Raw genomic sequence first — 1153433 nt, forward strand, 5'->3', positions numbered from 1 at the left:
CATTTACCAGAGCAAAGTATAAAATATATATATAGCTAGAGAAACAATGGGAGGATATCTGTATGAGATAAAAACCTGTCGATCAAGAGCTTCATAAGTTTTCGCCACCAGAAAATATTTTCCAAAATTCATTTTAATTCTCTCTTGATTACTCTAATTAAAATTTAAATATTTTAGGTATGCATTCTAGTCAGTATTGTATGAGTATTAATACCAGTAAAAGTGTTGTATACATATTAATATCAGTAAAGTGTTGTATGAGTATTAATACCAGTAAAGTATTGTATATGCATATTGCTCGTGCATAAATTGCATGAGCAATAAAAACAGTCTTACATCAGCAAAGTATTGTATCAGTAGTGTATCAGTTATATTTCATCAGTAATGTGCAAGTAATATAATAGTAAAAGATGGATTTGTGATATTTTAATTCGCAATTTTTTGAGTCTCTGTAACGTATTATTTCGTGGATTTATTTACCGACTTCTGCAAAATCCTTCCCATTTAATCAGTAATAATATTCAGCGTTATATCAGTGAATCAGTAGTGTAGCAGTATTAATCAGTGTTAATATTAGTATTATATCAGCTTTTTATCAGTTCTGCATATGTCATATTTGCATCAGTAATGCACCAGTAATGTATCTTGAATTTTAACTCTGTAACATGTTATTTTGTATGTATTGTCGTGCACGTTGAATACTTTTCAGGTGGCATTATGTATTTTGAAGGGGTGCTATAGAAAGTGGTGGACGTGGTGCTATACTAATTAACCATTTGTTAAGGGGATAGTGCCCACGTTCTCCGTTCTCTTTCTCTCTCCTGTAGTGAATTCACAATATCAGAATTTGAGCAAAAATATTCTATTACATAAAATATTTAATAAAATGAATAATTTATTTGTTAATTCGGGGTAATTTTTTATTCGTATTAAATAAATATAACATTGAAACATACTATGGCAAATGTTGCAATGTGAATTTAAAGTAGACGATTCAAATTATGTGCCCATAAAAAAATAAATGCCTTTTGTTTTACTTAATAACAGCATTTCTTTGAAACTTAGTGCTTCCTGCAGAATTTAAAAATTATGATAACGTAATTCGAGAAGATAAAGTCTGCAAAAATGAACCATTCACATCCTTTTGTGCCCACAAAATTCGCCATGAAATTTCGCCGTGATGACTATAATTCCTGTTTTATTCATAAAATGAGCACTAAACTAAGGGCATGTATATTTTATTTAAAAAGAAAAAAAAAAGTTATTTGTAAGAAACTGAGACTCTAACATCATTCTATAGTTCTTCATGTTATAGACTTTTGCAAAATATTTTCCTTATGTATTTTCTGATTTATCTGTCCTCTCTTTCTACCTGCAGTATTTGTCGTTCTTATAAAGTATTCGAATCTTTAACGGGATTTAAAAAGACATGGTGAAGGGGTGAGGGGAAGCGTGTCTAGGAATTCGTTGAGGAAGCTGCTTTTGCGATAGATAGCAGAAAGTAGTAGCCAGAATAAAACGAAGTGGGGTAGGTAGAAAAATCCTTCGATTTCTTTCAAAGGATGGAGAGAGGTGGAGGGAAGACATGGAAGGAGAATGCTCGAGGCGTTAAACAAACAGCTCAAATCTTTTGCAAAAGGTAAAAGCAGCAAAGAAATAAAACGCAATAAGAAAAATAAAAATAATTTTTTATGGCGTAACACGTGGTGAAGTAAACGCTGTGAGAATTGGAACGTTAGCGTCAAAAGCTCATAAAAAATAAAAAATCTGTAAACTGGAAGATAGAGGGAGTGACAGAGAAGGGGGTGTAAAATGAAAAACCCTCCAAGGAATATCCTTTCGAATTTTTCTTCGGATTTACTCATTGGCTGAATATATTTTTTTCTCTTATTTTCCTCATCATTCTTTATTTACGTTTCGTTTACGCAAGTCTTCTCCAGTACAAAAGAGATTGAAGAGAATGAACGGATTTCAGAAAATCCAATGTCTGTAACGTTAACCTCTTGGGATTTGCAGCCAGTTATGATTGAAAAGGAGCTAAATAACTTAGCATTTGATTATTCTAGTTTTTGTTAAAAAATGGGATATTCCGTCTCAGAGATATATTCCGAGATCCATGTTAATGTGTTTGGATCCAAGTTTTTCAATTTTTAGAGTTCTAGAGTCCCCATTCAATACTTATACAAAACCAGGTGACTTTTAAGAGCGCATATTTATATTTTTTCCCATCGGCTGTCTAGTTTCTTCAATGACATTTCGAATATGTGATTTGTGTCTACATTCTGTTTTTTATTAAAAACTTTATAAAGTATTACTTTATTTAAAAAATCTTCTACTGTAAAAACACAGTAATTTTTTTTTTTACTAGTTTAAGTTTTGTGTATGTTTGTGACTATGGAAAATTTCAATGTTAATAAATATTTAAATTCATATTCAAAGTACAAAAAATAACAGAAATGGTAATAAAATAGTTATTGAACATGACGCATTTGAATTAAAACTTTTGCTTCGGTAGTGGCTAAAATCTGTTTTACTCGAACGTCTGAAACACCCGTACATACTTTTGTTGGAATGGATTTCCTCTCCCTATGCCAAGTAGAATGCAACAACGTTAACAGCAGTCGCGTTCTTGAGTTAACGTTCTTAAGGGAAGCGATAATTTCTCTCATGGGACCATCGTGCGGTGTCACCACTCTGTGCAGTTTATCTTTAGGATAGGTTTGCAACTGCAAGCAATGACGCTAAACAAAGGAAAGGTACGGGGTATTGGAGCAACAGGACTAATTTTAGTAGCTTCAAAAGAATGAGTGTCATATCATTTAACTGTTCTTCGAAAGTAATGAGCTATGTTTTAATGTGATGGGAAAAAATCACCTGATAGAAACTTTTTAAAGTGTTCTTGCCGATAACTGAATGGACGAACATTTTGGGCGACCTCGATGTGAAAGAGTTAAAAGTTTCTTTGAAATAAAGGACATTTTCTTTAGAAAGAGAAAAGACAAAACGGAAAGTAAAGAGAAAAATCCAAAATAAGAGAAACTGAAAATTTAATACGTGTCACTGATCTGAATGTTAAATGCTAAAACATAATCTGAAGGGAAAGCTAGTAATATATGGAATGTGTTTGATAAATTATTGAAACAATTTATTGACGTCTTATGAAAAAATTTTGTGGTGTGTTGCAGTAGTCAATTTGTAAAATGATGTCCACAGATATCCTCAGATACGAAGAAAGATTCTTTTGCAATTCCTTTACATAAATTCCGAAAAAAAAAAGTATTTAATTTTATGTAACCGGAAGGCATTAAATTACAATACATTAGGAATTTAATCTATTTACTTCAAGCGATAAAATATAACTCCTTTTTACTCTTTACTTATATTTTATACTAAACACACGTCTTTTTATCTTACAACTTCTTCTTAATCAAAAACGTAATCCCGTAATGACTGCTACTACTGAAGCCCATTTTTCCTATGACGTTGATATTTTACCTTTTTACCACAGTAAACAACAGTTTTTTTTATTTTAAACAACCTTACTATCTTTCCTATTTAAATAAACCTTCTTGTCATCATATTTTTCTTTACTTTTAGTTACGGCATTAGAAAGAATGTTCGTTAATTCATTATCTAGTTTATTTTATCTCTTATAATAAAATTTCATTATTCAATTTTTAAGATTTTAATCCCTTGAACACTGATCTACAGAATCTTAATGAAAAATAAGTCATTTTTGCACGAATAAGGATTAATTAAATATTGTAAACACCTGTTGATAGATATTGATATTTATTTTATTTTTATCTACAAAATCGTTAACGTTAAGTTTATATAAGCTATGTTCGCGGTAAGCGCGTAAAGAATATAAAAGTTTTTCAAGGGAATCAAGGAAAATTAGCTATGTTCTCGCTTGAATTCGAGCCACTTATCTTCAGATTACTGCGCAAACATTCTAACGTATGGTGAAATGCGATAATTTTTTACAATCGATGACACAAAATAGTGGCTATCTAAACATCTGATTAACAGTGCTGTGATGTAGGTTTACAGTTCTGTTTAAATAAAAATATTTGCGATCCCTTTGTGAGCTAATAAATATGAAAATTCATTAACCTTGCTCTCCAAAATATCTCATACTCATTAACTAGACGATGCATTTAAATTTAATTTAATAGCGTTGAAATGCAGTGCCATTCATATAATGTTTTCATGAGCATTGTGACGAAGCTACAGTAATTTGGTACCGAGTCACGTAAGTGTGCGGCAGACCACACACAGACGAGAAAATCGTGTGTGCCGTCCCCACAAGTCACTATTTTCATGCTTTCCTGATGTACCAGATAACATGGTCTGACACCGAAGACACAAAAGTTCGTTCCAGTTGACAATAAAAGAGACATTACTTCACGACCAGTGTCAAGATATTTTAGCGTTCTGCACTGTGCCTGTCGTCAAACATTCTCGATTTCAGGAGAATTGACGAACCAATGATCTTTTTCATTCCTCTGATATCGTTCCAAATATAACGAATCACAGGATATAAAATACTATAAAAATTTCAGCAGGCATGGCTAATTTAGCCTGTAGATTGTTTCCATCGGAACAACACGCCAGAATGCTCTTGAACTCTCGACTAGAGAGACCCTCGGTAGCTACTTCCTCACGTTACGAGGACTATACTTCACTACCATAATTGTTCTATTCTATCCATTAATTATAAATATGTTTGTAAAAGCTTCCCGTAATGGTAATAAGTATGTTTTTGAGTTCAGAAATGCAGTAAGTATTACGCAGCCTGACAAATGTGCTAATCATTATATGGAGTCAGAAGCGCTACCTGCCGCTCGTTTCCCACAGTAGTGACTCGGACGTGATTCGAACGCGCAGCCTTCTGATCTAGAGTCAAAAGCGCTACCTCCGTTTCCTACAAGTGTTTCATACGTTAAGAGGAGAAATAATAATATATTTTATTGGAGAACGAATTGATTTGGTCTTAGTGTAAAACTGAAGCTTTAACTCAAGTATTCTATATTAAAAAGTTTGTATATGCAAAGTTATATTTTATGATTTTAGATATTTTTATTAAACTACTAGTCAGCTGAATAAATATTGGTTTCAAAGTCTGATATTTTTTACTAACGTTTTATCGTTAATTGCCTGCTACTTTAATAGCTCACAAATTACTTCATTAACGTCACGGAATAAATTTCTTCGGGCTGAAATGTAGGCATATATATTTGAAGAGAGATACAGGATACATATATGCTTCATGGTCGGATGTAACGAAGAAATAATAAAACTTATGCATCATACCATCTGGCTATTTTCGAAATTTAGAAGAGAGCAAGAATAAATGAGGAGAAGGAGTTTTAAAAAGAGTGCTCTTCCCCTTTAATTAAGTGTCTCAAAGAAGAAGAAGCAAAAATTATTCATTAGAGTCTGATTTTAATGACTTAAGAATTCTTTATGATTCTTAATGAACTACGGCATATTTATGGCGTGCTTATCTGAAAATTTAACGAAGGGTAGTTTCCGATTTCCCTGCGACAAAATAAAATTCAACGAGAATGAGAAATGAAACTACAGATTAAAGGATAGGAAAAATTTGTACCCAATTTATTCATAACTTAAAACTTTATTAAATCGAAAAGCTTTATTTTGGCATCGATGTGAAAAGTCACTGTAGAAGTTCAAAATTTATTCATCATAATAAGGAAAAACACTTTCAGTTACAGGTACCTTTTGCAGAAACATTCTGAATAGCATTAATAAATTGATTAATTTTGCTTTTTATAGTATATCCAATTAATCTCTAATAAACTAGCATAATTTAAAATTGTATGATAATCTTTTATTTGCCGTAATTTTGTGATTTTTTAAATCTGCAAATAAAAAGAAAAAATATTAATTTTACTTGCATAACCTCTAACATCAAATTTTTAATTACTACTTTGTTACAAATATTCAGAAGATAAACGAAGTAAATTTTTATTTTACTTATTAGCAGTAAATTACAGATTGGCCTTAAAATAAGCTGCTAAATTAATGACAATCTTGGGATTGTTAAGATCAAGTAATCCGTTACAACGTTTGCCGAACAGGTCACGTTGATACGCGGTCACGATATAAGAAGCTACCAAGGAGGTTAGAATAAATGAAAGAAGTCTCCTCCGCCCGTGCAATGAAAATGAAGCCATGAAAAGTCACAGTATGACGTCTCCGATTTTCATAATTTGGGAAGGTCTATGTAGCAATATAACATGCAGTCAAGGGTAAAAGTTATTGATAGGACCTAAAAGTTTCATTCGGTATATCTCGAGGTACAGAGTTCGACAGTATCTACATATATAACATAAAAAAATAATGCTAAATGAAAGGATACGTGATAGAAATGTTTGAAGTCATATAAGTGCAATAACAGGCAGTCGCGGCATTTTCAGGTAACACGCATTTTAATTTTACTTGATATTTGCTCAGACAAAGTCTACTAAAAAATATATATACATTTACATTTTTTATACTCTTACAAGAAATTATTGGCAATAAAAGCAGATCCGAAGTGTAATGTGTTCAAAAAGGATTTTAATTCACGATAAAGTATTTTCGATTTCGCTTTAACTTCCATTGACTAATAAATATCTGCCTAAAATTATTATTGGCTGGATTAGTTTCAGTTTCTGAAACTATCAGCGTCACAGGTTTATTGTACGCACTTACAATTTTTTAGATCAAGAAGGCAAAATACCCAAATTAAAATGAAGATTTAAAGGGCTGTTGCAAATTTAAGTTAGAATTTCGATTTGCATATATTTTGTCGATTGCATATATATATATATTATTACATATATTTCGACTTGCATATATTTTTTCGATTGCATATATAGTATATTATTACATATATTTCGATTTGCATATATTACATATATGCGATATGTGTGTATAAAATATATTCCATATATTTTCACACACCCACACACGCACACTGCGAAAACTGCTCTATATATCCCGTTCTACTGAGCTAATTGACGAAATTCAACCTACATTTTTCATGTCTACAAAGCGCGACTTAGCATATGTGTTAGATTTATATATAACATTGTTCTAATATAGGTATTGCGACACAAAATCGGACTTTCTCTGAAATGACATATGCTTTTTTTATATTTAGATTCTAAGACTCAGGTTATGCTAAACTGCAAAGTTTTGTAAAAATTGTATGAGTAGTTTTTAAATAATTAGCTCGTAAAATTAGCTCAGTGTTAATTTAATTTGATATATATTTATCAATATCTCTTTTTTATTAAACTAACTTGATTCTTTCTTCCAGAAGTCGAAATTTTGGATTAATTCAAATATAATTCGCACATTTTTTGTGAGTTATTTTTAAAATTTGTATTTTTAAAAATTTTTTGTATATCTTTCGAAAAACATTTTGTATTATAACCTTTAAAATTTTAACATCATCTTAAAGTAAACGTATTTCTAGGCACACCTGTAAAAAGTTAGAGGTTTTATGCAAATGTTTCTAAGATATACATGAATTTACATAATGGTGCGTTTTGAAATTTGGCACCTTTTCCTTGAGCGATTATAACATCAAATGTGGTTTAGGCACGTTGGTAAAATTATTTGAAAGATGAACAATGACTTTATTCATCTCGGCTGAAATTTAAAAAAAGAAAAGAAAATAGGTTGCTACAAATTAAAAAGTTCAAGTAAATTATTCTTGGCGCAAACTGAAAAAAAATATGCCAAGATAAAGTTTTGAATTTCTCCGTAAATTTAACAGGAAATTTTACAAAATTTAACCTTTAGGCATAATTTGAATCATAGAACCGAAATGTGGAAAATGACATGTCATTTCAGAAAAAGTCCATTTTTTGTCAAAGTACCTATATTTGAATAATGCTTCGAGCTTTCGAGACCTGAGAAATGCAATTTGAATTTCGTCAATCGGCCCATTAGAACGAGAGATATAGAACTGCCTTTTTTTTTCTTTGCGCAGTGTACATACAAGAAACAATAGAAAAGTAATATGTGCTAAGGATTTTATGATGATCAATTTTAAATTAATCAATTTTCATATTTTTTTGTTTAAAATTTAGTGATTTTGTTCCCTGACACATTTGGAACAGGTCAACCTACGTTGTGTTTCATTCCTTAATATTTTATCCTCAGATTGCATTCATTTACGTGATTTACTAATTTACGTATACGTAAATGTGAAGGTTTAAATCAGGGGTCCCCAACCTTTTGTCCCTAAGTGCACATTCTAGAATATCTACCGCACTGCGGGCATTATTTATTTTTTCAAGGTGAACTTGTAGTTGGATAGAGTTATTAATACATGCAAATAAAAAGAGAGATAATTGAAATTTCGCTATGTGCTGGGATCTGTGTTGGATGCAAGTTGTATTTAATTAAAAATGTTAAAACTTTGACATAGAATGTTGTTGAAAACTAAAACATTTTTATTGTGATAGCACAGCGGCGGGCACACGTTAAGCGATCGGTGGGTCCCGTGGCGCCCGCGGACATGGGAGCTTCTGGTTTAGACAGTCGACAGTTTTTTTTTTTTTTTTTTTTTTTTTTTTTTACTTGATAAAGTAATGCTTTTACATAAAAAAATGTACTTTCGATGACGACTCGGATAAAGTGGCGTTGTTCGCTCCCGTTCTTTTAATGAATTTTTATATTTTTAGCACATGGGGAAGAAATTGGAAAAGTGGAAACTAAGCCTTGAGAACAGCAAAAGGACAGAAGGAATTTGTCGTGTTTAACTTGAACCCAGTTTAGAATAAATAAATGACTTAGTTAAGAATGCTTTAGTTTACAGCTTTTATCGTATACGTCAATTTTAAGTTCTGTTTCAAATTTGAAATTATTTTTGCTTGGCGCATAATGTAAAAAATCTGTGTCGTTAGTTTCTGTAAGAATAATATGAGAAGCAATAACTTTGAAATAATACAGAATAATGTGATTATAAATACCTACTATTTTTTACCCTTAAATGCATCCATTTTTATATTTGTTTTTAAAGTCAAAAATACATTAGAATTGATATCAAAAGAAGAGGAAAAATTTGAAAAAATAAATAAGTGAAAGAAAAAAAAAAAAAGGAAGGAAAAAAAAAAAAAAAGAAAAAGAAAAAAAAGAAAAGCTAAACTAACTTTTATTCTATTTTTTGGATTAATATTATTAACTTTTATAAATTAATTTTTACAAAGACATATTATAGAGTAATGTGTAATAACAATTTTATGTAATAATAAATACCTTAAATTTGTTCAAAAATTTTTTAAACTTTCACTACATCAAAATATCAACGAATACAAAATCAAAAATCCGTAAACACAAGTGATGTCCACACCCTACGCATCAACTCACAACAATGACCGTTACAACGTTCATGGTGCCACCACACTGAAACTTTCAAAACTATATCCGTAAACTCCATGTATCCAATTGGTTACACTATGCAAGAAGCTAAAATTTGTATTTTGATTTGATTTATATGCCTAAATATTATTAGTATGTTTCCAATTACATGCATTCAAGGCTTAAGATAGGAATGGTAAGTAACATAATAAAAATATAAAACCAATGGAGTATTACAAATTAAAGTTAGAAATTTGCTCTATTTTTTTTTTTTTTTTTTTTTTTTTTTTTTGTCTTATACAGACATTGACATATGGGGAAGAAAGTATAATTTTATTAATGCTGATTTTTTTTAATGCCTGAAATCCCTTCATTGGAGAAATAAAATTATTCCCTATTATAACAATTGCGTTTTTACGTCGCTTTATTTTATATAGCAGTAGATGGAACAAAAATTTTCTTAACAACCACAGTATCATGCTACTCATTCTTTTCAGGTCATGAAACCGAGCAAAGAATCAGCAAATTCTGGACTTTTGCAGCAGAGGAGAAAATGAATCTTCTTATCGGGTTGATCGCACACTTTATTTCTGGATTTCGAAACCTATCTATAAATCTACCTATTGTATCTTTTACACCACAAAATCACATAGTATGAATAACTTAATTAATCCTAATTCAACTTTCTAAAGCTCGTGGATGGATATTTTAGGTTTTAGTTTATTATGTTATAGCACAATACGGTTATCTGCCTAAGGGAAGCAGTGCCTTCGTGGATGAATTTCTAAGAGAAACTGATTCGTATATATGTTACACGTGGGGAAAACATGAAATTGATCATACAGCCAGCACGTTTTCCTGTATCCGAACAAAGGTCGGAACTACCAGTGCTTAACGTTTTTACAGCTCGGCAGGTGATAGGACTTATTTTAATTTAGACTGATATATTTAAGTAATACACAACGTGTCTTTGTCTAGACTCGAGATTTTCGGTTTGCCGGATTTCACAGCAGCACATAAAATGAATATCTTAATTTGCACGCATAGCAGAAGTAGGCAGACAAAGAATGTACCCTGCACAGGAAAAAAAAAGGTGGACCGTTCCATATTTCGATTCTACTACTCAAATTACGATTAAAAATTAAATTTTGTAAAATTTCGTGTGGAATTTATGGTAAAATTCAAAAATTTATCTTGGCGCATTTTTCTCAGTTTTTCATAATTTTCTTGGCTAAATTCTTAATTTATACCAACCTATCTTCCTTTCTATTTTTTCATTGTAGACGAGCGGAAAAAATGTCATAGTTCATATTTTCAAATAATTTTAACAAAGTGTGTAAAATACATTTGGCGTTATTATAGCTCCAAACAAAAATGCCAAATTTCGGAACGTGCCAATATGAAAATTCATGTATATCTTAGAAAATGTTGTATAAAAACTCCAATTATTTGCAGGAATAGATAGAAATACATCTACTTTAAGAAGATTGTAAAAATTTTACAGATTATATGTCAATTTATTTTAGAAAAACTCATAAAATTTACTAAAAAATACAAATTTTCAAAATGGGCGAATTATGTTTGGATCATGCCCCAATTTCGAATTCTGGAAGAACAAATCAAGTACGTTTAATTAAAAAAAGATATATTAATAAATATATATCAAATTCAATTAACACTGAGGAGCTAAAATTTTGGAAGCTAAGTTTTTAAAACTATTCGTGGGATTTTTACAAATCATACCATTTTGTAATAATTTGAGCCGTAGACTTGAAATATGGAAAAAAAAATCACTTGTCACTTCAAAAAACGACCGATTCTTTTGTCAAAATACCTATAGAAGAACAATGCTATGTATAAATCTGATAAATATCCTGAGTCGCGCTTTTGAGACATTAACAACGCAAGCCGAATTTCGTCAATTATCCCAACAAAAGAGATATAGAACTGTAACCCCTCCTTTTTTTTTTGCTAAGTGTACATTGCAATTTTGCGTTGTTTAATCTCTCTTTTTTCATTTTACCCATGGCATCAGTTTGTGAATAGTTATGTAATTTAATAAAATGACTTTTTCGGAATGAAAATATAAAAGTTCATTAATTTAAAACAACGGCCGACAGGAAGAGATATAACTCTTGACAAATTATCTATTACCAATAAAAATTAGCAGGAAATTGTTCTGATGGATATTCTGTTAGATAATATATTATCTATAATAGAAAAAAGTATAGTCAGGGCGAACTACAGAAATTAAAATTAATGCCTCTGTTCTCTAAAAATATGATAAAACTGCTCAGTAGTCTTAATTGGGAATCCGAAGCAGAAATAGAGTTACAAAAATACGTTTTATAAAATAAATTTATTTATTTCATGTTTTTGGTCACAGATGACTTAAAAAAGGAATGAAAACATGAAACTGAATTAAAAAATGTAGTCGAATTTGTTTTCTGGTACGTTAATTAAAATGCGTTGGATAGTGCATTTTGAACCAAGAATGAGAATTTAGTACCGAGATTCATTGCCTTTTGAACAAATATCCATTCCAATAGTTTCTGTAAATCATATAGTCTAATACCATGTTATTTATCTTAAATCATAAATAAAAATAAAATAATCCAATTTTTTCTCATTTAGAGAAAAAAGCGTTTTATTCCCGATTGAAAGTAACCGATCAATTAATTTATATTTTTTATTAATAATTAGTCAGTATTTCGGTGAATGCAGTGGTTTGAGTTCTTCCTTTCTGTTTTAATGAAAATAATAGCATTTAATGAAAATGTAAGCTTAATGCTTTAATACAGAAATGTTTTCTCCGTAAAAACAAAGACGAAATTAAAAAGCTGAGTAATGAACATCGCGTAACTAAATAAAGGCATCATTTTAGGGAAAAAATATGATCACCGAGCCGGAAAGTTTCGATAAAAAAAGAGAATGGGAAAAAAAGGTTCTTCAGCAGCAAAAATACATTCACCATGGTTTTGCAAACACTACACTAGGATTCGGGTTGCAATTAAAGCATAGCCATGACTTGTCAAAACAAGCGAGAACTTAATCCTCTACGGCTCCATGAATCTTGGGTAAATATTTAAGTGTCGTGAAAGGAATGGATGATAACATGTTCTCTCTCTCTGTCTAAAGCACTATTCTTCTTTGTAAGCTGATGCCTTTTAAGTCATAAGTCAATACGGAAAAATTTTCTGAAGTGAATTTCGATGTGTGTGCATCGTCTTTGATACGGGAGGCATTAACTAAATATATGGAGATGTGAAGTAGTCTTTTAACATGAAAGGAGTTACTGAAATTGTCAATAAAGAGGAATAAAATAAGAAATATACTGTGACTTGGAAACAGATTATCCAGAGATTCATGATATTCATAATTGTGTTAATGCAAAGGTGTCACATATTTGTTTCCCTGTTTAGAAAAGCTCTCTCTCATAACCACACTGTCAAAATCACACAGTCGTCACCCATTTAATTTCTGAAATAATTTCATTTAATAGCTCAATGGTAGCAAATTCAAATACTGGACTCTCTTTAAATACATATAAATCTCTTTCAAACACACATGTTCCTTTATCCAAAGTTGCTTTGTGTAGAGCTTCCAGGTCATTTTATTCGATTTTCTTTTAAATGGAAAATAAAATTAGTTGAAACTTTAATAGTCTCTGATAGAAAGAACTAACGTTTTACAATGAGAATTAAGATAATGTTCTTTAGCTTGAAAAGAAAACGTGTATTTCTAGATTAAAAAACAGAACGTTTTTGAGGAGTGCGAATGGAATGAGTTTTACAGTTTTCATAAATTTGCCAGTGTCTTTCATACAGTCACTGAAGATTCTCATGTTAAAAACTTGTTAGAAACAAACTGTTATATCAGCTTCTTAGATTCTAAGGCATAAGAAATGCTTTCGCTTAAAAAACATCCCGGGTTTTCAGGGATACTTGTTAATTAGTGATGACGTCAAATTACTTTTGTTTTGATTACCTCTCAGTACTGCAATTGCGGATAGTTTCTTCTTTTTTTTTTACTCATCTTCCCTTTCCCATTGTACCGTTTTAAGATTCCTGACCAGATTTATTTATGTCCCTTACAACGCTCACTATACAATACAATGAATTACTTTCCTATCTTAAAATGCAGATATGGGCTCTAAGTTTTAAATTCACAATTTACACTTCAGTCCAAATTTGTTTTTAAAATGAAGTATTCGAGTATAAGACAGAAACATATACTAAATGCAGTCTAAAATACTGAAATGCTGACACATTTTAAAAATGCGGAAATTTCTGATATTAATTGGTTCAAGATCGAGAAGAACTATAAAGTTTTCATTTAAAAGGACGATGATTGTTGAGATAAATGACATGGCAGCGCATTTTGAATAATAGTCTCCAGATAAAATGACCTTACTTATACGAAGACTATTTGGTTAAGATTTAAAATGGAGGCGTGGTATGACTTTCCCTTACGCCAATATCTAATTAGTACGTATGAGTTATTTTAATTTAATAATAGTTATTTTTAATTTTCACACTCTTACCTTTAAACTCTTGTTTTCCACCTACAATTCCCTACCATATCTACATCTGATGAGAATGATTTTTTCATATCGTCTCTTATTTAAATTCAGTAGAATCAGTATTCAATGGGAAGTTCAGTCACTTCCGTAGAAGAGCTCAAAAGTTGTCAGTAGAGCGTGTTCTACCTCCTGACCACGTCGTTACTTTAAGCTGTTCTTACTACATTCGGCCACAGTCTTACATGCCTGTTAGTATTCACGGTGAGGCTAACTCGGTTTGTTATGAAAGGTACAGCTCCGGCTAAGTTTTAGTTAGTTAGAGTTAGTTTAGTTACTTATATTCTACTATAATTTAAAGCACAAGTGGAAGCTTTCCTGTAAGCTCCAGTGAGGTCGTCTGTCAAATATTTCTTTGAGTGAATAAAAGGATATTTTAAACTTTCCTTGGCTTGTCTACAGTTGTAAGAGGACCAGCGAATAGACGCTAGACCCTTCCTCGAAGTGTTAGTAGCCAAGAACACGTAAATTAACTATAATGTTATAAGTAATTCATAGAAGTTATGAAAAACTATTAACGAAACCAAACTTAGAAGTAAATAAAGACATCAAAAGTTATTGGTCTAACCTGGATTATTTAGATTATGGCAAAGTACGGGACAACCATCTTCCTGCGCAATGTATTCGTGAAGGACATTTTAAAGAAATTTAGCTTGTAAATTATGTTACACATGGGAAAAAGCATGAAACTTTCTATGTGAGAAATTCGTTCTCCAGGATTTTAAAGTTAGTGAATCCATTAGTTCATAATTAGCAATTAGAAAATACTTGTCAAATAAAATTGCGATTCATATTTTGGATTATTCTGGAATCTAATTTAGCTGCAGTCGAGAAACATTTACGATGAAAGCTTTGAGGAGAAACGGCTAAATGGACTTTCATTAATGAAGGGGAAAATGCTCCCATATTCTTGATCTTTCTTGTCTATGTTTATACAAAATTAAATGTATATGTAAACTTTCTGGTTTATCTCATTAAATATTCTCTGCATGCAAACTGCAGTTCCTACAGTCACAGATATAATTAATTCACGCCTCCACATCTTCTTTTTAAATAAACTGGTATATTTTATTATTGCAGAAAATAGTTTGGTAATCATTTAAAAGCTAGGAAAATTTATATTATTCTAAACAGAAAACACCAAAAACACGCTTAATTTCCAGGTACAACAGAAACACGCTTAATTTCCATGTAAATGTTAATTAACTACCGCTTGTGCTCTATCAAATGTACATCCCCATAAAATGTATATTCGTCTACTATAAAGATAAATTAAAATATTTATGCCGTCTTCCCCTACTTATTATATAGAAACATTATTTTTTTTTCACAAAAAAGATTATGGATACATTTTATTCAGCTAAGGTTGTTTTTTCAAAAGCTGTAGAACCATCTGGTAGATGTTTACTTAACATGTATATTGAATATACAGCGTATCTGTATCCCGTTGCTTATTACATTATTAATGAAATAAGAAATTGAAGGGAAACCCGTGTCGTTGCTTTGTATAGTACTTTAGTAATCCTATGATGGCTCTTTCTCTGTCCCGCAAATTTTTTACCATATAGCATATTACAAATATTGTATTATTTTACACAATAATTACACTGCATTTATGGTAAAGTATTTTCTTCCTCTTTCAGGCATGCCTTCGTGGTGTAACGGTAGCAACCCCGGCGCATATTCGAGACATATAGGTTCGAGCTCCAGGGAGGGCATTGCTCATTTTTCATGTACTCGCGCTTCAAAAAAGTCTTTATATTGGCGCCCGAACTAAAAGATGCTGAAAAATATTTCATCACCAAAGGGTTTTGGCGATTGGGTCCCCTAATCCCCAGTCGTCCTTTGAAAGGGACGGTACATAAGGTATTTCTTTCCTCCTTCCATCATGCCTTCGTGGTGTAACGGTAACACACTCGGAGCGTATTCGAGAGGTCCAGGCTCGCGTCCCGATCGATCCAGGGATTGCTCATCTTTCATGTCTCCTGCTTCAAAATGACCTACTGTCTCTAGAATGTACCATACAAGTAAAGTGCACTAAAACATTTTTTAGGCTTATTTCAAAAGAGAAATGGATTATATGCAAAGTAAATGCGCAGTTTTCTAAGCCGCAATAATGACCTTGAACATATGCAATATTGACCTTGAAAACTAATGACCTGCAACACTCTTGGACATGAGCAGTAATGGCCTTAAACGTACGTAGCTTTTGAATAACTTGGGCAGTCAAGAAATCAAATTACCAAGAGAATACGGAAATATCATATACGTTCATAAAGCCATCAATAAAAAGAAGTAAAGATTTTTTAAAATCTTATGTTACTATAATTATGTTTTCATTTTACCTCAAATTCAAACAAGCAGTGCCGAAATTCAGCCAAATGTCAAAATTTATAATTTTGTGTTGAACAATCTACAATAAAAGTAAGTATTTCAATATGAGAGAAACGTTTTTCTTACATGTACAATATATATTTATGGTAGAAAAGTGTTTACGCATTCCTTTAACAATTTTTGCGTTGTTTAACCATGTCTTGAGATATTAACAAAATAAAATATTCTTTATTTAAATCGAGACCGAAACTGAAGAAATGGCATGTTTTCTTAGATTTTCAGATTAATTACAGATGGCGAATATATTTTGTTTGCTGAAATTTACAAACAATTTTATTGTAAGCATTTGTGAGATATATTTTGGAATATTGTAACATTTGTTATATTGAAAAATTGTAGACATTTACTTTATATCTCGCTGAGACTGTATTTCAGAAAAGGCCATTTTTCATACAGCCATGAGCTCGTTTCCATGTCAAAAGACAAAAGATATGCATCAGATATGTCTTCACTTTATAGCACATTTGCATCTTTTGTGGGAACCACTATCTACGTATCTGGGCCAAATCGGGTGATTTTTTACGCCCAATGCCGTCTGATGACATTTGCGAAAGGTTTAATATCTTGAAAGAAGACATCCTTTGTAATGTTGCTCTTTCATCTCACAGTTCTCTGCTGCACTGTTTAGATGTAATTTCCTATAGATCGATATTTTTATTTCATATCTTTGTATTTTTTGAATGGGATGCATAAAATGTGTATTTTTACTACAAGATATTCATGCAACTCTGGCAATTCGTAATTAAGTTTGTTATACAGGTATGATTTAGAATAAGGACATTTGTAGTGCAGCTAGCTACTACAATAAAACTGATAATATTGGTTAATAATTAAATTAAAATAAATTAATAGAAAATGCCTGAAAGCTTTTCCCAAAAGGGTTTGTTGAAGTTCTCACTGAGATCGCATAATTTTCTTATTATTAAGCATAATTTCTTATCATTAAGCATAATAATAAATATTAAGCATAATTTTCTTCGCACTTATCCCATATATAGCTCGATAGCAAACTTACAAAAATTTTAGAAGTATACGTTTTAAAGTCCCGATGCAGCGTTAAGTGTTGGCATACATTTTTCTGTTTCTCCAGTCTTTTCTCAACTTATCACATCAATGTTCAGTTTTCTTACTAAGGTGACTTTATAAAACTTGTTTGTATTTTTATTATTAACGTTTTGCATGTTTATTTATTAAATATCACATTTGGCGTTTACGCCACATAAATTTAGATTCAACAGCAACATCGCAAATTATTAAAAATCAGCATATCTTTAGAATTTCCGATAGATAGTGTCGCGCTTTAAAATAAAAATGTCCTTTTTTTTTCGTACAGTGTCGCCACTGCTCGCTTTGATGTCGAAAGGTTTGTTAATCACAAATTCGTTAAAGTTTTAAAAACAAATATGAAATGTATAATAAAACTTATTCGAAATTCAAAATTCGGACGTCAAGATGTCCTTGTTGTTGTAGGAGATTACGTAATTCAAATTTGATGGCTCTAAGTACAGTCGTTTATTCACACTGCGAGAAACATACATGCATTCATGTAGGTTCTTTGCTATTTAATTTCTTTAAATATAATACAAGGCGATAATATTTGATGGCAGCCATTTAAAAAGTGATTCGCCATTTATAGGAAAACGCCACAAATTGCCGTTTCGAGACGAATAGCCCTTCTGAGCTACCGCTGCTTTGGACTATAAAACGAGAGAGAGAGAGAGAGAGAGAAAAACTCTGCTTGAAGTAAGGTACTCGAATATTTTGCGAAATCTTGTAACATGCATTTTAGTAAAATTATATATTTTAGTAAAATTATATATTTTAGTAAAATTATATATTTTAATGAATATAATAATTTTTCAAGGTAATATTTTACAAAAATATAACAAATGTATTTTCGTACACAAATCCAATATCGTAAAGGGTTCGATGACTTCTTGAACATACATAGTTCTACAATTAGTGATCGCAAATAACCGTTTCAGCTTCATTTGCTGGACGAAAATTCAATAATATTTTTACACATAATAACATTAGATAAAGCTTCCTATACATATCAGCAATGTGGTGGTTATTTGGGTAAACATTTTAAGTTTCACTAATGCGACTGTGTCAGAGCTAACTCAAAGTCCAGAAGAAAACTTTTACTATCTACTTTTGCATTTGTTTATTTTTCTTGCTTATATCGATTATTCGGAGTTCTTTCATTAAGAAGGTTAATAATAAAGAAAATTTAAGCATATTAAAAGATGCTTTCCTTCGAAATATAGAAATTTTGCATTTTCGGGTAGGCCCACCAGCGGCCGAGCGGTAAAGTCGCTGAACACTGGTAGTTCGGTCCGAGGTTTGAATCCCGCGAACGGGCTGGCTGCATGGGCGTTTTCGTGGTTTTCCCCATGTGTAACGTGTATACGAGCCAGTTTCCCTTAAAAAGTCCTCCACAAAGGCATTCCTCCCTTTAGGCAGATAACCCTAGTGTGTTTTTTGCCATAATTAAATAAACCAAACCAAAACAATTTTCAGGTAATAATTTTCAAATGTGAAAGTCTCTTATTCCAAATCAGCGGAAATCGTATGAGAAAGAGTACGAAATCTTATTTTTCTCCTATCAAAACATAGAACAGTTAGACGTGGTAAATGATTTGTCGTTTCTATTAATTTTGCTTGAATGTTGATATTTTTTTTGCGCTGCAATGAAATTCCACGTTGAAAAAAAAAAAAAAGAGCAGCAATTCTAAATGCTCCTACTTTCTATTCTAGCTGAGTTAATATAAATTCATTGAAAATTAATTTTCAGAAAAATACAGTCAGCCAACCAACTTAATTTTGAGGCACATTTTAATGCAGCATCATCGGATATTTTAATATATTATTGGTTCTCAATGTGTGCAACATTCCTTGCAGGTATTTCATTAATCAAGTATTTGATTATATTTAAATACATAAGATCAAGTCATTTCATTTCACAATTCAATTTATGAAGTATTCACTTCATAATTATTTGTTCAATAATTCAATAATGTAATCAGATTAAAAATGCGTTGTTTTTAAGCTTTAATCTAATTATTTTAAAACTTTTATAACTTTATGTATATTATTTTCATTTTGAAATTAAATTTCAAGTTGGAATTAGAATGCTTTTTCTGCTAATAAAAAGGAATATTTTCATATGCCTATTTCTTTTCCTTGCAACAGCAAGAAAATAATGAGCGATTCCTTATGTTGAGCATTCACAATACGATACTGTTACAAATTCCTTTTGCCAATGCTACAATTATTACAATCTTCTTCCAATTAATCACAAAAAATATCTGATGATTTCAAAAACAGATTTCTTTACAAAGAAACAACTCTTAGTATTCTGGATGAAGAATCCTGCCTGATTTTTATCAGAAATTTTCTCCAACACCATTGGTTCAGAAGTCAGAAGTTCAGAAGTATTATGCCCAAAACAAAGGATGTTGGGGAAGAGGTAGGCAGGACTCTATGCAATGACAGTTCACTCCTATATGTGTTCAATAAATCGTAAAGGAAAATTTAATTTCCAAATTGTTTTCCTCAGCGAACAAGCAGAATTATATAGACACGTAATTTAAGAATTGAGAAAATAAAATAAATTAACTAAATCTGGCTTTAGTTAACATTTCTTTGTTATTATTTCTAAATTTATAGGTAAAAAACACAGCATTCTTCACTTTACCTAAAACCTAAATTTTCATAATATATATATAGAGAGAGATTTTTTTCCAAAATTCAGTGTAAAATTTTGCTAAATTTCCATGGAAATATTTCCCTTCCATAACCAGTCTGGAAGCTGCCAGTGTTGTTTTTAAGAATTTAATATTAATTAAATTTCAATGGGATTAAATATGTTTGTTGTTTTATCCCCTCTTAAATGTCGATATCTTTATTCTCACAAGAGACGTAAATTATTATGTTTCATAAAATGATGTGCTATATTATTAATCATATACACGTTTCTAACCTCAAAACAAACAACCAAAAATACGGATTAAATATGTTTATGTCTCTGTACTATTTTTATCTTCCTATATCTTTATCTTAGAAATCTACGTAAATAGTACATTTATGAAATTTCTGCGTACATAGTATATACTTAACACGAACTGAAAGTTCTACTTAAGTGGCAAGCTTACACTAATTGATACTTCTTTGGAAGCGGTATATTTTGTTTTTCATTTTATCTTTGAATATATACAATCTCCTCACGCACCGTAAATATACAACATGGGGTTTAAAAATGTAAATTAACTAAAACATTAAATACTACATGCAAAAATAAAACTAACCAAAACAAAGAACATCGTTCTAGACTTCGCAAAGACAGATGAATTCAGTGGCCAAGTCACGCTAAACTTTCTCAAATTGTTCTGCGAACATAACTTAGCGTAATCGAAAGAAGGGCAGAAAAACTTAAACGTTCCATATCTTAATTTACTTTTTGTGGACACTCAACAAAAATTATTCTATCTTAGATTGAAGCGAAACACGTAACTTGCAAATTTATCTCAACCAGCTAAAAAGTGAGGAACCTTAAAATTAATAAACAGGAAAAACATGGATAGCACTCTATGGCAAACAGAAATAAAGACATCTTTGAGTACCCTCAGCATTACAAGAGCATGTAACGCAAAAGTCGGTAAGCACTGTATAATATAGTATTTCTGATCGTATAAAAACTGTCATTAAAAAAAAATAATAAAAAAAAAAAACCTTCATACTTAGTTTTCCTAAAGTATAACAGTAACAGTATGAATGCAAAAAATAACAAAAAGAGTTGAATATAAGAGGTATGTAATGTCAGAAAAGGTAGGAAAAACCCAGGTATAAGTGGATGAAATAATCATAATCAATATAGTTCTAGAATTGTGTACGAAATCTGTAATTTCATACCACACAGTAAAAATTTAGAATATATCAAGTTTGATATTACAGGTAACTGGGACTCGAAATTAAACACGAATCCAAAGGAATCCCAGAGTCCTTAAAACATTACTTCAAATTCAAAAAATATTCAGCGCTATAAGAATCGGCGCTATCTGAATATGCAGCAAGTTATAAAGTTTAAAATGTGAATAAAGTCGATAAAAATGAAGTAAAAGATTAGAATCAGTAATTTAAGACTGATAAGAGGTAGACCTCAGTAACATGTTATTAAAATGTTACTATAAAATAGATTAAGTAAAAAGAGTTCAATTATATCTTTCAAATAATGATTAACAGTAGTAAAATAAAAATGCTTAATTTAAAAATGCTGTAAATTTTTATTAAATATGCCAAAAAAAAATTAGAAATTCTTTGTCAAATTAAATAAAACAGCAAAATGAGTAATACTAAGTATTAGGATTAAAGAAAAAAAATAGTATTTTCTGAACAGAAAATATAATATTTAAATTATAATTAAGAGTGCATAAGAAAAGAGTAAACCGAAATGATCGAAAAATTTAAGAAACGAGTTAAAATTCAGAATATGTTGAAACCTGTGATGGTTAAAAATATTTACAAGAAATTATAACTTAAGAGTAAAAATTAAGTAATGTAATAAATAAGCTATGTATATATGAAACAAAATACGCTCATAAAATATAATAAATAAATTAAAATTTAGAATATGTTGAAAATTACTAAACAATTCCATACATTGAGATGCAAATTAGTAACGTAAATTTATAAAATTATGAGAAATAATTATGTCATTATGAACTGAAAATAGCAGAAATAAATTAAGTGCAGGAAACTATAAAGCTTAAAATGTATAAATGAAATTAAATCTTGTCGTCTAAAATTAAGTAAATGCCCTTTAAATTGGCAATGAATGTCGGAAATAAAATCGTGAATTAGAATGTTAAGAATATATGAAAACAGAAGTTAACATGTAAGGATCTTAAGTTTTACTAACGTTTATTTTATTTTAAATCTTTACTATCACTTCTTATTTTCTACTTCCGGCCAGAATTATAAGCGTTAAGGTTTTTATGCAAAGTTTGTCTGGCGAACGCCAAGTATTTAAGTTGTGGCTTTTTGCCAAGCGAGAGAGAGGAAGCAGTGAGTCGAAGCAGGCCGCTTACCTTAGAAGTTACGCAGTTGATTGTTGCCTTCCAGGCCAGAGGTTTTAATCCTCTTGATAAATTTAAACGTATTGTAGTGTTCACAGTTCCCTGTACTACATACGCTTCCTGTTAATATAAGGCCAATCTTCCACGTTTATTACTTTAAAGTTAAATTAGAGTTTAGTTTTATTTTATACTTTTACGTTTTGACCCCAAGTAGCGGGTCGGTGTATTCCGAAATACGGAAGTCATTGTAAATAGAGAAAAATAAAGGGTTTTGTATACCCTTCTTGTGCATCCTGTTTACTTCCCACAGTTTTGAACATAGCTTTAGTAAGCTCTCTGTTCCGAGTCAGGTCCTTGCATATTTCCGAAGAAGGTTAGAAGGAACATTGTACCTGATAGTGGCGCCCAACGAGGAAGAATAACCATGGCCGAGTTTCAAGAAGAACCTGTGCTGCCTGCAGAAACGGCTCAGAATCCAGAAATGCCAGCTGCCGCCCTGGAAGGATTTGGTTACATCGTCCAGACCATGCGCGCTTCGATGAAACCAGAAGCAACATTTAATGGAAACTCACCGGTAACCAGTTTTTTGGAAAAATTGGATGATCACTTCATGCTCTACCCCGTGCACGAGTTTCAAAAAGTTACCTTAGCTACCAGCGCTTTGAGGGGCCAAGCGCTTAACTGGTTCAAATGTATAGGCAGAAGTCTCTTGGGTCAAGCAGGAAGTCCCACCTATACTTACGAAAATTTCAAGACTGCCCTACTAAAAGCCTTCCCTGTGGTAAGGGATCGTGCGAAATTAGAAACGGAACTTTTCAGTATATATCAACAAAGAATCGAAAACCTCTCAAGCTTTATTTTAAGAAAAATTCACGTCTTCAAACTCTTGTATGGAAAGCGTCCGGATCCTGAAATAATTCAAGTGATTTTGCCGAGGTTACTGCCCCAAGTGCAAGACTTTATTGAATTAAGAAATCCGACTACACTGGAAAAGTTATTTGAGTTAGCAATCCAGTTTGAAAGTAGAAGAACGGCGGACGTCGAAAGAAGACGCCAATATCAACAGCGAAACCAATTTGGTACGCCAAGACTACAGCAAACTCAAGCACACGGCTACGGAGGCAAAGCGAATCAGTGGGCAAGGAAACCCGAGCATTCAAAAACAGCCGGCGAACGTCGACAGTTCAATAGCAACCCAGGAAAAAAGTCTCAAGGCCAGGGGAAAAAGAAGGAAAGCACGGAAATGAAAAATAATTTAAACTAAAACGGATTACTGCTGACGGGAGGGTGCGGAAATCCGAATGCCAAGAAAACCCCTCTTCCTACAAGTTAAATACAGTAATGGTGAAAAATTTGACTCTTCCGAAGATTGAAGTGTTGGTGAATAATATCCCAGCCACCGCACTCCTGGATACAGGCGCGCAGTGTTCCTGTGTGGCAGAAGATTTTTTTAGGAAGTATTTTCGCAAATACCGCATATATAATTCGGATAATACGACAGTGTTAGCGGCGCAAGGAGAAAAATGTAAGTGCATAGGTAAAGTACCGTTGTATATCCGTATCAAGGACGAACAAGTAAAGGTGAAGTTTTTTATAGTAAAGAATCTGCAAGCACATTTAATCTTAGGAATAGATTTTCTTTCAGACGCACAAGCAACACTGGATTTTAATGAAGCGTACCTTAAGCTGACAATGAAACCAGTTCTTGCAGAAAAGGCTGAACCGCCGATGTTAAAACTTGACCACCTCCCTAATGACGAGCAAGGAAGAATCCGACAAGTGGTAAGTGAATTTGCTTCGTTATTTAGTGATATTCCAGGATTTACTCAGGTTACTAACCATAGTATTGACACCGGAGATGCAATGCCAGTTCGCCAAAAACCATGCCGGTATGATAAGAATAAGGAAAAAATTATAGAATGGCATATCACCGATATGCTACGTAAAAAGATCATAACGCCCATCTCAAGTAGTTATGCTCCCCCGTGGTTTTATGTAAGAAAAATACTGACTATCCTTTGACGCATCCAAAAAGGTGGAGATTCGCTATTGATTACCGTAAATAAAACTCCATAACTAAATATCCGGTATATCCGTTACCGATCAATGAAGAAATTCTAAGGAACATAAAATCAACCAAATTTATGACGACTTTAGACTTAACGACTGGTTATTTTCAAATAGGAGTTAGGCCTGAGGACGTGCCTAAGACTGCTTTTATAACCAAGTCTGGCACTTATGCATTTTTGCGTATGCCGTTTGGCCTTTCAGGGGCCACGGCAACATTTCAGCGATGCATGGACATTGTGTTAAGACCTGTTTTTGGAAAGTCCACATTTATCTATTTAGACGATATCATTATTACTAGTGATAATCTCGACCAACATGTACAGGATTTAAGACAGGTGTTTTCTTTATTAAATGAGGCCTGTCTAAAAGTTAATGTTGAAAAGTGCAAATTTGCAGCCCCTGAATTAAAATATTTAGGTTACAAAATTTCTCAAAAAGGAATCGAGACAGACGAATCAAAAATAATCGCTGTACAAAAGTATCCGACTCCAAACACGGCAAAGAAGCTCTCTTCTTTTCTAGGACTTTGTTCATATTATAGGTCCTTTATAAAAGATTTTGCGGCTATCGCTGAACCATTGTTAAAATTAAAAAGGAAAAAGGCAAGATTCTCGTGGACGGCCGAAGCCAATAGTGCTTTCGAAAAATTAAAACAAGCATTAACGCAAGCCCCTGTGTTGAAATTTCATGAAAAGGATGAGAATTTAGAAATTTCAGCGGATGCTTCGGATTATGCGGTGGGAGCGGTACTTTCGTAAAATCAGCAGCCCGTGGCATTTTTTAGCCGTACTTTAAATCAAACACAAAGAAACTATTCCGCGACCGAGAGAGAGGCACTTGCAGTTCTGTTAGCAGTGCAAAAGTTCCGAGTCTATTTTGGAAAGGCGCCGATAACAGTGTACTCTGATCATGCGGCGGTAACTAGATTGTACTCAGGGAAAAATTTATCCCATAGGTTAATAAGATGGGCACTCAAGCTGCAAGAATATAATCTGGTAATCAAGCATACCCCCGGAAAGGAAAATATCGTAGCAGATGCCCTATCAAGAATTAAAATAGACGAACAAGGTAATACCGTAAAGGTGGCAATGCTTACAGCATGTACAATAAATTCCCGAGAAACTGTAACAACCGAACTGGGTAAGGATCCTGAGTTTGGAAGCATTTATGAGTATTTGAAGGATCCTGAAAATTTTAGCCACCAAGATATTGTGGCGATAAGAAATAGGGCGGCCCATTACGAACTAATAGATGGTCTATTATTCTATACAAAAACTACGAATTCCAACAACGAATTTCGACCTGTAATCCCAGCTAGTCTTAGATTAAATATCCTGCAGGAGCTCCATGACAGCCCTTTAGCTTCTCATGCTGGTATTCGAAAAACTATCCAACGCGTACGCGAGGCAGTCTACTTTCCTGAACTGCAAAAGTTAACAAGGGCGTATGTCCAGTCCTGCCCAACATGTCAAGCAGTTAATTATATTAATTTCCGCCCGGCCGGGTTTCTAAATAGTATTAAATACGAATTTCCAAATGAAATAATTGGCATCGATTTATTGGGCCCTTTCCCAAAAAGTCAGTTAAATAAAAGTCGCTATCTTCTTGTTATGGTTGATCATTTTAGTAATTTGACCGAAATTGTTTCCTTAAAACGAGCCTCCGCGAAATTAGTTACTGATTCTATTTTAAATAAATATATTTTAAAATACGGGGCGCCCCTAAAAGTTATATCGTAAAATGGTCCTCAATTTGTAAGTAATATATTTGAAGACATGTGCCAAAAACTGGGCATACGTCATTTAAAAATGGTCCCGTATCGGCCGCAATCAAATATAGCGGAACGGGTCAATAGAAATATAGTGAAAATTATCCGTAGTTATGTTAAAAATTTTCATAAAAGCTGGGATAACTATGTCAATGAATTTGCTTTCGCCCTTAGGACCGCAAAACATGATACAACGGGCAAAACTCCTGCTGAGTTATTTTTCGGCAGAAAGATTATAACGCCGTTAGATAAATTATTTTATGTGCAACGTAGAGCCCCAGAATTTAAAATGGGTGATATAGAAAAACTAATTAAGGAAGCAAAGAAGAATACGGAAGTAGCACAAAGAAAACAGAAGCTTTATTATGATTTGAAACGACGGGGAGTAACTTATAAAGTAGGGGATGAAGTTTTAAAAATTAAGCATTCACTTTCTTCAGCACCAGAAGATAAGACTGCCAAATTTTTTCCACGATTTGAAGGACCATATGTTATAGAAAAAATAACTCACGCTGTAGTAGTGTTAAAAGCCAGAAATGGTGAAACCTGCTCCGCAAACATTGATCAAATCAAACCCTACTTTGATCGTAATAAAATGCAAATATTTTCAGATCTTTTGCAGGATCCGGCACGGCAGACACCGCAGGCACAAGCTCCAGAGGTGGAAAAACGACAAGTACAAGGGCAAGCCATTAAGAGGGAGGAGCAAGTGAAAAGAAAATTTCCCCGCGGAAAAATTGAAGGTAGCAAGAAAAAGAAGCCGTTCCACCGTCCAGAAAAGAGAGTTCACGAACACCCCCAGAATGAAGAAGGGAGAAGGACGACGTATGTGAAGAGAACCAGGAGAAATGACGGCAACTATAACCGGGCTCAAAAACGGAAGATCTACTCATCCGACAGGACTCTCGGCAGCAAATGTCGCCGAACTGCGGAAGGGCCATCAGCGGCGGAGGAAAAGTTACAAGGACAATTTGAAAGGCCAGCAACGAGGTCCAAGCAGGAACACGACAGAAGTTTCCCGGTTCCGTCAAGACCAGCTGCCATCAAACGGCCAAGACCACAAGCAGAGGAGAAAAAGAGGGTATTCAAGGGTGACCGAACTGGTGAAAAAAGGAAGCTTCCAGAGGAAGGCACTGAAGGGCGAGCCCGTACAAGAAGGAGGATAAATCAAACAACTGTCTGCAATACCTTTAAGGACTGGGCCCAGAAAAGGATGTCCGAATATCACAAAGATAAGTAAAATTTTATGTTACTTTGCATTTTATGTTGTTTTGAACATAGCTTTAGTAAGCTCTCTGTTCCGAGTCAGGTCCTTGCATGTTTCCGAAGAAGGTTAGAAGGAACACTGACCCTGATAAACATATGAGGAAGAAAATATAAGTTTTAATGATTAAGGCATTATTAATATAATTATAGGAATTACTGCTGGAAGATAAATAAAAGATAATCGCTTATCAAACTGTGAAGCGAAATGTCTCAAATCGGTAGACCTGCCCTCCCCTTATACGATAGCCTATCAGATAGGCTTTCACCTGATGGGCTGTTGCCGCGTTGCACCTCCTGTTGACGAACTCTTCGTTTTCTACTACTCGGGATTAAAATGCTTGCACATAATTAAATGATAATTTACAAAATCATGCCAGTCAGCTCTTGTAAGATTGCTGATACATATTATCTTCTATCTGTCAAATACAAACACAAATATCTCCTAACACATGCAAGAAACTTCTTTATTTAAATACAATCTCGAATTATCGCACGTAAGCATTTCTTACTTTAATTTCTCTAGTATCTAGCTTTAAATGCCTGTTTCTAAAACTCCAATTCATGCTGTATTAATCAATTAAAATATTGTTCTACTGCAAATTACTTAATGCCTTTAAAGAAAAAAAATATATTAGTGCTTAATAATTAAATGCTGTTGTGTGGAAACCCATATATATGCTTTCAGCACAGCTTTAAAAATTGCTTACAATACAGCGTACAGATTAAGCTACCGGTAAGGGAAAAAATGTTTTTCAAGTAACGATTGATGGCGTAATTAGTCGGCATTAATATTTTGTACTCTTAATTACCTCTGAAAAGAACTGAAATTTAAGTTTCCTCTACTGTTAATAGAAAGAAACAAAAAATGTCTCATGAAATGAAAACATTTCTAAAAAATGTAATACGAGTATTTACATAGTCCAGTGCATATAAAACGATTCTCGTTTAGAGTGTGATTAAAAGCATTAAATAAATAAAACATGCTAAATCGTTTTGCTGAAATTAAATGATGTTTTCGCTTTCAAAGTGGCATAAAATAAGTTTTGCACATTTGTTAGCCTTATTCAGGATTCAAGAGAAAATGGATGGTCTGCAAAGAAACAAAGTATTTTTTGAATTCAAAAATTAAATACTGTTCAAGTTTTTTTCTCTAATATTCATGAATTTGTACAATCCTAGCTTTGTTCAAGGTAATTGCCGCATAAAGACTTCAGCAAAATAACCCATTTTTATATTCAGAAATATTCTTTTAACCCACAACATTTATAAAATTAAGCCAATGCTACAATTATATAATTATTACCTGAAATATATTATATAATAAATTATATAATTATTACCTGAAAATGGCTAACCACAACATAATTTGTCACAAATGCTGTTTTTAAAAGAAGAACTAGAAATGGATGTTATATTTAATAGGAAATAAAAATAAGTTCCTATAAAATGTCCCTATATCTCATTAATTCTTTTAGAGTTGATCGATTTATTAGCATGCCACCATTTCCGTGCTCATATTGCTCTATTTTCAATTAGAATAATTTTTTACTTCGACTTGCTGTCTCCAACAGCAGGTATTTAGTCTTCTAGTTGTTTTGTATTCCTTACTTTTCTACGCGATTTGAGAATATCGTAGTTTGGTTTGAAGAGCTTGTAATATTGAGCGTTTAAATATTTGTGAAAAAATAATAAAACAAACCTAGATTTTCAAAATGAAAAAATGGTTAGGATTGGCTCAGCGGAAAAGTGATGATTCACAGGCGATGGATCTGCTACCGCTAAGAACATTGGAAAGAAAAGAAAAATTGTTTACAGAAAATGTAATGAAAATTATTTATCTTTTGGGTTTACTTGGAATGAAGATGAAATGGACCCTCATCCTCAATGTGTTGTTTGTGGTGAACTATGCTTTAGTATCAAGGCATGAAAACAACGTTTCTTAAATGACATCTTGGAGCTACGCATGCCAATTTAAAGGATAAGTCTGCAGAATATTTTTCAGAGCAAATTTTTCGGAGTTCAAAAAGAATAAACAAGTAATGCAAGGTTTTGTTACATCAAGTAAAAAAGCTTTCGAATCTAGTTACCTACTAAGCCTAAGAATTGCCATTTAATAGACAGGCTGACACTACAGAAAAACCCTTACATTACCAGCAGCTAAAGATAACGTTTTAACAATATTCGATGAAAACGGGGATAATGAACATAATAATATTCCGTTATCAAGTGATACAGTAAAGCGACGAATTCATGAAATGTTAAATTCCATAAATAAGATACTTATTCAAAAAATGGAACGCAGTGGGTATTTAGCATTGCAATTGAATAAAATTAGTGATGTAAAGAACTTTGTTGAATTATTAGTTTACATACATGTCGGAGAAGATAAACGAATTTCCAAGGAGTATTTATTTTGTCAATCTCTTCATGATAGAGCAACTGCAAACGAAATTTTCAAAGTGATTGACAATTTTATGCCTGAGAATGCTATTCCTTGGAATAAGTGTATTGCCGTATGCAGTGACAGAGTTCGAGCTTTAACATCAAAATTTTATGTTGTTATTTCTCAAATAAAAAAGTAGGACTTGAAACTAAAATTCCTCACTACTCGATTCATCCTAAAGTTTTAATACCAAACCATTCCCTGAAAGCTTAAAAGTCGTTTTGAATCAAGCCGTGAAAATTGTTAAAATCAAGCCGTGAAAATTGGCTTTTAATAAATTGTTAGATTTATTAAAAGCCGAGCTTTAAATTTAATAATATTTATGGTTTTATGTCAAGAGATGGGCAGTGAACATGGAATACATCTGTTACATTACAAAAAAAAGGGTGGTTATCCAGAGGACATTTAATCATCTCTTTGAACTTTGATCAGAAATTGGCCCAGTCTGCTTCAGCGCTCTGCTGCACAAAGGCAACTTTCGACATTTTTATGCTGCCTGGCATCTCAAAGATTTTGATCTACATCTGAAAGATGTAGGCATGAATCCTCTGCTGTGACCAATCGTGTCTCTAGACGTGTTCCATAAATAATTATCTGAGACGATAGAAGTTCTATCGAGATTCTACTGCTGCCACAAAATCTGCAAAATTAACAAGACTGAAATTAATTTGCAAGGAATAAGTAAACGTAACATTACATTAGGGAAATACAACTATATGACCCCGTGAAATGACACAGCGCAGAATGAATTAGAAGTAATGGCTGTCCGACTTCCTGTTGAAAGTTATAACATTTTCTGTGCAATTAATATTTTTCACACCCTTCTCAATTTTAACCATCTATTGCTGTTAGTAAGTATTAACATCTTTTCAATAGCATTTCGATTTGATACTGCCTTTTGGTCGCAATGTCTGTTGTTTGGACAACAAGAGTAAGAGTATAAATTGATGTTTCTAAAAGCAGCTTTAGCAGAAGCTTGTGAAATTGGACAGACTGAAAATGCTGCTTTATCTTTGATTGAAAATACTAGCTATGACAAAAAATATAACCTGTTCCATTATTGCGAACAAATAAATGCATTTAACTGTCTCTCTTTCCACAGATGTCTCTCTTTCCACAAAATGATGCTATTAATAAAAGAATTGTGAGACAGATTTTAAAAGCCTCAAGCATTCCTTTCTTTTGGATTGTTAGCAATACTAAATCGCTCGTTAGCAGTCAAGGAAGAACTGAAAGTGCTCCACATATTTTATCTGTTCCAGTCTGTATAATATATTAGAATTTTTCTAAAGCAAGGAAACACGAAGAATCAGCAATGTGTCCTTCAGGATTCGAACAACGGAACACCCATTTACTAGCTCGACATACTTCGAACTACGTGTACATGCTTCGGACGAAGGCACGCAGTAAGGAAAGAGTAAATACTTTGCATTCTTTTCCACGTAAACGGCGATTGCGGAGGAGGGGATCCAGTTGCCAAATCCAGTGGTAAGAAATATGATCCAGCATGTTTTAGTTTAGGCTCCACTGTCGAGGCCACTGGCATTTTTTTCGATCATAAATCGAGATAAATCAGCGATTTCTAGCCGAAAATGCTTCCTATTATACCTAGGATGCAAGCATAGTGAAGGAATAATTCACTAACAAGTTTTGCGGCAGAATAGGTCGACTTAGTTTACTATGCTCGGAGTCCAAAAAGAAAAATTTCCTGATACTAAACTGAAACAGAAAAAGCATTACTATACAAATAGGTATCAATGCAGGAAACGTTATTGCCAGTATGTTCGAATGAGCCCTTCTTCTCATCCCGGGAGACAACTCTGATTGATGTGCTTTTGATATCTACCCAATATATAATTATTAAATCAGTAATCGAAGAGAAGGCACAAATTTTATGGGGAAAGGTCGCAAGACTACCAGATTTTTTTCCGCTATGGAATTGTCCTTTGTACGATGATTACGTCCTTTGTACGTAATCAACTTCATGGAGCCTTAAAACCCAGTATGGTTTCCTTCATAGAGCTTTTGATATGAAAGGACAACTAGGATCGAACTGGAAGAAGGAAAATCTCATCAAGTCACAATGTCCAATTGTAAGGGGGTTAGCATTGTCATCTTCTGCAGGATCTTCTCATTTTACGCTCCTGTCACAAGGTATAAAACAGCCTTTGACCGCGGAGAAAACTGCAATTCACATCGGCTTGTCACAGCTCCAATGCCAATCTGAAAATTTTTCAACTAGTGTTACATTATGCAATTCTGGGGCTGCTCTCTTGAACATTGCTTCAACTAAAGCTCCTCTTTTAGTTGAAATTTTGAATATTTATCCGACTCTTAATGATTTAAGGGGTCACACGACCCTTGAATGAGTCGAAAGATGAATTTTTTTACCTTTTTTCAATCTTGTGCAACTTTTTTAATTCTTATCAAAAATACTCAATATTTTGTTCATTATTAATTTAATGTCTATTCTTTAATTAAATGTACTTGAAATTTGAAAATTATAATAAAAATTGTAAAAACAAATGTTAAATTATAAGATATTTTTCACATCTAATTAATCTGTACGCACACTGCGCGCACATGTACAAGAAATGTTTTGTACCAAAATGTTTAATTTTTCTTTTTTTATGCAGAAGAATGTTTGAGAATATAACTGAACTAAAAATATTACACAATTCATGCATTTTTAATTTTTTTATGATATATATATTAAATATATTTGTTTTTGCTATATTTTGATTTTTACATACCTTATAAAATTGAAACATTTCATTAAAATACCAAAATTTTAGTTTAATTAATTTAGTGTAACATGGTAATACTATGGTACAAATTTCAGAAAGATACATTAAAAAGTTTTTGAAATATCATGCGCGACGCATTAAAAAAATACGTTTTGAGATAAAGACCTGTAAAGTTTGCATCGCTATAAAAATGAGTAACATTGTGACTTAATGAGTCTTAACTCGTACTATTTGGTACCTAATTTGTATTTTATGCTTTTTGTTTGTGTTTTGAATAAAGTTAATGACAGAATGTATATTTATAATAAGGAAACTGCATCTGAAAAACAATTAACAATGCATTGTTTAATGAAAGTGATGACACAGTCAACCATTATCAAGGATACATTATTGCAGATAAAGATATATTTTTCATATACATGAAAGAGAATGCAATGTGCAAACTGTGTTATAAACCTATAAATATTTCTGAGAATAAAAATATATTAATAACCAGTTTCTTGAACAAGATGTTTAAATTTTTGTCGACACACATAACTTATCACAAAATACTGTTACTATTTATAATATTTATATACACAAATTAAAAACCTCCAGGTTCATACATTATTCCTTCTTGATCAATTTTCTGATGTTCTAAACTTGTTTTGGATCTTTTCCTTGCTTTTCGTGCTTCTATAGTGTTTTGCATTGCTCTCTTCTTAGCAGTATTTACACGTTTCATATCACTGCGAAGTTGAGATTTTATTGCATTTATACCTGGATGGATACCCATTTGCCTCATGACAGATAGCCTACCCTTTTTGCCCATGTTAAATAAAATTGCTGCTTCATATACAGCAATTTCTGCAATTCGTTTCCCAGATCCAGAAGTTTTCGGACACATCTGCCATATGAGGGAATTAAAAGATTCATTCGGATTCTGAGTGAAGCTATCAAGGCATCGTTTCAAAAGATCTGGACTTGATAAAGCTTTAAAAACAGGTTTTATAACATCCATGACTGAAGATGGCAAAGTCACTTTATAATGAAATTTACCCACTGAGCCATTTGAAACTGCTTTTTGATATTTACACCATGAGTCTGCACCAGCAGGACAAAATGTATGTAACGGTTCAGCATCAGTTTATCTCGTATGAAAATAAACTGCCCAAATACCCTTACGCATTTCATCAACTGACAAAGCATTTGAGCGAATTGCATTTCCATAATACTGAGTCAGCCTATTTATCATGGTGTCTGTCAGTCGTCCTTTGCCTGATAAAGGTTTACCGTCCTCCAACTTTTTACATCTATAGTCTTGTTTTAGCTTTCTCAGTCGAGTTCCCATTCTTTTTTGTACGTGACCAACACATTCAAGTTTTGAAACAGTTTTATCATCATATGGTTTGCTGTCACGTATAGCAGGAAATGTTCTAGAATCACCATCACCAATATAATTAATATATTTGAGACCTCTTTCAGCTTCTGATCTGTGAAAAATTTTTATCATACCATCGACTTCCATTTTTCCTGAAGAACCGATATAATTTTTCTGACAATTTGGCAAATGTTTCATTTGCCACTCTTCGAAAGCTTTCCCAGATTTTTTTGCTTTCCATAGATCACATCCTTTACAAGTGGACGAGAGAACTTCAACATCTAAAACCTTCCCTGTTTCAGCACCTATTACAGAACATACTCCAATATGTGAAGTATGTCCTCTCGTACAGAATTTGATGCAGTTTTGCATACCTCTTCTTCTGCAGCAATTTTCATACTTTGAATGGCGACAGTTTTTGAAGCTGTATTTATATGTTTGCAGATTTTGTCATAAGCATTCTGTGTCACAGGTTTACCTAAATCCATTACACCACAAAATGTTTCCAGAGGTTCCACACCTTGACCAATGCATCGCATAGCATAAACAATTCGTCTGTTTAATTCAGGAACATTTTTGTGTTCACCAATCAACTTTGAATTATTGAATTCTGTTTTAAAACTACACTTTTCACATTTCACAGAAATTGTTGAAAATAATCCAAAGGGTTTTTTCTCAGAAATATTGACAGAATTACAGTACAATTTGCACAGTACATTCTCTTTCAAAAATGTAAACAATATGTCTTTATCCATAATTATATAGCCATGAAAACGATTCATAATGTCAGTATCACTTTCATTAAATAATGCATTGTTAAGCTTTTTCTCGGATGCACTTTTTACATGTTCAATTTGAGTATTATGGTCATCACCTGATGAAACCAAGTTATTATCAGAAAGTTCAGATCTGATATTCGTGTAGCGGTTGCCGTGGAAGCGACGTTTTTTAGCTCGCTTCCCAGAAGTTCTTTTATTATTTGCCATCACAAATATAATATATAAATATACTTATTATTGCAGCAAAAAGACTAACGCATCAAAAATTCAATATACACCAAATAAATGCTGCAAACGTCAATACAACTTTTCAGAATCAAACAACGTAGTAATAGCTTACGGAAACACGATGTAAACATTCAGAATAAGTATTAAGTTGAGTAGAATCATTGCTACTGATTGCTGACGAAATAAAAATAAGACTTGTAGGCTAGAATGTAGCAACACTCAGTTATATAACGGCTATGACAGCTGTGAGCAAATGACGTGTCCCTTTAAATGTTTATTTACATACGTGATGAAGGTTTCTCGTGTCAGTGACCTTTACGTTTTTAATGATATCTCCTAAACTACACGGAATATTTTAACACGGTTTTTTTTAAAGTGCGCAGAAATGTTCAAACTAAAACATATATGTTTTTCAAAAAATCGATATTTTTGAAGATTTAAAGGTCGTGAGACCCCTTAATCGAAAACCATAAAGAGATTATATTGCAGTGGGTAGAAGCACACTGTGGACTCCAGGGTAGTGGAAGAGCTGACTCTCTGGTAAAGAACGAGACTAATTTTGCTCAAATACAGATTATCTAACTCCCTTTTATACCTCCAAACAGTTAATTAAAAGTCTTTTAGAAAGGACTATTGGAGAAACATCAAAGATGCAAACGCTTCACTTGGCTACTGGCCATGATAGCCTCTTCAAGCATCTACATCGTATCAAAATACTACCAAGTCCTCTTTGTCAGTTGTGCAACATTCATCAGAAAATGGAAGAGAACTATTTGAGTCACTGCCGTGCACTGGGCTTGCGATACCTGTGGGATAAATACTGGAGAGCTTGGTACAAGATAAACGATTTAGAGAAAACTTACTGTAGTTTTAGTTGTATTAACTGTTTCTTCTGTTTGCATTTTTGACTAGCGTTGTCTTCTAATCTGCCATTGGAAAAAAATGTTCTAATGATTGTTTTTGATTTTTGAATATCATTGCCTAATTTTGCCCACCATTAGCCGAACAACAAAATACATCCAGGTGATGTTTGCATTTAATTTTTTCCAGACATTCCAGACAGATCACATTTTAAAATTAATAATTCAAGATAAATAGGAAAAAGAATTCATTTAATAAACTAGTGCTACTAAGGTAAGCTCAGTTATTAAATCTTAATATAGAATATCCAGTTTAAACGTTGATGCGATGTTTAATTTAAATCGATAAGTCTGTATCCTCAGGCTACTGAGATATTTAGTTGCTGATCATATAATATAACACTACGGGTTTTAAATGAAACAGCTAAATTTAGTTTAATCTTAGCACTAAATTGAAAAGAAACAAGAGAAATTGTGCAAAAGTCACCCAGTATTCGTATTCCAAATGAATTCACGATTGGTAGTTCGGAAATATGTACAAAGTATGTACACTGAAAAAATAGTTTTAAAGTAAAAGTTTTAAAGAATAAGACGGAAGTATGAAAGGGTACAATGATTAACTGCATACTAGAAGCTGTACATTGTATAACGTTAGAAAAATACAAAAGTAGGATTAGCAGAAAATACTTATTCAACGAAATACACAGAGAAAGATTTTTGAAAAATAAATGATAAGAACAACTTCAGAAAATAGCAAGAACAATTTTCTTCTCAAGGAGTACAGGCCTGGCAAATTCTCTCGAACTTGCCATACGTATCAAAAATATTTCGAAATATGTCTCGAAGAGGTATCAGAACTTTCTCCACTCGAAGAGGTATCAGAACTTCCTTTTAGGATCTTAGGAAAAGAAGCTTATTAGTTTTCACGTGCGCTCTAACACGTGTTCAGATTAAGGTGTAGTGTTTGGACCAGGTTGTCCTTTTATTGAATTCTTTGTGCATGCGATTCGGAACAGGTGTACTTGCATTGTGAGGGCAGGATTTATCATCCACTAAAATAAATCACGGATTGCAACAGTATTTGTTTTCACGGAAAGACAGAAGATGGTGTTCATACAAATGTATGAGCTGAGAAAATTCTTCAGATAAACCCATGAAGACAAATTTTCTTCCATAAATGGATTCTTGCTGATTTGTTCCTTGCTCTTTCGAAATCGTAACACAATGTCAGTTTTGACTTTACTCTGAAGGGTAAGTGACGTTGTTATTCGTTCAACATGAGATGCTTTCTATTCCATATCAGTCGTTCTGATTTACATGAGCGATTGCAAATAAACTATGAATCTTGAGGAAATTGTGCCAGTGCAAGTACAATCCTCTCCACACGGTAGTAAAACGTATTCCTATTCCTATAAGTACAAAATAATGACCTCCGTGACCAGGCCAACCTATCAGAAAATGGAACCTCACGAACTAACTTCCCCCAATCGTAGATTTCATTTTCTCATTTTCTACTCATTCTAGGAATTAATTCAGTACTTCAACACACAGACTGTAATTTTGTAATCAAATGTTCCGGATTCTTCACTGCTTCTCACGTGACTAGCAGACTGCTTTCTAGACCTCTCCTTCTCTGGCACTCCAGTCAGGTTTCTTCAGGAAGCAAGGTGCTTCACACCCTTTTCTCCATCTATTTCTGCCTCCTCTGGAGAAAACGTCTTTGATGTTTTTCACCTCCTCCAAGCCCGTTTGGGACTCATTGGGAAACTGGTTAGAGCAGGAAAAGAAATCTCCTGCTGTAAACAAGTATGATACAAAAGTATCAAAGTATAAACTTGCCAGTAACAATTTGAGGCACTGACATGCTTAGTTTAATTTCTAGTTAGTTAATAGGTAGTCGTCAAAGAAGAAATTTGCCACATGTGAGCTATCTGGAAGTAAACATCTGGACATTTATATGTTCGCTATTTCTGTAGTCTCTGGATAATACTACGACTGATAGTTCGACGCTTCGTCATTTTAGCTGTTGGAAAGCCATTTTCCTGCTGCAAAGCTAGAGAACGTTTACTGTATTTAATAAAGAACCTTTAGACAAAAATAAATGCTTTTGCGATATTAATCCGCTTACATTCTTGAAATACTGTCACTTTCCTTCAGTTTAAATCAGGAACCAATGTTTTCGAAATAAATATCTGCAATTTTGAAGGGTGTATTTTTATTGTTTCTTTGATTGCCTTCGTCTAAGAACTTTTTTTGAATAATAAAAATGCTTATTTCCAAATTTTAATAAATTTACATATGTTTTGGAAAGCAAAGTATTCTTTTCTGGCTCTTGTGTGCAACAATTAGCTAAATATTGGTTGGGTGGCATTCTATGTTCTATTAGTTTTCTAAACTCTGCACTTGTGAATACGATAATATTTTCCAAGTTCAAGAATTTGTAAGGTTCCGTTATGTTAATTAACCAGTTATTTTATATTTGGATCTTTACTATCTCTTCTCTCTTACGATTTCAAGCCAGAATGCAAATTAGTTCTCGAATGTTTATGATAAGGTTTTTAAATTTTAATATAGAGCGTGTGTTGCCTCTCGAGGCCACGTTACTAGGTTGCTAGATTAGATAAAATTAGTAGTCTTAGACCTTCCATTGTAATCGCCGATATTGAATCTCCACACCTGTTAGAATTTTGAGCTATCTTCTTTAAACTGAATGTCATAGCCTTCAGCCACTATATTACTTGAGTTTATATTTGACTGTTACTTTAAGGTATTTCCCCGTAAGTTGTTGGCTGACTTGTAAGCACCAGGTGTGCCGTCTGTTCGTTTCAGTTTCAAGTAAATGGCTCTTTTATACTCTTCAAGTTTTAGATATTATTGTAGATTTAGCGTTAAGTCGCTCAACGTCTACCAAGAGTTTGGACACTATTGGATGACTGCAAAACATAAGAAATTTCCTGAGCTAATTAAAGATGGATTAAAAGCCAAATCTATTCCACTCATTTTGCAACTTTGACGAGGTGTTATTGTGTAAAGAATGCGAAATACAAGCTTACCTCTGTGCGCAAATGTTCTGAACACTTCGTGAAAGCGCGTGTTTTATGTATCTAAACACATCTCAAAATTTAAATTAAATATTAACATTAATAAACACTAGATCACTTTAATGATAATTTTAAAGAGGTTCAAAACATTTTTCAGATTTAAAATAATAGCATTGTTGTAAACATTATACATGAGGAAATGAAACGAAATTGTGAATCTAATAATAATACTTTTTCTATAATTCTTGTAAACTACAAGTAATTTTCAAAGTCAAGTGAAAATGATAACGTAAAATTACAAAATTTATAATATACCACATACACCAAGGAATTTTAAACATGTTTCAAGTTATGTGGATTATTAACACTTAATTGGAAAATCTTCGTTTTTAACTATTGATGAATATTTCTTCTGAGCGTTATGGACTGAAAATTCCGTGAATAAGGGTAGTGTTCGCATTCATTTACACACGAAAAGAGCTGCCAGGTTTTAATAGCAGGTTTGGGGTTGGCTTTATACTGGAACAAAAGGAATCGAGGTGAATTGACTATTTCCCGTCGATAGCTATATATCACAATAAAATAACTCCACACTCATTACATAGAAATAACACTCTCTAACTTTCAATGCATTTATTTTCTATAGAGACTCTCTGGCGCTAGGTTTCACCTTACAGCGTAACATATGAATTGCAACTTCGAATGTACCACACAGATTCAAGTTTCTCACAAAATATATTTCAGAGCCAATTCTGGTGGCGCATACGTTATTAGCCAAGATTCTGCTAAGTATTTCTCAGGTAATGCAAAACCCGAGGTACAAAGTGAGACAGTCATTTTTCAATTGTAATCACGAAAATATCATTTATTCATGACATTTTGAGGAACCTTGAAATTTCACCGCTAAATCCTTAACGCTCGAAGAGTTGGCCACTTTTTTTTTTTTTTTGATTTAGATGTTATTATCATAAAAAAACAGCTTTATTGAAATTTACTGCTTAGATTCTTTAAGCTGACTTTCTGTTTCATTATCGTAAAATAGTTTCATTTGTATTAAAATGGTCTTTTGTGCTCGTTTTCATGGAAATTTGCAATTGTGAACAACTTTTGTCTAGACATTGTTTGGAATTATATTAACAGCTGATGAAACCTATTTTCTTTTAATCACATATTGCATATTGAGCTACATTCATTTTTGTTTCTAGAATAAAATACGTACATTTTTTATGTGAAGAAGTAACTCACTGAAATCCAGACACTTTACTGTCGGCATACTACTGTAGAGTCGTTAGATATTTATAAGTAAGAGATATTAAAAACGGGTAGTCCTCTCGCCGGGATTCGAACTCCAGACCTCCTGACTGCTAGCCAGATATGGCTCAGATTACACTATTAAATCGCGCGGTAAAGGGGGAAATAATACCTTGAATTCTTCCCCACTTAAGCCAAAAGTGTTAAATCCTAGTGGTGATTGTAATATAATATTTCAATTGCTTGGGACGTAACTTCGAAATAAAAGAAGAAAGTCCTGCCGTCCAGATATTATAGAGGTTAGGGGTTCCTACTGCGATACCGAAGGGCCCGGGTTAGACTAACGGAGAAAGCAGGGATGTTTGTAAATGTATATTGTTAGTGTGGCATGGGGCACTCTAAATATGCGGCGAACCGAAAGTTCTCTCAAGAGGTTAGTTGTAGAGGAGAGTGGTGGAAGATCCTGATACCTGTCCCCTCCCCGGTGTACTCTCCTTCAAAATTGGAGGCGGAAATAAGCGAAGTCGTACTGTCGTCCCCTGTATGTTAGCGACAGGTGCATTCTTGCTCTGCTTGCCACGATGAATTTTGCGGGCTTGTTTCGATATCTCTGTCAAGCAAGTGAGATAAGTCAACAGAACAATCCAGTGTATCACTAAAATGAAGAGAGCTTATTTCTAATAAGATTTTGATATTAACAAAGGAAACTCTTCGCACTGTGTTAGGAAATTCCGTTTCACCTTCTAAAATTTTTCTTCACAAATTTCATACTAACATTTTAGATTTTTGCATTATAAAAACGCTTTAAAAACTCACAGATATCATGCGTGTAATGTTAATTTTAAGCAGGACCTATTTTAGTCTTTGGATCAACGATAAGAATGGATATATTTAAATTCACAACAATGGTTCAAGTTTATTTTACCAAAAGCAATCAGACTAAAAGCTAGGGTGATATGTGAGAAATCTTATTGCGAAAGGCACTGTTCGTCAGATTTAACGTGATATGCTAACACAGTCGGACATCGAAGAAAGTTCTTTTCTGAAATATTGAAAGTATATCCCTGGGAATGCTCGGATATCCGAGTCCAGTCTCCTTATTCAAATGTTTGGACAGCTGCAGTTTAAAAGCATTCAAGGATGCATATATCCGGAAAGTCTGACAACTTTTTTCTGAGTTCTTTCATATTTATTTTATATATACTGCAGCAAAATATTTTTTAAATTCGTGTTCTTTCCTATCACTTTTTCTTTGATTATATGAAACACATATCTAAACGAAAACTTTTAAATACCTAGATTGAGCAAAGATAAAATTATTTTAGAAAACATACTGAATGATTCATTGGGGTTTCAAAGCATTATTTTCATAGCATAATAAATTACCTTTCGCTCTTAAAGTAAAAGAAAAACTGAATAATGTGTTTATTTTTCGTTAGCGGAATAAAGACAATCTTTTACATTAGTGACTTTAAACAATTATTAGAATTTTCCGTTCCGCAAATATATATCCTTAACAGTAACACATCTATCTCTTTCGTAAACCGAATTTCAAATTTGGTTATGACATTTATTTGAATTGTGAATTACCTAGGTCTCCAAAACTCTTTCGAATTATTTACGGATATAGGTTATTTAGAGTAATTATCTTTTAGCATCATGGGTGTCAGTGTATTAAATAATTATTATTAATCTCTCAATGTATTAAACAAAGAAAGCTTTAGTGTAGTTCGTTCGTTCCCTTTTTGTTTGTGACATACTATTTTCAAAGGAAGCTACAAATGAAGGGGAGTTTAAAAAGTATGATTGGACTTCTCTGGCTAAGATTTTGCATAACGTAATAGAACAAGAGAAACTTATACCATTACCTTTCACAACGTTGGATCATGCTCTTCTAGTTTCTATACTAGTCAGTTTTTTTTTTTTTTTTTTTTTTTTTTTTTTTTTTAATTTTACTTTATTTTATTTTAATGGATATTCTGCTTCAGACTAATAAATCAGTCTACAAAAGAAAGAAACAGTTTCTTTTGTCATTCACTGACCCATCGATATTTTAAGAATGTTGTTATTACGTTAGGTTTTATATTTTATAATTTTTACGCCAACAATCATGTTTAATGGTTAGCTCTTGTATACAATTAATAATCCATGACCATGCAGTTCATCATATATGAAGGAATAAAGAATTTTTCTTTAATGTGATTACATGTATAATTGCCTACAGAACATGATTTTGTTTCATTATTATCTTCTCGCTGACAGTAATAAGGAAATCTCAACAGTTTAAGTTACTATAAATGGATATGAATATTACAGAGCTTCGGTTATTACTAAACATTGACTTAAAAACAAATCATAAATAACTTGAGTAACATACTTTCACCATTTTGTTTTCTTTTTCTTTGAAATATTTGTACTGTCGTATGATTAATCATCCAAAGTAGGTACATGTTAATTACAAAGAAAAATTAATTACTTGTTTTACAATTTCATTCCATATTGCAGTTAAATAGTTCTGTAACAACTAATTTAGAAGTCAAACAACAAAAGTCAGCGTTATATTTTCAAAAGTTTCACTGTGAAAATTTTGAAAATATAACGCTGATTTTTGCTGTTTGACTTCTAAATTAGTATTTATTCGGCGTGTTATTGTTTCTTAATTTCTGTAACAGTTTTATCCCATACGTGAGAAATGCTACTTAAACTTCTTTGGTGGCAAAATCACTTATTAAAGTATTTATGTTAACTGAGAAATAAACGCAGTTATTATACAAGAATTGTGCATAACTTCAATTTAGTCTCGATTCTAGCTTTTTGTATACTTACCATTGTCTGTGTATAAGCCCATTTAATTACTTACTTCAACTATTATTAGCCTCTAATCCAAGAACACTTGTCATTTGCATAGGTTGTAGTCTTGAATCTTAATTTGTTGTATTCTTGAATTTCTTAGAAATTTGATCAGATATTTCACAGAACTAATAGAAGGTAATCAGAATATAATTCAAGAGAACATTTTTCGTCAATGTAAAATTAAAATTACTCTCTGAAAAATTATGCATAGTTTCTAAGGCAAGGTAACTCACGTTTGAATATAAAAAAGACTCTACGTTAAGGTTGTAGGGTTAGAATCTTTATCAGATTCTACAGAGTTAATAAAGCGTAATCAGAAACCATTTAAGGATAATATGTAAAATTACAGTTACATATTCTCCTAAAAAACTCGCTCTAATATTTTAATTAGTTTCTAATCCAAGAAAACTTACCAGTTGAATATAAGTTAAGGTTGTGGGTTTGGAAATAGGATCAGATCACACAAAGTTAATAAAGCTTAATCAGAACACATTTCAGCAGAAATATTGTTGCTCGGTGTACAATTAAGCTTAGCTTCTATTCCAAGAAAACGTATCAGTTTAACATAAAAGCCACTGTACTTTGAAGCTGTAGGCTTAGAATCTTGATCATATTCTAGAGTCAATAAAGCGCAATCAGAACACAATTCGATACAATATTACGGCTTAGAGAATGTGCATTCTATGACTGAAATACAACTCAAGAGAGAATTTCGGATAAGTGCACATGCATTCTGCCTGCGAGGTTAGACGACATAATGATTGATGTTTTGTGTACATACTGAGATTCCATCTAAACTGGATGGGGCTTTTGAAAACGATCATTGAAGCTTTGGAAGCTGGGAAGAATCCTGAAATGTCAAACATGAGAATAGTGTCGAACAATAGTGCATACGTATATGTTATGTATATATATACATGCACATTAACGATATTTGTTTCCTTTTAGTCATAAAATACAGATGATTACATCATGATTTCCAGTGATCTTCTAATTAAAAGTGAATCAGATTTTAATTTCAGACATCATGCCAATTTAATGAGTGGATTTTCTGAAATAGCTCTGGAGCTGAAGTGCACCTATAGATATACATATATATAATACATAAGTACTATTAATGTATTTATTAATCAATAATTTCTCGTTTACTAATAATTAGTTTAAAAATATTGCATAAATTTTGCAATAGATTGCTTAGGAGAATTTCAATCAAGTATATGAATATTACTAATTTAAATTACTTAGTCTTTCTCTCATTTTGAAATGAACTCCGTGCAGATATATGAATGAGGTGAAACGCGATCTTTTAGTTGATGTGGATTTTATGAAGAAAGACTAATTCTTCTTGTGAAGTCGGCTTTCTTCTATGGGAACAACAATAATTAATTGTCTTTTGATGCGTATGTTTTAATACTTTGATTTTTTAATATGAATTTCAATATAAAAATTCTCTTAAATATTGTTTTCCATAATTTTATCTCATTCTCCTAAAACTTTACTTTTAATAATAATCATTTTACGATAGTTTTTACTCCTCATGTCCTAAAGTATAATCGAATTTTTTTAAAAAAAGTAATTAAATTTAAAATTATGTTTTTAGAGGCGATAGCAGTAGGAACGTCCTCAAGATATTTGCCAAAAAAGGGATGCCTTCATGAAGACATTATTGTGGACTTAGCTTCTATCCATGGTGACATGATGAATATGTAAATATTCCCTTGAATCAAAACCATTTACGAGAATTTGATCTATATCTACCACTGTCCAGACATGTTACAGAATGGAATCGATTGTTCAGGAAGTAAGCACTGGAAATCATTACATTATCTACCACAAACTGTGAACTATTTAAGCTAACATTTAACTTAAGAACTTAAAGTAATATATTTTCCTCAGTGAATCACGGAAATAGTCTGATAACATTTGCGAAGTCTGAAACAATTTAATTCTTTGTTTTCAGCATTCAAATTGTAAAGCTCAGGTAATACCGATGGACAAATAATATCGATTATTCTGCTAACACAATCTATCTTCTGATTTTACTTTATTGTAGAACATGAATTAGATTTAAATTTTAAGTAGAAATACATGCATGAATATTTTATGAAAGAACAGTGACAGTGATTTATATGCACGATATTAGACAATCAACAAAACTGTTTGAATGAACAGATGACATGAAGAAAATTATTCTGCCACGGGAAATATTGAAATGACGGAACTTGTCTCCACAAAATGCAAATCAAAAATATATGTAAGTGCCCTGTAATGCAACTAAATTTGCTTTTTTTCTAGTCATTTATATGCCTATACTCTTTTCAGAAACTGGTTTATTTTGCTCAACATTTGAAGAAGTATAATGAGAAAAATCTGACGTGAACTCTCCCTGACTACGTCCTATCAGATTATGCAAATTTTTTGCTGCATATGATTTAAACTTATTTCCTAGAATTTCAATTAGATATATATTTCTTACTCACTTAATTCAGCTCTCACCCAGAGGCAAGGCAAAAATAAATATGGACTCAAAACATTTTCATTAAATTTGAAAAATATAGAAAAGACTGAAACACCAAATACAGTTAAAAGAGTTAAAAAATATTACAGTTAAAATTAGAGTTTCTACGTAAAAACAAGCAATTCGGCCAGGTAGATTTTTCGGTACACAAAACCGAAAGTTTACTTTTGGTCCAACTCGACTAAAACACACTGAGGATGAAGAAACTGACTTAATGCATTGTTCTGCTAAGTTTCAAATGTGAACAAATGACTGCTACGTTAGGCTTAATTCCACTTAAACATCTTTTAAATTCTACAATTATTGCATGCAGATTATCCAAAGGCATAAAAACCATAACCGAAAAATAAGAGCAACATACTTCAATCCTCATTTAAGCAAAAAATGTACAAATTACCAACATAAAATAATAAAAATCTGAGCTCACCGAGCCGAGTAATAGAGTGTTTATATATATATACACTTTCGGTGCGGCCGATTGCAACAAAAAATGGAGGTGCACAGCAATAGTTTAGCAGTCCCATATATAGAATTTCAACTTTCTGATGCTAGTCATTTTTTAGATTAATTTCGTTTATATGCAAGATAATTTTATACCACACAACAGGCACTAATAGTTCTCAAATTAATTTGTTGATTCTATGTTTATATTTATCTAAAATAAAACTGTAAAGCACATTCATACCACAAACATAACACTAATTCAATTTTAATAATTTCTGGATTCCAACTGGAAAATATGTCAAATAGTGCTATGTGTACAAGGACTTTTACCTATGCACCCATATAAATTAAAGTGTATGCTCATTTCCTTCTCATATAATTGAATTTTTCCTTTCCCATCTATTTTTGCAATAAAATGCAATTTATGGTGGGGAAATAAAGAAGAGAAAATTTCTTAATTTCATTAGCAATCATTCACTTCTGAATTTTTCCTTATCACATTCATCACTATACATTTTTAATTAAATAAAAGAAGTTATGCAGGGAAATGAAAAACACTTAACCGAAGCGCATTATCGATTTTTTAAACTATTCTTAAATTAAAGATTAGATATTCTTCCACTGAGAATAAAATTAATTTTCTCCTAATTTGGACCATGAAGTGGAAAATATGATTTACATTCATTTAATAAAATTAATTATTCTTACGAAGAATTCACCGGGGAGATTATTATATTAAAGTATTCAGTTGCTTAATTACATCGAGCAAAATTGCTTGTCTTGTTTTTTAATTATTATTTATTATTTGTGTTAGACTTTAAGCAATTCTGCCTTAATTCAATATTATTATGGATATGACAAAAATTTACAATATATTTTTCAAAGTATTTCGTAAAATATCATACAGCATCATACATTTCAATCTTTGAGTATAGCCTTAGGTTTCAATAGGTTATTTCCAATGGAGGGGGAGGGCACACATTCTGAAACTTTATTTTTTGCTTTTAAAAGAAAGAAATTCGTACCTAAGCTTAAGAAAAGCTGGATTATATTTTGTTTTATTCTATGTTTTAACATAAATGCGATCTGATTTTTCAGAAAATTCCTTTTAGTGAAACTTTCAAAACCATTGCTGTTTTAGACATAGACGCAAATCAATAAAACGGAAATACCTGTGCATTCCTTTTTTTTATTTTTTTATTTTTAAATTTGCATTTAAATGTCTTTGTTTAAAGATTGTTTTCTCCTTTTGGGGAATTTAAGAATAATAATTATGTTTACTGTACTTTTAGTAAATTCAAAAAACCTAAGAATAGTCAGTTTTGAATTCTAACCGCTTTTGATTGTTTTTCCGAAGAGTTTTATTCTTTCAAGTATTAATTTTATTAAATTTTTACACTCACCCATAAAAAGATAGACTTGAATTTACAAGCCTGCCAGGATTGATCTTTTTACATTATTATTTAGAAATAAATATTTCTAAAACTTACGTAACTCGACAAAATATAGCACATAATTCCTGTAAACATTAATGTTGTTGTATCTTCACGGAATACTAGATTTTTCTTCACAAAATATCTAACCGCATTCTTTCATGTTCTATGTCTGCTTTCGAGTAGGCAATATATCACTAAATATTATTAGTTCTCAAATATGATTTTTTCATTAAACCTCCCAAGAATTAAAAAAAAAAAAAAAAAGTGTTTGTCCTTTTTATTTCTGTCGCTATTAGAATTATAGAATGCACGAATTGTTAGATAATTAAGAACCATGGAAAGTATAACATCTTAAATCAAAAATAAAGTCACCTTAATTTAACCATTCTTGATCAAAGGCCGATTTCGGCTACGCTGTTCTATATTTTTCCTTGATACATTGCATACGTCAAACGTTAAGGAGACTCATTACTCTAAAAATGATAAAATTACTGATTTTTCAGGTTTTTTTTTAACCTTAATACCTTACTACACTGAAAAGAAATTTTAAAACGATCTGACGATAATAAATGATATATAAAGGCTTTAAAATTTTTGACATCCCTTTAAATGCCTTATTTTCCCGCTCACACTCTATTTTTTCCCTAACACATCGCATACGGGAAACGTAAAGGGATTTGGTACCTCAAAAACAATGAAATGACCGATTTTTAAATTTTTGGTTTAAAAAATACCTTACTGCCATTAGTACACTAAAGAAAATTTCGAAATGATCTGACGATACTAAACGGTATAAAAAGGCTTTTAATAATTTGACAGCCCTTTAAATGTCGTAGTCTAAGTCTATTTTCCCCTAAACACATTACACACAGGAAACGGGAGGGGACTTGGTACTCAAAAATCGATGAAATTACCGATTATTCAATGTTTTGTTAAAAAATTACCTCAATACCCTTACTGCACTGAATATAAATTTTGAAAAGATCTAACGATAATAAATTGTATAGAAAAAAGGTTTTTAAGGATTTCTAACAGTCTTTTAATTTCCATACTACCTGAGTGTTTATTTCTTATTTCTTAATTGTTTCAGTAACTTATTAAAATTCAACGGTGTGGTGTGTGGTGTATTTAATTATGGCAAAGCACACTAAGGCTAACTGCCTAAGGGGAGGGATGCTTTTCGTGAGGACTTTCTAAGGGAAACTGGCTCGTATACACGTTACACATGGGGAAAACCACGAAAACGCCCATGCAGCCAGCCCGTTCGCAGGATTCGAACCTCGAACCGAACTACCAGTGTTCAGCGTCTTTACCGCTCCGCCGCTGGTGTGCGCTTAAAATTCAATGTAAAAGAAGATAAATGTAATTAAATACGACTGCAACTAACAGTAAACTCTGTTTATATGTATACATTGATTTATTTATATACTAAGTGAAGTTCGAAAAATTATTTTCACTTTTAAACTGACAGGTTTATATATACATATATATATATATATATATATATATATATAAATTCAGCTCAGTAAATATTTCTATGAGTACTATCACTTAATTTTGCTATGCTTCTTCAAAAATTGAAATTTTTTGTAATAATACACGAACAGAAAGCGTTGGTGTAATGAAAGTGATTAAGTTCCTGACTGTAGCATTAATGAAAATCGTGCAGGAAAAACATTAAGCGCAATAACTAATTAAATTAATTTAAAATTTAATTTAGATACGAGACCAAATTGCTAGAAGAAGAGAGGAAATCACATCTGCTGATGAGCGATTTTAAATCAAATGTTTTATGTCTGTTAAAATTTTAAATATTGCCTTTTGAAAAAATTAATAAACCGATGATAAATTAATGTTATTAATATTGATTATAAGGGTATTAATTTCTATTATAAATCTTTTAGAATTAGAATATGTATTACAATTAATGTACATGTTAAAATTGTTCTGAACATGTTTTACAAAACAACATTCTACTTGCGTTTTATAATACTTTTACAGTACTTCTGGTCAGATAAGGGTTTAATTAAAAGCTTATATTTTATGTTTATGTTTACCAATTGAACAGTGTTAGGTTTTATTTTATATACATATATACGTAATATGTTATGGAAATTAGTAAAAAGTTTAATAAATTTGAAGTGATTTAATGATCATTTAGGCAGGTTACGTTTTTTGAATTGCGTTTTCTCAGTTTGCATTTTCTCAGTTGTCGAATAAAATATTTAGTACAGTCCACTTCTAGTTAATTTGAAATTGTTGTATAACAACGCACGCATCGCATGAAAAATAAACAGAATAAAAAATTTGGAGGAAAACCATGAAAAATTGTAGGAAAAGAAAGATATTTTTAATTGTTAAATTTTTCTTTAAATCGTTTTAATTAAAAAATTACTGGCGAAAATTTGTTTCCAGCTTAAATAATTTTATCCTACAAGACCATTTAACTGTATTTAGAAAAAGGAGATGAAAGTTCTTAAATAACAGAAATCAGTCCCCTTGATACATTACGTAAAAGGAAATGTACTTTTGCTATGCTTAAGTTTTTTGCAGTCTGTCACTGGAGCGCAGATTACGTAAAATACGCATTTTACTAGATTTGTGCTGGACAGCGGATATCGTATTGTCGCCTGCGTACAGGTTCGTAATAAATTGAATGCGCAAGTTCGATAATATGTTCATAAATTTCATTTTTATCAAAAGAAATAAAACATAATGTTAAGTCATTAAGACTATTTAACTGTAAGATTACGTCATTTTTTCTCTTCTTGGCGCCTTGCATGGCGCAGATGTTCATTACAGCAACCCTGTAAACGCTTACTCAATTTTCTTTTTTTTTTATTGCTGTTGTTGTTAGTAGTAAGTAATCGCTTGAAAGATGACACGCATTTGATTAAAGTTGTCGAATAAAATATTTAGTACAGTCCACTTCTAGTTAATTTGAAATTGTTGTATAACAACGCACGCATCGCATGAACACTTTATGGCCCGCCGAGCCACAGGTAAAAGACATCGTTGCTAAAATTAACCTTTTAGAACATTTGTAATACTTTCGTTTGGTTGTATTACGCATAACTTCATATAGAGTGTTTGGAATGCTTTCGTTTTCGTGTGGATTACGCAATTAAGATTGGATACTGTGTCATCGTTCATTTCCGGTGTTGCTGTCGAGAAATCTGCAATCACGGTAAGTGATAAATTATTTATTTGTTCATGATGAGTGAATTGAAAGCAATTAAAGCTAACAAAAAGAGTTTAAAATGCAGTATCAGAAAGTTTGAAAATAAGGTAAATTCTACAGTGGATGAAGCAGACATTTCCTTATTGGAGTTATACGAATCAAAAATATTAGAATTTAAAAAAGGAATTAAGTAACATTTTCGATTCTTTATTTGCACATTGTGAAGAAAAGGACACTGACGAATTCATTAAGGAAAAGGAAAATGTAGTAGATAATCTCGATGAAATTCATTTGAAAATTAAAAGAAAAATTTCTGAGATCCGTTCTCAAAGGAATAGCTGCTCAAATGAAAACGGTTCGAGTAAAGACATAATTGTTTCGGATATAAAATTGTCTAAATTGTCTCTTCCAATATTTAGTGGGAAAATCGAAGAATGGATTGAATTTGAGGATTTATTTTCCGCAGCTGTGCATAAAAGTAGCAAATTAACTAATGCGCAAAAATTTCAATATTTAAAGAGTTCGTGTAAGGCAGACGCTTTAAATATTATTCAGTCCATTCCAATTTCAGATTCGAATTATGACATAGCATGGAATCTGTTGGTTGAGCGCTATTGCAACAAAAAAGATTTGATCAATTCTATCATAAAGAAATTAATTTCTATACCTCAAACGAGTGATTCTACTTCGTCGCTTTTAAAATTTATCGATAAAGTGCATGAATGTTTACGATCCTTGGAAGCATTGGAGCAAAAGGTGGAAGAATTTTCAGACACGTTAATTGTTTATTTATTAGTTGAAAAGTTGGAAAAAAATACTCGGTGTTGGTGGAAAGGTCACTTAAAAAAGACGAGATAGGAACGGTTAAACAACTGACATGATTTTTGAAGGAACACGCTCGCACTCTATCACATTACAAACCTCCGCATGGGGAATCGAAACGTTCATTTAATACCAAAGCTCTTACATCACTTTCGGAAAATTCAAAAAATTGTCCTTATTGTAAAGCTGATCATTTATTGTTGAAGTGTGCGCAATTCTTAAATCTAACAGTCAAGAAACGATTTGAATTTGTAAAGACAAATAACTATGTTTCAATTGTTTATCTTCGGTCCACACAATCAAGGACTGTAAAAGTTCTAATACATGCAGAAAATGTCAGAAATTTCACAATTCGCTCTTACATTTTGATCGAAATGAAGAAAATTTCGATAAAGCAAATGGCACATCGAATCAAATCACAAACAAGACTAATAAATTAAGCAGTAATCTTTCTCCAAATGCTGATACATTTACTCCAATGGCAAGCAGCCAAAAGGTTAGTGACACTAATGAAACCAACCAAGCAAAGTCCATTAACGGTACTACGCTGAATATTTCCAGTTCTTTTAATAAACAAGTTCTATTTTCAACTGCAATTATTTTCGTTAAGGGTAATGATGGAAAATTTATCTCGCTGAGAGCCTTGATGGATTCCGGTTCTCAAAATAATTTCATTACTAAAGAAGGTGCTGAGTTATTGAATTTGAAGAAAAGAAAAATAAACGCTTCTATTTCAGGTATCAATGGTACAGTTATGGGTGTTAAGGAAAAAGCTATAGCAACCATCGCTAACTCTACTAGAGATTTTATTCGTACCTTACAATTTTTTGTTGTTCCAAAAATAACTCGCGTAACGCCTGCTAGATATATAAACAGTCCTGATGTTAAGCAGTTGCAACTCATTGGTTTAGCTGATCCAGAGTTTTATAAACCTGGTCAAATACATGTTTTATTATCTAACGAAATATTTTTCGGTTTACTGGGAACAAATAGAATAAATATGCAAGACCTGATTCTCCATCAGTCAGTTTTTGGATACATCGTTAGCGGGTCAGTGCGCATGCCGCAGCAAGGCAGTGTTGATAATTATTGTGGGTTTGTGGAAAATGGGGATAATTTATATGACAACATGAGAAGGTTTTGGGAGATTGAAGGTATTATTGAAGCAAAAAAAGTGAAAAGTCAGGAAGAGGAATTTTGTGAACAGCACTTTCTTCGTACACACACGAGGCAAGATGATGGCAGATATGTAGTGGAAATGCCAATTAAGGAGGAAGGACTTAGCCTTTTAGGGGAATCGAGAGAAAACGCTAGCAAAAGACTGAATTATCTACTTAAACGCTTCACTCGCAATCCCGCAATGAAACACTTATACGAAGATTTCATTAAGGAATATAATGAATTAGGCCATTCCGAAAAAATTGATGAAGGGGATAGCTCTAGTTTCTCATATTATCTTCCTCACCATGGGGTTTTCAGGCCCGAGAAACCTAGCACTAAACTTAGGGTAGTGTTCGATGCCACTGCTCCTACGACTACTGGAATTTCGTTAAACAATATTCTGCTGAATGGAGGGTTAGCTCAAGACGAACTATTTGATATTACTTGCAGATTTCGAACGCATAAAATTGCCTTCACAGCAGACATTGTAAAAATGTATCGTCAGATTTTGATTAAAGAACATCAAAGAGATTTATTACGCATCTTATGGAAGAGTAGTGAAGAAGAACCGGTCAAGGTCTATAGACTGAAGACTATAACTTACCGTACTTCCAACGCACCATATCTAGCAACACGCACACTTAATCAATTAGCAGAAGACGAGAAAAACAATTTTTCGTTAGCAGCGCCAATAGTACAAAGGGATTTTTATGTCGATGACGTACTCACAGGAGCCCATACTCTAATAGAGGCTAAAGAATTACAGTCGCAATTGATAAACCTATTATCACGTGGAGGAATGCGTCTGCACAGATGGTGTGCTAATCATCCTGATCTTTTGCAGTTTCCGGATGGACAAGAGGAATATTCTTTCAGTAATTTCGATGAAGATCAGAGTATAAAAATTTTAGGATTATTATGGAATCCAAGGATAGATTGTTTTTCGTACAAATCAACGATCAAGAAACCAACTACTTACACAAAGAGAACAGTGTTGTCTGATATTGCTCGCATTTATGATCCATTAGGATTGCTTGGTCCAGGGATAACAAAAGCAAAAATCTTCATCCAAAGACTTTGGTTATTGAAGCTTGATTGGAACGATCCGCTACCCGAAAGGATAATTAAGGATTGGCAACTTTTTATTGATTCAATGCAATCTATCAACAATTTGAAAGTCAGTAGATATGTTTTACAGGATAGTTTTTCTGATATACAAATTCATGGTTTTTCAGATGCATCAGAACACGCATACGGAGTAGCCATCTATTTACGCTGTAGAAGTGACAATAATTTATCTTCACATTTGCTTTGCAGCAAGTCCAGAGTAGCTCCACTAAAACCGCTGACAGTACCTCGACTGGAACTCTGCGCAGCTGTACTGCTAGCACAGCTTGTTGCAAAGGTGGTGACTTTATTTAAATTGGACATCAGCAAAATATGTCTGTGGTGTGACTCAACCATAGTGTTAGCGTGGCTTCAGAATCCTCCCCATGTACTAAAAACCTTTGTTGCTAATCGAGTGTTGCAGATACAAGAGCTAATACATACATGCCAGTGGAATTATGTGCGTTCAGAGGAGAACCCAGCAGACCTTATTTCCCGAGGACTGAGTTTTGACAAGCTGCATGATGCTGATCTGTGGTGGAAAGGTCCTCCATTCTTGAGTGAAGGTGTCATACCTAACAAGAACATTGACTTTGAAGAATTAGAAAAAAACAGAGACATTTTCTAATGAACTGAGAAAAAGAACTGACATTGCTTGTTTATGCAATTTGCCTTCAAAATTTATTGATAATGTCCTAGATATCACTAACAATTATTTAAAATTATTACGTATTGTTAGTTATATTTTCAGGTTCATTTGGAACTCTAGGTGTTCAAAACAGAAAGGAGCACAGAGAAGAACAGGAGGAGTAAGTTCGAGGGAGTTAAATGAGGCAGAATCCTTTTTAGTAAGAGACGTTCAAAAATGTTTTTATTCAGATTACAACTCCCTCGCACAAGGTAAACCCATTAATAATAAAAGTAATTTACTTTCTTTGAACCCTTTTTTGGATGCAAATAATGTAATGAGAGTAGGAGGCCGATTACAAGGGGCCTATGTAATGTTTTCACAAAAACATCAAATAATTTTGCCTGTTAAATGCAAACTAACTAAGCTGATTGCTGAGCATTATCATCAGAAATATTTACACGTAGGTTCGCAAGCATTATTGTGTTTTATGAGACAGAAATTTTGGCCATTACAAGGTAGGAATTTAACTAGAAAGATTACCCATGAATGTATAATTTGTAGTAAAAATAAACCAGTCACTATCGAACAAATTATGGGGTCATTACCTGCAGAGCGCGTAAATCCAAGCTCACCCTTTAATCATGTCGGCACCGATTTTTGCGGTCCATTTATTAGGTACAAGGGACAGAATAAAGGAACTCTTCATAAGGTATATTTAGCTCTTTTCATTTGCCTTATAAGAAAGGCAGTGCATCTCGAACTAGTGAGTGAACTCACCACTGACGCATTTATTGCCACCTTAAAGAGATTTATTGCTAGGCGCGGAAAATGTTCAATCATTTTCTCAGACAATGCAAAAAACTTCGTTGGCGCAAATGCCGAATTGCAAAGAATTAACAATTTAATTAGAAATCCTGACAAAAAATTAGCAGATTATTTAGGTGAAGAAGGAATAGTATGGAAGTTTATTCCCCCACGGACACCTAATTTTGGTGGACTATGGGAATCTGGAATAAAATCCGTGAAATATCACTTAAAGCGGATTGTAGGTAATGCAAGGTTGACTTTCGAGGAGTTATTAACTGTAGTAACTGAGATAGAGTCTGTTTTAAATTCTCGCCCTATTACTCCCTTATCTTCCGATGTAAATGATTTAGAGGCATTAACACCAGGTCATTTTCTCATTGGAAGACCCTTGAATGCTATAGTAGAACCCGAATTAATTGATATACCTGAAAACAGACTCTCAAGATGGAAACGAACTACTAGATTTGTCCAGTTGATATGGAATCGTTGGCATAGGGACTATTTAAACACACTACAACAGCGTTCAAAATGGAAGGTAAAACAAACGAATATTAAAATAGGTATGCTAGTACTAGTTAAGGAGGATGAGCTTCCTGTTTGTAGGTGGGTGTTAGGACGCATTGCAAGAATTTTTCCTGGAGTTGACGGTAAGGTTAGAGTAGTAGAAATACAGACAGCAAAGGGCATCATTAAGCGTGGAATTACAAAAATTGCAATTTTACCCCAAGAAGAAGCTTCCTAAGTTAGTTAAGTGTTAGCTTATTATTATAAAACTTGTATTGTACATTGTATTGTGCACAAAATTTTGTATTGAAAATTGAATATTATTATATTGAATTAAGAGATATTATTCGTATTGCTTTATTGTATAAGGTAGTAATTGTACAATTTTGTAGGATATTATGAGTATTATCGCACGAAATTATTGAAGTAACCCTTCAATGCCGGGGGTATGTTAAGTCATTAAGACTATTTAACTGTAAGATTACGTCATTTTTTCTCTTCTTGGCGCCTTGCATGGCGCAGATGTTCGTTACAGCAACCCCGTAAACGCTTACTCAGTTTTTTTTTTTTTTTTTTTTTTTTTTTTTTTTTTTTTTATTGCTGTTGTTGTTAGTAGTAAGTCATCGCTTGAAAGATGACACGCATTTGATTAAAGTTGTCGAATAAAATATTTAGTACAGTCCACTTCTAGTTAATTTGAAATTGTTGTATAACAACGCACGCATCGCATGAAAAATAAACAGAATAAAAAATTTGGAGGAAAACCATGAAAAATTGTAGGAAAAGAAAGATATTTTTAATTGTTAAATTTTTCTTTAAATCGTTTTCATTAAAAAATTACTGGCGAAAATTTGTTTCCAGCTTAAATAATTTTATCCTACAAGACTATTTAACAGTATTCAGAAAAAGGAGATGAAAGTTCTTAAATAACAGAAATCAGTCCCCTTGATACATTACGTAAAAGGAAATGTACTTTTGCTATGCTTAAGTTTTTTGCAGTCTGTCACTGGAGCGCAGATTACGTAAAATACGCATTTTACTAGATTTGTGCTGGACAGCGGATATCGTATTGTCGCCTGCGTACAGGTTCGTAATAAATTGAATGCGCAAGTTCGATAATATGTTCATAAATTTCATTTTTATCAAAAGAAATAAAACATAATTCAAGAATTTTCTCACAGACATTCGTACAAGTGTTCACAGATTAACGCAGTATAATCAGTAGTTATACTTCTAACTACTAAAAAAATTAAATGCAACATAATGCATACCGAATCTAAAGAGAAAGCTAACACAGATATCTCAGTTCACGCGGAACTAAATAACTCCAACAATAACTAAGCAACTGAGAGCAGATGCTCTCTCCTCGGAACTAAGCAACCCTCAACAAAATAACTGAGGAACGAAACTCACTCTCTCTCCTGCCTTCTATAGCTTTCAAACGGTTGTGAGATATTTCTAGTACTTTCTGTTTTTCGAAATTACTGGAAAGATGTATAAATATAGAATCACGGTTACAGCTAACATAAAGGTCGATTACATTTATTCAATTTATTCAATTGCAAAGCAAATTGCCAAGATATCCATTTACTTTAGTGTTAAATATACATGCCCCTATATTCTTACTTTACCAGCATAGCATTCTCTTAAAATTTGTCTCGGCTGCATTGCACAGGGAAACAAACAAAAAAAAAAAATATTATTATAATTCTACTAAAATTAGCTATCTAATACAGAATTCAATTCGTAACAATATAAATAAGAGAACCATTGTAAGAGTTTGTGTGCATCGATTTATTGCGATTTTACTGACTGATAGTGTAAACCCTTAAATTTGACAAAAACCGCCTGTTGCACGTGTAAGTCTGCAGCTAAATATACTCTCATGCAATGTGTTAATATTTATAGTTATCAAAAAGAAATTTATTATTCTCTCTTGATATGTTAATCAGAAGTGCAGATTTACCAGTTTTAAGAGAAAACAAACAGAAACTAACTGTCTGAGTCGAAGAGTCAATCTAAATAAGTCCTAAAATGGGTGTTTATTGATATGATCACTTCAAGCAAGTTTGGCGTGAGATAAGCAGTCCTAATTAGACAAGCATAAAAACAAGCATCCTTGCAGCTGCAAGAATGCTTGAATTTTGTGTAAACCATTAACTACATAACTTTATTTACGTTGTAGAGACATTAGATATTTATTTGGAAGCAGGAAAGATGAAAAATATGCAACGCTTTGGCTGGGAATTGAACCACGGACCTCTCAGTTACGCGCCGAGCGTGCAGACCAAAACACCACGAAGGCACGCCAGGAAGGCGGGAAGAAAACCTTATATACTCCCCCTTTTAAAAGGCTACTGGGGCTTTTAGGGGACGCAATCGCCAAATCCTGGTTGAGAAGAATCATCATGCAGCACCCTTTTAGTTCGGGCACCATTGTAGAGACATTACGTTATTTTTAGGAAGCAGGGAAAATGCAAAATGTGTAACACTTTCGCCAGTAATCGAACCGCGGACCTCTCAATTACGTTCTAAGCGCTCAGACCACTACACCACGAAGGTCCGCTAAGAAGGCGGGAGAAATACCTTATAGCGTAAATACTGGATACATTAGGCTCAGGGAAATAAAAAATTATATTAAACATACTTAATTGAAATTTGAATTATTGACAAAAATAATGGAAAACGAATCTCAGAATAACGATGCACTTGCTACTGAATAATTAACAGCAATTATTTCTTGCGATGGAAATTATTCCTACAGCGTTCTCATTATCGGACATAATATATTGCTTTACTTGCATTTCTACAAATCTCTCTCTCTCTTTCTCTCTCTCTCTCTATATATATATATACAGGGTTGGACAAAAATATGGAAACACCTTTAAAAAAACATGTTTCTTTGCTTAATATGGTGTAGGAAACCCGTCGGCATCCAGAACAGCTTGCAGTCTTCTCGAAATGGATAAATACAGTTCCTGTATGTTTGCCAAGGGAATATTATACCATTCTTCCTGCAAAACAGTGGCAAGTTCAGATAACGATGTTGGCGGTGGATAAAGAGAACGCACTTTCCGTTCCAATGTAGACCCCAAAGGTTCGATAATATTCAGGTCTGGTGACTGTGGTGGCCAGAGGAGATGGGACAACTCATGCTCGTGCTCAGAAAACCAGTCCTGGACAATGTGGGCTGTGTGAACAGGGGCTTTGTCATCTTGGAAGACACCATCACCATCGGGGAACAAAGTTTGTACCATGGGATGAACTTGATCGGCCAAAATGTTCACATAAGTCTTGGCAGTCATGTGCCCTGACACAGTTATCATGGGGCTAGCAGAGAACCACGATATGGCTGCCCAAACCATAACAGAACCCCCGCCATGTTTCACTCTTGGCAACAAGCACTCTGTATTATAAGCTTGAGAGGGCATTCTCCAGACGTAAACTCGGCCAGAAGTGGGAAACAATGTGAAAGAAGACTCGTCAGACCATATTACTCGCTTCCACTGCTCTATAGTCCAGGCTTTATGACTTAAACACCACCTTTTCCTGTTACGGCCATTAGCATCACTGATGAGTGGCTTCTCAATCGCAGCACGGCCAGCGATTCCCTGTTTATGAAGCTCCCTTCTAATTGTTTTGGTACTCACAGGGTTCGGTAACACAACATTCATTTCAGCAGTAACTTTTGCAGCTGTGGGCTTCTTATTTTTCGTCACAATTGCCCTTAATGATCATCTGTCACGATCACTCAGGACACACTTTCGTCCGCGCTGGGATTTAGCAGATGATGTTTTTCCGCTTTTCAAATATGCGAAATAAATCTTCGATACAGTACCTCTTGAAACACTAAACACCTCGCCTACCTTGCTTACGGAAGCACCTACCATACGTGCTCCAACAATTTGCCCACGTTCGAAGTCTGTTAACTCTGACATATTGCAATGACAACGTCACATAACAGTACTGCGACAACAACTGAATTGTTTAGCACATTTACGAAGTTGTATAGGTGGCATCAGTAGTCAAAAACGCCAGCACCACCTACATATTTCATTAAAATCAGTCTTTCTTTTCAAACATGCATTTCACAAGGTGTTTCCATATTTTTGTCCATCCACTGTATATACCCTTTTATCTTCTAACTCTTTATGAAACAAACAATTTTAAATTATTCATAACATGTATCTCTTTATATGTGTGCGCATTCATATATGCATGTGTTTGAAATAAAACAATTATGCTACATTGTTATCTAAGGAAAAATGTACGAAAGCATCTTAATTCAACTAAATACTCTACTTAATAATTTCAAACAAATGATTTATAATAATTAGTGTTTGAACATTAATCTAATTTTAAAATTTTTCTTGACACTTAAAAGTGACTAAAGAATAAATGATCCTATCGGAGGATAAAAAGAAAAAATATTTTACTTTAATTACTTAGAGTTGGTCTTTGTATTCAAAGAAGGATAATCAGTATCATTGTTTTTATTTAAGAAGGAACTTTAATTAAGAAGCGCCTCAGTGGAGCATCAGTGCAGTTTTAAAAATAAGCAACATGTGTGTAACAGCTGCAGGGGAAATTTATCACGCAAAATTGCATGTTTAGTAGGTGGAAAGCTGAGAATATTTCAGATATTCCTACTTTTCGTTTAAATGCTTCGCTAAATTTCAAACAAAAGTTAGTTTGTGTTAAAACTTGAAATAAAAGACATATAAATATAACTAGTTAATATGTCAATTGATACGATTTTAATTATGTACATTACAAACACTATATATAATAAACTCAGTAAACTTGTGTTTCCAAACTCTACGTATCGCATTATTATCATGCTTCCTCAAATTAGGCGTAAATGTGAAAATTATAACGATTTTCGCAATAATGCCCGAGCGTAAAAGTAATTCAATAAAATTTTAATCAATGAAATGAGATTCTAGTAAACTATAGTGTTTTTTTATTATTTATTTATTTACTGATGGCAAAAACAACAGCGTGGAAGCATATTTATTCTGATCTATGTTTTGGTCAGAATGTAACGAATGTAATATAGAATAGTTGATAGAATAAATTCGCAAGTGTTATATAGAGTCTGAGAAAATATGTAGTATATAAACTGTCGACTAAAATATCAATTTAATCAAAAACATGTTTAGTACTTTTTGTAAAACATGTTTAATGAATGACATACACGTGAAGACATAAGGAAAAGTATTCCAAATACTTTTTCTGTTTATTTCGTTTAATTTCATAAAACAATTACCTTACTAAAATGTGTATCATGCACACTTTTGCTTGTTGCTGGAATGAAAAATGTCAAAAGGAAAATCATTTAAATAATTTTTATGATAATTAAAAAAATATTGCAACTTTAAATAACACTCTATCTCCTCTTTTGATATAACAGGTAAAATAAATAGGAAATAACATCCTTTGTTCACATTTAAGACTAATTGAACTTTCTGTTACATTCCATTTTAATTAGAAGACTAACAGTACAAGTCAACTAAAGTAACAGTCTTGTATTTACTCCTGAAGCTATTAAATTACAAGGTACTTCAGTGGGTCTTCCAAAATTCTTATTTACATAACTCGTCAATAGACGGAAAATCGCCAATGTTTAGCACCATACAAAACTATTTACCGAATATGATTATTTCGGTTCATTTGCTTTGCGCAAATATGAGTCTATATTCAATCAAAGAGAGGTTTTAGCCAAAACGTTTTATTTTTTTGACCAAAGACTTGCCGGAACCCCTCATAGAAGGGTATACCGCAATTCAACGCTACGTTCAGTTCTTGAGAACGAAGGTCACTCATACTACTGCAAGCACTCGGTTCAAGACATATTGTTTTGGTAGGATGGAGCTTCTTCAAATTCAAGTAACCGACGTCCTGGACGTACTTAGAAACTTGGCTCACTATGGCAAACGTGTCATCACTAGATGCTTCCAGAATCGCTTTGGCAAAGAATTTACTTTCTTACCTACAGCCCTGACTTATCCGCATTTGACTTCTTCTTAAGGAACTATTTTGAAGAAAAATCTTTAAACGTGGGTTAAAACGATAAGAGTTTAAAACAGAGCTATCAAGTGTGATAGTTTTGTTTTCATTATTGTAAAAAATCGGGTTTGTTTACTGACAGTTAATAAACTGGCGCCGCAGCTAAGTGAAAAGTTTCGTTTTAAAATAACTTTAATAGATTTAACTGCTCCCAGTTTATACAAATCAAGCTGTAAACATACGATAATTAAACATCCGTATATAAACATCCAATAATAGTCCGTTAATGTAGTTGAGATAAAAATAAGTATTCAAACATTTGTAAGTTAGCTACAGTCTAGCGACCGAATTCTATGAATGACAAATCTAAAGTATACTGCCAACACATGGCAGTGAGTAGATGTAAATAAATACGAGAGGCGTGAAAGTAAACAGGGTTACTGAAAACTTGGAAGTTTGTTCTCTAGTTGCATAAAATGGCAAACAATTTAGAAAATATAGCTCTTAATTTACTCTATTTTCACGTGTAAATACTGAAAATTGGAAATAGTGTTTTATTATTCGAACGTTATCCAATTATTTCATTTCAAGCTACTGTGAAATCTTTTGTACTGAAGTAAATATAGGAATAAATATGCACACCTAGGATTTTAGAAACAACTAATAAATTCCCTACATAAGTTGCTAATATTATAGAAAATAAATGTTATAGGATTTACATAGAAAAACTATTTTTTATGGTAATATACTTAAATCTATCATTCTTTGATCTTTTTAAATACTTACCTTAAATATAAATTTTGCTTTTATTTTTAGCGCAAATTCAACTAGCAACAACTGAATCAAAAGTCAAATATTTGGCTGATTGTATTTGTTAAGATTATTTATTTGCATTTTATAACTCCTTTTCGGAGTATGTCTTTAAAACAATATATTAAACTCTACTAGCTATGTAATAAATTGTTTAAAACTCATCTTGAAAATTTAATGCTCGATTGTGCAGTGTGCGCTATAATTTACAGGCCTTACATTAACTATTAGAAGTTAATCTAAGTTGAAAACATAAACGTTATCCGTTGAGCCAGCGTACACTTGCATTCTTACTCTGTCGAACCCATATGGACTGACAGCAAATTTAACTAAAGACCATTTGTTAAAAATATGAATAAAGGAAAACAAACTTGAAAAAAATGGCGAAATTTGACAAATGTTTCACGAAATTTTATTGTATGAAAAAAAAATCATGCTAATTTTAGAAGTTTCCTAGTTCCCTAAAATGTATTACAGGGTACTTCAGTGGGTCAGTATAATGACCCACTGAAGTATAATGATAGGTAAAAGAATGCTACAGAGTGTGTTAAAAATTATGTGAAGAAAAACGGTAGCTAATAAGTCATGAGAAGAATAATTCAAGAAAATTAACAGAGTGCTATAAGATAAACAAATTCTTATAAAAAGTAAAATCGACAATGAAAGAGAAATCTGAAAGAATTGGGTGAAAATATGACAGTCGTTACGAGTTTCTAGCAAGCTAAATGTTCACTCTGCATTCTCTATATCTAATTGCGTACGCACAAGTGAGTCCACACCAGAACATGATTTAAAATGCTATCAACGATATGAATAGGTTCCTATTAACGATAACGTATACTCATTGACTGACTGTGAGTCTGTGAGTAACTCTGAGACCAAGATCGCAGTTTCATTCTGATTACTAAGTTTATCCCGAAAAAATTCAAATTTTGCCACATGATGTTTTCTGAGCATATAGTGATACCTTGTAGAGAGTGTGGTTAATTTCCATGCCATTATATATGAACATAAACTTAATTAATTAATACCACTAATATATCTGATAATGTTGAAAAATACTTCAATATAAAAGTGGATGATCTATATATATATCTATATATAGATAGATATTTTTATGTTCTTATATATGAAAATAATGTTAAAACATACTTCACTATAAATGTCGAAGATCTATATAAATCTAGCAAGTCGTATTGCTAGATTTTTTTTTTCCAGTGGGGGGTATTAGATATTAAAGAAGTTGGCTACTACTAAGGTCGAAAGCGGAGGTCATCCTATTATGGACTCACCTAATAAGTGGGCCACCTTTACCTTCTATGAAGGGACAAACAATCTATACCTATGCCTTTTCCGGGATTCAAATGATGGTCCTCCGGTACAGCGATTATTTTCATTAACCACTTTGCCGTATCGGCAGCGATTGATTTTTTGAAACCAATTTAAAGAAGTCAAATAGATGTCACATTCAAGTTAAAGCTTTATTTTGATTTCACTTAGCATTTAAGATTATTTAAATTATTTTCAAAAGACAATGTGTTTAAATTTATTGAAACTCAACTGCGTACAATCTAATAATTTATTTTTCTTCAGTTTCACCAAGTGTCTCAACTTTGAATTTAGTTGAAGTTCTGCAGACCCTATCTCTAACTTCAATTATTTAAATATTTGTAATTTGAAAGTGGATAGCATTCAATAAACATGGAGTGACATATTTTCTCACTGGAAAACGTGACCAAAATGTGAGACATAGAATCAACACAACAATTAAATTCACTCCGAAATTTTAAATCATTAATCTTAATTATTCTGCCACTCTTCCAATGCCATTCTTAATAGACAAAGTTTTTGTACCTGTTGCTTGAAGTTTATCATCAGTTTTACAAAACAATAGATATATTATTTGAAATGAATTGAATGAATGAATTAGTAATTGAATAACTACATTAAAAATGTAAGGGCATTTCATAAAAAAAGATGAAAATATTTCTTAATTTTTAAATATATCATTTTTTAAAATTTGCCTCAAGACTTGCACAGAATTTAATGAAATTTATAATTTCCTGCAGCAGGACTATATAATATTCATATATACTTATTTTATAACTTTATTTATAAAAGTATGCCCATATGCATCGCTAACTTCTGTTTCTAGCTTCACTGAAGCATTAAAACAGTTAGATCATTTTGTCATTTGTAAATACTTTCTAGAATTTAAAAGAAAACATTTAGAGAAGCAGAGTACTAATATTTATGCAAAAGAAGAAAGCAGTAAAATGCCTAATTTAAAGTAACATACTGACAAAAAATATAGTTAATAGTGCAATGAAATTAAATAGATTAGCATTTCTTTAGAAATGAATAGACTTTAAATATTGCTAGACCATCAGTCACCCCCCCCCAAGTTCCCAAATTTGAAAAAATTGTGTACATTTATTTAAATTTAGATTATTTTTAGCACATTTTGTGAATTAAATAAGAAAATTTATAGAAAATGTTAATAACTATCAAAACTTGCATAAAAATTGTTTTTATATGGATAGGTAAGTAAAAAAAAATCTCCTCTGGTTGGCGACTCCTGGAATAAACGAACGGAACACTAAGAAAATTCAATTTCAAAATAATTTTGCATTTCTATTTAATATTATTCCCTAATTGACTACTTATTCTGAGAATAAAAACTATTCCGCTGAAAAATATAAGCATTTCTTGAAAATCTGAGGAGATCAAATTATTTAAGAAAGTTGTTTTTAATTGACAGACAAAATAAAAATATACTGATATCGCTACTAATTAGTTCTCTTAAAGGTCTTTCGTATCTACTTGAAAGAAGTATTTTAGAATTTCCAATTAATTAACTTGAAATTTTCTCGAGAAGTCATTTAAATAACATACATACACAAGGTTTATTAGTGATTTAAATTTAGTTAATTTCGAAACTTTCTGCTAATTAATGTTTTTTTTCAGTTTCTGTGAAAAAATTTAAAATTCATGCAGATTGTATTCAATGGTTTTAGAAAACATGGAAAATGTTATCTTAAATATTTAAGTATGTAGCGATTTGATACTTAAAATCTGACACCCATCACTTAATTTTTATCGTACAAAATGTATGTACATTCCTGTATTTATTTTATATTTTTTCCCTTCTTACAGTACAAGAAAACTGGAATAAGTCTGAAAACATTTTTATAATGATTTCATGAATATATAACATATTTTGACTATTGCTTAAAGCATTTGGATGGTTTTTTGCTATGCTTAACATACATATAATTTTAAAAAGCATCCCCAAAAAACCGGTAAGAATAAATTAATCGTAGATTATCTATATCTTAGCTTTTATAATCTTAAAGAAATAAAACGTTTTGATAAAAGAAGAAAATTCATTTTTAAACAAATAAACTACTATTTTGGAATATCTACATCCGTAAAAAATTATTGGAAATACAATTTTTAATCAAATCACCAGAATTAAAAAGGTTTGCACTGAAATTGAACAGCAACAGCAAGAAATTCATCTTCTTACTAAAATTTTACAAGAAAATGAAATTCCAATTAACTTCATAACCAGTCTGCTTAAAAAGCCGATAAATATTTTTAAATATTTATAAATATAAATATTTTTAAGTAATGAGCTTTAGCCTGAAAGCTCTAATAAGAGCAGGATAAAAAGCATGTTTCAGAAGGTTTTATAGTAATTTGTATATATGTATTGAATGAAATTTTTCTTGACATACTTTCATTTAACAGAGGATCTAATCTCTTCTAAGTTGTCATGATAAGCCCATGACCTGAAAATTTTATTTCTTTTCTAGCATTTGTTTCTTTTCCTCCTCTTCCTACTTGCATTACTTTAAGGCTTTCCACATATAAAAGCAGAAAATTACTTACTATTAATTAACCGTTTAGAGATTTCAAACGTTTCTTCGCGATTGGCGTCACACAGATACAGTTAGTGTCTATTTTTTCTTTTATTTGTTCTATTAGTGGTGAGATCTAAAATTAATACTCTCTGTTCATTTTTATTATATATTGTAAATTATTACTTTTAAATTTGAATTTTAATATTAGTAAATAATATATATTTTACTTTTGCTTTTTTTGTACATTGAACTTATTTCTTTTGGATTTGTTTCCGTATATTTTTATTTGATATGAAGGATAATTTGATATGGTTCATCAGCTAATTTTGGATGAACAGAATCACAGTGATTTTTCTGGGAAGATGGACTAAACTGAATCTGAGCTACCTCCTCTTGATAACGTTGAATCACATTTGATTGTATTACATTTCTTATTTTATGTATTTTTATATATTTCTATTGCTTTCGAGATTTCTTCTGGTTTAAACACACTTAAGTGATATTTGCTTTTTACAATTTATTGGTAAATTTTTGGATTTTACTGGTTTTGAATTTCATTCTTTTCATGCCTTTGTAAACTAGGTTCTACATTTACTATTATTTTGTATTTTCTTACTATATGTATGTATGCAAATGCTTGCAATAATTCGAAAGCAATTGCAAAGGGAAAAAACTGAACCTAAAATTTAGTTAAAATTTATATGTAGAACATTTAACAGAGCATTTTATGCATAAATTTTGAAACAAAAGGTCAAAGCAAAGACTGCATTATCGTGTTACTTACGTTCACGTAGTTTCACGCAATGGTTATAAAATTAAATTAATACCTTTTAGATCAAAACTAATGCCTAGTATATTTGTTTTCCCAACTTTTGATAATGTATTTAGAAGATTTTATCTTCATATAAATGATGCTGACCGAAAATCCTAAATGTACTGAGGTATAGCTGCCACATTGTTAATTAAGATGCCTAAAAACTTATTTAATTTAAATTAATTGAATTTTAATTTTATGCTTCTATGGCAATGTTAACATATTAACTTTCCGCCGAAAACATTGCGGCAAATACATTGTGGACGTAAATGTCGTGGAGAAGACAACGCAAGACGGAATTCCCTTAAACTCGGTTATTTTTCTAGAATTTTAGGATTTTTCAATTGTTTATTAATGGAATGAATGGAGATTTCCTCCCTCTGATGAGCCAATCTGAAATCATACAACTAGCAGCAATTGGACTTTTTAATTACTCCCATTTTGTTTTCCCCAAAATAATTTTGTGATTGTAATTATTGTAATATGTATCTGTAAATTATCCCAAAATAATTTTTGTGGTGTGTATATGTGTGTGTTTTTGTATCTTTATATCTATATTTATTTCTCTCTCTGTATATATATATATATATAGAAAGACCTAGATAGATAGATGTGTAGGTTCATATAGATAACTTAAAATTGTAAATACATGAATAATTAGGTTTTAATTAATTTTTTTGTGTAATATATATATATATATGTGATGTATATATATATATATATATATATATATATATGATGTACCAGCTTTTGTCCGGAATAAATAGATTGGTGAAGAATCATAAATGTAGTCGAAGCTCAAATTATCAGACGATAAGTTTAAAAAGCAGGATCAATTTATTATTATTCAGGAGAAATAGCAGTTACAAAAACCATATCTCCGGAGTAAATAAAAAAGAACTACTAATAACTTTTTCTATGAAGTTTACTGCATCGTTACATTAAAGAAAAGACCCTGATATTCCTTTGCGAGTCCTTTTATAGCCTCTGGAAAGGCGGAGCTTCCAAGAAATGACGTCAGCCTCGTCAGCTGGAGCCTTTAAATAGCTCCAGAACATTCTATAACTGTACGTGTAGAAAAAAAACGGGAAAAATGTGACTACGGGGCTGCGAATTTAATTCCACGTACTTTCAAATAAGAGACCGTTGCCTTTAAAAATGAAAAGAACATACAGTTAGACTTTTAAGTGTATTTTTGACTATGGTTCCAATCGGCCACACCAAAATTGCACATATATATATACAGTGGGTGATCGGCTAACGAACAGTTCGGACAGCGAACAAATCGGACAACAAAAATTTTCAGGAAATATTTTTGTGTTCGGACAAAGAACAATAATCGGATAACGAACAAAAAGTAATTCTAACGAAAACCTCTGGGCTCTCGGAACACCCGACACCAGTCATCAATTCGTCCTGAAAATGGATGTGCACGTGCGCTGACACGTCATCATTCATACTATGTAGCAGTGAGGCAGCACCGTATGACGCGTACGACACTTTGTCAATTGTGTACCATAGTTCGTTTCTGTCGTTGTGATTTTCGTATGTGCTCCTCTAAATTATGCTCTTATAAAAGAAAAACCTGAAAATCTAACAATATTATGGGACCTAAAAAGAGTGGTGTGCCAAGAACTGTAGTTACCATAAAAACCAAGCAAGAGATTATAACTAAAGTAGAGAGTGGACGAAAAATGACTGATGTTGCTAGGCAGTACGGCTTGAACAGGTCAATAGTAGGTCAATTCTAGCTAAGAAAGATGTCATCAAGAAGACTCAAGCCGCTGAAGGAGTAATGAAAATTACATCTGAGAAGCAAAGAAGTGCCATTCCATGAACAAATGGAGAGTTTGCTTTACGTTTGGATAAATGAACGGGAAATGAAAAGAGATGTAACTAGTATGGACATCATTCAAAAGAAGGCTAGAGAAATTTTTGAGAAATTGAAAGAAAGAACAGACTCCAGGTTCGTCACACGGAAAATCTAGAATTCAAGGCTACCACTGGCTGGTTTGCAAAGTTTAAAAGGAGATCTGGCATTAAACATGTGTTCATGCATGGTGAGTCTGCTAGTGCAGATAAAGAAGAATCTGAGAGGTTCCGTTTTAAATTTCAAGAATTCATTGAAAAAGAAGGATATTGTGCACAACAAATATTTAATTGTGGTTAAACTGGTTTGTTTTCGATGCGCATGCCGAAACGTACCTACATCACGGAAGATAAGAAAAGTGTTCCTAGCCATAAACCCATGAGAGTTTGATTGACGTTACTTTTGGGAGCTAACGCTTGTGGTGATATGAAGCTTAAACCACTTCTCGTTTATCACTCTGAGAATCCTAGAGCATTCAAAAAAATTCCATAATCAAGAGAAAACTGCCAGTGATGTTGAGATCGAATCAGAGGCATGGGTCACGTAGGTTCTTTTCAAAGAGTGGCTATTTGAAGTTTTTGCCCCGAGCATCAAGGACTACCTTGATACCAATGACTTGTTATTGAAAGCATTGCTGCTATTGGACAACGCACCAGGGCACCCAAAGGACCTTGAAGATAATTTGCTGATAGACCTTCCCTGGCTGACAGAGCTGGTTTTACCTCCGAATACGACTTCACTGATTCAACCAATGGATCAAGAGTTTGTTGTAGGTTTCAAGAAATTGTAAACTCGTGCGCTGTTTCGGCATGCCAATTCTCTCAAAAACGTTTTGAATAGAAAAATTTGACATTCTCGAAGCTATTCGTCTTATTGAAAAGGCATGGTCAGAAATCACTCAACGACAGTTGGTTTCTGCCTGGCGAAAGCTGAGTCCATCCCTCGTTCAAAGAGACACAGATGATCAGGGTGACACCCCTGAAATTATGGATGAAATTGTAACAAATGCGAGAGATCTGGAATTGGAGGTAAACAAGGATGACATTGAAGAGCTCATGATGGAACATGAAGGTGACTTGACGGCAGAAGAACTCCAAGAAATCTTGAATGAAGAACACCAAGAAACTCAGCGGAATGTGTTTCCTTCTGAAAAAGAGGAAGACGAAAGAGGAGCAATGCCGACATCTGCCATTAAAGATCTTTTGAAGAAGTGAAAGCATGTCAGAAGAAAGGTCTTAAAATGGCACCCAAACCAAGCTGATGTCAATAGGGTTCCTGATCTCTACAACGACATCGCAATCAATCATTTCTTGAGAGTCCTGATAGAAAGAGAAAAACAATCGACATTGGACATGTTCTTTAACGCCTAAAGAAATGAAAAGGACTGATTAATAAGTTAGACTACATGTATGTATTATATTTGTAATAAAGAAGCTTACTAAGAAATTATACTTTTAAATGACATTTTTTAAATTTAATTTTTAGGATTTCCAGAACGAATTAATAGAATTGCAGCTAGAGCGCAGGACAGGTTAATTTTTTTTTCTTTTGAACTTTTGGCCTATTACTATGCTTCCTTTTATACATATATATGTTATATATCTATCTATCTATGTATATAGATAGATAGATAGATAGATATACCCACTCTGTTACTCGGCTCGGTGAGCTCAATGTTTTTTATATATTCGTAAATTGTGCATTTTTTGCTTTAAAAATTATTGAATTATATCATTTTCACGTTCCGGTTAAGGTTTTTTAATAATCTGCATGCAATAGTTGTAGAAATATCAACAGCATAAACGTTAAAGTGACGCAGTTAAGCCTAACGAAGCGGCCATAAGTTTACATTTGAAAGTCTTAGTAGAATAATAAATAAAGTCAGATCTTGCACCCACCAACTTCAGTGTCTTTTGTCGAGTGGTACTAAAAGTAAACTTTGAGTTTTGTGCACCAAAAAAACTGTCCCGCTGGTGGCTGAATTGCCTCTTTGTGATTAGAAGCTCTACGTTTACTTGTAACTTTTTTCAACCTGTATTTGGTACTTTATGATTTTTTATACTTTATGATTCAAATTTTTATGAAAATGATTTCTGTTTATGTATTTCCGCCTTGTTGAGAAGTGAGAACTGAATAAATTGAATGATAAATATAGCTCTAATTAAATTCCAGAAAATAAGTTTAAATGAAATGCAGCAAGAAATGCGCGTCGTTTAATATACAGAAGTCATATTGTGTCCCCATCATGAGTTGTGTACAGGAAAGTCATATAGTGTCCTCATCAGAATTTTAGCAATTAGCAATCACATTAATACCCCGTTACAAATCTATAAGATTTTATTTAATTAATCATTGAAATTAATAGGCAAAATGTCTGGTATTCATCAGTCAAAGCACTGACAATTCATGCACAAGTTGTATTAAAATTCGCTGTATTACTGCTTTTAATCGTAATGAAAGCAGAATATTTTTTATTTTTTTTCTATCTATAATATTTCGAAATGTTTGAAAAATAAGTGCATTTTATTGAATAAACTCGCTTAAAACATATAAAAACTTATGGTCTGAACAAATACATACATTTTAGAAAGCAGTTACTTCAAGCAGCCTGTATCATCATTCTTTTTGTACTTCATTTTGGCTATTATATACGATGCATTTATCTTTAAAAAAGCCGTTTGTCAAGAAAGAAGGAAAATAAATAGCGTGCTATAACTGAATCAAAACATGAAACACTAAAAGTGGTTAGGAGCAACTCAAGCGAAATCATTGAGCGGCTAGAATTCAAAGAGTAAAGAAAAAAACACATAATTAACCTAAGAACCATAAAAAAGAAAACTTAGTGAACATTGCCACTATGCCATTCGTTTTATCCAGGCGAAAGCTTTCACGCCTAAGTTAACGTGGAGTTCATTTGGGTTAGCCATCCAGATAATTTGTTGATCAGTCAATTTTTCCTCTTCTTTACTTTTAGTGCCTCTTTGCTTTGATATTTTTTTCTTGCTTGTGATAGTTGTCTTGCATGTTATCTCGAACTATGCTGCTAAAGAAACCTCAGAAGCAAAGCATATCTGATTGGATGCTGTAAGTGCTTGTAGCACAAGAAATTAGTTTTATAAGCGAGGGTGGTTTTTTTTTTTTTTTTTGGCTGACTAGAATTACTGTGGCTTTTAAATCATTCATTAGGCAGATGGGAAAATGCATGCTAATTTGAAATCGAAAAAGATTACGGATTAACTCAGAATATGTTCTGTTAGAATGTTATCTGTTATCCCTAGAGCTATCTGTCTACTTCTGTTTGCATAGGTAGTATTGCTACGAATTTTGTACTAATATAGATAATTTTAATAGAATTATAAGTACAATTATTGCATTTCATTTTGCATAAGATCGCATGATAAATCTAAAGAGAAGCTATGCCAGAAAACTAAGAATGCAGTTTTAAGTGCATTTAACAGTGAATTTCTCGGTAAACTGGGAAGATGTCGCCAGGCTGGGACGCCTAAAGTTTCCAAATTTGGAGACCATTTGGAGACATTTTGGTCCGATCCCTGTAGCACTGTAATAGGTATTGTAATTGAATAAATATAATTAATCGACCACTATGTTAGCTGTAACCGTAATTCGACCTTCATGTTGCTTTCCAGTAATGTCGAGAGATTGAATGTACTAGAAATATGTTGGTGTCCGGGTGAAAACTATATAAAGCTAGAGAGATAGAATATACCAGAAATATGTTGGTGTCCGGGTGAAAACTATATAAAACCAGAGAGATAGCATCTGCTCTCAGGGCTGGGTTATTGTTGTTGGAGTTGTTAGTTCAGTGTATACTGAAACCACGTGTCCGAGTTAGCTTGCCCTTTAGATGCGCTTTGCACTGCATTGTATTTTATGTTCTTTGTTGAAGTGTAACTACTGAATGTACTGTGTGAGACCGCGAACAATTGTACGGATATTTCTGTAGAAAATTCCAGAACTTTGAAGTCTTTTGTTTGTTAAAAATAAATTTTATTCACCTATCATCGGAACCTGCGTGCCTTCAAGCTATTACGAACCCGTACGCACGCAACAATATACTAGGGAACGAGTAGATGAAACTTTGTGGAGACATTAGGTATTTTTTCGGAAGCGCGCAAGATGAAAAATGAGCAATCGCCTTCGCCGGAAATCGAACCACTAACCTCTGTAATACCGGCTCAGCGTGCAGAACCACTACACCACGAAGACATCCTAGCCGGGAGGGAGAAAGACCTTATAACTTATACAGAGTACCACTTGAGTTACATCATTTGAGATCAGAATAAATTTGGTATTGGAAATTAGAAGTGTGTAGCAGTGTGCCTTTTACAATATCGTTTAGAAATTCATAATTTTTTCTACAGTTTGGACATAGGAATTAAAATATTTTCATAAGAACGTTTTTAATTTTAATCAGCGCGTTAGATGCAGTTAGACTACGTGAATAATTTTAGCATTCATAGCTGCTCAGTGGAATATTATAATATCATTAATAGTGAAAACACTATTTTTAAGAATATATTTTTATGAAAAGTATTTAAATATGTTAAATTTTTTTTTAATATCTAGGTATTAATATAATACTAGTGGACAAGCCCGCCAAGTAAGCGGGCTGTTGCCAAAGCAAAATTTGTAAATTATATGCACACCTGAAAGAAGATGTACAAAAACATTTCAATATGAAAGAAATCGGTTCATTCTTTACGATTTAGTCGTACGAAGATAAGCATTGTCTAAATGGCTTCCCATGAACGTCTAGAATCCGTGAGCCTCAAATCCCCGCCGTTCCGGTGGAGATGATATTAGAAACAGACAGATGCGCATAGATTCTAATGGTATAGATTATCTTTTTAAGAGAAATCTTTAAATTGGGGGATTTTATATTGTAAGTAAAGAATACTCTCTTTGTACTATAATGTTAAAGACAAAAATGTGTATATACAATGCTAAGACAAAGAATTTTTGAAATTAAAAATTATATTGTTTTAATCGATATAATAATTGAACTTAACCTATCAGTGACCGAGTGGTAAATTCGTTGAACGCTGGTTGCTCAGCCTGGATTCGATTCCTGGTAAGTGTGTTGACTGCATGGGTATTTTCGTGCTTTTTCCCTTGTAAACGTTAATACGAACATATTTCGTTTGGAAATCCTCCACAAAGACATTGCTATCCTTAGGCTGAATAACAATAGCGTGCTTTGTCATAATTAAATAAACCAAACAATTAAATGTGATGTAAATAATTATTAACGTGTTTCTGTTGTAATATCCTAATTAACCAAACAATTAAATGTAATGTAAACAGTTATGAATCTGTTTTTGTTGTGATATCCCAACTAAATTGCACGTTCTTGTAAGATAGAATGCTGAGAAGTTGTGTAGCGACTATTCGCTGACTTCTTGATTCGCGACAGTGTGACGAACTTATAAAATCTTTTAGTGCACAGCCTATCAAACTACTGATGTAAGTAATGATTCCTGCTTATTTCTCCTTTCTTCTTTGGACATTTGTCAGGTGATTATAGGATTTCGTATGCCCTGTTTAGTTAAGATATTCTAGTGTTTGCAATTATAGTTGTCCTAGTTCATTTATAGAATTTCTTTCTTTGCCTTGTAGTTTAAAGAGAAACAATGATTTTCAGTCAAAGAAGTTGCATTAACCAACATACTATATAGCAGCGGAGTTCAATCTTAAATAAAATAGAAATGTGAATGTAAAATGAACGCTAGTTAAATATTTTGTCTTACGCTTGCTGGATCAAATTATTCATTGAATAATTCAAATATAATTCTCTGCGCCTATAAATGTTACAGGAAGCCCTTAAGGTATGTTAATGAATACTCTTTCTGTACTGCAAACTTTCCTGTCATCAGTAGAGAAAATAGCAGCAAGTAGAGATGTTTTGATTTAGTTTTAACAGTAAACCCAGTTTTTAATTTAAATTAAGTATCAGTTTCAGCATTTTAATTTCTACCAGTACTGTCTAAATATGTTTCCAAATTGTCTGATATTCCTTGTGATGCACATAAAAGGAGCGATAATTATCATGAAGGAAATTCATCAAACTTTTATTCCAAACTATTTGAGGGAACTCCTCCGAGATCTCGACTTATATAAGAATTTGCAAAATTACTTGCTTTTAAGTTAAATGATAAGAACTTACTCCATCGCGAAAACCCTACAGTGCAAGGGTAAACGTCTTATATATATATATATTTTTTCCTAAGGACACAATGTTTTATATTGTCTAGATTTTAGAAGACTAGAATGAAAGTGGATTTTCTTGCATATCTTCTAGATGAATGGCGTTCGTGTAAAACATGTCCTTTTGGACAATTATAAAGAGAATAACTCATCGCTTGCTCAAACAGATGAGACAAAATCTTCTTGTCTTCGTTGAATATGAAGTTACATTTGATGAAAGCAGTTGCAAAGGTTCATGAATATAATGGGATATTCTCTGCGTGCACAGGAAACAAAATGCCTTAAATCAAACAGAAAACTAAGCCTGGAAATGTTGATGCTTCTCAAACAATCCAGCTCATATAGAATCCTGTTTTCGTAGATTGCATCAGTAAGACTGAGCGAACTTCGTGGACGTCATTTGCTGTGGTGGTTAGAATTCTTCTGTGGACCGTAAACCTAATAGATCTGCCAGAAAATGTCCTGTTACCAAATAACATGTTGTATTATTTCAGAGATTTTGCATAAAACATGAGCATACGATTCAATAATGACATAGTCATTTGTTCACCTTCCTTCTAAATTTGAGTGATATTAGCGAAGATTAAGCTGAGAAATTTCACCGGGTTATAGGTGAGATGACTGCTATCAGAGGGAATGGGATACAAGCAATGTGATAAATTACTACTGGAGTTTTCTAAACGATATCTGTCTGTCTCTGTATAAGTTCATACAAGACCATCCAAGATCTCACAAAAGATTTCAAAGTCTCTACTAACTTTTCTTTTTATCCAGGATTATGATAGACACTGCTGAAGAGTAAGTGTTATTTATTTCACCGTTTTGTAAAAATGTGAAGTTTCTCTTCATTAAGATATTATAGAAAACAAAACGAGACAATTTTTTAATATTTTATTCTTTGTTAACAGAAACATAAGCCACAATTTACGGTGTTGTAGCTAATGGTGCTGCAATCTAAACAAATTAATTTTCGGCAGAACTTAATGTCATATGTAAACTAAGCGTACCCAGTATATATGTTCCAAAATGTTCAATAAAGAAAGAGTGGATAGTCACCTTGAGGTTTCATAATCCGTTTCTGTAAGCAGGTTCGATGATGGCGAGTACCTCCTTTGCCAACATCTCAGATTCTTCAGAAGTCACAAGACTGATCTAACATTTTAAAAACAGATTACTAGAGAACATTAAGGTTACCAAGCACATTTTAGAGCTTTTGCGTTATGATTTTGTTTTTATGATTGTTTTATATACTAAATCGCAAGAAATTTACATATTATTACGTGACACTTATTTTGATTTCGCCAAGATGTTAAATTCGCTTACGGAATTCAGTTAATAGCATTTCTAAACATTAAAATAAAATAATCTGATGTGGTCACCACATGACTTTCTTGCATGACTATTAAATTATACGCATTTTTTTTTTTGTTTTTTGCTGCAGTTCATTTAAACCTATTTCCTCGAATTTAATTAGAAATATATTTCTCTTGCAATTATTTCAGTTCTCACTTCGCGAGAAAGCAAGCTTACATGAAAACTGAAAGTATCTTCATTAAAAATTGAAAAATACAAAAATGCCTGAAAGGCCAAATAAGGCTAAAATAGTTTTAAAAATATTATAATTAAAATTAGAGTTTCTACCCCAAAAATAGCAATTCGGTCATCGGGCAAGAATGCAGAATTATCGGTGCACGTAACTTAAAGTTTATTTTTGGTCTCACTCGGCAAAAAGACACTAAATGCGCAGAAACTCACTTATTTCACTATTCTACTGAGTTTTGAAATGTAAACAAATAGCGGTTCATTAGTCTTAACTTGCCACTTAAACTTTTAAATTTTTGATAATTCTACAACTACTGAATGGAGATTAACTAAAGATATAAAACGCTTAACCAGAACATAAAAACAAATATTTCAATGGGTTTTAAAACAAACAAAAAATGCACACATTACCAACAAATAACAATAAAAATTAAACTCACAGAGACAGGTAACTCATTGTGAATGGACAAGGAATTATTTTGAACTATGATGTGCGAAAATGTAACATAAGGACACATGAAAAATAGAGTTAATATAAGGGCTTTTCTGAAGTCAAACCTCTGTTTTGTCTGTAAGGAACACATATAGAGCTTATTGATAAAAATATAACATATAATTTTTCTTTTATTTTGGACAGTTTGCGACAACAATACGGAGATTAATATTCTTATTTACCATCAGAGACAGGAAAGAGTAGCACATGATATGTGATATGTTATCCTAATTATACTTAGTAAAGAAATCTATCCTAACTTTCCCACTTCAGAGTATAGAAAGATTGATTTATCATCACATTTCTACGAATTTTGTATTTAGTTAGCTATTTTAGTAGAATTAAATTAAAATTGTTTTCCCTCCCCATAGTGCGTGACGAGTTCTAACAGAAAGCTACGCCGAAAAAGTAAAACTACAAGAGAACGTGCATTTAACATTTAATAAAAGCTTATATCCGTAAATGATATTTAATTTGAGTAAATGTAATTGTGTACAATGTTAACTGTAACCGTAATTCTATTCTTTTGCTTTCCAAAAAGTGATACAACTACCTCGCGCGGCTGATTTAGAAAGCTATAAAAGCCGCACAGAAACAGATCTCTTCAGTTGCACTAGGTGCAAAAAGTACATTCCATCTTATTGGATTCAACTCATCACTAAAGACACCCTACTTATAATATATTGGTAAACTTATAATATATTGGTAAAATATTGGCCGCACTAGACCGATTACCTCTTAATTCTGTTTACGACATAGTAGACATATCACTTCAGTTTTTGTTGTTTACTTAGCTGCTGTAATTCTAAGATCGGATTAGCTTTCTCTGCTCTTTATCTTGTGTTCTATTTAACGTTTTAGTAGTTTAAAATATAACTATTAGGTAATATTGAGATATTGTACTAATATCTTTGAGGAATAATCCAGCGTTATATTCTATTTCTTGTGATTAGAATAAATTTTATTAGCTTTTGGTCAGACTTGTGCATTCAATCTATTACGAACCCTACGCACGCAACAATATTTTTTTTAACAAATGCTAAACAATTACTTTAATCTCAACGCAATAACGACACAGTGTTGCGAAATAAATGTTCAGTAATGTATTTAGAAGACAGAAATACCGTGTGCTTAAGTATACAAAACATAACAAAACATATTTCTAATTAGCAGAATTGTAGTATTTATTAGAACAGCAGAAGGTTCAAAAATTTCTTTTTCTTATAATAAGCAAAAGTTTAACTACAGTTTTGCTTTGATGTGAAAAGTTATTAATTTCTTAACTGAGTAATAAATTTCAAGAGTAAAATTTTAATGGAATGAAAATATAATTTTCAAGCATTATATTTTAATGAAATGGGAATTTGATCAGTACACGTCCTTAAATATTTTTTTTCTCTTCTATGAGTTCGGCAAGCTTTATTATAAGCAGGCGGTAATTTTTGAAAAATATGTATTCAAGCTCAAATAAGATAAAGAAGAGTGGAGGAACAGACGGCTTATTTCGAAATATATGTTCAGATAAAAAGGAGTCGCCAGTAAAACATCTGAGAATTCATAGCCTGATCTAATCAACAACATTGTGGGAAAAATAAATTGATTTAATTATATCTAACAAAAGTATAACTTAAATATACATTCTAAAAAAGGTCTTCAGGAACTGTAAATAAACCATTTTATGAGATGGTTTTGTCAGTACACAGTTTACAGAGTTCTTCTCTAGTATAAACTAAATTCCAGACTTAGAGCGAATTATCGCTGAAAACAACTACAAAGTTATAAGCAGGTTTTAAATCAAACTTTAAAAAAATCAGAACTTGAGCATAAATGCACAACGCATGCTTACAAATGAGTCAACCACTTGTGGCGATGTTACCTAAAGCAACGGTAAATTCAAATTTAAAACTAAGTCTAGTAGCCAAGGGTTACAGAAAAAGTTTAACGTGAACTTGGCTCAACCTTCTCACTGGCATAGTAATTTAAATATCGTAAAGTATAATGCAAAATTTCACCTTATGTACTCTTGAACTAATTTACGTTCTGCTTGGAAAGCAAAAAGAGATGTGTTAGTAAAGATTTAATTCATAAAATAACTTGTTATTCAAAATAATAATAACCTTACAAGTTTATGTGATGAATGTAGCTCCGCCTCAAAACTGTAGTAAGTAAAGGTAACTCCGAAATTGATGGGATTGATCTTAATTCCCAGTAAGGCATGGATGGTTGTTACAAGTGATTTTGCGAGGTAAGCCAAACCAATATCCGCTGTTAGAAAATCATTCAGAGAAATTTCTTATAAAAGAAGAGGAACATGATATCTTTGGACTTCTTCTCTCATCCTCCAACCGGGGGTCGACGCAGAGAACTCTGCGAAGCTACTGGCTAAGATCTGTACCTAGGCAGTCTCGGCCACGGCCACGGGGGTGTAAAATCAGGAACATGATGGTTTCAGAACCCGGGGTTGGGTCTTCTATAAGGCTTGACCTCGGGGGCTTGGCATAAATCGTATACCTGATGGTTGTGTAACTTGGTGTGGGACGGCACCACGATGTTGGACGGCACCGAGTTTGCTAGGTTATATCCTGATGGGACGCGCTGCTCGTATAGTATTGGCGGTGGCATTTAAACGACCAGTCAGTCCATCAGGTTTTCAGGTCACGCCTCAGTCGAAAAGCCGAGAACAGGGAGTGGTGACCCCTCCGGGCCCGGCCTAATAAACGGAGGGTTTTTGGAGTTATTTCGTTTGAGGCTAACGGCTGGTTTGGGACCCGGTTCTCCAGACATAGTAAATTTGTTCAAAACTCCTAAGTGGAATTCGAAAGATATGGGCTGTGGCTAAGTTTTGGAGTTTATCGCCCAGGACTCCAGCCCATTGAGAGAGTTCAAATTAGTGACACACCTGCTGTGATCTGCCCCCTGCCTGAAATGGGGAACCTCAGTAGGGCTATCGTTTCTTCAATTGTGGCTTCGGGACGCAGGAGAGATGTAAAATTTTGATTGATTCTTCTCTCAGGGGATTGTTATAATGGAAACTGCGAATGATACAGTTTACTAGTGTGTGATCAAACAGTTACAATTTTCAAACAAAGGTAAAGGACATGTGGTCCTGAATGAATCAAAGAGAGTCAAATGGTGCTCAAGTTCTCTTATCAAACCATAACAAATTTTACCTACCTGTAATTAAAGCCTTTTGTTGTTGCTTAATGTAGGATGAAAGCAAATGTAATACGTATACTAAAAATTTAGAAGTTTTTTTAAATTCGTTTTTCATATTTAATGAAAAACAAATTGACGTTTGAACTTTCGTCTCTTTTTGATCTTTCTCTGCAGCATAAATGCATTCTTCTGCATGTGTTTGATGAGAAAATGACTTCTCATCTGTGAAATTTTAATTAAATGCATATTGTTACATTTATTGAAAAAAAATGCAGTTTAAATTAATTAATTATAGACACTTTTAATAACCATTTATTACACGGTAATCCAATAATTAAAATTTTATTTTCTTTGAAATTGAAAACTCTACTGCTTGATATAAATCTATCAAGTTCCAATTTAACAGTTATTTCTCTTTAGACTAACATTTTACTCAAAATTAATATAATATTGTACAATGGCATTTCTAAAATTTTTGATGTAATTGAATGAATGAAAGCTTGATAATTATTTGAATGGAACATTATCGTTTAAAATGCAAAATAATTTTAGTAAAATGATTACATATTGAATTATTAATATTTCAAATCTTCATAAACTTCTGTTATAATCATCAGTTTTAATTACACCAGATATCTTTTGTTTTATATTCATTTGATCTCTCTTTGTTTAAATCTTATTTAATTTATATGTAAATAAAAAGAAAATTAAAATATATATTTTGAACAAAGTTTAATTTTTTGCTACTTAGTAACATTATACAGAAAATGTTGAAAGAGAATGGCAAAACCTGTTGCTCTATGTGCTTATCTTAGAGCCTAATGGGTTATAAAGCAAGATATTCTCATCGATTTGGCGACAACGGCGACCGATGCTTGGCGTCGAAAAGAAAACTTTACGTATTTCTCCCGTTTCCTAGATTCTACCATAAGCAAAACGCTCATCACATGAGATAGACGCGAAAGTCTTCTAGCGATACTTTTGCGAAAATTTTCGAACATTTGAAAACTTTCATAGTTTCAGTATGAGTAAAGGACTATGGATGTGTTTAACAATCATTCTATGCATCTTCAAAGGTAACGCAATATTTTATATTGATTGTTACTTCTGGAAAAATTTTATAACGTATTTACTCGATTACCACGTGCTCTCTAATATTCACGCGTATTATTTCTCTCCTAGCGCACCGCAGCTTTTACATTTGTCTAAATATAATTTTGTTTACTTCAAAGGAACATGGATGAAACGAAAAGTTAAAATTAATCTTCTTCCTTTAAATTATTGAAAGTAATATTAAAAAAATATCTAATTTGTTTATAATTTTATATGCTTACATTATTGTTTAATACAATAGAGAATAAAACAGAAGAAATGTAATTATTTTTCTTATTATGCAAAGTAGAAAATTATGTCAGAGAAAGAAAATATATATGTTTTGTAGATATTCATAACAAATGGAGTTACTAGTTTTAAAATATTTAAAGTTTTATTCATTTTTCCTTATTTAACAAAAAATATTGTTAAGTTTCTTTTTAGACTATGAGCGAGATGCTCACGACAGACCGTGCGGTAAAACCGCCGAACACTGGTAATTTCCACTTGGGTTCGATTTCCAAGGGAACGGGCTGGATCCATGAGCATTTTAGGATTTTCCTCATATGTACCGTCTATAACAGCCAGTTTCACTTAGAAATTCCTCCACGAAGGCATCCATCCTTTTAGGCAAACAGGCCTAGCCTGCATTGCTCCAACCGACTAAATCAAACAAACTGTAAGCGAGATAAAACTGGAATATAAAGTTGCTGTAATAATGATAAAAATAGTCTTATTCATAGGTGATGTCAAATTTCAATATTTGCGTTTCTTAAACCGTTAATCAGAACATTTTACGTTACCTGTAGAATGATATTTGTTATCCCAAAGGCGCAGTAACCCTAAAGAGCTATTAGTCTCAAGACGGCATTTTGTGGCGTTTCTCTATAAACGGCTAATCACTTTTTAAATTGTTGCCACCAATCATTACTGCCTTGTATTACATTTAAAGAAATTAAATAATGAAAATCTGCATGAATGTATGTATGTTTTTCGTATTGTGAATAAAGAGCGATACCTAGAGCGATCAAATTTTGAATAACGTAATCCTCCACCCAAACATGGGGAACTGGAAGCCTGAATTTTGAATTTCGGATTTGTTAGCTATTTCATGTTTTGTAAAAATTTCTTAGTAGCAAACTCAACGATTTCAGAGTAAACATTGGCAACACCGTACACATAAAAAAAAAAAAAAAAAAAAAAAAAAAAAAATAAATAAATAAATAAATAAATAAATAAAGGAAACATTATCTCTAGCGCATGAGCCTGTCTATCGCTGTTTTTAAATATATGCTTTAAGATATGTTGTTTTTAAGCATTTTATGGTATTGCTGTTTAATTGAATTTTATGCGGTTTATGTGCGAAGAACATGATATTTAATAAATAAAGGTAACACACAGAACGTTAAAAAACACCACTTTGAACATAATATAAAAATCTGAATGGTTTAAGTTTTTTCTTTAAGAATTTCTTTTTTACCATTATAAAATTCTTTAATGATACGGAAAGATAATAGTCCAATAGTATAATCTAATAATTTGGTATGAAATTACTCAAACCCATAGAAATCGTAAGTAAGAACTAATTTGTTTTCTATGATGTTCGAGTTAAGTTTCTTGGCTATTCCACACAGGATCGTTTAAGTACAATTATAAGGGGGAATTGTGTCTATTTTATGGCTAAATAGAAGCTCCATATTTATGCAATCTGTTATTCGAATTTTTATGATTCAAATATTATATAATTTTATCATTATAATCGTAGTTATGTTTAAAACATTCTGATTATAATTTTCACAACGTAGTATATTATATAATTAAAGTGCATTTTCCTTTACATCACCCTGGGTTATTTCAACAAAGTTGAATTTTCTTGAAAATATTGATATATTTTACATACAATCTTTCGTTTCTTACTGTTGCAAAAGAGGACCAGTGTCTCATCGTCCTTGAAATCGATAAAAGTTTATTAAAAATCTACGCCAGCCTAAGGTAGAATTTTTATCTAATTTTATATTTTACGTAGGCGTTTTTGCGTACCATTTGATTTTTCTCTTATATATAATTTTATTTTAATTGCTTACTAAAATTAGAATTACAAGTTTTTCATTAGTAAAGTCCCTTTTAAAATCCCATCTTCTTTACATGTGCATAATATATATGTTTGTAAAGTTTATAAGGCATTTCTCTCGCTTTCCTAGCGAGCCTTCGTGGTTTCGTGGTCAGTACAGTGAGCCGGTTTGGCAGAGGTCCGTGGTTCGATTCCCGGCGAAACCTTTGCTCATTTTTTATCTTGCCTGCCTCCAAAAATATACCTATTGTATTAAAATATACCTACAAGTTAATTAACATTCTCATATTATATTCTAGAAAGAAATCATGAATTTTAACTTTAAAGTTTATCTATGGAAATTTTTAAATATTTCTAGCATCTTAAGTTTATTGGGTAAATAATGTAGTCTCTCAATGAAATTTTAAACTAGTAAATTAAATATTTTTGTGCTTTAATGTATTTTTGAGGACTGGGACATATATTTCCATTGTATTGACTGCATTAAAGAGGGCTCAGGACATTCAAACCACTTTAGACACTTAAAAGTTACTGAATGAAGTGGTGTGGGATGTGGTGAAACTTATCACATCAGTTTTCACATCGTTGTTCAAATGGCCAAAATGAATGGAAATTTAATGTTTATTGCCCATGGAGAAAGGTTCCAGGGAAATGCGTGATTTCCAGGGTAAACGTTTGTAGCAAAATGTTTTTATCCATATGCAAAAAAAAAAAAAAAAAAAAAAAAATCTTTTAAAATATAAAATGAAAAAAAAAAAAGTGTATGCTGCTTTGAAAAAAAAAATTAAACAAACAGTTGGCGCAGACAGTTTTGTTTAAATATGCATTTTTAAACAAACGTTTTTCCCGAAAATGTATTATAGTTACTTAAAGAAATGTGTAGATTTACCTTAAAGTTTTTTTACAATAATTTTTAGTCCAACTGTATTTGAGTCTCGAAGAATTATTATTTTCGTTTTGGCATTTTGCGTTGGACTCCTATAAATGTTGGCTCACTTTTCAAACTGTTGCCACAAAATGTTAGAGTTCCTATATTTGAAGAAATTAAATAATGAAAAATCTGCATAAATATATGTATATTTCTCGCATTGTGATAAAACAACGGTATCTAGAGCCATCCAATTTTGAATGACGTAATCCTACTGCAAATATCGGCATCTGAAATCCCAAATTTGAAGTTTGGAATTTCATTTATTATCGATTTCATACTTTGTAAACCTTTAACGATTTTTTCAGTAACAAACACAATGATTTAAAAGCGAGCAATGGCAACACTCTACGGGGAGGGGCCTTTTTATCTCCAGTGCGTTGAACTGTGTATCGGAAATTCTAAAGATATGCTCATTTTAAAATTATTTTGCGACATGGCTATTGAACTAAATTTTATAGTTAAAGTGCAAATAGCATGGTATTTAATAAATAAATGTAACACACAAAACGTGAAAAAAACGCCCCTTTGGACGTAATTTAAAATCTGAAACATTTAAGATTTTTGTTTAATAATATTGATCTTTTGAAATAAAATAAAAATAAAGCTTTCTTGCTGATCACTAGCGCGTGAGGAGCTAAGATCCCTAAATACGAACAGTTTCACTTAAAAAGGAAGCAGGACTGAATCCATAGAATGGTTTTATGCTTTTATCACGAATAATATAAATATAAGGCTGTTACACTTGAAATTTTTTATGGAAACCTATTTTGCTATTTATGCAGATCTTCAATACTTAGTTAACAAATGAAAAATCTAATCATTTATAAAAAATAAAATTTTTCAGAAGTATTAGTTAATAATTAATAATAGAATAAACTTTTAGAATCTTTCGTGTACTTTGTAACAACAGTTACGTCAATAGAGAATAAATGTCGGCTCTTTCTGAAAGCAATTGGCACCAGGAAATAATGTTCATTATTATTATAATAATAAACTCTGAAAGCAATATGTTTCATACCTCAATAAGGACAGATGTTTCCTTGAACTAGTTTCTGGCAGGGAGCTGACGCATGCAATTTATCTCCCTAGATCATTTAGATATGCTTTATATAACTCATAATCGAATATCTCTCTAGCAGGACATCACCGAATAACTTCTCTTTCTCGGAAATAACAGTATCATCCCCAGGAATTGGGTAAGCAATACATTTCAGAATAAGAAAATTAGGGCAACATCACGGGATTATTTATTAAGTTAATTATTAATAATTATTAATTTATCGAAATATAATGTAGGTAACAATTTGAAAAGTTATTCACTTTAGAGGATATCGCCGAATATCCTCTCTCTCGAAACTAAGAGTAGCATCCTCAGGAAATAGGTAAGCAATAGCTTTCAGAACAGAGAGATTAGGCCAATATTACTAATTAGTTATGCTTTGTATTTAATAACATTAATCAGTTTTAATTAGTTAATGCTAATTATTTTTGCTTTATATGTTAATCTCTCATTAGGTATTCTCTATATTTAATAACACGAATCAGCTAAGTATGTAAATAACACTAATTAGTTATACTTTATATAGCGCATAAGATAATATATCTTTAGCAGGATACTGTCTGATATTTTCTCACTCGAAACTAAGAGTATCATCTTCGAGAAGTAGGTAAGCAACAGAGGAATGAGGCCAATGTCACTTGTAAGGTATATTTGAATTTCATAACAGTTATTTTAATTTAGCTCACCTTTCCTAACTTATCTCGTTTCAACTTATAACTCCTTACCAGAATGAGATTTTAGAATTGCGTTGAATGTAAATGAGAAGTGAAAAGTATTTAAGTTCCACTGACTTCGAGAGAGAAAATTAGGAATCCCAACGCGCGTTTGCCTTTGGGATATGTCTCTCTAAAATGTTACGCTCGGCCGTATTATTAAGTGCCTTTTGATATTTCGCCGGCTAGGTTAATATTACCGGCCAGCTACATTAGAATTGTGTTAGCTTCGGCTAAATCTCTTAGTCATTAGTCAGTTCTTATTTCTTACCTTTAAGCCCAAGAGAAGGCTTTGCTGTAAGCCCCGAAGAAAGGGGTTGAATGTTAATCTTATTTTGAGTGAATCAAGAAGGGTTAATCTTAATTAACCCTTCTTGAGTTAACGCTTTCTGTTCTTTGAACTAAGCGAAATTCTCTTAACAGTTTGCCAGGTTCCTAGAGACTTAATTTAACAGAATAAAAACGAGGAACTCTACACATTAATTACGTTTTTAATTTAATAATGCTAAATAACTACAGTTGTGAAGACTAATTAGGTATGCTTTATATAACACATAAGAGAATATCTCTCCAGCTGAACATCGTCGGATATTTTCTTTCTCGAAACTAAGAGTATTATTTTCGGGAACTAGGTAAGCAACAGTTTTCAGAACACAGGAATTAGGGATATATTACTAATTAATTACGTTTCATATTTAATAGCGCTGAATAATATCATTTAGTTAACACTAATTCGTTATGCTTTATGTAACCCATAAGAAAATATTTCCCTAGCTCGACATCGTCGAGCTAGAGAACTGTTACTGTTAGTCTCTCTCGAAACTAACAGTATCATCTTCGGGAAGTATGTAAGCAATAGCTTTCAGAATAGCAGAATTAGGCCACTGTCACTAATTAATTATATTTCCTATTTATAACTGTAACTAATTACAATTAATGAACACTAATTAATTATGTTTTATATAAACCATAACCAAATATCCGCCTAACAGGACACCATATAATATGTTCCATCTTGAAACTAACATTATTAACCTCGAGAAGTAAGCAATGGTTTTCAGAATAAGGAAATCAGACCAATATCACTAATATCAGTGCATCAAAAATTCTCCCATATATTATAGCACTGGAAAGGTAACTTATCTGCCTACTTCCATTTTAATATTAAAGCGTCCACTTAATAGTCTTTTTTGGTTTGCAGATCACATAAGACAAATAGAGTTTATACTATAATGAGTATGAAATAATCTTACATAATCATTTTTCATCTAGCTTTATAAATGATTTAAAGAATTAATGTATTAGTATTAAATCGTGCTGATTCTAGCAAAAGTAATATAAATGCCATAAGAAAATGAAAATTTACATCGCCATAGTGCATAAAAACTCTTGTCTATGTTCTGGGATTTTCACCTCCATTTATCAGATGATAATCTTTGCATCAATACAACTCATTGTTAGCACATTAAAGGCAGTAAAGTTACTATTATTTTACAAAGAAGATTTCGGATTAATTTTATTAGTTTAAGAATTATGTATTGAAAACATACTAAGGAAACACTAAATATATAGGAACCATTTTTTAAATAAATTATTACGGACAATTTCTGTAAATTCCTTCCTGAAAAACAAAGTAAAAATAATAATTATGATTCCATGTTTACAAAGAAATTAATACTCTCAAAAATTCAGTGTTGTAGTATGTAAAAGAAAAGTTTTTCGGATTCCGTGACTAACTGTCTACGAATGTGTATTTTATTTAATGAAACGCAAGAAAAATAATTCACTTATCTGGAAAAGCCAATGTGCTCCTTCCTGAGAAGAACGACATTTTTCATAACGCTAAGTTAAAGAAAAAGACATTATCTGAAGTCTACACCTAACAAACGATTCATCAGAGTTTCATCAACTCAAAAACAAAAACGCTTTCCTAACAGTTGCCATCATCATTTTAACAATATAGTTTCCTCAGTATTAAATGAAAATAAAACTCTTATACACGATATCCAATAATATTATTGCTCAGCTGGAATTTTTAACATTTCACTACTTTATCATTCATTGAATATTGTAGTAGTGCTTCATGAAGGTTACCAGTATCTTCACAGGGTAAGCTGTGTCACACACTAAGCGGACAACAAATGCGTTAATGTTTATCCTGTTCAGTGCTAAATAACCTCAAAAGGAAGAAATAAAAGAAAAAAACAAAATCTGAAGATTTCCAGATTTTATATTACGCACAAAACGTCGTTTCTTTAATGATTTGTGTGTTATCTGTATTTACTAAATAGCATACTCTTCTCACTAAAACCATAAAATTGCATCAAACAGCAATATCACAAAAAAACGAAACCTCACGTAAGAAATCCGTGCTTGAAGATGTACGCGATGCTAATGTTAATGGAACACTTTGAAAGAATTGAGTTTGTTAATGAAAATTTCTTTAAAGTTTTATAAAATACGAAATATTCAATAAAACAAATTCCAAATTCGTGCTTCAAGATGTCCATATTCGAGTGCAGGACTACGTTATTCAAAATTTGATAGCTGCAGGTATCGTTGAATTTTCACAGTGTGGGGAAGATGCATACATTCATGCAGATTCGTAATTATTAATTTATTTAAATATAATGCAGGGTTCTAATATTTGGTGGCAACAATTTGAAAAGAGACTCAGACTTTTATAGTGGTTTAACGTAAAATGCGAAAACTAAATTCCTAGCCCTTCTGACGTAGCGCTTCTTTGGGCTCATTAACCAGTTAGATACTATGTGCAATGCATGGTGAAAATTACAGAATAACACAACTAACTATAGTGTGGAAATTTCTCTAGATGTGGAAATCAACAGTGTCGCAGTCGCTATAAATTCTCAAAGACATGTCTTCTGAAAGCCTATTGCAAACACGTTATCTGTAGAGAAAGGAAATGCTTTCTGTAGTTATTTCATTGCCATGTTAAGAGGAGTTAATGTTCAGTCATGAAGTTGGAAACTGCGGAGGGATAAAGCTTTAAACAAATTAGTTATTTAATGAACTTCAATTTAGGACCAGTTAAATTGTCTTCAAACAAAACAACATTAAGCATGGAACTAAAAACGAATACTATGATGAATACTAAGTGCAAAGTAACATGATTCAAATTCAGTGCGTAGCTGTTTTCAGAAACACGTCATTATTTGAAACTGATTTGTAGAATTACCAGTACAGAAAGCAAAAGCTTCTTGCAGTTATGGTATTTTCCCATTAAGATAACTGAATGCTCATTCATAAATCTTTAAACGGAGAAGAGATAAAAATTTATATAAAATTATTATTTAATTAATTCTCCCTTCTTCCAGCATGCCTTCGTGATGTAACGGCGAGCAAACTCGGAGCGTATTCGCAAGATCCAGGTTCGAGACCCGGAGAAGGCATTGTACATATTTTTGATTGAAAAATGCTTCTGAAATTATGTAAACTTAGAGAAGAATTTTTTTGATTGAAAAAATAATTTCGTAAGCTTCTGAAATTATGTAAACTTAGAGAAGAATAATTTCGTAAGCTTCTGAAATTATATAGACTTAGAGAAGCTTATTTTGATGAAAAAGGGTGAACTCTAAATTTTATAAACACTTATTGTAAGGCACAATAACACGCCGAATAAATACTAATTCAGAAATCAAACAACAAAAATCAGCATTATATTTACAAAATTTTCACAGGACTAGTTTCGATGGTTTTACCGAACCACCATCCTCAGCTGCAAAACCGCAAATGAACAAGATAGGAAATAATAATGATATAAGATAAGAAAGCCTGGAAAAAATAAGCAAGTGGCGCCATCTGTTGGTGAAACCAGAAATAAAACAAAATTTCTTTAAAGGCCGAAGGCAAATTTGGATTGGAATTAGGATCGTTAACTAGAACAGAAAGATTTTTATGAATATGAAATGCCTCTAGAAAATCCAGTTCTCCAATGGAAGATGTTTTTTGAAAAATTTTGGCAGCAGAAAAATTGAAAGTGTGATTTTCGGACCAACGATGTTGATCAACAGAAGACTTCTGTGTTTCCTTTTTTCTAACATATGCCTCATGTTCATTGACGCGAAATTTTAAGGCTCTCTTAGTTTGACCAATGTAAATTAAACCATACTTGAAAGGAATCCTATAAATACCCCAGGAATTCATATCCGGAATGGGGTCCTTGAGTATGGAACTCTGAATTTTATTGATGGGAGAATAAACCTTCATCGGTTTGCCTTCCACCACGCTTTAAATCATGTCATCCGACTAAACAAAAGTTAGCTTCATTTTATTCCTATGTTTTCGGTGCTCTTCAAGTTTGCTCCTCCAAACTAGCCCTTGATGAAGAACTAAATTATTTAAAAGCAATAGCTATTGACAGGGGCTTTTCACCAAAAATTATTAATCAAGCAGTTAAAAAATTCTCATCTCAACAGACTAAAAGGCACACTCTTGATTTAGGAGATTATAAAATTTCTGATGTCATTCCCTTCTTTCCATCAATTAGCTATAAAGTTGCATATATTTTGCAGAAATTTAACTTTAGGGTTGTTTATTCTCCCATCAATAAATTCCGAGTTCCATACTCAAGGACCCCATTCCGAATATGAATTCCTGGTATTTATAGGATTCCTTGCCAGTGTGGTTTAATTTACTTTGGCCAAACTAAGAGAGGCTTAAAATTTCGGGTCAAAGATCATGAGGCATATGTTAGAAAAAAGGAAACACAGAAGTCTTCTGTTGATCAACATTGTTGGTCCGAAAATCACACTTTCAATTTTTCTGCTGCCAAATTTTTTCAAAAAACATCTTCCATTGGAGAACTGGATTTTCTAGAGGCATTTCACATTCATAAAAATCTTTCAGTTCTAGTTAACGATCCTAATTCCAATCCAAATTTGCCTTCGGCCTTTAAAGAAATTATGTTTTATTTCTGGTTTCACCAACAGATGGCGCCACTTGCTTATTTTTTTTCCAGGCTTTTTTATCTTATCTCATTATTATTTCCTATCTTGTTCATTTGCGGTTTTGCAGCTGAGGATGATGGTTCGGTAAAACCATCGAAATTAGTCCTGTGAAAATTTTGTAAATATAACGCTGATTTTTGTTGTTTGACTTCTGAATCAGTATTTATTCGGCGTGTTATTGTGTCTTAATCGTTTGTCTAATTAAAACGTATTTCGTTAATTAATTTGTTAATCGACTAAACTTCTGAATACTTATTGTAACGCAGATAATCAAGCCATTTAGGACCCAAAAACCTCAACACTTTCTATTGCACAACCATGCACCATATTCTGTGAAGATCCGTAAGTTCATTCGCCTTCATAACTCTCAACAAAAAATTAGACCTTTTCAGAAGATTGTCACAACTAAGTGGCTTCGTGATTTTTACATTTGGCGCAAGTGGAAAAAGTTTTAGTACCACTGAAGTATCTGAGGGCCCTTAAATGTTCTGAAGCCAACCGCGGCAGAGCTGCTTAGTCCTTCCTGCCCTTTTGAAACAAACTGCACTACCAGGACATGTACTACGGTACCATGAATGTGCCGGTTGCTGTGTCCGAGAATTCACTATTTTACATTTAGAAATCTTGACAAGAAGTTAGTTTCTAGTTATAAGTTAGTTTCTAGTTATAGATTTAGAAATAACTATTTATAAGAATAACTATTTATTGTTATAGATTTAGAAATCTATAACTAGAAACTTAAACCACGTTAAAAAAGATGAATTTTAAGAACAAATCGAGCAGCTATGTGAGAGTGGAAGTCTTTGTGGGAACATTACAAGCACAAAGTATATGGAACGACTAAAAAAAATAATTTCGTAAGCTTCTGAAATTATGTAAACTTAACCACAAAACTTTGCAGTGTAGAAAATCAGCTAAAAGGGCGGTTTTTGCTATAAGATAGAAAGATGTTAAGTGTTTATGAGGGGACTCTCAAAGGAGCTCCTTGTCAAAATTGGGATGGAATTTAGGCATACAGCCATTGCATGATTTACCTAAATTACGTAATCTATGCATTTCCGGTGCGTATATTTCACAGTGATAAAAGCGCCTATCAGTCGCAAGCGATTCATATTATCCCTTCTACAAAATTTGGGAGCTTAAAGTGTAGTAGTTATTTAGAAATGCGAGGAACATATACATTTAGGTTCTTCATTATTTGAATACTAAAATCAGCATAATTTGATAAGCATTCTTTTTTTTTTTCAGTTAGGTTTCTTTTTATATATAAAAAAGGTAAATTAAATATTGGGGGGGGGAAACTGAAAAATTCAAAAGAGTGGAATAACAAACTCCTCATCCTGGTCATCATCACAGAGATCAGCATGAAAGTCGAGTAATGGTCAAAAGGATGATCTTTACAAAACAAAGCATTTTACGTATTTGAATAATATTTTATTTTTGAGAAAATTTTGTATATTTTTCAATAACAACCAAACTGAGAAATGCTAAATATATTACCCTCCCTGTTGCAAATTGCAAAAAAAAAATATAAAATTTGACAGCTTTCAGATTTTACGGCGAAAGAGGCGGTCTTTTTTTTCATTTACACTCATATACGCGTTTTGAGAGCATTTGGGCTAAAATATTTAAAAACAACATGTCTTTATAACTTCCTTTAGACAGTCTCGGGCGCTGGAGATAATACTGTGTTAATTTTTGTAAAATGTTGCCATTGCTTTATTTGAAATAGTTGAGTTTATTAATCCGAAATTCGTTAAAGTTTTACAAAATATGAAATAGATAATAAAACAAATTCCAGCTTCCAAATGCGGCATGCTCATATTTGGGTGGAGGACTACATTATTCAAAATCTTATAGCTCTAGCTACCGTTGTTTTTCGGCAATGCGAGAAACACACATACTTGTCACGCAGACTTGTCATTATTAATTTTTTAAATATAATAAAGGACGATAATATTTGTGGCAACAATTTGAAATGTGATACACTGCTTTTAATTATTCCATGAAAAATGTTATTTCGATACTAATAGCCCTTCTGGGCTGAACATTAAAATGTAAATTCGCTTAACAGCGGTAATTTGCCGTATATGCCGACCAAGTTGAAGAATTGCAAGAAATAATCTATAATATCTGATAATAACTCACTCAGTTCCTTACACGGAAAAAGTCATCTCTACTTTACGAATCTGTTATTATTTACAAATAATAATGACTATTTTTCTTCCTCCAACAAAAATTAGTTTTGTAGTACAAATATGGTCAAACATTTATGTCATTAAATTAGCAATTGAATAGTAAGTACAGAAATGCATACAGCAAAATCAAACCTTCAAAGATAAAGATATCCAAGAAAGTATTTTTCTAAATTTTCATGTTTAAACAATGGGCTTTTATCATTTAAAATTTGCTTAGCTATATTTTTAAATATAAATTAGCTTATTAAACAGTTGTTTGATGATCAAAATTATACAAAAAACTTTGAACGTTGAACGAATAATTTATGGTAACATCTCAAGTAAAGCTAATGTTAAAGAATTATTTATTCAATAAACAACTATCTGCTCCTATGACAGTTAAAAAAAGATATATCATCTATAAAAAAGTAATTAATCAAAGAATGATTATTTTTCTTCTCTAATTAACATGCATGGCATAGCTAGAAATTAAAAAAAAAACTGCTTTAGATGACATAAGTTTCAGGAAAGCAATGCGTTTTAAGGTAATATAAACAAAAAATCTTAAATGCAAATTACTCAAAAAAATATAAAAATATGTAAACAGAAGCATGTAAGCGAAAGAATAATTATTTTTAAAATCACATATTTTTTTTTATAGTGAATTTTTTCGATTCGTTTCTCAATAATTTAATGCGAAACTTTCACCTTTTTCAGGAGGGCAATAGCAAGTGTTAATTACATGTAAATAAAGCGAACATAACAATTTCCGTAATCAAACGGAAGTGTAACGTAACTCTTAACTGCATCATTGAACAAAATTATTTTATTCGAAATATTTTCTATAATCACTAAAAGCATTGACACATTTCCTCTAACAATTAGATACTCTTTAAGAGTTCGCTATTCGACTTACGTAGAATATGCCTTGTTTTTACAATTTGAAATGAATTATTGCAATGAAAGCATTCCATTCTACATTGTTATCTCCTTCACCGTTTGTTTCAAAGGATATTTGTGATAATCTCTCTGTGACAGCAGAGCTAAGTAATTATTAAGTGTTATAGTACACTGCTTTTTTTTTCAGTACTTAGTGGATTATTCTTTGTCATTGACTTTAGATAACAGACAAATTTTGCATATACGTTATGTTACTGATAGTATTTAATCATAATTTCTTTAAATTGAAATCGGAAATCGAGTTCATATTTTGAATGACGTAGTCCTCCACCCAATCATGGTCACCTAGAAGCCATTATCTAGAATTTGGATATTATTTTATTATCGATTTCCTATTTGCTAAGCTTTAACGAACTTTGATTAAGAGACTCAACAATTTTAAAGTGATCAGTGCCAACACAGAAAAGGTTGTTAGCACAAATGATCTCGAAATGTGTGCGCATGTGTTGTAGAGACATTAGGTTATTTTGAAGCAGGAGACAGGAAAATTGAGCAGTGCCCTCGCTGGGGTTCGAACCACGGACCTTTCGAATACACGTCGAATGTGCCGGCCATTACACCACGAACGCATGCTAAGAAGGCTGGAGATATACCTTATAGTGTAAATAAATAAAAAAATAAATAAATAAATAAAAAAAATTTAAAAAAAAAATAATAATAATAAAAAAACGCCTCTTTGGGAGTAATACAAAATCTGAAAGCTTTCAGATTATTTTAACTATCTTTACGCTCATTCTCTTAATTAAGTGAAATTCCATTTTCTTTGATTGCATAATCCATTTACTCTACTTAATTTATGTTCGCGTAGCACACATGAAAAGAAAAAGTATTCTAATTTTAATCACAGCCTTAATTCCGTTGAAATAAAAAATGTTTAAAATTGTAACCAAACTTCATTACTGTTCTTAAATATATTTTCGGGGAAACCTACCATTTTGACTGAAGGATACAACAGATTCGCATAGTTAAGATATAAATTACTTCACCCAAGTCTTACCGACTGATATTATTCAAAGCTCCGCTGCCGCTAAGAATTTTTCGGAAACACTAAACTCCTGAGTCGGACGCGAAGATAATACTTTGCCGACTCCCCACTAGAAAGAACGTAATTAATACTTTTTCTGGCCTTTATATCTTCATGTACATTCTCTTTTCTAATTATATTTTTCGTTTTTATATTATTTTTGATTTGTTTTGACAAGGTTTGCATTATTTATCTTATATTTTGTAATCTTTTAATGTTTATTTCAACTTTATACTTTTAATTCTATTTCATAATGACAATTTCCAATGTTTAAATTTTACAAATAATATTGAACTCAAATGCATAAACACGAGGATGTCGGGGGACGGTTAATCGAATTTTTTCGAAATTCACTGCAAAAATTGCTTTTCACTCAAAATTGAATTGGCTAAAATGCTTCATAAGAATAAGTTCTTTGAATATCAGGATTGGTTCATAATCCCTTCTATTCACGGAAATATTTGGCCTGACTTGAATTGCCGGTTTGGCTTAGCCTTAATGCTCGAGTAAAGACGAAACGCGTTCGTATTTACTTATTAGTTATTGTTCATTGAACGGGAGTTGGTTTGTTCCCCTTGAAACGTCAACTAATTTCCGATCAATGAGAGTGATTACATGCATTTAATTTAATTCTTGCCTTTAAATTATTCCTTTTACATTTGAAATTTTGTTGTTCATGACGATTTAATTCCAGTCCCGGTTAAAACATTATTAACATTTTTCATTCAAGTTACTTCAAAACATCTTCCAAAATATAACGTACTAGTATAGATTCACTCTTTTAAGATAATTCTACTTTAATTAAACTTAGGAGATAATATAATCAATTAATCAATATTATTTAGTAAATAAATTATATATATATATATATATATATATATATATATCTGATTATGATATAAATATTGAAAGATACCTAAGATATATATATATCTGATTATGATATAAATATTGAAAGATACCTAAGATATATATATATATATATCTATATATATCTTAGGTATATATATATATATATCTTAGGTAAAGATACCTAAGATATATATATGCATATATATATATATATATATATATATATAATAATTTATTTCCTAAACCGTATTGATTAATTGATTATATTATCTCCTAAGTTTAATTAAAGTAGAATTATTTTAAAAGTGTGCATCCATACTGGTAAGTTATATTTTGAAAGATGTTTTGAAGTAATTTGAAAGCAAAATGTTAATAATGTTTTAACGGGGACTGGAGTTAAATCATCACGAAGAATAATATTACAATTGTAAAAGTAAAAATTAAAACATGTAATTATTGTCATTGATCGGAAATTAGTTGACTTTTCAAGGGGAACAAATCAACTCCCGTTCAATGATCAATAATTGATAGAAATACGTAAATATGAAAGTGTTTCGTCTTTACTCGAGTTATAGATTAAAGCCAAACCGGCAATTCTAGTCAGGCCAAATATTTCCGCGAATAGTTGTTACTCAAAGAACTGATTCTCATGAAGCATTTTAGTCAATTCAATTTGGGGTAAAAATCAATTACTGTAGAGAAATCTTGTAAAACTCGAGTAATCGTCCCCGACACTATCATCTTTATGTATTTGAGTACTATATTATTTGTAGAAATTAAACATTGGAAATTGTCATTATGAAATCGAAATCAAAGTAAAGTTGAAATAAACATAGAAGATTATAAAAAAGATAAATAATGCAAACTTTGCAAAAACAAATCAAAGAGAACATAAAAATAATATAAAAATAATATAAAAATAAAATAGAAAATAATATAAATAAGATCAGTGAATGTACATGAAGATATAAAGGCCAGAAAGGTATTAAGTAACTTACATTCTTTCTAGTGGGGGAGTTGGCAGTGTGTTCTCTTTGTGTCTGACTCAGAAGTGTAGGGTGTCCGAAAATTCTTAGCGGCAGTAGGGGCTTTGAATTATATCAGTCGGCAAGACTTGGGTGAAGAAATTTATGGTAGTGGGTGGGACTTGGAATTCTTGAGGGATGTATTTTGTGGAGTTCTTATCTGAGAGAGACCGTCTGTTAAGATTTTTTTAAAAATACTAGTGAATGGAAATTAATTAATTTCTGGCTAATTGTCGTGTCGCAATGATTAAGAATTTAAGAAAGGAAAAAGGCATTTTCGCTATCCAAGAGCTAGTAGACAGTCTAAAGGCAGGAAATAAGCACATTTTTTTAGTAACAGTATAGTAACAGTATATGTCTGAAGACAATTAGCTTTTTACAATATATACAATTGAGTAATTACACTATATACAAATCTTTCAACTGACAGTCATCCAACTTATACCGCCTTCTCAGGTTTAGGAATAAATTATCATATCCCTATCAGTTAAATGATTTAGAGTGAGTTTTAACGCCTGCTCTTTTAAGGCAATGGTTGATAAATTGAAGGGGAATTAGATTATTTTTGAGAATTTTGATAACCATTGCCTTAAAAGAGCAGGCGTTAAATACTCACTCTAAATCATTTAACTGATAGGGATATGATAATTTATTCCTAAACCTGAGAAGGCGGTATAAGTTGGATGACTGTCAGTTAAAAGATTTGTATATAGTGTAATTACTCAATAGTATATATTGTAAAAAGCTAATTGTCTTCAGACATATACTGTTACTATACTGTTACTAAAAAAATGGGCCTATTTCCTGCCTTTAGACTGTCTACTAGCTCTTGGATAGCGAAAATGCCTTTTTCCTTTCTTAAATTCTTAATCATTGCGACACGACAATTAGCCAGAAATTAATTAATTTCCATTCACTAGTATTTTTAAAAAATCTTAACAGACGGTCTCTCTCAGATAAGAACTCCACAAAATACATCCCTCAAGAATTCCAAGTCCCACCCACTACCATAAATTTCTTCACCCAAGTCTTGCCGACTGATATAATTCAAAGCCCCTACTGCCGCTAAGAATTTTCGGACACCCTACACTTCTGAGTCAGACACGAAGAGAACACACTGCCAACTCCCCCACTAGAAAGAATGTAAGTTATTTAATACCTTTCTGGCCTTTATATCTTCATGTACATTCACTGATCTTATTTATATTATTTTCTATTTTATTTTTATATTATTTTTATATTATTTTTATGTTCTCTTTGATTTGTTTTTGCAAAGTTTGCATTATTTACCTTTTTTATAATCTTCTATGTTTATTTCAACTTTACTTTGATTTCGATTTCATAATGACAATTTCCAATGTTTAATTTCTACAAATAATATAGTACTCAAATACATAAAGATGATAGTGTCGGGGACGATTACTCGAGTTTTACAAGATTTCTCTACAGTAATTGATTTTTACTCCAAATTGAATTGACTAAAATGCTTCATGAGAATCAGTTCTTTGAGTAACAACTATTCGCGGAAATATTTGGCCTGACTAGAATTGCCGGTTTGGCTTTAATTTATAACTCGAGTAAAGACGAAACACTTTCATATTTACGTATTTCTATCAATTATTGATCATTGAACGGGAGTTGGTTTGTTCCCCTTGAAAAGTCAACTAATTTCCGATCAATGACAATAATTACATGTTTTAATTTTTACTTTTACAATTGTAATATTATTCTTCGTGATGATTTAACTCCAGTCCCCGTTAAAACATTATTAACATTTTGCTTTCAAATTACTTCAAAACATCTTTCAAAATATAACTTACCAGTATGGATGCACACTTTTAAAATAATTCTACTTTAATTAAACTTAGGAGATAATATAATCAATTAATCAATACGGTTTAGGAAATAAATTATTATTAACTAACTTTGCAGCAATTGCGCAAGTAATAATAACTTGTATTCGCACTAAATGGATTTAAGTTCATACAACATTATATATATATATATATATATATATATATATACATATATATATCTTAGGTATCTTTCAAATACAAAATTAATAATAGCTTTTTAACAGCTTCCCTCTTTCTTTCTACAAATAACAGAGCACTGTTTTTTAAACTAAATTCTCTGCAGTATTGATGCGTATTTATCAATGAAATTTGAAACCAATATCTAGGCATTAATCTGCCATGTGATCTGAAATGGAATTCGGTATAAAAGGATAACTACATCGCAACTCTCTCTTCTCTTCGCTGTTCTTTTCTGCTGCTTTCCACTGTGTCGCGTTGCTGCTAACCACGCAGAATTTACATTTCAAATTTAGTGAATTGCTTAATAAAATGCAAGTTGTAGAAAATAGCGGGGTGCATAGCGCACCCATATTTGTGATGTGCATTATCAAAGTATAAAATTATGTATGGAATTTACCCCCAAGGCTCTCTTCCGATTGTCATCTTTCCATTTGCGCAGATAAGCTTCACCATCGCCAAATCCATTGCTACTGTACTTTGATCAAGCCATCTTATTACAGTATTGGCACAGCCTTTTTGCATATATCTATATATAAATATATATATATAGATATAGATATAGATATATGTGTGTGTAATTATCATATGCAACCCGTTATATATCTTTTGATATGTTTACTAAGTATTGCACTTTTATTTTACAAAACGGATATGCAATTATGTTGTGTTTTACTTTAGAAGCTTCACATACATAATGAAGCTAGATATCGATATTTTATTTAAAACTGCAACGTAGGAGAATTAATTTCCTAGAAAAACCTAAGTAGAAATCAATCTTAGATTAACCTCAATACTAGAAAAACGTTTGAACAGTGAATTGTGTTCCAGTTTCAAGATAAAAATGTTTCTAAAATGTATGTTTCAACCTCGAAGAAGAAAGTTTGCGTCTGTTAATTTGTATGTTGCCAGAATACCGTTAGAACTTCCTAGGGTATTTATTGCCAAAAAGTAATGGAAATTAAAAAAACTTCTTCATTCATTGCAAATTAACCATAATGGTAAATCTATTTGAATCCTAATTCGTGATCTAATCTAAAATTATATACAGTACTAAACTTGCTTGTTTCTCTAACTTGTTTACCAAATAAAATATGTTGCTGTTCTTGTTGTTGTTGTGACTTATCTCATTTGTCTGACAGTATGATCAGAATAAACCCACGAAATTCATCGTAGCAAGGAGTGGAGGATTGCTCCGGTTTGGTAAGAGCCTTGAGCACGCTACAGGTGACAGCACGAAGTTGCTGCGTTCCGCTTCCAGTTTTGACGGAAAGAACCCTGGGTCCGAAGGTCTCCCACACCTCTTTCCCTATCACCAACTTCTCGAGAGGACTTTCAGTGCACTGCATATTTAGACTGCCGCATACTGCACAGATGCGATACCTTTACAAGCATCCATTCCTTTTCAGGTTGCGAACACGGGTTCTTCGGGGCCGCAGTCCGCGCCGCTAACCACTATCCCTTTTGGACGACTAGTTAAAATAAAAATAAATAAATAAATAAAAACATAAGAGTTTGTCGTTTAAAATCAATTTAAATGCATCTTCTACAGATATGTTTCCAAACTCTGAAATAAAACATAGTATAGTAGTATAGCATAGTTGTTTGCATTATAATTGTGACAAAAGTATACATGTTCTTGCTTCATACATCCACTTACTTAATTTTGAAGCTGTCATATTTAATTCATAATTAAGTGCTAATATTTTGCTTTATGGGATCCTTCATTTTGAAATGCTTGATAAGAAGATGAAAGCTGCTAAAATTTTGACTTAATTACCTAATGAAAAAGCTAATAACTTTTGTGTCGCATGAAAGCAGGGACATCGTCATTCCCTTCACAAATAAGAAAAGATTACAGAATATCTTCTTTATTTCTTTGCTAAACATGCAAACAGCCGTTACGGTGAGTTCAATGTTTTAATAATATAAAAAAAAATAACTGCCGGATTTATAGAACAATTTTGAAAGAGAGGAAACTTTCTAAGATTCGCATTATTTTATGAGTTGTCCTATGCTTTGTATTTTGAATTATTTATTAATTTAATTTTAAGTAGCATTATGGAGAATAGTATTATGCATTTTATAAAAAGTAAATTTAATGTAATTTTACAACAAAGCAAGCATATTGTGGTGCACGTTATTAATCTGATTTATGATAGATCAATATTTTAATGCCATGTAATTAATTCCATTACCTACGATATAATGATTAGAGGAGCGTACTGCGATATCGAAGATCTTGGCTTTGAAAACCGAAAAAGTGACATGTATGTTTGTAAATGTGCAGAGACTTTTTGGTATGGGGGCACTCTAAATATACGTCCAACCGAAAGTCCTCTCGTGTGGTTTGGTGGAGGAGGAGAGGAGTGGAAGAACCTCGGATCCCCCCCCCTGAGTGATCTCCCTCAAAACTGGGGTGGAAGTAGAAGTCCAACCTCCTTGAGGCTCTGGCAACTATTCTTCCTTGAAATTCATGGACAAAACAACTACAATTCCATTACCTAAGAAATTATTCAAAAAGAATAATTGCGAAAAAAATAATCAACTTTCTTAAAACAAAATAGCTGTATATGAAAATCGCATATTTTTATTGTAATTATTATACAAAAGTATCTGAATATTTTAAAGTTATTTTCTCTGGAGACTTATGCTTTTCAGTTGCAGTCCACCGATAAAACAAAACTAGTTGTCAGTATAAATAGTATTTTTGCAGCCAAGAGAATTCGGCATCTGTGTATAACTCAATATTTTCTTTTAACTAGAAAATGCTTTATTCTCCACACAACAGTTAAATTTCAAATACGTACAAGATTGTATCAAATATTTTATTGATTATTTTACGTAGGTTGCTTTGAAACATACAGAATACAGAGGCTGATCGCACATTTCTTAAAACGAATTTCCTTGTATTTTCAGGAACATTTTACCTAAATGTTTTGTGTTTCTAGTGTTCTGTTTTATAATCATTTTTCTTCCGCATCTTGATGCATCGTAATTTATAAAACAATAACGTTTTTTCAGTACCGGAAGAAGTATCTTATCTCATTCCTCTTGAGCAGCTTTTCAAAGTCCAAGGTGGGTTGTAGGTCGACGTATGGACAATCCGCTTTTTAAACGTCCAAAAGCACAAAAATCCATGGATGATACATCAAAAGATTTAGTAGGGATTTGGGGGATGAATAGGGCCTTAATACACGTTTCTTGTTCCATTTTCCCCAAGAAATTTACAGTGGAGTTTAACGTATTGGCTGCTTGTTTTGTCTTCATGCAGTTCAACTGATTGATGGCATTGCGGCTAAAGAGAAGGTATTTCATATTTGAAAATTCAGCATAAAATATGTTCCTCATCAAATTTCAAGAACATTTCTTTCGATTCATTAAACCAGCGGTTCTCAGTCTTTTGACTAACGCGTACCATCTAAACAAAAATTGAAAACCTTTGTTACGACCACTACAAAGTACTACTACCACCACCACTCTTGAACAAAGCTCAGATCTCACAAATTTATGAAAATTAGAGAAAAAAAACTCAATCAGGATGTTGGGATTTTAATTTTTGAATTTAATTGTTAAAAATGCTTTGCTTCTTTGCGTACCACCTACTTTTCTCTTGTGTACCATCGGTTGAGAACCCCTGCATTAAACCATTTTATAAGAGTTTCTTCTAATATAAAATTTCTTATCTTTACAACATGCGAAAGTTTCCTTCGTTCCTTGGATATGTATTTAGAACAATATTTCTCCTTGTAGGCAAACTTTTTATGGTTTTTTACCTTCCTTATTGATAATATTACCTATCGTTGCTTTAGATACCGAAACCTTATGGCTTTCGCAGCATTTTGTAAGAACTAAATCTGAATAATTTTCTTCGGAAAGAGCACACATATTATTCCCTCTATTGCTTCTTTAAAAGAGTCATTTTTCATGAAACGAAAATTGTCCAATAGGAGTCTATAATTTACACTTTCAAAATATAGCTATAGAGAGTGCAGACCCAAATTTTACAAACAGGCATTTCCTTATATCAAAGTAATGTTTGTCTAAAATTGTGCTAACTGCCTCTGTATTTGCTTAAGTGATCATTAATTTTGAGCTGTTCTAAAGATTGAGAAATTAAACACTCTGTCAAAAATTTAGACAAAATTCTTCAACATATTTGGTTTTCTTTTTCTTTGGTGGTTTGTGAGTAATTAGTTTTAAGAGTCTTTAGAACATCAATGGCAATTTGTAAGACATTACATACGAATATACCTTTGCTCATACATACATATTTATAAGACTTGCTTTTCATATATACATATATATATATATATATAAAGTAACTCACATATATCTAAGTCTATGCGATGTCTAAATTAGGAAGACAGGATAATACTAAAACACAAACTAAAAAATTAACCACAGAAACTTTAAGCATTCGAAATAAATATTTCACCTTAATGAAGGATTTTTAGCAATGAACTAACCTAGATGAAAACTAAATGAAGAATATTTTTATATAGCATATGCTGACATCTTACTGTCATTATAAATAAAGTAAAATCTGCTTTAGTCTTTACAGAATTCCATTAATCATTTTTTAAATAGTCGTGTATATTTCAAGAAATACTTTCCTAATGAAAGCTTTGAAGCGCATTGCCATTTCGTAAGACCTTTTTTTATTGTTTCAAATATTTCAAAGGATTCATTTCTGAGGTTCTTTAAAAGGAGGGAAAAGAGCAGACTCTCCCAAAAACAATTCCGTTTTGTTCTTAATGAAAGACAAAGAAGATTCTTAATGTAAAGAAGAAAGTTCGAAAAAACACGAAAATTTGTAGCAAATGTTAATCTAAAAGATGAGAGCCAAAAATAAATCGATTCCTCAAGTTAGAGCAAAACTCAAAGAATAAGAAGAGCACATTGCTTTTTTTTCACATCACGAAATAAATGAATTACAAATCCCTCCCGACTTCCATTTTGAACAAATCTACAGCACGCAACATCTTAGAAAGCACTCAGCAGCAAAACGTTGTGAGAGAGTTAATTTCAGGCTGTACCTTAAAAGTATGTACATTAAGTCGATAGTTTCTTTATAAATTTGCATTTTTGATGATAAACTTTAAACAACACTTACATGAGTTGTTGTTAGAAGCTGCAAACGGAATTTTAAAAATTCTAACATATTTTGAAAACTAAACCTCGCCGTATCGAGAATAATATCTTCAAAACTATTTGTTATTATTCCACGTTAGGCAGAATAATTTTCTTTTATATGCTTTAAAAATCTCCGATAATTCTAATGGACGGGATATATATATATATATATATATATATTGTAAGGATCTTAAGTTTTACTAACGTTTATTTTATTTTAAATCTTTACTATCACTTCTTATTTTCTACTTCCGGCCAGAATTAAAAGCGTTAACTTATTTATGCAAAATTTGTCTGGCGAACGCCAAGTACTTAAGTTGTGGCTTTTTGCCAAGCGAGAGAGAGGAAGGAGTTAGTCGAAGCAGGCCGCTTGCCTTAGAAGTTTTACTCAGTTGCTGGTTGCCTTCCAGGCCAGAGGTTTAATCCTCTTGATAATTTTAAACATATTGTAGTATTAACAGTTCTCTGTACTACATACGGCTTCCTGTTAATATAAGGCCAATCTTCCACGTTTATTATTTCAAAGTTAAATTAGAGTTTAGTTATATTTTTATATTCTTACGTTTAGACCACAAGTAGTGGGTCTTTGTATACCGAAGTACGGAAGTTATTGTAAAGAGAGAAAAATAAAGGGTTTTGTATACCCTTCTTGTGTATCCTGTCTACTTCCCACAGTTATTGAACATAGCTTTAGTAAGCTCTCCGTTCCGAGTCAGGTTCTTGCATGTTCCCAAAGAAAGTAAGACGGAACATTGAACCTGATAATATATACACTGAATTTACTATTTTCGTCTAAGAATGCGGCAGTAAAGAGTTTCGTTACGACCATTATACATGTTTCAAATGAAGCAAATTATGGTGTACATGTATATGCATTAGTGTGTGCATACATACATGAATTACAAATAAAAAATATAAAAAATAAGTATTTTAATAAAAAAGTCTTTAGTAAGATTCAATAACATATATTTTTCTCTTTTACCAGAATAACTGTATTTTCTACTTAATATGTATTCTATATAGCAAAACGCAAGTAACGTATGATTTAGGAACTTGTTTTGAAGAAGCTTTAAGAATTTGTTTCGGCTTAAAATACGATAAAGTGAAGTATATAATTTTTATTTTTAAATTCCGTCATATGTAACAACATTCCCAGATGAAAGCTATGAACATAGTTACTGCTTTTCACCTAGCAGAAATGTTTAAGACTTCTGAAGATATACCAAGTATTATTCCTTGATATTTATCTTGAGGTTATAGCAAGCGAAAACAAGTAGAAATTTCGTGGAAATATTAATAACTTTTCTTTGCCGTAATTTTATGATGCAACAAAGCAGTGACAAAAATCCTGACAAACATTTTTCTCTTTTGTAAGTATATCATATGTTCTTGCACGTTAAGTACGTTTGCAGTAATTACATCTTACTGAATATTATTCTTATATGTTATAAAAGGATATACCTTATACCGAACAGTTATTATTATCGTCTGTCACATCACTTAAGTCTGAAAATTTAACTAGGAAAACATTGTAGATTCATTAGGGTTTTCTTGAAGCCAGGAGTACATGAAAAATGAGCAATGCCGTGGCCGGGACTGAAACCTGGGTTGCAATAATTCTGCTCATTATAATATGAATAAAGTAACGCACAGTCGCAACAAATTAAACATTAAAGTTTCAAGATATTTTTTATTATCGTGTGTTAAAAAGGTTACCCATTATCCACTGCATAAAGATTATGATTTTCTAATTTGTTTATGAATGCAATTAATATAAACGATTTCCTTTGCATGAAATTTTATTTTACAGGAGGAAGAAGCAAATATCAAGGCCCATCTTTCGTGCATGAACCTCCGATCAAGGCGATGTTCTACAATAACACTGGTGTAACTATACCTTGCGTTGCCAACGGATCTCCGAGACCGGAAGTAACTTGGACAACGATTGACAATGCCACAGTTGCTCCGATCTCAGGCTTACGTCACATCCGACCTGACGGTTCCTTAGTATTCTCTCCCTTTAGAGCGGAGGATTATAGGCAAGATATACATTCTGCCGTTTATAGATGTTCTGCCTCAAATATAGTAGGCAGTATTGTCAGTAGAGAAGTCCACGTCAGGGGCGGTAAGTCTATTGAGAATTTTTACTTAGAGGTCAGATTTACTTACTCTTAGTAAATGCTGTAAAAGGCTAATAAAATTTTCCAAAGCAAAGTAAATTACTGTTTTAACTCAACATTAACTGAACCATGTTTAACTGTCCGCTCATCTTTTGATATTATTGCTTTCGTATATATATGACATTAAATACTTGAGGATTTTAATCGCGTATAATGGCAAAGTGAACAAAAGCAAATGTTTTTGAACCTCATGTTTTGCTAAATAAATGTATCGTTCCATAAAGTTAAGAAACCTGTAAATACTTACCTCTTTCAGTTAAACGTGCTCTTCAAGATACAGTTTTCTGTAAAGAAAATAAATTATATCAAAAGTTTTATCAGCATATATATGTTGGTATATTTACTTTATTATAATAATCACTAAATTAATGAAATTTTCTAGTTTACCGCATTTTCGTTGGTGTAGATAACTGACTGCCATAAAATAATCTGAATTAGAAACAAAAATTTAAAGCAGGCAGAAAATATCGTAATGCCTATTATTAAAATATAGTTTTAAAATACCAGATAACACAGCAAGAGTGGCATTCTTTCCACATAGCTGCAGAACGTAAATCATAAATTTGCATAAATTTTTGTACTAGTTATCTGTGTTGCAAATAGTTTATAACGCAAAGTGAAAATATTTTAATATTCCTATAATTAATTAAATTAATAAATAATTTTAAATAATTTTAATATTCTCGAACTTTGAACTATCATTGACGATTTTCCCTAAAACATCTAATTATATAACTATTTGCTGAATTTATTAAAAATAATCCAGGAATTTTTTAATGAAATCCTGTTTTAATACTATCAGTTTCAATCTAAATTATGGGTAACAGGCGCAAAACACTCGGTAATGTAAAAACATATTTTTATTCCATTACCAACGTTAAAAAGTGGTTTTCTGGTGTAATAAACGTATAAAAGACAGTATTAGCAAATTTAAAAAGAGATGCTTTGCATTGTAAAAGGAAAATAATTTCATCGCACGCGTAATTATTAAATAATTCATTGAATTTTTCCAAGTAGTATATTTTGATATTATGAATACTTTAACTTTCTCTTAACCTCAAAATATATATGTTTTTATTTTACGTTATCTGGGTTTTTATTTTGCTTCAGTCTTACAGAATGATTCTTGTTATATTCCATTTCATGTATTACAGCAAAATATTAAAATGTAGTTCCAAAGAAATACCTATAATGTTTTTTACTGTTAACTGACTTGAAATTGTGATGAAAGCATGTATTAAATTTCAATAATTACAATATTTAGTGATGTCAGCGATAATGTTAACTTTGTTACCTAAGTATATGCTTCCATTTGGCATCGAAATGCCCAGTGTGTAGATTAGAATAAAAAATTTTAACATTCAATGTATTTCTCAAAATGAGAAAGAAAGGAAATAAAAATTCGTACATATAAGGATATCAGACGAAAATATATTATACTTTTTAAAATCCCTCCTCTTATCATTTTATAGGTATGATGTACTCTGTTCCTTTTAAAGCTAAAAGTATATTGTACTCAAATATTTTCTGTAAGATCCTTTCATACATTCTGAAACGATTTGAGCCAACAGAGATTTGCTATTTTTAGAACAGCTTTTAAACCAACATACTTTTTAGCTTTCACTGAGATTCAGCAGTCTTCGGATTTTCTATATCATTTCTATACAGATTCTACGGAAAATGCATTTGCTGTTGTAAAAGGGATTTCACATTGAGCTATTTCAACTGCTCGTTCGGCACAAACTTTTGGTGTAGATCCTATTTTTGTGCGCACAATATTCCAAACTGCTCCCAAAATTTCCCTTGCAGCGTTGAATTTATTAAATAAAGCATGTTTCAAAAAGCGTAGAAAATTCTTATAAATATGTAGTCATAACGCTGTTTTATTTTTCTCTAAAATATTGATTTAGTTTATGGAATTTAAGAGATTTTGTTTGTTTTGTTTACGTCTGCATAAGTGTAATAATTGAAAGCATATTCTTGAAATCTAAGCACAATATATGTAGAATATATAGAGGACAGAATATACAGAATATACATAGAATACATAGAATATTCATAAAATAAATTTAATCTAAGCACAGAATATGTAGAAACATGACACCATACGACATCATAAGCATTGATATGATAACGTTCATAAGCATACAATGATATGAACTGATATCATAAGCATAGAATGATATGAATTACTACCATAAGCCTAGAATGATAGAAATTGATATCATAAGCATAAGATATCGCAAGCATAGAATGATATGAATTGATACGAAATAACTGAATCAAAATGATTCCAGTAATAGATTTATTTATAGGTGCAGGGAAAAGTTTTGGGTAAACCAGCGATGTACCATAGGTCATTTGATAATGATATCATATGTTCACTAACTAACACTCCTTTCTTCACCAAAAAATTGCACTCTTTATAAGAGCTCACAAAGAAAATATTGAGATGAGCAGTTGAAGCTTTCTAAAGGATCTAGAGTTCACCTATTATGGTGCATTGAGCAGTCCCAGAGTAAACACCATATCCGCATTTATTAAAATGTATGATTTAGGACATAAAAAGATTATAATATTATTTCAATATAATTTAAAATTCACACATTAAATTGAGAACATCGGTTTTTATGGAACAAAAATAACAGATAAACATAATAAGTAACGGATAAATATAAGTACTGGGAACACAATATTATAATGAACTGTACTAATAATTCTAAAGTGGTTTCCACGAGGCCACATCGTTTGAGAATAACATCAAAAGAACAATGTGTGTAAGAAATTGAGAGCTTAGAGATTTGAGAATGCAAAACTGGAAATGAAGAAAATAATTTTGACAACAGCACAATTTAATACGCTAGAGTAGGTTAGTTCAGTTTATAAAATTCACATGTGAACTTTTTGAAGCATTAAAAAGTGAACCATTTGAACATATTCACAGGATGTATAAAAATGTGCTCATTGCACAATATTTTAGGGGAAAAAGATGGAGTTTTAATGTGTTTAATAATTTTATAATATTAATTTTTGTATAAAAATATCTATTATCCTCAAAAATCACAAGAAATAAAGCATGAAATTTATATAAAATTTTACTGCATTTAAAATATTTGTTTTCTACGTATTAATTATTTACACCTATCTCATCCTCTCAGTACTTCCACTTTCTCTAATACGGCTGTGTCATCGGAAGGATTTATTTTAGAACATCACCGGAAGGTTTTACATCTGAACAAGACAGCTCACTGTCAAAGAGACTATTACCGAAACAGTTTGCGAGAATATCTCAATTAACATTTGTCAAGAAGGTGGATAAAATGTACAGCTCAAGGAGACGTCAACTAGAATTATTGTGGTGGCGACCATAATATTCCGATTTAATCCCACCTGCTTTATTCTTACGGTAGTTTGTTAAGGACACTCTCTCTTTGAGCTTCTACTCTCTGCTAATTTTCGGCATCTTTGCAACCATATCGTCTTGCGGCAGTAGGATATCGTGACATATAAATAAATATGTTTGTGGGGCGAAATGGTTTAGGTATCAGGAAAGTGGGACACATTAAGTTATTTGCGAAATATGTCAAGAAAGTTTAATGGGTTGGTCACTCCTTCAGTGTCAGGAAATTGAATTGTGTACTTTACTTACTATAAATGTTTTAAATGTTTAAAGGATTTATGAATAACTCTGTTTTCATATTATCATATTAAAAACAGTATTCATCAATAAATAAATATAAATAATTTGACGCTTGGAAAATACGGTGCATTCAGCATTTCAGTAGAAAAATATTCTAATATGTTAGTTTCGTAATGATATCTTCATTGCAAAATTTAATAAATATATTAATATGAATTCATTTTTCTAATTTTGGCAACAAATACCAGCCCAGAATATTACGTTGTTTAAGGCAAGCCACTGCAAATATAATTAAAAATCATAAATAACTGATATGCTCTAGGAATATTTTAAGTGCATATAAAAGAAAATGTATTGTATTTTCAACTGAACCTTTTATTATTTAGTCATTAAATGCAAAGTAATTTATTAAGGTAAAAATCCGAGTTGTTCTTTAGATATTTTCATACAAATAAATTATGAAATTTGATTTGAAACTTATTCAGTTCAGCAGTAACAATTGTTAAAGTGCAGAGTCATTAGGATTTTTTTTTGAAGCCAGAGAGATGAAAAATATGCAACCGCCTTCGCCGGGAATCGAACCACGGACCTCTGGAATGGCCCAGCGTGCTGAACCACTACATCACGAAGGCATGCTAGGGAAGTGGGAGAAATACCTTATAAAAGAACTGTGAGATTTTTAAAAATTAAACATAATATTTCTAAATTTATTTTGTAAGGTTTATCCTAAGTTGTTAACAGTTATCTTTAGCTAATGTTACTTCCCTATCCCTTTTAATTTCAGCTTACAAACTTTAGACCATAGTGTGTTTTCAGAATCGCTGTTAAATGCAATTGAAGAAAGAACAAGCATTTAAATTCGAAGTTCTACTGACTTCGTTAGAGAGCCAGAGTTTCTGATCAGCATGCGTTTGCCTTTTGGCTACACTAAGTTATTTCTACGTTCAGCCTGTAGAATTTTGATAGCTTCGGGTATATCGTTTTGGTTAGGCTTAGTTAAGTTTTATTTCTTAGTATTCTTGAGCTAAAGCCTAAGTGGAGGCTTTTATGTACGTACTGAGAAAGGGCCAACTGCGAACTTTATTTTGAGCAATAAAGGGTAATTAACCCTTCTCAAGGTTACGTTTCTGTCTATTGAACTAAAGCGATTATGTACTTACCGGTTCTCAAGGTTCCACACATTTAGCTGTAAATTCTAGGTTGGAACATTACAGTTTAAGCATGGAATTGCAAATTAAATATAAATGGTTTCCTATTTCTAGTCACTTGCAACTATACACCTTGTACAGGATTGATCGAATCCCACCGTCATGTTTTCAAGACCCTCGATAACAGTGCACCACAGGATTAACAGAAAGTGACTTGGAGAAAGAGAAAATAAATACTAATTCTGATGGAAAGCACCTCGATGAACTGATCCAAGGGTCTCTTTCTCCTCATCCTCTACCATCAGCTACTACAGACTACTTCCCCTCGATAGTATTTAAAGCATACCTGTGTTAAAGACACTATACAAATGCAAACATTCATCCTTCTCCAGGATTCGAAACCTCGCTTAAGGCTACAGCTGCCGACTTCCCTAGTGCCATACAAACAGAGTGGTAGATAAAAGAACGAAATTTAGTTAATTGGAAAATTTGTATCATCTTAAATAAGAAGAGGGAATGTTTATATATATATATATATATATATATATATATATATATACATTGACATGTTTTAAATTTTTATTAGCAAAAATTACCTTAAAATCAGATATTATTATTATATGTGTATTTACGCCTATATTTGATATGTTTATAAGTCAAAATGCGAAGCAAAAGGAAATTACATCAAATGTTCCTCAAGTAATGGAATAGTTTAGTAAGATTCTCCTAAATCTTTGGAGAAATAACCTTTGATTATAGTTCAATTATTTGAGTTACCTCAGGATGATCAAATTGTTTCATACTAAAAGAAACATGAAACAGGAACTCAATACCAACTACGTCCCTGAAAAATTGAACATAGAGCTCTAAGATCTCCTCTCTACTCATCATAGCAGTCAGGAAAGGCTTTGTAAAGAACATACAGGGGTGGGATGATGCTCAAAGTTATGCCTGCCCAAATCCTTAAATCTGCACCTCCACAATGATCACCTTCCTTGGTGAAGAAAAGGTTGTTATTGTGTTTGAGGCTCTAGATGCACTTCTTTACATATATCTCTAGATACTCTTCTAGATTCAGTGTCTAACTTAATCTCGACTCGTCTGTAAAAACGCACAGTGCTGCACGGAAGTCTGGTCCAAGGCGCATGTTGCCTGCACAATGTTAAACACGCTTTCATGTGCGCTATAGTGAGCTGGGCGCAAACAACTGGTGTTATGGATATGGTAGTTTCTCTTGAAGCCTTCAAACAACTGCATATTATTAAACTCAACTTTCAGTGGCAACATACAGCTCACGTGAGAACTATGAGTCTGTAGCCGTCGTTTGTCGCTGCGGTGAGAGCGCAAAATAATGATATCCTTGATCATTGTGAATCTTGGTTGAACTTGTTCAGGTCTTCTCTGATACTGAAACTATTTCCAGAAGTTGCAGGTGACACTGTGCTTTAGAATGAGGTCTGAAGCCCCCAGCGCTTAGGATTGGCCGACCTTCAATCTAGCAACCAAAATTTAAACTTGCTCTAAAACAACTCCTAGATCATAAACGAAATTAAGTGAGATTTTTTTTTCTCTTTGGATTAAAGCGCAGTTATTAGATTCAGAGAATTCCATAACAACTATACTTTGGTGAATCTTTGTCAGAAAATATCCTCTTCTCTGCATCAGGAGATGGTGTGCTGTTTATTACATTAAATAATTACACAAATTAAATACCTAGATTCTTTATATACCTCTCTAAAGATGACTGCGGAGGATAAAGGTAGGACTCGAAATGACAAATCCTCATTCAGTGTAGAATTATCATTTACCATTTTTAGATCGGGTTCAAAGAAAATGCTGAGCTATGACTGTAATATTAAATGAATAGCCCCCATTTTAAAAACCAGACTTTCGAACTTTTGTATCTATTGAAACAAAAAACGCTTTAAAGTACTGACTTAATGTTTTAGGCTATGCAGTGGTTTAATAATAAATAATACCATTTCTCGCAGTCTTACTAAAATCATTCTCCATTGCATTTATTGAATATCTAGTCAATTTTTTCAAGCCCCTTCTATAACTCTGAAACTTTGATTTACATCCTAAGCTTTTTATCCTTGATGTATGCCATGAATTTAAATACATTAAAAAGCTATTTTCTATTAAATGAGGGAAGACACAAGTTTAACAGGAACACAATTTTTGGACATTTTCTAACTGAAATAAAACTTTTATGCATTAAATTACCTTTAAATAACTTCGTAACAATACTCTTTATGGCCAGACTTGTTGAAAGTTTGATGAGAGAAGAAGCTAATATAACTCTGATAAATCCCCTCAACTATCTTTTAATGGTGCTTTTAAACTTATATTAACACTGGAAATAAATTCCGTATAATGTACGTTGTTATCTTAATTACATTAAGGAGGTTTAATGGAAGATAATTCAGGCATAATGCCTTAATGCTCACTTACATTAGCTGGGCTCTTCGTAAAACAAGATCTCTAGCTCTTCTCTATGCACCTAGTAGGAAATGATGTAATATATATATAAGCATGCTTGTTTAATATTATGAAGATTGAGGATTTAAAATTTATGTTACAGACATTCATTAACAAGCGAATATATTTAGATCTAATTACTTGTTTGTAATTTTAATTGCTAAATAAACGTTAACGAAATCTTTGACTGATGCATGAGTATAGAGAGTTTAGTATGATTTGCAAACATCTATTAGTAATCATACTCTTTGTAAACGTTAATCAAATTATTGGTAAATCTAAAATAAGTACTGAAATTTAAGAAGGATGTAAAAGACCCTTTTATTTTAGGCTAAGAAGAATAGAAAGCACACCTCTTGCTTAGAAATCAGTCAAGAATTTGTGTCGAGAAAACGTAACGTAATAGTCAAATATAAAATTAAATTTCAGTAATCTAGTAACTGAATGCTGCACAAATCAATTCAACGCGAAAATTGCTCAAAAATATAATCGGCGTGGAGGTAGCTATCTGCGATTATAAAGAAAGCCAAAGACTACAAATCATATCTTAGCTAACAACCTATTAACGTGGCCTCGAATGACAGAACACGCTCTCTCTTACAGTCTGAAAGCTTAACCTGAAATACAAGTGAATTAATTTGCATTCTGGCGGGAAACCGGAAGTGAGAAGTGATACTAAATATGCAAAAAATGAAATAACTGGTTATATATAACATAAAGGAACATTAAAAGTATATGATATTTTAAGAAATCCTGTACACAGTTTTTTAAATTTTCAATTTTTCAATTTCAAGTTTTGAATTTGACTTTTGAATTTGAAAAAGTATCTGCTGTATAATTGAGCATTTCACAATGAAGGTATTAATTATCTATTAAGCATTATTTAATATGTCTGATGTTTGTAGAAAATCCTGTCTAGGTAGAGAAACCTTTTGTAAAAGATCAAGCACTCTTGGAAGCGAAAGCACATAAATGAGCATGAAAGACTTGAAAGCATTGCATAGATAATGAATAGGCTCAGGTTATTAGCTCAGTTACCAATAGTTTCATTATATTCTGCTTTTTTTAATGACGAATTCGATGATAGGGAGAAAGAGATGATTCTGCAGAAATAATCATATATTATTTTTCTAGCAACATTTATTTTTTCTTTCTAAGTATGCAACGATGGCTAGCGAACCGTTTTCAAAGAACCGCGTCACAAATCAAGACAGGAACTTAAAATTGTATTATGATAAAATAGAGAATATATTATAGGTCATCCGTCAAACTGAATAAAAGCGTTTCTTTTAATATCGTAAAGGTGGAATATAACACCTCGAGGAAAGATTTGACTTTCCTAAATATGTAAAGGAAAAATTGAAAAATATTTATCCTGTAGACATATCACACATTAATTACCCTTATATTCCAGTCAAACAGATTAAAAAGTAAACCAAAAGAATAATATAAGTAACTGCATTTATTTTTATTAATTTCTTAGCTAATTAATCAGCATTAGATAGATTAAATATCTAATGCTTTTCCAAATGATAACATACATAAGCGTGAAAAACAAAAATATTTTTTTTTTCTTAGTGCCACTAGTTGTTTTCAAATATTCGACTTTGTTGATTTAATTTGAAAGATACACTTTGACCAGTTTGTCAAATGGTCAACTTTGCCAAATGGAACAAACTGACACACGGATGATAAAAGTACTTTTTTCCGAAATGATAACACACTGCTTTTGAATAGAGGACCTTGTTAATAAAAAATTATTCATAAATTCGAAAAAAATGCAATAAAATAAATTCGAAATTTAGAACTCAGGCTTAGAGGATCACCTGCTTGAATGAGTGGTTATTTATATTCAAAACGTGGTAGGCCAACATGCAAAATCTAAAATGCGAGGATGAAACATACTTATGTATGTTTTTTTATTCAATAATAAGGATATAATTTGTGAGTAATTATTATCGAATTTATATCAGACATATTGATGCCTGATATAAATTTGCATAAAAAAATCCTTGAAGTTATATTTAAGGGAAAAGACGGGAAAAAATTTTATTACTTAAAGTTACAAATTTCCCAACGCCGTCTTGATGCAACCAGATATGACGTTTCTTTTAAAATTCATAATATTACTATATATGCCAAGTAAAAGGACAAGATGAAGACGCATATCGTGTTTATGAGACTAAAACTAAGGTGTTTATGAGGATAACATAAATTAAAATTAATAATTTTACCTTACTATTTATTTTCATACATATCTTAATTTGCAATAGCTATACTGAAAATTTGAAATTCATCCACTAAAATTTATATTTTTCAGTCAACATAGTCATGTTTCGTAATGGCTGTTTATTACCAAATATATTTTTAAGTAGTTTTAGATTTTAAAGTAATTGTGAAATCTTTCTAATTATTAAATCGTACTTAGGATCGAATGTAATTTGCAATAAGCAGCCAAAACATATTTCACGGCTCTTGCACAATGCTTGCCATAGAAATAGTTTCACAGGCGTTCTCTTTTGAACACATTTTCAAAAGGCAAATAAATTGATACCCATCTAATTTGAAATAGTTAGCTAAATTGCGAATAGTTTTTTAACACGATATCGCACTATCACACTTTCATCTAATATGTTCCTCTAATTTATTACATTTAATGCATTGTTGGGTACATTTGCTGTATTTCGAATTGCATTTTAGATTAAAATAGCCATCGGGAAAAAATATGATGTTAGGATTCTATAATTAATAGTACTTTTGTTTGTTATACATTTATATAAATACTTCCTGTTTCTTCACTGTGCGAATTTTACCTAAAACACCATTATTTACGTATAAATATTATGATAAATTTTATTGGAATTTTAGGAAATTTAAGAGTGTTAAAATTCTACGAACTAAGCAAGAAACCGACAGTAATATTGAGTTGTTCTTTGTACTGCCCAATACATTTAATGAATGCAATAAATGCACATGCCACATTTTTAATTTTTTCCTTACATAAGTGTTATTTATCGTTAATTTGATCTTATTATGATACGTTTTATTTGCGATAATTAAATATTTCTGTTTAGATACTTTTCAGCATTAAAACACTAAATTCTTTCTCAGCTCGAAATTTCTGTGAATGCTTTTTATGCCTGCTATATGGAGAGGATAATACTCCTTGCGAGATTGGAAATAAGCTCGATAAACTATACTTGCTAAGTATAAACCTCCGCCCGAATATATTAATAGGCTTCTAACAAATAACAAAAAAAAAAAAAAAAAAATTGGAATTATTTCATAGAATTATTTTCATAATTTTGTATGCTATTTATGCTAGGTACATTTTTGTTTAAATATATGAAAATGATATTATTATAATATTAAGGAAATGAGGTTATACGCAGAAAAAAATAATGCATTTTCATAAATTCATCTCGTCGCTATGTTTCTACGCTCGAATGAAGAATGAATATTATTTAACAAACTATACCATTTTCAAATTATTGGGATTTTAAATACTTACAATGAATGCAGAATTATTTGTAAAATAACATTTGAATAAAGAGTTAGTTATCAGCATTATTTAGGTAATGTTTGAACAACAGATGAAAACATTTTCTGTAAATTCCGCTCAATATTTCTGCAGAAAATTAAGAAAAACATATTTCATTTATTAACAAAGTGCTATTATTCATAAGATATTTTAAAGCATTTATTTGGAATCAAGAACTGAGATACTGGAAGCAATACGCGCATTAAATCTGGCATGCGAACGAGAGTAATTTTCCCTGGCAATTACTGACTGACAGAAAGACGAAATTCACTAATATGTTTATTCAATATATGCATGTCTCAAAGTAATAATTCACGGTTACAGCCGAAAACATCGCGGCAAAAACATCGCGGACGAAACCGTCGCGGAGAAAACAACGCAAGGCAAAAACGTCGTGCTACAAAACATCGTGGGAGAAAACATCGCAACGAGAAAACATCGCAGTTCTAAAACATCGTGGTACAAAACATCGTCGTCGAAAATAAAGCGGTTCAAAAACTTCGCAGTTTAAAAACATCGTCGTCGAAAATATCGTATTAAAAAATAAAGTATCTACAAATCATCGCATGACAATAACATCGCAGACATGCTTCTTTCAGGCTTTAATAACTGTAAATTGATATTCCCATACTGATTTCTGATCACAATGTGGAAAGAAGGATAATTTTTACTTTCATACTTTTTATTAACTAATAAATTTTTGCTGAGAAAATAAGAATGAAACTTAAGCATAGAAAATTAATGCAACTTATAGCACTTAATAGAATTTTAAACCGACATAGTTAACTAACAAAGGCCATTAATAAATCTTTTTTATAAAGTTTTTACTGGTAATTTTTCATGAAAAGTATAATCTATAATTTGCATTTAATTTTTTATGCTTAAGTTTTCTTCTTACTTTTTCAGCAAACATTTATTAGTTAATAAAATATGTGAAAATAAAAATTATCCTTCTTTACATATTGCGCTCACAAATCATTATGGGAATATCCATTTACAATAATTAAAACCTGAAAAAAGCATTTCTGCGAAGTTATCGTCATGCGATGATTTGTAGATACTTTATTTTTTACCACGATATTTTCGATGACGATGTTTTTAAACTGCGAAGTTTTTGAATCGCTTTATTTTCGACGACGATGTTTTGTAGCACGATGTTTTAGAACTGCGATGTTTTCTCTTTGCGATGTTTTCTCCCACGATGTTTTGTAGCACGACGTTTTCGCCTTGCGTTGTTTTCTCCGCGACGTTTTCGTCCGCGATGTTTTTGCCGCGATGTTATCGGCGGACACCTAATTCACCGAAATATTTACACAATATATATAAGATAATAGCCTAGTCAAATGAATCAAGAAAGGGATTGTATTTTACTTAGTTGAAGTGTTATAACAGTGATGTAAAAATATGAATAAATAAGCAATACGATAAAAATTAAAAGGTATGTAAAACTAAGCAATTAACTTTTCAGTAGATAGTTGTAAGTTAGAAATATTTAACTGCGTGATAAGCCTAAATATTATGCATTAGCAGAGTTATATGCAATTACCCGGACAGCTGTCTTTGAACCTTTCTCATTGCAGAGTTTTTCCAGATCTGAAGATTTCTCAATCTTGTAGGTCTTATATTGTAATAATCTTGTAGGTCTTAGATTTTTCTCCAGGTCTGAAGAGTATTGAATTGTTGTCTTCTTTACCACATGAGCACTGATCCGAGTTAATAAGACGACAATCATGTAGATATTCAGGGTAGGACAGTGTTCACTGAACAGCTGAATCAGTATGGAGCTATCTAATTTTAGAGCTGACGTATAATCATTGCTGATGCAAACGTTTGGTTGTTTATCGTACTGCTTTTATCAGGAGTTATCCATATTAATTTTGACCTTTCTTTTATGTATTGTCTCCTGCTGGGTAGCCGGAAGAGTGTATGTTTTACTTCCTTTGTCAGCATGTGTTTCATTTCCCTCATCCCTTACCTGTTTTTGATCTATTGTAAGGTGATGAGACCATCACTAACTGGGGAGAAGTTCTGAATAATATATATCAGGGAATCTTTAGAAGCTCCCATCATTAACAGTACGAATACTAGAAATGCTGTCAAATCTAAAGTTTCTACCAAGAGCCAGATTTATTGCTTCAGAATTGCAAATAATCCTACCTAAAACACAACATTAAGGTGTCCGGGCCTGATTAACCCACCTGGTGCCCAGTCTGGTTGAAAAATATAGTTGTTCATTTTCTATCTTTCTACAGATGGCATTGGATATAGCGTCTTCAGTTTTAGAACCATCGTTAAGTATTAGTTTCGCTGTCTTTTGTGTTGTATTACTAAAAATTGCCTCATGATTTTTGGCCATGCTGGTAAATGATGGGGTTTTGCAGGTTAAATAATAGGTTTTTGGTGTTGGAACTGTCATTTTATAGTTTTACTCAGGTAAGTGGAATATATTGTGGATGATGTATACGCTTAACTTAAGACTTTTCCGCTGTTGCGTTGGCAGATATGATGGTATAAGACCTACAAGATTGAGTATTGCATTTATGGTAGTAGTTACGTTTTCTCTGGTTATTAATAGGGATTCTGCCTTTGCAAATTGAGAAAGTTTTTGATTTTTTTTTTATTTAATGTGTTACACCGAGCTGATTCTTTGCGGCATTATCTGTCCCTGGGAGATATCACATTTTTAGAAGTGCTTCGTTTAGGATGCTACATACGGAATGCAGCTGAACTGATAATTTAAGATAATGCCAGTGCATTTAACGTACTGCTTATCTTGACTAAATGCACATTAACTTTGGCATTGAGGCCTGATTACGCTTTGGGGATTTTTAAGTGCAATGAGAGTAATTTTTCAGTGTTTGAGAGGAAGTGTATGCTAGGAGTATTAGTTGCGTGGTCGTACTGAACTACGGTTGTGTCTTGAAACTTAAATTTTGAAATCAAAACAAGTAGCCATACAGCCACGTAATTAAAAATTTACGTGAAGAGTTTTTCAATATATAAGACCCCACGTACCATTAACGACGCAGAGAACGCTCCATTAAGCTTCGATACCTTTAACGATATATACTTTGGCATCATTAAGTCACATTTGTTTGTTATATTTATGTGAAAAAACGTTGAGTAATTAGGAGAAAATCGAAGTGTTGTGGGAAAAGTAATTAAATGGTATTCAATCACTAAACATTAAAGCAGACTGATCAATTCTTATTTTCATTTTCATAATTTTATAAATGCGAAAGAAAATAAGCACACTTGGCTTTCAATGTAAATTTAATTTAGAGGGAGGTTTCAGTTTAATTCAATTTTTAAATAAAATAGCAGTGTTTGTGCAACATTTCAAACATATACTGAATCGCGAAACGCATTAATGAAAAATTGATGAATGACTTTTCTAATCCTACTCTCTATAAACGATATGAAATACGTTATTTATATATGCATTTTTGTAGATATTTAATTTAAACAAAGTGATATGTCAGCTTTCAAAGAAGGTTCTCATAAATGGTAAAGAAATTGCGCACAGCATTTATTTTCAATTAGAATACTTTCAGTGTAATTGCTATAAATCATGAATATCTTCTTTTTTTGGGTTCAACAACGTTAAGGAAAATCTCTTCAGATTGCTTTCTATTCACACTTTTAAAAGTAATATAATTTACAGTTAAAAGAATTTTTAGTAAACGATTAATTCAGTTCATTAAGAAATATTTTTGTTATAAAACAGTTATATTCTTTTGGAAAGCTGCAAACATATCGATTTCATTACAAAAATTCGACCTTTATTTACTTATCCGTTTTGTCGAAAAGAGCAGTGTTTCATTTTAAATACATGAGCGCTTAAGGTAAAGTACGTAAGCTATTAAAAATAACATTTATATGTTAAACCATGACTGTACTCTGTTTATTCTAAAATTTATTTTACAAACTAATACGATAATACATTCCAGAGCATGAAATGTACACTTGAAAAAATAGTGTATAAGTAGATTTATCGATAGCATAAAATAAATAATATTATTGATATTCTTAATCTTAATATTCCATAATTTGCATATGCGACGTTAATTTTTCTTAAAATTTTCACTTCGTTTTGAAATTGTACACAATCATTTTGCAATTTTGTGAAATTTAATATTTAAATATGTATATATATATATATATATAGTATAACGTCATTTAAGTCATTCATGTTTGAATTAAATTATTTGAACTGCATTGTTCAAATTAATGATTTTTATTATAAATTCGCTAAAATCGTAATTGTTGAGTTCCTGCAACAGAGTTAACAATGCACTTACAGGTTAACTTATAACATTTTTTGCTTTACTTTGCTCTCAAAAGAAATCCCGGAATCTTAACGTATGAGCAAACTGAGTCATAATCTTATATAGCATGATATATGAATGTAATTATACATCCTTTAAATTTACTGGCTATAGTGGTAATAAACGTATACTTTCAATAACAAAAGTGTTTTAAATTGATGCAACTATTCTCATTTTAGTATTTTTAAATTAATTTTTCTAATTATGAAATCTAGCTTTGTGTACTCTCCTCCAGATCTTGCGAATAATGTTAGAAATGTTTTTACAGTTATTCCAAAAACTAAAAACAAAACGTTTGACTCTCTTATATCAAAAATTGCCCGAGATGTATAATTTCAAATGGCATATTTACAATTTCTTTCATTGTATTTTTAGAAGTCTTTAAAATTAATTACATTACTTCAACATTATTTTCTTTCTATTTACTGAAGTTCAGTAATAAACGTTTGTGATTTACTAGTGTGCAACATTCATTATTTTATAATTTTGTTTCATATGATATGTCAAAGGCAATTTCATATAAGTAATTTATAAGTTTAAAATTTAAAATTGCGTTCCAAATACACTCATGCAGTTTGATTGCTTAAGAAATATAACTAATAATTACGCACAAAGACCTTTAAACTAGAAATATTTTTCATTTTCAGTTATGTACGCTGCGAAAAAAAAGAACAGTTATATATCTTTTGTCTTACTGGGCCGATTGACGAAATTAAACTCTCGTTTTTCATGCCTCGAAAGTGCGACTTAGGATAAGTATTAGATTTATATATAGCATTTTTCTTACATAGGTGTTTTGACACAAAATTGGACATTTTCTGAAATGACATGCCGATTTTTTTCCATATTTCAAGTCTATGACTCGAATTATGCCAAACTGCCAAGTTTTATAAAAATTCCGCAAATATGTTTTAAAACATTAGCTCCCAAAATTTTAGTTCCTCAGTGCTAATTGAATTTGATATATATTTATTAATATCTCTTTTTTACTGACTTACCTGATTCCTTCTTCCAGAATTCGAAATTTAGGTTCTTGCGAAATAAAATTCGCCCATTTTTTTCTGATTTACGTATTTTTTAAAATTTGTATTTTAAAATTGTTTTTATAAATATTTCGAAACATATTTTGTATTAAAAACCTATAAAAATTTTACCGTCATTTTAAATTAGACGCATTTCTAAGCATACCTGCAAAAATTAGAATTTTATATTCAAAATTTCCTGATATATACGTGAATTAACATATTGGCGAGTTTTGAAATTTGGCATATTTCTTATAAGTCATAATAGCTTCAAATATGGTTTACACAGTTTGTTAAAATTACATTGAAAGTATAGACGATGAACTTCTTTTCCGCTCGTTTACAATAACAAAAGGAATGGTGAACAGGTGTTGCTATAGGTTAAGAAGTTCGCCAAGTGAATTATTCTTGGCGCAGGTTGAAAAGTGTGCGCCAGGATAAATTTAAAATTTCTCACCAAAACGTATAAAAATTAATATCTAGACATGATTTGAGTCATAGAATCGAAATATGGAAAAACATTGTTATGTTATTTCAGAAAATGTCCGAGTTTGTCTCAGAATACCTCTTTTAAACAATGCTATACATGACATGAAAACCGAAATTTGAATTTCTCAATCGGCTTAAGTAGAGACACAGGACAGTTCTCTTTTTTTTTTTTTTTTTTTTTTCGCAGTGTACCAGTACTTTATGTCTGTCACTGTTTTCTAGAACAGAAATTCTAAAAACTTCTCTGAATAAGATCTCCTTTTCTGAGAAATAAACATTGCATTAATTAATATTTTAAAGACTTTTTTGCATTTTTCTTTTAAATGTTTGTACGATTCCATAATGTGTTTAAAACTTTAGTCAGTTTTTGTCGAACAACATTTATCATTTTATTATTTAGATGAGCATAAACGTTTACTCAGTATAATTAGAGAAATAAAAGATGAAGAAAATAAAAGTCAAAGTTTATACTTTTCACAAAACTGATTTTAGAAATTAAAAAATCTACATTATGAGTATATTTTCTAATTTAAAGCAGTTTTTTAACTGGAAGTGCATGGTTTTGACTAGCGGCTGCGAAATAAAAAATAAAAAATAAATACAAAAAATAAAAAAAAGCAGTCTAATGTCTCTACGGATAAATAAAGTTTGTAAACATGAGATGTCTCTAATCGTCATGAATCTTGAAATTTGATCAATTTCTCTGCATGCCTTTTGCCCTTTGCTCTTGCGTTAAAATGATAGATCGTAGAACTTAATTTTAGACTATAATTTGCTCTCCTTTTTCTAAATTGCAATTTTTTGAGAACAAAAGACAATATATTTGAAGCTATAATTTAAAATAAATATAGTTGTTATAGTTTTAAGTTGTTATATATATATATATATATATATATATACTACATATAGTTGCAAGTTTATATAATTGTTATAGTTTAAAGTTGTTATATATATATATCTATAAATATAGTTATATATATATATAACGAATATAGTTGTAAGTTTATATAGTTATTATAGTTACAATTTTAAATAAACGTCGTATATACATATATGTATATATACATATATATAATATTAGTTATTAGAAGTCCCGAATTTTAGACTTCTTAATCTGTCATATTAAGAGTAAAATTTGTAATGGAAAAAGCAAATGAAGTTGTCGATAAGAATCGGAAAAATGACTCGAAGGCATGACCAAAACAAATGTTCAGAAGTTAAGAGTTTTAAAGGAAAAACGAATCAATAAACTTAAGTCACGAATGATAAAGGCCCGGAAAAGGTCCTTATATGAAGGATAATTATTAAACCTGCACCATTTGTGAAAAAGCGAACTTTTTAATTAGCTCTTTGTGTGTAAAACTCCGACTGCTTCGTAATCCTAGAAAGCTCAGTATTAAAAGGATTTTCAAAGATCTCCTTCACATAACTAAAGTTACCTCTTCTATCAGCATTCTGTATTACTTGTTGCCCGCTTTCGTAACATTTTACATGAAATATGCCACACTAGTTACAACTTAATGTCAGGTAAATGGCGCTGATGTTTTCTTAATTGAAATCCTGAAATGTAATCTTACAGAAGAGTTTGTGAAGTCGCTACGCTGTAGCACAGTAAATATCTCTCGTAGCATGCTTCGTTTAACGTAAAATAGACTCACGCATGTCTTGAGGATACGAAAAAAATAATTTTGAAAAGATAGGGCAAATTTTCTCCAAGCGGATTCGCACACAGGAGATCGAAAGAAGAGTTTTTGATAAGGATATTTTCTTCCTCCTGCCAGTATGTTTTCGTAGTGAAACGGAAACACACTCGGCGCTTATTCGAGAGGTCCAGGGGTTCCTGTCCCGGCAAGTGCACTGCTCATTTCTCATGTGTTCTGCTTCAAAATAACCTGATGAGTGTCCCCCAAATTAAAAGGTGTTGGAGAATAAGTCATCACCACCAGGATTTGGCGACTGGCTCTCATACTTCCCAGTTCCCACTTTAACAGGATGTATACACAAAGGATTGTCTCCCTCCTTCCAGCATGCCTTCGTGGGGAAACGGTAGCACATTCAGTGTATATTGGAGAGGTCCTGGTTCGTGTTACGACGAAGGCATTGCTCATTATTTATGTCATCTGCTTCAAAATAACCTAATCATTCCGCAAAGTTGAGAAGTAAGTTAGGATTATAAATTATACGATATAATATATCAGAAGATATCAGTATCCAAATAATTTAAAATTTCCAGAAATCAGATGGAAAGACAAGATAATTAAATATATGCATTTCAATATGCATAACGTTAAGCAAAGGGCTTTTAATTTCGGTAGCTCTTTATTGGGAGAACAATATTTCAGAAGCATTTTTATTCATGAATTTATATACGGGTGTAGGTAAAATGTATGTCAGTATAAGCCGCAAATTGGGATTCAGGAATGCTCGAGAGCTGCAACAATATTTTCCAAAAGCCGATCATTGTAAAAATAGTGATATATGTTTCAATTAGTAAGAAAAGTCTGATAACTTTCTAAAAACGTTTAATCAAATTAATTACTTTCTTTTCCACATTGTCTAGTTTTAATTTACCGTATCTCTTTCATATATTTTATTAGCATAAGAGCTTCACTACTAGCATGCGGAAGCGGAAAACGGCTCACGAACCTCGCTATGGCCACACTTGCGCTAAGTAAGTTAACAAGTTTAAGCCTATATCTTACTGCTATACTCATGGTACAGTGGGTCTAGATAGTAGCTTATTTAGATTATGGTAAATCTCATGAGAACTATTTAGCTGAGGAATGCCTCCACGGAAGACATTTTAAGGTAAACTTGCGTTATTACAAAGGAAGAAAACCCATGAAAACTTCGTTCCCCGGGGCTTGAACCGGGAATACACTTCCATTGTTCAACAATTTTACATCTCAGTCGTTGATGGGATGCTACAGTAGATGCTACTGAATTCATATAAAGAATTATCTTTCGACAGCAAACGGTATACGTAGACAGGCAAAATATTAATTACAATTTTAAGCGTGTTAAATATGATTTAAATAGACATATAACATTTTGAATATGTAAAGTGCATAAATAATTTTGTACTGTTGTAAAATATGAAGTTTAATGGAATTTAACTTGGATCTCATTAATTTGAAAATTTACTTTTTTTCCAGATTGTTATTAATTTAAATCGAGTGATTAAAGTTTTTAACCCAAATGTGCAATTTGCCCAAAAGGGTATTTTTTTGTTTTTGGTATTTTGCGTTGTCCACTATAAAACGGGGTTGCACTTTTCAATTTGTTGCCACCAAATATTAGAGCTCTACTTAAATTTAAAGAAATTAATTAATGAACAATCTGCAAGAATGTATGCATGTTTCTCTCATTGTGAAAAAACAACGTACCTAGAGACATCAAGTACAAGCCCAAATTTAGAATTGGTTTTATTTTCTATTTTTTTTTTTTTTTTTTTTTTTTTTTTTTTTTTTTTTTTTAATTTTTAAAACGCTAAGGAATTTTTTATTAACAAACTCAACGATTTCAAAGCGACGGATAACAACATTTTTTAAATAGATACATAAAAAAAAATCTGTCGCGCTAGAGATAAAAAAATTATCTGTGGGGACTGTGTGGATCACGAGACTGTGTGGCGGAAATTCTAAAGATATGCTGTTTTTAAATATTTTGTCATATTGCTGTTGAATTGAATTTTATCTTTAATGTGCGAAGAACATGCTATTTAATAAATAAAAGTAACACATAAAACGTTATAAGAAGCCTCTTTGGGCGTAGTATAAAATCTGAAAGACAGATCTAAAAGTATAAAATCTGAAAGATTTCTGATTTTAATGTGCTTATTTTTTTCATCTTTAAAATGAACTATTTTTATTTATGACATTATCAATAAGACTTTCATTTAAAACATTAATGACCTGTAGTTAGTATACGATTACCAGCCGATATCTGTTGAAAACTTATTAATTTAAGTAAACGTTTTGAAAATAATTCAAGCATGTAGATTCATATGTTCGGTTAAATAACAGTGTAGTAAATTTATGTGTTAAAGGAGTTAAATTTTAGCGCACTATTATTGTACCTTGTATGGTCTAAAGTAAATAAATTAGCTTCTTGGATTTACTAAATAAAAATTCCTAAAATGAAATAGCAAAAAAAATTTTTGTTATATTTACTGCCGTTAATAATTTTAAATTACGGTTCAGCTTTTACTCTAATGACATTGCTGGCTTTCTTTGTTTTACCTAACTTTCTCAAGAAAAACCCGGCCTATATTTTTTAATCTAAGTTCTTTGCTAAGGAAATTAAGTGTAGATTTATTTTTTCTTAAAGGAAGAAAGGTAATCATTTATCTCCAGCTTTAAATGAAAAGAGGATGCCATTTAATGCCGATTTTTTTCAACTAAGAAATATCCTTTCGTAACTCTCCGCAAATTGCTTAATGCCTATCGAGTTTTCTCTTCTTTTCCATTTCCCAAATGGGGAAACGCATATACTATTTTCAATTTGCGTTTAGAATAAAAAAATTACTTTTTTGAACTATTTACTGCAACTAATTATAAAAATTCCCATATGGGTAGGGAAACATAATGAACCAAGTGATATGTAAAAGATTTTTGTGTGTTTATGTGAAATAAGCGTACTTTCATTTATTTTTTAAACGCACAAGAGTAAAATACGTTTATTAAATAAAGTCAGATGAATGGGCAAAAGCTATTTCCAATTTATTTAACTTTGAAAATTATTTCAAAATTTTACGGAAGATCACTTTACGAATTTGCAAGAAGTGATTCTTTATTATTTTAACAATATAACATACCAATAATTATTTTATGTATAAATAAATATAGAAAATAATTTCCAGGTTTCCAGTCCTTACCCTGAGATAAATCAAAACATTTATGTTGAACTGAATGTTATTTTATTATGTTTATTTTTTTATGAATTATGTTTATTTTTTTCTGAATTATGTTTATTTTTTTCTGGTTACGCCCGCCAGCGGCCGAGCGGTAAAGACGCTGATCACTGATAGTTCAGTCCAAGGCTCGAATCCGGCAAACGGCTGGCCGCATCGGCGTTTTCGTGGTTTATCCCATATATAACGTGTATACGACCTAGTTTCCCTTATAAACGTTTTCACGAAGACAGCCCTCCTAGCTCTTTAGGCTTGCAGTTATCATATAAACCAAAGTATGTTCTGCCTTCGATTAGTTTCCGTCAGTAAGATCTAAAAAATAAGAAAGCAAAGGCGTCTACGTTAAATTAAAAACTTTTGAAAATCAGAATTATGCACGTATATGGAGTTAGGATTTTCATAGAATTGGGAGAGCTGATAAGAGGTACTTTGAAATAGTAACTACAAAAATAGGATTGGAGAGATAAGTTCTCATGATAGAAGGGGGAAACAAAGGATAGATTTACAGCGTTTGTTTATCATTAAGACATATAGAAACGCATGCACATACTGTAAATTTTAATGTGAATATCAAATATGTATTAGCATTTCTCTTTTTCGTGTAATAAGAAATTAAACTCAAATAAGATCGGTTTTAATAAAACAAGCAGCAATATTCTAAACAGGCCACATAGTTACCTAAGGAAAAACCTGGGAATTAGATTCAAAGATACTACTATAGTTTTTGTTTGTTATTTTCTAGAACCAATTTTAATCTCATATAAAATGATCATATAGTTTCCAAACTGATCACCGTTGCAGCTGTATAATTTTCCAAACGCAAAATTCATTTTTTCTTTCTTTTCGTAAAAAGGTTTCAATCTACTTTTCAATTCTTGTGCAGAGAAACTTAAGGAAGACATGAAAGTATAGATTTTTCAGCATGTCTTTCAGTTTCTAAAGTAACAAAAACCAAGTGGTAAAAAATCTAGGTTATGAAATACGAAGAATACATTTCAGTTTTGGATTTCAGTCAGTTTCATATTTCAATGCGGACAGCAATGCGGCACCTGCATTGTCGTAATCGAAAAGCGAAACCTAATTCCGCCGATGCATTACATGCGTGCTCTTAATTCTTTTCGGACTTAATCGGTATTTTCTTCAACTCGAATTTCCTTAGTAAATCGAAACCTCTATCACTGGTCGCTGCATTCTTACATAACTGAGAGAGAAATCGCATGAAAGTCATGAGTCATGAGTCACTCATGAATCATGACTTTATATAGTGTATTTTAAGTAATGCTGATTTAAAAAGTGCTCATTTATTTCATATTTAAATTGAAGTATTTTTGTTTTATTTAATTAAATCACATTGATCTTCGTAATTAATTAACGTTTTAGAGCTTGAAAAGATTATCTGTTTTGCTTCGGTAGAAGCAAAATAAGTCCCTCTCAAACATCAGGAACGCCCGTATATACGAAATGTTTTTGGAATAGATTTTCTTTCCTCTATGCTAAGCAGAATCTAACAGCGTCAAGTATAACCTACCTAACTGAAGAAATTACTTATATCTTAGGGATCTTTGTGCGGTTTCACCCATTGTGTTCAGTTTCTCTTTAGGACAAGAGTGCGATTACGTGCGTCAATAGCTAAACGTTGACGCTAAACAAATGAGAGGGAATATGCATTTTAATAACAGAACTGCTTTTGGTAGTTTTAAAAGAATGATTTACATGTTATTTGAGGACTCTCGATACCAAAGAGCCATGCACTAAAAATCGATATAAATATTTTCCTAAATATGCTTTTTCAAGAAATCAGATTACATTAATTCCTTTTAAAATCTTAAGTTTATTTATACATAACTCAGAAACCGATGTTCGGAAATGTAGCTTTGCAATATGAAAATATTTAAAAAAAAATATTTTGGTGTTATTGGAAAACTCGGAAAACATTATATTGTAATATTGTAAATTGAAAATAACATTATGTCATGGGAATGGAATTCAAAAGTGCATGTTGCTAAATCTCATTAGTGCGGAAGAAAAAACAACATTATTTCTGTACGTAATTGGGATATATATGGCGAATTTCAAGCCGAGTTTCAATGCCAGATCGGTAAGATTTTATAAATTCAAAGCGTTTGAAGTTTTTTTCACGTTTCAAGTATGTAATGACCAGAAAGTGATAGTATTGCAAAGTTAAAGACTGCTATTGATATATTTGAAAATATTGCTTATAATATCCGCTGTTGAAAGCACCAACATTAGTATAGTACACCAACAGTTTTACATTCAGAAGAATGAGCAACTGCAACTTAAAGCAAATGAATTTTGTGAGGTGACGTCGGTACGCTGTCCTTATATGGCGACGCCATGTAACAACTGGTAACTGACTGGTTTGCAATCTGTTTAGTTTCAGTGTTACTCACTGCACATAGAACTAAAAATAAATTAAAAATAAATATATTAAAGGCCCTATTTTTAATACAAAAAAGACAATTAGCAATTAATATTGAATGCATAGGTAAGTTAAAAATTGTATGTAACGGTTTCCATTGCAAGTAACAAGATCTATAGATAGGGTATTTTCTTCCTCCTTATTCCAGTATTCCTTCAAGAATTACTCCTTTCAGCATTCGTGGTGCAATGGTACCACACTTGGTGCGTAATCGAGTTCTGGCGAGAGCATTGTTCATTTTTCACGTTTCCAGCGAAAAAAAAAAAAAAAAAAACTTATGACTTTACAAGTCTTTCGAAGCATTTTTGTGTTCTTTCTTGCCTTGTGTAAAGCAGCTTGCAGACTGAATTAGTCACGCCCTCTTAATTTTTTGGTTGTGTTTTACCTCCTCTGATTCGTTATAGTTGAAACGATATCAGAGAAGAAACATTATCATTGGATCCCCTCTCAATCCTAAAATTGAAAGACGTTGGTGCTAGACATAATGCAGATTGCTAAAATCCTATTGATTCTGGGGCCGTGAAGTTATGATTCTTGAAATGCCAAGTGGAGCTGAAATTGAGCGAATTACGCTTCTAATAATATCAGAAGTCTGTCGCCTAACACCTCGTAACAGCTCGAACAGTGCGATCTGTTAATAACCGATCGGTAATTTTGGTATAGAACTTAGGTCTGTCTCAGAGGTCTGTCTCGAGCAGAATTCTCTACCATTAGCGCAAAAGTTCTCCTTTGCGCTACAATTCAAGAATTCTTACTCTTTAAAATTTTCGAAAGTTTACTGGCTTGGCGGACGCTGCACTTGTCAGAAAATTGATCAACTTGAACAAAACGTTATTACAGTGATACGTAAAGGATAATTTCTCATTTTAAATCTCAGAAAGACATTTTCCAAATAATACTACTCTATTTATTTAATATTAGTAATAAATATGTGTAATTAAATACATTAAGACAAGAAATGTTCCTAACAATGTCAGCTGTATACATTATATATTATTTTTATCTCTGCCTTTTACGAGCCACTGGCTTATATTCACCATAAAAAAGAAGAACATAACTAAATGTTTTATAATTTATATCAGGTAGATATATCAATAAATGTAAAATAAAAATTTAAGTTATACAGGAATTCATTTATTGCTTTTAACTCATATGTGTGTGTTGATGGAGAAAAAAATTCTTGCAGTAACAGCTTTTAAAACAGAATTTTCCTTTTTCAAAGTCCAATTGTGTCTCCATATTTCATGTTACCAGGATAGTTTTTACATTATGAAGGAAAATAATGCACCTCTTTCGAGATAGGGAAAACAAAAGTTGAGACCATAGAAATTCATTTCATCAAGTTTACTGCAAGTAATTTGAGTGCTGTGTAAACAGAGACTTGCTCCCAAATTAAATTCACTTAATTTCCTCATTGATCTTTTAAATTCAATAAATTTGAAAAATATAGTAACCCGGATATGCAAGTTTGTTTGCACATAAAATGCGTATCAACTACTTTTTAATAGGGAGGTTTTTAAACCAAAAGGTTTAATTTAGCCATAAAAGTTTCCTTCATACCATATATTACCGTGATCAAAAATAGGCTTCTGAATACTTTTGTGGTAGCAGATTTTAGTGCAATATTAATTGATATTTGTTTTAAACGTATGGGGGAATATGTCATTAATTAGCCACGATAAAAATTCCGTTTAAACATAGTTACGACTTACGAAAATACAAACTTTCATTCATGAGTATTTAAATGTTCCTTTTTTCTGCAGTAAAACTAAGTAACTTTTTGCTTCTGAAAGAGCAGTAAGGGATTAAGTTAATGAGCCGTACATACCTTAAATTATCTCCCATAACAGCTATCATAATTTAATTAGGAATGTTTTACGAGTTTCCATGAAATTCCTTTCTAAGTATTGTTTCTTAATCAGTTTCTTTACAGATTGATTTCTAATTACACAGGACACGATGATTAACTGAAACATTCTGCATTTTCTCCAGTGCATTCCTATCTGTTTATTCTTCATACATGAATGGAAAGAATCTTAACTTCATGCGCATAATCATTGTGAACAGTGAGAAAACGAAGTAATTACTTCTGGGTTTTGTTCTGAATTCTTGAGATTAATACGGTTGAATTCAAATCCAGAATATTCATAGACGTAACTGCTGCATAACAAAAGTTTCTGAAGCATATTTTATTGAATCTGAATGCAAACACAGAGAACTGATTGTAAATAAAAATAATTGCATACTTTTTTTTTATTTTATTTTTTACAATTATAATTATGTCGCAAATACACCACGCAGTGATTTGTGCGTTTACAAATCAATACATTCTTGAAAGAAAAATAGTTCTGTATACGAATAATGGAAATTTTTCTAACAACGAAATATAAATGAAGCAACCTTTGTTCCCAGTTCCTCTAAAAGCCGAGAATATCACACACTTGGTGTGACGTATTCCAGCTCGGTGTAGATAGTGCCCCTTGTCCTTATGACAGTGAATTCTCCTAAAATAAATCTCCAAAGAGAGAGCCATTGACTGTAGAAATGAAAAACCTTACATTGCAGATATAAGCAACAATAAAATATGCGATAATAACGGATAAATAAAATAAGTAAGAGTAAATTTAGTAAGTACTAAGAGTCCGATTTTATAATGAACTATAATGATACTAATGTATCTACGGGGTTATTAGAGTTTTAAAAGGTTATTACAGTTTATTATGTTGACAAATTCAATCCTTTCGAACATATTCATAGGATGCAGAAGTTCAGTAAATTTATGCAGTATGAGAACTTATACTCGACAAAGGTCAAGGGTGTAGGCAGACAATCGTTGCATAATATTTTCGAACTTCCGATGCTGATGTTTATCTTTAATTACAATGCTTTGTAAGGCCAGAAGATCAGATAGTGGGGATTTTATGTGATTATCCTCAGTTAAAGTGTTGTCTTTTGCAATGGCTCGAAACATTCACTTGTCAATCATTTTGTAAAAGCATTTGACATTTAAGCAAATAACAATTCTTATGCAATATGCTTTAGGCTCTATACATTTTAATTTAATTATCCCGTACTTCTTTGTCTGTATATTACCAGTTAAATACTAAAGAATTTACCTCACGAAAATCTCGAGAGTTTAGATATGCGTTTTCCCGGTTATAAACATTTTTTATTAAGATTCAGGCATTTATAATTTATTTAATGTCAGAAACTGAATTTCTTTCGATCGAGGCTTTTAATTCCCCGTGGATCTTAAATTCTTTTACGCACATTCATAAAAATAACTTTTTCGTATTTTCTCTTCCGAGGAAAAGGATTATTCTTTGCCATGTGGTCCTTTTCAATTCAATTAATTTTATTTGTTCTTTCTCAGTTTCTTTTTCTTTTGGTAGACGAAGGAAATAATTTCATAACATGGATTTTTCAAAAGAATAAAATAATCTCCTCTGTACTAATCTTCTACCATAATTTTAAAAAATTATGTTTTAATGATATTAATGTTATAATGCTGAGAGTTAAATAGCAAGCTAAAGAAGCATGATATCAATGTTTTATTATTGATAAGTTTTATTATATAGGTTAATTTAAAATTAACGCTTTTGTAAATTAAACATTGTAACATATTCGGCACAAAATGACATAAAATGTCATAGTTCGGGAACATTCATTGCGAAAAAAGTCTATTGTTTCAAAATATTTGAAACCAATCTGCGATACATGACACAAAGGCGGTTACAAAGACGAACATGCTAAAGTTTACGTTTGATAAAACATCACATTTATTTCATTATAAGACGGTTAATTCTTCCCTATTTCAACTACTAATTCGTTCAATTTAACCAATTAGTATTAGTTCAATTTAAAGTATTATTCGTACAATAATACCTTGCAATGTAAAATCTATCTTTTAATTTTGAAAGCATTTATTAAATGAAATGTCTCCAATGGAGTGTATCTGTTTCGTTTTGTTTCAAAAGGCATTTCCTAAACTTTGACCTTGACAAATTCATTTTAAGTCTTTCTTTTAAAGACAGTTTAAGTCTTTCTTGTTTACATAAATTAGACAAAAAGTAAAACTCTATTTATTAAAGTAAAACTCTATTTATTGGCACTGTAAGGAAAATTAAAATATGTCCTATAATTCCATTTGTTGTTTGTTTCAAGCAAAGTGTGTTAGGTTAATTGATTATAGCAGAACAAGCAAAGAGAGTCTGTCTTGGGAAGAATGCCTCAGTGAAAGAATTTCGAAAAGAAATAAATTATATTTGTGTTGCATGCGATAAAAAGCCAAATCACTTTGCTTGCCGGCTCATTTGTTAACAAACGAATCTAGAAAGTATCACCAGCAGTTCCATCCTCCAGTAGAAATAATAGCATGTACCTCGAGGCTGTTTCCTCTCCTCCAACCGCCTTCAGTTTAAACCTCATTTTCAAGTTCGTGATGTCTAGGTCTAGCTAATGACCCAGCTCTGTACTTTCTTTTTAATTTCCGACTAAAATAGGGATCTTTAAACAGTGGCCCTTAGGTACGTTTCGATAAGTTAAAAAAAGAACTGTCAATGTGTCAAAGTCTTTCCATTTCTTTAACTAAAGAAAAATTTCCGAGATATTTCGTATTTATCTCGCCGAGTTCTGCTTTGCTTAAGGGTCAATTTTTTAAGAACTCTTCATTATTGACCTACTTGACTAAATACAAAAGAAACCAAACCCTGGATCTTTCTTATACCTTCATACACATCTCCTTCAAAAATGTAGAAGAGGTACAGGAAAAATGAAAGTAATTCTACATCTCTTAGTACTGCAGTCAGTTAGAAAAGGAACATGTGAATGTAACAGCTGTACAGTGTACATTGGTACAGTGTACATAAGTCTCGGTTACTCATACTCGCTTCAAATTCTGAATTCCAGATGTGTTTCTTGGTGTTCGAAAGAATGCGTTGGCTACGATACAGCAGAAAAACTTGGTAAACGTGGAACAACTTTCGTTGATGGATAGTTTCTAAAGTAATGTCTTCAGTGTGAAGTTGATGTGCTTTATCCATCACACTCCTTTGGTGTGTCAACAGTCGTGATATGTCGTGGAATCAGCAGTCGTGGTGTCTTCTTTGGTGTGTCATGGAGTATCTGGAAGTAAACAAATTAAATAAGCTGAAATCCAAATGCAAGGTCTTTGTGTTTAACTCTGGATGGATGAATCAATAGATGCAACAGATGCTGCACATGAGACCATTTTTATTCGTGTCGTTGATAGACTCTTCACGATTGTAGAGGAATTAGCCAATGTCACTGCCTTTTAAGGTACAAAACGAGGAACATATTTTCATTCGTTTCTGACAAAAATCTTACCTATTTGTAAACCGTACTTCAGCAATATATGTGTCATAACCACAGGTGGTGGGTGTTCTTTGTTTGACCGGACAGAAAACATGGATATTCAAGTAACTTTAATCTGATGCAATGACATGTGGCAACAGTACTATGATGACTTTACACTGCAAAGTCCGCCAAGAAAATTTGTGCAAAAGTTCTTTTCAAACTTTGACCATGTGATGACTGTTATTGTAAAAGTGTAATTTCATCCGGTCCAAAGACCACATACGCTTTCAACAGTTGTAGGAGGATCTGAAAGCTGAGTACAGTGAAGTTGTGTATTATGCTAAAATACGTTGGCTGAGCTCAGGAAAGGTACTTCAGCGCCTGTTTTCCTTGAAGGATAATGTTCAACAATTTATGGAATTTAAAGGTAAATCTATTTACGAGTTCAATTTCTGATCAATTTTACTGGTCATATCTATCTGATCTACCACTTACTCGAGAAAGGTCTTCTTGTTCATAATCTTTATGTGTCTGTGAAAGCTTTTGAGACGAAATTAATTCTATGGGAACTTCAATTGTTAAATAAAGATTCTGTTTACTTTCCAGAATTGAGGGACCTGGTAAATAACCATACAGTATTGGAACTCGAACAATTATATACCAACTCGGAATTCTATATGTGCAGTGAGACTCTGCAGTAAAATGATCGTTTCCTCAAAACCCTGCATTAACTGATTTTTATGAAAAATGCGTGCCAGAAGCAAAGTATCCAGGAATACGTAAACATGTATTTTTCATGTCTTCTTCCTTTGACAGTACCAACATGTGTGAACAGTTGTTTAGTCAAATGAAGAACACAAAATCAAGAACAAGAACATTTCTGACAAATCAACATTTAGAGGATAATTAATGAATCGCAGCAACACAGATTCTGCTGGACATCCAAGGTTTAGTGAAGTCAAAACAATTTCAAGTTTCACATTAGGGCTGAAGTAACTTCCATCCACCTTCCACCACCTGTAATGTGAATTTTATTTTCTAACATCCTTATTACTACATTGCATGTTAAAGTACAATGTATGCTGTTTCCCTTTTCATTAAATATTTCTGAACAAAAAAACACAAAATATTGGAAATTATAAAAATCAGTAAGCCTGTCTCTCACCTGAAAATTAATTATAGTCCTGTAAACACCCCTTTCTTTTATAAATTCGGGGGCCCACCAGCGGCCGAGCGGTAAAGTCGCTGAACACTGGTAGTTCGGTCCGAGGTTCGAATCCCGCGAACGGGCTGGCTGCATGGGCGTTTTCGTGGTTTTCCCCATGTGTAACGTGTATACGAGCCAGTTTCCCTTAGAAAGTCCTCCACGAAGGCATCCCTCCACTTAGGCAGATAGCCCTCGAGGCTTTGCCATAATCACACACACACACACACACTTTTATAAATTCCTACTCCACTTATTTGATAGATGAGTGGCATGCGGATTTTTACAAGTGTATTGACATGGCCCTCGGAGGGAGGGACTTCTTGACTAAAATTTATGTATGTGTACTTTGGAATTCAAAACCTCGCGGTTAAAACACTTTTCATAAAAAAATTCCATGTGTAATCGCATCCGCACTCTTTTTAATGCTTCTATAACATATGTCAAAGACATGTTCTTAATTCAATGGTCTACAGTCATATTTAACTAATAAACGTCTTCAATATAGTTAGTATATTCTGTTGTTCCATTAAAAGAATCCGTTAAGATAACTGGGGAAATGTATTCAAAGTACTCATCATACTATGTTCTTGCCCTTTTTTACTCCAATTCCGTTATTTCCATCCATATTGAAAGCATAACAGGTACAAAGAAAGCATGATATCTTTGCAGATATTTATAAAATTTCCCTAATGTTTTCTGTAATTTTAGTAGCAGGTATTGGATATTAGATTCTAAATAAAATATTTTATCACATTTTGCTCCCAATAAATATCTGAAAATGGCTTGTCTTGAGTTAGAAAAGGGAGAGAAAAAAGTAACTGCATAGCAATAAGTGTTTTAATAACGGATAAAAAGTTAAAAATAAATTAATAACTTCCGTGTACCAGATGACAAAAGCATTTAGAGAGCATATCAAATAAACGCATACTTTTGTAATAAGGAAATCTATTCATAGTAAAGCGCTTAACGAGAAATATTATTCCTAATTCATCAAAGAATCCAATCTGAATATCAAATAACCGAAAAAAATTCTTTCATTAAACTTCCTCGTCGATGAATTCCACTTCAGAATCTGCAATTCCAATTCTTTTCTTAAGCATTTTAATGAACTTCTCCGTTCGTTCCGAAAATGATGTATAAAGTGAATCGAAGATTAAGCCAATCATCTCTGAACAATCAGCCGTTATCTTATCTTTAACGATCGTAACCTTCTGCTGCAACGTGCTTCTCATTTAAAATTGGGAATCACCGATTCAAGCCTATAATTGAATCGGAAAGTTAACGTTAATGATATCAGACTTTCAATTTATCTCCAGCACCCGCAAATCCAGTTTTAGCTGATGATTAGCGTATCCATTATCGTATCAGGATAACTCGAAATTTCCTAAGAAGATTATGTATGATATATAAAAGGGGATTTTAACAGGGGAATGCTTCTGCATTGCAGACATTTTTCACATTGCATTGTTAATTTTCCAAACATATTTTTGAAATGTTACTGTCCTACCATTTTAAATAATGTATGAAATCAATAACAAATTTAAGCTACTTTTGCTAATTCTATACATATTTATGATATATCCTGAATTATGGATTAAATTCATAGATTTTAAGTAATTATATATTTAGAATATCAGACGTTTGTGTCGTAAAATATTTAAATTAAAAATCACAACGCTTTAGATTATTAAATTTTATCTCTATAGCTTAAATTCCTGTTGATAAAGATAATTTTGGCCAATGAAAACTGCATGTTGAAAATGATTTCGATGGTAGAAGTATTTCAAATGGCTAACAACTGCGCAAAAATTGTAGAATTACTGATTGAATACTGCTTGCCAAATTCTAAACTGGATTGAATGGGATGTATAGTAAAGCAGAAACCACTGAGGGAAAATGTTCATTATTTTAATCAGGTGAATCAAGGCATAAATACGGGCTTTGGTTTCATACCAGGCAAACGAATATGCCAAATTATACGATTATGCTTCATATATGTGAGGGTGACGTCTTATCGTCAAACAGAGATCCCACTCACGATTCAAAATATCAGGTTTTTATTCCTGGTTCATAGAAGAAAAGATAAACGGAATGAGTATGTACAAATGGATTAAATATGTTTAGGAGGGTAATCACAACACTGGTTCCAGTATGGAGATGTAAAAGTCACAGCTGACCACCTACAGGCGGTCACTTTAGATAAGTTCCAAGTCCGATCGCCTACGCACGACCAGTAAGCGTCTAGTTGTAGCTCCTTCTCGAGCGTTGTCTTAGACCGCTTCTGTCGGACTTCTCGAACCAAGTGAAGATGTGTTTACCTGAAGAGTTCCTACAGAGTAGAGATAGATAGCGACATCTGGTGCTTCGTTGAGGCACGATTCCCACATATATAAGCTATTTCCTTCTTTCTTCCAGCGTGTCTTCGTATTGTCGTGGTAGCACACTCGGCGGGTATACGAGAAAGTCCACCTTCGAGTCCCGACGAGGACACTGTTCATTTTTCATGTAGTCCTGCTTCAAAATAACCTGACGGATCTACAGCAGCACCCGAACTGAAAGGTGATGGACAATAATACTTCTCAACCTGATTTGGAGATTGGGTTCTCTAATCCCTAGTGGCCCTTTGAAAGAAGGAGTATATAAGGTATTTTCTTCCTCTTTTCCAGGATGCTATCGTGATGTAACAGTAGCACACTCAGCGCGTATTCGAAAGGTCCCGTTTCGAGTCCTGGCAAGAGCATTGCACATTTTTCACGTCTCCTACTTCAGGAAACTCTACTGACTCTACAAATGTACGGATCGTGGAAGGAAATCATTTTTAAGATAACATATACGACATTCTGTATGCTTTTTATGAGTGACACCTCATCTGAGGAATTTGCAGTAGTTAGCGAATAATCTGGGACTTCAAGCGCTTGATGTCATTTCTCCATAATAAGAATTTTCTACTATGGAGAACGTTAACAGTAGTTTGTTGTCTGAAAGAGTATTCCTTGGCAGCATTATTTTACGCCAAGCAGAGTTCGGGTTTAGTGTAACCCTAAAGTTATTCCTTTTTTGCCTTATTAGTATGTATGATTTTTGAGTTGATGTAAGAGCATATGGTTGCTCGCTTTTAGCTAAGTTACATAGGTAACTATAAGCACATGCGTGTGCTAGTATTCAATACTGTTGTTTTTGTTAAAATAAATTTGTTATTGTTAATATTACATTCCACTTACTGAAGTTAAGTTTCATTAAATAAGTTGTAGCTATCTTCGGCAGGAACAACAGTAATCATCCAATGTTTTTGAATGTTTCCTATGCTCATCAAAATATCGCAAACTCTACTCTGAAATTTCTTGTAAATGTTTTTTAAACGCAAAATTAAAAAGCAATTAGTTGAATTAGTCTTCTAGTCCAACTGCTGACATATAAAACAATTTCCTAATTTTTAAGTCGAAGAAATATCTTCTGTGGTTTTAGAAACTTATATGTCATGAAATTTGTTTCGAGGATGGATATACAAGGTTGTCTGATGACGGATATATTTCAAGGATTCGTAAATATACAAGTGGTGGTATTTAGCTTAAAGTTATTAGTGATACTGATTTTGGTCGATGCTTTCGAATCTAATTATTTTTTGTCTAGGGTTTATTCTCTTTCTTAAAATCTTAGCAGTAATTCAGTTTGGCTAGAGAAGCCAACCTAAAATCCTTAAAAAATAGCAAATGGTTTTATTACAGGCATTTCATTAATACTTTTACTGTCAAATCTTTTGGAGTAAAACTTTCATATTCTCTTTTTAATGCTTATAGCGTTGGCTAAAGGTACTGCCGGGAATTGTTTTCGTTTTTTAGTGTTTCAGCTGGAAGTATCTTATGGAAAGAAAACCTCTCAAACCGGCATACGTATGTCTCTTAATTGAAACTTCTACACACCTGTACTAATTTAAGATTTATGTACCTATGCATTTGTTTAAATTTGAATGCACACTTTTCTCTGCCTCTGAATGCAACTCTAAAATCAGTGGAAGCGCACTGATTTAGAGAAAGCTAAGTGGATTTTTAACTTACTTTCAATTAGCTTGATACAGCTTAAATGCTGCTGATGTCAAATAGATTCTAGATTAGATTAACATGTTTTGTTATTCTAATAAATTACTTTTTAATTAATTTGAATGTTGATTAAGACAGAAATGCCACTGGACCACACATGTAGAAATTTAGACGAGGTATTTAGATTTATTTTAGAACTTAAATAAGCCACGACATTATTGTCTATGGAACATATCCTTTAAAAGCCTTAATTTAACAAAATTCGTTATTCCAAAACTGTGAAAGATGACAAAAATTTTAACACTTCTCTGAGATGATTATGCAAGAATGCATAAGAATCTTATCTTATTATTCTGTGAAACGATTTTGATTACCAGCGTAGTTTCAATTAAATATTTCGTCAAATATCAGATCCTGTAACTGCCACTCAATTGGTATCGTGTTAAATTGCTTAACTATGTAGATGGGATTCTCAACTCTAATACCTAACTATCTACTAAATTACTGTCATTAATGCGATGCCGTATTTGCCAGTTCATTTGTGCCAACCCACGCATCTATTATCAATAGCACATTGTCTTGAGTCTAGGGATAAGATTTAGCTCCAAACCGACCATAGGAACAATATCACTCTTAAGCATTACGGTGTCTTCACTCATAAGCATTAACTATTTCTAGTAGAAAATTTTAAATATTTCGTCATATTTTACGTGCAAAAGGAATGAGAGGACGATGAAGTAATACATAATAATTGGTGGAAAGCAGTTGCTGCAGTTTATTCTGTTGTACAGACTTCGAAGTAAAGTACTCATTTAGATCTGAAGTATTTATATCTATGAAGCTGAAATACCAATTTTTACATAATTATGAACATATATATGACATACCATTGAAGCATTGAGCGCCATACCACTGAAATTATTTTCAAAGCTATATTAACTATAATTTTCTGAATCTCTCATTCGTGTATTAAGCATATCATGAATTTAAATTTGATATAATTTGACCGTCTCCAACGCAGACTTGGCTAGCCTTTTGCCAAAATACATAGACGTATCCAAAAGGGGCGTTACTTGTTGCTGCGACGGGAAAAGTCACGTTAAAATCTTCTCTTCTCCGGAAAGAGAGAATTTATATGCCCGAGAGAAAGTCCTCATTCTTCCTCACTATTTAGAGAATAATTGTGGACGAATGGTGCATGCATATTTGCGCTCATGTTTCCGGATGAGGCAGTTGAACTATAATTAATTGCAGCATAGTTTCTGAGGCAGAAAGATCAGTATGATTTTTCTATATCGTTCATGAAGTTATAAAATACGAGGTTCATGTCTTCCATGAAATTTTAATATTAACAATACTTAATGTATTATCAGGTAAAATTCGGTGCTCTAAAATTATGCATTGAATATACATGACCTATTTGATGTGATTGCCACTTACTAAAATCATATGTTAATGTAAGAATTTAGATATCATACTCCGAACATTTATATAAAATTAAGTCTGAAAGGAAAACAAAACTTAAAGATGGCCATTTAATATTATAAATGAAACTGTTTCGATATCATTGTTTAAATAAGTAGAAGAATGAAAACTATCTGCCTAGTAGGGAAAATGACTTGTAGAGGATTTAATAAGTGGATTTTAAATGGGAGGATTTAATAAGTCTGCGAGTAATTGACGCATATACATATCGCGCATTTTGAAGTCACGTACAGCAGTTAATGTTCAGCGACTTAATCGACTCTTACTTGGTAGACATCCAGAATGAGGTAGATTTAAAAGCTAAACCATGTTGTGGTTTTTGATGATATAATTACCAATGAAGTTATTCAGTGAAGTTACATTTTGCTACCATTTGACGATAAAGTTAAGAATTGCTCGCTTAATAAATTAAGACGGTAAAATGCCAATAATAAATGCAATGAGCACATATGAAACTAAAATTTTTATTTTAAAGAGAAGCTCTACATAAGGAGAACATGTTTCTTACTTCTTAGTTTCATAATAGTTAACTGCTCTAAGATCAAATTAATTTGGAAAGTCCAAATTAAAATATTCTTATCATAATAATTCAAGCTTATATTTTTATATCTTTTTATTCCGATGGCAGTAGATTCAATTTCAGTTTCTTATTTTGCAAATGTCAATAGGATATTATTGAGTTTCGTGCCGAACTTTAATGATCTAAATGATGAAACTTTTAGCGACAAATTTTATGAAATTCTCACAAGTGCAGAAAGTTTTAGTATTTGTGTTGCAACATATATATAATGAACAGGAACAGGTCTCTCACATTGTGGAAAATCAACGACACCTTTAAATTTTGAATAACGTTAGCCCTCCACCCGAATACAGACACCTGGAACCCCGAATTTTGAATTTCGAATCGGTCTTATTATCTATATGTCATAATTTTTTAACTTTAAAATATTTTTGATTAAGAAAATCAACGAGTTTAAAGCTAGTATTGGCAACAAACTGTACGGAATAAAATATTTTTGTTTCCGGCGTACGAGACTCGTTATCGGAAATTTTAAAGATATGCTGTTTTTAAATATTTTTAGCTCAGTGTGACGTTAACCCCAACGCTCTCGAAACGCTTTTGCGTATGTAAATGGAGAAAACCTCTACTTGGGCGTAATATAAAATCTGAAAGCTTTCAGATTATTTTTTTATCACATTTCTTATTATTTACAGAGTTCTGTTTTATTTCATGATAATTCAGAAATTAAGCTCATTTAAAGAGAAACTAAAGAGAAGATAATACGAAAATATCATAATCCTTAGCATGTTGCCATAAAAGACACGTTGAGTACAATTGCTTTCATTAATTGTTGAGGATCATTTTTGCATTAATAAAAACACAAGATAATAATATAAACACTGCATATGCCCTGAATACTGTGTATGTACCTGCCAATTATTAATAAAACATTTATTGCATCGCAGAAATAATTCCATGTTGTTTATAATTACACAGGATTAAATTATGTCCATTTCAAATCCAGTAAACAACTAATGTTCCTAAACGAATTTCTTAAGCATGTTTTCTTCTTCCTAATAATCCCTGTTTGTACTGTCACCAATAACAAAATGTTTTTTTAAAGAAGACAAATGTCGAAGATTGCCAAAAAATTTCTTCGCATTACAGCAAATGAGTTTCTATTTCTCTCGAACTTGGCAAGTCTCCTAAGCCTGGCCTTTTGTACCCTTCAGAGGACTTTTAATAGCATATTATGTGGTTCGTTGAACACTGATTTTAGGTCTCAGTGGATTAATGAGGGACTGGTTTTGCGTGACCGTTTCTTCTTCCGTGACTCGATTTATAGAATGTAATTTCTGGGAAGGTGAGCGTCTAGATAAAGACCATTTAGTTCTTTACTGAGATATGTGTTTTTTTTTTCCGCTTGTATTCTTAGTTTTTTAACCAAAAGACTTTAGTTACGGCGAACATATCTTGCAAAACTTTTCACACGCTAAAAGATTGTATGAATGTTATTTGAAATCTCCAAATTTGCATACGAGAAAACTTCTAAACAGTATTTGTTTGTAATAAAACCACACACAGAAACTGAGACAGAATACCTTATCATTAATACATATAATAATTAACTGTGGATTAAGTAAATTTTTAAATATTTATCGGCATTCAAATTTTAATATTATTACGTCACAGAAAATATCTGATGATGACACCACGTGATTTACCTATTATATAGCCTATTAAATTATGCACACTTTTCTGCTGCACTTTATTTAAACTTATATCATCAAATTATTAACTCAACTAACCGATTTCTCAAGGCAAGTTGAAAATTACATCAAAACTACAAGTTATGAAATTAGGACTCAAACATTTTATAATTTTACTTTTTCATAATGCTTATCAAACTTTTACAAATATCAGTATACGAACTAGGAAATCGCGTTAAAGGTTAAATTTCGTTCTCGTTAAAAATTAATATTTTTAAAATCTGAGATTGCTAAACCCTGAACACTTCCGGAATTTAAAACATTTCTGCAACTAGAAGTGTACGACTAAGACCAATGACTGCGCTTTGTAAGAGGGTGATAAATATGCATAGACAAAGTAGTAAGAAATTTAGAGCCTTGTTTCTAAAGACATGAAGGAAATGAAATTCAAAACTAGTAAAATCCTAAAATTTCCAAATAGAAAATATCAACTAAGTTTTTTTATGGATATTAGGTTTTCTGGAGCAAGGAACTGAAGAATCTGCAATATCCACGTTAGGACCTGAACATGAATCTCTCGAATACTTGTCGACTATGCTACCGTTACACTTCGAAGGAAAAGAGAAATAACAAACTCATTTTTTGTTTACTAACCAGTGGCTGAGTAAATACTATTTAAATACGTTACAATTCCATCTCCGTGATTATATATTTTTCAAGGATCTAAGTTGCTTTAAAGTCCTTAATTCCCTTTCCTTAGCGTATTGTTTGTTTTAGTACTTTTTTCACCATTTCCCTATGTGTTTATTAAATACAAATTTATTTGCCATTGAAATTTCCCTATGTACTCTTTTAACACAATTTTATTCATCGTCAAATAACTTGCATAATCAATAAAATGTTTTCAAACTTTTACCTGAGAGATGTAAAATTAAGATTTCGCCAAGTTTATTCTAATTTTCTCTTGCGTTTCCTGAATATTTACAGCTAAATATACAATACTTTTGTATGAACTTAGGATAAACATTAATGCAGGGAGCTTCAACAGACAAATTGATGCCTAGTTTATGCTGAATAAACTAATATTTGAATTTTTGCCGTGTATCGCACGAATAACTTTGTTTGTTCATGATTTATATAACTTGCTTTTCTGAATTCTTGAGGAAAGGAACACAAATAAAACAGAGATCCAACAAATTTGGGAAGTATCTTGAAATAAGTTTAAATTAGAAATGAACTAAATTATTTGAAAAATGTGTATTTTGATAACAATTTTGTGCTCATTCATTATCTGTCTAGCAGTTTCTCAAAACTGCACATTTAAACTAATCTTAAATCAACGATAAATTAGTTTGATTTGAAATGGTGCAAATATTCATGTTGTGGCATTTTTTAATTTAAAACCATCAGTTTTGTAAAAACTACAGAATCTAATTTTTTATGCACTTCTCTTATCTCTATTAACTTATGTTTAGAAAAATGTTATACTTCTAAAGCTAATAAAAAATAAACATAGACAAATAAAAATGAAAAATAAATGTTTATTTCTTATATGACAAAATATTTAATTTTAAAATTTTCGACTTTGGATGTACTTTGAAATTTACATTAAAGGGCAGGTTAATAAAAAATTTCATATAATTCAAGATTGACATTTCCATTAAATGATGCAAAGAATTTATGAAACTTTAAATATTTTATTTTTGATTTATTCAAATAATTTTATGAGTTGGATATATGGTAATCACGAGACTATTATTGTTTACTAGAATACTGATTTTACCAGAATTTTTAATAAGGTATATGTTTTGAAGGAAAAATTCTGGTGGTTAATACTTTTCAAAATAACCTGCACAGATATCTTAGTTAATCTCTTCATATCAGAAATCACTTTTTAAACTCATGTTTTACTTTTATTACATACAGCTACAAATATTTATGCTTCCATTTGTAGAAGCCCTCTGAATAAGTTCTCTGACTATATAATATCAAAGAGATTGTTTAATTTTTGTTATACGGAATTTACACATTTTATACTTTTTTTTTTAATCTTATTTGGAAGATTTTCCTAAATGTCAGTATAAGACATGGAAGAACTTATAAAAGATCAGATTTAGTATAGTTAGAAAATTGGTTTCTTAAAATTTAAAAATGCAAAAACATGAAAATCTACATCTTTAAACCTTTTCGTAACTGGAAGTATAGGTATACTAGCAACACTTGCAAAACAGATCCCGGGAAAAGACGTTCGTGAACAAGGTTTATATACTTAAACTATGTTCACAAATGTACATACACACATATATATCTTAGAATGAGAATAAAAATTAAAAGTAAATTGGTGGTTAGTACGGATCAAAAGAAGAGATCATTGCTTTTATCCAGGCTATCTGTCGTATGCTTTCATGTAGAACATTTCTGAAGTGAGAATGACGCGTATTCATGTTATGCTAGCAATATGATATATTATTTTACAGAGAAATAATGAATGGAATACTTGATCAGATTCCTAACGAAGTATAACTTTTTTAGACATCTGCGTAACTGAATATTTATTACCTAAAATATCAGAAATTTCATCTAATAAGAAACAGAAGTAATAAGTAAAATATATTAAAAGAGTAAAAATTAAACTATTGATATTATTTCACGTGAACCCTTATCCTCTACAAATTACATTATTTACATTCAAGTGGAGACGATATGTGTTACGTCCGATGAAAAAATTTCTCATTCATCGCCGCTTGCAGTAGTACAGTCTTCCTCTAGAGTAGTGCACAGGGCCATCCTGGACGATATACAGTGTCTGTATGGAAAGTAGTAGGATTGAATTTTAAAAATATATATTCTTGTTTCTAACACATCGATTTAATAGTTTCCAAAATTCCCCTTCTTCATCAACACAAAGTTTCCAGAGACTCTGCTAGTCATTGAAGGCTCCCTGAAATGCAGAAAATGGAATGCTCTTCATCTTCTTCATTATGGCCTCCTGAATCTCCTCGACCGAGCCATGATGCCATCGTTTCATGACCTTTTTCAGTCAGGTAAAGAGGAATAAGTCTGAAGGAGCAAAATTTGGGATGTAAGTTGGTTGAAGAAGCAGTTTTATGTCATGTTTGGTCAGGAAGTTTATTAGCAAAGGCAGTGTGATAGCACAGGCAGTGTGGCTTGGCGCATTGTCGTGATGGAGTCTCCATTATCCAACCATTGCTGAACAGATGCGGGCGCTCCACTTTCTAAGGTGATAAGATTCTAAAGATTTCCCACAATTACTAAATTTTCTATACTTTGAGCCGTTGAAGGGCGTAGGGACCGTTGCTTACCTTCAGTTTGCTCTATTCCCACCTGAAGCATATACATAAGCGAAAAGACACTTCATCGGCCCATGACATCATTCCCATAAGCAGTCTTGATCATGTCATGGGTCTCACTCTCAGTTTTACCCAGTTTGACTCAAAACTTCACCACGTAACGTTACTCTAACAAATGATTCATGGTCAGGGCGTTTACCTCAAACTATATCTACACTTTGTGAAGGCTTGGAGAAACCTGTTGACTGGTGCGCTGGTAGCTAAGATCCATAATAACCCAACCACTGCAGTAATATCCTCCTTCACTACGTTTCTTCAGGAAACGATCAGTCCTAGTACTTCCCGGGCAACCCTATAGTCGCTAACTTAAGGTTGACTGCTACCTCGGAGTCCAGAGTCCGGTGCCACTTCTACATCAGGTTGGGCTTTGCTTGAGTGTTCATCTATCTTCGGGCACAGAAGCGACAAAGAGCAACACATTTGTGTATTGGTAGCCAGATCTGAGTTCCAATTCAGGCGAAGATTCAGGCTGCTTGGGTGTTTTCAGGGTTTTTTTCCTACATGTAATACTTTTCCCTCTAATACTACATAAATACTTTTTCCTGTAAAGATCCTTTAAAACGGATTTCCTTCTCCTCCATACAGCCCTTGCATATTTTGCCATAATCCAAGTAATATTAATCCATTTTTTTTAGATATAAGTTTTCAAATAATCCTTGCAACGATCCCTTGGGTAACATTCGCGGTGATGAAATGGCTAAATAAACGATCAGTTCGACCATTGCTGGCAATCGCCTCGGAGCATGTGTTCAGCTATTTCTCTCAGTTCAGGCATTAACTCATGTCTCACTTTGTCCATTGTGTGGATATTAGGAAGAATAGCAGATTATTTCATGGTACTGTGCCATCAAAGACTAATAGTAAATAACACGAAACAATAGGAATGAACTTATAAGAATTAAACCGCCACCCTTAATAATAATAAATTTAACATTTTGCTGAGTGCGCTGCTTTCAGAGAGATGCATGAGTTTGCCTTATACATGACCACATAATTTTCTTTATTTTTTTAAAAATTTTGTTAAGTATATTGACCTTTCCATGTTTCGAATATATTAGTAAGGAACACTTTTTCCTTAAAATATTTCGAAGTATAATAACCATAGGTTCTCAAGAAACACTATTGATTAATACTAAGACTTCGTTTTCCCTTATTTGTGTTGCCTAAATAAAGTCTAATCTTTAATGTAATTTAGATACATTATACCTTTAAGAAAAGTAATTAATTTTAGCAAAATTTTCAAATATATTTCTTCACATCCATATCCAAAAATTATTTTATTTAAAACAAATAAAGGTTTTAAAGATACAAAGCATTTATTTTGCTTTCAGGAAATAAATCCCTGTTTAAAAAAACAAAGTTTTAGATAGCAAATTTTCAGAAATTTCTGCAAAAAAAACGCATCCTTAATGCTCAATCACCGGTCCCTTATGTTCTAATTTAAAAGTAGTCTGACGTAACGTTAAATACAGCATGCACTTGATGGTTTTAATTTTGGAATGAAAAGTGCACTATATAATCTTTCTGTAATCACATAATACAGTTTAGCCGTTGATGTTAGGCCTTATCTCAAAAAGACATTTTTTCACTCACGTTGAGCAAGGTGTTAATAAAAATCCACATCGATCAAAACAGAAATGTTTTAAAGTAGGTCAGAAAACAAAGCTTACCATTGCTGATTTCAGACTTAGTTAATATTTCCAAAGTTCGTTAACACAACTATTTTTCTAATTAAATTTTCCAAGATTAAAAGTAGTTCTTTTATAAACTATTTTTAAAACGTATTTTCAATTTAGAAATAAACCTAAATTATCGTGTATATTTTACAGCATTTACACCGTGTATGCTTTTATAAAACATTTCTTAAAACGCATCCATTAAATTGAAAGGCTAACGAAAGATCAATTTGGAGCATATTACAGCTTACAAATTCTCTAAAGGAACTCATGTTTATGCAAATTAGAATTTTCGTTAATGTCTTTTCGCTTAGATTATTAACCTGGGTTTAATAACCAGTCAAACGTTTTACGATTAAACGAAGAATGAACGACTTAGGGTGAGGCCTTTTATGCTCCGAACTAGCATATTTGTTCAGGGCCTTTTTGAAGATTGAGGAGGTGTATTAATACTTTCATTGTGTAATTAATTTGGGATCGTCCCCATCAGTGAATATAAAATCCACTGGTCTGTTTTGGAGCGCATCGTAAATTAATTTTTTAGCCCTGCAGACGAGGAATTCCTTGAAATATTTTAATAATGATTTAGTAACGTTAGAAAGTGTATTCAACTGCAAGAGGAGAACCGTTTAATAACAGTGAAAGTAAACTTAGTATCATGAATATTTATGAATGAATATCTAATGCATTCTCTTAATTAAGCATCACTCGCTCTTCATCTTTACAAGTCCAGTCTGTACTGTATGTATTTTAATTTACATACAAGAACACTGCACTACCTGACTTAGTTTTTATTTCAGACTTTAGTACATTTTTCTCATATTGTAGCAAAATAAAAAGTAATAATTCAAGATCACCGTCTTTTCTTTCATGTACTTGTTCTAATAGCATGCACGGAGTGTATTACTTAGAAACTCGTATATACTGTATATGAAAATTTTACTTGTTTGATTACTTTACTCTTTAATTTCTTACTGTTCATTAGCCATTCAAATTAATCATAGTGTACTTGGAGGAAGACACACCTAGACCTAGCTAGTTCGGGGCCGTCTTACACGGTTAATCGCCCTAACCCCTAGAGGCGACCCAAGTAGGATTAATCGTTCCCCGTTCAACTCAGACAATTTTTGTTTCACACAGCCTGGGTATAAATCAATGTTGGCTGGCAGCTCATCCACCTAAAATCAAAGAACATAGACATCGACAGTCCCGAGTGTTGACAAAGGGGAGCCAAATTCCTAAGGACAAACTTCGATATCAAACCATGTAACGTCCCCAAGACCAAGGCAGCAGTACCATATAGTACCTTCCGAGACTGAACCTACTACCGAATAAACAATGGTTCTAGTCAATGTGAAAGACTGTTAATTTTACCAAAAATTTAAGCCGGTCTAGATACTGGTCCTAGCGCCGGGATTGATCCCAGTCAAACCCCAGGGGGGGAACTAAAATTACTTAAAGAGAAAGAATCTAACATCTAATACAGGCTCCAAGAATAAACATATACATTTCTGATTATATTGAATAGTTAAATTACAAAGTGATAATTGAAATAATATTGAAGTCCTAAAGAGCAGCAATACGGCCTCCGTTCTTCAGGACCAATTATTTTTAATTTTCACCTTATAATGAAATTTTTATTGCTTATTTTATTATTGTTTATTTTATTGTTTATTTTATTGTTTATTTTATTTATTTATAATTTTATTATTTTATTTTTTAAATTTTTTATACCCAAAATATCAGTTGTACCTCAAAACCGATACTATTCTTGCAAATATAAAACATATTATTTAAGCGTCACCGATTCTTATTGGAGACTAGGGAGAAATGTAACAACATATTGGGCTAATTTTAGAAAATTTGGAACACAGCACCACGTGTAAAATTTAATAATATAAACTTTTTATTAGCCTAGAATTCCAAGATTTTAGAAAATATTTGTTAAAAAACAAATTTAACAAAATCATAGTTAAATAAATTTAAAATATTTTAAAACTGTTATTGGCTTTCTTGAAATCATTGCATTTCTGTAACGTTGCCAAAACGTTGAGAAGTAATTTCCGAGTTACCACGTTGTAGAAAGAGTAAACCCGATTTCTGTAATATGATTCAAAAATCAGAAAAACAAGTTCGGTGGAACATAGATCTATCACGCAATTCTGTGATCATACTTTTGAGCGCTAAAAGAAGTGTTTAAGGTACTAAATGCTTAGAGACCTTAATCGTTAATTCTGAGAGGAATACTTCTTCCAGCATTTTCGGCGTTAACACTGTTTTTATTTGACATTTTCTTTAATATAAAACTTGAGCACTAGACGGTACGATAGCCCGTAAATTAATGGAATAAAAAACTAAACTAAGCTAATTTCCATATCCATGTTTTATTGGATTCATCTTAATTTATTGAAGTTAATGGCACTGAAGAATTTTTTTTATGTTATGTTTTCATCAAAGAGTTATGATAGTAAAGAAAATGTTGATTTATTGATTATTACAGTATTAATTTTTATCAAAAACCTTTCATTTCTATATTTCTTCCTTGCTCTGCCAATACCGTTTTACAATCATATTTTAAATGCTTCTCGCCAAATTTCATTAGCAATATTTGAAATACAGAATGTAACTAGATATATCAAAGTATGCTAGAAGCAGTAAATGCATGCTAAGTATTCATTCAATGAGGCATTTTACGAAAACTACATTTTTCGTAAGCAAGACAGAGAAAATTTAAACCATAGATTCCCAATTCTTTTTCTTGTATTGACCACTTCCAAAAGTTTTTGAAAAACTCTTTTATTAGATTTATATTTATTATTTTTTATATTATTATTAATATAGTTTTATAAATATAAACAAATTTTCCAAAACTAAACCACAGATCTTAATTGCACAAAAGTTTGATTACAATAATTTTTATATTTGTGCTTGATGCACTGATGCAATTTAACTAACATTTGACATAAAATTGCTTAACTGAAATCTTAAATCACCTTCTCAGAAAATAGTCAACCTGTTTTTTTTTGTTGTTGTTTTCGCAATAAACTATTAACTTGGTTTAAACTTGCTTATACTACGTAAAATGACGGAAATGTAAATAATGCTGTTCGATACCAACTTTTATTTGGACTTTTTTTTATCAGATGATTTTTAAATTCCCAAACATAGCGTAATGTGTTTTGAATAAGACTGGAGTTTGAACAATACCTTCATTGCATCAGCTCTTCTAGCATCATAAGATCAAGATGAAATGTTATCAGATGTTCAAAAGTTAAGCCCTTCTATGAGCCACGCTGAAACATTCAAATTTTCAATGTCTTGGGAAGTGAACATTAACCCTTTGTTGCATCATGTCCACTCCAGTAGACAAAAGTTTAAATTTGTTTATTCTTCTGTAAATGCTAAACAAATTCCATTCCTGTGTTTATTCATTCTATATTATTAGAACTTTCAACTGTCGATCATAGATGGCTGTATAGCATCACCAAGTAAAGCATTGCTATTTGGAAAATGGCTGCTACTTCTGTTTCCGAGTTAGTACAATTTCTCATAGTAAACATTATATAATATTGCTTACATTTTCTTAGGCTGCCGTTTTTTATTCATAATTAGCAATTTTAGATATTTTATTTTAAATGTCAGTGTGATAAAATTGTGGAGTGGTAAAATCTACCGAAAAGAGTGAATTGAAACCCAAATGTACTGCTTATCGAGCCAAAACAGAACTGGAAATGTTTATGTTTGGCAAGAAATTTCTAGAACATTTGATATTTGAATTCAATAGGTACAGGTTACAAATCGTAGCAAAATGAATTCAATCACAATTGACGAAATGAAGGTATTTTGGGGGATCTGTATGTACATGTCAGTTGTAGATTTACCATTTAGAAGATGGTAATGATCACTGCAAACAAGGCAGGAAATAATTCCAAATGCAATGACCGTAAATCGTTGGGAAGAGATTTGTATGCAGGTACGTATATGCATGCTGTCCACTGTAGTGAACAAACTGTAGCAATTATTTAAAACGAAATTTGAATATATATTTTTATTATTACTAAGGTTATTTTAAGTAGAAAAAATACAAAAATTTTCGTTTAACGTCTCTAGATTATTTGTATGCAACAAAGAATTAAAATGTCCTTTGAAATTTCATAAGCGGCCGTATATAACGCAGTACAACATGAAGCTTGGCCAACATTCTCCGTAGTGCTATTGGTGTTTTAGGTATTGTCCAGTCTATATAATATTAGAAACGACACGTATCAGCGGGAAGCTTTGCGATCTTCTTATTTTTTGGTTCTGATTTATTGTGCGTTTAACTTTTCTGCATTGTATTTCTGCATAAAAAATGTATATATTTTAAAATATTCATTGACTTTAAAATTATTTTAAGTAATTTTTGTGTATTTACCTCTTTGTAAATACGATTTATATGATTTCATCCTTAAGTCATGATATAGTTTTATATCAGTAAACAATTATTTTTCAGTTTTACGACCCTTTAGACATCGTGGGCCCCTTTAAAAATCTTTCAACAGTCTCTTTATAATACCCTTCAACGGTCCATCCCTTCTACATCATACGCTTTAAAAATCCGATGACCACCAAGGGGTAAATACCAACTCAATTCGGATTCCCTAATATATACCATGAACACAAAATACCACACTACCACACACTGAAAGACTAATTCAATGAAACTCTAATCTTTGAGGGGTGTAAAGATTTTCGCACTTAATAACTTCTTACTACATGATGTTGCTAAAATTTCAAATTATGAAAATGTTAACTTCAGATGAAGAAACGAAATATACTCATATGTTTTAAGATAAATATTATATAGATTTTCATTTATGACAATGTAATAATATAAAAATATCAAATGCTTTTGAATAAAGAAGTTATGCGTTTCCTTCTAACATACATACCTTTATTAGTGACAAGAGGTGATATACACATCTATTGTTATATTTCAGGTGGTCTCAACCTTTTAACTAACATAACCCATCTAAACGAAAATTGAAATTGTACCAGCACTATATTTTACAATGATTATTTTTCATTTTTTCAAGTGAAATATTAAAAAATATATTTTGCCATTCTCACAACTTATTGGCTATTTGTTTAAACATTTACGAATAAAACATATCAGATTAAAAATTGGTTACCATTTTAATTTAAAAAATTAAGTTATAATACTTTAATTCTAAAATTTATTGTCAAATTTGAACCTGTTTAAGAGAAATCAGTTTCTTAACGTCTGGTCTTATTTCACTTAGGTTTAACCGTAAATTAGTATCCACTTTTAATTATGTTCTGTATTTTTTTTATTTTCCTCCATATTATATTTTTTTTTTCATATTTGAAAGAATATAACATGGAGGAAAATGTCTTGCACACACAAAAAGGTTGTGCAAAGAGGGAATAAAAATTATTTTTTTTTTTTTTTTTTTTTTTTGTTCAGCCTAAAGTTAAGTGTGTTACTTTTGAAATCTTCAGTTAGAGCTCAATCACAGAAACTGTCTATCAATTGATCTTTTTCTTCGTGAAAATTTTTACTGTAATAGTTAAAAATACCTTCTTTCTTTCCGTACCACCTATTTTTCTCTTGCGTATCACCAGTTATAATGTTCCCGTTGAGAATTGCTGGTTTATTTCATTTCTTATGCATAACAATTCCTTATAACAATAATGCCCTTTTGAGTTAACTATACATTTATCGAATTAAATAATTGAGAACTTTGAACCGTTTTATGAATGGGAAGTTTAATTAACAGTCTTCGTTATTACATTCGAGATATCACAATAAATGAATAGTTAAAGAAACAAAAAACTAATATAATGGATGCCTAAAAATAAATCGTTATCTGTAGACATTAAAATTATATAAAAAATTCACGATTAGAGTTATTTATGAAAATTGTTTCATTCAAAATTTATAAATATAAACGTCGTTGAGGACTTCAATTAATTATAACTGCAAGGTATGCGAAATTATACCTGTAAAGTTTTGGAGTATAAGAAGAGAAAATAAATACAATAAAATCTTAAAATTTATACTTACATGTTACACTAAAACATTGGTAGGTATATTACAGCTTAATATAAGTCATGGACTCAAATTCTGGTTAAAGACAGTAAAAATGCATTGATAGCATTGCTGTAAAAGCTAAATTTTAAATTTATATACAGTACTTAATAATTATGCTATCTGCCTTTTAGGTTTATGCTTTTTATTTGCCATAAAAAAGGCTGAACACCAGACGCTCGTCTGTCATTATCATGTCTTATATATTCCCTCTTCACAAAGTGTGAACAGCTGAGAAATTTTTGTTAAGGTTTACATAATGTATTACATAATGTATGAATAATAAATCGCAGTTCTTACTTATGGTTTAAATCCACTTCCCTCATTTCTGTAGAGCAAAAGTTCCTAATCGTGGAAGGAATCTGTTGGGGTTTTCTGTATTTAACCGTTGTTAGATGTTAGTTGAAACATTTTAATAACAGTCAGACAGTCGACGTAAGAAGCTCCCGACTTTAATGGTGACTGCCGTGTTATTGGAAAGGCGGAAAGCTAAATACGTACACAAAGAAAGTATGAAACATGCTAAGTTAATTTGATAGTATAGGTACTTAAGGGTGAATCTGAACTAGTAGGCAAAACTTTAGGTGGTGATGGAAAGCAACTATATGATCAATATTCGTCATAGAATGTATGATCGGAACTCAAACGGAGAGCCGCTAGATAACATGCAAATAGAAAGAATAAAAAAGGTCGGTCCTCGCACCTACTAGCATTTTCAACTGTGGATTGCTGGTCATGCCAAATTAGTGGTTCCATAGCTTGACATAGTGGTCCCATAGCTTAGCCAGCAAGATCACCGGATCTCCCGTGTTTGGACGTTCTCCTGTGGGGCCATATGAAAACCCTAATCTACGAGTGCCCCATTGAAACCAATATGGATCTAGTCGGCAGTATTGCCGTTGTTACTAGCGATATTCAGGAAATGCCTTCTGTCTTCGTAAATTCGCGTCAGTTCCTATCCCACAGGTCTAAAACCTGCATTTCAGTTGGCAGAAGGTCTTTTCCACAATCTATATGAACGTGTTCTGTTAATAAAATGTTTTCTGAAATATATCCTCTCATTTTTGCATTAATTCTTTAAAGCTGACAGTAAGCAATTTGATTTTTCTTGTGGTCATTGTCAGTTTTTAAAATGCGATTATGAATCTACCGGGAAAATGTATTTTACATCCTTTTGACATGTAACAGTGGCATAAAATTACTTTTATATATTTTATTACTTAAAATGATCAAGAAGAATTAAGTGTTTAAAAATAGTAGCTAACAAAAGTAGCTAACAAATTACAACCTTCCTAATTAATATACTGCATTTTAATTACTAATTAATAAAACGTTATCTCGCTTCATATATCTAATAACGTGGAAATAAAAATTCTTTACATTTATCACTTGGCCACAGTATTTCGAGAACATGTTATGATGACGCCTTTATTTGACACTTCCTCTATATAATAATTAAGCAAACATAAGGCAGTTTTAGTTTTGCGAATTGAGCAAATATTGACCTTGAGAACAAATTGCCTGTGGTCTTGCAGATCAAACAAAGAACTTGCAATGAAATTTATTGCAGGAGCTATAGTTTTTGATAGCTGCTGCACACTTTCCACAAAAAAAGGGACAGTTCTATATCTTTAGTTTTACTGGGTGCATTCACGAAATTTAACTTGCGTTTTTGTTGTCTCGAAAGCACGACTTGGGATATACATTAGATTTATATATAGCATTGCTCTAATTTATATATTCTGACACAAAATTTGGACATTTACTAAAGTGTCATACCTATTTTTTCCATATTTCGATTTTATGACTGAAATTATGTCAAAATGCAAATATTTCCAAAAATCGCACGAGTGGTTTTAAGGAACTCGTTCTCAAAATTTTAGCTCCTCAGTGTTAACTGAATTAGGTATACATTTATTAATATCTCCTTTCTATATTAAACTTACTTGATTTCTTCTTTAGAATTCGAAATTTAGGTTCAATTGTAATAATTTTCGCAGCTATTTTCTGATTTGTTTTAAAAATTTGTAATCTTGGTAATTTTTACAATTTTTCGAAAACTATAAAACTTTTGCCATGATCTTACAGCAGATATAGTTCTAGGCATGCATGCAAAAAATTAGAATTTTTTTTTTTTTTTCAAAATGTTCCAAGGTATACGTGAATTTATATATTAGCGCGTTTTGAAATTTGACATATTTGTTATATGTGCTAATATTGCCAAATGTGGGTTACACAGTTTGTTAAAATTATTTAAAAGAATGAACGATGGAGCTTTTTTTCCGCTCACTCACAATGAAGGGAAAAGGAAAATAGGTTAATATAAATTAAGAATTTTGCGACGTATGGCAAGGTAAATTTTAAAATTTCTGTCTAAGTTTCTCACTAAATTTTATAAAATTTATTACTTAGTGATAATTTGAACCTTAGATTCGAACTAGGGAAACTATTATATATCATTTCGGAAAAAAGTACGATTTTGTGTTAACCCTGTCTGCATTACGGCCGGAAATTCCGCATAGAAGGCTGCCTTCTATATTCATTATACATGAAATTTCTGCTTGTTTTTAATGTATCTGATTTCGGTTTGGATGTATATTGGAAGAAAAGGAATCAAGGTACAAAATCCGAGAATCATTTTTTAATTAAAATCAAGAAAATACCACTTATTCATGACATTTTGAGGACCTTTGAAATTTCAGGGCTAAAACCGTAACGCTCGGTATTTCTCCCACCTTCTTGGCGTGCCTTCATGATGTGGTGGTCTGCACTCTAGGCGCGTATTCCAGAGGTCCGTGGTTCGATTCCCGGCGAAGGCTTTACTAATTTCTCATCTTTCCTGCTTCTAATTAACCTAATGTCTCTGCAGTCGCGCCCGAACTAAAAAAGGTGTTGTATGATGATTTTCCTTACACGGGATTTGGCGACTGGGTTCCATGAATACTCCAGTCGCCCTTTAAAACGGCAAGTATGTAAGGCATTTCTCCCGCCTTCTTAGCGGGCCTTCGTGGTGTGGCGATCTGCAAGCTGGACGCGTATCCGAGAGGTCCGCGTTTCAATTCCCGGCGAAAGCGTTGCAAATTTTTCATCTTTCCTGCTTTCAAAAAGTACCTAATATCTCTACAGTGGCGCCCTAAATAAAAGAGTTGTGTATGATGAATTTCGTACAGATTAGTGAAAACCTCTATTTGCTAATGCTTAAATAAGGGAAATCAATTTTATTTTATTTGCATTAATTTTAAAAATGTAGATATTTTAATTACCTCTGCGAAAAGGGATGACATTTCTGTAAGACTAAATACGTAATCAAATGCTTCGATATTTCATTGTATATTATATAACAAATGGCATCAATCTTATGACAATTAATGAAGAGCCAGCACAAAATTTACGAGAAGGAACATTATGTTTTCTGGCAATTAATCACTGAAGTGTGAAAATCATATATTTGCAAAAAGTTCTGAATTAGATTAAGGAATACTAAAATTCATTTAGAACATTATTTTCTACTTGAATCTAAACAATTTGCAATTTTACAGCAATTATCAGGTAGTTAAAATGAATTTATTTTCATTCAGTATATGAAATTTCCTTCTGGAGAAACTCAGTAAATTGTGAAACTTTACCTCTAAAGTTTCGTAAACTAAAATCGAAAATTTGATTTCAGAATACTAATAAGTTTTTTAAACTCTTGTCTTAAAATATAAAAAGAGCAACTTGAGATGCTTGCAATCTGCTTGAAATTCCGCCCTTAAATCAAGAAATTGTTCAAAACTGTTTCAGATTTCCGCTTCGATTTGATTTCTCTGGAGACTATATGAAAAGAAGTAAGGAAGAGGAAAATCAAAATTTTAGATGCTCTTTCTTATGTTTATGTATTCTTTTCTAAAACTGTTTTAACATCGTTTGCATCTGCATTTCGAAGTTTCTTTTTAGCACATTTTATTTTGATGTTTTTAATTCCTGCGGATGAATTTTAAAGCGTAATAATTGCGTTTTTATGTGGTATATTTATGTTAAAACACATAAATAATTTTACATATACTTTGGATCACGAGAATTTAATAAATATCTACATAACACAAATTTAGAATATTTTTAAGACAGACGAAACATTGTTCACTTTAGTACTCGTATATGAAAGAGTACAAAGACGCTTTGTTGAAGTGTTAATATATTTTTTTTTTAAATTATCGTCTACTTATTTTTAACTAGCGGAAGTACCCAATGACAGTTAAGTTACAGAGTAATGTATCTACCAACAGACAGAACGATACCTCTGTAATCCTTCTCTAATAATCACGCAGAAATTAAGATTCATAGACAAACATTTTTCACTCTGATGCGATTTCGAAACCACATAAAAAATTTCGATAGAAAAATAAATTAATTCTTACTTAATATATCTGCAACAATGCCACGCAGTTTTGGATGATTTTCGTCTTTCTAATCAAATGGTCCTAAAAGCTCAAATTCCATTCAATACTTCACCTATATTCAGGTTTAGTCGATTAAATGTGATAAAAAGTTAATTGATCATAAATCTAAAACACGAACAAACAGACATTTTCTTTATATATGTATATAGATTTTGTAAAACTTACGAAATTTTTATTAACAAAATGTACGATTTTTAAAGCGAGCGGTAGCAACACTTTTCGAAATAAAGCATTTTTAACTCCAACGAGACTGCTGCCACTCGGAAGAATGAGAGAGAAAATTAGTATTTTCAGAGTTTTTAATTAATATCTGAGCTGATTAAAGTCGTACGAAGATGGAAACATTAGAAATATAGCTTCCTGCGAATTTTTGAAATCGGGACTAATATGTTTTATGTTTGGAAATGCCGTTTTTATGTCACTGTAAAACTTAGAAATTTTTATTAACAAACTCTACGATTTGAAAGCGAGCAATGGCAAAAATTCTCGCAAAAGAGCAGATTCTTATCTCCAGCGTGCAAGACTGTGGCCATAAAAAATATGATGGGGAAAATGCGTTTTCAGAGGTTTTAATTAATATCGCTGTTTTTAGCTATTTGTTTGGAAAAACGTGGACCTCTCCCAGGACCCAAAACGAATTTTAGAAAGTTTGGTGATGATAGCTGTAGTACTAACGGAATTAATCGCGAACAAACAAACACACAAACAGATATTCATCTTTATATAAATAGATAACACCGCAAAAGCAGAGTTTGAAAATATACATGGAATGCAAAATACAATTAAAATATGTCTATTACTAACATAAAATAGCCAGTTCTGATCAAATCATCACAGTATCAATTTTCATTCTGAATGCAGGTGTTTATTTAGTAACATTTCCTTTATAATGAATGTTTTGTCAAATAACTCTGGATACATCAGTTCCTTAAAGAAATTAGTCCAAATTATTGAATCCTTCGCAATTCCCTGTTCAAAATTACTGAAGCATTGTAATTAATGGAAGAAACTTTACTAGCGTACGAAATGAGCAATTTAATTCTCTACGCAAAGAGCTCTGGGAATCGCAAGCTGTCGCAAGTAAACAATTGCTAACTCTTCTAATTAGATCAACAACTTGTATTCGTAAGTTAGAAATGTCCAATACATTCTCAAAATACGTCGTGTATTTTGACGGTTAAAAGACTTTGAATGTCGAAGCATTTGTCGACGCTGATTCAACGTTTAAAGACTTAGGTGTGCATATTTCAACTGGAAATAAGTTTGAGACTTACCGAATCGTTCGTGTTACTATCGGACTAGCAAATGCGTAGAAGCTTATAAAGAACATACAATTAATTGCAAGAGGACTAATATATCCATTTCTTTCTGAGAAAATTTACCTGTCTATCAGCATATTTTGTTTACTATACATTTACTTACTATTTGTTTGTATCTGCAAAAGTAGAGCAAATATAACAGGATAATGGATTGATAAAAGCAAATAACCATTCTTTGAATTATATTGAAAAAACTATGAAAAGCATGCTTTACCATGTGGTTTTGTAGAGAGTTGGTTTATAGGTAATAGTTATAGAAAACAAATACATTTGCGTATTATGTAACATTAACTCAGCACGTTCTGCATACAAATATGTTCTAACAATTAATGTAATTTCGTCTTTTAAAAGCTTATTAATGAGTACTGGAGGTTAATAGAGAATTAGTGCCACTGGAAGTGTTACGTTGATAGTAAATTTCTTCCGATGCAGACAAAATATACCATTTTTACTATAACTATAATTCTTGATAACAGGTAGCCGATTAGATACGTGGTAGATAACCTCACCGATCACTGATTGTTCCGCCTAAGATAATAATATCCTGGCAACAATAGGTTATTTTTCCCCTCGTAAATATCAGTAGGTTACATTTCCTCAGAAAATCCTCCATCAAATCAATCCTTTGATTACCGTTAATCTTGGAGCCTTTGACGTAGTAAAAAAAAATACATCATTTCCACTTATTTCTACCAAATTTTTATTATTGAGCGAGAAAACATGCTTGCGATAAAAACAGATTTTAATTTTTTTTCTTCTCTTCTACTTCGTACGTAATAAGCAGACATAAATTTCTATGAAATATTTTCCTCCCATAGGCTTTTCTTCTAACAAATCGCGTTCTCATATTTATTGTTCTAAATTACCTCAACATTGAATAACGAAATAATGTAAATGAGCATTTATCTATGTAAACAATACGTTTTAGTTATTTGTTGATTTTATAAGTTTGGAAGAACATTAGGATTTTCGGAAGCCGGAGGGTTGAAAAATTAGCAACGCCTTCGCCGGGAATCGAACCACGGACATCTGGAATACCGGCCCAGCGTGCAGAACCACTACACCACGAAGGCATGCTAGGAAGGTGGGAGAAATATCTTATAAGTTTGAAAAGTCAGTAAATAAAACTAGTGTAGTTTATTTCTCGTAGTAATACGAGCAATCTCGTAGTAATAGAACAAACTATATTTTTTCCTAAATCTACACAGAAATGCCATGCTTTATTTTCCTACACAAATATATTACACTTTATTTTCAAATGACTGTGCGATGTTCGCATTAGTTATAGTTGTAGATTGGTAACAATTAATTGCTGTGCTATTTAATTAATAACTAGCTATCTACGTTATCTATGTTTTATAAAGTGCGTAAGTTTAGTTAACAACAGGACCTTAGCCAACTTGTTCTCCTGATTTGTCTTGAACTCTGATCTGATTCCTCTCGACTATTTTTATGGGTATACACGAGACGTCAATGCTTATAAAAATAAGTATCACCCTTTCCAAGGCTTAACAGTAGTGCCTGTAAAGTTTGGTTTTGGTTTTAAGTCATTAGGCAAAGCACACGAGGGCTATCTGCCTAAGGGGAGAGACGCCTTTGTGGCGGACATTCTAATGGAAACTGGCTCGTATACACGTTGCACATGGGAAACACTAAAACACCCACGAAATTAGCCTGTTCGTCAGGATTGGAACCTTGGTCCGAACTACCAGCGTTCAGCGACTTTACCTCTCAGCCGCTCGAGGGCACATCTCTGAAAGGTATTTAGATTATTAATATGACATGCTAAGGAAATCGCAATATATAACATCACGATTGAGCGTGCCCGAATGTTGTTTGCAAAGAATGAATTTTCTGCAATTTTTGTAAATGATTTTCTTTATTCTTAAGTACTAGCTATCATATGAAACATATATAAGGAATTTAATAGAATGTGCTTTATATGCCATATAAAATGCATACTAGCAATTACGGCAGATATCTAGCAAACGGGATAATTCCGAGGATTACCTTGCATTCGTCTCACTATTTAGCTCATTCACCTTCAAAAGCGTTCTTTCTTCAAAGGCTTCGTCCAAAAGCTTTCTTCAAAGGCTTGGTGATATGTTCATAGAAGTTCGACGAAAATTTATACACAAGAAAAAAGCTGCGAAAATTTCCTCTGCAGAGAAACTGTATTGATAGAGAAAGAATCCTTCACAAAATTATTTTGTGTGTACAAATGATGGAAAGGAAACTGAAATCACGTATCAGTTATGGAGAATCTATTTCTGAAATTGCTACAAATTATTTATATTGACCTCTGGCTGATATTAATCCTTACCCTGCAAAATATTTTAAACAGTTATTTTATGATTTAGATCTTCACTGTCACTTTTTTTTTCCGTTTCCCTACCAGAATGCAAATTATTTCGAGGGTAATTAAGGTGAGATTTTCGGATTAAAAGACAGGTGGTGTTTCTGCCTGCCTTGAGACAGAAACACCACCTGTCTTTTTTATTTACTGGGTTTCTGCTAGCTCAGTTGAGACTCCATGTTTCGAGTCTGTATTATAGTCGCCGACATTTAATTTGTTTTGTCGATGAGAATGTGTAGTCCATTAGAATTGTGCTATTAGACTAAGTTTTAAATTCGAATTTATTGTTACTTTAAGTTACATCGCCACAGTTGGTCGGCTGATCCAGTTAAGCACGAGAAGTGTCTTAATGTTACAGGTTTGATTTAATCAACAAGTTCGTTTTATAACATTCTTAAGACTTTGTAGCTCTTTACGGACAAAACGAAGATTCGGTCCAAGTCTGTTGGGAGTTTTGACAGCTAGCAAAATAGGCTAAACTCTAGAAACTTAATAAATATTTTCATTTTTTGAATATTATCATGTATTTTCTTTCTTTGAGTTGCTAGAGTGATCTGAAGTCCTCAGACTGCAGTTCTCTATTTTTTAGTCATATTAAATTAGTCAAAAAGTATATAAGACATTAAATATTTTAGAATCAGGGGAATTATCAGCTGTATTCTCTCCTGAATATGAACCACACATCTTCCAGCTGTTATTTGGACACGCAATCAGTTAAACTACTACAACACGCACAAGGAACTGGCATGCTATAATTCATAACAAATACCCTTATGACATTTTCCATTAAAATCGGAAATGTAATGCAAAACATAAAAGCATTATTAACATGCGCTACGTCGTTAACTTTAGTATTTTAAATCAAGAAACAATAACATGTTGGTACAACCTTTATTTGTTGACACCCTTGTCGTATAGCTCTTCATATACATGAGGTTTTGAGGCTATCTGAGGTCTATACACCAAGGTTCGTTTTCAGTCTGCAAATAATAATTTACATTCTAATATCTTCAAAAGCTTATCATCAAAGTTCCAATATTAAAAGTATAATAATAAATGCATAAAATTTAACTCATTAATAGTAAAAAATATTCTTGACATAAGTGTGAAGATTTCAGTTTAAGAGCGTGAGGCTTATTACGGTTTAAGAATGCGTCGTTAGGAATTTAAGATGGCAAAATCATGCAAAATTTTACAAAGATTAAATAGCTTAGTAAAAGAAAATGTCTGAAAGCTTTCAGATTTTATATTACGCCCAAAGAGGCTTTTTTAACGTTATGTGTGTTACCTTTATTTATTAACTATCACGTTCTTCGCACTTAAACCATAAAATTAAGTTCAACAGCAATATCACAAAACATTTAAAAGAGCATAACTTTAGAATTTCAGATACACAGTCTCGCGTGCTGGAGATAAAAATGCTTTTTTATTCGTACAGCGTTGCCATTGCTCGCTTTTAAATCGTTGAGTTTCTTAATCTAAATCTCATAAAGGCTTTACAAAATATGAAGCAGATAATAAATCGAATTCCAAATTCCAAATTTGGGCTTTCAGACGCCCATGTTCGAGTGGAGATGTACGGTATTCAAATTTGGTCGCTCTAGGTACCTTTGTGTTATCACAATGCAATAAGCATACATACATTTATGCAGCTTCATTATTTAATTTCTTTGAATATAATACATTTTAATATAATACATATTTATTTACATTTATATTAAATATAATTCACTTGAATATATACATTAATATAATTATAATACATATTTATATACATTTATATTAAATATATACATAAATATAATACATTTAATAATAATTTAATATATACATAAATATAATACATTTAATAATAATTTAATATGTACATAAATATAACACATATTTATATACATTTATATTAAATATAATACATGTTAATATATACATAACTATAATACATATTTCATTTCTTTAAATACAATAATATTTGGGGACAACAATTTAAAATGCGATTAGGCTTTTATAGTGAATCTACGAAAAATGCCAAAACGAAATTAATAGCCCTTCTGGGCTAACGCCGTTTGGGCTAATAATTGAAGATGAATCTTTGACTAAATTACCAAATATTTTTTAAGAAAAGAAAATGGTACAAACATGAAATGTATTACGCTTAATACATTTCATACTTGGCATATCATGTGAAGAGTGACAAATAGTGCCTTTCACATTCACGAAGATGCATCAATTGGGAGTATCATCCTTTCCTTTCTTCCTCGATCATATCTGTACTCGAGGGAGACATACATTTTCTGTGATTATAAATTCTCTGCCGCATCGACAAATTTGGAGCACATTTCTGACCTTAATGAATTATCCTTCACATTATTTACCGGCTGCTCAGTCAACCGTCAGACATATGGGAGGGACGACCGGACAGTTCTTCGCCAGCTGGATGTACTTAACTTGATTGGTCTCCCGATTAAGCTTACAGAAGCTGAAGATCAATAAGCGCTCGTTATCGAAGACTCTAAAATCGATTTTGGCGAAACCAGTCTAATTTATTGAATTCATTCTCTGTAAGAAATTAGTGGAATAGGTCAAAAGTATAATGTGTGCGATAATATGTAATCATTAATTTTGTGATTACAATGTAAAACGTTATTCTTATTTATTACATTTAATGAGCTATCGATAAAAGAACTGAGGATTTGACGTTTAATGAATTACCACTATTTGCAAATCTTATTAATCATAGTCCAGAGAAAAGGGAAGTAAGTACAACATTGCAATATTACTTTTAAGAAAGTATATTAGTTAAATCTAAACAAGAAAAATATCAGATTCCGGAAATACGAAAATCTGGAGTAGAAACTATGTTACTTCCTTGCACGACTTATTAATTATGCACACTTTTGATGCAATTCATTTAAAATGTATCTCCTCGAACAGTTCTAGATTAATTAACCGATTCCTCGAGACAAGTTGAAAATGGCATCAATAATTGTAAATTTTGAAATTAAATAATCTGCTCAATTTTTTTGTCGTAAGGAAGTCAAACATCTAATTTGATTTTTTCATTAACGAGTGTGGAACTTTTCCAGATGATCACTTCGAAAATTAAATTTCGTTATTTGTTGATAATTGTTTTTTTAATTGGACATTGTCGAAGCATGAATATTTTTGTCTCTTAAAACACTTCTGCAGTTGAAAGTATATAACGTATTTGCCAAAATATTGGCTTGGAAAGACATATATGTTTATACATATACATACATATATGTTTCGTACAGCGGATTGCAATAAAAAGGGGAGGCCCACAAATAGTTGTTATAGGAGTCCCATATATAAAATTTCAACATTATAATGCTAATAGTTTTGAGATATGCGAGATAAACATATACACGTGTACGTACGTGCAGACATCACTAAGAATTCCCCTTTGAACAAAGTTTAAATCCATTTTACAATCCGTTTTGGAAAAAAGAGTTATTTATTATGTCCTAACACACAGACGTCAAGCAAAAATATCGACCAAATGAATTTGGAAATGGTCAAAATGGATATATCCATTGAAATATGATATCCAAAATATTTCGCGATTGTAATTCTTCCTTTACTTCGTACAGCGAAGTAAAAAAAAATGTTGTGTATTATTTAAGCTTTATCTTTTGTTACGTAATTACTATCTAAAGAGTAAATTCTGTTATTTTCCCTGATTCGAGGACCTAAGCAATGAAATAAAGGACATTAAAAGTTGTTTTTTGGTGTGTTAACCTTGTCTGTCTAAATAGACTAAAGTCAGCAAAAATATGTAAAATCAATTTTCTGTTTTTTGGTCCGAAAGTAGGTAAATGGTTGAAAAAGTTAAACGCAGGTAATTCATTCAAGACTGAATGTATGAACGACCTAAGACAAAAGGTTTTCACTGGCTTACCACTGTATGACACAAATGCAAAGCATTTTCCATTTAAAAAAGTCTTCCATAAAGGCACATTTTCTTTTAGACAGCCAGGGTTGGTTCATGTTCAAAAATCTATTCTAATCTCTCAGTGCGCGATATTTTCAGAATGAAATTTTAGTTTGGAGACTATTTGGAGACAAGTATTGTAATTCTCCAATAACTATTGTTAGACTCGTCACAGATGGCATATAACTATGGAATATTTGCCATACTTTTCTAAACATTAAATTTTGTTTTTATTTCTAGCTAGTTGTGTTTATAGTTAAAATATTATAATTTAAAATTAGTTTTAGAACATTTTTTGATTTTTATAAATTTTACTTCTCCGTCTTCGATCTAATCAATAAAATTTATTCTCATAGACCATGCAGCATTGACAAATTTGCTGATGTTCAGAACAACTAATTAATAGTAAATTAAACTTACATTTTAACATATAATACAATTATTGAAGTGTTTGAAAACAAATGAATTCTTTTAACTGGTTTGGGGCAATAGCATCATTTTACTGGATTGTTTTCCATCATTTCTACGCTTTAATATATTTTCTTTTAAAGAACTATACAACTAAAGTTGCAAGTAATATTGCATATATAGAATATATTTAAGTTTTAGAAAATTATAATTTGTCGACAGTTTTTAAACATTTCCCAAAATACTTTATCTTTGGAGTCTTTTGTACTAATAATACTCGCCATTACTAAAGTAGAAAACATTTGGATATCTACAAAGATCCGATCCGAAATTAAAATTTAGTATAAAGATTTTGAACATTTATATTCATGATTAAAAAATAATGCTCTAATGTTATATGCAAAAGTAAACTTATTCTCTAAATGTCTCAAATAAAGCTATGTTTCAAAACAAATATATAGAGAGATATATCCCTGTTTAAAAATAGTTTTGATATCTTTATTGATATAATTATTAATTTAACGTCTTTGATAAAATTATTTTACTTAGGATTTGTTTGAACTGAATAAGATTGACAAAACATTTATGCTTTTAAAATGTATCCTTAAATTCAGCTTTTAAGTTCTAATATATATAAAAATGAAAAATAAAATATTTCAGTATTTAAAGGATAATGGGATATATTCAGTCCTTATCCCCCGTCTCACGCGATTTCATTCCTTGATATCACAAGAAAGACCGAGAGTCTATAAAGACTTTCATAGGCTCAGAGTCTATGAATCTCAGAATATCGAAATATTCAATTAAATGTAATTTAGCCTTTTAGCAAATGTACTGTTGTTTCACGTTTAAAAATTGCGTGATCGTGTGTGTTTATTAAAAGTGTTTTTGAGGCGTTTTTGTTATTTAAAGTGTTTTGATTTTATCCTTTGTACCTACCAGCGGCCATCTTGTAAAATAGATAAACACTGCTAGTTCCGACTTGGGTGCTATTCTACGTGAACGAGCTGGCGACTTGCGCGTTTTCGTGGTTTTCCCAATGTGTTACGAGGGTACGAGCCAGTTTTCCTTTGAAAGTCCTGCACGAAGTCATCCCTTCCCTTAAGCAGAGAACCCTGATAATCCTAGTCAATAAAGTAAAAGCCCAAATTAAGGAGACTTTTTATATGTTTATTTTTAATACTTAATGTGTCAGACCTCGGTGACACAAATAGTTTACTCATACGTTTGGCATATGCTTTGATAATTATGAATATGTGTTTAAGCACCCAAAAAGTGTATCATACACCAGTGCCATTGAGAGGATGTGGCATTCTGGTTTATAATTCTGCAATGAGTTTCAAAATATTGAAACATTTATTGACAGTAAACACATATATTAAGCTGATCTCTGTTTATTATTGATTTTCACATGCATACTTAGATATAATAAAGATATTTTTATGGTATAAAAATGTCATATTTTTGGAGGGAGTAGTTTTATATATTTTTAATTGCTTAATGCTTCTTCAGTTAAAAGTTATATAGATATTGAGCTTAATATTCGGCACATACCAGATCTTGTAATACGGGATCCTATTTTTTAATTATTATCGTAAGTAGCTCCATATTTTAAACATGTTTTGTCAAGAAAGCACTCAAAATTCAGATTTTTAAAATTCTAATTCTAAATAACTTAAACATACTTATTTCTGGGAGTAAAACCAAGAAAACAATAAACAAAAATCTTTAAACATCTAAAGTCGCTAAATGATGACTTGCTAGAGAATGAAATTAAAATGTCATCAAAAAAATCTTCAGCTTATCTTCTTGAATCCTAAATGAAGACTTATTTATCCCCACTGTCTAAATTTTGCTTGGAATGCATCAGTAATTTATAGGTTTATGGCTTATTTTAAATGGGACTTTTTTTTGTTCTTTCCATTTGATGATTTAATCGATTATGAGTTCTAAAAGGCTATGTAGGATAATTAACATATAAAACTCTTCGTTACTAAGATCCCTCCCCCTTTTTGGGGTCATATCACAGTAATAACGTTCTTTGATGTAATCTAGGATATCATATGGATCATCAATACCGCTGATCATTTCTGAACTTTTATATCCAATTCTACGTAATATTTATATATTCAGCTGGCAGTGACATTTTATTGGGTTTTTGGAATATTTTATTCTGTAATTAGTTGAATAGAAAGTCCTGAAGAGTCAAAAAACAAATTACAATGAAATCTTTCATGGCAATTACCTGCATATGAAAACAGTCCCTGAAATTTTGTGGAATAACATAGCATTTCTGACAAAAAGTTGGAATTCGTTGGATCACGGTTAGCCGACGTCGTTCTATTTTGCTATAAGTTCACGCAATAGGAGCTGAACCACCTATGAAACATACGACATCTAGGAACCACTTATCAAAGTTACTAAGATAATTGAGACTTCGTGAAATATCATGAGTATTTCCAACAAAAGACTAAAGGTTTTTACACCACGGATGGGAAACTTAAAGTCGATCATTCCATTTTCCTTCGTAAACTTACAAGGTATTTCTCCCGCCTTCCTAGCGTGCCTTCGTGGTGTAGTGGTCTGCACGCTGGGTACCACATTCCAGAGTTACACGGTTCGTTTCCCGGCAATAGCGTTGCTCATTTTTCATTCTCCTGCTTCGAAATTACCTAATGTCTCTACAGTGATGCCCGAACTAAAAGGGTGGTGGATGATGATTCTCCACACTTATGATTTGGCAATTGGGTTCCCCCAAACCCCAGTCGCCTTTTGTCCCTAGAATACTAAGCTTTGAAAAACTTAAGGGAGTGGTAAACATTCGTCTTCGAGCCGAAGTATGCGTAAGCGTGCTTAAGACTAATTAGAATAAAAGTATACTACCTGCAGGTGATTTCATGACTCTCGAACTTTAAGTAGGCAAGAAAGTATAATTCATTTACTTTTAAAGCAGTCTTTATGCATATTAGCGTGAAGTCCTCCTCACATTGCTATGGAACATGTTTGACGGGTAAAATGCACAAATCTTTCTTTTTTCTACCATTGATTGTTTGGGAGGTTGAATGTTCAAATCTAATTTCAACAGTTCCATTATAATTGTTCTTGTTGATCGAGGCAAAGTACATACGCTGATACGTTTCTTCATCCATGGAGCAAGAAGATCTTCACTTAGCTTTATTGCGAACTTTTTTCTCAAAAACGCCTTTTCGGATTTTCGAGCCACATTCTGCACATATAGTATAACATGCGCATTCACTAAACTGACATTAATCATGCCATAAAATACACAAAGAGGCCATCGGCGTGGTTTTATACTGCATGACATATTGTTTCATATCTAATCGAATGTGTCTACGGCCCCTTTTGTGGAATTATAAAATTCTGTTATTTCCGGTTTATTACTATCTTGATTTACATTTGATTTTTCATGGAATGTAGACAGAAGAATAACACACTTATTTGGTTTTGTTTTTTAGAACAAAAGAGGTAGGTTTCGTTTTGTTAAAGCAATACATTGAATTTCCAACAATTCGAGAACGCAACTAAAAGAGTTCTGCAGGAATTTCTCTCTTATTTTTGCGGACAGTTCCTACAATTGTTAAATTCATTGGACTCATAAGAAGTTTTTCAGCTACGAGCATCGATGTGAACCAGTTATCCATCATGACATTTCTATTAGTCGCTTGAATGTTTTTTATTAATTCTTCGACAAAGTGAGATGCTAGAGGAATACCTTTAGTTTTGAGTATTAGAGCCCAAATAAGATATTGCATTCATTATATAGTTTGTTCCAACATCTCACATCATTACTATTTTGATGCCATATTTTGCAGGCTTATTCGATATATACATTCTAAACGGACAATTTCCACGGAAACCTAATAATTGTTCGCAATTGTAACAAAAGATCCGGATTTATAAGAATCCATACAACTCTTAATGAATTCTTCCCAAATCTCTGATTGGTGCAAATTTAACTTTTTCTTTTCTCTCTACTCTAGTTTCTTTTGAGTCAAAATGAAGACAATTCAGCAGAAAACGGAACCTAACTTCACTTATCCCAGCTTTGTACCGCTGACCGCATAATGTAGTATCATATAACTCACTTGATGCTAAATGATTATTTCTCATAACCGCTGACAGAACAAGAAGCTTTATTGTAATCCCAATAAAGCTTTAATTTCGTCAACACAGGTGTCCGATACTGAAAATTTTTAAGCAGTGTAACTTTTTTTCTTGTAATTTCAGAATTAGTATGAGAAACAATTATTTCCGACATCTGAGAAGTAAAAAAAAAACTTTAAGTGATTCAAGCCGAGTGAAAAGCTCTTTTGCTGAATCCATTGGTCCTTGAATAAAAGGAATAATATTACGAGACGCTGTCCTTGTGTTGCTTGATTCAGAAACATATGACCACTTTGACTTACATTTACCAGAGAGCTGAATTTTACCGGAATTAATAGTAGATCTGTCACATGATTAAAAAAAATTCGGTTAAAACGTTTTTTAGCTTCATAGTTCAATTTCCTATTTTCATTATTTTTAAGAGTATGTTTTTCAAGCATTGATTCTTCTTCCTTTTTGTTGTTAAATGGCAATTCCTCATTTTCATCTTTGTCGCTATCTTTCAATTCATGATTTTCAACTTCAGTAAAATTATCTTTTGCTGATTCCTCTTGCGAAATAGAATTTTCTTCATCACTTAGTCCTTAGTTCACCGGATAGCCTCAGATCTACCCTAAAAATGTTCTCCGCGAAAACGCTTTGACATCTTCAAGACAACGCAGAAATAAATCTAAATCGGATTCTGAAGTGCACACGTTACAGCTAACCATTCGTCTGTGAGACGAATATTGTTCTAAAAATGCCACTTGCGGAAATATTTCGGCAAAAAGGAATGTTCTTATCTGTAGTAGCCAAGGTCTTATAAAGGTACTCAGTAGCCCTTCCTATGTCCTGTTTCAGGGAAGGCAGGTCAAAGTTATTTGTAATGGGCTTCGTCCAGGAGACGAATGGGTTCATCCTCGCGTGCCTTCCTTGTGTGGTGGTCTGCACGCTGGGCAGGTATTCTAGAGGTTCGATTCTCGGCGAAAGCGTTCTCATTTTCCACTTCTCCTGCTTCCAAAAAATACATAATGGCTCTACAAACTAACGTTACAACGAAGTATGAGATGAACCACCTATGAAACCCATGAACCGCATATGAACGTCACTAAGATGCCTGAAATTTTGTGGGATAACATGAGCATTTACAGTAAAAGACAAAAATTCTTTAAGCCAATGGGTGGACGCATTCATTCTATTTTATTTCATAAACTAACGTTATATGTGAACGAAATAGGAACTGAACCCCTCTGAAATCTATGAAATCTAGAAACCACCTACAAACGTCACTAGGATCCATGCGATTTTTTACTTCATAAACGAACTTTATAAGTGAATGGAAGAGGAGCTGAAGCATCTTTTAAACATAGGGATGGCCTATGACAGACACTAAGATCCATATGATTTTTTGGAATAATATGTTTATTTCCAAGACTTCTAAAATTCTCTGGAGTTTGAGTGAGAGACGATAATTCTGTTATACTTCATAAATTAATAATATTATTGAAGGGGAATGGTAGTAGATAATATCTATTAAATGCAGTAAATGTGTAAAATTATATAAATATTTTTTTCAAAATTTTATTTCATGTGATATTTGAAATTCTGTATGCATTTTCCTTAGTATAGATTCGAAATACTGTAATTAATTTATTTAAATAAATAAACACCTTTTAAACACATAGCAATTCTTTTTTAATATATGTTTAAATCAAAGTTTATTTAACTAAAACCTACAAACAAATAGCTTTGAAAAAATGGGGACATTTCCTCTTACTTTGGAAGCATTATGCTTCTAGAAATGTAATTAGCTATTTCAAAAGCTGAAATTAAATTCGAAAGTGTGCGAATAGTTGTCGAGATAAAAAAGCTAGAGAAAACCCCTTAAATTGTAAACAAAAAGCAATGCAAAAATAGCTGAATTGTTTCTTTTCTTTTAGATTTGCTTTTTCCTCTTGAAAAAGTACTAAATGAGTTTCTTTTTATTTCCAAACATGTATAAAATGCTAAAAACATTCTTCTGTTTTTTGGAAGAAATTTTCAGCTAAACAGTGAAATGCGGTAAAGAAATTAGTTTTGGTGTTTATTCGTTCAACCCTCGGTAGTTTTTCGCAGATTAAAAAAAAAAAATAAATAAATAAATTTAAAAAAAAGTAAATAAACAACACAAAAATTAGGCTGCATTTTGCATTTTTATATTAAAAATAGCATTGTTGGTCTTATTTGAACACACAGTTTATTTTTGGGTAGAGGATATCTGAGATGGGGTTTTGTCATAAGGATGGTATGTAATGTAAAATTACATGCATTATGGAGATTATTTGTTAAAGAGAAATTAAAACATCGAGGGATTCATTTTTAATAATATTTATCGAAAATTACGAAACACGATTCAAATTATTATTAAAAAGAAAGTTGATTGATTAAGCAAACTGAATGTACTTTGGCTGCTTTTATTATCACAAATGTAATTTCATAGAATGGTCTGTTGGTAGAGAAAACATTAGAGCGATTATCTAAATCAGCTGTTTTACCATATTTTCTTGATCAAACTTTCATCGAAGAACAAACAAATCTTGCCTTTTCTTTTGTATGTGATGTCACAAATTATTTATATTTATTTCCATATACGAAGCAAAGTAAGTATTGTAGCTTTGCTTCGTATATGGATGTATGTCTTTGCCACGAAAAATTCCGGGTATCATATTTCAATCATTTTGACCACTATCGAATGCAATTTAACGATGTATTTGCGTGACATCTGTAGGTAAGGACATGATAAAGGATTCCTTTTTCCCCAAAAGGGTTATAAAATTTATCTAAAATGGATTCAGAACAGATTTGTTCCGCTATGTCTTTGCGTACTTTCCTACATATATAATCATCTTGCATAACTAAAAAATGAGTAGGCTAAGAACGTTGAATTATTGTATGTAGGTCTTCTATAACAAGTAGTTGTGCACCTCTCTTTTTGGTGGCAATCGGTCGCTCCAGAAAATATATATATATATATATATGTAATGAAACAGTGGTTTGAAGGTGGCAGAGTGGAAAGCATGATGACGCAATTTAGCACAACATATCTTGAAAAATCGCAATCTTTATTTTTTCCATGCATATCAAATAATCCTTTTTCAGACAAGATATTTCCTAATTATATTTGAATGGAATAACTCCCATTTTGAAGTACGACGTCATCTTAAGCAAGTAAGCGGCAGCAGCATGGATTAAAAGCGTCTTACCAACTTATAGCACTTTCATAGCAAGAAGGCTGAAGTTTCAGTTCACAGTTTTGGTTTAGAATTAATTTGATTGGACGAGAGGCATCTGCATTAAAACGTTACATAAGATAGAAAAGTCTGGAACCTGTGAGAAGGGATGAATTTATGAGCAGATTACCAAATTTAGAATGTTAATTTTGAGGTCGTCGACTATTTTTTTTTTTAAACAGCTTTCATATTTTGTTGTATCTTACAGCAGCCGGTAGGATAGTTTCCTGCAGCCTGAAACCTCAATGGAAAATTTAGTTCTGCTCTTCAAATCATCGTTTTGTGATAAATCCAAGATAATGTGAAAGAAATGAATCATCAAATTTGTTTTTTTCAGTGTTTAAAAAATAACAGATCATTCTTCTGCTGTGGTATTTTGCAAGTGCTTAAAAAAATAATAATAATCTCGTGTAGTGTTTACAGATTGAAAGTAATCTCTCGATAAATTGAGAACTTCGAATGCTTAGTGAAAAGGAATATTGAATTTGCTTCGCCGATCTCTACAATATTTAGAAAAAAAAGTGCTTTAAATCATCAGTGAATTACCGTTTAGGAATTAAGCATTACAGTGGGTTCAAGGTCGATCCGAGTTAGTGTTTGCAAGAAAATTATTTGCACTTCCGCTTTTTCAACAGCTCAAAAATTATTACATTCGTGTGAATCTAGCTCAGGAACTAAATTATTTAATGTGCTGCGGAGTCTATAGTTTTCATTTCAACTTTGGTTAAAATTTCTCCAATTTATTTTGAGAAAATCTGAAATTCTTGTTCATTAATTTTTCTAATTTTTCATAATTATGTGTGAGCAAATTAAGCAATTAATTTTAAGCTATTTAAATTATTCATAGGGAAGGATATTAAGATAAGTTTTTATGTTTTTGAAATTTTGTTGAGAATTTTGAATACGAATTTTATAATTATTCTAAAAATGAAGTAGGTGTAAAAAATAAGTGAAATTATTAGAGATACGTAATATGGAGTTCTGGGTTCCTAAGCAGAGGCCTGTAATTACCCCTGTACCGTTGTTTCCTTCACCCTCTTCAAGTAAGATAATGTTGGAGGCTCTCATTTTATGAGTGTGTGTAATTTTTTTCTATTATTATTATTATTATTATTATTATATTTTTTATTATGGAATTTAGTGCAGTTCTCAAAGGCCAGTTACCTTAATGCGAGGACCAGAGGCCCTTTCAAGTAACTGCCTAGGCACCCTGGGCCACTAGTGCAGAGAACACACTGGTTAGCTCAAGAGGACAGCCCTATTGATGGATATGTTTGTTTAGAAGTATTGCGAGGCTTCCAGTTTGTTAAAATCAGGAATTGTAAATGAAAGATGATAACGGTGAAACCATAAATTCCGAAAATATTAATCCTATTATTTATGATGTTAAATTACAACTTATCAGTATAGAAATAAGTATCATAAGTATTTATGTGGATTACATTTAATTATAAATAATGATTATGTAAAAGTTTATTTTGTGATATTCTGCGATAACAAGAACTTTCCATGAAGAATTATGATTATGTGAACTCTCGAACAAAAAGACTTTTGGACTGAAATGCTGAAAAATTCAACAGGACTCTAAAATTTAAAAATTATTTTTAAAAAAATGTTATTTATAAATTATACTTTTATAGAATCAAAATTTTATGATTTATGTTTTTCTTTTTTATTTGCTAGTGCTTTAACTCTTTCTCTTTAAAAAGGCTTCTCTGTTGCTACTCATTTTTCTTTTTGAAGGGGGGAATATGTAAGATAAAAATGTATGAATCAGAATTATAACTATAAACATTAATTCTTCCTCTCTATTCTAAAATCGTAATAACTTATCTGCATTGCGTCATTCAAATTAATCATGCGATCTTACGTAACCGTTAATACCAGATGCCTCTTGACGACCAGTCACCGAATTGCAAACAAAATCTTTTCTCTTCGCGTGCTTCCATCCTTCATAACTACGCACTTCAGCTTTTGCTCTTTACCGTGCTAAAATGTAATTTCGCTGGCTTGCTTTCTATCCCTACAATATCAAAAATGTAAACCTTCTGTGGAAAAGCACGACTAGAGTGCCAAGTGATTGTGGCCACAAATATCAATTGGAAATAAAAATGGAATTAAAACTGCCTCGACTGCCAAGTTCTTTAGATATTACCAAGTTAGCATTACTAGCATACTACGCTATCAAAATCTTCTTCAATATGGGTCTAATCACGCATCGACACTGCTCCGTCTTTTTTATTTGTGCTTTTATTATGACATATATATATATATATATAATAACTTAAAGCATCATATGTACTCACTCTGTTACTCGGCTCATGAGCTCAGTTTTTCTTATTCTTATAAGCTGATAAATTGTGCTTTTTTGCTATAAAAATTATACAATTATGTTACTCTTATCTTCTAGTTAAGGGTTTTTTGTATGTCTTTACTTAATTTACGCGCAATAGTTGTAGAATTATAAACAATTTAAAATTTGTTTAAGAACAACTAAGCCTAAGACCTTTTTTTTTTTTTTTTTTTTTTAGTTAAAAGGGGCCTTTGTTCCTGAAGAACTATTGTTTTCTTTTTTTTCGATTTTGCGTTGGTTCACTACAAATGTCCGTCTCACTTTTCAAATTGTTGCCAACAAAGTCTTACGTTATATTTGAAGAAGTATTTAATGAAAAATATGCATAAATGCATGCGTATTTCTCGCATTGTGATAAAACAACGGTACATAGAGCCATCGAATTTTGAATGACGTAATCCTATTGCGAAGGTGGGCATGTGGAAGCCCAAATTTGAAATTTGGAATTTGTTTTATTATCGATTTCATATTTTGTAAAACTTTACCTGATTTTTCATTAACAAATTCAAGGATCTCAAAACGAGCAATGGCAACGTTGTACAGAAAAAACGTTTTTATCTGCAGCGCGCCAGCCTCTGTATCGGAAATTCTAAAGATATGCTCAATTTAAAACTATTTTGAGATATTGCTCTTGAACTGAATTTTATGGTTTAAGTGGGAAGAACGTGATATTTAATAAATAAAGGTAACACACAAAATGTTAAATAAACGCCCTTTGGACATAATTAAATTTTTCAGATTTTTTTTTAGTCACTACAGCCGTATTTCTTTACATTTTTAACTTATCAGAATAGTGATTGAAGTCATTTTCGGCACCTTCAGTTTCTTTTGAGGAGTATGACCAAAAGTAAACTTTCAGTTCTGTGCACCAAAAGATCTGCCTTCTTGCCGGCGGCAGAATTGCTTGCTTTTGCGTAGAAACTCTAATTTTAAATGTAAAAATTGTTTTTTACATTATTTTAACTATATTTGGTGTTTTATGTTTTTCTATATTTTTCAAATTTTTAAGTATATATTTAAGGTTTTATGTATTTTTGCCCTGCAGCGAAATAAGAACTGAATTACTTGAATGAGAAATACAGCTCTAATGAATTTCGAGAAAATAAGCTTAAATAAAATGCAGCATGCATTTAATATTCGCTACAAGGAAGTCATATGATGTCCGAATCAAATTGTTTATAAATTTAAAAATAAAATTGAGTAAATAACATGACGGATCGTGGTATGCAATACTCTGAAATTTCCTGACATTTCTTTCTTTCTCCTACACTTATTATGATGCAACGTATTACATTCCAATATAACATCCCACACTTACTACATTCCAATTCTTTAAGGAATTGAATAATGCCTTAACCTTCCAGCGCATGCGCTTGGCAATTTTACATGAGCACACGCGCGTCGTATTTTTTACATCCCTTAATTTACCATTTTTGGCACGAAAAATTACAGAAATGAGTGAATATTGATAATAAATTTGTTAAGAAATAAAATAGTAATCTTATTACTGCAAAATACAAATGATATCATATTCAAATATAAGTAAATTATTTTTAAGTTCTTACGTTAGTGAGATGGAAATGCAATGATGTATTTCATTATGCAAAATTTTAAATTTATTATTTAATAATTATATTTTAAATTGGAAGCTAATTTTAATATTCATCAAAGACAAGTATAGACAAATAAAAAAGGAAAGCACCTTGGTAGGAAAAAAAGTAAGTTTAGCAATACTTACTTCTGCAAGGAAATTTACTTCTTACCTGTTACAAAAACACACTTTAAACGAACTTAAATATTTTTATTTATTTCTAAAAAATACAAATAAAAGAAAATAGGAATGAAAAGAAAATAAGAAATGGAAATCGCTATTTTTCTCTCATCCAAAGGTTTCCTTGTCTTCCTTTTCTTCATCAGATAATTCTTGAAGAATGCGAGCAAAATCAGCTGGTTGCACATATTTTTTTTTTTTTTTTTTTAATTTTTTGCCAGGAAAATTGATATAAAATTTTCAAATTAAAAAAATACACAGCAGTTAATAACACAAAATTACAAAATATTTGAGAAAAAAAATATTTTCCGAATTTTCACCCACGAACACGCGCGTGTCGTAACTTTTACGGAAAAGCTGCTACTTAGCACAAATGCCCACTAAAAAACAAAAAAGGTCAAATGACTTCCTGTTGGCACATTCCATGATGTGGGGAAGGGTAGAAAGGAGGAATACAAGTGACCTTCTGATGTCTCAGCTTCGATATACGAAAAATGTGCATTAAAAACTGAATTTGTCGTAAACTTTGCTCATACGCGCGTGCTGAAAGGTTAATCATATAATTGAATGCCTTACGTATTACTTCAGCTCTAAAGAATTATTTCAATTTCCGTTGAGTCGGACTTTTTTTTTTCTTCACTAGCTTTTGTTTCGACAGAATGTAAGCGTAAGAGAGTACAAATATTTAATGTGAATAAAATATGTGCTGAATAGTAGAAAGGGACCGCTGAATGTTCTTTTGGTTTGGTTCAGTATTTATAAAAATAGCCAAGCAGCAAGAGCAGACTGATGACACTACTGGCATTGCATGTTAAAACATAAAACTGATTTTGTAAATGAAAAATTCTCTAAAGAACGCTAGGGGCATAGGATCAGCTAACATAAAAAATTAAATTATATCCTCGACGAGTTTCGAGGAAAGGATATCTTGGCTACCGATTTGTCGGAATTATGGATTTACACTTGGATATTTTAAGCGCATACCCTTGGAACATACTATGGAAAATGCGCAATAGAAATTCATAACACCTGAAATTTTAATAAAGTATAATATAGCGAATTAGGTTTTCTTGGTAAGAATTAATAAGCTCACCGATTTTGATTCATCAATTTTAAGTTATAAAATCATATTCATATACACTCACATAGAAGCACCCCCACACGCTCCACGCATATCTATCTATCTCTATATATTTGAAGTTAGATAGATAGATATTATAAATTCAAAATTTGATAGATATGTTCATCATTTAACAGTTATAAAATATAACCTAAACTCTTCCAATATACCGAATCATTGTGAAGGTGATTTATTAGTACTTGTGAAGCAATATCGAAAATAATGTCTAGCAACTAGCAAAATCAAAAGAAACAGATATGCAATATTTACAGTATAGAACAGAAATAAATTTAAATAAAATGCATTTCATGCCGTTTTATCATTTAAATTTCAAATAAAACATGATGAAAATTACATCTGCATGATGGATAGCAAAATCTTTAAAGCTTCCATTCCATTCCATTTGTCTATTCAAATTGTTAGCGTATTTGAATGTGTGTTTCCTTTTACGTCTTTAAACGAAATAACAATGCATTTCTATAGAGCTAAGTATTTTCAATATCATGAGCTAGTTCAATGATTTTTTCGATAAAATCGATTTCAGTGCTTTTTTCTCGCTGTAAAATTTAGCTAATATTTTAAGTAATTTATCAGGAAATGTAAGGCTTTTGAATAAGATTTCTGAAGGTTTTAAAAATGTATGCATTATTTAAAAATATCTTTGAATAAAATATTTTAGATGCAATTTCTAATGTACGTATTTGCGTGTGGGCAAATAAGATGATTATAACTATGTTTTCGCAGCAACAATTTCATATATCATGCAGAAAGCTTATCTTACATTAAAAGCTTTTCAATAAATTGTTAACTATATTATTTTCTTTTGAGACAATTCACGTTAAAGTAACGAATGAGCAAAAATCGACCATGGCAGCGTAATCAATTTAAATTTGAAAGAAAATTTAATTTCGGTATTTTACGTATTCAAAATATTTTAGTTAAAATATGTAATATTACTTAGACTAAAGATAAATTAAAAACTTAACAAGAATCTTGTTGAGTCATTAGGCTTTACTGAAGCAGAAGGCGAGAAAAATGGGCAAAGCCCTAGCCGGGATTCGAACCTGAACCCCTCGAATATGCTACCGTTACACCACGAACGCTTTCTGGTAAGTGGAAGAGAATACCTTATATAGCCCCCCTTTTAACGCGCGAGCGGAGATTAGGGGACCCACTTGCCATGTCCTGGTGGTGACGAGTTGTCCAATATATTTTATTCCGGGGGCCACTGTATAACAATTATTTTATTTCGAAGCAAAAGACGAGTAAAACGAGCAATGGCATCTCCAAGATTCGAAGTTGGACCTTTCGAATACGTGCCAAAAGCGCTACCGTTACACCACGAAGACCTGCTGAAATGAGGAAGAAAATTACCTTATATACTCCCCTTTTAAAAGGGGACTGGATATTGGGAGACTCAATAGCCAATTCCTGGTGGTGAGAAATTTTTGTTCACCACCTTTTAGCTCTGGTGCCAGATGTGAGAGCTAGTACGATTTGAAATCATAAAATATTAACTAGATTTACATGAATGTAAGCCTTGCTTATTCTCACACAGGCGTAAAGATGAAATTCAGCAGAGGAGGTATGTAAAAGACCCTTTTATTTATCGCAAACATGTTAGCAGATACACGCACTTACGTGCTCAAAACCCAAACACTGTCCACTCGCGGTGATAACCTAAACTATAATTTAACAATAGGTTTAAAATGTAAAGATGCCGTGCTGGACTATACAGTTCTACTTAACATAACATACTTACTCAGAAACCTACACCGGCGATATACTAACTAGACGACTAAAATTCATAATCAGTACTCAGTTTAACAGCTGGAGAACAAACTAGCAAACGTGCGCTTTCATTAGTGAAATCACGCTCTAACCTTTTCGTGCCAACATTTTAAATACTGTCGTTCATCTACTTCACTTGCATCCTGGCGAGGAAATGTGAGGAGGATTAAGAGAATTCAGGAATGGGTCAGAAATTAAAATAACTATTAGTAAAACTTTTAATAGAAATTACAACCTCAATATAACAATTTTTAAATAAATGTTACATGAATTGCAAGCAAAAACATCATTATTAAGCATTTTTCCAGCATTCCAACAACATTTTGTAATAAAGATGTAGTACATTTAGTATAAAACAAATGATATTAAGATACCCCAAATATACATTAAATTCTTTAATTAAAATTGAAAGAATGCACATTGTCTCAGGATAGTTGCTTCAAACAAAAGAAAATTGTGACCTATACTTTCATTGCTTTTATACATCAAACGATTCTACATTTTAAGAAACGTTAAAATTTATGAGTCATATTCTATGAAGAATAGTTACATACACTAACGTTTTCCATATACAATTCACCTGCTAAGATGTCAGTTTTACTCGAAAAAAAGCATAAAAGTAATATTACACAGAGCATCAAGTTTTGTTCATACAGAGAAAGAAATATTTAAAAAAAGGAAATAAGAGAAAGTTATAACTTCTTAAGTTATAAGGCGTACATTTGAAATGAAAGATAGGCAGTTTTCAACGTTTCTAGATAGCTGCCTTTGGAGAGATGATATTGCAAAGACGCATGATATATCTAAATTCTCTATTGCAAAGACATGTGAGAAATCTAAATTCTGTATCGCAAATACACGTGATATATATAAATTCTTTTATAAAGCCACTGTTTGGGATTCCTAATATAGCTAAATAATTTTCGAGTAAATCAAAGGAACTCTAACTAAAGCTAAAAAAGTAGAAAAGGAAAACTATAAAGCTTTTATGCAAAAGAAATTTTCTGGAAACATTGGTTAATCACATATAAATGAAACTCTTCGATTTAAATAGAATGAAATGGCCCCTCACAGACTGTGGGTTGGTCTTAGCAGATCACTTCATCAATCAGGACAGAAGTCATAGATCTGGAATATCAAAACCTTTATTTTGACAATACAACTGGCCACTCTGCTCTTCTGATATGTGTCCATTTGATGTTTTCCATTTTCAGCCTTTATAAAAATTTATCATAAACTCCCAAATAAAATCATGCTCTTAGAACAACCATTATTTATTCCTCTGATCCCTTCTGGAGCGATATATTGCCAGAAGGGATTACTGAAATCATTGAAAAATCATCGATAATTGTATCGCGTTTTTCTGTTATGTTATCACCTTCAGAAACGATCATTTCGAAAACATAATTGTTTGATTCCTTTCTGTTTCAAAATGGACATGTCCATTCCCTCTATGTATAATCGTTCTAGTTAAGGGAATTTTCCTTCTCTAAACAACAACTGTTTTTACTTTACTGTAACTATACCACAGCATGCCGCCCAAACGGGATATAGATTAGTGACTCTGACTGGCGTACCGAAGGGCCTAAGATGGAATCCCGGAGAAACCTTGAATGTGTGTAAGTGTACAGCGTCTGTGCGCCATGGGGCGCTCAAAATATGCGGGGAGCCGAAAGTCCTCTCGAGAGGTAGGTGGTAGAGGAAAATGGGTGGGAGACCTTGGATCAGGCCCCCGGGGCGCCCTTCTTCAAAATTAGAGGCGGAACTGAGCAAAGTCGTACTGTCACCTGTATGGCGCACAAGACTCTTGCCAACGACAGGCACAGTCTTGCCTCCTTGCCAAGTAGTATTTCGTGGGCTTGTTCTGATATTAAACAATGCATATTTGTCACAATAACGATAGCTTTCTACAACTCTATTGTAATATCGCTTCGCTATGCTAATTAAAAAATACAGCACTCAGTTAAGATCTCTGGTTTATATTAGTGTGGGTAGATACATTTAAGAAAATAATAACATGAATAATTAGTGCATTTTATAGAAATATAGCTCTGCATTTTTGATACTGCTCTACATCTCTATAATTACTGAATTATAAAAGATTTGAATTTCAATTCTTTCCTTTCAAGTGGCTTAATAAACTTCCAAATGTACACTATTTATCTGATTCCAGAATAAATTAAGTAAGTAAAAAGAGAAATAACTAATATTTCCAGGCGAAATCTCTATGTGCTATAATATTTAAAAATTCAAAATTGCTACAATGATTAAAGGAAATAAACGATATGCTTTACTGCCAAAAGTATAGCATTTCTTTGTAAGCAAATGGAGCGTTATATCTGCAAATTTTCACAGGTCTGCTTCGATGGTTTTACGGAACCGTCACCCTTAGCTGCCAAAGTGCAAATGAACGAAATAAGGTACAGTGATAAGATAAGATAAAAATAATTATGAGTTAAGCTAGTGCAACCATCTATTGCTGAAACTAGAAAACTAAAGCATAATTTTCTTAAAGGCTGAGGGTAGAGATGGGTTGGAATTAGAGTTCATTAACTAGAATAGAAAATTTGTTTGAATGTAAAACTCCTCTAGAAAATCTAATTCCCCAATGGAAGATGGTTTTTGAATAATTTTGACTGCAGAAAAATAGAAAGTGCGATTTTTGGACTAACAATTTTGGGCAGCAGAGGACTTCTATGTTTCCTTTTTCCTAACATATGCCTCATATCCTTTAACGCGAAGTTTTAAAGCTCTCTTAGTTTTAGCAATGTAAATTAAAACATTCTGGCTAGGAATTCTGTAAATACTCCAGGATTTCGCATCCGGAATGGGGTCCTTAAGTATAGAACTCGGTATTTTATTAATAGAATAATATGTATTCAAAAAACACCTTGCATTGGTGAATTAGGTTTTCTAGAGACGTTTCATATTCAAAAACATTTTTCTGTTCTAGATAACGACCCTAATTCCAATCCATCTTTACCTTCAGCCATTAAAGAAATTATGTTTTAGTTTTCTTGTTTCAGCTGTAGATTACGCCAATAACTTAACTCCAGTCCAGCCATTCTTATCTTATTTTATCACTATATCTTATCTCGTTTATTTGCACTTTGGCAGCTGAGGTTTGTTAAATCATTGAAACTAGTCCTGTGAAAATTTGCAAATATACGGCTGATTTTTGTTGTTTTACTGCTAAACTAATATTTGTTCGGCATGTTATTTTAACCTAACACATAATTATATTAGTTTATCATACTTCTTAGATTTGTCAAATGAAACTAAGAATCGTGCTGTACTAACATAAAAAATGTAATTTCTTAAAACAAATTTGTTGAAGGTAAGACTTCTAAGACTCGTAATGTAGACTCCACGGCAAAAGCACGAATATAAAATTCATTGATTTGGAAAAAAAAAAAAAAGTTTTAAGTTTGACAGTTTTCCTTTTGAAAAAATTGAAACCATTACGTAATAATTCATGGAGGTGCATGCCTAAGAATAGCGTAAATTTTAATGCAAAATAAATGACAAAGTAAAGACTAGGTCTTTTAAAATGTAAATTAATTTTAAATGTAAAGTTGATGTTTTTTCAACAAAATCGTTTTACTTTTATCGATTGGCAAGAGAATATATTATTCTTTATTCATTGATTACAGTGTGCATTTTGACTTGAAAAAACTTAGATTGTAACCTGATTCTTTTAGATTTCAGTAATTAAGTTCTGCTTTTTTAATACCTGAAAGATATAGTATTCTATTATGCAGAATAAAACCTCGTTAAATGGAAACTAAGATCAGAAACAATGTAGCCCATTGTTGCCAATCAGTGATATAAAAATTTTATTTTTTGGAAATTTTAAAAATGGAGATGGAAGAAATAATCAGTATAAAATATCAATCATTAAAGTAATTAATTCAACTATATCTTTTATAAAATATTTTGCGAAAAATATCTTTTAAATCATGAATATGTGAAGCAAAATACATTTTAATATTCTCTAACTTATATTAAAAATATTCTAAATCTATTTGTTTCGTACTGCCTCCATAATAAAATCGAGCGGAGATGATGAATTTTGTAATAGCACAAAGTTCGCATTGTCTTCATATACTTTTTTTCCTCATATTTTATTTAAATGAAAACATTATTTTTTTTAAATATTTTTACATTTGCTTGTTTGTAACTTCTGCATTAGGAGTAGAAATTCAGAAGCAAAATTCTCAGATTTCAGTTAAAATTTTATTCAACAACAGAAAGCATTTATTTACTCGTAGTTTACGTTTTCACGAATAAATTCGTCTTGTACGTATTAAACAGCAAAATCAAGTCTTCAGTATGCGAGTTAATAACTCCATACTCCTCAGACTGCTGTAAATTTTCCATTCAAGGATAATTTGACTAATATTAAATTTACTGTAGTAGTATGCAGTGTATTATTCTTTAAGTAATGTATTTATTATTTTACATTTTATTTATATTTAACCAGTTCCATTTACTGCTTATTGTTTCATCATTTAATTGTGTTCCCTGTATTTATGGTAGCGGCTTTACTGAATTTATCTATGCATTTATTATATATATGTGTGTTTGAAGGCTTTTTATAAGCTGCGAAAGAATGAATAACCACAAAAGTAATTCAAAATGTTTCAAGAAGGATCAATTAGAATAAGGAAAACGAAGTATCTTTATTAAATCTAATATATAGTTAAAAATAATTAATGTTTTAAGAAAAATAAATTAGAATTAGGAAAATGAAGTATCTTTATTAAATCTAATATATAGTTAAAAATAATTACATATGTGTATTTACGTGTATACGTGTGTGATTCATATTATCAAAATATTTATATTTTTCAGCAAAAATACACATTTTTGTGCAATTTTCTTTACGAGCATATTAAATGAAGATTAACATTTTAATGTAATACAGACATAAATTTTAGACATTTTTCTCTCTCTCTATTTGTGTATGTATCTGCATTTATATATATCTATATATATGTGTGTGTGTGTGTGTGTGTAAAATACTTAAATAAATTTCATAAGTAAACAAAGTAACGCCTCAATCGTGGCTGTGATACAAAGCAGTAGCATAATTAATAATGTACAATTTAGTAATATTACGCAGTGTAACGTATTTGAGCTGCTACGCTACCAAATTAATTCTACTAAGAAATATAAATTACCGCAGACGATTATCCACAAAGAATATCCGCAGACGATGCGCGTGCTGAATTTTTTTTTTTTTTTTTTTTTTTTATTATTCTATAAGTTTTGACTAATAAAATTGGTTGCTAGTTCAAAAATTGCGAGCTTTCTTTAAAACTTCATTACAACAGTTAGAATCAAATAAGTACTTGCATAATATGCAATGAAGTTATCATTAATACTTCGTTTAATTACCGAAGAAAAAAGAAAATTTATATTGAATGATAATGCCAATATCAATATAAAATGTAAATAAATAATAATTTGCAAACATTACACCAAAATAAATAAATTATACTATGTTAAATGAAGGGATAGAAAATAATTGTAAGAAATTCTTACAGGTGATGGAGGACGGGGGCGTCTGGTGTCTAACATAGGTAAACAAGCATATGCCCCGCGTCCTTTACTATCTATAGGCAACAATCCCCATGAGGCCGCCTCGGGAGTTTGTTAGGATCTTAAAAACAAACGTTAACATGGCCATACAATGGCTAGACTACATGTAGTACATTGTAAGAACGTGAGACAACTGAAAGTTATGGTTACAGAGGTAGAGCAAAATGAGACATAAACATAAAACATAAATGGAAATGTATAAAAAGAAACATAAAGCAAAATTTCCTTTTTCTTTTTGTAGATTTAGTGTTGTAGAGTCATTTGGTTATTTCGAAGCAGGATACATGAAAAATATGCAAGGCCCTCGCTGGAACTCGAAATTCGGAGCTCTCAAATACGCGCCGAGCGTGCTCACCATTAACACGACGAAAGTATGCTAAGACGGGAGAAATATCTTATGTACTTCCCCTTTTAAAGAGCGAACAGGGATTAGGGGACCCAATCATCATATCCTGGTGCTGGAGAATCATCCACCACCTTTTTTAGCTTGGGCGTCACTGTGGGTTTATTGAATTTTTTTTTTTTTTTTTTTTTTTTTTTTTTTTTAAGCAGGAGAGATGAGAAATGAGCAATGCCCTCTCCCGAACGGGTTGAGCAATGCCATTCTAGTTTAACTAATTCTTAATATTTTAAATATTTATACATCATGAATAGTGACAAGGTGCATTTATCTGAAGAAAGTCTACAACATGAGGGAAGATCACAGCCATAAATGACTCAGATCGGGATGGTCGTTAAGGTTAAATTGTGAGTTGCGTGTTGTTGCTAGGTTTATCAAGGTACATATGATCCTTAAGAGCCTTGGTTCTCGGTATTTTTTATTTCGGAGAATACTAAACTTTGACATTTTTTCTGACAAGTCTTACAACATGTTATAATAGACGGTGTGTTGCGGTGCTAAATGTCAAAATGAAATAGAATTAAGTGTAGTGAATTAGAATTACTTGAGCACTAAAAATAGTCACTTGGCGTTTTTTAAATTAAAGGATTATCAAGTGTAAATCAAATGAATTGCTTACTTAGTAAATCGCGTTGTGTAGCAATAACCCATAAATACTTACTAATAAAAGAATAATGTATTGATATTGATAGATGCACACATAAGTTATTTAAAAACCGTTTAAAATTACAAATCTTAAGAAAGAAAGAAATCGTCCAATTTAATGTAATACATGAGCTTAGTGATCTCAAAAAATCTAATCTGTACCATTATTAGAAGTCAGCGAAATAATGATTGCTTCGAACTTAAATGTGAACCACAAAACTATATAACACCATACAATTGAAAAAGAACACCATAACATATATAAAACGATAAAATTGATGATGATCTGGCTTACCGGTGGAGAAGAAGGTTCTGTTCTTTTGTGGATATGCCATAAACGCACGGCACTGATAGCCTGAAGGTCAGATTCCATCTATGCCCCTTCAATTCTGTCATACAATCCTCTTCCTTAACCAATTCTTTAATTAGCGATCCACTTTTTTTCTCGTCTTTCCCTTTAATTCTAACACTGTCGTTCCGACTATCAACCTACAATCTCTCCTCCTAGACCTAGTAATTCGTCAGTAAATCATACCTTTTCTTCCCTTGACAATCATTGTGACGTTACTAGAAAGGTTGCTCGATTTTTCCGTACCACTCCGTTTATATGTGACATTATTTTATGTAGTATTTAGGCGTGTATAAGTGTATGATACTACATATGTAGCTGTAATATTTTATTGTGATTCTCCTTTGCTAATTAGAGTCCGGTACAAAGATTATTTTACTCTGCTGTTCTTTTTCTTTTTTTTTAAGCAATTTTTAATTTTGCATTTAAATTTTTCGTGGAACACTTGAAGCACACACGGAGCATCAATGTTCAGCAGACCACGGATAAGAACCACGAATCTAGGGAAGTATTCCCAAGATCACTGTAACCCCGTTAGTACAAGAGCTCTGCTATTATGCCTGAGGCATTATTGCATGCCATATGGAGGAGAATGTCCGTTACCTATGCACCACGGAGAATGAACAAGAGGGCTGGATCCGTAATTCTATCCTACGCTTAAAAGAAATGTGATTAAGCAAGAGAGTTTTCCAAATAGTTACTGTTTATACCACGTTCTTATACCGAAATCTATATAATAAAAGAGGAAAAGAATTTTATCAAAGGAAGCAGCAATTTTCAAGTCGTAAGACGTATAATTTTGGTGCTCCTGAGTTCTCAGAATCCATAATTTTCTATTTATGGGGTACTCTTCTTTGATTTCTGTATACTTCAGATGTTCTTTGTGATGAACCTGACTGTATTGCTTCCTTTCTATTTTAGCGATCTCTTTGTGCTAGCCGCCCTTTATTCTTTTCTCTCACCAACATGTTCGGAGCAAATTGTTATTTATTTTTTTCTCAATTTCCACTCTCTAAACGCCTAAGATATTGCTGCATGAGAAGTGACAAAAACACTAACCATTTCAAATATGTTGGTGCCGAGTTCGATTGTTCCTAATGTCATAGCTCATTTAAAGTTGCTCAGATTTTGGTAATAACTACAGGTACAGGTTGAAATAATAACTACTTCTCAAGATATTTTTAACTTATGCTAAGTAATTTCTAGGTGGTGCTTTACTATATATCATTGATATATTGGCATTAATTGATTTAGGAGCGTATTTGAAATACAAGTTGTAATGTCTCGTTTATTTTTTTTAACCAGTTATTTTATGTTAAACTGCTTCCCTGTCCCTCTCATTTCCATTTTTCTGACAGAAAATAAGTTTCTAGTTCGCGTGAAGGATGGAAATGAACTGGAAAGAAGACAGTATTTAAAGGAAGGTTTCAGAGGGTAGAATCAAAGCGTATTTTGTCTGCTGATGGCCACGTTCTTAATTTGATTCCCTTGAGAGTAGTATCTTGCGGTTGGCATTATTCTTGCTTTTAGGCTTATCACGCCGACTGTAGGTCAAAGCCTATTTATGTAGCCCTTAATCTGACTTACTTTATTTCGCTAAGTCAAATTCATTATCTTTGATTTAAGCCACAAATGCTAGCTTCTGTAAGCATGAGAGTTGCCTTTTGTTGATTTGTATTTGAGTTCAATAAAAGAATCCCTTACACCTTTTCCAGTCTCTGTGGTACTTTACAAGACACAGTAAAAATTCACTTCCAATTCTTAAGACGTTTACTACAGTTCATCACAGTTTATCCCTTCAGAGCCGCTATACCATAGTATTTATTGGCTTATCTCACATGCGGAGGCTGTTCACACATTTTTAGACGATTTTCATTGTATTTAAAATTGTATTGTTTCTTTTTGTGTTTTAAATGTTCTGGTTGATATATCTTATTCTTCACTTCCTTTTTACGCCGTAATTTCCAAGACAATAAAGTCTTTTCTAGTATTCGATGAGACATTTTATCCTATTCCTCTTGAGCAGCTTTTTAAAACCCAAGGAGTGATGTAGGTTTGTATAATCCCCTTTCTTAAAGTCCAAAAATGCAAAACTCCATGTGAGCTGCATTAAGAGATTTAGCAGGGATATGAGTGAAGGGCTATACCCTTAATACCCATTTCTTGTAGCAATTGTTTCAAGAAATTAACAGTGAGTTTTGACGAGTGGCTGCTTGCTTTGCCTTGATGCAGTTCAGTGTGTGATAATGGCACTCTGTGTGATGAGCAGTTATTTCACATTTTAAAATTCGGTGTAAAGTATGTTCCTGATAATATTTGGAATTGATTTTAGAGTATCCTTTTACTTTCTTTTCTTTTAATTTATCGTTCTATGAAAATCCGCAACAATCGTAAATCCTTTTGAAAAACTTCCAAGATTTTTAATAATGTTTTAAGATTTCTTTCTTCCCTTTAAAGTTAATATGTAGATCTCTTTTATTGCAGTTATTTAAATGCACCCAATATTCATCTAAGGGGATAACATTTTTCCATTGTTGTCGGGATATATGTTTCACATAAAGAATTATACCGCGCTTTCTGCGTTCGGCGCTATGTCGTGGAGAAAGACGATGCACATAATGTTTTTTCGACTTTTAAAGATTCAAATCAGCATTAATTCTCTTGCTTATAGGCAACTCTTAGCATCTTAATGATTTTGCAACTGTCCTCTGACTTGGTGGATTTTGTTTAATATTCAAGGTCTTACATTGCAACATTCAAAGCATTCCGTTCTTTCCTGGGATATGTATTTGGAACAATTTTTCCTCTTGAAGTAAACTTTGGCAGTTTTTTTCTTACTCGTTGACAATAGTATCTATTTTAGCTTCAGATATAAATAAACTATGGCTTTTACAGCGTTTTTCATTGAATAGATACGAATAATGTTTATCACCAAAAGCACAAACATAACCTTCCATCCACCGGTTCATTAAAAGCGCCATTTTGCATGAAAATAAAACTGTAAATGTTTCAAAAATATAATTGCAGTTTAAAACGTAATTTCCAAGCAGGCAGTTTATTTTTAAAGCAAAGCAAAATCATCTAAAATTGTGCAAATAGCCTTTATATTACGAAAAGTCTATGAAACGTAACATGCATTCTAATTAAATGCTTCTTTTTTATGTTAATATTTATTACATAAAAGAAATATTTTATGTAATATAAAATACTAACATTACATTAAACGGCGTTAAACTGGAATTCCTTGCAAATGACAATTAAATTTAATAACATGATTAAAATATAAGGCACTCAGCTTTAGTTTAAGTACATCTTGTTTGATTTTTCCTCCCTTATTATGCAGCAGCTAAATGATGAGCTTACATACTAGTAATTAAGCTAGATTTAAGCATAATTTAATCTTCATGGGCTTGCGGGGAAGATAGTAGTTAGTTTGAGAATTACTCTAATTGACTTGGCACTGAGATGAACATTAAATACCTTTTCTTTGCGTTGCTTTGATAATTTTATCCCTCTAATTTACTCAAACATTACTTTTTTCTTCTTTTGTTTCCCTGAAGTGACGGTTTCAGCTGTCTGCTAACCGACTGAGATTATGAGCATAAAATCGTTTTACAAAAACAACATTTAAATGCTCAAAATTCCAGTTACAATCCCCAGTTCCAAAAATAACAAACGAAAAGATATCAAAGTAATACCTCGATTTTTATCTTGCATTTGCCTTTACTGTGTGGCTCGTAGAATGGATCAAAAATAGAATAAAAAGAAACATCCCTGGAGAAGAAAAAGTTCCAAAAAGAGACTTTTCCTCCCGAGACGTGGGATAATTGTTTCCGTCCACACGAGGCCATTCTCTTGGAAGCCTCAGTCAGCCCTGGGGTGGGCAGGAAGTATGCGAGCAGCTGGTAATGTTCCTCTTCTTTCCCCTTAAGGCAGCGATTCGGGCTGATTGGAACAGTCTGCTGTTTTAATAGAATGTAGGACTTATATTTTTTGTTGATTTTTTCCTTCATAAAGATAACTATCGTCCAGAAGAGTTAGAAAGAATGTGAATAAGAACCAAACGGCTACCGTTTCTGTATAATTACCTTCTGTGATTTCTCTGGAATTCTGGAAAAGTTTAAGTGCTTGTGCAAGAGGAAAAACTGATATAAAACATACAAAAAGAAGCCGATTATTAGGGTTAAAATATCTATTAAATATTAAAAAGAAAATAAAATTTTCCACCGTGGTTTAATATATGAAACATTTTATGAAATCATGACACTTCTTTAAACTGCTGTTAGGAAACTGCTGATAGCTTTCATGAAATAGTTTGAAAGAATTAAAATATTCCTGACCTTATTCTAACCACGAAACCACTATTTATTAATGAATCAGATTTTTTATTGCAACTGTAACAAATCTTTAATTCTGAAGCTTTAATTCTTAAAAATTTACGATCGGCTATAATTTATTAATATTCCTTAAGTATGAAAACATTTTTCTCTAAACTTTTTCTAGGTATGAAATTATTGTTATGTTATTTCATACATTCTCTAGGTATGGAAACTCTACTTTTTAAAAATTTACGATTGAAAATTTACGATTTACGATTGACCTTTGGTATGAAAATGTTTTACCAGGTAAAATTTTCCCTCTGATTCTACAAAAATAAGAAGGAACTGGGATTATTTCGCACGCCAGAGCTTTACCAAAGGTATACCTTCGTGGAGAACGTTTTAAGAAAGGCTGACTCATATTCTTTACATCTATATTCTTCTTCTGTTACACATGAGGGATATCATAAAATCTCCTACGCAGCCGGGAATAGCCGTGAATTGATCCCAAATGGAACCTCCGTGTGAATTCATTCCTACTAGTGTTCAGCAGATTCACCGCTTGGGTACTAAGAAGCATAGAAAAGTATGAGATACCACAGCTTATAACTCTACAAAGAAATCTTATCGTGGGCATAGAACATAAATGAAATGACATTTTGCGATATCACTAAGACATCTTGCCAATTTCAGATGAAGAGCTTTCTCAAATGAGTAGTAGCCAATCAGCATTTTCAAACTTTTATTTTAGTGAAAAACTGAAAATACTTCCAGCAATTTAGATGCAGGTTTACAAATTAAAATTTTTAATATTGTGCTGTCTTTGAGTTGACACAGATTTTTATTCACTTAATATATATGAGGATCCACATTTTGGTCTTCTGTCAGTTCAGTTCTCTGTCTGTTCAGTATTTTTACAGTGATAAAATACAATACAAAATACAATATTACTGTTAATTTATAAACGTGTATGACTCTAGTTACATTAAAGTTAATTGGAAGGCTAGATTTTGATTTGAACTGTGAAGCGACTACTTGCTATATTCAACTTGTATCAGTAATTGCACAGGGTAAGGGTGAAAAGACCCTTTTAGTCACTTCAAGAATAATATGCACAGACTGCACTTCTGGTGCTTACAAGGCTTTGTCAATACTTTTGGTGGCAGCTCAAATAAAAAACATAAACTGAAAACTAATTCCTTGTTGAATTATCATTCGAAGCCGCATAGCGGTTATTTAAATTAGTTAGCTGTTGGCTATGTCACTGGCGTAGAGTAATTGGCAATTAATATGCTTGGCCGTAAACTAAACTAGCAAAAGCTTAACTAGCAAAGAAAGCTTAACTAGCAACTATCAAAGCTTAACTAGCAACTATCAAAGCTTAACTAGCAACTATCAAAGCTTAACTAGCAAACTAGCAAAGAAACAATGTGCCGAAAGGCTGAGCACTCTCTGTCTTAAGTGACTCAGACACTGGCATAAGGCCACTTCGATAAGTCATCGGGAGGATCAATATCTTCACCTCCATCGGAAAGACGCACAATCTTCACTTCTTGTGGATTTTGTTGCGGATCATATACTTTACATTTTTCTGCTCAGCGCAGACGCAGAGGAGGAACACAGATATCCCAAAAGTAATAAAGTCGAATTTCAATAAATTGAAAATCCAAGCGCTCAGACATATTAAAAATATATTAAACAAAAGTGGAAATTGTTTTGCATTAAGATCAAAATTAGAATAATATAGAGTATTTTAGTAAAAGCTCGGATTTTGTTTGTCCAATAAAATACTCCGTTTCAGAAAATGGAAAAAAAAATTAGCATACCCACAACTTATAAATGTTTCAAATCAAGAACGAAAAGTTGTATGTGGCATAGGTTCTCTAAGACGGTTTCTGCACCTCCGGACTCTCTCGATGAAATTCGTAATCACTTTTTCATGTATCTGCCTAGAAAAGTGGCAAATCACACATTCAATTTCCTGGTTAAGAGTTTCTTTTACTATGTCTCTTTAGACTGCGTTCAGACAGCGGCATAAAGGATATAGAAACGTAGTCATAAGGGCATAAAATACGGGAATTTCGTTCACACTTGCGAGAACGGAGTGTAAGCCGTGGCCAATGACAGACGCTAAATTTGCGCATGCCTGAATGTGTCTACAACTTTCCCGCGCTGTTCTCCTGCTCGATTGATTTGCCGCGTTCGCTCTGCTTGTATTGTAACAGCGAAATCTTCTGTAGAACGCCGCTTCGTTTTAGCTTCGCTCTGATTTGTCGACGCTTATCCCAAACTCGGCGTAACGTTAAAAACTTTCAACCCTATGCCACGAGCCCTAAGCCAGATTTTGTGACGTAGAACATACTGGTTGCCTTGGCAACGGAGTTCGGCTTTAATGCCTTCTACGCCCCCGTCTGAACAAAGCTTTAAGCGTTTTTTTTTTTTTTTTTTCCTTTTTAACTAACATAAAGACTCACACAAAATAGAAATGTTTCCAACATATCGATTAGATCGCAAACGAGATGATCTAAAGCATGCTGTCAAACCTGCGTTCTCAAATTTTCTTTTTCGATCAGAAAACTATTGTTTCATAAGGTGCACGTTTACGTCCAAATATTGCATGAAGTATTTTATAGTCTGTGTATAACATTCGCCATTCTGAAATCCTTTCAGTAGCTCTCTTGAGTTGAAACCCAGATGTGAAAGGAATTTTCCAGTTGTTACTTCGGCAAATTAGACGCATTATTCTTTAATTGGAATATTTAATTGTTGTATGTATGCATTTTTTTCTCATTGTCTAAGAAAAAAGTATTCTTTCGCGCATATTAAATCCAATGCTTTTATTGGAACAACGTGTATATTACTTTAGAGTAGCTTATGACAGTTTGGGTTATGAAATTTTAAGCCTCTGTAACATTAAATCTACCAGCGTTTTTTTCTTTTTTTAAATTTGTACAAGCGATGAAGTTGCTGTCCGATAAAATAGGATTAAAGCCACAACGTAAACTGAGACAATACGGAAGATTAATAATGCGTATAATGCAATAAAATGAACGATGATTTAAAAATGCAGTTCTAAAATAGAATTTTGCCTTTATGACTGGCACTTCATTTAATCAGACGATAAATAAGCAATAAAATTATGAAAATGTATATAAAATTATTTGTGTATCATTAGAACAGAAGAATTTATAAGGATCAGAACAATTGTAATTAGGGCTAATATGTTAAAACAGATTAGGACTGTATTAAAAGGAAATACACTCTCATCTTCATATGCACAAATATATTCCCATGTAAAAGTTATGAATAATAATATTACGAATTTTGTACATAGACAGACAGATAGATCATTTTAGTGAAATTATTGCATTTTGCTCCGTAATGTAACATGAAAAAATTTAAGAGAGGACATTGCTCGGAAAGTAAGAACATAGAGGCAAGTACAACCAATACTGAGTAAATGGATATCTCGGTAATTTTGCGTTATATCGCAAAGCTGACAACTGTTTTGGCTACTTTTTTTGCCGCCAAATGTTTCAAGAAATCTTCAAAAGTTGTCGACCATTTGTGTACATTTTGGTTCGTTCCCTGTATCATCGTAATAAGTATTGTAACTAAATAAATGTAATTGATCACTATATCAGCTGCAACCGTAATTCGACACTAATATGGCTTTCCAGTCATTTCGACAAGCAGAAAGTGATAGAAATATCTCGGCGGCCGGTGAAAACTATATAAGGCCGGAGAGAAAGCATGTGCTCTGTGTTGTTCTTATTGTTTCGAGTTGTTAGTTCAGCGTGAGATCGGAGATATTTTCGTGTTAGCTTTCCCATTAGATGCGCTTTGCACTGCGTTGTGTTTAACGTTCTTAGTAATTTGAAGCTTAACTACTGATTGTACTATGTAATACTGTAAAAACTGGTACGAGTATTTCTGTGAAAAATTCCAGAACTCTGAAGTGTTTCATTTTATGAAAATACATTTTATTAACTATTCATCGGATTTGTTTGCATTCAGCCTGTTACGAAACCATACTCAGCAATAATTTTAAATGTATACGTGTTACATATACTGTAGAGACTAGGAATCACGCAAGATGAAAAATTAGCAAACGCCTTCGCCGGGAATCGAATCACTGACCTCTGGAATATCAGTCCAGCGTGCACAACCATTACACGACAAAACCACGCTAGTAAGGCGGGAGAAATACCTTAAAATATATTTATATTTAGCAATTTTCTTGCCATTAGGGTTTTCAAAGTCTTGTTTCGCTGTTTCCATTATTGTCGATTGTTGAAGCCGATAATTCTTTCTGACGTAACAAAAAGGCAATTAAATTCCTTCGCAAAGAATGATATATTCTCTGTTTACGCTGGTTTAATCGTATACCTATATTTTTATTTTTCATCCTCTGTAACAGTATTCATTCAACGCTAACGCAAGATTTCATTTATTTCGAAGGAATTTTTATTCGCCGCTTTATCTTCATTTCATAATACCCCTCGCTAGGTCCCGACAAAAATAAAAGCAGAAGATAAATCAGACGAAGAGAATAACTTGCGTTTTCACCCATTCTATGATAAACTCATAATCGATTCTGCTTTATGTAAGCCACAATAACTTTTCATTTCTTGTTACATTTCGCATCAGACGCCAATAACATTATGTTTTTGTGTAATGCTAGCTTGTGTGACGGCACACAAATATGTTAAAAATACCTTAATCTCGGTAATCATAATAACCATCCTTCTCTTTACCCACACCTGCCTCCTAAATATCCCGGAAAGCAATACTTGTTCAAGTGTAGTGAACAGTCGACTTCCATTAAATGGATCACCTAAAGCACAGACGGATGAAACTGTAGTTTTATCACTCATTGGGGATACATTTGTACCAGTTAAATTTCTCAGTGTCGTTCCGAGAGACGCCAGAGATGTGAAAATAGAAGACTTCTAGGGATAGTCAAATCTTTGTCATTGGATATAGCAGATTGCCGCTGAAGTATTCGTAATTTATTCACACTGAAAGAAGCAGAAATAACGTGACTGGAGTAAAACTTACTGTTTTATGTTTGCTTTGAAGAATAGTTTCCTTGCACAGAATCTTATAGTTCAGAGCCTGTATAACTGAAAATGTTATCTTTATACCCTCATGCGTATATAGACGGGTACATAATCATATGTAAATAATATACCTGAGAGTGAAATGTGAATGTGAGATACCTGTATGCGAGATTTCTAAAACTTGTATTCCTCCTTTTGGATAATTTTATAAAACGTAAGAGATGTTTTAACATTTCATGATGTTTATCTACCTATTTAGTCAATCGGTTTTATTCGCTTTTATCTGGCAATGCAATATCGCTTCAGAACTTTAACTAATATTCATATTGCTTCAAAATCCTAAGTACGGTTTTGTTAGGAGCGGTTTGCCAAATTAGCAATTTGCCCAAAAGGGCTATTTATTTCGTTTTGGCATTTTGCGTTGCTTCACTATAAACCGGCGTTATATCTTTCAATTTCTTGCCAACAAATATTAGAGTTCTGCATTATAGTGTTACGAATTTGGTATTTAAAAAGCTAATGTTAGTTCAATTATAAATTAAATGGTTTTATTTCTCGCGCAGTGCAGCGCGTGACGAATATTAAAACCATTTAATTTATAATTGAACTAACATTAGCTTTTTAAATACCAAATTCGTAACACTATTTAAGGAAATTGAACAATGAAGAATCTGCACGAATGTATGTTATGTTTCTCACGTTGAGAAAAAACAATGGTACCTAGACGTTGAATACCGTAGACCTCTAATCGAATATGGAAGAATCGAATATGGAGAAGCCCAAATTTGGAATTTATTTTATTATCTATTTCATATATTGTAAAAATTTAATGAATTTTTGATTAACAAACTCAACGATTCCAAAGAGAGCAATGACAACATTCTAAGAGGAAAACAGTTATCTCCAGCGCGCGAGACCGTGTATCAGAAATTCTAAATATGTGCTCTTTTTAAATTATTTTTTGATATTGCTTTTGAATTGTGTTTGATGGTTTAAGTGTAAAGAATATGATATTTAATAAATAAATGTAACTCAGAAAACGTTACAAAAAGTTCCTTTGGGCGTAGTGTAAAATATGAAAGCTTTCAGACTTTTTGTTTTATTATTTATGTTAATTGTATTCACTCAACTAGCAGTCTTTTCGGTAATTTATTTACATAGACAAGATATCCAGTAGTGATATTCAAATGTGAAAACTGTGGCCACTTTTTTCTCTTAAAATGAATGTTTGCCACCTTGTTATTATGCATTCATGTGATATGCCATTAGTCACCGGATTCTTCTCTCCTTATATGTCAAAGAACTACTAAAAAGAAATCAGAAGTAGTAATTACAATTATTAGTCTTCGAGAAGGCTTTGGTTAATAAGAAACCAGAAAGTTGCGAATAAAGATATAAAAAGGCAATTTTTGGGAATATATAAATCCAGAAGACGAATAAAAACGCTAGATTTCTTATTCTTATGCGAGTTTTTTTATCTTTTCTTCTTATGAGCATCATTTTCCCAAAGTAAAAGCACTGGTGCGCAAAATATTAGTTAATCCTTTTGAGCCCAAAGGGGCGCTAGCCCAAAATGGCTAATAGTTTGGAACAACATTTGCGTCGAATCGCTAAAAATGTTGAATCATTTTTCAAACTGTTGCCACCAAATATTATCGCCCTGAAATTAAATAATGAAGAATATGCATGGATATATGAATTTCCTCATACTGTGAGAAAACAATGGTGCCAAAAACCATCACATTTTGAACAACGTAGTTCCCCACTCGATGTGGGCACTTGGAAACCCGAAATTTGAAATTCGTTTTTTTTTAATCTATTTCATATTTTGTAAAACCTTAACTATTTTTTTTTTAATTCGACGATTTCAAGTGAGTTGTGGCAACATCGTACGGATTATAAAATTTTTTATCCCCAGCAGGTGAGACTATCTATAGGAAATTATATAGCCATTCTGTATTAAATATTTTTAGACAAAAGAGACGTTTGCCCAAATGCTCTAGAATCATGTATGTGTGTGTAAATGAAAAAAGGCCCTTTGATATTCTATAAAATCTGAAAACTTTCATATTTTTTGTTCATTCTTAGTGCAATCTCTCCTATGAATATTTGATTTTATACCTAAAGCTTTTTAGCAAAAATATATTGTATTGACTTAAAATAGTTTTCATAGTTTAGTGTTATAGTTTTCATAGTTTAGTGTTAGAGTAATAGTTTAGTGAAAAACAAAGCCGTTAATAAACAAAAAGTTGCTAACGCCACATTATCTGTATATATTCAACTATGCTACATGTTTAACGAAAATGCTTCATATTTAATTAAGATATAGCGAAAAATTTCATAGGGATTCTCGGGAGGAGATGACGCTTGGATATGCCAAATATTATCATGAGTGCTGAGTTTTGTCAGTGTTTTTTACGTCAAAGAAATTGGATGGTATTTTACATGCGAAAGTTACTTTATTCATCATTTTGTTGTGTTCCGGAATTCATTATATGCGAGAGAATACAACATGCAATTTACTTTGAACTGTTTTTTACCCCAACGTATAAGATCAAACAAAGCGAAGTTTAATAATGAGACTAGAAAAGTTTCCACTCATCTTAAACGGCTGTTCTGGCACACCATGCTCAAATTAGCAGTTGAACATCCTTCAAGAGTTTATGACTAATTAAATAACCATTTATCATTTTTTTCTTATGTCTCTTGTAACATTTCTTTTAAGAAAGGCTAGAATTTGTTCAACAACAGTATTTTTAGAAAATTAGAATAATTGGATTTAGAAATCAAGATTATTAAGTTGCGTTCATTTTTAGGATACTTTGCGTGTTCAAATCTATTAGCGTAAGTAAGTGAATTTTACAGGTAGGGAACAGAGCATATATTGGGAATTTACTAATGATAAAAAGCATAAAATTTTCTAATGAGGAATTTTTCAGAGATAAGTTGTGATATTCCATTGTTTAAAAAGGATAAATTATTTCACCCAAATAATTTATCCTTATTTAACTATAAATATTAAATAATCTATCTATGTATATAAAATACGTAGAAAAATAAAAAAAAAGTAGAGAAATAAGAATATTTCCTTATAATTTCAATAGTTAAACATAATGATTCGAATGGTGCATAGTAGATAATGAAAATCTAATTCGTCGCATTTATGTAAAAACATGAGAATGGTTTTTCAACTTGTATCGATTACTTCATTGTAAACTAACTTCATTTAAAATAGTGACAGATTTAAACAACACTTGTAATTGTCCCTAGCACTGTGTATGTACGTCGTAGAACTCTATTATTCATAATTATGTTAATTTAATAATTTTCGTTTTAAATCTTTGCTGATCAAACTCCCAGATCTATTAACAACCCCTTTTTCACAACTTTTTGATAAATATAGCACGTACAGACATTTATTTCTTCACAGTTATTCGAAATTTATTTAATCACTATTTTTACTCGTACTTCCTTTTGTTAAGGAAAGGAAGTATTGTAATTGCGAAAACTTCCGGTCTCATACTTTAAATAAAATATCGATTTTGACCGCACTCGAATCCATTTAGATGATTTTTTTGCATGATATCTGTACGTACTAACAGAATAAAGGACCATTTTCCCAAAGTCTATGCATATGTACGTAGATAGGTATGCATTTATCTGGCATAACTCAAAAACGTTTATCCATAAAACATTGAGATTTTGTCTCTGGAATTGCTATGACGTCTAGCTGTGCACGTCTCTTTTTTGTTGCAATCGGTTGTACCAAACATATAATAATAGAAAATTTAAGAGAATCACTTATGTGAGAGCACTGAGATGGAGAAGCGTATCAATGCTGTTTAGCGTAGATACTTGATCCATATTAAAGAGGAACAAGTCGAGCCGGATTAATTTCCCTTTTTATTTAAATTCATTGACACTCCAATCATGAGTATTTTCAGAGCATTTACGTTTTTGATACTTTGGCGACAGAAGAAACATAGCGAAGCATCCGCACAGCACAGAAATTGAAGCGAAAAGGGACTCATCAGTTCAGAGGAAAAAGGCAGGGAGTCAAAAGTTTCAGTTCGAGGCAAAATGTTTTGGTTTACAATTATTTGACTGGGTTAGAAGTATCTGCATTAAACGTTACGTAGGATCGCATGATTAATTTGAATGACGCAGTTTAGGCTTATAAGCACTATTTTTAAGATATACAGGTGAAGTCCTCAAATTAAATGAAAAATAAAAGAGGTTAAAACCAATTAAAATTAGAAAGTTGCTTTCATAATTTTTATCTTACACATATACAGGGTGATTCTAAATTGTTTCTACAAATTAAGAAGGGTGATAGTACTCATCCAGATGAGCAATAATTCCCATAAAAGATGGGGTCGCATTCAACTCTGAGAGGCAGAAAAGAGGAATATTAGAATTCGAACCTGAACTCAAAACAGTGTTGAGAAAGCGAAATAACAACACCAAAGGTTGCACAATTAATTTAGTGAAAAACTCACAGAGAGTGCACAAAACGCATAAAACCCAAAAATTGGCCTTCGAGTGTTAATTCGAGCTCATATTTTGATGGCAAACACACAAATGCACATCTTCGGTTGGCAAGGTCTCATTCTCGCAAACGATTGCACAAGTTAATTAGCTTATTAAGCTGAATATTATCAACTAACTTCAACTTCCGCTGCATGCCGAGATTAGCATGAAAGGTTCATGCTGTGTTCCGGCTGTCAGAACATTGTCTTCCTTAGAAGGGCGCTTCAAGTAGAAAGAGCGCAGCACAGAATGTCCAGGAGGACAGGATAGTGGCGAAGGAGGCAGTTTTTTGCTCCTAATAGATAATTTCAATCTAATAATTTAGATAATTAGTTTGTTGCAATCGTTTGCGAGGTTGAGACCTTTCCAACCAAAATGTGCATTTGCGTGCTTACCATCAAAGGCTGAGCTCGAATTAACACAAAGGCTGAGCTAATCAAAGGCTGAGCTCGTTTTCTACACTCTCTGTGAGTTTTTCACTAATCTGATTGTGCAACTTTTGGTCTCGTTCATTCTCTGTCACAACATTGTTGTAAGTTCAGGTTGAAATTCTAATGTTTCTCTTTTCTACCTATCAGAGTGGAATGCGACGTATGGTCTATGGTGATCAGTGCTCATCTGGATGAGTTTTATCACCCCTCACAATTTGTAAAAACAATTTAGAATAACCCTGTATATATATTAACCCTCTTTCCCGTGTTGGTATACACAGTCTTCTTATTCTTATATACTTGCAAATTTTGAAATTTTTTTTTAAAGTAATTGAATAATATTTTCCTGTGTTCTGGTTAAAGTCTTTATGCCTTTAAACTGCCTAAGTTAATCTGCGTGCCATACTTGTAGACTTTTCAACAACTTAAAAGTGGCTATACGCACAAATTAGTAGAACAGTAGAATAGTCAGTCAGTTTGTGCACCATGTTCAGTGTGTTTTTGGTCTAGTAGGGACGAAAGTTAACTTTCAGTTTTAGTTACCGAAAATTTTGTCTTCCTTTCCCTTTGGTCAAACTGCCTGTTTTGCCATAGACACTTTTGTTATGGTTAAACTTGTAACTGTAAAAATAAACTTTTTGAGCTATTTTTAACTTTATCTGGTGTTTTAGTTTTTCTGTATTTTTCAATTTTTAATGAATGCTTATTTTGAGTTTTTATGTATTTTTGCTTTGCCTCGAAGTGAGAACTGAATTGTGTTAATGAGAAATATAGCTTAGATATATGAAATATATGAAATAAGTTTTAATGAAGCACAGTAAAAATGTGTATAATTTAATAGTCCGTATAAGGAAGTAATGTGGTGGCCACACAAGATTGCTTTTCTTTTAATTTATCATTTACAAATATTTGATTTGAGTTAGATTATAGAAATAGATAAGGACAAAAAATAAAAATTACTTTCTAAATGAAAAATATTAATATCCCATTAATTTATATTTACATTTAAATCATAATTCCTCATTGTTAACTGTAATATTTTAAGACATCCGTAGCTTCTTTTTAATGCAATACCGAGGTGCAGTATGTAATGATATTCCAGTTTTTTACCTTATTATATCATTATTTTTCTTTTTTTAATAAGAAACAGAATATACTTTTCCTACATGCTTAAGAACATAAACATTCACTAATAAAAATTTTAATAAAGTATTTCTTTTTTGAAATTTTCAGGATATCTGAGACATAGATAAAAAAAAACGGGTATCGGAATACTTTTGAAATGAAAAGTAGCATCAGATTCATCCGTATTTAGCATTTGAATTTGAGCCTTCAAAGCGAAGAAATCAAATATCTTCTTCGAAGGCAACCGCTCGCTGATTTAATATAAAATAAGGAAAACGAGGACGGTGACACAAGTCGAACAATATTGCTCTGCATTTTTTTTTGCTACCCGTTTTTCAGTTTGAAATTGTGGAAGAAGAGAAATAAAAATTCAAACTCTCCTGGATGGAAAAATATCAGAAAAACCTTCAACTTTCGTATTTCAAATGACGTCATTGGTATTCTCGGTATCAGAGAAAAGTTATTACGTATTCCAAACTGTTCTTTTTTGTCTTTCTTATTTCTATTTATTTTTTCACTTCTAGCATTCGACATAAGGAAAGGTGTTTGTCTTTCCTTATATCTTCGCATCCATGGTAACACTTTCTTTTGGTTTCAATTTTCGTAAGTTAAAATTTTTATGAATATATAGACTAGAGTGATCAAATTACTTTACAGCTACGAACAGTAGTTAATTACAATTTATAGTGTTTATTTTTGCAAAATGTTAGAAATGAAAGTATGTTGATATGAAATAATACAAATTATTTCAGGATACCTTCTAAACATATTTACAGAGGAACCAGATATTTTGTGTTAATAATTAACACTTATTGGTGAACTTGAATTCAAATAGTAGTAATTAAAAATTAAATTTGCTTAACTCAGTGAACTATCATACCAACTTGAAAAACTGTATGATTAAATTTTGAGTTGTAATTATAAAGATCTTTTAAAATTTACTTATTTAAACATTAAATTTGCCTAATAAATATTATTCATTTTTTAATCTTTATGAGTTTTTATAAATAATGTCTCCATCGTTATAAATAAATAGTGCTTATTGTCGTGCATTTCTCTTTAAGAATTTATTATGATCTGTTTTGGTATTTCAATGATTATGCACGTTTACAATTTCCTTGAATGCAAAATTTTAAATTTGTTTTAAATTACTGATTTTTTTCTATAATATTACGATGAATTTTATATGCGTATGATTAAAGTAGAAGAAAATTATTGTAATGAAATTAATATTTTTATATAATATTCATAGATAAAATTGTTACACATAGAAAATTTATAGTGGATACAATACATGTATCTGAGTAGTTTAGCAGTATTCTTTTTGGTTTTCAATATCCTGCCAAAAAAGGACTTCAAAATATGCCTGCGAAAATAATAAAGTACGCACTGAAAATTTGTTCATTTTAAAATAAAGCGTTATTACTTGGAAAATAAAGTCAACCATTTCTTGAAAAACATCTTTATGTGGAAGGTTTTGGTTTTTTGCGATTACGGCAAAGCCTCGAGGGCTATATGCCTAATGGGAGAAATGTATTCGTGGGTGAATTTATAAGGAAAACTGACGCATACACATGTTACACATGGGGAAAACCACGAAACCGTCCATGCAGCCCCCATTCTAGGGTTTCGAAACTCTGACCAAACTACCAGTTTTCAGCGAACGTTCGGCCGCTGGTGGGTCCTTTATGTGGATGGAAAACTGGAAGTAAATGCAAGCATAAACAAGTGTCCTTGATGTGAATAAAAGTTTAAGTACATTTTCCTTCTGTCATTTTTCGAAAAGTTGTATTTTTGAATTTTGTAGTAATAAGGGGAACTTCGTATAGCAACACATGTTTTATTGCGGATACAAATATAATTTAACACATTGACAGCAAAAAAGGAATCATAGCTACACTTCGTCAATTGAATTTTGTAATAAACTTACATTTTCTAAAGGTGGAGTTTTACATTCAAATTAAATTTATTATTTTTTTATTATTAAAAAAAAAAAAAAAAAAAAAAACGTATAAAACTCTAAAAGTGTTCTGACGAATTCAAATTCTGCTAAAATTCAGTAAAAGCTTTCAGAAAACCAAATTTTTCACATCTTCGTTGAAACAAAAAGCGGTCATCTTCTATTATATTAGAAAGGAACCTGCATCTTATAAAAAGCAAAATTTACAAGTCAGAAAAGAAAAAAAAAAAATACCTTCTCATAACGCTAGCTTAGAACAACGATTTTGAGCGGAGAATGGTTTCGGAAAATTGCCAAGCACTTTACTTTCTCTGTTATGTATAAATGAATATAACTGCGGATCACCAATTCGGATTTTTGGCAAACATTCACTTCATGATAATTACGTTTTGTAAATGAAGCTATAAAAGGATTCTTAATTAATGGTCATCAACGTTAATAATATAGGTCGGAAAATCTCTGTAAAGCGGTATTTGCAAGAAGAAGTACATAGTGCTGCCTTAAAAGTGATTAAACGTTTGGATCGAGAAACGTTTTGCTTTGATCCTGTGAGATTTATAAAGCATAAATTTTGGCTAATGCTTTAGCATTTTCTTCATAGTATTTATGAATCACACTTATATCCCTCTTGTGTAATACTCATGAATGTCTGTTTGAGTTGTAACTTCATAAAAACACATAATAAACACCTAAACACAATTTATATATTTTGTTCTTTTGTCGAACAAAACTTAGAGCTGTATATTGAAGTACTATATATTTCTAGAAATGTAGCCAAAATTTTTGATAAGATTTGGCTTAACTTAGTTTCCTTTACACATCGTTATTTAAAAGTCAACAAAGTATTCTGTCGTAGATTAACTAACTGTGTATTCGAACTCGAATATGATACTTAAATTTTCTTAGATTATATCTTAATTTATATATATATATATATACACTAAAGAGCCACACATTATGAACCCCTACGCAATATCGCGTTGGGCGACCTTTGGCCTGAAAAACAGCTGCAACTCGCCTTGGCATGGATGCCACAAGTTATCGGTAGATCACTGAAGACAGGTTGTACCAAATGTCTAAGCAGCAGTCGCGCGAAATTAAGATATTACAGACCAGTGCATTAAATGTAATTCATCCTTATGCTACTCGAGACACTCCAACACAGTTAGAGCTTTGTGACATGGAGCGTTGTCTTGCTGGAAGACTCCATTTTCAATTGGGAAAATAGATGCCATGTAAGGGTGCAACTGAACCTTAATAATGTTCAGACAGACGGCAGGTTTCACGATCTGTTCTACCACAATTAATGATTCCAGATTCGCGCATGCGGAGGTCCCCCAAATCATAATACCACAACCACCAGCCTGTGTATGACCTTATGAACGGGGGAGCAATTCTTCCGCTGGAAGACGGCAAAACTTGAGACGACCATCGACGTGATGAATCGTGATTCATCCTACCAGGTAACTGTCTTCCACTTATCCTTGGTCCAGTCTCGATGTCCCCGAGTCCATTCTAGCCATAGTCGACAGTGAGGTTTGGTCAACAGACGAACACGAATGGGACTTTTGCTGCGCTGTCCATTCTCTAACAGTATCTGCTAAACTATGTGTTCCGAAACACTTGCACTTGGACATGTACTGTATCGAGCTGTCAGATGAGACGAAGCGCCACACTCTCCGACATTCATTTGTTTAATGACGTGTAAATGTCGAAGACTTTGGCATCTACGCCTGGTTTCACGATAATTTATCCAATTTGCTTAAGTACTGACAACGGCGGATCGTGAAAAATCTAACAGTCGTGTGGTTTCGGAGATAATCGTTTCGAGCCTTCGGGTCATTACAATAATTTCCATCATTTGCAAAAGTAAGTGCAAGAATGATTCCTTACCTTCTTTATCAGCAGTTGACCATTCTCCTTAATCACGCGCCCTTCACGTCATCCAGACGAGTTCATTGAAAAATGTGGGGATGGCCATAATCAAGAGAGAGAGAGAGGCATTATAAGGTATTTCTCCCACTTTCCTAGCGTGCCTTCGTGGTGTAGTGGTTCTGCACGCTCTCCCGGTATTCCAGAGGTCCGTAGTTAGATTCCTGGGGGAGGCGTTTGATAATTTTTCATCTTGCCTGCTTCCAAAAATCCTAATGTCTCTACAAGATACATCGGCTAATAGATAGATAGATAGAATGATATAAACTACACAAGAAACTCTGGGCATATTTTGTTAAATTTGAGTTTGATGTAGTAAATGTCAGTGATATATATATATATATATATATATATATATATATATATATATATATATATATATGTATATATTCCTACTATAATTAAACTTAGGAGATAATATAATTAATTCATCAATATTATTTAGTAAATAAATTATTATTTAGTCAATATATATATATATATATATGTTTCATAAGAATAAATTGAATTTAATTAAAAAAATTAAATTTAAATACAAATTTAATTAAATATTCTTTGCGCCATTGCTGCAAGGAATGAAATTTAAATTTGATTTTTAACAAATACGTATAAAAGTAAAAAAGCAAATTCCTAAAAAAAGGAAAAAAGCCAAAATAATTTTTAAAAAAAAGTGCAAACATATAAAAGATTTAATACTTGAACTAATCTACAATATCATTAAATTCAGAAGTATAAGCAAATCAAGTGCAAAATTAATCCATGAAAATAAATTTACTAATTTATTAAATTAAAATTAAATTAAACATTTTTTTAAAAAAATGCATCTGTGAATGACCGTTGAGTTAGGTTTGGAGGCAACTTCTCCTTGATAAGTCTGTCTCCTGCCTACTCAACGGTCATTCACATATGCATTTTAAAAAAAAAAAAAAATGTTTAATTTAATTTTAATTTATTAAATTAGTAAATTTATTTTCATGGATTGATTTTGCACTTGATTTGCTTATGGATCTGAATTTAAATGATATTGCAGATTAGTTCGTGTATTAAATCTTTTATATGTTTGCACTTTTTTTTTTTTTTTAATTATTTTGGCTTTTTTTCTTTTTTTAGGATTTAAATTTGCTTTTTTAATTTTATACGTATTTGTTAAAAATTAAATTTAAATTTGTTTAAATTTAAATATATGTATATATATATATACTGAACTGTAGTAATATTCGAAAAGGAAAGATCAGATATACATTTATTTCATAAATAAAATTATCCCTGAAGATTTCCGCCTGCAATATATTTCTACTTTGTCTAAAACACTCTCTAGGAATCGGGAACAGATACATAATCACTTAGTGTTTCTCCTCATCAAGCAGCTAACAATGTTTCAAATATTTTGGTAAATCGTTTTACATTTAGCATGTTAATAATCAACGTTTTCGAAGTATTAGTTGGAGTTTTTATTCAAACGTAACCTAATCTGCATTCTGGTATAAAAATAAAATAATGTTTTAAAATAATATTTTGATCAATTACATCTTAGAAGTTTAATTTGGTCAAGTAATTAAATTCTAATCTGTTAATACATGATATCTGTTATATTTTTATTCCTCCCATTGCATTGATTTAAGGAAGTAATATTATTTCATCGTTTGTTCTTATTTTACAAACTTAGTTTATGTTATAATAAATTTACGATTCTTTTCAGACAATATCAAAAATGGTGCTTTCTTACGAGTCGTAGCCCTCTGTAAACAGTATGCCTGACAAGAATTTCATATTCGTTTTATGCAGTTTCCTAACTCAGTCCTCTGTATAAAACTGCATGCACTCCACTATAGATACATTATATATTACTCATTGTGGGTACCAAAAAGTAATTTTAGTTGTATTTAGCACAAAATAGTAATCTTCTTGAACTTAAAATTAGCTTTCTTTCGATGCTCTGTGTTTCTGGACTAATTAGCACCTTCTAGCAAAGTTGAGTTTAAAGCAGAGGAAGGAAATGGAATTATGTTAAGCCTATCAGCTATAATACTAAAATCTCACATTTTTGGGGATTGAAATTCCAAATAAGCATATGGCTGGTATGTAAACATAACCTATATTACAACTCAAAATCCAGTTCACGTAATTGTTAGAAAAGAATGAATGATATAGTTCAACCATCTCAAACGCAACCTTGGCTCGCATTCTGCCAAGAAACATAGACTCGTTCAAAAGGGGCGTTAATGCTTGCTATGACGTGAAAGTCTTCCCTTCTCCGGAAAGAGAGATAGATGCTCGAGGGAAAGAAAGTTTCTATGCTTCCACCCTATCTTGAGAATAATTCGATCCGAATGGCGCATGCGTGTTTGCTCTTATGGTTGTGGATGAGGCTGTCGAAATTTAACAAAAACAGCACTGAACGTGGCTTCAAAAATTATCCAATCATTCAGCAAAGAAAATTAATTTTTGGAAAGAAAATTTTACGATATAAAATATTTGAGGACATAGGCACTCATACATTACCGTTTCGAAACACTCGAATTTTGTACATCACTAACTCTTTCACTGAGCTACATCCGAAAATTCCAGATTGTTATATTTATAGGCAGACGTAAACCCAAGACCTCAGAAAAAAAAAAAAAAAAAAAAAAAAAAAAAAAAAATTTGTAGTTTTTTCCCCCTTATGGAAGAGCGGAAGTGAATGGCATTTCAAGAATTTCTCCTTAAATTCTTTTCCCTTTCCTCGGATCTTCCAAAACTAAAACTCTAGGCATTTTACGAAGTTGCGATATTTGGCCATATTTCTTCAAAATCCGTCAACTGCATCCATCTCTGTTCATTGCAAGGAGTGAAACCTATGGTCTACGGCAATAGTTTGCACGTTTTGACTAACTATTATTAATATTTATTTATATTCAAGAATTTATGCTCACAAGCTAATACACGTAAGTGCAAAATAATTGCAGAAAAATTTAAACGAAATTTCTCAATTGAAAAAAAAAAAATAAATAAATAAAAAAAATAAAAAAATAAATTAAGTAATTTTTAATAATAAAAAAGAAATATGCACAAAACAGGAGTATACTATATAAGGTATTTCTCCGACCTTCTTAGCATGCCTTCGTGGTGTAGTGGTCAGCACGCTCGGCGAGTATTCAAGAGGTTCGTGGTTAGAATCCCGTCGAAAGTATTGCTCCTTTTTCCTCTCTTTTTCTTCACAATAACCTAATGTCTCTACAGTGGCTCCCGAACTAAAAAGGGTGGTGAATGATGACTCTTCAACACCAGGATTCGGCGATTGGGTCCTCTAAAACCCCAGTCGCTCTTTAAAGGGTGAGTATATAATGTATTTCTCCCACTTTCTTAACATTCATTTGTAGTATAGCGGTCAACACACTCGAGCGTATTCGAGTGATCCGTGGTTCGAGTCCCAGCACACCTACTTCTTCAGAATAGCCTAGTGTCTCTACAACTATTTCTATGGATTTCAATTATATGTACAGCAGTTCTTCAGAATAGCCTAATGTCTCTACAAATATTTAAATGGATTTCAATTATATATACAGCAAATCTTAAAAATTTGACTATCAGTTTAAAAATTCGTCGTTTTGTCTGTCATATTTAGGTTTTGGCTTCTTACTTTAATTTTTTTCTAAATAATTTTTTATCTTTCTAAATCTTTTTAATCTCCTTTTCAAAAACAAATAAGCTTCTAAAATGTAAAATTCAGTCGTTAATGAAAATACATAGTTCTAAACAAAATTACAGGCCAAAGTTAAATTTTCCAAAGAAAAAAAAAAAAAAAAGGGTTTTCAGGCCACTACTTTTGTTTGTTAAGCTTGAATTAAAATATCAAAGTTCTTAAATTATAACAAAACAGTTTCCCGAAGATTTTTATTAAATATGAAAACTAACTAGAACTGTGATTCGATATTATTCGTTAAATCTAAGATAACTATAACTAAAAGAGGGTATTGTTCGTCAATCAAACTATACCAAAATAATAATCGTGTGTGTGATTACGGCAAATCCTCGAGGGCTATCTGCCTAAGGGGAGAAATGCCTTCGTGGAGGAATTTCTAAGGGTAACTAGCTCGTATACACGTTACACATGGGTAAAACCAAGAAAACGCCGTGCAACCAGCCCGTTCGCGGGATTGGAACCTCGGACCGAACTACCAGTGTTCAGCGACTTTGCCGCTCGTCCACTGGTGGGCCTCCAAAATAATAAGAACCGCCCAACATGTTTAGTGGTTAGCGTCGCTGACTGCTGTGCCTAAGGGCCCGGATTCGAATACCGGAGAAAGCATGGATGTTTGTAAATGCATAATATCGGTACCGCATGTTATAATATATGACTCTAAATGTTATAATATTATGATAATATTAACAATGTTTTAAGAAAATTTAATATATCTCTCAAACATGTGTCCATTGCTATAATAAATCTATTAACAATTTCAACATGAAAAACTTAATTTTATTCAATTTGATTTCATTTTGCATCTTATTTCTCATGAAACGTATGAAATAAATTTTACTTTCATTTTATATTTACGCATTTCGATCAATTTATACTTATATATTACGAATGCTTCAAGAAGGTACGCCTGTAAAAATGATTTGAAAAATATAATCATGCATTTGAGGAACGAAAACTTCTTTCAGAATTTTATAACAGTAATTTAAAAAATATTTCTATTACTTTTCAGGGAATAAACTCAGCAATTAAATAGTTTGACGCTGAAGTTAGCAAATATTATTTCTCAAACTACTTTGAGTGAAATTAGTATGTACATTTTTATTTACAATAAATTAGCTAAAGTAACGTGAAATTGGAGAAACAGTTTTGTATATTAGAAAAAACGACTTGTAGTTTATGGATATACAAGTTTAATGGTTTTAGCTAACAATAACGTAATAAAAGTTTGATCTTAAATTTGTAAAAATGTTTGTTAGAGTGTCACCGATATCGAGAATTCATACCAACAAATCCGACAGAAGCAAAACTTGTAGAGACATTACGTATCTTTTGGAGTTGGAGAGATGAAAAATGAGCAATGCCCTCGACCGGACTCAAACGACGGACCTCTCGACTACGCGCCGAGCGTGCTGACCACTACACCACGAAGGCATGCTGAGAAGGCGAGCAGAAATGCCTTATCTACTCCCTCTTTTAAAGAGCGACTGGGGATTAGGGGACCAACTCGCCAAATCCTGGTGGTGGAGAATCATCATCCACCACCTTGTTTTAGTTCGGGGCCGCTGTAAAGACATTAGATAGTTTTTGGGGCAGGAGAGATGAAAAATGAGCAGTGCCCTGGCCGGGATTCGAACCACGGACCTCTCGAATGCGCGACGAGCGTGCTAAACACTAAACCACGAAGCCATGTTAAGAAGGCGGGAGAAATACCTTAAAATCTCATATAATTTATAATGCTATTTCTAGAAATTAAATAGTTAAGGGAACTTAACGTTAACTGCCATCTTCATATACATGTAGGAAGAAACTTTTAATGGTTTAATTAACGTGAAAATTACATCAATAATTGAGAAGATATACATGAGCATTGCTTAATGGGAATTTTTGTTTTATATGTTTGCTTTCAATTACACTAACAGAACATAAGTTTCCTCTGATTCACCTGAGGGAAAGCCATGATATTCGTACCATATCAATATCACCAGTTACAATTTCATATTTGTATTAACATTAAATATATTATTACTTTCTCGTTTGGTAGTGTATTGCGCTAACTCTTAAGTACAGCATCATGCCCTATCACTTTTGTTTTTCAAAATGAGATGAGGCGAAGCAAACACGGGTCTGAATCAACATTCAAATGAAATGTGCAAATAAACATACCAAACGCATTAATTTCTAATATCTAAAAGCAAATCTAATGTGTTTTAAAAAAGTCTTAGCTTTCATAATAATTCTTAATTTTGTAGTTCTTCGAATCAATACATAGAAAGGATAAACTAACTGAGATATTCTCCTCTCAAACATGCAGAAAATAACAACAAAGACTAAGCAATTATTCCATGTCTTTTTCTCTTTTCAGTTGCTAGTCACATAAGCTATACGCATCCTTCTCTTCTCGTTCGATACCCTATCAATCAACATAATGTGAACGGTGTACAAGTTCTACTATGGTAAAAAAGATTGATGACATTGAGATAACCCGATATCTCGAAATGCTGCCAGACCAATCTAGTCTAGATAAGGGACTGATAAAAGCCATAATGATTGGTGTCCTAGTATCAAGAGTATTTCTTATTGATGTGGCGGTCGGAACCGAAAGGCCTCTGTTACTGTACAGTTAAAACCAGGTCTTGCATAAAGACGAATGGTAGACTTCCATTATCGGGAGGGAATCTTAAATTACAAAACGTTATTTATAGGTGTAAGTAACAATTCTCAAGTGCTATTAGTCTTGAAATGTTAATCTTTGTGACATTTTGTTCGATAATTGCGCATCCGAAGCGTAAATTTTAATTGCATTTCAGATACAATTTCAAACCTTTCTTATGGTAATGATGGTGATTTTATCAGGTTTAAGCTCTTATGTAAAAACATGCGTGTTGAGTAGTCGGAGAGTACTCCTGCATTTAAAAAATAATCAAACTTATTTTTATATTGTGAAGGTGTTACTCCCAAAATATGCAAGGAATGATTTGAAAAAAGAAATCGATTAATAGATTTCACACAATTCTTTTAACATTCATTATTATGCATTCAAATTTATTAAAAGTATATGAAAAAAATGTATTGACGAAACGGACTTAGTTTAACATCAGCAGGAAGCAAATACAGAAAACTATTTACCTTATATAGGTATTATTTTAAGTAAGCATGAACACTATTCTTGAATTAAATCAGATGATATTTTGACATATTTAGCAATCCCCGTTCAACTGAATAAATCGTCCATACACACACTTTCACACACACACACGTATTCATTTTTTATATCCTTTATAATATCATTAAGTGTTTGATTATATATTTTAAATATTAGCGTAATGATTATGTCTTCAATTTTTAAACATCAAAATTAAATATAATGATGTAGTTAGTTTATTTTATTAAAATATTTCTATGAAAATTATAGAACACATGAAGTAGAAATGATTTCATCATTGACAATGTTTACGTAGTTAAAAAAAAAAAAAAAAAACGAATATGATTTTTCATTCTTTATAAAATAAAAATAAAAAATAGCTCTTCTGTCTGACCTTCAAAACAGTGCTTTCCATTGAAGGAATATATATCATAAAATTTTTGCTTCCTTTAAATTTTATATTGCTGAATGCATGTACGAGGATGTCTTACATGGATTATTTTTAACAGTTTCTTACTTTTCAGCCATAATCATGGATTACATTTAACCATTAGTTACTCGTTTAAAAGGAGCTGTTAGAATCAACACTCTTTTATCCATAATTATTTAAATTAATATAAAGACATCTAAATCAATATGAAGTTGAAATGAGTAAATTATTGTCTTGTCCACTAAGCTTTTCAGGTGCCATGTTTTAATCGCTCAAACAACATTTTCATGCAGAAATAAAATTTTACGATTCTTTGCTGTACCACAAGTGGAAAAAAAATCAATATTTAGTATAAACTGCTTGTAGCAAGTATTTCTGGAAAATAAAACTACCTTTGCAGTTATTTTGATTGAGTCGATGAAATTCTCCCTTCAACGGAAAGCACTGTTTGGAAGGTTTTTTAAATACAGAAGAGCTATTTTTTATTTTTATTTTATAAAGAATGAAAAATCATATTCGTTTTGTTTTTTAACTACGTAAACATTGTCAATGATGAAATCATTTCTACTTCCTGTATTCTATAATTTTCATAGAAATATTTCCAATATTATATGTCACCTAATCTGCAATTAATTATTCCTAACAATCATGAAAATGATATTTTCTCTCACAATGGCTAAAACGCCAGTATGTTTGCTTGAAACCCATTATATCTCGTAATGATTTATCAGTTACATTTCTTAATAAATTGTTAATTAACACATATTTCCTGATCGTTCTAAAAAATGAGCAACATACATAAATGGACCTTTGTATGAAATCTTTGAAATAATTCAATTCAAATCAGAGACGATTTAATATTTAAGACTCATTTAACTATATATTCGTCTTTATCATAAGATAGAATTAATTTAGATATTTTTTATAATGTTTTTTTTTTAATTGGGACTTTCGCAGATTATTTTGTTTACGTATTCAGTGTGTAAATTACAATTGTGAGCTCCAAGAAAAACATACATATAAATTTATTGAAGTAATATTCTATACTTTTATACCTATAAAAAGCATTGTCAAAACATTTTACCAAAAATATAAATTTTCCTTGTATTTTTAACTGTCCTAAAAATAGGGACGACGGTAAAATCCACTACTACATAATCCCCATTAGTTTGAAATGGAGATAATTCTTTCTTTCTTTGTTATATCTCAAGCATTGCTATTTGACAACTAAGCCAATCACTTTTGTCTAGCTAGAAGGAGCACGTCAATTGACAGACAACTACGAGAAGTGTATGGGAGGGTTTTGAATAAATGTTTGGAACGCTGACTCATGAAGCTAGTTTGTAATCTGAAATTCATAGAAGTAGACTAAATTTCTTTCGATTTTCATGCTTGAATTTTGCGTTTTCTTTAAGAAAATGATTTTGATGTTAGTACTATGTCGCGTAAATTTTTAACTCCTCAAGAAGCCTTGGATTTTTTGTGGACTTTAGATCACAGTGAATTAGACGACATAGGCAGTGAAATAGGGATTTTACCCCCCCTCCCCCACGGATCTCAATGTACTGAGTAACACAGCAGATTTATGATTTATCAACAAGAGAGATGAAAGAAAAAATGTGTGATGAAGTTCTAAAGTGGTTGTGGGTACTATTGAAGTTTTAATTTCAAATAGAAATGAAGAATGTGATGTAAATCCCAAAATGGTAAAATGTGAATTCAAGTTCGAACATTTTCCGTAGGCTTTTCCTCATGAAACCACATTTGTTAATTCATGGAAGCTCAAACCCTTATTTAGCGATGATCGTATGAGCTAACTGTTGCCTAATTGGGAGTTTCTTTTCCAAGAAATCCATCTTCCCGAAAATTGATTGTTAAACAAGTGAAAAAACTGTTCTAAGATTTCGAAAGGAAAATGTTATTGTGAAAAAACCAGAAAATAGACAAAGAAGATTTGCGCTGCAAAACTAACAATTATCTGTAAAACATATAACGTTGGATTATGTTTAAGATGATTTCTGCCATTCCACCTACGTAAGAATGTATATCAGTGGGTTATAACATTGTCCTATTTTTAGGACGAGCTGTATTGATCAAACTAATAAAAGTTTGGTAATTGTTTTTATTTTACACATATTTAAGAATTTATAAAAAAAAAATAATAATTTCTTTAATGCTTGGTGTGATATGGGTTAAATCATAAAAAAAGTGCTTTTCAAAGAAGTTGCTTTCTTGCTTAAATTTCAAGATGTGTAATGCTATGAAAATGACAACAATCGAATTTTTTCTGGCTAACTTGAATTAGGTTCACAAATCTTTGACAACCATTCCTATTCCTGCAATTAATTCTGCTTATAACCGTATAAAACTTTCTGTACGTTTACATATGTACAAATAAGGATGAAACCTCGAAAATCCGAAAATAAAAAGCATTTATGTTTTTGCCAGTTGTTACTAAACAATAACAAATACTTATTTTATATGAAAAGTAATTTTCTATGCTAATAGATAATTTGTTTTGTGTTTCATAATACTTTATACCTATAGAAATAAGTTAACATTAAAACGTTCTTTAATATTTTACATACGCAGTGAAGCTAATGAAAGTTTCCTGCATAAATAAGATACACAAATAATATGGGAATATTTTCTATAAAGGAAACGCCCATTATATATAAATTGTATAAACTGCGATTCATGAGTTTTCGTAAGACAAAATTCATAAAGGCTGAAAATATTACTTTTTTGACAGAAAATTCTCATTAGGAAACGGAAAGAAAATTCTCATTAGATAATTCTCATTAAAATTATCATTCTCATCATTCTCTCATCATTCATTCTCATTATCTCATCATAATCATTATCATCTGAGGCAGTTTTTGAAGTAAACAAAGTCTAAATTATTCAGAAAACTTACCCATTTTATAAAGGGAAATTAGCTTCAGAACCATGTATAATTTATTAAGGAATATGTATCATTAATTTTTTTTAATTAGCTGATTTATATGAAAAATGGTTTAAATTCTCCATGCATTTGACTTTACTTATTCTGGTCATGCGGGATCATATCTATAACTGAGACTTTTCGTAATTTTAAGACCCAAAGAGTCAGGTATCAAAAAGTTCGTCTCTTCTGAAGATTTTGGGGTTGCTCCAGATATACCTTAAATTAAACCTATAATGCTTATATATTGTCAGACATAACTTATTACTGCGAACCACTTGTTACTGATTTTAAGAAAATAATTGATGCCCTTTAAAAAATTCAATATTAATCCTTCCGTCTCATTACTGGAGCAATTAAATCCACCCCTAGTGATTATTTATTTTTATGCTCAAATAACAACTCTCTCAGTCTATTTATAAAGGTACGTGTTCTGCTGCTATAGAAGCAAATTATTAAAACTCCTGGTCTGTCCATGTAGGATAATATCTGTATCTGTACTGAGACTGATCGTAATCTGAAGACTCAGAGAGGCTTTTTTCAGGGTCTCATTGATTTGATTTCTGAACTTCACATCGATTTTGAAATACCGAAATTTTATTTCCCTCCCCTGCCCCATCAAAGCCAAAAATTTTCTATCTGTCTTGACATGAGTCAGAATTTGTTAAAAGCAGAGAATTGTGATGAAATCCTAAGATATACAAACTAGGAATAATCATTATACTATTTCGCATTGGCTCAGGACCTATACAGATGGTTCTAGGGTGGACGAATGTGCCAGAATGGAGGTATTTTTTGCATTTTTGCATGTCTGTTGTCCTGTGTATGGATATTTACTATTCATATTTAACAAAGAATAGTTTAACAAATATTCTGTGAGTAAATACAATTAATGTGGAGAATAATATCTCAGATTAAATACTCAAAGACTACATATATTATAATAAATTGCAAATAATATGTTATTGAAATATTATGGTAAAGAGATGAAAAGAACTTTTATTTTCTCTAATTTTAACTAATTATGCAAAGAACTATTTTAACTAATTATGCAAAGAACTGATTCAATGCCGTATTTATTTTCACCGCTGATAGAAAATGTGTTCTTATATGCTGCATCTATATATAAAAATCAAATGTTGAAGTACATTTAATTGATTGATATTATATTTGTAGGAAAAATTTTGCGAAATTTCTTAATTAAACAAAAAACAAATAAAATATTTTTAATACAAAAATAATATATTATCTACCAGTAAGACGTCAATTTAAATAATTTAAAACAGAAACATGGAGAATAAGACTGAAGTTATAAATAAATGCAAAAAATAATGTAATAACTGTTGATAATGCTTCGGTGTTTATCAAGCAGCAAAAAAATTCATTATAATGTAGAGTCGCATATCTGAATCATATTTGGAAGAATTATTAATACAAATATTAGCAAAGAATTTCTTTGGCACAAAATGGTCCTATAATATGTAGAAAAATATTTATTTGCCGCTAAGTCGAATGTCATTGCCCAGCCGACACCTATGAACAAATTGATTTCTGAATACTTTCAAGCACACCCGCTGTGTTAGTGATGTCAGCTAAAGTGACGACGATCCGTTCTGTCAGATCCTCCAGTGTATTCACAGACGTCTGATAAATAACTAATTTCAGGTGGCCCTAGAAAAGGAATCCAAAAATAATTGAGGCCCGTGAAGCATGGAGACTAAGCATAGGTTTCGACGCATCCAATCCACTTTCGGGATATGGAGCACCAAAGTGGTTATGCACTGCAATTGCAAAATATTTCTGAGCGCATAAACCGTATCTGCTGAATCATAGTAGCCGGTATACCCTGCATCAAATCCTGGAGGATGTGCAGAAGGAAAATAATGTAATTTGTGCCATTCCCAAGCGTTCGTGCAGAAAGTACAGTCCCAACAGATGATCTCTGAGCATGCCAACCGCAGATGTTTATATAGTGCTTATGTTGCACTTTCGAAGAGACAATGCTGTGGGGCTTCCGGATGACCACATATGCGCATTTTAATTGTTGACTATGCCTTCTATCATAAAATAGGCTTCATATGAGAATAAAATAGTTGTGGGAAGCTGTGAATCATTGTGTGTGGCATCAAGCACCCAGCGTAAGAGTTCTTACCTGAAAGAGTAGTCGACATCGCCTAGGAGTGGGATCTTCTGCACAAGGAATGCATTTTTCTGCCCGCAGAAATGTTCATACTTTTTTATGACAAATACCTAGTTCATCTGCAACCGATCGTTTACTGGTCAACCGTTGCAATACTTTCCTTTTTGTTTCAGGTGTGCGCAACCTGTGTTCTTGGCCTGCATTATCACGCATTGTTTGGAAAGATCTGGTCTCTCGCAGCCGTCCATCAATGTTTGAGAATCTGGTACTTTGCCGAAATTCCTTGTGCGTCGGACATCCAGTGCCACCTGCTCAGCCGTGAATTAGATGCATGTCCGCATATTCCGCATTGTTATCTGCAATTTTGTTTCCAAATGCGGAACACCGTCGAAATTGGCAAAGGAACTGGCAAATTCTGCAGAGCTCGTTAATGAATACTTTCTCTCTCCTTTTATTTTTTCCCACGCATATGAAATATGCATACGAAAAGGTTTCTTCTCGACCGTAGTGTTCCTAAGATTCTCGCATTTGTTTTCCAACTCTCTTCGTTAGGCTCACTATTTAGATGTATATCCTTACGTATAATTTTTTTAGATATAAAACCTATATGATCCCAATATTATTTCCGTGCAATTTGCTGTTGAAAATTAATTAATTATTCATAAGAAAAAGGAATTTTGAACTAAATCCATAAAGACATGGAAGAAATGAAATCAAAATCAGAAAAATACAAATTTCCCATAAATATGTAAAAAATGAGTTAATAGTTACCAAACCAGAAGAATTATCCACAGGGAAAATGCAAAAATTACAAAAAAATACAAATACATGTAGCAGGAAGAATTAAATCAAAATATGACTCAAACATATCAAGAGGAGGTAGATAAAATTCAAATGAAACCTTTTCCCACTGCAAATTTCCTTGCTCTTGGAAATTTTACATGCGAATTGTTTTTGTGTATTTTTTTAGCGATTGTCTTTGCGTCGAGGAGTAATTCAAACTTTTTGGACGAATTTTTATATTTAAATAATTTATAATATTTCATCAGCTCAGAAAATCAGCTTTCATACAAAATCAGTATTAACAGAGAAGCATTGCTTTACGAAGACGAAGGGGTCCAATTGAATCTGATCTACCTACTCTTGATAACTTTGTATCAGATTTTGATTGCATTTCTCTCCCTACATATTTTTTTTTTGTAATTTTTGCATTTTGCATAGCTATATATATATATATATATATATATATATATATATATATATATATATATTATATATATATATATATATATAAGTATGTAACATTTTATCGAAGGGAAAACTAAACTGTTTTTATTATTACTCCTAATGCTAGTACCTTTCCCATATCAAGTGTTACAACACGCATGTACTAAAAATAAATCTTGTTTGTGTAGCAAACATATTGCGGTTTTCATAAAATCTAGTAGCTAACTTAATGTTCAATATCATTAAATTTTATAATTAAACAACATCTATGTTTCTTTGTTTCTTTTTTTTTTATTTAAAATCTAAAGATTTCGTTTAAATAGAATGAATTAAGGTGTCATTAATATATTTAACTTTGTGACTTTAATCTTAAAAATTGGTTTAATGTTCATGAAATCTAGTGAAGAGGTACAAATTTAAATATCATACGGCCAGTTACAGGCTGGAAAATAAATTATAGTTACTTGTATTCTAATGTTGTTTTATAGTTATTGCAAATCGCTACATATGATTTTTAAATTTCGTAATTATCTAGACATAAAATTGAGTTTTTCTCCTTATGAAAGCAGTTTAAAATGTATTAATAGTCACATTAAAAATGTGCGATCACGTTTTATAATTATTAATTAGGTATAACGTTCGAGAAGCAAATTGGAAAATTATTCAAGAATTTTTAATTTACTCTAGTAAAATTATAGAACGTTTAAAAAGAACTATAAAATAATTCTCTGAAAATTCTGTTTTCTCCGTTACTATGCATTTTTCGATCTTCTTGTCAAATGGAAATATATCCCAAACACCACCAGGTGATTACATGTTATGTACATATTTTTAAGAGCACCTCTCTCTCTCTCTCTCTCTGTATATATATATATATATATATATATATATATATATATATATATATATAAATCTGCAATTTGTATTGCAAAATAATGCATACATACATATATATATATATATATATATATATATGTATGTATGCATTATTTTTCCTGCCGAAAATGTTGAATTGCCCAACTGCTGAGATTCTGCAAAAAATGTCATCCACCTTTCAAATTGTCAACATTCTGTGGCTCTCAAAACATATCATCAAAGCATTGAATTATGGCCTGTCACACTACCCTCGTGAAAGTCACTTTTCCATATACGCTACGCATCAAATTCGATGACCATCTTTCTGGCATTCAAGTTTTTTCTCAAAGTGACTAAATTTTTAACTTGGTAAGAAATGATATTTTGGAGTCATCGCCAACTTTTGCGCTGGAGGTACTTTAATACAATAATTCTTTTTTCCATTATTGATGATAGGTAAAGGCTAAGTTATTTTTCTTCAATAAATAATATATTTTATTCCCTATAGATTTACTAATGCAGTTTACCAACTTAACACAAAAATATGAATCAATATCTTGGAAGTAACTTCAAGACTTCTTTTATCGAAACACGGAGAACTAGTTTTAAAGATCTTATAAATATTAGAACTTTTTAAGTTGTATAGATATGTTAAGAATTTCTAAAGCAATTTTAGTATTATATTGCTAGGACACGTTTCATGAGGACATTATCTTCAACGTAAGTAAAGTTTATAAATAATGGATATGTTATAAATTTTATTAATATTGAAATAACGTGCTTTTAAAATAGTTTGTAAAAGTGTATTTATATATACTTCAGGTATTTTGGTTTATCTTTGAAAATAGGATATTCCAGGTATCTCGTTTATGACTAAAAATACAATTTTAGAGTAACAGTAATAAATTGCTATACTCGTATGCAATGGATTAAAATAGTATATAGGTCTTTTATTGGAGAGATCTTTTACAGAATATTGAAAGTATTTTTTTTTATTGGATACTTTTAAACACTTGTATTTTAACAATAATTTTAAAATAATTTTATTTTTAAACAATTTTATTTTATTTAAACTTTTATTGGATATTTTTAAATAATTTTATTTTATTGGAACTTAAAAACGAACTATGTGTAAGATAATTTCATTAGTGTTTACATGCATAAATTAGTTTGTATAATTTTGGAATAAGATACTTAAAATATTTAGGGCACAAAACTTTCTTTTTAGGACTAAAAGTGAAAAAAGATCTTTCACTTTTAGTCCTTTTTAGAAGCACATATACTAGAGATAATTAGACATTGTTATGTTGGAACAGAAGACGTAAAAATGTGTAATGCTCTTGCTAAGACTCGGACTCTGGAAATGCCGATTGCCATCCGGACGTGTTTTCCAATTACACCACTAAGGAACACGATAAGGAGGAAGTACTCAATGTGGAGAATGTTGTGTGTTTCTTATTTTGTACCTTTTCAAAAAGCGACTTTAATAACTATTTTATTAAATTAAGGAATATTAAAAACTCAATACAAATTGCAGATTTAATTTGCATCACTTTTCTTGAAGTTAAATCAACAACCCAACTAATATAATTAATTCCGTAACAAAGAAATATTTCCCCTTTTTTCTCAAATTACGTTTCGTTTTTTTTTTTTTTTTTTTTTTTTTTTTTTTTTTAATTTTGTCATAAAAACTTAATTGTTAATTGTATTTCAGAATTAAATATACTATTGCAATAAAATAGCAATTCAATATAATATATTTAACTATTACAGTTTAATAGAGGAAAACTGTAGAAGAAAAAAGGCAAAATTTATAAGTTTGTTGAAAACTAAGCTACATAAAATATCATTAAGAGCAAAAATATAGAGTGCTTATTAACTTCTGGGACAATTATCATGTGCATTCCATTAAGAAAAACATCAACTTGAATACACTTACTAATTAAATGTGCTGTGCATTAAGAAATTAGAAGTTAACAATTTATGTAGATTAAGAATTTCTATTGCTCAAAACTTAAAGATAATGATTCATTTTTCGTTTTCTATATATTTCTTCCCTAGCATGCTATTAGAGAAGTACCCTTTCTCAATATTAAAGAGTACATAAATTTAGGAAAGATAAAAGTACTTAATTCAGATATTAGAGGTACTATAATTTTCTTAAGTAACTGTTACGTATGTGTTATGTAGAATCCTGAAATCTAATGTGTCTACATATTATCTTCCGAATTAGTTCTGATATGTTCAAGAATTAATTTTCAGTTTTGATTACATTTAGTTAACCTAAATAGACTCCAATTTTTAATGGCAAATGTTGTTACACTGCATTTCGAAGCTTCGGAAATGTTTCGCAATAATATTGATCAATTTTAGAAAACGTTTTTTGCTCTATTTTAGAAAAAGAGCGTCGTAATTATTGCGTATTTTGTAATACCAGTTTAGAATATAAAGTGAAAGAAGTTTACTTGCTTTCCCTTTTTACAGCAGAAATTTTAATTGAAGCTGCTGCTTAGAATAGAATCTCAATTTTCTCTTGTTGTAGTCCTGGTTTCCCATGTGTAACGTGTATGTAAGTCCTCATAATGTCCATGTGTAACCCTTAAAACCTCATCGACGAAGGCATGCTTCAATGATGTGCAAATAGCCCTTGAATTGCTTTACCCTAATCACTAACCTAACCTCGTTGTAACTCCAGTGGCGGGCACAAGTCTTGGTCTATGATGACGTAAGAGCAGAAGCGGTGGTCACTTTATTAAGAAGGCACCTAAATTGGTGGGCCACCTTTGCCTCCTGTGAAGGAATGAACCGTTACAACCATATCTGCTCCAAGATTCCAAGGTCTTTGGGTTATAACACTCGGTTTCCTCAACTACTCTACTGTCTGGGCACCTTGAGCTCAATTTAAATGTCTGGAATCTTAAGCAGAAATATGCGTATTTTTTGTCAAAGGCAAAAAATAGTTTAAATATACATTTTGCCCCGAAAACGGTTTATAACTGAATTCTGAATCAATATTGACATACGAAGTTTTATAAACTAAAAATATACTGAAGAATGAAGAGTGTTTATAAACTCAATGAAAAATTAGCCTTGCTTCTCAATGGGTAATCATTAGTGTAGATTTCTTATGCTGCGCATGTTAAAGAAACGAGCGAAAGTATGAACAATTTGCTAAACAGTGTAAATACAGTGGAATCTCGAGATACGAACATCTCTATATGCCAGAAATTCGAGATACGAGGAAAGCATGAGCGAAAAATTCGTCTCTAAATACGAGCATTGATTCGAGTAACGAGCAACGAGCCAAGCTGTTGGTATGAGTAACGCGTTTCCCGATCCCGCTCGACTGGGAGAATCCCCTTGTCAGATCATTCAGTGTTGTTTGATCTACATGTTTGTGCGCTTGTAAGTCAATTGTTTTTTGCTTTTAATGTGAAACTAACTATTTCACTATGCCTCCCAAGAAGATTCTTGCCTCAGATATTGCTGCAAAGAAACTGAAGGAAGCCATGACAGTTGAAATTCAGAACGAAATCATGGATAAACATAAGCGTGGTGCAAGAATGACGGAATTGGTGAAACCTTACGACCATTCAACATCGACGATCTGCACTATTCTGAAGAAGAAGGAATTAAGAAACTTGATGTGGCCAAAGAAGTTACTCTTACATACAAGCACCGTCCAAAACTCCTAGAAAAAGTTGGCAAGCTGTTATTGCACGGGATTAAAGAGAAGCAGGTAAAAGGCGATTCGGTATAGGAAGTTATCATTTGCGCTAAGATTTTTTTGGCGAAACTTATTAACTGAATTTCCATTATTTTCAATGAGGAAGTTTGTTTCTAGATGCAAGAAATTCCCTATATAAGCTCAATGCTGGAACAAATTAAAATCGTATCACGCGGTTCCACTGTAACTAGAAATAAGCATAACGTATCTGTTAGGGTCCGAAAAATATTTTGCAGACCATTAAATTACAGTTGAATGTTGATTACGTTTACCGACTTATGATCAATACAGATACTTTGGAAATCTTTATAAAAAGACACTACAACCACACCTTGCTCCTGATAAATAAGTGTCTTGAAAGCACGACTTAGGATATGTATTAGATTTATATATAGCATTGTTCTAATATAGGTAATTTAATACAAAATCGGACTTTTTCTGAAATGACGCGCCAAGTTTTGTAAAAATCGCACGAATGATTTTTAAAAAATTAGCTCTCAAAATTTTAGCTACTCCATGTTAATTGAATTTGGTATATATTTATTAGTATTTCTTTTTTATTAAACGTATTTGATTCTTAGTTTAATATTTCAAAATTTAGGTTCATTCCAAATAGAATTCACCGATTTTTTATGACTTATTTTTAAAATTTATATTTTTAAATAATTTTAATAATTTTTTTGAAAAATATTCTGAATTACAAACTGTGGAAGTTATACTATTACCTTAAAATAGATGTACTTCTAAACATACCTGCAAAACATTAAAGTTTTGTATTCAGAATTTGCTAAGGTATAAGTGATTTTACATACTGGCATGTTTTGAAGTTTGGTATATTTGCTATAAGCGATAATAACGTTAAGTAAGTTTTACGGACTTTCTTAAAATTGTTTCAAAATATGAACGATGACATTTTTTTCGCTCGTGTATAATAAAACAAAGGAAAAAAAATAGGTTGCTATAAATGAAAAGTTCGCCAAGTGGCCTCTTGGCGCAAACTGAAAAAAAATGCGCCAAGATAATTTTTTATATTTCTCCATAAATTTCTCACGAAAAATTACAAAATTTAATATTTAGGCATAATTTGAGTGATAGAATCGAAATTTTCAAACAAAATTGATATGTTATTTCAGAAAAATTCCGATGTGTCAAAATACCTATGTTAGAACAATGCTTTATATAAATCTATTATCTATCTTAAGTCGCCCTTTCGAGACATAGAGAACGAAAGTTAAATTTCAACAATCGGTACGCTAGAGCAGTAGATATAAGAACCCTCCTTTTTTTTTTTTTTTTGTGTGTGTGTGTAAGTTAAACCAAAAAGACATTTCGATAGATTACTATTTTGTTAATGTGCGGGAGCTTTATTTAATAGCCATTAGCCATTCGCCACTACGGCTGGTGAAAGTGGTGGCCATTTCGTTATTGAAACACCTAATAGGCACCACCGTTGCCACCACCATAATAATAAGCACCGCCGTTGCCACCACCGTAATAATAAGTACCACCGTTGCCTCCAATGAATGGACGGAGAGTTACAACCATGCCTTCTCCGGGATTCGAACCGGCGCTCATCGCTACGGCTGTCAGGGCCACTAACCACTATACCGGTTGGGCGGCTGATAAGACTACTCCAAATATCCTGAATTCGAGTTTCACAAATGAAGCAGATTTACTGCATGGCTAATGATTTTCTTTTTCTGTGTGAAAATAAACTACGAAGGAATATACCGTATCAAATCATACATGAATTCCTCGGCAAATAGTCTCCAATTCGTTTACTGTCAGAAGGTATTTTATTAACTAACGAAAATACTTAACAGCTTTTAAAGATTTTTAATTAATTCTTTCTTAATGGGAAATGTTGATAACTTGTAAAAGTTTATCATTTTCTAATGGATAGAATGGAATTAGAAAATTAATCAATATTTTGGATTATTTTTAAAATATTTTTTAAGTTACAAAGAGATGTAAATCATCTAAATAAAATACACAGGATTAAATTTAAATTGATGCTCCTTCAAGCAGATTGTAAAGTATCTAAGAAAGGATTGAAAATTAATCACGAAAAAATTTCAAAACTAAGCATTTGTTGGTACTTATAATACGATACTTCATAATATAAAATTCTTTGAAACCGATATGTTTTTCGTAGACATATAAGAAAAAATACTAGGAAAGGCAGGCAATATGACAATAATGCTTCTCACAATCATCTATCTTTTTTGTAAAAAAATTGCCTCTGCTTTTCGAAAACAATTCTTTGTAACCGCTCTAGACTAAAGAATGGGAATAAGTAATATTTTTGACAAAATAATACGCAAAAAAATATAACCAGACGGCTGTAAATCGAGGATAATAAGTAATAAATATCAGACGTACATCGGGAAAACAGATTAATGATTTTCCTCTTTCGAATGTGAGCCGGAGCAAAAGGTTGAAGCTTAAAGCTTTATGTACAGAATTTCATTTTACTACCAAATATACTTTTCTTAGAGTTTTTGTAAATGAAATAGTTCAAAATTATAAAAAATTTAAAAAAATATTTAATGAAAATAATTTTAAACTGGTAAAACTTCGAAATATTCTAATTATATAAAGGGTTTCGAATAAATGTGTTCCAAATCTTTTAAATCTAAAATAAAAAAAAATAAAAAAAATACAGACATTAAAAAATTGTCCATTATTTATAGGCTCTTTTGGAAAGGAAAATATAATAAACCTCTCTAGATATGTACAGAATTATCTGTTATTAATAAGAGTTTTAGGAAGGCAAAACTAGTTTTCCTTTATTGTTGGTAGAAGGAGCAAAACCATAAATTAATACAAACACTCTTCTAAGAAAACAAATTTTGTTTCACAAATTAAAAATTTATGTTAGCTATTGGAATGTCTTGAAAGAGCGAAAATGTTTTTCAGTTAGAAGTGTCTCCAGCAGATTCCTTCGTTATTCAAAAAAAAAAAAAAAAAAAAAAAAAAAAAGGGATTTCTTGAAAGGCAAATATTTTAAATTCATTTGACTTTTAACTTCCCAAAACTGTGGCAGTTCAGAAGTCGTTCGAAAATAAGAACTACGGGAACAATTATTTTAAGGAAGCTTAAATAAAATTTCGTGTAGCATAATTTGCCTCATCTCGGAGAAGTCTAGAGATAATTAATAAGCTATGCCTCTTTTGAATCTTAGTATTAAGCAAGAAGCTACTTATGACCAACCCTCGAAGATGTAAGTAATGGCTATTTCTTTATTACTGGTGTCTGAGACTGGCTTGGGGAGGACATGTAAGGAGACAGCACGTTCCAATGGGATTGAATTCCGAGGAAAACAGTGGCCAATCTATATGATAAATGACCTCACGTCCAGGTATTCGTTAACCATATTGGCCAGATGGGGATGGGCTTATCATCAATAAAGAGAAATCAGTGCTAACGTTTGAAGCATAGGATCTGACAATGGGGTGTAGGACTTCGTCCCGATAACATTCAGATGTAATAGAAAAGTCTCTAAAGATGTTAAGTGCGCAGTTTCATTAAATTTCCAGCCCAAACTACAATGTTACCACTCTTAATGTTTGATTTTCGATGATATTCTGGCCCTGATTCTGTGTGCTTCCATGAACAGAACTTGCGGCAGTCTGAAATAAACTAAACTAAAACTAAACTCAGTGGCTTAACAGCCCTAATGGGCCAAGGCCTGAACTGTATTTTGTTATATACAGTGAAATCTCGAGATACGAGCATTTTTACATACGAGAAATCCGAAATACGAGGATAGTATAAGCGAACATTTTGTCTAAATACAAACATTGAATCAAGTAACGAGCAATGAGGATGCTGTTGGTATGCGGGGCGTCATTTCCTGATCCGACTCGGGGAATCTCCTCTTCTGATCACTCAAGTATTCTTTGATATACGTGTTTGTGCGCTTGTGGTGTTAATTGTTTTTATATTTAATATGAAAATAATTATTCCAAGATGCCTCAGAAAGAAAATAAAGAGAAAGAAGGCAGGGACTTTGAAATTAAGACAGAAATCACAGATAAACATAAGCGTGGTGTAAAACTGACAGAATAGGCAAAGGTTCTTCTGTCAGTGGCCGTTCGACATCGACGACTTATGACCGTAGACTTATGGCCGTTCGACATCGACGATCTGCACTATTCTGAGGAAGGATAACTTAAGAAACTTGATGTGAAGGATAATTCCTTCACATCAAATTTCATTATTATCAAACACCGTTATTATCATCATCCTCATCGTTATTATGAAACACGGATTCATCGTTATTATCAAACACCGTCCAAAACTCCCAGAAGATGTTGGCAAGCTGTTGTTGCTGCGGATTTACGAAAAGCAGATAAAAAGCGATTCGATGTCGGAAGCTATCCTTTGCGCTAAGGCTAAGAATATGGAGTTCGATCTTCTCCGAATTAAAGAAGTGCGAAACAAAAACAGAAAAAAAAAAAAAAAAAGACAGGTTTAAAAAAAAAGGGTCAAAACCAGAAAGAATAAAGATGGAGAGGAATTGAATCCTGATACTCGTATATCAAGAGGAGAATATATCATACTCAATTACAATCCCCCTTCCACTTGAAAACACACTTCCACACTGCGTTTCTGTATCCAGAATTAGCTGATGAACTATTCTAAAGTACTGGTTCAGAAGTTAAACAAGAAAAATTAGCGTTATATTTTCAAAATTTGGTACTGAATTTTGAAAATATAACACTGATTTTTGTTGTTTGACTTCTGAATTAGTATTTATTCGGCGTGTTATTGTGTCTTAATTATACTAAAGTATTTAATTGTAACAGTTCATCAGAAAATTTTGAAGTGCTCCCCAACGTAGTGTGCAATTTCTAATGTTAAATCAAGCAAAAGCATTTAATCCGATATTTTTTACTGAATTTGATATTGAAATAAATTGTAAATGCAAAAACTCAAAATAAAAATACAAATAAGTAAATCAAGAACATGAATTCAAAACTTAGTTACTTGGGCGGAAATGCTGATAATAATTATGTATTTAAGTATAAAAATTTTGTGTACTATATATATATATAGATAGATTATACATTGTGTGTATATTATACATTTAATATAATTTTATATTAGAAATGATTGTAATAGATTTTATCATCTGTTTATGTAAAACATAAAAGACAATCAGTCACAAAATTTTGACATTCGACCTTTAAATTTCTGACTTAAAATATAAGTACATCTCTCTTCGCATAAGCATTGTCCTCTGCAGTATTTTAAATTGCAAAAAACTCTTGGCCAATCCCATAAATATTTCAGCAACGTTGTGCGTATCCCCTTTGGTCGAAAAAAATACCTTGCTTGCTAAATGACGTCTCTTCGTATAACCACATTTTTCCATTGTTCTAAAATGTAACTGAGTTTACAAAATTATGGTATACCTGTTGGTATCACAATCATGTGTGAAGCGTACATTTTGTCTTCAGAATTATTTTATCCGATAATAAAATTATGTTGAATTCGGCCACGTCTCTCTCTCTCTCTCTGTATATGCGTATATATTGCGATAAAAGTTAAAAGAGAATTTTTTTGGAAGCTTTCATAACAGCTTTCCGTTATGAGTATAATACTGCTTTGTGGCCGGAATTATTTCAGAATTAGCCCACTTCATAGTCGACTATCATGCTATTAATTTACAGGTTGCTGTTTATTGCTTTTGTAAAGGGAATTTGTGATTTGTAAATTCCTCGCCTCTAAGGAGATCTTCGGCTTATCTCTGTGTTCTCCTCGATCAATTTTGTTTGCTTATCACTGCAATAGTTTTTATACATATTAAGTTGTAGTAAAGTTTGACATGTACCTCTTCAGTTGTCTTAGTTATTTAAAGCTATTATCCCTATTAATATGTTGCACCTTTTTGTAAAGATTTGTTTTTACATATTTTCCAGAATTAAATGAAATAATCGAATTTCATCGTCCTTTCAGTTATTCCTAAATATACTATATTTATTTCAAATTAGAAAAATATTCTTTTGATAAAGCAGTTAGATTTATAATCTTACATTTTTTCCGACAAAAATGCTATGTCATCGTATTCATCACTATCATAAGTAAGTAGATTAATATATTCATTTTAACAAATTATTTCTTTTATTTGCTGAAATGCATTTGAAGTAGAGAAAAATTCGAAAATTTTATAAAGTAGGAATTCTTTACTAACAACGAAATAGTGCTAATTATGAGCTTTTTGGGATCATATAGTGATCTACTACTATCTTAGTAACACTTTTTATGCTAAACAAAATTATTTCTATAAAACAAAATTATTTCTGAGAAAAAACTTCAGCTGAAATGATTAATATGGTGCATAAAAATAAATAGGTCTAAATTGTCTTACTCTAAAAGAATTACTTCATTCCTCCGCAAACTTAAGGGTAACTAATTAGAAGAAATAAAAGCAATTTTTAATTAGTTTTAGGAGGAAACGAGAGTTTTTGTGCCCTATTATATCACTTTGCAAAGATCCTCATTAGAAAAATATTCCATGTAAATGAGAACAAAAGATCAGAGAAACAAAAGGCTCTATTTGCAAGAATTTATCTTTCACAGCAGGAAGTATTACGAAATATTACATTAAAAATAAAATAGTTTAGACATGCCTATATATATAGATTTATAACTTCCTATTTCTTTCATATTCCTTCCTATACATTCATACTTACTTCTGTAAGCCCCATGTGATACTTTGTGGTACATGGGGAACTTATTGCGTTTCTTTAATGAAAAAAAAAAAAAAAAAAAATAAGTGAAATGCAGATACCTGCAAAATGAAAAATTAAAATTTCCAACAACAAATAAATTTCCTGTTTGCTTTGGAAAGGTGTATTTTTGAAATTTTCCGAATCCAAATTTATATTTTCTTAAAAGGTAATATTAGGTCAATACAGTAGCCTGAGAGAAATTATGTAATTTAGTCGTGAAATATATTTAGGGAGAAATATTAGACATATTTATATATTTATAAATACAAATAATTTCAAATATTTTATGAACTGTTTATGAGTTAAGAAACTAACTGTTTATGAGTTAAAAAACTAGAATAGTACTATTGAAAGTTAGTCATTACCAACAAAATAAAATTATTGTTTCAATGAAATGAGATCACTTAATTTGATCTTTAACCCTTAGAAAACCGAAGCATTCGCTAAAATGTATGCTAAAAAAATACCGAAACGCCTGTAAATTACTCGTCCTGTCCGTTTCCTCTTTCTCCCTGTCTATTAACGCACAGAGAAGTGTAAAGATTTCAAATGAAATCCTTTGTACTTCCTAACAAAGAAATAGTCTGCTGGATAAATGGACGTCTCGGCCGTTTTGCCCTTCAAAGGGTTAAATGATATGAAATTGTACTGCGCTATTTCTTTTACAGCAAATATTTACAACTGCGGCTTTAAATACGTAATAATACATATGTATACATATATATAAACACAAATATAGATAGTTAAGCATCAATGGGAACATTGGATTTGCATGCCTTTTGAATGATTGATTAAATCTGGCTTATAACTTGTTCATTTAATTTTCGAGCACGACTCAAGATTTTTATTTGTTAGTTGACTTCAAACTTTACTTTTTATTATATTCATGCTAGAGAGCGCTTGCTCGCACGAATATGTCGACCCTAAAATTGTCAGTACTCCATATGCCAACTTCTTCACCTCACTGTATCATTCTGGAAGACTATTTTATGCGCCGAATATGATGGTCTCAACTCACGGAATTTCGTTTAGAGCTGTCCACTTGTGTTGCTCGATGTGCATGCATTTCTGGACCTCCAACTCTTCCAACTTTCTCTTGAGTTCTGTGAACTTTACATTCTACAAGTTTTTGGTTTTCAAATATAACAGTTTCATTTGAAGCCATCCAGCGTCAATTTCAAAGGTCTTATTGTTGATATCATTTGTATTTGCGTTGAGAGGTTTTAGTTATGAACGCAAAAGTACTTTTTTTTTTGTATTGAATTGCTCGAATCTCTCAGCAAATCCATCCTTCATGTTTTCTAAAGCTATGTTGAAGTAATTCGTGTCAATAGTTGCATTGATCTCATTGCGATATACTTCAGATTTTTAAAATTAATTTACCGCGTTTCATGTCTTCAACAAAAATAAGTAATTTCTTTTCGAAACAAACTACTTCTTCAAGCAAGGCGTAAGCTGGGTTTCCCTTTCCTTGCAATTTTATATTTAGCTCATTAAGTTTTATTGTGGTCAGTCCCGGTGGCCCAGTGGCTAGCGCATCGCCCAGCAGCACCACAGGTCCGGGGTTGAATTCCCGGGCTGGGTTGACTTAACCTTTCATCCCTCGAAAGGCTGAGTCGACTGCCATGAAGTAGAATTTTTGAAGCCGTTTGTCTTCTTCCGAATCGGGATGGTCAATGCTTTTTTTCATTGATGAATGTTTCTATTTCACTCGAGCACAAAGCAAAACGTTGCAATACGTTACCTCAGGAAAGCCATCACACTTTATTGTGCAGAAGTAGGTCAGAAAACTGTCTGTCTATCAAGTTAATCTTCAAACTGGTGATGGTAGTGTGCTTTTTCAAAATGTTGTTAATAATCTTAATTACCAAGTACAGGACCTCAACTATTTCGGCCGGAAATGTTTGTGCACAAAGTGCTTCTTCGTGAATTATGCAGTGAAAGTTAGAATTTCATGATTTATTTATTTATTTTTTTTTGAAAGAATTGTTGTTACCTCTCTATCTATTCCTGTCATACTTCTCTATCAGTTGCTATGGAAACGATTTTATTTATATCAATTTCATTGTTTTCCGGGCATTTGTGCCCAAACATTTGCTATATTTTCTCCACGAGTTTTCCCTGAGAGCGATAGAAATCCTACAGTTCTTGCTTTGGACCTTGGGAGGACATATACCCTACGAAAAGGATAACTTGTGACATGTCTTTTATGTCACAAGGCTCATCTATAACAAGTGATAAGGCAGAAGCCAGCTAAATGTCATCCACTTGCATATGTGTTACATCTTAGCAGTTCTATCTTGTACTGGTTTTGCAGATAATGGCAAATCTTTGATTTTTTTTTCATGATTTCTGCTTTGATTTTACGAAATAGTGACCGTGAAACAGATATTCATATTTAGTATAAAAAATCTTTGACGTATTCACAATCTGTGAATGGTTTTACTCTTTTTGTAATGTCTAATGATACGCAGATTTACATTATTAAAAGACTGCGCCAGTAAAAAAAAAAAAAAAAAAAAAAAAAAAAACTTAACATAGAACTTGACTGCTGTTGTTTCCATTTTGGAGCTCTTCAAGAGCTTTTTTCGTGCGTCCCCGGTTGGATATTTACCAGCAAACTGGGTATGATTTGTAGTTTGTAAAGTGTCTTTTCAAATTCGACTTCTTATTGCGTGCGAGTTTTTGGTGGCAAATGAGACAAGTCGGATCTGTGTCGCATATGAATGCAAACGACTCCGCTCAATTCTGATTGAATTATCGGTTTTCTTTTTCAGTTCTTCTCTTTTTTACTAGATACCATGCTGACGGCTGAGCTGAAAAAAGGAACAATAGTTTAAATTAACAGTACAGTAACAATGGTTCAAATTTATCTCATTACGGTCATGTTAAGCATAGCTATTTGTAATTAATGATTATGAAAATAGAAGCTATTGAGAAATTGGATACTTAAAAATATTGTTTTCTTATTTTGTAAGGGTTTTGATAATAAATTATTAATTTTTCAGTATGGAACTGGCAAGCCGCAATTTTACATCAAAAGAGCCGCACGCGGCTCGCGAGCCGCAGGTTGCCGATCTCTGAGCTAATAGATAATTTGCATGAATCATAAATACCAGAAAAGTAGAAAAAATATTTGGCAGACCGAGAATATTATCTATCTATATATATATAGTATATGTGTGTGTCTGTGTACTTGCCTGCCAATCTATTTATCTATGTATCTGTTTATCCGTATGTCAATCTATTTGTCTGTATACAAATGTTAGTTCATTTTTTCACTAACCACCGTAAAATAGCAAAATTATTTAATATAAAATGTATAAATTATTGTCTCCCTCATTCCAGCATTCCTTCGTAGTGTGACGGTAGCATACTGGCGCGTATTCAAGAGGCCCAGATGCGAGTCCGAAGGCATTGCACATTTTCCACTTCTCTTGCTTTAAAACAAAACCAATAACTCTACAAACAGCGCCCGAACTAAAAGGTGTGGGACGAAAATTCGTCACCACAAGGGTTTGGCGACTGAGTCCCCTAATCTCCAATCAGTCTTTCAAAGGGGGAATATAAGGTTACAAATGAAAAGAATACGACTCGATCCACCTGGTCTAAAACTAGACCTTATGATCTTGTCTGGGTCGCATTTGGAGAATTATAAGGTATATTCTTAGAATTCTTCTTCAAGAGAATATAAGGTATATTCTCCCTACTTTCAGGATGCTTTCGTGCTGTAACGATAGCACACGCGGGGTGTGTTCGAGAGGTCCAGGTTCAAGTCCTAGCGAGGGAATAGCACATTTGTCACTTCTGTTTCAAAATAATAATAATAATAATAATGACTCTACAAATTTTTCATGCTTGAAGGTCCTAACATTGGTAATATGTAGGAGCGTGGCTACTTACAGTGCTCCATAAAGTAATAAGGTGACTGAAAGGCAAAGGATATGTCTTGTAATGTGAGGATATGAACTTAAGTATTCATAATGTCACGGTATTTTATCCATATTATGGTACAGTACATTTATACTTTCGTTTCTTGTGATTTACTTAATTACATATTCTTCGCTTTACATATTTTATTTTTCGAATGCAATACTTGATGTACTGTGCATGCAGAAACTTTATGTTGTTGTTAAGGCTTTCGATCAGAATAAATTATGTGCTTTAAATTAAGGTGTTCAGGGGTTAAAATTTAACTCTTAATTAAACTTCTGCTGAAAGTCCGGACTTAAGCTAACAATTGATGGATTACCTATATTGTGTCGACGATTTTAAGTTTCCCTGAAAAAAAAAAAAAAAAAAAAAAAAAACGCGTACGCCTAAAAATTCAAAGTATGAAACCGTTTACCGTTTATTAAACATAATGCATGATGCAGAAAATACTATTATAAAGTTCCTGCTCCTAGAAACAATAAATTTACAGCATTTCCCGAAAAAAAATCACAATGTCTAGTTGCCAAGAAGAGGAAGATGAACTAAATTAAACAAGAACTAGATTTTAAATACACAGAGTTTCTGGATGGAAGCTAAAGCTCATTGATATGAACACCATTCGCACAAAACGCGCTTACAGTACTGAAAGTATAAACTACAATTAGTAAGATATCTTTTACTACGAGAGCATAAATTTCAGTTAACTTCAGCTTGTATTTCATTCATTTTTCACCACCTTCAGTTTGAATATCATTTCGGTCTGGGCCAGTATTTGTGACGAAAGCCAACATAAGTTAGTGCAGTATGCAACATACGATAGAAATTAAAATAATGTTTTCAAAGTTTTAGAGAGAATGTTAACATTTTGACGTATAGGTGATTCTAAATATTGCTTGTGCAAAAGTCAATAATATCTTTGGAAAAAATTACGAAATTTAAATATAATAAATGTACTTCAACGGAATACTATAATCTACTGTTAATAATATAGTACAAGGATGTTAAAAAACGTTCTGCGGTTTCGGTTTTAAATGTTCATAACGTTGACGTATTGCTGAAATAATAAGCATTGTTTGCTGTGTACAGCTTATTTTTTAACACTTGTAGAGACATTAGGGTTTTTAGATGCAGGCAAGAGGAACAATTAGCAAACATCTTCGCCTGGAATCGAACCACGGACCTCTGGAATACCGGCCCAGCTTCATTATCACTTGGTATGAAAGCTTGTAAATGGTAAGTGAAACTTAACATTAAAGTACTCTGAAATCGCTATTGATATTGCAAAAATGGTAATCATGTCATAACAAAATTCTTAGTCTTTAGTTTAAATATTCTTAAATATTACCTATCGCTTGCATGTGCATATTTAAACATATGTAAATGTGTATCATACTCGCTTCAAGTAGTAGTAAAGGTTTAAAGATTTTATTACACCACCCCTCATATTAAAATCAATAATATCCTTAAAAGGAAGATAAATTGCAAGTGCTTTCAAAATTACTTTATGATTACACCTTTATTATCTTAGAATTCACGCTTTCAACGTTTCATTAGCACCACTTCATTTGCTTTTAAGACTTTCCTTTTCCATGAGTGCGAAATTATATACATCCCTTTCAATCTGATAAAAGCGTAACTCTATCAGTAGACGAGAGGCAGATGTATAAGTCACCACGCTCTTTCTTGCAGAACGAGATCAATTGACTTTTCAGGAGTAAGCTTTGGATCATTATAAATGGAAACAAACTCCCGCAATAACCGTAAAAGGAGAGTAATTTTCTTAACGAGTTCTCGATAAGCTTGTGCATGTTCGCTTAAGATCTATTCCTGAGGCAAAATTGCGACGGTTGTTATCAGTCACTGCTAATGCTCTTTTATGCCTGCTTTATTTATAGGCCACGGCTAGAATCTCGAATAGCATAAAAGACAGCTCCAGAATAACCTGCGAAGGCACTAAGTGACAAATTAACTTGAATCTACTTTAATAACAACGAACATTTGATATTTAGGAAGAGCTCAGGTACTAGGCAATAACTTAAATTGCTTTGTTGTGCTTTCCTAATTTACAAAATTAAAGTTGAAATGAATTATAGCTTTGGTAATGAATGCGGTAGAAACTAGCTCCTATTAAATAGCTGAAAAGTAATCTAAGATACGAATGGGGAGCCATCGTTAGAAGAAAGAAGCATTTTAAATGCGCTGTTTAGAGAAAACGTCTAGGAATATGTTTGCAGTGTCAGGAAACGGGTGATATATTTTTATCAAAATATTGCATTTCTTCCTTATAACAACAGAAATGTTTTGACCTCTAAATCAATAATGATTATAAAATTAAAGACGGAAACTGTTCATTTTGTTCTGTACTACATGCATATCGAATAACTTATTAAAGGAAAGAAATATATATATTTCTGTTATTGTCACAATCACACACAAACGATGTCCGAAGAAAACCACCGCCGCAAATACATCGACAATCTTTTAGTATTATTATTTATATGATTTTATTTTAATCTTTTATGTACCATTGTATTATTTTGCGTATTATCTATGTATGATTACGTTATGTATGCCGCTCAACGGGTATTGTGGTTAGCGACACTGACTGCCGAGTTCGAATCCCAGAGAAGACATGGATGTTTGTAGTGACCGAGCGTTCAAAATATATGGTGAGCCTAAAGTCATCTCGAGAGTTTGTTGGTAGAGGAAAGGAATGGGAAACCCCCAGACCCCCTCCGGTGTGCGTGCATCGAAATTGGGCACGGAACTGAGTTATATCGCACTGTCCCTTCCTTGTAAGGTGCTCAAGGCTGTTGCCAACTGTAGGCGTATCTTGCGCTCCTTGCCGCGAGGAATTTCGTGGGTGTAGGCTGACTATAGATCATAAAAGTGAGCATTACTCAATAGCAACATCAAACAGTATTATATATTGTATTGTCGTTGGATCTTTTTTCCCTTTGTATCAGTATTATTCCACTTTCATTATTATTGTTAGTCCAAAGGGGCTTTGTCCTTGATGGATTATTGTTTTAATTTCGCGATTTTGCGTTGAATCACTATAAATGTCCGTTTCAGTTTTCAAACTGTTGCCACCAAATATTAGAGTCCTGCATTATATTTGAAGGAATTAAATAAAGAGAAATCCGCAAAAATGTATGTATATTTCTCTTATTGTGATAAAGCAACGATACATAGGGCCATCGAATTTTAAATGACGTAATCCTCCTACGAATACGGGCATGTGGAAGACCGAATTTGGAATATGTTTTATTACCGATTTCATATTTTGTAAAACTTTGACGAATTTGGGAGTAACAAATTCAACGATTTAAAAGCGAGCAATGTCAACACTCTAGGGCTGGTAAAAAAACCTTTTTATCTCCAGCGGGGCGCGGAACTGTGTATCGGAAATTCTAAAGATAGGCTCATTTTAAAATTATTTTGTGAATTCATTGCTATTGAACTGAATTTTGTGGTTTAAGTGCAAAGAACAAATAATTATTCAATAAATAAATTATTCAATAAATAAAACAAATAATTTATTCAATAAATAAATGTAACACACACATCGTTAAAAAAAAAAATGCCTTTTTGGACGTAGTTTAAAATCTGAACTCTACAGATTTTATTATTGTTATTATTATTATTACTAAGTCGTTTACTTTCTTTTATTTTCTGTTATTGGAGTATTAACATATTTCAATTATTCCTGGTACAGTTTTGTATTTTTATAATAATATTATTTGTAATTTTTAGTTTTTCTTTGATTTCTTCAGACTTAGATATTATGTTTTTATTGTAGAATTGTATCTCCTTGTATTATGAGTTATTAACGTACGGTTCTGTATGCCTCGTAGAATACTTCATAGAGCACGACAAGTCTGTATGAGTGCTTTCTTAATCGAAAAAAAAGTACATGGCAAATGAAAACATCGCAGAAAAACGACGCAAGGCGGATACGTCGTTGTATGAAACGTGGCGGGAAAAAAGCAACGAGAAATTATCGCAGTTTTAAAACATCGTGGCGCAAAAATGGCTATCGAAAATAAAGCACTTCAAATACTTTAAAGTTTAAAAACATTGTCGTCGAAAATGTCGCGTCAAAAAAATAATGTACCTATAGATCATCGCATGACGATAATATCGCAGACATGCCTTTTCAGGCCTTAGATATTCGCATAATAATTTGTGAGGGAAAGTAGGAAGGAGGAAGAATTTTACTTTTATATTTCATACTTTTAAAATGAGACAGAAAGACGAGTATCTGCATTGGGTTACCTCTATTAAAACTTTTTAATTAATTATAGAATTTTGAAATTTTCTTATTTGCTAAAAGTCGCATTAATTTTCTACTCGTTTTCAGTTTTAGAATGCTTAAGTTTCCTTCTTTATTTTTCACCAAAATTTTATTAATTAATTCAAATATATAAAAGCAAAAATATTCCTCATACCTTCTTGGACTGATAAATCATTATACAAATATGCATTCATAACTTTTAAAGCCTAAAAACGCATGTCTCTGATGTTATCGGCATGCGATGATTTGTACGGGCTTTATTTTATACCAAGACATTTTTATGACAATATTTTTAAATTTCGAAATTTTTCAGTCTCTTTATTTTCGACGATAATGTTATAGGACAGCGATATTTCCGCCTTGCTTTCTTTTCTCCAACGTCGTCTTCATCTTCCTTCGACTTCTTGCCATGAAGCTAGCGATGGTTTCGTCTGTAACTAAATAAACATATCGTCAAGTAGTGTTCTCATCTGTTGAAGTTTCTAAATAATTAACAAAGAAAAAAACGTACAGAACTGTAGAATAAAGACAAACATGATGGACATTAAAGGATAAGTGGTTTAGTGATGACAATACTTGATGTAATTCCAGAGGGTCAAATTTCAGGATTTCTGAGTAGTTTTAGGATAGTATTGGCTATACTTGAATCAACTGCATTTCTCACGTTCATTCAGTTTTTATGCGTTTATACGTTCTGCGTATTTTTGCATTTAAATCCTCTGTACGCAGATTTGCTTGTTTTTTAATAAATATGCATATGCGTCACATTGGCACGCATTTTCTATTGCTTATGTTCATGCGATGAGTGCGTTGTTATACAACAATTTCAAATTAACTAGAAGTGGACTGTACTAAATATTTTATTCGACAACTTTAATCAAATGCGTGCCATCTTTCAAGCGATGACTTACTAACAACAACAGCAATAAAAAAAAAAAAAAAAAAAAAAAAAAAAAACTGAGTAAGCGTTTACAGGGTTGCTGTAATGAACATCTGCGCCATGCAAGGCGCCAAGAAGAGAAAAAATGACGTAATCTTACAGTTAAATAGTCTTAATGACTTAACATACCCCCGGCATTGAAGGGTTACTTCAATAATTTCGTACGATAATACTCATAATAACCTACAAAATTGTACAATTACTGCCTTATACAATAATGCAATACGAATAACATCTCTTAATTCAATATAATAATATTCAATTTTCAATAAAAATTTTATACACAATACAATGTACAATACAAGTTTTATAATAATAAGCTAACACTTAACTAACTTAGGAAGCTTCTTCTTGGGGTAAAATTGCAATTTTTGTAATTCCACGCTTAATGATGCCCTTTGCTGTCTGTATTTCTACTACTCTAACCTTACCGTCAACTCCAGGAAAAAATCTTGTAATGCGCCCAAACACCCATCTACAGACAGGAAGCTCATCCTCATTAACTAGTACTAGCATACCTATTTTAATATTCGTTTGTTCTACCTTCCATTTTGAACGCTGCTGCAGTGTGTTTAAATAGTCCCTATGCCAACGATTCCATATCAACTGGACAAATCTTGAGAGTCTGTTTTCAGGTATATCAATTAATTCGGGTTCTACTATAGCATTCAAGGGTCTTCCAATGAGAAAATGACCTGGTGTTAATGCCTCTAAATCATTTACATCGGAAGATAAGGGAGTAATAGGGCGAGAATTTAAAACGGACTCTATCTGAGTTACTACAGTTAATAACTCCTCGAAAGTCAACCTTGCATTACCTACAATCCGCTTTAAGTGATATTTCACGGATTTTATTCCAGATTCCCATAGTCCAACAAAATTAGGTGTCCGTGGGGGAATAAACTTCCATACTATTCCTTCTTCACCTAAATAATCTGCTAATTTTTTGTCAGGATTTCTAATTAAATTGTTAATTCTTTGCAATTCGGCATTTGCGCCAACGAAATTTTTTGCATTGTCTGAGAAAATGATTGAGCATTTTCCGCGCCTAGCAATAAATCTCTTTAAGGTGGCAATAAATGCGTCAGTGGTGAGTTCACTCACTAGTTCGAGATGCACTGCCTTTGTTATAAGGCAAATGAAAAGAGCTAAATATACCTTATGAAGAGTTCCTTTATTCTGTCCCTTGTACCTAATAAGAAATGGACCGCAAAAATCGGTGCCGACATGATTAAAGGGTGAGCTTAGATTTACGCGCTCTGCAGGTAATGACCCCATAATTTGTTCGATAGTGACTGGTTTATTTTTACTACAAATTATACATTCATGGGTAATCTTTCTAGTTAAATTCCTACCTTGTAATGGCCAAAATTTCTGTCTCATAAAACACAATAATGCTTGCGAACCTACGTGTAAATATTTCCGATGATAATGCTCAGCAATCAGCTTAGTTAGTTTGCATTTAACAGGCAAAATTATTTGATGTTTTTGTGAAAACATTACATTGGCCCCTTGTAATCGGCCTCCTACTCTCATTACATTATTTGCATCCAAAAAAGGGTTCAAAGAAAGTAAATTACTTTTATTATTAACGGGTTTACCTTGTGCGAGGGAGTTTTAATCTGAATAAAAACTACATTTTTGAACCTCTCTTACTAAAAAGGATTCTGCCTCATTTAACTCCTTTGAACTTACTCCTCCTGTTCTTCTCTGTGCTCCTTTCTGTTTTGCACACCTAAAGTTCCAAATGAACCTGAAAATATAACTAACAACACGTAATAATTTTAAATAATTGTTAGTGATATCTAGGACATTATCAATAAATTTTGAAGGCAAAGTGCATAAACAAGCAATGTCAGTTCTTTTTCTCAGTTCACTAGAAAATGTCTCTGTTTTTTCTAATTGTTCAAAGTCAATGTTCTTGTTAGGTATGACACCCTCACTCAAGAATGGAGGACCTTTCCACCACAGATCAGCATCATGCAGCTTGTCAAAATTCAGTCTTCGGGAAATAAGGTCTGCCGGGTTCTCCTCTGAACGCACATAATTCCACTGGCATGTATGTGTTAGTTCTTGGATCTGCAACACTCGATTAGCAACAAAAGTTTTTAGTACATGCGGAGGATTCTGAAGCCATGCTAACACTATGGTTGAGTCACACCACAGACATATTTTGCTGATGTCCAATTTCAATAAAGGCACCACCTTTGCAACAAGCTGTGCTAGCAGTACAGCTGCGCAGAGTTCCAGTCGAGGTACTGTCAGCGGTTTTAGTGGAGCTACTCTGGACTTGCTGGAAAGCAAATGTAAAGATAAATTATTGTCACTTCTACAGCGTAAATAGATGGCTACTCCGTATGCGTGTTCTGATGCATCTGAAAATCCATGAATTTGTATATCAGAAAAACTATCCTGTAAAACATATCTACTGACTTTCAAATTGTTGATAGATTGCATTGAATCAATAAAAAGTTGCCAATCCTTAATTATCCTTTCGGGTAGCGGATCGTTCCAATCAAGCTTCAATAACCAAAGTCTTTGGATGAAGATTTTTGCTTTTGTTATCACTGGACCAAGCAGTCCTAATGGATCATAAATGTGAGCAATATCAGACAACACTGTTCTCTTTGTGTAAGTAGTTGGTTTCTTGATCGCTAATTTGTACGAAAAACAATCTATCTTTGGATTCCATAATAATCCTAAAGTTTTGATGCTCTGATCGTCATCAAAATTACTGAAAGAATATTCCTCTTGTCCATCCGGAAACTGCAAAAGATCAGAATGATTAGCACACCATCTGTGCAGATGCATTCCTCCACGTGATAATAGGTTAATCAATTGCGACTGTAATTCTTTAGCCTCTATTAGAGTATGGGCTCCTGTGAGTACGTCATCGACGTAAAAATCCCTTTGTACTATTGGCGCTGCTAACGAAAAATTGTTTTTCTCGTCTTCTGCTAATTGATTAAGTGTGCGTGTTGCTAGATATGGTGCGTTGGAAGTACCGTAAGTTATAGTCTTCAGTCTATAGACCTTAACTGGTTCTTCTTCACTACTCTTCCATAAGATGCGTAATAAATCTCTTTGATGTTCTTTAATCAAAATCTGACGATACATTTTTACAATGTCTGCTGTGAAGGCAATTTTATGCGTTCGAAATCTGCAAATAATATCAAATAGTTCGTCTTGAACTAACCCTCCAATCAGCAGAATATCGTTTAACGAAATTCCAGTAGTCGTAGGAGCAGTGGCATCGAACACTACCCTAAGTTTAGTGCTAGGTTTCTCGGGCTTGAAAACCCCATGGTGAGGAAGATAATATGAGAAACTAGAGCTATCCCCTTCATCAATTTCTTTGGAATGGCCTAATTTATTATATTCCTTAATGAAATCTTCGTATAAGTGTTTCATTGCGGGATTGCGAGTGAAGCGTTTAAGTAGATAATTCAGTCTTTTGCTAGCGTTTTCTCTCGATTCCCCTAAAAGGCTAAGTCCTTCCTCCTTAATTGGCATTTCCACTACATATCTGCCATCATCTTGCCTCGTGTGTGTACGAAGAAAGTGCTGTTCACAAAATTCCTCTTCCTGACTTTTCACTTTTTTTGCTTCATTAATACTTTCAATCTCCCAAAACCTTCTCATGTTGTCAGATAAATTATCCCCATTTTCCACAAACCCACAAAAATTATCAACACTGCCTTGCTGCGGCATGCGTACTGACCCGCTAACGATGTATCCAAAAATTGACTGATGGAAAATCAGGTCTTGCATATTTATTCTATTTGTTCCCAGTAAATCAAAAAATATTTCGTTAGATAATAAAACATGTATTTGACCAGGTTTATAAAACTCTGGATCAGCTAAACCAATGAGTTGCAACTGCTTAACATCAGAAATGTTTATATATCTAGCAGGCGTTACGCGAGTTATTTTTGGAACAACAAAAAATTGTAAGGTACGAATAAAATCTCTAGTAGCGTTAGCGATGGTTGCTATAGCTTTTTCCTTAGCACTCATAACTGTACCATTGATACCTGAAATAGAAGCGTTTATTTTTCTTTTCTTCAAATTCAATAACTCAGCACCTTCTTTAGTAATGAAATTATTTTGAGAATCGGAATCCAGCAAGGCTCTCAGCGAGATAAATTTTCCATCATTACCCTTAACGAAAATAACTGCAGTTGAAAGTAGAACTTGTTTATTAAGAGAACTGCAAATATTCAGCGTAGTACCATTAATGGACTTTGCTTGGTTGGTTTCATTAGTGTCACTAACCTTTTGGCTGCTTGCCATTGGAGTAAATGTATCAGCATTTGGAGAAAGATTACTGCTTAATTTATTAGTCTTGTTTGTGATTTGATTCGATGTGCCATTTGCTTTATCGAAATTTTCTTCATTTCGATCAAAATGTAAGAGCGAATTGTGAAATTTCTGACATTTTCTGCATGTATTAGAACTTTTACAGTCCTTGATTGTGTGGACCGAAGATAAACAATTGAAACATAGTTTTTTTGTCTTTACAAATTCAAATCGTTTCTTGACTGTTAGATTTAAGAATTGCGCACACTTCAACAATAAATGATCAGCTTTACAATAAGGACAATTTTTTGAATTTTCCGAAAGTGATGTAAGGGCTTTGGTATTAAATGAACGTTTCGATTCCCCATGCGGAGGTTTGTAATGTGATAGAGTGCGAGCGTGTTCCTTCAAAAATCATGTCAGTTGTTTAACCGTTCCTATCTCGTCTTTTTTAAGTGACCTTTCCACCAACACCGAGTATTTTTTTCCAACTTTTCAACTAATAAATAAACAATTAACGTGTCTGAAAATTCTTCCACCTTTTGCTCCAATGCTTCCAAGGATCGTAAACATTCATGCACCTTATCGATAAATTTTAAAAGTGACGAAGTAGAATCACTCGTTTGAGGTATAGAAATTAATTTCTTTATGATAGAATTGATCAAATCTTTTTTGTTGCAATAGCGATCAACCAACAGATTCCATGCTATTTCATAATTCGAATCTGAAATTGGAATGGACTGAATAATATTTAAAGCGTCTGCCTTACACGAACTCTTTAAATATTGCAATTTTTGCGCATTAGTTAATTTGCTATTTTTATGCACAGCTGCGGAAAATAAATCCTCAAATTCAATCCATTCTTCGATTTTCCCACTAAATATTGGAAGAGACAATTTAGGCAATTTTATATCCGAAACAATTATGCCTTTACTCGAACCGTTTTCATTAGAGCAGCTATTCCTTTGAGAACTGATCTCAGAAATTTTTCTTTTAATTTTCAAATGAATTTCATCGAGATTATCTACTACATTTTCCTTTTCCTTAATGAATTCGTCAGTGTCCTTTTCTTCACAATGTGCAAATAAAGAATCGAAAATGTTACTTAATTCCTTTTTAAATTCTAATATTTTTGATTCGTATAACTCCAATAAGGAAATATCTGCTTCATCCACTGTAGAATTTACCTTATTTTCAAACTTTCTGATACTGCATTTTAAACTCTTTTTGTTAGCTTTAATTGCTTTCAATTCACTCATCATGAACAAATAAATAATTTATCACTTACCGTGATTGCAGATTTCTCGACAGCAACACCGGAAATGAACGATGACACAGTATTCAATCTTAATTGCGTAATCCACACGAAAACGAAAGCATTCCAAACACTCTATATGAAGCTATGAGTAATACAACCAAACGAAAGTATTCCAAATGTTCTAAAAAGTTAATTTTAGCAACGATATCTTTTACCTGTGGCTCGGCGGGCCATAAAGTGTTCATGCGATGCGTGCGTTGTTATACAACAATTTCAAATTAACTAGAAGTGAACTGTACTAAATATTTTATTCGACAACTTTAATCAAATGCGTGCCATCTTTCAAGCGATGACTTACTAACAACAACAGCAATAAAAAAAAAAAAAAAAACTGAGTAAGCGTTTACAGGGTTGCTGTAATGAACATCTGCGCCATGCAAGGCGCCAAGAAGAGAAAAAATGACGTAATTTTACAGTTAAATAGTCTTAATGACTTAACAGCTTATAATTTAGTTTTCTTATCTTAAAACGAACAAATAAGAGAGTTCATTTGCTTGTAACTGCGTATTTTTTGGTGTAAGTAGTAAGCTTTAGTATACAGGCATACCTGTGTACCAATACCCTACCATTAATTTATTGAGGGAGTAGTAAGAGCTACTAAATAAATGATTTATAAAAGCAAAGGTTCCTTTAAAGCAGATAAAGCCAATTATTCAGTACATTGAATATGTTATGAAATGAGCCAAAATGCATTTAAATAGCTAATAAGAATTAGTCAAAGTATTCGTAAACACGGAATTGTCTTTGAAAACATATGTTGTTGTTGATATCACTTATCTGACAGTTACATCAAAACAAGACTAAAGCATTCATCGTGGCAAGGAGAACAGGATTGCGCCTGTCGTTGGCAAGAGCACCATACAGGAGACAGTACCTTAAGCACCATACAGGAGACACCACGACTTCGCTCATTTCTGCCTCACATTTTGACGGAGAGCACTCAGAGGGATGAGTCCGAAAGTTTCCCACACCGCTTCCCATACCAGCAACTTCTCGAAAGGAATTTTATCTCGCCACATATTTAGAATACCCCCATACCGCAAAGCCACTATGCATTTCCAAACATCAATGCCTTCTTCGGAAATCGAAACCGGGCCTTTCGGCACCACAGTAGGCCTATATAACTACTACACTGCCTAAGCGGTCTGGCTTGAAAAAATATAATTTTCATTACAGAAGGGAAGTATGCTAAAATATTTTATGACTTCACTTAAATGGAAATTTAATTTTATCCAAGCAAAAGCAAAATTCATTTGTATTCTGGTTTTACGTAAAATATATATTTCTAAGCAGTGCGAGAAAATAAGATGCTTTAAAATTTAATTGAGTACTATTCATGTATTTTTTGAAAGGTACTAGAAAAGAGATTATGTTGCGTTAGAAATATATTCACATAAGGCGTTCCACACATTATTACATTTGTATTACTGGAAAAGAAAGACGTAATGTCCAAACTTAGTTCTGAGCTCAGATCGATCCGTCGATAATTCAGTAGCAGGTGCGTGCTATGGGAAGTAAATTACCGCAGATTATTAAATCTTGATTTCATTTGTTCTAGATAGCTAAGAGCTTTAATGAACATATTCTTAACTGGAGGCAGATAGCATTTAGTAGGGCTCAGTTTACTAAAAATTTTACTTTTCCTTGAAATATTGTTCAATTAGATTGTAGAGTCATTTAGTTTGAAGTAGGAAACATGAAAAATATGCAGTGCTGTCGCTAGGACTCAAAACCTGCATTTCTAGAATATGCTTCTAATTACATCAGGGAAGGAATGATGAAATATCTTATATGCAGCCCCTTTTACATGGTGACTGTGGATTAGGATACCCAATCGCTAAATCCTGGTGGTGACGAATTATTCTCCACCACCTTTATTTCGGGCGCCACTTGCAGACTCATTAGGTGTTTTGAAGCAGGAGACGTGAGAAACATGCAGGTCCTTCGCCAACACTCGAGCCCTGGATTTCTCAAATACGCTTTGTCTATATTTCCAATTACACAACGAAGACATACAGAAAGGGAGAAAATACCCTGTAAGAAGGCATTTGAATTTTTCTCTTGCAACGAATTAATTTAAAACACTTAAAAAGAAACACTTTAAAACACTCAAAAAATTTATAAGGTGTTTATAAAGCACATTGATATCTGTAATATGTAATACATGTAATAATTCTAATAGAAAAAAAAAAAAAAAAAGGAAAAATGCGCTCATTTAAGACTGAATAACGCATTTGCTGACGTACATTCCAGTAAAATACAAATAATCTAATAATTGCCCGCGCAGAAATCATCAAGAATTAAGTAAATAAACGTATTGTTGCTTGCGTACGGGTTCGAAAGGGATTGATTGCATACAGATCCGATTAGAAACTGACAAAATTTATTTTTACCAAAAGAACACTCGGGAGTTCAGGAAATTTCTACATAAATAATCGTACAGGTGGTTCACAATATCACAGAGTACAATTATTAGTTACGCTTCATACTACTATGCAAGTTAAACACAACTCAAGCAATGTGCATGCAAAAGGCGAAGCTTTCAATATTTCGAAGTTGCTCTGAATTAACAGCTCACAACAACGTCTGTCGTCCAGATGGTATAGTGGTTAGGGAAGCCTACTACGGTACAGAAGGGCTCGGGTTCGAATCCCGGAGAAGACATGGATGTTTGTATAGTGTCCGTGCGTCATGGGAGCATTTTCAATGTATGGCGAGCCGGAAGTCCTGTCGTGTAGGCAGATATTCTCTCTTCGGCCTTGTATAGTTTTCACCTGCCGCTAGTACTTTCTACTTTTCGAAATTACAAGAAGGCAATACTAGGGCTAAATTACGGTTACAACTAATATAGTAATCCCTTACATTTATTCAATTATGGTAATACAGGGACCGGAACAAAACGTCGCCAAACGGTCGCTTAGAAAATTTAACCTGTTTCTCGCTAAATTTGGCGACAAGAATTAGTCGCCAAAACAGTTGCCAGCTTCACAATATCTCGCCAAATTACCGAGATACTATTTACTCAATGTTAAATAGACTTGCCTATATATTCTCACTTTTTCGCAAGTTTCGGTCCATTATATTTTCATGTTACATTATACAAAAGATATACAACAAACTCACATACAATTACATTAAAATTATTCATCTATGTACAAATTTGTAAGAATATACTAAGATTAAACAAACCTAATAACTATATACATCTATGACAGCGAATATGAAAGTTATTTTTTAGTCCCTATTTAAACAATTACAGCAAACAACTTTATTACCGTTATTTTTTGCTTATTTTCATTATTTCCTCAGCATTACTTTTTAAAACAGTGTAATTTTAGTGTATTTTCATTAGCTTTGAAAATGCTAAGAAAAAAAAAATTCGTTTGCACAAACGCGCAGCTAAAATAAGGTTTTTCCTCTCAAATTTATTCATATACAAAAATGTTTAAAAAAGGCAAATGCATTTCAATTAAAATTGACTTGGCATTTAAATACGAAAATAAATATATTTGGACTAACTTATTTAAAATTTTGAAAAATCTACTTAAATTGAATGAAATAGAATTGGCAATCAATTTCAAATTTCAGAAATATTTTTAGCTCCTTCTGTGCCCCACTTCGATAACATTTATAAATTGCAATAAAATCTTTACAATTCACTTCAAGGAAATTCTTTAACAGCACTAATGTAGATTTCTAAAGAAATAGTTTCGATGCGTAAAAATATCATTTCAGAAAGCCCGAAGGAAATGAGATTCAGCGTGCCAATAGGAAATAACATTTGATGGAAATAACGGAGTATATTGAAAAGTTTTATTTTTCCTATCTCCTAGACTACATTGCTGTATTGTCCATGCCTAGAAATACGCCAATAACCTCCAGTGTCAAGAAAGGACTTATTCAAAGAAAATACCCCATGGGAAGAGTGAGAAATTGCGATTTGCTTCTAGAGACTCCATTTAAAGTTGTGTGGAGGGTTATACCTCTATACGTTTTATACGTTATAAACATGGAGGATAAAGAACCTGTGTGGATTTTCTGAGCTAGCAAAATATACTCTCCACTTCAAAGGCGAAGGGCTCTAACCTCTGATAAAGTTCACAAAAATTTATTGATGGCAAATAATACACGTTCCATACTAAAAAAATAATAATAATAATAATAATAAAATAAAAAAATAAAAAGGGAGAGAAAAGTTTATCTTTCTGAAAGTTAACCTTTGCTCCAGCTATTTATTTATATATTTTACGAAATTGAAAATATATGTCTGCATAATCATATTTCTTCGTAGAAATTTCGTAATAAAAATTTCCTATTATATTTGAAGAGTAGGATTTTATTAAAACTAAATAAAAGCTTCAAAAATTAAAATTGCTCACCTAAACCTCGCTAATAAATATCCCTGCTTCTATAAATTTTATCAGAAAGCAAATTTTAAATATATATATAATTACCCAATTAAATTCTATTAAATTAATTCTAATTATTTAAAACTATACTACGTATTACTTATCAGTTATTTAAAATTTCAACTACACAACGCTTGTTTAATTTAATCAAAGTATTCGTTTGTAGGGACATTAGGTTATTTGGAAGCAGATGTGAAAAATGTACAATGCTCCCACCCGGACTCGAACCACGGATCTCTCGAACACGCATCGAGCGTGCTGACCACTACAGCACGAAGCCATTCTAAGAAGGCCGGAGAAATACCTTAGATACTCCCGCTTTTAAAGGGCGACTTGGCGAAACCAATCGCCACATTCCTGTGGTGGAGGATCATCATCCACGACCACCACGCAGACAACAAGAGCACACTATTGTCTTTCCACACTAAATTACATATTTCTATTCCACTGCAGTGTGCAACGTATTCAACGCTTGTTCTCCTCAACTGTTTTCAGTTATTTTTCTGCAAGGAGCTTGCAACCTGGAATTATGTTCCTACTCACAGTTTTCAAACAAAGAATGTCCTCATCAGGTAAACACGCCATTATGTCAGCTGAAATATAAAAGTTATCGAAATACAATTTGAAATTTTGATTTCAAGGAATCTCCCTACAAAGTCTAATCACAACATTTATACTAGCGCCCGATTCTGCATCATTTGCCAAGCGATTATGAAGTAGATTTACTTGGCCTGAATATAACTTAAAATTATGAGCGAATATATCGAGATCAGATAAAAACGAACATAAATAAAAAAACATTAAAGAATTTGCAGTACAAACAATCAATATACATACTGCAAAATTAGAGACATAAAATTAACATTTTATAACTGCAAATAAGAACAATACATGCAAATAGCGAGTGGCTATTGCTGATATAAAAATAATCATGAAATAAAAGGTATTAGTAAGTCATATAATTAAAAACTCCATTCTTAATTTGAACCTGATTCATGTGTGCATCACACTGCACTCTAGAGAAATCTAATCATAAATGTATAGTAATACATATATGAATCAAACAGAAAAATTGAAATATTTCATTTAAAAAAATTCTATAATTAAATATTAACATAGAATTGCATAGTATATACCTTCAGCTATATAGAGTAAAATTTTTAAGCGTCTAATATCGAAGTTATGAATAACACAAAGTTAGCTTGACCACTGAAAAAACATAAATGAATTCTGCGTTTTTGGCACTAATGAAATAAAGAGTACAGTTTTTTGTTGCCATCTACTATATGTAGGAATACTAAACATTGATATGGATATAGTATGATAAAAATCAGCCCAGTAAACCGTCTGCTTTGTAATGTTTCTAATGCTAAATTCAGTAAAAAGTGGTATGATTCATATATGCATCACCATGCAATGAAGGGTTGTCGTCCACCTGAATATGGGCACCAAGAAGCCCGCAATTCTAAATTTCGAATTTGTTTTATATATTTCATGTCTGTACCTTCAGCGAATTTTTGATCAACAAACTCTACGATTTTGAAACTTCAAAACGAGTAAAACTGTACGAAAAAAAAGTATCTCTAGTGCGCGAAACTCTCTATCGGAAGTTCTAAAGGTAAGCTATTTAAAAATACTTTTAGCCCAAATGGTCTCGAAACGTGTACATATACGTAAATGAAAAGAAAGGCCCCCTTCAGACGCAATATAAAATCTGAAAGCTTTCTTTTTTTTTCCAGATTTGTCTTTTTCTTTGCCATTATTAATCAAATATTTAATAGTTTATCGTTTTCACCGATATTTTATCTTTGGCAAAAACATAATATCTTTTTATCCTATATACAAATAAAGAGAGGAAAAAAAAAGAACAGTATCTAGTTTATTTATTTTCGCCAGTTTCTTGTAATTTGTGTTTTACTTGAAATGCTTCTACACGTGCTACGTGCTTCATAAATTTTATATGCTGTTGTTTATAATTATGCTAAAACGATGCCGATTTAGACTTATTAAAAAATAAATATTAAGCTATCCATATTTATAACCGTTTGACCAGACGCTTCATAAAGTTTTACATATTCTCTTTAATCCGATGTCGAAGAATTCGCTCACGCATACCATTTTCAAAAAGTTCTTTTTTTTTCTCTCTCTCTCTCTTGCTATCTGATTTTTGAAATCTGTCACAGGAATCTGTAAAATTCAATGGACTTTAATCGATGAGTGCGATTACATTCACAACTGCAGTGATACTTTTTTTTTCTTCGAAAGAAGTACTATCGCTCAAATCGAAAGCACTTCTTTGACAAAGACATATCGAGTGCCAAGCATTTTCCATCATGGAAAGATGAAGTAACTCAATTTCGTTTCGGTTATGGAAAAAAAAAAAAAAATCTTTTTTTCCCTTCCCTTATTTTTCATAATGACTCAAACTGAATATGTTGACTATTAATTACGTCTGAAAAAATATATAAAAGTCTCATTTTTTCTCTCATGTGACTGTGTTAGGTTCAGTGAATAATTTCAAGAAATATACTTTTCTTTCTTGAACGATTATTTTTAACGAGTAAATTTTCCGAACTCCATAACTGAAGAAGTTTATTATTTAGTTTACCTGATTACTTAATTAGGTGAACAACAAAAATGCTCGTGTGAAATTTCTAAGCTTTTGGAATCGAAATTTAAACTTCTTGCGTGCTATTATTACCTACTTATTGTAAAACGTTTTCCAAACAGTTAAATGGCCAACAGTAGCTAACTCTTTATGACAGCTGAAAAATGGTAGTTGGACCGGTTTTTTGTTTTCAAACCTAACAGGACTTTTGCTGGTATCTCCGCCATAGAGACCTTCTTTCTAGTAATCAGTATGGTTTTACACCTCAAAAAAGTTCTGAAGACGCTCTTTTACGCTTGAATGAAATTGTTGAGAGAGGAAAAAAGAAAAACTTGCACACTATTTTGGTCTTTTTGGATATTAAGGGCGCCTTCGACTATGCGTGGTGGCCTTGTATTCTCAATCTTCTCAAAAAAGTGGAACTTCCAATGAATATTTTTTCACTTGCTGCTGATTTTTTAAATGATCGGGCGGCCAAATTGCAATTGGGCTCGGCTTCTGCAATTCGTCACCTTGAAAGGGGTTGCCCTCAAGGTTCTGTTTCAGGACCTACGTTTTGGAATATTATTATTAATGATCTCCTATTAAAACTGGAAAATCTTGCTTGTTGTGATACTATAGCCTTTGCGGATGATGTTTTGTTTTGCTTCCAGAGTAGGGACCTTTCTACTACTTTTTTACAGGCACAAGAGACTTTAAATTTCGCCTCCAACTGGTCAAAAGGTTTTAAATTAGATTTTAACCCTGATAAAACCAGGGTTATGATTATTGAAAAGCGAAACATCTGTTATGATGCATTTCAGTTATCTCTCGATGGCACCCCTTTGACTGTGGTAAAGCAAATGAAATATCTTGGGGTTTTTCTTGACTGTAAATTTTCTTGGAAACAACACTTAACTTATGTATCAGAGAAATGTGATAGATTACAGCGTGGATTAAGTCGTATTGCACGCAACACATACGGTATTAATTACAACGTTCATTCGCTCATCTATAAACAAGGAATTGCCCCCTTCATTATGTATGGCTCTAGAGTCTGGGGTATATCGCTCAAGAAGAAGATAAATTATAGATGTTTACGACGTGTTCAAAGGCGGATACTTCTGCGGGTCATATGTGGATATCGTACCGTAAGCTATGAGTCTGTTTATGCAATTTCTGGCTTTCCTCCAATTGACATTGCCATTCTTCATTCTATTGCTTATAAGGAAAATATTTCTGCTTCTACTGTCTCTCAGTATGATTGTATATTACCTCTATCTGATCTCCCTCATCCTTCAGAAAGAAATGCTGTTAATTTTATTCAGTTTAGCAATAAAGTCGTAGATGATTCGCCTGTAACTTGCTATACTGATGGCAGCAAAATTGATGGCAAGGTTGGTCTCGCATTTGTTGTCTTCAAAAATGGTCTTGAATTTGAGCACTTTCAATTTAGAATCAGAGATGAATGTACCGTTTTCATAGCTGAACTTCGCCGTCAAATGGGTCTCTAAACAAAACAGTGCTGTTTCAGACTATCTCATTTGTACTGATTCCCTTTCATCCTTGGAGATCTTAAAATGTATTTCTTCTTCTAATAATATCATTATTGAGATTAAAAAGAACTGAAAAATCTAAAGGATAAAAATATTTCGGTTTCATTTTCATTTGTTCGTGGTCATACAGGTGTTGTTGGGAACGAACGAGCCGATTTCCTTGCTAAGACTGCGACTAAGCAGGAAATTGACACTTTTGTCAATATCCCTAATTCCTTCTATAATAAGTTCATGTATAAAAGCATTGTGGAGTCGTGGAATCACGAATTCATTAATTCAAATAAAGGGAGTTTAACTAGAAGATTTTTCCCTTCTATTAAAATGAGATTGTCGTGTCATCATTTCTTCACAAATTATAAATTAACCCAGTTTCTTACTGGACATGGGAATTTTAAAAGTTATTTGAACAGATTTAAGTTGAGTCCTGAGTCTGTCTGTGACTGTGTCCTCGGCGGCGAGGAGAATGTAGAACATGTGCTTCTTCTATGTCCTATATATGAGAACGAAAGAAAAGTCTTGAAACTGGGACTGAAAAATTTTAATATTAACTGGCCTCCAGAGTTTTACCAATTTATTTCCGAAAGAAGTGCTTTTAACACTTTTTGTCAATTCATTGTAAAACTGTGTAATCATCCTTAATTTTATTTCAATTTTCTCTTCTGTTTAGTTTGTATTGTGTTTCTTACATACTTCTGTAAGCCCCATGTGATACTATGTGGTACATGGGGAACTTGTTGTGTTTCTTTTAATAAAAAAAAAAAAAAAAAAAAAAAAAAAAAAAAACTAACAGGACAACGGACTGGCTGCATAATACACTTTCGTAGTTTACTCTATGGATAACGTGAATACATTCAGTTACCCTCAGAAAATTATCCACAAAGGCATCCCTCCTCTTGTATGGATAGCTTCGTTACTTATTAGAAGTTCGGGAAATTATATATACATATATATCTGATAATAATTGTCCTTTTGACAGAAGATGAAAAGCAATTCACGTTCAGTCATGGCCGAAAAGCTGCTGCGCAGATGACTGGACATTACGGCGCAGTGGATGATCGTGTGGAATTTGTAGAAGCAGTTACAACTTGATAGTTAAACATAATTTATTCCTGAATGACGAATTTCTTAAAACATAACTGCAGAATACTAGGGGTGCTAAGCTCGCCCCATAATTTTGGATATGCAATTACATTTAAATAATGGCGAATAGCTAGCAGAGGTTGAGCGACAAGGTATCAGCACGCAGGCCAGAGAGGCGAAAGAGAGAGGAACTACGCAGTTATTATCTATTTAATACAAAATAGGTGCGCAAAGTACAGCTAAACTGTCATTGGTTAAATTTTGGGTTTCAGTTCCATTTACATCATCAGAATTAGATTTTTCTGGAAATGACGCAGTGCGAAGAGAGGTTACTATTTTTAGAATTGAGAAAGGAAATTTACGTTGCTAATTTAATCTTTTACATATTATTTATTTTTCTTACATATATATATATATATACACCTCTTGACTATTTTATGATAATGCCGTTTCTCTGTTGTGTAAGGGCAATTAAGATAGTTGTACGATAGTTGTAAGATAGTTGTACGATTGTTGTGTAAGGGCAATTAAGAAAGTTGCAAGTTCTTCCATACAACAAATTGCAATTATTAGAATGATTGACAAATTTATCAGTTTTCGGGTATCGGAACATTATTTATGCTATGACTTAAAGAGAGTTTTATTTCAAACATTCAGTTTCCGAATTTCATGTAATTGTTATCTGAATTATATAGTTTCTTCCGACAGATGCCACTGCTGAAACATTTCGCTAATTATAAATTTCCGCAATTTTAAATGTGTTGTTTCGCTGTAGCTAAAAATTAACGCATAATTAAAAAATAGTGATATATATTCTTTTTGTAGATAATCGCAAACTCTTTCTTAATTTTATTTTATGCAAATCTAATCAAATTTGGAGAAGAAACTATGGAAATTTAAAGAACTTTTGCCATCATTCTTCGCAAACATCGAACTTTCTTCTAAAATTCTCAGTTATATATCTACTTCAATTCGCTTAAAATAAGATAAACAAAAAAAAAAAAAAAAAAAAAAAAAAAAGAAGAATTTCAGGAAAATATTTCTCATTTCTTTCTTTTTTCAGAAAATGCACTCGCGTAAAATAACTATTTTAATTTAAATGGTGCAACTTTCTCTCATATCTCAAGAAAACAATTCTCAAGTTTAAGTATTTACTAACAAACAAATAAACAAGACTAACTGAGTGCTTTCTTGGAGAAAATGTCAGATTTTTATATATATTTTTAATTTATTCTACTAATTTCGTTTTGGCATTTTGCGTCGATTCACTTTTCAAACTGTTGCCCGCAAATATTACAGCCCTGTATTATATTTAAAGAAATTAAATAATGCAGAATCTTCACAAATGTTTGTATGTTTCTCGAATTGTGATAAATCAAATGTACTTAGAGCCATCAAATTTTGAATAATGTGATCCTCCAGCGAATATGGGCATCTGGAAGAATTTTGAATTTTGAATTTGTTTTATTATCTATTTCATATTTTGTCAGACATTAGGGCATCTGGAAGAATTTTGAATTTTGAATTCGTTTTATTATCTATTTCATATTTTGTCAGACATTAAAAATTTTTGATTAAAAAACTCAACGATTTCAAAGTGAGGAATGGCAACAGTGTACGGGAAAAAATTATCTCCAATGCGCGAGACTGTGTATCGGAAATTCTAAAGACATGTTCATTAATAAATAAAGGTAACAACACAAAACGTTAAAGAAACGCCCCTTTGGGCGTAATGTAAAATCTGAAAACTTTCAGATTTGTCTTTTTATAGATTATATTGTTATTTTTCTTTTATAAAAATGTAAGATTTTAATGCATTCCATTACATGTTTTAAACTTCTTTTTTTAAATAACGTCTGTTTATTTTTAGCGAAACGTATATTATTAAAAATCCTACGTTCTTATTTCATGCAAATTGCCCAGAGAAATCATTTTCTTAAACAAAATGCATTTCTTTTTTCGGTGGTCTAGAAATGTGTTCTACGATTATAATTGTTTGAATAGCTTGAATTAGCTTATTAAATATGGTATTAGACTTAAACTACTAGAAGTCTTTTAAATACTATGAGTGTTTCTATTTTACAATTACTTTGTTATCTTTGGAAGTATAGTTTCCTTTATGTTTAATACAAACCATTTTTGCATTTGTTTTTGTGTATAAGCCGTTATTTGATTTCAGAAAATGATGCTCAGTATTTCTATAAGGCTACGAAATTCTAATGTCGAATTCTATTCATCTTTCAAATGAAGCTGTCGTTCTCTTTCACCACGTAGAGCAATATCTCTTATGCTAGATGCAAAGTGAATTTCTAAAAGAAAAATAATAACACTCTGGAAGTAAGGAATTCATTTTCATTCTATCAGATCATTTGTCTCTCAATGATTACAGAAATGAAATAATTCATCATTTTCTTCAACACTACTTAAATAACAGATACTAAATTAGAAATAAAAATACAGAAAAAGATTAAGTACCAAATGTCCTAAAGAACCAACACAAAGTAAAATACCTCAACTATACATAAAAAAATAATTAAACTAAACTTCTAGTATTTCCTCCACTGAATATTTCTCCAAAAATGTTTATCAACGCGAAGATTTTGTCTATTGGAGTTGACCCTGCCTTAATTTCCTCAAGCCTTCCCTAAATAACTTTAATAAAGGGAATTATGAAATACTCTGTAAATATTTTCTTTTTTTTTTTTTTTTTTTTATGTCAGCGAAATTAGCAGCTATGCTCTTCAAGCTGTTTACATTTTTCTCCATTGAGGTTGCTGAACTATATATATCTGTATATATCTGTAATATATACGATACGAGGTTGCTGATATTGGTATTTCCTTCAGTATTCTCAACCCTGCAGCTCCGTTTCAAGCATTCCATTTTATTTTCCAAATTCACATTTAACATTCTTCCATTTTGTTATGTATTTTACTATTGATCTCATGTTTATATATCCTCACTGTTTTTACTTTTATGTACTACATATTGTTATAACTGTCAAATATGTTTTGAATGAAACATATTTATAAATGCTTCTTTCAACTTAATTAAGCTGATTTAAATTTTTACATAGAAAGACAGAAAAATATTTTGATTGAATAAATGTATATATGTCAATTGTATATTGTATATAAATTAAAATTTTCTTAAATTTTCCAGGATAGCATTATCATAATTTAAAAAAAAAAAAAAAAAAAATATGATGTCTGCACCACATGACTTCCGCGTATGGAATATTAAATTATACCCATTTTTTCTTGCCTCTCATTTAAACTTACTGGATTGAATTAAATCTACTTCGTCGATAGCGCATAAACCACAATAGAATAAATACACTCTTTAAAATTCACTATATTTCATTACCATAGCGACACTCTGGCTGTAGGTTCACTTAACAGCGTTATATTTAATTTATTTTTTAACTCAGAATGCACAAAATTTACATCATCTTCAGAATTATCTAATAGTTGTCACATGTTCTATTCAAATACTACAATATAAATCTAAAACAATGTATAAAGGAACTTAAGCAAATAGCAACAACAAAAAAGAAACAGCTTTTCACAGATGATTCAGTATTTCTCATTCCATTAATTCAGTTCTCACTTCGCAACAAAGCAAAAATACATTAAAACTCAAGATGTCTGCATTGAAAATTCTGAAGTAAATCTTAAACACTTATTTCCTCGAATAAATTCCAGGATGAATTAAGCATGATTTAATCCGCAAAAATAAAAGAAGGCCTTATCTTTGTTATTGCGAAGCTTACTTTTTCTAGATTGGACACAAATCTACTATTCTGCTGTTTCAAATGTAAACAATCAATGGCCGCCATGGAAAAAAATTATTAGGCTTAGCGGCACTTAAACAACTTTTAAATTGTAAATAATTTTAAAAATATTGCATACAGATTTACTAAAGGCATAAAAACCTTAATCGGAAGATAAGAACAACATAATTCAAATATTTTTAAAGCAAAAAATGCACAATTTGCAAATATATAAGAAGAAAGAAACTGAGATCACTGAGCCGAGTAACAGAGTATATATATATATCTATACGTATATTTATATCCTTTTGGTGTGGCCGATTGCAACCAAAATACGAAGTGCACACCTACATGCTATATTAGTCCTATATACACAATTTCAACGTTCTGAGGCTACTCGATTTTGAGTTATGCGAGATACATACGTACGTACGTACGCATACGTACCATGAAAAATTCTCTATAGAATTCATTTAAAAGTAGTTTTACAATTTTTTGGGGGGAAAAGAGTCTTTTATCCTGTCCTTACGTACAGATGTCACGCGAAAACATCGTTAAATTGCATTCGATATCGGTGAAAATGGATATTTGAGTTGAAATATGATGCCTGAAACTTTTGACTATTACAATACTTCCTTTTTACTTCGTATAAATAAGTACAAATATTTAGTATAATTTAACTTTAGTATAATTTTATTTTCGATTTTTTTATCTTAAAATAACCCTGATGAGAATTTTCATGCTTTTTTAAATATAATTCGTTTTTAGACATTTTTTTAATGTATTTTTTTGTATTTTTATTGTTTTAAACCTTTTCGAGATCAGAATTCACGTCGGGGTAAATTCTTAGCTCTTTGAGATGGAATGTAAAACTTTGAGATATTTTCTATTTTATTTTATTTTATTTTATTTATTTATTTTTTATATATATTTCTGTTTTTGTGCTCAAATAGTCAAGTACGACTAACAGTGCATTCTGTGCTCCTTAATTGTAAGTTTTAACCATTTAAATAATCCAGCCTGATAAATCTATTTGAGGCATTAAAATATCAATAATTAATTTACACATTTGGTTTTCATTTGTTTCACATTTTTAATTTAAAGAAATATGTTAAAAATTTACGGAAGTTTTCAAGTAATTTTTGGCTAATTCAAATTGCTTAATACTTAATTCAATATGTTTTATTTTTTTCATGTTCTCTTTTTCTTAATTTCCAATTTCTTAAAATTCCCAAGATAATAGAATCATTATTTTCAAGGATATTATTCTTTAGTAATATATATATATATATTGCAGATTTTAATAAATATTACAGATTTTTAACACATATGAGTCTAAATATGTATTTACACACTTAACAAGATATTCTCAAAATTTGGAAAAGCAATTTAAATTTATGAAAGATACACATTATTTGTATAGTTGAGAGGGATGGTTTCTTTTCAGGCTTTGTGATTTGGAGGTAAAACATATCTATCTAAAATATTCTATCCATCACGTCTGATATTCTTGAAATTTGAGATTAAGCTCAAAACTTGCGCACTCCTGGAAGCAACATCGTAAAGTTTAAAGAGAAAATTTAATGGCTAGAAATATGTACCCTCCTTCATTCATCTATTTTCTTCTATCCGTTTTAGAAAGCGACTTCGCGCGTAGGGAATTTGTTTGGGGTTGAATAAAAGAAAAATACAAGACAGTGATTGATCGCGGATTAGAGGTTTATGCTTCCAAAGAAAATATTTTGTATGCCCAGACCTTCTGAGAGCAGACTTTTCTGGCGGCGATAAATATTGTTCATGATTATGTCTGTGCACTTACTATGTCAATTTCAAGCGGGTTATTCCTCTCTGAGAAACAGTGTTGAGTGTATTGTTGCCACATTCAGTGATCGATTATGGGCAGGGAGAGCGGAAACATTATTTGCGAGTGGTTTTCCACTTAAAACATTTTATATGAATCAATTTTAATATCCCATTTGTATTACATATTTTTATTTCTTTCACATTTAAAATGCGATTGTAACTCTTTATAAATCCATTATTACTGTTAGCGGCATTATTATTTGCATATAAATTACAAATCAGTTTCATCACAGATCATAAAGCATTGTACATCAAATGTAGAGGTAGGAAGAACATACATTAATTCCATATAATGTACTAGAAGAAGTACTCGATGCCAGTTAAGTTCGATTGAGAATTATGCATCTAATAACAGAAATAACGATACTGCTGTATTCCTTCTCTAATAATAATGCAAAAAATACTATTCGTAGTCATACATTTTTCAGTCTGATGCGATATGGAAACCACATAAAAAATTTCGATAGAAAAATAAACTAATTCTCTCTCACTATATCAGCAACAATAGCACGCAGTTTTTAATTATTTTTGTCTTTCTAATCGTAAAAGTAAAAGATCGTAAAAGATCAAGTTCCATCCAATATTTCACACATACGCAATTTCAGTTGATTAACTGTGGCAAAACATTTATCATAATTGGTCAGAAATCAATAACGCAATCAAACAAACACATGGACAGATATTCTTCTTTATGTACAGATTTTGTAAAACTTATAAATTCTGGATTAGCAAACTCTACGATTTGAAAGCAAACAATAGCAACACTTTTCGAAATAAAGCATTTTTATCTTCAACGCCCTAGACTACTGCCACTTAGAAAAAGGATTGCGAAAATTAGCGCTTTCAGAAATTTTAATTAATATTTCGGCTGCTTAAAATCGTTCCGCAGAAAAGAACGGAAAAAGAAACGGCGGACACTTAAAAAATTTCTTAGAGGGCACCTTAATGCCCACTAGGCGATCCCTATATTAGAAGTCTTATGCAACATTACTGTTATACAGAAACCGAAATATCTAACTATTGCTGGTAATTACTCTTTCCTTAATTTAAAACACTTTTTGACCATTTTAAAAGTATTATCTCATTTAGGCATTGCCATGTGAATATTTGAAGTGAAATTGTTTGAGTCTAAAATAATATTCATTGTATATTTAGCCATTTTTGACTTCCTGTATAGAGATCAGAACTAACATCAAGCAATTCAATAGTAAGATCCTATGTACATAAATATATGTACTAAATATATGTTTCATATTCTAGTAACAAATAATAGCAAAATAGTGTATACTCTTCCCCCTACTTATGAAATTAAGTCATTTTAAACATTTTTGGAATAATCTTCAAATGGTGAGTATAAAATGCAGAAGTGCAGTTTTTTTATTTTGCATAACAAACTCTTTCAAATAATGGTAGAGATAAAAATTATTTATTTTTCTGGCAATAATAGCGAAGCAGTAGTTTCATGGACTTATTATTATTTAAAGAGTAACAGGTTTGCTGTAACAGTCGAATACTTTCCGAACACTGGTAGCGAAGCTGGATAGTATAATCAAGTTGTATGAACTGAGAGATTTCACGGTTCCTGTTAGCTCAGAAATTTCGTGGTGATTAGTTACAATCTCCACGTGCAGTTAGTTACATTGCCCCCAAGTAAACATGCAAATATATGGCAAAACAGCATTTAACTTGCTCAAGCTTCTGTAATTTATAGCCATCCCCCCTCCTCTTCCGGTTTGATCTGCGGGTAACTGAATACGATCTTAATATTTAATTCAGCCATGGTGTCTAAACAATTTAATCTCCTTTCATACAAAATGACACTGATAAGTTAAGTTCACATACATTAGGCCAATTTAGGTGAGAGAATTTGCTTTATTATAGTTTGCTTTTATTATGACAGATATATATATATATATATATATCTGTCATAATAAAAGCAAACTATAATTTTGATTCATATATTTTTATCCTACATATATATATATATATATATATATATATATATATATAAGGGAATGAAGGAAAAAATAATTATAATCGTTTCGTTTATTAAGTTATGGCAAAGCACTCGAGGATTAACTTCGTAAGGGAAGGGATGGGTTCATGGAGGACTTTCTAAGGAAAACTGACTCTTATGCGCGTTACACATGGGGAAAACCACGAAAACGTCCATGCAACTAGTCCGTTCACCGAGATACGAATATTAATTTATTAATAAAAATCTATCTAGCAAAAGCATAATTTTTCTTTTAGTTGTTTATTACTAAAATTATATAAACCACAGTGATCTGTTATGGAACGCTTTATCTTAAAAGAAATGCGTCCCTTTCAACATACTAGTTATTTATTTAAGCTGCCATATCATCCTAATTGATTTTAAATATATGCTTTGCATAATTTGAATAACTTCAGAATGAGAGAAGCATGCACTCATGAGATGAATTTAGATCACTTCCTTAAAATATCTATCAGGCAATCCCGAGTGATAATTAATATACCTATTCCGAATTTCTCACTTCTAACAGAAATGCGGCAAATGCTTCTCTACTATTAAACTCCCATTTCAATTGCATAGCGATACCTATATAAAGAAAACAACTTTGTAAAATTAATTTTGAAATAGATTATGAATCTACAATAGCAGATACATAACACTATGCAATTCGTTAATCTAAAAACAGCGCTTTGCATAAAATCTTCAGAAGAAATTAATCACTAAGCGTAAGCTTAGAACCTTAGAAATACCAAATTCTAGTACATCCTTTCATATTCTCCCAAATGACGGTAGTGGTAAACATTATAATTATTAAGCACATTAATGTTCTGTTTTCAGACGCTGGTAATGACTATGTTTCTGAAATGGATTTAATTTACTGAGTGAATGCATTTTAGTAAGTCTGATAATTGCATTTAGTAATGTAGGTTTTGAAACAATTTAGAATGAGCAAGCAAGGATTCCAGGTTACATTCTTGCTACACAGATAGGAGAATACTACATGTTTTATGCATAAGGCTAAATTAAAGTTTGCTATATTTTAAAATTAAGTATATGTCAAGGATTAAAAATATTCATAAATACTTGGACGCAAAATGGAATGCGAAATCTTTGGGTTAATAATAAATAACTTGTTCAAACAGTTAAGAGTATGGATCAGAACTTTTAACTATATTCTTCCATATGTTATACAGCACCTATTCATTTCCAACAACTTCTTATAGCAATGAATTGGCTAAAGGTTACACATATACGGCATTTATATCTAAGTCTTAATTTGAAATTTTCATGGTTATGACTCTTTGGAAAGCTATGCATGCAAGAATAGGGGAACTGAAACTGCATGCAAGAATAGGGTTTCAGAAATGCTTTCGCTTTTAAAATTAGAAAAAAATATTATTAAAAAAATCTGGAAGGTTTCAGATATAAACTGTTGCCCAAAAACGTTTGTTAAGGTTTTAGACGCTCTCGCTGAGACCGCAGTCTACAGTCTGCTATTACGCTTACTCCTAATAATATTTATTTCTTTATTATTAAACATAATTTTATTCACACTTACGCCATATACAATTCTACAACAAAATTACAAAAATTTCAAAAGCAGCATAACAGTATGCGTTTAGATTTCCCGACGCAGTGTTATATTCTAGTAAACTTCTCTCTACTTTTTTCAGTTAATCATATCAATGTTCAATTTTCTTACTAAGATGGCTTTACAATTTTTCTCTTTTTATTATTAATATTTTTTTTTGTTTTCTTTATTTTTTAAATATAACGGTCTTGGCGTTTACGCCATTAAAACTTCTATTCAACACCAAAATCACAAAAAAATTAGAACCGCATATCGTTATATTTTTCGATAGACAGTCTCTCGTGCTGGTGATTTTTTTTTTTTTTTTTTTTTTTTTTTTTTTTTTTTGTATAGTGTTGTCATTGATCGCTTTGAAACCGCTGAGTTTGTTAATTAAAAATTCTTTAAAGTTTTACAAAATATGAAATAGGTAATAAAAAACACTCAAAATTCGGCCATTTAGTTGCCCATCTTCGTGTGAAGGACTGCCATATTCAATTTTTGATGTCTCTAGGCACCGTTGTTTATTCACAATGCAAGAAACATGCATAAATTCATGCAAAATATTCATTACTTAACTTTTTTAAATATAATACAGGGCGATAATATCTGTAGCAACAATTTGAAAAGTAATACTCCGTTTATAGTGATTCAATGCAAAATGTCGTTTTTACAGCGCAAAATGTCATGTAAACACCCTTTTTAATTAGTGTTTTATATGTAAATGCTCATTAGTTAAATGTCCGATATTATAGCCTTTACTGTATTGTCATTCTGCATCGTGCAAAGGAAGAGTTTGAAAGAACCCGGATCCGTCCGCTGTGCTGTTCTCCATCCGAAACGGAGCACGGTTTTACAGTACGTGCGATGGTGTTGTATCTGTAAAACCACTGGCGTACTTCTTGCTCTCTGCCAACTTCTTCCTTTCTTTCCACGTTTTCTAACAGCAGGGCTTTTCATAAAATTTCGAAGTCATGGATTTTCCTTCATCTTTAACAGCTTTCCAGAGTGCATCCATCGTGGTAAGTTTGCGCTTTAAAAAGCTGTATCCGGTAAGTACAGTATGTAGTACCAAGGGGCTCCGTAGGGATATGCAAACGTGAAATACATGCAGCTATCTTTGTTCTTACAAAGAATGCAGAAGCTATTTATGAAGAATGACTGGTGGTTAGTGTCTAAATGCAGTTTTAATCTGTGACTGTCTTTGAGGAAAGAAATGAAATTTTTCAATTTTAGACATCGGACTTAGATCCTGATTTTAATTTAATGCTTTTTTCCGAAATTTTCAATCTTGGAATTTCCCACTGGAGCAGAAAATTACAACGGTAAAAATTCTTTATTAAACCTTTCTATGCATTGTTGGAACCCTGTTCCTATACCTTTGTGTAACACCTCGCTTTAGATAGGTTTTATTTTCGCTTAAATATAGATAAAGCTATATTTCGTGAGCAGTTTCAGTGTATTTCCATCTAAATCGTGATTAATAATTTTGATGCAAAAATGATGATGAGTCCTCCAACAGTTATATGCCTCGAGAAAAGATACTAAATTTGTTTATAATTTTTAAAGCCGTAATTCTATTTTTTATTATTACTTTAATTTTTCTCATTACTATTTTACTGCTGCACTTTCGTTTAAAGGTTTTCTGTTTACTTCTGCGTCAGAGTATTTCACGATGTTACGAGAGGCATCATGCCTTACTTCGAAACAAAAGAAAGATTGCCTTTTTCGATATTCGCTTAAAATCTTCTTTTCTTGCAAAATATGAAAATAAAAGTAATGATGAACCATTTTCGTTTTTTCTTATTTTGCATCTTATATTGTAAGGATCTTAAGTTTTACTAACGTTTATTTTATTTTAAATCTTTACTATCACTTCTTATTTTCTATTTCCGGCCAGAATTAAAAGCTTTAACTTATTTATGCAAATTTGTCTGGCGAACGCCAAGTACTTAAGTTGTGGCTTTTTGCCAAGCGAGAGAGAGGAAGGAGTTAGTCGAAGCAGGCCGCTTGCCTTAGCAGTTTTACTCGGTTGCTGGTTGCTTTCCAGGCCAGAGGTTTAATCCTCTTAATAATTTTAAACGTATTGTAGTGTTGACAGTTCTCTGTACTACATACGGCTTCCTGTTAATATACGGCCAATCTTCCACGTAGGCCCTTGTTTATTATTCCAAAGTTTAGTTAATATTTTTATATTCTTACGTTCAGACCACAAGTAGTTGGTCTCTGTATTCCGAAGTTCGTAAATTATTGTAAAGAGTGAAAAAATAAAGGGTTTCGTATACCCTTCCTGTGTATCTTGTCTACTTCCCACATTTATTGAACATAGCTTTAGTAAGCTCCCTGTTCCGAGTCAGGTTCTGGAATGTTCCCCAAGCAAGTAAGGCGGAACATTGAACCTGATAATATGACTATGAATTTGAATTGCAGAATATTTATCTTGGTAATATGATTATTTTTTACTTAATTCTTATTTTTATTTTATAGCTTGATTACGTAATATAGTTTGAAAAAATAGGTAAGTAAGTAAAAGTAGCAGACAATATTTTACATTTTAAGCATTATGTTGTTGCAAGAAATTTTCATCCCACATAAGTTACATTTTAAAAATTCTTTCATTAAATTCATTCTAAAAATTTATAACACCTTCTCTAGATTTTATATTTATCCAATTTTTCATTTACTCTAGCTCCAAATTTTATTTCTATTTTTTAAGAAATTTCAGAAATTATTTTAAGATTTTTTTTGTTTCTTCGACAATGGAATATTGACTAGCATATGGTCGACAATGGTATATGAACTAAGAATCCGGGTTCGAATCCCGCAGAAGGCACTGCTGTACTGTACGTCCCTTCATAGGAGGCAACGATGACCTCCTATTAGTTGCCTCCATTACAAAAATGGCCAACATTTATGGCCTTAAGAGAAGACAGTATTGAATAAGCAAGTGCCTGCCACTGGATTAAAAAATTAAAAAAACAAAATAAATAAATATTTTTTTTTTTTAAATTAAAAGAAAAATAAAATTCTCATAGCATTCTGATTTTTATTACATTTTCATATATTTCATATCCATACATTTTCTTTTACACATACATACACTTCTCCATAGCTTTGTGGCTAACACCCTTTTATTCATACACACGCTTTTCCAGAGCATTGGGTCTAAAAATATTTAGAAACTGCTTAACTTTAGAATTTCTGATAGACAGTCTCGCGCGCTAAAGATAAAAATATTTTATTCCGCATAGCGTGTCGCCAGTGCTCGCTTTGAAATCGTTGAGTTTCTTAATAAAATATTCGTTAAAGTTTAAAAAAAAATATGAAATAGAGAATAAAACAAATTCGAAATTCAACATTCTGGCTGCAAAGTGAACATATTAGGATGGAGGACTGCGTTATTCAAAATTTGATGGCTCTACGTATCTTTGTTTCACACAGTGCGAACTGCACACAGTTCTAAAAGGGCAAAAAACATACATACGCTCATGCAGATTCTTTATTATTTAATTTATTTAAATATAGTAAAGGTCGATAATATTTGTTGGTAACAATTTGAATACTGATAGCGCCATATATGGTTACTCGACGCAAAATGCCGTTTCGAGACAAATAGCTCTTCTAAGTTAATTCTCCTTTGCGACAAAAAGAATATTCTTTAAGGTGTATTTAGCGGAAGCGTTTCGGAAGGTAGCGTTTCGGAAAAAATTGGGTTTTGCTTAAATATGAATTTTTGCTTCTATACTTCTTGCAATTTCAACTTAACTCCTGAATAAAATTTACTTGGACTTTACCTAAATTTTAAATTGTACTGTACTTATTAAGCGACTCTTTAAGCCATCGCCCTAACTAAAAATGCGGTTGTATTAACAATTTTATAACATCATTAATATTCTAAATTACAAGTTTAAGAATTTCGTTACATTAATTTGAGTTAAATATGTTTATAAGGAACAACATTAAAACACGCAACGAAGATGAAGTTGTTCTTAACTATTAAAATACCACTGTTGTATTTGATTTACGTTGTTTTCATTAAAAACGAGCGGTTAAACAAAGTTTAACAAAGAGCTTTATAATTCTTCCATAAGTTCAAGCTCATACAGTGGAAACACCATTTATGCTACTTCAGACTTTTAATCTGATTTATTAGAAAGGGAAATATCTTACCGTTTAAATCTCGATGCAATTACTTTCGGAGTGAAATATCCGTATTAAGCTTCCAACGTCGAAAATACCATTAAATTAGATTACAAAGAAAGTTTTCTACCCTAAAATGTCAACATGTTCTTTAGCAGTGACATTCGATTCTGAAAACAGAGGTTTTGGGTCATTGATCGATGGAAGTTTTTTTCTCTTTCACCTACCCCCATCTTCTGAAGCTTCAGAACAAAGCTTCGTAACTTTTGTAGCAAGGTTCGTAAATATAAAGATTTTGTTAGATTTTCTTTTCCTGGATGGAAGTTTAAAATTGCTTTTTTTCGCTTTCCGAATTTCGGTAAGATGATAGTTGCAGAGCCACGCCGGAAAAGACTTTTGTGATTATAGGATAAAATTCTATTATTTTATCTTGACGGTAATATATTACGTTGCAACGAAATTTGTACCTCTCAAATATTTGGTTTCTGTGAAATTCGCAAATATGTATCAATAATCTTTACTTTCAATAAATGCACTATTTAATAATTTCAATTCAAGTTTTTTTTTACCCTTTTTAAGAAACGCCTGCAAAGAATGTTTATGGAAATTAATGTCTGAAAAGAATATACATAAATTTTTGACTTAATATTTAAATGGTAATATTACTCAAATCCATAATGTTTGAGGTAGGATACTGGTCTTCAAACAATGTTCCGTGGGACCAGGTGGTCCACGAGTCAAAATACAAATTCAAACAGAAAATTATAAAGCACTTAACATTAGTTGACTATTGTTTACTACCTTAAAATTATAAAAGTAAATACAGATTGAATTAAAAAATGATTCCTATTTTTTTAACCGACGAAGTTATGACTCGTCAAATTTTAAGTGAAGAAATATAGTTGCAATATTTGTCATATTCAGGAGAAACGTTTGTCACTCTAAATGAAATAAATATATCCTTCAAGGACTAAATATACATATTTTAAAATTTATAGACAAAATTAATGCATTGGTTTTAAAATTTAACTTGCGTTCATCATATGTCAAAGAGTTCATCATATGTTTATGTTTATCACTAATAAGCTTATGTTTATCACTATAAGCTTATGTTTATCACTAAATATGATGCAAGGTTAGGTAACACTTGGAATGAGAGTTCATGCTATTAATGAGTAAATTACGCCAGTTTTATGTTAAATTATTTAAGAAAAAATGGTACTTTTCTTTTATTCTCTTTACATAAAATATCTGTAACATATTGATTTACTTTAAATATTATATTAACATGGATTTTTTCAAGTGTGTAAAGCACTTTTTGCATTTAATTTTGGAAATAAGTCTTCCTGGAATGTAATATATGTAGTACAAAAGATTAAACATTTTCTAAAAGGTAATTCTTGCATTAAAATATATATGTAAGTTTTAATGTAAATTCTTTTCATTGAAATTGAAAACAAATATTGTCCATTTACGCACATAATAATTGCTTTGAATAATGTAGAATAAAAAATGCCTATGAGGAGATTGAGAGGTCTTCTAAAAAACAAGGCTTTTATTTACTGAATATATAAAAAATTATCTTCTTCGGAAAAACGCTGCATTAAATTATCTCCATTAAACCTAATTCAGTGGAAAGGTTTTTTTCTTTTAATTTACAATTACTACATTTCTCTGAACATATGTGGTAGGTTTCATTTTCGAGTTACGTTACGTAAAATAAAAAATTCTTGTTTAATAATATAAGCGAAATTATTATGGATCATTAACTTTAAATTATCATGATGTATAAAGAGCTAATTGTATATGTTTGCTAGTTTTCCACTGTTTACCAAAATATAGACAACTAGTGTGTCATGAAAGAATCTGTGCATACGATTTGGTTCTGCATCTATGAGAACGTTACCATCCCGTCAAATATTAGCTAATATTAAGAAGTTTATCTTAGTAGTTATACAAATTTGAAGAAACCTTTCTCGAAGTTAGTGAATTGAATGCGGTATTACAAAGACCATTCGATAACTTTAACGAAGCTGTGTATATGTGATAGAACAATTTAAAAAATAAATTATGAAATATGTAAATGCTACAGATAGGAATATTCTCTGAAAAATATATTGTTTCCTGGTAATTATTTCACAGAAATTTCACATTATATAATGAACGTTTAAGCAATGAAATATTTCCAGTGTTAAATTAGAAGCAACTAAAAGTGTGATACTGTACTGAAAAATTGCCTCTAGCCTTTAAATATTGTATATTTAATATAACAAGTTTACTATCAGTACACATAAAACATAGACACAGTTGCGTAAACTATATGCTTTGCATGTCGAGGCTGTTGGATGTTTTGGGGAAGATCTGTTATGTGCTACTCTACATTGATTCAGTTACCGAAGTTTACGTTTACCGAAGTGTGCACGTAAGGTGTATTTAAAAATATGGGTTCAATTAACAATAAAATCGTTCAAAGCTAAATACGTAGATTAAATACATCTAAAATAGTAGTCCTCAAAGAAACCACTCTGGAAGGTTAAATATATGTTACGGTAATACTAGCGACAAATAATTTAGTAAAGAATGCACTAATGTTTATTACTTCCTTGTGTGAATAAAAGAAAGTATTTTAATCGCGAGAAAAATCTCCGGTATCGTATTCCGACTAAAATATCCATTTTGACATCACTTTAACCATCGGAACGATGTTTTTGAGTGTTATCTGTATGTACGAATAGAATTAGGGTGTCTTTTTCCGAAAACGGATTAAAAAAGGATTTAAAATGGATAGCGTAGGAACCCATGCCTGGAAATGTCAAGGGTAAGTGGTAACAGAGGTAGAAGATGGGAAAAGAAACTGTTAAACATAGAAAATGCCGTGGTTCGCAAAACAAATATTTATTACTGAGATATGCAGAGATACACGCAGAGTTACATGGAAAGAAATACAAGCAAGCAGAGATAAGCACAAGCAGAATAATACAAGCAGAGATAAGCTCAGTTCAGTTCAGTTATCTGATTTAGACAGCATTTAGCAGCCCACTGCTTTAACTGCCTGTCATGGTATTGCCCTAAGGCTTGGAAAAATGAGAATAAGGCGGTAACCGCCGACCCTCTATAGGCGGAGCTAGAATAGTACATGAGTACTCAAATTTAGAATTTAGAAGTGCATCTGGGAAACTGTTAGAGCTGGCAACAAAATATGAAAATATATTAAGTTATGTAGTAAACTAGTGATGAACAATCATAATTAAATCACTAATACTTTGAATTTCATAATTTAAATCAAATGGCACTTACCAGGCTGAATTGCAATGAGTTCTACCCAGTGGGTGTGGCTTGAAACGTCGTAGGTCGGCGGCAGTTACGACAGGACTCACCCTCCCGTAAACTGACCTCGGCCAGTGTTTATTGAAAGTTCACACTCCGGTGGAAAAAGAAATCAGTACTTACAGGTAAGCACAGTCAAATAATAAAGTGAAAATGAAGAATTCACACTTGAAGACACACAATACTTGTAAAGCATAGTAAATTAAATGTATACACAATGAAACAGCAAGAGAACAGTTGATCAACCAACAGACAGTGGTTTTAGTCTTGTACTCTGTAGCTGTTATTCTCAAAACGCGAAGTGGTGAATTTCTCTATATACACAATATGTACACAAAAGCAGATACCTATGAGCTAAGCCATTACCCATTTGGGTGTCGCAAAGTCAATCATAAGTAGTAGAAAACAAATTGAACATAAAAAATATAAAAAGCTACCAAAGAGCAATGCCATTATCCATTAGGATGTCGCAATGTTCATCTGAGGTAGTTGAAAATACGAAGAATAAGTGAGCTTTAATCCAAAGTCCGATGCTGTGGGATATTGTAGTCTCATATAATAAAATTGTTTATATACACTATTTACAATTCACCACTTCACATTATGGAAGATGCTTCTGGGCCTTTTTGCAGCACATTCAAGGTTAGGATCATAATTAATTAGCTCCCTTATATGGTCATATCTTGAGTTAGCTATTTTTTGAAAGAAATTGTGGCTTGTAGTGAGTATCTCATCAGGAACGGGCCGGATCTTCAATTCTTTATGAATCTGTAAGTTTCTGACAAACCACGGCGCATTGATGATATCGCGTAGAATTTTATTTTGAAAAATGTGTAGTCTTCTTCTGTAGGTTTTATAAACGGTGGCCCAAACAGGGATAGCGTACAGAAGTATCGGACGAATAAGTGTAATATATATTTTCTTTTTAATTCTCACATTTAACTTGGATTTTCTGCCAATCAAGGGTTGAAGAGCAATTTTTGCGACAGTCGCTTTTCTGAGTGCATATTCGGAATGTTCTTTAAAGAGCAATTGTGAATCAAAATAGATACCTAAATATTTAGTGCTGTTAACCACAGGAACTTCTTGATTATTAATTTTAATGTTCACTTCAACTGGGGTGAATTTTCGATGTCGGCGAAAAAGTAGATTGTTGCTTTTAGAGGGATTAATGCTGAGTCTCCATGATTTAAGGTAATGCACAACGTGATTCACTGCAATTTCAAGCTTATCAACAGCAAGTTGTGGTTTCATTGATCTGGTCAATAAGTGTTGTTAATTTTTACTTGAAAGGTACAGTTTCTCAGATAACTTTTTAGAAGTTTAATGAAGTTAATTGGCAGATGAGCAAGGTGTAGCTTGTAAATTAAACCATCATGCCACACCTAGTCAAATGCTTTTTCTAAGTCCAAAAAACAACTTGCAATTGTATTCTTTTTAACGAATGAATCAGCGATATACTCTGTTACATTAAGCAGTTGATGAACAGTACTGTGTCCAGTTCTGAAGCCGAATTGTTCACTATTTATGATATTTTTATCTTGAAGGTGCTTTGTAAGTCTTCTTTGTATGACCCTTTCGAAAACTTTGCCCAGCCCAGGAAGCAGACTAATTGGACGGTATGAGTTAAGCTCTCTTGGATTTTTCCCCGGTTTAAGGAAAGTAACAATATTTGCATGTTTCCACTGCTGTGGAAAATACTCTAACCTGACACACGCATTTATGATATTAGTTGTTAGGACAATGTAGCTTTTAGGCAGAATTTTTAGAATTTTATTTGAAATCCCATCGAAACTCGGAGCTTTTCTGATTTTTAGATTTTTGATTATGTCATAAATTTCATTAGGTGAGGTGGGATTAATATGCTCATTACCAATACGGTCCGAGAGGTGAATATTAAAATTATAAACATCCTCTTCTATTTCCTCATTGTAATAATTGTTGTTAGTAAAAGTATTTTCCAGATGGGCGGCAAGAACTCTGCAATATCTTTTTCAGAGTAGGCGATGCCATAATTAGTGTTAATAGGACCAATATTATAGTCTTGATTTTTACGGAGTGTTTTTGCAATTTTCCAGGCAGTTCCTGGGTTAAAGTCCATGGAATCAAGGAGATCATCCCAAGAATTTGACCTATATTCAGAGATAGCTTCTTGAATTTCACGGATTTTTCTATTTAATTCGTTTTTAATTGTAGAATCAGCCGTCCTTCTCCATTGCTTGGCAGTCCTATTTTTGTCTTTAATTTTATCAATTAAGTAGTCAGGTAACTTGGGCTTCTGATATTCTTTAAAAGTAGTAGAATTGATAATAGCAGTGTTAATTCTTCTGTTGATTTTAGTGATTTGTTCTTCGATGTGTGAAATATCAGCTAAAACGGGATGTGCAGGTAGTGTTTCAAGGATTTCCTTAAATTTAGTCCAGTTAGTGATGCTTTTGAGAGGGAGGGACCTTTCATATCCATAAAATGTGAAATTGACTGGAAGGTGATCTGAACTCATTTCATTATTCACTTTAAGATATGGAATTTGAAGAATATTTTTCGTAATGACAATGTCAAGAACATCAGCTGTACCTGTATGGTGGTAACGGGTAGGGTCAGTAGGGCCATAAATTCTGAGATCGTTATTTAGTGCGAAATTATAGAGTATGTTACCATTAGTGTTCCTGATTCTTGAGTTCCGTGAATTATGTTTGGCATTAAGGTCGCCGGCTATGACAACCGGAAAAGCGATGTTGCTAAAGCTGATGAGATCGTGACCACTGATGGTGTTCCTTGCTGGATTGTAGGCAGAGATAAAAACCACTGGTTCGTTGGTACGAGATTGCACAATGATAGCTGTGTGTTCGATTGCTGGTTATTGCCGCTGAGGCTAAATGGAGTGGAGCGAAGATAATTTTTAACAAGAATCAAAGTCCCGCCTCCTCTATTATGAGAGCGGTCAGAACGATAAGTTCTAAATCCTTGTATTTTAAATTTGTCACATGCTCTGAGATGAGTTTCGTTAGCGAGAAAAATATCAACATCATGACGATTAATGTAATTAAGTATCTCGGTATTTTTATTTTTTATACCATTTGCGTTAAAATATGCGACATTTAAACTACTCGAGGCAGTCATATGATAACTAGTAACATTAATATAAGGATTAGAATTCATAGTTCATATTGCTTAAGAGTTCAAATTCTTCAAATCCGATTTAGATTTTGTCAATTAGTTACTTTGCTGTCATAAATTTTTGGAAATGTAATTTGCCTTGGTTGAATAAGTTTTTTAGCCATAATATGAATCCGTGGGCGGAGTTTTGTGCTTCTCCTGAACTTTCTGTGTTCCGATTGGTTTGACTTGTGTTATTTTCATTGTTATTATTTTCAACATTTTGGGTTTGATTTTGAGTAGGAAGCGGCGGAAAATTTTCTAAGTCCCTTGGAGGTGGGGGTGGGTTATTTCTTCTGGTATTACGATTTTCTTCTTTTGATTTCTGCTGGGCTATCTTCTCTTTTATATTATCAGGGTGCATTTCACACCCACGATAAGAACTTATATGCGGACCTCCGCAAAGGGCACAGGTACCAGGTAGATTTTTATCTTTAGTACAAGTATACGTAGCATGATTTTGGCCACATTTTAGGCAGCGCGTTTTATGCTTGCAGTGCATTTTACTATGACCGTACCTTTGACAGTTGTGACACTGTGTCGGACCTGGCGTAGTTTTGAAGCTAACAACTTTAATTCCTAAATCTAGGATATGTGTAATTTTATAAATATTTTTCCCTTCGATGCTTCTTTTTACTTCCACTAAGAAGGTGGGCATTTTGACAATTTCGCCATTAATTTTCTTGGTGAACTGCTTAACAGCTTTAACTGGGATTCCTTTTTCAGTTAACTCTTCAAAGATGTCTTCTGTTTTAGTGTGTGCTGGGAGTTTTTTAATCACAGCACGTATGGGTTTTTCAGTTGGCAGAGGAAATGTGTGATACGAGATAGTTTTATCATCTAAGAATTTAGTGATTAATCTGTAATCATCTGAACTTTTAACTTTGATGTGTATATCAGTGCCTTTAAAGTTGCATTCCATTTGGGAAGTTAGTTTCTTAATTTCATCGCGGAGTTTTTCCCAATCGTTTACGTCCGAAATGATTATAGGAGGTATTCTATTAGCAGTTTTTCTGGGTTTAACGAATCCTTCGCTATCTTGAGAATTCTGAGAACTGATGACTTAAACATCCATATCGTCTTCGTTAGGGAGAGCGGAATATTTATTTTTAACAGATGTGGTTGAATGATTGCTATCTTCGCTAAGATTGCGTTTGTGGGTTTTTTGGGATAGATCCATTCCTCTTTCTGTTTATCAGCAGTAGCCTTCTGAATATTATCGGGAGGTATTATTATGCTTTGCATATTTTGAGAATCAGTTGGTTTACTAGTACTAGGCTTACTAACAGAAGATTCATTATCAATGGGAAAATTTTCATTAAGTTCATCAACGTTTTTGAACATTTTCATGCCTAAGTTAAGGACTTCAGTGAGTTTACAAATTTCATCAAGAATATCAGGAGCAACAGTAACCTTTCCATTTAGAATTTGATTACGATGCGTATTTAAGTTAATCCATAACTTATACTTATCCTCCGGAGTGCCATTATCAATAATATCATGAATTAAATCCCTATTCCTAAGAAAATCTAAATCCATAACAAAACCTAAACTTTACGAGATCCTTAACGTAACTCGAAGCAAGGCATTTTTCATCAAAAGAAAACAATCGCTAAGAACAAAGCTTGAAAATGCTTACCAAGAATCCGGATGCGTGAAAGACAACCAGCTCGAAGCAAATCCAAACCAAAAGTGGCCAGCAGAGATAAGCGGTTACAGAGGTGATATATATAACTTTACAACAGATCATGGTTTAACAAATCATAAACAAGACACAATAAATAACCAATCAAAAATAACATACATAATGGGATTAAGTTTCAGAATACTTCGGACCTGACTGAAAGCTAATGAATGTAACGGACGTCACAGAAAGCTATACTTCCTTTTAACCAGTAAGAATGCGATTAGAAATATCTCAACAGAAACACGAGAGATAAATTTGAAACAGTTATTGGACATGAATACAAATGGTGTACGACAGCTTGAATGTTACAACGGATGCTTGAAATTTGCACCATCAGACGTCAAATATGCCTGACACCGACGGACCATTTATTGCCGGACATGTTGAAACACACCGGGAGTTTCTTTGATTGTAACAGCTACATAGGCAAGTCTTGCCACGAGATCCATTTCACAAGCAACAGGATCGATCTACACGACACTTTTGATGTCTTCCCACGAAAAGAAATAATTATAAATCTGATGAGCCTTGGGGCCAGAGAACTGGTCCACCACACGCAATCCATCGATACGAGAATGATCTGCTCAAATAGCTACGAACAATCCAGTCCAAAATGTTCAGGGGCTCCATCATGTTAGAATCACATGTTGCGCCTCACATCATCAAGCAAATCGGGAAGAAACTACTTCAGAAAGATCAAATAATTCGCGGCATTCAAATGGTCTGTCGGTGTCAGGCATGTTTGACATATGATGGTGCAAACTTCGAGCATCTGTTGTAACATCCAAGCTGTCGTTACCTATTTGTATTCATGTCCGATAAGTGTTTCAAATTAGTCACTCTCGTTTCTTTTTTCATCTTCTGCCCCTGCTACCACTTACACCTGACATTCCCGGATATAAGTACCTCTGCAATTCTTAATCCTTTTGATGTGCCCTACCTCCCCTAGAAGTTTGTCGCAACATCTAAGGTACAACCTTTATATATATATGTATATTTATTTTATTTTTTACATTTGCCTAACCAGGCCAGTGTGTATAGTTTTTTCTTACACCATTAATGTGCGTTTCGCATTTACTTTTGCAAGCGGACGCGTCGTAAAATGAAACAGAGAAATTGAGACCAAGTTTTTATCTAGGTTATTTTTTCAGTTAAATATTCAAAAAGTTTCCTGTACAGTTTCAGTTTTCTGTTTTGATGGAACACGATATGGAATTCGCGGGATTCGAAAACCATTATGTATTTCCCCTGAAGAGTGAGTGATGAGATTCGAATTGGGCTAATTTACCATTTACCGCTTTTTTGTTATTTTTGTATTTTTGTTTACGTCTTATATCACAATTGTATTTTTATTCAAGTGCTTAAAGCTTCTCTTAACTTTAATCAACATATTCCAATTTGATTTGAGTTTCAAATACGTCTTTTATTTGTAAGTATTCTAATGATTATTTCGTTTATTTTGTATTTACACTTTTCATTGCACTTTATTTTAACTTATGTTAAAAAAATTTCACTGGAATCACAGTATCACAACGACTTTTAAGCGGAAGCATTAAGCATTTTCTTTTTACCTTGTTTTCTAATTTTTGCAGCTCAATGCGCAAAATTTCTTGACCACAAAGCTCTTTTTTTAGTTTGTTCTCCTTTCTTTAATTATATATATATATATATATGCCCACTCTGTCATCCGACTCGGTGAGCTCAGTATTTTTATTATCTTATATGTTGGTAAATTCCGCCTTTTTTGCCTTAAATGGAATTGAGTTAGATATTCTTATGTTCCAGTTAAAGTTTTTATTCTTTTAGTTAATCTGCATACACTACTTCTGGAATTAGCAGCAATTTAAATGTTGTTTAAGTACGTCTAAGCATAACGGAGTAGCCAGACGTTTACATTTGAAACTTAACAGAATGGTTAATTAAATCACTTTCTGCAGTTTCAGCGTCTTTTTGCCGAGTGGGACCAAAAGTTAACTTTTAGTTCTGTGCACCAAAAAATCTGCCTTCTTTCCTGCTAGACGAATTGCTTGTTTTTGAGTAGAAATCCTAACTTACATTGTAAAAATTGTTTTTTTAAACTATGTTAATTGTATTTGGTGCTTTATGTCTTTCTGTATTGTTTAAATTTTAATGAAGATGTTTTGGGTTTTATATATTTTTGCATTTCAGCGAAGTGAGAACTAAAGTAATTGAATACGAAATATATCTCTAATGAAATTAGAAGATATAATTTTAAATGTGTATAGTCATTAGGTTAATTGGAAGCAAGAAAGATGAAAAATATGCAACCGTCTTCTCCGGGAATCGAACCACAGACCTCTGAAATACCGGCTCAGAGTGCGGACCACCACACCACGAAGGCACAATAGGGGAGCGGGAGAAATACCTTATATACTATTGCGACTGGGGTTTTAGGGGACCTAGTGGCCAAATCCTGGGTGCGGAGAATCATCATCCACAACACTTTTAGTTCGGGCGCCACTTGTAGAGTCACTAGGTTAATTGAAAGCAAGAAAGATGAAAAATATGCAACCGTCTTCGCCAGGAATCGAACCACGGACCTCTGAAGTACCGGCTCAGTGTGCTGACCACTACACCACGAAGGAACGCTAGGGAAGCGGGAGAAATATTGTAAATGTAATGCAGCAAGAAATGTGAATAATTTAATTGGCCGTACAAGGAAGTCCACATCAGCTTTTTTTTCTCATAAAGAACTGATGCCATAAGCCATTTCGTGTATTATTATAGACAAATATTATTTCGAAAACAATTTTCTTCTAAGTGTTTGGGTATGTTGAAGTTACCATTAAAAAAGCAATTTATGATGCACTTGCAGCCTAACATAAGTAAGTCAAACTAACCTGAGTAAGTCAGGTTAGTTTATTTAAATTTGGCATAGCGCATCCGCTGGAGAGCTATCTGTATGAAAGGGGGGATACCTGAAAGGAAGCAGCTTTGTAATTATATCAACGACTAATTTGATGGGAGAAGTCTAATGCCAGTTATGTTCTTTTTGATGGAAAATGAAGCAGCCATATTTTGCGAATTGTAATTTTCTCGAAAACGCAAAATTATATCATATTTCAGAAAACATAAAATACGAGGCTTTCGGAGATGAAATTTCAGTTTTCAAATGCAATAGAAATGTGCCTTTTATAAATTCTAAACTGATGTTATTATCTACTACGAACCATTTTAATTATATTTCAAAGGAATAATAAAGCACATAGTTTGCGAAGAAAATTCAGAAATAATTTTACATATTTTTTCAATCAAAAATCTGATTATTTATTACATTATTTACCAGGTTGTTACTTATGTTTTGAGAAACTATTCCAAATGTGAAATATATATATATATATATATTATGAATTGAAAAAAAAATATATATAATCATTTTATATTCTAGTTATTTATTCATAATTTAGAGTATATAAAATAAGATTTTGTATTCAATTTGAACCACTATATATTTCAGTTTGAACTACTGTGAATTGTCCACGGATTTTAACAAAAGTTTTTGTTACAGTACCACATTTTGAAGCAATTTTTGCAATAACGCATAACCTTTAGTATGCACTTCAGAAAATGCCAAATACTAAGATAATATTTTATCATAATCCAAAGCAAAACAATGCAGTTATCAGCCTTCACACGAATATCTGCAAAATAAATATAAAGTACTCTTTTACAGAAACTTACTCGAGTGACATAAGTTGAGATTGAAATTTATATCAGAGAATTTCATTATCACAACACGAAATGCAATATTCCAATAAAACTTAAATTGTAGTTCAAAGCTTCTACTAACTCAATCAGATATTTCAAATACATCCAACTGAAAACAACTGCGATAAAACTTGTTTACCGTTTTCTAAACGCAACTTGCTATTTAGGATTCAAACCTTATCTTGCATTATTCCCAGCTGTCTCAAGAGCCAGATATTTCACCATCATTTTGTGGCATACACTCCGATGTTGAATTCATATACACAAGGAGGAATTTCCCTTGCGTAAATACATCATCTGTACGCGATCTCAAAGCAAGGAAAAAATATAATGCTACACTATAAAATCCGAAGTAGACAGTTCGTTTTGATGCTACGGATTTATATCTACCTCTTCTTTTCTCTTTCTCTCTCTCTATATTCTTTTTTTCTTAGAAGGTCTTTCTCCTCCCAAATTTTCGCCCTGTTTTTCCCAAAGGGTACAGAGAAACATTTTCCTATTTACTGACTGAAACGTAAAGGGAAGGTGGCGATGGGAAAATATAAGCTTTGCACGCGATAGAATTTACTTTCTCCTTTAATGCTGTATGGGAAAGTGGGAGCCCCAAAACAGGTGGAAGACATTCGGCAAGGTTGATGCCATTAATCTAGGCTCCAGACGTCACAGAAGCAGGTTTTTGGTACTCCTCTTTCCGCTTTTTGTTTCCATTTGCTCGGAGCTCACAATCCTTGTGTCACGGATTCCAATGGGTCATAGATTTTGGCGAGTTTCGCATAGTCTTTTGTGTTCTATTCTTTCCTTTTTATTTATTTATTTTTTTCTATGTTTTTTTTTTTCCTCAGTGATGATTTTTGGTTTATATAATTTCATATCTGATTGCGTGATTCCTGTACGTATGTCTTCGAATAATAATATGCCTGTATCACGTTGACAAATAAAGCTTTACGAGTGATATGCTCTTTACTGACTTTCCTTTTCTTTTTTTTTTTATTCCCCTTTATGCTCCTTTATTCTTGCTGAAAAAATATAACTAAATTGTTTTTTGAAATTTCACGTTTAGTAATAACGCAGGTGCCTTTAAATCATTATATAGTACTATTATTCGATCTTTGTATAATTATTGTTTACTAGCCTAGCAGAGAAGCACAGTAGTTTTTCTATTGAATGTCGCTTGTTTATGAAAATTTATTTTGTTATACGAGTGTTTGTTTTTAGTTCAGATGTATCGCTAAGAAAATTGTTTACGTTAGTTTATTTTTATGCTGCGCTTTGAATCACGCTCTCAGTTATCTATCGCAATCGTGTATCCTCCTAGTATCCTTATCAAGCTAATGAAATACTTTCCCCTCCGTCTTCCTTATATGAATCCCAGTATGGGGATCTCGTCTAGGATTCTCAGTGTCAGGTTTTCCCTTAGCACCCGGCCAACGGTTACATACAAGAACATATTTCTTTGTCATTTTTGCTCTGTTATTGGACATTTCTAACTGTTCTGATTACTATAATTGAGTATACGGTATATTCAATAATATACAGTGATAACTGTATTTTATTGAAAATACTGTATACTCAATATGAACATGAAATTTTAAAATAATAGTGAGAAGTATATTGTATGTATGGACTATTAATGAAAAGGATAAGCTGTCGATTGATATCAAAGCTTAAAATTAAAAACATTTCAGCTTATCGCAGAAGGACGAATTGAAACAAAGGCATGGATTGAGAAACTCTTATCTGCTGGGAAAATTGACGTTAGACTCTCTCTTTTAGTTTAAAGAGTTACTGGTGTTTAACGCGTAAGATTACTAACGGAAGTGTGAAGATGTCATAAAACAAATAAAACAAAATATTTGCACACACATATATTTATTTTATTTTTTTTTATTTGTTACATTTATTCATTCAAAATGCTTCTATGTAAAACTGATCGATGATATGAGAATTTTTCTTTTTTTAAAGCTACATAATTTAAGATGTCTGCAGGCACAATCTTAGTAAATTTTAAATCTATAAATGCATTTTCAAGTGTACTTGGATAGTTACTTGGCACCGTCTCGATATTAAAATGATGTTCCATAAAATCAAATGATTTTCGTTTCCTTTGGCGTCTACATGGAAATCTCCTTTCATAATAATAGGAACATACGTATCTACAGTAAACTCTGGGTATAAAGGAGTCTCATAATATTTCATAGATGCGCTATGTAAGAACATCTTGAGAGCTAATAGTCGGATGAATATGTACGGATGCTAGAATAAATCTTGACTATTGTGGTGTTGTGTGTGACAATGTACCTTAACTAGATACTTACAAGTATCAAATAAAAGTTACATGTGCCAAATATTTGTTCGCCTGAAAAACGATATTACGTACATTGCGTTGTAACCCTAAAATAGAGAATACTAAAATTGTTTCACTTACCCAAAAACACATGCATGAGGCGTTCCGAGACATTTTCTTCCTTTTCAATCTCATTTTATTTAATCAATTAAGCATTATCGGGATTAAACACATCATATTAATATCATCATATTAATATCAAAGCACACAAAATATTAAAAAAACTGCGCAGCCTTGTGAAAACTAGAATACAAATCTAAATCAGCAAACATCGTCCAATTGTTCGTCGTTTCCTTATTGGAAATATTACTACGTTTCGTACACACAGTCCGGACGTTGTTTACAGATGATTCGTAGATTATTTATTTAAATAAATAACTCATATCCTATTTCGGCGTGATGATATCAGCGCTAATCACAAGTTCTTTCAATAGACACGGCCTGAGCGTATGCACCACGAGGAAACCATCCGATGATCAATGGCAGCAATCTTTTCAGCAAAAACATATAGTACAACGTTACTTAGAGTTATAGATTAATTTCCAGCATAATCGTCCAGATATTTCGTGCAAATGTTCAGGCACCTTCGCTCCTTCTTTTTCACCAAAAAGACGACAACATTTTCTGGAGAGCGAGCGATGCAAGGGCCGAAGCTCCGCTTACTTGTGCGAGCCGTAGTCAGGAAAGAGAGAGAAAAAATTGTTTGGCGGCTTATATACGCGCGTGGGGTAGTTCTTCGATTCCGATTAACGTTACTATAGCGTGGAAGCTGATGAACTTCGTGGTGTGAGAAATTTCCATTCTCGCAACTGTCCATTAACCAATACATGAACCACACAAATAAAGCCTGCTTCTGAATCTTGTATTCTCTTAACAGTCGATTCTATTAGTACACAATCTACTACACTCAGCAAATTTCTATAAATAGCAAAATCGCTAGACTGGAAATTAAAATAAAATACAGCAAACACCTACCCTATTACACTGAGTACCTACGCGAGACGACCACGCCACTCGCAGAAGGGCGCGCATGCGCACAGAGCTTTGAATTTCCCAAATTTTGATATTTTTGACGCTTTGCTATGCTTATGCCCTTTGTACAGTTTTTATACTTTTTGTGTGTTTACTAATGTGCTCTTTTGTCTCTCCAATGATGTACCTAGCTTGATTGTAACGTTTGTAGTTTCGAACATATAAGCTTTCACACGCATCCCAAATAGCGACTTAATTTTTGTTTTCACATCACACCGTTATGCAGGAATGTAATGTTGCTTGCGTACGGGTTCGTTATACATTCAATGCATAAGTCAGATGAAAAGTAAATAAAATTTATTATTATCACAATAAATAAAACAAAATTCTTAAATTTCCTCAGATATTCGTGCCGTGCAATATTGCAATATCTCACAGTAGTTATCTTTTAAATTGATAATAACTTTCAACAGAACTAATTCAAAGTAGAAGAAAGCTAATCCGATTTCACCGTGAATTCGCTACAATAAACAACAGGAGCTTTCTAAAAAACTCATAAAACAATTACGAACTGAGAGGTTTTGATCCCGCTTTTATAAGCTTTTTAATCAGCACGAGCATAATCTGGTATTTTCTCGAATTTCCCCGAAAAGCAAAAGCGTGCAATTACGATATATCTATTTAATAAATGCGCGTGCTCCTGTATTTTTAATTTTCTGGCTTAGCTTTCTCATAATATTCGTCAAGCCATGCACTGCACGGGGAATAAAACAATTTAATTTATAATTCTACTAACATTAGCTATCCAAACTCCAAATACGTAACAGTAATAATACGTTTAAAAAGAAATGTAGTAATTGAAGACATGCGTAAACCAGTGTATGATAAACCTAGCTTGACTAATCAATGATTACGACGATATATCGTAGATTGCTTTAAAGCATATCATTTCAAAATAGTCACTGTACTCTACTGTATATAAGTATAACTGTACTGTACACAAAGTATAGTTAATTATTGCACTAACAGAAAACAGTCGTATTCCGTATTCAGTAATTATTTTTTATAAACTAGAAGTAAAATAAATAGGTAACATTTTTCAGTTTCTTTTAAGACAGCACATTCATCAAAGAGAAAGTACCCAATTCAAAATAGAAACTTTTAGTCTTCGGAATCGGTTTTTAGTCATTAGGTTTAGGAAACATGAGTTTCCATTCGGTATTTTAGGAAAACATTAAGGAAAGGAAAAGTTACCTTTTTAACCTGGGAGCACGCGAGCACATATGAGATACACGAGCGCGTGCAGTCTTCAAAAGACCCGATTCGTGTTTTTTGAAGGAAAACTTATAAATCTTCAAAAAAAGTTTTACAACTGTGCCAGTAACGGGTTTTATGTTAAAATAAAAAAAAATATGCACATTAAAATTTTTATTTCTCCAAATGCTTTTATAAAATAAAATATCTTAAACGAACAGAAAATCGTATTATAAATTAGCACAGAAAAAAAATAGTTTACCTTTATTCTGCGTCGATTGTTTATTAGCACTATAAACGCAGAGAAAAAATGCAACAATACATATTAGCAGCACATTGAACAAAGCATTGTCGTGTGTTCCAGATACAAATATTTTTAGCATTCGGCCCAGCACGTTTTCGTTTTTCTGTGCTTTTTCGCTAGGCAAGCACTGTATCCTTTTTTTTTCGTTCCGTGTATATATATATATATCTTTTCAATAAGGCAACTTATGTCATTCACACTCTCGTTTTCAGAATCTTTATCGGTTTCTGAATCAGTATCATATGAACTAAAAATTCATTATCACTTCTATCCTCATTTTCTTCAATACATTCTTTGCAGTCGATACATCTAATAACTTTTGAAACATTCCTTCCTTGTAAGGTAAATTAAGTGACATGCTTGCCGCTTTTTATACTGTCACAAATTAACTGTCAAATAGTAATTCGAATGGGTGCGCTGGATCTAAAAGATCCGATCCGATTAAAATTAAGATTCCACATCAAAGCCCCAGCGAAAAGACTTCATAAACCTAGAGGTCGACCTCAGACACGACTACACTGGACCCCAACCAACATACCTGAAATAGGCGTGCATTGAGAAAAGTTTGTTTAATAGAGCGGGTCTATTGGATCCAGTGCGCGCACTCACGGGATAAGTTTAAAATGAAAACTTATCTGCTTGTTTGAGAAAATTAAATTTAAATAAAGACATGGATTAAAAAAATCCTGTCTGCGAAAGGAGGAGAACTCTGCAGGGGTTAAGCGACATATGTGTAAATCAGTATATAATAAAAATACCTTATTTAATTAATGATTACGACGATATTTCGTAGAAATACAATACATTCCATAATTTATCGCTTGACCGAATATATGATTTAAAATTATCTACTGTTGAGTTTGCGTGAAATTCATTCTTTGCTGTTTACAGATATATTCATTATATGTACAATATTTCTGTAAGTAATTGTTTTGTGTTAGCGAAAATAAGTTAATAATATATTTCGTTCGCTGACATTCCAATGTTAGCTGCTGATGTTACAAACCTTCATCCTATTAGCAAATTTAAATCATTATAAAATTTAAAAAGAGTATCAAATGACACAACGTCTCTATCGCTGAATGTACTGAAATACCGCAAAGAGAAAATATAATTTAACATGGTTTGGAAAGCAAATAGCAGTACACCTTTTTAAATTCTATTTTCCTACATTAATTATGTAAGCTTTATTTTATTTACATATTTATTTATTTATTTTTTCCATATTTACATATTTATTTATTTATTTTTTCCAATGCGCAGTATAAGAATGATGGTAAAACTTATGTAACTATTGGACATAGGTGTATTTTAATACTTCAACACTTTTAGCTTATCTAAAGCCCAGTTTTTTAATCTGTTGTACTAGAAGTCTGCCACTGGGATCCTCATATATTTACAAATAAACAAATAATTAAAAATAAAAGATAAAAGAAAATTTGAACTGCTTCTACCATACCATAGCTGAAATCCTTTTTCCCCCAAGACTGAATTTTTATATTTTACTACCGATTATCCACCTGCCTTCGTACTAGTTGTTGGAAATCCTTTTTCTGTCATATACGTTAGTAATGGCCTCTGTTACATACTGTCCATTGTACTTGATGGAAAATTGTCTTCCGACCCAATTTATAGAAAGAAACCAACACGATGATTTCATTTAATTGCTTCGCTATTACATTAACGGTTCAAAAGCCGTGTGTGATTATGGTATTATTATCAGTGATGCTACTGCCATTGAAGATATATCTAATGGTACTTGTAGGTGTTAAGAAAGTACTTCCGTAAGTATGATATGAGTTACATGGAATTATACTTTACTTGGTAATGCTAGTAAACCAAAGCCTCAGTTGCATCTTACGAAGTGCTTGTAAACGAGTGTATGAGACCAGAGAAATTGAAAAGGCTTCTAAAGAAGAAAAAAAAAGGTAAAAGTGTAAATGTAAGTCTACGCAATTTTCCAAAGAGATATTGGATAACTGAATACAAAAATTAAAATAATTTAATAGAGGTCCAGCAATTAAAAAAGCCTTAAATATAAGCTTATATTGCAAAGTCTTCGTATCGCAAACAGCGGGACACCCAAGTTCATGTGAGACCTTAAAACATTCAGTTATAAAACATAAAATAATGATTATTGAAAATTGTCTAAGGTCGTAGACTTAATACCACTCTCAAACGGAACAGTTATATCCCTAATATATCACATGGCTCATGCCGCAGAATCCGGATTTATCAGTAGATCAAAAGAAAACATATTATATTGACTTCTAACACATGAGACGACATCAGAATGATGCACAGTTGATTCGTGATATCAGCTATGAGTTAACAATTATATTCATGAATACATGTTATGTTCAAAGATTCTACTTACTATACGAAATGGAGAACTAAATTTTCAGTTTCCGAAAGGACTACATGAAGGGTTCATGAAACTGACTGGAAGAAAGTGCAGATTTTTTGGGGGAGGGGGGGAAGGTGTTCCTGTGTTTGTTGGTAAGCATAGTTGAATAGTAGATAAAAATTAGACTATGCTATTTCATGTTGCATAGATCCGTTTCATTCATAAGGAGCCTTGATGACCAAAGGTTTGTAATCTAAATTAAAAATCATGTTAGAAGGACTTAGGTAATCAATTTTATTACAGCAAAGATTCTGAAAAGCAAAATATTTTCTCTATGTTTTATGACATGTGGAGCGTGTATAAAAGCCTCTTCTTCATTTAGAAGTTCACGTGCTTTCACGGAGTAAATTTCTCACAAGATTCCCTGAATTACGATAGGAAGTCCGGTTATTTGTAAACGAAGATTTTATATACATTTTTACTGCTAAGACATGGCTGATCACATGGGCATAGTTTTCAAATATTTTCTTGAAACTAAAAGATACAAATCTCTGTGCTGAAGATCTTTGACTAACTCCCAGTATTCATGAGAAGATAAAAGGATTCCAAAGAAAATTTTGTTCGTGGATTAATTGTGTAAAACAAAGAAATATTTCAGAATTTCCGAACTTTCTGTCATTTTTAGTAGAAAAATTGATATTCTTATTGGAAAATAATTATTCAGTGACATACGAGTAATTCGCTCTTGAGACCATGAAGCAAAAATCTGATACTTATTTTCCCTGTGGCTAATATAATGATTTTCCAAAGGTTCGTGACCCTTTTCCCAGATATGATAAAGTAATAAGCCGACACCTAATGAAATAAAATGAAATTTAAAGCCTGTATTTTATACCAATGATAACATACCAAAATGAAATACAACAATAGTGCTTTAAATATTATAATCCAGTTTGCCTCTGCATATCCGTATGATAAGTAAATCGAATAGAAATAAATTACCGTAATTGAAGATGAATATGCTGCTCTCAATCTTAAGCATATCAATATGCGTCAATCATAGAACCCGTATGCACAAAATAAGCAGATTCATCCATTTCATTAATGTAAGTACCAATATTTATTTAAATTTTGTTTACGAAAATAAAAATTAGTCGAAATATAATACCCTTCACTACTAAAAACAAATAAGAATTTTATTCTATTAACTTAATATGAATGTAAATGTGAATGAATTTTAATAAGTTGTATTTAAAAAATACATATATACCTCATATATGCTAAAACATTTGATATCGACACTACATGATTTCCTTGAACGACCTATTAAATTATGAAAATCTTTTGCAGGACTTCATTTAAACTCATTTTCCAGAATTATTCTAACTTGAATAATGAATGCGTCAAGTAAAGTTTAAAATGACATCAAAAATTAAGAATTTTGAAATTAAATACACCGGCCAATTTTTCTCGTACTAGAGACAAACCTTTAATAAATTTAATTTTTCACAGTGGTTTCAAAAATTTTCCAGATATTAGTATAGGAAACAACTCATTAAAATTTAAATTTCGTTATTTAAAGAAATATTTTATTAATTTGATGGTGCCTAAACATGAATATTTTTGTCATTCAAAACACTTCATTAATTGCAAGAATATGACTACGACAAACGTTTGCGAAAATAAAAGCTGTGTATGTCCCGACAGCCGAAATCCCGACAAGCCAGAATCCCGACAGTCGAAATCTCGACTGTCCAAAACCACGACAGGGCCGAAATCCCGACAACCCAAAGTCCCGACACGGTCGAAATCCCGACAGGGTGAAAATCCCGACAAGCCAGAATCCCGAGTGTCCAGGATCCCGACAGGGTCGAAATCCCGACTGTCCAAAATCCCGACAAGTTAATATCTAAATACAAACACTCAATTTAGCTTAATAAAATAGAATTTTTAACTAACTATTACATATTACTAATTAAAAGTTGACATCAATAAATCATAAAAATTATGTCATTACTTTAAATAATTTTTAACAAATTGAAATGACTGTTAAAATTTGAAATGAAGCTTTATAAAATTCTTTTTATTAAGAAAAAGAAAACATCACTTACACATGCAAACGACATATTTACAGTGACACATTGTGAGCGATACCACGAAGATATTCCATCACAGGTCGATTATCACGATCGTCCACAACAGTCATAATTCTTTCTCTGTCATCATCTACCTTCCTACGTTTTGGTTGTTGTTCTCCGCGAAGAATGCATTCAACTTGGTATTCCACATGCTCCTGTTCTTTTTGAAACCCTTCTATGATGTTATAAACGCCAACAATGGTCCGTCCAATTAAGGTCTCCCATCTTCTGTGCCAAGCCTCGACAGCATTTTGAGTGCTCGGAGCTCTCAGTTGTAGGGAATCAAACACGCTCTAGAGTGCTGGTGGGAACATCGGAGGAACGCGAACGGCAATGCCATTACGCAAACGGCGCCGCATTCTTCCACGAACGTACTTGTCTTCGAACCACTGAACGACTTCTTGAGCATCGGGTGGCAAGTGAGGAAGTAAAGTGTCAAATGCTGCTGAAATTTCGTCAGCTGGTATAAACGCTAACGCAAATAAATGACGAAGCATTAAACTAAATCTTTCATCTGTGCCGTAGCGAGAAGCCAATCCACTCGATTGGATTTTTCTCCAACCACACTGACATAGATGGAAAAAACAAGTCTTATTAATAACGTCAGGGAACTCTGATTTTGAAGCATTTATAGCTGCCTTTTCTAGATCACTAATGATTCTAGATGGTCTCAGTTCAATATTATTTTCTTCAGTGAAATCAATTAAATCTTGGAATAATCTTTTGTAATTTTCTTCAGATTTGCTAGTCATCAAAGCATATACTAGTATAAGAATTCTAAAATTTTTAGATCCAACATGTGTGTGAATTGTATATAGCTGGTAAAATATTGTGAGCACCGTTTTAAATGTGCCATCCATAATCCAATAAGGTGCCTGTGATAAATGTTTAACATTTGCAACTGTTGTAAACATTAGAATTCTCTCATCTCCAACTGCAGAATCTCTCACTAAAAATAATTCACCAGTTAAAGTATTTCTTGAAGTAGCTGGAATATCAATTTCATTCAATGTTTTTGGTTCTGGCGGCCTTTCGTTTTGCCTGACACGTTTAATTTTTTTTTCCGAATAGCTTCTTTTGATCGAAGGTATGGCGAATTCTGAGAGGTTTTTACGATGTTCCTTTGAATTATCTGACACGGTTCACTTCCGGCATGCCGAGCATCTTCTTTCAATTGATTAATACATTTTGCGATAGCAGCTGCACTCGCTTGTGGAGCATGGTTATGCTAAGTAAATTTACGGAGATGATGTTGTCCATTCAGAAATATTGTTGTTACTCGACCTTTGCACATATCGTATTTTCTTTTTTCACAACACCAATAATATAAATCGTCGCGATTCTTATCTTTCACCATTAAATAACCACGTGCATTAATTTTATTGCTTCCTTTTTGAGACGGAACAATTTCACAAATTTCAGCCATATTTTGGAACAATTTAATGAGCAAAAAATAAACCGGCAAGTGAGCACTGTCTATCTCTAGGCGAACGTAACCCTATAGCATGTAGAAAGCCTAGAGCTGTATCATTCCGTCATTGTGAAATAGTTCCCCATTTCTCCTATTCACATAGATTATTGTGAAATAGTTGCCTCTTTCTCCTATTCACATAGATTATAAAAGGACTAAAAGATAAGAAATGACCTTCGCGTGAGGTCAGCCGACCCTTTGTCATTACGATGTCCTTCCGTAAGCAGCTGTGGAAGTATGTTAAGGGGTCATTAGGCCTTATTGGGATTTCGCCCGTGTCGGTATTTGACCCTGTCGGGATATTGGACAGTCGGAATTTCGACCCTGTCGGGATTCCGTCTGTCGTGATTATGTCCGTAGGAAAATGTATATATATATATATATATATACATAATATATGTTTTGTATTGCCTTTAAAATAAGAGGTGCTCAGCTAGATGCTGTAGCACTTTCATTGGCAAAATTTCAGCATTCTGCGAATAATCGTTTTTGAGTTATGCGAAATATATATTTACGTACAGGCGAATTTACGTACAAAAGTCATGAAAAAAAAAAAACACTTTTGAATTCATTTTAAAGACATCTTACAATCCGTTCTGGGAAAAGATATTCTCTCCATACATTCACAGGTCAAGCAAAACTAAGTTGTCCAAATAGATTCAAAAATGGATATTTCCATTGACGTCTGATACTTGAAATTTTTTGCGATTACTACAGCTCCTCTTCTCCCAAGGAAGTAAAAGATCTTCGAATTGGACAAAAGGAAGGTTATCCCTAAAACGTTCCAATCGATAAATATAGATCTCACTTGAAAAAAACTTGGAAAATGCTTATCTAAAAGCATCAGTATTAATCTTTGTAAGATCATACCTATCTATTGGACTTAATATTTTTCAGTTACATAAAACGTAGTAACAACTCAGGTCTTTTATTTATTTTTTAATACTAAAAGCAGTCATAATTCAAAATCCAGCTGCAATACCTTTTTCAACAGCAGTCAGCTATGTAATAATCATTAAAATGATTACTTCCATCTCCCCAATTTATATTTTGAAGCAATTATTATCTTATACATAAACTTTAAACTGTCCCTTTTTTAACCTCCTCTTACCTTAATATCTCCTACAAATACTTATTCTTTCAGTAGCATAAACAACTTTTGTTATTTAATCCCAAGATAGCAAAATGCCATTTAATAATAATTTTTTAACAAAATGTTGAATATTTGGATCGTCTTAAAATATTAGCATTAGCTAATTTCTTTTTTTCTTCTATTCTACTGATATTAATGTTTCTAATAGTTTGACTAACAGTACACTAAGAAAATTAATCCATGGGGAACAAAATGATAAAAGTGAAGTTACTGGCGGTAATCGCTAGTAACTTCAATATCGCTAGTAACAAATATAAGCGTATTTTGATCTAATAGCATTATATCACACCGCAAATGCTGCTATATGATATATAATAAATAAATTCTTTTTTTCCAATTATGAATCTTTCCAGAAAATAACAACAATACATACATCTTTCTATTTAAAGATAAGAAAAATCGGCAGTTGAAGATTCGAAGCTGATGATAGAATTTTGCAAAAACTCCGGTGAAAAGGTTTTAGAAATTCATTGTGTAAAGCATACTTATTTAGATGAAAAGAAATGTTATTTATACATAAACACAGATATAACGTAATATGAAAATATCGTTTTGAACAAAATCAATGTCTGTTCCTTGAGTGTATTACATTCATGTCCTGAAATAATTGTTTAATCACTAAAATCATCTAAACTTCAGAAAGGAAATTTCCTCACCTAGACTTTCAAGTACCCTGAGTAGAAAGTCGTACATATTAAAATTTTCGAATTTGAGCTTTATGTGTTCTTATAAAAATTCATTTAACAAATCTAAAGGGCTTTATATAATACTTGAAAAGATACAAAACGTTTGGAACTTAAATAAATATTACAGTGTATAATCGCAGATTGTTTCCAATTTCCACTTTTTTATGTTTCATTTCAATGAAATTACCTTTTCTATTGAAATTATCAATTCTCAACTGCAAATTCTCAATTTATTAAAGTCTAGAATTTGCTAAAAATCCTCGTATTGTAAAATTAGGCTTAATCGGGAATATATCTTTATCTATAATTAAGATAATTTTATTCAATCGATTAATTTTCGGAAATTTAAATTCGTGCATGTAACATGTATGTTGAGAATGCCAAACAGACAATAAGAAGCGTAATTATATTACAGTAAATATACATTTGCTATTTGGGAATGACGAATTATATGCACGTCTGTCTTAAAACGGTAGACATATATTATAGAACTAATGTAGACTGACTAAATATAAATTTAACGTTGATGTAAATGAATAAATATATATTTATTTTTTGATGACGGCATATTTGTACATTTCTCCTCTTTTCAGTATCAGGAATTTTACCTAAATTTACACTTCTTTGCTTAAATAAATCAGAAAGGGCAGATTATTACCATGATAAAAATCACAATACATTTCATATTTAAATCTTTAGTAAGCCATATTGATAATCGTATACTCTCTTGCTGTTCAGATTACGCCTAGCATTATTTCATTATATTGATTAGTCTAATTGTGTGCTTCCCTGTGTCAGATAGAAAATTATGTGTATTAATTTGCCGTCAGCTTAAAATTTCTTAGCATTTAAATGAAGAAAATATCTGTCTTGTGAAAAAAAATCATTGTCAGAAGTAAGTGATGATGAGCCAATGTTCATTTAATCTCGAAAAACATTGTAAATCTAAGAAAATTCTTCAATTGAAAGGTTTTGGTCAAAAAAGCTATCAGCAGTTTTAGGAACTTGAGAATATAATTGAAAAACTGCTTATGTACAATACGAAACAAAAACGGATGGAAAAATTATTTGCAAAAATGCAGAATTAAATCAAGGACATAATTATAAAAACATTAAAAAATAAATTTCGAGATTAAATACTTAATTTTAGTAATAAATTTTATTAACATTTTCAGTATTAGTTATTGCATTAGTTGTTAAGATTCATTTAAAACAGCTAATAAAACCTGAAATGCACAAATATCTGTGTATTAAATTCAGCTGCTGAATAAACTCAATTGCGTTTCGAACTGAAGTGAATTTTAAAATCAGTGTATATTGTATTCGTTATTTGGGAAAGTATTGTATTATATTCTTTATATAAAAAACATGGAGTCTATTATCACTCATCCTTAAAAAAAAAAAAAAAAAAAAGAAAAAAAAAAAAACTTTATTTTACTACAATGTTTTACTGCTAGACAAAATTAAATTTTCCGAAAGATATTCTCAACACTTTTCTACAGTTAAAAAGAAAATTATCAGAAATGCATGCATCCTATGGATTTCGAATACAGTTGACGAAGAGTGTTTTCCAAGCACAACCATTGAAACGCTAAACAATCTTAGATAGCATCTATCAAGTTCCTTTTTAACATAAAACTACTACTCTACAAACTTCAAATACTGCGTTCCTGAAGCAGCGCACTGAGTTTTTTGAAGACTAGAAATTGACAGGAGACGTGCAGAAAAGAATATAAGCTTAAATAATTCTAGGACTAAACGAGGAGTTTATACAAGAACCATGTTTAGTGTTTTTTCCTCTTTTATTTTCTTTTCCGTTCTTTTCTTTTTTTCTTCCACATTTTAGTTGCTTGGTGGACGGACTGAATGTTTTCATTTGTTATGCAATCCTTTCTCGTAGAAAGTTTAGATTGTGTTTCGAATGCTGCCAAGGAAGTCATTTATCATTTATCGTTTCGAAATGGGGCAGAGTAATGGATTTCAATTTGCATTTAGACTTTCCGGTTGTAGTTGGAAAATACAATCCCCGGGAGCTGTTTTCCATAAAAAATGCATTGACTGAAGATGCGAAGCAAACACCTTCTGACGTTAGTTTAACCATGAAATAATGATTTCCCTAATTTATTTGCTGCTTTGTTCGATCTCTTTGTCTGTATTTCTATACATAAATGCATATGTATAAATGTAGAAGCATCCACCTGAGCATGTAAACAACAAGCTGAAACACGTTTCCTTTTTTTAGTGATACCACGATTTATGGATGAATTAAACAGTTTTTAATGTAAATTGTTTGAAATACTTTTTTGAGTAGTTGACGTTTTTCGTAATCAGATAGCAAACTTTGAAAAGAATCTTTACACTTGAAACTATAAAAAACCAAATTTCGTTTTGAAAAATAATTATATAACTTTATTATTATGTATATGTTTAATTTGAAGAAAAGGAAAGGAACCAACTTGAACAATAAGCAGTTGGATTCTGCATAAAGCACATGTAAATCTCAAGCACCGCCCAACCTGGATAGCGTTTAACGGCGCTAACTGTCCTACTGAAGGGCTCGAGTTCGAATCCTGAGAAGGCATAAATGTTTATAAATATATAGTGTTTGTGGGGCATGGAGGCATTGTAAATATGCGGCTAGCTGAAAGTCCTAATAGAGGTTGGTGGTAGGGGAAGAGGGGTGCGAGATCTTCTGATCCTTCTCACCGTTTGCTCTCCGTTAAAACTGGAGGAGGAAATGAGCAAATCGTACTATCACCTGTATGTTGCTCAAGGCTGTTGCCAACGACTGGCGCAGAAGCTTGTACTAGCTTACAATAGTACGCTTTAAAAACATGATGTTTGACAACAATTACTTTCTGACATAACATTCCTCGAATTTTCTATGAGAAATCCTAGTCATTGAGGATTGAAATAAATCCTTTTATAAGATGTGCTATCAAGAACAAACATAAACTAACAATATAAATTAACATAAAGAACTAACAGAAAGGAATCATAAAATAATGAACTTCCAGTCCACAGAAGCTGTGCAACGCAGCATAAACATCATCAATGCCTAGTAACACAGCAACGTCTGGTGGCTCCCAGGGTATTTATCTGGGTGTTAAAAAAGAATATCATAAGACTTATAGAGAGACTACACCAAAATATCCATATCCATAGCATTACAATCAACTTCTTTTACCATTTGCGGGGGGGACTTCTTTTTACTATTTGACTTCTTTTCCAATTCAGGCGAAAAGACTGCCTGTATTGTCTGTTTTTGCGATTTTTTTCATGAATAATGTGAGCCAGTTCCCCTTCAAATGTACTTCATAGGCAGCAGATATGTCGACTTATAAACAATTTGGCTAAGTTTACAAAACTTTCAGTATGCAAAAATGAGAATCGTTGAGAAATTTTCAAGCAAACATCACTAATTTAAATTGAAGGATTTCTTGAAATGCATGTTTGAATAATTGGATATGTTTTATATTAATTTATTTAATCGTCTTGTGCAAGGCAACTTGTGCAAGGCAACCGTTTCTTTTATTAAAGGTACTCCGGTACTGCCGGGTTTGTGTTCCTACCGAAGGAATTCACAGCTTAGAGGTGGCAGTGCTTTTTACAAGTAACGGGTCTACTTATTGGAGTCCTCCACGAACGCATGTTATCGTCGTGTGCTTTAATTTAATCCTCTCGCAGTCACATCATAACGCCTTATAAAAGGGCATGCCGCACCTATGCGTCAGTTCGTAAGCAGCGCTAGTTCCGGCTAATCCAAGATAGCTAAAGTAAAGCATAAGACAAGGCACCATTTGCACGATGAAAGGAGTTGGAAAGATGTTAGGATGTTGTAAGCTGGTGCATAAAATCCCGCTGTTGCGAGAAAGCTGAATGTGCATCGTCTTGTCATCAGCAGGCAGTGATTCATTACGTAAAATAAGACTTGGTCTGAAGTGGGTCTGGATATCAGAATATTACTACAATCGATCGCTTTCTGTTGTATTTACAAGACGGTGTCGGTCAAACGGTGTCGCTCCGACTGCACGTACGATGATCTCTGGTTTGTGTTCCTTAGTTTCCATTGTATGTCAAAGCGCGGTGAGTTGGGCACGTGAGCATCGCAGTTGGACACCAGAGCAGTGGGAACACTCTTACGTACTCTTTACCGATGAGTCTCGATTTAAATCCAGAATGATTCCCTAAGGCAATGATATGACGAAACCCCAGACACGATATCGGGATGCAGACGCAGACGAAAGAAACCATTTGCATCATTTACAGAGGAAAAGGCTTACTTGTATGAGCTAGGATAGCAAGGAATGACCGCACCAAACGCTACGTGATTCCTGGCGATTCATTAACAGCCTTTCAAAATCACGAAGAAATTCTACACTCTTTTGTGCCTCCTTTTGTCACAGCAAATGAGTACCAGCGTTACATGTATAGCTCTCAACGTTATGGACGGAAACTTCTGTATGCCAGTCTTGCTTTAGTACTCAAGACACATGAAAATTTCTACCAGCTCTTCATGTATCCAATTTTGGGTTGGATGTATATTAGAAGAAAAGGAATCAAGTAACTTAGTTCTGCCCTCAGCTTCGACATGTGAATCGGCATGTGATTTAAAACATTTACAGTAGTAACCTATAATTTTGTATGAAAAGAGACTTGCGAAGGTAATAATAATAATAGTTGATTTTTTTATATTATTGAGCATTATTGCATCTCTTTTCAAATTCATACATACTTCATTTAACATCTTTCCAGTGGCAAAATTCGTTTCTTATTTTTAAGGAGGAGAAAGAGGTAAGCATACATGAACGCGTTTCTCCTGCTCTTTCTGGAACACACTGTAGTATATTTCTATTGAACTGAATAATATTTAGTGATCATATTAGTGTGGAAATAGAGATAATATGAAATTTTCATGTGACCGAATGAAAATAAAAATATCAAGGTTTATCGTTTATCAAGACTACACATACAGACGCACCGAAGTGTAAATTAAGAACAAAGGTTTGATTTACATATTTCATTTTTAAGATATATTTTTATTCCACTTCCGGTTTTTCAGTGAACTGCAACCAATGACCCAGCTCACGCTCTCTGTCTAATTATGGACAAAGAGATCGTAGTATCTTACATTGTTACCTAAACGTATTACCATTTTCTATCAGAATTTAATTGAAATATTTATTATACTAATACTTATTTTTAAACAGAAAATATAATGCTTAAACAGGGTCGAATCTGCAAATAACTATTTCTACTGAGTTTCTTATTATTTAAGACTGAATAATTAGGAGCGTTGTTTTGATAAACGAAATATGAATTTCTGAAAGATCTTGCAGAAGAGTCTGGAGAACAAATGCGAAAGTTGTGGCAAATAAGAACTGCTACCACTCTACGTGTTGACTATTCATGTATTACGGCTCAAAGCCGTAGTAGAGCTCCCAGTACTAAGGCTTCCAGTTAGTGTATTTAGGTATTAGGACTCAAAGTTGTAGTAGAGGTCACAGTAACTAGGGGTAGTCTATTCAGATATTAGGGCTGTTCATTCTCCAAATATGATACTAGAAACAGACTGTTCATTGCAAACACAAATATTAAAAATTTGGAAACTGTGGTATCAACAGAAAGATTCGTATTCTAAAATCATAAACAATTTTCTCGGATGAAATTGAGCTAAGATTTATAAAGATCGACTTTACAGCATCATATACAAAATGACTAGTACTGACTTACGGAAATAAAAGCTTTTAACACAAATGATAGTGAAAATGAAATAAAAGAAGGTATTTTTCCAGGATCGCAAATAAAGAAATTATGTTTATTCAGAAATTTAATCAACGGTTAAACCAACTTAAAGAGCTAAAGTGTCTGATAGATTTTAGGAAATGATCATAATAATATCCTAGTTAAGTATAAAGGGATTTATTAGAGAACAGTAGATTCTGTTTTGAAATATAAAGAAGATATGAAAGCATCATACTTTTAGAATTTGACTTTTGCTGCTTTTTGTTGATTTATTCCCTATTATTTATAAAAATTACATAATAAACATGATTAGCTTAACCAAGAAATGCCTAGTATTGCGGAAATATAATCTCGTTCGCTGATTCCTAATATTCTTTATGTCTTTTGGCGGATCAGAAAAGGACCACAAGCTAGGACAGCAAAAAGTTGCATAATTCTACAATTTAAATTCTTCTTTCCACGATACACATAAAAGTTTAGGTGCATTCACATAAATTTGGACTAAGGATCACAAAATATTCTAGCGTGATAAGAAATTTCAGATTACTTGAAAAGCTGCAACGTTATTTTGAGTCGTGATGCAAAGGAAAAGCATAGAAGTTTTACTGAGCATCATTTATGATAAACAAACGTGCTGAACGATTTAAAGGCAAATACTCAGGTGAATATATTTAGTCTTAAAATTTCAAAAATTAATCTTAAAATAGGCAACTTAATAATAAAAGAGCTCTAAATAGAGAATTGATATAAAGTCAAAACTTGTACTCATTTAAATGTGTCTTACAAGGGGGAAGAAAACAGAATTGCTAATGAATACTTCCTCGGATGTCTGAGTCTTTTTTTTTTTTTTTTTTTTTTCTCTACCGGGGTTCGGGTCTTTTTTGTCTGTGTTTCTTAGACGAATAAAATTAATTTCGTATAGATCTATTATATTTCTGGGAATTTTTGACAAATATTTTGTGACTTTGCTTTCATAGTCATATGAAATATTCAGTTATAGGTAACTTTTTCTTTTCAAATGGCAGTTTTATACAGTAAAATTGTAAAGTATAAGTCGTTCGAGTCAATTTTGTCCCGCGTAGAATTTTTAGCACATAAAAAGATGAGAACAAGTTTCAACACATTATTCAATCACGGTGACAACGAGTTCATGTTATCGCAATTTTCCTTTATGTATATTTTCGTCTGTTGTTGCAATAGTTAACAATGCTTTGCTGTCTTCAGCAGTCGCTGCTATTTTTCGTGTGTGACCGTATTGGCTTCCAGCCCTTTTTCGCCGCTTTCTAGAGTGCGTAAAGGAGCGTTGTACATTCAACAAATAAATTTTTACTTATTTTGTTAGAAACTCTGTAAAGACTACGATATAACTAATCGGGGACTTATTAATAAAGAAATCTAATAATTGTTCCTTGGACGGTTGGAAGGAGAGCAAGTTGCTTTAAAAATTGACTATCCCGTTTCTGAAAACGAACAATAATCCAATGTCAAAATAAACAACTAATCTGAGCATTGAGTTGTGTAACTCGTCAACAGCTCAGTGAACAGTCGATGATCAGTTATGCAACTTTGCTTAGCAAAGATGTTAAAATTGAGTGGAAATCCAGACCAACAAGAATCACTTGTTAAGTGAGTCTTGTGGATTCACCTTCATGAGTAGGTGTCAAGAACGGAAGACGAATACTCTACATTAATGTTAGTTTTCCTCCAATAAGAGTGATTATCATACTAAATTACAACAAAGTATAAGGAAAAAAAAAGGTATTAGATAAACAGAAAATTTAAATAACGTTGACTTGAAAACATTTATGGGTTGTCGCTGCCGTCTAGGTTATGTAAATCTCGTAACGAGTATCTAAAGAAAGTGTGGGGTGCCACAACAAAATGGAATATCTTCAGAGTAACTATCGGTTTAGCAAACATTTTAAGTGATATCGAAGGTCCTTCAACTTGGTGATAGAAAGATTCGAAAATGAAGACAGGAAACTGACAAATTTGCAACCATGAGAGAATTTTTGGACACGTTGATGGAAATTTTTCTGATGTTGCGTAAGCTTATGATATAATTTGGATAAACAACTTGCAGCTTTCCGCCAACATATGTCCAGAAAGCTAGACACACGTGGCATAAAATTTTAGATGCTTTGTGATTATGCTCCCAATTATGTTTGGAATATACAATCGTGCCTCAGAAACAGGCTGGTTCTGCACCAGAATCTAATTAATGTTTCAGAGTTGTCAACGATCTGGTACAAGATTTAAAAGGACATAATAGACCATTTGATAAATTTTCATGCCGTATGACCGTAGGAAACTTCGTCTGTTAAATAAACTGAAAGTGATTGGAAGAATCAGAAATAATACGCCAACAGTTCCTCAGCAGTCACTTGCAAAAGGAATCCTAAACACACGTCGACATTTGCATTCTCAAAGGATACCGCTCCTGTATCGTATATTCCGAAAAATGGCAAGTGCATAGTCCTCCAAATCACTCTTCAGCATGTAAAAATTGTAGGAAATATAGACACGAAAAAAACCTAAAATAATTCTGGATTATATCAGTCCCAAAGGTGGTGTAGATACGTTAGATGAACTAGCCTTCCACTATTCCTGCTGGAGGAAGACGAACAAATTACCGATCGTAGTTTTCTCCGACATAATAGACATGTCGCGTATAATGCATTCGTATTGTGCATTAAGATCATTCCATTCTGTAAGATGAACTCATTTCGCAATAGGTGTCCAAAGAGAAGGATCTCGCTTATCGCCACAGATTGACAAGAAAAGTTCTGTAAACTGACTGAAATGTGAACAGCTGCTTGCAAGAAACATTTCATTCAAGTATGTAACAATTGTATATGGACGGAATTCATTATAGACACAAATTTGCAAATTTTCTGTGTGTTCTCTTCATTGACTATTGAAACAACCAAATTTGTATTGTTGGATGTCAAATGTTTAAGTGAAATATTGCTGGATTTTAAACATCAACAACTAGATTTGCGTTGTTTGATGTAATTTGTTTTTGGATATATGTAAAGCGTTATTGAATTGTATTGTTGGATGATAAATATTTCACAAATATTTTTTTTTCTGTATTGTTTAATTTCACTTTCAAAAATAGACAAATAGTGTGCAGAAATATAGTTTTTCTTGTGTTATCAAACGAATAAACAAAACATATGACCTAACCTGCACTGCATTTGAAAGTGTACAATTCATTTCAGGGGGAATAACAGCATAATTGAATAACAGTATTTTATTCCATGAATACAGAATGGTTCATTAAATTCATACTCCTTTATAGTCATGAAAGCTTACCTGCAAGGTAATACTAAATGATATATAAATACAGAAAAGGATGGATAAAATAGTTTCTAAATAAATACTTACATTATCAATATTGGTAAAATATGATGGTAATTCACTAACATCGAAAATTACACCATGGGTCATTTTTGACTCTAGCATATGCTACATTTTAAGAACGTAAATTGATTAATAAGTTATAAATTATTCAAGCAACTCAAAGCAGAACATGCGGGCAGTTTTCAAAAGAATACAATAACAGAATAAGTCAGCTAGTTTGCGAGAAGGATAGATAAAATCAATTATGATAGTGAGCTTATTCTGAAGTTTGCCATATTTAGTGAAATAAGAAGAAAAAAAGAACATTAAAATCAAAAAGTATGAAAAGGTAACTAAAATCGATAAATATAAAATTTTCTTTAAAGAGAATAGAACTACAGCAAAACTGTAAGGAAGATTATATGTCACATGCATTGTACATAAAGATAATAGATCTATGATAAGGGAAAGGTAATGTTTCATTTTGTTATGGCAGCTATTATGAAATTCTTCAAGTGCCTCATATTCGGGAAGCAGGAAGTATCAAAAGTGGCCAAAGAAAAGTCTTGAAAAGAATCTATAGGTTTTCCTAACTTGCATCTCCATGGCAACAGCTCAATCGATGTGAGGTTCCACAAAAATTGGCTCATTACTGGAGACATCTGGTCCGATCCTAATGTCATGCTTCATATATTTAAAGTTCCATTCGTCATCGGGTACCGAAAATCTTTCCCCTTACATTTTCTTAGCATTTTGTTCAAGGATTTTTTCTCGTATCGAATGTTAAAACCTAATTGTCGTTAGAATTTTCCCCTTTTTCCTGACTGGAGTAAATCGCTTTCCAGAAGATAACTTATTTTTTAATCCTTTTGATCATTCTTCTTTTGCGACGTCGAAAATTGATTTCTCTCTCTGTTGCTGGAAGTTTTATTGTGATGATTTGGGGAAAAAAGGAGTTTAGATTTGAAGTAGGGTATTCTTTCTGGGTAATTATTTTTTCCACTCAACTGAATCGCAAGATAAGAAAGGTCTTGCCTATCTTTACAGTGTTTAGCATAGCATAATAAGACGAGAAATTTAGTTTTGCCATCATATAATATCGATATTATTTAAATTTGTAATTTTAAAGAATTAAATGTTATTTTAAATCAGTTTTGAGATCTTACTATTAAGGATTTTTTAATATCTATAAATTTTCTAATTCTATTTGCTTTTGTTCAAGATTACACTCCTATTTTTCAAACCAGCAAACCAATTGATTTAATTTTAGGGCACTTTGTTTATTTGTAATTAAACAATTTCTAAATCAATCATTATAAATTTAATTTTTGATATTCGACTGATTCCTTTCAGATATTCTCAAGATTCCTGTGATTCTGAAAACAGAGATTACATGACAGAGAAAGTTAAAATTAGATATTATAGTTTAGTAGATATAGTTACTTATAATTAGATAATCATCTCTTTGTTAGAAAAATAATTGTAAGGTATTAGTCTAATTTTAATCTAAATCCGGTTATCCCTAATTTGCGCAAAAAAGGAATATTTTATTGAAATTATCGTAATGATTTCCATTATTTTGTGCGTAATTTATGCCTATTTGTTGTTTTAAAATTGTATCTGCACAATAAATAGAGTAAGGAACGTGCATAGTGTAAGAAATACTAAGTCAAAAAATTAACAAGTTCAATGATAGCGTAATTCTTACTGTTGTTCTCAGCAAGGATTTTCGACGATGCACATTTGTTAGAGACTTTAAAAAATTTTAGCCAACGGAAGCCAGTCATTAAATTTATGATATATACGCTTCATACTTTTGATAGTAGCTTTGTGCTTTTCTGCCGTACATCTCTGATTTTGAAGCTAACCTTTTAAAAATCACGGCCACAACTGTGAAAAGATGACTCCAAACGCCTGGACGGGAAAAGACAGTTAAAGGCTAAACTTTCATAACACCCATTCAGTTACAACGAGGATTCATGGTTCTGCGCTATCTTTTGTGATGACTTCAAGGAAGACATGATTTAGTGTCTATCATGCAAATTGTGAGTTCATGAGAAGTGTGCTTGTGTAGAAAGGGGAGCAAAATGTATTATTGCGAAAAATGCAACGGAAGTCATCAGGAAAGACTAATTGATGCAATAATTTGGGTAAGGTTTACAGCCTAACATTAATAGTACGCTGAATAATTATTTTATGCTATTTGAAAGATTTCAAGTTATGGTTACTAGGCTAACTACAAATTACCCTCATATTCTCTTTCCAGTAAATTGTTTCTATTAAACGAAATTCAATATTATTTCGTACATTCTCGCATCAGGCCTATTTTATGGTTATAAATATTAAACTAAAATCCATCACCTGATTTCTTGTGAATAATGCGAAGCTATCAATATTTTCAATGTATTTTCAGTTGCATGTGTTAGTTTCTAACCAGCATTTTATATTTACGAATAATGCTCGAAATAGTTTTAAACATTTTATTTCCTTGTATTAAGATGATACAAATTTAGAAAGAAAAAGCTATTAGTCCATTCACAGAATTTCTCCGGCTCTGTAAGTTCTACCTGTTTAATTCATTGGGCCAGTGACATCTATTTTTATGATTCTAATATTTAGTGAACATTTCATAATTATAACGTCTATTCCTCTGAGTTCATTTAGCAATATCCGAATTATCTGCATATAACCTTTTCCTTTTCTTACAGATTAATGACAATCTTTGCTCTCAAGAGATTTTTCTAAAGTTAATTTTGACAAATATATCACTTTTTACATAAAAAAAAAAAAAAAATTAATGTTGTCTGCATATATAAACATATGCAATTTACGTAATATTGTTTTTATATATGTACAGGCATTGCTAACTTTCCGGGTTCTCATATAAAGCCGCCACAGCCAGTATGAAATAAAATATGCTTTTATTCTTGCCACAGTGCACGAGGTTTCACATGCAACGGTCTTGTTCTTGACAAGAACGTCTTACATTCGAGTAGTCACCATCTCAGCCCACCATCCTGACAGGTGTCTTGCACTCAAACAGCAGTATCCTCATACTAGTATATGAACCAACATGTTGCAGTGTCACAGCTCATAATGTCACACTCTAAGCTCTATGTTTATATTATTTTTCGCGTAAATATAAAATGTAGAACTTGCAACCTAAGTAATTTTTATACTTGCTGAAGGCAATATTTTTCAACTGAAAATGCCTCATTTGGTTAGATGAAATCATAACTTTTATGCTTGCCTTCGAATTTACGTGATGTTATAAATCTATAAATATGCAAAGAGAAAAGCAAAACGGAAAGCAAAGAAAAGAATTTTTCAGAAATAAATCTAGCAGAACTAAAAGCAAATGGGAATATTTTTTATTTAATTATTTTGATAATTAATACAGAAACAAACTGGTTTTAATTTCAAATTTCATGATATAACTAAGCGTTTTATCCGAAGTATTGTTCCGATAAATGTTGTTATCTTTGTTACTGACATTACTTGTTTGAATCAGACCAAGGACACGAAATTCATCGTGGCAACGACTCAAGATAGGGCCTGTCGTTGGCAATAACCTTGCCAACGACAGGCACGTCCTTGTGACATACAGGTGACAGCAGGAGTTTGCTCAGTTCCGCTCCCAATTTTAAAGGAAAGCACTCCGGAGGAACGAGTCCGAGGGCTCTCCAACACCTCTTCCATTACCGCAAACCATTCGAAAGGGCTTTCGGCTTGCCGCATGTTTAGAGTGATCCCATGTCACACAGCCTACTATACATCTACAAGCAACCATGCCTTCTCCGGGATTCAAAACGGGGCTTGGTTGGCTTCGTTTCGATAAATACTGGAAACATATATCCTCATGCTCATTAACATCGTTTGTTTTCAGAAGATGGATTCCTCTTTGCCTATATTTAAAATATGTTTCTAAAAAATCTGATGCCATTGTAACGAGAACACAGTCCATTATAAATATAGTAATAAGGATCGTCAAATTTTATACCTTAATGGTATAAAATCAATAAGAAATGTTAGTCCGAAACATTTATCTGAGGGTGTTTGCACATTTTTTAGACGCAATTTCCTATAATTACAGAAGTATTTCACTTACAATTTTTCTGATTCAAATGTTCTTCTGAAAACCATTTTCTTCTTTATCTTTATACACCATAATTTTCAAGACAGTAAATCCTTTTGTAATATCAAAAGATGTATTTTATCCCATTGCTCTCGAACAGCTTCCAAGGAGGTTGTACGTCGACGTTTGGGCAACCTGTTATTTAAAATTCCAGAAGCACATAAATACAGTGGTGATAGATCAGGAAATTTAGCATGGACATGAATGAAGGGTATGGCCTTCATACACGTTTCTTGTTCTATTGCTTTCCCGTAAATTAACTGTAGATTTTGACGTGTCGTTGCTTGCTTTTTTTTCGGCAGTTCTGCTGATTGTTCACTCTGTGAGTGAAGATAAGCTATTTCAAGTTTGAAAATTGGGAACAAAATATTTTTTGAAAATATGTGGAGTATCTTAACATTTTTCTCCTTTCTCTTTGTTTTTAAATTTAACGTGATATGAAGAACCAGAATCAGTCATAAATACCTTAGAGAAACTTTCTTTAGATTCCTTGAACCATGTTTCAAGATATTTTTCTCTTTTTTGAAGATAATAAATGGATCTCTTTTTATTGCAGTTATTTAAGTATACCTAATATTCCTCTACTACGACAGCATTTTCAATATTTTGTCCGAATAAAGGTTTCTCATAAAGACGATGCACATTGTGTTTTTTCGCATTTTAAAATTCAAATAAGCAGTAATCACTTTGTTTACAATTGACACTGAATAGTTTGATGATTTGAAATTGTTTTTTGACTTGACAGTTTTTCTTTCAAGATTAAACTTCCTTTTTAACGTAACTAAACTTTGTAACTTAACTTACTTTTGCAACATTCGAAACTTTCGTTTTCCCCTTCAATCCTCTATTTAGAATTTTTCCACTTGAACCTAAATTTTGACTTTCTTTCCCCTTGTTCTATCGTAGCTTCAGACAACGAAAAACTAGGGATTTCACAATTTTTTAATAAACTAGATACGAATAAGTTTCTTCGGAAAGAACACAAGCATAGCCATTTCATCCCCTGATCCTTTAAAAGCAGAATTTTGCATGAAAACAAAAGTGTCCAGTAGCAGATGATAATTTATACTTTCAAAAATATAGTTGCATTTAAAAAAAAAAAAAAAAAAAAAAAAAAAAACTTCCAAGTTGAATACTGGTTTTACAGCAAAGCAAAGTTGTCTAAAAGTGTGCGAACAGCATCTGTGTGTTGGCGGTATTTCTTATAAACGTACATGAAAGGGTTAATATTAAATCTATTGTATTATACAAATTATTGTATCTTAATTCATGAAAGTGGCCCGCGTAATTTTTGAAAATTTATAAACTGTTTTACGGAAAACATAATACAGTGTATTACTATCTAGTAATATACTACAGGGGAAACGTATAAAATTATCCTTGTTTTTTTAAATTATATGTTTGTTAAACTTATAACATTATTTCTAAAATTTATAGGATGCTTTTGCAAACAAGACCAGATAACGGAAAATTGCATAAAAATTATCTTTATACTTTGAAATGCTGTTGATATGTTCAGAATTACCTAAAAATCCTAAAATTAAATCTCTTTTCACTTCTTCCTTGTACGAAGTAAAAAGGAAGTATTGTAATCGCGAAAAGTTTCGGGCAGCATATTTCAAAGAAAATATATATTTTGACCGCTATCGAATTCAATTTAAAGATGTTTTTGCGTAACATCTGTACGTAAGGACTTTTCCTCCAAAAAAATTATATAACTCCTTTAAAATGAATTCTGAAGAGAATTTTTCGTGGCGTCTCTGCGTACGTACGAATGTACGTATCACGCATAACTCAAAAACGAGTTAACTCAGAACATTGACATTTTGTATGTAGGACTGATATAACATGTAGATGTGCACCTCGTATTTTGGTTGCAATCGGCTGCACCAAAAGTATATAAATATATGTATATATATATATATATATATATACATATATATATACTCTGTGATTTGGATCAGTGAGCTCAGTTTCTTTGTTCTTATATGCTTGTAAATTGTACATGTTTTTGCTTTAAAAATGATTGAATTATGTTGTTCTTAACTTCCGGTTAAGGTTTTTATGCCTTTAGTAAATCTGCAAGCAATATTTGTACAATTATCAACAATTTAAAAGCTGTTTAAGTGCGGTTGAGCCTAATTTTTAAATAACATGGCGGACATGTTTGTTTACATTTGAAACAGCAGAATAGTAGATTTGTTGCCAATCTAGAGAGACTGAGCTTCGCAACAACAAAGAAAACGCGTTCAGTTATTATTGCGAATTAAATCATGCTTAATCGTTTTTGGAATTTTTTCGAGGAATTAAGTGTTTAAGATTTACTTCGTAATTTTTAAGGGGACTCATACAGCTTAAAATCCATAAGATCTTCGATTAGGTGACTTTTGCAAGATTTGGGATAACTTATTTATTTTAAAAGCAATTACTTCCAACTATTTATAGCTGACTACATAATATAGCTGCTTTCTGAAATAGCCATCAGAAAGTTTCTGTTGCCACAAATATTTTTATAATTTAATCCGATTTGTGAAAACATTTTTCGTCATGTTTCCACCTTGCGCGCACAGTTTAAAATATTCTGTTGCATAATTTAATACCATACTTAATATATAGTTTTTATAACATTTGGAAACTACTGCGAACCTAAAATTCTAAAAATTTCATGTTAAAATTTTATTTTATTTTATTTTATTTTTTAATGTAGATAGTTTGAGGTTTTATGTATTTTTCCTTGTCGCGAAGTGAAAACTGAATTAATTGAATGAGAGACTGAATCTTTTGAGAAAAACTGTTTCTTTTTTGTTTTATTTGCTTAATTTCTTTTATACACCGTTCTAGATTTTTATAGTATTTGAATAAAACATGGGGCAACGATTAGATAATTCTTCAAGTGATATAAATTTTGTGCACACTGAGTTATAATATGAACGATATATAACACTGTTAAGTGAACTTAGTGCCAGAGTGTCGCTATAGTAAACAAATATAGTGAATTTTAAAGAGTGTATTTAATCTATTGTGGTTTATGCGCTATCGACGAAGTAGATTTAATTCAGTCCAATAAATTTAAATGAAATGTAAGAAAAATTGCGTATAATTTAATATTCCCTACAAGGAAGTCGTGGCGTGCACATCAGATATTTTATTTAACAGTTTGCCGTAAATATTTTTAATACATTTAAGTTGTCACACCTGGATGAGATATTGTAATTTAGAAACAAGAAAGACGTGAAATACGGTAAGCAAATCTAGTAAATATTTTTTTTTTCATTTTTTGCATATTACCATCTGTTTTGTTTAATCTTAATGTATTTTGCAATCCATCAATAACTGCTTGTATGTATTCATTATCATATATTCATTAAATGACATCTAGGTTTTCAGCTTACAAAAATATGGGATAAAATAAGCATTCTGATAATCTTACCGTTATTAATTTTTAAAAATGTATTTTTTCTCAAAGAGTAATTTATAAACATTGCTTAAGATCGAGTATTTCTTCATTACGTTTCTTACAACTTATTTCTGTTTTCTACATTAATCACATTTAATAATGTCAGAAGAAATGGGCTATATTAGCTGTTAAGAAACTTCAAGACGGGGAGCACTTCATTTTTTTGGTTTTTGTTTATGACACCTGACGCCTGTAAGCCTCAATATGTTCTTTCAAATTAATATTCCGGCTCCTAAAATTCTCTGATTTTTTTAATATCCCTTTTAATCAATAAAGCTAAATATGAGCTGAAAGCCCTAGTGTTAACAGTGAATACAGAAAAAAAAATAACTGGGAATTTTTAACTTAAAATGTCGACGTCAAAAATAAATCAATTACGAAAATCTGCATAATTCAATTTTGCTTCAATATACTTGAAGAGAAATGTTTTATAAACTCTTATTAAAATTCTTTTCCAACCTTTTATTAATTTTTTTCCCTCAGAACTACTTTGGAGTTTTAGTTCTGTTTGAAAAATGCATAAGTGAGCATGTTTTTTAAAAAAGAAATTACCTTTCTTAATATCATCAAATATAAATTATTTTTATGAAAGCAGTTTTCATAAGTATTTTATGCTATACTCTGTTGCTAAAATTATTTTTAAAGCTTTATGACATTAATTTTCTCGTTTTCTTGATCCATCGCGATTACAAAAGCTTTAAATTTGTTTTTTTTTTTTTTTTTTTTTTTTTTTGGAAAAAATAATTTAAACGATTGAAGGGAAATTTCGTAGATGGTATTCGTCTGATCCTTATGTTCAATAGAATTTCTCAAACATTTCAAGACATTAAAAGCTATCTGTATTAAAATACTTATTTTATGATATTCAAGTGGTATAAAGTAATGACAATGATTATTGAGGATAATAATAATAATAATTTTCTTTATGAAATTTAAATGAGCACATAATGTGCAGAGAATATGGTAAGATCATAGTCCGTCTGCACAGGCAATAGTTGTACTTCAACGTAAATGAATGTATTTGTATGTATCGATAGTAGTGAGCAGATTTTTTTTTTTTTTTTTTTTGTATTTTTATAAATAAAACTATTGATTACAATAATATTTTCATGAAGAATAAGTGCCATCTAACATATATAATGATATAAGCCATGCATATTTTTATACTTTACTCTTACAAATAAAGGATTACAAACAATAGAACTAAGAACAAAAAGACCGAACTCATTGGCTAAGGAACACTCTTGCCCATCAGTATCTCGACTCATCTGTAAGATCACGAAGAGCCTCACATCGAAGCAGGTGGTCCCTGTCCATTTCTTCTCCAGAATTACAAAGTTGGCAAATAGGATGGCTAGAAATGCCTATGCGTTGCAGGTGGGCGGCAAGGCAATCATGTCCTGCACAGGCGAAAAGTCGCATCCGTATTACGCCTTGGATTATCGAGAATGAGAAAGGACTTAACATTCTCCAACTTTTTAGCGCTGTACGAGTGTGAAGATCTTGTATGATATTAGACGTAAATAAACTTTTTAAAAACATTTAATTCTCCAATAAGAAATTCCTGTACTAAGATTATTAGTAATGTATGCATTAGTAATGTTGCGGCGTATAATTTTTCTCACTATTAAATAAAAATAACTCAACTGAAGGTGGTGCACAACCAGCCTTTTAATTACCTTAAGAAGAACACCACCAACAATAACGAAATGACCTAGGAAAAGTTAAACCAATTGCGTTGCGTAATCAAAATGTGCTACAACCCTGGTTAAGAAAGTGTATGGAGTAAGTATTATAATTATCACAACAAAATAGTAGGTAAGCTGATTTATTTAATATATAATTCATTGCCACTGTAAAAGAATAAAATTATTGGTGGTTGGTTTCGAGAAATAGGGGTCGGCACTGGTTGCGTTGTCCTCATGCTTCTAAAGGAAAATTTAAGTAATGTTATCTCCCGTTTTGTAGACATATCCTGGTACAATTCTTCCCGAAACAGGACACTCAGATCATCTGAATTCGACGACGGGTATCTCGTTGACCAGGCTGACCATCTAAGCGGGCAATCTGTAGCGCGGCCGTTGCACGACGGAAACATCAGAAAATTTAGACTTTATCCATCCACACTAAGCCTACTTCGCGGGGTTGACACTTCGGCGAACTTCACTGGACTTCGCGCAGAGAGTTTTCTATCGGTGACAGATCATTCGAGGCAATAGGCTCCATCCTGCCAATCTGAAGAGGTCGAAACAAAATTCTCGTTGGTGAACTCCCTAAGCTGGAGTTAAATTACGCTGGAACCGGTGAGAGCGAAAACAGATTCCCAGCAGTATTTCTTCTAGTCTTCGGCACTACTCCGTCTCAGAAATTTTTATCGGGTAAATCTGCTTCTAACAGGCGCGCAAGAGTTTTTAAACCGGAAAACTTCCACATTCCCAAAAACTCTCCCAAAGGAATGAGAAAAATCTGCAACCACGCCCAGAACAAAACTATATAAACATTTCTAAATTTTTCCAAGAGTAATTCAACCTTTTAAATTTTCTCGTCAAAAAACATGCCAAGGCCACTTAGCCTTTTCATCAGAAGGCTCACCCCTCCGGAAATGTGTGGGTGTAAACATTCATCACCTGTCAAAACCCAGCTCTGGAAGCTTAAAAACTGCGTTTCTAAGTGAACATTTCGAAGTCAGGAAATCTGCGCCATTTCTGCTAAAAATATACGTTTAATTACGAATAACTTTTCAAGGAATTAAGCTAAGCAAAAACCTATAATTCCATTAGAAAGGCACAAATTTTCTGTACGAAAGCATATAAATTTCCATTAGTTAAATACAAAATTTGTATTTTTAAATTGAGACAATACACAAGAAATACATGAAATTAAAATCTCTTTAACACAGACTCTAACTCAAGAGACCTATTTTGAGTTATCCAAATCTACCACGGTTATACAAATTGACTAACATAATTAACTTTACTTAAAAAAATAATAAAATTCAGTTAACACAAAAGCTGATTAAAACCTTAGTTAATATTACTAAAAAAATTATATTTCTTCAACACCTTACAACCAGAAATTATTGATTCAAAAGACAGCAGAAAGAGGTGGTATACGTTAACCAAACTCTAAATTAAAAAAATTTTTAAATCATTTAAAGTTAAATGTCACATAATCTAAAGGAACAAAACAAACTTTACAAAACCCAAAATAAACTAATATATGGACGACTAGATGAAGTATAGTGTCATGCAGGATTTTGCAATTTTGGTTATTAACCTGTAAATATTTCCGTAATAATATTGCAATTAATAATATATGACACTTTTAATTGCATTCATAAAGGTTATCTTCAGTGCAGATAATTTCAGATGAGTAAGAATATTTCATTACAAAAATAATGCATAAATATTGATTACATGAAGATTGAACGTGCTGTACACTGACTACCAATAAGTATTTGGACACCTATGCAAATGACGATATCTGCGACGATATCTGCGGTCCTAAGGTACGTCACGGACTCCGCCGGTATATATCGTGTAGGAAACAGCATCGACTTTATTCGCATATAAGATGCCTCGCAGTTCGGAGCTCTCTGATTTCAAGAAAGGTATAATTATCGGGTATCACAAATATGGCCGATCCTTAAGAGACATATCTAGCAATCTGAAGTACCCAAAATCGACAGTGGCCTCTGTGATTAAGAAGTGGAAGGTGAGCGGTGATTGTCGGAATGTGCCCCGAGTCGGCAGACCAACGAAACTGGGAGATAGAGACCGACGAGTGCTGTCCAGAGAAATTCGGAAGAACCGCACCCAACCGATGGCCCTCATCCGCGAGGAGTTTCAACAGGCATCCGGGAGTATTGTTTCAATGAATACCATCCGTAAGGAAGCACATCTGCTTAGTTTTCATGGTCGTGCTGCTGCCCATAAGCCTTTGATTCCAAAGTCTAACCGCGCTGCTCGTTTAATGTGGTGCAAAGCACATCGAAATTGGACCGTAGATCAGTGGAAACGGGTTCTTTGGAGTGGCGAATCAAGGTTCACGCTTTACCGTTCGGATGGCAGGGTCTGGGTCTGGCCTCTACCTGGAGAACGTCTCCTGCCAGAATGCATTGTGCCAACAGTCAAGTTCGTCGGAAGTGGAATTATGGTCTGGGGTGTTTCTCTTGGTACGGGCTGGGACTCTTGGTCCCCATTCATGGTAAGCTCAACTCCGATGCCTACTGCACTATTTTGGATGACAATGTGCTTCCTACGTTGTGGCAGTTTTACGGGTTGGACCCCTGTTACTTTCAGGACGACAATGCCAGTTGTCATCGTTCGACGTTAACCAAGGCTTGGTATGGTGTCAATGGAGTTCATCGAATGAACTGGCCTGCCCAGAGTCCAGACCTGAACCCTATCGAGAACCTCTGGGACGAGTTGCATCGCCGAATTCAGGGGTGCACTACCTGTGCAAAATCGATGAAGAACTTCTATGTCTTCTCCAAGCCGACTGGAAGAAAATACCACTAGCTGTCATACAAAGACTTGTGGAAAGTATGCCCTGGAGGGTCCACTCTGTAATTACCTCTCGTGGAGGCTCTACCAACTATTGGTTTTGAATAAAGTTAGTTTTTCTTTTCTATCACAGGTGTCCAAATACTTATTGGTAGTCAGTGTATAAGGATATGCTTCGCGTACTGAATATCGCTAATTAATCAAAATATTGACTAAACACCATAAAATTAATTATTATTACAAAATAGAAACATATGGTAACATTTTTCTACCCAAAATTAGGTGTAGGTATGCATCAAAAAATTCTATTTTTTATTTTTTATTTTATTTACTTTTTTTCGCAAAAAGCTTAGGTATCCACATAAAAGGCCCATCCACACGAGTACGCTCGCGACTTTTTTTGACGCCGGCGTAAATTCGCGTGACGCAGAAGACGTAAAAGTGAGTTCGCTCTTGTTCAGTTTTATCGCGCGCGAATAGCCAATAGCCTACCGAGTTCTTATCACGTGTCATAATCAGAAAACCTTCTTGCTTACCCGTTTCAATATGGCTTCAGAACCACACAGAGATGAGTGTTTGCTTAGAAATATCATAATTGTATACAGCAATAAAATAATCAGCATTGTTCACGCCATCTTCAGATTTCTCAAACCGTATATATTGGTATAAATTTAAAATTCTCATTACAGGGGAAAACTGTATATTTATAAAGCAATGATCCGACTAGTATATCCATATGCTTCGCCTGTTTATAACACCGTAAGTAATAGGAACTTAAATAAATTGCAGTTTCTACGAAATCAAAGTTTCTGCCTTACAAAATTATCCTTAATTATTATAAATATTGGCTATATCATGTGTAATGAAAAGCTCTGTAAATATCCCAATATTAAATACACCAAAGAATAACTTCAGCAACATAACAGCTTTTATAATAAAGCAGTTGACTGTGAAAGAGTATTCAATAAAATACAATTACGAAATTGTGGAGGAAAGTTACAACTTGTGTCATACAACAATCATTTATTGACGTTTAATTAAATTACTTTTGCAGTAGCTTCTACTTGTTACATTATTTTTTAGAAACACTGCTATCACAGATAAATGAGTGGTCAGTGTGCTGCTTTGCAAATGGAAAGAGTATTCAATAAAATACAATTACGAAATTGTGGAGGAAAGTTACAACTTGTGTCATACAACAATCATTTATTGACGTTTAATTAAATTACTTTTGCAGTAGCTTCTACTTGTTACATTATTTTTTAGAAACACTGCTATCACAGATAAATGAGTGGTCAGTGTGCTGCTTTGCAAATGGAAAGAGTATTCAATAAAATACAATTACGAAATTGTGGAGGAAAGTTACAACTTGTGTCATACAACAATCATTTATTGACGTTTAATTAAATTACTTTTGCAGTAGCTTCTACTTGTTACATTATTTTTTAGAAACACTGCTATCACAGATAAATGAGTGGTCAGTGTGCTGCTTTGCAAATGGAAAGAGTATTCAATAAAATACAATTACGAAATTGTGGAGGAAAGTTACAACTTGTGTCATACAACAATCATTTATTGACGTTTAATTAAATTACTTTTGCAGTAGCTTCTACTTGTTACATTATTTTTTAGAAACACTGCTATCACAGATAAATGAGTGGTCAGTGTGCTGCTTTGCAAATGGAAAGAGTATTCAATAAAATACAATTACGAAATTGTGGAGGAAAGTTACAACTTGTGTCATACAACAATCATTTATTGACGTTTAATTAAATTACTTTTGCAGTAGCTTCTACTTGTTACATTATTTTTTAGAAACACTGCTATCACAGATAAATGAGTGGTCAGTGTGCTGCTTTGCAAATGGAAAGAGTATTCAATAAAATACAATTACGAAATTGTGGAGGAAAGTTACAACTTGTGTCATACAACAATCATTTATTGACGTTTAATTAAATTACTTTTGCAGTAGCTTCTACTTGTTACATTATTTTTTAGAAACACTGCTATCACAGATAAATGAGTGGTCAGTGTGCTGCTTTGCAAATGGAAAGAGTATTCAATAAAATACAATTACGAAATTGTGGAGGAAAGTTACAACTTGTGTCATACAACAATCATTTATTGACGTTTAATTAAATTACTTTTGCAGTAGCTTCTACTTGTTACATTATTTTTTAGAAACACTGCTATCACAGATAAATGAGTGGTCAGTGTGCTGCTTTGCAAATGGAAAGAGTATTCAATAAAATACAATTACGAAATTGTGGAGGAAAGTTACAACTTGTGTCATACAACAATCATTTATTGACGTTTAATTAAATTACTTTTGCAGTAGCTTCTACTTGTTACATTATTTTTTAGAAACACTGCTATCACAGATAAATGAGTGGTCAGTGTGCTGCTTTGCAAATGGAAAGAGTATTCAATAAAATACAATTACGAAATTGTGGAGGAAAGTTACAACTTGTGTCATACAACAATCATTTATTGACGTTTAATTAAATTACTTTTGCAGTAGCTTCTACTTGTTACATTATTTTTTAGAAACACTGCTATCACAGATAAATGAGTGGTCAGTGTGCTGCTTTGCAAATGGAAAGAGTATTCAATAAAATACAATTACGAAATTGTGGAGGAAAGTTACAACTTGTGTCATACAACAATCATTTATTGACGTTTAATTAAATTACTTTTGCAGTAGCTTCTACTTGTTACATTATTTTTTAGAAACACTGCTATCACAGATAAATGAGTGGTCAGTGTGCTGCTTTGCAAATGGAAAGAGTATTCAATAAAATACAATTACGAAATTGTGGAGGAAAGTTACAACTTGTGTCATACAACAATCATTTATTGACGTTTAATTAAATTACTTTTGCAGTAGCTTCTACTTGTTACATTATTTTTTAGAAACACTGCTATCACAGATAAATGAGTGGTCAGTGTGCTGCTTTGCAAATGGAAAGAGTATTCAATAAAATACAATTATGAAATTGTGGAGGAAAGTTACAACTTGTGTCATACAACAATCATTTATTGACGTTTAATTAAATTACTTTTGCAGTAGCTTCTACTTGTTACATTATTTTTTAGAAACACTGCTATCACAGATAAATGAGTGGTCAGTGTGCTGCTTTGCAAATGGAAAGAGTATTCAATAAAATACAATTACGAAATTGTGGAGGAAAGTTACAACTTGTGTCATACAACAATCATTTATTGACGTTTAATTAAATTACTTTTGCAGTAGCTTCTACTTGTTACATTATTTTTTAGAAACACTGCTATCACAGATAAATGAGTGGTCAGTGTGCTGCTTTGCAAATGGAAAGAGTATTCAATAAAATACAATTACGAAATTGTGGAGGAAAGTTACAACTTGTGTCATACAACAATCATTTATTGACGTTTAATTAAATTACTTTTGCAGTAGCTTCTACTTGTTACATTATTTTTTAGAAACACTGCTATCACAGATAAATGAGTGGTCAGTGTGCTGCTTTGCAAATGGAAAGAGTATTCAATAAAATACAATTACGAAATTGTGGAGGAAAGTTACAACTTGTGTCATACAACAATCATTTATTGACGTTTAATTAAATTACTTTTGCAGTAGCTTCTACTTGTTACATTATTTTTTAGAAACACTGCTATCACAGATAAATGAGTGGTCAGTGTGCTGCTTTGCAAATGGAAAGGTGGTGAGTTCGAACCTCACCCGTAGACAGTGTATAATTCAGTTAGCTTTTCTCATTTTGAAACGTGTTTCTTATATTTAATCATGAGTCATTATATTCTTATTTTACCTATTATTATTGTTGTTTTCATTTCTTATTTTATTCATTATTATTATTTTTTTTTAATTTAGTTTAAAAGCAAATAGAAACCCTTATGTAATGATATATCTACATATCTTTATCATATATTACCTATAAATTCTCTCTTTATTTTTACTTTATTGCATATTTTATCATGCACATAATTTCTCATAAACTCTCAACCTCCTTCTAAATTCAAAAATAAATAAAAACAAAAACAAGTGACCAAATGAGGGGGGGGTTTAAAATATGAAGTTGGTTTTATGATATGATGTATGGTGTATATAAAGAGAATTAAGTAATTCAATTCTCTTTATATACTGTATTTCAAAATAATTTTATAAATCCTAATTTTCATACAATATAGAATCTGCAAGTCTGTCAAACTGGTCGATACTCGTCCTGAAGTAATTAAAAAACAAGTAATATATATATATAAAGTCAATTCCTACTTAGGTACGGCTCACCAGAGGCCGAGCGGTAAAATCGCTGTATTTCGGTCCGAGGTTCGAATCCCGCGAACGGGCTGGCTGCATGGGCGTTTTCGTGGTTTTCCCCATGTGTAACGTGTATACGAGCCAGTTTCCCTTAGAAAGTCCTCCACAAAGGCATCCCTCCTCTTAGCCAGATAGCCCTCAAGGCTTTGCCATAATCACACACACACCCTTACTTAGGTCCACAAAGAAAAATTTAAAAAATACAAAAATAAATAAATAAATAAATAAAAATACAAACATAATTATTAAAAATTAAAAAAAAATTAATATATGAAAAAGCTGTATTAACATCAAGTGTCATCCACCACAAGTTTAAAAGTTTGTATTTGAACTTAAGTGGAAGAGAAAAAAAAAAGGATTTTATTAACGACTGAAAATTTGAACAAGATATACGGAGAGTGTGAGCTAATAGAAGAAATTTAATAATTCCGGATATTCATTTCGCAAACGAGGCAGTAAAGGAAAAAAAAAAATATCTTTGAACAGGTCGCTCCAAAAAAAAACTTTCGGAACCATTCTCGTCATTTTTTTGCGGTTTTGCCTCTGCTTAATGAAGTAAAGTTTCAGCTATCAAAAAATCATCTGATACGGGCAACTTGCCGCAAACATATAGAAGCACAGCGAAGTAACAAAATACAGCTCCGTTGACGCTATATTAAAGCGCCACGTGATTTTTGCACAAAATAATTCTATTGGTTAAATGCACTCTTCGCAAGCGTACTCGTTTGGACGCTTTTTGCTGGTAACCTAAAAGCGCGTTCGTCAGCTACGTTTCGAGCGTAGTCGTGTGGACGGGCCTTAAGAGTTAAAATACGGAACGCACTTTAAACACAAATAAACCTGCAGGTAAAATTTAAATAATTGTACAATATTGAGAAGCATTTTTTTTTTAAAGTACACACAATTTGATTTTCATTCTTTGTTCATTTTCCTTTAGATGTAACGTGGTATAAATTTCTCTCAACTTCAATTTCTAACTAATGTTCCATTCAGTCAATAACAAACTCATGATGGATATATTTTTCAAGGTGATACATACGCAGCTCCTCACTAGATTTGTGACACACTAAGTAAATTGATATTGTGTAACCGGGTCAAACAACATGAGTTTCACAGCAATTATCATATATAAACTACTGAGTTTTATATAGATTAAAATATTTCTTTAATTAATTTTACTAAATATTTAAGCACTTTGTTTCCTACTCAAAATCTTCCAAATAGCATACTTTCTGCAAATTGGCCAGCAGTGTCCAATCATCATCATCAAGGCCATTATAACTCAGCAGTTTAAACCAATTTTCCTCTTATTTCGAAAAGTTCATGGACTTACGCTAACGAGATAATCCTTTAATTTTGTTATTTGTAATAACTTAGGATACATTATTAAATTTTCATTCGTGTATCATGGGAAATTTCTCTTTCTTTCCTTTATTTGCTGTCTAAGACATTTTAAAATTCTTTCAGCACAATGCGATTTCGATGGAATGAATATGAAGAACATCAGAAGTTCTCAAATGAATAAACTATTTTACAGGGGAAACATTTTCCAGTGAATAATTATCTGACAGCGAAAGTTTCATGAAATGATATATGATAATGCAATATATAGTATTTTATAAATATAGAGTGTTTTTGAATGGTAACGTTTTTGAATATTGAGAGCACTTTCTCAGATAGCAGTGAAGCACCACTAATGACATTCTTGTATAGCAATGAAGCATCACTAGCGACATTCTCGTGTAGCAGCGAAGCACCATTAGCTGCTAGGTATTATGAGGTTGACTCATTTATTGAGGATGTCACCTCAGAGTATCCATACTGTTAAATTATTCTTTTAAAGCACATAATGAGATTTTCACAAATATGGATACTACCATTAAAACTAGTAGTTTTATTCATATAATAAATAATACATAATTCTCCTTGGAACTAACATTTTCAAATTCCATACAATATTTAAAATGGAAAGTGAGTTCGTTAATCTACCTACATTGTATCTAATGTATCATAGATATCATGCACTCGTGGCACTATAAAATTATATTCTAAAAATTATTGAAATAATATGGTATCTATCAATGTATCCTATGTACTTTGGAAATTAATATTACTTCACAGAATCGCAAGTCATTAGGTACATAAAGAGTTCTAGTTAACAATCCTTTACATATATGATGAATATGCAGTAGTAACCCTATTAATTAATTAAATAATTCATTGCGATATTAATTTGTCAGAATCATATAAAGAAGCTTATTCTGGAGTCAAAGATTTGATCTCAAAAATGAGACTTTGCAACATTAACAATTCAAGTATAAAACACGATTTTTAAACTTTTAATACTTGCGTAAGATCAACTGAAATCTTAGTCTTACTAAATTGTTTGTAAATGCATAATATGTTTCCAATGTATTGGGATGCAAATTATACATACTTATAAATAAATTGGCCCCTCAATTTCTTTAATGCTTTTTCATTAATACTTAATAAACTAAGCAATATAAGAAGATATGTTTTTAAAAATTATAGCTCTCATGGCACCAAAATTCTGGAAAAGCTCTTCAGTTAGTACAATTCACTATGATTAGACATTTCGCCGTTAAGCAGCCAATTTCTCAATGTTGTATTTGTGTACCTTACGTGATCCTACACAAACTTCCAACCCTTTCTGAAATATCTGAATTCTGGAAATGTATATCGAAATATTTTCCAGAAATTTTTATTGTTTATATTTAAATACTATGGATAATTATTCTGCTCATCCAAAAATCATTTTCCTACGAAAGTTTTACGTTGATAAAACTCTGTAAATTTGATGTGTAGCTATAAGCACGGGTAGTCGATTTTTAAGGGTACCTTAAATATCCTTAATCATGAAGGTCATATTATTTAAGGTCTAATCCTATGTCTCAGGAAATCCTTTTCATAATACTCCCTCTTCGGACTTTTATCGAATTCTCTAAATTCATCATGGTCAATCACACAATTGGTAGTTACTTCAGTTATTGAATCGCATGTCTCAACACGTCACTCTTTTCCCGATAACAATCAGATTAAGGAGTTATCATAACCTAAATATATATTGTGGGTTTTGGACATGAAACAGCAGGTGATTATGTAGTATATTATGTTATATTCAGTCAACCAGGTGACTGCGTATGATATAGTTCTAAAACTGTAGCACGTTCTATACGTAACAAGTTTAAAAAAAAACCTCCTTAGCCAAGGAACATCATGTTTCAAGCTATGGATGCTACCCACTAATTCGGCTTCTCACTTGGCATTTCGTGTTCTCGGTATCTGAACACAGCATATAGCGATATCATTCTCAAGAAGAACTCGCCCCAGTATTAAACTGGCCGCCGTTCGGAAATTTCATGTCCGTTACTTAAACGAAAAAATAACAATTATGAGATGGAAGCCAGCAAAACGAGTTAAGCCTTCGCTTGTCCAATACAATTTTTCAACATTTCATAATAACAAATCTTTCAAGGAATAATATAATCATAGCATAAGAACAATAAAAAAATCTAAAATTTTAGGAATTCTATCTTCTGCCACCGCTGTAATAAATTCGTTAATGGAGGTTGGATGGAAATGTTTCCCTTGCAGTAGCCAGAATGAAAGATTTCACTAATTAAGTTTGAGGTCTAAGCTGCACTTAACTAGTTTTAAGCGAATGGATTAAACCTAACTCGTAAATTTTACACCTGTAGGCCATGCTGATATTCTTTTCTAAAAATCATTTATTGTTAATACGGCGGGATAGACCCGCTCAAAATGGGTTCCTTTTGATTCACTTCCAAGTTTATGAAGAAAGAGTCGAAAGCTAAGATTTTCTGTCATCCTTTTAACAAAGAACGGAAAACTCTTCCGGATGCCATTTGTCTTAGGTGCAAAATGAACCTAAAAATCCAGGTTTTCTTACTCGAAAACATCCGAATAAGATTTTTTCCCTCACCTTTCTTTTATTAATCCTTTTTCTAGAATAGTAGATGTACAGAATATACCATTTCTTTTGAATTCTAGTTGCAGAGACAAAGACAGAGGCTTTCTCTTGTGATTCAACTGATTTTTTTGTTTCTTGTCATTTGCAATCATGTATGTAAGACTACTAAAAATAGCATGCAAATTAATGAGTTGTACGTAATTCAAATTAAATTTATAGAAAAGTACTGACGCGCGATTTAAAGACAGAAACACGTCACGTAAACATGTCTTTCTAGAGCGTACCTTTCATCCTCAGTCTTATTTTGAGACTGGAACGTGTTTTACCAGCATTTTACCTACATGTTTGAACTAACTGTCCCACTAATCGAGATTGATGCAAGAGAAATGTATTATTTCGTAATACCGATGTTTCTGTTATTGTACCACCTTTGTGAGGGAAGACATCCGAGCGGCTCACTCACTCAGCTATTGTTCCTGTATATGGACATTCGTAAAGTTATATGCTAAGTTTTGCGTAATTTTCAGCAAAGAGATTTTTACTTTTCGCCCTAGGGAGATTAATAAGTAATCACTTAAAAGAATCCTACATAAATACATATAGAATCATCGTGGTAATTATTTTGATTACTGCATGCTGCCTTAGCCGAAACCAGTAACCAAGTGCGAATTTCATTTTCTTTAGAATAGGTTGCGCTGTATTCTAACTGAACAATCTTAAAATTCCTCCTACTTTAGACAACTTTCGGTAACGATAAAAAAAGGCATTTTGTAGCGAACATGGGAAGAACATGATCATCACATTTTCGATGCTCACTGAGCACTAATAATAGGTAATAAGGTGGATATTGAAAAGTAATAATAAGTCATGTGAATAGTTGCAGGATTATATGAGATGTTTTTTTCTTTCATTTCATGCTCATAACCTGTATAGTTATGAAGATCAGAAGTATAGTCATTTTAATTCTATCTGTAGTGATTGCTTGGAATCACTACAGATACAATTGTAAACTACTCCTGAGACATTTTATTTCAATGAATGTATTCTGACACTATATGTATGGTAACTACTGTAAGAAAACATTACAGTCAGGCTCGAGCAGTTTTTCTCGACTTGAAAATACATTTACAGTCATTTCTATTCAATTACAGTCATTTCTAGGCTTTGTCTAAATGAAGCTGTGGAGTTTAGGAATCCAATTTGAGAAACTGATTGCACACTTTATGAACGCAAAAAAGGTTCATATTACTTTTTCATCTAGCATTTGAATAAATTTGCCTGGAGCATACAACATTTGAATAAATTTTCCTGACGCTCATCCGTTGCCATTCGGCTCTTATTAAATAGTGAAGAATCTGTATGTATGCCTTTTCTTAACATTGTGGAAACCGTAGTGGCTAATAAAGCCACTGAATTTTGAAAAAGTTAATCGTCTGTCTGAACGTGTTCAAATCCCAATTTTAAAACTTCCAAGTATTAAAAAACTGAATTCATATTTTGTGCCATTGTAATGAATTTTTTATTAACAAACTCAACGGTTTAAAAACAGTATACCAATGCTCGAAATAAAACATTTTTTCTTCCACAGGACAGTCTGTTGATAAACAGTCTGTTAAAAATTGTAAATTATTGCCAATATATACAACTAAAAAACCGAATAACACCTCTAAAATAACACTAATACAGTTAAGAACGTGTAGAAGAAAGAACATTCTGGTATATATTTGATTTTCCTTATTTAATTAAACCATTTAATTATTATCTGCCGCACTTCAGTGGGCTGGTATTCGTAAAATGTAAAATATTGCCAATACGTACACTAAAAAATAGAATAGCATCTCTAAAATAAAACTAATACAGTTGAGAAGGTGTGAAATAAAGAAAAACCCTGATCTGCATTTGGTATGTTTTATTTAATTATTAAACAATAAGAATGCTTTTATTCACAGAAAGCGTATATGTTTTAAATGTTGTTTTTTTTTTTTTTTTTTTTTTTTTTTTTTTTCAATCCATGCCTTTCCGGAGCATAATTAAAAGCACTTTCCATGCTAAAGAAATTGTAAGACAAACTGCAGTATTCACTACGGCTTTTTTTTTTTTTTTTTTTTTTTTTTCAATCTTGGTTTTTATTTAATCAAAATATTAGAATTCTTAGAATGGACCGACGATTGATTCAAATAACTGACTTTGGTTCATCATTAAAATCATTGAATACTTCTTATGAAATTAAACTAGCTTGACATAATGAAATTACACTAACTATATTCATCAAAATCACAATATATATGTATACTTTTAGAGTTAAACAAAATCTTCAAAACAAAATCTACTGCTAAAGCAGTTCATGTTATTGGAACAACGTAATTTAAACCATTAGATCACTATTTACCAGGACATCTTGAAAATATTAATGATAATTGGTATGATTTTCTTTAACCAATGACGATCTTCAGCCGACTTCGGCTTGACCAATACTAAGACCAGAATTGGCGGCCTCTTTATTATGAAGGCACACAATAGGCGGGCCACCTTCGCCACTTATGAAATGACGGACAGTTATAACCATGTTTTCTTCGGGACTCGAACCCGGGCGGGCCCTTTTGTATCGCAGGCGGCTCTGTTAACCACTATACCGTCTGGACGGCTGTAATTGATATCATACCACACGCATATATTTCTTATTTTAATAAGAATTCACGGAGGCCTTCCGCCCTCGCGGTTTGTTTGTGGAAAGATATATCAAGATAATTTTCTCATAAGATTTTATTCACAAATATTTTGCTAATGTCAAGAATGTAAAAAACAGGACGGGTTTCGGTAAAATAAACATACTTCAACTATTTCTTCACTAGTACGTAATAAATATAGCAAATGTAAATTCCTGTTGTGTAGTAACAGTTGCTTGTTTCTTACACTGATCAAGAAACAATGAAGTATTCATTTCAGCTATGCTTTCTCAAGGTAACAGACACGAAATAAAAAAAAAAAAAAAAAAATATCTAAAGCTTACAAAAGCAAAAACTATTTCCTTAGCAATTTTTTTTTCGGTTTCATACTTTTTATTACAAATATCAAAGGAAAACTTAAAAATAAAAGCTTCAAATCTGAAGAAAAAATACAAAAAGTAGAAAGTGCTCTAAAAAACCTGAGGTTGAAAATTCGATCCTGGCATTTGGCGTTCCATATCCTTAAGTGGATTTTCATTCTCCATTGTTTACCGTACTGTTTGCCTTTAGTGTGTATACGCTTCCAAACCTGCCCTTTTATATACACGGTTACGTACGAATATATATATAGATAGATATAGATATATAGAGATCTATGTATGTCTGACGTAAATTTCCGTGTTATTTAGCAAGTATTACAACCGTAGTAATATATATCTTTAGGAGTCCTGTTCTGCTGCCTTTCAAAGAACGAGAATTTAAACTGTTTGGAAACGATTTTCAATATCGTAAAATTTCTGCTTCAAAAACTTGCAATTTCAATAACATCTGTTTCATTTAATGATCATGAATCATAGCATTGTATTGTTTTTCTTTAAATGCTTTGTTCGTTCAAATTCCATAAGCAATTTGTATACGTCAGATGGCGTTACCGAACACCAAAGTTTCAAAAATATTATTAAGTATTGGTTTCTAAGCTTATTTTTATTTTTACTTAAATCAAACCAAAACGAAAGTATTTAGCACTTCTAAATTTATCTGAAAAGACCTACGAATTTTTCTAATATGAAATAAATTTTTAAAACACAAAAATCATTTTGAAAACAAATTAAATAACAAAAGCAGGAAAAAATCCACACAGAAAAGAGTTAGAAATGTCTTGTAACAATCATGCTTGTCAAATCAGAATATTCAGGTAAAAGGTGTTGAGAAGGATGTTCAAAATATGATGCTTTCGATAAATATGAATTTCAGAAACAATAAGAAAAAATTAGTGATTCATTTCAAATAAAATATTAGTATTAAATTTGAGTTTATTTTTTTCGAGTAAACATAATATTTGAGGCACTAGGCTATTGAAAGTCATGAGTGGAGAATATCTTCACATGGCAAAATTAAGAAACATATTTCTGTCACAGAAATTTGTGATTTATTTAACAGTCATTATTACAATTAGTTGTGCTACGCTCGAGAACGCAGTACTGAATTTACACTGAACTAAATATAAAACACTTGAATGTATTATAGATTGCACAAATAATTTATTTATCACACATTAGCTGAATGCAATATGTATAGCTTTCTTATGTCCATGTATGAATTGCTGCGGTAGTGCAGTAAATAGAAATGGCATAATTTAGAGCCATGTAGCGTGCATATTTGTAAAACACACTATTTTTATTTAACTTTGTCACGTTAAAGTAAGAAATTTATTTTAAAATTAATTTAAATATTTATTTTTACATTAAAGTACTTTGAAACAATAAATTATAACACTGTAACAGCATCCGAAAGAGGATTCCAATTCACACATCGCGTCTGCGTAGAATATAATCAACAGCTGGTCTAGATTAAAATTTTCGGGACACAAGATAAGCCTGGATGAGAATTATGCATTGTTTAATGGTCGTGCAATTACTGCAGTGCTTGAGACATTACAGGTTTGTTTTTCTTCGGAATGAGATTCAACGTTAGTCTGGCTTATTTTAACGAACACGTCTAGCCAAAATACGAATAAAACTGTTAGGCTTATAGAACACTTGCACAGAAGTGCAATCACTAATTCCAGCATTACTTATTTTACCTCTCTACCTGTTTTACTTAAGATTCAGTAATTAATTATCGAATTGAATGTGAGCGATACATGTGCGGAATTTTTTCACCTGTAAGTAGTTACTGTAAGATACAAGTGATGGTGATGATCCCCAACATATATAAAGCTTATCAATGTTCTGCCATTTTTTACAATGTAATAAATGGCCGAACTCAATCTTTATCTACGCAACCCTTCTTAAACCATATTATTCAACTAATACGTCCATTATAAAAGTGTTTGTCCTTCTTAAGTTAAATTTCTTACTATGTATATATTTTAAATGTAAACTTGTACGTACCGAAACAAATGTGCTTTCATTTTACATTAATATATATGGACATTTTATTTTTTTAAACCTAAGAAACGTTTTAGAATTCAACATATTCCTGAAATTAGTTTTATTCTTAGTATTTTTTATCATCTCGGAAAAATAAAATTAAGACCGATTATGTAAAACTCTTACCAAATTAATAAATTCCCTGAGAAAAAAATGTTTAACTACATAAATTCAATGGCTGTGAATTCTAGAATATATTCACAAAAACTATATGAGCAACTAATATCTAAACTCTAAGAGGAATGTGTGATAGAAATAGATTTACATCTAAAAACAGGAAATTAGCACTTAAATTAAACAACAATCGAATTTAAATTAAGATGAAAAGGGATGGGAAATAATATGGTTGCTAAAAACCAAAAGACAACTAAACAAATATAATAATCTTCAGTGCTGGGGGTGCGGATTTAAGGTTTTTCTAATTTGTTATTCTATCAATCATCAATAATAACATAAATCAGACGCATATTATGACATTGCTGTTAGCTTAAGATCGTTTATCCCTTATTATAGGTTCTGAATGGTTATGAATGTTATTAATGAATTAAAATAATTTGTAAGAATATTGGTCCGTCAGAAGCTTTGCAAGTCAAAATTATAATTTTGTTTGGGGCTTATATAGTATATACAAATATAAATTGTTATTGTTGATCATATTGAACATTTCAAATTGGCTATTATCAGCGACGTAATATTTTATTCTAAAAAGATCTGGACATCTGACAGGCAGACGAATTTTCGTGTTGTGCTTAGAAATTCATTCTAAAAGTTCGCAATCGCCAGCGTGCTTTAAATTGTCGACGAATGTAATAAGAGCTTTAGCAAAATGACAAGTCTGGTTTGGTTTCCGAATTATTTGATTACGACAAAGCACACGAGAGCTATTTGCCTAAGGGGACGCAAGCCTTCGCTGAGGACTCTCTATAGGAAACTGGCTCATAGACATGTTCACATCGGGGAAGGAGCAAAAGTGCTCAGGCAAGTGATAAGTATTCGTCAGTGCAATGTTGGGTTTATGGAAAAGTGTCAAATATCATTAAAGGCGAGTTTGTATCCTAGGAAATTGCTCTCTGAAAGGTTGCATGGTTTACCTTGCAGAGACATTAGGTAATATTTTGGGGGGGGGGGAGTAAGAGACTTGAAAAATTAGCAATGCCTTCTCTGGGAATCGAACCGCGGACATCTGGAATACGCGCACAGCGTGCAGACCACCACACCACGAAGGCATGCCAAGAAGGCGTGATAAATACCTTGTATAAAATATAAGGTATTTATGCCCCCTTTTATAGGGCGATTGGAGTTTTAGGGGACCCAGTCGCTAAATCCTGGGTGGGGAGAATCATTATCCACCACCCATTTAGTTTGGTTGCCACTGTAGAGACATTAGGTAATTTTTGGAAGCAAGAGACTTGAAAAATTAGCAATGACTTCGCCGGGAATAGAACCCCGAATCTGTGGAATACGCGCCCAGCGTGCAGATCACCACACCACGAAGACATGCCAAGAAGGCGGGAGAAATACCTTATAACCTTTTAACATTTCACAAAGACGTCAGATGCGCAAAGGCGTCAGATCGTTAGCCAGGCCTCATCCACAAACAAAATTTTCCGTCATTAGGGTCCGCCATGCTAGAGTAAGCTTTGCTGTTGATTTTCAGGAACAAGGGTTAAAATTCCAGAAGGGTACAGATAGTGAAGTTCAGTCTCTAAAGGACCATTTAGAGTTATATGTTTTGCTGAGCTAACGGACTCAGTTCCATGCGTAGACTATCTTCGATATGCCTGCATATATGTTCAGATTTTTCAACTTGCTGCCCTGTGGGGAAAAACTGGTTTTGGAGATGGGTTGGCTTAGTCAGTTGTCTCCCTTAGCTTAGATAAACCCCAGTGTGAACAGCCCTTGATGCTTCTTGAGACTAAAGCATTAGAGATGCGGCGAAGGTGACAGGTAAAATATCGTTGTATTTATCGAAACTGTGAGGATCCAGCCGAGAGGTTTTCATTATAATATAGAAACAGCAAAGTTGCCATATCTGTTTTCTCGCCCGCTGGCCAAATTGCTTGTTTTCGCGTAGAAACTGTAATTTTAATTGGAAAAAAAAAATATTTGTTTTAACTGTATTTGGTGGTTTATGCTTTCCTATACCTTTCAATTCTTAATATAATAGATATTTTGAGTATTTATATATTTTTGCCTTAACGCGAATTGAGAACAGAATTAATTGAATGAGAAATCTATATGTATTGAAATTCGGTGAAATAAAGTTTAAATGAAATGTAGCAAAAATAGATATAATTTAATATTCCGAACAAAGGAGTCATGTGGTGTCCACATCAGATTTTGTTTTTAGCCAAAATGTTTTTCTGACATTTTTTTAAATAAATTTTAAATTTTATTCACTAAATATTTTTAAATAATACAAACTGTTACAATAATGCTGCAGTGGAAAAGAAACTCTTTCTTTTCTGACTGTTTAAATGTAAGGCTTGAGATCTATATGGAATTTCTGTTGATTTTACTTCGCAATGTAAAGGTATTCATAGCTAAGTGTTATATTTTTAGACTGGCATTTGTTTCAAATAATTCTAAAAGCTGAATTAACTGTTAAATAGTTGTTAATTTTATGGTAAATTAAAAATAAGCAAATTAAAAAAACTTTGGCTCAAAACTTGAAAGCAAATAACCACAACTTACAATCTTTCTTTTATTTACTAATTATTACTTCCTTGTACGAAGTAAAAAGAAAGTATTGTAATCGCGAAAAGTTTAAGGCAGCATATTTCAACGAAAATATCCATTTTAACCGCTTTCGAATGCAATTTAAAAAGGTTTTTGCGTGATATATGTACGTAAGGACAGAATAAAAGACTCTTTTCCTTCAAAAAAATTATAAAACGGCTTTAAAATTAATTCTGAAGAGAATTTTTCGTGGCGTCTGTACGAACGTATGTACGTACATGCGTACGTACGTATCTCGCATAACTCAAAAACGAGTAGCCTCAGAACGTTGAAATTTTGTATATAGGACTACTATAACATGTAGATGTGCACCTCGTATTTTGGTTGAAATCGGCCGCGCCAAAAGTATGTAAATATATTTATATATATATCCACTCTGTTACCCGGCTCAGTGATCTCAGTTTCTTTAATCGTATATGTTTATAAATCGTACATTTTTTGCTTAAAAAAGGATTGAAATATGTTGTTCTTATCTTCTGGTTGAGGTTTTTATGCTTTTAGTAAATTTGTATGCAATATTTTTAGAATAATCAACAATTTTAAAGTTGTTAATTGCTAAGGCTAATATTTTTTTTTGATGGCGGCCATTGCTTGTTTACATTTGAAACAGCAAAGTAGTGGATTTGTTGCTAATCTAGAGTAACTTAGCTTCATCAACAAAGATAACGCCTTCATTTATTATTGCCATTTAAATCATGCTTAATCCTTTCTGGAATTTTTTCGAGGAAATAAATGTTTAAGATTTACTTCGTAATTTGTAATATAGATATTTTGAGTTTTTATGTAATTTTGCCTTCTCGCGAAGTGAGAACTGAATTAATTGAATGAGAAATACTCAATCATCTGTGAAAAACTGTTTCTTTTTTTATTTGTTTTCTTAATTTCATTTATACATCGGTCTAGCTTTATTATAGTACGTTGAATAGAACACGTGGCAACGATTATATGATTCTTTAAATGATATAAATTTTGTGCATTCTGAGTTATAATATGAACGAAATATAATACTGTTAAGTGAAGCTAGCGCCAGAGTGTCGCTATGGTAAACAAATAGAGGAATTTTAAAGAATGCATTTATTCTATTCTGCTTTATGAGCTGTCGGCGAAGTAGATTTAATTCAATCTAATAAGTTTAAACGAAATGCAAGAAAAAAGGCGTGTAATTTAGTATTCCGTACAAGGAAGTCTTGTGGTATACACATAAGATTTTTTTGTGACGCATAGAGAACAAAGTACTCTATCTGTATGCAGATAATTATAAACTTTTTTTTTTTTTTTTTACTAGAGCTATAACATCTGATTGCGGTTTGATTTCTATACGCGTTTTAATCCATGGATAAATGTTGAAATGTTGCTAGAAAATATCTTTATGACGAAATTTAGATGCTCATCATTCACCGAATTGCCTGGTTGATTTCTACTTTATTTCACATATCTAATTTTCAACTGCGGAAAATTTGATTGCTCAAATATTATTGTATTACCAAGTCCTACGAATATTCTTATCGCAAACATTTGTAACTGAGGGTATCTATATTTTTAAGAGTGCGAAAAATTATTGAAATATATATCTCTAAACTGAAAAATATTTATATTAGAGTGAAAATTAATTATCTCCATTTAAATTTTCTGGGCAGTTACTCGCTTTCATTTTAATGGTAATGAAGTATTCTGAAACCGGATACAAAATGATTAAAACCTTAAGCCAAATAACGCTTCCAAATTCTTGCTATAGTAAATAATGTCATAATAATGCTAAGTTATTTATGGGAAATATATGCGTGGGTCGAGTTAAATTTCTTTGGTCGAAACACGCAACCCGCGAGCAGCCAGCTTGAAACAACTAATGTAAACCATCAGAATGAGTCCAGTTGCAAAGTAATGAAAACTGAATCCATTAAATACTGAAAATGTTTGCAAATGCGAAAATAATCCATAATGTGTTGAACTTCTGTTAGTGCGGAAATCTTCCAAACATGTTTAAAAGTACTCTGCAAGTACCTTGTGGGGCCATGGCGGTGTGTTCCAATATCAGTAGTCAGTGCACCTGGACTATATTAACATTCCTTATGGTCAACTAGTTGTTCACTGTACTTTAACTTGATTTGACTTGAAAAGTAATGCATCTCATATATCATATAACGTGTTTCTTTCATGTGCACTTAACAATAGTGCAAGTCACTCATGGCATAGTATGTATTACTTATTCAGTATACATTTAAAACTATATGCTTAAAACTGCAGTTTCTTATTTTATTTATAAATTGGTACCTTCGTAAAAAGATGTATCTTTATACTGAAAAAGAAATGAAAAAAATAAAGAAGACAAAAAGTTATTATACAAATGTTTATTAATTTTATTATGGCTTAAAGAATGTTGTAATAGATTTCAAACTATTTATTTTTCATTCTTCAATAAGTTATCGTATAATATTACATTTACTTCGTAATACAGTTTTGTACTTCATGTGTTCTTATTCGTTGTATATTTATGTGTTATGGTGCTGCGTATAAAAACTCAAATACATTCTTTGAATTTTATTTTAAAAGTTCTTTGCTTATAATTTTAGTGCATGATCAGAGTGCTTCGAACACATAGAACCAAATATTGCAAATTAAAAGAACCTCTAAATATCTTTAAATTCATCGCATAAACTTTTGCATGAACTTAAATAAATCAGTTCCTTCGAGCGGTTTTTATTCCATTTGCAAACGCGGATTTAAAATAAATGTAAATTAAAAGAAAATAACTTTTAGGATGCTTTCATACTTTCTTTAGTAACTCTGTTAATTAGTTACGGGGAGTTTTCCTGACTTCAGGCAAATTGCAAAGCTAATGATTTTTCTTTACGTTATCTGCATCATGTATTAAATTTGTTATAAGTAAACCCAATTAGGTATCTTAAATTAAAAAATAATTCAATCATACCCGAAAATTTTAATTAGGTTCAGGTGCAATAATTTAACTTTGAGGAGAAAATACATCCGCTTTCTTACCACATTTACGTTTAATTAAACTATTGATTTTAATTAATACCTAAAATTGAAACTATCGAAAATATTGCACCAGTTGATAAATATCCAAATATATTTGAATATATTTCCTTACCTATCAATTAACACAAGTTTTGATTTTTGTTTAGTGCGTTAAATAAAGTTATCTTTTTAAAATATTTTAGTTTTATTTTTTAGTTTAGTTTTGAAAAATAATTAGTTAGAGTCATTTTTGAAATTGTGGTGTTAATCTAGATTCTGGAAAGAACTTACGTTTATTGTAAACAATTTTTGGATTTAAAAACTCTCACTCAAGCGGTTATAAAGGACAAAACGTGTATTTAGAACTCCTTAATTGTATTGTTTAATATTTTAATTAAGTAACCCCTGATGAGTCTAACTAGAACATTACACAACGAAATACTAATTTACAGATTATCTTTCGTGTTTCAAACATTTAATAACTTTTTGAAACAATTCAGGGGGAATTTTTGATATTATTTTAAAGAATAAGCGTTCTTGACTTTTTTGCTAAAATTTTTCCTTACATTACATTTTTCTATTTCCAGGATGGTACAAACTTTTCTAGTAAAAAATTTTTTTAATTTTTAAAAATAAAAAAATGTAATTTTTTTTAATTAAATACCGTATTTTCCTGTGTATAACGCGCTCTTTTAATACAAAAAAAATAAATAAATAAAGTAGAAATTTACTGATGCTGTTTATGTAAAAGAAATGACATACTTTAAGAACACACAAAATTTCATTATCGGATAACATAAAAAGTTCGTCATATTTGTCTTCCGTTATATCTTCAGGCATATCATTAACTTCTATATCATCTTCACAGTTTCATTGCTCTGATACATAAATAAATAATTATCTTCTGTTCCATTTACTTTGTTAGATATACTAAACATTTTAAATGACTTATTTCGGGTTTAATTTCATTCCATGCTTTTATGCAATCACACATTGTTTCTAAACTCGCATGAGGCATTTGGCGGAAGGGTGCACGTTATACATCGAATACATCTAAAAATAGAAAATGTAACTTAAAATTATAGGCGCTCATTATAATTATACCGGATACGCCGCTGTACATATATGTGGTAACAGTTAGTTAACACACCCACCAGAGGACTTCACCTATGCTCCAGCAGCGAGAGCGAGGTGAAAGAGGAGTATGACATATAGACCAAAGAATATGTACATAGACTTTCATGTCTCCACGAGAAGGTGGTAAGACGTAGGTCTACAGGAAGGTGGTAAATATAGAACTGTATGTTTCCACGAGGAGGTGTTAACTTGACTGCATATACGACAGCATGTGCGAGTAGGCACTAAGCTGCTATTTTAAAATCTGCAAGAGTGATAATGCGGAATTTTGTTTCTATCAAATGGCACTGTCATTCTATTTTACATGTAACCTTCAATGTTATTTTTATTAAATGTCTGTGGTGTGGAAAACGTTTCGAATTCTTAAAAGAGAGAGGGAGAGTAAAATAAGACTTAGAACTAGTTTTACATAAAGACCCAAAACAAGTGAAATTCAACACCAATAAATTTCAAAATGCCCTATAAATATGCAAAATAAGAATTAAAGAAATGTGAAACTAAATCCCAAAAAATTTTAAAAAAAAAAAAAAAAAAAAAAAAAAAAAAGAGCAATTCTGTCAAATCTGATATAACACTATCAAGAGGAGGTTAAATCAGACTTAATTACAATTGCACCTCAACATGAAAACCCATTCGTTTCTGTATTCAAAATTAGCTGATGAACTTAAAAGCATTTAATTATAACAGTGATTTTCAGGTGGAGGAGAGATTGTAATTGAGTCTGATGTATTCTCCTCTTGATAAGGTTATATCAGATTTGATTAAATTTCTCATTTTTTTTTTTTTTTTTTTTTTTGCATTTTTCAGGTTTTGGTATTTTGTTTTCCTGTTTTTAAATTTTAGGTTTTAATTTCAAATTTCCTGTTTTTCTTTAAACCTTATTTTGAATATTTATAGGTTATTTCTAAATGTATTGGCATCGTATTTCACTTCTTTTGAGACTTTGTGTAAAAGTGGTTCTAAATTTCTTATCTTTTGTGTATACTGATCAATTATTTTCAGCAGCATATTGCGCGTAAATACGTAGGATAATTACGTTTTTAAATAAAACAGTTTGTGATGTTATGTATACACACACACACACACATATGTATATATATTTACAAAGCAAATCCTTTATTCTTGACTTTCATTTAAGAAACATAATTCATTGAAACAAAAAATCGGAATAACTAGGATGCTGCATTTTAATGTAAACGTTAATTAAATTTTAATGTACCGAATACTTTTAACATAACCAATAATTAAGGAATAAAATGAAAAGGCAAATTGTTCATTTATATAAGCTTTCAGATTTGTTGACGAACAAATCAGATATTCATTAATTAATCAAACTGCTCTGTAGTAGCATTTTATAATATGTCATTTTGAAATTTTAATTACAGTTATCTTACAAAATTACAAAAAAGAGCCGAAGAAACTGTATTGACTTTCTTCCATGCAATTCATGAAGCTCTAAAGTGGAAACGTATTAGTTGTCTTCTAAAATACTTAAAATTTGTCAGATCTTTCTACAAAGAATTTCTGGAATTATTTCTTAAGGATTCTATTTAATCGAACTAACAGCAGGGTTTTCGTAATAATGCATTCTTTCATGCATTGCTAAAATTCAGCTGTATTATATATAGCTGAATGCATTTTTTTTTTCAAAAAATGTTTAGACCTAATTATTCACATTAAAGAAAATATGGCTACTGGTTTGTAACTGCATGCATCTGAGTTTATATTTCCATTTTTAACCCGTGTGCAATACTTGGTATTTGTTTTTTATGTATACGTATTAACGACTTTTAGTTGTCTCTTGATTTTTGACATTCCAATGATAAATTATTTAAAAGAAATTTAAATTACATGAAATACCTTTGGAATCAATATAACCTAAATCAGGTATATGAAATTCATTGCGGTAAATATTTATCATTCAGGAAGTGTAAGTTGGCTGATTTATTTTAGTGTAAGCTTAAAGTTATTTTAAAACTTTAAAGTAAACATTAGTTTAATAAATAATTCACATGCAGTTTTAATTGATACATGTGTGATATATGGTTCACATCTATAGAGGTTAATTCCATGTAGCCTGCAGAATTATACATTTTAGTATTAAGGGTGTTGGAAGCCAAAAATATTTTTAAAAAAAGGTGAGTTGGGATTTTTGCATTTTCAAATTCTCTACATTTTTAGCTTTCTAAAAGTACCGTACCTTTATCTCTATGAAAATTAGAACTGTGAAAAAATCTATTTTAAATTTGTCATCGAATGTTTTTATATATGAGGATTTTTACATAAAAATGCGTTTTCCTCGAAATGGGATTTTTTTATACCCGATGTACCTTTTCTTAAGGTACATTTTTTAATGGTTTATTTATTACGTTTCCTAATGTTTATTATGTTTCTTCTGAGATTTTTGTGATATTCTAAGGGAAAAAAATCGCAATGTTTTTATTTTCGTGAGAAAAGTGTTACAGTTTACTATTCCTAATGCAATATTCTATAAATTACTAAAATTAAAAATGTTTCAAAAGCTTGTTTTAGTATAATCAGATAGGTGTACTTTAATTATACAAAAGGTTTCAAACGTGTATCTACAGCAGATTTTGAGAAAAGGTACAAGTGGCTAATTTAACATTGTCAGTACACGGGATTCTGACTTCACTTAACATACATTACCTTATAATTAACATTATAGGCTAGCTTAAATAAATACTTTTTTTCTAAATTTGCTGAGGGTTACATGAGTATAGATTTTGCTAAGATCTCAGACTGAGAGAAACTGATGCATATTTATTATTTTTTTTAATGATGATAAGTAATATGTAGGAATTACGAAATCTGTTATTAACAGGATTCGTGTTTTATATGTATACATATAACTTCTAGTACATTTTATAAAAAAATTACTGACTGTATGTTACATTTTGTTTCTCTAAACTTATGGCTTGTGGTCTTCTATAGTACTGCAGAATATCATAGGAAGTATTCAGTAGCTATATTTTTCTGCTCAATTTGTCTATTTTAGGTGAGATTGCATAACCCTTTCTAAAACACTCGTTTCCTCCAAGCCTTATGCTGGATGTATCTTTTGAGTTTTATGCTATCATTGATAATTATCAACTAACTTAAGCTTTCGTTTTATAAAATAGAATTTTCCAATAATGCGAATTTATGCAACATTAATTTGAGGCTAAGCAAACGTTTCACATCGTTATTTAAAAATTCGCTTAAAAGCTTAACTTGAAAATGTCCATGGATTATAATTATTGCAAGAAAAGAGATTTACATTTAATTACGCAAATAAAAATTATTTATCTAATCCTGCATACCAAATTGTTCAAAGCGAGAAAAACTATATAAATAAAAATGTGATCAAACGGGATCTGGCAAATAGAGATAGTAAGAAATTTTTGCCAAACATGTCGTTAGAAAGAGCTTTGAGAACCATATAAATGATAGCCGGATTTTATCTCAGTTCCGCCTCCAATTTCGAGACATAGCACTAAGAGGGACGGATCCTAGAGTCTTCTACCTCTATTCCTCTACCCTCAAGCTCTCGTAGTGGATGTTCGTAAATATATAGATTCTGCGTGAATTCACGTCTTCTTCGAACGTAAATGATAATCACTTGCCACTCGCTATTCCTGTTGGGCGGCAAATAATGCGTGCGGTATGATAAAGGAAAAAATCTAGTCTATACGCATTTTTATATGTCTTAAACCTCACTGCCCATCTGTCTTAAATTACGATTAAAGGTTGCAACTGCTTTAAAAAAGTCTAAATATAATTTTGATATTTATGTTTAATATTCTGATTTCGATTTTAATTTTCCTTGGAAATTATGAAATATTATCCACTAATATAGCTGAATTTCTTGCAGAATTTAAAACTAATTTCACACACATTTCTTCCAGGATAACCTACTAATCAGTGTATCAATCTTAATGCTATTTGTAGAGTTTAATGATCTTTTTTTGAAGGTTTCTAGGATAATAAAGAGATTTTCAAATATTTCTAAAAAACATAATATTAGGAAACAAAATTTGCCGATATCCTTAAAATAAAGGATGATAACTATCTGACAGAAAGCAATGCTTACATAATTAAATAGTTAGCACTCCGTAAAACATTTTTTTTTTCTTTTTCCTGTTGAATAATATTTAAAAAAAAGCAAATAAACTTTAAGACGTGAAATCTTATTTACCTCATTATCGAAGAAAATGTACGACATAATCAGTTAGCATTAATACTAATTACTTAGTTAGTAATACTTTATTAGTATTAATATTCACTGGCTACCATTAAGTAAGAAAAATCAAAAAAGTAACATATAAAATAACATGAAAAGAACTTACCAAATAATTATGGTGTTATAGAAATTTGCATATGTATAAAATAAACAAATCGGATGTGTCACCTTAGTATAGCAAAATTACATTCAATATGGAATTTGATCTCCCTTAGAAGGAATACACGAAGATATTGCTGTGAATTATACGGTCTAACAGTTCCGTAGAAAGTGAGAGCTACTGCTCTTGCAAAGCATTTGAAAGCGTGGCAAAGATCTGATGAGAAGGATTTAGAGCAACTATACGTCTTCCTAAAGCATCCCAAACATTCTCGGCAGGATTCAGGTCTAGTCAGCCTGGCCACTCAATGAGCTAAATAGTTTGCTGCTGAAGACAGTTATTCACCATGTGAGCCGTGACGATCTAGCGTTGTCGTTCTGTAACAAGAAATCATCACCTACTGCCCCTGCATTAAAGGCGCACATAAGCTTTCAAAGATGTCATCTCTATAAGTCTGAGTGTTAATGGTTCCATGTGGAAAGACAAGGAGGTCTGTGCTTCCACTGAAAGGTATATGACCCCAAACATAGGCAATGCTTCCTCTGTATGCATCATTTTTACGGATATTTAATGGAAGATAACGGGTTACAGGTTCTTTGCAAGTAAAATAACGCCCTGTTTCTTTGGAGACAAAACCTAAACTCATCCGTAATGAGAACAGCCCACCAGTGATCAGCCGTCCAATCGGCATATTGACGAGCCAACCTCAAATGTTCTCTTCTATGACGTGACGTGAGTGGCAAGCAAATGGCTGCTTGCCTCACGTGCAGATCTCCTTAATGAAGCCTTCTACTCACGGTTGACGTTGACACTAACCTTCTGGTGGCTGCCTCAAGGGAGAATCTTAGATGAGTCTGGAATTATGGTTCTATTTCTTCTTGCCCATAACAACAAATATTGGTCAGCGGTGCTCGTCGTATCGGTTGGCTATCCTTGGCTGAACATCATGGATGTCGAATTTGTATTTATAAATTGTTGTCAAAGCCTATGAACCTCAAAAAGACTCAGATTTAGTCATCTGGCCACTTCTATCTAACTTTGTCATGCCTCTAGTCTTTCAATAGCTCCCCATTGCAGTTCTTCCGGCAAATGATGGCTGGAGGTCATAGTTACAAATTGATTTTTTTCAGATTTTTAACATCGCAGCGAAAGTTGCAGGCTTACTCTGAAACATTCAATTTTATGCTCCTCGCAGATGACGTATTCCAATCGCAGCGCCACTAATGTACATACTGCACTTTTATTCAACAACTCTTATTTGACATCATATTAAAATTTTATACGGATTGGCTTACTTTTCACGAGTTATCGCTATCTTTGTGACCAGTATAGTATGTCTCATCCGTGTATACATTGCCAGTTTATCTGTAAATATAGTTTGTATAAAAAACAACTGTTAATATTTAGACTGTTGTCGATAAACACACTGTTATTAAAAAATGGCTCTTTCATCATTGTATCTTATTAAACATGAATACAAAGTTTCGAGCAGAAAATTTAAACTGCATAATTATTTTGTATATATACATAGAGAGAGAGAGTAGCAGAAATAAATTATGATTGTATGGAAGTCCCAGCATAATAAATGTGGTATACCTAAATATTATGTAAGCACGTGATTAGGTTAATGTCATTCTTTTCATGTGGAAAATAATTCAAATACTCCTTTAAGCAGCTAAACAATTGGGAAATTTTCTTCAAAAACTGAAAAATTTTCTTATCTTGTACTCCTTTCGCAATGTGAATGCAATTAAAATAAATTTCGAAAGGAAATTATTTAAACATAAAATTAGGATTCCTTTTTATGTAATTCTTTGCTTAGACGTCTTTGGAAGAAGTCATAAAGTACCGAGCAGCAATATAAAATCAAAACAGGAATTTAGAAAAAAGCCGTAACGAATTGAAAGAACTTGGAACTTGAAAGCGAATAAAAGAGAAAAAAATAACCAACTTATCGTTAATATTAAACGAAGGAAAGTGCCTTGGCGATAATTAGCTGTGCATGCCGGTCTTTGAGGAGACCAATAAGATTTCCTCTAAAAGAAAAAGCTCTAATTAGGCATAGGCAAACTTCAATAAGCTTCTAATCTCCTCTTCCAGGCTCTAGAGAATAGCGCATGCTAATTATTTATTGCTTAAATTGCAAAGTACTTCTCCTTTTGTTAGAGCTCATGAGCGTTACTTATTATTCGGGTTTAAATATTTTTCAAAGAAGACTGCCAAATCTTCCATGTGCTACTTCGCACATCATTAAATGTCTGTTCTTTTTTTTTTTTTTTTTTTTTTTTTTTTTTTTCCCTTTCTTTCTTATTCGCGTCCCAAAGCTCTTCTCCTTCACCGAAAAAAACGGAAAAAAATGGAAAGAAATGACATCTTGTTTCGACTGTTAGTTCTGTCATTTTACTTTGTAATTTTTTCCGCGCACTATTATCATTTCAAATCATCTAGCAAATGGCGTCTATTGTGCTCAGCACTTTCAAAGAACTGACATATACAGATTGCAAGAAATGAAAATAATAAAGTAAACGTTTTTGTCACTTCTTTGTATGCTATTAACGATATAAAGAATTTTATTCTATTCGAAAAATAAAACAAAAGGTAGTTATAAAAGGGCAAAATATTTCTTTGCTGAATAATTCTTGTTTTTTTAATCTTTAATTAATTAAAAGTAAATTCAATGGATTTTTAAAAAATATGATTTATTGTATTCGATTTTTGTGTTACTGTTTTTATATCAGCAATTCAGTCATAATTTTAAAGTCACACGAGCACAAGTTGATGTTGATTCATATTTAATAAAAATATCTGATGTTTACACCACATGACTTCCTTGTACGGAATATTACATTATACGCACTTTGTTGCATTTCATTTAAACTTATTTCATCGAAATTAATTATAGATGTATTTCTCTTTCAATTAATTCAATTCTACCTTTGCGACAAGGCAAATATATATAAAACCTCGAAATATCTTCATTAAAATGTGAAAAACATAAAACACCAAATACAGATAAAACAATTAAAAAACATTTTTTTTAAATTACAATTAGAGTTTCTACGAGAATGCAAGCAATTCGGTCAGCAGACAAGCAAGCAGATTTTTCTGTGCACAAAACTAAAAGTTTAATATTGGTCCCATTCGGCCAAAAAGACAGTGAAGATGCAGAAACAGACTTAATTTACTATTCTGCTAAGTTTCCAATGTAAACAAATATGGCTGCTGCAGCAGAAAACATTAGTCACTTAGTCTCACTTTAAACACTGTTAAACTGTTGATAATTCTACCACTATTCATTGCAGATTAACTAAAGGCAGAAAAGCCTTAACCGACAAATAAGGACAACGTAATTCAATCATTTTTAAAGCGAAAAATGCACAATTTACCAACATATAAGAATAAAAAAATCTGAGCTCATTGAGGCAGGTAACATAGTGGGTGTATATGAACGCTTTCAGTGAGGACGATTGCAATCAAAAAGAGGGATGCGCAATTACATGTTATGAATGAAAAAAATGAACTCACGAAGCCTAGTAACAAAGTTGATATATATACACTATATATATACTTTTGGTGCGGCGAAAGAGAGGGTGCATTACGCCATGTTATAGCAGTCCTATATATAGAATTCCAAGGTACTGAGGCTATTCATTTTGGAGTTATGCGAAATGCATAGGTATGCACGTGTAGAAATCACAAAAAATAGCTTTTGAATTCATTTTAAATCAATATCAATTTCTTAATTCATTTCAGAAAAAAAAAAAAAAAAAAAAATTATTGTATTCTTTCCTTACGTACAGATGCCACGCAAAAACATCCTTAAACTGCATTCGATAGAGGTCAAAATGGATATTTTCGTTGAAATATGATACCTTGAGTTTTTTGTGATTATAATACTTCCTTTACTTCGTACGTGGTAGTAAAAATTGAAAAATAATACATAACTCTCATTGATCGGTGACAAATGAATTTGACATCAACAGCTCTGGATGTTGCATTGCTTTCCTTTGTTGCTGCGTATATTAATTAATCATGCATTACTTTGATACAAGCTAAGATATATGCGAAGAGTTTCATTAATTTATTTAAACAAAGCCATATTTTTCTTTGCTGTTTGGTTTGTAAATGCATCAGGTTTTTAAAAATCAATATTTCTTTCTTTCTTTTCTAGTTTTATACCAGAACTTCGATGCCCGTGTCTATGATGAATTCGTAATCAGGGGAAACATTGGAGTTCTTCGATGTAACCTCCCAAGCCATGTGAGAGATTACGTTAAAATTACTTCTTGGAAGCGAGATGATGGGTTGGTAATTTTGCAACAAAGATCGAATGGTAAATATCTAGAATTAAATTTAATTTCTTTCTCCACCTTCCTTTATCTACCATTTTTGGATTTTTGTTTTAAAACACTGGATATATTTTCTCTTGAAACGTTGAGAAAAAAATTGCTTAAAAAATACAATCATAGCACATAATATGAAAGACATAAATGAACTATACAATGCGTTATTCAACACAACAACATTTACTTGCTTTTTAAAAAATAAATTAACTTATTATTTAGTGAATTTAGTCGTGTAGAAGCTATTTAACGTTTATGAGCAATAGCTGCAGTAATACAAAAATGTTATTACATGTGGCATGTGAATTCCTTTTTAGATCAAATATAATTCCTGGAACAGAAACTATGTTAATAATATACTCTTTCATTTTACACTAATCTACAAATTTTATTACAGAAAATTTTTACAGTAAATCACATATAAATATCCTTTGCTTTAGAAAGAGATTATTATTATACGTTTGCATTATATTCGCTGTACAAGGTTACTAATAAAATGCATGATAATTGAATCCCATGGATTATTTCAGTAACCATAACAGACCTAGCTTTAATAATTTTACATGGAATTTACCTGTAAAAGTTGCAGGGGTTTAGTCTATGATGTTACAGGGAGTAATTATGCAATTAGAACATATGTTTCCCGTGTTGGAGGCCAAAGTAGTATATATCTATGAAGACTACAGACATCTCGCTCTTGAAGTTACTATAAGTAATTATATAAACAGAGCATGTATTTTGCATTGAAATATAAATGGGTATATCTGTGAAGGTTACTGATATTTTTTGTGCAAGTTTCCTCGAAATAATTATGCAGAACATGATTTTTCTTATGTAAAATCTCAAAGGATATATCAGTAAAGAGTACATACATTTTGTTTGTAATTCATTAAAAGCAAGATGCAGATGTAACAAAAGCGAATCCGTTTAACATTTTAAACCAGTTAAAAAAGACATTAGACTTATGTTAATTTAAACCAAATACTCTATATGTTTCACAGCATTTACAGATCTCTTTCCATCAAACATGCAAAGCATTCAGCTGCAAATTCTTTTTACTCTAAGTAAGACGTTTGTCATATAAATCTCGAAAAATATAGAAACTTATAGTCATTTTTTTTTTCAATCTTAAGTTGAATTCTAAATTAATTAAAAGCTAAAACTTAAATGTTTTTGTTATAGCTACACCTGTTCTTTTATTTACTTTTAAAATAAAGGACAACTGAAACTATACCTATATCATAAAACAGTTGGAAAATTATGTATGCCATATTTAATGTTTTAATAACAATATAAATGAGAAATATTTTTTAAGTTTTCGCCCTGTAGAAAAATCAAAATTGATAGGTGAACGATGTAAAGCATTTCAACACCTATATTATGATTATATTTGATTACAGAATCTGTAAATGTTCAGCTTAAAGAATCTAAACCTAAAATCATGTAAGGATTATATAAGAGGGATAAGTCGTTGTGATTTGAATGTTTCAGCTCTCACCACGTTTTCTATTCATTGTAAAAATTTGTAATCATTGTTACTTTACAATGAAAAAATATTTGTTTTCTGCGGAAAGCCATTCAGTGACACGAAAATAATCAATGATCTATTTTACTGAATAAATAACTTACAATGATATGTCTCTTATTATTTTATGAAATGATTTATAGGAAACGCTTCAGAAAATGAGACAGCCTACGAGGCATGTGTTGATTTTTACACTTTGAAATAAATCTATAAGTCACGTAAATAATTTTTTTGCTTTTATTTGCATGCAAAAAATAAATCTTTAAAAATGGCATTTCAGTAATTAAATTCAGTAATTCGTTCTACCTAATTTAAATACACGCGAACTAAAATTAAACTTCTAGCATGAAAGCGGATCACTGTGTGTAACTGCAATCGTATCCATCCTTTATATATAACTTTAACCGTATATGCTTTTCAGTAATTTCGAAAAATATGAGTTACTAGATATTTCTCGGCGACCGGAGGGGGGACTGTATAAGCCCGAAGAGAGCATCGGTTCTCAGTTTTTAGTTCAAAGCTGTTTTCGGATTATTGAGATATCTCCGGGTGTGTTTCACTCTTTGGATGCTCTTTGCATTGCGTTGTGTTTAACATTATTAGTAATTTGAAGTGGTAACTAGTGACTGTGCTTTGATATATTGAGAACAGCTGTACGAGTACATTTGGGGATGTTCCAGGCCGGTAAAGTTTTTCTTTGGAGAAATGGAATTTTATCACGCTATCATCGATTATCTGTGCCTTTAATCCATTGCGAATCTGTACGCATACAGCAATGTGAAATCTGATGCTAGAAACGGTAGCCTATTTAGCTTTTTTTCCTATGTTATGCTTTCGATAAACTTTAAAATCTTAAAAATTATTTTAAAATTTGATTCTTTGATACTGAAGAAATTTAGAAAAGAACTTTTATGCCAGGATACTGAACACAGCGTATGATCGCGTTTTTAATTAAATGTAAATGCATTTTACTGCTATGAATGAGATAGCTCTTTCTGGTTGGACCGTGATAAACGGCAGACGTTCAAACTTTCTTGAAAATTGTAAACACCCGAACTTTCTTCTAAATAAATAATTCTCCTCTATGGATACATAGTTATGCATAGAGGCATAGAGCGCATTACTCATTTTGCAATGCTGCAGTCGTGTTTCAAATATGAAGTTAATAGAATATAAAAAGTTTCTAATTCTTATATATAACGCAATTAAAATTAGACGGTAAATTTTGCAGTTAAGAACATAAACTCCATTATACAAGTTAAACGTTGATATTATTTTTAATTTTTTCAATCATTTTCGCTGAGTATATTAAATACTTATATTATGTTAATTAAATTTTAATTAAGAAAATGATGTTTAATTGATAATTTTGAAAATTATTTCATAGGCTAATTATTTTTATATTTAATGATATTTTTTTCTTGAAGAGTTTGGTGAAGATTCTTTCACATTTCGTTAATTTATTTTGAATAGACAAAGTGAAATGATAAACATTTCACAACTAAATGAATTTTTCAATTATCTGAAGTTTTAAATTCCATATTCAAAAACTCACCGTACGTTTACACTGAGTGTAATATCCACTCTGGTTAAGCTGCGTTATAGGAAGAGCACTTGGTAACGCATAATTTGGAAATTAACGTACTTTCCTTATTATGTATTCTATACATATAACCAATATATAAATAAAGAGAATATTTTTTTTTCAGCGATTTATGCCGCACGTCATTCCGATGAAATTTTAATGCCCCAAAAGAATCAAAGAAACAGAATTTCAGATAAGCATCTCGTTTACGTAATTTCGCTAACTTTTGATGATCTACTAAAACATGACGCCTCCTAGTTGTTGATAGAATAATGAGATAATTTGAAATTCCACTACTGAAATACACTATGTGACAACCTTTAAAAGTCTGATACAATATTTTTTCTTAAAGAATGAAGTCACTCAACATTGAATCTTACTTCTTTTCTAATAGCTAAGAATTAGGTAAAATATATTCAGTTGAAGGAATAATTTTTCTTCACTTTATCCGGTGTAACTTTAACTTCTTTGAAGAAGCCTCTTTTCCATTGAAAATACAAGAATAAAACTGATAATTCGCAAAAACTTAATATCGCTTAAAGAGTGATTTTTATTTTCTTCTAAAGTAAAATTTACCAGGGCACATAAGTATTCCGCTATATTTTTATGCAATATTAATGGCAAAACTGCTTCGCAAATCTATCTTTTGTTCCTCTTTCATGAATAATAATGTCTTTTTTGACATTATTATTATTATTCTCTTCATGAACAATAGTCTTCTTTTGTAGCTAATATTGCTGCACTGCCATCCTAATTTCAAAACTAAATATATAGCATTTCATTGTTATTCAAGTTATTTCATATCATGTTGTTTTTATGCATTGATTTGCTATATTATTAGTACTAACTGCGTATGAATGAATTATGAATTGCAGTATTGAGAGAAATAATAATAAAGTGTTGCTAAAATAACTAATAAAATATTGATAATATTGAGCGAAAAATGTGAAAATCATTTTATCCAATGAAGTTCGTTTCTCCATCTTCCCACAACCTTACAAATTATGCAAAAAAAAAAAAAAAAAAAAAAAATACGATTTCTGTTTTTGCATTTGAAAGTGCATAAAAGTGCTTTTATAAGTCTTATACAGCATTCTAGCTGTAATGTATAACTAAATGACATTTAAATGGAAACAGTAAACATGTGACGCTGTTTTGTTTTCTATTCCTTTTGAAAAGAGAAATGAAGAATAAATCCCTACAAATAATGGAATGGAAACCAGGGAGTGTATGATTCCCGAGTGCAAAAGATAAAATTTTAATACTTTGTATAGTTTTTTATTTCCTAATAAACTGGCATTCTCTATGATAGCCATTTTGTATTGAATTAATAGCATATATATATATATATATATATATATATATTATATGTTATTTAATTATATTTAATCTTCTAATTTTCCATACTTTAAACAGTATTTAGTAAAGTTTTGATATACCAGTTGGAATCAAGTTTATTAAAATTTTCTTTCTTTAAATTTAGCTTTTAATAAACATTTTTAGGGAATTTTTGGAAAATTTCTAGGAAATTTCTGAGAAATTTATGGGATTTTTCTTTTTTAACTTACATTTTTTTTCTTTAAATAACAAAAATTTTTAAGGAATTAATTTTAAAATTTTAATTTTACTTGAAAATTATGGAATTTTTTTAAACTTTTTAATTTGCAATTTTCACAAAAAAATCATTTTTTCACCAACGTTATTATTTACATTATTTACACAATTTTCCAACAGAACACACATTTGACATTACTAACAAGTTTACATTTGCAGACTAAACTCCCTACCATAAATAGTTGGTCAGTTAAAATTAAAACTTGAATTACATGTAAGGTCCCTCACTTGAAATCCTAACTTAATGTTGGAAGTGAGGAACCTAGGAACTGATAAGCGAATAATCGCTAGAGTTCGAAGACAGGAAACAACAAGAGAGAAGGGTAAATAACCCTTTATTGTTTCGACAAGATTTAACAAAACTCCGCCTGGGAGTGTACAAATAATGTCCGCACTTTGGACTTGAACTTAAAAGACTAAGAATTAAACTAAAACTAAGATTAACTAAATAAGTATTGCCAAATCTATCAAGGTTCAATGAGAGTTGGCCCCTTAACTTATTTTACTACGAAGCTTAGCAAGGGCCTGAGTACGGCCGAGCGTAAAACAGCTTTGAGAAAGAGAGCGGCCAAAAAGGCAGACACGCGTAGTTCAGAAACTCTGTTTCTCTCTCTGTCTCAGTAAGTAACTTCGTGGTTTAAATACCGCTCCTTCTCATTAAATATTCAGCAAATTCCAAAACTACGTACTGGCCGGAAGTAGTAAGTTGAAGTTAAGAATTTGACAGGAAAAGAACTTAAAATTTAACTGTTAATAAAATTAATATAATCCTTACATAGCTTCCGACCATACTTTAAATACTCGAAAAATAAGGTCTCAAAACGACCTTGTTTAAGACTTTAAAGTCTGAAAACTTACATTACACTATTCCAACTTTTAAATTAACTAAATGACTTTAAAGTTTCGTTTTTAGGGCCAACTTTACACCAATTCTAAAAGCTAGACTAAAGCTAGGAAAAATAAAATTTACAATGTGTCCTTTCTGGACATTATATCTTGACATACATTCTCTTCCTATATAGATTCTTTATTCAGCTAGACTTATGTCAGGTCTTGATCCTTCCATATCTGGAAGGAAATGTCATTAGTACTGCATTTTACAAAACTTTACTTTAAATCCCTGCTTTACGCTTTTAATTCATCATTTGGCCCTTATGCACTTTCATTCATACTACAGATTTATTTCACTCATGCTCTCCAGCAAATGTATTGAAATGTACTTAGGATTCTTCTATGTTGTGTTACAGCAAACAAACTAGTAAGCAAAAGCTTATATTTTACTTTTAAACGTGTTAACTGGAGAGCCTAACATTAAACACATATATATATACATTCCATTCTTCCGTAACTCCCATACACAGAAATAAAAATTTATTTTCTATGTCCTTTTAATCTTTACGATATTTCAACACAAAGATCAATTATTTCTACATGAACATTTAAATATTTACACATCACTTTTGAATTCATTTTACATCAACAGTCATAGTTGCTTAATTACACTTTACCAAAATTTTCACGAAATCTTAACTTTATGTTAACATATTTTTGTATTCCAATAGTCTTCCGACTAAACTTATTCAGAATTTACTTCTCGCAACTTGCGAGTTCTTAACAAAAAATATTTAACGCTAGTAGCTTCTTGCCAAATTACTAACATAAAAATATATGCTTACGAACATTTACAATCAAACTATCGCTATCTGCGATTTAAGTTTTCTAAATATATTTAGCAACTTTTAACAATATGATATAATTTGAACTTCAAAGAAAAATTGGCAAAGAAGTTTTCACTTATCTTTTTCTGTATTCCTGCATCCTGTCTTTACAGAACTGGTCAAATGTAGAAAACCTGATAACCTCCAATCTTCTTCTCGATGTTCGATGTTCCGTTCCATTTAGTTCGAGTGCTTTCATTTTTTTTCCTTTGTGTAGGAATCTGGGACTCTTGCGGGCAGGTTGTGGATTCTAGAATGCCGATTTCCTTTTTGACTCCGGTGGGGCTCTCCGTCCTTCAGGGTCTTTGAATCTTCTCTTGGCCCTTCTAACTTGTTGCTCCGGCACGGTTGTGTCTACAGGTCTTTTCTGGCTTTTCGGTCTCCACGCTGGTCCTTCTTGGGTCTGCTTTGTAGTTGTTGATGCTGGAAACTGTGCTTTACTTCTAGTTTTAATGCGTCGGTGAATTTTCTCCTTTCCTGGAACCTTGTCAGCAGGCCTCCCTCGTGTGGTCGATGGCACTTGAGTTTTTTGCAGCCTCATTGATTCTGACTCGTTTATCTGTCGGTGCTAACTTCCTCCTTTTTTGTGCGCTTGTAGCCTTAGTGGTATGGGTTTCGCTGGTCAACGTTTGTTGACTCTGCTTTCTTTTCTGCGTTGGGGGACTCGAGCTGTACTCCTGAGCTGGCGGGCTTCTCTCCTTACTTCCAGGATCCTGTAATAAATCCTGCAAAATTTTAAAGTCAGTGCGGTTATAATAAGGTTTCAACTGATCGATATTTGCCACAAGTTGTTGTCCATTTTCGGCCTTTAAATAAAACGTGGCTTCTCTTATTCTTTCCACCCTATATGGCCCTTCAAACCTGGGCTCAAACTTCCGGACTGTGCTTTCTGGTGCCGACGATAACGAATATTTCAACTTAAGCACTTTTTGTCCCACTTTATATTCCAATTCCCTTCTATTTCTATCGTAATAAATCTTTTGTTTTTGTCTTGCTATATCAGAACTTTTAATTGCTTCGTTAATAATTTTTTGAATGTGTTTTAATTTGAATTCTTCTAGTCGCTGTTGTACAAAGAATAGCTTATCCAACGGCGTTATGATTTTTCTTCCTAAAAATAACTCCGCGGGGATTTTCTGCTTAGTACCGTGCTTTGCGGTTCTCAAGGCAAAACCTAACTCATTGACACAGCTGTCCCAGCGGTCATGAAAGTTTTTCACGTATCACCTGATAATTTTTACAATATTCTTATTTACGCGTTCCGCTATATTCGACTGCGGTCTATATGGTACCATTTTTAGATGGCGTATGCCAAGTCCTGTGCACAAATTTTTAAATATACTACTAACAAACTGTTTTCCGTTATCCGATATTACTTTCAGTGGGGCCCCGTATTTTAATATATATTTATTAAAAAAGAATCTACGACTATTTTAGCTGAAGTTCATTCAAGAGGGACTATTTCTACCCATTTTGAATAATGGTCAACGATTGTTAAAAGATATCTGTTTTTATTTATTTTTGTCCTAGGGTAGGTTCCTAGCAAATCTATTCCAACTATTTCGTTTGGAAAAGTGGTCTTTATGTTTTTTAAATACCCGGCCGGGCTGTAATTAACATCGTTTATTAATTGGCACATATGGCACGACTTCACATACGCCGTAACAACTTTCTGTAACTGCGGAAAATAAACCGCTTCGCGTACCATCTTTAGTGTTTTTCGTATCCCGAAATGTGCTGCAGAAGGTAGATCGTGCAACTCCTCTAAGATACTTAAACGTAGACTCGCTGATATTACTGGTCGGTATTCCTGATTTTCATTAGTTCCTTTTGTGTAAAATAACAATTTGTCGATTATTTCATAATGCTGTGCCCTATTGCGAATAGCCGTTAAATCTATATGTTCAAATTTTTCAGGGTCTTCCAGGTATGCGTAAATGTCTTTAAACTCTGAGTCCTTTTTTAATTCTTCGATTATCGTTTCACGGGACTCAATAACTCTTGAGGTGAGCATGGCACACTTGATAGTGTTTCCCTCTTCATCAATTTTTATTCGCGAAAGGACATCGGCGACCAAGTTTTCCTTTCCCGGAGTGTGTTTTATAATTAAGTTGAACTCTTGTAATTTTAAAGTCCAACGTATCAAGCGAGGCGATAAAATTTTTCCTGAATATAAGCGACCTACTGCCGCATGATCTGAGTACACCGTTATAGGTGAACTTCCGAAGTAAACATGAAACTTCTGAACTGCTAATAACACATCGAGCGTTTCTCGCTCAGTAGCGGAATAGTTCCTTTGCGTAGCATTCAAGGTTTTCGAAAAGAAAGCTATAGGTTGCCCATTTTGGGAGAGCACCGCTCCAACTGCATAATCGGATGCATCCGCTGAAATTTCTAGACCTTGCTCGCCTTCTGGGAATTTAAGGACTGGGGCATTGATTAGGCCATTCTTTAGCTGTTCAAACGCGGTGTTCGCTTCGGCTGTACAAGAAAATCTACTTTTCTTTCTTCTTAGCACTAGAAGAGGCTCAACTATTTTTGCAAAGTCTTTTATGAACATTCTATAGTAGGAACATAAGCCCAAAAATGAAGACAATTTCTTAGCCGTATTTGGGGGAGGATAACTTTTAATTGACTTAATTTTTGAATCATCAGTCTCTATTCCCTTATTAGAGATTTTGTACCCGAGGTATCGCAATTCCTTTGCCGCGAACTTGCATTTTCTTGCATTTATTTTGAAACCGGCCTCGTTAAGTAAGGAAAAAACTTCTTCCAGATGTTTCAAATGTTCTTCTAATGTTTCGCTGGTAGCTATGATATCGTCAAGATAAATTATTGTACTTTTACCTAAAACTGGCTTTAATACTATGTCCATAGCTTTTTGGAAAGTAGCTGGCGCTCCGCTCAAACCAAAGGGCATTCTTTTTCACTAACGTTATTATTTACATTATTTACACAATTTTGCAACAGAACACACATTTAACATTACTAACAAGTTTACATTTGCAGACTAAACTCCCTACCATAAATAGTTGGTCAGTTAAAATTAAAACTTGAATTACATGTAAGGTCCCTCACTTGAAATCCTAAGTTAATGTTGGAAGTGAGGAACCTAGGAACTGTTAAGCGAATAATCGCTAGAGTTCGAAGACAGGAAACAACAAGAGAGCAGGGTAAATAACCCTTTATTGCTTTGATAAGATTTAACAAAACTCCGCCTGGGAGTGTACAAATAAAATCCGCACTTTGGACTTGAACTTAAAAGACTAAAAATTAAACTAAAACTAAGATTAACTAAATAAGTATAGCCAAAGCTATCAAGGTTCAATGAGAGTTGGCCCCTTAGCTTATTTTACTACGAAGCTTAGCAAGGGCCTGAGTACGGCCGAGTGTAAAACAGCTTTGAGAGAGAGAGCGGCCAAAAAGGCACACGCACGTAGTTCGGAAACTCTGTTTCTCTCTCTGTCTCGGTAAGTAACTTCGTGGTTTAAATACCGCTCCTTCTCATTACATATTCAGCAAGTTCCAAAACTACGTACTGGCCGGAAGTAATAAGTTGAAGTTAAGAATTTGACAGGAAAAGAACTTAAAATTTAACTGTTAATAAAATTAACATAATCCTTACATACATAATTTTAGGATATTCTTTGATTTTTTTCTAGATTTATATTTTAATATTAAAGTTTACAATATTTTTAATAAAACAAAGATATCAGTATGGCACTCAACTTTACTTACATTAGCGCCACTTACATCACTTAAGAAATACTTTTGCAGACCCCAAAGCTAATATGGTAGGTAAGTTAGAATTAAAACTTACTATTTACTTGCTTTTAAATATGTTTTAAGTTTTTTTTATGTAGCATTTAAGTATCTTCTAGATATGTAATTATATTTTTAAGTTTATATTTGTTTTTTTATAAATTATGAATTAGTTCTTTTTAGTTTCTTATTGGTTTATATAAATTATGTCTAGTTCCTTTTTAGTTTCTTTTTGATTGATATGCATATTCGTGTCGGGGAGGTTTCTGTAGACAAGGGTTTCTAAAATGTGTTGGTTTCTAAATTAATTTTTCTGAAAATTTAATTTTTATTTAAAAATAATTTATTACTAAACTTTATTTGCTTATTTCTCAAAATACTTCATTATTGGTATTTTACTTTTAAACCTTTAATTTTCAGTTGCTAATTTCTCAGGGTACCACTTTATTGGTATTTCTTTTTGGACATTCTTCACTATGCATTGACTTTTGGTTTTTACTTTTACCCTTGCCTGCATGAATGACGAAACACGAATTGAATGATTGAAGAGTTAGGTTTGGAGGCAGCTTCCCCTTGGTAAGTCTGTCTCCTGCCTGCTCAACAGTCATTCACTTACGCATTAAAAAAAAAAAAAAAAAAAAAAAAAAAAAAAATTAATTTTAATTTGCTAAATTGATGAATTTATTTTCATTGTTTGGTTTTGCACTTGATTTATTTATGCTATCTGAATTTAAATGATATTGTAGATTAGTTCGAAAATTAAATTTTTTATATGTTTGCGCATTTTTTAAATTTTAACTTTAAATTTGGTTTTTTACGTATTTACATGTTTGTTAAAAAAATAATAATTATTTGTTTTTTTAAATTCAATTTATTCTTTTGAAACAATAATATATATACTTTATACATATATACGGAGGCCTGACGATTAAGTAAATCGCCCACAAAAGACGAATGATAATTACAAAAATAAAAATAAAAATAAAAAAAAAAAAAAAAAAAAAAAAAAAAAAAAACCTTAGAGCCGGAATGAGAATTTAGAGAGCAATAGAAATAACAGTTGCGGTTTATTAAATTTGTCTAAATTATGATCATTTAACTTTTAAGGTCTCTGTCTTTTGATACTTCAATTCGCTGTTTCAATCTCCTTTATAATTAAACTCTTTTCAAATTTTTCTTTCGGTCGATGAACAAAAGCATAGTTTCCCTACCATTAAACTCAGTAATTCAATAAAATTTCCTTTTCCTTTTCTCGACACGAGTGAAGCCGATTACTTTGTCAGCGAAAGCGATCCGACAAATAACTGAAACGTCTTTAGCTTTTAGTGATGAAGTTCCCTCAAGCCATTGAAATTCAAAACAATTTTTGTGTTTGGCGTTGTTAGATTTTGTCTGCAAACCCTATGACAGGTGGCAAGTTTTATCCCCTAATTCCATTGTTCCGAGTCACAAATTAAAGCACTGAATCTTACTTAAATTTGTTCTCGAAGAAAATGTTTTACTCAAAATTTATTCTGTGTATTATTATAATTCAGCTATATTATCACAAGCAGTATGCTTCTACTGTTCTATTTGAAACATATTTAATTTTTGCTTCAAATGATGTTATTTCTGAAATTTAATTGCAAAGGTACACAATATATAATGCATCATACATTATTATTTTCTGTTTTAACAAATTCAGCCTATGCTAAATATTGCGAGCCTATTCTGTTTCACATATATCACATTATTGCAAATCTTATGCTGTGCTATGTTTTGTCTCTGAAGTGCAAACATCATGTAGACTGATTAAAAAACATAATACTATCTCTCTTTTCTCTTTCACTATTTTATGAAATTTAGAAGTTCATCCATTCACGTTTCTGTACCTGTAATTGTACAGTTAGAGCCTTCAATAATAGTTATAACCTTCTAGGGTTCCTCACTCTTTTTGGCTAAAGTAAATGCCACCTAGTGAACCTAGTTAACTGTTAAGTGGCGTATCGCTAAGTTCAAATAAGTAAAGAAGTATACTCAAGGAAGTGCTAACTACCCTTTATTTCAATTAAGATGAACATTTGGACCCTTTCTTTTGGCTTACATCAAAGCCTCCACCTAGGCTTAAACTCAGAATAATAAATAAGAAATAAATTAAAACTAACTAAGAGATTTAGACGAAGCTATTGTCTAACGTATTTAGATCTTAATTTAAACTAAACGGCGACTATCCAAAGACACGTAATATGTTAAATAGAAAATAATTTAGTTTTGTTAAAATACCCTTTTAAAACTTAACTGAAACTAATTCATGGTGCCGGAAAAAACTAACTAAAAAAAAAAAAAAAAAAAAAAAAAAAAAATCCAATTACCCAAGGTTAGTTTAACCACCCACTGTCTTGAAGTAAGAAAACTGCAATCTTAACAAAGCGACAGTAAAGCGATTTCCGTTTCACACGCCAAGAGTTAAAAGGGCGACACACGACTCCCAACTGCCTCCATTGTTAGAAAAAGGCTGTAACCAATAAACGAGATGTGTGTCCTCGCAACCGTCTCCCGTCTTTGTTACAATTCCTACTCAAGAATAACAAGTTAAACAACACCTTAAGAGTCTAAGAATACTTTTTTCCAGATTAAAATACACATGAATACAAATAAAAATATTAGAATAAACTTGAAACACATATTATAAACTTGAAACTTTAAATAACTTGAAACACATATTAATAATTGAAATTCGCGACATAACAAATATACGGTCGAGCGTAACAGCTTCAAGAGGGACTTAGCTTACATTTCTAATTATAATTCTTACATTTTTTATTTTAGAAGAAGATAAATAAGCATTAAAAAGTTTTGTTTTATTCATAATTACATGGAGATGATATGAAAAATATATTCTAGAATGATGATATTCTAGAGCAGTTTTGAAAGAAAATTCAGTATTTTAAACTTTACGCCGTTTTACTGCGTTCTTCCGCTTTTTGAACTTCAAATTGGCTTATGTGAAACCAAAGTGTTGAAATACTCAAAATTTAATATAAATGCACTCATGCTTGGGAATAAAAAGTACGTCAAAAGTGTGAAGAAATCATCAAGTCAAAAAGAAATGTATCCCACATATTATGAATAAATGATATTCCACGTATTATGAATAAATGGTAATAAAAATAAATGAATAAAACTTCATGTCAACTGTATTACTTGCACAAAATTGATCTGTAGTGAAGACGCCATGTTTGGTAACTGGAACTTCTCTGTAACGTGGCATCAAATCAAAAGGATTTGGGTATTGCTCCTGTGATATCGTTTGCCAGGCTCCTTCTATTTGAGTTTACAGTTCAATTGGATCAGAATTGAAGGCAGGAGTAGATTGACGGGTCAATTACCACGCGTTCATCTCCCCCGTACATCGAATCATCACGTACACTAGGGGTTAATCATTTATTGGTCTCTTGATAGTAAACAAACAAAACACTGTTAATACTTCTTATTCAGTTTCCTGGAATTGTACAGGATTATTCAGGTTTTCGTGATTTTCTTCACATCTCATATGAATCTTTTATTATTCCCCTTAATTCTTCCCGAGCATAGAAATCTCATGTTCTTTGTCTCAAATATAATTAAATAACAGCGGGTATTTATCATCAGAATTAGCATCATTAAGTTGAGTAATGAGGATTAACTTCTATTATACTAGAATTTGGCCAAAATAAATTCTTATTTATCAATTTTCTTATTCTTCTTTATTAGATGTTGTTTAAATTTAATTAATGATATCCTGAGCATATGCTATTTTGGGCAATAAACCCAGAGAAGATTTTTGGGAAATTTGTACAATTTACATGTGTAATTATCAAAGAAACAAAACGTTCAACAAGTGTAAGAAGCAAAACGTTCATAAAATTTCATCTTTATTGAATCCAGGTTTTTTTTTTTTTTTTTTTTTTTTTTTTTTTTTTTTTCCGTTAGGCAAGTTGATGACTTTAGTTTAACTCTATATAATAATTCATGTTATATGTAATGCATGTTATATCATTTAATTCTGAAAACGCACCTTTATTTTTCCACATTTGTTATAATTCGACGTATATAGCTTTACGCTTAATAGTGAAGTAAAAAGACAAGTATTTAAAATTTTGAAATTGATACAATTTTGTTTTTAATAATTTTTAAACAGCTATCCTTTCTGATTCAATATAGCTTACCATGGTTTTAACGAACATGCCCAGGATAGAAAGCTAAGATTTTACATACAGCATTTACCCATATTAAATTATAACAATGTTCCACTTAAATATGTCCAATGAACTAAACATCAGTATTATTTGCTTAAATGTATTTCCGGACGAAGATGACATCAGTATTATTTGCTTAAATGTATTTCCAGTTTTCTGAGGACAATGATGAAGATCGTGGGGCATCTCTTTCTTTCAAAGTTATAAAAAGCATGGATAGAAAGGTTTATCGTACTCCGCGGTATTGTATAGGTTTATTTCGTGAATTTAAAACCGAATTCTATGAAAAAAAAAGTACTTGTATAGTTGAGCTATGGAGGTACTTTTCTGAACAGAAGATTTGTTACACTCATAAAATTGCTCCATCGGAAAAATCTCAATAGATTATGTGCCCTTTTGTTTAAACCTACGTTTGTCTTGCACAATACAAGTATGGAAAGTCTCTCACTTCTGAGGAGAGTCATTGAGAGCATGTGCTCGCCATTTGTAGAAAAACAAAACATAGACTTTTTTATATAAAAAAATTATATGTAAGGGCTTTATTATGAAAGGAACAATAATAACCAAAATTTTTCTACATAAAGCTTAAATGTGCTTTCGCATCTGCTCTGTCCAAAATCTCAGCATAGCATGATATTGACTTCATCCTCATCGCTCATTTAATGCAAAGCAAATGGTTGTAAATATGATCTATATAGTATTCCAGTTTATGAGAAAAAATTGTATTTTTGTGTATTATATCTTGTCTCCAAGACTCACGTAGGTATTTCTGTCCCTGCATTGCTACATAAAGCAATCAAATGAAGATAGCCAGTATACAGCTTGCAGCTTTGCAAGCTAGACATGGCGACAACGGCAAACGGAACGGAAGGAACAATATTGTTTTATTAAATATAATTTTACGGAAATATATTTGAAAACACTCTTTCGTTGCATCAAAATCAGTTCTAAGTTTTCTGATACATTGAACAATGTCAATCAATTTATTTTCAAAACTCGATCTTTAAATATACCAATCACCAAAGATTTGAAATCACGTACCTTTAGGTAGTATCATACGTCATTATTTAGGTCACATATGTATATTTATGTGTTATGTAGCATTTATACAAAATAGTTTTATAGTAGAAAAATTGTATTATAATTTAACGACCTTATCAGTTTTCAAAGGAATCATACACTGGCGTCATTTTCTCATATTTGAGGTCACGTTCTACCTAAACCTCGGTATGCAATTTCGAATGGTACTTCTTCATTTGCTCGTTTTAATTTGGAGTCATTAGTGTAAACCTGGAGATAAAGATAGTCCTTACACATAGAAAACAAATCTTCAGGAACATGTTAAAAAAGTAAGCAAATAAATAGTCAACTAAAAATAAACAGCTATAAATAAAGTTAGTAAAATGTACTGCTTCTTAACATAAATGAATATCCATCATCACTACTCACTTACACAGGATTTACAGAGCTCAAATTTTTATTAAACATTATAAGTCCTCATATAAGTCCGAACATATTGACAGCATGCGGGTCTCCCTTTCAAAATAATCTGCGATAGCTCTGCCGATTGGGCTAGATTTAACCTTCCAGAACGCGCGCGTCGTATTTTTTAACACATCCATTATTTTATTTTACCATTTTTGGCACGAAAAACGACAGAAGTGAGTGAATATTGATAATAAATGTGTCAATAAAATATTAATCTTTTTATTCCAAAATACAAATGATATCACATTCAAATAAAACTATTTTTTTTTAGTTCTTATGTTAGTGAGATGGAAATGCAATGATGTATTTCAATATAGAAAATTTTAAGTTTATTATTTAATAATTATATTTTAAAATCGAAGCTAATTTTAATATTCATCAAAGACAGATATAGACAATAAAAAAGGAAAACACCTTGGCAGGAAAAAAAGTAAGTATAGCATTACTTACTTCTGCAAGGAAATTACTTCTTACTGGTTACAAAACACACTTTACACTAACTTTAATATATTTATCTATTTCTAAAAAATAGAAATAAAGGAAAGTAAGGAATGGAAATCGCTATTGTTCTCCCATCCGAAGGTTTCCTTGTCTTCCTTTTCTCCATCAGATAATTCTTGAAGAATCTGAGCAAAATCAGCTGCTGGTTGCACATATTTCTTTGCAATGAAAACCGATATAAAATTTACAGAACCAAATGTATTCAAATTAAAATAATACACGACAATTAATAACACAAAATTACAAAATATTTGAGAAAAAAATATGTTCCGAATTTTAAAACACGACCACGCGCGTGTCTTAACCTTTATGAAAAAGCTGCCACGTAGCACAAAAGCCCAGCTAAAAAAATCAAACGACTTCCTGTTGGCATATTCCATGATGTGGGAAAGGGTAGATAGGAGGAATAAAAATAACCTTCAGATGTCTCAGCTTCGATATGCGAAAAATGTGCATTAAAAACTGAATCTGCCGTAAATTTTGCAAATACGCGCGTGCTGGAAGGTATAATTATAAAAAACCAGTTTCATTTGGTTTGAGTGGAATAAAAGAGAACGTATTAGGTGTCAGGATGTATACTGGTTATATGTTAGTTGCAAACTATGTTCGATGACAAATGATAAATGGAGTAAAAAACAGAAAATAAAAAGGTGTTCGTTTCGTAATGACACAGGCAATTTCGTGATATTTCAAATGTCTGTTCCTCTTTTAAAAAAAAGTTACTTATTATTTTAAAACAGCACGAAGCTGCTCATATAAAACTTATGTTGAACATTAATAAGTTTCTAGTATAATAATAAGAGGACGTACATGAAATTGATTTTAAGTGTATTCATTATTCATATCTTAAGGAATTTAATTCCGAGAAAAGATGCTTCATGAGTTTCGTTTTTTCAATTCTCTTCTCGGAATTCAAGTATCTCACAAAATATCTTCCTTCAGAACCATGTGTTGAATGTTCTTAACTTTAATCAAGTTATACTAATTTTAATACATACACGAAAATATGCTGAACCTACGTTTAAGTTAAACCACTGCTTGAAACGCTTCGCTACAATTTATTATTTAAAACGTCATGAAACTTCTCATCTTGATACGTGTACTAAATGTTTGCAAATCTTTTCCAGAAAACGCCATTTATAACCGTATTTTTTTAGCCGTACATGAAGTTAATTGAATCCTAAAGAAAGGAAAGAAACATGAACACAGAAAACTCAACTCCAACAAAATCCCTGGTCTCAAAAATATGATCTCAGCATACAGCAGTTTTAATAACACGATGAAGAAAAACGGCTTGGTTGTGCCTTTTTGACGTTTGAAACACAAATCATTGAAAATCCGGAGTATGGTCTATCTAGACAGTAGTACTCAAAATGAAAAAAGAGTTATACGTTTTGAAATGAGTCTTCCCTAATGCAGATACTGAATTCAAAAAATCCTCACTTTCGAAGTAATTATTTACCACTATAAGACAGATAATTAAAAAAAAATAAACAATTGAGACTTTTAAAGAAACAGAGATGTTTTGAAGAAATTATTAAAATGGATCAGAATTCGAACTGAAAAATATTCGATCTCCCCCGCTTTTTCTTTATTTTTTTTTGGGGGGGGGAAGGGCAGATAATAATTCTTTCATAAAATATTGCATGATATGCATTAAGTATTAAGACAATAAATGAGAAAATTACGTTCTGTGTGTCTCTTAATCTAAAATATTACAATATACAGTTCGTGTTTCAGGTGTGCAAAAGCCTGAAAACTTCCATGAACCGGATCTATATTATGTCTCCAATATAGTTTTAATTTGTATATAGATTATTTCATTAATATCTTCATTCCATATGCAAAGATGATTGCATCATCAACGTTTTTAGTATGGATGGCAAAATGTTTCAGATTGTTGAACTATATAAACAAATTCTTTTCTTTTCTTTTCTTTTTTTTTTTTTTTTTTAGATAATGATCGTTATGTTGTTTATCTAACTGGAGAAATCCACATCAGAGTTGTGGAATACACGGATAGTCATTTTTTGTACAAGTGCCAAGTCCGGAATACGCTGACCAGGCAAACAAAGGAAAGCACAACCGGTGGACGGTTGATCATAACAGGTAAATATATTTTCTTATTTTGTAAAATTTTATTTAACAATAATATTGTTGTATGACATAACACTGTTAGTAAATCTAAACTCTAAACTAAACTCCGCGGCACAACAGCCCTTCGAGAGCTACGGCCGGCAGTGCTCTGATATCTTCATTCTAGACCGAGGGTCCCGTCCTGCGTGCATATGCCGCGGACAAGTGGTCACCTTGTCGCAAGAGCTATGGCATTTAGTCCCCAAGCGAACTTGGTACTCACTTTATCGATACACTCAAGGGATGAAAGGCTGAGTCAATATTGCCCAGCCTAGAGATCGAGCCCTGGATCTGTGGTGCTGTTGCACGACGCCCTAGCCACTGCGTTAACGGGGCTCCTAATTCTGTTATTATATTCTAGAAATTTGATTTGCATCATCACATAAGTAATGTAATTTTTGAAATTCAATTACTTTTGTCGCTAACCATAAACGTTTTTGAAATCGTTACCGTAATAAAAAATGCAATAAATTATCAAGTTCAGTAAATGAATAATCCAATGCTACTTATTTCGAATTTATAGTTTTGTTGCAAGATTGGATTTCGATTTACATTCCTATTAATTGCAATATATGAATAATATATATATATATATATATATATATATAACGTTGTATGATCTTAAATTCACTTAGTGCGAAGTCGAGTGATTCTACTACTTACGCAATTGCTGCAAAGTAAGTTAATAATAATTTATTTACTAAAGAATATTGATTATATTGTCTCCCAAGATTAATTTTAGTAGAATTATCTTAAAAGAGTGATTTCATACTTAATAAGTTCAATTTCGAAAAATGTTAAAAATGTTTAACGGGGACTTCAATTAAATCATAAATAACAAAATTTCAATTGTAAAAAGAAATAAATTAATAGCAAGTAATTAAATAAAATGTAATCATTGTCATTGATCGGAAATAAGTTGACTTTTCAAGGGGAACAAACCAACTCCCGTTCAATGAACAATAATTAAGAAATAAATACGAAGGTGTTTCGTCCTTTACTCGAGCAATAAGGCGATGCCAAACCGGCAATTCAAGCTAGGCCCAAACATTTCCGTGAATAGAAGGGATTAAGAACCAATGCAGAGAACCAAAGAACTCATTCCGATTATATATATATATATATATATATATATATATATATATATATATTACGTAAAATAAATTAAAATAAATATGTTTAACATCCATCCCATTTCAATTAGGCACAAAACTTATTAAAAAAATCAGAAGCACTGTGTAAACTGCATGATAGGGGCAAAATATGCCAAAGTCAAAAATAAGAAAAAAAAAATTTAAAAATTTATAAATTTCTAAAAATTAAAATTAGAAAATAAATAAAAGTAGTGTGTCTCTTTAACTTGAACGCTACAGGCCGTCGTAAGCAGCGCTTAGAATTATAAAATTTTAGCATCAAAATCATAAATAAGCTTAAAAATATCTTTAAAATGTTTTATTTAGAGCAGACCGTGTAAAAAACACAAATGTGAAAAAACAAATTAATTAATACATTTGTAGATCATGCACAGTAGAGAAAAGTTTTTTTTTTTTTTTTTTTTGAAAATTATGGCATCAAAATCATAAATAAGTAAAAAGACTTAAATATAGTAAAATTTATTTTCGCTTAAAGAGGATCAAGTGCAAAAACAAACATGTAATCAGAAGCAATCCAAATAATAATTGAGAAGATAATTTTCTTTCCACAAATGGAGATAATTTTCTTTTATATCCTCTACTCGTTTATGCTAATTGCATCCTCCTTACGAATAAGGCCAATAAGATAATGTCTTAAACATTAAAATGCAGTGTTGTCTGTACTTAAAGAAATTTGCTTTATTTTTAATTGCTTAGGCAACAGAACGTCTGTAATATCTATAAATACATTGCTTATAAACAGCTGAATAGAAAAAAATATAGAGAAATCTCTTTTCTGAATTTGCATAGTCTGCAAATTACATGCCCATGATTCTTTGAAAATAAATAAAAAGAAATACTTAAACTTTATTTTATCAGTATAGGCAACAAAGCCACATTTGTAATGAAAATGCTACAAATTCCTGTAGTTCAACTTAATGTTTTGAAAAATTGTGTAAATTTGCAAGCAGAGCAGATAAATTAGTGACAGCTTGAATAAAGCCAAGTAAAAAAGAACATTGTTAACTAAGTAGCTCGAGAAATGTTAATATAATATAAATATATATATCTGTGTATGTATGTGTATGTATATGTATGTAAACATATGCAAAAATTTGCTTGTAATTATACTTAAAATGTTTCCTTTAAAACTGCTAAATCTAGTCGGGCGGCTTAAATTATTAATAATGAGACTGATACATATAACTTCGAAAAGTTAACAAAGATGATAAGCAGTTAGTAAATTGTGTTTATGCAATATATTTCCTCTGTAGTGTTACATCAATTTAAATGGCAGAATAAGAAAGAATATTTTACTTCATAAAATATGCATCTGAGGAATAGATAAACTATTTTGTGATGTGATCACAAAAAAGTTTCATTTTCAAGTTATATTAATGCATGGAATAGCTCAAGACATTTAAAGCAAAAGAAAGAAAAATATTTAGAATACAAAATCTCAAATGCTATTCGAAAGCCTAATTAGAATATTTAAAACATCCACATTTCTTAGCAATCCTAAGAAAATTAGTCTTTCTGCATCCGTACTACGCAATTTTGTAACCTAAGTTCTTATGATAAAAGCTAGCTTAAATAGAAAAGTTGCAAAGTATTCCTTATAAGTATCCATCTTCTAATCATCTAAAAGATAAGGGATAAAATAACCAATTGCTTTTCGGATGAGATGTTAACTCCCACGGCGACTTCCGAATTAACTTTAGTGTACGAGAAAAGACTTACTGAGGACTATGGCAAATAGTTATTTAGTACCTAGAGCAATATAATATAAATGACTTAAACCCTTTCTGGAATAAAGAACTGCAGAGAAATATAAGGGTTTATGACGCGTTCATGACATCAAAATACATTTATTGAAAGCTGCAGTCGTAACGGTAAAATGCGATTTTATCAGTTATTGTTTGTTTTCGCAGATTAAATGTGGACAAACAAAAATGTTTTAGTTTACAGTTACACTTTTATCAAAGACATAAAGAACACAACCCATGCAGATAAGAGATTAAAGCTTTCTCTCCAGAACTATTGATTATTACAGTATTAAAAGTGAAAGTGTTTTATTTTACAGATTAAGTAGTTAAAAGATATAAAATAGTTTTACTTCTTTTATATAAAACACAAAAAATATGTATTTCGACAATATTGAAAAATGCAATTCATTTTAATGAAATAATTAATAAATTTAATGAAATTTTAAGAAATATAATGTGAATATAATGTGAAGATACAGTATATTTCTATTTTAAGCAAAATAATGCAACAAAACAAGACGTTATTTTTATGAGTAATGGGATGATACATTTACTACAACGTTATTAAAAAAATCATAAAATATTTGTCTGCAAGAATATCCTTTGTTGGAACAGTAAATTTGTTGGATCAAAGCTAAATAATGTTTAACAACAAAATTATGTAATGCAACATTTTCTAAAGTAGAAACGTAAGTTATAAAATTTTATTTATGTAAACACACAGTACACTTTTTTCAAGCAAAATAATGCAATAAACCATACAGTTATTTATGTTGGATCTAAAGCTAAATAGTATTTAACCACAACAATTTAATAAAATACAACAACTTCTGAACTAGAAACGTAAGTTGTAATTTTTTTTTTTTTTTTTTTTTTGGTAAACACAGAATACATTTCCTTTTCAAGAAAATAATGCAACAAAATAATAATTTGTTTATATTGGTCCTAAAGCTAAATAATCTTTAAACATAACAAAATTATGAAATGCAATATTTTCTGAATTATAAAAGTAAATTATAAAATCTCCGTTTAATACAATCCAATCCTTAATTTCAGCACATTCGCGGATGTCAAATGACAAGGCTTCTGCTTCTCAAAAGTATGGAAACATAGTTAATTTATCTTGTCAGAAATACCATCTGTATTACATCGTTTAAAAAAAAAAACATAAAACATTTGTTTGAAGAACTATCTTTTGTTGGATCAAATGCAGGACAGGTAAATATATTCTTATCTACGGGGAAAAAATCAAATTTTTCTTCTGACATTATTAAAGCTTTTGGTTTTGGATAAATTTATAATATTGTTAAAGAATCAATACATTTCTTAATTTAAGCATTAATATTAACGTATGAAATAACATGAAAATTATTTTTGAAACTTAAAAATTATTTAAAACAAATATTGAATTAATACGTTCTTCAACTCCTTCAAAATTGAGCACGAAACTGAGCTAATCCACACTATAGCATGTATGGTGCTTAAGACTGTTGCCTAAGGCAGGCGTAATCTTGCGCTCCTTGTTACGAGGAATTTCGTGTGCTCGGGCTAACTATACGTCAGACAAGTGAGCTTTAGTCAACAACAGCAACAACTGCGCTTTTCGGACTTTCTTTGTCTATTAAATTTCAGCACTTATTTAGAGGGAAAGTATAAAGGGTTCAGCGTACAAATTCCATTCTTGAAATTCTATCGATGCGATTTTAACATAATGACGAAGCAAATATATTTTTCGGGCAACAAAGAGCACAATGTGACCATGGTCTAAGTCGAAAACATTTTTCCACTCTAAAGTGAATAAGCTTCGAGTTTCTGTCATAAAGCCATGTTTCATTTCATTTTTAGACATTTTGATACATATTCATTGAGACAGAGCGAGGTGAAAAATCCTGTCGACTTAATGTAATGATATAAATTAGATATAACGATGCAGGAATATTTATTGCATATATATATGGGGATTTTAAACGATTAACAAATTAATTAACGAAATACGTTTTAATTAGACAAACGATTAAGACACAATAACACGCCGAATAAATACTGATTCAGAAGTCAAACAACAAAAATCAGCGTTAATTCACAAAATTTTCACAGGACTAGTTTCGATGGTTCTACCGAACCATCATCTTCAGCTGCAAAACCGCAAATGAACAAGATAGGAAATAATGCTTAGATAAGATAAGAAAGCCTGGACAAGAATAAGCAAGTGGCGCCATCTGTTGGCGAAACCAGAACTAAAACATAATTTCTCTAAAAGCCGAAGGCAAATTTGGATTGGAATTAGGATCGTTAACTAGAACAGAAAGATTTTTATGAATGTGAAATGCCTCTAGAAAATCCAGTTCTCCAATAGAAGATGTTTTTTGAATAATTTTGGCAGCAGAAAAATTGAAAGTGTGATTTTCGGACCAACAATGTTGAGCAACAGAAGACTTCTGTGTTTCCTTATTTCTAACATATGCCTCATGTTCTTTGACGCGAAATTTTAAGGCTCTCTTAGTTTGGCCAATGTAAATTAAACCGCACTGGCAAGGAATCCTATAAATTCCCCAGGAATTCATATCCGGAATGGGGTCCTTGAGTATAGAAGTTGGAATTTTATTGATGGGAGAGTAAACAACCCGAAATTTAAATTTCTGCAAAATATGTGCAACTTTATAGTTAATTGATGGAAAGAAGGGAATGACAACAGAATAGTCGTCATGGATAAGAACACTTACATCGATGGTGTCACTAAACTCTTAAACGAAGGACCATATAATCCGATCCCTAAAGATCCTTCACCTTCGGACTTATCCAAAATAAAAACTGCGATCAAATCTTCGCAAATCATTTCAAGCAACCTAAAACATTCGCTTATCCCATCTGTTGCGAATTGTGCCAGATTATATGCTCTTCCCAAAATTCATAAAAGTGGTATTCCTTTCCGCCCTATTGTATCAAATTTAGGTACTGCCTCGTATCCATTAGCTAAATATTTAGTTTCTAGATTTTCCACTCTATTAGACAATAACATTTACACCATAAAAAATTCAATAGAGTTTGTAAAAAAGGTTAAAAACATTTCTCCTCGTAATTTACTCATGGTTTCTTTTGATGTAAAACCATTATTCACCAATGTCCCAGTGGAGGGTGCATTAAGATGTCTAGAAACCAGACTTCGCGAATTTCATTTCTCTTGCAACGAAATTGATGAGCTAATTTCTCTCACTCAACTCTGGTTGAAACAAACACATTTTGTTTTCCAAAATAAATATTACAAGCAAACTGAGGGATTAACCATGGGAAGCCCCCTCAGTCCCATCCTAGCTGATATCTACATGCATTATTATGAATCAAAATTAATTGAAACTTTAAACTTCCCGGCATGGTTCCGCTACGTAGACGATACTTTTACCCTGTTTGAAGGTAATAAAGATGATTTAAATAAAGTTCTTTCAACAATGAATTCTATTGATCCTGCTATTCAGTTCACTTTTGAACTTGAGACTTGCAATTCTCTTCCGTTTCTCGACATTCTGGTCACACGTAACACATCCAACTTCAGTACTACAGTTTACCGTAAACCTTCATCGGTTTGCCTTCCACCACACTTTAAATCATGTCATCCGACTAAACAAAAGTTAGCTTCATTTTATTCCTATGTTTTCCGTGCTCTTCAAGTTTGCTCCTCCAAACTAGCCCTTGATGAAGAACTAAATTATTTAAAAGCAATAGCTATTGACAGGGGCTTTTCACCCAACATTATTAATCAAGCAGTTAAAAAATTCTCATCTCAACACACTAAAAGCCACACTCTTATTTTAGGAGATTATAAAAATTCTGTTGTCATTCCCTTCTTTCCATCAATTAGCTATAAAGTTGCACATATTTTGCAGAAATTTAACTTTCGGGTTGTTTACTGTCCCATCAATAAAATTCCAACTTCTATACTCAAGGACCCCATTCCGGATATGAATTCCTGGGGTATTTATAGGATTCCTTGCCAGTGCGGTTTAACTTACATTGGCCAAACTAAGAGAGCCTTAAAATTTCGCGTCAAAGAACATGAGGCATATGTTAGAAAAAAGGAAACACAGAAGTCTTCTGTTGCTCAACATTGTTGGTCCGAAAATTACACTTTCAATTTTCTGCTGCCGAAATTATTCAAAAAACATCTTCCATTGGAGAACTGGATTTTCTAGAGGCATTTCACATTCATAAAAATCTTTCTGTTCTAGTTAACGATCCTAATTCCAATCCAAATTTGCCTTCGGCTTTTAGAGAAATTATGTTTTAGTTCTGGTTTCGCCAACAGATGGCGCCACTTGCTTATTCTTGTCCAGGCTTTCTTATCTTATCTAAACATTATTTTCTATCTTGTTCATTTGCGGTTTTGCAGCTGAAGATGTTGGTTCGGTAAAACCATCGAAACTAGTCCTGTGAAAATTTTGTGAATTAACGCTGATTTTTGTTGTTTGACTTCTGAATCAGACAAACGATTATTTCATAAATTTAACATTTACGAGAATTAAAAAAATAATGATTCGTAAAAGCTCGTTTTAAACAGAAGCAGCGTCTCTGCTCCCACGTCAGTCGTCTATCATCTCAAAACGGTAATTCCCCACATTTTGCTTGGCGCCTTCGGAGCTCGTAGTAGTAGAGAAAATGACGTCACGGCATCTGGATTTCATCACAGCTCCAAGTGATCGGCACTACATTTTCCGCCATCCGAGGGTTGACTGGCACTCCAGGACACTGCAAAATACAAAACAAAACAAAACAAAAAACAAAGCAACAAGCAAGGATATACAATAACAGAAATAAGTGTTCGTAAAATATTTTAAAGCGCCGTCCATTTCTTGAGGAATTCGACACATGTGTTGGTGCATATGGGCCCCTCATGGCACCCTTCCTTTAGTACGTCATAAGCGTTGACATCCTTAACTTTCGTGATCTTATAAGGTCCGAAATACTTAATTTTAAGTGTGGTCCGAATTGAGTCCTTTTGATTGCCACTAAGTCACCAACTTTGTACGGCTGTGCTTGTCTTCTTTTGGCATTATACGTCTTTTTATTTTCCTGTTGAACTTAGAAAATTTACCTCTTGGCTTGCTTTCGTGATTCTTCTCTTTGGAACTGGAATTGAGATTGAAACTCACTCTCTATCAGTTCTTTTAGCTGATTGGTGCCATTACTGTTCATTTTAGTACCGAAGAGTATTTCCAACGGAGTGGTGTTAATGCTCCTTTGATATGTTAAGCGTCCTCTGAACTTCGTGTGTATGTTTATACCATTCGTTTGGTTTTCTAAGGAAAATTTCGCTATGACTGATATAATAACTTAATTGATTCGTTCGACTTGTCCATTTGCTCTCGGCAGGCCTGTGGTGATTAGATGATGTTTAATATCTTCTTTAGCACAGTAGTCAGTAAACTCACTGGATGTGAAAGCCGTTCCTCTATCAAAAATGATCTGACAAGGGCTTCCAAAAATGGTTTTCTGATTGTCTAACTTCGCTATCACCTCGGCTGAGGTCGTAGATTTTGTTGAAAAAATAAAAATAAATTTAGTAAAGGCGAAGACCACTACTAATATGTGCTTGTAGTGTTTTTTTATGGGTACTTTCCAGAGGACCCAAGTGATCTATACGATGGGTATGCAACGGAATGTCTTTCTTGAATCGCGGATGTAAAAATCCGTCCTTTTTCCTTGCTTTGCGATTTATTAAGATGCTATGAACGCTATTGGCGATAACGTTTTCTATCTTCTGCCTAAGTTTGGGAATGAAATAGTATTCATTCAGGTGTTTCTCTGTATGTTTGATACCGGTGTGCCTTTTCTCGTGAGCATCTTTTATGATTTCGGTCTGCACGCTTTCCGGTACTACTATCAATTCTTTAAAGTCAATAAACTTGCTATTTCTATTACAATATTTTTCATAACTTGAAGTTTTCAATAATTTCTTAATGGTTTTTATTTTAGTGCCATTTTCTTGGGCAAGTTTTAATTTAGGTAAGATATTTCCAACAGAAATACGTAACACATTTACAGGAGCTCTACTTAGAGCATCTACATGTGACATTCTAACACCTTTACGATGCTCTATAACATAATCGAATTCCTGTAACAACAGAGCCCAACGAGCAACACGCGTCTCTACATCTCTTTTTTCCATCGTCCATTGAAATGCTGAACAGTCCGTCACTATCTTAAATGAAATTCTCAAAAGGTAAACACGGAACTTTTTCAGTGCTTCTACGATCGCGAGAAACTCCAATTCGTAACTTGAATACATTTTCTCAGCATCAGAGGTTTTCCTATTCATAAAATAAGCGGGGTGAAAACTGCTATCACCTGGGGGTTTCTGCATTAGAATCGCCCCATATCCTTCTATACTGGCGTCTGTGTGTAGTTCGGTTTCATATTGAGGGTTATAAATTGCAAGTACTGGCTTCTCAGCTAGCGCTGATTTCAAACGATTGAATGCGATCTCTTGTTCTTCACCGAATTCGAACTTATTACCCTTTTTTAGCGGGTCGTTAAGTGGCTTGGCAATTATAGAGTATTTAGGAATAAATTTTCTGAAATACCTGGTCAACCCAAGAAAACTTTGAATCTGTTTTAAATTAGATGAACCTTGAAGCTTGCGTCTTCAAGGTGGATGGGAAAATTTTACCCTCTTCAATGACATGACCTAAAAAAGTCAATTCGTTTCTTTAAGAACTGGGATTTTTTTAAATTTATTTCCAACCCGTATTCACTTGCTAGATTTAAAACTTGTCTCAGCCTCACGATTCCCTTTTCTTATGAGGCGAACAAAATGATGATATCGTCCATGTACGGCAAAACGATGCCTTCGTTAACTAAGGGTTTGAAAATGGTATTTATGAATCTCTGGAATACAGCTGGTGAGATACAGAGTCCAATCGGCACTTTCAAAAACTGGTACTGTCCTTCATGCGTGTATACAAAATTCAGTAATGAAATTAACCATGTACATTACCATCTTTGTAGATTTAATTAATCATCTTTATATAAAACATGTAAAGAATTTTATATTCCTTATTCTTCCTAGGTCTAGATATTACGCGTGATTGTATTATAGCGTTATTTACTTATTTCTGTAAATTTCGTGGAATACTTTACTGAAGATGAAGAGTTTTTCTCATGTGTTTAAAAAATGAATGAAAAAGTTTAAAGGAGAGGAAACTAGCACGGGAGAAAAACACAATGTATGACCCATCAATTACAACCAGGCACATTAATCTTCAAAGCATGACAGAAATGATTAAGGCGGACATTTCGTAAACTTTCTACTGAAAATGGGCTTTTGTTATAATGCAATACAAAATATAGTGGTTATTGAAATTTGTGTGGAAAGTAAGTACATGGAATAATGATAATTTATATGAAAAAAGAGATATTCATTTGCTATGAACCCATTTGAAGATTTTAAAGCCTGTAAAAATATTTCTTTATTTCCTTGTACGAAGTAAAGGAAATGTTGTAATCGCGAAAAATTCCATGTATCACATTTCAACGAAAATATCTATTTTGGCAGCTATCGAATGAAATTTAACGATGTTTTTGTTTGGCATCTCTACGTAAGGACAGGATAAATTATTCTTTTTTTCACTAACGAACTGTAAAATTGATTTAAAGTGGATTCAGAAGAGATTTTTTGTGACGTCTGTACGGAGAGACGTACGTGCATAGGTATGCATGAATCTCACATAACTCAAAAAAAGAATATATGTACTTGAGTAAAAGATGAATCAACTTCCACATTAATTAATTATTGTTAAGTGAAGAGAGTTGGTTTGCTTCCCTTGAAATCTCAACCAGTTTCCGATGATGATAATTACTTCATTTATTAATTTTCATATTGAATTTTGAATTTCTCTTTTCATGATTTAAATTTTAGTTCCTTTAAAAATATTTTCCGGAGAAATTTTCATGCATCTGAGTTAACTTGATTTAGATACATTCTACTAAATTTATATTAGGAGATAATATAATCAATATTTCTTTAGTAAATAAATGATATATATATATATATATAATAATTTATTTCCTAAACAGTATTGATTAATTGATTATATTATCTCCTAAGTTTAATTAACGTAGAATTATTTTAAAAGTGTGCATCCATACTGGCATATAATATATATATATATATATATATATATATATATACTTACTCTGATACTCGGATCCATGGGGTCATTTCTTTTATTTTTGTGGTAAATTGTGCATTGTTTGCTTTAAAAATGCTTGAATTATGTTGTACTTATCTCCCGGTCAAGATTTTTATGCGTTTAGTTAATCTACATGCAATATTTATAGAATTATCAACAATTTAAACGTCATTTAAGTGCGGCTAAGACTAATGTTTTTTACCATAGCAGTCATATTTGTTTACATTTAAAACTTAGCATAATAGGGAATTAAGTCTGTTTCTGCAACTTTAGTGTCTTTTTGCCGAGTTGGACCAAAAGTAAACGTTCAATTGTGTGCTCCGAAAAATCTGCCTTCTTCCCTGTTGGCCGCATTGCTTGCTTTGGCGTAGAAACTTCAATTTTGATTGTAAAATCTGTTTTTTAATTGTTTTAACTGTATTTGGTGTTTCATGCTTTTCTATATTTTCCAAATTTTAGTGAAGATATTTTGATGTTTTATGTACTTTTGTCTTGCGGTGGAGTGAGAACTGAATTATTTGAATGAAAAAATATATTTCTAATGAATTTCGAGGAAATAAGTTTAAATAAATTGCAGCAAAAATGCTTATAATTTAATGTTCCGTACAAAGAAATCATGCGGTGTCCGTAACAGATGTTTGTGGCACGAAATAAAGAGGAATTGTTACACACCCTTCTTATCCTAAACAAACATCAATCCGAAAAATGGCATTCTGCCTCTTCTCCAAGGTCTAAAATATTAAAGAGTCGTAAATCAGCACATACGTTCAGGTTTTACGTTATAGCATCAGCATCATTCTCGGAGTTTTTGGAATATGGCTTTAGTTGAACCAGAAAACAGTATATTCAGAAGAAAGATTCAAGAAGGTAGTAGGAAAAATGGAACAAAACGAGAGCATCAACGTAATTCATATTTGTGATGATAATGCGTGCTGTCGAAATATTTTGACAGCAATTCGTGCGATTCGCATATTGTACCATACAATGATATAGAATACAGATTTATAAATAAAGATGCATATTTCTTATGTTATTCAAGAGGAAAAAATTTTAAATTTACAATAGAAACTTTGTGACTTCAGTTTCGGAATATGTATTAAAAATAAGAGTAATATGGAAAACAATGTATACAATATTCCCTTTAGTTTTTATAGCGCTAGCATGTAATTTTTTTAATATTCGTGTATTTTATCCTCTTAATTTTGGAAGTTACTTTTCTTTCAATGAAAAATACAAAAAAAAAAAAAAAAAAAAAAAAAAAAAGTAACATCCCACAGCTAAGTTAATAATCTAGTCGTAAAAAAGGAATCCTGATGTGACCGTGTATATTAATTCATTTACAGTTATGAATATTATACATGGAAAACAGACGTGTCTGTGTAACATATTAAGTGAGATATATTCTGTGAACTTTGTAGAGACATTAGGTTATTTCGAAGCAGGAGACATAGAAAAACCTCGGTACTCTCGAATACCCGCCGAGCATGCTGACACCACAAAAGCATGCTATAAAGGCGGGAGAAATACCTTATATACTCCCCGTTTTAAAGGGTGACTGATGATTAGGAGTTCCAGTTGTCAAATCCTGGTGGAGAATCATCAAAACCAACGTTTTTAGTTTGGGAGCCATTGTAGAGGCATTATTAATTTTTGAAGCAGAAGAAGAGACAAATGTGCAATGCCTTCGAGGAGTCTGAAACCGCAGACTTCTCGAATACGCGCCGATTGTGCTGACCGGACTGCTACACCACGAAGGCATGTGTAAGAAGGCGGGAGAAACACGTTGTAACTTCAGAGATCATGTGACTTATATATATAGATATAGATATAGATAGATAGATCATATATATATATATATAGCTAATGTATAAAAGCAGTGAATATGATCTATTTTAATTAAACTTAATCTCTTTAAGAGAATTTTAGCTGTTTGTTTTTCTTTGTCAAAACACTTAAAGCTATTTATTTATTTATTCTGAAGTTTCTCCTCAGAGGCAGTTCTGGCCATGTCTCTTTAAATCTAACTCGCCTAACGAGTTCTCGCTTTCCTCCCCCTCTCCCAGACCCGAAGCACCTGTTACGTGAAAGCTGTTTCGCGAGTGTTTCCACTCTCGTGTTGTTAACACCACAAGACCATTGATCAAAGGAATTTCAAAGTTTTCCAAAATTCATGATGTAAGCCCTTAAAAATTGATTCTTGCGCTTTTTCGATCTCAAAATTTACTAAATCAAGTCTCTCAGTGTTTTTTTATCTTTTTCAGCGTGGAAGGAAGTTTACCAATTTTTCCTTTTTTAACATTTAGACACCAAATCTTTACCTCTCTGCGGAAACCTCTTTTTGATGATAATACTAATCTTTGATGATGTGGGTATAAAGGCTCCAAGCCCAAGTGCCTCGTAAATAAACTCTTCCTTGGTCCTTGGCTCCTGAACATGATCTCAGACTTCACGTATATAGCTAATGTAAACAAGCAAGGTCATCCTTTCTCTTCTTCTCTTGTGAAATATATCTCATTTGATAAAAGCAAGAGCGTTTCATCATTGCAGATTTTATACCAAACTTACACAAAACTTTATATAAAATCGCTTCGAAGATAATTCACATACATCTACAAAGAACAGAATTTATTTCGTGGAATTCAAATTTCAAATTAGGCCATTTATGATGGATGTATTTTTAGTCTTTTGGAAAGAAACACTGATTTATTCATACAGAATGAGGATTATTAAAGGACTGTTTTCTATTGTGTGTTTTTCCATACATTCAGCATAGGAGAAGAATACACGGATAAGTCCTATTTTCTGTAGACTTTTGGTATTGTTGCAACAGTAAATGAAAGCAATTTCCAAAAATCGATGAATATGGTGGGGGAAATATAAATGTGGGTTTTGTTGTAATTCTTTTAACGTAGTTATTTCTATTATAAAATATTTTTTTGCATAATCTAAATATTTATAAGTGCAAAATCCTACCTCAGGTATCCTCTCCATAACCCTAAAACTCCCATGCCCTCTCAAATGTTTGTATGGCATATTTAACCAGTTTCTATATTGATTTATTTTCTCGTTTATGGAGGGCTTAAAAATGTAACACGAAAAACTTTCTTTGCAGAAAGGACCAAATAAGGTGATTTGAATTTATTTCAATTAATTATATGCAATTCGTTGGGGAGATGAGCTTCCGTAGAATAACCATAACTTCCATGGTTTGTATTGAGAAAACGTCTAATGTTTACAAAAGTAATTGTAATTAAGTTTTAGAAAGGAATTTCGCAACGATGTTTTGAAGTACTAACTGTATTGCTCATTCCTTCCAATGGCTGAGCACTGTGCATGCCAAAACAGGAGCCACACTCTCTTCATGGTACTGGTCGAAATACAAATGTTGGCAAAAGCTGGAATTTGTTTTCTGTCAGGGGTCACTTGTTTCTGCCATTCAACCGAAATTCCAGAATAGTGAAGCGCATCATCAGGAGAACGGAGCCAGAAGAGTATGAAGAACAACACAGAAGAATATGAAGAACTGGTGAGGAAGGTCAAGCAAAAAAAGCATGATTAAATGCAATACGAATAGGCACCGATGAAATCAAGGATTTTCAATGAAGCTTGGACTATTTTCTATGAAACGTCATCTGTATCAGATGAATGCTACGGGGCGCATATCAGAAAAGAACGTAACTTAATACTTAGAATACCGTTAATACCTAATTCCAATATCTGTAACTCATGTAAAGCCAAGGTATCTGGCTCCTTTCACACACGGTTGGTGACAATATACATTTATCCCAAGGGAAACTTGCAGAAATTTCATGACACTTCCCGAACAATCAGCATTTAGTCAAGAAAAAAATCGATTAACGAAACGAAGGTGGCTGAGGTCCAAAAGTGCATTCAGTACACAAAGAATTGTATAACCACATCAAGCGGTAATCGTGAACGGAATTGAAAGCAAGGAGGAGAATGACAACGAAGAATATTAAAGTTTTATTATTATTGGGATTTTTTGTTATTGTTTATTATTATATTTTTAAAAGCTTTTCAATACTTTCAGAATTGCTTATATAGCAAAATAAAATTTTGTTTTCAATTCTGTTACTTTTTTATTATTATATTTTTACAATAGACAGATAGTCCCTGATTTCCTTAACAATGTTTTCCTTAAAGCTCTATTATCTTACCGTAACATTTTTTTTTTCATAAACAGCAATAACGTTTTCATAACAAAGAGGGTTTTGTTTTCTGTTTTCGACCCAATCTGGGAAGAAAAATGTAGCAGGTTGTAAACAGAGGATATGTGTAAAAGTTGTGAAATTTTATTGAGGAGCATAAGAAAAACTATATCGTTTAAAAACCATTGAATTACATGCATTCTAGTTATAACAATCTCATATTTTTGTTATAAATTCCTGACATTCTTTTGAGGAATGGGGTAGATTTTACTTTTGGCACACAGCTCCTTTTTACGTCTATCAATTCATATAAAGTTACAGTTACATATTAGGGCCTGATAAAGTTTCAGTTACATAGATGGATCAATTACAATACAAATTACAGTTTTAAAGAGAAGGGACCAAAATGTCGCCAACAATTGCCAATTTGGCCACATTCGGTGACCAAAGTATTTGGCTAAACAGACCCAGGCTGGGCCTATCTCGCCAATTTGGTAAGATATCCATTTACTTCAATGTTAAGCGACCTGGCCCTGTAATCTTATTCTTCGGGTAGCGCTTCGCATTTTCATATAATACATTATACAAGAGATACTACTATTTGCATATAATGTCATTAAAATTACTCACATATATACAGAATTTGTAACAATACATTTCACTTTCTCTCTCTCTCTCTCTATATATATATATACTACATATACATATTATTACAAAAAAAAAATAAGTAAACTTATATAATCATGCCAAGTAATTTCGCTTGAAGTACTTTAGGTTTAATATTTATAAAATTATTTTGTATATTTATAGGATTTTTTTAAATATATTACTTAGGAATTTAAATTTTTGGTCTTTGTGTAAAATTGCTTCTAAATTTCTTACTTCATACATATGTATATATATATAGAGAGAGAGAGACAGAGAGAAAGTGATTACATGTCATAGAATCATTCATGTTTATACATACATAATATTGTGCTAAATACTGTTCATCAAAGAACAAATCTAGGAACAATGGTATTAGGAAGTAAGGAAACGCCTTCAAAAGTGAAGGGAAATATCTTCAACAAAATAAATAATAAAAAAATTACTGGCAGATCAAAATCTTAGATGAAACACATAAACACTGCATGGGGAAAACGATAATTAAAAAAAAAAAATTTAAAAACGAAAAGTCAAACAAAGTTGCTCAAATAAGTATTAAAACACAGGACATGATGATCCTGTTTATTTTACTCGAAATTTAAGCAAGTCGATAGGAAAGTTCTTGCGGCACAAGAAGCAAGAGATAAAATCATTTCTTTGAAGGCAACCAAAAAATCATTCAAAATAGCAAGGTATTTTTAGGTAGGTGTAGGGGGAACAACATGTGATACTCCATTGATTAGTATGGTTATGAATCAACTGAACGAAGTACGAAGCTCAGAAATAGTTTTTTAATGAGCAGTCAAAAAGAAAGCACACTTAGTTGCTAGATTTGAATATTCGAGAAAAAGCTGGAAGTAAATCAAAAATATGGGGGGTTGGAAATGCATGATGTAACATTTTCCGCATTTCTTAAGCAACAATGTAAGAAATGAAAAACATTCTTCTTACGTGTCATGGTGCAGTAGTTAGCATTTCGAGATAGCAATAAGCGTCTCGAATTCGGTCTGAGGATATGATTTGAATTTGTGCCCGATTTTAATTTTAAAAAATCGTTCGAATACACAAACTGTTAATAATGTTGTTATTAACTGTTAAATGTTAGCAATAAATGTTATAAAATAAAACTTGTCGTTCTAAATAGCAACTCATGCATTAAATTAAAGGTACACGTTTTTTTTTTTTTTTTAATTTGTTGATAATACTAGTATCGCTTCTGTAAGTTATATACTTTGAAGGCTTTTGTTGAATTTGTTAATTATACTATTATCGCTTCTTTAAATTTTAGTAGACCACAGTAGTTTCGAATTTGGGGGAAACAAGAGTTTGAATCACTAAAGGAAATGCAGCTGTGAACCATTCCTTCGGTTTGGTTTGGTGTATGTGATTACGGCAAAGCCTCGAAGGGCTATCTGCCTAAGCAGAAGGGCGCCTTTGTAAAGGATTTTCTAAGTGAAACTGACTGGTGTACACGTTATACGTGGGGAAAAAACCACGAAAATGCCCATGCAGGCAAACCGTTCGCGGGATGCGAACCTCGGTCCGAACTACCCAGTGTTCAGCGACTTTAGCGCTAAGCCGCTGCGGGCACTGAACTTTTCCTTCATTCCTCGTTAAACTTATTTATATTTTTATATGTGTTGAGATAGTTAAGTTGCATAAATTAAATGTATAAATTGAAAATTACTGTTACTAAATAAAATAAAATAAATTGAATTATTTATTTAAATGCAAAGAAACTGAGTTAAAAAAATCGCTGGGTATTAATAAATCATTGAATTTAAATCCATTTCATATTTTATAAAAAATGTAAACGAAGTTTCATTATAAATTTTTGACACCTACCTAAATCTTATACAGAACTTGATAGTTTTAATTACCTGCCGAAGTCCATGCAAATGTAAATGATATTTCTGGTTAACACTGCACTTTAACCAATAAAGTAGAATGAAGTAGTAATATAAAGTAGTAGCTCATAATTAATTAACAATTTATTACTCTGCATTATATGATAAAATACTATCTACTATATTTCTGCATGACAGAAATATTTTAAACGTTATTTTTACCTTAAATAACCAAACAAGAACCTCAACTTCTTGACATTTAGAAATTAAAAGATTTGCAAGTCTACTTTTTTTAAAATTTATGTTCCTAAAGTAAGCCCGGCTGGCTAATTACATAAATATATAAGAAAATATTTTATTATCATTCAAAGCAATAGTAATTCCATCACTACATTTAGAACAATAATAACAAATATATAGAAGTATTTTCCTAAATATTGATGCGTGATAGCGATTTTCAAAAGGAATCCACTTTGATTACAAAATATAAGAAAGAATAATATTTCAAAATAAATGGGAAAACATAGCTAAGTCAAGACTCATTCTTTCATTTGTGATTCCATCTTCCCCAAAAGAGGCGCTTTCTTTTTTTTTTTCTCTTTCGAAAGTGAAGAACTGAAAACTAAATGCATAGAATAGGTTGGAAAAACTTCCAAATAAGTCTCTCCTGGGGTAGAAAAAATGGACCAAAGCATTCCATTGGCGAGCTATTTCATAGTGGGCAAGGATCTACTAATCACTTGTTTATACTTCAGCTATAAACAAGAAACGAATATCTAGAGGGAGAATTCTCCAGAAAACGAGTAAACAAAAACTTCAATTTTCGGCTCAGGAATGCGAGTTCCAGAAATTTTATGGTAATGACTTCTCGTCGGTCCAACCGAAACTGCGCGAAGTCGCTGAACTGCGTCATTAGGGAAACTGATTGCACCAGGTGGCGTTGTGCTTCCGTTGCTAAGTTAAAGAATAAAACTTTCCCGGAAATATGATTTACACTTCGGCGGCTTAGTTAGAGCTGTGTTTGGGGAAGTTGTTATACGCTTCCCTAGCTCAGGTGTAGAAGTTTCAGTCGAAGAATTTTTAAACGAGGAAGCTCTGGATCATTTGAAACGTTAGGATATGTGGCTTTAAAGGAGCATAACGTGTGTTTCATCTCAAATACAGATGTATTTTGCACAAAGGCAAGAACAAACGTTGAATCCCACGAGGCAAAACAAGGAAGAAAACTTAAGAGAAAATAACATAAACATGACTTTCTTGGCGTATAGCGGAAATGATAAATTTCCTTTTTTGTTTAGTAATAAACTAGAATCACACAGACTTCACGGTTGCAAGCGGTTTATCGAAAGCGAAAATTGTCTGTCAGTAGGGGCATATATGTTATTTAGTGGCTGCAATAATGCTAATGTGGAACACAGTTGTAGAGTCATTAGGTTTTGTGAAGACGATGAGGTGAAAACGTGCAATGCCCTCACCGGGACTCTACAGTGACACCAAAACTAAAAGGTGGTGGGTGATAATTCTTCACCACCAGGATTTGGCGACTGGGTGCCCTAATCCCCAATCGCCCTTTAAAATGGAGAGTGTATAAGGTACCAGAAGTGGGCGCAGACCGGAGACCGGAGTATATAATGCATTTTCTCCCTCCTTTCTGCATGTCTTAGTGGTGCAACGGTTCAAAAACTCGAAGCGTTTTTGAGACGTCCAGGTTCGAGTACCGGCGTCGGCATCGCTCATTTTTCATGTTTCTTTCTTTAAAAATGATCTAATGACTCTAAAATTAACAAGTAACAAGTTTTGTTCTCAGTTTTCCTTTAATATGATAAATTGACAACTTAATTAATTCTGGAGGGAGCGAGTAAATGAAGTAAAGAACAAAATAATGGCTTCTAATTGTGAGAAAATTATTAAAATCCTAACATAAATTCATCTGGTTTTCAAATTTGGAGATGAACTTTCGTGGAGAAAGAAAGCATGCTTTTTCTACATCTTTCAGCAGTTACTCACAATTTTTATGAGTTGGGTATCTAATATTTTATCTAATGCAGAAATCAGAACTATGTATACTATATATACTAAGCTCCCTTATTATTAAATTTCAGTATTAAATTGCTTTTGGACATCTTTGATAAAATTATGTTTATTTCCAATTTTTGGCTTCAGCCAAAAAAATTTTTAAATAGAAAACTGTATTTTTAATTAATTCCAGTTTTTAGAGATACATCCAAATTCAATAACATGTTTGGAAAGAAAAGGCGCTGCTTGTCTATTCTTAAATAAGCTTGTTGTTAATAATTTTTAAATACTGGTTATAGTTTTAATTACTTCGACACATCATCACAAGGTTTTACAATAAACTATATTAAAATAATATGTGTCCCTAATAGGTGAGTACCAGGGGATCACTTGAATAATTTCGGATCGATAGAGACCTAAATCTGTTCTTCTAAAATATCTTCCCCCCTGCTAACAGAATGTTTCATCATTGGCAATACCCTAATAATAAAATGAAGCGATTACGTTTCTCTTTGGGGTTTTATGTACGGTTACACCCAAAGTGTGCAATTTCCCTTAGGACAGGATTGCAACTGCGAGCATCAATAGCTCAAACTTTATGCTAAAAAATTGCACTCAAATAAGAGTGCTAATTTAGTCGCTTCAAAAGAATGATTGGCATATCATTTAACATTTATCTTTCCACCTGGAGAAAAATCACTTCACGGAGCACAATGCGGCTTTACGAAGGGAAAGAACACCATAGATGCTCTTCACGATCTACAAAAGCAAATACACCATAACAAGCAGTGAGGTCTCACTCGTATGTTGTCTTCTTAGACGTGGCTTCGGCTATCAACTAACTATGGTAGCCAGCCTCAGGGACCAACTCAAACATCTTCGAATACCCAAGAATCTATTTTGGATCATAGACAATTTTTTTTTTTCACAATCGTAAAGTCACTTACCAGCGAGGCAGGATCAGTGTCACCCACGACTACTACAGACGCGCCTCCCAAGGGTTCGAATATTCGCCCAATACTGTGGAATCAAATTGTGAATACTGTACTAGATCCCGATTTTGAAGGAAACGCCCAAATACGAGCCTACGCCGATGACCTTATCTTAATCATTCAAGGAGCTAATCACACCGAAATAGAAAGCAAAGCGAAAAAGTTATTATATCTTATCACTGACTGAAGCTTCACACTCAAGCTTAAATTCAGCATCGATAAAACAAAAATGATCACCTTCCCAAATGAAAATAAACTTATAAATATCTCACTTATATAAAATGGCAGGGACGAGCATTAAAAAAATGAAGATTATTTAAAACACCTAGGATTCTTACTTAACATAAAATGCACCCGGTTATCGGACTGAACGATGATACGAGATAAAACCTGCAATCTTATTAAATCGCATCGTCACAAATGAATGGAACCTAAAAGGGAAACTTTTGATAGAACTCTCTCTGCGGGGCATTGAAAGGCTTCTCCTTTACGGCTTCCCAATGTGGATGACTGGCAAGGTAAGAGTTAGCCAGAAGCTACTCCAAATTAAAAGCATTACCCTTCTTTAAATCACTAATTGTTTCACTACCACATCCACAGCAGCTCCTCGAATCCTAGCGGATATTCTCGACTTATATCTTAAAGCAGAAATTCAGTATGACGCTTACAGGTTACTTCATTTTAAGAACTCCTTCCAGCTCGATGACTCTTCATTGATAGACCAGCACTCCTTAGAACCACAATGCCACTATATTCCTGTTCGCCCAGCTCCCACGAAAGATCTAAAATGGCTTAAATATGTACCAAAAGGATAGGACATAGAAATCTTTTCTGATGGCTCTAAAGTTTCAAAGCAAGTAGGTGCAGCCTATGTCGCTTTCCACAATACAGAAATTTCCTCGGCGCAGTTTAGACTTAGTGACCACACCTTGGTTTCTCCTTCGCTCTAAAGAAGGAGGCTCTCTGGGCAGGCAACACCAATTTTCCATCCATCAGCTTCTATAAGAACACTATGAGCCTCCTACAGGCACTGAACAAGAAGGACACACAAACCTTCCACATGTCATTAAAAGAAATGCTTATTACTCTATTTCCTTCCAGGCAAGTGTCTCTATGCTGAGTACGTAGTCATCAAGGTACGCAAGGTAACGAAAGTGCCGACTCTTTAGCTAAAGAAGTCACCCTTCTATCGACTCAGAGATTCTACTCTCCATAGTCGCTGCCAAACACAAGTTTTTCATGTCCATCTGGCAAACTCACTGGGACGACTCAAAAAAAAAAAAAAAAAAAAAAACCCACCGATCGACACAACTACTCCACCTTTCCTGTGGTCTCCATCAAGAGGCTCAAAACAGACTTCTGTCTACAATAAGATTTCACAATTCATGGCAGATTTCCCTCGTACATACACAGGTTCTGCCATCAAAATGTGAAACGAACCTGCTGTGCCTTAGCTTCTTCAGCAGACGTTTCACATTATTTCCACGAATGTCTACTTAATTTTCCCATCAGAGCTCTTCCTTCCTCAGCTCCAGGGATCACATAGCCTCAAAGACCTTCTTCAAGTTTACTGCGGACAGCGGGGCATCAGAACCATCATATAGTATGTCTATTCTAAGAGAAAATCAAAGCTGATAACTAGGCCTAAATACCTGAAGAAATGTAAAAGACAGCAAGCCTCCATTCATATATATATATATATATATATGTATGTATTCATGTATATCTTGAAATCTATCTAAACTGGCTAACTCGTTTTGCTAATTTTATACTAACAAACCCACAACTTTGTAGGGTGGAACACCCAACAAAAGTAATAGATAATTGTTAAATATGTTTATATTAATAATAAGGTTTAAAAGATAAACAACCAAAAAAGTTTCCTGTTGCAACGATCAGGTTAATATGACGGACCTGTAATGCTCATTGAGAGGTGAGACAGGTGGAATAAGAATATATAAAATAATATCATTTAACAACTGAAAGTTAAGTGACATGCATTAATGTTATAGGGGAAAACAACAGGTAAAAATTGGACGAAGGCTTTAGTTCGACCTGTTGATGTCTATCTACAGGCGATTTTAATGTAAAATTGTTAAGAAACTAACGTTAAATAGAAATTTCATGCAGTTAGCTCACTCGGCATATCATTTTCAGCTATGATAATTTTAATAGTGATTAATGCTGAATGTAATCCTCCTACATTTTTGCACACTTTTTGAAACATTTATGTTAATATTGTTTGATTTACTGTAATGCATAACCAAACCTGAAAATGTTTTATGAAGTAATATTATTCTATGGAATGTTTTAAATTCACCTCAAAATCCATTTCTCTAAATTTGATAATCAAGTGTCTTAAAAACATTTTGCTCAATATTTTCCTTTCTTGATGCTTTCCTTTATATACCTTAAATTTCATACCAGTAATTTTTAAGTTTTAAAATTTCTGGCCTATTAAATTATTTTCATTTCGAGGTCACACAATTGTCTCATTTACATTAATTTATTCCAAAAAACAAGAAAAAAACATGAATAAAAATATGCCGAAATTTTGGAAAAATCTGTATCTTCACTGCAATTCTTTAAGTAGTTTTCGAGAAATCTGATGTTTGAGCAGAGAAAATGGGTAGCCTCAAATTCTTCCCACAGGGTGTTCTCATTCAAAATTGGTCAAAACTTCAGTGTTCTCACGAGGGTCTCCCAAGTGGTGCATCTTGGGCAACATTCTCTGTGGTAACATGAATAGAATGACCAAAGGATATTGGAGAATGCAGTAAGATGCAAGTGTCAGACCATTTGAAACAGTAACAGCAGCAGAAACAAATGTAAAGGAGAACATTAACCGGAAACATAAGTTTGCAATTCAATTTCCAAGAAAAACCGAGCCATACTTCAAGACTTCAATGGTCTCGTTTATTTATAATATACGTATATTTTTCTGATACAGATCATTTCCTAAACGGATAAAGTTTTGGCGTTTCAAACGACCTACTTTACGTCATTGAGAAAAGTGCATTCCTGAAGTTCCTCTGCACACGAAACTGAAAAGTTAAATGCTCTTCAGCAGTTTTAGATTAATTACTATTTTAATTAGTGTTTGCCACTCCCAAAATTTCAATTAAATCTGCCATGTATTTTGAATAAATGAGATTCCCTCTGTTGAAACACTTAAGTTTAATTGACGCTAATATCACTTTTCACGCATCTTTTCTCTTGTATTTTGATCAAGCATTTATATTCAACCCTTCTGTTGATAAAATTACACAGATTGGCAAATATTGCTGATATATTATTGTAAATAGGATTTTGCTTTAAATTTCTGATTCACAGAACGCACTTGATAATTTTCCCTAAAATGCCCTTATTTTATAATTAGAAGGCATTATGGGAACAAAAACATATTTTGAAACATTGAACTCAAAAGATGGTTTAAAACTAAGTTTTAAAGTACAAGTTAGGATAGGTTATTTAGATTAGGTTAGGTTATAGGAATATGGCAAAATCGTGAGGCTCTCTGCTTAAGCTAACTGTTTGGAGGGATGCCTTTATGGACGACTTCAGGGAGGCTCGTATTCACGTTACGCATGAAAAAATAAAGAAAAACGATCATAGAGTTTTCAATTTAGATCATTATAATAGTATCATAAAAATTAAATTCATGATAAATGCTTCATACTTAATACAACCAATTAACTGAGTGATAGAAAAAAATGTTGCTACCTTCTTATACAGGGTGAATCTGAAAAAGTGGGCAAAATTTTACGCGTTGCTATAACGCATCTATACAAATAATATTCGTCATAGAAAGTTTGAGCGGAACGTAAACAGCGAGTCTTAGCACCGAATGGCATTTTCTACAGAGGATTACCGAGGGGATGGCTGGTTATACAAACTACGAAATTTCAAGGCAATGGACTGGTCAAGGTGCTTCCATAGCTTGGCCACCAAGATGATCGTATCTCTCGTGTTTGGACAACTATTTCATGTGGGGCCATATCAAAAGCCTAATCTACGAATGTCCCTTAGAAACCAAAATGGAACTAGTCGTCAGGATCACCGTTTTTGCCGTTTTCTCGGGAAATGGCTTGTATCTTAAGAATGTCCTCAGGAATGGCTGGTGTTAAGTGTACGTCAATCCCTGTTCCGCAGGTATGAAGCCAGCATTACAGCTGGCGGAATGTCTTTTGATCAATATCTTTGAGCTTGTACATAAATTACATTTCTGTTAATAAAATGTTTTCTAAAATATATCCTCTCATTCTTGTGCTAATTCTTTAAATGTGGCAGTGAACAACTACCATTTAATTTCTTACCGCTTGCGCTCCGACAATACATTTCGATTCGTATACTGCTCGTATAGCTGAGTTCAATCACCCCATAAAGTTCTGACCACTTTTTCAGATTTACTCATTATGTCTATCCAAAACATAGTTAGTAGTTATACGGTTACATTATATAAAGTAATGTAATGAAGTTTTCAAGAAATTTCACCATTTTGATTGTACAACCAACTTTACTATTAAAATTTACAGAAAAGCTTAAAGATTTCAGGTGCGTGCAACTTCAAGAGAGGCTATTTTATGCGCGAGTTTCTTTACATTTCTCACCGCTTGCGCTCCGACAATGAGCGTTATGTTACGCAAAGACGTTACAGTACTTAAATGCGTGTTATCGCATTTAATACTACAGGCAAGAATGTTTCAAAAATTTAAAACTTTAACTAAAATACATGTTTCCTCAAAGAACCTATATAGTGCATGTTAAAGTAGAACTTGTGGTTGACACCGTTAAATTTTTATATTTGCATATCTGTAGGAAGTTTGAATGTAAAAATACAAGTTTTACATTTAATTTATCAAGTAGAATTTTACTTCATGAGAGCATTAAAAGTGTAGATTTTGTATTTCAAAAGCCCTTCGACTATACGTATGAGACAATTCCGACAAAATTGCACATCTTATTTTGGGAAATTTTATGATTGCAAATACAGATCTAGGATTAAGAGATAAATAAATAAAAGGTGTCCTCAACTTTTTCGCCAATCCTTAATATAAATTATTGCGTAAAAACATCTGATAAGAACTGCTAAACTTAAATTGAAAGCTAAACAAACTCTAAGCACAAATATCTCATGTTGGCACCAAATGACATCCTTGCACGGACTATTAAAATATACATATTTTTTGCTGCACTTCATTTAAATTTATTTCCTGGAATTTCATTAGAGATATATACCTTATCCAATCACTTCATCTATCACTTCAAGCAAAACAACTACAGTAAATTTCTAAAATACAGAAAAACCTAAAGGAAAAAATACAGTAAAAGCAGTTAAAAATCAATTTTTATAATTAAAATAAGAAAATAATTTACTTTAACTTATTTTATATTATTACATTACATTGTTATTACATTACATTATATTGCATTACATTATTACATTAAATCACATTGACAGTTAAAAATAAGCAATTCGATCATCGGGCAAGAAATCTCCATTTTCGGTGCGCAAAACTGAAAGTTATCTTTCAGCCCCACTGGGCAAAAGACACCAAATTTGGCGCACCAACTGAGTTTTATTATTACTAAAAGTTTCAAATGTAAACAAATGGGTGCTTGTTAGGCCTAGGGCCACATATACATTTTTCTTGTTGATAATTCTACAACTATTGCCTGAAGAAAAATTAAAGATTGAAAACTCTTAACTGGAACATAAGAGCAACACAGTTCAATCACGTTTAAAGCACAATTTACAAACATATATGAATAATAAAAATGAGCTGAGTCGGTAAGAGTGGGAATGTGTACATATGTTTGGTGTTGTCGATTTCGACGAAGAAGGGGATGCACAACTACATTTATAGCAGTTCCATATACAAAATTTCAACGTTCTATGGCTACTTGTTTGTGATTTATACGAGATATACATACATACCAGAGTACGCATAGATGTCACGAAAAAAAAAAAAAAAATCTATTCCGAATCCATTGGAAATCAATTTTACAATCCGTTTTCGAAGAAAAAGTGCTTTGTTGTGTCTATACTTACAGATGCCACACAAAAAAATTTTCAAATGAATTCGAAAGCAGTAACAAATGGATAATTTCGTTGAAATATGATAATCCAAATTTTTCCTTTAGTCCGCACAAAGAAGTAAAAATGATTAAAATGCTATGAGTTTTTTTATTGTTTATTTATTTACATAGAATTTTTTTTTCCAGTTTTGGTCGTAACTGAATTACTGCCTTACACGTTTCTTCTGTAAACCGTTTTCGGCAAATATTTATGTATACTCACATGCATATTTTATTTTTTAATACACTACGTATTATTCTTTACTAAAATTGCCACATTCTAGACTTTTATTTTGCATCAGGAGGAGTTCAACGCCCGTCCGTGTGACAAAATACGCGCTTCATTGAAAATACTTTAATATCAATATTGCTTTTAATATTTTGATAATGCTTTTTAATGACACATATGTGCAATATTCCGTACCAAACTTGGTTATTTCCTCTTTCCCTTGTAAGACCCACCAGCGGCCGAGCGGTAAAGTCGGTGAACACTGGTAGTTCGGTCTGAGGTTTGAATCCCGCAAACGGACTGGCTGCATGGGCGTTTTCGTGGTTTTCCTCATGTGTAACGTGTATACGAGTCAGGTTCCCTTAGAAAATCCTCAAACGAAGGCATCCCTCCCTTTTAGGCAGATAGCCCATGAGGCTTTGCCATAATCACACACACACTTTCCTTTGTAAAAGTAATAATATTCCTGTAGTTAATCTCTCTAAACATCATTTCAGACTTAATCCTTCTAACTTGTTTCTTGTGAAACTTTCCTGTCGCCTATACTTCGATACTAGTCAATCGTACTAATGAAATCTAAAAACTGCAACTTAAATTAACCAACTAAAATGAAGACGAAACAAACTTGATTAATTGTGAATCGAGGCTTCATATTGGCTTTATTTCTTTATTAATCGAAGCATCAATTTTTCATTAATCGCTCGGCTTCTCTGTCTTAAAGTGTCTTAAATTGTGCTTCTCTGTCTTGCAAGTTTTCCGACCGCTGCTATTACTTTTCGAAAATGTAAAATGTTTAGATGTGCCAAATCAATTAAAGGCTTGTCTTTTGCATAAATTAACCGTCATTCTATCAAAAATGATTTATTAAGAATAGAACGTCCTTAGCTTGCCACGAATGCATCTATGGTTCTTCATGAACCGGCTGACATCGTTGACAACTACGATGTCGTTAAATCGTAAATTATTGAGCATATTTATATTTATTCCAAATCAGTTTCAGCTAAATTCCCTAAACATGGAGTGATAATATTAGTTTTAGAACAAAATAGAAACTTACTCGATTAAAATGAAATCAAATAAAAGAGTGAAATGAAATTCAGTTCATACATTTTAAAATGATGGACGGTGTCTTATTGCTAATAATGGTATTGAGATCTTTAGGGCAGAAAGAACGTTGAAAAGCTTGAGAACACCACTAATTTTGTATTGGTTTGGATTTCAGATGTAATGCAAGTTTATAGAGTCTTTTTACTTCATTGTACGAAGTAAAAGATGTATTATAATCACGAAAATTTCCGGGTACCATATTTCAACGAAAATACCCGTTTCATCGCTATCGAATGCAATTTATATATATATTACAAATAATTATCATATTTATTTTATTTATTTATAATATACTATAAATACTCGGCTCAGTGAGCTCAGTTTCTTTATTTTTATATGTTTGTAAATTGCGCATCTGGTTAAGGGTTTTATGCCTGTAGTTAATCTGCATGTTATAGTTGTAGATTTATTCACAATTTAAAATTGTTCAAATGCGGTTAAGCGTAACTCTTTTCCGATATATAGCATATATATTTGTTTACATTTGAAAATTATGCTTAATTCATTCTGCAATTATAATTTAATTTATTAAATTGTCCTTCAGGATAGCTTCCACAACAAAATAAATCAGTTTTTACGTCTTTAGTGTCATTTTTCCAAGTGAGATCAAGAGTAAACCTTTGTGCGCCGAAAAATCTATTTTCTTGTCCTCTAGCCGACTTACTTGTTTCTGCGTAGAAACTGAAATTTTAATTGTAAATTTATTAAATTATTTAATTTTTTTAAAGTTTTCTTTAACCGTCTTTGGTGTTTCATGTAACTGAATGAGAAATATATCTCTCATGAAATTCGAGGAAATAAGTGTTACGTATTAGCAGAAAATTCTGTCGCCAGTCTGTTTCGGGCAGCTAAGAATGCTTACGAGTAGCGCGTGCATATTAGGTAACTTGTCTGACTTGTCTATGGAAAATTGCTAATTTTTTATTTGTTTAATTTCTTTTACACATCGTTTTAGATTTATTACCGTGTTTGAAAAGAACATGCGGCAACGATTAGATAATTCTCCAGCTAGTATAATCTTTTGTATTCTGAATTATAAAATGAATGAGATGTAGCGCTGTTAAGTGAACCTAGTGCCAGAGTATCGCTATAGTAAATAAATAAAGTGTATTTTAAAAAGCGCATTTGCTCCACTGTGGTTTATACGCTATCGACGAAGTGCATTTAATTCAGTTCAATAAGTTTAAATGAAATAAATGCAGGAAAAATGCGTATATGTTAACCCGGCGGAAGTCGCACCAACAAAAGTTAATAGAGTGGGTGCGTGGGGTATCACATACCCCAATATTTAAAATACGATAAAAATAGTTTTATTTAGTTTTAAAGCTGTTTTTCTTGTTATCGTGTATTATAAATACGTGAATAATAAATGGGTTTCAAAAAATTAATTTCCAAAATAATCTTAGTTAAAATGAAGATAAATGAAAGTAACAAAAAATAAATATCATGTCTCTAAGTTTCATTGCATCTCTAATACACAATGCTTATTTTATTTCTTCACACTTTGAAAGAAATTCATTCATGTGTTCTTGGAACAGAATGTTTTCACATTTTAAACATTCCATTCACGTTCTTCTGTCCTTGGCGCGTGTGACGAACCTGCATTTATCCATGGCGGCCCGTAGAGCAAGCACAAAACATCCGATGGTTCAGTTTTCTAATGCTATTTATTATTCGTTATATTTACATATTTACAACTGTCCTATCGTTAGGTGGACTACCTTCACAGAAATCATGTTGCCTAATCAAACGACATTTCGTTTCTACTTACATGCGTTGCGCTACTGCCAAGCAGCGCCCTCTACTTCTTTCTTTACAACACTCCCCACCTGTGAACTCTTTAAGTTCACACAAACCGAATACAAAATAAACCAGTATTTCTAAATCAAACACAACATTTGAATACTCTATAAACTGCATCAAATTACAAATAACAATTAAGTAATGTTTAAACACGTTAAATCAACTTATAAAGTAATTACTAAATAAGAAACATTATACTAAATCAAAATTCGCAAGAATTATATAAACTAAACTACATTTAGCAAAAATCAATAAAGATATTCAGAAGATGACATATGTGCAAACAACAAATTAGATTATTACACTGTAACTCTTTACTACTAATTATGCACTTCAAGGTTGTACAGCAATTGTACTGGTCTCTTTAGATTACCTGTTTGAGTTTTAATGAGACACGAGCGAACCTGACCATCTCTGCAAGGATAAGTTTCTATTATCTTACCTAGTGTCCACAAATTCCTAGGTAAACGGTCGTCATGTACAAGGACTACATCATTAACATTAAACTGACCAGACACTTTAGTAGGTGGACATAAATTCACAGATCTTAAAAAAAGCAAGTAATCCTTCCTCCACCTATTCCAAAAGTGGTTTAACAAGGTTTGTTGATGTTTATACCTTTTGATCAAGGAATGTCTAGACCCAATCAAGTCTTCTCTGCACACTCTTGTAACTGGAAGAGAAAGTAAACGTTTACCAATTAAGAAATGAGCAGGAGTTAGCGGTGAGGGTTCTGAAGGGTCATTGTAGACATACGTTATGGATCTTGAATTAATTATGGCTTCGATTTCTACGAAGACTGTTTCTAGCTCATTCAAAGAGAGACTAGAACGTCCAACTATTTTCCTTAAACAAGTTTTAATCGTTCTAAAATGCCTTTCCCAGAACCCTCCCCACCATGCTCCTTTTTCCACAATAAACTTCCATGTTATACCGTGGGAAGAAAACAAATTTTGTACAGATGGATGTTGAATACACTTCCAAATTTTTCGCAACTCGAGATCAGCACATTTGAATGTCTTGGCATTGTCAGAATATATCGTTGAGCACAATCCACGACGAGAAATAAACCTGCGAAACGCAAGCATGAAATTCTCCACGCTCATAGAAGGGACAAGTTCTAGATGTAAAGCTCGAGTTGTAGCACATGTAAACAAAAGCAGATAATGTTTATTCTTGCTGTCCTTTGTAAAAAAGGGACCAGCATAATCCAGCCCTGTTACAGAAAATGGAGATGATTGAAGAACACGATCAGGTGGTAAAGGAGCGGTTTCCTGTGTACCGGCACGCACCTTGTATCGTTTACACAAAAAGCACTTACTTAACGTGGACTTGACGAATTGGCGTCCTTTTATGATCCAAAACTTTTCCCTAATATCAGCTAAGGTAGCTTCGACTCCAGCATGAAACAATTTGTTATGAGACTCAAAAATTACTAGTTCACTGTATCTATCTTTATAAGGTAACAGCCATGGGTGTTTTTCTTCGAAAGAAAAGTCCGAGAATTGAAGTCTGCCCTTTAAACGCAGAAGACCATGGGTATCCAATTCTGGGTTAAGTGAATAAATCGACGATGTCTTTTCTAAGCATTTTCCACTTGATAGATCTAGAATCTCTTTCGCAAAGTATTTTCGCTGTGTAACTTTTACCCAATAGAACTCAGCTCGTGAAATCTCAACAGAGCTTAATGGACCTTTGACTTTCACTGAATTTCGTTTTATATTGTTGGTAAACCGCATAACATAAGCCGTAATTCGATACACCTTCAGCAGCCTGCTAAATCGCGTTAACTGTAGTAATGCCGAAGATTCTACGTCTTGAACAGAAACATGAAGAGATGTTTGCACGCTTGCTTCGTTCTGAACGCTCTCCTCGTCGATGTTGGTCTGTTTATTTACTGGCCAAACACTTTCAGGTTGAGAAAGCCAGCTAGGTCCCTGTAACCAAAGGGAACTTCTCACAAGATTAAAGGCATTTTCTCCTCGAGATAAAAGGTCAGCAGGGTTTTCACTCCCACTGCAGTGAAACCAGCATTCAGGATTCGTGAGTGACTGAATATCAGAAACTCGGTTTGATACAAAGGGTTTCCAATTTCTTGCACATCCCTTTATCCAGTAGATAGTTATTTGGCTATCACTCCAAAGAAACTTTTCATGACACAGTTCAGGAAACAGCTTTGTCAAATACATAGACAATTTGGCGGCTACTAAAGCAGCCATCAACTCCAAACGAGGTAAAGTCATAGTCTTGAGTGGAGCTACGCGACCCTTTGCGGTAATGAAACTGGTGCAAATAATGTTTTCTGAATCAAGGTATCTAAAGTATGTTACTGCGCCGTACGCTTTAGGGCTAGCGTCAGCAAATACAGGAAGACTAACATTAGATTTTTCACTACTGCCAAAATATTTTCTCGGAAGAGAAAACTCCTCCAACACCTTTAATTCAGCTTTCCAGCGACTCCAGTCCTTAATTATTTCTAATGGAAGGGTATCATCCCAGTCCACACCTAATGTCCAAATTTTTTGTAACAGAATTTTCATTTTCATCACAAAGGGTTGAAACACACCAATTGGATCGTAAACTTTGGCCACCCTTTGGAGAATAGTCCTTTTTGTGACCTCAGCACTGTCATGGGATAAATTTCCTAAAAATTCGCAATTCAACTTGATCTTATCTGCTTCAGATTTCCAGATCATGCCCAAAAATTTTGACTCTTTAGCTGGTTCTATGTTATAACCTTTTCCAATCCACCAGGAATTAAGTTCCTCGGAATTTGACCTTAATTTTCTCAAATTCATCTCAGCGTCTTTAAAAATCTTAACCGCGTCTGAGGATAATCGACATGCATCTTCAATAGTGTCTGCACCGTAGTATAAATCATCTACATATAACGAGGAATCTAACATATCATAACTTTCTGGATTTGTGCTTTTATATTTTTTAATGTGGAATTTTATCGTCATCGCTAAAATTGCTGGACTACAGCAAAGTCCGAATGGAAGACGTTTAAACCTTAAAACTTTATATTTTTCCTCACTATTCCCGAACCAAAGAAATTTTAAATATTCCCTATCCTTTTCTAAGATTCCTATCATTAAAAAGGCCTTAGCTAAATCTCCGCTGAAAGCAATTTCATATTTCCGAAATTTCAAAATTATGTCCAAAACCACGGGGATCAAACTAGGTCCAATGTCTAAAAAATCATTTAAGGACTTTACACCTTTAGTTCTAGAAGAGCTCGCGTCGTAAACAATCCTACAACTTATGGTTTCTTTAGGTTTTATTATTTCCCTGTGCGGCATAAAATACGATGCCTCCGTTATTTCCTGTGAACACTTCTCAACTATACCCTCCTTCATTTGCTCTTCAATTACGGATTTATACTGCTGATAAATCTCAGGATTTCTAATAAGTCTATTTGAGTCATCGGTAAGGCCCATCAAATCTAAAGTCCATAACGATCTCAATGAATCAGTTACGCAAGAAGAAAGGTTTACTATTGCCGTGTTTTGAGATACTATTTCGCTCTCTTTATCTTGAAGGCCAACTGGGACCCATCCAAACATAGTAGAAATCGCATAAATTTCCTTTCCTAATTGAATCTTTTCCCCCCTTACCATCTTCCAGTAATAATCCACACCTATTAGAATTCCAACGCTTCTTTTACATAAACAAGCGATTCGCAATCCGCACTCATACATCATTTTTAGTGTTTGTTTTGACGGCGTGGTCATATGCGCAGCCGTTATGGCGTCAGTGACGAGACAGCTGATTTTTATTTTGTTCATTTGCTTCGCATCTCAAACACAGAATTCGACAACCTTATATGTTTTAGGTACTGCGTATTTCATTCCGAAAGAATAAATAGACAATGTTTCTTCTCCAACAAATTTTAAGTTTAATTTCTTAACTACACTAATATGAACAAAACTTCGTGTAGCACCACAATCGAAAATTAAATTAGTTAACTCTGACTTTCCGCCATAATGAGCTAACACTGAACAGGTTTGCAATAAAGCATTTTTATTCAATGATTCATCACATGGAACAACAGAAAGCATGTGTTCTTTCGGGGAGTTCTGTGTTTCATCTACTGAATTGTCTCGCGAGCTTTCGCACAATTCTTTTATGTTTTGATTTGAAGCCGTTCGCGCTTTGTTACGATTTGAACTACTCGTACATAGTGACTCATGATGCGACTTAAACCCGCATTTTAAGCAGTTAGTTTTATTTCTGCACGATTTCCAAATGTGATATTTTCGAAAACAAATAAAGCATCTATTTTCAGTACGTAACTTACACAATTTTTCTTTAATGCTTTTATCACAAGAAAATGAATTATGGGACTTTTCGCAGAAGATGCATGCACGATTATCAACAGCATTGAAACTGGCAGCCGTAGGTACATTTCTGTGAATTTTATTATAATCAGACTTAGCATGTTCGAAACGTGGAGGCAAGGTATTTCTTTTATCTCGCGTCAATAAACTCGACGCTTCACGACATTCAATTTCCCGCTTTATGAAGTCCAACAAGTCTGAAACATTAATTTCTTCATTTGGGTTTTTCCTTCGATTAAATTCCAGAACGAACTCTTCTGGAATAGCTTTTAACAACACAGGTATTAATAACTGACCAAATGAACCTTTCGTAACTCCTTGCGCTTCCAAATTCCGAACTGCAATTTCGATTTCATCATATAACCTACGTAAAGCTTTAATATTATTTGAATTCCTTACTGGTTCTAAATTTAACAGTTTGTTCATGAATTGACTAATTATTATTTCTTTCTTCCCGAATCTATCCTTTAAAGATTTTATACTCTCATCGTAATTTTTTGCATTTAATTCTAATGAAGATACTACATTACTCGCGGCACCTGTAAGTAATCTTTTCAAGTATGCGAATTTTTCTATCTTACTAAGACTTTCGTTTTTGTCTATAGTGCTTTCGTAACTGTTCCAAAACTCCATAAATTTTTCAGGATCACCTGAATATTTCTCTAAAATTAGTTTTGGAAGTTTTACCGTACTTTGTACATTTTGCAGTCTAACCAAGTTTTGTTCAGGATCTTTAATACTTATTCTATCCTCTTCCAACATTCGATTAATTCGTTTAATAGCTCGAGAACATTTTTCCTGATATTCCTCAGAACTAACTACATCCGCTTCTAGAGAATCTATCTCAATTACGGAATGAATTGCCTCGTCTAATTCTTTCAAATTATTTTTCTTTTCTATTAATAATTCATGCACTTCGCATAATTCATTTGTATCTTTCTTTGCTAAGCTATCCTCGACTTTCTTTAATAGTTTAGATACTACCGTTCTCAATGCGGTTCTCTTTCGTTTTAATCTATCTAGTTCTGCCATTATTTCGCGTTAATACACAAATGTACCTAAGACTGCAAATTATTAAAATTTAAATCAAACACGTTCAAAATTTAATAATAATCACGCTCTTACCTAGGGCATGGTCTGGACACATACTTCCTCGTGAAGTTCACTTTAACAAATCCAAACTTTTCCGTAAGATGCACCATTGTGACGAACTTGCATTTATCCATGGCGGCCCGTAGAGCAAGCACAAAACATCCGATGGTTCAGTTTTCTAATGCTATTTATTATTCGTTATATTTACATATTTACAACTGTCCTATCGTTAGGTGGACTACCTTCACAGGAATCATGTTGCCTAATCAAACGACATTTCGTTTCTACTTACATGCGTTGCGCTACTGCCAAGCAGCGCCCTCTACTTCTTTCTTTACAACAGCGCGAGGGCAAAAAATTTATCGCAACTTTCATATTGTTATTTCGAATTTCATGTATTCGTTTTAATTCTTCGTCGAAACTTCTGATTTTGTTTTGCATGCAGTATGTCAATTTCTTGCAAAAGTATTAATCTCTGATCTTTGTTCAATACTTTTTTTCATTAATTGTAATGCTAAGTCCTTTAAAAACAGATTTCTGTTTCTTGTTGGTGGATTAGCAGTTGAATGTAATATAATTCAAGTATTTACTACAGCAACATTCAGTGCAGGAAAGACAATTACCATTGGCCACATCCTTGTTATTCTGGCAATTGAATAATTAACTGACATTTCATCCGCCATATCCACTGCTCCTTTAGTCATATTATAAAAACATATAATTCCTCACCTTTTTTTTTTTTTTATTTTCTCCAATAGTATCATCTATAGTATGATCGTTATATAATGTTGGAAGAATAATAACAGTTTTTCCTTTCTTACAAACATCAGGAATTAATGTTTTATCTTTTTCGAAACCAAAACAGTGTAGAAAATATTCCTAGTTTCATATTTAGTTTCCGAAATGTAATCTTCATTGCTTTCAATTATTTCTAATAAATCTCACAGGCGTTGCATCTCCAATTAATAGGGAGTCATTTTTTTATCATAATGCAGTTAGAAATTTTTAAGAATTTAATGTCAAGTACTTTAAAATCACTGGCGAGTAGAAATATTTACTGTTACAGTCTAGAACTAAATTTCTGAACTAAATAATCAGTCAGAAAAACACTTACGCGGACATGCGCGTGGTGTGTGTCATACCCCAGTTCCAACAAAATACCGATAAATATTTTTCTAAAACACGCAGGCAAAGAAAAAGCGGTTCTGAACGTCAACCACAACTAGAAACTCAGCTACTGAAAGCAGCACAGAATTTCAGTTTCACAAGTAAGTAACATTCCACTTTTATGTAGGGTTGGGGTATGACACACCCCACGCGCTTTCCCGCGGGTTAATATTCTGTACAAGGAAGTCATGTGATATACACATCAAATCATGTGATATACACATCAATTTTTTTTTTTTTTTTTTTTTTTTTTTTTTTTTTTTTTGTTACTTCCTTGTACGAAGTAGACTATGTATTGTAATCGCGAAAAATTTCGAGTATCATATTTCAACGCAACTGCTCTCGATAACATTTGAACAAAGTTTTTTGCATGACATTTAGTTGTGCACCTTTCTTCTCCGTTGCAATCAGCTACACCAGACATATATAAGCATATTCTATTACCTGGTTTGGTGACCCCAGGTTATATTTTTTTTATGTTGGTAAATTGTGCATTTTTTTTCTTTAAAAGTGATTGAATTATGTGGTTAGTTAGTTAGTTCTAAGCACTGGCCCCCAGCCCACCCATCAGGCGAAACCTTCCATGTGGCTATGAGAGGACAGTCAAAGCCACAAAGCATGAAAAAAAATTAAGACAACGTAAAATAACAAACTTAAAAAACATATGGTAATGAGTTCAGATCATACAATCGCACAAAATGAACATAAAAGCTTTAAAAAGAAATAAAATAAAGCAGATACATACATTCCAAACATTCCCGGTGAAATAGTCCATAGATGTGTCGTTTCCATTTCTGTGTTTTTTCCTAAGTTTAAAATCTTAAGTTTATTTCAATTAGTTATTATTATTCAAATCTTCTTTATATTATCAAAATTCATCTTAAATTTATAAGATACTTTAGTTATTTCTATTTTGAGTATGATTTTATGCTTTGTTATATCTCGATACGAATATTCTTCTTATTCTCATTCACAGTTTGCTTAAGATCTCTCGCAAATTTTCTAAACAATTTATAGCTACTAAATAAATTCTTAAATTTCGCAAATGTATATTTTGCTCTCACACTTCCAGTCAGGCAACTGTCCTCGACGAAATGTTTTGAATCGCCAAATTTATTAAAAACTTTACATATATCATTTCCCTGGAGGTGGAACCTTTTTAAGTAAGCAGGGAACCTTCCGTGTGCAGTGAGAATTTGATTGTTATCTACATCTCCTAAAATTCGCATTTTTAAGGTAATTTTTACATTTTAGATAGTTTTTGTTTCTTTAAGAGAGAGCACACAAATTTTTCCAGTCTCTAATAAGCTTGTCATATATTATAGTACACATCTTCTTTTTCAAATCTTGAAACCTTTTCGGTCCCAACCCCCAGGGCGCCATCTTTCGCTAGAACATCCGCGCTCTCATTCCCATAATGACCAGCGTCAGCTTCGATCCAATGTAAATTGAAAATTTCTTTCGGAGTTCTAAATATATATGCTTAATTTTATTAAAAATATTATTCAATTATGTGGTTGTTGTATCCAGGTTAAGGTTTTATACTTTTAGTGAACTTGCATGCAATAGGTATAGAATTATCAAAAATTTCAAAGTTTAAGTGGCGAGTTAGAATAGTGAATTAAGTTAGCTTCTGCACCTTTATTGTCTTTTTGCCGAGTGAGATCAAAAGTAAACTTTCAGCTTTGTGCGTCGAAAAATATGCTTTTTTGCCCGCTGTCCGAATTGCTTGTTTTTGCTTAGAGCTGTAATTTTAATTCTAAATATTGTTTCTTAACTGTTTTAACTGTATTTGTTTGTTTACGTTTTTCTGTTATTTTGCAATTTTTACTGAAGATGCTTTGAGTTTTATGTATTTTTGCTTCGCCGCGAAGTGAGAACTGAGTTAATTGAATCAGATATATATCTCTAATGAAATTTAAAAAAATAGGTTTAAATGAAATACAGCAAAAAATGTGTATAGTATACTAGGACATACATGGAAATCATGTGGCATCCGCATCAGATTTTTACTTTTAAAATACGCAACATTTTAGGAAGCTTGGTTAATGAAATCAATGCTTACATTTTAATACTAATTATCATCTCAGCCTTTGAAACTAAATATGCAACGATAAGCAGCATTATAGGCATTGTGGTTGGATAATGTAAAAAATGTGTTCCTTAATTTACGTTATTATTGATTCCCAACTATTGCTTTTGTTTTGGCGGTTTAATTCATTATCGAAAAATTATGGGGGGGGGACAAAATTTTAAATAACTGTATGAAAAATAAGTTTCCAGCTCTCTTTGAAAATTCAATTAATTCTTACGCGACGTCAAATCAAATTAAATTGGAAGACAATTGGTAACACTAGATGCAGAAGGAATCTTCTCATGTACGATAATGATCTATGCAAAGTAAAAAAGAAATATTGTAACTAAATGTAATTTCAATTACACATGACTGTAGTTTTGCTTTTTCTCTCTTTCAAATTTTTTATGTAATTTGCTTACTTACGTAGAAGTTTCGAAAATATTTTTGCAAAATTTATAAAGAATGAACAAGCTCGACGTAGATCCAAAACAAACAATATGATTTTGATATAGAATTAGTTACATGTTTATAAAATGAATTTTAATTACTTGCGTATAAAGATACATCTCACATTTACTTTGAAAAATATATGCTTCAAACATATCTCAAATTAAGTGGCATGTAAAGGCCAGAAGTATTAAACTTAATCTTAAAAATAGACTTTTTCTTAATGTATCGTTGCCAGTGGATATTGAATAAATAGATAAGGGACATACCCCCAAATAATTTTGCTCTTCATAGGTCATTAATTTTCTTGAAAGCAAGTAATGGCATCCCATTTTATTAATATATATCTAATCTAACCGCATTAAGTATATGGAATTTTGGCTAAGGCAATATAGAGAATTTGTAAGGGTGAGAGCACAAATTCGCGAGTTACTAATCCATATTCTATTCAACCGCAAATAACGACAATTCTTTGTTTGCGAATACCAAAAATATTGCTTGAAATGACATTTCCGGAAGTAGAGAATAGTAAATAATTCTGACAGACCAATTGTGAATAAAGCCCTAAACAATAAATCAAGTACTGCAATGATATTTTCTGTCCATAAACAATGTTCCCCCAAGCCTTCGGAGAAATGTATTACGAGCTAGTACAAGTTACAAAAACCATAAAAAGTATGAAAAACTAGCAAACAAATCTTTTTTACTTCCTCCGATAACAGTAGTCCGCTCTGTCCAGATGGCCGAGATTATGAGAGCCATCAAAATTTCAGGCGAATGTGGGATGTTCTTCACAGATAAAGTTGAAAGAGAAACAACAATCAGAACAATATTTCTTTCAGGCCTTTAGATGTCAAAGAGCGCGTTTGGAGCGCAACAGGGCTCCGACAAAAATTTAAGAATGAAACTTTTAGCTCCAATTTTATGATATATAACCAAAAGCATTCATACAATTTTAATTTTGTCCTAAAGTGCTAATTTTCTTGACCCATTTATAAGGTATATTTTCCCTCCTTTCTGCATGCCTTCGTGGTGAAATTGTTAGCAGACTTAGCGCGTATTCGAGAGGCCCTGGTTCGAGTCCCGAAGAGTACATTGGAACCAAAATAACCTAATGACTCTACCGTGGCGCCCGAACTAAAAGGTAGTGGATATTAATTCTTCAATACTATGACTTGGTGATTGGGTTCCATTTATCCCCATCCGCCCTTTAAAAAGGGAGAGTATATTAGGTATTTTCTCCCTCCTTTCTGCATGCTTTCTTGGTATAACGGTAGCACCCTCGGCGCTATTCGAAAGATCCAGGTCCAACTACCGTCGAGCGCATTGCACATTCTTCAGTTTTCTTGCTCCAAAGAATTCTAATGATTCTACATATTTTTGTAGGTTAAGTCTCCTTAATTAGCCAAATAGAAATAAATTTGAAATGCTGATATTATTTACAGACTGGCGTTTAAAGATTAAGCTTTGTATCATTAGCACATGCTGAATCTGCTTTGAAAAAGTTATAAGGTATTTCTCCCGCTTTCCTAGCGTTCCTTCGTGGTGTAGTGGTTCTGCACGCTGGGCCGGTATTCCAGAAGTCCGTGGTTGGATTCCCGGCGAAGGCTGTTGCTAATGTTTCATCTCTCGGGCTTTTCCAGTTAACCTAATGTCTCTACAAAGTATTGCATTATTGTAAAAGATTTCGTTATTGTAATGGGAAAATTCATTAAGGGTAAATGGGCTTGTGAAAAAAAAATTGGGAATCATTCGTACTATTAGATAACCCAGGAAACTTTAGGTAGACCTAAACGTAGGAAAATTATGATAGATATGCAGAAGTGAATGGATATAACAGAGGAATTTAGTGTCACCTTTTACTATTTTGAAAACTTCGAACTCAATGAAATGTTAGGTGATGATAGTGTGTTACGTTAGCTGACAAGAAGTCAGATAATAATAAAAGCATGAAAGTATTCGTGTCAGAATTTAATTTCTGGTATTTAGTTCTCAATCCCAGAATTTCCTAGCTGCTTTTATTGCCTGCATCTTTGTTTGCATTGGAATTCTAAGTTTGTCTGCTGTGCTCGTTCATGGGAAAGGGTCTGAAACATGTCAGATTTCTTAACAGAGCAACTGGCAAGGTTCTTTTGTATCGACAGTTCTTCACTGGCAATCAAATCGTTCAGAAAAGCTAGCTTAACACCCTGTTTTCTTTAGTAGTCATAGTAGTGTATTGTTCACTCGTTTCAGAAGGAAACTCTAAGCGATACTGTCGCTTTCGGTTCGTAAAAATAAAAAAGCTGTTATGATTCCATATTCAAACTGAAAACGTATTAATATAGGTTTTAAGAAATAACGATCAAAAAACGACATCTCCTAAGGTAAGGAACTAATGCTGACTTGGTTACTGCTTGACTGCTTGACTTGCATGTTACTGGTCCCACTTGTCCTTCACTTCAGCACATATTACTAATGTACTGCTAAAAATGCTTTTATACAACATTTGAATACAATAATAAATCTGGATATATTACAAGTGTGCTTGGATACCCGATACTTTTTTTCTGAAGATCAAGCAAATAATATTCCTTATAATTTTCTGTTATTGAAAACGCTTTCCTTATATACCACTAAACGTTATAAATAAATTAAATACCTAAATATTTTTCTTTTGAATTTAATGATGACTAATCACTAAATTTATGTAGGTATTTTTTCCTTACCGAACGACTGGTGTTTTCGTATTTCTTTCAAGAATTCCTGGCATTTATTATTATTGCATTAAATATCTGTAATATACGTGATAAGTACAGTAATAAGAAGAAAATATAATGCTATAAAGGAAGAAAAAACCGTAGATATAAACAATAACTATCGTATAAAATCCTCTTCATAACGAACAGGCGAACATATAGGAGTTCATAATTTCTTTTTTATCTACTGCTCTACAGCTATGGTGGTGGTAGTAGATTTATCGCGCAAAGCTCTAAGGGCCATATGCGCTAAACACAGGATTTGGTTTTCAGCATACAAACTAAATTACAAAGTTTAGATAAAGAAAAATGTATAAAGATAACAGCACACTTTAAAAATTGAGGTAAGTAAAAAGATATTGAAATGGTGGGATAAAAATGCTGATTATGATTCAGATAATGAGATACGCAATATAGATCTAAAATCATAAAACATTTGATTCATTAAAATTCTAACATAAAATCTCAAGACAAAAATCAAATTAAATAATAGAAACCTGTTTCTTTCAGGTAGTGAAAAAATTGGTATTGACCTCTCTTCCGATTAAATGGTCGAAAGACAGGTCGCAGCTATTATAATACTTCTCACGAAGACTGTTAAAATATGGACACTCAATTAAAATGTGATGAACTGTGAGACAAACATCACATTTGGCACAAACAGACTCGTTTTCAGCTTTCAGAAAGTAGTTATGTGTCACTCTAGTGTGACCAATTCTAAGGCGAGTCAAAAGAGCTTCCTCCTTACAATTTCTAGTAGTATCCCAATGCTCTACTTTAGGCTTCACCCTTCTCAACATGTTATGAAGTTGAAAGTCCCAAAGTTGCAGCCATTTCTTTCTGATGTTCTCTTTGATGACACAACAGATATCTCTAAAAGGGATGAGGCGGCCTGACATTTCAACAGCAGATTTCACTGTGATGTCCGCCAGCGCATTGCATTTTATTCCTGTATGTCCGAGGACCCAGCAATACAGAATTTTATATCCACAACTTGTTAATTTAATATTCAACTTGAGTACATCCACTATCACAGGATTTTCGGTGCTAGAAAACAATTCTAAAGCTTCAATGCACTGTAAGAATCAGTATATATATAACGAACTTTTTATGGTGCAGCGTTGAGATGTACAAAAGCGCATGCTATATGGCAGTCAGTTCGGAGGTTAAGACCGAGGAAGCGTCGTGTAAACGTCTGCCCTCCATGTTGTCACCAATTATGGTTGAGACAGGTTGAGACAATATATTAAAATACTCTAAAAGAGACAACTCCTTTCGCCTCAAACGGAGTGATGGTTCGTAACAGCTCAACATAAAGGCTCTGGATAGGAGATGTCCTGAAATCTCCAGAACAAATCCGTAGAGCCTGATGATGAACACTGAAGACCGAGCAGATCCGTAAACAGCTGAGCCGCAGTGCAGTCTAGAGCGAACAAGAGCTCTGTAAATGCGAAGCATAGAGCAACGCTCTGCCCAATAGGAGGTGTTCGCCAGGACTTTTAAATATTTAAAAGTTTTGTACACTTCTTTCTTAAGTTTAGGACATGAGGAAGGAAAGTTGATTTTCGGTCGAACATCCCCCTAAAATTTTTACATCAGGGTGCAACTGGAATCACTGACCCATTGAGGTCTAATTCAGGCTCAGGATGGAGACCTCGCTTTCTACAAAAGTGCATGCACACAGTCTTCTGTTTCGAAAACGTAAATCCTTGTCTGTTTGCCCATTCCTGGAACCTGTTCAAAACGATCTGGAGCTGCCTCTCTTCATGTCTCATATCCGCACCTCGACAGCTAATTTGTAGATCATCAACATATAAAGATCCTGAAATGGTGAGAGGAAGTTGTTTTAATACAGAATTTATTTTTAGGCTGAGCAGGGATACACTAAGCACACAGCACTTGAGGCACACCCTCTTCCTGCTTGAAAACTTCTGATAAAACAGAGCCAAATCTTACTTGGAAAGTTCTAGCTTCCAAAAAATTCTGAATGACAAATGGTAGATTGCCATGCAAGCCACTATCATGAAGATCACGAAGTATACCGCATTTCCATACCTTATCATAAGCTTTCTCTATATCAAAGAATTATTGAGACAAGGTGATTTCTTCTTACAAAAGCTTTTCGAATGGATGCCTCTAAAAAAAGCATGTTATCAACGGTTGGTTCTCTTTCGAAAACCGCTTTGATAAGGCGATATAATATTATTTCTTTCCAAGAAGTAGACTAGACGGTTGTTTACCATTTTTTCAAACGCCTTGCATACACAATTCTTAAGGGCAATTGGCCGATAGTTGTAGGGATTCCTTGGATCTTTCTTGGCTTAGCAATAGGAATTACCACAGCTCTTCTCCATGCACTGGGAAAGGTACGCTCCTTCCACACTCTATTGCAAAGAGTAAGAAGGGCAGTCAGTGACTTAAAGGAAAGATGCCTTCAGCATTTCGTAATTCACGCCATCAAGACCCGGAGAAGACATATGTGTCTGCAGCAAAGCTCTCCTTAGTTCAAGCATAGTAAAGTCTCTATTATAAGGCTCAGATTTCGAAGAGTTCAATGCGATGGGATTTAGTTCAGAGAGTTGTCTGATAGAGAGAAATGCAGGTGAATAGTTTCTGCTGGAAGAAACAGCAGCAAATGTCTCACCAATAGTATTCGCAATTTCTTCTATGGAGCTAATCACTCGGACATTTTTTTCCAAAAAGGAAAGTGAGTGGTCTTTATACATTGCGAATGCTTTTCTATTTCCCAAACCCGCTTACTAGGCGTAGAAAATGTTACTGACGACACATATGAAATCCAAGAATTCCTTTGGGTCTGCCTTCTTACTCTCCGTGCATTTCCTTTGGCTCTTTTAAATACTAGGAGATTTCGCAGAGTACGATATCTATGAAAAATTCCCCATGCTTTTTTTCAGTTTTTTTCAGTGCTTCATGACAGTCACGATTCCACCATGGTTTCGTATATTTGACTATTTTTCCTGGTGTTATAGGAATGTAAAGCATAGCTGCCTGATTAATAATATTAGTAATAGCATCAACAGCGTCAGCGATATACACATCCTCTACCATATCCTCTGTGAATTCTGCAACGGAACAGAGAGTTCCTAGACTGCCCTATCGAGTATGAACCGAGGGGTTCTCGACATAGGATTTCCCCTTTTCGTGCAAGAGATATAAAAATGGGATAGTGATCGCAGTTGTAAAGATCATTTTCCACATTAAAAGTGCAAAATGGCAACAGAGATGGTGAACAGATGGCAAGTTCGAGAGCGTGGAATGTCCTTGAAGGCTCATGGAAGTAAGTATCCTGGCCATTATTGAGGAGACAAAGGCTATGATCTTCAATCATTCGCTCAATTTGTCTTCGTAGGGTATTTCTGTTTTTACTTTGCCAGAGTGGACTATGGCCGTTAAAATTCCCCTATTATTATAAAGGGCTCAGACAGCTGCTCTATCAGGCCAATTAAATCCTGCTGATCAATTTTTTCATTTGGAGGAAAATACAGAGAAACGACTGAAACAAGAATATGAAAATTTGCTTGTGTAGCGACAGCTTGGAGTGATGTCGTCAGAGGAAGAGTATTTGATGGATAATCCAGTGAGATAAGGAGGCCTACACCCCCACTGACACACTCACCTGCAAGGTTATCCTTCCTGAAGAAATTAAACCTCCGACGTTTTGCATGCTGTTCTGGTTTGAGATTTGTTTATTGTATTGCTAAGCACGCAGGATGATACGCATTTATTACAGCTTTGATGTCAAGAAAATTTCGGTGGAAACCGCGACAGTTCCATGAGACAAGGGTGGCCATTATGATTAATGTCTGCTATTTCACTGCAGCATTTTAGGATTTCGTGGAAGTAGATGCTTGGGAAATTCCAGACCCTCTTCTACTTCCATACTATCTGAATGCACAGATTCAGAAACCATCCCATCAAGAGAGCTATCCCTGAGGCTTCTATTTTTATTAATTAATGTTTATCTCAAATTTTTAGGTTTTCTTTGAATTACTGTTTCTTTTTTGTATTAAATGGGTTGAATTTTCTAAATTCTTGTTGGATGTACTCGGTTGGGTTTCATTTGGTATAGTTGGCGTACTTATTGATGTTTGGGTGGCAACTGTACGAGATGATTGAACAGCACTGGCGTATGATGTATTTGGTCGAACCTGTGCGCTCTGGACTAATCTTCTGGCTTCGGCGTATGAGATGTTCCTAGTAACTTTTGCAGTCTGCACTTCTTTTTCCAATTTCCATTTTGGCCATAAGCGAGAAAATTCTGGGTGCTCACCCTTGCAGGTTATACACAAAGGCGCAGCGGTACAATTATCAGATAGTGGCCAATCTGTGATCATCGGGCGCATGCGAGGCTGCCACGAAAAGACGTCTTAGAATGGCCGAAACGCTGGCATTGAAAGCATCGCATAGGGTTTGGAATATAAGATCTTACAGGACAATTTAAGTATTCGGTCTTAATATTCTTAGGCGGATCAGGCGTGTTGAAGGTCAGGATCACGTGTTTCGTATCGATCAACTTACCTTCCTTACGCATCTTCATCCGCCTAACACCGCAGACATTTTGGTCAGACAGCTCGGATGCGATCTCTTCTTCAGAAGCATACAGAATGTCGAATTCTGAAATTACACCACGGCAATAATTCAGTGCCTTATGTGCTGTTACAGCGACATTCGCTTGTCCAAGTTTGGTTATTTCAAGTAATGATGCAGACTGAGTCGCCGAAACTGTATCAACAAGCAAGTCTCCAGACCGGAGAAGCTTTATATTTTTGGGCTCACCAATACAAGAATGAATGTACGTATTTATTTATTACAAAAGGAGACATCTTCGGCAGCTCGCAAGAAGGACTAGAGATAACAAGGAAACGGGGACTATTATTATAATTATTTGCATTTTCATCTCTACGTACGTTTTAGCAGCAGATTTTTCAAAACTAACGCTTTGACCTACTTGACTAATTTCGAAGTCTTTAATTAGATAAATGTGAGAATTTGCCATATTGAAGAGAGGAAGGTTTCGGGTCCGATGGCCCCGCCCACCACGGAGCCCGAAAACGGAGCACAAATTCCTGTGTTAGGGCTAGCCAGATCTATACGCAAACTGAAGTCCCACAATCAGCTTTCCCGAAAGCAGGCACTCCCGAGAGTTAATCCCCAACCACTGACACAACAACTAGTGACCAGCCGATAGACACCCGTGAGAACGACTAAGGTGCCTTCCGTTTAGCTGAAGCAGAGACCAAAGCAGTGTTTTGGGGACAGTACCTCGCCCCTCAACTAACAGGACCCTCCTTTCCTGCAACACGGGTCTCCACGCACGGCAAACACGTGGACAGTTTTCTCGCCACTCCGAAACTTGAGACAAGGGCTGTTCCAGTTCCTTATGACGAGCCCCAACCTCCTAAGAGGAAAACCACAAGGGAGAAAGGAAGAGAAAAAGTAACAGGTCAGAGGAGAGGAGACGGAAAGAGGATAGATCACTAGGACACCAGGATCGTGACACCCGTCTCACCAAGATGATCCCCTGAAGGGTTAGGGTACCTCGGGATTGCCACACTCGTACTCACAAAAGTGAACCACTGAGGTGGCTCCCTGCAGAGTTGTTAATATTGTTTTTTGCGGGGCTTATATGAGTAGGGACTTCCAGACAATTCTAGACCTATTTAATGTAGAAAATAAAATACTCATTATACTAATGAAGAATAGCAATCTGCAAAGCGTTTCCTATTATTTCCGTAAACTCAAGATTATCGTTCTGACAGCTTCGAAAAGCTACCATCACAGAATTTTGTGCGCATCTTTTGACGCTTCAAACATGATTTTCATTCAATGAGTTATACACAAACCAAATAAGTTGAAGTGATATGCAATAACAAGGTTTCGTGATGGATAGAAAAGAGCTTCTCAATAGTTTTAACTTGTTCAATAGTCTGCCAATGGTCATAGCTGCAAGCATTTGTGTTTTGTTTTGATGGAACTCAGGTAACTCATAATCATTAAACCCGATCTGATTTGCTGTATGGTTGATATAGTTCTTTCTATTAGCAACTTATGTAAAGAATAGTCTTAAATTTGGCCTTTCATAGCATGACCTTCTGTGAACAAATGATTGGCCTTAGACTTTTATTTGCTTCATGCGTGGCTTAACTTAATAATATTTTTGCATAAAGTTCGTATTATGGCTCTCAATTCATCACCAATTAGCAAATGTTAAAAAAGCAACCTGCTTTGCACTATTGCAAAAGCATACCGCAATTGAAAGACTAATCAAAACTGTTTTCTCTCACAAATAGTGTGAGACTTTTATGTCATAGTGAGAGATGCTTCCAAATTTCATGAAAATTCAGTAAAGCGTGCGTTTGAGAATGTTCAATGTTTCTGATATTTTTCTAATCATCAATCTCTGGCTGCACTCATTTTATGTCTAAACTAATTGTCATCCTTTGATGACAATAAAGTCGCTTACCGGAAACTTTACTTTTTAAGGCTAGAATTTAAATTTTTTTGAGTATAGCAAATCATTAGTGAACAATTAATTCAACTTTAATATCATCTCATTAAACGACATAAATCTACTTGCATATCTAGTCAACGATTTTGTCCTTTTTTCCCAGGAAAAACGAAATATGTTGGAAATATAACTTTGGATCATTCATGTCAAATATACTATAAGTTAGCAAAACTCTGGGCTAATGTTACTTACTGGTGCAATTAAATATCTCATTTTCAGTGCCAGCAGTATTTCACTGTTTACCTTCATTTAACTCTCTAGATGATGCTTCAACAAACAAATATTAAAAACACTCGTGGCGTTCTGCACTACCTAATAATAGGTAATTTTAGTATAACAAAATTTTAAATTCATGAATCGCATCAAAATGGAAATGCATTAATAATTACTGTGAAGAAAGTACGAATAAAATAATAAATCAAACAAAAATAATATACTTTAAAAATACTACCCACACCGCCCTTTCGTTGGCTTTTTATTTAAACGGCAAAGAAAATGGAATGAAAATGTTAGTACAATAAAATATAATTCTTTCTTGTATACAATTCAGCGCAATAAGAATTTTTATACAATTTATATTTAAAACATCCGAAATGAACTTTATAAATTATGTTCCTCTGTCCTGTGATTGCACTTAAAGCTCCTGTCTTTAGTGCAATTTCACGGTTGAAACTGCACAAAAATTGTTGCACTGTATGCATTTACAAAATAATATGAGGTAAATAACCGTTTAAGTATTATGTATAGCTTCCTTTCCATTTTAAGGACTATAAGCGCGGTGTTATTTGAGTCCCGACAAATGGGCTGGCTACATGGGTGCTTTCGTGGCTTTCTCTATGTGTTATATATTAACCAGTTCTCCTTATAAATTACTATTACTATTATACATTATATATTAACCAGTTCTCCTTAAAAGATCCTTTAAACAGGCATCCCTCCTCTCAGGCAGATAGCCCTCTAGTTTTTTTTTGCCATAATTAAATAAACCAAACCTTCTCCATTTTAGTGCATTATAGAATTTTATGCACAATATATTTATATTTTATAGTAATTTTACCAACATTGGTTTATAGCAGTAAGTAATTTGGAAGAATTCTATTGGGTTATTCAAATTATTTTCATAACATTGTATGTTAATGTACTCTATTATTAGTAATGTTTATTCTATAAAATATCATATATATTTAAAACACGAAAATTGACATATAGTTAGTTAATTTACTAGCAGGCTTGGGGAAAAGCATAACACAGTTTTCTTCTTGTGTTCATAAAATTGAATTTTAAATCAAAACTCATGGGAGTTTATGACAAGTTCGATCAAAAATCATGAGCTGAAAGTATAAGAACTTTCCATTTGAAAACTGGCACTGATAAAAACGAAAAGAATTTTCATCGTGCATGTATGCTGAATATATATTTCCACCGTATTTTTCATTTTTATGTTAGATGATGTTTTGAAACTGGTTCGTTTTTTCCTTCTAATTTATCACATACTCTTTTTTATATTAATTTGCAATGTGAAACTTTTCTTCCTCACAGAACCTCAATCTGAAGTTCCTCCCAGACTTACTCACTTTGCCAGGCATGTTTCATCAAGCCAAGGGGATACTGTTCTGATTCCATGCGTAGCTCAAGGTCACCCAGCACCTATATACAGGTTAATATGTTTGTGATGAATGTCTATTTTTGCAATTCATATGACTTTTTAACGATGCTTCGCACATTATACTTATATATTATTGCTCATACTTTATAAATCAAACTTAAAACTTTGAAGTCAATAAATGGCTTACAAATTAAACAAAGACATCGAGATGGGAACTATTTATTTGTATATATGGATATTTATGTGTGTGTTTGTGTATGTATATATGTACACATGTATGGGCATATGTAGATTTATAATTTGCAAAATGAAATAAGTTATCCATATTCGTGATATTTAAAAAAATTTCGTGTCTCACTCTCCTTCCTCTAATTAAAATTCAACACGCTGACGTGCGCAAGAAAGGGTGGCAGTTTCGAAAATTATGTTTCCTTTACCAAATATTTATTATATAGTGAAAAACGGTTAATTTTTTTGTGTTAAAATAGTTTTCGAACTTTTTGGAAGTCTGAAAGAAAAATTAAAGAGTAATGTTTCAGTGCATCATATAACAGTGAAGAAGAAACTTGTTGCGAGGCTTTCGTTCAAACCTCGAATAGTACCGACGAGGAACAGTCGAAATGTTTTAGAAAGATAATTTTAAACAAAATTACGTTTTCAGATTCTGATAAAGGAGTGATAATAAATGTGGTAGAGATACTGCTGATTATATATTGCACGAATTTGTTGTTTAAGAAGAAAGAAAAGTTGATACCGAAGAAAGCAAAATTCAGTTATGTGAATGGAGTGTATTTAGCTGCTGGCAATAATAATTTTCGTATCTTTCTTTCACCAATCAACAGTACTTTTTTCGAATACCATTTTACCTCGTAAATACCAAAAAGAACTGTCACCTGAATGTAGACCACACGGCCTAATCTGATTTTTTACCATCACTCGAATACGCGGCTGACGAAGCCTAATCAGAATTTTTGTCGTCACCCGAATATTGGTGACGCGACAGTGAAAGTGTTAATAGAGTCGTGGTGCTGGAATTCCTTCAGTCATTTCACGTTTATATTATTCTCAATGACTCAGACAGAAAAAACAAACTAGAATTTTCTACTTTTTTCTAAGAAGTTTATACTCATGCTAATTTTGAGAATTTATCTTGCATGCCTGATAATATTTTATTTATGTAAATGTTTATTTACAGTTAGCAGTATTTGAAACGCAGTTGAGAAATCTTTAACTATCACCATTTTATTTCATTTTATTTCCTAATTTGTGAGAATTTAGTAAATTTTTTATTAACAAACTCGGCTATTTAAAAGCAACTAACCACCTGCGCAGCCAGCCGTCTATAATCATTATTTTAAAAACGATAATTATGTTTGCATTTTCATGAGTCCAATTAATACACTTTTATTGATTCAGTTACTAAAATTCATAACACAGTTATAAATATATTAAATGATTAATGAATCATTTAAGTTGCTCAAATCAGTACCACATTTGGTTAATTATTCATTAATGAATTAATCAATAATTAACCAAATGTTTTGCTTTTTTGATATTACTATATCTTTCCAGTCAATGATTCCAGGCTTTAGCTGTGATAGAAATTAGGCAAAGAGATGAAGGGAACACCGCAATTCATTGTATAGTTTTTATTGTTCAATTTCTTTAATCTATACCGTTACTTAATAATCCTTGTATAATTTTTGTAATATGACAACTATTTTTAATTATGCTTTGGAAAGCCTTGGAATGTTTATGTATTTCAAGCATTATATATGTGTTTCAAGCATTGTATACATAAACTATGCTTAGTATATATTATTATATATAAGCATAGTTTATATATTTCAAGCATTAGTATTCCAAAGCATTTTATTTGCACAAAAGCAACTTTAACAACTGAATACGAAACATGCAATGGATTTTAACACATCTCTTACTTTTAGAGATTCTTGAGTACATTTATACTATATTTTATGATAGTATTATGATTTGCAATACATAGTGAAATCATTTGTATTAGCTAAAACATCAATTATTGCTTTTTAGTCCACAGGGGCAATTTGCTCAGAAGCACAATTAGGCATTTTGCGTTGATTCACTATAAATGTTTTTTCACGTTTTCAAATTGTTGCCATCAAATATTGCAGTCTTGTATTATATTTAAAGAAATTAAATAATGAAGAATCTGCGTAAATGTATGTATGTTTATCGCATTGTGACAAAACAACAGAACCTAGAGCCATAAAATTTTGAATAACGTACGCTTCCACTTGAATATGCACATCTGAAGACCCAAATTTGGAGTTCGGAATTTGTTTTATTATCGATTTCATATTTTGTAAAACATTTTTTGATTAACAAACTCCATGATTTCAAAGTGAGCAATGACAATACTGTATGAAAAAAAAAAAAAAATATCTCCAGCGCGCTGGACAGTGTATTGAAAATTTTAAAGATATGTTAAATTTAAAATTGTTCTTAGATATTGCTGTTAAGCTGAATTTTAAGGTTTTTTATTAGGAAAAATTATTATCAGGAGTTCAGTTAGGGAAATCAACTGCCTCTGCAGTTTATAAATTACAGTATAAGCTCTTGAATAAGAAATTGTTCTTTAAAAAATGTGAAAGGTTACAAAAATTTAAAAATTATATCTTTTTATTAATTATGGACCATGAATAAAAAAAGGAAATCCACAAAACGTTAATTAAATGTATCAAGATAGAAACACATTTTTATTTAAATCTCTCAAATTAAAAATGATTTACATATTATTAAGGATTACGTTTATTGCTTTTAAATCGCTTAGTCTGTTAATCAATAATAGATAAATCAAACTTGTAATTTAAACTTCTTTTACTTCGGCGAATTGTAACACATAGATGCATGGAAGATAAATATATTACACTTCAAACAAAGACAACACACAGGCGAATATTTGAATAGAACTTAAAAGATAAATATCTAAATCTTTGCCGAATTCAGCATACTGGGAGACAACAATGTTTTATTTCGATCAATGGCAACACAATGAGGTCCGTCGTTCGATTCCCAGCGAAAGCGGTTGCTAATTGTTTCTCTTTCGTGCTTCCAAAATACCTAATGTTTCTAAAGTGGCGCCCGAACTAAAAGGGTGTTGGATGCTGATTATCCTCACCCAGGATTTCGCGATTGGGTCCACTAAAAGTCCCACTCGCCCTTTAAAAGGGGAAGTATATAAGGTATTTCTCCGGCTTTCCTAGCGTGCTTTCGTGGTGTAGTGGTTCTGCACGCTGGGCCGGTATTCCAGAGGTCCGTGGTTCGATTCCGGGCGAAGGAGGTTGCTAATTTTTCATCTTTCCCGCTTCCAAAATACCTAATGTATCTACAACTTAAAACTGACAACAGCAATAAAAAAGAATAATAACACTAAAACACTGAAATCTTTCAGATTTTATATTTTATATTACCCCCAAAGTTTTTTTTTTTTTCATTTACACGTACACATACACATTTCGAGAATTTTTGGGATACTTATATTTAAAAACAGCATATCTTTAGAATTTAAGATAGACAGACTCGCGGGCTGGAGATAATATTTTACTCAATGCGTTTTTCCATTCGCTCGCTTTCAAATCGTTGTTTTTTAATTAAAAATTCGTTAACGTTTTATAAAATATGAAATAAATAATAAAACAAAATCGGAAATCAAAATTCGGACTTCTAGGTACCCATATTAAGGTGGAGGACTACGTTATTTAAAATTTGATGCCTATAGGTACGATTGTTCTTTCACAGTTAGAGAAACATATATACATTCATGCAGATTATTTATTATTTAATTTCTATAAATATAATGCATGACGATAATGCTTGGCAACAATTTGACAACTGAATCAGTGCTTTTAGTAGTTCAACGCAAAATACCGTTTTGAAATTAATAGCCCTTCGGGATAACAAACGCAATGTGCTATTTTAAGCTGTGCGTGCCTGTTTTTACAATAGTTAATAAGGATTTCGTATGTGTGGTGGAAAAGGAATGTCCCTGTACATATGGTTAATTTTATCAAAAAGTTGCGGTAGATTTTTTGGAAGCAATTTCGTATTGAGTGTTTCTTTAGATTAACAACATGTGCAAGATAGAAACATCCCGACTCCGCATGGTTAACCTAGATATTAACCTTAGCTTAGGTTTGCTGGATTTTTTAAAACCATTCTTATGTAAGCTTAACAAAAATTAATTGAGCTATTTTTCTTTTGCGCTTCAACTGCACTATGAAAGTACAAAATTAAGTGTTACCCATCAATGACGTTTTTACTCCCATCTAAACAAACAGAGAAGCATTTTAAAGGTATTTCGTTTCATTACAGTTAAACGCGAGAAGAAGCAATTTCCCCCGCTGAAGCCTAATTACCATACGAATGACTCTAATATTTCACAAAAGAAGGGGAAAAAAAAAACGTAAAAAAATATAAGTAAAATAAAAGATTTTACCATCTTTAGCTGATCGCGCAGAACATTTACTAAACAAACGATGTTCATATCCTCCCACTGGCTGTAATGGAGTTTCCTTGTTGGTAAATAAAGGTGAAAGATGTCGTATTTCTCCATTAAGTTTCGCCTCATTCAGATAAGCTGTGCTTCTTGTCAGAGGAATAGGTGGGCTGCTCCGCAAACGCAGCTCAGAATGCCATAACGAAACTAGTTATTTGAGGATGGAATGAGAAGGAAAGTTTAATTTCAGGGTTTCATGGAAAGAAAACTGGGTGTCATTTCTCTGTTTCTCATGACGTATTAAAACCTTAAACGGTAGGGATATTTCTCTTAGATGAAATGTGGGTGTACCTTATTTTTTCTTTTCTTTTTCTCCCTTTTCAAACATTAGTTGAATAGTTTAAAATTATTTATGAGATACTATTTTTGCTCTTTAAGTATAAGAAAGGAGAAAGAAAAGAGCAGTACTAGCGCATTTAAAAATTTAAAATATCACAGAAATTATTTTCAGAAAAAAATGAGTATCACAGGCAGTTTGGACATAATACTCTGTGGTAAAGGAATAAGAGTTTACATTTTCGATAGGGATGAATACTTGTATTTCGCTCCAATTGTTATTTTAAATTTAGAGCATAAGTTGTACTTACTGCAATGTAGTAAGCAAATTTAGAGCTTATTTAATTAATGCTTCAAGAGAACTAGCAAGGATTTGTTAATCATTACCGGAAGCTACATTTACGGATTAGAAAACAAATGCATTCGGACAGTTTTAATGACTGCAAATTTGATACCATAAAAAAGTCATAAAACTTGTCAATTTGCATACTGCCCCTAAGTAAGATCTTAAGCTTTAAAATTAAATATCTCGGTTGATTTGTGTCGTACGGTAATCATACGTTTTTATTTTAATATTTATATTCTATATTAGCAGCAACGATGCCAGCTTTCGTCCGGCTTTTAAATGTACCGTAAAAATGCCTAAAGGGAACACTAAATATTAAATTTAAAAACTGCACAGAGTTTTACTCTGCAGAACAAATTTATCAAAAAAACAATTTCAATAAAAATGTATTGCATATAAAGATTTACAATGAAATAAGCAATACCCTTTAATACAAATATTAATTATCCTAATACATAAATTAACCAACTTCCCGTTGCCGTCTCTCGACAAACGTCCAATATCCAAGAGAAATTAATTATTAAATTTTAAAGCTGCACAGAATTATCTAACTCATTTTTCCGAGTGGCAACAGTGCTGATATCAGCAACAATGGGAAGAGTGATATTCCACAAAAATGGCACGAAGCCATTTTTGCTGATATAATTAGAAAGAATTATCGATTTGATGCGATAGCATCAAAAAACATAAAATAAAAAAGACTTGTTTCAAATTTTGAAAAAATCGTTTCTAGATGCATTGGCTCTTGTATAGATGTACTAACGTACCAAATTTCGTAGCCCTGGGTGTATTAGCTTACGCGCAGCAGAAACGCAAGTCACACCCACAGACAGCAAGACTCTTTCTTTTATATATAGATAAGCTTTTCTTATGTGGAATTAGAGCAGCTGATTAAATGTATGAAACGTTAGAGACTTCATGATATTTTACAAAATTATTTTTGAATAAAAGAGAATAAAAGCAGGAATACATCTAACAATTTTGTCGATAACAGTTGCAAAAATGAAGGCAGCATAGAATATTTTATAGGCATGGGCTATGTGTATTCATAACTGCAGGATCATTAAAAATAGCCAAAAAAATCAAAATAAATATTCTTTTAAATCCAAAATAAAATAATATAAAGAAATAATTTTAAAATAGTTGTTCCATCGTGCAGAGTCATTAGGTATTATTTAGGAAGCACAAGTCATGAAAAATGAGCAAACGCTTTCGCCGGGAATCGAACCACGCACCTCCGGAATACGCGCCCAGCGTGCAGACCACCCCACCACGAAGGCACGCCAAAAAGGCGGGAGAAATACTTTATAATCAGATTCGAAACGTTCCAAGGGAGGAAATAAACTCTAATAGAAAATAATTAGCAGGTCTGTTAAACTAATGTCGGAAGAGACGTCATTCGAATAATTGCAAGATTATAGAACCACACGTTATAGGGAAACCTTACAAAATGTCTCCAAAACATGCGCTAATTATAAGAATTATCCAATAATGAAATTAGTACAACATATATCTACAATAGCTCAGCTAAATTTGTATAATTTCAGAACAATGATGGATATTAAGATAAAATAACACATCGGAGAAGCATTAATTTAGATTTCAAACAACAAAAATCAGCGTTATATTTGCAAATTTTCAAAGGACCAAACTATTCCATTTAAGGACAAGTCCTGTGAAAATTTGCAAATATAACGCTGATTTTTGTTGCTTGAATTTTAAATTAATAATGGGCATCTTGAAGAAAAACATTTTTACTCGATATACTCTATGTTATAGCTATAAAGCAGTATTCATGCTCCGTATATCTAAAGCAGTTCTGAAAACATCACTAACTTATATGATTATGCACACGACATAGCTCTCTGCATGAGTTTATTGGTGATAACTGATGCAAAATTAATTTTTTAAGAAAATTCTTCTCTGATTCTCATTTAGAAAAATGTTTCAAGAACCATTGGTAATGAAATGCTTGAATATTATACCGCTTGAAAAGCATCTTATGGCTCCTATTTCGCATTTTAAAGGTGATCTTTAATACAGGCAAATTATGTGACTATTTTGTTGCCTTTCTTTGTCCTGTTTATTTTACCTCGTTTTTCAGACTTAACCTAAGTTGTTACATATTGACGGGCTTCGCATCTTCTTCTGACACGTGTAAAGCAATTAGTCATTCCAAGTGAGAGGTCTCATCTCTCCACGGTCTACCTTCATAACTGTATTTGAATCCTTGATAATATAAATGGTTTAGTGGCACTTGCACATAAGAAACATGAATTAGCGGATGTGTAATAAAAGTTTCTGCATAGTTTAGCGACAGTTGTGGGAAAAATCACTTCTTCATTATCTTTCGATTAATTGGAGTCTAAGTTTTCTTTACACAATTTTAAACTACTGGACTGAAAATGTTTATATTGTGAATGGGTTAAGGCTTAAGGAATTATACATGCCTTAAATGGTGAAGAACGGTTACCAAAACACCCCCAAAATACACTATATTTTGAAGCTCTATATCTTCATAACTGCTTTATCAGAGTAAAATTTTCTATATTTATTTCAAATACTTCTTATATAAAGTTATAGTCTTATTTATTAATATACTTAATATCGTATTTGCTACTTTTATTCTATAGCCTAAATATTAAAATATGTTAAATAAAATGTATTTTCCGTCATCTACATAGTATTTTAATATCTACTGCTCGAGATTTCTGTGTATATTTATTAATGTGCAGTATCGTTACGCATATCTATTTATTTTCACAAGAACGTTATCTATTTTATAATTTTATTTCTTTTGAAGAAAAAAGACGAAATGTTTCTCTTTTAAGAAAACCTAAGCAATTTTACTTCCTCCACATCCGATATAATTAAATAGAAACTGCGAAGCAAATACCTTTCCCAGTTTTTTTTTTTTCCCTTTAGTTTAGAAAATCTACTATGAGCTTTCTGTACATCTAGGTAAGTGATACTAGTAAATTTTGTCATAATAGAACAGTTCGATTCAATAAAATTCCATTTCATTCAGTTTACGTTTTCATTTCTCTCTCTTCCTTTTTTCCGCCCTTAGTTTCAATCCTCTATTACACTGGTGTGCAAAAATTAAGGACGAAGTCAAAAAATTAGCATATCAGCTGAACGAAGAGGCAGAGCGGACAGAAAGACCAATCAGGAGATTAAGTAAGGTGATGTACGGTAGCACATGCGCAGATATGCAGGTAGACGTAATGGAGGAGTGTCTGAGTAGTATAAAGCATGTTGTCGGTATAAGATCAGTATTTCTGACAAAGAGATTGCACGCCGTATAGCAGTTAAAATCACACCGAGTTGCTGCCTCAGCGAGAAATGGCGAATAATCAATCTGTTAGACGACATCTGGATGCTCGAATCATTGGGAAGTTGGAGGAAGGCCGCAGTGTGACAAGTGTGGCTGCAGAGTTCGGAATTGCTCACAGCATTGTTTCACGACTTTGGAGACAATTTCAAACTACAGGAACAGCTATCCGGGGGTTTAGTAGTGGTCGTCCACGAGGAACCACACCCGCAGATGACCGGTATATTGCCTTACATGCCAGAAGAAACAGGCGGCAGACAGCGGGAGAAATCGCTAGACACACGACACAGGCGACTGGACGACCGATATCGCGTTTTACCGTGTCCAGAAGACTGCACGGTGGTGGTCTGTTTGCACGACACCCTGTACGGTGTGTAGCTCTAACGCCTACCCATCGGAGAAGGCGTTTTCTGTGGTGCCGGGAACACCGGAATTGGAGAAACAATGAATGGGGACGAGTACTCTTTACAGATGAGAGCAGATTCAGTCTGAGTAGCGATTCTCATCGCATACTCATCTGGAGAGAGCGGGGAAGCCGCAATCATCCCTCGAAAATCATTGAAAGGGACATGTATGGAGGTGGCGGTGTTCCCGTTTGGGGAGGCATCATGCTTGGTAGTCGTTAAGACCTTCACATCTTCGACGCAGGTCCAGTCAACGGGACCCGTTATTGTAACGAGATTCTTCTTCCATATGTGCGTCTTTTTAGAGGCGCTATGGGTCCGCAGTTCCTTTTCATGGACGACAATGCACCATGTCATCGCACAGTAGCTGCCAAACAGCTCTTAGTGAGTGAGGATATTGAACGTATGGATTGGCCAGCACGATCTCCGGATCTCAATCCCATCGAGCATGTATGGGATTTTCTAGGCAGACGTTTGGCAGCTCGTAACTTACCACCAGTAACGATTCCGGAGCTTCGATTGTCGCTGCAAGACGAATGGGCAGCAGTGCCTCAACAACTCATTGACACCCTCATTCTCTGCATGGGCAGACGCTGTGAAACCTGCCTAGCAGTCAGGGGAGATCATATCCCCTATTAAAGACCGGATGTTTCTTGCTGGACACCCATCACAGGGACGTTTCGGCCTTCAGTCGCATTGCGCTCCATGCTACTTTTTCAATAAAGCTTCTTTTTATCCCTCTGATTTCTCTTTTAGTAAGTGTTGCTTACATTACTAATGTCCTTACGTATTGGGGATCTTACGGTATTAAATGTGTTAATTTGGAATGCTTTTGTACAAAGTTATATTGGAAAAAACCGTCTCGTCCTTAATTTTTACACACCAGTGTAGAAGTGAAACAAAATGGTGCTAGGATGGGCGCAACGGCAGAAAACGATCACATAATATAACTTTTGTTACAATTAAATATTCAGATAATAATAAATAATACATATATATATCAGAAATATTAGGTATTTTAAACTAACGAAATTTTATATAATTTAGCAAATATTTAAATTCAGTTATGTTATCACTTTTTGATCCCTTCTGATCTTCCAGATTTTATCCACTTCGTTTACATATGGCATTTATGTAAGAACATAAGATTTAAATGTATAGTAACATGACTTGGTGAAAGAAAATTGCAACGGATTGGCTTGAAGAGGGCGTTAACAGCGTGTAGCTAGAAAGATGACAGTCAAAGACAGACAGACATAACAGTAAATTCCTTTATTAAATTTATTCCTTGATGATGCGCGTCATGACTGAAGGTGCGCTATGTTCCCCACAATTTTATACAGCTTAAATCTTAAACAATGAACGAAATGAAGAAAGTAAACTTTGCATGTCTAGCAGCAAGGCGACGTGGTGGATTGAAAAGCCGAAGCAGAAGGAGTTGCGACGCAGTTGCCTTTTATACCATTTCAGATCACACGGCAGATTAAAATCTAGATTTTGGATTCAGATTTTATCGATACGTGCGCAACAGAGATTAGATGACGGATTTTTTCAGGATTGCAGATCGTTAATTTAAAACGTCCTGCTTTGCTATTTTTACTAGGAGACTGTTATTAATTTATTATTTGAAAGATAGATATTTTATATTTCATTTATTACCTCTCTTCTAGAAGAAAATCTTTTTGTGAGAGAAATGGTTTTAGAGAGAAAGCGGTTGGAAATGAAGAGAAATAATTTGAAGAATACAAATCCTGACATTTTGACCAAAATAACTATTTATGTAATTGCAAAATATAAACTTTGATAATATTTTAGAGCCCTATTAAAATTTTTAGTCCAAAATTCTATGTGTTTTAGAGTCCACATAATTAGGTCTTTCAGAGAAAGCTTTGCATACAATATTAGAATTGTAAAAAAATTATATTACTTATTTCTATTACTTATTTTGAATAAGCACAACAAATTCAGAATTTAAAAACATAATTAATTTTATTATAATACCTTACATAGAAGATCATACATTTTATAATAGTATTAATAAAATTATGGGTTTTACTTGTTACATTCCTAATTTCTTATTTTGCACAAGTCTAGAAGACCCCACCACCGCTTTCTCTAATACAAACATTCCATCTGTTAGGCAAATCGACTTAAACCTGACTGTATATCATAAGTGGTTACCGTATGCTTTGAAATTTGCTTGTAATGGCCTCCATTCCTTGTTTAAAGGCAACTGGCCGTTTGAACTTCACATTCCATTTATATAAAAATAATTAACTGCTCTCCATTTGTATATAAAATATTTAAATAATTCTATAGAAATTAAAAGCTGGGAACCTTTAAAATTTATATTTTCCGATATGAGGACTATAAAAGAAACAAACCACAGAGGTAAGAACAGGGCCTCTCTTTTGGAACAAGGACTCCCTCAACATACTCAAACTTTACATGCAAAGGTTTTAGTATTTTTATTCATCATAACTATACTCAGTATTCTAAACATTATACATTTTCTACATTATATTCAAAAGATAATTCTATATCCATTTTTCTGAACCAGTTTTACAAAGTCAACTCATTCACTTTTCACATATAGCTTCTTAACATAATTATAAATTCTTAAAATTTAAACTTTTCAACAATAATCGCATTTCTAATTACTACGGTAATTTTAATGACCCTACCTAATCAAAACAATATTTAAATTCTTTATTTACCTATGTAAACAATTAGGAAAAACTTAATTTTATGGTATCATAAAATATTACTCATTTTTTAAAATTTAATATAACAACATTAGATACTTAAGCTTCAAAGCAGTACTTAATTAAAAATCACTTACTTTATGATAACGAAAAAGGTTTAGCATACACTGTTTACAAAATAACATTAAATAAATTCACCAAATTTGTAAATGAAAAATCATATCAACTTAAATAGTCACTTGTTATAAAGCTTACATATGTAAATCAGCTTTATAAGTTAGTAATAGTCTTTTAATTACTCTTCTTAAATTGTACTTGGTGTAAAAAAATTAAGACACAAAGCTTTATAATTTAATTTAGTAATAGCTTTTTAATTCCTCTTTTATTAATTTGATTATTTCCTCTTTATTCTAAAAAAACTTTCTGGACTAAAAAAACTAATTTCTGGACTGCTCCATTTTTAGATTAAGCAATATTGTAATGCTTGTGTAACATTGATGACGTAGCTAATTGGGAACTTGAGTTCTGAAAACTAAAACTTTTATATCCTAAACCAAAAATTCTCTTGGTAAGCTTCCATCTTGGATAAATGCGTACTCTTATCTTGAACCTCTGTACAGCTTGCATACTATTTCGCTGTTCTTTCTTCCTATAATAATATAAGAAATGCGAACGTTCTTGAATAGGCACGATTAGAGTGCCAAGTAAACTGTGGCCACAAATGTGAATTTAAATAAAAATTGAATTAAAACTGCCTCGACTATCACTTTTCTTAAACATTGCGAGCTCAAAATACTATCCTACTATGCAATCATAATTCTTCCTCTTCGCTATGGATCCTCTTCAATACGCCATCTACATGCTTTGTCATCAGACGTTTCCACGTGTCAGAGTTCCTACATCAGTACTTCTCTAAATTTTGCTTTCATTATATACATATGATATGATTTCAATAAATATAAGAGTTTACAAATATAAGAGTTCAATAAATGCCTCTAAAAGCTCAAGAGGTCTTTAGGTTCAGTATTGTGGAATCTACGTGTTCTTTTCGGGAGCATTCACCGTAAACCCTACGTAAAGACTCCGTAGTGAATTCTCGCTATGTCTTTGAAGAACAGATACTGCAAAAGATAACATTTTAGAAGATGTTTAAATAACATTTTTGTTTGAATTAACTTAACAAGATGCACTCATTCGGTACTCAAAATTCACCACCACGTGTGGTTAATTAACTCTAGAAGAAAAAATGTAAAATCACAATCAATTAAGATGGCTAAACGACTGGCTCTTTATTGATCTAAACTGCTAAATCGGCTGCACACAGCCAAGCAGACCCTGGAATACCAATAAAATATGAACTCACACACGAACCACAGCTTTACTGCTTCTACTCGTAATCACACTTAGATTTTGCGTACTACGTCATTAAAATTTACATTCCGGCAGGAAACTGAAATCAGGAGGAAAAGGAAAGTTAAACTAAAAATAATTGGCTGGAATAAAAATAAGCTTTTTACAGTATCGCTTAGAAACTGAAAATTTTCTTTATTTCTTTTAGCATACCTTTTTTATAAATTATAATATTCGGAATGTTATCTTTTATAATAAAACCCCATAACTCCAAAAGATGTTAACGCTATTTTTGTTGCACTTTTTACACCTGTTAATAATACATTGAAAGATTTAATCAGATATTTTAAAAAGGTGTTTATTTATTTCATGGTAATACCTTAACCCTGTTTTTCAAGTAAATCCTCCTCATCATCTGAAATTGCTCTTAATCAGAAATAGTTCATGCATTTCCACTGCGTCCTTCATTGTTCCTCATCACAAGTCTTCTTGTGATGAACCATCATCATCTTGAAATAAAATATTTTTAATATATTCTTCAAGCTTTGGATTTCAAATCCGAAATGCTTAATACAAATAGCTACAGTTGATCACCAAATAAACAATATGCAATATAAAATTATTAAACTTATCTTCTAACATGAAACCATGTTTTTACATATGAGAAATAGAAAAATGTTCGTTTTTTTAAATTGGGTTAATATGAATAAAGAAATACAGCTAATTAAAACTTATAAAAAATTAAAGTAACTTAAATTCCACCGCTATATAATTTAAAGTGATTGATGGAATGAATCAAATTGATCACAAAGGAAACACTTGGACGATTAACAATCCTCACTTCTAAAACACTGCATGCAGGTTAAGGGATATAATTTTGAAAAGCCTCGTAGAGTTTTTAAAATATTCCCAAATGATCTAATTGTGTCAAACAATTCAATTTCTTCTGAAGCAGGATTAAAGAAACTCGTTGCGTTTACCCCTAATTTAAGTAGCGTAGCAACAGCATTTTTATTTTTTTATCACGAGCATTTTATAATAATGATTTTACTTTATTTTGCTTCATTTATTTAGCAAACGGGTACGATAAACTGCCTAAATTTGATACAATACGGTGGAAAGGAATCACACTTTTATGAATTCTGGAAAGAGCACATAATCTTTTACAATTCGCCAAAATTAAGTAACATCTTACATTGGTGAATTAGATTTCGTATTGGCGTTTCACATTCAAACAAATCTTTGTGCTCGAGTTAACGGCTTTAATTCCAATCGATCTTTACTTTCATCCTTTAAGGAAATTATGTCTTAGAATTTTCAAATTTTTTAATAGAAATAGGAATGATTCAAATATTTCAAAGATTTTAAAACAGTTAAGTTTTGAATTATTTAATTATTCACAGTTATCAATTTAAATTATTTAATTAGTGACATTTTGTACTTTTTTAAAATTAAGCATTCTGGGACAGATACCATGACAAAATGCAACAAAATAATTAACATTTTCTGATTTAGGAATACACAGTTGTGGAAATTTCACATTAATTGTACATTAAAAAGTCGGAGGTTAATTATTTTTCCACATAATGTGTCAAATTCTAAAGGATGTGTCTACAGAAATATATATTTGGATCGTGTCGTATTTTTTCTCGTTTCTTATTCACGAAAATGAGGCTCTTTCTGACATACTAGAATCGCAGAAGAATGTCTTCTTTACGATGCCGCCAAAACTCATAAAAAGTTGGGGCTGTGTCCTTTCCGTCTACGATAATTGAAACCAAATAATTTCGCATCACTGATGTTATCAGATAATGAGAGAGAGCCGGTGTTTCTACAGCTTGTTTTTTCGTTCTCAGGGGATCCAAGATTTACCTTTAACTCGTAGAGTTGAAGTACTTTGTCACTACATGCCACATTTTTAAGAAGGAGATTTGATAACAGACCCTTATGCAGTGTTCTGAAATAATCCTCTGCAGTGGCTTAGAAAACTATGGAAAATCGATAACAAGAAGTTCTTCACTGAAACTGCCAGATTAGTGTCTATTTCTTCCTCCACAAAAGGAAAGTACATCATTCATTGCATTTATCCATAGTTCTACTGTTGCGGCTGATAGCAGTAATCCAGAAAGCCAACTATTGGCTAGAATTTTTTTTTTTTCCTGTATTTCTTCTACCTAACTTTGGAGTAATCGTAGTAATCATAAATCGTTTTGAAGGAATACATGTTTTGAAAACTCTAGAAACTAAGGCCTTATTTTTTGTCAGGCTTTCCGCGTCAAAGCAAACTTAGAAATTAGAGAATGAAATTTTTTACGCAAAACTTCTAAGAAAACTGATTAAAGATTATTACCTAATGCGAATTATTTATGAGATTTAATGCATCACTCTGATTTCTTTAAGCAAAATCAAATTCACTGTGAATTAAAAAATTAACTTTGTGTTTTCAAAATAGCAAAAACTGCTCTGATTCATGAGATCCTTTTGATGACAAATGTAAGGTTACAGTTTTAAAACAATAAAAAACTTCCCCTTGAAAAGTCAACCAATTTCCAATCAATGACGATAATTACTTGTCTCATTAACTTTCATTTTCATAAGTTTGAATTGATTTAAATTCGAATACCTTTAAAATTTTTTTCGGAATTAAATTTCATGCTTCTGGGTTACTTATTTAGGTACATCCTACTAAATTTAAATTAGGAGATAATATATTCAGTATTTCTTTAGTAAATAATTTACTATTATTCACATGCACATTGCTATCTGGCATCTTTTTCGGGAGCTCGCTTGGGAACGATATAAATCTTAAAGTGATTATGATAAACGAATTTCTGAAAAAGATGTGCACTGATATATTTATTTACTGAAGATTCAATGGATTATTCGTTCATTTATAGTTGGCGAGTACTGAGTCATTATGTTCTCTTAGAATTATACTGGTTTAGGATGTATATTTTATGTTAGTTAAATACGATGAAAGACGGTTCAGATTTTAGTTCGTATGCTCAAGCTCTGGGTCCAATGAGCCCTGCCCATTGGACAAACAAACAAACCTTACACAAATCACGGTTACTTAATTACGGAAAAGCCTCGAGGGCTATTTGCCTAAGGGGAGGGATGCCTTCGGGAAGGACTTTCTAAGGGAAACGGGCTCGTATACACGTTACACATGGGGAAAAATACCCATGCAGCCAGCCCGTTCGCGGGATTCGAACCTCGGACCGAACTACCAGTGTTCAGCGACTTTACCGCTCGGCCGCTGGTGGGCTACACAAATCACGGAAATTTCACCCACGTTGTTGAAGTCCACTCTCATCGCGTCCAAGTTCACCCTCATTATGTTTAAGTAGTTCTTCCCGGGACTTTGATTTATTTCCGATTGGATCGGGTCTTCTAGATCCAGTGTGCCTATTCGCATATAATTGATTTCTAATAAAACAGAAGACAGGGAACATATCGCGCAATTTATCGTACAAGGAAGAAATGCTCCAAACATTATCAGAAAATGTTAAAATAACACTGCGAATAATGATTATCGGAGGTCAAACAACAGGACGCAGCGTAATATTTGTAAATTTTACAAGACTAGTTTGAATAGTTTAACTACAGAACCAACTTCCTCGGCTACCCAAGTACAAATGAATGAGATACGTTATAAGATAAGACTGGATGGACAGAAGTTAAGCTACTGGCGCCATCTAATGATGAAACAAGAAAACTTAAAATAATTTCCTGTTAATCTTTGGATTATGGAAACTTGGCGATTTTTTGGCGAAAATTTGGCGACCAACCCAGCTACAGCAACCTGCTCGTTTTTGTTTGGACGCCATTTTGTTTTCACGAAGTAAAGGCATTTTTTTTTTCCTAAACATTATTTCCAACAATCTGCTAGCCGAATTAGGCTTATGCTAGAACTTTTATGGAACAAAAGTGCTTAATCATGACAAAGATTAGGTGCAAAATTGGGAGAAAGTGCAGAATCGCAAACTGCTTGCCGCGGTTTTAAGAATTGCACATACACGTTATCTATGTACACGTCGACCTATTTTCACTTAAAAAAAACATCCCAGAATTGCACAAAATGGCATTGCGCACACTCTTGACTTTATCCATGTACATTGCTAAAGTCCTAGCTAGTAACCTTTATCGCCTTACCAAAATGTCGCCAAACTACCTGTTACCATATTCCGAAGATTAGCCTAATTTCCTTAAAGACTGAAGGTAGAAATCGATTGGAGTTGGGGTCGTTAACTAGAACATAAATACTTTTTTGAATGCGTAAATTTTATAAGAGAAGTTTAAAAGCATTTCTTCGAGAAATACTCATGGTTCATTTTGATATACAACCATTATTCACCAGTGTTACAGATGTTTAGAAACGAGACTTCGTAAATTTCATTTCTCCTGCATCGAAATTGATTAGCTATTTTGCATTACGCAGCTCTAATTGGAAAAAAAAAACATTTTGTTTTCCAAAATAAGTATTACAAGCAAACTGAGGATTAGTCATGAGAAGCCCTCTTACTCCCATTCTTGCTGATATCTGCAAGCGTTATTATGAATCTACTATTAATATGTAACTAAAATGTGCTCTCGTGCTCCGGAATTACTTAGCACAAGTACTATGAAACGTTCCTAAATTTAGCCTAGTATGTAACGTTACTTTTTTTTTATTCTTACTTTCAGAATAGCCATAATTCCTTTTACATTCACAAATGCCAGTAATTATGGTTCCAATAATGTAAATTAAATTGTTGGGCGTAAATTATGGTTCCAATAACTCGATAATTCCAGTGTTAACTAGGCTCAGTTCATCTCTAACTATTCTCTTAGAATAATTAAAATCATTACAAAGCACTTGATGGTTATCTACCAAAATGCTGGGAACGAATAGTTCATGAACCTCACCTGACTCATTGCACATGAACTTTGGATGAGTTATCACTTTGCTCTGAAAGACCATAGATTCAGAGTGAATTTTCTATGTATTTAAATGCTTCAACCAATCTTAGTCCTTTCGCTTTACCTTAGAGAACATGTCACCAATTAAAGCACATTATGACAGTTTGGCTAAAACATGGGTAATAATAATTGTAATTAACTAACGTCTAAACTTCTGCTTACATTTAATTTAATTCGTTTTAATAGCAGACTTTAATTTTATACTGATGTTTGATGCAGAAAGAATGAGTGTATTAAGTAAGTAAAATATGTTTGGTAAATAAATAAAGTTTCATTTTATACAGCAGAGCCCTGATACAAATAGTTGAATAAATAAATGACAACTTTAAATGTACTTGGTGCACTTGAAAGGATCCGGTAAGTTAAAATAATTTTAATGAGAGCTCTTCCTAAACCGAATGTCGCAAATCAAAGATAGCGCAAAATTGCTGTTTGACGTGTTGGAAGTTAAATTTTAGTTAAACATATGAGACCAGGAACCGTACTCAGGAGATGAATAAGGTATAAGCTTGGATGCAAAACGAAACAGAACTTGGTTGAAAGACTTCACTTCATTCTCTGTACTAACTATATCGCAATAGCTTCAGACAGATTACATTTATATATATATATATATATATCATGCTAATTTAACTACGCCTACGTAGCTGTTTGATCCGAATTCATTTAATATCGCGTTTTCAGAAAGTAGGGTTACAAAGGCTCAATAAAGATATTAAATTTTAAGCTTGAACGGAAACAGCTATATCTGGCTTCGTTTTTAGATTGAATTGTTAAATACAAAATATACTTTTGAACTAGTGTAAAACTGACTGAAGCTTTATAATTCTGCATATGAAACCTTGCTTGCTACAGGATTATTTTATTCTAAACCTTCATATTAAATTAAATAACATGGCATTAATTTTTGAATGCCTGTTTATTAAATGTGCTTTGAAAACTTTCAAGCTTTTAAGCAGGATTCTTTCAAAAACAGGTTATATCATTATATTTAAAAATAATCCTAGTACTATAAAAATTATAATTTTCAAATGCAACAATTTAAGCCCAGATTTTAAAAACACAAAGAAGATATACTTTCATACGAGTTAGAATTTGTATAGGAAAACAATTGAACTTAGAAATTTGCATTCATTCTTTTCACTGACATTTAAATATCACATTTGTGTTTCTGAAAATGATCCAAAATAATTTAAAGAGTGAGTTAAAAAAATTATGTACTATATCAAATATTCGAACAGCAGATATATGGCGGATATGTGCGTGTGCTTGTATTAAATATAAATCTGTCACTCTCTCTCCCTATATATATATATATATATATATTGTTCAAAATTGGTCTTTTTAGTATTGTACTTACAAACTAGCTTATAATACACACACATATATATATATAGGGAGAGTGACATATACAAATGTAAGAAATTGAGCACGACATATTTCACATAAATTAAATATTTATTATATTTAATATTTAATATGTATATTATTTTCACATAAAGTCGAAATTGAAAGCTAAAAATCTGAAAATGTACACCAAAACCAGAGAAATAAATAAAGAATAGGAACTCAATCAAATCTGATGTAAACGTTATCAAGAGTAGGATACATTACACATTATTACGATGTTCTCGCTCCATTTCTTGTAGATTCTATGTCTCTTTCTACATTTTAATTTCAATTGTGATCTTACATAGTGTAAAAATTGCTTCAACATTTTAATTTACTCTAATTTGGAATTTTCTTCAATTGGCTGCATTTAATATTTGGCACTAACGGATTACTATTTTGTCCTCTAAGTAAATTTTGATTCATATTTCTGGTTTATTTTTTATTTCAATATTAAAAAAAAATATTTGATTTCATTCTTGACATTGATTCTACCTCGCATCGAGGAGGTCTTCAGTATTTTCAGATGAACTGTTATTAATTAAAAACTTTAGAAATGTTCATCAGCTAATTTTGAATACAGAAACGCAAGGGATTTCAGTGAAAGGGATTGTAATTGAGTACGATCTGTCCTCTTGATTAGGTTAGATCAGACTGAGTTCCTCTTCTTTATTTTTTATCTGGTTTTGATACATATTTACTGGTTTTTATAATTTAGGTTTTAATTCTACATTTCTTTAATTCTTATTTTGAGTATTTATATGATATTTCCGAATTCATTGGGACTAATTTTACTTTTATAGAGCTTTGTAAAAATATGTTCTAAATTTCTTACTGTTTGTATATCAGCTGCATATTGCGCGGAAATACTTGGAATAATTACTTTTTTAAATAAAAATTATGTGATACTTTATAGATAGACAGATAGATGTCGATATTGAAACATATATATATAAGAAAGACATAGTATCTGACGTTTAGGAGGATACTGGAATTAACTATTTTGCAATAAAAGGCAGTTGTGCATTTTCACTGATCACTTTTTCTTAAATTCATAGAATAAGAAATATACTCAAGCACTGCAAGCACCAAGATGGCCATAGTCGATGTTCAATAGTTTCAAACAGCATTTTTTATTATTAAATCGAGTGCAAAAAGAGATAGAAGTCGAGTACCATGTGTTTATCAAAAGAACTCCAGCGTATGAAGATAACTTACTTTCATAGATTTAAAAATAATAAATTGTTTTATTTTTCACTCAGTTATATAATATCTCTTTATATTATTAGTTAATAAATATTATTATTTTTGATACTACTGGAAAATTATTTTACTTTCGCAATCGGAAATATGTAAATACAAGCGCCATTTGCATTATATAACAACCTCTAGTTAGCTAATAATTCTAGGATGACGCCCTTCAGAAAGATTCGTTATCAGCAATTAGTTGCTTTTTCACTAGATAAGAGAAATAACTAAATTAATAAGGAGATTTTGGAGGCAAAATAAGGTTAAAATTTGTTTCACATATGTATTTGAAAGTTAATATATCTAATTTTTTTTTAAATTGTAGACTGTTTACTGAAGTCTTAAATTCCAGGTTTCTTTTTAAGTTTTCACTTAGAGATTTATGCAAATTTACATTCAAATATTTCACAATATATTATGTTGTACAATGTGTCATGACTTCACATAAAAGAATAAGGTTTCTGTTTAATTTGAAATGAATAGATGGAGGTTAGGCATTTTTGTTTTGAGTAATAATAACAACAATAATAATAATAATAATAATAATTTGTTTAGTTTCAGAATACTAAATATAAAGCCATATTTTAGGGTTTACAAAACAAAAATAACTATGTCTTATTTTAGTTGGAGAAAAAATGCTTTTTCTGTTTCAGGCACATATTACATAAAAATAATTTTAGTATCTAGTTTTTGTCACAAATGAATGTGTTTTCTAATTTATATCCATTAATATAAATAATTTCTATTTTATTTCATGGAAGGAAATACATTTCATTAGTAAATTTTATGAAACTTTTGATGCGGCAAATGAAGAAAATTAAATTTCTATGTATGTGCTACAAAAAGGGAGAATTGGATATACAGACGAAAGTAATATACATTATCAGGACTTTTGGACTAACCAAAATGACTGTAATTACGGTTGATCGGCATATTTTGTATTCACAATGATATAAAAAATTGCGAATTGTGAATTACCCCTTTCTTTATTCACAATGATATAAAGTTTTAGAAAAAGTGCAGAATTCAGACAAAAGTTGTTTTCAAGTGGATGCTATCACATTGTGGTTTTTGAGGAAATGAGATGGCGGACATTTTGGGAAAAAAAAAAAAAAAACAGCTGTTCTTTAAAGGTCTTCCAGAGACGTATCTCTTCACTCTAACTAAACTTGAAATCAGTAGGATTTATAAAAAATCCTTTCACAATGCTGCTGTTAGTGCTACTGAAAATAAGTCATGGAAGGTGCTATTAAAAGCCGACTGTGTCTCGGACTCTCCTTGTGCTACTGCTGTGGCTCAGTTTATAGACTATTGTCTGGACATGACTGCCTTGGTTGTCATTTGTTTCATTTTAATCTGACTGCCACACATTTATGTGCTGGACATGTCATTTACGCTGCTTATCTGATCCTATGCTCAGCACTTAAGAATTTGGACTGCATTGTAAAGAAGTGTTGGAGAGCTCGTTGCCTATTGACCTGATGGTCAATGGCCAGGCATTGCATAAATAAAATTTAAAAAAATATATATAAAATTTCTTTTAATTTAAAAAAAAATATAAAAAAATAATAAAATTCCGAGTATTCTCTTCCAAAATTAACTGACTTTTCATTGCACTTGAAAATGAAAGGAATTTTTAATAATATTAAAATACGATACTATAAACATACAGAAATATGTTTGAAGAGCTAGTGATTAAAAAACACAGTTTAAATTTCAGCTATGATGAATTATTTCACAAAGTGGTATGACAGTTTCAATAAGCGTTTTATTAAAAATCGTTATATTTTTCAAATTATAAAAAAGGTTTTGATTTTAAGGCTTCTATTTCAAGTGTAATAAATAAAATATACGCTTATAAGTTATATGGAGAGACGGGATATTCTAACGCAATAAATCGGCGACTGTTCATACTACTTCCTTCATCTCATTCCTTTTCATATATTTTGTTCGTAGGTGGAGCCGAAGAACTTCTGGGCAGATTCTTGACATCTCAGCATCTGACGATCGACGACACCTGATAAACGGCAGTCTCATCCTCAGACGCGTCAACCCTCAAGACAGCGGCTTCTATGTATGCGTAGCGAAAAGCGAAGTTGGGGAAGTGAAAACTGAAACGCAGTTGACAGTTAGAGGTGAGAGTTTTCAATTTAGCCTTCCTTCTATCTCGGAGAGCTTAAAAAAGATTGCAAGCTCGAATATGAGTTTTGTACTTCATTTCAGCGAGTTGAATTTCATCATTTTCAAAGGTAGAATTAAGAATAAAATAGCATATGCGGCGGAAAAAAAGCATATAAATCAGCTTTTAATGTACTCTAGAAAATGTTCTACGTGGTTTCGTAAACACTTATGCAATCCTTAGGCTCTATAGTTTTTGAAGAAAATTCTTAATTATGGCGATTCTAATGAATATGCGTATGCTAAACAAACTGCGCAAGTTTAAATTCTAATTTAGTTAAAATTTTGAAAAATAATTATCATACAGGACACAATAAATGAGACTAAAACGTCGGCTAATGAGCAATTGTCAATAACAAATTAAAATATTTATCCTTTATTTTTATATGCGTGCTCCAGTGGGTTGGAGGATTACCTACCTTATTTATTTAACACCTCAGAGAATTGTCATTTATTCTTGGGAAAAAAAAAAAAAAATGTTGTTTCATCGGTTATTTTTCTTCATTACATTAAAAATCAGAAATATTGAAGATCAAATAAGGCATAAAATTTTCATTTATTTTCTAGTAGCCACTACTCAACCAGCCTTCGTTTGGCTTTTAAATGTACCAGAAAAATGTCTAAAGGGATCATCAAACATTAAATTTAAGAGTTGGACGGAATTTTACTCTGCAAAACAACTTTATCAAAAAAATGAAAAACAACAACAACAACAACAAAAAAAAAAAAAAAAAAAAAAATCAAAACCATAAATTTCAATAAAAACGTATTATACACAAAAACATTACATTGAAATAAGCAATATCCCTTAAACAAATATTAATTGTCCTAATAAATAAATTAACTTCCCATTGCCAAGTCTTAAGAATTCAAATGGTATAAAAGGAAGTTAAAAACTTCGTTTCCTGAAACTAATCGTGTAAAACTTATTATATAATTAAAACTGTATATAAGTAAAACATAATATAAAAAAAATTACAACGAAATAAGCAATAAATCTCATATTTTCATGAGAAAACAGTCAGCAGTCCAGTATCCAAAGCAAAAAATGAAAATCTCTTCCGAAAACCACATTCTAAGAGAATGACACTATCATCAGAAAGCAATAACCTATCAAAATTGTGCTTTGTGGATGCCATAGTTCAAAATATACAAACATCTTTGCCATTAGCTAATAAAAATTGACAGGGAAAAAAAAAAAAAATTCTTCTGTTGTGCCTCGCGAGACACACGCGCGTCCGATAAGAAGATTGTATAATTAATAGTGTCGCGTGTCGCTTGTATAATTAATAGTATTTTATCTCATATTTTCAACAGTCAGCAGTCCAGTATACAAAGCATTGAATGAAAACCTGTTGCCAAAACCAAATTTCTAAAAGAATGAAACTATTCAAAATGACGCGATTTCATCAAAAAAGATAAAATAAAAAAATAAAAATATTCGAATTAAAAAAAATCGCTTCGAAGTGCACTAGCTGTTGTGTAGGTACACATATGTGCCAAATTTAGTAGCCCTGGGTCTATTAGCTTACGCGCAGCACGAACGATAAACACACGTACATACAGACTATATCTTTTATTATATGAAGAGATATTGTAAAAACGTCCAGTAAAAATTCAAGAAAATATATTTTACGTATATTTCTTAGTAACATTCTACAGCTAGTTCAACGTTTACATAATACATCAATATTATTATTCTTCTAAGATCATTAATAAGTCAACTACAGCATTTATGCAATGAAATATAATGGCAACGAAGAAATTTTTCTGTGATGCATAAATTTCAACTTTGGCCTTATCCATTGCTATCTTATGTTTTAAATTTGTGCTTTCCAAATTTATTATAAAAGGAATTTTTTTTTTGAAACCTGACATACCATTTAATATATATCTATATAGTTTATAAGAATAAATTGAATTTAATTAAATAAATTTAATTTAAATAAATTTAAATACAAATTTAATTAAATCATTCTTTGCGCTATTGCTGCAAGGAATGAAATATAAATTTAAACAAATTAAATTTAAATTTTAACAAACATGTATAAAAGTAAAAAAGCAAATTTAAATCCAAAATTAAAAATACTTTATACTTAATTAAAAATACTTGCTTGTTTCTCAAAAGACTTCATTAGTATTTTCCTTTTAAAACTTTAATTCTTAAATGCTAATTTCTAAGGGTACAACTTTATTGGTTTTTCTTTTTGGACATTCTTCACTTTTTACTTTTGGTTTTGACTTTTACCCTTGCCTGCATGAATGACGAAGCACGAATTGAATGATGGGAGAGTTAGGTTTGGAGGCAACTTCTCCTTGATAAGTCTGTCTCCTGCCTGCTCAACAGTCATTCACGTATGCATATTTTTCATTTTTTTTAAAAATTGTATGGATTAATTTTAATTTGCTAAATTAGTGAATTAATTTTCATGGATTGGTCTTGCACTTGATTTGCTTATGCTTCTGAATTTAAATGATATTGTAGATTAGTTCGAGAATTAAATCTTTTACATGTTTACACATTTTTTGAAATATATATATATATTAATATACTATATATATATATATATATGTATATTAATTTTTTTGGCTTGAATTTGCTTTTTTTAATATTATATAAGCAAATTTAATATTAAAAAATGCAATTTAATTTTTTAATAAATATTAAATTTGCTTTTTTTATTTTGGCTTTAAATTTGCTTTTTAAATTTGGCTTTAAATTTGCTTTTTTTAATTTTGGCTTTAAATTTGCTTTTTTACTTTTATACATGTTTCTTAAAATTTAAATTTAATTTGTTTAAATATATATATTTTATTTTATCTTCTTACTTATAATAAATTACATATGTGAAAAATGCAGAAATCTATTCCAGATCGTTTGCACTTACAATTCTAAGAATTTAAATTTTATTTAACAGTAAGGCTTTGGTTTAATTAATTAAGAGTGTGTATGGTTAAATTACTTATATTTATGGAATTCTAATTATTCTTTCAGTAGAATTTCCAAAATTGGTTGCATGTGACGTTTATAATGCCCGTTAAATGTTTACAAAAGTGTTGATTATTTATTTATTTATATTTATTTATTTATTTATATTTATCTATTTATTTTTATTTATATATTTATAATTATCTATTTATTTATTTATATTATCTTAATTTTATTTATTTATTTATTTCGTAGAGTCATTAGGCTTTTTTTTTGAAGCAGGAGATGCGAAAATTGTGCAATTCCGTCGAACATGACCCTCTCAAATACGCGCCGCCTTTGCTACTGTTACACCAAGAAGGCATAGTGGAAGTAGAGAGAATATATCTTATATACATCCCCTTTTAAAAGGCGCCTGGGGATTAGGGTACCCAGTCGTTAAATCCTGGTGATGATGAATTATCGTCCATTGCTTTTTTAGTTCGAGCTTCACTGTAGAGTTATTAGAGTTTTTGAAGCAAGAGATGTGAAAAATGTACAATACCCTCCCCGGGACTCGAACTTGAACCTCTCAAACAGGCTTCGAGAATGCTCCCGTTACACAACAAAGTCATGCTTTAAGAAGGGAAGGAATACCAAATAATTTATTTATTTATTTATTTATTTATAATTATTTATTATTTCTTTTTCCCGCATATTTACGCATTCTTTATCCTTGCCGCTTCCAAAATATTATCCTCTTTGACTAATACTCCATCCCTTCCAATACTATTTCCAATTCATATAGCCGCCTTAGGATGCTTCTTCATAACAATGCGTTGTTCCCTCCGTGAATTTTCTTTCATTTTGTGGACTGTGTGCAATTTTCGTAATTGCAAAAATTTCAGAGTTAACACAAGTTCTGAAAATTTCAGAATATAGGTTAGTTTTTTTTTCTGTCATTTCAAAATGAATTTTAGTTTCGAAAAAGAACAGAAAATAACTCTGCAGAAGCAAATTAGCGAGAACAAAGAATCTGATGAAGCACAAATTTTCTCTAGTTTAGCAGAATAAAATCACGGATTAAAATACACTGCTGGCCACCCAAATTGCAACACCAAGAAAGACAAGAGATTCCACAACAAAATTTATTTAGTACATACCATGTTGACCGAGAATCAAATGATTAAATTTATAGACTTCTGTGAAGTGTATTTCCTTCCAGAATCAGTAGCCAGAGTAGCCTTCATTGTTGGAGATCACCGCGGCCACACGCCTCGGCATTGATTCGAAGAGACTTTGGATGTGTTCTTGGGGCACAGCAGACCAAGCAGCTTCCACGCGTTGCCAAAGTTGATCTGGTGTGGCAACTTGGGATGTAATCTGGGTCAATCGTTCAGCAACCATGCACCACATATTTTCTATTGGCGAAAGATCCGCAGAGCGAGCCGGCCAGGGAAGCAATTCAATCTGGCGATTGACGAAGAAACATTGGACAATGCGTGCCACGTGTAATCGCGCATTATTATGTTGAAATATGGCTGTGGGTAAACCCTGAAGTTAAGGAAGGACAACTGGCTCAAAGACTTCAGAGATGTAGCGCTGGCTGCTGAAGGTACTGGCAATGCGTATTAGAGGATTGCGATAGTGCGAGAGTGATATCCAATACCGCCCCATACAATAATACCCGGTGCAGGATCAGTGCGGCGGTGCATAACGCAGCTGTTCAGCATCCTGTATTCACGGTGTCTGCAGACTCGAATCCGACCATCGTGGTGTTGCAGACGAAATCGTGACTCGCCAGTAAAGACAATTTCATTCCGTTCTACCGTCCACATCCTTCTTTCATCGCACCATTGGCGGCGGAGACATCCTTGGTTCTGCGTCAAGGGTAGACGAAGCAATGGACGTCTTGCGGACAGACCACTCTGCTGTAAACGGCGTCGAATGTTACTCGCAGACACTCGTTGATGCTTTACAGACTGAATGTGCTGTGCTATGGTTCGTGATGTGACTGAGCGATCAGTCACTACCATGCGCAGTCACTGCCATGTTCCTGTCATAACGTGAAGTGGTGCACTGAGGTGGATGAGATCGAACGCCTCGGTCCGTCGTACCCTTCTTCATCCAACGGTCACATATACACATTACAGTCATTTGGTTTCGTCCAACACGACTATCGATTTCCCTGGAAGATATTCTACACTCTCAGTAGGCCACTTTCCTTCCTCTGTCGAACTCGGATACTTGATCAAACGATGATCGCTCTTTACTACGAGGCATAATTGATCGTTTTTTGAAAAAAAAAGGCCGCAAGAAGAACAAAATTACCGAACTCGAAATCGTCGAAACATCCAAGCCTTAAATAGCGCTTTGAAGTGGAGCCACAGGCGTGCGTGATGTGCGTCTGCAATGAAATTCTAATCATTTGCATGTCTTACCTCCGCTAATGAATGTTGTAAATTTCATGTTATTTGCATGCCTCCTTCAGGTTGGTGCATTTACGGTGGCCAGTAGTGTATATATTCATCTGCACTGTGACTGAGAAGTCAAGTCCATCAGATCGGGTTCTCCAAATAATCGTCCAAAGAAGTCCTCTTAGTAATCTCAATATTTCAAGAAAATACGTAAACTTTACTGATTATCTATCTGAAAAATCATGCTCGACAGTACGATTAATGTCACAATATTTTGTACAAATATTAAATTCAGATTATTAAAAGTAACCACGAATATTTATTTCGTATTCGTAACATTCATTTTTATGCATTGCTTCGCAATGAGTTACTGATTACAAGTTGAAGCATTGTGAATATCAACAGATTTTTATTTCAAAAATATGAATGACAACTGTAAATAGAAAAGCGTAAATTTATCACTAAGGTGTGGTGTATTTAATTATGGCAAAGCACACTAGGGCTATCTGCCTAAGGGGAGGGATGCCTTTCGTGGAACTTTCTAAGGGAAACTGGCTCGTATACACGTTACACATGGGGAAAACCACGAAAACACCCATGCAGCCAGCCCGTTCGCGGGATTCGAACCTCGGACCGAACTACCAGTGTTCAGCGACTTTACCGCTCGGCCGCTGGTGGGCTCAAATTTATCACTAAATGCTAATAAAAAGAAAATCTTTAAATAGGAAGTTAAGAAAAAAAGAAATATAAGCTGCTTCTTTTATCATGCAAGAAGGACAATAATTTAGTAGTAATTAAGAAGTTCTGAATTTCCAACGAAAAGCCCAAAATTAGAATTAATAATATTACAAATTGTAACTAAAATGCAAATTATAAGTAAGTTAATACAAATAAATCGATTTTCATACTTTAAAAATTTTTATGTTATTCTCTGTTTAGAGGATAATTTTAAATAATAATATGGTACTGTATTAAAATAATGTAAATTTTGAGTAGATTAACATTATGCACGGTTTATAAGAGTGTGTTGCCTAAAATGCTTTATTAACCCTCTCGCTGCGCATCCCTCGATTTCCACGGGCAACGTAGAAGTAGCAAAATTTGCGCAACCCGCGATTATCGCGGGGATGCGTTTTTGCCGCCTATTTAAGTGTGCAACCCGCTCTTTCCCCGTTTATGGTTTCATTTCGGCTTTTCTGTAATGTTTAATTGTTTATTTAGATGTCGACTAACAGATGGCGTTAGTTGTCCACGTTTCTGCGAAATATAAAAAGAATTTTTTTTAGCATTTTGCGCGCGCTTTTCAGAGCTCAAAGATGTCTGGCAGGAAGCGTTTCGCGAGTGATATGACCTATGTTCCTGACGATATTTCCGACACTGACAGTAGTTCTGACTCTGATTCCGAGTATACTGATGATATTTATAGCGGAACTGATGAAAATTTCTCGGATTCCTCTGTGGATAGTGATGAATCTGAAAATTCATTTTCTATTCAAAACGCCCGACAGTGGTGCAAAATTGATATGCAAAATATTCCACCAGCTCCTGCTTCATTTCCTTTTATTGGCAATCCCGGACCAAATTTCACTATGGCAGATGATGCAACTGTTTTGGATTATTTTGAACTTTTTTTTGACGATGTTATGTTGCAAATAATAGTAAAAGAGACCAACAGATACGCTCAGCAGTATATGAATAAGGCAGTTCCTAAAGAAAGATCAAGGTGGAAAAATTGGACAGATACGGATGAGAAAGAACTTAGATTATTCTTTTCCGTTTTGTTTCTCCAAGGAATTGTAAAAAAGCTTAAAAAAGAATATAATTGGTCCAAACGTCACATATTGCAAACACCTATTTTTCAACAAGTAATTCAGAAAGATAGATTTATTTTGCTGATGAAGTTCCTTCATTTTAGAAATAACGAAGAGTTTGATAAGGATAATCATCCATGGCCAAAATTAAATACAATTTATGACATCATGGAGCATCTTCGAAACAAATTTCGAAATCTTTATATACCAGATAAAAATCTCAGCATAGACGAGAGTTTGATGCGCTTCAAAGGCAGACTGAGCTGGAAAATGTTCATCGCGAAAAAAGAGCAAGATTTGGCCTTACGTTTTTTGTGGTCTGCGAAGTGGGAACTGGATATATTGCAGACTTTCTCATATACACAGGTAATGGAACTGTGTATAACCCGAAATTTGCAAATTATCCAGTTTCCACTAAAATTGTTCTGCACCTGATGGACAGATTCCTGGGCCAAGGTTACTGTGTAACCATGGACAATTACTACATGTCTCCAAAGTTAGCAGACATTTTAATTTCAGAAAGAACAGACTTATATGGAACTGTAAATAAGATGAGGAAAGACCTTCCTCCAAATTTTGCAAAAGAAAAAAATCCCTAAAGGTGACGTCCTTGCTTACCAAAGGGGTAAAGTTATGGCTCTGAAGTTGCAAGATAAAAAAAAAGTGTTTTTCTTATAAGTACAGTTCACAATGCAAGTTCCCGTTTGGTGAAATGCAAATCTGTACTCAACAATGCGAGAATGCAAGAAAACTGTACTCAAACCAATTGTTGTTTGTGATTACAACAACACGATGGGTGGGGTTGATTTATGTGACCAAGAAATGTCATATTACCCCACCCTCTGAAAACAACAAGGGAAATATTATATAAAAATTTTCCGACAATTCATGGACCAATCACTGTGGAATGCTTATATCCTTTATAAAAAGGATAACCCATTACAAAATGTAACGCTTCTAGATTTCCGTTTGCAAATTATTGAACTAAGCATTCAGAAATATTCAGATAGAAATTCCAGTGTTCACTCTAGCAGATGTAGTTCAACTCTCAATCCCATGAGGCTAACTGCTCGACATTTTGCTAGCCATATACCCCCAAATCCCATCAAGAAAGAGCCTCGTAGACAGTGTGCTGTCTGTTGTTAAAAAAAAACTGAAAGCGGAAAAACAATTCGAAAAGAAACGCGAATTTGGTGCAAAGATTGCGAGGTCGGACTTTGCCTCGAGCCTTGTTTCGAAATTTATCATACAAAACTTCATTTCTAATAAATGTTTTGTAAGTATTTTGCATATTTTCATTAGTATATACTTTTTACCTTTGTATTTTATAAAATAAATCATAATTTAACCAAAATTGATTTTCAAAATTTTGCTTTTTTATCATTATTCTTCAATTTCAATATATATTTTAAGTCTAAAATATATGTAGATTTGAAATATGTAATAAAAAAAAATACGCAATTTTTGAACCTATTTTGATAAAAAAAATACGCAGCGAGAGGGTTAAGTGAATTAATAAAAAATAATGGTAATTATTAATTAAAGCGTTACGAACAAAACTGTGCAGTTTTGAATTTGCTTTGAGAAAGCAGCAATATAAAATGTGAAAAGAGCAATTCCTAAAAAATAATTGCTTTCTAAAACTGCAATATTTTAGAAAAATGATTGAAATAAAAGTAATATGATAATAAAAAATAATTTTATGTGCAGAAATAATTTTTTTTTTTACTTTCAGCAAATGACTTTCTTTTCCGAGCTTTGATTTCTGAAGTACTATTCTTACTTAAATAATTATCTAATTGTCTATTAAAATACGTAGGTAAGTTGAAAAATAAGTTTCCCCTGTCGACTGTGGTCACAGTTGTGTATGAAAGTCAAAAAATAGAATGAGACATTAAAGATATGACATACCTTTATTTTTCCACATAGGTACCAAGTACATTGAGACATTTGTCATATCGCTTGATAAGCTTCAAAAAGGCCCTCCAGGAAAAAAATCAGGGCTTTGCATATGGAAGAAGCGTTGAACGGCTTGTTTCACTTCAGTATTGCTTCCAAAGCGCCTTCCCCCGAGATTTTTCTTCAAATGGACAACGCATGGGGGTCAGCCTGGAACATCTCGTGCGTTACCATGAAGATGGCAATGACTTTCTGTTTCGGATTGTGACGGGGGATGAAACGTGGGTCCACCATTTGACGCCAGAATCGAAGGCCGCATCTATGGAGTGGAAACATCCGTCATCACCTGTCCGAAAGAAGTTCAAGATAACTCCCTCTGCAGGTAAAGTGTTCCTCACAGTTTTCTGGGACGCCCAAGGAGTTTTGTTGCTGGACTTTTTGGAGGTTGGAACCATCAATGCTACGCGCTACTGTGACACCCTGTCGAAATTGAAAGAGGCGATTCGGAAAACGCGGCCTGCCCTTCTCACATCTGGCGTTCTGCTGTTGGATGACAATGCCAGACTATATTCGGCGACGGCAACTCAAAACCATATTGCAACTCTTGGTTGGGAGCGCCTACACCATCCGCCATACAGTTCTGATCTCGCACCAAGCGACTTCCATCTGTTTCCGGCTTTGAAGAAAAATCTCGGGGAAGGCGCTTTGAAAGCAATACTGAAGTGAAACAAGCCGTTCAATGCTTCTTCCATATGCAAAGCCCTGATTTTTTCCTGGAGGGCTTTTTGAAGCTTATCAAGCGATATGACAAATGTCTCAATTACTTGGTACCTATGTGGAAAAATAAAGGTATGTCATATCTTTAATGTCTCATTCTATTTTTTGACTTTCATACACAACTCTGACCACAGTCGACAGGGGAAACTTATTTTTCAACTTACCCTCGTATATTTGCTTGCTTCAACTAAAACTTTTTATCTTCGTGTGATTTGCTACTGGGGTTTATATTCTTATAAATTTGTGCGAAATATGTAACCGAATTATGGTTCTTATACGTGAAGGAAAGTGCCACAAGTTGTTTAACCAGAGGAAATCCTTTAAATGTACAAATTTGCTTATATTTAGAAATGTATTATTTTGGCAGTGTGTAATTAAAGAATAGTACATCTCTTCGATTTGGGATCTAAGTGTGGTGATTTTATGAGATGTATCTACACTCTAAAATATAAACCTTCCTATGGGTTACAATGCAGATAAATTGTGTAAATTATTTCTCCCAGTAAAAATTGCAAGCACATTTTGTTAGCATACAATTTTTACAAAATGAAGCTTTAAAATCTTGGCTTTTAAGCAAATATTTAGAAAATACAATTCACTTGTTATTTGTAAATTATTTTTATCAATTGTATCATTTACGTTGTTATTCTGAATGGGTTTGAGAAAATATAACAAATTAAACTGCAATTCTTGTGTAGATAAAATGTTGGTACTCTTGCAACTTGTAAACATTTTAAGCAGATAATTTAAAATTTTGAACTTGTGAAATGAATGGGAAAAAAGAACATTATCTATGTATTATGTATTATGAATGAATGAGAAAAAAGAAACTTATCTAAGTTATCTATGTATTTATTCTGAGACATATCCTAAGAGGAAAGTTCTTGCGCTGAAATTCAATGAAATCCAAATAAACATTTTTTTTATTTCTAAAGAAATATAATGTTTGTATTACGGAAGGAAAAATATTTCTGAATTTTGCAAATTTTTTAGAATTTTAGGATTCAGGTAGATTAAAAGCAGGAGACATAAATCAAGTTAACGCACCTAATTTAAATGCATTGAAATGTTTAATGGATTTTATTCATTTGATTTGGATTTCTTTTAAGAACTATAATTGCATAGAAAATTAATTTACTTCTTCTTTTGCTGATAAGGAGCAGACTTTATATATTTTAGTAGCTTAAAAGACAAATTTAATTTACGTCAGATGAAACGCTAAACGCATTAAAGAAGTTCATTAAAATATATCTTGTATTAATCAAAGTAATGAATACTTCCAGCGGAATAAATTATACTCAATATCGTTTCCTCTCTGTCCAACGAGAAAGTTAATTACTCGTTGAGATCTTCAAAAACCATTTCTCTCGAGCCTTCAGAACTTTTCTTGTTTAATTATGTTTATTTGTTATTAACTCTTGTAGATAATAATAAACATTTTGAAAGTATCAAAGTTCAAACTAATTTACATCGTTACTTACGAAATGAAAAGATAATGCATTTTTCTTCGTTATTCATAAACTAACATCATACATTAAAAAAATATAGTTAAACATTTGTTTAAAATCATTAAAACAGTTCACTGGTAATTCAACTCTAACATTAGATTCCAAATTTGTGTATTTGTGAATATACCCAAAACAAAATGTTTCGAATAATACAATTTTTTCCTGGTTTTCGTTTTAACAAAATAACATTTCAAGCTAATTTACAAGTTTCTGTTGCTCTTTACTGGCTTTAAAAAATATTCGGCTGTTTTTCAAGTTTTGGTGCTTTTAGTTAGATAGATTACATGACATCACGTTAAATTAACATACGATTTACCTACAAGGTTCTCTTCTATCTGCGAGAGATGAAAAACATTGCCAATATATGCAACACTGAAACTGAATGATGTAAAATCGTTTTATCTGCTCTACAAATACGTCTGTTCCTTCAGCTTTCGTAAAATCAATCTTTTTCTTCTGGAGTAAAATAATATTTTTAGATAAACATGGTGTAAACTTTGTACATGATGTAAAGTCTTTATTTCTTTCAGAATGTAATTACATTTACCGATGTGTGGATTTATGCGCCTTAAACGTAGTTCTTAATATTTTATATCTCTGTTTCTTTAGTAATATATTTAGTAAGTGAAATTGATGAAAACATTTTCAACAACACTTGAAAATATTGCAAAACGCCCACCTGCGGTTGAATACCTTCCCCGCAAAGCGGAGTATAGGTTACCAGAAAATGAGAGGAAAGGGCCACATTTGACGCAAAATCGCCCATTTGGCGACAAAACTGGCGAGATGCAATAGACGGAGAGATACCATTCTAAGACGCAATCTTAGCGGTTTTCCTCGGGAATGTTCTCGAAGGATGTGAAAATTATATATTATAAATTTTATGCAGGTTTTACGAAGGCTTTCTGATAAATTTCCGTTCTAAGTTTAAAACCGACATTTTTAACAGGGTTTAATTTAAACCGAATTATGAGTTTTGTGCGTCTTTCTTCTGTGTAATCAACCTCCATAACCAACAATCTGTATAGCGTTATTTAAAGTTATCTCCTTGTTAATGATGTTAGTTTCTTTTTTTAACTTTAGAATATATATATTATTCATTTCTTTCATTTGAATACCACGATATATAAGGTTTAACCTTCAAATATTTAATACGGCTTTTTCTTTCGGATTTTGATTTATTATATATATATATATACCTTCAGGAATAAAATAACTTTCATACCCATTGTCTGTTGAAAATTCCAAAGATATGCTATTGTTAAATATTTTTAGCCCAATATGGCGTTAGCCCCTTTGCTCTCGAAACATATTTATATCTGTAAATGCGAAAAAAAAAAAAAAAAAAAAAAAAACACCGTTTGGGCGTGATATAAAATCTGAAAGCATTCAGATATTTTCGTTAATCTTTTCTTATGAATTTTATTTTATTTATTCGAAGAATGCAGGTTACGTGAACTCGTGTATCACCGCCAAAATTCCTCTTAAATTTTTAGGCCTTAAAATTGAAATCAAATGCTTCAGATATTGATATTTCAATGTATGTACTATTCCAAGATAGAATACATTATTGGACGCAATTGGACGAATCATATTGGACGCAAAGCATCATAGGCCTTTTTGGGAAAATATTTATCTTTTGTAAGAATGACAACATAAGTTTTTCTAAGCTGAGTCCCCCAAGGAGACTGAGTAAACAACCATTCTTTTAACCATTCATTTCACTCTAAAATGTGCCATCAAGCTCTGGAGGATTTTGCTTTCGGTTTACACAGTACTTATTTGCCTCCATTTGGACTAATGCAATAAGCGCACTCATACATCCATCGCCAACAGACATCTCAAACTAGAATGAAAAGCATAAAAAACAATACATTGAAAAGGTAAAAATGTTTTCTTTCGTTTAAAGTTTATTCCTTTAGGTTCTTACACCCTCCTCAAACATCTTTGTGACTCAATACCTCAGGGCTTAGTAGGAAAGTACTTTTCCGTGTATTTCGTAGAGATTTAGATCATGGTTAAAGTTATCTTTTTTTCCCCTTCAGTTTACTTTCTCTTCTATTTACCGGGATCATTTCCTTAGTAATTTAAGTTTTTGTTACTTTGCTTGATAGTTTTTGCATTTTTATAGAAAGCATTGTATACTTGCAGTTCATGGAAAAGTTTAAAAAAAAATCCCTCTTTTTAAATGAAGAATTCGAAAAGCGATTTTGGGATCGCGGTTTTCGTTGCCTTTGGTTTTTGTCATCAAGGAAATCATTTTTCATCTTCTAAGAAATTCCGTTGATTTTTTTTTTTTTTTTTTTTGTAGCATTTTGTTAAGATATTGATTATTTTGTTTCACTTTCAGAAAAGCAGTTTAATGGACTGACCCATCGTTGCATAAAAAACACTTTTTTAACATAAAACAGAACATGGTCAGTGTTCATTTGAATTTATCCAACAGATACAAAGGTTCGGTCACTAAGTGACTAATTTAAAGTAGGTAACACATAGAAGAAGAAAACCTTTCGTTAAACAACACAGAAAATGAAGATCAGAAAGCAGCAAACCAGGTTAATGTGCTCTCTATTATCAGAGATGAACTGAACCTTCACATTGATGAAAAAATGAACTTCCCATTATCGATTTTTCTGAAGTTAATATTTCATTTGCTCCCCTTTTTAATAGTCCAAAAGGACTTAAAGTCTCGAAATGGGATTTTGAGTCAAATCATTATAAATTCGTCGTTTCACTTTTCATAAGGGTCTGTTGTCATTCGGTCAAATGTGAGATGCTTACCTTTCAAATTGCATCGGAGTGTTGTGAATTAATTAAGCCCTTTAACACATAGATATAGTAATAATAACAATGATCGTTCATTGTGCAGTAAAACCTGATTCCAGCCAGAAAGTTGCCAAAAGCCATGGGAGTACCAAAACATACAACTGCAATTGTTGGTATGAGATATATTCCACAATAGAAAAAGAGTAAGAGTGACTTTACATAGCTAAGCTTACAAACGTCACATGATTTCTGAGGGCATCTACATTTGTTGGTTTACATTACATAGCTATACATAAATCACGTGATATCTGAGGTCAACGGAATGCACCTCATTGTTACTTTCATACTCATAATGAACACTGTAGTTTCAAATCTAAGTATCAATGACACCTTAAGCATTTTTAAAGCCAATTCTTATATTACTTAATTAAAATTACCAAAACATAGAACAGATATTCAATATTAATTATTTAATAAACTCTAAATAAGCTAATTTATACAATCAGTAACATATAAGCCATCTTATTCCGTATGGTATACAGACATGTTGAAACATAAACTAATTTCAAACAAAATTACAGCTTTGGAAAAATTAAGGTAATTGTGATATCTTTACTGTGATTTTTTTATTATTCACATCCCGCTACACAGAAAGCTCCCAACTCATTGGCGACATTATGAATTGACAATACAGTCTTATTTGGCTAACTTTCTCTTATAAGTTCTATTATCTTCCTAAATGGTAAAAAAAGAACCAATAAAAAGAGAAAAGAAAGCATATTAAAAAAATCTATATTGCCTACCTATATATGAGATCTATCTAATCTATATTTTTACGGCCGGTATATATTATTTAGCTAAATATAAAGCGTGTAAATCCACGTATGCGTACCATGCACATGTACTAAAATATATGTATAGTATGCGCAAGCGGGATTGGCTGTTATGGCATATATGCCATAGAAGTACGAAGGAAACTACTACACTGCTTCGTAACCCTATGATATATACTCGAAAATACACAAAAAAAAGAGCAGAAAAAAACCCTAACTTATTGCAGTTAATAATGTTATATGTGCATATATATGTTAAATTTTAAAACAGCCAGCATAATATTAGCATTTAATTTACTCAGAATGGTAGGAAAGGCGTAAAATTTCATTTATAATTATCATAAATGTTCACACTATTGTTAATGAAATCATTACTCGTGATAATTACTCAAAAGTTATTTCGTTTTCTTTTTACAAGTGGTGGCTACAGTAAACCCACCACATTAACAGTCTGGACTTCCACATGGAGGAAAATTTAAGAAATTACATATATGTATACGTATTTAGTTTTAAATATTGTTCTGTATGACTGCTTATTTTATTTTTGAATTTTATTGCAACCAATGGTCTATCTGAGCATCGGGGAACTATCTCGCGTACCCAAATCGAAAGATGTAATTGGGATATGTTGAAATTGAATAGAAATGTAAAAATGACATGGAATTCTTTCAGATATTCGAGATAGCAAAAATGAATTTTCATGAATGGTTGATTGTTGTGTGGATAAATTCCCATTCCCCTTCATAAATAGGGGTTTTTCAGCGATCACAACAAAAGTTATTTTCTTCTATTCTTTTCTTTTACATTTTAGTTAGTATTTATTTAGAAATTCCAATTAATTATTACCACAGTAGTTATGCAGATAAAAAAACGCATTTCAGTCCTAATCTGTCTAATTAAAATATTAAGCTCTTTAATAGAATGACATTATATGCTTTATTATTTATTACTTACTAGCCGCTACGAGGCCAGCCATCGTTTGCCTTTTAAAAGTACCGTAAAAATGCCTAAAGGAAACATTAAACATTAAATTTAAAACCTGCACAGAATTTTACTATGCAGAACAAATTTAACAGAAAAAATAGATAAAAATGTATCATGTATTAAAACAATTACAACGAAATAAGCAATATCCCTAATAAATAAGTTAACTAAAGTCCCGTTGCAAAATCTTCAGAATTCAAATGGTATAAAGGAAGTTAAGTACTTTGTTCCTTTAAAAAAAATCATGCAAAACTTTTATATATTTTTTTATTTATTATTTTTTATAAATCTTTTTATAAACTTTTTTTTTTAATAAATCTCATATTTTTAAGAGAAAACAATCAGCAGTCCAGTATCCAATGTATTGAATGGAAACTGTTGCCAAAACCACATTTCTAAAAGAATGAAACTATCATCAGAAACAACAACCAATCAAAATTGTGCTTTCTGGATGACATAATTCAAAATATACAAAACTCTTTGCGATTAGCTAATATAAAGAGAGAGATAAAGAAAAAGGAAATTCTTTCTGTTGTGTCTCCAGAGACACATGCACATCATAATAAGAAGGTTGCGATGTGCGTGTTGTCTGTCCAAAAATCAAAAATTATTATCCTAATAAATAAATTAACCAACTTCCCGTTGCAAAAAAAGTTATGCTAAACTTATCAGTATCTTAAAAACATGAAATAAGCAATAAATATTTTATCTCATATTTTCAACAGTCAGCAGTCCAGTATATAAAGCATTGAATGGAAAACTGTTGCCCTAAACACATTTCTAAAGGGATGAAACTATTCAAAATGATGCTATAAAATCGAAAAAATAAAGTAAAAAATATCTGATTCGAATTTTATAAACATCACTTCGAGGTGCACTGGCTCTTTTCTAGATGCACTTATGTACCAAATTTCGTAGCCCTTACGCGCAGCACGAACGAAAGACACACACAGACTCTTTCTTTTATTATATGTACAGATTTCGTAAACCGTTAATTAATTTTTGATTAACAAACTCGACGATCTAACGTGATAGTAGTGGCCACAATAGTGAGATAATAAAATATCTTTATCTCCAGCTCTCGAAATTATCTATCGGAAATTCTAAATATATGTTACTTATAAATATAAGCGTTTTGCAGCTGAATAGAATTTTATTTGACCTAAGTACAGAAAACGTGATATTGAATAAATGACTTTAAAAAATAAAACGGTAATCTTAACAGGGCAAAACAGAAAGTTTTGCAAGCCCTCTTTGGAAAAAAATTGAACATGGATATAATAAACAGAAACTGAAAAAAATCAAAGAAAAATTATGCGAAAACATGACACGGCATCGGAAATTCTAAACATATTATGTGTTTAAAATTTTTGTGATGTTGCTGTTGAACTATATATGGAGTAAGTGCAAAGCAACCTATGCTTAACAATAAAGCTAAAAAGTCAAAAGCAGGTTATGGTTTAGCAGCAGTGAGTGCAACAGCAAACTAATAGGCTACAAGCACAGCGAGACAGTAGAAGAAAATCCTTAAAAAACCCTTTTGGGGAGCGTTAAAATTTGAACTCTTTCATATTTTTAGTCCAAAGGTGCAATTTGCACAGATGTACTATTAATTTCGTTTTGGCATTTTGCGTTGATTCATTTTCTGCGTTTCACTTTGTAGAGACATTAGGTATTTTTTTGGAAGCAGGCAAGATGAAAAATGAGCAATCGCCTTCGCCGGGAATCGCACCACCGACCTCTGGATACCGGCCCAGGGTGCAGAACCACTACACCACGAAGGCACGCTAGGAAGGCGGGATAAATACCTTATATACTTCCCCTTTTAAAGGACGATTGGGGTTTTTAGGAGACCCAATCGCCAAATCCCAATCGCAAAATCAAAGGCGTAATTTTAATTATTATTTTAGCGTAATTGTTAAATCATACAGAAAATATTCCCGTAATCATAAATGCCATATTCTCGAAGTTATGAAGCTTATTCGCGCAAGCTCTAATGTTATTATCAGATCGACAATGAAGCTTTGCTTTAGCTAATTGAAGTTCATCCAAATAAACTGGGAAATGTATGGCTTATAAGAATGCTTTATAATCGGATTCTGCAGAGTTAACTGCATGATCGTATATAGCTCCAAAAGCTACAAATTCTATAAATTAGATACATATTTATTTACAAGTTGAAATTCGTTAGTCTGAGAATATTGAAGTTATTTATGATCAACAGAGAGAGGATGGGGAAACATATGATGCCTAAAGCGAAGACGAAATAAGTGTAAACAATACGAAAGTCCTTCCAGCTGAAACAAATAAATCTACAATATTTAGAGAAATTCATAGTATATGAAGAAGTTGAAAGTGTTCTCAGTGCATTCTTTGATGTTTACTCTTTAAAATAAGAGTGTAAAGAGTATTAAATGTTCTCTTAAAGTGCAGTAAATATTTTTGTTGCTGAAATAATTAATATATAAAACAGCTCCATAACTGGAAAGTATAAACACGAATGTAAAACATTTTATCACGTATATGAGGTTTAAATTGACTTACCACAATTTAATTAAAGATACTATTTAATTATGTAAAATTATCATAAATATTAATAGATAAAAATAATTATGTCTTTATTTAAAATAATTTTGCTTGTAAATATTAATATTTAAAAATAATTTTACTTAGTATGATATAAAACTTTCAAACAGTGATTTTAACGCATTTATTGAAATTAAAAATCGCAGGCAAAAGTACACACACATATACATGTGTTACGTAATACTTCGCTTTTTATTTGAAATGCATACATTTTCCAAAATGAGAGCTTTATTCGAAATTCCGCATATGCAGCAGTAAATGTGAACTGAAAAATGGTCTTAACTGACAAGAATAATTAATGAACAGGATACAGAGAAATCATTAAGGAAATGTTCTTCGGAAGAAATTGCATCTTTTCAGGAACTTGTTTAAAAGAAACAATACAACAGCTTACGCTTAGAAACAGGATTTAACTCTTAAGTGCATTTTCAATAGAACCTGATTGATGTCTTTAAGGGAACTAACTTACTAATGAAAGTAATTGACCTACGAAGAAATACTATTTTAAAGTCCATTTTTGAAAGAGCAGCATATCATGCACCGAGAATTGCTAATGAATACCCGGTAGTTTCGGTTTTGAAATATTCTTTTTGTCCAATAACTCTTTCAATTGCGATAGAGAATAAAAAGTCCGTGTTTTTTTGTAATCGGAGACAGTCATTTGAAAGAGGATTTTTTTTTTTTTTTTTTTTTTTTTTTTTTACCATCGCAGCAAAATAATTAAGTTTACTGTGTTAAATAATAAGGTTAATTTAAAATGAAGTACCCAGAGAACCAAAATTAACCAAAAGAAAGCAAATTATTGTTAACAGATTATTTAGTTGTTAGCTTGAGTTCTCTTGCTGTAATTTGCAGTATTATCTGCTTCAAGGTTTTTCAAGTGTGAAAAACGAAAGAAAATTTTGGAATTTTAGAACAATAAGCTGTTGAATTTTAAGTGGCTAACTTTGCATAAATAAATGACTAACTTTGCATCTGGGAGAATTTCAAAGAAAAATCCACGCGAGCCAAGGTATATTTTAATATAATGAAAGTTACTTTAAGTTTGAAACCCTTTCCTACCAGTTTTTGTTTCCACTTACAACTCCCTACCAGAATGAGGTTTTAGAATCGCGTTGAATGCAAATGAGTTAGAAGAAATATTTAAGGAAGATTCAAATAACTTCTATATAAAGTACTAGATGCCTTTAGTGGCTCGTGTTTGCCTTCTGGCTAAGTAACTCTTGAAGCTGTTACGCTCGACCGTATTAAGTGCACCTATTGATATTCGCCGGCTAGTTTAATTTCAGGGCCAATTACGTTAGATAATTGTTTCTAGCATCGGCTAGGTCTCGTTTTGTTAATTTTAGTTTAGTTCAGATTACATATTACTTATTCTAAGTTAAAGCCCGAGTAAACGTCTTCCTGTAAGACCGAAAAGGAGCCGCCTGTTACTCTTATTTGAGTGAATAAAAGAGTAATTTAACCCTTCTTCAGTCTACGTCCTAGATGTTCTGAGCTCAGCGACATAGTTCTGTCGCTACATAATTCACTAGGCTCATCGACATTTTATCTTAGACAACGAGTTAGGAACCCTACAGCATTACGCATCACGACTTTTTATTCTTCTCACTAATGCCAAATAAAATTAATTTCAGTTATTAAAATTCAGGCAGTTAAATCGAAAACATAAATGAGGATCATGCATACAGTAATCTAATTCTGATATGCAACGTTCATTACATTCGTTAGAATATGAGTTTTCTAAAATATTTTCGTTCTTTCGCATTGAATATATACAAAATTATCAACATGGATAATTACGAAATTAACTTACGAATGACAAATAAAAGACAACAGAACTTAATAAAAATTAATTAACGTATTCTTGTAATTTTTAAATTGATTTCAAAAGATGGGCTTCATGGTGTAAGAGAGTATATATATAGGTATTCAAAATAATAAAATAAATAATATGTATTCTAAAGCTAAAAAACTGACATCAATATTAAGGAGACAACTTAATGCTATACACGTGAATAGGTGATCCAATATTAAAAAGATTTTATGAGATCATAAATGTGGAATTGATATTCATTTACGTATTCTATCTTCTTATTGAAAAAAAAAAAAGAAATCAAATTCGAATTTTACTTAAAAATCGGAATTATTAATCTTGCTGATAAAAATCAATATTTATACTTTAACGCCCTTTTGATTCTCAAAGTTACTTTTTAATGTATAGTGTTCTTTCATTATGTCTAAGTGATTCACAAAATGCAAAAAATGTTTGCAATGTAAATCAGAAAAAATAAAATCAATATAAATTAAAAATCTAATAACTTCACCTAATTTTCATGTAAGTTTAGTTTTCCGACGTAATGTTATTTTGCAAGTATTGAGCTGAAGGCTAATTTATTTTTGCTCAGACAATTTGAATCAATTTCCAAGCTAGAGAAAAATCTGTTTGTAATTAGTGATTTCTTTTGGTTACGTCAATAGCGTAGAAGGAGAAATTCAAAATTTTACGACTCAAAAATGAATGCTAGAGAGTCTCAAAAGGTCGTTGCCAAACTTAACATGCTGGTCTGTCATGACATGTAAAAACAAGATTTACATAAGAACGAGTGTCCGAAAATGCAAACGGCGACCGTTAGAGGGCAATGTTCGCAAGCGTAGAGAAGAAGAAAGAAAGGATGTCGAAAGAGGTGTTAGTATGATTTTTGTTAAAGAGCTTGGTGAAATCACAGAAGATGCTCAAAATTCCTTCCATTCACCACAATGCATGCTTCATTCACAGCATGGACGCATGGATTCAGGAAACTGTTCAAGATGGGCAGGTGCGTCACGGACATGTGCCGCCGCTTCCGCGATCCTGGCGACGAGATCCATGTCCGATGTTACGATCACCTCGTACACCAGAGGCTTCATGTAAGCCCGAAGACATAAATCCAGGGGAGTCAGATCGGGGAATCTCGGTGGCCATGCGTCTGTCCGCCTCTGCCAATTCAATGCGTCTGTCCGCCTCTGCCAATTCAATGCGTCTGTCCGTCTCTGCCAATTCAATGCGTCTGTCCGTCTCTGCCAATTCAATGCGTCTGTCCGTCTCTGCCAAGCGATCAAGATATGTGCTCTTGATGTATTCCCACATAGTGCTGCTAATATGTGGACCTTCATTATGCTGCTGAAACCAGATGTTTCGGCGAGTAGTTTCTGGAATGTTAACCATCAGATCCGGCAACACTCTTTCCACAAAATGTCACTAAAGAACTGAGTTATTAAACCGGTTCATCCTTCTCCTGAAATGACCACATTTCCCACTATCCCATAAGCCTCTGAACATTGACTTCTAGCCGTTACCATTCGCATTTTCAGACATAAGTTCATATGTAAATATTGGTTGTCATGGTATGAGAGACCAACATGTTAAGTTTGACAACGGCCTTTTGAGAAACCTATATAAAGAAAGAAAATATAGGTATAGTTTTTTACTTTTAATTCCAAACACATTTTTGAAAGTACTGAGCAAAGTTATTTATCGTCATAACAATTTTGCATCCAGTTCATCATTGACGATTTGATAATTTTGATAATGACTGATTTGTTCCCCCCCCCACAAAATACAAGTTACTGTTTAACAATAAGGTACTATTACCATTACTATGATAATGAAACTCTAGTAGCAACCAAACTGGGACTTTAAAGTAATTTTACCAGTCACATATAACCTTCTCAGCGTTACTATTTTTTTTTTTTTTATGAAATTTAAACGTTTTCCCAAATGTCATGAATAAATATTATTTTAATACTTATTTAAAAATGATTCTCTGTACCTTGACTCTTGTTTTTTTTTTTTTCAGTATACATCCAACCCGAAATCAGATGCATTAAAATCTGGCAAATTGTTTTATGCGTAATGAATTGGAAAACCATCCTTCTGTATGGAATTCACGTCCATAACACTGAGACGGTTAATGTTCATGAACACACACAGTGATTCTTAATTCATAGACAATTCTTATATTTTAGTACAGGTCTTTAGTAAGGAATATATATTTTTGAAAGCTTAAAAAATATTTCATGCGTTTTCGGATCATTAAAGCATCAGTTATTATCGTCATTATTTAATCACAGATAACTAAAATCGTTAATGTAATTAAATAATAAAATAATCAATTCCTTTAAATATTTAATATCAATATTTTCTGTAACAGTTTCTTTTAATTACTCATCACAAAATCCATCGCATTGTAAAATCATCGCAGTCATTAACCAAGAGTAAAAAACTTGGTTTACAAATAATGTACCCAAATGTTGAGGCATATTCGCGTAAAATCCTTTGCCATCATGCCACTAGCAAAAGGTTACTTCTAACGAACTTGGACGGCTGAAAACGAAAAATTAGACTAGTTTCCAGTTCACTTAATCCTATAACGCTTCATAGATCACGCAAAAGGATTAAACTGTGGGTACTTGCGTGATCAAAATATTTCCATCATGTAGTGAAGCTCCGATGAGTTCGGAAATTCGTTAAAGAGAGCTCCGATTAGGGTTGAACGAAAAGAAAGTTTTAACAAAAAAGTTGGCACTAGTGTGCGAAAGCCAAATTGGGATAAGTCAGACTGCATTTGTTAAATGGTTGACTGTTGCAAAACGCATCGAATGGATAGGGTTATATTTTTCTTGCTCACAATTTTAATTCTTTGCTACAAAGTTTTAACTGCGCAGATGTTTGTTAAGTATTACTTCCCACACTAAATAAAATTTTGTTCTTTATGGTATCCATCGCAAAATACTCTGAATACTTGGATGCACGAAGCAGATTTACACTTTGAACTGCCTTTGAAAGTAACATGTCTAGTTGTTTTCGATGTATTTCAGTGATTGTAACGTGCTATATTAAGGAAAATTTGCATTGTATCACTTAAAATGCACATATATAAATACGCATATGGTGCTAGCAAACACAATCTGAATAAATACTATATATATATATATATATATATATATTTATAGTATTTATATACGGTTAGTATATACGGTTGCTTAGTATATATGGCTTTGATATATACGGTTTGTTTAGTATATATGATTCTTAGTATATATGGTTTGCCTTATTATACACTCTTAGACAAAAATAACGACGCACGAAAGAAGGAGTTACGTGTTCAGTGTGGGGGGGGCGCATTATCTTGCCGAAATGTAAGCCCAGTGTGGCGTGACATGAAAGGCAACACAACGTTCCTTAGAACTTCGTCGACGTACCGCTGTGCTGTAAGTTTGAGACGGATGACAACTAACGTTTTCCCATAACTAACGTTAAGTAACGTTAAGGAGTCCTTAACTAACGTTAAGGAGTCCTACTATGAAATGGCATGGCCCCCCAGACCATCACTTCTGGTTGTCGGCCTGTCTGCCGAAAGACACTCAGGTTGGTAACACACCGCTGTCCGGGGCCTCTCCAGACTCGCGTTCGCTGGTCATCGGGGCTCAGTCCAAAGCGAGACTCATCACTGAAGACTCTTCTACTCCAGTCAATGACATTCCAGTGCGAATGAGCCCGAAACCACTACAAACGGGCTTGATGTTGTATAGAAGTCAATGTCAATCGGTGCAAGGGGCGCCCTGACCTTAGCCCCTATTCTGTGAGCCGTTTATGAATGGTCCTTACGGTCACTGAAGCACTAGTTGCACGTACAATGGATGATAATGATGCATCTGGGACTATTTCGTTGCGTAATATATTGATCCATAATAAATAGAAAACTGTCAGAGAGACAAATTAAATCTTCATTTTTATTTCCTAAAAGAAGTAAGGGAAGTATTGTAATCGCGAAAAATTTCGGGTATCATATTTCCGTGACTATACACATTTTGACCGCTATCGAATGCAATTCAACGATATTTTTGCGTGGCATCTATACGTAAAGCCAGAGTAAAGGACTCCTTTTCCCAAAAGGGATTGTAAAATGAATTTAAAAAGAATTTAGAAGATATCTTTTTCTTGACGTCTGTACGTACGTATATGAATAGTACTATGTACGCATCTCGCATAACTCAAAAACAAGCAGCCTCAGAACGTTAAAATTTTGTATAGGCCTGCTATAACACGTTGTTCTGCACCTCCCTTTTTGGTTGAAATCGGCCAGACCAAACGTATATATATAATGTTTAGAAGTAAGAGGAACATTTAAAACCTTATGCTAAAAAATTCATTTTACTCTATAGTTCCATAGCAAAAATGTAAAATCATTCAGAATCTAGACACAGTAATAAAGTAGTAAAAGCAATCTCGTAAAAACTAAATGTTAAAATTACAAGTCCAAATGACTTCAAAATCAAAAAGGGGTAGAAAAAGTTAATAAATTTTAACGCACAAAAAATATTAAAATGACTGTTGTAAAAATTATACAAATTACAAAACTACATGATATGTACAAAATATTGCAATAAATGGTAAATAGCTCAATCCGAGGTTGGCGCCGAATTTATCAAGGGAAATGTAGCTCAAAACCCGAATCAAGTTAATACCTTTAGCGCGTTTCATCAAACGATAATAATTAAGACAATAAAAGCTATTTCACTATTAGAAAATTCCAACTTAATGATCTAAAAAGTTTAAGTCTCGATCGTGTCGCTCTTTTCCCGACGCACCGTAATTTAAACTTGTAATTTTAACTTTTAGTTTTTACAAGATTGCTTTTACTACTTTATTATTGTGTCTAGATGTTGAATGAGTTTACATTTTTGCTAAAGAACTATAAAGTCAAATGAATTTTTTAGTATAAGCTTTTAAATGTTCATTTTACTTCTAAACATTGTTTAAAAATTTTGTAACTCAATGCTCAAACTTCTTGATCTTTAAAGTCTCTCTAATTCATGTTGTCTTGCTACTTTTATATATATATATAGATATATGTATCCACTATTTTACTCAGCTGGATGAGCTCAGTTCTTTTTATTCTTCTATGTTAGAAAATTGTGCACTTTTTGCTTTAAATATGACTGAACTATGTTTTTCTCAACTTCGGGTTAAGGTTAATCTGCATGCAACAATTGTAGAGTTATAAACAATTTGAAAGTTGTTTTAGTGCAACCAAGCCTAACGAAACAGCCGTATTTACTTACACTTGGCAAAATAGTGAATTAAGTTAGTTTCTGCACCTTCAATGTCTTTTTGCCGAGTTGGATGAAACGTAAACTTTTAATTTTGTGCATTGAAAAATCTGCCCTCTTGTTCTCGGGCCGAATTGCTTGTTTTCGCGCAGACTCTAATTAAAATTGTAAAAGTTGTTTTTTAACTGTTTTAATTGTATTTGGTATTTTATATTTTTCTATCTTTTTCAATTTTTAATGAAGATATTTTATATTTTTCTATCTTTTTCAATTTTTAATGAAGATATTCTATGTTTTTATTATTTTTGCTTTGCCGCGAAGTGAGAAGGGAATTAAGTGAGTGAGAAATATATCTCTAATGAAGTTCTTGGAAATATGTTTAAATGAAATGCGGGAAATAATGTGTATAATTTTATAGGCCGTACAAGGAAGTGATGTCTTTTCCAGATCAGATTTTTATTTCAGTAAACATACTGTGGCCACAAACAATTTGGAACACTACCTGTGGCTGTTTCAAACTGTTTAATTTTCTGGTAATTTTGCAATAAGATGAGAGCAGTAGGCAGCAATTTAGTTAGGCCGAAGGGTGAAATAATTTGATATAACTTCAAGCATTTAAAATAATCTTTTTTAATGTAGTTTAAAAAATATGTTTGTTTAAAAATTGAAGCGAATTTATATTGAACACAATTTGTGTATTTATTGTTACTTAGTAAGCATTAAATATTTAAGGAATAATGAAAAATTTATAAAACTTCACAAGAAAAAGGTAATATGAAATTTCGATTTCACCAAGAATAAAGTGCTATTTAAAAACAAATTTAAAATTGTCAACAGTGACTTGAGCATCAATGTTATAGTTTTTGAATTGAATATAATGTGTATTGCAAGAGTTCATATTTTGTAAATATAAATGCAATTTTAAGTGTTAATATACATTACTTGTTTGATTTTTAAAAGGAAAAAGAAACTCATTTTCTGATTTCTAAGCTTATACGTGGTCGAAAATTCTTACCATCTGCTAGCTGAGTTAATTTCCCCCTCCCGCTCCGAAAACAAAATCACGATAAAAGAAACAACTCAGAAACTTTAGTGCAGATTAGGAATTTTTTGTGCTTTATGTCTCATGGATAATTTAGTTGCTCCAAAAGAAACTAAAATTTATTTGTAAAACATCCTTTACTAAAACGCAAGGTTATTTTAAATGCCATGAATAATTTCCATATTTTTACGGACAAAATAACCCAAAGTGAGAATATTAAAAGTAATAGGAATTGAAGGCATTTTAATATGAATGAATTATGAATTGAATGCCTTTCTTACTATAAAAGGGATTCAGATATTTAGAAAAAAATACCTTCGCATTATAAAAAAAAAAAAGATATTGTCTGAAATAAACTGATTAAGATTTTATTTAAAAACCATTTTTAAAAATATAGGAACATTTCTGATAAACATTAATGCCAGAATTATATGTGGGTAATAGTAATAAAACATTTTAATAATTTTTCTCCATTTTAACGATGTCTTTCCGGCAGCTGCTGCAAGCGATCTTCATTAATTAACTGCCAGTACGTGAACTGTATTTTCCAGAAAATCGAATACTTCTAGGAAAGTAAATGCGCAAACAGTTTTTATGTGTCAACTGTGAAAGTAAAATTTAGGACATAAATTCACTCCTTTTAATATACTGTCTCAATATAAAATTAATATATATTTGGTGTCCTTAAAAATGTTTATTAAGACCTTTCAGCCTCCAGCACATGGAGTTCTTCGGCGGTCTCAACCAATTATCCACGTAAACATATAGCACAAAATTAAATAATAAATAAATAACAAAAAGTGTCTGAAAGCTTTCAGATTTTATATTAAGCCTAAAGGAACTTTTTAACGTTTCGTGTGTTATACTTATTTGTTAAAAATTATGTTTCTTGCACTTAAACCTTAAAATTCAATTCAACAACAATACTGCAAAATAATTTTAAAATGAGCATATATTTAGAATTTCCTATGCACAGTCTCGCGCGCTGGATATAATTATTTTTTGGTACAGTGTTGCCGTTGCTCGCTTTGAAATCGTTGAGTTTCCTAATCAAAAATTCGTAAACGTGTTACAAAATATGAAATTGGTAATAAACTAAATTCCAGATTTCCTAATTAGTGCTTCCGGATGCTCATATTTGATGGAAGAATAAGTTATTCAAAATATGATAGATACCGTTGTTTTATCACAATACGAGAACCATATATACATTTATACAAGTTCTTCATTATTTAATTTCCTTAAATATAACACAGGGCGAAAATATTTGGTGGCAACTATTTGAAAAGTAATTCGCCCTTTATAGTGAATCGATGCAAAATGCCAAAGCAAATTTATTGCCCTTCTGGGATAACGTCCTCTGGGCTAAAATTATCACAAATTAAATTCATGAACATAACCAAAAGTGACTGCTAAAGAGATACCATTAAAGAAATGACTTTAAAGTAATTTAAAATAATGTTATAACATCATTAAAAAATTTTATGTCATTAAAGAAGGCCAAGAGATTATTTTTTTTTTACAAATAATTGTCAGGATACAATATGCTCATGCTCACCAAAAGCAAATGATACTATGTATAAATCAAACAGTAAAAAACTAGAATTTTCGAAATTGGAAAATTAAAAAGACAAATTAAAAACCCATTTGATAAATCAATAAGATTTTAAAAATGTTTAATGAAAGTGATGATAAAATTCTAAATACTGGTTACAATAAAAAAATAAATTTTAAATTAAAAATTTCAGGAAATGAAATAAGGTTATTTTAGAAGGTAATTTACCTAATAATAAAGAAAACAGCAATCTTAAAACTATTTCTGACTAAATAAAAAGATTCGAAATAGAGGAAATGTTAAGATACATAACAGAAAGCAATAAGCCTAAATTTGGCAATGGGAATGCAATGTTTTCTGTGTAAAATATTATGCGAAACAAGAAACAAAATTAAGCCTCAAACTTATGCCTGAACATTGTTGAAATTTGAGCGTCCAATCTACTTACAATTAAGTGCATTTGGCAGCACATATCCCCCAAGGAGCTCTTAAATCTAAGGCTGACGCTTAACTGTTAGCTAGGTTTGGCCATACCTCAATCACATGTGGTACTACAGATGTACTGACTACTTAATACCTGGTACCTGTCAGTATATATTATGATATCGGTACTGTTACTTGTTACTGCTTTCTTTTATGGCTGTGCTGATTGCTTAAGCTTCCGATTGGAAAATTGTATGAATGAAGTTGGCCTCTCAATATAGTATGGGGTTAGACCATGCCACAGACTGGCCCCACCTTTGTCTGATTTTGATTCATCAGTAACTATTATATTTACTCTTTAAGGAATGATAGCGTTCTTGGTTTTGTCGGTAAGGATTCTCAATTATTTATATCCTGGCTGTGTTTGGGGGATTTCGCTTATCGTCAGTATTGAAAAGGGGTTTTGGCGATATTGTAAAATGTAGCATCCATTGCAAATTCTATGAGTCGCGAATTAGTTGCTTCCTGCTTCAAACTTAGGAGCGGTAGTTATGCACATTTTACGAAGGCTTAAGTGAAAACTGATGTTGAATCATTAATAAATGTTTATGTTTTTTACTCCTCATTGTAAAAGCCAGATATCAGAAGCATGAAGAATAATTTTTCACACAATCTTTGGGCAAAAAACTTTTCTATTTTGATATTTTTGTTAGCACCTTGAAATTGGGTGTACCTCTAGGTTATTGCATTAGCCTTTGGTTGGAGAATTTGGAAGTGTGAGACACTAGTTGAAATTTTGTCACACATCAGAGCATTTTAATTTTTGTATCACTTGAAATTCTTCTCCTCCCAGATTGATGAAAGGTTTTCTGAAGGATTATGTGTGTGGCTTTGGAATAACGCTGGCCTCTGATTTATTTTCTGATATTTTCAGATTGCTGCAGAGAGTAGCAACTAGAAAAAACTTTGTAGTGGTGCAATGGGTTTCTAGTCTCTTTCTTGTGCAGGCCTCTTTATCTGCATATGCTATCACATTTGTGTGATCCGACTGATGAACATTCACAATTGAATTAAGTTTCATAAAATGGGGCCTGCACAGAATTCTTAAAGACACCAAATCTTGCCAAATTATGCTTCGGTGGTGATGCCAATGTTATGTGATAAGATCGTTATTGTCTCTGAAAGGTAACAGTCAAAGGTATTGTACACACGTGCTGGGCAGCGAGTTGTACTGTGGCCTTGATGATTTGTAGTAGGGCACTGAAATATTCCAAATGCACTTTTTATGTCTATTAAAATGAAGGAAATGTTCCTTTGCTGTTTTCTGTTTCTCCGAATATGACGGCATTTTTCTTCTAAAGCAAGAAGAATTGGACAAGTGGTTACCCAAAGATGTTTTCCCAGGTTAAAAGCAGGAAGATGGGTTGAGGTGTATTTGCATCCTGTGGGCTTTTGTTTGTCTTAAGGAGACAGGCTGCCCGTGCAAAAAGACTTTAAACAGTTCCGCAATTTCAGACTATAGTTAAAAGAGTTGAGAATAAATTTGGGTGAGATTTCTAAGCTATTCTGATAATATTGTAGTCTAGTTCCCCTAGTCCCAAGACTTTCCTTTTGCTCAGATAATAAGGAGTGTAAATAGTTAAGAGAACGAAATATGTAGCAATAAATGTCTGCAACTGATACTATTTGGTGTATAACAGGACTAGGATAGAAACGATAATTTGTTAGTAACAGAGATAGGGTGACTATTTGTATATTTGAATAGATATTTATAATTGTTACGCATCCAGTAAATACTTCTAAATTAGACTTCAGTATTTCTATCACATGTAACAAGAAAAATTAAAAACAGCAAATGTCCAATTTTTGGAGCAGCATGTTAATAAAAGTAAGAGGAATTTTATTATTAATAAGAGTAATTTTAGTATTTGTGTGTGTGATATTTTAGAGGTTCGCAGTCGTGGTACATTGGTAGAAATTAGCAGAGAGCTGACTAGAGAAAATGAAACCAATTTACATTTTAGTAGTGGCCGAGGAAACCTACTGCTTAAATCTGATTGGAACGAAAATAATGACATCATTGCTGTAAATGTTTGCGAAATCGTTGTTCGGAATTAAAGAAAAAGACTTTCCAATCTTAAATATTACACCACTGCCTATGCATCCTCTTTCGCCACATTACTTTTTTGCTAGCAACGTGACATTAACCTCTGTTAACTATTTTTCGCTGTTTGAGATCTAATAACGTATTTTAAATTGTGGTCCGAGTTTAGAACCCCTAGTACTAGACCTTTTAAGAAATTTGTCATCCAAAAATAAATTATGTTTAACAACCAAATTAACTGGTCGTGCTTCTTCCGATATTTCTTCCGCTCATCCACTGCAATTTTCAGTTACTTACGCAGCAGTTTTTATAAAAATGATTAAGACATTGGACACCTCTGGTATTAAGTGAATTAGTATTGTGAATTAGAGCATTCCCCTAACAGCTGTCATCTAATACTCGCCCACCAGCGGCCGAGCGGTAAAGTCGCTGAACACTGGTAGTTCGGTCCGAGGTTCGAATCCCGTGAACGGGCTGGCTGCATGGGCGTTTTCGGGGTTTTCCCCATGTGTAACGTGTATACGAGCAAGTTTCCCTTAGAAAGTCCTCCACGAAGGCATCCCTCCCCTTAGGCTTATTGTTTATTTATTTACATAGAATTTTTTTTTCCAGTTTTGGTCGTAACTGAATTACTGCCTTACACGTTTCTTCTGTAAACCGTTTTCGGCAAATATTTATGTATACTCACATGCATATTTTATTTCTTAATACACTACGTATTATTCTTTACTAAAATTGCCACATTCTAGACTTTTATTTTGCATCAGGAGGAGTTCAACGCCCGTCCGTGTGACAAAATACGCGCTTCATTGAAAATACTTTAATATCAATATTGCTTTTAATATTTTGATAATGCTTTTTAATGACACATATGTGCAATATTCCGTACCAAACTTGGTTATTTCCTCTTTCCCTTGTAAGACCCACCAGCGGCCGAGCGGTAAAGTCGCTGAACACTGGTAGTTCGGTCCGAGGTTCGAATCCCGTGAACGGGCTGGCTGCATGGGCGTTTTCGGGGTTTTCCCCATGTGTAACGTGTATACGAGCAAGTTTCCCTTAGAAAGTCCTCCACGAAGGCATCCCTCCCCTTAGGCAGATAGCCCTCGAGGCTTTGCCATAATCACACACACACACACACGCATCTAATACTCAATAAATCATATACTATATGCCCTGTTGAGATCAGATTTTAAAAGCGGTTCACTGACATAAATCTATATTTTTCTTGTGAGTTTTGGAATCAGTATACAGACACGGAACTTAACAATTTGCGTATCATTTACTGCGTTGTGAACGGTAACTGAATGACTGCTCAAATGATGTGTAGAGACGGATTGCCGAGAAGACAGCTGCTGAATCTCTAAACATTGAATTTACTATTTTTGAACTGTTGGTGGGTAAATTGTTCCATGGTTAAAAGCGCGGTGTGAGCAAAAATCCTGCAGTAGGAAAACTGTAATATACATATATGAGGATAACCTCGACAAGCAACACGAATTGTTGCCCAGAATTGAGTGTCAAACAACTAACCAACCGGTTTTAGTGTTATGAAATGACAAATTTTCGCTTCTTTCTACTTGCATAAATAGCACACGAACTTCTGAACACGACATCATTGCGTATGATAACGTGTTCAGAAGCAAAGACTTTCTATTTCGGCCCTTATTATTCTTCACGATCTCTAACTCATTAGTTCTATTCATTGATGATTAATATTTTACCGTTAGTTATTTTTTTTATATAATACTATTTCAAATTCCTTCGAAATGTATTTAATATAATCAGATCCCGAAGGTGTCCTTACTTCATAACTGGCTCTAACTTACTTTTTTGTTTCACGATGCTGCTATACAATATTTCAGTACAAAGGTTAATTATATCTCAAGAGCAATTTTATGAATAATCCCATGATTTTATCTTTCAACCAGAAAAAATACTTTGATACAATTAATTAATTTTTTTCTATTTTTTGTATTATACTTCGTGTATCGGTGGAAAGAAATGTACAAAACCCACCTGAATATAATTAATAATTCCATCTGAATATAATTAATGAAACGATATTATGCATATCTTATTTTTATTACTTTGAGAATATTACTATAAAGTCAAAAAACCTGTATATAATTTTATACCACCATACGACACCGAATTTTCTTTACAAATTTCTTTACAGCATAAATACGGAATGAAAGCATTATTTTTATCTCGAAGCTAGGCATAATCTTTGAACTTAAAATACATTTCAGAATTTTCCAAGAATAAGCACTGCATATTCAAACAAAGGAAATTTATCTTCATTCTGGAATAAATAATTCTTCATTAACATTATGGTTGATTTTTCAATAAATATTCTTTAATGACTTATTTGCCTTACAGTTTGCCCTTTACCAATATTTCTATATTTTATTTGAATTACTGCTAGTAGTGGTCATCAGATAGTAATATAAATAAAGAGAGTTTATTTTAACAATTACGATCAAATAATGTGAACATTGAACGAATTCATGCAAGTATAAATTTTCAGTTAAATAATTGGGAAATAATGAAGCCGGTTTTAGACTTATAAAGCACATTTAAAATACTAAACATTTATTTTGGACAGAAAGTATGAAATATTCATTAAAATGTCTTTGATTGTGTCATACAGTCACAGCTGATTTTCTTTCTCTCTGTATAATTCAAATGGTAATTAATAAAACTATTAAACTCATTAAAACTGCTATTGATGCTACTATAAATTATCTAAAATTAAGTAATAATTTTGAAATGAAAGTAAGAATTTTTAACTGAATTTTTTTCTTCTTAATGATAACAAGATAAAGGAATTTTTTTATGTAATTAGAATAATAATTAAGGTAGTTAGAATGAATAATTGAAACGTTTGATAAACCAAACTGAAAGTAAGCAAATTAAAAAAAATAGGTACAAAAATAATGGATTTTGATTGGATCTGTGTTCGTCATCAGAAATCATTCAAAAAAACAATTTATACAATCGCCGTTTTGTTTTTTATTAATTTTGGTTGTGAGTGCTACCTGCTGACTACCACAGAGGAGAAATAAAGTCATTTATTTTTCTATATTTTATTATATTTTTTTTTCGGGTTCTTCGTTTATTCAATTAGTAATTTCGTACCCAAATAAATGATTTGTTTTATGTGTCCTACATGAGGAAGAGAACTGGATTTAATTTTTTTCTTTTTCTTCAAAAATTCATAACTGTACGTACACACAGACATGCACATAAAGATAAGCTTGCTAAGTTAGCTTAGATGTAAAGAGAGTTTTATACGTTTTAAGAACGAGTTTTCGGCCATTTATTAATGATTAAAATATAAACAGTGCATTATATAGGTTCAATCTGATAGCCGTTTTTGTGGAACATGAGTCTGCATCATGATTTCGATGATAGAAGAGATTTCGTAAAAGTTCAGGGGTAATGATTTCCATTCCTCTTCCACTATGTCCCAGAATCCATCAATTGTGATGAGTTTGCTCTTAGGAAGAACTCTTTTCAAAACACCGGATGCACAGTAGTCCATAAGTGTAACATTAGAGGCTTTTCATTAAGGCGTCGAAAAGATATATATACAATAGATGTATCAGTCTTCATTTTTGCAAGGAATGCAGCGGCGCTTCTCAAAATGTGGCTTGTTGCTTTTTCTTGATGAGGTTTCACTCGTTAGGAAGTCACTGGGATACTGGGATAAAGAAATTGATTTTCTGTGTAAATATTGAAAGTAAAACGCGCATTCGAGAATACATTAAGTAGATTTTCATATTTATTTTTCACATTTCTTATTTTTAAATTTCCACTGTAAGAGAAACCTGTGACCATTTTAAACCATTACTAAAACTTTATTTGCATTGACGGAACTAGTTGAGTGCATTTCTTACTTCTCTTCTTTTTCGATAATAAACAAACTTTTTTTTTTGTTGCAGTCTTTTCGTAAGCTGGAGCTTCATCACGGGTCACAATTTATTTGGATTTATCTCTCGTTAAATAGTTTTCATAGAGGGCTCCAAAACATATTCTGCATTGAGCTGTATCCCTCGGCAAAAATCTTATGTGTTTTAGCATTTTTAAGTTATAAATCTTAGTTTATTACTTTATTTATTATTCTTACAGATATATATGTCTAAAGATTTTGTAATTGACTTCTGCATCGACGGATTTTTGCTTTTTACCAACGTCTTAGCTTTAAAAACATTAGATAAGTACGTACCTTCTTCGGGTATTCGTTTGAAGTCTTCTTTCTAAGCAAAAGTGATGATTGACGGTTTTTCCTCTTGCAATAAATACTGTTGCCTATTTTACATTTCTTAATACCATGCATTTGAAAACCTTTTTGAACTATGGAATAGGAGCGCTTCTCTTCTGAAAACGCAAAATTCAAATAAAAAGTTGTTGCTAGAAGCATTTATTCCAAATAATTTGCTTTTCTTCATCGAGCTACATAATAATGTGTATATACCGTCTGGAAGTGTTATTAATGCAAAGTCACCGACGATTATTTAAGCATCTTATTTGGAACAACTAGATAAGTTTTCTTTTGTGGAATATTTTTGTGCAAAAATTTTGCATCATACTCTATTTTTACTACATATATTTGTTTAATTTTTCAATTCTCCCTCTTTAGTTAATTTCATGTTTACTGAACTTTACAAATTAAAGCCACAAGAAAGAAGATTTTTTTTTAAATTTCATTTTCAAGTTTTTATTACAGGCTTTCTGGTACTGTGCATGATTTAATTTTCATTTACGCTTATGAGACTGATATTTATGGTTTATGACACTGATATTTTTAAAGCATGGCTTTACTTATGCCTTCGATTTTTTAATATTTGAAGGAGTGCTCATGAATGGTTAGAAATTCCGCTAATGAAATCAGACATGCGCTTCCTCGAACATATATATATGTGTATAATTTCTTTGCTCACTGCTTCATTTATTACTAAGATGGTTTCCCCAAGTTTCGGTACGATGTCTTATTTCTCCACAAAATTGCTTTCTTTTATTTTCATTTATTTTTTTTTTATTTTGAGGATTTAAGTTGCCAGAGATGTTTGGTCTGTACTTCATCTGCTGATGGCTGGTTTTGGCCATTTGTTTCACTTTACGCAAAATATAACGAAATGTAATTTTTTAATACATATATCTTTCCATTTTTAGTGTTTACACAAAGCGATCATGCAACCTATTTTCTCCAAATAAGGAGGAATCGTTGAATTGAATATACTAATATAAGAAAGAATCTGGCTGTTATGTATTTATTACATTTTCGTATAATGAAGATTAACATGGACTGACTCTGTTTTGTTTATTTCTTATATTTCATTTATTTTGTTTTGTTAACGTGTTATGATTTTCTTATGTTTCATTAATTTTGTTTTGTTAACGTGTTATGATTTTCTTATGTTTCATTTATTTTGTTTTGTTAACGTGTTATGATTTTCTTATGTTTCATTTATTTTGTTTTGTTAACGTGTTATGATTTTCTTATGTTTCATTTATTTTGTTTTGTTAACGTGTTATGATTTTCTTATGTTTCATTTATTTTGTTTTGTTAACGTGTTATGATTTTCTTATGTTTCATTTATTTTGTTTTGTTAACGTGTTATGATTTTCTTATGTTTCATTTATTTTGTTTTGTTAACGTGTTATGATTTTCTTATGTTTCATTTATTTTGTTTTGTTAACGTGTTATGATTTTCTTATGTTTCATTTATTTTGTTTTGTTAACGTGTTATGATTTTCTTATGTTTCATTTATTTTGTTTTGTTAACGTGTTATGATTTTCTTATGTTTCATTTATTTTGTTTTGTTAACGTGTTATGATTTTCTAATTTTTTAAAATTATTACTTTGGTTTGTTTATATGTTTTTGTTTATATTATACTTTTTAAAATTTCTCATTATCTATATTATATTACAGAAAAACAATAAATGTTTATATATATCTAGAAGATATTTGACCAAGCAAGGAAGAAACAGCATAACAAACTGCTTGCTTAATCCAACTGCAGTTTTGTATTTCATCAGAAGCCGAGTAGCGGCAGTCGAATAATAAATACAATTAAAAAAAAAAAAAAAGAGCAACAACAATCATGAGCGAGTAATCATCTTATAACATGTTTTATTCGTAGCAAGCATAAGCTAACTAGATGCCAATAGACTGTAAGGAATTATACTTAAGTGCGATAAAGTCCAGACAAAGCGGGGAAAGGACTCTTTATTAACTCAATATTTTCACAGACGGCACCGACTCGTGCTTAAAAAAGTCAACACTTTGGGCTTAACTCTAAAGGTAAAAAGTAGCATAATTGAATACAATTAAATTCTCCTAAAGACCTTTCACAGGTCACTTAAAGCGCAGTCAGGCTCTGACTCGTAAAAGACGGCGTAAACAAGCTTAATGGCTAGAAGTGCTCAACGACACAGAAATATGATCGCTAATAAATCAAATATAACAACGTGGCCTTCAGGCTGGCAGAACTCGCTCTCTCTCTCTTTCCCTAAATTCACTTTCCAAAACATTCCCTCATATACTAACTTCTTTCTACCATATTTAAATACTAATGCGATATCTCATTTACATTCTGGCAAGAAAGCGCGGGTTGAAAGCGAGGGTAATAGGGAAGTTCCCTCCAAATAATATTAACTATTAAATAGCTTAAAAAAATCCCCACAATCTCATATCTCAAAACACATGAAGTGTGCGAAGGAAATTAATGAATAAGCGTATTTACTTGCAAAACAATCCAGACAAGACAAGGAAATGCTAAATGGCGGTATATTATCCATATCATGACCAAGAAATGTTCTCACCATAAATATTAATCAAATGGGTAGCATGAAGCTGAAATAAAATGGGATGTAAAGGACAACAGCTTATTACCCAACAAATAATCTGGATTCCTTGAAGACATAGATCATTTCCTACTTTCCTAAAACTGCAACTTGCATTTGCTGAGAACAAGAACATTTTGCCTTGCCTCTTCAATTACCCAATAATGAAAGACTCACTCTTATCGTTGACCATAAGTAATTCCAGTTTATTTCAACTTTTTTCGTAAAAAGCAAAGAACACAGGACAAATATCATTAAAACTATGATACCGAACACAGACGCAGATTTATATAATCCGTTTCGAAGTAAACTACGTTCAGCATCAAATTCCAACATGATCAACAGTACAGGACAGCTTCTGCTGTCCCCATGTTTTCTGGATACAGAATATTCTTAAATCTTTCTTTCATATTTATTGTTGAAGTTATATACCAGAAAAAAAAAAAAAAAAAGGCTTAATCCTTAGAAGCAGATTGCCGTCATAGTCACTGTTGCGTGCGTACGGGTTCGTATTAGATTGAATGCACAAATCTTATAATAGGTTAAAAAAGTTTATTCTTTTATCAAAAGAAATGTTTTAGAATTCTGGAATTTTCCACAGAAATATTCGTACAAGTACTCAATGTTTGTCTATTAAAGTGTGCAATTAGAGTCAAGCCATCATAACTAATGATTCGTTGCACACTGTATTGTTGCATGCAATAAACTGAATGCACCACATGCCCGATCACAGGTTCATAAAATTTATTTTATCAAAAGAAACATTTCAAAGCTCTGGAATGTTCCACAGAAATACTCGAACATATGATCACAGTATCACAGAGTACAATCAGAAGTTACACTTCAAACTACAAACAATGTTAAACATAATGCAATGCAAAAGGCATCTAAAGAGAGAAGTTATCCGATCTACGCTAAACTCACAAGAGTATCAACAGTAGCTAACTAAACAACTGAGAGCATATGCTCTCTCTTCAGCCTTAAATATTTTTTTTCAATCGGCTGCGCGAGATATTTCAACATTTTCTACTCCTCAAAATTACTGCAACGCAATAAAAGAATGGAATTAAGGTTACAGCTAACATAATGGTCAATTACATTTATTTAATTTCAATACATATGACGGTGATACAGGGACCGGACCAAACGGTTGCCGGATTTGGTGAGGAAATAAGTCGCCAAAACCGCTGTCAGCTTGGCGATATCTCGCCAAATTACCGAGATACCCAATTACTCATTGCACGTATTCTTACTGTTATGGCATAGCTTTCTCTTAATATTTGTCTCGAGCTACATTACGCAGAAAAATACAACAATTCTACTTATAATTCTTCAAAAATTACATATCTAAGTACAAAATTCGTAACAATATTAAGGTGGCTTGTGTGTAATTACGTAATTAATAACCTGATCTATAAGATCTCATGTTTAGAACAATGCGCGCTGATCCGAAGACAAGGCTCATCTACTTGGTTTCACGAATCAACTGCATTTGACTTGGATGCTCAAAAAAACTTTGAGGCTATGTGTTTTATTTCTAGTTGAAATTTTTCTAAAACTAACATGGACAATCAAGAACACTATTATCACGCAACATAAATTTTTATTTTATTTTTCATCTCTCTGACTAATTTGGACTGTATTAAAATTAAATATCACTTAGAGCCAGCATTCGTCCTTATAAAACTACCACCGAAACTGTAGTGGTTAGAAAAGTAGTAGTAGTAGCTGTAGTTAACGGTGAGCTTAGATTCAAAGATGAGTGAGCTTAGATTAGATATTTATCACTGCCTAGTTTTAGCAAATACAGAACTACTAATAAAACACAAAACCTCTCTTCACAAAATTTCCTTCATCGATTGGTTGATAATAGAGAAAAAAGAGACGCAAAACTCATATTCCGGTTTAATCCAAATCCTGTTCAATAATTTATGCTAAAACTAGAACCAAAATAATCAGAAAGCCTTCGTAAAGCATACATAAAATTTAAAAAAAAAGTTAAATCTGATAGCTTTCAGATTTTATATTACGCCCAAACGGGCATTTCTTTCATTCACAGACACATACACGTTTCAAGAGCATTTGGGTTGATGCTACATAGGGCTAAAAATATTTTAAACCAGCATATTTTAGAATTTCCGATACACAGACTCAGACACACGGTCGAGATAAAGATGTTTCATTCCCAAAAACTCATTAAAGGTTTACAAAATATGAAATAGGAAACAAACCAAATTTCTAATTCGGGCATCCAAGATGCTCACGTTCGGGTTGAGGACTACGTTATTCAAAATTGTATGCCTCTAGGCACCTTTTTTCCCACAATGACAGAAACATGCATACATTCATGTAGACTATTAATTATTTAGGTTTTTAATTACATTACAGGGTGATAATAATATGGTGGCAGCAATCTGAAAATTAATTCGGATATTTAAATGGATTTGACACAAAATGCCGGAAATTTTGAGGAGACTAAAAGCCCTTCTGGGCTAATGTCTAATGTCCATTTGGGATAATAATTTAATACTATACTTTCGTTGTACAGAATTGTTATTAAAATGAATATCTACCTCTATTGGAGGGGAAAAAATTAAAAATTTCGATTTTCAATTAACAGTGATTTATCATGTTGTTCTCATGCATGAACCATAAACCCGTTATATTTGATGTGTTCCCTAATGAATTTTAAGTCTGTCTTTAAAATCTCACAACCTTATGTGTTATATCTACAATTCAATGTTAAAATTTTATGCTTAATAAAGTATATACTATTTTGTCCATCTTTTGAATATTTAGCTTAAATTATGTATGTTTTAGCAGGCAGCTTTCTAAAAAATCAATTTTAGGATTTATGTACGGTGTTTTACTTTCAAAATTAAAAAAAAAATCTTTTCAATTTGGAAACTTATTTTATTATAGTCTAGAGAAATAAAAAATAACGAAAGCTGCATATCCTTTTATAATGGTCTTGTTAAGTTGCTTTCTCATAGATAAAGAACATTACTTTAAGCCAGCATCTGATTTTTTAGAAATAAGAATTCCTGTACCCTTTCCAAAAAGATGAATTAAATTGCTGCCTAGTCATGACTAAATTAAGTATTTTTTTTTTTTATTTCTTTAGTAGTGAATGGTTTTGAATAAAGAGGAAGAGAGTAAGTAAAAAAAAAAAAAAAAAAAAAAAAAAAAAAAAAAAAAAAACTTATTCACTCGAAGAGTTCACACTCTGACTTGTCCTATTTTTCTGTTAAACTCTTCACAAAACCTTTGCATCGAGTTAAAAGGTTCCTTGCTTAGAGTCCTAAAGCAATTATGTTAAGCTCTTTACGGAAAAGTCGTATTAAATAACCTTATCCTTCGAATGAAGTTCATGAATAAGGAATAAAAAGTTCTTGCTGCTTAAAAACGTTAACTAGTGACGCTGAAAAATCAGACTTCGTACTTCTCTATTCTTTCTTATCTTAATAATTTTATTTATTTTTTAGTTGTGGAAGGAAAGGAACGTTTGTTTATGTATTTATTAGAAGAAAAATAAGAAACAGATAAAAGATTTAAAAACTTATAGGAAGGTAGCTTATTAATTATTTCAGTGAAATGGTGGCGTAAATCTAATTATACTTTTTTCTTGTTTTGCTAGAGAGTAAAATATTGCATGATTTAATGTTTAGATAATTTTCTCAACTCCGAAGCATGTTTTTAGAGTAGGCCATGGAAGTATTACAAACGAGAATCCAAAACAACAATGGAAATTTCCACACTTAGAGCAATCGTTCAAAATACATAAATGCCAGTGAAAAAGAAAAACATGTTTCTCGAACCATAAAAATAAAATATTAGTTCAAGAAATTTTTGAGTTAACTTAAGAAACTTTCTTTTACTTTCGAATTTATTTATGCGTAGCTTTAAATTTTAAATTATACAGCTCCATTTCTGTCTGCTAATCCGTAAATATTTTTATGTAATGTTAAAACTTACTGCTATATGTTCATGAAATATAAATAAGAACAAACTTAGACAAAGCGTATTCAAATTATACATCTCCTAAATGTTTTTACCATTATCTGACATTTCCTTTAATTAGCTTACGCTTACTTTTCAAAATATTCTACTTGAAGGAAATTAAAATTCATCAGCAACCACATAGTAATAACAATAATATTCTTCTTAAATTTAAAATTAAAACAATTAAATATATAGCAAAGTTGAAGCTTTCAGACTTTACGCCCAAATGGGAAGAGGCTTTTTTTCACTTACTCACACGTACACATTAGGAGAGTTCTTTTGAGAGTATTTGGGCTAACGTCTCTTTGGACCTTTTTTTTTTTTTTCAAATGGAGGAGATACTTGCCTATAAAGGCATTGACCACTCCTAATGGCAGAAGTGGTGGCCATTTTACTGTGGAGGCACCTAAAGGGGCCACCGTTACCTCCCCTTTGGACTAAAATTATTTAAAAGAACATTTATGCTAAAGATTTGTGTCCATCAGTCTGTTTGTTTTATGTGTTTTACGGCAGTTTAAAGAGCTTGTTTCGAGATGATTTATCAACATCAAATTTTGCTGTTAAATAGGCTATATTTTACATGATTTTCTTTAACTAGGGCAAAATTCCCATTGCAATCAATTCGTATTCTTCTGCCTTAAGTAATATGTAAGTTAAAAGTAAATATGTGATTTTACAACATATAAATTTTGCGTTTACTGCGTTATACAATGAAATTCGACTTTGCAAATTTTATTTATAGATTGCTTTAAATGTTTCTTTACAAAAATTACCACTTAAGTTTCACTTAAGTTGTAATTATATGTAATTTATATTTTTAAGTTTTAATTTTGGATATTTTTAAGCCTATGTAGATTTAATGTTTCTTAAAACTTTTAATGATGCTTTTTATCAGCAGATTTTTTAAATATACATGTAAATATTTCCTATAGTCAGAGAGAAAATTCAATGTGTAGTAAATTTATACATATTTAAGGTATTTACATGTTTATATTATTATTATTAAAAGATCATGTTACTAACCTAATGATTAAACACCTCAGATTTTTTTTACATTTTTCACAAAAGCAAATAATTTGTCTGTTAATATTTACTATATAGAGTCCAAGAATGCTTATATGATAAAACTATTTGAATGTTCCGCAGGATTAAAGAGGGGTAATAATCTAGCTTTTATTCATTTCGTGACAGATAACTGAACAAAAAGCTGATATTTCAATGAAACTACCAAAAAACAATATTTTTAAAAACGTGAAATATTTCACATGTGCAAATGGAAATCAACATTCAAACCTCAGACACATGAGAGAGTGGTCCAAATTAGACCAAAGTACAATGAGAGAGGGCGCAATTAAAGACTGAAAATTAGACAAAGTACATTGTAGCTGATGAATAAAGGTGAAATGATTAGCTTAAGGGGGTAGCACGACTATTTTGTCTTATCATGGATCTGACAGGTTTTGAACATTCTTGAAATATCCTGTTCTTGGTTTGGATATATCAGCAGTTATTGTCGTTGTCCTGTCCATATATTTCATGGAAGAATAGTTTCCAGAGCCTCAAGGAGGTTGAACTTCTACTTCCACACCAATTTTGATGGAGACCCCCCGGGGGTAGTCTGAAGGTCTCCCACCCTCTCCCTTAGCACCAAACCATACGCTTGCCATATATATAGAATGTTCCCATGCCACAAAGGCCTTATATATTTAAAAATTTCCATGCCTTCTCCGGGATTCGAACCAGGGCTCTTTAGGTACTGCAGTAGGCTTCCCCTAACCACAATCTAGACGGCATATCTTATTAGTGAAAAATTGAGGAAAGCAAAACCTTGTTATCACTTCAAAGGACTAATCTGTAGATTAGTATCATTTAGTGACTATAATTCCAGATGTTCCGATTGATTTCTAGTGGATATTTAGGAATAAATATTGAAAATGTTTAATTTTAAACAAACATTTCTGGGCTATTTTTCAATTATATACTGTTTATGCTCGCTCACATCGTTTTTCAGCTACAAAATATTCTTTGTAGCAAAATATTCTAAAAGTAGTCACGGCATCACAACATGTTAAAAAAGCTAGATAAAAAGCTAGATGGAAACGAAAATTATAACATGTTAGATCAAACAGCTTTTGTTTTCAAATCTAGAGCTCTAGATTTATCAAAAATTGAGGTTAAATTATTTTATTTGAGGTATCAGAATTTGTGCCTCTAAATTATTGTTTTCCCAAGTTCGAATTAATAAAGATTTTCTGCTTTAAATATAGTTTCCAAAAGTTATGTAGTATAATGGTAATCCTCATGCTAAACTACGTTGGTTTAACGCTTTAATGCCTACTTATATTGCTAATAATGTTCTCCAGAAAACATGTAAATTAAGTCATCAAAAAATAATTTTGGACATATACTGTTCATTGAAGTGTCACGAAACTTTAAGAATTTTTTTAAAAAAGTTATCGAAAAATAATCTTGCGCATGGAAGATTTTGGTTCTGGTACCATTCATCAAAGTACCTAACTTTGATCTCAGAATATTCCATACCACACATGAAACACCTCATGAATAAAACTACTCTTTCTTCCCAATATCAAATAATTATAGGGAAGTTATGTGTTCTCATCACAATCATTTTCCACTTTTATTCTGTTCACTTTCTTTTCTCTTCTCTAGTTTTCATACCCATCTCATAAACTTCAGCCTTCATTTTTTTGTTTTGTTTTATCAAGCATACTGATTAAAGACGGGATGTGGCTTAACACTCTCCAAGATAAGTGAGCGTGTCCTAATTATGGGATATCGACATAAGAATTCTGCAAGTGAACGAAGTCTTCAAAGATAATGAATGAGGTGTATAGATCTCCCCAGTGCTATCACACTTTATCGAGCTTCGCACTCCTAATAATATGATGTAAAAGATGGGAACAGTTCCACATTGAATATTGTACAAAATGTGTTTTTTGTCTGCCTTAAAGGCTGTTTTTGAAGAAATTTGGAATAACATTAAGTAATAGTATTTGCTTGTGTATAAAATAGTGCAATTATTTTATTTATCTTTATCTTGTCTGAAATGAAATAGCGAGTAAAACAGGATGAAATAATGGAATAAGAAACGTCTTATCATCTAGAAAAACGTTGTTAAGAAACTCTTTAGAAACCAAAACTCTGCAAATTGTAAAATATAGTAGACACGATTGAAACATCTGGACTGCAGTAATTGGTAAGAAATTGGTTAATTAAGAAGCGATTGGCAACTAGGTAGAATAGCTAAAAAATTTAAACAGCACAAGTATGTTATATTATATAATTCGGGAACATAATTTCGCTAAATTCGACAAATTCGGCAACATAATTTCTCTAAATGCTTACTTAATATTCGAGGTATTATCATTAAGGCCTTGCAAGTGGAAGTGAATTTGCTTCAGTATGTGTTTAAGAAAAAAATTTAATTACCATTTTCTTAAGTTTGCTATGATTTAGAAGCTATCTATGGCAAGGGAAAAGCAATCTCGCATGCATACATTTAAAATATCCCCTACATTTTGATGTTATATTTTGATCTGGAATAAACTTGTAATGCTCCTAACTACATGGTCCATGCTTAATGTAGAGAAACCTATTGAACTACGTAGCGATTTATAGTAACGACAAAGTCCAGAGAAGTGTTAAAATGCATTTTTATTCACTCAGTATTTGTACAGTAGGCTACATCTCGGGCGAAGCCGCCACTCGGGCTTAAAATCAAAAAAAGAAAAAAAAAGAAACTAATTTAATGCTAAACTAAACTGAGTCGAACTAAGCTCAAATACCTAACATAGTCGGGGCTTAATTTAACTTAGCCGGCGATTATCAACAGGCACGTATAATAAGGCCGAGTGTAGTAGGTTTACAAAGGAAGTAGCCTGACGACGAACACGTGCCACTAAGGGACTCCTAAGCTCTCCTAAGTAAGCTGAACCTTCCTTTTACCCCATTTACATTCAACACGATTCTAGAAACTCTGCTATGGAGATGTAAGTGGGAAAAAAGAATTGATAGGTAAGGGTTTCAAAATTAAAAATAACTGTTATAAAATTAAAATACACCTTATAAACTATTTTAGGGCTTTTTATCATACTTCAGCATTCTCTGCTAAACCAATCACAAATGAAAACGTGTCTCTAACTAGCAGAACTGAAGACTCCATTTTAAGTAAATCTCCGTTGAAAAAGCTCCAGTGACCTAACACATAAATAGTGATGTTCTATTCAGAAGCAAATAATTCGAAAAAAGTCATAATTTAGTCAAAAATAAGCATTATCAAATTTTACCTCTAAAAATTTCGAAAAATGCATTTGAAAACAATCAGTCTAATTCACTGCGTTTTGAGCCCCTTTTAGTATTTGTTGGCTTCAAGTGATTTTGCGCATTACAGCCAACAGATGCGGCTAGAACATTTCTCGTATGTTTAAGTAAAGAAATGATGATTCTGACTTTCTGCTATAAGTTAAAGTTTTATGTATCCTAGCAGTTGTGAATTTAAATTAACGTATATAATATAATATATATATATAGCGTGCATAGCAATAGTTCGCAACATTTTTTGCCTCATGTGCACGTATAATAATGGTAATCCTCATGCTAAACTACGTTGGTTTAACGCTTTAATGCCTACTTATATTGCTAATAATGTTCTCCAGAAAACATGTAAATTAAGTCATCAAAAAATAATTTTGGACATATACTGTTCATTGAAGTGTCACGAAACTTTAAGAATTTTTTTAAAAAGTTATCGAAAAATAATCTTGCGCATGGAAGATTTTGGCTCTGGTACCATTCATCAAAGTACCTAACTTTGATCTCAGAATATTCCATACCACACATGAAACACCTCATGAATAAAACTACTCTTTCTTCCCAATATCAAATAATTATAGGGAAGTTATGTGTTCTCATCACAATCATTTTCCACTTTTATTCTGTTCACTTTTATTCTTTCACCATTTCAGGATGATAATTTCCCTCCCCCCTATTTTCCTAAACTCGAATATACATACACATTCATTTATATTTAGCTTATTTTTAATGTGTTTTATAAGTTAAACAGTAGATTCCGTAGGTTACTTGAAGGAGGAGATATGAAAAATGAACAACTCTCGAATACGAGCCAAGTTTGCTACCGTTACACCACGAAGGCATGCGGAAAGGAGGGAGAAAATACCTTATATATTCTCTTTTTAAAGAAAGACTGGGGATTAGAGAACCCGCGCGCCAAATCTTCGCGGTGACGAATTATTGTCCACCACCTTTTAGTTCGGGTGCCATTCTACATTCATTAGTTTTTCCGAACCAGGAGACACGGAATGCCCTCGCCGAGGCTCGAATCTGGACCTCTAGAATACCCGCCGAGTGTGTTACTGTTACACAACGAAGACATGCGGAAGGAAGAGAAAAGCATAGAATATGTTACTAAATATCAAAACTCGAATCAAAGTAATATATTTCATACTCTTAAACTAAAACTAAATTCTTAGTAGGTAAATTAATGACTTAGCGCATTCCCTCCACCTGAAACTTCGAAATTCCGTCCCCCCGGTTGAGAAACAATGGTATATAACTAATCTTTAATATTAAGATTAATTTTTGTTATCTCATAAGTGTAATAAAGAAGAGTTACTGAGTAGTTCGCAAGTAAGTATCAGACGCGAATACAACTAAATATTTTTGCCAGTTTGTACTTGGAGGAAAATTTGGTGTACGCCGTTAAGAATATTATTATTACTTAACGGAAATCACTGAATAGGTAAAAACTAACTCACAACCCAATTTTACTCACGAAGGAAATATTTACGAATAAATCTTTTAGTACCAACTAATAATTGAAATATTATAAATTTAAAACTTAAGTTATTTCGCAAAATTAATATTAACCTGTAAATATGTTAGACCGGAAACTATGCAGAGGTTTGGAAATGTCTCAACCCCAACTAATAATGTACTCAAGATATTCAAGTGCTTTACAAAGATGAGTCTACCAGCCTCGGGCTTGCATGTTTGACTTTTCGTATTCATTTCCTGATGCTTCATCAGTACGTCCAAGCCTAAAGTTTAAATTCCAGTAGTTTCTTCTGAGAACGAAAAGTGATTGCGAGAATCATTTGCTTACGTACAGTTTAAATATGAATCAGCTCGCACCAAATATTCAATTAAAAGTAAATTAAGTTTGTTTAAGTAAAGTATTTCATATATTTTGATCTATAGAAACATGTTAAATAATTCTATAAAGCATCTGATGGAAGACTTTTGCTTCGTCTTCTTTTTCTTAAAAAACAAATTTATTAATATTTCCAAAAAATTAAGTATAGATTTCAACTTCACCTCAAAAACAAGATATTTAAAGGGGAAAAGTGTTAACAGACTGGTAAAAACAAAATATTAAAAGGGGAAAAGCATTAAAAGCCTGGCACCTGTTACGAAACAGTAAAATCCCAACAGTGTATTATAGCAGAAAGGAAAAATTGCTACTATGCATAAAATATTTTTTTTTCTTTTAGCTATTAAATCGCACTGCAAACTTACCTACGCATTTACTGAAGGTATTATTCACCTATCATTCCCTCAATTTCCATTCCATACTTTTCTTTTCTGAACAAGAACATTAACTCTTTGAAGGCCAAAACGCACAAGACAGTCTTTCATTCTAATGACAACAATCACCCGAAACGGCCGAGATTGCGATGTTGTCTGTTTTCTTTCCCCTAAGGTAAACAGTCGCGTACGCAGTTTCTCTAAGTGCTTCCAGGCAGCTTGTCCTAAAAGTCTAATATAATATAATATAAAATACGAGTGCGCTACAACCCTCCTGGCAGATAATAATCGGACTCAGAGTTAATGCAGCACACCCAGCACAAACAAACAACAATGCACCTAAAAGACTAAGGGAAGCTTCTTTTTTAGGAAGTAGAAAGGATGTCATTTGGAATCTTTACACCTGTTTTTGCGTTAATGAACAGAGAGAGGAGAATACAGATGGGACGGCTAATGGTCGGGGATGATCGTTTGTATATTTTAAGCACACAGGTTAGCGAAAGCTTCGGTTTTCTAAGGGTTAAATTAGTTAAGCACGTGTATATGGAAATTGAAACTCTTAGAGTTATGAATAACCATCATAGATTTTGTATACTTTATAAAATGTTTATATACCAGTAGATGGAAAAACGTATGTCGCAATTGATATTTACTTGGGCATTTGTAACAAATTTGAATTATATGCTTAGAAACTTTTTCTATTAAATGTCATTTATTTTAATTTAGAATAATTATGCCTCTGAATCATCTTACCACGATTAGTTATAATTTTATAAAATAAATATCGAATTTAGTAGAAAAGTAAGGGTTACACCAAATCTTACACTATTCGTGTAAAATATTTAGCTTTATGGAAATTAAGTAACGCGTTTTTTATGATACAATACTATCATTTTCAAAATTCCATACACACTTGTTCTGTTCTTTCGTTATTGAAGGACATGAATACTTTGTCATATTAAAGGCATATACAAAATTTTTGCATTTTCTATCATGTCTAAATATTTCGGTTTAAAAGGGATAAGTACTAAATGATGTTCATTTGCTTAGAATGTCTTCAGGTTGTTCCAAGATGAATGGATTTTCTTCTTTATTAGTGTATCATATCATCTGAAGTATATATACAACTCGAAGTCATATATAGTTCTCAATTTCTCTAATATGGTTAAAGTGATAGAAAATGAGGTGTGTTGAGTTAAGTGCATTTATATGTTAAAAAGTTTCTTCATTTATGGAGAAGAGATATTTGGATATGAGGAGATGTTAACTTTAGAAGGGAAAGTTTTCGTAGCCTTACCAAGGAATGGCATTAGAATGAAATGTAATTAAGAAGCACTTTTACGAATAAAAACAAAAAAATTATATTTTTCTTCCGAGATTTTATTTGGATACTGTAAAATATTTTGTAAAATGAAGATATTTATCTTTCAGTTTTTGTTTCAGGTCATAAAATCTACAGTATATTTCTGAAGCTCCATCTCATTAGTGTCTGAAATGAAAAAGCCGCTGAATACTGGTAATTTGGCACATGTTCGAACCCCGGAAAAAGGTTTGGCTGCAAGTTTAAGTGCTTACTTTACCACATGGGTAAAGTGAATATGAGCCAGTTTCTCTTAGGGTAAAAAAAATTCATTAAAGGCCTTTGTCCACGTAGGCAGATGACCCACGTTTGCTTTGTTAAGTCAAATAACCTAACCTTTGCAGCTCCAATAATACTCTGTGGAACATAAAAAATAATACATGAAAATTTGGAAAAATTATCGGTTTTCAGTTCAAGGCACCGCAATGGCCGGAAAATTGCAATAAAATAAATTTGACGATTTTGGTTGGTTTACCAGTAAATAAAAATATTATTTCTGCCTATGTATATTGTAGTTTTTAAAGCAAAAGCTTTTTCAATCACTTTCGTTTTCTCCTTAATTTTACAGTTTTAGCTTTCAGATTAAATGAAAAATTCGTTTTTCCCCTTAATTTTACACAAAATTTATAATTAAGATATTTTTGTCATTACCCTTAAAGTTTCCGATTTCAGTATGATATTGCTAGAAAAGCATGAAATACTGTGAGAATATCGTGTAATAAATACGTGAGTTATCAGAATTATGATGGAGAAAGAAGTATTCATGATATAGATAATTTTATCGGAAATTTTTCATCAATTTCATCAAGAGCCATCAAATTCTGAATAACGTTGTCCTCCACTCGAATTTGGAACATGGAAGTTCGAATTTTCTATTTCGAATTTATGTTATTTTCTATTTCATATTTGGAAAACTTTAACGAATTTTTGATTCAAAAATTCAATGATTTCAAAACGAGTAGTGGCAACGCTCTACAAAATAAAACATTTTTATCTCCAGAGTGTGAAACTGTCTATGGGAAAATCTAGAGTTATGCTATTTTTTAAATGTTTTTATCCCAAGAGGGCCTTAGCCCAAATGCTCTCAAATGGCTTTCGAAACCTTTACGTATGTGTAAATGGAAAAAATAAATAAATAAATAAATAAATAAACTTAAAGTTTAATATGAGAGCTTTCATTTTTTTGTTTGTTTTTTATTATTCGCTTTATCATTGTTTATAGATTTTTAGCATTATTCTCAGTTTTAGAAGGTGTCGTTAAATGCCGCTTGTCACTGCAGTCATTCCCTTTAAAAATATTACAGTTGGGAGGATTAAGATATTATCTCAACTTCCCAAAATAAAGTTATAGCCATTAAGATCGGTGATTGATGGCAAGAGTAAGAGCTTCATGCTGTTAAATAATTCTTATCACGTATCGTCATTTTTCTGCAATATTTTTAAGGACCAAAAATCTCTTACTTAGACGACAACGGTCTTTAAGGATTTGAAATTTCTGTCTGACGTTGATAGCCTGTAATTCATTTTTCAGTTTGATGAGGGGTCAATGTGACAGCATTTTCTTTTGATTCTTCTTTCAGAAGTTTAAAGTGTACTTTCAGTGTGACCGATATATGGTGATTCATAAATGATGAAGGAAGGGAAAAATTATTTTGAAGTTCTGGGTTAAAAATAAATGTCAGGGCCTAATGACGGTTTATCTCACTATCACCATAATTTTTACTCACTATCACCATAATTGTTAGGATCTTCTAAATCGTTAAAATTTATGCTTTAGAGTATAATTTAGATTCAGTGTATAAGTGCGGAGCAAGTACACATATATCCATAGGAAAAGATTTAATATTCTTACTAATTAATATAATATTAATTAAGAAATTTATAAGAGTTGTTTAATTATGAACGTATTGTTGGCCCAAAATGGCGTTACTCCAGAAGGGATATTAATTTCGTTTTGGCATTTTGTAGGGTTTCACTATAAACGGCATTTTACTTTTCAGATTGTTGCCACCAAATGTAATCGCCCTGTATTATATTTAAAGAACTTAAATAATGAAGAAACTGCATAAATTTATGTATGTTTCTGGCATAATCATAAAACAACAGTACCTAGAGCCAGCAAAATTTGAATAACGTACGTCTCCACACGCATTGAACCAATATGAGCATTTGCAAGCCCAACTTCGGAATTTCTTTTATTATCTATTCCCTATCGTGTAAAGTATTTATGGGTTTTTGATTAAGAAACTCAACGATTTCAAACCGAGCAATGGCAACACTGTAAAGGAAAAAAAATATCTCCAGCGCGTGAGACTGTGTATCGGGAATTCTAAAGCTATAGTCTTTTTGAATCATTCTATGATATTGCTGTTGGACTGAATTTTATGGTTTAAGTGCGAAGAACATGATATTTAATAAGCAAAGGAACACAAAACGTTAGAAAAAAAAAGCTCCTTTGGACGTAATGTAAAATCTGAAAACTTTCAGTTTTATTTAATATTTTTTTTTATTTTTTTAATTTTTTTTTTTTAAATTTTTTTTTTATTCTTTTACATTTATGTTGGAGCCTCCAATCAAATTCGAGGAAATGAGTTTAAAATGAAATGCAGCAAAAAGTGTGCATAATTTAATAGACCGCACAATGTAGTCATGTGGTGTCCAAATCGTATTTTTTAATCATGCGATTATACTGCTATTTGTTGTAAATGTGACTAATCTCATTTGTATATCAGAACAAGCCCATGAAATTAATTTTTGTAAGGAGGTAAATTGCCCTTGTCGTTGGCAAGAAGCTTGGAAACCATACAGATAAAAGTTCGACTTTGCTTTGTTTTATCCCCAATTTTGAAGGAGAATATTCCACTTCCCGAGTTTCGAGGGTCTTTCAATCCTCTTCCTCTACTATCAACCTCTCGAGAGGACTTTCGGCTCACCGCTTATTTTTAGTGCTTCCATGCTACACAGATGCTGCACATTTACAAAAACCCATGCTTTTTCCTACATCTGAACAAGGCCTTACGGTACGGCTGTCAGAGGCATTAACCGTTATCCTTGTTGGGCGGCATTGTTATTTGTACATTTAAATTGATTAGGATAGAGGTTATGAATTTTATCTGACCAGAGAGATTCGTAAATGGTGAACTGATGCATTCGCAGAGAGGGTTTTAGGGCAAATAGTTGATATTCGTGTTACACATTGCCCAGATCACGAAGACGCCTATTTAGCCATTCAGCTTATATTTCTGCTTTAGACACGAATTAAGTTTTATTAAATCAATTTGTAATGTAATTTAATAAAATAAATTTCTATAAAAAGTTTATTTAATAAAATAAATACTATTTTTAAAATTAATGCATTTATTTCATTGTTCAGATTGTACTTCTGTTTGACTTCGACAAAGTACTCACTGACTTATACTTGAAGAAAGACTTACTGAGAAAGAAAAAAAAGGTTACCACACTGCTGAAATGAGTTTCATAGGACCTAAATCCAGTTGTTATTATTACTGTTACGTGAAAATACCCGCATTAAGTAAAAAGTATAAAGTTTATTAAAATGTGTAGGTAGATTTTTAAAATTGTTTGATATTTTATTAAAGAGTTAAGGAAATTGGAATTTTGGGATATGAAAAAGTTCATCTCAAAACATTATAATTCATCGTATTTATTTGATAACTTCCAGAGTATCGGATAATAACTGTATGTGCAAATATACGGTGATAAAATACCTCTTTGGTTATGCAATGATCAGAGCATAAAGCCTGTTTTTCGTATGCGCGATATTTACCCCCGAACTAAAGATTTAACTCTTTTCAGAGATTACTCGTGCTCAAATTCCTCGCTTTTTCCTAAGGAAAGATTTCAAAACATGTAATTTAAAGTAAATTTACTCAAAATACTTCTTATACATCGCAACTACATAAGAAATGAAATAAGAATACGTTTCTTTAACTTTTTCATAAATTTTATTTGGGATCTATATTAAAATAATGTATGGTATTTTGATATATTTTACCATTGACGAACTGAAGGCTTATCTGTAAAATGAGTTTTAAGTGGATTGTTTGATTATTTTTCAGACTATGATTTCAGCTGTTAGATTGGAAACTTTTTTCATTTAAAAAATCTTACAAATATTTAAACAAAATTAGAAATAACCCTTTCATAATCTAACTAGCAACTTTCAAACAGAAATGCAAAAAGTTATTTAACGGAATAAAAACCCATGCCATACTTCTTATGCGTTTAGTAATGAAAAAATATTTTATAGGTTTTGTTTATTGCATAAAAGAAATTCCTATGTATAATGTTAAATTTATATTTTTATGAACTCAGCATATTTATAATTTTCTGAAGATTTTTAAAGTGTTCATGTAGTAAATAAAATTTGACATCTTTGAAGAAAAATTTGCTTCATTTGACTATAAAGCCTCATTCGTATCGTATGGCTTAATAAAATTGAAAGCAATTCTAAAAATCGTATGTGATAACATTGTGCATATAAAAAAATTAGTAACAAGCTTCAATTCTTTTGCGACGGTACAGGCCAAAATCTATTTCTCTCAAACATCTGAAACTCCCGAATGTACTAATTTTTGTTGGAATGGATTTCCTTCCCCTGGGCCAAAGAGAATACTAGAGTGCGAAAAATTACCTACAAAAGTGAAGCGATTATTTTTCTCTTGGGGATCTTTGTGCTGTTGCGCCCACTGTGTACAGTTTCTATTTAGAACAAAATTACTAAATACCCAGACATTGCCTCTAAACAAAAGAGATTTAAGGTACATCAAATAAGAAAGCTATTTTTAATCGCTTAAAAAGAATCATCGACATGTCAAATTCCCGAAGTAAGTGAGTTATGCACTAATAAGATGGGGCAAATCACCAAGTATAAAATTGACTCAGGCGTTCGGGCAACCTGCCGATGTCTCAATGCACAGCATTTCAGGCGATTTCGCTTTTAAAGGGTTAAACAAGTAAAATTTAAATCACATGAGCTTTCAATTACTCATTACGCATTATTTTTGCAATTTAAATGATTTAATTATTTAATAAAATATAATTTCTGTGATGTATATAGCATATTCCAAATGTTTTCTAAGAAATATTAATTTCCTACTGATTTCTCAAATATTATTAGGAATATTATTTATTATATCTCAAATGTTTTTCTTATTCAATAACTGCATTTGACAATGCGTGTTTGATGCGACGCTTAATCTTATGTTTATAATTTTTACATGCAGTGTTTCATAAACTTTAGATTTAGGAAATTGTTAGGCCTTATTTATGTCACGATCTCGACACCTTTTCCCAGTGGAATATTAATTACGAAGCAATTTATCTTCGTTAAGCTTCCCTCGCGAGATGCGGCAGGGTTTTCTCTTTGGAAGTCACAAAAGCGGAAGGAGTACTGAAACTTATGTCTCAGTTCATTCAAGGATAAAAAGCTCTTTTCAAGTGCAAAACGAACTTGTTGTTTAATAAGATATGCTTGTTAATTAGATACTTCAATTATTTCGGATAGTTATACGTTCTTTCTTCCTGAATAGAAATATTTTCTAAAATACGAATTCATTAGAGGCATTAGAAGAACTTATATTTCATAAAAAATATTTACATTGGTCAGGACTTACACAGTATATTAACTGAAAGCTTTTTTTCTAAAATTTCCTTTAACGTTAACGTTACGTTAACTTACTTATTTTATTATTATTATTGTTATTTTACGTTAACTTACTTATTTTATAAGTCAGTATTCTCATTAATATTAAACAACATATTGTTTCACATTACGCGGAGCCCATCGAAACTGACCAGTAAGCGAGCTTATACGAATTAACCTTAGGAATATATTATCCAAGGTCTATAATTATTTTATTTAAATTTACTTCCTAGGCAGATTTGGCTGAATTTGTAGCACTTTCTTGTTTTTAGCTATTAAGCTAATGAACGATTAGGTAATGGATAAATGTGAAAAATATATAAGTGTTGTTTTGAAGTTATATTTTTTGCCATATGATATATCCTATCATCATTGTGCAGATTACAAGTATCTCTATCATGTTACACTCTTTTGTGCCCCCCCTGATAATACGGTACATGTAGCATTTTCATTCATTTGTTAGCCCAAAGGGCGTTAGCCCAGAAGGTCTATTAATTTCAAAACGGTATTTTGCGTCGATGCGCTTTTCAAACTGTTGCCACCAAATACTATCGCTAATCTGTATTATATTTAAAGAAATAAAAAATTAATAACCTGCAAGAATACATGAGTTTTTCTCGAATTGTAAAGAAACAACGGTAACTGGAGCCACCAAATTTTGAATAACGTAGTCCTCGAACAGAAAATGGATACTTGGAAGCCCGAATTTTGAATTTCCAATATGTTTATAATCTATTTCGAAGTCTGTAAAATTTTAACGAGTTTTTTGATTAACAAATTAAACGATTTCAAAGCGAGCAATGGCAAAACTGTGTAGGAAGAAAAGAAAAAAAAAAAAAAAAAAAAAAAAAAAAAAAAAAAAACGATTTTTATCTTCTGCCCGCGAAACTGTGTATCGGAAATTCTAAAGATATGCTCTTTTGCTGTTTAAATATTTTGTGATATTGCTGTTGAATTAAATTTTACTCATTTTAAGTGAGAAGTACATGGTATTTAATCAATAAAGGTAGCATGCAAAACGTTAAAAAACGGTGTTTTGGGCGCAATATAAAATCTTAAAGTTTCAGCATTTTTTTTTTTAATATTCTTTCTTTTTATACTTAATATATCTCAAATTCTGGCTCATCAGATTACAAAATATTGATCAAATGATTACCAGATTTCTGTTAATCTTTCTTTCGGTAAGCGTGGCTGTGTAGGCCATTTCAAGAAATAACCAAAATATTGCGAACATCGTAATATATGTATAAAATGATTAAAACACCTTTAAAAACTCAGGTGTTCACAAACAATCCGATAGATGCTGTTCTGCAAGGAGTTACCTGAAAGGAGAAAGCTAATATTTCATTAAAAGTGACTGAAAGATTCAGTGTAAATTTCATGGTATTAAAATCCCAGCGGCTGAGCGGTAAAAATCGCTGAACACTGGTAGTTCGGTCTGGGATTCCTTCTAGCAAATGGGATGATTGCATAGATTTTTGTGGTTTACCCAATGTGTAACGTGTATACGAATCAATTTTCATTAGAAAATCTTCCACGAGGGCATCCCACCCCTTATTCAACATGCTTTGCTATGATTAAATATATCACGCCATGCTTTTGAAATATCACACAAATTATAAATTTTAAAAACCAAAGCAAGGAATCTCAGAGAAATAAATTCAGTTGTGCAAAAAGTACTAATTATCATAAAACGATAACAGGAACGAAATAGAGATCTCCTCACACAACTATGCAGTCTGATAAAAGTAAAGTTCTGCATTTTGTCCTAAATTACATCTGTAATGGTACTTACATTTTGACACTTATTTCTGCTTAAAATAAAACTAACAGTACTAACAATAATGATCTTAGTGTAACAATACCATATCTTAGTGTAACGATCTTAGTGTCCAATACACATTATCTAGGCTTTGTAAATGGAATATTTTCTTAATAACGGAAATAAAGATATTAATTTTCCATTTTCTCCTGGCTTCTATCATTAAACGCTCTAAAGATAACTGCTATTTATTAGTAAAAGTGATTTTAGCATATGTTCGCTGAAATCCCAAACGTTTAAAATTATTTAAATTTTAAATGTAAAAAGAAATTTAAATTAGCTGTATTAATTATTAAATTCGCTTACATAGGAATTTTCTTGAGCAGGCAAGAAATATATTGAATATTTTAGTTATGCTAATGATCAATTAATTACATTTATTTCTTAAATGTCAAAGGCTAAATATATTGAATAGTTATCTCAATGTTTTCTCAAAACGTTGGAAGAGCTTCTTCAATTTTATACGCAATAAACTGCTGATGAATAAACAGTTTTAAACTAATTATGTAATTAACTTCGAACCGGCTACTGGCAGTATGTAATGTAATTCATTACTTTTCTAAAAACGGATCTAAATATAAAGAAATATATTATTCCCATAGGGAAATCTATTTTATATAATATATTTTCGAGATGGTAAAAATTATTTTATATATTTTAGAACAATTTTGCTCAGAAATTTTCAAAATCTGTCATGCTTGGTTGATAACAGGAAAATAAATTATGCAATATAATATGCAATATAAAACAATAGTTAGTACACTATTTTGATGTCAATGGAAGTTGAATTAATGAACTTAACTCTGCATTCTAACTAAAAAAAGGGTTAATTTTTAATATATAATTTAGTAATTAATGCACGATTCTCAAAATATGCAAATTCAAAGTAATTCGAAATTAATGGTGCAGAAGAAAATCCTACCTATGGTAGCTGTATCTCTTAAATACGAATGTAACATTGCAATGTTTCTAACTACTTTGTCTATGCTTAACTTTGTAGAAAACTTGTTGAACTATATAATGACCTATTGCTGAGTGAAGTGTGTAAATGGAAAAGTACAGAGTAGGGTTAAACTGAACCTTTATTATCTCAAACTAAGAACACAGATGGCCCCTTTGTTGGACTAATATCCTCCACTTCGGCTTTTTAACTGAAGATAAGAAAATATGAAACTAATCTAATGCTCAACTAAATTGAAAGCCAAAGCTGTGTAAAATTATCTAATGTAGTTGAACTTTAATTAACTTAATTAATAGCAGGGACGCGCAGTATGACCGAGTGTAGTTCTAATCAAAAAACGAAGTAACCTGACAGAAAACACGCGCTACTGAGGACTCTTAAGCTCTTCTGTTGAAGCAAACGGAAACCTTCCTTTAAATTCCCTTTCTACCTCATGTACATGTAATGCGATACAAAAACTTATTCTGGTATAGAAGAGTAGGTGAGAAACGAGAATAGACAGTAATGCTTAAATAACTGTTAGAAACTTAAAATAGCCTCAACTAAAATAACTGTTGGAAACTTAAAATAGCCTCAACTAAAATAACTGTTAGAAACTTAAAATAGCCTCAACTTAAATAACTGTTAGAATCTTAAAATAGCCTCAACTTAAATAACTGTTAGAGGCTTAAAATAGCCTCTACATCATAAAAAATTAGTCCCCAATTCATATAGATGTTCGAAAACGTTTAGTGTTGATATCTTTTTTAAATATACGGTAAAATTTTACAATAAAGCCACACCCGTGCAAACCTAACCTGAAAAACTAATTCGATTGTATCATTAAGCTTCTGTTTTAACGATTGGTTAAATTTTGTTGAAGCGTATAAGGAATATCTTGTCTTCCCCATACCTCTAAACAAAAAAAAAGTGCAGTGTGTTAAATCAGAGGTTCTAGGAAGCTTGAACATCTACGGTGCGTCATTCGAATCAACGCGTCATTTCTGCACTATATAACTGATATCGGTTAATGTAACTACATATGTGTGTATCCCAATAATGCAGGAATAGTAATTTTGCAGCAGAATGAAATCTAGAATCTTCTTACAGCTGTCACTCGGATGACATATTCTAGATAGATCAAGGGTACTGGCGAAAACATTGTCTCAAAGACATCGCTTACGAAAACATCGCGGAGAAAGCAATGCAGGACGAAAACATCGCTGTAGAAAGGAAAAGAAAGCAATTTGAAAACATGGTAATTTTAAAACATCCTAGTGCAAAATATCGTATTCGAAAAGAATCGATTCAGAAACATCTCAGCATCACCATAGAAATATCATGGTATAAAACAAAATTGCATGCATGACGATATTATCGCAGACATGTGTTTTTCAGGCTGTAATTAATGTAAATGCATATTCTTATAATGATTTGATTAAGCAAAAAGGAATGAAGAATATTTTTCCTCTATGTTGCGTATTTTTGAAATAATTAATAATTTTTTACTAAAAAAGGAAATAAGGAAACTAAAAACCTTCGAAAACTGAAAATGAGTCGAAAATTAATACTACGTATAGCAATCGTTGGAATTTTTTAATTATGTAATTAACTAATAAAAAGCATTAATTAATTTAGTTCAATTAAAATGTTTAATTAATCCGTTCTTTTTCCTGTTTGTATGTTTAAGTGAAAATTTAATAATTTATTCAAAAACACGATCTATAAATATATAAATATTCTTCATTTCTTCTTGCTCTCATATGAGAATACACACTAACAACTTTTAGAGCCTAAGAAACACATCTACTGAATTATCTTCATGCGATTATTTGTAGGTGTTTAATTTTTAACCATAATATTTTTAATGTGTTTTTAAACTGAGATGATTTTTTTCAACCGCTAAACTTGGAAAAAGATGTTTTAGATCACGATGTTTTAAAATTGTGTAATTTTTACCTTGTATTCTTTTTTGCACGATGTTTTCAACTTGCGTTGTTTTTTCTCCTACCTTTTTTCTTCCACTATTCCGCATACACCTAAGTAAGCACTACAGTGGTCGAATCGATGAAACAGGAAGACCTTAAAGCATTACGGTTGATTACGCCGCAGGAATCTCTTAAATTTTAAGAATGTCTTTCATATTCTGATACGGCATGCAGATTTTTCGTGCCCGAAGTTATAGAATCTCAAATTATTTCGATTCGCTCTGTACCTGAAAGCTTAAATTACGTGTTTTCAACCGCAGAATCTTGTTGAACTCCGAAGACTATGATTGAGTACATTTGAGGTTTAGAATCTCTTACCGTAAGTGTAGAGCTGACTTCATTAAAGGGAAGAACAGTAGATTCTAGCTTTTTTAGTTGCTGTCATGAGGAGCAACTAAATAAACGTTGATTGTATTTTATTGTATTGATATTCCGGATTAAACACCAGTCGTTTGTGGATTAATTTTTGAAGCTAGCTGATATTGCAGGCTTGTTGATGTACATAATGAATTCTTAGATTTAATAATTAATGGACGGTCCGAACATATTTTCTTCTTACGAGTTACAGATCAAATGCACGTCTCTCTTCTTGAGGTGATATTGGAACTAATAAGGGGAGGGATGCCTTCGTAGAAGATTCCGTAGAGTTATAAGGAAAATCTAACACGTATTCACATTACACTTAGGGATCACAAAAGCAAAACATCCAGACAGCCAGTTGGCAAGGGATCAAATCCAGGTTAAACTCCGAATATTTAACGCTTTTAAAACACATGGTCACTGGTGGAGCCTAGAAGAGTTTCCTTTCAACTTATGATTGTATATGGGAAATATGCATCATAGAAGTGACATCCTTTCTTTGGGGGTGACAATTAGTTTTGAATTCATTTGTTGTCTGAACGGCTCTCTAAATGATGTCTGCTGTTGTTGATGTGACTTATCTCATTTGGCTGACAGTGACAAGGATAACAGGCTTGCGCCTGTCGTTGCTAAAGCCTTGAGCACCATGCAGGTGGCAGTACGAGTTCGTTTATTTCCTCCCTCAATTTTGAAGGAGAATAACCCGGGAGGCGAGTCTGAGAGCCTCCCTACATTTCCCCTTACCACAAACCTCTCGAGAGAACTTTGGGATCGTCCGATATTTAGAGTGCATCATGCCACAGAGACATTTATACATTTACATACATTAATGCCTTCCCCGAGATTCGAAACCAATAAATAATAAAAACAACGAAATGTTCTAAGACTTCCTGCCGATCTGCAACATGCTTCAATTGTGATTAATTATTTCTGAAGAGCATAAAAACGTCTAGAAATTAGACTTTTTATCAAGTACTTCTGCTGCAAATGAAAGCAAAAATTCAATTTTTATCTCCCTAATAACTTGTTCTCTGTGAAAGAATCATTAGAACGAAATTTATTTTTGCTTTTGTAATAATGAAAGCTAAATCAATTAAACTTTTGCTCACACACATTAATAATCTATAATGAAGAGAAGAAATTGCCTTTAAATAGCCTTTACCAGAGAATGACAGAAAACCGATTTTTAGTCACTAACTTAATTGAAATTTAAATAATTAATATCTTTTGCACAGTACAAGTATTTTGTATAGGAAATCTTTAATTGGGTCAAGTAAAAATGTTTCACCGCTTTGATGAAAATTTTACCTACATGTTTCATTCCCTATCCTTTATAGCTGCGAGGTTAAATTGGCATTTTGTTATTGTATGAAAATACTTCCAAAATATAATAAATATGTTCGGATGTTAACGGACTGAAATAGCTTATGGTTTGAATCATTTTATTTGTATACTTTTATAACTGTAATTCTTTGAGGTGCAGACCCCGCAATAAATCACATTTCTTTCATTCCATGAGAAATTTGAAGGTTTCTCATGTTGACCAAATTAAGATAAAACTAAATTTAAAAGCTATGATTCAGTTTGTGTTGTGAAAGATAGATATTACACAGGGTGTTCACACATTTTTGTAATGATCTTTATTTTTAATAATTGACTAATTTTAAAATAACAAACGTGACTAGCATCAAATTGGAATAAGGTTTAATTACCATCTGCAAAATTATAAAATCTGATGTAAAGCTAATCAAAACATGATGTTCGTCGCCTAACGCCGAGACATGTTTCTCAGCGTAAGACTATGTGCAGATTGCTTCACGAAAATTATTTTGCAGGTTAAAAACGGAAATTTATAGTTACCATTGATGAGGCGTGGAAGAAAAGATCGATTTACTGCCAAAATAGACGAGAAAAAGACTTTATATGTTAGTTCTGAGAAAACAAGGAAAGGTTTTCTAAAGGTTTACGGTTATTACTGGATTCTCTTATAACGAAAAACTTAAAATAATGAAGGTAGAAAAAATGTCTAAATTAATTCGGATTACTATCAGAAATATGTTTTAACACCTATTTTAAAGGAAAAAAATTCATCTCTTTATCCAAACAATCTTCACCGTGTTGTTACATCAGGATAAGTCTCCAAGCCATAACTCTAAATCTACTGCTGTATTTTTTGAAAAAATAAGAAATGAAATCGGAATTGAAGCTATTTAATTTAAATGCATCCCATCCAAGTCCCCTGATGTGTCTCTTATGCATTACTGTGCAGCTGGATTTTTAAAACAAGTTCTTTTTAAGCGGCATCCCAAAACATTGGATGGACTCAGGAAAATTCTGGAGGAGGAGTACAAAAATCAACCTTGATGTTTTAAAAAAAGGACTTTTATCTTGAAATTTAAGATGTAATATGATAGTTCAACAAAAGGGATATCAGACTTAACTTATTAGAAAATAAATTCTCTTTATATGTAAATCGTTACAATAAATGTGTGAACATCCTCTTTATTCTGTTACGGATGACGTCAGAAAAAATAAATATACGATTCACACGGTGAATATACACGAACAAATTATGTATACAGTTACTACACATAATTTCCTCTATGTACTTTTATGATACCATTTACCTTTCAAGAATATCGAGTTACGTTTAAACCAAAAATAAACTCATGAATATTAAAAATGAAACTTCTTCACAGAAGCTGTATTTTATTGATACATCGCATTGTCCTCTGTCATAAGTGTTTTCATGGTCTTCGAGAAAGCCAAATTATATTATGGCAGTTGAATGGTCAGGACATGTTTCCTTCCCGGGCTGTTCAAAGTATTTCCTTCGCGGAGAAAGACGAATCAATGTTCAGTCCAGTTAATCCGCTTTATTAGATCCCGATCATATCTGGGGAATAATAAATTGAGATGATTTTATTGTGATTTAATTCCACTTAATTAAATTCTGTTCCATTTTAATGCGTGAATTAATTAACCATATTGTCAGCTGCGATTTATTTCAAGCGGAAGATGATTTTAAGCTTTAATAAAGGCAGGTGACAGATTTTATACCAAGCTACGCTGCATAATTTATCTGTATAAATCAACAGGGTACTGGTTTGTATAATGTTTATATTATGATTCATATTTCCCTGCTATTTTAATGCATGATATTATAAGGTATTTATCCCGCCTTTTTAGCGTCCGTGGTATAGAGGTCTGCACGCTCAGCGCGTAATTGAGAGGTCCGCGGTTCAACTCCCGGCGAAGGTGTTGCTAAATGTTCATCTTGCCTGTTTTCTAAATGCCTACTGTATCTATAGTGGTTCCCGAACTAAAAAAAAAAAAAAAAAAAAAAAAAAAAAAAAAAAAAAAGGGTGTGTGTGTTGGATGATGATTCTCCTCACCCAAGATTAGGTGATTGGGTTACCTAAAAACCCCAGTCGCCCTTTAAAAGGGAGAGTATATAAGATATTTCTACCGCCTTCTTAGCGAGCCTTCGTGGTGTAGTGGTCTGCACGCTCAGCGCGTAATTGAGAGGTCCGCGGTTCGATTCCCAGCGAAGGCGTTGCTAATATTTCCTCTTGTTTGCTTCCTAAATACTTATTGTCTCTACAATATTAATCTGTCTTCAAAAACAGCAAATAAATAACTGCCTTTAAAGTATCTAATTTATGAGAAACTGAAGGCAGAATATTCTACAACAATTAAATCTAGAATTTCGTGAAAAGGCCTTTCGTTAGTTATTATCAAAAGGAAAAATTCTCACTTTATATCAATTTATAAAGCAGTGCCTTTGAAAAGGCCTTTCATTAGTTAATCTCTAAAGGAAAAGTATCACTTTAAACCAATTTAAAAAGTACTGGTGATTAAAAATTATGAAGAGAAATTAGTTTCAAAACAAAATTTTTCAGTGAATTGCCGAACGGTATTATTATCATTTTGTACTGGAAAAAAAAGTACTTTCAAGGAAATCTCTAATGATATCTGTTCTGTACTAATCTGAATAACTGTTCTTTAGATCTTAACTAACATGAGTTTCCTTTATTAAGTCTATAACTGATTGTATAATAGGAAAAACTTATTATTAAAAATATATCATGGCAGCTGGTTTCTACAATTTGGCTTTGACACTTCAGATAGCTTATTACTTCCTTTTAAGAAGTAAAGGAACAAAAAATTGCATGTCTCCACTTTTTAATTGCAATAGGCAGCAACAAATCTATATATATGCTCCAACCCTTTTACCTGGCTCAGAGACCTCAGTATTTTTATTATTATGTTCTACTATTGTGCATTTTTTGATTTAAATTTGGATGAATTATATTACTCTTATGTTTTGGCTAAAGATTTTACGCCTTTAGTTATTTTGCATACAATTGCTTTAGAATAATTAGCACTTTGAAGGTTTAAGGGGCGCTAATCCTAATGAGGCCGTCATTTTTTTACATTTGAAAGTTTAAGTAGAATAGTGAATTAAATCTGTTGATGTACCGACTTACTTGTCTTTTTCCACGGTGGAACCAACTGTTAGCTTTCGATTTTGGTGCACCAAACATTTTTTCTCCCTGTTCGTTAGCCGAAATGCTTTTTCTTGCGTAGAAAAATCAGTTTTAATTTTAAAAAAATTGTTTTTTAACTGTTTTAACTCTGTTTAGTGTTTTAGGTTTCTGTAGTCAACACATTTTAATGAAGACCTTTTAAGTTTTCATGCATGTCGCCGCGAAATGAGCACTGAACACATTGAATGTGAAAGTTATCTCTGATGAAAATTAGATTGTGTCCACATTAGAAGGTTTTACTATTTATTTTAGCAGGGTTGTGTAATATAGCACTATATTTCGTGTATCCCCGTTATGTGAGCATCATACATCATCTATTTACGAGTAATGTTCTGAGAAATTCCATTAAATTTTAAGGAGGAAACTAACATGGTTCAACAAAAACTCACTTAAGACAATATTTTTAAAATTTTTCCCCGTGCGAATATTTGCAATAATAAATATAAAAACCTGATAATTTTTCATAATAAAATATCATTCGTTCCTCTATTTAGAATAAATACAGTATTAATATCATTGGTAATATGGAAATTATAATATCAACAGTATGTTTTAATTATTGATTGTACATTATGTATATTTAATTTAAGAAACATATAGTTAATTAAAATATATTACACATTTATTGCCAGTAATTGTGATATTCGTGAGAAATAAAGTAAACATGTGTCTACAATGGAAGTATTAACATTTTCAATTCCAGAAGTTAGAAACAAGGCCTTTATATTATTAAACAGAAGAAGTAACAAATAAAAAATGTATGCCTATATTATGAATGCATATTTCATGTACCAGATTTTGCTGATTCAACAAAAGAAGTTATGTTTTTGTTTGAATCCAAAATATTTACAAAAAGATAAAATGTAAAAATGAGCATAGCGACCTTCTTTTATAATAAATAATGAAACTCATTCAAAAAGATAAATAGAGAATTGATTATGCCATACGCTGAAAGTTCTAAATGTCTTTACCTGAAAAGTCTTGTGTTGTTTAAAATATAAACGTATTAAAATTATCATTGTAAGATATAGAAACATAAATAAACTGTATAGCGAATTACTTTAGACATAAAATATTATTAAAATGATGCAGAAAAAGGTATTTTAAGGGTCTAAACCAAAATCATCTGCATTAACAGAAATTTTCAAATCGCACGTTTGTCTGGAAATATACGAGAATATTATGTAAATTTACTGCTATGTAAATATACCGAATGCATGATCACCTATTTCGTTGGCGTAAAGACAACATAAGATGACAATGACAAATTACTTTTTAGTGTTTTTATGCAGAATAAGCTTGAGCTGAGTATAGTAATTAAAGAAGCAATTACTAGAGCCGGTTATATTTCGAAAATTATCCCTCAGCATCGAATTTTGAACAACTCTTTCGTGATGGATGGCACAGGAAATTTTTACCTAGAATGATTGATTCATTTGGAAAGGATAAGAGACTTCGTGAAAATTAATGCGATCAGGTGAAACTTGACACTTTTCTAAAATATCGTAATCCTATTTTGAAACAATGGTTCAATTTTTGATATTTTAATCGAAGTTTGACATGCTACAACTATCTAATATTTTTCTTTAAAGTAGCCATTATCTAATATAATTTGAATAAATGGACATCATTCAAGAGATTTGAAGGTTAATTTATTCTAAGGATTTCCTGGAAAAAATGAAACTGTAATCCGTTTCATTTATTTGTATTCTGCCTCCAAACGCTCATGGATATCTTAATAGTTAAGACTAGTCAAATTTGACAGGTACATAGAGAATTATGTGGCTTTATGTTGCATTAATTTCAAATTTGGATTATAATCACATGTAAATAAAATGATAAAAGTATTTAGGATTTGAGAAATTAATAAAAAACGCTGAAGCAGCATGATAATATTATAGGGCGCATCTCTCTTTCTTTGTGTTTTTTGTTTCGAAATGTATACTGCGCAAAAAAGGGGGGGGATGGGGCAGTTCTATATATCCCGTTCTACTAGGCCGATTGACGAAATTCAAATTGCGTTTTCCATATCTTAGCGAGACGTAGGATATATATTAGAGTTACATATAGCATTGCTCTAACATAGGTATTTTGACACAAAATTGGACGTTCTAAAATAACGTACTATTTTTTTTTTTTTTTTTTCTTTCATATTTTGATTCTACGACTCAAATAATGCCTAGATATATTTAATTTTGTAATTTTTGGTGAGAATATTTTGGAGAAATTTAAAAATTTATCTTGACGCATTTATTTATTTATTTATTTATTTTTTCATTTACGGCAAGAATTCACTTGGCGATTTTCTTAACTTACAGCAAACTATTTTCCTTTTCTTTCCTTCGTTGTACATTAGCGGAAAAAAGACATCGTTCACACTTTCAAATAATTTTAACAAAGTGCGTAAAACACATTTTCGTTATTACAGCTTATAATAAATACCCCAAATTTCAAAACACGCCAAAATGTAAATTCAAGTATATCTTAGGAACTTTTAAATAAAATGTTCTAATGTTTTGCAGGTATGATTAGAAATACGTCTATTTAAAGATCATGCAAAACATTTAGATGTTATAATTCAAAATATTTTTCGAAAAAAATATAAAAATCATTATAAATTACAAATTTAAAAAATATATCATAAAAAGTGGGCAAATTTTATTTGGAATGAACCTAAATTTCGAATTATAAAAGGAAGAATCAAGTAAGTTTATTAAAAAAAAAGATATTAATAAATATATATCAAATTCAATTAACAGTGAGGAGCTGAAAGTTTGATAGCTAATTTTATAAAAACTACTCGTGCGATTTTTACAAAACGTGGCAGTTTGACGTAATCTGAGTCGTAGAATCGAAATATGAAAAAAACGTGGTATGATCAGAGAAAGTCCGATTTTATGTCAAACTACCTAAATTAGAAAAATGATACATTTAAATTTAATGCATATCCTAAGTCGCGCTTTGGGGACATGAAACACGCAAGTTGAATGTCATAAATCGGCCCAATAGAACGGGAGATATAGAACTGTTTCCCGCTTTTTTTCGCAGTTTACTGGTAAAGGGCCATTGACTAGACTAAAATAAATAAGCCCATTAGTTTCTAAAATAAAAGAATGCTAGAAAACTTGTAATTTACATTATATACAAAACTTAATTACAAAATTTACAAATCTTTAATTATACATGAAATATGAAATAGGCTCGTTAGTTACTAAAAGAAAAGAATGCTAGAAAACTTGTAATTTACATTATATACAAAACTTAATAACAAAATTTACAAATCTTTAATTATATATGAAATATGAAATAGGCCCATTAGTTACTAAAAGAAAAGAATGCTAGAAAACTTGTAATTTACATTATATACAAAACTTAATTACAAAATTTACAAATCTTAAATTAACAGACATCCAAATTATTCCACTTTTTGCAGGTTTAGAAATGAATTATCACTACAGAATGACAGAGGGGAATGTTTTTTTTTTCCTGTGTGCATGAAGAGGTTCACTTGCTACTATAAGACCTTATATGTAAATATCCCCATAGGCAATATATTGATGGTAATATAGTACAAAGAATAGTTTATGGAAAAATTTCGAGAGCTATTTTAACCTAACCGACGGTTTAAAAATATTTATCGGAGAGTTATACAATGTTTGTCCATCATAGTATGCAATTAGAAGCAAGCTTGCATATATAAGAGTTCGTTGCACACTATGTCGTTGCGTGCGTCCGTGTTCGCATTAGATTGAATGCACGTAGACCCGATGACAGTTTGATACAATTTATTTTATCAAAAGAAACATTTCAGAGCTCTGGACTTTTTCCGCAGAAGTACTCGTACAGGTGTTCACAGTATCACAGAGTAAAATCAGTAATTACACTTTAAACTAACTACTAAGAACGTAAAACGCAAAGCAGTGCATACAGCATCTAAAGAGAAAACTATAACTCCGAACTTACGCTGAACTATCATCTCGGAACAACTGAAAGCAGATGCTCTCTCAGGTCTTATATAGTTTTCACCCAGCCGCCGAGATATTTCTAGTACTTTCTTCTTCTCAAAATTACTGGAAAGCAATATTAGGGTAGAATTATGGTAAAAGCTGATATAGTGATCAATTATATTTACTCAATTTCAATACATATTACGGTGATACAGAGACCGAAAACAAATTTCGCTAAAAGGTCGCCAGGTTTGGCGACTTTTGGGGAATTCTTGGCAGTTTCGACGACAAAATTTAGTTTCAAAACTGTTGCCAGTTTGGTGATATCGCGCTAAATTAAAGATACAATGTTATATGGACTTGCCATTGCATTCTTACTTTGCCATAATAGCTTGTCTGCATGGATTTTTTGATGTTACATTACATAAAAATGTACAACAATTTCACATATAATTGCACTAAAAATCATCTATGTATGTTTAAAGTATGTAACAGTATATTTATCTAAATTAATGTAATGGCATACTGGTCTGCAGCAGCCATAGAAAATGATTCTCTCAAATAGCAGTAATTCAAACATCAAACACTGTCCCAGTTTTGAATGCAGGCGACAACAGAATTAACGTCAGAAATTTTACGGTTTGACGAATATTTAATGAATATATCAATATCGCCATATTAAATTTACTTCAGATATGAGATAATATGTACCTTGTCCCTTCTCATTTTCTTTTAAATTCTCATTTTTCTAGCACATTCTTTCAGAATGCATATAAACAGATGTATATTAAAAAAATCTAGCACATTCTCATTTACTTTCAGGAAATATTCACTACTTAGTCCTTCTGATAAGTATAAGGCTACTACTTATACTTATCAGCTGTAATAATAGCCCTCTTGATCGTTTGAAGGTAATGCATGCACTCTATTAGTCCAGTAACATAGTGAAATCGTCCTTTTCATTCTTTTCGTTGGGTCTCATGATAAACAAGTTTATCAGCTATCGAGCATGAATATTCTAACATTCGCTACCACTTACTCTAGTTATAAACCTATAAGGTATTTTCTCCGTCTTTACCCCGTGTCTTCTTGGTGTAAATGGAAGCACGTCCGGACGGTAATCTAGAGGTCCGGTGTTCCAATCTCGGAGAGAAGATTGGTTTCTTTTTTCAATTTCATGAGAAAGAAATATTTTAAAAGAGTCTACAAGTGGTGCCCAAAGTAAAAGGTGGTGGTAGATAATTCATGTCCCCCAGGGGTCCTTTCATCTCCAGCCGTATTTCAGAAGGGAAAGTAAATAAGTTATTTTCTCCCTCCTTTTCACGTGCGTTCGTGGTGTAAATGGAAGCCCGAATTCGAATCCCGGAAAAGACATTGCACAATTTTCACCTTCCTGCATCGATATAATCTAATATAAGTTATTGATATAAATAATCGATATAACTTAACAAACCAAATTACACTGGTGCGCAAAAATTAAGGACGAAGTCGAAAAATTAGCATATCAGCTGAACGAAGAGGCAGAGCGGACAGAAAGACCAATCAGGAGATTAAGTAAGGTCAAGTACGGTAGCACATGCGCAGATATGCAGGTAGACATAATGGGGGAGTGTCTGAGTAGTATAAAGCATGTTGTCGGTGTAAGATCAGTATTTCTGGCAAAGAGATTGCACGCCGTATAGCAGTTAAAATCACACCGAGTTGCTGCCTCAGCGAGAAATGGCGAATAATCAATCTGTTAGACGACATCTGGATGCTTTTACCCGAGGTCGAATCATTGGGAAGTTGGAGGAAGGCCGCAGTGTGACAAGTGTGGCTTCAGAGTATGGAATTGCTCACAGCATCGTTTCACGACTTTGGAGACAATTTCAAACTACAGGAACAGCTATCCGGGGGTTTAGTAGTGGTCGTCCACGAGGAACTACACCCGCAGATGACCGGTATATTGCCTTACAGGCCAGAAGAAACAGGCGGCAGACACCGGGAGAAATCGCTAGACACACGAAACAGGCGACTGGACGACCGATATCGCGTTTTACCGTGGCCAGAAGACTGCCCGGTGGTCTGTTTGCACGACGCCCTGTACGGTGTGTACCTCTTAACGCCTGCCCATCGGAGAAGGCGTTCTCTGTGGTGCCGGGAACACCGGAATTGGAGAGACAATGAACGAGGACGAGTACTCTTTACAGATGAGAGCAGATTCAGTCTGAGTAGCGATTCTCATCGCATACTCATCTGGAGAGAGCGGGGAAGCCGCAATCATCCCTCGAACATCATTGAAAGGGACAGGTATGGACGTGGCTGTGTTCTCGTTTGGGAAGGCATCATGCTTGGTAGTCGTACAGACCTTCACATCTCACACACAGGTTCAGTCAACGGGACTCGTTATTCTAACGAGATTCTTCTTCCATATGTGCGTTTTTTTAGAGACGCTATGGGTCCGCAGTTCCTTTTCATGGACGACAATGCACCATGTCATCACATGTCGACAATGCACAGTAGCTGCCGAACAGCTCTTAGAGAGTGAGGATATTGAGCGTATGGATTGGCCGGTACGACCTCTGGATCTCAATCCCATCGAGCATGTATGGGATTTTCTAGACAGGCGCTTGGCAGCTCGTACCTTACCACCAGTAACGATTCTGGAGCTTCGATTGCCGCTGCAAGACGAATGGGCAGCAATGCCTCAACAACTCATTCACATCCTCATTCTCAGCATGGGCAGACGCTGTGAAACCTTCCTAGCAGTCAGGGGAGATCATATCCCTATTAAAGACCGGATGTTTCTTGCTGGACACCCATCACAGGGATGTTTCGGCCTTCAGTCGCATTGCGCTCCATGCTACGTTTTCAATAAAGCTTCTTTTTATCCCTCTGATTTCTCTTTTAGTAAGTGTTGCTTACATTACTCATGTCCTTACGTATTGGGGATCCTACGGTATTAAATGTGTTGATTTGTAAAGCTTTTGTACAAATTTATATTGAAAAAACCGTCTCGTCCTTAATTTTTGCACAGGATTGTATATCTGGAGAAGAAAAAACATTATTTCAGATATTTTATTCTAAGTAAGTCAAAGATTATCTTATGATGTCATAGAAAAGGGTGCGTGTGCTGAAGGGTTAAAATTGTTCTGCAAACAAAATTACAAGCATCAAAGGAAGAACAGTAGAAAATTAAAAGTCCCAAGTTAATTTTACAAATTTTCAGTACTATTTTCGAAGGTTTGACTGCAAAACTCACTTCTTCAGGTGCAAGAATGAAAATGCTGAAATACAAGCCTGTGTTCACGCAATGAAAGCAGAAGCAATAGACATTAGACAGGTACTTGATCTTAGATTAAAACAAAACACGTTGTTTGCAAATTTAATGTGATATAAAACTGAGAGTTTACAAATTAAAAGTAATGAACACTTTTTCAGATTTAAGGAATTTTTTGGTGCACCTAACATTACAAGAAGAGGAGTTACTTCATTCCACACACACAAAAAAAAAAAAAAAAAAAAAAAAAAAAAAAACTTATTACAATAAAGAGCTTTAAGTAATGCATTAGAATATTAATACTGATTTCGACGCATACATTTAAAGCATCATTAACTGTAAAATTAGCACTTTCATTTCTAGTATACAAGTTTCTATATCCACGCGCGAGAGCAAAACGGATATCAATTCTACTCTCTCTAAGTGAACTAACCGCTAAAAGAGTTTCGATTAACAATGCGTCTCTACTCTTAATACTATTCAAAAGCTATTGAATAAGCTTGCTTGAAGATGCACTCCCCTTAACTTTTATTTACTTGATCGAAAGATAGGTTCTGCTTGAAAAATTTTATATTCATCTGGAATAAGGTGCTTAAGATAGCAAAATTCCGACTGGTCTTCAAATATGAATGAATCCAGGCCAACCTTTTCATTTTATACCCTTCTAGGTTTCAGATTGTAGACTTTTTGTCTGAATATTTCAGATATGCAGAGAACTGTGATCACTAGGATATTCTTCATCCATGTTTATCAAATACAAATTGTTTGATTTTAGTTTTTTCAGCTTTTAAATAAACGAATGACAGAAAAAAGGATTAAATGCATAACTTCCTGTGTTTCTTTGTTGTGTTTGTCCATGGATTTCGTTAAAGAATGGTTGACAGAGCCTCAAGGCGGTGCACTTCTACTTCCAGCCCAATTTTGAGAGACAGCACCCTGGAGGAGGGTGTCACCCGACCCCTCCCCCTACCATCAAACTACGCGGGAGGATTTTTTCTCGCCGTATAGTTAGAGTGCCCCCATATTGCAAAGACACTATACATTTACAAAACTCCTGTATTCTAACCCAGAAATTTCGGTACCGCAGTAGGCTCATCTAACCACTATAACTTCAGGTAGGCACCTATGTTTCTCTTTCCTGATATTAAACTTCGCAGTCGTGAAGTAGGTATTGTAACAGGCATTCTGATTGTGTACACATTAACGTATTTTAATCTTCACTTGTATAGGCAAGACATCCAGCTTTTGCTGGCAGTATTTTTAAGTACCTAAGATGATTTATCCAGACAAATAAGGATCTTTATATCTGTACATGAAGACATCTCCTTGTCGTATGCAGAGGATAAGTAGATAAATTTTGTGTTAAATTTAGAACGAACGCTAGTGAAACACCTTAATATAACTATGCATGGGGGAACCAAGAATTAACGGTGTTTCGATAATCCAGCTATAAAGTTTCTCTTATTTTTACTAACAGTTATTATATTTTGTTACCCTTTCCTGTCTTCTCTTTTTCACCTCACGTTTTCTCGCCAGTATAGACATTATTTAGGGAGAACGAGTGTATTTTAACCGATGTAGCAAAAAGATTAGTCAGAGCGAGTTTTTTATTACTATTATTATTTTTTTAATTTTGAGCGAAGTTGTTGTTTTTACAAGCTGTTAAACTTTAACATCGGCTTGGCATTCTTGCTGCTGAATTATTATCCTGCGGTGTAGGTCCTCGGTCAGTCTATTAGATTAAACGGAATTGTGCAGTCTTGCATTACTCTTGACCTTTAATTTAGCGTTACATTATCTTTTAAATTCTTATCGCAAGTGGTCGGTGACTGTAAGCACGGAAGTAAGTGCGGTCTTTAAACTATACAGTGTTCAATAAAATTGTCTTTTACACCCTTCCCTTGTGTACATCTTCAAGTCTTTGCAAGAAGTCGCAAACATTAATACTTAAGTAGATATAGTTACACTAAATGATAGATAAGAAGACTAGATACCACACAGTAATAGAGACACTTCGAGGCAGTGACACGAGAGAGATCTTTATATTTTCCGCTGCATTTCCAGATGTGAAAAGTGTGCAGTCTTTGGCAGATGGCAATTTGCTTGCATTTAGAAAACTATTTACGAGAGAACTTGTCGAAGGAAAGGCAGTATTTGTCCAAGTAACATTCGTGTTTTCTCAGGAAAACGCTCGGCTACGTATTATTGCTTTGATATTAGTAGCACTGTCTGAAATCATTTTGTCAATATTAAAACAGCACCTTGCGTATAGCTCACTAATCTAATGGCATGTGATTTGCGGGAGTTCTTAGCACCAGAAATGTACCTAGCGGAAAGATGTTCTGTTCAGGGACATCCCTGGACTGAGTGATAGAACAGATGTTCATGTACCTGAATTATCTGTAAAACGATAAGAGGAATATAATTCAATCTGAAGGACTCAAATGTGAGAAAGAATAACATACATAAACAATGCTAATTCGCTATATTTAGAAACGTTTAATTGAATGAGAGACTTTCACCAATGACCGAGAAGTTTAAGATGGCTTATCAGGTTCAATGTTTCTTCTAACCTTCTTCGGAAACATACAAGGACCTGACTAGGAACAGAGAGCTTACTAAAGATATGTTCACTAATTGTAGTAAGTAGACAGGATACAGACGAAGGGTATACAAAACCCTTTATTTTTCTTTATATACAATGACTTCCGTACTTCGGAATACAATGACCCTCCACTCGGGGTCTAACGTAAAAGATATCAAAATAAAACTAAACTCTAATTTAACTTTAGAATAAGATTGGCCTTCTAATAACAGGAAGCGTATGTAGCACAGAGACTGTGAACACTACAATACGTTTAATTTATCAAGAGGATTAATACCTCTGGCCTGGAAGGCAAATAGCAACTGCGTAACTTCTAAGGTAAGCGGCCTGCTTCGAACTCACTGCTTCCTCTCTCTTTCGCTTGGCAAAAAGGCCACACTTAAATACTTGGCGTTCGCCAGACAAACTTTGCATAAAATCCTTAACGCTTATAATTCTGGCCGGAAGTAGAAAATAAGAAGTGATAGTAAAGATTTAAAATAAAATAAACGTTAATAAAACTTAAGATCCTTACAGGCTAAATAATTGTAGTTCTACCGGATTTGAACTTGATCTCAGGCGCACGGGGCTGGCTGCGTGTTTAGGTTTCGTGATTTTCCCCATATCTAACGTGAATACGAGCCAGGTACCCCCAGGAAATTCTCTACGAAGGTGTCCCTCCTCTCAGGACGATACCCCATTTAGCTTTGCCATATTCAACTAACATAATCTTCATTGAATGACTTGTGTTAAGGCTAAGTTTTCAAACATTTAAACCACAAATGTTGAACTGAAACCGAAATAAAAAATTCCTTTCACGGGGAATTTCTTTAGCTATCATATAAATTATGAATCCTTCTATAACAATTAATTCTGTAAGAATGGCTGTCTTCGAAGGATTTTGATCCATAATATTTTTTCCTTCTTTTCATTTGGTTTTCAAATATTCTAGTTCAATACTTAAGAATGAATAAGATTCTAAACAGCTACTTAGTACATGGTCTTACAAAGTAATGATCTCTGATTTGAAGTCATTCAGACAAATGATGATGGAGGAAAAAACACTTCAAATAAATACTCCACATGTCCTTTGAATCGATGTAAGCTTATTATCTTAATCTTAAAAATGATTGTTCGTTAGATCTTTTAAATAATTGCATCGTTTTTCCTTTGTAGTGCAAGTAAAATAATAGCTTTTGAATTTTCTAAAGAAATGAACATATACACTTAAATCTTCTAATTTTAATCAGGCCTGGATGTCTCGCTTTTTCTAGTTTCTCTTTTAATAATTACTTTATTTGCTCGAAACAATGTCGATCTTTAAGTTTTAGATTATTTTCTCATTCTTGGAGAACTCTAACACCGATTCAATATTATGAATCAAATGCAAATATTGACGATTTTTTAACTGTTAATTATGTGCCAGTTTTGGAACAATTATGTAATACTTACAATAAGTTAAATAATTAAAGTAAGTTTTTTTTTACATATTATATCGAAGATAATTCAGTTGTTTTAACTAAAAACATTAAAGGACGAGAATGGTAGAAAAGTACATGTTAATTTGAACGAGAAAATTAAATAGGATTAGCATTGGTGATATTTTAAATCATGCTGTATATGTAATTAGCATCATCATTGCTAATTAAATGATATATGTAAAGCATTAACAAAATTTTACCCAAGCAAATGAAAAATGATTCAAATATGTTTACATTATATTTAGAATTGTGTTTAAAGGATTGTAATAAGATAATTTATAATAAACTGCAATAGACTGAGGCTGATTCACTGTGCTATATTCTGGAGAGACTTTACTGAGTAGTTAGAAAGATGACACTCCAAGGAAAGACCTGTAAACAGACGTAGCCGAAATGAATCTCACATTTATTGGTGAATACGAACTAATTATCAAAAATATATTTTTCATCACACATGATCATGGGCAGGGCACAATACGCACCCTTCAATTTTATATAGAGTATCACATTTTAGGCAATGAAATTGTTAGTAGCAAAAGGACAGAGCAAAAGGAGAAGCATCATCTTGACTGCAAAAGAGCTGTAGATAAAGGTGCACAATTAGCCAATATGGAGGCTCATCAAGAGAAGGTTTTGGTTTAGGTTAGAAAGGATTCAGTTCTAGAAGTTTTAAGTTCAGGTTCCAAGTTAGCTACGCCATGAGCATTACGCAAGCTATGTAAAATGGATTAATCTAGAACTGACGCACTCCAGGAAAGCTATTATTACGATCATTAGAATAGAGAGGTGGGATTAAGGTGTTACCGCTAGCTATTTTGACTTACATTATTTTTTATGTTCTATAATAAAGTAAATGATTTGTATTATCTATGTATGAATATAACAGCACTTTTGTATGTCAGTGAAAATCATGACTAGAAACCGTAAATATACATCTGGTACTCTAATATAAGGAGTTTTAAATCTTTTCATACTTAAAAAGTATGAAATTAGTTATTTATATAAAAACATACTAATATTTTAGGATAAACACCACAGAGCTGTTCATTTCAAAAAGGATTTCTGTTTGGGGAAATGCATTTCGATACTAATTATCTGGGGGTTTATGTTTCATTTGTACTTTATTACAATTGATTAATTGTACAATAAAGATAGTAATTTAACAAGCTATCGTGTTTAACTAACATTTGATGTTACAAACGTTCTTCAGACATTCAGTTATTCATCACCAACCAACACGCATTTTCATGCACTTTGCTGTATTCAAAGAAGCGTAAAAATAACTAATAAGGATTATTTTGTATTAAATTATCTAGTTACTCCTAAAATTCAAAACACTTCCCAAACTGTATTTAATTTATTATCTGTTATGGTATTCATTAAAATAATTTTGCATCTCATTATTTCCATGGTACATATTGTTCACACTTTTCTATGAAGTTATCATCAAACAGCACAGCACTAGCAGCATTGTAACAGAATTTAAAAATAACTATGGCGTTCCATTTATAATATCATAAATACAACAGCTCCTCATAATGTTTAAATATTTTCATATCATTCACATTGTGTTAAATAAGAAAATTCCAAACGGAATTTAAGCTAACAGTCTTTTGACATTTTTTTTTTTCTTTTTAGGAAAGCTGAAATCTGTACTATTGATTAATTATCAAAATTCAGATATCACTTAAAATATAGTTGTGGTTCCTTTATTTAAGGTAATATATTCATAACTGACTCATTTGCCTTAGGATTAACGTAAGAAAATATTAAATTGTTTTAACTAATTATTTATTTTTCGAAACTTCACAACAAACAGTTACTAATCCAATAAAACAGAGTATTCTAACGAAATTACAATGCATATATATATATATATATACACGTGCTTTTGGCTAAAGTGGCTGATTCTGGCTAATAAAACTCCATTTTGTTTTCTAGGAGTGACCAGAACTGCTGTTGAATTCTAATTAACTATTGATCTTATTTTAAAACTCCGAATTCCATTTAAGTGGAATATATAAATTTCTAAATTTAATTACCTGGATATCGTTCTATCACGAAATTAAGCAAAAAAAAATAATTAAATAGGATGTATCGGTATGTTTGGATTTCACATAGTGTATAATGAATTTACATATTCAATAAAATGAAGCTTAAGTCAGCAATGATCTTCCCAATTGACTGACGTGAAGTGTGGAAGTTTTTACGCATGTTACGTATTTCTGAAACGACGCTAATTCTAGAGACAAGGCAAGTCAATCTGTGGCTCGCAAATGAGATAAATCGTTGTAGCGATTCATATACTGCTAGGCGTTTATTTGAAAAAATTTGACAAGTACTAAACTATGTTTCTTGAAAATATCTGTGATTAAGACAACTTTTCGTAGTCCATCGTACCTGCTCTATTTCAGTGTTAATAGCGTTTTTCTATTTCTCCATAAGTATTACTGCGAAACTTTTAACACATTCAGTGGATCATATTCCATTCCATGTTCATGAATATTCCATGTTTATTGAACATAGCAAACATCCCTTAAAGCTTTGACCATGGATTCTGTTACAGCCCGCGTATAAGAACGCAAAGCACCAAAAACCTACTTATTGAGTTTTCGGGCGTACGAGACTTATTTCACAAAATCCCAAATATTTTCCTAATCAGATAATATTAAATTGTTTATTGTAAAACATTTTATTCACTATACATTGGTCAAATTGGTTGTTCGACATATAAACTCTGATTTGTAATTGAAAAAATTGTTTTTCTCTGTTTTTAACTGTGTTTGCTATATCAGGTTTTTCTGTATTTCAGAATTTTGAATGAAAATGTTTTGAGTTTTTATGTACTTTTCTGTCTTGCCACGAATGAGAAGTGAAGTGATTCAATGAGAAATATATATCTAATGAAATTCGAGGAAATAAGTTTAAATCGCTTATGTTTCCATACTTTAAAAGGAAGAGTTATATAAAGTTTCATTCGAATTTTTTCTGTGCTTGGCACTGCGCTCAGTGGCCCGCAGCATATGAAGGGAGGGAGTGTTTTCTCCCTCCTTTCCGCATGCCTTCGTGGTCTAACGGTAATAAACTCGGCTCGTACTCGAGAGGTCCAGATTCGAGTCTCGGCTAGGGCATTGCTCATTTTTCGTGTTTCCTACTTCAAAGCTTCTCATGACTCTGATGTGGCACCCGAACTAAAAAGCGGTGGATGATGATTCTTCATCACCAGGATTTAACGACTGGATCCCTAATCCAAAATCGTCCTTTAAAAGGGAGGATTATATGAGGTTTCATTCAGATTTTTTCTGTACTTGGCACTCCGCTTAGTGGCCCGCAGCACATGGAGAGAACGAGTATTTTCTTCCTCCTTTCTGCATGCCTTCGTAGTGTAAAGGTAATAAACACGGCGCGTATTCGAGAGGTCCAGATTCAAGTCTCGGCGAGGGTATTGCTCATTTTTCGTGTTTCCTACTTCAAAAATCCTGATGACGCTACAGCTTTATATTCTTATAATTCTTATAAATAATTCATGGCGGTGTTTTAAATAGACATCTTTGATTTTAGTTTGCATATCATTTGAAACTACATCGCTTATGTTAAGCAAGAAAAATTACAGAACCATTTAAACTTCAATCTACTAGAAATATTTGGAGCCCGATAGAGTTTTTTGCCAAATTACATAATGGTGAACAGTTGAGAAATTTATGTAGATATCGATGATAATGTTATTAAAAAAATATTGTCTCTCCTAACGAAGATCCGAATACATATAAATAATAATGTTGCTGTAGGTTTTTAAAGAAATTATTTTGTTTCTTGTTTACAGCTTAGTCTTGGCGGTATTCTTTTTCCTGCCTTTAGATGGTATGAAATGCAATGCTTCAGAAGTTCAATAAAAGTCTGGTTTCCTTTCATTGAGCAATCGGGCTATTCCTTCAAGAGATAAAGCTCGAGCCCCAAATAAGCTTAGTTATATGAGTGCAATAAAAAGAAGTAATTGCTTGCCATTATTATCACGAAATCGGAAAATTTTATTTTCTTCATGAGAAAGAAAAAAAAAAGTTTGATTATACTTTTAAGAAGATACAGAGGATTCTTATTGATTTTTTAATAAAATGTTTGTCATTTCAAGACTGAAGGATAAAGTAACTTTCATATGAGTATCTTTTGTGTCATTCTAAACGAACAAAAAAACCCACGTATAAATGAAAATTTGATGGCTACATTTTAAAGTATCATTTTTCCCTTTTTATTTAGAGTTGCAAATTTCTATTAATCACTAATGCAAACTGCATTATATAAGCTTTTGAAAGCTTTTGAAAGAATATTATTGTATTACATTTTGCAGCTTTTCCTAAATTCAGTATGCATAATTCGTATAACTTAGCATTAAATGTTCCGTTGATGTAGTTTGGAGATCAAACCATGCTTATTCTTCATGTGTTTTACATTTTCACGTAGCAATGGTAAATCTTTAGTCTGTAGATTAAACTGCCAAATTCCGCATCCAATTTGATCTTGAGTATCAAGGGGTCTGATCTAAACACTATGCGTATATTTAAATGCTATAACACCAATTTAAGATTTATGCTAAAGATTAAGCCAAGATGACTTTGAATTCTATTTCTCTCTCTAATTTCTAAAGAGTACTGATCATATTACATTTCATCTCTTTCAGCGTAAATGGTTTAAAATAATTGCGCATTTTTCCGTTCATGCTCTTATGTTGTAAGTGTTAGTTCATCCAGGTCACGGATGGAAGTTGATTCGAACACTGACAAGCCACACAACTGATTTTTTTCTTTTGTTTCCCATTCAGAAAAGAACCCCAGAAGGTACAGCGTTATCTTCACATGAAGAATCCTCTTTTGCATTTACATTGTTTACGTCAATGTTAGAGTTACAATGTTAAAACATAAGGCTTTTGCTATATAGGCTATGTAAACAATCATGTACCGTAGTAAATTTCTAAAGAAACTGAAAGTCGGTTGAGATAATTGCAAATTAATTCAATGGTGATGAATTGGCTTCGTGTGATCGTTCGTCCGATAATGAAGTTGTACACTTGGCAGAGAAAATATTAGACATACCCAATTTTTATAATAAGTGTCAGTCTACCAGTAACGTAACATCCAGAAACTGCTTGCATAACGCAAACTGATCTCGAAAAGATATAAAAGCAAATTGCAGTTACTAGGAAAATGAGTAAGACAAGAGATTTGCATGACTTGAACTAAGCTTGATAGTAAGTGCATAAAATACTCTGTTTCAACATGTATAAACCGGCGAATAATTTAGATTCTTCTGATGCAACAGTATGCCCGATGTCTGGGAGTGGCATTTGAACAGAAAACAATTCGAATATTAAGAATATTTCTGATCAAAAAATGCTGATGAATAAAGGTGGTTACTACAAACAGCCTACCATAACAGTACGGCAAAAGCACGACATATTACAGCTCAACAGAATTTATATGCATCACAAAGGATACGTTATATTTTCTAACAGAAGGGTCTGTGCTGTCATTGATGGAAAGGAAATCGCAGTTGCTATTGATCTATTAAGAATAAAAGAAACTTGGAAGATTAGAAAACCTTAATCATTTTCTGCTCCATCATGCCTACGACAGGAACAGAAGAATTTTGCATACGCCCCGAATTCATGCACCCCTTTTGTCTAATGACTAATTTTCAAGTTGTTAGTTATGGAATTATGGCTTTGTAAATATTTTCCTAGATTACAGTGGTTTCCATGATGTGTTTGGAGTCGATTGTCAGCACCTTAACCTATCTCAGTGTAGTTGTTGCCCACGTACACCTGCTTATGGCTGCATCCTTGATGCGAATGGTTATAATCAGGGTGTTGTGACAGTGGGCAAAAGGAGGTTCTCGCAAAAGGTAAATTTAACATATAAGACACCGTGTCCAAGAATAATCACTTAAAGAGTCTAGAATGTGTTCAATAAGAAAATGCTTTCCATTTAGAGATAAATAGCAAATGCGATGTGTGAAGACGATAACGCAATTGCTAAACACACATTTTGTTAATTTTATTTTTTAGTCGCTACATTCTGAATTTACTAATTTCTTGAATAACTTCACATATTTTTTTATCGCTACATCAAAATGATCGTCCATAAGAGAATGAAAAATGGCATACCTTGTTTGTGCTTTATCGCGTTTGTTCACAAAGTTGCACGTTCAATTAGAAGATCTTAAATCATTCTTGCTAATTAATTATAATGACACGAAATTACACATCCAAATTATGTACACGGACACATTCTTCAAATCACTTGGAATATTTTTAGCCAGCACGTTTTTGGGAATTACAAATGCAGCAGATCTTCCACAGCACATGACGACCGATAAATGAATCTGGTCGAGTACGTCATTAGGAAACTATTTTATTTCCACGAAAATAACGTTGCATAGAACTCGCTGGCAATTCAGTAAGGGTTTTGAACACACAGGAATATTTTTAGAGAATTGGAATTCGAAGAAGTTATCATTGACAAGTTTACTACTTACAACGTGCGAAAAAGAAGTGGCGAAGGTCGCTTGTAGCGCTGGAACAATGTGTCACGAAACTGGTTCGGTCAGACTGTATGGTTTCTTGCTGGGCGATGCCGATTATTTTATCGAAGTGGCAGTGTAAAAGCTTATCAATCATCTCATCATACTAATCATAAGATTAAACAAACCTTATAATTAATGTTTTGTTATAAAAATTCGAATGCCATGCTTACAATATCTCAAAGGATTTGGGCATAATAATTCTTGAAATAATAACCAAAAAAATGTATTATGATGAAATTCACAATCTCGTTACTTTAAACTTAGGAAATATAATTGCTATACTGTAACAGATCTATTTAAGTGTAATTGAACTATTTTATTCACGCCATGAACTCATGAACTGTAACCGAACTATTTTATTTAAACGCCATCTCGTGGCGATATGAAAAAAAAGTCAGTCGACCTCCAGCCGCCATGATGATAGCTTACTATGTTATGTTATTCTCAATGTTTAATGTTCCATTTGGTATATGTTTCATTTTTTATGTATATTTCTTTTGTTTGTAACCGTTCCTGTGTGCTCTGTTAATAAATCCTTTTAAAGCTAGCCGGCATTAGTGTCTATTGAGGAACGGCTACATCACATTGGCGCCCGCTGAATTCTTCGAAATCTTAATCTTAACAAAATATTAAGCTGATTAAGCAACACACAGTAACTCTTTTACTTTATTTAAATAGTCATTCGATTTTATTCATAATTATTTTCTTTCGCTTCGAGAAATATTTTTTAAGACATGCATTCATTAAAGGAAAACAATCGTATTTTCTTAAAGTATTATACTATAATAATTTTCTCAAAATGTTCGTCGAAAGATAAATCAACAAGTACAATATTTTATTTTATGTAGAATAAAACATTTAATAAGGAACAACAGCACTCAAAGGAAATGAAAATAATAAAAGATTTGACGTAAACACATCATAAATCATCGCTAGTCTAAACATTTCCGCGGGGGAAAAACATCTGCTGCTGTATGTCAGAATCGAAACTAATAAATTCTAATGAACAACGTCCATGAATATATTCAAACTTTAACATCAAAACATGTATTCAGTGAAACAATATTATTCACAAATTAATTTACTATGCGCATTAACATTTTAAAATAACAAATTACAATTCAAGAAATAACGTTTGGATAACTGAAAGCCGTTTGCTTTCGTTTAATACTCTTATGTAGTATCAATAAATGAGATTTCAGTAAAGAATTTACATTTGCTTTAAGAAGCAGCTTATAATAAATAATCAGTTTAAAAGACCTTTAAACTCAAATTAAACGATAATGTAAACGAAACTTATCTTTTCCGTTGAAATTGCCCAGTTGATGATTCGATGTGCTAGCAGCACGGTATGACAATTTTAATTCCAGAATTGGTTTCCAGAATATTTGACCAGTAGTCCACACCTGAAAAGAAACTGAGCCGATCTCCAGCAACTAAAAGTTAAATTCGGGAGTAAGAGCTTGTTAAAGCCAAAGCCAAACAGAAATTCTAAACATTTTGTTGTGCCATTTTGGATTCAAATTTAGTTGGGCGCCAATGTGATGTAGCCGTTCCTCAATAGACACTAATGCCGGCTAGCTTTAAAAAGATTTATTAACAGAGCACACAGGAACGGTTACAAACAAAAGAAATATACATAAAAAAATGAAACATATACCAAATGGAACATCAAACATTGAGAATAACATAACATAGTAAGATGAATCTGGTCATGGCGGCTGGAGGTCGACTGACTTTTTTTTCATATCGCCACGAGATGACGTTTAAATAAAATAGTTCGGTTACAGTTCATGAGTTCATGGCGTGAATAAAATAGTTCAATTACACTTAAATAGATCTGTTACAATACTTAAATTTTCTCTATAAAATTGAAAATTCTTCCTTGTAAAATGAAATTTTTGATTTAAAAATCACTAAATGTGCAATCTGAATTTTACAAAACAAAATATAAATCACGATTAACATATTTGATGCCTCCTAGTCATGGAAAATAATAATTATCTAAATAAAAGAGACTAATTACCCCGTTTAAACTGAAATTGAATATTGATGGAATGGAAACACTGTTATGAAAAGTATTTCTTGACGTTAAATCCCCCTAAGACCCGCGTTTCAAACAGCGCAATAATAATTAAAATAATGATCTTCGGAAGATCATCTTTGGCTAGCAGGAAGAGAATTTGAATATGGTAGAACACATTTCCTGGGAGCAATCGAATAATTGATGAACATATGCACACCCAACAGCTACTTTCCATTAAATGATTCAACGGAAAGAACGTGACGCTTTCCTTTGTTTCAGAGTAATCAATGATTCCGGGGGAAATGTAGTAATGACAGGTCATTGGGTGTGACCAATGAGAGGCGGAAGAAATTCATGATTCGTATTTCAAGATATGCTGGAAACAATTAAAATTATTTCTGCGATCATTTATCATGCGTGATGATTGTTATGTTTTCCTTGCTAAGTACACGTGACGAGTGTGTATTGGAATTCACGACGTGCGTGACATAAAATTGTATGTTAATGGAATGTATTTCGTGAAGTATTTATCTAAAACAGATAGATGTTCTTACAGTGTTACGGTACTGTGAAGAATATTTTCTAAGTTACGTAAGTTAATAAATCATACTTTAAGAAATGCAAAAATTAAACTGAATTTTCAGAGTAATATTTCAATTTGTTTTATTTGCTTAATACTTCGTAGTTATGATATCAGATTTTATTTACTGTTTCTCATAAATGAGTAAAATTATCTTTAAAAGTTAGTATTTTGAAATGTCATTAAATAATTAATCTTTGAGAGCAAGGAAAAGAATAATTATCGAAAGCTGCAGAATGAATCAAAATCTTCTTTATTCACTGTATTGCAGTTTTATCTGAAATTACTGTAGTTCTTGTATTTCAATGCGCTTTCTAGTGTAAAATCCCTAAAATTGGGTTGTTTTAAGGTTTATTTTATTGCAAATAATTAATAAATAAAAAAATGCAAATCAATAACTAAGAGAGATCTGTTATTGTTGTTAAAAAATCAAAGTCAATAGTTCAAAAATGTTTGTTTTCTGTCTTTTAACATTTTATTTCAATTACTGTATTTTTTTAAAAGTCAAAGATGATTTTCCAGTTCTGTCACTCAATTCAAATAGCAGAATCGATGATAATTCAGAATCGAAGAAATATGATATTCTTTTCTGATCTCAAATTATTTTTTTAACCCTTGAAATTATTTCATTTTTAATTTGAGTAATAGAGTTGTATAATCATTCTAGAATTTTATCATTCTGAAATTTGCAAAATAAGTTATATTATGATTGACAGAAGCAGAATTCCTTGGTTTCCAAGTTTTTTTTTTCCTTTATTAATCGCTGTTTATGGGTGCAGCCGATGCCATCGTTATGTAATTTTTAGTTTTTTCAAAGCAAAGGAATTTAAACTGCAAATTTATGTTTTCAAAAATTTCTGTATATAATTGTGAAAAATATGATAGTGATGTTCTTTGAAGACTTGGTCCTTATGATTAAGGCAAAGCTTCGAAAGGATGCCTAAGGAGAGGGATGCCTTCGTGGAGGTCTTCCTAAGGGAACTGGCTCATATGCACATTACACATGGGGAAAAATACGAAAACGCGCATGCAGCCATCGCGTTTGAAAAAGTCGAAATTCGGACCTAACTACCAGTATTCAGTGACTTTACCACTTGGCCGGTGGTGAGCCCTGTTCTTTGAAGAATAATAGTTTAAAAGTGTCTTTCCTTACCTGCACTGTGAAATAATTTCATTACTGTCTAACACTTCGAAGAATTTATGCTCAATAATTTATAAAAATTATCAGATGAAGAACAGCATGAAGTATTATCATTGTTTTTTTTGAAAGTTATCGATTATAGAGATCGGTTACAGTCTTATGTTTTCTTTAGTATAGCGATTGCTTACTAGGAAGTTTTAAAATAAAACATGTTGTCAACTTTTCTGTATATCTACCTAAAAACACCCATAAAACTTCAATGGGCTATCTAAAATGGGACCACCGTAATGGGAATGGTGTTATATCTGGAAGAACAAAAGTTTAACCTAATTCGAATTTGTTAAAAATTTTCAATACATTTAATTTAATTTTTATGGCAATTAAATATATTAACAGAAATGATGTATATTATTTGAGTTGTTATAACAATTAAATTAAAATTGCATTAAAAGTGGAGAACGTCCGTAAGAAGATAGAATTAATTGTTGATTATGAAAAAGTTTAGTTAAATTTAATGTGTTAACTATAACAAAATGGGGGCCTAATTGCTTAAAGAAGATACTGAATTTATGTAAATTATTTTATAAAATTGATCAAAAATAGATTTTCAAAACTAGTTTCCAGCGTCACCTGATCCAGAGAACATCATCACTGGATCACAAATGATAGATGCCTCTGGCCCCGCTCAGACGAAACATGTTTTCAGTTGTTTCGAGCAAAAGGATGTCTTTGTATACACAGGATACATTAAGTTATGGTTTCATCCTAAAATCAAGGTTGGGCAAAAGTTTAACCGTGGCTCTGTTGTGCTGCGGGAAGTGTTCAGTCGGAAGAATAATTGAGTAGTCTTCTTTGAACAGGAATATATAAATCGTATGTTGCATTTACGTTCATTTATGAACATCAGAATCTTGGAAGATAATGGTTTATACTAGGAAGATAATGCGGCACATGGGTAACACAGAACTGGCTCAGTGAATAATCTACTGATTTTCAAGTACTCCACTGACTCCACATTCTATAGATTAAAAATCACATAGATTATGAATCATTACCCAGACTTCATTAAATGCTTTGTAGACGAATTCAGTCGATATACTCAGAATGTACTTGGCTCACTATCCCATTGCAACGAGTCTGACATCATCAATTAGCACTCTTCTCAAAAGATTTCAGCTTGAACCATACGCAGGGAATTGGAGAGTATAGGAATGCACAGTCAGGTGCCTGGGAGAAAACTACACATTTCTGACCGACATGCAAGTATCCGTTTTCAGTGGTATCGGGAAAGAGGGCACCGGGCATCTGAAGATTGGAAACGGGTAATGTGGTGGGATGAATCACGCTAAACCTTATTTTGCACTGATGAAAGACTTCGAATTTGGCCAGAACCCCAAGAAACCATGAATCCATCTTGCCTTACTGTAGAGGCAAGATGGATTTACTTACTCGTACTGTCTAAAGGTCTGGTGGAAATATCATGATATGGGGCATGTTCTTCTATCATGTAAGTAGTGCCATGATGCTCTTCGAGGGTAAACAAACAGCCATGAGATACCTAGATACACTGACAGATCAAGTGCATACTGCAATGTTGCATTTTTACCCTGATAACGACGGATACATCATGGGCGGTAATGCAAGTATACATCGCACCAGGAGTGTTCAAAATTGGTTCACTGAACATCAGTCTGACTTTCAACACCTTACCTGACCACCTCATAGCCCGGATCTTAATCCCACGGAAAATGTGTGGGATATGGTGGAATCATGCATCCGACAGCACTCTCCATTTCCATCTAATTTGCAAAATCTAAAAATCTACATTGGCAATGCGTAGTATTCTTTGGACGTAAATGCACTCCAGAAGTATGTAGACTCGATGCCCAAACGAATCAGAGCAATTATCCGTGCAGAAGATGGTCCAATGAAATATTGATCTTGGGTTTCTAATTCATTGGCCAGTATGTGTATTAACAGAGCACAGGAACAGTTACAAAGACAATATACATCAGAGCAGAACATACACTAACACGAAATACCGAACATTTAGAATTAACATTTAAAATTAACGTTAGAATTACGGGGACATAACGATAAATAACCTATCCTCAGTTGGAGGTCGACTAACTGTAAGTTCCTGACTGTTGTGTAATTTGAAGAAAAAAGCTAGAGGGCGCTGTTGCTCGCTTAGTTGTAAGAGAATAAAGTTTGTTCATGTTGAAGGCGGCGGCCTAAGAATACGCTCTGTATATAGTAATTAAAATATTGTTTAAAATGTAAAAGTGTTAAAATTAGTAAACCCACTGAACCACCATCATCTGATTTGGAGATGCACAAAATTATTAGATGGTGCATCGGCGTAAGGAATTAAGGCTTTGTGAAGATTTTAGGTGTTCGATCTAAGTGTTTCGATTTCAATGGATATTTCATACTCGAGGGACAATGGAATTCCAAATAAAGGTAGGGAAATCTTAAATTAATTATTTAGTGATTATTTGTAGTACATTAGTGAGTATTTATTATTGCTGTCGTGGGTGTATTTAAATTAAATAAAATGGAAGAGAAGTTAGATAGATTGAAACTTAAACGTTCCACATTGAGATTGTCTGTTACTAGGTTAATTAAAGTGATTGAAGATAAATTAAAAATTGAAGGAGAGGAAAATTTGATTAAAGAATTACGAGAATTCTTTGAATTATTAACCGAAAAGAAAAATAATTTGAGAACGCTTGATGATGAAATACAAGAGTTAATTGATGTTAACTTAATTGAAGAAGATTGTAGTATAAGCGAAGAATACAATGACAAATGTATAATTGCTTGTAGTCAAATTAAGCAGTTTCTAGGTGCAGTTACCGCAGTACCGCCAGCGAGGAATCCCCAAAGTTCTGATTTAAACCAGTCTAGTGGTAATGGAATTTTGCATGTAAGTTCCAGTTCTAGTGGGAGTAGTACGCTGCAATTACCAAAATTAATGATTGATAAATTTTGGGGAGACCCCAAACAATGGAATGAATTTTGGAATAGTTTCGAAAATTCGATACATAAAAACGAAACGCTTTCAAAAATACAAAAATTTGTATACTTAAAAACATTCTTAACGGGACAAGCTTCAAATGTTGTGTCAGGCTTTGAGTTAACAGAAAGTAATTATGATAGATGTGTAGCATTACTAAAGGACAGATATGGTCGAAAAGACCTGATCATTAATTCATTCATGAATAAAATTCTCAATTTAGAAGCTGTTAAAAATTCTGCTAACGTAAAGGCTTTACGTAAATTATATGACGAATTAGAAGTTTCGATTCGTAATTTGGAAACTTTAGAAGTAACTTCTGGCTCATATGGACATTTATTAATTCCAATATTATTAAAATTAATTCCGGACGATTTAGTTTTGGAATTTAATCGGCAAAGAGGATCGAAAGATAAAGTTGAAGTTTCGGAATTAACACAATTTATTAAAACGGAAATAGAATGCAGGGAAATTTCAAATCTAGTATTAAGCGAAAGGAAAAATCCTGTGCCTCCGCGAGTCGATCAATCAAAATATGAAACTAGAAAATATGTAAAAAATACACCCACGGCTGCATTTCATACTGCAGTTAACCGAAAATGCATCTTTTGTGATAATTTGCACGAGTCATTTAAATGCGAAGTGAATGTTTCTGATAAATTAAAGAAACTAAGATCCGAAAACCGCTGCTTTTCTTGTTTTAAAAAATTCCATACATCAGAAAGGTGCAGAAATAAAACTAAATGTAATAAATGTGGCGGTATGTATCACAATGAATCGATTTGTACTAATAAATCCCTTGTAAACAAAAGGTTGGAACAAGGTTATTCCAAAAATGAAACTGAATCTCTGACTTTGAATTCTGAGGAAAGAAATAAAGTTCAAAACTTAAAATTGATTGCTTCTGTTCCTCAAGGTGATAATAATAATGACTGTAATGCCAGGGAAATATTATTACAAACTTGTACAGTTTATGCTTGTTCTAAGTATAAATCAAAATTAACTAGATTAATTCTTGATCAAGGCAATCACAGATCCTTTATAACGAAAAAATTGGCCGACCATTTAAAACTTACTCCAATCCGTTATGAAAGACTTTCTGTTTATTCATTTGGTGCAACGAAGGCAATGAATCATTCCTATCCGGTCGTTGAAATCGAAATTCAGAATTGGAAACAAAATAATAAAATAAAAAGTGAATGTTTGATCTCGGATGTTATTTCCTCGGCGTCCATCAGTGTGCCTAGTAAACAAATTGCAGACTTCATGGAGCATATAGGGTTGCAGATCGCCGATTGCGCAAGGAAAAATAACATAGATGTTGAGATATTAATTGGAGGGGATGAATTCTGGAATGTAGTTTATTCTGAAAGAATTAAAATATCTGAAGGGTTGCACGCAGTCAGTTCTGTGTTTGGTTGGGTTGCCGCAGGAATCGAGAAAAATAAAACAAACAAAAATTGTTCTGAAAATTTAGCGGTAATGACAAACACTGTTGTGTTGAAAGATTTAAAAGGTTTTTGGGAATTAGAACATATGGGAATTAATGATTCTGATGATTATTCCGATATTGACTGCGAAATAGTAGACCAGTTTGAAAGAAATTTGCAGTTTAAAAACGGAAGATATGAGGCAAATTTAATCTGGAAATACAGTCCGAATAATTTAGGAAATAATTTTGAGGTAGCTAAGAAACGATTCGCAAACCTTCACAATAAACTAAGTAAAACTCCGGAGATTTTTCGGGAATATAAAAATATAATTGAGAACCAGATATTAGAAGGAATTGTGGAGGAATGTCCAAATAATGATACAAATTTGGGATATTTTATGCCGCACCGAGCAGTGATACGACCTAGTAAAACTGCTAAGGTAAGAATTGTGTACGATGCTAGCTCAAGGACAGAGGACACGAATTCGTTAAATGACTGCCTTGAATCGGGACCTAATCTAAATCCAAATATACTAGACATTATGTTAAATTTTCGTAAGTTTAAGATAGCGTTTTGTGGAGACGTTGAAAAAGCCTTTTTGATGATAGGAATTGCTGAAGGTGATAGAAAATTTCTAAAATTTCTTTGGTTTAATGAAAATAATGACTCCTTTAAGATTATGCAAATGTGTCGCGTAGCTTTCGGTTTGACTATATCTCCTTTCATTTTGGCCGCCACTATAAAATATCACATTCGAAAATATAAAGATAAAATGCCGGACAGTTTCCAAATGTTAAATTCTTCTGTCTATGTCGATGACCTATATTTTGGAGCAGGAACGGTTGAAGATGCATATCGGTTATCTGTAGATGCGGTTAATATATTTAAGGATGCTGGGATGAATTTCAGAAAATTAAGAGCTAATTCTAAAGCATTAAACGATTTATGGGTCTCAGATGGGATTAAGGAATCAGACAACAAATTAACTAGTGAATCGAATTTCTTAGGCATGATTTGGAATTCCATTGAAGACGATATAAAGTTAAATTTAAAAAATTTAATTGACTTTTCTACTGGAAACGATTTTGCTACAAAAAGGAAACTTTTGCAAAGCATCGCCCGAATATACAATCCATTTGGATTTATTGCACCCTTTGTTATTCGGGCAAAAATTATTATGCAAGAAATCTGGTGTTCTGGTTCTGACTGGGATGAGGTCCTTCCTGCAGAGATTAAGGACAAATTCAACATTTGGCGGGAGGAACTTAATGATTTAACTGAAATATCGATACAGCGAAATTTCTTTGATAATGATCCAATGAATATAAGCCTTCACCTATTTTCGGACGCTAGTCCTAAAGCATATGGGGCCATCTCATATTTCAGATATTGTACGAGTGATTCTAAAATTAAAACTTCCTTTATCATGTCGAAATGCAGAGTTGCACCTTTAAGAGCAATCACGCTTCCTCGTTTAGAGTTAATGGGAGCACTCATGGCTGCTCGAATGTATAAATATTTGAAAAAATTGTTTGGTGATTTAATTGAGGATGTTTATTTTTGGAGTGATTCCGAAATCGCCATTACTTGGATTAAAGGTTCGCCAAATAATTGGAAACCATTTATCGCCAATCGTGTTACAGAAAGAAATACAGAGTATATGCAACAAAAAATTGTGGAACCATTGCGAAGGGAAACAAAATCCTTCCGATTTACTACCTCGAGGAATTAGTGCTCGGTCACTAATTAAGAATGATTTGTGGTGGCATGGGCCACACTGGTTACGTTTTCCTATTGAAAACTTTCCAAAACAAAAGAAATTAAAACCAAATTCAGAATCGTTGGAGTTAAGAAAAAGTATTATTTTGACTGCACCTGTAATTAACAATGAATCCCCAATTTTGCATATAGAAAAATTCAGTTCTTTAGGAAAATTACTTCGAATTACTGCCTATGTATTTAGATTTATTGGGAAGCTTCGGAAAAGGTCTACAGGGAATGGACCTTTAAGTGCTTTTGAGATTAAAGCAGCTGAACATTATTGGGTAAAAATTACGCAACGAGAATCGTATCAAACGGAAATAATGAAGTTATCAAATAAAAAATCAATTCTCGATTCTTCCATCTACTCCCTTAATCCAAGGCTTGATGAGGAGGGAATTCTTCGGTTGAAAGGTCGCATTCAATTTGCAGACTGTCACGAGAATTTAAAACATCCTATTCTATTACCCTCAAAATGCAAGTTTACCGAGTTGATCATCATGGACTCGCATGAAAGGGTATTCCATGCTGGAGTTAATTCGACACTAACTCAGATCAGAGACAAATATTGGATCATTAAGGGAAGACAGCGTGTTAAGACTATCATCAGAAAATGTGTGATATGCAAACGATATAGTGCACGTCCTGGGGTACAGGATATCGCTCCACTTCCTCCAGACAGAATCCAAGAGTCGCCTCCATTTGCTGTGACCGGGTTGGACTTCGCCGGTCCATTTTTTACGAAAGACAGGCAAGGTAAAGTTTACATGCTGTTGTTAACGTGTGCGGTCACTCGTGCCTTACATATAGAGATAGTAACTGATCTCAGCACTGAAAGTTTTTTGCTAGCTTTCCGAAGATTTTTAGCTCGCCGAGGACTGTGTACCACCGTGTACTCCGATAATGCCAAGACTTTTAAAAGAGCTGATAAAGAACTAAAACATATTTTTAAAACTTTGAGTCACTCATCTGTGAAAGAATTATTTTCTGCTAGAGGCATAAATTGGAAATTTATTATTGAGAAGGGTCCATGGTGGGGAGGGTTTTGGGAGCGTATGGTACGAACCATAAAATCCAGCTTGCGAAAAATTATTGGTCGATCATCCCTTACTGTGAAAGAGCTTGAAACAGTGCTCATTGAAATCGAGGCAATGATTAATTGTAGACCAATTACCTACGTGTTTACCTATCCCAATGAACCTTCTCCACTAACACCCTCTCATTTTCTGGTTGGTAGACGATTGCTATCTCTGCCTGCTAATAAAATAACATCAAATAATTTGATTGGGTCAAGAAATTCAATTATTAAACGATATAAATATCATCAAGATATTTTTAATCATTTTTGGAAGCGTTGGAGATCTGAGTATCTTTTTAATCTGAGATCTGCCAATATTTGTCCTCCACACTCTAACGCATCTCAGTTTAAAATCAACGATATTGTCTTGATTCATGACGACAAACATCCCAGAAATCTTTGGACAATAGGTAAAATTTTGGAATTAATGCCAGGCAGAGATGGTAAAATAAGATCTTGCATAATTAAAACACCTACTGGTACCTTAAAAAGGCCTATACAATTGTTATATAATATGGAACTTAACTAATGTTTGTATTTGTATTTTTAGGTTTGATTCTCCTGACCTTGCTGATAGGTATTATTTAATGTTTTGTAAAATTTTGTGCTTATAATTATGAATGCATGTGTGTTATATTTAACCATTTCTCCAGGATTTATTGTCGAAATATTAATTGAATATTCTAGAATATATTATTGAAAGATGAACTCTCCACCGAGTTCAGGTGGGGAGTGTTGTGTAATTTGAAGAAAAAAGCTAGAGGGCGCTGTTGCTCGCTTAGTTGTAAGAGAATAAAGTTTGTTCATGTTGAAGGCGGCGGCCTAAGAATACGCTCTGTATATAGTAATTAAAATATTGTTTAAAATGTAAAAGTGTTAAAATTAGTAAACCCACTGAACCACCATCATCTGATTTGGAGATGCACAAAATTATTAGACTGACTGACTGTTCTGTACTGAACAGACTGTGGCTGACTGTTCTACTGACTGTCCCATAAAATAGTTCGCTTACAGCCAAATAGTTATGTTACAAGAATGAATTTGCAGTGTTATCTAGTAATATGCAGTTTTAATTATAAACAACAAACTTACGCTTTGAGCGGCCAGGGTTTAGGTAAGACAGCACAAATTTCCCAAAACTACTATGAGAACATTTTTTTTTTTTATTTTAATGTAAAAATTCTCCTGGTATTTCATACCTGGATTTGTGTACTTTTGATATATTACCTTAATTTCTTTGACATATTTTAATATGCACGTATATATACGTTCTTACAGATGTCACAAAAATATTCTAGGCCGTATATATACGGCCTTGCCGCTTAGTGGGTTAACATTATTTATCTAACAGTCAAATAAAAAGATTTATAATTTAAATGCATGTAGAAGGTGTAGAAAAATATCTTTAAAGTGTCTAAAATGCAAAGCTAGCAGATTTTCGAAATTTTTTATGCAACTGCAGTTAAAAGACTAAACATTAAATCATAAAACAACCAAAAAATACATAATAAGTAAATAAACAAAATCACTGAAAATGGCATATCCCAATCATAGTAAATTTAAAAAAAAAATCTGGTAAAATTTCATATTACTCTCAAAGGCGCGTTTATTTCACAGAAAATTCAAAACAGGATTTGAAACGTGATACAAATATTTAAAGTCATTCGACTCAAAATACAGTTAGACATTGTAACGTCTTTGTATTGCTACCCAGCCAAAATAATAACAGTAAGAAATGTAAAGAAATCTCGAGCATTAAATATCCTTGCTTGAACATGCACGCGATGTTAATGAAACGTTTTGAAATCGTTGAGTTTTTTTAATCAAAAATCGTTAAAGTTTTACAAAATATGATATAGATAATAAAACAAATTCCTAATTTAGGCCTTATTTTTCGGATAGAAAACTACGGTATTCAAAATTTGATGCCTCTAGGTACCTATATGTTTTCACAGTACTAGAAACATACATAAATCCATGCAAATTTCGTTATCATTTAATTCCTTTAAATATAATACAGGATACTAATATTTGGTGATACCAATTTGAAAAGTGATCCAGACTTTTATAGTGAACCAACGCAAAATGCCAAAACGAAATTAATAGCCCTTCTGGGCAAATAAACAGAATTTCTGTCAAGTTCTCATCAAGTACACAAAATATATATCAATAAATTCTGTAGATAATTTCAGATTATTTCTTTAATCAATCTTTATTTCTAAATTCAATTTTAAACTAGGCTAAGGGCGTGGTTTGTTTCAAAATTTTATCACTGACTTGTTCGGAATCTCTTGATAAAACTAAAATGTCATATTCTTTAGAATTTATGGTCGGACACTGATGCCTAACTTCCTTTATCCTGAATCGAGAAACCCTGAATTTAAATCACCTCTCGTCATTTTCACCTTCAAAATGACTTTGACATGCAGACGATAAGAGCAGTCCCTACCAGCCACACCTTGTAATGACTTTTCGCAGGACTAAATAACTTAGACATGTTCTCGAGACACCCGATCATCTGGTAGCATGAATATTACATGAAAATGAGAGTTCTATAGCTTAGGAAAGAAAGCAAGGGGAAAGAGAGGTTGCAGATATTTAAGAACAAAATAAAGTACATGTAAAATCTGGGGAGAGAAAGAAAATTCCAGAAATTAGTGTACCGTGGGGATCATTTCGATGTCATTTAAAAGTTCTCTAGTTGCATGGGCGGGTTTGAAAAGGAAGCGTTATTTCACGGTAATCTTGATACATGTTATTTTTATTTGGAGCGTTAAGGCGATCTGGAATCTAGGAGTAGCGGAAAATCGAAGGGAAAAATGGCTTACACTCCCAACTGAATATTTATCTAGCAAATGAAGAGTCATTTGTTTACTCAAGAAAACTAATCTTTATCTCGTGTGGAGTATTACAGCTTTTTTGAAACAAATAATTCTGTACTTTGTAAAGACAATCATTGAAATTATTTTCATAAATAAATGAAGAAATACTAAATTATGCCTTGAGAGACATTTCACTGCTGTTCATTTCACACCAAATAGGAATTTAAAATGACTGTGGTATTTCAAAGATTTGAAAGTTATATTTAGTTTTAATCCCAACTTAATAATAATTTCAGTTTCAAAAATCTTTCACAAAATAAAAGTAATTTTTACTTCATTGTACGAATTAAAATAAGTATTACTATCTACAAAAGTTTCGAATATAAGGTTTCAGTTTAAATATCAGTTTTGACTGTTCCCGAATCCATTTGGAAATACATTTTCTTTTCGTGAAATCTGTATGTACGTACAGTATGAAAGACTCATTTCAGCAAAACAGACTCTAATGGGTTTAAAATGGATTGCCCTAACGTCTTCATATACGTAATCTCTGAATGTGTCTCGCATAACTCAAAAACGATTATCCGTACAATGTTGAAATGTTGTATATGGGACTGCTATAACATCTAGTTGCGCACCTCCTTTTTCTATTGCAATCGGTAGTACCAAAAATTTATATATATATATATATACCTTACCCGGCTTTAAAACTTTGCGGCACAAAGTGTCCGGTCTGGACACACCTAAAAATTTCCTTCTGTAGGCACAGAAAAATTGAATTAAAAAGGATTTATAGGTTACTACAGGTTACTCTGAAACTTTTTATTTATAGTAGATGACAGCTCAACACAAACCAGTCGATATATTTTAGCCATGTTTAGTTTTTTAAGACCCTTATTTTTCAAAGAAAAGTTCCAGATTTTTTTAGGATATAAAAGGAATTGTTTGAAAAGAAATTTCTATGTAATGTTTTTGGCTGTAAGCTAATTTCCTTATTCTATATTAGTTTTAAATTTTTACATTGAAATCTTGCCTAAAAGCAAACGGCGAACACTAGGTGTGCCCAGACTGTGCTCACCGATAATCTACACTGGTGTGCAAAAATTAAGGACGAGACGGTTTTTTCAATATAACTTTGTACAAAAGCTTTATAAATCAACACATTTAATACCGTAAGATCCCCAATACGTAAGGACATGAGTAATGTAAGCAACACTTACTGAAAGAGAAATCAGAGGGATGAAAAGAAGCTTTATTGAAAAAGTAGCATGGAGCGCAATGCGACTGAAGGCCGAAACATCCCTGTGATGGGTGTCCTGCAAGAAACATCCGGTCTTTAATAGGGGATATGATCTACCCTGACTACAAGGCAGGTTTCACAGCATCTGCCCATACTGAGAATTAGGGTGTCAATGAGTTGTTGAGGCATTCCTGCCCATTCGTCTTGCAGCGCCAATCGAAGCTCCGGAATCGTTACTGGTGGTAAGGTACGAGCTGCCAAGCGTCTACCTAGAAAATCCCATACATGCTCGATGGGATTGAGATCCGGAGATCGTGCCGGCCAATCCATACGTTCAATACCCTCACTCTCTAAGAGCTGTTCGGCAGCTACTGTGCGATGACATGGTGCACTGTCGTCCATGAAAAGGAACTGCGGACCCATAGCGCCTCTAAAAAGACGCACATATGGAAGAAGAATTTCGTTACAATAACGGGTCCCGTTGACTGAACCTGCGTCGAAGATGTGAAGGTCTGTACGACTACCAAGCATGATGCCTCCCCAAACGAGAACACCGCCACCTCCATACCTGTCCCTTTCAATGATGTTCGAGGGATGATTGCGGCTTCTCCGCTCTCTCCAGATGAGTATGCGATGAGAATCGCTACTCAGACTGAATCTGCTCTCATCTGTAAAGAGTACTCGTCCCCATTCATTGTCTCTCCAATTCCGGTGGTCCCGGCACCACAGAGAACGCCTTCTCCGATGGGCAGGCATTAGAGGTACACACCGTACAGGGCGTCGTGCAAACAGACCACCACCGTGCAGTCTTCTGGCCACGGTAAAACAATATTACAGTAAATATAACAATATTACAGTAAAACAATATAACAGTAATATTTTTTATGAACAATGAAATGAATTAATGTTGCTAATTTTATTTACTATTTACTATGACAGAATGAATTAATTTTAATTAATTTAATAATTTAATTTTTATTTAATTATCTACTAATTTTACAAGGTTTTCAGGGTACAGGGTAGAGAGGTAAAATCTGATACACATTCTTAAAATGTTATCGGTTTTTATTGAAAGCAAAACGGGCTCAAAACGGCAAACTGTCATAATCGACGACTGTGAACTCGACAGGAATTAAATGTCATAATCGTTTGTAGCTGAGATATCTTAATCTTAAGTTACTAGTTGAAACTCTAAATAGCAGTTTCTTTGGCGGCTTGCATTATTTTCGCCACTAGGCTTGTCGCGCCGATATTACGTTTGAGCCATCTTGCGAGCTTGTGTAGCCTTTAGGCTAGCTTACAATTTACTTAGTTAAGTCGTGAAACGAAGCTGTGAGCAATTCCGAACTCTGCAGCCACACTTGTCACACTACGGCCTTCCTCCAACTTCCCAATGATTCGAACTCGGGTAAAAACATCCAGATGTCGTCTAACAGATTGATTATTCGCCATTTCTCGCTCAGGCAGCAATTCGGTGTGATTTAGCAACTCAGTTAAAGCTCAATAGAGTCCCTGTTCTGCCGTACAATTCGTCGGGGAAGAAACCAATCACTCTCTTGGAAAACTGCGCTCGAATCGCAGTAACGTCTTCTAGAGAAGGACAATGGATTCTGATTCCAACTTTTGAAAAACCTTCGATATGTCCGCTTTTGACAACCCAGTGAGATTTTCGCCTTCAAACTCGAGGCCCCTGATAAACGGGCCCCAACGATAAGCCCATTTTCAGATGGTGAATATCTGTCGTTTTTCCATTTTACTTCATTCATCGTGAAAAGCACTCTTACACCTTACTTATGGCAGCATTCTATCGAAGTGTAACACAATTCATAACAAAAAATTGCATACTACATCCCTAACATGCATTCAAATTAAAATCTAAAATGTTTCTGATTCATTAGCGAGTGTGTTTAAATACTCTTAGAGCTACTTGGCGCTTATGTTTATAGAAGAACGGTGACATTCTTTAGAAACTATTTACGTATTTAAAAAAGGTTTCTAACTTGGCCACAGTACGGAATTACTAAATCATATGATACGAAAGGAACAGTTTCTCGAAACCTTTATAGACAGTTTTATGGAAGACTATGATTGTTAGAGGCATAATGTACAGGTATTATTTTATTAAAATTTATTAAATTATTAAATTAAATTATTATTAAATTATTTTTTCATAGTATTGTACAATCGACCTTAATTACAATGACTGCTTCTCTAAGTTCACCTTTTCACTAGGAAGGTCGATGTAAATCTTTCTGTTAATGAAAGTATAGCTTTTAGTCTTTTAATTGCAGTTGCATTGTAAATTTATGTTTTTAATTGTAGTTTTTAATTAATGAAAATATATTTTTTATGAACAATGAAATGAATTAATGTTGCTAATTTTATTTACTATTTACTATGACAGAATGAATTAATTTTAATTAATTTAATAATTTAATTTTTATTTAATTATCTACTAATTTTACAAGGTTTTCAGGGTACAGGGTAGAGAGGTAAAATCTGATACACATTCTTAAAATGTTATCGGTTTTTATTGAAAGCAAAACGGGCTCAAAACGGCAAACTGTCATAATCGACGACTGTGAACTCGACAGGAATTAAATGTCATAATCGTTTGTAGCTGAGATATCTTAATCTTAAGTTACTAGTTGAAACTCTAAATAGCAGTTTCTTTGGCGGCTTGCATTATTTTCGCCACTAGGCTTGTCGCGCCGATATTACGTTTGAGCCATCTTGCGAGCTTGTGTAGCCTTTAGGCTAGCTTACAATTTACTTAGTTAAGTAAATTCTTTACTTTTGGGTTAGGCCTTAAGTTCTGGCTGGTTCTGTAAGTACGAGCGGTGCCCTTTACTAAATTACTGATTTTAATAAAAGCGTCTTTAACACCCTTTCCAAAGTCTCTGTTTTAATTTCCAAGACATAGAGATAATTTGCTTAGGTCTCCCAGAGTCTCTGTTTTAGTTTATGTTACTAAAGAGGATGAGATTCTATACATTCTATATATATTATTTCTTGAAGCAGAAGGATGGCAGTTCAACATTTTCTGTGTACTTTTTGCTATTTGAAATACTAATTTCTCCACGGAAAGAGTTTTTTCTCTATTTCATTTGGTAGTCAGTATCTTTTAGCTTCGCTGATTATTATTGTGTTTTTAATTTATTAAATTTCTTTGGCAATTTATTTTCATGAAAGAGAATTGAAAGATTAATTTCATTAGATTAATATATTTTTTTTCCATTTTAAAGCAGGTCTTAAAGTAGATTTGTATAATTTTTACTTTGTTTTACTCATAAATACTACTTATTTTATTTACTATATATTTATATGTTGCCAATAAAGTATGAAACGCGGGTATTCTATAGAATACCTAGGCAATGTACATAATGCCGGAAGATTTTAGGCAAAGAAGGAAATATGAGAGTTATTACATACTTTCCCTAATTACAGTATATAATACCTAGACAATTTAATATAACGAGAAATGCTATTTAAGCAAATTATGGAAAAATTCCTGATAAGGCTATTAAATAAATGACGTGCATTGGTCAAAAATTTAATTATAATTCTGAAAAAAATTATAAGTATGTCATTAAAAAATTATTCGAAATACGTAAAGAAAAATGAAAGAGGTACAAAACAAAATTTATGCCTTTCTTATTAAGATAAAGAAAATTTTCATGTAAAAAGTAAGAAATTAAAATTAACTTACTTATTGCAACATGGTAAGCTTGAATGACATTTTGAATTACATTCATTGGAGTTCTTACACAAAGACATTTCTTATTTTGGCACTTTGGGCTTAGACATACATTTGACGAATCCTCGGCCGCTTCCACTGGATTGAACAATTACAACTGACCGGAGAGTTATTTCGCTGTCAGGAATATCTTCATTCTTAAGCAAGCTCCTAGGGCAAAAAGTGAATTGTGGTCTCGCGTGCAGATGTTTTAAAATTCCTTCAGAAATTCCAAGTCGATAGAAATCATATTCTGTCACAAACACTAAAGCTACCAATATAATATAATGCTCGAATCGTCTTACTCCTTGCCGACGTCAGTCAGAAATATGAATTCGCACAGTAGTTTCCAAAGAAGCAGTGGGATTTTTTTTTTTCCAAAATTCATTTACATGTTCTAGATTTACTTTACGTCAATAGCAATTTCAGTTTTGAAACAAAATAGTGCACAATATATCTATTTCATCAGCTTTACTAGCATGGCCACAGAAGGTATGAATATTTTAATCACACACTTTTTGCATGTGAGTGCATCACTCGGTTCTTACACACACAACAGGTATCAGAAGCGGAAATCTCTTCGGTAATTATGCCTTCATCATGTTAGTTTAATCCACTATTAAATATAATCTCATTCATGATTTCACCTTTTTCCATTGTTTGGATACTTTCTATTACTTCTTCTAGCTGCTCTTCTGAAATACAAATGAGATGTATTTCATATGTTGGTAGTTTCTCATTTGGCATTCTAAAGAATGCCTAGACATTGCGGTCTAGTTTCAGGCATTAATATACAATGCCTAAACATCCTATAAAATGCCGGAATTCAAACTTTATCGGTAACATATATATAAGCACTACTATAAATCTTAATAACTGTGCTAAGTTCTTAACTCTGATAGCACAACCGGCCCATCAGAAGACCAAAGTTAGCTAGTTGAACTCTAGATGTTTGACCTTGATTCAAATAACGGGGATGTTCTCGTGGTTTTCTGCCGTGTGTAACGTGGTATTATTCCCCAAGTTCTCGACGAAAGCAATTTTTTCTCTTGGAAAAATACTCTTAGTGCGTTTTGTCGTGACCCAAGTAATTCAATTAAAACAAAATGGGTAATAAAACAACGGATCCAACTTCCAAATAATGAGATTAAAATAATAAATCCAAATAATGAGATTAAGTGGAAAAAGTAGTGAAATCCATATAAAGTGGATAACTAATGCTGCCGATAGTAAAAGTGAAAAATAAGAACATGTTTGTTTAGTTGAATATGCTGTTATCATCAGGAGAGAAGCAATAATCCAATTTAAAATTTTGGATGCAGCATAACAAATGAGTTTTTTTTTTTTTTTAAATTCCGTAATAGAAAACAATAACTTTAGTTAACCATTCGCAAATTTAATGTCATCTTAAACAAGTGCGTTAAAAGAAGTTTGTCCCTATGCAGAAAAAAGATTGAAATGAAATCTCAGTAGGGTAAGCTAATTTAAATAAAGATCTAAAGAGCCAAACTATCACAATTGTAAAAGGTAAAATGAAAATTTCTTTAGTTTGCAATTTGTAATCCCTTTAAAACGCACGTTGTTGAAGTAAATTAGCAGAATATGAAATAAATGCTGAAAAAAAAATAATTCTTTTCGTTTAAGCTTTAGTATAATGCACGTTATTTTTTTTCCTTTTAATCTCTTTCATTTTTAGATTAATTGGTATTTATAAATTCGAATATATTGAATTAACCTTTTTTATTGTCATTTCACATATATAGCAATTTATTTCTTTAGAAATTTTGAATTTGTTTTATGTATAAATTTTAACTAGTATTTATTGTTTGTGTATAAACTTACTGAGTGCCTCTTCTTTCTCTTATTCCTTTCTCACTTTAAAGCAGAAAAGAAAAACATTCTTAACTTATAGACACATTAGGAATTCTTTTGGAAGCAGGAAAAATAAATGACGCCTTCGCTGGGAATCGAACCACGGACTTCTGGAATACGCGCACAGCGTTCTGACCACTACACTACGAAGGCATGCTAAGAAAGCGGGGGAAATACCTTACAAACTTACTTAAACTTCAGTTATTTTATAAACGAATGAATTTTCCTAGGCTTTACTTTGGAACCAAGTACTCTTGACAGTATACCTTGGACGAATGTAAAATCAAGAATTGAAAATTATAATCCGAAATTTTCAGATGGCAATTAAACACCTCGAAGTGCTTATAGATTAAGTATACGTTTAATACAAAACGGGTTTAAAATAAAATGGGGTAATATATACAAAAGGTGTTTCAGCAAATCAGTTGCGAACTCTCAGGAGAGATAGAGTACGTCTAGAAGATGGAAATCCCATAGCAAATGCATGATCTGAAACGCTTTCCTGGCGCGTTAGTAACGATACAAACCACAAGAAAAGAAGGACACGAGCAGGGTGAGAATATATATGTATTGTGATTAGTGCAGCGGAAACCAAAATAATATGATAAACAATAGACGATTAGCATCAAAAAAAGGTGTTCGAAATTATGTTCGAAAGGTATCCTCAACATGGGATCAACAGGGTTGGTCCATTGCATTGGCCAACAAAATCGCCCAGCTTCACTATCATTGACAACTTCCTCGGGTGGTACTTCACGACATCGGTGTAAGAAACCTCCCTTAGAAGTTCTGAGGAATTTGTTGCACGAAACATAGCAGCTGCTGGGGGAGTCCAGGACATGGCCGGTATCTTTCAGAATGTCACATCTTCCATGTGCCAGAGAATGTGAGGCCTGCATTAAGGTCCAGAGTCGTAATTTCGAACACCCTCTTTGATGACTATTATTGTCTATCTCTGTTCTTATTTCTTGATTTCTGTTCTACGAAGCATCATAAACGTGCTTCGCTACGCTGTTAATGCCCTTCTTTTCTTGCGTTTTGTATTGTCACTACTACGCCAGGAAAGCGTTTTCGACTATGCATTGCTGTGTGATTTTACGTCTAGGTGCATTCTATCTGTTCTGAAAATTTGTAACCGATTTGCTGAAACACCCTATATATATTGTTACGAAATGTAAAGGCGCGGTAAGATGGCTTCCCCGCAAAGCAGTTTTAGGGTTTCCATAAAATGGCAAGAGAAGGCAGGGTTGCCACATTTGGGGAGAAATGGTCCGTTTGGAGACAAAAATGGCGATATGCCATGGACGGATGGAGAACCTTATGGAACGAATTCTTACCAGTTTAGACCAGAATGTTCTCGAACACATGCCGAAGGCTATATAAACACTGCTGGTCCGCAGTCAGGGAGAGTGCTTCGTCGAGAGGGCGAGTCAGAGTACCTCATCTAGTTAGTCCGTGCGGAGACGATCGAGTTGACAGCCGGCCGGCGAGTGCTGAGTGGGTCGTCGAGTGCATCGAAAGAATCTCTTCTTGTATCACGGTTAGTGCATCGTCGAGAGAGCGTGTTGATCTCCGGGAACGACTGAACCGAAGAGTCAGAAGCTGTGCTCTGCGTGTCGTTGAGTGCATCGCGAGTTGTAGCGTGGAGAGTCTCAAGAGTACGTGGAGTTCCGAGAACGAAGAAGTAGAGTTGAGAGCTGTACTCTGGTGCTTTGCAGTGAAGCTGTCTCCACCGTGATAACTTGATAACTTGAAAGCTGTGTCGCTGATCGTGTCAGCGTGTTTATAACAGTTCGACGACTTTGAACGAGATTTTGGAGTCGTCCTGATTAATAATGGTAAATAAAGTGTGTTTCGATACTTCAACAAGTGCCGTCGTTATTCACTCCAAATCTACGAACCCCGTACGAACATCAAGGAAGAAAATAACGTAACAACTGGTGTCAGAAGAAAAAGAAAACGCAACAATATATATATATATATATATATATATATCCCTAAGTGGACTTAAGTAGTTCATTAGTTTCAGAATTACCGTATAATGTTTTTCTTTATTCTAACCAGCTGTATTTAGTTGAACTTTCCTGGATATCCTGATTTAAGTTTCCTGACGGAATGAAATTTTTGTATGACGTAGATGTAAATTCTCAACGTGTTTCAGAAGCAGTATTTAAGCTGCTTAGTTTAGCGACTTTAGTTCCGATTTTTATACTGCGAGATTAAAGTTAGCTTTCTAGTACGGTGTTTGATACCTTTCAGTTTACACTGATATTCCTAGGTTCGGCTTTGCCGTGTGCATTCGATTTAGCGTTAGTTTAAGCTAAGGAGCCAGTCATTAGAATTCTTAATTTATTAGTGATTTCTTAAATTCTTATTTTCAGTTCCGTAGCCACAAATGGTGGTGCTTTGTGAGCACGAAATTTCTGTATCTGTTTTAATTTAGATTTATTGAAACGGATATGTAAACCTTTCTTCTGCAGTATTTCGTTCTTAAAGACATAACGAGAATTCGCTCTTATTCTTCCACATAGATAATATTTAAAAGTGTACACGCAAACTCTATAAGCCATTCTAGTACTCTCTCCCAAAGAGTACACGAAAACTCTATAAGCCATTCTACAGAAATTACCGTTATAAAACTTGATAAGCTATTCAAAGGGGCATAGATAAATATCTGGAATAAAAGCTAAGAAATTATTGCTAAAGAAGCATGTTGGTCTAGAATTTAAAACCAAGCAAAAATGTCGTAGGTTATGAATAAAACGTTTTCGATTTCGAGGACGTTTTCGACGTCTGCGTTTCGAATTCTTCTTAAGGAAAAAAGAAGTAATTCTGAAAATGTAGAACCTGTTTCTGATTGCTCTCAAAATCAGTGGAGTTTACTCCAAACCTTCAGTAAATTAGAGTTGCATTTTTGGTTTTATTTTAAAAGCATATATGTTATTTTATCAGAAAAAATGACACGCGGACATTTGTGCCTTTATTTCCTAATGAACATACTTAATTATCTAAAATTTAACTGTGCAGTTTTTTTTTCAATATATTATGCCTGCAAAAACTGTACTTTTCAAATGACAATGCCTATCCAGTAGAATAATGAATCCGCAAAATATCAACAATAAACATTTCACATATGAGAGATATTGCCATTAAGATGAATTTTCCTAGAGTTGTGAGAATAAAAAGGGGGGATACTTTTCTTTAAACATATGACACCGAATCTTGAATTCCAAAAATTAATAGGTGTGAAAAATACAAAAACTAAGGAATGAAACATGATTTATCATAGAAAGCATAATTCGAAGGAGAAATGTAGCAGTCTTCAAATGGCCTCTATCAGGATTTTTTAGTCGATATCGTAGGCGTACTTCAATGTTATAGGGTTCATGGCTTTATTAATGTAGTATTTTGATTAGATATTCATGAATGATGTTTTAATGTTTAAATCATTTTGAAACATATTTTCATTTACTTCCTTCAAATACCTGAGTTCTCTACATATATGAAAAAGTAGATCTCAGTATCGTATCCTAAGTAATTTTATTATGTTTTGCTTAATTTTTTACCTTAATAAGGTTTTTTTATTCTGAATTTACCTTTAGTAATCAGGTAAAATTATAAAACTTTATTTCATTTACAAAATCGATTGTATGAGTTTAATTTGCTAATCAATTGATTTAGCCTCCAAATATATAATTCAATATTATATATCTGCTTTTATTAATGAAAAGATTTCTTATTTCTTGCTACGTTCCATTTTTGGCAAACGGAAGGAAATATATTTTGCTTTAAATTCATGAAATATGCCGATTTGGAACAACAAATCATATTTCACAAACAAAAGATAAGTTAGCAAAATTTTAAATCTCCGAGAGCAGATTAAAATATATATTTTTCTTTTTAATATTTTTAAAGAATATTGAATTTAAATCTCGAAAAATTCAGTTTTTGCTATATATGCATATGTAAACGTAGAGTTTTCAGAGTTCCATATACATGTAAAGAAGATGAAATATCAATGATTTATATTCAAATCTGTAGGAATTCTGTATCAGTCTGACATCATTATTTCAGCGTTACCTGCTGAAAATTATCAAATTCGGAATCATATTTAAGCAACCATCGGTTATTTTGTAAAGTTTACAACACTCTTGCAATAAACCAAGATAATGCGTTGCTGTCGCATTGACTTATCTCACTTGCGTTGACAATGCGCTGTCATTCACTTGCGTTAATAATGGGTTGACTTATCTCACTTGTCTGACAGCAGCATTAGGACAAACTTACGAAATTCATCGTGGCAAGGAGTGCAACATTGCGCCTGTCGTTCGCGTTCACCATACATGTGACAATACAATTTTGCTCAGTTCCTCTCCCTATTTCGATGGAACACCTCAGAGATAGGTGTCCGAAGGTCTCCTACTCCCTTCCCTTACCAACAACCTCTCGAAAGGACTTTTGGCTCACCTCATATTTAGAATGCTCTCATGCTGCACAGATACGTTTAACGTAGATTTTGAATAAATTTCATCAATTTCGAGGCGTTTAGATTCATGTCCCACGTCTAAAACAGCAACGAAAAAAATATTTGCTTCCTCTTTTTTTGTCCCTCCTGAAGAAGAAGTCTTATTAAAGCCTGCATTCGCGTGTTACGCTTTCATTGAATATAAAGTTTTTTTTATTCAGTTTATAAAGATAATGTTTTATTTTTAAGTCTGTGAACTTTTATATGCATGTATTTTCATATCCAACGAAATATCCAACATTCTGCAATACTTAATAATTATGACAACATATGACGTTTTGACTCGATGTCATCAAATTATACAAAATCTTTCGCTGTCAATAGAAATAAGTATAAATTACTTTTTACTGCGACTGAAAACACATAGCATATTCACATATGTTATTGTGCACGACTACGTTAATCTGCGTTAGGAAGTTATTAATATGAACTAGTACGTTTAAAGATATGTTGATAAGTGTCGGATAATTTATGTAATTAGAACTACCTATTTCTTTCTTTATTAGTTGCCGAAATGCCAAAAGGAAAAAAAAAAAAAAAAAAAAAAAAAAAAACATATTCCGAAAGTAAAAGATAAAACTTTAATTAATTTTTGTCAGGTGATGTTTTCTAGTATTTAGACATCAATTTTCATTGTCTCTTCTCCCAAAAAAGTATGTTAAATTTTCTGGAACATTTCTCAATTGTTAAGTTTGAATTTTACCTTTTGTTTCTTTCCTTTGCTCGAAAGTTTAATTTCTGAAAACGAAGTATATTTTCCAATGCTGCGAAATATCCTTACGACAGTTTTCCAGGAAAAGGAAACGTTATGAAAAGAAAAGGAGCTGTGATTATCCTTTTTCTTCCGAAAGGAATGTGTGAAGTACCGGCTTAACCATGAGTTTGAGTCGATGAGGACACTTGAGACAGCGAATTCAAACAAAAGATTTTCATTTTTAACAAGAGAGGGCAACAAAAAAATGCCCTTTAATTAATCACGTCGCAACTGCGACTGCTAATTAATTTGTATCAAAACCTTCCCAACAGCTCCCTAATTACGAGCTCAGTATTGAAAACCACATCGGCTATTTAATTTTATTAACGCTTTGTAATTCCCTATACCTTAGAGCGTCTAGAAGGATACTAATTTATTCATCAGATGTGCCTGTAGCACAATCCTAGTAGTTAAGACAGATGGAAACTAAAATTCTACTTTATCTCCATAAGAATAAAATCTATAATCTACTTACTTTTTGCCTTGCTTTTTATCCTTCGATATGGATTTAGAAAGATTTTCTGAGAAGTTTCCCGTCTGCAATTCCACTCCCTTCGGTACCAGGCTTGGAGAATATTTTATTTAAAATTTGCTTATCTGCTCCAACGTTCAGTTTTCTAATTTGCATTCTAATAGAATTTTCGAACTTTTGCAAATACAATTCATAATCTTATCAAGTCGAATAATCATTTCTGACGACACAAGGGATTTATGAATTTACTTTCGCTTCTGTGTTCTAAATTTATCTCCTAATTACTTCCGAGAAAAATTTATTACTTCATATTTTACTGTTGCTTTGCTTTCTTTAGTTTGGAGAATTGGATATATTGCTTTTCTAATGAATATGCATAATAAATAATTGTTCGTTTTCTTTTGGTGAACATTCAGACGTAATGCATTATACGGAATATATATATATATATTTAACTTAACAGTACAGTAGGTGTAGGGAAAAATTAATGGATTTTTTCAAAAAAAAAAAAAAAAAAAAATTCTTCCGAAAGTAGTTTTTTGAATACTAGGGTACTAAATTAGTACAAAATAAATGAATGCCAAAGGTTGATCATTTTTCTTTCCTCTTTGATTACCCTAAGCATGCAATGCGTTTAAAGCCTTGCTGAAACATATCCAAAAGACAGCTATTCTACTGTCTATTTCTAATAAGTATACACATTTGAGTACCAGCTTATTTATTTATTACAAGAAACGCATAAATTCTTCATTAGTAAATAACGCGGTTTATATAGATGGAGGTTATGCTTACAAAACATTTTGAATAACGTTTTGTAATAAAATACATAATTCAGAAGTCAAACAACAAAAATCAGCGTTATATTTACAAGATTTTCACAGGACTAGTTTCGATGGTTTTACCGAACCACCATCCTCAGCTGCAAAACCGCAAATGAACAAGGTAGGAAATAATGATTAGATAAAATAAGAAAGCCTGGACAAATAAGGAAGTGGCGCCATCTGTTGGTGAAACCAGAACTAAAACATAATTTCTTTAAATGCCGAAGGCAAATTTGGATTGGAATTAGGATCGTTAACTAGAACAGAAAGATTTTATGAATGTGAAATGCCTCTGGAAAATCCAGTTCTCCAATGGACGATGTGTTTTGAATAATTTTGGCAGCAGAAAATTTGAAAGTGTGATTTTCGGACCAACAAAGTTGAGCAACAGATGACTTCTGTGTTTCCTTTATTCTAACATATGCCTCATGCTCCTTGACGCGAAATTTCAAGGCTCTCTTAGTTTGGTCAATGTAAATTAAACCATACTGGCAAGGAATCCTATAAATACCTCAGGAATTCATATCCGGAATGGGGTCCTTGAGTATGGAGCTCGGAATTTTATTGATGGGAGAATAGACAACCCGAAAGTTAAATTTCTGTAAAATATGTGCAACTTTATAGCTAATTGATGGAAAGAAGGGAGTGACAACAGAATTTTTATAATCTCCTAAAACAAGAGTGTGCCTTTTAGTGTGTTGAGATGAGAATTTTTTAACTACTTGATTAATAATGTTGGGTGAAAAGCCCCTGTCAATAGCTATTGCTTTTAAATAATTTAGTTCTTCATCAAGGGCTAGTATGGAGGAGCAAATTTGAAGAGCACGGAAAACATAGGAATAAAATGAAGCGTACTTTTGTTTAGTCGGATGACTTGATTTAAAGTGTGGTGGAAGGCAAACCGATGAAGGTTTACGGTAAACCGTAGTACTGAAGTTGAATGTGTTACGTGTGACCAGAATGTCGAGAAACGGAAGAGGATTGCAAGTGTCAAGTTCAAAAGTGAACAGAATAGCAGGATCAATAGAATTCATTGTTGAAAGAACTTTATTTAAATCATCTTTATTACCTTCAAACAGGTAAAAGTATCGTCTACGTAGCGGAACCATACGGGGAAGTTTAAAGTTTCAAACAATGTTGATTCATAATAATGCATGTAGATATCAGCCAGGATGGGACTGAGGGGGATTCCCATGGCTCAGTTTGTTTGCAATATTTGTTTTGGAAAACAAAATGTGTTTGTTTCAAACAGAGAGAAATTAATATCCCCGGATAATATCCGGGTTAGAATGAATTTCGCGCATTGTAGCTCTTTCTCTCGCAGTTTTCCAGGCTTTCTTATCTTATCTAATCATTATTTTCTATCTTGTTCATTTGCGGTTTTGCAGCTGAGGGTGGTGTTTCGGTAAAACCATCGAAACTAGTCCTGTGAAAATTTTAAAAATATAACGCTGATTTTTGTTGTTTTTCTTCTGAATTAGTATTTATTAGGCGTGTTATTGTGTCTTAATTAATAAAGTACATGTTTAAAAATTATTAAATAATAACAAAACAGTAGCATTATTACGTTATAAAAAGATGGAAAAAATTGTAAAATTGTAATATCCTAGCTTAAATAAACTTCCTTGAAAGCTAGAATATTGAAGAACTAAGTGGCGACTATTCGCTGAGCTCTTGTATGTAAGTAAGAACTCCGGAGAAGGGTTAAAATAAGCTTTTATTCTAAGTCAAAAAATATTTACAGATGGCCTCTTCTAGGCGTACAAGAAGCCTCAACTTGGGCTTTAACTACAAACAGGAAATGTAAAACTAACTAATACTAAATAGAATTAATCAGCCGAAGCTGCACAACATAAAACTTGCATAGTTGGCCCTTATTAAGGATCGCTGGCGTAGACTAGTAGGCACGTGTTAAGTACAACCATAGAATAGTAAGCTTTAACTAATAGCAAATGCGTGTCCCAAAGGCAGAATGTGCTCTCTTTCTGAAGTAGCTCGGACCTTAGCTTAAGTACTCGTTTCTAATTTACTTGCATAAAACGTATTACTGCAAACTCTTTGTGGTAGGAAAACGTGGGTGATAAAGCCTGGAGGACCGTTAGTCCTTCCCGCACTGTTTGTACCATATTGAAATAGTAATTAGATTTCCCAGTCTTTCATAGATCTTTGCATTTAAACTCACACCTAACATAGCAGACGGATATATAAAAATTTTCCTGGAGCAGAAATCTTCAATCAGCATCAGAAGTGCATGAAAATATACTTAGAAAGACAACGTCATTCAAATGCCACTGTTGATTGCCATTGTTTATTTCTTAAATATTGATGCAATATTAAGCAATAAACAAATGCCATTGTTTATTGCTTAAATATTGATTGCAGAGGAAGCACAACAAAAATATTATTGTGGGTGAGGGTTATGGCTCGGTGTTATATCCTTCAAAGACATGACTCCGCTTCGCTAAACATAACTTTATTCACACACACCATATTTTAACACAATTATCATAACATAACATATTACACAAAAATTCGTACATCCTGCTCTCGAGCTAAAGACGAAGTGGCGGGTTCACTGTCGCGCTGTCATTGTATGTCATGAAATGTAGGTTTCACGTACACAGCATGACATGGTCTGACCGCTCTTTAAACTTTTATCATCTTATGATCTCACAATAATAAGGGAGAAAAATTTTATCACAGTTAATATATCAATAACTGGCGTTATCTTTATAATCACTTTATAAAGATAACGCGGTGTCCGCCGTACACATCGCGAACGAAAACGCCGTCGCATAAAACACAGTGGGAGAAAAGAAAGCAAAGAGAAACCATCGCAGTTTTAAAACATCGTTCATCGTCATCAAAGCATTTCATAAACTTCGTAGTTTAAAAACTTCTTAGTCAAAAATATGGCGGCAAAAAATAAAGTACCTACAAACCATCGCATGACGATAATATCCCAGGCATGCTTTTTGAGGTTTTAAAAAATTTGCATATTATAATAACGATTTGTGAGCGCAAGAAGGAATGAAGAAGAGTGCCATTTTTATATTTCATATTTCTTAAATAACTAGTAAATTGTTGTTCAAAATGTAAGGAAATTCGAAGATTAGAAAAAGAATGATGCGCAACTGCATGTGGTCACTTTTATCATAACTTTTTAATTGATTATCAAATTATAAAATTCTCTTATCTTCCATAAATCGCATTAATTCTTACTTATTTTCAGTTTTAAATTGCTCAAGTATCCTTTTTAATTTTTCAGCAAGAATTTATTAGTTAATTCAAATATATAAATGTAAAAATATTCCTCATTCCGTCTTGCACTCACAAATCATTATGCAAATATGCATTTACAACGTTTAAAATTTTTACCGTCATTGTATGTCATGAAATGTAGGTAGTTTATATTTTGTTGCGATATTTTTGTCGACGATATTCTTAAAATGCGAAGTTTTTGACTGTTTTATTTTCGATGATGATGTTTTGTACCACGATGGTTTAGAACGCGATGTTTCCTGCTTGCTTTCTTTTCTCCTTCGATGTTTTGTACGATTATCGCCTTGCGTTGTCTTCTCCTCGACGTTTTGACCCGCTATGTTTTTACCTGTAACCAGATAATTCATGTGACACAGTAACCACGTGATTCTGCATAAATAGAGATAAAACCGTATGAATATTTTGACGAGTGCCTAGGTGTGAAAGGAAATGGCACTTAGAATATAAATCAAATTTTTTTTAGATTTGTCTGGTTTGGCAGAAGAAATTCAGTTAAAAAATTTCGAAAGCAAGTAAGAGTTCTTCCGCTTTCAGGAATTTCGTTTCTTGTACATATGTGGGACTTTTGAGCGAATAAAACTAGATATTTAGCAATAGTCGAAAAGTATGTGATATTTAAGATTTGCTCAAATTTGTCGTTATAAATGAGTCATTTAATTACATCATCATAAGGATACAGCACCGATCATCCTAGTCAGCACAAGCCGCCCGTATTATCAATACGTGGGACAGGCTAGAAGAAACAAATATAAGGAAAATATCAATTTAATCACACACCTACCCTCATAATTAATTTAATCTGTAACTCTACTTGAAAAAAATTTTGGAAACTCTCTTTGTTTCATTAAGGCATTCTTATACAGCAACGAAATAATAATTAAAATTTTTGTAGAACAGGCTCAGTTATTGTTTGTTTTCCAAAAATGAATTAAGAATTAGTCACTTCTTATATTCAAATAAATATTCTTATATTTTATTTAATAGTAAAGAGAAGTAATATTATCTAAAATAAAATTAATTTCTTTAAAGGAGGTGAATTATAGATCGACTTGATGTAAACGTTTTATGTAATTATAACAGACCTATTATTAAAATTTCTAAACATGGAAATCTAAATATGTACTTTAATATATTAGCTTACTGTAATACAATCTATATTTCTATTTTAGTTAGGGAAATAAATTGTACTGCTAGCCGTAATGTCAACTCATCGAAAAGTAGTGTGGTGCATTACCATCAATTATTTCATTACTTAACCTTTAGCCAATTTTAAAGCGTGTAGAACCTCGAGTTTGGATTACTGGAAGCGCGCCAAGCACGAGTTTCCGGCTGTCTGTTAATCTGTAATCTTTTCTTTTTTTACCAATTATGTTACAATGTAAATTTCACAACAAGCTGTGAAATTAACGAATGTTCATTTATGGAATCCATGGATAATTTATAAAAAATTTAACGCATAAAAATGCTAATGAATTTGCGTATAAGAAACAAATAATGATAATAATGACATTAAGAAATCTGAAGGAATTCACATTTTAACGATTGCCCAAAAGGGCGTTTTTAAGTTTTCGTATGGTTTATCAGTGCAGATTGCCGATAAAGATGGCCCTGGAAGATTAGCGAAATATTTTAGAGCATATTGATGAATATTGTAATTCTATAGACGCATTAAATGTTTAATTAGATATATCATGAATTAAATGAATTTTTATTTAACTCAATCAAATTTAAAAGTTAAAAAAATCTGAAAACATTCAGATTTTATATTACTCCCAAAGAGGTTATTTTTTCATTAACACATGCGCACACGTTGAAAAGCGATTGGGAGTAACTCTTTTGGTCTAAAAATATTTAAGAACAGAATATCTTTAGAATTTGCAATAGATAGCCTCGCTCGCTCGAGATAAAATATTTTATTCCATACAGTGTGATGCCACTTTTCGATTTGCAATTTGAAATGTTTGAAACAGATAATAAAAGAAATTCGAAACTGAAGATTCGGGCTTCCATGTGCCCATACTTGAGTGGAGGACTACGTTATTCAGAATCTGAGTATCATTGCTTTTCCCCAATGCGAGAAACATACACACATTAATGCAGATTCTTCATTATTAGCTCAAGTGGACATTTCCCCAGAAGAGCTATAAGTCTCGAAACGATATTTTTTCTCCACTTACTATGTATGACTTTGTTACTTTACAAGCTATTGCCATGAAATATACTTCAACTAATGATAAACGTATGCTGAAACTTTTGGACTTTTGTTTCATTCCTCATTTTCATGAGAGCTTTGAAACAAAAACATATATTTTTCGCTAAACTGTTTGATTCTGGTTTTAGTTGATTGAAATATTTTTATGGATGCCTGTATTTGCATATTAGCTATTCTTATTAACCGCAACTTCGAATTTATCTAAAGAATTCAATTTATTTTATTAATGAAACCTTGCTTCAAATGTTGGATTTCAAACCGCACTTCGGGCCAAATGAATAATCATATTCGATTTATTAGAATTCTTATGAATGATATTTAATGTTCTTAACTGATGCTTAGATGAGTAGATCTTTCCTACTAAAAAGAAGATCAACGCATTAGAATATTTACAGAAAGCTGTTTCAACTTGAAGCAATTTTTTTTCTCAAAGCAGCTTCATCGATATTTAAACATAGCTTTACAAAATCAAAATTGAAATGACTACTTTAGTCTCATTGCTTGCTCCCAAACAGTCATTATTTCTTTATTATATTCATCTTGCCAGAAAAAAATTGCAGTAAGGATGCAAAGTTGATTAGGAGTCGCACACAAATATTTGATTTTCCATCTAAAAAAATCAGTACATATGATCCAGGATGTCCAATTAATACCGTCAAAATTCTGCACGGTCACATTCCTAGCTTGGAATACATAAAAAATGTCCGAAGAACTATACCTATTCGACCGATATTCTCACCGGATCTGATACCTTTGGAGTTTTCCCATGAGACCATTTAAAGGAATTGCTCTATGAAAACCACTTTACAACAGAAAATGACTTCCTTGTCTTAAAGTTACGTGTACTTTGGTGGACACCAAGCTGCTGCAACGTATACAGTCAGCCATTCCACGGCTCGCATATATTCCTCGATATACGTGGTTGAAGTTTTGAATGTCATCCTTTCTATAAATCTATATGCAAATATGGATGATAGTGTTTCCAATAATGTTGTGTTTTCCTTACTACCTTTCTTTCGCATTCATCTCGAAAACTATCGGACGTACAGTTCCAGATCTTTCGGAATTTTTGTGTATTCCAAGCGTGAATTCTAGCTGTGCATTTTGGGAGGTCTTGATGAAACACCCTGTATAACTGGCAAATTTGGAAAAATATAATCATGGTAAATAGTATACTAGCAGAAAACTAGTAATTAGGAATGTCTGAAATTAATCATCATAACAGTTTTCTTTGAATTCCTTTAAGCACGAAAGACAGTAAATTGGAAATGCTGTTCAAACAGCGTTATCTTTTACTACGCACTGTTTTATTTTTAAAATGTTAATTTAATTTTTCAAATTTCTTTCAGCTCCACTCAAAGTTAGCATGTGGCCTGCGATGCAACAAGTCAGCACCGGATCTACTGTTACTATCAATTGCACTGTTTCTGGACATCCTATATCTTCAATAGAATGGGTGAAAAATCAAAGAAATCTGGTTTTATCTCGTCGAGTTGTACTTGTTAGCAGAACTGTCTTACACATCACAACAGTGCAAAGAGAGGACAGAGGAATGTACCAGTGCATAGCACGCAATGATGAAGATTCTGCTCAAGGTTCTGCACAACTAATCATAGCTGGTATGTGCTCATTGGATGATTTTCTCACAATTACATAATAATATTTAATCATAAAAATGCTTTTCTCTTCTAAATTAATGTATAGGATGCTTCGTCATGTTAGATACAAGTTGTCTTATCTCTAGGCTAATAATATTAGTTTTCAAAATAGGTTGTAATAATATGCAGAACAAATCTGAGGGCCATTTCGGTCTTTAATCCTCCCATAGACGCTAGATAAGCATATTAATGTTTTTTTTTATTCTAATGAATACATATTTGATTGTATATTTGTTTACTTGATACAGTTTTCTATCATAAAAATACGACAGAGTACAGTGATTGACTATATAAATATAAATGGAATGTAAACAGTCTCACTTTTTTTAGTAGAATAAACTCATGGTGTCTGGAAGGAGTATAGAGAAAGTGTCCTCTTAACCTGTAGACAGACAAAGTCAAAAGAAGGGTGTAAAAAGATTCGACCACAAAGAAGTAACAATAGCCCAGCTTAGGTTTACACAAGCCAGCACTTCTGGCTTAATTTAACACAAGTAATATTTAACTATAATTAAATGTAGTTAAATTAACCTAAGGTTAGCAAGATAAAGTAATGCGCGGGAAGGCTCTGGTTTGTAGAAAACCGGCGAGACAAGCCCAATGGCTAGAAGCACTCATCACTACAGAATTAAATCGCTGTTTAGTCACGGTAACAACATGGCCTCAAGTAGGCAGAATGTGTTCTAAAACCAACTTGCGAAACCTGCGCTTAAAATAACACTTCTTTCTCCCTCAATCAAACTAAAAAGTAAATCCTCACACATCTATTCCGTTTTTGTTTCTTATCCTAATGCTGATTGTTTTAGTCCTAGAAATCAGTACTTAGTAGAATAATGTATCGTTAATGTTTTAACACTTACTCTTTCATATTTGTGAATGGTTAAGTTTTTACTTTAATAAAACTGCAAATGTAAACATAAAATTTTAAATTATGATTTGCGTAAGCACTTTTAACTGTTAGATTAACTGAATCGATACGTTAACTTAGAAGCTGAAACCAAAATAATAAAATATTGCTTACAAAGTTGTAGAAATTTAAAATTTCGTCAGCTGATACTGAATGAATTCATTTTTTTAATAATGGAGGGATAAACTCCTTTTGCTAAATATCGCTGCAATAATTTTAATTTGTATAAATTTACCATAGCACTATAGCTTCAATATTAAAAAAACAGGCTGTCAAGAACATGAAAAATATATATGCAGCAGTTTGTGCCAGATGACGTCACATTCTGTGCTTAGTGGCTCAGAAAAAGCTATATTCTAATTAGCAACCATTCTAATGCGGAGAAACTTGGGTTTTCATGGATTTCGGAAGTTGCGCTTACATAACATAAGATGCCACTAAGTAAGGAGATTTCAATCTTCTTACTATTGTGCTCCTGATAGACTAAGGCAATCAATGTATCGAAATAAATATTTGTTTTATAATTATGAGATTTTTTTTCTTTCGGACTGAACTAGGAAACCTCCATAAACCTTATTTGAGACCTAATACTAATACTGTTACATGGAGCTAACAGAAAGGAATTCAAAGTTATTAAAATTAATTTTTACCTGTTATTGCTATTACCGTAACTAAACATAGATTCATATTTCAATCTTCAGCTAGGCCATGCATCCATTTATTCATAAATTGTATACAAAAGTCTCTTAAGTATTGTATTAGTCAAACATGTTTCTTACTCTAAACATTAGTTTAGGGCAGTGTTCTGAAACTCAAACTGCATGCGGGCCGTATGTACGATCTGGAAAGGGCTGAAAGGCGAGAATATCTTTTTAATAAAATGAAAAATTGCATAAGCAAAATAAAAAATGTTAAATAAATTTAAAATGTTGTTCACTAAATATTTATCAAAACTTACTTAAACATAAATATCGCAAAGAGAAAAATTTGAAACTGCGTTTATTTTCTATATGAAATATAAAATTTGGTATCCTTAGGATTATCATTTAAAATACAACTCACTATACTGTCCCTTATTAAACTACATTTTAACACAACTAATACAAATTTACATCTTAATTTCTCTAAATGTATTAAGAAATCATCAAGGGATTCACCTCATGCTACTTTCAGGAGTAAAATATATACCTGGCAACACATTAATTTGCTTTCGATATACAGTAATTTAATAAACTCCAACTACTTTGCCAACGTATTTTTATATATTCTTCCTTTAAGTCAAATATATCAAACTTTTCATGCTCTTCTTCACAAATAACATGCAATAAACAGCTACTTTAGTGTCATACTAATTGGTTTCCCAGATTTACGAATATGAAAATCTGGAATTTTTGTTTCTGCACCTTCCCATTTTCATTTACGCAGCTTCGGAAACTTAACATTGTTTGGATGTCCTAATCCATCCATATTTAATTGAAGTCTTTAGATAGTTCTATACATACGTACGTTTAGCCACTCCAAATGAAACTAAGCAACGTCCATATCAAAGACGAGATTTTTGGTTTTCGATTTAAATGACTTCCATTCAGATATCTACGCTGTTGATATAATCATGGTTGTTCACAAATGTCAATTTCGTATTTCTTAAAAATTGTTCTTTTATTAACTGAGCCATGTTTCACTATTAGCTACTGTTAATAGGAAATAATGATTACACTAAGGTCAGCTAAACAGCGTTTATTCTACACCATTAACTATCGTTCCATGCTACAATTACAGTTACATATATTAAAGTTACAATTATATATTTAATGTTACAGTTACTATTACGTATGTGACAGAGTGGAGCAATTCAACAGCCACTCCTACATGTGTTTAATTTGTGACAAACTGAGTAATCAAGCTACAGGAAAGTTTCAGCAATCTGCAATTCATTCACTTAGCCGAGCAGTGTACAAGCGGATATTATCTTGTCGAAAAATGGAAAAATGATATTCAGTATGCCTTGAAAATTGGCCTTCAGCACTTCGTCAGCATAGAGTCTTCTTAGTAAAATACCTTATTATGCGAACTGAACGTTGACGGCTGTTATGTCTAAGGGCACCGCAAACCATTATTTCATTACTTCACACTGACGTTTAATGCATCGCTCAAAAATGGCAGAGTTCACGCGGCTTCTACAATTTCACACGCTGATCATTATATACGCTGCAGAAGCGAGTTTCATCCCTGAAACAGCACTGATCTTATTCGTCATTCAGCACAAATCTTACGTCACGATTACGAACGTACACGGCAGTCAACAAGCAATTATTAAGTGCACTCTCAGCATTCAGACTCCTTGCGGGTACTTCACTCTTCTTTCCTGGGCCCCACTGGTGCCAAATCGGACCAACACTCGTAGCATCAACCTTTGTTTCCACAAGGATACTGCGCGAGGACCAATTAACGATATGGGAGCCTATCTCAATCTAATAATGTGAATAATTAAATGTGATATAAACCATAAGAAACAGAAATGAAACATATAAACCATATGCATTATCATTTGATATACTCCTATGATGATTGTATTTTTTGTTTTTATATGCTTATTTAAATTATTTTTCTTAATAAGCTGCAAGCAAAAATTTTTCAAAATGTCACCAAATATTACTTTTACGAATAGAATAATAATAAAGGTTAATCATTTTTAGTTAACGAAATTTGTGGACAACTAAATAAATTTTCAGCATTTAGTGAGCATTGAACTTAATTTGTGTTTGAACGATATTCATTGTATTTATACAAGCATTCTACCTAAAATTTTTGTGTTTTAAATGTTGCCTTTCATAACCTTTACTCTACACTTTCTTTCTACACTGTAATTTGAAAGACATTAAAGACATTTTTATTATCGAAAGAAGTATTTTATTCCATTCCCCCTTGAACAGCTTTGCAACGTCCGAGGAGGGTTGTAAATCGATGTTTGGACAATGCGCTATTTAGAAGTCCGAAAGCGCACAAATTAGGGGATGGTACATCAAGAGGTTTAGTAGGAAATATGAGTGAAATGGTTTGTCCTTGATACACGTTTCTTGTTTCATTTTTTTCTAGGAAATTAACAGTGGATTTTGACTTGCGACTACGTGTGTTGTCTTGCAGTTCTACTGATTGATGACACTGTGGATAAAGAGAAGATACATAATATTTGAAAATGTGGTACAAAATATGTTTCTGATAATATGTGGAATTAACCTTAAGAGTTTTCCCTACTCTCTCTAATTTTTATTTTTCGTTATATCAAAAACCAGCAACAATCATAAATCCCATTCAAGTATTTCTTTAGATTCTTTGAAGCATGTTATTTTCTTCTATTTGATATTGATAAATCGATGTATTTTATTGTGCTCCTTTAAATATATCCAAGATTCATCTGTTGTGATAACATTTTTTCCATTCTGATCCGAATATTGGTTTCTCATAGAGAATTCTGCAGCACGTTCTATTCTGGCGATATGTCTTGGAGTAAGATGATGCACATTACATCCCCCGTTTTTTTACGATTCAAATCAGAATTAATTGTTTTGCTTACAGTTGACACTGAGCATTTTAGTTACGCAACTGTTCATTGACTTCATATATTTTCTTTTCATATTAAAGTTCTTACCTTCCATTCGAACTATCAATTTGAATACCAAGTTTCGAAGCATTCCGTTTTTTTATCTTGGTCATGTATTTTGAACAATTTCTTTCCTTAACCTTTTCTCGTGGGCTAAAGAGGCCAATTTCGAATGTACTTTGGCCATTTAGTCACTTATTTTAACTGAAAGGAAGAGAAAAACAAATCGACAGGGTATTGCACTTCCTAATCCATATTGAGGAGTAAATTTTAAATCTTCATAGTTTACTGAAATTTCTTGAGACACATTTAAAGTATTGAGCGTGCGGGACATATATGTCCCAGCCCCCGGAAAAGAGGACGACGAACTTTTCCTTTCTTACTATCTTACATCCTATTATCTTTCATACTTAATGCTATCTATTGCGTTAAACACCGAAAAATCATGGATTTCACGGCATTTTTCATTAACTCAATACGAATAATTTTCTTCGGAAAGAGGACAAACATAGCATTCCGTCCATTGTTTCTGTTAAAAGTATCATTTTGCACGGAAACAAAATTATCAAGTAGTAGACGATGATGGATACTTTCAAAAATATAGTTGCAGTTAAAAAGGCATTTCAAAGCAGACGATTTTTTATAGCAAAACATAGTCGTCTAAAAATGTGTGAAACGCCGTTGCAATTATAGAGTCACTAAACATTAGAAAAACAATTTATTCTGAAACCAATACTGCATCTTCTTCATATCAAAGCGTATTATCATTATTCATATGTGTCTTGTTGTAGAATTTTGTATGAATTATATTAATTTTAATGCTGAATGAGAAAAAGCGCTTTGCAGTTGTATTTCTTTTCATTACTCTCAGTTCATTATTTACCTCTAAAGCTTTTAATTGCTGAATTACAAGAAATGTTTGTAAGCTCCATAAAGAGTACTCGCTTGCATTAATAAAATAAAGTCCTGTAACAGAACTAAAGAGAAAATGAAAGCAAAAAACACCAACACACTTAGCAGTCGCTTTTTATTTTCTCTGCTTATTTCGTAATTCTGCATTCGGAGAATGTTATTTCAGCCTAATTTAAATTCTGCTAAAGCTTTAAGAAAATTACCCGCATTGATGTAAGACTTAAAACTAACAACGCATTGAAAGAGTCCAGAGGATTAGGGAAAGCTTTTCTTTATGGTTACCCTAGAAACTGCGTTTGAATTTTTCTGAATACTCTAGGATAGTCTATAAATAATTTATCAGTAATGCACTGGTATGCGATTATCAGCTTTGTTTCAGCCTGTTGTTTTAGCATTAGCAGTCGCGTCAAACGTTAAGCTGGTTCTTGAACATTCTTTGTAGAGTTTTAGGTTGATTAAACCTCTTGGGAAATTGCATATATCTTAGCAAATAAAAAAGCAATTCTTTTAAGAGAAAAAAACAATACGTTGCATCTTCGGCACTAATCCTTTTCTTAACTAAGCTCAGAGCCTGCGGGTTAAAAAAAAAAAAAAAAAAAAAAAAAAAAAAAAAAAAAAAATTATACGTGATACTCATATTGACGTGCCAATTTATAAGAAGTACAGAAGTTTAATCGTTTGCTTTTTGTGATAGACTTAAAATAAAATGTTTTACTAATGAAACTGCTTCATTATCTATAGTTTTATTTTTCAGGTATCATGACTGAGAATTTATTTTGTTACTTGTAGATTTCCCTATCTATTTGAAAACCATTTACGCTCATATTTATCTTTATATTGGCACATTATTTACAATTCCAGGAAATCTGAAATATATATTATATGCAATATATAGTATATATATAGAGAGAGATGTATGTGAACAATTCATTCTTTTTCAAGTATGAAAACCAAATTGCTTTCTTAATTATAGTTTTAGAACTTTTTTCCTGTTTGATATAATTTCGTGTTCTTTATTAAGTTTGTTTTGTTTATTTTTAGGATTTCGTACTATTTTTAAGCATTTGTATTTAGTGTTTGCTTGTTCATTTCTTAGAGGAACGAAACATACATTCAGAACTCATTAATCAACTTGAGTTTCAGGGAGTTGTAAGTGGGAAACGAGAATTTAAAGGAGAGGGTCTTAAAATTAAAAATAACTATTAGAAAATTAAAATAACCCTTATAATGCACTTAATGGAACAGCAAACAACAGAATGATGAACAAATCTGGGAACACAAGCTCGACAGGCATCAAATCACCGTGTTCTAGATCCAGCTGGTTTGTTGAAAATACCGTTATCGTTCATCACAGGCTTATTGCAAGTCTCAATGAATCTGTACTAATACAGTAAAAATAAAGGAACTTAAAGAAGAAACTTAACCTATCATTAATCACCTCCTTAGGAAACTATCTGAGGAAGAGATTACGAAATTACTCAAGACAGTGCAGTGCGAAGCATAGGTCGTGGAGGACAATGTATTTAATACCTAAATCACCAGACAATGTATTTATTACCTAAATCATAACATTTACCTGCTGTAAGTGTGTAAAACTATTTACCATTTAAAAAATAATTGTTTTATTTATTATATTGAATTCAACGCTTTTATTGAAGCACCTCTGTATTCATAATTATAAACTCATAATTTGTGACAACTTTTATCATATGCTGGGAAACCTGGATCCTTACGGACAGCTGAAGTTTAATCCAGTACCTAGATAACTGGAGAAAAATTAGAGACCTGAGATGATTTAAAGTTATTGAAAACTCAAGACTTCGTCCCATTCTTCTGCCCTCCATCTACAATGGATACCATCTCATGAAATTCTAAACTATAATAAAATAGATGATAGACTTGCAAAGAAGGGTACCTCCTTCATTCAGATTTATGCTGCACCTTGGACCTACCTTGAACTATACTCGAAAATAAAGGCTTTAATTAAAAATTTTTGGAGACAGCTACCGACACACTCATGGCATCGTAGTACAGGTCCCGATATTGCCATCGATTTCAAGGGTGACAGAAAGGACCAAACTACTCTGGCTCTGTTGACTTCAGGACATTTAGAGATCGTCAGATATTCTCATAGTACTAAAAACTTTCCCACTTACGCCAAATGTAAGCCCATAAAGCTACTACCCAACCTCTACTTAGTTGTGTTGCCTTGGTGTGTGAAGATCTGCAGAAGAGATCTAATTTCGTGTTGGAATTTATGAAGGCAAATGAACTCATGGATCTGTTGTGATTCAGACCAGAAGGATTAGTAAGAACATTTTTACCATTAGTGAAACAAAAGGATGATTTTCAAGCAGTATGCATTACGTACATCTGTGTATAATAAATATTTTTACCGCCCAAAGGTTGCTTAATAGTTGATTCTCTACCTTCGATGTAAATGTGCTGTTGTAATATAACAGACAGCTTTGAAATGTCCTTTTTTGCTTAATGAATTTGCTTCATAGTGAATATTATTTAATTTTGCTCTTAATATAATGAACGTTAATTGAATAGGAACGCTATTTCGTTTTCTTCGCCTTACAAAATCAGTTATTTTGTGAAAAACGTTTTTGTGGATAATTAGAAAATTCCGTTCCGGGATTACAGCAATATTAGAATTCGTTTTTTGTAGGAAGTTTTATTACCTAATCTCTAATCAAGGAAACCAAAACGTTTCAAAACATACTCTAAATAACTTGCTTAATGACAAACCTATGAGACATTTCGAAGTTTTCTGGATATGTTTTTAAGATTTGGTTTCGAAAATAGGTTTCTATGCAATCAAATGCACACGTATACTTTGTTCTTTGAAAGAAACATATATAATCGTTTTAATATTATTTTTTCTGAAAAAAATGATAAACGAACATATGTCGTAAATGATATAAAAATAAATTTTCATTTACCAAGATTTTCTTTTCTACAGCGACAAAATATTTAATATAAAATTCAATTGATGCATAATAAAAATCGAAAAAATTTCCTAATATGTGTTGCCAAAATTATTAAGAAAATTTCTTTATCATTTAAAATATATTAAGATTAAAGAAAAGTACATATTTGTAAAATACTGAGCAGGCAATAAATTCAATAATAAGATGCAAAGTGGCCTTAGAAATCTTGTGAATAAAGTAATGAATGTAATATCGTAATTTTTCTACTTAGATCATGAACAAATATATTTATTCCAGTTTAAAGGAAAATTATGTTTGTATTCATATTTTTATTTCTGTTCTTTTATGCTATACTGGCTTCCGTTTACTTGCGTTTCGTCTATATCTTTTGAATTAAAGCATTTCAGGTTTTTAAAAACATTGTTAATACTTTTCAATTCAAGGTTTTTAAATGATTATTATCGTTCGAAAAAAATTTCTTTCAACTTTGAATTTTGTATGTTCAAATATTTAACTCTCAAAGTAACGTCCCCATTTTAATAAGCTGAAAGATTGCTTCATTTCCTTTTATACAGCAATGAATGTCTGTATAAAATGTGCGATAACATTTGTAAAATATTGCTACATTCTTTTCATTCATCAGAAAGAAAATGGAGGGTTCACAAAGCGATTTTGCTATTTCATGACTTCAAAATTATAATAATAAATTAGGAAAGTTTCTTTCGAGAACCTGATTACTTTTTTATAATGTTTACATTCCAAATCAAATTTAATATCATTTTATGAAAGAAATATTACTTTTAACTTCCTAATAGCTATATTTTGAGGAAATAAGTAGGGGAATATTTAATTTGATTGGGAGGTTACTGCTTGCTCAATTAATATTCCCTAGACTAATTACATTTATTTTCTCTTAGATATGAAAACTATATTATTTATTTTACATTTTTTTATTTTGTGCAATTATGTTGAAACTGCTTCTGTGTAAATAGTAAATAAAACGCAGAAAATATATATGAATTGTTAATTTTCGTTTTTTAAATTTAATTATGCTTGTAATTAGGTAGGTAAATATGCTATCAATCCACCTTTTTTCTATGCAGTCGGTTGTTGTAGACTTTTTTTAAATTAAATAATTAATCCTTAGGTCAAAATGCGAATCATAATGAGCAAATATTTAAACTCTGGTTTAATTGGATATCTGGATTTCTGTACTCATCATGTTCACTAAATTGTCACTTTACAAAAATACCTTCTAATATTCAGATGAAATTATGTTTCTTTGAAAGGATGGATATTTCATTAAAGCGGTTTTCTTTGAACAAATATTAAGGCATTTTCATGTGAATTACTGCTTATTATTAATTCATTAAACTGTATGTTCAAAAACTTTCCATTCCAAGCACGCTAAATTCTACGTGTAATCTTCCTTATAAAAAAACTTCTTTTACCATTACATGAGGAAGGTAGCATTCTATTTAAAATTACTAGGAAACAGAGATCTTAAACTTCAGAAAATTAAAAATAAAAAAAATTGAAAAACTATGAAAACATAAATTTGATAATATCAATTCAAAATTTGCAGCATTTTACCTCATGCCATTAATAAATACCTAAAATCAAATACTTCCACACTGAGTTATCAAAAATTTTTAAAGAATTTCTTAAACTTTAATTTGAGTACATGAATTACAAAAATTATTCTATGTGTCTCCTGTTTACACAGCAGTAGAAAATGCTTGTGAAGAGATGAACAATTCCATTTGAAGTTATAGAACGTATGGTATTTGAAGCATCTTTTATTAATTACGATAATGAAGCAAGTATTCATAATTATCAAATGAATAGATTAAAAATTCAGTGTTTAGAAAGCATAAAATGCTAATTATCTATATGCTAGTAAAATATTAAAAATTAATAAAAATATTCTGAAAAGCATTCAGATTTTTTATTACACCCTATAGAAGCTTTCTTTCATTTTTTTTTTTACAAACACATACACATTTCGAGATCATTTGGGCTAACTCCAATTGGGCTACAAGTATTTAAAATCAGCATAACTTTAGAGTTCGCGATAGACAGTCTCGCCCGCCGGGAGATAAAATTGTTTTATTTTTCACAGTGTTGCCACTGCTCTCTTTGAAACTGTTGAGATTTTTATCAAAAATTTATAGCGTTTTACAAACTAATAAGCATATATTAAACCAAATTCCAGATTCCAGATTCGCTCTTCCAGGTGCCCATGTTCGGGCGGAGGGCATTGTTATCCAAAATTTAATGACTCTAGCTACCGTTGTTTTTTCACGATGCCAGAAACTTGTATACATATATGAAGATTCTTCATAATTTAGTTGTTTTGAAAATATTATACAGGGAGACAATATTTGGTGGCAATACTTTAAAAAGTCATACAGCTGTTTTATATTTTAGTTTTATTTAACCGGTGTAAGACTTTCGCAAATGTAAGTAGAGGACACGGGAGACCGCATTAAAAGTTAAATTTAGTTCTTTGTTCGAAAATTAATATTTTTTTAAATTTCGATATTGCAAAGACATAAATATTTTAGACATTTATTACACTTCTGTAATTAGAAGTACAGAAATGACCAGCGATTGAAAAAATAAAGGCAGGGTAAGAACTTCTGAGCCGGGTAAAGAATGCCCTCCAAAAGTTAAGGAACAGCTTGTTTTTCAAAACTCACCATTACAAAAGAGCAAGTAACATTTAAATTCACAGTTTATATGCCTGACATTAAAGAAATTTAAGAAAATATGTGCAAAACCAGCTATCACTTTTATTTTATAGAAATGAATACTTATATAGGAGTTGGAGAAAAAATGCAAAAATTGTAAGTTTTCTTCAAGAATCGTCAATTCTTGTTAGCAGTTTCGTTGATAATATACAGGAAAGTCTCTCAATGTCCAGGAGAAGTCGTTTCCCGGATTCGTTGAGGTGGCGGGCGATCGGATGGGCGGAAATAGACATGTCACAAGCTGATGCTGCTAGATGTTTCAATGTCTCTCGTAGTATGGTCCAATGTGGAATCAGTTTGAACCTGAGGATTCTGTATCTAAAAGACATATTATAGGCAGACCATGAGTTAGAACACCTGCGAGAGACAGTTATTATCTCATTCACCGAAATAGGAGCAACATTACTATAATGCCAGCTCATGACAGATAACTTAGTGGCAACAGGAAAAAAGAATCCCATCTACTACAGTGGGCAGAAGCCCGCACAATACAGGTCTGTTTGCAAGATGACCAGTTTTTTATGTCCTCTTGACCCTAATATCCTCAGTAAATGCCCGTTTATGTTGGGCAAAAGAATGCGTCTTCTGGACCAGTCAACAATCGTTGACTGTTCACAGACGAGTCCAGGTTCACACTGGAGTTTAATTCAGGTGGTCAGTTTATCTAGAAGGAACAACGTACAGATAAAGCAAATCCGACATTGTAGAATGACACATTTACAAGGGTGGGAGAATAGTGGTTTGAACTGGGATCTCTCTCGGTAAACTCTGACCTGCATGTGTTCCAGGGAAAAGCTTTGGTAGGTGTGAGATATCAAGACTAGAACCTTGATCAGTATCTTCGTCCATATGCCGCTGCTTTTTGTCTTGGATTTCTCTGGATGGACGACAATACACGACAGCACCGAACTCGAACCGCTGAAGAATGTCTTGAGGTTCACGGTATAGAGCGAATGGAATGGTCAGCTCAATCTCCAGAGCTGAATGAGATAGATCATCTTCGGGGTTACCTTGGGAAATAGGCTTCTTTTTAAGTCCTTCTCCAAGGTCGTTGGATGAGCTTAAACAAGGACTACTCCGTGTCTGGTCATTGTTTCCCATTTCGCTGACCGACAACTTAACTGACAGCATGCAAGGTCGCTGCTGCCAATGTATTGTAGCTAGAGGTGGACACATTCCTCATTAGAAGACATTTTTATAATGTTACCACCACATTTGTTCTCAAGAAACTATGATGCACTATTTCTTGAAGATTAGATTTCTATACCAGGAGTAAAATGTTTTGTTGTAACTCATGTTTGTGTTGAACTTTAGAACTGTTTAGTGAACAAGTTCTGTCAATTTCTTGTTTCTATGTTGCTTCATTCTCAAATTATACACAAAATACATACTGTTCCTTAACGTTTGGAGAGCAGTGTATATATACATTTGGTATAGCCGCTTGCAATAAAAAAGGAGATACACAGCTACATGCCATATCAGTCCTATATACGAAATTTCAATGTTGTACAGCTAATCGTTTTTGAGTTATGAGAATTACATGCACGTATGTGCATACAGACATGGCGAAAAAACTCCTTTTTAATCCATTTTGTAATCTATCTTAGAAGAATGAATCCAAGTGCAAAATAATTGCCCAATGTAGATTCTAGAATCCACAAAAGTGATATTTCCGCTGAAATAGAATGCCCGAATTTTTGCGATTACAATACTTCCTCTAGTTCGTAAATAGAAGTAATTATGATTACTATCATAAATACATAGACCCAGTGATACTGTTATTACTAATGCTTCAGAAAATTTTATTTTACAGTGCAGAAAAATGATATCGCGTGATATTTGTACTGAATAATATTAAAGAATTTACTCAGAGCTTTATCTCAACACTAGTGAACAACTAAATAATGAATCAATTTTCAGCCCAAAAGGAATATTAGTGTCGAAATGCGACTTGGTGTTGTTTGACTTTTCATTGGAGTCTGTTGCCATTTGACAAAATGTAAGATAGTTACTTATCAAATTTAATTTTTCTGTTACTAAAGAGAAAGCTAAGCTATTAAAAAGCAATAGATGCAATTCTTAAGATTTTCTTTTTTTTTTAACTTTTGAATTCTAGAGTCATTAGGCTATTTTTGAAGCAATGCCCTCCTGAGACACGAACCTGAACCTCTGGAATATGCTACAGTTACACCATGTTGGCTACCTTATATGCCCCCCTTTTAAAGGGCGATTGGGGTTTAGGGGACCCAATCGCCAAATCATGGAGGTGATGAATTATTGCGCATCACCTTTTAGTTCGGGGGCAATTTGTAAAGACATTAGGTTGTACTTAAAGCAGGAGTCATGAAAAGTGAGCAATAGCTTCTTCGGGACTCGAACCTTGGCCTTTCGAATACGCGTCGAGTGTGCTACCATTATACCAGAAGGAAGGAGAAAATACCTTGTAGAATATAATTCAGTAAAATAAAATTGCATTTAATTCCTAATAAGATGGCTAAAATATTAAATATTTTTATAGAATTGCGTTATTTGCAGGTATCTATCTATCTCTTTATATATATCTATATACAAGATTTTCAAAGGTATAGAAAATATGCAACGTTCCTATGCTAGTCTAAATGCATATTCATCTAATATCTTATAAAATTTTTCTCTATTCCACCTGGGCCATCCATCTCACTGCTGATAAATCATATTACATTTTACTAGAAACCATTTTTGGCAAATGTTAAAATATGAACTTTTCCAGAATTTTTAAAATTTCTTTTGTTATTTTTATCAGCTTTATCCCATGTAGTCATTGTATGCCTTTCATAGGAAATTGCCTCCATCTTACTAGAATCATCATAATGACCCTTAACACCCTTGTCTAAGTCTGGTCCATCTTGTACAGCATTGATTTAAAAATTTCCTTTGCATCAAAACTTATATCATCATCCTGTATCATTAAGGTATTCGCATGTGTTATTTGAATCATTCAAATAATCATGAAACTGCTGTCTTTTAGTATATTTCCGAACAAATCTGAAACAAAAGCAAACAAAACTAACGCACCCGATATTACACAATCGTTCACAAAGCATTGCAGAGGTTTTATTACTCAAACTTACAGGACTGTAAGTTTTATTTTTAGAGAAATAATGGAAACAAGAAATATTTTGATGTTTGCAAACAAGACAATTACTTTTAAAAAATACTGGAAAACTGCAGAGCAAGAGATGAGAACAAGCTTGAAATATGATTCTTTCTTTACTCGTCTTATTCCAATAAATAAAGAAAAGAAGAAACGCTTGTCGGCAACATTGCGAGTGACGTAAGATTAGGAAATTGCTTCTTTTTCTGTTGCGGCTGCAACGTCTGGTGTATTTTGAATTCATCCAAAATGTCCAGTCTCTAGGTAGATGCTTGGTGCAAGACAGAAGACTAAAAATCTTATTTTACCTAGCAACTTATTAACGTGGCTTCGACAAGCAGTACATGCTCTGTTTTACAGTGTAACACATCACCTGAAATACCAGCCAGCTAATTTGCATTCTGGTGGCAAAACGGAAGGGTAAAGGTCCAAAGCATAAAATAACTGGTTAATTAATGAAGCTTCCACATTTTATCGACTATTTTTATTGCTAGAAATTTCTGAAGCCATACATTTGTTATTGTACATATGTTAATTTAGATACGTGAATAATCATTAACTACAAATTTAGAGCCAAACAGGAGAGTGTTAAAATTTAGCTTTCGTAAAATTAAGTCCAATTATTTCATTTTAATATCTAATCATGTAATTAACTCGAACCATTAATTTTATGGTATTTTGTAGAGTCATTAGGTTATTATTTTGAAGCAGAAGACATGACAAATGGGCAATGCCTTTGCCTGGATTCGAACCCGAAACTCTCGAATACGCGCCACGAAGACATGGAGAAAGAAGACAGGGAATGCTTCATATACTCCACGTTTTAAAGGGTGACTGGGGATTAGAGGACCAAGTCTCAAAACCCTGGTGGTGAAGAATCACCATCAGCACATGTTTATCTGGGGCACCACTGTAGAGACCTTAGACATTTTAGAAGCAAGAGACATGAAAAATATGCAATGCCCTCGCCAGAACTCGAACCTGAACCTCTCGAATGCGCGTTGAGTGCGCCGAAGTTTCACAGTATCACAGAGTACCATCAGTAGTTACACTGCAAACTACTAAGAACGTTAAACACAACGCAATATAAAGCTTATCTAAAGAGCGAAGCTAACACAGCTGAATGCTCCGAAATCACGCTGAACTAAGCGACTACTACCTCATAAACGGATATACATTTACCGGGCCGTATACGGTTACATTTATATATTATATAGTTCACCACATTTATTCAGACACAGTACCAATTGCAGTTATATATGGACCGAACCAAAATGTCACCACTTGTTCGCCAAGTTTAGCGATTTTTGGTGATTTCTCACCCCATTTTGGCGACAAAATTAATCGTCAAAAATATCGCCAGCTTGGCGATATCTCGTCTATTTATCGAAATAGCCATTTATTCGATGGTGTGTGTATTTAATCATGGCAAAGCACACGAGGGCTATCTGCCTAAGGGGAGGGATGCCTTCGTGGAGGACTTTCTAAGGGAAACTGGCTCGTATACACGTTACACATGGGAAAAACCACGAAAACGCCCATGCAGCCAGCCCGTTCGCGGGATTCGAACCTCGGACCGAACTACCAGTGTTCAGCGACTTTACCGCTCGGCCGCTGGTGGGCCCCCATTTATTCGATGTTAAATAGACTTGCCTCTGTATTCTTATTTTCCCCTTTATTCTTATATAAGCTCTGTATATAAGCCCTGCCTTATACTCCTATATTCTTATATAAGATTCGCCTCTTCAGTTACTTAGGTTATACAAAAGATACTACAATTTTACATATCAGTTCACTAAAATTATTCACATAATAGAAAATTCGTAATAGTATATAGTTTTAAAAGAATTTGTTTCGTTAAGTAACGATGCAAATGACGCATGAATTGCGAGGCCATAATTTATAAGTCACAGGAATTAGATGTGAATTACCAATTTCATTAATTAAAATTACAAATTCAATAAGTTAGATACATTATGAAGAAACCAATACTATATAAATTTTAAAAACTCGTGTATTGCTTTCAAATTTATCTTTATCAGTGCTCTGTAGCAATTTCTAACGTCCAAAATAGTCTTGCATTTAAGAGATATCTTAGCTTCACCTACCGAGGACTGGCAATGAAATGCGTCAAAGACTTTTCTCAAGATATTTTGAAATACCTACTGCATCATTTTCAACTGTGTCAAGTTCTCTCTCGCCACTTATATAGAATGCTCTTCTCGTTTCTGTTCTTTTTTTTATTCTCTCTTATGGAATGGCAAGCAGAAAATAAAACTTCAAGCAACCTCTGTTATAAACTTGAAGCGTGAAGTCGAGGCACTTGTTTGCCCTATAGCTTCTGATCTATCTTACGATTTACACTTTAGTATAATAAAACAAACTTTTAAGACTCTTTTTGTTTGTTTTTTGAATGAACAAAATTGAACCTCTTTGCAAATAAGTCGTTTCGACTAGATTTATTTTTGCATTTATTTATTTATCTTTTAAATTTATTATTTTTTATTTTTATTAATTTATTTTGAGCGCAGACATAATAATACTGTTATAAAATATTTTCTTCCTCCTTTTCGAGTGCCTTTTTAATGTAACTGGAATTGTTTGAGATCCACGGCATGGGCATAGCAGAGTTTTTCAGTTTCCTGACTTCTAAAAATTCTGAAATGAATCTACAATGTCGCCAGAACTAAAAAGTTCGTGCATGATCATTCATCACCACCAGAATTTTGAGATTGGTTCCTTCATCCCCAATCGTCCTTTAAAAAGATGGAGTATTTAAGATGCTTTACCCCTCCTTCCGTATGCCTTCGCGCTGCAACTGGAAGCACGCGCAACGCTTATTCGTGATGTCCGGAGTTCGAATCCCGGCGAAGGCACTACGGATTTCTTGGGCTTCCTACATCATAAAACCTAATGTCTCTGCAGTGTTTTTGAATTTTTCAGACGTAATAAATTACATATATATAGTATTATATAGTAAGTACAGTAGTATATAAATAGCAATTTCGCAAGTGCAGTACTTGTATCTTTAAGATAATTAATCACTCATGGGTCATAATGATTCTGCTCTTCAAAAGAGATTTTCATCTTGAAGAAGATGACAGGAAGTAATAGACAATTGTCGTCTTTTCTAAAACTGCCAAGGAAGACCAAAATGGAAGATTTCTGGCTATGTTTTTATGATTTTCCACATTAAAGTGCACTTGAAGATTTATCCAATAAATGGTTCTTGAAACTTATTAAACAAAGTTACTGATATATATACTAGCTTTTTAGAAAGCGTTATATTATGAAACTTACTGATAAATTACAAAGTTAAATACCCCCCCCAAATGTGAATCATATTTTTTGTAGTTTAAACTATAAGAATATAAGAATTTTAACTGTAAGTGCTAAGTTTAGTAGTTGCGAAAATAAAGATAAAAAAATGACTTTTTTGGACAGGATACAAAAAATATATATCAATATATATATATATATATGAGTAAAGACATAAAATAAGAAATTTATAAATAATTTTTCAAAAAGAGCAAAAACTAAAATTCTTAATTTTTCACTTTTTTTTTTTTTTTTTTGCTTTCGTTGTAAATTCTTTGATTTATATGCTATTTGTTTAAAAGTAAAATTTTAATTTTAATTTTTCAATGAAGTATTTCATTTTTCCTCTTATGTTTTCATCCTTTAACTAGAATTCTCTTTATTTAAGGTACAAAATTATAATTTGAATTAAATTTTTTCTTTGCTTTGGGGACGAATTTTCGGATGAACTGATATAATTAAAATACATTGAAATGGTTCATCGGCTAATTTTGGATATAGAAAAGCAAGTATAGAAGAGAGATTTCAATTGATTCCTCCTCCTGACGAAGTGGCATTGAAGTTGATTGAAATTCCTCTTCTGTTTTGTTCGTTTTTCTTTAAATTTCTTTAATTTTCTTTTATTGAGGTATTGCTTGTTTGAAAAATTTCGGTTTCAACGTTTTTTAAATTCTTTTTTATATTTGTACGATTGTTTGAAATTTATTAATTATGAACTTCAGTTTGGTCTTTGTGAAAATTTACTTCTAAGTTTCTTATTTTATGTCTTTATTGATAATATTTCAGCAGTTTATTGCGCGAAAATACTAGGCACATTCTTATTTTCTTTTTAAAAAATTGTTTTGCAGTTATACACACACACACACACACACACACACACACATATATATATATATATATATATATGTAATAAAAATCACAGTAAAAAGCAGTAAAAACCAAACAGAACTACACGTTTAAGCAGCAAAAAAATGATAGCAATTATGCAAAACAAATATGAAAACAATGCAGTTAAAGTTCGTGTCATATTAATTCTGAATAAACATTCGTAAAACCAAAGACAAGACGCATAATGGGAAAGTGCACGAAAAAGGAGGAAAAGAGGCCAGAACAGAAAATGAGATTAAAAAATTAACATTAACTACATGCCATCAGGGGCTAGTGCAAGAAAATAAATAAATAAATGTGTTTCTGAACCAACAAAGACGGGAATTAAAGTTTAAATATTAAAATAATCTCAAGAAACAATAAGAGTAATCCATGTCTTTACCATTAGAACCCCTGTTCAGAAGCCCAGTTCGGTAGGTCTGAATGAGGCCAAGGTAGGCTGGTAGGCCTATTTCAGCCGAAGTAAGCGGCTTAAGCAGCTGTAAATATATGGCATAAATAAAAGCAAACAAAAAAAAAATCTGAAAGCTTTCAGATTTTATATTACGGCTGAATTGCCGTTTTTTTAACGTTTTGTTTGTTACCTTTATTAATTAAATATAATGTTCTTCGCACTTTAAAATTCAATTCAACAGTAACGTCACAAAATATTTTAAAATAGCATATCTTTAGAATTTCCAAAACACATTCTCGCGGCGACGGACATAATTTTTGTTCCGAACATTGTTGCCATTGCTCGTTTTGAAATCGTTGAGTTTGTTAATTTAAAATTTGTTAAACAGTTACAAAATACGAAATAAAAAATAAAACAAAACTGTTAATAAAACAGATAGATAATTATTAGTTACTCTAATCTAAATTAAAATTAATATAAGAGTTTTGAGAAAGTGTCTAACTTCAACTGTGATAAAAATACCAAAATATGGTTTAGGTATAGCCTTTCGTGAAAAACATCACTTTGATGAGAAAAATAATTATTATATTGACAAGTGTAATCTAACTAGCTGTTGTTTGATGAAACTAAGCGTGATTTTGTTATTTTTGATCTTTATAATTATATTTACTGCTCACATCTCCCTGTAGATCTTGGACTAATAGATATTACTATATAATTTATATAGAATTTGTAAAGCTAACTAGTAATGAGACGTAAGACCTATTTGGTCTCAAAAATTTTTTGCGCATAATGCTGCAAAAAGGTACGAAATAATAGTAGCTAGAAACATTGCAGCGATCTTGCTAAAACGTTACCAGGAGCTGTAGCTCCACGAAATAGTTCAACGCTGTATGACTAAAATATGAACTAAGAAGAATTTTTTTTTAAAAAAAATTATCTGGAAAAACTGGAAAAAAAACTATATTATAGAGATTACTATATACTATATAACTTACAATATAACTACTAGAGATTGCTATATATAGACTAATTATATAATTATAAGTAAGGTTGTAAGAACAAACGAAAAAAGACCAATTTTGGTCAAAATTTTGCGCATTGTGCTGCATATATATATATATATATATATATATATATATATATATATATATATATATGTGCTGCATATATATATCAAAAAGTAAGAAATTTAGAACCAGCTCCACAAAGACCGAAAAGAAATGAAATTCTATACCAATAAATTTCAAAATTCTCTATAAATATGTAAAATTAACCGAAGTCAGAAGAATTAAAGAAATGTGAAATACTAAAACCTCAAAAAATACAAAAACCCCAACAAAAGAAATGCAAATACAAAGAAAGGAAGAGGAATGCAATCAAATTAGACATAACGTATCAGAAAAAGGTATATGAGACTCAGATGAATCCCCCTCTTCTTTGAAAACAACTTGCATTTCTGTTAGATGATTAACTGCTAAATGAAATAAGTTATTTCTTTGTTTTATTTATCTATTGATTATATACATGTGTGCATGCGTGTGTATGTATGAATATAGAATAACGAAAGTGCACTCCATTTATTGACAATAATGCCAATTTCAATTACTTACAGTTTTTTTCTTTCATTTTTTCATTAATTTAATAACTAAATTTTGTTTGCTAAATTTTTTATATTACTGCACTCCTGATTTCTAGCAAATAACTAGTCTTATGAGTCGCCCCTTTAAACATTTGTATGGAAAACTCAATTTTAACATTTTACTGCTTAGGAATTTTGATTTTCATACAGGATAACGTAAATTACGTGCTATCAAAACATGTAGTGTTGAAATAAAATCAGACGAGTTGGCCTTCTACAGGTAGATTGCTTCATATATAGCTTCTAACAGTTTTCGTGTTCCTGTATTTAAAATTCTTCGGCCTACTGTTTTTAAAACTCCACGTAAATTTCAAATGAAGAATTACAAGGTAAAAAGCAGTTCAAAACCTAATCCATTTACGCGCAGAAGGCAGCAAAAAGTGGTGGTCATATGGCAAAATAAATTAAAATAATGAGTTTAAAATTCATCCCGTATTCAGTTCGGAATAAACATAAGTAAAAAAAAAATAAATATATATATCAGAATTATAATCGCAAGCTGCAAGAAAAAGAGAGCAAAACGTTTTGTTTTGGGCATGTTTATTTATGCGTTTGTTTTTAACTGAATATGAGACGAATTTAAAATGTTTAATGTTAGCCGAAATGGCGTTATCTCAGAAGGGCTATTAATTTCGTTTTGGCATTTTGTGGAGCTTCATTATAACCGGTGTTTCACTTTTAAATTTGTTGTTAACAAATATTATCACCCTGTATTATATTTAAAGAAATTAAATAATGAAGAATCTGTATAATGTATGTATATTTCTCGCATCGTGAATAAACAACAGTACCTACAGCCATCAAATTTTGAATAACGTTTGTCTTCACCCGAATATGGGCATCTGGAAGCCCGAATTTGGAATTTGTTTTATTATCTTTTCCATATTTTGTAAAGCATATATGAGTTTTTGATTAAGAAATTAACGATTTCAAAGCGAGCGATGGCAATACTGCAGGGGGGGATATATCTCCAGCGTGCGAGACTGTGTATCGGAATTGCTATTGAATTGAATTTTATGGTTTACTTGCGAAGAACATGATATTTAATAAATAAACGCAACACTAAAAAAACATTCAAAAAAGCCTCTTTGTGCGTAATGTATAGTCTTAAAAACTTTCAGATTTTTTTAAAATTTTATTTTATTGGTATTTTTATTTTAAATTTATTTATAAAATGTAAATGCATAGCAAAAAGCTTTTATAGAAAAAACTGTGTATTTGAAAAAATAAATGTTATTGCATGTTATGCAGTCTATGTATCTATGACTTTATTATTATTTTTTTTAATTAGAAAGAAACGTAGCATCGAATTAAATATTTGTAATAAAGCAGTACGAAATTATGGATAGAGAAGTAAATTCAATTGCAATATTAGATCTTTTTTTCTCTCAGTAAAATAATGGAAGCAAATTTCGACGAAAACAATTTTTCACTAGAATGCCGAATAATTTTGTCGTTTAACTTAATTATATTATTTTTATCTAACTAATAAACATACAAAATTATTTTTTTTTCATATGTTTCAAAGCGTAAATATTCATCTTCGAAGCAAGATTAATTTTGAAAAAAATGTATTTTAAGGCAATCATACTTCTTTTAGTGTAATAAAAGAAAATTTTCTCCAATCTTTAAGTAAAGGATTATACTTAATTTAAATTTCTTCTAAAAACATTACTGAATAAAGCCCACTGAAAGATGTTAACATGAAAGGTATTCAGATTTATGCGTTCTTAAAAAAATAACACTAAACATTGATGCATGAGAAATATATGTAATAGTGCATTTAATTAATAACTGAAAATTAAAGGTTGCTAAATTTTACAGTAATAATAATTATTTCAATTGCATTATATAGTGAATGGATAAATGATAATTCATGAAGAATTATTTCTGTTGTACAAATATTTAATCATAAGAAATTTCATAACTGAAAGAAACTGAGTCTCATATCAAAAGCATTCATTACTTCAAGTACATCGTTGCAAATGGACAGGATTTATTTCTTAAACATTATTTTAAGGTAAAGTGAAACCTCAAAATTTCATCAGGAATATTTTGGCAATTTAAGTTTTTCTTTAAGAATTCAGGCTTAGCATCTATTTTCTTCAAATATTTATGGCAATAAAAAACGTCTTTATTTACTCTGCTTATCAAAAAATATATATCTAAATAGATTTAAATAAAGGAATAAATGTAAAAAACAGTAATCTGAAGATTTAAAATTTTAGTTTAGTAACACGAAGATTTTACTAATAAATTTTCTAAAATGTTTAAATCATCAATTAGCAAACAATTAAATGTTTATTCGTGCATACTTATTTTTTTTAAACCTTTACATTCAGTATTGTATATATATTCCAGGATGACGCCTAAAACAATTTTCAGCTAAACGGGTTCAGGAAGCTTGGTAATTGGAGATTTCCAAAGAGTTTGGAATACAGAACACAAAATCATATACTTGAAATTAGCTGTTAAAAATAGCAATGCCAAGTGATTGAAAAAAAAAACATTTGTGATATAATTTCATCGTAAATTAATAACGTATGAAGACGTGTTTAAAATAGAAAAGATTTAACTATTTAGCATATAAATGTGCACTTGTTTTAATAGACAGACTGCTTATAGCTTTGCAACAAATCTTTCCCAAAATCGGCAGTTTTGGCAGAACACCGAATTAACATTCCGAAAATAATAAACGACATCTCGAAGTGCTTAGAAAAGAACGGATATATTCATATGAATGTAAAATAAAATATTTCTATTGGAAGAATTGAAATTCGTATTAATTTACTATTTCATTAAATGGAAATTTTTCGTTTCATACAGAAATAAACAGGTAATAAAAACCTCTAAACAAAAGAAAAAAATCTAAAATCTGCACTCATAATATACTTTTTAATATTTATTAAAATTTTAAATTTAAAAACATTCGTGTTCGTAAATTACGTTTTATTTTAATTTCTATAAATACTGAGATATTGATATATAACTGGGCATTTTAATAAATAGAGAGACATGATTTAAGTTGAAATATAATTCAATGAATGGCGAATGACTATATATTCAAAACATAAATACAATCAGTGTAGATATTCACTACACACAATAGAAAAGGATTTTCAAAAATTTTCCTACAGCTTATAAAATCCTTTTTTAAATCGCAATCCCTCACATAAGAAATTCAAAGTATTATCTGATTAAACGTTTTACAAAAGGAATCCAAACAAAATAAAATTTAACTTCAGTACTTTATAAAGCTCTCGTGTATTTAAATTCTGAGTACCTTTGAAAAGTCGTCTTTTGCTTTGCAAAAATTTGAATTAATTCGTACATAGCATTGCTCATAACAAGAGCTTATAAAAACTTCTCTAAACAAAATGAAATATTTAAATACTTTAAATGTAAATTTACTTAAGAATTAATTTCTCTGTAACTTTAAATGTAGTAAAAAAAACTACGTTTGAAAGCAAATATTAAAATCCATTTAATGCACGTATATTTTTAAGTTATGTTTAAAATAAATAAAAATAAACCATTTATTTAATTAAGGATTTGACTGCTGTCAAATCTCTATTAGGCAGAGTAGGTTTCCCTAATTACTTTTTTTTTTTTTTTTTTTTTCATTAAAAGTTTCGCTAAGCATTGTTCGGGCATCATGTCAGAAAAGAGTAGCTGACAAATATTTAATGAATGAAGGAAGAAGAGATAATTTCTGATATAAATAGATAATTTCAATGGAAAGAAAAGTATACAGGGAAGCATTTGTTATAACATATTAAATTATTCGTATGGCCCTGAAAAGGGTTTTTTTTTTTTTTAGGCAAAACATCATTTTAAGTTCTCCTCGAATGCGAGAACCAGCTGAATATGTTTGGGTATAATGGTGTCCCTCTTGGCATGGATAGCGCATTTTTTTAAGTTGATATCTCCTACCAATCCTACCAGCTATACTTCACCTGCTTCCTGAAGAGTCATAACTGCTGAGTTCTGGAATCGAAGATCGGTCTTAAAAATCTGACTAAACGGTGAAAAGAGAATTTGCGGATCAGCAACTGTGCTGACTTCTGATAATGAAGAATCTGTATTAAAGCAACGGTACCAGGCCTGAAAGGCCTTTTTAACACCTCCAGTTGCTTCTGAGCGCCCAAAGGGGCGTTTTTTAACGGTTTGTGTGTTACCTTTATTTATTAACTATCATGTTCTTTGCACTGAAACCATAAAATTCAGTTCAACAGCAATGTCGCAAAATATTTTTGAAATGAGCATATCTTTAGAATTTCCGATTCACAGTTCCTCGCACTGGAGACAAAAAGGTTCTTCCCCCGTACAGTGTTGTCATCGCTCGCTTTTAAATAGTTGAGTTTGTTAATCAAAAATTCCCTAAAGTTGTAAAAGTATGAAATCGATAATAAATTAAATTTTAAATTTCAAATTTTGATTTTCAGATGCCCATATTTGCAGTAGAATTACATCATTCAAAATTCGATGGCCATAGGTACCGTTGTTTTATCATAATGCGAGAGACATACATAAATTTATGCAGATTCTTCATTATTTAATTTCTTCAAATAAGATGCAGGGCGATTGTATTTGGTGGCAATGATTTGAAAAATGATACAGCCTTTTAAAGTTTTCAACGCAAAATCGCAAAACGAAAACAACGGTCCTTCATTGACAAAGCCTCTTTAGACTAAGTCTGAAAGCTTTCAGATTGTACATTACACCCAAAGGGGCTTTTTTTAAAGTTTTGTGTGCTACCTTTATTTATTAAATATCATGTTCTTCGCACGTAAACCACATAAAATTCAGTTCAACAGCAACATCACAAAATAATTTTAAAATGAACATATCTTTAGAATTTCCTCTGCAGAGCCTTCATTATTTAATTCCATTAAATATAATACAGGGGTCTAATATTTGTGGCAACAATTTAAAAAAATAAACCGACATTTATAGTGAATCAACGCAAAATGCCAAAACAAAATCAATAGCCCTTATGGAAAAATTGTCCTTTATATATAAGAATATTATTCTTATGATGCTTACCGTATCATTTGCTTTATGAAAAGGTTTTGCAGAAATATAGTTTTATGGGAGTTATTTCAGGCATTTATAACTTAATTGATTTGCAGATTATGAGTCTTGGAAATAAATACAGAGGAATTCAAAAATTAAGAAAACTAAGGCAGGAACTACGGACGTTCTTCAGATTAAAAATCATTATAACATAATTTAACAAATAAAATAAAAATAAATCTGAAAGCTCTCAGGTTTTACGTTACGCCCAAACGTCATTTCGTAACGTTTAATGTGTTGCCTTTACATATTAAATATGATGTTTTTCGAACTAAAACAATAAAATTCAACTCAACAGCAATATCAAAAATATTTTAAAACAGCATATCTTTAAAATTTCCGATAAACAGATTTTTTTTTTTTTTTTTCGTACAAGTTTGCCTTTGCTGACTTTGAAATCATTCAGTTTGCTAATCAAAAATTCATTAAAGCTTTAAAAAATAAGAAAAAGACTTTTTTTAATCCAAATTTAAGCTTCCAGATGCTCATATTCAAGTGGAGGACTACTTTATTCAAAATTTATAGGTACCGTTTTTCAGAATGCGAGAAGCGTACATAATTTCACGCAGAATTTTTATTACCTAATGTCTTTAAATATAATGCAGGACTGTAATATTTGGGGTAACAATATGAAAATTGAAACACCGTTTTATAACGGACGACGCAAAATACGAAAGCTAAATTAATATTCCTTCTGAGCAAATTGCCTCTTTACTTTTATAGTTACAAAAATTGTTAAGTTAATTGATATAGTCAAAAATTGTTATAGTTACAAAAATTGTTAATACAATATATAAGATTCATATATTTATAAATGCAGACACTTATACTATAGGTAATAACAGGGGACTGACATAATACAACTGAAACAACACTATTTGATTTATAATTTGGTATCAATACAATATAGCAAATATGTCAGCATTGTGTGATGTATATGTTCTCATAAAACTTCAAAAGCAAGCTTTATAAAAATTAATAAACTTAAGCTACTTCAAAAAACTTCAAAAAAGTTAATTTGAATTGATGTTCTTTGCTTTAAAATAATTTCGAAGTGACCTTTTAATTTATTTTGTTTCAAAAACAAAATTTCTAAATTTATGATGAATCATTTTGCAGCATACAGAAAATGAAGTATGTTTTTATAAATTAGCGTAAATCTAGAACAATCATTTGAAGTCTTAAAATAAGTCATCAGGAAAATTTCCTCACACGAAATGAAATATTGCCTCTTTATGCTGTTTCTTTTAAAGAATATAGGTTCCCGTGCCGAATATTTGTTTTCTTTTAAAAAGAGAAGATATCTTAAAGGTAAGTCCATTAAAGTAGCTATAGAACAATGTTCTGCTGTCAATTGCAGGAGTTTTGTTCGAAATACTGCATACCAACTAAATTATTTATAAAAGTAGCAGGAGAGACTAAAGTATCTAAAAAATAAGTTAAAATAAATGACACTCATTTATTAGAAGTAGAGAAGTTGCTGAACATGCCTCTTTGAAAGCTGATTAAATTAATTCTGTAACTTCTAAAATTGTAATAAGAAGCCATGCATTTTTTCTCTAAAACATGTGAAGCAAGTGTTTTTACAAACTCACTGATAATAATATTATTTCTCAGCAACGTATTGATTACTTAAAACATATGAATTCTGATTACAAACTTAAATAAAGTGTTAAACAAATATTCCCAGGGTACGAACTTTCGAAGCAGTAAAACTTCAAGCATGTGCTTTGCTTTTAATCTTAGAAAAGTGTTCACAAAACCTTTTGCAATAATGTATGAACAGTATTCTGTTACGTGATTGTCATGTTTTCTACGAAAACTACACCTTGAAGGGAATATCGTCAATTTTTCCCTAAATCTTAAATAACAATGAGATTAGAATTAAAATTTTAAAGTGTGAAATTAAAGTGAAATAAAAATCTCAGATTATTTAAATGTGGCCATGGGCAACATTTTATAAATAATACCTTGTTGTTGTGACTCATCTCATTTGTCTGACAGTAATGTCAGCACAAGCCACGAAATCCATCGTGGCAATGACTGTAAGATTATTCATATCGTTGCCAAGTCAGTCTAGAGCACCATACAGATTACAGTATGATTTTGCTACGTTCTGCCCCCAGTTTTGATGAAGAGCAACCCGGGATGGATGTTTCCGACAGTGTCCCACTCATTTTCCTCTACAAATAACCTCTCGAAAGAACTTTCTGCTCTCCGCATATTTAGAGTGCCTCCATGCCGCTGAGACATTATACATTTACAAGCATCCTAGATTGAAAATGTATAATGTCTTTCTCCGGGATTAACCCCGGCCCTTTGGCACGGAATTCAGCGTCATTAACCGCTACCCAGGTTAGGCGACGTATATAATAATCTGTGAATATAGATTTACGTTTACTAGCAAAATGGTTTTACATGTTGAAACTATATATCTTTTTATTTTTAAGTTAGTAAATTGCTGAACATGCATGACGTTAGCATGAAATATTAGTCGGTATGTTGCACACTTTTATATTCTCTGTCCCTCCAGGACAGTAAATTCACAAAACTGGAATGACAACTGAGCAATAGTTTGGCTGTAATTTAAGCGAAATTTGCATCAGAAGCAATGAGGAATATTATAGTATTACATAACCTATTTTTCAAAGATATATTCTTCTTCATTTAGACTGACACCGGCCTAAGCACAGAAAATATTGAGGGGAAGAAGCACATGCAATTTGAAACAATGAAGCTAAATTTCAACACCATTCTAAGTATGGGTAATTGTGCACCAAGGAGGTTAGGTTAGAAGGAGGAAGGGTTCGCAGTTCCTCACCCATTTCCGAAAAGGAAACGTTTATAAACAAACGGCGGCCATTTTTTGTGAGATTAAAACATTGCTCTACGGAAATGAAATATATTTGTTTCGAAGATGTTCCATGCATGTATTCTAAGCAGTTCCATGCATGTAGTTTACAATGGAATTCAGCTTGATTTTTAAATTTTTGTTTCAAAGTAATAAAGATAGTAAATGTAAATTACCATACACAAGAAATTACTAACAAATATTGTGAATTCTAAATGAATATGCATAGCTATAATTACTTTAACTGTAAAGTAATTAAATATTATTATTTTACAATTTTGCCTTTAAAACCGCATAGTATTGATTTGTTCACAATATTATCATAATTTAACAAGGAACAATTTCATCTAAAAACGTTCAGTAATAATTTCAGTAAAGTTATTTTATTTCGGTATGCTTTACAATTCAACCTTAAGCTATAATATAATAAAACCGAAATTCACATACGTTTTGATGTAAGTAACGTATAATATATATTTTATACTAATAAAACAAATAATTTGGCAATGGATTTATATTCGACAAATGTTTTATATTAACAACGCCAGGTGTTATCAGAATTTGAATGAGTACTGTAGTCAATAAGTATTATTCACTTTTCTAATTTTGTTAATCATTGTCGAATATCTTACAAAATAAATAATCTATTTGAATATTTATAAATAAACCTTTTAAGATATTTGAATGCTAAATGTGTTTTGCTTTATTTATTTTTAATTTGTCTAACATAAAAACAAGCAAAATCTTTAACAGGAAGACTCTTTCTCTTTCAGAAATACGAAACTTTTTTATAAATTCAGAAATTAAGAAAGATGCTATCATTTCGGGTATCGATTTTTTCTTATGAAAAGTGCTTTTATGAGCAATATAGAAATTCCTGTAATTTATAGGTATCTTCTATAGAATTGATTCTCTGCACAATTGTTGTGTAGTAAAATTCGAGATTTTAAGAATTAAATAATTTCTGTATTCTCCTGAATTAATTAGGTATTACATTTAATTTTTTTCGCTAGAAAGAAGCATTTATTCGTGTATTTTTATTATAAGGAAATTAATTTTACTTTTAATTTCGCTTAATTCTTAATATATTGGAGTACAGTCTGTGAACCAGTGCCTCAAGTGACATTTATGTACAATTTTCTAATATAAAGTGAAAGGGAAAAATTGAGCGAACTGTAATGATTAATTGTGAAATGTTAGTTTGCTTTAATGATTTAATGTAAAGAAACAGGGCTGTCTGATATTCGTTTCCTTTGCGCCATTTTGTTTTCTTTTTCCTGTCTTCTTTCACTCAGGGAATATTTCACAGGATTCTAGAAGCTAGGTCTTTGTTCGGAGTTTAGCCGAAGGGAGGTGTACGTGATAAAGTATACTTGTAAACAGAAAGGTCGGGAAGAGATAAGGATTTTGGCGAGCCGTTTCCGAGAGAATTGGCGAATTTTCGTAGGTAGCGGACTTGCATAGTAGAGATTTGACCGGTTTTGGAAAACAAAGCTTGGGCTTTGGAAGCTTCAGAGGGACAAGTTTTGCCAAGTCTGGAAAACAATGCTTATCGGTATTTAGGAGAGAAAATTGGAGTATTCCATCTCTGGGATTTGGATTTTTTTTCTGCGTTTGCTGCTGACACTCTCGAAGCGCTTAGCTGGTCTTTTTGCACAGTTTAACTGCTGAGTCAAATACAGGACTATTCTTACGTTCTTGCCCGTGGTGTTCCTTTTGTTACGTTTTTGAAGTCGTTTCGTGGGGAGTCTGTGATGTTCGTGCTTTCTACACCATGCAAATCTAAGGTCACGATTTGTCTGCTGTAAGGATTTGTAGATGTTGCCTTCCGCTGCCCCGCTACGATGTGGTACGGGTGATCCCTATGAAGCTAACTGACGATTGACGAGAAAAGGGGGTAGATGACCGACGAAGAAGGTGTGTCAACGGGTGGTGCCTTTTCTCATGACGACTCACCGATGATCAATAGAAGGGAAAAAAATATGGAAGATGACAGGCCCTTGCCGTTCTCGCCGGAACCTCGGACCGTGCTTAGGAGTGACACCACTAGTGACTTCAGCAAAAATTGAACGCCATACCATTACAGTACCATACAGTTTTTGGTTCTTTTTATCTCTTCTTAAGAATTTTTTTCATTCTTTATTGCCTGATTAATCGAAGGACATCCAGGAGCCCTGTTTCTCTTATCATTTTAGAGAATCTAATTTTCTTTTAATTTCTCTTCATTAGAAATAGAGTTTTGTTAAATTTTTTTACAGGTACAAGTATTAATGTAATGAATATCAGGAATTTAGTAATGTACGTATAAGGTCGTATAAGGTCTTAATTAATCAAGAGATTAAAGGATTAAGGAATTAAACATTAAGAAATATGTTTTTTTCATGAAGTAGAATAGAATTAATAAATAAGAATGCAATTTGAATGACTATGCGAGTTTTGTGTTATTTGAATAGTATGCTATGCTGTTTTGAAATTTTATGTTTTACTATGGAATAAGGATTTCATGAAAATAGCAGGGAGCCTGATTTCTAACAAGGCCATTTCCAGCGGCAGATCACGGGTGCGGATACACAACGCTTCTATTACTATCAAAACTATACGATCATCTATCGCGCTTTCTTCCGTAATTATCCTTGCCGACCGCGTGATTAATTTTAGTAATTTAGACTTAGCTAATAGTCAGTACTCAATTACAGTATTACTCCATTTTATATTACAAGTTGTATTTAACGTTAAAAGGTCCGGTTAAAACTTGCAATTTAACAAAATATTATAAAAATTTCATATTTCAGGGAACAAAAATTCCATACAAATCTTTTTTCACACAAAAAAATAAATAAATAAATAAATAAAAATTTAAAAAATAAATAAAGCTTGTATATAATGGTATTATGTGGAAATTTACAAAGTTTTCAAACTCTAATTTTACTTTATGATATACTGTATATGATAGACGAAAGCAAAATTAACGCTTTTTATTCATTACTCTTGAACCATATTCGAATGGAAAATTTTTCATTTTTCTCTAGCTTAACGTTTTAGCTTCTAACTTCATGTAATATTTTGTACAATATTACTTGTATAAAATAAAACTTAAACCTCGCCAAAGCCTAAAAGCAGTTTTAAGCCTAAACTTAGTTAAAACGTATCATTTGCTTTGGGTTAAAAGAATTAGATTATAAGGCCTCCTTAGCATGCCTTCGTGGTGTAGTGGTCAGCACACTCGGCGCGTATCGAGAAGTCCGTGTTTCGAGTCCAGTCGAGGGCACTGCTCATTTTTCATGTCTCCTACTTTCAAAAATACCTAATGACTCTAGAGCATGTGTTCCGAAAGTTTAATCCGTCCTCCTCCAAATCACAGATTATTTCAAAATTATAGTTTAAATATCTATTTAAAAATTATACTGCAGTTCATTATTTTTAATTTCGAGTTGCTTTTATTAGGCATCTAAATACTCAAAATCCTCTTCAACATCTATTATAAAAAATTAAACCAAATAAATTTATTCAGAATTCTTTAACTCTTAAACTGAATTTGATTTTTCAGTGGATTTTTGTCAGAATCTTCTATACATTTTTTATGAGTGTCTATATATAGAATCTTTAAAAAGTGTCTAAAATTTTATAAGTTGTCTGAAATCTACAAAACATACGTAGAATATTTAGACACACATCTATAGAATCGCTAAATATAACTTTACAACAGCTACATGTAAACTTTTACAGATCTCTTTAGAAGATACCTGACATAATTTACGAAAATTCTCCTACAATTTTAAATGTTTCTAAAATAATTTACGTTATTTTTTAAAATAGTTCCATGAGATATTTTTGTAAGGGTTGTTTCTACCAGTTCCTACTTTCTTTAAGTAAAAATTTTTTATTAAATCAAAACTCAGAGAAATTTTGATTGATAGATTTATTACATGAGAACACAGCAAAGCAAACATGTATTTCGTTCAGCAAACAGCCAATCAACGGCTGAGCGGTAAAATCGGTGAACACTGGTAGTTTGGTCCGGAGTTCGAATACTAGTAGACAGGCTGTGTGGAAAGACGTTTTCTTGGTTTTTTTCCATGTCTAAGGTATATATTACCCAGTTTTCTTTAGAACTTTCTCCACGAAGGCATCCTTACTCTTAGGTAGGTAATCCTCAAGTGTTTTGCTATAATTAAATAAATCAAACCAAATTGTTCATTGAACAAATAATAAGGAAGAATCGGCAGAATTAAAAAATGCGTGCGTTTTGATAGTCCTAATGTTAGAGATGCCTATCCAAGACATGATTGTCGTGTATTCAGTAACAGTACCCTCACAAACTGAAACTTTAAAATACAACTAGAATAACTTACACAGAATCCTGATTTTTCTAAAATAGCAACATATGCGTTGAAAAGAACTTTAATTAAGTCTATTGTTGCTTAAGGCACATTTTGCAACCCAAATTCAAAACCCTCCCATATTTCAAAATAAATCAGACCAACTGGTTAAAAAAGTGATATCTTTACAATCTAAATTAAATTTTATAAAAAAGTTTTAAGAATACTTTTAATTTAATTAAAACAAACTGGCTAAAATCTCTATTATCGAAAGGTAAATATTTGCGGTATTTAAAGACATTTCAATTCAATTTCAGAATTTTGTTTTAAACACCAGCAGAACTAAACGCAATACGCATTTATTTGTCTTTTTTCCGTGATATTAAATTGAATATGTCTTAAAAATTATATAGAAAATTATATTATTTTTGAATAAAGTACGCAGATTAATTGAGTTTGTCTCTCGCTCTCTTTTCATCAATGTCAAAAGCATTCATTGTATAACTAAGTTTCATTATAGATTGTGTTACGTTATCGAATCGGTATGTTACGAATACTGTATGTGCATGATGTATGATTATTAAATAAATCAGAATGTTTATTCTTTCGTCAAAATCACATACGAAAATTTAAAAAAAATATATATATATATATATATATATATATATATATATATAACCATAACGTCATTGCCGCGTCCCCAGCTAAAGTTCCTGAGCACAAAATCGGAATATTATTGATTGATGGTGATTGTAGTATGTAGGCAGAATATTGGATCCTAAAATCTGTCGATCTGGAATAAGAGCAAAATGGAAAGAAAAGAATATGCAAAAATCTCGATTCTATATACCATATAGTTATCGATCAAAACTTTTTTATATTGCTAAAGTCAAATTATCTCCCTTGATGTCCAACTGGAACTGAACTTCTGGCCTACCTTCGAGCATTCCCAGGGTTATTAAAATTTAAGGATTCAAGATAATTAACAGCAACAATATTTTACGTGCAACTGACAGTTCGGGAAAAAAAATTAATTTTTCGAAATTCCCTGATGTACAAGGATGCCTAAAGAAATATAACTGTTAAAATAACTAAAAATGCAGCATCCGCAATTGTGGGTACAAGAAAGGGAAAAATCAAGTTATCCTTCTCAGTGCTTAAGAATTTGTTTACGTAGCAGACTCGCCTAAATAATAGTGCTCTATTAGACACTCTATTACTACATGTTTATACCTAAATAGGGTTAACTCTATCAATGTTATTCAGGGAAGAAATAAATTACTTTGCATCGAAATAAATAATACAGCCCCGTTAGGAACATTAACAAAACGTTGTGCAAAATATAGTTAAGAAGTACATATTTAGTACGTTAATTTTTTACGATAATCTATATTTCGTTACATTGAAAACCACATTGAAAACTGGTACACCAAAAAAACTGCTAAAGCTGACTAATATCGTGTAGGACCCTGATAGCACGCAGATGTACATCAACATGGCATGGAATGGACTCGACTAATGTGCAATCTTCTCTAAGCATCACGTTGTAAGACATCCCATATATGCTCAATAAAGTTCATGTCTGGGGATCTCGGTGGCACGTGGACGTGTCTAAAGCCCGAGGAATGTTCCTGAACATTCCTCGGACTTGGTATTAATTCTGCACGTCTGGGTATCACATTGTCCTGCTGAAAGCGCCTAAGTGCACAACCGACATGAATGGTAATGCACAATGGGCATAAAAATGTGTGCAAGTGATCGCAGAGAATGTTGACCGATCTGTCACCTGATATAGTGGTCTAATATCACGCGAAATTCACACACCCATATCATGGCAGAGCCTCCACCAGTTGCCACAATCCGTTGTTGGCATATGAGGTACATGGACTTATGGGGTACACCGTACACGTCCATCCATCCGGTATACTTGGGAACAAGATATGTCAGACCAAGAAAAGTGTTTCCAGCCATCAGCAGTCTAATGGTAGTTTGGCGGACCCAGGCGAGGCGTAAATAATGGTACACGATTGTGTCGTACACTCAACAACGATACACGTATGGGCCTTCGGTTCCCACAGCCTATGTCAATGATGGCGCGTTGACGCGTTGAACAGTTCATATGTTGGCACTGTTTATGCTCCAGGTTTGAAGCAATTTGTGAAGGTTTGCACGTCTTCACGTTCAATAATTCACGTCTGTCATCTTGTTGGTATCGATCTTTCACGAGTTTTTTCTGGTCGCAGCGTTGTTGGAGAATTGATGTTTACCGGATTTCCAAAATTTACGTTACATTTGTGAAATGATCGTAGCCAAAAATCCCAATTTTATCGCTACCTTGGAGATTCTAATTCTATCTCTCGTGCGCTGACTATAAAAACATGTTCAAACATTTAAAGTTTGATAACCTGCCATTGTAGCAGCTATAACCGATGTAACAATTTTTCCCTGTTGTCATATATAGGCTGACCGCCGAGTTTTACTGTGATTGGTTCCATACCTCGGTTATTTGCATACGTAATTCTATACCAGTTTTTCTTGGCTCTTCAGTGTATTATTCAGCTAATAATTCATAGTCTCAGATTATTAAATTCCACTTGTAATAAAAAATCTCATGACAAAGACCAATTGAGTCCCTTAAACTAAGGGTTACAGAAAATGAAAATTTGGGTATCATATACATATAGCGAAATCATGAAAGGGTTTCTTATAAATATCTAGGGAATACAATGATAAATTATAAAGAACTATATAAATGATACATACTTATTAGATGTGATATAAATCGCATACATGCATATCTTTTATTGTATTAAAACAAAGATTTTTCAGATTTCATTTTCGTGATTTATTTGGAATATATGTCTTGAAAATAATGAAGAGACGGTGATTTTCTGACGTGTGATAAAAAACTACGAAAGTGAGATAGAGGAGTAAAAGCTGAGAATCACTGTACTAGTACGATCGTCATGTCATAAAACTGAGCTAAATATTAACCATTGCTCTAATTTCCCGATTTTTAAGTGAATGATTCGAAGTATTAAAATTCCACCGGAAATAATTTCGTTGCGATTGAAAAAAAATAGTAATCACATTATATTACTTCTGTCACTCACATTATATTACCAACAAACTAAGAGCGCAGGTCTGCATCACAATTCAATTTGAAAATTTTTAGTACACAATTATGTGAAAAATATTCTTAATTCAAAAGCACAGTTATGATTTTAAATCATGGAGAATACGCTGTAAATTTTTTTAATTAACACACTTTTGAGGACCTGTGAATTCTACCCCATGACCCTGTTTTGTCTGTTTCACAAAAATACATAAATAAGAAGAGTTTTGAATGGAGAAAAATCCTAGTTTAAGAACGACTGACATCAATATTAACTTTTACGTAAGCCGTCTACTTCTAATCGTCACGAGATTAAAATCTCTGATCCTGTCAGTTTAATTTTGTGGCAATTACATCGCAAGTTATTAATTCGTGAAGCTTATCGAATTAGATTTAGACTGTAGGTTATATTACGTTGTTGTAACGAAAGTTCTCCGCCAAAAGTACGTTCTTAAAAAATTTCAAATAACATGAAAGCAGTACCTTTAGTGCTCATAGTAATCGCCACCCAAATCTGTGATTTTATGCTAACGTTTTGTTAGCTCTTTAAAGCCTTCGGCTCAGAAACTTGGTGGCTGCGAGTCCCAAAACAGGTTAAAATCATTTCGGATGTCCTGTGAAAAATGGGAGACAGAATCAGCAAGATGTACCTGCAAATATGAAGAAATGATGAATTCCGAAGTAGCTGTGTCGAGTCTTAATGATGGATCAGGAAAAAGATCCCGTTCGAGCTCATACATAGTCCAACCGCTGAATGCAGACACATGTGGTTTTGCATTATCTTCATGGAATATTGCGCTTTTGCCCCGGAACTCAGTTCCACGTTTTTACTTGATAGCAGCGTCAACACGGACTAGCTCCTCACTACACACCTAACTGTAGAAGGTTTTACCTTTTTCCAGGTAATCTTCTACCGTATAATATTCCCCGATAATACCACGACAATCCCATCAGATACAAAGCATGATCTTCTTGTTAGCCAAACTGCACTTTGTGACGCCTCCGACGGGTGACCGTGCTCAGGCCAACCTCTTTTTCGGCATGTGTTCTTAACGTAAATCTACTTTTCATCACAAGTGATGATCCAGTCCAATTAATATTGGAACAGATTAGTGCAGGTCTCGACACGTCTGTCCTTATCTCCTCGAACCACCTCATGCAGCACCTAGTTAAACTATCAGGTTCAATGTTCCGTCTTACTTTCTTCGGGAACATGCAAGGACCTGACTCGGAACAGAGAGCTTACTAAAGCTATGTTCAATAACTGTGGGAAGTAGACAGGATACACAAGAAGGGTATACAAAACCCTTTATTTTTCTCTATTTACAATAACTTCCGTACTTCGGAATACAAAGACCCACTAGTGGTCTAAACGTAAAAATATAAAAATAAAACTAAACTCTAATTTAACTTTAATAAACGTGGAAGATTGGCCTTATATTAACAGGAAGCCGTATATAGTACAGAGAACTGTGAACACTACAATACGTTTAAAAATTATCAAGAGGATTAAACCTCTGGCCTGGAAGGCAACCAGCAACTGAGTAAAACTTCTAAAGTAAGCGGCCTGCTTCGACTAACTACTTCCTCTCTCTCGCTTGGCAAAAAGCCACAACTTAAATACTTGGCGTTCGCCAGACAAACTTTGCATAAATACTTTAACGCTTATAATTCTGGCCGGAAGTAGAAAATAAGAAGTGATAGTAAAGATTTAAAATAAAATAAACGTTAGTAAAACTTAAGATCCTCACATACTTCCCGCCAGAGTTAATTAGTTTGAAACTGAGGTCTAAAACGACATTGTTGAAAACTTTTAGCTTTAGAATCTAACGCGAGGCCAATCTTTTACAAACATTTTTCGCTAGAAACTAGAAATTTAAAAGAAAGAAATTTGTTTTTACAATAGCAGCTCCCAGGACACGCAATTTTTTCATCTGTACTGCATCTAAACAGGAGCTTTTATTCAAATCTGGTTCCTTCCAGTGATCTGGAAGGAAAACTAGTTTAATGAAATGTTACACAATGAAATGGCAAGTAACATGTATAATTATATTTCTCTTAACATTCTTATTTCATTCATGACTATTTTAATTATCCCTCCCCGTGCTCTCTGACATGTGTTGTAAAAGAACACCAAACACGAATGTGTTTCTGTCTACGTGTTCCACACTTCCTCCTACAATCAAAACACTAACGTGTTAAAATTCAACATAACAAGACCTCTTAACACACCCTAATTTCAACTCTAAACCCTGAGGTACTATTCTAAAAGTGGCTAACTCTAAAGTGTAGCGTCAGAGAGCCTAACTACATCATTCAACCTTTAACACATATTCGCCATGCTTTAGTCTTTTTACAGTCACACGAATAAAAAAAAAATTAACATTACTTTCACTTTTACCATATCACGGTATTTCTAACATTTGAAATAACAGTTCACATTTTATATAAGAACATATTAACATGCCGCTAATTTCACGCATTTGACAACATACATTAGTAGTACATTGTTAACTTCTATTCTTTTCAAAGCAAGTGCCAATTTTTCTACATTGAAATACTACATTTCAAAAAGTCTTTCAGACTAAAACTTCTTTCTTGCCAGAATGTTTTAAATAAAATTTATACAATAACTTTTACAATCTTTAAGTCTTTACACATCGCTTACTCGCGTGTACAACTTTAGTTTTACACGCGAGTAATTGAAAAACATAATACCAAAATCGGTAATTTCTCGCCCTTTTGGCGATAAAGGTAGACCTCGCATGAGGTAAAACTTCTTGAAATCTGCCACTTGCAGTAAGAATGAAAGATTAAGTTTGCAAAGTAACATAAAATTTTACTTATCTTTGTGATATTCGGACATTCTTTTCTGAGCCCAGTCCTGGAAAGTAGCGTAGATTGTTGTTTGATTTATCCTCCTTCGTGTGCGGGCTCGCCCTACAGTGCCTTCCTGTAGAAGCTTTCTTTTTTTTTCAGTTCGGTCACCCTTGAATACCTTCTTTTTCGCCTCTGCCTGTGGTCTTGGCCGTTTGATGGCAGCTGGTCTTGGCGGAACCGGGAAACTTCTTTCGTGTTCCTGCTTGGACCTCGTTGCTGGCCGTTCAAATTTTCCTTGTAACTTTTCCTCCGCCGCTGGTGGCCCTTCCGCAGTTCGGCGACATTTGCTGCGGAGAGTCCTCTTGGATGAGTAGATCTTCCGTTTTAGAGCCGGGTTACAGTTGCCGTCATTTCTCCTGGCTCTCTTTGCATTCGTCGTCCTTCTCCCTTCTTCATTCTGGGGGTGTTCGTGAGCTCTCTTTTCTGGACGGTGGAACGGCTTCTTTTTCTTGTTACTTTCAATTTTCCCGCGGGGAAACTTTCTTTTCATTTGCTCCTGCCTCTTAATGGCTTGCCCTTGTACTTGTCGTTGTTCCACCTCTGGGGCTTGTGCCTGCCGTGTCTGCCGTGCCGGATCCTGCAAAAGATCTGAAAATATTTGCATTTTATTACGATCATAGTAGGGTTTGATTTGATCAATGTTTGCGGAGCAGGTTTCACCATTTCTGGCTTTTAACACTACTACAGCGTGAGTTATTTTTTCTATGACATATGGTCCTTCAAATCGTGGAAAAAATTTGGCAGTTTTATCTTCTGGTGCTGAAGAAAGTGAATGCTTAATTTTTAAAACTTCATCCCCTACTTTATAAGTTACTCCCCGTCGTTTCAAGTCATAATACAGTTTTTGTTTTCTCCGTGCTACTTCAGTATTCTTCTTTGCTTCCTTAATTAGTTCTTCTATATCACCCATTTTAAATTCTGGGGCTCTTTGTTGCACATAAAATAATTTATCTAACGGCGTTATAATCTTTCTGCCTAAAAATAACTCAGCAGGAGTTTTGCCCGTTGTATCATGTTTTGCGGTCCTAAGGGCGAAAGCAAATTCATTGACATAGTTATCCCAGCTTTTATGAAAATTTTTAACATAACTGCGGATAATTTTCACTATATTTCTGTTGACCCGTTCCGCTATATTTGATTGCGGCCGATACGGGACCATTTTTAAATGACGTATGCCCAGTTTTTGGCACATGTCTTCAAATACATTACTTACAAATTGAGGACCATTATCCGATATAACTTTTAGGGGCGCCCCGTATTTTAAAATATATTTATTTAAAATAGAATCAGTAACTAATTTCGCGGAGGCTCGTTTTAAGGGAACAATTTCGGTCCACTTACTAAAATGATCAACCATAACAAGGAGATAGCGACATTTATTTAACTGACTTTTTGGGAAAGGGCCCAATAAATCGATGCCAATTATTTCATTTGGAAATTCGGATTTAATACTATTTAGAAACCCGGCCGGGCGGAAATATATATAAATAATTGCTTGACATGTTGGGCAGGACTGGACATACGCCCTTGTTAACTTTTGCAGTTCAGGAAAATAGACTGCCTCGCGTACGCGTTGGATAGTTTTTCGAATACCAGCATGAGAAGCTAAAGGGCTGTCATGGAGCTCCTGCAGGATATTTAATCTAAGACTAGCTGGGATAACAGGTCGAAATTCGTTGTTGGAATTCGTAGTTTTTGTATAGAATAATAGACCATCTATTAGTTCGTAATGTGCCGCCCTATTTTTTATCGCCACAATAACTTGGTGGCTAAAATTTTCAGGATCCTTTAAATACTCATAAATGCTTCCAAACTCAGGATCCTTACCCAGTTCGGTTATTACAGTTTCTCGGGAATTTATTGTACATGCTGTGAGCATTGCCACCTTTACGGTATTACCTTCTTCATCTATTTTAATTCTGGATAGAGCATCTGCTACGATATTTTACTTTCCGGGGGTATGCTTGATTACCAGATTATATTCTTGTAGCTTGAGTGCCCATCTTATTAACCTTAGGGATAAGTTTTTCCCTGAGTACAATCTAGTTACCGCCGCATGATCAGAGTACACTGTTATTGGCGCCTTTCCGAAATACATTCGGAACTTTTGCACTGCTAACAGAACTGCAAGTGCCTCTCTCTCGGTCGCGGAATAGTTTCTTTGTGTTTGATTTAAAGTTCGGCTAAAAAATGCCAGAGGCTGCTGATTTTGCGAAAGTACCGCTCCTACCGCATAATCCGAAGCATCCGCTGAAATTTCTAAATTCTCATCCTTTTCAGGAAATTTCAACACAGGGGCTTGCGTTAATGCTTGTTTTAATTTTTCGAAAGCACTATTGGCTTCGGCCGTCCACGAGAATCTTGCCTTTTTCCTTTTTAATTTTAACAATGGCTCGGCAATACCTGCAAAATCTTTTATAAAGGACCTATAATATGAACAAAGTCCTAGAAAAGAAGAGAGCTTCTTCGCCGTGTTTGGAGTCGGATACTTTTGTACAGCGATTATTTTTGATTCGTCTGTCTCGATTCCCTTCTGAGATATTTTGTAACCTAAATATTTTAATTCAGGGGCTGCAAATTTGCACTTTTCGACATTAACTTTTAGACCGGCCTCATTTAATAAAGAAACACCTGTCTTAAATCCTGTACATGTTGGTCGAGATTATCACTAGTAATAATGATATCATCTAAATAGATAAATGTGGACTTTCCAAGAACAGGTTTTAACACAATGTCCATACATCGCTGAAATGTTGCCGGCGCCCCTGAAAGGGCCAAACGGCATACGCAAAAATGCATAAGTGCCAGACTTGGTTATAAAAGCAGTCTTAGGCACGTCCTCAGGCCTAACCCCTATTTGAAAATAACCAGTCGTTAAGTCTAAAGTCGTCATATATTTGGTGGATGTTATGTTCCTTAGAATTTCTTCAATAATAGGTAACGGATATACCGGATATTTAGTTATGGAGTTTAATTTACGGTAGTCAATTGCGGATCTCCACCTTTTTGGATGTGTCAAAGGATAGTCATTATTTTTCTTACATAATACCACGGGGCTAGCATAACTACTTGAGATGGGCGTTATGATCTTTTTACGTAGCATATCGGTGATATGCCATTCTATAATTTTTTCCTTATTCTTATCATACCGGTATGCTTTGTGGCGAACTGGCATTGAATCTCCGGTGTCAATACTATGGTTAGTAACCTGAGTAAATCCTGGAATATCACTAAATAACGAAGCAAATTCACTTACCACTTGTCGGATTCTTCGTTGGTCTTCATTAGGCAGGTGGTCAAGATTTAACATCGGCGGTTTAGCCTTTTCTCCACGAACTGGTTTCATCGTCAGCTTAAGGGACGCTTCATTAAAATCCAGCGTTGCTTGTGCCTCTGAAAGAAAATCTATTCCTAAAATAATATGTGCTTGCAGATTCTTTACTATGAAAAACATCACCTTTACTTGTTCGTCCTTGATACGGACATGCAGCGGTAATTTACCTATACACTTACATTTTTCTCCTTGCGCCGCTAACACTGTCGTATTGTCCGAATTATATATGCGGTATTTCCGAAAATACTTCCTAGAAAAATCTTCTGCCACACAGGAACACTGCGCACCTGTATCTAGGAGTGCGGTGGCTGGGTTATTATTCACCAACACTTCAATCTTCGGAAGAGTCAAATTTTTCACCATTACTGTATTTAACTTGAAGGAAAAGGGGTTTTCGTGGCCTTCGGATTTTCGCACCCTCCCGTCAGCAGAAATCCGTTTTAGTTTAAATTATTTTTCATTTCCGTGCTTTCCTTCTTTTTCCACTGGCCTTGAGACTTTTTTCCTGGATTGCTATTGAACTGTCGACGTTCGCCGGCTGTTTTTGGATGCTCGGGTTTCCTTGCCCACTGATTCGCTTTGCTTCCGTAGCCGTGTGCTTGAGTTTGCTGTAGTCTTGGCGCACCAAATTGATTTCGCTGTTGATATTGGCGTCTTCTTTCAATGTCTGCCGTTCTTCTACTTTCAAACTGGATTGCTAGCTCAAATAACTTTTCCAGTGTAGTCGGATTTCTTTATTCAATAAAGTCTTGTACTTGGGGCAGTAACCTGGGCAAAATCACTTGAATTATCTCAGCATCCGGACGGTTTCCATACAAGAGTTTGAAGACGTGGATTTTTCTTAAAATAAAGCTTGAGAGGTTTTCGATTCCTTGCTGATATATAATGAAAAGTTCCGTTTCTAATTTCTCACGATCCCTTACAACAGGGAAGGCTTTTACTAGGGCAGTCTTGAAATTTTCGTAAGTATAGGTGGGACTTCCTGCATGACCCAAGAGACTTCTGCCTATACATTTGAACCAATTAAGCGCTTTGTCCCTCAAAGCGCTGGTGGCTAAGGTAACTTTTTGAAATTCGTGCACGGGGTAGAGCATGAAGTGGTCATCCAATTTTTCCAAAAAACTGGTTACCGGTGAGTTTCTATTAAATGTTGCTTCTGGTTTCATCGAAGCGCGCATGGTCTGGACGATGTAACCAAATCCTTCCAGGGCGGCAGCTGGCATTTCTGGATTCTGAGCCGCTTCTGCAGGCAGCACAGGTTCTTCTTGAAACTCGGCCATGGTTATTCTTCTTCGCTGGGCGCCTCTATCAGGTTCAATGTTCCGTCTTACTTTCTTCGGGAACATGCAAGGACCTGACTCGGAACAGAGAGCTTACTAAAGCTATGTTCAATAACTGTGGGAAGTAGACAGGATACACAAGAAGGGTATACAAAACCCTTTATTTTTCTCTATTTACAATAACTTCCGTACTTCGGAATGCAAAGACCCACTACTTGTGGTCTAAACGTAAAAATATAAAAATAAAACTAAACTCTAATTTAACTTTAAAATAATAAACGTGGAAGATTGGCCTTATATTAACAGGAAGCCGTATGTAGTACAGAGAACTGTGAACACTACAATACGTTTAAAAATTATCAAGAGGATTAAACCTCTGGCCTGGAAGGCAACCAGCAACTGAGTAAAACTTCTAAGGTAAGCGGCCTGCTTCGACTAACTGCTTCCTCTCTCTCGCTTGGCAAAAAGCCACAGCTTAAGTACTTGGCGTTCGCCAGACAAACTTTGCATAAATACTTTAACGCTTATAATTCTGGCCGGAAGTAGAAAATAAGAAGTGATAGTAAAGATTTAAAATAAAATAAACGTTAGTAAAACTTAAGATCTTTACAAAACTGCGTCATGTTTATGCGATGTATAGTGTGATTGATGGACACAGCACTAACGTCTAACTCCTTAGAAGCTCTCGAGTGGTTGCCTACGGATCTTCTTCCAAAAGTTCCAGGCAGACCTCATCAACATCAGTAGGGCTCCCAGAGCGCTCTGCTTCTCGAATGTCATAGTCTTTGTATTTGAGCTTTCGGTACCAAACCTTCACAGCGTCGTATGATACCATGTTAGTACTTAAAGCTGTGCAGATGATTTAGTGACATCCTGTATTTGATTTTTTACAACAGAATTAGAAGTAAATAATTGTTCTAATCCAGTAGCGTGATAGTTCCATTTCAGACACTTTGTACTTAACCCCTTAACTGCCGCGGCCGTATATATACGCCTTTCTCAGCCGATGCGTTAACTGCCCCAGGCGTATATATACGTCCTTCCAAACTGCTATCATTTGCTTTGTGCTGCTACACCTAAAATTATTCGCAAAGTTAACGCATCGGCTGCGCATCTGGGCGCATCTGGGGCAGTTAACGCATCGGCTGAGCAAGGCGTATATATACGCCCGCGGCAGTTAAGGGGTTAATGATTCGATACATTTTTTATAAATTTCATAGTGTTTTGAAGCAAGTCTCTTTCTTGAGAAAATATGATTAAACACGTCACGTAAACTCTTTGCGAAGACGATATTGGCGGTGGCGGTAAACTTTCTTTAAAACCCGGTATTTTGTAAACTGTATATAAATCGAGTTAAAATTTTTATGTGTTACCCTGTGAGCGGCAAATGCAGATTTTTCATCAAATCACACATTTAGTTGTTTTATGTTATGCTCATTTTGTACTCAATTTAGCATTATGCAATTTCAAATATTTTGTGTATTTATATTTCAAATATTTATAATATATTTATGATTCAACATTTTCAAATGTAAACAGAGTAAAACATTTTTACAGCTTTTTAAAGATTACAATACTGTGTTTTGAGTAAAACTGCATATTAAGCTTGTAAAAAATTATTGAGAAAATTTAAATACTTTTTTTCTTCGTATGATAATAAGCCTACCAGCAACATAGCGGTATAATTCGCTGAACCCTGGTAGTACGGTCAGGGTTCGAATACTGGCTAACGGGCTGGCTACATGCGCGTTAGCTTAGGATTTCCTATGCGCAACATGTATACGAGTCAGTTTCTCTTTGAACGTTCTCCACGGAGGCATCCCTACTCTAACGCAGATAGCTCTGAAGTGCTTTGCCATAATCAGCCAAACCAAGCCAATGATAGCAAAGCTTGATTCTCGTTTACCGATAATAATCAAACCATCGTCCATTCCAGTGCCAGCGAAAGCACTGGTTACATGCGATTATTACATCCGAAGCAACTTTCCTAGACAGTCGTCAACAAAGTCGATTGGCAGGAGTCAAAAGAACCGGAAGAAAACTGTGATATGCAGAATTTTATTATCTCTTATACAAGTATAGTTCTATCAAACTAATTGTATCCCTCTGCCACGATTTTGACGGAAAACTCTCTGAAGATGGATCTAAGGTTCCTCTCACCACAACCAGCTACTGAAGATGATTTTTGGATGGCCAGTACTTTAAATGGCCGTACAGATACTTGCAAACATACATGCCTTCTCCAGAATTCGAATCCGTGAACAACCATACTCCAGATAGCATCTCTAATATCTATACTGATCAGAAAGTAGCTCCTTCATAATAAGCTCTATTTAAACCAAAAAATGAAACAAGAAATTTTATGATTCAGTTTAAACATATCTTAGTTCCTCCTGATAGGAGTGGACTAGATAAAACCAGGGATATTTATACTTTTAAGTTAAGCGTTCTATTTCAAATGATAGAAATTATGTGTAGATGAGTATAGAAAAGCACACGAGGCTTTCAGCCTAGAAGGAAGAAGGCATTCGTGGAGGACATTTATAAAAGCAAACTGTCTAATATTCACGTTGAACAATAGTAGCTGAGTGTTGGAGTTGTTTTGCGATATTAAAGTAGTAAATATAAACCAGTTTTTATGAAATTATCCTTGAAAGCATTTAAATTTAGGAAGATAACATTTCAGCATTTTCTCGTATTTAATTAAATACCAAATACCTACTATCTTTAGACAATTAGCAAAATAGTTAGAATCAAACTATAATAAAACTTTTGATTTAATGTTAAAAAAATAAGCATTATACAGTAATTATAAATGATAGTACGAGAATACGTTCCACTGTAAAATAACTGCGAATTAACCTTTAATCAAATTCGCTTTTATATAAATATACTTCTTTTCGAAAGAGCGTAAATAATTTCTTCATTAATAACCTTCTCTCTTAAAAAAATATGTTTTTTAAGAACACCTTTTGGAATTGAATTTAGCGAAGCTAATATAATCTGAGATATTTTCTGTTGACAGCATAAAAAATGTCTTTCAAAAAAGCTGGAACGAAACAGACAAGGTTTATATGAATAAAATTTTTTTACCCTAAAGCGTTGGATAAAATCTTCCTTTTCCCAAATCAAGTAATTATCTCTCTGTCTTTCACAAATTATATTAAACCAGAAAAGGAGTTGTTTATACTCTTTTATAAAAAATATATTCACATCTATTTTTTTCTCGTTTCTTTTATTCAAATATTAATTATAAACATACGGATTCTTGACCTTTCAAAATATCGAAAGAAATCTTTTCATCGCACAATTCTAATTCGAAAGAGAAACAATGTTGTTTATCGCAGTAAAAAATATAAATACACCATCGATTACAGATTTGAAATTTAAATTTATCCTCATCTGTTTATTAGGATTGTTTAAGAGAAAGCGCTCAAATAAATAGCATGCAATATAAAACATTTATTTTCGTTTCCAATGGTTAAGTAAAATGTTAGAAAGAAATCAAATTTCATAAACAGAGGTTACAAAAAATATAACTAAGAAAAAAGACCGAAGTTATTGCCTAAAGAATATGTTTGCCTCCCAATATCTCAACTCTTCCGTAAGACCTCCAAGAGCTCATACTGGAGCAGGTGGTCCCTGTAAACTTCTCCAGAATCATAAAGTGGGCAAATAAGATCGCTTGGAATGCTGTCAGATGGGTGGCAAGGCAATCATGTCCTCTATACAGACGGAAAACCGCAAATGTATTGCATCTTGGGGTATTGGGAATAAGAGAAGGACTTAACAATTTCCAAATTTTTTAATCTGTACGGGTCTGAATATCTTATAAGATATTAGTTGTAACTAAATTTTTTAAAAACAGTTTAATCCTCCAGTAAGAAAGGAATGTATTAGGATGTTGTAGTAAGCTGGCACCTCTTTTTTGCAAAGAAGTTCGCTTGTTCATTTTCCCAAAAGCCCGAAATTGGTAGGCACCTACTGTAGGACGATGCATTTGTATTCTTGTTTCCTAATATATGATGCTGTTTATCGGGATCTTTCTTACCGAATTTACTTAACGCTTCTACGATCTGTATCCACCTCTCAAAGCATGAATACATATCTAGTGATTCCAACCTGAACCTGTTAAATACGCGAGGACCCCTCTTTAAGGGCAGATTGGGGATCTGGGAACCCAGTCGACAAATCCTGCTGGTGGCGAATTATTGTCCACCACCTTTTTAATTCAGGCGTTATTGAAAAATAGTTAGTATTTTTTATGCTGGAGATATGAAAAATGCGCAATTTCCTCGCCGGGATACGAACCTGAACCTCTCGAATATGCGGCGAGCGTGCTACAGTTACACAACGCAGACATGCTGGAAGGAAAGGATAAAATGGTATTCCTTTTCTTTCAGTTTTTGGTCAATGCTAGAGATCTCTAATCTTTTAAAAAAGCAATGAATGCGGAAAATCAGAATCTATCAGAGTGCAATATAGCTTGAATTTAAAGATTGTATAGTTAAGCATTGTGAGCTTAACAAAGCAGGTCTGATGAAGAGCTTCAAACAATATGTGGTATTTGTTTTCTCTGATAGTGTTTTCTGTGCAAAAATGACCACAAATTGACAATGAATATGATAGATTTTATGAGTGGTGTGCAGATGAAACCATCATTTCTCTGTAGCAAGCATTTAAGAATGGTGCTTTAAGTACACGACAACTCTGTGATTGCTTTTGCCGAAACCCTTTTATAATTGTTCGAAAACTTAACTGAAGACGCACAGTCACCCTGCGAACACACAGAAGGAAAAATTTTGGGTATCAAGTTTAAAATATAATATCCAATTCGACCCTCTCCAATAATTTGATCCATTTTGAACGATATTGTTTCGGTAATATCTCTTCCTGAGGACAGAATTGACCTGCGATAGACATGCGGAAATATTTCTACCTGCGAATAGAAGATTGTTCTTTGCAAAGCGGATTGTAAAATAGAATCAAAACGGACTTAGAAGGGATTTTGTTCATAACATCAGTGCGTCTGTACCTATGTAGTATTTATGTCGCATTACCCAGAAACGACTTGCTGTAGAACATTGGGATTTGTATATGGGACTGCTATATCATCTAGTTGTGTATCTCTTTTTTTTTCTCAATCGGTTGCACTAAAAGTACACACACATATATACACGCATCCGTCTTAGTCTTATTTGACTCGGAGAACTCTGTTTTTCTAATTCTTATATATTGGTTAAATTGTGCGTTTCTTGCTTTAAAATTTATTGAATTATGTTGTTCTTAAGTTCCGGCCAATGTTCTTAAGTTCCGGTCAGATGTCTTTAGTTAATCTGCACGCATCTAGACCTTCTTTGGCATTATATGCTTTTGAACATCTCCAAGTGAATTCCCGATCAGATGCTTTTAGGGAATATGGAGCTGCTTGTCCTATACAGTTATAATCTCCGGATGGTATCCAAATAGTCTATTTAAGACAATCGGGTGTCCTGACCCGCTTTCGTCTGTCACCTGCTCAGTAGGGCCAAGATTTATCGCTAAATTTATGTGAACCGAAATTTTATCTTGCTGCCCCTTGGCTGAAGCTCTTGCTTTTGTATATATCAATATACAAAGTATATTTTTAATTTCAAAAAAAAATTGTAACTGTTTTTCATTATATTTGGTGTTTTAGGTTATATCTGTACTTTGAACATTTTAATGAAGATGTTTTGACATTTTATATATTTTTGTTTTACGGCGAACTGACACTTGATTGAATGAGAAACAAATCTTTAATGAAATTCGAGGAAATAAGTTTAAATGACGTGCAGGAAAAAATGTGTATTATTTCATAGGCTGTAGAGGAAATCGTCTGGTGTCCGCATCAGATTTTTTTAACTTAGTATAAGCGAGGAAAGCAAGAACAGGCTCTTAATGAAGATAGTTGAAGAAGCAATTACGTAAGGTTCTAGAAACACGAGATTGCCACGGATTATTTTCCAGTAAACTTCAAATGAATATTTGAGATTTTGATGTCATATTAAATTCCTACTTCTATTGATCACAAAGAAGCAGAAAATTTCAAATATGTTAATTATGGTTTGGAAAAAGAACTTGCTATTGACCTTGTTTCCTGCAAATATTGTGAGTGGGAGTGTGTCTTGGTGCAACGCGAAGGAAAGAAACATCAGAGCATTGGTATAACGCGAAAAAAAGAAACATCAGAACATTGGTATAACGCGAAAAAAAGAAACACCAGAACAGTGAAAACTTTTACATTTATATAAATAACACAAATAAAACACATCAAATTTCATCAAATGTGAAAGAAAACTTTATATTGAAAAACTCGTACATAAAATTTGTTTCTTCAGGCATAACATAAAACCATTATAATGTTTTCCTCCATTGTCTTAAACATATGCATGAAAATGATCGAAGGAAACGTCTTGCTGGATCATCGATCATTCTGGTTTTTAATGAAACCTTTAATTTAAAATATTGTAAGTTTCGTAAAATTACACAGATATTTGAACGAGGCTACGTATTTTCAAAATTTATTTACATGAAATTACTGTCATTTCCGCTTTTATTAAATTCTTATTTAATAGTATGTAAATGAGCTATAAAGGTATTTTGTAAAATGCACACCATGCCTCACATTAAGAAAAGGATAAACATATGCGCAAACATCCCACTCCTTTTCTCTCTTCGTGCATTTGTATATAAAATCACGCTTTAGAGAGTTCTGTATTCTGAATTATTCACAAAATATATATCAAAGCATTGCGTTTGAAAGAAGCTTTTGTATCATGCTCTTACTTTTTATTCTTTTTTTCCTTTTTAACATCAACTTAAGGTAATATTTGTTTTTAATAAATTGATACTCATATATGGTTTGCAAATATAAGTTCTTTCCCCCAGTCATTCAAGTGGTGCGTATTTTCTCCTAAACACATATACAAATATGTTTATTCTAGTAGGCATATTAAGTCTCTGGAGATTAGAATAGAGGTTTCAAATTTATTTCACTACAGAAAATAAGCTATATTTTTCAACTATGCAGTATATAAATCCATTTTTATGCGTTATAAAGAGAACCAATTGTGTTCTGTAATAGAAGTATATTCTTGATTTTCGGAAATCAAATATTGTATTATCGCATGGTAACGAATTTGCTATAAACGGGTGATATTTATTTTTTATATTTTCATAATTGGAAAATATAAAATATTTCTTTTATGAAATTTTGATATCTAAATATTCATATTTGGGAAGAAATTTAGTTGCTCGTTTTTCCACGAACACTGTGCAATCCATTTTAAAAATGTGTTATTCAAAATAACTATAACATTCATTTAAATGCATAAATAAAGAGATTTGCTCTATAAATGTAGTGAATACATTAATCTTTAGTGCTCTTATTCGCTAAATATCAAATGGATGCTTGGAATTCTTTATAACATCTAAAAAATTGGATACTTTATACAAACAAACTCCGCTGTTAAATTGGAAATATTTTGAAAAGGTGGCTGCATTTGCTCAGAGAGGTTTAGAACCAAATACATCATTAGAAATTTTAATAGATTCAAATAATGTGCTTATGTAACAGAACATACAAGTAGAAATTTAGATTATGCTTAAAGAGTGTGATATTAAGCGTTCATATGGCAGTATTTTGCCATTATTTGGCAGTCATTTGCGCACTTATACATTCTTGTCAACAAGTAAATTTACACACTAACTGCTAATAATTATAAATTAAGTTTAATTATGACGGCTCAGACAAACAAAAATTCATTTACCAATGCGTAAAAATGTACTTCGAAAAGTTAATTACTGCTTTGTCAATTGCTTTAAAAATAATTTTTCTTAAAACCTCTGAGCGGCGCAGGATTTTCGATCCGTCATGAAGACTGGCATTTATTAATTTATTTTGTATAATTACATATTTTAGTCTGTGTTTTCATAAACTTACATTCATTAAGAAAATATTTACATTATTAAAGAAAGTAAGAAAGCAAAATATCCTAAATTATAAGCTAATATATGCCAAGTAGCAAAACTTCTGATGACCGGATAAAGCCGGTCATAACGCTCAAAGGAGAGACGAGATCTCAGTATTATGAAAATACATAGTTTTTCTATTCTTCAGCTCATAATATTGTTACGTATTTATAGATAATTTTAGTTCAATTATATGTAAAATTGTTGTATTTTTCTGTGCAGTGTAATGCGAAAAAATATTTAAAGAGGCAAGTTATGTCGGAAAAGTGAGAATACAGGGAGAAGTCCATTTAACATTCAGTAAATGGGTGTCTTAGTAATTTGGCGACATATCTTCAAGCTGACAATGGTTTGGGTGACTTATTTTGTCACAAAATGTGGCAAGAAAGCACCAAACGTCGCCACACTAGGAGACATTTTGGTCCGGTCACTGAATCACCGTATAGGTATTGTAATTGAATAAATGTTATTGATCACTATATTAGCTGCCACCGTATTCGACCTTCTTATTTTTTCCCAGTAATTTCGAGAAGCAGAAAGAATTAGAAATAACTCGGTGGCCAGTTGAAAACTATAGAACGCCTGTGAGAGACCATCTGCTCTCAGTTGTTGTTTAACCGTTATAGTTGCGAGTCATTAGTTCAGAGTGAATAGAGATATCTCCGGCTTACCTTTTTCTTTAGATGCGCTTTACATTGTGTTGATTTAACGTTATTAGTAGTCTGAACTGTAACTAAATATTGTATTCTGTGATGCTGTGAATACCTGTACGAGTACTTCTGTGGGAAAAATTCCAGAACATTGAAGTTTTTCATTTGATAAAATAAATTTTATTAACCTATCATCAGACCTGTGTACATGCACCCTATTACAAACCCGTATGCACGCAACAATGTTTCTTCTTAAAAGCTTGATTTAAATTTTAGTCGTACATGGCGAATAATTTAAAAAATAATATTCATTTTATTAGGCTATTTACAACATATATTTTCAATAACAAAACAAAATAATGGTACTTTTATACTAACAGGGCAGTCTGCTCCCTCCTCGCCAATATCTGCAGCAACTTAAAGCTTACAATCTCTACCGCAAAGTCATCAGCAATAATAATACCCAAAGCAGGCACGAATCCAACGCGCCGCCCCTGCATCAAACTACAAGGAGCCAACATAAAGGTTGTCCAAACGCTAAAATACCTAGGTGTAATCTGGGATAAAAAACTAACCTGGATCCCTCACATCCAAGAACTAAAAAACAGAACATCAGCTATAGCCAGAAAGGCCCGCGCCTTCCAAGGTAAAAACTGGGGTCAGAATCATCATATTCAGAAGATCCTCTACCATGTGGTAGCTGAAAAAATAGTCTTGTACGCTGCTGCCGTATGGGCCCAACCGATGGGAGGACGAAAGATCAAACATCTTACGTCTCTTCAACGACCATTCGCCCTGAATCTTTGTAAAGCGTACCGCACCACAGCCACCAGCTCAGCGACAGTCCTTGCAGGGCTCATTCCACTCCACATACGGGCAGAACAAGAGGCAGTGTACACCACCCTCATATACCTCCGCAAAGATGCAACATTTGGCAACATAACATACAGCCCTCTGCAATTTCAAAGCCCAGGTAGCACTCTTCACACTCATCCTGCACGTAAAGGCACAGGAATAAGAATTAACATCTCACGGATACAGCCACTGACAATGACGCGAGTTTCAAGGGATACGCAAATATACACCGACGGCTCTAAGCAGGAAGATGGAGTAGGCAGCGCCTTTGCACACTATGACAAAGGAAGAATCATCCATGTATGGAAAGGACGCCTTGACTTAAACAACAGTGTGTTCCAAGCGGAGGTGCAAGCAATTATAACCGCGGTAGATTACATTTTCAATAATAATATAGAACGGGCGAAAATTTTCACTGACAGTATGTCAACGCTTCTAGCACTAGATAATCACAACCACACCTCGCCCTTGATCATCAAATTACCACAACTTTTACAGCGCAACCCGCAGAAACATCTCTCCTTAACATGGATCAAGGTACATGCAGAAAATGAGGGGAATGAAGCAGCTGATAGCCTGGCCAAGCAAGCAGCCACTGATCCAGAAGCTGAAAAAATCACAATCCCAGCCCCTCCTTCCTACCTCAAAGGGCTATTACGGGGTCAAGGCCTAAATCTTTGGCAGGAAGACTGGACGCACTGCACAACTGGAAGACGTACATACAGCTACCTCCCGAAAGTCAGCACTGAACGCAACATTGCAATAGCTCCTCTTACGGCTTATATTACGGGACACGGCCCATTCCCGACCTACTTCAATAGACATGGCATAACAACCATGACATATGCGCCTGCGGAGTGGAAGGCTCCCCAGACCACTATGTTTTTGAATGCCATCTGACAGCAGGAAATCACCTCCCTCTTCCTATCAACAATAGTGAAGCTTATCACCGCTCCTTTATAAAACACAAACCGGCAGTAAATACAATTTGCAAAGTTGTTAACAAGCTCAAGAGAATGGGCCAAGATTTGTGCTCTCCTCATTAACCAAAACTCTCAAGACATGATACACTAACTAAGTCAGCATGCAGTTCCACATTCTCAGACACATAAGTCTACTCCTAAAATTTACATAAGTCCCTATTACAGACACCTTTCAAATAATGTACAATCAAATGCATTTAACATTTCCTCTTCTGTATATGCATAATACTTAATTTATTTTTATTTATTTTATTTTATTTTATTTTATTTTTATTTTTTCCCTATGAGCCTGTATTTTGATCCTATTATTTTGTAACTGTATTTTTGTATCTGTATATTTAATTTGTATTTTTATTAGAATTTTATTGTGAATGTGCAAAATTACCATAGCAAATTGCAACAACAAATGTCAAAACGGTAAAACGAATGCAATCTGCCCTTGTATGGCCATGTAAATGCTCTTGTTAACATCCTAAAAAGCTCCCGAGGTGGCCTCTTGAGTCCCCAGGGAGTTGTTCCTGGTTAGTGGAGGGCGCGGGACACATGCCTGTTTACCTCTGTTAGACATCAGGCGTCCCCGTCCTCCGTTACCAACCTACCAACTAACAGGGCGTAATTTTATAAAGATTTACTTACAAGGATACACTTCATGAAGGACTATAAAGTACTACTTTAAGATTTTTATTTTTATTTATTTTATATGGCACTATATGGCACACTATATGGCAATGTAAAAACTATTACTTGTTTTGTAATGTAAAAACTATTACAATGTTTACTATTACTTGTTACAATGTAAAATTTGATTTATTAATAAATACTAGATAAGGGCGGACGTGGGCAGAACCGATTAACCGTAATGGTAGAGTGATGGTGTCCACGTCCTCCGTTACTACTACTACTACTAACAGGGCGTCAATCGCCCAATGAACGCCAAATGAGGTATTCTGTCTATGTCGAGCCATGAGCAATTGTGCAATGTTAAATATGCTCAGTACGTTGTCGTATTTTTGTAATTCGATTATGTTTTTAAGCTACAACTGATGGGAGTGCCATGAGAAGAGTAGCAGTTCTCTTCATGTACACAAGACCAGGTTTATTTTAGAAAAACTTTAGAGAATGTCACAAATTCGGCAATTCGCACAGCTTCGGCATTGTTTACGTTACATATGTTAAGTTACGTATGTTATATGTTAATATGACGTATATTATATGTTACTATGTTTTGTATTGTATAATATAACACATGTATGATATATGTTATATTATATAATACATTACTGTTATTACGATTTCATTTTTTTTCCATGCAGCTTTACGTGTTGTTAGGTTTACCTTAGTTTAACACTACGTTAGTATTAATGTCTGGAGCAAACTGGCCTTTGGGAGCAGAAAATTCTTTGTATGCTCAGAGCTTAAAATCTCCAGTATTAGTTAAAGACTAAAACTTTAAATTCAAAAAGAAAAAAAAAATAATAATCACATCCTACGTAAACGGTGAACAATGTATCACCACCTACGGCATTAAAAAAAGCGAAAAACAAAAACGAATGACTTTTATACTTCCCCCAAGGGTAAAAAAACTCACAAGTTGAAGAAAGCATGTGAACCAACTTTCAAACTAACCCAGTATTAAAAAAAAATTCCTCTTTTTGAGTAATGAGACACCACATTCTCGTGAATTATGATGCAATCCATGAATTTAATTTTTCACACGTCAGCCGCAGGTGTTGTAAAAAGCGAACATTCGGTATCCCCTCCGAATATATGGGAAATCTTTCACAGCTTCCATGGTCCTTATTAATCTTCTAGAGATTTATACATAGCTGGCTTTCACCGCGATCAATGTAATGGAAAGAAAAGAATTGTGATCATAATTTTCAAGCCTATCAAGATGCGCGAAGGAAATCGAACACCAGTTTTCTCTTTTCTCTGAGATAATGCTGTTTTCGTATGATAACTGGTAATGCGTGCTTACAGTTTTTGATAGGATATTTGTTTTTGAAACAAAAGCAATCTTCGCGCCGTACTCCAAGAACGGCTTCTTCTCTGTCTTTCTTTTCATGAATTCGACTTGTTTTGCTTTTATTTGCACAACAATAAACAGAAGACTTAGAATTTTCAAACCAGTTATTTTGTTTAGAAGCAGAAATGGATTACAGTATGCTTTGGATGCAAAATAAGAGTTCGTCGTCTTCTGCTTCTGAATTCACGCTGAAACGTTTTTTACCACATCTTTTGAGAAAGGAAATACAAAACTTTATATGATAGCAATAGGAAATAGAAAGCAGTGGTTCTAGGCTTTAATCATTTTAAACAAAATGAGATTAAATGGTTTATATCACATAAGACATAAATCTGAAAAATTATAATGTATTCTTTCCCTTCTTTCCGCATTCCTTCGTGATGTAATTTGGAAGCGTACTCAACACGTAATTGAGAAGTCCAGGATTCGACTCCTGACGAGGGCATAGCACATTTTTCCTGCCCTCTGCTTAAAAAAAAAAAAAAAAAAAAAAAAAAAAATTCTAATGATTCTACAGTGGCGCCCGACCCCTAAAAATGGGTGGACGTTTCGTCACCAACATGATTTCGCGACTTCATCCGTTCATCCTCAGTAGCCCATTAAAAGGAGGAGTGAATAAGATATTTTCTTCCTCCTTTTTATATGACTTCTTGGGGTAATTAGAAGCATATTCGAGAAGCCCAGTGTTCGAATTCCGATAAGGGCATCGCTCATTTTTAATGTATCCTGCGTCAAACTAACCTAATGATTCTACGTCTTTAATAACATTTTAGAGAATAGTATGAAATTTATGACATCAAAAGATAGGAAGCTTTCTCGCATTTTGCAGAAAATAATTAATGTTACTGCTAAGTATTCAAACAATCTAACAGCATTTTAAATATCTAAATGTTTTTGGAAAATTGGATTCTGTATAAATGTTTTTCATCTGCGTTACATTATCAAATCATCAGATAATTTATGTGTATTTTGTGGAAAGTAATTAACATTATTAGTACTCATTAATGCATATTAATGTATGTGAATATGTACGGAACTCTATAAAAATCTATACCCTCTTAAATCTTCCTTCAATACAGCAGGTTTATCATATTACCAAGAAGTTTAAATAACCGTCTTTGAAAATTTTAAGATAATTTTAATTTAATTTTTTAATAATTTTAGAAAATTTTAATTTAATTTTTACTAATTTTTAGATTATTTTAATTTAATTTTTAAAAATAATTTTTACATAATTTTAAAAGAAAATTTTGAGATTTTATTTTATGTTACAATTTAGAGAATTTTTGGTACCTTGAGTGTGTCGTCTGATCTAATTTTGTTAGTAGTAATAAAAATGAGTTAAAATTTGTAAATTTATAAAAAATTAGATTCCATTATTTACTACTTTTTCGTTCCACAATGCAAATCCATCATGTTCTGACTTGGATGATTTACCTTTCGTTAATCAAATTTTCTTTAAACGATATTTATAGAACTTTTTGCCTACAATAAAGATAAAAGTGCTTAAATTTAGAACTCTAAGATGATATCATCAAGTTTTACATGGCTAACTTTTTTTTCAATATTTTACAATTTCCTGTAGGTTCAATCAACTTTTCTGATTCATCATGAGTCATACATTATGCTTGTATCTCGAAATGCCTCGATACGTATGTGCGGCGAGAAAAAGTTGGATAAAAATATCATTTGCAATAAATATAACACAGGAATATAAGAATTACTTTCAAAATTAAGTTTTAGTTTGCTATCCAGCCAGTACAGTGGTTAGTGGCTCTGACTACCGTAGGGATGGGTTCTGGTTCGAATTCCGGAGAAGTCATGATTGTAACTGTCCGTCCTTTCAGAGGAGGCAACGATGGCCACATATTAGGTGCTTCCATAATGAAATGGCAACACTTCCGGCCCTTGTAATGGCGGAAAGCTAATAGCTATTAAATAAAGCTCAAAGATATTAAAACAAAATTTGGTTTGGTTTATTTAACTATCGCAGGAGAGGAATGCCTTTGTGGAGGACTCTCTAGGAGAAACTGGCTGGTATACGCGTTATACATTGAGAAATCTACGAAAATGCACATGTAGCCTGCCCATTCTCAGAGATTCAACCCCGGATCAACTGCTATGATTTTGAAAACTTATATACCTCACTTCCTCTAGAAGAAATCTATACCAGTCTACTTGATCTACCAAAACTTTTCCCTAATATACTCAATATCATGACTCTTGACAAATGGAAAACCTACCTAAAATGCACACTTTTTCATAACTACATCAAGTTTCAAAATCAACTTTTTAAACAAGTCAGAGGATTGCCAATGGGCTTACATTCCAGCACCGCGATCTGTAATATCTTTTTATTTGTCAAAGAATTTAACTTCCAAAAAAATCTACAACCACAAGAGTTAAATTACTACAAACACACCTACAGATTTATTGATGACCTTATTACAATTAATAATTTTGGTAAAATTGAAAACTCCGACATTTATCCGAATTGTCTTAAACTTAATAAAACTAATAATTCACAAAATAGCATAGACTTTCTAGATCTTCAAATCATTAACTACAAAAAAATTTTACTTTTTGACAAAACAAGAAACGTCAATTTCAATACTAACAAATTAATAAATTGGAACTCCAACATATCCAAAAAAGTAATTAACAATACTATAATTAATCAAATACAACGAATTAAAACTATATGCACAGATACAATAGATTTACAACGCGAAATTTTGATCCTTATCAAAATTCTCAAAAATAATCTAATTCCCTTTCAATTTATCAACCATTGCCTTAAAAGAGCAGGCGTTAAATACTCACTCTAAATCATTTAACTGATAGGGATATGATAATTTATTCCTAAACCTGAGAAGGCGGTATAAGTTGGATGACTGTCAGTTGAAAGATTTGTATATAGTGTAATTACTCAATTGTATATATTGTAAAAAGCTAATTGTCTTCAGACATATACTGTTACTAAAAAAATGGGCCTATTTCCTGCCTTTAGACTGTCTACTAGCTCTTGGATAGCGAAAATGCCTTTTTCCTTTCTTAAATTCTTAATCATTGCGACACGACAATTAGCCAGAAATTAATTAATTTCCATTCACTAGTATTTTTAAAAAAATCTTAACAGACGGTCTCTCTCAGATAAGAACTCCACAAAATACATCCCTCAAGAATTCAAAGTCCCACCCACTACCATAAATTTCTTCAACCAAGTCTTACCGACTGATATAATTCAAAGCCCCTACTGCCGCTAAGAATTTTCGGACACCCTACACTTCTGAGTCAGACACGAAGAGAACACACTGCCAACTTCCCAACTAGAAAGAATGTAAGTTACTTAATACCTTTCTGGCCTTTATATCTTCATGTACATTCACTGATCTTATTTATATTATTTTCTATTTTATTTTTATATTATTTTTATGTTCTCTTTGATTTGTTTTTGCAAAGTTTGCATTATTTATCTTTTTTATAATCTTCTATGTTTATTTCAACTTTACTTTGATTTCGATTTCATAATGACAATTTCCAATGTTTAATTTCTACAAATAATATAGTACTCAAATACATAAAGATGATAGTGTCGGGGACGATTACTCGAGTTTTACAAGATTTCTCTACAGTAATTGATTTTTACTCCAAATTGAATTGACTAAAATGCTTCATGAGAATCAGTTCTTTGAGTAACAACTATTCGCGGAAATATTTGGCCTGACTAGAATTGCCGGTTTGGCTTTAACTTATAACTCGAGTAAAGACGAAACACTTTCATATTTACGTATTTTTATCAATTATTGATCATTGAACGGGAGTTGGTTTGTTCCCCTTGAAAAGTCAACTAATTTCCGATCAATGACAATAATTACATGTTTTAATTTTTACTTTTACAATTGTAATATTATTCCTCGTGATGATTTAACTCCAGTCCCCGTTAAAACATTATTAACATTTTGCTTTCAAATTACTTCAAAACATCTTTCAAAATATAACTTACCAGTATGGATGCACACTTTTAAAATAATTCTACTTTAATTAAACTTAGGAGATAATATAATCAATTAATCAATATTATTTAGGAAATAAATTATTATTAACTAACTTTGCAGCAATTGCGCAAGTAATAATAACTTGTATTCGCACTAAATGGATTTAAGTTCATACAACATTATATATATATATATATATTTAGAGGAGCTTACTGCAATAATGAAAGGTCGCAAGCTTGAATCCCAGAAAAGGCATGGATGTATGTAAATGTACAGTGTCTTAGCAGCATAGGGTACTTTAAATATATGTCGAGCCAAAATTCCTCTCGAGAGGTTGGTAATAGGTGAAGAGAGGTGGGAGACCGTCGGTGCTTTTCCCCACTATCAAAATTGGGGGGCGAAACTGGGCAAAGTCGTAATGTCACCTGAATGGTGCTCAAGGCTTTGTGATAGTTAAATAAGAACCTACATATATCTTTATACCATAAGAAAAAAATGAATCCCAATCTTTTGTTCTAAAAATGCAAGTATATTTCTAATTTGAGTTAATGAGCTCACAATTAAAACCTAATTACTTTAAACTATGACAAAAATGTATTTTCTGATAATTTTTGTAAAATTCATTAAAAATATAATTAGTAAAAACAAGGATAATTGTCGAAATTTCAAGAGTAATTTTAATATAAAATTGATTAACAGGCATAGAAATTAAAGCTTTAAACATTTATTAGCTGACTGAAATTGATGACAAAATAACTTCTAAGAATATTCTTAGAAGAATTGCACCAATGCATCGGTGAGAAGTAATTACAAAATTTCAAGGTCTTAAAGTAAGGAAAAAAAACCTATATAGGAAAGGTAATTTAATATTGGTATCATCAAATCAAAATTTGTATTCAGATTTTAATTATTAATACTTTCATTTCTTGCAGGAATTTTATTTTTTATTCAATGCTACATTTTGATAAAAATCCACTAATCAAATGTAAATATATTATATAAACCGAAATGTTTTTTAAGCAGCTGAAGAGATAAAGCAAAGTACTTCTTAAAAATACACTTACGTACGCGACCAAAATATTTTTTATTCAATATTTTGTCAAGGAAGAGATTTGAAAATGTTTCTAAAGGAAAAACATAATTTAGTCAAGGATTTGTTTCAAGACGTGTGTTTACCTGCTTTAAAAATATGTTTGAGCGATTTGTTTTGCTTCATTCCTTTTTCTCTTTTATTTCCGAACTGGACTGGCATAAGAGTTTAGGATGATAGTGGAATAAATGTCTCTATTTATGAGTTTACATTGTATGTAAACTCTATATTATTATAAAAGTTGTTGAAATAGCCTCGAATTTAATCTATTAAAACACTATCAAAAAATTGCCAGTACTAGTTACTAAAATAGGTAATTTAAATTTCTAACCAATAACTTTTATATAAATTTTCTATCATATCAGCCTCGTTTCCATTTCCTTGTCCGAAAGAGTCCAAAGTCGCTGAACACTTGTAGTTTGGTCCGAGGATCGAATTCCGCGAACGGGCTGGCTGCGTAGACGTTTTCGTGTTTTCCCACATGTGTACCGTGTATACGATAAAGTTTCCCATTGAAATCCTTCCACGACGGCATCTCTGTAATCACATAAAGAAAACAAAACACAAACTCTGTCAGAATGTAAATTTCTAGCTCGCACGATATTCAAATTAGGGAGAAAGAAGGAAGTATTTTAAGAAAGGTTTCATGGGGTGAAATCAGAGCGTGTTCTGCCTGATTGAAGGCCATGTTGTTAACTTTTATTATTTAAGGGTCAGTATTTTCAGGCTACCATAAGCCTTGTTTATGCCGACTTCGGTCAGAGCCGGCTTGCGGGTTAGTTATACTGTGAAGCCTTTAGGCTATACCTAAATTTCATGAGTTTTATTTCATTCGTTATCTTTGGTTTAAAGTTAGAGCTAATGGCTGCTCTATGCACTAATTGGTGCCGCCTGTTAAATTTTAATTTAATTAATAAAAGGTGCTTTACATCCTTTCCCTGTCTCTGTGGTTCTCATAAGATACTGCAGGTATTCACCAGTAGTCGTCTAGAGTTCTGGTCTAATTATATGGTACTGTTGTATAGCAATTTCACTTAAATTATTTAAAGTATGACTTAATTTATTAATATTCTAAATTTATGCTACACAACGTGTATTTTATTTGATATCTGTCCTAAGTTCGTTTAATTTTTAATTGGAGCTTTGTACGAAAGAATTGGTACGTTCTTTTCACTTGTTGCTTGTAAAAGCGCTGAAACACGCAATGGAATCGGATGCTTTTCTACGTAATAATCTTGATTTTATATTACTTAAGTTTAATCATTAATAATTTATACCACTAGAAGCAGAAAAATTATCTCTTTAATCTAAGATCACATTCAAGAATCTAGCGTTAACAGATTTTAAGGTATAACAAATTATTTAACTGAAATTTCCATTTTTCATTGCGTGTCCATTTTGCATTGTGGGAAGAAATTGTAAAAACGCAATTTCTAACAAGATTTCTAGTTCTCTTGCATACGCAGTGAGAGCATTTCCGGTGGGGTTAGTTTATGTTTGCCTTAGCAGGTGTCCCAGCTCGGCGAGATAGTTGGCGATGTTTAAAATTGTGTTTAGTTCAACGCCTCGGAATAAAGGTAAATTTTACATAGAGTGAGGCCGTGGTTGTAGAAACTGCGTTTATCACAATTTCTGGGGTTTAGCCAATGTGGCAGTCTCGTCATATCTAAAAGGAGTTTCAAGTCGGGATTTCGCCCCTTCTCGCTTGTTGCTTCAGGCTTTTCACGATGTTCGATTGCTTTTTCCCTGGTTTCAGGACTAAAAAAAATTTTCAGCTCTTAGTTTCGACCTTGGGAAGCTGAAATGAAACCTTACGATATTACCAGTTCTAGTTTGCCCGTTAAAAGTAGAGAGGAAGGTTTCATCTATATATACTTATAAAAGCATAATGCCTAGGAGTCTGTGCTCCATACAAGTGATGTTTCACTTTCCCTTTTCCATCAAACCCTGAGACGGATGCACTTCAAGATCGTAGAATCAAATCCATCCGATGAATTATTTCATATTCCTGCTACAGCGAATTACTCTTCTTCAGGATGTTTTCGCCTTCATTTACCATCTATTCCAGGGAAGGAGGCATTAGCAGGGAAAAAGATCTTTACTCCGCACCGTCTGATCTGTTGATATTCTGGGTGCTCTGAGGGCGGCGACTCGTCTTAAGATGGAGACGGCTTCTCGAAGTGTTCTGGATTTTCTAATTTTTTCTTAAGATAAGTTAAATTTGGTTTTCTTTCGATTGGTAAGTAAATTTTCTGTATAGTTAAGCTTTTAAAATATTAAAAATGAAAATTTATTCTTCAATAAGTTAAGAGAAATAAGAGGTTTTTTTTTTTTTTTTTTTTTTTTTTTTTTTTTTTTTTTTTATATAAGAGCGAAAGAGCTTTGTTCCTGAAGGACTATTTTTTTTTCGTTTTGCGATTTGGCGTTGAATCCCTATAGTAAATGTTTATTTCACTATTTCACTTTTCAAACTGTTACCACCTAATGTTAAAGACCTGCATTATATTCGAAGAAATTAAATAATGAAAAATCTGCATAAATATACGTATATTTCTCGCATTGTGATAAAACTACGGTACATAGAGCCATCGAATTTTGAATGACGTAATCCTACTGCGAATATGGGCATGCGGAAGCTCAAATTTGAAATTTGGAATTTATTTCATTAACGATTTCATATTTTGTAAAACTTTATCGAATTTTTGAGTAGCAAATCGAGGATTTCAAAGCGAGCAATGGCAACGTTGTACAGAAAAAAAAAAATTGTCTCCAGCGCGTGAGACTGCGTATTGGAAATTCTAAAGATATGCTCAGTTTAAAACTATTTCGCGATATTGGTCTTGAACTGATATTTATGGTTTAAGTGCGAAGAACATGGTATTTAATAAATAAAGGTAACACACAAAATGTTAAAGAATGCTTCTTTGGACGTAATTTAAAATCTGAAACTTTTTTTTTTTTTTTTTTGAGTTGATATGATCTGTTAAGTGATTACCTTACTGGTACTGCAATTAAAGAAACGTTCGGAAAATTTTAAGTTAACTATGACTCAAGGAAATAAAAATATCTACTTAAAGATATTTAATAGTTAAGGCTCCGACATTTGAGAATACCTTCTCGTATTTGCTGCAAAGTAATATTTACTGAGGAAATAATTTATTGCAATTGTTGTAAATTAAGCAAATACTTCTTGTTTGAAATTGAGTGTAAATGATCCTTCTAAGAATTTTGTTAAAAGTTGTGTTTTGATTGATTTTTAATGTGCTATATGTTGGATAAATGTTTTGTTCTACTAAACTTTTTATAAAATCACCTCTATGAAAATAATTCGATTACTTGATTAAGAAAATGAAATAGATTACGGTGAAAATATTAAACTAAATACTGACGCAAGTGCAATCAAATTATATATATATATATATATATATATATATATATACTATTTTTTTTTTTTTTTTTTTTAGTTTAAAGGGGCTTTGTCCCTGAAGGACTATTGTTTTCGTTTTGCGATTTTGTGTTGAATCACTATAAAGGTCCGTTTCACTTTTCAAACTATGCCACCAAATGTTAATGTCCTGCATTATATTTGAAGAAATTAAATAATGAAAAATCTGCATAAATGAATGTATATTTCTCGCAGGGTGATAAAACAACGCTGCATAGAGCCATCGAATTTTGAATGACGTAATCCTACTGAGAATATGGGCATGTGGAAGACCAAATTAGAAATTTGGAATTTGTTTTATGATCGATTTCCTATTTTGTAAAACTTTAACGAATTTTTGAGAAACAAATTCATAGATTTGATAGCGAGCAATGACAACAATCTACGGGGGGGGGGAAACCTTCTTTCTCTAGCACGCGGAACTGTGTATCAGAAATTCTGAAGATAGACTCATTTTAAAATTATTTTGCTACATTGCTATTGAACAGAAATTTATGGTTTAAGTGCGAAGAACATGATATTTAATAAATAAAGGTAACACATAAAACTTTAAAAAAACGCCCCTTTGGACATATATAAAATCTGAAACCATTCAGATTTCTTTTTTTTTCTTTTCTTGATTTCTCCCAGGAAGAAATGTTTCTTTCTTAATTTATATATTGAAGATTTTCAATAATTTTTGAGGATTTAAAGTACTCTCTTGATAAATAAATGTCATGCTTTTCTTGGAATAACAATTGTATGTTTTATTTTATTATGTTATCACTACTCATGATCATCACCAGTTATCAACACGAGGTTAATCCTGAAATTTTAAATGACAACGCAATGTTACTGAGTTAGGTTAGGATTTTTGGTAAATTTCATTTGCGTATGGCATCTTTCAAAAGGCGCCATAACATTAACTAAGAAGGCCAGATCTTATATACTGTAGCCAAAAATATGATTTTAAAATGAAAGCACTTTTAAAAGTAATTAACTATACTATATAACCTTTTGTAAAAATCCATATATGTGGGTAGGAATTGTGTGAAGAATATGCGTACATGCAGAAGATGTTGGCTTCATTCAGGCTAATATCAATGACAGAAGGAAGGAGTTCTCTTTCTAGTTTCTTGCTAAAACTTTTTTTTTTTTTTTTTTTTTTTTTTTTTTTTTTTTTTAACGACGACATACTACACTCAGTTCTGGGCTAATATCGATTCGCAAGTTGGTAGTCTTTCAGTAGCTTTAATATCAGAAATTTACATAATCTCTTTCAAATGTGGTAAATATTTTTAATGATGCATATATTGCTATATATATTACAATATTTGAACTCTTAAAATGATTATAAGTTAAATTGAGATCACGAAAAATTTATCAAGATTTGCATGAGTATTGGCTTTTCAAATGGTATACTTTCTATGATCTAATGCGCCTCTAACAGCAATTTATGGAATCGAAAGTTATAAAGGACGCTGCGAATATAAATTTGCAGTTTCCCTGAGACTGCATTGTCAGGAAAATCTTCGACCTGTGTAGTTGGACCTATGTTTATTTTCATGAGCAACTACGCTCATCAATATAAGGCTAATTTAATGGACGAATGTCTAAAAAGGGAATATGTTAGCTGAACGAATTGAACAGAAAGGTTTCGAGCCTTAAACCCTATAGAATATATCTTGGAAAAGTAATTTCAATTCGCTTAATTTCTCTCAGAATCCTCTAGAGCCTGAAAATCGCGTTGCTGCAGGAGTGAGACGATTGCCACAGGGACTCATAAATTGCCTCATCTCTAGCATGAAGTCACGTTCTGAGAGCTGCACAAATATTAGAAGAGACCAAACTCCTCTCAGCGTTCTTTTTTGTTCGATATTACAAGCTCTATTTTAGACATTTTGCTACGATGGTTCTTACGCAATATCATGCATGTATACCATTACGTTTCCATGGCAAATTTTTGGTATTTAATCAGACAATAGCCTCACTAAATTTCGTTAAAAACTGTTCATAATTTCTGTATGCAACCAACGACATTTTAAAATACATAGTTTTGAACACCAGTGTATGTATCGAAGAACTAAGTCTTTCTTTTATGAAATACTAGTGGACAAATCAGAGTTCCGAGCTAAATTACGCTGAGAGAGAATCACAACAATTCTTTCGATAAATCCTTTTAGGGAGTTTAAACAGCTTATTTTACGTGTAAGTTTTGTATGCCCTGTAGCTTTAATTTCTTACGCCTAATTTTTAAACGAGTTATCGTAATTGCTCAGATTCAGATTTTTACCCCTAAAAGGCATTAGCTCAGAAGGGCTATTAATTTCGTTTTCCATCAATTCACTTTACACGGCGAATCACTTTTTAAATTGTTGCCACCAAATATTATAGCCTGTATTATATTTAAAAGAAATAAAAAATGAAGAATCTACATAAGTGTATAAGTAAACGTTTCTCGCATTAAGATAAAACAACGGTACTTAGAACCATCAAATTTTGAATAATGTACGTAAATATTTTGCGATATTGCTGTTAGATTGTTGATTATGATTTACGTGTGAAGAACATGATATTTACTAAATAAAAGTAAAACACACATTGTTAAAAAACGCCCTTTTGGGGGTTATATAAAATCTGGAAGCTTTCAAATTTTCTTTTAGCCCAAAGGTGTTTCCCAGAAGAGTTTCTAATTTCGTTTTGGTATTATGCAATGAAAACTTTAAATGTCGGTCCGCTTTCCAAATTGTTGCAATCAAATATTACAGGTCTGTGTTATACTTAAGAAATCAAATAATGAATAATCTGCATAAATTTATGTATGTTTCTCGCATTGTGATAAAACAACCGTATCTAGAGCCATCAAATTTTGAATAAAGTATGTTTCGACCCAAATATGGACATCTGGAAGCCTAAATTCGGAATCTGTTTTAGTATCGATTTTATATTTTGTAAAACTTTAGCGAATTTTCGATTAAGAAACTCAACGATTTCAAACCAAGCAATGGCAACACTCTGCGGAAATATATATATATATCTTATATACTTTTAGGTGTTAAACGGAAATTTACATGCCGATATTAAATTGTAAGTTCTGAAATAATTGCGTAAATGGTAATCTGGACGTTTCAGACTGAAATTTCTATGCGAATGAAGTTTCATTTTTCATGAATAAATTAATAATTCTGTGGTTTTGTAAAGCAGAAGTTTGCAAAGGAAAATATATTTGACCTTATATCCCTTATATCAACCTCTCGTGTATTTGGATAATTAAGTTAATCATTTATGAGGTGTTGGGAAAAGACAGCAAGCGTTTATTACAACATACAAATGTTATAATAACTTATTAGGCCTGCACACAACTTATTCTTAAAGAATCTCGTGACAATTTTTAGTATATAGTACATTATCGTATTTTTAATGTAAACAGAACTACAAACATAAGTAGTATTGGCATTTTCTCAGTTATAATAAGCAGTTTACAGCCATGCTTATATCTTATTCCATTTTACACAAATTTTAAGATTTCCTGCAATGAGAATGGAATTTTGTAAGCATTAAACCTTACGTCCCTGCCTAAGGCTAAGAGATAACATTGAATTGTATTGTCCACCATGGTAATTTTAAACGTAAATACTTTTACAAGGAATTGATAAGGCAAAATTAAGAAAGTAGAAAGAAACGTGAGTAATATTGTGAATAAAATACTTGGGAAAATTCCTTTTTAAATTCTTCATGGATATGTACAAAGATTTAAAGATAGAATTTTGAGCTCAATCGCTGAAGACTATGAAGTTTAGAATTATCCAGAATACCTATTACTCTAAACATGCACAAAACGTATGCACATAAACATGCAAAATTCGCAAAAGAACAGGCCAAAATTTAAAGTTTATTATGACAATTAGAAGACTTGTAGATTATAATTTGATAAATGAGAAATTGTTGTATTAAAAAGCGGAAAAGTGACTCAACAAAAACTCAGCCACCATACTGAAGACAGATTCTAACAGAGATACTTTCTAGCGATAATATTGAATCTCACAATTTACGTCTTAATCAATCCTACTGAGCGGCACGGGTTTTTTTGATCTGCTCATGAATTGAAACTGTATTTAATACCTAAGTTTGAATAATTATTTATTTCAATCTCTCTTTTAATAAAGTTCTATTCATTAAGATGATTCCCTAGCCATTAGAATACTGTGGTATTGAATTATTCTTATCATTAGATTTGTTTACGCCGACTTCGGTCAGAATCAGTTTGCGCACTAGTTAAACTATGAAGCTGTCAGGCTAGACCTAAATTAAACTTTAGTTTATCCATAGTATTTGATTTACAAGTAAAAGAATTGGCTTCTGTAAGCATTAGTTGGTGCTATCTGTAAAATTTTATTTTGGATTGATAAAAAGGGTTTTTACACCCAGAGCTGAAATTCTTTGGGCTGAAAACAAACTAACGAAATAATGCATAAGTAATGTAAAAAATTGTGTTACATAATTTAAAAAGTTATACTAGTCCTATATACAGTCTCCGTAACGCAGTGTTTTACGCATAGTTCACTTAATTCGTTGTCATTTTTAAAATTTCATTGTCATCATCATCATCGTCATCATCATTATCATTGCAGCACTTTAAGGCTTTAAATTCCCTGCGTGGCATGACCGCCTTCCTCGGTCATAAGGTTTTTTTTTTTTTGGTCTCTTGGTATATATTAATTTAGTGTAATAATTATTTTTCTTTTCTTAATTATTTGAATATCATCTTAATGAATAGAACTTTATTACCCCTTTATTATGTTAAGCACATTCGCGTGTTTCTTTTTCCTTTTGATACTGAGCATTATTGGCATGATATGCAGCTGTAACAAATGTTATTCTGAGTTTTAATGCCACACTTTTAAGAAATTCTTTGTTTGGAATTAAGGCTATAGAATCCCATTTAAAAATAACAGATATTAAACTAGTTGTAATAAGAAAAATTACGGCGTATTTATTTCAGAAAATAAAATTGTTTTTGATCTAAATATACAAAGCATTATGAAATTGTTCCATCTATATAAACATTGTTTATTTATAAAGAAGCGTATTTCTTTTGCAGTATTATGCTGAATGCACTTCTATTCAAAAAAAGTTAAAATTCCAATCTCTACAATCCTCGTTAACTTAAATATTTACAAAGCGGCGTTTAACTATTTTTTGTAAGAAAAGAGAATATAACAATTTTGTATTTGAAAGAGGATCCTTGAAACCTGATTTGAAAGCATTTACGTTTTGAGAATATAATTGCTTTTGGGCTTATACAGAAGATGCATATATTTATCAATTTGATTTATATACAGTTGTGTTATACGCATAGTTGGAAGGAAAGGAAAATGATACTAAATTTAAAAGTTTAGAAAAAATACTGTTACTGTTGTATTCCAGCTTTTGTAAATGATGTTCAAGTAAAATGCTTCGCAACATAATTGTGAATGTAAAATTAAATTACAGCTATAACATATTACTAATTCTTTAAAAGGAAAGTATTTCATCCTTTTGTTAGATATGCTTCTTCATAATTTAGTAAAACGTTAGTTCAAATGGAGTATATCTAAAATGCACCTTTAAAATCGTAAGCCAAATATGAGTTATTTTTCAATTCCTTAAAAACCTGAAGCGGCGTTAGATCTGATACATTATATAAATTACTTTTCTTAGATAATATATTCAACTATGAATTATTTGGGCGCTAGAAAGTCTTTAGAGACTTCTTTCAAGAATTTCGTATATGTATTACAGTTGCTTTTTATACATGACATATCCATGACAATCATTACTTTTGCCCGAAACATATAGTCTTTAAGGAGATTTCATATATATTTCATAGGGTTTTGATATTTGGAAAAGTGTAAGATTTAAAATTTATTTTCAGTTTTAAATAATTTGAACTGCATGATAAATTGTGAAGTTTAAAGACAATTATACCAAATCTAATTTACTTTTAACAACCTTATTATCATTTGTAAACAATGTAACTTATGACTCTAAAGGCACATTTGTATCCTTATCGCATAATAAATGTTATTACTGCAGTTCTCATTTTCATACGTGACAGAGAATTCATTTGGCGTTTTAAACCTTTAACAGAAACACTTTGACGAAACATAAATGATAATTCCTCTCTTACTTGGATATTACTATTATTCTGTATGTTGCCATTCATAAGGGAAAAAGAAATTTTTAATTTGTGTTTTGAAATAAACCAATTTTTACTTGCTTATTAATGAATCGCAATTTTAAGGGGAAAAAACAATTATTAGTGTTTATTGTATTTATTAATAAAATATATAAAACTGGTATAAGTTACAAAGTATTAAAATGCGGTTTTGTAATACTAAAAGATGTTATCAACGTTATTCTAAAATTTAGCGTAATACTAAATATGGTATTACTAATAGATGTTGCTACAAAATATTACGTACTTTGTACAGGATAATTTTTTTTTATTCTTACTTTAGTTAAAAAAATAAATGAATAAAAGTATCGGTAAGAGTATAATATTTTCATTTTGCATAATAAAGGTGAAATAATACACGTATTCGATCAGCTTATTCTCAGTTACATTCAGCGAAATACATGATAGAAAAATTACTTAAAACAATCTTTTACAATGGCATCTTTTTTTTAATCTTTTGTAGTAACATTCAAATTTTTAAAACTTTAAAATTTAGTTTTTCTGAAACTTTATGATCTCGATTAATTAGTAAATTTTACTTCTTATGGAGTTAACGTTCACTTCGACAAACAGCTTCCCTTATTATAATTTGATAAACGCATAATAATTTAAATTATTAAGTATTTTTGTATAATTTAATGAATCCATTTCAACTGTATCTGATCTATGTGGTTTCTATTTTTCAGGACTCCAGTACACCTACATGTACTTGAATAAATGCCACTCTAAACTTTCATATGTTTTGTCTTGATAGTGAATTATTATGCAGGAATAATATATATATAACCTGTAACTAACTGTTTTATCATTACGTAAGCCTGAAACATTCTGTAAAGAGCTAGTATTAATACATAGTCATTTCTCAAAGCAGCGTGAAGCTTCATTGATATTAAATCCGTTTCATATGACTACATGCGGAGTTCACCAGTTTCCTTTCTAAATCACCAATCATATGGTATGACGTGAAGGATACGCAATTAAATGGCTGTTTAATAGTGTTTGCAATACTCAATTTTAAAACTAGGACTCAGTTGGATCTATTATATTACCAGTAACTACTGCGAAAGTGAATCACAATCAAGTATCATTCTTAAGAACAGATTCCAAAACAAGCGAATAGCTGAAAGTCTCTAATTCGTGTACCGCTTTTGGTGTATTCAAAGTCGATTAGATAAAGGGAATGTCAAAGCAGATAACCGAATAGCTATAGGGCACTCCAACATAGTTCGTTCGGAAAATCATATATCGAGGTTATTCTTACAAAATAGCTACTTCGATCTTTCGAACATATGAAAAGACATTTCTTCCTAAAACTTTTATTTTCTTTTTCCGGTAACCAAGTTGCGTGTCATGGAAAAAAAGAAGTACTGCCTCTTGAGAGAAATATCTTTTGCAAGCTTGGTGCTCAAGTGACCCAACGAAATAAATATTTAGCTGTGTTTTATATAACGGTTTTCTTTATTACAAAAGCACATACATTTCTATGTGGCGATAACCGGTGATGAAATAATTCCATAGTAAGCTATTTTTGTGCCATTTCTCTCAGCTAATTTTAATAATTTGTTTCAAATCCATGATTTTATGTTCTATATTATAAAATCCAATGAAATTTTCTTTTCAATTAGCAAGCTAATCGTAACTAAGTTTAATATTTAAGGCATTAAACGAAAATTATCATGAGGAAATTAAATAGCAATTTTTTTCTTAAGTTTAATAATTTTATGCTTTTAAAGTTCTTAATTTTCCCATTTAGCTTTTTAAAATTTCACTAATAAACCCTTCGATATGTTGAACTGGGATCTGAAATGCCTAGTTTGCAGTTTGATCTTTATTTATTATGCCTAGACTAAATAATAAAGACCATAATTACTATGGAATTACATCGAATTACTATGGAATAAAGACCATAGTAATTCGAGATCATAGCAATTCTTTAATATAATATTCCTTTCACTGACTATGTCAATATACATAGTAAATATTGCAACAGGTTTAACTTACATAATGCAGGTTTCTAATTGTTGCTTAAATAATTTTAATCAGTGCATTCTAATGTAGTATAAAATGATGAGCATATCAACCATCATTATAGACATAGTTTCAAGAAGAATATTTATATGCAATGTTAATATATAAAATCACTTAGTTTCGCTTTATCTTTTGCTTTTAGGAAACATGATACTTTTACTTTCTTAATAAAATTATTTATACTTTATATTTTATAATTCTGCTGTCTTAACGATTAAGAAATCGAAGCCTTCGCTAATCTGTATGCTTAAAATAACGAAAAGCTCGTGCCCGTTCATTACGCGTCCCATTGTTTCCTCCTTCCCCGGTCCATTAAAGTACAAAGAAGTATGAATATTTCAAATGACATTCTTTCTTCTTCCTAACAGAGAAGCTCCCATTAGACTTTTAGAAAGCTATCTGTAATAAACTGATACAATACATTTGGGAAAACTACACCTGCTACTGCATACCTTAGGGGAAGGGAAGAAAGCAAATTCGCAAGCTCGGCCGTTTCGGACGGTTGTAGTCATTTTAATGAAGGGTCATCTCGGACATTCTGGCCTTCAGAAGAAAGAAGGTATAAAATAGCAGTCACTTCTTTTTAAAAGTACATTATTATTGATTTCTTCGTTACATTTAGCTGCAATATTATTTTCGTTGGAATGTGCTGTTTTGTTTATTTATTCTAATACAAATACTAGTTTTTTCTTACCTTTCTTTGCATAACAAATCAGGACTAATTTACTCTTGAATGCATTTAGCAAGATTCAACTTTCTAGTCTCGTTTATTTTCTTGATTTTTTTTCGGAGGGGGAAAGAGTTGAAACTGCTGATTTATGATTTATTTTTTTTTTTTTTTAAAATTTTGCTCAAAACATGTTGTTAAAAATTCGATTACTCTAATTTTAGATAGCTTTGTATTTCACCATTTTGCAAACTGCATTTTTTACTACCTTGACTTAACTTTGTCTACTCTAAAATATTAGAATTTTGAAAATTTTTTTGTGTGTTACGCAACGTTCGCCTTTTGTCCGACTACAATGGCATTAACCATTATGATTTCGTTTCGCTGGCTTTGAATGAGGCTTGAAGAATATAAATGACTGCCAAAGCGATTTTTATAATGATGAAGTTACCATATAAAATTCACTTTTGAAATAGAGAATAATTTATTGAAATATCATCTTACACCATGGAGTGTTAAACTATTAGTCAAAATATTCTTTTCACTAAAAGCAAAGTTGTTTATTCTGTGCCACAATAAAAATAATTGCATATTTTATATTGTTCATAATGTTAAAAGTTTAAAGATGATTCGACACTGGCAAGAACTATATATTTTTCATAGTTTTATACTTTTATTCTTACTTGATGAAAAATATATCGTGTTAGCTTTAAGTGCATTTATTTATACACTTAAAGCTAACACGGCATTAACTGTTTATACGTTTTATTGACGCCAAGCCCAAAACTACAAATCTTCGAAATTTTTGTTTTTAGAAAAAACAGTGTTTACAGATTTAACATGCTTTTCCTTTTCAGAAAGACCGATTCATGTCTTTGACATAGTAATACATTTATATGCATCTCTGTGCATCATAGTATGATGTACAAAATAAGCATCTAGGAAATATATCAGAGAACAAACAAACAAAACAAAATTGAGCGTCTCGCCTATGATATATCAGGAAACGCTGTCACCAAATTTTTAAAATTGAGCCACTATTTCAACGCATTTTCGGATGCTATGATTTTCGTTTTACTTAAAGAAGTTTGCATAATTATTCTATATACCTATTAAAGTATCTAAATTTTTCCAATATCTGTACTTCTTTTACGATTCAAGTTTTAATTATTGAATCAAAATTTGAATAAGTTCTCACTAATATGCAGTGTGGATATGTTCCATAAATTTATAGCATTAATTTTTGCAGTTGGTTAAACTTCTCAAATCATAAAGAATTAAGCAAAATTGTACCAAAATACGTAGAGTGCTTTGGTTTTAAATAAATCCTATTGACTTTGAAAGAAGTGGGATATAAGCATCTCTTCTTCAGGAGTAAGAGCAAATTGCAAACTATGAAATATATAGAGAAAGGAAAAGCCGTCAAAAAATAAATAAGCATATACTGTTAATGAATTAAAAACTTAATAAAAAGGATAAACACATTAGTTTTTCTACAATGAAATTTCATCTTCCACACTTCTATATTATTAGTGTAATTGCATTTTTGCCCTGTTACTTTGAATATACGACTGATTTTGCTTATGAATTATTTAATGTCTCATGAGACTTATAATATTATATTCCTCTTCTAGCTGAGCCACCGGTTTTGTTAAGCAAGTTCGAGGAGCTCATTGTAAAACCCGGAGATTCAGTCTCTCTTCGTTGCTCTGCTATTGGAAATCCTCTTCCTCAAATCACGTGGTATTCATATGAGAATCCTGTTCAAGACACTAGCAGGATTCGAGTTGGCGATTACGTCAGTCGAGAAGGCAGTGTCATCAGTTTCATTAACATTACCAGGTACTGATTCTCTAACGATATGTTAACGCGGTACTAATAATAACCATGATTATTTTTGCATATGAAAAACAAATTAATAGCAGTGATTATTGCTAAATTAATAGGTATAAAATATTTTAATTTAATTTTTTTCATTTTACAACAATAAAATTAGTTTTTAATTCTTACTCAGAGCTTTTCACTCATAAACGTTTTTCCGTATATAAAATATAATTATAAAATGTAGTGTAAGCATAATTATTCAGATAGAAACTGGAAATATTTAGTATGCTCGCTAAAGGCGAACTGTTACCTGTGTGATGGCCTACGTCACGTAAACCATGATCAAACCATAGAAACTGTGATAATATTACCGTTATAAATCATTTGAAAAGCGACAGTGCATAAATAAATAAATACAAAGAAATTATTAGTAACTACATTTATTACATTACTAAATTACTGTATTAAATTATATATTATCAGAACAATACACTGATGTAGTCCGTAAGATGACCTCTTATATCCCTCCATGGCCGTTATTGTAATTTAAACACATTAAAAATGAAGGATTATATTTGACATTCGTCAGCTGCACTAATCAATATTGCGCATCTGTCTGTACTCTTCATTTATTACTCAGCTCAGGTATAACACAACACTAATAGCCATTACTATTTTTAATAGACAAAAGCTGTCTCTTGGCATAGACAGAAATCTGTCCTTATTGTATTAAGAGATCCCAATCACAATTTTGCGATTTTCTATCATTCATCATGGGTGCTCCTCAGATATTTCGAATAGTTTTTATTTCCTTGTACGATTATTTTATTAGATTAGATTACGACAAAGCACTCGAGGGCTATCTGCCTAAGGGGTGGGATGTCTTCGTGGAGGACTTTCTAAGGGAAATTGACTCGTATACACGTTAATATGTTTACTATATATCACATCTGTTTTAATACATACATATATATATATATATATATATATATATAGGTCTCTTTTTTTTTCAACTGCCCTGATAGAAATTCAGCCGAAAAATGGCTTGAAATTAACTTATGTTTTAAAATTCCTTTATTTACTTCTGTATATGCCTCTAATTTGATATAGGTTTTGAATTTAAAAAAAAATAAGCGCAGTTCTGCTTTTAATCTGATTTAATATTTCTTTTGTTATAAGAAATTATATTTTTGTTTAGAAGTCGGGTTATAGATAATTTCATAACTCCCTATCCCCATTGCTATAATTTAATTCATGATGTGGCGTCAATCACCGACCAAACGATAATGTCACTAAGCACTGGTAGTTCGATCCGGTGTACGAATAACGCGCTGATTGCATTGGCGGTTTACTAGTTTTCACCACGTGTAACGTATAAACGAAAGAGTATCATCAAAGTATTAGAAGTTTCCCAGTTTGAAATGTCCTCCACAAAGGCCAGTTTCCCTTAGAAAGTCCTTCCCCTTAGGCGGGTAGTCCTTGTGTCCTTTGCATAATTATGCAAACCAAACCAAACCAATTCATAGCCACCTTTACCAATTTATTACCTTTTCCGTCATTCACTAACTGATGGGTTAATATGTAGAATTACACATATTTGATACCTAACTAACCACTCAATTTTTTATATACAAAATTTGTTGTGTAAACCACATGGCTTCCTTGAAAGGAATATTAAATTATACGCATTTTTCCTTGCATTTCATTTACACTTGTTGGATTGAATTAAATCTACTTCGTCGATACGATAACGCATAAACCACAATAGAATAAATGCACTCTTTAAATTCACTATATTTGTTTACCATAGCGACACTCTGACACTAGGTTCTCTTAACAGCGTTACAAGTCATTCATTTTATAAATCAGAATGCAGAAAATTTAAATTATCTGAAGAATTATCTAATCGTTGCCACATGCACTATTCAAATACTATAATAAATCTAAACAAATAAACAAACAAAACAAGGAAACAGTTTTTCATAGACGATTCCGTATTTCTCATTTAATTAATTCAGTTCTTACCTCGGGACAGGAAATTAAAAAAAAAAAAAAAATCTATATTAAAAATTACGAAGTAAATCTTAAACACTTATTTCCTTGAATAAATTCCAGAATGGATTAAGCATGATTTAATTTGCAATAATAAAAGAAGGCGTTACCTACGTTATTGCGAAGCTTATTTTCTCTAGATTGGCAAAAAATCCACTATTCCCTTAAGTTTCAACTGTAAACAAATATCGCTGCTATAGTAAAAATAATTAGGCTTAGCTGCACTTCAAAAACTTTTAAATTGTGGAAAATTCTACACATATTGCATGCAGATTTACTAAAGTCATAAAAATCTTAACCGGAAGATAAGAGCAACATAATATATATATATATATATATATATATATATATTTTTCATTTTATCTTTTTTGATGAAATCGCTTCATTTTGAATAGTTCCATTCTTTTAGAAATGTGGTTTGGGCAACAGTTTTTTATTCATTGATTTGGATACTGGACTGCTGACAGTTTTCTCTTGAAAATATGAGATTTACTGCTTATTTGATTATAAATTTTATATTATGTTTTAATTATATATAATTTTATTTATGTAAAATGTTTTGCATGATTTTTTTTTTTTTTTTTTTTTTTTTTCAGGAAATAAGGTTTTTAACTTTCTTTATACCATTTGAATTCTTAAGAATTTGCAACAGACATTTGGTTAATTTATTTATTAGGGTAATTAATATTTGTGTTAAGGGACATTGCTTATTTCATTGTAACCTTTTTATATATAACACATTTTTTTTGAAATTTCCGTTTTTTTATTTTTTGATGTTGTTTATATTTTTGATAAAATTGTTCTGCAGAGTAAAGTTCTGTGCAGTTTTTAAATTTAATGTTTGGTATTCCCTTTATTTATTTTTATAGTACATTTCGAAGCCAGACGAAGGCTCGCCGCGTAACAGCTAGTTTAAGAATAAAGAAACTGAAATCACTGAGCCGAGTATATATATATATATATATATATTTATGTACTTTAGGTGCAGCCGATTGCAACCAAAATAGGAGGAGTATATCTATATATTATAGCAGTGAATTGAATCAGATTTATAATTTTTAAGAAGGAAAAAAAGTCCTTTATTCTGTCCTTACTTACGGATGTCACAAAAATATAGTTAAATTGCATTCGATAGCGGTCAAAATGGATATCTTTTGTGAAATATGATACCCAAACCTTTTCGTGATTACAATACTTCATTTTTACTTCGCAGCAAACAGCAATCCCTGAGCCAAACATGTTGACTACGCCTAGTATGTTCCTCAAGTATTCTCACTGTAAACGTGAAACAGTAGGCAGAAGGAAATACTTAAAAGTTAATACCAGAGTGGCAATGTTGATTATAATATGGATATATATGTGCCATTTATATGCGCAAGCCTTTGAAGCTATGAGTAATTCATGCCAGAATGTGTCATTCCTTGCTTCAAATTGAGCATATAATTTATCTAGTTTCTCTTTGTTTCCTATATTAAAAAGATAGAAAAATATTTAAAAAACTGGTCTTTCACAAAATAAAATATTCTTGAACTCAAATTCCAAATTACAATTGTGTATGGTTTCTCGTAATTGTTGAATATAATTTTTAACGATAAAACATCCCTGTATAATATACATTCCCTCTGCAGCATTGTGCTTATTATCCGCTGTTTAAAATCTTTGTCTTTCAATCTTGAAAAGCTTTAAAAAAATGTTCAAATATTTATACGACCCCTGCAGAATTTAAGATAATTTTGAGACTTTTCGGAATGAATATTTTAAATCGGTATTTAAGGATTACAACTACAGCAAAGTTTAATATAATTTCTCATATTTTGGAAGGGAAAAGAATATTTCCGTTATTAATGATTAATGCGAAAACTTTCTTCAAACTATTTAAAAGGGCATTGCATATTTAAATCCCATTTTACCCGCTGTACGGATGTAATGAATTGAAACCCAGTTCCTTTAGAGAGGTTTCTGTTATTTTCCGAATTTTATGTTAAACTTAGTGAAAGTTAAATTAAACATTAAAAGGTGCAGAAGTATTAATCTGGCTTACTATTGATTTTTAAAATATGCAGATTCATTACTAAGTATATAATTTACAACAACAATAATTTTCCCAACAGCTGAATATTTGGATCAGACGTAGTAAATTTTATTTATTTATATTTTATTTTCAGAAAATATCATTTAAATATGTAATATAGGATGCGTATTTACTTGAGGTTAATGTGAGCTTAATATAAAACTGTAGGCTGAAAAGTTTAATTTGTCCTCCTCATTATTTCGATTGTCGCTTGAGCTGTAAATACATGTTTTATAAACTGAAGGTGATGGATTTTGTTAAAATTAATAATCGCTGATAGGTTTTCATTTCTATAATTTCGATTAAAATCTTTGCCCATTCTACAGCCCATTAGCCGGCGAGCCTAAAATTCGCTGAACACTGGTAGCTCAGTCGGAGCTTTGAATCCCGTGAATGGGCTGGCTGCATGGGCATTTTCGTGGTTTTACTCATGTATAACGTGTATACGATCCTGCTTCCGTTAGAAAGTCCTCCAAGAAGGCATTCTTCCCCTTAGACAGATAGCCCTCGAGACGTTCCAGTTATCACATATAAACCAAACCAAACCAAGCAAATTAACCACTCTACAACTGAATTTTATTGACCGATTTTAGACTACTGTTTTGTTACAAGCATTTGTTAAAGATGATACATTAAACTACATCATCATAGTGACGTCATATTAACCAAATATTTAATATGATGAGTTTAATTACAGATATACTAAAGCAAAGAGTTTAGTTAGAGTCTTGTTATAACCATTTGTTAAAGATGATACATTAATCTACATCATCATAGTGACCTCATATTAACCAAAGACCGTGACATTCCAAGCTGAAAATTAAACTAAATAAAGGTAAATTTTGTTTTATGTACGCAAATGTGTCATGGAATTTCTACACTTAAATTTTAAGTAGCTCATTTCAATATGTTTGCCTTTAATAACGTTTCCATTAATCAAATTAAATTTTGTAAAATAAAAGGTTGAAAGAAACTACGTGGTGTAACAGTAGCACACTTGGCCCATATTGCAGAGGTCCAGGTTCGAGCTCCGATGATTGCATTACTTATATTTCACGTCATTTGATATCAAAAAAGAAAAAAAATAATAATGACTCTACAATAGCTGCCGAATTAAAGGTGGTGGACTATAATTCATCACCACCAGGATTTGGCGACTGAGTCCTCCTAAACCATAGTTGTCCTTTAAAAGTGGCAAGCATATTTTCTCATTCCTTCCTGTATACTACCGTGGGGTAACGGTACTATACTCGGCGCATATTCGAGCGATCCAGGTTTGAGTTCCGTCAAGGGAATTGCTCATTTTGCATGTCTCCTGCTACAAAATAACCTCATAACTCTACAGTGGATCTCGAGCTAAAAGGTGGTGAATAATAATTCATTCCCACCAGAATTTGGCGATTAGGTCCCCCAGTCCCTAAGTCGCTCTTTAAAATAGGCACTTTCTCCCTCCTTCCAGCATGCTTTTGTGGTGTAACGCACACTCCGGGCGTATTCAAGAAGTCTAAGTTGGAGTCCTGGCGAGGGCGTTATACAACATCAAAGAGCCCTCATGACACTGCAATGTATATATATATATATATATATGGAAATCAGTTTCTTTTATCGATATTTAATGATCTGCCTTAACTAGGTAATTTGAATGTAGCAGATGATGTATGCATCATCTTACAACTTATATTCATAGCAGAGTAAATCACTATATGGTTAATAAAATATTCATTTGATTTTTTTATACATTTTGATTTTATTTTCTGAGTTAAGCTAAGGCTGCATAATATTTAATTATCTGCCTTAAGTAGATAATTTGAATGTAGCAGAAGTTGTATGCATCATTTTACAATTTATATTCATAGCAGGGTAAAATTCCTTGCGGGTAATGAAATATTCATTTGATTTTTCCATACATTTCGATTTTATTTTCTGAGATCAGTTAAGATTACAGAATATGTAATGATGTACCTTAAGTAGATAATTCGAATGTAGCAGAAGTTGTATGAATCACCTTACAATCTATATTCGGAGCAGTTTAAAACTCCATAGTGTTAATAAAATATTCATTTGATCAGACGTCGGTTAAATCATTGATTCCATACCAAAGAATGTGCTGACGTGAAAGAGTATAAATAATATTGCATTATATCTTGTAAATATTGGATTGAATGATCTGTGAAATCTTAAGCCTGCTGCTAAATTCATTTGAAACCTTTGAATAAACATATAAAAGCTTTAACCCGCGAGCACACGCACCGATCCGACGAACACGAGAACACGCGCCGGGTATGTCATACCCGAATAAAAAGTTTGTAATTAAAAATCGGTTTTTAATAGAAATTAAAATGTAAGACCAAGTTAATACTTCATTTTAGACAAAATATGAAAGAATAAGGAGAGGTAAAATTATTTACTTACAATTTTTTGAACATTGTTTACAAAATGAGGTCATATGTTCCATACATATACTTTTGCTACAATTTTCACAAATGAATCTAGTCTTTCTATCTTTTTTCTTGGGGCACTCTGTACACCTCATGTAAGTAATTTTATGTTTTTTGGGGCGTGGTTCATTGTTAATACGTTCATCGGTGGTCAGTGTTTGTCTAGAATCAGGAACTACAGATGCTCGTCGTCGTTCATTTTAAACACTTTCTATTAGCTGCATCCCTAAGGCTTTGAGAAAAGTACGCCTGGTACGGCATTCCGTTGGTGGTTACTTCTTTAATAGTAGAATTATTCTTGCATTAATGGCAGCCACGTTTAACACAGAAAAGAAAATCACCATACGCCATCGACGTGCTACTCGACGTGCTGTAGAATACGCAGCTGCCATCTCATCTACAACATCGACTGCTCCTTTTGTCATATTATAGAATGTAATGATTTCAGGCTTTTTAGATTCCCCAGTAAATTCATCGATTTGATCGCCGGAATGCATTGTGGATAACAGGATCACACTCTTATATTTTTTTCGGCACATAAGATACAAGTGTTGATTCTTTCTGAAAACCGAAAATTGAAGAATATACTTCTCTTTTCTTTGCCAGAAACTCAGGTGGGATTTCTCTCTTATTTTTACGCATTGTACCTACTATCGTAATTTTCTTCTTTAGGAGATCTTGAGATAATTCATATCCCATATACCAATTATCAACTGTTAAATTTCGACCAGAGTGGTATAAGGGCCTTATTAAACGTTTGACAACATCGCTTGCACCATTTTCAACTTGAAATGGCCCATCTGGTTGTTTACCAGCATAAATTTCCATACTCCAGGTATAAAATACCCTTGCGTCTACAAGAGCAAATATTTTTATGCCATACTTTGCTGGCTTGTTGGGCATATATTGTTTGAAGGAACAACGACCTCTGAATGATTCCATCTTCTTATCAATGGTCACATACTCTCCTACAGTATAAGCCTTTTGGCAATTTGTGACAAAATTTCCAAAAAATTCTCTGATCGGAGCTAATTTATCAACGTCTCTTCTACTGGAACGATCTCTAATGTCATCAAAACGGAGGCATCGTAAAAGAAAGAGGAATCGGTTCACTGACATTGTTCCCGAAATATGTCCATTCCCGTTCTGTCTGTTGCCCACAAATCTCTTACGTTCACATGGGATGATTTATAAACTCTACATAAATACAGATATCCAATTAAAGCTTTGATTTCCAACTCATTTGTTGCTTTCGCATCCCGTTCACTAGTGAAATTTCCACGTACTGAATCAATATAAATATTTGTATTGTCGACTACATGTTTTAACATATCTTCATCGATAAGCAGTGACCAGGAATCTAAAGGTGTTGAGACGTTATTAGAATACTTCGTATTTCCAGGGAGTTTAATTATAATATTTTTGGCGCCAATTCTAACATTAGTCCGGAATTTATTTTTGTTCCATTTTACTCCCTTTTTTCCAACATAAAACTCATTGCTACATTCCAAAGTTTCATTTTCTGTTTCTGTGTGGTGGTGGTGTATTTAATTATGGCAAAGCACACTAGGGCTATCTGCCTAAGGGGAGGGATGCCTTAGTGGAGGACTTTCTAAGGGAAACTGGCTCGTATACATGTTACACATGGGGAAAACCACGAAAACGCCCATTTAGCCAGCTTGTTCGCAGGATTCGAACCTCGGACCAAACTACCAGTGTTCAGCGAATTTACCGCTCGGCCGCTGGTAGGCCTTTCTGTTTCTGTATTTGAATCACTACTCTCTATGGATGAATCATGATTACTATTATATTCTTCGTCATCAACATCTTCATCGTCTTCACTAAATGAATCCTCATCAGAAGAAACTGTTTCAAGAAGATTTCTCAATCTTTTCATCTCTTCATTGTAAGGAATATACGGCACCATGCTTACAACTCAAGAAAAACCTATATTAAAAGCTTGAAAACGAGAAGTGCGAAGTGACTCACTGAGAAACGCGAGTACACGCGCGGGTATGACATGCCCGATCAATGCTGTTCCTAAAAACCCGTTGCACCTGTCACCTCAGGAATTTAACCCATTTAATTAAGTATGTGACCTTGAACTCAGCTACACCAAGTTTCGTCCTTTTATGAAAGAATGGGGCAGAAATATACAAAAAGAAAAAGGCACATGGGTATGACATACCCGTTGCGTGTGCTCGCGGGTTAATATTGTTTCACTTGAAGCAAGTCTGGTTAAAAACGAAACAGCATTTATACCGCCTTTAATGCTATTAATAAAGCACAAAACGAAATTTCCTAAATCAATGCATTTTATTTCTTTATTAAATAATAAGTTCATTTCACAAGGTAAAATGTCATCTACTTCCAAAGAGTAAATTTCCTCCTTTATGAAGTACTGCAGAAATAATACAAAAACCATATGTTGCGGACGTGTCTGTAACGAGGGCAGCATTTCGCAGTGGAAGAACAATGTCAGCATTTAGAAGCGGAAGGAGAAGTTTCGGCTTCCTGTGCCAATTAGAGAACGTTTTATCCTGGTCTATTTTTTCGGCTTTTAGCGCAGAGAAATTTTTGTCTGAAGACTTAATGACCAAAAGCTCTTTATAGTTAACATTATATTTCTTGCTGTCTGACAAATAAGCCGCAAATGAAAGGAGCATGAGAAAAAATAAACATAATAAATCACTGCATAGCGGTATTTAAGTAGTAAAAGTCCTCATTACAATTATTTTTACTACGGCCAACAAGGCAAACAACAGTGTTGCAAGTAAAATTTTCTTTCTTTATCAGAGTTTCCTAAATGTGCATTATTTTAATTTAGTATCTGATATTTAGATCATTAACTGATGTTAGCAAAGTTTAAAAAAGTAATTTTGCGAGTTTGCTCATGGCAAAATACATTTGAAAAATGCAGACAAATAAACAAAATAAAATTGTGCAATAATTTGTGGAATCTTAATCTTTTCGGGAGCATAAAAGTGTAGATCCTGCTGAAGACGAGATAGCGAATTTTCGTCATGTCTTGAAAAACAGATAACTGCCGACGAAGGTTAAAGGAACCATTTTATTATAACTAAACTGAACAGAATTTGCGCATACTCGGTCCTTTCAACTAACCCTCTCTTGTGGCTAAGCAACGTATGTTTGCCAGCAGAGAAATTCATATAACATTTCGTAATTTTTCTGGCTATCTGCTAGTTGCGTGGCTGACACGAAATGTGTCTTATTATCCTGACAAGAGTGAAGTGCTAGGTCTCACAGCTTTCTTGCTTGACTAGTCAAACCTTGCTACCAACTAAGTAATAAGCACATGCCTCATTTTAAAATGTATACTGATTATATGCTATTAAAAATTAACTTTTCTTCATTAGATGACAGAAGATTTAAGTAAAATTATCTTATTTTGCAATCGTTATACCTTGAATTCTGGGATCACTAGACGTAGTATTTTCTACAACGTTACAAACCAGGTATTCTTCAATAAGATCAAACAATTGACACTGCTGTTATAATAGTGATAATGGTGATGAAAACTTCTGTGCTTGCATTTGTGCACTGAGTAAATTAAAAAATAATTCTTATCTATTTTGAAAATATTTTTCAAAATGCTGATTTGTTAAAGATTTGCATATACACGTTTAACGCTGCTGAAACTAGAAAGGAGTTTTCCCTGATACTCTGAAATTGAATGACAATGATTGATGCACGACTAGAGACATAAACTCGATTGTAGATTGGTAAAGTGCATTTTTATGGGACTGGCAATCTTAATTCATATAAGTGCCCCATTTGAGGTCCGGATAATATAGATGTGTTTCAGTAGAAATCTGTTCATTCATCAAATAATCAGTTTTGTTTTCTGCATCATTTATCATTTGTCCCCACATGTCATCATCTGTCCCTTTTATATTTCTGTTCAGGAAAACAACGCATGAAGAGCACATTACTTTCCAAGATTTGCTGCATGTTGGGTAATGCATGTTATTGTTCGGCTATTTTGTTTCACAGATTCAATTTCAGATACCATATTATGAAAGTAGGAGCTTTACTGTACAGGATTACTGTCACAGTCGTTATCATTCAGACTAGACTGATTTTGTCTGTACACTGCGGGCATCTAAAATGTCTGCTAAAAATATTTTCTTGCAATTGAAATTTAAACCTCCATGCTAAAAATGAATGTCAGTCAAGCCTAAAATTTATTCAGCTCCTCCACATCAAGTATTTCCCAAAGGAAGGGAAAAAGATAAGGATTTGAATGGAAGATTTCTTCATAAAATGGTTACATCATGGATATATAGCTCACACATTATAGTTTTAAATGATGCGACTGTTTAAAAAATTAATATTTGTCTCAAAAGACTTTCATTTCAATACTTGTTTTCAGATGAAATTTGAGAAAGGAATCCTCAATAGTTTTATGTTATCGGAAGCATTAACTGATTTTTAGTATTAATTTTCATGGTAATATTATAAAACACATGATTTCCTTTCTTTTATGTATTATTTTATAATTTCATCAGTTTACATGTCTGCAAATATGCATTTTTCGCGAAAAATTACATCATTATATTCTTTCTTTCTTTGATTTTTAATACTTTAATTTGTTTTATTCAATCCCTAAACATGATTGATAATATGATATAGGTTCCCTAAATATGATAGAGGCTCCCTGAATATGCTTAAGAAAACTTTTTGTTTTCAGCTTTTTATTTTGTATAATGTATAAATTTTCATATGTATGCATGTATGAAAACATGCATACACATATATCTCATTTCATTCTTTTTTTCCTTTAGGGTTGAAATTTCGGATGGAGGCCAGTTTGAATGTAGAGCCTTAAACGAATATGGTGTTGACTCGTTCTCTTCTATAGTTCATGTCAGGGGACCTCCATCTATCCGACCCATTAGAAACAGAACGGCTGTCGCAGGGGATTCCTTGATTGTCCACTGCCCGATATCCGGCTATCCTATTCATTCTATTCGGTGGATGAAAGGTAAGTGAAATGAAAGAGCTCTTAATTACCAAAGTCTCGGAAGACGGATTTCCCACCGCGGTGAAGAGATGCGAATATATACATGAGCAGACCAAACTCTGCATTCAGATTTGAAATGATGAATTAAGCTAATTAGGACGAAGAAGGGACGATGGAATGCTGAATTTATTCCAACAATTCTAGACAGTCGCTCTCTTGGTAAAATAATGAGGCTAATGAACATGAAAAACTTATATTTGGATATTCATTAAGTCAGCTATTCAAGTATGTTTTAAGTGCAATGTCACATATAAAGAGCTAAATAAGGAATTTTTGAGAAAACAAGCAGAAAAACGAAACATTCATTGTATTTAGAAAAGGAAAATAAATAGTTAAAACTGTGAGTGAAAAAAATAAAGCAAATTTGAAATCAGTCTCAATTCTGCACATATAGATCAACTGATGAGTCGCTGATGCATCTGACATAAACACTTACTTAAAATCTTTGGTGTTATACTGTATTAAGACCATAAAAGTCTTCTTTTTAAACACCTGCAAGAAAGCAAAATAATTTTAGGGTTTTTATACGACTATTTCACATACAAGTCTTTATTCTTTTCAAAATGTTTCATAGCATTACATACATACATACATACATGGGGATCTAAATCAAATGGAGAAAACAAACATGTAGAATATTCGAAAGGTACAGACTGTATAAAGATTCGATTTTTACACAAATGCAAAGAAAGACATGAGTGATTTTTTTTTTTTTTTGATTCCAAGTCAAAATGTTACTACGTGAATTTGTGTGCATTTCTGCGTGTGTCCTTTTTCTTCTAATAATCTTCCCCACCCTCTCTTAATAATCTCTTAATAAACTTCTAAAACTCCCTCTTAAAGAACTATCATTAGCATTATGCTTCTTTCTCATAGTCGGTTAGTGACTGGAAGCTATACCTGTTCAATCTTTAATGAAGTTTCCGGTGCACCCAATTCTTTTACTTGTACCTGTGCCACTGTAGTTTTGCGAAAACTGTGTCGTGTTACTGCCTATGCTTTTTGTTTGGACTATTGAATTATTACTTCTCTGCTTACTTCTGAATCACTCGGTATATATATATATATACCGAGTATATAGTATATAGTATATATATATATATACTAGTAGTATCACTCGATATACCTCATATGCCAGAGCAAACACATTTTTCGGAGACAGCTGGGCGTACTCCGACATGCTCAGCGTCCATCACATGGAACTGCTGGATAGGATACAGTTTGGTGTGGACAATATTGCGAATTTGTACAGGTAACCTGCAAGGCAGTCATAACCTGTTTCTAGTCTGAAGGCAGCAACATCATGCCATATTTAAAAATCTTTTCATGAGTCCCTTTCCAAGCTTTATCATCAATAAATTCAGATAATTTTGCCTGGTAGGTTTTATTCAAAGTATTTTTCATTATTCTATTTATTGAAGAGTATGGGATCGCTTTTTGTGTGGGTTGCAGAAACCTGCGCCTTATTTGCAAGAAGATCGAACATTTCATCCCTGTATGAGAAGTATCTATTACTATGTGAAGGTATCCATTGCATTACAATATTCATTTTAAAGGTTAGCAGTAACCTGAAATTTTTTTCACGGCTTTTAAGTCGTCTCTGAGAGTCTTGATAATCCAAAGGTGAAACTGCTTGGATTGCTGAGATGAAATCCAAGAGTACAACGACATTATCAAAGTCTTCCTTTCTTGTCAATGGATGTTGATTGGGCATGACATAGCTAATAGCTTCACCGTCAAACGGCGAGGTATTTGGCCCTAAAGTGACGTATAAATTGCATATATATATAAAGTAAGAAGAATGTTTAAAAGCTAATGCTAAAAATACATTTGACATTATAGTTCCTTAGCAAAAATGTAAAATTATGTAGCAATAACAAACATTCGTGAAACTCTTTGGTGAAGGCCTTGTATAGAAGCGATAACTACTGAAAAACTCACAACTATGTTTTGTGTATCTACATGTTTTCTGAATTAAAGTGCAATGCCTCCACATGACTTTTACATATGACGAAATGATATTATTAGAAACCATTTTTTCTCTTAATATTTAACGTTAATATTTTGACAGTATGTTTGAAATGCATGGTTTCATTTTTTGTATTTGAGTTTTCGAAAAATAATTTTTATTTTAGACTTATCATAAATTTAGTTCTTTCGATTGATTATGCATATAAGTTTACGCCGAAGTATGGGGCGATAATAAATATTTAGAGAAAGAAAATCTCTCAAATATATATAAAATAAGTCCTCTATTTCATGCCCGTATTAATTATTTTAGCATTGTAAGAAACTGAAATTATCTTCGAATAAGGTATAAAAAATTTATTTAAAACAAAAATTCAATAGAATAAAACATTTGGAATAGTTAAAATGCAATAAAAATAACCCTCATAAAAGTAATTCGTTTCTGAAATTATAACACAATGGTTTTATTGCTATTACTCAATATTCAAACATCAATTTAAAGAATAGGAAAGCAGACTAAAGCATAGCAAGCATCTAAAGCACACTAAAGGATAGGAAAAGTCATCTATGATAAATTCACGTATGAAATATTTAATAGAAACATCTATTTGTAAAGCATGCTGCATAGGATATCTGTATGCAAATGCTCCATGCACCTTTAAAACCATCTAAAAGTTACCCTTAGAAATCTTTTTTTTTTTTTTTTTTTGCATTTGCATATTCTTGAGGCTAAGAACATTCTCCCTGCGAATAAAACGAAAAAAGGAAATCGAGACCAAATCATTTAAGGCAGGGTACCATCCATCAAATTTCTTACGTTGTTCGTGATTTTTCCTGCTTCCAGGCAACCGCCAGCTTCCTCTGGGAAGGCGCCAGAAGGTGTTCACTAATGGAACTCTGCTCATCCAAGGGCTAGATGGCATTGAAGACGAAGGCAAGTACCGCTGCCAGGTGGAGAATGATGAAGGCATCAAAGCTTCCGTTGACGTCTTCCTCAAAGTTCTAGGTAAGTTGTTGGTTGGAACCTTGTCTTCCTGATCACGATATGGCTGGAAAAATGGTATAGTGTGCTTTGTGTCAGAACATGATTCATCTTTTACAATTTTTAGTTTGTAACCAATTCTCTGGAACTTTATGTAAGACAGTTACATGCATAAATAGAATGTAGCTAAAAAGCGTCAGCGGTTTATGAGGTTGTTGCACAGAAAAAATTATTTACTTTTGATATGCTAATTCCTTTTTACGCAACTAGCATGCACCAGTTGGTTGTGTAGTCTCATAAATTCCATTATATGAATATTTTACGCTTGTTTTCTTCTGCAAACTGAACTGACCGGAATTTTCTCCATCTAATAGTTTTGTATCAGTTATAATTGACAGAATTCTACAAAATCTCAAAATCTGGTATCATGAATTTGAGCAATACATTCCTAATTACTATTTTGTTTTTGTTTGCAAAATAAGCTCTAAATGAAACGAAGTAAAATAAAATAAAATAATTTTTTTCTAATAGTATTTCAAAGCTTCACAAGACATTTGTGTCCAAAAAATACACTTAAATATTTCAGAAAAATCAAAGAAATTAAATTTAGAATTATTCATATAAATATATTTATTAAAAGTATTTCAAGAAATATATTTTCAAATCATGATTAGATATTCAGAACTGTTTTCAGGGGGGAAAATAATGTGCAAAAATATTCTGCAAAAGCAATATAGATTTTTTTTTTTTTTTTTTTAATATTGCAGTAAATAATCTTTAGTGAAATGCTTGTAATGTTATAACATAATCTACATTTAAATACTTATTAAGAATAATTACACTTTTTAAGAAACTTTTCTCATGATTTGCTTTTCTGGATCACTGTGAAGGAAATTAGTTCGTTATTCACTAAATGTAAGTACAAAAGCTTTTACTAGTCAAATATATTTCGTGTGGTAATCAAATGCATATCAAGATTATTTAAAAATGTTTCATGTAATTGAATAATTGAACTGATAATATTTGTAATAATTATAGACTCAAAAATGTTTTCTGCCCCTTAAAATGTATAACATTTCTGATAAAAAAAAGCTTTTTTAAGTCTTTAAGATAGATTTTATTACTGATTTAATTAACGTATTTTTGTTCCCGTATATAGTTTACAATTTTCAGTTTCAGGTTTTGAAGTCAGAAAATTCATAGGCATGGTAAACGCAATCTGTGTTATAAAATTGTCTGTCCTGCAAATATTTTAAACAAGACTAGATCATTATCATTTTGATTACCTACATTAATTCAAATTAACTTATTAAACTTATTAATAGTTTTAAATTCATAAGTTTAACAACTTTTCTTATATGTATTTGAGCAAAAATTATTTGTAATCGCAGCCAACTCTGTTTTTTTCTAAAGGTATGATCTTTCTTGATAAATTTATTTAAATTTTTTTCATAGCCCTGCCTTATTAGTTATAGAATTTTTAATCTGAAAAAAATTTGCATTATCAAGAATACTGTATAATTATTTTAAAGCATATGGCACATATTTTCCCTCGGTGTGACTAAAACATCTCGAAGCTAATAATTAAGACAGTGAAGTACCTGTATAACGAACACCAATTTATTAATGAAATAACACACACCCCAAAAAATAAAAGTAAGTGAATTTTTAAGCTACCTTGCTCGCGCGAAGATTTCAAGTCCTAAGTTTGCTTTGTCAAATGACTTGTAAAAATGAAAATAATCATAAATAAATAATAGTCATAAATCATAAATAGTCATAAGTAAAACTTACATTTTAAACGTTCATGCTTTAAATCGCGATTTTGGCAATCATAAAATGATGAGTTCAGATTAATGTAATTTTATATCTTTCAGGTTTCTTTCTCTGAAAACGATGGTACAAAGAAAAATCTCTATATAATTTCACAAAAGAAAATTTGAGTCTCTTAAATGTATTGTTGCGTGCGTACGGATTCGTAATAAACTGAATGCACAAGTCCGATAATAGGTTAATAAAAATTTACTTTTTTGGAAAGAAATATTTAAGAGCTAGGGAATTTTTCACAGAAATATTCGTAAAATTGTTCACACTACCACCCAATGCAATCAGCATTTGCACTTCAAACTACTAATAGCGTTAAACACAAAGCACTGCAAAGCGCATCTAAAGAGAAAGCTAATCTGATTTCACGCTGAACTCGCAACAATAACAACAGAAGTTAACTAAACATCTGAGAGCAGATGCTCTCCTTTCGGCCTTAAATAGTTTTCAACTGGCCACGTGATATTTCTGGTACTTTCTGATTTCCGAATTTACTGGAAAGCAATACGAGGGTAGAAATACGGTTGCAGCTAACACAGTTGTCAATTACATTTATTCAATATAAATGCACATGTCCCTGTATTCTAAATTTTCCAGCATAGATTTCTCTTAAAATTTGTCTCGCGCTACATTACACAGAAAAACTCAACTATTTTACTTATAATTCTGCTACAATTAGATAAGCACAAAATTCGTAACATTATGTTTAAAAGGGTATGCTTAATTAATGAATGCAATGAATGGGACAATGCAAGAATGAATTGCAATTTTGGTTTGATTTAATGTTGTAAGGATATAATATTTCTAGAAGCAGGTTTGGCAAGCTTTGTCGAAGACGAAAAACTTAACGTTGACGTAATAATTAATCAAGAGTTAAGTAAGTTACTTTAAAGAAGAAAGAACATTCGTTGCGTAAATTAAATTTACCTGGATTTAATTTACTTAATTCAAGATGCAATTAAGACCATGCTTTGAATTCCTTATTATTCTTCAATATCTATGAAGAAAATAAAAGAAAAAAAATGAAATGAAAAGGAATCTCTAAGCGGACATTTTGCGAAGCAATCAGAGGACCATAAAAGAATTCACTTTCACGTGCAGAACAGTAATAAACTAAATAATTTCGTCTGTCCTCTTAAAATGTTGTTCATTTAGTTATAATGTACATGTAAGGTAATTCGAGACAAAAGGAAATAAAATGAAAAGAGAGAAAATAATTAAGTTCAATGAAACACTAATCAGTCATCGGTTATCTTACAAAGTAATTGCATTATACTTCTCATTGTTTTGCAAATACGTGTAAATAAGTGTATTTAAATTTAGAACATTTGAAGTGCATTCCAGCAATATGGTCTGCTATCCCAGTAAAGTATTAGAAGACTCATATAAAAAAAACGTTTGCTGCTGTTTTTATAAATATGAAAGAAAACATGCCTTTCTTTACATGACCCTAAGAGACTGCATTTGTGTAATAAGCAGAGTATTAAACACTTCTTTCCTCGATTTCAAAACTCGACCTTGACGCAAACAATACATGTAACAAGCAGATTGTTTTTGTAAAGCAAATATTTCCATTCACGTCAAGGAGCAAAGGAAATATTGCGACTGAGATCAGTATTTTCTGAATAAATAACGGCATTTACTTTGACTTTTGTTTGGATATTTTGTTCGGTATTTAATAAAGGAGTGCGTTTAATAGTCATTTAAGATATTAGGCCTTATTAGTTTTACTTTCTTATACGTCTTAGAGTAGGAGTACTGTAGTGTACTGTCTTAGAGGAAGTACTGTAATCGAGAGAAATTTCGAGTATCGTATTTCAACGAAACTATCCATTTTTACTGTTCACGAATCCCTTTGAACGATGCTTTTGCGTGCCATCTGTACGTACGGAAAGAATAAAGGACTCATTTATTCTTTCCGTACGTTCGTCCTTTTTCCAAAGCTGATCTTAAAATTGTTTTAGAACTGATTCAGAAGAGATTTTTTTCGTTCCGTCTGTCCGTACATACGCACATATGTATCTCACATAACTAAAATAATATACATAATAAAACGAATAGCCTGAAAACCTTGGACACTTTATATATCGGACTCGTAAAACATGTAGTTGGGCATCTCTCTTTTTGGTCGCAGCAAACATATTAAAATACATATGTAAACAAACTGAGCAGTACTGGTGCAGGAACACTGGGGCGTAGAAACGCAGAAATTCTGACGACGAAGCACGTGGATGTCATATTGAAGAGCAAGAATTTTGACTGCGTATAATGCTAATCCATAATGATTAGAAAAATTAGCAGTCGGGGCGGATTATATTCCATTTTTATTTAAATTCACTTACCACATTTTACTTGGTATTCTAACCGTACCTACTTCCATAATATTTAAATTTTTTAATAATGTTGCTATAGGAAGACATCACAGATAAATGGCATGCAAGCAGCAACAGAGACACAAGCGAAGTGCGCATTCATCTAATATGGATATTGCCAAGAGAAATGTTTTGGTCTAGGTTAGAAAAGTTTTCATTATTTAAATTCATTTATTTCATTCCATTCATTAAAAGTTTTCATTCAGTCCAGAACTGTTATTGTTACTTTTAAAATAAAGAGGTAATAAATGAATTAAAAAAGAGGAATTAAAAGACTATTATTAGATCAAATTATAGAGCTGACCTACATATTTTATCTTACATATGTGTCACATATGTGTGTAGTATGTAACCAAATACAAATTAACTGAGGAAAGAAGAATTATGTTACTCGGATCTCTGAGCTCAATATTTATATTCTTATATGTTGATCAATTGTGTATTTTTGCTTTAAAATTAATTGAATTGTGTTAGTTTTATGATCCGGTTAAGATTTTCATACCTTTAGTTAATTTGCATCCAATGTTTGTAGAATTATCAGCAATTTAAAAGTTGTTTAAACGCCACTAAGCCTAAAAATGCAGCCATTTGCTTACATTCCAAACTCTTACTAGAATAGTGAATTTTATCAGTTTGTGCACCAAATTAAGTGTCTTTTTGATGCTTGGGATCAAAAGTAAACTTTAGCTTTGTGCACTTCTTGCCTTCTGACCGAATTGCTTGTTTTTCCATTTAAATTCTGGTTTAACTGTATTTTTTAACTGTATTGGTTTTTATGTTTTTCTGTATTTTAGAAATTTTAATGAAGATGCTTTGAAGTTTTATTTATTTTTGCCTTGCCACAAAACAGCAACTCTATTAATTCAATGAGAAAGCGCGTATAATAAGTTCGAGGAAATATGTTTAAATGAAATGGAGCAAAAACAAAATGTGTATAATTTAGCATCAGGCCGTTCAAGGAAGTCAGGTCACATCAGATATTTTCTATAAGAAGGATGACAGATATGCTTTAATGCATAGTCAGACAATCGTGATTTTCGATGAGACGCACGATATTTGAAAATTATCGGTTCACTTTTGTATTAAAATTCTGCTATGACAGTGATACTTTCATTCATTGTTAATCGATCGGATTTTAGAATTTAAGTGTAAGATAGAATTCTTTATAAATGTGTGGTATTTTAGAGTGATTCTTAGATCTTAGTATGTAATATTTGAAACCATTTTCCAGTTTCCTTCAATACATTAACTCATACTTGAGATAACATGTATTAAATGGTTTTAATTAAATGCAGGAGAAAAAGTATCCGTTTTCTGCTCATAATTTAAAGTTTCTTCCAATAATTGCATTATGATTATAAAAAGATTAATTGCAAAATATTATTTCTAAATGTCAATCTATCATCTAAAATGGCACCGAGGAATTTACCTTCAGTGCTAAGAGAAACAATAGCGTCATTAATTTTGACATCATCAGAACTGTCATGACAAATGGCGGTGAAAATTACGATATTGCTTTCCGCTCTGTTAATCTTGTTTTACAGTTGTCAAACCATGGTTTGATTTGATGTAAAGCAGTCTGAAATTTCGTGACAGCATGTTTGACACGATTTAATGTTGACAGTAATGCAATTTCATCCTTATACTAAAAAGGTTTAATTCGTTCTGTGTCTGGAATGTTATTTTAGTCATGAATGAAATGAAAAGAACAGGTTCTACGAAAGAAAATAAACAGTTCATATATCGATTTTCTTAAACGCTGTACAGCCTTCAATATGCTTTTACGGGCAATTGAATTTTATTAGCTCAAGCTATTGGTATCGAAACGGCATTTTGCATCGGTTCACTATAAAAGAAGTATCACTTTTGTGAATTGTTGTTTGTTTCTCGCACTGTAAAAAGACGACGATACCTACAGCCATCAAATTTTGAATAACGTAATTCTCCACAGGAACTAGTGCACCTGGAAGGCCGAAATTTGAATTTCAGATTTGTTGTATCATCTTTTTGTAAAACTTTAACGAATTTTTCATTAACAAATTCAACTATTTCAAAGTAAGAGGCGGCAAAACTGAAGGGAAAAATACATTTTTACTTCCTTGTACCAAGTAAAATGGAAGTATTGTAAACGCGAAAAAGTTTGGGTATCATATTTCCCAAAAGATATCCATTTTGACCGCTATCGAATGCAATTTAACTATATTTTTGCTTGACATCTGTACGAAGGACAGAATAAAAGACTCTTTTCCTCCAAAAAAATTATAGAACTGCTTTAAAATGAATTCTGAAGAGAATTGTTCGTCGTGTCTGTACGTACGTATGTACGTATGTATTTCGCATAACTCAAAAACCAGTAGCTTCAGAACGTTGGAATTTTGTATATAGGACTGTTATACATGTAGATGTGCACCTCGTATTTTGTTTGAAATCGACCGCATCAAACGTATATAAATATATTTATATATCCACTCTGTTACCCGGCTCAGTGATCTCAGTTTCTTTACTCTTATATGTTTGTAAATTGTGCATTTTCGGTTTTAAAAATGATTGAATGATGTTGTTCTTATCTTTCGATTACTGTTTCTATGCCTTTAGTAAATCTGCAAGCAATATTTGTACAATTATCAACAATTTAAAAGCTGTTTAAGTGCGGTTAAGCCTAATTTTTAAATGACATGGCGGACATATTTGTTTACATTTGAAACAGCAGAATAGTAGATTTGTTGCCAATCTAGAGACACTAAGCTGTGCAACAACAAAGATAATGCCTTAATTTATTATTGCGAATTAAATCATGTCTAATCCTTTATGCAATTATTTCGAGGAAATAAGTGTTTAAGATTTACTTCGTAATTTTTAATATACATATTTCGAGTTTTTATGTATTTTTGCCTTGTCGCGAAGTGAGAACTGAATTAATTGAATGAGAAATACTGAATCGTCTGTGAAAAACTGTTTCTTTTTTGTTTTGTTCGCTTAATTTCTTTTATACATCGTTCTAGATTTATTATAGTATTTGAATAGAACATGTGGGAATAATTAGATAATTCTTCAAATGATATAAATTTTGTGCATTCTGAGTTTTAATATGAACGAAATATAACGCTGTTAAATGAACCTAGTGCCAGAGTGTCGCTTTAGTAAACAAATATAGTGAATTTTAAAGAGTACAATTATTCTATTGCATCCTATGCACTAACGACGAAGTAGATTTAATTCAATACAAGAAGTTTAAATGAAATGCGAGAGAAAATGCGTATAATTTAATATTCCGTACAAAGAAGTTAGGTGGTGTGGACATCGGATTTTTTTATCGTCAGCGCGCGAGAGTGTCTATCGGAAATTTTAAAGATATGCTGTTTTAAATATTCTTAGATAATACTGTTGATTTGAATTTTATGTGACTTAATGCGAAGAACATGATATTTAATAAATAAAGATAACACACAAAACGTTAAAAAACTCCTCTTTGAGAGTAATATAAAATCTCAAATTTTGCAGATTTTATTTTTTTAATTTGTAATTTACTTTTTTATACCATGTTGATACAATCCATGTTTAATGTAACAAAATATATCAGTTATATGTTTTCTTGTTGAATATTTAGGCAATCAATACCGCTGTGACCCATAACATTGCTTAAACAAAACGGGGTAGCTTTAACTACGTTTTGGGGAACAACAAAGTAATAAAGACAATATATTTTTCTGAAATACTGTGGCAATAATCTAAAGTAAAGGAATCCTTTGGTTATTTTATTGCGCTATTATTTTAAATTACCAATCCATTTCTAAGTAACTGTAGAATCTGTAAGACAAAATTCCATTGTGTCTGCCTCGTACCTAAAAGTATGATACTAAAGTGAAAATTTTTAATAAGACTATTGATTAACACTTTCACTTGACGACTGTTGGTCAAAATTTCTTTAACAGTTTTAGAGTTCTGAAAACTGTCATCTTGTCTTAAAAAATCATATGTTTTGTAGTAGTGAGCAAGTTTCTCGCGACAATAAAAAAACTTCTTTATTAGGTAATTTCAAAGAAATAAAGAAAAATGAAATTTTTTAGACTAGTAAAGAAAAATATTCAGTTGTAAAACTGAAACGAATTTTTTTCTGTGAAAACGTTTCATGACACTATAGAAAATTACTTTGAGGATTTTCAACACATGCTATGGCTTCAAAGCAGAATTTGAGCAAACACATTTCTGAGAAGTTCCTATATCATTAAGGTTACTATGTCAGGAAGAAAAACAAATAGTAGAATCTTATTTATTGCACAAGTACCAGTGTAATGGCAGGAAGATATGATTAAATTTGAAGTTCGTTTCGGATACACAGCATCCATATGTCAGTATACAAAGCTACCACATCTAGCAGCAACAAGTGCTGTAACCCGGATGATCATTGAGCCAAACTAAGCTTGGATGACAGATATAGGTATTTCATTCTATGCATCTTCAGCATATGCTAGCGTTCATCAATCATAGGCAAATCTGGCCAATGGTGGCTGGCCAGTCTTTCGGTAGTCCATGATCAGATGTTCTCAGTGGGTAAGAGATTTGGAGGACGAGCTGGCCAGGACTGCAGTCGAACATCTTCTGTATCGGAGGAGGGCAGGACAGCATGCGCAACATAAGGTCGTGTATTATCTTGTTGAAAGTTGGTATCACTCAAGCCTCGAAGACTGCATATAGCCACGAACCTTAAACTCGTCAGAAATGTAACAGCGGTTGCTTATATTACTGGCTATGTGAAAGACGGGTAACCCGGATGTGTACCCACTGACACCTCTTACCAATACGCTAGTGCCTGGCTCACGTGACAATGACGAATGCAAAATAGCAACGTTCGTTTTCCTCGGCGACTACACACACGGTTTTTCCTGTTGTGATACTGTACGTAGAACCGAGATTCGGGTGAAAGAACGACGGGGGTGCCACTTCTGTGTCTAATATTACTGATCATCACGCTAATGGAAGTTTATAAACACTGGTGGTCAATAAAATTGCTGTACTATAAAGGTGGCATGCAACAAACATCAAATTTGCATGAATGATACAACATGCTTGCATATGTAAATTATGAGCATTCCAGAAAATGATCAAAAAGCAGGTATGGTAACATCACCTATATCGTGCTTAAATGGGATGATTACACAAAAATTTTGTAATTTTATTTCCATTTTGTGAAACCGGAATTTTTATTCTTTTTGTTAGAAAAGTAATTTTTAGAAATGTAAGTGCATAACTAACAGGACTGGAGGGACCCATCGATATCCAAATACCTTTTATTCACTACAAATGTTTCTTGCACAAAATTGTAATTAAAAACGTTTTCAAATAAAATAATTAATTACTGAGAATGACTCAATGACCGTGATAATTCTCGAGCCGTCGCTCTTTTTTGAGAAATACAGCTGTCCATAGAATAAAATCAATTTTTCAAAAACCTGAAAACTGGTGATTAGTAGAATAATACTACTATTTAATTTCGTTCAAACAAGAAGTTAAATGAAACTTTCAACCGTCTTAATATTATAACTCCTTCCAACCATTTCTGTAATTCATTTTCAAAAAGTGATCGGCCTTATCATAAATTTTTAATGTTTTCTTCGCTCAGTCATATGGCTGAGCTTATTCCAAAATTTCTAATCAGTCAATATTTTTTAATCAATAGCAGATCCTAAATTTCAGAGAATAGTTCTATTCTAAATTTTCTTTTCTTAATTTTATGACTGCTTGTCCCTAGTTCTGTCAACTGTGAAAAAGACCTTTCAAAATTTAATTTCATTTTAGTTTCTATCATACAAGCGGAAATCATAAATTCCATTCATCTCCCTCCTTTCTGCATGCCGTCGTGGTGTAGTTGGAAACATACTCGGCGCGTATTCGAGAGGTCCACGTTCGAGTCCCGGCGAGGGCTTTGTTCATTTGTCACGTCTCCATCAAAATAATCTAACGACTCTACAGTGGCTCCCGAACTAAAAGATGGTGAATGATGATTCTTCACCAAAAACATTTGGCGATTGCGTCCCCTAATCCTCAGTCATCTTTTAAAAGGCGAAGTATGTAAGGTATTTTCTCCCTCCTGCGTGCCTTCGTAGTGTAATGGTAGCACACTCGGCGCGTATTCGAGAGCTCTAGGTTCAAGTCCCGGCTAGTGGATTGCTCATTTTTTATGTCTTCTGCTTCACAATAACCTAATGACTCTACAATATATAAACCCAAAAAATTAAGTACACATTTTACGCATCCATTTTCAGTTCTTCCACATATTAAACAAAAATAATATCTTCCACCTTTAAATTTTCAAATTTTTTAATTACCTGATATCTTCCAAGATAATCCGAATAAATTTCCATTCCGATACACAGTACCCAGAGCAGCATTCTTATTTTCTCTTCAGTCCTACAAAGGTTCAATTTAAATCGGTTATTATTCTTCATGAATGATGCTAAATCTCGAAATTGGTCAAATTTATTCTTTAAACTCCCCTTTTTTTATCTTTTCTTTCTTATTTAATGTTCCTACGAATCATAATCGCTTATTTATTATGTCTGGAGTTTCGAAACGAAGAATAAATACTTTGAGCATAGAAATATATTACCTGCAATTGCTGCCAGATATGTGTATGCTAGGTAGTCGTTAGGATAAGGATTTATAAGCGTGCAATACTAAGAATTAGCCGATAATATTATTTATGCTGTAATGAATTTTTGGATTCCCCACTGTGTTGTTATAGTGTTGTTATATTGCAACTGTTAGCACATTCCACTGTCGGAATTCACTTAGAAAATCAAAAGAGCGCATTCTTATAGGCGGAATGGCTGATTTTTTATGTTTCCTACTACAAAATAAATTTTATAATGGATCTCAACTAAACTGTGTAGGTCCAAAATTTTTTATCTCAGTTTGGTCAGCTGGACCTCGCCCCTTCTCCCCGATAATTCTTTAGTTGGCAGAATATAAAGAACTTTGGCTTTCCTACTGCATGCTGTTGTGATGTAAATGTTTGCACGTCCACCGCGCAATCGGAAAGTCCTTAATTCGAATCCCAGTGGACGCGTAACAAATTTCTTATGTCTCTTGCCCCGAAAATAACTAACAGGTTTACATTGTATTACATCGCTTTCTAAATTTGAATGTACCTTACGTTTTATTGAATTAAGAGCAGATTTTCTTTTATTTGTTTGAGTTTTATTTGATTAAAGGTAGACATCTTAGCCCACTATCAATTTAATTATTAAAATATTTCTTTCGGTTGACTATTAACATTGCATTACAATACATTTTTAATTTATTCTGTTTAGGTTCTAGTAGAATTATAATGTATGCGTAAATTTATTACACTTCCTGCAGCCTCAATTAAATCTGAGGTGTACTTTATTAGAAATATCCATCAGCGTTTATATTTTTCTTAAATATTATAAGGTATTTCTCCCGCCTCCTTATGTCTTCGTGGTGTAATGGTCAGCATGCTCGAGGCTCCACAAGATCCGTGGTTCGAGTCCTGGCGAGGGCATTGCACATTTTTAATCTCTCTTTCTTTAAAAAAAATATGTAATGTCACTACAGTGCCGCCGGAACAAAACAAAAGGTGGTGGATGATGATTCTGCATCACCAGAATTTGGCGACTGTTTTCCCTAATCCCCAGTCGCTATTTAAAAGGGGGAGTATATAAGGTGTTTATCCCGCCTTTTTAGCATGCCTTCATGGTGTAGCGGTCAGCACGCTCGACGCGTATTCGAGAGGTCCGAGTTCGAGTCCTGGCGAGGGCATTTCTCATTTTTCACTTCTCCAGATTTGAAATAACCTAATGTCTCTACAATATAATTTTGAGGAAACATAAAATCTTTTACGCCTGAAATAGATTTTTAAGCAATTAAGGATACAAAATATGGTTAATTATAAGATGTATAACATAACTTTGAACTATGACTTGTAATTATGTACTATTGAAATTAAAATTTTATTGACTGTAATTTAGCTTTTTGTATCTGCTTCAGAACATGATTTGCAAATAGTCTTGCAGTATATATAAAATTAATTTTTCTCGAGGGTTACATTTAATTTATTCTTCAGAAACTATACGTAAGCTGAATCTTATTAGTGTGGGAATGCATTAAAAAAACGCACCAATATATTTCTATATCTTCATTTATTTCTTTATCTGTACAGTGAGATTAGTTATTTCTCTGTTTACAGTTTTTGCTGTTCTTACTCAGATTCCTTGACAATCACTTCTTTCATCCAGTCTCTTTTTCAGCTTTCATCTCTGTATGTTATCATCATTGACACGTTACTGGAAATTCCAGTCACGTTTTATTTGCTTTTCCACTCCTCTGGCGAACGATTTCTTGAATCTCTATCGCATGCTACGAATGTTTGCAAATCATATGAACAAATAAAGACTATCAATGACTTGAGAAGATTGAGATTACGTTTTACAGATTTTTTAGTTTAATTTATACATTTTGCCGTGAGCTAGAATTTCTTTCATACATAAAAACGTTTCGTGCAGAAACATATTTTCTTCTAGAAATACGTTATGTGAAAAAGAAATTTTTGTTCGGATTCTTATTAAAAGCCAGAATGTAAAACAGTATCTGAAACTGTAGTAGCTGCATCTTAATTTTATCTGAGTCTGATGTTTTTATTGAACGTGTCTTAAATAAATATTCAAATCAAATTAATATTGTTTACTGAAAGATAAAGATGTCATATATGCTTGTGATGAAAAAATACTATGTCATTTACTATTACTTTAAATAATTCCCATTTTTATTAAATTCCATGAATTTGCTATGAGTTGGATTTTAATCGCTTTCAAATAAAGAAGGTTCGTTAAATTAATTAATTCCATGCATGATGCCTGCATGTCAGAGTCATTTCAAAATAAAATCTTAGATAACTAATCTTAAATATTCTTACATCTCATGTGTTTTCAGTCATTGCCAACTGGGAAAAACTGAATGAAGTAAAGCAGCATCATAGTAAAATTTCATTTCCTGACGAATGACGAATTTCCTTCCTCTATTTGGTATCTTTGGTTTAAAAATACCAGAAACAAACACACCACCTGAGCCTTTGTTCATAAAAATGACTTATACGTTTTTCTTCTTACCACGTACTTTCGTGAAGTAATTAGAAAGTACGTCCAACTAACAATCGGTCAAGATCCAAAGCTTGAACCCCGGCAAGGAAACTGCTCATTTTTCGTGTTTCCTGTTTCAAAAAACGTAATGCCTCTACAAAGTCGATTATGGATACAAGATTAGGTTATTTGAATGTGGCAAAGCACAGATGCTTGCAGGAAGGACATTCTAAGGGAAACTGTCTCCTACTTACGTTACAAATTTAGAAAACCAACTACATAGCAAGGACGACTGAATCCATTAGCCTGGATTCATAGCGATCAATCATCAATCTTAACCACTCATCCACTTATGTATTTTACATTTATAATTTTACTCAAACTCCTTTTGTTGAGATCACTCCTTATTAAAGATATGCATTTACATGCTGTAATTTTACAATTATAAATCTCATTTTTTTATTTTATGAAATGCTTGCTGATTAATTAGTGACACAGTATTTAGAACTCAGATTTATTTATTTCATATTTCAGCTTCGGAATTATTTAAAGCAGTCATATTAGAGAAATTTCTGTTTTAGTGCAGAATATGAAAGTTAAATAACCTGTTAACAGAATACATATTTTAAACAGTGCGATAAAAATGGGTGTTTTATAATGGATTGTAATTCCGTATTATAAATGTAAATAACATAACCGAAATAGAAGTTTTTAAGCAAATTTTCTATACAGTTTTTAGCAATAGCTTACAGTGAAGTGCCATGTACTATATGAAGGTGTGTCGAGTCATTAATTCTCAGTCCAGTGATTCAATATGAAGTTTTCTATTATTCATGACCGTAAAATCTATCTCCCCAAGCATAGATTAGTGAACCTGAAAATTTATCGAACATGTTCTAGGTTATTGGTCCCAGTATAGGGTCTAATTTCGAGATTTGAATAAGACATTAACGGAATCGAGCAGGACATTTACTCGAAATCGACTGTAATTTTCTCTCATTGTGACTTCTATTAGTTTAATACATGAGGAACGTAAGGCATGAGACTTCACTAAGTTAAGTGGCCTATAACAATACCTTCACCTCAAGTGAAATGAGTAAGCAGTTTAATTAGGCACACAGTTACGTGAAATGGATTGAAGACATCAATGGAAGTCCGTATTTTTCATATTTAAATTATTAACCTAGATGCAGCTTGCAAAGCATTATCAAGTAGGATTTGAAAAAGAAGATTATGTAGGAAAAAAAAAGTACTCGTATTATCCTCAAAGTAACCTCAACGTATAAAGAGATCTATACGAAAACGTTATATTTCACGGATTTCGAAACTTCATATCAATAAGAGCTTCATATCAATAAGTGTTGGAATTCAGAAAAGCTCGATAACCACAACTAGATTTTACAAAAGCCAAAAAGGGGATATTTACATAATTTTAAACTTAGTGAAACAGATTTCAAATGGAAATATTTGTCTGACAAATTTGTGAAGGAAATTAACTAATTAATTATTTTAGAGAATATTCATTGTCTAAAATAATTAAAACTATTCAGTTTTAATTTATCATATTTTATACATATATCTTATCTGCATAAGGGCGCGTCCGAAGCCGTGATATGGACACCCCTATTATATATGTGTGGAATGTTGTACTTTTTAAGTTTGAAATTTTTCCGTATAGCGTCAAATAAAAGTTCAGCGTTAGTATTCATAGCTATAAAGATGATACTTAAACATTTTGTGAATTATTTAATATAGCTTCCGAAGGGAAAGCATTTGTATTAACAAAACGATACGACTGCAACGCATTATGGTCAGCGAGCAGAAAGATTTCTTTGAAATGACCCAAATGTGGGCATAAGTTAACATGAGACCATGTTAAGCATGTTCCCTACACCGTAAGCAAACATATTTGCACCTTTATAACCTGCTTGTAGTTTCTAAAAGAGAGCTTACATTTTCTTGAAAGAAATAATGATTATTTATCTTACTTAATGCTTGATACCATCATTAAAAGCCTGGAAATTCATCGCTTCTCTGCCTTGCCAGGAGACATGAACGTCAATCCATGTTGGCTATCGCATAGCCACGTGAATTTTTAGAGAGGTGGCTTTCTTCTGCATGTGCTAAAATATTGTTTTCCTCAATGCCTTGAACTAGCCATTATAGGCCGTGGCCATTACTAAGTTTGGAAGGGGTGTTCACTTCACTTTAGTATGTAGGCATATAATAGGTGAGCCAGCATTAACTCTTATGCAGCTAGGATGAAGAAAACTCATTATTTTCTCGCTCACTTAAAGGGCCACGGGGGGATGTTCCTGTTGCCAAATCCAAATGGTGACGAATCCTGGCCATAATGACACCACATTTAAATGTCAGATTGTTTAGAAATTTTAGGGTGTGAAACAATGAAACAAATCAGTACGTCATGATTTAAAATATGAATCTTCTGATTTCTCACCGCATATTACACCACAAAGGCTTACAATTACTCCCCAAGGGCGCGAGAAGAAAATAGAATAAATTTAAGAGTATTAAAATTAGACAGAAAATTCTTAAAAATTTTCTATGGACTATATAGAAAAAAAGATATATACTTTGACTATAATCTTCTTTATTTGCATAAGCTTATAAGGTATTTTCTCACCTCTTCCAGTCATCCTTCGAGGTTTAACGGTAGCACACTATTCGAGAGGTCAACATTCGAGTCCCGGCGAGGGTACTGCATATTTTCACATCTGCTGGTTCAAAATAACATAATGACTGTACAAGCTTAACATAAAACGGGATATTCTTCGCGGTGGAAAATAATTCAGTGATTAAAAAATATTTTTCTTAAATGTTACTGTTTCATTTCGCTAAACATAAAAAAATCAGTAAACTTTGAAAGAATAATTCGAATGAATTTTAATTTGCAGTACGAAGAAGGTTAAATCTTCCTTATGATAATTAGAGTTACTTGCAAGCTTCAGGTTTGATCATTACAGCAGCAACAGGTAGCAATTAATGCCGTGTTTTATCCCGATAAGGGCAGATGAGAAGTAAAATAGGTACAGATTACATTTAATAATTTCCAAGAGCTAAATACGTGATGTATAAGAACCACTCATCTTTAACAATGCTATCTGAAGCATCTTAAAATTTGAAAACCGTGGAATCTCATTGTGGCCATTAACTTAAAGGATACATTATATATTCATGATACAATATTTTACACACTTCTATTATACAATAGAACCTCACTAGATCTCTATAGTTCGGTAGGTTGCAAATACAATAAACTTTAAAATTGTGTATACGTATAAAAAGAGAAATCTGTTATTTATAAACTCCATACTAATTTTTTCTTAGCATTTAAAATTTAATGATACGATTTTCTTAGTAATGATGAAGAAAATTCATTGTTTATAATGCGCAAGAAATGCATATCATACGCATCTCTTATGTCGTGCTCTGTTAGTAAGGTCTTACGAGAATAATAGAAAATTTATTAATATTTAGTAAAATTTCTGAGTATTCAAATCTAATCACAGTAATAATAGATAGCTGAAGCAAGAAGGTGGCTTCACATTTGAAGTAGTAAAAATGCAGTAAACTAAAAGTAACAGTGTTGCTTAAAGGGCACATTTTTATGAAAACTGAGTAAGCAGAGCAGAAGGGCCGATCATGATTACTTTAAATTCCTGTAATGAGAATATCCTGTCACTCCCGAAAAAAATTCTTTATTACGTTTGAATTCGGAAAAGACGGAAAAATGAGCATTAGGAAAAAAATCTCTTTATATATTTTGAAATTCTTAGTGCATGCTCTAGCACTTTAGATTCAATGCTGAGTGAGAAATCCTGGAAAATCTAAGCTAGGATAAGCTTTGAGACACGAAACTGTGTTCTGGTATCAAAGCATAAGTCATGCTCATTAGATTTCAGTTGCATTAGATTTCTCATTACATATAAGTTGCATTAGATTGAAGGACTTAAATTTCGACAGAAATCTTTCCAAAAAGGAAAATATTCTACTGCAAAATCTGTGTTTGTTTAGAAGAGTAGAATTTTTATTTCAGCAATTTTCATTCATATGATTGCAGAAATACCTTTTCGGAGCCAATTAACATTTTTATTTAACGTAAGGCAAATTTTTCACCTTCACTTATGTGAATAGAATAGCTATTTCTATGTATGCCCTTCAAATAACTAGAAAGTGGGCATCTGGAAAATAAAGGTCGAAGTGAATAGAACAATAATAACTCCACAATATTTTAAAAAAATATACTGTAAGCAAAAATATTGTTGGAGAAAAAATTATTCTGTGAGCATCCGTATGTTTTCCCACAGTCAAAAAATCTTTGATTGCTGCTTACTGTTATTACGTTATATGATTTTCCTTTAACCATTGTTATTATTAAGCATTTTTCTTTCTGGTTCTTTATCATAAATGCTGGCCTAAAAATGTATACCATATATTTAACAATTTCTATAATGCATAATTTAAACTTCAATGAAAAATATTTTAAGTTAAGATAGCAGTATTTGATTCTTAATTACTTTATACATTATAGCTTTTGTCATGATGCAACCTAGATTATGATAATGGATATATAACAGCAAAATAATTTTGTTTTCACATAGAAAACAGATGACAAAAGATTTGACTGCACAAATTCCAAAACCGACAAAAAGTTCATTTTCAAGAAAGTGTACAAGCCCTTTGTCCATGATGTTAATTCCAACTCTTTTCCCCTTTTTAACTGATGTTGAAAAATAGTTAATCAAATCATTAAGGCCTTCAAAATTATTTTTTTTTAGTCTTTGATTTCTTTTGAGATAATTTTTAACATTGAGATTTTTAAGATTTACTTTTGTGCATAAAATAAATGCGATGTGCTTTTTTCATAATTTGTTGTCTACATACCTCATATTCAAAATGGGATTTTCTATTTTTTTTTTTTTTTTTTTTTACATGAAAGCATTTGTGATTCACAACAAATATTATAGTTATACTGTATCAGAGCTGCTTTAACTTTAAAACACACACACACACACACACACACACACACACATATATATATATATATATATATATATATATGTATATATATATGTGTGTGTATTTTATGTTAACTAATTTTACTCGATTATTATTCTAAGGAAGGTTTGTTTAAAAACGCAGAATTACTAACTTTGTATAGAAGTGAGAGTTATTTTTGTGATTAAAAGTAAAATTACCATACAATCAATAATTAACTAGTTAAAAAAGCATCTAACTAGTAAATTGAATATTAAAGCTTTTAGCGATGTTAACTGCCGTCCAGAAGGGTCCGAATTGGAACGCGGAAGAAGGCATGGATGTCTGTAAATGCATATTGTCTGCGTGGCATGTGAGCAGTCTTAAATATATATCGAACTGAAAGTGCTCTCGAGATGTTGAGGTTGGAGAATGGTGCGAGACTCTCAGACCCGCCCCCCCACCACACACAGAGTGCTCTTGATCGAAACTGGTTGCCGAACTGAGCAAAGTTGTATTGTCAACTGTATGGTGCTCAAGGGTCTTCCCGACGACAGGCACAATCTTGCACTTTCGTGCGCTTGTTCTGATGTTACTGTCAGACAAGAGAGATAACTAACGACAACAACACATATTGTTACACTGAATTTCCTTTGCGTTAAAGCCAAAATCGGCAGAGCAGGAATGATTTTCAATAAATATCCTTTTCGTTTCGGTTATCTGAGTACGCAACTTGTAATCAGTGAAAAGTAAATCATATACATTTTGTTTATTCACTTAAATAGCTAAATATATTAAATACTTAAAGTTTAAAGAACGTAAAACAAAACAAAACAAAAATCTGAATGGTTTCAGGTTTTAAATTACGTCCAAAGGGGCGTTTTTTTAACGTTCTGTGTGTTACTTTTAATTATTAAATATCATGTTCTTTGCACTTCAATCATAAAATTCAGTTCAATAGCAATGTTGCAAAATTTTAAAATGAGCATATCTTTAGAATTTCCGATACACAGTTGTTCCACGCGCTGGAGATATTTTTTTCCCCCGTAGAGTGTTGCTATTGCTCGCTTTGAACTATGAAATCCTTATCAAAAATTTGTTAAAGTTTTACAAAATATGAAATCGATAATAAAACAAATTCCAAATTTCAAATTTGGTCTTCCACATGTCCATATTCGTAGAAGGATTACGTCATTGAAAATTCGATGGCTCTAGGTACCGTTGTTTTATTGCAATGCGAGAAACATACATACTACATTTATGCAGATTTTTCAATATTTAATTTCTTCAAATATAATGCAGGAATCTAACATTTGTTGGCAACAGTTTGAAAAGTTTTTTTTTTTTTTTTTTTTTTTTTTTTTTTTTTTTTACGAATGAATCTGGATCTACTTTTTTAAAATGTATTTTATTGTAGTTAAAACATACATCATGATGCAAAATCAGACAACTTTGCTATACGTTACTAATTTCTATCATTGTTAAAAACAATTATTTATTTCCCTATATATACATTCAGATTACTATTTTTATTACGACTTTTATTTTAAATTTCTTTTGCATTCAAATCTAAGAACAGAATGGCAGAATCTTGCCATTTCCTTTTTCTGTGAGGCTTATTTATCCATAAAAATAAGCTTAAGCTTTCAGCGAAACCATCATCTACTCAGAAAAGCAGTAGCACTATCGGAAACCGTTAATCACTAGCGATATTTGCTGTTTTATGTGCTGGGCTCTTTCATAGATTTGCTCTGGCCAATAACTGTGTGGTAGATCATAAAAGACAGTGCCATGTATTTGCTGTTAAAAAAACTAACATTTCCATTTATGCCTAGAAACATTATGTCATATGAAGAACTATTGATTTCAGAAGAAGATAGTGCATTTCTGTTTCAGAGAAAAAAAAAAAAAAAAAAAAAAAAAAGACATATTTTGTCGGTAGTTGCTATTTATGCAAAAGAAGGCTGTAAATTCCTTCCGATGTGTCTTAAAATGGTATTATAAGAATGCGCATACTGAAGAATGAGTGTTATATTTTTTTCCAAGGTAGAAGATCAGGCGAGCGTTTTGTTTTTGCAAATTAAGCTTCAGCGATGTGCTTCTCCTAGCTTTTAATAAATAGCATTTATTCAGATTCATAAATTATGCTTTTTTTTATCTAAACTTCCAGAAATTCCGTATATTGCTTAATTATCACGTGACAATTGTGTTGAGGTATGCATTGAATGCGATTTTTACGTGTTCTGCTATTTTATTTCCTTTAAATGCATCTTTGCCCAGAAGGACAACTAGTCTTGAAACGGCATTTTGCGTTAAATCACTAGATATTATTGGCTTTTATCATAGTTAAAGAAATTATATAATAAAGATTCTGCATGAATACATGTATGTTTCTTGTATTGCGAAAAAATAACGGTATCTAGATTTATAAAGTTGGAATAATTTAGTCCTTCACCCGAATATGAGCAACTAGAAGCAAGAATTTGGAATTTGTTTTATTATCTATTTCATATTGTGTAAATTTTAACGAATTATTGATTAACAAACTCAACAATTTCAAAGCAAGCAGTGCCAACACTGTAAGGAAAAAATAACATTTTTTTATCTTCAGCGCGAGAGACTATGTATAGGAGGGTTAAAACATATGCTGATTTTAAAATATTTTAGCCCAAAGAAGCTTTAGGCCAAATGCTTTCGAAATTTGTATGTGTGTGTAAATAAAAAAAAACGCCTCTTTGAGGTCATATAAAATCTGAAAGCTTTCGAAGTTTTTATTTTTAATTAATTAATTAATTGATTCACTTTTATTTTCCCAAACTTTCTAAGTTTTATCTAGCAGTATTTTTTTTTCGTTTTTACATAATAATTTCTACTATTAATAATCATGAATGCTGCAGCATCTAAATTTTGTTATATTTTAAAAAACTAAACAAACCAAATATGTTTTTAAAGAAATGAAGATTTTTCTTAGTTAGTAGTATAATCATTATGCTGAGATGGTAAAGATTCAAGCCCAATGAAATGCGAAAACCCATTTTTGTCTTTCAAACCAAGAAAAATTTAAAATTCAAAAGCGAGAACTTGGCTATGAATTCAAATCCTTGAAAAAATGCATGTTGGAATTCGAATTTAATTTTATAATTAGATGCTCTAAATATTGAAGAAACTTCGAAATTCAAAAAAATATTCAGGAATTCAAAAATAAGGAATTTTTTTATGATTTTCGCGGAAAGAAACTCAAAGGTACTACGAAAACTCTCACAATCCCATAGGCAATTAGTAATTAATTTATTTGTACTGTATGTAAATTTCACAAATTCTGATATTTTCTAATTTCAGACGCACAATTAACGTTTTCAGAGAATACTTTAATTTTTCCCAGGAAATCAGCCTTAGAATATAATTATGTAATATGTACCTCATCTTATTAAATACTTAATAATAAATTGAGCATTAACCGTGGACGACAATAACATCCGGTGAGATTCAAGATACAGATAAATAGAAATGAAGATACCTGATTAGATTTTAAGTAATTATTATGAATTATTATGAGTGAATGATAACTTTTAAGTAGAGTAAATAATCTGTGCCTAATAGAAAAGAAACATGCTAAGCAATAATTAAAATTAGGTAAAAGAGGTAGCTTTATTTTTGGGTAGATTTTGTATAAAATTCTATAGACTTCGAGGGCAATCAAACGCAGACCCCTCTTCTCCGAAAGCAAGGAAATTTTGCAGTTTAGTTTTCCTCCTGAAGAGGGTTTTAAAGAAAAGGTTGTTTTGATAGTAGGAAGTTCGTCATATGAAATGAGGGTCGTTATGAATAGAGATTATTTTGTAATAACTAATATTGATGTTTTTGATGCCCTGACTAACAGTGCAGAAGGAAATTTAATATACATTGAAGAAAATGATAAAAGTGAATTTACCTTCGTGTGTCTTCAAATTTACTTAAAGTTTTCATGCTCAGAAAGACAAAATGGAGATAAATATTAGATGGTAGGTTGCTCTTACATAGGGCAAAATAATATTAATTCTTCTGCAAATAGAAATATGGATATCAACAATGTTTCTTGCTAAACGAAATCATTTTCTGCTCATCCGTACCTGTGCCAAGATAATACATAACAACATTTTTCATTTCATTTTTCCCTTTGGATTTCTATAGGATAAAATTAGTAAAAAAAGCGGAATACGAGAGTTAATTTTGTATATGTACAATTCACCGAACAGGCCCGGTAAAGTTTTGCTGACCTAAAAGTGAACTACACATTGTTTAATATTTTACTTTGTCAACTGTAATAAAGCTAAAGAATTAAATAATCAATGTCCGATCACCTTCAAGAGCAATTTCGTCGGTTGTCACTTAACCGTCTCAAAACGATAGACCTACAACTGTTTGATTTCATTACCAAAAGTAGTAATTATCGATGCCCTTTTTTGAATTACCTTTTTTGAAGTTTAAAACCGTACGTTACAGTCCTCATGGATATTCTTATAGTAATATAATACAGAAATTTCTAATAGCATTCTCTTTTGTATTCCTTATGGAACGTAGATTAAAGGTAATAAGAAATTTAGGTTACAGTTAACTGAGGATGGTGTTGCAAAATGTTAGGCAGATATTGACAAATTATAGCTCTTCAGGCTTATCCTACTCATTAAACATATTTCTCTATTTATTTAGTTTGTATTCCCGTCCTCCATATAATTTAGTGAAATATAACCTCTGTACATACATTTCATTAATATACAAGTAATCTGATAATTTTATTCGATATTTTATTTACATACATATTGTTAAAAGAAATAAAGATGTAGGTTCCCAAGGGAGTGTTGCACATTCTGCTTTTTTCTAAATATGTGCGGTAAAATAAAACTGTTTGGGATACACTGAAATGTATAAACCGTGCTAATATTAAATTATGATAATATTAAACAGTACTCCTAACATAATAGATATAGTAACAATACACATTGATCTGGTGCTAATAAAACCATGCCAGTGTTATACAATATCGTTAAAATCATAGATATAGTACTAATATACATAGATGTAATGTTTCTATCTAGGGTTGAAATATATAAACGAAGCTAATATTAAACGATATTGTTGAAAAGAATCTAGAAACTTTAAAATTATATTTATCGTCATGGTCTTTGTTTAATTGAAATAAAGATTTTTAAATTACTCTGCTTATTAATGTAGTGCCTTTATTTTGTATTGATGACGCCCAAACGGTATAATGGCTAGTAAAGTCTACTGTAGCAAAAGGGAATGGCTTTCAATCCCGGAAAAGGCATGGCTGTAACTATTCGCCCCTTCATATGAGGTAACGGTGGTCCTTCTGTTAAGTGCTTCCACAGTAAAATGTTCCCACTTCAGGCCTTATTGTTGGCCAACATTTGTCGGCTAAGTGCCTGCCAATGAAAAAAAATAAAGGAAAAATCTTTTGCATTCATCAAAATACTTTGCGAATTTCGTCAGAATGGCAAAAGTTCCACCTGTATTATCCACTGAACCAGTTTCAACATTCAGTAGAAGCTTCACTTTCTGACTGCATTTTATGGTATAATGCGTCGAGAACGAACTCACTCATCTGCGAGCCATACACTTATTTAAAACATGTGGCTTTCTAAGCTTTATATTTAGTCTTTATTTCGCTGATCTAACAATTGTATAATTGTAAATCTTTGCAGTGTAGATTTTTATTCTTTCTCATGAAATGATAGCTTTTATTATCATTTATAAACGCAACAGTGTACTAGGAGGAAGGGGTACCCAAGCCTGGCATTGCTCAAGGAAGCCTTACACGGTTAATCACCCTAACACCCAGAGGCGATCCCAGGAGGCATAACTTCCCCGGTAAATCCAGGGAGTGTTTAATAAGCATCTGGGTTTTAAATCACAAGTCTGCAGTGGACGGCTATGCATCCACTGGAAAAGCATAAACTACAAATTTTGACATCGATGGTACCCCAGTGTTGATAAAGAGAAGCCAAACGCCCAAGGACAACCTTCGAAATCAAATCATGTAGCGTCTCCACAAACAAGACAGTACAATACCACAAACAAGACAGTACAATATGGTACCTGCCGAACCTGAACCTACCACCAAAAAAAAGGTTGGTTCTAGTCACAGTGGAGACTACTTATTTTTTTTCTCAGAATTCGATATGAGCAAACAGTATATTCGAGGCATAAAAAGACAATCAAGCATTTTTCACCAAATCTAAAATTTGCCAGTATTCATTGGTTAATTTTTGTGGGATTGCAGGCAATCAGAATGTACCGTTTTTCTTTCCCTAACAGATATCACCCAAGTATTACCTAATTCCCAATGAGTCTTTACCTCTTTTTCTTCTTAACTATGTTTTCTCTTAATTCTTCCTTTCTTATTGCAAAAATTCTCTTTTCTTCACCATTTACTGACATTACTCACAGCCATACTGGCTTTCATTTTATTTCTCGTCTACCATTCCTTTCTGCTTCACCAACTCTGTAAATTTTTATTTCTCTTCTGATATGGAAGTAGATTGTTTTGAAGCATATGTACTCTAAAATTTCTCCTCATTGGCATTGGCCAAGTTTACCTAAATTAGAGACATTTCTGTTTCAGTGCATTTTTTAGTTACCTTTTCTTATTTTACCTACATATGGGACATACAATGAGACAATGAGACTGGAATATGAGACAATGGACATACAATTCTGCTATTTTTGTTAGTTACCTCAGTTGTCTGAAGTAACATCAGAACAAGCCTTCGAAATCCATCGTTTCAAGGATAGCAAGATTGAGCCTGTCGTTGGCAGAGCCTTGAGCATCATACAGATATGACTCTGTTTATTTACGCCCCCAATTTCGATGAAGAGCACCTCAGGGAAACGCATCCGAGGGTCTCCTACCATCTCGAGAGGATTTTCAGCTCGTTGCGTATTTAATATGTCTCCATGTTACACAGACTACATATTTACAAACATTCATTCTTTCTCTTCAGTTAGAACCCGCGCACTTCTGTATGGCGATCAGCGTCGCTAACCACTATCCCTTTTGTACAGCACATAAAATTCTAGTGAATGTTATTATAATGGACGGAAAAAAAAATAACTGTTTTGAAACGAAGGAAACCCTTTTATGTTAAATTCACAAGATCTCCAGATTGTTTATATATCGTTGATGTATTCATAAATGCTAATTTCTAATCGAATTAAATTATATATTTCATACCTTTTAGCTTAAAAGAAAATTTCTTTCCTGCATTTATTTTACTGCGTACCAAACGTATTCCTGATTCTGTTATATTCACAGCATTGCTCCGTATATATAAGAGAATTTTAGATTTGGTAGGTGGCCTGGTGTATTTAGAATTACAATAAAACCTTAAATTCTTCATCTTCAAATCCATAAATCTTTAAATTCTTCAATAAGCGCTGGATAGTGGACACTAGGGTCATACAACTGCTTACCGCTGGTAGACGCCAGCTCCCTCCTTTCTCCGCACCTGTTACCTGCATTTAGAATTATCAGATTAGATTAAGGAACAAATTAGAATTTAATAACTATTTTAGCAGACACACACACATAGTGAAAAAGATTTAGTTGAGTATATGCAACATAAAATGCATCATAAATATTTTTCTTAATGCGTGGTGTCTTTTCAGCCGTTTGTCTCGCGCTATATTTTACATAGTTCACATATGGCATTTGAAACTGACAACACGTTTTCGTATTTTTATTCCCAGTTCATTTCTGTTCAGACAGTAACTGTTCCAGAGCAAAGCTATGCATTTAGATAGAAATCCTATGTAGATCGCAGATTTGCTCCTTCGGCTTGTTTTTTTTTAACTGTGTCATATAATGTTATTATAAAATACCCATCTCTCATCTTTGAAGGATAGTTTTATACTCATATCTTGATTCAAGTCTATACTTTGCAAATAATAATTTGCGTAGATTTAAAAGTAGCATCGTCTCGGTTTTACGTGCAGAAAATATTAAATGCTTCACAAATATCTCTCTTCTATCATCTACGGATGAGTCAGTACTTCTAGCAGAATGAATGAGGGAACTTAAAATTGCGAACTTAAAAATATTGTCTATGTTCTTGTAAGTTCCACCTTCCAAGTTATACCTTCTATCCGATATTGCAAATACATATTTAATTTATATGACTATAGAAAATTCTTAATTATAGCAAAATTAGTTTAATATTTTTTCCTAAAATTTATCACTCATGAAGAACTAGTATTCAAAGATCTTTCAATGCATAACTTAAATTTTATATAACTTCGCTATCGGCTTTAAAACTTCTAAGTAACCGCAAGAGGTTATAAGGTGGATTTTCGTTCAATTTACCTTCTAACTAAATGGATTACGTCTAAAGGTTCATTAACACTTCAAGAAAACTGTCGCACAAACTGTAAAGTTTAAGAGAAACAGAAATATGCTAGCTTGCGGGTAATTAAAATGCACATTCAAATTAAATAGAGTGCAAAATTTAAAATTAACATGACTAAATAAACTTTTGATTAATTATATAGAAATATATATAAATTCATTATATATAAATTTCATTCCTTGCAGCAATGGCACAAAGAATTATTTAATTAAATTTGTATTTAAATTTAATTAATTTATTTAAATTAAATTTATTTAATTAAATTCAATTTTTTTCTTATGAAACAATTATATATATATATACACTTTTTTATATTTATATAAATTTGATGCGGCCGATTGCAACCAAAATAGGAGGTGCATATCTACATATTATAGTATGCGAGATACAAAACGTACGTATGTACGTACAGACACTACGAAAAATTCTCCTCAGAATTCATTTTAAAACAGTTTTATAATTTTTTTGGAGGAAAAGAGTCTTTCATTCTGTCCTTACGTACAGATGTCCCGCAAAAACAACAGACGCCAGGAAAAATTCTCTTCAGAATTCATTTTAAATTAGTTTTACAATTTTTTGGAGCAAACGAGTCCTTTATCCTGTCCTTACGTACAGATGTCACGCAGGAACAACGTTAAATTGAATTCGATAGAGGTGAAACGGATATTTGCATTGAAATATGATGCCTGAAACTTTTCGCGATTACAATACTTCCTTTTTACTTCGTCCAAGGAAGTAAAAAATGAAAGCAATTTACATATTTAAATCATAGATTAAGCTGCACATTATTACTTCATGCTAACAGGACCTTAAACTGAATACCAATTTAGTATTCGAGAGAATTTAATGTATTAGGAGAACAACAGAACTTTTTTAATACAGAAAGAAATCGCATGAAAATTAATCCAAAAATCTAAGAAAATAATTATGCGTAGGCATCAGTCTATCCCCCATTGCTACGCATTTTGTTATAGTTAACTATTTTTGAATGTCTATTATATCAATGAGACGATAGTTTAGCAAATCATTTTATTATAAATCAGAATTTATAGTAGCGGCCAAGAACGTCAGATAAGCGGGCTGCGGCCAAAACAAAATTTATAATTTCTATTTACACCTGAAAAAAAAAACTGTCTGAAAACATTTCAATATTAATCAGTTCTTTCATTCCAAGCAACAACCAATTCGTAAGTAATTTTTTTTGTAGTCAAACCAGGAAACGAAAACTTTTGACACTTCAGGTTAATACGTACGCTTAACTTTCGACATACATATTTACAACGAAGTCACATAAAATTACGTGCTTTCTTCAACGGCATAATATGATCTTATATATTTAATAGTACATTTAATGTTTGACAATGTTATTTTTATTTCATATTTAGTAAAACGTACAAATTTTTCATTAACAAACTCTACGATTTGAAAGCAAGCAGTGGCAAAACTTTTCGAAATGAAGCATTTTCCTCTCTAGCTTACGAGACTCTTACTATTTTGAAAAATGAGTGCCAAAATTAGCGTTTTCAGAGTTTTTAGTTAATATCTCTGATCATTAAAGTCGTACGAAGGTGCGAATGGTCGAAGCGGCTTTCCATGAATTTTTGGAATCCGGGGATACCTCTTTCGAAACTTAACTCCCCGCTGTTCTGGAGGAGATAATGTCACAAACAAACAAGCAGGCGTGTAAAGATTTTAATATTATAATAACTATTCGTTTTATAACTCAGAATATTAACAAATAATTTTATTAATTTTATATTTTATTTAAGAAAATTCTCTATATTCGCGAAGTACATGTGAAGATATCACATGGCTATTTTAATTAAATATTATTTTTTAAGCTCTGCTTTATTGACCGCGCGTAAAAAGTTCAACCAAATAATTACCTATTCTGCAGAACTAAATAAAAGAAAATTCATAACATCCGGGAAACGAAGAAGGTAAAATAAAAAAGGTTGATTTTCCCCTTTGTTTATTATTCAATCGATATATCACTCTCAAAATAAATTGAAACGTTTTGCTGTTTTACAATTTTACTCGAAACTGATTTATCTTTCTAAGAATGCCTCATATAAAGTATTGATTCTAAGAATCAATAGATGGCTTGATTAAAGAACGCGTAGCTGAAGAACATCGATTTTAATTTGCGAAATGTTTGACAAGAAAAGCCATAATTTAAGATATTTGTTACTTTTGGTGACATTTTAAGAACAATTGCATTGTGCCATATTATTGATTAGAAGCAATCCTTGTACTTATAATTAGGTGCTTTTCATTCGAAACCATAATCTCTCCCAATTTTCCAAAAACGTTAATCACCAGATGTTAAATTTATATTGTACTTAATTTGTATAACACACACTTGCATATATATACACACATATATGTGACTTGTATAGTACTCGGCGTTGATGTATACAATACATAAATATGTTTTGGATTGTTATACTTACAAATTGTATTCTGAAGTTTCTCTTCTGATCCGTCTTCAAATTTATATCTTATATTAAAAACTGCGAATATATGTCCCGTGGATTTAATCAGCGCATCAATATCCACGTTTACAGAGCGTTAAGTACGGGTATACATAGTATTTATATTCCATATGCTATTTATATTTGGAAAGTATTCTGAGGATATTTTCATTTATAAAAATTGTTACTGCTTAGAGTTCTAGAAATGTTTTCAAATTTTGTGGCATGTTTTTTACAATGTTTATACGAAATTTTACCACACAAGTATACTAATATAGTATTTAAAAACAGAAAAAATATTAAAATCTTTAATTTATTCTTAGTTTTGAAGCTGAAGATGGCAACGATATGTACAGCAATTTAAAATAGAATCCTAAATTTTGAGACTTTTATTTCAGAAAAGAAATTAAGATTTTATTTTTACATATTTAAAGCTATGAGTTTTTTTTAATTTCAATAACACAATCCAGAGGATGTTGCATGCATTATTGTTATTATGATATAATTTTATGATTTGCTTTCTGCGAATTGTTTTGATTTTAGTTTTAAAATATTATCACATGAATGAGTTTTTAGGTATAAAATTCCTACTTTAGTTATTATTAGCCCAAAGAAGCGTTTGAACCAAACGGCTAATAGTCTCAAAACGGCGTTTTGCGTCGTTTCGCTTTACAAACTGTTGCCAAACTGAACATGGATATTTGGAAGCCCTAATTTTGAATTTCGAATTTGTTTTCAAATTTTGTAATTTCAAATTTATTCAAATATATTTCAAATTCTATTTCAAATTTTGTAGAACTTTAAAGAATTTTTGATTAACAAAACTGAATCATTTCAGAACATGCAATGGCAACACTGTAGGGAAAAAAAAAACATTTTATCTCCAGCGCGCGAGACTGTGTAGCGAAAATTCTAAGGATATGCTCTTTTCCTGTTTCTAAATATTTTGTAATATTGCTGTTGAATTGAATTTTATGTGGTTTAAGTGCGAAGAACGCGATAATAATTAAATAAAGATATTACACAAAACGTTCTTTCGTCATTTCTTTTCCTTTTTATATGTTAACTTAGTTATTATTCCTATCGTTTACAGTAATATCAGTATCTTATTTATTTAATATAATTCGGAAAAAAAAAAAAGAAAAAAAGAAAATTTAAAAAAAAAAGAAGGGCGAAGACAAAAAAAATATTTGTTTAGGTTGGACTTGTAGTTACAGATGGCAGTACTCTAAAATTAATAATTACATAGCGGCTTTGTTAATAAAAAGAAACACTCGAAAAAAGAATTGTCATTGTGCTTACTAAAAATTATTGCAACCTGGAGACCAGTTGAAACTACAAAAATTATTGCAAACTTGAAAAAGTTTAAAATTATGCATATATATATATTGTTTGAAAATTATTATATTCTTATGCATATATACATATGAAAATGAAAGTAAGCTCACATGTTTGGTTTTAAATCCTCAGAAATGCACTCAGCTGATCAAAGTGTACAAGTAACGTTTTCGAAAATGAGAGTAACAAAAATAATATGAGAGAGATAAATAAGCTGTCAAAAAAGTGCATTCTGTTAGTCTTTAACTTGAACAAAATAATTTTTTTTGAAACATTAGCTCTAGTTAGACCCTAATTCCAATCCATCTTTGCATTCAGCCTTTAAAGAAATTATGTTTTAGTTCTGGTTTCATCAACAAATGGCGCCAGTAGCTTGACTCCTGTCCAGTCTTTCTTATCGTATCTTATATAATCACTATATCTTATCTCGTTTATTTACGCTTTTGCAGCTGAGGATTATGGTTTGGTAAATCCATCGAAACTAGTCCTGTGACAATTTGAAAATATAACGCTGATTTTTTGGTTTGGCTTCTAAATAAATACTTGTTCGGCGTGTTATTGTACCTTAGCTTTTATATTGATGATAATTCTTTAAATATTGAAGGCAGATTAACTAAACGCATACACCCTAACCGAAATATAAGAACGACGTAATTCAATCAACTTTTAAAGCAAAAAATACACAATTTACCTACATATAAGTATAGATAAGCTGATATATAAATATATATATATTTATATAAGTTTGGTGCAGCTGACTGCAACAAAAAAGGGCGTTGCACAACTACATGTTATATCAGTCCCATGTGCAAAATTGCAACGTTCTGATGCTACTCGTTTCGAATTTTGCGCTACGCATACGTACAAACGTACAGATGTCATGAAAAAAAATATCTTCTTATTCCATTTTACAATCCGTTTGTGGGAAAGAAGTCTGTTATTCTGTCCGTGCATACAGATGTCACGCATAAGCATCGTTCATATAGATTTGAAAATGGTTAAAATGGGTATTTTCCTTAAAATACGATACCCGAAATTTTTTGCGACTACAATAAGAGGAAAAGAGAGCGGTTTCTAAGATAAGAAATAGAATGCTAGTTAAAATGATCAACTAAAATAAATGGTGAAAAAAATAGACAGTTTAACATCAAATGATCTGCAAACAGAAATTACATATGCCGAAAATATATTTTATTTAAATAAAAGAATCAGTAGCAACAGAAGAGAAAATTTAGAAAATGAATATTTAAATTTGACAAATCTGAGAAATATCAAAATTCCATGTAAATTCCCGAAATGCAGCTGCAAATGTATACTACAAAGGTAACAGCATTTTTTCAGAGACGAAAATTAGACATGAAATTGGAGATCTGAAAATCTTCACTTTGGTTTCCTTTGCAAATCTAAGCTGTATAACTTTGAATTTTTTTTTTTTTTTTTTTTTTTTTTTTTTTTTTTTAAATTTGGTCTACCACTTTTTTCTAAATCTTTTTGCAGATTTCAGCAAAAATAGGCTGTAGTGTGCGAGTGTTCTTTTTATGAATACATGTGCAAGCATGTATGTATAACATGCAGGACATCTTACATGTATGCATGAATGTTAATGCTCAGAATTGTTTAATTCATTAAAAAATCTTTTTGATCAACCATACTTTAAAACAGTAAGCTTTAAGAACTACGAAATGTTTTATACTTTTTTATGAGAGTGTTTTAGACATCAATGGCAACAAATTTACATAATATCAAGAGTATATAATAAAACAAAAGTTTAATTTCGTACTTAATAATCACCGATTTAGTTTTAATTTTGTATCTGGCAGTGTAGAATTTACCTAAAGTTTAAAACGTGCATTTTAAAATGCAGAAATAAAACATTTGGATGCATTATGTATGTAAAAATGCGAATAACAGAGCTTACACATATAATGTATGTAAGCGCTGTTAGTCGCATTTTTACCCTAACTATCAGATATGTATGAGATAATTGCATAAAATATCTCACAATGGGGTGCAATGTCTCTGCAATGTTTTTAACAATTTCATATTCTGCAAGGAAACTTCAGCTTCTTAATATTTAATCCTTTGGGTTGCATCTCTCTAGGCGAAACAAATGTTAACAGAAAAAAATGATAATACAGCACGTATTGGATAGAAAGTTAACAAATAAATATTTTCTTTCTGCTAGTGCTGAAAACAAAAGAAATTTTTCAAAAGCAACGTGCATATAGCCAATTTTCCAGAATTTCTTTGTAACTACGTGCCCATACGTCATTTTGTCCACGTTTTCTTTCGAGTAATAAAGGCGATCATTTACGAAACATAAGCGTAAAATTGTAACATTATCGGTCCCAGACCAAGCATTAAGACGACCATTGCCACGATTGGAAATGGCCATTTATTTTATTATTATGTCTTATTGTGTGCTTACGTTTAGTGCATGATTTTTTTTAACATCGTCTTTCGAAGTTATATTTATTCATCAAATATATTTCTGGAGGCGTGTTTCGCGCTATGTAAATATGCTATTAATCTCGATTCGGTGTGTAGGGAGTGTGAAAATGGTGCTTTGATTTCCATTTCTCTGACTTTCTCTCTTCTTTCTAATTTCTTCAAATGTTTTTTCTCGAAATTACATCCATTCAAAGCTTAATATCTTTCTCTGTCACTTCTTTTGAAGTATGTAAAGGAGAGGATTACTACCGAAGTTATAAAGCCTCATTCAGAAATGGATTTTCAGAATATTCCAGAAAAGCGGAAATAGATCTTGATGTCGAATATGACATTTTTAATGGTCATGAGTTTTCTTCACAATTCTTACGCAAATCGCTCTTTTTCTATATGCATTGCCTGCTATTTTATCTTTTCTTGCTAGAAATATATAAACATAACCTTCTGTATATAAATTCAACGAATTAAAAATATTTATAGAGATACAATAAATATTATATTCAAAAGGAAATTTTACAACAAAATTGCAAATTATCAAATTTATCAAAATTAAGTAATCAAGTACCAAATCAATTTATTAATTTTTATTTTAAAAAATCAGACACAATGTAATATTTTTACTTAATTTTGGGATTACGATAATAAGTTTTTAAACTTTCTAAGCGAATTATGTTCGATGTTCATACATTAAATTTTGTAAATATTCCTGCAATTATTCTACATGATCTAAAATAGTAGTTTCTTCGGAGTACTTTCCATTTTTTTAACAAAATGTGTCGATTTCAAATTCTAAGACCCGTTACAAGTAAAGCTGTCTATTTCTCTTTGTACATTTTAGACCATTAGCCAGAAATGAATTAATTTCTATTGTTTGTTAAAGTAATAAAGCCAGTTTTAAATAAAGCCTATAAATTCTCTCGCCAACTTTATGATAGCTCAGACTCAAACTAATTTTCCCAACTTCCTGAAATAGCATCCAACATGTCTGACACCGTCTCTTCTCCTAAATATTACAACCATAGTCGCATTACATTTTAACGGATCTTGAAGGATTTTGCCATTTTTCTCCCCGATTCTATTTAGCAAACATATAAGCTCATTTTAGTTTATTTCTGGACATTTTAAAGTATAATAATTATGTATATTTCTAAAATCTCATACTTTATTACGAATTTATTTTACAATAATAAAAATGTTTAAAAATTTATTCTTATTTATTACATTTTTACATTAACTTATTTTCTATATACCGATGCAGTTTTTACATTGTAAAATCAGGCAATGTGTTGGGTTGCCTTTTTTAAGCGAGAATATTTAAATCTTTACTTAAATAATTAGTTAAGCTTTGTTCTTAACTTGGAATCAAATTAGCCAACTTCTAAATAGTTCATTTAATGTCCTGTTAGATTTGTTATTGAATTACTGTTAATTGATCGCAAATTGGTTTGTTCCTCTTAAAAAGTTAATTAATTTTCGTTTAATAGCATAATTTCGTTTATTAAGCTTCATAATGTTACTAGGAGAAAATCCATAAACTTCTCTAATAAATAACTTATATATAAGATAAAAAATATGTAAATCAGCTTTATAATTTTATTTATTAATAGCTTCATAATTCGTTTTTTTTTATTTTGGTATTTCGTTCCTCTATTGTAAAAATAACATTTCTGGACTCTGCCATTTCTAGATTGTTCTGTACCACAAAGCTTGCGTAATGCTTAAGACATAGTTAATTGGAAACCTAAACTCTGAGAAGTGAAACCTTTGTAACCCAAAACCTTTCTCTTAACAGACTGCCGCCATGCTGGATAAATGCGTAGTTTCAAATTGTGTGGTCCTTGGACTTTTCGCTATGTTCTCTGCTATCGTAATAGTATCTAAAACGTATGAATGTTCTTGAATAAGCACAATTAGAGTTCAAAATTAATTGTTATCACAAATGTGAATTTAAATAAAAATGGAACTTAATCTGGCTCGATTTCTTCCTCTTCAATACGGGTCGACGCTTTACGCATTAAGAATCTACTCCAAACAACTTTGCTAGAAACGCCCCAACATGGCGGATTGTGATGGTGACTTGTTCTATGCAGCTCTGGACAATGAGCTTCAAAAGGTGGAATCAGCCATCGTATCGAAATGCAATACGAATCCGCAGATTCGTGATGATGCGAAGAAGGCTTTGGGTGAGATTAAAAGTTTGATTACTAGGTATGTTGAGCATGTAAATCTGTAAATTTTCGTGAAGCTTGTAAAGAAAGCTTATTGAATTCAGTCATGCAAACGAAATTGTATGCTAATGCTTTCGCGCCATCTGTTGGGACAAATCAGACTGATTCAGATTGCTGTGTTTTTGTGAGTGCCCAAAACTGTACATCTGATGAAGTTAAAAAGCTCCTTAAAGCTGAAATCAACCCTCGCAGACATAAAATTGGAATTAGCAATATTCGAACAGTTCATAACAATAAAGTAATGGTGAAATGTGCTTCGGGATATGATAAAGAAAAACGGTTTTCTGCTTTGCAGGAAGACTCATCTATTTTGAATCCCTCTATTCCAAGACAAAAATATCCTACAGTTTTACTTAAAAATGTGCCAAACAGCATTAGTAATGATGAACTGTTAAAAATTATTGAAGAACAAAATCCTGAAATTACCGTGAGTGAAGAGACTTGGAAAGACGTTAAAGCTCGCTTTACTTTAAAAAAGTTTCAACGTGAGAGAAGCGTGGTTATTGAGGTGCATCCTTCTGTGCGCAAGCGTATTTTAAATTTTGGGCGTATTAAAGTGATGTGGAATATGTGTAAAGCTGAAGAATTTGTTGTTTTAAAAAGGTGTTTTAAATGTTTAGGCTACCACAGAAGTCTTGATTGCAGAAATCCCTTGGCTTGTTATTACTGCTCTGGTGAGCATAAGAGTTCAGAACATGATAAAAAAGAAGTGCAAGTGTGTATTAATTGCATAAGATTTAATAAAAAGACGAAAAATGCAACTAAGAAAGTTGATGTGAATCATAAGCCATTTTCTGGAACTTGCCCCAGCCATACATTTATGATGAATCTTGCAGCTTCAAAAATTTATTACGGGTAAGTCCGACAATTTGTCTGTTTCTTTTGTACAAATACTCAGCAACTTATTTTATATATGGAGGCAAATGACACTGATGTCGCACTGATTCAGGAGCCGCACTTTTATAAAGTTGTTCTTCCTGGCTTTCCAATAAAATATAAAGTTTACTATGATTCCGAAGCAGAAGTTGTCAAGTCTGCTGTTATTGTTCGCAACCAGAATCTTTCTCCTCTTTTTGACTTAAATCATACAGTTTATAATACTGTTGTTTTAGATATAAAAATCAATGGATCTGCATTGACTATTTGTTCCGCTTATTTCGAGCCCCAAACTAATATTGACATAGAACTATTAAAAATTTCACAAATTTTAACGATGAAGAAACCATGCAATTTTTTATGTGGTATGGATTCGAATAGCAAATCAGCGATTTGGCATAGTCCTATTACTGATGCTAGAGGAATGAAACTTAGTGATTTTATTAGTGCGAATCATTTGTTTCTACGTAATGAAAATCGCGGACCTACTTTCTGTTCCACGCAAGGCTCGAGTTAATATTGACCTTACGCTTTGTAGCTTAGGACTGCTGCCATACGTTCAAGGTTGGGATATCTCTGAGGAAGATTCTCTTTCTGACCATAAAATGATTATCTTTGTACTTGTTTTATGCCGTCCGATTATATCTTCTAATTTGTGTACTTTTAATTTAAAAAGAGCGAACTGGTTTTTATTTACTGAACTTTGTAAGAGAGAATTGTGTAACTTGAATATCCTTCTTAACAGTTGCTCCGATTGTATTGCATTTGAAAATGTTGTAAACAGACTTTCTACCGTTGTTTTTAATTGTGCTTTACTTTCAATTCCGATGAAGAAAAGTAAGAAGAATGGGGTCCCTTGGTAGTCTAAGGAAATTGATTGTTATAGAAAGCATGTAAATGCTGCTAGGCGTAGATTCCAGAGAGCAAGAAACTGTCTTCTTAAAAATATTTATAAAATTAAATATTTCGAATTGCGGCATAAGTACAAGGCTAAATTAGCTAATGCTAAGCTTGAGTCGTGGAGAAATTTTCTATCAACTATTACTGTTCATAATGTCTGGAAATCTATATATAAGTATGGGGTTAAGACCAATTTTGCGAAAAAGATTGAGATTTCGGGAATTAAACTCCCGGATGGCAGTGTTACTTCGAGTTTGAGTGATACAATTTTTGCTATAATGACAAAGAATTTCCCAAGAGATAATGCGCGTGATGATAGAAATTCTCATAGAACTATGCGCACTGAGTCTGATGGACCTTATATTTCTTTTATGGACTGTCTGTTCTCTACTTCAGAAGTTAACAGTGTTATTAAAAATCTCAAGAAGAACAAATCACCTGGGCTTGACTCTCTTTCTAATGAAATGGTACAGCACTTTCATGCGGTGGATAGCACATTTCTACACAAACTTTTCAACCTTTGTATACAATTAGCAGTTTTTCCAGCACAATGGAAGAGAGCTCGGGTTGTTTTGATTCCTAAAACGTTAGATACAAGAACCCCTTATCTTGATAATATTAGATGCATTTGTCTTTTGCCTACTTTGGGAAAATGTCTTGAAACTCTCTTCATTAACAGAATAAATTGGTATTTGAGACAAAAATGCTTTTATAATGATTCTCAGTTCGGATTTACTCCTCGGAAGTCCGCTGAAGATGCCATTAATCGCCTTTGTAATATCTTGCAGTGTGCGAAGAAAATGAAGTATACTACACTTCTTATTTTCCTGGATTTCAAAGGAGCTTTTGATAATGCTTGGTGGCCATCTATCTTAAAAATTTTAAAAGATGCTGGTATACCACATAATATCTATAACCTTCTTAAAAGCTTCTTGAACGAGAGGACTGCTGAGCTTCAGCTTGGGAACGAAGCTAAGGTTTATTCTCTAGAAAAGGGCTGTCCTCAAGCCTCTGTATCCGGACCTACTCTTTGGAACATAATCATAAATGATCTTTTAAGTCATCACGACGGTTGTTTAAAAATTGCGTTTGCAGACGACTTACTATTAATTTTCCAAGGAAGGATTTTGAATAACATTCTTTTGAGAGCACAAGAAGTTCTAGATTTTGTCTCCAGTTGGGCCATTTCTCATAAACTCACTTTCAATCCTTCAAAAGGTAAAGCTATGCTTGTTCCCAGTACGTTTGCTGAACAAAATATTGCTTCTTTGATGCCCAATAATTCTCCGTTGGAATTTGTAGAAAATGTTACATATCTTGGTGTCATTCTTGACAAAAAATTAACATGGAAAAAGCACATTGAATTCCTTTCTGCTAAATGTGAAAAAATTATTAATGGCTTTCACCGAATTGCCAAAAATACTTTTGGAGTAAGCTACGATGTTAAGAAACTCATGTATAAGCAGTGTTCATTTCGTACGGCTGTCGTGCTTAGGAACATGTTCTTGCCAAGAAGGTTAACAAAAGAAATTTAAGAAAGATTCAACGGAGAATTCTTCTTCGTATTATTAGTGGTTATAGAACATTAAGCTATGAGGCTACTTTCGTTCTTGCAGAAGTTCCGCCTATTGATTTTGAAATTGCATATAAGAATAATATTTTTGAGTCATTGGCAACTCATGCTTCGGAAGACTGTATTAATGGAATTGTCCCCTTCACTGATCTTCCTCATCCCGCTTCTTTAGAACCCATAAATTTCTGCGATTATAAAGAGACTGCTGAAATAAATTTTCATATGGTTTTCTTTACAGATGGCAGCAAGATGAACAACAAGGTTGGCCTTGCATTTGTTCTTTTTGAAGGCCATTCCGAGACTTGTTTTCTTAGACACCGTATACGGAATGAATGTACAGTTTTTCAAGCAGAACTTCTGTGCATTTATCTTGCCGTCAAATGGTTCCAGGATCATGGGACAACATCCTCAAAGTACCTTATTTGTTCTGATTCTCTTTCTTCTCTTCAACTTTTAAACAGTATTACCAGCTGCGATAAATTAGTTATCAAAACCCTAGTAACTGTTAGTTCACTTAGAATTAGAGGTATTGATATCTGCTTTGCTTATGTGCGTGCTCATCATGGTTTCTACGGAAATGAAAGAGCTGATTTCTTAGCTAAAGATGCCTTAAATTTACCCATTGATATGAACATTAGCATTCCAAAGAGTTATTGGAAGTCCTTTCATTATAAAAAGCTTTTAGCTATGTGGAATGAGAAATTCATTTCATCTTGTAATGCGGAAGTCACCAAAAAGTTCCTTCCTTCTATTTACCATAGACTGAATTCCGAGTCTTTCCTCTCGTTAAATTTTAAAGTGTCTTAGTTCTTATCTGGTCACGGTAAATTTGCAAGTTATCTGTTTCGTTTTAATCTACGATCAAACAATTTATGTGAATGTTCAAAAAGAGTTCCTTAGGATGTGGAACATTTGATTTTCTCGTGCCCTACATTTGATGGCCCTAGACTATGCTTACAGAACGATTTGAAAATGTTCGGAGTGACTTGGCCAGTGAACTTATCTGTTTTCGTGAAGTCCAGACTGCTGTTCTCTGCTTTTGTTCGCTTTATTTATGCATGTAATTTTTAATGTTTATTTATACATGTAACCTTTAATGTTCTAGTTGTGCACGGGGAGTCTGTATGTTCTCAAAGGGAAAAAAAAAAAAAAAAAAAAAAACTTTGCTACGCTTCTACGTCTCAGTGTTCCTACTTCAGTACTTCTCTGTAATTTTGTTTTCATTGCATATTTGCATATATACAGAATGTACCTATATTTGTATATGTAGGTATGCATGCGTATGCAAAGGATTTATGGTGCATTATGCATATACACATGTGTAAATATGCAGTATAGATAGAAGTGGGAAGTATAAGTTGAGCCTGTATAGACAGACTAACCTCCAAAAGAATAGTAATTATCCTGAGAAGTAAGAAAAATCTTAATATAGCATACGTATCCTCTGTGAGATATAATATAAAAGAAGCATGAGCATGAGTATTGAAAACTGATAGGTTAAACCCTTTATCAGAAAACAGCCAGTTTCCAAGTACGCATACATTTTAAAAATACGAAATGTTTTAAAAAGTAAATAGTACATGTAAAGAAAAATTCATTATAAATTCAAATTCATTTTAATCAAATTTATCTGATAAAATATTTTAACTAATTAGTCTTCGCATTTCAAATTGTGTTCCGATTGTGTCTTATCCAACGAAAATAATAGAGAGTTTAATAACTGGAAGATTTCGTCCTAGAATAAATTATAAAATGCAATGATATCTGCGGCAATCATAAAAACAAATTTTTTGTGCATTTTAAATTCAAATATAAATCCCATTAAAAACATAGTTTAGTTTATTAAATTATTTAAAGTGTTAATGAGATAAATTCCGATGACCTCAGAGGTCATGTGACTTATACGTAGCTAATGTTAACAAACGATCATTCTTCCTCATCTTGTCTTTCCTGATGTATCTCACTGATTCTACGGCATAAACTGTGATGTCTTTTAAATATTGTATTTCAAATCCTTACTAAGAAGGAATCATTCAAAACCCTCCAAAAATATTTTGTTTACATTATAGTTTCTATTTCATGTATAGAAAGAATATGAATGCACGAACATAGCATTTTCAGTTTGAAAGTTAATTCTCTCACAGCTTGAATGAAAGAAATAGCCTTTCAGATGTCGTTTCGAGTCACGTAAGATAAAAGTGTTTACCCTTGTGCCTAAAATGAATTATAATAAAAAACTAATTGTTGCTGATATTAACTGTGAAAGTGAAAATAAAGTGAAAATATTGTTAAACTGTACAAAAGAATAAAATTATATCGAATATTTTACTCACAAATAAACATATCTAATGGAAAAAAAAGAACATTAATAGAAATGGAAATACATATAGAAATAAATCTACTAATATCATGCTTTCTATCAACAAAAGCTTTTCATTTGATATTTAGTAGTTGCTATTTTTAAACTTTTCATGCTTCTTTAAGCTGTCAAAAAGACATTTTATATTTATTGACAGGAATAGCTCATTTTTTAAATCTCTCAGAAGCAACGGGGTTGTAAATTTAATGTAAATACTAAATATGTCGTGGAGATAAATAAGTGATTCTTTCATGTAACTAAATATAAATAAAAAGATTATTTGGTTGAAATATAGTAAGTGTTAGATAAAAATGGATGAGAGTTAATGAGAAATACACTTGAAACAATAAATTAAAACCATACATTTAAGGACTTTAAAATAGATTTTAATAACTGTTAATTCAATCGGCTAGCTACAGATTTTTAGATTTAGGGGGGATATGCGAACAGACTTGAAAGAACTACTGCAATTTGTAATGAGACATTTAATGTATTCGTGTTTGCAATTTAAATTCAAAAGAAAAACAGATAAGTTTATATATAAGTTCAAGTTATACTTTTGATTTCATGCGTAAACTTGCGTTCGTAACATGTAGTTTAAAAATTTAAATTTCAGTGTGGTAATTTGATTATTTAATGTTTGGAAACTACATGCCAAACTGAAAATGAAATATTTTGCAAGCTAATTATCACACTAAATGCTTTCATTGAAACTGTCTAGATCTTTATGCCGTAACATGTGAAATTTTCTTGAGATTATTTGTATATTCTTATAAAAGTTAGCATTTATTCAGTGCTTAATATGTAGCCATTTTTCTTACGTATTACTGTAAAGCTCTTATTGTCCGAAAGGGGCAATTTGCTATTGATTTTGTTTTGCATTTTGCGTCGGTTAACTTTTCAGAATGTTGCCAACAGACTTTAGAGCTAGCATTAAAGACATTAAATAACGAAGAATCTTCATGAATGTATGTATGTTTTTTGCGCTGTGAAGAAACAACGGCACCTAGACACATCAAATTTTAAATAACGTAGCCCTTTGTGCCCAAATTTGTAATTTGAATTTGTTTTACTATCTATTTCATATTTTTTTCAAACTTTAAATATATTTTGATTAACAAACTGGTAACACACAAAACTTTAAAAAGCGCTCCTGTGTAATATAAAATCTGAAAGCTTTCAGATTTCTTTTAATATTGCTAATCTCATTTATGTGTGATTATTTCCTTTGAATATTTTTTATATATTCTTTACTATTATATATATTATATATCGTTTATTAATATTTGAATATTTTTGAATTATTCTTTATAGTTCCGCCAAGTATAACTCCATTCAGTTTTCCTAAGAATCCCCAGGAAGGAATGAGAGCAAGCGTATCATGTAGTGTACCAACAGGCGACGCTCCTATCCGTATTTCCTGGCTGAAGGATGGAATTCCTTTGTCCCTCGAGGCCGGTATATCCCTGGAAATGATCGATGATTTCGTGTCCACGCTAATCTTCAAGTCTCTGCGCCAGGAGCACAGCGGGACTTACACGTGCGTTGCATACAACGATGCCGCCACTGTCAATTACTCTGTGCCACTGTCTGTCAGCGGTAAGCGACTTCGAACTGATTGAATAGTTCTGTGAGCGCACCAGCACTGGGCAGGCAGTTCATGTGATGCCAGATTGCATTCTGAAATTAAGCATGTTACAGGAGCTTGTCGAAACCTTATTAAAAGCGGACTGCCTTCCCCTTGATTAATAAGAGTTGTTAATGAGTATGTTCGGGGATTCCAAGCTAATTCTATTTATGAAATTGGTAAATAGGTTATTACGAACACGTATATTCAGCCAATGCAAAATTTGGAAATGGTTGAATGTTAACTATTTTTAGAAAACAACACTAGCTTTATATAAAACTGATTTACTATATATAAGAAACGGTTACATTAATAAAGCAACTAAAATAGGTATTTAATTGATTATTCTATAATTATTATTAGTGTATTGGAAATTGATTTCAATTACTGAATATAAATTATTCAAGAATTTACTGTTTAAAACATATCTGTTTACATTAACCTTTCTATGTTAATTCGGCCGCCGAACCGAAACGCAGGTTAGTGAATCTGACTTAGTACCGAAAGACCAGGTTTCGAATACGGGAACAGGAGTCGGAGACCCTCTTACCCGGTACCCCTCTCCAAACTGGGGGCGGAACTGGTATAAAGTCGGGCTGTGATTTTTATGTTGTTCAAGGCCCCTACGACAGGCGCATATAATTCCTGCCACGATGAATGTCGTGGGTTTGTGCCGACCTTTATTAGACAAATGAGATTATTATTATCATTATTATTATTATTTACGTGTTCCGCCCTAATGCACCATACGGAAAGGAGGGATACCTTCATGCAGGATTTTATAAGGAAATTGGTTCGTAGAAAAATGAGACTGGTAACAAAAACAAGTTATTTAGAATTTTCCTGGAGAAAACAAAAATATAAAATAGAATTATGTAAATCAGCTACCTGTATTTGATATCTTTGCTGGTATCTGAAATATTAAATTCGTAGCCGCTGATGAAATTCTAGAAAGAACCTTTGCATCATACTTAAAATCATAAATCACTTTGAGCCTTTAAATCATAAATCAAACAGAAGAAGGTGACAGAAAAAAAATTATCGAATACAATATTAAATATAAAACATAAAATACGAATCACTATCAACTGGAATTTAAAAATATAATTTTAATTTGTTGTAACATCAGAAAAAATCCACGTATTTTGACGCAGTTGGCAGCGAAAACTTGCGTCTGGTGTTGGCTTCGGCTCTGGACACCCTTTGAAAGGAAATATTACTTTACTAAGCTCCGTTTCAATTTTGAATAAGAATCTCTTGGCAAACGGATACAAAGTACTCCCACCACTCTGCTTCTACCAACACCTACGTTAGCTGACATTTATTTCGCCTAGTATTTTAAGTGCCTCCATGTCGCAAAGACATTTTGCTTTTACATACATCTGTTCTTTCTCCGGAACTCAAAACTAGGTCCAACTATAGGGCAACCATCAGCACTAGCCATCATGTTGATCATAGTGATGGAAGATTTTACTCAGCTAAACATTATATATTGTTTGAAAAAGTAACATTATTTTCCTGTACCAGTAATATATTTTAGAGGTAAATTACAACAGCCATTATTCGCAGCATGTACAGGGTGTTTCCGTACAGCGGTTACAAAATTTCTGTGGAGCTAGAGTACGCCTAGACGACGAAAGATTACGTAGCAGTGCATGGTCGGAAAAGCTTTCCAGGAGCGGTAGTAACAGCACAAAACACAAGAAAGAAATGAGAGGGAGAAAGTGAGAAAACATGTTTATTATGCTTAGTAGAGCTGAAGCTAAAAAATAAGAACAAAAAGAAACAACGATCGTCATCAAGGAAGGTGTTCCAAATTACGACCCCCGACCGTGATACAGGCTTCATATCTCCGCCGCATGGAAGATCTGATGTTCTAGAAAATACTGGGCGTGTCCCGAACTTCCCCAGCAGCTGTTATGTTGCATGCAAAAGGTTCCTTATCTCTCTTAACGGGAGTTTCTTACATCAATGTCTTGTCATACCCCCACAGTAAATAGTCATTGTAAGTGTGGTCTGGCGATCTTGCTGGCCAATGCACCGTACCAATCTGCCGATCCAGTGTTGAGGATAAGTTGCATTCAGGTGGATACTCATATCAAGGTTTTAATATGACGGATCTTAACATTATAGCAAGCATAATAATCATATTTTCTTAGCCTCTTCGTGTAATTTCTTTCATTTGTTTACTATTCGCGCCAGGAACAAATTTAGTGCAATTCACTGTAGAGTATTTTGATATAATATGTAGAGAACCAGAAATATTCTGTAGCAAATGAAGATTAGTAGATGTATACAAAGTATATTAAATCAGACAGTGATGTGTAAACAAACATATTAATCATTTCATATTAGAATTTGAAACATAGCAAATTTTACTTTATTATTTTTAATCCCTTTCATTAATTTTTAGCTCCTCCTCGTTGGAGAGTAGAGCCAACCGACCAGTTTGTTCCTGTTGGTGGAACGATCACGTTAGATTGCACAGCAGATGGAAGACCGGAACCTAGAGTAATATGGAAAAAAAGTGATGGTAAGCAAATTTATGTTCTTATTTTTTATACCTTGAGCATATCTTTATCATTACATGATCTGTTATAATTATACAAACAACTGAAAATATTTAGTAAGATAGCGATCCAAATCAAACAGCAATTTTAACATTTTTAGTTGCCTAGAATGATAGTAGTATACATTTATACTAAAAATATTTTAGTAGCGTCATATCTATCGAATATGTTCAAATAAATTTAGATAAAATCCTTTTCACTAAATTTATAATTTTAATTCATTTATTTATCTTAATCATTTCATATTAAACAGTGCAAAATACATAAAAATAGACTAAGAATCCCCTAAACTTATGTTATTAAATATGCTTTTATAATCCGCAGTCATTTCACAATTTTTACTATCATCTTAATTTTCTCTCTGAAATTTGAAGTACTTTTTATTACAGAATTAATGACTAAATAAGCTTCTTGTACTCGTATATATGCTGCCTTCCATTAAAAGTAACTGGGTTATTCCAAGCTATTCGCAGATGGTGATTTATTCACTATTTCGTGAGAGATAACTCCATTGAAGTAAGAATCGGGCCGTAACAATACATCACTAACTCTATTCCGTGGCACTGACTAAAATGTTTCCTTCAGGCAGAAGAAAGATTGGACGTTATGTGATGTATAAATGACATGCTCCCGGGGACAGAGGAGTAAATTGAATTTTTGGGGACGTAAATCGATCAAACAGGAGGATGAGCATTACCTGAAAGTGCTTATAATACATTTACGGTATTAAAAAATTTTATACCCCTAAGACATGTAATTCGTATATGCGTAATACATGGGTATACATAAATATACGTCAGATTACTGACGATATTACCACAATTAATAATTAAGCAATCGATTTAATACACCAAAATATTAAAGAGTAATTTATTAAAAGTATGCATTCGCATAATGTTTATTATCTTACTGTCTCACTAGTAATTCATTTTTTTTAAACAATTTGGAACAATTATTGCTTCCACAGATTCACGAGACTTTAGAACTACTGTTTAGTCAAAATTTTGCAAAGCTATAGCTCTGCAACGCATTTTGTTTGTTTCCGAAAAGCTTTTGAAAATAAAATGTTTCCACATTAAAGGACAGGCTTAGCTAGAAGGTCTTAATGCTAATTAATTCCAAATTATATTTACGTAAGTGTTCAGATGCTATCACAGTATTCTCTAATCCAAACTACTTTAGAATTGAATGCAAAACCTAAAATCAGTAGACTAGTCAGAATAAAATAATAATAATAATAAACCTGAAAGATTTTAGATTTTATGTTACTCCCAAAGGAGCGTTTTTTAATGTTTTGTGTGCTACCTTTATTTATTAAATATCATGTTCTTCCCTCTTTAACCATAAAATTCGATTCAACAGCAATATCGCAAAATTGTTTCACAAGAGTATGAATTTAGAATTTCCGATACACAGTCTCGCGCGCTAGAGATAAAAATGTTTCCGTTTTTTTTTCTTCTTTGCTTTGTATTTGATGTTGCAGTGTTGCTATTGCTTGCTTTGAAATCGGTCAGTTCCTTAATCAAAAACTCATAAATGCTTTAGAAAATATGAAACAGATAACAAAACAAATTCCAAATTCCAAATTTGGTCTCCCAGGTGCCCATATTCGGGTGAAGACGTACATTATTCAAAATTTGATGGTTCTATCTACCGTTCTTTAATCACAGTGCAAGGAACATACATACATTTATGCAGATTCTACATTAGTTAAGTTCTTTAAATACAATACAGAGCTCTAATATTAGGAGGCAGCAATTTAAAAAGTGATTCACCGTTTATAGTGAATCAATGCAAAATGCCAAAACGAAATTAAAAGCCCTTCTGTGCTAACGCCCTCTGGGCTAAGAAGATTCTAATTTATATTAGTTATATCCATATGAAATGTAAAGTTTAGTACTTGGAAAACCTTTTTGTTGCTTACATTTGTAATTCAAATATAATGGAAGCAAAATATTAAAATTTCAAAATGATATTTATTTCAAATATTTATAATATGTTTTTCATCGTTATATAAATTTCTCTAATTTAAACTCAAAATGAACAAATTATGAAAACTTTGTAAGTTCTCAGAGAACATTTTTCAAAAAGCACTAAATGTTTAAATAATGACAACCTTTTCCTCTTATTTCTCTCTATGACCAGTCTCTATCTCTTTTTTATGAAATTCTTCTTCGACGCATAAATAAAAATACATATCTTGCGTGTAATTAATTATAAACTATTATTTTATAATTAATTACAAGCAATGATATAAATTTTTATTTATTATAAATTTATTTATTATAAAAATTTTTTATTAATTAATTATAATCTATTATCTCTTATCACAGCTTGTCATTCGATAGTGTTTCGATTTTGTTATAGTTTGTAGCCTTGGAGAGAAATTTCTGGAAATTATTTTAATCATGCTTCGTAGAAGCTCGTCTGTAGCTGCGTTCTTATCTTATTAAATTTCTTCGGTGAAAAAAGAAGCTGTTGACATGTAAATATATTCCCAAAAAGAACGAATATTCTTAGTGCGAAATTCATGACTCCGTTTATTTATGTTTTGAGAAGTACGAATAAAAATTAATTAAATAAGCATTTCAAATCTTTGAATAGGAATTTTGTTTAATTACACTATGAATTAGTTAGCCCCATGTATAGATTTTCTGAAGCGTTATTCGTGTTCATCATTCTGACAGTGAAATTAAAATCAATCTTAGCTGTTCAATATTTAGCTTAAGTTTATAAATACAAGAAAATGGCTGATGACCACATGACATTCTTGTGCAGAATATTTAATTATACGCATTTTTTCCTGCGCTTCTTTTAAACTTATTCTCCCGAATTTCTTTAGAGATATATTTCCCATTCAATTAAGTTCTCACTTCCCGGCAAGGCAAAAATACATAAAAACTCAAAATAGTTTCATTAAAAAATGAAAGGTATAGAGAAACATAAAACACCAAATACAGTTAAGACAATTAAGAAAAACAATTTTTACAATTAAAATTACAATTTCTACGCAAACTATAAATATATATATATTTATATTTGCGGCCGAAATGGAGATGCAAAACTACATGTTATAGCAGTCCTGTATACAAAATTTTAACTTTCTGAGGCTACTCGTTTTTGAATTATGCGAGATACGTATATAAGCACGTACAGACGCCACGAAAAAAAATCTCTTCTGCATCCATTTTAAATCAGTTTTATAATTTGTTTTGGAAAAAAGAATCCTGTATTCTGTCTTACGTACAGATATCATGCAAAAACATCGTTAAATTGCAATCGAAAGCGGTGAAAATGGGGATTTTCGTTGAAATATGGTACCCGGAATTTTTCGTGATTACAATTCTTCCTTTACTTTGCACAAGGATGTGAAAAACTAATTTTGTTGCATTTTTGGTACTTATTAACGTTTCTCATTTTTTCTCCCATAATTTGTAAAACTTATTAGAAGAATAATCTAAATTTGAATAAATGTATATGCATTTTCGGAGTTAAGAAAGAGGAGGAGCTGAACTTCTGGTAGCGGTGAAAGGGGAGCATGAGAGGAAAAAGTTTGAGAACACTTCAGCTAATTTTCGTCAATCATTTGGCAACACTTCAGCTGATGGGAAAGACGATGTCATTTCGTTCAGTTAATGAGACAGTGTTGTTACAAAAGTATCATGAAGCAAACTGCGAAATTTAAGTTTTGTTTTAAACACGGAAAATTTTGAGCTAATACAATTAATTTCATAAGACAGCTATATGAACGTAAGTACTTATATCGTTACATAGCATTAAGTGTTACAGACGAATTCAGAATATTTCAGAAAGATTTAAGATGAAGTTAGAGGAACTCAACTGTGAGAAGGAACTCAACGAAGTTCGTACTGTAGTGCGCTTGCAAAAAAAAGAAAATGCTGCTATATTGATTGTGCCATGTTTTTTTCCCTGATTATCAAAATTTTGATTATGTTCGGTACGCAAAAAATCTGTCACGTTTATTACAGAAATATTTTTTTTAAAAGTAAATTTTTGGTAGTTTAACAATCAGCCTTTGGTATGACCCGGCAATAAAAAGTTTTCAATAAAAGAACCCCATCTGCCCCAAAAAGATAAAAGATGATTTTCAGCTGTTCAAAGAGAAGAGAGTGTTGTCTTTGAAGAAAGAAACTTATCAACATATATTTTAAGAAAAATATTCATTACGATACAATAAATTTTAATAAAATAATCACATTTTTTGTTCTTTCCTTTTAGTAAATAAATTCACAGGTAAACGTAACACTTAATCCCAGAAAATATGATCCCATACCACTTCCAAACTCCTACGTGTCCTTACTGCAATTAAGAACACTAATAATTAAACGCTCTAAGTATACGACTAAGTTCGACACCTAAATTTTGGAAACTTATACAAATAAATCTGTTGCTGATGTTATTTAGCTAAGTATTACTATAATGATAGGTGATAAACATACTATCAACGTATAAGTTTTCTCTTTTTTCTCACATTTAAAAAACTTGTTAAATTTCAGGATTACTAGATACGTTTCCACAAAAATGTTTATCAATATTTTACTTTTCTTTTTGTCATTTATATTTATTAAAGTACAAGGAATTAAGTGGACTAAATTAAGTAAAAATCTATTAAATTTACTTGTTTGAATACATACACTAGCTATATTTTGTAAAATGTCTTCTTTTTCAATTATAAAATTTTCTGAAAACATTTTAAAATGTTCATAAACTTGAAATTTTAGACCATTTGGTTCATAATATTTCATACAATATTTGTCGAAATTTTCATGATGTTACTTCAGTAATATTTTTAGTGAACGTTTTTTCTTTTCGTAACACAAAATGTGACAAAATCAAGTTTTTCCAAAAATTAGTGGAATGTAACGCAAACACAAACAGAAGGAAAACAAAATGTTGCCGAGTATGAAAATTAAACTGCAAAATCAATATCTTTTCCGAGCACATAATAACAATTAGAAAGGTTTAAAATAATCTTTTCAACATCACTAAAAGCATGTAAATTAAATGTTCTTATTTTAAAGTTATTTGGAGTATTCTGTACCTTTAGACATAATCTTCTGAGTTCTTAAACAGAGATATCCGGTTCATGGCATAGAATAAGAATAGCCATAACTAGTTTTGGGAAGTTTAATACATAAGCTTTACAATAAAAAATATTTTAAAAATTCCTCAAAATTGACTGATAGGTCGTAGTCGGATACCTTAAGTACACAAATCAAAATTTTCTTTGCCACACAGTTTAAACTCGTATTTTCTGACTAGCTTCCAACCAATAAAATAAATTCAAACATTGGATAGATTTAATTGCGTGGTCACAATCTTTCCTAATTTCGATAGAAGAATTTATACCTGAATAAGATTTAGCATATAATGACACAAGGGATTGCTGAAATTAAAATTATCAAGCATTCTTGCTAGGTTGACAGCAAAATTGTAAACAACACTTTCCCAAATGGGTTTCAGTCAGGATATTATTCTACAGATTTCTTTTACATAATTAACTTCCATAATATTCTCATATCTTGGCTCACGATTTTACTCATAGCTATTCTACAGCTAGCTCCCTCGCAGACATATTTACATAATTAAGTATGATTTTTAGAACAAAATATCATTGAGAAAAATAGAAAACTTGAAGCTATTCTATCATACCAAAGCTATTCAGAGAGTTACAAGAACTTTAATTAGTTGAATAAGACGTAGAGAGGTCTATGCTATTAAAACCTGTGTACTTCTGTCTCTTCGGTTGTTTGTTTGTTTGTTCGCTTGCTTTTTTGTGACATCATCTCCTCTGGAACGGTGGCGAGTTTTAGGAGAGGTAACCCCGGATTCCAAAAATTCGTGGGAAGTCATTCTCATCTTCGTAAGACTTTAGTCAACCGAGATATTAATTAAAAACTATGAAAACCCTAATTTTTGTTTACATTTTTCTGATTGGCAACAGTCTCGCGCGTTGGAGATAAAAACCTGGCTTATTCGAAAGTATTGCCACTGTTTGCTTTAAAATCGTACATTTTGTTCAGAAAAAAATGTATGTTTTACAAAATCTTAAATAAAAACAGCACTGTGAAACATTATATATGTTGTTATTATACAAGATTATATTCTGACTTTGAAGAAAATTTTATTCATGACGTCATACATCTGGAGTATCAAAAGCTTTTGTTTTCTGGTTTGGCAACAAAAAATTATTTACGAATTGGTTGTTGCTTGGAAAGCATTAACTGATTTCATTCATACTGAATTGTTCTTGCGCATTTTATTTTCAAGTGTACATAGAACTAATGAGTTGTGCTTTGGCCGCAGCCCGCTCATCCGGCAGACTTGCCCGATAGTGCGTTTATATTTTACTATATTATTGTGATCTTTATTATTTGTTATGGTTCAAGGGCTATTAGCAGTGCTGATGTAATCCACAAACATCATTGTTGAAGAATATTTTGATATTATGTTCTGAACTGCCAAGAAATTCCTGCTTTTTACGTACAGCTTTAAGCACTGTTTTTAATGCGTGTAATATAAAGCACAAATATTCATTCTGCTTTCAAAAAATAATATTTTAGTGTCTCTTCATCTCAAACGCCAACAACAATAAACTTTATTCGAAAGTCAGTACCTAACTTATTTCTCCCTGAATGTTTATGACTTTCAATTTATGTAAATTTTGATTACATTGTTCACATAAGTGTTACTTCAATATTTATTCTAAATTTTGCAGATGACAGTGGGGATTATCGCACTGTAATCAGTGGCTCTCACATCCAAACTTTGGTCAATGGTTCGTTGGTCATAAGGGACGTCGAAGAAGAAGATGATGGACGTTATATGTGCGAAGCAAGCAATGGAGTTGGTTCTCCATTGAGCACTGTCGTAAAACTAACTGTTCATGGTAAGGAAATAAAATTTCGGAAAACAGTTTATGGTAATTCTGTTTCTGTGACTGACATTTCTTCGATAATTTTAAAGAAATAGAATTATTGCCATATGATTCGACTGAAATGAATATATATTAAAAGAATGTTAAAATTTTTCTAAAAAAAACTTCATGTCTCAGTTGATTAAAAACACAATTCTCTTCATTCTGAATATTATTTTCTGTATATTCTATTTCATATTTTTTAACTAACTTTTAAAATATTGTATTAAATATTTTGATTGAGAATAAAATTTGTAATATACTGACATTTATTTTGTAAATTTATAGGAACGAAATTATTGCCCTAAGATTGATAGAAAATGAATATATGGAAAAATAAAAATATTTTTTCTAAGGAGTAATTCACTTCTCAGTTCTGTTAAGAACATGATTTTCTCAAGCTTGAATATTATTTTCTGCATATTTCATTTTACACTTTTCTAATACTTTAATATTGAATATATTTATTGAAAACAGAATATATATAATACTGGCATTTAGAAACTAAATATTAGTACCTATATTACAAAAATGGGAAACCGTCATATTAATTACTCTTCCTTTTCGAGTCCCAGAGAGTTGCTTCCTGGACTCATTACCTTTCAAAATTTAACAAAAGATTTCAATTGTTTATTACTTTCGGATAATTAAAGTTAGTGAATTGAAAACTGACGGATATAAAAATATTCATATATTCATCTTTTATTTATCACATTCTATTTTAACGCAGAATTAAGAAAACAAATTTTCTAGTTAATGCACCGAGAAATTGCATTATTATGCGTCTTTAAGCTTGTTAAATCTCGGAATTAAAATGCGTGAGCAACAAAGGAAATCTGGAGTGTCAAAAGATTTTAAAGCGCTACAGTAATATGCATAATCTTTAAAATAGAATATAATTATCAGTTTCAGTTATTTTAATTTTTAATGAGAGGTTAAACATACTTTGAATCGTAAACCATTCACCTCAACGCATAATTTAAATTAAATTACATTAATTTATTGCAGGAATTAATTTGACGGCATCATTTACATTTAGAACTGGATTTAGAATTTGAAATATATTTGGGTATTCATTCCGTTTATAAGGGAGGCTGCGAAAATTGTTGCTTTAAGTTTAATTTGAATGTATTGATTACTTTTCTAGACAGCAGGAAACTAATTTTTACTTCTAAAACAAAATGCCATTAAAAGCTCTAGCATTGTTATACGATATGGTTGAATAAATGTCCATGGATTTATAAAATACCAGCTAATTTTCTGAAAAATTTAATGAATTAAAACCATTACGAGTAATCAAAAACACTACAACTTTCACACTCATGAGAGCTATTTATACGGTGAAGAATTTAATTAGAGTCTTGAGTAGAATGTGTTCTCCTCACTTGTAAAGAACTAGCATTTATCATTCGGAAGTGCAAATTAAATTTTTCTAATTAAGTTGGATGTTAAAAGTTGCTGCGGAGTGTAGTGTCTAGTTACCTTTTCAGAATTTTTTTTTAATTCTGTAGGAAAGAGAAGAAAGTTAATTTGCGCTTTAATTAACGCACAAATTATTCTGCTTTCAATGAAGATTATATTTATAAAAACATTTTGCTCATTCAAAGAATGAATGTATAAGATGAAACTTCACCTTTATTCTAAGAAATTATGAGATAAGAAAGTCTTCTCTTTAATCAGAATGTTGTCTGAAAGGTAGTTCCCCTACAACCCAAATATGTTGCAAATTAAGATTAAATATTAATTTTTATATGGAATCAACTCTCATTTGCAAAAACAAACGAAATATTTTTAAAAATGTTATAAGGCGTTTTCTTCCTCCTTCCAGCATGTCTTCGTGAAATAACAGCAGCATACTCGGCGCGTATTCGAGAGATTCAGGTTTGAGTCGCGGCGAGGGCACTGCGTATTTTTTATGTGCCCTGCATCAAAAAGGTCTAATGACTCTAGAATGGCGCCTGAACTAGAAGGTGGTCAACAATATCTCGTCACCTCCAGGATTTGAAGATTGAGTACTATAATCGTCAATGTCACTAAAACGATTTCCTCCTTGGTTGGTTATTTTAAAGTTTTTGTTTTCCATTATTTCCTCTTATACCAAGTCTATTCAGTTTCTCTTATAGCTCTTATTCCATTTCTTCTTATACTAGGTCGGCGTAGGATGAAAACTTCGAACTTTACCCCAAAACTCTTAACCAGCAAGGTTTGGTTACTTAGCAACAGAGCTCGGCTTCAACTAGTTATGGCATTCATACATACCACCGTCTGATTGGAGCCTAAAGTTCCCCTCACACTGGGGTTTATCTGGGCTAGTGGTGTCATGTGTCGACTAGTTCCGCTATACCTGCAGCTCAGATTTTTCAACTCGCTGTGCTATGCGGAAAAGGTGGTTTGGAGATGGGTCGATTATGTCAGATGTCTCCGTTAGTTGTTAACGATAGCTGTCTTTGTTTCCATTGATAAGACGGTTCGCGTACCACTGTAGAGTCATTAGGTTATTTTGAAACAGGAGAGAGGAAAAATGAGCAATGCATTCGCCTGGAATCGAACTTGGAACTCTCTAATACGCGCCGAGTGTTTTACCGTTACACCTCGAAGGCATGCAAAAATAAGAGACAGAAAATACCTTATAAGATTACTTTAGTGGTTAATAGTTTATTTCCCTTATTGTTAATTCTTCCTTTATTTATTTGGTAGGGAAAGCATTTTTTATTTGCTTTGTATTCTTCTTAGATTTATTTACAATTTCCATTGCTTTCTTGGTTATCCATTAATAATTGTTTAGGCTTTCCCATTTTACGCATTATGTCGATATGCATGTTAGCAAATTTAATATTAATATAAAGCAGTAAAATAAAACATTTTACATGCTGTTTTTTATTTCAGTTCCAGCACATTTTATTCAAAAATTCGTTGCACAAACAGTTCGATCGGGTGAGTCAGTGACCTTAAAATGTGAAGCCTTTGGTGAGAAACCAATGACTTACATGTGGCTGAAAGATCGGCAACCTTTCGGAGGACTTAGCCATCCAAGGTAAGATCGATTGCAAGCTATTATTGTAGAGAGAACTTTAGTCAGTTTCATCTATCTTGCATGCATCAATTTATTTTACATTTTCTTTTCTGGCGTACATACCCTTTTCGTAACAGAAAGGTATAAAACGAAGAATTATTTAGAATTACTATTGTACATGAAAATAATTTTTTAACTTTACCAGCTAGCTAAAATTACTTACCAAGAGCATTTAAAATGTAAAATATCGGTAAACGTAAAATCGTAATAAATAAATTATAAAAATGTGAATAAAATATGCGGTTTTCAGTTTAACTTTTCAAATGTGAAAAAACTACTAACGCATTAAAAAAAAATATAGTGTTGATAGCAATCCTGAAGGTACATTGAAATGAGTGTTCTAAGTAGCAAATTACAATGGCGGCAAGAGAAAGGAAGAACGTTGGTATAGTAATATAATGTTCATTTGTATTCATCAAAACATTACACCTGCAGTGTGTATGGTTGCCTATCGTGCTATTAGAAGTGGGATCTATCGCCTGCTGTAGCTAATTAAAAGAAAAATGCAAATAAAAAATCTGAAAGCTTTCAGATTTTATATGAAAGCTAATTAAAAGAAATCTGAAAGCTAATTAAAAGAAAAATGCAAATAAAAAATCTGAAAGCTTTCAGATAAACATTAAACAACGCCCCTTTGGGGCGTTGTTTAACCTTTGGTATATATCAAATTCTTCCAACTTAAACCACATAAAATTCAACCGCAATATCATAAAATATTTAAAAATAACATATCTTTAGAATTTTCGATGCACAGTCTTGCACGCAGAAGATATTTTTTTTTTCCATACAATGTTGCTATTGCTCGCTTTGAATTTGTTAGTCAAAAATTAGTTAAATATTTACAAAACATGAGATTGATAATAAAACAAATTCGAAACTCAAAATTCGGACTTCGAGTTACCCATGTTTGGGAGGAGGAATACTTGATTCAAAAGGTGATGGGTCTAGGAGCCGTCGTTTTTTCAGTGGGTGAAATATACGTAGATTCATGCAGCTTCTTAATTATTTAATTTCTTTAAATATAATAAAGGACAATAATATTTGGTGGCAAAAATTTCAAAAGTGATTAGTCGTTTATAGTGAAACTACGCAAAATGCCGTTTCGAGACTAATAGCCCTTATGGGTTAACGCTCCTTTGGGATATCAATGTTTGAGTTGCTTTGTCTGACGCATTTCTTTCTATCCCATATCTTCAAAATCTAATCCTATCTTCAAAAGCATTCAGAGTATCTATAAAAATTCTCCTACTTAAGCTCTACTCACAGAAGTAACGAAGGGGCTATAAAGGCCTTAAAAACATAACTATTATAACTAAAGTTGAAAAGGTAGTACGTGAAACAAAACATATATCTCCAGCCTAACCAAGAACAAAGTCTTGAAGTAAATGAGATAATTGTAAGAAGGAGCTAAACAGTGTCTCGGGTGTTACTGCAATAATTTACCTCTTTCTTCGATTATTCCAACAAAGGAGATCTGAAGCTTTTAAATGGCATTTTTTCTACATTTTACATTCTAGTTTTCGCTTAGCCGTTTATAGTACTGAAGAAAAATATGCACTTTTGTAAACTGTTTTGTTTTGCAAATGAAAATTCAACCATAAAATATCATCATGTTTACCATTATTAGTTTAGATAAGAAAACAAATGGATCCTGAAATCACCCTTTCATGAACTCGTTAGAATTTCAAGTACCAGCTAAAACAACTTGCTTCAAAATATTGGCAGGATCTGTCGAATAATGCATATAACTTGATACCCAATATACGCTTTGCATCTCTGTACTCGAATTCTTCATTAAATTAATATACAACAGGACACGGATCCTTCACCACATAATTCTATGCGCGAAATATGGCCAACTCCGACATCTGGAGATGCGAGGAGCAGGAAGTGATCATTACACTTTCTCATGCCCTTAACTGAGGATAATCACATAAAATATCCACAGGTTGATCTCCTGGCATTCTGAAGGCCTCTAATTAAAGATAAATATAAGTACCCCAGATTTCAGGAAGTATGCAACGACTCTCTTCCTACCCCCTATATCTTTGATGTCAAGCATAAGTTCTCATACCGCATAAATTTAATGAACTTTTATATTTTGTCAGTTCCACTTATCAACGTTATAAACTGTATTAGCTTTTATAACTCTAATAATCCCATTGGCATCTCTTTAGTATTACTATTACAGTTCATTATAAAACTGTGTTCCGAGATGCGTATTATATTTTTTCATTGTATTTATCTGTATACTTGTTATGTTTATCTCTTATTTTCGGTTCATCAAAACACAGATTCAATTAATTTCAATTCAAAATTGTATTGAAACTATATTGTGAATATTTCATGTCCTAAATTATTTTTAATACATACTGTATGCGGGGTGCACGGTAGGATTGCATGATGTTACCATAAGAGGTAAAATCCTTTGGAAAGCTTCAGTTGCTCATTTTCTCACCCTCTCTTATAAAAGCTTGCATTATTTTTTTAGAGATAAATTATCTTAACGAGATAATTATCTTGTGAGAATGACGACAGCTATGCCTTACGGATTTGCATTCTTCAAGGGGAGCGTTGAAATAGGCTCTGGCGATTTGGGGCTGCCAGCCATGTATTGGTTCTTCATAGAACTTAAAAGTCATATAAGTCATATTTTTTCTTAATTTATATTTAGATACTCCATGAAATAAAAAGTAGACAATATTTACATTTTTTATTTAATTATTTATTGTGAGCTTTTATTGTAAAGGAAACAAACTTAAAATTATTTCATCATTGAACATGCAATCTGCGGCTATATGTTGTCAGTTTAGTAAAGCAAAATGATAATTGTTAATTTCAGAATAAATCAATCTGCTTTTGAAAAGCTTGGGTAGATTGTATATTATTATCTGTTTATATACTTGTGTGTCTAGAAGCGTATTTTAAGTTTTACATTTCAGTACTTTTAAGTCTGGTGAATAGGTCGCATAGTCAGTTTTTTGATGTGTATTCGTTACTTTTTTCTAATATATAAAAATTAATTTTCCATAGATAATAGATGCCAAAATGGAAATTGTGTTAATATATATCACTATCGGTTAACTAGATTGAGTTTTCTAGAAATAGGAAACCACCTACATTCACCACAAAAGTCATAATACTAAATCCCTGTGATAATCAATTTTCTGCTCAGTTTAATTTGATATCATATAATTATAATGTTTTCAATTAATAAATGTGTTAATATTTAGGCCTTTTTATATGTAAAACTGTTTAATATTTGTTGCACACAGAAATTAATTTCAGCCGGATAAATAACATTCAGTAGAATCCCGAGAGAGATTTGCATTTAAAAATTAATTTCAACTTCATTTTTACTTTCTACCTTCTTGGGCATACATAGGCAAATTTCTTGTCTTTTAAACTTAAAAATAAGATAGCCGATTATTGATTAAGTGAAAATGTATATTTGCTTCTCGAACTAAATTAATATTTTCACAACTTTTTCATGTGAAATATAAATAAAAGTTCAGTTCCCCTTGTCGTCATATCTCCCATGACGACTTTCTTCTGCCACAGAATAAAAATTAGAACTGAATTATTATTACTATTCATAATTATTAAAATTAGAATGTATTGAAGTGTATTGTTAGTTAGTAAGGAATTGCTTTAAGAGCTGCAATGAAAGAAACAAAATATGCTGTAAATTTCTCAAAAAGAAAAAAATAAACAATTTAGAGTTTGAGTAATTAACGTAGAATCCAAGATATTAATCATAATTCTTAATCATGAAATACAAGATATTCTGCAAGCAACGCCCCTTATATTCATGAGTTGCTAGCCTACACTAAACGGCAAGACAAAACTTTAAAAAAATATAATAAATAAATAAATAAATAAATAAATAAATAAATAAATAAAAAATTAGCGTCTGTTTTGAGCGAGGCATTCACATACTCTACCAACCACGCTTTACAGCATAAATTAACGGAAATGCAGTGATTTGTTCTCGATTTATGTTTTTTTATCAACATTGCAAGTTTATTCTTGCGTACAATATTTTTTTAAGATACGCCACTAAACGAATATGAACAAAGTTAAGTTCGAGCGTAAAATCCAGTACTTCAGTTGTGTCCTTCATCAATTTCTCCATCTTAAACTTCGAAGAACATGACCGTCTTTCAGTACAAAGGTCTGGTTGAAAGTGGTGCACCTTGCTACTGAATGCTAACTTCAACGTCAGATTCCGGTTTGGGGGGGATTGTCAGGTAATTAGTTATTCTGGTTGTTTAATCATCAATCCACATTGGCATAGTAATGCCTGTGATAAATATCGTCTTGAAATTTTACTCCTAATATGGCGATAAATTTCTTTAAAGCAACTTGTAGATTCGTATTACTCCAATGCACATGATTCTGGGACTTATTTGTGTCTTCACTTTGCACATAATTTAATCCGGCTACTGCATCTTGATTGCAGAGTTCTCATCTGAACATGGTATGGCCAAATTATTGCTCGAAATTCCGTTCTTTTGTGTTCATCTTCATTATATAAAACTTGCAGTAAACGCTGTATGTATAGCTTCATTTTCATCTTGACTACTATCTTTCGAAAATATTTTGCACTGTTTTCCTGAGACACAGTAATTATGCAAGCATCATTCCACTATCTCTAGTTCGGCAGGCATTTTTTCAACCGTCTCTAAAACTTATTATCCTGAAGTTCTGGCGTTATGAACATTATAGGTTGCCAAAAATGTTTCAATCAGTCTTCTGATATTACAACTATCTATGACAATGAAATGCCAAACGTTCCATGTAATAAATAAGCAGTGACTTCAGCTATTGCACTGACTTCACTGTACTCATTCGCAGTACTTTTGGATTGCCATTCGGCCATTTTGTTGCAGAAAACTTAGAATGCAAAGCTTACTAAGGTAACTCGTCCGCTGAAATCCGAGAATTGCATCGACATACTCATTATTACTTTTGTAGTAAACTGCTTAAAAACGGCGTTAAAACTGCCCAGACTCATATATCAATAAAGTCGAAGTGGATAGATACGAAAACGGAAATCTTTATTCCAGAATAGAAGAATTAATGAAAAGTGACAGAAAGCAATTTATGTTTTAGAATAAAAACAAACAAATAAAAGTAAAAAAAAAAAATTTTATTACTTACATTTTGAAGTCATATTATTGAGCTATTTTTCTACATAATATTCGTACAAATTAAGATACGTATCACAACTGTACACGGGCTTGTCAATTCCATCGTCATAGAATGTTGCCACCTGAGACTTTAAACATCCATGGATTCCTGTTTGCAATTCCTTGTCATCTTCGAAGAGGTGTGTCACAAGCCAGGTCTTCATGTCTCGAAACAAGTAGAAATCGCTAGAAGGAAGGTCCGGACTATACGACGGATGACAAAATAACACCCATCCGAAACCATCCATTTGAATGGCTGTGTGAGGGCGTGGGTTGTCATGAAAGAAAAATCCCTTGGAACTCAGCTTTCCTTGATGCATTGTTTTGTACCGCTCTTTTTAATTTTTTTAATAATTCACAATCTCTCTTATTATTAATTGCTTTGCCACATTCGAGGTAACCACCAGAAGCACACTTTCCCTGCCCCAGAAAATAGTTTCCATGATCTTTCCTGATATCAATGTTTGCAAACATTTACTTTGTTTTCTGGGGAAAATTATGTGACCCAACTCCATAGACAGTTATTTTGTCTCGCAAGTCACGAACTTTAACCAACTCTCGTCTCCTGCTACGACACGATCGAGAAGTTCGTGGTAAGCCTCACGATGTTCGTGGTTCCGATGTTCGTGGTATGCCTCGAGAAATGTCAAAGGTGATGTCATGCGCTGCTTTTTGTGGTCTTCTGACAAGAGTTTCGGTACCCATCTGGCATAAAACTTATGACAGCCTAAATCTTGCGTCGCAACACCAAGCAACAAAATTCGTGAAATTTGAAGAAAATCTAGTCAGAACTCCGAAATTGTGAAGCAGCGGTTTCAGCGAATCTTTTGATTTTCTCTACCATTTCAGCATTAATAATGCTCTGCCGGCCACTTTGCGCTTCCTCTTGAACACCAGTGCGGCCTAAACATGATACACCATTTATGACTCCACCTTCACTCATTACGTTGTTTCCATACACAGTACAAAGTTTCCGATAAATTTTAGTAGCTCTCAGTTATTTTTTTTTTCGAACAAAAATCTAATCACTGATCGTACTCCACAACTGGCGAGATTTTTATTTCCACGCACAATTTAAAAATTCACAGTGAGTAAAGCAGACGGAACACGTACCGCCAAAGTTTACTACCCATATACATAATGGCAAACCGCACATTGCGTTGATCAATGTTAACCCTTTGCGACGCACTATACGTTAACGTCGGAATTTCAACAAAAAAGTTGTATGCAGTCTATTTAGTCCTAAAGGAGTACACAGGTAAAATTTTGTAAAAAATTACACTTACAGTTTTAATTCTGTGGGTGTTCCATGAGGTGGAACACTGAACCGCCAGAGCTTTTAAAAGTGCGACTAAGCGAGCATTGCACTGAAGCACGAAAATGAGTAGAAGCGTTTGTATAAGAATGAAAAAACTCTGTATTATGGCTCTATATATGGTTTCCTGGATATACACAATATTCTTGAATATATACGGATAAATGAGATAAATATCTATATACACAAGTCCTATATACAAAAATATTTACAAATTTTCCTATTTCTTAGCTTCGTGAAATTGTTCAAAGCAAGTCACACCTTTTTGATGGAAGTACAAACCAACTACGAAACTACGATTAATATTAAAAATAAAGAAAAATAAGCCTATAATATATACATGCACGAAAAATATCTACGCAATTATTGAAAATAAACGGGAATGAGACTAAAAAGCGATAGCAAAAACTCACGCAGTAAAGATGAGGCAAGCTACTAATAAAATTCCCGCCTAAAAAAAACTACTCTAAAAAATTCGAGATGCCAATATTAGGGCTTTTATAACATAAAACACACCTCACTCCTCAATATTGCTTTGTTTGAATTCATTCCCTTCCCAAAACAACGGAAACAGAAAACGTAAACAACGGATGTTCTCTCCTTAGCACAGATGTTCTGATTCGTAACAACATGAAATCGCTAAAGGGGCAGTGTTCCCGCTAATGGAACACCCGGTTTTATTCAATGATTCTACGTATGGTTTTTGTATGAATGATTAAAACAAAATATAGAACAAATAATTTGGAGTTCTGCCAGAAAAATTATGCCTATTTGTTTTTTCCAAATAAAATTTTATATCATTAAAAAAAGAGAGAAAATTACTTGAAAAAAAATGGATTTTAATAACACATAATAAATGAAAATTCTGTGTCTCCTTGTAATATGCTGCTATCTATTGTTTAAAAAGAAAAGTTCAAAGTATATTATAAAGACACGTTTATCTATTTACGGTTGAATTTAAAGGTTTCAGTATCGATTCAATTTGGGTGTTCCATGTAGTGGAACACTGAGCCACAAAGGGTTAAACGAATTTCATGAACTGCGCATGCCCAGAATAGAATTTGGCGCAATTTTAAAAGACGATAAACACGGTATATGGTGTTATCTACGCGTTAAACAGTTCGGGGTTTTACAATTTGTTAGACTGTAAATTGCTTCATTACTTTGATTATAATTATCGATTGTATACTACGCACATTTTCGTTTAAGAAGGATTACAAAACAGGAAACATTACAAGATATGTAAGCTAAATGCTCATTGATTATACTTCTGAGGAATAAAAGCAATTGAGCATTTACTATACGTTCCTTTCATATGTCAAAAATTAAGGAATAAATCCAGTTTAAATTACTGAATTAAAGTCAAATAACTGATATTAAATTAAATGTTTATGAACAAAATAAAACAGAACGAAATGAAATAGAAGCACATGCAATAAGCACACACAAATTTCCGTAGTACTGCAATTGTAAAACAGTAAAACCAACATGACTAACAGGCTTGTGTAGGGTTGCCCCCCTAATTAGTCGCCAGTACTTCCTCCCATGCCAACGGTACACCACTGAGCATGCGCATTAAGCGAAATTCGTTAACATTGATCAACTCAATGTGCGGTTTGCCATTACGCTACCCGGATGCTTGAAGATTCAATAGAAACTCAGACACCAAGATAAGTATACTAGCATCATCTTTCGACGCGCAGCGGCGAAACTGAAGTTACGTTCTGAATAGCCCTCCTATTTACAAAATTATATTGAATGAAACAGCTACATAATATGACCCTTGGATTTTCTATATAATATAAAAAATTATTAAGCCATTACTGAAATAGATAAAAGTTTTCCTGATGAGTGCAGTTATTTTCAAGTACGACTATTTTTGCTTAAGAAGTGCGTCTTAGTATCTTGTATTTGATCCATTATATGCTTTCGCTATTTTTATCCATGTTAAGCTTAATGAATGAAAAATAGCATTATTAAATTACATGCAATAATTATGCTATAAAGTGTTTTGTAATACAAATTTTTTTAAGAGATGCATACACATTAACTGCAATCTGAAAAAAAATATGTATTTCATTATACACGGCATCTATAGCTATACTTTTTTAAAGTAACTAAATTTATTATTATTTTTCAGCTAAAACTACCTTTAACTGAAAGCAAAACGATTATTTCTAATTTTAATTCTTGAACATGAATTTTCTGCACTCTGATTATGTGTCGATCGCCCAAAACTATACTTGTCTAAATCACAAAATTCAAACTAATTTATACGACATAATACATTAAGCAGAACTTGAGGTTAGAAAACATTAGTTACGATAATAATATTACCTTTTGAGACAAATAACTTCCCCGTTCTTAAAGCTTTATGAGATTAAGTTTACCTTGAACGTAAGTTTTCATCTTTCGTTGTATATTCTAGTATATTCTCACCTTATTAGCTTCTGGTTAATTGATGTTGTCAGCTTCGCTGCATTTCTGACACGACGTTGCACATCATATTTTCCTTTTGAGAAGAAGCGGATGAACTAATGCTCTTAAATCTTTGAAAGGATGCAGAGAACCTTTCCAAATTCCATTAAGCAAACTGTGAGGATCTGACATCCTATCTTGATTCAGAAGAATTTTAAAAATAAGAAGATGTAAAACATATTAAATAAATGCATACGCAGGTATACTTTTTATTGCAATTTGAGTATTATTTTTTGGAAACTGAAGAATTTTGCTCATATTTTAATAATGAGTTATATCAAAGACTTTTTAAAAATAAAGTTGTAACTGGCTTCGTTTTGACGCCAGATAGTTTCATTTTTCTTTAACTCATATCGTTTGATCTTATATGATTCATTCACGTATTTTTTTAAAGGACGTCTTTAATTAAGCTTTTAAAATTAAAATCGCCGCAATGGCTATGTTGAATGTTTTGAAATTTTGCGTCTTTTTATCTGCGACATTATATTAGCTTGCAAGCTTAGAATTAGGTTATTTTGAAGCTGGAGACATGAAAAATGTGCAATGCTTCGCCAGAGCTCAAACATGTACCTCTCGAATTCGCACCGAGTGTGCTACCGTTACAACACAAAGGCATGGAAAAGGGAAGAAACGTTTTATATATTCTCCCTCTTAAAGGGCGACTGGGAACGAGGGGACCCAGTCGCAAGGTCCTGACGATTTATTGCCCAACACCTTTCTGTTTGGCAACTCTGTAGAGTCACTAGGTTATTTTGAAGCAGGACACGTGAAAAATGTGCAGGGCTTTCGGATTGTACTATTGAAAGATTTCAGAACCGTTTTTAAACTCAAGAAGAATTTCTTTAGCTAAAATATTTTTCTAGGTATTAATTCCCACAAATCTTTTTGTTTCCGGTTGCAAGTTGAAGGTATTGAGAAAATATAATTTACGTGTGGAAACGTGGCTTAAAATACTTGTATTGGAATTTTTGAGATATATTTAAAATACGACTGGATAACTAATTTATAATTTACGCGGCATCAGAATGAGTTCAGTAAGCATAATTGTCAGTTCTGTAAACTGCCAGTGAAAAATGCTTTTAGTTCTCAATATTTCCTAGCTGTAAGGAAAGCTGCAATCAATTTACACTTTGCTTAGAAAGTAAGCAGTGAAGTTACGAAATAAAGCAGTAATTTTCGCTTTTGGTTTTATTCGGTTTCTTTCATCATTAGCAGAACGTAGTACATCTAACACCAAATATGAATGAAGAATATGAGACACTGAAAATTATCAATATGTGCAGAAAATGACTACATTAACGGCGACCTAGAAGCATTACTGATAGGTGCTGAATTTTTCCAAATGAATAGAGATATAGTATATAGAACTGAGTCTATAACATTGCTATCAAGAGTGTGGTTAATATTACTGTGCTAGGTTTGCCCTTATGTGGCATCACTGACTAACAGTCTGCTATAAAGCACTTACCATTTGCATCTTCCACTTGCTCAATTAGGTGATGTCAGCATTAGGGAGAGCCTCAGCTTGTTTATTAGCACCCTTGGTGACCCTTGATGTAGCGAGAAAACCAGTACTAATAACAAATCTAAAATGTATACTTATAAGAACTGTATCGTTATAAAAAGAACTAGGAAAGGGATTAGATTCTAATTAGAGCCACAAATGAACGTTTAAGAGCAGCCTCAAATTAGCAGCAAGATGTGAACAATTTTTAAATTATGATTTTTAACTCACAATTTTAAAACATATCAAAGGGAACTGTTTCAAAATATCATACAAACAATGAAAAGAGCTTTGTGTTCTTGAGCACTTTCGTGTTCGCGTGCTTTTCCTTAATCAATTGCAACAAAATAAAATCAACAGCTTAATTATTAACGATTTAATATTCAAAATGAGACACGAATGTCATTACAATGCATTTTATATAATTTCAGATCATTAATATGGCTTTATATTTATACATATGCCACAAGTTTATACTATAAGACATCAAAACAGACCTCTCAAATACGCACCGGCGTGCTGACGACTACACCACGAAGGCACGCTAAGAAGGCGGGAGAAATACCTTATACACCCCCTCTTAAAGGGCGACTGGGGATTAGGGGACCCAACTGTAAAATTCTCGTGATGAAGGATCATCATCCACCACCTTTTGTAGTTCGGACGCCACTGTAGAGACTTTTTTTTTTTTTTTTTTTTGTTTCAGACATGAAAAATGAGCAATGCCCTCGTAGGAACTCGAACCTCGAACCTCTCGAATAAGCGCCAAGTGTGCTGGCCATTCCACCACGATAGCACACTGAGAAGATGGTAGAAATACGTTATATTAAAAAATTCGGTAATTAACTTCTAATCTCATGATAATAATTTTGCCTATCTCATTATTACTCCTTTTACTGCCTCAAACAGTTATTGATAACTGGTTGTGATAAAATTAAGTACATTATTTTACTGAGAATACATAAAGGCCAAAAGAAAATAATTGCATTTTATTAAGCGCAGTCTAATACTTCCGCAGATATTTCGAAATGATTAAGAACAAGAGAATCACAATTATGTTTGCTCGTATTCAGCCTTAGTAAAAAGCAAAAGTAATATGAAGAAAATTGTTTGCACGCCATTTACTTTATCCGAAACCAATAAAGTAATCAAAGGTTAAATCTTTAGCTTTATTACTTACGGATTAGGTTCTCACGCTTTCCTTTTCTTTCTGGCTTTAGATGAGACGCAGTGATTTAAATACCTTGTAGGAAAATGTGTTTTCATTTTAATGAGCCCTTAGGAGTTGTGAAAGGTTTTAACAGAAATATTTACAGTCGCAATTAAATCAAGACATGCCATTAGGTATTTTTCTAGCAATGATATAAATTTTGTAAGTATTAAAAATTAATAGCAATGCCACGTCATCGATTTGATAAAAATCAAATAAATAAAATTTTGCTAAATTGCATTGAGTTTTCATTTTTGTTTTCCTTTTGTTAGCATGTTAGCTAAAATTTACGCAGGCTTTTGTCAAAGGGAAAGAAGCTATCATGAAAGACTAGGGTTTGAAAACGTTTTGAATTATAACCTTTAAAGTTTTTACCATCATCTTAAAATAGATGCATTTCTAAGTATACCTGCAAAAAAACTATAGTTTTGTATTCAAAATTTCTTAAGTTATACGTGAATTTACATACTGGAACATTTTGAAATTTCGCATATTTGTTATAAGCAATAAAGCTGCCAGATGTGGTTTACGCACTTTGTTAGAATTACTTGAAAGTAAGAACGATGACATTTCTTCCGCTCGCGTAGAATGAAAAAAAAAAAAAAAAAAAAAAAATAAATAAATAAATAAAATAAAAATAGGTTGCTATAAATTATTTATTTAAGAAGTCGCCAAGTAAATTATTCTTGGAACAAACTGAAAAAATGTGAAAAGATAATTTTTTAATTTCTCCGTAAATTTCTCACAAAAATTACAAAATTTAATAGCTACTCATATTTTGAGTCGTAGAATTGACATATGAAAAACATTCGGTATATTATATCATAAATGTCCGATTTTGTGTCAAAATACCCATGTTTGAACAATACTATATATAAATCTGATATATATACTATGTCGCGCTTTCGAGACTTAAAAAACACAATTTGAATTTCGATGACCTGCCCAGCAGAACTGAAACTCCCCCTTTTTTTTTCCTGCAGTGTACACCCCTTGCGTGAATACATAAAGATCGATATTTCATAAAAGAAGTAACCAGAGGAAACTTGGTTGAAAAACGAAAAACCAACTAAGCCAGTTGGAATTTAACTATTCAGAAATGGGTGAATTATAATGATCCTGATGGTAAAAATGTGCTTGGGAATGTGATTCTGAAACATTTGTTTCTGAGGAATACGATGTGCTAGAAGCTGTTGCCAAAATTATAAAATGATATTAGCTAGATGGATTAAGGTAAAAAGTTAGAACCACAAAGTACTTATAAACTATGTACTTTTCAATGAAAGAAGAGATTACAAAAATTTTGCATGTGAGACAAATCTGTCACCAGTGAAACGGTAATGCTTGAACGTATTACCCATCAATAGAAATAGAACATTTGAGCCTTTACTGGATTTTTTAATATGTAGATTTTATTCATTGTTTCTTATTTTCCATAGCTAGTACATTTTTCTACTAACATGATGCATATTTTATGTTTTGTTTGCTTCGTATGTTACTGTATGAAACGTAATGTTTATATTTATATAAAAATGCAAAGATACTCAATGAGACATTTTTCAAGGGAAAAAAATTAATTTTTATTTTTAGCCCAAAGAAGCGTTAGTCCAGACGGACTATTAGACGGATTATTAGGCATGTTGCGTCGTATCACTAAAGGCGCTTTGAGATTGTTACCACCAAAAATTATCGTTCTGTAGTTTATATAAAGAAATTAGACAATCAAGAATCTGCATGAATATATGTATGTTCCTTTCACTGTTAAGAAACATTACCTAGAACAATCAAATTTTGAATAACGTAGTCCTAAACACGAATATGTGTGTCTGGAAGTCCTAATTTTAAACTTTGAATATGTTTGATAATCCATATCATAATTAGTAAAACAGTAACGAATTTTTGAATAAAAAATTCAAGGATTTCAAAGCGAGGAGTGGCAACACAGTTCAGAGAAAAGCATTTTTATCTCCAGCGCTTGAAACTATCCGAAATTCTAAGGATATGCAGTTTTTTATTTCTTTTATCCAAATGTGCGTTAGCCTATATGTTCTTCAAATGTGCATGTATATGCGTAACTGAAAAAAAAGCCACCTTTCGACGTAATCTTTAATCTGAAAGCTTACCGAGCTTTTTTTTTTTTTTATTTATTTATTGCTAATCATCTTTATTCCGATTATGTTACATTTAAGTAAAACTTCCAACTGGGTGACTGAATTATAAATAACTTCTAATTGAAGTTACAGAAATTAAATTTAGCTGCAGTTTTTAAATCTTCGTATCTCAAGGTTTTGAAGAATGCGCATCGTGGAATGAAACAAATAAAATACTTACAGAAAATAAAGTTTTATTCAAACGACATTTTTGCCTTAAGCAAGCAGCTGTTTCGAAATTCCGGACCGTAACCGGAAAACAAAATATGTAATGCTGCTAAATTCAGTGGGAAAGGCGAAATTAATACACCTGCTGCGTGTAAGCTTTTACTTACAGTTAATACGGATGTAAATTTAATAAGAACGTTAAAACATTTAAAACTTTGTAAAATGTAGTTCGTACCTTTTTCTTTTTATAATCGTAGTTTAATTTTTGTATACGCATATAAACTAAATTACATATTTTTCTAAAATTAAAATTCGTCTTTCATTTTCCAGGAAAGAAACAGTTTATATATATATATATATATATAATATAACCAAAATGACAAAATTTAAATTGTCGTAAGCTTGTTTAAATCCATGTAATAAGACTAAGAAATTTATTTTAAAATTAGTACGCTTTAATTTTCCCCTGCAGGATCAAAAGTGTGCGTAAGAAGCGTTTCTCTAACTAGCTTCGTACGAGCCACAGAGAAATACCTTATAAAGTATAACATTATTTATTATATATAGCAGAATCGTGACATAAAATGCAATTTCAGACATTTAAATACATTAAATTTTTTAATCAAAAATTCATTTCCCTTCTCCGTTTACATTAAATATTTTATTATGTTATTTACGTTTTCATTTATTATTTATTATGATTTTATTTGTTATTTATTGTGTTTGCACTTAGTATTGATTATTACAGTTTATTTGCTTTCGTATTTATTTTGCTTAATTTTAACATTATAAAGAGAACAGGATAATAAAGATTGAGTTTCAATCTTTATTATCCTGCTAATATGTTAAGCATGTTTAATCCATCGACACTTTAATATACAATTTCAGTAATAAAGTTTCCTAACAGTAAGTTATGAGGCCATTGTTAAGAAATGTGTGAATATATATTATGTAAATTTAAAAACAATAACTACTACTTTTATAATTTTTTTTTCAGTTATTATAAAAGAACTAGCTGTAAAGCCCGGCAGATGAGCTGGTTGCGGCCAAAGCAAAATTTAAAAGTTCTATGTGCAACTTTTCAGTTGCACATAGCAACCTATCTTGCTATGTGCAACTGTTTCCAAGAATAATCTGTGTTGCTATGTGTATGCTTTCAACCTATGTTGCAATGTGGAACTGCAACTGAATGCATAAAAATAACTCAATATGAATAATATTAGTTTATTCTTCCTTTATTCTTTCTTTGCGGAACAGGATAGTGTCCCAAACACTAGTGTTCAAGCAACAACCAATATTTTGTTGTTGCTAAACCAGAAAACAGAAAGTTTGATGCTTCAGTTTAACACGGATGACATCATGATTCAAATTTAATGTAATATAACAATGTTTTCTCAATATCAATAAACATTCAACGTATCAATAACATTCTGTGTTAATTATCTTAATCTAAAACAAATAAGTTATCAACAACTGGTGTTTATTTAAAATGCTGTTGTTAACGAACATTTTCGACAAATAATGGCGTCACACGAAATTTTTCTTTTACGCCACAGCATAACTTTATGTACTAATAATATATTTAATGTTTGGCAATGTTATTTTATTTCATGTTTTGTAAAACTTGCACATTTTTTAACAAATTCTACGATTTGAAAGCGAGCAGTTGCAACACCTTTCGGAATAAAGCAGATCTTTTCCTCCAGCGTACGAGATTGTTATCCCACGGAAAAAAAATAAATAAATAAATAAATAAATAAATAAAATTCTGATGTGTGCACCACATGACTTCCTTGTACGTAATATTAAATTAGACCCATTTTTTCTTGCATTTCATTTAAACGTATTGGATTGAATTAAATCTACTTCGTCGATGTCGCATAAGCCACAATAAAATAAATGCACTCTTTAAAATTCACTATATTTGTTTACCACAGCGACACTCTGGACCAAGGTTCACTTAACAGCGTTACATTTCGTTCATTTTTCAACTCAGAATACACAAAATTTATATCATCTTAACAATTATTTAATCATTGCCACAGGTTCTAATCAAATACTATAATAAATCTAAAACTATATATGAAAGAAATTAAGCAAAGCACAACAACAACAAAGAAAGTTAGTTTTGAATAGGCGACTCAGTATTTTTCATTCAATAAATTTAGTTCTCACTCGCGACAAAACAAAAATTTATTAAAGCTCAAGATATCCGTATTGAAAATTATGAAGTAAATCTTAAACACTTATTTCCTCGAATAAATTCCAGAATGGATTAAACATGATTTAATTCGCAATAAAAAAGATGGCGTTATTCGCAATAATAAAAGATGGCGTTATCTTTGTTATTACAAAGCTTACTTTATCTAGATTGGCAACAAATCTACTCTTCTGCTGTTTCAAATGTAAACAAGCAATGGCTGCCATGGAAAATATTATTAGGCAAAATATATTAATTAGCATTAAAAAATATCACGTTTTTTGTTATAAATTTGTTTTAAATAAATTACTCATGTTCTGATAAAGTTGTAGATTAAATTTCATGTTTTATATCCTAGATTTCGAATAATAATAATAAATAATATTATGCATTTCAAACTATAGAAGTCGAAGTATGTAATTTAACTATACATATCATGATAATAGTTTTAGATTTACACGTCGAGGTAGAAATGTTACACATAAATGCAAAGATGTCAGTGTTTAAATAATATGTGGAAGTAGAACTGTTTAAGTAAATAGCCGAGACTGAATTTAAAACTTTATTCAAACATATCATAAAATTACATTACTTCAGACACAGAACCTTAAATATAATCGCATAATATCCCTAAGATATGTGCATTGAACTTTGGTATGCACTGCTTTACAAAAAAGTAAAAAAATACTTTAATAATTGATTAAAATATTTACTAATATTTTCTCTCCTTTCTGCATGTCTTCGTGGTGTAATGATAGCACACTCGACGAGTATTCGAAAGATCCAGTCCCGGTCAGGGCATTACACCTTTTTCACGTCTACTACTTCCCCTTCCCCCAAAAAATAATGTCTCTACAGTCGCGCCCGGACAAAAAATGTCGTAGATGATGTTTCTTCACCACCAGGTTTTATCGACTGGGTTCTAAAATCCTAATTCTCTACAAGTTTCTCAAATGAATTGTATAAGATGATAGTCTTCGTGTATTGAATCTTAAAATTCTTTCCTGAAGTTCTTTATTTTGTAGTAAAATATATACTTATATTTCCCTATTCTTAACTAATAAAGTTTTATACTATTCTAATATGTGTTTTAAATTCTTTATTTTGTATTAAAATATATACCTATACTTCTGTATTCTTAACTAAATCTTAACTTAATTCTTAACTAGTTTTATACTATTATAATGTAAATAAAGCGAAATAATGTTTTTAAACTCTTATCCCCATAACTTAAAGAGAGATAGAAAACTTACATTATATACTTCCACAATACTAATAAAAAAGAGGATATAAAGCAAATACACACACCCAAAAAAATACGGTAATCTAATTCAGAAAGTGCTGGTGACAAATAAAAAAAGCGTTTCTTCTAAAAGGGACACAGCATAAAGTAAATGGAAAAACAAAAACTGAGGGAAAAAATAATCTAAAAAGCAAGTACCTTTTTTTCTCATGCTTTGTTCGTGTTGCTCTTGTTTCAGGTGATGTTGGTCTCCTATTGGCCATTTTCCACTCTTCATTTTGGTGGAACGCTCCCAGGGGTGCACTCCAAACAGATTGGACCGATCGTATCTATCTAGAAAAAGTCCCAATCTCTTTGAGGGCTAAAATCGACCGGCTATGACAATAGCTATCCGATGTGTTGTTTGATTCTTCTACGTTATGGTTATTCTTGGACGCGACAACATTTTCTGTTTCTTCTTGAGTCCTTTATTCCAAAACTTTTTGTACGGAATTTTATCTTAAATTTTTCCTTCTTTTATTTTTTTTTGTAGCTTTCTATAGAGCTCTGAAGAATGTGGGGGAGTCAGAAGATGCCTCAGAAATCAACGTAGTCTCCGTTTACTCTTATTTGTATTTCAAAACTGATAGACATCTTATAAAAACACTCTTATGGCAGATTGATGTTCTCTAGTTTCATCCTGTCCATTTACTATTTCTGAGTATCAACGACTATTTCATGCTTTTATATTTCTTTTACGGATAGGATACTTTCACGATGCCTTGAATGTGATAATTTGTTGAAAACGTATGTTTCTTTAACAGAACATAATAATGTTAACTTTAATTTCGAAATTAATTTTAGACGAATATTAACATTTATGTATTTCGAAGATATTGCATGCAGCCCATTCTTTTAAAGAGGGGGAAAATTCAATGATTATTTGTGCTGTATTTGTGCTTTAGGGATATATTTTTCCAAATTTCTTTCAATTGCAGCCATTTTTTTAAACTGTTACCTAAGTGTGAAAATGTTTTTGCCAAATTTTAAGTGACATTCATGTTTAATAAACTTTATAACTTTTAGCATGTGATGCACGGCGATAGTTCAGAATCAAACAGTTGGATCCTTATACACTGTGTGAAATACTAAACACACATTTTTTGCTATTAGCTAGATATTCTTAACTATATGCAAAACTATTATTCCATTGAGATTACGAGCATGATAATATTGTTTTTCAATACATAATTTCTCATTTTTTTTTCATGATATTTTACTAATTTGAAATAGTGTGAGTTTCAGTTTTTACTTTCACGGTACAGCTGTGTTGGTATTTATTTTTTCAGGTTTTTAACAGACATATATATAATTTAAAATATATTCATGTAGGTAAATTTCAAGTAATTTGAAATATTTCTTAGTAAACATCATGTCCCTTTTTCATAGATCTGAGTAATTTAAAAATAAAAATGCAATTAAAGATATACGACTTGTGTACAGGACCTATTTATTTATAGTGCTGCTTATCTAAAGTATCTATTCCGGCTCCATTAAAATAGCTATGCGACTAATCTTCCCGTTACAATTCTTAAATAATGTATTACCAAATCAGGAGAAGGTTTAAAACAAACCGTTTTATTAGTTCTTTAGTCTAACAAATTCTAACAGCTCGAATAATAATAGATGTCCGCTGCAGGCAGAATCCTAACAGAACATAAGAGTTTAATATATCAGAATCTGAAATATATCAAAATCAAATATATTTATATCTGAAATATATTTATATCTGAAATATATTTATATCTGAAATATATTTATATCTGAATATATTATATTTGAATGTATTATATAATAATTATATTAATTAATATACCTGAATATATTTGTATCTGAAATATACTTGTATGTGAAATATATTTATATCTGAATATATTTGTATCTGAAATATATCAGATATAAATGTATCAGAATCTGAAATTCGAAAGTCAAATTGCGTCCATACGTTTGTTTCAGATACTTGACGCATGCGAGCAAACACGACTTAGAATCCCTGAAGTTGATTCAGGTGTGTTTAGAAGCTGAGTGAATATAACAGTGAGACACAACGGTCGCTGCCATTGTGTCTCACTGTTACATTCAAGTTCAATCTATCAAGTTCCGAAACTCAATGACTCGCGGTTGTTGTAACAATATAATTAATTCAAAGATTAGTTTTTTTTTTAAATTTTTAGACGTTTTTACATACGACTATATTGGAAGAATCCATCCACACGTATAAAATAGATCAAGTATCATGCAAAAACAATGATATATACACTGCTGGCCACCCAAATTGCAACACCAAGAAAGACAACAGATATCACAACAAAATTTATTTAATAGATAACATGTTGACCAAGTATCAAATAATTAAATTTATAGATTTCTGCGAAGTGTGGTATCTTCCAGAATCAGTAGCCAGAGTAGCCTCCATTGTTGGAGATCACCGCTGCCACACGCCTCGGCATTGATTCATAGATACTTTGGATGTGTTCTTGGGGTACAGCAGATCAAGCAGCTTCCACACGTTGCAAGTTTATCTGGTGTGACAGCTTGGGATGCAATCTCGGTCAATCGTTCAGCAACCATGGACCACACGTTTTACGTTTTCTATTGAAGAAAGATCCGGAGAGCGAGCCGGCCAGGGAAGCAATTCAATCTGGCGATTGACGAAGAACCCTTGAACAATGCGTGCCCCGTGTGGTCGTGTATTATCCTGTTGAAATACGGCTGTGGGCAAGCCCTGAAGATAAGGAAAGACAACTGGCTTTAACACCTCGTAGATGTAGCGCTGGTTGTTTAAAGTAACGGCAATGCGTATTAGAGGAGTGCGAGATTCATATTCAATACCGCCCCATACCATAATACCCGGTGCAGGACCAGTGTGGCGGTGCATCACGCAGCTGTTCAGCATCATCTCGCCACGGTGTCTCCAGACTCGAATCCGACCATCGTGGTATTGCAAACAGAAGCGTGACTCGTTAGTAAAGACAATTTCATTTCATTCTGCCGTCCACATCCTTCTTTCATCGCACCATTGGCGGCAGAGACATCTGTGGTTCTGCGTCAAGGGTAGACGCAGCAATGGACGTCTCGCGGACAAACCACTCTGCTGTAAAACGGTGCCGAATGGTACGCGAAGACACTGGATGATGCGTTACAGACTGAATGTGCTGTGCTATCGTTCACGATGTGACTGAGCGATCCGTCACTGCCATGCGCACAATGTTCCTGTCATCACTTGAAGTGGTGCACTGGGGTGGATACGATCGAACACGTCGGTCCGTCTTACTCTCCTGCATCCAACGGTCACATATCCGCATTACAGTTGTTTGGTTTCGTCCAAAACGACTACCGATTTCCCTGAAAGATAATCCACACTCTCGGTAGGCCACTATTCTTCCTCTGTCGAACTCCGATACTTGATCAAACGATGATCGCTGTTTACTACGAGGCATAATTGATCCTTTTTTGGGAAAAAAAACACAAGAAAAACACAATTACTGAACTTGAAATCATCGAAAACTCCAAGCCCTAAATAGCGCTTTGAAGTGGCGCCGTAGGCGCTCGTGATGTGCGTCTGCGCTGAAATTCTAATCATTTGCATATCTCACCTCCGCGTGTTGTAATTTTCATGTTATTTGCAAGCTTCCTTCAAGGTGTTGCATTTACGGTGGCCAACAGTGTAAAAAAAGGACAAATATTTAAAGTTTCCAGAATACACACAGAAGATTTTCCAGAAGAAATTAACATGGGAACAGAAGTAAAATGTTAAAATTTTAAACAACAATGAAAGGAGTATAAGAGATGCAGTCTTTACAAGAAGTTCATGAAAGTTTTGGCATTCCAGTTTAGTTTGGAATTCCGTTTCTGAGACTCTTTAATTTTTAAATACTTAGCATATGTTTGTATGAATTTCCAGCGAGATCTCTATCTGTAATAATATTTCGTAATGCTAATACTATTTAATGATATCCGACTGTGAACCCATTCTGAATTCGGAGCAGTGATACTTCCTATCGGATTTTCCTGATTACCCTTTACGCAGGAGCTTCTGAATGAACGTAACAGTATTTAACAGGAATTCAAGATAAACTTTTAACACATAAGCATATACTAATTGCTGTTTGTCAACAAGTTCATTATAATTTCTGTGCACATTTTTAGCCCGCAGTAGCAGTACTTCTGCAATTTGAATTTTTGATGAACAGTTAATTTCCTCCCGTTATGAAATTTAATGCAGTAAATAATTGTGAGAGAAAAGCAAATTCTTTAGATTTTACAGAAGTGAAATTACATTTTCTCAGCGAACGAGTTATTAGAAATTACGGAGTAAAATGAAGGTAGGCGCAACTTAACTCCACGGCTCTTACTTAATTACTGAATAAACAATATTTTGGAGCTTAATTAACTCTTTGAATATTTAATTGCTTAAACGCAGTTTAGCGGGCTCCTGATTTCTGAGTGGCAGTTTTATAAGCAACACAAGAGGATAACGTTACTGACTTTAATTCTATTGTAAGCTGTTAACATATTTCTCCTTTCAACGTAAGCTGTCGACTCTTCCTACAGCACATCAAATAATAATATGCTTTAATTCATAGTTGAAGGATTTTCTCTCAAAATTCAATCCTTGGAAGGAGCTGAAATTTGATTTTTATATTGTAGTATTCGCCTTAAGCAGACCATGCAAAGAATGTGAAAAATGAGGCATCATTTAAAATATTTGTCTGAATATTTGTAAACTCAGTGAAGTTACAATATACAGGAAAACATTCCGAATCGATCAAAACCAACATCTAAAGCATTTCAAAGTGGTCTAAATGTGAGGTGTATTTCTTACCTTTAGGATCTGTATTAAGATATATTTATAATATCGAAATCTTAGTTTGTACTTTCAGTAATTATAAACACAGTTGTGGTATATGATGCAGGATATATAATAATAAATTAATGCCTCCAAACTAACAGCCAAATTTTCCTGTTTTAGGAAATTGTATTTTAATATTTCTTAATGAATTTCATTTACTTCAATGAATGGTACGAATTGTACATTTCAAAAATAAAATTATTAGTCCACTTTTGCAATTGTTATAAATTTAAAATCTGTGTGTATTGTGTCATCAACCCGGTAGCATGCCGCAGTTCTTTCTGTTTCCATAAAAATATCTTCTAAAAATTGGAGTGAAGTTAAATGAAAATAAAAGTCCGCTGAATCGGAAACACGACGAAATCTCAAATAGTCCTAGTTTAACCATTCTGAAAAATCTGGGTGATTTTTATACCATTGCTTAGTAGAATAATAGACATTTCCATGTACAAGTTTATTGTCTCATAAGTTTTTTATCACTTCATTTACGTATTGCGTTCTAAAATATTTCTTACGAGTTGAAACATAAAAATGAATGATTGGCTTTTCAAATTTAGATAATCAGCATAACATTTCCATCATAACTTTCATGTTATAGTATTTTTGGAACTTCGAAGATTCTGAGTTTGACGAAATATCGTTTGTTAATAGGGTTTTTAAAGTCCCTTTATACAGCAACTGTTAAATAAACTAATGTTTTCTTAAATAACTCAGGAATTCAACTTTTACGAAATGATCAAATTGTACTTAATTTTCAACAATTTCAGCAGTTTTTGTGCACACCTATGTACCATCAGCACAACCAATAGCATAACTTTAGAAAAGTAAAGGAATTAAATAAAATAAAACAAAAGGCTAGGTTGATCATAGAAATCCAGACCATATAAGTCGGTATAAATTTGTTCCATTAAAGCAATTAAAATTTTGAGAACTGTATTGGACATAAACTATCACGTATTGAATGAGAAATTCTGAGTATAAAGATTCTGATGCTATATATATTAAATTGTTTAGAAACTAAAAGGCTAAAGTGATTTAGTTTACAGAGTTCAAATTTGAATTATTTCCAATGTTTACAAGGAGATTAAATATGAAGTTGATTTGTATTGTTTCTACGATCTTAATTATTTTCCAGCACTTGTAAGAACGACTTAAAAATGTGTGAATAAATATTTGCTGTAAACCTCCCACAAAGAGATTTTTTTTTCTTTAAAACAAACAAACAAAAAATCGTGTTCTCGTATATCCAAATAATATTAAACTTCGTTGAAATGAAGAATCCGCGTGCTCTGCACTTAGCCACATAAAATCACACGACATAAAACCAAACCTATTAACATATTAATCACATATATACCCACAATTAAAAAGATGAAGCAAGTTTAGCCTAACGTATCGCTCAGGTCTAAAAAACAGCTCATTCCTTTTCAGTTCACATTAATAAGAACAAATCGAACCAAATCCATAAATCTATTTTTATCTCTCAGTTTAATTATGTCAGTTATCTCTCAATCTCTCAGAATCATAATAGCTTTTATTAGTAGCTGTTAACTTGATGACCATGAATTACCCAAGTTCACAAATCCGTGTCTTCCAAGGACTAATCATACGCGTAATATTGCAGACTAAAATAATATGACAGCAGTTATTCTAATATTAAAATCACACAAATATGATTAAAACTAGTAATATCTTATATGAGCAGTAATTTCAGTACAAAGCTCCCAAATTATAATTTCGTAAGCATTTATAAGTTTATGAAAGAAATAAAGTTGGCCAGCTTGCATTTACTTATTCATTGATGTAAAAATATAATCATAATTCAAACATAACGTAATTCACTACCTAACTACAATAATTATTAATACTCCGAATAATTTCTACATAATTCTCTAAATAAATTAATTGATTAAAGATAATTAATTATCATTATCAGAAGGCTATTTACTAATTTCTCAATGTAATAAATATTTTTGTCAGAGAAAAGTTCAATAAAAGGTATAATGTATTAACAAGATTTATATTTGGACTTCTAATAAACTTTATCTGATTTAACGTAGCAAATTATGCCTAACATACAATGAGTCATGAACAAAAATGTTAGGGAAAAAGTTGGTTACTTATAGCAAAGATGTATTGTCTACAAGGTTGCTATAAGATTAGTTTTATATATTAATAAAATGCTCCCTATTTCCACATAAAATGAATAAAACGTTTTTTTAATTAAATTGAGTATTTCTATAAAATTATTTATTTTCCTTGAGAAAAATTAGGAAAACAAAATACTTATGAAAGAAACTCCAAACAAGAATCCATTGGAAAAAGTGAACATGAGCTTGGGCATTAATACTGTAAGTATTATTTCAAAAAAATCTATAACAAACTCCTCTGCGCGAGAGCTTTTATTTCCAATGTAATTTTCATCAGTCTGTCTTGTAAAAATAATCATTTCTAGATTGTAGGAATTCATTCTCAAATATGATAATATTGTTTTACTAATTATATTTCATACGTGGGTGCCAGGCTGTATATCTTACAAGTATTTAAATCATGACACATTGTAAACATCCACTCAGTTCGACCTTACTATCAATCACAACAGTATTCACAACAGTAAAATCACAACAGTATTTTGCCTTTTTTTTCTGGTACGTAGATTCTTCTCCTTATACATTAAACAAATCTAACTCGCATCTGGAGGGAGGAGGTAAAAGTCAAATTAGGATTTTAGCGAATTTTTTCTTCTTGTTCTTTCCATATTTTCCACTTTATTCGCCTTTGACTTCCAACACGAAATTAGATCTCTTCAGCAGATCTTCACGCCACAATGTAACACGACTAAATGAATGTTGGGCAGTGTCTTCGGGGTTTTTTAATTTGGCACAAGGTAGGAATGTTTTAGTACCATTGAAAAATCTGAGGGTCCTTAAGCATCCTAAACTGAATCGAATCAGAGATATGTGGTCCTTTCTGTCATCCATGAAACCGACAGCAATACCAGGACCTGTGGGGCGATCTTTCAAAAGCACCAAGAGCTCAAAAGGGGACATGACGGTAGCGTTTCAGAAAATTACTCTGGGAAAGCAATCCACCAGTGAGACTGACAAGTCACATGATGTGATTGTCGCAGACATCGAATTTTTAATTTCTCTCTTTTTTACAGAAATATTCTTTTTTGTCACCAGCAAAAATCGAGCTCTATGTTCTCACTACAAATTTCGCTAAAACCTCTGTCACAGCAGTAAAACCTAGGCAAAAACTTTTACCTGTTTAGATAGTAATCGTGAGGTAGAAACTACTAGTAAGGCACTGTCTAAATTAAATTAACAAGGAAATTTACGAATGAAACCTTCAACAAAATAAAATTATTTCGAGGATTTGCATAATGACATTTTCATATCTTTTACCTTATAAGTTATTTCTCACGCCTTCTTAACGTGCCTTTGCGGTGTAGTGGTCTGCACGCTGGACGCGTATTCCAGAGGTCCGTGCTTCGATTTCCGGTGAAGGTGTTGCTCATTTTAAAAGTGTTTTGCTTACAAAAAATACCCAATCTCTCTACAAACGCCACGAGCTAAAACTCTCAAAGAAGAACACTTTGTCAAATCTGTCAGAGGAGATACGCTCAAGTTAATGGCACTAAAAGTTTTCCCATTTAAGCTTTCTTTCAATCTCTGAAGCTAAGCTGAGAATACGTGGCCCGTAAACACATCACTGCAAATCCATACCTAAAGTACACGAAAAACATTTTTTTTTTTTCTTTTTTAAATCTAAGAGTTTGTAAGAAATTGTGTGGATCTTTTCCCTGCAATTTATAAAGAACGAACTGAAATCCCCGTTGCCCTATCAGCGATGTATACCCCAAATATATACTCTATCCGATTAACTATACAGGTAATATATATCCTAGCAGCGATGAAGACACTATCAGCGATGTATATCTTATCAGGATGTATATCTTTCGTCGCTCCATGTTAAAAATAGACCCAAACGTCCTACCGTTTCTACTATAAACAATTACAATGAAAATTTGTCAAACTCATTTTATTCCCATCTCTTTTCAAAATTAAAATCTTTCAAGGCCATTGGTTTAAACCGCTGAATATTAGTAATTTTATCCGATCTAGAACCCAGGCAAACAAGCTAGCTATATGGCTGGATTTCTTGCTTTTTCCAATGTGTAACGCAAATACGAGGCAGGTTCCTTTAGACCTTTCACTAGGAAGGTATTCCTCGTCTACGGAAGATATTTTTCGTATGCTTTGTTCTATTTAAATAATGTAATCTATCCAAGATTTGACCAAAGGTTTAGATTTCTTCTGAATTATTTAAATTTATCGAAATTTTAAGAACAAAGCAATAAAAAAAGACAAATTATAATTACACTGAAAATTTTTACCAAGGTAATGACATCAATCATTTGCATGCGAAAAATGTTGATACATCTATAAATTTAGGACATCCTTTTATAACAAAAAGCTTACTAATATTCACAAATGTACGTCATTCACGTCATGATTATAACATCATTCATCATGTTGCAATGAGAATGTCTCTGATGACTGGGAGAAAATCTGATAACGAAGTTTGGCTTTTTTAAAAAATCCCCTTTTTATCAACGATAGCGGGCGGTTGGAGAGAATTTTTTGTATTATTTTCTTGGCGCTGTACTCACTGCTAGTTCGAATCAGTGTGTTGATCCTTTCTTTCATTTTAAAGGTATCATAATTTTCTGTAGTTTATATATATATATATATATATATATATATGCTCCTCTTTTTTCTTTATAAAAGCTTCGCATCTGAAATTGCAGAAAATAACTCAGCATGAGCTCTGAATAAAAAGAGTAGATAAGTTGCATTATATGATCATCCAAAGCGATCGACCGAATCGGGGGCTGTACTTTAGTGCTTTGCTGTGTAGCTGCTTCATCGTTACAGCCTGAAGGCTGTGTTGCTGATTATTTCAGATTGTCGTAGTTTTTCGACGAGAGCCTCTTAGCTTTGTTTGACAAAATAATTCTTTTTTTGCAGTCCTTGTACAGTTAATAAGTTGTGTTTAAATTTTATGTTGATTTTAAATGCTTACTGAATAGAAGTAGTATTATGCATGAAAATATCTTTCCTAAATCTTCTAATCAATAAATAAAACGTTGAAATAGCATTCAGTATTTTTAGCCCAGAAGGGCTATTAATATCGTTTTGAAATTTTGCGTCGAAAACTTGAAATGTCCGCTTCACTTTTCAAATTGTTGCCCTGTATTATATTTAAAGAAATTAAATAATGAAAAATCTTCTAGAATGTATGCATGTTTATCGCAGTGTGATAAAACAACGGTACCTACAGCCATCAAATTTTAAATAACGTAATCCTCCACCGAATATGGGCATCTAGCAGCCCTAATTTGGAATTTGTTGTATTATCGATTTCATATTTTGTAAAACTGTGACGAAGTTTTGATTAACAAACTCAATGATTTCAAAGCGAGGAATAGCAATCACGGGAAAAAAAAATTATCTCCAGCCCGCTAGACTGTGTATCAGAAATTCTAGAGATATGCTCATTTTAAAATTATTTTGCGATTGCTGTTGAATTCAATTTTATGGTTTAAAGTGAAAATAGCATGATATTTAATAAATAAAGATAACACACAAAACGTTAAAGAAACGCCCCTTTAGGCGTAATGTAAAATCTGAAAGATTTAAGTTTTTAGTCCAAAGGGGCTTTGTCCCTGAAGGATTATTGTTTTCGTTTTGTGATTTTGCGTTGAATCACTATAAATATTTGTTTCACTTTTCAAACTGTTGCCACCAAAAGTTAGAGAACTGCATTGTATTTGAAGAAATTAAATAATGAAAAATCTGCCTAAATGTAGGTATATTTCTCGCACTGTGATAAAACAACTGTACATTGCGCCATCGGATTTTGACTGACGTAATCTTCCTACGAATATGGGCATGTGGAAACCCAAATTTGAAATTTGGAATTTGTTTTATCATCGATTACATATTTTGTAAAACTTTAACGAATTTTTAATTAACAAACTCAACGATTTCTAAGCGAGCAATGGCAACAATCTACCGAAAAAAAAAATTATCTCCAGCGCGCTGAACTGTGTATCGGAAATTCTAAAGATAGACTCATTTTAAAGAATTATTTTTCGACATTGCTATTGAACTGAAATTTATGGTTTAAATGCAAAGAACATGATATTTAATAAATAAAGGTAACACACAAAACGTTAAAAAAACACCCCTTTGGACATAATTTAAAATTTGAAAAATTCAGATTTTTTAATTTTTTTTTTTTTATGATTAGAAGTACTTCATTTTAAAATCGTATTGTAACTTCTGCATATAAAAGTTAGCAATTAAAGCTATTGTCCTTGTCAATAATCGATTATATCGGTTAAACATTTTTATTCAAGAAGGAAGAGCTGCTGGTTCCATTAATCAGGCATATGTAATATTAAAAGGAAAATTTTATTTTATTTACTACAATTAAAAGATCTTTCTTTTTTTACTTGAATTAAAATAAGTTTTTTTTTGTACTGAAAACCACTTTTATATTCAGTGTCAGAACTCTTTGTTAGACGCTCAAGATCCCTTTAGCTACTAAGTAACAGCGGTAACACCGTGCAGTTTAGCCTCCAGTTCCCTTCATGAATATTAAGGAAGTAAGATCACATTATCAGAAATTATGCACATAAATTTTAATTTTGTTATGTGCCCTGGCAAAACATTTATTTTCGTAGCATTTCGTTTCGCAACAAACAGCAATCTATTTTAGTTGCTTCTGCAACTAGGGGAACATTATTCTCAAAACCGATGCTCGTCACTATTTGCATAATGCATCTGAGTGACTTAGACTCTAGGTCTTTCATTACTTATAAATCATGTTGCCATTGTGTACACAAGTTTAAAGCATTTTGAATATTTAAATTATGATTTTCAGAAATATGGAAAATTCTCAGAAGTGATTTATGAAGGTACGGAAATGTGATTCACATATAAAGGCTTGCCATTTCTAAAGAAATACTTCTTGTACAAAACTTTAAACTAAAGAATGTGCACTAATAGTGTGCCATGGTTTCAATTATTCAGACAATGTAAGGTTGGAATGAGAAATTCTTTCATTACTTGCATTTTTAAAACCAAATCACATGGTGAAAACTGTATACAAATATATTGTATTTTAAACTCTTAATTATGAATTATACTGAAAAATAAATTTCTTGGTAAGGCAAATAAGTGAATATGTGATGTCCTATCATTTCATTTTCTTACCTTCAATATCATATCACGCATTCCAGGAATGACAGATTGAGATTATTTGGCAGCAAGGATAAGGTATAACAAACAAAATCTAGCATACTGCTCTATTACTATTTATCTTAAGCAAATCCTAGTTTTTTAATTAACCATTTTTTTTTTCAGACGGATTTCGACTTTACGTTCAATAGTTTCTAAAATATGACTATTAAAAAGCATTCCTTACAAGTAGGAGTTTAAAAGCATTCCTTACAAGTTTGTTACTGATGTAAATATCTACTTACATAAATTTATGCTGTGTTTCTACAAAGTGATGATTACACGCGGGATTCTTCAAGCCTGCATGTAACAAAAGTTTTGTTTTCAACTACCTTGAATTTTATCTTGCCAAATTTAGATCACTAATAAAAGTTTGGTTATTGCTTTCATTTGATTAAAATGCATGCTCTTTGACAATGAGCATTGATAGCGAACTAGGCAGTGAAAAATTAGATAAAATAAGAAGAAAATAGATAAAATGAGTCTTGAATAAAATACATGTTTTAAAGATAAATGTTAAAGTCTGTCAATAATTGCTGCTTTCCATTTCTTAAAAATATAAATAAAAATTGATAGATTTTACTTGTTTTCCACATAACTATGTGATAAAGTATTGTTACAACGAAACGTGAAGTAGTTTTTATTTCCGCTTGTGGTTACAGTTAGAGATACCGGCACGCGATTCATGATTTTACAGCGTGCAACAGTATCTTCATTGCAGACAAAAATAAATAGCCACTTCTTTTGTCGAGCTTGACTGTCAATTTCACATAATCAAAGCGTATGCGTCTCAAACCAAATAAGCTAACATGCGCTCACCTCCAAATGAGGCTTTCAAAAATCAAAATAATAAATTATGTATTTTGTAATTTTTTAGTTTTAATCTATTGATTTTCAATTATTATTGTTATTTTAAATTGTTATTTTAAATCAAGACACAGGCTAACATAACATAAATAGCAACACTTTTCATAATTATTTTAATTCTCACATGAAATTGTTTAAAAACAAAGAAGCGAAACCGATCACTTAAGGTTGAATAACTCTGTTATGAAATGTTCCTTTTAACAATTGTTTCCCTTTTGTTGAAGAGAAGCAACATCTTAATGCTTAATCTTTAAGACCTTTTCTCATTTAAGTCATAAAATGGTAATTTAAGTTCGCAATATTTACGCTTTATAGTCAAGTTTGAAATTGAATCTCCCGAGTATTGTCGATGAGTTCGCATTTTGACCTTAAATAAAACCTTTTAACCACAAGCTTAAATCGTTACAAAAGTTATTCAGTCACACGTTCCGAGCATGAAGCATAATAAACAAAATAACGATCATCTTCTGGGCGACACTCAATTTACAGCTGAACTACTCTCCTCTCAAGAAATGTGCAAGTTGAAAAATGCCTTGTCTAAACTGTATAGGCATATATCTACATTTACCTAATTCTTAAAAGGAGGACGTCCCAACTTATATGCCTTTTCTGGTCTGAGAGAATAATTAAAATATAAGATAAAAGTTTAAAATAGGATTTAAACTTAAATATTATATATTAGCAGAATTAAAAATTATTTACTTGAAGAAGAGAGTTTGATTCACATACTACTTATAGAAAACAAAAGGCGCATATATTTTAATCTAATATTTCAGTTTATGCCCGTTAATACAAGAAACTGTAATACTTGATGAGGAGCTGACAAATCGCAATGGAACCCATGCCGTCAAAACTGAGCAAAAGTTCTCGTTTGTAAGACGCGAGAGGCTTACTGTACATATTGTATTTTAATAAAAATATTGAAAGCTGTTAATGATTTATTTTAATTTCCCGTATTTAATTTAATAAATGCTCGAAATTTACAGCTAACGAAGCAGGTCTTTTACTATAAATGGTAACTAAAAACAAAAAAAATGAGAAATATAGAAGTTTTTGTGTATTTAAGACGAACAATAGATAAGGCCTGACTAACGCCTAGGCCCATAAGCCCTAGACTTGGAATCCCATATCGTCTTGTAGTTCCTAATAATCTTGTATTTACTTAACAAGACCAGCAACAAAATGCAGTGTCCGGTTTCTCCCAGCTTGTCTTATACGAGTTCTGGATTCTGAGTTAGCTTGTAGAGCCACTAGGGCCTTTGTTGTTGGAGACGTGAAAAATGTGCAGTGATTTCACTGGGATTCGAAGACCGGATATCCGAATACGCGTCTAGTTAAACTATGAAAACATGCGGAAAGGAGGTAGAAAATACTTTATATACTTCCCAATTTCAAAGGACGATCGTAGATAAGGCGGCCCAGTCGCCAAATCCTGGTAAGTGACGAATTATGGTCTACCACATTTAGGCGCCACTGTAGAGCCCTTAGGGTTTTCGATGCTGAGGTTGTGAGAAATGTGTAGTGCCCTCGCCGGGATTCGAACTCGAAAGTGGGATTTGAATTCTGGAAAACGCCTCGATTGTGCTTCCAGTTATACCACGAAGGCATGCGAAAGGAGAAAGGAAATACCTTATAGGCAAAATTCACAATGAATTTTCCCCATGACTGGCGATAGCTAGTATTGTAATTCACATCGTTTTTGTTAATGTGAAAATTTCTGTGATACATAGAACCTATTATTTATGTGTTATTTATGTTAGTTAAATCACAGCGTTGAGCGCCTTTAAGTCTCCCAAAAAAAAAAAAAAAAAAAAAAAAAAAGAACATACATATATTATCTCTTGTTAGAGCTCATAAAGTATTTTCTCTCTGCTAACCTCCGTAATGCACGATCGACTGACTTGTAATCGAGAGGTACGGTGAGGGCAATTGCGAATTTCTTCAGCTTCCTTATATCGAAAAATTCTTAAAAAAGACTCTACAAGTGGCACCCGAACTAACAAATTGTAGACGGAAATTCGTCACCACCAGGATTTGGCAACTAGGGTCCCTAATACCCAGTCACCCTTTAAAAGGGGGTATATATATATATATATAAGGTACTTTCTTTCTTCCGCATGCCTTCGCATGTAAGTGGGAATACGCTTGAAGTGTATTCGTGAGGTTCGGTGTTCGAATCTCGACGAGAATAATGCACATTTTTTACGCTTCCGCATCGATATAATCTAATGGCTCTAGAAGCTAATAACAAAGGAATTTGCAAATGCAAGTAGAACGCATCACAAAATTTCATCAGATGAAAGCAATTACATTTATTAATGCATAAGTTTTTCTCTTTTCGGGGAAACAAGCTGTGGTGTTTATGTGAAAGCGCCTCTTTTCGGGGAAAAAGGCGTTCCTCTTAAAGCTTTCTAAAGCTGAAATGGAAAAAAAAAAGTTACTATTGCCTCTTATTACTGGAAATCGATTGAAATTTGAGGATTCTATTCTGTCATACTAAATTAGTGCAAAAAGCAACATATTGTCACATAATATGATATATAAAATTCACACACACACACACATATATATAAAACTAAATGCCAATAATAATATGATAAATGCACAATTCATTCAACTATAAATAACACATTTACATGGCAAGCTTTAAAATATAGAACAACGACCGTAGTGAAAAGCATAGTGGCATAGAAGGCACCGGAAGCCATGCTGAGCTACTATATTATCAGCTATTCTCTAGTAACTGAACTACAGTGTAAAAGAACAAAAACGATAATTAGATATGTTTTGTTCTTACGCATGAGTCTTAACAGAGTACTTACAAAAATTCTAAACATGTTTGCTTCATTTTCGTAAATCAAAATTGATTATTTTTCATACTTATGTGAAAAGTATGAAATGCAACAGATTTCTTTACGACTTAAGATCTGGTTATCGTGAAGTTCCTTGTTGAAAGAAAACATTTCTCGCAAAGTTCTGCTGATTTTAAAAGTATCTTGAGGATAAAGGTCATACGTTCTTCTATAATCGTGGCATAAAATAAATGTCTTTTCGCTTTTCGAAATTTTTTCATGAAAACCAGAAATGTTTTTGTATTTATGTTATATATTTCCCAGATTCATACTTTGAACTATAGTCTCATCGTAGTCTCTGTTAAAAGTGAAATTTAATTATGGGTTTACGTGCACTAAAATTACGTAACACGCAATGAAAATCACATAAAAGTGGGTTATTTTGAATTTATTATTGCACCATGGAAACGAAATTCTTTAGTTAAGAGATGTGTGCCGCAGTAGACATCCCATTGTCAGAGACATACAAAAACTATTAATTTCGATTCCTGCAAGTCTAAGGCCCCAGCTACAATGGGCTCCGGCCCATACGGGGATTAAAGAAATGAAGCAGCGGATATGATTGCGAAGGGCGCAGCCAATGAACCCCACGTGAGTAGCATTGGTGTGCCCCTTCCGCACTCATATCTGAAAACTACTCTCAAATGTGAACTAATAAAGCAGTAGCAAAACTACTGGGAGACAAGCACCACAGGCAGAAGACTGTATGACTTCCAACCAAAAGTTAACCACAATTTAAATGGCAGTTCTTCGCACCTCACACAGTATCTGGCAGGGCATGGCCCATATATATCCTATCTTCACAGATTTCGCCTATGAGACAGTGACCAATGTATTTGTGGCTGTACTGGTGACCTAGATCACTATTTGTTTGACTCCTCGCACACAGGGAATTCACATTTGAAAAGACCAACTGTAATCAATATGCCAGCAAGGTTCAAGAACACAATTAAGAATAAATATGCGATCAGCCGCATTAGAGACTGCACTACCATTGCTAAAAGCATTGCTGACAACCTGGAGTGACTTTCCTTGGACACCATGCCGTCAGCAGCCTGCTCCGTACATATATTAATTTACTTAATGTCTTGTGTTCTTTATTTGTTTGTTTTGATGTTTTTAACTATTTAATATGACTAATTCAGAACTCATTTAATGTATTCCACAATTTGTAATGTATTTGGTCATCTTTACATCTGTACCTGATTTTTATAGCACATCCTTAATATAACTGTATGCCTAACATGTACGATAATAGTGGAACGTGTTCCGCTTAGTCTCAGCAGTCCCCACCATGCACCTTCTTTCCATGTTCTGGCTCTTATTTCAATGTTCCTCCTTTCGTGGCCAATCCCCGGAGGACACAATAATAATCTCTTTAATTATATTTATTCATGTATTTTTCTTAATTCCATCGATGGGATCCAACAGGCTGAAAAGCACCTAACCCAGTGGGCCAGCTGTTCCGTCGATGGTGAAAAGAAAGAAAGTTAAGAGATGTCGATAAAAATTAGAATGTTCTCCATCGTTAGTTAGTACTTCCTGCTTCGAGATTTTAACGAAAAGGAAAAGGAAATCTGCAGCCAATATATCGTAAAATAGAAAGTAAAATTTATAAGATTGTTATATTCAGAAAGAAATTTGAGCCCAAAGGGGCATTTTGCCTAAAAAGACTATTAATTTTGTTTTGGCATTTGTACTATTAATTTCCGTTGATTCACTGTAAAACGGTGTTTCATTTTTCAAATCTTAGGCACCAAATATTAGAACCCTGCATTATATTTAAAGGAATTGAATAATGAAGAATCTGCAGCAATGTATGTATGTTTCTCGCATTGTGAAAAAACAAAGACACCTAGAGACATCAAATGTTGAAAAAGGTAGTCATTTACTTGAATATGGTCATCCGGAAGACTAAATCTGGAATTTGGAATTTATTTTATTATTTATTTCATATTTTTAAAACTTTAACGAATTTTTGATTAAGAAGCTCAACAATTTTAAGGCGTTCCATTCATATTAACATCGCGTGCATTCGGAGATGCACGAATATTTCATGCACGAGGTTTCTTTATTTTTCTTACTGGTGTTTTGATCGTAGCATAGCAACGCAAAGACGTTAGAATGTCTAACGTTATTTTGCATCGAATGACTTTGAAGGTGTGTATCACTTTTAAAACACCGTTTGGAATCCCCCGCGAAAAATAACCCCCTTTTGGCGTAATATAAAATCTCATAAAATAGCTTCCATATTTTTGTTTATGTATATTTTTCATTTTTTAATGTAGAGTATCGTGAAATAAAAACGTGATTAAACTTTTAGGATATTTCTTTCTTTAAGTGGATTTGTTTGATCATATTTCTTATACGTTGATGTTAAGTTTTACGTAACTATCTATTTTTAATTCTGAGATTCGAGATTTGTGCTACTCACTCCCTTAATAAATAAAGGAGTTCACATACATAGGGTCGAAAAAAAAAAACTTTGTTTTTAAATTATTGTTCATATTTTTCAGAGATTACTTCTCTTCTGTATATCCCAATCGTATCGATTGGAACATACTGTTCCTTTATTTATTTCTATTTCTGTACTCCAAATAAAAACGCAAACACAGCCATATCGGCGATTCACAATAAATGGTTTCATTAAGCTTATTCTAGTATTGGTATTGCTGAGCCTTACGTACTATATGTGATTGCGTCTCTTTCAGACAAAATTGGCATCTAGATTTCTCAAAAGAGCCCTTTGCATCGATACAATCGAGACAGCAAATTGACAGACAATAACTAATGCCTGTCACATTTATTTCCCTCTTATTCCCTAAAGCTGAATATTGCTTCTATTTATAAACGAAAGGGAATATTTCTCGTCTAGAACCTGTTATTCCTTTCAGTTCAAGTTTGAAAAGCGTCGTTTAATAAATTTTAAGAGAAACGATGGTACTATATCTGTTTCAATTAACATACCGTTTAATATCTAAGTAGGATTGGATTTCAGTTTATTTTTTTATCTATCTTCTAATGTCATAAATCCTGTGTATTTCGCATTTTAATAATAAATAAAATTTCAGCTCTTTTTACTTTTTTGTACGAAGTAAAGAAATTACTGTGATCGCGAAAGATTCCGGGTATCATATTTCAACAAAAATATCCATTTTGACCATTATCGAATATAGTTTAACGATGTTTTTGCATGATATCTCTACGTAAGAGCAGAATAAAGGACATTTTTCCCCAAACGGACTGCAAAATGGGTTCAGAGGGAATATTTTCGTGACGTCTGAACGTACGTATGTATCTCGCATAACTTAAAAACAACTAGCTTCAGAACGTTGGAATTTTGTATATACTGTTATAACGTGTAATTGTTCAACTCCCGTTTTGGTTACAATTGGCCGCAAGAAAAATATATACATACATATATATATATAATGCATTTTTTGCTTTAAAAATTATTGAATTTGTTTTTATGTTCCGGTTAAAATTTTTACGCCTTTAATTAATCTACATACAATAGTTGCAGAATTAGTAATAATTTAAAAGTTGTTTAAGTGCGGCTGATTCTCACTTAGCCATATTTGCTTGCACTTGAAACTTAGCAGAATAGTGAATTAAGTCAGTTTCTGCACATTCAGTGCTTTTTTCCGAGTGGGTCCAAAAGTAAACTTTCAGTTTTGTTCACCGAAAAATCTGGCTCGTTGCCCACTAACGGAACTGCTTCTTTTAGCTTAGAAACACTTATGTTAATTGTAAAATTGTTTTTTTTTTAAAATTATTTTAACTATATATTTGGCGTTTTACGTTTCCTATATTTTTAAATTTTTACTTCAGATATTTTGAGCTTTTGTGTATTTTTGCCTTGCCGCGAAGTGAGACTTAAATTTACTAAATGATAAATCTACCTCTAATGAAATTCGAGGAGATAAGCTTAAATGAAATGCAGCAAAAACATAGCGTATAATTTAATAGGCAGTACAAGGAATTCATGTGGTATCCGCATCAGATTCTTGTACTTCAGATGTTCTTTTAATGCAAAATATACATTTACAAGCATTAATCTGTCCGTATGTGTATGTGTCTGAATAAACATTCACGTTCAATAAACGTAATTAACTGCAAAGTAGAATAAATCGTTCTTCAGTATGGATCTGTAATTAATTAAGGTAGCTGTATATTAGTTTAAATGTTATTTTCCTTTTTATATGATTAGATACATTCGGTTACGGGCTTCCATGTATTTATATGTGCATTCTATTATTGGAAGTTTTATCAGTGTAAAAATTCAGCTTAAAATTAGCGCAATGTTTAGATAAATATCATCTCGATGTTATGTAATAACAAGAAAAAGTTAAGCTTTATTTTGACATCCATTTCAATTAAAAGATCTCACGATAATCGAGAGGCAAGCAGGCAGTCTGTCTTTTCAAACGCGAATAAGCTGTGTGATTCAAAAGTCAAAAGACCAAGTAAAACTTCAATAATTTGAAAAGTATAGACAATAGCACAATGCAAAACTAACATTTTGTAGAGGAATGAGTGACGATCATTGAAGATTATTCTCACTATATTATCTTTATGGAATCCAAAACATACAGGAATTGAAACCAACTGATTTTGACAGATGCCATGCATATACAAACTAGACTTTTCAACAGATAGAAAGCAATGTAGACTGATTGTCAAAACAGTTGCGGACTGAAAAAATACACTTTAAGCTTAATGGATGCGTCAAAGACTACGTTTACAAAATCTGGGCATGAGAAATTTCGAATCCCATTGTCAAAACTCCTTTGAAGGAGCCAAAGACACCCGGATAGTGGAAGTTCACTGTGTCACTTATTATTTACTTTTTCCTTTCTGGCAGTACACAGTCATGTATTCCGAACACTTTCTGTCACAATTGATAGTTACATAGTTATTTTCAGACACAGCATCATTCTATCTTAGTAAGACAAAGAGGTACTCCATAGTGTAACATCATACAGGATCGAAAGCATTCGCACGGATCCCGCCTAAGCATCTGCTACAATCGCCATATCACGGTGCTCTGCCCCTGAGTTGTTCTTTCACGCAGGAACGGCCACTAAAGTCTGAAGACCTCATTCATTGTGATGTTTAATTACGGGGCTCCTTGATGTCACATATATACAGCGGTTGGCAGATATCATTTGCGGAATTGAATTAAAATAGTATTTGCCATCATATGACATGAATACAACCCGATTCTACTCGATATTGTGTGAAATGATGTGCCAGAATTCACGACATTTCTCATGAATGTTAACTTTTACACTGATCGTTTTTAATTCTAGTTGTTTTGCGAATTGAGCTGAGCTATTCTATGAAACTCTGACACAACTGAAGCTCTACCTGCTGTTTAGAGATGCAACTATTCAGCCAGCAAATTTTTCATTATTAAAAACCTCGATGTCTTTCTGCGCTTTTCTGTGAAAACGGCATCTTATTTATGTCTATACATTTCGAATTACTGATTATGTACTTTTTCTCTTAGCGAATTAGCGTTTGTCTGAAGATAACGATAAAGACTCGAGAAGGTTAAAAAAAATTTATTCAATCAGAAAACTTGAAACATAGAGTGCACGTAAGGTTCTTGACAAAGTCAGCCAACCACTTGTGACGAGATGTCTTAAAGTAATTGTCAAGTTTAGATTTAAACTAAATCTAATAACGTGAAGTTGGCTCAAACTTCTCACCGATTTATCAATTTCAGTATCAGCAATAACAATGCAAAGCCAAAGAGACTTGTCTTAACTAGCGAAACTTAGTGACGTGGCTTCGAGAGGCAGAAATACTCTTTGTTAGAGTCCAAATACCTAACCTTAAATCAGGGCTAAAGGGCTGGCTCATCAGCTCCTCGCCGCTGAAACCGGAAGAAGAGAGTGATGACGTAGATGGGTTCGCTTGCTGCTTTGAAAGAGTGCCTTATACCACCTTCGGTTTCATGAGTATTTGCTTGAAAATCAAAAGTTTTTGAACAACTGTTCGGTAAATAATATGAGGAAGAGATTTTATCTAATGAAATTACAATGTGTATGGATATATAGCTGACCTAGTAATGTAGCTATGGTCGATTTAATTAAACTATAGTACGCGTAAAATATAAGCCTTAAACTAATATTTAAAGTCGAATATACATTAAATATGGTTAATTTTTTTTCTACAATATTTTTTGAAATGTATGTAAATAGTAACTTATCGATAAAAAACATTGACAAATTTCTATATTTACGAATAATTCTTTTTGAGTTAAAATATCACAAGTTGGATTATAGAAATATCAAATAAAATTATGCAAACGTATTTTCAGAATACGTCCTTACAAATTCATCTGATTAAAAGCTAATGAATGCTAACAACAAATTTCATAATATATTAAATCCAAACAAAGTTATTTGTATTTCGGTATATATGGTTAAAACATAAATTTTGATTTTCCTTAATTTTCCATTTTCTCGATTAATTTTTAGGCCCGAAAGGGATGTTATTATGCCCGAATGGGATATTAGTCTCGATACGGCATTTTGAGTTGAATAACTGTAAACGGCGTATGCGTTTCAAATTGTTGCCACCAAACATTATCACACTGTATTATATTTAAAGAAATTAAATAATGAAGAATCTGCATGAATGTATACATGTTTCTTGAACTGTGAAAAAACAACTGTACATAGAGCCACCAAATTTTGAATAACATAATCCTCCACCTGAACATGGCCACCTGGAAGCTCGAATTTTGAATATCGTATTTGTTTTATTATCTATTTCATATTTTGTAAAACGTTTAATGAATTTTTAAATAACAAGCTCAACGATCACACTGTGAAGCTCTGGTCAGTAGACGAGGCGACGAACCCAGTGACGTCACACTGCTTCCCAACTGGGTTCGTGTCGGCATCATTCACCCTCAAATGGATGACCTAGCCCTTCTTTTTCTTTAGCCCTGACCTTAAATACTCTTAACGTGATTCGCATTCTGATCAAGAACAGAAATAAGAAGTGACAGAAAAGATAAAAACCATAATAACTGGTTAGATTAACACAATGGAACGTTATAAGTTGGAAGATTGCTTGAAAGTATTTCCTATGATATCCAGAGCATATACTAGGTAAACATTAATTGTCAAGGCAGTTTTAAATACACACACAAAAAAGTTATAAAAGCAGTAAGATTTTGTTTCTGCATAGCACGAAGTGTGAGATTTAGTGCAAACAGCCGAGGATATGAAAACTTCAGCAGTGTTATTTGATCCAAAATACTCCTTCCTGGGCTACAGCTAAACTCTGAAAATTTCAGAAGAAAACACGTTTGTCTGTACATTGGAATAACTGAGAAAATAAAATACGGTAAGAAATGTGTTTTAGGCAGATTTATCTTTTTTTTAAGAAATCATGCTTGTGGAATATATTATATGAACAGGAAAGCATGGATTTGTAAGCATGCTTATTTTAATTTAATTGTTATTTTTAATTTTGAAACCATTTCCATTATTATCTTGCTTCCCACCTACGACTCTCTGCTAGAATGGGTTTTCAGTATCATGTTTTATGTAAATGAGGTAGAATCAGTATTTAATGGGAGGATCAGTCACTTTCGTAGCAAAATCTCAGAAATTGTCATTAGAGCGTGTTCTGCCTTCTGACCACATCGTTGCTTTAAGCCAATCTCACTACGTTCTGCCGTATCCTTGCATGCTTGTTAGTATTCGCCGGTGAGGTTTAAATAAGGGACAACTCGATTAGTTATTTCTGTACAGCTTCGGCTAAAATTTAATTAGTTAGAATTATTTAATTTCTTATTTCCTCTCTTAAGCTAAAACCCAAGTGGGGGCTTTTCTGTAAGCCCAAGAAGGGGCAACTGTCAAATATATATATATATTTTAAGTTGAATAAAATGGTATTTTGACCCTTCTTTGGGCTTTAAGCCAATCTCACTACGTTCTGCCGTATCCTTGCATGCTTGTTAGTATTCGCCGGTGAGGTTTAAATAAGGGACAACTCGATTAGTTATTTCTGTACAGCTTCGGCTAAAATTTAATTAGTTAGAATTATTTAATTTCTTATTTCCTCTCTTAAGTTAAAACCCAAGTGGGGGCTTTTCTGTAAGCCCAAGAAGGGGCAACTGTCAAATATATATATATATATATATATTTTAAGTTGAATAAAATGGTATTTTGACCCTTCTTTGGGCTTTAAGCCAATCTCACTACGTTCGGCCGTATCCTTGCATGCTTGTTAGTATTCGCCGGTGAGGTTTAAATAAGGGACAACTCGATTAGTTATTTCTGTACAGCTTCGGCTAAAATTTAATTAGTTAGAATTATTTAATTTCTTATTTCCTCTCTTAAGTTAAAACCCAAGTGGGGGCTTTTCTGTAAGCCCAAGAAGGGGCAACTGTCAAATATATATATATATATTAAGTTGAATAAAATGGTATTTTGACCCTTCTTTGGGCTTTAAGCCAATCTCACTACGTTCGGCCGTATCCTTGCATGCTTGTTAGTATTCGCCGGTGAGGTTTAAATAAGGGACAACTCGATTAGTTATTTCTGTACAGCTTCGGCTAAAATTTAATTAGTTAGAATTATTTAATTTCTTATTTCCTCTCTTAAGTTAAAACCCAAGTGGGGGCTTTTCTGTAAGCCCAAGAAGGGGCAACTGTCAAATATATATATATATATATATATTAAGTTGAATAAAATGGTATTTTGACCCTTCTTTGGGCTTTATTTCCGAAGTTGTAAGAACAGCTAACAGACTCTATACTTTTTTCTGATTTCAGTTCCCGAGAACACTCAATTTAACTAAAACCATATAGATTAATGCTAAAAAAGGATTAAAGTGTTTCTCGTCTTAAATTAACTAAATGAATAAACGTAGTACTACCATTTTCATTTTACTTTGCGTGGTATATGAATCACCTAAACGTGGCCTAATCTTTCTATTAAGGTTTTCTTCCCAGTGAATACATAAACAAGGTGCAAATGTTTAAATTACTTTATTATCTGTCCAGTGTTAGTTTTATTAATTTGTGATATAACAGATCAATCAAAGCCTGACAAAACTTAACTCTGATTAATTGGAGTTTTACTCCAATGTGCTCTCTTAATCTTTCATTTCTCATCAGGTTCGATAATGGAATAAAAGGAAGTATTTTCTTTTTACTGTTTACAATCAAATATTAAACCATTTCCACCAAGTCCTTGAATTCCAGTATCCGTGAAATAGGAAATATTCAACAATTTCATTGAAAGAGAAGAAACATATTTACTAATTCAGTACTTTTCGAGCAGCACAGAAACAAAAATGTTTGTTTTCAGAAGCAGGCCAGAGGATCTGCATGAAAGAATCCATTAAATAATTTCGCTGTGAATTTCAACATAAAAAAATTAAAAATTTAATCATTAGAATAAAATAGAGGAATAAAATCATTAACTGAAAGCAAATATTTGTTACTGTATTTTTCTATCGTACCTAGAATTGTTCATTAAGAGACACTGAACTAGAAATAATGCAAACATTTGCTTAGTAAATAGTATGAGAAATTAAGATATATCCCTGAGGTGTGTAACATTTATTTCCAGTTAGCAAATATCAGTCGGTGCTTTTTACTTCTCACTTTAAACCGGTTTATTTTTTGCACTGAAACTACATTAATTAAGTTATAGCTGTAATTGCAACTCATGAGGTTATCCCTAGTGTTGTTGTCACTGTTAATCCGGAAAATAAACGTATTTAAAAAATCTGATGTGCACATCACATGGATTCCTTGTACGGGCTATTAAATTATGCACATTTTTATTCATTTTGTTTTAATTTATTTCTTCGAACTTCATTAGAGATATATTTTTCATTTAATTAATCCAGTTCTCACTTCGCGGCAAGGCAAAAATATATAAAACTGAAACCATCTTCATTAAAAATTGTAAAATACAGAAAAACATAAAACACCAAATACAATTAAAAAGGAACAACTTTTACAGTTAAAATTAGAGTTGTACGCAAAAACAAGCAATTCGGCGAGTGTGCAAGAAGACGGAATTTTCGGTCCACAAAACTGATAGTTTACTGTAGGTACAACTCGGCAAAAAGACACTGATGTTGGTGCAGAAATTGACTTCATTCACTATTCTGCTTAGATTTTTAATTGTTAATAAGAAGCAGCTATGTTAGGCTTAAAATTACTTAAACAACTTTTCAGTTGTTGACAATTCTACAATTATTGCATGCAGATTAATTAAAAGCATTAACCCGAACATAAAAAATAATTCAATCACATATAAAAAAAATTCACAAATTACCAACATATAAGAATAAAAAACGCTGAGTTTACCTGGGTAACTTAGTAAACGGTATTTACACACACACTATGTAAATCGAAAATATAATTTAAACTAACCCCTAATTCCTCTTAATTCTCCCTCTCTATTCTGAAAATTGTAATAACTTCTCTGGATTGCGTCATTTATAGATCAATCTTTCCAGTATGGTTTGTGTAACGCTATGGTGTTACTAAATCGGAAACTAAACTCACCATTTTGAGAACTGAATCTTTCTGAACTAAACCAAAACATCCCTCTTGGGGAGCTTCCATATTGGATAAATGCGCCACTTTCAGCTTGAACTTCTGCGCTGCTTGGTTGATGTTTCGTTGTGCTCGCTTCCTATCGCAATATGATCAAAAATGTAAATGTTCTTTAATAGGCACTATTGGAGTGCCAATTGAACTGTGGCTACAAATGCCAATTGGAAATAAAATAGGAATTAAAACACCCCGACAGCTAAGTTTCTTAGATATTATTACGAACTTAACATATTAGCATACTACGCAATCAGACTGCTTCCTCTTCAATATGGATCTACGATCTATCCTATCTATGTATTACGCATCAACACTGCTCCGTCTTTCTCTTGTTTTCGTTACATTGCCGATTGCAAACAAAATTGGAGGTGCACACCTACATTTTATAGCAGATGTCGTACACAAAATTTCAACACTCTGAGGCTACTCGTTCTTGAGTTATGCCAGATACGTGACGAAACTTCACTTTTGAATCTATTTTAAATCCATTTTACAAATAGTTTTTGGAGAAAAAAGAGATACTTGTTCTGTCCGTAATTACAGATATTGCGCAAAAAATCGTTCAAGTGGATTTGAGCTGTCAAAATGCGTATTTTCGCTGAAATCTGATACCCGAAATTTTTCGCGATTCCAATACTTCTTTACTTCGTACAACGAAGTTATAAAATATAATCATGTTTTGGAAAAAAAAAAAAAAAAGACTCTCGTTTCCTGAAAAAAAAGAAATTAGTGAATTATAGCCGTAAATAGTTTGGTCTCTTTCGGGATTAAAGCCATCACGCAGAAAGTTTTGAAAGAATTTCACTGCACTGAATTTCAGCGGTGGCGTAGCGTTGAGCGGACTTAAAATTATTTATCTTCATATTCTAATCAAAAAATCTTTTATATATATTGTAAGCAACAATGAAATTGTTTGAGCATTGCAAGTTCTTTGATTACGAAGCGGAAAGAAATCATAACCAGAGAAATGCAATAATTTCTTCTAGCGCATTATCGGGAAAAGTATTCCATTGTTCCTAAAATCCATATTAATTTGAATATAAATTTAAAATCGAAAGTCTAATTCAAAAACTATGATTAATAATTTTAAAAGAGCTTTTTTCTGTATACTCTTTACCTAGTTCTTTAGTGTTTGTACTAGGTACAGCATAGCGATGTGCATAACTCGATCTAAACAGAAAATCTTTGCAAAAAAAAAAAAAAAAAAAAAAAAGTGCAGAGATTTTTTACATGCTATAGATTGCTAAAAATATTAAACAAAATTTAAAACATTGAAAAAAAAGTAAAGAGTTTATCAGGACAAATTCAAATGCGTTTTTATTTCTTTTTTCAGGTTTTTTTAACCATCGCAACTTGGAAAACTTTTCAACTTTTCTTTTACCGAGGAAAGAAATTGTACTCTCTGAATTGTATTGATAATATTCTCGAAGTTTTGTTGATACCATTATCAATTCCTAAATTTTTGTTTGTAATAACGTCTACAAGTCTGGTTTTAATTTATTATAAATGGAAAATAATAAGATTTTGACTTTTTACTACTAATTGAATCATAATGAGGAATAAAATAGCTTACTGCATAAAAGAGAGAAATAATAATTTGTAAATCAGCTGCAAATTGCAAAATGATGTGAATACTATTGCTGCAAATTTAAAGAGTACATTAAATAAAATATTAAAGATGCATAACAGTAAAAAATCAAAGCAAATTTAATCTTCATTAATTCAATTAATGGTCACTTATTCCAAATTAGAATTTTATTCCTTAACGCATGTTCCATGCTGATATCAAAAGCATTAATAACTAGATATTAAGATTAAATATATATGCATTAAAAGTAGTGAGAATTCACGATAAACCATATTTACTAAAAGCAAGTAATGTTGCTCGTATCAAAGAAACCTTGATGAATATTACCTGAATTTCAAATCTTTTTCCGGAAATATAAGCAAAAGACATCCGTTCTGTTTGGTAAACTACACTGGTAATGAAAATAAATGTAAAATGAGAAAATATTATACTCACTAATAATACATAATTTTCAAAGCATTTGTTGCAACTTGTGTCAGATGCTATAATTATTTATTTTAATTCAATACGACTGAACTTAAAATGTCACTTCTGCGCATAATTATTTATCTTCATATTCTAATCAAAAAATCTTTTATATATATTGTAAGCAACAATGAAATTGTTTGAGCATTGCAAGTTCTTTGATTACGAAGCGGAAAGAAATCATAACCAGAGAAATGCAATAATTTCTTCTAGCGCATTATCGGGAAAAGTATTCCATTGTTCCTAAAATCCATATTAATTTGAATATAAATTTAAAATCGAAAGTCTAATTCAAAAACTATGATTAATAATTTTAAAAGAGCTTTTTTCTGTATACTCTTTACCTAGTTCTTTAGTGTTTGTACTAGGTACAGCATAGCGATGTGCATAACTCGATCTAAACAGAAAATCTTTGCAAAAAAAAAAAAAAAAAAAAAAAAGTGCAGAGATTTTTTACATGCTATAGATTGCTAAAAATATTAAACAAAATTTAAAACATTGAAAAAAAAGTAAAGAGTTTATCAGGACAAATTCAAATGCGTTTTTATTTCTTTTTTCAGGTTTTTTTAACCATCGCAACTTGGAAAACTTTTCAACTTTTCTTTTACCGAGGAAAGAAATTGTACTCTCTGAATTGTATTGATAATATTCTCGAAGTTTTGTTGATACCATTATCAATTCCTAAATTTTTGTTTGTAATAACGTCTACAAGTCTGGTTTTAATTTATTATAAATGGAAAATAATAAGATTTTGACTTTTTACTACTAATTGAATCATAATGAGGAATAAAATAGCTTACTGCATAAAAGAGAGAAATAATAATTTGTAAATCAGCTGCAAATTGCAAAATGATGTGAATACTATTGCTGCAAATTTAAAGAGTACATTAAATAAAATATTAAAGATGCATAACAGTAAAAAATCAAAGCAAATTTAATCTTCATTAATTCAATTAATGGTCACTTATTCCAAATTAGAATTTTATTCCTTAACGCATGTTCGATGCTGATATCAAAAGCATTAATAACTAGATATTAAGATTAAATATATATGCATTAAAAGTAGTGAGAATTCACGATAAACCATATTTACTAAAAGCAAGTAATGTTGCTCGTATCAAACAAACCTTGATGAATATTACCTGAATTTCAAATCTTTTTCCGGAAATATAAGCAAAAGACATCCGTTCTGTTTGGTAAACTACACTGGTAATGAAAATAAATGTAAAATGAGAAAATATTATACTCACTAATAATACATAATTTTCAAAGCATTTGTTGCAACTTGTGTCAGATGCTATAATTATTTATTTTAATTCAATACGACTGAACTTAAAATGTCACTTCTGCGCATAAGTTAGGGCCGAGAACATGCAAACACGTGATTGACAATGTGATGCGAAATGGACATATGTTGGAATTCCGGTGTGTAGTTTTGTTTAAAGTGGAATGTGATTTCTGAGAGGAATTCAGTAGTTACAGCTGAAAGGCATTATTTAAGTGAAAGTCAAAAATGGAGAAGAATGGCAGAATCGAAGGAGATCAATCATAAATGGAGCTCGCCCAAGATCTAAATAACCCTCAAAGCTGCATATGAAGAGTTTGTAACCGTTTTGTAAGTACTGGACTGGTACAGGGTGACTAAGAGCAACAACTGCATTATAAGGCCGTTTTCTGTCGGTGTCGGCTTGAAGAAACCGCAAAGCGACTACAAGAGATTTGGTTTATCACGTCCAGGCTGCCATAGAAACTCGAATTAGCCTTTGTGGTGATGCACGAAGGCTTAAAGACATTAGATTGTATGCTAGAAAAAACAATGGTTTGTGTCTCGCTCGCACCACCTTCCAGAAGAGCCTGTGTAAACTCTTTTCATCGTCATATTCAGTGGAGCCAAGATGCTTGAGCCTGAGAATCGTCAGAGACGAGCCGAGATATAATCTGAACAATGATTCTAGACGTGTTTTGATCTGGAGTTCGGACTCACAAACTGTATTGCCTTGTCAGTGAAATAGCCTGTCTCCGCGACCACGCTTTAAAGCAAAGAACGTCTATGTATAAAATACATATTCTTTGCTTTAAAGATTTGGGGAAAAAGAATGACAAATGGCTGCAGTGAACTGCATATCTTTCAAGGACGTCTTGTAACCCCACGGAGGTTTGCGGACGAGAAACTGGAAGTCCAAGTTAGACTGTTTAGGGGTGCTATTGTCCCAGAGTTTTCGTTAATGAATGACAATGCTTGGCCTCATCGGGCGTATGTGGTGTCCAAATACATGCAAACAGAAGATATTACTCAAATGGATTGGCCACCGTACTCAACTGACTTGACCTGATTGCGCATGTGTGAGATGCCTTAGGGTACCCATTATCAGCAGGCCAAATTCCTCCTCAGACCCTCTAGGAGCCAAGTTCGCTTTTAGAAGAGTGGTGTGCAATTTTACAAAACTTGATCAACTAGTCTATGAAATAAAGATGTAAAAGTTATTGTGCTGAAAGCATATCTGTCTGAGGTGACCATACACCATATTAAAAATATTTTTTTCACAACAGATGACTTAATTTTTCCATCATTTTCCAATTTCCGTAAATCTGATTTTAATTTCAATACTTTGCGAATAATGAACTGCCGAACATTGTAATTTATGTAAGCTAATGCAATTATATAGATTTATATTAATAATTAAGTATCAGTTACGCTTTATTTATCACTTTCCTTTACTTTTGATGACCAATGTACATTTTCAAGTGTATATCAAAGCTGAGACTTGTTGCCATTCCACCATCCTTACAGTCTAACATATCTATCAGTGTAAGAAAGTAAAAGATTTTAAAATACCATAAATGCTGCTTAAAAATTTTCATCTTTATTTTTTATTAATACATGTCATTTATAATTTAGTTGCACATGTAATAATAATTGCAGCAGCAGTATGGCTATTAACAAGTATGCCAAATGCTATGTATTACATAATTCAGCCACTGAACAAGGCATCCGGTAAAATGTTTGCCATATTGCTGCTCATTTCTGGGGTAAATATTTAAAAAGGAAAATAATCAAAGTAATTTTTGTAAATTTTTATAGGTAGTTTGTTGAGAAATAAGGAATTGAAATTTTATTTTCTATCATGAGGAATGTCTAAACATCCTCCAATATTTTTCCTATCTTAAAATTGAAAACATTAAGGAATTATATAATAAAACAATTATTCTAGTATGAAAATTTGCAGCCTTCTTGGAAATGAAAAGGGCAAAATTTTTTCCCCACAAAGTTAAGAAGATGGAAATAATCCGAATTCATAAATACTTACTGCTATGGACTGTTAATGACATTTATTGACGAAATCATAAATAATAAACTGCTGTTTTCTCTTTTTCTCCTTTTTTATACTCGCAGCTACAGCATAAAATCTTTTGATTTGCTCTTGGATGCGATTTTATTCTGTGAGACATAAGAGAATTCCTTATTTTGTTTCCTTTAACGTTTCAGGACGGTAGATGATAAAGGCAGCAGATGCATTAAAAAGCATTTATGCTTTTGAAAATCATTAAGGGACAGTAGTATTCTGAATTAACTTCCGAAAGATGAAGGCATTTTATGGAGAATATTACAAATAAAACTATTTCAAATTTTAAAACGGCGAAATTGTTTCCAGCTTATTCATTTAAAATGTCTGATTATGTTAAAATTACCAATTTTGGCGGAAAAATATATTTTTCCATTACTTTATTAAATACAGCATATAAGTAGATTTTCATATTGAAAGCTTATTTTAAGTTTTTTCATACGTTAATCAAAAACATTAATTAACTAACATTAATGAAAAATAAGGTATTAAAAATTTTAAGAATGCTGCCAGGCCTATAAATGTGGGCCTATAAATCACGGGAATTTGCTGTTTAGAATACTGTAAAAAATATGTCAGAAATTAATATTTTGTTTTAAAAAAAGTTCCGAAAATACAATTTCAAGAAATTATTCAGATAACAATTACACATTAAGAAATATCTGACAGCTTATATCCATTATAGTAACCTTGGACTGGCATCGGGACACTATATATTTTACCTATTTTGTTCTAGTTAGAACTTTGGTGGAGTTGAATGTGTACACAGAAATTTAACTTCTAACCAATTTACTCAGTTATTTAATAGTTTTATGGAGTCATTTAGAATTCTTTGATGTCAGAGTGAAGAAATAAGCAATACCGTCTACGAGATTCGAGCTCAAGACTTCCAGAATATCTGCCCTGCGTGCTGTATCGCGAAGGCTTGCGGAAATGATGGAGAAAATTACCTTATAGAAAATTACCTTATTACCTTATTACCTTATAAATTACCTTATAGATGTTGTTGCTGGTGTTACCAATCTAACTTTCTAATTTGTCTGATAATAAGCAGCCTATGTTCACGACATTTGTTGTGTTACAAATTCAAATGCGCCTGTCGTTGGCAAGAGCCTTGAGCACCACACAGGTGACAACCCGACTTTACTCAGTTCCGGAAACAATTTTGTAAGACAGCACCCCGAGCGGGACGCGTTAGAGGGTTTCCTAAACTTCGACTGCTACCATCCACCTCTCGAGTGCCTTTGCGGCTAGTAGCATATTTAGAGTGCCTCCATGCCACACAGACACTATACATTTGCAATCATCCATGCTTTATCCGGGATTCGAACTCGTGTCTTTCGGTGCGGAAGTCAGAATCACTAACCACGCTCTCCGTTGGGCGATTGTATCTTATAGTTTAATGGTTAAAGTAGCTTATGTTTTAATAATTAGTATTTACTTTGTGTAAGTGAAACGCATGTGTAACGAGAATAACAGCTGAAATTTTACTCCCGTGTTAAGTTCCTGCATCCCCCGGTCCGAAAAGATATATCGTTTCGCAAATTGTGCCACTAACAAAAATGATTCTGCTGATAAAGCTGTTGCTACAGTGAGGGTGTTAATGCTTTAAATATTCTTGAAGCAATTAATTTTCCTGAAAGCACACATCAGAACAAGTTTTAACTACAATATTTTTGCTGATGTAATGGTTTACATTGTTTAACGCGCTTTCACTAGTTTTGTGAATCTGGTGCAAGGAACAAACAAAACTAACAAAATGCATATTATAAGTATATCATTCTCGTTTCTGGGCAAACTGGGAGGGATTATCCGAACGGGAATGTAAATCATTTAATCATTTAATCTAAACACATAGCAGATTCAGAATATTTCATGCGCAAAAATGAATGATGCTACCTTAAAATTTTTACTGACGCAGTTAATAACTAGGCTAAATGAGATAGTAGTTTCAAAACGGCACCTTTGGTTGAATTGCTATAAATAGCGTATTTCTTTTAAAACTAATACCACCAAATCTTATCACCCTGTATTATATTTAAAGAAATTAAATACAGAAGAATCTGCATGAATGTAAGTATGTTTCTAGCATAGTGAAAACCAACGGTACCTAGCGCCATCAGTTTCTGAACAACGTAGACCTCCACCCGAATTTGGGGTCCTGTAATCCCAAATTTCGAATTTGGTTTATTATTTCTTTTGTATTTTATGAAATTGTAACGCATTTTTGATTAACAAACTCAACGATTTCAAAGCGAGCAATGGCAACCTTGCGCGGAAAAGAAAACATGTTTGTCTTCAGTACGCCAGGCTGTCTAACGAAAAATGTAAAGGTACGTTGTTTTGAAATATTTTGTGATTTTGGCGTTGAAACGAATTTTATGTGGCGTAAGGGTCAAGAACGTGATATTTAATAAATAAAGTAAACCCACAAATCCTTAATAACAGAAAAACAAAACATGTTTTATGAAGCCCTCTTATTTTTTTAAGAAAGCCGAAGAAAGCCGAATATTTATATCATGAACTGAGACAAAACTGAAAAAAAAAAAAAAGAGAAAAATGTATGCCAACACTTAACGCGGCATCCGTAATTCTAACGCTGTGCCACATTTAATTTTTTTGTAATATTGCTGTTGAATTCTATATGAAGTAAGTGCGAACGAAATGGTGGTTAATAATAATAAAGCTGAAAAGACAAAAAAAAAAAATGTTTTAATAGAAGCAAGTGTAACAGCAGATTGGTAGACTGCGAGCTCAGTGAGAGCGTATAAAATGTTAACAAACCCTTTTAGATGCAGTTAAAATCTCAAACCTTTCAGATTTGTTTTCTTTTTTTTTTGCCTATTTCTATTCTTAAAATTTTAATGACTACTTTAATGTTCAGTGATGCAGTTGTTTGATTAGGACGATCACAAATATTTCGTCATTATTCATTTTTTCATGTTTTCCATATGTATAACTGTCAGTATAAAATTGATACTTTTAGGTACATGCTTCGAGAGCAAATGCTAAATTCTGGACATCTTTCTGAACTAACAATTCATGTGGTAGAACGCCAAGATAATGGACTGTACACGTGTGTAGCTTCAAATGCCTTTGGACAAGATGAAAAGAATAATCAGTTAACTGTGCAAGGTAAGAAAATTTTCAAATACAAAAATTTGAATTCTTTGTATTATAAGTAATAAAATGATAAATGTTGCTTAAAAAATTGCATATCTTCGCATGCTCAGGAAAGTTTGGTAGTCTCTATACATTTAAATTTTAACGCAAGGTAAATAATTTTTATTCCATTTACTAATTAACAATCCATTTAAAATATTTACTATTTATTTATAATTATTTTTTGGAAAATTAATCACAAGTTAAAGAAGGAAAAGCATAATAAAAGAGATTTTTAAAGTATATATTTTCTCAGTATTTTTACAGTATAATATATGTGTTCTTGTAGCGTCTGGCATAATAATTCGTTATTTCTAAGCCTCATTACTTACCGAACACGAATAGAGTACAACTATGGAATTTCTGATGTATGAAAATATGGGGCACATGAACTTTGGGTCATTGTAGTTCCCCGATGACCATCTTGGACATTCAGTATTCAATCTATATCTCTTAGACGTGACTTATGGCGGCTGTTATTCGTCTTCGTATCTAATTTCTTAAACTTATTTCCTTACTTACCATTATTTAAAACATGTTGATCTGACCTACGTATTTCATATTACCTTAGATCGAACTCTCAAATCAGTGTAGTAGTTTTCGTGACCGAAAATTAATTTAAAATTCGAGAACATTTTGAGGCATTTCTTTAATTTTGAACTGTAAAGCATATTTTATTTTTAATTCTTGCATAACGATATACATCAATAATAATCACTGTGGAACTCGTGATGTTAAACAGAAACATATATAATCGGTTTCTATTAAGACCCATTAGATCCATGAACAACTTTCATGTAAGATATGATAAAAATGGAAAGTCTATGGATTGTTATAAAATTGATTTATGCGATAAACGTTACATTAATTAGTTTTGCCAGTAAAATCAGAGAACCTCATTTACATCTGCAAATTTTCTAATATAAATTTAATGTTTTTATGGTATATTTATTTATGTAAATATGTATTATTGTATGGTATTACTATGTATTATTTTATGGTATATTTATTATATATATATATATATATATATATATATATAATTTAAGCACAGAGAGCTGTTTTTTGAAACGAAACATAAAGTTTATGGCATGTAATTTTATCTCAGAGTGAAGCCGAAAAGGGACAGTTTGCAAAATGCCATTTATAACTAATATATGCTTCTAAATTAAGTAAAATCTTTTTTTATTATACCAATGTTCCATTATAACGTAAATTTAATGCATAAGATCACATCTGAATTATAATACAACTGCGCTTTAACCGAAATCTATGTATGTTCCTTAATAGTCGTAGAACGCTTACAGTTTCCCATTACTGAGCCAGTAATGGAAACGTTGCCACTCTCGGAATAACAAAAGGAAAATAAAAGTGAAATGATGCAAACAACAACATCAGGTTATTTTTAAAGCAAGAGAGAGGAAAATTAGCAACGCCGTCACCAGAATCGAACCATGGACCTCTGGAATACACGCCTAGCGTGCAGACCACAAAACTACGAAAGCGTGCCAAGAAGGCGGGAAAAATACCTTATATACTCTCCCTTTTAAAGGGCGACTGAGCTTTTTAGAGGACCCAGTCGCCAAATCCTGGGTGGGGAGAAACATCATCCACCACCTTTTCAGTTCGGGCGCCAGTATAGAGACATTAGGTGTTTTTGGAAGCAAGAGTCTTGAAAGTATTTTTTGGAAGCCTTCCCCGGGAATCGAACCACAGACCTTTGGAATACGCGCCCAACGTGCAAACCACTACACAACGAAGTCATGCTAAGAATGCTGGAGAAATGCCTTAAAGACTAATGAAAATAACTCATTAACTATGAGAACTAAAACTTTATATGTAGAAATTATTTATTTACACCAGAGACATCTGATATATTTTGTTGTCCTTCAGTATGGTCACCAGCGTTTTATACATCTGCCAGCGATACATCTGATATATTTTGTTGTCCTTCAGTATGGTCACCAGCGTTTTATACATCTGCCAGCGATGTAGGAGTCCTTCTATACCAGTAGCAACGTGCGCTCTAAAGGCCGTTTCCACTGGGGTTTATCTCAGCTAACGGACACAGCTGACGTAGCTGACTTATCTCCAAAACCAGTTTTCTCCATAGATTAGCAAGTTCAAAAATCTGAATTTCAGGCACAGCAGAGCTAGTCGGCATATGGAACTGACTCTTTTAGCTCAGATACACCCAAGTGGAAACGGCCTTTTAGGTTCGAATGGAACAGTCACATTGTTTCGTCTCTGGGAGAGTTTGGAAATTGGAAACGTTTCGTCTGTGGAAGAGTAAGTTGGAAACATTTGTCACGAGTGGTTTCTATATCTAAGGAATAAAATCGCAATCACAATGGCTAAAATCCGGGAAATGCTGAATGGTAATCAACTTCTCAGCTCCGTCGAGGGAACGAATCATCCACAGGTTAGGCTGCATATACCTGAGCACTGTGCTGTGAAATGGTGAGAAAATTTGTCAAAATGTGTTGTAGCTTCCTTTGCAATGCAAGTGATAGGTCGAAATTTTTCGATGTGCACAGGTTAAATATAATATTGTACATTAACGGACTCCTTGAGTTACGATGTTGGATAGGATGACATCATAGTCATACTTGAGTATAACCGTAAACTCCATATAAATGAGGTTGTGTTGAATTTTGTATTTGAGGTGGATACCGTAACAAGTGCCATTTGTTGGATTGGCGTCAAGATTTGGCTTTGTTTGCTCTTCACCCCATCAGATCCATTCTAATAACACGGGGTAAAGAAATGATTGCTTTCAGATGCTAGTTCTGGAATTATATTATGAACAGCATCTTATCGTTAACAACTTCTGCATTTCCGAAAGTTTATTTCTATTTCTCTAGTATTCTAAACCATAAACCCATACGGGATTTCTTCTATTAATGGGACATGCACGTAGTTTTGGAACATATACCTTTATACCTTTTATTTTGAGGCACCTTAGATATCAAACTAACGGATGGCATACATGAAAAGCTTTAGTTTTGTTTCGCTACGTATATATAGAAGGGTTGCTATTATGTGCGTTCCCATCCACCTAATATTAGGTATCTACAAGCATAATTTTCAAGCATACTTTCAAGTATACAATAATAGACAGAATATCATGCATAATATTAGAAGTAAGGTATCCCAGCATAAATTTATCCATAATATTTACATAATATTTACACTTTTTTCTTCTAAAGCCGTTACGATAAGCATTTATTTTACTGCAGATGAAGGTACAGAGTTATTTGATTTCCAAGAAATTTCTTTTCTATCTTACGAGTTCGACTTGTTTACTGAAGTATGGATGTTTATTTTGGTGCACCAGTTTCGCAAAATGTGCATATTCTAATTTTAATCATAATAATTATTCATTATAATTCATGGAAAAGTTAATTTTATTAAGCTAATTTAGTAAAGCATAGCTAAATAATAATATAAATTAAATAATTTTAATACTTATTTTTAAATGTGATTTTAATTTCGTATGAAATATTAAACGCGTTAAGTTCTTTTTAAAAATTTCAAAAATTTTTAGATGATTTTGATTACTTTGCATAATTTTAAATCCAAAATCTAAAAATGCTAATTTGTCTACTTTAGAATATTCTTTTAACTAAATAATGAATTTCTTCTAGCAATGATTTACATAAATAAAAAGAATGTCAAATGTTATTTTCATATACTTGTAAATATGCAGCACGGAAATGCATAAAGTATTTCACCTTCATTCACCTTTTTTTTACTTTGATAAATAGGTTTAAAATACGTTTTCGCAGGAAACATATGCTAGTTAATTTAACAGAGATTTTTTATCCTTTATTGATTTTGTGCGTTAAACTATGAAATTTTAATTTTCTCGTATTTTGAATGCTTCGCAGAAAAGCAAAAAAATGCCTTTAACTTTGTTTATAGCTTTTCCTAAGAATAACGAAGTACCTGCTTTCGGTAAAATTCATTTGTCTTGACAATACAAAAATTGATTTAGTAAAGTAGACGCCCAATAGAGTTTTTCTCCTTTCCTGTAGAATTGTATGTGGCTGAAAACGAAATCCAATATATTTTACTCTAGAGTCACTGCTCTTCAAGACTGTTAACAACCGTACAACCATTAGGGAAGACTTAATTTTATTTTATACATTCTTCAGATCAATATTTTATTCAGCTGTAGAGATACATTCAAAAATGTTCCTTTGAACTATAACTCAATGTACTTCACTGCATGTTCTGTTTCGTTTATTAAATTAATTTTGATGTTATTTATTTCGTTGTAAAGCATCAAAATATCAAATGTACGTATATTTTATGAAAGGATTTTCTTATTATTATGTTTTGAAAAGTTTTAAAATTTTTTCAGTTGGTTTGCCGTAAAATCAAATTTTAATGTAATTTTCTGAAAGATTTATTTAAATTACATTTATTTTATATTGTTTAATTTAAAAATGGTTTTTACCATGTGTTCGAACAGGTACGTGTCTTAAGTATAAGTCTACTTAACAACAGTAGTCTACATGGTATAAGTCTTAGGTGTTGGGCGTTTTTCACTGAGTAGTTTTGCGCAATTTCTGCATTTTCGTATGCGCAAAATGCCTTAATCTTCTCCAAAATCCATCATATATATATAAAAAAACAGGAACAGGGTTTTAACTCAGAATGTATAGCTCAAAACGCTTTTAGCATAATATAGTGCCTCCCAAACTTTAAATCTCGCAATCCAATGTAATTTCTCCAGCTTCCTGCTTCCCTCCTCTCCGGAAAAGGAGCGAAGAAATAATTTTAGAATGTTATAATATAATGCTGAAATAGTAATAATTAAATTATTTAATGATAAAAATAAAAGTTTTAATAATAATAATTGATAATGCTAATTATTTAATAGTAATTTAATAATGTTAATAATTTAATAAAAATGTTACTAATTTAATAATAATAATGACAATTAAATATATATATATATATATACAGTTATTAACAACTAATTAATATTTTTATGTAACTAACAAGAAATATTTATACTTCAATAACAAAAAGGGGAATCTTACTCACCAAATTTTGTCTACAAACAACTCATTTATGGGCTGATTACACTTCTGGAACAACTCATTTTATGTATAATATGTGTAAACATTAATGGAAATTAAAATAAAATAATTAGAATATTTCAGATAATTTTATAGTGTTTAACGTCAACAATAGCGTTGTTACAGATGAGAACAAACAATATACATGATTTTTATTAAACTGCTAAATACATTTTAATTGCAATCGCTAATTTATTAGCGTTTAATTTATTAGCGTTAATTTATTAGCTAATTTATTATCGTAATTTATTAGCGCTAATTTATTAAATATTGCTCTTACATTAACATTTAAATACGTGCATACTCGTTTTGGTATGCATAAGTATGACAATGTGTATATTGCATGATTGAGTTATTTCATGCAATGTTTATATCCATACAAATTTTGCAAAATAGATAATGAATAATTTGCTGAAATTTTAAGTACCTCAATCTGAAAATATTATGACTTTGTTAAAATGAAGCTTGCACAACTTAAATTTTCTGCACGTTCCCTAGTTTAACTTCCGTGTAATTGCAAAATGTCTCAAATTTTGACAATAAAATGTTTGTAGCTTTATATATATTAAAAATAGATTCTAGAATTATCACGATTCTAAAAGTTTCCTCAATCACACACTTGTTAAACATCTGTTAACTTTCGGCTTCTTGTAAACTTTTGAAACACGAACGCATCTTTAATCTTTTCTCTTGAGAAAAGATTTTACCTCTTTAAAAAAGCATTTAACGAGCTTCTAAGATATCCGCTATGCACGTAAACTCCATTTAAGTTCTCACATTGCTACGTTTTTGACAAAGCGAAAAGAAACAAAATTTGCTTTTAACTGAGTTCCAAGCTGCATAGCTATTTAAAGGACACATTAAAAGTTGGAACTCTTCCAACCCGCCTATTTTGAAGAAGCTATAAATCATACGTTTAATTAGAGTTTCTACTTAAATCATTTATAAAGTTGCTATTAAATTTTCTTTAGCATGAATTTTGATGTATCATTTATTTAGAACGTCCAGATCCACCGGCCAATTTGGAAGCTATACATACTAGCGGGAGAAAAGTTGTTCTACGGTGGAGCAAACCTTTTACTGGAAACAGCCCAATTGTGAAATATGTTTTAGAATATGTTGACGGAAAAGGTAAATTTATATTTACTAAAATTTAGATTTTGTAAATATTAATAAAAAAAATAAAAAATTGAATAATCACGGAAATTAATTTTTATATTTTGGGATTTCAATGGCATATTTAAAAACCCACTTTTGTAAATGGTCAATATTTATTCATTTTACCAATTTTATACATGAACAGCAAATCGATTCAGTTTTTAATTATTTTGTGCCCAGATGATATTAAAATAAAAATAATGCATTCCAAAAAAAGTTATTTATGAATACTTTATCATATAATAACTGTTACGTGCACTGTCGCAAGGTAATATACATTTTCCTACTTCGCGACTTGTTTTTTTAACACACTGTGGCATAATAATTATAAATATATGACGTGCAGATAAAAAAATCTTTCAAGTTATTACTAAATATGTTTTTCTAAATAAAGTTAAAAAAAAAGTTTTTTCTAAATATGTTCAAAATTAGGTAGCTGTGTTAAGTTTTTATGTTTTCCAAAAATTGACTTTTTTTTTTTTTATTTTTTAGAAAATAATAGAATATATTCACCATATATGTTTTGCCTCAATACAGCAAGGGGGGATTTTGCAAAATAGATAATGAACTCTGCTGAAATTTAATTGCCTCAATCTGAACATATTATGAGTTTATTAAAATGAAGCTTGCACAAACTTAAATTTTCTGCACGTTCCCTAGTTTAACTTCCGTGTAATTGCAAAATGTCTCAAACTGCGATAATAAAATGTTTGTAGCTTTATATATATTAAAAAATAGATTCTAGGATTATCAGGAGAGAGAAAAAAGAAAGGGAAAGGTCTTCCATAATGTTTGAAACTCCTATGAATATTGAGTCTTGTAAAACCAAAACCGCCGCATTTCGAGCACTTTATTTGTGGTGTCATAGAAAGTATTTTTGTCTTTGTTTAAAAAAAAAAAAAAAAGGAGTTTTACGAAATTGTTATCTTCATTGAGAGTTTTTGCACACTGCATTTGTGGAAATAATATTGATAAAAATTTAAAACTCTTTAGTTCATCGTCTGTAGTGGAGCACAAATGTGCCAGGAGATTATTTTGGAAATGCTTCCATATATTGTGCTTCACCAAATGCGAAATAAATCATCCGTAAAAATTTTTAGACTCTTATTGACTTGAAGGACATATTGAAGTTGAAGGACATATTGCCGATACTGTATTGAAATGGTTCAGTTAAAATAACAGCAAACAATCAAACTATATTTAACGTCTTTATGATTATTTTTAATATAAGTGCGATATTTAACCATCATGTATATTAATATAAGTAATAATATCCTTAAAAATATCATAGAACTTCTTTAATATTTCCTGCATAATCCTTTTCGAACCTTTTTGAGTAGCATACCTGGTTTAACATTGTACATCTTTCTGAAATTCACGAGAATTCATCAATAGCTGTTACGATAATTTCAGATTTTGATGTTTACTACAATTCCGTGTGAAAACAGTAAAATATTTTACTAGAATAAATGTTTATGCAATTTCTAACATATATATATATATATATATATATATATATATACACATTTTAAGTTATATATATTTGGGCTGTAAGATATAAAATATGGAAGAAAATTTAGCAATAATCATTATCCTTTAATTCCTTATTTTAATTTGGCTACTTCCTCTTCCTGGCTTAAAACTGCTAAGTACGTCATCTGAAAATTTATCCATTTTGTGCTTCTTTATTTATAATAGATTTTTTTAATAAATTCAAGAAGTTAGTTTTATTACTATAGAATGAAGTTTACAACTAAATTTTGTTTAAGAAATTTTTAATATGGTCTAATAATTGGAACTCTGGAGATGTATTTTACCATTTGGGAGATAGACGCAAGTTTCAGATTTCACTGGCACCATTTTAGGAATGTTCTCTTCACCAAAATCTCAGGTAAAGATTTGAACTCACGACAGTAAAGTGGCCACAATAACACTTTGATTTAATATGAACAGTTTCAGCTATCATGAAAATTTAGGGCAGAATTTAGAGTGCTGATTCACCCAAACACCTCCTCGAATAATTGTCCTTCTCACTGCCACTTCGGGGGAATATCCTTCCCCCAATTCTCCCACTATCCTCCTGATCTCTCTCACACAAGTAGGTACAGGGACGAAATGGGAGTAGTCCCCAAATCTATCTGCATTTTCATTCCTTAAAGCATTAGTTTATATCTCTTATGTCTATTTTCAGATATGTAGCTTATATTAATTTCTACAATTATTAGTGAATTAAAGTTTAGTTTAATTTGAAATCCAGAATTATTAAACCGTATTTCGACTCATTCCTGAGCAATAAAATTTTATTTAGAGTTTTACACCCATGTTGTAATTTAGTGCATGCATTTAGATTAAATGTAAAAGAGTAAATATGTATTGCTTTCAAGCAGGTAGAACACGCTCTGATTTAACCCCCCCCCCACACACACACATTTCTTAAAATACCTTCCTTTATTTCTACCTAACTTGAATAATTTTCTGCAAATATGGAAATTTACAGTCTGCCTGGGGAATTAAAACGAAGCTGATAGGAAAGTAAATTAACATAAAATAACTGATTAAAAACTTAAATGATGCTTCAAAAACCTTTAATAACTTTGGATTATTCGGATTAATTGCTAAAAAATTGAAGAAAATGTTAAAGTAATTCAGATTGTGCTATCAACATATTGTCCTTTTAACAACGTATTAAATTGTCAGCAGTTTCGTGGATTCCATTAACCTGAAAAATGTACATGACTACCAAATTTACTTGAAAACATCCTATTTTATATACAACGGTGCACGGAATAATAAAAGCTGATATATTAATGCGTTAGTCATGCTCCAAGAATTCAGAATGTACTTTTGTTTATCAAAATGATGCAGTTCTCTCAAATTTCGTTAACAATACCTTTCTTGAGTTGTATCTAAAAATATTCTTTGAAATATACAACTTGAAAAATAAATTAAAATGATATAAATACTTTCAGTACTTGACTAAAATACAAACTAAGTTGCGCATTTCTATTTAAGAATGAAATGCTTTTGTTTTCAACCTTTCATCCCAAATAAGCCCTTTCATTCCTTTAATGGCGTTTACTTTTGTACCAACAGAACGAAAATTCAAGGAATTCCGATTTATATGTACCTGAGAAAATTTCCTGCACTTATGATAGTTTCTTTATTTATAAATTTTATTTAATTTATAATTGCGAAAAAAAGAAATAAAGTAAATTTCAAAACTCACACCTTGTAAGACATTTTTACACATATATAGATTTTATAAAACATGTTACAAGCTTTTGTAGAATTTAAGAAGTTGGAAAAGTGAAGTCATATTAATTATAATAAGAAAAGTACGTTCTTATTAATCTTTCTAAGGGTTTCAGATAGAGAAATGCATTTTTTATATCTGAACATGAATAACATTTGTAGAAGAGGTCTAATCAAAATTATTCTTGCTGTTATACACTGACATGTTGGTGCTATATGTTACAAATGTGTCAATGCAACAAACGCATTTTTACATGCGCCCTAATGTAGACCCAAAGATGTGCCTCAAATTATTACACAAATCACCAAGAGGTGTCTTAATCACCAAGAGGCACCAAGATATGCCTCTAAAGAAAATATAGAGGCTCTTGTCTCATAATAGAAGAAAATGCGGAAAAGGAAACCCAAATACATTCTCAAAAGAAAAAAAAAGCTCTTAAAATTCTCTAGATTTTCAGTGTGATGGGTCACAAAATGTCTTAAGCACCGTCTGTACGACGAAACATGTCTTCGAGTCTTCTTCATAGACATGTCACCTGACAGTGTTTTGTTTATAGGGTGATTTTGTATCTAAATTGCTTTGAAATAGTAAGTCAATTAGATCAGTCAAAGCAGATGACTTGCTTTGTATCCAATAGGAGACCTCCAGTCATCTCCCAAGAAACATAATAATTTACGAAGTTTTCAACGCCTTTATTTTTTGGAGCTTAATTTTTTAAATAAGTCGTAGTAATAAATATATGTCTTAATAACAGACAGAAAGAAACAGTGATTAAAAATTAAAACTGCAAATTTGAAAAAAGTTAATGAAACTGGAAAGAAACGCAATTAATTGTGAAACGTAATGTTATTAGCTTAATTTTTTAAATAAGTTGTAGTAATAAATATATGTCTTAATAGCAGACAGAAAGAAACAGTGATTAAAAATTAAAACTGCAAATTTGAAAAAAGTTAATGAAACTGGAAAGAAACGCAATTAATTGTGAAACGTAATGTACATCTACATGTATAGAGAATGGGAGAGACAGAGATAGGCATGTACCTAACACAACAGAGATATGTTCCCCCGAGTGGGTGGACTGGAACAGCCGCCACAACTTTCTGTTCGGAGATATGTTTCGTCATATAGACGAGCTTTTACGAAATAATCAGCGCTCAGAATTACTTATATGAAATTTTCACGGCACACAATCTTCGTGATCATAATGGCCTTATGATCATAATGGCCTTCGTGATCATAATGGTCTTCGTGATCATAATGGCAAAATTTGTATTCATATTGTTAGTATAAGTCACAAAATTATGGATTTTAAGATCAATGTAAATGACATCTTTTTGATGAACCACTGCCGAAAATGCACTAAAGAATTTGATTCTGTAGAGTTAGAAGTTTTCGAAGTTGTTCCGAGAGGCACTGCACCAAACATGAATCATTATTGTGTCGACCGCGAGGCTGATTCTCGGTTTACAGTCTATATCAAGAGGGATAATACGGAAGTCGGACGAAGTAATACGGTGTAATTGAAAGGGCACTCATTAGAGTAGATAAATTTGCCAGAGTAGATAAAAAGGCCAGAAGAACGACAATTCTTCTGGCTTTGCAGATGTCTTGTTTAACATACAAGAACAGGAGAACTTTCAGTACATTTTCACAATACGGTAGATGGAAGAATGAAATCTGGGAGTTATAGTTCTAAAAGCATAATTTATCTAAAAATAATGTGTTTCCTCTGCCCTTTGATGATCAGAACTTCAGACTTATTTTCATTAATAGCAAATCTTCAAAAAAAAGCGCCAGGATTTATTTTAGCGGATCTTGTACTTTAGCTAAAACTTGGTTTAGAGTCGCATATTAGATAATGTCTGCAGTATCATCTGCAGAACAAGCAGTCATATAATTGGAACATTCGTGGACGATTTAGAAGGTCATATACATATACCATTTATTGTATTGGTCCAAGAATGGATCCCTGGGGAACTCTATCCCCCATACAATTTTTATCAGAATAAGTAATTCCATATTTTACACAAAAATATCTTTCAGAGAAAAGAGAGTATATTTAAAATAACATAGCATTCAAAATCAAGTTGTTTTGGTTTGCATATCCAAACTTTATGCTAGACGCAATCAACATTTCTTTGTGCATGAAATTTAAAAATATGGAATAGATATATGAAAAATAAAAATATGAAAGTTGGATATAGAGTCACACTAATTTTTTTTTCTTTAGTACCTGAATATCGTATTCGTATCATGTACAGAAACTAATTCAGCTACACAGATTTAACTCAATCCCTTTACTATCTTGAAAGAAAACTAATGTAAATTGCATACTATTTATACACAGTAAATATGATTATTATCGGGTTTTATTATTAAATATTTAATGTTGTTTTTTGTATGCCCGTTTTTATTCGAAATATCTTTATTCACAGAAATGAAACTAAGAATCTGATCAACCATAATTAATGAAATTATCAGTGTAGTTGTCACGATTAGATACATTGTGGCAAGCTGCGAAATTTTCAAACACTTTTACGTTATTATTATATTATGTTTTTCAGTTTAATCTGAAACCCTTCCATAAGATTTCTTGTGCATCTATTATAAATATATTCCTACTATGTAATAAATAATAAATGATGTTTTTATGTTCGGAATTTCTTCATATATTTGAAGTAAATTAAACTTTTAAAGCTTAAAGTAGAAAAGTCATATTTATTTTCTTTAATCTTTTGAAATATGCAAATCAGTTCGAATTTCAATCTCATCTGCAAAGAGAAATGTCGGAAAAGAAAATTTTGCGGAGAGAATTAGTATTTTTTTTTGTTTCCAATTTATTACTTTTAGCCAGGGGCCAGGGAAAGCTCTGAAGGTGTCAATTTATTATAAATATCCCTTTTAAATTTATTCAAAAGCGGAGAAAACCTTTCTAGTAATGAAAAACAATTTTCTACATCGTTTCTTTTATCAATCTTAAATTAATTTTATTTTTCCCTATAAAGATGGATGGAACGGACGTATTAAGGAATTGTTCGCTGATGGTGACCAGCTTCAGATCAGCGTGGAAGATCTTCAACCTGTCACCCAGTACAGCTTTAGATTGGTCGCCGAGAATTCAGTAGGGCGTAGTCTTCCCAGCATTCCTCTGAATGTCATCACAGAAAGCGAAGGTACGAAGAAACCATTTCCTTCTCTTTTTTGAATTTTACGTTTTCCTCTATTCTTTGTTTCTCCTTTCATTTGACTTTTTTTTCGTTGTTTTGCGTTTTGAGCTTCTCAGTTTGTTTCTTAGCAATAAACAGGAAAGGAATGTTTTATTGTTTCCCTCAGGGGTGTGGCGGTAGAAGACAGGGGGTTCGGGATGTCCTTTTCAGAGTTTAATGAAATTGCTTTCCCGAGGGGAAAGGAAGCCTTCGACTCGTTTTTATTTTCTTTCTTGGTGTAAGACTTTTGTTCTTTGGTTACCTTAGTAATGTGGCCAATTTAAATCTAAATCTCAATGGTGGATACAATTCATTCTTTTATTTGATTTTCACTGAAAGGAAAAACACACTGCGATCAAATAAAAAATTAATTTTACTCGAAACCTTTGCCATCAGAAAATCTAATTTAATGCTTTTTAAACTTAAATAGACCTTGAAAAGTTAAAACAAAGCTTTACATTCATGTTTAAATCTAATTTTAGAATGCCGCAAGAACTTAAAGAAAACTAAAACCTAATTAAGATCTAATTATTGGCTATTTGATTTATGCAAAGAACTTTATTTTAACATTTTATAATGTTTGAGTTATAAGAACAAAGCTTCAATCTTTACATTAAGAAATACATTTTTAGCATAAATATGCTTGCATTTTTGTGTACGTTTTAACTTAGATATACCAGAACATTTAGGTGAAATGAAATTTTAGAGCTTCTAATTGAATTTTCGAAATGTTTTTAGGCCTTTCGGAAAGGCTGTTTTGCATTATTGTGTAGTTTACATTAATTATTAAATCGCTTAATATTTGATCAGTATAATTTACCTGTAGTCTTAACTTGAACTCTTACGACTTTTCTGTATCTTTCTAGTATTTTGTGTTGATTGTAAATGTATGATTGTAAATGCTTAGGCATTGATAATCATAGTTATGTTTCGCTTAACTTTACTGTATTACCTAACCTTACCTTATTAAATCAAATGTATTCAACTTCAGTTAACAAACAAAGGTATAAAAACTCAGCTAAAGATTTATTTGCCAAACTGTTGTGAATTAATGAGATACTATAGGTGGGGCTATCTCTTCCAAATGTATTCAAGTAAAAACTACTTCCTTTTGTCGTGTGAAATCAAATCATATTTAAGAGACTTATAGTTTAACTGCGATATTATTTTGTTAGTTAATTTTTTATTCTTTTTAATATTACTTCAATTGGTAATAGCTTTATAGCAGTTTAACTCAAAACATATTGATATTCTTGCATCAATGCAATTAAAATATTTCTGAAGAAATAAAAGTAAAGAAAAAACACAATTTTTGCTAATTTTTCCCAACATTATTTAATTAGTTTTTAAATATTTAAAATTTAATATAGGATATTTTGCACTTAAGAACTGAATAAAATCCGAAAGAAATTGGAATACGTCCTGAATTAAACGCAAAAGACTTTGAGATTCAGTATTCTAAATTCTAATTATGTATGAAATCAATAACATTCAAAATTTTAATCTTAAGTTCTTTTGCCCTCTAAATGAGAGCATGTGTATATTTTCAATGGTTTTGCAGTGTAGAGTAATTAAATTATATATTGCTATTTATAAATATACAATCTATTTAATATTATTGCTAAAATGTTTGTTATTATTACTTTTACAATTGTAGTGCACAGTAATTAGATTTCTTGAAACATGAGACATGAAAAATATGCAATGCCCTCATCAGGACTTAAACCCTTGATCTCTCGAATACTCAGAGAATATGCTTTGAATTAGACCAAGAAGGCATGCTTACACCTTAAGGGAGAAAGACGCATGACACATTAAAGAGGAAATACTCTTTTTTCTTTAATGCTTAAGGATGGAAATCTTATATACACCACCTTTTAAAGGGCGACTGAGGACTTAAGTACCAAATCACCAAATCCTTAGTTCGGGCGCTGCTTGGTGAGTCATTCGGTTATTATGAAGTAGGAGACGTGAAAAATGTGCATTGCCCTCACCGGGACTTGAAACGTGGACCTCTCGAATACGTGTCGAGTTTGCTTCCAGTTTCACCACGAAGGCATAGGAAAGAAGGAAGAAAATACCTTATAGTAGTGCACTTTGTTTCATTGAAAAGTTTAAACAAAAGTTTTCGTTCAATTTTAGCTTGAACTGCCACTCACAAACTCTATGAAACAAAGAAGCGCGTTTAAAAACTGACCAGCAGGCTTTTTCCTGGTATACTCTTGTTATGTTTCTTCTTATATATATATATTATAAAAATAAGAATATAATGTGCGGGCCGCTAAAACTCAGAAATGGGTCCCGGAACGATTAAGGGAGATATATGGTGTGTTAGTTCTATATGCCCCATCCATGAAGAAGGTTCCCGTTTTTACTTGAAGGGCGTGGTTTTGAACATATAAGGGCTGGACGTTTCGCTGTCTAGAAATTTCTAGAACTGTCCAGAACATTCAAAAGCATTCCACAACATTAAAGAACATTTCAAATCAATGTGCAACATTCCAGAGCACTCTCGAATGTTGGAAATGCTCTGGAACATTGTGGACCATTCGAAGCCTTTTTGTATGGTAGGGCTACCCGTTGGTAAATGTATGTGAAGCAAGATCCGTTGTGGGTTCCAAAGTCAGCTTCTTATCAGTTAAGTGCAGTGAGTGGAAAAAAAAAACAATGGAGGATCATCCAGTAATTATGAAATGCCAAGTATACACAGTAGCACTAGGCCGAGTATACACCGTACCACTAGGCCGAAAATACACCGTACATCCGAACAACACCGATTGTTTCTAGCTTTGGATGTTGCTACGCTAAATACGGGGACCAACAAGTTTCACAGATATCATGACTATTGACGATTATCTACGCCAGATTTACAGAGAAGCATGCCAAAGCTTAGGACTACTGGAAAACGACAACCACTGGGAATTAACACTACAAACCAATCTCACTCACAGCGTCAGCTGAACAAACCAGAGACTTATTCACCATAATTCTAACAACATGTAACTCATCGAATCCAAAACAGCTATGAAACATTTTCGAAGAGGGTATGAGTAATGACATACTGTACTAAATACGACAAGCTCTTCCAGAACTGGCTATCCAATTCAGCAACGATATCTTCAATGAAGCACTCATTCGCGTAGAAGATAAATATTTAGCAATAAAAAAACAACCATACCTTAGTAAAACTTGGGATGCCAGCACCATGACAAGATGGTTTTAGTGTGCTAAAATTCGAAATTACGAAAGAAAAATGCTATAACACAAACGAGCTACTCCAGTACATTGCTCACAAGAAACCACTCCTCAATGACAATAACAAAATGTACAATGTTATCATGGATTGGATCAAAAATAACACTGTCTGAATTATTTACTTGGACGCACCAGGCGACACCGGAAAACGTTTCTAATAAATCTATTGCTGGTAGAAATGCGTGCTAAACGGTACATCGCACTCGCAATGGTATAGTTCGGCATTGCCGCCAGATTTATGGAAGGAGGACAAACTGTCCATTTCACCCTACAACCATTATTGAATATACAGAAGAACAAGTCTCGGTATGTCAAATGTCAAGGGCATCTGGACGGAATTAATAACAATTTCGTCCAGAACACTGTCCAGAACTGAACGGTCAGTAGTACGAAAAACAAATTAATTCTTAAACAATTTAATTTGAACTTCTAAAACAAGCTAAAATTGCCTTCTGGGACATGTAAAACGGCATATAAAGTCACTCGAAGAAATGAACAGGACATTATAAGACTTTCGAGGAAACTCTGAAGTAATGGAAGGAGATCTAGTCATACTCTCACGAGATTTCCAGTTATCCCAAGTCAACACCAACAGACGAAATCATTCATGATTGAAAAATTCACACCTCTGGCCACACATACAAATACTGCGACTAACAAAAAATATGAGAGTTGAACTATCGAAAGATGAAAAAATAGCACAATTTGTTCAAGACCTTTTACAGACAAGCAAATGCACCTATCCTACTGACTAGACGACCGGTCTCATTGAACTCAGCAGTGATTTATGAAGCATAGTCACTGCTGGAAATGAACTCATCGACCAAATTTATCCAAGCATTGTTCATAACTATCCTATTCCTTAGTTGCTATTTCAAAGGGGAGTTTTGGCAGTTAAAACTAATATTGTCGACAATATCAACTTTAATATTCAAAAGAAAATTCCCTCTGAAGAGAGACTATACAAATCGATTGACACAATGGGGAACGTTGAAGAAAGGGCTAACTTCCCTACAGAATTTTAAAACTCTTTGGAAGTACCAAAAATGCCATTACACTGCCTTCGACTGAAAATTGATTTTCCGATGAGACTACCCAGAAATCTTAACTCACAAAACTATATAATATAACAAGGATATTTGTCAAACAGCTGTCGAAAAAAATTACCGAAGCCGAACTTATGACTGGAAAGGACAAAGGAAACACGGTATATATCACCAGAATGTCACTGATATCTACTGAACTGCCATTCAAAATTAAACGAATACAGTTTCCAATCAAATTAGCCTATAGTTTGACAATTAAGAAAGCGCAAAGACAAACTTTAAAACATTGCAACATCAGCCTCAAACACTCCTGCTTTTCTTACCGTCAGCTATACGTAGCTTGCTCTCGAGTAAGAAATTCGAAAAATATGTACATATATACGTCGGATAACAAAATTAAAAGTGTTGTTTATCAACAAGTATTTTATACAGTTAGAATATGTTTTCGATAAAAATTTATTGCTTGCATTGTTAAAAAGCAACGGTACCTAGAGGCATCAAATTTTGAATAACGTAGTCTTCCAATGTAGTCCAATTTCGAATTTGTTTTACTACCTATTTCAAATTTTGTAAAACTTAAAGGAATTTTTAATTAACAAACTCAACAAGGAAGCAATGGCAACACTGTACGAAAAAAAAAATATTTTTATCTCTAGCGCGGGAGACTGTATATCGGAAATTCTAAAGAAAATCTGTTTTTACATATTTTGTGATATTGCTGTTGAATTGAATTTTATGTGGATTACGTGCGAAAACGTTAATATTTGATAAATAAAGGTAACACGCAAAAATTCAAAATAACGCTCTTTTGGGTGTAATATAAAATCTGAAAGCTTTCGGATTTCCATTTTTTTACATTTTTATGTTATATACATTATTTTTTAATTTGTTCCACCTTTATTTGTATATCTCTTGAAGTGTAAGACTGTATTCTGAAGTATTGAAATTATAATTTTTCATCCATTATTTGCTTTGAGTAATTGTTGTTTCTGTTGAATATTTTTTTTCTATTTTTCATATGCTCTAAACGCAGCGCATTTCTTCTTGATAAATGATATTCTTCAGCGTATTAAAAATAGTGTTTTCATAAATCCGTGTCTACGATAGTTCATTATTTCAAAGCTTATTAACAGTGAATTTCCTGTTATTAGTTACTTAAATGCACTGAAAATCTACATTATTGCTGCATATTATTATAATGTAGCTATCTTTTTATTGTTTTATTTTTATATTAGTGCCTTTCTGATTTGAGTAACTGCGACTTGTCATTTAGTTTGATCTTTAAATATTTGTAAGCATAAATATCGTTTTCATAACTAATGTAGTAACTGACTAGATAATGGAAATCATTACAAAATTCTTCTTATGAACATTTTAGCAAATCTTTTCTATTATATTCAGTTGCATTGCATAAGGGGAAATAATATGCGAAGATAATGTTTTTTTATTATACTGAAGGTAAGGTAAAACGAAAAAGCAAATGATGTTTCTTTAATTACTTTTTTCATATTTTTCATTACTTCTCTCATGCTTGTTTTCATTATTTCTTTTTCATTTAGTTCCAGGTGCGCCTCCGAGAAACATTCATGTTGTTGCCACCGACTCCAAAACAATACATGTGTCCTGGGAGGTAAGATATATGCAAAATTCCGACAATAGTGGAACTCTAATTATAAGCGCATTTGGGTGGAAAAAAGGAATATCGGGTACTGTCTTTTCACCGCGGGACGTATATGAATTATAGAAACACACTCGAGGAAATTGTTTCACCGTCCATTGCATTTCATTTTAGAAAATGTTATATAGTTAACAAAATTATTCCTATTTGAATATTTGTAACATATTACGCAATGATGTTATTTTTTATATTCCTTAAAGGAGAATTTGTTTTTATTTCTTCTAGAATAAAAAAAAAAAGTTTTTATTCGCGTAGAACTTAGAACCCAAACAGTTATTTTTTTTTTTTTTCCTAAACTATAAAAGTAATTTTTCCCTTTACCCTTTATGTACAGAGTAGCGCAAAAGTACCTTCACGATTTTAACTTGAAAAAAAAAAGGTACATGAAAAGTTAAGTAAATTTGTATTTTTAAATTCATAACACAAAGTGTGTTTCTTGAAGTTTTTATTTACGAAAAATGTTGTCTAACAAATGATGTCCCCTTTCGCGATGAAAAATTATAAGCTGTTTTTAGCACATCTTCCATCTTCGCAGGCTTTCTGTCTTCCTCGCGTCTACTACTCATCTTGTCTCCTTGTCTCTTTAGATTTGGCCACAAGTTGCAATATCGTGAGGTTAGAAGGAGCATATCTTACATTAAAATATAAATATCGTCGAAAGTTTCTCTGAATAAAACTAAACTAACTTCTTCCGTTTAAAAAAAAAAAAAAAAATACTACCTTCATTCTTTCTGCAGACATGCATCGCTCCATATAGAAATTCAAAAGTATTTTATTTTAACCTAAACAGAGAAACTTAATAAATACTAATTCCACAAAGAACTATTGAAATTAAAAAACGTGAAGGTATTTTTGTTCCACCGTCTATACAAGCTATTTAATTTCAGAAATGCCTAAGCTAATTAAAAACACTCAGCATACATTCATCTTAATTTATTTAAAATATTTTGACATATTTAATGGAATTTATTAACTTTGTATATTACTTGAATTAAACAAAAATAAATAAGAAACTAAATTTTTAAAAATGCAATTTTAAAGCCTAAAAATAAAGAACAAGTGATTCATATAGCTTGAAATCCATATATCTGAAATGCAAATAACTAGAGTTCTACTGCAATTCGATGTGAATTTTTAAAATTTATATTGAAATTTAAAATAATAAATTTGTATCTAATTACAGTTAATCTTGTGCTATTAATTTCTTTTATTTATATTTATCTTTTGAGTTATGTTAAAAATACAAATTTATGTAGTATAATTATATATATAAATTAAAGTTGTAAATTATTACTATTCTTATATGTACATTGGTAATAAAGAATTTTGTTAAATAATACCTTTATATAATTTGTGGGAATTAATAATAAGATTTCAATTACATTCATCACTTAAATTATCATTTATATTACTTTTCACATGTATTAGCAAATTCTGATCCAAGTTATTGCAGGACTGTTAGAACTAACGATATGCTTACAAATTGTTGAATTCTAAAAATGCCAGGGCTCTATTTGACCACTAAGTTATTTTTTTAAGTCCACTTTTTTTTTTTTTTTTACTTACAAGATGGCTTTTCTGTAATAAGAATGACAAAGTGTATCCTTTTACAGAAAATTCTGAATTGACTACTGTAGTTTTCAGTGTATAATATCTATTCTCGCCACTTTGTCGATAGTGTTGACTGAGGCATAATGTATGCCTTTTTGCGTTGTTTCAGCAGATCTTTCAGCTTCTATCACGCTTATAATAGAATTTTGATCTACTACTCAAATTATGCCAAAGTGCTAGGTTCCATAAAACCCGCACATACTTTTTAAAAAATTAGCTCTCAAAATTTTAGCTCCTCAATGTTAATTGAATTTGATATATATTAATTAATATCTCTTTTTACAATAACACGCCGAATAAATACTAATTCAGACGTCAAACAACAAAAATCAGCGTTATATTTACAAAATTTTCACAGGACTAGTTTCGATGGTTTTACCGAACCACCATCTTCAGCTGCAAAACCGCAAATGTACAAGATAGGAAATAATGATTAGATAAGATAAGAAAGCCTGGACAATAATAAGCAAGTGGCGCCATCTGTTGGTGAAACCAAAACTAAAACATAATTTCTTTAAAGGCCGAAGGCAAATTTGGATTAGAATTAGGATCGTTAACTAGAACAGAAAAATTTTTGTGAATGTGAAATGCCTCTAGAAAATCCAGTTCTCCAATGGAAGAAGTTTTTTGATTAATTTTGGCAGCAGAAAAATTTAAAATGTGATTTTCGGACCAACAATATTGAGCAACAGAAGACTTCTGTGTTTCCTTTTTTCTAACATATGCCTCATGTTCCTTGATGTGAAATTTTAAGGCTCTCTTAGTTTGGCAAATGTAAATTAAACCACACTGGCAAGGAATCCTATAAATACCCCATCATCTACATTAAGATGATATTACATATTTTATATGTTATATTACAAAACGTTTTCCGAAAAATTTATAAAGAATATTTTAAAATACAAATTTAAAAGCTAAATCATAAAACAATGTGTGATTATATTTAGATTAAGCCTAAATTTCGAATTCTGGAAGAAAGAATCGTGTATGTTTAATAAAAAAAGAGATACTAATTCAGAAGTCAAACAACAAAAATTCCGGATATGAATTCCCATTCCGGATATGAATCGAAGATCATTCCGGATATCAAGGACCCCATTCCGGATATCAAGGACCCCATTCCGGATATGAATTCCTGGGGTATTTATAGGATTCCTTGCCAGTGTGGTTTAATTTACATTGGCCAAACTAAGAGAGCCTTTTAAAATTTCGCTTCAAGGAACATGATTCATATGTTAGAAAAAAGGAAACACAGAAGTCTTCTGTTGCTCAACATTGTTGGTCCGAAAATCACATTTTCAATTTTTCTGCTGCCAATATTATTCAAAAAACTTCTTCCATTGGAGAACTGGATTTTCTAGAGGCATTTCACATTCATAAAAATATTTCTGTTCTAGTTAACGATCCTAATTCCAATCCAAATTTGCCTTCGGCCTTTAAAGAAATTATGTTTTAGTTCTGGTTTCACCAACAGATGGCGCCACTTGCTTATTCTTGTCCAGGCTTTCTTATTTTATCTAATCATTACTTCCTATCTTGTTCATTTGCGGTTTTGGAGCTGAAGATGGTGGTTCGGTAAAACCATCGAAACTAGTCCTGTGAAAATTTTGTAAATATAACGCTGAATTTTGTTGTTTGACTTCTGAATTAGTATCTCTTTTTTTATTAAACATACTCGATTCTTTATTCCAGAATTCGAAATTTAGGCTTAATCTAAATATAATCACACATTGTTTTATGATTTATCTTTTTAATTTGTATTTTAAAATATTCTTTATAAATTTTTCGGAAAACGTTTTGTAATATAACATATAAAATTTGTAATATCATCTTAATGTAGATGTACTCTAGGCACACCTGTAAAAAATCAGACTTTTTCTTTCTGCATAGTGGCCCGTTTTGAAATTTGGAATATATGTAGTAAGTTATAATAACGCCAAATGTGGTTTACGCACTTTGTTATTGTTAAAATTATTTGAAAATGAAAGATGACATTTTCCCGCTAGTTTACAATTAAAGAATAGGAAAGCAAAATAGGTTGTTATAAATTAAGAATTTCGCCAAGTGAATTATTCTTCCCGCAAACTGAAAAAAGAATGCGTCAAAATAAATTTTTGAATTTCTCCATAAATTTCGCACCACATTTTACAAAATTTAATATTTAGGTATAATTTGAGTCGTAGAATCGAAATGTGAAAACAAATTGACATGTCATTGCAGAAGAAGTCAGTTTTTTGTCAGAATGCCTATATTAGAACAATGTTGTATATAAGTGTAATATAATTCCTAAGTTTCGCTTTCGAGACATGGAAAATGCAATTTGAATTTCGTCAATCGGCCCAGTAGAACGGGAGATATAGAATTGTCTCACATTTTTTTTTCGCAGTGTACATATGACTCAAATGTATGTTATTCTAAACTAAATGTGAATTTCGGGCATTCTGTGTACTCAATTAAAGCTCGCCTTTGCTTTAATTGAAACGTAATAATAAACTGCGACATAGTGCTAATCAAAGAACTTGAATTAAACAAGGAACACTCACATTGCCTCGCAGATAGGGAAATACTCGTCCATACTCTCACGCTGTGGGAGAAAAGGAAGGAAAAGCCAATGGCACACACATTTCATCTCTTCTAATATAAGATCTATAAATAGGATCTCCAGTCTGTTCCACTGAGGTAGCTCTCGGCGTTAGCATCTGGGAAGATGACCATCCAGGTCCCGCGAATCCCTGTTGATGTGTTACCCTCTGTTACTCTGTCTTCTCTGTGTTACAAATTTCACAAGTATACTGGTCTACATAGCAACGTCAAAAATGCCTTACATTTCGTTTTTCATCTCCCATTATCATCTCTTAGGTTGCGAAAGATTGATTTACATGCTTTATTTTACACGCTCATGACGTGTGTTTCTCATCACTCATTTCGCACCGCACTTTACATTTTTCACGAGAGTTTCGCAATTCACATTTTCTATACACTGGTCTGGAACAGCCTTTAGTTACGTACCTGCAATTCCCTTTAAAGATCTAGCATACAATGTACACGAGGTTTCCCCAAATCGGGGTTATTTGAAGTGCTTGTAATAGTGAGATGAAATTCATGCTGACTTAGGCACAAAACAAAGTATCAAAGTATCGTTTGCGTTTGACTGTTGCCCTGGCGGGCACGTTCTTCAGATCTTCTCACCCACTGAAAATAGTTGGGCATCGGTTATTGAGAGACTGGCACTCCACCACTCTCTAGTTCCTTCAATTGGTGAAGTCCTGCGTTGAGCTGAAGCCACATGGAATGCAGTACCCATATGTGTGATCCACCAGTTCAACTCGATTTCCAGCGGTATTACAGTCATTATTACTGGCAGTTTGACCATTCTGTGTACTGAATTATGTGCTGCACAATATTGTACTATGCATTATGAACCCCTTCTAAGTTTAATCATATCTTTCCTCCATTATACTGCATATGTATAACAAAAACATTCTGCAGTTTGCCTTTCTTTCTTGACAGCAGTTTGAAATGTCGGCAGTGTAGTATCCAGACGGTCCGCGGTCGCTGCCAAAAGTTTCTCTCGACATTAAGTATTTGTTTCTTATACAGATCAATTAATTTGCATCCTAGTGTGAGCCGACAAAAGTAGAAATGATCACAAAAACAAAACTTTTGATGTCGACATCATATGATTCCTTGTACGGCCTATTAAATTATGGACATTTTGTGCCGCGCTTGATTTAAATTTATTTCTTTAAATTATTCTAACTTAACAGACAGTATTCTAACTCTCTCAAGGGAAGTTGAAAGTGACATAAAATATTTCAAATTTCGAAATGAAATATCCCGGTAAATTTTTGTCGAACTGGAGTCAAAATAATAATTTTAGTTTCTTATAACGAGTATAAAGTCTTGAAAAAATATGCGTTTAGAAACCGGCAGGCCGCAATGTTAGATTTCTTTATTTGTCAAAAATTATTTTTTTAAATTTGACATTGTCAAAATATGAATATCTTTGCCACACTTCTGTAACTGGAAGTATAAGAGTACAACCAGCGAGTGCAAAAATAAAGGTCGGGTAAAGGTTTTTGAGCATGGTAAAGGATTCATGGTTTATATATATATATATATATTGACCCTGCATATTTCAATAAAAAATTGCGGTCTACAAACAGATGTTATATAATTTCCATATACAAAATTTCAAAGTTCTACGGCTAGTTGTTTTTCAGTTATGCGAGATATATACACATACATACCTACATACATACGTACGTAGAGACGTCTTAAAAAAACTCTTTTGAACCATGTTACAATCCGTTTTCAAAAAACCGTCTTTTATTCTATCGGTATGTATGCAAAAAAATTCATGCTAGATTTCATGTAAAAAATATTGTCCCTATTTATTCAGGAACGGTCAAAATATACATTTCTGTTGAAATAGGATACTTGAATTTTTTAAACGCAATATTTGCTAATTGCAATATAATACTTGTTAATTCTATTCAATACTTGCTAATTTACTTTTATTCGTACACAGAAACAAAAATTATAAAATACCTCGTTAGAAAGCATGAGGTCATAAATGTTAATATGTATTCCGATTAATTTGTATACATACAAAGTAATTACAGCCAGATAATTACACATCTTAAAGTAATGTAAGTCGCTGAAGTGTTCATGCATGAGATTTTTTCTGCTAGAATTATAATAATTTCATGAATTTAAAACAAAATTACGTTCTATTAATTGAATACTCATTACTTTCAGCAATATAATACAAATATAGTTATATTATTGTAATTCTTGCTAATCTATTGCACAATATCTGACAGCCTCCAATGAAAAACCTGCATCATGGTACCATTCGGGGCTATTACATTGGTTACAAGACTTCTGGTACCAGTGACCCTTTTATCTACAAGACAGTGGAAGTAAAAGAAGGCCAAGACAGGAGCTGTGACATCACGCAACTGCGCCCAGCCACTAAGTATAGCATAGTAGTGCAAGCCTTCAACGACAAAGGAGCAGGACCCTTATCGGACGAAGTGACAGTCCGCACGCTTGAGTTCGGTGCGTGAACCGTGAGTAGTTGACTCTGTTTGGTATTTCACACCTTTTCCTTCATATTTTTACTTATCAGTTATTCATAAACAAAACTTACCTTCAAGCGGAAAGTATTTTGATCATTGCAAAGATATATTGGTACGAATTGTGTATCATGTAACATGAACTGCCTCAGGAAATGCGAAGCTTGTCAGAAAAATAAGATTATATGGGCATATGTATTTAACACAGAGGTAAATGGCTATCTTTCTAAGTTGGTGAGATACCGCCAAATTGGCAGTTTTCGCAACTACATTTCGTAGCCAAATTTGGTAGGAAATCACCAAAAATTGCCAAACATTTTGGTTTTGTCACTATATAACTGTAATCGGCACTATAATTAAACAACTGTAACTGATCCCTGTATGTAACAGTTGTAGAGACATTAGGTATTTTTTTAAGCAGGAGTGATGAAAAATTAGCATCGCCTTCGTCGGGAATCGAACCACGGACCTCTGGAATACCGGCCCTGTGTGCAAACCACTATACCACGAATGCACGCTAAGAAAGCGGGAGAAATACCTTATACAAAAGACAGACAAATACCTTATACACGCAAGAGGCAGGTTCCAGTAACAGTACCTGTCTCTTGCTTGTAACATTATGTTTTCCAATAATTTCGAGAAATGGAAGGAATTGAAAATTTCTCTGCGGTCTGAGATTAACTAGCAATCTCAGACCAGGTCTGAGATTAACTAGCAATCTTAAGTTTTTAGTTAAGAGATTCACGTAGGTGTTTCGGTCTTTAGATGCGCTTTGCATCGCTTTGTGTTTAGAGTTATCAGTAGTTTTAAGTAAAATCTACCTAATTGTGCTCTGTCATAATGAGAAGAGCTATAAGAGTACTTTTTTGGAAAGGTCCTGATCTGTAAAATGCTTCTTTTTGAAAAATAAATTTCATCAAGCTATCATCGATTCTCTGTGATTCAATCGATTGCGAATCCGTAAGCACGCAACAGTATATTAAAAAATTACCTTATTGGAAAAGTCTTTAATAAAATCACTTGCTATTATTTTAGTTACATTATGTTAGTCAGAAGTGATGATACGATAACTTTTCTACGATATGGTTATAATGTTCGTTCGAGTCAGAAAATTGCATCAATGAAACTGAAATATTATACTAATTTACAAATAATAAAATTTCAACAAATAAAATCGACTATAATTAGGCTACTTTTTGCAGTTGAAGATAAAAACATTGGCTTGCAAGTGCAGATGATAATGTAACAATGGATGTAGAAGGTTCCTATTTAAGTAGTAGTTCATTGTCAAAATCATTAGATGGTGTGGTGTATTTAATTATGGCAAAGCACACTAGGGCTATCTGCCTAAGAGGAGGGATGCCTTTCGTGGAGGACTTTCTAAGGGAAACTGGCTCGTATACACGTTACACATGGGGAAAACCACGAAAACACCCATGCAGCCAGCCCGTTCGCGGGATTCGAACCTCGGACCGAACTACCAGTGTTCAGCGACTTTACCGCTCGGCCGCTCAAAATCATTAGAAACTTTCTCATAAGGTTGGCGCAAGTGCAACAGAATGCATTTGTTGACGGTTTTGTGGATGGCAGCTATTTGCATGCTCTGTAACGTTCCTGTCATCTCACTTCTTAGCTTAGGTTTCTTCGACTTGTGTAATATAATGTTGTTATAAAGCTGAATATTTTTGGTATTATATAAAATCAATCTAAATTTTTTAACTGGATAGATTATGTGAATTATTATTTTAAATATAAAACAATATAATGCACGGTTATTTTAATTAATTTTGCAAACGCAATATGGTATTAATCATTTCATTATTACAAACAAAGTAACCTGAGCAAATCTGTCCTTCATTTTTTTATCAAATCACTCAATTTCACTCAAAACTTCAATGATGGGAGAGGAAAATATTTCTCTGAGCTGATATGTTTGTTAAGAAATCCATTTAATCCTTCCAAATATACTGAAATATATACTGCAACAATTTTCATTAATTATTTTATTACACACGACTAATCAAAATAATGCTAAGGCGAAAACTGAAATATATTTCTCCTCTTGCTAAGATTTAACACGATATTGTATAATTATAAGTCCAGTACTTTTTACTCTTTTGAAATACACAAAAGTACTATTAAGTTACACAATAATTGAAACATTTTAAATGTTAGTACGTTCATGTTTTGCTTGCAAAATTCAACTTAATTTATTCAACTGTCTGAAAACAGAGTTTGAGATATTTATTGCAAATAGAAAACATTACTACAAAAAAGTCTTATTTTGCTTTAATGGTATAAAACACAATTAAAATAATTTCATAAAGCACTTACTTTCCAAAATAAGTGCTGACATCGGTGTTTCGAAACATTATAAGCAAAGCGCGACGTGTCTATGAGCTGCGGCAACTAACCTATCCGAATGGGCAAACCATTCGGACGAGTAATTAATTTTTGGTCATGGTTCACTACCAATGCAACGTTCGCATCTCAAGATTCAAAATATGTATTTAGGTGCAACAGTCATATTTGCAGCTTAACAAATATGATAGAAATTAAATGTCTAGTATTTTGGTACAAAATGAACTTTTTTTGTATAATTAGATGTTCATTTCTTAGCTTTAGATATATCCAGAAAATTTGATAAATCAAAAGTGTTCAGAAATTTTAAATTTTAATTAGCATTTGTATTTTATATGTTCAGCTTTTCTGAAGAGATTATTTATATTCAAGAGAAGATTACTGGAGATGATACTTATCATAATACAAAAAGGCGCGCATAAATAATTTAAAGATAACAGTAACACATATATTTTGTAGAGCACGGAAAGGGTCTTAAACTGTTGAAGGTTCTGCTGCTATTTGTCTTTATTCCTTCATTCAGCTTAATTTAATTTTTGAGAATTTTCTGCCTTTAAGCATTTCTCAGAAGTTATTTGAAACAATATGGACAGCACATACGAACTATTAAATTACACACACTTTTTGCTGCATTTCACTTAAATTTATTTCCTTTAATGTATTAGATATATTTTGCATTTAATCAATTCATTTCGTACTTCGCAGCAAGGCAAAAAACACATAAAAACTCAAACAAAAAACTGTAAAATGCAGGAAAATGTCAAACACCAAATATAGTTAAAAACAGTTTTAAAAAAATGTACAATTAGAATTAGAATTTCTACTCAAAAACAAGTAATTCGGCCAGCAGGCAGAATGAGAGATATTTTCAGTTACTTTTGTGCACTTTCTTAAGTGGGTGGCAAAAAAACATTGAAGTTGATGCAGAAAATGACTTTAATTCTCTATTCTACTAATAGCTTCAAACGTAAATACATGGCGGCTTCTTAAGCTTAGTAGCACTTGAACAATTTTTAAAGTATTGATAATTCGGAAACTAAAGCATGAAAATTACTAAAGGAATAAAAGCCCTAAGCCGAACATAAGAACAAAATAATTCAATCACTTTTTAAACCACAAAAATACACAATTTACCAACATTCAAGAATAAAAATCTGTGCTCACAGAGGCGGGTAACAGAGTGGGTATGTATATATATATATGTAAATAGTAATCGAAACAGAAATTGTAAAGCTAACAAGTAATGAGACGTAAGGCCTATTTGGTCTTAAAATTTTTTGCGCATAATGCTGCAATATATGTATATAGAGGAAGTATTAGAAAAACGTGTGCGCTATTGCTATTGCACAAGTATTAGAAAACAGCTATTGCGCAAGTATTAGAAACAGCTATTGCGCAAGTAAGAAACAGCTATTGCGCAAGTATTAGAAAAACGTGTTTTCGAACTAATTGTATGTATTTATATATGTATGTATATATATATAGCAATACTTAGTTCGAAAGTTACATGCAACTTCATAATCGGTTCTGATAATAACATGTTGGACGTTACCTGAAAAAGAAGAATAAGCAAGAAGAATAAAGAGCATAAACAAACTGCTATTAATTAAACACGCGAAGTCCACCATTCATAAACTGCAAAAAAATATGACTTTTTTGCGTATAGACAGCCAACGATATTAACTAAGTTTAGGTCAGTCATAGATACCCAACTCTTTTCTTGCATTTACAGAAATGTCTTCATCATCAACTCCCTTACATTTTTCTCTATAATATACAGCACATAGAACACTTAAGAAATATGTGATGATAAATAACGTAAAGATAAGTGTTATACTAAAAATATTAACAAGAGTGCTTTAATAGAAAAAGATTAATTAGGCTTGTGTTTCAAAATTTTCTGTATTGTTATTATTTTTTATTTAACAAAAATAAAGTTTTCAGAAATAAAAATCACACTTTCTAATCTAAGAAAAGTTCGATTCTGGTTAATGTTATGTCTGTACTTAATATGTTAATTAAGTTATAATATATATATATATATATATATATGACCTAAAATTACGTAAGTAAATTCTAAAATCACTTCATTCAGAAATACTCAATCTGTTTCTTGTTTACCGGACTAAACTGTTGATTTGATAAAATTCTGCTTTCACTGATTGAATAGAAAAGAAAGTTGATATTGTTGGTTCGGTAAGAGCTTCTATTTTGGGATATTTCTTTCGCTTAACTTTAAATTTAAAAACTTAATGTATTCATGTATTTTGAATAAAACTTGTGCTTGAACATCTTCCTTCAATGCAATTGAGTCTTTTTGCATTGTATTATCAAGATTATGTATATCGCAGTTATGAGGGTTTATGAGCCATCCTTGCACATTCAAATTTCAATGCTTTGGAAGATAACATTAAAATCTTTTTTTGATTTTACGAATGGCTTATATTGTGTACATTTTTTTCTGCTGATCAGCAGCTTCCACAATAGACGTGGTAATACGATGCAAAGGTTCTTCCTGATATGGCGGGCGGGGGATAGTAGCAATAAGTTTTAGTATTCTTGTAAAATATGTACGATACACTTACATACTTGTCGGCGTACTTTCCATTTGACCTGAAGTTGTCGTAATAAGCTTCAACAGCCGACATCGATAAAAAAAATATGCGGAGATTTTGTTATAATTCATTAAATAAATAAATGTTAATTTTAATAATAATTTTTCTGTAGTTACTGTAATTTTTATTATGCCGGTTACTTCCCCGTGAATATTTGTCTGTCGTTCCCCAGTAATCATTGACCCTTGATCAATGCTGTAGTCCCTGATCATCATTAAAATTTCATTGACTTCCATGGATTCAATGTAGAAACCTTTGGGAAACACTGGATTTAGTTATTTGAAATTGGCAAAGCGCTCAAGAGCTATCTGCCTAAGTGGAGGCATGTCTTTGTGGAAGATGTTTAAAGTAAAACTGATTCGTATCCATGTTATACGTGGAAAAACGACGAAACCAACCATGCTACCAGCCTGTTTGCATGGTTCGAAACCAAGTCAAACTGCCATTCTTCAGCAGGTGTAATTACTCTATCACGGGTAAAGCCAAATAATAACTAAGATAAATGTTAATGACTTTGGACAAGGATTGATTTTTAATCACATAATGTTCAAATATCTATTTTTATTTTGGATATCGAGGCCATATAGATAGGTAGTTATAACCTGCCATGTAGTCCAATAAATTACTAAAGCTGGTTGTATTCCAAAATTCCTAAGCCCCCAAAACCATCAACCATTCTAAAACACCTTAACAATTTCCGTGTCCTGAAACAAATTAGAATTGATTGAAACAATTTAGGATTCGGACTGCGCTTGGGAGTAATACGCAACGCATTTCACAATGGATTCCAAACTGATCGCTTTCCTCGTAATACCGTCGCACGCAGATAACGTGATCAAAGCAGCAAAGTAAAGCACGGTGCAAGTTAAATTGTGTACCTGTTTATGTATTAGACGCGGAGTTACTAGGTAACTTCAGAATTCGGTGAGTGTGAGACCTATAACAAGAATTCATACGATGAAGATTATTGCAGAATGAATATGATTCATAAATGTTTAACAGAATATGATATTCAGTCTTAAGTTAAGGAAGAATTCGAGTTATGCAACTTTGAAAAATCAAATCTTAATATTGTCTTAATATCTTAAAGCATAAAATTGTTGTACTTATTATTTAAATTTGCTTATGTTACGAAACATAATAGATTTTGATACAACTATCATGAATTCCTTCTTCTGGGCCCGAACGGTAAAGTCGCTGAATACTGGTAGTTCGGCCCCGCGAACGTTCTGGTTGCATTGGCGCTTCCGTAATTTTCCCCACGTATAACGTGTATACGAGCCAGTTTCCCTTAGAAAGCCCTCCCCTTAGGCAGATAGTCCTCGAGGCTTTTCCATAATCAAACATACCTACACCAGTTCCTTCTTCCATTCATATGACTTCATCAATGTAGTGGAAAATATTGTTGTTAAACTCTTAAACAGAAAAACGCACAGAAAATAAAAATGCGAATTTTAAAAATTGTAAGTAAAGTTGAGTTTTTAAGATCAAAATATAAATTGTAGAAGAGTTTAAAATAACTCAATAAAAATTTAGTTCCATAATATATTTGAATTGTTTTAAAAAGTCCGATATTGCCAACATATTTTTCGTTAATAATTTAGTATAAAAAGTACTTTCGTAAATAATTTGCATAAGCGATGTAATATTCAGAAAATTTAACTATATTAATTACAAAAAATATAATCAAATGCAAGAAAACTTATTAAACTAAAGTAAATTATTCATTCAAAAGTAAATGGGAAAAAATTATGTGGCGTTAATTTTTACTTTGCTCCGTCCTGAAGAGATTGATAGTCAAGAAAAGCAAATATTAAGGCGCCTCTCTGATTTCATACCTCTTCTGATGCTTGCCATCTGTTTCCTCTAATTAAGCCACTTTCGAGAAATAATTTTCATCCCATTAGATTTCGCAAGTCTGTGACTCGCAAATGTAGCAACTGCATACAATTAGCTAACTTTCCCATCACGCAAAATTAAAGGGCTACTTAGGGAAAGACCTTCTAATCGTGTGCAAATCAGCTCCACCTGGCTTCATATCTTAACCAATGCAATAAAATCAGATTAGACGCATATATAAATTTGGCATATTTTGTGCCCAGAATTCCAATTTGAAATGCTGCTCCTCAAATACAAAACGTTTGACTTTATGTATTTTCACTGAAATTATGAAATTCAATCTGTGGAGGAAACATTTAAGTTTGATTATAATGAATTATTTATTATCTGCTTTTATTGAGGCTGTTCTCGTAATTTTTAGACGATTTTCATTGCATTTACAGAAATATTTTACGTAGAATTTTTGTGTTTAAATGTTACATTTGATAACCCTTCTTCTTCGCTACATTTCTACACCGTAATTTTCAAGACAATAAAGCCATTTTAGTATTAAAAGAGGTATTTTATCACATTCCTTTTGAAAAACTAGAGCAATAGAGAAGCAGAAAGGCAGGACTGCAAGTAATACCGGGATTGTGACATGTTTGAAATGAGAATTGAGTGCAGAATGATTTAGTTTCAAGTCAGGTTTGCTCCATTGACTCATTTTAAATTTTGCTTCCAGAATTTTAATTCATTATTGGCTGAAATATTTTGGAAGTACATGCGTTATTAGCGTTACGTTAAAGTCATATGACAGCGATTAATTTTAAAATGACGCAGTTTAGAAAGGTTATTTTAAGCCGTTACTTTTTTTTTAATATAGGAAAAGAAAATAAAGAAATTAAAATGAAAAGTTAAGGGACTGCAGCAAATTCAATATATAATTTTGATTTAAATATATTATAACCTGACATATATATATGTAATGATTTCAAATGCGTAGATGAAAGCAGTGGACCTCCCAACAGCGTACGATACTGCGTAGATGACCGAGAAGACCGTAGTGGCTTGAAGGTGGCAGAGTGGAAAGCACGATGACGCAATTTAGCACAACATATCTTGAAAAATCACAATCTTTATTTTATCCATGCATATCAAATAATCCTTTTTCAGACATTTCTAGGTGTCTATCCTTTTTCTAGGTGTTACAAAAGATATTGCTAAAAGGGTTAATTGACTGTCAAACCCGAAGAAAATTCTGTTTAACCTTCGAAATTAGTACAGTACATTTACTCACGTTAAGTCGAGTTTTGATGTTTATTATTAGTTTCTTTAATACGTTTCTAATAGTTTTTGTAAAATAGACTAAAATGGCGCAGTATATCCAACAAAGTTCTACAATGCATCTAAATGCCTCATCTAATTTTCTACATGTGTGGTTCAGCGGTATTTGTATCTACATCAACATTCAGTTTAGTTTTAGAAATAAATAATTCTAATGTAGTATCTATTTAATATCTCGTCAGCAGCCCTCAAGCTGCATCAACTAAATCAAAAGCAAGTTCCAAAGTTCACGCTGTTGCCACTTAACACTTTCTAAATCAATGCGCTTCTACCGATTTTCGCTTTGCCATTCAGAGGCAGAGGAATGTGTGTTCAAGACGGAAGAGTTTTGTTTAGTTAGAGGGAGAACTGTGCAATATAAATATAATTTTAGGCAACATCATACTTTGTCTTGCTAAATAGCTTAATTTTTAAGGGTTAATGTCCCACCGAAATAATTTTACAATTTACGAAAATAAAATCACAATAAGCTAGAAGCTATGTAAAAGCTTTTATTAATTTAAGAATGTTTTTATTTAATTTTGCATATCATTGCTAATACAAAATTGAGGTACTGGTTTTACATATAAATTGTTATTCAGAAGGTACGTTTTAGTCGAATGAAATAACAGTTTTAAACTCCAAATGTAATGAAGTTTAAATTTTGTGGAAACTGGATCTCTTCAGAGCGCAGCTTAAATCAATCTAATTAAATTGCTTATCAGTTAAATTAATTAATTTTGAACTAAAAATGTAATAATAAAATATAGAAGATAAAAATGATGAAAAAGGGAAAAAAAAACTTATATCATTCACTTGGTTTTCTATTTCTATTATTGCAGGTATGTGCGATAGAATTTCAAGAACAAGCAAAATTATATTATTTTCATACACTTAAAGTTTGATATCCATGGAAAAGTAAAGCCTTACAGTCATTCAATTTTTGGATTACATTCTTTACGGATGAAAGTATATTAAATCTGTATTTTTATTAAAGTATGTGTGAGTGATTACGTGGTCCTTTGCATAGGAAAGAAAGGCGGCAATTAGAGCAACCATATTTTGAATGTATGCAGGCATGCACACAAATATCTGCACTTCATAGTCTGAAAATTTCGAATTTGTGAACTTATGTTTTTACGAATCTGTTGAGTTGTTTAGGTTTTCGTATATTTTTTTCAGCAAAAGATTTCAAATTCTATGTTATCATCTCTAAGTATTTCTCCCTGATACGGAGCGTGCTCAGCAGTCTGACATCCTTATTTTAAAATCTGGATGTTTTAAGATTTTTAGAAAAAAAGATCACAAAATATCGAAAAAATTCAAAGAATAACTTTTAATTTTTGATTACTAAAAAATGAAGTCGCAGAAATATTTATATAAATATACATTGATACTATCTCGAATCTAAGACATGTAGAGTCATTCGATTCATTTGAAGCAGTAGACTTGAATAACAGACTTGAAAAATTACAGGTACTATATTTTTTTTTCCTACATCAGTCTTTAGCAATACGCACTATAAGACTTCTGGGCGTATTGCTTTTATCCCAATAATCCCAATTCTTTTTATCCCAATAAATTTAACCTTGGTAAAGTTGTCAAAATTAAAAGTCATAAAATCAAGTGTAGTGCAAGTTGTCAAATGAAGAAATTCCATTGTTCCACCCAACAGACAAACAAGACAGACATCGTCAGCAACCACACCAATGCGGTGCAAGTGCTGATATAGAGCGTCATGTCCTGTCGAGAGATGAAAATTTGTCATAAAAACTGCACGGAGCATGTCCATTGGGATAGGAGAAAACTCAAGAGTACTTAACACTTTATCATTTGAAAGGAGTTTATACTTTTATTTTAAGAGCTAGTACATTTTCTTCTTTACCTGACATGAAAAATGAGCACTGCCCTCGCCGGGACTCGAACCTGGACCTTTCGAATACGCAGAGCTTCAGAGGCATTCTGAAAGGAGGAAGAAAATACCTTATATACTTCCCCTTTTAAAGCGCAACTGGGATTAAGCGATCCTCTCGCCAAATCCTGGTGGTGAAGAATCTCGTCATCCACCACCACTCGTCATCGTTTAATCTTTTATAAATAGGCGTTTACAGTTCGGGCGCCATTGTATAGACATTAGGTTTTTGTTTTAAAAGCAGAGAGACACGAAGAGACACAATGCCCTCGCCGGGACTCGAACCTGGGACTCTCGAATATGCGCCGAGTGTGCTACCGTTACATCATGAAGGTATGCTGAAAGGAGGGAGGATATACTTTATAGACGACATACGTATAATAAAATTCGTTTCATCTCTGAACTTAAAAAAAAAAAAATATTTTGTTTAAATTTTGTAATTACTTCACTTGAGATGCTACTTTCTGTAAATTCTTTGATTTAGTACAATGTCAGATCTGCCTCATTGTTGGTAAAAGCATTTGAATTTGAAGGTCATTTGAATTGAAAAATTAATATTTCCGAAAAATTGGCTAAATTTGAAAAGATTTGGATAATTTCATGATTAGGTAACAGCAGGCTGGATTGAAATGAGAATTTGAGTTCCTAACGTTACACTATATTCTGTATTCTCATATTTTGTTCTTATTACATATATTTATTATTTTATTTTCCAACAGCAACATTAATCTTTCTCTTTTCATTTCAGCCGAGACAAGTATTAAATAATACCCAAAAGTACCGCGTTTTAGCTCTATATTTTATTTTCGATAATTTATTTCTTTTATTTTTCAACTTCCACAGAGATATTTATTTATTATATTTTATGTTAATAGTGGTGGTAATATTTTATTTTAACGTGCTACGCAGATCGGACGAAAGACTGGCAGTACGAGCAGCTACTTTAGTAAACAAATCGACTGAATATCTCATCAGTATGTGTTTTCACAAAACAGTAATAAGTTACTGTAATTTTTGTAACATTTTTTCTGAAAAGGGGCATTCATTTTTATATGTCAGTGATACCATTATATTTCTTAAAATACAAAAGCAGACATTGTAAAATAATTAGACCTATCTCTATTATTCCACATAATAAGAAATAAACTAAACTAGATCCTACAATGAACCTAGCGAATTCTCGCATAGGCGTGAATAAATTACCAGCACAGAAGAAGGGTGAAAAATAACCCTTTATTAATTCAAACTAATTTAACAGAAGGGCACAGATTTCGTGCGTTACAAAATCACCGACCACTTGCGGTGGGAACTAAAATGTAGAATATAATACAAGTCAAACCTGAAATAAATAGTGCAAGAGCGCACTTATGTTTACACCTAAGAGGTGGACTCACAGAAATCTAACTTGCGTGATACTAATCTGATAAGGCCAAGAGTCTTACTATCGTTTCCGCGAAAAGAAAAACGAAACGGTCGCTTGGCTAGCGAAACAAGCTCTGAATAAACTGAGATATTCACACGTTTAGATAGCACTTCACTTAACTTTAAATTTACATCCTGGCGGGAGAATGTGAGGGGAAGTTGAGAAGTTTAGACCAGGAAATCAAACTTTAAATAAATTTGTTATACAAATTAAGGAAAAACCTACATAACTGCTATTTTGCATAGCTATTTTGATTTTGCTTAGAACTGTGTCTTAAATTGTGCTTTTTAATATTTATTACTTTGTTTACTTTTGAGATTCAAACAATTGTAGTATGGAAAGTAAATTTACTTTACGATATGAGAGAGAAAAACAAACATGTTTTACTTTAATTTTATTTCTTAAATAAAATTTCAATATATTACCATCATTTTGATGAAAATTATTAATGTTATAATGTTCTAAAAAATGTCGACAAATTCACAAATCTCCTAATTAAAAATTTTCTACAGAAACTGAAAAAATAATAATAGAATTTTCAAAAGAGAGATTTTATTAAAATAGAATAAACAATACAATAGTAAAAATAAAATAAGCATTACAATAGTAATAATAAAATTTGCTGTTACAGTTTTTCTTCAGTGGCTTACTTTTCTGGATCCTAAGCATTTTTTTTTTTTAAATTTTAGACTGCAATTTTAATTTCTTAAAACTGTATATACAAGCACATAACTACAACAGTGACTTTTATATTTGGGAGGGGAAAATTATTGCAGATTAATTTCTATTTTAGCATTTGAAAAATGATGTATTTTTTTAGCCTTTGCCACGAAAACGTTCAATAGAAAATTCAAATAAGTCATTTTAAAACAGAACACATACATTATATAAATCCAAATAATAATAATAAATAAATAAAACAAAAATTCGAAGATCAATGCTTTTTGATTCTCAGTTTTAGATATTATATATAGCTTTTAAATTTAGATATCTTGGATCGTCAATTGGCAATCGTTATATGCCAGTTGATAACCACTCCATTCACATGAAGAGTTTATTTATAGATTTTCAACATATGTATACCAGGGGTATAAGCTGACAAAGCCCGATTTGTTTCATGCATTGATAATAATGACATTTCTAGGCAAACATTTGCTGTTATAAATGAGTAAAATATTGCTTAAAATGACAAAACATATTATTTAAACATACTATTGAATAAAGGCTTGCAGCCAATGTGTACCTCGTTAAAAAAACAAGCTTTTTGAAAAAGGCTTTAGATAAAAACACATGCAAAATTGATTAAATTATTCAGGTCTCTGTACCATCCTATGTTTACCTTCACATCCAAAAAATGATCTAAATATATTGCAAAAAATATTTGACGAATATATTTTAGCAAGGACTTTTCTCAATTAGTTTCTTCCGAAACTATATTTAAAATTCATATCCAAACACCTTATTAGGTTCGCTGCTTTTTCTGAATACGTTATTAGTATTATTATCTTCTGAAGACGGAATGGCAGATAGATCTAAATAATTTAATAAACTTTTTTGAGTGTTTAGGAAAGACTTTTTAAGATGCTTTTTTTTTGCTGACAAGCCCTCATTAAATATGAACAGGAAAATTTTTTAATAAAATATCTTTTAAAAAATTGTAAGGTTACCTAAGGTTTTAGATTGAAAGCAGAATTCTTAAAATAAATTTATTCCAAGATAATTTGCTTACCGTAATAAAAAGTAACACAAAGTGAATTAAATTTCGCATTTAGAATAAAGTGAATTAGGTTCATTTGAAGATCTGGAGAAGAATGAAAAATCGTCTTTATCCTACTCTCAGGGAAACAAGTACTTTTTTATAAAGAGTTATAGAATTTTATAAATTACAACAATTCTGCCTTTCACGCTTTATTCAATAATAAACCTTACAATTTTCATTATTTTGCAGATCCTCCAAAACCACCTTTTTTGAAAGTATCCAGCACAACTACTTCCACAATTCAAGTTGAATGGGAAATTGAAGACGGGAAGGATACTCCGGTTTCAGGTAATCCTTTAATTTCAAAATTATGATTCATTTTCAAGTCAAAAAGTAGATGATATCTAAAGATAACCGCAAGTGCAGGATATTTGAAGACAATCCTTTCAACAAAAGTACAAAATGTCGCATCTTTCGCTAAAATGTCAGATATTTTATTTATGATATATTCTTATTGAATTGTTATTCCTGTGCAATAATGAGAGTACTGAAATTGGTGAGTCAATTATTACTCGATAACTCTCGTCACGAAAGCTTGTACAGTTTCAATAGCATCACGCAGGCCTATCATCTGCCGAACGGTAAAAGCTGCTGGATGCTGGTGGTTCGATTCTCTGCGAACAAGCTGACTGCACTGCTGTTTTCGTGGTTTTTCCCCATCTGTAACGTGAAAACAAACCAATTTCTCTTACAATGTAATCCACGAGCAAACCTCCTTTTCCACGTGCTGCCTAATGGAGGAGCATGTACTAAATCTTAAAACAAAATATCATCCACAGCCTTCCTTTTATTTGTTTTCTGTTTTAGGAAAAGAAAAGGAAGATTAATCATAAATTTAATTCATAAGATTTCTAACTTTGTGAAGTGTGCGTTGAGCAATGAGCCTCTATTTATTAGATTGGGATATTTCAGTCTAATTTTAATATTCTTTCAGTAAGAACGCTATATAACGACTTAATACTACTAGATGGTGACCATTGCTCTTCTAGAAATGATTCACCGTAGCTGATGCATTTAAAATCGTAATTGCCAATTAGCATTACTGTGACGGGCAAAAGTTGTTTATTTTTTATTTATTTACAAACGCTGTAGAAACATTAGGTATTTTTTTAAAGCAGGAGAGATGGAAAATGAGCAATGCCCTCGCCGGGACAGCACGGAACACTCGAATATGCGCCGAGTGTGCTCACCACTATACCACGAAGGCATGCTAGCAAGGCGGGAGAAATACCTTATAACGCTTTTGTATTTTGTTCATCATAGAAATATTTGTAATGCATTCTGCATTAGCATGATTCATCATCACTGATGATACAGTCAATGAATTTTTTACTTGTCTACTTATTTCATAACTTGGCAATATTCAATAAAACTCTTTTGTTCCCTTCTAGAGAGAGAAAATCGTGTGCAGTTTTCTTTTTCCATATTTTCAGTAAAAAATAAATTAATTTTGTTTATTTCAAATTCTCTCATCAAACATTTGATGTGATTTCTATTGACAATAATTTCTTCTCGTTCTTTCATTTTATTAGTTTTTCCTTAGCACTTAAGATTTTAACAATTTTATCATGAAATGTAATTAATATTTCGATTCCATTTTGAAAGATTTTATAGCATACGAAAGCTTTTCTAGGCATTTTGCGATCCTTGCCGTAAGTATTAAAAAAAAAAAAAAAAAAAACTGAAATTTTTTCAGATTTTAAATTATGTCCAAAGGGGCGTTTTTTTAACGTTTTGAGTGTTACCTTTATTTATTAAATATCATGTTCTTTGCACTTAAACCATAAAATTCAGTTCAAGAGCAATATCGCAAAATAATGTTAAATTAAGCATATTTTAGAATTTCCGATATACACAGTCTCGCGAGCTGGAGATAAAAGTATTTTTTTATATATATAACGTTGCCATTTCTCGCTTTTAAAGCATTGAGTTTGTAAATCAAAAATTCGTTAAAGTTTTACAAAATATGAAATCTATAATAAAACAAATTCCAAATTTGGGATTTCAGATGCCCATATTCGCAGTAGGATTTCGTCATTCAAAATTCGATGGCTCTATGTACCATTGTTTTATCACAATGCGAGAAATAGACAATCATTTATGCAGATTTTTCATTATTTAATTTCTTCAAATATAATGCAGGACTCTAACATTTTGTGGCAACAGTTTGAAAAGTGAACCGACGTTTATGAGTCCGACGCAAAATGCCAAAACGAAAGCAATAGTCCTTCGGGACTGAAATCCCTTTGGACTAAAAATAAATTAATGCCTAGGTATTTCTCCATTTTTATCTCGTAAAAATTAGTTTATTAATATTCCCATGCATTATTTTTTTTTAATTTGTCCAGACATACAATAAATTTTGTTTAAATCTTGCACGTAAGATTTCATATTTTGCTGCTGATTTTAGGCAGTGAGATATTTATCTTATATAATAGATGTGTATACAATAGATATTCAGCAATATGTATGTGTGATATGTATACAATAGCTATTCAACAATACGTACATTCTTTATTACCTTATTAAATACATTATTTCTTTTGCATCATGCATATGCTTTTCAAAATGCATATTGCATTATTTGTAATTGTATACGTTATCAATTTTATTATACATCCAGGTTTTTTATTCTATTTTGATGTAGCTTTTGAGTAAATATATACCACTGCATGCTGTGAAAATCGTTTTTATTATGACAATGAAATCATAAAGCATAATACTATGATTTTTGGCATTCAGCACACAAATAGTTCAAAGCTTTACAAAAAGATTTGCTCAAATTTTCGCTTCTGTTTGTTATGAAGCAGAAAAAGACTTCCGAAAGCTTTGTTATGTTAATATCTTCGATACTGATTTAGGCTCACGCTGCTGTTCCAGTGTAACAAACACGTAGCGATGTTTGTTTTATATGGAAATGTGAGTTCAACATTTGGAACCCCTTAAACAAGTACGAGAACAGTAATGAGCCATAACATGAATCGAGATGCAGAGGACCTTGGACAAGTGTACATGTGACATAGTGAGTGTGAAACACACATGGCTTTTTTCAGCAACACAATTTTTCTAGCAACCAGCGGCTTTATGTAGTGAGGAAACTCTCTCACCAAGCCATGAATTTAACAGAATTAGGAACTTTAAAAGGAGAACGGGAGAAAAATAAGCGGTGGCAGATGAGAAAGAGGCGTAATTAGCCACAGTACAGCAATTGCACCACTTGGCACAGAGAAATTAAAATTTTATCTTCCACGAGGTACAACAGGAAGCGGATAGTAACAGAGTAAAACCACACATGATGGTGCGTGAAGATTTGGAAATGCGGAAAAACTGTCAGTCAGGTAGGTCATTGAGTCTTCGGGTCATTCAGTGGGTTCCACGATCGCTCATTGACCTATAGACACAATAACGTCTGATAATGATCCAATAACTTTTGCATCCGTTTATTCAGTTTTTGATAAGACGGGGAAGAAGGTGCGTCTCGACGTTTGGCTAGCAATGAAAAATTTCAAGAGACTGTCCATAAGTGCATCTGCAGTACTTACGTACTTACACCTAATGAAACCCTTCCGGGGAAACACTGCAACCAGTTGGGTAGGAATTACCTATAATATTCTATGTCCATATTAAAATATACTCTGTTTATTAGAGCGTTCAGTAATGATCTGTAGTCCAGATCGCTATTAAACGCTCCAGTACTTTCATTTTATTTTGTTTCTTTTGTGAAATGTACGCTATTTATTTAAGAGGTTACTGCGTTTGAAAATATGAATGAAAAAAAAAAAAAAAAAAAAAAAAACTAGCGTATTATAAATACTATATGCTTAGCTTGTTTTCTGTGAGATCATTTTAATACAATTCCCAAAGAACAGAACATGTATCTATACGGTTTGCGAATACTTGTCCCCTGAACCAGAACATTTAAAATCAGATCACCTCATGAAAACATCCCATTATAACAGGGGTTCTCAACCTTTTTTTCCCTGGGCATCTGTTTCACTATTGCTAGAAAATCATTCGACCCTCCTTTCCGAAAAACAAAATATATATATTTCTCTTTATTTGTGTGATTTTTCAATCTGTTTTTTAAACAAAACAAAAAATGTAGGGAATGTTGATACATACAAAACTTTAATAAAAGTAATTTTTTATATTCATAAACAGAAAGTAAACACTTAGCAGATAAATAAAATGTTTAATGCATTTTCCCCCTGAAATCATGAAATTTCCCACGAGGGGAGAATTACCTCTGTTGAAAAACGCTGTAATTTCAAGGGTGAATAAGATTTAAAGTTTCATTCCTAAACTTCATTCGCATTTACTGGAAATGAATGGATTATGATATGAATGAACGTATTTAATTATATTAATTACGAGCTCTATGTAAGAATGTTCATTAAATTACCTTTATTAACTATATGAATATTAATAATAAGAAAGCTGCTCAAATGAGATAGTGGTTAAGGGCGCTGACTGCCGTAACTGAGAGGCCGTGTTCGAATCCCGAAACAGACATGGATGTTTGTAAATGTATAGTGTATATGTGCCATGGGGACACTGTAATTATGCGGAGAGCCGAAAGATGTTGGTAGCAGAAAAGAGGAATACGAGCCCCTTGGACCCGTCCCCACAGGGAGGCTCTTCATCAAAATTGAGTATGGTAATGAGCAAACATCGTACTATCCACCTGTGTGGTGCTAACAGCTCTTGTCAACGACAGGCGCAATCCTGCACTCTATGACACGATGAATTTCGTGGGCTTGGGCTGATGTTGTTGTCAGACAAGTGAGATAACATTCAAATAATAAAAGAGATCTGATATATGTCCTTAGCGATATTTAATTTGTAATGCGAAGTGTAGCTTGTTGCATGTTTAGTTAGAAGCGGAAGAACATTGCTTTATATCAATTGGTAAAAGAAAAACGCAGATTAAAGCAACTGGATTATGCTCTTAGAAACCAACAGATAATTCTTCTATCAAAATGTTACACAGTTTGATTTTCTCATGCACAGAAATAATTAGCCATTTACAAAACGAATTATATCCAAAAATTAAAATAAAATAAAATAAAATAAATAAATAGTTTCTCCTCTAGAATAAATTCCCACTTTCAGTATTGTTACATTTACTTTATAATATTTTATCAAAATATTATTCAGAGCATGCACCTATAAAAATGTACGAGATTTGTTTCATTTTGCATTTATTTCAAATAGAAAAAGCTTATTTTTAATTACTTGCGCAATTTTCTGTTATTCATTTATCTTAATGACTGGAAAGTGTGTAAATTATAAAGAACATAAGAACAATGAACAAAAGATTACGGCGTTCAGCAAATTAGATTTTTAAAAATATATTTCATCAGATTATATTACAATAAACACTGCTTATTAACTATGATCCATAGCAGTGTAGTATGTCTTTTAAGATAGATTAATTATAGATGCTATAAATTGCTTGGAAATAATTATTTAGTCTTAGGCCTCTTTATGTCAAATATTCAGTTAAATTAAAAATATAATTAAATGTTCTATTTGTAATCTCTACTGTTAATACGTATTAAATATGAATATAAGAACTGGTTCTGTAACATGTATTTTCAAAATAAATCCAACGTAACACTAAAGCTGAAATACTATAAAATTAAATATACATATAAATAAATAAATAAATAAATTTAAAAAGAAAATCTTAAAATATAAAGGATTGCTTTTAAAACATATATCTCAAATTATCTAAATTATATTCTAATTCATGTTTTCTATCAAAACGTATGTTAAGAGAAATGAAACTAATAGTTTAAAACTAGTGAAATCATTTTGTCTTTTATTACAACATATTTTATTTTAAGCTCATGATATACCATTAATCATAAAAATATTGAAAACAGTTATTGTATTCCATAGGGTATGTCCTTCATTGGAGGGAGCACGGGTTAGAATGGACTGAAGTTCAGCTTCCTGCTGAAAAATCTAATCATAAATTCACAGGCCTCAATTGTGGAGCTCTGTATCAGTTCTATATTACAGCATTTAACAGTATGGGAAAAGGACAACCTAGTGATGTTATTTCAGCTAAAACAGAAGGTTCTGGTAAGATACTTTTTATAAATTTTTAAATACTTTCTAAACGTTTAAATACATTTTATCGATTTTATAGTTTGGTTTCCTTACGAAGGAAAATTTATAAAGGAATCAGAGAAATGAAACTTCTTAAAATAAGCATACATATATGAACTAAAACATAAGGAATATTTTTCTCAAATACTTGTTGTTTATAACTATTCAGAAAGAATGTTCGGTACCGATTTTACTTAAAGCTAGAATAACTTTCTCAGCAATGAGCCTCAGGGCTCCTTTCTTCAGAGGCATAAATAATCAAATTGTTACTTCTTCGCTACTCAAAATTTGATTTTTCGCCCTGAAGAAGATAATCCTGTGACTTATCGCCCTCGAAATCTGTTGAATTTTATTTAAAATCTGTGCCAACCTCAGGTTGCTTTTTTGTCTAATTTTAAATTTATCATTATAATATTTCTTTTCCGGTATAATTTAAGTGTTGTTTAAATTAATATGCTTTGAATAACTGCTAAAATTGTGCACAATTTGTTCTTTTGACAAACGTATTTAAATAATGGCGAAATTTGTTCTATTATTGATTATGTAAAACAATTGTTGAAATATTTTTTGAAATACCAGAGATTCAAATCTTACGCAATAGATGGCAGCACTAAAAGGTATGTATACTGAATGCAAATGCGAAGAAATATGTTACTGCTTTTCCAACAGATGGCAGCACTAATGTTCCTAGACTGCTTTGGAATTTAAAAATGTTGATTTAGCATTACAATAATAATAACAATGAAAGAACAAATTAACTATTTATTATGAATAAATAACCAAGTATTTTCTCCTATAATGCCTTCATAGGAGAAAATATTGGTTCTTCTGTGATGCCTTCATCACTATTTTTTTTTTTTTTTTAAATTTATTTATTTATTTTTTTTTTTTTTAATTTTTTTTATTCAACATATATTTATTTCCTTTCTGGTTGTAAATGCTTCTAAATTTTATTTTAAAAGCATGACGTTTTGAGAAACTCAAATTTCCTTTTTCGATGTTGAATCATAAAAGGATATTCAAAAATTGTTTAAAGCGTTTAATCTTAAACAAAACCTAATAAACATATTATGAATATCAATACTGTATGTATTTGGTGTCACACACCATCCTGTGTCAGTCCATTCTTGAAAAGGCAGTTCCGCTTATTAATAATAAGTTCTAAAATATTAGGGCATACATTTTTTTACCACTGAGGTGAATTCAATATAAAAATAAAACTTATATAAAATTTTATATAAGTTTATATAAAATTTTAATTTTAATTTTCCATACTGATATGTTAATGAGAGAAGACACCAAGCAATTCTGCGCAAAGGTAAATAAAAATAATGCATGGCATTAGGAATTTCTGTCCAAAATTAAAGTAATGCTCATAAAAATGCTCATAAAAAATATAAACTAGATAGATTTTTAAGTAGACACATTTTAAATTGTTAAAAAATTAATACAGATTAAGTGCGATTATTATTAATGTATTTTGTATTATCTTTCTTAAAAAGTTCAATTTATAGGGTGATTACAGATCGTTAAACTTCGAAAATATGCTAAAGACCTTAAGCTTCGCGAAATGGCAACATTTCTGTGCGCTGATTAATCGGACCGTTGCAATGAAAATAAATTAAAGAATTAAATTGTCATGCAATGGCAAGACTTGCTATACTTTCAAAGGAGTACATGAAATGTTAAATGCATGGTAACGTAACTTACGATTTTGGACAAAAAACGAATTTTGAAAAAAAAAAAAAAATCTTTTTAACAATTCAGCTTTAGAAGATATTAACATCATTGCAATATTATAAATACTTAACAATTTATGCATATAATAATTTAACAATACAAAAAAATAATAACAATAAAATAATTATAAAAGAAACACGATAATCACACTGTCTTACAGTTTGTTTTTGCTTCGTTATAAATGTCAAATAAATGGAGAAATTTGAATGGATAGATGTTGAAGCACAGAATAAAAGGTACACAATGAAGAGAAAACTTGGAAGATGTATTGAGCTATAAGCACAACTGAGGATTAATCGTTACCCCTTCCAGAAAATGTATATTTTTGAGAATCTTTACGATAAAAAAAGAAGCAACAAACAGTAGTCTAACTAGGCCAAGGAGCAGAAGCGAAATGTGATATGTTCAGGACAAAATCTTAATTCAGAGGGATTAGATATCTTAATTCAGATTGGATTTAGATATTTTGTTTGGCTAATGAATAAAGCCTCGAAATTATTATTGGCTGTTCGTGTTTTATTTCTCAAAACGATTTACATCACCAGCTTTAATTAAAAGTCTTATAATATGGATTAATCTGGAAATGACACAGTCCAGAAAAGTTTATTATAAACAATAACTACCTTTAGAATTGAAAGGACAATTACATAAAGACTGTTTCAATTTAATTTAGAATTTTAAAATTTTGATTTAAGCAACTTTTTTATCTTACACACATATCTATACCTATATCTGTCTGTCTGTCTACGTATGTATGCATCTATCTATGTAAATCTATATCTGTCTATCTACCTACCTCTCTCTTTACGCACACATATATATAGACAAAATAGTAAAAAAATTCTTAACAAAAACCACAAAGACAAAAAAGAAATTAAATTTAAAACCAATAATTTCCCTAAATCTCTCAATAAAAAATTCAAAAAATGAAAAAAAAAAAAAAAAAAAAAAAAAAAAAAAAAAACCATCAAATCAATGCTTTTAAGGCAGAAGAAATCCCTAAAACTACGGTAATACGTAAAAATACATATAATAGGAAAAGGAATACAAGTACATTCTGATTCAACGTTATCAAGGCGTCACTTGGAGGAAACGTCACTTCACAAACCATATAAGACGTCACTTGTAGGAAACATATAGTATATGATTGAATTTTTTCAGTACCATGACCTGGTTACTGCACTGGCTTTCCATATCTTCAGTTCTATAGATTAAAACAGCAAAACGAAAAAAAAGGTGATATTATTTTCGCGAAACGAGAAAACTCCACCTCCATATCAAAATCTTTCATTAATATTTGTGAAGTGATATCTTTCGCGAAATTTCCTTCGGATTTGCTGGCATCCGAAAAGTCTTCTACGGTTTAATTTTAAAAATATCAGTAGCAGTATCTCATGCATGTACTTTGAAGAACATCAACAGATTAGCGGTAAGTCCGTTGAATACTGGTAATTCGTTCAGTTTTCTAATCCGGGCGAACGCCTTAGCTGCAAGTGAATTTCCGTAGATTTTTCTAGAGTGCAAGATAAATACGAGCCTGTTTTCCTTAAAACGTCCCTCATGAATGAATATCTTCCTGTCTGCAGATATTTAATATTCCTCAGTTTGTTTCTAGAAGTTTGACTCGCTGTACTACAACTACTGTATTCGGATATCGCGCAATATGAGTTTGTAAATTTCGGTGAAGTCTGCAAAGTGTTGTCATTGTAAAGTACATTTATAATGTGTACTATTGTAAGTGTAGGTTGCGCTGGAAAATAATTTGAGTATCTTAAATAATGTAAAAATTATATAAATTATGTAATTATATCCCGAACCACAATGACTATATATTACAATGTAAGTTGATGTATTATCTAATGCTAGATATGCAGGGACGCGAGACAATACAACACAACCTGTTTGCAGATTGATGGTCTCTCCATCTCACGTCAACTGTCAACTGCAACTGTAGCCAGATAGCCCTGTAGTGTTTTGTCATTTTGCTTAAGTTATCCTAATCTGTGTGTTTTCTTGCCCAATTTGTGAGGTAGCAATTATAACCAAATATTCGAAGGAAATAAAGTGCTGGCCAAAAAAGAAAATCCGTCTTTCGTCTGGTTACGATTAATAGCAATATTTGCAACCTTAGGGGGGCCCATGCTTCATATTTCAATCATATGTTATTTATTTATTTATTTATTTATTTATTTTTGAATTTTTGAATTTTCCGCTTTTTATATGGTTTTGTTCGTTTTTTTTTACCTTTTCAGAATAGGCGATATATTAAGGTTTGCCTCAACTGTAAATGTTCTTTTACCGCAATAATACCTTTCGAGTAGGAATAACATCATCTTTAATCTTATTCCGGCACTGTATAACTGTTTTACCTGCAATATTATGACTTAAGCAGGGAAATTCAGCTGTGTAAATTATGTGTGTATGTGTGTAATATGTAACAGCATATCATATATGTGGATGCATATACTTTTAATTTTTCTCCTTTAAAAATACTAATACTGGTAATTTTGACGTCATGCTATTATTTTTCCGGTTGAAGCAAGGTCTTAATTAGAGAGGATATTCGCTCAACAATTAATTCTAAAACATGTATTATTTTGAAGTGCTCATATCGATAACCCATTCTTGTACCTACCGATTTACATCTTAAATTCCAAGACGAGAAATGTTTCAGTGCTTCTAGCAGTGGACGAAGCTTTGCGAAAACACATTAATAATAAAGACTGCTTTAAGGGACATATGTGTAAATTGCAATGTAATTGCTTAAAATTAAGACGAATTTTTTTAACCCTTCATACATTGCTTCTTCAGAGTGCTGAAATATTGAAGCGTGATGCAGATTTCATTGATTGATAAATTAGTTGATACTGAAAAAATATTACTCACTAAAATCATTTACTTTAATATGAGCTAATGCGATGCAAATATTCGAAATAAATGTTTTGAAACCACAAACTATACAAAAGATGGCATTTTAAAAGTTTGTTTTATGCTGAAAGCAACGTACTGTTGGCTGACTTTTTTTAAAAATTTCCCCAGGTTTATAATAAATCTTTTAACGAAAAAATGAGATTATCCTTATTTATAATAACAAAATAATTACCGACATAAAAATGTTTATTTAATTAATTATCTTGCTAATGTAAATTATACTAACTATGAATGTCTATCTCTGTAGTATTAAACAAATTTAATTCTGTGATACTTTTCATGAACAGATTGTCTAAATTTCTGCTGAATACAAAACAAGCTAGCCAGTTTTTTAACATCCGAGAGCACACATTTTCATTTCCACTTAGATACCTATGAAAAATATTGTTTTCTGTCTAAAGTGTTGTCAATACATTCTCTTTTATGTTTAGTACATATTCGTACCGTATTTGCAAACTGCAGGGGTTTCTGTGATCGGAATATCTGCTAGAGTGAAGTAGATAATTTCGTTCCTTAATTTTCACCCTCCAAAAAAAGCTTGCACTGTAATCGTCCATTACTGTTTAATTTAATTTGCATAATGTATGAATATCATTATAAAAAGATAGGTTCCCATTTTTGAAAACTAATTTGATAATATTAAAATAAAAATTTAATAAGTTTTTTAAGTTAAAAACTGGAAAAACAGATTCCAAGGTTTTTATTATTATTATTATTATTATTATTATTATTATTATTATTATTATTATTATTACATTAAAAGAGAAATTTAAAAAAAAACCTCCTAAATATAGGATGTTTTATTCGATACTCAAAAAAAAAAAAAAAAAAAAAAAAAAAATCCCACCATATGAGATTTGCCAACCCACGAGCCATAATATGCATTCCCGCTTGCCTAGTTACAAATAGGCATTTCTTAGCTGATACATTATTGGGTAGTTTTGTAAAAGCCAATTTAAGTGAGGTAATCTCTATAAAGAGGAAGACCTGCCAACTCAATCGGCATAATTTTTGGTTTGACATTTTTATTATATAGATGCTTACATAAGTATTTTATATTATTAAAAAAAAGCTCAGTTTTTTTACTATAAAACTTAAAGTGCAGTTTTCAGAGCCTACGATGAAATCATAAAAATAAGAGTTTAAATATTTAGAGTTTCTTTAGCTGTAAATTAGCAGTTCGACATTATTCCAGTTTTCCATGCAGTAATTATTCTATGCTATTTTTTCGTCTAAACGCTAAATAAGTTAAATAAACAGAAGTGAAAAAAATTGTATTAATCCATTATGAATCAATAAAATTTAGGACAATTATTTTGTTATTGTTATTAATATCCCAGCAAACTGTAATAAAGTGTATGGCTTCCATTATTATATTAAAAAGGATAATGATTGGGACTCGGAAATTTTCAGTCAATTAAAACTGAAAATGAAAACAATTACAAGTGACTTGTGCTGCCATCTAGTGTCATTGTCCAAGACTATTGTTCTACTTTAAAACAGTGCTAACAGGATTTCTAAATAACATGTGGAAACAAACAAGTTAAACGCATATTTTTGAAAATATGTCGGTGGTATCTTAATTTCTTGGATGCAGATTATTCCCAAAACATAAATTAATTACCACATGTCTGAAAATATATTTTCAACGCAGTTGAGTTATAAAATATATATATGCAGCTTATTCGAAGTTTTATGCGTTTTATAATAGTGTTTCCTATGCCAATTAGTCAGGTTTCTGCTTTTCATCAACAGAACATTTAAAATATTTATGTGTAATAAACAGCTTGAGTATCTTCTAGATCTCAGGAAAAGTATAGTGGCGGTAAAAATTAAACTTACAGCTATAATAAGATGGGTTATGCTAATCCAATAAAATTAAGTCCAATGCACCGTCGTTGGTTGGCAACTGAACATTACATTTCCACGTAAGCCGATAGGATTCAGATGTATTACCCCCAAACACGCAAATGTTTGCTCTAGCTCTTTTCACATGTGTAGAAAGGAGTGCAAGTGGCTGCCTAAAATTCTAATTTCAGGCACTATACTAACAGTTGAATAAACTTTACCGTTTGGATGGTGACCTGTGTCGTTGAGAAGATATCTGACATATTATGACAAATAGCATACGATTATAAGAAGAGAAGAAGGGCAAACTCAGACACAGGACATTGTGGAGGCATTAGGTTATTTCGAAGCAGGAGTGGCTGAAAATGTTCAACGCCTTCGCGGGGACTCGAACCACGGGCCTTTCAAATACGCGCCGAGCGTGCTGACCACTACACTACAAAGGCATGCTAACTTAGAGTACTTTAAAAACTACGAAGGTTTAAAATGTACGAAACAAGTTAAAAATTACATCTAAAATTAAGTAAAGTTCATATGTCAAACAATATCAGCAAATATAGGAATTAAACTAAAATTAAAAGTGTGTTTGAAATTACGAAGGCTGAAACGTATGAAAGTAGCTATAAATTAAAGTCATGTACATAGTGTAAAAATCTAGCAAATTAGTTAAAATTCAGAGTAGGTTGGAAACTAAAAACTTTAAAACCTAGAAAAGAAGTTAAAATTTACATCTAAAATTAAATAAAAGTCAGGTATATAATCTGAAAATACATGAAATAAGTTAAAATACTTAATATGTTGAAGATCACTAACGTTGAAAAGAATGAAAAGAGTTAAAAATTACATCCAACATTCAATAATATAACACACAAAAACGCGTGTTTTAGTAATTACACTAGTAAAGTATAGCAAATAAGTTAAAAGTATGGCTAACAAGTATCAGTAATGTAGCAGTTTTGTAGATATTCAGTGATAGGATAAATACAAGTAAGAAAATAATCATCTTCCAAAGAGGTTATACTGTGAACATTTTATTGTATAGTAATTTATGTTTAAAGAAAATCAACCACGTATATGATATATGTTTTTAAGAACTCAATATAAGTAAGTAAGTTCATAAGTGATGACATGGATATAAATGTCTAAATCATCAAATTAAAAAATAGTACTCACTATGATTTGTATTTTAATAAACTTTTTATTTGGTTTAAAATGTATTGCCTATATGAAACCCATTATATGTAGCAGTATTGTAGATACTTCGGGTTTCCAAAGAAGTTATACTGCTAAAGAAACATTTTATTCTGTACTAATATCTGTTTAAAGAAAATAACTGTATCAGTCACTTAAAACACCTACTTGATATATATCTTTAAGAAATCAATATAAATAAGAAAGTTTACACATTATGATATAACTACTAAATGCTTAAATCACCAAAATAGAAAAGAAAAACCTAAGCACACGTCTTTTTTCTGTAACGTAGCAACTACCCTACTCGATAAGGCTCCCTGTCACCATTTTCAGATAAGCCTCCCTCCCACGCTGACCCTTAGCTCCGGCTTCTGAGGTAGAACTGTCATTTTCGTCTATTGATGTTCATGGAATTTCGCAAATGCATCGCAATTCTCTCAAAGAAGACCATCTTTTAGTTCCATACACTTAACAGACATCTGTAGAGGTTATAATCTTAAAGAGGTGATTTCCAATCTCAGTTTTTATTTTCTTCCTCAAAAATACTGAATGATCACCTATTTGATGTAGCTTCAGTTTTAAAAATAATTTCCTTTATATAAAACTTTATGAAACTTTATTATGATTTCCAAGCAACAAAAGTATTTTATACAAAAATTTGCAATGAAGAGTATTACTTGTCCGAGCTTAACATACATACCATATGAAAAGAATATTTTTATCTGCTGATATTGCAATCTGATTTAAATCGACATTTAAACTAAAATATATGTTTGAAATCAAAATTAAATGGGAAATATAATAAAGGAAAGAGTGACGGAAAAATACAGATCCATTTCACAACTAAATTTGTATAATTTATTTATGATTGCAATATTTTTTTATATTTTAATATTTAATCCTTAAGCAATATTTGGCTCACTCTTATTTTGATTTAGATTTCTTATTTGTGTAGTTTATTTATGACTATAATAACTATTTTATAATTTAATATTTAATCTTTGAGCAATAATTGTCTCACTCTTATTTTGATTATGATTTCTAAATTTTCTCTTGTTTATTTTCGTAATATCATTATAATCATAAAATGAACTACTTACAAATTGACAAATTTCAATACAATTTTTAGTGTTTTAGTGTCTTTTTTAGCTCTTTTCCATTAGTATATTTTACTGTAATATTTTAAGAAGAAACATACGAATTATCTATACATTAACAGATTAACAGATCAAAAATGTATTCTTCTCCGATTGAAAACTTCAGTTGAGCTCTATCCTTAATTACTACTTATTTTTTTTCCGTTTCAAATTTCATGTTATGAAATACACTGCCTGTTTAAATGACCTCAGTTACTAATTTCTTATTTAATATATTAGTTTTTATTGCAGTGGTTTATACGTGTACACTAAATGAAACTGAATATCCTGTTACTTGGTTTAATGAATTTTATTTTCCATTTGCAGTTCCCATTGCAGCCAGCGAGCATGCGTTTATAACCCGCAACGCAACAACATTCATCCTCCGGTTAAGTGCGTGGAAGAATGGTGGCTGCCCTATCATGTTCTTTGCTATCCAGTACAAACAACAGAGACAATCTGAATGGCATGTTTTATCTTCTCGCATTGAGGCAGATGAAGAGTACGCAAAAATTACTGATTTAATTCCAAGCACATGGTATAATATACTCGTCACTGCTCACAACAGTGTAGGTCCAACAGAAGTGGAGTACGTTACATCTACATTAACACTGATGGGTGGTAAGCAAAGTGTTGTTTTACAAGTATGTTACAATATTAACAAAAAATAAAGCAATAAATAAATAAAAAATTGGCGGGAGGCTGTGTGTTACATTTGTTCCAAATGGCCGTAGGACTAGTTGTTAAGATTTTTACTATTTCCTAACTTTTATGTTATTGATGAAGTTATCTTTTTCTTTATTTTACACTTGTTTTGTTATTTTAAAGAGCAAATACTTAGGAAAATTTAGAGAAAAACAAAATGATACTAATAGTAATGTATTAATTGATTATTTCTTAGCATTATTCCTGAATATAACATGGAATGTTTAAATCTTCATGTTCTTCTTTGGTTGATGATACCAAAAATAACAAACATAATTCAATAGTTCAGCACTGACGTTCCGTACAAAAGTAAAATCTATGTACGAATTTCTTAAAGTACCGGGTGATCAAAAAGTCAGTATAATTTTGAAAACTTAATAAATCATGGAATAATTAGATAGAGAGGTAAAAATTGACACACATACTTAGAATGACATGGGTTTTTATTAGAACCGAAAAAAAGTTCAAAAGTATGGGTTGGATTTACCACATCTACTGTTATCGGGCCTTTTTTATTCGAGGAAATGCGTGATTCTGGTTTCGTAACTGCTACCGTGACGGGTGAGAGGTACGACGATATGTTACAGAATCGCATCGTCCCCAGCCTTTCTGATAAACACCTACTGGAACGTATGATTTTTATGCAGGATGGCTCTCCACCCCATATTGCTAGACGCGTGAAAGATCTCTTGAGCGCGTCGCTTGGTGATGATCGTGTGCTCAGCCGCCACTTTCGTCATGCTTGGCCTCCCAGTCCCCAGACCTCAGTCAGTGCGATTATTGGCTTTGGGTTTACCTGAAGTGTATCGTGATCGACCGACATCTCTACGGATGCTGAAAGACAACATCCGACGCCAATGCCTCACCATAACTCCGAATATGCTTTACAGTGCTGTTCACAACATTATTCCTCGACTACAGCTATTGCTGAGGAATGATGGTGAACATATTGAGCATTTCCTGTACAGAACATCATCTTTGCTTTGTCTTAATTTGTTATGCTAATTATTGCTTATCTGATCAGATTATTGCTTTTCTAATAAAACCTCATGTCATTCTAAGTATGTGTGTCAATTTTTACCTCTCTATCTACATTATTCCGTGATTTACTATGTTTTCAAAATTATACTGACTTTTTGATCCCCCATACTTGGATTTTGGTTCTTACCATGTTACGATTAAATTGCTGTTTCAAAAAAAGTGAACGTTTTCTCCTTTCTTTTTAACACCGATATTAAAAATATCCTATAATACTCATTGGTGTATCCTTGTTGATGTGAAAGTGTTCATCAGTTAATGGACTTGTCTATGAATATTTTAAACGTGCTCTAAATGGAACATTTTAAATTCAATGCATCTACTCCAGGCTAACAATAAACGCCAGAAGTGACAATTAATTGTAAAGTCGACCATATAAATAACCACAGCGCCAATGTATTGCAATATACGTATATTTTGTACATCAAAATGCATCGGTGTATGGTAAATACATGAAAATACGCTGGTGTACGATCTGCAAGACTTTTTAAAAGTCTATTAAACGATACACCACTTACTTTTCGTTTTTAATGTTCTTCTTTATTCTGCAATGTACTTTGAATTGAATGCCTTTAATTCAGATTCATCTAGATGAATATATTCAGCAGCTTTCAAATAGCTTAGTTTGTTAATCCACAAGAGGCAGATTCATTTTGAAAGCTAAATATCTTACATTTTGCCGAATGGCAACAGACCCAAACGAAAGTGAAACTATGCATTTTTACTTATACGACATAACATTTTGAGACTAATATCCCCTTTTGTGCTATTAAAAAACTCTTGTAAAATAAATAATTATAATGGAGACGCTGTCGTTAAAAGAAATGCACAAATAAATTAACTCCCTTACCTACAAAATTACAATAAGAAAGCTGATGTTCTATATACGAACAAGGTGGGAAGTATATGCATAGAGACTAGAGCTTAAAAGTTTATGCATAATAATTACGACAGCTCTTCTGCCGAATTCTTGTTAACAAGCATCCAAACTTTACATTATTCAAGGAGAGATACGTAACAGATACAGCACAAGTCAAATATTTTGTTTCTATCTGAATCGAAATACGAATAGCTCAATTAACAAAAGAGCATTCCTGACTGATTATTATAAGTCTAACTAAACAGTAACTGTGCTTTTTGGTTTTTATCAAACTTCAGGTGTACCTCAAATAGTATGCGTACGCTTAAAATCAGGGGAAAAAAACACTATATAATGTATATAAATTATTTAATAGAGCAGAATTATCTCCTAAGAATAGAAAGTAAAGTTGGAAATTTTAAAACTATTTGAGTAAAAAGTACGAGCTAGAGCATGTAAATAAAGTTTAAACTATAAGTAAGTTGAAAAACACGATATAAACATCATGGAATTAAATTTAAGGAAATGTGATAAAACTGTAAAGGACGAAAATTTAGGAGAAACACCTTAATAGAAATTAGAGAACTATTTATTGCCACTGAGCGGAAATTAATTGACTTTTCAAGACGAAAATAAATTTCCTACTAATGAACAATAATTAATAGAATCGAGTTTCAGCGCTTCTATTAATTATTAGATTCAATAATTAATAGAAATATAATTAATAGAAGCGAGCTTCAGTAATTAATGGAAGCGAGTTCATATATTTAAGCGTATTTATATGGAAGACCCAATTGAAAATTATTAAATTAGGAAGATACCGAATCAATCTGATTCCGTATACAAGCAAAGCAAAATCTAAAAGAGATCAGAAAATCAACTACTGAGCATTTGACCAATTTGATTTAAATTACAAGCCAGGTGTAAAGCATTAACTAATTATTTGAGAAACGATTACAGGATTCTTGCCTGAAACGACCGTTCTGTGACATAAACGCTGTGTTCACAGTTAACTTTCGGCCTATAAGTTATGGCCATTATTTTAAGATTCCACAAAAACAAGCAAGAAATGAAAAGTAAATCAATCAATAATGTATTGGTTGGTATTTACAACTTCATCGCTGTTAAATGCCTCGACGGTACAAATCACTGTCTTCGAATAGCTTAAATTTATTTGAGTGGTCCTAAGAGTCATTGCTTCTTTGACATTCACTTCACAAACCTCTCGAGAAGCTTCTGTGGCTTTGGCACCTCGAAATGAAGATGTCGAAAATTCTCTCTTTTGTCGACTTGACACTTCAGTTTAATGACTTGAAAAGAACATAAACTGTATCAACATAAAAAACTAAACACACTATTTTGTACAGCATATAATTTGCTACTGAATAACATAAGACACATTGCAAAACATTTTATTTTTCACGCAAAATTTTCGATTCAAGAAACGCCAGGGGGACAATCCAATAAGTATATATATAAATATATATACATATATGCGTTGAACACTAAACAAATCCTAGAAAACTCACGCAGCTTGATATTCCAACTCTCCGAATGGAACGAAAAGCGAATTACCATTTTTCGTGCGTTTAGCCATTTAGTTTAGTCACTTGGCCTAATGAAAAGAGATGCGAATCCCACCTGCATGCATAACTTCTTCAAGATCACTGCTAATCTGTAGTTTGATTTATTAAGTTTTATGGATAAACTTAGGTTTAATACACAGTTTAAAAGCAAACAAAAAAAGAGTCATTTCGTCTAAGATGCTTTTAAATGCGCAGAAAATTTCTTTAAAATGAGTGCTAATCTAAGGCATTTGAGTAGTTTTAAATCTGTCGTTTTTCATTACATTTGTTATTTGCTAATGCATTTGAGAAACTTCCGATGACTTCTAAAATTTTACTTTGGTATTTTATTCTTTAGTTGTGTATTTTCAGCGAGATTTTATATAGCAAGGACATTAGCATTTGACGTATATGGTTGAGAATGTAATTGTTATGGACAGAAGTGTTATGGATAACGCTAAGCGTCGTAGACATAATATGATGACTACGACGTCTAGCGTTATCTAAAACAGAAATATTTTTCTTCAAGTTATATCAAAATTTAAAAGTTTCTGCTTTTAAAAAGTTGTAATTTTTATCAATCAAAACTTTTTTTTAAATTGTTACATATTTACTTCCTTATACGAAGTAAAGGAAGTATTGTAATCACAAAAAATTCCAGGTATCACATTTCAACGAAATATTTCACATTTCATCGAATATTCATTTTGACTACTATCGAATGCAAGTTAACGATGCTTTTGCATGACATCTGTACGTAAGGACAGAATAAAGACTCTTTTTCCCCTATCCCCAAACGAATTATAAAACTGATTTAAAATGGGTTAAGAAGAGATTTTTATACACGTACGAATTTTATAGAGTACGTATATATATATGTATGTATCTCGAATAACTCCTAGACGAGTAGCCTCAGAACATTGCCATTTTGCACAGAGTATTGCTAACATGTACTTGTGCATCTCTCATTTTGGTTGCAATCCGTCTCACCAAAAGTATATATATATATATATATATATATATATATATATATATATGTTCTGGAGATATTTAAAGCGAACTGGAATGGCTGACGAGGCTGACATCATTTCTTGGAAGCTCCGCCTTTCCAGAGGCTATCAAAGGACTCGCAAAGGAATATCGGGGTCTTTTCTTTAATGTAACGATGCAGTAAACTTCTTACAAAAAGTTCTTAGTAGTTCTTTTTTATTTACTCCAGAGATCTGATTCTTGTAACTGCTATTTCTCCTGAATAATAATAAATGGATCCTGTTTTTTAAACTTATCGTCTGATACATTGAGCTTCGACTACGTCTATGATTCTTGACCAATCTATTTATTCCGGACAAAAGCTGGTACATTATATATATATATATACACCCATTCTGTTACTTGGCTCAGTGACCTCAGTTTTTTTTCATCTTATAGAGTGGTAAATTAGGCATTTTTTTTGCTTTAAAATTGAAAGTTGTTTAAGGGCGGCTAAGAGTGTTTTTGTTTTACCATAGCTGCCATATTTGTTTATATTTGAAACGTAGCAGAATATTGAATTAATTCTTTCTGCGCCTTCAGTGTCTTTTCGCCGAGTGGGACCAAAAGGAAACTTTTTATTTTTGTGCACCGAAAAATCTGCCTTCTTGTACTCTGGCATAATGGCTTGTTTTTGCGTGGTAGCTGTAATTTTTATTGTGAAAATTGTTTTTTTAAATTGTTTTAACTGTATTTCGTGTTTTATGTTTTTCTATATCTTTCAGTTTTTAATGAAGGTATTTTGAGTCTTTAGGTATTTTTGCTTTGCCGTGAAGTGATACCTGAATTAATTGAATGAGAAATATATCTCTAATGAAATTCGAGGAAATAAGTTTAAATGAAATAGAGGAAAAATGCGTATAATTTAATATTCCGTAGAAGGAAGTCATGTAGTGTACACATCAGATTATTTTACGAAATTAATGGACATGAGGAAGGGCTCGAACGCTCAGGGCACCCCATGGGCTAAGCGCCTATTGATTAAGAGCTTTTTAGAAAGCCGTCTCTGATTATTCATCATAAATTAAATGTATGCATTTCTGAAAGAAAAATTTTGAATTAAAACGGCAAGTAAAATATCTTATACCAACCACAGGAAAAGGTTTTTTTATGATGTAAAATATTTTTAAATTACATGATATACTGCAGAAATAATTTTACGGATAAAGTACTCAAATTCTGATTTCTTCGTTTTAATTAATGATGAACTGTATTTTCTTATTCCTTTATTTTATTTTTATTTTGTCTTGTTCATTTGCTAAGCTTTCTAATGTTACATATTTTTGAAAATCTGAAGCGCAGGTTCTGATGTGTCTGCTTTACTGTTGTATATTTCTGTCTATACAAAAATCTCCCAAACCTTAAACAGCTATAAATTAATTTTGAAACAAGTAATACCACACAATCTCTAATCTTAAAGCAAGAATATACGAAAGCATGATATATGTTTATTTATTTTTTTAAGTGCAATATGAATATTTATTTTTTCTCCTCATTTCAGGATCATCTGTGAAATAAAACAAAAATACTGCTGTTGTTATTCCTTCAAGGTTTCTAGAATTCTAGTACAAATCAAGATTTTAATTTAAACTTAAGCAAAGATTTATTTATTTTTCAAACATATTTGTAAGAAATGTGAAGCCTACATCAGAGCTTTGCGATAACGCAGCAGGGATTTTAATCAGGTGAAAGATTCACTTGAAGCCTCGAGCAATTTTTACTCCATAAACAAATTGAAAAATAAAGCGAGAAATATCTCATCCAATGGGCGAGGAGACCCACTGCTGCGTTAAATCTAGAATTTAGTCATATTTCAAATGAAATAATTTACTCGTATTTCAAATGAAGAATTTTAAAATTAATTTATCTTCCTTGGCATGATATTCTTTCAAAACAATTTTAGTGTAATTTGTTTAATGATATTTTCTTTGAGTTTCCTAAATTACTGTTTCTGAATTCTAGGTACAATTGAACCGGAAATAGTGGGAGAAAAGGAACAATTAAGAAAATATAAAAACCTATCGATTATTGTTCCTGTAAGCTGTGCAGTTATCGTCCTAATTGCTGTGTCTGTAGCAGTCTTCTTCCTTGTATGCAAAAAGCGCAGTACACGTTTAACCAATCAGTACGAAGGTAAGTTTAATCTTTACGTCTAATTTAGAAGTTTATTTATCTAATGTTAAGAAAACGGTGTACTGAATACTTTCATTTCAAGCTCTTTCGAGTTATAAAATATTCTGTTTTATACAGCGGAGTTCCATTAAAAATAAAATGATCCAACTCAGGAGTGTGGCTTATAGTCGTGAACTAATAGAAAAATGTACATACAAACATCTGGCAACACAGCAACACGTTCAACAGAGCAGCGCGTATTTAACGATTGAGTATAAAATTAATTGTCATTGGATGAACCCCTGTATAGACAAGACCGTGTACGTAGGAGAAGGAAAGGTTCCACAGACGGCATGTAAACCAGTTTGACTACTGTCTTCGTTTGTCGCTATATCGACGAGGAAGAAGTTCTCATCTCCAGGTCCCGCTGCAAAATCCGCTGTTGTTGAGGAACACGGCGCAAATTTAGAGAACTGGATTAAAGGATTCGTTCTTTGACTTGTCTAGATAATTTGAACTCTGATTTTGCCAGGATTCACTTGCTGCTGATTGATACATATCGCATTTGATCATTGATTTGATTTTGTCGATACAGCAGAAACAGACGTTTGAACTCAAACTTAACCTTCGACCTTCGACACCGGCTCGACAGCTATTTCGCGCATCAGCAGCTGTTTCCCTCTTTGATGTGAGGGAGCCATTCCTGCCCTGGCGAAGCTTTCCTTCCTAACCGTATATATTATTTTGGTAAGGGACTGTAGAAGTTTAGTTGTTGCTGTAAGTCTTTTAAAGAAACATTTCGGGCAAAAGATTTAACTACGACTCAAATTTTAAACTGTGAGTTATCCGATTCTTTGAGGAAAACGGGAACCGAGCTGCAGTATTATTTTGACGTGGCTGAATCCATTGTGCGATAACTGATAATCGCTTTTTTGAAAGTTCATTCTGGAGACTTTATATTGATTAGGTGAACACGGGACAGCCAGGACCTCACACCAAAAGGGAAAGTTACACTTCGGAGTGCTCAGCATATATATGAATGGATTCTGGCAGGCTAATAATGTGTCGAACTTGAAACAATAAAAAAGAGGAAAAGATTAAGGATTATTTCAGGTACTTATGTATTAGAGCAACCACTTTGGCATAGTTTGGCGAATTTTTGCAGAAATAAAGGTTAGTCGGAGGAATTTTCGGTTTGAAACTTGCAATGGATTCGTATACCTAAAGTACTGTTATGCGCGTGGATGACAGAGTTTGGCGACTTTCACTAAGGTAGTTGAGATAATATATAACTATTTTAATTTTAAAATGATAAAGGACCTTTGAAGTGTGGAATATAAAATTCTCTAGACATTGAGGATGGCATTCTGCCGGATAGCGGTACCAACAATAGTTTCACTGATAGTACAGGCAACTATTCTAGTGGTATTGACAGTGACAATGAGATGGGTAAGATCAACACAGAGACTCGTTCTAAGAATTTTTTCTCAGCGTTTGTTAAGTATTGATTTCATTTTAACTGCTTTCACACCTTCAGAACGAAAAAAAAAAAAAAAAAAAAAAAAAAAAAAAAAACTATTGTAGATGGTAGACAGACTACCTGTGGCTTTTCCTGATTTTTGTTTTCTTTAAGTAGGGTAAAAATTAAGGGGGCGGCTTATACACGCGGTTTGTGACGAAAGATTATAAAAATAAAGCATGTTATATAAAACTTCCTCAGCTAATAATTTATTATCATCACAAGGTATTTTATAAATGAATCCTGACACAAGTGGTTTTCTTCTGATGCTTCTCTGCTATTTTTCTTAATTTATGTAAATCTTATGTGTACGTGTATATATCAGATTGCAGGGTCCAGGTGGGTTAACTTCTATCTGGACCCAAACGTAGCAGGAAACTACACAGAACAAGGGTTCAAACCCTTTATTAACTCTTTAAAATTGACAATGCGTCAATTTGACGCTTACAAACTTCGCTTCTACTTGGGCGGTAACTAAAAGTCCGATAATTGAAAATTAAAAGTTGAAATGTTTAACAAGTGATAAACTAATCTACAGGGCTCAGCGAGATCCCAAACTTCAACTCCTTTCTAAGCTAGTGGCAGCAAAGCAATGCAAATTAAGCCACTTGAACCAGCAATAATCAAAAGTACCTCCAGCAGAAACGGCAGCTAGCGCCTAACTCTCTAACTTCCCTTCAAAAATCTCGGTATTTAAACCTTTCCTCCTCAAGGTAAGAATTTGCATCCTTCCACGCGCGCTACCGAATTTAACTATTCTGGCACTGACAATTAGGGGAATGAAGGCTTATAGGAAAGTCAGAACTAAAATTTAAATTATTAGTTAAAATAAATATGAATCCCTACATTTGCCAATGCCAAAATTTAGCAGACTTGGATTAAGGTCCTTAAAGACCTGTTTTAGTAATAAAACCAGTTTCATTTTTTGTATTAACTTTAGAATACTGGCATAGTAATGGAGTGCGGAATGATCCATGATCAGGAGGCGCAAATCGTTTCTACAGGGTTCCGTACTCTCAGGGACTTACCGCCGTTCGCTGAAGAAGTAGTTGTGTGATCCCGAGAAATACCTTTAGGTCGAATCGCGCGGTGGGTAAAATTCTTCGCGTATTCAGTTTTGCATTCTCCTCTCAGGGCCGAGTTCCCGGTTCTCTTCATAAAAGACATCCACTTATTTTTCGCTGTTGCTATTCTTCCTATCCATCTAATTAAAGAACAAGGGGGAATTTATTCATCGCCGGGTTTTGTCATTATGTCCAAAAAGGTAACGAGCTTCGCTCACGGCAGGAGAAACTGTTTCTTTTCCTTAAAAGGCAATTCACGTTCCCTTCTCGAAATGCACCCATTCGCAAAAAGAAATTGCGGAAATTCATGCCGAAGAACTTAGTAAAACTGTTCAAAAACATAATAATACGAACTTTGAAACTGAAAAAGATGTAAATTATTCAATAGCAAGCATTCTCAATAGCCCGAATACTGATTTCATTGACCCTACCTCACCTAGCGAAGTTAAATCAATTATCAAGCAACTTAAAAAACGTAAAGCCAAAGGTTTTGATAATATCTCAAATGAAGCGCTACAAGCACTGCCTAACAGATGTATGGTTCTTTTCACCAATATTTTCAACGCATGCATTCGTCACTGCTATTTTCCCTCACAGTGGAAGCATTCAATCATTATTAATATCCTGAAACCTGGAAAATATCCTAAAATCCCAATAATTATAGAACCATTAGCCTGTTACCTGCTCTCGGCAAAGTATTTGAACGTGTCATCAGTACAAGACTTACTAACCACCTAGAAAAACATGGATCTCATTGATAAGAGCTAATTTGGCTTCCGAAAGGGACATTGTACGTTTCATCTGATACTCCGCCTGATAGAATTTATTGCCCAAGAATTCAGAAAAAGAAATCGAGTAGCAGCATGCTTTCTCGATTTCGAGAAGGCTTTTGACAGAGTCTGGCAGGCTGGCTTACTTCACAAATTATCAAATTTCCTTCTGCCTAATAGCTTCATTAAACTTATCAATTCTTATCTCTATCGACGCACGTTTCAAGTAAAATGAGTTCTCTCATCAAGAAAAACGATTTTCCGGGGCATCCCTCAAGGTTCAGTTTTAGGACCGAAATATTTTAATATTTTCATAAATGACATGCCTGTCCCACTACAATCAAGTATTTATAAATATGCTTAAGATACAGTTATCTTAACCAGTTCTGAAAATCCACAAAATGCTTTTGACAAACTTTAAATGCAAGCTAATCCAATCAATAAATACCGTGAAGATTGGAAAATTAAACTTAACGCAGCTAAATGTTGTATTGTTTTATACCGCAGATACAAGAAAAATTATCCTGTTAACTAAAATATAAAAATAGATAATTCACCAGTTCCTGTAGCAAGCTCATATAAATACTTAGGAGTGTACGTCGACAAAGCTTTAAATTTCAAAGATCATGTCCAGTATACCATCAATAAAGTTAATGCAGCATTCATGTCTCTTTACTCCCTGCTTGGAAGGAAATCTAAAGTAAATCTGAAGCCCAAGAGAAAACGTTACATCATCCTTATCAGACCAATTCTACTTTATGCAGTTCCTGCATGGGCGACTGCTGGAAAAACTGAACGTCAGAACAGAAAATAAACGTCTTACAGAATAAGATTCTTCGAAGCATAAGCCATGCACCTTGGTTTGTGCGTAACGCATAAATTCATAAGGATTTAAGGGTTCTACCGATTCACGATCAAATACTAACTCCTGCACACAACTTCTTTGAAAAAATGATCGCAATACCCGGCTATTAAAGAACTCACAAACTATGATCCCACAGAGGAACATGTAGTAAAAAGACCGCGAACTATCCATCATAATGCATTATGGTGATAGTGCACAGTGTATATATTTTATTCTACTTATTTCACGTAATTTAATACTCTTCATTTAATCAAGTTTTGCTTATGTTTTGGAGTATGCTCTGACAAACTTATGGACTTTGATTGCAACTTATTTTACTTACTTATTATTTCTGTTTAACCAAGAATTTATTTGGTACTGTGTAGTGTTTTATAGCAAATACTTATGACTCTTTCACTCGCTACTGGCCACCTCGCATCACGTGGTGTTTACTCTGCAACTTTAAGGAAATGCAATTTTTAGCATGATTAATTAATTGTACTGAACCCGAAATGTGTTTCTGAAGAATAAGGACATTATTATCTCTTCAAATTCGCATTTTTGAACTTCTACAATCTTATTTTACGCTTTATTCAGCAATTTTATGAAACTTAGGACTTATTTTGCACCGACAAATCCCATAGCTCACTCGAGCACTTTCACTCACTGATGCCCCTTTCTCATCTCGACTGCTGCTGCCATGAATGATACTTGCCTTTTGACTACTACTGACATTCCATTTAACCGCATTTAAAAATTACTATTTACTGAATTTATCTCATTATATTGATCTCGCCTTCGCATGTGGTGTATTTTTAAATACACCTCTTATTTTATTATGATTACTAATAGCCTTTGGTAAAATGTTTGGCTACTGGTTAGAACTGTTAGAAGTTGATGCCATAAGAAAAGATACGATCCATGGATCCTATATTCAAAATCGTTCTTTCCAACTCTCCCTGCTTCTAGAATGTTTTCTCATGTTCTTTGATTAAACTTCAAGTGAGAAATATAATCATTATTTGCTTTACAACTTTACATAAACAGTTAGAAACCAGATTTCCCAAATAAAAATTTTAATAAATAAGATATTATAAATTGCCCTTATAATTAAAAATGACATAAGATTTATCAAATTTTCAACATTCTTAAAATCTCAAGTAAACCCATTTTTGAAGCCCAAAGAAGCGATCCTCGAGAATGCCTTCCGTGCCTCTTGCGTTAAAGGTAAGCAAATACGAATGCAAGAATTAATTTGGTAACACTAACTACCATTTGATATTTAAAATTGTAATTTTGTAGCAATATTGTACCATTTGATATTTAAAAGTGTATATCAGCTAATTATCTAATTATGAAAGCCAAGACAATACGAATTTTTTATTTTCAGTTTAAAATAATTTAACATTACGCATATTTAAGAGGAAAAAATAATATTAACAGTACTTTCTTGAATATTTTAAGATATTTTTACTTTACGGTGTCATGCAATCGACAATCAATTCTTTGAGCAATTCATTTGCAAGGAAAAACACGTATTGTTAATTGGACAGCACCTTGCTTCTAAAAACTTAAAAAATACATTAATTGATTATAGTTTTCAACCGATGTCCAATATATAATTATTTATGATAATAATCTGCAGTTGAAAGCAAAGTTAGACATCTGGCGCTTGGGTTACAATAGACAAACTGTTGCGCAATAGGTGCATGTTAGATTCGGGTATGTTGAGTTTAAATTTGACGTGGCTGCTAAGAGTAATCAATATTCATTAGTTATTACTCAAAGCGTCATTTAAGTGAAAGGCAAAAGTAGTGGTTAATTGGTTAACTCCTCGCAAGTGTAAATATAGCCTGAACTATGATTTTAGACGGATATTGATCTGCAGCGAGTAAGGAAGCGCAACTTGCCTTTCCTTGTTCACAAAATGTCTTTCTTCATGGAACGAAAAACATCCTATAATTTAAAGGGAGGTCTTCAAAAATTATTATACCAATCTACGTAGAATGTTTAGCAATCTAGTGCAATTGTATAGATGAGATCTTAGGATGAAAGTTATGTTTTAAAATTCTATCCGCTGATTGCTTTTACTAATGGATTACAACGTTTGCCCACATCGAGAATCTCTAGTGCCAAAGAACTAGAAGTAGAAGATGTTACTCAAATGCTTTGACAGCTTACTCACCAGATTCGAACACGTGTCAGCATGTGGAGAATAGGCAGACAAATTGAAGCTCCCCGAATGCCTCCTTGGACCTTGAAAACGACATGTTCCGAAAAGACTTTGACTTCCATAAATTTAAGCAGAAATTTTATTTGTAGATTAATCAGCTTGCAAATATGGTCATTTATATTAATAATGCTTTTGTATAAATTGGTTTTAATTATCTTACTGTAAAATGGAATTATTGCATGTTGCATTTTTATTTTTTCTATATTTCAGTGTTTCACTATATTGTATACCAACAAACTGAACTACACTGCTTTTATCTTTCTTTCAATTATGGCATTTATAGCAATATTATAATCGTGAAATATGCTAATGTCCTACATTTCAATTTTCCAAACGCTGAAGGATTTTATTCAGCACTAAACGCCTATTCTCTAACGAATAAATAAGAGACTGCGTGACGGTAGGAATTGCATGGGAATGAGAATGCGTGAATTAAAAAGTAAAGAATAAGTCCTACTTTAAATTTGTATATGCAGTTTGGGACTTGACATAAGATTAAATAATAATTAAACAATGATAAATAAAGCTTAAGCAAGGCAGAACAATTCTTTCAATATTTTATTTTACAACATACCAAAAACTTTCCGCAACGATGAGCGTTCAAGGTTGTATAGCCATTAGGTATTTTTTGGAAGCAGGCAAGATGAAAAATGAGCAACACCCTCATGAAAAATGAGCAACACCCTCCCCGGGAATCGAACCACGGACCTCTGGACTACGCATCCAGCGTGCAGACCATCACACAACGAAGGCCTGCCAAGAGGGCTGGAGAAATATCTTATATACTCCCCCCTTTTAAAGGGCGACTGGGGTTTTTAGGGGAACCATTCGCCAAATTCCGGTTGTGGAGAATCATCACCCACCACCCGTTTAGTTCGGGCACCACTGTAGAGTCAATAGGTAGTTTTTGGAACAGACAAGATGAAAAATGAGCAACGCCCACACCGGAAATCGAACCACGTACCTCTGGAATATGCGCCCAGCGTGCAGACCACCACACCACGAAGGCATGTCAAGAAGGCGGGAGAAATATCATATAAGATAACAAAATAAATCATGAAATTAATCAAAACTTTCACTGTAGAAAACATTACGCATAAAAACATTTTTAAATACTGTTTGGCATTAATGAACATTGATAAGCTGACTGTGCCCACGCCAAACACATTATTTTCTTCGCCTTTTAACTTCCGTGTACGAAGTATTGTATTCGCTAAAAATTCCAGGTTTCATATTTCAAAGGAAATATACATTTTCATTGTTCCCGGGTCCATTTGATAGATTTTTTTGTGTGATACTTGTGCGTAACGCCCAGAATAAAAAATCCTTATTTCCAAAACAGTTGAAAAGATAGATTTAAGATGTATTCAAAATGAATTTTTTCGTGACTTCTCTAAATATGTTCGTACGTATATATGTATTTATCTCGTATAGCTGTAAAACGATTAGCCGTAGAAGATTAAATTTTGTATCTGGAACTGCTGTAGCATGTAGTTGTGCACCTCCTTTTTATACTGCAATCGGCAGAACCAAATATATATACTCTAAAGAATAGTCATAATTAAAGGAACGACGAATTAAAAAGGAAAAGAGATGAATCTGCATTGAATCTGCTAGACATTAATAAACTGATAATGAAGTTAAAAGTCGAAATGTAAATTAACTATAAATTTAGTTCCAAAATATAAAGGTCTGCTTATTTCTCTCTCCGACAAACTGTTACAAAACCGAGTAAACACGGATGGAGGGTGCGAGTAAAAACGTTTAAACGTTTATAGTAAATTTTAAAAACTGCAGAACATGAGACTATAAAAACATAAATTGCAATAAAATTGTCCTAAAAATTAATCTTCTCTTTTTAACGTTTCAAACAGAACTTGTCAAGGGAAAAGTGTTTCGAAGCCTTAAACCAAGTTAATTAATGAGTTCCGAATACATATTTCGTTCCTCTGAACCATTTGAGAATAAACCGCTTTTTCAGTACATAAATCCTAAATTTTAAAAAGAAATTTCAAATGAATCTCAAATGCTCAGATCTTTCCCCTGCATTCATTCGTACTCGAAGCAAAGAAGAAAAAAAAAAAAAAAAAAAAAAAAAAAAAAATACACAATTGCTAAAAAGTAGCTCAAACTACGTAAAAACAGACCAAACAAATCAAAGAAACAACTGGTAAGTTAAATAAAAATTCTGAAACTAAGAATTAAAGAAGCCAAAATCTTCTAAATTTTGAAAATGACTAAATATTTCCTAGTCGATGTACATAGTACTATATATATATATATATATATATATATATGTATATATCATGCCGTGTCCACATGGGATCTTTTGATGTACGAATTTCACTTATTTATGTGAATCTTATACAAGCTCTAAAGTCTCATATTTTTAAACTAATAATTCGTTTGATGCAATCGTGACATTTACTTGCAGTAGTTCACTTCATATGATAATGATTGTACACCAGCAAAAATTTTCCGTTATAATAAAATAATAATTTTTCTAAGAAATTTTATGTTATTACTCTTACATTTTAAAATCATATATATATTTATACATTTATCATATATACATTATATAGGATTAAATTTAAAAATTTTTATTTATGATTAAATTAAAAATGTTTCACTCCATTTCTCATTCCAGATTACTATTAATTTACTTAAATTATTTTCTTTCTTTAACTAGTTGATACCTACTGAATACGTATATAACAAAACAATTTATTTCTGTTTAACTTTTTTACTATTATTATTTCTGTAAGTAATTTATATAAAGCATAAGATGAAAAATAATTGAAGTGCATCTTCTAATATATTTGGTTAACCACTCCTTGTACTAAATATGTTAATATAAGTTTACGTTTTCACATACTCCTGCTGAGGTCAGTTTACTATAATCATCAAATTATTTTCTGTATCGAGTAGCATGCAGAAAACTGCTCGTGGTCCTTCCCTCCAAGTTTCTCACAAATAATACTCGATTACTTAGATTAAATTTAGAGCAATGTTATAAACTTAAAGAATATACTAATTTTGAAAGGTTTTCAACATAAAACCATTTTTAAGTATGTCCAAAAAGAAATATCAATTTACGGGAACAGTTTTTTCTATGTTGCCAGTGCGGTTTCACAAAAGAATTAGACAATATCATTCACTTTCCTAACCCGAAAATGCCATCAACAACGATATTTTTTTTTACTTGAAGCGAGCTTAATGAAGACATGATAAATTATTCTTTAAATAGCTGTGACGTTATTTTTTTCGTCATTTCAAGTTTAATTAAAACTGTATCTACTTGCATAATGAATAAAGTTTGCGAACTTCTTTTTTACTTGCTGGTCATTTTATATGGTAACATTTATCCCACCGCGGCGCACTTCCAAAATACCAGAAAAATACTTGTACCGAGAAAAAATATTATTTATTAATGAATACCTTGACTTATAATATCTGATAAATCTGCAAGGTAGTTCTTACTCACGGCAGCCTTTTGTATGTCTAAATATGCATTCACAGTTACCGAATATTCCGACGTATAACACGCTCTTTCAATACAAAAAATGAGATCGAAATTTACGGGTGAGCGTTAAACGCAGGGTATAAAAATGATGGATTTAAAAATAAGGAATAAGCCAAAAAAATATAGATTTCTATATGCACCCAAATGCTGTTTATTTAAAAGAAATGGCATACCTTAAGAACTTAAAATTTTCATTATCGGATAACGTGAAAAGTTCGTCATCTTCGTTTTCGGTTATATCTTCTGGCACATCATCGAACTCTGTTTCATCTTTTTCATCATTGTCACTTCAACATAGATAAATCATCATCATCATCCGTTCCATCATTCACCAAAATTATCATCATCATCCCTTCCATCTTTCACCAACACCAAACACCCTTGCTTCAGCATGATTTCCGTCTTCTTTCGCAAAATGAATGGCTTTGTGTTTGAAACCAGCACTGTGTTTGTTTCCTTTCGCAGGAGCCATATTTACAACTTAAAGAAACACTACATCATCTGAAGCAAATGCGATTTACTAAAGTTGATTTCACTTCAAAATCACGGCATCAAATGACTACAGAAAAAGAAAATACTTAAATCCTAATTCCAAGAAATCATTCAGGTTGGAAGTGCATTCTTACTCCAAAATTTGTCCCCCTGTTTTCGAACCCTACAACATTCTTTTCTACACCTGAAACAAATACAACCAACCCTCTATGCAGGAATATTGACTGCCTCCCCAAGCACACATATTGTTCTCCTTATCGCTTGTCATTCGCTGTAACATTGTTCGAAAGGCTAAGACAAATCTTCGAATAATTGATCTCGAAAGATAAGAACATTGCACATACATCTTTTAGGTTTGATTGAAGAATTGCCTGCGCGTTATACGGCGAATATACCTAAAAATTAAAAACATGTTGCTTGAAATGGTAGATGAAAGTTATACGCCGGAAAATAAGCTACTCTCATTCCAAAAATTCTAAATTAAGTCTTACCTATTGCTAATTCAGATTCAATAACACTACACTTCAATTACTTGATGCAATATGTAATGCTAAAAAAATTTTATTCTCTAACTTAGTCGAATGTAGATTTTTGAAAATATTAATTTATTCCTTCGGTCTGTATTATATACACGCATTTTAATCATATTTAGGTGCCTGCAGCATCTAAAATGCTGTACTTACAATTAACCACTGTGAGAAATAACTTCCAGTAAATCAAAATATAATTATTGTAATTTTTCATAGTAAGAGGGCGCTATTGAGCCGAAAAAGAATATGTTTTTAACGTTTTGTGAGAATGTTGCAACTTTCGCTGTTGTATTATTGTGATGTATTTTGTTGATGTCTTTCATTAAAATATAAAATTGCAATATCATCTCCAAATTTTGTTCATGCCAAATCAAGATCAGTATTAACAGCCACCAATGTCAAGTCGTGGAACTCCAAGCCTTTCGAATTCGATCACAGTGATCATTCGTCCTGCTGTCAAAGTTTTATTTTCGTGTCCAGAGTTTCTGAGTGAAAGCTTTTTTCAAACTTGTGATTGGACAGTTACTCCCCACCTCTCTCTCATTGTGTTTATACATTAAGGAAGCGAAGACTGACCACTTACAACGTCTTTACCCTCGTGAAGAATGTCGTTTCATTTTTCGTCCTTTTATGTTTATAAATAATGCATAGTTTTTAGCTGCTGACGTATTCGACAGTCAGTTTGAAATGGATATTATTCTATTTACTGAAAATACTTATTTAAAGTATAAATTCATTCCTTATCTTTTGATGGTTCAGAAGAATATTTGAAATAATATTTGACACATTGTTTCTCCATTTGTGGGAAACATATATTTATTAAACACAAAGAAAAGGAAATATTGTGAATTCCTTTAGAAGGAGCTGAAACGAAAGAAGTTATGTTATTTGAATGAAATGAAGAGTTTAAAGGAAAAATGTCTACATTATTCACAAATGATAGAATTAATATAAGTCATAGCGGTTAAAATACTTTTTCTAAGAAGGTATGCATTAAAAAAATAGCGGAGGTACAAATAATTTGAGATTTGATAATTTTGACTTTTTTGATTTAAAACGTTTGCGTTACAGAAAGGAAATCAAATTAGACAAACTGATCAACGAATTCAATACCTTATTATTCGAATGTTCGAATGCGTGCCCAACATCTCGTTTCACTTCTTCTTAACAACACGCAGCAAGCAAGAATAACTGTAGAAGCAGCAAAAAAGAACTTAAAATAATTTTTCACATCTATGTGTTAGGCATAATAATATAATATTTGAAGTTATACATTCAAAAATAATGTACTCCATTTTTTTGTGTGTGATGTGATTGACAGTACTGAAAGTCATGACTTTATAGGACTTATGGATTTGCGTGGTTCGCAGAAGTTTTTTCATCTTAAATTCTTATGAACATATAATGAAACAGAAACCAGAGCATTTTCAGGAACAAAATACACAGTCGACAGTGTTTACATTTATAGAGGAAACATCAAAATTAATTTTGAAGCCCACTGAATGATTCAGTGAATTCATTTTTCTATTGTACATTGTAGAAGATGAGCATGAGTATGTTATTTGTGTGGAGAAATACTGGTATAGACATGCGAACTGAATTATTTTGGGACATATTCTTCTCTAAAATGTCAATTTCCAGTAACTCAAAATCAGAATAAATACATTGCATCTGCAAGCTTCCTAATATACCCAGAAATTAGGTTCTCCTTTCAAGAAGGTATTCTCTCGCTTTGAAAGTGCTTAACTTTTGACAAGGTAATGCATTACACAATACTCGCACTTTTCTCACCAGGTATAAGACTAGAGAATTCCAGCTAAAATTTCACATGTTGCATTGACATCAAATGCCTGAGGCAATAGTCTTGTGGAACACATTTAGAAAGCATCAAATCATACTAAATATGGACTAACCAACCAGGGAATTTAAAAGAATTAAATAAGTGTTTGTAACACGAATTTATAATTGGGAAATTTATTGCAACCTTGACTTTCAGAATAAACAGCTATTTGAGCGGCATAGGAAGGATAAAATTCGTATTAAACTGCGTTATAATACTTTGAAAAATTCAATTTATGTACGTTTTTATAGAGTTTGGTCATGGTCAAATGTAATAATTCGAGGTAAAAATCTTAACATATACACTCATGTCCATAAATTAAGGATAATTCGGAGTCACGCGGAAATCGAACTCTAAAATAAATATATCACCTGTAAAATCACTACACATATCTTCAAGAATCATATGCAAATTTCAGGAAGTAACCAGACGATACCGATGGTACGTCACAATGACGAGAGTCTAAGAGAGTGATATATGAGGAATACATGCAAAGAAGTAAAATTGTTCGCAATCGCTTTATAAGCATTTCTGTGCAATAACCGAATCGTTATGACACAAAGAACGCATTTGGGTGATTTTTTACGTTGTAGAATTATCGGCCGTCTGGAATGTGTGCGTATCCAACTGGAAGCATCAGATGAACTTGGAATTTTCAGAGTGTCATCTCCAGGCTTTGGCAACGATTCCAAGATGACGGTTATGTGAGTAGACATTACAGGACAGGTCGCCCCAGAGTTACAACGCCGAATGAGGACCGATATTTGGCAGTTACTGCCAAAAGAAACAGGCGAAGCACAGCCTCAGACCTGTCTCGTCAGCTCTCTTCAGCCACTGGTACGACAATTTGAAGGCAGATCGTGTACAGACGCTTAGGCCAGATTGGTCTATATGCTCGTAGACCTGTCAGATGCGCTCCACGTACTGGAACTCACTGTCACCTGCGGTTAGCCTGGAGTAGAGAGTATGCATTGTGTACACCGCAACAGTGGGCTTGTATGATGTTTTGCGACGAGTCCAGGTTTAACTTGCAGTCTGATTTTCGCCGGATTTTCATATGGAGAGCTCCAGGTACCCGTTATCACCAAGAAAACATCATTGAACGACAATGTTACGGTGGTTCAGGAGTGCTTGTTTAGGGTGGAATTATTCTGGGTTCCAGAACTGACCTGCATGCTCAAATTGGAACCATGACAAGCCAAATCTATCGGGACGTCATTCTGGAACAACATGTACGTTTGTTTCGGGTCGCTATGGGCGCACAATTTATGTTTATGGATGACAACGCTCGTCCTCACCGTACAAACATCGTAAGCGAATGCCTTCAATTGGAGGATATCACCCGTATGGACTGACCAGCATTCTCACCGGACTTGAATCCAGTAGAGCACGTTTGGGACCTGCTTGGCCGACGAGTTGCAGCCCGTTAACCAACCTCCTCCTACATGTCTACCGGAACTTCGGAGAGCATTGCTATTTGAGTGGTGTAATATCCCCCAAGATCAGATTGATAATTTTATACTCAGCATGCCTAGGCGTTGTACAGATTATATTGCCTCGTCTGAGAGACATACAATGTAATAATAATTATACCAACCATGTAATATTGTTTTTTTTTTGTAGTTTGCTCCAGGGAAAAATATCGCTATTTTTTAATAATATCAAACATATAGCATCTTTTTTTGCTCTTTACCTTTTGTTTAATAAATAAGCTTTACGAATAAATCAAATTTATTTTGCTTCTAACTCTTCCTTTGCCTGATTTTGCATTATCCTTAATTTATGGACATGAGTGTATTTAGAAACACTTACAAAAGTTACTGATGTAGTCAGACTAAGAATCATCATCACGAGCTTAAAAATTGCAAAAACGATAATCTGCTTTGCTTAAGCGTATGGGCAACAATGTACTTTATATCATTCACGCAACCAGAAAATCAACACTGTAAAGAACGGTCTAAAATCTGCTTAGTGTTTATCCTAATCCAGGGCTTATTAAAATCTCGCCTACAAGGTCCGAGCATAACAGCCAGTTAAAAAGGACCCTTAAAAATTATCATCTCACTCATCATAATACTGTTTTCTCTCACCAAAATAAGAGAAATGAGCACTGGAAGCCTGAAGAAGCACTAGAAGTCGAGATCCGCAGACTATCCTAATCATGTCCCTCTCTCCATGCAGATCCTTCGTGATTCCTTGCGTATACTCTGAGTGAGGTACTTCGATAATGCGGATGTTATTACTTGCTCTCAATAAACATTATTCGGTTGCTGTGCAGCCAGAAATCCCAGCCAATGGATCCGGTGGTCATGAAAATAACTAATGACATGATTATTGGCAAAATGTGTGCATAAAAATTGAAACCAATATCTGAATTCTGAAGATGCAAAATTTTTCATTAAGGCGATAACAATTGAGCATTATCGTTGCTGTTCGTGACTTAAAGCAAACAACTGTAACATTTTATGCTGCGCAGGGATAGGAACCAACTTCTTCGAAAATTAGTCTTCTGGGGGATAAGTACTAGTAACCTCAGATTGATATAGATGAATTTATAAAGAACATCTAGATTTTCGGTCCGCCAAAATGTGGCATTGTAAGTGATGTCATTAACATAATATGGTGCCTCCTTGCAGAAAAAGATGTTTCACGACCACGATATATAAATTTCTATTGTCATCAGAAAAATATTCGAATACTATTGCCAGCAGATAGCTGTTAGTTTTGGATGCACGTGTTAGGGAAATAATGTGGTAATTTTTCAGAACTTTCCATATTGAAACAAAAGATGTTTAACTGGCTATAAAGGGCCATTCACACTGGTGTTTATCTGAGCTAATGGAGTCAGTTACATGCGCTGACTAGCTCTGCTATATATGCAGCGCAGATTTTTCAACAACTTTAAGGTTAAATATTGGCTTTAGAGATGGGTGGTCTATGTCAGATGTCTTCGTTAGTTTAGATAAACCCTAGTGTGAACGGCCCTTAACAAGCTAGACACTGTGAATTCACTTTATTCACCTTAACAAGCTAGACACTTGTCAACGCAAGTCTCCAGTAGCTGTTCTGCAGCAGTTATAGGACATCTTCCTCAGTTTTTGTGCATTGATCCATTTAGTCTTTGTTTTAAGCTCAACTGTTAATTTTGAAATATTCTCAAAACGCATAATTTTGTGCAAACATTGTTTCTTTTGATGCGACTCTTGAAGTGATATTTCTTTTTCCAGTTTCAATCCTGATACCTTAAGTACTAAAACGAACTCTTGTCGGTGTTACAAAAGAACATTTTCTGATTTTTCCCATGCACCAAATTTGTTTCGACGTTTATATTGCAGCGTATGCATAAAGTTTGACACCAAAACTGTAATCGGCTAAACTTAAACTTCTCTGATGAAAGTAACGTTAATGATAATCCAAATAATTAATAAAATTTGAAAATTTCAAATTACAATAACAAAAGATTTGTTACATTAAGGTAAAACAAAGTAAAAACAGATAATCAAGGCAAACATAATTAAAAAATTCTCACATAATTCATTTAAGATATGTTGTCGAAAATGAAAATAATATCTTATTTACAAAGATACCCCCCACACACTCTTACACGCATATATATATATGAACTAACAAAACAAAAAAGAAGGGTAAAACATCGGAAAACTAATAAACTATTAAAAAACTATTGGGAAATCCAATGAACCGAGTGCATTTATAATAGAAGCTGAAAATTGTAAAAGTTAAAATATTTATTGTAAGGAAATAAAAAGAATTATAAAAAATGAAAACTGTATACTTGCATATTTTCATCGGAAGTTTAAATATATGTATAAGTATATATTCTCATTAATATATAATTAATCAGGATTAATGCAGTTAATACCTTAACTTGATGTCAAAGTAATATAAAAGAAAAGCTACCTATTCCTGGAAAAAAGGGCAAAAACCTTCCTAGCTCCAAAAAATTAAATTCTAGGAACAAAAGATGCAATAGAGAAGTAAAAAGAAACATCTAGATATTATAATGTGCAGAAAACAGTGTCTCCATAAAACTGCTAAAAAAAGAAGGTAGGAGAGAAAAAAAAGGAAAAAAGAATGTTTCAAGAAAATAAACAGAATAATTCGAATTAATTTTCTTATCGTCTTTCTAAATAATAAATATCTTTTTTTCATTTCAAATAAATTAAAATGGATAAATTAAAGAAAGAAATTAAGATGTTAAATCAAAGTAACACTGATCAAATTCTAATATTTAAAAAATAAATTCAGGTTATTAGCGTTTAGTAGAAAAGTATTTATTGGATTTTCCTAGAGAAGTTCGGATCATCTTGAACTTATTTTATCTAACTATATATGACAAAATTTCCCGTAAATAATTGGTGATTTACAGGAATCCAACCATTGCTTATTCATAACAAAATTGTTTCCTGTTTCAGAATTGATACTTTTGAGCAGTACATTGTATTTTACGATACACGCTTGCGTAAATTTTAATCAAATGTACAGACACTCATCTATCAATCAATTTTATATATAGAAACATATATATACGCAAGTAATGTCTAAATTACTTATCTCTATGTATATGTACATTTTACATTTTTTACAGTAAGCAAATTAAAAAACTCTGTACCAAAAGCAATTCTCGTTACATCAAGCCCCTGAAGAGTGTTTGAGAAAGAAAATATAACGACTTTGTCTTTTATTCTTCCATGTGTAATGTGTTCTTTGCAGTAATGCTGCAGATATTTGATTTTTCATTTATCTCATTTATTTATTTATTTGGAATCTGACATAACTTTAGTCTATTTCGTAACTATTCTGTATTTTGTTTTTGTTCATTTTTGGTAAAAATATGTTTTTTATATAAATATATACATATATATATGTACTAAAATAGAAAATAAAAAATACTTTAAAAATTAGTCACATATTCAATTCGCAATGATCATATACAGAAAAAAAAAAAAACAGGAGTACAGCAGCAAACCGCAAAAAATAGGGTACAAAACATGTTAAAACGAAAATAAAGTATGAAATTTAAGTCTTTCGCTGCAACGTCATCAGGGGTTTGGGGAAACGAAAAAAGTAAATTAGTAAAACATTACGTTTCTCAAATGACAAAGACACAAATTAAATTTTAAAATTTAAAAATATTTTTAGAAAAACAATAAAAGTAATCTGTGTCTTGATCAGTCCAAACCCTACAGGCCGAAATAAACAGCGCAAAAATTTGCAAAATCATAGCATCAAAAACAAAAAAAATTCACAAAGTTGGAGGGGAAAATATAGTCAAATTTATAAAATCTTTCTAAGTAGATTGAAGCGAAGAACAGAACTTGCAGAAATAATAGTCCAGTCCATGAAAACATTTCATGCAAGTTTTTTAATCCAATATTTAAAAAAAAAATACATGAAAATTCTGAAAACATGCAGGCCAGTTTACAAAACAGTGTGAATCCTAAGCAAGCAATGAAGCTTAAAAAATAAACAAATATGTAATTTTTATACGCTGAGTCCAAAAACATGTAAAACGGATGTGATCCAACATATGAAAAATAAGAAATAAAAACAATATGGAAGAATATGTTCTCAAAATAACAGACAATAACAAGAGCAACAAAAGTTTTGGAATGAAAAATGTGTTCACCTGTATAGTAGCAAAGCCAAAATGAGTAAAATAATGAATTTGTGTCTGCATATATATTTATATGTAAATAGATAGATAGATAGATATAGGTAATTAGATATATGTAGATTGCAAATAAAAGTAATCAGCAGATTTTACTTTAGAGAAAGAATCATCTGTACTTACAAATCACAAGAATTATTTACTTCATATTTAAGCTGATTGAGCAGGAGTTTTCTTCATTTTTCCCCATATGTAAGATGAATACTATCCAATTTCTCTTTAAAAGTCCTGCAAGAAGATTTCTCCTTAGGTGCCAGTCACATTATGTTTTGGCTACGCGAGACTTGACGTCGAAAGGGACAATTCTCAGAACATGCACAATTCCAGGAAACATATGTAGCTAGGTTACCATTCTCACTTACTACAAAGATTTGAACGCCAAAGAATAATCGATTATCGCTCAAATTGGGATCACGTGATTCTTCAGAAGCAGAACTTTCGTCTGATTGGTTGTCTCTACCCGGGACCCGAGACCTTTTCGGTGAGGTTTCAAAAAATCCCGCGTAGCCACAGCATTGTTTCCGTAGCTAGCCGGGACTTCCAGCGGGGCTCTTTTTTCTAGGAATCCGCCCATTTAAACCAGTGCTACCAAAATCTCTCTTCTTAGAAATGTGTAGCAGGGACTTTAGCCATATATGATAACCTCTTTACGCTACAAGGTAATTTCTCCCGCGTTCTTAGCATGCCTTCGTGGTGTAGTGGTCAGCACGCTCGACGCATATTCGAGTTCCAACGAATGCGTTGCTCATTTTTCATCTCTCCTGCTTCCAAAAAATTCTAATGTCTCTACAAGACAGATAGTCTTCGTGTTCTTGGTCACAACATAATTTACTCTAGTTTATTATGTATACTTAAACTGCTGGCTTTTGTATTAAATAGCAGTAGGTTTCTCACAAATCGTATTAATAGTCTTTTATTATTATTACTATTTATGATATTTTACCCATTACTAATTTATTATAGGGTTATTTGTTAATATAAAAAATTCAAAATGAGGAAAAGGGTAGATTTTGATGCATCGGATTTGATACCTTCGATAGCTTCTTGAATATGCTTCGATAAGAAGTAGAATCCCTCACGCATACAGCCAGATTCACGTTTCATCTTATAATTAATTTCAGCTTTGCTTTTGTATAGCTATCGTCTGTCGGGTATTAATTCTAGATTTAAAATTCCACACTAACACTAGTTTTCGCATCAGTCATTCCTTAAATCAAATATATCTTCAGAAAAAGGATCACTAGAAACCTAATAATGCATATATACAAAACTGCCGTTCTCTTCTTAACTATAATCTTCAATTATTTTTGTCCTACATCAGTTCTACATAAACTTTTATTGCAGCCAAATTATAATACGATATTCAAAATTATGTACGTTTTCATTATTTCGAAAAAGAAATTGCATTTTGAACATGTACAGATTCGTTACATAAAAAGTTAATTTATTCAATTTAAAGAGAATGCCTAGAAGCACAAAATGAAATAAAATCACAGAGAAAGAGTATTGTTTAGCTTAAGTACATATTATAAAATTTAAATCAATCTAACTTACGATTGTTAAACCTTTTCATGGGGTGTTAAGAATCATTTAAACATTTTTCAGTGAAGTTGCCGGGAAATAAATATTTTTTTTGAAGGGCTGAAGTGTCGAAATATTTATTAATGTTATCTAATTCTGAAGCTATTTTAATTCTAACATTTCTACCTACAGTTCTTTAATGTAAATTACTCACTAATTATACATATATCATATTGAATTAATTTGAATAACTGTTACCCAAAAATCTTCTGAAAATTAAATGTATGTTCAATGGATATGATAAAAACTTTGAACTTTCTTTACTAATGTCTACTAAGCTTAATTTCCATTTTTTTATGAAAAATACAGCTGTTTTCATTGCACTAGAATTTGCATGCATATTCTAGTGTGTACATCTAAAACTGCTATTTAAATGTTGTTTCTTCATTTTTTATATTAATATTTTGTTTTTTATTAACACTAATGTATCACTCGCGCCTAGTATCTTATTCTTCACAATTTAAAGTATATTCTCTTTGTCACATTATTATGGTTTTTAAATTCTGTGCCTTAGCTCGAAGTATGATCTTATCTTTTAGGTTCCTAATTGGGTCGTAGATGTTCGCTTCCTTTTTGAATTCTTTGACACCGTAACTAAATTATGAATGTGAAAACTGAGTTAATATTAAAATTGAAATCAGCCGACGGGAAAATAGCCTAACGAGAAAATTAATTTGGGTAAATTTTCATATAGTATTCCTTGCATTACAAAGTAACTTGTAGCATTAGAACAAAAGGATTTATCTCGATTAAGAATGCGAAGAATAACTTGGATTTATTAAAAAGTTGCAACGATCAATGTAATGTAAACATGGATGAAAAATTACTCAGATTAAATATTCAGGATTAAATATCCAGCTTTATGTTAATTATTTTGAAACAAAAAAGAAGCAAAATGAATAGGTATCGGTTGCAAACTGAAGGAATGAATAAGTGAATTTTTTCTTACGTAACTTCATTCTAAAATAATTTACTTCAGAATTTTCTCCGAAGAACTTATATAACACAGACAAACATAGTAAATAAATAGTTCTATTCTTTTCATAAATTAGTAATTGACTGTTTATCATGCTGTTTACACAAGCCGCTCATTTTTACTTTAGCCCACCAGCGGCCGAGCGGTAAAGTCGCTGAACACTGGTAGTTCGGTCCGAGGTTCGAATCCCGCGAACGGGCTGGCTGCATGGGCGTTTTCGTGGTTTTCCCCATGTGTAACGTGTATACGAGCCAGTTTCCCTTAGAAAGTCCTCCACGGAGGCATCCCTCCTCTTAGGCAGATAGCCCTCGAGGCTTTGCCATAATTACACACACACACACATTTTTACTTTATATTGCTGCACATTTTTTATTTGCAGTCAACAAACTAACGCTATGGAAGGCACTCATGTATGCACAATGATCGAGTACTAGGAATGAGTTCGTTTACTTTAAAGTTGACATCAGCTATATGTTCAAGCGAAAATTAGGCATTTAAGTGGCTAATTTTATAATTAACCTATTTAGTCAATGTTTTAATCGAAGCGAAGCCATGTTTTCACGGATCCATGTAAAATTCCTTTGAGAATTCAGGCATAAATAAATACAATATTATTAAATATACATTATGATATATTTACTCATCTATGTTTGCAAAATAATGCATAAAATTCTGAGATGCTTTATACGTTAGTGTACCTTCTGACGAGCATTGAATGAATTACCTCTTGAACATCAAAAATTTAGCAGTTACTTATATTTCATGCAATATCGCTTATTTTCAACATAAATTCTATTATTTCTCAAAAGATCCAATCTATTAGAGAAAAGCAGACATACAAAAATTGAAGCTGTTTTGATTTTGAAATCAAAGATTCAAAATCACTTTTCTGAGTCATTTTAGTTAAGTGCGATTGCAATTAATCGTGGTTTGACTCTTATTTTTGTTGTTTTGTCTATGAATTTCATAGAAGAATTGTGAGCTTAAGGAAGTTGGATTTCTACTTCCACTCAAATTTTGAGGGAGAGCACGCTGGGGGGGGGGGGATCCGAGGTCAAATTTTTTCGCTACCACCAAATCAGAAGAGAGGATATTAGACTCGCCATGTATTTAGAGGTCTCCCCTGCCGTAAAGACAATACATTTACAAATATCCTTGCCTTCTTCTGGATTTTAACCCGGGCTCTTCAGTACCGCTGTAGGCTCCCATAGCCACTATAACATCTGGCCGGCGGTTTGATTCTTATACAAAGAAAATAGTCTCTTTTGTATAGGTTTGTAATAGATTGAATGTACACATAACTGATGATTAGCTTGATAAAATTTATTTAAAAAGAAACACTTCACAGTTCTGGAACTTTCCACAAAAACTCGTACAACACTTCACAGGATCACAGAGCATAATCAGTAGTTACACTTTAAACTACTAAGAACGTTAAACACAACGGATTGCAAAGCATAACTTAAGAGAGAAGTTATCCCGGAGATATCTCATTATTCCGAACTAACGCTGAACTAACAGCTGAGAGGAGATGCTCTCTCCAGTCTGGCAATAGTTTTAACCCGGCCGTCGAGATATTTCTTGTACTTTCTGTTTCTGAAAATTACTGGAAGGCTTATGAGATTACGGTTTCAGTTATGGTTCAATCACGAATACGGTTTCAGCTACACAGAGCTTCAATTACAGTCAATGAATTACAATATCCATTATAGTTATACAGGAACCGGACCAAAATGTCGTCAAAAGGCGCCAAGTTTCGCGACTTTTGGCTATTTTTCACTAACAGTTTCGACAAAAATTACTTGTCAAAACCTTTGCCAGCTTGGTGATATCTCGCCAAATTACCGAGATAGACACTTACTCAATGTTAAACAGACTTTTCTTTGTAGTCTTATTTTTCCTGCACAACATCGTATCTCTCAGCTTTTCACTTTACATTATAGAGAAAAATACTGCAATTTTATGTATAATTTTACTAAAATTATGTACCTATGTACAAAATTCGTAACAATATATTGCAACCGAAACATACAAAAATAACAGATAAGCTGCTTTTAATAATAAAATTGCAAATTCAATGTTGAATGCAATTTAAACATTTCTTAAATACTCAATACGCATACGATGTAACGAAATCTCATATGATATCCAGAAAAAAATATATTTTGTAGCCAATGTATGTTTCCCTTCACCCAACATATTTTACAAAGGGTAAAATAGCGCGGTACAATGCATTACTTGACATTTATTACATATATATTTTATTTTAATGTTTTTTTGTTGAAACATTTATTGGAAAAGATAATGATTAAATTTTAAGCTGAGAAAAATCCCACGTTGAACCAATATAAATCTTCTAAAATCAAATAAACTCTACTGCCAAAATGGATGGGGAAGAAAACCTATTTAATTTCTTTTTTACACTTACTGGCCACTTTTTATAAGTAAAAGAGAAAAATAATGTAAAGTTTCATTCTTTTTATTGATCTAAGAGAGCTTTTGTGTGAATGATAGCTTTCAGGCCAGCTTAGCATCGACCCTGAAACTTCGTCAGATCCGAAATGTTTATTGACTTTGCCGTTTATTTGATTTCGCCGAGAGATGAAGAAAAAAGTAATAGAAGAACGGAGGAAAAGACAAAAAAATAAATATATAGATCATTTCCTTCGCTCTGCTGACTAAGCATATATATCCCGCATCCTCTTCTATAAGTAAGGGTATCGGAATCCGGACTGAGATTTCGAAAGCTTGGCTTAAGTGTGGAAGAAAGAAATAGGGGTAGAAGAGAACAACTCAATTTGTACTTTATCATCCGCAGAGTAAAGAAAAAGTTTCTCTCGAAATCGCGTTAGAATCATTTGTCTGATGTAGTTTTGTTTTATTATATGTGATAGTTATTGACAGGTTTCAAGAACTGCGCGCATTATTAACCACAGTCACGCTCAATAGCACAAAAGGAATTCCTTTTAAAAGCGTGCTATGAAATTTTATTTTCTTTGTTATAACTTTGAAGATATTTGGTTTAGAATTCCCTAAAAAATAAGCTGGGGTAAGAAATAGTTTCGTATTCTTAATAATGTCTGGTATCAGATTGAAAATTTTAAAATGCAATATTTAGTTATCAAAGCAGTCTAAAAAAGATAGGAAAACGTTTAGCTAAATTCCACAAGGAGGTGATATCTCTTACAAAGGAAATGTAAATATATTTATTAGCTTTTCAAAATTACTCTAGAATTACTTCTGAAAGGAACAGCGTCCAATTGCAATACATTGAAATTTCGATAAACTATTGCATATTTGATTTGGTTTAATTCTTCCTCTCATACACTTATTTCGAATGTACGATATTTATTGTGCAATTTATTTATCGTTTATGCTATTTTATTATTCCATTGAACTAATTTAAAGCGTTGACAAATAATTTAGAAATTTTTAATATTTTATATGAAATAAATTAATAGTAAAATGCGAATTAACGGCCGACCAGCGGCAGAGTGAGCCGCTGAACACTGGTAGTTCGGTTCGGGGTTCGAGTCCTGGTGAACAGGCTGCCTGCATGGGCGTTTTTGTGGTTTGTGTAGCTTGGATACGAGCCAGTTTCCCTTAAAAAGACTTCCATGCGGAATCCCACTCTTCCCATGTAGTGCCTGAGGGCAAAGCACGTAATAAGTTAAAAAAAGAGAACTAATGGCATAAAATAATGATGCAACTATTGCACGGTGTGTAATATGGCTTTTTCTAATATTATATTTTCGCCTGCAGTATTTTTTGTACAGGTAAGTTAAGGATAAAAGTATGGGTTGGTTTTCTTAATGTGATTACTACAGACCATCGACGGCTATATGTCTAAGGAGAAGGATGCCTTCGCGAATGACTTTCTAAGTGAAATTGGCTCGTGTAAACGTTACACATAGAGAAAACCACGAAAACGCCCGTGCAAGCAGCCCGTTCCCGGGTTTCGAAACTCGGACCGAACTACCAGTATTCGGCGACTTTACCGCTTGGTCGCTGGTGGGCCTGGTAAAAGTATGGGGGACACCAGCTGTGTATCATAGGTCAACTGGTAATGCCTTCTCATACTAACTCTCTCATAAAAAATAGCATGGCTTATAAGAATTTACAATGAATGCTTGAGGCATGAGCAACTGAAGCTTTCAGAAGATCAAGATTTTACCTATTACACCGTCCCACTGTACACCGCGCATCTAGTATTTATTAAAAATAATGATTCAGGACAAAAACACATTACAATATAATTTCAATGAAATTTGAAATTAACAAATTAAAATTAATATTTGTCTTGGTGTAACAAAACTAACAGATAAACGTAATTAGTAGCAGATAAACGTAATAAATACTAGAAATACAATGTCATAATCAAGTATAATAATAATAATAATGATTAGGTATCTACGGGGTTATTACAGTTATTAATGGTTATTACAGTTTATTAATTTAACAAGTAGAGTCCTTTTGAACATACTCACAGTTTGTAAAATATCATTAAATTTAAGCAGTATGAATTACTTGATAAAGATCTAGGTCGTAGGAAGAGAGTCGTTGTATCATTTTTTAAACTTCAGATACTGAGGTTTACCTTTAATTAGAAACCTTTGGAATGCCAGGAGATTTTCAGTTAGTGAGAATTTTATGTGATTATCCTAAGTTAAGGGGCATGAGAAAGTGTAATGAACAGGAGTTTCCTGTTCCCTCATGTAGGCAGATCTCGGAGTTTGCCATATTAATAAGTTTAGTATAGCGCAGCTATTTCTTTACAAATCAAAGTGAATCATAAGTGAGAATAACTGGAAAAAAAGTATTTATCAAGGATGCATCTTGAAAACTCAAAAAAAAAATTTAAAACAATGAGCTAGCAATAACAATTATATATATTTTAGTTCATAGTAAAATAAGATGTGACATGTAATAATGATTAAAACAGTATAAAAATTTCAAGCGATTGAACTACATTCTATCATAACAGCGTGTAAGAAGTTAGGCAGGTTTCTTGGACCTAAAAGATTAAGAACTAAATTTTGGATCCTCAAACCTTTCCTCAGCTTATCTAGTAATTTCTAGTAAATTGAAATTAATTAGAAAATTAATATATCAAGTAATATGATCTGTATAACTGGAATACGAACTTTAGGGTCTTTAGTTTTAGCCATTGAATAAACAACTCTCAGTAGTTTACATGTGTTTAACTAAACTTGAATGATCAATTATTAAAATACAGTAAGACCCCGCTTAACGTTGTTTCGTTTAGCGCTGTTTCGGTTTAGCGCTCTTTTATTTCAACCTCGGGATTCCCCGAAATTGCTCGCAGCATGAACTACGGGGATTCCTCGAAATTGTGCGCAGCGGTAGGTTTCCAAATAACATATCCGAAACTTTGTAGTTACGTTTCTTGTTTGGTGCGGTGAGGTGCTGTACGGAAGCATTTTTATCATTTGAAACATTTGTTGACATTATTGTAAATATAAATTTACATAATACTATAACGATTAATACAGTGACAAATATTATGATCTTTAGTTTTTATCATGGTCAATAATAAAAAACAAGAAAAGAAAGCAACCAGAAAAAGCATTTCACTGGAAACTAAAATGCAAGTGATTAGAAGATTAGATTCTGGTAAGCGTCAATCTCAAATTAGTGCTGCATTGAATTTGGCAACTTCAACAATAAGGACAATTCTTAAGAATAAAGAAAAAATACTGTCATCAGCAACTGCAACTACGTCAAGTTCTGCAACTAGAATTACCCGTTCTAGAAATAACATTATAGAGGAAATGGAAAAACGACTGTCTATATGGATTGACGACGAAATTGAACGCAATATGCCATTAAGCCAATCTATCATAATGCCTTCTTGGAAAAAAAAGGCAGAAAATTTGAAACACAGAATAGACTGAATGATCTGATTAGCTTAGAATTTTATTTGTTTTTATAAATATATTCGTTTATATTGTTTTTATTTTTGTAAGAAATAAATGTTTGGTTTTATTTTTATTAAAAAAACATTATTAAATTTAATACCTAACAAATTTTCTATCCATCTTCCCCTAACTCCATTATTTACATGTTAAGATAGCCTCGTTTAGCGCTGTTTCGCATTACGCTCTACTTTGATGGAACAGATCCCCCGCGTTAAGCGGGGTCTTACTGTATAGACCGTTTTCTCACAAAGGAATTCTTCTTCATCCGATTAGTGGTTCTAGAAACTATATTTTTAATTTTTATGTTTTAATGTACTGAAATCAACTGTATTTCTCAGTTAAAATGTTTAATGGAAGAAACATTTGCGCAGATTTTGCTTCATTAACCCTTAGAAAACCAAAGCCTTCCCTAGCCCTCTATGCTTAACCGAACGCCTGTCCCCGTCCATTACCCATGCCGTCTATTTCCTTCCCTTCCTTTTCATTAATGCATAAATAGAGGTGAAGATTTAAAATTATATCTCTTTTACATCCTGACATAGAAGCTTCCATTAAAATTTTATGAAAAGCGGTCTGCAATAAAACTGGTGCAATGAATTTGAAGAAACTGCACCTGCTACTGCAGACCTTAGGATGAGAGAAGAAAAAAACAAGATCGCAATTTCGGCCGTTTCGGGCGGTTGTGGTCGTTGAATGAAGGGCTATCTCGGGCGTTTTGGCCTTCAAAGAGTCAAGTTGTATTTATTGCATATAACTATGTACCTTTTTCCATTGCATTCCTGCTTATCCCCCTTTTCTATAGTTACGAGTCACAATGAATTCTTCAATACTTAATTTGCATTTTTGACGAATCAATAACCAGTTTACTGTTTCTCATTTCTGCATCCTATTCACTTTCGTCCTGCTGTTTTTAAATAAGGATGATTACTGGAACTGTAGAATAATGCTGATGTTGACTTTCGTTATTCAACAAAAATGAGAAATTAGAATGAGTTAAACGAGGCATGGTATTTTTGTTCTCAAAAATAAATGCATCAACAATAACATCATGGAGCCAGCGAATATGATATTCGATAGTCTCTTAGTAATAGTAGTCTCCAGTCGTAATATTACTGCACAGTCTTCGTAGTTTGTTTTTATATATAAATCAATAATGGTGCTGGTTTATGTTAGGACCCCAGCAACACCATGATGATACTTTCTTTGTATACTAGTACTTTCCTACTGATCCGCCTTTCTTCTTTCGTGCCAGATGAATTATTATTTGAAATTTGATTGCAGATTGAATCCATTTTCATCGGAGTCAAGATATTTAGTAAAATGTATCATCTAATTGCAGTAATCTAACGACATCTCCTATGGGTAAATCTTTCATGCATCGAATTACAGTTTAGTGGAATATTCAAACTCTGACTCGACGAACGAAATTAACTTGCCCCTATGCAGTCAATCATAACAAACTTTCCCGCACTGCAAAAGACTTATCAAATGGCTTAGTGTGTATTTCCGACTGCGTTCGGTTGTTGCCGCGAGTTATCATTCTTCTTGTGTAACCGTAGACAGAAGGTCTGAAGCACGTTGTTTTTTTAAACGCTATATGAATCCTAGAGACAAAATTGTGTGTGATTTCGATCTCCATTGCAACTTTGTGATTGCTGCGCATATTTCTAGGTTTCTTCTAAATCATCTATTGTATTTAAAATAAACTATACAACCTCACAATTACAGATTTGTTCTTCCGAATTCAGAGTTTGTCACTAACGCAGTTCTTTGACAGAGCTAATTTTTTTCGCACCCGTTTGTGAGTTACATAACCCTTAACGATAACGATAACGATATGAAATTTGCATGTGTAATTATTTGATACTGAAAATGTTTTAATTATTCAAATCTCAATAAAACTGGTTCGTCGAATTATGCAACTCTAGAACAGCATAATGATGCGTATTGATAAGTTTTGGGCATGTGTATATTATATATATATATATATACATGTTTTAACAGACGGAAAATAAGAAAGCCTGTCATTGCATGGTATCTTTCATCTGTTTCAACAGCTGGAATTATCTTTGTTAAGGAACTAAGGAAATGTACTTATTTCTTCCTTTCAGTGATGTCGAATCAATCTCTCCGCTTTTTTTATTTATATTTATTTGTGTGTGTGTCCATTACACATATTTCTGTGCGTATTAGAAAACACAGATATCTATAGCTTTTTTATGTATGTAATTATAGTTTCAGGTGAAATTTATAGTCCGAATACTTTTTCTGTTTGTCCATATTAAGGTTTGGAATATTTTCAGTAGCTTCAAATTATCCTAATGCACACAGTAAAGTTTATATACATACTGTATACTTTATATAGGGTGCGGCAGCGTTCATAGTAGGATATGAAAAGAAAACTATAAGGCAGTAATTGTAATTTATTTATTACCTCTTATGTGAATTAATAGTTAAAGGTATGTCATTTACTTACGTGTAAGCCATTGCCCATTGCGTGGATTACTTTTTGAATATGATGCCCCCTCTCCACAACACATTCATCTAGTCGGCGTTGGAAGCTTGCCATAACTCGGCGTAACGTATTCGGGACACTGCCGACGGCAGTTCGAATGCGATCCTTGAACTCAGGAATGGTGGCACAACGTGTTCGGAAAACTTCTTGCTTCAGGTGCCCCCGAAGTCGGCACATGAAAGATCAGGTGAGTGAGGCGGCTGGGAAATGTCACCAAAACTGGAAATTACTCTATCTGGAAATGTCTGTAGCAATGTTCCTTCCATCTGGAACTTTCCCATAACGTCCCAAATTGAAATGTTACCGAAATAGACGCTGGGTAGCAATAGCAAATTAGTTATTGTTGAAATAACATACAACAGCAAAGGCACGATGCTGTGCACTTCAACGACCAATATCACTGTCACACTAGAAAAGGCAGCTTATTGGTACACGAATGCGGCACGAGCTGGCACGCATTCATGCAATACATCATTGTGCTACGCAAGTCAAATTACACTATGAATGCGGCCGCACCCTATATATAATGTATATAGTATACATATTTTATATGTTTTACATACTGTATATGATATAATATTATGCATACTGTATACGTTATATATACTGTTTATGGTATACATACTCTATATGTTATACATACTGTACATGATACACTGTTATGGATACTGTATACGTTATATATATTGCATATGGTATACATACTCTATATATTATACATACTGTACATGATACACTGTTATGGATACTGTATACGTTATATATATTGCATATGGTATACATACTCTATATATTATACATACTGTACATGATACACTGTTATGGATACTGTATACGTTATATATATTGCATATGGTATACATACTCTATATATTATACATACTGTACATGATACACTGTTATGGATACTGTATACGTTATATATATTGCATATGGTATACATACTCTATATATTATACATACTGTATATGTTTAATGTTAAAATAGTTTTATAAGTGTTATGTTTAGTCTTGACAAACGTTGTTTATATTTTAGTAAAATCCTTTATCTCTTTTCTGTTTTAGGTGTGAGGGGTAACGAGGATGGGAAAAGCGATGCATTAGCAATGACAGATTTGGAAAAAACGTACGATCAGAACCGGGAATCTGTGTATTTTCCTGCACCATACGCAACAAGTCGCGTACCGGTTTTGCATCGAGACGAAGTTGGCATGGAGAGAGATGGGTGTCGGAGTCTACATCATCACAGTACTCGACAGAATGACCATTTGTATGACATACCTCAGCAAATGCGAGATGATATGGTAGGTTTTGCATGTACTGCGCATTAATTTTAATTTCTGCACCAAATTTTCACTTTTTCAAATGCTAATTCTTCTCACAAAATCTAATAATGTATAAAATTAAATATCAAAGGTGCTAAGTTCTTTTTTTCCGCTTTGAATCTCCAAAAGGAAAAATATTTTCCAAATGAACATTTCACTTACTTTTCAAAACATTAAGATTAGTTATGTTTGATCGAAAGTCACAGTTTTACTTTGTTAATTTGTTGTTCATTGAAAAAAAAAATCCATTTAATAATTCTAAAGTTCGTTTGGAGGAAATACATTATAGGTTAAATAAACAGGCTTTAGTGATTTTTAATACTGTTTTTGTGCTTTAAGAATTTAATTTCTGATATACAATATTGTTAGTTCCCATTGTAGGGTATGAAGTTATAATTCGATTTTCGAATGAATTTTATCGCGGGAATTTATCTTTATATTTCCCCCGTAATACAAAGCTTTAACTTTTCTGTGATTTACATATAGAATTTAATAAGGTTAACAGTAATGTAACTTTTAAATAGAGTTACACAAATTTCAATAATAAATAAAAATAAAAATACTGTAATGGAAAATGCTATTAAAATGTTTTTACAAAATACTATAAATAGCTATTTTTTATCAGAAACGAAAGAACATCAAGGTTTTATTTTTTAAAAAATAAGTGCTGTCTCGTAGTTTTGTTTTCGATTTGAAAAAATTTCTTAATATGCATATATATCTGAAATATATATCTATATCTATATCTATTTACCTATCTATCTCTCTATATAATTTACAATTTTATTTATATTGTACATCTAAATACTTTTTACTTCCATCAATTATATTCCTATATATTATTTAAATTCTATGCATTTAATATATATATATATATATATATACAGGGTGATTCTAAATTGTTTTTACCAATAAAGAGGGGTGATAGTACTCATTTAAATTAGCAATAATTACCATAGAATTACTATTAGAATTCCAACCTGATCTTAAATAGTGTCGGGAAAGCGAATGAACGAGACCAAAAGTTGCGCAATCAGTTTAGTGAAAAACTTACAGAGAGTGCACAAAACGGATAAAACCGAAACACCTCGTTCGAGTGTTAATTCGTGCTCAGACTTTGATGGCAAACACTCAAATGCACATTTTTGCGTCTTAAGGTCTCAATTTCACAAACGATTGCAGCGCTTAATTATCTAATCATGGCTGAATACTTTGATAACAAAGTATAAATTTTCCTCCTTCGCCATCTTCTATCCTGTCCTCCTGGACATACTGCACTGCGGTCATTCTACTTGAAGTACCCTTCTATAGGACACGAAGTTCTGACAGCCGGAACACAGCATGAACTTTTCATGGTTTCATGGTAATCTCGGCATACAACGGAAGTTGGAGTGGATAATATTCACCTCCTGATTAGATAATTAACTTATTTCAATCGTTTGCGAGGTTGAGACCTTGCGAACTAAAGACGTGCATTTGAGTGTTTGCCATCAGTGTCTAAGCACGAATTAACACTCGAACGCCAAGCTTTCAGTTTTGTGCACTCTCTGTGAGTTTTTAACTAAATTGATTGCGGAACTTTTGGTCTTGGTCATTCGCTCTTCCAACACTATTGTAAGAACAGGTTGAAATTCTAATAATCCTCTTTTCTGCATCTCAGGGTGGAATGCGACCCTATGTTCTATGGTAATTATTGCCCATATGGACATGGACAAGTACTGTAACCTCACTTAAATTGTAAAAGCAATTTAGAATCACCCTGTATATATATATATATATATATTTGTTGAGCAGGCAGGAGACAGACTTATGTCAGTCTGATATTGCAGATTAGTTCGCAGCAATAATTAATCATTTAACTTAAAATTTCATAATTTAAATTTATTTTTTAATTATCTTTCAATTTGCATTTTGCGAATAAAGAATGTTTGTTAAATTCAAATTATGTATATATATATATATATATATATATATATATATATATAATATATGTAGATATACTGCAACGAATTGACGATGGTTCTCTGCGTCCTATCTTGGGGATACGTTACTGCGTAATTAGAAAGAATACACTCGAAGGAGGGACATGTAGACAGATGTGGCAGAATTAAACATAATTCTTATTGCTAGACACGAACTGATTATCGAAAATAAATTTATCATTACACATGATCATGGGCGCATCACTCACCCAACAGTTTTATACACATTTTAGATAGCGGCTTAGTTAGCAGTTTCGACAAAGCAAAGAGAAGAGACCTGAAAGTAAAGTACTGAGTTATCCAATATGGAGGCTCATCAAGACAAGGTTTGGGTTTAGACTAGAAAGTTATCAGTTCTCGAAATTTTGATTTCAGGTTCCGAATCAGCTACGTCATCAGCTTTACGCAAGCCATGCCAGATGAGCTGATCTAGAAATGACGCATTCCAGACACGTTATTTGGGAAAATGATATGCAATGTAAAAATCTTAAATCCTAATTGTGTACCTCTTGTGACAACTTCAGATGTTGCTGTCGTCCAAATAAATCTAAAAACGTTTAGCCTGTCTCTGATGTACTCAATGCACATTTTAATGCACAAATGAATAAATGAGATTAAATTAAATTATATATTAGTTGCTAATTATATGGAAGCTAATGCCAAATCTCAGATCGTATTTATTCGTAGTGTACGTTAAATCATTTATAGCTATTTTGTTTCACTTAAAAATAACGTATGAGCACAAGGAACGAAATAATAATCAGTGAAATATGTATGTGTTATTAGGACTTCATAAAACACTTCACTTTAATTTATTGAGTGATTTTCAAGGTAATAAACTCCTAAGTAACAGCGGTTTCTCGCTTTGGCAAATAATTTTTAAGTATTTCTCCTTTCCCCCACTTTTATTCGCTGCTTTATTTAACAATATTTTGCTTTGTGCTAATTGAAACGAGTTTCAATTTCCAATTGCTAAGCATGTTTATATAGAATTATTTTATTAATTAATTTTTATTCTTTGTAACAGAGATGTTAATGAGTTCCTATTTAAAGGAAGTAAATGTTATTCTTTTCACTATTTAGCGAAGACACAGTTACCATATGCCATCAGATCAGGATGGGACGATTGAAATTCGAGATTACGGTAAGTACGGTCTTTACATCCGAAATCCGCTTTCAAACATCAAAGTGTTTCTATTGCAGGGCTGCTTAATTTTTTTTTCAGTCGCGACCCCTTTTTATCACTGAGATTTTTTTAGCCGCATAATACTTACAAAAATTTTCTGGAACCTTGTAAGCATTTCGCAAATCCGAAACACGTGTGAGTGAAACTGCCTATTTTTTACTTGTACTGTAATATACTTTTGCAGTTTTAGGTCATTAACTTTAATTTATAATTTTAAGACATGAAACAATGTAAAACTTTTAAATAAATAACAGACGAAATGACAGCATCATGTGCAAAGCAAGTACAATGAACGTTTATAGTATAAAAAGAATGAGTCGAACCGTTTCCGTTTTTTCTTTGTCTGTATGGTCTCATCTCTATATGTATTCAAATACATTGTGTAAAATTATTTGGCAAATGTAAAATTATTATAATAAGGTATTTCTCCCGCCTTCTTGGCATGCCTTCGTGGTGTGGTGGTCTGCACACTGGGTGTGCATTCCAGAGGTCCGCGGTTCGATTACCGGCAAAAGTGTTGCTAATTTTTCATCTTGCCTGCTTCCAAATATTCCTAATATTTCTACAAAGTTAAAGAAATACCAAAACTGCTAAACGTTTCGGAGACACCCTACTGAAGGTCCTGCGGCCACCACGGGGGTTGCGATCCACATTTTAAGAAACTCTGTTCTATTGTAATAGTTCTTTTCTAAAATAACAAATTAATAAGGAATAATAGGGATGATAGTTAGCTTCAGCTCTCTTACTTATTAATACAAGTTAGTAAGTAAGAGCGCTCTTTATTCGTTTACAAAAACGTTTTATTTTGTAATGTTATGTGAATAGTGTATTAATATTTCACGTTTCAAGAGTAAATTTGATTTATTGCAGATTAAAAAGAGATTACGCACCATTTTTCTGAGAACATTTTTGCTATATTTGATTTTAATTATGCTTGATCAATGATACCTCTTTATATTCTCAGAAGTGAATCATAAAACCTAATTTATACACAGACAACTAAAAGAAACTATTGATTAAATAAAAAGGATAGTGTACGTTTTATGTAAGTACGTTTTGCCTTTTAAATTATTAAAATGTTTCTTGAAATAAAAGATATTAAAGATAAATAAAAGATAGAAATAAGACCTGCAAATATTTAGGTGCATCTTCTGTTATCGGGCCGGATTCGGAAATGTAATATATTGTATGCATGTGCGTATATGTACATATGCTTACATGTATGTATCTATAGTTATTTCAACAACTACAAAAAATGTTAATTTTTCTCAAAATATAAATACATGTGAGTTCATTAGTGTGAAGTGTGACCGCATTAGGCACTCGGACTCTTTTGTGTTATTTTACTATTCTTTACGGTGGTACGCAAGAGAAAAATAGGTGGTACGCAAAGAAGCAAAGTATTTTTAACTATTAAATCAAAAAATTAAAACCCCAACATCCTGATTAAAGTTTTTCTCTAACACTCGTAAATTTCTGCGATCTGAGCTTTGTTCAAAAGTGGTGGTAGAAGTACTACTTTGTAGTGGTGGTACCAAAAGTTTTAAATTTTTATTTATATGGTATGCTTTAGTCAAAGGTTTGAGAACTGCTGTTCTAAGGTCTATAAATAAGCATTTTGAAAAGTCACATTGGAGTTGAATATATCGTCAGAACTTCCAAAGCGTTGGATCAAGACTGGACTTTTGCTATGTTCCTTTAAAATAATGTTTCTTAATATTGAAACTATCTTTATTTAGGTAATCTCTTTGCTTGAAAGATAACTTCCAGTGACCCTGTGAAGAATGTTAGAAATTTAAGTTTTATTCACATAGTAGGGAGAACTGGCTAGCATAAATAACAAACGCAGACATAGGATGTTGAGATATTTTTGCCATGCAGACTTGGGAGGAAAAAAGCCATTAGATTAAAACGTTTTTGAAATTTTTCTCATGTCTGAGTTATTTTATTTTGCCTTACGAAGATAAGAACTTGAAATTTGATAAACATTGATCCATAACATTTATGAAGAAATTACCATGCACTATGATGAATTTATTAGTTATTTTAAAGAAGTTTCAGCGGAGACTATAGTCTGTTACCTTAAAAACTGGCGGTTCAAGACCGTTGCCAGCCTCCCCGTTTGAGATCGTTACTCGTGACGTCATCATCGCACAGCGATAATTTTCTTCACGCCATCTGAGTTTGTAATTGAACTCAGCCTTGACTGGCGTACTTTGATGAGGCGAAAGAAGCTAAACGGAAGTGAAGTGGAAGAAAAAATTTAGATGACTCGAACTTGTTGTTGCTTCGTAGTTGTTGCTCTCATGGTTACGAGTTAAATCCGGCTGCAGAGAATAACCTTGAAGTTCTTGTTTTATACGGCATTTTCTGAAATCTTTAGTTTTGCTGTTTTTTTTTTTTTTTTTTTTTTTTTTTTTTTTTAAATAAGATATACATATAGATATTAAAAGAACTTATTATAAGAAATGTATATGTTTCACGGAACATTTGTTAGGAAATAGAATATGTAAGCATATTTCGCAGAAATTTGTAAAAAAATGTAATACCCTATAAATATATTTCATAAAAAAATAAAAAAATAAATAAAAAAAAATTCAGAAAAACCTTTTCAAGGATAAAAGGATCGGAATAATGCTTTAAGCAGAAAATCTTCGGCAATTGTTTTTAGTATTCGAAAGTAAAATAATTATTGTGATGGTATCGAAGGAAACTCATTTTAGTTTCTATTTTATTTAAAGAATGAAGAAAAATATTTCTTGAAATAACAATGGAAAATTACTTTTGCTGAAATGTCGTATTTGCACACACACACACACACCATTAAAAAAAAAGAAAAAAAAAAAAAAAAAGCAAACAAAATTCCAGCGCTCTCATTTGAAAGACATCATTATTCTAGCATTTATTTTCATATTTATTTATATTCGGAAACACCATTTTCTTATACAAGTACACATATGTATACTTCGTATATTTATAATCTTTTAAGAATCCTTAAATGAGTTCATTAAAATAAAAATTACAGCTTGCGATAAAATTACACATATGTTAAATATAAAGATTTTCATTTGTTGTGTGCCTATTTTCATGTCCTTTTGTTCAATGAAAAGTCAAAATTTTTTTATCATTTTGCATTTTTTAATTAATGTTTCTTTTCTCAATGAAAAGTTATTTTTTTTTATCACCCTTTAAATATATCTAGATCCCACCCATCTCAGAAAAAATCTTTATTTATGATTAAAAGAACCTTTCTTGAGTTAATTTCAAAGTATTAAAATTGTAAATTTATATACGTGCATTCGTTTCTTATCTTAAATGAGCAAATCCCAATAATTTATAATGGTTATATAATGAACCACATTATAAAACGATTAAATTACAGATTTCGGGCCAAAAATTAGATGTTTTTGTATATCATAAAATACTTAAGTTCGATATTTATGTATCAAGTTACTAAAATTTAATGAAAGAAATATGACATACATAACATTATTATAATTTTCATATTTCATTCATTAAGGACTTTGACGTAGTTAAAATTAAAAAAATTATTTTCTTAAAAAAAACCGTAAATTAACGGTAATCAAAACACATCATATTGAACTTTCCGTTGTTCTAAATTGAACTGCAATACGATCACTCGGAATGCACAAGTAAAGTGTTTTATATATCCAAAATCATTAGGGCCCGAGTTCGAATCCCGGAGAATGCATAGTGGTTTTGCGGTAAGGGAACACTCTAAATATATGGCGAGCCGAAAATTCTCTCGTGTGGTTTGGTGGTAGAGGTGAGGGGTGGGAAACCTTCCGACTACCCCTCGGGTTGCTTTCCCACAAAATTTGGGTGGAAGTGTAAGCTCTAGGGATTTAGATTCTCCTTGTGGCTTTAGTAACCATTCTTTGATGAAATTCGTGGAGCTGTTTTCGTGACCACAGGCAGTATCTGACTTATTTAAAGCCAGAATTAAGCTAGACTATGCCTTTGATCGATTTTTATTTGATGTCAATATTTCAATGAGAAAAATATGTTACTTACCAGCATACATAGAAACGTCTGAAAAACAGCGTGGATGTAAATCATTCTTATGATTAAGAACATCCTTATTTATGAAATCTTGCTAATCAGTGATATATTTGTGGAGTAGAAGTAGGTCAGAAATAAATCACTGTGCATTCTAGAGATAAGCTCTTCAATACGAGATAAGTTCTTCATGTCATGATGCGATAATTCCTAAATTATTAAAATTCTGTTATGTTTTATAAGGTATTTCCTCCTCCTTTCGAGCATGCCTTCGTGGTGAAATGGTCAGCACACTCAGCGCGTTTTCGAGAGGTCGAGGTTCGAGTCCCGGGGAGGACATTGCTCATTTTTCATAAGCCTGTTTTGAAGAAGAACGTAATGTCTCTAGGGTGGCCCTCGAACAGGGACTCTAATCTGGACCTCTCCGATCACGCTCCGAGTGTGCGAACTGTTACACCACGAAGGCATGCAGAAAGGAGGGAGAAAACAACCTCATGTACACCCCCTTTTAAAGGACAACTGGAGATTATGAGACCCAGTCTCCAAATCCTGGTGGTGTATAATCATTACCCGCCACTTTTTTTACTTCGGGCTCCACTGTAGAGACATTAGGATTCTTAGATGCACGAGGCATAAAATATAAGCAATGCCCTCTCCAGGATTCGAATTCTGCACCTCTGGAATAAGCGCCGAGTGTGCTAATCGTTACACCACGAACGCAAGCTAAAAGGAGGGAGAAACTACCTTAAAGCACTTTATCCCTCTTTAGCACATGTCTTCGCCGCATAATCAGAAGTAGGTCCGGCTACTGTCGAGAGGTATGGATTTCGTGTCCCTGCGAAGCATATTTCATTTTTCAAAACTCCACTTTCATTGTTCTGAGATAAATCGAATAATTCTACAACTTTAGCTGATAACAACATTCATTTAATTACATGATTTTTCTTTTTAAATTTAATTATAATCTGTACTGAAGAGCTCAATTATCAAACACTAACAAATCTTTGTTTTCAACATGGTAATATACGATTGCATGTAAAACAGTTGTATTTATCTCTTTCTTTAAACATTTCATTTCTTTACCACCCAAGCTGATTCACAAATGATTGAAATTTTACTAAGTGATAACTTATATCTGTTTACAGTCAACTGGCAACAATCAACAAATGCAAAACGTGCTATACAAAGCATGATTATACCAATTTAAATATGCGATTTATAATTTAATCAATTCCTTTTCTAGACGCTTTCACTCATGCTGATTCTCTTACTGATCATACAAGCTTTTGTTTTGCTAATTAATCAATTCATTTTATTTATTATTATTTTTTTTTAATTTCCAAAAATTTCACGTAATTGTTTATTTACTTGCACATTTACCATTTCAAACAGCCTTTGTTTAGATGAGAAAAATTTCGCGTGTGGAAGGTGAATGTATATTACTGATATAATCAATGCTAATTTATATCTTTATTAATTTAATTTTGAAACATAGATTTAATAAATATTGAAAAAGATGAAGGAAATTTCGGTGGTTATTAAATAAAAAATAGTATTGGAATTAGGCATAAGACCTAATTTGCATTTTTAATCGCCTTTGGGGATACATTGTACAATGCAGAGGATTTTACTTGTCATTTAAATAGCTTAATTTCTGAAGTTATCAAGCATCTCTTTCAAAATTATTCGAACTCGGGTAACACAAAAGCGCGGTACCTACAATACGCTCAATTTCACATTCCTTTCATTGTGCAGTCAAGGACAGGAGTTTAACTCTCAATGCGCAAATATTCATCCATATCGGATATGCAGGATAAATGATGAATTGCGGTAGGTCTGGTGGTGTCACTATCCTGCCGAAGCTATTATATAAGAATGCCGTCAAAATTGCTGAATCCTGCGGTAGCGTTTTAATTCGGGTTCTCTCTTATTCGATTAATTATAGGATGGTATGTTACGTGTTTTGGATATTCCATTTGGCAAGGATTTGCGACATAAGCATTGTAACATTTTAATAGCTGTTTCGGGACTGGAATTGTCAGATGTAGCAACTTTGTAAGGAGTTCCTTAGGTTAGAACATTAAGTACATGAATAAGGGCAAAATGTTTTGTTGTTAGTTGTGTTATGGCAGCCTTTTCCTGCATACAAAAGACGTTTCCTATCTTATTTTAAAACACATTATCCTCCAAACTTTAATAATATGCATTACATAAAAACCAATGTAATTATAAATATTTAAATACTTACAGCATATTTAAATATGAAAATAATCTAAAAATTCCAACTGGATTTATTCGTTAGTTTTTCTAATTCATGTGCACCAAAGAGCAATAGAAATGACTTAGAAATGTTGAAAATTACAGCAAGCAGTTTTGATGAGGATAGTTTACGTTTGAAACTAAAAAAACTACAGATAGCTTGTAATTTTTATATTGTTTATAAACAAGGGCTATAAAGTATAGTTCATTGAAAATGCGTGTTTAATCCCCTCGGACAACAATGGTTTTCCCTAGATGACCTGCCGCGCATGAGAGGAGTTCAACTGTATAACAGAGGCCCGCCAGCGGCTGAGCGGCAAAAGCCACTGAGTACTGGTAGTTTGTTCCGGGGTTCGAGTCTTAGCGAACGGCCTGGCTTCATGGGCGATTTCTTGGTTTTCCCCGAATGTAACGCCGATACGAGCCAGTTTCGCTTAAAAGGACCTCCAAGCGACATCTATCTCTTTCTGTGTAGTGCGTAAGGGCGGAGCATGTAATAAGTAAAAAAAAAATAATAATAACGGAAATCAGAGACGTTATTTGGCTGTAAATATGAAACTAGAAATTTAATTAGGATTTTCAACGCACAGGAGCAACTGAATATTTCGCATTCTTCCGTTAACTAAAATGCAATGGGGAACATCAAATTAGCCCCCTCGAAGGGTCGCCTGGGCAGCGTCATCTTAGCAGTATTATGTACCCCTAGGCAAACCACTGTGCTGCGGTCCTAATGATAACCATTCACAGAAATGAAATGTAAATGCATCACTATGGGGCTCCAAGAAAGAGACCAACGAACCCATGCATTAAGACGACCCTGCGTCCTGGGGTAAATGTGCACCTGCATGGAGGCGGTTTCCCCATACTCTGCTTTAAAACACTGGCGATCCCTTCTTGGTGACCAAAACATTGGGTAATATACCATTAATCTCAATGGGTTTTGACACGATGGGATGTAAATATTTTGTAATTACATCATAAATATGCATATAAATGTATATAATTTCTTTTTCTACAATACATTTGCCCTATGTATATGAAAAGAATACATTTTTAAACAACATTTCATTCTGAACGGAATTAAATGCTATACTTTTCACAGAGCAGTTTGTTCAGAACGGTTTAACTTGAATGAAATATTTTCACAAGTTTTCGTTACTTACATTAGAAAAAATATAAGGTAATTCGATTTTATTCGGTTAAGAATTACAAAATTTAAGATCATAGTTTATTGTAGTATTAATATTAAAATTATGCATTATTTCTTTTCTATTGATAGAGCTTTTTCCTAAAATACTTTCTCAAGTATAGCATGATATTTTAGCTTCTGAGGCATCTTTTAAATGGAAAAATATAAGTCAATTTATAATTAATGCTCTATTCGGTCCATTTCAAATTAGAGCACCTTTTATTTAAATAGCGAAATACTTTACATACTACTTAACTTTCTCTGAATATTTCTGAAAGGGAATAAAATAAGTATTTTTTCAATACTATTTAAAACTTCTAACTGAGTTATTATAAAATGTAAAGGAAATAAGTCTTTTAATTATACTTATCAGATTTTTTTACCTTTAATTTCAGCAATGCATATTCCAAAACTCTTCTTTATTACTTTCTTAAGCCTGCATGTCATAGAATTTTCTTTACTAAACCTTTTATCAGATTGCTTTCCAGTGCGAACAATACTTGCTTAAATAGTTTTATAACGTATTTGTCAACAGGATTTCAATTTATGTTTACAATTCAATGTTAAGGTTATATATTTAGATAATATTTATAATATATTTAAATAATATTTGTAATCATTAGGAATTTAGATACATTTAATAATTAGATTTCTTCACAGTAATTTTCACAGTTGTTTATGAATGAATAAATCCTTTATTTCAAATTCATTTATAAATAAATTAATAAATATTTACGTATTTTGTTAAACGCAGATACATGCTTTTTGCAAGCACATGCATAATTAATTTACACATACATATTTCATATTTTTCATTACCGGCATGTGCAAATCCTTAATTTCTGTGCATTCACTATATTGTTCAAGTAAATTAATTTACACTAATTTAACATGATGAGTTTAAAATGAGCAACAGTAAAGCCTCTAAAAAAATTTAAAAAATACATATTACAATGATATGTGGATGTGAAAAAAAATTATTTTATTTAAAACATTTTGGTATTTTGTCATATGCTTTTATTATAGTTAAATTATCTTCTAATTATACAGTACTGTTCTCAGGTTTTACTTAATTTTTTTCTCAGGATTTATGATTGACGCGTTAGAACTTTACTTAATTTATTCATATTTTAATGCACTATTTCCGTGTAATAATACGAACATAAATTATTTTCTTTTTTCTCGATACAGGATACAATGTAAGGCAATAAAAAGGGTTATATTTTGTTCTTACTAAGATCTGTTTAAAATCATACAAGGCATTTTTAGCTTTTCATCCCTTCAATTACTATTTCATTATTACGTCAGTTAGTATGCGAAATATATAGCTTTCTGTCTCTCAAGGAAAAGAAATACAGTTACTGTTTAGTTGAAATATATGATCATCAACGTATAACGTCTCGTATTACTTTGATAGGCCACCAGCGGTACAGGGGTAAAGCCCTTGAACACTGACACATCGGTCCGAGGTTCGAATCCCGCGAACGGGCTGGTTGCATGAGCGTTTTCGTGGTTTTACCCATGTGTAACGAATTAATACAAGCCAATTTTTCTTAGAAAGTCCTCCACGAAGGCATCCATCCCTTTCGTATAGTGGCTTAGGGTGGAACACGTAAAAAATAAAAATAAAAATAAATAATATTACTTTGGTAGCATAAACTAACTAGACGCTAAAAGACTATTTAAGGATTTAGCCGTAACTCTTAAGGTAACACAAAGTCAGAATAAAGCTGTAAAGACCCCTTTATTAACTCAAATTAAAATTCCCAGACGTCAACTACTCGTGCTTAGAAAACCAACACGTTGGGCTTAACTCAGAAAAGTAAAGATTAAATTAAAAATAAATGTATAGTTCGACCGCCTCATCCGCGACCATGAGCGCAAACACGCATGCTCCATTCGAACCGAATTATTCTCAAAATAGGGTGGAAGAATGGGGACATTCTTCCCCTCCAGCATAGCTCTTTTCGGAGAAGAGAAGACCTTTCCCGTCGCAGCAAGTAATACCGCCCCTTTTGGACGAGTCTGTGTGTTTTGGCTGAATGCCAACCAGGGTTGCGCTTCAGACGGCCGAACTATACTTAAGTATAGCCTAACAGCTTCACAAGTTACCTAACGCACAGGCTGCCTCTGACTCGTAAAAGTTGGCTTAAACAAGCTTAATGGCAAGAAGTGCCCAATAAATCAATATGAAAAAGTATTAATCCCTCTTAATACACGCGCGCTAACTCATTTACATTCTGCCAAGAAAGTGCCAGTGGAAAGGAAGAGCAATAGGAAACATTGCTTCAAAAAAATTTACTCTTAAGTATATTAATTAAATCCCTATAAACGATTATAAAGAAATTAAGTAAGTATTCATTATTCATTAACCTTGTGATTTAAAAAGAATATATTAACGTGCTTTATGTTAAGATGGAATATTCAGGCAAATCCTTCTTCAAAATGGGGCCAATCATTGCTTACTACCTTTTCCAGTCGAAATGCCTTTGTAGGAACCTACTAAATGTATGTATTGAGCTTCAGTCAAAATCAGAAACAAAAAGTATTCATAGGAGTATTCCATCTACAAACTAAAACGTAATAAAAAAATCCACTGAGAATTGCATATTTTAAATTAATACAAAGTATTTAAGTTTACAAGCACGCAAGTAAGATGATTTTCTTTCGCCTCAACGCTTTGTTCTCACGGACTACGTCCAAACATAATCCTTCTAGTTTCATGCTCTATTTAGACAATATTTCAACTGAGATGATGACGCCGCTATTCTCGCGATAAAACAGCGATACTTCACTGTTGGTACCTGGTACTCGTACTGGTAAATATGATGTTATGCCCAGAAAACTTTGACCTTCAATATAGAACTGTTTAGAATTAAACTGAGCACGTATAAATAATCATTCTCTAGTTTATATCAGATAATATCTAGCAGAAAATTGCTTAATTTCTGGGTCATCAAAACACTAGCATTGCCAATCCATGCTGTGTAAATACTGTTTGCACTTGTTTTCTAAAATTAACCTAATTTCTATTCCGGTACAATTTGACAAAAAAAAAAAGAAATATATAAAATATTAGGATAAAAATAGGTAATTAGTTAACGACAATTTATGAATTATCAAAACAATATATTTAATATTATTTCTGCATCGCAAACAATTCATTACTTAAGGAACACTTCACCCGCAATTTATTACTAAAATTCACATTTAGTCATGAAACAATTTTTAAGATGCCGAACATCTGAGAATTGCAGTAGAAATTTAAGGTGTGTAAATATTCATCGCCTCTATTCCGTTTAGTATTATACAAGCTTAATTTAATTAAAACAGATTCATATCGAATTACGCAGCTGAAAGCAAAGTTTTAGAAATTAAAAAAAGATAAAACTACTAAAGATTTCTGCTGGTCTAAACGGAAGGAGCGGTGACATAGACTCTAAGTTTATAATTAAATCTTGCAGAAGCAACCCACAACTCGTTCGCATCGAAGACCAAATTTAATTAAGGCACAAGTTCTTGGGCTTTGTTTCATCTTAGAAACTGTTTCAGGTTAAATAAGTTATTGAATTTCCACAAAAGGAAAGGTACAATGGGCAAATGCAAACTTATATTAATTTTGCTTTATATCCGGATGTTCATTTTAATAAGAGAGAAGAAGATTTAATGAATTGATACTGCTGACATTCCAATCAATTTAGTTCACATGGAAGGAGAAGTATTATATAATTATATTTTATTATTATTCTTTCTTTATTTTTTCATTAAGATGAACTGGTTTCTATTTATTGCCTTATGTATGTAAAATGCTGTATATTGAATTTTATGGAAAACTGCCAAAATCAAAACATGGAATAAGTACTAATAACGGAATACTAAAAAAAGGAAAAATAAATATTTTTTAATAAAATTATTAAATTAATGCAAAAGCAGATGAAAAGAATTCGAGATTTTGTCTCGAAGATCTTCAACTAAAAATGCTTCTTATCGTAATTTTTTAAATTCTGTTTTACTATTAGAGACATAGAAGCATATAGCTAGAGTAGTATTATGTCACAGTATGATATACGGTTGTTTAATACCCAAAGAAGGCAAAAAAAAAAATTACCAGAAAGTGTATGCTACGTGAAAGTTCAACTATAACTTTTTAATTCAGCAGAAACTTAAATTAAATATCAGTGCAGTTTGATAAAAAAATGTTCCGTTCCTGTTATACGAGATAATGTTTTTTCAGGTTACTGAAACTTATTTGGGCGTTTACTCTTGCGGTCAGGAAATGAAAATATTAGTTTTTAGCTGAAAGGAGTGTTAGCTCAGAAGTGCTATTAATTTCGTTTTGGCGTTATGCGTCGATTCACTTTCTGCGTTAGGTTAGGTTAGGTTATTTAATTATGCCAAAGTCTCGAGGGCTATCTGCCTAAGGGGAGGGCTGCCTTCGTGGAGGACATTTTAAGGCAAACTGGCTCGTGTACACGTTACACATGGGGAAAACTTCGAAAACATCCATCAGTCGGCAACCTCCGCTTTCTGCATTAATTCACTTTTCAAACTATTCCCACTAAATGCTACAGCCCTGTATTAAAGGCATTAAATAAGAAAGAATCGGCATAAATGTATGCATGTTTCTCGCACTGTGATAAAACAACAGTACCTAGAGCCATCAAATTTTGAATAACGTAATCCTCCACCGAATATGGGCGTTTGGAAGCCCTAATTTGGAACTCTGAATTTGTTTATTATCTATTTCATATTTTGTCAGACATTAAAGAATTTTTCATTAACAAACAGAACGATTTCAAAGAGAGGAATGGCAACAGTCTACGGGGGAAAAATTATCTCCAGCGCGCGAGGTTGTGTGTCGGAAATTATGAAGATATGCTCATTTTAAAATTATTTTTCGATATTACTGTTAAATTGATTTTTACGGGTTAAGTGCGAGGAACATGATATTTAACAGATAAAGGTAACACACAAAACGTTAAAAATACCCTTTTCGGGGTAATGTAAAATCTGAAAGCTTTCAGATTTAAAAAAAAAAAAAAAATTCACAAACAAAAACAATATTTTTTTTGTAGGAAATACCATCACCTGTGTTAATATGTTACGTTATTTGATTACAGGTTATTAACGTTTTCTGCAAAACTAATTATGTATTTACATATATCAAAATCTTATAAGGTATTTTCTGCCTCCTTTCCGCACGTAACTGGAAGCATACGCGACTATTCGGGAGGTCCAGAATTCGACATTGCTCATTTTTCACGTCTCCAGCATCAAAACCTATAGTGATTCTGCAGTGGTGCTCGAACTGAAAGGTGATGGACAATAGTTCGTCACCGCCACGATCTCAACCCTAGTCGCTTTTTCAAAGAAGAGTGTATAAGTTTTTTTTTTTTTCCCTCTCCCTCCTTTCTGCATGCTTTCTTGGTGTAACTGGAAGTACAGTGGACGCGTATTAGGAGATCTGGAGTTCGAATACCGGCAAAGGCAGTGCATATTTTTCGCGCCTCCAGCATCTAAAACCGTTTTAACTCTACAGTCTTCTAAAACACAATAGCAGATATATTTACCTTAAATTAGAAAAGAAAACTGGATATGAAAATACAAAAAGATTTAATGCTTAATTTCAATTACTTCGTAATATACACTGTCGCCTATTAACAAAAAATGTAATGATAAATAAATAAATAAATGAAAGCTTTCAGATTTTATATTACGCCCAAAATGGTATTTTTTTCAGTTCTGTTTTAGATACATATGCGTTTCAAGCTCTTTCGGATAAGTTGATGTCCAAAACTGTTTTAGATACATATACGTTTCAAGATCATTTGGGCTAACGCCACACTTGGCTAAAAATATTTAAACGCAGCATATCTTGAGAATTTTCTATAGACAGTCTCATACGCTGGCGATAGCAATATTTTATCGCTTACTGTGTTGTCACTGTTTGCTTTGAAACTGATGAGAGTTTTAGAAAACATGAAAGAGACAATAGCATAGTTACAAATTCGGGCTTCCAAGTACCCATGCTCGGGTGGAGGACTATGTTATTAAAAATTTCATAACTTGAGGTACCGTCGTTTTTTCACAGTTCGACGAACATAGATACATTCGTGTAGATTCTTTATTATTTAGGTTCTTACATGTAAGAGGAACTGCAGGACTGCACGATATCGATATCAACACACACACACACAGGACTCTCCGAGAATTTAAATTCTTGCATTAAAAGAAGGAGACTTGTTTCTGCAAGTTTGTTGATCAACAACCTTACTTAAAGTATCAGAGCCCGTTGCTAGGGCATGTAAAGATATGTTAGGTGGTCATATTCTGCATGAAAGTATGACGTCTCATGTTCCGGCTGATTTACATGTACATATAGCAAAAATTTTATTCATTTTTTATTCTTTTAGTTTACTGTTGGCTTTTATATATTTTTGGACATTTTTATATAAAACTCAATTGCAATAAAGGAATTTCATTTTTATATATCACGTGCTTGGATTTGCAACCATAGTTTTGAGCACAATTATATATACATATTAAAAAAGTGGAAAGGAAATTTATTTTTACGACTTAAAAATAATCTTAATGCTAAGAGGTACTACATCCAAAATTACCGTTAATATTAAAAATAAGTAAAAGCTTAGGAAAAAATTAATTAGAGAGTGCTTGATAAATTCAAGAGTTACCAAATCTCTTGAAGATATGTCGAACTTCAAAGAAGCAAAAGAAGACTGTAACACCGAAGTAAACTGTAGCATTTTTGTTTTGTTTCTCAAAAGATTCAGCAATTATTCAGTACATACTCAAATTTTTTCTCATAAATTTAAGCTTTTAAAGTAACAATACTCAATAATAAAAAAAACTACATAGGTCATCAAATTCTGAAAATGAAAATTATTGCTTAATGTGTAGATAAATAGCTATACGATGGTATCTAGTTATAATAGTTTCGTTTATTATGCAGCTGGCCCACCAGTAGCAGAGCGGTAAAGTCACTTAACAGTGGTTGTTTGATCCGGAGTTGAGTCTGAACGAAAAGCGACTACATAGAAAAGCTGGCTAAATAAAAATTTTCATGTTTTTTTTTTTTTTTTTTTTTTTTTTTTTTTTTTTTTTTTTAATATAATAACCTGTACACTAGCCGGTTTCGTTCGGATAGTCCTCCACCAAAGCATCCCTCCCTTTAAGCAGATAGCGATCGAGTGCTTTCCCATAATGCATGTGAAAATATTTTCAGAACGGTTTTTATAACATAACACCTCTATAAGGGGTGCAGTTGTTTTCAGAGTCATAGTTAGAAGGTAATTAGTTCCTGATTTTTCTAAATCTTCCCAAAGGAGAAGAATTTTCCATGTAACGCCTACTATTCTTATCATAAATATTCTTCTTAGAAATGTACTATTACAAATCTGTAAACAAGAGAGAAAATTTGTAATTTGAAATTCATTGAAATAATATGTAGGAACTGTGACTTTAAATATAAAAATTAATTTGACTTTTATTATTTTAGATACAAATAAATCCCACCATTTACAAAGCATAACTGAAGAAGGACTCGCCTGTGATATTGATGGCTTTCTACTGCATGAGAAATTATCCATGGGAAATATGTGGACTCCAAATCACAGGTGAAAATTAGCTTAAAATAATGAATATTAGAATAATTCTAGACTATGCAATCTAAAAATCAAATCATCTTTTTTCGATCTTGCATTAATTGTTAGGTTACAATATAATTTTATAATGAATTAGTGATTATGGTCTATCCTACTATTATAGAACAATTCTATAGAAATATTTTTAAAAAATATTTTGAGTTTAATAATGTGTAAAATGTGTTTTATTCGTAAGGTTAACAACAAATATTTTTATAGCTTGACAGTATATTTATATACAATATTTTAAAGCTTAATTATTCAACATAAACACTTTGTATAAGGCATACATTCACTATTTTTTCTGAGTAAACTGGGGAAAAATATTTCTTAATTTGTATAAAAGTCGTACCTTAGAGATATTTAATTCATGGAACAAATAATGAAATTTGTACCCAGCTTCTAGATTCACTTTTATGAATTTAAAATGTTATTAGTCCTTTACGAATTCACTTCAAATTTTATAATTTAATAAAGATACACCTCTAAATTAAATCGAGTTAAATATAATAATATTTATGCGCAAATATTTAAAGATATGTATTTCGCTTGTGTTGCATTCAACTTAAATAACTAGCTCCAATGAAAACAAATTTAACGCTCTTCCAGCGATGTGTTCAAATTGTAAATTTCATTATGAAATATAACGTAGCATTACATTTCAGTAAAATTGAAGAATTTTTCAAATATACATTTATTCCAATATTGTTACCTTTCGAAAGGTTAAATTTTAGCAAACTTCATTCATCTCTCTATTAATTTCAGTAAGATTCTTCACTTTAAAGATAATGTAATTAAATGCCCATCTAGAGAACTTCAACAGCAGCTTACAAATTACAGTATTCATCTAAATGTGAATTCTTGAAAAGCCTTGAGTTTTTCTTGTATAATGAATTATAAACTTGTGTATCGATTCCAAGTAAAGAATAATAGTGTTAAAAGCACTAAAACAATTAGTTATCTCAGTGATACAGGCTTTTCAGCAACCGTTGCAGAAATCCTTAAACCAAAGTTCTAACGAAGTTAGCAGAAATTTTGTATTTCTCTATATTTTGGCTTGCGGGGGAAGACCTTATTTCTAACATAATCTCCGGCATTTTTTTCCCATCAAACGCTGAAGTTGATAAGTTGCACTCTTGATTTTAGATATTCATTCCAATTTACAAGATTATCTGTAGCAACGAAAAAAATAATAATAAATAAGTAAATAAGATAAAGCAAATAAATTAAAGATAGGATTTTGTTACGAATTATCAGTTGTTAATCCCTTTTAAAGCAATAACTTTATTTCATGTCAATTAATAAATAGGCACATTGCGGGAGGAAAAAAAAAAAAAAAAAAAGGACACAGTTCTCTTCCATTCTACTGGACCGATTGATTGGAGAAATTCAACTCTCGCTACTCATGTCTCGAAAGCGCGACTTAAGATATGTATTAGACTTACATATACATTGTTCTAATATAGGTATTTTGACACAATATCGGATTTTTCTGAAAAGACATGCCAATATTTTCCATATTTCGATTCTACGACACAAATTATGCCAAATTTTGTAAAAATCGCACGAGTAGTTTTAAAAACATAAGCTCTCATAATTTTAGCTCTTCAATGATAATTGAATTTGATACATATTTATCAATATCTCTTTTTTATTAAACTTAATTGATTCAATCTTCCAGAATTCGAAATTTAGGCTTAATCTAAATAAAATTCTCTCGTGTTTCTTAATTTATTTTTTAAATTTGTATTTTTTTTTTTTTTTTTTTAATTTTTCGAAAAGCATTTTGGCTTAAAACCTACAAAAGTTTTACCGTCATCTTAAATTAGATGTATTTCTAAGCATACCTACAAAACATTTTACATTCAAAATTCCCTGTGATATTTCCTATGAATTTATATATTGGCGCGTTTTGAGGTTTGGCATATTTGTTATAAGCAATAACAACGCCAAATGTGATTTACGCAATTTGTTAAAATTATTTAAAAGTGTGAGCGATGACTTTTCCCCTCTCGTTTATAATGAAAACAAGGAAAGGGAAAGAGGCTGCTATCAATTAAGAAGTTTGCCAAGTGAAATATTCTTGGCGCAAACTCAAAAATGTGCGCCAAGATAAATTTTTAAATTTCTCCCCATAAATAAAATAATTTTATATCTAGCCATAATTTGAGTCGTAGAATCGAAATATGGAAAAACATTGGTATTTTACTTCAGAAACAGCCGATTTTGTGTGAAAATTATTGTGTTAAAATTATTATAGTGAAAAATATTGGTGGGGCATTCGACAAGAAAAATTGGCAGTGGCTACGCTTTGCGTCAGTCAGTCCAATAAGAATTTGAAAAATAAGAAATTGAAGATTGTTCTTTGTTTTATTAGATAATAACCCGACACAAGTTACAGATATAGCACTAAAAAAATAGCTCAAACTAGAACCTCAAACTTGCGACAATCATCCCGACCCACGTTTCTGTTCGAAAGAGTATTCGCTTGTCAGAATTTCTAACGTTGCTTTGCATTGTTTACCTGTTTCCATATGAAGATGCGTGTCGTGTTCAATAATGTAATACCAGTTTCCCTTAACTTGGAAAATAACTCCAGTGCATGCTGTTCTGTAACAAGCAGGTATAAAATTAAAATACTCCCCTTTCCCTGAAAATGGAATAGGAAAAGCTGCTAACTTAAAAAAAAAGAGTCCTATTGGGGGGGGGGTTTGCATAAAACAAAAGCAATCGGAGTTACGTGCTACCAATTGATTGGAGTTACACAAAACCAATTAATTGGTTATTTTTTGAGTTATATAAAACCTAATGGGATTACTAAATGGAGTAACATAAAAACAAAGTAAGGAGTAGAATCTTAGGAGTGCATTGCGCTATCACATTTATGAATCATCCCCAGTAAATCACACTGTTTTGCAGCTGTCCTAATTTCTCAAATATGGTTGACGAGAAAGTACGCAAGTACTAGAAATAACTCAAAAGTCAATTTATAAGGTTTTTAATGAAGTAATATATTCATCGAGGAGATGTGATGTATAAAATGAGGTTTACAGATAGGGATTGTATTAATTGAGCAATGCAAATTAGTCATACATTAGCACTATTTAATTACATTTTTCTATTCAAATTCATTTTCAGAGTATCTATTATTTGCAAATAATAGTGAATAATTAATTACGATTGCTTTTTTGTTTCTATTTTGCCAACTTGATATATATATATATATATATATATATATATATATCCTGTTTTTCTAGTTTTTTAATGAAGCAGATGTGTTGCATTAACATTACAAGCTTCACTTTACTAAATTTATAATTTTTTTAATACTAAAATTAATTAAAATTTCTCATTTTATTATATCAATATCTTTTATTTAATAAAATGAAATTTGCAATGACAGTATGATATCTGAAGTGAAGATAGTTTTAAGAGCATTTTGCTCCTAATGGGCTTCGATTTCTGATGATTATTTTTTTATCTTCTGTAACAATTTTTTACTAAAACAACTTTATTCCATGTTTCTTAAAAAATGATTGAAATTACTCACTTTCGCATATTAATTCTTAATCTTTTCAGATCATAGGTAAAACTTTACCACCTTCGAAGTAACGCAGTGGAATCTGAATAGAGTTGAAGTACGAACGTGTTAAATCTTACTTCAAAACTGTTTGTCGCGTTCATTTTTGTTATAGTCTCTTACTTAATACTCAAGAACGTCATCTAAATATTTGCTACACATAAAAATCCATTATTTTGTATTTACGAAGTTATTAAACTAAATTTTTAAAATGAAAAGATACCTTCTCCTCTCCCATGGCATATTTCATCAGTCACAATTATGTATGCAAAAATTTTAAATTTTCTAGTCTAATTTATCACGCCTTTTGCTTCATACACTGCTAAATCTTACTACAATATTAAATGAAATAGCGATAATCCAAGCAAATTGTTCATACATAAACATTTGTAAAATTTTGATTGCATTTGAATTATGTAAGTGAATATTATGTATGTGATTTATGTATTTTATTTTACTTGGCTTTGTTATGCTGGTATATCAGAAAATATCTGAGTGTTAAAATATGGCCAGTCTTAGAAAATGGAAATATTAAAGTAAGTAAATTAAAGTAACTTAATAAGTTTATTTTAATATTTTAACGTATGCATAGAATGCATTTCAGTTGTAAGGAGTAAACTAATGATAATCACTAATATCTTCGTAAGTGTTAACGATATTCATTATGATTCTCATCAACTAAAAAAGTACTTTCTTAAATATTCTGTATTATATTTTTTAATATTTTACTTAACTAACACCTAAAGTATATAATCTACGTTTCAGTATACTGCACAGTATATCTTACTACGATAAGATTTTGCGCTACTATGATACGATTTTGCTACGTGCGATTTTGAGCATTGACGCCAAAAATACCAGATCCCGTGTACGGTATTGTAGGATTAAACCAAATAATTTTCTTTCATGTTTACAATGAATTCAATGAAATCAAAACCTGATAAATAAATTTATGTAGTACAATAAAATGCAACATACATGGTAGCTTTTATTTCCTCGAACATTTTTTTTTATGCTGGCAGTTAATTTACTTTAATTGGACCTTCCAGAGTCTTATGAGAACAGCAGTTTGCAAATAGACAGTTTTGGTTGATATGCCGATAAACATTATTGTCTCTGAGGTTACTGAGAGGTTAATCATTTGATCAAATTCATAGACGAAAATACGGATTAGAAATTAACGCTCTGTAATAAATAAGAAGCAGTTTTAAATTTAAGCTCCAAACGAGATGAAATATAATAAAGTTGTTCATTTGGCTTAATTTTGACTTGTGAATACGACTTTATCTATGTATACCCTACATTAAATATTCCTGTAAGTAATTCCACATTCTGAGATTACTTTTCATTCGCATAGTTAACCTGACGATTCATCTGATATAGCGCTTTATTATTCAGGCTGCATAATCAATTATATGACTTTTGTTTGGAACATAGCCATGTAAAATGAAATACATAAATCTTAGTTCTCAAAACAATTTGAAGAAATATAAAAAAACTAAAAATATTCCTCTTTAATTTCTTAGATGGCGCACCAACGAAATGATCTCACATGAAAGCAATTATAGTCCTCTTCATGTTCATGCTCAGACGTTTGTTACCGATGGCCAAGAATTATCAGATGCTGAATGTGACAGAGATCTAAGACATATGTCAGAAAATGGTATTTTTCTTTTTTTCTTTTTTGATGCCTTATTAATTTGTGTAATATTTCTGACTAATGTACTCATTTTTAAATCTGCATATATTTTTCTTAATTTAAAATAAATACATTTTATACACAGTTGCGTAAAGAGAAAGCAGGATTTTGAAATAAGCAAAATTCTTTCTACCATTCATAAGTAGGTCAGAAGTATTACTTTTATTAACCCTGAACTTGAGCCATCGTCTTTTGCATCCTCAGACAGATCTTTACTAATAACAATTCCTTTGCTATTGTTCTGCGTCTTTTTAATCGCCAGTTTAGTATTTCGCGGGAAAGGGCGAGCCATAACCGTAACATAGTAAGTACTACAATAAGTTGAATCGTTTCGTCAACTGGATCAGCTACGAGGAGTAAGTCAGAGCGTTTTCGTTCTTTACGGATTCTAGAAAGCTTTGACATGTAAAAGTTGGTTCTGTTTCGAGTTCTCGACACTCCACCAAGCGTTGTACATAAACTTTGCGCCTGTCTGGTCGCACGCCGCAGCGCGACTTTTACGAAGAACTGAAATTCCATGTACAAGAAGCTATAATTTTTAAAAGGTGCTTCCGGCTGATATTGTTGCACGATGTGAAAGCAGCTATGTAGAACGCTGAAAGAGTATTTTAAAGTTGCCATTCTAAAAGGAATTGCAGCTGTTCCAAAAACAAATGTTAGTAAGTATATATATATATATGTACAGGGTGTGTCAGTACAGCGTTGACAATCAGGAGCGATAGTACACCTAGACGATGGGAAATCACATAGCAATGCATTGTCGGAAACGTTTTCGTGGCACGGCTAGTGACGACACAAAACTCAAGAAAAGAAGGACTCAAACAGTGAGATAAAATGTGTTTCATTATGTTTAGTATAGCAGAAACCAACAAATAAGAACAAAAACAAAAAACGATCGTCATTAAGAAAGGTGTTCAAAATTACGACCCCGGATCGTGAAGCAAGCCTCACTTCTCCGGCGCATGGAAGATCTGCATCACGAATGGAAGATCGCATGGAAGATGCATGACGCACGGTTTCTGCATCACGGTACGGGTCGTAATTTCGAACACTTTCTTTGATGACAATCGTTGTCTTTTTTGTTTTGTTTTTCTGTACTGCGAAAAATAAACATGTTTCTCACCCTGTTTGTGTCCGTTCTTTCTTCATTTATGTATCGTCACTAACACACCAGAAAAGTCGTCACTAACGCGCCAGAAAAGGTTTTCCAACCATGCATTTCTATGTGATTTTCTATTGTCTAGGTATAATCTATCTCTCCTGAAAGTTTGTCAATGCTGTACTGATACACCCTGTATATATATATGTAAGATATAGCAAAATACGATAGCTGCTTTAAATATAATTGGCGACCTCAAAATTAACATTCTAGATTTGATGGTCTCCCAATAAATTCAATTGTTCTCCCAAATTCGAGAATATTCTATATTATATAACAACGTCAAATTGACACATCACAGAGTAGCTCTACTTATGCCTGCTATTATAAGTATCCTGCCGACTTTTAAGCTATTATAATTTCAAAGCACAGTCACGATGGCTGGAACTCTTAGCAGCTTTCGATAACAGTCATGGCTGAGCAGACAGTAATAGTTGAAGGTAAATCTATGATGACGCAGTTAACACAATTAAGCTTGAAGAATTTATAGTCTTTATTTCCATGAATATAAAATCATCTCAGAAGATATTTATCCAACCATAATGAAATCCGATACATTTCTATAATTCAGTCATAATGACATATGATAAGGAGGATATATAAGATATAGCAAAATACGACAGCTGCTTTACAAATAATTGGCGACCTCAAAAATAACATCCTAGATTTGGTGATCTTCCCCTAAATTCCTCTGTTCTTCCAAACTCGAGAATATTCTATGTTATGTAACAACGTCAAATTAACCAAGCACAGACTAGCTCTACTTATACCTCAGATTTTTTATAAATAACATGGCGAGTTAATTTCGTCATTCTTCCTTCCCCTAACTGCTGCTCTGCCAACATTGCGCCGCTTTACCTTTGCTGAACTGCCTTCGTCATTCCTTTTGAAAAGCTAATGTACACAAAAATTTATCATATTTTATGACGATTGAATCATAGAAATGTATCAGATTTTATTATGATTGGATGAATATCTACTAAGATGATTTTTTATGCGTGGAAATAAAGACTGGAAGTTCTTCAAGCTCAAGTGTGTTAACTGCACCATCATAGATTTTACCTTCAACCATTACCGTCTGCTCGGCCATGACTATAATAGAAAGCTGTTAAGAGTTCCAGTCATCGCGACTGTGCTTCGAAATTAGGAAATATATGTATGTATCAAAGATGCAACCATTGCATATTGTTTTAGTGTTAATAAATATTGTTTACATTGAAGTAAGTGAAATTTCTATTTGAAATCTTTTCATTTTAATTACATACTTAATATTCATATGTATAAAATAAGAACTATTCTCTAAATCATGCACGAATTTACTTTGTAACAGAATTAATCATTTAATTCTCAGATTTAAGAGTTTTATTGCAGCCCTTTTACACAGATGGGCTTTCATTTATGCAATAAACGCACTATAAAGTAATGTGAAACATGTAATGCAAGATGTAAAAGATGTAATTTAAAAAATATAAATTTCAAACCATAATCTTAATAGGATGTGACTTTTAACAGTATTTCCTTTCCCCATATGAATATAGTAGTAAAACAGTGTTATATGAAATAGATTTTTAAGTATATCAAAGAAATATCTTAGAAGTATCGCTAAAAATCACAATATTTTTGCTGTGAAAATTCACAGTGAAGTGGCTCCAAATCGTATAACAATCTATTTTTACGTGTGGTTAAGTTTCGAGAAGCTTAGAACAGATTTCAGACATTTTCGAATTATCGAGAACGAGCGAGAAGTTTCTCAAATATGCAAGGATTTCTCCAAGGATTGGCCAATCATAGGCTGCTATAGGTTAGTCTGCTAGAATTCAACTTGAGAAATTTACGACTTCAAAAAGTATTTTCTAAATTGCTTATTTTGATTCTACTTTTTGTTTATTTAATTTCGTTCAGTTCATACTTATTTTAATTTCTTGGAACAGTCAAGGAGCTCCTGGAAAGTACATGTGGAGCCCTTAGTAAAGGGACGGAGTTTTTTCGAGAAGCATAATGTGTGAAACCATTGATTAAAAGAAATGAAAAGGTTAGAAATGGATAAGTTTAATTGAGGCTAGAAAGGTACAGAAAGGCTGGCAGAATACTGAAAGTTTCGCACCGAGTTTTCTTTCCTGCCACTAGAAGAAAAAAGTTGTGTTTTGATGCTTGTTTATTTTCTACGTGCAACAAAAATTTAACCTCTTTCCTTTAGAGATATTTTCACAAAGATTCAATTCATAGACTTTTAGTGCTGCCATATTTCTTATATATTTCTTATAATAATTTACTTATTTATCTCAGAAAATTCTCTTAAGTGGGCAGTGTGTGTATTTCAGGAAATCTGTTTCAATTTGTTTTGAAAAATGCCCATTAACTTATCGTTTAATGCAAAGCATAATTTTTAATATTAAAACCAACAAGAGTGAAATATTGTTGTTCTTAGTGATAGGTATCTCCTTTTGCTGCTCCTTTTCTCTGGTATCTCTAAGAAGACAAAAATCCAAATTTAAACTAGCAATTCAGAACGGTTATAACCCCCTCAGCGAGTAAAGTACAAAAAAAAAAAATTATGAGACTGGCAAGACTTGTTATTCGGAATTAGGAAAATCTAGAAAGGTGCCGCTCATCCTATTCGAAAAGACAATTCTGATAAAGATTGAAAACAGATGTGTATTCTTTTCCAAATGCTGACACGGCTCAATTGAAATATGAGCGAGGTCCGATTTCACCAGTGCGTTGTGAAGGAAATAGGCTTGGAAGAGCTATACTTAATAAGAAGCTAGAACCTGCATGTTTTTTTGACGATGTTCAGTTTCATCAAAGCCAAAAATAAGTGAACATTTTTCGCTAAAACTCAGAGGATTAAATGGAATGGTTTAGATGTGACAGCGTTGTAAATATTGTGGACTTACCAAAAGACCGTTAAACACTGTTGATTGTAGCTTTGTTTAAACCTTGGCAAATGGATTGCAAATTTCATAATTTTATGAATGTATAATATGATTAGGAACCAATCTCTCTTAGAATGCCATTCACGAAATCAGCAATCTTTTTAATCCCTTCGCGACGGTATGTTGCTTAACTGCTGCAGACGGGTGTCTCATATATGCATCAGTCCCAAATGTAGCTAGCAGCCGGGTGATACACTGGCTGCGTTGCATTGTTGCAAAACACCGTCGCCAAGATAAGTTGCGCTAATTTCCATATAGGACAACAACGTCGTAACGACGTTGCAAACTCGTCACGGATATCGTTTCAAAACGATATCCGTTACGTTGCAATATGTCGTCTTTAAAACGCCCAGATGTCCGCGAACATCCACTGTTTTGCAACCGTTGCAAAGACGTCTTTATTACGTCTTTGCAGATGAGGTTTTTATCGCATAGACGTCGTTATTGCGTCTTTCGCGGGTGATATTTTGGTTGTGAAAGCCTCGTATCACGACGTTTTAAAGACGCCTAAATGTTTGCCAAATTCCACCTTTTTGCAACAGTTGTGAAAATGTCGTTATTATGTCCTTGTGTTACATACTGATTTATGCAGAAAAATAAGCTTAATAATTATTATATTCTTTTTTACTTTAAACTATATTTTTTAAATAACGTAAATTATAAGTTACGATTATTTAAGATTTCATTATTTTTTTCCTTAATTGCGAGTAATTATGAAAGTGGTTATTTTAAATATATATCATTAATATTAAGTTTTAAGTAAATAAACTCAATTAAACATAAATAAAAGTAAAGATATATATGTGGGTAAAGAAATGAGTGTTTCTGATTATAACAACATTATCACATTTATTTCTGTTAAATCTCAGAGACAATGAAAATTGCCCCTGTCATGATAAATTAGGAAGCGGTTCTTAAGGTAACATAATCAGTATTATGCCTAAAGTATAAATTTATTTGCCTTTCATAGCAAAAAAATATAACCATTAACTTCTATATCTCCAAGATATGTAAATGAAAGTTGTATAAAGCAGTTAATAAATGTGATAAAAAATATTTCGTACAAAAATATACCTAAATCTAATAACCGAAAAAAAAACTTCCCGTATTCATATCTAAAATAAAGTAATAACCTAACAAACAATATTCATGTCAGCACTATTTAAGGAAAAAACATGAACTAGCAGTATTTGAAAGTATAAATAGCAGAAGGAAGTAAACAGAAATAAATTTCCAATTAAAATTTAAAAAAAAAAATATTTGTGTTTTTTAAATAGTAAGCAATTAAAAGTGCAATAATTATGGATTGCAGTATTTACTAGAAATGCTGATGATTCTTATCACCATTTCTTTCGATCATACGTTAATTTATTTACTTATTTTCAGTTTCTACATTTTAAAATAGTGGTAGATTACAATGATTATTTCATGCACTTTTTATAATTAATAACTTTCCTTTTTGTAACTGTACAGAAATAATTGAAGTAATATAGTATAGGATAGTAAGGTAAGTACGTTAAAGTAAGCTCTTCGTTAAATAGCACACGATGAAACTTTTTTTTTGTTTTATTATGCATTTCTTTGCTATAATATGCACATAAAATATAAGCGAAGAAAATAGAATATACTTAAATTTAATAAAGAATAAAACCTAATTTCCAACATTCATTTATTGAGATAATCTAATTGACGTACATCAATTAGACGTACAGCAATATTTAAAAAAAAAAACGCGAATTACACAGTGTTTGGAAGAAAGCTACCAAACGAAAAGTAATAAAACTGCAATTTGCAATCAATAAAAACATATTTAGTCTTTTTTAATACTGCACACTTAAATATCGCATAATTATAGATTACAATATTTCATGGTAATCCTAATGTTTCCTTAATACTATTTTTTCGATTATATGCAGAAAGTCTGAGAACCAACCTGTTCGTTTAATATGAGTGATTATACGATATAGCACTTAGGAATTTATAACCGAATCCGTGTATCCAAATATTGCACTGCTGGATCACTGAAGATTGTAATCCACCACCATGTACCTTTAATCACAAGAAACATAAAACACCAAAACAGAACACTATTTCACTGCAGGGACGTAGCACATTGCATTGTAGAGCAGATATTGACAAACAAAATAAGCAGAAATTCGGCATTACCACCATGATTTCTCCTCAATTGAAAATAAACTGCCATCATTATATTCACTTCCATCGTTCTTTTGCTGTACTGAAGCTCTCCAGTATTTAATTCCGACGGTGAATTACAAAACCGTGAAGAAAATATTTCTGAAAATAAAATGGAGGCAGAAATTATTGCACCGCTAACTGACTTGTTCGAATTTGGCAGCTAGCCAAAGGGGCAATCCTTTGGTTCAGATGTTCGTTTATAATCATCCAGTAAATATGTACATGGAATGTCAATCTCTCGAATAGCAGTTAAGTCTAAACTTTTCAGCGGTTTATACGACGGCATTAAACCTTTCGACGGTTCTTTTGATAATTTAATAGAATCTTTTTTAAATGGCGTATAAGAATTATTTAAACTGAATAGAATTACGAACAATGTTCACAAGATTATATTTACAAAAATATATTTATCGGGCTCACCAAAATATTTGTAATGTCAATATCGCCAAATCCTGATCGTGTACTAGGATTAAACCAAGCATTTTTAAATGCATGGAGATGGACAGAAACGTAACAAACAGTTCATCAGATCTCTTATAGGTAATGAATTTAGTATTTTTATTCACAGTTTCTCTAATTACGATGTTAACATTTATTAGTGATTTATCAAAGCCATTAATTTTGTCGTTTTCCCTTAAATGTGTTAATATTTCTTTCTCCTATTCCACTAATTCTTTCGTTCTGCTTCTCCTGAGCTATTTTGGGCAGCAGTTAATATGCAACGTCTTTTAACAGTGGACGTTTTCTCGGAATTCTTAAAATTGCCCCATGTATAATCGTGAATACATCTTCACGCAACGCACAATCATATCTTTGCGAAAATTGTACATTTTGCTGTGTCTGCGGTAAAAATGTTTCATATTATGTCAGCATATTAATTCAAATAAATTCGTCCTTACTCCAAAAATAATAAATAAAGTCATATTTCAGCAGCAAAATAATTGCTGACATGTGATTTGCATTGATTTCGGAAATACGATATTTTAAAATATATAAAATGCATAACTTAATAACTTACTTTATAGATTAGTTTCATTTTAATATATTTTGCTGTAATATTTATAAAAACATATTTTAAGTATTAATTATTTTAATAAAATTTTAACAATAACTTAGCACATATTTTTAGTACTACTTAAATTTAATAATTCAAGTATTTATATTAAATCTATATTTCATTAGATGAATCTACCTTAGATTAAAATATTTAGATAAAGTAAAGTAATGAAACATTGAAAAATAAATCTTATGCTGACTTCAGATTCTTGAAAGGGCATATTTAGTCTATTTTCATTCTAAAAGTAGCGCTGATGAACTATGAAAAAGATGTTAAAACGACCATGTCTAAAAGCGGCAACATCATGACGTTTCAGCGACGTCGACAAATTGCCAAGATGCAACGGCAAATATTTTGCGCCTTCGCAACGTTGTAAAGACGTCGTAAAAGTTACCACGACCACTTTGCAACCTCTCGGACCAGTTTGCAATGTCGTTACGACGTTACCGGGGGCTACTTGGGTTGGCATGCTGTCTTGTAAGAGGATTAGCTGATGTTATCATCAGCATGAGGATTAGCTGATGTTATCATCAGCATGAGGATTAGCTGATGTTATCACACTCGTCGTGAAAGGGTTTTAAAGAGGTAAACCTTGAGCACTTTGCTCAAATAGGCAACCGGCATCAAATTTCCCTTTTATTACTTCCTTGTATGAAGTAAAGGAAGTATTGTTATCTCGAAAAATTCCGGGTATCATATTTCAACAAAAATATCCATTTTGATTGCTATCGAATGCAATGTAACTATGTTTTTGCGTAACATCAGTACTTAAGGATTCTTTCTCCCAAAACGGATAACGGATTGCAGAATAGATTCAGAAGAAATTTTTTCGTGCGTATGTATGTATGTATGTCACATAACACAAAAACGATTAGCCTTAGTGGCATTTAAGTGGCCTGTTGAAATTTTGTATATAGGTCTGCTAAAACATTTAGTTGTGCATCTCCCTTTTTGGTTGCAATCGGTCGCACCAAAAGTATATAAATATACATACACACACACATATAATATATATATATGTAAAATATAAAAAAACATACGATGGCTTTGCTCTTTGCGAACCAGCAAACTTTAATTAATTTTCTGCAATTCAGCATCTCCCCTTAGACCATTACCTTCTAGAACATTCGCGCCTATTACATAACCCCATAGAAATGCTGCGTCATACGTTTTTCTACGTTTTTCTAGAAGCTACTCTGTTACATAACCTTTCATATAAATGCTGCGTCATAAGTTCTCCTACACAGATGCCTTCTTGCCTTCGTCCTGTTAACGCTTCCGCTATGCTCTCTTTCTTTGTTAGAACGTTACGACATATTAAATTTTAAAGTCAGTCGTATCTAATAGTTCAATATATGAATAAGTTCTAATTCAGAAGTCAACCAACAAAAATCAGCGTTATATTTACAAAATTTTCACAGGACTAGTTTCGATGGTTTTACCGAACCAACATCTTCAGCTGCAAAATCGCAAATGAACAAGATAGGAAATCATGATTAGATAAGATAAGAAAGCCTGGACAAGAATAAGCAAGTGGCGCCATCTGTTGGTGAAACCAGAACTAAAACATAATTTCTCTAAAAGCCGAAGGCAAATTTGGATTGGAATTAGGATCGTTAACTAGAACAGAAAGATTTTTATGAATGTGAAATGCCTCTAGAAAATCCAGTTCTCCAATGGAAGATGTCTTTTGAATAATTTTAGCAGAAGAAAAATTGAAAGTGTGATTTTCGGACCAACAATGTTGAGCAACAGAAGACTTCTGTGTTTCCTTTTTTCTAACATATGCCTCATGTTGTTTGACGCGAAATTTAAGGCTCTCTTAGTTTGGCCAATGTAAATTAAACCACACTGGCAAGGAAACCTATAAATACCCCAGGAATTCATATCCGGAATGGGGTCCTTGAGTATGGAACTCGGAATTTTATTGATGGGAGAATAAACAACCCGAAAGTTAAATTTCTGCAAAATATGTGCAACTTTAAAGCTAATTGATGGAAAGAATGGAATGACAACAGAATTTTTACAATCTCCTAAAACAAGAGTGTGCCTTTTAGTGTGTTGAGATGAGAATTTTTTAACTGCTTGATTAATAATGTTGGGTGGAAAGCCCCTGTCAATAGCTATTGCTTTTAAACTTGAAGAGCACGGAAAATATAGGAATAAAATGAAGCTAACTTTTGTTTAGTCGGATGACATGATTTAAAGTGTGGTGGAAGGCAAACCGATGAAGGTTTACGGTAAACTGTAGTACTGAAGTTGGATGTGTTACGTGTGACCAGAATGTCGAGAAACGGAAGAGAATTGCAAGTCTCAAGTTCAAAAATGAACTGAATAGCAGGATCAATAGAACCCTGTTTGAAGGTAATAAAGATGATTTAAATAAAGTTCTTTCAACAATGAATTCTATTGATCCTGCTATTCAGTTCACTTTTGAACTTGAGACTTGCAATTCTCTTCCGTTTCTCGACATTCATTTTATTCCTATGTTTTCCGTGCTCTTCAAGTTTGCTCCTCCAAACTAGTCCTTGATGAAGAACTAAATTATTTAAAAGCAATAGCTATTGACAGGGGCTTTTCACCCAACATTATTAATCAAGCAGTTAAAAAATTCTCATCGCAACACACTAAAAGCCACACTCTTATTTTAGGAGATTATAAAAATTCTGTCATTCTCTTCTTTCCATCAATTAGCTATAAAGTTGCACATATTTTGCGGAAATTTAACTTTCGGGTTGTTTATTCTCCCATCAATAAAATTCGGACTTCTATACTCAAGGACCCCATTCCGGATATGAATTCCTGGGGTATTTATAGGATTCCTTGCCAGTGTGGTTTAATTTACATTGGCCAAACTAAGAGAGCCTTAAAATTTCGCGTCAAAGAACATGAGGCATATGTTAGAAAAAAGGAAGCACAGAAGTCTTCTGTTGCTCAACATTGTTGGTCCGAAAATCACACTTTCAATTTTTCTGCTGCTAAAATTATTCAAAAAACATCTTCCATTGGAGAACTGGATTTTCTAGAGGCATTTCACATTCATAAAAATCTTTCTGTTCTAGTTAACGATCCTAATTCCAATCCAAATTTGCCTTCGGCTTTTAGAGAAATTATGTTTTAGTTCTGGTTTCGCCAACAGATGGCGCCACTTGCTTATTCTTGTCCAGGCTTTCTTATCTTATCTAATCATTATTTCCTATCTTGTTCATTTGCGGTTTTGCAGCTGAAGATGGTGGTTCGGTAAAACCATCTGAACTAGTCCTGTGAAAATTCTGTAAATATAACGCTGATTTTTGTTGTTTAACTTCTGAAATAGTATTTATTCGGCGTGTTATTGTGTCTTAATATGAATAAGTTATTTGATTAACTCCATCTGGAAAAAATCATCTGCTCTAAATTAAAATAAAGGTATGCTTGCTGTTAAAAGTGAAAAGTCCTGAGTCGTCATTTTTCTCCGTGATTCAATCATCCCAGCTTCGTCAACCATCTGCCAGATCGTGTAATGGAATATGGATCGTGTAATTCGCCCACGATGTGTTGGAATAACTGAAAACATTACAGTTATTAATTATTACATATATATAGATAACAATGTATGAATCAGAATTATAATATAACTAAAAACATTAATTCTTCCTCTCTATTCTAAAATCGTAATAACTTCTCTGCATTGCGTCATTTCTAGATCACTCAATGGCCCGCGCAGCATGATGACGTAATAATTGTAAACCAAAACTTTTCTCTTCGCGTGCCTCCATCTTTCATAACTACGCACTTCAGCTTTTTCAACAGCTCAAAAATTATTACATTCGTGTGAACCTAACTCAGGAACTAAATTATTTAATGTGCTGCGAATTCTATAGTTTTGATTTCAACTTTGGTTAAAATTTCTGCAATTTGTTTTGAGAAAAATCTGAAATTCTTGTTCATTAATTTTTCTAATTTTTCATAATTATGTGTGAGCAAATTAAGTAACGAATTTTAAGCTATTTAAATTATTCATAGCGAAGGATATTAAGATAAGTTTTTATGTTTTTGAAAATTTGTTGAGAATTTTAAATACGAATTTTATAATTATTCTAAAAATAAAGATGTTCAAAATAAGTGAAATTAGTACAGATAAGTAATATGAAATTATAGTAAATGCATGTTAAAATTTGTGGGTTATTGTGTGTTAAGTATAGTATGATGAGGGTGTACTGTTTCCTTCAACAGAGGCCTGTAATTACCTCTGTACCAGTTTTTGCTTTTACCCTCTTCATGCAAGATAATGTTGGAGGCTCTCATTTTATGAATGCATGTAAATTTTTTATATTATTATGGAATGTATCAGTGCAGTTCTCAAAGGCCAGTTACCTTAATGCAAGGAACGGAGGTCTTTTCAAGTAACTGCCTAGGCACCCTGGGCCACCAGTGCAGAGAACACACTGGTTAGCTCAAGAGGACAGCCCTATTGATGGATATGTTTGTTTAGAAGTATTGCGAAGCTTCCAGTATGGAAAAATAAAGGAATTGTAAATGAAAGATGATAACGGTGAAACCATAAATTCATAAATATTTATGTGCATTACATTTAATTATAAGAAATGATTATGTAAAAGTTTTTGTGATATTCTGTAATAACAAGAACCTTCCCTGATGAATTATGATTATGTGAACTCTCAAACAAAAAGACTTTTGGACTGAAATGTTGAAAAATTCAATAGGACTCTAAAAATTAAGAATCTATTTTTTAAAAAAAATTATATTTATAAATAATACTTTACAGGATCAAAATTTTATTATTTATTTATATTTTTTAAAATTTGCTTGTGCTTTAACTCTTTCTCTTTAAAAAGGCTTCTCTGTCGCTACGCCTTTTTCTTTTTGAAGGGGGGAAATATGTAAGATAACAATGTATGAATCAGAATTATAATATAACTAAAAACATTAATTCTTCCTCTCTATTCTAAAATCATAATAACTTCTCTGCATTGCGTCATTTCTAGATCACTCTATAGCCCGCGCAGCTCTGATGACGTAATAACTGTAAACCAAAACTTTTCTCTTCGCATGCCTCCATCTTTCATAACTACGCACTTCAGCTTTTGCCCTCTACTCTGCTAAGATGTAATTTCGCTGGCTTGCTTTCTATCTCAACAATATCAAAAATGTAAATCTTCTGTGGAAAGGCACGACTAGAGTGCCAAGTGATTCTGGCCACAAATATCAATTGGAAATAAAAATGGAATTGAAACTGCCTCGACTGGCAAGTTCTTTAAATACTACGCAATCAAAATTCTTCTTCAATATGGATCTAAGCACGCATCTACAGCGTTCCGTCATTTCCTTTGCTTTTATTATTACATATATATATATATATAATATTATATTATATTTTATTATATTTTCAATGAAGATATTCTGAGGTTTTTTGTATTTTTGTCTTACCGCCAAGGAAGAATAGAATTAATTGAGTAAGAAATCTATCTTTAATGATATTCGAGAAAATAAGTTTAAATGAAATTTAGCAAAAAATGTGTATAATTTGATAGGCCGTACAAGGAGGTCATGTAGTATCTGTATCAATTTTTTTTTACTGTTAACTATTCTTGAATTTCTTTTTCATTTTATAATATTATTTATGCTATGGACATAAATTTTATAATTAAATTTCTAATGCAAAAAATCTTAGGATCTTCTAAATGTAGCCCTAAATTAAAATCAAATACCGAAATACGAAGTTACATTTTAAATCTGAACGATTAGGAGTCTCATACTTGAAATTATATTGAAGATTTCCAAATATTTTCCTTTAAAAATATGCATGCTTTAGTCCATATATATTTGCAATATTTTTTGCTTTATTGTATCTCAAGGTTATAATGTCTAAATACTTATATTAAGAAGATCTTGTATATCTAGCCGGTTACTCAATGAAGTTGAATTTAGAATCAGTGAAATAAAGATAGAGTAAACGTTGATCAATAACATGGAAACATAAATCACTTTTATCATCTTTCTTTGAATATATGCTACTCTCAGATGTATTTGCCTGGCTGTACTGGATTCAGAGACAATTCAGTCTGAATAATCGTGATTTAAACAGCCTTTAATATGCATTGTTCGATTTCTGCCTATAACTTGAGCTCAGAGGAAGCGTTGATATCTGAGCTTCACATTATGACTGAAGGGCAAATACAGTTGAAGCAAATGTCTCTGATATTAATGGCTATCGCCTAGGATTCTGCGCACGCGAGCTTTATGTTTATTCTCGTAACTCTAGGGCTTAAATGATTGATCAGTCCTGGAAAAGGGGAGTAAGAGGACACGTAACGTAATTTAACCAGCTATGTTTGCTTCAGGTGATTTCATTTAAGTGGCTTATAAAATTTAGATTGCTTAACCTATGTTCGAGTTAAGGTATACTAGTTAGTTTGTTTGCAGTTTCGCATTTTGCGTAATTTTGATATATTGAGTGATGTCTGAAATTTCGCTCTGTTGGCATTTCTGAGTAAATAATTTCATGTTCACTTCATTTCATGGTATACAAAAGCTGAATTTGAAAATCTTCTCCTTGATTTATGACCAGATTTAGTAATACAACTGCATCAGAATGTATGTAATTTTAAAGGGAAATCAGAATTCTTAAGATAGACAAAATCTGTTATTTTTCGTCACTTTTGATAAAAGTTTTGACATAAATTATAATCAATCCATTTTTGTGCTCATTAATTGTCCTGCATAATTATTGCAATTTAAGTATGTAGATATTTTATTGTTGCAAATAACTCGGCATCTACTTTGAAAATATCACTTCGCAGAAGGTATTGTAAGCGAAATTAGTTTGTATTCATGTTACACCTAAAAATTTGCCAATATGTTCTATCTTTTATCTTCAGTATCAATCAATTCTATCTTGAGTCAGAGAGATTCAGCTCTCAGATATCGAGCTCGGAATGAACTATTAGTGAACAGCGTTTCATGCACTAGGCGATTATTTATCCAATACTTTTAATGACTCAGTAGCGAAGATATACTGATAAAATTTAAGCTATATGTTACTGGCTAAATATAGATGTTTATTCACTGTCCTTGATTTAGAACAAAACTACAGTTAATACAATTGTAACTGCAGTTATAATACCGTGTCATTTGGTGTTACACTATAACTTATACAGCAATTCAGTTTTGGCTTAACACTGGCCGAGTAGAAAAACTGTCTTGTTGATTTGTCGTAGTTCAATTTGATTTCGAATTCAGACGAAGAGTCTAAAGTCTGGGTATCTTCGTAGTTTGCCTGCGTGTAACATGTTTACAAACCAGTTTCCTTTAGAAAATATTCCCCGAAGTCTATCCTTCCATTAGATACTTCGATGCGCTCAGTTAAACTAGTAGTCAGTTTAAAACATTTGCTTAGCAAATTTGCACGTATTTAACAGAGATATTTCCTACATGCCGCTACTAACAAAACTCGAAGAAATTATTAATTGCAAATAAGCAGTGTATTTAATAAAGGCCTAATTAATTTTTAGTAGCTAGTTGCAGTTTACACAGTAATTAAACAGGATGGTCTCCAGTAGGGAATAAAGCCTTTTGGGGGCACTTAATAATATTAATATGATTGTTATTTTCTGCCTGATGTTATGAAACATAGTTCATGCAGATGTAGCCACCGGTACAAAAATAAGGCTTGTTGATTTTATATTTATAGAAGGCTTAATTCATAATTAATTCTATGACTGCAAAATTGAGTTCACGTAATACTTCAGCAGGATGATCTTGGATGGAATATAAGGTCATGTTACTGCCATCAAAAACCCCAGCGGCATAGGGTGAACTCGTGGGTTTTGTTTCCAGTTTTGCCGGCGTGAATACAAACCAGTCTCTCTTAGATAATCCTCCACAAAGATAAAATACCCTTACGCAGATAGCTCTTGTGCGCCTTGGCGTAATCCAAAGAACCTAAAACTCTGCTAGCAGCAGTCGCTACACCTAACAATATTATGTTCGTTAATTTCTGAATGAAGCTATGGGATGCAGCTCGTGCAGATATGTGCACTTGTAAATAATGCCTTTTAACAATTTACTGAAAATATATCTTTCATTTTATAAAAAACCATAATAATAAAAAATATGAAAATTTTCAGATTTTATATAACGCCTAAAGGGGCTTCTTTTAACACGTTTCGTGTATTACCATTATTTATAGCCGCGCAACCGGTATAGTGGTTAGCGTCGCTGACTGCTGTGCCGAAGGGCCCGGCTTCGAATCCCGGAAAGGCATGGATATTTGTAAATGTGTAGTGTAGGTGCCGCATGGCGGCGCTCTAAATATGCGGTGAGGCGAAAGTCTTCTCGTGTGGTCCTCGAAGGGGTGACCCTCGGACCCGTCCCCACTTGGAAGTGCTCTCCATCAAAATTGGGGGCGGAACTGAGCTAAATTGTACTATCACCTGAATAGTGCTCAACGCTGTTGCCAACGACAGGCGTAATCGCGCAAAATAATCTAAAAAGAGCATATTTTAGAATTTCCGATACACAGTCTCGCGCGCTGGAGATAATTTTTATTTCCGTACAGTTTTGCCATTGTTCGCTTTCAAATCGTTGAACTTCTTAATAAAAAGCTCATAAATACTTTATAAAATATGAAATAGATTATAAAACAAATTTCAAATTCTAAATTTGGTTTTCCAGATGCCCACATTCGAGTGGAGACATACATTATTCAGAATCAATGCGAGAAACATACATACATTTATGTAGATTCCTCATTGTTTATTTTTTTTAAATATAATACAGGGCGGTAATATTTGGTGACAACAATTTGAAAAGTGAATCTCCACAAAATGACAAAACGAAATTATTAGCCATTCAGGGCTAAAGCTCTTTGGGCTAAAAAAAAAGCTGATTATTAACCAATAATAATATTAAAATTTTTATTACATGCAGAAATGAAACAAGATGCTAAGAATCAGAGTAATTTTTCTGTTAACTAACGCAAACAAGAAATTTAGGTAGATAAGCAAAGCGGTTCCTTTGCTGAAACGAGAATTTTAACTAATCATTCCGTAATTTATTCCCCTTATAATGCAAAAAAACACCCAGTTTCCCTTGTTAAGTCCTTCATGAAAGCATGTCATTCTACTAGGTGTGAAGTCTTTCAAATATGCATATCTGTCGATGAATGTCATAAAATACATACTGTAGAGTGAACTGGATTTTTCGAAGCAGGAGACAGGAAAAATGAGTAGTGACATCATAGGGACTCGAACCTGGACCTCTCGAGAAAGCGCCCAGTGTGCCACCGTTACACCATGAAAGCAGGAGGAAAGGACGGGGAAAATACCGTATAATACTTCCCTTAAGAAGTCCTTCATGAACGACTCTCTTTCTATTAGGTGTACAGTCTTTCAAGATTTTCATGTATGGATTTCCAAATCCATACACATATCGGTCGACATCATAAAACACATATTTATATTAACAAGCCCTTTATGAGAGCATCCTATTCTATCACGTGTACACAGTTATTCATAAAAAGTCTATTGCTGAACATCATAAAACACATAAAATTTCTTAACAAAATTACGCGTATTTACTTCTATATGAAACAGCAAAAATTAGTTCCAGTAAAACCTCTCCGCTTAAAATACATTTCTTCTTTTTGTTTACTGAAAATATGTGTAGTATTTTATAATTTATGTCATAGTTGCAAATGGCAGTACCTGCAGAAGTCAAGGAAGATGATTCATGTTGGAAAATGTTATTTTTTTCGCAGGCTGCTATTCATCTGCATTATTTAAATACTTGTTATCCGAAATAGCGAAGCATGTCGGATATCTCCCTTTTACAGTGATTTTCAATTATGATCACGATTTCCCAAGGTTGTTTAATTTCAATTACCAGGGGCAATTGTTTTTCTAATTACATAATTATAACTATCTGTAGCAATCTGAAGTGTAATTACAATTATTATTTACATCATGCTTATAATTAGATTTTACAAAATTGCAACTATATTGCACTTGCAATTAAATTATACAATTATTTTGTAATTATTACAATGTATTTGTCCTCTGAACCTTTGAATGTATTATTAAAAGAAATCCCTCCTACGCCTGTTCTGTCCGAGGTTATGCTTGTGAAGCTCATATTTAAAAATTTGCAAACATTGCAAAATACCACTCTGAGGCGAATCACCCGATGTTATGTGGTTCATTAAAAATATCTCAATTCGTGAGAATTTAAAATTTCTCATGGATTGAAATATTTTTAATGATTGAGTTATTTTTAATTATTGAGATATTTTTAATGAAGTATAGAAAAGTATATGGCAAAATTTTTGTAATAATCTCAGCAGTAATCCATGAACTCAAAGCATTAATTATTATGTCACTGGCAGTTTAGACTGAATAAGGACTGGCAGTTTATACAGTGCTGCATGGATTTAATTAATTTATTTAGTCACTTTAACTGTTTGCAATATTGCTTAACTTTTTAAATATTTCTTTCGCTTATTTAATTATTCACCCAGTCTGACCTAACTTTTACGTATGTATTTCGTTATTACTTTATATCACGCGTAATTTAATGTCACATTTAGTGCAATCTTTATCCATTTTGCAATCATTATCGCTCCTAGTCATCTTCCCCCTTGTAGGTTTGGCTTAACCTTCTAAAAATATAGGTATCTGAATTTCAGACTTACCCCCCCCTTCTACAACTAAACCTTGTTATGTTATGTATTCTTCCAGTCAACAACGTAGGATCAACTGCCAGCCAAACACTGCGCTCACCATCGTACCTCCTGACGTCACATCTCCTGATTATCTTAATATGGCTTTCATGCGAATAAATTAGGTTGTTCTTTCGTAGTTATAGGATTAACGTTACACTTGAAGTAGGTGCCAGAAAATTATATTCGCTTCTGCTTTTGCGTAATTAAATCTCCATTGGGATCATGTTTCTTCTTAATAAATTGGACATTAAAAATGTAACACTGCGATATGAAAAAATATAATTCAATGATATTAGAAATTTTAATTCTAATAATTTAGTAAAATAAGTAAATAATTCTTAGATTTTTAATTATTTTTAGGGAAGGCTGTTAAGAAAAGTTTTTATATTTTTGAAATTTTGCTGAAAATTTTGAATACGGATTTTATAATTATTCTAAAAGTGAAGTAGATGTAAAAAAAGTGAAATTAGTACAGATAAGTAATTTGAAATTATAGTAAATGCATGGTAAAATTTATGGGTGATTGTGTGTTAAGTATAGAGTATTTTGAGGGAGTACTGGTTCCTAAAACAGAGGCCTCTAATAGCTCTGTACGGTTGTTCCTTTCACCCTCTTCATGTAAGATAATGTTGAAGGCTCTCATTTTATGAGTGTGTGTATTTTTTATATTATTATATTTTTGTATTGTGGAATGTATTGATGCAGTTCCTGAAAGGACAGTTAACTTATGCAAGGAACGGAGGCCTTTTCAAGTAACAGCCTAGGCACCCTGGGCCACCAGTGCAGAAAACACGCTGGTTAGCTCAAGAGGAGAGCCCTGTTGATGGATATGTTTGTTTAGACGTATTGCGAGACCTTCCAGTATGGTAAAATAGAGGAATTTTAAATTAAAGATAATAACGATGAAACCATAATTTCTGAAACAGTTACTCCTATTATATGGTTTTAAAATATAATTTATCAATATGGAAATTAGTATCATAAATATTTATGTGCGTTGCATTTAATTACAAGTAATGATTGATTGTATAAAAGTATATTTTGTAGAATAAACTCTCAAATGACTTATTTTTTTTTTTTCCTATTTGCTAGTGCTTTAATGCTTTTTCTTTAAAAAGGCTTCTCTGTCGCTACGCCTTTTTCTTCTTGAAGGGGGGATTTGTAAGAAAAATAATATGTAAAATATTAAATAAGCAACGTAAATTTCCCTTCTCAATTCTAAAAATAGTAACACTTCTCTGCACTGCGTCATTTCGCGAAAAATCTATGTCATATGATTCTTACATAATTCTGTTGATGTAAACGGAACTAAAACTCTTAACAGCCAATAATAATTTTACAGCAATATTAACCATCCAATCAGAATGCTTTGAGAACCAAAACTAACTCAGTCTGACTTAACATTTCATCCTGATCATTATGCATTTGCTTTCCACGCTTTAACCTAGCTGCACTCTGCTGCTGCTGTCTTGCTACAAAGTTATCAAAAATGTAAGCCTTTTGGAACAGGCGCGTTTAATGTGCCGACTTGTGTGTAGCTGAAAATAAAACTGAAGTTTTAATCTGCTTTCGCCTCCAAATTCTGCTCGTCATTACTTCTATGTTTGTTCCTGCTCCTGAATATATTATATATTTACATATATAGATATGTTTTCGAAGAAATAAAGAGTAATAAAGAATAATCTATGAGTAATAAAATTCCTAATGCTATATAAAAAGTACTTTCAAATTGTGTTTTTGAAAGTCAGTATTTAAAAATTTCATTTCAAAAACTATAATTATATAAATTTAAATTTGATATATTAGGAATTGTTCTTCAACTAATATGATTAAACGACATTCTCACGCTCCTTAATGATACTCATTTTCAGAAGTTAACTGAATACATATCGTCTGCCAGGGAATTATTTTACTTGCATTTGTATCCCATTACACGCGAAACTCATTATTCAAACAAATGCAAAATTCCAGAAGTTATTTCTCTCATTTTTAGTAGTTCTGTATGTTAATAAAAAGAAGTAATCGACATGTGTGGATCCTTTGCAGCGTAAATGTGGGGAGTCATATTTTGAAACAATAGGAGAAAATAGTCATTTTCTGTGCATTACACTAATTGAAGCTCGATAATTGTCCTAGGTTTCCAAAACAAATGGCCTACAAAGTAGCAAATTCATTTTTCAGGTACTCATTCATACAGCATTACAATCTGCTGATGTAACACATCAGTTATAAAAGCACTTATTTTGTATCATTAACTTTCCTTCTCTTCTCTTCCAGCTTTCTAGAAGGTTGTAATAAATATTCAGCTCTGTAAACGCAGTGCTAATTCTGCACAAATGGTGTCGTACAATGGAACACTGCTTAATGGAAGGGATTATGTTCTCGTATATCCTTTTATATTCTGCTTCATGGCACCAAAATGTAACAATAAGAAACCTCCATTTGAAATAAACAGTGCTGAATTAAAATATCGCACAAATGGAAACATTTCATTAGTAATTTTGTGGTGTATTTAAAGTTTTAAAACTGCAAGAAGTTTTAAAAAAAATGTGTGAATGTGTATGTAATGAAATTTTGGAAACTCTCTTGAATATGCTATGTTTAGATTAAAAGCTAGAAAAACAAATTGAGAAAATTATAGAAAAATTTCAACTCCATATTGATTTCAATAAAATCATATAATATATTTATTAGACCAAAGGGTCAATTTGCCCAGAAGGGTTATTAATTTCATTTTGGCATTTTCCGTGGTCCAGTATAAAACGGCATTTCACTTTTCAAATTTTTGCTGCCAAATATTAGAGTTCTGCATTATATATAAAGAAATTAAACAATGAAGAATCTGCATGAATTTATATATGTTTCTCGCATTGTGAAAAAACAGTGGTACCTAGAGACATCAAATTTTGAATAACGTAGTCCTGCACTCGAATATGAGCATTTTGAAGCCAAAATTTGGGATTTGATATAACAACTATTTCATATTTTGTAAAACCTTAATGAGTTCTTGATTAACAAGCTCAAAGATTTCAAAGCGAGCAATGGCAACAATGTACCCTTCCAAAAAAAATCTCCAAGACTCGAGATCGTGTATCGGAAATTCTAAAGATATGCTCTTTTTAAATATTTGCGATATTGCTTTTGGATTTCATTTTATGGTTTATGTGAGAAGAACATGATATTTAATAAATAAAGGTAGCACACAAAACCTGTTTTGTGTCTCAAGCGAAAAACCAACAAAAAGGCCTCTTCGGACATAACATAAAATCTGAAAGCTTTCAAATTTTAATTTTATTAATTTTATAAATTTATTTTAGTAATCAAATTTTAAAATCCATCTCATCCTGAGTTTGAATTTTCAAATTACCTCGATCACCCGCTTTATTGGAAGCAAAGTTCTGACGATTTGATTTGCAATTACAGCAATTAACTGTAACAGAATATAATGTTATTTCTTTAATTTACTGCATTAAATTTGCAAAGATTACAGCAACATACGACTGGATTTACAAATACAGCTTGTTAGAGTTATAATAGAATGTAAAACAGTTTCTTTTATGTATTGCATTTTATTACTTTATTAAAAAAAACATATGTTAAATAAAAATTTATTACGTTATTAAAATTTTATAAATTTTTGTATTGCGTTTGTATTTATCAATTTCTTTTTTCATTACGGATTCCATTTTATCTGAACTTTATGTACATAAATTTTGTAGATTTAATAACCAATAGATCTGTCAATTTTTTAACATTTTGCATTTTGATTCCTTATTGTCTCAAATTTACACCGCGCATGCCTCAATTTATTGTTATATTTAGTTTAAAAAGTTTATATGTAAGTAAAACAATAATGTTTTCATATTTTAATAAAGAAAAATGTATCAATGAAGTTATTGTCAATGCAGCATGACTTAATGCCTGACATTTTTTTACAGGTATAAAAGTCCGGAATGTTCTTCAAGTGAATCCCCGTAATGTTTGCTTGTCAAAATGAAATCCAAACTATCATACAGAAACTTATGAGAAGTAATATGTAAACGTTATGAGTATGTCGAGCTTTGCATCAGAACTATATGTACTGAATTTTAGAAGCAGGAATCACAAATACAGAAAAATTACCTTTCATTACAAACTCATTATAGATGATCATCGGTCTAAAATGGTTGCTGCAAAATGTAAACAACATTTGCAGACAATTGTTCTATAAAAATTCTATAAATACTAAATAAAAATTATATTAAACTATGTCTGTATTTACAAAACTTAAACGGAATGTGTTTTCTTATGCAAAGTACCTTGAAAGACATGATATTTCTTTCATTTAATGCATTGTTTGCCATGGACAACTAGATGAGAAGTTTCCAAAGAATAAATAACAATAATTCAAATACGATGGGGAATATTTATGCATGAAGACCATATATGTGATATTTGAAATGTTATTGCTTCATATTCATTGAATCTTAAAATCTTCTTTCCGCATTTTTCAAGGATGATGAAAAAAAATGGAAGTGAAACCGTAAAATATATTGCCTCAGAAGATGCTAAAATGTTACGAGCACACAAGCGACTGACTACACATATTTTCTACGGAGACGCTGAGCATTTTAAGTTTAGAAAAATATTTGATAGTGAATGTGATATTTATCGTTGCCGTATCATTTTTCTTAACCTTTACTTCTCACTGCATGCCATATCAGTTTTTGAGGATTATATTCATGGAACTTCAATAAAAAATTATCATTACTTTTAAAAGTTATAAAAGATTATGTTTTAAAACATCTTAATGAAACTTTTTGCGTCTAAAATAAATGACTTATTATTAATCTTTCAAAAGCTTTCTCTCTTTGCAACATACTCGGATATTAACAATAAATGCAATAAAAAAATCATTATTTTATGCATATTTGTTAAAAACCATTTTGTTCGAAAATTGAACTTTTATAAGATGTATCGTCACAATTTATATTTATTTTTTCTTTCGGTTTCCATACAACGAAGCTGGAAATATTAATATAATTTACAGCATTTAATTTTGACTGGATACATTCATTGTAGAGAACTACAAAATTTTATGAACAAATAAAAATTATATTAAAATTTGTATGTACATAGCGAGATATCTTGTGGTTAAAATAATAGTGATCAGTTTCCGAAATGAAACTGGATTACATCGTAATTCATACTACAGAAAAATAAATACTTAATGTAAGTTACAAAGTAAGCACTTCTTTGTAAAATAAAAATTCGCTATTTTTATTTTTTCTATTTATATAAAAATATGTTTGTTCTGAGATAAATTTTATTTCAAGAAAATTGCCTAAAATGTGTTATTGTTTTTATTGTCATAACTGAACTATAGTAAAGAATGAAATTCTTCATTGTACTAGTATATTTGTAAAAATACTGGCTTAACATGATATAGATATATATTATCCTGTTTTAATAAAATATGTGTCTATTGTTAAATTAAACGTACTGCCTGTATTAAAATGGATTTTGTGATTTATTTTATATATCCCCAAACAGATGTTTATTCTTAAGACAAAGTAGTTTGCAAATAATAATTAATACGTATCTGTATTCAGATTTCTTCATCAATAACTTCATTATTAATGGTGAAAAGATGCAGAAGGAAGAAAATTTTGTTGCTTGCACCAATACAAGATACGCAGAAGCTAATAAAAAAGTATTCCTATTGTGAATTCTAAGGAAAATATTAATTTTCCCTTTTCTCTTAACGTCAGAGTTAATCTACTACTACTTCAGAAATTTTTGTTGTAAGAGGTGTCATTATGATTCATAAGCAAACATCAAAATATATTTATTATCTAGTGCTTCTATTCAGGGGAGTTTCTTTGTTTATGCGGGTAAAATTTAAAACTCGGTTTTTGATAATCTTCTTCGGATCTAGTTTTGTTGAAATTTGCAACAACAATACAGTTATTTATGAAGATAACTTTCAAATTTTATATATATAACTAAAGTTCCACTTTAGTTATATATATAAAATTTGAAGTGGAACTTTAGTTATATATATCGAATTTTTATATATAGAATATATATATAGAATTTTTATTTAAAGAAAAGGTTTTCAAAAAAAGAACTACTGGCCAGGAATTTGGCCTGAATGTAAATGAAACAATGGGTATTTATCTTGCAAAAAGAAGAAAAGTTCAAAATTTTAGAAATAGATTGCGCTGCACTTGTTATGATATGCTAATTAAAACACGCAGCATGCACACTAGGCACTAGATAAAATAAAAATACAAATTATATGCAGCTCCCGTTATTCTGCATCTGAAGAGCTCATCATGACTATGTCAATGAAGTATCGGGTTCTGCTTATGAAACACTTTTACAAAAACAGGGACTGTGATTCAGCTACTCTGAAATTCTGAAGATTAACGTGTATAAGTTATGGTTCTGATAAAAGGTCAGCAATGTTTTGCAATTGTGGGTATTGCAAACAATTAATAGTTAAATTGCATGGTGAAACTTCACGGAAGTGGAGATGGAAATGGGTTTCAGCTGTCTACAAAACCAAGTCATGTATTGTCCACTTCCATGAGCAAGAAACTGTCGGTCGAAAGTTTGTCATATTCACAGGCCAGCAGGAAGCAACTCCTGATTATACGCAGTTTTGAATGGATAACATTGCAAGATATTTTCTAAAATTTTACGAACAATACTGACAGACATGTCTAAAAACAGGGCTCTTTCTCTTATACTGCACACTTTCACACCACATCTCGTCTATTTTTGCAATGCTATAAACACATCTTCTACTGATGTCGAAGAAAATTGTTTTCCTCCCTCTAGCAGATCTCATATCAAATGAACCTGTCTCTTCGAATTATGAATCATCTTCTGCATATCCTTGATAGTCATCGGACCAGAGCCGCGTAACATGCTCATTATTTCCTAAACTTCTCCATGCCAGATGAAGCACAATCAGCGTTCTTCGCTTCATAAGCAGAGCCCGATCCTTCATTGACAAAGACGCAGTATAACGAGAACTGCATGTGTTCCGCGATTTTATTAACTTTGATATGTGGTGTGTATGTCTCGTCTTTTAATTAGAATATTATAGAACATTTTGGGCCATCTATTGATAAGATTTTGAAATTTTGTTTCCATTTGCCAGGCCACTGTCCATTGTTTCATGTATATTCAAGTCAAATTTCACGTCATTCTAAGCAGTGATTCTTTTCTATAGCCTTTTGAATGTAGAACGTTAATTACAATCACCCTGTATATGTACATTAGTGGACAAAACGTAAACACTATTTCTAAGTTTTGGTAGTAATTCCTCAAAAAATCAACTAGAAGACATGAAATTCATACTAGAGTGGCATAATGTAGTGGTTAAAAGATGAGGGAAGTATAGTAGCAAAACCAAATGAGTAGGACGCATACAGTATGGAACGAATAGAAAAAGGCCTTATTGAATTAATAGAATGTCGTTGGTAGAGAAAGCTATCTAACCAAGAATGGTAGTGACAAATTATATAGCTTTAGTCAGATATATGGCCTCTACTAACTGCAATGGTTACGTTGCATAGTCTGTCGATACTCAACATCAGATTATTTATTAGTTCTTAGTGAAAGTGTCCCATTTTTCAAGGAACACCAATGTCAGTTGTCTTCATAGGGTTATATCGCGCTGTCAGACGCCTCTCTAATAGGGAAATTTAAATCAGAGGAGCAAACTGGTAAACCTATTTTGTGGACATTTTCACTTTCCAGGAGCTCCTCAGCATCGTAAGTCATATGTGGCTGTGCATTGTCATATTAATGGCACCCAGAAAAAAGTCGCACGTAGAAGAGGATAACTTCCAGGCTAGATATCTCCGATACGTAAGCCTTTATCGAAATTGTGGAGCTCTACCCTTCCGTTCATCATAATACCTTCCCATACAAACACGCCAGGACCACCCTAATGCTTTCTTTCCGTGATATTAGTGATATGGGAGCTTATCTCTTCCTCTCTCCGTATCCGCAGTCCGCTACACCACTCTAAACGATGGACTGTTCTCAATGGAATGCAACGTTAAGGAGAGCGGGAGACTAGGATATATTTCTTAGCCTTCTGGTCACAGCAAACCAGGACACAAGTCGTCCAGTTGCCGTGCGCAACTGCTGAGCAGTGTTGCCAGCTATCTGATTTCGATCACCTTGCGCCTGCTGGGCGATATATCGTTCATCAGTAACTTGTTTTCCTTTCCTGATTACTACAAACCTTCTTCACGTCTGTACTTGTCGTTTGAAAGACTTTCCAAGCTCGTGAAACAACACTTTTATCATTTCCAAATGCTTGTGATGCAGCCGTCACACTATGCCCTTCTTAAGCTTGCCGATCATTCTATCATGTGTAAAGGAGTTCTGGCGTTTTCTTGTAGCCATAATGTATGTACAATTTCACTTTCATTTGCAGAAGAATGCCTAGAAACGCGCTTTTGTTTCTTCCTTTTAAGTTGCCTTGAACTGCGCGCGCTGAGTCCTTGCGTTTTGCGTACCCTTCAGTACCCTCTGATGTCACACGTGTCATATTTGCATATGTATCACCTTTCTACTGAATTGGCCTTTCAACGTATGCTGATCGCAAAAAGCCTTTTTCAACAATTTCATGGTTGTAGGTTGAAAACTAAATTCATTGAAGTTTTGGACACTAATGTACTATTTAATGTTGAAACCAATGTTTGGGGAATTTTTTCACACGTATTCACATATCCTCGCTGAAGGTATTAATTAGTTATCCGAGAATTTCGATTATTTCATAAAAGGATATATCATAAAATAGTACTCTAAATGATTTTAATTCCTAATGACAACTATAATTATCAATTGTCCATAAGACATCAATGCTGTATCGATATTATTTTTCATCATTTCGTGTACAGTATTTTCTTTATATAATAATTGTCATTATTTATAACATTTTGAAATTTTCAAATTTCATAAAAAGAAGTCTGCATTCTCTTTTAAACTAAGAATGTTCATGCTGTGCCATTTAGGTGATATTTTTATAATTATTAATGTATAGTAGGGTAGTATAACTGCGTTGCAGGAGTATATTTTATTTCTTCAGAGATCTCGCGTCATAGCCTTGAAACTATAAAGCATAGTTTTATAAAACGATGATGTTACGCCCTTCATTTCTATGCTGCCTAGAAAACGACTGCATTCAGCAACCCGAAGTGGCAGAACATGTAACACAGGTGAGTATTAGCATTCCGTTTTCTAGCGAACAGGTGGGTTTTCCTCCATAGAGAACTTGAATACGAGTAGTTTTCTCTTACAAAGTCCTTCATGTAATCATTCTTCCTCTTAGAATCAATTAAATGTTTTATTGATTAAAAGGCGTAAAATAATATATCTACTATTAACATTTATAGATTCTTTTAAAACGATTATCCTTCTCTACGAAAAATTGTATAGGGAATACCACAAGTTTCGTTATTCCTGTCACACTGGGATCCATACCGCCAACAACTAATAGTACAAAAATGTTAAATAATATATTTTTTAAATCTTAGAATGACGTGCACTACTCACACGTGTCTTAGGCATTCTACTATTGAAATGAAAATATTTAAAAATAATATATAAACAGACTTTAATTGAAATGTAATTTTATACAAAACATAAGCACTGATAAAAAGAGATAAAACCAGGAAAACTGTAAAAAAAATTTTCGAAAACGTTATTTAATTTTTTTTTTAATTTTTAAAAGACATCCGAATAAGTCAGAAAAGCAATATCTTTTATTCAGTGAAGCTGAATTATACGAAACCTAAATTCTTAAATTTCTATTAACGGAAGAATTTTTGTAAGAAACAGATATTAATCTTAAAATATATTAAAATACTCCTGTAATCCTTTTTTCACCAGAATACTTTAAATCGCAAGTAGGAGAAAAACAGACTCACTTGTGTGCTGCTGCAAAATGCCAAAAAAATATTTAAAGCTAAAATGTGGGAGTAAGACCCAGGCTGCCGTATTCTGTAGAATCATTTTAGTATAACAAAAGTAATAATAATGAAAATAAGAAGAATGTAAGCATCATACTTGTATGCAGTAAAAGAGTTGTTTGTCTCATTTGCTTTCTTAGTCGCGTTATTTGGTGAGCTTTTTGGCTGAAAATGGTGGTCCAGTATTGATGATATTGTTGCGAAGGAATTCCAAAAAAATTAAAGTGTAGCTATTGAAACAGGGTTACAACAAGATGGAGATGAATAATACAAAAGATTATATAAAATAGCCGTCCAAATTGTTATTGAAACTTCGTAGCTCGGTATCGGCGCATATTCTAGAGGTCCAAGTTTGAAATCCGGCAAGGGCATTGCTCATATCCAAGATTCAACATCAAGAAACCTAAAGTCTTTGCAATGGCGCCCAAATTAAAAGGTGGTGGACAATAATTCGTCACCTCCAGGATTTTGCGGTTGAGTTCCCTAATTCCAGTCGCCCTTTAAAAGGGGGTATATAAGACTATTTTTCCCCTCCTTCTAGCATGTCTTCGTGGTGTAACTGTAGCACATTCGACGAGCATTCCAGATGTCTAATGTCTAGTCCCGGTTAGGGCATTGCCCATTTTGCACGTGATCAGCATAAAAAAAATCTAATGACTCTACATTAGAAGCAGCCAACCTTTTGAGAAAGAGTGCCACTACATTAAAAAAAAAAATGCGTGCCACTTCCAACTTTTTTATAGCATACTAAAAAATATAAAAAGGTGAAAATATTTTATTTATAGGCTGATTATGGGATATTTACGCAAATAGCATATTTTATTACGTAAGTCTGAGCAGTGGACATTTATTAAAGCAACCTCACAAACTAGGGTTTTATTGTAAATAAACATTTTAAAGTTTCAGTCAATTAAGTTATGTGTAAAATAAAAATAATAACAAATTTGAAATACTTTACTCTAAATAAATATTAAACAGTCAGTATTTAATTAATGCAATTTTTAAATATGTTAAATATTTAAATATTTAGTTTATATATATATATATATATATATATATATATATACCAATATTAGGATTAGTTCTTAAAGATGCTAGGAAAATTAACTGTTCGAGGTACATATCAGTTAATCTTGGACGATATTTTAATTTTATTTTTTCAGGGATAGAAAACATTTATTCTCAAATATATGTTGATCCAAACCTACGACAGTATCTGGCAGGCAAATCGTGTAAATTTAGAAAATTGCTTGTTGGTACAAAATTCCAAAATTTAAAATTATTTCGATTTGGATTTCAGGTGGATAACAATTAAAGTCTTGCAGAGGAATTTAATTATGATATTAATTCTGAGGTGTTTATGTGTGTATCTATCAATGGTGTTGATACAGACTATATTATTATCTTTTCCAAATCATTTAATTTTTCAATAAATCTTCGCGTGCCACTGTTAAAACACCGCCGTGCCACATTGTGGCACTCGTGCCGTGGGTTGGCCATCCCTGCTTTACGACATAAATGACATTTCATGGGTTAAGAACTTTAGCAAATCTTTATATAAAAGGAACTATTAGGTAGGAACTATGAAATGGTTAGTTATTCTAATACTAAATTTTCAGATTTTAGCTTCCCTTCTTCCATGCCAAATAGAAAGCTGCAGCTTTAACAATAACCTACTTAAGTGAATCGATAACTTCTCTCTTGGGATCTTTGCGCGCTTTCATCCGCTGTGATCAATTTCTTCTTAAGATAGGATTGCAGCTGCGAGCATCAATTGCCAAACATTGATGATAAATAAATGAGAAGGGAGGGGAATTTAAATAACAAAATTACTTGTAGTCGCTTCGAAAGAATGATTGGCATGTCATCTAACAACTCTCGAAAGCGATTGATTATGCACTAAAGTGATGGTGAAAAGCACTAGATGAGAATAGTTTCAGGCGTTCGGGCAACCTGCCTATGCCTTAATGCTCGGGTGTTTCGGGTGTTTTCGATGTGAAAGAGTTAAACCAATATTCTAAGAATTCAAAATTAATAAATCAGATAAAAGTCTTAAGAGATTTAATATCTAAAATGCATCTGTATTTATAAGAAAATTGTTTAATGGGTTATTTTATTTCTTCTAAGCATGGTAAATTTCCTCCATAGTAAAACAACAAAATTTACAAAAAGTTATTTATGGAGAAAAAAGATGTCTCATGTTTTTCATAGCACTAAATTCAGCATATAAGTTTGCATAAATAGTCTTGCGTATTCGTTTTACACATAAAGTTAATGCATGTGTGTAAATTCAAAAAATGTGAAGTCAGTAATTTAACATGGTGTTGATTATATTACAGTAATACGTGCGTTTGCATATCATATAAAATCTACAAGTTCCATAATCTTTAAAATTTTGACTTAACATTAAAAAGGGTGTTCCAAGTACTAAGATAATACAAATCAGATTTTAATTACTCAAAATATATGTATCATACTCCTTAGTGAGAAGATTTCCTGAAACTAGGCCACAGATTATGTCAGAGATAATAGAAAACCACCAAAAACTCTTTCGAAACTTTGGCTATCATATTAATTCAGAAGCTGTTGTTACCCTTCTCTTCAACGGTGCTCCATCTTTAATTAAAGATACTTCTCCTATACAGCGTTCATAGGAAACAATTCTCTCTTTCGCCGACAGGAAATTGGATTACTTTTCCCTCAGAAAGGGTAAGCGTCAGCCACCGATAAGCTGGTAAATAATTGAGTCTTTAAACTTTGATTCTGTCAGGAGTTGTTCTAAATTGGGGACATGTTAATATTATCCGTCACCAGTGACGAGCTTTGACATGTCAAACTCTCCGGCGCCTCCTCCCCAGGTATTGGTCGATTGAAACAGGGAATGTTCGGAAATAAATTACTTTGAGGGGGAAGAAGTGATGAATAGAAGGGTATTTTTGCCTTGTTTTCTTAAGAAATTTCAAGTGTCATTTTCATTAAATAAATAAATTGATTTGCTTTGCATATTTTAGTTCATTTAATTCTTAATTTAATAATTTTCTGTCTTAGAATATACATGAAATTATCAACCACCATATAAAAAGCAATGCATATTTACAAGTTTTAAAATAAATAAATATGTATTATCTAAAGCATCAGAAGCAGTAGTGAAGAATAATTGCTGTAAGAAAATGATAAAAATAGCAATGCACATTGCCATAAATAAATGGAAAATGCACATTTTATCCCCAAAGCAGCTGTTTGTCTTTTCAAATAGTTTATGTTCATTCTCATCCTTTTACTTCGCAAACCTTTCCTGAACCTGCTAATAATTATTAATTATTTTAAATGAATTTTATTTTAAACTTAAATAAAATTTTTATTCTTATATTTTGCACGCACTATATACTGTCGAAAATTATATTTTCTGTCTTTATTTTTTCCATGGAAAAACTCTTTGGAAGTTACACGAAAATTCATAAGTTCTTTAAGTCGTAAAATTCGATAAGTAATTCAAAAGCAAAACATTATTTATAGGAACATACTGCTACAAATGCCACTCGAGTATACTAGAGATACAAAAATAATACTTAAAATAATTAATTAATATATTACAGATAAATTATTAGACATATACGTATGCTTAGAATTTCAGAAAAAAATATATGGTCGATAGGAAATACATGCATCTCAATATCGGCTCACGAACTGCCGAAAATGTTAAAAAACGCAAGAAATCTTACGGGCTGCTGCTTTCGTGGCGATACCAAGATATCAAGGGTTCGAAAGCTGTCGTATACAATACTTTTAAAGTAACCCCAAAGAACGAAATTAATGACGAGAATGTCAAATGAGACCATCCTACGAAACCAACCAATGCAGAACAATACGTTGTGATATTCCCGCAGTTTTAAGCTGAAATGTAGGGACATATCGTTATACTGAAACTACATGCTTCGGCATAAAAGTGCACGTCAAGGGAATTTTTCCATTTACGATCGGCTGCAGGAATATTAGGCCCACAAGCAGTCTTCAAAAAATGTCTGCCGAAGCATTTTAGGTTAAACTTTGTTACGCAGCATGAAACATGGAGATCGTAATTTGTCAATGATCCACATGTCAACTTATCGACATTAGCAATATTCTTAAGTGTGAAACTGCATCAGCAAAGATAATATGCGATTAAATGCCGGTTCGCCGATATATTTTACAAAATTCTAGCATGCGTATTTCACACAATTTTTGGCACTCTTGTCCCCGGTGATTGGACCTTTGCACGAGAAATCTATATAACCTTCCTCAGATAACACTTGTCACATGCTGAATTGAAATACATCAGCATGATGAACAACATGATGAAAAAACTCGTGTTGATGTCAGTTTGGTATACAAACATGCTTCTTCTGAGGTAGGTTTAAGTTTCGCTCTGGCCTGACATCAATGAGTAAATCGGGAAACGGGTTAGTACAATCTGTGGTAAAAGCATTCTTGACAAAGTGTCTCTCATCTAACTGGTGACAGTTCACAACAAAATCAAATAACGGTATTCAATATCATTTCTTGCATTTCACTTATTAAGTATGATAGATATATTACTAGCTGAGAATTTTTTATCTAAAAAGATAATATTATTACGAGTTTTTGTATAAATATTATAAGGTATTTTTCCCAACTTTCCGCATATCTTCGTGGTGTAACTGGAAGCATTGTCGACGCGTATTCAGCAGGTTTGGAGTTCCAGTCCCGGAACACAGCCCAATTTTCCCGTCAACAGCCTAAAAAAACCTTATCATTCTACAATATAAACAATTTTGTGAAATCATGTTTGAAACTGTAGTATCGTTTGATCAAAGTAACATTAAAATTCTGAAGAGACGAAGGTCTGTCGGAAAAATAAGATTATAGCGGGAGGTCTACTTAAACATGGAGGTAAATAACTATCTTCTTAAAATGCGGAGATATCGCAAGCTGACGATGGTTTTGGCGTCTAATTTTTGCTACTAAATTTGGGGATAAATCGACAAATGTCGCCACATTTCGCAAGCATTTGGTGACATTTTGGTCTTGTCTCGTTATGACTGTAATTGATACTGAACCTGAATGACTGTCATTGATCTCCATATGCAACTAATCGTACCCTGCCCACCTATGTAACTTGGAACGTTTTATGCATTCCAGAAATTTCTATAGAAAAAGAAGGTCCTGCAGATTTCTCGTCGGCCGGGTGTAAACAATATAAGACCGAAGAAGAGCATTATTTCTCAGTTGTTTCAGTTCAGAGTATACTTCGGAGTACGGACAGATCGCCGTGCGAGCTTCGTTCTTTAGATGCGTCCGCATTGGGTTATGCGTAAATTGATCAGAGCATTGAAAAAAAATTAAGTGGCGTTCGAGCTATACACATATGACGAAAATTGCCCATGTAAAACATTTGCAGAACACAGCATTGTAAAGGACCAATGACAACACAAGAGAGGAGGGAAAAAACTTTTTATAGTATTGCAAATTTTCAATACACCCAGCTTCGCAGAAGACAACGCATTACATGCGAGAGATTGTTGACAACAATAACGAACATAACATAGCAGGAGGAATCTGCATAACTTTGCGTTTTATGGTATCTTCAATTCTAAGCTGTTAGAGATTAATTTATAGGGGCATTTTTTTTATGATCCCCCTGATATAAATCAAAAAAATGTTTCTTCATGATTAAGTTTTTTAAGGAACTTTTTTTCACATTCTGAGCACGATATTACATCGTGGTAAGCATGCAAGTTCTTTATTCATTTATCCTTAAATTTATGAAGAAGACAATATCTCTAAAACATGTTTAACATGTAGATTAGCTTTCATACAGTTTTATTCATTATCCTTGTATGAGGGAAAAAATATGACATTACAAAATTTTATTTCAGAATTCTTTTGATACAAATTTAAGTTAATTTTTTAGTAATCATTTAAAAAATATATAAAATTTTAAATGATTATTATAACATTTATACTATTTCACAGTAGTAAATAATTTTGCATAATTTATTTGTATCAAAATTTAAAATAATATGAAAATATAAATTCAAAAATTATACTTAATAACATTAAAGGCTCAAAACAGAATCCTTAGGAAATAATTAAACGAAAGGATAAATACAAATAAAATTTTTGTGTTTAAAATGTTGCGGCGAACAATATATCTTTTTGACAAAAGCTTTTGGGTGTTGTAATAAACTGCTGTTAAGTAATGTCTATTTGCAATGTAACTTCTCAACAAAAGCCATTTTCTCAGCTTCTATTCTTGTGTGAGTTATAACTATGACAAAAGTAATTTTAACTTTGCATATAATGAGAGGCCGAAATAAACATGGTTATCTAAACCTTTTAATCACGTGCTTTTAAAAAGAGAAAACATACAACGCCATGCAAATTGAGGCTATTTGTTATAATCTCAAAAGCAAAGCATGTAAACAACTGAAACTAAGTACGTGAAATTAATTTTCAAATTTACAACACTTTTAATTTAATTAAAGTATATATTTGTATTGGAAGAAATTACTGCTCTGCTTTGTTTAAAAGCGTAAGGTTTGCAAAATGTCTGTTAGGAAGATTTCTTTGCTTGTTAAGTACCCATAACGCTTTCGAAAGTAACAGAGAGAAGTGGTAATGCAATTCAGCTTTCTTACCAAGAGCATAATTTATTTAATTTTTGGCTTATTTAACTTGTTGCTGCCTAAAGACATAAACACATTTTAACAAGCGACTTTGTTAAGGAAAGCTACCTGATAAATTTTAAATTGGAACTGAAATAAATTAACACTTTCTGATTTTTACTCCTGCATCTACACCTTAATCAGCGATAAAGTATGAATCTAGCACATATACATTCATATCCGCATTAAATTCCTATACTGTTATATGCTTGATATATTTTTACATCTTGTACGTATTGTTGCATGCGTAAAGGTTCGTAATAGATTGGATGCACACAGGTCCCAAAGAAATACTTCAGAGCTTTGGATTTTTCCAACAGAAATATTCGTACAAATGGTACCAAGAACTAAGCTTCTAAGAACTTTAAACACAACGCAAGCAAAGCGTATTTAAAAAGCGAAATTTTGAATACTCCGAAGTCGCCCTGAGCTCTCTCTCTCCGGGCTTATATAGTTTTATCCAGCCGGCGAGATATTTCTAGTACTTTCTGCTTCTCAAAATTATTAGAAGGCATATGAGGTCCAAATTCAGTTACAGCTCATATAGTGATCAAATACATTTATTCAATTACAATACTTAGGAAGGTGATGCAGGAACCCGACACAAATGTAAACAAATGTTCGCTAAGTCCAACGACTTTGGATGATTTCTCACCACATTTGGCGACAAAACTTAGTCGCCAATACCATTGACAGCTTGGCGATATCTCGCCAATTTAGCGAGATAGCTTTCTACTCAACATTAAATATACTTGACCCTGTATTCTTATATTCCTAGCAGAGCATTCTAATTTTAGAGGCTGTCTAGCTTTTCTTGTTACATTATACAGAAAAATTCAAGAATTTCACATATAATTTCCGTAAATTATCTATCTGTATACAAAATTCGTAACACTATTTATTATATCTGCAAGCCATACACAACTCTTATGTACAAAGCTATTTTTTGCTTTGCAAAATTTCATTTAAATGGTCAAAGATGAATGTTACAGGGAAGCAAATATTAGAGTTGAAAAGGCAATCGATATCATACGCCAAAATGCCTGTTTCAAATCGTAAGTGTAGATTACTTTCCACAAAATCGGATATTTTCATGCAGCATTTTACTGTTTCAATATTCTAGTTATGCATCTTGAAATGGAAGTCGTAAGTTGCTGCATGATAAGTTAATTCAGTGTCACCTGAAAGTACTCGGTTCATGAAATCTCCACTTTTATTTTTTTAAAGAGAATATATTCTGTCTTCTTCAATGTTCTTGACTTTAGTGAGTTGAAAGCCATATTTTGTCTCACTTTCGCTTACAAATCTTACCGTAGTTATGTATATTTTTCAGATTCTATTCCATAAAAAAATAGTAAGAACGAAATAAATCACAATTTAAAACATAAAGAAAAACATTCCCTACAGACGATTAGGAAGCTGAAGCCCTCTAGTTATAAGGTATTTCTCCCGCTTTCTTAGTACCTTCGTGGTGTAATAGTCAGCACGCTCGGTGCGTATTCGAGACGTCCAAGGTTTGAGTCTCGGCAAAGGCACTACACATTTCTCACAATTCCGGCTTTTAAAAAAATCCTAATGACATTACAGCGGCCCCCGAACTAAAAAAGGTACGTAGTTGACGATGATTCTCCACCACCAGGATTTGATGAGGGAGAATCATCACTACCAAATCCTGGTGGTGATGGGGCCCCTAATCCAAATCACCAGCAGGAAAGTATATAATGGGAAGTATATAAGGTATTTTTCCCACCTTTTTATCATGCCTTCGTGGTGTAATAGTCAGCACACTCAGCATGCATTTGAGAGTTCCGAGCTTCGAGTCCCTGCGAGGGCACTGCACATTTCTCACGTTTCTACCTCAAAAAAGTCCTAGTGACTCTACATAGTTGCTAATATGTTTTGCCTAAGCACCTGCATATTTGTTGTATTTCTATTTACTGTCTGATATGAATTTAAATAATATTGTTGTTATAAGCAGTAACTTATTATTTAATCATGATTTCATCAGATGTGCAGCAAAGCATTTTTTCTTTTTTACTTCCGTGTACGAAGTAAAAAGGAAGTATTGTAATCGCGAAAAGTTTCAGGCAGCATATTTCAACGAATAGATCCATTTTGACCGCTTTCGAAAGCAATTTAACGATGTATTTGCGTGATATCTGTACGTAAGGACAGAAAAAAAGACTCGTTTCCTCCAAAAAAATTATAAAACTGCTTTAAAATGAATTCTGAAGAGAATTTTTCGTGGCGTCTGTACGAACGTATGTACGTACGTACGTATCTCGCATAACTCAAAAACGAGTAGCATCAGAACTTTGAAATTTTGTACATAGGACTGCTATAACATATAGATGTGCACCTCGTATTTTGGTTGCAATCGGCCGCACCAAACGTATATAAATATATTTATATATATATATATCCACTCTGCTACCCGGCTCAGTGATCTCAGTTTCTTTACTCTTATATGTTTGTAAATTGTACATTTTTTGCTTTAAAAATGATTGTATGATGTTGTTTTTATCTTCCGGTTAAGGTTTTTATGACTTTATGAATGCAATATTTTTAGAATTATCAACAATTTTAAAGTTGTCTAAGTGCCGCTAAGGCTTTTTATTATGGCGGCCATTGATGTTTACATTTGAAACAGGAGTCTAGTGGATTTTTTGCCAGTCTAGAGAAACTTAGCTTCCCAACAACAAAGATAACGCATTCATTTATTATTGCCAATTAAATCGTGCTTAATTCTTTCTGGAATTTTTTCGAGGAAATATGTGTTTAAGATTTACTTCGTAATTTTTAATATAGATATTTTGAGTTTTTATATATTTTTGCCTTCTTGCGAAGTGAGAACTGAATTAATTAAATGAGAAATACTCAATCATCTGTGAAAAACTGTTTCTTTTTTCTTTTGTTTGCTTAATTTCTTTTGGACATCATTCTAGCTTTATTATAGTATTTGAATAGAAGATGAGGCAACGATTAGATAATTCTATTCTTTAAATGATATAAATTTTGTGCATTATGAGTTATAATATGTACGATATATATTAGTTAACTGTTATATAATTATTGGATTATATAACAGTTAACTTAGCTTCCGTTTTATAATTATTATATAAGTTAACTGTTATATAATTATTAATACTTTTAAGTGAATCTAGCGCCAGAGTGTCGCTATGGTAAACAAATACTAGAGTGAATTTTAAAGAATGCATTTATTCTATTGTGGTTTATGCGCTGTCGGCGAAGTAGATTTAATTCAATCCAATAAGTTTAAATGAAATGCAAGAAAAAATGCGTATAATTTAATATTTCGTACAAGGAAGTCATGTGGTGTACACATCAGATTTTTTTAATTTGTCTTCTAACTTGATAAAATATCTTCTTGGAAACCAATGTTTATTATAATAATTTATAATGAATAATTTAATGTTTGGAAATACTGACAACTTCTATAAATAAGTTAAAAAATCACCATTATTAATTCATTACTGGAAAAATATTTTTGTGGACGGCTTTCTTAGCTTGATTAACTATTATTTAAAGATTAACTATTATTTTTAAGATTAACTAATTATTCAAGATTAACTATTATTTTTAAGATTAACTAATTATTCACATGCTCATAATCATTCATTGAGTTGCTGTGTAACACATTCTTGGTAGGTGCCCTAGTACGTTCTGAATTAAACTGTTAAAAGGGGTTTTGGAAGTCAAATTTTTTATAAAAATTGCGATTTAGGATTTTTCCATTTTCTAATGCTCCACACTTTTATCTTTATAAAAATACCATATGTTAATCTCCACTAAAGTTAGAACTGTAAAGAGAATATAGTTTTAATTTATCATCAAAGGTTTTGATAAATGAGTATTTTCCTATAAAAATGCATTTTTCTCCAAATTTCATATTTTTATACGCCATGTATATTTTCCCAAACTGCTCACGGATCAATGAATTTTTTGACTTAATCATTATGTTTCCTAATGTTTAATAAAATGAGGTTTATGTGATAAACTAAGGGGAAAAAATTAAATTTTTTATTTTTATTTGTTTATTTATTTATTATTATTTTTGTTTTCTGAAAAATGCGCATAATTTTTCTAAGACTAATGCAATATTATTCAAATTACTCCAAAACACAAAATTTTTCAAAAGCTTATTTCAGTATAATAAAAAGAAAAAAAAATTACACAAAAAATTTCAAATGTGTATTTATGGCAGATTTTGAGATTAGGAACAATGGAAATGGTCAATTTAACGTGGTCGGTATAGGAAGTTCTGACTCCCCTTTCAAAAGGATTTTATTAAGAACAGCAAACGCAAAGATGAATAAAGTACATCACACTTTCATGCACTGTTCTTTCTTTTGAGTAACAAACAGCAGTAATAAATAAGCTTCAAATTTCTAGTTGTTGAATTTAAGTCAATACAAGAGTGTAAACGAATTATTTATGAATTCTGACGGATGTTTGAATTCTTTATTCGCTGAACACTGATTCTTCTTTATATACCGAATATTTTTCTCTGAAGTTACCCATTTATTTTCCGCATTCTTCTGTTGCGTTCGAGAGTAAGCTTCTCAAATTTTACAAATAAGATTATCTACTGTTTTTGCCTACAAGAAAGAATGTCTACTATTTATTATTGAAATACAAGTTGGAGACATAAATATTGACAATGAACGCTTTGGCTAGAGAAACAGCTTATTCAAAATAAATAAATAAATAAATAACTTAGTAAGTTTTTATCAGTGCTGCTTGGAACAAAATCCATGTTTTTGTTGCATTGCAGCTATTTTCCTTGTATTCAAGAATTAAACATAATCTGCATGTAAGTTACTATTCGTTTTGGTTTACTTAAACTGATTTTGAAGTACATTTTGTTATTTCCTTCATAATACAATAATTATTTTATTCCCTTCATAATATAATAATTTTTTATTCAATTTTTCTTAATATTTTTGCATTAAAATTTGCTAGGATGTGATGGATATATTGTTATTGCAGAACACACTTTATTGCGACAATCTGGACATATATTTGAAATTTTAATAATAAAAGATGTATTTCAAAATATATTACTTGACAAAAAAAAAAAAAAAAAAAAAAAAAAAAAAAAAAACAAATAAGTGCAAAATGTATATAAAAATTGTAATTTTAATTCTAATAATTTTAAAGAAACAAATACTGATAATCGCTATTCATATATAGTGTTCTGGAATATAGGCGGTAATAGAGTACTATAATAGTAATATATAAGCAATATTCATATATAGCGTTCTGGAATATAACTTCATTCTTCATTATGAAAGATAGTATTTATCTATACTATTAAAATATGTGTTCGTTTTGCTGTATGTCTGTGGCATTATCTCCTCCGGAACAGAGGGGTATGGAGTTTCGAGAGAGCTAACTCGGATTCCAAAACTCTATGGGAAGCCATTTCGGCCATTTTCATCTTCGTACGACTCAGCCGAGATATTAATCAAAAACACTGAAAACACTAATTTTCGACCTCATTTTTCCTAGTGGTATCAATCTCGCACGCTGGAGATAAAAATCCGCTTTATTTCGAAATGTGTTGCTACTGCTCGTTTTCAAATCATAGAGTTTGTTAATGAAAAATGTGTTAGTTTTACAAAATAATAAATAAAATTAGCTTGTCAAATATTAAGTGTATTGTTATTATATAAGATCATGTCTGCCGTTGAAAAAAAGCACGTGATTTCTTGTGACGTCATTATATGTAGAAAGTATGTCATTAATATCCGCATTTTAAATAAATAGCTACTGCTGGTAAATATTTTGTTCAGAGTATGGTAATTGACACATGTTATTTCAATGATAATTCTTTTATTCATATTTAGAACAAGTTGTTATATTGCATTAAATTTAAATCCATCATATCATACGTATACGTATTAACCTTAAGTGTCCAAAATTTTTGTTTCCTGGTTTGGCATAAAATAATTAATTACGAATTGTTGTTGCTTGAAAGAATGAACTGACTTCATTCATACTGAAATGGTTTATGCACTTTCTTTTCAAGTGTGCATAGCACTCATAAATTTTGCTTTGGTTACAGCTAGCAACATTATATATTGTACATTAAATTATTATTTCATTTTATTTTAAGTTTTTCAGCACATAGAACTTATAAATATTGATTTGGCAGTAACGCACTAGTTTATTAAAATCCACTAACCCTCCGCGATACTTTTCCGTTTTTCCGGTGCAGGCGATTTAAAATCTCCCTCATTTTCAAAACATGTCGCAGCCATTTCTTACCAAATTCTTTCTTACAATACTAGCATACAATTACATAGAAGTTTTACCAGATAGTTCAATTTTATGCCCTAAGCCTATTCGTAGTAATTAAGTCAATTAGGGTGCAGTCACACCGCAGGCCCGAGGGCAGAAATATAGAAAAGGCAAAGTCAAAGTTTAAATTCATCAATTCTAATTAGAATGCACTAACGAAGTAAAGCACTGCGGTTTTACATAATTTCTGAATAAGCTATTCGTACGAATTGAAATATTTCTTGCATTTAAACTTGTATTCCAAATTAAGGTTTAATTTGAAATTAATGTAGATAATTACTGAGAGAATTATATTTTTGTAGCATAGTTTACGTGAGTTGAGATCAGTTGTGCTTACGTGATATGAACGGCGAATCTGCATGTTAAATCATGAGAGCATATTAAATTCTTAAATTAATGTCTTTTTACAAATTTATTGTCTTTATTTATTGGCTTTTTCCAAAATTTTAAACGATATTAAAATATTTATGCCTTCAAAATAAAAAGTTCTTAGAACTAATATTTGTTAAAATTTTTTATTACTGTATATTGTCGCCAATAAAGTTTGCTTGGCGAGATTTCCGCCCGCAAAACTGAAAAGTACCCAATCTGCTTTGTTATGTCAGATAAAAATCCCCAAGTGTTTCTTGAGAAATACAAGGTATGATGTCATATTTTTCCGGAACGGCTTTAGTATAGCCCAACCAGAATTTTAACCAAAAAATATTGCTAAGAATGGCGATAAATGATATGATGTGGCAACCCACATCGATTTACGAGCATGTGGTAACCCATACTATTCGGCAAACACAATGTAAACTTTATGATTTCTAAAGACGATGGAATTACTGTTACAGCTACATAATGGTCAATTACAGTTATTCAGTTTCAATACAAATTACCGAGATATCCATCTACTCAAAGTTAAATGCCACGTTCCCCTATATTCTTACTTAATTAATTTTTAATAGGTTTCTCTTAAAATTTGTCTCACGCTGCATTGCACGGAAAACTACAACATTTTTAATTAGAATTCTACTCAAATTAACTATCCAAACACAAAATTCATAACACTATTTTCTGCGAAATTTTAACGCTCAGATATCGTGGAGAATACTGTTTCGGAGATAAGATTTTTGAATTTATCTATGGATTGTTCTAAACCTGCTGTTAGTGATATTGAAATTAAATATCAGGAGATTTTAAAGGAAAATGTAAGTTTTCATGCAAGTGTAAACGTTTGGGAAAGCCAGACATTTCAAACAGATAATTTATGTATGAATTAACAAGAGAATATGAACTTGATATAGGAATTTTGATGGATTGTGGATTATTGAAGGATAAAGATTGTTGTGAAAAATGTAAGATATTATGCAAAGGTATCTTACATTTGAGGAAGCCAAGCAAAGGTGAGATTTTTTGGCATTGTTTTTACATTGGTTTTACAATTATATCCTTTTAACCTTAATCATTAATCATTCCTTACTATTTTTTTTCCTTTTAAAATCATCTATAATAGTCGTAAATTTATTTCTCTTACCTTCGATTTCTGGTGAAATCAAGATAGCCGCCAGTTTTGAAACACTGAGTTTCGTCGACAATCTCGATGATAACTATTTTTCAAAACAACGTATTTCACGCGCTTTGGCGCCAAAAACAAAATTCGCAAAACTTTGAAGGTGGGCTGTTCCATTTTTTCATATTCCTTTTTCAGTTAAAATTTTTATTTTGTGTCATAATATGATTAAAGTTATAAAACATTTACACATTGTATTACTTATGGAACAATTTATCCGGTATGAGGAATATTACACTGTTTAATTCAGTATTTATACATGGCACTACGTTTAATTTATAAAGTTTCACAAAAGCAATTTAAGACCGATTAATAAGCGTGCATAATTTTCACGCCTTGCCCTTTTGATGTATTCTACACTTGACAAAATTCCAATATATAAATCATTCCCTCTTCCTCTCATACGCTGTGAAATTGACGCATTATCCGAAAATTTGTTCACTACGCTCGTTTGAATTGACGAACATTTTAATATAACACAGCGCATTCAGAATTTTAATATGTAGTATGGATATTCAATAAAAGTCAGAAGTCTTTTAGTGATATGCATATAAATTCTTAATAAATAGCGAATCAATAAAGGATCCTTTAAAGGATTAAGGGATAAAAGAATTCGATAAAGGAATTAATGGTGAAGTCACAGCTGGAGACACATTCGTTTTTCAAAGGTTGTTCTTTCTTTTACGAGAATCATAATTTCCTTCAGATTTGTCTTCCTTTTAATTTAAATTACAGATTTTCTCCCGACAAAAACTATTTGTTTCCATAAATCAGTTGGATAACTTTAGCTATTTTTTTTTTTTTTTGTTTGGAAAGGGTTACGCAAACAAAATAAAAGGGATGAAAAATTGTTTTGAAACATGCTATTTACAAATCAGATCCTCGTATTTAATATCATGTCTCGTATCAGTTTTCTCATTTAACAGATAACAGATAATTAAAATTTGAGTTAAAATTACACACCGATTAACAATTATTGGTCGAATTATGGCAAAAAGAAACAGCATAATATTCATAAATTTGCCATAATTATTCATAATGACTAGTTTCGAAGTTTTACGTCATATAATGTAATAAAATTTTGAAAAAAAATTTCCAACGTCTAATTTTGAGTGTCTGCGTGAGTTGAGTCTTAACTTAAAATTAATTTAATGGTATTTTGATAGTAATTTCGTGGCAATTGATATACGATGCAAAATGTAAGCACCAGCCCAAAAATTACTATAATGATTAAACTATTCATAAAAACCGCAATCAGTTAAATGCTTCATTTTCTAAGGAATACCTTTGCTATTTAAAACAGTTTTTAATATAATCCACAAATTCTACAAGCCCTCCATCCACCAAAAAATAAAGTCAGTGTACTTCGCAAAGTCATCCGACTCTCTGGAAAATGAGCCTGCAAATATATCATATTCAGGCATTTTAACTCAAAACGTGTAGACCTAAGAAAACGTGTATTCAAAACGTGTATACATCTGAAATGCGTGTTTATTAAAAAGTGCGTATAAGATATATGAATCAAATGAATCAATTCTCACGTCTTATTTGGTTGTGTTGTTACCTTATCGAATGAAAATGCCCAGCAGAATTACAAGAGACGATACTGTTAACCAGATGAATTCGAAGCAGTTAGCATAAATACTGTCAGAGAGGAGGGTTAGTCATCTCTATATACCCACCAGAAGAAGTTAAATCGATAAAAATGTCAGAAAGTTTGGTTAAGTATGGGTACAACAATACATCCATAGCTGCTGTTAGGGAAGTGAGAGCCTTAGGGCATTGGACATTCTGGAAAGACTATGTAATAGCGAGAGATGTCTTGAATACTCCAATAGTTTGTCAATCGGCCATGCAGAAGCTATACATTGAAAACATATATTCCCATAATATTTCATGGAAAATTCTTGGCATCTTTATTGTAGAGTTCATTACTTACTTCTATTCCTAACTGAAAGACATCGTTTGTAAATATTTCTCTGCAGTGTTGCAGCATTTCGCCAACTAAGATAATGAGAGAACTGACTATAGCTGACTTCACTTTGATAAACCTACTCTAATCCGTTCAAGTTTACAATTTGCAACATGCCGGTTCGGAAGTATCATGTTTAAGGTTGAGAGATGATTTCATTTATTAGAATGGCTCTAAAATTGGTGTGTAGAAAAAAGTCTTATCAAAGATACTGCCTAAATCATTCTAGAATGCTATATATCTATTGGAACAAAATTACATTCCAAGAAACTGTAGCTTATGATAACCTGGAACCTTAACTGACCCTTTTCAGTCTTTCAATACTTCGACTCTGTTCTTTCAATACATCGACGACATTCGGCTATTGTCATTCTTTCAGTACGCAGAATACTGGCGAATGTGCTGTCTGCATGGACGTTTTTGTGATTTTCTCCAGATACAAAAGCAGTACGAGGCGTGAGGATATTTTATTGAAATGTCCTCCTCCAGAGGCAGATGTATCGCATGATTTACCATACTCTAAATAATTCAATTTATTAAGATTATGCTTTTCCGTACACGGTAAAAGTTTCCATACAATGTGTGCATTACTATGCCAAATAATCTACCTTGTGCTGCTTGATAATAAGGTTTTCCCGCTCTCCTGACAGACGTCCTATGAAATGCATGAAGTTACTGAGTGATTATAAATTATTTGGCAACTAACACTGGACATTATCATTCGCCATATAGGTCCACGACAATACAGAGCTTTAATGATAATACTAATACTAATAACTTTAATAATAAGGGTAATACAGAAACTTAATCAATATTTCGCGATATTTCGGAGCATTCAAAAGTATTACAAATTTTAACGGATAAAATTAATAGTAATACATTGCAATAACAATCATTAAACATGAAAAAATTAATAAAAATAATGATACTAAACTTTTCCCATTTCTCTCCTTAGTATCTATGGAGAATCTATTGTACGCATGTAAATGATTGTGAGCTGGAAAACCGCAAAAACAGAGTCACTGACATTTCGATATTAAAGGCAAATATGAGAAGATTGCTGAGAGAGTTGATTCGTTTCTTGAATGCATATCACACTAATTTTTATTCGTTATAAGCCACTTGATCTGCCCATATAGAGAACATCTCTGATTACCTCTCGATTTCCATTCAAATAACAAGGTTCTTCTAGAAATCTCTCAAATACGCAAATTGCCTTCGGTGCATAAAAGTCATTTTCTCCTTCCACATACTTTAGATTGCCTTGCGATAATACTAAATTGTGTTCCCTTAACCCTTTCAGAGCAAAGTCGTCCGAAACGCCAGTATATTTTGACATCAGAAGGTCATCCGAAATCCTGCGTCTATTTTCTACCAAGTGCTTTCCCTTATCACATTAATCAAGGGCTCACGGTTTCGAGAGATTTTAAATGACATGCCAAACATTGTTTTGAAACAACTGAAGTAGCTCTTTTATTGGAATGCGCTTTTTTATCTATTTTACTTAGTTTCAACGTTTAGTTATTGATGCTCGCAGTTGCATCCTGCTTTAAGGGTAAGCTGGACACAGTGGGTGAAACTGCACAAAGATCACCAAAAGAGAAGTAATCATTCCAATTAATTAGGTTATTGTTAACTGTCTAGAATTCTACTTGGCAGGGGAAAATGGAATTCATTCCAACAGTTCTTATATTCTTATATACGAGGAATTCAGATGTTTGAGAGAAACAGATTTTGATCTCCGTCGATGCGAAAGAGTTAAAATAATATAGAACTGTTCTTGCGAGTTGTGAGAACATTGTGGCTACATCGATTCTTGTATCATTATCACGCGCGAGCACGTGCGTCGAAAGGTATAAAACCTGGAAGGACTGGTTTGTCTCTCTCTTTTTCGTTTTTCCCCTCTTGCTGCCTGACGTCGAGCTTAGCGAGTGTGTGGGCCTTCGGGCCACACACACTCAGCAGTCGCCATTTGTTCCTGTCTAATTTTGCCGAGAAAGAAGCAGAATGAAGAAATCCAGTACTTAAAGTAGATGTTTGATTTGTGAATAACATAAAATAAACGCGCAAGCAGAATATAAGTAACTGTTCGACTTCAAGATGTGCTTGACCAGCAATGTGTCACCACGTGCGACGTGTGTAAAAATAATATGAATGTAAAAAGAAAAAAAAGAAGAGCTTATAAGTGTGTAACCAGACAGCGCGATAATACGAAGATAAAATTGACCACGTTTCAACCGCAAAATTATTCGATGGGACAGGATTGCGCGAATAGTCACGCGTCGGCTTTCCACGGACATTCCATTTGAGTTATCGCATTGCGTGTATCTAAGTTATGATATTTGAGTATTTATATATATGTGTGATAAATGTGTCTTATTTAATCCAGAAAGTATGTGTATTAAAATAAATATGAGATTGGAAAAAGAAAATATTCGGGTCATGCATGCATCAGTGGGTAAGTCTTGTTAATCTATTTAGTAATGATTAAGCAATGGACTAAACACCAAATTTTAATTTAAGTATTTACGCAAAATTAATTTGTACTTGATATTCTTAGTATCGTCACTTTATACGATCACGGCCAGCAACACCACATTTATGGTGCCGTGACCAGGCTTATAATAATAAAGGCACATTATGGTGCCGTGAAAAAAAAAAAAAAAAAAAAAAAAAAAAATGCGAAATTAAGTTTTAACTGTTTCATTTCAGGTAGAGAACCATTTTATGCTTATGCCTAAAAATATAACTACACATGTGATTCCAGTTTGATAATTGCTTAAATATTTTGAATTTTGTGATGATGTCTGATATCAAATAGGTGAATATTAATAATGATTGGATAAAATTTTGAATTTTGTGTTTATCTGATATGAATCATTAAGAAAAAGTTGAAAATTGCATATGTAAAAAAATATATATATATAGAATTCCATATGACTGTTTCCTGCTAATGTGAAATAATTTAATGATAAAAAATATATATGTGAAAATGGTAATATCAATTCAAAATTGGTCAGTATTTAAGAAATTATTCCTGAATGTATATCAGATTGTGTGGTAAGGAGTATGTAATAACTTGTATCCATGTGAAAAATTTCGATAAGTTACAATAGTGTATTTATGAATGTACTATACATTAGAAGTAATAATAATAGTAATTTAGAGTGGTACTAAAGTATAGTAAATTGATTCAGAATGGCTAAGAAAAATAATGTAATGAATATGAGTCTGGCTACTGCTCTGCCTTCTTTTTCAGGGGAGCATGACGAAAATATAACGTTTTTTTTAGATCAGTTATGCCAAATGGCAAATTTAGAGAACTGGAATGAGAACAGAAAAAGTTTGGTGTTAAAAATTCAATTGAGGGGTAAAGCATTAAAATTTGTAATTGATAATGAATCGTGTAAAGATATGTCATTTGATGATTTAAAAGCATTACTAAGTAAAAAATTTGCAAAATCTGTCATTTGACACAGTTCAAAATAACTTTAACTCAATTAGACAGACCCCCAGATCAGTCAGTCGAGGACTTAGCGGAAAAAGTGAATACTTATGCCACAAAATATTTTGGGTGCTATCCTAGTTCGAGTGAAGAGGTACATAACCTCACTCAAAAAGCAATGCTTTCAAAATTCTTAGAAGCTCTCAGACCAGATTTAAGACTGGAGGTTAAAATACTAGGACCTATTGATTTTGCTACTGCTGTTAAACAGGCAAAGAACATAGAAAAAGCATTGGAGGATTCTGGTAATAGCTCACAGACACATGATTTTTCACCTGAATTAAATACATTAATTATGCAACAAATGCGAAATAATAGAGCCATTGAGGATTTGTCAAAAAAATTCAATGAAATTTTACCTAATGGTAGTGTAAACAATGTAACTAGCCTAAAAAATAATGCTACACAAAGTAGTAGTAATAGAGAGTCTTGTCATATTTGCCAACAGAATCATTGGACTACAGAGTGTCCTTATTTTCCTTCAAACAATAATTTTCAATATTATAGACAGGCTAGAAACAACCAGAGAAGAAATTTTTATAGGGGTAACTTTATCAATAGAAGGAATAGATATAATAGTCGGTATGCTTTCACGCAAGGTAATAGACTACAGAACAGTAATAGAAATAGGCCACAATACAGAAGATACAATACTCGTACAAATAATTTAAACTAATGAAGGGTACTTGCAGATCTCCCAGATACACAAAGTATTACTCAAGTGCCCATAAAAAAATTTGGGGGAAACAAGACAAAATAAAAAAAATAAGGAACTCAAATAGGCCAAATACACATGAAAGATTCCGACACAAAATTAAAGAAAGTAATGAACAAAAACTGGTAGCTTCTTGCCAGACTAATAGTATCACAGAATTACCAGTAATAGAAATCAAATTTGGCGACTTTGTGGTAGAAGCATTACTTGATACAGGTGCAAATTTAAGCTTAATACAGCCAGACACCTTGCAAGTAATAAAAAATTACACAAAGATTCATTACTTAAGCAGATCTGTAAGAATACATACGCTAAATAATGCTACTATCCCATATGTATCTGCTGTAAACTTAAAATTTCGTTTAGGAAATAAATGGCTTGCCAACCAATTTTTTGTTACACAACATAATTGGAACACAAATTATCAAATGGTTTTAGGGTATGATTTCATTCAAAAAAATAAGATACTTATAGATGCAGATAAAAGTCAGTTAATCATTGATAACACATATTTTGATCTTTTGGACAAAAGAAAAAACTGTACTAATATTAATGCAAAAAAGGTAGACAAGAATAGTAGACCAGAGGAGTCGGGTATTGTAAGAGTAGTATTGAATACCAGAATTGCGCCAAATACAGCAGAGATAGTAAAGTTCAGCATTCCAATTAATATGCAGAAAGAAAAGCAAATAGTGTTCTCACGAGACAGGCGAAAAGTGGGCAAGATAAGTGTGACTGATTCAATTCATGAGATAAGTGACAGGCAATATATATTCACCATAATTGAAAACAATTCCAATGCCGCAATTATTCTAAGAAAGGGTGAAAAGATTGGTAAGGTATATAAAGTCGAAGAAAAACAATTTGAAAAACCTAGAGAGCAACAAAATTTGCAGATTAACCATATAACTTTAAAAGAAATTAAACAATTAAGAAAGGAGGAATTAAGCCCAGAGGATTTTGATTTAAGTCATTTAGAAGCAGAACAAAAAAATAAGATGATTGAAATGCTCATGAAAAATTCAGCTGTGTTTTCAAAATCTTACACCACTCTGGGTGAGACTGATGCTGTCGTGCCACAATTTAATTTATTACATAACTTTCCAATTCAAACTAGACCATACATTATTCCTCGCATTGCTAAAAAATATGCCCAAGAGGAGATAGCCAAATTGTTAGAAGCAGGTATTATAGAGCCATCGACATCGAGTTACAGTTTTCCAGTAATTTTTGTCAAAAAGAAAGCACCACCTAATACTGATCCTAGCAAATTAAAAGTTAGAATGGCAGTAGGTTATAGGTTGTTAAATTGCATAACTGAATCATAGCAAATATGTCTACCTAAGATTTCAGATATTTTGCATAATATAGCAGGTAAAAGTTATTATTGTGTGCTAGATCTTAAGTCAGCATTTTTTCAAATAAAGTTAGATCAGAAAGATAAAGAAAAATTAGCCTTTTGCACGGAACTTGGCAATTTTCAACCAACTCGGTTACCTTTTGGTGCAAAAAATTCATCTGCTTATTTCCATACTCTAATATCAAAATGTTTAGGTGAATTGCAGGGTCCAAATTTACAATATTTTCTAGATGACATAATTGTTGCAGCTAACAGTATAAAGGAACTAGTAATTATTTTACAAAAGGTGTTTGACAAGTTAAAAAATTTAATTTAACATTAGACCCAGTCAAATTGCAGTTATGTAAACAAGAGATTACGTATTTAGGTTTTTCGGTTAATAAGAATGGTTTTGCTCCTTCAGAGGAGAATATTCAGGAAGTAGCCAAATTTCCTAGGCCAAGAAATGTGAAAGAGGTTCAAACATTCATAGGCATGGTAAATTATTTTCGACACTTAATTTTTAATTATGCAGAAATTGTCAAGCCAATAGTAAATTTAACAAGAAAGAATATACCATTCGTGTGGAACGAGAGATGCCAAAATGCATTAGATAAAATACAAGAATTAATTTTAGAAAAACCCACAATAAAAAACATAGAAAATGATAAACCTTTATATTTAGTAACCGATGCTTCTAGATCAGCCATTTGTGGCATATTAATGCAAAAAACTGATGAAAAGTTTTTCCCAGTACAATTTTACTCAAAAATTTTAACACCTGCTGAGGCTAGATATCCTTCAATTAGGAGAGAACTTTATGTAATCTTCAGATCAGTAAAGCAATTTCACGAATATCTGTATGGGAAAAAATTTATAATATTAACGGATGCTAAACCTCTGACTTTCCATATTAGTCTTGACAAACAGCCAGATATTGTAGCACGTTGGTTGTTATATTTACAGGAATTTCAATACACGATGGAGCATATTCCTGGTTTAAAAAACCCAGCAGACTACTTGTCAAGAGTTTCAGAGAATGTAGTGGTAAACAATGTAAATATATTTAAGACCAATGATAATTTGTCTATTCAAAACATAATTAGTAAACAGCAAAGTGATCCAGACATAAAATCAATTATAAAAATATTACAGGATAACCACAAAGAAAGTGTAGAACAATATTTTATTGATAGTCATACAGATGTAGTAATGATAAAATTAAAACCTGTAAATATGAGAAAGAAAGACAGAAGTATCCAGAATAAAATTCTAATTCCTAAGGCATTAATTAAAGATGTATTACAGACAGTTCATGCGCCTCACTTTGGTATTCAAAAGACATATGAGTTTGTAAAGGCAAAGTATTATTGGAAAGGTATGTACAGCGATACGAAAAGTTTTGTAGAAAATTGTTCAGATTGCTTACAAAATAAGTCTAGACCTCACAACACTCTGCCACGTCTAATTCCTAAGAAAGATCTTGCTCCTGGAGAGATGATAGCTATAGACACAGTTGGTAAACTGCCAAGATCCATAGATAATAAGTTTTATGTACTCACTATCATTGATCATTATTCCAGATATTTGGAAACAGTTCCGTTAAACAACTGCACTTCTCAATCCATCATAAAATCTTTATATGATTATTTTGCCAGATTTGGCATTCCAAAAATTTTGTTATCAGACAACGGTTCCTATTTTTGTTCCACAGAATTTACTCAATTTTTAAAATCGCTTAAAATAGAACACAGAAAAAGTTCAATTTATTATCCACAGTCCAATGGGTTGATTGAAAGAGTGCACAGGGTAATGAAAGAATCAGTTGCAGCAATATCAAACAAAATATTTGAATGGCCACAAAAAGTACTGATGTTTAAACTGTATTATAATAATGCTAAACATTCTGTAACTCAATTTTCACCAGCAGAACTATTTTTCGGTAGAACATTAAATTCTCCCATAGATAGCAATGATCCTCTTAAATTAGCAGAAGATTTTCAGGAATATTCCAAAAGAATAAAGGAACAATTGAGTAGAGATAAGCAACAAGTAAAATTAAATGAGGATGAATACTTTAATTGTGCAAAAAAATATTTGAAAGGGAGAAAAATTCCAGAATTGAAATCAGGGGATAAAGTTTTTATGCAGGAATTTACTGATCGAAGGGTGCTACATCCAAAATACAAGGGGCCATATGAGATCATTAAAAAGCTACGAAATGATAATTATATAATACAATTAGATAATAAAACCACTAAAGTTCACGTAAGTAAATTGTTTTTACAAAAGCCTTCAAGAGTAGATTCAACACAAAATGAGAATTAGGAGTGTAACACAATTGTTAATTGTAGATCAGCAAATCAAAAAAAAAAAAAAAAAATGTAAAGACATTGTGATTATGATTAGAATGTAGCATGTGTACAAGCTAGATAATGAATGATGATCATGTGTGGTATGGATCAATTTAGTGTAATAAAGCGCTAATTGCACGATTTAGGTAGAGTTGGCTGGTCCATATACCAGAAGAATTGAATTGTACTATGCAGGGTCTCATTGATTACTAGGTAGCAGATTCAAAAAAAAAAAAAAAAAAAAAGTGTGGTTCAATTCTCCTTGTCTTACGGCTGAATCAAATTGAATGTATGTAATTTAGTAGTGGATCTAATACAAATGTAGCTTGTAACAATGTCATGACATATTGGTATATGAAATGTATATGTAAAATGAATATGATCAAATGATAAAAGTAGCTATGTAATGAAATAGTGAATGTGATTCTAAAATGTAAAGAATGAAATAAGGTAAACAATGGTTAAGAGGAGTTCCATCAAAATTGATAATGCAAATGTTCTTAGTTTAAGTGATTGATTGGATATTTAATCATATGTGAATTGTAAATTATGTGTCTTAAGTGCCAAATTTTCATTGCCTGGAACGCATCTGTCGTGATATTTTAGGAAAGAGTAGACATGCATGAGTACGTAAAAGAATAATACTAATGTAAAAAATATATATCACAAAATGTTTAAAATGCTGTGTTTTTTTTTCCAAGCAATGTGAAATATTAACGTGAAATATGTGTGATAGTGCATACGAAAGCTCAACTGTGTTCATAGAATGAGGAATGTATGGAGTGCCAACGAAATGATAAAGCGCAGTGCCTTTGCAAATGATGTAAAGATTGGTGTGAAATGTGTATCTAATGCAGACGAAAGTTCAAGTGTGTCCAGCAGAGAGGGATTTCATTTGTCCAGTGATGGGACATTTTTTTTTTCTTCGGCCGGAGGGAATGTGAGAACATTGTGGCTACATCGATTCTTGTATCGTTATCACGCGCGAGCACGTGCGTCGAAAGGTATAAAACCTGGAAGGACTGGTTTGTCTCTCTCTTTTTCGTTTTTCCCCTCTTGCTGCCTGACGTCGAGCTTAGCGAGTGTGTGGGCCTTCGGGCCACACACACTCAGCAGTCGCCATTTGTTCCTGTCTAATTTTGCCGAGAAAGAAGCAGAATGAAGAAATCCAGTACTTAAAGTAGATGTTTGATTTGTGAATAACATAAAATAAACGCGCAAGCAGAATATAAGTAACTGTTCGACTTCAAGATGTGCTTGACCAGCAATGTGTCACCACGTGCGACGTGTGTAAAAATAATATGAATGTAAAAAGAAAAAAAAGAAGAGCTTATAAGTGTGTAACCAGACAGCGCGATAATACGAAGATAAAATTGACCACGTTTCAACCGCAAAATTATTCGATGGGACAGGATTGCGCGAATAGTCACGCGTCGGCTTTCCACGGACATTCCATTTGAGTTATCGCATTGCGTGTATCTAAGTTATGATATTTGAGTATTTATATATATGTGTGATAAATGTGTCTTATTTAATCCAGAAAGTATGTGTATTAAAATAAATATGAGATTGGAAAAAGAAAATATTCGGGTCATGCATGCATCAGTGGGTAAGTCTTGTTAATCTATTTAGTAATGATTAAGCAATGGACTAAACACCAAATTTTAATTTAAGTATTTACGCAAAATTAATTTGTACTTGATATTCTTAGTATCGTCACTTTATACGATCACGGCCAGCAACACCACACGAGTAGGCGATCGTATTTCGTGAACTCAAGGACTACAAAAAGGGTAAAATTATATTCTCAACCCTTGGCAAATACAATCCTTGTGCGATATGTAATACCTTGTATTTACCATTCTCTCACTCTCGCACACTATAACACTGTAACCTATTCTTACCCTTCGGCAAAGCAGAACATGATTAGTCATTTAAATTAAATCAATAGCTTATTCATTAATTACTTATACTATGGATAATTTTTATGAATATTTGCAGCTTTACTATATATGTGATTCAATACATCTTTTCTGTTGCAGGTTTTCCTTTCTCTTATTTTGTTTTTGTCAACGACGTGAGTATTGTTTGAATCACTAGTCACATAGTTACATAATATTTACAACATGTATTACACAATGTAATTACAATGTATTTGATAATTATAGGCACTGTTTCAAAATGTTTGTTCCAAAATTGCAAAATATTGATATTTTTATAAAAAAAAATCGCGTTTTTCAAGCTTTTTGCGAAACAATAAATTATTTCAAATTACAAGCTTTAAAACTTTTTCGTGTTTCTTGTGTCCCAAAATTCACATTAGGACCTATAGCATTTAAATAACAGCAAGTTTAGTACCTATATAAAGTTGACAAAAACATGAAAATTTCACCTTTTTTCAAAACTTTGAATGTCGTGCGAAAACAGATGGTACAATTTAATTTTTTTTTCTTTCATTTTACTTAGCTGGACAATAGTCAACTTTTTAAAGGTTTTGCGATACCAAAAGTATAAAAAAGTCTGCTTTTTCAGCCCAGCCTACCGTCTAGATAAGCAGCATTCTCATAGTTTTGCAGCATGCTCCTCTCTTCGTGTATCATCTGCGGATTTTTTTGCAACAAACATAGCAAGCTGTACCTCCGCCAGCGAGTCACCGACTCCCCCAACTTTCATCTGCTTTTTCAGCAATTATTGAGCTTTTAAATTATTACAAGCACAAAACTGAATCTTTTTTATAATTTCCCTCATATTTATTGCATTCTTTGTGAGGCTAGCTTGCATCACAGAGCTTCTCGCTTACAGCAGCTAGAAGATCAACTGCCTGAAATGTGTTTCACCACAGATGTTTGCTTTTATAGCAGATCTTAAAACTGAGGTCAGACCTTATTCGGACTTTGGTTTCATAAGGCGGGAGTTCAGTGTCATTTGTATAGGAGAATACGAAATGTTCAAGGTCTCTCCTTTGACCACATTTGAAATGAATTGATGATGAAACAATGCTTTTCATTGAAAGCGTCAAGCTGGTGCATATGTCCATCATAGGTTGCAACACTGGCAAAAGTCAAAAATTACCGTTTTTTGAGTTATAACCTTTCCCAACACTTTAATTTTTTTTTTCGGTGCAGCACTGCCAAATATTTCATTTCAGTGCGACAATAACAAATGGCATGCTTCTCTATTGCATTCTTTGGTTTCTCGTGTACAATGCCTGTTATACAGAAGCTTCTTAATTTGTACTGCGCGTCCTGTTCATAAGAAGTGACCCTCCTTGAGTTGTGTCAGGGCAATGTTGAGGGATTTAACTCATTTATTGTAATTCATTTCAAACTGTGAGTAATTTAATTGTTTTGGAAATAGCAAATATTTTTAATGGTTGGTTATGTGAGCTGAGAAGATGTAGAATTAACACGAGAAAAACAAATGGCAGTAAAGTATTGATAAAACTGCATTAATCTCTCATTTCAGGCATTATTTTTGATTTTGCTCTCCATATGGAGCCATATACAACTCTAACCACTTCACTTGGAAAAATTTCACAATTGTAATATGTGTCAAAATCGTATACAGACAACTTCACAAGTTGTGACTTCAGAAAAATTATCTTAATAATGTCTCTTACTACGTATGGAAAGAAAGAAGCATCTGAATTTCGGATGTGCTTGCTAAAAAAAAAAAAAAAAAAAAAAAAAGGATGATTTAAAATAACGCTGTGTTCAAACAATTGCTGCGGATAGCAAAACAAATAAATTCATTATTACTTCTTATTTGTTCGCTATGACACATTTAAAGACAAATTATAAATACATACATTTCGGCACTTACATATTAACGGAACTACCTTATTAGAAGTCGATAAATTTTCAGAATGTGCCAAACTCTGGCAAACCTTGCGCAGCAGCCTTCTTCCGGCAACCATGCTGATAACATTCCTTGAGTTAAGCCAACGCCGTCACTTTCCTATGCGTTCTTTTTGTTGTATTCGAAGTTCCAACAGATTTTATAAACGAAACTTCATTTTTTGCCTTAAACATAGTTTTAAAATATGAGTTGTGGAATTTGTCAGCAATGAAAGAAACTGCGGTAAAATTTCTGCAAAAATACAGAAATTTGCTGAAAATTTTCTAAAGGGAGTAACGAGGAAATCCGTTTCCTTGACAGACGCTGATGCTAATGGTTGCATAAAGCCGAGTCTCCGCAATTCTGTTTATTATGAATACAGATAACTGTGTACTTCGGGGGACGAACAGCACAAAAAAAAAAAAAATACACAAAATTTGAAGAAGAATGTAAGTGCTTTATTTTTTAATGTATCACGTACCCCTCATTTAATAATTCAGATTTGTATTTTAAATTCCTAAAGTATGTTTTCTTTTCGCATTTGAGCCCACCAGCGGCCGAGCGGTAACGTCGTTGAACACTAGTAGTTCGGTCCGAGGTTCGAATCCCGCAAACGGGCTGGCTGCATGGGTGTTTTCGTGGTTTTCCCCATGTGTAATGTGTATACGAGCCAGTTTCCCTTAAAAAGTCCTCCAAGAAGGCATCCCTTCCTTAAGGCAGATAACCCTCGAGTGCTTTGCCGTAATCTAATAAACCAAACGAATCTTTTCACATGGCGATAATGTTTACCTACTTACGATAATTATCGATAGTGTGGGAACCTTTAAAAAGTCCCGAAAACCACCAACTTACCCTCGATAAGTAACTTTTACCTTTTCATCTGTATAAAATCGCCAGATTGCTCCAGAGTGCTTGAGTTAATACTTCAAGTGCCTAAATTTCTTGTTTTGAGCCACACAAAAAATGAAAGAGACTGTGATCAATCTTTAGTCAAAGAAAAAAAGCTTCATTGAAATCAGAGCCTAATTATGGTCCATCTCAAATATGCCTTATTAATTATAACGGAAACGGCAAAGAAATATGTCAATTGTTTGGAAATGGGACGTAACTGATGCAAAGGATCTTACGAGTTAGACATGTCAATATTTTATTGCAACAAGGAAATTTCTGTACTGAGAGTAGAAAATGATCATTGGTTAATTCATCCTATAAGATTTCTTTTAAAGAAACAAATTCTAAAACTATCAGCGTTAAGCCCCCAGAAGAGTAATCGGTTTGTAGTCCTTTTAAGAAGCAACACTGAAAAATCTCTGATAATACGTAGGCTATTCAGAAAGTAACTTACGTTTCAGAATAAAAAAACAGATGAAAGTGAACATTTTTATTACTTACATTTGAAAGGCACATTATTCAGCTATTTTCCTACATAATCTCCGTATAAATTAAGACACTTATCATAATGGCACACGAGCTTGTTAATTCCATAGTCATAGAATGTTGCCGCCTGATTTCAACCATGCACGGATGCCTGCATGCAGTTCATCGTGATCGTCGAAACGCTGCGTTGCAAGCAAAGCTCACACAAATGTTTTACAAGCGACGAACTTTATCAAGTATCGTCACCTGTTACGACTCGAATGAGAAGTGATCCGCTGTTCGTGGTACGCCTTAAGAAATGTCAAAGTTGATGCCATGCGCGGCCTTTTGTGGTCTTCTGACAAGGATTTTGGTACTCATCTTTCAGAAAACTTGTGGTAGCCCAGATCTTGCGTCACATCTCCAAACAGAAAAGTTAGTGAAGTTTGAGGAAACTCTAGTGAGAGCTCCGAAATTATGAAGTGGTGGATTTCGTGAATTTTTTCATCGATTTTTTCTACGAGTTCAGCATTATCAATGCTCGGTCAGCCACTTCCCGCTACCTAGGAAAAAATTGTGCCATCATTTTTAAACATGATGCATCGTCTCACTCCGGTTTCACACATTACGTGGTTTTTTCCTTACACTGTACAAAGTTCCCGATAATTTTCAGTTGGTCTTAGTGTTTTTGCAAACAGAATTCCAATCAGTCACCACACTTCACAACTGGCGGTATTTTCTATTGCCGCTCATATTTTAAACGTTCACAGTGAACAAAGCTGAGGCAATAGGTAAAGGTAAGCTAAAGGTAAAAGTATGGGGGACACCAGCGATGTACCATAGGTCAACTGGTAATGCCTTACCGCATTAATTCTAAAAAGAAGGGGGGAAATTGCAAGTTTTATAGGAATTTACATAGACTGAAGCTTTCCAAAAGGTCTAGAGTTTGCCTATTACAGTGGGTACAAAAAGTATTTGCACACATACATTTTTGTTCACAATTTATAGGAAAATGCATTAAGAAATACAAAAATTGGCATTTAAAAATATAATAAGCTTATTCATTTAAATTAATTACAAAAATACAATAATATTAATAAAAAAACATTTTTTGCAACAATATTAAAATAGCTTATGTCAAAAAAGTATTTGCACACTCAACTCAACTTTAGCAAATTTGCATTTTTATGCTATTATTTGACAGTCATCCTCAGTAAATAACATACGTAAGAGGACTATAAAAGGAGGTGTTGTCGACACGTTATCAGTTGATTGTCGATTCAAATTGTAATGGCACCTAAGAAAACTGAATTGCCGATTTCATTGCGAGAAAAAATTGTTTCTCTACGTGAAAATGCCCTAAGTTATCGAGAAATAGGTAAAAAAGTAAATGTTTGCTTCTCTACTGTTGTTCGGTATGTTATAAAACGTTATAGAGAAAGAGGATCTACATCAAATAACTTGCGCTCTGGACGCCCAAAGAAACTTTCACTGCGAATGAAGCACAAAATCATAAGAGAAATCTATTTGTTAGTGCAATTACTTTAGCCAATGATGTCGCTTCAGCATCTGGAGTTCAAATCTGTGCCCAAAGTGTTCGAAATGTCCTGCATGATGCACACATTTATGAGAGATCACCAAGGAAAAAAACCTCTCATAACTGAACGAAATAGACTGAAGAGACTTGAATTCGCTAAGGAATATATCAATAAGCCAATTTAATCCTGGAAAAATGTCATATTCTCCGAAGAGGGTAAGTTCAATATCTTTAAATCAGATGGCAGGAAATTAGTTTGGAGAAGACCTTGTACTGCTTTTCATACCAAAAATGTGTCACCCACAGTTAAACATGGAGGTGGTTCTGTTATGATTTTGGGGTGCATGGCTAGCAAAGGAGTTGGTAATTTGTGTTTCATTGAGGGGAATATGACAGCTTGAATCTATATTGATGTGTTGCGAGATAATTTGCCACAAAGTGCAATAAAATTGAGTATCAGTAATTCGTACTATTTTCAGCAAGACAATGATCCCAAGCACACTGCCGGTATAACACGTATTTGGTTGCTTTATAATGTACCCAGAAAACTTGCCACTCCACCACAATTGCCAGACTTTGAAAAATTTGTGGAATTCTTTGGATTTAAAAATAAGAAAAAGGAAGATTTCAAGCAAATCTGCTATTAAACAAGCCCTTATTGAAGAGTGGTCGAATACTGACCCTACTGTTACAGAAAATTTAATTAAATCAATGCCAGCAAGATTACAAGCAGTAATAGATGCTAAAGGAATGCATACTAAATATTAGTTATTTGAAATTTGCTTATATATTTTATTTCTTCTGTATTCATGCAGGTGTGCAAATACTTTTTTGATATGAGATATTTTAATTTTGTTACAAAAAAGCATTGTTATTTATATTATTGTAATTTTTCTGTTTGTTTTGGATGATTAAACTTATTCTGATTTGGCAATATCAATTTTTTTATTTCTTAATGCTTCTTTTTATGAATTGCAAACAAAAATGTAGGTGTGCAAATACTTTCTTTACCCACGGTATGGTACATCGTGCAATCCCACAGTACGCCTCGCATCCAGTATTTATTAAAAATAATGATGTAGCACATAAGAGATTACAAAATAGTCGGAATACAATTTGAGATTCACAAGATAAATTGAACATCTGATTTGGTTAAACAGAAATAGAAGATAAATATGATTAATAAACAGATAAACATAATGAGATAATTATAATTAGTACTGGCAACGCAATGTTAAAATGACTTGAAATAATAATGCTAAAGAGGTGGGTGTCCATGGGTTATTTCAGATATATTGGTTTATTGTAGTTATTCCATAATCACAGCATGTAAAAGTTCACTAAGCAGTATGTGGACTTACACTTGACAGAGATTTAGGCCGTAGGAAGAGAGTCGTTGCATAATTTTCTAAAACTTTGGATACTGATGTTTATCTTTGATTAAAAACCTTTGGGATGACAGGAAATCAGTTCTTAGGGATTTTATGTGAATATCCTCAGTTAAGAGGCATGAGAAAGTGTAATGATCAGGAGTTCTCGTCAACGATTACAACCGGATAGTAACGATGCAGTAGACACCCCAACATCAAGATGGGGATATTAGCAGTATCTCTCGCCGCGCAGCAGCAAAACTTAAGTTAATTTGTAAATAGAACCTCGTATGTAAAACGAATTACAAAGTTTAATCGCCAACTATGCAGTACCAACATATTCTTCAAAATTTTACAGGAGTCTAAAATTTAAATAATAAAAATAGGTTCTGCTTTGAAACTTAATTAAATATAAACTATTCACTTTCTTTTGTATTTTGGTTGATGATATAGCACTGGCACATTAAGAATGTCGTTTTATAAGAATGTCGTTTATAATAAATGAATTTGTTTTCGATATCACTCTTGCAATGTTCTAGAATAAAAATTACGGCATTTCCAAAATCAATCTATTGCAGATAATATACTTATTTTAATACAAAATAAGAGGGTTAATTTTTAATTAGAAAGCTAAAACTATGTCCAAAATTCGCTTTCGTTAAACCTTTCTACAGAACAATTTTAGATTTCTTTTGTATTTCGCGAATTATTTTCTCTTTTTATTTTATCATTGAAATGTAAAATGTAAGTAGACTGAATCCTGTTTATTAACCCCTCTTTTTCATATGCTTTGAAAACGCATTTTTGATGATTTAATATATCTCAAAATAAATGAATTTGTTTTCGATATTTATAGTTCACTGTTCAATAATGTTACTTTTCTAAAATGATACTTTAAGATACGTATATCAACAATATAATTTCTTTTTTGATGTCAGCACTTTTCCTTATCGGGGTTTGGTTTTAGTGCTTTCAGCAATCCCGTATTAATATTATACACCATAAAAGCATTTTGCGGTATCGGCGAAACGGTACATTTCTCTCAGTTTTTGTTTTCAGACGAGAAGAAAATCTACTCATGCGGAAACTTTGTTCCACACACTGAGTTCATTTATTCTAAATGTGAAAAGACTATTTGCGACCTTGATGGGTTACTTTATTAGAAGAAAGTCGCCAAATAACGCCAAAGCTTCGTCAGTGGTGCAAATGTTAGTTCTAAGCATATTGCAAAAGTGAAAGTGGAAATTGCTAATCAACGGGCAAAAAACACGCAGCTATACGTTGTTTATTTATTATACATTTGTATTTTTATAATAAGCGGTATAATCCTCCTAACACGATTCGATGAATGCAATAAACATTACTTTAGGATGGAATGATATTATTTTCTGCTTTATGCAAATGGTTAATCAGTTAAGTGTCGATTTTGTATCGCCAATCTGCAGCGATTAATTTATTTCAAATCCTGCAGCACTGTTAAACGTATTATATTATTTAGTTAGGTAAAGAATGTTGGTAAGTTCTTTATCAGTAGGAGGTATGTTTTGTTGGTTAGTTTTAATTAAGAAAACTAAGAAAGAGCTATCTGTGAAGGCAGGTATGCCTTCATAGAGAATATATGGAGGACTTTCTACAGGAAGATGGGTCAGTGGAATTCGTACGTACTAAATTGAACTATAATTTGATCTTTATAGCTGAGAATATGAGCGCAAACACACATGCGCCATTCCGGCCAATTTATATATGAAATAGGGAAGATGGACATGAATCATACGGGGAGAGATATTTTCCGTTATTTTTTTCCCTGTTTATTTTTAGAAAATAATGGTAAAACTTACTTTTAAATAATCTTATCTTAAATGTGATCGTCATTTGAAAAGAACTGTTTCATTCTTCATTTGTTCATTTGTAATCCACTGCTGTGTTTGATTTCGTGCATTCTTTATTTATATATTTAAAGGAAAAGGTACCAGTGTTTTCAAAATTTGATTATACTGTATATACATAATTTAATAATTGTTATGGGGCTGCTATCTTATTACAACTATTTAATTGCTGTATTTCATTGTATAATTTTCATTATATTATTAGTAAAATGAATTCTAATAGTATTATTACAATTGATTATAATCATTTTACGTTAGAAAATAATTATTATAATTATATTATAATTAATAGTTAGTATATATAGTTTTGTGCCGTCCGGGGGATTGATCCCCGGGTTGGGCAAGTTTGACTCAAACTTTCATCCCTTAATGGGTCCTTTTTCGCTTGGGGACTAAACACCGGGAGTCCTACGACAAGCTGTCCACTTGCCCAGGACATATGCTGATGCACTCCGGAGCCCAAGGTCAAGAAAGCAGATTTCGGGGCACTGCAGCCGTGGCCCAATAGGGCTCTTGCGTCATTGAGTTTAGTTTATTTATAGTTTTATCATCGAGTTAAATGTGTGTGCATTATTAAAACCTGGAAAAAATCCTTTATAATTAGTTTTACTTATTATAAAATAAAGAATTGTTATTATAGTTACTTAATTAATTATAATAATTATCCTGTAATAAATAAATATATTTCTTTTTGGTTTTTAGGCTAAAACCTATACGTATTAGTATTTACATGAGCTGAAAAAAAGCACAAAATTTATTTTAGGGGGAAAAGAAAAACGAGAAGTATTCTTTTAAATTGACAAATGTGACGTTACAATACTAGTAAATGTACTGGCTATATGTTACAATACTAGTAAATACTAGTAGTAAATGTACTGCTTACAGGTTACAATACTAAGTCAATTCATACATTTTTAATAAGAAAGTATTCTAAACTTCTATTTCTCAATTATATTTGTTTTCTGCAGGGAAAAAATAATCATTTAAATAAATTAATCAATAGCTAAATTAATAAACCACGGGGAAGTAATAAACAATTGATTTTATGTCATGAACAACAACAGCATTATTTCAATAAATTAGTGATCAGTAATTTTTGGATTTTTAACTATTTAAGTAATTTAGATAAGAAATTTTAATTTATTTCAAAATGTAAATTTATTTTAAGCTTGTAAATATATAAAAAATGTTACTTTTAATGTAATTGTTTATCATCTTTCAAGAATACCCTATTTTTGCTCAATTCAAGTTAACAATTGAAAGATGGATTTCGTAATATCGACAGGAGAGGAAAAGTGTGATTTTAACAAACTCGGACGCGTCCAAAGGGAGGCTTGACGACATCTAAAAGGGCACGCTTGACAGACAAACGGTACTTCTTCCTCCATTCCCCATTGCACCATCCGCGTCATCCCTCCGCCTTGGGTTCGTGTCTTGGTTGGGCCAAAGAAGGTGTATGCTAAGAACGAAAGCTTTGCTAAAGCAGGAGTGTCACATAGGAAAAAGTATACTACAAGTTTACTCTACAAGGGGGTATTCATCTAGCCTTAATATTTTTTTGTGCATGTAAACCGGCGACTTATTGTGAAAGCAGATCCACGCTTAATACTTCTTTTGAGCATGCACGAAGTTGTAGTCAAGCTGATGTTGAAGTCAAAGGTCACATATGTGAGCAGTTTAAAGTTCTGTAATACCGTTCCGTGTGAATTCAGGATACACAAGTTACGTGTACTTTTAATTCGAAAATAAACTGCTAACTTTGTAATTATTTTCCGTCGTCATGAGTTCGGCGAAAAAAAGCAAATAAAATGATTATATTAAATACAAATGTCGCCCAGCCGCAGTGTGTTATTTGTCACAAAGTATTGAACAATGATGGCATGAGACCTTCTCATCTGCAAAATTTGTTAACAAATCATTGCGTGTTGAAAGACAAGCCGAAGGAATATTTTGCTGCAAAATATGCAAATTTGAAACATCTGAAACTGGATAATACTGGATGCTTTTATTAGTCATCTGGAAAATTTATTAGTCATCTGGAAAAGCGCTCGAAGCTTCGTATGAATTGTCCTTATCGCAAATTCCACGGAAAGTCACATTATCTAAAAACCACCTTGTCACACCTTGCTTCGTTGAAAGCAGCTGATATTGTTCTTGACTGGCAAGTACACAGAAGCTCTCACAAACACTGTCAAACATCGCATTGCTGATGACTTAAAAAGTCAGTTAGTGTAGGTCGTGAAGGAACCAAATTTTTCTCAATACAGTTGGATGAGAGTACAGATGTTGCAAAATGCTGTCAACTGTTAGTTTTCATTCGCTTCATACAAAGTGGACTATTAAAGACCAAATGCTGTTTTCAAGAGGTTTAACGACTACTTCCAAAGCAATTCATATAGTGACAGCAATCTGAATTATTTTGCAAATATTAAATATCATGGTAAAAGCTGATAGGCGTATGCACAGACGGCGCTGCATCAATTCTTGGATCTCGCTGAGGATTTGTACAGACCGTCAAGACTTGGCAGTTAGGACATTTCCAAACGAACTCAACGAGGTCTTTAGATTATACATCAAAATTGTCAATCTTATTAAAAAGAGTGCTTTAAATACTCGACGTTTACGTCTTTTTGGGAAGATTTGGCACCAGAACATAAAACGCAATTACAAGGTGAAGTTTCGAACACAATTTATGGACATTATAGCATATACTAAGAAATTGCGACTTTTAGAAAGTAAAATAATTTAGCCTGCAATTATTCCTGCTTCCCCAAATTATTCGAAACCATGGAAGAAAGGCGCTTTAATAAAATATTTAAGATTCTAATACTAAAAGAATAAAATATCAAATCATATGCAACAAATCACTGGTGAATTCAAATCTTACTTCCCTAACTCGTATGATAAAAATGCTTACAGAATGATAATGGATGCTTTTCACGTTGACGTATATATACTATAAGAACAAGTTTTGGAAATTAAAAGTGATTCTGCACCAGATATGACTTAACGATATGTGAGAAGACGGATAGTCCATTACTTTGAGTAAAATAACTCAAAGTTTGTCTCAGAATAGCAGAGCAAGCACTACAAATGTATTTTCCGCTTTCTATCACCTATTTGTGCGAAATAGACTTTTCAGCAGTTGTATCAATAAAAAGGAAATATAGAAGCAAACTCAGTATTGCTAGCGATTTACGTTGCGCACTTTCTTCTATTCAACCAAGAAATGTTTATCTTGCCAAAAATATGCAAGCACTTCCGTCTCATTGATTTATCTGTTTTATTTTTTGTTTCTACTCCTACCGCATGCGTCTGAAACAGTATGTTTTTATAATATAACCTTTATAAATTATATTTTTTTTATATATAACCTTTATAAATATATATTAATTTATTATATAATAAAAGTATTCTTTTTACTCTTAAATGTAGATATTATTATTATTATTAGAGAAGAGATGCGTGGCCATAAAAACAAAAACGCTGGGAACACGTGTTCTAAAAGAGTCAAGCAAATAAAATGAAACTTTTAAATGTATTCAACAAATATATTTATTACCACTGATTTTCAATATTTTAGTGAACTTGCATTCAATAGAAGTGCCTTATTCGCCATTCCATTCATCAAAATAAGATACTTGTCAATTGCTAAACTCCATCTCAGTTTATTTCAGATTCAAAATTTTATTATTCTGAGTATTTTCCCATGACGTTATAGTTTCTCTTCTTTTCGAAAGGACCATAGACACAGCATTAGCAATAAATATTTTTTTGAATGTTTCAAAAGAAACCGTAAGTGCATGATGGCCCAGAACATTGCCTAAGGCCTCATAAAGCCCCGTGTTTCAAACATACTGCTCTTTTGCACATAAAAAAAGACTAAAATCGTCTTTTGGAGCAGTTGATAGCATGCACTGCCTAGGATTTTGTTATTATGATTTGTTGTGATTTGTCGAACTTGCCTGACAGTGAGTTCAAAACAAGCCCACGAAATACATCGCGTCAAAGAGAGCAAGACTGCGCCTGTCGTTAGCAAGAGCGCCATGCAGGTGACAGTACGACTTCGCTCTATTCTACCTCTAATTTTGATAAGGATCACCCCACGGGGTATTCGGACTGTCTCCCACCCCTCTTTCACTACCAACGAACCACACGAGAGGACTTCCGGCTAGCCATATATGTAAAATGTCTCCATGCCCCTCCCAGACACTATACATTTGCAAACATCCATTCCTTCTCCGGGACTCAAACCCGGGGCTTTCGATTTGCAGTAGGCTCCCCTAACCATTATACCATCTAGGCAGCGCCTAGGGTTCTTTACTGCTTTAATCCAGCCGGTGTGTGACTACAAAGTGAGATGAAATTTGTATAAAATAATGCTAGTGCATCTTAAAACAGAAGAGTAGAACATCTTATTTTTTTACAGATCTGAAAATGAAATATATGCACGTGTAAAAAGAAAATTTTATTTGCAAAATTGTATTCAGATCTAAATACCAATTGCAAGTCTACAGCTACGTTCCTCTTATTTGCTTAAAAATAGAGTTCTATCATAACAATATAAGCCCAACTGCGGCCGATCGGGAAAATCGCTGAACGCTAGTAGTTCTCACCGGGACTCGATTCCAGGCAAATGGGCTGGCTGCGTGGGGGTTTTCATGGTTTTCCCCATGTGTTATGTATTTACGAGCCAGATGGGACATAGGACATTGAAAGATAAAAGTTGAAACAGTTTTAAACATATATTTAAAATATTACTTACAATTATTCTGTACATTTCCTACAAATACACGCCATGTGTTCCATACACACATGTTTTTGACATTTTTCACAAATATATTTTGTTTTTCTGTCCTTTTTAGATCCACATTCAGCACATCTTTTAATTATTACTTTTGCCTTCTTAGCAGATGGTTGAGAGTCCTCATTCTTTACCAGTTTTACTTTCAAACTTTGCGGAAGCATTGTTTGCTGGCTTCTGATCTTTTTGTAGTCTTCGATTAGTTTAAATCCCAAACTTTTCAGAAAAGAACGTCGTGTTCGATTCTGAGTCGGTGGTTCCTTAGTGGATAGCAAAATAACGCGTGCATTTATAGCAGCTACATTCAACATTGCATAAAATATCGTCATAGGCCATCGATTTGTTTTTTTAGTTGTTGAATATGTCGCAGCCATTTCGTCGACGACATCGACAGCTCCTTTCGTTATATTATAGAAAGTTATTATTTCGGGTTTCTTTGATTCTCCAGTAGTGATGTCTATTGCATTATCGTTATGCATTGTTGAGAGCAGAAGAACATTTTTACTCTTCTTTGGTACATACGAAACAATAGTAGTTTCTTTCTGAAATCCAAACATGGAAGAGTAAGCGTCCCTTTTTTTTTGTACTCAAGAATATTGGAGGAATTTCTTTCTTATTTTTTCTCAATGTTCCAACAATTGTTATATTTTTTTTCAAAAGTTCTTGTGAAAGTGGATAAGAAGTGTACCAGTTATCCACTGTTAGATTTCTTCCTGAATTATACAGAGGTTCCATCAATCTTTTTACGACACTACTGGGAGAATTATCTACTTGAAATGGACCTTTCGGCTGTTTACCGGCATATATTTCCATTTTCCAAGTATAGAACACTCTCGAATCGACGAGCGCAAAAACTTTTATTCCATACTTCGATGGTTTCTTTGGCATGTATTGGCGAAATGGACATCGCCCTCTAAAAGGTTCTAATTTCTCGTCTATGGTTACGTACTCTCCAACGTTGTACGATTTTTGGCAGTTTTCTACAAAATTTTCGAAGAATTCACGTATCGGGGCCAATTTGTCTAATTCTTTTCTGCTCTGGCGAGTTTGCATATCATCAAATCGGATGCATCTCAATAAAAATAAAAGCGTGTTGATGACATGGTTGTACGGAATATTTCTATTCCAGTGCCGTCTGTTGCCCAAAGATCTCGTATATACACATGTGATGATTTATGCCAACCAATGAGATAAAGCAATCCAATAAATGCTTTAACTTCAGCCTCATTAGTTTCTTTTGCATCTCTTTCCCGTGAAAAACGCTCTCGAATCGATTCTATAAAACTGTTAGTCCAATGCACTAACTTCTTTATCATATCAGAAAATATAAGGAGGTTCCAAGCATCCACAGGAGAAGTTACATTCTTTGAAACGGGTGTATTTCCTGGGAGTTTTGATATTATATTTTTCGCAGAAATTCTAACATTCCACTTCGTTATGTTATCTCTTCTGATAAAATAATTATCTTCACTTGAATCTGAAACATCGTTTCCAGAATCAGATTCAATTTCTGTTGAAGAATCATGATCACTACAATATTCTTCGTTATCTGGCTCTTCATTACCTGAAAAATCACTATCTTTCTCTATATTTTCTTCATCAGAAGAAACAGTATCCAGTAAATTTTTCAAATACCGCATTTCTTCGTCATAAGTGCGGTAACGCGCCATAACGAAAGAACGATTTAGATACGTCTGCCTGTACTGAGAACAGTTACAGAAATGCTCGCTCTGGGTGTGAGATACCCAAGCCCCGCGATTTAAGGAGATCTATTTTTAGAATTCTTTCGCCGATTCTCCCCTTCAAAGGTTATGACCTTTGAGGCAGCTACATGAAGACTCGTCCATTTTTGAAAAATGTTTGGGAAGAAAAAGTGCGAAATAGGAGTCACTGGGTGTGAGACACCCAGCGCGATCAAACCCGGGTTAAAGAGCACAAGAATGTGAGTTTGATTACTATAACTTTAAAATCTTTACGTTTTCATGTCAGAATCAGACTTTCAAAAGTGATAAAAATATATTTACGCGGGAATTACAATTATGAAAAAGAGATTTAAAATGTACTGTAGTTCTGATACGGAATTCACAAATCAGTATGCAAAGCGCCTAGGAAAAAATATTGCCCAATTAAAGCGCTATACCAAAAAAGAATATAGGCTTTCAAATAAGTCTGTTTAAACACAAAATTTAAATAAATGAATTTATTTTATTCTGAAAAGTACACATTATAAAAAAAGTTGTAATTTATGTTTAGGTGACCATAAAATTGGTGCCAAGGAAAAGTATCAACCGCAAGGAGACAGTTCAGAGATATGCGAGCGGCATGTGACCTGGCTTTATTTTGTTTGTAAAATGAGACCAGGATGACGTGCCATGAAGGGTAATGCAACCGGCCGCAGGAGTATCAATATATCGTTGAGCTGCTAAAGATGTTCGGAGGATGACTAAAGATGACCTGCTGTCATAAGAAATAGCGCCCCACACCATTACACCAGCAGTTATGGATATACGCCTTTGTAAACAAAGGCTGGCCCCCTCCTCTCCAGACACGAACACGGTGGTCATCTGCATCAAGAGTGAAGCAGAATTCAACGCTGAACAGTATACGATGCCAGTTTGATGGCAGCCATGATGATCGGCTGCGACACCATTCCAGACGACTCCGCCGATGTTGTAGGGTCAAAGGCAAATGTTTTAAAGGCCTCTGTCAGCGTAACCCCGCCTCAGACAAGTGCCGTGAGATGGTGGACGGTACCACGGGAGGTACAGACTTGGCTGCAGTGTGTCGAATAGTCGAAAATTATACCATTGGGCCGGCTTAAAATTATCACATTTGGGCTTGGCGAACAATCATTTTATCTTGCCTCGCATTTTTGCTCCTTGGCCTTTCAGAGCCTTCATTTCGTCGGCAATTTCCTTGTAGCAACTATTGCTGCCAACATCTTTACACAGCAGGGTCTATACGCTGCAGGTGGCGGCCTATTGTTCGGTATGACCATCCAGCTTCACGCAACCCTACAATGCGACCACTTTCGAAATCGTTTAGTTGTCTGTAAGGTCTTCGGTATCGTTGTAATGGCATCTTTAGTTGATTCTTTACGAATTGACAACGGCAGCAACAAAAAAAAAAAAAAAAAAAAAAAAAAAAAAAACATAAATTTTCGGCCTCTGTTACTGGTTTTATATTTTGCGAATTGCTCACTAGAAATGCGCGCTATGATCGCAATTCCTGTTCATTTGACTTGAAACTTTGATCATTTACATTTTCGATCAAAATATTTTTGCATACCAAATTTCTTCATGATCACAAAAGTTTTTCTTAGTGCTTCGATTTTTCTTGCAAAAAACTGTAAAATGTAAAAATAAAAATATTAACAGTTTCAGATTTTAACGGTGGCCAAAAAGGATTGTTAAGATTTTTAATGCTCTGGTAAGCTCGCAGTCTATCAGCCTGCTGTTGCACTCATTCCTGCTAAGATATTTTTTGTCTTTTTAGCTTTATTATTAAGCATCATTTTCTTTTCACTTACGCCATATACAATACAATAGGAAAATCACAAAAAGTTTAAAAGCGCCATAGCAGCATATATTCAAAATTCCTGATGCAGTACTAAGTGTTGGCACACATGTTTCTATTATTTTCAATCTTTTGTCAGTTTATTGTATTCGTATTGAGTTTTCTAAGCAACATGGCTTACGAAATTTTTTTTTTTTTTTATTAATGTTTTGTGCGCTAACTTGATTCACTAAATGTTACATTCTGGCACTTACGCTGCATAAAATGCAAATCAACAACAAAATCCCAAAGTATTTAAAAATTAACTTCTCATAGACAGACTCGCGCGCTGAAGATAAAAATGTTTTATTTCATACAGTGCTGCTTCGCTTTCAAACCACTGAACTTTTTAACCAAAAATTCGTTAGAGCCTTACTAAATATAAAATAATAAATAATAAAAACATGTAACATTATTCTAGGAAAATACTGAATATTTTTAATGAGATAGATCATGAATTAAATGCATTTTATTTATTAAATCAATCCATTTCAAAAGTAAGAAACGAATGCTTTTAAGAACGGTATCTAATGCTTTCAAAGAGTTTAGTTTGTTCATACACAAGAGACAGATTCAGGGACATGTTACTTTTCCGCAAGAGAAAACGAGGAAGAATGACTTGGAAGTAATGAAGAAACAAGGAAGAAAACGAGGAAGAATGAAGCATTAGATACCGTTCTTAAAAGCATTCGTTTCTTACTTTTGAAATGTATTGATTTAATAAATAAAATGCATTTAATTCATGATCTATCTCATTAAAAATATTCAGTATTTTCTTAGAATAATGTTTGTTTACATTAGCTATATATAAATCACATGATCTCTGAGGTCTCCTAAATTGTTTTATGCATTAGCTATACATGATTTCCGTGATTTCCGTGATCTCCGAGTTCATCGGAATGTATCTCATTCGAAAGATCTATAACTTACATTTTGCCGAAAGCAACAGACTCAAATGAAAAGTGAAAAACCGCATTTATAGTGATACGATGCAAGATCATGTTTCGATCTTGATAGCACTTTTGGATTAATAATTAATAATTAATAATGAGAATGTATACTACATGTATTATAAAAAACAGCTAATTAAGCATAACAAATTTATAGAACGGAACAGTAAAATATGAAATTTATGCACTAATTTTTTGTGTTATATTGCACTTAAAGAAATTAAATAATGAAGAATCTGTATGAATATATATATGCTCCTTGTATTGTGAAAAAACTACGATACCTAGAATCAACAAACTTTGAATAACGTAAATCCTCCGCTCGAATATGGGCACCTGGAAGGCCAGTTTCTTGAATTTCGAACTTTTTTATTATCTATTGGTGTTTTAAATTTCAATGAATTTTTGATTAAGACACTGAATGATTTCAAAACGAGCAATGGCAACACAATGTACGGAATAAAATATATTTATCTCCAGCACACTAGACTGCCTTTCGGAATTTCTAAAGATCTGCTGTTTTTAAATATTTTTGGCCCAAAGGCGCGTTAGAGCGAATACTCTCGTATGCGTAAATGAAATAAACGCCCCTCTGAGCGTAATATAAAATCTGAAAGCTTTTCGATTTTTAACGTTTTGTGAGTTTATTTATTATTCATTTGTATAATATTCCTCTATAAAAATATGCTTAGGATTCAAATGCATATTAACATGAAATCGTGTTTATTTTAGGTAGATATCACCATTATTGCCATGCCTAAATACTAATAAAATATAGTCTACGCTTTAAAACAAAACGAATTATGGAGCATGAAATCAAAGCAAAGTCCATTTAATATTTAAAGGTGAAAATTAGTAACAAGAAAACCGAGAAATTTCCAGAAAATCCTCTCCCCCCTTCCCAAGTATGCCTACGCAGCCAATTGTAGCAACCCCTTTGCAAACCCGCCAGCAAACGCCGCGCGCTTTGCATCTCAGCCACTGGAGATTTCCTTAGGAAAGTGTTCTGATTTCAATCCACTAACTTCCTTCTTTCTGAAAGTTTCCCCGCCTCCGCAATTCTGACGGTCACCGGAGGTGCTGCTGGACTGCTCGTAAACACCCTAGTTTCGCAGTAAGGAACAATTTATGGGTCATAAACGTAGTCTTTTCCTCCTTAAAACGGGGTTATCATAAACCAACTCTCGCAAAATATTCTGCTAAGTTAGCATCGGATGGGATCGATTGGGGCCCAGCAGGGGCTGTAAACAAATGTTTCGGTAATGTGTAATATTAAGACGGGATTTCGGAACACTATCTTAAAAGCATCTGGGCGTTATAATCTATCTTCAAAAGGAACTTCGGTGAAATAAGAAAAAAATACAGAGGGAAAAAGTTCCTTAATTTTATAGAATAACTTTGATAAGAGTAATGGAAGGGATAAGAAGGAGAATCATGAAAAAGAAAGTGAAAAAGTTAATAAAGTAATCGATTTAGACGATGTTAAGGATTTGGAATTTAATAATTTAAGGAAATTAGATATGATTATTCTGCTATTATTTATATTATAAAAGAACGTATGCACAACATGAGATAAATAATAGAAGATCTGTGTTTCTATAACTACGTGTAGAGCCATCTTAACACTATGGGCACTACCTGGAGATCCCTTAAGGGTAAAGCCCCATTATACCCATTAAGATCAATTTTTTGTCATTTTTGTGACTGCTGATATAGGTAAATGTCCTGGAGTATTACAAAAATCCAGGAAATCTTCATTCTGCTATGGCGTCCCTGTTTGGTTTGGTTTGAGTTTCCTTTGATTAATGCAAAGCACTCGAGGGTTATCTGCCTAAGGGTAGGGTTGAATTCATGAAGGACTTTCTAAGGAAACCTGGCTTGTATCCATACTATGCAGGTATTGGGAGGACCGAGGCACCTGGCGTTTACCAGAGGTAAGCAGGTGTACACCCTTCGTCTTTCATTATCCAGCGTTTATTGAAGAATTTACGCAAGAACTCAATTATTTATGTTAAACGCAAGAAATCTATAGATGCTGCTTGGAGATTGCTTAAGGGTAAGAGCCCATAGTTTAGCAAATGTTTGTTATTTTTGTGACTACTGATATAGGAAAATGCTGTGGATCATTACAAAGTCCGCGAACTCTTTATTCTACTAAAAAGTCAATGTTTGTTTTTGTTTGCTTTGATTAGTACAAAACACTCGAGGGTTGTCTGCCTAAGAGGAAGCATGACTTCGTGAAGGAAGTTCTAAGAAAAACTGACTCGTATCCACACTATACAGCTGCTTAAGGACGGGGGGCGCATGGCTTCTACCAGAGCTAAACAATGTATACCCCTCGTCCTCCACTATCCACGTTTATTTGAAGAATTCAGTATGTAGAAAGTTCAGTAGGGCCATACAAAGGCTAGACGATGATACAATGGCTACATTTTTGGAGACAGAGGATGCAAGATATCTAATGCAATGTTAGACTATAAAACAGAGAACATAAAATATAAATAGGGACAACTATAAACATAAATAAAGTACATATAAAACAAAATCCTCACTATACACGAAAACGCCCATGCAAACACGCAGTTCACCTGAAATATACTATTACTCAGCAACTTTATAGCTCGGCCGCTAGTAGCCCTAAAGAGGTTATAACATCTAGTGAGGGTCCCTGCTAGACGAAACTTTCCTGAGATATGAGGTTCTGGTAGCACTCGTTTAAACGGGAGAATTCCTAGAAAAAAGAGCCCTTCTCAAAGCGAAGCTCCGCCTAACTATGGAAACGATGTACGGGCTATGCGGGACTTAAGAAACATCGCCGAAAATGTTTTGGCTATAGCTCTGTCCCGCGTACACATCAACCAATCAGACGAAAGTTCTACTTCTGAAGGATTATGTGATTGCAATCTGAGAGCTAATCGATTACTGCTTGGAGTTCAAGTCTTTACTACAGTAGTAAGTGAAAATGGTAACCTAGCTACGTGGGTTTCCTAGAAATGTGCGGGTCCTGAGAATTGTTCCTTTCGAGTCCCTCGTAGTCGAAACATATTGTGATTGGGGCACAAGACACTTCTATGTGTCTAAAAGTTTTTTTTTTTTTTTTTCTTTTTTCATGCACTTAGATGACTGTTCAAAAGCATTGAACACATAACTTGCTTATGGTGGTAATAATCATAATACAGTTAAGACGTCTAATGCTCTGTATAACTTGGAAAAGGTATTCCTGAGCCATATTATATTTTAGAAAATGTTATGCAGTTTGCGATTAAAGTGTTAACCCGAGAGTAAATGTGAGATTTTCCATAAGTTTATTTAAGCGAATAACATTTTTCAAGTTCTTCCTCTGCAGAATCTTTAAAGTCTCAGAAGTTATATCTAAGCCAGAAATTTTATTTTATGAAATAATTCAAATGTAATCATAAAAGAGACACATCAGCAAATAGTAAACAGAGGAAGCAGTTTGTGTGATCATGAAACTAAAGCTTTGCGATAACAAACGTTTTTTGAAAGTAGAGGAATAAAACTGCCTAGAAATTTATGAGTTTCAACAGGCTGTAAATATTTTAGAATATAACATAAGAGTAAGCTGATTTAAACAGTAAAGTGGAGGAGAATGGAATTTAAGCCCTTCTTTGCATTCTTTCAATTTTCTAGACTTTTTTTTTTTTTTTTTAAAGTAAAGGTATAATGCAATATATCCTTTGTAAGATTTATTTCATGAAAACTTCTTTCCTTAAGAAAACATAAGATAGAGTTTATGGCAGAAAAACTGACATTTTATTACCAGCCGGTCATATTACTACTTTTATGTGTAAAACGTAAATTTGTAAGTGATTTTTCGCTTCAGATAATGTACCAAATCAAAACAAATTATTTAGGAATCTAGCTTTTCTTAAACATAAAAAAAATATAATATTTTCTTTTTGCTTAAAATATAAAGTGAGTAGCCTAGATAAAGTTCTCTACAGATACCCTTTCGTTCCTTTTAACAACTTTAAATACTAATATTAATATTGCAAAGTTTTAAGCGGAATCCTAAATTCTCAATTCGTTATCTTTATTTCTCTGTAGCCAATACTAAGTGTCAAGTCTTTTAGGAATGTCGATTAAATTCTAAAATAAATCTGTGACTAAAGAAGCTTTCGCATTGCAGTGTGGTGAACATTTCATATTATACATTTTGTACATTTAAATACATAAAGGAAAAAGAGTATTTTGGTCAAGGAAGTTAGAGTAAAAGAATTAGCAAAGATCAGTTAATGACTGAAAAATTTAGTTATGAAAATCCGTCTGTACTTATGCATTATACGTCGACCTTAAAGTTGGCTATCATCGAACCATCAGAGTTGAGGAAGATCCCGCGAAATTTGCGCCAATCTCTATCGCGGAATTCTTACGTAATCGAAAATTCTTTATTCAATAAATAACCAGTATTTGACTCGTTTTGTGTTTGTATTTAATCTATTACTGTTTTTTGGCCATACTCAACTGACCATATCGTGTATATTAGTAAACCCTTTCTTATTATGGTATACCGTAGCCTTTAAAATAATTCATTGCTTGTTGTTCCGTAGAAGGCAAGTTAGAAAGTTTAATCTCGTTTTCAAAATGCAAGGAAACATTCATCAGTAACAGCTAATTTCTATATTTTTCTATGAAACCGATAGGTGGCTTATTGAGAATCATTCGGGCATACATCAGACGAAAGCGCAGATGTTATGAGTATGTAGTAGTTAGTCACGCTTATCTATAACTGACCCTAAATCGCCGTGCCTGGCGACAGTTTTAAGGTCGGCGGATAATACATAAATCTTATCTTGAGGTATAGCTATATAGATTCAGTTTCTTGTCTTCTAGTATTGTATAAGGTCTGCAATTAGACATAAGGTGTGTCAAATTTCAGAAATTCTTTTAAATTGAGCTAACATACACTTGAGTTCTTCAGTATATTTTGGAACGCAGTGATTGACAAAGTGAAAGTATATATGGTCGAGTATCTATCTTCAGGTCATATCAAATCTCGTTTGGAAGTAAACCATTGCACAGGAAACACATTTTATGCCGAGAACAGCCGGTCAAAATCAGTGCCAAATTACGCAGACCTCATTTTAAACTGTAAATGTTCGATGTTCGTTAAGGAATTCAGATATATCATTTCAAAAAGTGTACCCATCCTTTGATAGGAAGTCCTATGCTTCATTCCTCTCCTCAGCGACTCGGGCGTAGCTTATGATACAGCTTTATAATACCATATAAATAAATAAAATAAAAGTGCCTTAATTAGTTTTAAAGATAAATCCAGAGTACATAATCGAAACATATGTGTATAGGTGAATGTGTAAGGAAGCACTATCTGTAAATGTTGGAAGTAAACGACTAAAAAGAAGTAATTAAAAATTTCCAAAGAAGTTATTGTAACATATTGATTAGACCGTATGGGTAGAATATCACTATAAGGTGTCTACGTACTAGCTTACCGAACGTGATTAAAATTCCGTCCAATAGCAGTATTGTTTTACATTAAAAAACACTGAAAACGGTTAGGTGAACATGAGAAGGAAAACAATGGCCCATCTCCCCCATAAAAATCTAGTAATCTTATTAGATTACTACAACTTTGAGCAACATTCAGCGGAAGTACTTGATAAAATCCTACCAGAGTTTCCCAAAGTATCGTTCGCTAGCTACCAGTGAATCAGTGCTGAATTTTTGGTAGCTTTTTAAAAGTCTTAAAATGCAGTTTTCCTTAGAATATTATTATATATATATTCAAACACAAATATTTCATTGTTGTACTAAGAGTACTGTTGTCCCTCAGAGTCTGTACATATAGACGGGATTCAGAACGTTCTAGTTAGACGTAACTCAAAACGTTCTATTAAACGTGAATCGGAACGTTCTTTGCATGTTATACAGAAGTGTTAACAGTACCAGTATTTGACGTGATATTACTCTTTATAAACTTGTATTCTATAGATGACATTCAGAACGTCTACCCAAACGTTAAGAGAACGTTCTGCTAGCACGTTATAGAAACTTTCATACAACGTTCTAGTAACGTTATATAAAATTCTTACTAATACAATACCACATTTTGACGTTCTATTGTCTATTAATAAACTACATCTTACAGACGTAATTCAGAACGTTTTGCCTGAACGTTGAAGGGACTTTCTGCTAAAACGTTGAAGGAACGTTCTGCTAGAAGGTGAACGGAGCTTCCATAGAACGTTCAAGGGACGTTTTATAAAATTGTTAGTAACACCATTTTTGGACGTTTTACTGCCCGTTATTGAACTGTAACATATTGATGTGATTCACCACGTTCTGCCAGAATGTTAAAGGAACGTTCTGTTAGAACGTTAGAAGAACATTCATAGAACGTTATAAAAAGTGACAGTGGTACCAATTTTGAAGTACTACTGTCCGTTATTGAACTGCAATACAAAGACGTAGTTCAGAACGTTCAGGTAAAAAGTGCCGACAACGTTGTACTAGAACGTTAATGACACGTTGCATGAAAGTGTTATAAAAACAAGTATTTGATGTGTTATTACCCGTCTTAGAAATGTAACATATAGATGGCATTTTGAACGTTTTGCTTGAACGTTCCCAACACGTTTGTGAAGCACTTGCACTGAACGTTCTTGTGCTAGTTGGGTATTTATCTATAATTAAAAATTAATCTATTATTAGTAATTAATATTATATTGTTACTTACCTCACTCAACACAATATCAAATCACGAATTTCACAGTCACCAAGATGCAAGATTTGCGCCTGTCTTTGGCTTAAACATGGCTGTAAGGTCACAGTACGAATTTGGCTAGCTTCGTCACAGTTTTTAATTAAAATCCCAAGGGATATCCGTTCTCCCACTCTTCTCCCCTTTTATCAAGGCCATCTTGATGGGACATACCCCCGATCTCCTCTCGAGATGGCCTTGTTTCTATCAGAAGCAAAACTTCAAGGACACAGCAACGCCACGGAGAAAATTTAAGTCGAAAATGGGTAAGGCGGTTGATAAACTTTACAGGCATAAAGACAGGGCTTGAAATCCATGTATGAATGCCATCCAAAACCGCCAGTAACATCTGAATTAATGCTGAGAACATATCAGAGCGCATTACTGATTGGTTTTAAAACGTGAATTCTTTACATAATTAATTCTTATTTATTTAATTTTAGAAATATCTTTAATTTGTCAGCTTAAATTTTGATGAAAATCCATTTCATGACTTAAGAAGGTAAGAAAAAATTCGCATATAAGGAACAGTGGAACGGAAACTCTCATTGGAACATTTTATTGTAACATTATAACCCATAGTAAAACTGGATATTACGGTCCAGTTTGGCGCCTTTTTAAAAAATTGCCAATTCGCCAAAATCGGTAATTTTCGCGCGTTTTAGAAAATCGCTAACTCATCATAGCGCCATATTAGATGGTTGCGAATTTGAATAAATTCTGTAAATATGCAAAAAATAGATCATGTAAACATGGTAAAATATCTAAACAACCTGTAAACATGCAAAAATATCTAAAACAAGACTTCAAGAAAAACCACCCACTGCTTCGCACGTTTTTAAGAATTGCACATACTTGCATATGCATTTAAGAATTGCACATCCATGTGCACATCGACCTATGTTCACTTAAAAAGTCAAAGAAAATTGACAAAAATCCAAAGCAAAATGGAGTAAATTTTATCATGAAATTTAAGAAATTGTAATAAGTAATAAATAATCGGAAAGCATTAATTCGTATTTAAGCCAAGAGGTTAACAGATTTGGCGCGGTTTCTCTTCACTTCGCGACCGGACCGTAATCTCCAGTCTAGCCTAACACAGAAATAAGGAACTTACGAAAGTATCACAGTATGAAATTTTCTTATCCGATGCAGATTATCTGCCTTACTTTTAAGAACCGATGGCTGTCCAGTATTTCTGAAACCAAACTTCACAAAATTAATTTTTAACTTAATAATAATAGTCACAAAACAGATACTCCTAAAAACCTCTTCCTGAAATGAACAAAATAATATCTAACAAAAGCAATTCGAAATTTACTCTTATCTTAAAACCGAAATCTCACTCTGAAACAGTTAAAAGCCGTAACACGAATAAAAATTTTATCGTAATTGTTTGCATAATAAGGGAGCTTCGGAAACATTAAATTATCTTAATTAACATTTTCATTAATAACAACTTGTTGTAATTCTACTTATACACTAGTTTGATTGCGTTTCCAAATGCCCCGCCAGTTGGTCCTCCTCAACCGTTCAACTGAAACCAAGCAGTCACGGAGGTGGTCAATATATGGGAGGGTGACCGCTGCGAAGAGTTATTTAGCCATCTGGCTACTCTTCGCTGTTTGCTTATTTCTTTAATAATAATAAATATTGCATCTATGAATTTATTTATGGAAATGTATTAACCATTTGCTAAACATTTAAGAAAGAAAACGATTAATTGTAAAACGGGAAGCTTTTCTCTAAATAATAATTAAAAAAAAAAAAAAAAAAAAAGAAGGAAAATGTATGCGAGGCAGACTGCAGAATAAGAACTTTGAGTATTAATATCAGCGAAACCTAATTCTCGAATAGCAGATTTATGTTCCGTACATCACTAACATTTCAAGTAGAAGGAATTTCGCCAGCACCATGCGCGTTTGCTTCACCGAACACTGGCTTCGATTCGAAAGTCGCCGGAAGCGATCCAGCCTGGTTTTAGTACATCACGTCTACGCGAGCTTGCCTTGTTCATCTTATTTGCAAGACGACTTTCCATTCAAAAGTATTTTAACAGCATTATTACGTTTTATTGTTTGTCGCCATAATCAGATAACTTGATGGCCGACTGAAGTTTTATAAACATATAGATTAATGCATTTTAAAGCACAATATATAGCTTTCTGAAGTTGTATGAAATTGACTCAAAATGTACTGAAAGTTAGAACACTTTTCTCCGTGAAGATGCCATTTATCTCCGTATCCAAATGCATCCACTTTTCTCTGTATTATTTTAAATAATGAGTTTTCTAATATTTTCAGACGGAAAATATTTGTCACTAGCTTTCTTGATCTAAACAAAACAATAAATAAATAAAATAAAATAAAAATAAATAAAATAAAATAAAAATAAACATTACAGTAGTACAAAAGAGACACAAATATCTGTAAGTAACGATATATTTCAGATTAGTTACAAGATTTTTAGGAAAATATTTTAAATTGGTTTAAATGATTGGTAATTTCGGTGTCTTAATAATAAATATTGTTAATTAAACATAGTTTGCGCTTTCAAAATTTTACGAGGTCTAACCCAAAAACATTTGAATTTAAGTCCTATAAATTAATATTATATTGTTATATATGTTGGCTATGTAGAAAAAATTTTGAAGAACTAAATAGTATTTTCTGCATAAAATATGTCAAACCAAAATAAAAATTGATTCTGGGTTACCGATTTATTGATACATGTGACCATAAGATTAAAAACTTTCGTTATTTGACCTGAAGCATAGTTCTCTTTTTTTAGACCGAAGAATGTATGACTTGTATGATATACCTTTTTAATTTCGTGCAATGAAAAGAAGAAATCTGCACTTAAAGCGAGAGAATACATCCTTAACGATACATCAGAAATGGAGGGGAACGATACTAAGATCTGAACTCATGATGCGTTGCGCTCCTCCATGCATCATTCAATATATATATATATAATATATATATATCATTACACAGAATAAAACATTTTTGAAAACTCAAAATAATGACCCCCAGTCTAGTATGCAGCTGCTTTCAAAAGCCTAATGGCTGATTTCTCTGAAGGATCATATTTCAAGAAAAAGAAGCATTGCTTGAACTTAACGATTTAGTTGTAAGACTATTTATTTTATTCGGTAATTTCTTTTATTTAATGGTTTGAAGTTAAAAATTTCTCTTTCGTAAGCAAAATTAAAGTACAGTAAGATTGTTATGATACTAAAAATACTATATATCACAATTCTGAAAGATGTTTCAGCAGTATATTTGAATATTTGCATAATCATGCAGAATCATTGACATCTATCTATGTACGTCATATAGTTAGTGAAAAAGCGAAGATGACATATTCTTATTTTACTGCACTTTATTGAAAAAGTGTTGTGATTATACAGTGATTTGCAGCGAATGTTGAAGCATCAAATTTTTACAGGTTTTTAAGCTTTGCATATATGATATTTAAGCATTCAAGGTAACAATAGATCAACACAGCTGGATCTTTGTCTTCATTTCAGTAAAGAATAAAACCCGGGTAATTAAAATGAATTAGAACAGGAGGGTTGTATCTGCGAATTCCATTTTGGTTTTGACAGACAGCTCTCGCCTCAAAACTGAATAAAACCACTGAAATCAAACATTTGTTCATACGAGTTTCTAGTTCTTAGAAAGTATTAGAATGCACTTTAAATTATAAAAAAGTTCAAGTATCAAAGTAATTATAAGCTACTTCTTAATTTTTATTAAAAATACTTGAAACCTTTGAAAATTAATATTAGTCTATAAGGCTTTTCTCCCACTTTCCTAGCGTGCCTTCGTGGTGTAATGGTTCTGCACACTGGGCCGGTATACAATTACAGCCACATATAGAGATCAGACCAATGATTGTTACTCAAGATTTGGACTAAAATGCCACCAAATTTGGAGATAAAATTTAGTCGCCAAAACCACTGCCAGCTTGGGAAGATCTCATCGTATTTACCTTAATGCTAAATGGATTTGTAACACTATTTTTTCGGAAGAGATATTACAATTCCACTAAAATTATTTACATGTATGGATAATTCGTCCCAAAATTAACTCTGTGATATGCAAATTCTGTATGTTAAGTTTAATGTGTCATTAATTTCAAATTTAAGTAGGACTCATTCATAAAATTATGATGTATCTTTTATTTTCTTATGAATAATTAATGAAAGAAAAAAGAGTTTATAAACAATTCATAATAACAATATACTTTTATATCTTTAATACTGTAAGAGTAATAGAAACTGTAACAGTGGGCCACGCTTACAAAATGATTCTTAAAATCGTCATATTTAGCAGTTTTATAGTTTTGTACACGTTAATGTAACTGTTACTTTCCATAATACACCTATCTAGGAATAGACGTTATAATTATGAAATGTTCAGTAAATATTAGAAAAACAAAAATAAATGTCACTGGTCTATTGAAGGAAACTGGTCGCCTTCATTGAGCCGCGGAGTTTCTATGAATGGGGCAGTAGCTATTTTCTAATACAGTGTCATCTATAAATACAAGTCAATACAACGTTTAAAACTAATTTAAGCATTATTCCTAAGTATAAAATGCTGGTTAGAAACTAACACAGGCAACTGAAAAGGCACTGAAAGATACTAATAGCTTCGCATTATTCACAAAGAATCAGGAGCGGAATCTTAGTTTAATCTTTATATTCATAAAATAGACCTATAGGAGAATTTACGAAAATAACATTCAATTTTCTTTAATGGAAACAGTTTAATGATAACGAAAATTTGAGGGTAATTTGTATTTAGGTTAGTATAAAAAGAACAATAACTATAGCTTGAAAACTTTCAAATAGCATAAATATTAAGCCTACTATTAATAATACACAGTACACTTACACAAATTACTCCAGCAATTATTCGTTCTTGATGAGTTCAGTTGCAGTTTTCGCAATAATGCATTTTGATCCTCTTTTTATACCAGCACACTTCTCATGAACTCACACTTTTACACGATAGATCCTGAATCATGTCTTCCTTGAAGTCATCATAACAGATAACACAGAACCATGAATCCTCGTTGGAATTTATAGGCCTGTTTACTGAAAAAAATGAAAATTTATCCTTTAACTGTCTTCTCCGGTCCAGAAGTTTAGAGTCTTCTTTTCACTGTGGTGGGCCCCATTTGATGACAGAAAAGTACAAAGGTAATATCAGATCGCAAAAATGTTTAGCGTATATAATAAACTTAATGGTCTGGCTATTGGCTAAACTGTTTTAAAGTCTTTAACAAGTGTGCAATGTTGAAAGTTCTCGCTGAGAACAACAGTAAGAATACGCTATCCTACCAGTGAACTTGTTAATTTTCGGACTTAATTCCTACGCATGTTTGTTACTCTATTTAGTGTTCAGATATAATTTAAAACAACAAATAGGTAATAATTACGCAAGAAGTAATGAAAATTATTACGATAATTTTGATAAAATATTTTACACATGAGTTAGAGATACTCCGGTTTAGATTAAAATTAGATTAATAGCTTATAATTATTTTTATAACAAAGAAAATAATATCATTATGTAAATATAGATTTAATTACTCCTGATAGGTTTTTACTAAATCTGATACAGTGACATTTTATTCTTCAACTTGAAAAAGCTACAAAATACTAGCATTTACATGGTTTCCATGGTTGGTCCACCAGCCCATTCATAGCAACGCAGGCTGGCTCATTGAAGGCAATTAGCAGTCGATATAAAATACTGTCGAGACATTATGTTATTTCGAAGCAGAAAAGATGAAAAATAAGCAATGCCCTCGCCGGAAATCGAACCACGGAATCTGGAATACGCGCTCAGTGTGCTGAACACTACACTACAAAATGCATGCTAAGAAGGCGGAAGACATACCTTAAATACTCCCTATTTAATGGGCGACTGGGCATTATGGGACTCAATTACCAAATATTCACAACCTTTTCTTTTTAGTTCGGGTGCCACTCATAGCAACGCAGGGTGGCTCATTGAAGGCAATTAGCAGTCGATATGGAATACTGTAGAGACATTAGGTTATTTCGAAGCAGGAAAGATGAAAATGAGCAGTGCTGTCACCGGGAATCGAACCACGGACCTCTGGAATACGCCCCCAACAGGCTGACCACTACACTACGAAAGGCGTGCTAAGAAGCGGAAAGAAATACCTCATACTACGTCCGTGATTTCGGTTATAACAAAGAAAGCAATTATTATTAATACAGCCAAATAACACTGACTGAACACAGCTTTAAATGTTATCAGTAACAACTAAAACATTATTGACATCATAGTGATATATATATATTATTTTCATTGATAAATTAGAAGAAGAGTACAAAAATCTTGTATTCTCGTAAAGCAACCTTGTTTGAGCGTGGATGAACGTCCAACCAAGATGGCGGTTTTGAATTTTCATGTAGTTTCATGAATTTTCATGTGAACTACTAAACAGTTCACAGGTAGCGCTTACTATCAATAATTAGAAAATAAAATGGAGGTGGCTTAACGAAGGAGTTGGCCAATCGAATAGCAACCTTACTCTACCTTACTTGTGCAATTTAGAAATTCAGTTTTAGTGGATTATTTAACTACTTTTGTATATACATGTTAGGCGATGCATTTTTAATTTTGGTATACTGTTTTTTCCATTCAAGTATTGAAAGTTTCTCATATATCTTTGCTTAACTTTTAGATAATCATTGCAGAACTTCTGCCTTTAAACCATTAGGATAATCATTGAAATGAAGGTTTCTCTTGATCGTAACAAAATTTATAAAATTTTACCGGCTCGTTCTGTTTCAGCAGACAACTCTTATTCATTTTAAATGCTCTCGTGCAGCTTTTGAGAAAAAAAGAAATCGAGGATATTTAGATTAACATTTAATCCTTCATTTTTAGCTCACTAGCTCCATTCATAGCAGCTCAGTGATTTGAAGTGATGATCAGGTCAAATTTCTTAATCAAACATAAATTTAAATGAAGTGGATATAGTCTTACGCCATCGACGTGCCAAGTAGTTGGTCTTTCTGATTAGAAGGAATATTTGTTTTTCTTAACATTCAGTTACAATGATTTCCTTTCTTTATTTTTTACAAAGGATTATTTTTGATTAATTTAATTAATTTGTTTTATTTTTTAATTTGTTAATAATTTTATGGATTAAAAAGTAAACAATAAAACATATGCAAAAGACACATTTTTTGTTAAGTAGCCTGAAATTTAAGTAAAAAGTCTTTATTTTACCTATCACGTACTCTTTGGTTAAAAGTTAATTACTTGAATATGACGAAACACACTAGAGATATCTGTCTAATATACTTAATCGGATGCTCTCTAGTGGGATAGAAGTGATGCTTTCATGGACCATATTTAGGTATATGTGACTGATTAAATCGTGGGCCCCACACAATGCGTCAATGCGTCTCATATACTAATTGCATTTTAAAGACAAAGAGAAGTGACAGCGTAAATATATATATATATATATATATATCGGCTTCACATTTCAGACGTTCAATAAACGCAATTAGTATAATAAATACTTTTAATTATAGCTGAAACTCTCATTTATATGTATATTTAGTTAGGAGAACAAAAAATTCAATTTTGATTCTGCTGTTTCCACCTCCCACATCTTCAGCATTCCTCGTGAGTGCTGGCTACAGGATATTCTCTTCATCATTTATTTCATCCGTTTTTAGGGTACACAGACATTGTTGACATCAGCAGTGGCAAATCTGAAACGACAAATTAAAAGTAAAAGATTGATTTTCAGTGTCAAGTTTAAATTAGTTTTCATGAATATACTAAGTTTCCAAAGCATGAAATAAGAGTCTTCAAATCGTCGCTGAAAGTCACAGTTCTCTTCGGATCAGCCGTCGTCATTTAAGGTTCAATCTTCATAGGGAGTGAATAGTTAAAGCCCCATCTTCTTCGTCTTGTTAGTGGGTAAGAACAGTCTTGACAGGGGTGATAAAATCAAAGATCGCCATTAAAGTACGAGAGATTTAGTCAACCTCTTTCACCTTAATCGGTCTCTTGTCATCCTGCATCCACATTTTCACATTATCTGCTACCGTCATAAGAAGATTCGAATCTTTGTTCTGTTCTAAATTCTTGGCTAAGTAACGAGTGTTAGGTTTCGAGTTTTTAACTCTATAAGAACCATAAAACTTAAACGTAATTTCATACTAATTCCAAATTGTTTGTTCTGACTTATATTTAAGTTTTCTGAATTTAGTTAGTGTTTAACTTTTTTATCTTGTTATTGAAATGTTTTTTATTTTCCTGTTGTAATTTTGAAATGTTTGTTTTATCACCTTGATAAATCTTGTTTCTTTCCTAGAGCAGTTGATTAACAGTTCAAATGTTGTGCAATTTATGTTTCTCTAAATGTGTTTTCGATTTTGCTTATTTGTTTACAGCAAAGCGTCCGAGGGCTATCTGCATAAAAGGAGGGAAGTCTTCGTGGATTTTTTTCTAAGGGAAACTGGCTCGTATACATGTTACACATGGGAAAAGCCATGAAAACGCCCATGTAGCCATCCCATTCACCAGGATTCGAATCTTGGACTGAACTAACTCAGCGCCTTTACCGTACGGCCGCTGATGGTCTCGAAAAAGTGTTGCTGATTGAGTGTTACTTAGCTATAAAGTGTTAATATAATTTAGTATGTTTATCGATAAAACGTTTTTTGTCAAAACTGGAATAAGAGTTTTGTAAATTCTTTCAACCTGTCGGTTTTCTCATCGAATATCAGTTGGGATCAAAATATGTTTAATATTTTTTTTTTCTGTACAGTAATCTTCAAGATCCTTCGATGTATGTACACTTCTTTTGTATGTGATTAATGTGATATGTTTGTCAAACGTAGTTTCCTGCAATTGTAATACTTCAAAAGTCGAAAGACCAGACAAAAATTTTGTGAAAGCATCTACTACGGTACGTTGATAATTCTTAAGAGTAACTGGAAAAGGCTCCATGAAATTTGTATGGTATGTAGACAGGGGAATAAATTCTTTAGAAATTGTGTTTAAAATTGCGTTTAGTTGCCTGCTTTTCTTGTTGGCAGGTATTAATTTCACATAATTAGCAGCTAAGTTTTAGATATTTCTTGTAATTTTAGTCTGTATCTCAGGCTTTGGCATAGCAAATTTCCATTTAGAATGAGCTTCTGTTATAATTTCTATTAATATTGGAGAATAATATTTGATTCTTTGTCATATTCAACATGGTAAAGCCCATCATTCCTCTTTTTATAAACACTAATACTGCTCTTCCCGATTAATTGTTTTACAACATTCTCATATTTATCACTTCCTTCGCTAACAATTTTCAAGATTATTGCAACGTAGAAAACAACCGTAACGGGGTTTCTGCTTCGAGCATCAGCGTGATACATTTGTTTGTCTGAGCGACGAGCTATTTTAAAATTGAAATCTTTTAAAAAAAGTTCATGTAGCAGTTCTTGGTATCAATTATCTTTTTCTTATATTTTCCTCGAAATCTGAAAAATACAAAAAAAATTTGAAATTTAGAATCTAACAAATAATTCCTGAAAAGTTTCAAAGCCTCTAAAAATCTCCATTCCATAGCTAGACAATTTCTATTCGTATGAAGAAATTTCCTTACTAATTTAATTAGCAAGGTTACATTTGCCTTATTCACCTTATTCATATTAAAATACCTAGTATTTTATTATCCGCGTGTACTTGTTGATGAACTGTTGGAACATTGTTGATGAACTGTTTGAACATTGTTGATGAACTGTTTGAACATTGTTGATGAACTATTCTTTAAATTGAATCCAGCTGTCACAAAACTGCGCTGTGACAATGTCAAATAATATGTCAGTGGTGAACTTTATGAAGTTGCTAAAATAGCAGGTGTAAAAATATATCCTGCACCACCCTATACACCTTTTCTAAATAGTGTTGCTGAAAGAGCAAATATAACTGTACTGTAAAAAGCTAGATCAGTGATACTTGAGGCAAACTTACCAAAATTACTTTGGGGTTAGGCAGTACTTACGGCTGCTTATATAAATAATCTACTCCCAAATAGTTCAATTGACAACCGTGTTCCTTATTTTCTGAAGTACGGTTAAAATCCTGATTTGACAAACATGCTTGTATTTGGCTGTGATACTTATACTCTTGTGCCACCATCCCAAAGAAGGAAACTAGATGAAAAATCTGTCAGAATGATATTTGTAGTTTATTCCACAATGGGATATCGTTTAATGATTCCAGAAACAAGGCGCATCATTGTTTCCAGAAATGTTAAATTTAATGAAAAAAGAAGAAAGTAGAAAATCAAAAATACATTCCCCATAGTTCGTAATTGAGTAAAAATGACAATGATGACATTAAAAATGAAGACAAATCAATTTCAGACACTGATAACGGCGAATGAAATGCTTCAAATGAGAAGGAGGAACAGAGAAAATCTTGAAAAGAAAAGAAGCAACCAGTTAGGTATCCTAATCCTGAGACTTACCAAGTGATGTTTGCACAAGACACTCTGACATTTGAAGATATTGTAAACCTACCACAAATAGAACAAGAACTATGGAAAAGAGCTATGGACGAGGAAATTAAATTTATGGAACATAACGACGTCTGGTATCTGCAAAGTTTACCCCCTGATAAAAGAGCCATTTCCTACAAATGGGTTCTACCTAAAACACGAGATGGAACTTATACAGCTAGGCTTGTTAAGCTTATAAAGCTAGGCATGCAAAAGGAAGGCATAGACTATATAGACACGTTTTCTCCAGTAATTGGTATGTGCTCTTTACGTTTAATCTTGGTAATCATCAATAATGAAGATTTACAAACTTTTAGTTTAGATGTCCAGACAGCTTTCTTGAACGGTAAGTTAGATGAAACCATCTACAGGGACTAGCGGAATGGATATGTTGATAAAAGAGCAGGTGTAAAAGTATAAGTGGCAAGGAATTTAAACTTAAGAAAGAGTTTATGGGCTTAAACACTCCTCTCGACAATGGTATCAGAAATGTCTTAATTTTGTTATTAAATTAGGTTTTAAGCAATTAGACTCTGAACCATGTATTTTCATAAGAAATCTAAATTGTAAAAAAGTAATTATGGCTCTTTATGTAGATGACTTATTAATTGCAGGTTCGGATGTAAAAGAAACAAGTATTATGTCATCGTTATTTAAAGACTTTCAAATGTAAAAGTCAGAAAGTGTCTCAGAATTTTTAGGTATTAGACTGAAGTTCGAGTCCGGTTGTTTATATTTAGATCAGAAACCATATATTGAAAAATTACTTGATAAATTTAAATTGTCTGATTGTAAAACTGCCCAAACTCCCATTGAACCAAAATCTACAGCAGCTGATTTTCAGAAAGGAAATGCATTTCATGGCCCATACAAAGAATTAATTGGATCTTTACTTTACTTAGGATATATTACAAGGCCAGATATTTTATTTGCAGTAAATTGCTTAAGCCAACTGTAGGAGCATCCTACTGATCTTGCCTGGTGTGCTCTGAAGAAAATTCTTAGGTATTTGAAAAACACCTTAAATTTGAAATTGACATACAAAAGGGTGATTCGGAAAGAGCAAACTTATGTTTGCATGTAGATGCGGATTGGGGGGGAGATACTAAAGATAGGAAATCAATTACCGGTTACTTTATAATGTTTTCAAACTGTCCTATTGTGTGGTGCTGTAACAATCAAAAGTGTATTGCACTTTAATCAGCAGAAGCTGAAATAATTGCTTTATGCCAGTGTTTCTCAACCTGTGGGGCGCGCCCCCCTATGGAGGCGCGAGCACATTAATGGGGGGCTAGCATATCCAAGAGAAAATGTTATTTAAAAAATTGATTAAGTGACTGAAAGGAAAGAACACACATACACATACAAAACAAAATACATTTCGACATATTTAATAATTAACTTATTAAATTAAATCAACTTACTAAATTGAAAACAAATTTAATAATTATTAGTGACTTCCTTGGGCCTGTTTTGCAGAGCAAAGTTTTTTGAAGGAGGGTTTAATATTAGAAATAGACACTCTCAGTTCTTTTTCTATATTTAGCTGAGATCAATATTTTGTCTTCAAAGAAGCCACCGCAGAAAATCCAGTTTCACAAAGGTAAGATGTTGAAAATGGTAGTAGAATGCAAAATGCCCTTGTTTTTAGTGCAGAAAACTCATCCTCCACTCCTGCCCAAAATTCAAAGAGTGATTTTTCTAAATTGTCTTTTGGTTTCGCCGCTTACCGTGAAGTCTATGAAGGTTTCTTCCTCTTCAATTGAGAGTCCTTCGGGAGTATTTTGAAATGGATCCCTCACCCACTTGTAACTTGATATCAGTTTGTCGTCAGCAAGAAAGTACTTTTTAAAATTCTTTGCCAGCATTGCTAAATGATTTTCAATGGTTACAAAACAACTTTTACATGTTGTTCTTCAGCCTTGTAAGTTTTCATACAATCATTCAAATTTGCAAACATTGTTAAGTTTTCTTGCTTTAAATTTCTGCTCCACAATTCCAATTTCCTACAAAAAGCATTAACTTTATCACTCGTATCTAATATATATGTATTTGCTCCTTGCAGTTAAAGATTAAAGTTATTTAATTTCTCGAATATGTCGACCATGTAGCTCAATTTTATCACAAATAAACTTTCGCGTCCGGTCTGTTTTCCTCTTCTAGGAAAACGGCGATTTCTTCTCTTAATTCATAAACACGTTGCAAAAATTTCCCTCGTGATAACCATCTTGCCTCGCAATAAAATAGGAACGCTGAATGTACTGCACCCATGTCTTTACAAAGTGCGGAAAAGATTCTTGATTTCAGGGGTCTCATTTTTATATAATTTACTACGGTTACAACCGTAGTTAACACAATATTCAGACAAGGACTCATTTCTTTGGAAGCCAAAGCTTCTCTGTGGATCATGCAATGTGTCCAGATGCACTGTGGCGATTTTTGTTTCACAAGTGCTTGGATACTTTGGAATCTTCCGGACATAGAACGAGCACCATCGGTGCATATTCCGACGCAATTTTTCCATTCTATGTTTGCCTCGTTCATAAAATCATTTAAGATAGCAAATAATGCGAGTGCTGTTGCTTTGAGTTCTATTGGTTTGCAGAAAAGTAATTCTTCTACTACTGACAAATCATCACAAAATCTAACATAGGCTAACAAATTAGCATCTTTATTACTATCTGCTGCCTCATCGAGTTGTATTGAAAACAATTTGTCACGTAACTTCGACAAAAGCTGACACACTACATCTTCAGCTATATCAGCAATTCGACGGGCAACAGTATCATTTGAAAGAGGTATAGACTGCAATTGTTTTGCAAAATTATCTCCAAACATAATTTCTACAATCTCAATTGCGGCTGGCAGAATAAGATCTTCACCAATGGTGTGAGATTTTTTACATCTGGCTATTTTATATGAAAATTTGTAAGAGGCAATTAAAGCTTTTTCATTCACAGACAAAGTTTTTTTAAACAATAAGTTTTGCTTTTCATATGATTTTAATTTTAATTCGAAGAATTCTCTGGGTTTGTTTAGGTACTCACTATGAAGCGTTTCCAAATGTCGTTTAAGTTTATTAGGTTTCATGCAGTTTGCCGCCAAATTTTTTGAGCAAATGATACACAGGGGCCTTTCTTCTTCATTTACTTCAGTACTAATGAACCCAAAATTTAAGTATTCTTGAATATTTTCTTGATTTTATTTTCGGAACCACGCTTGTCTGTGTACTTGTTGATGCTTGTCTATCGTCTAATGCTCGCTTACGCCCGCTTAAAAATTTATCCATGATTCTGCATAACTCTGCTGCCATGAATATTTAATACGGTGAATTGCAATTACACGAAAATATATATAACATACACATTCAGAATAGATTCAATAGAGATAGAAGGATCGACTCGAATGAGATTTTCTGGAATTGAAATTGGCGTCATAGTACTTTCTCCCTCTTCCTATGAGAAAACATTTGTTCAGATCTGCGCACGCTCCTAACTTAACTTTTAAGCTGACCAGACAAATTCCAGACAAATTGAAACTTCTCGCGAAACCGTGAGAATGCCCGACATGGCGGGACTCAAGAGCAATAAAAAGGCATAGGATTCTTGTTTTTTCAATGCTGAGGATCGGTGTTGCAAAATGTCAATAAATTGCCGTATTCTTGGTAATTTGTAAAGTTTAAAATTAAGGTTGTAGTGTAGGTTTAGCGCCAAAATGCTCAAAATGCATTATTATTGTATACATTTTATTGTATTCGGTGGGAGGGGGGGCGATGAAAATTATGATTGAAAATTGGGCCGTGAATACTAAAAGGTTGAGAAACACTGCTTTATGCAAAGGTATTCAAGATGTTTTACGGATAAAAATGTAGTAAATGAAATTTCCAGTGTTAAAAATGTCTATATTTTTTTAGATAACCAGCCATGTATTAAAAGTTTGATAATGAAAACTTTTCAGGTAAGCTGAAACACATAGGTATAAAATTAAAGTTTACTCGTAAGACTGTTAAAGAAAATAGCATTAAAATTGAATACGTACAATCAAGTTTACAAATCGCAGATATGTTAACTAAGACTGTGCCCAAAACAAAATTCTATAAACTATTGTGATTGAGCTGTTTAAAAATTTAAATTTAAAAATTGATGTTTAAAAAATTAAAAATTGGTATTTGAAAAACAGCTTAAATTTAAAATTTATATACAAAAAAGGTGATTTGGAAAGGTCAAACTTATGTTTGTATGTAGATGCAGATTGGGGGGATACTCAAAATAGGAAATAAATTACTGGTCACTTTATAATTTTTCAAAAAGAAGTATAGCTTTCTGTCACGTTCGATGTATTCTGAAACTTACACCATTCTCTTTGTTTATATTTTCTTTATGTTATTTTTATTGGTTTTTTATTGTGTCTTGTTTATGATTTGTTAAAGCATGACCTGTTGTAATGACCTGTGTAAAAGTTTTGTGTATCTCTGCGTATTGCTCTGTGTAAAAAAAAAAAAAAAAAAAAAAAAAAAAAAATTCGAACCACGGCATTTCAACCATTATAAACGAGGTTGTTCAACCATTCAAATGTTCAACCATTATAAACGAGGAGAAGATAAATGTGATCTTCAAGTATACGTATTTTAACGTAATGGATCATAAGAGACGAATAAATGTATTTCACGAAGTCATTCACACATAAATTTTACTTTTATACGTCGTTTCATCTTTGTCCCATTTCAGCCCTATTTCTTTTGTGGGTCTCATACCTTCAAACAAAACTTTTGTGGCTGCTACAAAATGTCACGAAAAACAAGGTACTCACTCTAGTTAAAAGATAAAATTCATATCTTAAAATAATTTAATAAGAATATTGGTTTGATGAATGTTGAATTAGCAAAGCTATTAGATGGTCCTGTGAAAATACGAGGGCAATCCCAAAAAAAAGGTCTCCTATATTTTTAGATATACAAAGAAACGTTTATTTTCTATAATTGCTACATCTCTTTAAAGATTGAAGAATGCTTTATTTTTCAACATAATCGCCATTTCAATCGATGCATTTTTGTAGACGCTGTGGCAGTTTTACAATGTCCATGTCATACCAGCTTGCCGCCATGCCCTTCAGGAAGTGTTGAACCTCATCTTTCCAAAAAGTCCAAGAAGTTGTCCTTTTCGTCTCCATAGCGGCGAAGAAATTCGCGGGAAGAATCAACCCGTTGCTGTTTGTGGTCTTCTGTCAACATACGCGGCACCCATCTTGCACACACCTTCCGATATTGCAACTTTTCCGTTAAAATCCTGTGGATGGTGCTTCTGAAAACCTCAGGAACCAAAATGCAGAGAGCATCCAGAATGATCATCCGATCTTTACACACGAGTTCCTTAACTTTCGCGATTGTCTCGTCGGCAATTGACGGCCTCCCGCTCCTTTCTTAGTTATGAATTTCAGTACGACCGGCTGTAAACTCTCTACACCACTTGCGAACGTTTTTGACATCTATGCACGACTGTCCATACACTTCCGTCAATAGGCGGTGAATTTCAACCAGTTTAACGACTTTTGCATTCAAAAATCGAATAACTGCGCGCACTTCGCACTTGGCGGTAACGTTTATCGGGAGCTCTATTTCGAATGGCTGCCAAGCCAAGACTGAGCATCCGAGCGAAGCGCCTGCGTGCTTATGTGGTAGTGGAGAAAGCACCACTCACAATAGTGTTGCCAACAACCGTATTAAAACTTTCTCTAAGTCCCCCAAAAATAGGAGACCTTTTTTTTGGGATTGCCCTCGTACTAAAAACGATTGTTTATAATAGAACAAAATTTGAAGAAGACCAGAAATTTGTAAACAGTCGGCTTCAAAGAACTTACGTGTTAATACGGAAAGTTTGTTGAGTCTGAAACGATTTTGCTAAATGATTTCATTCAGTAAAGTTCATAGTGCATCCAGTGTTCCATTGAATAGTCGCCTGTCAATCAAGAAGTCATAAGAAATAGCACTTCCACTGAAAGTGAAAGGAAGCTTGTTTTCAACTGGATGGCTACATAAATTTAAACTGCAGCATGAAATCTCATGTCATGTGATAAATGGAAAATCAAAATGAGTTCCTCCTGAGTCGATTGAAGAGTGGTTCAAGAATTTATCCACAAAAATAGATAGACATGAATAAAAAGACTTTTCAATAGTGATGAAAGTCTTCTGCTTCTTCTTTTTTTAATGCCTGCAAGGACTCTAATCTTCAAAGGTGATTAGTGTCATGGAGCCAAGCGAAGAAAAGGACGTCTCATTGTTTTACTTTGTGCAAATGTTGATTTTATGAGAAAACTGACTCTTTTAGTTATAGGAAAGTCACAAAAATCAAGGTGCTCCAAACAATTAAAACTCTGTCATTATTATATAAGAAAATAAGAAAGCAACGGTAAAGCATACATAGGAAAGTGTGGATAATTACGGGCATTTTTACAAAATGGCTCAAGAAAACAGACAAAAGTATGAGGACATAAAACCCTCAAAATTTTACTTTTCATCTGCGATTTCTTATGTATTAGTGTACTGCCTATCCTCAAATGACAAATTTCTTGCAAAACTTGAACATTTTCTCTGAAAATTTAAACAGTGTACTTAGAACTGGATGTCATTAAGAATTTCAAAATGTTCTTCAACTAAAAATGATTCAAATAGACTTCAAAATATCACTACAAGAAACATGCAAAAACATTTAAATAATCTTGAGGCTATGAATATTATTTCACTTGCCTAGACTTAAGTAAAACCACAAACAATAAAAAATTACTTCATTAAAAGAGAATTTTAGAACCCAGAGTCAAACGAAAGTATTGAAGATAAAAATGGTGAAAAAACTGTGATTATGGATGCAGAAGGATATAAAATCATTGGAATTACACATTGTAATAGAGCATTATGTAAACTGTGATACCACAATGATATCAAATTTATGTACCGTTAATGAACTTGTGGTAACATGTGGCCCCAACTTGTCAGCAACTGCGGTAGTGACTGCTACGAAATGTAAATTTACACAAACACGTAAGAAGGGTTTAAAGCCCTTTTTATTCCACTATAAAAATAACAGCTGCGTTCGCTTGACGCTCACAAACTACGCCGACCCGGCGGTTTAACAGAAACAAAATGTAAAACTGAAAAAATAATGACTGGATGAATAAATAGCAAGATCACTATCCACGAGGCTCTGAAATCTTAACTAACTTACCCGCGTTCTAAAAATACAGTTGAGATTCAACGAGCTTACTAGTTAAGCAGTTGAATGATTCATCAAAAACTGCCGAGAGAGGCACACAGACCGAAACGCGCGGTTCTTAAATATGAATATACTGTGCGCTCTACTACAATTTACATACTCTAGCATTTGCAATTCTAGGGGAAAGTAGAGGCTTGACAGGAAAGATAGCTTAAAATAAATGTTAGTTAAAATAAATATAAACCATACATTTGCGCTGCCATAATTTAGTAAACTTGGAAGCAGGTCCTAGAAACGACCTGTTGAAAAGTTTCCATATTCTAACCTAAGACTCAGGAGCCCCGTTTACATAAAACACATTTTTGCCTAAAAAAATTACAATCGTTTTTGTAGAAGATTAGAATACAATAACTTCTTACAGGATCATCTCTGCTGTTTGGTCTTCATCAATCAATATTTTTCTCTTCCTTCCAGCATCTGGAAGGAATAAGTATCAGTACATTCCAAATACATTATGATTTACACTTTCTTAACACTCGATAATGTTTTCGTTTTCGATCCTTTTCTTTTCTTTATTTAGCTGCTTACATTCACATTCATTCAAATATTCAAACATGAATTTAACTTTACCCTGGCTCTCCACCATGTGTAGTATCAAACGGGAATCTTCGTGTTTTTGTATTTCAACACTTACCCTAACCACAATGATTTGTTAGATTTCAAACGACCAAATATGATACACCCTAATCCAACATACTGAAACTCGATGAGCTATGTTTAACATTCTTAAATTCAAGTGTGGGTGGATAACCCTAAAAAACACATTCATTCTAAATTTCCCCCTCATTCATCTTTTCACATGAAGGCTTTCGCTCTAAAGCATGATTTTATCTACTGAGGTTTTAACTCGTTTCTTTTGAGTATTTACTTTTAGTATTTAAAATTTTATGCTTCTAGACTAAATTCTACTTTTACATAACTTTCAACTATTTACCTATATTTACAAAATTCTAATACATATGATTTTTACAATTTACCATATAATGAATAAGAGAAAATAAAATTTTACTTCACGCTTTCTTCGCCAAGCTGGCGGCACTGAATCTAAATTTTCCATTAATACAAGCATACGAAGCTATTTTACCTTCAGCCAAATTTTTGCTTTAACATAACAGAACCAGTCTTTCGACTAACACGAACTGCTTGCTCTTAGATTTTACACTTAAAGAAAATAATGGTTTTGCCGTAGCTTAATACAGTAAAACAAAACTAAGTCTCAACCGAGACAAATTGACTTCCGTCAACACATAGAACTTCGTCTTTACACATAACATTTCAGAACAAAAGAAAAATTTATAGAAGATTTTAACTTATCTTTGACTTTTCGATGCTCGGAACTCCGACATTCTTTTCTGGCAGAATTGATCCCAAGTTACAGAATTCATGGAAGTTAACCTCCTCTTTTGGTTTCTTCGAGTTTCCTCCATGGTGACTTTCCTTTTTCACCCTCTGTACGCCGGCCTCTTGGGGTGGTAGTCTTCGGGTTCCTGTCTTTTCCGTTTGGCCCCTGGACGGCTGGTCTTGGCGGCCTCCGGTCTGGATTCTTGCTTGAATTTTGTTTTTGCTGGTGCCAATCTTTTCGTTCCTCTTGCTGTCTTTTTCTTCTCATGAACGGCGGCCTTGTTTGCTCCTGACTATCTGGCCCTGTAAGTGGTTTCCTCGACGCAGATTTTCAACTGTGGGAAGTTGTACCTGGTCTTTTGCTGTTTACCAAATATTCTTTACGAGGCGACGTTGATTTTCTGCACTTCTTGAATGCTGGAGTCTGACCATTTTCCTTCCTTCTTTTCGAGACCCTAGAATGATATGTAGAAGGGCTAGTTTCCTTTTCTTTTTTGTGCTTCTTGGGTGGTGGAGCGGGCGGCGTTAATTCTGGAATTTCCACTTCTTTTGCCCTTGAGTCCTGCAAGAAACTTTTAAGGATTTCGAAATCATTTCGATTATAATATTTTTTCACCTGGTCGGGACTTGCTTTACAGGTTTCCCCTCTCTCGTTCTTAAGGTACAATACGACTCCCTTGATTTCCTGTATTATATAGGGGCCTTCAAACTTCGGAGTCAATTTTGCAGTGAAATTATCTGGGGCACTTTTAAAGAAAATTTTCGCTTTAACACTTTATCACCTACTCTAAAATCTGCTTCAAGGCGTTTTCGATCGTAATAAAGTTTCTGTCTATTTCTTGCGGTATCCGAGTTTTTAATCGCCTGATCGATAAATTTCTGTATATCTTTTTGTTTAAATTCTTCTTCCCTTTGTTGCACAGAGAATAATTTATCTAGTATCGTAATTAACTTATGTCCTAAAAATAATTCTGCTGGAGTTTTCCCAGTAGTATCATGATTTGCTGTTCTTAAAGCATAAGCTAACTCATTTATGTAGCCATCCCAGCGTTTGTGATGTGTGCTAACATAGCTTCGAATTATTTTTACAATATTTTTATTAACTCTTTCTGCGATGTTTGCCTGTGGTCTATAAGAGACCATTTTGATGCGGCGTATGCCAAGTCCAGAGCAAATGTTTTGTAAGAATGCATCTGCAACTGTTTTGGCTGACGCGCGTTTAAGTGCAACAATTTCTGTCCACTTTGAAAAATGATCTACAATTACTAAAAGAAAACGATTTTTATTTAACTCACTCTGGGAAAAAGGACCAAGAAGATCTATGCCTATAATTTCATTCGGAAATGTAGCGCGAATGCTATTTAAGTACCTGGCCGGGCTGTAATTAATATCATTTATTAATTGACATTGATTGCAGGACCTGATATACGCAGTTACTATTTTGTATAATTGCGGGAAATATACCCCCTCGCATACCATTTTTATAGTCTTTCTGACCTCTAAATGACCCGATGTTGGCGCGTCGTGTAATTCCTTCAAAAGGCTCCATCGAAGCGAGGCTGGGATGACTGGTCTATACACAAAGTTTTCGTTTGTTGATTTCGTATAAAACAATAAATTATCTATTATTTCATAGTTTTCTGCTCTATTTCTTATTGCGGCGACATCTGTATGTTCAAAGATTTCGGGGTCTTTTCAGTTAGCATAAATACTTCCAAATTCAGGAACAGCTTTCAATTCAGCAATAATTGTTTCTCTAGAATCTAAAACTTTTGAAGTCAACACAGCGCATTTCAGTTCATTCCCTTCATCGTCCAGTTTTATTCGGGATAGTGCGTCAGCGACATTTTTTTCTTTACCTGGTTTATATTTAATTATTAGATTATATTCTTGAAGTTTTAAAGCCCATCTTATTAACCTGGGCGTTACGTTTTTCCCCGAGTAAAGTCTACCAACAACCGCATGATCCGAAAAGACTGTTACTGGCGCTTTGTCGAAATAAACTCGAAATTTCTGCACAGCCATTAATACGGCTAATGTTTCTCTTTCCGTAGCTGTATAATTCCTTTGAGTAGAATTTAAAATTTTACTAAAAAATGACAAAGAATGCCCATTCTGCATGAGAACCGCACCTACGGCATAGTCCGACGCGTCTGCTGCTATTTCCAGGTTTTCGTCTCCTTCCGGGAATTTCAAAACAGGGACATTGATGAGTGCTTCTTTTAACCTTTCAAATGCTGTATTTGCTTCTGCTGTCCACGTAAACTTATTTTTTTTCTTTTAATTACTAACGACGGTTCAACAATATTCGCGAAATATTTTATGAACGACCGATAATAAGAACATAACCCAAGGAAAGAAGAAAGTTTTTGGCGGTATTGGGAGGTGGGAAATTCCTGATGGATTTTATTTGCGAATCCTGAGTTTCTATACTCTTTTGCGAAATTTTATAACCCAGATATTTAAGTTCTTTTGTCGCGAACTTGCATTTCGATGCGTTAATTGTAAGACCGACCTCTTGTAATAATTTAAAAACCTCTTCCAAGTCTTTAATATGTTGCTCCTACATACTACTCGTTATAATTATATCATCTAGATAGATTAATGTCGATTTTCCTAGGACAGGCTTTAGAACAATGTCCATAGCTCTCGGGAATGTTGACGGGGCACCACACAACCCAAAGGGCATGCGTAAAAATGCATAAGTGCCCGAGTTTATGATAAACGCGGTTTTATGTATATCTTCTGGTCTCATAGCTATTTGATAGTAGCCAGACGTTAAGTCCAAGATAGTCATGTATCTCGTAGACTTAATCTTTCTAATAATTTCCTCTATCACCGGCAAAGGGTAAACCGAGAACTTGGTAATACTATTGAGTGTTCTGTAACCAGTATACGGTGTTTTGTACAGCAAACCTCCAAGCCCTTTTATCTGAAGGAGGAAAATCGTTCTTTTTCCTACATAGTACGACTGAACTCGCGTACTCACTATTTATGGGCGTTATTATGTGGTTCTGCAGCATTTCTTTAATGTGTTCCTCAATAATTTGTTCTTTCTGTTGATCGTACCTGCAGGGTTTAGCCCTACATGGTTTATCAACAGTTAGTTGTATATCATGTGTTACAATTTGACAGTTACCAGGCCGTTCTGAAAACAAGTTTGGAAAAGCACTCACCACTTGCTGGATGGCTTGGCTTTCATGGACACTCAAATGGCTCAAGTCTACCTGAGGTTCTTTCACTGGCTCCACCACCCTCCGATCCATTTCCAGCATGATCGAATTATCCTGAAAATTTAGCTTGGCTTTCGCGGCCTTTAAGAACTCCATGCCTAAGATGACTGGATTCTGTAAATTTTTCACCTCAAAAATTAATACTTTAAGGCTCTCATCTTTTATCTGTATTTTCAATGATAATTTCCCGATATTTTGGCAGGTTTTTCCTTGGGCGGCTATAATTTCTGTTTTTTATTGAAAAATTTATCACTCATAAAATTACCTTCTGCCCGTGTATCAATGAGGTCTTCCACTGGTACATCGCCAACCAGGACTTGTATAACTGGTAACTGTGAATTTTTTACCACGACCGTGTTTAGGTATCTTCTTGAGGGTTTTTGCGGAACTTTAGGGGTCTGGAACCTCGCTTTTACAGGCCCCTCTAATCGTTTAAAGCTTTCTTTCCAACTTCAGTCTTTTGGGTACGCGGACGGTTTTTTTTCAAATTTCCTTTTTGCGCCTTGACCTTCGAGCTTCGATGAGTTGGCTTGATAGCTCTTTCCCTCATAAAAGCGATTTGTGTCACCGGTCTGTTGATTTGAGAATTGTCTTCCGGGACCTTGAGAATACGATGCTTCTCTAGATTTTTCCGCTATTCGTCGATTTTGGAACTTGACCGCCAACTCGAAGTTCTTGAGTTCCTGCAAGGTGCTTGGATTTCGGATTTCCATGTAATCTTGGGCAGCAGGTAGCAATCTTGGTAAAATTATTTCAATTATCTCCGTGTCCGGTTTCTTTCCATACAGCATGTCTGTCAGCTTAACTTTTCGCAGAATAAAGTCCGTCAAATCTTCCATATTACGTTGATAAAAACTATAAAGTTCGACTTCTAGCTTTGCTCGATCTTTCGCTATGGGGAAGGCCTTTAATAATGATATTTTAAAATTTTCAAAGGTATATGTTTGGCCTCCGAATTCTCCTAATAAAAATTTTCCTATACTCTTCCACGATAGTGAGGCCTGTCCTCTTAGTGCAGACGTGGCAATGGCAACTTTTTGTCTTTCAGGCACAGGGAGTGATTTTCGAGGCCTTCTAAGAATATCGCCACCGAATTTTTTCTGTCGAAATTGACGGTTGGCTTCATAGATGCTCTCATCGTTTGCACCAGGTATCCAAACCCTTCTAACTGGTTCGCCATTTCTTGCTGTTGCAGTTGAACAGGGGCTTCCATCCAATTTTCGGCCCTCTGAGTTCGTAAGATGTTCGGGCGCCAAATGTGGTATCGTGTGGCCCCAACTTGTCAGCATCTGTGGTAGTGACTGCTACGAAATGCAAATTTACTCAAACACGTAATAAGGGTTTAAAGCCTTTTTATTCCACTTAAAAAATAACAGCTGCGTCCCCTTGACGCTCACAAACTACGCCGACCCGGCGGTTTAACAGAAACAGAATGTAAAACTGAAAATATAATGACTGGATGAATAAATAGCAAGATCACTATCCACGAGGCTCTGAAATCTTAACTAACTTACCCGCGTTCTAAAAATACAGTTGAGATTCAACGAGCTTACTAGTTAAGCAGTTGAATGATTCATCAAAAACTGCCGAGAGAGGCACACAGACCGAAACGCGCGGGGCTTAAATTTCTACCTAGCAACCTTCACGTTCGCGATTCAAGAAGCACACATACAATCTCGTTTTCCTTCTATTTAAACTCAACTTACTTCTGCTAAATTTGAATATACTGCGCGCTCTACTACAATTTACATACTCTAGCATTGGCAATTCTAGGGGAAAGTATAGGCTTGGCAGGAAAGATAGCTTAAAATAAATGTTAGTTAAAATAAATATAAACCCTACAAACTGATTAGAAGTAATTTTCAAGATGAATATTTAAGTAGAAGTTATAAAGAAGAAATAATCCTACCTTCATAAAACTTTTCAAAGTGCTTTCTACTACATTGACATCCTAAGAAATTTCTTTATGTGTAAGCGTTTTGCTTAAAATTCAAAATCAAAAGACACATCAGACGACAGTTAAAGACTTTTTCTGTAAATGAAGTTGGATTTTGCTTTAATTTCTTTTTAAACATTTTACTCATATTACAAAGGAAATGTATGATTTCTTTTTTTTTATTTTGCATAATTACGTACAGAAATTTGCATTTTTATGATTTTAAAAGTATTAAAATTTTATTAATATCATTTTAAAAATATTATTAATAAAATTGTTTAAAATATTAATATTAAATTTTTATTTAAAATGTTAACTTTAAATTTATTTTAACATACTAGTTAATAAATTTAAAAAAGTTAAAAATGCGGTAACACAATTTTGTAATATCAGTAGATTAATAGAATAGCTAATAAATATGTTTCACATCGTAAATTAAAATTTCATTTATACATATTTTTCATTTATACTTCGGTTGTGAAAGGTCTTTTGATAGATGTATAAACGGTGTATATTACATATAGCATCAATCATGTGCAATTACTGATAGTATTGGTTATGTTTGAGTAACACTAAATAATTTTTTATTTTGATCTTAAATCCATAATTTTAAGTCAAATTTTTACTTTCTGTCACATAGGAAAAATAGCATTGATATAGCTAATTTTAAGAGGATTTAATTAAAAATATTTTTTATTCCATTTTTGGAAATGGGTGTCTTTAATTATGTCTCATTATTTGTGTCTGAGTTATATAAATATATCTCAGAGAAGCCTAGTTCTGCATAGCTTTAAATTTTTTGTCGCTAATGCATTTCTTTATCCAGCTGAAAGGGGAGCAGAAATTGTATTCAAATCGAGGAATCTGAGTACAATTTACCACAGCATTTGCGTGTACAACTCTGTGTGAAGTTCCCAACGTAGCCTGGAGGAAAATCCATATATGTGTGTAGTAAAATCGGAATGAAAACACGGAAACCATTTTCTATCATTTTCTGCACACATTTTTTTTTCTTCTTTCGTTTCTTTTCCTCACGGGTTGAATTTTATACACATCCATTAGCTCTACAGAAGTGAAATAAAATAATAAAAAAAATCATGCATACTATACATTTGTTATTGGTTTCTTTTTATGTTTAAGTTCCGCTGTCTGAAGAAGTTCCGTGCTCCGACTTTCTGTATCTTCATATTAAATTACGAGCACCATACTCCTTACAAAATAACGCAAAATGAACCGGGGCGGATAATATTTCCAGCAAATCGAGGAAAAAGTGATTTCTTTTTCCAGTCCCCCCCCCCCCAGCGAAGACATGCGCCGAATTTCCTCTTCTCGAAAATATATTCTCAAATTTCCTTTCGCCTTTGTACACAAACTGCAAAGACTGTTTTTTTTTCCTCCAGCATTGTAAATTTATCATGTTTCGTGACTGAATTTGCATGAATGCATTTTCGAAAACATCTCGTATCGAGTGAAATCCTTCGTTTCCCTGATGAAACGTAAATATTTAGGTTTTTAAAAATATTTTTTTTTCGTTCGTAACTTCCCCAGTCCCTATCTTTTTTTTTCGAGTTTTAAGTGGTCTGAAGCAGTCCTGATTTAAATTTAATAATGCAGTTTGTATCTCGAAAAAATATTATTTTCCGTCGGCGTTTAAAGATGCCTGAATCAATTTACTTGAATGTAAGTAAACACAAACAGTTTTCAGTGTTGTTTTTCATATTTTAAATAGGCTGGGAGTTTAAATAATCCATGATGAAGCAGGAGGTGATAGAAAGAGGCGTAGTAATTAAGAAAATCTTACTAGATGTCCACAAGTGAGGATATTTTGCTTGATATTTGGTTATACTCATTTATGTGACATTACCATTTCCATATTTTTTCCCGGACGGTTGTTTAGGAAGAATATATATTATTTATATTAGAATTTCAAAAAAAATATTGTAGTGTGGAACCTAGAAAATGAACATCAAAGTTAGAAAATGACTGAAATAACTCTGCATTTTAAATAATATTTTCTTTTCAATATCTGAGAAAGGTAGTAATTTTTTATACGTAACGAATATATCTTTCAATGTTCAGCTTATAATTTGTATGAATGCATAAAAATTGCATTTTTCGCTTAAGTAATCACATAATTTCGAAATTTTCTATTTTTCTTTGGCTCCGCATTATAAAATTTACAAGTAGCTTAAATTGATGTGACAAAGAATTCTCTGTCTATATTATAAAATGTGTATACCATGTTTTGATGAGAATGAGAAATTCCTCTAGCGAAATTAAATTTTTCTCCCGTGAATAGCGAGCAGCGCAATGATATTATTCATAATTGGCGGTAAAGATGTAAAGACGGGCAATCCTACAGAACGTCATTCAACTGCAGCTGTACTATAGAAGGACGTGCCAGTAGCTTTTACTGCTTGACCGCATTTACTGTATTAGGCACTTTGAAAATCCAGAGTTAAATGGCTGATATAGTAACTAAGGCTATACGTAGGACTGTTTGTCGAAATGACAAAGCACGATGTTTTCTGATGTAGAGATTATATTTATATAACTACTTTATTCAAATGATGTTTAGATTTCATGCAATTTGTTAGTAACGTCCTACCTATGACCGCATTACGATCATCATGACAGAGCCGAAGACATAACTTCAGGTCCTGAAATGCAGTGACTATAGACCAGACAAATACTCCTACGTCATTTACTATCAGCGGCACGAATATGATAAAATTGGACAAACTATAAAACCACAATCCGCCATGTTGACCCAAATATCAATATTAGCATTCCAAAGAGCTATTGGAACTCGTTTCATTATCAGAAGCTTTTAGCTAAGTGGAATGAGGAATATATTTCATCTTTTAATGCTGAGAGCACCAGGAAGTTTTTTCCTTCTATTTACCCAGAATGCATTTCCTGTCTTTACTCTCTATTTAATTTAAAGGTCTCAGTTTTTATTTGTTGAGGGCAAATTTGCAATTTGCCAATTTCGTTTCGATCTAAGGACACATAATTTATATGAATATGCAAAAAATAAACCTCAAGATGTGGAACATTTGATTCTTTTATGCTCTATCTTTGATGGCCTTAGATTATGCTCGCAGATCGACTTGAAAAATGTTCTGAGTGACTTGACCAGCGTATTTCTCTGTTTTCGTCAGGCCCAGACTGCTATTTCTCTGTTTTTTCGTTTTATTTATGCATGTAATATTTAATGCTTTAATTAACTTACTTTTGTGAGCACCATGATGCACATCACAGTACACGGGAAGATAGTGTGTGCTCAAAATAAATTTTTAAAAATGCATTCCCTTTTGACAACAACGATGTAAATGAATATATCCTCAACTAGAAGAGCTTTAAAATAATTTAACTTCAGGTGAAATAATGCTGGAATGTTATTAGATGCAAAGCTGACACAAAGCATTATTGTAACAGAAAAATTAGAATTAATGAGCAGCAAAACCATATTAGTTAATTAAACAATCAGTACGTATATTTTAAAATTTTCTTTACGTGAGGCAGATCTAATTATATAATTCCTTTTTTGTAAAAATGATATGTCACTTCGGCAGCTATAAAGATTTTTGTTTTAAATTAGATTATCTCCTTTAGTATTATCTCCAACTAATCGTTTTATCAGAAAAAAATTAATTTTATGATCCTTACCTCAGTTTAACGTATTGAAAACATCTTTTTACTTACGTTTAATCATTTTAATGACGCAACAAAAAATGTTAAATAATTTTAAAATCATGACTAGTGTATTCTTATATTTATAGTTTTAATAGAATTTTCAAGATAACTTTCTGAAATACCCTTATTTAAGGACTATTAGATTGAGGCGATTTTTGAGACACAATAAATTTGTGTGCTTTAAAATTCTGAATTTTTTTCCGATAATGCTATTATTACCTTATAAGATATTTCTCCCGCCTTCTTAGCATGCCTTTTGGGTGTAGTGGTTAGCGCTCTCGGAGAGTATTCGAGAGGTCCTAGTTTTGAGCGGCCTTGAGGGCATTGCGCATTTCTTCAATTTCTGACATCTAACAAATTCTAAATGACGTCCCCAAAATGTCGTACATCTTATCATCGTCTGTAATACTGGATCAGACCCCATTACGACAAGGAGACCCCAATACTAATATCGTCGTGTCGAAGCAGTCACTACGGAGTACGTCTTTGTGAGCGTGATGATAGTTTACCATCTGGCTCAAGTCACTAATGTTGGGAAGCCACACGCAGTTTGTTGGCGATTCCGTTCAGGGACGTTCAGATTGGGGTTTATCTGAGCTAACGGAGTCAGTTCCATGTGTCGACTATCTCCGCTATGCGTGCAGTTCAGATTTTTCAACTCGTTGCTATATCGTGAAAAACTGGTTTTGGGAATGCCTCGACTGCGTCAGATGTCTCCGTTAGCTCAGATAAACCCCAGTCTGAACGGCTCTTTCTTTGCTCACCATCCAGAGAAAGCCGTAGCTTCTCCAATGAGACGATTTGCACACTCAGAGGAAAATCCATTCCAAAGCAACAATTTAAACCATGTTTAATCTATCTGTGAGGTTTACAAACTCTAGCGTTTTCTTACATATTATCAAATTGTAATATATTTTATATTAAGTAATCAATTATTATGTTTTAAAACCTTTACTGTAGCTTCTCCTTTCACTAGTCCTCACCAGGATGTAAATTAGACAAATTGAATTAAGTATTTAAGTAGAGTGTTTTGAATATTGTTGCGTGCGCACGGTTCACAATAGAATAAATATATAGACGTCCGATGCTAGGTTAATTAAATTTATATTATCAAAAGAAACAGTTCAGAACTCTGGAACTTACCCCAGAAGTATTCGTACAGGGGCTCACAGTATGTCAGAGTACAATTAGTAGGCACACTTCAAACTGCTAAGAAAGCTGAATACAAGGCAATTCAAAGTTCATCTAAGAAGCTAAGTTTTCAATCCTTTGAATGTTTTTCGCTCAGACTTTCTCTCAGAACTAGAAGCTAACAACAACAGCCGAGGTTAGATACTCTCTCCGGCCTTATATTGTTTTTACTTGCCCCCTGAGAATATTTCTAGGACTTTCTACTTCTCGAAATTACTGGAAAGTATATAAGGGCCAAATACCGTTACAATTATACATGAAATAAATTACAATTATTCAATTACAACAGTTATTACGGTCACGACATAAATGAAACAAGCCACAAATAAATCATAAAAATGAAGCAACAACTAGTGTTAGGCATAGATATTTTGGCATAAAAACTATGTCGATTTCTAGGGCGAAATCGACAAGTCCCTCTTCATCAGGAGCAAAGAAATCTGTGAAACTTTGTTCGCTCTCGAAATTGATCGTTTCTGTGCTAGAAATCTACTAACACAAGTCATTGTTTCACTTTTATGGTTTGTTACGGTGATACAGGGAATGGACATAAATGTAGCCAAGTGGTCGCCAAGTTTGGCAACTTTTGGAAATTTCTGGCCTCATTTGCTGACAAAAATTGGTTGCCAAAACAACTGTCAGCGTAGCGATATCTCGCCAAATTACCGAGATACCCATTTACTCAATGTTAAAAAGACTTCATGTTGCATTGCACACAAATATACATCAATTTCATATTTAACTTTACTATAATCGTATGTCTATGTACGAAATTCATAACAATATTTTAGAGCTTTTGGCAGCATCGCCTGCAGTTTACTTTCTGTCGCCAAACTCTATGAGTGATTAATTTGGCCTTAGGTATTCCGCTGGTTCACATTGAAAACGCATCATTAAGAATATTGTGCTAGCAATTTGCGTAGCATCCGATTGGGTTACCTTGAATGAAATTCCTACTAAGGTTACTTAATTACACACTTGTGGCGAGTTTTCATTGTAAGTACAGGTTTTGTATTCTGTTTAAATTAAAATATTAATAAAATATATACAGACGGAGTGAAGACTCCTTTATCAATCTAATAGTATCTGTAGGACTTAATATTTCACAGTTAACATCCTATTAACCATAACCTTTCACTATGAGAAGTGAAAAGGTAAATATTTACAATCTCGTTTAATCAGTTTATCAGGACTTGTGTTCTTTTTTGCTTGCTTTGGAAACATGAAATATCCTGACTGAACATAGCTTACTCAAGCTATGTTCAATAAATTGTGAAGTAGACAATACACACAGGAAGGGTATACAAAACCCTTTATTTTTCTATCTTTACAGAGATTTCCGGACTTTGGAATACAGAGACCAACCACTTGTGGTCTGAACGTAAGAATATAAAAATACTAACTAAAAACGCTAACTAAAACTAACTTTGGATTAATATACAAGTGCCTAGCTTCAAGATTGGCCGTTATTTAACAAAAATCCGTATGTAGTACAGAGAGCTGCTAAAACTACGATACGTTTAAAATTATCAAGAGGATTAAACCTCTGCCCTTGAAGGCAACCAGCAAACGAGTAAAGCTATTATGGCAAGCGGCCTGCTTCTAATAACTCCTTCCTCTCTCTAGCTTGGCAAAAAGCCACAACTTAAGTACTTGGCGTTAGCAAGACAAATTTGCATAAATAAGTTAAAGCTTTTAATTCTGGCCGGAAGTAGAAAATAAGAAGTGATAGTAAAGATTTAAAATAAAATAAACGTTAGTAAAACTTAGGATCCTAACAAGTTATTTAACTGAGACTGTCATATTTCTTAAACTGAGTTAGTCAGTTAAGGAGGAAAAAATAAACAACTTAATACAGCATGGAAAAATTAAGTGTTAAAAATTGTATCTTTTTACCTTAGAGTAACCAGCTCAAATAAAATTTATTTACATAAGCACAGAAAGACTGAGATAGACTAGTTTTGTTAACAGCCGGTACCGCAACTTACGTAATCACACAAGTAAGCCTGACCCCAACTTTGACCTCCATGTTACGCAGGAGGTTGGTCTATATTGAAAAATTTACCTCCAACGAAACCATAAGAATTTATTCCCCTGCCGCTTGTCTCACACTTACAGGTGAAAGACTCTCTCTCTAACCCACGCCTAAACTGCTCGCCCGAGGTCACCCAAGGCCATCTTATCAGAGACCGCCATGATGTGCGGCTCTATTGGTCTGAAGATTTGACTAGTCGTCAAAATGCTACTCTCGAATAATAAGCCGAATGCCTAATGTCACACGCTGGGTCTAACAGAAGACTTACAGGGTCAGCCAAATAGGGCCACCGGCTTACATCCACAGGTTACGAGAAACAACCAGGCTTGTACACCCCGTGCACGAGACAGCATAGGAACAGATCCTAGTCTGTAACTTCACAGGTTTTTCTGCTTCGACCCATGGGGAAAAGGCTGAAAAGAAGGTAGATAGATAGTTAGATTAAGGTAAAGTTTAAGAAAGAAGATTAGAAGTTTATTTCTTTTTTCCCATGTAAAACAAGCGAAAAGGAATTTCTTAATTTCATTGCGAAATAAGTCACTGAGAGTGACATTTAAGAATTCACATTAAGCTTCGAAAATATATATCGTATTGTAAAATAAGAAGGAATTTTGATTTTGATGGAATGTCATTTAACCATCTTTAGTTCTGATTTAGACATAATGCAGGTGTAAACTATTCTTGTCTCTGGTCTCTGAACCTATTAGCGACGATGTGCATTTACATTTCAAAGTCTAGGTATCAGTAAATGGAAAGATCGGATTCGCTAAAATTTTTAACCCTCTGAACGTCCAGGGTTTTCACTAAGCACAAATTTCTCAAAACTACTATGAGAACGAATTATTTTTTTCCATTTTAATGTAAAATCTCTCCTGGTATTTCATACCTGGATTTGTCTACTTTTGATATATTGCCTTAATTTCTTTGACATACTTTAATATGCACGTATATATATGTTATAAAATATAAAGATATCACAAAAGTATTCTAGTAATTTAATGCGGCACTTAATTAAATGCGGCAAGGCCGTATATATACGGCCTTGCCGCATTTAATTAAGTGTGCACAAGCATAATTTAATATTTTAACAAAGAAGGTAAAATAATTTCTCTTTGCTGTTACAACCACTGTAATAATAAATTTCAGTTTATTGCAGTTATGTGGGGAAATAATTTAATTTACGCTTCAAATAAAATTACATTTGCTTATTACCTAGAACTAATGCATGAATTTCACATCTGGGAATCACAGGACAAAAAACGAATTTTTTTTTTTCCTTTAACGAGCTGATTTTATCGACTATCTCATTACAGAAAGAATGTTTTTCCAGTTCATTGATAACAAAAATACACGAAACAGTGCTTCCGGCCGAAAGGTTATGGTGATTCATAATAGAGAAGAAAATCAATGAACTTGTATGGCATTATTTATAAAAAAATCAGACTTTTGATAAAAAGGTAATGGTTTTTGTTTTGTGCTTAGAAAGATGAAAAAATGTATTATTAAAAAGGGGGTATAAATTATGCATTTGTCTGGAAAGTTTTGTTTAAATTTCAGATATTACCATGAATTTTATGAAAGTTTGCGAACATTTTTAGAATTCTATTCTTTATCTTCTATCACACATTTTTTAAAGTACTGCAAATGCATTTCCCCCCTTATCTCTCTTTTACGTTTTTTCTATTCTAATGATTACTACAGGTTCATTCACTATAAATGCGTTTTATCAAATTCTAGTGATTTTAAAAGGTTGAATTCATGTACTTTCAAAATCTACTTCAGATTTTAAACGTCAAGGCTTAACAGTTTCTTAATGACAGTAAAGCTTTTAGTAATTAAATTCTTTCATTTTTTGGGGCATTTTGAGATTTAGAAGTATAAAATAAGTAAATATAATACGTAAAATTTACCAGTTATACCTAAGATCAATGTGAGATGAAATGATAATGTGGCTTATTAGATATTTTTTAAACCATTAGGCTCACAGGAATGTTTTTTATGCATACACATTTTTTTTATGTACAACTACAGCGAGGTTGTCCTCTGAACTGTGATTTGATTTTAATTTTGGAATTTTATGCCAATATATGTGTAGACTAAAACATGAATATGAAATCACAGCGCAAAATGCTCCATTTCATTATATTAAATATTAAAGACATTATATTAAATATTTCATTACATGGATAAATACAAAATTATTATCAAGAATTATATTAGTTTATTTTGTTGCATTGAAGCGTCATTGCACTCTAATTTAGAAAACAGATTAAAATAGGATTGTGGTCCATGAATAATTTATTTCTGGCACATCATCATCCTTTTTTCTCCCATACACTTATGTTGATTTTAAGCAGAGTTATAAGGTATTTCTCCCGCCTTCTTAGCATGCCTTCGTACTGTAATGGTCAACAAAGTCGGCGGGTATTCGAGAGGTCCGAGGTTCGAGACCCGGCGACAGCATTGCTCATTTTTCATCTGTGGTCTTGGCGACTGGATCAGCAGTCGCCCTTTAAAAAGGGCAGTATATAAGGTATTTCCCCGTCTTCTTAGCATGCCTTCTTGGTGTAATGGTCAGCACACTCGGTGCGTATTCGAGAGGTCCAAGGTTCGGGTTCCGGCGAAGGCATTGCTCATTTTTCATGTGGCCTTCTTCCAAATAACTGCATCTCAGGTTAGATTACGACTAAATAATGTCCAGAATTTTAAGACGAGACTGGTCGTGCGTCTAGTTAATCAATTTTGCTCTTTCATGTATCAAACTCTTCAGAAAAATGTAAGTCAAACTGAGATAATAATTAATCTTGAAAGTGTTGTCCAAAAATTCATACGGTAAATTATATTGAACATACAAAACGTAACATAGAATTACTAAGGAAAATATTAGCTAACGAGAAGTGTGTAAAAGTGAAACAATAAAAATAATTTTAACCACCCACATGATTTTTAGAGTAGAAATGCTGTAAACTGTGTTCTTCAAGATCATGAATGTTTTCCTTTCTGTGCTATATATAATTTCCCTTTATCCATTCATGCCAGCTTTCATCTGCCCCACAGTTTTGTATAACGTTGAGATAGCAGGCTTTCTAATCGCTGAAATAATTTTTTCTTAAACTGTCTTGAGACTGGGCATCCAGCAGGGAATTGGGGACAAATAAATATATCAAATATTTTTATTTAATATTTTAACTGGAACCATTTTAGACTACGATACTGCATTAATAAGAACACAGGTATTATGCATTTTCTCTACATGCATCAACACAACACACATATTTTTTATTCGATTATAGCGGAAACATATTAGCCAGCTGCTCTCCCTAAATATGCTTGCTGTCTAGCGTTGTTTTCTTAAAACATGGTAACTGTACATGTGCATGTCTTCACATTCTGTCACTGAGGCCATTAATCAATGCCAGAGGAATTTTTTGCCTAGATGCAAGTACTGGATAGGTAAAGAATTAAGATTGTGATACATCTTTCTTTTTTAAATAGTCGGCTAATGATATATGATATGCTCCGAGAGGCAAACGGAGAGACTCGAAAATATACCATGACATGTCAAGTCAACGCAGACTATAGATTGGTATAGGTAGAAGCTAGGCCAACAGCTCTGTGGTATCACAAGTGATTGACGTATTGCTGAAACTACCTACAAACAGTGCAAGGGTTTTATATCCCTTTTCGCCTACCACCAATCTCTCGAAAGGACATTCGGCTTGTCTTGTATTTTGAGTGTCTCTTGCCGCACAGACTGCATGCTTTCATAAACATCCATGCCTTCTTCGGGCTTCAAACCTGGACCCATCGGTATAGCAGTCAGCGTCACCAACCACTATCCCGGCTGGTAGGCTGCAGACTATTCACAGTAGCACGAACAATATGCAGTTCAGTTTTCAAATATTGAACGAAGGTCCCTGGGATAATTTGTAAGAATGAGAGTACCACTGACTGCCAAATTAAATAAACCCAACGCTGAGCTGTACATTAAAGAATGACTAAAGCAGTCCACTTATCACAGACTATATCGTTTGTTGTCATTATTCCATAAGCAGGACAGCTACGACGTTATCTCGTAAAGCCTTGTGAATTGTTATTTGCTCTGAATTAATCTCTAAACATACCACTTCTGAAAAATAAGGCAGTCTAATTGCTAAAGAGAATAATCCTTTATTTTACCCTGTATTGCTATCTTATTGAACGCTATGTAGATATTGAAAGCGGTGTCTTAGAACCAAAAGACGAAGCAATTATTCGATATTTTTTCTGAGCCTAGTTCATGCAAGCTCAATCTCAGGTAGGTACTGTTGCAATTCATATTATTCGCACGTGAAGTCCAAGCTTACCAGCGACTAAAAAAGGATTTATCGTAACAGATCTCTCCTCTGGTCCATTTGCTATCAATCGATTTCGCCGTTGCTCTTGCAATTACTGGAAGGCAAAATGTTAAACACTCATGACTTTTGAACTTAAATGCATAGCAATCTGCTGATAACTACTCTACCGATTAAGTAACAAAATTAAGGCTGTCCCTCTAAAATCTAACATTCTAAAATACAAAAGCACCCATTCTTCTAGTCAGTAAGTTAACTGGCTTGTCTGGACTTATACGACGCTGAAGTGAAGCGATAGATATCAAGCATGACTTTGAATAAAATATAATTAATAAGTTCTCAGGTAACAAAATAACATAATTACAAATATTTTGCGGGAATTAAAATGCACGAGACATTCATAATTCAATTTCATAAAAACTTTGACATATTTATTTAGTTTATTACGTTCCATTAATCAATGTTTTTAATTTACATTTAGACATTTTTAACTATAAAAATAACAAATCAAATTATTCAATAGTGTCCCGCCATTCCGGCATGCTGGTGGAGGAGCCAGCTGTCAAAGCTTTTGCCCCGGGGATTAGTCTCGAAGAAGGCATGGGTGTTTGTAAGTATATACTACATTTGCAACATTTGATGGCCCTTAGAATACCGTCGAAATTAAAGTTCTCTCAAGGTAGGAGATCATCATCCTTTCCTTTGTCCGTCAAAACTGGGACGGAGGTGAACAAATTCGTACTTTCACCAGTAAAGACCCCAGCCAACGACAGGCCCTTGCCCATTCGTGAACAATGGTTACTAATCTGTTTCGAGAACATTTATTTTATTTTATGAATCCCTTATTCCAGTTCGTTTAGTAAATGTTAATTTTTGCAAAGTTCCTTCATTTGACATCAATATATCGTCATCGATACTACAATCCTCAGAAATATTCATAACTTTCTCTCTCTCCAGAAAACATGTCGCATACTTCAGATTTAAAAAAAAAAAATAATCTTTCCCTTCGTTGTGAAAAACGCCGATAGGAAAGAAGATAAACAGATAAAAAAATGTACAGGCGGAAACAAAACTGCAGAATATGTCGGCAGGAAAGAAAACGGTAGAGGCAAAAAAAGCCTTAAGGTAAGATGAAAAGAAAAGCCCAGGTGTCAATGTAACGTAGAATAGTTTTCAAATATTATCATACTGGATGTAAAATATCTCTCACTCGGTTTGCACTACAGAATTTATTTTCGAAATGCTATTAAAAAGAAATGGCAAAAAACTAGCTAACTTCCTTTTATACCATACTATACCTCTTAAAACTTGTGAAATTAAATTCGTGTTTTTAAATTTATAGCAAATAGCTTAATGACATCTACTTTTATTCCCATTTTATTTGTGGTCTAGTCAAGTTAGTATTTTTTAGAAGTAATATCTATTGAACTAAGAGGCATCACGCGAGAAACTATATTAAAAAAATAACTACAACTACACTATGAGCATAATGATAAATAGAAAATGTAATACCTGTTAAAAAATTGCAAACTGAAAATTTGAGATTAAGGTCAATCATCTCAAAGAAGAATATACATTTAAATGTTCATAAAATGAAAAGATTTAATATTACTTACTTATTTTAAGTACGTTTCTTAACAAGAGTAATATTAATTTATATAAAAATAGTTTATTATATTTTTAAACTATATGAAAAATATTAACATTGAAAACTCAAATTCTAAACCGGTTAAATAAGTTCATTTGTTTTCTGCAAAGTACTGAAATACAAAAAATAAAAAATAGTTTGTATCTATCGTATGAAATTTTGCTGAAACTATTATTTTAATTGATAATATCTAAATATACAGTGAAGAAACTGGGAAGTTTTTACATTAGCTAGCGACATACTCTCATTCTGAATATTTAAAAGAAATTAAAATTCCGAAACAAAAATGATGAGATTAAATACTGCTTATTATTATTATTAACCAATATAAATAACTGCTGATCAAAATTAAAACTTAAGTCAGAAGGGGTTTCAGTTCTAAATAATGTGGCATTTCTTTCCACCTTTTCTATATTAACATAAAATAGTAAAGCATAAATACAGGGTGGTTATAATTAAAGTGACCCTATTCAGAACCCTGTAGAACTCGTTCTGCGTATCAGATTTTTATGAAACTTGGCATATACTTTATATGGACTGTAGGGAAAAGATTTCTGCAATAAAACATAGTTCAAATTTTGACCACCAGATGAAAAGTTTCAAAAACAATTTCCTTATGCAAATTAGTAAAACCTATAAAGAGACTTGCAGCCAGAGCCAGAAAATCATTCTGCGTGACTTTGTCATCGCTAATCATGCCCTTTATGGAAAAAAGATCGAGCTTTACCGGTAAAACTGTTTTATCAGACCACTGTCTTCATGCAAGATGGAGCAACTCCCCACAATGGGCGCCAAGTCAAAGAACTACTTCCTGCTAACTTTGGCGCGAATCGTGTAATATCCAGAGCTTTTCCGGATGACTGGCCTCTTCGTTCACCCGTCTTAAATCCCTGTGATTTCTGGTTGTGAGGATTCCTAAAAGACCCTGTTTATGGAGGATGAATCAGGATTTTACTTGAGTTGAAAGCAAGCATTACACGCCATTTTATTGAAATTCCTCGAGAGTTACTTCGCGCTACCATTGAAAACGCTTTCAACACGTAATTCATGGCATTGGAGCAAACATTAAGCACATTCTGTAACTGAATATATTTTAATGATTCTGACAGATTTTTGTCCTTCATTAGGCGCAAAAATTCCCCCTGTTGGTCAGATTTAGAATAGTTTTTATGACAGAAATCGTTTCCCCATACTCCATATAACATATAAACCAAATTTCATCAAACTTCAATCAGTAGAACGGGTTCTAGAGGGGACTGAATGGGGTCACTTTAATTGTAACCACTCTGTATATCAAAATAATAAGAAACATATTATTTGTTTGAATAAAATAATAAAAAAAGAAATCTTTTGAACAGCTTGACAAATGTACCTTGGTACAGAATAACACAATTTCAGCATCTTCATTCGATTTTACTTGTATGTATATCGCAGCATACGAATGAAGGCAGAATTTTAAACTTTGATATATGTGATGCATATTATTAAAATGTATCTTATTTACCATAAGCTGATATAAAATATCACTATTTGTAAAATGCTAACAACATATACTGACAAAATATTATTTTCTTAAGTGATTCACCTTATATTTCATTTATAATTCACTTATGTTAATATTTCACTTATGTTTCTTACGTGATTAACTGTATATATTCACTTTTTATATTATTATACAGATAAAGGGACTATCGCAACAGCATTATCCATTCACAGTAAGGTATTCGTGTTTCGGTTCATTATTTGTATAGGTTTGGGCGTTATCGTTAGTTAAAGATAATATAACTACTTCTGCGTCGTTAAATAATGGATACGTATATTTAAAATAAATATGCCTAAGAAAAGACATAGAAATCTTTGCCTAAGTTTCATATTTCAATTCAATTTCTATCCTATTTCTATAAGATCATTAATTAACTGTTTGTTGTTTTCGCATATGACGAGAAGTTTTCCAGTTTTCGACAGTAATTTTTTTTTCTATTACTCTAAAATAACTGTGTATATCCTTCTCAGCAGACGAATGTTTCAAACATATAACAGACACTAAATTTATAAACAGTTTTTACTCTCTTGCTCGAAGTAAAGGAAGTATTGTAATCACAAAAAATTTCGCAAACACATTTCAAGAAAAATATGCATTTCGACCGTTCTTCAATCCAACTTGAACGATGGTTTTTCTTGACATGTATATCTGGATAGAATAAAGGACTCTTTATTTCAAAACGAATTATAAAATGGATTCGGAAGGAATTTTTTCATGACGTCTGTACGGACGTATGTTTGTGTCTCGAATAGCTCAAAAAACGAGTAGCCCCGAAAGAAGCTGAAATTTTGTATATTGTATAGTTTGTATAACATGCAACTCTCTTTTTGGCTTCAATCGGTCTCATCAAAACTATGTATATATATATATATGTATATATACTATATATATACTATATATATACACACAAACCCACTCTGTTACCCAGCTGGATTTTTATGCCTTTAGTAAATGTGCACGTATTAGTTGTAGAATTATCAGTAATTTAAAAGTTATTTAAGTGCTACTAAGCCTAACGAAACCGCCATTTACTCACATCTGAATTTAAATCAGTTTCTACTCCAGCTTCAGTGTGTTTTTGAAGAGTAGGACCAAACGTATTCTATGCAATTTCGTCTTGCTGCGAAGTGAGGACTGAATTAACTGAATGAGAAATGCATCCCTAATAAAAATTGGAGAAAATACGTTTAAATGAAATGCAGCAAAAATGTGCATAATAGGCCGCACAAGAAAGTCGTGTAATGTCTACGTCAGATTTTTAATTTCGTCATTATGCTCCAGTCATTATAATTTTTATTTATACTGTATGATATAAACCTTGGAAACTTAAGTGACTGAAATACTAAATTATTAAATGGTTATTGCAGTAACACATCTCAACGCCTCATTCGGACTTAAAGAGAGGACGAAAGTATTCTGAAGTGAGAGAAGAGTAAATTGCTGCTATGAGAAATAAATGCAATATCCGCAGTCAATGAAATGAACATTATTCCAATGGCTAGACGAATACTAGTGGTGATATTTCGAAGAAATTTAGTTTCCATTCTTTTGCGGTATTAATCGCAAGCATTTATCCGGAAGTATTTTAAGGAGCTCAAATTTTCCAATATTTCGGGTATATTATATTTGGGTAAGTGAGCTTTTATTACATCGCGATTGTATTTATATTGACTTTACAATAAAAATGATTCCGTGAACGGTTTGTAAACATTCTTTTCTGTATGTTCATTTCTGTTCAATCGAAAGCTTGCAAAGTAAAAACAAATGTAATATAACATGGTTGATAAATAAAAATGTCCGTAATAAAAGATTATAAGTACCCCCATAGAGTTACAGTTCGTAATGAAATGAACTAAAAAAAGATCTTAAAGGAATGTAGGCAATATACAAAGTAATTACGTCATCTTCTTTTTCTTTATATATATATAAGCGGCTAAAGTGTGTGTCGCCGATAGTTTATTGTTGCCACTCGGAAAAATGAGCGCGTAAATTAACGTTTCCTCAGTTTTTAATTAACATCTGAACCGATTAACGTCGTACGAAGCTGAGAACGGTATCGATGGATACGGAGAATGTTTTGGAATCCGAGGATACGCGTCTCGAATTTCAACTCGGCGCCGTTCCGTACGTATTCGAGAAAAAAGAATTTGGCACGTAGCCAAATCCTTCTAATAGACAAAACCTAAGAAAGAAAGTGGAAAATGTAGGGAAGTGTCTGTTCGTCGCCAATAGTTTAGTGGTTGCTTACGTAACTGTACTAGTCAATGGGGTGAAGTGCCACGGCACAGGGTTGCTGTTTCAATTGAGACGTAGACAATTTCCTGTAAAACTTGCCTTTGCTATGACCATCCATAAGTCTGAGGGCCAAACGTTTAAGCGTTTTGGCATTTTTTTACCTGAGCCTGCATTTGGACACGGTCAAGTTTATGTTGCCTGTTCAAGAGTTCGTGAAAGAACGGACGTAAAATTAAAAATATTGGATGGTCCTCTCCAAGGCGAGCTTAAAAATAATTGAAAGATCTACACAAGAAATATTGTGTACAAAAAGATCTTTGACATGTGAATTAACATTGCATTATTTAAATCACCTTTACTGATTGAGCTAGCTGTGGGCTCTTAAGAAATGTACCGTTAGTGGTTTCCTTCATTGCACTCTACTTTAAGCAATTAAGCAAGTAGAAGGGAGAAACCCCCTGTGGCAGTAATCAAATGGGCGTCCTCGCCGCCTGGCTTGGGTAATTCAGTTTAACTTAGCAGACAGCTTTGCACAAATCATTTTAATTACAATTTATAATATCTAGAACAGCGGTCATTTCGTATGACCGCCGGGCCTTCTAGTAAAATATAAAGAAAAAACTGTTTACTTTAGTATAAGCTGACTTATATGAGATTTGACTTAACAGAGGCATAGATACTTATGTATTTCTTAGTTAAAGAGAAATAAGAAGGGGTATTTTCTTGATTATAAAGTTTTAAAAAAATGTAGGTTTTTCCATTTCTTAAAAAAAGTTTCAGATTTTAACGGCAGCGCTGAAGGATTTGTTAATGTATTTTATGCTCTTGCTGAGCTCGCAGTCTCTTGTTACACTCACTCCTGTTAACTCATGTTTTTTTATTTTTAGCTGTATTACTATGCATCATTTTCTTCGTACTTACACTGCATACAGTTCAACAGCAAAATTATAAAAAAAAAAAAAAATTAAAAGCAGCATAGCAATATACATTTAGATTTCCCGCTGCTGTCTTGTTTTTGGCATACACTTTTCTGAAACAACCTTAACATATTTCTTTAATATATTCTCTCATTGCATATAATTGCTCAAATTATGGATTAATAAACTATAAAATATATATAGTCATACAATTTATACAATATGTATAAAACATATACAGTCACACAATTAATAAAAGAAAATAATATAGTCCCTTTAGGTAATAAAAGTTTGACACAAAAGCCAAGAAAACGCATTATACGTAACCGCTGTTAGAAAATAAACCAAGAAAACATTGAAGCATGAAGCATGTTAATTTGTCTTTTATAATTTCTCTTCTATCGCTTTCTTCATGTTCTTCCTCAGACATAACTAACAGTTTCTTTCTTATCCACTTCAAGATTTCAGTCTTCTGCTTTTTAAACTTCTTGGTATGATTATAACTGCTTTTAGAAGGCTGAAACTTACTTATTACGTAAATTTCAACATTCCCAGCAGTATCATATGGTAAAATATCATTATCATAATTTAAACATTGCCATTCCTTTCTTCTTCGTCCCTAGCCTCTGCAATTTCTGGGGGAACAACACCAATATCAGTTTCATTCTGGTCATTATAACAATATTATCATCTGTTTCTTCATCAAAAAATCTTTGAAGGGCTTCTTGTAATGTAAGATACCTCGTTCTAGGCATTTTTAAACAACCAGAACATGGAAAGGAATGAGTGAAAAAGGAGATTGACTACCCGTTTCCTGCTGACGTTGCGTCGACGCAACACCTGTTTTCCCTTCCTTCCCAACACAAATATAAACAGCTGACTGATGTAATGTTCTGATAAACAGTGACCTTGACTACAAATAGATCACTCATAAAGACGGCGATTCTTTCGTTAAATATTTTCAGCATAAATACCCGGTCGAAAGTTTTCCTTAAATTTTGCTTAAAGTATGAGATTAATTATTATAAACAAAATGATTGTTGAAGGCAAATATTTTTACAGAAATAATCTTCATAATATTCCCTACACAAAATCATCAGGCTGATATAAAATGTATTACGTAGTTATATTTATATACGCATTTATTTTGACCGTTGCGCCAACGCAACACCAGCGGCTAATGGGTTTAGGTAATAAAAGTTTGACACAAAAGCCAAGAAAACACATTATACGTAACCGCTGTTAAAAAATAAACCAAGAAAACATTGAAGCATGAAGCATGTTAATTTTGTCTTTGTTACGAACCTCGGAAGTGGTACATGACTTTCTAACCGTATTTGTTTAAATAAAATGACATATGATTGACCAAGTAATACGAAGTCCACTACACAGCACCTTAATTTTGCACAGGAGAAAGCTTCTAAAAGGAAAGTGCAAACGTGTTTCGAGAGAAAGTAATAAAGTTTCGAAAGATCGATAGGCTATAAAAGTACCTTAAGAAACATTTCTTTGGACTTTCTCTTGCGCCTTACATGAAGTGAAGAAATGTCAACAAGTTTGGGTCGTAGGCTCATTTTTCATGGGTCTTCTGTCATACGGCTTATTTTTCTTCTAAAGGAGATGATGTTGACTTCGACTTAGTTCCCTTCTTACTTTGAGTTTCGAAGCTGAGGTGTTATTCTGAGAAGGAATAAAATATTTTTCGCAAGCTACTGTGTTAGGGAGTTTACTACAAAGCTTAATTTATATTTTTATAGTTCGGGACCTACAATTTTTTTAAAAATTTATTTTGCAATGGGTTGATCAAAAATGACTTTACACGAAATATTGGTGACACGATTGCATATGGCTACTCCAAGTAAAAAATTAGTTTAAATGATTTTTAAACAAAATATATATATTATGAAAATAGGAAGTGAATTTTCTTACTTTTATATTTGTTTTGAAAGCATCAGAAACCTGCGTTAATAAATATCCTTTTGTCGCGGACCTTTTTAAAAATTTCATTATATACTTATACAGCTTAGCCTGGTTTATTTCATTAAATATTAGAGTTAGAGAATAAAAATATTTCCTGAAATTGTGTTTGTTTCAAAAACACAATAAAATTTCTCGTTATTTACAAGATCACATAGTCCATTTCATTTTTAATTACAATGGAGCAACGACAATATTTTTTTTTAATATTCTACTACCTAAATTAATTATATTAATTACATAAAAAGGAGTCCGTAATTTAGTTCTATACGACTAAACTTTAACAATGACATTACCTCTCACTGATGTACAATAATAGTATTAAAAATAAAATTAAAAAAAAAAAAAAAATTGAAAGCGTTTACATTTTATACTACGCCCAAAACAAACGTTTTTGAATGTTTTGTGTGTCCCTGTTATTTATTAAATATCATTATCTTCGCACGTAAACCACATAAAGTGCAAGTGAACAGCAATATCATAAATTATTTAACAACAGCATAGCTTTAGAATTTTGTATAGAAAATCTTGCGCGCTGGAGATAAATTTTTTTTTCCGTACAGTGTTGATATTGCTCGCTTTGAAATCTTTAAGTTTGTTAAACGAATTTTCTTAAAGATTTACAAAATATGAAACGGATAATAAAAAAATCGGGATTCAAAATTCGGGCTTCCAGGTGCCCATGTTCGGGTGGAAGATTACGTTATCCAAAATTCGATAGCTCTAGGTACCGTAGTTTTTTCGCAACGCGCGAAACATACATACATTCATGGAAATTCCTCATTATTTAATATCATTCTTGCGCGCTGGAGGTAAAAAAAAAATTCCGTACAGTGTTCATATTGCTCGTTTTGAAATCTTTAAGTTTGTTAAACGAATTTTATTAAAGATTTAGAAAATATGAAACGGATAATAAAAAAATCGTAATTCAAAATTCGGGCTACCAGGTGCCCATGTTCGGGTGGAAGATTACGTTATCCAAAATTCGATAGCTTTAGGTACCGTAGTTTTTTCGCAATGCGTGAAACATTCATACAGTCATGGAAATTCCTCATTATTTATTATCTTTAAATATAGTACAGGGCAATAATATTTGTGGCAACAATTTGAAAAGTTATGCAACTGATTATAATGAACCGAGGCTAAATGGCGTCTCGAGACTCTTTTCTAGCCTTTTAGGTTAATGATATTTATTTTCAGGAAAGAAACATTTGTTAAGATCATGCAATCTCTCAAGTGATAAAAAAGTGTTCTAAGGTTTATATACAATATATAATAGTGTTTCTGGTATTTTTTCTAAGCAATATATTTATCAAATGATGATACATTGTTAATAGCTGAGATTTATTATTAAATGACACGCTATCAATATGTATAATATGCTCATTAGTTTTCAAAGAATGCATTTTTTTTTTTCATTTACCTATTAACAGTCAATTTATCTTTACTTAATAAAATAAAATTTTGAATATAATTGGATATTAAAAGATTCGAATCAAAATTTTCTAAGCACAGAAATAAGTATGTATTCAAATTACGATGTGTATTAATTCCAGCAACCTCAAAGACGTTTCGTTTAACGTTTCATCTGAAATTTCAAAGTAAAATAACTCAAAAAAGGTTTTAAAATAAATATTTTTATTTAATGGCCAGACTGATGATTACACAGTCTTTGTAACAGTAATCAAGTCCCCGCGGCTTTGGACAGTACAAAAACCAAAGATTAAGTACAATTAAAATGTCCAATTAACAAGGTAATGTGCATCTTAGTGCTTAAATACATTAATTTGCATCCTGGTGTGAATGACGAAAGTAAAAGTGAAAGTTTGCCTAAAATAATAAGATAACTAGTTAACTAGCAAAACAAAAAGCACTTCAGTCGCTTGCTCCAGAATTTAAATAATTTAAAAACAAAGATTATAATTACCATGGTAGAGAAGTTTTTTAATTACATGATTCAGTTGAGCCAAAGTTTTTGCAAAGCTTAAGGATCTGTGATATACTTTAGAAGTTTCCACCCCACGGTACGATATCACTGCCCTTCTTTTTAGCTTTCCTGGAAGGTTTGTACAGGTTACAAGTTACAAGCAAATTCACATAAGTAATAACTACGCATAGCATTAGAAAATGTGTATGCAATTTACTTTAAAAGGATTACGTCTTTCCTTTCTCTAGTTTCAAAATGTTTGAAGAAGCGTTTATCCATGTTAAAATATATATCAGCCTATCTAGCCTCCTATCACAATTTCTACAAGATTAGTTAATTCGACCACTAGAGTTTAAATTCGCTTACCATCAGTATCTAATGTCTAAATTTAATTTAACTTGTTATTTAAGTAAATGGTTCTTGAAGGACACTGCTAATTTTAAAATTACAGAGTGTGACTCAAGAAAAATCGAACCCAAAACAAAAGTTCGCAGCTCTAAACATGTCAGTTGCTTCCTTACCACCTAATATCTTCCGAATAATTTATATTCAAACCGAGATGAGTCACTTATTCTGTGGAATACTTTAACTAATACGCACCTGAAAACTTACAGTTATACGCCTTCAATGCTGAGTTCTCGTTCAGTGTACTAACATACTTTTTTTAAGCTTTTAACCTAACTCAGGGCTCGCCCTTTTAAAACGGACGCTGGCTTTGTTATCTTTTTGCTGCCAAACTAGATACAGTAGAAAATGACTTTTAGGCCCTTCCAAAAACCTAACGTAGATTCTCCCATCCAAGCTGGGGGCTAGCTTCATTGAAGCTTACATGACATTTACGAGATACCCGAATAATTTCATCGGATGTATTTGGCATTCATTTAACTTGCAGCTCACAGGAGATGATCTAAAACGTACACAACCGTCTGGGCCCCTTTAACCATGCCTGTTGGGAACCAGAGTGCAGATAAAATATTCTGAATGATCGTTCTTGAAATCATAGATGCGTCGTCTTCTCTTAAAATTCTAAGTTAAATAACTCAACTCTGTAGGAGGTTTAACATATTTTTACTTCCTTGTATCACGTAAAAAGGAAGTATTGTAATTGCAAAAAGTTTCAGTTTTATTACAACGAAAATATTCATTTTGACCGTTATCGAATGCAATTTAATGATGTTTTTGCGGGATATCTGTACGTAAGAACAGGATAAAGGGCTCTTTTCCCCAAAAAAATTGCAAAACTAATTTTAAATGGATTTTGAAGAGAATGTTTCGTGGCCTACGTATTTATTTCGCCTAACCCAAAAACGAGTAGCCTCAGAATGTTGAAATTTTGTATATACGATTACTATAACATATAGATGTGCACCGCATATTTTGGTTGCAATCGGCGGCACCAAAAATATATAAATATATGTATATAGTATATATCCACTCTGTTACTCGGCTCAATGATCTCAATTTCTTTATTCTTATATGTTTGTAAATTGTGCTTTTTGGCTTTAAAAATGGTTGAATTATGTTTTTATTATCTTCCGGTTAAGGTGTTTATGCCCTTAGTAAATCTGCAAGCAATATTTATACAATTAATCAACAATTTAAAAGCTGTTTAAGTGCGGTTAGACCTAACTTTTAAATAACATGGCGGACATATTTTTTTACATTTGAAACAGCAGAATAGTAGATTTGTTGCGAATCTAGAGAGACTAAGCTTCGCAGCAGCAAAGATAACGCCTTCATTTATTATTGCGAAAAATCATGTTTAATCCTTTCTGAAATGTTTTCGAGGAAATAAGTGTTTAAGATTTACTTCGTAATTTTTAATATAGTTATTTTGAGTTTTTATGTATTTTTGCCTTGTGGCGAAGTGAGAACTGAAATAATTGAATGGGAAATACTGAATCGTCTGTTAAAAACTATTTCTTTTTTGTTTTGTTGTTGTTCTGGTTCTTTGCTTAATTTATTTTATGCATCGTTTTAAATTTATTATAGTACATATTTGAATAGAAGATGTGGCAACGATTAAATAATTCTTAAGATGATGTAAATTTTGTGCATTCTGAGTTAAAAAAATGAATGAAATTTAACGCTGTTAAGTGAACCTAGGGCCAGAGTGTTGCTATGGTAAACAAATATAGTGAAATTTCTGCCGATTGCAAAACGTGTGTAATAACAGAAAATTAAGTCTTTGCGGCTTCCGAAAATTGAAAACCAAAAGAGTGTATTAATTAAATTTAATAGTTTAATAGAAATTATTTTCAACTAAAATATTAAATTTCAAGATATAGCGCGTCTGCTAGCTCTCTCATACTTTCAAGAGCAACAGCGTCTAAGAAAGATAAAGCTGCTTCCATTTCATGGGAGGAGTAACATCATACCGATCAAGGATAGCTGCCAAAAGCTATCTCTGAAATTCGAGAAATTTGTAGTTAAATACGTTAAGTAATCTGCATGCCAGTAGAAACCAACGAAGTAGACATGAAAGTGTAGTTAGTAATATAACTTTTAAATGAACATAAAATATTTAAAAGTGCAAGTTATCAATGATTAATGATCTGTTCGGAAAGTAATTATTAAAATTTCGTTGAAACATAAAAATAATTAAGTTTTAATACCATTATTTTGCAGACGTAAATATTTATTTTCGCTTTTTGTTAAGCAATTGATGGATTGATACGAAAACAATTCGGCTTCAATTTGATCTAAAGTAGTCTAATGTGGAGAAAACACAATAGCACTAGATCTTATGATCGATGGTTAAAGAGTTAAAAAATATGAAATTAAATTGCATGCAATATTTTTTAATATATTAATCGTATATTGAGAAATTTTGTTCCAGAATTATTTTCTTCTTTCGAAGTTTTAAATATTTAAGACACTGACTGATTTGTTTTCAACCTGGGATTCTACATCTAAGTATTTAAGACATTGACTGATTTGTTTTCTACCTCTAAGTATTTAAGACACTGATTGATTTGTTTTCTACCTATTGATTCTACATCTTTTCTACTTACTCCGTCAATTTCTGTTTTTTTTTTTTTTTTTTTTTTTTTTTTTTTTTTAAATTAACCTAGGGCGTAATGTTTTGCAAATATTAGTCGCAATATTTTTATGAAGAAATAATATTCGAAGTAAAATCAATGTAAATGGTTTAAGTTCTAATTGGAATTTCTAACTAGGTCTTCCTCTTTATAAAGACACGTTATTCTATAATTCAGCTATCAAAACTATCATCCAGATTGCCGTAAATTTTTTCCAATACATTGACATACTCTATTAATTTGCATACCGTTATGAACTGTGGGTCCATTATAGCATTTCTTTCGAGATACGATGTTTAATGCTTAAGATAGTTTTTTAATGTAGTTTATCTTTTCTTTGAAAATTTTTAATATAGTTTATCTTGTGAGGAATGTAATTTCATGACTGCTATTTTCAAGCAAGAGAATTAACTGATACTATGATGTTATATTCACTATGCTTTTTGGCCTGTAACAAAGCTTTTGCTTTAATAATAGTTTTGTATGTTTGCTCAAGTTGTTATTTTTTCATTACTTACTTTTACTTTGGCTAACGAAGCAGAATATTATGGCCAATTTCGATATAAATAAGATCGCAATTATGACAGAGTGCTAATCAGTTCATAGTGAATATTTTGCTACAGAATATTCTCAAGTTAAGACAGAAATATTATATTATTTTTTTTTTATTTCGTGTGCGAATGTATATATGTATAGCTTGTATGTATAGCTTATCGATATGCCTATAGTTTCCTTCAAAAAATATATTTCAGGATGCAAAAAATACTGGAAAATTTTAATACCATTAATTCTAATCTAAATTATTAAAATATGTTCGCGTTTGGATGTCTGTTTGTTTGTTTGTTTGTGACATTATCTCCTCCGGAACGGCGGGGAGTTTCAAGAGAGACATCCCCCCCGGATTCCAGAAATTCGTGTGAAGCCTTTCGACCATTCTTATTTCCGTATAACTACGATCAGCCGTGATAGATATTAATAAAAAACTCTGAAGATGTTAATTTTCGCACTAATGTTTCCGAGTGGGAGCAGTTGTTGGAGATAAAAACATGCTTTACTATTTCAAAACGTGTTGCCATTGCTCACTTTCAAATTGTGGAGTTCGTTAATAAAATATTTGTAAATTTTATAAAATATGAAATGCAAATTGCCAAACATTAAACAGATTATTATTATATAACGTCATATTCTGAAGTTGAAGAAAGCATGAAATCGCATGTGCCGTCATTGTAGGTCGAAAACATTTCATTAATATCAGCGTTGGAATCTTTTTTGTTTCGGGTTAGGAAAATTGCATGATGTGTTATAAGGTATTTCTCCCGCCTTCTTAACATGCCTGCGTGATGTAGTGGTCAACACGCTCGGCGCGTATTCGAGAGGTCTGTGCTTCGAGTCCCGCCCAGGGCATTGCTCATTTTTCACGTCTAATTTTCCACGCTCATTTTTCAGTCCTAATGTCTGTACGATAATATTGCGTCGTTTATTCTTTTACTGATATTGAGAAAACGTTGTTAACTGATATTGAGAAAAAGTTGTTCTTTTACTGATATTGAGAAAAAGTTGTTCTTATACTGATATTGAGAAAAAAGTTGTTACATTAAATTTAAATCATGATGTCATACGTATGCGTGTTAATCTGATGTGCCATGTGATTTTGTTTCCTGGTTTGACATCAAAACATTTTTTTACGGATTGGTTGTTACTTGGTTACGGATTGGTTGTTAGACAATGTTTGGCAATTTGGAACGAATGAACTGATTTCATTCATATTGAAATGTTTTTATGCGTTTTCTTTTCAGATGTACACAAACGGTATAAAGTTTGGTTTGGCACGCAACACGTTCATCTGGCGGACTTGCACGCTACTGACATATATGTAACACGCTCGTTTGGCTGGACGGTATTATGGTTACAAATGTTTGATGGATTCCTGTGCCGTTGATTTCTATTTAGAATATATGGTAAGCTGGTGGTATTTTGTGACTGCAATGTCTTTGAAAATGGAGCACTTTGAATTAAATGGATTTAAATATTTCCTCGAAAGAATGGCAGCTGGAAACTGAAAGAATCTCAGATTTCTTTTCTTGGCGACCTTTTCAAAGTGGACAGAATCCCTATGCATCTGGACAGATAGTTGTTGCATGAATTAAATAAATAACCCAATCCCCTTATGTTTATATTTGGACAAGCAAAACTGAATTTTGACATCACGGAAATTTTGAAAGCAAAAAAATAGTAGGATTGAATAAATTCAACGACTCCATTTTTTTAAAATAATGTTAATACTTGATTAGACAAGCCTGACGAAATCCACTTAATAGAAGGATAAGGAAGACTAACAGCGTTAAGGGAACTTTACATTAATGGAAAAAGAACAAGCTATTGAGACTGAAAAGCAAATAATTGATATTTTGGGGTAGAAATATCAATTTTTTCAGCATTTGAAAGATGTAAGAAAATCTTCGGTTTTTGAAGTGAACTTCACAAACCGAAGATCAAAAAGGACACAAAAATTTTGTAACGTTATTATGACTACCAGTAAAATGAAACCATATTTTTTTAGATCCGTAATATGCAGCAAAAATTCGACTCAAAATTACCTTTCAGTAAGGGATTTTACAGAGTATTTACCGTTTCAAATTTAAAGTTTTTATTGTGGAAATAATTGCACCAAATATAAATAGTTTACTCTTTAAACTTGTGTTCATTTTAAGCTAAAGTGGGAAAGAGTTGTAAAAAATAAAATATCATTGGGGATTAGAAAACAAAGATAACAGGAAAGCTGCCAAAAGTTAGGAAAATAAGATCAACTTTGCACAAAAATTTATGAATCTCATTTAGAAACTTTGCTCATTTTCAAGGAAAGAAGTATTATAATTGCTAAGAAAAGTACCAAGAATGTCAGTAAGTCAGTAAAGTAATATATACCAACAGCATGAAGAAAGAATAAGCACATGACTATTATAATCTGAAAAGACATAAGAATAAAGAAGTTTGAATTCTTTTTAATGGTTTTAGAGTTAAAAGAACATTTAGAAAATTTTAATAGGAGAAGCCATTAAACAAAGAGCGTTATACATACAAATGATTCAAGGCAAGAATAAACACTTTAATTTATTTACACGAGCAATATAATAATATAATAATATAAATATAATAATATAAATATAAGATATAAATATAATAATATTTATTTACACTTTTTGCACAATATAATAATATAAATTTAATAATATTTATTTACACGAGCAATAATTTATTTACACGAGTAATATTTACACGAGCAATATAAAATAATATATAAAAGTTACGCAAAATATATGAAATAAAATATAAAATGTTCCAGACGTTTATGTGTAAAATCAGCTACGATTCATCTTGATGAGAATATGCTATGCAAAATAAGTCTTAACAAGTATTATTGCTTTGAGATAACTAATTATTATATTCATTTTATTGCTACTTTTTGCAATGTGAAACAATTTAAAATAGCTTAAATTAGTAGTATTAGGTTTAGGTCTTTTGTTCCTGACGACTGACCATGGCCGATACGTTATTATTATAATGAATAAAACTATTGGAATGATAATTAAAATTGTAGAACATTAGATAAATTGCATGTAGCATGAAAAGATAAAATACAGTAGTACTACTATATGCTGCTTTTTACTTCCTTGTACGAAGTAAAAAGGAAGTATTGTAATCGCGAAAAGTTTCAGGCAGCATATTTCAACGAAAATATCCATTTTGACCGCTATAGAATGCAATTTAACGATGTTTTTGCGTGATATCTGTACGTAAGGACAGAATAAAATAGTCTTTTCCTCCAAAAAAATTAATAAAATGCTTTAAAATTAATTATGAAGAGAATTTTTCGTGGCGCCTGTACGAACGTATCTCGCATAACTCAAAAACGAGTAGCCTCAGAACGTTGAAATTTTTTATATAGGACTGCTATAACATGTAGATGTGCACCTCGTATTTTGGTTGCAATCGGCCGCACCAAACATATATAAATATATTATATATATATATCTACTCTGTTAAACGGCTCAGTGATCTCAGTTTCTTTACTCTTATATGTTTCTAAATTGTACATTTTTTGCTTTAAAAATGATTGAACTATGTTGTTTTTATCTTTCGGTTAAGTTTTTTTATGCCTTTAGTAAATCTGTATGCAATATGTTTAGAATTATCAACAATTTTAAAGTTGTCTAAGTGCCGCTAAGCTTTTTTTTATGGCGGCCATTGATGTTTACATTTGAAACAGGAGACTAGTGGATTTGTTGCCAATCTAGAGAAATTTAGCTTCGAACAACAAAGATAACGCATTCATTTATTATTGCCAATTAAATCATGCTTAATTCTTTCTGGAATTTTTTCGAGGAAATAAGTGTTTAAGATTTACTTCGTAATTTTTTTAATATAGATATTTTGAGTTTTTATGAATTTTTGCCTTCTTGCGAAGTGAGAACTGAATTAATTAAATGAGAAATACTCAATCGTCTGTGAAAAACTGTTTCTTTTTTGTTTTGCTTGCTTAATTTCTTTTATACATCATTCTAGCTTTATTATAGTATTTGAATAGAACATGTGGCAACGATTAGATAATTCTGTTCTTTAAATGATATAAACTTTGTGCATTATGAGTTATAATATGAACGAAATATATAATTTAACTGTTATATAATTATTGGATTACATAACAGTTAACTTAGTTTAAGTTATATAATTATTATATAAGTTAACTGTTATATAATTATTAATACTGTTAAGTGAATCTAGCTCCAGAATTACGCTATGGTAAACAAATACTGAGTGAATTTTAAAGAATGCATTTATTCTATTGTGGTTTATGCTCTGTCGGCGAAGTAGATTTAATTCAATCCAAGAAGTTTAAATGAAATGCAAGAAAAAATGCGTATAATTTAATATTCCGTACAAGGAAGTCATGTGGTGTACACATCAGATTTTTTTATTCTAAAACACTGAATCTGATTTCTGCTTTTGCTGAACATAAACACCAAAGGATGCATAAGGACTTCTGAAACAAGCTCGTATGTAAAATAATCTTGCGAAATGAGAGAAATATGAAATTCAGAGTATCATTATCCTTTCATAAGAGACATTTACAAGGATAGATACCTGATGCATAATTCTTGATATGAAAATTATAAACCTTTAAATATAATACTAGAGATGAACCAACTTTTTCTGGTTAGCGAAGATTCCACAATCGTTTACTGTGAGGTACATATTATAATGTAATGTATTAAATGCAAATTCAAGATTTTTCATATAATTGTTAAGGAATTCTTTCTCCTAGATTAAACCGTTGATGTTCTTTTAGATTTCTAAACAATTAAACTAATTTGGTATTTATTCTCCTTTTATAAGGTAGTAACCTTAATGCCCAGAAGAAGTTTAGCTTATACACTATCTACCAATACATATTTGAACACCCATACAAGTGCCGATATTTCCAGTCCTAATATACGTCACGCCTTCCCTAATTATATATCGTGTAGGAAACAACAATGGCATTAGTGGCATGCATAATGCCATGATGTTCAGAGTTATCTGATTTCAAGAAAGGTGTAATCGTCGGGTATCACAAAAATAGCCGATCCTTAAGGGGCATATCAAGTGAGTTGTATTAATCAAATTTAGCAGTGGATGTGGGATTCTGTTGTGCAAAGTGAGCGGTGATTATCAGAATGCACTTCGAGTCAGCAGACCCGCGAAACTGGGAGATAGGGACAGAGAAATTCAGAAGAACAGCACCTAACCGATGTCCCACATACTCCAGCAGTTTCAAAAGGCAACCAGGAGTGTTGTTTGGATGAATACCATTCGTAAAAATGTGTGTGTGTGAGTATGGCAAAACCTCGAGGGCTATCTGCCTAAGAGGAGGGATGCCTTCGTGGAGAACTTTCTAAGGAAACTGGCTCGTATATACGTTACACATGGGGAAAACCACGAAAACGCCCATGAAACCAGCCCGTTCGCGGGATTCGAACCTCGGACCGAACTACCAGTGTTCAGCGACTTTACCGCTCGGCCGCTGGTGGGCCCCATCCGTAAAAAAGCACGTCTGCTTGGATTGCACAGAAATGCTGCTGCCCATAAGACTCTGATTACAAAGTCCAACTGCGTTGCTCTGTTAATGTGGTACAAAGCATGCCTACAGTGGGCCATAGATTCGTAGAAACGAGTTCTTTGAAGCAACGAATCAAGGTTCACGCTCTAAATTTCGGATGGTAGAGTGTGAGTCTTGCGTCTGCCTGGAAAGATAATCTGGGGGGTGCTTGCTCTAGTATGGACTGAAACTTTGGTACAAATTCATCATAAACTCAGCACCGATGCCTAATGCTCCATTTTGGATGACTGTGTGCTTCCTACGTTGTAGCAGTTTTACGGAGTGAACTTATGTTACTTTTCAGGACGGCATTGCAAGCTGTCATATTGTGAAGTCCAACATGGATTGGTTTGGTAAACCGAATAGACTAACCTACCCAAAGCCCAGAACAGAACGCTACTGAGAACTCTAGGGCGATTTGAATCGCCAAACCGTCTAATCTCGGTTGAAAGCTTACATATATTCTCCAAGTCGCATGGAAAAAAATTCCAATGATCGTCATACAAGGACTTGTGAAAAGCGTGCCATGAGAGTTGAGGCTATAATTGCTGCTCACGGAAGCTCTCTAAACTATTGAATATGAATATTTTGTTTTCTTTTCTATCACAAGTGTCCAAATACTTATTGGTGGATAGTGTATAAGAAATGTATTTCATAGTCTATTAGATCTAACACAGACACATTTTTTTGGCGTAAAGTTATTTACTGAGAGTTTTTAAAATGTGTTTTTATCCAGATATAAACAAATGCAAAATAACTCAAAAGAAACAGTTTTATTATTTTGCTCGAATTACTTAATACTGGGAAATTTCAAATAATGTAAAAATAAAAAAAAATAAGCAAAGTTAAAATTACTAAAATTTTGCACACATATTAAAAGCATCAAATATAGCGAAAAACATGTTTATGCATTGTTAACTTCTTTGAAATATAGGAAGTATAATCCTTTTGATAATTTACTCACATTTGTTTTAGTTAGTTATTGATTTTTGTTGCGGTAACAGTCTTTCGGAAAGAATTATTTATAGCACAATCCTCCCATTTATAGTTAGTATTTTTATAGAAATTAAATTCAGTTTTTCTAAGTGTGATGAGTTGAAACCAATAAAATGTCTTTGATAAATTTCAGAGAATGAAATTAATAGCTTTTGCAAAGAGAACTCGTGGCGTATAATTAAACGTTTTCCTGCCAAAGTATACGTTCCTACAGAAGCAAAGTTAATGTTTATAAATGAAAAGAAAATGCGTAAAGGAAAAGTCCCGAATTCAAAACTTCCTCTATAAAATCAAATATGCGATTTTAATAAAAGATGGCCATTTGGAAGTGACCCCTTCGTCTCTACATATTGAAAATTTTGAAAACTTTAGAGTTGTCACTCAGAATTGGTCATGAAGGTTTTATTGAGACTTCGGTGCGATCAACAATCCAAAATTTTTTCTCATCTTCGAATATTTTCCTAGCTTTCTGTAGACCGACTTACGTTGAGTGTATTCTATCCGGTCGATCTGGAAGACGGGTTATTACTTTTTCGCTCCTTCGCAGAGGATTTTTTAAGTAGCTCAGCGTATTTATTGAAAAACTTATGATAACAAAATTAGACTGAAATGTAGTAGAAAAATGATGTTTAAATATATCTTGTTTTAGATTTTGGTCCAATATGGATAGCTTAAATAGCCTTCCACGAAATATTGGGAAATTATTATTTTAAAGAAAGCGACCAAATGTATTTCAATAGAATACTTGTAAAATAAATTTATTCCTTGAGATGTTTTCTAGCAATACGGATTATATTTATATTGTATTTATTATTTTAATCAAATATATCATTTCTGATAGATTATCATGAGATTTTGGATAAGCAAATATAATTCATGATTCTTATTAATCATCAGTGTGGTGAACAAAGGGTAAATTCTTCTGGTGTGTGGATACTAAAAAGGCGAATGTTAATACTAATCATTATAGTGACTGAAATAATATATATATCACATACGTTATACCAGTATGCTGAATATCACCTACGTTATATGCTGTTAGTTTCCTTTTCAGTGTGTCTACCAAATTATCTCTTTATTTAGATTAAGTTTGTTAAAGAGAGAAATAGTTTCGGAACTTCTGAAAAGAATTGTGGTTTTCACCCGGCTCGAACTTACAATTCCAAATTACCCGACTTCGTGTCTTAATCTTTGTATTGCAACGGGATATCAGATGAATGTATTTGATGTCTCAATCTAGATATGATCAATAGAGAAATATAAATAAGTAATGTATCAGTTTCCATTTTTAACTAGAGCAAGACATAAGAAAAGAAGTTTTAGAAATAAGATATATGTTAAAACTAGTAGTTCTAGTTAAATCTAGTGAATGGATTCTGCTCTCTGAATCCATTCAGTTTTAGAAGATCTTCTAAGAAGTTTCCTATTTAAAGAAGTCTTTCTAGTTAAAGAAGGTCTCTATTTAGATCTTCTAAAGAAGTTTTAGAAGTAAGATATGTGTTAAACTAGTAGCTCTAGTTAAAACTACTGAATGGATCCTGCTCTGTGAATCCATTCACTAGTTAAAACTATTGATGACTAGTTAAATTAGTGAATGGATCTTACTTTATAAATAACCATTTCTTGGTAGAATATTTCATAGAACTGCCCACAACTGTGTGTAGTTTACTTCCAAATTTTTTAATAAATAAAATATTTTAAGTTATTCTTTTCAATATTTGTTTGATAATTTTAATGCTGAGTGTCGATTGAAGAAATGAAAATAAATTGGAAGTTCATAACTAATGATTTTGGACTTAGCAAACAAGGCAGAAAGTGCATTCGAACTAATGTTTGCCTATTAAGTATTTAAGCGAGATAATGAAACCACTAGAGACACAATCTAACTGGACCATTACAGTGTAAGCACAAGTCGTCTGATGGATGACCAACACTACGGTGAACATTTACTAGATCTCAACTGGTAGGCCTCAAATGTAAAAGAAAGGTTAAAAAAAATTACAAAACAGCCATCGCAATGCTCCATCGCTCTCAAGAAACTACAAAGAAAAATCCCGCCCACCGAGAAAAAAAGGAAATGCCATAAAGGCTAGAAATAGCAAATTCTAGTCACAGAAAAGTCACCGATGCAACTTGCGGTACGGAGAAAAGAAGTAAAAAGGAAAAGATAAAAAATCTACTCCATCTAACTCCAATAGACACCAGATACCGTCAGGGTAGAGTGCGGAAGGAAGCGGGGAAAAAATTATTTGTTCTACCCGCGATGCCCTTTTTTGTTACTTGTTGGCGTAGCATTCTAGAAGATTTAGGCGCGTGAGAGCAAAGTAAATTATAGAGTCACGGCACGCACGATGCGCAATCCGAGACCAAGAGCTGAGAGAAAGCAAAATCCCTCGCACGGATGCTTTGTACTAAGGGGGCGTTACAGCAAAATTGTGCCACATGTTATAGCACCCCTTCGTTAGTCGGGTGCAAAGAAAACATTCTCTTTCTTAAAGGTACAAGGACACTTCTTAAACTTAGAAGTACCTCTAAAATTCTTCTGGCAAAAAAGTCGATATCATACTAATGATATGATCTATAAAGTATTACTTTTGACATACATTTCGAAAGTGGTACTAGTATAATAATTAAAACAGCATTTTGAAAATTATCTTTTAAGGGCATTCGATGATTAGCGAGGTTCATGAAGGAATGAAAAGAAACATAATAAACACCGAAATATAAAGTAAATTAGGAAAAGGGCGAAAATTAGCAAGCAGAATTTTAGTAATACATGTAAACCCGGAATAACAGGATTCATAGACCTCCATTGCCTATTCTTTGTCGGCTGCTAGTTAGCGAACTTAATTAAAAGAAGTTGTAAAAGAAGAAAGACGGCGATTCATTGTTAATTTTTGTTCCTTTTCTAATTAACCTTATTCGGGATGCCAGTTTTAGCAAGGGAATAAAGAAAATGTAATAATATTTGCTTGTTAAATTCATTCGTTAACATTTGTTCCTTTTCTAATTAACCTTATTCGGGATGCCAGTTTTAGCAAGGGAATAAAAAAAAGTAATAATATTTGCTGGTTAAAGTCATTCGTTAACATTTGTCAGTAGTTAAAAACATAAAGAAAGAAAGGAATGTAAGTAACAATGTTGAAGTTCTAAACAATTCACTGGGTTTTGTTTGTGATGTATTTGGTATAAAAGCACTAAAATACTGAATATATTAAACCTCCAGATGTAAATATACTACTACAGGCGGGTAATGTTTAGAAGAAAACATAATTTATATTAAAACAAAAACTGTCCATCAAAAAATTAATTATTGATGAAATAATTGCTTTTTATATTTATCTTGTAATAACGTTTGATGAAACAACATTTGGTGACTTTTGTATTACAACAATATTTGTTGCATGACAAAAGATAAATTCTTAGCAGAATTAATGGTTTGGTTTATGTAATAACGGCAAAGCCTAGAGGAATAGCTGCCTAAAGGGAGAGATGCCCTCAAGAGGAACTTTCTAAGGGAAACTTTGGCGTATACACTTTACACTAAGAAAACCACGAAAATGTCTATGCAGCGAACTACGGTGTTCAACTACTTCACCGGTTGGCCGCTGGTGGGCCCAAGAGTCTTAATAAGCCCTCTTAATCACAGTGAACTTAGCTTTCTCCACTTGTTTCATGTATCAATAAATTTGTCTTCAAACATATCAGAAAGTTAGTGAAAGTGAAGCATTATTTTTTAATGTGCTCAATAAAATGTAAAATATTATTACGTTATCAACGTCGATGGAAATCTATTTGAACACATACAATTTTTCAATGATTTCTGGAAGCATTAGTGAAAATCCGCTTTTAGTACGTGTCACAGAAATTTCAGGTATACCTTATTCAAATGCACATTGTTCAAAATGTGGTTTGTCAAAAAGCAAGACTCTGGAGAATTATAACGAGGGTGGATCCAAAAGAAAATTTTACAAGGGTAATAAAAAATTATTTATTAACAATACACAAGAAATAGAAAAGGTAATTAAGATTAATACTTGCCTATCTTGTTTTTCTACTTAGTCACCAAATCTATTTAGGCATTTATCTAAACGAAGGACCAGGTTGTTTAACTCGGCTTGGTAAAAATCACGTCTCTGCCCATTGAGACAATTTTTGGTGGCTGTTTTGACATCACTCTCTGAAGAGAATCTCATTCCAGATAAGTGTTCCTTCAATTTCGGAAAAGGGAAATAGTCACTGGAGGCTAAACCTGGACTGTATAGGAAAGGGTCACTCCAGACTTCCCACTTAAACGTTTGTAGCAATTTTTGAGTTTGGCGAGCAGTAGGAGGCCGGGCATTGTCAAGCAAGAGGTGACACCATTGCTCAACATGCCAGGCCGCTTACGTTGGATGGCTTTCGTAACCTTGTCAAAGTAGCGCAATAACAGTGTGCAAGTCAGACCACTTTTCTAAACGTCTTGCCATTTCAATTTCTCTGACGTGTCTGCGAATTTACTCTACCCTCACAATCGCTGCTAGACAAGAGTGTCTTTGTTTACAATCTGGGAAAAAAGTTTTCCTCTAAATGCTGATATTCGTAACTTTTCGTTTTGGATCCATCTACGTATTTGACAGATCCCTTGCGAGAACAATGAAAGTTCTGTTTTGCGTAATAGTAATATTGCTAATATAGGGCATGATAAACGCATAGCTGTCCAATATAATGTAACAGTCTAAAAGTTAAGAAAGACTCCGCAATAAGCATTTCGAATATTGGAACTTGGCAAATATATTTTTTCTATTAATTCAAAACGCGACTGAAACCACAGTTGTTGACAAAGACAGGAAGCAATTCTGAACTGAGGTATTTAGCACATGTCGTTAAAACATCTTTTATGAATTATAAAACTGCAGATGTTAATAAGAATTATGATCTAAGTATATCATAAAATAAATGAAGTATCATTAAAAATAAGTTATTATATATTATTTTTCAGCACATAATCTATGTAGACAGACATATATAGCTAACATTAATATGATAAAATTAAAGGACTTTACTTTCGCCAAATATCAAGGCGCTAAAAACTGGGTGCTTGCGAGAGAGTATATAAGATAAATTAAATATTTTATATTTTACAGAATAACAGAATTCTCCAAGAAAATAGCATGGCGGATAGTCTTGAAATGGTTTTAAACGAGTGAAAAATATGTCTTGAAGTATATATTAAATACTGTCAATCTGTGAAATGTAAGTTATTTTAAATACGCAGGTATGTAGGATGTAAGTAATTGGCCGTATAACTTATTCTGGTCAGGGTATAAATCATGCCAAGAAACCCGCTTACTCAGTATTTTTATTACGAATTAGCTAGATCTATTAAGTTAGGATTAAACGTATTATAAGTACAACCCGATGGGTTTATGTGCACATGCTTAAACAATTATTCATTACTTAAAATAACCAGATATTTTTATTATAATAAATGCTTCATCTAAGAATGAAACTGGAATTTGAAAATGTTTAGATTGGTATTTTCTTAATAAATGTTAATTAAAAGTACATGATTGCTACTATAAGAAATTTCTTTTTACTATACATTTACCGACTGGGACCGGATGGAGTAAAATAAATCTTCAGACGCATTTTTCTAAACACATTCACCTCATCCTGAGGTGTGAAAATTTATATCAGTACTGGTTAACATAAAATCATATATGATAGTAAAACTACACGAATACCTATTCAAACTTAGCATCATTATAACTTTTTTAAATCAAACGGAAATCTGTGATATATATATTTAAATAAAATCTAAAAGTTTCAGCAGTATAGTAAATGTTTACACAACCCCTATTTCTCCTACTTCACCAGAAACTAAAGTCAGTAACAATTGCGCTAGAAAGAGACCCAGTGAAAGAGGCAGACATATAATTGCATGCCCTGAACGTGCCCTTCGAAACGTTATCTCAAAACCGGCAAACGATGTTAACATGTGAGACCAAGACAAAAGTATAACATAGCTTCAAGGGAATCTATCGTATACTGAAGACATAGATAGTCTCCTTAAAATCAAAACTTGAGGGAAAAAAGGGGATGAAAGAAAATATGAAGAACTAGCTACTAAATGTTTCATTTTTCAAAATATAACCTTAGAAGTGTGGTCTGCGCTACTTATTCATTCTTTGCAAGGTACCTCTCTTCCTTTTACGTTATTCGAGATATAATATACTGCTAGACTAAAGAAGTCATTTTTTCCCTAAAAAATGGGATTCAAAGAGAGGCTCCAGGACGGAATACAAATATCTGTATTAAGGAAATCAAGGCAAATCAATCAAAGAAAAGATTGAAAAAAAAGAAGTAAAAAAAGAAAATAACATTCAGCTTTTAAGCAATAAAATATTTGTATACTTTAACACATATATTTTAACCAATATTTGCAAAATTAAAAGAGAGTTTTTATTATATTATATCACTGAATTTATATTATATAATAAATTTATATATATATATATATATATATATATATATATTTCCCAATGGCAGATTGTGAACAATTACAAATGTAACCCAGTCCATTAATCTATAAGGCCGGATGTGGTGGTCTCTTTATTATGGAGGCACCTAATAGGTGGGCTACCATCGCCTTTCGTATGAAGGGGATGGACAGTTATAACCATGCCTTCTCCAGGACTTGAGCCCAGGCCCTTCGGCATCGCAATCAGCTTCCCTGACGACCATACCGACTGGGCGGCATAAATTTATATATTAATCTACTTATATTTGAAATTCCAGTTTTAAATATTGAATGAATATGAATTATTGGTATATATGAATATTGTTCCGAATTTTGTATTTAGATAGCTAATTTTAGTAGAATAATAATTAAAATTGTTATATTTCCCCGTGCGATACCTCGCGATACAGACTTTTTAAAGAAAGCTATGCCGGAAAACTAAGAATACAGGGGAATGTGCATTTAACAGAGCAAATGGATATCTCGGTAATTTGCATTGAAATTGAATAAATGTCAAATGATGACTGTGTTAGCTGTAATCCTAATTTCATTCTCTTATTGATTTCCAGTAATTTCTTGAAGCAGAAAGTACTGGAAATATCTCATGACCGGTTAAAAACTATTTAGGGCCGAGGAGAGAGCATCTGCTCTCAGTTGCTTAGTTATTGTTGGAGTTATTTAGTTCCGCGTGAACTGAAATATCTGTGTTAGCTTTCTCTTTAGATGCGCTATGCATTGCGTTGTATTTAACGTTTTTAGTAGTTTGAAGTATAACCACTGATTATACTGTGTGATACTGTGAATACTTGTATGAATATATTTAAGGAAAATTACAGAGTTCTGATGCATTTCTTTTGACAAGAATAAATTATATTAACCTATTACCTGACCTTGTATATTCAATATATTACAAACCCGCACGCACGCGACAATATAAGCACATATATTGCTGATATATGCAAATATGGTTTACTAATTAAAATTAGTCAAGAACAAAAGTAACTAAAATAATAATTAATAAAATATAATTCCGTGTAATTGGAAAAGAATTCCAAAATTATTTATACATGCTTATGGGAATATTGTCTGTTCTACTGACTCTGTAATCTGAAGATTATTCAGATTAAGTCTCAATTGTTACATGATTCTTTATATTCACTGAAATTACTAAAAATGCCATGAAACAGGGACTCCTGTCATCAATCCCTGGCCTATTTATTCATAATTTAAGAGTCAAGAAAACGTGTCTTTTGAGCAATCATTAGTCAGATAAAAATGAAATATGTCACTCCATAAAATTCGTAAAGTGAAAGCATGAATGCGCGAAATCATTGGGGAAATCAAAAGTCGCATTTCCAACAAGAGTTTCTCTTTCATGTTCTTGGGAACTTCCTTTATTCATACCTTTACACACTGATGTTTAATGAGCAGTTTATATTTAAAAATTGATGTATATGTATCCAAGTTTCTTTTAATGTTTTATGAAAAAATATTATCTTTGAAACTTTAAGATTAAAAATAAGTTTCATTGCCATTTATTCCTCTCAGCCACACATTTGTTTCATTTTTTTTAGTTATCGTACTTTTGATGCAGAGTTTGCATCATTATTCGATGGTCTTTCTCTGACATAAAATATATCTGCATTTCGAGAGATTGAATGACCATAATTTTCTCTGATTAGACCGCCAAAGATTTAAACAGTTTTAGGAAATAATATGCTAGCTGCATTAATATAAAAATTATCTTAATGTATAACGCTGTGCCAAGAATAATTAGCAAAAATAATCTGTATTAATGAGTAGATTGATTAATTATTTTTAATTAAGGCAAATTACACAATTATCTGACAGTGGACTAGATTTGGATTACTTAACTAAGGCAAAGCACTTCAGGACTATCTGCCTGAAGGAAACGATGCGTTCACGGTGGAGTTTATAAAGGGTGAATTGTATATACGTTACATATGGCTAAAAGCCATTGAAAACTTCCATGAAACCAGCCCGTTTACCTGGACCGAACTATCCGTTTTCAGCGATTTTACCACTCCGCCGCTGATGACACAGGAAGTAGATTTTCGTAGAGGACATTCTCGGGGATGTTGATTCTTAATCACATTACACGTAGGGAAATTCCGTAAGTATCATGCACTAGCTGTTTTGCCAAGACACAGACTCTGGTGGGACTACGTGATCAAATTTTCATATGACTTCAGTTTTGCTTCAGTTTAATGCAAATTTTAATCTCACTGTCACTAAAAGAGACCAGTTTTACTAACGATTCTAAAATTTTATTAAACATGTTGCACATCCTCTCAAAATGGATTCTTAGATTTCATTTTAGGATTTTCAAACTCTTATTCTATAAATTTCATAGATATTCTTAGGCATTGTTGCGTGGAATGGAACGCGACATTCAATGCATTCCAATTTTTTTTTTCTTTTTATTAATTACAATTTTAGAGGGATAGTGTTTTGCTTATCATAAAAAGCTTCGATCAAAGAAGTGAAGCTTGTGCAAAGCTATAATAAGAAAGTATTTGACAATAAGAGATTTACTGATGCTTTCATGCATTTAACTTATATCTGTTAGTGTTTTACTGTGTTACTTATCTCACTTGTCTTGGAGTAACATCAGAATAAGCCCATGAAATTAATCGTGGCAAGGAGGCAAGATTGTGCCTGTTAACACAAAGAGCCTTGAATACCATACATGTGACAGTACGACTTCACTCAGTTTCGATTTTGATGGAACGGGTCCGAGGGTCAACCCACCCCTCTTCACTTATCACTAATCTCTCACGAGGACCTTCAGCTCGCCATATATTTAGAGTGCCACCATGCCGCAAAGACACTGTTACATTAATAATCCTCCATGTCTTCCCCGGGATTCGAAACCTGGGCCTTGGATACCGCACATCAGGCTTCCCTAACTACTATAGCCATCCGGGCGGCTGTTAGTGTTATTGCAGCAGTTTCTTTCCAAGCAAGAATTCTACCACTTTTAATGCTCTGTCTGTGTACTTCTAATTATATGTTCCATTTAGTTTTCATTTAATATACTTTATTCATTTATTACCAAAACATTCAATTTAAAATATATTCGTCGAGCATTATTTTCGAACAATATTCAATTATCCAATACTTAACATAATTTGGTAAATTCTATTCACTTTATTTGGTTCGGTTTAGGCAGAAATGTTTCCTTCGCAGGAACTCTTCCATAATTCCGTTTTCACAAGAGCTTTGATGGACAGTATGTATTTTTTTTTTTTTTTCTTTTTCTCGTAATATTTTCATCTCTTATATTATTTAGTTCGAAGTTTCTTTTCTGAAGATACTTAATAAAATCTAACATCGTCATTAGTCAGCCTTTTTTAATCAGATTTTTATTTAATTTCTGTTTTTTTTTCTTTGTTTGTTTGCTGCCGGTTGGTTACATATTTTTTCAAAGATGCATATATATTTGATTGAATAGTTAATAATTCTTATTAACCATAAGATAACACATCTTAATCTCATATTAGCTGCGTATTGTAGTTCCTGAAATAATTTTAGTCGAATTTCAATTTATCTAAACTATTACTTGCTAAACTTTACTATTAGGGATATTGAAAAAGGCGCTTCTGAAATGTCAGTACTGATGACTGGCGACGGAGGGCGGGGACTCTTGATGTCTAACGTAGGTAAACATATTCATGTCCCGCGCCCTCTCCAATCCACAGCAAGCCCCCAGGGACAAGACAGCCGCCTCGGGAGTTTATATATTTTAAGTATAAGAAACATCATGTGCGACTTAAGAGATTTAAAATTTGTCAGAAATGGTGAGTGCTCTTGAAACATAATGCCAAAAAGAGAAGTGACGATGTTAAGACTAGTAAAATTCGAGTTACGTTATGATCCGACCAACACGTGTGAAAAACTGACAACTGGGGAGTAATGAATTAAACAGGAAAATTAGGCTAAGTTAATTTAAAAATAACAGGGCAAAAGTAAGATATTTGTCAAACATGTGCTTCACACAACGCTACAAATATGAGGCACTTATTGGGCAAATCAGTGATTACTCTACTGGATTAAGCTGCCAATTAAAATAACTTAGTTTATTATGATTTCTGGATATTTTTAAAGTAAAAGCAAAATGTGCTAAAAAGACGAAGGACGTTTAATACAATTCATATCTAACAGAACGTGAGCTAGTTACTTAAGAGTATTCTAGAAAATGAGTACCAGACTTGCCTCTAAAACATTGAACGCCGTTTAAATCAGTGTATCGATACACAAGGATATTTATGAAATCGTTTGAATAATTTAAAGAGGACTGTAGACTGTATGTGAAAATGGGTAAAGGATAGAGAGAGATCATCTGTAGAATAAGTATTCATTAGCTCAAAGGAGCATAGCCCAGAGGTTCTATTATTCTCGTAACGACATTTTGAGTCTGTTCACTATAAACAGTGCATCACTTTTTAAATTTTTGCCACCAAACATTATCGTCCTGTATTATATTTAAAGAAATTAAATAAGGAAGAATTTGTATGAATATATGCATATTTCTTGCACTGTGAAAAATCAACGGTACCTAGAGCCATCAAATTTTGAATCACGTAATTCTCCACCCGAACAGTGGCACCTGGAAGCCTGAACTTTAAATTTCAAATTTGTTTTACTATCTATTTAATATTCAATAAAACTTTTAACGAATTTTTGATTAACAAACTCAACGATTTCAAAGCGAGCAATAAAAAAAGTGGAAAGAAAAAAAAAAGAAAAACTTTTTCATCTCCAGAGCGGAAGACTATCTATCAGAAATTCTAATGATATACGGTTTTAAATATTTTGTGAAAGTACTGTTGAATGGAAATTTATATAATTTAAGTCAGACAAACACAGTATTTGTAAATAAAGCTAACACACAAAAACGTTAAAACGTCCCTTTGGGCGTAATATAAAATCTGAAAGCTTTCACATTTTTTTTTTTCTTTTTCTGTGATCCACGTTTAATGTTTTTCAATGATAAATTTCAAGACCTCTTTAATTTGGCGACTGTGTTCCTAAATATACTAAGAACAAATTATTAATCACCAAGATTTAAATTCTCAGATAAGTAACCGAAACACAGAGCAAAGAATTCTGCTATGTAACACGATAAATATAACGTGAAATTTCACATTCTTGAAAATTCAGTTAAATTTGTAGCTAACATAATGAAAAAATGGAATAAATAATAACAGAGGAAAAGGTTAAATATAAATTTGATCTGAAAGCCATGCATTTAAGTGTTAGGATGTATTGCTCAAAGATGTTTTAAAAAGCTAGTTTTCGGATTTTGTCATTCTAACTTTTGGGAGGAAGGAAATCTGATTTCTAGAGATTTAATAATAAATATTAAGTTCTCCAGATTCGATATAAGATAAAGATAATTCTCGACGTCTGATTTCAAGATATTTTATTATTCATGAACAGGAATATTAGTAAAACGTTACTGAAAAGAAGTTTGAATTTTTTAGTAAAATTATTGATTTAGAAAAATTATTATTTTTAGTAAAATATTTCAACATAAATCTTGATTTAGGTTTCCAGTTTCGCTCATAAGCAAATGAGAGCGTGTTTTTAAACTTTTCCATATTAAATGAAATCATAATTTTTCTCATTTCAAAAATTATTAAGAAATAGGAATTTTTCATTCTTCTTCCTATGATTAGAAAACCAAATGGATTATTATCCAAAATTAAGTGAATTATACCACCTACATTCAAAATTTGTAAACAATAGATTTAATTTTGGAGACATCAAGATTTAATACAGATTTAAATCTCAAATGAGTTGAAAATGTCTGAATAAAGTTCTCTTAAAACAGTAAAATTATTTTTAAAACCGTTTAATACCATTTAATCTTAATAAAATTACGACAGTAAACGCTAATCACATAATTAATATTACTAACTATAGGCGTTATTCTGTCGAATCTATCGAAACTATTACTATTCTTTCGAAAGAAAGTGCCTATATGTAACTTAAATCTTTCCACGGCTAATCCTCTGTTCCCCAAATCATGCTTTTGTCGGGAAACATTTAGAAATGGAGAAAAAAAGAGTTACGTAAATATTCACTGAGCTAATGACAGTAAAAAATCAGCCAATTCTAATCTTCTTCAAACAGAGAAGAGATTCTGCGTGGAATTCTCTCTAATTCAAACACTATTACCTCCAAAGCCGATAAAAATGGTCAAACTCGATAAAGACCAAATTAATCCTAAGACGATAAGGGTATTCTTCCGAGGATTGTTGTTTCCAACTAAAGATTGCTTTATATCCTTTAGTCAGACATTTAGCTACGACTGCTTTTAAATAATACTTACACTGTAAAACACTATCTGAAATTTTTAACTCAAGGATAACTTCCCCCCAGACTTCAGTTTTGCTGTCATTTGAAAATCAAATCCTCTTTGGTCAATACGTTAATCGGAAAACCGGTAAAATGTGATGAAATGTAACTTATGGGGATTCCAAATTTCAATACTTTATCTGCCTTCCTGCATTTTTACTGAATTAAATTAGCTTCGGTTTTGAAACTTTCTCTAAATGGAAGTATCCACTAGTCTACTAATCTTTGACACTTACATGGAATCCTTTTTAATCAAGAGAAAAACAAAACACCTTTTACATTGGTTATATAAATTAAACCTCAAGAGCTTTTAAAGACCACGAAAGCAATATAATACATGTTTAATTTATTATGAATCGTATATATCTCGCAATTCATTTAATTTTTGAACGTGAATCACTTATTTCATTCTACTTCTTTGAGATACTACTCACAAGCAATAAATTTGATTTAATAATTATTTTAATTAAAATGAGTTGGGGTTTGTTTTCTAATTTGGTTTGGTTTATTACCGGCAACACACACTAGGGCTATCTGCCCAAGGAGCCCAATCCTTCGCAGATGACCCTTATTATCCCTTTTGTTTTGAAACTCATGTAACCAGAAGCTGATGCAATATAATTAAAAACTGATGCGTCAATACCAACACATTCCGAATAAATGCATCTAGCATTTTTTTTTTACTTTATTGTATTTTTATTTATTTATTTTTTTCTTTTTCTAATACTAAGTGCTTGAAAACAGCTGCTAAAAATAGTTATTACATTTTTATTTTATTTGTAACATTTCTTAGTCACATAACTGTTCGGATTTTCCACCGTAGCTGAGCACAATTCTTAAAAAAATTTGGTTGTCTTATGCCCAGACAATATAACATATTAAAAAATTCTTAGTAGACGGAAAAGGAAGATGAATGTTTTGTTAATCGCAAATATGACCGCGACGTTGGTCCCTGAATTCTAGAACTCTTACATATTCTTATATCCAGAAAATCAGTAGATAATTTTTGACCCGGATAACAGCAGTACGATTTCTTACATTACGGCACTCTAGTAGCGTTGATCGGTAAGTATGGAGACTATATCTATAATATTAGAACTAAAGAACTGGAATATCTTAGAGTCGAAGGCACAGAGACGTTGAAGATCTGAAAACCTGGTAACGTCACCTTGATAATCCTCTAGTTTTAATCGATTAACTTACACCAGCTTATGCTTGGGTTTACATCACATTCATAAAGCAGTTTTTGAGTTCCACAGAAATTCAGATTTTTAGCATCCGCAGATTCAAATTCTAAATTATATTATCAGCCATTAAATAAAACAGTCTTTGTTGTGTATTTATGAGACCTGTTGATTAATATAATTATTTCAATATTAGTAATGTTTCTCTTAAATGTCATTTATTAAACATACAGCGACGAAAAAATTGCGTTAAACGTTTACCTTAAGTGATATACAAAACCAAATAAGAAATATTTCATAGTTTATCACGTTTAGCAGTTTAATAATTCATTTAATTTTAGCTCCTCTAAAATTCTATGTTTCGATATTATTATCTTTCCATTCACTTATTAATCCATTTTTAGTGTCTGTCAGTTTTATATCTCCCTAAATACTTTTTTTTTCATCTTTCAGCGTTAGAAATAAACTGATCACTATTTTATATTTATTTCTTTGCTTTTGTTTCTACTCTGGATGCTTCCAATTTACCAACGTATGTAAACTGAAAGTGCGAGACATTTGTGCTTGACATTTGTGTGAGTTTAAAATTATTTAAAATCCTCCAACCGTTGAAGTCATATGTACACTTCTAATAACAATTTTACTGACAGATCCAAATAAGTGTACGTACCTGCATCTTAAAATATGTCTTAACAATTAATAATGTTCACAAGAAGAGAATGAGTCTAGGTATAAAATAATAGACTTATTTTCGAACTATGAATATAACATTTTTTCAGCTTGTTTTGATAACCTTTTTTTTCTTTTCGGAGAGAAACCTTAGGACAGTTGGATGGTAAAAGGATGATACTTATTTTAGAAGCTCTATGAAGAGAACTATGAAGCTATACAACAATTTAAATATTCTAAACTCAAAAGTTTTATTTTTATGTTGTTCAAACGCCAGTTTCATACGCGGAACTAGAGCTCTAATTATTCGGCCTAACGGGGACTATAATCGATCCGAATAATAGAAAAATCTGGATAATGTTCTTTGTACGTGCGTAATAACCATGTAATAACCGTAATATAAACGAAGGTGTTTTATTTGTTTTTTAATCGTATTATTTTAGTAAAGTACAACAAAGCAAAAAAATTTAACATTACCTTCAAGAACAAGAAATTTCACAGAATAAACAACTATAGTGCATTAAACTGCTAACAGAAAGTAATTGGTTTCAATTATTCTAAATATTGTATCACAAAAATGTTCTTAAATTAAATATATTTCCACGGTTATTTAGTCTGTTTTCTGGTAACACGCACTAAGTTTAAGTCGTGAGTGAGTGACAAAAAAGAACAATATTTAAATTCTGAAGCAAGAAACAGATTTTCCGCTAATGTTTGTACATATAGGCTACACATGTTGTTATAAATTATGTATATGTTTTTTTTTTTTTGCTATTTGTGTACAATTTGGTTTTTATATAATTTTACATTGTTTCTATTTATTTGTTTAGTACATTATATATATATATATATATATATACATATTCAATTTATTGCACTTTTTATCTTTTTCTTGTTTGTTTAAATGACTTGATTGTCATTAAGTTTGCTTATATGCTCCTATTTCATATTCTATGGTATAGATTTCCTGAGTTAATTGGCAGTGGATCTGCAAGGGCAGCTCAGATTTATCCAGAGATAAGCGCGAAATCCACGTTGTCGACCAGTCGATAATATATCACCAAAATGCCAGCATTCTTGGTCCTATCGGAACATGTATTTTCGAAACCTTAGGAGCAATTTTTTCAGACTTCCTGGAGTGTCTACATTTTCCCTTGAGTATATAAGATGAATAAGAGTGTCTGAGAGGCCTTCAGTTAGTGTTGCAATCAGTCAGCCCATGCGATTTTTCTGAGCTTCTCGCTTGGCTAATTTTCGGACTTAGTGTTTTTCTCTGCATCTCTCCAGGACTCTGAATTTCCACTTTTGAAATATCAGACATAATTGCTATCAATTTTTCACAATATTATATACAGAATCCGACTATGCCCTTGCGCCTGTACCTCGTTAACTGCTCACCTAAGTCAATTCTTCTTTAAAATTTTCCCTGTTTGTGGTTTTAGTGCTTTAAGAATTTTCTCCGTGCGTTAACGAAAATTTCGCTTTCTCTCTCCCTACTCTAATATCGAAACTTCTAATACTGAAAGGTGCTGGCAACTTTTTAAAATTGACCATCGCTCACCAAGATATGGGTGGTCCTGCCATAAAATAAAATAAATATTCTGGCGCCTTTATGAAGTTTGGTATCTTGAAAAAAGCAATCCTCATCCAAGCTGCCTGGGCACCCATATAAAGGTCTTAATCTTGGCGAACAGTTGTATACTTTCATAAAGGTGTCGACTCATATAAAATTTTGTGAAATGCTGCGAGTTGGGGTACATCATAATTCCTTTCTGTTTTTAAATGAAGTAATTTCGGAACTAGACCAAACATAAAAAATTATTGACCATGGGATTAAGTCTTTTAGTTTAATCTCGTAACCAATATTTTAGCTTTTGATGTTTTTAGAGTGTCATTCTCTTCCTACCAGTTATCATTTTTGCTGCGTGATTACTACAAGTGTGTTTGATGATTTCTTTCTTCTTGAACCATCGATATAAGGCAATAAAGCTGCTTCACAGGCAATGGCGCATAGGGAAATTTCTCGTATTCCCAGTCGGGCCCACCAGCGGCCGAGCGGTAAAGTCGTTGAGCACTGGTAGTGCGGTCCGAGGTTCTAATCCCGCGAAAGGGCTGGCTGCATGGGTGTTTTCGTGGTTGTGTAACGTGTATACGATCCAGTTCCCATTATAACTTCCTCCACGAAGGCATCCCTCTTCTTAGGCAGATAGCCTTCGAGGCTTTGCCGTAATTAAATAACCTAACCTAACCGTGTTCCCAGTTGCCCCATCTAATACTGGAAAGATAAATGGAAATTCTTGCAATAGGCATAAAATTTCTGTCGCTAAAATAACGTTGCCCGGTAAATAACGGGACAAAAATAACGTCTGTCGTTAAAAATGTTGTTCAATTGGGCAACGAAATGGCAGATAAGCTTGACAAAAAAGACAACAAATGGTACTACAACAGCAATAACCTATTTACCAAATCCAATATCACTTTTAAAAATCGAAACTTGAACAACACTTAATTTCTCAATGGAAACTCATGTAGTCACAACATAATACGGGTAGACGAATTTTTATATTCATACCGACATCAACCGAAATTTGGTTACAACATATAATGCAATAACATATCTTCTAACAGCACATGGACGCTTTCTTTCACATCTTTTTCGTTTCAGCTTCTATCATACAGACAATTGCACATGTGGATCAACAGGTAAAATAGATCATTACCTGTTTGAATACACAATCATTAAAGACCTCCACTTTCGTCCTTTCACGAGTAAAAATTACGAAGGATGGTTCAAACAACTACTCTAAATTAAACCTCTTCGCAAAAAACTTCAAAATTTAATAGAATATTTCGTAGAAAATTGTGATAATCTAAAAGCAACATAAATTAAGGCATCATATTTCCACATCAGCATTATTTCGACATAATTAGCGTCATTTCAAGGCATCATAACTTCAACCTGGAAATATGAAACTTACTCTAGACTAATTAAAAATTTTTAGCTTTATCTGAGTTCAGCTTTATCTGAACTTACTTCAGGCTGATTATTAACTTAACACTTAAATAAACTTTAACAGACACATGAATTGTGAACTTTTGTGAATAGTGAACTATTATCACATTTCAGCATATCATTAAAATCCTGTATTATTTATTACGTATGTCACAAAAATTTATATTTAACTCTTCATTTGTATTCTTAATTATGCATTCTATATTCTATGTACGTATCAGCCACATATCTGTTAATATTTATATGAAATTCTGTGAATGTATGTCATTTTTATGTCAAAATTATGCATACATCAAAATCAAATTTTTATTCCAATATTATAACATTTTAAATAAACGTGGTTCCACTGAGAGAGCAATAAAGCTGAAAATCTTCATGGCGCCACAGCTGCTCGCACAGTGGGGTCTTGTCGGCCGTCACTAAAATACGTTTTATAATCTGGCATTGTCCTTGATATTTATGAGGTAAATATAAAGAAATATTAATTTTTATTAACACTCGCCAATTCCGTAAAGAAAGCAAAAACAAACCAGAAAAAAAATATGTGAGCTCTGAATTTGTCATTTATGTTTTAAATTATAAGCAGAATAACTAGAACATTTTTGCAAATAATGATAAATATAGATCTTCTGTCTGGTCTTCTGTCTGGTGGGATTTGATATTTATGATTCTTTTTCATAGATATCAGGATTTCAAAACTATCTTTCAAATCAAGTCCGCCTATTTACGAACTTATTTATTTTCAGTGCAACGAATCCAGGTCATCGCTGCTGTGTTCTATTTTTAAATTAAAATAATCTTCTTGGTCGAAAATGGGAAAATAATTTACACAATTACTTTTTATTTTCGTGATATTTTCAATTCAAAACGTTCCTTTCACTCTTAATGATTTTTCAAGCAACGCCTTTTGCCATGTAGGCGCGTCTGCGAGGAAGGAAAACTTAAAAGACATAAATCACTATTGAGTAACATTAGGGATGCGCTGGGGAGAAAGCATAGCGATGGATCCAACTCAAATGTGGCACCATTCAGGATAATTCCCCCAGCGTCTCACGTTCATCGATAAAACAATGGTTAAACAATTTGGATTTTCTAGTTCGTGCTAGTGGTGCAGCCTTTATTACTCCAAGCACGCAAACGGTTAATTTCGGAGAAAATTCACGGTCTTGCATCTTTACGGCGATTCTAAATCAAATTTAATGCTCTAGATAGTGTTCGAGGTGGCATATTCAGACATAAATAAGATGGATTTGCTGAAGGGGTAATTATTTAAAATCTGGTGCTGCCATTCGAAGTGAACGTAATGAAGAATCGTCTGAAGAAGGAGTGAAAATCTTAAAATCGTGATCACTTGCGACGTATTTCTGCAAAATTTTGGGACGAGGGGCAAAATTCGCGTAAAATGAAACGTGATTCGATTGTAGGTGTAATTAAAATATGTCAAAGATATATACTTAAGTTCTTTTTGAGTATAATTAATTACATTTATGTTTTAAAATGACACTTGCAATAAATGTGCACGAATGGCATTTATAGTCGTAAAATGAAAATACATTTGAAGTATATAGTTTGTACAATTTCTTATAGTGACCTATGCTGACTAAAGAATTTTTAAAACGTACGCACGTATTAATATTATAAAAAATTATTGTAATGTTATTATCTGGAACTTAAAATGTTTCCTTCTTGGTCAAACACAAATACATTAAAATTTTTCATATACCTATTACTTACATATAAATTAAAATTTTAATTTCTTACCTGGACCCAAGAAAATGATACGCAGGAAGTCTACAGTTTCCATAGCATAGTTCCTTTAGTACTCTGATAAAATTCTTTTAGTATATTATATAGAAAAGGTAAAATCCAAAATTGTGGCGAACTTTAGTTACGAGTTATGACGTCTCACTTTATTGAAGCCTTCAATTAAAGAAAGTAAGAGCATTAAAATTAGAACCACCTTCATTACTGCCAACATACACTGAAAATTAAAATAATATATCTAAAATAATTTACAAAATGCATCAAAGATAAATACACGCGTTTGCAGAATTAGAAGAATCTGCAAATTATGTCTATTTTTAAAAAGAATATTTATCCAAATGTACTAATTATGCCGCCTAAGAATTATACAAATATTTAGAACCGAATACGTAAGCGTATACGTGCGTGTCTACTGAGATGCGATTGTGAAGGAGACATGTAAGCGCACCAGGGATTTTCCGCGGTTTGTGCACTCGAACGTCCTCACTACATTGGCCACGTTTTTTGCAAGTGTTCGATAAGTATTATGAGGTATCAGGTAAAATGAGCAGCCAGAAACGTAGAAGAAGACTAGTTAGCTGATTCGAGGCAGGCCAACAAAAGCCCAAATGGCTACAAAGTTCAGTGTTAACTCTCTGTCTCGTCTGCAATTTTCGAAAACTGTTTCAGGGCACTTGATCTATATCGAGCAGACCTGGACAAAGTATACAAAGATCCAGAACGGCGAATAAGGACCGCTATTTGGCACTTTCCGCGCGGCGACACAAAAATGTTAGAGCCTCGCAGATTTCATGTGAACTATATGTTGCCACTAGAAATGCTTTTTTCAGCCCAATCCGTATAGTGGTTAGCGTCGCTGGCTACTGTGCGGAAGGGCACAGGTTCGAATCTCGGAGAAGGCATAGATATTTATAAATCTACAATGTCAGTGCGGCAGAGGGACACTAATTGTACGGCGAGCCGAAAGTCCTCTCGAGAGGTTGAGGTAACGGAAGAGGGTTGGAAGAAGCAACCCGTTTCCCGGGATGGTCTCCATCAAAATTGGGGCGGAACTGAGCTAAGTCGCACTCTCACCTGCAAGGTGCTCAAGGCTGTTGCCAACGACATGCGTAATCGTGCGCTCCTTGCCATGAGCAAGTTCGTGGGATTGGACTAACTATAAGTCAGACAAGTGAGCATTAGTCAACAATAACAACAACAACGAGAAGTGTTTTACGATCTACAGTTGTCCGAAGGTTTTATGATATAGGGTTATATAGCAGAAGACCCTCTGTTTGCGACCCGCTGTAATACTTCTTTGGCGAAATGAAGCAACTCCAATGATGGAACACAGCAATAACTTTTATTTAACACTCAAGAATGGCGACATACAAACAAGAAAAGAAAACATATTCTAACATTTAAAAATAAATTACATTCTTCGTGTGAGAGTCGCACGTGGCACTCGAGTCTGGTTCCAAATATTGCCATTCACAAATACCTTAATGCTCATCTATTTAAATTATTTAAACTACAAGATTTTAATATTATTTAAATCTGTTACAACCTCTCTCCCAACGGAGAGACTTTTTCCGAAGGGAAAAGTTCTGTAAAATTCGACAGTTTAATAAGCTCGGCTTGCTCATTTGCTTAAAGAGAAAAGGTAACTTCTGTGATAAGTTTCCAAACTTCAGGCCAAAATTTTTAAGTTTTAAACAAATATTTTAACACCACATTTAAATAGGAAGAAAATGGACCGGTGTTCAAATTAGTCTTCCTTTTTTTCCTTGACGGCGCCTAGATCTCTTCCATGTTGGATCAGTTCCTCGGCTATAATTCACAGCAAAGCCTTTCCTCAGTTCATCTGTGCCTTTCGGAACGTATTCAATTGTCATTTGCTTTCGACAATTGTTTTCTTCGTCTATTAGTAGCGGCTTTGATACTAAATCAAAAGCCGAAAGATGATGATAACGCTGCACTGCAAAATGATTCTCAATATTAATTTCTTTATCGTTTTTCAAATTTTCGTGAACATCTTCCACGTTTAATTCTGGAGATTTAACTTCTTCTTCAAATACATCTCTGGATGCTTTATTTTCTTCCTTCATCGGTTCCAAGATCTGCTCTTCAGCTATTTTTTCCTTTGCGTTCTAGTAGAAACGGCATTAAAATGGTATCACTAAGTTTACGTTCAAGTGATAAACTAATAAAATAAGGCAGTTCAGTGTTAACAGGAAGTAATAACCTGATATCACTAATATTACGTTCAGTGATGAACTAATAAAATAAAGCAATTCAATATTAACAGGATGTAATAACCTGGTATCACTAATATTATGTTCAGTGATGAACTAATAAAATAAAAATACGCACGATTATTCGATATCGGTCGGTGCCTCCAAAATAATTAAGACTGTGATGCTTCTTTGGCTATATGAAGCAACTCCAATGATGGAACACAGCAATAACGTTTATTTAACACTCAAGAATGGCGACATACAAACAAGAAAAGAAAACATATTCTAACATTTAAAAATAAATTACATTCATCGTGTGAGAGTCGCACGTGGCACTCGAGCCTGGTTTCAAATATTGCCATTCACAAATACCTTAATGCTCATCTATTTAAATTATTTAAACTACAAGATTTTAATATTATTTAAATATGTTACACCGCTCACTGTAGCACACAAGAGAACGCATTTAGCATGGGGCAAAATCTATATTCCTATATACCAGGGTTAGCCAAACTTCATGTCAGTAAGAGCCGCACCTTTGAATTCAGGAATGTTCGAGAGCCGCATCTAGATTTTCTAAAAGCCACAAGTTTATATTTGCATCATTATAGAAGTAGTGGAGGAGGTTTTAAATAGAAAGAAATCTCTGATAACTTTGTAAAAAGAGTCTAAACTAATTAATTACTTCTTTTTGAACACTGAATAGTTTTAGTTTACCATATTTCATACATATATTTTATATGCTCGAGCCACACAAATTGACTGCGAGAGCCGTATCAGGCTCGTGAGTCGCACTTTGGCCACTCCTGCTATATACATTAGATATCAGTTCTAAAGTAAAAATCAATATATAATTAAATGCGCTTCATCATATAATTAAATCAATAGAAGATAGATTTATTTCCGTTGCCATTATATGGTCCCTTTCAACTGCAGAGGTGATTTGCCAGTCGTGTTTAAATTCAGATTGAATTACTTTCTTCCTATATAAGATATACAATACTTCTAAGTTTATTCTAAGTAAATGATATAAGTTCATAAATAATAACAGAAACGCTCGTTACATAGTTTAATTTTGTCAGAGTGTTTTTTCGTTGACTTTGCTATCATTCATTCATTCTTTGAAACTTTTTAAAAACTATTCTTCTAAATAAAACTATTCTTGCAAATAGAAACCTTGATCAGCATATGTCATTTTTCTTCCAGACTTTTTTGCATCTGCTTTAAGTTACGCCGACGCAATTTCGCTTTTACAGAAAGGAGCAGGATGGAGAGTAAAAAAGAAAAATTGTTTCTGTCTGACGCCTTTGAGTGCGGTTAGAAGGGAAACAATGGAACCGGGGCCATTGCTTTTCTCGTCACGAAAAAACAATTTCGAGCCCGAAGTTGATGAAAGCTCACATTGGCGCGGAAAAAGAAAACCAAAGAAAAGTACGATGACGTAAAACGACGAAATCGAAATAAAGGAAGAAAAGAAGGATAAAAGGAAGCAAAGGCCCCCCCGCAGATAGAAACGGCCTACCATAACCATCGAATCGGCGGAAGGAACTGCGCTGCTTTTTCCCAGAAATCACTCCCAAATGAAAGAGTTTCACCTCATTTAGTGAAGTCGTTAAGGAGCCAGGCCTCAATAACATTTGCCCCAAAGTGAGAAACAAAAAGAAAATCCACTGCTTTTCCCCAAGCCCTTTTCTTAGGGAGTTTTAGCGAGATATTTAGTGCTTTGTATCTACAACAGGCGTAAATATAGTGGAAAACTCTAGCTGAAGAAAAATATGATCGTTAACATACATGGCTAAATCATTCAGCTTAATGTTGTGAAACGAGAAAATAAAAGGCCTTTCACAGCCATAGAAATCAACTGCGAAACTAGTAATCACTGACAACGTTATACCCATTGTTCGAAAGATTTGTCAAATTAACCTACAGTTTCTTTAACGTTACAGTAAGAACTTTATTAGATATTAATCTATCAAATATGACAGAATTTGTCTTTGAAATCTTCTATCAAAACTTTTCTCTTAAAACATTTTACCTTTATATAGTTTACATTATGATATAGAGGCATTAGGTTATTTTAAAGCAGGAGATATGAAAAATGAGCAATTCCCTTGCAGGGACTCAAACCTGGACCACTCGAATACGCCCCGAGTGTACTAGCCGTTACACCACGAAGACATGCTGGAAGGGGGGAGAAAATACCTTATCTGCTCCTCCTTTTCAAACGGCGACTAGGGATTAGAGTATCCAATCGCCAAATCCTGGTGGTGAAGAATCATCATCCACCACATTTTAGCTTAGAGTTTTCTTTTTAATACTGGAGAAAAGAAAAAGGAGCAATGCCCTCGCCGGGACTCGAACATGCACCTCTCGAATATACGCTGAGTCTGCTACCGTTACACCACAGAGGCATGCAGAAAGGATCTAGGAAATACCTTATAATGGGTCATATAGATGACTTTGCTAATAAATATTAAAATTTGTGTCGACGTGAATGTATATAAAGCTTATGTATCAATGGTTATGAGTTAAAAGTTATTTATTTATTTAAATTTTAATCACTTGATTTTAGTTTCCAATAATTTTAAATAGTTAAAAAATTAAAAAAAAACAGATGTAGCTAATCAAAATTATAATGCCATGATTATAATTTAAAAATCTACATAAAATTATGTATTATAAATGACTTTATAAACGGACTTTACTTATACGAAATGTCATTTTATGAGTCTCAAAATTCAGATTAATACCCATAAAGTTATACCTATCTTACGTTGAGTATTACGTCACTATCTTCCTTCCTGGGAACTCAAATGACTTTGCGCTAAAACATTTACTTTGTAAAACTGCATTTGTTGTTTTAGTTAGAAGAGCTGCATTTTTGTAATATGATCTAGTAAAGGAATATCTCCGGTTAGGGATCAAAGCTTAGATTGGTAAAAACAAATATGAAACATAATCCCCCGTACAGCGCTCCGTAATACCGGGAAGGAAACTTGGACATCTGGATATCTTCCGGCCAGGATATAACGGAGCACTCCGGAAATTGCCAATCTCCCAATTTCCGGAAAAATTCCGCAGTCGTTTGCAAAAATGACATATAACACGACAGCGTGTACTGCCAATGTTTTCTCATGAGCACCACATTTGAGGCCAGAGAAGAGATCTCCTATTTTTAGCTTTCGTTGAATATGATAATAACTCGGAATGATCTTTGTTGTATGATCACTAGTGAAGGAATATTTGAAATGGAATAAATTCAGAATTACTTCTGCTTATTTCGTCCGTAATCTTACTTGATTTATTATTAGCCCTCATTTATCTCACTAGATTATATTTTATCTAAGTTAAAAATATATAGATATGTAGTGCAATGTATAGAAACGCATTAGAGGCTACATTCTAAGTGAGTCTCCCGTTCTGTTTATAGAAGAAAGAGGAAAGTCAATGGTTCTGATTGTTTGTTTTTATTAATACGCGAACCAACACAACTCGCGAAGCTAAGCTGACATAAAATGAAATTTGAAGTAAAATAAACTTAAAAAAAGGAAAGGTTTCAGATTTTGATGGTCGCTCAGAATTGTTTGTTAAGGTATTTTACGCTGTCTACCAATCTGCGGTTACACTCACTCCTCCTAACCCATATTTTTTCTTTTTAACTTTATTATTAAGCATATTTTTTTTCGCATTTATACCATATACAATTAAATAGAAAAATTACCAAAATTTTGAAAGCAGCACAGCATTATTTTAGAATTCCCGATGCAGGCGCAGGCTTAAGTGTTAGCCCATATATATATATATATATATTTGTTTTTCAGTCTTTTCTCTGTTCATCATATAAATGAATAAGCCTAACTAAGATGGCCTAACTAAGATGGCTTTACATTTTTTCTCCTTTTTATTATTTTTTATTTATTAAATATCATATTTTATTTATTAATATTCTTGACTTTTAGGTCACATAAAATTCGATTCTTCGGAAAAATCACAAAATATTTAAAAACAGCGTATCTTTAGAACTTTAAATAGACAGTCTCGTTCGCTGGTGTTAATATGATTTATTCCGTACAATGTTGCTACTGCTCGCTTTGAAATCATTGAGGGTGTTCATCGAAAATTCGTTAAAGATTTACAAAATATGAAATAGATAATAAAAAAAATTCAAAATTCAGAATTTGGGATTCATTGTGCTCATGTTCGGGTGAAGGACTACGGTATTAAAATTTTAATGACTCTAGATACCGCTGTTCTTTTACATTGAGACAAACATGCATACAGCAATGCAGATTCTTCATTATTTAATTTCTTTAAATATAATACAAGGAGATAATATTTGCTGGCAACAATTTGAAAATTAACACACCTTTTTTTAGGGAATAAACGAAAAATGGCGTTTCGAGACTAACATCCCATTCTGGATTAAAAAAAGGATGTAAAAATTTTAAATAACGTAACACCTCAAGGATTTTAACAGTTAAAGTTTTAAAAATGTAATTAATTTTTAAATTCCATTTTAAATACCAATGTCATAAAATTAAAAGAAATATGTGATTTGATCATGGTATTCCACTTTATGTAGATTTCATTTTAACATCTGGGAAGATTTTAAGTGAAACAATTACGGTAGATCTGCTGAGTTGAGAATTAGTCTTCCATAAATTAAGAGCATAGAATATAAAATTTTATACTGTAAATAAATTGTTCAATATAAAAAAAGCAACTGGTAGAAAGTAAATTGCTACGGTGTTATTTCCTTGTGAATTAACGCCGCATGGAAATTTGTTGACTTACTTAAAATATAAAAAATTCAGTTTTTCAAGATACAGCTGTGCGTTTGCCTCTACTTCACAGGACCGCATTAAACTTGCTAACATTCCATGTAAATGTGTTCATTCATTTAATAAAGAAGAGATTAAGTTATTCAGGGTATAATTATAATTTGCCTGTCTTTTATAGGACCGCTTGTGCAAAAAGCTTGCAAAAATATACAACAAATAGCAATACTTTCTAATTTGGCAGGAGACAAGACCTACGAAATGATCAGTCTAAAAACTGGTTATTAGTTTTGTTTGATTGAGATTATAAGAGAAAAATTCATGAGTTTATATTGAATGTCATTTTCATTTTGCTAATACTCAGGTAGTTTTGAAAAAGAAAAAAATCTGAAAGCTTTCAGATTTTATATTACGCCCGAAGAGGCGCTTTTTTTTAAAGTTTTGTGTGTTGCCTTTATTTATTAAAAATCATGTTCTTTGCATTTAAACCATAAAACTAAATTCAACAGCAATATCAAAAACATTTTAAACAGCATACATTTAGAATGTCCGATACACAGTCTGCCGTGCAGGTGATAAAAATGTTTATTTTCGTACAGTGTTGCCATTGCTCGCTTTGAAATCGTCGAGTATCTTAATCAAAAACTCATAATTTTTTTTATTATCTCTTTCATATTTTTTATAAAATATGAAAGAGATAAAAAAAAAATTCAAACTTTGGACTCCCAGATGCCCATATTCGACTAGAGAAGTACGTTGTTCAAACTTTGATGGCTCTAGGTACCGTTGTTTTATGGCAATGCGAGAAACATAACTATATTTATGCAGATTCTTCATTATTTAATTTTTTTTAATATAATACAGGGCTCTAGTATTTGATGGCAACAATTTTAAAAGTTATTCGCCATTTATAGTAAATCCACGCAAAATGACAAAACGGAATTAATAGCCCTTATAGGCCTTTGGATTAAAAAAATATATCTTTCTTATGAATAATGTGCTTATCTGAAACGACAGAGAGCAATTTAAATTATAAGTTTGAATGCATGAGGATAAAGGAATACTCATATATTCGCATTTAATTGTCTGATTAAATTTTCGAATTTCTTTTGTATTTTTTCGTTATGTTTCTTTAACTCCGAATATTTAAGTTATTATTAATCTACTCAGTTTATTCCATTGAAGCAATACACAACATAAATTTATAAAACTAGTCGATAAATCCTAATTTCGACTCAAAATATTTAAATAATAAATTACAGATTAAATAATAAATATTGAAAATTAAAACGCCACGATTAAAACATTAAGAACAGAATTCAAATTTTTGTAGCTGTATTGATTATTCAGCTATAAATTTTTCAAACTCTAAACATAGAGAATTAATTTATCCAATTGAAAGCTAAATGGTTACTTGTGAATAATACTGTTGTGGATGACATTAATTATAAATGGCGGTAAAAATTCAATTCCGCGAATAACTCATACATTTTCAGCAAGATTTTACGTAACACAACTGCTATCTTTTATTTGCATGCATGATTATAATTAATATTTAATAATAAATTCAAGTACAATATCGTTATACGGTAGAAATGAAGTGTGTTGATTATAAATATAAGTCTTATTGAACACAAGGCAATTCACTCTTAATGTAATTAAACGCATTTTTAGTAGTCTTCAGACTTTAGCAATCAGATTTTAGTCTGTCTTGATGATTAAACATTATGAGAAAAATTATAACTTCAAATCGGTCAGACTATTCAAGACTTATGCAATTATTACCTTATTGAAACAGAAACTGATTTCAGATACTGTGGAAAGGATAATAGTTTGCTGTAAGCTTGCGGAATAATAAATAACTTCAATATTTTATATAGGTTGTAGTATATTTTTTATATCTTAAAATTTAAATAAACTAGATAGGGTGTTATATGCTAGCTTACAACTTATACATTTTAATTGAAACTTAAATTTAATTAATATCTGTATCTTGAAAAACAAAAGTCCTTAAAAGGGCAATTAGCCCAGAAAGACAATTTCGTTGTGGCGCATTTTACGTTGATTCACTACAAGCGTCGTTTCACTTTTCAAATTGTTGCCTCCAAATATTCTCGCCCTTTGTTATATTTAAAGAAATTAAATAATGAAGAATGTGCATAAATGTATGTATGTGTCTCGCATTGTGGTAATTCAGCGGTACCTGGAGTCCACAAATTTTGAATAATGTAATCCTCCTGAGAATATGGGAATCTGGAAGCCCTAATTTAAAATTTGGAATTTTTTTGTCTTATTGATTTCATATTTTGTAAGCGAGAAATGGCAATGTTGTACAGAAAAAAAATATTTTTATCTCCAGCGTGCGAGACTGTGTATTGCAAATTCTAAAGATATGCTCATTTTAAAATTATGTTACGATATTCCTCTTAAAATGAATTTTGTGGTTTAATTTCGAAGAACATGATATTGAATAAATAAAGGTAAAACAAAACGCCCCTTTAGAAGTAATTTTAAATCTGAAGCCCTTCAGATTTTTTTTTTTTTTAATTATTTCTTTGTAATTTTTTTTAATCCCTTCGCTTTGGCATTTTGTGTTGATTCAAATTGTTGCCACCAAATATTACAGCCCTGTAATATATTCAAATAAATTAAAGAATGTAGAATCTGCATAAATATATGTATGTTTCTTGCAGTTTGATAAAACAATGGTACCTAGAGCCATCACATTTTGAATAACTTACGTCTCCACCCGAAAAGGGCATCCTGAAGCCCAAATTTGGAATTTGTTACGTTATTGTTAAAAAAGTTAAAAACGTTAATGTTTAGCGTTATTTGCTTCTGATCTTCTTACCGTACTATTATTGATTATTATTGTTTGTTGATCCAAATATCATATCGCAGGTTTATTTCGAACATCAGTTAGAACCTTTTTGTACCACTGTTTCTAAATTAATGAAAACTAGTTTCGTAGATGGTCTTTTCTCGAGGAAATTTCAGTCTTTTTTTCTGACAATATCCTTCTTTGTGTTATGAATATTCATATGTCACGTGACGTTTATCTTTCTCTTAGCAATACAATTATCATAATATTTTCCACACTTAAGTCTTCTTGCTAAAGTTCCTGCGCTGCATTAAAACTGAAAAAATGATCCAGTGTCATCTTTTCATTCATACGTGAAAGGAGCCAAATTTGATAATTGCCACTTTCAGCATTGTTAGAATAAACATTTTATACTTATTCCTGACCCTCAAAAAGGGTAATATACATTCGTTAATGGCATTTGATTAATTTGATTTCCGAAGGATAATTGATGACCTTCTTTGTCATTGAATACTCAGAAAGTTTCCCAACACTCACCCTTTCTCTTTGTATTCGTAGATTATTATAAGCGCAATGTTTCTCAAATGTCAGAGGTAACCGAATGAGCAGAATTTTGAAAAACACTTATACCTCAGTTTGGGACATTTTCTACCAGCAATGCACAGTTTGTTTTAACGTCTTGAAACTAAATTTCATACAAATATTAAGCTGCTTTTCCCCTGAATCGTAATTCCAATACCCACATCAATTAAATACTATATTCACCATGACAAAATTAAATATAAATGGAAAATATATTCTACCACCTTCTTGACTTTTTGAGCTTATATAAACCAGTAATTGAGCACATATCACATCTTAGCTTTAGATACATTAATACTTTATACTTTACTATGATGGTGGATATCTTATATACATTGCATAACGATATACCTCTCTTGCTTTATAATATCAAAGACTGACAACGAAAACGAAATACAGTTCTTGCGCTTCCCAGCGGCATGTAGCATACAGTTTGTATCATCCTTCACGGCCGACAGTTCTTTAGAAAAAGAAAAGGTCTTAAAGAGATGACTAATGTTTGAAGAGAACCTATCAGTTACAGTGTAGAGTCATTAGGTTAATTGGAAGCAGAAAAGATGAAAAATATGCAACCGCCTTCGCCGGGAATCGAACCACGTACCTCTGGAATACCGGCCCAGAGTGCTACCGTTACATCACGAAGGGACGCTAGGGAAGTGGGAGAAATACCTTATATACTCTCCCTTTTTAAAGGGCGACTAGGGTTTTAGGGGACCTAGTCGCCAAATCCTGGGTAGGGAGATTCATCATCCACAACCCTTTTAGTTCGGGCGCCACTTGTAGAGAAATTAGGATTTTTTGGAAGCCAGGAGATGAAAATATGCAACCGCCTTCTCCGAGAACCGAACCACGGACCTTTGGAATACCGGCCCAGCGTGCTACCGTTACACCACGAAGGCACGCTAGGGAAGTGGGCAAAATACCTTATAACAGAATTTGCAGAATTTTCCTAATGAGAATTCAATTCGGGAGTCTCCAAGTGCTTTCATGGATGCAGCCATCACGTTGAAGACGCAGCTTTCTTACATTGTCCATTCCCTCATACAAGTGCGTATCATCGCTTATCAAAACCATCGAATTCTCTCGACATCATTTAGGCAGTTGAGAGGTCATGATGGATCAGCTGACCTAAGCTAAAAAAATTGGATGATTTCCATAATTTTCATAGCTGATTCGTTTTACCCTTAAAAGTTTAAAGTAATCTCTTACTTGCTTAAGAAAGAATAAGTAATCTTCGTCTGAAAAAAAAAACCTAAAAGATGCATTAATTTAAGCTCGTTTGGATAAAGTATAAGAGGCAGACCTCGAAATGATAATCGTTTCAGTCTCGACCAAAATATTTTCCAGTTCTTAAAAAGGAACTAATGTTCTTCTCAACGACATATTAACTGACCTGATTAAGCTTTCTTAGAAACTACTCTAACAACCAGCTATTTTGACTATACATTTCCATTTGCTGTTTGATGGATAAGTTTCCAAAAAAATTTTTGCCCTTTTTGACATTCCAAAGCAGATTAATCTCTTGATTTGTCTTGTGCAACATCAGCACGTTTTAACTGAGGATTGTTCAGCCAATGCATCTCTATTCAACAATTGTTTGAAATGCTTCAAGAAAGTCTCAATAGTCTAGTGTCAGTTCCAAATGTGTAGCTCCAAGTAGATTATGACACCAAATAAAAAGCAGTTTCTAAGTATTCTTTGTAGTGTACTGATTGTTAAGTCACGACACCAATGTTCTGCTTCTATATCGTGCCGTGATAATCAGGACACCAATGCTGTGTTACTACTTCCTCTTAGGAAGGAAACAAATGCAGAAACAGACAGGTGAAACCGTAACTAACTAAATATCGACTGAGAACTAAACTATTAAGAGTTAGCTAATTTCCACATTTTTAGTGATCGTATAAATGAAGATTAAGTACACATTTTGCGTTGTGTATTAAGCATCCGGGACCGCGCCGTGAGAGGATCGAATAAACAAGATTTAAAATCAATATATATATATATAAGAAAAACACATAAAAGATATAAAGAAAACATAAGGAATAGGTTTCCAGATTAAAATACAAGTTTATTCAAATTCCTCAACAATTAAACAATTAAAATTAAATCTTATCCTAATCAGAGACTCAATTTTTCTTATTTTAGTTACATGTTTTTTTATTTAAGTTACAGTTCAATTTTCTTATTTTAGACACAGGTGAATTCTTCAATTTATCTTATATATTTTTCAATCTTATATATTTTTCTTTTTTTGTTACATTTAAATCAATGATTTGCAAATCTACTATATGAGTTTTTTAATTTAACATGAACCACTGCAGTAATTTCTAAGAGGTTAAAAGAAACATATTATCTGCAATTCAACATCTGTTCTAAGGATGATTACACAAACAAATTATATTTTTACATCCTATTTCATATGAAGACTTTCAGGTTTGTCTCGGTAAGTTAAGAAGAGGAAAAGGGAGGCAATTTAGTCCTTTAGAATTAATTTAAAGATTCAAAGTTGGTTTTAAGTTCCCAGGAAGTTTCTGGAACCTTACTTAAAGTTCAGGCATACGTCAAACACACACACACACAAAAAAAAGAAAAACTTATCTTAGGTAGACATCTTGAAGTGGAGAACTCGTACTTTAATACCAAGCTGTCGACGCACGGCACTGCTCCTCGGTTACAAATCGAAGTCTCAGAGGACATCGTCTTGTCCTGGCACCATTGGCGAAACACTCGGCCCGGTAATTGGTTTTCCTAACGACGAAGAATTTTCACTCTGGAAGGCAAGAGAACTGCTGCCCCGCACGGCTGCCTGGACTAACCGCTCCAACAGGACATCATAGACTATGAAGCGAGGTTTTTTTGATACAAGACCGAAAGACCTTGTCCTCGGTTTTCAGGAAATAGCATAGAGCAAATCAGCGGCCGGATAGCATAACTGCCGTCACTGTCGTAGGCACAACTGGATGGATTATTATAATCCCTTATTCATCACCAGAAACTTAACTCTCACACCTCACCTTCGAAAGTTGGGCAAAAAGTGATTCAAACTCGAATTTTCTTCGTCTCCTTCACAACGTGGGCTCCCACAATTGCTTCACTTATCGCCCCCTTAATTTGGACAAAATTTGCGTTTCAACCCCTGAATGAAGAAATAAGGGTGATCGCGCTTGCGCGCCCTTCTTCACTTAGCCAACAACCGGACCCCCCGATCGCCAAAACCTGAATGACTTACGTCGAAGGTTAAGTGGCAACCTCTGACCCTTCGGTCACGTACTTCCTGTCCTAAGGTCAATTGCACAAAGAAATTTCTTCTAGAACATTCTAAAGGACAAAACGTGCGAAATCATGACTTAGCAAAAGTCGCCTCCTTTCCCTGCTTCTTTTCACAATGAATCAAAGCTTGGACAAAAATTGCAAATAAAAGGAAAATAAATAATATTCTTAGAAGCATCAGTTTTCTCCCAAAATTAAAGCATTAAAATAAATAATTCAGAATCAAATAAAATTAAAATTTTCTTAAATCAGAAAATCAATCACCTAGTTTTTATAACGCGATCAGACAATTATCTACACAACATCCCTTCCCCGTATGGAAAATAAATTTTGTTTCACCAAAATTTAGAAAACAGATACTTCTTGAAATGCAATGACTCATACTGTGCAATAAGGCTAAAGGATAACATAATGTACCAATATTTCACACGACTCCTTGGTAACAGTGACGTTACTGACACATTAAATCTCAAATCCAAAATGTGCAAGCAAAACAACAAGATTAAGCAAAGCAATTACTAATTAAAAATACTCAAGGAAGATCATCAAACTAATTAATCAAAATCATCAATTAAATCACTTAATTAATTAAACTTAGAAATATTCAGAACACATACATAAGTAAAAATAAAAAAATAAGGCGTTAATCACAAACAAAATATGTCAAAGTCAAGAATTCAATAATTTTATGACAAAAATAATTTCACTTTTTTTTTCAGTTCATTACATCACACTAGTGTTGCAATCTCTGTGTGGCCACATTTCTGAACATTTATTTATCTATTCTTTTTTTTCAGTCCATTAATGTAAACAATTTCACCTGAGGTCGAACATTTTTGACAATTTCTGCTGAGCACAACCATGGAGTACATTAAATGAGTACGGAGTTGTCAATGCAAGCGAGGGAAAACCCTGTAGTTAGAAATCATTGTGTTAGCAACCCCCCCTGCAGCCTTCAACCCGAGAAAGTGAAAGCAACAACCCCGTAATGTAAGAACTCAGCACCACAATACCCTTTAGTAGAAGATAACAATGCTCGAAACAAACAGCTGACTAACAGTTTAGTAGAATACACGTCAAGAAACTTGACATAAAAAGAAACCAGATTTCACCCTCCTACGTCTCACCTTCGACCAAGGAAGAACAATCACTCTTTGAAAATTGAAGAAGATTTTATCTGTCAATTTTTCCCTGACGATAGATAAGTCACTGAACTTGTTCGGATACTCACACACGAAGAAAGAAATAATCTAATTCAATTGTTCACACACAAAAAAAAAAAAAAAAAAAAAAAAATTTAAATAAGATAATTAACGCGTCGCAGATACATAAAATAAATTCCTGAGAAAATAAACACATTAATAATTCAAACAAATCCAAATAAAATATGTCACATGAACGTATTCAAACTAGAAGTAACAACCCCCCTAAGTACTACGAAATTGAATAACTTCCAGGAATTAATCCCAAACAATCACGTCTAAGAACACAAGGCGGCCTGATCAGGGCCAAGCATTAGAAAAGAAAAGAACGTTACGACACAAGGAACCTCGGAACCAGCCGAAAATACCCCACACAAAAATCAGAAAGAAAGAAAACGTGATTGTCCAAAAATTCAATCCAACCAAAATCAATTCCGAAAATAGCATAACGAATACTCTGTGCAAATACCAATTAGAATTTTATCCAAGACACACAAAAAAATAATATTAATAATACAAACTAATGCATATACAAAATAACATTTGGCCAAAATTTACAAACAGATATTACCAAGATACACATATACACATAGAATGAAAATACAATTAAACTGTAAAAATTTCGCACATAAATCAAATGAGCATTGAGATCAGTGATACTTAAAAAAAAAACAAAAAATTAAACTGCAATACCTAAACAAATACACAAATAGTCATTACGTTAAGCCATATCAAGTCAAAAATATTTCACTGTAATCAAATCAAGCCAAAAAAAAAAAAAAAAATCAACCAGCAAGAGTGAAGTGTCGCTAAAAAATTTCAAACCTCAAAGTAAACACTAGTGAGTAACAACACGATATTTAAGTCCCCTTAGTAAGACAAAAAAAAAAAAAAAAAAAAAAAAAAAAAAAAAAAAAAAACTCATAACTCAAAACTCCCTAAAAATCTCACAAATCAAATCTACAACTCAAATTCTACTATTTTCCTATAACCACAGAAATCTCCATTCTTCCACAAAAACTAAGCATCAGAGAACTTACATTTTACGGACGTTGGCAGAAACCACCAAAAAACAAAACAAAAACTTGATACAACTATCTTGATACTAACAATTCAAATACAAAACTTAAGCCAAAACAAGAATTGACCCCAAATTCTGCAAGACGTTCAACCAAGAAAATAAATTCATTAACTCAAACAAATCTATTACGATCCACTAGTAAATTCAAGACAAACTACTTGTAATCCACAGAAAATTCCCACTCATGAGTACAGAGCTAAAGTAACTAACTAATCTTCTCAAACTTTCTTCAAAAATATTCTAACAATATCACAAAATGTCAAACGTTTAGCAAAAATCAATTCAAAACAGAGAAACTAATTCAATCTCACAGCGAAATCGCTACAAATCAATCACAGCATTAAGTAAACAAACAGTTCGCTAGAACTACAGCTACTACTGTGATGAGTTGTTTGTTCTCGGCTTTTATAAGCTTTATAATTAATTTATCGAATATACTGGAAACATCTATAAATATCTGGATTTTTGTGGATGGCAACAGCAATTACGAGATATTTATTTATTAGGTATTAAATGCAAGCGCTGTTCTATTTTTAACCTTCCAACGCAGCTGTTCTTTTCAAAAATCGTCTGCGTTGCTAAGGCAACATGAAGTAAATCTAATTACAATTCTAAATAAAAAAAACTAAATAAATAAATAACTATGAAACCCGTAATAATATGAATTAAGTAATAATTAATAATAAAGCAAAGTGCATGCACATGCATGCACCAATATATCGTACAAAACTATGATATGAAAACTGAGACCATGAGTTCCGCCACATTCGGCTATCGGGGGATGCGTACAAGTTCTGAGTGCACGTGTTCCCCAAAAGCCGAAGGTAGCTGAACGCAAGCTACTCACACGCATTTGTAATTTAAGTAGCGTGTGTGTCAGCTCGCTGTGAGTAATCTAACAACACTGAATAAATTATCGTTAATTACTTAGCAGTAAACATTTCATTTTTTTCTTCCTCGAATGTTATTTTATTATTATATATTATTATCTGCCGATATATTGGCAGGGCCGCAAAAATATTTGTTGTGGGCAGCATGCGGCCCGTGGGCCGCGAGTTTGACATCCTTGTCTACTATATTTACAGAAAACTTAAAAATTAGCACTAACTCAGTCGATCATGTTGGTATTCTCTGTATTAATTTCAAGAGTTTTGTTGATGTAGACAATGCCTAAAATTACAGCTGTTCTTCTCCGTTTCTAATATAATCTTCAAAAACCGACTTTTCTGGCAGGGTTTATTGCGTGAACTGGGTTTTGCATGCACAGTGTTCACGTGTGCATGCAAAAGATACTGCATACACCGTACACATGCGTAAATTCACGAAAACACCCCTCCAGCCAGCCCGCTATCCGGGATTCGAAAGTTGGACCGAAATACAATTTTTCAGCGATTTTGCGCGTGCTGTGCCCGCTTTATTCACGTATGTATGCAGAAGATAGTGCATAAACGATACACATGCGTAAAATCAAGAAAACACCCATGGAGTCAGCCCGTTCGCCGGGATCGAAAGTTGGACCGAATTACCAGTGTTCTTCAGTTTTGCGCGTGCTGCCCCCGCTTTATTCACATATGCATCTAAAAGATACTGCATACACGTTACACATGCGGAAAATCATGAAAACTTCCATGGAGGCAGCCCGTTCGCCGGGATTTGAAAGTTGGACCGAACTACCAGTGTTCAGCGGATTTGCGCAGTCTTCGCCCGCTGTATTCCTGTATGCATCCAGAAAATACTGCATACACGATATACATGCGTAAAATCGCGAAAACACCCATGGAGGACAATCCTTTCACAGGTATTCGAAAGTTTGACTGAATTCGAAAGTTTACCAGTGTTCAGCGGTTCTGCGCGGGCTGCGTCCGCTTTAATCACATATGCATCCAGAAGATACTGCATTCACGATACACATGCGTAAAATCACGAAAGTACCCATGCAGCCAGCCCGTTCGCCGTTATTCGAAAGTTGGACCGAACTACCAGTGTTCAGCGGTTTTGCGCGGGCTGCGCCCACTTTATTCACGTATGCGTTCAGAAGATACTGCATACACGATACACATGTGGAAAATCACGAAAGCACCCATGCAGCCAGCCCATTCGCCGGGATTGGAAAGTTGGACCGAACTACCAGTGTTCAGCGACTTTACCGCTCAGCCGATAATGGGCCGTTGTATCAAATGTAATCTCGAACAGTTTCGGGTTTATTATTCCAACAGTGGATTTGTTATTAAATTCCTTTTTTTTTAAACTGCAACAGAATCCGCACAAAATTACAAAAATATTGTTTCACAAGAATATAGTGAAATCAAATTTAAAGAATTCTCTTGCGCCATTGCTGCAAGGAATGAAATTTGAGTTTAAGAAATATTCTCTATTCATATAAAGCTAATATTCAATTAAATTTTAATTGTAAAAAAATAATTATTATTGTTATTGCTTCGAAATGATTTACAATATCATTTAAATTCAAAAAGGCTATGTAAATTAAGTGGACGCATCTAAAACCATGAAAAAAATATATTATTCGAAAAAATTAATTTATTATTCAAAACAAAAATAATAACATATTTTTAAAAAATAGCGCTTTCAGGTTTATTTAATTAATATCTCAGCTAATTAAAGTTGTACAACTTCAAGAACGTCATCATTTAAATTTAATGTAATATAACAACTTTTACTCAATATCAATAAAAGAATTAACGTGCCAATAACATATCGTTGCAATTATCCCAACCTGAAAAAAAAAAAAAAAAAAAAAAAAAAAAAAAATTGCACAGCGTGTAACATATTTAATACATACGATACAGAAAAGCCTACAAAATCAAATTGATTAATACCAGAAAGAGAAATGAAATCTTTATTGGAGTTCTTTCTACTTTCAGAAATTTAATAGCCAATGCAGTAAAAGAAAAAGAATTGTCTTTATAATTTTACGAATTTCGTTGTTTGTTCCATTTAAGTAAAACATGAAAAAACCACTAGTTTCCGGATAGCCGCCCAGCCCCTATAGTAGTTACTGACCTTGACTGCTGTAGCGATGGCCCCGGGTTCGAATAGCAGAGAAAGCATGGTTGTAACTGTGCGTCCCTTCATAGGACGTAACGGTAGGTTCTTTCATAATTCCACGACTTCCAGCCTTTGTAGTGACGCAAGGAAAATGGCTATTAAATAAAATCCCCGGCCATTAAAAAATAATTTCTTGTACAAACAAGGCAGAATGAAAGTGCAAACGTATGGTAATTGAATAATGAGTGTCATTAACCCAGTATGTAGGCATACTTGGTGTAAAATGTAGTATTATACTTATACATGTGCTAAAAATGTATGTTTATCTACACTAGTAATCCATACAAAATTTTTTTATAAGAGATTCCTTATTTTGATGTTTTAAACTGATAAACGAGAGAAGAACATGAATTCAATCACTACAATGTAAGTTAATAAAAGATCTTAAAAGATAATTTTATTCAGAGAAATATGCAGTTATGTCATTAATTAGGAAACACATATACGTATTTCTTGATGTTGTAAAGATTATTTGCTTTGAAATTGTTACCACATAACTATTACAACACATCTGATTGATGTAACAATAAAATCCTTAATATAAACATTCTAGTTGAATGAATATACATGAATATACATGAATGAATGAATTTACATTCTTGTACCCAATTATATGTGACAGTTAATTATTCATTTATAAATAATTAAGAGTGGATCGTGAACATTTTGCACAGTCTGTGATTGAAAGAATTATGGGAAAGTTCAATATCTATTTCTTCTGTATCTCGATACTTCCATGTATAGTATCTTAGTTTATACTCAATACATATGATACTTTTGAATTGTGTTAATATTGCGCTATTATGTTATGTCTAGTATTAACATCTCTGCGGTATGCGTAGAGCAGTGTTAGTGTTTGAAGTGTCATATTTAATGTTCATGTTTAAAGCATAAAATACCATGGGTGCTGTTTATTTTAAATTTTGCATAGATTTCCATGTTAGTGTTCATGTTTAGAGTGTACATTTTCATATTAAACAATATGAAGAGCATAATGTTTAGTGTTTATGTTTTGAATATCATATGTAAAGTATCATGTTCAGAACATTTTGTTTAACGCATCATGCTGTAGGATTCCCCACTGTGTAATTCTAAGTTACTGTTGGAAGTGAAGAATCTTAAGAACTGATAAGCGAATAATCGCTTGAGTTCGTGTGACAATGAAACAACAATATAGAAGTGTAAACTAACCCTTTATTATTCCAACTAAAGTTTAACAAAACTGCGTCTTGGAGTTGCACAGTAAAGCCGACACTTGGGCCTGAACTTAAGAACTAAGAATTAAATTAAATTAATCTTAACTAAAGAGATATAGCCGAAGCTATCAAAATTCTAACAGAGTTGGCCTACTAAACGCTAATTGACTGCGAAGCTATCAAAGGGCCTAAAGTACGGCCGAGCGTAGTAATCGCTTACGAGACAGTAGCCTAAAAAGGCGGACGCGAGCAGCCAGAATATCTGATATCTCTCTCACTAAGACTGTAAAACTTCGCGGTTATATACCGGCTGAACAGCGAGTGTTTCTCGCTCTGTTGCTGAATAGTAGAATTCAGCGTTTTTAAATAGAAGGCTGTAGGTCCTTCTGGGAAAGCACAGCTCCAATTGCATAATCGGAAGCATCTGCAGCAATCTCTAGATCTTGTTCGCCTTTTGGAAATTTCAGGAATGAGGCATTAATTAGGGCATTTTCTTGTTACGACACAATAACACGCTGCATAAGTACTAATTCAGAAGTCAAACAACAAAAATTAGCGTTATATTTTCAAAATGTTCACAGGACTAGTTTCGATGGTTTTACCGAACCACCATCGTCAGCTGCAAAACCACAAATGGAATGCATCAGGCGAACGTGTGCTAGCCAGAATATCTGGTATCTGTCTCACTAAGACTGTAGAATTTCGAGGTTAAATACCGCTCTTCCTCATTAGCATTCAGACGGGATTCTAAAACTACGTTCTGGTCGGTGGTAAGTTGAAGTAAGAATCTATAGGAAACGAAGTTAAAATTTAACTGTTAATAAAATTAACATAATTCTTACAATGCTAAGGTCGACCATATTTCATTTTAGTTCAAATATGTCAACGTATCATTCCGCTTCCTATTTCAGCCCAGTAGCTCACTCCCACCCTGAAAGGGAATGCTTAGCCTTCTGCTAAAAACAGTGACCCTTCGACATGACCCGATTTATCTGGGATCTGACATTAGACGCGATGTTAAAGATAGAGCTACCAACAGGGCTTAAACAACATCCCCTAATATGAGAGGGTGTATCAGGGGCTAGTGACTTAAAACGACTAATAAGCACGATTCTTATGAATTAGTTACCGTGTTTATGGAATAAAGTATCTATGTTTCAGCAGCCACCTAAAAATAACTACTAGCGATTGTAAAATGTTAGCTAATCAAAATCCAAGTGCATATGTGACAATTCTTTAATTTAAATTCATGACTTCATACGTTAAATTCCGTCATATGATAAGCTCCTTTATCCCATTTTATAAATGTCGTTTCAATGAACAGCCAGAAGAGAGTTTCAGATGCTCTCGTATTAAGATGTGTTATATTCAGATGATATTAGTGGAGACCAGTTCAAACAGGGATGTACGAAATTTCGAAACTAATATTTTAATTTTTAACACTAATCTAGAAATAGAGATGTTGCTGATAACAAAGTAAAGATACTGATTGAGTCAAATCCATTATCTCCTGTAACGACGTAATGGTGATTTTAAGCAGGAATAGGAAAATAATAGAGAAATTCTTTTCTCTAACTTGGGTTCTTTGTGAACTTACAATTGGAAACAACGGAAATAATGCTGATTGATCCTCCTGCATTAGGAAGAAATGAAGTGCATCTGTTCTTAAGATGCGGTATGATAGGACATGAAAAAAAGTATATTTTGTAATGTTACTCGAAAACAAAATACTGAATGAGTCCGGCATTTCTAAGATATGTGATAACTGCCCAGTTTTTTTTAGTATTCTTACTGTTTCGAAGGGATCCAAGAAGGTGAAGAGTACCTTACCCAGTGGACCAGCCGTCTGTCGATGGCGAAAAGAAAAGAATGTGGATCAGTCCAAGAGAGTAACTAAGTCTCACAAAAAATAGTCAGGATTACATAGAACAAATGTTTGTTTTAAGTATGAAGAATATGGAAGGTTTGGTTAATTTTTGGAACGTGTTGATGTCGTTATTACAAATATCTCTTATCACTATTAAATTCGAAATGGGTCTTAACAACCAAAAATCTTCATTTATCAACAGACCTACCATAATTCAATAATAAGATAACGTTAGATTACGTGCTGCAAAAGTGATAACAGACAAAAGCTTAGTAATGGGGAACTTATCTTCTTAGGAGGAGTTTGTACTAGCTTCTTTCAATTACTATCGTCAATCTTCTTCCAATTACTATCGTACAAGTCAAAGCAGTATATGGTTTTAAACAAATATCTCTGCATTAAACAAGAGATAGACATCATTCTAAATGAATGTATTACGGTACAACTAAAAGAGCTGTTTAAAAAGATGACTGAAAAGTTTTCGGAAGAATCTGCAGAAGTAATAAGAAATGATGGTTGAAAATTAATAACCGAGTTTATGTAAAAATACTCTTTCCATTTGAATATCTTAAAATTATGCATTAATTCAGGATGAACCTGGTATTTCTTAACTTTAATGAAATCCACATCTTATAATAATATTGATAAACATTCCCATTTTGTAATAATAGTAATTGATTTGTAATTATTCTTTTAATAAATAAATACCCTTTACTTCTAAAAAGGAAACGTCTGTCACGAAGTGACAGTGCAAAAGGAAATCGATCCCACAAATTAAGTCTTAAATTTCCTTTTACGCGTTAAGGCATAATTTGGAACACCTCATTTCCTCCTTTTAAGGAAGGAAAAATCTTTAACAAGGCTCTTACTGGGATGAGGTGCCGAAGTCGGCGAAAGCAAGATAGGGTCTTTATCTAGTCATTTATATTACCCAGAATTAAATGCTTTCTAAAACCGTTATCCTCTCTGGTAGATTTTTTCTGCACAATTACGTCAAAGAATGCGAATTTTCTGTTTAGTTTTTATATCAGTAAATATCTGCATGCATTAAAGCAATATATATAATACCAAAATACAAAATAATAGAAATTCTAACGCTAAATCAATTATGTGTTTAAGCTGAAAGTATAGGCAGTAATACTGAAAATTTTAAAAACACATAAATTCATTATATATCCAGCCTGTACAAAGCAATAATAAGAAATAAAAGTGCTTGCGTAAAAAAAAGCACTATGAATAAATAGATTAAAACACTATCGAGATAAATAATGAACAAATGCATAAACAATGGACTAATCAATTAAAAATAGTGCAAAGAAAACATGTGCTGTAAATAATTGTTATTGTGACTTATCGCATTTGTCTGACAGTAGAATGAGATGAAGCCCACTAAATTCATCGTGAAAGTAGTGCAAGACTGTGCCTGTCTTGCCCTTGAGCACCATACCAGTGACAGTACGATTTTTCCCAGTTCCGCCTTCAATTGTGTTGGAGAGCACCCAGGGAAAACGAGTCCAAGACTGTCTCACCGCACTTTCCCTGCCAGCAATCTCTCAACGGGGCTTTTAGTTCGCCGCATATTTAGAGTGCCCCCATGCCGCACAATCACTCTATATTTACAAACATCCATACCTTCTCAGGGATTCGAACCCTCTCCTTTCTATACGGCAGTGAGCGTCGCTAGCTAATATCTCGGTTCGTCGGCGCTCTATATAATGAAATTGAAATATAAAGAGTTTACATCTATTGGACATCGTCGTCAGGATTTGGTGTAACGAAAGAAGTACCTCGTTTATATATATATAAACATTAAACGCTGCTCATTAAACTCAGCAGTTTATTACATTCAAATTTCCAAGAATCAAAACATGCATATTGTAATCAATAGAAAAAACGCCGGTTATATTAAACTCATCTCTAAAATAACAATGGTTATTAAACTCATCTCTTCAGCTCATTTAATTCAGATTGGCAAAAGACCGATTCTTCACAGTGCCAGAATATAATTCGTGTACCTATCAAAGTTTCTGAGATTCAATAAATTGTATTTGACCAAAATTTTCCTACCCACAGAATTCTTATTATAGACACTGCTTTCAGAATCTATTTCTGTTTCAGCACTAGATGTCAGAGATGCAGAATTTTCTAATCTTAAGGTTAACAAATACAACGCTTTAGAGCAGTGATCTGAAACTGGCGGCCCACCGTCTGCCTGTGACCCACAAATTAGTTCTATGTGGCCCACGAATACATTTCAATTATGTAATATTTGTTATATATAAAGCGATGAAAATATTTCAAGATTTCAGCTATTTGAAATCCATATTTCCATTATTTTCATTACTATTAAAAACCAACGTGAAGAATTTATAAATTGAGCTAATTTCTTACAGAATTTCTTTATTGAAATATCTGAAAATGTAAATATCGTAATTTTGTTTGTGTTTGTCAAAAATAAACAAGCTGTACGAATTTTTGCACTAATAATAATCGCTTTATTTGGAAATGCAGTTATTTATGAACCACACTTCTCCACTCTTGAAAATGAATAAGTAAAGAACTCGATTGATCAATTACGTCTACAATCTATGTTCAAGATCACTTCTAGCAATTGTCCTCCACTGCACGGACCTTATACAAATAAATTTTATATTTAAATGCAATATTCATATTTATTTACATACAAATATATGTATTTTAATTTCTACATTGAAAAAAATATTAAATAAGAGAAAGATACTAGATTGTCATTTTTCATTCTCAAGTTCTTTCCAACTTGAAAAGTTTTCTTTGAAATCATAGGAATGTTTCATAATTCACTTATTTTTAGTTAAAGTAAGTTATTTAATAATTAAATAAATATACTGAAATTATTTGAATTAAATCTCAGTCTTAAATATCAATACTTAGCTGACAATATATGTGAACCACAAATTGTAACGAATAAAAATGTCTTTCAAACTTTAGATTTCCGAACATTAGATTTTAGAGGGAAAACAAACAGACATTTCTTTTTTTTCCACTGCGGTATTATTATTATAGTTTATTTATGCTTCGATAAAATATATGGTAAGCGAAAATTAAAATTTAGGTAAAACGTTTTGGCCCAAATGAGCCATTTGCCCAGAAGGGCTATTAATTTCAGTTTGGCATTTTGCGTCGCCCACTATAAAATGGCGTCTCACTTTTCAAATTGTTGCCACCAGATATTAGAGCCTCTGTATTATATGCAAACAAACTAATTATTAAAGAATCTGCGTGAATGTATGTATGGTTCTCGCACTGTGAAAAAACAAAGGCATCTAGAGACATCATATTCCGAACAACGTAGTCCTTCACTCGAATATGGGCATTTGGAAGCCCAGATGGGGAATTTGGAACTTTTTTTATTATCCATTTCATAATTTGTAAACATTGAACGAATGTTTGATCAACAAACTGAACGATTTCAAAGCGAGCATTGGCAACACTGTAAGGAAAAAAAGAATATTTTTATCCCCAGAGCGGGAGACTGTGTATCGGAAATCCTAAAAAGATAGGCTCTTTTTAAATATTTTGGGATATTGGATTGATTTTTATAATTGAGTTCAAAGAACGTGATATTTAATAAACCCTTGAGCATATTATAAAACTTCCTGAAACCTTTCAATTATTGTTTTTATTTTTATTTATTTATTTATTTATTTTTTTTATGTTGTTGATACAAAATTTTCATATGTTGAAAACATGTCTTTCTCCGTCAGCGCTTCCCAGATTTTTCATTACCCTCGCTTACAGTTTGGTTTAAGTTAGCTACACTAGAGATATTGTAAATGTATGAGGATTCTTTTTCGAATACCAGCTATTAGGAGGTGGAAAAGGAATTTGTGTAACCCGTCATTTAAGGTCTTCATGTTTCAAATCTTCCTTATTCAATAGGCAGATTATGCTCACAAAGAGTTATTAAAAATTTCCATGAAATGGTTTAAACATTACCGAGCATAAGAGAGTCTTTGTAGGCTGAAGGAAAAGTAGTAAAAACATTGGTCGAGCTTTCAAGTAATAAACTGTAAGATCGACTTCATGGAGAAAGCGCAGGTTTGCTAGCTAGGAATGTAAATTTTGATTTTCCGTAAATCACTGGAAGAAGCATATGTTTTTAAATTTGTTCTGTGTGTGATTTATAACGTGTCTAAAATGCCTAAACAGAACGATTTAAGCCTGGAAGAAAAGGATAAATCGTTAAAAGATATGGTTCTTAATAAATGCAGCCCTGCCCCCCCCCACAAAAACACCGAATAGAAGGAACAGAAGCGCCCCCCGAAAAAAACAAACCTAAAAAGACCCCCCCCCCCAAAAAAAAAAAAAAAAAAAACTGGAGAGACGTTGAAATTGCTTTCCTAAAATGGTTTCTAGCTATAACACTGTAAAATATTTCTATTCGTAAAGCGCTCTTCACTAATTCGCTAAACCTTAGTGAAAAATTTTATATCAATTTGTAATGTTGCGCGCTCCCAACCTGCACGCAACAATAGTGGTGACTGCTATGAACTGGAAAATACACGAAGTTTTGAGAAGGGTTTAAATCCCTTTTTATTCAACTTTAGAAATTACAGATGCGTGCTCTTGACGCTCACAAACTACTAAAAATAAGAAACTAAAAAATGAATAATAACAAGTAACTACCTACGAGGCTCTCTAAAACATAACTAACCTAACCACGTTCTAAGATACCGCTGACAATGACAATTCAGCAAACTTCTAAATATTACGCTGACAGATTTAACTATCTACCGAGGCAAGCACATAGGCCGAAACGCGTGGTTCTTCAATTTCTAACTAGCCACCTCCTCGCTCGTGAAGCAAGAAAGCACACTTTCGAACTCGTTTCCCTTCTATTTAACTCAGAATACTTCCGCTGACTATTTTGAATACTTTGCGCGTTCTACTAAAATTTTCATACTCTGGCATTGGCAATTCCAGGGAAAAGTAAGGCTTGACAGGAAAGATAGTTTAAACTTAAAATAAATGTTAGTTAAAATAAATATAAACCCTACAAATTGACATATGGCTCACAAGTTTAAGAAAGTGAAGACCATTATTGTACATCAAAAATTGCATGCTGAGAAGGAAGAAGGGGATTATCACGCATCTGATAACTGGATACAAGTCGTTTTGCTTGTGCTGCTAAATGAATACAAATCGCATGAAATTTATAACATATACGAAACTAAATTACGTTACAGAACTTTATCAGAGCTAATATTAATTTTTAAAGTGAAACTACAGTCAGCTTTAGAAACTAAAGGAATAATTTATCGTGCTATTAACATGTAACTGGATGTAAGAAATAAATGTAAATGTAACTGGATGTAAGAAATTATTAAAAAAACAGAAAACCTTGATTTTTGAAAGGAGTTAATAATTTACTTCTAGCTAACCATAGCAGCAAAAACTCATGGATGACAAATAGTATAGGATGTCCTCAACGTCTTTGTACAAATTTAGCCTGTTATTATAAGCCCCTTTGTAAGAAGTAGGGCTGTAAAATTTCGCCGTGTTATTGCACGTACATCAAATTATTTCCCCAATAATTTGCGTTGGTGCACATAATTTGAGGATTTAGGCATCCTCGTATCACAAGAAAGTTTGGGAGTAGGAGATCCCGGAAAAGAAGGATTGGTGTGGGGTTCTGCATGACATGATTTTAGGGCCATTTTTTCTTTAAAGAATACGAAATAGCAAATTTTAAACTCGATAAAATGATTCATTAAATTTGCCTATACTTGGAGGACCGTCAGTCAGAGGTTATTTTGTCGCACGAGCCTTATGAAAGTAAGTTATATAGCTTATGCCACTTGCCCCAAAATCTGTGAACCTTACTTGTGAACAAGAAACCAATGTCATATTACCCAATATGATTATTCCACATTACTTCATACTAGCTTTCGTTCTGTTTTCATGTTCTATGTGCCTGTAAATTTTCATTCTTCAGAATATTTATGTTACTGTATTTAATATCTTGAATATTTGTGACTGTTTCACAGCGAATTTTTATTAATGCTGTTAATATAGATCTTATAACAGTATACTCTTATACTGCTATCTTTTTAATATGTCGTTTTTAACATTTATTGTTATATAGTGTCTCTTTAAAAATGTAGTGTTACTACTATCGTTAAGTGGCTTGGACTGGAATTTCAGCTTACAAATTGTAATAAGGTATTTAATCAAATCTGCTTCATCAGTTTTTCAATAACACTAGGTTTACAGATTTTATGTCTATTACTTATGTGAGACGTTCAATGATACATTTAAGTGATATATTATTTCGATAAATTTAAAACTTCAAATTAAACCTATATTATTAGTGAATCATTTGATCTCACTTTCCCTGAAGATAGAAATAAAAAAATTATGATTGTTTGAATTTTCTTAATTAGTACAGAGGAATTTTTGGCCAATTATTGTGTAGAGATATTAGGTATTTTTAGAAGCAGGCAATATGAAATCAGCAACGCCTTCGCCGGGAATCGAACCGTGTACCTCTGGAATATGCGTCCAGCGTGCGGACCACCCCACCACGAACGCATGCCAAGGAGGCGGGAGATACCTTATAAATGTAATTGTAATAACTTGCAGTAATCCCGTTTAAAGGAAATAATTAATTATAACTGACTTATATGTAATTAAGGCCTGAATTTGAAGCAAAGAGATTTTATACTTTGCACAGATAAAAGGGCACGTACAGATAAAAGGAAGAAATGGAGCTGTATCGTTTTAAATAAAGAAGTTATATTTAATAAGTTAAATATAACTTCTTTTCACGACAGCGGAAAAGGAATTTTACAAAAACTAATAGAAAAAAAAAAAAAAAAAAAGACAAAGTTAAATCAAATCGTCGAGCACAAAACTGAAGTTTTTTTATAAACAACGAAAGGGAAAAATCAATTTTCTATCCGAGCTTGATTAGAAATTGTAGAAAGAAGACTGATGCATTCTTTAAAAATTGCGAGTTTTCTGAAAATCTGTTTCCTTCTGAAAAGAAACACGAAATGTTACTAGAACTGAAATCTTGAAGATAGTAGAAATATTCTTATGACACAAAGCATATAAGTTTTCTTGAATTATGAAAAGGAACGTCAGAACCCAAGCCATTACGCTACAGAAAAAGGAAAAAAAAATGAAGGTTAGGGGAAGTGGAATAACTACAAGCTGACGAGAATGCTTAATTTTAATAATTATTTCTTCCCTGCGACAGCTGGCATTTTCTTACCCTAATGCGCCTGCGCGGTATTTGTCGTTTTTCTTCTCAACTGACACAGATGTCCTTTTTCAGAATTTCAATAACGGCTGAAAAGGTTTACAACAAGCAGGCAAAGCTCTTTTATAAATGCCTGCTTGAATTACAGATACTAAGGCAATCGCTAGTGTTGCCTATTTTGCGAGAGTTATTCTGATTCAAATAATAACTAACAAATTCATTTTACCGGAAAATGATGAAAAAATGGAGGGGGAGGGGAGGAATGAGCATCTAGAGCGTATAAAAGGCGATACAAGTATATTACAGAATTTTATTCTGTATATTATTAAAAAAAAACAATGTCTTCCATAAAATGCTTTTTACTATACAAGTATATTTTGTGTATGTGTGTGTACCCTTTATAAATAAAATATACATGTACAAGATAATTCAGTACGTCTATTTACTGTTATTACTGAATTAATGTTAGTATTATTAAGATAAGCTAATATTGCTTTATTTTACACTCAAATATATAATATGCACTCAACTATCTACTGTATATACTACTGTACTCAAATATCTACTATCTTTGCAGATTACATTTTTAAATAAAACTAATCTGCAAATTTGGAATGCTTGCCGTCTGAAAATACAAACGTTAAGTATACTGGTGGACAAAACTTAGAGATAGAAAACATTTTCCCACATTTCTTCTAAAATACCAGACAAAACCAGAAAAAAAGGGACAGTTGGTTGCCGTATAGTATCACTATGGCTCTGCCGTCGCTGAGATGAGTTTATGTGTTCCCGTGGGCGTCGCTAACCCAACAGAAAGTATTCCATGTCCAGCTGCTCAACTCATTCCGCTCTCCAACACAGTAGTAATTTTTACTATCTTTCTTGAATAATTCTGCTGCTTTTTGCTGTTTTTAGGTGAAATGAGTACACATCGATACCTTCTCCTCGTGTTTTGGGCGATTCGTATTCCTGTTTTGGATCAATTTCGCATTAGAAATGAATGTACTGTATATATTTCTGAGCTTCTGTGTATTAATTTTGCACTTAAGTGGATAATAAGCCAGGATGGACGTTGTTCCAGCTACTTAATCTGTATGGATTCACTCTCTTCCCTGGAACCCCTTAAAAATACCTCTTTATGTAATGATATTATTATTAATATACAGCAGTCTCTCGGAGATCTGGAGAAGAAGGGTATTTCAGTCTTTTTTACATTTGTCCATGCTCATTCGGGTAATTATGGAAACGAGAGAGCTGATTGGCTTGCTAAGAATGCATCTAAAAGTGATATTAATGTTGATGTAAATTTTCCAAAATCTTATTTTAAAAAATCTGATGTGTACACCACATGACTTCTTTGGAATATTAAATTATACGCCTTTTTCTTGCATTTCATTTAAACTTATTGAATTGAATTAAATCTACTTCGCTGACAACGCATAAACTACAATAAAATAAAAGCATTCTTTAAAATTCACTCTATTTGTTTACCATAGCGACACTAGCGGCGCTAGGTTCACTTAACAGTATTATATTTCGTTCATATTATAACTCAGAATGCAATAAATTTATATCATTTAAAGAACTATCTAATCATTGCCACATGTTCCTTGCAAATACTGTAATAAATCTAGAACGATGTATAAAAGAAATTAAGCAAACAAAACAAAAAAAAACAAAAAAAAAAAAAAAAAAAATTATTAATTTTTCAGATTTTAAATTACGTCCAAAGGGGCGTTTTTTTAACGTTTCGAGTGTTACCTTTATTTATTAAATATCATGTTCTTTGCACTTAAACCATAAAATTCAGTTCAAGAGCAATATCGCAAAATAATGTTAAATTAAGCATATTTTAGAATTTCCGATATACACAGTCTCGCGAGCTGGAGATAAAAGTTTTTTTTTTTTTTTTTTTCTATATAACGTTGCCATTTCTCGCTTTTAAAGCATTGAGTTTGTAAATCAAAAATTCGTTAAAGTTTTACAAAATATAAAATTTATAATAAAACAAATTCCAAATTTGGGATTTCAGATGCCCATATTCGCAGTAGGAAGGATTTCGTCATGCAAAATTCGATGGCTCTATGTACCATTGTTTTATCACAATGCGAGAAATAGACAATCATTTATGCAGATTTTTCATTATTTAATTTCTTCAAATATAATGCAGGACTCTAACATTTTGTGGCAACAGTTTGAAAAGTGAACCGACGTTTATGAGTCCGACGCAAAATGCCAAAACGAAAGCAATAGTCCTTCGGGACTGAAATCCCTTTGGACTAAAAAAAAAAAAGTTTTTCACAGACCATTGAGTACTTCTCATTCCATTAATTCAGTTCTCCCTTGCGACAAGGCAAAAATACATAAAAACTCAAAATATCTGTATTAAAAATTGCGAAGTAAATCTTAAGCACTTATTTCCTCGAAAAAATTCCAGAAAGGATTAAGCATGATTTAATTCGCAATAATAAATGAAGGCGTTATCCTTGTTGTTGCTAAGCTAAGTTTCTCTAGATTGGCAACAAATCCACTATTCTGCTATTTCAAATGTAAACAAGCAATGGCCGCCATCAAAAAAATATTAGGCTTAGCGTCAATTAAACAACTTTAAAATTGTTGATAATTCTACAAATATTGCATACAGATTTACTAAAGGCATAAAAATTTTAACCGGAAGATAAAAACAACATAATACAATCATTTTTAAAGCAAAAAATGTACAATTTACAAACATATAAGAGTAAAGAAACTGAGATCACTGAGCCGGGTAACAGAGTGGATATATATATGTATAAATATATTTATATACGTTTGGTGCGGCCGATTGCAACCAAAATACGAGATGCACATCTACATGTTATAGCAGTCCTATATACAAAATTTCAACGTTCTGACGCTACTCGTTTATGAGTTATACGAGATACGTACGTAAGTACATACGTTCGTACAGACGCCCCGAAAAATTCTCTTCAGAATTCGTTTTAAAGCAGTTTTATAATTTTTTTGGAAGAAAATAGTCTTTTATTCTTTTCTTACATAAAGATATTACGCAAAAACGTCGTTAAATTGCATTCGATAGCGGTCAAAATGGATATTGTCGTTGAAATATGCTGCCTGAAACTTTTCGCGATTACAATACTTCCTTTTTACTTCATACAAGGAAGTAAAAAACATTCAAAGCCAAAATGACTGAGCAGTGGAACTGTGATTATAACTTTTCTGATAAGGGATCTGTTACCAAAACATTCTTCCCAACTATTTTTGAAAGACTGAAAAGTAAGAACTCATTGCTCAATTTTAAAGTTACGCAATTTTTGTCTGGACATGGTAAGTTTAAAGTTTATCTTGAACGATTTAAGCTGACATTCGAATTTGTGTTATTGCAATCTTAGCATTCAGCAAAGTGTTTTCCACATGCGTTTTGACTGTCCATTGCTTGATAAAGCAAGAAATCTACTGAAATGCAGATTAAAATTAATTGGAATTCATTGGCCGCCGAAATGCTATAATTTTTGTATCTTCAGCATCGGCATACCGAGCTTTCAACGATTTTGTTGACTTTTATTTTAAACATTGTAAATGATTTCTTTATACATTTTTATACTTTTGTATTTACTTTTTTTAGTTCAAAGGGATTTGAATCCCGAAGGACTATTAGTTTCGTTTTGGCATTTTGCGTCGGACTCATAAATGTCGGTTCACTTTTCAAACTGTTGCCACAAAATGTTAGAGTCCTGCATTATATTTGAAGAAATTAAATAATGAAAAATCTGCATAAATGTATGTATATTTCTCGTATTGTGATAAAACAACGGTACATAGAGTCATCGAATTTTGAATAACGTAATCCTCCAACGAATATGAGCATGTGGAAGACCCAATTTGAAATTTGAAATTTGTTTTATGATCGATTTCCTATTTTTTAAAACTTTGACGAATTTTTGATTAACAAACTCAAGGATTTCAAAGCGAGCAATGGCAACGTTGTGCAGAAAAAAAATTTTTATCTCCAGCGCGTGAGTCTCTGTATCGGAAATTCTAAAGATATGCTCGTTTTAAAACTATTTTGCGATATTGCTGTTGCACTGGATCTTATGGTTTAAGTGCGAGGAACATGATATTTAATAAAGAAAGGTAACACACAAAATGTTAAAAAACGCCCCTTTGGACATAATTTAAAATCTGAAACATTTCAGATTTTTTATTTAATATCTTGTTTTTTTTTTTTTTTTTTTTTTTTTTTTTTTTCTTTATTTTTCTTTCCTTTGTGTATGATTGATTTCATTGTATTATTGAAAACTGATGTTATCTCTTACAATTTTGCCTTCTGTACTTACGATTTGTAAGTCTCGTGTGATACTTTGTGGTCCATGAGGATTTCTTTTTTTTAAAAGGGGGGAGGGTCTCTCGAGAGCCCCAAAGACCAATGAAGACCGGTATTTAATACTTTCAGCCAAGGGCCAGAGGACGTCTACAGCAACACAACAGTGTTATGACCTCGATACTTCCACTGGAACATCAGTTTCAAGAAGCTCAGTTTCACACAGCTAACATTTAAATTTGATTACTAAGAATCTGCATGTAACATACGTAAGTATGTTCTTTAACTGTGAAAACAACGATGGTACCTAGAGCCTTGAAATTTGAATAACGTGGTACTCCTGCCGATGATGTGCACTTGAAAGCACGAATTCTAGATTTCGAATTTGTTTTAATATTTATTAAATATTTCGTAAACGTTTAATGATTTCTTAATTAACACACTCAGCGATTTGTAAACCAGCAGTGTCGCCACAGTTCCAAATAAAATATTCTTATCTCCAGCACGAGAATCATCAAGCATCGAGATCAGAAAAATGCAATATATTTATCTGTCAATTTTGCTTAACAAGCTAAGCTCTAAGAAAGCAATGTATTGCCACTGCCGAAAATAAAATACTTTTAATTTAATGCGTAAACATGATGCCTTTCAGTGAAGTCTAAAATACTTTCAAATTAAATCTGGAAAGTTACTGAAAAATAAAGTAAGCCTTTTAAAGGCACAAACACAGTTAAGAATATGTTTTTATTTTTAATGTGATTGATTAAAAAATATGTTTTAAAATGCTGACATATTCAATTAGAAATATTCAATATTTTAATGAAATTACGCATGATGGACTTATTCAAATCTTTATATACTACTTCTTTTTAAAGATAATAAGGTAGTTTACCATGTAAACAGCTGATTTTTAAAGAATTAATGTAGCGAATATAAAAAATATGTATTACGTAACCTTTTATATGAAATTTTAAAGATATGCTGTTTTAAAACATTATGCGATGTTTTTGTTGAATTAAATTTTATGTTGCGTAAGTGCAAAGAACGTGATACTGAATAAATAAAGTTAACACATCAAAAGTTAATAATAAAAAGACATTTTTCAGCCATCTTGCTAATAAAGCTGAATATTTATATCATAAACTGAGAAACGACTGTAAAAATTTAAAAAAAAATATATATACATATGCCAACACTTGACCCTACTTCAGAAATTCTAAATGAATTCTGCTATGATATATTTAAAAACTGTGTGACTGTGCTGTTGAACTGCGTGTGGCGTAAATGTTAAAAATTCGTTGCATTATAATAAAGAAAATTAATTAATTAATTAATTAAAATAAAAACTCAAAGCTTTCAGATTTTATATTACACCCAAACGCCGTTTTTTTTTTATTTTATTTTTTATTTATTTATTTATTTATTTATTTATTTATTTATTTATAGACACATACGCGATTCGATAACATTTGGGCTAACGCCGTATTGGGCTAAACATGTTTAAAACACCATGTGTTTAGAATTTCTGATAGACTGACTCGTGAGCTGGAGATAAAAGTGTTTTATTCCTTAATGTGTTGCCACTACTGAGCTTATTAATTAAAAATTCGGTATAGTTTTACAAAATATAAATTAAACAATAGAACAAATTCTAAATTCTGAATCAGGCTTTCACGTGCCAGTGTTCGGGTTGAGGACTAAGATATCCAAAATTAGATGACTCTAGGTGCCATTGTTTTTTCAAAATGCCCATATATATAGATTCCATATTATTTAGTTTCTTTAAATGCAATACTGGGAGATAATATTTTATCGTAACAGTCTGAAAAATGATGCAGGCGTTTTGACGCAAAATAACATTTGGAGATTAATAGCCTTTCTGGGCAAACGCCCATTTGGGCTAAAATTTGGCTTAATGAGTGCAAGAGCAGACTGGTAGACTGCGTAAGAAGCTTAGGCAAATCCTTTCGGGTATTTTTTTTTTTTTATTTTTTATTCTTTACTTATTTAATTTTTTGCTTCAATTATGATATTTAAATTTTTACAGTTATTCTAAGTAGTTTTAACTCAGCATAAATTCTAGACACTTACATCTATTTTCTCTTCGCTAGCTTAACTCACTTCTAAGGGTTATAGTTTCTCTTCAATAAATTTCAAGTTTTAATTCAATTCCTTTTAGATGTGTTTAATTGCATTGATGAATTTAAAGAACATATATTTAGAACAAAGATCATTTGCATGCCATAATAATACCAAAATCCTCTTCTAAAATACAAGTAAACGAAAGCTGTAGCATGTGATTTAATGGGAAAAGTTTTCTGAGCTTTTAATTATAATGCGTTTGCTGAAATTCCTCTGAATTTTAATTATGAAAATTTGTGAGATAGAAGATTGTATTTTCTCTGTAAGCTTATTTTAAACCTGCTTTATATGCATTCGCTCATTAATATTCCTGAAGTAACTTTAATAATAACTATTTTGTAAGCTCTTTAATACATATTATTAGCTTAGAATACAAGCATATGCATAAGCTTAACATCATATAATTTGAAATGTTTTATTATGCATCATATTTGTCTAAAGAAGATGTAACACAAATTGCCTCGTGAAGAATTAGTCTGCATATTATACATTACTCGACATACTTTTAAATAATAATTTATGTAAATTGCATCTAATGATGGATATATTATGGTGATGCTATTATTGTTTTGTGCAAAGTTGTATAAATTAATTTTTTTTCAGGTAGTGGTGTCTTCGTAACTGAGTACGCATATACTTAGCTGGGTATTTTCTGGTTTATGACAAAACATGGAAAAAAAAAAAAAAAAAACCATCCAAAATACGAATGAAAAAAACACCAGAAAACGACCAAAAAAGAATGAAAGAACACCAAAAAACGAATGATTCTAGTTGGCTCGATATTGAAAATGAAAATGCAATATGCGAAGATGAAACAAAAATGAATTAAATTTTTAATTAATTTAAATTAATTAAAATTAAGTCATCTAGTACGTAAGACTTATAGAGTCTTACTCTCTTTGGTAACATAAACTAAATGGTAACTTTACAAAGACATAAGCGATTTATCGTTGTGTTTTGTAAATTACAGCAGAGACTGGAAATGGGTGTAAATGACCCGTTTTATTAAAATCAGTAGCTTAACAGAGGGCAATGCTCGTACTTAAAGAACCAGCCAGCGTAATGGCGTAAATCAAAAAAAGTAACAGACTGTAAATTAGCCCAAAACGCCATACAGAGAAAATGCGCTCAGACCTTATATCGGCGTGACAAGTCTAATGGTGAGAATAAGGCGACGCCATAGATACGCTGTTCTCAATAGAATTAACTAACAACGAGGACTTCAGCAGGCGGAACACGCTCTGATTCTACCATCTAAAACCTTCCTTTAAATGCTTTCTTTTTCTACCTCATTTGTAAACGCGTGAACTAGAAATTAGCATTCTGGCAGGTAAATGGAAAGCTAGAAAGACAGTAAAGCTAATTAACGTAAAATAACTGGTTAGTAAAAATAAAAGAATACTCTACAAGACAAAAAAGACGAACAACAGAATATATCTGTGATGAAACGCATATAAGAAGGAGCGAAGCGAACGACTGATTCTGTTGTTTTAGATCTATTCACAATTACTGTACACAAGTTGAACAAGTGGAAAAACATCATACGCTTGCAAACCCCATAAATGAGTTATTTGACGATGATATATATTTAAGATTTCAGTAAGAATATCTGAGATTTACTGAAATAAAAGGCCTGGTTTTAGAAAAGAACATATTTAAGACTAAAGATAAAATTTGTTTTTGGAGGAGGCAAGTGATGGAGGATTAAACCGTTGGAAAGAGCACCATGGACTCATTTTTATAATCATCTGTGATAGTAATATAACGGCTATTTTTTAGCAGAAAATAAATATTAAAACATCCTGATTATGTTTAAATAAAAAGATTTACATTCAAATCAATTTTGTAATTTTCTAAATTTGGAAATATGAAACTTAAACTTTTATTCCAAAGAAATTTAAAAAATATAGGCTTTCGCTATTTCTTAGAGAACTCCAACGCCCTGATTATAATCAAGACGAAAGAGAGAATAGTGATTGTTCATTCTATTTATATTACAGGAACACACGAATTTCCAATATTTACAACTTACAAATAAAAGAAGCCTTAAGGATTTAAGAATCTGAACACAATTCCTCTTTTAGTATACTATAGGACATCAACTTCGACTGAAATATATTTCTTTAAAAATTGGTTTATATTTAAGATACAAGAAAACGCCAAACAAATATTAATTTAGAAGTCAAACAACAAAAAGCAGCGTTGTAATTTTAATTTTTCACTAGACTAGTTTCGATGGTTTTAACGAACCATCACCCTCAACTGCGAAAACGCAAATGGATCAAGACATTTGGAATTGATCAAGCGCAAATGGAACCATCATCCTCAGCTGCAAGGCATTTGCGCTTTTGCAGCTGTGGATGATGGTTTGGTAAAACCATCGAAACTAGTCCTGTGAAAATTTGAAAATATAACATTGATTTGTGTTGTTTGACTTCTATATTAATATTGGTTTATATGTCAGTTTGTCCTCATCCTCCTTCTAATAATAATAATAATAATAATAATAATAATAATAATAATAATAATAATAATAATAGTGATGATGACGACGACGACGATGATGATGATCGTGGTGGTGGTGGTGATGGTGATGATAGTGGTGGTGGCGGTGATGGTGATGATGGCGGTGGTGGCGGTGATGGTGATGATGGTGCTGGTGATGATGATAATGATATGCTAACTCATCCAGAAGAACTAGAATATAGAGAAAAGAAAACACAACTGTTATAAATCATCATATTCTTGCAAACCCCAATTGTTAATCATAAGTCTTTTGCAACATATGCATATAGGGGGTAGATAATAAAACAGTTTCGAGAGGAACTGAGGCGCAAATGTCTTTTGGAAACCCTCTGAAATTGCTTTAATCTGATATGTTGTGATGTGCACAGTCTTTAGAATAGCAGCAATTTTTCAAAGCATTGCATTTATTGGTGCTGTTTATGGAACTCTATGGACGGCATCTGCGTCGTAGATAAGAAAATGAAGGAAACGGAAAAGAGAGAGAAATCAGCAAAATTTTTCCAAAGTTTGAAAAAGTCTCTTAGAAATTGTAAAATGTAATGGAGTTAATTCTGAACAGAATTCTTGTAAGAATAAGAAGCAGATATAGTAGGTGAAAACGACGCCTTACTGTCTGTTACAAAAGCTGCTTGCTATAACTTCATTGAAAATGCAATAAGAAGCTAATTGTTATCACTATGATAAGCTCATTAAAAATGCATAGGCATTATTAACACCTGAAAACATAGTTCAAAGTTTATTATTAAGTGAAGATAAAATCCTTCAAAAAGCTACAGACGAAGACAATGCAATAACAACTCAAAAATGACAGGCAGTATTGAGTATGACAGGCATTTTCCTGTCATGTGTAACGTTATGTATAAGTATATCGAATATTCCCCGATAACAATATCGTTTCCCAATTAACTCCATATTCTTTTCAAATCATTAAAGATCTTGCGCCTGTTCGTCCAAATATAATTCTTTATTGCTATTTGTGAGACGAATGTTTTGGAACTTTGAAGTTTCAAAACAATCGTCAATAGTGTGGAAAAACTCATAAATAGAAGGATTTTAGTAATTCTAGGCTATATAAGCATTTACAGGATAACCTGCACTATTAAAATCTATGTGAGTCTGTCTATTTGTTTGGGAGCTTGTTTTGTGTGGTCATCGCCTTCGGAACGGCGAGGAGTTAAGCTTCGAGAGAGATAGCAATGAATTCCAAATATTCGTACGAAGCCATTTCGACCATTCTCATCTTCGTACGACTTTAATCAGGCGAGATATTAATTAAAAACTCTAAAAATGCTAATTTTCGCTCTCATTTTTCCGATTAGCAACAACCTCGTCCGCTGGAGATAAAAACCTCTTTATTTCGAAAAGTGTTGGCACTGCTTGCTTTTAAATCGCCGAGTTTGATAATCACAAATTTTTAAATTTCACAAAATATGACACAGAATTAGCATTGTCAAATAATAAACATATTATCACTGCATAAGATCATATTCTGACGTTGAAGAAAGCATTCGATTTGAAGTGACGTCATTGTAAGTCGAAACATTTTCATTAATGTCAGAATTTTAAATAAATAGCTGTTGTTGGTAAAGTTTTTATTTCATGCTAAGATAATTGAGACGGTACGTTATTGACACATTAATTCTTTTATTTATATTCAGAAAAAGTTGTTATATCACATTAAATCAAAATAATGATGTCGTACGCATGCGTATTAACCTAAAATATCCAAAGTTTTTGTTTTGTGGTTTGGCAGTCTCCTCCTCACCAAAAAAAAAAAAAAAAAAAAGAAAGAAATATATAAATTGTTCGTTGCTTGTAAAGAATGGACTCATTTCATTCATACCGAAATGTTTTTATGCACTTTCTTTTCAAGTGTACATTGAACTCATAAATTTTGCTTTGGTCGCAGCTAGCAACTTTGTATACAGTAATCAATGGTTTATTTCAACTTTGTATACAGTAATCAATGGTTTAAATCAATGGTTTATTTTATTTTCAGTCTTTCAGCTCATATTGATTTGGCCTTAGTCTGCTAGTAATCTATTATTTTATTATTTTTGTAACTTGAAACATTATTGATATTCCTATAGCTTTTAAAATAATAAACAATTTCAATTATACTACGCATGTGTTAACATAAAGCGTTTAGGTCAAGCGTCACAGAATTAAATTATATTTTATTATCCAAATTTCCTTTTTTTATAACCTGCACCCTTTTAGTTGTTGAACGATTTTCTGTAATATTCAGTGTAATTTCTTTGAAACTATCCGCAAAGTGCCTTTTAAAGATTTCTTTCGATTCTTCAACAGATCTCTCGTACATCTTTTACATTTTACAATATTTACAGCGTAGCGAAGAATCTAATATACAAAACCAGTATATTAGATTCAGTATATCTCAGTATCAGAGTCGTTTTCCATTCAAGGGCAAATTTGCTTTACCCTTTTAGGCTGCTCAAGAAGACTGATCATTATTATTCAATATAGTCGAATATTTTACTGGAATCGCATTAGTTTCAGCGAAACCAGTTTTTACTAGTTCTGCAGCTGCTGAAAATATTACAAATGTTCTCCTTCACTGTTAACGCTGAGGTTCTGTTTTCATATCTTCGGTACCGGTTCGATACAGGAGTCGATTGATTAAAAAGGTTATCTCTAGAGAATATTAGAAATATTACAAGCTCGTTAATAATTCAAAAATTATACAGCCATTAGGTTATTTTTTATTTAAGGAGACTGAAGAAATGGGCAATATCCTAGCTGGAATTCGAACCTTAACCTCTCGAATATGCACAGAATGTGCTACCGTTACACCACGAAAACATGCAGAAAGGCGGGAGAAAATACGTTATATACTCCCCCCCTTTTGAAGGGCGACTGGGGTTTTAGGAGGCCCTATCGCCAAATCTTAGTGGTAAAGAATAATCATCCACCATTCTTTGGTTTCAGTTCAGGCGTCAGTGTAGAGTCCTTAGGTTATTTTTTAATGTCAGGAAACTGAAGAAAAGTGCAATGCCCTCGCCGGGACTCGAACCTAGATCTCTCTCGAATACGCGCAGAACATGCTACCGAAAGTTGCAGAAAAATGGGAGTAAATATTTTGTAAAATTATAAATTAATGTACTACATTAATTATTTAAGCTCATGCAATTAATTATATCTTTCTGCAAAATTTTATTATGAACTTTGTTGCCGGTATTATATAAAAAAAACTGTATGTTTCTAAACTGTTTCCTAAACTCATGTGCATATTCAAATTTCTTTTGTAACTAATAATTTTAGATGCTCTCTTTCAAACAATAAAATAAAGTTTTACAAAATTTTCAATGATTTTTTTTTCTAGCAAAATGTTTCAAATGGTAAATGATCTAGAATGAGATATAATTTTTTTTTGCAATATCCCTTTCTTCCTCCCTCCCCCTACGACTTATTTCTTATCTATTTTAAGCGCTGTAAATTTCGAAGCATCTATTTCGTCATGCGCAAAGGAAATAGCCCACTTTTCGATAACGCATTTCTGTCACATGCATAGCCGTAGTCTTTTCTTTATTTCTTTATTCCTGATAGTCTTTCGGGAAAGCATGAAATAGTTTCTCCTGTGTCCTTCTTTTCTTTTCGAACCTTTCAAGGATCGGGAATACCAGTTCCTCCTTCTTAAAGTGTAATGCTCTTAGACGAAAACCGTTTCGGAGATGCGATTTTGAAAAGTTGAAATAAATCACTTAAGTTTTCTTACTTTCTTCCAAGTATTTTTTTTTTCTTTATTTTCAAAGCATACTTTATGCCAGTTTGGGAAACTTTTCGTAGAATAAAGAGGGTGACGATTTTTAAGTGTCGTTACGAAAGAAAATGAACTGACGTCATGTGAATGACAACACCATAAGCAAAAATTCAGTACTAGCACCACATTTTTAAAACTCACTGAAGAAGAAAAAAATACAAAAGACAAGTAAATGAATAGAAAAAATATCGGAGAAAATGTCAGAAGATTTGACAAACAAAAAAAAAAATACTTTACGGATGTATTACTAGAAATTTGTCTTAGGAAAGTTATTCAAAATAACTCAAATTTGTAGTCAAATTTGAGTTATTTTGAATAAATTTCATAGGCTTAAAATAGATTTAATTCTTACTCTCTTTGGAGCTACATTTGAGAAAAGTTTGTTTCCCTTTTTTTCCCTCCACTGTTAGAAAAAAAAAAAAAAAAAAAAAAAAACTTAAGGTGCTATTTAAACAACTAAACAACTCGTTATAGATGTATAAATTATTGTACTCACGAGTTTAATTCCTCTGATAACAAATAAACGAATAAAAAATACAATTAAAAAACGCAGATGCGTTTTAAATTTTAACGTTTGCCAAAAGCTTTTGTTAAAGTCATTTAGACTCCTCCTGAGCTCGTAGTCTACTAGTTTAATTTTCACTTGCTCCTGTTAACCAATTTTTTTGTCTGTTTAGCTTTATTATTAAGCATAGTTTCCTTTGCACGCATGTCACATACAGTTAAACAACAAAATTACAAATTGTTTTAAAGCAGCATAGTAGCATATGCTTAGAACTCCCAATGTAGTATTAAGCGATGGCATATATTTTTACCCTTTTTAAGACTTTTCTCAGTTTATCATATCAAAATTTAGTTAACATAGTAAGATGACTTTGTCCTTTCATTATTAACATTTAATGTGTTCGCTTTATTTATTTTAACACGTTCATCTCACGTTATGAAAAATTTTATTCAACGGCCAAATCGAATCAATTAAAAACAGGATAACATTATAATTCCCTAGTATTAAAAGTTGTCATGGGTATTTTTATAATCGCTATATTATTCCTTTAAGGACAACCACCTAAAAGTGTTATCATAAAAAGTACAAAATGATCAATATCGTAAAAATACTGAATATTTCTCATGATTTTGAAGCATGCTAATTTAAATCAATCACCTTAAAAATAGAAAAAAATACTCTTAAAAACTGTATTTGTTTCTTTTAAATTGCTTAGTTTATTGCGCAGTAACCTTCCAGATTTAATATAGAAGTAGCTTAGGCTTCAGTGAATGGCAACACACTGGCGTGTGGAAGATAAACGTACTATATTTCCGGTCACGGCGGCAAGACATTGCTTTTAAGTAGCTGCGTTTACTAACTAAAACTGAAAGATAAAGTGCGTATGGGCTCGTAATAGATTTAATGAGTATAGAACCGATGACAGACTGATGAAATTTATTTTCCCAAAATAACTAACAAAAAGGAATCTTAAGCTATTCTCATATTGAAAAGAACTTTTGTGGAATGTCCATATTTCCATATTCTTTTTCCTCTATCTCTTTCATATTGACAGACCACAATGAGTAGTTACCACTTCAAACTACAAAGAATGTTAAACATAACGTAACACAAAGCGTACAGAGCAATCTCTGGCATGGCAATCTCTGGAACAGCTTTGAATTAAATACTAAGAAATGATGCCGTCTGATGCTTATATAAGTTCTTCCAGGCCATCGAGAAATCATTAGTACCTACCATTTCTTGAAATTGGCATATGCGGTTAAAGTTGCGTTTACAGTTACATGTAAGGATCATTTATAGTTATATACAGTAGCATTTACAGTTTTACAGGGCCTGGACCGAAATTTGGCCAAATGGTCGCTACGTTTTTCGACTGTTGTCCATCTCTCGCCGAATTGAGCGACAAAAATTAGTCTCCAAAACAATGGCCACCTTGCTGATATACCGTTAATTTAGCGAGATAACCATTTAACTCACTGTTATATAGACTTGCCTCTGAATCTTACTCTTTTGGAAAAGCTTCACTCTCTTCAGACTATTCCTGTTTTAAATACATGTATAAGATATTTCTCCCCGCCTTCTTAGCATGCCTTCATGGTGTAGTGGTCAGCACATTCGACGCGTATTCGAGAGGTCCGTGATTCGAGTCCCGGCGAGGGCATTGCTCATTTTTCATGTCTCCCAGCATTCTCCACCACCAGGATTTGACGAGTGAGTCCCCTAATCTCCAGTCGCCCTTTTAAAATATATAAGGTATTTAAACGTAATAAGGGGAGTATATGATATATTATGGATCTGGTAAATTTGAAGAATTAACTCTTGGACGATAGAAAATTTTGAAACTCTAGACATGACAATGTTAACTGACAGAAGCTATCACTTAAAATTTGCGAAATATAAGTTAAGCTAGCTCACGATACAGAAGCAGTGCAAAAGTGTTTTCCTAGAGAACAACTTGTATGTGTTTCAACTCTCTATTGTAGACTAACATGAGTATGGTACAGTTGAACAGTTAACTCTCGTACAGGAGGAAAAATCGAAACTTCAGGAATGACTAAATTAATTGATAGAAGTTATCTATACTTCAAGATTTTGAGATGTTAAGCGAAACAGGCTTATGATACAGAGGGAGAGCAAAACCTTTCCGAATATAGCAATTGGTATATTCCTTCGCTCTCTGTTGAAGGCTAACATGAGCATGGTAAAGTTGAACAACTAACTCTTGTACGGTAGGAAAAATTGAAACTTCACACATGACTACATTAACTGATAGAAGCTATCGGTGTTTAAAGATTGCGAGATATTAATTGAAACTAGCTCACGATACACAGGCAGTGCACGAGCCTTTTCCAAGAGAAAAGCGTGTATAATTTTCATCTGTCTAGTATATCCCAACATGAGCATGGTACTTGCATACAATAGAGGAAATTTTGAAACTTCAGATATGACTAGATTAATTGATCGAAGCTACCTGCACTTCCTAGGGAAAGGGACCTTCAAACAGAATGTAAATTATGGTATAACAAACTGCAACAATGTTTCGGCATACTTTTTACAAGATAGGTAGGAACATTATAAGATAATATAAATAGATAGAAGCATGTGAGAATGTTTACAAAATTTAACATTTTATGCAATTTAAACGCACACATGAGCTGGAAATGAGAAGTTACTGTTAGTTTCTGAAGCCATTTTATGTAGTAGTCGCTGGAGATATTGATGGAAAGGATACTGCTTGTAATAACGGCGCATAGCGGGATCTAAGATAATTGCATTTTTATTTTATGCCCATCCCCTGGGACATTAAATATTATAAAGGGCTTTAATGCTACGAACAGCTGGCCAAAATGACGAGGCTTTGAAAGGCCCTCAAGCGCTTCTAGGCATTTCAGGGATCACTGAATTTCACACTCGGTGAAACAGAGGAAAGCCATTAGTAGCATTTAGTGAGCGTAAGCCCCATTTTGCTTTGATTTATTCTCGGGCATCAAAAGTTTGACTCTTTTAAGTGAATGGCTACAAATTTTGTATTTTAATGGCAAATTTCTTTCATTATGCAAGGAAAGATGAAAGCTTTTACGACCTGGATAATAAATTTTTTGAAGGTAATGCATACTTAGAGGAAGAAGGAAGTCCTTTTGTATTTACCAGAAGTTTGAAAATAAGTCTCAAAAGTTAATATGTAAGCCTTAACGATTAAATGCATTTTAATAGACATCTCATTTTAACTTTGAACTTTGAACAGAGAATACTTTGAACAGAGAATTTCAGTACATTTAAAAGGGTATAGTTGTCTTTTAAAGTAATACGCCTTTTAAAATCTTTAAAAGTCCTTAGAATTTAAATATTTTTTCAAAGATTACTTTTAGTTATAGTTATTTTTGTTATACTTAAAATATATATATAATTATTACGAACAAATATCAGAACTACCTTTATTAAGAAAATGAGCAATTTAAAAGTCTTTACGTCAAATAAAAATTTTAAAGAAAAATAATTCTAATTGAATTTTTTTTAAAATAATTTTAAGTTCCTTTTGTCTGTTTTATTATGGGTATATACTTGATCGTATGCATAAAAACGTTCTTCTACTCGCTTGCTTGCTTGAGCTGAAAAATCATACATCGGCTAGTTTTATATTGCTAAGTTAAAATTCAATTTTCATTATCTTCGTTTTTAAGCTTAATAGTTAGACAAAATGATATGTTCTACTGTTACATAAAATCTTTGCAATTTCTTTTATAATTTTCTTAAAGCATATAGCCGAATAGAAATGATGCATACTTTAGGATTTTGATTTTTCTAGGAATGTGGTGAAGTTGGTTTACAGAATCGTAATAGATGTACCAAGATTGCAGGATATTTTCCTCTCCATCCTAGAGCACCAGAATTGAGATATTGGATTTTTTCCTTAAATATACTTTCGGCCAGCTGTCTGATAAAGTGCAAGAAACTTTTTCTTATCATGATTGAAAACTTCTACTAGAGATTGACCATTGGGAAAGAAAAATCTCATTTTTTTTTTTTTTTTTTTTTTTAGGCATCAAGGAAAATACTGCAAGGCAAAAATATTATTGGACTTTTTAACTTTATATTGTTCCATCAGGCTCAGAAATTACTATTTGTAATTTTTCCGAATTGTTGCGCCACTGAAATTAAATAAATGTAAGCGGAATTTAGAAATTTTGAAGGGTTTTTTTTTTTTTTTTTTTTTTTTTTTTTTGTGTGTGTGTGCAATTTTACCTTCAAAATTTCTAACCCCACTTGAATGTTAGTTAATGTACATGATTTAAAACCTACTTCAAGATAGAATCCTCTTGAACACAAATAGAAACAAAGATAAATGCTAATTCACAGAAGGGCCGAGTAGAATGAAAGTAATTATCCAGGTTAAAGCAGCACTACTGCAATCAAAGCAATTTGCTAAAATATCAGAAGAAATTACGTACACAATCAAAGATGTAATTATATATTATATATACTCATAGAGATTATATAATAAGGATTTGATTTTATATATATATATGAATTATAATTTAAACTAGTGATAACCCTTTAATTCCCCCCTTTGTATTTTAAAAATTAAAATAACTTTTTGGACTGCGTCATTTCTACATCAATCCATCTTGCATGGCTTGCGTAACGTTGATGACGTAACTAATTCAGGACCTAAACTGACAATTTCGCGAACTGAAACCTTTCTAATATAAGCCCAAACCTGCTCTTGGCGAGCCTCCATAATAGAAAAAGGAGCACTTTTTAGCATCAGCTCTCCTGAAGTCAAGACGATAATTCGTTTCGTTTTCATTTTCTTCCTACTAACTATGACATTATCTAAAATGCGATACTATAGAACTGTGAAGTACTATATAGAACTGTGAAGTACGTATTGCACCCATGATTATGTGTAATGAAGAATATGTTTTTGATATATTAGTTGGGTATTAACCAATACATGTTATATTCCATTTCGGCTACACTTTACCTAGAGCCATAAAATTTCATTTCAACTCATCAAAAATCATTTCCGCTAACTATACCTATAGCCATCAAATTTTGAGTAACGTAATCCTCCAACGAATGTAGGCACCTAGAAGCCGTAGTTTGGAATATTATCGATTTCATATTTTTTAACACTTTACCGAATTTTCGATTGACAAACTCAACGATTTCAAAACAAGGATTGGCAAGACCGTACGAGAAGAAAACATATTTATCTCCATCGCGCGAGACTATATACATCGAAAATTTTAAAGATATGATCTTTTTAAATTATTTTGTAACATTGCTGTTGAATTGAATTTTATGGTTTAAGTGGGAAGAACATGATATTTAATAAATAAAGGTAACACACAAAACGTACAAAAAAGCCCCTTTGGGAGTAATATAAATTCTGATAACTTTCAGTTTTTTTTTTTTTTTTTTTTTTTTTCCGTAAGAAAAGAAATTTATTCGTTTCTTTTGATGTATCAGTACCTTCGAAAAGCGCTTCCCGAACTTATTGTGCATCTGGTTAAAAAATATTTTTCCTTAAAAAGTCAGTTTTTTTATTGTCAGATATAAAATAATTTAAATAAAATTTTTACACTTTGTTTCTACTGTAAAAATTTTAACATTTCTGTTTCCTTTGCATAATTTTATGCTGCATCACACGTATGCTATAGTACATTTGATAGCACTTTTGATAGTTACTATTTAGATCAGCAGAAAAGTAACTTAATATAATAAAACAACATTTATATAATATTAAAAACAGTTAAAAATTCTTTGGTTTTTGTCAAGGTGTGGGCGAAAGAGTTTTCAATTAAGCTAAGTTTCTGAATTATGTCTAGATGGATAGTAAATCTATAATGCCAAAAAATCAAATTTAAAGGCATACATTTAGAATATAAAAGTAATTAATCAGAAGAAAACGATAGAAAATAATAAATTTTCATTAAGTAAAAATGTTTAAGAATGATAACATTTGATAATTGAGTCATTTATAAATATATAGCCTGCTTCCAGGTAACTCAAAATTAGTTGTGTTACTCTAAATTAATTTGTTTGTAGGCTATGCAAATATCCTAAATGAGGAACATAACATTATAATTTCACATTTATACTTTTTTAGCTTATTTGTATACTTTTAAATGAGGGAAATTTCATCTATTGAACAAAAAATAAAAATATTTGCTTTTAATGAGTATGAAAGGAGTAATCAATATCATTAAACTAAATAAAAAATTTTAAACAATATAATTAGGACTTTCAGCAAGATGAGGTTATGGTATTTATATTTTTGTATAAGCAAGGTTTGCAGTAATATAATATTCTGCATAAAATTTCCTTGCGAGAGAGAAATACCTTTGTAGAATATAGTAAATGGTATTCAAGACAATGTTAGTTAACAGACATTCACAAAATATGTTCTTCACGAAAGCGATAAGATCAGAAGAAAAGTGAAATTAGGTGTAAAAAAAAAAAAAAAAAAAAAAAAAAAAATGTCTTAAAGTAGGTCAAGATGAGTTATATTCTTCAGCATCCTCAAGCCGTCAAGAACTTGTTATTAATAGCTCTTGGTACGCGGTATGGTACTTCCATCTTAACGAACTGGAGCAGAAACTGGAAAGTATTTTCTATTTTTTCCATTTTCTTTCTTTCCTTTTTTTACCTCTTTACTTTCCATCCCGTGATTTTCTTCTACTTGAATAGCTACGATCTTGAAGGAGACTTTGATGTAAATTCTGTCTCTTCTTTTTGCTAAAGAAGTCGGAAATGTTTGAGGCTATTGAATTCGTGCGGTGAAGCAATTAGTAACAGTTTTTTAACTTTGATCGTTATACAAATAACCAAGAAAAGAAAATAAATCTGACAATTCGTGAATTGGATAATATATAAAATACGCCTGGATTGGATCATTGTAGAAATTAATAGAGTCCAAGGAATGTTTTCATTTGATTTGAAACTGCCTTTTTATACAGAATATAATACTGGTTATTGTACTTCAAGTAATTCTATAGATGTCTCGAGAATTTTAAAATACATAATTTTTCATGAACCAGCAAGATAATGCAAAACAATAAAATTCCAAAGCTGTTATTAATTCCTTTTATCTAAGTATATAAATTTAATATATTGCTTTGATCAAATACGTTGGTCTGCATACGTTTGTAGAGCCACTGAGAAATTTTCAAGGAGGAGGGGTGAAAAATGTGATATGCCCTCGTTGGAAATCGAAACCTAGACCTCTTGAATATGCATCGAGTATGCTTCCAGTTACACCGATAAAGGCACACGGGAAGTAGGCTTACTACAAAGGCTTTCGTAGTGTAGTGGTCAGCACGCTCGGCGCGTATTCGCGAGGCCCATGGTTCGCGTCCCGGCGAAGGCGTTGCTCATTTTTCACATCTTCTACTTCCAAAAAAATTCCTAATATCGCTACAGTGGCGCCTTATCTAAAAGATGGTGAATGATGATCCTTCACCACCAGGATTTGGAGATTTGTTCCTCTAAAACCTCAGTTTCCCTTTAAAAAGGAAGTATATAAGGTATTTCTCCCGCCTTCGTAATATAGTTGTCAGCACGCTCGGCGCAAATTCGAGAGGCCCGTGGTTCGAGTCTCGGCGAAGCGCATTTTGCACATCTTCTGCTTCCAAAAAAAAAAATCCTAATGTCTCTACAACCTTACTCCCACTTTTAAAGTGACTGGAAATGATGGTAGCCAATCTCATAATCCTGCTGGTGACAAATTATCGTTCACCAACACCAACATTTTTAATTCGGACCCCCCCTTGTAGATTAGTTAGGTTTTTTTTTATGCTGAAGACGTAAAAAATGTGCAATGTCTCGAACCCTGGACTCCCGAATACGCGTGGAGTATGCTTCCAGCTACACAACGAAAGGCATGCGGAAACGAGGGATACAATACCTTTCAAGTTCATCTAAGTACATTATTTTTTCTTTTGCGAGATTTTATTTTTGTAAATATGGTGAGCTATTTCTTTGACGAACATCCATTGTAACATTCCTCTGTAAAAGTAGTCGTCTCAGAGAGGATAATTATCAATTGTGGCTATCATCAGTTTGTAAAACTGATTTACTTTATTCAAAAGTATCAGAATTTGTCAGAGAAAATTACTGAAATAAAAGTGCGTATTTTAGTTTATTGATATCACTGTATTAAAAATTTCTGAGTTTATTAGAGCGATAAGACTGCAACACAGCAAAACAAAAACTTAAAAAATTTCTCCTATATAGAAAATTACTGTAATAGAATGAAATTTTAAGTTATGGATAATAAACTTCTTGTATTAAAATTTAAAATTTTTATTCAGTAAAAGCTATAATATTGTTGCGTTTTTCTTTTCTGACACCAATTGTTACTTTTTTTTTTTCTGACACCAGTTGTTGCGTTATTTTCTTCCTTCACGTTCGTACGGGGTTTGTAGATTTGGAGCGAATAACGACAACACTTGATGAAGTATCGAAACACACTTTTATTTAGCCAATATTAATCAGGACGGCTCCAACAACACTTTTTTACAGTCGTCGAAAATCTACTATAAACACGCTGGAACAATTAGCGACACAGCCTTCACACTGTCAGTCAATAACGGTAAAGACAGCTTCCTGCAAAGCACCAGAGTACAGCTCCCGGCTCTGCTTGGTCGTTCTCGGAACCCCACGTACTCTCGAGAGTCTCCACGCTACAACTCGCGATGCACTCGACGACATACGAGCACAGCTCTCGACTCTTCGGTTCAGTCGTTCCCGTAGCCCAACACGCTCTCTCGACGATGCACTAACCGGTATACACTAACAGACTACTTCGGTGCACTCGACGACCCACTCGCTGCCTGGCTGTCAACTCGATCGACTTTGCACGGACTGACTCGCTAGACAAAATACACACACACTAACTGACTGCGAACCAGCATTGTTTTTATAGGTTTCGGCTTGTGTTCGAGAACATTATGTGCTAAACCGGTAAGATTTCGTTCCAGAAGGTTCTCCAACAGTCCCTGGTGTATCGCCAATTTTGTCGCCAAATATTGCCAAATTGGCGATTTCTCGCCAAATGTGGCAACCTTGTTTCCCTTTGCTATTTTATGGCAACCCTAAAACTACTTTGCGAGAAGCTTACCGCGCCTGTACATTTCGTAACAATATATTTCATTACCAGTTTCACTCAATCACTGTTTTCTGAAATTTATTGAATTTCATAAAAAAAAAAAATATCTATAGTAATATTTAATAGTATTTCTAAATGCAATGCTTTTCGATTGTGTTTTATAGACATCGTAGTTTAAAACTATATAAATAGTTTAATCTAAGGTTAGTGACTTAATATTTACGAAATATAAAATAAACAAAGCATATTCATACATTTACTGAATTATCAGCTTCGAAATGAGTGCGAACCTATTTAAATAACGTAAAACACAAAAATGAACTCAAAAGGCTTCATTTCAACATACGCTAGTGATGTATCAGCAGCTGAGCAGACAAAAGATGAAAGAAAAACTATCATTAACTCTCCTCATAAATGTAAAATTGGTTTTCATCCTGCTGTGTTTCTTGGTCAATATTTTAAGTAATGAAATAGTTAAATGGTCGATGGTAATCCAAAACTGCTGTCCAATGCTAACAAAGAAATGACCGACAATTTGAAGGGAAACCACAAATACTGCGTTAAATAAATAGTACCTGAAAATTATAAAAAATATTTTTAGCTATTTGGGGTAGCTTTCTCACTAGTATTTAATATTTCGGAGAAGCAAAATGTAGATAGATAAGATTTTCGGAAGAATGTAATTTCGACAAAGGAACACGAGAAAAGGAAAAAAAAATATAAAAGTTGACGGTGATGGACTTAAGTATGTATAGAAGCGAAGTCAGAAGAAGGAAATATACCAACGCAAAGTTCGATATTATGATGTAGGAATACACATGAAAATAGCACAATGTCCTGAATGACAATGTTTGAAGGGAAACCACAAATACTGCGTTAAATAAATAGTACCTGAAAATTATAAAAAATATTTTTAGCTATTTGGGGTAGCTTTCTCACTAGTATTTAATATTTTGGAGAAGCAAAATGTAGATAGATAAGATTTTCGGAAGAATGTAATTTCGACAAAGGAACACGAGAAAAGGAAAAAAAAATATAAAAGTTGACGGTGATGGACTTAAGTATGTATAGAAGCGAAGTCAGAAGAAGGAAATATACCAACGCAAAGTTCGATATTATGATGTAGGAGTACAGATGAAAATAGCACAATGTCCTGTAGCTGAAAGATAATACTTTTGATCCGTATTAACGGTGGAGTTAAATCTGAACTGCGACTTTGACAAAACATATTTCCACAAATATGTAATACTGTAACTTAAGCATCATCTTTCCAGTATGAATAGTTACACATACCTTTGCTTACCGTTCGAACGTTTACTGAGAGAGGATCATACAGGAAATTTATTTATGGATATATTACTTTATTAATAACTATATATTCTGCAGCTATTCAGATAGTATTTTTTTTAAGTCTAATGGCAGAAGCTTACCTATTCGACATTGGCCGCTACTAAGGCCAGAAGTGGTGGCCATTTTATTGTGAATGTGTAGAGACATTAGGTATTTTGTGGAAGCAGACAAGATGAAAAATATGCAAAGCCTTCGCCGGGAATCGAGCCGTAGACCTCTGAAATACGCGCCCAGCCTGCAGACCACCACACCACGAGGGCATGCAAAGAAGGCGGGAAAGATACCTTATGAAGGTAATTAAAATTAAATACATTCTGTTATTAAAAAATCTAAAGATACGAGTTTATACTCTCAAATTCTTATAATACCTAGAAAATCAAGTAAATCTGTCAGTAAAGTTTGGGATCATACAGGAAATTCTAGAAACCACATTTTTCCTTTATTTTTAGTTAACTGTCATTAGTTAACTGACATGCCTTTTTTAAGGCAATCAGGCCCCCTCTCACCATCTGCTCTGTAGCAATATTTTGGCTTCGTACCTTCTAGAGAGTCGATCAGCTGAATTGATAGAACTTGGCACATAATGCCAGTCTTTCGTGTTTATGCATCTCCTTATTTCAGCGACATGATTTGTCTCGAAAATACTCCAATGAGAATCTCTTTTGATCCGAATCAGAACTACAGACGATTCATTCCAAAAGTACGCCTGTCACTTTATGACAATAGCGTCAATGACTTGACGATATACACGAGTAGCTAAATGTCCTCTAAACAACTATAATCTAGGAATAATTACTTTATTGGCAAACGCTACTCTTGATTTACATTATAGCAATTGTACCGAAGTTTGGCTTTCAAAATATGCACACAAGAAAAGCATGCAGAGCAAGATATCTTACTAGCATCCCTAAAACCATGTAGATTGGCAGAGCATTTATCAAAATGTCCAATCACATGTCTTATTGAAATTTTACAAAGTACCCCTTTGAGCCAAGCCTAAAATCCCCTTTCTATATCTTGTGGAAAGCTTTCATCCCACGAAAGTTGCATTTTTCATGTTTTGTGGAGAACAGTCTTGGAATTATGTAGCTGGACTAGCAAATCTGATAAGGTGGAAAATCCTCTGTGAAACAGATGACAAAGATCTTTTTATACTGGGACTCTCACAAAATGTCAAAGAAGTTAAACTGCGGTGAATTACATCGTTCTCAGTATCAAATGAGAGTCCCAGAATTGGAATGATCTCTTGACTGGAAGTCGTGCTTCTCTTTGTGAACGGTGCAGCAATCCACTGTCTAAGACCAAAATTTCCTAAACAGAAGCGAAAAAAAGCTTGGCAATTTCTTACATCTCTTACATGTGAAATTACTTTAAATTTAAAGCCACATTTTATATATTGTATGTGAAAATATTCTTGTGATATGTGATAAAATTCAAGTAAAATAATGTGACCAAATAATGTCACATTTAAATCAGGGAAAGAGATTCTGAAAAGAAGTCATAAGGATTTTCTAAAAAGAAATTATTAAGTTGCATGCTCAAGATATGGAAAATTATGCAACATGTTCATGTACAGACAGTGATATATTCCTGCGATTTTGATCTCTTTCTAAGAGATCTAACATTCTGATGAGGAACAAGAAGTAATCGGACATGGTGGAGCTATCTACAATAAATCATTAATACAGAAATAAACATTATAATTTAAAAGTTCAAAATAATATATTAAAAGTACAGTTTCAAATCGAATTAAGATACGCAAACTAAGACACATTTTTTGGTAGCCTCATCTTTTTTTTATCAGACATATATTAAAAAAAAGTTTTGCTCTAACATCCGTCATATTAAAACAAAGTATATATTTATTTAATATTTACTCTACTAAGACCACCTATAATGAGCCAATTTCATATATTCATTGAAAAATATCATGCATTATTTATTAATCATAACATTAGCATATTTACTGATTAAGAGTCACTTTAGATGAAAACCTTGACAAGGCACTGAGAAGTGCTAGTTTCTGATGGAGAGTACTTTGTTGATATGTCGCACATAACACTACATCTTCCAAAAAAAATGATGTTTTTATAAAACTATGTGGCTGACATTTTTCAATGGGGTATGCAATAGGCATGCAATTCATTTCCAAAGGAAATTACTCTGGCGCAGGCGCAAACTGATTAAATATGGTGCGTATTTCTTCCTAAAATGAAAATATCGAACTGATGCATTGGCTGTAAGATTTTCTAGACAGAAATTCCTTTGAGCATTAATGGCATGAAGTAAGTAGCAATATGCAACATATAAGTTTTCATTCAGTTTCTTAACGTAGCTGGAAGCATACCTGCAGTATGTATCGAACATATTCTCTGCGCAATGAAAGGTCAATAAATAATAATAATAATAAAAAAAAAAAAAAAAAAAACGGATTTGAAGCTTCCAGAAGTTTCTAGTATTCCCTATCAATGTTCATGCATGATTCATTTTTATGCAAATTGTATTTTGGTATCTAAGAAATGCGTAATTTATGGGTAAAATGTTTCTATTCTTGCGTCTTCTAATATTACATTCACGTTATTTACACTGGTGTGCAAAAATTAAGGACGAGACGGTTTTTTCAATATAACTTTGTACAAAAGCTTTCCAAATCAACACATTTAATACCGTAAGATCCCCAATACGTAAGGACATGAGTAATGTAAGCAATACTTACTAAAAGAGAAATCAGAGGGATAAAAAGAAGCTTTATTGCAAAAGTAGCATGCAGCGCAATGCGACTGAAGGCCGAAACATACCTGTGATGAATGTTCAGCAAGAAACATCCGGTCTTTAATAGGGGATGTGATCTCCCCTGACTGCTAGGCAGGTTTCACAGCGTCTGCCCATGCTGAGAATGAGGGTGTCAATGAATTGTTGAGGCATTGCTGCCCATTCGTCTTGCAGCGCCAATCGAAGCTCCGGAATCGTTACTGGTGGTAAGGTACGAGCTGCCAAGCGTCTGCCTAGAAAATCCCATACATGCTCGATGGGATTGAGATCCGGAGATCGTGCCGGCCAATCCATACGTTCAATATCCTCACTCTCTAAGAGCTGTTCGGCAGCTACTGTGCGATGACATGGTGCATTGTCGTCCATGAAAAGGAACTGCGGACCCATAGCGCCTCTAAAAAGACGCACATATGGAAGAAGAATCTCGTTACAATAACGGGTCCCGTTGACTGAACCTGCGTCGAAGATGTGAAGGTCTGTACGACTACCAAGCATGATGCCTCCCCAAACGAGAACACCGCCACCTCCATACCTGTCCATTTCAATGATGTTCGAAGGAGGATTTCGGCTTCCCCGCTCTCTCCAGATGAGTATGCGATGAGAATCGCTACTCAGACTGAATCTGCTCTCATCTGTAAAGAGTACTCGCCCCCATTTATTGTCTCTCCAATTCCGGTGTTCCCGGCACCACAGAGAACGCGTTCTCCGATGGGCAGGCGTTAGAGGTACACACTGCACAGGGCGTCGTGAAAACAGACCACCACCGTGCAGACTTCTGGCCACGGTAAAACGCGATATCGGTCGTCCAGTCGCCTGTGTCGTGTGTCTAGCGATTTCTCCCGCTGTCTGCCGCCTGTTTCTTCTGGCCTGTAAGGCAATATACCGGTCATCTTCGGGTGTAGTTCCTCGTGGACGACCACTACTAAATCCCCGGATAGCTGTTCCTGTAGTTTGAAATTGTCTCGAAAGTCGTGAAACGATGCTGTGAGCAATTCCGAACTCTGCAGCCACACTTGTCACACTGCGGCCTTCCTCCAACTTTCCAATGATTCGACCTAGGGTAAAAGCATCCAGATGTCGTCTAACATATTGATTATTCGCCATTTCTCGCTGAGGCAGCAACTCGGTGTGATTTTAACTGCTATACGGCGTGCAATCTCTTTGCCAGAAATACTGATCTTACACCGACAACATGCTTTATACTACTCAGAAACTCCCCCATTACGTCTACCTGAATATCTGCGCATGTGCGACCGTACATTACCTTACTTAATCTCCTGATTGGTCTTTCTGTTCGCTCTGCCTCTTCGTTCAGCTGATATGCTAATTTTTCGACTTCGTCCTCAATTTTTGCACACCAGTGTAATTATATAATTATATCAGAGTTAGCTTTATTTCGAATATTTATTTAGGAATTTTTAGTATTCAGAAGTTTAGAAAATATGCTTAAAGTTTGGACATCAGTGTAGTTTCATCATTGCTTCATCTAGGACATTATTATTATTATTCAACAATAAGCACTTTCTGCAACATAATTTTCCTTTTTAAATGTGGCTGAGAAATAATCGAGCTAATCAGCATCTAAGATTCTGTGAATGATTAGAAATATATCACGCAAGTTAATTTTATAATGTTTATGATCAAGATTTTTCACAAAATAGCATTCTAATAATTTTATAGTCGTAATTCCCAGGCAACAGTGAATATACATTCAAAAATGTAAACCTCCGGAAATTAAATTAAAAATTATAATTTAACTACTGCAAATTAATTGCAATGGCGAAACTAATAAATATATGTGGTAACGAAATATAATTTACAGAAAATAAATAAATCTTTAAATCCTTATTAAAACGTTATTGAATTTTAATCTTTATTAAAACTTCAATTTCTATAAGGGTGCATTGAAAGATATTCTTTACAGTATAGTTCATTAAGCTTCCTCTCAGTAAAAATTCATTTTATAAATGTTTTAAGAATATTTTCTTTTCATTCATTTCATGAAAGCGTTTCTTTGTGCAGTCTTCTAACTCTCGATGAAATTTAAATGAAATTGCATTTGTGATCTTTATAAAAATTACTCTCTAAAGATATGAATTAAAATATGCCATATCCGAAAATATTATTGGAATTTAATTGGTTTTGTTTGAGACTTTCAAAAAAAAATTAAAAACATATTATCTTTTCAAATTAAGAAAGATTAAAATATTAAATCCATAAGAGAATAAAGAACATAATCATTCGAAGAATTGAGAAATGAAACTTCAGAAACATTTATATTCCGTAAATTAGAATTACGTCATTCAAAGATATAATCAAGTTACAGTATACGGATTAGGGATTCAAAATTGAGTTGATTTGCGCTAATAAAGCAGCAGATTGCTAATATTACGCAAACTGTGTATCTAAGAAAGATTAACAAATCCATTTTATCCTTTAATATATTTCGTCTTTCATCACTGTCGTAGCTCCCACCGGTGGCCGACCGGTAAAGAAGCTGAATACAGGTAGTTCGGTCCAAGGTTCGAATCTCGGATCAAGATGCCTCCATGAGCGTTTTTGTGGTTTTCCCCATCTGTAACGTATACTAGCCAGTTTCCCTTCGAAAGTCCTCAATGAAGACATCCCTCCCCCTAGGCAGATAACTCTAATGAGCCTTGCATAATTAAATAAACCAAACCATCACCACTCTCATGTTTTTAATATTTTTATCGCATTTTAAATATTGTTCATACATATTTCAGTTGCCTTAAGTACATTTTGAGCACTCCTAAAAGTTTAATTTATAATCTTTCAGAATGCACTATTAGTATTTAAAAAATTAATGTGTGTATTTATTTATTTGAGAAAATAATTAGTTATTCAAGATGTGATTATACAATTACGTCAATGGATCGCTTTTCACGCTGCTTGTAATAAGTCTTTCCCTCAAATAGGAGCACTTTGTACTTTCTCGCAGCATGAAAATATAGATTACATCCGCGAAGGCGCGAAGGCGAATTAACACCTCGAAGGCGTTTCTATCGAGGTGTTTAAATAATCGACTTTTTTGCTTTTTCTACGTTTTTACGAAGCACAGAATATTGCTAGTAGCATGTTTTCCTTCTACTATGTAGTATGATTCCTTTATTTTTGAATCTCGTGAAGCATTCACAAATATTTGTGGATACCTGATCATCCACGGAGTAATATTTTTTGTAAAATATATATTTCGTATCAATATAAATACTTACTCATATATCCTGATTGAATATTTTTTTTTTTAAGTTGCGGGTAATATACTATTTACTGCTCATCTCAAGCTCCTATATCAATATAAATTTTCTAACTTGTGCATGCATGTGAACAAAACGTAAAATGTTACTGAATTGGTTTTATGAAAATATCTGCATAAAATACAGAAAATTTTTAATATATAATGAAATTAATATGTACGGTTTTCTTCTGTTCCTTTTTCTATGTATGCAGTCATAAATGCTAAAAATCCATTTCCCGAGAAGTGGGTTTTAAAATAAATATTGATGGCCACGCATCGAGTATCTGACATACGAATACGCATCGAGTATTCAGACATAGTTGCTATTTTTAGCTTTATATTACGTTTCCTTCTCAAAAATTATGAAAACAAAGAAATGATTTTGCATTAAAAAAAACAATAACTTCAACTGAAATCTTATGTACATTGGTTTCCAAACATTAAGGAAAAATCACAAAATGAACGATAAATCGTTCAAAAATAAGAAAATTTGTAAAAAAAAAAATGAATATTTTGTCAAATAAAAATTGTTGAGTAAATCTGCAATATGCAAAGAAGTGACACTGCAATCCAAATATTCCTTCTGCGAGGAATAAAATATTACATGTTTTAGAGCAGTATTAACATACTAAATAAATTTTTCTAATATGGGATAATAGCTTTAATCTGATGAGAAAACACTATAACATTAACTTTTATTAATATTGGCTCTGTATTAAAATACATTTCCCTTTAGACTTATTTTTTTTATTTAAGATAGGGCAAAACTAAACGTTGTTTATTTCCCATCTTTGGCACACATACCGGTAAATATATACAAAGGAAGACGGTAGGGAAAATCTACACATGGTTGCATTGGCAGCGTAAGAATTAATGTTTTAACGCAACAGCATCCATCCCAAGTGCAATTACCCAAACTCATCAGCTTTGTTTCGGTGGCCGTTAGGGTTCCGGGTCATTAAATGCGATTTCTTTAATAGCCATTGTCGGTCGCAGAGAAATTTCCCGACGCGTTTCCGTAGGTGACGCTTTCATTTATAACTGTCATAGAGTTGCACCAGCTCTGAGGAGGAATGAAACATTTAGCAATATTAAGCTTTAAGAGAAAAGGAAACTTCAGCAATTCCAATTTGTGCGAAATGATGACTCATAACATGGAAATATCATTCTGTATCAGATTAAATTGGTTATTGATTCCAATCCAAAACTTTAAATATTCTAGAACAATAACCAGCTTGGTCATTTTTAATATTGAGTCTACCTTTAATGCAAAATATATATTATTGCTTTATATATGGAGCTTACTACATATATTTTACACGCATTGGTTGCTGTTATTGCATTGGCTGCTAAAGATTTAATTCTGCTTTCAGTAAAAGGTTAAAAGTAACCAAAAATCGTTTTCGTCCGTCTAGTTAAAAATTTCAAATTTTAGTAGGAGGACAAGTGGAAAATTGTTAAGTGTGTCAGTCTTCGTGAGTCTAACCTAATTTTTATTGCATTTTGGAATGTTATCGTTGTGAGTTTCATTGATTTCATCAATAAAACGAGGATAAAAGTATGGAACTCCAGAGACTTAAGATTCTATACTGCCAACATGCTCTGAAAAATACTGTAACGTTATACAGTTTCCTTTATCTTTATTAACAGATATTTTAATTTATTTGCCTTTTCGGTCTTCTCTTACGCCCTCGCGTTCTAAAAATTAAATTAGCTAGAGTGATAGAGCTTATTTAAACTACAGCAGCGGAAATTTAAGTCAGAGCGTTGTTTCGCTATTTGTGAGCGCACGTTTCTATTTTTTCCAGCTCTAAGAGTTAGCAGCCTGACGGCGTTAGCTTACATTGAATTGTACTACTGCTCGCTTTAAATTTAGCATTACGCATATTTTAAGCTTCTCACCGCAAATGGCCGGTGCGTGTAAGCACGTAAGTCCGTGCCATATGCACACTTTAATATGTTAAATAAAAAAAATCTTTTACACACTTATCCTGGTGAGTTCACCCTCAAACCTGTGCGAGAATTTGCACGAATTAGTACTTAAGTAGATATATTTACATATTTTGATAACGAAGAAAACTGGATACAAAAATGTATCTAAACACATCAATATTTTTTTTTACAGATCTAAAGGTTTCATATTTTAACGGTCGTCTAAAAAGCGTGAAGGTTTTTTTTACGTTTCTCTGAGCTCGGAGTCTACTACTTTACTCTTGCATTTACTCCGGCTAACCCATACATTTGGTAATTTTAGCTTTATTATAGAGCACAATTTTCTTCGTACTTACGCCACATTCAGGTCAACCAAAAAATCACAAAACAATTTTGAAAGCTGCCTCGCAGCATCTGTTTAGAATTTTCAATGCAGTGCTAAGTATTAACATACATTTTCTCTACAGTTTTCAGTCGTTTCCTTTCACCATATCAATGTTCAGCTTTCTTATTAAGATGGCTTACCAAAACCTTTTATTTTCTGTTTTCTATTATTTGCATTTTATATGATAACTTTATCTATTTAATGTCATGCTTTTCTCACTTAGACCGCAAGAAATTCCTCACAACAGCTAAATAAAAAAATTAAAAACAGAGTGTTTTTATAATTCCAAAGAGAATATTAAAGTTTGTTCAAAATTTTTTTGCATTCGCTATATTATTTTTAATAACTAGCCCCTCGCGTGTCCAGCCACCAAAGTAATTAACATAAAAAAGAAAAATCATGTAATGATTTTAATGAATCCAGCTAGTGTCATTTCAAAAAAGTATTAAATATTTCTAATTATAAATAAATATTTCTAATATCTCGTAATTTTAATACATGATTATTTGAATCAATCACAATCAAAAGTAGAAAAAATATTCTTAAAAACTGTGTTTATTGCTTTTAAATAGCTTAATTTTTACCATTAGTTTATTTAATTTACTCTGGATTACTAATAGTTATGCTTAGTTTATTTATTTAGCTTGTATGTTATTGATATTCAAAGTGAGTTATTTAAATGGAATGAGTTTCCAATGGGAGAATCAAAAGACTAATTTAACTGCCTTGCAGTACTGCACACACACGTTTCGCTTTGTGCTGCCATTTGGAAAATTGTTAAGATTTTTAATTTATCTTTCAAATTTAATTAGTTCACATTTGACAACTTGAACGATTTAAAAAGAAATAAACGAAATTTTCATTATTTTGGAAATCTACTTTACTTTAAAGATTAATATATTTTGTTGATATATGTGGGAGATATTAAGAGATAAAACGATATATACGATGATAAAATATATTTAACTTAAAATTTACCCGTCTAATAAATTGTTCTGATATTTGTAGCTTTATTTGTTAATAAATGACGTTTCTAACATCATGGGCTATGTAACTGGTACGGAAAATCATCGGAATTTTTTTTTTTAATGTTTAACGTTGCTCTATATTTTTAGCCCAAAAGTCTTCAAATATGGTTTTGCATTGTTTCAGTTTTCATTGAAGTCTATTGCCATTTGGAAAAAAAAGTTAGATATTATTCTTTCATATTTAATCTGTCCGTCTTTAATTAACAAACTAAAATATTGAAAAGCAAAAGATGCAGATCTTAAGATATATTCCTTAACTTTTAATCTATTTAATTACAATAAAGATGCATTTAATTCATGATATATCTAATTAAAATAATTAAATATTTTATAGAATAGCATAGGTTTTCACGTTTTAAATATTCAGATTACATATAAGGTTCCCATTTTCGACTAAATGTATATCAATCTAACATTCTATGAATCGTCTCGCTTTTCCACTGGTCAATATCTATCGATAATTCTAACTGATAAACCATATTAAACTTTAATAGGACCCTTTTGGGCGATTGTTAAAATTTGAACTCTTTCAGACGTTTTATTCCATTTTTTAAAGAGGGCCCTTGTTTTAGGTTTCAGACTGAAGAATACAGTCACCGAGTTGAATTTTAATTTGTTGTAATTTTGCTTAATTCTTTTTCTTGGGACAACTTTTGATCCGCAGTCATAGAACTAATTTTCTTGAAACTTTGCACATGAACGTATTTTCGTCGACAATATAATATCCCAAGGCGATGTTTTTTCAAAATTATATAATTATTACTTTATAAGGTATTCCTCCTGCCTTCTTAGCATGGCTTCGTAGTGTAGTGGTCAACACCCTGGACACGTATTCCAGAGGTCTGTGGTTCGATTCCCGGCGAAGGCGTTACTCATTTCTCATCTCTCCTGCTTCCAAAAAAACACTTAATGACTCTAGAGTGGTGCCCGAACTAAAAGGATGGCGGATGATGATTCTCAACGCACAGGATTTGGCGATTGGGTCCACTAAAAACCTAAGGGGGAGTATATAAGGTTTTTCTCCTGCCTTTTTAGCATGTCTTCGTAGTGCAGTGGTCAGCACGCTGTGCGCTTGTTCCAGAGGTCCGTGTTTCTATTCACGGCGAAAGCGTTGCTCATTTTTCATCTCTCCTGCTTCCAAAAAATACCTAATGACTCTAGAATTTATTTTATTAAAAAGTAAAAATGATATAATATAAAAATGTGGTAAAAGTAACTTTTATACTACTTGGTATGAGAATTAATTTGAAATGTTTATTGATGAATTTAAAATATAATGTTAATATTATTACGATTCTTGTGTTGTAAGGAATTATGGTGGATCCCTAGAAATCTTAAGACTTTTATTTTATGACTCTCAATTCTCTCGTATCTCGTAGAAATGCTCTGCCTAAGTTGGCACTACATACACTATAGTTACGTTTATTGTGAAGATGTTTATAGTAAGTTCATTTTCAACTAAATATTTTGGAAAATTCTTTTAAAAATATGAAGTATTTAAGGCTTAAAATTAAAAAGGATTACTTGTTAAATAAACTGAATGCGAGAAACTATAGTTAAATTATATATATTTTATTACAGTATAAAAGCTTTCAACGATTGAAAGCTATCATAGATAAAATAAGACATCGAGGAAATTTTGAAAGGTTTTTCCTATAATATAAGGGGAAATATATCAAGATATGATCCGCTTATAGAGAAGTACGGATTAGAATTGGCCAATTTAAAACGATTTCTTGTCTTGACCATTAAAAAAAAAAAAAAAAAAAAAAAAAAAAAAGAAGAAGTCTTGGAAATTGAAACTCTTAAAGCCTAATTCTAAACTATTTCTTTTGGTGCATTTAATAACTGCAAATCTAAATTTGTGGTTTGCAGATTAACAGTGCTCTGTACCTATGCTTAAAGTCTTTGTTTCCTTTTCCGGAAACATGAGATTCATGCTCCTGGAAACTAAGTTTTAAACGTGCGTGTTTTTGTGCAAAGTGCATTATGAATGCACATACGAAAAATGCCATATTTCACAAGTATTCATTTCAGGAAGAAGCTCTTTAAAGACAGAATTGCATATATTATTGAGAACAGGAAGGAAAAATATATAATTGTATTTGTAATAATGAGTGCACATATTTTTGACTGCCTGGTTAAAATCTGAGGCGAGAATCCTGTATCAATTGCAGTACCTCTTAAATATTTCAAGATATGATCAAGGACTGACTTGTGTGCTCCTTGCAATTACATTTTTCCGAGATTCAATTATTTGTTTAATAACGCCAAGCTATTTTACCATAATCTTATTTTAAAGTAACTCCATTACAAATTTCATTGAAATATTTCTCACTGATTTTAATGAAAATTCTTATCTGTTATGAGAGAGCCAAGTATAACGATCCTTGTGTTCAAGAAATATAATCGTTTTGAATAAAAGATTATAAGACAGATATTTCTGAGTGAATGATTTTCCAGTAGTTTCAATAACTATTAATTAAATTTAGAATATTGTATAACATATATTAACATTCTTAATTTTATAATTTTCTTTCAGATACACATTCTGCAGTATTTTAATATTTTCAATTTCCTCCATATTGCAATATTATAAAAATATATTCAGCTATTAATAATAATGTCTCCGTTTATTAAATCCTTAATTTTATTTAATATAAAAATTCATATTCATTTTAGCTTTAATAGCGCTTCATATATTCCTGATTCAAATTAAAGCATTTTAAGTTCTATCCTTAAGCTTACTTTACAAAATCCAGAGTATTGCCAAAGCTTTTGATACAGATTTACTTTTCTCGTGTAAGATCGGGATTTTCTGACGAGAGATGGCTATAATAAGATGAAAGTTAGTTCTGTATTGGACTTGTATACCATCATAGTTAAACAGAGAGGGATTTCTGAAACTCTGGTTTTATGACGAAACTCTTGGAATGTTGGGAAGTATTTGAATCTAAAATGAGTCTTTTATGAGGATTTCAAGTAGAGAAAATGAGAGTTTAGTAGAAACTGTTCAGACTTTGTTGAGGTAAATTATTCCTCCAAGGATGATAAGCTCTAGTAATAGAAAATTGCAGGCAATTAAAAGTGCTTTCTGGAAAAATAGCCAAGTCAAATATTATTTTTCAAGACTTCGGGAAAGTGTTCCTGTGCCAAAATGAAGTCCTTTTTTTCACAGTTTAGAACCATTTAGATAAGACTACGGTACGGTGTAGAAGAAAAGAAATTACATGCATGCAAGTGAATATTCAATTTTGTACGTAAATGTATCGAACATTTCGCATTTAAATCATTAAATAATAAAGAAATCTTAGTATTGGTGTTTTTATTGGCTGGAATCTTAGTCTTAGGTTTCACAGATTAGAATTGTTAGTGTGCAGGTATGAGATAAAATGTTAGATTTTGTTTTACAAAAACTTTCCACCCACACTGTTACCTAATAGTTCTAAAATTCTCTACTTTATTTCAAGAACTTTTGCAGTTTTAAGTATAAGACTATATCAATATTTAAAAGAAAGCAGCTTTCAACGCCTTTGTTGGCAGCATTTTGTAACCCTAAGCGAAATTATTTCATTTATTTTTCAATTAATGCCTATAGCAATGTTTTAGCTCTTGTTTTTATGACTTTGATTCCATAACAATGTTACGTGGTTGACAAATATTATTATGTTTATTGTTTTAAAAATACAATCTAAAGCGGAAATATATTAGAAGGTAAGAGAAAGTTGTTTCAGACTTAATTTTAAAGTATTTTATTAATTATATCTACTGTATGCTCAACGTATAAATTAAGATCAGATATTAGATACTAAAATATTTCATAAATTTAGACAGCTTGCAGATTGTAAAAATTTTACTTTATCATGTAAATGAGTTAGCGGGACACCAAATCCGACAAATAGGATGAAAACTTGTCTCAAGGTAATTCGTGCCACTGAAAGAGCTGAATAATATACAGATTTTGTTGTTAATAGTTATTCTTTTAAAAATTTTAATTATTGGAAGTTAAATTGTGTCTAGTGTTGAAATAATTTAGACACAGTTTTAAGATCTGTCATTGTAAAGACCTTATTTTATACTAGTAAATTATTTTTAGTTTAAAAAACATTTCTTTTTCTTTTGATTTCAGTTTCATGCCAAAATGCAAATTTAAATGACATATATGCAAATATCAATGAGATAGAAAATAGTATTTTATTAGCAGAATTTAAGAGTTCGCAGTAGAAAAGTTAGTTACAAGCTTATGCCGCGTCTTTGCAAACAGCTCTGTTGCTGAATATTCTGTATCAGCCATTTACTTTAAGTTATAGTATTTTATCAGCAGAGACTTCGCAGTAAAAGAGTTAGTTACGAGTTTATGCCGCATGTTTGCAAATATCTCTGTTGCTGAATATTTTGTGCTAGCCATTTACTTTATGTTATATTGATGTTCTAGACTCGACTATGCTGTGTAGCCGATAAAACGGATATAGATTTAAGTAGATATCAGTCGTGTAGTTAAAATTGAATTCATTCTTACCGTACATACTACGAGGGCCATCCAGGAAGTAGATTACGTTTCCGTCTGTGTCCGCTAGGGTTGGGGCTAGCGCGGCCATCTTGGGGTCAGAGCGTTGCGCAGCTCAGTCTGCATCTAGCCGTGCTAATGAGAGGTTCGTGCTGTGCTCCGTTCAGATACTGTGACGGTTTGAAATGTCTGCGTTAATTGAAAATCCCGCGAGCTGCGAGGTGCGCTCAGTAATAAGGTTTCTGACTGCAAAAAACTGTAAACCGATAGAAATCTATCGGCAGCTTCGTGAAGTGTATGGGGACAACATTATCACTGAAGGTGGAGTGCGTCAGTGGGTCATAAGATTTCAAAATGGCCGAACCAATGTTCACGACGAAGATCGAAGTGGGAGACCCAGCATAGTGACCGCCGAACTTCTCGAAAAAGTCGATGCTAAAGTCCGTGAAAATCGAAATTTCACAATAACGGAACTTTCTTTGAGTTTACCACAAATTTCGCGAAGTTTGTTGCATGAAATCATCAGCGAAAAGCTTGGTTACCACAAGTTTTGTGCAAGATGGATTCCAAAAATCTTGACAGAGGACCACAAAAATCAGCGAATGGCTGCAGCGTTGAACTTTTTGGACGCTTACCATAAGGATGGTGACTCTTTACTCGATCGCATCGTTACTGGTGACGAAACATGGGTGAAACATGTGAACTGTGAAACGAAATTGCAATCAATGCAGTGGGGGCACACAAGTTCTCCCCAAAAACCCAAGAAATGCATGCAAACAATGTCGGCAAGGAAGATGATGGCGACTGTTTTTTGGGACAGAAAAGGTGTAATTTTGGTGGACTTCCTGGAAAGAGGCACTACAATAAACTCTCAAAGGTATTGCCAAACTCTCCAAAAACTCAGAAGAGCAATTCAAAACAAGCGCAGAGGAATGTTGAGCTCTAAGATCTTGTTGATTCACGACAACGCCCGGCCCCACACGGCAAATGTCACTCGTAAAGTTCTTGAATCTTTTAAGTGGGAGTTGTTTCCTCATCCGCCGTACAGTCCCGACCTGGCACCGAGCGACTTCCACCTATTCCCAGCAATGAAGAAGTGGCTGGCTATGCAGCGTTTTGATGACGACGCACAGCTGCAAGAAGAGGTAACGAAGTGGTTGAAGGCGCAGGCGGCCGAATTTTTCGACGAAGGAATTTCCAAGCTCGTACATTGCTACGATAATTGCCTTAATTTGTATGGTGACTATGTAGAAAAGTAGTATTTGAGTGTGGCTTTCATCTGTATATAATAAAATTTGTTTCCTATACTTTGTTTATTTTTTTATTCCAAAACGTAATCTACTTTCTGGATAGCCCTCGTATTTTGTGTTAAGTTACTTTGTAAAATTCCTGCCTTTCAGTTAAAGCTGGAAATGAGGAACCTTAAGAACGCTTACCAGTTCTTAAGGTTCCTCATTTAAAGTTCCTCATTCAGTGAAAAGACAGCAGAAAATCTTAAGGTTCCTCATTCAGTGAAAAGAGAGCAGAAAATCTCAAGGTTCCTCATTCACTGAAAAGAGAGTAGAAAATCTTAAGGTTCCTCATTCAGTGAAAAGAGAGCAGAAATCAAGAAGGGTTAAATACCCTTTATTATTCAAAATAAATTTAACTTACGACTCCTTCTTGGAGTTTACACTAAAGCTTCCACTTCGTTTGAACTCAGAAATACTAAGAAGTAAAACTTAACTAAACTAAAACGATATAGAAGAAGCTATCAAGATTCTAACTGAGTTGGCCTCTTAACACTAACTATCGGGAAGCTTTCAAGGGCCTAAAGTACGGCCGAGTAAAATAATAGCTTAAGAGAGAGAGTAGCCTAAAATTCGAACGCGCGCTGATCAGAATATCTGGCTCTCTAATGAAGTCAGTAGAATTTAAAAGTTAAATACTTCTCCCACTCATTTGCATTTTACCGCAATTCTGAAAATAAGTTCTGGCCAGAAGTTGTAAACGGAAATTAAGAATGATTAAAATGAACGATTAAAATATCATTTTGACATACTTTGCAGTCCTCAATAATTACTCCTTTGCAAAGGGCGCAGTCAATTTTGAACATAATATTGCAATTAGCAATTTACCGGTGCTGTCCATTCGTTTACTTTTCTTTACCCCAATTAAGAACAGTGAGTGAACGAACACGAGTATTTTGAAGTCAAATCAAACGCTGGCAAAGGTTTGGGTTACAAACGTACTTTTCTGGTTTTCTCACTGCAATATACGAGGGTTGATCTCAAAAAGAGGTTCAATGGTAAAAAAAAAAGAAATATTATATAGCAGACAAATCCAGCAGCAGATAGAAAATACAAAAAGGAATAAAGAGACATACGTGCCTATAATTTTTCCTCATAATAATCAAAACCGTTTAAACATTCATCTGAGAGCAGAATCCAACTTATTTAACCCGACTTTGTAGAAATCACGTCGCTGTCCATTGAGCCATTTCTCGGTGGCTGTTTTCACATCACTCTCTGAAGAATGACTCATTCAAGATAAATGTTATTTCAATTACGGATAAAGGAAATAGTCAATAGGTGCTGAACCTGAATTCTATTTGGGGTGATTCCAGAATTCCCACATGAACCTTTGCAGCAATTTGTTAGTTTAGCGTGTAGTATGGGGCCAGATATTGCTATGCAGGAGGATTACAGCATCCCTCAACATGTCAGGGCACTTGGGATGGATAGCTTCACGTAGCCTTGTCTAAGTGATACAATAATGATCGGCAGTAATGATACGACCACTCTCCAGATTCTCGATCAGGGCACCAAATCACGGATCGTACCTCCAAGCGAGACCAATTTTCTAAGCGTTTAATCATTTCAATCGCTCTGACGCGTCTACGAACTTACTCTACCTATCCGCACAACCGCTGCTAGATAACTAGTGCCATTTGCCTACACCCTGGGGATAAAGTATTCCCATCACAATGGTTACTTTTAAAATGCTGGTAGCCTTTTTTTTTCTGAGAAATATTAGTTATTTGCAGAGGTGATGGCTGTGGCAGGAGTTACTATGAATATGTTTGAAAACGATATCCTAATATTTATTTCAGGACATATTAACGACTAATTTCTGGAATGAAGAATTCACATTTAATTTAAAATTGCATTCAAATTTTATAATAGTACATCTGGTGGCTAGTCCTTTAAAAGTAAAATTGTATTAATTCGTTGAAATGATTAATTTATTTTATACTTTTCTTCACTGAAGAAGAATTTACATAGAAATTAGCTCCCATTAAAGTTTTAGTTCTTAGGAAATCTTATTAAAAGAATAATGATTTCTATATATTTTCATCCAGTTTATACTCTATTTTCTCTTCGGTGATATTTTACATTAATTTTATTACCATTTGCCCCATTTCTGTTTTCTGCAGATTGTTGTTTGTCAATTATCAAATGAGAATATATTTTGCACTTACTTATTTCTTCTTTTTTGCTTCATCGGAGAATACTAGAGCTATAATGTTTTTATAATTCTAATTTAATATTGTAATTAAGTTTAGGGTTGGTAGCCCTAAAACAGTTACATAATTCTTTTGTGCTATTGTACGCATACATATCTTATGTTTTTTGTATTTCCTAATTCGACATTTTCATGCATTTCTTTGAATTTTAAATATATTTTTAAATTTTCGCAAAAATAACATAGTGCGTAAAGGAGAAAGATAGCAATATTTCGACTAGAAAAGCACATGCATTTTATACAGTCAAATATATTTCATCATCTTTGTGATGTCACCATCACATCGCAAAATTTGACATCCTTTTATTTGATCAAAATGCTGTTTTTGACTCGCAAGGCATGAACAGACGGAATCTTTTCTCTTCTTATGTTTAAAATGAAACATCCAAGGATGCGATGATTGACAGAATTATGAATGCAGGTGAATGAACTTGCAAAATATCAAAACTAAGTTTCGAAGAGCAAGTTATTTCTTGAAAATACATTTGTGATATTTTCATCAGAATGTTATAATATAGGCAGACGTCTAATATGAGTTTCGCAGCGTATGTCTTCTACAACGGAAAGCAATATCTGCGCTTGACCATAGAAAAAGAAGTACAATAGTAACTTCAACGAAACGTTTTTAAGAATTTATACAGCATTAATATTCTACATGTCTCTAAATTAGTAGGTACAATACATGACCCCAAAACATATTTATATACTTATAATAACAATTCACTTCAAGAAAACATACTTTACAACAATTCTCCAACAAAGTAAATAAATTATTACCTATAAATCAGAGTTGTTAACCAATTTTAGAAAAAAATAAATTAAATCATAATTCTAAAATGGTAATAAATTGCTTACTGAAATTCTATTCGGACATGTTCACTTAAAATAAAACGCAGATAAAATCTAAAATTATATAAGTGATCTTTTCCAGTAACTAACGCAAAACGAGAAGATGAATTGAAGTTTTAATTTTTTAACCATCATAACAGGGACGTAGAGTACAATTTTAACATCTTCTTTTCCGATTTTGAACGAATGATATAAAAAAAGCAAAATATTTTTTGACAGTGTACATATTCTGTTGATAATAATGTCGGCTCAGTTTCCTCAAATTTTGTAGAAAAATTATCTGTTGCGAAAAAATGTAGAATAAAATTATCGAAATTTACAAAAGCATTTATTTTACACATTCACCATGCTAATTGAAGTTAAAGTACTGTATACGAACTATTATTCAACCTGTCAATTAATAAAAATTAACAAAATTAGCGAAATTAAAAGCAGATGCTTATTAATATGTATTAGTTATAATTAAATGAATAATAACTGCATTTACCATTTTGCTCATTTATTTAATAATTTATACATTTTTTATTATATATAAATCAGGTTTTCTAATTTATTTTAATTGACACCTTATTTTAAATAAAGCGAATAGTGAAAAATAATAGCTCCAAAATATGCTGCATCTTTTGCTGATAAAATTTGTGAATTCAGGAGTTAAATAGTTAGTGTGAATCTTAACATCTGTGGTACTTAACCCTCCGACATATACCAAAATTTCTGCCTTTTTATGATAAATACAAATGAAGCAGTCCAGAAAAATAAAAAAATTAAAAAAAAAAAAAGAATTCATTTTGCAAAAGCATTAATTTATTGCATGGCTTTTTGTGATCTGTCAAGCAGCTGAAAATTCCTTTTTTAAGGAATATTTTGTATTTACTCATAAAGAAGTTATCGACGTGAACTGGCTCTAGAAGAACAGCAAATCCGTGATGGTAAAGTCTAATTTTTAAAATTTATTTTTTGTAACATTTCTGGATAGTATCTGCGTTTTACCTTCAGTAATGAGTCATTTAAAAAAGCACTTCTTTATTTTTTTCAACAAAGAATTAGCTATTAAAATTTGAGCAAGCATATTTTTCTCTGTCAAAGTATAAATGCTCATACATAGGAGAAGATTATATACTCAGTCTATTTTAAAAGATTATGCACTTTTGAAATATTTAATTTGCCCGATAGTTACTGAACTGTTTGACTTGTATTTTCAGCATCTTTTAATATATCCTTGTTTACAGAGGATGGTCTACCATCTAGAAGGCTCAAATTTCCAATATTAAACTTCTAAAACCATTTCGAACTGTGTCGTGAGAGACATTAGCTTTCTTACATCTAGCACAAATATTGCTAGAATTCTGACTGGCACTTATTTTCAGTGTTTAAAAAATAAAATTTGACGAAAATTAGCTTTTTGGGCTATCCGTTCTTAGCACTGCATTGAAACAAAATTTTGTCACAGCACATGTCAGAATCATGCAATGTGAGCAGAAAAGGCCGCATTTAAACATTCGCTTCAATCAAGTTCACGCCGCATTAGCAATAACAAAATAATTGGAATATAACGCACTTCCATTTGAAAACGTGGAATTCTTAGGATAACCGAATGCTATACTCCACTTTTATGAAACATAATGTTACGTCATTCCGAATCTTTCCTCTAAGAAATAGCTAAAATTACGCCTAGCTAGATGGAATATTATGAAACATAATTGCTTAATTTAAAAGGAATATTTGTTCTGTACTTATGTTAAATAAGTTATAAGCTTATATTAAAATAAAAGTTTAATTATTTTCATTTAACATAGTTTTCTGACCATCCAAAAATGACTTAATGTTATTAAAGATTTTGTGTAAATTAATTTAATATCATTTATATTACAATATATATATATATATATATATATATATATTTGGAACAAACAGATGCCAGTTCACTGTGCAGACATTAGGAAAGAAAGTAATGAAAAAATAATGTACATTTATATATTTATTAGTTATAATTTAAAAAAGAAACTTTACATTCAGAATTTTATTCATAAATTAAAAATTTCCCATATTTATTTATTAAAAAATAAGAGGGGTTTTCGTAATTCATTTAAACAGGAACCTTATATCAAATTAATAAGCTGGTTTTAAAAAAAATAGATGTTGCAAATGTAAATTTTAAAACGTCATTAATTAAATAGTTTACTCTCGCCTGAAAGTTGCATTATTGAGTGTCACATATATAACAGCAAATCATGAATTAATATAAAAACAAATTCAAACTCATTAAAGTGCACTTTCAGATCTCTTCCTAACAAGTGGTAACAGCTGGAAGAATATGTTAAAAGTTATTGAGTGGATAAACATGACAGGTAGAAAAAAGCACCAAGTTATTATGTATAAACTTCTACTCTCTCTAGTATTAAAGTACATACTTAGTTGACTATTAAAGCAACTGAGAAATGAATGTGCAGCTTAGAACATTCTAATAGTTATAAAGAAATAGCACATTTTATGTATTTTCACTATTAAAAAGCCTTGGTAATAGTGTAATTTTAGTCAATATTTCTGATATGTATTTGCTTTTAGATTTATACCAAAATAGCTTCATTTGGCATATAGAAAACTGCTGATTGGCCTTATCACTGACGTATTTCTTTAAAAATACGAGTGTGTAGGTGGATATGCATGATCTAAATTAGTAATTTGATTTTAATTAGATTATATTGTAGAGACATTAGGTTATTTTGAAGCAGAAGAGATGAAAAATGAGCAATGTCCTCGCCTGGACTCGAACCTCGCTCGGATTCGAACACGCGCCGAGCGCACTGACCACTACACTATGAAGGCATGCTAAGAAGGCGGCAGAAGTACCTCATAATATGTTTAGCGAAATGAGATTGCTGCATAATTTTTCCAAGTATTCTTTAAACATAATTAAGCGCTGTTTTGAAATCTATGCCGCCCGAGTACTATCAACTGGAAATTTGCCTTGTTAAATAGGATATATATGCACACTTTCTAAAGAAGCAGAGAAATACTCAGCTGATCTGAAACTAATGTAGAACTTAGACAGACAACTTTAAATTAGAAAGCATTATGTTGCATAAATTTATCGTTTTTTACTGTACCCTTGCTTTTGTGATGCTGTTGGTAAGCATGCTACGCTAGCAACTTACAGGTGAAAGTGTGAGAGATACAAGAACTTCACTATGAGATTTAGAAATTCTCTTCTAGAATCCGGAGTTCTAGAGTTCAAATCCTGGCGAAAGCACAGATGATTTTCTCACTTTTCTTATTTTAAAGAATTGTAAAATTGCAGTGGTTCTCGAACCGATAATTCATCACCATCAGGATCTGGCAAATGTGTTCCCCCGTATCTCCACTCGTGCACGTATGGGAGAATATTAATACCAACAATGTTGAACTTTGTAAGACTTTTCTTCTTTCTTACCACTTGTCTTGAAATATTCATTAATTTTTAATATTCGTCTAGATTTGGAAGACTGGATTTAGAGTCTTCGGGGAAGGTATTGATTGCACATTTGCGACGTTTCCTGCTCCGAAATAAACCTAATAACTCTTCAAAATTCCTATTCATTCCAAACAGTATCTTGCTATAACTATGTACAGTGCATCCTTTTCATTGGTTTTATACTGGCCGTAGGAAGACCTATCAGCATTTTCAGTTCATCGTTTTAACCTTCCTTAGGCCCCCAACTAAGTCTGTGCTGCTGAATGCAATATCCACTTCGAAAGTTCTTAAATTACCATTATAATTATCACCGAGAGAACACGAGTAAACTAAGACATTTCTAAAAACTAGCTTTTATGGCAAATCTGTCATGTAGTAGAATATGGCGGTTATTATAAGACGTCACTTGTTTATTAATACTACAGCTAGCGAAATTTGGGTTGTCCAAGCGGATTAAAAAAGAATTGAATATAGTTAATATAAATATTATAATTTTAAAAATTCATATGATAACTTCAAAATAGTTGGTTAGAAATGCAATACCTCATAAAACAATAATCTGTCATGGGAGTATCAATATATGACTAATAATTTTATAGATTGTTAAATAACATATTTATGACTGAAAATAGTTTAATAACATATTTATGACTGAAAATAGTTTAATGTCCCTCAATATTTACTAATTATAACACTGTCAGTTTTATACCTATTTGTTTATCCTTCTGTGCTAAACGTTTCATTTGCTGTTACTAATTGCATTACATTGAAAAAGAAAAAAAAAAAAAAAAAAAAAAAAAAACTAATTTTTTCTACATTGGCGCTCGAATTAAAACAAGGCGTGTAGCTATTTATCACAACTTGGATTTGATCAAATGGAGCTCGAGCCTGACTTCTTTTAGGACCTGGAGCCAAACTCTCTTTAACTAGGAAGTGATATAAAGAATTACTGCAGTTTCCAGTGTGTACTCTCAAGATGTAAGTAAGTAGTTAACTAGTTCAGCTAGCTACAGGAAGCGGTTTAGAGCGTCGCAAGGACATGGAAGAATTTTCCGATTTCTTCCTCCGATAAATTTCTCTATCAGCTAAACATGTGACTAGGCAGGGTTTAAAGACTTTCACTAAAGTCTAGTCAAAACTTAAAAAGTACTTTTATATACATATATATGTGGGTTGGCATCGTTCATATATAATCGGATGACGCGGCAAGCTGAGGGAGGAAATCTTTCACTTGGTCGATGACGAAGGCAGCGGATTCCGGCATTAAGACGAATACGCGATTCAAAGATGTTTGCTTATAAAATACGATTCCTTCTCTTCGTTTGTAGATAATCTCATCTATTTCCTTCTATGTATGTAATTACTTTGTAGTTTGTAGCAACTATTCATGTTTCATTAAATATTCAAGTTTTACATAAATCGGACTAGTTTATTAGCCCCTAGACAGCCACATCGGAAGTAAGTTTACAAACATCATATTAAAAGACAGTAAATACCGATTCTACAGATTTGGGCGCTCAGGCCGGTATGAGCCTAGGAAGAAGCATTATGAATATTACAAAATAAGTAAGTTTTGTTTCGATTATTTCCACATTGTTACTTCTAAGAATAGTGTTCTATGACACTGTGAATTAAGATGACTACCTTAAATTCTATTCCTAGAATTTCAAATTCTTTAAAGACTGGGCCTACTAAGTCAATTAAACTTTTACATCAAATTGTATTTGGAACTTTGGGTGATCGAAAAAGTAGAGCTAGATTGCGTAACTTTTGTGGTTTTCCATCTGATTTTAATATTGAAGAAACAAAACAAAAATTACTTAAAACTCTTACTGCAAATGATTTTATTTCTGTGTGTAATTTGTTACATCTTAATTATGATTCAAATCCTGATAAAAATTGTGATTTAATATTGAATAGTCTTTGTGACTTTAAGCTTTTAAAATCCGAAAGTGATGACGATGATGAGTTATCTGAAAACGAAAGTGTTTATGATTCTGATAAAAATGGTGATATTAATTCTGTTCGGTCAGAATCACCTCCCATAAATAACTCAGTGGATGAAAACATTATAATGCCTAGCAATATTTCCTTACATTTTTAGTGATATTTTAGAAACTTTGTTCTGAATTTAATGGCACTGATACATATCTAGTTGAATCCTTCATTGGTGATTTAGAAGAATCTTTTAAATTATTTAAGTTATCGGAATTACAGAAAATTGTGTTTGCTAAAAAATTGCTTACTGGTTCTGCTAAAGTATTTATTAGGTCTTTGAAAGGTATAATATCATGGAAAAAATTAAAAGAAAATCTTTTATCTGAATTTGGTTCTAAAATAAACAGTCCACAACTTCATAATTTGTTACAGAAACGACACTTAAAACCTGGTGAATCACTTTCCGAATATTTAATTGCCATGCGTGAAATAGCCAGTCGCGGTTCTGTTGATGATTCATCAATTCTTCATTATGTAATTAATGGGATACCAGATCAGAGTAGTAACAAAATTGTTTTGTACGGGTGTAAAACTATTTCTGAATTCAAAGAGAAATTAAAAATTTATGAGAAAATTCGCGTTCTAGATACGAAAAATAAGGATTATTCAAGTACTATCATACAAAATAAAACACGCGCTGTACCTAGTAAGATTAAAGAGCCATGGTGTTATAATTGTGGACGTTTTGGCCATAAGTCGAATTTTTGTAACAATAAGAGTAAAGGATTTAAGTGTTTTAAATGTGATTTGTTTGGACACAAAGCCGTAGATTGTTCGAAAACATCATCTAAAAATATCGAAGATGCCAAAGCTGTTACTCCAATAACTCAGACTTGTCAGAAAGAAATGCATAAAATTGTTAATTTGGGTAATTTGCAGATTGATGCTTTAATAGATACTGGTAGTCAGGTAACGTTAATCCGAGAAGATATACATAAGAAGATAGGTTCTCCTGAACTGAAGTCGGCAGAGCTACAGTTAACGGAATTTGGCAACAAACCTATAGAGAGATTTGAAGGTGAATTCCAAATTGATGATTCTTCATTTAGATCAAATATTTGTGTTATCGCAGAAAACAAGAAATCTGAGAATGATTCTGAAGAGCAAAAAAATGCTTATTGCAATGGAAATGGTTCTGAAGAAGGATTTGAAAAAGTTGTTAATTATGGTTTTTTGCTTCCAAAAGCAGAAACTGATCCTGTTAGTATAGTTCCTGTTACAGCACAGAATGTGATCAAACTATATACTTCATCTACAATCAAAGCAAGTGGCATTGATTCCCTGATTATGAATTCTGACGACGTCCTGAGTGATTCAGATTCTGATGTAAATGAAAATGATATTATTGAAGATGAATTAGTGCAAAAAGGAAACTCAAGCACAATGCAATTAGCTCTGAAGCCAACGAGGAGAAACGCCACTGCAGAAGGAGATTCTGAAGAGAAGAATTTCCCCGAAGAAGAGTTATTTGCTAAAGGTGATGAATCAAATGCGAATTCTACTAGAAAAATTTCAGTAAAATACCTTGGAATAGAGAAGCAAAAGAAACCACTGGAGACGAAGAAACTACAGAGACCACCGAAGAAGAAGAGAAGATTGAAAAGCAGAAGTCAGGGAGAAAACCTGATTACAACGACGCTGATACGGAAAGCAAAGACGAAACATAAGAAAGTAAAGAAGGTGAGAAAAAAGAAGCGAAAAAGCAGATTCAGAAGATCCAGGAAGAAAATTGAAAATCTTTGATAATGAAATATCAATTTTTATGATTCCTGATTTAGACGTTTTTCCCGACTAGACAAATTTTTCCCTATTTGACTAATGGACTATTATTTTAAAGACGTGGACTAATGTAAGAAGACTGAAGATGATGTCTAAAGATGAAATGTATAAAGGAAGACGGCTTAAAGAAGATGATTTTGAGAAGACGCATTCGAACGACGGATCTTGAAGATATCTATGAAGACGCATTCAGAAGACGTATCCAGACGGTATCTAAAAAGACGTACTCAGCCGATGTTTAAGAAGACGTAAATACGAAGATGAATTGTTCCAGACAACATCAAAGGAAGACGTGTTTGTAAAATACATGTATTCAGATAGACTGTAAAAGATGAACGAACACTGAAAGAGCACTTAAGAAGAGCTAACGCCGTTATTTCTGAGGATGTTAAGATGATGAGAAAAGATGGCTGAAATAAACCATTTAAGACGACTTTTCCATGAATAGTAACTAAAAATCTCTTTTTTTTTTTTTTTTTTTTTTTTTTTTTAATTTTATTTTTCAGATCTCTAGATGTAGACAGTGGTGCTACGAGAATGCGAGACCGCATTCCATCAGGATGGACGAGCAGTTGTGGGTTGGCATCGTTCATATATAATCGGATGACGCGGCAAGCGTTGAAATTTTTATCATTTGATCAATTTGATGATTTGACCACCACAACAAAATTTTTGAAGACAATGCGTTGTGTTAAACATAAATAAAAACAGTCATAAAAACAGACAGGAAAAGCAGAATTTAGGCCTAATTTAATTTTATATCGGCATATATTTCCAGTTGTAATAATTAATATTTATATGTATATAATTACGCATTACATATATCATTAAATTTTAGTAAAAATTATTACTGATATAAATTTAGAAAAATTGCATTACACATTTCAACATCATAAACTTCACATATCTCTCAGCCGCTTTCTTGCCTTTATGAAATTGAAAAAATAAAATGTGTCGAAAAATGCTTAATTTTGCCCCCCGTCACGTTAAAACTGACCGTAAACTAACAGTTGGAAACACAAATAAGTAAAACTTATTTCTATAGCAATCTTAAAGTGTCAACTGGGAAATCTCAAAGAAGAAAAAAATATAAAATTGACATAAGATTAGCAAAACGAACATATCGCTGTATATCTGCAAACTGAATTTACTTCTTTGCGAAAGCAGTAGTTTTAAGTATGCAATGAAATTGAGAAATTCATGGATTTTGATTGAGTATTTATCACTCGCTTAATTTTGTTAAATGTTAATATGTTGCGTTTCTGTCGACCACAAGCTATCGTTTAGCTTAATACGCTAGGGATAATTTGCAAAATGGTAGCTGCTGAGACTTAAAAGAATAAAACTGAGTAAAGGTAACGATTTAAAAGTATAAAAATATTTTTAATAATTTGAAGTTTTATTTTATTTTTCTATATAATTTATAATATATCTAATTGTCAATTTAAATAAGTATCTGCACGATTATCTAAATTGGTTGAAGATACTTGTTATATAGTATGTAGCTGTATCACATATAGCCACGACGAACAATAAATTATTCTTGAACATCTAATTATTATACAGTAGTTCCTCAGTTCCAACTATCACCTGCGGAAACCAACAGTTGAGTGTTGTCTTGCAAGGGCGGATTATATCTGCAAAAACATGCTTACCTGTATTTATTGCCTGTATTAATATTAAAACCCGTATTCATCATGATTTCATTATTACAAGGAAACAAACCTGTGATATTTAGTCAGTACCGAAAGATAAACTGTAATAGTTTATAACTAGTACAATGCCATGTAACACCTCCAGCTATACCAGGCCATTGATTATACTAATGTACTATCTTGTTATTAATGTAGTTTTTCCTTGTTGGACATTTTCCCTCCAAATTCCGGTCCTTCTAATATTCCTTAGTTTATACTATCAACTGTCTGACTGAGAACATTGCACTAAACTGAAGCTTTTTTTAATTTGTCATTTTATTGACGGAATCCAACAGTCTGATTAACACCTAACGGAGCACACCCACTGTTCTGTCGATGACGAACAGGAAGAAAAGCAAAAAAATGGTGCTTCATTAAAATGTAGTAGACACTAATTCATTATTTCTCACATTTTGCTGACTGTGTCTCTCTTCTCTTCCGAGTCGTTTTTTTACTGAGAGAGAATATTAAGTATTTTCGTTTTTCTAATTGCTTGCTATCGTTAGTAGCACCAACTACTAGCAGCTCGTATAGCTGGTAGCAGAGTCGGTAGCAATCAAAAGATCTATGACTCGAATCTCGGGGACAGTATTGCTGACTTTTTCAAGTTTCCTGGTTCCAGAAATTCCAATAGCTCTGCATTGGCGCCCTACTAATATGTGGTGACTCTACTTCGTCACAATCTGGATTCTACCACGAGTCTTGTTCCTCTCTCGCCAGTCACTCTTTAAATGGAAGAAAATACGAAGAATTATTGCCTTCCTTCGTGCATGCGCTTGTGGCATAATTAGAAGTATTTTCAAATAGCGATAGGAAAATCCACGATTCCCAGTTCGGCAGCAGCGTAGTTGATATTTGACGTTTCCTACTTCAAATAACAAAATAGCTCTATACTACTTTGCAATAGCTCTACTTTATAATAGGTAAAAGTTAGTTCCTCACATTGCTACCAGCAATATAATATTTCTCTCATGCAAACTGTATGAATTATAAAAGCTAACAGCTCGCATTTTAATATCATAGTTTCGGCCGGTTACTCTACATATTCTCTGTGTATTGTTATAATCCGCCAAGTTTTCATTGAGACATACTAAAGGTAATTTATGTATAACATCGCAGATTTCAGAGATGTTAACAACTTCGTTACAAAAATTTGGAATATAAATCTTTTTAAATAGTTTCTCTTATTTTTGAATGATATATCTGAATAACATTTATGCAATCCTATGTCAATATATAGAATTGATGTAGATCTGCTTCAACATTTATACAAAAATAAACATTTTCAATATAATATAGTTTCGATGCCATGTCAGTTGTGTTTCTTATTTTAAAATAAAATAAATTTTAAATATTTCATGCGGGGATAACTTCAGTATCCTTAGCAAAGTAATTCGAAAGATTTCATTTAAAAAAATCAAATACAAAATTGAATGAAACTTTTTAAAATAAGTTACCAGCTTTTGATTTCTTTTTTGGCTTGCATTAATTAAGATGCTTAGAGATTATGAAAAAAAGTATAAGAATATATTTTTTTATTTCATTAAAAATAAGATTAAGTGCGATGATAAGTATGTTTCTTGAAATATCCTTTCAACAAACTAACTATTTCAATGCACTACGCATCTAATTTTAAAAACAGACAGGAAAAGCAGAATTTAGGCCTAATTTAATTTTATATCGGCATATATTTCCAGTTGTAATAATTAATATTTATATGTATATAATTACGCATTACATATATCATTAAATTTTAGTAAAAATTATTACTGATATAAATTTAGAAAAATTGCATTACACATTTCATGACACTTAACAAAAATTTAAATTAATAATTTATATATATTAGGGTTAGGTGTTTACTGTTTTGAAATTTATTCCCGTTTGTATGTTTTTATTAATTTATTATTAACTGTTTTATAATTTTATTTTCAAAATTCATATTCCTTAGAATTTAACATAAAAAAAATTACAACTTAATTAAGACTTTTTTTTTTCCGCCCAGAAGGTATCGTGGTTAGGGAAGCCGACTGCAATACCAACAGGCCCGAGTTCAAATTCCAGAGAAGACATGGTTGTATTTGTCCGTCCCCTCATAGGAGGCTAAGGCGACCCACCTATCAAGTGACTCCATAATAAAGTGACCACCGCTTCTGGCCTTTATAAGTGGCCAAAGTCTGTAGACGGTTTGGGTTCGCAATTGGGAAACAAAAAATAAGAGTTTTTATAACATTTATCATGTTTATTTTTCACACAGTGCGAGACATAAGTTTCTGATCTGCAGATTATTGATGAAACTAGCATGTGTCCTGATATTAATTAGATTAGTATATTATAAGATTATAGTTTATTTGACATTACCCGAACTGTACATGACAATACCCTTTAAATAAATGGCTAGAGTATGCAAATACATTAGTATATATATATGAAACAAATTATAAAATTTCACGTTTTGAAAATAATAATTATTTATTTTCTGATAATGTCGTAAGTAATGTGGCTCGCTCATGCAGTTCGCCTTATGCGTTTGGCCACTCATCGTATTAACATGGATATAAACGTAATGTAAGAAGTAGCGTGTCTTCCACATTAATGCATTCAAATTTTAAAGAAAAATCCTTAAAATCTATATATTATTGTTAAATAAGTATGTTTAAGTGACTAGCTTCCTCTCCGAAAATGTTTCAATGCTTTCTGTTATGTAATTTACATTTCTTTTGAATTGCAGTTTCCTTTATCCTTGTTAAAAAGATAAAAAACGAAGCTCATCATTGAAACTGATAATATAATTGAAACATTACAACAAATAAATATGTCTCCCCTTGATCATAAACATTTATGTCTTATCATCCTCACAAATGCCTTTACTAGAATGTATAATGGCTTGAATAACATCATTTCTGTTATTTTAAGGAAATAAATGTCATTCTTTCAACTACCATTTTATCTCCGCATTGCTGACGATTCTGACAAATAACCCTAATAATCATTATACCTCCCCTTTCGTACTTTTATGCAGTTTTCAGTGATTTCTAGTAAAGTGTGGCCCATTGATAGATGGCTTGCATCATAGATACACGAATACTATTTCGAATAGTTTGATGACGATCTTTGATATCTTGCTGTGAAAATAATAGCCGGCATAAATTTCAAACTTATAGGGGACATACTTTATTAAGAACGAGAATGAATGCGAGATATGTTGCCTTCGAACGTCTAAATGATTTTGAAAATTACCCAACAATTAGTCGGATTAATTCATAATATAATTCATTTAATTAGTTTGTTAAATAAAAAGGTTACCTTTAATGTCAAGATTTTCAATCATGTGAAACTTCAGTTTCATGTTTTGTTGCTAAAGCATCATTTGATTTTTTTTTCTGTTTAGCATTTAATTTAATAAAAATACATTAATTAATACCATTTCATTTTTTTAACTTTATAAAATTCCAAATTAAATATCCATGTCACATATCATAAAAATAAATAAAAATCCCTTTTATATTAAAAACATATTTTATCTTTCAAAATATTTTTTTACTATTTATCTATTGATAAATAGTAAAAGAAAAAATGTATGTAATGTTTCAATTAATTATTTTATTAATTTCAATATTAAATTTATTTTAAATAATGTCATTAAAATTTTTAATAGCAGAAATAATCTCAATGCATTTAATACAAAGATAAATAATTCTAATAATTCTAACACTTTTATATAAGTATTCTATTTATTAATTGTAAATGCAAGCTGCATGAATTTTATTTAAACCTTAGGCTGTTAATTCTGAACTTTATGCGGGTAAAGGTATCAGCAGACAAAACATGTCTTGAAGGATCCATGCTTTTTATGCTCATGAGAAAACTACTGAAATTTCCTAGGCAACATTATCTCACGAATAATATATTATCATGTATATGTAAATAGGTGTTTTGCCTTCTAAAATATTTCAGCTTAGCTGAAATAATAAACGTGCTATATTTCGAGTGAACCTAATTACAGTCTATAAGTTCATCCTGAATTAACATGCATTAAAGTTTACTTCACACAAATTCGGTTGTATCAAATGTATCAATCATGTTTTAATTGCAAATTCTTTAATATTATGAAACGAGAAGGAGAAATAAATTATGGAGAGTTCGAAGTATTGGTGTAACCTGCAACAATCAATGCTCTTTAACTGTATCATTTTTATGCCATTATGGTTATTTCCAGTTATCGTGATACTATACTATGGCATAAAGTAATCATTTAGGTACCATCATGGTTATCAATAATAATCAGTTTATTATTTGCTCACTATCAAAAGCCTGGTAAAAACGACCTGAAGAATAAATAAATGATAATTATTCATAAGATTTGCCCACATAAACGTCATGATTCAAACCTACTAGAGATATGAAACACTTTAAGTAAAAAAGTCAATTGACCCATCGTGTTTTCATTAAAGATGTGCAGCACTCACTGCAACATATTCACTCATGACACGTTTACAAAATCAAGCACATTTTTGAAATAATTGTTATTCAAGTTACCTCGCTATTGAAATTTCATATTGTAAGGATCATGTTAATTTTATTAACAGTTACATTTTGAGCTAAACTTCTTTCCTGTCAAATTCTTAACTTCAACGTACTACTTCCAGCCAGAACTTAGTTTTAGAATTACGTCTGAATACATAATGGGGAGGAGCGGTATTTAAACCCTGAAGTTCTACGGTCTTAGCGAGAGAATTACCAGGTATTCTGTCTGCACGTGTTCGCCTTTTCAGGCTACTCTCTCGTAAGCTATTATTACGCTCGGCCGTACTTAGGCTCTTGATAACTTCGCAGTCAACTAGCGTTAAGAGACCAACTCAGTTAGAATCTTGATAGCTTCGGCTATATTTCTTTAGTTTAGATCAGTTTTAGTTTACTTCTTAGCCTCTTAAGTTCAAGCCCAAGCGTCGGCTTTTATTGTACACTCCAAGACGAAGTTCTGTTAAACCTTATATGAATGATAAAGGGTTACTTACCCTTCCATCTTGTTGTTTCTTGTCACACGAACTCAAGCGATTATTCGCTTATCAGTTCTTAAGGTCTTCACTTTCTACAGTAACTGAGAAGTACATTGTGAGGAATCCCACAATTTGATACAACCGAATTTGTGTGAAGTAAACTTTAATGCATGTTAATTAATTATATTATTCACTGTTAATACATAAGCATCAGGTATATAGTAAATTTTCATCAGGGCCCGTTGTTCGGGTAAGAATTATTACATTTTTTGCTTAATCACAGAACTCAAGTATACGAAGATCTTTAATCTTATTAATGCTCGTCATTTTGCTATTTTCATCTGATAGCTTTTAAAACTGGTTTTGCAGTAAAATCAACGTATAAATTGTTTTAAAAAACATAGGGGCTGTGTTAAGTTAAATTTATGTTGTCATGACAACACCAAGAAAAAAAAAGCAATTAGGCTATAGTAACATATTTACTAAATTTTCTTAGTCTAAAAATAAATGTATTTTAATATTACTCTCTTTTTTACCATTGCATTGCATTTACATAATAAAAGATTTTAAAGCATAGTGAAATTTTTATTCTACTAATATTAAATAAATCTACTGAGATTGAAATAAAATGTAGCAGTGATTCATGTTTTAATTGCAAAAAATAACTGCTGTTGAAAGAAACCGTAAAATAATTTATTAAATGTGATTTGTTTAGCATTATGAAGTTAAGTTTTGCAGCTGTTGTATAGAAAATGATTTAATAAAATGCAAATGAATATTTTAGCGTCGGATGTAAACACAACATATGTATTTAGTGTTATGACGAATGCAAGGAAATAAAGCGTACTAAAATAACATAATAATGACTGAAATTGAAGTTAAATTACAACCAGAAAAGTAAACGTTTTAATAAATACGAAAGCATAGCAGACGTATTTCGCTTGCTTTCGATGAATGCTTGTTCTGAATCTACCGAACTCCATAAGCCTTTTGAACCAAACTCAATGCTAGGCAAAAAATGAGTGGTAAATGCATTAATATTTATGTTGGAATTAATGCTATATTATTTTACTACATTATTAATATTGCTATATTATTAATGCTTAACTATATTATTTTTACACATACGTTTCATTTAATACTGAATCAAAGTATATCATCTTCGCTTATAATTAAGGACTAAATACGAACATAACACAAAAACTTATTTAGGTTAGGAAATTTTAGCACTTTTTAATCTGTTATTCAAATATTAATTATCAAACATTATATGCATATTTGAAAAATTAGACAAAATAATAAAGGCATTTATAATTAATCTTTACTACACAAAGGAAATGGGAAAGAAAATAATATAATATATTATAATTATTGCAGTTAATTAATTGGGAGTAAGTTCAACCGTATCGAGAAGTAAATCGAAATTTGAATAAGTTACACGAAAGATTCCCGTTTGTTGTTATCAAAATAAATATGTCGAGATCATGAACTGTTTATTTTCCGATTTCATATTCAAGCAGTGTTCTGCTTTCGAACGTCGTAAGAACAACTCACGATTCTATTCAGAAATAACAGTTTATTTTATAGCCATTTGAGAATTCCAAATTTAGCTTTCTTTGTGCCTAGACCTTCTGAACATGGGGGAGATAAGCTTATATATGATGTCTTAAATATGTTTAATGAAATAAAAGAACACAATTTCTAATTTATTAAAACAATTATGTCTTGTATAAATATTTCCCCATTCTGTGTTCCATTTTTTACAAAAATGGTATGGAGTAGCATGCTATACTTCCTATCTTTTCAATATTAGAAGCAGCATTGTTATAGGCTGAGTTTAATTCAGTATTATTGACACAATTTATTATCTCAAGAACACATAAGATTAAAAAAAATTGCCCAATATTAGAATTGTCAATAAATTTCTGGTGAACTATATATTTATCCTGCCAGATGAAACTAGCTTTTTCAAACAAATTAATAATCTTTATAGATTGTTGAATATTACACTGAATTCTGATGGATGAACGAGCTGAAGCAACCATTTAAAAATGTTAATATAAATAGAATAAGCCTAAAAAAATCTGTTGTTCACATGTCACGAATATTAATATTCCTAATATTAATATAATTAGCATAAGCATAGACAAATCTTTTGTTCACATGTCACGAATATTAATATTCGAAATGCTAATTTTAATGTTATTAAAACAATGTAAAAATTTCAGTAGAAGTATTATACGTGCAAAACTATACCTTGTTTTAAATTCAAAAGCTCTTATCTTTATTAGCACTGATTGAAAATAAAGGGAAATAAAAACATTTAAAAAAATTTAGAAAAAACGCTATAAAAAGTTCTTGTGTAAAGCTTTAAAAAAATCGTAACAAATTCCTTTAATTTCCACGATGCCTATGAACTGTTTATCGAAATTTAAATCAATAACATTGGGATTTTTTTTCCGCGCACGCAGGACAGGGGAAAATAATAAACAACTATATGATACCTTAGAATAAGTATTGAAAGATACGCACATTTATTACACTAGAATTTATTACACTTACTAGAGTTTTTTATATAAAATTTATTTGTAGAAGGATGTACAAGAGCTTTAGTGACATAATTTTTAGTTGACTGTAAAGAGTACGACATGTTTCAAAAATTAATCTAATCTAATTTAAAAAAAAAAAAAAAGAAAAAAGGAAAGGAAAGATCAAATATAAAATTATTACAACAAATAAATTATTTAAAAAAAAGTAATTTAACTTTGTTTTCACGGTTACTTTAAACATTCCACGTACACAACCAACGAAGACATTGAAACTCAAACAGACAACACCATTCAAACAACTCTAAAAACAACTGAGGCAAAATATTTACTCAGTCCCAGTCATTTAGTCTAACGTCCGCATTTCTGCAAAGACTCGGGGAAATGTGGTAACTTAAGCGAGATGACAGCAGTTGAGGGTGATATTAGCGCACTGCGAGACGCTAAGCTGTCCACAGCACAGGCAATCATTCGTCTTTTGGTCCATTCTTTTACAGCGGCGTGCTGAAGTTTTGAGTGTTATTGCTCCTCATAAGCTTCTCGTTGTAGTTAAGGGCGATTTTTTTATTTGTTCCAGAAACAATAAACCGTAACGGTTGCGAAATAAACGACCATTTAGAGGAGTATAGCGGAAAGCACGGGTTTTTTGACAGAAAGAGAAAGTGGGATTTTAGGCAGTGTTCATATGACTTTTGATTTCCTTTGTTCTGAAGACTTCATTTAATTTCATATAATATTGCAACATAAAACAATACACAGCATTAAGAAAGAAGAAATGGCAGGAACAAAATCTCTTGATTTTAAATTTGCACAAATTTTCTTGTACATTTTCAATAAAAGTACTTTGAGCTTCTTAGTTTTTAAGGACTGTAATTATGAGAACTTACCTATTTGCAACGTATTCAGAATTTGATTATCAAATAATATCTGATAAATATTTGTCATGTGGATTTTGTAATAAAACTGGTGATTGTGATTTCTGATAAATTGAATTATGCTTTTGGTACTGTATCTATACAAATAATATGTTGGCTGATGATGTCTGATTTCTATTTCGAGAGAACAGTGGAGAGCTCGATTATCATGCAGGTTTTAGTTATTTATGTGCTGCACTTCCCTTTCCTGCCGCCCAGACGGTATAGTGGTTAGGAAACCTGCTGCGGTACCCAAGGACCCAAGTTCGAATCCCGGAGAAGGCATGGATGTTTGCAAATATATAGTGTCTTTACGGCATGGGAGCACTCTAAATACAAGGCGAGCCTAAAATCCTCTCGAGAGGTCGCTGATAGGGAAAGAGGGGTGGAAGACACTCAGACCCGTTCCCCTGGAGTGCTTTCCATCAAAATTGGGACCGGAACTGAACGAAATTTTATTATCACCTATATGGTGCTTAAGGTTCTAGCCAACGACAGGCGCAATCCTTGCCATAATGAATTTTGTGGGCTTCTGATGTTACTGTCAGATCGGTGAGTTTAGTCACAACACATCTTCCCATGCCTTCCCGATATAACATCAATCGCAGAAATTCAGTTAAGCAAAAATGAATTGTAAAAATTCCTATTATTTATATTATTCGCACAAAGTGATCGCGTATTGCGTTTTAGTTAACAAAACTGGATAATCTTAAATATATAAAGTTCAGTAATAGTTTTTGGCATCATAAAATGTAACCAAAATTTAGATAGACTAAAAGCGAATTATAGTTAAGACTAAAGTATTAACTGGAAATTGAGAAGACTGTAAAAGAACGTTTGCTTGCAACTCAGCTAAACACTTGTACCTGAGGCGAGACAATGTGAAGTAACAGTAACACAAATATAAAATTTAATTTAAATAAGGCTACAACGATCATTTAACGTGAAGTTGGCTCGAAACTCGGAGTGGATGCCGATGAGTATAATTCTTATCTGATCTAGTAAAGTAGTAACGTGGCCTGGAGGGACAGAACACTCTCTGTCGTACAATTTAAGAAGATCAACTTAAATACACGCTAACTAATTTGCATTCTGACGGGGAAACGGAAAGGAGAAGGGACAGTAAAAATCTGAATCAAAACAAAAAAGGTTAATTAACATTAAGGAAGGAACTTTATAGATTACCCATGGGATTCTTGTTACATACATACGATAGGTTTCTTCTAATTCGTTCTCATTTGAATCTCCCCCATATTTAACCGACGTTTTGATAAAGATTTTCTTGCCAGGAATTAAATTCTAATTATCAGATATACAAAATAATGTAACGCTTCGTACTAGAGGCAACGTACTTTTGACCGAAAATACGCTTCATCTAGGGCTCGTTATCAATACCTTTTTTGAATCTGTCCGGTTTGAATACGTATATTACCTTCGGATCTTTTTCTATTTAAATTTGAATAAATATGAAATGAGGAAATTGACCATCACAATAGTAACTTGTGAATTATTATAAAGTGAAATAAAAATAAAAAGTTTGAAAAAAAAAAAAAAAAAAAAAAAAAAAAAAAAAAAAAAAACGAAAATGGGCATTAGACATGCATGGTAAAGAGGCGGAGAGGGAGGAACCAGGAACCTCTTGAAGACTGTAGTAAGTAAATAGGTTTCAAAGTACTGCTTTCAAGAAAGTACACCTAGAGAAACTAAATTTGATATATCGATCATGCTTTATGTATTGCGGTGTAAGAAATGATTAAGAACACCTAGAGAATTTAATATATTGATCATGCTTTATGTATTGCGATGTAAGAGAAAATTTGTGAGGGGCCTAATTTGAGAAAAAAATGAATGAAGAGGAATGTCTAAAAAGGAAAATAGTTTTTAACAAGCGACAGATATCTTTCAAAATGGAAAGTATGCCACGGAATTAATAATTTGCTTTTCTCACGAGAAACTATCAGCAGATCAAAACTTTTCACATATATTTTGAAAAGGATCTTCAGATATGACGCAACAAGGAAATTACATTTTCATTAAATCTACAAAATGGGTTTAAATTTAAGTTTCTCATGTAAGCAATTTAAAAACATCTTATAATAGTTCATAGTAATAATAATATAAATAATATAAAGTTCAAAATAATATCGAGAGAAATAATGTAGTATTTTGTACAGATAACTGCTGAAAAATCATAGGTTGCGAAAATCATAGAAAGTTCGGTTGTAATTGAATCAGCTAAACTAATATCATTTAAAAATGCAAATTTTAGCTAATAACATTTAAAACTAACAACTAATAACACTTAAAACTAATAAAATTAAAAAATGTAAAACTTAAAACTTAAAAATTAAACTTAAAAGTTATTTTTTTAATTTTTTTTAAAACTTAAAAAACTTAATTAAAGTTAAACTTAGAACTAAGTTTAACTTTAATTAAGTTTGACTGTCTATTAAATTTAACTTAAATTAAGTTAAACTTAAAACTAATAACATTTAAAAATGCAAATTACAAGTTTATTGTGTGCAGTTTAACAATACTTAAACTGCTATTTTTTGCCATTGTAGAAACAGATAGATGGCTCATCATTCCATCATATCTTTCAAGTAAAGTACGCACAACACAAATAAAGGTTTAAAATAAATCTATTAATTAACATGTTAGTCTGAAAGCTACACGAACTAACTAACTGACTAAGAAATTTACTAAAAGTTTAACAAACAAACTAAAAAGAACATAATAGCCGCTAGTTGAGTGAAACCTACAACAAATGTTTCAGTCAAATTAAAGTATTAAACAGAAAGCAAAATGCGTCTAAATGAACTTTAAGTATGAACTTTAGGTCTGCTCTAAAGTTTCAGGAAACAAATACGGTTAGCGAAGCTAAAGGCAATCAATTAATTCAGTAAGAGAGAGGTTAACAGAAAACCTGATCAGTGATAGCTGCCAAAGATTTTCTCTGTCAATCTCAAGACTTTGGACTTAAACATATTAATTTATAAAATTAATAATAATATCTTTATATTATATATTACATACGAATGGTATTTGGCAAAAGTAGAAATAATGTTATACTCAAAATAATAAGAGCCTTGGACGCCTACGATAAATTGTAAAAGATAATGACTTGCGCATTTGTAATGCAATTAAATTAAAAGAGAATTTAAAAAGAAGGTTTACACATTTTACAATGCAATTAGCCTGATGGATTTCGCTGTACAGGTACCCATGCTTATATTATTTGCGATACAAAATTAATCATGAATTCTTTAAATATAATTATTTCATCTATTATTCCCGTTAAAATGTACGATAAATTATTCCTCCCCTTTTTAGTACATTTATGATCATATCTATTTAAAAAAAAAAGGCTTATTGTATAAAATCTTTTTTGTAACTGTTATTAATTTTCGGTTATTTATTCTCAACTACAAATTATCAAAGATGAAATTGTTATCAATGATGAAAATTTAATAATTAAAACACACGCAATAAATTATAAGAAAATTATGAAATAAAAATACTAAGTGAACGTCATTCTCCTCAAATTTGGGAGCTACAATATCATAATTAATACAAAATTCTTTTCAAAGATTTTTCTCCGCTGCATCATATGGTAAAATGTTGGTACAGTAACATTCCAGTAAGTTTAGTTTGTTCGTTAACCTAAGGGATGTGCGAAAACTCGCATAAACATCAAACAAAAAATATGAAGCCAATTTTTAAAAATCCGTTATTAGGGAAATTGAAAAATCCCTTAATAATGGTTTCAATTTCAATATTTCATTAAAATCATTTTATTGAAAATTCCGTTAAACAGGGGTGCCACCAATTATTTTTAAAGAAATTAAAAAATGAAGAATCTGCATGCCTGTATGTACATATTCCTCGGACTATTGAAAAAACGAATGGTATATAGAGTTAGCAAGTTTTTAATAACGCAGTCCTTCATCCAAACATGGGAAACCGGAAGCCCGAAATTTGAATTTCGAATTTGCTTTATGATCAGTTTCATATTTTGTAAAATGTTGATGAATTTCGCATAAATAAATTCAACGATTTTAAAGCAAGCACTGGTAATACTGTGCAGGGAAACAAAAAAAAAAAAAAATTATCTTCAGTGTGCGTGACTGTCTATCGGAAATTTTATACATATGCTGTTTATAAATATTTTGTGACTTTGCTGTCGAATTGAATTTTACGTGGCGTGAGTGGTGTACGTGATAAGTGGTTTACGTGGTGTACGTGATATTTATTACATATAAAACTTCGCTAGCCATCTTACTACGAAAACAGAGCACTGATTATGATGAATTAATACGAAAATGGGGAAAATTAAGTGGAAAAATGGGGAGGGGAGGAAAAAACAAAAATCTGATAGGATTCACTAAAGGTCTCCCAAAAGAGGTTTTTTTTTTCCCTTTGAGAACATACAGACTCCCCATGCACGACATATGTACAACACGGGGCTTGCAGAAGTAAGTTAACTAAAACATTAAAAGTTACATGCATAAATAAACATTAAAAGTTACATGCATAAATAAACATAAAAGTTACATGCATAAATAAACATTAAAAGTTACATGCATAAATAAACATTAAAAGTTACATGCATAAATAAACATTAAAAGTTACATGCATAAATAAAGCGAACAAAAGCAGAGAACAGCAGTCTGGACTTCACGAAAACAGATAAGTTCACTCAAGTCACTCCGAACCAAGTCACTCCGAACAAGGCCAAGTCACTCCGAACACTTTCAAATCGTTCTGTTAGTATAATCTAGGGCCATCAAATGTAGGGCACGAGAAAATCAAATGTTCCACATCCTGAGGAACTCTTTTTGAACATTCACATAAATTGTTTGATCGCAGATTAAAACCAAACAGGTAACTTGCAAATTTACCGTGACCAGATAAAAACTGAGACACTTTAAAATTTAACGAGAGGAAAGTCTCGGAATTCAGTCTATGGTATATAGAAGGAAGAAACCTTTTGGTGACTTCAGCATTACAAGATTAAATGTATTCCTCATTTCACATAGCTAAAAGCTTTTTATAATGAAATGACTTATAATAACTCTTTGGAATGCTAATGTTGATATCAATGGGTAAATTTAAGGCATCTTTAGCTAAGAAATCAGCTCTTTCATTTCCGTAGAAACCATGATGAGCACGAACATAAGCCAAGCAGATATCAATACCTCTAATTCTATGTGAACTAAGAGATACTAGGGTTTCGATAACTAATTTATCGCAGCTGGTAATACTGTTCAAAAGTTGAAGAGAAGAAAGAGAATCAGAACAAATAAGGTACTTTGAGGATATTGTCCCATAATCCTGGATCCATTTGACGGCACAGAAGTTCTGATTGAAAAACTGTGCATTCATTCTGTATATGGTGTTTAAGAAAACAAACCTCGGAATGGCCTTCAAAAAGAACAAATCCAAGGCCAACCTTGTTGCTCATCTTGTTGTCATCTGTAAAGAAAACCATATCAAAACTTATTTTAGCAGTCTCTTTATAATCGCAGAAATTTATGGGTTCTAAAGTAGCGGGATGAGGAAGATCAGTGAAGGGGACAATTTCATTAATACAGTCTTCCAAAGCATCAATTGCCAATGACTCGAAAATATTATTCTTATATGCAATTTCAAAATCAATAGGCGGAACTCCTGCAAGAATAAAAGTAGCCTCATAGCTTAAGGTTCTATAACCACTAATAATACGAAGAAGAAATCTACGTTGAATCTTTCTTAAAATTCTTTTGTTGACCTTCTTGGCAAGAACATGTCCCCAAGCACGACAGCCGTACGAAATGAAAGGTACAATACACTGCTTATACATGAGTTTCTTAGCATCATAGCTTACTCCAAAATTATTTTTGGCGATTCGGTGAAAGCCATTAATAATTTTTCACATTTATCAGAAAGGAATTCAGTGCGCTTTTTCCATGTTAATTTTTGGTCAAGAATGATACCAACATACTTAACATTTTCTACAAATTCCAAAGGAGAATTATCGAGCATCAAAGGAGCAATATTTTGTTCATCAAACGTACTGGAAACAAGCATAGCTTTACTTTTTGAAGGATTGAAAGTGAGTTTATGAGAAATCGCCCAACTGGAGAAAAAATCTAGAACTTCTTGTGCTCTCAAAGAATGTTATCCTTCCTTGAAAATCCTTCCTTGAAATTTAATAGCAAGTCGTCTGCAAAAGCAATTTTTAAACAACCGTCGAGATGACTTAAAAGATCATTTATTACGTTCCAAAGCGTAGGTCCGGATACAGAGCCTTGTAGACAACCTTTTTCTAGAGAATAAACCTTAGCTTCGTTCCCAAGCTGAAGCTCAGCGGTCCTCTCGTTCAGGAAGCTTTTAAGAAGGTTATAGATATTATGTGGTATACCAGCATCTTTTAAAATTTTTAAGATAGATGGCCACCAAGCAATATCAAAAGCTCCTTTGAAATCCAGGAAAAAAAGAAGTGTAGTATACACATTTTCCTTGCAGACTGCAAGATACTACAAAGGCGAATAATGGCATCTTCAGCGGACTTCCGAGAAGTAAATCGGAGCTGAGAATCATTATAAAAGCATTTCTATCTCAAATGCCAATTTATTCTGTTAATGAAGAGCGTTTCAAGACATTTTCCCAAAGTAGGCAAAAGACTAATGCATCTAATATTATCAAGATAAGGGGTTCTTGTATCTAAAGTTTTAGGAATCAAAACAACTCGAGCCCTCTTCCATTGTGCTGGAAAAACTGCCATCTGTAAACAAAGGTTGAAAAGTCTGTGTAAAAATGTGCTATCCACCGCATGAAAGTGCTGTACAATTTCATTAGAAAGAGAGTCAAGTCCAGGTGATTTGTTCTTCTTGAGATTTTTAATAACACTGTTAACTTCTGAAGTAGAGAACGGACAATCCATAAAAGAAATATAAGGTCCATCAGACTCAGTACACATAGTTTTATGAGAATTTATATCATCACGCGCATTATCTCTTGGTAAATTCTTTGTCATTATAGCAACAATTGTATCACTCGAACTCGAAGTAACACTGCCATCCGGGAGTTTAATTCCCGAAATCTCAACCATTTTCGCAAAATTGGTCTTAACCCCATACTTATATATGTATTTCCAGACATTGTGAACATTAATAGTTGAGAAAAAAATTTCTCCACGACTCAAGCTTGGCATTAGCTAATTTAGCCTTATAATTATGCCGCAATTCGAAATATTTAATTTTATAAATGTTTTTAAGGAGACCATTTCTTTCTCTCTGGAATCCACGCTTAGCAGCATTTACATGCTTTCTATAACAATCACTTTCCTTAGACCACCAAGGACCCCATTCTGCTTACTTTTCTTCATCGGAATTGAAAGTAAAGCACAACTAAAAATAACGGTAGAATGTCTGTTTACAACATTTTCTAATGCAATACAATCAGAGCAACTGTTAAGAAGGATATTCAAGTTACACAATTCTCTCTTACAAAGTTCAGTAAATAAAAACCAGTTCGCTCTTTTTAAATTAAAAGTACACAAATTAAAAGATATAATCGGACGGCATAAAACAAGTTCAAAGATAATCATTTTATGGTCAGAAAGAAAATCTTCCTCAGAGATATTCCAACCTTGAACGTATGGCAGCAGCCTTAAGCTACAAAGCGTAAGGTCAATATAACTCGAGCCTTGCGTAAGGTCAATATAACTCGAGCCCAAAAGAGGGTTGTTGATTTTTCTTTTACTCTCTTCCTGAACTCGTCCCCTACTAGTCTTATGCTGCAGTCTGTCATTCCTGCTAACACAGCTCTTTTTGTATTTTTAGCTTAGTAAACATCATTAATTAGTAAACAACATTTTATTCGCACTTACTGCATATACATTTCAACAGAAGCAATAAATTATAAGAAAACACAAAGTTAAAAAACTTTTAAAAGCAGCGTAGCGACATATGTTTAGGTGGAATGTTAAGTGTTCGCATTATATCATTCTATTTTTCAGACTTATCTCAGTTCATCATATCAATCTTCAGTTTTCTTAGTAAGATGTCTTGCGAACTTTTTTGTTCGTCTTTTTACTATTAGCGTTTTGTATGTTAAATATATTAATTAAATATCGCTCTCTTCACACTTGTGCCGTATACAATTCAGTTCAACAGAAGCACAAAATATTTAAAATCAAGGATTTCTTTACAATATAAAATTCGAAATTCAAACTTCGGGTTTCCATCAGCATATGTTCGGGAAGAAGACTACGTTATTCCAAATCTGATGTCCCTAAGTACCGACATTATTTCACAATGCGAGGAACATCCACGCAGATATTTCATTTTTTAATTTCTTAAAAATAATAAGGGAGATAATGTATGGTGGAAACAATTTCAAATGTGATACTTCTGTTTATAGTAGACGACGCAAAAACCCGTTTCCAGACTAAATATCAAATTCGGGCTTATGCCCTTTTCGTCTATAAATGTATGCTCACTGTTAACACTATATCGGGAATTGTAAACATCCGCTGTTAATTGCTTTTAAAATTTTTGTGATTTTGAATTTCATATGAAGTAAGTCGAAAGAAAACGGTGCTTAATATTAAAGATAAAAAGACAAAAAAATGGTTTAGCAGGAGCTGAGTTTAACAACACACTGATTAACTGCGAACTTAGCGAGAACGCTAAAACAATTAACAAATTGTTTTGTGCGACTGTTAAAATTTGAAAACATTATTTACCCCCACTTTGAATAAATCAATAATTACATTTTGCTGACGCAAGTAACATTTAAAAAAATCTATTACTAGCAACCGAATATCATTTCACGTGCGTATCATGGGATTTAATGCTGAGTTTTCAAAGAGTTATTACCCAAGTGAACTATTTTTAATGTAAATATATGACTGTAAATGGAAAATAAAATAAATTTTCCGAATTCTATAAGCATTTTATTTCATATTATAAGTAAATCTGAAAGCTTCTAGATTCCCATTACTCCCGTTTTTTAACGTTTTCTGTGTTACCTTTATTTATTAAATATCATGTTCTTCGTACTTAAAATATAAAATACAATTCAATGGGAGTATCGCAAAACTATTATAAATGACCATTTTCGATACACAGTCTGGCGCTCTGGAGATATTTGTTTTCGTACAGTGTCACCATTACTCGCTTTGATATCGTTGAGTTTCTTAATCAAAAATTCGTTACAGTGTTACAAAATATAAAGTCCATAGGATTACGTTATTCAAAATTCGATGGCTCTAGATACCGTTGTTTTATCACAATGCGAAAAACAGACATATATTTATGCAGATTCTTCATTATTCAATTTCTTTAAATCTAACACAGGGCGATAATATTTGGTGGCAACAGTTTGAAAAGTGATACAGACATTTACAGTGAACCGACGCATAATGCCAAAACGAAATGAATATCTCTTCTGAGTTAAGGCTCCTTTGGGTTTAAAAGTTGTGAAATATTCGAATAAAAACGTCGCGTTAAAAATAAGAGGCTTCTTCTAATTTATTTTAAAATTATCATTTAATTATTAATATTTATCCCATTATGAATGAAATTATTATTCTAAGGAATTAAGACAAACTTTTATTTTACACCTTATTAAAGCTACTGCTAATTTCAGCTACCTTAGTTAATGAGACTTATTTGACTAGATTTAAGGCATGAAATCTGAATACAGAAAAATATAACTTGCTATTTTTTGTACTAAACGAATAAGAAAAATGTGGGTACATTTTCTTTATTAAAAATTTTAATAAACAAAAAAATAGAAATTTTTTTAAACCCCCCCTTACACTTCAGCAATATTCCACAGTCTTAGACCCTAAAATAGAAGCCCGAGGCCTCCGTTAGAATTGAGTAGCATTAACATATCAGCGACAGCTGCTCAGTTGTGTCGTTCATCAATGTCTGAACTCTAGGATAATGGAAACTTAAATTATCTCGAATAAACAAAATTTAAAAAAGCTCAGTCTTAAAAATGATTGATGTATACCGTAGTGTGTTGTTAATTTATCTTTGTTAGTTTTAAAGGAATAAAAACTTCGCATGGTGTTTCGATATTACAGGAACGTCGAGGCTAATAAAGCAGTCAAGTTTGTTTTTCTTTTGTTGGCGGATGAAGATAAAGTTTCATCTAATATCTAAGACTGTGGCATACAGGGAAGCGAGCTTCTAATAAAAGTTTTATTCGCCTCTCTTTAGAAATGGGAGCAGATAAACATGTAATTGGAATGTTTTCTACTGATATGAAGGTCTTATGAGTCCAAAAGCACGCGAGTGCTTACGCAGATTAATAATGTAATATAAACAGTGTAACATTGAAACAAAAGTGTTTTATATGTTACATTTTATGCAATTTGCTTGTTAAAGTTAGGTAAACCAATAATGGTGAAGAAGACATTGTTACTTACGAACGGGTTCGTAACAGATCTAATGCACATAGAACCGGTAACATTTATTTTCTCAAAAGAAAAACTTTACAGTTCTGAGACCTTTCCCAAAAGACAAGTACTCAGTATCGTACTGCTTTTCTCAGTATAAATGAGCCTAATCAGAGGTTATCAATTCGAAGTACTAAGAACGTTAAACACGAAACAATATAATATAAATTAAATGCGGAAACTTGCACAGTCATCTCTTAATATTCTCAATAGTCGGGGCTAAACTCTGAACTAATTGAAAACTTTGATATTTAGTCGGTATCGCTAGCTTGTAGGAAAGGAATAGTTTTCCCTGTTATTGCCAATACTTTGAGAGAATCCCATCAGGGCCTCACCGGTCTTGAGATTGTAATAAAAACTTTTCCAGAAAAGTCTAGTTTTTGACAAGGGCAAATAGAATGAAGCTATGTGCCTCTATACCCATCTTCAATTTATTGTAGAATGGGAACTGGCCAGTGTCAGTGCTGGTTAGGTGTGCTTCATGATGAATCAGGGAATGTGGAAGGAGGAGCTTGCCAATTACTTCATGTTTAGGAGGTAAATAACGCAAATAGTGCAAAAGCGTTAATGCAAATAGCAATATTAACCAGGACTATATGAAGTTATATACTATGTGCAATGCGTATAAAAAATAGTAATAAATCAAATAAAAAAACTGAAAGTTTTCAGATTTTAAATTACATCCAAAGGGGCGTTTATTTAACATTTTAAATATTACCTTTATTTATTAAATATCACTTAAAACATAAAATTCAGTTCAAGAGCATTATCGCAAAACAGTTTTAAATTGAGCATATCTTTAGAATTTCCGATAGAATTTCCGAGTCTTACGCGCTGGAGATAAAAATGTTTTTTCTATACAACGTTGCCATTGCTCGCTTTAAAATCCTGGAGTTTGTTAATCAAAAATTCGTTAAAATGTTACAAAATATGAAATCGATAATAAAACAAATTTCAAATGTCAAATTTGGGCTTCTACATGCCCGTATTCGCCCTAGGATTACGTCATTCAAAATTTGACGGCTCTATCTATCGTTGTTTTATCACACTGCGAGAAATATACATACATTTATGCAAATTTTTCATTATTTAATTTTTTTCAAATATAACGTAGGACTCTAACATTTGAAGACAACAGGTGGAAAAGAGAAACGGACATTTATAGTGAACCATTGCAAAATCGCAAAACGAAAATAATACTCCTTCAGGTTCCCCATTGGAATAATATAGGGGAGGACAGTTCTATATCTCCATATCTGCCGTTCTGATGAGCCGATTGTGTTGACTAGCTACTACACCAATGTTCTGTTTCTAAGAGAGAAACCTATGTTTTGTTTCTATACTTTGCCGAACAATCATGGGCACCAATGCTGTGTTACAACTTCCTCTTAGGGCGGAAACTAATGCAGAAACAGACAGGTGAAACCGTAACTAGCTAAATATCAACTGCGAAACTAAACTCTTAAGAGTGCTAATTACCAAACTTTCAGTGATCGTATAAGTGAATTTTTAATGCATTGCGTTGTGAAAATGCATCCGGGATCGCGCCGTGAGAGGATCGAATAAATAACATGTAAAATCAATATATATATATAAGAAAAACACATAAAGGTTATAAAGAAAACATAAGTAATACGTTTCCAGATTAAATACCAGTTTATTCAAATTCCTCACAATTAAAAATTAATCTTATCCAAAACAGGGAGTCAAACTTCTTATTTTTGTTAGTTTCAATTTACTTATTTTAGACACAGGTGAATACTTCAATTTGTCATTTACTTTTTGTTTGTTACATTTAAATTCATGATTTGCAAATCTATTACATGACCCTTTTAATTTAACGGGTATCCGTTGTATAATTTCTAAGAGGTTAAAGAAAACATATTATTTGAAATTCACATCTGTTCTAAGGATGATTACGCAAACAACTTAAATTATTACATCCTAATTCATATAAAGACCTTAAGGTTTGTCTCGGTCAATTAAGAAGGGGAAAGGGAAACAATTGAAAGCCTGAGAATTAATTTAAGATTCGACGTTGTTATTTTACATTCCAAGGAAGTCGTTGAAACCTTACTTAAAGTTCAAACACAAAAAAATAGAACTTATCTTGTAAGGACGTCTTGAAGTGGAGGACTCGTATCCTAATAAGCGTTGACGTCGGTGGGGCTGATTTTTACGGTCACAAATGGAAGTTTCAGAGGACATCGTCCTGTCCTGGCACTATTGGTGAAACACACACGTAGGTCACTGGTTTTCATAACGACGAAGCTATTTTCACTCTGGAAAACAGAAACAGGAGCACTGCTGCCCAGCACGCCTGCCCGCCTGGTTTTGAAAGTCTTAAGTCACTCGCCCGGTTCAATTTCGCCTTTTAACCAGAACGCGGCAGGGGAGCATGTTTGCAGTTCCCGGCCGGAAATGTCTCTCTAGGCAATTACGGCTCGCCTTTTCTTGCTCATCCCAAGAGCAAGCTCGAAGTTACAGTCTTAGGCCAAAAGTAAGCAAGTCCACCCAGTAAGTGATTCCAAGAGTAAGTGAATAAAGTCTCTCGCCTCTTAGTCAAAACGCGGCCGGGGAGCATCTCTCTTCGTAAATTACATCGTTTAGAAAGCTCAACCCCAGAGCAAGTTTCAAGAATGACGTCCAAAGTAAGCTCCGCAAGCAAGTCTCGCCAGGTCTCGCACGAAAAGTGATTCAAACTCGAATTTTCTTCGTCTCCTTCACAAACGCGGGCTCCCACTATGGCTTCAATTATCTCCCCCTTAATTTTGGCAAAATTTGCGTTTTCAACCCCTGAATGCGGAAATAAGGGTGATGCGCGCCCTTCTTCACTTAGCCAACAACCGGACCCTCACTCGCCAAAACCTGAATGACTTACATCGAAAGTCAAGTGGCAACCTCTGGCCCTTCTGTCACGTACTTCCTGTCCTAAGGTCAACTGCACAATGAAATTCCTTCTAGAACATTTTAAAGGACAAAGCGCGCAAAATCATGACTTAGCAAAATTGCCTCCCTTTCCCTGCTTCTTTTCACAATGAATCAAAGCTTGTACAAAAATTGCAAATAAAAGAAAAAATAAATAATATTCCCAGAAGCATCTGTTTTTCCCCAAAATTAAAGTATTAAAATAAATAATTCAGAACCAAATAAAATTAAGATTTCCATAAATCAGAAAATCATTCACCTAGTTTTTATAACGCTATCAGACAAATTCTCTACACAACAATTGAAGAAATTCAAAATGCGTTTGTCTCGTCACGAATGGGCGACTTAGGATGTATAGGTATATGTATATATATCATTATTCTAACACAGGTATTTTGCCACCAAACCGGACATTTTCTGAAACGATAGTCAATTGTTTTCTATATTTCGGTTCTACGACTCAAATTATACCTAAATATTTGTATATAACATTGTTCTAATATGGGTATTTTGACACAAAGTCGGACTTTTTCTGAAATGACGCACAAATTCTTTTTCCATATTTCGATTCTACGACTCAAATTATGCCAGAATGTCAAGTATTTAAAAACCGCACCAGTAGTTTTTAAAATATTAGCTTTTTAAAATAAATTTTGTAAAATTTGGTGCGACATTTACGGAGAAAGTCAAAAATTTATCTTCGCATTGCAAAATTATCGCAATCAGTTTGTGGCAAGAATAGTTTACTTGGCGAACTTCTTAATTTATAGCAAACTATTTTCTTTTCCTCTTTTTGCTGATGAAGGGAAAAACTCATCATATATTCTTTCAAATAATTAAACAAAGTGCGTAAACCATATTTGACATTATTATCCCTTATAACAGAAATGCCAAATTTCAATACAAAATGTAAATTCACGTATATCTTAGGAAATTTTGAATAAAAGACGCAAATGCCTATAAAATCATCCACTTTAAGATGATGTTAACATTATTCTAGGTTATAATACTTTACTAATTTTCTTTTTCGAAAAATTTATAAAATTATATTTTCAAAATAAAATGCAAATTAGAAAAAATAATCAAAAATATTTGCAAATTATATTTGGATTAAGTCTAAATTTCAAATTCAGGAAGAAGGAATCAAGTAAATTTAATAACGAAGTGATATTAATAAATTGTATATATCAAATTAAATTAACATTGAGAAGCTAAATTTTGAGAGCTAATATTTTAAAAACTACTGGTGCGGTTTTTAAATACTTGACATTCTGGCATAATTTGAGTCGTAGAATCGAAATATGGAAAAAGAATTTGTGCGTCATTTCAGAAAAAGTCCGACTTTGTGTCAAAATACCCATATTAGAACAATGTTATATACAAATCTAATACATATCCTAAGTCGCGCTTTCGAGACATGAAAAACTCAAGTTGAATTTCGTAATTGGCCGAGTAGAACTGGAGATATAAATCTATTCTTTTTTTTTTTTTTTTTTCTTTGAGCAATGTAGATAGAAAACTGTTCATGTAAGGACGAAACATACATTGATGCGCAATTTGCAGGCTGTTTGTAGTCAAGGGTCTCGCGGCCAATCAGCTATACGAGTGCGAGCAAGTTCCAAAAAATAGAAGAATATCTGTACAAACGTTTTATAATTACCACTCAGATTCTGTTTCTTTTTCCCCCCGTCCGTCCAGAAACATCCAGTACCTTCGATTGCCTGAAATGGAAGGCAGACAAGTTACACTTAAACATGGCCGAATACAGTTATAGTTACATAGGTATAGGTTCAATATGTTGCCAAGTTTGGCGACTTTTGGCGATTTCTTGTAAAATTTGGTGATAGTCAGCTACACCATTGCCAGTTTGGCGTTATCTAGGAAATTTGCAAAACAGCCATTTACTTCAATGTTAGATGGACTTACTCGTGTAACCCTGTTTTTCCAGCAATGCTTAACACGCTTAAGATCTTTCATATTGTCATATTACATTATACAAGAGATACTACAATTTACTTTTAATTTTACTAAAATTATTTACATACACACAATTTTTTTTTTTTTTTTAACATTCAATGATACTATAAGACGTAATTTGTATTCTTGTGTCTACCGCCACTTTAGACTAACAAATTTAAAGCACTTGACGAAGAATTTCGGATGTCCTAAATAACAACTGATATTAAACATCTCTTCTATTAACGATATCGCTTGCACCAATAGATCAAAATGATTTGGAATTCTAGCCTTTGAAGGAGTCACTGAATCGATTATTTACTAATATGAGAAAATGATGCTTATTTATGTATAAAATGAAGACGCATTTTTAAATTCTCAAATTGTTTTCGTTCATCACAGAACATAACAAATAAAGCCCATCACAGTATGTAACAACTAACTATTAAGGATTCAAAGTAATACTGCGTTTTCAGATGTGTATTCATTATTTAATTTTATTATTTGTTCCCTGGGTCATCAGTAATATAAAGTAATATGTCAGACAATGGAAACATCCTGTTTGCAAATAAGCGTCTGTACGAATGTTATGACACAACTAATATTTAATAATGAAAGTACCGAATATATATATATAATATAGTGAAAGAGGAAGAGAAAACTATTCAAAACCTTTTTTAAAAGTTAGAAACTGAAAATTTCTTCATGTGTTTCAGCGAAAAATGTCAATAAAAGTTTCTGTAGAGGAACTAACGTAGAATGAGTTGTTCGTTTGCAATGCAGAAAATAAAGAGTCGAAATTCGTTACCAGCAATCTACATTTATCCAAGTTAAAGACTAAAGTGAGCCTTCTACGCATGAATATTTCGGACAATAGCGCAAAAAATGAATGTCCACATTCAACTGCTCATCATCAGCTTAGCTTGATATGTGACTGTCGCATAAATTACAGGAGCAAAGCAAAATCGTTTGAGTTGCACTGGCTGTTCCTGAAGAAAATCAAGAAGGAAAGTTGTTTTCAGTCAAACGTTTACTAATGAAGAAAAATTAAAGACAATCAGATGCTTGCGGCTGAGTGAGTGAAAGTAAAGGAAGTTTTATACACTAAATTCAAATTTATGCCTGGATAAAATTGGCACATAGCCCATTTATACTTCGCTTTAATAAAATAATCCCGATCTGTTGTCTTGTGACTTATTCACTTGTCTGACAGTGACACCAGAACAAGCCCACGAAATTCATCGTGGCAAGATGTGCGCGATTACGCTTGTCGTTGGCAAGAGCCTTGAGCACTTTACAGGTGATACTACGACTGTTCCAGGCTCAATTCTGTCTCCAGTATTGATGGAGAGCACCCCGCGGGACGTGTCTGAGGGTACCCCACCCCTCATCGTCTACCACCAAACTCTAGATAGGACTTTTGGCTCGCCGCATATATAGAATGCCCCCATGCCTCACGAACACTATATATACATTTACAAATATCCATGCCTTTACCGGAATTCGTATCCCGACCCTTGGATACCGCTTTCCTAACCACTATACCATGTGGGCGGCTACCTCGATCTTACAGAATGTAACTGTCAGTGTGCAAGTGCCATGGATTATTTGTACTATCCAAATTTTAACTATATCAACAAATGCCCAAAATCGAGTAATAGATACTTGTGAATAGTCGAAATATTTTATTATACTAAGGCAAAGTTCGATGAAACTGAAAATTATGTATTGGGTGCATTATCCTAGATGGGAAGCAATTCTCCATTCTCCTGGTTTTTAATTTGTTTCTTTTTTTTCTCTCGTCGTATCAATCATCGAACTTCAAGTTCTGTCATTTCGTGTTGTGAAATGTTTAGATAACCAGAAAAGCATTGGAGCTATATTTAGTTTTGTCATTTCTAAATAATGGCAGTAACAGTTTTTCTTGATATTTGAATTGAGCTTTTCCTTGGATTCACACAGACAATATTCTAATTGACACATTTTGTAGCTCTTGTTAAGAAAATGATTAATGTATCTTTCGAATTGTTTAGCTTTCCGATTTCATTACCGCAGCCTTATTATCTATTATGATATTATCTATTATTATATCAATTGAATCATCCTTTAAAATCTCATGTTAATAAATTTTAGTAAGACTTACTAAAGAGTCTGTATAAATACCAGCTTAAAATTTGCTTATTAGTTAATATTTATGCTTTTACAAAATTCTTAGAAGTTTTATTAATCGAAAAAAGGCTTCAAATGTTTTTTGCCTAAATATAGAAATGTCATGCCCGGGTTCGGCTCTTAACGGAAGCATGGTATAAGCATATAGTGCTCGTACTGCAAGGAGCTGCTGAAACTGCACGATGGGCTGAAAGTCCTCTCAAGAGATATTTGGTAGTGGTAAAAGGTGGGGGAGATCGTCTGACAACCCGTTCAAAATTGAGGCGGAAGTTTAACGGTTGGCAAGGCCTTGAGATACCTAATACACTTACTAGAATTCGAAGGGGTCTTGCTTTTACTTGTACCTGTTAATTCCATGTCCTTAACATGCTTGTGATTTTGAAGATTTGTAATGTTAAAATTATTAACATTACAAATTACTGTTACTGAAATTATTAACATTACATATTAAATTAGTGTACATTATTAAAAATGACTGCTTGTTCTTCGTTTTTGAGAAGTATAAACTAACTTTTGCAGAAGTGGAAACGAATTTACTGTAAATAAATATATGTTATATAAAAGATATCAGAATATCAAAAGTATGAAAGAAATGTATTTATCATCGACATCATTGAAAGGAAAAGGAAGAAGCATCTGAAATTTCGATTTCAAGTTTTATAGCAAATGGATATTCCGAAATAAAATAAAATTACAAAATATGCTTTTAATGTTTCGAAGAACATCTAAGGAGTCTTAAATTATAAATTCAAAAACTATTTCGCTGTTTTAGAAGGGAGAATACTTTTGTTCTTGTTTCATTTATCTTATCTTATCTTTAAGTATCTTTAAACCAAGTCCATGAATTTATAATGCAGGGGAGCTCAGAATTGCTTCTGTCTCTGGCATGATTTTTGGATATCATATTTGCGACTTTGTCTACTGCATCTTAGTTTTAAAGAAGAATCTTTCCCAAGGAAGCATATCCGAAGCATGTTACATTTCTTTCCTTACCACAAAATAATGTTAGTAAACGTTCAGTTAGCTTATAAGATATTTATCCCACCTTCTTAACATGCCTTCGTGGTGTAGTGGTCAGCACACTCGGCGCGTATTAGAGAGGTCCGTGGTTTGAGTCTCGGCGAGGACATTGCTCTTTTCTCATGATTCCGACTTCAAAATAAACCTAATGTCTCTACAAGGGCGTCCGAACTAAAAGGTGATGGATGATGATTCTTTACCACTAAGATTTGGCGATTGGGTCCCCTAATCCCTAGTCACCCTTTAAAAGATGGAGTATATAAGGTATCTTTCTCGCTTTCTTAGCATGTCTTCGTGGTGTAGTGGTCAGCACACTCAGGGCGTATTCGAGACTCCCGTGGTTCGAGTCCTGGGAAGGCATTGCTCCTTTTCGATGGCTCCTGCTTCAAAATAAAAATAATGTCTCTACAAGCTATGCATGTTAAGTGTACCCATGTCGTAAAGAAACCATGCACATACAAACACGAAATCCCTTTCTGGGATTTTAAGCCTGGCCTTACGAAGCCATTTGTCAGAGCCAGACAAAATAATTATGTGAATTTAGGTCTAAATGATAAATACCAGAAGTTGTACGATGGTAACTATATTCGTTCGAATTTCCTGTTTTGTTCAAATATAGTATAAAGATATTGAAATAGATAATATAATTTTAAATAATTCTAACTTATGATGATGAGAAGAGAAATACTTTTACTAACAATTCAGGAATGTACATGAATTTCATTACGTTTCACAATACTTCGTGGCTTGCAAATGCTAATTGTAGGATCAATAATTACAATAAAAAGCGCATTTTGCTCAGAAGCGTGTTTTTCTAAGAATTATTAAAAGAAGCAAATTTTAGAATTTAATGGTGCTCAGTTTTTAAGGCGCTCACTCCAGTTTGGAAAGGAAATTGACACCCATTCTTGTTAAATATAACTTATGTTCACATTAATCAGAACTGTACGTTACGCATGTTAATGTACAAAAATTAAAATTTAGTTGTGTGTTCCAACTGAAGTTTTGAGCAACTGGGATATGTTACCTTTATAAAAGTTGGTCTTATTTTAATGGTAGTACTTGGCATGGCGGTATTTTATTTAAGTTAAAATATTACAACTATATGTTTCTAAATGTGCTTAAATATGGAAATCACGTCATAAATCTTCCTTGCGTTAAAATGCATGCTAAAAGATGAGATTTATGATCAAGAAGTGTCAGAACTTCGGAGAAAGATAAAAAGAGGGGGCTTTCTGTTATAACAGATGGAAGTGCTGCGAAAGGAAATCTATAGTATTCCATAAGTAGAAATTGACACGAAAAGTGCCAAAAGATTGGAGATATTAGAAGAAGGAGGGTAGGAAATCGCCTAATAAAATAATTCAAAATTTCGGATATGCAGTTTCGTATATGAAATTAGTCGGGTATGGAGGAAAAGAATCATATTTCATTGAGAATTCATTAGACTGTTTTTTACTGTGCAGAATGAATCTCAGTGGACCACAGAAGCTTTGAGATGAACCAAAAAACATATACTTCGGAGATGCATAATATGAACTAAGGGTTTCATGATACAAGAACCATGTAATAGGCTTTAATAACCATGGGCTGTAACCATTGTGATGCTATTCTGGATGTTGATTTCAGTTGTGAATATAAGTCGACCACCACTGAAAATTACGTGCGTTTTTGTACTTCCAGCAGAAGGTTTTATGGTATTCGTTTTGTTTTTGCTTTAATGATTCTGTAATTATACCTAAATATGTAACTTAAATGAGGAATAACACAGAATCTATGTATGTCGTCATGTGTTACTCAAAAATGGTGTTACACTCTGCAGTGGGTAAGTTGAAATTTTAAGAGTTGAATCTTAACTCTAAAAAGATTTTTTAAAATTTATAACACATTAGTTTAATTACTAGATGTTAAACTCTTTTATATACTAATTTGACATTTATTAGACATTTGCTAAAGACATTATCAAATATTCTATAATCGTAAATTTAGGATTTAGTTATTTAGGCTTCACTAGCTAACTTCTGATACCTTATAGGTTAGAATTATAAAACATACTTTTGTGGATCATAGTGGTAAACTTTCACAGTCCTTTGCAAAAATTATGATTTAGCTCATGAGTGTAAATCACACTGTAAAGGAGTTTAATATCCCTGTGAATTATTTTTTTTTCTGAATTAAGAAGCATACAATTATAAGGTATTTTCCTTACCTTCGTGACGTTCACGTTTACCTTCGTGATGTAACGGTAGCCCACTGGAAGCATATTTGGGAGGTCTAGGTTCTAGTCACGGCGAGAGAATTGCACCTTTTTTACGTCCCTTGCATCAAAATAACCATTTGACTCTACAACATATTCACCTAAGAATTTCGTTCTTTACAATCTGTGGCTTTTCAGCGGTAGAGAGATAAAGACGCTAGGCGCTGGTTCTGAACTGGTGGTTCTGAACTGTGCTCGATTCCAAGCTGCTCGATTCCGACTGCATGAGAGGTTTCGTAGGCTTCCTCATGTGTAACGTACATACGAGCCAGTTTTTCTTAGAAAGGTTTCCATCAAAGCATCCCTCCCCATAGACAGATAGCCCTAATGTGCTTTGCCATAATCTCGATAAAACTAAAACCAAACCTTTTAAAATATGCAGTTTTCTGAAATCTTCCTACATATAGTATACCAAGGGGCAGCACGTGTTATACTATAATGTAGTTTATGATCATGAAATAGAACCTCTTCCTGACAAAATCAGAACATTTTTAAAGTTATCCTATCAGCAAATATACTACTCATACATTTTATATCCTTAAATTATCTGCAATTTAATATTACAGAATTTATGAATACACACAAATTTTAACAATTATTAACTTCGTTAAGTGTTTTTAATTAAATGCTATTACAACATCAAATATTCATTCTATCCTAAGTATTAAATGAAAACAAAGATGATTACCTCTAGAGATTTCGTAATTTCGCAAAATCGAAGACTTCAGAAAATGTAAGGTGGCGTACATGTATCGAAGCTTTCTTTGGTAATCATAATATTAGCTGGCTAACTGAAAACAATAAGTCGATTGTGCGTAACGACACCCCCAGAGTTAGGAAAATAGGAGGTCTTCTGAGTAACATTCCTCTATCATTATTTAATTAAAACTGTTTGCATTCTGCCTTGTTCCAGAGTTACTGTTTTATCCAGAAAAGCTTCATTTGGCTTATCGCAATTTTCCAGATTACGAAAAGTCCTCTCTTTTAGCTTTAGATGCCTTTCTCCATTAATCAGGGGGAAGCTCGGCATAATCAATTCGCAAAGAACGCATCTGATTACTTATCAACGCCTCCCCTTTCATTTCATCCCGCCGAACCCGTTTCTTAACCCCCTTTAAAAGTAAATTAATTTTGGCCCGGAGTCATTGTTTCTTGTTTCGTATTAATTGGATATTTTCAAGCTAAGTTGAGATGAAAATCACTGGCTTAGGGAATATAAAATCTTCACTGGAGAGTTTTAAGGATAATAAATATTTATTTAGCATCTCAGCTTAAATGCTTTAGGAATGTCTACTAAATATAAGGTAAACAAGAAAACTAACATTTATTCTTCTTTCAATGATGTTAAATTATTTTCAACAAATAATTATTCTACGGCATCTACCTGGCTTGGAACCATTTTTTATTTATTTATTTATTTATTTATTTTTATTTTTATTTTTTTTATTATTCTTTGCTTTCACAGAATCCACGAACGGAGATATGGTAATGTACACTCATCAGTTTATTTTGAAGAAATGGAATATGAAAAATATGCAAAGCCATCGCCGGAACTCGAAATTGTACCTCTGGAATACGGGCCGAGTGTACTCAGTATGCACAGTGGTGACTTATGCATGCTGGGAGGAGGGAGATAATACCTTATATGCTCTCCCTTTTAAATGCCACCTGGGAATTAGGGGACTCAATTGCGAACTGCTAGTGTTGACAAATTGTTGTCCACCACCTTTTAGTTCGGGCGGCACTTGCAGAGTCATCAGTTTAGTTTGAAGAGAGGAAACGTGAAAAAGTGTACAATGGCTTCGTCAGGACTTGAATCTGAACCTCTCTAATACACGCCGAAGGTGTTACCGTTACACCACGAACCACATAAATACTTATAGTTTTTTACGTTTCGAAACATTTTATGAATAATGCCTTCTAAGTAAACAAATTTGCAACGACTGTTTGTGCAATAAAAGCGTTTATTAGCTTAATAATTGTTTAAAAGTATCAGGTTTCATTTTCATATACTTATTGTGCCATTTATAGCCATATCTACATTCTAATTACTTTTCTTCATTAATTTAATTTAATTTTTAAATCAGCTACATTTCTTAAAAAAATTTAACGTGTATAAGATACACGGTCTTTAAACAGAAACCTATATAAGTATGTATTAAGAGAAATAATAAATGTCATTCTAACAAAGCTTAAAAACTTTATGAGGAATATTTATTTTAATAAACCAGTTATTTTATGTTCCAAACCTGTATTGTAACAATTATTACAGAAAATTAGTGTTTCAGAAAAACTTGCAGTTGAAATTCAGGTTATTTATTAAGTCCTTGCAAGTCCTTGATATCGATATCCATTTTGCTTGCTTTCGACGACACCGTGGAAAATTTGAAAATAAGAGAACTGATGCTCTAGCAAAGATAGCAACGAAACGTCACAATGAGTTAAATCCATGTGTTCCTGTTTCTTAGTGGAAGCTCCTCTGTATAAATGATGCTATCTGCATTTGAAACAGGGGAAAACAGGCCTGACCAAAAGCACAATGAACCAAAGGGTTTTTTTTACAGACTATATTGAAGACTTCAATGTTTCACACGATAAAATCTAATCAGTTTTAATCATATTTTAAATTAGCTCAGTTTTTAACTAGACATGACAATTTTAAAAGCTAATTAAAACGATCTGGACCTGCCTGAAGTGCTTTGTACAGCTGTGGTATCGGTGATAAGTTTAGTAACAATTCTTTTTCTTAAGTGCCTTCATCATGTCCTGCAGAAGAAGATACTTCAGGCAACTTTGAAGCACATGCCTGTATCTTGGCCACTAGTGTTTTCTGAATTTCCTCGGACTAAAGAGACAATTTTTGCTTTTCGAAATTTCATTCTGAATTTAATTTTTGAGCTATCATAATTTTATTGCTTTTATTTTCTTTTTCTTTATTTTTCCATTTATTTATAATTATTTAATAATGTTTACTCATTTGAAGTGCTTTTGTACCATTTTTTATTTTTTTAGTGGTATAACTTACTTGTGTGGTATACTTTGTGGAACACGAGGATATAAAATAAAAGTTAACATACACACATAAAAAAAAAAAAAAAAAAAAAAAAAAAAAACTCTGTGCTGTCACTTCTCTCTTATTTTTCCTGCCAGGCAGCAAATTAGCTCGATTGTATTTAAACATATAGTAGCATATTAACTGAGGGTTTGAGATTGTTTAGGTAGAGCGTGTTCTGCCTGCTGAAATCCACTAGTTTTCTATTCTAAGATAAATGTTCCTGTTTTCAACTTTGCTTGCTTTCACGCCGGTATAAGCTTAAGAGCCAACTTTCAACTTTCATAGTTTAATTACTCCGCATAGCCTTTGGATAATTAATACTTAGATCTAGTCTTAAGTTTAAAATTCTTCTTTGAGTTCCCTTCATAATTGTTGATTGTTTTGTAAGCTCCAAGTGTGCCTTCTTTTCATGTTACTTAGTTTTAAATAAAAGGGTCAAAGGTCTTTAAAACTCTTCTGACGTTTCTGGTTTCAGCTTAGACCTAGATATAGCACTTAGAGCCTTATTAAGGATTTGTCACAAGTTATACTTCATAAAAGGCATATTTCTTGTATCGTATTGACGTAACATTTTAAAAATAAAGAAATAGCTGCGATAACTGCCCTAGTGAATGTTACGGTAAAATTATTATATAAAATCAAGGACAAGTAGATTAGAAATTATTTTAAAACAAGAATTTAATGAAGGTGAAAGCTATTTATTTAATGATGCTTCTAGGATTGAGAATTTTTTATCTACTGTACGCATTTTTATCTACTGTTTTTTATCTACTACTACTTACTCAGTTCAATTGTAATACTTTTGCAGTATTTATCATACAAATTCAGAAATAAACTGAAGCTGCGTTTAAAAAAATTACGATTGATGGATATTAAAACGATATAACACTCATTCTAATTTGAAATGAAAATAATTTGCGAAATTTAGGCCAAATGTTGATTTGAGACTAAAAACCACTAGAGTAACAAAGGCGAATAATATAACCTGAACGGAACTGTCTATAATTTTCACTTTTACTTGAAAATTAATTCAAATGTTTTATTTAATGTATTCCTATGCAATCTTTTTTAACAACTAATCTGAATTATTATTCAATGCACCCATTAAAAAATCTCCTTACAATTTTTTTATGTCATTATTACTATTGGACAGTTATTTATTTTATGTAATACAATGTTGTAGTTGCAGGAATGCAATATACCTATATGTATGGAACATTTCGTACTCTGCTGAATGAAGAATATTGCTACGATTTTAGTGCAAATGTAAATAATTTTGATGAATTTATATGTGAAATGGTAGTACCTTTTGTATTATGTATAATGAACATCCTGAACAGAACGAAAGAAAAACAGAACGAAAGACAGAGGTAAGTCTATTTAAAATTGAGAAAAATGGCTATCTCTCTTAACTGGCGATATATCTCCAAGCTGACAATGTTTTCGGCGTTAAATATTTATAGCCAAATTTGGTGAGAAGTCGGCAAAAGATCTTCAAGCTGTATAACTGTAATTGATACTGTAACTGAATAATATTAATTGATTCCTGTATATGTAACTTTTACCTCTGCATACCTTCGAGCAGTTTCTAGAAATGGAAGGTACTAGACACTTTTCTATGACTGGAGGAAAATAATATAGAGCAGAGAGAGTATGAGTTGTCAGGTTTTAGTTCAGAGCTGACTACGGAGCATTCCGATCTCTGCGATCTTTGCCTTTTAGATGCACTAACACTGTTAACAGTTTGAATCATAACTACTGATTGTGTTATGTGATACTGAGAAGAGCTGTACGTGTGCTTCTGTGGAAAGTTTCAGAACTGTAAAGTGTTTCTTTTGTAAAAGTAAATTTTATCAATCTATCATCAGTTGTGTGCGCATTCAATCCATTGCGAACTTATATTCACGCAACAATATAAACATTTTACTTAATGTATAACAGCAAGACTAATGGCAGTGTTACTCGCAATTAATGAAACAAAAGTTAAAACTTCGCCGGCGCAATTCGGATTGAAGCGGACATCAAATTATGTACGTGTTTTAAGATATCTACTACAATCTTTTCATATACTTAGATGTTTTCCCCCTGAAAGGAAACCAAATCTTTTCAAGATGTTTTTGTCTTCAATTCACGGGTTTTAATTCGTTAGAAAATAGGAAGTTTTGTTAAGTGAAAAAACTCATTTGCTTCCATATAATAAAATGTAAACAGACATGTCTTAAATAATAAGTAATATTTTTCTTTATTAAAATGTTAAGTTTCCTTTAACTCATACATTATTTTTATGTTAGGTTTTTTGCTGCGTCTTCTCTTCTCTGAATAACTTTTTCCAGAATGAACGAAACTACAGTATAAGGGCAGTAATATGGTATTCACTTAGTACAGCTTATTAGTTTGAGAAGACGGACTTGCATATCAGACCTGGAGACTGGAGGTTTAAAATACTTATTTGCTGCGAGTTATCAGCTGAAGCCATAGGTGTGTTATTACTGCTTTAAACATCTTCTTTCTTGAAACTCCAAGGTTAGCGGTGGCTATGTGCATTTATTCACTTTTGTTTGTACTATAAGACGTTATTTTAATAAATGTTTGTGTTATGTTTTATTTCTTGCCTCTCTTACTGGAGTACAGTAAACGTGAGAGTAATTTTGAATTAGATAATTTGTTGAAACAAGAACAGTTAAATGAAATAGCGTAGTTGGTTTAACTTTACAAAATAAGTGCATATGTATCCACGTGTCGTTCATGTAAAATGAAGTAATGTGATAGCACTTTTTAAAGCCCTGCGGTTTTGTCGTTTAGAAAGTAAGATTTTCCATTTAAATATAAGAATTTGTAAACTATGTTTATAACTTCTAATGTGTAATGTGTATATCATCTAGTTCGCTTTAAAAATTACTCCACAAAATCCACACTGCCTTAAATCGATAGCTCTCAAGTGTTTTGCCTAATCTTTAACTTTTTATATCTGGAAGAGGAGTTCTTTCATAATTGTGTAATTAGACTGTAATGTGATGCTTTTGAACTGCAATTTTATACATATTTCAAGAGAAGGATTATAAAGAAGAAATGAGGTAAACTTCAGCTGTTAGTAAATTTAAAAAGAACTCCTTAAATTAGCTAACAGAAATAGAATCTTGAATACTCTCAGGTTTCCGTAAATTGTGACTCATTTTACCTGAAAAGATTCTGCTATATTTGGTCGATCATCGCATTTGATTACACTTTAAACGAAAAGTCATGGAATTCACACACAAATTTCCTCTCTCCTTACAGCATGCCTTCGTGGTGTAATGATTACCACATTCGACGTGTGTTCGAGAGGTCCAGATTCGAATCCCGGGGAAGGCAATGCTCATTTTTCACGTCTTCTGCTTTAAAAAAAAAAAAAAAAAAAGACTACAACTTTGTGGGCTTTATCAATTTCTAATGTTGCTTTACTGAATAACATTACAAGCACAGACAAGAAATTTTACATACTGTTCTCGGATGGACACTCTTGCCATCCTCACCTTAAAATACATGCTACATAATCAGCATAACTGCCTTAGAAAAACACAATCAGAACACACCGCGTTAATGGCGGACAGCTTAGTTTCATTCCTCTTCAGCTCTAAGTTGGCATGTAAAAAAATTAAGTTACAACATCAACAATCTAACCTTTGTACTGCTGGCTGAAGCTTGTTATGAGCATACCAAAATAAACTGTATCTTATATCATATTCGTATGAAAGTAATTAAGAAATCAGTTTTCTGAACAGTTTACTACGACTAATTACTTTCCTAAACATTTTCGTCATCATACAATGCCTCGATAACGGTACAGACTCGTTCATTTATGTGCACTTCTGCAGATATTTAATATACAATTCTCTCTTATCAGCTCTGATGCTAATATATTAGAATATTATACAAGAATCTATGAACTTCCTCCAAGAACAAATTAAAAATCTAAATTATCATTTCAGTTTATCAATTTAGTCGTTCTATCTTCTGTGTGTCCTATTCTGTCTGGAGCGCTATTTCTTATGACAGCAGGTCATCTTTAGTCATCATCCGTACATCTTTAACAGCTCAACTATATGTTGATACCATCTTGCGGCCGGTTGCATTACCCTTCATGGCACGTCATCCTGGGGCCATTTTCCAACAAGATAATGCCAGGCCACATACCGCTCGCATATCTTTGGACTATCACCGTGCGGTTGATATGCGTTCTCGGCCAGCAAGCTCACCAGACCTTTCACCAATGGAGCATGCCTGGTACATGTTAGGCCTCCAGATGCGGGCACCACGAAATATCGCAGATCTGGAACGACAACTGATGAATGCCTGGCAGAATGTGTCGCAGGATGACTTTAGGTACCTCTACCACTCCTTGCCTCAACGAACTCAAGCCTGGAATTACTTAATTCAAGCATGCATTGCCGCCAGGGGCGGTTCGACCAACTACTAATTTGAACACTCAATGGGTGATTGTGAGCCGTAAACAGGTACTGTGACCTTGATTTTTTAATCAGTTTATTATCAGTTTAGGAGCTATACGCATATTCAATTTCATCAAAAAACAACCACTTCCTTCATGGTGCTTCATTTTTTTTTTGCAAAAGATGTATGTATATAAGTTATAGATTTTTATGAAATATTTTTAACATCTTCATGAAACAATAATAATACAAACCTAAAAGGAATTAAATAAAAAACCTACTCCTTAAAAATTTGAAAAAAATGTGGTTAAATAAACTGTTTACTTTTTGTTTGGCTTCATTTTTTAATTTTAAGAAATTTCTACAACTTTTGTATAATTAATCGTATGTTTATTTTTGTTTTTTCGTAGGAATGTTAAAAGTTTTTATTAAATATTTTAATTAATTTTTGCAGCTTAAGCATAACTTAAACTTTTTCTTGGAACATGAAAAATTATCTTGCTTCTCCATCTCTCTTTATTATTCTCCATTATATATATATATCCATTATATATATATATATATATATATATATATATATATAATGTTGTATGATCTTAAATCCATTTATTGCGAATACAAGTTATTACTACTTGCGCAATTGCTGCAAAGTTAGTTAATAATAATTTATTTCTTAAACAGTATTGATTAATTGATTATATTATCTCCTAAGTTTAATTAAAGTAGAATTATTTTAAAACTGGGAATCCATACTGGTAAGTTATATTTTGAAAGATGTTTTGAAGTAATTTGAAAGCCAAATGTTAATAATGTTTTAACGGGGACTGGAGTTAAATCATAATGAAGAATAAAATTTCAATTGTAAAAGGAAAAATTAAAACATGTAATCATTGTCATTAATCGGAAATTAGTTGACTTTTCAAGGGGAACAAACCAACTCCCGTTCAATGAACAATAATTGATAAAAATACGTAAATACGAAAGTGTTTCGTCTTTACTCGAGTTATAAGTAAAAGCCAAACCGGCAATTCTAGTCAGGCCAAATATTTCCGCGAATAGAAGGAATTATGAACCAATGCTGATACTCAAAGAACATATTCTTATGAAGCATTTTAGTCAATTCAATTTGGAGTAAAAATCAATTACTGTTGAGAAATCCTAAGTAACTCGAGTAACCGTCCCCGACACTTTCATGTTTATGCATTTGAGTACTATATTATTTGTAGAAATTAAACATTGGAAATTTTCATTATGAAATCGAATTCAAAGTAAAGTTGAAATAAACATAGAAGATTACAAAATAAGATAAATAATGCAAACTTTGTAAAAACAAATCAAAGACAATATAAAAATAATATACAAAATAATATAAATAAGATCAGTGAATGTACAAGAAGATATAAAGGCCAGAAAAGGTATTAAGTAACTTACATTCTTTCTAGTGGGGGAGTTGGCAAAGTGTTCTTTTCGTGTCTGACTCATAAGTGTAGGTCTTAATCATTGCGACACGACAATTAGCCAGAAATTAATTAATTTCCATTCACTAGTATTTTCAAAAAAATCTTAACAGACAGTCTCACTCAGATGAGAACTCCACAAAATACATCCCTCAAGAATTCCAAGTCCCACCCACTACCATAAATTACTTAACCCAAGTCTTACCGACTAATATTATTCAAAGCCCCCACTGCCGCTAAGAATTTTCGGACACCCTACACTTATGAGTCAGACACGAAGAGAACACTTTGCCAGCTCCCCCACTAGAAAGAATGTAAGTTACTTAATACCTTTTCTGGCCTTTATATCTTCATGTACATTCACTGATCTTATTTATATTATTTTTTATATTATTTTTATATTATTTTTATAATGTCTTTGATTTGTTTTTACAAAGTTTGCATTATTTATCTTATTTTGTAATCGTCTATGTTTATTTCAACTTTACTTTGAATTCGATTTCATAATGACAATTTCCAACGTTTAATTTCTACAAATAATATAGTACTCAAATGCATAAACATGAAAGTGTCGGGGACGGTTACTCGAGTTACTTAGGATTTCTCTACAGTAATTGATTTTTACTCCAAATTGAACTGACTAAAATGCTTCATAAGAATAAGTTCTTTGAGTATCAGCATTGGTTCATAATTCCTTCTATTCGCGGAAATATTTGGCCTGACTAGAATTGCCGGTTTGGCTTTTACTTATAACTCGAGTAAAGACGAAACACTTTCGTATTTACGTATTTTTTCAAATATTGTTCATTGAACGGGAGTTGGTTTGTTCCCCTTGAAAAGTCAACTAATTTCCGATCAATGACAATGATTACATGTTTTAATTTTTCCTTTTACAATTGAAATTTTATTCTTCATGATGATTTAACTCCAATCCCCGTTAAAACATTATTAACATTTGGCTTTCAAATTACTTCAAAACATCTTTCAAAATATAACTTACCAGTATGGATTAACACTTTTAAAATAATTCTACTTTAATTAAACTTAGGAGATAATACAATCAATTAATCAATACTGTTTAAGAAATAAATTATATATATATATATTATAATTTTCTATTCTTTATTTCCTCAGCAAAATTGTGCAAATATTCTTGAAAACTGAGAAGCAACTGGCTCATAGCTTTCTCTTGCTGACAATTTTTTTTCGAATTATTATTTTTTTAAATTGATTTATTTATTTTTTTATTTATTAAGAACTTTTCTGACTTTACTGTTGCTTACTTTATATATTATATTTCTGAAGTTTTAAATTACAGCTCATTTTTATACAGGGCTTAGTTAAGTTCTTAATAAATCGCAGCACAATGCGTAAGAGTATACAAAGCTTAAGGTTTCTTCCAGAAAAGAAATGTGAACAGTCAGCTGTATCCTTGTTAATCGTCTAAGTCTGGACCATTTTCATCACCTGGACGTGGTATCACTTACTTCAGGAGAGTACGCAGTGGGAAATCTGTATGCATAATACCACGCGGATCCATACTTCCAACAAAATTTTCGAAAAAAAATATTCAATAATGGATAATAAACATATTATGTTAAGCAAACTTACCACTAACGCGTTTTTACCTGACAGAGTGGAAAATTGGCACATCTAGAATTAAACCGAACTTTCAGAATTATAATACTGAAATGTTACGTATTTTCATTTACTGTTAGCGTAGTAGAATAGTTCACATGGCCAAAGAACGATTAATTGCAGTATTTGCCTTGACCTTCTAAAAAAAGATTGCCAAACTATATCTTTGAAAATACATTATTGTATTATGATTCAAACATTTTCAATGGGAAATTGAATACTAAATTTTAAAGAAACAACTTGATTCTTACATAGAAATGCATTAATTTGGACAAAAGTCCAAAGCGACAGTAAAGGTCAATTTCAGAGGTGCAGAATTGTTGAAGCTAAAACTGCACAAAGTTTATCGAAGGACCACATCCTCTTTTTAAGTTTCACAATATATGCTCAAGCCATTACAAAGCAGGCGGATTCTTATTATCACCAAGCATTTTGCTTTAAACACCAATAAATTTCTATCAGACAGTCGGAATTTGACATTTGTACACAAGCCTCATAAACTATGCGTTTCGGTGCACTCTCATCATAAAAAGAATTAATACGTCATTCTGACAACTGCTGCTTTCTTTTTCAAGTATATTTCATATCTGCTATAGAAAGGTTGTAGCTCTGTAGATTAAAAATCTTTGCCAGCGAATACTGTTATTTTCAATAAGCTAACTTAGTACAGTTAAACCTCCCCGTCATTTATCTCTCAATCTAGTCTTTTGATGGATTTTTCAGCATTTTGAAACAATAATACCATTTCAAAATTATTCATCAAAGATGACACTAAAGTAATCAGGTCTTACATTATCTGTAATTAGTAGAAAGATAGTTGGAAGCATTTTAAGGAAATCACTGAGGAATATATTGAATTAGCCCAAAGAAGATTTTTCACAGATAACTGGTTCCAGGGTCTCTCCAAATGAAATAATTCCTAATATCGCTCTGGAGCACAAACCTGGACTCATCCGTAAAGAGAACAGCCTTTCATTTTTCGGCTATCCGGGGAACATGTCGACGTGCCGACCTCAAACATACTCTCATATGGCGTGAAATGACGTCAATGGCTGGTGGCCTTGCATGAAAAACTTCTTCGTGAAGCCATCTACGACCGGTTGATGCGGACAGCGACATTCCGGTGACTGTAGAAAGGAGGGATCAGAATTGCGGTTCTATTCCTTCGCTCTTATAACAACAAATATCGGTAATAGGAGCTCCTCGTAGCCGTTGGCCAAACTTTGCTGAACCTCCTGGATGACGAATCTGTGAGTAGAAATTGTTACAAAAGTCTATGAAGGACTCATATGGCCATCTGACCACTTCTGTCAGCCTTTGTTCTGCATCTAGTCTTTTAACAACTCCCCATCGCAGTTCTTCGGGCAAATGATGCCGGGAGTTCATTCTTACGAATTAGCTATCCCAGATGTCTTATATCAGTATAAATAAAGTCGAAATGTGTAGGCTTGTTCTCAAACATGCAATTTTATGCTCCTCGCAGATGATATATTCCGATTGCAGAGCCACTAATATCCACAGTTTGCACTTCACGCAATAACTCCTATTGGACGACATATTCAAATTTTATATAGATTATTTTAGGAAAAATTAACGCTATTTTTTGTATTTTTCCTTAATTTTTAGAATTACCCGTGTAGTGAATGTGAACCTAGTTTCTCGTCTATAAATCGTTAGGTGATCCAACTCTAAGTCGTAGACGATCAGGGAATAATAACCAGTGAGCATATTCTTCATAAAGTTCACGACTCAGCGAGTATATTTCGATAACATACTCTTACTTTCTGATTCTATCTCTTCGAATGGTCATTTCCAGCGAAATGGTGTGCACCAAGTTACCACCAAGAAGGTTAAAATATCTCTTAAAAATCAAAAATAAAGCATAAAAATCTTCAAGCTTCACTTTTAGACAGTACGCATTTCTTAAGCCTAACGTGGATTGCGAACAACAACGCATAAAGAATTCGGAAGTAATACTCTGCATTTCGCAACGAATGTCCAGTTTTGCTTTGCTTTATAACAGCCTTGGCACAATGTTAAAATCTGAGGGCTTTAAAAATGTGTACCACCCTTAATGACATATCAAGCTCTCGTTGCATAGCAAAAAAATGTGTTAATGCCACTTGCTACAATTAAATTACATTCTGTACGTTGTTTCATGCTTTAGAAAACATCAGCTTTCAAAATGCAATTTTTTGTCTTGTTGTTAATATTAAATGCAATTTACTCAAAACTGAAAATGTATATGCGTAAACTTTTATTTTTCCTTAATAATTCTCTTTGACTAAATTAAAATATAAGCTCATATTTTACCCAGAAGGAATATATGCTTTTACGGAAACAGTATGCATCATATGATTTAGAAAATGGGTTTTAATAGCCGACATGTTGCCGAGTGTCCTAGAGAGCTGAAGACTGGTCATTCGAAAATGGTTCGAATAGCAGTAAGACATTCCTGAATGAGTGTTTTACAACTTTTCCCTTGGGTAAATTACAAGCTAAATACTCATTAGATAGTCCTTCATGACGGCATCATTCTCTGTAGGCTCCTTTCTTTCGTCCTGTTCACTAAACGAAGACTTTCTGCAGAAATGAACTTTAATTACGCTATAAGGTATTTCTCTCGCCTTCTTAGTCGGCCTTCGTGGTGTAATGGTCAGCACGCTCGGCGCGTATTCGAGAGGTCCGAGGTTCGATTCCCGGCGAGAGCGTTGCTCATTTTTCAAGTCCCTCAGCATCAAAAAATGCTAGCGTCTCTACAGTGGCGCCCGAACTAAAAAAAGTTGATGGATGATGATTTTCAACCATTGGGATTTGGCGACTGGGTCTCATAATCCCCAGTCGTTTTTTAAAAGGTGATGTATAATGTATTTTTCACGCTTTATTAGCATGCCTTCGTGGTGTACTGGACAACACGCTTCGCGCGTACTCGAGAGGTCTGAGGTTCTATTCCCTGCGAGGGCATTGTTCATTTTTCACGTCTTTCAGCATAAAAAAAATTCTAAAGTTCCTGCAACGTTGCTTAATTTATTTCGTGAAAATATTAATTCCCAATAGTGTTTATAAACATTATGCACGAAGTATATGATAAACAGAATATTGAAATACTTTAAGCTTTTTCTTGAACAATCGCTTAACTAAAACTATTATTATATGTTAGATAAAGTCTAGAAATAAGTTTTTTTCCCTGCGTCAGTCGATAAATTTAATTTATCTTAAACGTATTTCAAATTTCCGTTTCTTTCATGATAAGCAAGTGCATTTTCTGGAAGCCTGATTTTGCCAGCTCTGATTTATTGGCTTTACTGAAGATCAGGCGTTTTAGTGTTTTTTTGCACGCTAGCTAGATATTTTAAAGCGATTGACTTGAAGCATCGACTTTCCTGATAGTACATTTTCCATAAAACTCCTTTTAATTAATGATACTTTTACTTCAAAACCATTTTCCTCTATTACATTAACATCTGCTCGAACTGTGCTTCCACTGCGTAAAAGAAAACTTCATTTCATATGTTGTTTTGAACAACAGTGTATTAGACTAACAATATTAGTGAGATATATTTTTCATGTTGAATCTTGAACACAGAGATTCAATTAAAATTACATAAGCAGAGCATGAAGATAGATTAAGAAAGTTATTTTTATTTGCTGTGGCAATCAGAGTAACAAGAATAAAAAATTAGAGCAAGAACAAAATGAATATTTAGAATAATGTATATTATGATGTTTAAAGAAACATATATTTAATATAATAACAATCTAAGTGCAAAGACTGCTAGCATTTTGATAATCATTTCCATCAGAATAAAAGTTATACATTTTACAAAAAAAAAAAAAAAAAAAAAAAAAAAAAAAAAAAAATTCAAATTATTGCAAAAATCAATCTACAATTAAATAAATGAACGAATTTAAACTGATAAATATTTTTTTTTAAATTTCTCATCGTATTATTTTAATAGTTCATGCCAAAAATCATAACGTTAATAAAATTGGTCATGCACAAATATTATAATAAAATAAGATAACTGCTTTAAAAAATAATTGCCGACCTCAAAATTAACATTCTAGATTTTGGTATCTCCCCCTAAATTCATCTGTTCTCCCAAATTCGAGATATTTTGACGTAACGTAACGCTGCTTGAAAAGGGTAACCAAAACTTATAACTTACCAACTAACCAATCACAGCTTATTTTTAGCTGATACAAGACAGTGAGAGATGGCTTCAACGTCTACTCAGCAGAAAGAGAGAAAAAATGAGGTTGTGAATTCGAAAGACAAGAAGGATATGCGTTTGATGAGTACAGTCCATAATAACTCGATGACTGATGTTGGAACACGGAAAAGAACTGTAAAAAAAAAAAAAAAAAAAAAAAAAAAAAAAAAAAAAAAAAAACAATAATTGTAAGCAACAAAATGGGAAGAGTGGACCGCCTTCTGATCAGATTATCCTTCTGATAGAAATAAGCAGAGATATTATTTTTCCATTATGCTTTATTTCCTTTAATTTTACTTAATATTAATTGACATTCATCCATTACGAAAGTTATGTATGGAAAGTTATAATGTACAGAGAAAACAACATTACACGCTATGAAAAACAGACAGCCGCTGGGGAGAAATTTACACGGACAGGAGAGGACGGCGAAAAAGTTAATTTACATAATTTAAGTTACAGTTCTTACACTCTTCCTGTAACTTTGGTTGCTTCCTCCTTCCATGCCTATAATATTAGTATCATAACTGTAATTAATATTTGCTTAATGCATCATTTTTAATTTTATATTTGTAATATGATTGTTATACAGAATGATTCTGAATTATTGTGACAAACTTGTACATATTTGGGGTTATATTATTTAAATCAACAAGCTATTAAGTTTGAGACCTTTACTGCAACTTCTTCTCTTTCGTTTCCTCAACAGAAGTGTAAATTTGTTCGAGAGTATTTACGCTGAGAATTTCGGACTGTAAGACAGAGCGTGTTTCTACCACTCGAGGCCACGTTACTAAGTTTCCGCAACTTTTATAAGATTTTAATTTTTCGGTTTTACGCTATTGCTGCTGACATTTAGTTATTACGCAGGCGAGAAGTTCTGAGCTAACTTAGAATTCTAGATTAATTAGGTAGTCTTTGATTACTAGGATTAGTTTAACTCTTGTTGAATTTGACTGCTACTTTAATTCACATCGCTACAATTGGTGGCTGATTTTGCAAGCCCGAGACGTGTATTTATATTCAAGTTATGATCATAAAAAGGTTATAGTAATCCTTTCAATACTCTGTCGTTAACTTCATTGTGAAAACTCGCTTTAAGTGCATTACGAGTTTGATGCTAGAAAGAAAGTCAAATTCTATAAGGTGATAGAGCACAATATAACAAAAAGGGGAAGGATTTATATTATAGTCATTTCGTTTGATATGCTTTGGAGAATTTCAAAAGAATTTACATACGTAGATTCTGCATCAGATTCATTAAGTATTAATAAAATATTGGTTACTTTGCCCTCTAGTTACCATCAACCGGGCAGCGCTAGAAGCAACATCGATAGTAACTTGCAATATACGTAACTTGCAATAACTGCAGATGGGAACAAAAATTTTCCGCTTTATATGATTTTGAGTACATTTTAAATTTCATTTCTTCTACTTTATATATATATATATATATATATATATATATATATAGTTATAGTGTAGATACATTAGGATTTTTGGAAGCTGGAGAGATGGAAAATTAACAACCGCCTTCGCCGGGAATCGAACCACGGACCTCTGGAATACCGGTCCAGCGTGCTACCGTTACACCACGAAGGTACGCTAGGGAAGTGGGAGAAATACCTTATAATAGAATTTTGTATAGTTAAATGAAAGTAATTTAAAATGTATATTTTATGCTATGTTGCCTAGTTCTTATTTTTTACATGCTACGTTTTTTATTTCTCATGATTCGTATAAACCTTATTCAATAGTAAAGAAAGTAACGCATTTATTTCAGTAAAATTTCATGAAAATGTTTAGGAGAATTTCTTGCGCAGTATTTCAGACATCGTTTTTAGAAAAAGTTTATTTCGGTGGAGTGCAGTAAATGAACCAACTGCCTATTTACATGCAAAATTTAGAGCCGGAATTTTAAGTAATTTTCGTATGACTAAAACAATCCATGAAACGTTACTTGTTAATAAGACCTGCGTATGAATGTTTATAATAACATTTTACCTGATGCTACTGGTATACAGAATTAAAATACAATCATTGACAAACAGCTCTTAGTTTAAAAGGGTACATTTTGAAATCACATGAAGAAAGAGTTCAGTCCTCTAAAATTTCGAGCAGAGTTTTATATAAGTATTGTAAGGAAATCGGGGATATAAGAAGTTTTTCTGGGGGGAAGGAGGTTAATACTGGAGCAAGAAACGTTTTAATTCATTTAGAGTTCTCTAAAGAGACATTTATTTAAATACTCTGCATTAAATTTTCTCTAAAATAGCACAGAACATGGGATATAATGCAAAGAAATATAAACAGAAAGAAAAGATCCGTGTTAGAAGATGTGCTAGAATAATCTAAAACTAAATTTCAGTTTTTAACTCACATACACGGGTTCCTAATTAATTGAACGCACACATGTCCGATGATAGGTTAATAAAATTTAATTTTATCAAATAAAAATATTTCAAAGTTTTGGAATTTTCCGCAGAAATACTTCTACAGGTGTTCACAATATCATGGAGTACATTTAGTAGTTACACATTAAACTACTAATAACGTTTAACGCAACGCAAAGTACAGCGCACCTAAAGAAAAAGTTAACCCGGAGATACCTCAGTTCACGCTGAAATAAAAACTCTCAACAACAATGACCAAACAACCTAGATGCTGTCTCCGTCCTTATATAGTTTTAAACCTGTCGCCGAGATATTTCTAATAATTTAGGCTTCTCGAAATTAAGCAATTATAAGAGTTAAATTACGGTTGCAGCTAATATAGTGATCAATTACATTTATTCAGTTACAATACATACAACGGTGTTACAAGGACCGAGCCCAAATGTCACCGAATGGTCGCCAAGCTTGGTGAGTTTTGTCGATTCCGCGTCACATTTGGCGACAAAATAAGTTGCCAAAACCGCTGTCATCTTAGAGATATATCGCCAAATTACCGAAATACTCATTTACACAATGTTAATGGACTTGCCCCTGTATTCGTCCTTTTATGGCATGGCTTCTCTCTTCCTATTTTTTTCGTTGCATTACACAGAAAAATAAACTAATTTCACACATAACTGCACTAAATTCATCTATCTATGTTCAAAGTTCACAACAATATATATATATATATATATATATATATATATACAGAAAGACAGAATTTCTTTTTTATAATAAGTCTTTCAACACAACTATACCATTTAACATTATATTTTAAGTCCTACTTTACTAAGATACCAGCGACCACATAAAGCTGCTAATTAAATATTAACTTGATTTTTTCAATGAGTACTGTTACGAAGTCCTAAGCCATATTCTGTCAAAACTTTACTTATCTTGATGTCCAATATCTGAATGAGAATATTGAAACATTTTTACTCCTTCATTATTGAAGCGTAAAGGTAAAGTAATCAGGACATACAGTAAACTACATGCTTATAAAAACAGTGATGGGCTCTTGGCGTGCTCGAGGTAGTTTCCAAAAGCTGCAGCCACAAAGATAATGAAACAGTTCTTCAGATTAGGCGAAATTATGGCTGCAATACAGAAAAATTTAATACAGTATCGCTAAACTTTGGCTAGTAATTTTTCTTAATGAAAAGTCAAAACATTTTCATGTACTTTTGGAACCTACTTAATTTGAAAACCACCAATTCTGGCCGGAAGCCAGATCATGTTTTCAATGTTAAAGAAAGCAAATAGTTGTGTAGCTTCCTAGGTTATCTTATTTCCTAAAAGTAACAACAAATGAAAAGGCTATAAATAAATCTTAAATATTAAATCACAACCCCACAAAATGCGAAATAAATGTGCTGTATAATTAATTGTCCTAAAACCATAATTCTTTAGAGACTTTTGCTTTGTAATTTTTAATACGTTTAAGTAAAGATTCTGTTTTAAAACTGAAAAACGAGTAAACTTGGGAGTATTTAAGAGTTTTAATGCGAGAAAATGTCGTTATTTAATTAATTGCATTAGGCAGAGATCTCTGGAGAATTTCACAATAAGCAGGAATCTGGCGATGGAAGTGTTAAACGCAATTATGCGTTGGAGACAGTCTCAAATAAATAATGACTGGCGCAATTACAACCCTATTCATTAGAAAATTCTGTTGAGACTTACAATCTGAAGAATTCGCATCTGTTACTGATTCGGAAGATTTAAAAGAAGGCTAGTGAAAGAATAAAAGAAAAACTTGGACAGGATAATTTAAATAGAAGAGGTGATTAAGTACAATGAGAACCAAGACAATGGTGGAAGTTACAATAAATGCGTGTCCTTTGTCGCTGAGAAAGGTATTGTATAGAATTAAGTTTATGAAATCCTATTTTAGTTTTTTTTTGAAGTAAATTAGATAATGGAATACAATTTCAAAATGGAACAAGAGAGGGTATTGCTTCATATCCTTTATTCTTCATTTACTGTAAATAACTAAAGGAGTATTAACTCCTTTTTGGGCAAATTCGCATATAATTAGAGAAGGTTTCCTAAGCTTGATTGATTATCAACTTATATTTTGTCTTGAAACTCAACCGTTCACAAATCCGGGATGTAGAATACTTATGTGACCAAGAAGCTGAAGAATTCATATGACGTAAAATAAAATTTCTGAACGATATTGTTCAAAATTTAGCAAACCATCGCAGATTTGTGTCAAATATCAATAAACGTTAAATTTTAAATTGTTATCTTTAAGAAATATATATTGGAAACATATTTTGTTGTCTTCTTTCTTGTGAAATGTCAAAATTCATTTCTGATAAAAAGCATATGGAACTTTTATAGCGCTTGAATAAAAAGCACGAAGAATTTTTCAAACGCAAAAGTTGAGGTTTAAGGCAGTGAACATTCACAGCGCAGTTAACTGGCTTATAATTCGTGTTATTTTAAGAACACTGAACGTCTTTGAATTGGTGAATACGATAATGTAAACAAATGTTCCATCAAATATGTAATCGTAATTTATTTTAATGTTAACGACGAAATGAATGAAAATCTTTGCTCTACTAAGAACTAAGACGTAACTGAGTGAAAGTAAAATATTAAATGCATGTATTTATTGCCCATATTATGAAATATTATGAAAGACTATCAAAACCTATTGTGTTTAATTTGGAAATCAAGACTTCAGAAATCATTTCAGTCCCATGCAATGTTAATAATGAAATTAATGAACAACATTGCATCACAGACGTAACGGAGTGGAAGTAAAATGCTTAAGTACATGTAAATATTATGAAAGATCTCTTTTAAAACCAATTATGTACAAATTTGGATATCAAGACTCCAGAAAACGTTTCTGTCCCATGTGTTCATGGGTGCCATATTCAACGATAAATCTGGAAACACGTGAAGAATAAATCTAGGAACATGACATATCTGGAAATCGTGAAGAATAAATCTGGGTACATGGCATATCCGGAAAATGTGAAGAATAATTCTGGTTATATGGAATATCTTAAAACTTTTAAAAATGATTTCTAATTACATTGCAAAATGGGACTTAGTAATAATTTTAGAGCACAACTGTTTGAAATTAAGAAAAGCATTTACATACGTTTTTTGCAGAAAGTTATATTAAACCCGATGCATAAGTTCGGGAGTTTATCGTTTGGAAGTTTTATGAAAAAAAAGCTTTCATTAATGAAACTATAAAAAACATAATTTACAAATAGGAAGAGATAATTATACGACTCTATACATAACAGTATTAGCAAAAGGAATTATAATCTCGAACATAATAAAGCAAATTTGATAAATGCACCAAAATATTAATCACTAAATTAAGGTCTTGACTCTTGTAGAACAGATATTTCATATCAGCTTAAAATCTACCAGTAGAATTCTTGGCACATCCAAAAATACACGCATTGATTTTAACCATTCAGTTACAATTATTTTCAAATATTTATTACATTCATTGTACTTGATTATTCATATTCATCTCATTTATGTTTGAATTTAACATTATTTTCTCATCTAAAGATACAATATTTTCCTTTCAATAATTACTGTACTTTCTTCTCTCTCAATTTTGTGACTCGAAAACCAGTTTCATCATAATATTTATAGACAAGTATTCATTCTTTAATCGAATAGCAAATGGAAATTGTAATGCGTTAACCCTGCAGTGCTCGTGTGACATATTGTTACGTTAAAGGTCTGGCGTCTAGCAAAATATACCTGGCGTCTCACAGACATAAATATATACCTGGCGTCTCACAGACATAAATATATACCTGGCGTCTCACAGACTCCAGGTATATTTTTGCTGTACTAATATATATTTAGGTTATTCAACTCAAATTTATCAATGCCAAGGGATTATTGAAATAACATACATATATTTGCTGTATCTTATTACAAACACAAATAACAAAACTTCAGTTTACAGTGAGACTTAATTTTATTCAACTTAACTGAAATACAAATGAAAAATACAAGTAAAATTGTCTCATTTAGTTAATTGCACAAACTAGCAATCGACGCATATTTTCTGAGTGTTTTCTAAATATAAAAATGTTTACAACTGCGGTATTTGTACTTGGTGTACCTGTTCTTGGAGCAGCTTTCATGACATCTCTGCCTTTTAGTAGTTCAAGCCTCTACTGTAAGTTGAACTGTACTCTCATCTGGGATAATGCTCTGAATATCTTCCTTGAGGTTTCTAGGTAATGATAAACTTTGAGAACGTCTACGCAAGGAATCATGAACTACCCAAAAGTTTTAAAAACTCACTGCGCCTGGTGCTGATTGATACGTTATTTGCATGATATATTATTTGAGCATTTATAGCTGCTGCATTCATCATGCTATAAAATATGACCATAGGGCATCTATTCGTTTTCCTGGCGATATTGTAAGTGCTACACAACTGGTCAACAGTATCAACTCCTGATTTAGTTGCGTTATAAAACGTCATCATCTGTCGCTTGTTTTTTTTCACATGATTCATCAATTACACCATCATGATGCATAGTGGAGAGAATCAGAAACACCTTGTTTTCCTTAGTTACGTAATTGTCCCAACCAAAGTAAGATTATTTTGAAGCAAAAAATCGCTATTGTCGAAACTTTAACAATATGAAAGGGACCTAAATCGTTTTTCAGACATTATTAGATGGCATAACTCAATACCCATTTTATCAGAGGACCATATGTCCTTGGTATTTGCATGATTGTCCTTTATGGAAGCACAAATGAGTAATACGCCTAGAAACGCTTTTATTTCAATTATGTCTGTCAAATGGGCATGCCTTTCCCGAGAATAATTTTACTATATGAAATGTCAGAGATATCTTCATTTTATCCCAGATTCTCATATAGTATATATCTTTTGGTAATATATCTGTCACATAATATTTTATCCTGAATTCTAATGTAGTGCATATCTATCAGTCTGCAGTAGTAATATATCTGTCGCATTATATTAATGGTATTTCTTTAGAATAATTTCTAATGTAAGTCAGTTAATATTTGGAGTTAGAAAAGATCCCTTTTTTGATCCTGTTTGGAGAAAAATCTTTTTCTATAAGAAGACGAAACTATTGACAATATTATCTGCAAAGAA

The 1153433-nt window shown here is 32.4% G+C and overlaps 2 protein-coding genes across 2 annotated transcripts; one reads left to right on the forward strand and one right to left on the reverse strand.

Moving 5' to 3' along the window:
• Nucleotides 1-81432: 81432 nt before the first annotated feature.
• LOC118193455 (cell adhesion molecule Dscam1-like) lies at nt 81433-891089 on the forward strand. The gene is made up of 28 exons (XM_085823336.1): nt 81433-81569; nt 106348-106662; nt 346483-346644; nt 365021-365173; nt 415098-415215; nt 437669-437847; nt 554671-554940; nt 629883-630090; nt 641439-641638; nt 644490-644651; nt 686829-687113; nt 689555-689674; nt 696451-696621; nt 699535-699682; nt 752085-752233; nt 758350-758481; nt 764767-764934; nt 770828-770898; nt 777384-777621; nt 791042-791140; nt 796757-796942; nt 806146-806439; nt 812977-813147; nt 843706-843944; nt 847031-847091; nt 862118-862235; nt 867369-867505; nt 889548-891089. The coding sequence occupies exons 1-28, from the start codon at nt 81518-81520 to the stop codon at nt 889604-889606; spliced, it is 4665 nt and encodes a 1554-aa protein (XP_085679462.1). The 5' UTR covers nt 81433-81517; the 3' UTR covers nt 889607-891089.
• A 67672-nt stretch (nt 891090-958761) lies between these two features.
• LOC118191177 (zinc finger BED domain-containing protein 5-like) lies at nt 958762-959478 on the reverse strand. The gene has a single exon (XM_035361981.2). The coding sequence runs from the start codon at nt 959476-959478 to the stop codon at nt 958762-958764; it is 717 nt and encodes a 238-aa protein (XP_035217872.2).
• Between the last annotated feature and the right edge of the window lie 193955 nt (nt 959479-1153433).

Source organism: Stegodyphus dumicola, chromosome 9, assembly GCF_044657685.1.
Source record: "Stegodyphus dumicola isolate Sdum_Otavi_A_Nest chromosome 9, ASM4465768v1".
NCBI classification, from domain to species: domain Eukaryota; kingdom Metazoa; phylum Arthropoda; class Arachnida; order Araneae; family Eresidae; genus Stegodyphus; species Stegodyphus dumicola.

Excerpts from the sequence above, each read along its gene's own strand:
- LOC118193455 (XM_085823336.1), top strand. The coding sequence starts at position 81,518 with ATGAGTAAAGGACTATGGATGTGTTTAACAATCATTCTATGCATCTTC. Across the intron at positions 791,141-796,756 it reads GAAGGATACTCCGGTTTCAG|GGTATGTCCTTCATTGGAGG; the intron begins GTAATCCTTTAA and ends TGTATTCCATAG. Across the intron at positions 796,943-806,145 it reads AGCTAAAACAGAAGGTTCTG|TTCCCATTGCAGCCAGCGAG; the intron begins GTAAGATACTTT and ends TTCCATTTGCAG.
- LOC118191177 (XM_035361981.2), bottom strand. The coding sequence starts at position 959,478 with ATGTTTGGAGATAATTTTGCAAAACAATTGCAGTCTATACCTCTTTCA.